The sequence below is a fragment of the Triturus cristatus genome, chromosome 7, assembly GCF_964204655.1.
Source record: "Triturus cristatus chromosome 7, aTriCri1.1, whole genome shotgun sequence".
NCBI lineage: Eukaryota > Metazoa > Chordata > Amphibia > Caudata > Salamandridae > Triturus > Triturus cristatus.
The window spans coordinates 929,925,646-930,806,369 of NC_140590.1; the positions used below are offsets into that span (position 1 = coordinate 929,925,646).

Here is an 880,724-nt window from a genome sequence, read left to right on the forward strand (position 1 = left end):
CCTCCTCAGGGAGCCGCATGCCAGCGTCTTTTGGCTCTGCACTATGCAGCATGCGCTCTGCTAGCGCTGGTTGTAGCTGGGGAACTGCTTGGCTTAAGGAGCATTGTGCTGTCTGTGGTTTTATATTGCATTACCTACTGTTGATGTGTTCGCGCAGTGCTCTCTACCAGTGATAAATCTGTGATGGGTCCATTGCGATGTCATTGCTAACCTTCAGGAGAATCCCTCAGTTGTGTTGGCCAAGGCTCGAGCTCGGGTCCTACCGCTACACACAGGCTGGTATTTGTTTTGGCTGCTGGGGTTTGGCTCGTGGACCCTTATTAACCTTAAAGGACTGAGTCACCGACATGCAGTGCTGCAGGCAGGGCCAGAGCTGCCGCATTCATGGAACATGCTGTCGTGTCGTGTCGGTTACCGATTTAGCGTAAGGGGCACTTTCAGGACCAGGACTCGTTCACCCTGGGTGGCCCCCCTTCTCGGGCTGGCTGGCTCGTTTCCTGGTGGAGCGGAGCATTGTGGCTATACAGATCGCTCGATTGTCCGGTGCTGGGGGGACAAAGAGCAACCCGCTCAGTGTATTCACATATTGATTTAGTCGATGCGATTTGATATGCACGAAATGTACCTGCAGGTGTCCGCGCTTTTCAAGAGGTCTGGTTACATTACAGTGAGACTTCTGAGTACATGAGTCACAGCAAAGATACAAGCGGAAACATCTAGACGTGCATAGCATAGCGGTGCAGTGTAGTATTCTTGTAGTAAGGTGGGGCATTGCAGGGTTTGAGAGGTATACACTGCTTGGGGGCCAAAATCTCAGCAAACAATGGAAAGTTATTTTGGACTGCGGTGACTGCTGGTTGGTCTCAAGTAGAGTCTGTGGCTGAGTGGTTCCCATGTCTAGCCACATGCGAAAGTCCCCAGTTCAGGACCAGGGGGAAGCAGTTCTGGGGGTCAGCTTAGCATACCTCCAAGGTGTTGTTTCCGGAGCTGATGTTCCTTCCTGGCCATGCGAGCCCCTAACGGCATCCTAAGTTTCTTGCTTATTGCCTGTCTTGGATTCTCCAACTCCTCACCTCAGAAACATTCACAGATATGTCCATGGTGCTTTACGTGGCCAGTTATTGTTTTCTTTACATAAAGACACCCATTGTTTAAGGCCTCATGCTCCTTATTGCATCAGTCCTTGGGCAGGGCGGACTATAGTGGGGACAGTCACCAATGTATAAACGGTCATTGGGTCTACGTTAAAAGACATTTAAGCACACTTGATACTAACTGGAGCCCCTATAGCGGAGGATTCAGAGGAGAACATGTCAGACCAATGCTTTTCATTGGGCCGGCTGTCCCCCGGCTCTGGTTCAAAGACGTATTATTAGGACGCCTGAGTTAAAACGTGGAACATAGATGTTTCAACTGTTTTAATACCTGTTCTGTCATGGTAATCTACCTCCCGGTGTGCCACACAAGTGGAAACCTGGTGTCACTTTGATCTGATGTGGCCGGGAGGGCCCGGCAAGAATGTATGAATCGTCACCAAGGCGGGTGATGACTTGTGATCAGATTAGGTGGAAGTAAGGGTCTCAAACTCTTATTTTAATAGGACAGGACAGCCGCAGACTTCCCCGGTCCTTCAATGTGTATTAAGACTCACAATAAGGGAAGTTTGGGGAGTTGTGCGACTTCAATTAACAGATGCCATGCATCGGTCATTAGGCGGCTCACAGGGTTAGCAATTAAGCAGCCTGGGACGAGTGGGGGGGGACATGGGAGCATAATCCACATACTAGTTACCCCTTTAAGAAAAGGGGGGGGGGGGACATAGGGGAATCACAGAGGAGCATCCATTTACTAAGGCCATCCCATCAGACAGTGTGCCGCCCCCTCAGCCTTTCACCGTCCTGAGGGCGATAACTGAGTACCACCGAGTTGGGTAGCAATAAACACCTGTTAACACACTCCTGTTATGTTTTGCATAGACTATGTCTATCACAGTTGGCTAGCTTTCCTGACTATGTGGCATGGACGGGAAACAAACACTTGGAGAGCCAATGGGTTTGGATCTTGCACAATAGTAATAATGGAAAAACATTTACTTTCAACAGGCCCGAGCGCAACCAATTGTAATTAATTTTAGCCGTGGCTGCAGCCAGCTGATATCAGTATGAGTTTCAGAGACTGAGGGGTTGTTACCTCTTTGGAGGTAGGTCCAGGACAAAAGGTTGTGCTTGGTGAGGCTCAAATCCGAAGCGGTTGTTGTATTTTTCCAAGGGGAAGAGATATGTCTGGAACTTATTGCTCGCTACGCAGCACATCGGTGTGGGCAGTAAAAAGTTTCAAGTTGCAACTGGGGATTCCCTCATTTTATGTCATCACCTGCTCATTTGTTGTTTCCACAGAGTTGGGGCAGGTTAGCGGGCCGCATCTTGTCTCTGCGGGTTTGATGTGTCTATCGGGTCATTTGACCGAGTAGAACCATTATCGCTTTGTATATCTGGGCATGAAGGAATGCCAGGCAAGATTCAAGGGAATTGTAGAGCAAATGATAATATGAATTCTGGGCATGTCCATTATTCAGGGAAATTTTAATTAGAAGGAGCAGGTAATCTTCCACTGCTGGGGCAGTATACGATTAGCAGTTTGAACCCCCAAAGCTATGGAATAAGCAAGTACGGGGGTTAATTAGGGCTTAGTCTGCTGGGCTGAGGTGCGTTGGGAGCACCATGGGCTAATATGTGAGTAGCACGACTTACTAACAATCTAATTGCAATCTAGCATAGCACCAGGTGCTAATACGTGTGCAGTGTGGATTCGGAACAAACTAAGGGCACCTCGCGTAGAACCTATGAATTTGTGTGTGGGGGTGGGCTACGGCTCGGGTGGGGACTCCAGCAGGGGACCCAGCATCTGTCACAAGTCTCACCCTGTCCCCGCCTGTTGACCCTCCCCAGGGGTTCCATATTTCTCTTGGTACCGCACATGGTCATCACTGAACATCCAAAGTTGTACTTGCCAAAGCAAAGGGGGTAGCCAAGGGTTTGGTCACACCACCCCCATAGGGAACTGCACACGTTGGTACACAAGGAACAAGGGAATATACCTTGCAGATGCCTGGTCAAGAGAGAAGCACCACCTTTAATTCCTGTGGTAATATCGCTGGCTGGCACGGTATTCCCATACAATGGAGGCTAGCGGGTAGAGAGAAGGGGGTTGTTCGGCCATGATTAATAACTGTTAACAATTATACGATGGCCTACAGGCCCATGATGGGTTTAGCAACCTAGCTTTTCTTCTTGTGCCAGGGTCAAAGGTCCGTATGATTGCCCATTCGGGCGTCTGAGAGTGGCACTATGGGCGGAAAGCAGGAAAGGGAGGCGCTGGTTTTGCACCACTGAAACAATTTGGTTGGGTTTCCCAGGCAGGCGCTGGAACAGCTTGCTGATGAGGCGGCAGCACAGACTAGGGGAAGGTCTGACGAATGCATTATGCAGGCGGGACGATGAGAATCCCAAGGTTTTAACCAGTACATCCGCCCGTAGGCCACCCGGGGGAGTGGCCGGAGGACAGGTTAAGTGATTTATGTAAAGGCGAATTTTGAGTATACCAAAGGCATACCTGTTATGGCACCAGTTGTTTGGGGGGTGCAGTGTCATTGTGGAAATGTTGTGCAATCTTGAGTAGGTGTTTAGGATGGTGTGCAGTGCTTCAATATTGTGGCCCCTTACCAATTTTGGGTTGAACGTGTATTGAAGGCGTGATTAATATGTCAGGGAGTGCTGGTCCTGGCAGGTCCTTTTGCAGTCACTCTTTTTTGCAGGCTAAGAAAATCCACCGTTCTGGGCGGGCTTGCCAGCAGAGCGCATCATGCTGGTGGGACAATGGGAATCCCAATGTTTTAAAAGGTACATCCGTTCGCAACCACCCAGGGGGGTGGCCGGAAGACAGGTTATGTACAGGCGAATTTTGAGGATACCATAGGCACCCTGGGAAGCACCAGAGATTGATGGGGTGCAGTGTTAATTGTGTAAATTAGGTGCAAGCTGGGTAGTTGGATAGAATGGTGTGCAGTGCTCAATAAGGTTTTAAAAGGTACAGCCGTCTGTAGCCACCCAGGGGAGTGGCCGGAAGACAAGTTAAGTGTATCATGTACAGGCGATCTTTGAGTATACTAAAGGCACCCTGTGAGGCACCAGAGTTTTGATGGGGTGCAGTGTTAGTGTGCAACTAGGTGCAAGCTTGAGTAGTTGTATAAGATGGAGTGCAGTGCTCAATAAAGGGGTTAGCAACCTAGCAATTCTTTACTTTGCCAGGATCAAGGGTCTGGGTAAAGGGCCGGCCGTGCGTCCTGTGAGTGGCGCGATGGGCGGAATTCAAGGAATGGAGGCAAGGGTTTTCCACCACTGAGTTAATTTGGATGGGGGCCCAGGCATGAGCTAGGACAGCTTGCTGTAGAAGCTGCGGCACAGACTGGGGGGGGTGTCTCCCCTCCCAACATTGTGGTCATACACCTGGGAGGCAATGATTTGACTTTTCTGGGTAGGAGGGAACTGCGGCCAGAAATGAAATCCTCCTGGGGTAAGTTAAGCAACCAATTGTGGGCATGGGTGTTATGATTGGCAGAGATAACCCCACTGTTAGTGTGGCAAGGGGCGCGGTCAGGGGTTGCCGGGGAAACCTCACGCGGGAGAGTTAACAGTGCCATGCGCAGATTCACTAAACAGAGGAGGTTTTGTTTATCAGTCATAGCCTGCTGCATGCTAAAGTCCACAGGGAATTTTGAAGAGGATGGGGTGCACCTGTCCAGAGTGGGCATGGACTTGTTTTGCTGGACCTGGGAGAGGCCCTAGAATCAGCAGGATGTAGGTAAAGATGCCTACCTTGGTGGGGGGCCCTGGTTGTGACGGCGGCCACACCCAGAGCTGTGGCGGAGTTACAGGGTGATCCAGAGGTGGAAAGGTACTCGTGGGTACCCTCTTCAGGAGCACAAAGGGTGCTAAGTCCAAATTCCCCTGCAAGTCCTCTTGCTGGACCCTGGAGGAGTGACGGCGCCCCGTTAGTCATACGGGGAGTTGTAAGCCTGGGCAACCGGGGGTTGGCTGAAACGCTCTGCCCCTTCGAGGGCGTGAGTAAGGGGGTGGACTGGTGGTCCACTGGTGGGAGGGGTTAGCCCCGCCCCCAAAATTGCTTAGCACTGATTGGCGACGGCCACGGTGTAATATGGCTCATCAGGTGGGCAGGCAGCGGAGGGGTTGCCTGCCCTTGGATCGCCCGTAAGATAGCCCACAATGTTGGCATATTTGGGATGCAAATAAACCTGCAGCAATTTTCTCCACAAACAAGGTGTTGTGTGGTTTATTTCCTAATAATATTGCTGTATGTGGGATGGGAAGTGTTGCTGATATTGGCACTATGTTGGCTGCACGTGGTCCACGAAGGGGACCCTCATAAGAGGGCAGCCGCCTTAGTGCCACATGAGGGCACACAAGACGGTCCAGCATTGTGGTACCCCCTAGGGGTCTGCGTGCAGCGTCACTTCCGTTAGGAGGTGGGCGGGGGATGAGGTATAAGTGCCTCTCTCCGCCCACCTGGCTCCCTTTTTGCCGCTGCCCTTGACGCCGTTTCCCTCCCTACCACTTACCCGGCGTAAGTGCAAGGGTGGGGTGGGAGAGGTGTTCTAACTTGTTATTTTATGTTGCAGGCGGAGTTACAGGGCAATCCAGAGGCGGAACGGTACTCAGGGGTACCCTCTTCAGGAGCACAAAGGGTGCTAAGGCCAAATTCCCCAGCAAGTTCTCGGGCTGGACCCTTAGTCTTACGGGCGGTTGTAAGCCTGAGCAACCGGGAGTTGCCTGGAACACTCCGCCCCTTCGAGGGCGTGAGTAAGGGGGTGGACTGGCGGTCAAGCGGTGGGAGGGGTTAACCCCTCCCCCAAAATTGGTAAGCACCGATTGGAGAGGGCCACGGTGTAATTTGGCTCATCAGGCGGGCAGGCGGCGGAGGGGTTGCCTGCCCTTGGATCGCCCGTAAGATAACCTACCATGTTGGCCTAATTGGTATGCAAATAAACCTGCAGCAATTTTCTCCACAAACAAGGTGTTGTGTGGTTTATTTCCTAATACGATTGCTGTATGTGGGATGGGGACTGTTGCTGATATTGGCACTATGCCAAGCGGTTGTGAGGGACATGAAAAGGGATGTATTAATTCTGGAAGTGTCTTTGGAAGAGAAGAGATACAGAGGAACAAACAAACAGCTACTAGAAATGGGGACTGACTACTCAGGCAACCACACACACACCCGCTCGCACATACACGCACACACGCACAACTGCGCGCCATTCGAACATGTACTAAACTAGGCTAATCGCATTCACTAGGGCAGGAAGTGAGGGATGCCATCATGGCAGTCATAACAGAATGCATGGATTTCATTGTCTCAGGGAAGACCAGTAAACCGTCTCTCTTAGAAGGGTGCAGGAACAAGGACGGTGCCCCTAAAGTGCTTTTAGGAGCTCTAGTAAGTATACGTTTCTGAAGCACCCTAACATTTAAAACTTATTGGGGTTAAACAGACGCTGATCAACAACCACTTTATATGGATGGAGGTCATATAATAAATGTACAAAAGAAAGCACGCTTTGCAGAGTCTCAACATATTATTTCAAAGTTTGAAACAAATGCAAATTCTGACGAGGGCAATTGTGAATGTTTTTGTCTGTCACGTCATTGTCAATTAACGAACCTGGGAATCCGCGAGCAGTGCCGTTAAAGACAGGCATGCGCAGGGGTAATTCTATACATGGGTTAACCATGTTTCAGGCTAGCTTTTACAGTGTCAAACCAAATAAAAATATGTTCATTCATTTTGCTGCAGACTAATTTACACAAGGTATTAATGCTGAACCTTGGAACGTCAACCATATGAAATGTTGTAACGTGTTTGCGTTTGAAAGGAATTTTCCTTATTTCAGTGAAAAAAAAAATCAGTCAGACCTAGGAGGAATATGTTGAGTCAAATTTCCTGACCCACTCATCCCTAATTATAATGATGGTCACATAGTTGAGTGTGCTACGGTTTTTTTTCTCTCAAATATGCTTAACAGACTGTTTTTCCACCTCTTTCTCGCAGCTGCAAAATGTCGAAATCCAATCTTACAACTCAACAGACCTGACTTTTTTGGACCAGGAGGCCAGATCCCGGCTCCCTTCTGAGGTGGAGCTCGGCATGTGTTGCCAACCTCGTCTAAACAACAGCCCCTGACCCAGAGAAAGGAGTATGTATGACTTCTTACAGCAATGAGCAAAACACAGTATCCACCTCTGTACAAGGGCAATCCCAGATCAAGAAATAATTGACATTTGATAACAATTACATTTAAAAGGGGGTTCCCAGCGGACCAGTTATGAGTGATTAATATTGCTTGTTGACTTATGCTGTCACATTTTGATGAGGTTGGAAAAATATCAGTGAACGCGTATTAAGCACTGTCACATTCAATGTGCGTACTAAATCATTCAGCGTTTTTTCAAGCATATTCTTTTGAAGTCTTTTCATTTTAGTTACCCTCAGACTTTCCATTAACTTTAATCCTCTTCCTGAAATCTTTCATGGTAGTGAATGGTGCGCCAAATGTGTAGCTTTGTGCTGGATAGGACTGTTGCTATCACTAGTGCAGCAGGTGTAGTGACACTGTGGCCAGAGGGTGTGACGGGCCTACTGCACTTGAACGAATGAATGAATGAGAGCATTTATAGAGCGCGCAGCATTCACTCCAAGGAGCATCTTGGCACTATCGAAAGCGGGGGTGGGGTCTGTGGTGAGGAAATTAGTGAGTACAGTCGGGTAGAAAGATCAGATGAGTGAATGCACTATGTGGTCTGAGGCAGCAAAATCCAGGTTTTTAAGAATTTCTTGAACAGGAGTTCAGACTGTGCCAGTCTCATATGGGTGGGCAAGCTGTTCCAGGCTTTAGTTCCAAGGACTCCCATTGACTTTCCCCCTTTAGATGACAGGTGGAAGGGGGGTGTTAAAGGTTTTCCGTGGATGATTGCAGGAGCCATTGGGTGATGTATGGTTTAATTCTGGACCTTAGGTATTTGGGTCCTGAGGGTTCTAAAGATGATTACCAAGATTTTGAAGAGAATCATTTATGTATGGGCAGCCAACATCAATGATGACTGTGTTGTACTACCCAACACTTGGTAGAGGGGCATTTCCCTTGGTTACATTAGGGCCTGTGGCACACTTGCCACCCCGCTGTTGCTGAAGCAAGCCTTGTGACCAAATGGGTCATTTCAACCCTGGCAGGCTTCCAAACCTACAGGTCGATGGAGGCCTTTACCTCCACTCCCCTGGGGGCGAACCACCTGCCAAAATGAGAGATGCCCAGCTTCCTGGTGGAGATCTCTGAGCCTACAGCAGTGCACGTGCCTTTGAGGCAAGTACATTGTAGGCACAGCATAATGCCAAGACAGCACTATGTTTCTTTGGCAGGCTTGGCATATTTTCATTTTTCTCAATCTCCCACAGCAGGAGTACGTTTGAGAAACAGAAAAATCAAAGGCCTGACTTGCAGAGAGGTTTCCCAGTGAGTTTTACTGCTGATGGGAATTTGTTATAATTAAATGATTTGCACAAACATTTTTATTAATGTGCAACACTCAAATGTATTTACTGTGTAATATTCACTTTAAGTTAACCATAGCTAATGTGGGTCTCAATTTAAAATGATAAATGCTGGGCTGCCATGTTTCTTGCTTGTTGTGTTTTTTTCCCTCTTTCTAGTTACAACATTAATTGAATGTCTTCTTTTAGTTTTCATGTGAATTTTTATCTTTGTATGTTCCTCAGAGGGTGAAAAAAATGAGCAAGTACCTGGGAAAAGTGCTTAATTTGAGCCCATGGTTTCCGGTGCTTGGTACTGGAACTTAATTGACAACACCAGCGCTTGTGACAGTCTGCCACATGGTGGTGCTGTCTGTCTAATTTAAAGATGAGCACAAAAACAGTTGTTTATTAATTCAATATAGATTGAAAATGGCTATTACCTGAAGCTTAAGACATTCTTATAGCTTTGGGGCCAGGAACAGTCTGTGTTATCACACTTGTAGGACTGTGATGGTTAGTAGTTGTGTTGGTACTGTTATCGGCAGCGTTGGCAGGGGCAATGTTGTGTGCAAGCTGCAGTGGTCTCCTGATGAGCACCCTGGCACTTATATTTTTTTTATAAATAAAGCACCGCCTGGGAATGATAACATCATGGCTGAATTGTATCATCCTGCTGTAGATATCGAGCTAAAGGTCATGCATGCAGCAAAGGCTCCACTGTGTGTTAGTCATGGAAAAGAACTGAACCTACGTTATCAAAGAGTGCCTTATTCTGATTGGTTCCCTTCATGGGAATGGTGCGGAAGAGTATCAGCTTAGTCAAGGAGACTATTTAAACTAATGAGCTGTAGAGTTAGTTCGGAGATGCTTTCCTTGCTCCCAGATGATGTCCCTTCCTCTTGCCTGAAAGAGTTACTCTTGGGAGATTGCGTTCCCCACTTGCCAGACTGAATCTTTATTTCATTCACTGGATTCTGCCTTTTGAGGCTTTCCATGCGAACACCTTCTGTCTGACTTCTCCCAAACTTTTCAGGGATTTCCCTAGCTTAGTTAAACAGAGAATTTCCCTTCATGGGAAACTGAGCCTGCTCTGATTTACTTATAAAGGAGTTTGTCTTTATATTTATGATTTTGAATTGCTACGAATCATATTCACAAATGCATCCATGCATTGAATACTGATTTACAACGAATTTGATGATTTGAGTTTGTAACATTGCTAGTCTGCTAATAAACCCTCATGGTTTACAAATCTAACACTCTGTCATTTTTGTGGGGTCAAATGTGCCTCACCTTGTTGAAATGCAGTGATTTGTTGTGTCAAACCTCAGTCCGGTACTAAAGGTCCATCCTGTTGGGTGCAGAAAGCTCTTTAGTTTGTACCAGATTTTTTTTTCTGTTGCCAAGTGCTGCAACACAACCGTTCTTTGCTTGCTCTGCCCTCAAGGTGGACTTGAGGAGGGAAAACCATTAGTGGTAATCCGCCCCTATAAACGGAGGGCTACCAACATCGAGACGTGGCTGTCCCGTGGCAGGTCAGCTACATTGCATGGGCTTCGAGGGGACGGCCGGCTGAGGCTCCACAGTCAGAAAACCACTAGTTACCCCTCCTCTCAGTGAGGCAGAGGCACCATGAGTTTGTGGAGACCAGAGTGCCACCAAATGATGGTGGACCGCTCGCTCCACCAAACACTAAGGGCCTCATGTAGGTAGCCAAATACCGGTCGGTAACGGCCGATTTTCGGTAATTATACCGTTACCGACCGGTATTTTGGCTATTGGTATGTAGGGGGACAATTTTTGGTTTCGGAATTTACCGAATCGGTAAAATTACCGAATCGGTAATAATACCGAATCGGTAATGTTACCGAATCGGTAACTTTTCCGAATCGGTAATTTTAACGATTCGGTAAATTCCGAAACCAAAATCGAGATGTAGGGGGAGTGTGTGTTTAAGAGTCGGTATTTACCACCAACTTATAGTTGGTGGTAAATAATTAATGTATGTGTTTATGCAATTTTACGCGCGTAGCAGTGTGCAATGTGGCATACATACATGCCCTTAGGGCATGTATGTGTGCCACATGTGCACACATGGCCGAATCAGGGGTGCAACAGGGTGTCAATGTGACACCCTGCCACCCTTTCATGTGTTCCCCCCATTACCGAATCGGTATTTACCGATTCGGTAATGAGGCATACCTTCCCATCAATGGGAAGGTATGCCTCATTACCGAATCGGTAAATACCGATTCGGTAATTACCGAATTGTAACGAATCGGTAAAAAATACCGACTCATTACCTACATACGAGTTACCACTTCTAAAATACCGATTCGGTATCGTTCGGTATTTTAGAAGTGGTAACTGGTATGCTACCTACATGAGGCCCTAAATGAGGTCCGGAGTCTTCTCATTTCAACCACCCATGAATCCAAAGTTGGAAAGATGCAGCACAAACCTAACAGTGTAGGTTGATTTACATTGCAGGCTAATGACAATGGTAAAGATAGCACAGTAACAGAGTTGAAAGAACGAAAAACAGCAAATCTGAAATCCGAGAAGAACTCAACTAAACTGTCTCCTATCGACTTTCTTTTGGAATGAAAGCTTTCAAAGGCAGCTTATGCTCAAATTCCTCTTTGAAGCTATATTAATGTCTGAGCAGTAATGGCCACGGACATGTACACTGATCCATTCTCAGTGCTCGTACTTTGAGCTTATGTGAACATAAAAGTGACATACAGTCTAAGGAAAATCAACTAGAATCGTGGATTTTCCTGTACGCTGCGGCTATGAGCAAAACATTATATTTTATTTTCTGAATATAGAATTAACAGAAAGATGGTATATAGTAGAAAACCTGGAAACCATTGTGAGTTCCCAAAAAATCATAAATCAATTCTAAACATGAAAGATATCCACAGACTTAGTGAATCAGGCCACTTATATTAGGAAACGGAGATTCAGAATGATTCAAGTGCAAAAGCAAATTTTCACAGGCACTACAACTCTCTGGAACACTTTTCCAGTGAATTTGAATCTCAACCCATTTTTCTTTCAATCGGGAACTAGTCAAAAACTATTTTTTTCACATTTTCCTGAAATAATTGTAGATGTCTTGATGAACCTAATCTATTCTTAATCTGATTGACTCATAATGGTCTTTTGTTAATGTATTATTGTATATGTTTCTTAGTTCTGTGGACAGCTGTGGACTGCTCATGTGGTGCACTAGTCCTTTATAAAGTGTTTAATACATACACTATAGGAATTCTATGTCAGGACCGGAGGCGAGGATTATGCTATTCTTTCTTCACTTTATTGAATAGCAGCCATTTAAAGATAACAAGTCACACAGATAGACTGTCCAATTCATCTCCACCAATCATGGGGCTTCAATCAGTTCATAGTCCTCTGTCATTATCCATACTCCCTCTTTCTTCGCTGCTCGCAGCCAGATATATGTGGTTTTCTTTACATTTTATTTAAGAGGTTTTATATAGCGCTGGCCAGACCCGAGGGTATCGGAGCGCTTTACAGCAGATATAGGAGAGACATCACATAAAGGAGACAAAGGTAAGCATAAAGGTTCATAAGTCCCAGTGTGCTGTGCGTCATTGAGGTGGAGAGGTCCTGAGGTAGTCTCGATGCGTGCACAAAGTCTTGGGCTAAATCAACCTCTGAGAGGAGGTAAACGAGGAGGGGGTTAGGGAGCGGGGATGAGGTAGGAAGTGGTGGAACATTGACCAGGGTCTGTCAAGTGCAGGAAGAGGTAAGGTGGTGGAACATTGCCTGGTGGCTGCAGAGTGCAGGCTTGTGCGTTTCGGTTCTCAGTTCGGGAAGGCACGGCTGAGGTAGAGGTCTTTTAGGAGTCTTTTGAATTTTATAAAGGAAGGGATAGTCATGATATCGGCAGGGATGGAGTTCCAGATTTTAGGTGCATTTCCAGCGAAGGATCGTGATGCGGTTTTTTGTTTGCGTGTTTTCAAAGGGATGAGTAAGAGGGTGTTGGAGCTCCTGAGGTTTCTTGTCTGGCCGACTTTCTTGAGTTTGGAGGCCAGATTTTCTGGTTTCCCTGTGTGCAGGGCTTTGTGCGTGAGGCAGGCAGTTCTAAAGCTGGCACGCATTTCGACTGGGAGCCATTTTAGTTCTCTGAGTGCAGAAGATTAGTGGCCATATTTTTTAATCCCGGTGACCATTCTGGAAGCAGCATTGAGAGTTATTTTGAGTGGCGCTAAGAGGGAAAGAGCTGTACCGGAGTGGACTGCGTTCCCATAGTCAAGTCTAGATAACACCAGTGATTGGATGGCTTGTTTGAGGTCCATGGGCGAAATGAAGGGTTTAATTTTGCTGAGAAGCTTCAGATTGAGGAAGGCACTCTTCGCGGAGATGTTAATGTGTTTGGTCATGCTTAGTTTTTGGTCGAGGGTGATTCCTGGCGATTTTACCGAGTTAGCCAGGGTGAGATTACCGTTGAGAGCATCGATTGCTTTCAGCCACTCTACGATTTGAGGATTTTCTTCTTTATTGGAGATGAGGAGGATTTCGGTTTTGTCTTGATTGAGTTTAAGGTGGTTTGTTGATAGCCATTGTTGAACTTCTCTAAGAGTGTTGTTGAGTCTCCAAGTAGATCTGGGTGTCGTCTGCATATAGGTGGAAGGGGATGTTGGCTTTTTCAGAATGGTGGTGAGGGGTTCCATGTATATGTTGAACAGTTGAGGAGAGAGCACTGAGCCTTGGGGGACACCTCTGTTGACGGGGTGTAGGTCGGACGTAAAGGTTTTAATTTTTATCCTCTGGGAGCGGTTGTGAAAGAAGGAGGAGAACCATTGTAGGACCACCTCATCCGCACCTACTTCATCTTTGAGAGCCTTGATGAGAAGATTGTGATCAACCGTCTCAAAGGCTGCCAATAGGTCTAGGAGGATGAGTAGGCAGCATTGGTCAGTATCAAGGGACATGAGGATGTCATCCACGATGTTGAGGATCGCGGTTTCGATGCTACAGCCTTTTCTGAAGCCCGACTGGTGGTTGTCTAGCAGGTTGATGTTGTCAATGTGCTGATTCAGTTGTAGGAGAACACACTTTGAGGATTTTGGCTAGGAGGGGGAGGTTGGAAAAAGGTCGGAAGTAGTTCAGGTCATTGGTGTCTAGGCCTGGCTTTTTCAGTAGTGGTGTGACTTAGCCGACTTTGAGGCAGTCTGGTATAATGCCGGTTTTCAAGAAGCTGTTTATAATTTCGCACCATAGTGGTGCAAGAGAGAGTTTCAGTATTTTTGTCAATTGGGTAGGTACAGGGTCGAGGATGTGGGATGAGGGCTTGGAGGAGGAGATTAGTTTGAGAATCTCAGCTTCAGGTACGGGGCGAAGGATATCCAGGCTTTCGTGGGGAGCAAGCTTGTGGTGGTTTTGACTGTTGGGGCTAAGTTTTTGCAGGAGGGATTGAGGTTGATGTCAAATGATAGCTCAATCTTGGTGATTTTGTCGTTGAAGAAGTTGGCAAAGTTGTCACACAGGTCTTTGGAGGCCTGGACTGGGGTTGCAGAGGTCTTCGAAGTTTGTTGGCTGATGATGTTAAAGAGCTCTTTTGGCCTGTTTTTCACGTTGTCAAGAGCGGTGCAGAAAAAGTAGTTTTTTTCATCGTTGATATGTTTTTTGTAATTCCTTCTTGCTGTTTTGATTTTCTCGCAGAGGCTAGAGGAGGGATTATTTCTTCATAGACGTTCTGTAGCTTTAAGTTGTCTCCTTTCGTCTTTAATGTCCTTGTTGAACCAGGATCTGGAGGGGATGTTCCTGGATTTTTTCAATTTTAGGGGGGCTAGTTGGCCTAAGATGGACAACATAGTTGTGTTGTAGTGGGATGTGAGTTCTGTTGTGGAGAGACTGTCTGGGGAGATGGGCAGGAGGGTGCTTATTTATTCTTCTAAGTCGACTATGTTGATCTGTGTTAGGTTTCTTGTCCATGTTGGGGGGGTCTTGGATGGGAGGTTGGCACATGATCGGTGGTGGTCTGACCAGTCGACCTGTAGGATGTAGTCTATTGCGTTGCGTTGGGCGATGATGGCATCCAGGGTTGCCCCTTTGTTATGAGTTTCTCTTAAGCAGTGCTGGGTAAGGTTGTTGGTATGTAATAGCTCATTCAGGTTTTGCATTTTGCAGTGGTGAGCTGTTTTTATCATTCCAGTGCAGGTTAAGGTCGCCCAGAATTAGGTTGTTGTTGTCTCGGACAGAGCAGTGAGAAACCAGGTCTGACAGGTGTTCAGGGAACGTGGTGGTGTTGCCTGGGGGATGGTAAAGGAGATGGCAGTGTAGTCATTTGTTGTTGCTGGAGTTAATGTTGGCGGTTAGGCATTCAAAGGAGTTATAGTTGAAGGTATCAATTTCGGTCTCGGAGAAGTTGTTGTGGTGAATGATTGATAAACCCCCACCTTTTTGGTCTTTTCTATCTTTGTTGATGATAGAGAAGCCCGGGGGTACGAGAGTATCCATAATTGGAGGAGAGCTGATATTTAGCCAGGTCTCGGTGATGAAGGCTATGTCTATATTATGGTTGAGGATGGATTCAGCTAGCTCTGTGGCGTGTTTAGTGGCCAATCTGCAGTTTATGAGCCTGCATTTGGTAGGGGGTGTCGCTTTTTTTGGTTCTTTTCTAAGAGGAGCAGTAGGGATGTTGATGAGGGAGGCTGGGGGTCTAGGGGGTTTCAGAGTGGAGTGATCTATTCTGAATCCAGTGATTACCTGAATCGAGGATTGAGGGATGTGAGTAGAGGGGGTGGTGTACGAGGAGGCCAGCTCGGTTGCTTCATTAGAGGACATAGCTTCCATAGTTCTATTATGCCTCTGTGTTTTTCGCTCGAGAGTGGGGATGAGGTCCAACTGGGTCGCGGAACCTTGGGGAGCCTTTGGTGTGTGTGGTTGGAGATGGTGGGGGTACAGTGGGGGTTTATGGAGGGCTTGTAGCGAGGTTGTTTAGGATTTTGTTAAAGCCTTGTATTATAATAGTCACTTCACATCTCTTATTAGGATTAGTTAATGTTACTGTGTGGTATTCAAATGTGGTTTTTTGTGGCCATTGTATTGATTGAACGATAGTTATTTTATTTAATTTCATGCGCTTGTTCCTAGTGCAGATTCTATTGTTCTTTGACCTTCCAGAGCGGACGCGCGCACCGAGTGGCCCTCACCGGTGTGCGTCTTGCCCTGTCACAGCTCGTCAGCGCTTGTCGTACTAACATTGTACTTCTTTTCAGAAATTGCTCATCGAGTCACCCGCTACTCAGGTCGACCCGATTCCAGCCGTGGGTGGGTCTGGGCTCCCTGATGGCCGTGTATTCAAGGTGTCGGCTCATCGGTGTGCTCCTCCGACCCCCAGAGGGCACCAGATGGCACCTTCGAACCGCGGCGAGCGAGCTCCGAATTCCACGCATACCGCACATTCCAGAGTCGGTGCCGCAGCGCCGCGGGGAGCCTTGTCCACCTGCCTGTTTCTACGCATGTTTTCACAGGTTTATATTGCTGCCGTTAGGCAGGTGTGAGCCCATCTGCCCTGGGGATCTGTAATCAGGTTTTATTTACGCTCCAAGCGGAGTCTGTATTGTAGGCTCTATTAGGACCTGTGGGGACCCTCCATCAGGCAGGCTGCCCACAGATCTGATTGCACCCGGGCTACAGGGTGCTGAGCTTCCAGCCCACCTAATTGCGAGCCTTGCCCGCTCAAAGTAAAGGCTGACACCCAGCCCCCCCCCCATATTTGACACCTACTGTCACAATTTATATTTGGCACCTTACCTGGTGTTGGGGTCACTGTTGCTTCTAAGGGCTATGGATCCCTACGTAGAAGACCAATGGGAGGAGGACCCAATGCGGCGCTACAATGGGATGACGACTTTCATGATGCAGTTGATGCATCCATCCATAGGGCAGTCTCTGAAGCTATGGCCCCCCTAGAGAGTCGTCTGTCTTGCCAAATCATGCAGGCATGCGATAAACTGGCTACTCCCGCGCCAGGCCTGCCTGCCGCTACCCCTCCTAACGAGCCCCCCACTGACCAACAGCCGCCACTGGCCAAGAGTGCCAGCGACGTGGGGGTGGACGCTGATGCTTTTGCCCGTCTCAAACAGGCCTTTCTGGCCACAACATCCATGCCAGAGCCCTCCACTGACCCGGGGGATGGTGATCAGAGGGATACTGATGATGATGCTGGCCCGTCCCGTCCCTGGCGCCCCTCTCACCCACCACCTACCCAGGATGACCGGGGTCTTTGCTCTTATATGCTAGACCCAGATGACATACTTCACCCGAGGTCTTCGGATTGGGCCCCCTCGGACAAAGTTGCCCAATATGTGGTGAGACGAATCCGCATGCCTCTGGAGAACGATGCCCGCAACTGCCTACGGGAAGAATGTCCACGTGCATCTTTTTAGGGCAAGGTGGCCTGAACACCGGACATTGATCCCTGTATGGCCACCTTCCTGCAGACAGATGTCAAGGACCCAAAAAAGGGGATCGATAGATCTTGGCAGGCTTGTCAAGACAAGCTTTTGGATACTCTAGGTTGGTTTACAAAGATCTTAGATATGGCGGAGGAGACAAAATCTTCAGGATCCCTTATCTCCCCCGAGATCCTATCCTACTGGACAAAACGTGCAGGGGTGTTCCTAGGCAACGCCAACTGCGCCCCATATATGGAGCGGCGCAGGTCCCTGCTCATTAAGGTCGACCCCAAGCTTGGGGACCTAGCGGATTCAGAAGCGGGCCCGGTCGCATAGGATAGCCTCTTTGGGGAACCCTTTATTAAGGAACTGGGGAGGTTTGTCAACACTTTTACGTCCCTGGACAAGGCCCAGTCCTCAATCAAGAAGGTGTTTCACCCCGGGTTTTCCGTGAGGACGGACGAGGAAGGAGCTGCTCGTCCGGCCACCCTAACCAGTACAGGGGACAAGGCTCCAGCCAATGTCATGGTCAGGCCAGATTCGGGAACTTTTACAGACCAGAGGAAGGTGCGGCAAACACAGAGGAGCCAGAGGTGGTGGTGCCTCCAACACTTCCGGTGAGTGTTCTCCTTTCTTCTCTTCTAAAGGTAGGGGACCATCTGGTGCATTATTTCCAGGCTTGAACGTCCATCACGGGGAACGCCTGGGTCCTGCAAACAGTGCAGCGATTCCAAATAGAATTCTACGGGGAACCCTCACAACCCGCTACTCCGCGTCGCATCTGCTTCTCATCTGCAGACACCGCCCTAGTCGATCAGGAGATTCAGTTCCTCCTGGACAAGGGAGCGATTGCTGAAACTCTGCCGCATCCCAGAGGTTTTATCAGCAACCTTTTCCTGGTGGACAAGATGGACGGGGGTCAGCGGCCAGTTATCAACCTCCGTGAATTCAATGAGTGGCTGGTCTATCGCCACTTCTAGATGGAGGGGATTCACTTTCTCCGAGACATCCTCAGACCTCACGACTCGATGGTGCACCTAGATCTCAAGGACGCCTACCTCTCGATTCCCATATTCCCTCCTCACAGGAAGTTCCTCCAGTTTTTCTGGCGAGACTGAACCTACGAATTCACCACTCTGCTGTTTGGCCTATCCTCAGCACCATGGTGCTTCACCAAGGACCTCCGGCCGGTAGTGGAATGCTTGAGGGTGTCAGGCATGAGGCTCATCGTGTACCCAGATGACATCTTGCTGATGGCCCAGAGCTCCCGGACACTCGCACGCCAGCTCCAGACTGCAGTCAACCTCCTACAGAGCTTGGGGTTTGTCATCAACGAGACCAATTCCACCCTAGTTCCAGCCCAGAAGGTATTTTTTCTGGGTTTCTTGATCGACTCTGTAGAGTCTTCTCTCAGCCTCCCATCCCAGAAGGTGACAAAGATCCACCACGAGATTTGGAGGGCACTCACAAAACCGCAGATCTCCCTCAGACAGCTCGCCCACATCGTCACACTCCTCTCATCCTCGTCCAGGCCACCTTTCCAGGGCCGTTGCATTAACGGGCCCTGCAGTGCCTCAAGGCCACACAGCTGCGCAGAGGTCTCTCCTACTCCCAGAAAGTGAATCTCTCGGGGGAGGCCAAGGAAGAACTCAATTGGTGGCTCGCCAACATGGAGTCTTGGAATGGGAGAGCAATTTTCAGTTCCGGGCCAGACATTGTTAGAATCAGATGCCAGCAGATAAGGCTGGGGCGCGAGATGTGGCGAGTTCACCACAGGAGGTGTGTGGTCGCCAATAGAACAACGATTCCATATAAACTGTGTGGAGCTACTCGCGAGTTGGTTCGCGATCCAATGCTGGACCAAGGACTCGATCTAGTCCTGCGTACTTCTCAAGATGGACAATATATCGGTGATCGGGTATATGACCCACCTCGGGGGCACAAGGTCGAAAGCCCTCTCAGACCTAGTGGCAAACTTCATACAATACTGCCTCGACCACTAGGTCTCTGTCATAGCAAAATACCTCCCCGGACAAGACAACCAAGGGGCGGCCTTCCAATTACGCCATTTTCACGACGTCAGCCTGTGCACGCGGGAGTGTTTGCGGACCTCCATTGCAGATGGGGTCCCTTTTCTGTGGATCTTTTTGCTTCCCGCCTGGATCCCTAACTTCCCAGGTTCTTCAGCTGGAAGCCAGATCCCCTGGGGGAGAAGACGGATGCATTCCTGCAGGACTGGCAGGAGGAATTAGGCTATGCCTTTTCCCCGTTTGACATGATAATGAGGGCCTCGGCCCAATTTCGACACCAGGGGCCGAGCGTGGTCATGATTACCCTGATTTGGAGATCGCAAGTTTGGTTTCCAGTTTTTCTGGAACTTTCTTGGGATTCTCCAATCCCTCACCCCCGCTTTCCAGCACTCCTCCTCAGTTCGTACAAGGATCCTCACCCGCTCATACTGCAAGGCTCTCTACCCCTGATGGCGTGGCAGATTTCAGGGGACGATGGGCAGTTCCATGCCTTTTGGGAACAGCTGAGAAGTTCATGTCCAAGGCTTGGGCAGACAGTACTGTCAAACACTATCGCTCCACCTGGAGAAGGTGGTATACTTGGTGTGTGCGACAGGGTCTCTATCCTGTGGCAGCAGATGTGACATCTATCCTAAATTTTTGGGCCTCTTTGGCTGAGGAAGGTTTGGCTGATCGATCCATTAACACAGTCCATTCAGCTATTTCAGTGGGACACGCTATGGTGGATGGATCCCCAGTGGGGGAATACCCCTTTGGCTGTCGCCTCCTCAGAGGAATATGCCTCTCCTTACCTCCAGAGCCCCGATATTCGGCCCTCTGGGATGTGAACCAAGGTTTGAATATGTTCCTGTCCTGGCAACCAAACAGGTTCCTCTACACCAGTTCGGGGGGGGAGGGAGGGGGGAGTTGGGATGAGGGGAGGGGTGGGGGGGTAGAATGCCTCATAGGCGGCCACTCTGGCGGCACAGAAGAGGCCTTGTTGCAGCCATGTTACTAGAAGAGCATTGCTAACAGGATGGGACTTATTTAAGATCCGACGTGCAAGTGCCTTACATATGTCTTTATTGAATATTGTTTGTATAATTTTGATGCAAATGCCAATAAAAACAAAGTTGAACCTAGAAAGGAGCTCTCTGCGAAACTGGCTATGCTCTTTTGCCTCATCTCCTGTAGACGGGTTTCAGACATCAGGGTCCTGGGCATTTCCGGGAGGAAATGCTCACCTACTGGAGTTACTTTCACGATCCGTAGACGCACTGAGTGTGGGACCAAAACCATTTTATACCCAGCCTTCCCAGATTCTCCAAATCTGTGCGTAGTCTCTTGCCTTAAAGCCTATGAGGAGATGTCGGAGGAGTTCCGCCCTCCAGGAGAGCGTCAGCCGCCATAGCTATAAAGAAACCTCATAGAGCCGTCTCTTCCCCCACTATTGCCCGAAGGGTGAGGTGGGTGATGCAGAAAGCAGGCATAGACCTACATGCCTTTGGGACACACTCTACCAGAGGAGCTATGGCCTCTAAAGCCTTTACCTTGGGAGCCCGTCTAGAAGACATTCTTAATGCAGCAGGCTGGTCTTTGGACTCTACCTTTAAGCGGTTTTACTTCAAACTGGTAATACAGATTGCTCACTTGGTGGTGAGTAAGCTTTAAACTAGCATAATCCTCGCCTTCGATCCTGACATAGAATGAAAAATTTCCTAACTATCGTATCGGAAAGTTTCAATTCTATTGAGGACTCGGAGGCGAGGATTATCCCACCCAGGGTACAACTTCATTTGTAGCTTTCCCACCCTCGTAGTGGGGTAAGTAAACTCTTTTGTTCACCTATGTTCACATTGACTGTGAAATAATTAATGTAACGATGAGGGTTACAACTATGTGTGCACCAGAGAGTAATATCTAGTAGATAGTTATTAACTTGCAATTAATAGTCTCCTGCTCACTTCCTAGTGGCCCACCGTTAAAGCCACCTGAATACAAAACTTTTGAATTATAATGGAAAGGAGCGGAGTAATATTACATAATATAAACAAATGAATGTTGTAGTACAACAAATGAATTTATATTATTTGTTTTTATTTCTCATTCTTTATATTTCTTAATATTGTTCCTTCCTGATTTTTTCAATTATTCAATCATTAAATAGTATTCCAATCAACTAATACATTGGTTTTCATCTAAACCTATACATGTACAACTGTTACATTAATTCCAACTAACAATATTCAAAATTTCAAACAATATAATAAATCCGTTGAGTGAATATTGCTCAGTGTACATAGCCATACAGCCGACGCGTTTCGTCCTGTCTAGGACATCATCAGGGCTGTAATGAAGGAGAAAAGAAAAAAGAATATCGTATCACTCTCCATTATTCCATGTATGATTCTTACTAAGTACCTATACAAGGAAGAAATGTATCCCTAGTATACAGAATATACCTATTGAACAATACAATCATTAAAATCAAAATCAAAAATATCCATTTATGATCGAACAGTGTTAACAATTATTTTCCATTCTAGTGATGAGCTAATCGCTACTTTGACCCCTGATTTTCCAGTTGTGCCCTTGGTCCCACCCATGGCCGTATTATTCCTTTCACGTGTTCCATTACAGAGAGGATAACCCACAACATCCTGCCTATAATATAACTGTTTACAAAATCAACATTCATTTAAGAACTCACCATTTATTATCAAACTTAAAGATATAAGCTCCATTTCAATTTTATATTTTCCAAAAATTTACCCTTTTGTCATAAAACCACTCTACCTCTCCCCTCCTGCTAATAATATCCAAAAGCTTGCATTTCTCTAATAATTATTTCTCACCTTCATATTACATGGAACAATCCTTGCACAACTATGCTTTCCTTTACTTTAATTCACCTCTTAGTTTTCCGTTGCTTTGTTTATTGTCACCCAATTTTTTTTTTATCCCAATCAATCCTTCTGTATACGATTGATTAATCTAAAATATATAACAAAAGATACATTAGTAATAACAATCCTTTCCATCCTTCCATTAGTAAGTTGACACGTCCAATTTCCTTATCGTACCTATAATCTTATGTCCTCACAACTCCCACATCTGATCCAATGATCCCGCTCAGTTGCTTATAATCGCCATTATCCGTTTGAAACCTCCAAGCTTCCATCAATATTATTGCAAATTCAACTTGTTTGTTATCCTCCTGTTCACTGACTATTTAACTGTAAATGTAACCAAAAGACACCACATTAATATCACTACTATCAATCCTCCAAAATTAAAATAAAACGCACTATTACAAACACCTACCTTGCAACAGAAAACCCTTGTGACTTGCAGCCGGTCCGATAGCCTAGCTCTGTAGCCTGGTACCGCTAACTCTCCTTTTGAAGGATTCAAGCACCAATCATTTTCTCCGATTTCCAAACCTCATTACCATATCTCTCCGGGTGTTTCCATTCTGGTCCACCCGTTTGAACCTCCAATCAAATCACGTTTAACTACATCAAATTCCAAGCAATGTCTGAATGTCTTTCAAACATTGCCGACCAATCATTTTCTCCGTTTTTCCAAACCACGTAACCAAGGTGTTTCCATTCTGGTCCACCAGTGTGAACTTCCAATCAAATCACGTCAACTACACCAAATTTCAAGCCATGTCTAAGTATCGTTCCAAACATTACCGACCAATCATTATCTCCAATTTCTAAGTCCCGTTACCATGTCCCATTTGAGTGTTGCCATTCTAGTCCACCAGTTTAAACCTCCAATCAAATCACGTTTAACCACATCAAATTTCTAGCAATATCTGCATATCTTTCTAAACGTTACCGATCAATTAATATTTCTGGTTTCAAAGCCTCATTTACACAAGGGCTCAAGTAACTCTCTCTCTGGTCCGATTACCCTCACCCAACGTCCGTGAAGAACAAAAATAAAAATAAATACAAATAAAAATATATAAGGACGCCTATTCCTGTTCGCTAATACCGTTATTGACAATGTCAAGCTAATTATTGTTCCTAGTTACTACGCCTCATTCCCATTTGGGCTCAGATAGTTTCCTATCCGACCGATTTAGCCTCACCCAACATCCATGAAGGACAAAGATATGGGAACACCTATTCAATACATCAACAGACCAGTATCTAGAAAGGATCCTTACAACAATTAGTATTGTGTATTCCTGGACAGATCCCTAATTTTACAAAATTGGTTAACACTGAAGAATCATACCTGGCAAACGCCCTCTGTCACCAATACCGGCCGCAATCTATTGCGATTCCTGCTAGAAATTCCACCTCATAATCCAATCACAACCCATCTACATTAGCAATACTGCAAAGGATACCACTGGAATTATTTTATTCCAAAAAATAGTGGAGCTCAGAATCGCTGTTTAAACCCAGCTCCACTGTTCTACACCTACTAATCCATCAAGCCTCCTCCTGTCTGATCTTTAGTTCCCAGTTACCTCCTCTACGTCCTTGTTCTATTTTCCGTATACCATGCAACCTACATCTTTACTCAGTGGATGTACCTCCTTAATATGCTGAAACAGTGGTGACCTGATATCCTCATTATTAATTGACCGTTTATGTTCCTGTATTCGCAATTTTAAATTGCGCTTTGTACTACCAATATACACTTTTCCGCATGCACAAATTATAACATAAATGACCCCCGTACTGTTACAGTTTGATTGGAGGTTTAAACTGGTGGACTAGAATGGCAACACCCAAATGGGACATGGTAACGGGACTTAGAAATAAGAGATAATGATTGGTCGGTAATGTTTGGAACGATACTTAGACATGGCTTGAAATTTGATGTAGTTGACGTGATTTGATTGGAAGTTCACACTGGTGGACCAGAATGGAAACACCTTGGTTACGTGGTTTGGAAAAACGGAGAAAATGATTGGTCGGCAATGTTTGAAAGACATTCAGACATTGCTTGGAATTTGATGTAGTTAAACGTGATTTGATTGGAGGTTCAAACGGGTGGACCAGAATGGAAACACCCGGAGAGATATGGTAATGAGGTTTGGAAATCGGAGAAAATGATTGGTGCTTGAATCCTTCAAAAGGAGAATTAGCGGTACCAGGCTACAGAGCTAGGCTATCGGACCGGCTGCAAGTCACAAGGGTTTTGTGTTGCAAGGTACGTGTTTGTAATAGTGCGTTTTATTTTAATTTTGGAGGATTGATAGTAGTGATATTAATGTGGTGTCTTTTGGTTACATTTACAGTTAAATAGTCAGCGAACAGGAGGATAACAAACAAGTTGAATTTGCAATAATATTGATGGAAGCTTAGAGGTTTCAAACGGATAATGGCGATTATAAGCAACTGAGCGGGATCATTGGATCAGATGTGGGAGTTGTGAGGACATAAGATTATAGGTACGATAAGGAAATTGGACGTGTCAACTTACTAATGGAAGGATGGAAAGGATTGTTATTACTAATGTATCTTTTGTTATATATTTTAGATTAATCAATCGTATACAGAAGGATTGATTGGGATAAAAAAAAAATTGGGGTGACAATAAAAAAAGCAACGGAAAACTAAGAGGTGAATTAAAGTAAAAGAAAGCATAGTTGTGCAAGGATTGTTCCATGTAATATGAAGGTGAGAAATAATTATTAGAGAAATGCAAGCTTTTGGATATTATTAGCAGGAGGGGAGAGGTAGAGTAGTTTTATGACAAAAGGGTCAATTTTTGGAAAATATAAAATTGAATTGGAGCTTATATCTTTAAGTTTGATAATAAATTGTGAGTTCTTAAATAAATGTTGATTTTGTAAACAGTTATATTATAGGCAGGATGTTGTGATTTATCCTCTCTGTAATGGAACACGTGAAAGGAATAATACGGCCATGGGTGGGACCAAGGGCACAACTGGAAAATCAGGGGTCAAAGTAGCGATTAGCTCATCACTAGAATGGAAAATAATTGTTAACACTGTTCGATCATAAATGGATATTTTTGATTTTAATTTTAATGATAGTATTGTTCAATAGGTATATTCTGTATACTAGGGATACATTTCTTCCTTGTATAGGTACTTAGTAAGAATCATACATGGAATAATGGAGAGTGATACGATATTCTTTTTTCTTTTCTCCTTCATTACAGCCCTGATGATGTCCTAGACAGGACGAAATGCGTCGACTGTATGGCTATGTACATTGAGCAATATTCACTCAACGGATTTATTATATTGTTTGAAATTTTGAATATTGTTAGTTGGAATTAATGTAACAGTGGTACATGTATAGGTTTAGATGAAAACCAATGTATTAGTTGATTGGAATACTATTTAATGATTGAATAATTGAAAAAATCAGGAAGGAACAATATTAAGAAATATAAAGAATGAGAAATAAAAACAAATAATATATATTCATTTGTTGTACTACAACATTTATTTTTTTATATTATGTAATATTACTCCGCTCCTTTCCATTATAATTCACATTGACTGTGCATGCGTTTTCTCATAAACGTGTTTCTATGCTGTTTCTCACTTGCACTAGCAATGGCTAATCCTTAGCCATTGCTGTCGCCTAAACTATGTTGTTTGCTTTCAGGAGAGGATTCCAATTAACAAGATTCAAGAAGCGTCCATGTTGGCTGATCTTGAGCGACGAAAGAGGGGGAATGGATAATGACAGAGGACTATGAACTGATTGAAGCCCCATGATTGGTGTAGATGAATTGGACAGTCGATCTGTGTGACTTTATTGTTTAACTTTCTTATGTCATTCCCAAGGCCTCATGGTAATGGTAGTTTTTTATTGTTATGGCAGCGGATATGCTGGGCTGCGGCAACTAAATACTCCAGCAAAGGTGGGTGAGCGTATCGGCGCTGGGAGGCGAAGAAGACTATACCCACATATAGCACCGGCACTATCACTTACAGCGCGCCACCCACATATAGCACCGGCACTATCACTTACAGCGCGCCACCCATACGCACAGGTCTGCCACTGCTCGGCTACAGAGCACAGGTCCTGCGGCCACGATCCCAGCCCAGAGCTGGAGACCCACTGTGAACTTGCCACGATCGCGGGGCCAGAACATTACCCGCCCGCCGCTATTTCGCATACTGGATGCTGTGGGGGCTGATTGAGACCTCTGGAGATGCGCCAGTCCACAGCCCCAATTGAGACATAAGGCCGCGCATCTACTTATCATAAGTGACTGCAATCGCCCATGGACTAGGAGCCCATCAGTTTTACATCAGGGGTCATTCATTAGAACAACGCCATCATACACCGGCAGACACGTGGTGCGACAGACAGACGCGAACACACGCCTGGTGGATGCCCTTCGGGGGAACCGAGGATCAACAGCTCTGTTCCTTGCTGCTGGACGCAAGACTGGATGATCTTAGTCCCATATACACTCCAGTTGTCAACTGCATGGACTTGAGACAGTGGGCAGCGCTAATCCCTGGGGCTTGTGTGGGGGTTCCGCTACACTGGCCTCTACATCCAGCCTCATCTTGCGTCTCAGCGAAGGCGTGCCATGGAGTAGACGGGCAACATATACGGTGGGGCGTTGCACTTTGTTGGCGTCAAAAGGCTGCATATACTGAACTGTTCGCTGCAACGTAGATCATGGAACTGTCTAGCGACAAGTCCTCCAGTTGTCTTTCTCCCGACGAGGCCTCTGCTGACCACTTGCTGCTCGTACGTATGTTGTTCGGAGGGACACGGCTGCACGCTGCAGATAGCTGCAGTGACTAGATGAAGAGACTGCACCTCAACCCCAAGAACGAGCCTCCATTGCAGTGCCCGCAGGTCTAGAAGCGCCGCTCTCAGCCATAAGGTGCAGGATTGAGAGACAACAACATAGCCTGCCTCTCAGAAGGGGGTTTTGCATAGGCCGAAGTGGAACTGCAGTGGTGGTCCCGGGAGTTGAAAACTGCAGCGCTAGATACTTACCATCATCCCACTTAATCAAGCACTGGGTTCCTGAAGACAGTACGCCACGGAGACGCTACATATTATATGTGGCAAGACGATGGGGAAGCCAGAGGGGCGGCAGTCTAAACTTGTGTTTGATGCGAAAAGGACAGTCACTCACTCAAGCACTGAAGAACCAGCGCAAAGTCTGGAAGGTCCATCTCAAGCACAATCTCCTACTCAAGATGACGAAGTCAAAACATTACTCCTGGTGATGCAACAGAATCTCTCCTCATTGACAGGCAAAATGGACACTATGAATAGTTGCCTGGACTTCCTGGTGCTGAAAGTGGACAAGCACGATGAACAAATCAAGGAAGCGGAACAGCGTATTTCTGACTCGGAAGATGCTGTGGCCCAAATGCAAAAACAGATGGCACAAATGGACAAAATTCTGAAGGTAATAGCCTCTAAGAATGAGGATCTTGAAGCTAGAAGCTGTAGAAACAACATTTGAATTCTTGGTATTTCAGAAACTACCAATACTGGTCGCATGGAGGATTAGATAGAGCGCCTCTTGCGAGATACCTTCGGAGACGCCGCCTTCTCCCCGCATCTGAGAGTAGAGAGAGCTCATCGGTCTCTTGGGCCTCGCCCGCCTCCATTTGGTGCCCCATGCCCTATCATTGCCAGGATTCTTAATTATCATGACTGGGACACTGCACTCTGCCTGGCACGTGAAAGGAAGACACTGTCCTATGACGGTGAAAATGAAATGAAATGAAATGGGGAATTTGGTAAAGCGCACTGCGGCCAAAGCGGCTTCCTGGCACTGGGGGCTCATACATACTCACAGAAAAAACCCAGAAGGACTAGCCAGGGAAAGCCTGAGAAAAAAGAAAAGTTTTGAGGGCCTTGCGGAAGTGAAGGTAGATGGGGATGGAGCGGATAGCAAGAGGAAGGCTATTCCAAAGCTGAGGGGCCAGAACCGAGAAGCGGGTGCCCCCGGTACGAGATTTACGAAAGCGGGGAATGTGAAGCAAAGACAGTGATGAAGAACAAAGAGTGCGAACAGGGGCATGCGAAGTGATAAGGGAATTAATGAACTGTGGGGCGGAACGATGGTGAGCCAGAAAGGCCAGGCAGGCGAGTTTAAAGAAAGATCTGGAATGTACAGGGAGCCAGTGAAGAGACCTGAGAGCAGGAGTGATGTGAGAACATTTGGGTAAACGAAGAATAAGTCGGGCCGCCTGATTTTGGATGGCCTGAAGACGACGGGTTTCATAGGCCGGGATGCCAACATACAGGCCATTCCCATAGTTAAGGCGGGAGATGATTAAAGCGATGACTATAGTTTTGAGCGCATCAACCGAGAAAACCGAGAGATCTAGCGAATGATACGAAGGGAAAGGAAACATGAAGAAACAACAGAACTAATTTGTGAGTGCATGGACAGATCTTGGCTGATCTTAATGCCCAAAGTCCGGACAGAAGAAACAGGTACCGGGGGAGGACCAAAAGAAAGAGGCCAATGAACAGGGGTCCAAGGGTTGGAAGGGCCACCAGTGAGGACAAGCTCCGTTTTATCCGGATTGAGCTTCAAATGATTGGAGCTCATCCACTGCGAAATGAAAACTAGAGTGGAGCAAAATTTAGGAAGGGAAAGAAGAGGGGATGAAAGATCGAAAACAAGCTGGAGGTCATCAGCGTAGTTATACACGGAAACCCCCAGCGCGAGAAGAGAAGAAACAAGAGGGCGGATATAAAGATTAAAAAGAAGAGGGGAAAGAGAAGAGCCCTGCGGCACCCCACAGGTGACCGAGCGAGGGGGAGCGGAAAATCCAGAGAGATGAACCGCTTGCGTCCTGCCTAGAAGGAAGGACGCGATCCAAGAGAGGGCAGTGCCCTGAATGCCCGCTGCGCTGACACGGTCGAGAAGAATGGCATGATCGACCGTGTCAAACGCAGCGGACAGATCAAGGAGAACCAGAGCCTGGGGGAGACTGATATCAGCTTTCCCCTTAAGTTCATCCATGACCGCCAGCACCACGCCCTCTGTAGAGTGGCCAGGGCGGAAGGCCGCCTGGTGGGAGGCTAAAAGACGATTCTCCTCGAGATAGGTGGATAAGCAAGAAGTGACATAGCTTTCAAGGATCTTCCCGAGATAGGGAAGCAGAGAAATGGGCCTGAAATTGGATAACAAAGAGGGGTCAAGACTAGGTTTTTTGAGAATAGGAAGAACGATAGCAGATTTGAATGAAGAAGGGACAGTAGCCAAAGTAAGAGAAGCATTGAGGAGAGCAAGAGGGGGAGCAGAGCAGCTGGAATAGAGTGTTCTGAGGATGCGAGCAGGAGCACAGTCCGCGGGAGAGCCGGACTTAACTTTAGCAAGCAGATCCAAGAAAAGCTGAGAGGAAATGGGTTGAAAATGATTAAAAGAAGAAGAGGGTGAAGAAGAAAAAGCAGAGAGTTCAGGTTGGGGGACGGGAGGAATGTTGGCCTTAATGGTAAGGATCTTATCAATAAAGTAATCATTAAGTGAGGAACATAAAGATTGGGAAGGAACCAAGGATGTGCAAGTGCGGTCAGAAGTGGCAAGATTATGAACTAAAGAAAAAATTTCATGCGATTTGTTGGCAGAGGAGGTAACTCTCTCAGTGAAGTATTTGGTCTTGGCCTCTAAAATAGCACTTTTGTACTCGTTCAAGAGGGTTTTGTATTTAAGCCGGAGAGTGGGACAGTAGTTCCGTCTCCACTGACGTTCAGAGCGCCTGAGACCCAGTTTAAGAGTTTTTAGTTCACAAGTAAACCATTTGTGGGCATCATAAGGTCGGACACGCTTAACCCTCTTGAGCGGAGCAGCCTGATCACAAGAGGAGGAGAGCCAGACACTAATGGCGTCAGCCTGATCTGACAAAGGCAAATCAGTGAGATCGGGAGCAGATAGGGCCAGAGAAAATGAGAGAGAATTAAGATCAATCTGGTTCCAGCTGCGTGCCAAGATGGTTTTAGAGGGAGGAGCTTTCTCGGCAGAGCCCAGATGGATGGAAAAAGAGATCATAGAGTGATCTGACCATACAGGGAAGAATAGAAGTGGATGAAATGTTGCAACGTGAAGACCAGATTTGATCCAGGGTGTGACCCTGTACATGAGTGGGGGCCGAAACATGAGAGGAAAAATTGAGGCACTTGAGAGTGGCAGTGAAATCTTTGGATGATGAGTCCTCCCTGGGATCACCTGGCCAATAATTAAAATCCCCGAGTAGCAACAACGAAGAATTGTTGACCACCAGGGTGGCCAGGAGATCCTGCAGGGTGGACAAAAAAAGCGGCATGACTTGAGGGGGACGGTACAGAAGAACAACAGTAAGGGGAGAGGGAAGATTAAGGGAGCGGGCCACCAAGAAGTCCACATTAAGTATAGGAGGGTGGGCAAGGAGTTGAAATTTCAAGGAGGATCGAATTATCATGGCCACACCCCCACCTACCTTACCGTCCGGGCGATCAGCTCGGAGGGCATAATAGGTATCAGGTAGGATAGCTAGGAGATCAGGAAGAGAGTCGGAGGAGAACCAAGTTTCTGTGAGGAATAGGAAATCAGGAGAGTCAGTATGGAGAAGAGTAGAAAGTGCCGTTTGATTTTTGGCCGCAGAGCGAGTATTGAGCAGAATAGCAGAGGCTGGAGGAGAGCTAAGAGAAGAAGGGGGAGCAGGAAGAGTACAGGGCAAGGAAACGGAAGGAATACTACCATCAGAGAGGGAACAAAAGGAAGAGTGGGCATAAATACCCAAAGCATCTAAATGAAGCCGTAGAGAAGGAGGAAGAGGAAAAGTAGTGGAATAAGCAAACAGTTGAGCCGAGGTGTACACCAGAGGAGAGGCAAGGCCTGTGGCCCCTGGTCCCAGCCCGTCGCGGACGGGCGCAGACGGGCTTAACTTAGGCGCAACTTCGGCGCGCCTTCGTCGCGCCCGCTGCGCCCGACCGCTGCGCCGCCGGGGCCAACTGGCCAAAATGTAGGGACACATAGGGGGAGTGGCAGGGGGGGAGGGGCCAGAAAGCTGCACCGCTAACCCAGAGCCGCCCAAGATGGATGCCTCGCCCGTCTCCGCTCCGAGCAGCAGCCCGGCAGAAGGAGGCGATCAGCGGCCGGCGCTCTGGGGGGCGTGCAGGAAGCAGCAGGAGTGGCGTTGCGCGATAGACCAGGGCGCAGCCAAGGACACCAAGGATCGTGGCACCAGGTGAGCTAAAAGTTAAAAACTGCAGCGTTGCTCCCGGCGAAGCCTCGGGAGATCTGTGGCAGAAGTGAGACAGGCGCGATGTCCACGGGCGCCTGGAAGTACTTGTCGGGGGGGAGGGGCCAGAAAGCTGCACCGCAAACCCAGAGCCGCCCAAGATGGATGCCTCGCCCGTCTCCGCTCCGAGCAGCAGCCCGGCAGAAGGAGGCGATCAGCGGCCGGCGCTCTGAGGGGCGTGCAGGAAGCAGCAGGAGTGGCGTTGCGCGATAGACCAGGGCGCAGCCAAGGACACCAAGGATCATGGCACCAGGTGAGCTAAAAGTTAAAAACTGCAGCGTTGCTCCCGGCGAAGCCTCGGGAGAACTGTGGCAGAAGTGAGACAGGCGCGATGTCCACGGGCGCCTGGAAGTACTTGTCGGGGGGGGGAGGGGCCAGAAAGCTGCACCGCTAACCCAGAGCCGCCCAAGATGGATGCCTCGCCCGTCTCCGCTCCGAGCAGCAGCCCGGCAGAAGGAGGCGATCAGCGGCCGGCGCTCTGGGGGGCGTGCAGGAAGCAGCAGGAGTGGCGTTGCGCGATAGACCAGGGCGCAGCCAAGGACACCAAGGATCGTGGCACTAGGTGAGCTAAAAGTTAAAAACTGCAGCGTTGCTCCCAGCGAAGCCTCGGGAGATCTGTGGCAGAAGTGAGACAGGCGCGATGTCCACGGGCGCCTGGAAGTACTTGTCAGGGGGGGAGGGGCCAGAAAGCTGCACCGCTAACCCAGAGCCGCCCAAGATGGATGCCTCGCCCGTCTCCGCTCCGAGCAGCAGCCCGCAGAAGGAGGCGATCAGCGGCCGGCGCTCTGGGGGGCGAGCAGGAAGCAGCAGGAGTGGCGTTGCGCGATAGACCAGGGCGCAGCCAAGGACACCAAGGATCGAGGCACCAGGTGAGCTAAAAGTTAAAAACTGCAGCGTTGCTCCCGGCGAAGCCTCGGGAGATCTGTGGCAGAAGTGAGACAGGCGCGATGTCCACGGGCGCCTGGATGTACTTGTCGGGGGGGGAGGGGCCAGAAAGCTGCACCGCTAACCCAGAGCCGCCCAAGATGGATGCCTCGCCCGTCTCCGCTCCGAGCAGCAGCCCGGCAGAAGGAGGCGATCAGCGGCCGGCGCTCTGGGGGGCGTGCAGGAAGCAGCAGGAGTGGCGTTGCGCGATAGACCAGGGCGCAGCCAAGGACACCAAGGATCGTGGCACCAGGTGAGCTAAAAGTTAAAAACTGCAGCGTTGCTCCCGGCGAAGCCTCGGGAGATCTGTGGCAGAAGTGAGACAGGCGCGATGTCCATGGGCGCCTGGAAGTACTTGTCGGGGGGGAGGGGCCAGAAAGCTGCACCGCTAACCCAGAGCCGCCCAAGATGGATGCCTCGCCCGTCTCCGCTCCGAGCAGCAGCCCGGCAGAAGGAGGCGATCAGCGGCCGGCGCTCTGGGGGGCGTGCAGGAAGCAGCAGGAGTGGCGTTGCGCGATAGACCAGGGCGCAGCCAAGGACACCAAGGATCATGGCACCAGGTGAGCTAAATGTTAAAAACTGCAGCGTTGCTCCCGGCGAAGCCTCGGGAGATCTGTGGCAGAAGTGAGACAGGCGCGATGTCCACGGGCGCCTGGAAGTACTTGTCGGGGGGGGAGGGGCCAGAAAGCTGCACCACTAACCTAGAGCCGCCCAAGATGGATGCCTCGCCCGTCTCCGCTCCGAGCAGCAGCCCGGCAGAAGGAGGCGATCAGCGGCCGGCGCTCTGGGGGGCGTGCAGGAAGCAGCAGGAGTGGCGTTGCGCGATAGACCAGGGCGCAGCCAAGGACACCAAGGATCGTGGCACCAGGTGAGCTAAAAGTTAAAAACTGCAGCGTTGCTCCCGGCGAAGCCTCGGGAGATCTGTGGCAGAAGTGAGACAGGCGCGATGTCCACGGGCGCCTGGAAGTACTTGTCAGGGGGGAGGGGCCAGAAAGCTGCACCGCTAACCCAACACGGTATGAACTTCACCATGTATCCTGACTTCACAGTTGTTGTACAGGAAGCGCACAACAAATTTATTCATGTGAAACAGCAGCTCCGCAAGGCACAAATAGACTTTGCACTCCTATACCCAGCGCGCCTCAGGATCACACACCAAGGTAAACAGAAGATATTTGTGAGTCCCCATCAAGTCGAAGTGTTCCTCAAAAATAGTAACAGACATTCACCTAGACGGAATTCTGATGATTGTTCCTCTCTGTCCCGCTCTCCGGAGTTGGGGGGCGACTCATAATGAGAAGGGGTGAAAAGGTTGTTGCTTTTTGGTGCTGATAGTCTAATGTGAGTGAGACTATCACTCTACAGACCCCCCTTCGATTACCCTACAATGCAGAAGCAAAACAAACACAAAAACGTAATTTAAACATAGAAATGGCTAATAAAATGTTAAACTCTCACTAATTCCCTTATGTGTAAGTAATTATCTAGCATAATAGCAACATTCAAAGCGTTTATACTCACTCAATGATGCGCAACTTACAATTACATCACCAAAGCAACATATATCATGCAATATTCTAATTTTCTACTATTGCTTAAGTTGACCATTTCGGCCTAATTCAAGATGGCTGAACGACACGTGTAACGTGACTACTGCTGACACACAAGGTTCTTGGTGAAGTGCGCATGCGTCACTGCCAGCAACAATGGCCTAGTCCTGACCCCAGGAGATGATGTTCTTACCAAGGACACTCTGGGAGCTTCGCCAAGGATAATACAATGGACTGTCTTTAAAACCGGAACCAGCAAGTGCGATGACTTAATCCTGTGGACTATGTGAGAACTTTACCGCTTGACCCCATGTACACCAATGAGAACAGTCTAAAACCACAATCTTGATACATTTTGACATTAATTTCGTTATAAAAGTAGGTAGGCAAGTGAACTAAAAAAAACTCTCTCTTCTTTGACGAACTCGATTTCCTGACGTTATGCTGACGGAGAGGACGGTGACACTGCTGGACAGCTGTTATCCTGAATCTTTGAGAGACTGAATTGCGGCCTGACTTTGATGAATTTAAAGGTTTTTCAACAACTTGACTGACTTAGAGGACGACTATTAGCCAGATTAGGTAAATATGATGATCTGTGGTTTGGATAATGCTTTCTAACAATTTGCAATTTTATTAGATAAACGAAATTTGATTAATTGACAAATGTGTTGTGTCGATTATTTGAAGAAGAAAACTAGGATAAGAGAAGAGTATAGATAAATGAATTGGATCACTAAACTACAAAACAACTAAATTGATTCATCACCCAATGAGGGGAATATCACAGGGTTGGAGTTAATAAAGTATTCAATGCATTTAGGGTTTAGGTAAAGATATTCCTTTCATGTCAGCGTTTGGAAACGTATTCCTCTAGGGAAGCAGATCAATGAAGTATGAGTGTTGGTGTTATGGGCCCCACCAATGAATGTATTTGAGTGAATGTGTTATTGCTGTATTTGGTCTGTGACGAAGGGGGGAATTTGATGTTCCACGCTGCAACAGTTTTTCTGGTAGCAGAGTTATGGTTTTTATTGTTGTGGTTTGGTGAATATTGCTTATTGATTATTGATTGATATTGGTCTATGTACTAACACTCTATGTTGAGTCGCGTCGAGTTTTATGTTGTTTGCACGGCTTCTGAGATGTAGGAAGTCGGAAGTTTGTAACGGTTCCATAGTAGAGCAGAGGTAAGCGCTACTCTCGGGAAAGATGGAATTGTTGTTGCCCTGTAGGTACACAGGGAGAACCGTGTAACGATTGAAGTTGCATGACGCATTGTCTGGGTTCGATTCGGTGACATCGTCGTGTGTTGCCATTAGAGACATTTTCTGTGTGAGAGAAGTGTATATGATAGCGAAGGTCACCTGTGAAATTTTGGTCTTAGGTACCAGGAGTCCAAATGGCATTCCGATAACGCTTATCACTGGAAAGGTAACAGGTGTTCTCTGAGCTTGCTAGAAGGACAAAGTAGAGGGAAGTGCTACTTTGTTAACGTATGTCATAATTCTGTAGTAGGACAGACTGTTCGCTGTTCTCGGGAAAGACAGGAATCTATGTGAATGTACTACATTTTTCTAGTGTGAAAGTGCGTGAATGTAAAGGCATTCGGGTTAATTGTGAAACTCTAGTTTTATTTCTCAGGAGCATTGGGTCTCCAACTATGTGTCTTAATTCTGGAGAAACGGTTAGCTAATGCTTGTTAGAAGGGTAAGGTAGAGGGATGTGCTACTTTATCAACAGAAGTATGACTGAGGGTTTGTTTCCCGTAAGAACTGCAGGAGAGAATGAAGGAAGAAAGTGTGTAGAAAAGAGGCATAATATGGAATCAAGAGGGTATGGAGTGAATGAATCAGAGGATGATGTTCTTGATGACATGTTCCATAAAAATCCACCCCCATATCGACCAGAACCAGAAATATTAACCCCAAGTGCCCCAATGAAAGAAACAGTACGAATCATAAAATCGGAACCAGAGTTCCAAGATTTGGGAAGAAACAATTCCATTAGAGAGGTAGAGAAGAAGTCCAGAGGTAAAATAAACGATAAAAAATCAGCAGAACTAGCAAAAACTACCCTAGAATTAACAGAGAAAATAAGAGAATTGACTAAAAATCTGGAAGCGGTAACAGTTCCAGTAACAATAGGTCCAGTAATGCCTATTTTTGATAAACAGAAAGATAGCGAACACTGTTTGACAGTCCCTTATAAAAGTAATAAACCGGATGAACAACCAAGAATGAGTCAGAATGAGAATCCATGGAGACAGACTATGAGTATGATTGAACTGAATTTTTCAAATAACCCGTTTGTAGGCCAAAACTGTACAGAAAGGCGTATGACAATAGTGGAGTCAATATCAGAAACACAAAAGGATTTTGGACAAGGAAATGTAGAGAAGCCAGTTGGACCATCTACAGAGGCATTGAGTGAATGGTTGAGAAGCTTGCAGAAGAAAGACAAAGAATCTCAGTCAATAGATGTGGCCAAACTACGAATGGTACTGGAAGAGTTAATAGTAGGAACTATCCCTACGGAAAAGTTAAAAACTTACCAAGATGAGGAGTTGTTATTTCTGTGTAAAAGCGTAACATAGAGAGCAAAAAGTCTACATGAAAGATTAGAAGAAGTGGCAAATGAAATGGGTATTGATATTGAAAAGGTAAAAGCACTACAGAAACCATATCGGGTAGATTTCACTGAAAAAGACATTGAAAACATGAATACCACAGGACGAATACGTCAGATTAAGGAGATAATTATTTTGTTGAGAAAATGGGGAGATGTGGACAAATGGAAAAGTAGATGGTATCGAAAACTAGATGAAGTTTCAGACAAAACCTTTCAGCTTTCCCTGTCAGAGAAAAAGAGAAGGTTGTGACAGAATGCCCTTTGAGAGAGATTCCAGGAGGAGGATATGTACATGTCCCATGGACTAGACAGGATATTTTGTCATTTTCGAATGACTTCCCTCGACTACGTGAAACACCCGTCGAGTGGTACAGACAGGTGGACAGATTTGTAAAATTATCCAAAGAATTGTGGATTGATCTAAATAGCTTATTTGACATAATAGTACCAGCAGATCTATGGAAAGAGTGCAAAATCATGATAGATTGGCCGACACAGGAATACCCAAGGGATCCAAAAACAGGGGCTCCAGACCCCGAGGTAATGAAGAAATATGAACAGGTTATGGCATTTTTGAAAAACAAAGTACCTCCTAAAGAGACAGACTGGGTAAAAATTGACAGAACACGTCAGTAAAGCAAAGAATCAGTACATGCCTATTATGAGAGGTTAATTTTGGCCTTTAAACAATTTAGTGGAGATGAAAATCTAAGTGAAAAGGATTTGAGTCATTTTGTATACAGGTTTGTATATGGTCTTCGTCCATAAATTAGTGAGATGATAAAACAGCATACCGTAGACTGGCAAAATAAGAAAATAGACGAAGTATTGAGACATGCTATATATATTTCAGTGATGAAATTGAAGCAAAACAGCGAAAATTGAAAGAAAAGGATATGTGGGCACAAGTAAAGGTAGCCGAGAGACAGGAAGCTCAATTAGCAGAACAAGCAGGGTCAAGACAAAAATTTAATCCTGGGAAAGGTAAAGGAAATATCGAGGAAGCTAAAAAGAAATTTCCGTGTCATAATTGCGGTAGGATAGGGCATTGGAAATCCGAGTGTAAATTTCCTCCGCGTACTAACGATGAAAATGCATCATTGAATCCACAGGTGCAGAATGAGGTGAGTGGTCAACAGCAGCGACAACAGCAGGTTGTAACACAACAGAATCAGGTGCCAAAACCACCTTTTCCACAGAACAAAAATTGCCAGAAGTATAGTAAGGAAAATGGATTCTACAACGAAGAACAGGTAAATAAGCCGCCACTCGCTAGCGCTGCTTCGCAGTATTGGCTGCAACGCGATGAAAGCGATTCAGAAGAGGGTTATTGACGGTGCCGAAGGGAGGAAGAAGAGTGCATGCTTGGCGCAACTCTAGAAGTAGACGAGACAGGCCCATTTGTAGATGGAAAAGTTAATAATGAAAATATTACTTTCCTAGTTGATACTGGTGCTACTCGATCAACTGTTAGATCAGCTGATGTCAAGAATCGTCCTCTCTCTGATGAAACGATCCAAGTAGTTGGTGTATCCAACAGACAGATTAAAACATACCTGACAGAACCAGTGAAAATGAGTATAGGGAAATTCTCTGAAATGCACCGGTTTGTCGGGTGCAACACCAGTCCTGTGAACTTGTTAGGTAGAGATTTATTGTGCAAGATGAACTACACTATATTTTGTACTCCAGATGGAATAGCCTTTGAAACACCAGATGATGATGTGTTGTATAAAATGACAATGGCAAACAGGGAGAAGGAGGTTACTGGAACCTATGCTGTATTTAACCCTGATGAATTACCAAAAGAATTAAAACAATCTGTAAAAGCAGAAGTGGGGATTTCACAGGAGAAGACGTAGGATTGATGAGAAATGTAGACCCAGTAAAAATAACAGTAAAAGAAGGAATAAGTTATCCAAATGTCCCACAATATAAATTGACACCTGAAATAATTGAAGGAGTTACTCCTGTGATTGAGAAAATGATAAAACAAGGAATTTTGAGAGAAATAATGAGTAGCCCATGTAATTCACCAATAATGGGACTGAAAAAGCCTAGTGGGAAGTACAGGATAGTGCAAGATCTGAGAAAGATAAACAAAATTGTTGTACCATGCTGTCTCATTGTACCAAATCCATCTGTGATTTTATATCAGATCCCCCATGACGCAGAATGGTATACAGTGATTGATCTATGCCATGCTTTCTTTTCCATCCCTTTGCATCATGACAGTCAGCAAATATTTTGCATTTTGTTTCGGTGAGAGTATTTTGGCGTGGTGCCGAATTCCACAGGGATATACAGAAAGCCCCTCAATATTTAATCAGCTATTGAAGAAGTCTTTGGAAAGTCTAGAGATGCCAGAAAATTCTGTACTAGTTCAATACATCGATGACCTGCTTGTGGCATTGAAAACCCGTGAAGCTTGTGAGGTAGACACGGTAGCCTTGCAGAATCATTTGGCAGATGGAGGACTAAAAGTGTCACCATCGAAATTACAATTTTGTAAGACGGAAGTACAATATTTAGGACATTACATTGAAAAAGGACAGAGAAGAATAACCATAGACTGAATCAGGATCATAAAGAGAATGAGTCCACCAATGACTCAAAGAGAAGTGAGAAAGTTTCTGGGATTGGTTGGATATTGTCGTCAGTGGATTAGCAATTTTTCATTGATAGCAAAACCTTTGGTACGACTGACAAGAAGTGATGTGAGAGATCCAATTGATTTGAACAAAGAGGAATTGGCAGCATTCAAAAGATTGAGAGATGGATTGTGTGAAGCACCTGCATTAGGTATGCCTGATTATGAAAAGGAGTTTGAGTTGTATTGTAGTGAGAGAAATGGATGTGCACTCTCTGTTCTAGTACAGAAGCATGGAAAACTGAGGAAACCAATTGCATATTTTTGCATCCATGTTGGACCCAGTAGCTGTAGCCCTACCTGGGTGTTTGAAAGCAGTAGCTGCTACATGTCGAAGTTTGGAACAAAGTGAGGGAATTGTGATGGGTTATACTGTGAAAGTGTTTGTACCTCATGATGTGGCGATCCTTTTAACAAGGAGTCGTACTCAGTATATGACACACAGTTGGCTGTCTAAGTATGAAAAGGTTATATTGGGTGCAACAAATGTGAGTCTTGTGAGATATGTGAATGTGAATCCTTCAACACTGTTGCCAGATGCAGAGAATGTGGAAGTAAGAGATGAAGCAGATCATGACTGTTTGGATGTACTTGATTTTTGTACAAAACCACGACCTGACATAAAAGATGAACCCTTACCAGAAAGTGATTATGTTATGTTTGTTGATGGATCCTGTTTGAGAACAGATGATGGAGTGTTGAGTGCAGCATATGCGGTATGTACAGTTGCAGCAGTAATGGAAGCATCTTATTTGAAAAGAGTCAAATCAGCCCAAGTAGCTGAACTTGTTGCCTTGACAAGAGCATGCAAGATTGGGAAAAGTGTGAGAGTGACTGTGATAACTGATAGCCAGTATGGCTATGGAGTGGCCCATGACTTCGGCCAGATATGGCTGCAGAGAGGTTTCCTAACCTCGAGTGGAACTCCCATTAAGAATGCTGAAGAGATTGGAAAGTTGCTTGAGGCGATACAGCTGCCTAGGCAATTGGCTGTTGTAAAATGTGCTGCCGATAGTCGCAGTGGTGATTATATTGCCACTTGAAACAAATTCGCAAATGACATGGCGCAATACTGTGCACGAAATCAGAATTCAATCAATCGAGCAAAGGAAAAGGAGGTGATTTCTTGTTTCCCAATGTTTACTAACACTGTGGGAACATGGGAAGAAGTAAGACAATTGCAGGAAGAAGCAGGAGAGGAAGAAATAAAACAGTGGGTAAAAGCAGGATGTGCACCAAGATTGAAAGATCATGTGTGGGTCTATCAAGATGGAAGACCAGTCATGCCTGATAGCATGATGTCTGCCATGGCACGGATGTATCATGGACAGGGACACATAGGGAGAGACGCTATGATTAGGTCCTTTAAGCAGACTTGGTATAATGCAAAATTCAGACTTGTAGCAGAAAGTCTTTGTCAGAGATGTCTAATTTGTCAGCAATACAATCCAGGAAGAAAATCAGTAGTGAGTCTAGGAACAATAGGTCGAGAAGGAGGGCCTTTTACCAGAATGCAAGTGAATTTCATTGAAATGCCTCCCTGTAACAGGTTGAGGTATGTTTTGGTCATGGTATGTCTATTTTCCAGGTGGGTAGAGGCGTTCCCAACAAGAAGAAATGATGGGATGACAGTGGCAAAATTACTTTTGAGGGAATTTATCCCTAGATTTGGGTTCCCAGTGACAATTGAATCAGACCAAGGAGGGCATTTCCATAATGAGATCATAAAACTGATTTGTGAAGCATTGAATGTACGTCAAAAACTACATTGTGCCTATCGACCAGAGGCTTCTGGTGTAGTAGAACAAATGAATGGTACTATCAAAAACAGAATAGGCAAAATGTGTTTAGCCACAGGTATGAAATGGCCTGATGTCTTGCCTCTAGTACTCATGACTATTAGATCAATTCCAGACAGAACTACAAGGTTGAGTCAACATGAAATCATCATGGGACGAGCCATGCGCCACGTTTTTATACCAGTCAACAAGCTGATGACTATAACTGATGACATGGTGTTGGAATACTGTAAAAGCCTGGCTGACGCAGTTCATTCTGTGTTTCATCAGGTTGGAGCGGATGCCACCACCCTTGAAAAGAAGCTAGCCCATGATCTAAGCCCAGGGGACTGGGTGAGGATAAAAGTCCACAGAAGAAGAAACTGTTTGGTTCCCAGGTGGGGGAAACCAAGACAAGTCATCTTAACCACAACAACAGCTGTGAAGTGTCCTGGATTGAAGAACTGGATCCATGCAAGCCATACTTTGAGAATTCCAAATCCAGTCGACAGCAAAGAAAAGGAGTATTTTAATGAATCAGAATCCAGTACTGAGTCGGATGACGGAGAGCCAAAAGACAAAGAAAACCCTGAAAGGGGGGAAACAGAGATGAGTCTAACTTTTGTCCCCAGAAGTAATTCCCTGAGGAGAAGGTTACAGATTTCTGATACCAGTTCAGACTCAGAGACAGAACAAAGAGCACACTCTTCCAGGAAAGAACAAGGGAAGAACAAAGAAAAAGACAGTGGAGAGACGATTAAAGAGATTCATGAGAAGGAAGTGCCAGATGAAAGATTGAGAGAAATTCCACCTGAACTAACACACTTAGATGAACAGGTGCCAGATACAGAGAGAGAGGGAAAGATTATTGCGGAAGACCCCCGAGGAGGTGTAGGGAACTCCAACATCCAGTTAGTGGCAGGGACAAGTAGTCAGCATGAAGATTGCGTGCCGGAGATTCGAGGAGGGACAGAAGTAGGGAAAACAAAAGAAGTGGTGGAAAAAGAAACTGTTGAGAGCAAAAGGCAAGTTGAAACAGAGTCAGAAGAAAGCGAAGATGAAGTACCCGAAGGCCGAGTTCTGAGAAAGAGAGCTTGGAGGACTGACAAGAACGACAAAGGGAGTAAATTAAAAAGAGCTGCCAAGGACGACGTTTGGCCGAATAAAATAAAAAGATTGAGATATCGACTAACACGAGTAAATTCACCAAGGGCGGAACAGGTGAATTAAGTGACGAGTCAGGAGAAATCGAAAGAAGAAGAAACAATTGTGGTTAAAGAAAGCAAAAGAACAAGGAAACCCAAACAGAAGTATAAATCACCGGAATGGACATATGTGGCCCTGCCTGAAGTAAAAGAAGAGGCGGATAGCCAAGGAAATCCAGAGGTGGTTGTACCGGAAGTGGTTGAGGAAGACGAAGAATCGGAAATCCTGAGAGTTATCTTGTCCGATATTGGAAAAGAAGCAGATGTTCAGGACATTCTGTATACCGAAAATGAAGGAAAAGTGAAAGATGATGAAATGCCAAACTGAATGAGACAAGAAAAACTACTGATGGAAAGACAATCAAATACTGAAAAAGCTGGTAGAACCACGTAGGTGCTTAGAGGCTTGGGTTAGAAAACTAGTTGTGAAGTAGAAGAGGCTAAGTCAAAAGACACGGTCCATTTTAGCGAAGATGGCAAACATAGATAGTAGCAAAGGTAGATGTACATTCTTTAGGAGATGGTGTAAAATGTGTTGTTGTTGTACAGGATTATTAATGCTTCTTTGGAGTATACTTGCTTTACTAATCTCATTTAAAGTTACTATATATACCTTAGAAGGCCTAGTGATAACATAACTAATATAGGGAAGATTCAAAAGGTAGTTCCGACTAGAATAGATAAAAATTATTTGCATAAAGATAGGTCTATAACAGATTTTTCAAATAATGTGTTTTCAAAATTGTTGTATGAATATGTCAAAACAATGGACGTAAGGGATTGCTATGTATGTATGCAGTTACCTGCATCTGTATCTGAAGGAGTGACTTATCATCACCTTCCAGTAACTTATGGAATAACATGTAGTGTAATAGCTAGTTTATTTTATCAAACAGGTAAATTAGAGTATTATTTTTCAGATATAGATACTATATTTTCACAAGTACCGTCAATTAACAAACTAAATAAGGTAAAACCTGCAAAGGTATTAGGTGAATTCTTCTTAGAGACTAAAGAACTAACTTTAGAATACATATTTAGAAATAACTTGACTTGCAGTTTAAAGAAAGAGGAGAAGACATTTTTAGATATGGTTGAAGAAAGGGGATTGAAAATGCAAAGAAAGGCTTCAGAAGGGAAAGTGGAGAAAACAGTTTGGGATGTAGAAATGGAGAAACACTTAAAAGGGGAAACGAGTCCAACTATGGCTTTAGATTGGCCTCAGAAAGGGAAATTGTGTAGTAGAACGAATCAAACAGCATATGATAATTATTTTGTAGGGAATAGTGAGTGCCATGATACATACCGAATCATGGGAGGATGGGGATTTAAAGGTGGAAAAGATCCAGTTTTTCCAGGACTGTATTTCATTTGTGGAAACAGGGCATATTATCGTTTGCCAGACCATTGGTATGGCACATGTTATGTTGGCCTGGTTTTTCCAAAGATTTTTCATATGGATAGAGGAGAAGATGGTGTACATAGTTTAGGTAGTTATTTAGCACGTAGTAAGAGAGAATCTTGGACTGAAATTGTGGGTGATATTTTTGGAGCACTGATACCCGCAGTGGGAATATCTCTGAATACAAACAAATTTAGAAGACTTTCAACAGTAGTGGATCGCTTGTCAACAAGCACCGCTGGAGGATTCTTATTGGTAAATACTGAAATGGTTGCCATGCGTGCTGTAGTAATGCAAAATCGACTTGCCCTTGATATTTTATTGGCAAAAGAGGGTGGAGTCTGTGGAATCCTGAAAGTTCAACATTGTTGTACTTACATTCCTGACAAAAGTAGAGATTTGGAAATTTATATTAAGAATATTACAGAATTGCATGACGAAATTGCACCACTGGAGGTTGAAGGTGTTTGGGAAAAGATTGGAAAGAAACTATCAGCTATTAAAGATTTTGTAGTAAAACTAGGTAGTACATTTTTAGGTAAGATATTATTTCCATTAACATTTGTGATTTTCTTAGTATTAATAATTAGACTAGGATGTATTTGTCGTAAAAAGAATAAAAATCAGAAAAGATTAAAAAGAGAAAATTTAAGAAGAAGAGATAAGAAACAAGAAAGAGAATTTGAAGAAATTGAATTGGAAGAAATCAAGGAGAGTATGTATAAAACAGCAAAAAGAGAAGAAACAGGGGAAACTGAAATATGAATAAAACAAGAAATCACTTTGAAATTCCATGAAAAGGGATACAAAATTTTTGTTGGTGTGGTGATATAATCTACAAAGGGGGGATTGCTGGAGTGGGTAGTACAAAATTTTGTATACCCCCCCAGTCTGCATGTTTATATTAATCTGAATAATCAACTAATAGTAATCTTATTAATTTGTTTGAAGTGGAGACTTACCAATTATATTAACAAAATAATTACACGTGGGAATTGCACTTTGCATGGCTAAACTAATTGTATACTAACATATGTATGCATACTAATAGTAGAAAATTAGAATATTGCATGACATATGTTGCTTTTGTGATGTAATTGTAAGTTGTGCATCATTGAGTGAGTATAAACGCTTTGAATGTTGCTATTATGCTAGATAATTACTTACACATAAGGGAATTAGTGAGGGTTTAACATTTTATTAGCCATTTCTATGTTTTAATTAAGTTTTTGTGTTTGTTTTGCTTAAGCTGACCATTTCGGCCTAATTCAAGATGGCTGAACGAGACGTGTAACGTGACTACTGCTGACACACGAGGTTCTTGGTGAAGTGCGCATGCGTCACTGCCAGCAACAATGGCCTAGTCCTGACCCCAGGAGATGATGTTCTTACCAAGGACACTCTGGGAGCTTCGCCAAGGATAATACAATGGACTGTCTTTAAAACCGGAACCAGCAAGTGCGATGACTTAATCCTGTGGACTATGTGAGAACTTTACCGCTTGACCCCATGTCCACCAATGAGAACAGTCTAAAACCCCAATCTTGATACATTTTGACATTAATTCCATTATAAAAGTAGGTAGGGAAGTGAACTAAAAGAAACTCTCTCTTCTTTGACGAACTCGATTTCCTGCCGTTATGCTGACGGAGAGGACGGTGACACTGCTGGACAGCTGTTATCCTGAATCTTTGAGAGACTGAATTGCGGCCTGACTTTGGTGAATTTAAAGGTTTTTCCACAACTTGACTGACTTAGAGGACGACTATTAGCCAGATTAGATAAATATGATGTTCTGTGGTTTGGATAATGATTTCTAACAATTTGCAGTTTTATTAGATAAACAAAATTTGATTAATTGACAAATGTGTTGTGTCAATTATTTGAAAAATAAAACTAGGACAAGAGAAGAGTATAGATAAATGAATTGGATCACTAAACTACAAAACAACTAAATTGATTCATCAACCATAGAGGGGAATATCACAGGGTGGGAGTTAATAAAGTATTCAATGCATTTGGGGTTTAGGTATAGATATTCCTTTCAGGTCAGCGTTTGGAAACTTATTCCTCTAGGGAAGCAGATCAATGAAATATGAGTGTTGGTGTTATGGGCCCCACCAATGAATGTATTTGAGTGAATTTGTTATTGCTGTATTTGGTCTGTGACGAAGGGGGGAATTTGATATTCCACGCTGCAACGCCGCCTCATGGGCACGATTAGATTACTATCTAGTATCTTGAGGATTGGGCCCCCTTATAAAAGATGTCATACATCTAGCCAGAACATACTCTGACCACTCTCCGGTCAAGCTTACAATTACCCTGCCAGGATATCACAAACCTCGTGGTGCCTGGAGACTGCAGCCCTTAATGCTCCTAGATACGGTATTTCACAGCGAATTCGGGGAATGAGATCCAAGATTTTTTTCGTAGGAATAAGGGCTCCATAGATGCCGTAGAAACAATTTGGGAAGCCTTTAAAGGGACAGTACGGGGGTTTTGTATCTCCAAGGGTTCAGGGGTGTTGAGGGATATACAGAATACGATCCGACGACTAGACACAGAGCTAAAAGATCTCGATGCACAATTGAGGCTGGGTGGGGATAAGGATGTTCGGCATGCCTTTCGGGAGAAACTCACTGAATACACGGAAGCCGCTGATCGGGAAATTAAGTTTGAAGGGAAATACTGGGTGGCCCGGAGATATGGGGAGGGTGAGCGGCCTGGGAAGACAACAGCTGAAACCATACGACGGCCACGCTTCTCCAATTGCGTGTTGGAGATATCGGGGTCGGGGGAGGTCCTGCAACGCGATACTCCTGACGCTTTACACTTCGCAACGTAGGGATCATTTTGAATTAGACAGCTTCCTTGGTGATGTTGCCCATGACTGGCTCGGTGATTCGCAAAGAGAATTCCTTTGTGCTCCTTTTGAACTATACGAAATACGAGAGGCCATAATGCAGTTGCAATCTGGAAAAGACCCCGGCCTCGATGGGCTGCCGGCCGAGTTTTATAAAACTTACATTGATCTAATGGCACTGATATTAAAGGAACTATATGAAGAATCGTTAGAAGTTGGCCAACTACCCCCATCTATGAGGGAGGCATTAATCACGTCATTACTTAAACCCGGTAAGTCGCCAATACGGTGTGATTCTTACAGGCCGTTATCTTTGATCAATTGCGACGCTAAGATATTGGCAAAGGTTATTGAGAATAGGTTGGCCTTGTTAATGGAAAAGTTAGTACTCCCAGATCAGGCAGGATTCGTTCCTGGCAGGGTGACCACGCATAACCTCCGTACCCTCTTCTCTATCTTACAGAATGTGGCACCGGAACTGCCACTGGTGGCAGTCTTCCTGGATGCCACTCTATGGGGTACTGCAGCGCTTGGGGTTTCCTGTCCTATTCCTGTCCTGGATATGACTGTTATATCTGTTGCCAACGGCGGGAGTGTTAATTAATGGTCATCTTTCCGACGTGTTTCCTATAACCCGTGGCACAAGGCAGGGGTGCCCCCTCTCGCCCCTCCTCTTCGCGCTAGCAATTGAACCATTGGCGTCAAAATGGAGGCAGCATCACCAGGACAGGGCTCTCAGATGTAATCTGCGACAAATACTCATATCCTTATATACGGATGATATAACGCTGTATGTGAGGCATCTGCAGGATAACTTAAATCCGCTACTGAGAGAATTCATAGTGTTTGGTAAGTTGTCTGGGATACACATCAATTGAGAGAAGTCTCAGGTGTTGCCCATGACCTTGGCGGTCTCGCGCTTTTCCTTGGACTATCCGCTAGAGTGGTGTGATTCGGACCTACGCTATCTTGGGCTAGTAATAACTAGAGTCAGAGACGAGTTGATGCGCCTCACTTACCGGACGGTGATAAATCGGATCACGGAAAATGCTACCCGATGGATCTCCCTCGCGTTGACCCTCGCAGGACGAGCGGCATTGATTAAAATGGTGGTTTTGCCACAAATACTATACCTTTTTTAAATATTCCATACCATCCTGGACGATTCTTCTTTCAAACACTCCAGTCCGAAATGACAAGGCTGATATGGGGGGGCAAGCAACCTCGGTTGAAATGGAAGGTGCTCATCCAGCCATATGCTCAGGGAGGATTCGATCTGTCAGATTTCGAGCTTTATTATGTATGTGCACAGGCTCACTATGCATTCTATTGGTTCCATCCCCCTAGGTACATGCCGCAAATCGCAGCTGAACACTGGTTGGCGGATCCTATCCCCATAAATGGCATGCTGAACGCGCCTCTCCGTACACGCGACATTGAGCCTACCACGATCACATGCACAGCAGACGGTTGCCGTCGCATTCTGTCTCCTTCAAGGTCAGATGTTGTACTCACCACTTCTCCCCCTCTCCTATCACCCGCATATGCCACTGCTACAGGAAACAGGGTTCCCCAAACTCTGTGAGCGCGCTCACATTCCCACATGGGAAGAGACCTCTACCAAAATGGGACATTTCGCACCACTGACAGCATATTTCAAGGGCTGCAGCCAACTTCACCGGATATCTTTCTCTACGTCAGACTACGCCAGGGTGTGCGATCTATCACCCCAGAATTTCTGCAGGAACCCCCAACATTTCTCCCCCTGCATATGCTGGCACGCGCCACGTCCCCGGGACACCTGGTATCCGTGCTTTATCACAATATACGCACGCAGCAGGTGGCGTCCCCCAGTTCTTCTCGCACTAAGTGGTGTCAGGAGTTGGGACATGAGATTACTGATGATCATTGATTATACTGCTGACTCCAAATTGAGCAGATCTCTGCCAGTTCTAGACTACGCGTCACACATTACAAATGTCTGCAACGCCTATACTACACCCCGGCTAAAATGTTTTGTTTCAATTTGAGAACCACAGATAGGTGTGACAGGTGTGGCAGCCCAGGGGCTGACTTCTTACACTTGGCCTGGGAGTGTCCCAGAGTTGGTGAATACTGGGCCCAAATATTTGAAGCCCTTGGTCAGATGGCTCCCATTACCCTAGAGTGCACGCCATTAATAGCGCTGTTAGGCTATACTAAATTTATCCCAAAGCCCTATCGCAAATTCCTTGCCATTGCATTGTTATTAGCGAAGCGTAGAGTAGCCTGCCGCTGGGGTAGAGGGCGGGCACAGAAGTTCAAGGAATGTCTGGACGATTTAGTATATTGTCCAAGATCAATTGATTCTGTATGCTGAAACGTTGCCCAGAGCCTCAAAACCACGAAACATATGGGGTCCCCTACAGAGCTACCTTCTTGCACGATCTTCCGAATCCTTGCCTGATGAGTTGGAGATATCAGAACAGTAACGACTTCTACACATCAGGCACATGTCACGCATGGGACACTCCGGCGGACCTAGCATTATAGTATGTGTCATGCTGTCCCGCAGACGCTTTGTGTACTGTGTATGGCGTTTCTCTGCCCCCTAGCGCTTATGTTAAGATTCTCATCCTGACGTCGTTTCCCCAGATGCTAACCTGCATATGGCATGAGGTCTAAGGTTTCTCATGCTCCATGGACATCTTGCTGCAATTATGGACAGTACTGAATATGCCTGCGTGGGTCATGGTCTCCTGTTCACGGATGCTGTACTGTATAGCATAACTACATTATTCGTGACAATGCCAGTGAATTTATTCTTACTTACCATGTCTGTTGAATGTCATTGAGAATATCCTTTTCTTGTTGTCATTGTTTTGTATTGATGGAAAAACAATAAAAATAAATGGTTTTAAAAAAAAAAAAGCAGCGGAAGATATTGGATAACTGGGGCAATTTTTCAGATGAGGTTTCCTGCCCTTCTAAAGGATATGGACAACTAAATGCAGACACTGACTGCACAGTACTGAGGAGAATGACCTCGTTTTAAATTAATATTAAGTAGAAGAAAATAGACTATCTGTTGAGGCCCCATCAAGAGGTGTCATACGTTTTTTTTAGATAGCAACTCCTATAATCCTCGTTTAATAAAATAGTTGCTATTGCTCTCCATGTTACATTTTTTCTTTGTTTTCAATTTAATTAGGGGGCGGGATGACTAAGTTACCCACACTGAGTATTCAGAATAGGGTTACCGGAGGAGATCTTGGGGATAGTTAGCTTAAACGTGAGATGTCGGTAAGGAAGGGCAAACAAAAGTAAATAAAAAAATACTTCACAGACACACTTCATAAGTTTATGTTTTTTTACTTGAATTGTTGGGACATAAAATATTGCTTGCATGGTTTTACACGTGTGCAGCCCTGCCTTGGGTAGACTCAACTGTAGTTTTCACTCGGATTCTGGTTTCTTTGTGTGCAGTGTGCAGGACAATCATACATGTGTAGTGAGGCCTACACTGTGTGAAAGGTTCTGAAGCTCAGAGAGTTGTCCTGTGGTCAGGAGGAGCACCCAAAACATGCCTTGCAAGGACAGAGCACTACCATCACCATCCACGGTGGTGGCCGCATACTGTTTTTCATATGTGTAGCACACTGCAAGCTTTTTTTCCTTTTCTTAAAGAGCGAGATGCCCATTAACCTCACTAATGTAAATTTCCATTATTAAGATGTGCGAGGGCAATTTGCTGACCTCCAAATCATGTGTTGTGTGCAGGGGGAGTACATATGGCGACTAGTGAGTGTTACAATTCATATTGAGTGCAAGTGTGTGCAGACGCAGTGCGCTACCACTGCCACAGTTAACATGATACAAGATGGCGGCTGAGGGCCAGCCTCCCAGACTGGTGGAAGTGTTTTGCTGGCATTTCTGAGCTTTGGGTTAGTATCAGACAGTAGTAGGGGCAGCCTTCCAAGACTAGCAAAGTGCACTGCTTACATGAATGCGCATTGGTTTCAGTACCAGACAATAAGTAGCGGGGATGGGGGCGTGGGGGGGAAAGCTGCTTTAGAAATGCAGCAGTGACCAGCTGATGCCTGCCCATGGTCTCTTCCAGAGGACCATGAGTCGGCAGGTGGAGGCTGACACCTTTGTTGTGCAAAGGAAATCCAAGGCCAGGACCCGTCCCTTTCTTTCTCCCACAGGTGCTGCTCATATGTTATAAGGTATTTACACTTAATTGTACTGGTGTTTAGGGTGCTCCAGTTAGAGACACCCCTCGTCACAACCTGCTATGAAACCCGTCAGCTAAAATAAAGAAAGAATATGCTGTGGAGAATAGACACTAAAAACAGGTTTGGACTAGCTCCAGGACCCTGACATTAAAAAAATCAACATCCTGTGTATGCAACATGGCCTTAAAAGACATCCATACTTCCCCACTTCTCACTGCCTAAAGAGGTGGTACGCCGCATAGTACCAGATGAGCTCCTGAGACCCAGGCCAGGTGTTCCTGACAGGCAGGCCGAGGCTCCTAGAGATGATGAAACATCCCCTGGTAAGGCTGCAGCGAGCTGCTTTGGACGCCTTGGTTCTGACGCCCACCTGGCCTGCTCAGGGAGGGGAATGGATTGTTTCCCTGCAGGATGAGGCCGCCTGCAGGAGTCCAGCTGCTGATCCAAAGTAGAAGGGACAGCACAAAAGTTCGAACTAGAGCTGCAGCAACACAGGAGCTGATCTGAGTGTTGGATTGGTACTCTCCGTGTTCGTGACTGTGGCTAAATCAATATCAGCACACGGCGCCCAAGAGGAATGAGGGGAAGTGACGCAGGAACAGACTGAGTGCTGGAGTGAGTCCCATAACCATAACCAATGCTCTCCACCAACCAAGGAAAAGAAGAAAGTGATTAAGCCGGATTCTTATCTACCTTACCATCACCAAGAATCCTCTCAGGTCGCCAGGATCTTTTTATCTGCTAAATAGTGTAGAGGGGAGGAAATCAAATTTTAACACATGATCAATAAGTTGAATTTAAACTCTAAAAGGACCCTTGACTCCGAATCTCAAATTTTAGGAATTTATTACAACCAAGAATAACTGCACATACAAGCACCTCAATACGAGGTGAAGAAAATAAATGGGCACTAATACAAAGGATATCCTACGCAGAAGCCTCATTCGAATGAGAAGAATAATTAACTCCAATAACATCAGAAAAGCGATAATCACTAGAGTCTCTACCTTAGAAGTCATTAACCTTTAAGGAAAAATCAGTTAGTCTATCCCTACTCTATCTCTAAGGTGACATCCCTACTTAGCATTTTGCCTCCCAGGCAAGAGAGTAAAGTGAAGACTTCCTTAGAAGTACACTCACTTAATCAGAGCTCGCTCTAAGATGCTCCTTCTAGCTCCCCATCTAAACCTCAACTGCTCAACCCACGGGGCGCTGTCCCTAATTCAAAATCCCAAAAACCTAGAACACTCCCTCTGGCACACCTCTTCAGCCAGGTCTTCTTCCAGTAGTTTTCCACTAAAACTTGTCTCTCATCCAACAGCGGTTTACTCGTCCTTGAGTTCCAGGCACCTTCTCCGCCGAAAGTATCATCCCTACATTCCAGTATACTCCCATATTGGCTTCTCAGGCTATCTCGACTCCTGACACAAAGAGTTAGTTCTCTAATGAGCTAAATGTCCTTGCACCTGCAACAGAAACATGGGAACGAGAAACTTTCCACTTCTCTAAGATTTTCTAAAATCCTGAAACCCAAAGCCTTACCAAGGGAAATCATTTTCAGCCTACAATATTGGCTAACATAAGAACTGAACAGGCCTTTCTCTTTAAACGTTTATGCGATCAGGCCTTTACACAATTTAAACACACACTTCTAGAATTCACACTGTAAGCCTTGATTTTCATTACACTTCATATATGAATAAGTAAACTACACGTGCAGACTTTAATATGGTGCACGTTTAAACCTAATGCATCACGTTACCCAAAAATCAAACATTATGCATTGGCTAATATACATTCGCAATTGACTACGACATTGCTCTTCATAAATGGCATGGTTACATTTCTAATCATACTATTATAAGCAGATTTTAGTACTACATTTCTAAGTCACACCTTAATACAATTTCGATTAATATGTGGGTGCGTACTAACAGTGAATATGATGCACCCCTACAATTTTCTGAACAACTTGGCGCTCTCTCAGTTCCCCCCTTTGATGACTAGTGTCATCACACCATTTCACAATACCCTTGGGGAAAGAACTGACCTAAACAGTACTTGTTGCCATCCTCCCCCGTTGGAGTCTCTCTCTATTCTTAAGGTTCTGAAATTGACTGTCCTGCAGTCTGGCCATTCGCATTTCACTCGCTCTGAGAGCTCTCTCAACTGTGTTTCCCCTATACCACTTATAAGCTCTGATGAATCCCCACAAACAAACCACAACAATGATGAGGGGTTTTAACACAAAGCCAAGGAACCCTTTCCCCAAGCTAGCAAACCAACTTCCCACGTGACCAAATCCTTTACCGATCTTTTCCCACACACCCTCGTCAGTCAGCTCCTCTATCTCATGATGGATTGTGGTAATGTTGTCTATATATTTCTCCAGATCCTTGCTGTTATCTGGAATATACGTACAACATTCCTGAACTTTCAATAATTTACAGACTCCGCCCTCTTTTGCTAATAATACGTCTAAAGCAATGCGGTTCTGCAAAACCATCGTCCTTATTGATAACATCTCTCCATCCACAAGTAACAGTGACTTTGCTGTATTCATCGACAACTCATCAACCACAGTCGCCAGTCTTCTGATCTTCACATCATTCAAGACCACACCCAAAGTCGGTATCATTGCTCCAAAGATGTCTCCAATCACAGCTCCTGCACTCGCAGCTCTCTTTACTCTCGAATGCTGTCCATTCTCCAAAAGCTCCAGATCCTCTGCATGATAAATGTTCGGGAAGATAACTCCCAAATAGCATGTACCATACCAATTCGCAGGCAACCTGACATAGACATTCTTTCCGCACACATAATAATCAGTTGGAATCACTTGTACAGGGCCGTGCAGAAAGTTGTTAGCAGAATCTTCCATGGTGAAGACATGATCACACGTACTCTGTCCCACAGGAACCTTTTCATAATAAGTCTGGTAACGTCTCACACACAACTTTCCTCTCTGCTCCTTGTCCAATGCTATGGGACCATAACTCCCTTTGGCTCGGTGTAACCTTTCTTCATCAGTCCAATCTACTGGACTGTCTTCTGTATCTTGTGTTTGTGTTAGTTTTCTATATCTATCTTCTACCTGATCTACGAATTTCTTCTCTACATCTGACAATGAACAGGTCAAGTTATGCCGATGAGCATAAGCCGTATCCAGTTCCAAAGACGGTATGAAATACTTCCGAAGTCTATCTTCTGACTTATAATAATCATACTTATTCAAATGCTTGTAAGCTGGAACTTCAGGAAGCACTGCATCGTAATTGGAAAGGAAGTACTCAAACTGACCTCTGTCATAAAAGATACTAAGCAACAGGCTACAAGAAATTCCATACGTCAGTGGAAGATGGTGGTATGTAATACCCTCGTCCACTGAGGCAGGTAACTGCATGCATACGTAACAGTCTTTTGCATCCATCGCATCCACGTACTCCTATAGCAGCCTCGCATACGCATTAAGCTTAAAATCACCTCTAGACAAATCTATGTGAAATCTGCGACTCTCTTCGGTTAGTAAAGCTCTTTAAGCTCCTATAGTGACCTCCTTTTAGCTAGAAGTGGTGGGTGTAGGCCAGAGTAAGAGTTAAGACCTTAACCAGTAGGCCAGAGTAAGAGTTAAGACCATAGCTATTAGGCCAGAGTAAGAGTTAATACCTTAACCAGTAGGCCAGAGTAAGAGTTAAGACCTTAACCAGTAGGCCAGAGTAAGAGTTAAGACCTTAACCATTAGGCCAGAGTAAGAGTTAAGACCTTAACCAGTAGGCCAGAGTACGAGTCTAAGACCTTAGCTATTAGGCCAGAGTAAGAGTTAAGACCTTAAATAGTAGGCCAGAGTAAGAGTTAAGACCTTAACCAGTAGGCCAGAGTACGAGTCTAAGACATTAGCTATTAGGCCAGAGTAAGAGTTAAGACCTTAACCATTAGGCCAGAGTAAGAGTTAATACCTTAACCATTAGGCCAGAGTAAGAGTTAAGACCTTAACCAGTAGGCCAGAGTACGAGTCTAAGACCTTAGCTATTAGGCCAGAGTAAGAGTTAAGACCTTAACCAGTAGGCCAGAGTAAGAGTTAAGACCTTAACCAGTAGGCCAGAGTACGAGTCTAAGACCTTAGCTATTAGGCCAGAGTAAGAGTTAAGACCTTAACCATTAGGCCAGAGTAAGAGTTAAGACCTTAACCATTAGGCCAGAGTAAGAGTTAAGACCTTAACCAGTAGGCCAGAGTACGAGTCTAAGACCTTAGCTATTAGGCCAGAGTAAGAGTTAAGACCTTAACCAGTAGGCCAGAGTAAGAGTTAAGACCTTATCCAGTAGGCCAGAGTACGAGTCTAAGACCTAAGCTATTAGGCCAGAGTAAGAGTTAAGACCTTAACCATTAGGCCAGAGTATGATTCTAAGACCTTAGCTATTAGGCCAGAGTAAGAGTTAAGACCATAAAGTCAATTGCCAAAATTCAGGGGGGGGGGGAGGAAAAGAAGGTGAAGGGAAAGATAGAAAAGAACCGAACATAATATGATACCACATATAAATAATATACGCACAGTTAAACACAATCCAGGTGAGACAACTCAATCATAATATTTCCAATATGAATTAATAGATGAATAACTGAAATCTCACCAGAATGTTGTCAAAACTATTTGTAATAATTGTGTTCTCTGATAGTATCCAAAGTAAGGATCATCAGGTATGATACAGTATATCTGAAAATGAGTGAATAACACCTATTATAGTCTCACCAAATAAACCACCAGATTGCCAGTAATCTTTATGATAATCTAATTGGCATTTACCTACAGTTCAAATAATAACACCCCCAATTTAAGTGCCTGGGAAAACAACTAATTGGAATGTATCACAACCAGTGTTGCAATACAAACATACAAATAACACCCCAAATCAGAAAAAAATATATATCCAAAGGAACACACCCATCCCGGAAAACATGTAGACACTGCCCATATATGCCCATAAAGAATGTCTCAGCGATGTAACTAGTCAGAATACATATTACAAAATTTAGATGTGTATAGCACCTGGGACAGGATTTACTCTTAGTATAGAATAGCACCCCAGAGCATAGTATTCCCATATTGACTCACGATTCCGAACACAAAACTTAGATACAAAAAAGTAAATTGCAAAAAAAGTGTGCCCGTACTTATTTTAAATACCTTCAACAGCATCATGATACACAACAATAGTTTTTATATAGAAGACAGAACAGCATTATGATAAACAACATAACAGGGCTAGATCTTTATGTCCTGTATCAAGCATGTTAATAAAATTATAGGCAATTGACTTTATGGTCATATGATTGTTAATAGTATTAATTTTGTAAAAATATATTGTTCTTAGACTTTTATTTACAACAAGGGTCACTTTCAGTCCAAAATAAGATCAGCTCCCAGAATCTCTAAAACATGCTGCAAAAGTTCGAGACAAAGCCACACTAATTCCTGATACGGTGGTACATAATCAAAGGTTGGAAAAAACAGCTTTTCCAGGATTAGATCACGGATTCTGCTTAGACATGGAGGATTCGGAATAGGGAGAGTCAGTATTCCTTCAATCTCCACTCCCGGAACCAACAGCAAAACATACATTTTCAAGTTCGGAAACTCGCTGACCAACTTCAAGGACTTCAGCCTCCCTGAGCTCACCACTCCTGGCATCAGTCTCAACGTATGTCCACTCCGGTGAGGCGTACCTTTGACACGGCACTCTTGACCTCCTGGATCTTCTCATACCACCTCGGCTTGCTCTTTGTCACTCTGTTCAGATTCAGACGTTTCAGAAACTGGGGCAAGATCTCTTTTGGGTGCCAGTTTCAGGTTCAGCCGCCTCTGGCTCACGGGCCAAACCTCTTCTTCTCTGGTGGCACTTCTGCTCTCCCTCTGGGTACCCTGTGCACTACTTCCTTCTTCGGCTGAATTTGACTCTACTCCACGAGTCAAATTCGGGGCTTTGATTGACACAACCCCTTTCAGCTCGATCCAGTGCACAACCAACTGCGTCAGCAACCCTCACAGCTTGACTTGCCCTCTCAAATGGCTCTGCCACCTCAGCTGGATTTTCATTCACGAGAGGGGCTGTTTCTTCCAAGGGTGCTGGGACTCTGCGGGTATGGGAGGCATGCACCCAGTTCGGCAACCCTCCACACTTCACTGCCGTGTTCTTGACCAGTATTACCTGGTATGGGCCACGCCAACGAACATCCAGGCAACTCTTCCTCACGTGTTTGCGAACAAGCACCCAATCTCCCAGACACAGGTCGTGGCACAGGTCACTTGAGGCTGGAACAGTGCTGCTTGCACCTGGTGAGACACAGAGCGGACTACATCAGCCAGTCCCTTGCAGTAATCGAGAATTAAATAATCAGTGATGCTAATTAGCGCGGTAGCAGGTATTGCGGGCAGTCACATTGCCCTCCCCATCAGGATCTCGTGAGGTGATAACCCCGTTCTCCTATCTGGAACACTACGAAGGTCCCAGAAGCCTCTGGTCGGTAGCTGCAATGTAACCTCTACCACGACTAATATGTACCTCAGCCCATTACACTTTGGCATCTCAATGAAATCCAACTGCATTCTATTGAAAGGCCCTCCTGACCTTCCAATGTGACTCAAAGTTACAGCAGTTTTCTTTCCTGCATTCATCTGTTGACATGTAACACACCTCTGGCATACAGCTGCGGCAACCGCACAAAACTTCGGATTGTACTATGTCTGTCTAAACACTTGCACCATTGCATTTGGAACATTCACCATCTGCATTTGGAATGGGCATCAATGTGGCAGGATTTAAAACAGAACACCTCTTCAAAGTCACATTTTCTGCAGCAAGTATAACTTGCTCATAGCGTATTAATCTGTTATTTGTGAGGTGCTGTGTTTTGGTCCTCGTCATCAACAGTTCAACAGAATGTGGCACATAAACTGTAAGTGGATGTCCCATGACAATACTCTCACACCTTTCAATACTGACACCTATTGCAGCAACGGATTTGAGACATCCGGGCAACTCAGAAGCTACTGGATCTAAAGTAGCTGAAAAGTAGGCAACTGGTCTATGGACACCTCCATGATTCTGAGTCAAAACATCCAACAGCGGTTTAGTCGTCCTTGAGTTCCAGGCACCTTCTCCGCCGAAAGTATCATCCCTACATTCCAGTATACCCCCATATTGGCTTCTCAGGCTATTCCGACTCCTGAAACAAAGAGTTAGTTCTCTAATGAGCTAAATGTCCTTGCACCTGCAACAGAAACATGGGAACAAGAAACTTTCCACTTCTCTAAGATTTTCGAAAATCCGGAAACCCAAAGCCTTACCAAGGGAAATCATTTTCAGCCTACAATATTTGGCTAACATAAGAACTGAACAGGCATTTCTCTTTAAACATTTATTCGATTAGGCCTTTACACAATTTAAACACACACTTCTAGAATTCACACTGTAAGCCTTGATTTTCATTACACTTCATATATGAATAAGTAAACTACACGTGCAGACTTTAATATGGTGCACGTTTAAACCTAATGCATCACGTTACCCAAAAATCAAACATTATGCATTGGCTAATATACATTCGCAATTGACTACGACATTGCTCTTCATAAATGGCAAGGTTACTTTTCTAATCATACTATTATAAGCAGATTAATATGTGGGTGCATACTAACAGTGAATATGATGCACCCCTACAACTTTCTGAATAACTTGGCGCTCTCTCAGTTCCCCCCTTTGATGACTAGTGTCATCACACAATTTCACACTTCCCTTGGAGAAAGAACTGACCTAAAGAGTACATGTTGCCATCCTCCCCGTTGGAGTCTCTCTCTATTCTTAAGGTTCTGAAATTGACTGTCCTGCAGTCTGGCCATTCGCATTTCACTTGCTCTGAGAGCTCTCTCAACTCTGTTTCCCCTATACCACTTATAAGATCTGATGAATCCCCACAAACAAACCACAACAATGATGAGGGGTTTTAACACAAAGCCAAGAAACCCTTTCCCCAAGCTAGCAAACCAACTTCCCACATGGCCAAATCCTTTACCGATCTTTTCCCACACACCCTCTTCGGTCAGATCCTCTATCTCATGATGGATTGTGGTAATGTTGTCTATATATTTCTCCAGATCCTTGCCGTTATCTGGAATATACGCACAACATTCCTGAACTTTCAATAATTTACAGACTCCGCCCTCTTTTGCTAATAATACGTCTAAAGCAAGGTGGTTCTGCAAAACCATCGTCCTTATTGATAACATCTCTCCATCCACAAGTAACAGTGCCTTTGCTGTATTCATCGACAGCTCATCAACCACAGTCGCCAGTCTTCTAATCTTCACATCATTCAAGACCACACCCAAACTCGGCATCATTGCTCCAAAGATGTCTCCAATCACAGCTCCTGCACTCGCAGCTCTCTTTACTCTCGAATGCTGTCCATTCTCAAAAAGCTCCAGATCCTCTGCATGATAAATCTTCGGGAAGATAACTCCCAAATAGCATGCACCATACCAATTCGCAGGCAACCTGACATAGGTATTCTTTCCGCACACATAATAATCAGTTGGAATCACTTGTACAGAGCCTTGCAGAAAGTTGTTAGCACAATCTTCCATGGTGAAGACATGATCACACATACTCTGTCCCACAGGAACCTTTTCATAATAAGTCTGGTAACGTCTCGCACACAACTTTCCTCTCTGCTCCTTGTCCAATGCTATGGGACCATAACTCCCTTTGGCTCGGTGTAACCTTTCTTCATCAGTCCAATCTACTGGACTGTCTTCTGTATCTTGTGTTTGTGTTAGTTTTCTATATCTATCTTCTACCTGATCTACGAATTTCTTCTCTACATCTGACAATGAACAGGTCAAGTTTTGCCGATGAGCATAAGCCATATCCAGTTCCAAAGACGGTATGAAATACTTCCGAAGTCTATCTTCTGACTTATAATAATCATACTTATTCAAATGCTTGTAAGCTGGAACTTCAGGAAGCACTGCATCGTAATTGGAAAGGAAGTACTCAAACTGACCTCTGTCATGAAAGATACTAAGCAACAGGCTACAAGAAATTCCATACGTCAGTGGAAGATGGTGGTATCTAATACCCTCGTCCACTGAGGCAGGTAACTGCATGCATACGTAACAGTCTTTCGCATTCATCGCATCCACGTACTCCTATAGCAGCCTCGCATAGGCATTAAGCTTAAAATCACCTCTAGACAAATCTATGTGAAATCTACGAATCTCTTTGGTTAGTAAAGCACTTTCAGCTCCTATAGTGACCTCCTTTTGGCTAGAAGTGGTGGGTGTAGGTGTTCCCTGTATCCCCGCTTCCTGCTCATGTGAAACAATATATGAAGCTACAACTATTATGATTATAGAAACTATCACTCCACCTACAAGTGTACCTACTACTAATTTTGATCTACGATGAGTATTTCCAGCATCCATGATCTCGCAAAGTTCTCAAAGGTCTTGGTTTCAGCAGCAAACAATTAAGAGTCTCTTTTCTCCTCCAAACGTCGCTTGCTAACCAGTTTGAGCAATACTTCAAAAGTTGGAAATCCCCTTGCAATTTCAGTTCCTTATTTACACAGTCCACAAAAAGACTTCCCATGCCCTTTTTCGTCTTCTTGACGGAAAGTCCCTAAATTTTTCTTCTTCTACCCGGGCCTAGGTTATCTTCTTTATAGACTTTTATTTACACGAACAAACAATTCCACAGCCGACTAATGTTGCGCACATCAGTATCACAGTCCCAAAAAAATGCAGCTCCTGTGCCAAACAACTCCAAGACCTGCTGTGCTTAGATCTCACTGGGAAGCCCGAGACGAAAATTGAAGAAAATTGGAGGTGGCACCAGGCATGAAGTTACAACTTCGTGAATATGAATTTATTCAAAATAATACTTTATTCTTCTTCGTATGAAACATAAAAGCAATAGCCAACGCGTTTCGTTCCTTTTAACGGAACTTCATCAGGGCTGCAAACAACATAAAACAACATATAGGGGGGGGCGTGGCTTGCAGCCAACGACGATGGCCGCAGCCTAGTGCGGCTCCTGTGTCCGAAGCCCACTCCCGCGACTATCCTGGCATTAATCCTGGCAGAAACCGGCAAAATATCCTCGGAGGCGGCACCTGGGTGACGGGGGCATCGCCCGACAACGAAATAAGCCTGGCGGCGGACGTGACAGCAAGGAGCCGCGAGACAACATATGTGCGGCCTGCAGGAGGATGCGGAGCCGGGGCCTCGGGTGGCGGCCTGCCGGCCCGAGAGAACCTACGCTGGTGTGGCCTCGTACCTGTGGCCTGGGACTTCAGACGCCTGAGGCGAGAGCATCGTGGCCGCTGATATTGCTCAGTGGGGGGAACTGACGGTGGGCACTCGGCGACGCTCCGGGGGACCCCGTGCGGTGCTTTGGGAGCGGTCCCGCGCTGTCCGGTGCCGCATCAAGCCCGGAGGCAGGGCTCTGGCCGGAAGCTGAGGACTCGGTGGTGGTGTCCCGGGTGAGAGGGGGCGGCTGCTACGGTCGCCTGACTGTTGTGCCTCGGCTTCTTGGGGAGTCCTTGCTCCCCCTCCCCCCCCTCAGAAATAGAGGCCTGCTTGGGGCAACTCTGGAGTGGCAGATTGAGGCGCGGGGACGGAGGGCCGGCACACTTGGTGTCGCGGCCCCTTAAACATCTCTAGACCCCCGGAGGGGCGCTGGGGCTTTTCCGGAGCGCTGGCGGGCCCCTGAAGCGGTGCCCTGAGAGTGGAGTACAGCGGGCTGGCGTGCAGGACACTCGAGGGAGCCGGCAGTGGCTTCAGAGGTGGTGACTGTGCAGTGAGGGTCCCGGCGGCGGATCGGGACGCAGTATTCAAGAAGCTGGCGACTTGAGGTGAGCTTTTGATACTTGGGGGCAGCGGCAGGACACCGGTGAAACCGACAGGCCGCACGTGGAAGACCCCGTGGCAGGCGGCGGCGATTGCTGGATCCTTGCTGCGCCCCCCCCCCTCCTGAAGACCCGGATCTGCAAGGGGCAATATCGTTCGCACTGGCCACTATGGGAGGCAAGGGGCAGCGTGGGGGCCTCACACTAAACTTGAGAAGTTTGCGTACCAGAAGGACCGAGTGGGCTCACCTCCCCGACAAGCCTAAGGAAATCACCCTCCAGGACGTAATGGCCACACTGACCCAGATGCAGGTCTCGATAGGGACAATCTCGACGGACATAACGTTGCTGAGGGCCGATGTATCTAAAATGAGTACGAGACTGTCGGAGGTGGAAACGGCTGCGGCAACCCTTACCAGCGACACGGCGGAGTGTAAAAAGAAGATACAGACACTGGAACTTGTCCAAAAACAGCTGCTGGAAAAGCTTGACGATCAGGAAGGAAGGTCTAGAAGGAATAATGTACGCGTAGTAGGTGTGCCGGAGAGCGAGAGTGGGCCAGCTCTGGATCTTTTCATAGAAAAACTTATCACGGACCAGCTGCAGCCGCGCGGGCTATCAAAAATTTTCTCGGTGGAGAGAGCGCATCGAGTGCCCGGAGGTAGGCCTAGACCGGGGGCCCCCCCGCGACCGATCCTGGCGCGTATATTTAACTTCCGAGATAGGGACGCCATTCTGCAGGCGGCACGTACCGCCCCCCGCTGAAAGTGGACAATTGTACGGTAACCCTCTATCCGGACTATACTACAGCAGTGATGAAGCAGCGTCACGATTTCATGGCCATTAAAAAGGAGTTGCGCACTCGTGAACTCAAGTACGCGATGCTCTATCCAGCAAAACTGCGGGTGGAGGCGGAGGGACGGGCATGGTTCTTCACCACACCGACGGAGGCCGCGGAGTGGTTGGAGGGATGGCGCCCGGTGAGAGACGTTAGCCGCACAGGGCGTGATCATAAACAGCATTCTAGATCCTCCAGAGCTCCGGAGAACGCTGGCTCAGAAGACATGGAGAGCACACCACCGGAATAAGTCAAAGGGGACAGACTGGACTGCTGAATGGTATTTGGAAGGGAGAGCTGGGAGGATCCCCGTGGTCACGAGTGGCGGGGCGGCCATAGGGACGTTGGAAGACTGAACTTTGCTGTCCTTAATAACTGGTTTCTCGTATTGACCTACAATTGGTGAAGGGAGAGGGCGACTGGCAGGGAGCAGCTCCTCCCCTATACGCAAGTTCCAAGTTATGGGAACTAAGCACTCTGCTATGTTGGGGTGGCGGGTAGTTCAAAATACGCTGGGCAGGGAGGCAGGGAGGGGGGTGAAAGGGCGGGGGCAACACGTGGAAGTTGTTTTATGTTTTGTTTTATGTTTTGAGACTATGCATTGGCGATTGATGCAAGCTATGTCTGTTATGGAACGGTGGATAAGTGTACATTTCATGCAATTTCATACTACCCTGCACGACGAAAAGAGCGCAAATGCCCACCTTAGAGGCTAACACTAGCTCAGATATAGGGAGTCCGCAGTCATCCAGCCCCTTGGTTAAAGTACTGTCCTGGAATGTGAATGGCTTGGGAGATAAAATCAAACGGGGGCTGGTCCTACAATATCTCAAGCGTAAGGGGCCAGCGGTGGCACTCCTGCAGGAAACGCATTTAGTGGGCACGACTACGAAGGCACTGGATAGATGGGGCTTTCAAATGGTGGTACATTCTGAATATACGTCGGGTTCATGTGAGGTGGGCATATTAGTCAATAAGCGATTCCCACTGATCATTGTCGACTCCCGTAGGGGGGAGCATGGCCGTTTTGCGGGGGTGACCTGCCAGTGGGAGGGAAAAATATATAACTTAGTGACAGTGTATGTCCCCCCGACACTCCATCAGGCTACTTTCCAGGCGTTGGGAGAGTTTCCGCTGACGCTACCGCATGGGGAACTAATAATAGGCGGAGACTTTAATGCGACGATGGATCCGGTACTGGACAGGTCGCCCGCCAGGGATCTCGGTAGCGCTACTCCCAAACTGCTTGAATTTACAGAGGCACTTGGCCTCATAGACACCTGGAGAGCCCACTGCCCGGAGGAACGGCAATATACATTTCACTCAGGGGTTCGTAACAGTCTCTCTCGCATAGACTACATTTTTGCACCGGCGACGGGGTTGAGGGGGATGACGGAGGTAACACATTTGCCTAGGGGCATTTCGGACCACTCTCCAGTCCTCATCACATATGCAACCTTCACCCCGCAGAGACGTAGGGTATTCCCAATTTACCCTGGCTATCTCAAAGTACCCAAAATTAATAAAGCTCTTCTTGTAACAACCAAACAGTATTTCGCAGAAAATAAAGACTCAGTGTCAAGCCCAACGACATTGTGGGAGGCGTATAAAACGGTCCTTCGAGGGCAGGCCATCTCGATGGTGGCTGACCTCAAGAAAAACCAACAGAACGAGGTACACGACCTTGAACAGGGGGTGGCCCGGGCCGAGGCTGACCATGCAACACACATAGATGAAGACACTACACATAGAGTACTTATGGCGCAACAAGAATATAAGTCGTATGTTTGGGAGGCGGCAAAAGCCAGACACGCTACAACGCAGCATACGATCTACGAACTAGGGGATAAAGCGGGTAGATTGTTAGCCTGGCTGGAGAAAAAGGAGCGTGCGGCTAGATGGGTGGCATGGATCCAGTTAGAAACTGGTGGTTTCACGTCGGAGCCTCAGCATATTGCAGAGGCCCTGTCACCACTACAAAAAGATCTATACTCCGGAAGCCACATCCACTGTTCTGGACGGTCTGGCGTTCCTTAGAGACATTGCCATGCCCACTTTGGCCCCGTCCGGGGTGGCGGCCTTAGAAAAGGACCTGACCGCGGAGGAAATTGCACTTGCAATAGCCTCCCTCCGTACTGGGAAGGCGCTGGGGCCGAATGGAATTCCAGTGGAATTCTATAAGAAAGCCGCAACTTACATCGTTCTGCATCTGTTGGGCATGTACACGGACAGTCTGAAGAACGGGATTCTACCCCGGGATCAGAGACTGGCCACCATAGTAGCCATACCCAAGCCTAAGAAACCACCGCATGAGTGTACCTCTTATCGCCCAATCTCACTGCTGAACGCCGAGGCAAAGATCCTTGCAAAAGTCTTGGCAACGAGATTGCAGCCGCACCTCGCCACTGTAATACACCCGGATCAATCTGGGTTTATGCCAAACCGAAATACTGCCCTGAACTTACGACGGTTGCATGGAGTCCTGGCGCATCGCTCATCGATAGAGGAGGACGCAGTCGTTCTCTCACTAGACGCACGGATGGCATTCGATTTGGTGGAATGGCCTTTTCTCTTTGCTGTTCTTCACCACCTGGGATTTGGCCCCAAAATATGCGCCTGGATCCAGCTTTTATATACCAAGCCTCTGGCGCAGGTGGTCGTAAATGGGCATGTCTCGAGTGCTTTCCCATTGGGGCGGGGGACGCGGCAGGGCTGCCCCCTCTCCCCACTTCTATTTGCACTGGTACGCCGCGGATAGCGCTCCACAAACTGACCAGAGGCTGGTACGACGGAGGTATCGCCCTCCCTAATATTAAGATATACTACTGGGTATCACAGCTTATGGTAATAAACCAGTGGCTTCACGTGCCGGGGGACGCCTCGGCATACCGCATGGATCGTTAACTGCTGGGGACTGGAGGGGTTATGGGGGCGCTCTATAGCCCCACTAAGAAACGCTGCCTCACGGGCCCAACGGCACATACTCTGCGGGTATGGTTCGAGGCGCAACGTGCTCTCGGCTGGGAGGGGAAGATAACTCAGGCCACACCGTTATGGGACGCGAAACAGTTGAGAGTGCTGCGTACTACCAAGGGATTTCAACAATGGGATCTGATTGGAATATCGAGGGTCGGTGATCTCTGGAAAAAAGGTGACATAGTCACGTTTGCCCACTTACAAGCAGAATATGACCTGGCAGACACTGAAAAATTTCGTTATCTACAAATCAGGCACGCACTCCGGGCGGCAGTCCCGCCTGGAACTCGGCTGGCGAAGTCCTCGCCCCTAGAGGATAGACTCCTCATGGAGCATTTGACTAAGAGAGCTACGTCCCTGACATATCGGAAGGTGATAAATAATCAGCCAGATCCATTTTTAGCCCTTAAGGCTAAATGGGAGATAGAACTGGGAGCATTTGAGGAGACGGACTGGCAGGCGGCACTTTCCTCCCCTAAGGAGGTGGGGATATCATCCAAACTAAAACTGGTCCAGTTAAAAATTCTGCACCGCACATACTATACTCGCACACTTTTATATAAACTTAAACGGACGGACTCACCGCTTTGTCTTAGGCAATGTGGTGCGGATGGCAGTCTCTTCCATACCCTCTGGGAGTGCCCCGTCATAGCCCAGTACTGGAGGGCGATCTTGCGCACACTCTCCCAGGTGACAAAAATTACGACTCTTCCGGAACCGAGGAGGTGTCTCCTCAATGTGTGGGAGCCTACGGACCTTAGCCGCGTGGCGCAACTCTGGGTGACACTGGGACTATTATTGGCAAAGCGCAACATAGCTCAAAGATGGGGATCTAGGCAGCCCCCTACCCTCTCCCAATGGTGTAGAGATATGGATACCACAATGGTAGTTGAAAAAACTGTATACATACATAGAGGCTGCCCCAAAAAGTGGACCCAGGTATGGGGAGGGTGGAATACATACAGAGGGAATATATGTGACCCCCCACATGAGACCTCAGAGTCGGACATGAGTGACTGAGAACTTACCGTTGATCAATAAGTAGATTAAGAACTGCTATGATAATACGTGGTACAACTGGAGACCAGTGCGGTGCCTCGCACCACTGTAATGCTAATTTATTGTGAAGGTGCTCTCTGAATGTCTGTACACATCCCAATGGTCGAAATGCTGACGTATTCAATGCCAATGTACGTTGTTTGTGTTGAAATTCTCAATAAAAATATTTCTCAAAAAAAACAACAACATATTAATATAAACATACATATAACATCAACATTTAATAAAAGAAGACATTGTAGTCCTATCACATTGATGACACTAAACCTCAGATCACAGACATATATAAAAATCAATTGATACACCATATCAAACAACACATATAGACACAACTGATCAACATCACAAACAAAAGTATTCCTTTATAATACATAAGTATATACAAATTTAAGAACAATAGATTTTTACAAAATTAATACTATTAACAATCATATGACCATAAGGTCAATTGCCTTAATTCAGGGAAGGGGGGGGGGGGGGGGGGGGGGAGGAAAAGAAGGTGAAGGGAAAGATAGAAAAGAACCGAACATAATATGATACCACATATAAATAATATAAGCACAGTTAAACACAATCCAGGTGAGACAACTCAATCATAATATTTCCAATATGAATTAATAGATGAATAAATGAAATCTCACCAGAATGTTGTCACAACTATTTGTGATAATTGTTTTCTCTGATAGTATCCAAAGTAAGGATCATCAGGTATGAAACAGTATATCTGAAAATGAGCGAATAACACCTATTATAGTCTCACCAAATAAACCACCAGATTGCCAGTAATCTTTATGATAATCTATTTGGCATTTACCTACAGTTCAAATAATAACACCCCCAATTTAAGTGCCTGGGAAAACAACTAATTGAAATGTATCACAACCAGTGTTGCAACACAAACATACAAATAACACCCCAAATCAGAAAAAAATATATATCCAAAGGAACACACCCATCCCGGAAAACATGTAGACACTGCCCATATATGCCCATAAAGAATGTCTCAGCAATGTAACTAGTCAGAATACATATTACAAAATTTAGATGTGTATAGCACCTGGGACAGGATTTACTCTTAGTATAGAATAGCCCCCCAGAGCATAGTATTCCCATATTGACTCACGATTCCAAACACAAAACTTAGATACAAAAAAGTAAATTGCAAAAAAAGTGTGCCCGTACTTATTTTAAATACCTTCAACAGCATCATGATACACAACAATAGTTTTTATATAGAAGACGGAACAGCATTATGATAAACAACATAACAGGACTAGATCTATATGTCCTGTATCAAGCATGTTAATAAAATTATAGGCAATTGACTTTATGGTCATATGATTGTTAATAGTATTAATTTTGTAAAAATATATTGTTCTTAGACTTTTGTTTACAACAAGGGTCACTTTCAGTCCAAAATAAGATCAGCTCCCAGAACCTCTAAAACATGCTGCAAAAGTTTGAGACGAAGCCACACTAATTCCTGATGCGGTGGTACATAACCAAAGGTTGGAAAAAACAGCTTTTCCAGGATTAGTTCACGGATTCTGCTTAGACATGGAGGATTTGGAATAGGGAGAGTCAGTATTCCTTCAATCTCCACTCCCGGAACCAACAGCAAAACATTCATTTTCAAGTTCGGAAACTCGCTGACCAACTTCAAGGACTTCAGCCTACCTGAGCTCACCACTCCTGGCATCAGTCACAACGTATGTCCACTCCGGTGAGGTGTACCTTTGACACGGCACTCTTGACCTCCTGGATCTTCTCATACCTCCTCAGCTTGCTCTTTGTCCCTCTGTTCAGATTCAGACGTTTCAGAAACTGGGGCAAGGTCTCTTTTGGGTGCCAGTCTCAGGTTCAGCTGCCTCTGGCTCACGGGCCAAACCTCTACACTTCTCTGGTGGCACTTCTGCTCTCCCTCTGGGTACCCTGTGCACTACTTCCTTCTTCGGCTGAATTTGACTCTACTCCACGAGTCAAATTTGTGACTTTGATTGACACAACCCCTTTCAGCTCGATCCAGTGCACAACCAACTGTGTCAGCAACCCTCACAGCTTGACTTGCCCACTCAGATGGCTCTGCCACCTCAGCTGGATTTTCATTCACGAGAGGGGCTGTTTCTTCCAAGGGTGCTGGGACTCTGCGGGTATGGGAGGCATGCACCCAGTTCGGCAACCCTCCACACTTCACAGCCGTGTTCTTGACCAGTATTAACTGGTACGGGCCACGCCAACGAACATCCAGGCAACTCTTCCTCATGTGTTTGCGAACAAGCACCCAATCTCCCGGACACAGGTCGTGGCACAGGTCACTTGAGGCTGGAACAGTTGCTGCTTGCACCTGGTGAGACACAGAGCGGACTACATCAGCCAGTCCCTTGCAGTAATCGAGAATTAAATCATCAGTGATGCTAATTAGCGCAGTAGCAGGTATTGCTGGCAGTCGCATTGCACTCCCCATCAGGATCTCGTGAGGTGATAACCCCGTTCTCCTATCTGGAACACTACGAAGGTCCCAGAAGCTTCTGGTCGGTAGCTGCAATGTAACCTCTGATCCACGTTCAATGCAGCACAGAGCAACTTCATGATCTCACTATGGAAATGTGTCCCTCTATCCGACTCCAAAGAGGTCGGAAAACCGAACCTCGGGATGAGCTCCCTCAACAATAGCTTAGCTACAGTGAGTGTGTCACATCGACATGTTGGGCAAGCCGCCACCCACCTTGAGAAGACACATACCACGACTAATATGTCCCTCAGCCCATTACACTTTGGCATCTCAATGAAATCCAACTGCATTCTATTGAAAGGCCCTCCTGACCTTCCAATGTGACTCAAAGTTACAGCAGTTTTCTTTCCTGCATTCATCTGTTGACATGTAACACACCTCTGGCATACAGCTGCGGCAACCGCACAAAACTTCGGATTGTACCATGTCTGTCTAAACACTTGCACCATTGCAGTTGGAACATTCACCATCTGCATTTGGAATGGGCATCAATGTGGCAGGATTTAAAACAGAACACCTCTTCAAAGTCACATTTTCTGCAGCAAGTATAACTTGCTCATAGCGTGTTAATCTGTTATTTGTGAGATGCTGTGTTTTCGTCCTCGTCATCAACAGTTCAACAGAATGTGGCACATAAACTGTAAGTGGATGTCCCATGACAATACTCTCACACCTTTCAATATTGACACCTGTTGCAGCAACGGATTTGAGACATCCGGGCAACTCAGACTCTACTGGATCTAAAGTAGCTGAAAAGTAGGCAACTGGTCTACGGACACCTCCATGATTCTGAGTCAAAACTGACAATGCGCAACCTTCTCTCTCACAACAGAACAACGAGAAAGCCTTGTTGTAATCAGGCATTCCCAAAGCTGGAGCGCGACACATGGCCTCTCTCAGCCTTAAAAACGACATCAAACAGTCATTGTCCCATGGTACCGGATCACTCACATCTTTGTGCGTCAGCCTCTGTAAAAGCTTCGCTTCAAAGGAGAAGTTGGGAATCCATTGGCGACAATAGCCAACCATCCCCAAGAACATTCTAACTTCTCTCTGTGTGGTAGGCACAGGCATGTTCATAATTGCCTCAATGCGATCTGGTGACACCTTCCTCTTACCCTTCTCAATTCTGTGACCCAAATACTGTACTTCACTCAGACAGTACTGCAATTTGTTTGGGGACACCTTGTGTCCATTCTCTGCCAAATGATTCAGTAAGGCAATAGTATCAATCCTGCAAGCGTCCTCTGTTTCTGAGGCAATGAGCAAGTCATCGATGTATTGCACCAGAACTGAGTTCTGTGGCAACACAAGACTCTCAAGATTCTTCTTCAAGATCTGATTAAAGATCAATGGTCTCTCTGTGTACCCCTGAGGAATAAGACACCACGTTAACACACAATTTTCCAGCTGGAAAGCAAAAAGAAATTGGCTTTCCTCATGGAGTGGAATTTAGAAGAATGCTTGACCCAGATCAGTCACTGTAAACCATTCAGCTTCACATGGAATCTGAAACAGAATCACAGATGGATTCGGTACCACTGGACAGCATGGAACAACTATCGTGTTGACCTTTCGCAGGTCCTGCATGATCCGGAATTTCCCACTCGGTTTCTGTAGTCCCATGATAGGTGAATTACATGGGCTACCCATGATCTCCTTCAAAATTCCCTGCTTGATCATAGACTCAATTGCAGGTTTGATCCCTGCAATGGTCTCGGGTGACAAATTGTACTGGGCGTCCTAGGAAATTCCACGTTCTGCTTGACCTGAATCTTCACTGGCTCTACACCTTTGATCAATCCAATCTCTTCTCCAGTGAAGTCCCACACCTCATGTGACACTGAATCTCTCGGGTCAAGTGGAAGCTCCTCCACTGTCAGCGCTGGGTACATTTCTATGCACAAGTGCTGATTTGCAACTTTAAAGGTCGCATCATCATCCTTTGTCTGTACTTCAACTCCCTTCGGTTTGCAATAAATGGTACAATTTAATTTGCACAACAGATCTCTTCCTAACAAGCAAACTGGACTCGAGTCACACACCACAAACTGGTGTCGATCTTGGAAAGTTCCTATTCTCACAGAAATTGGCTCTGTTAATGGACTGGTCATTTTCTTATTCGCTACTCCAATGACTTGGATCGATTGTCCCGAGAGGGGTAGGTTAGGGATTACTGCTGATCTTACAGTAGACCGGGTAGCATCAGTGTCAACCAAAAAGGTGGTAGGGTGACCATCAACATCTGCTTCCACAAATGGTCCCCTCTGGTCTACCTCCAAGACTGCTCCAAGTGTGCAGTCTTCCTCCCCTCTCAGGCACTGTCATGCCAATGGGTCTGGGCTGAACTCATCATACCCTTCGAACAAGGGCATCTGTTGATAAGTCCGAGTTCCCTGCTGAACATATTGAACCCTAGGGGACTGGGGAACTTGTACCTGCGGACTGAACGTCCCCCCTTTCATCGACCTTGGTCTAGTCCCTGTAGGGACTGCTTCAGGTACAGGTACCTTAACTATCTCTACCTCCTGCTGCACTTGGTTAATCAGGTTCAAAGGACACTCACGTTTCCAATATCCAATCTGATGACAAAGATGACACGCAGTGGTCTTCTTCAATGTTGCCACATCCACTCCTGTCTTGGGATCAACTGACTTTGGTCTCCCCTGACCTTGGACATTCTGGTTTCCTCCTTGGTTATTTCCCTGTCTCCTTCCTAACGTCCCTCCGCTAGGCTGAGCTTGAGCCGTTTGTATCTGAACAAGCATCAATTTGTCTTTCAACTTCCTGTGCTTCAAATCTACCTCATCACTGCAGTATCTGGCACACCGCAAGATTTCATCCACTGGCTTGTTCTGCCAACAGATCAAATGTTGCTGTATCATGAGACTAACCTCTGGCCTCAAATCCAACACAAACTTTGAAACAAACTGTCCCATGTCTTTTGAATCTAGGGCATCTAATCCACTGTACTCTTTGAAGGCCTGCAAAAGGCGTTCATAGTACTTGTGCACCGTTTCTATTGGTTCTTGGACAGTCTGATCTATCTTAACCCAATCAATATCCTGAGGCGAAATTTTCGATTTTAACCAGGTGATCACTTGCTCAAAATGTTTCATAACTAAAGGTGACGGGCCATTCGTGATAGGATTTCTTTCTGGCTCTGAAGTCGGCCATTCAACAGCAATTTTACATGCAGACCATAAGTCCCCTGGAACCACGATGTCAAACAACGTGTTCAAATCAATCCACAACACTTTTGAGATCTTGACAAAGCGATCAACCTGCTTGTACCATTCTACAGGCTTCTCCCTCAGCCGAGGGAAATCGTTCGTAAATGCAGCCAAATCACCCTTACTCCAAGGCACATGCACGTACCCATATTGTACCTCCCGTAAAGGGAATTTCCCTATGCCTAGCATCCCTCCACCTGGAGGTGGCGTCTCTCCTACTGTCCTTTTGGAACTCTTCTTCTTGGACCATCTTTCCTCCCATTTATCAAGCATGATCCATGCACGCATCGCTATGATCAGATCTCTGATGTGTGTTCTCAACCCTATAACCCTTTTCTCTTCCAGTTCTTGGTCACCATACTGCAACCTATGGTTTCCCTGCAATGTCTTCATTTTGGACAAATCCACATCATACTTCTTGGCCAACTCTGTCAGTTTCTCATGTGCGGTTCTTGCCTTGCGAGTCACATCCTTCGCTACAAAAAGCAACTCATCTTGTTCATAAATGTATATCCTTTCAAGAGGCAAATTTCCATTTATTATTTCGTCTACTTCTGCTTTCAACCTCACTACATCTAACATCCTCCCTTTTATGGCGCCTTTCAATATTTCTCGAAAAGCTGCACCATTTCGTTCATCGTACTCAGCTCTGATCTCGAAACCTACTCTCTTCTGTCATATTCCTAGAGACTGGTCGGTTTCCTGAATTTCCTTGCTCCTCATTCCCTGCAATTCTCTCACACTGATTTCTCGTAGGCGGTACCCACATTCTCAGATCTGATCTTGACTCGGCCAAAGACCTTGGTCTTATCGGTCTCACATCCACCTGTCCCCTCAAGGAGTCTGCGGTGGCTGGCAATGGCGTACTCCATTTTATAGGTCTCGGAGCCTGTTCCATCTCGCTCACTGTCCCGTTTCCCTAAACGACACTCCTTGATCCGGCAGCTGACTGTGCTAGACTACCAACTCTCTCTTGGTCTGGGTTGTAAACTGAGACAATGGGTCCAATGGTAACCGGTACTTTTAAAGCATCCGGCAACCTCACACCTCCTGCAGCTTCAGTACTCGCTATAGACTGAATTATCACGTCCTCTGTTCCTGTCAAGATTTTCCCTACTACTCTCACATCTGACTGAGTCTGTAGTCCACTAGTCCCTTCCACTGAAGCCGACTTTCCTTCATAGGAATCTGGATTAAACAGAGGCGGTCTTTCAGACAACAACCTCTCTTCCAAGCTGTCATCCGTATCACTATCATCCTCGTCTACACTCTTTGACTTCGCACTATCTGTTTTTTCTATTAGTGGGTACAATCTATCCCACTCAATCGTTTCCACTCTCCACCTCTTTTCTAGCGCATCCCACCTCGCATCCTAGAATGCCCTAATTGACTTCTTCACCCTTTCTTGACTCCTGTCTCTTTTCCTGTCATACGCTGCTCTGATCCATGCATGTAATGCCTCAAACTGGGTTGGTCTAGGCAGAGGTCGCAAGGAAGACATCACAGATTTCAACTGATAAAACACATCCAACCTAAAAGTACCATATCGTGGGAAAATCAGTTCTCCCTCTCCGTGAGTCATCCTATGCCAATTTTCAAGCCAAATTATAGTATGCAATCCCTCATTCTTTGCCATATAATGTGCTGGAATATCCTCGGGAGGGGCTCCTTCTCCCCCTCGAGTAACCACATGTTTGTCACCTCTACACAATTCTCGAAAAACCTTAAAACATATAGCAGCGCGACTCACACCAACCGACCTATCGCAGCGTGACACCTTCTGACATCACACTTCCTCCGCTCGCAGCAGTTTCCCTCCTCACAATTCGCTTCTCACTCTTGCATTCATCCCATTCACACTCTGAAGCAATTATCTGTCCACAAAACGACAGGACAATCACTTCTCTGACTGCCTCCGACAGCCTCTCGAAATTGTTGACCTCAAACCTGGCAACTGTCTGTCCGCGAAACGACCGGACAATCGCCTCAACTGATAGGCTTCAAACGCTCAATGTTCCACATCCAACGACCCACAACCAGTGTCGGTTACTCACTCACTCATGCATTCGCTCCCCCTATATCGGTCTGGGTAATCGATGACGTCTCACGATTCCCTTTCAATGGTCAACAAAATCTACCTTGGGTGTCTTCTACACCACAACTTCTCAGACTACTCATCAAGTCTAAGAATCCCCGGCTGCGCGCACTCACAGCCTGATCTCACAATCACTCAACTCTCATTCCAACTCCGCAAGACATCACACAATCAAATCAACACCGCAATCTACAACACATCACCCTATTCATAATCACTCATCCACGAACTGCTGCTTTCCTCCGCACCGCTACTGTCCGTCAATCTCCATCAGCTGCCATCGTCTGCCGCTCACCATCCAATGGGTTACCATCGCTCGAATTCTATGGGCCTCTAAAATCTCTTATCTTGATCTAGATCGCCCCTCACTATCAGAGATAACTATCCTACTCTGCTACCAACTGATTAAGCCGGATTCTTATCTACCTTACCATCACCAACAATCCTCTCAGGTCGCCAGGATCTTTTTATCTGCTAAATAGTGTAGAGGGGAGGAAATCAAATTTTAACACATGATCAATAAGTTGAATTTAAACTCTAAAAGGACCACTGACTCGGAATCTCAAATTTTAGGAATTTGTTACAACCAAGAATAACTGCACATACAAGCACCTCAATACGAGGTGAAGAAAATAAATGGGGACTAATGCAAAGGATATCCTACGCAGAAGCCTCATCCGACTCAGAATGAGAAGAATAATTAACTCCAATAACATCAGAAAAGCGATAATCACTCCAGTCTCTACATTAGAAGTCATTAGCCTAAATGGAAAAATCAGTTAGTCTATCCCTACTCTATCTCTAAGGTGACATCCCTACCTAGCATTTTCCCTCCCAGGCAAGAGAGTAAAAGGTGTCAGAAGAGAAGACTTCCTTAGAAGTACACTCACTTAGTCAGAGCTCGCTCTAAGATGCTCCTTCTGGCTCCCCATCTAAACCTCAACTGCTCAACCCACGGGGCACTGTCCCTAATTTAAAATCCCAAAAACCTAGACCCTGCCCTCTGGCACATCTCTTCAGCCAGGTCTTCTTCCAGTAGTTTTCCACTAAAACTTGTCTCTCATCCAACGGCGGTTTACTCGTCCTTGAGTTCCATGCACCTTCTCCGCCGAAAGTATCATCCCAACATTCCAGTATACTCCCATATTGGCTTCTCAGGCCATCCCGATTCCTGAAACAAAGAGTTAGTTCTCTAACGAGCTACATGTCCTTGCACTTGCAACAGAAACATGGGAACGAGAAACTTTCCACTTCTCTAAGATTTTCGAAAATCCTGAAACCCAAAGCCTTACCAAGGGAAATCATTTTCGGCCTACAATATTTGGCTAACATAAGAATTAAACAGGCCTTTCTCTTTAAACGTATATGCGATCAGGCCTTTACACAATTTAAACACACACTTCTAGAATTCACACTATAAGCCTTGATTTTCATTACACTTCATATATGAATAAGTAAACTATACGTGCAGACTTTAATATGGTGCACGTTTAAACCTAATGCATCACGTTACACAAAAATCATTCATTATGCATTGGCTAATATACATTCGCAATTGACTACGACATTGCTCTTCATAAATGGCATGGTTACATTTCTAATCCTACTATTATAAGCCGATTTTAGAACTACATTTCTAAGTCACACCTTAAAACAATTTCGATTAATATGTGGGTGCGGACTAACAGTGAATATGAATATGGGTACATGAGGGTGGGCAAGCCCGCCCGGTATCACACTCCGCGGGCATGCTACATAGCAATATTGCACATTGAGTGACGGGTGGCGCAGACACTACACCAGAGAGACATGCATCAGTTACCTCTTTGTCAAGGCCTAAACTCAACACCGCCTAGAGCCACGTGTCGAATGACCACACCCCAATGCCGTACTGCCGTACACCGGTCCACTCACTTACGCTCACAGGGAGGTCCGACTGTAATACATCTCCCAGGTCTACCCTACTGCCTGAGGTGACAAGGTTGTGCACGCTGTACACAGCACAATGTGATGTGGTATGGCCTGGGGCCCTCACACATACATAATGACCACACGGACACACTGAGATAATTGGTGGAGCTGGATACGGGCACGTGCGCCCGGCACCTGTTATTGCCAGGGTCACACGTCCAATGACGCCTGTGCTGGATGGGTGTGTGTAGTGTAAGCAACCCCTCAGGGGTTGGTTGGTGCTGGCAACAACTACAACAGTGATCAGACAATCAGAAGTTCAAAGTACAAACAGCAAGGGTCCATGACGTGAGGTGCACAGAGTTAGGGGCCCCGGATGCCCAGCGGCCGGCACGGGCACACCCGCAAGGGACGGTGACTAGTGGTGCACTGAGATAGGGCCACGAGAGCTGAGGGGGCCCTAGTTGATGTCCAAGGAGAATGTTGCGGAGTGTTACGGGGGACAGTGGAAGGTGTCCATCCAGGGCATTATGCAGAGGGCAGAAGCAAGCAGAAACAGGCATTATAGAGGAGTTGAATTCTACAGTCTCCTTTTTTCCACCATCTCAGTATCAGCTACATGATGTAGACAACCCCCAGGCCATAGACTCAGATGCCAACAAATTTCAACGGGAGATTGCCCATGACTCCCGTGGCACAGAGTCAGTGGCACCAGAGCTGTGAGGGGATGCAGTCTGCGATGAGGCCTGTACAATGATATTAACTCTGTAATGAACAAATCAAGACTCAGTCCCAATTGTGTGTCCTATTCGACCGCAGTGTCAGCAGTCAGCATGGGGCAACCGCTGTGCAGCCAGCTCCTCCTGGATCTCTAACACACGGCGTTGGAATGGCATGTGGAGATGATTCCCGGTTGACAGAGGTGGGGGCACCAGAGCTGAGCGGGTGTGCACCCTGCGATGATGGCGTGTCCTGTCTGGGACAAACTGGATTGGATTTGTCTGAGGCCAGCGGGACCGGTGTGTAGGCCTAAGGCAGAAGTCCTCAGGGGCTCACAGACACGTGTTGTAGGAATGCTATGCACAGAGTTGGTGGCACCACATCGAAGGTAGTACAGGGATTTAAACGATGCCACAAATATGTACTCTGCCATCGTGTAACCAAGACTCAGTTCCAAATGTGTAACCTACTTGTCTGCTGTGTATGCCGGTGGAGTGCGTCAACGGGAAAGGAATACTACGGGCCTTGCTCGTCGGAGGCTGCGATGGTCTGAGGAGGCTGCCAAGGTCAAGGGCCCCCGGCTTGTAGCTGGCACAGGAACGTGGTGGGCACTCTTGGAGACACGCTGGTGTGGGCAGGTGAGCAGTGAGGCCTGGAATGCGCAGGGGCGGACGAGACTGGTTCTGGGAGCAGCGGCCCGGGCTGCGACAGGCACCCAGGATCGTAGGCACGGCCGCACACGGCGTCGGCCTCGTGGCGGGGTGAGAGGCGCCACCCTGGCAGGCACGTTGGCCATTCCGGAAGAGAACCACGCCCAAGGCCTAGCTGCTTTTTATTTACACCCCTATGCTAGCCTGGTGTACGCCGGGCCAACCCACTCCACACACGCTTACTGGGGGGACATAACAAGCTACATTTCCGTGATCTTCCCCACTGGCTGGGGTGACATGGTTGCGTCCATTGTCCACAACACTACCAACACCAGCATTATATGTCAACGTGGATATGTCTGTGGTCTGCATACTGCAGTCTGTCCAGGACATCCAGGCCACACTTGACAATCTATGCATTCTCATTCATGGGTCACTTGCCTCCTTTGCACGTGCCTGGTTGCCACCTACCTCCACATTCCGCTGGTGTGTGGCTGATGTGCCATGCCGTTGGTGACTCATGTACATGGCTACTCCAGGTTGCCACAGTAAGTTGTGCTGTCGTGTCTGGTGGGTGGGCATGGTGTTTGGCATGTTGTATGTGGGTTTGTAACGTGTGGATTGCCAGAGTTGTGAGTTGCATGATTGTGGATTGGAGGTGTGTGGTGTGTTCATTTAGTACTTACGAACGAGCACTGCATTTCCGTAGGTGCCATCCTGAAAGCGCCGGTTGACTGTCGGAAGATGTAGGAGTCATGCACACTGCCTGGGTAGTTGGCGACGACATTGGTGATGAGTCCCTGGTGGTCCACTATTGCCTGCACATTGATGGAATGCATGTGCTTTCTGTTGCGGTAATTGTGTGCAGTGTCGGCAGGGGGCACATGTAGGACATGTGTGCAGTCAATTGCCCCAACACATGCGGGAATGCAGCATTGGCGTAGAAGCCTTGCTTGGTCTCCAGCTGTTCCTGCGCAGGGTGGGGGGAGTATAGGTACTGGGGTACCAAGCTGAGGATGGCATCCAGGACAGGTTTGAGGAACTTGGATAGGGCTGGCTGTGAGACTCCTCCAACTCTGGCGGTTGTTGGTCCGAATGTCCCAGAGGCCAACAGGTGCAGCACAGCCAGCATCTTTGTTTGCGGAGGAATGTTGGTTATCCGCTGTTTTGTGGGCAATGATGTTCAGGATGCGGAGGATGGTTGTCCTTTTGAGTCTGTAGTGGGCAATGACATACTCTGGTGTTAAGTCTGTAAGGCTGGTTTGTTTCCTGAAGGTCTGCTGTCTTTGTCTGAGCTGCCTCTATGCTCTATGGTGGTCCGGGGGGGAGGGGGTCCGGTGGGTGGTGGTCCTGGGGGTGGTGGCGGTGGGTGTTGTGGCCCTGTTGGGGCTCTGAGCTGCATGATGAGTAGCTCCATGGCATCTGTTGTTCTTCATGTGTGGCTCTGGGCTGGGCTCCCTTTATGCTGCAGGTTGTCGTCCGACTTTGCACCAGGTCAGAGCAGGTGTTAATTTCCTGCTGCTAACGCGCCTTATCGCATATTTTGTGATCTTATCGCCTATCTGGCTGGTCATTGAGAATGTTGCGGTGTGGTGTTGCCGCGGCTTTTTGCTCGGGAACGCCTACTCTGCATCTCATTAGCAATAGTTGCTGGGGTCATCCGTGGCGATGTTTTTTGAGGATGCTATCACCGGAAAACTGGTGATATCGGCTGTTAGCACCAGCTTGTGAATGGGGCGATAACTTTATTGCAACTTTGGCTGCGATAAAGTGCCGATAACTCCTTGAGAATATGACCCTATGAGTATCAGACTACCTCCATGGTTTACAGATCATGTTTATATTTTACAGGTGAAGAAGAATTCTCTACCACTGAGACAATTCCCAATGCAGTTCAAATGTCCATTTATAAAGAGTGTCCTCAGGCACAGTGAAAACATATTATTGTAGTTTCTCCTTCACTTGCACTTGAGTCAGCAACTGATGAAAATATCCCTAATGCATATGCACTACACCAGTGTTGGATGCAGAAGGCTGCAATGCAAAATGCGAATGACGTAAAGTTTGAGTACGATCCTCCACTTAAGGCTCAAGAAGTTCTACAGTATCAATAAATAATCCAGCAAACTCCACATATCATAGCTATACATGAGCACAAGAGTATATTTTATGCAGACAGCTCTGCACAACCTTCAATTAGTACTAAGCAAAAACATTCTATGGCTGGTGCTGCAGGGAATTTTGAAAACAGCTACTTCAAGGCTCTACTCACACACCCTAAAGTTGTAGTTGACTCCGCTGCACAGACAGCAGATATCAATGCCCTCATACTTCTTCAGAAAGCTGATCCATCAGATCATGGTGGATGCTCATATGGCGCAAATAGTAACTTTTAGTGAATAGCTGCCACAAGTGGAGATACTCCTCCAATTTCTCATCTTGTGTTGTGAATATCATGCAGATCTCCTCCACCACACACTACTCACCCACATCCTTTTTATAGCTAGTCAACTTGGGGGCTCAGCCAGTGTATACCCAGTAGCCTTTGAGCCAGCAGTAATATAAAATGTATAACTTCTACTTTTTGACCTGCTGGAACCTATACCCAGCAGACATGCCTGAGGTTCATTTAGCAGTTCCAGTTGGATCACTGTGCAATAGCAGTCTACTACTTGTGTCCAGTAAATATTGTATGCCCATACCAGGTGTGAGTACGTTGACGCCATCTGTTGCCACTTAGGGCAACTCTAGGGCTTAGTGTGGTCTATCTTGTGTTATATCGCTGACGTGGCATGTGTCTTATGAATGAAGCTGAACTGTATTAGTCGGAATCTGGCATTACTAGTTGCCGTTTGTAACAATGCAAGGGCCTCCTCCAATTGTTTGTCTCGAAAGTGCACCCCACAGCCAGTTTCCCATTTTATTCTAGCCTTCAGTGGGGTCTTCTGTATGTCTGCTCTCAACACATGGTACACTCTCATTTTAAACCCCAGCAACAGATCTAGCATGTACAATCTGCATTTGGTTTCAGGAACAGTCCCAAAAGGTTTCATCGCCATTTTATGTATAGCATAGTAATGTATGAACTGTCCAAGACCCAACTGAAATTTCTCAGTAGCTTAAAAGTACTCAGTGGACCAGATTCATGTAAGTCGCCTGCCTCCATAGATCCTCCCTCTCTCTATCTGGTCATATCAAGCGCTCTTTCTCTTTGCCAGAAATCTGGAAAGAAAAGCCTCTCTGGGGGAGGTTTTCTGAAACTGGGAGCAACCTTCCCCATCCATCGAAATAAATTTGCAGGCATGTAAAGTGACTCGGATTATACGTGGGTCATCAATTTCACTATACTCCCTCTCATAAAGGCGTCTTGTAAGCGCCTCTTTCATTCGTGCATCTTCCAGTAAGAGTCCATCTACACTACTGGGCAGAACGCACCACCCTGCCGCAAACTGTAACTGCGCTGCCTGATATTATGACGCCAGATATTCCACCTTAAGCACCACTTGTTCTTGGGGACACAGCAGCGTTTCCATACTGACCCTGCTTCTCATTTTACACCACACTATGTTATCTGTAATGATTTAAATCTTTTAAGTAATGTGCGTAGTATTGGGTACATACTGCATTGGAAGAGACAACGCAAGAATATCAAGAATTGCAGTATGGCTATACTACCTGCTATTGAGAGGGGAAGTGTTAGTCACTGATCCCCGCTTTTCCGTATAGCCGCTGTTAGACCTGGCATCCTTGGCGTGGTTTTCCCCTGTCTTTTTGCCTCTGTATTCTTGCTGTGTGCTGGATTTAGCTTTTTGCTGGTCTAGATGCTTTGGGCACTTTTCCACTGCTGTTCAGTGCCAAAGTGCAAGTGCTACCTCTATAAATTGTGAATATGGATAGGTGTTTACATGACTGACTTGTTTGACTTACTACTAAGTCCCTAGTACAATGCACTGTGTGCCCAGGGCCTGTAAGTCAAATGCTGCTAGTAGGCCTGCAGCAATGATTGTGCCACCCACAAAAGCAGCCCTTCAAAGGGGTCTTAGACCTGCCACTGCGGTGTCGGCCTCAGTCTCTGCTGCCATGTCGACCTGGTCAGTGCATTCACTTGCTAGGTCCTAACCTTCCCTTTTCTTACATGTGAGTCAGCCCTAAGGTATGCCCAAGGTACCCCTGTGGGCAGGGTGCAGTGTACGTGAAAGGTAGGACATGTCCTGGTAGTGAACTACAGTGTATTGAGTTTTTCACTATTTAAAGGTTATCTGTCCCATAGGATGGAATGGGAGTTTATTTATAACATTTTATAAGTATAACTTCCCATTGTGACAAGCTAGAAATATGGAGTTTAGTATACCTGAACTCAAAATATAAAAATGCACCTTTTAGTAAAGATGATTTTTATATTATGTGTTTGTAATACCACTTTTAGAAAGTGGGTATTTTCTTGCTTAGCCATCCTGTATGCCTCTGCTGGTTTATGGCTTGACTGTCTGGCTTTGGAGTGACAGGAGCTGGGGATGTGCATTCATACAGCCACTGGAGGGTTGAGGTGTGTCCTGCCTTTCCTGTATGAGTCAGGGCTAGGCTGAATAGACCCCTGGCTACATTTAGAGTAGAGGGAGGAGATTTCCTTGCACCTATATGGACCTGGTCTGCCTTACACAATGCTGTCTCCACCTCCTGCCGGGAAGCTGGACCAGAGAGGACAGAACTAGTTTTCACTGAGCACAGAGCCTCTCTGCCACCAGAGAACAAGGAGAAATGGAATATAAATATTAGGGCCCAGAACTTTAGAATACCTCTGGAATCAAGGGGAACCTCTGCCAAGAAGAAGAGCTGAGAAAGCTGAAGGAGAAGTACTGCCCCTTTGCTGTGTGCTATCTGGCAGGGGCCTGCAGTGGCTGTTTCTGTGTGCTGTGTATCCTACTTGAAGAAGATCTCCAAGGGCTTGAAGTAGAACTTGCCTTCTGTTCTGCAGTCTCAGGGACACAAAGACTTCACCACCAGCTCCCCTGAACTTCCTTACTTTGAGTTCTGACCTGCCAAGAGATGCCTGTTACTGTGTTGGACCTCTGGAGGTTGTTCCTGCAGCTGGGAGCTGGAAAATATAAGCAACTAAAGAAGCGCAACACATCTGCACCCGTTTCCGATGAATCGCCGCCGTGCCGCTGAAGAAACTGATGTAGTGCCTGCCCGCGGCTGGAGAAATCGCCGCACACCGAATCCCATGCACTGATCTCTGAAGTCTGAGATCACCGCACAGATTCCAACGCAGGCCCTGCTGTGCGACTGCAAGAACCAACACATTGCGGTACCGCGGCTGGAGATATCAACGCAGTGATGGTGCGGTCAAATCAAGAACCGATGCATCCCCGAATCCCCACGCAATGCACCGGGGCACCAAGTCTACAACAAAGCCGGGGCCCCAGTAAGAAACCGATGCATCACCTCCCATGTGTGGCAGTAAGGAACAAACACCTCAACTCCCCTGGAGTAAGGAACCAATGCATCACCTTCTCTAGGCGTAAGGAACCGACGCATCACCTTCCCTGTTGCTGTTTTTGTTTATGATTTTGACGCATCCAAGGTACTTTGTGTTGAAAATGTTGCATCTATAGTTTGCTATGGACAGAACAGTTTTTACCTTCTAAAATTCCCATTTTGATTATTGTATGTTGGATTTATGTCTAGTTTGGTTTAGATAAAGATTACTTATTTTTCTGAACTGGTGTGGAGTCCATTTGTAGTGTTTTCACTGTATTTCTGTATGTGAGCACAAATGCTTTACACACTGCCTCTGAGATAAGCCTGTCTGCTCGTGCCAAGTTACCCAGGGGGTGAGCAGGGGTTATTTTAAAAGTGTATCCCCCTTTCCCTAACTAGGATGAAGGGTCGCTACTTGGACAAAGGTGCAGACCATTGCCAACTAGAGACCCCCATTTCTAACAGCAGCTAGCAATTTTAATGGGCTCCATTCCAGCCACCTAGGTTCTGTACTTGCCAGTTTTTCCCCTGGTACCTAAACGGTATTTCCTAGGGGAATAGGGAGGGTTTCTGTTTATTCACCTTGAAACTAGTTTGGTTTCCAGAATGTTCAAACTCTAGTATTAGTTTGTTGTTGCACAGAGACAGATACCTGATCTTGACGTTGAGCCCCCCCAGCAGACAGTCTATGTGGTGCGGGGTTAGCATACTCGGGAGCTGCGTCATCTAAATACGAGGAAAGAAAAACATCTTCTGCGGTTCTGGGATGTCCTTTAGGATGCACCTTTATTGGAAACAATGGGGGTGGCAAGTCTTTTGGTATCTCCGTAGTGGCCTTAGGTAATCCTTCGGCCAGAAGGGGATACATACCTTTCATAAGGGCATTTCTTTGCCTATCGGCTTGTTCTGCTTTTACTCGTGTACCCTCTTCAATCAATAAACTTTCTCGGATTTTATTTGCACTTTCTTTACTTCTCTCTTCCTGTCTTAGCGCCTTTTCGGTACGTCTATGTGATTCTTTACGCCATAACTCAACAGCGTCTTTCTGTGACTGTCTAGCTTTCCTCTTCCACAACTCTTCTTCTACTTTCATAATACATTCTGCATCCCAGGTCCCAGCTACGGGCCATCTCTGACTTTCTGGTAATTCTTTGGTGTAGTCCACCCATAAATCAAGAAATAATATGGCATCTAAGCCATGTTTGTGATACATGAAGTGCCCTGGAGTGTCCCTAGGAGGAATAGGAACTGCTTCTTCAAGTACCCCTTTTCTCGTAGTGATCTGTCTTAACTTCGAAAAGAGCGGCATATTGACAACTGATCTGATACTTGAACTTGAACACACTTAGTACAAAAAGTACAACAATGAACAATCATTCATACCACAATATGCAAGACGTTTAACACTTTAAACATTAAACATTAAACATTTTTAACCTTTGAAATGACCAACAATGATGATCGTCTGCATAACTAATCACCAAGCAGAATTCTTGACAATAACTAGATACTTCGGAATACTTGATATACTGCTAAACAGTACAGATACACTGCTAAAACAGTGCAGACCGGATTTGTGTACCCAAATCCGTCTTGACCGGCACAACCTAAGTGCACGTCAGAACGCCTCCCCAGCAATGGTACTCACCGGGTAGCTCGGAACGGAAGGCCTCGAAATGGGACTGGACTGGACTCGACACTGCGGACATCGAACCCTCTGGACGTCGGGACTTCGAAATCTGGTGGGCCTCTGTATACCTCGGATCTTGCTCTCTCTGCTAGGCTCTGGTCGGGATACTTCGCACTTCTCACCGCCTCGTCTGGGTTGATCGCAGCCTCAGTCGCCCCCGCTTGACCGGAGGGAGCTACAGGAAATCCTGCTGGTACGCGTTATGGTCCGTCCAGCTGTGGCAGGAGACCGGGCCTGCAACGCACCACCGGCGCGTGAGATGAGAAAGTGTCCCTGTTCGGGCGCCAATCATGTGGTAAATATTTTATTACCGGGACTGAATTTAATACGGAATCTAAATAAAACAGCTCAGTGAAATAAGAGGCAGAATCCGTGGTATAAGAGGTTTTCTGAACGGGCTTTATTCAAAATGGCCGACTCGAGTCGCGGCCTTCATGTTCCGTCACCACGGGGGTTCAGGAAGTGAAGTACGATATTTTATTGACAGTCAATCGTTTTTATAGAATGTACTTTACAATGAAACAAATGCAGAAGGCGTAACAATTGATAAGAAAAGTGACAATTTGCGTGCGTAACCAAAAATGGGCGTAATGAGGAGTAAAAAGAAACATAATTGGTTATAAGGTCATATGATGTCATATATAGGTGGATCTATAAGATAATACTTGGCATAGATGCGCGCGCAGCAGCATGACGTGTGATTGACGTGCAACTAGGGGGTGAAGGGGACTTGACATTTAGCTCTACATGTGGAGACGAAAAGTCTGGGGGGTCACGTCAACCTAATCCCAAATCATATCTAACATCCTATGTTTAAAGAACTATGTTATCCACAAAGGAAGGACTCTCGGACAGAATCTATTCTATACTGACTGTGTGTGCGTGTACAAGCGTCTAAGTGTCTATATGAGATGCAAGAGACAGAAACTTTCCATGGTAACGGGGCTATGAATTACTTGCATGAGGACAGAGAGGCCGGGCCTTTTGCTCGGTAGCTGAAGGAAATGTTTACCTAAACTACTAGACAGGAATGCATCGGCTGAGGAGCGAAGTAGATAATTCGAAGGTGAAATACGGTTTCTTGGCAGGCAGGCGAAACCGGCCGAGGCAGGCACCGTTAGCCGCACAGGGAGTAGGACAAAGTTCATGGATACAGATGCGAGCTCAAGCTGAAGCTGTCAGAGGCAGAGAACAAGGAAAGGCTTGATGGCAGAATCAGGGCCTACTCGCCTGAACTGCAAAATGGAGTAACTGAGCCATATAAAGTCGGTGGCCTTTCATACTTAGGAATCGAATATCCAGCCCATTCATGGCGGATCTGACAGAGGACATGTTGACGGTGGACGCACATGTGTTTGCGTCTTAGAAACTAGAACTGGAGGGAACATACATGTACTTGTAACATGCACATAGAACCGTTGGGGTCCAAGATAGGGGACATAACTGATCATGAAAATCCACATTTCCACAATACTTCAAATGAGTTTGCCGGATCTGCCAGGTACACCACTATGGTGTCAGTATACAATGAGAACATATGTTTTGCCCCCATGTTGTTATCGCCCAGTTATTTAATTATTGTCTAAGCTTGCATACTGGTGGCTCCATTGCTATGGCAAACAGATGGGGCAACAAGTGGCACCTCTTTCTAGTCCTCTCTCCAATTCCCATTCTTTGGATATGTAGTCATTAGTCCTAACCTGTGCTAGTGGTTTCATGTATAATAGAGAAGCTATTTTAAGGAACTGTGGTCCAAAGTTAATAGTTCTCAGATTGGCAAACAAGTACCTCCACCCCACCATGATAAAATCCTTTTGTCTAATGACACCAGTGTTCGTTCCTCTTCACTGTCTTCAAGTTCAGCTATCGCATTCATTAGTCTTCTGATGGTCAACGCTGTTCACCCACCTGGTATGAAACCATCTTGGTCTGTGTGCACCATTACTACGATGACTTTATTCAATCGTTTGGCCAATATTTTGAATTGCACCTTATTGTCTGCGTTTGTATTGACAGTCTACAGCATTTTAGTCTGTAGAGTCGCTACCGGGTTTTGCCAGCACAATTACCACAGCTTCTCTCAGCTTATGTTTAGTTCCCTTCACTCAAGTACCTCCTGAAACACTACAAGCAATGTGCTTGACAGTATATCCGAGAATGTCGGTTACCTTTTGGCCGACAGGCCATCTGGTGCAGGAATTTTGGAGGAGTTCAGTTCCTATATTGCTGCTTTTATTTTGGCTATTGAGATAGGTTCTTATAGAGAGACTATGTTTCTTAGTTTATGCAGTGATTGTGTGTGCAGCACAGTCCTCAACATGACTTTTAGGAGACGTGCGACTGTTTGTTCTAGGTTTTGTAATACATTTAGAAGATTTTATTAATTTGAACCTGAATATTGACTATGACTCCCTGCTGATATTCAATTGCAATAAGAGTAGAGGTCGGTCTGTCTCATTTTAGAAGCCATGCAACGAACATTAAAACATTAAAACTGACATAAGCTCTCAGGCTATTCGGCAATAATCTTGTTGTACTGGTCCTAGCGATAGCCTAGCTATCGCACAGGTGACCCAGTATGCAAAGCGAATGATGTAATTAAAGTCTGTCTTCGTTCCCGAAGGGGTGCTGATGTCTTACATTGAGAGAGCTGCTGGCATATCTCTCCAATAACACCCGGGACCGGCTACTAAAGCCGATAATGGATGTCTGTGGGCAGGTGCGTAACCCTCTGCCAAAAGGACTGGTCTGAGCAAAAGTCTCCTTTGATGGTCTAAAACAGGGCAGCTACACAGCAGGTAAGCCCATAATTCTTGTTTTTTGTGGCATAGCCTGCAGGCACTATCGTCTCCCAAGACTGCCCAGACTGGATTAAAATATTTTATTGGTAGGACTAATTATCTCATATAAAGCATCTGGGCCTGGGTTTCTGCATTAATGGAATCCATGAAGTAGGATTGTGATTTCCCTGCATGGTAGGAGTCCTTCAAAAGCTTGGCCAGCACAAAGCTGTCAACTGTAGAGAGATCCTGTGCCGAGGAGGCCACTTTCAGATGCTTGTTAATTGCTGTCTTCCAAACTGAGTAAGGGATAGTGTCGTCCCCTATAGCAGATTCTTCAATCTTGAGGGACAGGATTGTTTCTGTTAATTGAATTGATTTGGTGACCGAGGCCGTTATATCCTCTTAAGTGTCATTGAATGTACTCCAGCCTAGCTCTTTCCTAGCTGCTCAGCCAGAGTGAGAGATGGTAACGGAATGTTGGTGTGACTGTGATGAATGGAATGCCTGGGTGCCTGTGTGGATGAGTGGTGGCAGTTGGAGATGGGCTGAGCAGCAGGGAGGCTGCTCCTGGTGGGGCTGGAATAAGGGCTGACAACAAGAACATGGACCGATGTACATATGTTCCCGGAACCAATAAAAAAAGTCTACTAAACACTACCTGTGTCAACTTGTGTGTAAGGACACAACAGAGGCTTTTATAGATAGTTTTTATAAGGCTTTTTATGGAGTTCGTAAGGGCTAAGCTGGACTTGATGTAATATTTTAGCAATGATGCTTTAAATACAAGAGATTGAATTGCTAGACCCGACTCTAATCTTAATCTGGAGCGTCAAGCATATCGTGGTTGCTGAAATAATTTCTTATATGCTCTATAATGGCAAAGCTCCAGGGTGGCTTCCAGTGCACCTGGGTAGGCATAATGGCTGTATTGTAGAGGTGGAGTTAAAGTTGCCTTCGTTACTCTTAAAATGGGGGCTACTGAGGCGCTGCTGAGTAGACTATTTAATTGGCCAATACCGTATATATTAGTAGCGGCCTTCTTTTTAATATTATTTATTTGTGCTATGGCCCACACATTTCGCTAAACCACACATCCAGATACTTGTAATGCCTAACTGTGGTGATTGTCTTGCACCCCAGATGCCATGTCGCTGTCTTCTTACACCTATAAATGCCAAATATCATGACTTGAGTTTTTTGTCTTGGTGAACCAGTAGGTGGTTGGCCATATTAAATATATTCAAGGTATCCAGAGCCTGTTGTAAACCCGATTTAGTATGATCCCTGACCCCAATGTCATCAGAATATTGGATCAATTGCAAAGTGATGGAGCCTAGCTTTGAAAGAACCAAACTGCTAGTGTCCAGTGCTTTCCCAAAATCACCGGTGTATAAGTTGAACAGCACAGGGGCCAAAATGCAGCCCTATTTTAACCCACGATTGGTGTCAACTTTTTGTGTGACCGTGGATGGGCCGGGTTTCACTCACACCTACATTGCTGTGAATAAGGAAATTATGGCTCTTAAAAGATTTGGCGGTATTCCCCATATGTCGAGCTTCCTCCAAAGGGTGGCCCTGTCCACCCTGTCATAGGCCCACTGTACCGGCTACCCAGGCTACCCAGGCTTCTAGCTGATAGAATTTGGGCATAAACTTTTGCCTCGAAATCTAGTAAGGCGATCAATTGGTAGTTTCCAGCTAATGTCCAATCTCCATTTTTTAAAATGGGGCATAGAATTGATCCTCTCTAGACCTGGGGGATGGCAGCGCTTGAAAGACGTAATTGTGAATTGGTGGCAACACCCTGGCCCAACTTGTATGGGCATATGCAAATAAAGTGGCGGGAAGGCCATGCAGGCATGGAGGCCTGTCTGGTTTCAGCTGGTTAAGGAATTTTGCACTCTTATTCATAAAAGAGAGTGAGAGAAGCAGATCAGTTGCAATCTTCCAAGTACAATCACATCACAAAACACAACTGCTGGTGTCTGTGTATCTGTTAAGGATATTCAGACAGACAAAAAAAGAGGACATACGAAGAAGACAGGAGAAGTGCAAAAGGGTCCCACTGAGGTCAATTGTTAAGCCTCTGACTATCTTTGGGTGATGGGATATCCAAAGATATTGGAGAAGACGCCTCACTCACTTATCGCAATATACTTCATCATAGGCGTCTTTCCACACCCAGATAAGATGGTACTACCTGGGCGGACTCAACCAAAAGATGTTATGGGAGTTCTTATATAAAATGTTAACTGGCCATGCAGGGAACCAGATGAGTGAAGTTAAAAATACCTACAGGTATACCCAAACAGTAAGTTTATTCATAGTGTACCTGGGGTACTGGATAAAAACGCTATACAGGGGAAGTTTTTTTTTTCTGAACGTTATTGATTCAGGTTTACCCACATCAGAATGCCAACATGTTTCAGCCCACAACTTGAGTCCTCACAGGTCTGGGCCTTCTTCAGAGCTAGAAACTCTACTCTTGGGGGTCCCTCCTCTAAAATCAGCATGTATTACATGCAAAATGAGGTCTAATGTGCTCACCTGTTTTTTTCGGTTTTCCAGTTGTTTTTCTACTGGGTATCGCTATTTAGCACCATGCAGGTCTGGAGTTTGGTGCTGTCTTTTTTTTTTTTTTTTTTTTTTTGGAAGACCTTTATTGTTCAGAGCTGTGTCATCATACATTATACATTCACCATCCATGGTGGCTAGTCGATTAGACATTAAGCAGAGGTTTCCAGATAATATGACACAGCCATTCAGCCGGTAACCCGGGGGTCCGGCGGCGTTGTACATGGTGGTATTGTTACAGTCATTAGGTAGTTATCTTAATAAATGACAGGTCTATGTTTTTCCTTTTTCTTAGTGTCGGTAACAGAGATAACGTAGTATTCCAGCTAGCATTGTGGCCATTGCGATCGTCACCCAAGCCCTTATTGAGAGTTGCGCAAAGCGCCGTGGTTAATCATTAGCGTGGGAGTCCCCGGGCGGAGGAGTTTGGTGCTGTCTTATAGTCAAACATTCCTCAAAGTACAGTCACCACCAGAGTACCTATATCTCTCGTCCTGCCCGCCGCCCGTGAGGGCTCAAGTTGTGGGCCGAAACCTGTTGGCATTCTGATGTGGGTATGTCCCCTAATAACTCTGCGCCTGTTTGATGAATGTTCTTAAAACTTTGCAGCTCTACTGCCCCCGTTTCATTCTTGGAGTCCTGAAATGTTTGTGGCGTTTTGTCACAGGGGGTTCAAAGAAAAAAAAGGGGTCTCAATAAAGGCGTAAAATCCACGACATTTTACAGGCGTTTGTATTTCGTGTGGTGGGAAAATCGTTGGTTGGATTTTTAGGAAATTTAGATTGATTCTTTATTATGGTGGGGAGATGATTCTTTGGGGTACTGCACTTAAGTAGGGCATTCTATATGTTTTAAGAGTTTATTTACCTACATCTGTTGCTGCTGTAGTACTGCCAAGTCATTAGCTAATGACTGCCTCTACTGCCTCTACAAAAGTTAAAGGCAGCCATGGTTTTTTCATTTCTAGTTTCTGCATTACACCATTCAAGGTAGTATTAGGTTTGCCATTTTTTCCATACCTATTACCACTTTAGTAAAGTGGTAATAGGTAGGGAATAACATTTAAGTTTATATATAGTATATGTTTAAAAAAAAAAACGCAGTACCAAACAATAGATTAAAAAAACTGCAAATAAACTAAGACTCCATATTTTTATAAATATAGTGTGCTGAAGAGTATTTTCAATTTTTGACATATTTAAATGTGTACGAAGTAGCTCACCACTTACTGAAAATTATAGTGCTACTTTACGAAAAAACACAGTTCGAGTACTCTGCTATAAAAAGTTATAGAAATCAAAAAAGAAAAATGTTAACCTTACATATTTTAGTTTACTAAAGTGGTAATAGTTAGGGCACAAATATAACACCTAATGCTTACGTACATTAGTAGGCATAACACAGAACACAGTAAAACTGCAGCTAAAAACAACATAGCTGCATTTAACGTATTAAAGCCAATGATTAGACATTCAGCTAATAACTTGTAATCACTATGTACTGTGGTACTATTGCGAATACCCTCATATTTTGCTAAAATAATGCAACAGAAGATATCACTAACTTTAAATACCTTAAAACGTATAAATTAGTTGCATTACTTACTACACAAAATAATCAGGTCACATTGTAACAAAATGCGACTGACTGTTGCGGAACAGAAAATACAAAAGTGTATGTGAAATACATTGCAATTAAGCACATTTAAGGACCACCTTTTTTTCTTTGGACCCTCTTGAATAAACCCCGCAAAACCTTTACTCCTTCCACAATGAAACAGGAAAAACAAATATGCTAAATTTCGTGGAGATTCGGCAAATGGGCCCCCAATCATTAAGAGTGTAAACATTTTTTTAAATCCATAAGTCGATAACATCTACACATTTATAAACAAAAAGGTCACCTAGTCTCACCGAAATAAAGTGGTAATAGGTTGTTAATAACAATAAAATAATCCTTAATTATATGTAACACCCTAAGCCATAAGTCAGCAAAATGTTGCCCGCACAATAATGGAGATTTGTGATAAAAACAATATGGTTGATTTTTACCTTTAGTAAGCACAGCCAAGAACCAATCACATACTCAGTTGTCAGCCCCATGTACCGTGGCATACTGTGAATTTAGCAGGGTAGACCATAACACAATGAACAAGGTACTTACCTTAGGTAACACCTTATCTTGTAGAGACATTATCTAGCCCCAGATTCCTTACATTTGAATTTCCCAGGCAAAAAAACAGATCCGGAAGAGTTTTCTTTGAGCAATACCCCTGCGCACCAGTAGGTGGAGTCTGTGGGCACCGTGTGACATCGTCAGCACCTGAAGTGACGTCTGAGTCACCTATATAGGCACCACCCCGGCTCGCTGACATCAGTAACTTTTCACAACTTTCCATGCCAGAAACGCAGAGCCATGAAGAGTACTGACATTGGTGTAAGGGAACACCCTTGTCCCTAGATACATGTCCATGGGGAGGATGGGTGGGTCAGTAAGGAATTTGCAGCTAAATCATGTCTGAACCAGATAAGGCATTAACAAACATAAGTAACTTGTCCATTTGATAGAGACATCTTGTCACAGATTCCTTACGTTTGAATAGATAATCAAGCAATGCCCTCCTTCATTATCCAGGAAGTAATGTTTGGCGAACAAATGCAGGGATGTTAACGTTGCTGCCTGTCAGATGTCCAGGACTGTGACTCCACATTGCAATACAGTGGTAGCAGTTTTAGCTCTGGTGGAATGGGCCATAAGCCTTCAGGAGGCTGCTTCTTGGCCAGAGCATTGCACCGGGAGATGCCCCTCTTCTGCACAGCACAACCTTTCTTCGCTCCAGAATACCCCACAAAGAGTTAGTCTTCCACCCGGAATTCTTTTGTCCAGTCAAGGCAGAACGCTAACGCTCTTTTTGGGTCCAGGCAGTGAGTCGCATCTCTTCTTTTTTAGAGGGATGCGGAGGAGCGGAGAAAGTGGGAAAGGTGACAGATTGCCCTACATGAAATGGAGTTACCACTTTCGGAAGGAACAAGGCCACAGTGTGAAGCACCAATTTGTCAGGGAATATTGTGAGAAAGGGGGGCTTGAACGAAATAGCTTGTAGCTCACCAACTCTTCTGGTAGATGTAACTGTCACTAAGAAGTCTGTTTTGATGGTGAGCAGCAGATGGGGCAATTACACAGGGGCTCAAAAGGAGCGCACCTTAGGAAAGTGAGAACCAATTTAAGGTCCCACTGAGGCATAATGAAAGGGGCAGGTGGGAACATACATACAAGGCCTTTCAAAAATCTATGTACAATGTGGGATTTAAATAAGGAGGGCTGGTCTGACAGCCTCAGGAAGGCAGACAATGCCAAAAGATACTCTTTCAAGGTAACCAGAGCGGAGCACTGCTGGGTGAGGGACAAAACAAAAAGCATAATATCAGAAAGGAAATGGAAAGTGTGTTAATAGACTTTTTTGTACAATATATTACAAATTTGTTCCACTGGCAGGTATATACAGTTTTAGTGGAGGGACGCCTGGGTGCCAGAATAACATTGAAGACTTTGGGAGGAAGGTCGAAATCTGTAAACAGTTGCCGCGCAATCTCCACGCAAGAAGCTTTAGAGTTGACAGGTTCAGGTGGAGGACGCTCTCCTGCTGCTGCAACAGAGGATCCTACCAAAGGGGCAGCCTGATCGGAGGATCAATGCTCATTTGCTGACACCTTTGGGATACCAGACTCTGTGCCCAGTCTGGAGCCACAAGGATGACTTTGGCTCGGTCTTTCCTGATCTTATTGAGAACTCTGCGCAGTAATGGAATGGGCGGAAAGGCATAGAGAAAGTCTAAGCTTAACTCAAGACGAGAAACCTCTCAGGGCAAGAGCCACCTTGGAAACTCCAGAGTGAAAAACTGCTGTCATTGCACGTTCTCTATAGAGGCAAACAGATCTGACCAAGGCTCTCTCTATTGCTGAAAGAGACCATGCTCCACCTTCGGATGGAGACGCCACTTGTGATTCGCTAGGCATCGTCGGCTGAGTTCGTCTGCCTTCGTGTTCAGGGAACCTGCCAGGTGTTGAACCACCAAGGAAATGCCCTGCTGTTCCAGCCATGCCCAGATACACAGGGCCTCTTAACAAAGAGTCTATGACCCCACTCTGCCCTGTTTGTTGCAGAATCACATGATGTTGGTGTTGGCTGTGAACACTTGAGGGTTGAAAGGCTTTCAATGCCAATCAGATCACTCGGAGCTCTAACATGTTGATGTGGAGTCCGGATTCCGCCAGAGACCAGAGTCCTCTGATCTCCACCCGTCCCAGATGGGTGCCCCATCACTTAAGTGACGCATCTGTCCGTGAGATCTGGGTGGGGAAGATAGAGGGGTCTGCCTCTGACCCAATCGCGGTTTGTCAGCCACCCCTTTTGGTCTCGTGCAGTTCCCTCCAAGATCTGGACCATGTCAGAGAGATTCCCAGATGCTGCGCCTACTGGAACTTCACGTCCCACTGCAGAGCCCGCATATGCCATCTGGCATATGTATTTAACAGGATGCAAGAGGCCATGAGGCTCAGCAGCCTCAGAGTCATTCCCACTGAAATCCAGGATAGAAGTTGAAATATCAGTATCACAGCCTGAATATCCGGGATTCGCCATTTGGGAGGATAAGCCAGAAACTTCACTCTATCCCAAATGGCTCTGATGAAAGGGAGCGTCTGAGAGGGAGTCAGGTGTTTTTCGGAACATTGATAATGAACACCAGCGAATGCCGGAGGTTCGCCTTAGTCTAGAGATGGGAGACAACAGCCTGGGGCGAGCCCGCCTTAAGCGGCCAGTCATTGAGATAGGGGAAGACTGGCACCCCTGATCTGTGCAGAGGAGCTGCTACCACCACCATCACCTTGGTGAACACCCGAGGGGTGGTGATTGGGCCAAAATGGACCACGGTGAACTAAAAATGATCTTGGCCCCCTGCAAGCCACAGGTAGCGGCGATGGGCAGGCAGGACAGTAATGTGGAAATAAGCATGCTGAAAGTGCAACACTACCATCCAGTTTCTCGGGTCCAGGGCAGATAGAACCTGAGTTAGTGTGAGCATCTTCAATTTTTCCATTTTTTGGGGAAGTAGATGAGACTCGAAAGTCTAGGATAGGACAAAGGCCTTTGTCCGTTTTTAGTACCAGAAAGTAGTGGAAATAACAACCACAGCCTACCTCAGGCTCTGGAACTTTCTCTATGGCTTCTTTGGCAGAGTCATGACTTCCTCCTGGAGTAAAGTTCAATGATATTGCTTAGGAAAGGATGGCCCGGGCCTCCTACGGGACCTGTGGCAGCACTTATGCATCAGTTTCCCACAGTGTGGGAATAATGGCCCAATAAGCATGCAGTGTTCACTGACCGCAATGTAAGGATGGTGCAAGAATTTTTTTTCTTGCCCCAACTATCTAGCCTCTTGGATTCCCTATACGAGGAAGCTAAAGGGAACGCACCTTGGGACGAAGACTATCAAGCTTACTGGAGGTTGGGTGGATGGTGAGTTATGCGGAGCCGACCAATACAACCTTCCGGCGCGCTGGGGCATTGCAAAGATAAATCTTCCGGATCCAGTCTGACGCCTGGGAATTACAAAGGCAAGGAATCTGCGGCTAGATGTCTTTATCAGACATATAAGTGTGCTTTATATAACGTATGAGTTTAACATTACTTACACTATTTACCTATGCAACCAGAAAAATTACATTTACATATTATAATATATATTTTGCAGATCTAAAACTAATATTCTTTCACACAATTCAACCCTATATTTCCTGTAATATACACACTGTACTTTACGCCACTCTACTCCATAACAATTCACTTATGGTACTCCACTGTATGCTAGGTAAAGTATGCTACTCCATTTTGCGCCACTATATTGTATGCTAATCTACTGTAGATTAGTCCACTATACTCCACCCATCTCCACTGTATGCCACTGCAGTCTACAACACTATACTCTACGCTATTACACTGTTCACCACTGTATTCTATTACACTTTTGTGTATGACAGTTTCTGGACACCCCTACACTACTGCTCGCAACTGTATGCAACTGTATTTTACCCTATTCCACTATATGCTATTCTACTATGCCCAAGTTCAAGTTATTCCAGTGTACTCTACTTAACTCTAGAGCACTCCATTGTACTAAAATGCAGTATACGTCGCTGTACTACAATACAGTGTATTCTATTGTACTTTACAAGACTACATTCTGCTCCACTGCACTAAACGAGATTTCACTGTATATTACTAGACTCTACATTTTGAGAATTAATCCTATACAATTGAACAACACTCTAATGTACGGTACTACAGCATATGCGACTTCAACATACTTTGAAGATTACATGCCACTACACTAAACGTTATTACACTGAAGATTACTCAATTCTATGCTACTCCACTGTATGGCACTACACTTTATGCTACTGCAGTATATGCTACAGCACTGAACCTTATTGCAATATACCCTACTGTAGTGTATCCTATTTCCCTCTGCACCACTGCACTGTACTCCAATATAAGCAATTGCACTTTGCGGAATTTTAATTTACAACACTATACTGGACCACACTCAACTTTACAGAAGCCCACTGTACACCACTCTAGTGTACGCTATTCCACTTTATGCCACTCCACTCTACCAGAGTTCATTATATGCTACTTGACTGTATGCTATTTCATTGTACAGTATTCCAATATATGATCATACACTGTACAATACTCCAGTCTATAGCCCTCCACTGTCCACCAGTACAGTGGACGTAAATACACTTCAATATTGCAAAAGTAACTCTACTTTACCACACTCGTCTCAATGCTATCCCACTCTGTACCACTATAGTGTATGCCACTACCCTCTATACCACTCCAATATACGCCACTGTACTGTATCCTAATTCTTTCTACGCCACTCCATTGTATGCCATTCCATGGCTCAGCCCTCCAGTACACCGGATTCCTCTTCACTTCACTATACTACAATATACTGTACCACAGTAGACTTTACAACACTCCCCGCCAGTATACTGTACCACAATCCAATTAACACTCCACTCCACAAAACTAAACTGGATGAATATTCCAAATTTCTTACCAACATTAAAAAAACACTGAAATTGCGCAATAAACCCCAAAGGTTAAAGATAAGTTCTAGTTAGGAAAACCTTGTTTGCTATACAAACCCAACTTGAACTACACAAACATTAGATACATTAAAGTTAGTTATATTTCAAATGTACCATAGTTCCCTCTAAACTGCGCGGCTGAGCGGGCGCTCACACTTTCATTTCTCTCCACGCAGAGACCTACAAACAACGCGCACCACAAAGCATTCCTCTGCACTTGTAAAGTGATTCATTCGAGCCTTTGACCCCCGTAATGATTAAGCGGCGCTGCTAGATGCATTTTTAAAGACGTGTTTTTGTCTTTAAAAGTGCTAATCGAGGAAGTTTAAACACCGTCAGTGAAGGGCAGTCCAGAAGCAGCAGGAGTGCAATCACAGTGCATTCACTACAGCCCAAGAGTGAAATCTGAAGGATACATTGGGAAGTGTGGGAGTTCCCAAAATTAACATACTCTAGAAATTGGCACACACATTCGCTGTTCAGGTGTTAACCAGCAGTAACATTCCAGAGGCTGACGCTATTAGTTTTAAAACTCACTAGCTGAAAGAACTGCGTAATTTCATTGCTTAAACCTCCCTTGTTTTAAAGGGCGACATAGATAGAAATTGTGCAGCAGGTGCAGTGGCGCCAGGTACCAAGTCTGCAATGTACCATCTGGTAGCTCCTAAGTTAATGTGTGATTTAAACCTCCACTGATTTTCACTGCTGCAGATTTTCATAGTTAAAAAATATAATCAGTATAATTAATCTTCACAGTCCTACTACTTAGGTAATTCTGTTTTCCGGGTCATCTATCCAAAGTACCACATTACTATTTCCTTATCGTCAGGGCCACTGGAACTGTGGCCAGGAAAGACCAAATTATGTGTTAGGGTTGACTAAATTATGCGGCAATAAAAGGCAAATTATGCTGCACAATGCAGCACATTTTGTGATAGTATTCCTTCCTTATTTTGGCATTTTTGCTCAGATTAACACTGTCTTGAAAAAGGGATCTCATTATCAGTACCAGTTCAACTCCCAAACACAGACACAGAAATAAACAACAGAAGAGGACCAGTCAGCCTTTGCAATGGGCCCTCTGCTGTGTGACAACGTGTGTCGCCGCATTTTTAGTAACTTATCTATTTGTGCTATAAACAATCTTTTGTTGCTAAACTCGGCAGATCATGCAGCAGATGAAGGAGTATGTGGCAAATGCGGAAAAATCTATTAATATGCAGAAAATGCTGCAACCGTTAAATCGCATAATTCCATTGGCCCTGCTTATACTCTGCAAATGCTTAGGAAAACTCCAAGTACCAGAATCCTTTGCAGTGTTCTTTCTGATTTCTAATGAAATTGATTACTGTGAGAGAGAATCAAATGTTTTAATCACATTTCTAATTCTATAACTTTATGCACACTGGTTAGGAGCTTTTAAGCACTGTACAGGTTATGGTGTGAAGCCAAGGGAATTGACTATTGACCCGATTCATTCACTGGGAAAAGTTATGTCTTTTTTTTTTTTTTTTAATTCCTCATATACCGAGATGGGCATTCCTGATGGGAGGCCACAACCTCTCCTTACCGATCGACCTGACCCAGCCCTGATATTCAAGACCGGTGCGGAGAGAGAGAGGCTCAAACCCTCAAGCAACCACTGCCTTCAATGTCCACTCCTTTTCGCGCTACCAGATAACCCGGCGCTATTTTGAAGGGACCGAACAAGCAGTGCCCAGGTGAAATCATTGGCATATACTTTATCTATTCCGCCATGCAACCAGGGCTGCCCAGACTTTTCCATAGCTGTTACTGTCACATACCATATCGGATTCACTAGTATAAATTATATATTTCAGGAACTCTATAAAAGTTGGAGCATTTATGTTTTTCCAGGCTCTACATATCTCTCGTCTTGCCAGAATAATCACATAAAAAATAAATTTGGAAGCCGGTTCATTAAGATGATAGTCTGTATGCAATCCGAACATAATCATTCTTGGAGTGACTTCGCTTTGTTTATGTAATACCTCAACTAAAAAGTCTTGCACCGTGACCCAATAACTTACTATCTCAGGACAATCTATAAACATATGATAATCATTGGCTGCAGGCAGTTTACATCTTGGGCAATGATGATCTAAGCCTGATATCTTTGTTAGATTTTTAGGAGATATATATGCTCTGTATGCGGTATATAGATGGTTTCTTTTGAGTGGAGCTGATTTAACCACAGCATGTAGCATGGTAAAAGAATCTCCCCATAATTCCATGAGGTTATTGGAATCTGAGCTAATAACATTGCCCCAAAGTTTGTGAAGTTCAGGTTCTGTTATAGCTTCTGCCTCTAGGATGGCCCAGTACCAAAAAGATAGCTCCTGCTTCCATCTACCCCTCCTTGATACATAGTCAAACTTAGGGTTCAATGAATCAAATTCCCAAGATTTAGTTGCCCACCATCCTGACAGCTGATAGTACTTGTATCTTGATAGGGTTCCACCTGTCAGGCAGGATAGAGACTCCCAATTCAAAAGCTGCGAGTCTTTCTGCAGATCCTGCCAGTAGAACAAGCCTGCCACTTTAAGAGGACAAGATAGTTAGTCAGTAAGGCAGTCTGGTATACCTGGAGAGTCCCAAATCGGAGCCTGAGGCGCATAATATGGTATTTTTAGACTCTTTCTAACGAACAGCCAGTTCTTAAGAGCAGTATCCAGAATCTTTAGTCTGACCCTCTTAAAAAACCTTGGGTCACCATACTTAAATAAAAAGTATTCTTGCCCCTGAGGTATACCATGTAATAAGGCTTGAAACAATAAACCCAGAGAAGAGGCATCTGTCTTTCCAGCTAACATTCTGAAATTTTTAAAATGAAATGAGTGACAGTAGACAAATAAGTCCGGTAGAGTCAACCATCCCATTTTAAGGCTTCTCCTTAATTTTTTCCAGGAGATCCTTGATGTCTTAGTGTTCCAGATAAAGGAGCCTATTTTCCCCTGTATTTTAGCAATGTCAGATGCTGGAAATGTCAATGGAATAGAGCCAAATAAAAAAGTAATCTTCGGCAGAATAATCATTTTAATTAAATTTACTCTGCCAAAAATACTCAAGGAGAGGCCAGACCATCGTTGCAATAGGCCACAAACGTCCTTATAAACTCTCATCAGGTTTATTTGAGCTATTTCCGAAATATTTTGGGCCAAAATTATACCCAAATACCTCATATGTGACTTAGCTCCAACTGCCCCTCCTGCTTGGTTCCAGTGCATAGTCTCAGTTTTTTCCTTATTTACCTTATACCCAGAGATTACTCCAAACAATTCTGCTTGCTCAAACAATCTTGGGGTAGCCTCAGCTGGATTGGAGGTAAACATAAGGAGATCGTCGGCATATAGAGCAAATTTTAGCTCTAGGTCTGCAATTCTAAAAGGATGAATCATAGGATCAGACCTAAGCTGACAGACAAAAGGTTCAATATAGAGATTAAACAACAGAGGTGATAAAGGACACCCCTGTCTGGTTCCACGAGAGATTATGAACCAGTCTGAGAGGACTCCGTTTACCAAGACTTTTGCTCGAGAGCTCTTATATAAGGACCGAACAGCTGAAACAAAGTTATGAGGAAGTCCAAACCTGGACAGAGCCGACCACAAATAGGACCAGTTTACTTGATCAAAACCCTTAGCGGCGTCGTTGGCCAGAAGGGTCAGCGGAAGCTTCTTAGCCACTGCAACATCTACTGCTGCAATAGCTTGAAAGGTTAGCTCATTTAACTGTCTATCAGGAATAAAACCTCTCTGATCCTGATGCACAATCGTTTTAATGACTTTGGCCAACCTTGTTGCTAGGACCCCTGCGAAGATTTTATAATCAGTGTTCAACAATGAAATTGGTCTGTAAGACTCAATTTTTAGGGGATCTTTATTAGGCTTCAGGATCAGAGTGACTGTGGCTTCAGACCAAGTATCTGGAGTAATATCACCCAATAGGTATTTTCTGTTGAACAAAATCGTCAAGGCGGAGAAAACTTCCCCTGACTCTATCTGATATAGTTCAATTGGGAGCCCGTCTGGGCCAGCTGCCTTGCCCCTGGCCATTTTTTTTATCTGGGCGAGGACTTCCTCTTCCCTTATATGTGAAGCCATAAAGATGCATTCTGTTTCCGTTAGCCGAGGGATCTCTATCTGGTTTAACCACTCTTCTATATTCCGGGTAGAAGGACATATATCTTCTTTGTATAGGTTTTGCATGAATGATCTGGCTTCCTCTCAAATTAGGACGTCATCATGAGTGATGACTCCTATATCTTGAAGCAGAATACATTTAATCTGATTTCGAACTCTGTCCGTTCTGGCTTTCCAGGCAAGAAGTGAGCTACATTTTTCCCCATAGGAAAAATTCTGAAGCTTACTTGAATCCCACCTATCTTTTAAAATTTTATCTAGACTTGCCTGGTATTCTGCCCGCAAATCATCTAATTCACTTTGGATAGATAGTATATTTTTTTGAGGATCTACAGAGGCCTGCTGAAGCTGCTCTTCTTTTTTCTTGATCTTAACAAGGCTCTCTTTTTCAATAAGCCTCCTAACCTTATTTCTCCTGATCGTCCATGCGCTTATGGTCCCTCTAATGTACGCCTTAAATGCTTCCCATATAGTCTGATTGTTTCCTGTTCCAGAGTTGAGCCTGAAATATTCCTCTATATCCGATTTTAAATTTCCTATAACCTCCTCCTGCGATAGTATAGACCTATCTAATGTCCACCTTCTCTGTTGATTTTCTTTCTTCAGGTTTATGGTCAATTCCACCATAGAGTGATCGGAGAGTATAGCTGGAATATATGCTATGGAGTCTACCTCAGGGTAGAAGACTTGGTCCAACAGGAAGTAATCAATCCTCAAGTGGTGCCTATACTTACGGCTATAGTAGGAAAAATCCCTCCTGTTGCCGCTTTTCACCCTCCAGATGTCTATTAGGTTGAAGTCTTTAATAATATTTTTCAGCTCTACTAACGACTTACGGGGGGGGATATATTTAACCCTAGATGTGCGATCTAGATTCTCATTCAAAACCAGATTAAAATCTCCTCCCATTACAACTGGTATTGTCAAAGCTGAGAGGCTGGTTTTTAGACATGCTAGAGCTCCGGGTGTATCCTGATTGGGCCCATAATATACTGCACATGCTAATGGAGAGCTTTCAATTAAAAGAGATGCAACTAGTCATCTCCCTGAATGGTCCGTCTCAAACTTTTCTACTCTAATCCCCTTATTAGATCAAATTATAATTGCCACTCCCCTTGTGTTTCCTATCTGTTTGGAACAGCAAAACTCTTGAATCCACCTATGCTTACCAAACGCTGCCTCACATTCATATGCCTCCAGGTGGGTCTCTTCCAATAAACAGATATGGGCCTCTGATTTATTTAAAAATTCACAGACTCTAGCCATTTTCCTATTATCTCTCAGTCCATTGACATTCCAGCTAATAATTTTAATTCTATTGGGAATATTATAGGGAGATCTCAAAGTACGGATAAACCTAATAGAAAAGTAAAGAGAAGAGAGGATGGAGAAAAGGAAGCAATCACATCTCTTGCTTCTCTCGTTTAATTTTTATATTAGTGCGGAGTCTTCCTAATGTCAGACAAAAATGTGTCTACTTCCTGCGGAGATGTAAAATTATACGTTTTGTTATTCCAAACGAGCCGTAGGGCTGCTGGAAACTTCATTTGTACCTGCGCCCCCAGACTTCTCAAATCTGGCATTCTAGAGCCTAGCTCCCACTGCCTCTGTGCCGTTGCCCGGCCCACGTCTGAGCGAATTAGGTATTTAGTGGTATCTATCTGAAGGGATTTATCAATTAACGCTCGACCCAATATCAACTCCATAACTGCATATGTTTGAAAGTTAACCAGGATTTTCCTTGGGGCCTTCCTATTGGGATGCTGCCTAAAAGGATCCCTATGCGCTCTCTGAATTTCTTTTTCCAGGTCAATCTCGGGTTTGTCTCTTAATATTCCCTCTCTAAGGAGCTTACAGATCAGAGTCTTGACGTCGCCATTTTCCGCCCCTTCAGGTACATTCAAAAATTTAAGATTGTTTCTTCTGGCATGCAACTCTAATCGCTCAATATCCATTTGCAGCAGTCTATTCTGAGCCTTTAAATCCACTATATCTTTAGAGTGGTCTTGAGTAACTTGAGATAAGGTAGCGACCTCAGCCTCCAGCACCTCTGTTCTATTGCTAATATCGTCCAGCTTCTGCTCCAGACTTGTACATTTCTCGTTTATCTCTTTCTGATTAAACTCCGAAATTTCAAATTTAGACAATATATCTCCACGGAGAGATTGGAAGAGTTGCACAAACTGGCTGCTTCCGCCATCTGAACCCCCTGGGCAGCACCTCACAGTATCCATTGTATCCGTCTCAATGATTTCATTTTGTGGACTTGGTAATAACGAACCGCCTGGTTCTAAGGGGGTTTGAGGCTCAGAGATAATTTCAGCGAGAGAGGTTGTTTGGACCGACCCATCAGGTTCAGACATTAAAGGGGAAAATCTGTTCTCAATCCGTATTTGGGGATGCACAATATCAAGATTTATCTGGTTATCGGCCTCTTTGGAGCAAGTACTTTTAGTGTTAGAAGTGCTAGAGGTACTGGATGCGTTAGATGCATCCAAGATGTTGGAGGATGCAACAGGCAGGGTCACTTTATTGTTGGAGGTAGCTACTTGCTCCATAATATTAAAGAAAGATTTCAGGGAGGGAGTTGACTTAAATAGGGGCGCACGACCTTCAACAGCCTGACGTTTTTTTTTTTCTCCCGTCTTACTACCCTTATCCCTCTTTTTTCTCTGCCGTGGTGTGGTCGGAATTACTATACTGGCCCCACCAGAAAAGGCAGGCTGCAGCTCGCTTTCTATCTGCGAGCGTAGCTGATATCTGTTTCTTTGAGCAATTGAGATAGATTTGGTCAATCTATCAGGTAGCTTAGCAGCCAGTGGGTCAGTCCAACTTTCTGGTATCCCCCTTCTCGCCCCCCCGGCCTCTACCACTCCTGCTTGACTCTCCCTCAGCCTCTGGTCCCTCTTACCACCAAACAAGCCTTCACCGCAAGGTACACTTAATCCCTCTTCCGGTAGAGCGTCCATGCCTACATGGATCGATAGCATAGACAAAGTGCATCCACAAGGGTCCCAGAGTCAGGAAACTCGCAGCTTTCCCAATCTTTAACTGCAGCGACACACCGCAGATATAGAGAATCTGGTGGGTTACAATTCATATATGCTCCGTCAACCTCCCCCGTCACTGACCGTGTTGCTCTTCTGCTTCGGAGTGGCCAGAAATCAATCCTGGCAACAGCTGTTCTGGTCCGCCGCTACAAACCTGCCCGGCGTCTACCGCCAGCTTCCCTCGCACAGCGTGGTCCGACGTTCGGCTCTGCAAACGCTTCCGCCCCCATCCGCAAGGAAAAGTTATGTCTGATGCCATACGTCTGATCTGTTTATTATAGAAAGATATGACAAAGGCAGTAGGCCTAACTTGGTTATTGTGATAGCATTTGTTAAAGCCAATAGGCCTATCATGGGGATTTTTATAGTATTTACATGGAATTTCACAGAATACTGTAGTAGACCAGAGTTTTGGTACTGGCAACTTACTCAAATAAACTGTGGGCATAGAAGATTTGCACTGAAATAATCCTTGTTAGGCCCTATTCAGGGGGGATTATTTATTTTCTAGACAACTTTAATTTTGTATATATTTTCAATTTTACTAGTAGCTGACTTGTAGTAAATTCATGCACAGTACAGTTACCCTGTCTATTACAGCGATGAGCCAATGACAAATGCTATGGACCTGATTGGTTCATTGGGAAAAGTTATTTCATATGCCGTAGCTCCGATCTATCTCTTTTGAAAAGTTCTGACATAAGCTGTAGGCCTGGTTTATTTATTATGAAACACACCTGTTAAAGCCATTAGGCCTTTATAAGTGGTTTGGTATTGCCTCCTGTTAATGCCTGTAGAAGTAATTTGTTACATGAAATCTCACGTATTCATTCTTAGGCAAGACTTTCTGCTTATTACCTTTTGGACAAACCTTAGAGGTACACAATTTGCACTGCAATAATTCTTTCTAGAATGTCTTCAGAAAGTTTAACAGACTCAGTTGTCTGCTAGAATCTTGTAATGAAAAACATATATGCCACTGCTATATATACCAGTGGTATATATACCACTTCAGTCATTGACTGTCTTGCCCTGTGAGTGACATTTGTCTGACCACATGTGCACAGCTACCTGAAAATGAGTGCATTTCAGTGCAATGGCACTGGTGGGCCAGTCCTTTACTTTGTTTCTATGTTCTAGTTACATGACTCTTTCATTTCTTTCCCTCTTTTCTTTATTTTCATGATTAAAGCTGCTTGCTTGCCGCTCACTGTAGTGTACTGCAACATGTACAGCCACTGCATCTAAACCACCTGACCACAGTGGAAGAATATTGTCCATAGGGGTTAGTTGCTTTTAACATTGCAAAATGGTCAATATGCAATTATAAAATAATACACTATATACAGTACCATTGAAAGACGACCACCTGCTGCCTTGTTTAAGTTTGTTACTGCATGTATATGTCTGTCATTTTTAGGCGATTTTACGTTTTCTTTTTTCTGTTTTTATGCTTTTAATGTTATGCTAATGTTGCTGAGTTTGTGCATGTACTTTATTGTGGTTGTAAATGAGTGAATATAAGATTTGCTCAGTGATGAATAGATGCATGAGTGCAAGGAAGAGAAACAAAATGCATGTATGATACCTTATTCTGTACCTAAACTCATCAATGACTAAGAAAGCACTTTATATATAAGCCAGACCTATTGACAATGTCAGTGCTTTTCAACCTTCCAGTGGTAGCTAGTCGATTTTCCTAGTTGCGCATCTCATCACTCGGTTGCGCACGCAAGCTAGAAACGTGTGCACACATTCTGTTGCCGCACATGAGGAAGAATAATTAGAGGGAACATTGCTTATAACTCACATTTATACTTGCGCACCATCTTAAAATTTATATAACTCTCTCACCTCCATACAAAATCTTCTCACTTTATTCAGCACTCTACACTATCTATAACTCTCCTCTTCTCCATGCACTACCTAAATACTCTTGCATATTCCAAAAATAGAGAATGTGACATGATAACACCTCTGAAATTATAAAGGTGCATGATACATGGGGGGGTCCACGGAGGATAGGCGGGTACCCACAGATTCTGGCGAAAAGCAAGGCATTTTGTTTCTTTGCTGGGCCCCTTGGGAAAAAACATAAATAAAAACACAAATAAGGGGTCTGGACAGCTGTATCCTGACCTCATATGACACATGGAGGGCTCTCTCAGGGACCCCTCAAGGGCAAAACATTTCTTAATTATTTCTTTTTGGGGGCCGATCCACAGATCCACTGATCCACTGCGGCGCACAGCCAAAGGCCATGCACAGTGTGGGGTTGGGTGTATGCAGGGGGAGGCGGGGGCCACCTGGCCGGCCATGTGAGGCATTGGTTGTATTAACGTACAGCAATTATATATTACTTTAAGCTAAAAAAAACATATACATTCACTGGAAAAAAAACAAAGGTTATAGGTTGTTTTACCCACACAAAACCATAGAAATTTAGCAGTTATAGTTATACTTACCTGAAGAAACTATAATTAAGTAACATTAGGCCACGAGTTATAGTTCCTTAACATAAGAATAACTACAACTGCTGAATTTCGATGGTTTTCTGTGGGTAAAATGTCAGCCTAACTATAACGTCGCTGTAACCTTTGTTTTTTTCCAGTGATTTTATATATATATATATATATTAACGCTCCGCTATTTCTCTCATCCAAAGAAAAATAAAAGCACTCACGGGTTTACGTGTTGACGGGTCTTTATTGCCAGAACAAACGCGTTTCGGCGGTCTGCCTTCTTCGGCGTTACCGGCACACCGTACGCAGCCGTCATTTAAACACCTCAATGTGTGATGGAAATAAGCAAAGGACAACTCCTATATTACAAAAGCGGTGGCGCCATCTTGTAATGTGTTAATATTATTGCAAACACGTTACCAAATGAAGATTCTACAAATATCAACTATGCAAATGCATATTGTTCCAATTCATAATTCATCAATTCACCTGTTATATAAACATACTTTCACAGTAGCATTTTTATATGATAGTCACCGATTTACTTTTGATTTATATCATGTATTCAGTACTGTTTGTACTTACTATCGTTATGGCAACATATGCACCATACAATCATGCCGTGTATGGGCAAGTGTCCATAATACATTGCTTAAATTCCAAAAAAGCGTGGGGGGGAAAAAAAACGGGATTTGAAAAAAAACCTTATGTTAATACAGCAATCGTTATATATACAAGACATGGTTATTTACAAATGAATTCATCACTGCCAGCATATGTTGCAAAATCTAAGTGCCCAAATGTACTGATAGTTCCTCATTGCTGTTCAAACCTTTAGGAAACTTAGTTTGTAAGTCAATTATGTAACGTGATTCCAGCCTTCGTAGTTTCTTAAGGCGGTCACCTCCTCTGATATTTTCTGGAACATGATCAAGACCAAAAAATTGTAGCACATTTTTATTACTAGAATGTTTTTCATCATAATGCCTTGCTACAGGATATGATGCATCGCTTTTCGCAATTGCCCTCCTATGTTCTAATATCCTAATTGTCAGAGGATGGATAGTGCTGCCTATATAAAAAAGGCCACACGGACATACAAGGCAATAAACCGCATAGGAAGTGCTGCAGGTCAAAAACTTTTTGATTGTTCTTTTTAAGTTGATATTAGGTACTGTGTATGTTAAGACTCTCTTGCTATTTGAACAAGCCTTGCACTTACCACATGGGAAAAAACCCTGCATGTCTTTCAAAGTTCCCAGCAATGGAGGTTCCTTAGTTAGATGGCTATTCCCTAGCCTATCTTTTAAGGATCTCGCCTTTTTAAAGGTTACCAATGGATAGGTGGGAATGTCCCCACCTATAACATTGTCCGTTTTTAAAATATGCCAATTTTTCTTGAGCATATGTTTTAGAAAATTGGCTTCTGCAGAATTTGTTGTGATCATTCTGAACTTTCCTGCTTTGGAGTCATCCGACTCCCGCCTAACTTTATTCTTGTCTTCCAACAGATGTTGTCTAGGGATCCCCCTGACTTTGTGCAATGTTTTCTCCAAATGGGCCGGTCCATATCCCCTTACTTGAAATCTAGATATGCAATCTTTGGCGGCTGCTTCACAATCACATTATCTAGAGCTGTTCCTTTTCAATCTTAAAAGCTCACCGTACGGGATACTTTGTATCAGTTTGGGAGGATGATTGCTAGTTGCAAAGAGAATAGAGTTTCCCGCTGTACTTTTACGAAAAAGGGCTGTTTCTAACTTGCCTTCTGATACAAACACTTTCAGGTCCAGATAGTCCACTGCCACTGGACTCACCGTCCCCGAAAAGTGCAGATTCAGATTGTTATTGTTAAGATTCTCGATATACTCTCCAGCGGACTCAGACGTTCCCTCCCATACAATGAAGAGGTCATCAATATATCGGTACCAAGCTGTCACTCTTCCTTTGATGTCGCCCCTTTCATAGGTTCTGGGCACCTGCTCCTCCCACCAGCCAACAAATACATTTGCATAGCTGGGAGCGAAGCAGGTGCCCATCGCCGTCCCTGAGATCTGTTTGAAGTACTTATCTTCAATAACAAAGATGTTGTTAGTGAGGCAAAAGCTTGTAAATTCCATCAGCATAGAGTTATGTTCAGCAAAACGCAGTTGCCTTTTGTTGAGATAGAATTGGACAGCTTTCATACCATCTTCATGGTTAATACAAGTGTACAGACTAGTGATATCTAATACCACTAGTTTGTACCTAGGATCCCAAGTTAGACTGTTAATCTTGCATAAGAAATCTTTAGTATCTTTTACATATGATTTAAGTTTAACCACAAATGGAAACAGATAATGATCAATAAACATAGACATGTGCTCTGTCAGGCTGCCCTGTGAAGATACTATAGGACTACCTGGCGGTCTCACACTGTCCTTGTGGAGTTTTGGAATATGGTAAAAGGTTGCCATTACTGGGGTGGTATTCCTTAAAAACAAATGTTCTTCAGTTCCCAACTAAAACTCCACAAGGACAGTGTGAGACCGCCAGGTAGACCTATAGTATCTTCACAGGGCAGCCTGACAGAGCACATGTCTCTGTTTATTGATCATTATCTGTTTCCATTTGTGGTTAAACTTGAATCATATGTAAAAGACACTAAGATTTCTTATGCAAGATTAACAGTCTAACATGGGATCCTAGGTACAAACTAGTGGTATTAGATATCACTAGTCTGTACACTTGTATTAACCATGAAGATGGTATGAAAGCTGTCCAATTCTATCTCAACAAAAGGCAACTGCGTTTTGCTGAACATAACTCTATGCTGATGGAATTTACAAGCTTTTGCCTCACTAACAACATCTTTTTTTTTGAAGATAAGTACTTCAAACAGATCTCATGGACGGCGATGGGCACCTGCTTCGCTCCCAGCTACGCAAACTTATTTGTTGGCTGGTGGGAGGAGCAGGTGCCCAGAACCTATGAAAGGGGCGACATCAAAGGAAGAGTGACAGCTTGGTACCGATATATTGATGACCTCTTCATTGTATGGGAGGGAACGTCTGAGTCCGCTGGAGAGTATATCAAGAATCTTAACAATAACAATCTGAATCTGCACTTTTCGGGGACAGTGAGTCCAGTGGACTATCTGGACCTGAAAGTGTTTGTATCAGAAGGCAAGTTAGAAACAGCCCTTTTTCGTAAAAGTACAGCGGGAAACTCTATTCTCTTTGCAACTAGCAATCATCCTCCCAAACTGATACAAAGTATCCCGTACGGTGAGCTTTTAAGATTGAAAAGGAACAGCTCTATATCATGTGATTTTGAAGCAGCCGCCAAAGACTGCATATCTAGATTTCAAGTAAGTGGATATGGACCGGCCCATTTGGAGAAAACATTGCACAAAGTCAGGGGGATCCCTCGACAACATCTGTTGGAAGACAAGAATAAAGTTAGGCGGGAGTCGGATGACTCCAAAGCAGGAAAGTTCAGAATGATCACAACAAATTTTGCAGAAGCCAATTTTCTAAAACATATGCTCAAGAAAAATTGGCATATTTTAAAAACGGACAATGTTATAGGTGGGGACACTCCCACCTATCCATTGGTAACCTTTAAAAAGGCGAGATCCTTAAAAGATAGGCTAGTGAATAGCCATCTAACTAAGGAACCTCCATTGCTGGGAACTTTGAAAGACATGCAGGGTTTTTTCCCATGTGGTAAGTGCAAGGCTTGTTAAAATAGCAAGAGATTCTTAACATACACAGTACCTAATATCAACTTAAAAAGAACAATCAAAAAGTTTTTGACCTGCAGCACTTCCTATGCGGTTTATTGCCTTGTATGTCAGTGTGGCCTTTTTTATATAGGCAGCACTATCCATCCTCTGAAAATTAGGATATTAGAACATAGGAGGGCAATTGCGAAAAGCGATGCATCATATCCTGTAGCAAGGCATTATGATGAAAAACCTTCTAGTAATAAAAATGAGCTACAATTTTTTGGTCTTGATCATGTTCCAGAAAATATCAGAGGAGGTGACCGCCTTAAGAAACTACGAAAGCTGGAATCACGTTACATAATTGACTTACAAACTAAGTTTCCTAAAGGTTTGAATAGCAATGAGGAGCTATCAGTACATTTGGGCACTTAGATTTTGCAACATATGCTGGCAATGATGAATTCATTTGTAAATAACCATGTCTTGTATATATAATGATTGCTGTATTAACATAAGGGTTTTTTTCAAATCCCGTTTTCTTTTTCCCCCCCACGCTTTTTTGGAATTTAAGCTATGTATTATGGACACTTGCCGATACACGGCATGATTGTATGGTGGATATGTTGCCATAACGATAGTAAGTACAAACAGTACTGAATACATGATATAAATCAAAAGTAAATCGGTAACTATCATATAAAAATGCTACTGTGAAAGTATGTTTATATAACAGGTGAACTGATGAATTATGAATTGGAACAATATGCATTTGCATAGTTGATATTTGTAGAATCTTCATTTGGTAACGTGTTTGCAATAATATTAACACATTACAAGATGGCGCCACCGCTTTTGTAATATAGGAGTTGTCCTTTGCTTATTTCCATCACACATTGAGGTGTTTAAATGACGGCTGCGTACGGTGTGCCGGTAACACCGAAGAAGGCAGACCGCCGAAACGCGTTTGTTCTGGCAATAAAGACCCGTCAACACGTAAACCCGTGAGTGCTTTTATTTTTCTTTGGATGAGAGAAATATCGGAGCATTAAGAAATTGCGGCAGGCACCACCGCATTAACAGCACCCGACCGTGAGTGACTCTGATATGGTGCAAGGGGTGTGGAGATATATATATATATATATATATATCTACACACACACACGCCAATACCAGTCTTTATTCACAAAAAGGACCAACACGGCAAGGTAAATTCAAAGAACGTTTATTCTTAGCTGTTACGTGTTTTGGCAGTTCCTACTGCGTTGATCACACACTAAACGCCATTTTTACCATGACATAAATAGTGGATCACATGATTCCAAATTTGATAGACATAGTAAACATACCATATAGCAATGCAGCAAATGTTACAAAACACATCTTGCTTATAATTGCTTTTGTTTACTTTTCTTTCTTTTTTTAGTACACTCTTTTTCTTTCTTTTGTTTTTTTATTTCTACTTTTTTGTCTGTGTCAAATTAATCACGCCATTTGGCTTAGATTTATTTAAAAGTGCTAGTGCTCTATAGCATCTCAGATACTTACACAGTTATATTGCACAAGTAGGTTAAAACATCAGTGCAAAGTGCTCATGCAAGAATCATGTACCTACATAAATAGTCCTGTTTACATGGCTCTTTAGATCTTAGTTTGTTATTGGGAATTAAAGTGCTATACTTATTAACAGTTGCCGAGATCTCCTAAAGTGCAAGTGCATTAATAACTTGTTAGAACCACCTCCAAGGTCATGATCACTGTTTGGAGAATGTTGCGAAGATTTTATATAAATAAATACATTTGAATAAATTATCTAGAACAATTTTTTATACATTTGTCAACTTCCTATCACATTAAAGAGTAATCTCACGGATAATCTTTTTCCATATCTTCACCGGCTAGTTCCAAACGAACGTCTGGGGATTATTGGCTAGTGCCTCTGGCTTAAACTGCATATCATCTGATGTGCAATCAATACCCCAATTCTCTCCAACAATCAAACTCTAGAGGAAGTAAAAAATGTGTGGGCAGAGAATTTCTACCACTTACCTTTCTTGTAATCTGTTTGGCACACAATCTATGCTAGTGTACAAATAACACACACTTATTTACCTCTTATTCTACTCATAAAGTACCTATGGAGTGCTTCACACTGATTCATTGCAACAGTACATTAACATACATTAACATAACCTAAACTTGTAATTATAAAGTGCTAGTGCTGTTTTGTACCTTCTCTTTTTCAATTACTGTTACTTTCTGAGATGCTTATTTTTCTTAACCAGATTTTCTCCATATAAACACACACATGGAATCACTTTTGACTGTTTGAGAGAAGAAGAATCCTCACTATTTACGTACAAGTAACTCTTCATCCGAATTAAAGCCATGCAGAATCCCAGTATTTAACATCACAATATATCTCAATTCTAACTGTCTTAATTTAAGTTATTGGTTTCCACCTCTTCTATTCTTTGGAACCGAATCAATGACATAATAAGACAACTCATTCCCATTGCCTCCATGAACCTGATTGATATGCCTGGCGACAAGATAACTTTTGTGACAATTGTTTACTGCCCTGAGGTGTTGCAAAATTCTCAAGTGCGCCATGTGAATAGTACTCCCTACCTATAGTTTTGGACATGAGCGTTGTAAAATGTAAACTACATAATAACTTCTGCAGTTGTAGGGATAGTTAATTTTCCATGGACTCTTCAATAATGGTGATTGGATTTCTTTCTTATTGAGACCATGTTTGCAAGCTTTACATTTATGGCATCCGACAGAACCCCGACTGGCCCTCAATCATCCTTCTGTGTCTACCACCTCAGGGCTACTCACCACTAGATCTTGAAGCATAGATTTCCCAGGTCTAAACTTTAGCAGTGGTTTGTGAGATATAGCACTACTTAGTATAGGATCACCCTTTACTAAATGCCAGTGCCTCTTCATTACTTCTCACACCTTAGCATGAAAGTCATTGTACCCTGTGATCATTCGTAGTTCATCCTTGACTTTTCTGTTTTTAGTTACTCCTGTCTTGTTAGAAAATAATAACAAATGTCTGGTGATTCTCTCCACCTTGAGTTGGGTTTGGTCTAAAACCAGGGTAATGCACCCACTCTGAAATCTTTAATTGCCCCTGCGCTTCCTTCAAAGAGGGTGGATCACTGCAATTTGTTTTCATTCGTAGATGTTCTGCATATGGAATGCTCTGCTTTAATTTCTGTGGATGGAAGCTACATGAGTGCAAGATAGAATTTCCTGCTGTGGGTTTCCTGTGTGTTTTTGTATGTAACCAGTTGTTTTTCATGAATATATATATATATATATATATATATATATATATATATATTCCATATGACTGCACCCAAAAATTGGAGATCCACGCACTTCGTGTTCAATGCTTTATTCTGACAAGAGGCACAGCACCCAACTCCATAGGCACAGCTAGTTCATCAAAATATCACAAAAAAGAGAGACTAGGGAAAAAGAGCCTTCTCTGACTCCCCTATCATAAATGAAAACTCACTGAACAGAGAAGTGCTACAATCAAGAAAACCACTAGTTCTTAAAATAGAGACTTAAAAAGTGTGGGACTACCCTCAACACTCTATAACAATTAGAAAAGGGTGATATACAACAAGAAAGACAACAGATGTCTTAGTACTGCCCTCACACACTTAGCAGTGTCATGCTTCATCATAGGGCCGCATCTGACGTCCAGGTGCAGACCAACACACTGGACGGAGCACAGTTTTTTTCTATATAAGAAAATTAGTGGTGAGGGTACAGAAAATGTGAAAGATTAAGCAGACATTCACAAAACATATAAAGAAAATATAACAATAGAGGGAGAAGAATGTCCTCCTCAAACGGGACCAAAAAAGTGCAGACAAATACAGATAAAACTACCTAAGAGGAATACCATTGTTCTCCTTTATTCCTGAGGCCCCTTTGTAGGAGAGTAGGGTCTGCAATCCTATGATCACCCAGATTTTTTGCTTTTGCTTCATTGGTTTACGACTTTCTCCGGCTGTGGGCCTGCCAATCAGACCCACAGCCTAGCTGTTCTCTCTCGAAATTAACACACATGTACGTTAGGTGCATCCACTAATTGGAACTGGGCCGCCTTGTCAGTCCCTGTCTCAGCATACCACAGGTATCCAGGGCATCGGTGTACCCAGGGCCTACCAGGGGCTGAAGCATGTATTATGCCACCCCTGGAATGGCCGCCCAAATCTGACACAACTGGCTGCACGACAGCTGGGGCCACGTGGTGTAATCACCCGTTGCTGTAGGTGTAGTATTCCTACACCTAAACCCTAAAATGGACACATGGATTCCTATCAGTCACTCCTATGGCAGGCCTTATCAATCCTGAAGGCAGAGTGCAGGGAGTCATGTGGGATGGTGCTCTGGCGCGAGCTGAGCCCGTCGACGGCTTGCGGAACCAAGTCCTAATAGCCGTTCCATGGTGACGCGGGCCAACTACTTTTAATGCATTATAATCCTGGCGGTTATTTGCTAACTTTGGCCTCACATCACCTACACATGTCGAGTAAGGTGTCATACGAATGGGAATACGAACCCCTCGCCAGTCCTGGTGACGGGGTTAGCATTCCCCCCTTTTAGAGGGACACGACATGGAAGTAACCTTGAACCCCGGTTAAAGTTGACTCAAGCCTCAGCATCACAAAATGGATGCTGCCACCAGACACAAGTCTGACCTCCTGCTGCTGGGGGACCTTCCAGCAAGGGGAGCTTGGACAAAGGGTTTCCTGTCGAGGGCGGTGTTAGCACCGTCCCAGACAGGGTTTGTGTATCCCAGGTAGGCAGGGCTGAAAGGAAGGTGATTGCAAGTGGCACCCCGGTGCTCACTGTGCATAGCCCGGCTCAAACCAGTTTCGGGGGCACACCAGCCCCTGAGCTGGCGCGAAGCCGGACAAAGGATAGGGGTGTAACCACCCCCCTCCTGGCTCCACCCATAGGTAGAACCTAGTCTCGGGCCAGCCCCTTTTCTTACAATAAAGGTAGGAGCGAGTCCCCTTCCCAAATTGGATAATCAGATAATCGGATAACTCCGAATCACGAACCACTTTCCACGAAAGGAACTCTTGACTATTTCTGAAGACTCTCCCTTGTGGCTAAGGAGTAGCCACCCTGCACCAGCAGGCACCACCTAAGCGCTTGCGGTTTGCTGTAAGTCTCTCCTACGGATCAAGACTGCCCAGCTCGACGAGACCCGAGTCCCTGCCATCTCTGACCTTTTACCTACCTCATCAGCCCAGCTGAGAGACGTAGGTGTGACGAGACCTGCGGGACCGGCCATCTTCAGAACCTGCACGACGCTTATCTAGCACGCCCACCGAGGGACCCTCGAGTGAGTGCACCTAGGGTTTGAGAAGCCCTAACCCTGAGCAGCTCCAGCATCGAAGTCTGCCTCCCCAGCATCCCCGAGATCTGCGTGGGGGCCCTTCCGCTCCTTGTTGTTCACCGCGTTGTTCGACCACTTGCCGACCGGCTTGTGGCCCTCTTCACGACGCACCACGATTGTTTCATCACTAGTCTGGTTGCTCCAGACTGGCTCTTGCTCCCCTTCAACAGAGGAGTACCACGGACCCACCTGGTCCACTCCCGACGCCATCTTGACTCCCCCGCTTGGGTTGCCTCTGCCAAGATCCGCTGCCCCTTCCTGGGCCCAGCACCATCGACCGCAGACACCTTCGTGGGACAGCTCGCCCTCCATCCTGGTCGCCGCCGCGCCTCCTGGTCCGAGGAACAGCCGAGTCCGACGTCACCCACTCACCTGGTCGAGGTGACTTCAGCCGGTACCCTCCTGGTACCCACACGATCGCTGGCTAGCGGTTGAGAACTGAGTCCCCTCTGCTTTCAGGTTTCCTTCATCACCGATCCAGGCTTGGATCTTGCTGAACATCGTCACTGGTCGCCTGCCAGCAACTTCTTCTTTCAGGCTCCTGAGACTACACGAGGACTCCCGACATCTTGCCGAACTTCACGCAGCCGCAGCCTCCGGGCTAGGTAACTCGAGCATCTCGGTGCTCCATCGCAGGTTCGCTCTACAAGTGTCCAGTTCCTTTTTTTCGTTTAGTCCCACTGATCGGATCACTCCGGAATCAGTACCTCCAGACTCTAACCATTCGCATTTCACTGTTAGTGTAGATGGTTTCTCGTGCCCCTCGGGCATTTGTGTAAATTGTGCAACTGAAGTATTTTCCTAAGAGTTTTGTAGTGTGCTTAGCTCCCTGACTCATAAAGAGCCAGGGTAGTCTTGTTATAAATAAATATCCTTTTATTTTCATAACAACTTGTGTGGTGTCCTTTCACTTGGTGTTCAAGGGGTATATGTGATGGTAAACAGCTGGCTTAACACGCCCTCTAGAGTTTAGCCTAAAGACTGCTCGTATCCACGCTACTAGGATAGCTGGTCTATAAGGTTGACTTACAACCAATCATCAATAAGGGTCGTTTGGAATGATACACAGTGATCACTAGAATAGTGAGCACTACATATCAGGCCAACTTCTCACATTGGTGAGCAGCGGTTGGGATTTGAGCTTGCTGTTGTTTTACCACACACGTATCCTAAGAATATCGCAGTGAAAGATCACATAAGTACCCAGGTACATATAACTTAACTTAGAATACTCCGAGTTCTACTGAACCGGCTGTTGTAGTGTAACAGGGCTTAGCACACCCTGACTACAACTCTTAGCAAGGGATCAGTAGGTAAACCCATAGTGTAGGTAGGTGCAACACTTACACCTCACTAGAAAAGCATGTCGATCCACGGAGAGTCTTCGCAGACTCCCTTAGTGGTCTGTGACCCTCCACAGGTCGTGTCACGATATGCAACTCTTAGCTTCAAGGAGATGCGACAACTGTGTGCCTCCAGGAAGCTAAACCAGGGTTCTAACCCTACCATCGCAATTCTGATAGGTCTCTTAGAGGCGTACGATGCTAGGAGGTCCTCTAACACAGGTCCCCCCAGTGCAGATGGGAACATGCCGCCCTTAGAGGGAACCCTCGGTGACCCAGACCTCGACCTCCACACAGAGGACGAGGACGAGTTGTCGGGAGACGAGGCAGACAAAGGTCCAGTGGTAGTCGGCAGGCTTACGAGGACCAACTTAAGCAGGCATGAGAATGGAGCTGGGGGAGCCCCGGGCCCACGCTCAAGCAGGCTTAACCTTGGGAACGGACGAGCTAGGTCTCTCTCCAGAGGCTCTGGCAGATCGGTTCATACACATGTCTCTCAGGCATCTTCTCAGAGAGGAATGACTTCCCCTCAGAGGAGGGAGCATGAAGCGAAGATGCGGGAGGTCAATCTGAGGATCGAGCGGGAAGAACTTGCCCTCGCCAAAGAAAGACTTGCCTTGGCCCGAGAGCAGAAATTAAGTGGGTTAGATCCCGCTGGTGGCAGCATTCTCAATAGAGAGAAAGACAGGGGTATAGACACTAGACACCTGAGTAAAATAGTGCCCCCCTTTAAACAAGGGGACGACATCCACAAGTGGATAACTGCCTTGGAGAGGGCCTGCACTGTCCAGTGCGTCCCCCCAAGTCAGTGGGCAGCTATACTGTGGCTTTCCTTTGAAGGTAAAGGAAGGGACAAGCTCCTCACTACAAGAGCTGAGGATGCTAACAACTACCAAGTCCTGAAGAACACACTGATTGATGGGTTCGGCTTAACCACGGAACAGTACCGGGTGCTGTTCCGGGACACCCAGAAAATTCAGTCTCAGGATTGGGCTGACTTTGTCGATTGTGCCACTAAGGCTTTGGAAGGCTGGTTGCTGGGTAGCAAGGTTACTGATTACACAGGATTGTACAATCTTATCATGCGAGAACAGATTTTAAATAACTGTCAGAACCAATTGTTGCATCAGCACCTTGTCGACTCGGATCTGACCTCTCCCCAAGAATTGGGAAAGAAGGCGGACAGATGGGTCAGAACAAGGGTCAAGCAGAACCAGAATCAGAACCAGGGTGGTCAGAAGAAAGCAGACCAAAAGGGTAACAAGAACGAACAAAATGACCAGAAGTCTTCGACAGGTCCCCAACAAACCAAAGAGGGTGGGGGTCAGGCTTCACAGAAGAAGAAGACTCAAGAAGGCCAGTCAAAAAGGTGGTGCCAATACTGTAAAAGTAAGACTCACTGGTTTAGTGAGTGCACCAAGAAAGGAGGGCAAACTCCTACCACTGCAGCCCCTAAGGCACCTGCGCCCCCTAGTACAGTCAGCAGTGGTAGTGCGCCTCCCAAGGCATTAGTTGGGTTAACCTTGGGAACCGAGGGGAGTGACGACTTAGTCGGCACGCTCACTCAGGCCGTCCTTGTCTGTACAGGGGATATGGATATGTCCCCTGATGCCAGTCCCAATACTTTGGGCAAATACAGGCAGACACCTTTGATAAATGGAAGAGTGGCTCAGGCCTACAGGGACACGTGTGCCAGTGTCACCATGGTGACGCCTAACTTCGTGGACCCTGGACAGATCATGCTAGGTACCAGTTACCTAGTGACCAATGCCAGCAACGTCACTACCAATCACAGTATGGCAGTTGTTGATTTCTCCTGGGGAGGGGTAAGTGGCCCGAAAAAGGTTGTGGTTAGTTCAGACCTCCCCGTAGAATGTCTGTTGGGCAATGATTTGGAAACGTCACAATGGTCAGAAGTGGAGCAGAGGACTCACATGGAAATGTTAGGGTTGCCAGCACATGTCCTTGCTGTGACCAGGTCACAGGCCAAAAGATGCCCCACTGAACAGGTGCTGGATCCTGGAAGAACGGACCAGACACCTTCCAAGAAAAGGAGCAGTAAGGGTAAGGCTTCGCCTTCCCCCTTGCCCCAGGTCGTGGATCAAGTCTCCGAGGAGGCTGACCTTAAAGAACTGAGGGAAACTGAGCCGCAAGAGCTTGAACCTGGTCAGGTTGAGTTTCTGGGCTCAGGGGGACCCTCCAGGGAAGACCTGGGGAAGGCACAGTTAGACTGCCCCTCACTTGAACCCCTCAGACAGCAGGCCGCTGCTGAGGCTGCAGGGAACGCCACAGGTACCCACAGAGTGTACTGGGACGATGGACTCCTGTACTCTGAGGCAAGAGACCCCAAACCTGGTGCGACCAGGAGGCTGGTCATCCCCTTGTCTCTGAGAGGTTTCCTTCTCACCTTGGCCCACGAGATTCCCCTTGCAGGTCACTTAGGCCAGAATAAGACTTGGGACAGAATTGTTCCACACTTTCACTGGCCCCACATGTCCGAAGATACGAAGGAGTTTTGCCGCTCCTGTGTCACTTGCCAAGCCAGTGGTAAGTCAGGTGGCACGACAAAGGCCCCCCTCATACCACTACCAGTGGTGGGGGTACCCTTTGAACGAGTGGGGATCGACATTGTCGGACCAATGGAACCCCAGACGGCATCAGGGCACAAGTTTATACTGGTGGTGGTGGACCACGCCACCAGGTATCCTGAAGCTATTCCCCTTAGGACCACTAAGGCACCTGTGGTGGCACGGGCCCTACTTGGAGTGTTCTCCAGAGTGGGCTTCCCTAAGGAGGTCGTCTCAGACAGAGGTGCAAACTTCATGTCGGGATATCTGACTGCTATGTGGAAGGAATGTGGTGTCAACTACAAGTTCACCACACCCTATCACCCACAATGCAATGGGCTTGTTGAGAGATTCAACAGGACCCTAAAAGGGATGATTCACGGACTACCTGAAAAGCTTCGGCGGAGATGGGATGTCCTGATACCCTGCCTCTTGTTCGCCTACAGAGAGGTCCCGCAGAAGGGGGTTGGCTACAGCCCTTTTGAGCTTCTGTTCGGACATCCTGTAAGGGGACCCCTTTGTTTGGTAAAGGAAGGATGGGAGAGACCTCTCAGAAAGCCGGCATCAAACATTGTGGACTATGTACTCGGTCTCCGCTCGCGGATGGCGGAGTACATGGAAAAGGCGTCTAAAAACCTGGAGGCGAGCCAAGAATTACAGAAAGCTTGGCACGACCAAAAGGCTGTTCTGACTGTGTACCAGCCTGGACAGAAGGTGTGGGTGCTGGAGCCAGTGGCCCCAGCAGCACTCAAAGACAAATGGTCTGGGCCCCACACGATCATTGAGCAAAAGGGAGAGGTCACCTACTTGGTAGACCTGGGAACTCCCCGGAGCCCCCACAGGGTGCTCCATGTAAACAGGCTCAAGGCATATGTCGACAGGGAGGGCATGGGCTTGCTCATGGCCACAGATGAGGGACAGGAGGAGGAGAGTGACCCTCTCCCAGACCTGCTCTCTCAGAACCCTGACGATGGATCAGTAGATGGTGTTGTCTTTTGTGGCAGCCTCTCTGGACATCAACAAGAGGATTGTAAACAGGTTCTTCAATCCTTTCGGCATATGTTCTCTCTGACACCCAGTCAGACCAAGTGGTGTACCCACGAGGTCGACACTGGGGACAGTCTGCCCGTAAAGAGTAAAATCTATCGGCAACCTGATCATGTCAGAGACTGCATCAAGACAGAGGTGCAGAAAATGTTGGAGCTGGGAGTCATTGAACCCTCGGACAGCCCCTGGGCTAGTCCCGTAGTGCTCGTGCCGAAACCTCACACCCAGGGCGGTAAGAAAGAGATGAGGTTTTGCGTGGACTACAGAGGTCTCAATGCGGTCACTAAGACCGACGCCCACCCGATACCAAGAGCAGACGAACTTATCGACCGGTTGGCCTCGGCCAACTACTTAAGTACGTTTGACCTGACAGCTGGGTATTGGCAAATCAGGTTAGCTGAGGAGGCCAAGCCCAAAACAGCATTTTCTACCCCGGGTGGGCATTATCAGTTCGTGGTAATGCCCTTTGGTTTGAAAAATGCACCTGCCACCTTCCAAAGGCTAGTGAATCGAGTTCTCACTGGGTTGGACGACTTCTGTGCGGCGTATCTGGACGATATCGCTGTCTTTAGCTCCACCTGGGAGGATCACCTGGTCCACCTGAGGAAAGTGTTAGAGGCCCTGCAGAAGGCAGGCCTCACTATCAAGGCCACCAAGTGCCAGATAGGGCAGACACAGGTTGTATACCTGGGCCACCTTGTAGGTGGAGGCCAGGTTCAACCATTGGAGAGCAAAATACAGGCCATCCAGGACTGGGCTCCTCCAACCACCCAGACTCAGGTTCGAGCTTTCTTGGGCCTGACTGGTTATTACCGGAAATTTGTCAGAAATTATGGATCCATTGTGACCCCGCTAAACGACCTGACAAGTAAAAAGATGCCAAAAAAAGTTCAGTGGACAGCAAGCTGTCAGAAGGCATTCGATGACCTAAAGCAGGCCATGTGCACAGCACCTATCCTAAAGAGTCCAGACTACTCCAAACCATTCATTGTCCAAACAGACGCTTCGGAGCTGGGTGTGGGAGCTGTTCTATCGCAACTGAATTTTGATGGTCATGACCAGCCCATAGCTTTTATTAGCAGGAGGCTGACCCCCAGAGAGAAGAATTGGTCAGCTATTGAGAGGGAGGCCTTTGCTGTGGTTTGGGCCCTGAAGAAGTTGAGGCCATACTTGTTTGGCACTCACTTCAAGATTCAGACCGACCATAAGCCCCTCTTGTGGCTAAATCAAATGAAGGGTGAAAACCCCAAACTACTTAGGTGGTCCATTTCCCTACAGGGGATGGACTTCACAGTGGAGCATAGACCTGGCACTGATCATGGCAATGCAGATGGGCTCTCCAGGTATTTCCACTTAGAGCAAGAAGACTCACCTGGTCAAGGTTAGCTTATTGTCCCAAAGTTTGGGGGGGGGTCATGTAGGAGAGTAGGGTCTGCAATCCTATGATCACCCAGATTTTTTGCTTTTGCTTCATTGGTTTACGACTTTCTCCGGCTGTGGGCCTGCCAATCAGACCCACAGCCTAGCTGTTCTCTCTCGAAATTAACACACATGTACGTTAGGTGCATCCACTAATTGGAACTGGGCCGCCTTGTCAGTCCCTGTCTCAGCATACCACAGGTATCCAGGGCATCGGTGTACCCAGGGCCTACCAGGGGCTGAAGCATGTATTATGCCACCCCTGGAATGGCCGCCCAAATCTGACACAACTGGCTGCACGACAGCTGGGGCCACGTGGTGTAATCACCCGTTGCTGTAGGTGTAGTATTCCTACACCTAAACCCTAAAATGGACACATGGATTCCTATCAGTCACTCCTATGGCAGGCCTTATCAATCCTGAAGGCAGAGTGCAGGGAGTCATGTGGGATGGTGCTCTGGCGCGAGCTGAGCCCGTCGACGGCTTGCGGAACCAAGTCCTAATAGCCGTTCCATGGTGACGCGGGCCAACTACTTTTAATGCATTATAATCCTGGCGGTTATTTGCTAACTTTGGCCTCACATCACCTACACATGTCGAGTAAGGTGTCATACGAATGGGAATACGAACCCCTCGCCAGTCCTGGTGACGGGGTTAGCATTCCCCCCTTTTAGAGGGACACGACATGGAAGTAACCTTGAACCCCGGTTAAAGTTGACTCAAGCCTCAGCATCACAAAATGGATGCTGCCACCAGACACAAGTCTGACCTCCTGCTGCTGGGGGACCTTCCAGCAAGGGGAGCTTGGACAAAGGGTTTCCTGTCGAGGGCGGTGTTAGCACCGTCCCAGACAGGGTTTGTGTATCCCAGGTAGGCAGGGCTGAAAGGAAGGTGATTGCAAGTGGCACCCCGGTGCTCACTGTGCATAGCCCGGCTCAAACCAGTTTCGGGGGCACACCAGCCCCTGAGCTGGCGCGAAGCCGGACAAAGGATAGGGGTGTAACCACCCCCCTCCTGGCTCCACCCATAGGTAGAACCTAGTCTCGGGCCAGCCCCTTTTCTTACAATAAAGGTAGGAGCGAGTCCCCTTCCCAAATTGGATAATCAGATAATCGGATAACTCCGAATCACGAACCACTTTCCACGAAAGGAACTCTTGACTATTTCTGAAGACTCTCCCTTGTGGCTAAGGAGTAGCCACCCTGCACCAGCAGGCACCACCTAAGCGCTTGCGGTTTGCTGTAAGTCTCTCCTACGGATCAAGACTGCCCAGCTCGACGAGACCCGAGTCCCTGCCATCTCTGACCTTTTACCTACCTCATCAGCCCAGCTGAGAGACGTAGGTGTGACGAGACCTGCGGGACCGGCCATCTTCAGAACCTGCACGACGCTTATCTAGCACGCCCACCGAGGGACCCTCGAGTGAGTGCACCTAGGGTTTGAGAAGCCCTAACACTGAGCAGCTCCAGCATCGAAGTCTGCCTCCCCAGCATCCCCGAGATCTGCGTGGGGGCCCTTCCGCTCCTTGTTGTTCACCGCGTTGTTCGACCACTTGCCGACCGGCTTGTGGCCCTCTTCACGACGCACCACGATTGTTTCATCACTAGTCTGGTTGCTCCAGACTGGCTCTTGCTCCCCTTCAACAGAGGAGTACCACGGACCCACCTGGTCCACTCCCGACGCCATCTTGACTCCCCCGCTTGGGTTGCCTCTGCCAAGATCCGCTGCCCCTTCCTGGGCCCAGCACCATCGACCGCAGACACCTTCGTGGGACAGCTCGCCCTCCATCCTGGTCGCCGCCGCGCCTCCTGGTCCGAGGAACAGCCGAGTCCGACGTCACCCACTCACCTGGTCGAGGTGACTTCAGCCGGTACCCTCCTGGTACCCACACGATCGCTGGCTAGCGGTTGAGAACTGAGTCCCCTCTGCTTTCAGGTTTCCTTCATCACCGATCCAGGCTTGGATCTTGCTGAACATCGTCACTGGTCGCCTGCCAGCAACTTCTTCTTTCAGGCTCCTGAGACTACACGAGGACTCCCGACATCTTGCCGAACTTCACGCAGCCGCAGCCTCCGGGCTAGGTAACTCGAGCATCTCGGTGCTCCATCGCAGGTTCGCTCTACAAGTGTCCAGTTCCTTTTTTTCGTTTAGTCCCACTGATCGGATCACTCCGGAATCAGTACCTCCAGACTCTAACCATTCGCATTTCACTGTTAGTGTAGATGGTTTCTCGTGCCCCTCGGGCATTTGTGTAAATTGTGCAACTGAAGTATTTTCCTAAGAGTTTTGTAGTGTGCTTAGCTCCCTGACTCATAAAGAGCCAGGGTAGTCTTGTTATAAATAAATATCCTTTTATTTTCATAACAACTTGTGTGGTGTCCTTTCACTTGGTGTTCAAGGGGTATATGTGATGGTAAACAGCTGGCTTAACACGCCCTCTAGAGTTTAGCCTAAAGACTGCTCGTATCCACGCTACTAGGATAGCTGGTCTATAAGGTTGACTTACAACCAATCATCAATAAGGGTCGTTTGGAATGATACACAGTGATCACTAGAATAGTGAGCACTACATATCAGGCCAACTTCTCACACCCTTGGTAGGATTAAAAACTCAAAGGTTGGGCTATTCAGGGCAGGTAAAGACCCCTATCTCCCTGCTGCAGATGCCAACATGTTTCTGCCAATTATTCACGCCAAAAAGTTCGTTCTTGCTTTCGTCAGGGTGTTGGTCCCTCGTTTTTTTCAGTAAATGAAAGTAGAACATTCAGTCATTGTTCTACACATTCGTTCCCAATATCTCTTTACAATTTCTTGTTCTTACCACCTCTAATTAACTATACCGATAAACATGCTATATTTTAAAGGTAAAAAATGACCAGAAATAGAGTTTATCATGGTGTTATCTACATCACGTGTATACACACTAAACGCACCACACCTCAGTGGAATAAAAGAAAGGACTCTCCAGGACCAATTGTTTGTAAAAAAGTGCAGCAAAAACATATATAAGTAATGCCATATCAGTGCTCCCATTCCTCCAAATCAAATATTGATAGAGCCTCTCACCCTAGAAACTAATAACCCCAAACTTACAAGGGTTTCCTAGTCCTTCTCTAAACCCGGGACCTTTGTGGGACCGTGGTCTTGTAGTCACACTCTGAAAATGACACATAGACAATGAAAAAACACCTTACATTTGTGTAAATTCAGTTATGACAAAAAAACAATTGTTAATGTCTCACAAAGCACACATATTATCTCATTCAATAGTCTTTCCTTCCTCCATGTCTCAGTATCAGCTATTTTAACGAGATACAACAGAGACTGGAAAGGATTGTATATAAACCTCAGATACAAAAGCTCAAGTGTTTCCAGCGCTTCTAACACCATCTAACAACCCATTTGTAGTCCACTTACTACTCCAAAGAACCACCGAGTCTCTGGTTCCACACGCTGGTCCTCCACCGATAGAATCAGGCGGCAATAAACTCTCTATTTAACAGAAACCGGATATCAATCGACCGTCCCTGCAGACCACTGCCACTCCTTCCTGGGCGTGTGCGTCATCGCGTCACGGTCAATTACGCGGGCAACATCAACAACGGCAAAATATCTGGCTCTGTTCAAAACACGGCGGCCATCTTACTAGAATATATCGCACAGTAGAGTCATATCACCCTAAAATATTAGTGTAGGTTCTAAAGATATAGTAATCAAACTACTACACTATTTCTCTATATAGACTTTATCCTCGCTCATCGTTTATTATATCCCTGGGCACAAACAATCTTGTAGGCAATTGCATAGCATAACGACAATACTATCAACATTACTAGAGAGACTGGCGTCCAAGTACAAAATGTAACTATATAATAGTCTTGCTAGAAGGTATATTAAAAAGTGTCATGCAAGCGTGACACACATGCTTTTTAAGTTTGGAACAACAGGTAACTTCTAAGTTCGATTATATTCCAAGCTCGATCCCTCTGAATGAGTAATAGACAGTCAAGGAAGCATTGCTATGTTCTGTTAGGGATAAAGCAGTCTTCTACCTGGGATGGCTGAATGTACCAAGATCAGTCTTACTTTATTACAGTCTTGTTGGAGGTATTCTAGGAAGCATCCTAAACAGCATAGCACACAGACACATTAAAAGTTTGAATCAATAGGACTTTCTCATTATTAATTGTATTCTGCGTTCAGCCTCTCTCAACAGCAAATGGAGTTTTTATTCTAATAAAAACCAAGGCAGAGTTCTACCTAGGCTGGCTACATATTTCCAATCATTCAAAACGTCATCCTCTTCGCAATCATTTGGTGTTTAATTTATAGAGTTGGAACCAGGGTATACCATCATTTAAACCCTGAGTACTGCTTTTCAGCCTATCCACCAAACGTTGTTCACGGACCAGAAGGAAGCTCGCGACATCCACAGTATTCGGTGGAATAAAAGGTTTATCTAATACTGTCCACCTGAGATCTCGCTTGCTATGTCTTTTTTCAAGGAAATGGGCCGTCAACTTGGAATTTGTTTTCCCGCACCTTATTGTGCTCATGTGTTCTAAAATTCAGGTTTTTACCCAACGGGTAGTCATCCCAACATAGAACATCATACACGGACATTTTATCAAATAGATAACATTATCCGTGTTGCATGTTGTGTGTTTTCTCTGTTCCCAGGGGCGATTGGTCCCAATATCCACATTCCTCCCATTTAATGAAAGGGGACATGCCCTACAGTAGCCACACGCATAATGTCCCATTACTGGGGTAAAAAAAAAATCATGAATCTGTTCATTAGGATCATTCATCATTATCCTAGGGCGTGTGTTAACAATCATGTCTTTAATACTCGCACTTTTCTTAAAGGAAAAGAGGGAAGTAGGTTGATCTAATCCATTTGAGTTAAGAATTCTCCAATTCTTTTGTATTATCTTCTTAAGGTGATTAGATGCCGTGTTAAAAGTAGTCACAAAGATGCTGCTCTCAACTGTCTCTTTTACATTGGTTTCCAATAAGATCTCTCTGTTGCAATTTCGTGCTCGTTTCTGGGCCTTGCTAATAACTAGTTCAGGGTAGTCTCTGTGTCTGAGTTTGTCTCTCAAGAGATTCGCCTCCTTTTTATGATCCAGTATTGCGGAACAGTTCCTACGCAATCGTAGGAACTGTCCATAGGGGAGATTTTCCCTAAGGGAGCGAGGATGGAAACTTTGGAAGGACAAGAGATTGTTCCTATCTGTTGGTTTGTGATAGGCACTTCTGATTAATACACCATTCTCCGCTTTAATATTCAGATCCAAAAAAGGGAGGGTCTCATTAGTCATAGTGCTCGTAAAGAACAAAAAGGGATTTCTCTGATTGAGCCAGCTTAAAAAGGTCTCAGCCGAGCTCCTACTCCCTCTCCAAATGATGAAAACATCATCAATATACCTGCGCCAAACCCTAATCTGGTCCAGATAAGGGTTGGCTGGTGAGAAAACATTTTCTTCCTCAAATTTGGAGAAATAAAGACAAGCCAGGCTGGGGGCACAGGAACTCCCCATGAACGTACCATGGGTCTGAAGATAGAACGGGTCTTCAAATTTGAAGAAGTTCTTAGTTAATGCTAATTCTAAAAGACTCAGAATGAAAGTACGTGGAGTCTGATGCTCCCATTCCTCAGCAAATAGTGTATTTTCAATGACCCTCAGGGTTTCTTGTTGCGGAATGTTCGTATAAAGTGACTATGTCGAGCCTAATCATAAGGTCACTATTAGGGTCAAAATCCAAGTCTTTAATGAGGTTCAAGACTTCCCGAGTATCTTTTAGATACTCTGGCATCTTCTGAACAAGGGGACGTAAAAAGACGTCACAAATTTGGACAGAGGCTCTAAGATCGAATTAGTCCCAGAAACTATAGGGCGGCCTGGAGGAGGGCGAGTAGGTTTATGCACTTTAGGCAAAATGTCAAAATAAGGAGCCATTGGATGTTGCTTACATAGGAAGGATGCCTCCTTCTGACTAATCCAGTTATTACCAATTGCTTCTTCCACATAAGTGCCAATGGCAATCCTTAACTCTTCGGTGGGATCACTACTCAGAATTTGATAGTTTCTTCTATCATCCAATAGACAAAGACATTCGGTGTTATAGGTATCTTTGTCCTGAATCACAATAGCTCCGCCCTTATCGGCGGGCTTTATGATTAACATGGGATCGTCCCTTAGTTCATTCAGGGCCTTCCTCTCAATATTAGATAAGTTACAAAACGTCTTGTCACTCCTTGTTGTTTCCATCAACTCCACATCCCTCAGTACAGCCTGCTCAAAACCCCCCACTTTTGGAGGGAGCTGTCCCACACAAGGGACAAACGTAGATTAATTCCTTAAACCAGTATCGTCCTCTCTCTCTCTCATTTCCTTACCATCAAAGAAAACCTTCAGACGTACACTCCGAAAAAACCCAGGAAGTTCACATTTCAATTTAAAAGAGTCTATTTGGGGCTTCCGGTCTGAGGCGTCAAGATGGCGGTCGCACTCTAAGAGTGCTCTGGACCCTTCCGTCATCCGCCTCGAATCCGGTACCCCTCGGCGCGCATCTGTGCCACTTACCTGCGTCTAGCGGTGTTTCCCTCCTGGGGGGCCTTTTCCTGCTGATCCGGCCACACTCCGCGGCGCCTGTGGCCTCCTAGGGCCTGCGGCCTGTCGCAGCCGACGCGGCGGGAGGTGCGGCCTTGAGAAGTGGAGCCGGGCCTCGCGTGAGCTGCGAGGCTGCTGAGGGTCGGGGGGCGGCTCTGCATCGGTGGCCCTGCCGCCCATCAGGAAGTTGCCAGTGGTGATTCGCGACCCCGATCGGCCGGTACATCGGCCGGCGCGGGGTCAATGGGGGCAAGGTGGACGGCCTTGGAGCTGTGGAAGCACTTTTGGCGGGTTGAGGCAGGTCGGGGGTCCGGCTGGCGGCAAGATGGTGGTGGCGGCGTGAATTGCGGCCCCGCCCCCGCATCCTCCTACCTCCTGCGTGTTCTGGCTGCATAGGGCCTCATAGCCCCCCATCTCTGTTGCCAGTGGTGCTTCGCGACCCCGATCAGCCAGTGCATCGGACGGCGCGGGGGCAACGGGGGCAAGGTGGACGGCCTTGGAGCTGTGGAAGCACTTTTGGCGGGGTAAGGCAGGCCGGGGGCACGGCTGGCGGCAAGATGGTGATGGTGGTGGCGTGAATTGCAGCCCCCGCCCCCCCCGCATCCTCCTACCTCCTGCGTGTTCTGGCTGCATAGGGCCTCATAGCCCCCCCATCTCTGTGACCCGGCGGCGGTGATTGAGGTGCTGGTGAGGAGTGGCGCTAGACGACCGGCGGCCAGGGGAAGTGGTGGTCTTTCGGCTGGAGAGGCCCCTGGTGGGACTTCGGCCGGCTCGTCGTCCGGCGCCTCTCCTGAGGAGGCCATTGGTGAGCGGAGATCTGCTGCATGCTGCGGAGAGTGGCGGAGGAGTCGGCTTTCGGACTTGTGTGGTGAGTGGGGGGGATCGGCTGCAGCGGCGCGGGGGAGGTGGTGTGTGCCCCCCCACCCCATAGCTGTCCCCTGTGTCTGGCCGGGACGGCTGTCTTCGTGCCCCCCCCTTTTTTTTTTTTGTTTGTCTGACGGCGGTGGGGAGAGATCGGCTGCCTTACCGGACAGTGACTGGCTGCGCCATAGACCCCCTTCGGGGCTGGCATTGTTGGTTCAGCGCCAGTGCATCGGCCGGTGCGGAGGCAGCAGCGGCAAGGTAAACGGCTTCGGAGCTGGGTGAAGCACTTCTGGCGGGGTGAGGCTGGCAGCGAGATGGTGGTGGCGGCGTGAATTGCGCCCCCCGCTCACCCCCGCACCACCCTGCCTTCTGCGGGTTCTGGCTGCCCGGGGCCTCGAAGCCCCGTCTCCGTGACCAGGCAGCGGTGATTGAGGTGCCGGTGAGGAGTGGCGCTAGATGACCGGCGGCCCGGGGGAGTGGCGGTCTTTTGGCTGGAGGGGCCCCTGGTGGGAACTCGGCCGGCTCGTCGGCCGGCGCCGCTCCTGAGGAGGCCATTTGCGAGCAACGGTCTGCTGCATGCTGCAGAGTGTGACTTAGGAGTCAGCAGGTGGCCTGGTGTGGGAGTGGGGGGATCGGCTGCCGGTTCCGGCAGCGGCGCAGGGGTTGGTGCGTGCCCCCCCACCCCATAGCTACTCCCTGTCACATTGTTGTTGCCGTGCCCCTACCTTGGTGGTATCCACGGACCACTCTCTTCAGGTGCGGTTCCCGCGGGGCTCGAGGACAATCCACACGCCTGCAGGTTTCTGGATCCCCTCCCCCTCATTGATCCCTCATCCTATCTGGGTCTCTTGCAGTGGCAGTGGGTCCGGTCCCCAGCCATGGGAAGGGACAAGGGCCCCAGGCCAGCGTCGGCGGCCACACAGACCAAAATGCATCGGTTTACTACTTCAGAGTTGGACCCTCCTGAGGGGGTGGCGGGGGGATCTCACCTCCCTCCAGACAAGGACCTGGCTACCATCCTTCAGGCCATCAGTGCCTCTCAGGCGTCCGTAGAGGGGAAGATAGGGGAAATTAAGATGGACGTGTCCCTCCTCAGACAGGACCTTCGCAACACCACCGCCCGACTGACATAGGCCGAATCCCGCCTCTCCACAACGGAGTACGACATCTCCCATCTGAAGGATCAGGTGGCCCAACTTTGAGCTCGTACCAGGGAGCTCCACAGGCGTGCCGAGGATGCTGAGAACCGTGCACGTCGCAACAACCTTCGCCTGGTGGGTTTTCCCAAGGGGGTGGAAGCGGGGCAAGCGGCCACCTTCATGGAACAATGGTTTCGGTCCTGGATGCCAGGGGAGGTTTTGTCAACTTGGTTTGTTGTAGAAAGGGCCCACAGGTTCTTGGTGCCTAGGCCTCCTCCCGGTGCCCCACCCCGCCCCATCATCCTTAAAATTCTCAACTTCAAATACCGTGATGCCATCTTACGGGCGGACAGGGCGAAGGGTCCCCTTAAGTTCCAAAATCACGTTATTATGGTATTCCCGGACTACACCAGGGAAGTTCAGGACCTCCGGCGCTCCTCCACGCTATAGATATGAGCGTTTTAGTTTGGTTTAGTTGATTAAGGGGTCGACAGATGCTTCCGTTCTTGAAGTGTAGGGCAGGGGTGGGGGTTCGGGGTTGGTTGGGGAATGGGTTCTGCCTTTGTTGTTGTTGTTTTACTTGTCTTACTGTTTCAGCTTCCACGGACGGGTACATGGCCGCTCAGTAGCTTTTGGTGCGCGCACCCACCCGCACATGCACCAGCCCCAGCTTGCGCTCATATTGCTCCAGGCTTTGGCGCGGCCTAGCCCCAGATTCCACCCGCCATGATAGACGACACCGTGACCGGGGCCTCCCTACACGTCCTATCCTGGAATGTTAACGGTCTCCAGGACAAGTGGAAGCGTACCGCAGTCTTGCGTTATGCACAACGCCTCCACATCGATATCCTTCTCCTCCAGGAGACACACTTACTGGGTAACCACTGCCCCTTTATGGCCCGTTACGGGTATAAAAGAGTGTGGCACTTCGGCTTCTCCAGGGGTTCCCGGGGAGTGGCTATCCTCATGAGACGCAACTTACCCTTCGTTCTCTCCTGGGTGATCCACGACCCTCAGGGTACATATGTGATGGTATGCGGCTCTCTGGCCGGCTCCCCGCTCAACCTTATGTCCCTATACTCGCCCCCCTCGCTGCTTACGTCTACCCTGACACAGACCTCCACCCTCCTAGCCTCGCTCCTCCTGGGCGTTATGGTGGTGGGGGGAGATTTTAATGCGGTCTCCAATCTGGCCATAGACTCATCGGGCCTTCCTTCTGCGGTCTGCACTGCACAAGCCAAACAATTGAGGTCTTGGTCCGAGTCCCTGGGCCTCTGTGATGCTTGGCGTGCGTAGCACCCACGTGCCGCCCATTTTACTCACACTTCCGCAGCCCACCACACGCAGGCACGCATAGATATGATCTTTCTCCCTGCGTCTGACTGCTTGACGGTTGTGGATGCTCGTATCCTACCCAGGGGTATTTCAGACCACTCGCCGGTACTCCTCATTACTGGATCCCCCTCCCTCGGCCCGTCAAACGTGGAGGATGAATGAGTGGTTCCTCCAGGATAAAGACTTCCGGAAGGCGGTAGGGAAGGATCTCGAGCAATACTCCCTCACCAACGAGGGCTCCGTACCCTCCCCCGGGACCCTATGGGAGGCTGGGAAAGCCACAATTCGGGGGCTCGCGAAAGGGCAACTTAAAAAGCAGAGGCAGGAGCAACACCGGGAAATCACCGCAAAGGAAGCGCAGGCGCTACGCTTGGAGCAGTCCCTTTCCCAGCTTGACAACGCGGTCCAAAGCCGACAACTAGCCCTTCTTCGGTCCGAGATCAGGCAACTATCTCTGGATGCGGCCAAGCTACTCTGGAGGTCATCGGTGGCGGGAGTTTATGGTTGGGGGGGATAAAAACTGTGCGATTTTGCACAAGCTGGCTACCTTCCACAGGGCGAGCCGGATAATTCCGGAAGTGGTGGATGATCGAGGGTCGGTTTTCAGCGCCCCCTCAGCGAAGGCAAGCACGTTCGCCAGCTACTATCGGCGGTTGTATGCCGCACAACCACCCGAATCGTCGCTCCGTGATCTCCTTGGACGGAGTCACGTCCGTCTTCCCCAGTTAGAGACGGCAGCTCGGGAGGATCTTGACCGCCCCCTCTCCACGAAAGAAATCGATGAAGCCATTTCTCTTACGTCCCCGGGCAAGACTCCGGGACCGGATGGTCTTCCCCAAAAATATTATGCAGCCTATCGCGACATACTGGAACCCCACTTGGCTGGCCTTTTTCATGAAGTCATTGAGCGGGGTTCCTTCCTGCCAGAGACGGACATAGCCACAATCGTCGTCCTTCTGAAGTCCCAGCCCCCCTCCCGTCATTGCGCGGACTATCGCCCCATATCCCTCCTCAACACCGAAATCAAACTCTACGCCACCATCTTGGCCCAACGGCTAAAGCCATACCTGCCTAAGTTGATACATCCGGATCAGTGTGGCTTCATGCCCGCCCGCGCGACCAGGCACTGCCTTCGGAGGGTGCAGCTGGCTTTGGCCCACCGACACCTCCTGACTCCCTACTTGGCTCTCCTCCTTATTGATTTCGAAAAAGCCTTTGACTCGGTGGACTGGGTGTATCTCTAAGATGTGTTGACTGAGATGGGATTTGGGTCCCAGTTCCGAGAACTGGTCCGTGTGCTGTATGCACAGCCGCAGGCACGGGTGCTGGTGAACGGCGTCCTGTCGGAGGCCTTTCCCATAGAGAGGGACATGCGGCAGGGCTGCCCCCTTTCGCCCCTGTTGTTTGCCCTGGCCATGGAACCTTTAGGGGTCCTGGTGCGAGCTGACACCTGTGTTAGGGGATGGGAGTGGCCCGGCACAGAAACGGACAAGATCGCACTCTACGCAGACGAAGTACAGCTTTTCCTGGCGGAGCCCGCCTCCTCTGGGCCGCATTGCCTCCAGTTGTTGCGAGCATTTGGGCAGGCGTCGGGTCTTTGGCTGAACCCTGGGAAGTTGGTATTGGTCCCGCTTCACCTGTCAAGGGACTGTTATGATTGGCAGTCTAATATTCCGATCAGACGCAACTCCTTCAAGTACCTGGGAATATGGGTTACCACGCTCCCGGAGCTGGGCTGATCCCTCAATGTAACCCCTCTGGTCCAAAAGGCTAAAGCAGACCTCCATAAATGGAGGGCACTGCCCCTGAACCCTTTGGGCCGGGTGGCCTTGTTTAAAATGTTGATTCTCCCCAGGTTCCTCTATGTCCTCCAGAACACCCCATTCGGTTTTCCCAGACCCTAGTTTAAGGAGTTGGATGGGCTCGTTACCAAATTCTTATGGGGCGGTGGGAGGTCGTGCCTGGCTCTCTCCACGTGTCGGATCACTTCCTTTGATGGGGGCATGGCCATGACGCATTTGTGCCTCTACTTTTTAGCCACACGTTTGCTGGTGGTCCACGATTGGTTCAATGGAGGATGGTCCGACCTGGCCTACCGGCTGGAGCTGTGCGAACTGGTGTTTTCTAAGGTACAGGCCATGTTGTACGGGGGACCTGTCCCGCTTCAGCTGCCTGAGGTGACACGTTCGATATTCCTGGCTTGGCGGGTTTCGCTGCGCCACATCGGCTGGACCGGCAAATTGATCCAATGCACCCCCCTCTGGCAAGGGGCTTGGCTGCGGGAGGGGAGCGGTCTGCGGGGGTTCAAAGCCTGGGACATCATAGGTATAACACAGCTTGGGGATGTATGGGTGAGGGGCCACATGCTTTCCTTTCAAGAGATGTGCAATCGATATTCCCTGCACCCCTCCCAGTTTTATAAGTACTTGCAATTAAGACACGCCCTTCAAGTACACATCGTGGACAATACTCGACTCCCGGAGTACAGCCCCACGGAGGCCCAGACGCTGCTTGGGGACTTGGGAAGGGGGGGTATCTCCCGGATATACTGCACTTTAATCAACAACACTCGCACCTCGTTGGACAGACTGAAAGAACACTGGGTGGGGCCGTTGGACGAGGTGGATTGCCTTACTCCGGTACGCCTTCATCGAGCGGTTCTTCACTCTGATGTGTCCTGCGCTAGGTGTGGCCAGGCCCCAGCCAATTTTTTTCACGTGGTTTGGTCCTGTCCCCAGCTGGCAGCTTTCTGAGGAGCCATTGAGGGGGATCTTACGGAGGTTTTGGGGTGGACAGTGCCCCACGATCCGCGACAGTCATTACTGGGGATAACAGATGGGCTGGACGGGTCCCGTAGTGACAAGACCTTTTTTAACGCAGCAATGATAGTTGCCAAGTGTGATATAGAAGGCTTTATACATGGCACGCGGGTGCCCCAAGAAATACCGAAGGGTGTGGGGCAAATGGCTGGGCGCAGTTGGGGGAAATTAATGAAGCTTCTAGTTTCCGATGGTTGCATTCCCTGTGGGGTTCCGTGGTGATGCTGCGGGGGGGGGGGGGAGGGGGGGGTCTTTCCCTGGTGGATGTGCATGTATATCCGCTATCCGTGATTATGCTGAACTGTTTGTAAATGTTGAAATCAATAAAAATTTGATTATCATAAAAAAGAGTCTAGTTGGTTCGTGGGGACAGATCCCAGACCCTTCGCCGAGACCCTTTCTTGGGTCTCTGTTAAAGTCCTACTACTTAGATTCATCACTAGGTTTGTTCCCTGCTGGTATTCGGTTCCACCTCTCTGGCCATGCTGCATGTAATTCTCTGGTTCATGTCCTCCCATAGTACTCTCTGTAATTTCTGTGTTCTCGGTCTCCCTCTCCCCCTCCCCCGGCCTCTCTCTAAAAAAGGCGGGTATTCTTTCGGGAAAAATTGAGGAGGACCCATGGGTGGATACATGGGAAGCCATCCAAAACCCATCTGTAGCCCTGGGTGGTATGGGCGTGAATATACCCTGGACCAGCCTCTACCTCTGTATCTAGGTCTGTAGTCTGCATCACTGCTGTCACTCACTGAACTTGATGTGTCTGTGTATGTTCTAGTGGGTTTCTTTTGGGTGTCCTGATTTTCCTTCATCTTTGCATAATCGTCGTTTACATAAGGATATACCTTTCCCCTAGCGAATTTTTTTAAATCTTTTTGTAATTCATTCACTTTGGAGTCCACTAGGTACTCCTTATACTCATTGACTATTTTGTTTGTCTCTTCAAGTTTCTTTTTAAACACAGAAATTTGTATCTGTGTTTTCAAATTATCCTCACTTAGCTGGATTTTAATCAATAAATCATCTGAGATGTTTTTGGCTGTGTCAATAATTAAAATTAGCCAGTCCCTGGAGCATCTCCAGGCAATCAACGACCAATTCTTTCGAAAGGAAGCATCCTCTAGGAAGATAAGAGGTACATTGACCACCAGGAGCCTCCCAGGGGCGGCATTAGCTCTTAAATATTCAGTGAGGATTGCTCCGTGTAGAATAGTTTTTACTTGTGTCCTTTTTAAATCTGTAAGACAGTCCCAACCTTCCACTTGTGTGAGTGTGGTGTCCCCTAATAAAGAGGGATATGATAAAATTCTGGCAGCTGCCTCGTCCCCGTAGGCAAGGCCTTGTTCCTCCATAAGGGATATCAAATTTGATTCATCCCGTTACATCAACTGGAGGATCCTGGGTAATACCCACAAACGTCTCTACGGCTCAGCGGCCGTGCTAATACAAAATATCACAAAAAAAGAGAGACTAGGGAAAAAGAGCCTTCTATGACTCCCCTATCATAAATAAAAACTCACTGAACAGAGAAGTGCTACAATCAAGAAAACCACTAGTTCTAAAGATAGAGACTTAAAAAGTGTGGGACTACCCTCAACACTCTATAACAATTAGAAAAGGGTGATATACAACAAGAAAGACAACAGATGTCTTAGTTCATCGCCATGGATTTCCCCTACGCGTTTCTGGCATCCTCCTGCCCATGTTCACGGGGATGGCTTGTAAGGAGAGGCAGCGTAACAGGTGATCTTTATTTGCAATGTTCTTGAAAGTTCCGCCCTGTGGGCGTGTTGCCCCAATGCACTCTGGTACTTGTGGTCTTCATAATGTTTGTATCCATTAGTAGGTGCCGCTGCCATCATCTCCTAATTTTGTTTGACTACCCGCAGTGGGTAGCTGTGTCCCCACGGTGTTGTTGCCATGCTGGTTTACCTTCACAGAACGCCACGTTGTACCTTTTGTGCCGTAATTGGTGACGGCGCTGGACCTGCGCTTCTGCGGAGGGGTTGCTCCGCAACCTGGGTAGGCCGCTCAATATTCCATATGAGTGCACCCGAAAATTGGCGACCCACACACTTTGTGTTCAATGCTTTATTCTGTCAAGAGGCACAGCACCCAACTCCATAGGCACAGCTAGTTCATCGCCATGGATTTCCCCTACGCGTTTCTGGCATCCTCCTGCCCTTGTTCACGGGGATGGCTTGTATTTACAAGACCATGATCTGTGCTTGTAAGAGGGACAGAAGTAGCGGTTGCATTGGAGCCAGCAAGAGGGAATATCTTAAATGGTTGAAATGATCCCTATTAAGGTGGTTTTTAAAAAAATCCTTCTTGAGAGGTAACGCTAACCTTGTGAGGCTGTAAACGCTGTAATTGCCTCAAGATATGTAGTGGCCCTTGAGAAACAGGATAAGCATGGCATCAGAGATTTTGCATACCAAAAACACAGAGGTAAGCAAATATATCACTGTGGGTAAAACCAGCATGATCAAACAGTCTGCTGCCCTTTCCAGGCCAGGCACTACTAATCACATCTCTTTGGTGCAGATGGCAGGAAACAGGAATTCCTAATCCTTAGAGTCCAAAAGATAGTTTCTGGATCACCTCATCTAGCAAGGCCTGTGAACAGGGAACGTCCAACCCACATTCCAGGGTAGATGGTTTGTAAGGGACAGGCTACCAACCTTTTCACCACAAGTTGCCTTGTTACAAATGTAAAATAAAGCATACAGTTGACTTGCAGACGTGAGGGATGGAGAAATAACTGCTGCATGTCATAATCAGGGGCTCGTTCTCCTGTGTCTAGAGAGGAGGAAGGATTTAGAACCCAGACCAATCTGGTGTTTCAAAGTGGGTGACAAATGGCCCCTCAAAATGCATTCTGTTGCTGTGATGCACTACTTTGCGGTAAATGGTCGTGTGGCTTTGACATTTATTCACCTTTTTAGTCCTATGTATGTTATCCAAGTTTTATGTTCTTGGTCCTCATCTGGAATTTGCTGGGGCAGATTCAGGGCTACTCAAATTATGCCGCAGGATTGACTAAATTATGAGGCAACAAAAGGTAAATTATGCAAAGTAATGAGGCTTTAATTTTTTTGTAGCATTAATTTATTTTTGTGTCATTATTGCACAGGCTAACACCGTCCAAACAAAGGTTTCATTGACTTCATTAGTACCAGTTTAACACTCAAATTCAGAAATAAGCAACAAAAGGTGGCAAGTCAACATTTGTAAAAGGCAGCAACACGTCACCGCGTTTTTAGTAACTTTCGATTTGGTTAAGCTAGAAACAGTTTTTTTGTTAAAATCTCCAGATTATGCAGCAGATTAAGTGGCAAATGCACCCAATCCGCAATTAAACAGAAAATGTCATAGCCGCAAAACTGCATAATTCTAGTGGCCCTGGGCATAATACTACATGCTTTCTTGACAGTAGCAATAACCATAACAATTACTCACTAGTTTATGTACATAACTCCAGGTGCGGGAACAGATCAAAGCTCTCAACTGCACCAGATTAGCCTGCCACAAAATTGTAACCAAAGGAAAAATATACTCTACAAGTACTTCAAGATGGTGCTTAGTTTCAGGGCGGGACCAAATTGGTGGTACATCAGACACTGGTTGAAGAGTTCCATGCTGGCCTGACATATATCCTGCCATATATGCAGAGCAGCCTCTTTCTCATCCTGGTAACTACCTGCTAAGTGCCTGTTGTGTGCAGTGGTGGGTATAGAGCATGGAGTGGGAGGCGCAAATGTCGGGCAGCCTGTGTGGCACGTGTGACATGGACCTATGACAATACTGGGGTTTGCACGGACACTGGCTTACCTGCAGTGACCCAATCTGCCACCTTGCATGAGGGACTGTCTACCGTCACCCACACCATGAAGTTGGTGTGAGACAGGGCCCTCTTTCTGCATGGTTGCCCCCACTTTTTACTGAACTGCTGATGTGCTTTGACTGAGTGTGCCCTGGGCTCCTGCCAATCAGGTACCCAGGGCCAATGTTCTTTCCCTAAAACTTCATTGAAAACAAAACCCAATTGTCATCTCTGGCCACAGGTCAGCCCCTGGTAAATGGTACAACAGGTACCCAGGGCACTGTGACCAGAGAAGGCCTCTAAGGCTGCAGCACTTATTGTGCCACCATTAGAGGTCCTGTACCTTTACACTCACACACTGACTTTGCGGGCTGCGTGTCTTGGTGCAGAACAAAGTGAAGAGTCGACATGGTACACATCCCTGTGTGCCATGCCTACAACCCACTGCCCTGGCATAAATCAGTCACCCCTCTAGCTGGGTGCCCTATACCAGTGGTGCGGGTACAGGTGCATGAGCCCTGTACCCCTACAGTGTCTCAGTCCATTCTTAGATATTGTAAGTGCAGTGCTGCAATTAAGAGTATATGGTGCTAGGAGTTTGTCATTACGAACCCCACAGCACCATAATGGCTACACTAAAAACTGAGAAGTTTGGTATCAAACTTCTCAGCACATTAAACACACACTGTGTGGGATTTAATGAAAAATGCACACAGAGGGCATCTTAGAGATGCCCCCTGAAAAACGACCTACCACTAGTGTCCAGGCTGAGTGGCTGCTTTCAGATGCCACCACCAGACATGTTTCTGGACCCCTGGGTCGAGAGTCTGCTGCTCTCGGGGGCCTGAAACAATGCACATCCTGTGACGAGGTGCCTAGCCTCCTCCCCCAGGATGGGCAGGGTCCACGAAGGGGAAGCTTCAAAGGCTTGCCGCCTTTGTGAGCTTCCCCAGGCCACTTGCTGCTTTCAGCAACTGGTCCCCACTGGTTCTGACCCCCACTTTGGGCGGGAGAACCGGCGGGAAAACACAAATGACGAAGAGAGGTGTGCCCCTCTCTGCCAACTCCACCCCTCTGGTGGGGGAGGCGAGGTGAAGCACAACTCTCAGTCCCCGCTATCTTGCAGATGGAGGGACCCAGCCAACCAGGGAAAGGCTTATGCCCCCCTCCCGCTGGAGGGTGGCATAATAGGGAGGTGTATCAACCCCAGGGAAGGGACCCATTGGGCCCAACCTTTTACCTACCTGTAACACCCCTAAATCTAGTATTTAGGGTCACCCCTGAACCTTGCTTCCTCAGACAAGAAACCAGAAGAAGAAAAGAAGAAGAAGGACCGAACAGCCGTGCTGAAGCTAACAAGAGGAGGACGCCTACTGACTTGGCCCCAGTCCTACCAGCCTGTCCCAAACTCAAACTGCAGAAGCGATACCCCGGTGTGCCCTACAGCCAGCAGCCTCAAGAACCCAGAGGACCTGCCCTGCCTTCAAAAGAAAAGACTCAGTCTCCCGTGAACACCGGATTTGTTCACCAACAGACTCCAGCTGCAGCAGAATCCGCGAGTCTGCACCACTCTGCACCCAACACCCACAGCCCGAGTTCGAGTGGCCAACACCAAGAGGTCTCGCCAGCGATCCTGACCCGAGATCCGGTGATCCCTGACCTGCCTCTCCGGCAGACTCCTGCAGCCTCAAACCGGAAGGTCCCCCCAACCGCGACCATGAGCTGGTAAAAAGATCCGGCCCTAAAATGCACCCCTGCACCCAACGCCCCATGGCCTTGGGTGGCCCAACCGACGGTGCCTAACCAACTCCCAGTAGCCCAGCTTACCTCTTCAAGTGGTGGTCGTACCCAGAAAACCTTTGTCCCCAATCCTGCAGTGTGTTTGCAAACAGGAGACTTCCCATTGAAAGCTACAGGGCACTCAACTCCAAAACAGCACCCAGCCGCCCCAGTGCCGCTGAGGGTGCACCTTTTCTGCTGGCCTAATCACCATTTGCCCTGAGTTGAAGTCCATGATCTTTGCTCCCACAACCCAGTGGCCTGCTCATCAGCAGCCATCAACCGGAGGCCCCCTTTCCCCCCATTGGTTAACATTGGGCCTCAGCACTCTGCACCCGGCCACCATAGTGCCGCTGAGGGTGTAACAAGAGTGCATCCTTGACCCTGGGGGACCCCTGAGTCTAACCCCAGAATACCAACTCCCACAACAAAGTACTTACCTGTTAAGCGATAACAAAATTTTCCTCCATAGGCTAACATTGACTGTTTTTCTATGAATAGTTTCTAAGTGTGGAGTTGGAGAACCTAAGAAATCCTTTCAAAATAATTGTACTAAATCACAAACGCTTTTACTCACCTGTTTACAGGATATGTTCCAGTGCAGTATCCAGGTATACTGCACTGTGTAAGAAAAATAATCAGCAAAGTAATCTACTGGTCATTTTACTAAAATGCCCCAGTCATGTCCACCCTCCAGGTGCCGGTGGTGGCCTAGAACAGGGGGCTGCGCTGCGGCTTTCTGGGCCTTACTGACATCACTGCTAGCGGCAGTGTCCCCGAAGGTCAGTGTATGTGAACTGGTGCAGGACATTTGCAGCCTCGGGCTGCGCACCATCACGCCACCACCCGCTGGGTCTCTGATACTGCTACAGGGAGGGCGAGGCACGGTGGTCGAGCCTACAGTGTTCCTCGCTGGCCTGCCTGCTCCCCTCTCTGCCCTGTGTACTATTGTTGCCTGAAGGAGATTATCACTGCCCTTGGAGAAAACCATGATTTTACTGAGCCTCAGAGCGGGCCCCTCTCCAACCCCTCCCCCACCTTGGCCGCTTTGGTATTCTGGTTACCTGTACCTCGGATACATTATGCCACAAGTTCTGGAATGTGGGGAAGTGGAACGGAGGGGTGGTCAGTTGGACAGAAGTTAGGTAGCATTACCCGCTTGCACTTCAAATAAAGGTCTCTTTACCTTTATCCATGAAGAGTCACCTTTATAATTGGTGACTTTCTGGGATCGATCTGATTCATAGACCAGTTCGTCGGCAGGGTGAAGAGCATGCAGGAAAGGGAGACATTTCAGGTACTATCTGGTGGCGCTCATGGTTGAGACTTTCAAGCGATTTGAAATTCCTGCTGTCTGGTGGGTGTGCTCCAGCTAAGTTGCAGGGCTCCAGGGTGGGGCGGGGGCGATTTAGGAGTGTGCTCCTCCTGTAATGAGAGGTTGGAGGAACAAGCAGGCCACGAGTCAGGGGTACACACAGGTGGAAGTGCAATTATGTAAACATCACTCACGAGACGGTCAGAGCCATTAGAAACAAAGAGAATGGATAACTTACAACCAATAAATTGAGTAAAATAACCCATCCTCTCCCAATAAATATAATGAGAATTTTTTTTTGCAAATTGCAAAGAGCATAAAAACTCCCTGCAAATCCGATCCCTACTGCAAGGTAACAAATGAATAAACAAGATTCCTCACGTAAGGAAACTTACAAACGTTGAGAAGATGGCGCTAAAAACCAATCTTTCACACCTCATATAAGGTACAAACACTTGGGATAGAGACCCATAAAGTCCACCCACCTGTAAGGGTCTAAGACTTTAAACATGTATATGGGACCATAAAACATGAAAACACACCCTGTGTAGGGGAACCGTAGCCATAAACCAAAACCAACCCAGTGTAAGGGTTACATGTAATGTTAATTGGTGGAGACCCAATAAACATACCCCGCATAAGGGCTACTAAACGAACAACTGTTAATGGGAATCGTACCAATGAACCAAAACCAACCCAGTGTAAGGGTTAAATGTGAATTGGTGAAGACCCAATAAACATACCCCATGTCAGGGTTACCAAACAGAACAAATAGTACAACTGTAAATGGGAACTATACCCATGAACCCACCCCTGAGTAGGGGCCGCATGTAACGCTTAATGAGATAGGGACTCAAATTAACCCACCCCTGTGTAGAGGCCGCGTGTAACGCTTAATGAGAAAGGGACTCGTTCCCAGACCCATGCCCATCCCTAAAATAGGGGCAAGAGTAGTGCCGCTACCCACTAGAAGACTAGGACCCCGCAGATATGGGATAACCTAGACTGTGGCATCACTAAAACACAATGATGAGGAAAGCATTATCACAATACGTACAACTAGTCAAGTAAAGGCCTTTCCCTAGAAACTTGTAAGAATTCTACTAAAAACTACCCCATGCCCAGTGTGGGATTTCTCACACAAGTTGAATAATGGTATCCCTCAAAACCCATGCAGGTGATGTACACTACTGCAACCGAGACACCAGCCCAAGAAAAGACATAATTTGAGAATAACTTTTGACTTCACTTCAACCAAACCAGTAAGACCTGTATTGAGAATGTTCTCCGACGAGTATGCTAACGAAGACAGTTTTGCCTTTTCTCACAAAAAGACAGGACCACTGTAAACTATAATCCACAGAACATCTACATACTTTGATGAAAAGAAACTGTAGGTCATATCGGCACATAACCACGCAGTGGAAAATGTTGAGAGCAGCATCACAGGTCTGTGCGAGTCACCGGTGTCTCCAGGGGAAAGTTGAAGCTGCACCTCAACTGTGCACAAGCGTTCTGACCTAGACATGCCCATAGCAAGAAAAGTACCTGCATATTCTTATGCTCCACAAAACAAACTGCAGCCAACCAGAAGAGATGGAGAGTAGACGTCCTTAACTCTGGGATGTTGACGATGATTTTGTTGAACTTTATTGAGTGAACAAAGTGGTTGGCAAAATATGTGGTTAGCATTCTGACGCTCATTGAACCAACAATTAGCATGGGAGATTGTAGCATGGGCAATCGCCAACTCCAAGATGGCGGCAGGTTATTAGCGTCGCACCGAGTGGCTCATGGCACACCGGTGCCTCTAAAAGTGAAGGGCATACTTGGTGCTTCTTCGAACGTCACAATCGAAGTGAGGAACAGCGCGAGACACCCACAAAGTAGGTAAGCCTCCTCGCGCAACTCATGACTCGTGCCTCATTTTAAAATTCAAAAGTGACAGTTGAAAATCCCAGCAGACATCAGGTGTCAAAACAGACCAACAATCAATGACAAAATGTGTCTCACCTGAGTCTGCCCCCTGTGATACTGCATCTGTAAGCGCCAAACATGTACCACAACCTGGCACCATGCCGCTAGCCACTGTCAGGGAGAACCTCACACTTGCCCAAACTTGACATTGAGGCTCCGTGTCAAGTCCACACCTTTCCTTCGTATGAATTCTCCACGCTGAGAATGTCCATCACAGCCAGTACTAGTTTACAAATCCAAATCGTTGTGAGTCTAGTAAACTGAAACGTGCCCTCGGTGGTAATAAAAGCTGTGAGTCCTTTAGACTCATCATGAAGGCGGATTTGGTGATAAGCACTCTTTAAGTCTAACTTCGTGAAAAATTTTGCCCCTTGTAAGGTTGAGACAAGTTCGCCTATATTTGGAAGAGGAAAAGTATCAGCCACAACATACCTATTCAATGACCTCAAGTCCACACAGAACCTAATTTTGCCATCAGCCTTCTGCGTGATAACGACCGGAGATACCCAAGAAGATGCCTCCACCGGTTCAATGACACCCCCCTGTAACATCTCCTCAATCACCTTTTTGACTTCATCTTTCACTGAAAGTGGGACTCTCCTCACCTTATGCTGCACAGGAACTGTGTCATGTTTCATAATTATCTTGTGGACATATCCCTTCAACTCTCCCAACTCATCCCTAAACACACTCCCTGCTTCATTGAGAATGTCACTAAGAGTGTGTTCATCCACTACCATGACTTGATTAGGTGCTCTAGGGTTCACTATTATGTGCAAGTCATATTGATGAATCCAACCCAAAATTGGTGGACCATCAACTGCAACATAAACTTTCCCTGTGATTGATCTTCCTTCAAAGTGAATATCCGCGTCAAAGTAGCCCAATAGATCTATCCTCTCTCCTTGGTAACCTGTTGGTGAGATGTCACTCTCCTTTAAAGGTTGACTACCCCACTCACCCCTGAATAAAGGCTCGGGAATAATTGTGTGTCTTGAACCCGTATCGACCATCAGAGTTATATTATGCTCATTAATCACAAACTGTGCTTTAGGTCTCACTTCTCTCTTCTCATTACAGTCACTCACACAAACATCCTCAACACACAAAATTTTGTCTTTATCACGCTTTAACCCTTTGGATTCGTCTTCAACGAAAGCTACACTAGAATTTCCTTTCGTCCTACACATCCTAGAGAAATGCCCCAATCTCCCACACTTGAGACACTCTTTATTGTTCGCAAAACAAAACTTTGCGTCTGACTTATGGTTATTGCTACCACATCTAGAACAACAACCTCTGTCGTTTGAATATTTCCCAAAATTACTTTTCTTTAAGGGATTCTTACCCTTGTAACCCAACGCAGCTACATTCTCTTCATGACCTGACTCACACTCACTGTTTGGTTTGTCGGCAACTACAGAAATCAAACTCTGTTGTGAATTACAACCTTCTAGCTCTTTTATACATTTTTCTGACTCTTCTACTACTTTGGCTAAATCTATAGCTACTTTCAATGACGGATTCTTAGCCGCCCACAATCTCTCCTTAATCTTCTTATTGTTGCACTGCACTATGAGTTGATCACGTATCAACTCGTCATTCATTACCCCAAAGTTGCACTTAACCGACAGTTCCCTGAGGCGTGCTACAAAGTCATCTATTGACTCCTCCATGCGCTGTTTGTGAGTGTAGAATTTGTATCTATTCATTACAAGGTTCTCCTCTTTACCAAACCTCACTTCCAGTCTCGTAACAGCTTCTTTATATTCGTTAGGAATAGGCTGACCACTAGCTTGTAAAGCTTGAGGAAGGTATTGAAATTCTCGTTGTCCCTCTTTGCCCAGGGCAGTCAGGAGTAATGCTTTCTTCCGTTTAGCAGGAAATTCTTGACCATCTAATGCGTCCAAATAGTTCTCGAACATACGTATCCAATCTTCCCAAGAGATTGATGGGGCACCTGGTTCGCTAAGAAATTGAGGTGGAAGAGTCACATTGACTTGTTGGTTAGTTTGCTGTGCCATGCTGGCCTCCGTTTGCACTGAAGTTGAAGTGTGACAATATTCTGAAGGTGACTCTTTAGCGAAAACAGGTTGTGTACGGGATTAAAAATACATACTATTTCCTGCGCTTGTGAGAAAAGACACTTGTTCCTTTAAAACACTTAATCCCCACTTGCGGTGGATTTTGCACCAGAGCTGTACTTAAATATGCACGAACCAGAACTGCGACGGCCGCTCAATAGCGCGAGATTATTAGCGTAAACTCACGGAAACGAGTTGTTGTTTACAGTCAGTCCTGCTGCTAGGCAACACTCGCGCTCTACTGCCTCATACGCGCATTGCATTTGTTGCCTAGTAACGCGCTGTGTGGTTACGCACTCACGCTGTTACGTTCACGCCTGGCTGCGCTTCTCTTCGTAGCCGCTCACAAGATTCGAAAGGCTCACAGTTCACGGCGTGACGTCACTTTCTCTCCCAAAAGTCGCTGAAGTGCCTTTTTTTTCCTCCCGTCGTGACAAAATTTGGATTCAGGAAAAGACAACCACAAGCAGCACGTCGTGGCTTCTCCTTGGTTGTTGCCGCTCGTTGTCTGTCTGCTCAGCTACTACCAATTCCTGTGCTCCTACGTCCGGTCGGGTTCTCCAATCGTCGCCAAAATGATGTAAGTAAACACATGAAGGAATGCAGGAACCTCTTCTGTATAAAGCAGGATCTTTATTTGCAGAGCACAGACAAAGCGTACACCACAACCGCTGACCGGACACCAACTGCCCCCAGCTGGAATCCCCACAACGCTAACATGCTAGTGCTAAGAACGCTACAAGCGTTCTAGGATCTGAACTGGGAAAGGACACAAAGGAAGGCTTGACTCACACACAAGAAACAGAGTAAGTACTAACAAGGCTAATATGTAAATAAGTATTTACAACAGAATCCAACTGCAGAGATTTCTACACCATAGTAGATACATGTAGCACAATCTTTTTCGTGGCTCCTCCAAAGTAGCGCTCACATTCAGTAGAAGACAAACTTTGCACAGGACAAATCATGACATGTGCTGCATCCAAGCACAGTTTGTACACGTTGAAAACAATTGCCAAAATCTTGACATGTGCTGCATACAAGCACACTTTGTACAAGTTGAAAGTCATTACTAAGGAACACTTTCCTTGATTGCGCAGGTCTTTTGGCAAACACACAGTACAGCATGCTTTCACTGGGGCTGTCCGATGTACAGGATATTGGTGGGGTTGCTGAAGGCGGGGATGTGTCTCTCTTAATTCAGACTCCTGCTGGACCCATAACAAAGACCAAATCTGAGGGGTCATTAGCCCTCCTTTTGTTGGAGTCTCTTCGCTGGGGGCAGTCAGGAGCCTCACACCTGATGCAAATGAAGCAGAGGGGAAACAAAGACTCACACATTGTTAGCACTTCACACATACTTAAGCGAGGCAGCTTTTCACTTTGTTTAGTGCCTGTATGCATTCACTTTAAGAATGTCAGATGTGTTAGTCTTTCCCTGTATTTACACAAAATAAATGTAATTTATATAGTGCTTACTACCCCTGAGGAGGCATTGAAATAATTTAAGTACCACTATTTTTTATTGTAAAGCACTATGGGTAGAGGAAGTTTACGCAGACAAAAGGCAACATTGGGGCATATTCTCAAGGATCTATCGCTGAGTTATCGGCACTTTATCGCAACCAAGTCGCGATAAATTTATCGCCCCATTCACATGCTGGTGTTAACAGCCCATACCACCAGTTTACCTGCGATAGCATCCGCAAAAAACATTGCCACAGATGACCCCGGCAACTATCACTAATGAGATGCAGAGTAGGCCTTCCCGAGTAAAAACCCACGTCAACACCACACCTCAGCATTCTCAACGACCAGCCAGATCGGCTATAAGATCACAAAACAGGCGATAAGGCGTGTTAGCAGCAGAAAATTAACACCTGATCTGACCTGGTGTAAAGTCGGACGACAAACTGCACCATCAAGGGGAGCACAGCCCAGAGCCACACATGAAGAACAACAGATGCCATGGAGCCACTGACCATGCATCCCGGAGCCCCGAGAGGGCAACAACACCCACCGCCACCACCCCCAGGACCGCCACCTCCCCCCCCGCTACCCCCCCTCAGACCACCACAGAGGCAGTGCAGACAAAGACAGCGGACCCTCAGGAAACGCACCAGCCTCACAGACCTAACAGCAGACAATGTCAATGCCCACTACAGGCTCAAAAGGACAACCTTCCCTAGCATCCTGACCATCATTGCCCACAGTCTGACGATACAAACACAGCGGACAACCAACATCCCACCTCAGACAAAGCTGCTGGCTGTGCCGCACCTGTTGACCTCTGGTACCTCCCAAACAACATCCGCCAGAGTCAGAGGAGTCTCAAAGCAAGCCCCATCCAAGTTCCTCACACCTGCCCTGGATGCTATCATCAGCTTGGTACCCCAGTATCTATACATCCCCCACAAAGTGCAGGAACAGCTTGAGACCAAGCATGGACTATACGCCATAGCTGGATTCACGCACGTGTTGTAGGCAATCGACTGCACACATGTCCTACTTGTGCCCCCTGCCGACACTGCACACAATTACCACAACAGAAAGCACACGCATTCCATCAATGTGCAGGCAATAGTGGACCACCGGTGAGCCATCACCAATGTCGTATCCAACTACCCAGGCAGTGTGCATGATTCCCTCATCTTCCTACAGTCCAACATCACCCAGCGCTTTCAGGATGGCACCTATGGGAATGCACTGCTCGTTGGCAAGTACCAAATGAACACACCACACACCTCAACTCCACAATCATGCAACTCACAACTCTGGCAATGCACACGTCACCAAATCACATACAACATGCCAAACAACATGCCCATCCACCAGACATGACAGCACAACTTACTGTGTTAACCTTGGCTAGCCATGTACATGAGCCATCAACGGCATGGCACCTCAGCCCCACAATAGCAGAATGTGTGGAGAGGTGGGAACCAGGCATGTGCAAAGGAAGCAAGTGACCCATGAATGAGAATGTACACAATGCCAATCGTGGTGGAGATGTGCTGGCCAGACTGCAGTATGCAGACCATAGACATATCCATGTCTACATGCACTGCTGGTGTTTGGGGTGTAGTGGACAGTGGACGCAACCATGTCACCCCAGCCAGTGGGGAAGATCGCAGAAATGTAGCTTGTGACGTCCCCCCCTGTAAGCATATGCGGAGTGGGCTGGCCCAGAGTACGCCAGGCCAGCGTAGGGGTGTGAATAAAAAGCACATAGCTCTAGGCGTGGTTCTCTTCCGGAATGCCCAACGTGTCTGCCAGGGTTGCGCCTCCCACCCCGCCACGAGGCCGATGCTATCAGCGGTGTGGCCTGCTATCCTGTGCGTCTGCTGAACCTCAGGCCGCTGGTCCCCGAACCAGTCATGGCCACCCCTGCGCAGCCAGGCCTCACTGCTCACCTGCAGACACCGGCGTGTGTCAAAGAGGGCCCACCACGTGTCAGCGCAAGTTCCAAGCCCGAGGGCCACGACCTTGGCAGCCTCCTCAGACCATCACAGCCTCCGCGACCCAGGCCCGCTTTACTCCTTTCTCGTTGACGTACTCTACCGCTGCCTCCGGCCTACACTACGGTCAAGTAGGTCACACATTTGGAACAGAGTCTTGATTATGCAATGGCAGAGTACACACTTTGACTGATTTTATGTCACTATACTCCCTTCGATGTGGTGACACCAGGTCTATGCAAAGCATCCGAACTACACCTGTCTGTGGTCCCTGGCTGACTACTGCCTTCGGCCTACACTGAGGCCAAGTAGGTCACACACTTGGAACAGAGTCTTGATTGCTATATGCCAGAGTTCATATCATTGTACGCAAGGAGGGGAGTAAAAGGAAGATGTGGTACAGTCCAGAGGAAAAAAGGATCCTCGTTAAGGAGGTGATCGAACACTACCAACACCTGCTCTAGTGCCACTAACTCTGTGCATCGCAAACCAACAACACTTGGCTGTGGGCCCCTGCTGACCGCTGCCTCGGGCCTACACTGCGGTCAAGTAGGTCACACATTGGGAACTCAGTTTTGATTTATTTATGGCAGATTTTATGTTATTGTACTGACCTCATCGCAGACTGCATCCCCTTTCAGCTCCGGTGCCACTAAGTCTGTTCCCCGACATCCATGGACACTTTCTGGTTGAAGTTTGGTGGCGGCTGAGTCTATGGACTGGGGGTTGTCTTCATCATCATGTCGGTGATACTGACTTTGTGGCAAAAATGAGGCTGTAGCATTCCACTCCTCCATTTGCTGCTTCCAGCCGGCTTCTGCCCTCTTTATCATGCACTGGAGGACACCTTCCACCGTCCCCCGCAAACCTCCGCTACATTCCCCTTGGACATCGACGAGGACCCGCTCAGCTTGCGTGGTCCTATCTCACTGCACCGCAAGTCATCGTCCCGTGGCGGTGTGCCTGTGCCGGCCGCAGTGCATCCGGGGCCACTAACTCTGTGCAGCTCAAGTCATGGACCCTTTCTAAATGAATATTGGATGGCCTCTGTGTCGATGGCCTGGGGCACATCAAGGCCATGTGTCTGTGGCCCTGCGCTGTCCGCTGCCTCCAGCCTCAACTGCCGTTTGCCTGGGTTCACACATCAAATCGAGTCTTGACCTGCCTGGACGTCGCATCACCGCAGGATGCACACGCCACCACCGCCAGGACCAACTCCAAACAACAGGGGCCAGTCGGAGGTGTCTTACTGCCAGACCATCACACCTTGCTCACACCTGTCGTGGGTGCCATCATCAGCTTTGCACCCTGCTCAGCTCTTCAGGTGCCACTGACTCAGTGCACTACACCTCATGGACCATTGTGGTTGCATATTGGGTGAACACTGTACTTTCTCCGGCTACCACCATGATGCTTCACAGTTGTTTCCGTTATGCTGGTATTTTCTGTTTCCGCTTTAATTGTGATCACTGTTCAAGTTGTTGCCAGCACCAACGACTCCATGAGGGCTGGCTTACACTCACCCCACACACATTCAGCACAGGCGTCACTGTACATGTGACCCTGGCAATAAAAGGTGTCGAGTCCATATGCCCGTAGCCAGTTCAATTAACTGAGTGTGTCCGTGAGCTCATGATGTATGCATTAGGGCCCCGGGCCCTACAACAGGACATTGTGCTGTGTACAGCGGACGCAGCCATGTCACCGCAGGCAGCGGGTGAGACCTTGCACATGTAGCTTTGTCATCCCCCACTCAATACGTAAGAGGAGTGAACTGGGCCGGCATACGCCAGTCCAGCGTGGGGGTGTGGATTATCCCGTGGAGCTGGGTGTGGTTCATTGCTGGAAATGTGCAAAGGCATGTGTCTCTGTCGCAGTGTGCGTCTCCATTGGGGAGTGTAGGTGGTCCTTGATGGGACTTAGACACCCACGTATGTGATCTTGTTCAGCTTCCATGAGGTAGAACCCCACCCGCACCTGTTCGGCCACCCCCTTCTGGCAGTTTGACACCTGGCCTTGGAATGCGATATGTGCTTCGGTGGGCTGCTGGGAGCCAGCCGTGGTGGTGGGTGCGTCCAGATGTGTGGTCTGTGCAGGGGCTGGGGTATCCTCGATGCAGCTGGCCTGCCCTGCTCCTGGAGGTCGATTGCCCAAGATGTCCATGAAATGTTGTAGGGCGTCGGAGTCGGAAGTGTGGAGGTCCTTTTCAGCATCACTGTAGAGTTGTCTGGTCTGCTCTGCTGGAGGTGTTGTTTGTCCCTCTGCAATGTGAAGGGGAGACGCTTGTGTAAGAAAGTGGCTCTGTATATACTGTACCCAAGAAGGTACAGGGTGTAAAGAGTCCACAGTCCCCAGAGGTTTGGCAGAGGCTAAAGTTAGATATAACCTTACTCTTTAAAGTGGTAGCTTGGTGGAGCAGTAAGGCAGTATCAGAGGACAGTGTAAAGCATTTGTTGTACACACAGTCAGCAAATGGTCTCACACATTCAAGAACTGAACTCTAGGCCAATTGTTTTGTATATAAAAATATATAGTTTTATTTTAGAACCACAAGTAGGTATCAAAATACTTTCTCAAAATGAAATGCTCTAGTTGAGTACTTTCAATAAGCAATAGGCTTTTAAATGCAATAGTTACAGTTGTTGCAATAGGCAACACAATTCAAACACAATTATAACATTGAGCTCAATGGGAATTTTTAAGTAAAGGCAACATCAATTACTTTGCATAGGTTTTTCTTACTCAGGGCTGGATCCTGGATTCAGCCCTGGTACATCTCCTGTAAACAGTTGAAAGAAATAGTTTTTGTTACACGGGCGATTTTTAAGGAATATGTATATGTTTCAAAAATCCACAGAAGAATTTCTGGCAAAAACCAGGCAATGTTTGAATTGATGAAAGTTTGGTTATCGGAAAATCGCAGTTATAATTACTTTTCAGGATCAATGCTGGGCACCAAGATCCAGCACTGGGATCTCTCCTGGTAACAGGTGAGTAATTTCGTTTTCGTTGGTCAGCTTATTTTTTGTGAATATTTTAAAGTTTCAAAACTCGACACTTAGAAGAATTTCCAAGTGAAACCAGTCAATGTTACCCTATGATGCAGCTGGCCTGCCCTGCTCCTGGAGGTCGATTGCCCAAGATGTCCATGAAATCTTGTAGGGCGTCGCAGTCGGAAGTGTGGAGGTCCTCTTCAGCATCACTGTAGAGTTTTCTGGTCTGCTCAGCTGGAGGCGTTGTTTGTCCCTCTGCAATGTGAAGGGGAGACGCTTGTTGATATTGTGTTGGCATGCATGTTGACGCATTGTTCTAGTTGACATACGGACCGCATGGCAATGTACATTGTGACTGGGAGGAGTAGGCTATTTGATGCGGGACAGTGGACATTTGGACTACATGACATAGTTGAGGTTGTACACGTACGTTTTCATCTCACAGTTTCCTGCTATGTCAGATGTGATTGGCCCTTTTCTACGCACAAGCGGACCCAGTTGTGTCCTCTGTTCTGCAGTGTAAGTGTTGCACTGTGTAACACATTGTCGTCCATGTGGTTGTGCTGTTATTGCTATGTGTGTGTGGTGCATTGTGGGAGATTCGCCCCTGCAGCTGTGATATTGCTGCCTCTTATCCCTTGGAGGCGGTGTGCCTTTGACTATTGTGCTTTTAAGGTGCTGTGATGTTGACGACTTGGGTCATTTGTGCTCTTGGGACGGTTTTTGCACTCTTGTGCATTGTTTGTCTGCATATGTGTTTTTGATGTCATGGGTTGTTTGTGCACGTGGATGTGTCACAGTGTGACCTGCTCCTTTCCGGATGTGGTCCACACTCAGCCACCTCAGTCTCGTGGCATGCACAATGTCATGGTGATTGTATTCATGCCATGCTGCTCGTTATGTAGTGTCACTTGCATTGTTGGTGTGGCTCACAAATACGCATCTTTGCTGTGGTTTGCACGGGTGCATGTGTGTGTGTGGAATTTGTGATGTGTGGGGGGACCCCTTTGGGCATATGGTGGACAGGGGCCTACTTGATGTTTGTATGTGTGCTGCAGTGTGCCACGGGTACAGGGACATGACTCTGGGTCATTGGGGGTGTGCGGTGTGCTACACGTCGTTGTGCATGTGTGCCATTGTGCCCGTAACCCCCCCCATTCCCCCAGTCCCTGTTCGTTACTCACCCTGTTGATGTTGTGTCAGGTCATGTCGAGCTGTGTCCGGACTCCCGACTCCTTGCACCGTCTGCACACTGATGACTGTGGCCTCCATTTCCTCTAGCTCCTTCTGTGGCGCAGGTCTTCCACCTCATGTCGCCGTTGCTGCCTTCCAGTTGGCAGGGGGTTTGTGCTTGGTTTGGCTTTTCACATCATGCCAGCACATCTTGGCCTCCTCGACACTCCGACTGCATTCACGATGGAATGCCATTTTTCCATCCGTGATGCTAATGACACGGCAGAGGTGACGGACAGTTGTCGTTAGTGTTCTGTCACCTCCGTGACGACGATCCGGTTGTCGTGCGGACTGTACCCAGTCTTCCTCTTCTCCTTGGCCTTCCCCTCGCCAGAGGTTCCTTGCTGGGGGTCTGTGGGGCTTGTAGAGTTCGCTTTGACCTGGGCACTCGGTCCGGGTGCATCCATGTTGCTACCCAGTTTATTTTGTTTTTGGTGTGTTTTTCTTGTTTGGCTTTTAAAGTGCATTTTCCCACGACGCGTGGGAATTCCAGGCCTGTCGCTCATTATCGGTGATTTTTGTATCGCGCTTGGCCTCATCGCAACTTTTTTTGCGTTTAGGTTTCGAATTTTTGCGGCGTTGCGTTGACTTTATCGCAGACATTTGACAGGTTATCGTGAGCCTATCGCATGGTACCGCCGGCTTGAGAATACCACATTAACACAGCGTTATTTTCCCGCGATGTGAAGAGTTGCGTTAAGCTACTTTTGCGCTGGTTATCACACGTTCTTGAGAATATCCCTCATTGTTTTATGTCTAGCTTACAAAAGTGTGAATCTTCTGCCTAAATAAGAAGTGTATACTCGAAATGTGCTCAAATTTACTCATGATAGATATGTGAGGGCTTAGGATCTGATGTCACTTATGATGCCACTTCCTGTGATGTCACACGCTGTGATGTCACGTGCCATGATGTCACATGCCGTGATGCCACTTGCATTCTGATTAACTAGGTCAGTCCCCCCACTTCTTTTTTAGGCCTTGCCTGGCATTGCAGCACGCATGCGCTGCTCGCTCTGCAAGGCATATTGTCTTAGTGGGGATTTCAGAAGTGGAGCTAAAGCCCCGCCCATCTTTTTTATTGTCTGGCGTCATCGTTTATGGTAAACGCTGCCTTGTGATTGAAAATGAGACTTCTTTGTTACCGCCCTGTCTCCTTTTTGGACCGCCCATTCGGACTCGATCGTTTAATTGCAGCGTTACACGGTCTCCTTTAATTAGTGGGTAAGCACTTTTGTTTTTTTCTTATTCGCGAATTGACAGCTTGTTAAACATTGCGGCAGCCTCAGCAGAAATTGTATTTTTTTCTGTAATTTGTGATAGAGTTTATTGCTGTCTGTTTTCCACACGTTTTCCTATTATTTTGTTGCTGTTGCCCGATAGCAGCGGAGCTAGGCACATGTGAATGTGCGTGTATGTAATTATATCATCTGCAGCCCTTTTTAAAGCAGTGTGGCTGCGCTTTAACTTATGTTTTTTTCTTCTACAATGGCGGCTGCGCTAATAAAGCTGCTCAGGCCAAAATATATTTTCTTTAAAGAAAGACCCGTGGTTTTAAGATGCGCTTTGTGTTATTTTTCCAAGCGCGAGGCACGCTTCATGTCCCAGAACAGCGGGCGCACATTTCTTTTGTTATGCGCGCCTCACCCAAATCAATCAACAATGGTGCCTGCGGCTTGCAGCCCCTTCATCCCAGTCGTGCCTCCCCCGGGTGCTGCTCATTATGTTGCAGCACGGCGCCTGCAACTTGTAAAACAAGGAGCGTACGAGTCAGAGGACAAGCACGGCTCGTCTTGGGGTCAGGTAAGAGATTCATTTGCATGTGCACTTTGATTTATGAATTCATTTTGAAATACATACATATCCGCAATAACAGACCGTTTAAAAAAAAATATTATGCGCGAGGGCTGCTTTCATAAGGTTTGTTTATATAAATTCTGTTCTGCTGTCGTGCATACATTTTATTTAAAAACTCCTGAAAAAGCCCCTCCCACTCTAATTTTACATCTAGAGCTGCACAGTTGCTTCTCGAGTGTTTGTCGCACAGTCTGAGAAAAATACTGCAACATTTCTCAAGAAACGTAACTCTCCACAGCGCAAACTGGATTAGTAGGGAACTGCTTCAGTTTTGTTTGGGGAATTCATCTGTTCTTAAGGCTCTGGCCAATAAAGGGTGTTGGTGTCTAAAATGACTAATCCCACCACCCTGCATGTTGCATCACTGATTACACCCAAAAACTGTATGCTTTGGTCCAGGGCCGGCTTTAACACTGGTGGCGCCCAGTGCGACAATGTTTGTTGCCTCCTCCACCCCCCAGGACCACCTAGCACGACCCTAGGAGACAGAGCGGTCGCGTAGCTGTAGTAGAAAGATTCACAGCGAGCAATCAGCAACATGAACGCGAGGCAGCGTGGTGCCGAAAACATTAACAAACAAGCGAAAGAGAAAGCACGTAACCTGACCCACGAGGAATGCAGCTGCCAGCCTGCGTGCTGCTGCTTGCTACTGAGACCCAAACGCCATGGGAGTGAATGTTTAGAGGAAAAGCAGAACATGCACCCGTCTTTGGCCATTTGCGTGCTTTCATTATTAAAACCCACATGCAAAAGGCCAATGGAATCTGTGGAAGGAGTCCAACCCACACAGAGAAGTCTCTGGGAAGTTTGGAGTGCTTACAAGAAGCCCCCCATAGAGCAGCGCAAGCGCACTGTGCTACGCTCGACCTAAAAAGGAAGGAAATCTGCACAGCGTACCACACGGCATGGAGGCTGCATTGTGTGCTGAGCCGTGCAGTGACTTGCACATCTTTTATTCTGCATGACGGGCAGGGCAGTCCAGAAGGAAGTTGGTGGCTGTTGCGAGCTGTGCAGTGTGTGCCATCACGGTGACACACAAACACCAATCTTTCGGCAAAGAGTGCGGCACCATCAGGAAGGAACCAGCACCATATATACATATTTGTAGCACCAGGAAGAAGGTGTGCTGATCTGTGTGTCCCCCTGTGGTTACATGCACACCTTTTACTCAAAAAGAAATAACACTTCACTGCGAGTACAAGTTATTTTATGAAATTACAAGGGGGTTATGCAAGAAAAGTAGTGCACGTCACAGTGACATGCACAGCACCTTCAGCTCTAGTTACAGCAAGGCACTGGGGGCTAAAAGTAACCAGTGCACATCATGGTGATATGCACACCGCTTACTGGCCAATGGGAATATTCCTGTTTTCTCTTTTTTTTTTTTTTTATTCGGTGCTTAGTCAAGTTGGATAATGAAGAACATTATTGCAGTATAGCTTCAGCACTGTGTACTGGTTGATGGTGCACATCAAATTTTGAGGTTTATCTTGCGTGGGCCAGTTCTTTTCTCATTGTATCTGCATTCAGTTTAACAGGATTAGATAGAACACACATTGATTAGAAAGGAGTTCTCGGAATTGTGGCCTAACACCTTCAGTACCATTTTTACCATGACCGGGTGAATCTTTATTAAAATAGCTAGACTTGAAAGCATATTTTTAAAATTATTTATCAGCCCTAGAAGAAGAAAATGAAGAAGAATTTTCCCCTTCTAGGAAGAAAAAGATTTTGTTGTACAGGTTAGGTCCTGAAGGGTTAAGGGGATACAGTAAAATGGAGAAAACGAAAAAGACAGGCGGAAGGGGCTGATACATTTGACAATGCTTTGGAAGACTTAGACATTTATTATCATCCTTTTGTTTGTTTAGCTTTTGATAGGTACCTATTTTTCCAACGGAAACAAGCAAAGAATTAGTCAACAGAGGACTATGTGTCAACACTCAAAAAACTATCTATTACTTGTGAATTTGGGATGTTAAACAATGATCTTATGAGAGATAAAGTGATAATGCATTCCAACAATGCAAGCATTCAAGAGAAATTATAGGTTTGTGGTTATTCCCCATTGAAAGAGATCATGGCCATTGTGAAAAAGGCTGAAATGTCTAAGAGGTGTGCAAAAGATGCAGTGAAAAGGAATGGTGAGGGGGAGTCCGTGTATAAAGTGTTGAATACCGAGGATGATGACAAGAAGGGGGAGAAATGGAACACTAAGAATTTTGAAGGGAGGAAGTCAGTTAAAAGTAAACCAGAGTTGGATGACAAACGTCCAGTGGGCTTTAGCTGTTGTAATAAAAGACATATGGCCAGGGACAACAACTGTCCTGCGGTTAGATCCAAATGTGCCTATTGTGGAATCATCAGCCATTTCGCTTAGGTTTGTATGAGAAAAAAAACAAAGCAGGCAGGAATGCTGTCAAGTGCGTATTAGAAAATGAATATGATGCAGAGGAAGAAATTGAGTCTTTGAGTGATGAAGGGGTCCTTAATATAGAAGATGCAGTTTTTAGATGTGAATACTAATTGCAGAAAGAAACCAATGTGCGAGATTAACATTGGGTTGGTACAAATGGGGAATGTATGTAGCAGACTCTGGTTCTCCTTAAACCGTCGTACACGTTTGTGTGTGGGAAAACCAGTTTGCTGCAGTGTTGGGGGATCAATTGAATCCTACAGATGTACATCCAGTTACCTTTACGGGAGAAAAGATTGCCATGGTTGGGTTTAGGGAACTGTTTTTTTTTTTTTTTATCTAAAAACAGGACAGCCCGTGAGAAATTGTACATAGCATAGAAGGGACCATCTGTACTTGGCTGGATCGATCAGGGTGCATTGGGTATTAACCTAGGCCTCAAAAGTGGAAACCAGGTTATGTTACTAAGTGAACCAAATGGGAATTTTAAGGAAAAGCTCACTAAACAATTTCCCAACGTTTTTTCTGGAAGTTGGAAAGCTAAGCGGATTTACCCATACAATGTTACTGAAGGAGGAAGCAACACCTGTTGCACATAAATTCAGGACTATACCTATGAGCATCAGGGATGGTGTTATGCCTTAATAAGATGCTTTGGAGGGCAAAGGTATTATTGAGCCTATTGAGAGTGCAGAGTAGTTGGCTCCCCTGGTTGCAGCACGCAAACCAGATGCTCGGTGTATATTCACTGACCATAGAGTTTCAATAAAAGCAGTCATAGATACATTTCCTTTCCCTAGCATCGATTAACTTTTGTCACAGGCTAAAGACACAAAATGGTTCTCGACTATTGATTTAACATTGGGCCTACCACCAGGTAGAGTTACAGCAGACAAGTAGGAATCTCACAATATTAGTCACTCCTTTTGGGTGCTATAGATTCATACGCATGCTGTTTGGCTTTATGACAGTGGCTGCAGTCTTTCAATATCTTATGCATAAACTTTTTAAAGGAGTGACATTTTTCCAAGAGGACATCCTAGTGATGGGACAGACAGGAACACGATTCCAGGTTTAAATTGGTATTAGGGAAATTAGCTGACAAGGGTCTCACAGCAGAACTCAAGAAGCGCAAGTTTGCAGTGAATTCCGTGACATACTTGGGTCATGATGTAGGTTGCAATGGCATATAACCCAATTAAACTTTGTTTTAAAATACACCATTGAGGCGATAATGAACGCTCCTGCCCTTATGTCCAAGGAAGATGTTAGATCTTCTCTTGGTCTTGCAGACTTCTATTTTAAGTTTGTTCCAAATTTTGCCAAGAAGACGCATGTATTAAGGCAGTTATTAAAGATGAAACAAGTGTTCATTTGGAGTCAAGATTTACAATATTATTTTGAAAGAATAAAAAAGGCTATAATAACGGCTATGCCTTTACAGGGGTCTGAAGTAGGACCATGCAGTACCATCACTGCGGATGCCATTGGGAAGGGCCTGGGGGCAGTTTTAACTTTGCGGTCAGGCATAGGAGAAGAATGCACCTTAGCATTTCCGTCCCGTTCCTTATCTCCTTCCGAAGAGAAACTTTGTTATTGAAAAGGAAAAATTGGCAGTGGATTGGGCAATGAAAAAATTCGAGCAATATGGGTGGGGTTCTCAATTTACACTGATCACAAACCCTTAGCGAAGGCTCTTACTTCCAAGGGTAAAATCAGAGCCACTCAAAGGAGAGCAAGAATGAATTTGAGGTTGCTGGATTTTGTATATGAAGTGTAAAGCTTACCAGGGAACAAAAATAGAGTGTGATTATTCAAGCCGTTCTCCTTTAACTCAACATGAAGATACCAGAGAGGAGTGGGAAGACTACAATCTAGCAATGATTGAGGATAGCTGGGCTGCTATACAGAAATAAGATTGGGAAACAAATTATGGAGAGGATAAAACTCTGAGTTATAAAACAGTTCATAGTCTATGATTGGTCTAACAAACACATTGCAAGAGGAATGTGAACAGTTGTAGGAAGTTAAGAATGAATGTTTCCTCAGTAAAGAGGGGTCCATTATTAAGTCGGGGGGTGGGGGGGTGAAGCTAATACCTCCCAAAGAGTTGCAGGCAAGTATTTTAAACATAAACCATGAGGGACACCTGGGTATTGTCAAACTCAAAAGAGAAGTGAACTCATCCTATTAGTGGCCTGGCATGGATGTTGGGAGGAACAGCCAAACCTGTGCTAATTCCGACAAAGCATTATCCAGGTTTCATCCATCCTTAGGTGAGAGTAAATGTCCTGAATACCCGTGGGAGGAATTGAGCATAGATATTTTGGTTCCTATTTTGGATGATTGGGGTGTTTCCAAGTATGTTATTGTTGTGAACGATCAGTACTCTAAATGGCCAGAAATTGAAGCTTCAGATGTGGTAGATGCTAATGCCATAATTTTATTCTTCGAGAAGCTGTTCTTTTGAGAAGGTATTCCTAAATCTATCTTGAGAAGTATGGTGATTTCTTAAATAGGAATGGGATTTTAGGGGGGGGGGGGGAGGTGGGGGGAACCAGTGTGCCATCCATCTGGGAACGATTTTGTGGAACATTTTAAAAGGGTGTTGATGGGTAGTATCTAGGCAGCTATCAATATGGGCAAATATTGGGTAAACAACTGAATAGCACCTTGTGGGCATATAGGATAATTCCCACTGGCACGGGATACAGCCCATTTTGAATCCTCAGGGGGAGAGAATCATTTACTAAGGGTACCAGAACGTGAAAAGATATGAAAATATTTTGTAAATGGTCTACTTCAGTAGTGAGAAACAAATGCATCAGTTGTATAAAATGTACTATGACAAAAGGCATGGTATAAAAAAGTTGCATTTATTACCAGGTGACGGTATGAGACTGAAGTTAGGCCATACAACTAGGAAAGGGCACAGCGAGTTTTCTGAGCCATTACAAGTGGTGGAAGTGTATGACAAATCGGCCCTATTAAATGATAAAAAGATTTGGCACTTTAGTAGAATGGCCAGATGCAATTGGATGTTAGATTGGCAGGTTGCAAAAAAGAGGGCAAAAGCATTCATCAAAAATGAAATGGTTTTTGATGAAGAATGCTTTTGCCCTCTTTTTTGCAACCTGCCAATCTAACATCCAATTGCAATGAAATGGTTGGCTGATCAAGAGACACATTCCTCGGAGAACATGGCGGCCGGTTAGCAGCGGATCGCGGAGGCTCCGTAGGTCAGGAGCGAAATATTTACAGAATTGTCCCTGAGAGCCTAAATGTTCAGCGGTATTTAATATTTCGCTTTCCACCGCATCCCCCCCCCCCCCCCTTTCTAGCTAGAAAGCGGTAACCAAACTTTCTACTACCTCTCGGCTGGGTCCACGCCTTCTTCCTTGCGGGAGGCTGAGTCTTCGCTGCAGTTTTTCGGGTTTGCTGGTTGCCGATTCCGCGATTTTGGTACTTTCAGGGCCGTTTCTACCATTAGGCCAGCCTAGGCGGCCGCCTAGGGCAGCAAAAGGGGGAGGGCGGCAAAAAACATCATATGCGTGGGAGGGGGCACTATTGGAAATGTGTATCATGCGTTGGACCAGTCGATAGACACTTCGAAAGTAAATTGAGAAAAAACTGGCAGACAAGCAGATGGAATTAGGAGGTACAAGTCTCCGCAGCTCACAAGTTTTAACAGCCTGTTAGCAAAGCAAAGGGCAGGGCTTCAGGGGAAGGCAGCACGTGACGCATGGGTAACCAGCGCATGCTTTGGGACTAGACTCTGAAACGCACGCCATTAAACAATCTCACCAGGTGTCCAAATCACGTATTTTGGATTCCGACGTGTGCAAAGCTCCCACGAGTCCCTTAAACTCAAACAATTTATAACTGAAGAAAACTCTGAGCAGTGAGGAAGGAGACTACCAGAACTCCAGTAAATATATCCAAGTCTTTTTTGCTGTTTCAGTTTTATAGAGCGCGAACTTGGGTCAAGGGCATTACAGTGCTTTACACGAGCACTAGAGATTACATTACACAAGGTCGGATTAATTTTTCAAAGGTAGTGGAGGGCTCTAGCCATTAGGAGACATCTCCTCATGACTGAGCACATCACGTGAAGGTGAGAGGGCGGCAGCTCCATCAGGGGCTGCAGAGATGTCTGCCCTAACAGCGCTGTGGGCTGGGCTGGAGATGGGAGAGGGCCGTGGGCTAACTGGTGTTTGACAAAAAGCACAATGCAATGTATGTATCAACGGATGGGATGGTACAGACAGTGTGCATCAAAGTAACAGTGTGACCGCGGTACCCTGCTGCGAAGGCCCATCTCCTCTGCTGTTGTCAACCCACTCTCTCCCCTTTGATGTACGACATTGTTTGTCAGTCACAGATCATCAGCCAGGCCTTCAGGACAGGTAGGAGGCAGCAGGGGTCTCTCCCCTTTGATGTACGACATTGTTTGTCAGTCACAGATCATCAGCCAGGCCTTCAGGACAGGTAGGAGGCAGCAGGGGTCTCTCCCCTTTGATGTACGACATTGTTTGTCAGTCACAGATCATCAGCCAGGCCTTCAGGACAGGTAGGAGGCAGCAGGGGTCTGACGACATCACTGAACTTCTTATTGTTTTCAGCTCTACCAAAGATGACCACGAGACAACCAGTACGGACACAGCTACGTCAGATAGAGGAACATAATTCCCTGGGAAGGTGTTTCATATATTGATCTCACAAGACTAATTTGGGAGTGTTTAAGAATGCGGTATAGAAAATGGTCTTTGTAAAGCGAGGGAAGTTTTGTAAGGGTGGTGGTATGCAGAGCGTGGGCTTAGAACGTCTCAGAAGGTAGACGTATGACCAGCTGAGCGCTGGACCGTGTTCGATCGTGGCACGAAGTGAACATGGAGAGGTGGGAGAATGAGTGAAAGGTGTAGTATGTGGGATGAAATCTCTAATACGGATTTGACAGTCCTGACTAGATAGAGAGGCACCAAAGCAGGCTTCTATTCCCCAACACCTGGATGACAGGGGGAGAGAGTGATGGTAGTGAAAGGGAGGGGGGCGGGATTTTTTCAATTTTCGCCTAGGGCGGCAAAACACCTAGAAACGGCCCTGGGTACTTTACACGTATGGGCGCAGTGTCCCACGTCCGCAGCTCTGGAGGTGGCAGCGGAGGACGTCCCGGTGGTTGCGGGACACAAGACAACCGAAGCTGGTGCAATCGTTGTTTGCCCGGGCTTGGATTGCTCGGGCTTGGGCTGGAGGCCGCTTTGGGCGCGCGCTGCTCGAGAGCTGGACCGGAGCAGGAAGGCTGTGCTTCCCTTCCAGCGTGTAAGAGGCAGCACAGTAGTGGTACAAGAGAAACAATCAGATCTGCAGAGTTGGCAGGGGGAGCCACAAGGGCAGAAAGTCATTGATGTGGATCCTGATGTTAAAAGAAAGGGTAAGGCTTTGCAGCAGGAGTGCAGAGAATCGGCTTGCATGTCAATAAATTCAGGTAAGAGGGAAACAAGATATTCCCACAGAAGTTTAAAGTCCAATATACATATGGTCGATTCGCAAAGGAGTGAAGACACAAAAAAAAAAAAAAATCAGACACCAAAAAAAAATAACCTTGCCGGTACAAAATAAGTTGGAAAAAAAATCCTGTTGTAATTAATTCAAAACCCCCTAATAAAAAGAAGAGTGGTGTTGCAAGTAAAGACACATCAAAAATAATACCCTCTCTGAAAAGTTACTTTAAACCTATTCCCGCTACATTGGTTTTAAAACCTGCCGAACAAACTTTTGTTTGCAACTCAAATAAAGTGTTAGACTCTCTTCCCAACTCCAATAAATTTTTACCACTATTGGACGACAGAGTTATTAGTTTAAGAGATGGATGATGAAGTAGACCAAAGTCCAGTGGTAGAGATTGTAGAAAAAGCGGCAGAAGAGTTGGAAGAACTGGCGGTGGGTCGAAGTCAAAGTCACTCAGAATCAGTACGAGGAAAAGCTGTTATAGAGGAGTCCCAGGCTGGGCAAACTGCGGACGATATGGACAAATTTGAAGCTGCATATGCACATGCCAAAACTGTAAGTTGCAATATAGGGAGTGAAGGGCAGACAAATTCATTGGCTGAGATGTTACAAGCTCTAGCCGAAGAAATGAGAGATAGGTTTTCTACATCGGAGATAAATCAAGCAGATATTAAAAATGCATGTGAAAAATTAGAGAGCAAAATGGACTCATTAGCTGCCCGAACAATGGCCCTGGAACTCACCGTAACTGATCTAACAAACCTAGTGAAAGAGAATACAAAGAGTATAACGAAATTAAGAGAAAAAGATTTAGAAACATTAGACAAACTAGAGTCACTTGAAAATTCTCAAAGGAGAAATAATATTCGCATGCTCAAAATACCCGAGGGAGACAATATAAAAGACTACGTAGTAAAACTAATAAAACAAGCTACACAAGTAGAATGTACAGAAGAGGCTTTGAAGGCCGATATCTAAAGAGTACACAGGGATCCCTTTAGGCTAAAGGCAGATAAAACAAGACCCAGGAAAATGTTAGTGCATTTCTTGACTTACAGCTTGAAGGAAGAGATTCTAAATAAAGCACTAAAATTAAATTCCCTGATTGTTGATGATATTGTGTTTCAGATAAGATCGGATGTTTCGGCCATTACAGCCTCTAGACAATGAGAATTGGGAAAATTGTTGGACCCCCTAAAAAAAAAACTCGGAGCAACAGCGCAATTCAAATTTCCAACGTCTCTGAAGGTGATATATAATAACCAGATGAGGGTATTTAGAAGAGTGGAAGATGCTGATATGTTTTTACAATCTATATCAGGAGGAGCGTCACAAGAGGGAAGGGGTAGAAGGCGGGGTAGGAGGAGGATAGAATGATACAATATATATATTCTCTTTTCTCAGGACAGAGCATGATCATGAACTGACGTATTAAGTTCTCCACCTTGAAATGGGGTACCATAGGCCTAGGTGAGGCCATAGAAAAAGAAAGAGGGGGGTTCTCCGGGAATGGGTTCACTTAAGGGGGTGGCTGAGGGAGCACAGAGTGGGGAGCAGAGGGAAAAAATAAAAAACATGTCCAAATTGCCAGGTTGTCAGTGTAGAAGGTTTTATTCAGAGAAAAAGTCAAGAGAATGGGTGTCCTAATAGATAAGAGTATGAAGTTAAAGGTGCTTTCTTGGAATCTGAATGGCTTGAGAACAAAATACAGAATGGAAAAAAAAATTCAATACCTGAGGGATACGCCAGAACAGATTCTCATTTTACAAGAGACACATTTGACGGAAGGGGAATTGAAAGCCGCATGTAAACCTAGAAAATGGATTCAGGACATCATATGTACTACGCAACAACATCCAACAAAAGGAGTTGCCATAACCATTAAAAATAATTCAGCTATTTCTCTGGAGACCAGTACGGTAGATAAAATGGGAAGGTGGGCCATAGCTAGAGATAAATGTCATCTATCCAAGTTTACGGTAGCAGGACACTATGGCCCGAATACTGATGACATAGGACCGTTTAAGAGTTTATTATCTGAATTATTGAATTATACAGACCCAATGATACTGGCTGGAAATTTTAATGTGGTTTTGGATCAAATACTTGATAGATCTCAGAGAAGTAGAGCAGTTTTAAATCATAAAATGGCCAACCTGATCAGAAATACCATGAAACAACTGGCTTGGTATGATGTATGGAGGGATAAAATGGGTAAAAGAAGGGGCTATACGTTTCATAATAAAAAATATAAGCACAAGTTTAGAATAGATTCCTTTTAAGTACTGTTCTGAAGAAACTCTTCCATGATGTTAACCATGTAGGGTAACATCTTTCTGATCACTCAGCAGTATCCCTAATTCTTAAAATACCAGTTAGATCGACCTTTAGAAGATGGACTATGGAACGTGCTATTCTTCTGGAGGAAAATATAGTGGAGAAGCTAGTATTGGAAACAGAGGTTTTTTTTTCAAAATAATCTAGTGTCGGCTTCGATACATATTGTCTGGGATGCGTACAAAGATTTTCTTAGGGGCTTAATAACTTCTATACAACTTGTGAGATATAAAAAATATAAAGGTGAAGTTGAGGGAATAGAGAAAGAAATCCAAGAAATAGAGAATCATATAATTTCTGGTCAAAGCAATCCCCCAGATATAAATTTTGTGTCTAAATTGGAATGTTTAAAATCAGGGTTGGCAGCTGTCCTCGATTTGAGGTTAAAAAAAAGAAATGGCAAGCTAGTAAAATAACTCAATTGAGTACGGGGAGAATTGCGGCAAGCTTTTGGCTTGGAGAACCAAGCAAGACTTGGCTAAGAGCACTATCAATGAATTGGATTCAGAGGTCCCCGGGATAACACTTAAAAACCCAGATGAGATTGAAAAAGCCTTCCAGTTACATTTTAATGAAATTTATCGTGATGACTCAAAGATTCTCAAACCATCTAAGTCACCAAAATCTTGTGATTCATATCGTCCGATCTCCCTGCTTAATATTGATTACAAGATTTTGGCAAAAATATTTGCAGAGAGATTGAATGGGATAGCAGATGGCCTCCTTCATAAAGATCAGAAAGGATTTGTTAGAGGCAGGGGCATAAAAGATCTTGCATATAAATTGATTGGGGCAATTGACATAGCAACTGTATATAAAACTCCATTAGCTATAATAAAATTAGATGCCACAAAGGCATTCGATAGAGTGAATTGGGCTGATTTAAAATTCATATTAAAAGAATGCAATTTAGGTAACAACTTTTGTAGATCCATCTCACTCATATCAGGCCCCTATAGCAAAAATCTTAGTGAATGGCAGTTTGTATGCACCTGTAGGAATTCTGAGAGGCACTAGGCAGGGGTGTCCTCTATCCCCGCTGCTTTTTAATTTAAATATAGAACCCTTGGCAGATAAGATCAGACAGAATCATGGGATACAACCTTTTAGATTTAAGGATTGGGAAAAGAAAGTCGTGCTATATGCGGATGATTTGATGATTTATACATCTGATTTGAATAGCTCAATCCCGCTGATATATGAAGAGACAGAAATTTGGGAAAGTGTCAGGATACGAAATAAATGCAACAAAAACGGAGTGCATGGCATGGAATTTAGATAGCTGCACTTGTCCAACAAAAAAGGTAATTAGGTATTTAGGGATTCTGATTACCCAAAACATAGATAAGACCACAGAGCTGAATATTCAAAAGATCACGAAGGAAATAAACAATTCTTTAATAAGTTGGGCTTATTTACCTTTAAGTTTAATTGGTAGAGTGAATTTAATAAAAATTATGTTGCTGCCAAAATTAATTTTCATATTACAAAATATTCCCTTGTTATTTAACAAAAAAAGTTTAAGAATGCTCCAGTTAAAATTGAATACCTTTGTCTGGGCCTCGAAAGCAAGTCGTATTTCATGGAAGAAATTACGTAGGAAAAAAACAAGGGGGGCTACGTTTACCAGATTTGGATTTATATGCAAGAAATTATACATTGAGAGCTGGAAAACCCCTTCTCGATATCCCAGATGGCTCGGATGTAGGCGTACTGTTTAAAGAGATGCTTTTAGGGGTTGAGAATGGGAGTCTAGGATTCCTATATAAATACGGAAACCCAAGATTCTTCAAAAAGGTTCGTTTAAAAATACTAAGTAACTATGCCAGTAATTGGGCCAAGATTAGAAAATCTTTAAAAATCAGCTATTTTAGTTCTCTTTCTCCTATCTGGAAGTCTCCAGGATCGCCAGAATGGACCAGAGATTCCTTATCAAAACCCTTGATCGATGCAGGCATTTTATGCTGGGGGCAGTTAACGACGGAAGGGCTGTTGTTATCTTGGTATGAGTTGAATTTACTAACAAGCAATAGACTTTCAAAATGTAATTACTGGCAAATACAAAGTTGGCATCAAAACATTGGGATTAAGGTGGGCCTTGAAAATGAACTGGAGAATATGGTATGGAAGAAAATTGGAAAGAAGACAAAGGAGGAATCGACTCTTTATTGGCTGATTCTGGATTTAGAAGAAGGAGAGTTTAAATTACCGACGGAGTTATGGGGAGAGTGCTTGCCTGGATCCCACTTCGAAGATATATGGCAAGTATCTCACGACATTTTATATTCTACAGTACAACCTGCAAATTTAAGGAGGAATCATATTTTGTGTTCACAGGGTGTATTGGTCTCCGCAAAAGCTCTCAAAATTCTCGAAAGGTTTACCACCTAAATGTCCTAAGTGCCTTCTCATTGAGGCGAATGATGTCCATATGTTTCTAACTTGCCCCAACCTTCATGAATTTTGGGCACAGATAAAAAAAGGTTTGGAAAATATTTTTGGTTTGGACATTCAGGTAAGCACAGTTTTAGTATTTTTTGGATTGTGTCTTGATTATAAATCTTTTTCCAGATGGGAAAATAAGTTATGTTTATATTTAATTTTGCTTGCAAGAAGAGAAATTTGTAAAAAGTGGACAAAAGATATTTCTCCTACGTTTTTAGAACGGGTGATCTCTATCCAATATATAATGAAGATGGATAGAGTTAAGTTGCAGAGACACAACAATAGGGATAACAGAATAGATTTCTGGGGACCATGTGAGGAATGGTTAAAAACGTTTGATTTATAGAAAATGTATATACACAACTTGTCCTATGATTTAGCCTTTACATCGGTTTTACTTTATCTCTCTAGTTCTGTAGGGCGCCCAGGATTACACAGAACAAGCATGGAGAGAGGTTCTGTGTAAAGTCTTTTCCATTTAGATACAGAGCTTCCCAGATAGGGCTAATCGAGAGGAGGCCACGAGATTTAATTTAATAGCTCTGAAATATCTAATGGCAAATGAGGACAAATAAAAATAAATTTAAAAAACAAAATAAAACCATTGGAATATCGACGATAGGCGATGTGTGGCAAAAGGGGGAGGTTGTTCGGTTTGCGAGCCTGCAGCAGCAATACGAGCTGGCCCCCTCGGAATGGTTCCGCTACCTCCAGATGAGGCATGCCTTAATGACACAGCTGGCTCCTGGAGCGAAGGTTCCGGAGGCGTCCCCGCTGGAGGACAGGTTGCTGACGGAATATATGCCAAAGAAGGCCACTTCCTTCACGTACCGCAAGCTGGTCAACAATCTACCGGACCCTATGGGGACCCTGCGGGAGCGGTGGGCTGACGAGCTGGGCGATCTTGATGACCCAGAGTGGCGTGAGGCACTGGCCTCGCCGCGCGAGACGGGTATACCCTCAAGGCTGCGACTGGTGCAACTTCGTATATTGCATCGCTCCTACTACACCAGATGCTTACTACACAAGCTGGGCAGGGCGCCACATCCCTTCTGCTTGCGGGGTTGTGGGGAGGAGGGAACCTTTTACCACACTATCTGGGACTGCCCAATCATTCAAGACTTTTGGAAAAGAGTGCTGCGTACAATGTCACAGGCGTGTGGGATATCGCTGTTGCCGGAACCCAGACGCTGCTTGATAAATGTGTGGGAGCCCAATGACCTTAATCGTCAGACGCAGGGTTGGGTGACGCTGGGCATCATAACGGCCAAAAGAAATATAGCCCAAAAATGGGGTGCAGAGGAGGTGCCGCTGCTTTCCACGTGGCGCAAGGAAATGGACGCAGCCATGTTTGCGGAGCGTTCTGTATTCATTAGACGGGGATGTCCCCGCAAGTGGGCCAAGGTCTGGGGGGCATGGAACAAGTACAGGGGAGAAATATGCGAGCCACCGCCTCTTTCCGATGAGGAATCCTCTGACTCGGATGGCTAAGGGAACCTGTGGGGCGGTGGGGGGGTGGGGAATCGGAGTCTTTCGAAATGCATTAGAACTTGGGTTGGTTGAGGGATTGTGCAATGGGGTGGTGCTCTTTCTGAGGATATGTATACGAGGTTCGTTTCTATGTCCTACTGTTTTCGCTGTTTTACAAAACAATAAAATTCTTTTAAAAAAAAAAAAAAAAAAAAAAATGAATGAATTGGTTATGGGATGAAATTGGAGACACACCCAAATAAACAAGAGTGGATAATTGTGAGAATGCCCAGGGTTCTATCACCAATGCCAGAAATGTAAGTAGCAACACAGCAGCAACGCATAGGAGTAGGTCTATTGTGTTGTCACAAAACTTCAAGGATTATATAATGCAAAATTACAGGGAAAAAGGGATTAAGGGCATCTATACATGTTGTCACTTAGGGTACAGTCATTTCTTCCATATTGTCCTGTTGAATTTTTATTAAGCATAGTTGTAATTTATGTATTACCTATGTGGGGTATTCTCACCTTGTGGTGAGTACCTCTCATGTTGTATTAGGAAATGTGTTAAAGTTTAATATATGTTTAGTATCACATGATTATGGTTAAGAAGTGGAGATGTGGTATCCTAGTTACCTGTACCTAGGTAACACAATGCCATTAGTTCTGGACTGTTGCTAGGAATTGCTCAGCAGAACGTAACTGGCGTGTAGGTACATAGGGGACTAGCAGATTAGACAATTTCGGGGGAGGACAGCTTTAGGGTTTTAAAGGTAAGGCATAAAGGTTTGAATTGGATCCTTTGAGGCATGGGTAGCTAATGTAGGCGCCGTAAGGCACCCGACGCAGAGCTGGTTCTGGGGAGCCTCAATAGGACTCGGGCAGCAGCGTTCTGTACTCGCAGAAGGCGAGAAACTTCAGCCTTGTTGGTGCCTAACATAAGGGAGTTAGCATAATCTAGTCTAGACAGGATAGTCACCTGGACTATCAACTGTCGGGTTGGTGGATCAAAGAAGCCCAGCAAGGGCCTCAAGCCCCGAAGGAGTACAAAGCAAGTACCAGCGTTCTTCTTGGTATGCTCCTGAAACCCAAGGGTAGAACCGAACCAGATCCCTAGATTTTTTTACTCCCGACTTAGGGGTAGGGGCAGTGCCCAGAGACGCCTACACCAATGCTTGCTCCACAGCCCCTTGTCCCTCCCCACCAACAACGCAGTCAATGTACTCCTGAGGCTTGAGCCGGGAGTAGGTGATTTTCAGGCATACAGAACCGCTATTGCGGCTTGGGGCGATTTATTCTTACAGCTTTTAATCTGTTCTTAATTATTGCATTTGCACTTTCCCGCCGATCGCACATTCAGCACTTTGGATTTAAACATTCATTTTTAGCCCAACACTAGTAGCGCCTGCCGTTGCTCTCACCTGACTTTCCCTGCCTTCCTAGCGCTCACCGAACCCGAGCAGGCCCCACCTGCGGATCGGGATCCTGGAAACGGCGGCCATCTTGGAGAGGAAGGGCGGTTAAGGCAGGTCTAGTTGTTTTTTAACGGCTATATCAGGGGCACTGGCGCGACCGCGCATTGTCAATGTACTCCTGAGGCTTGAGCCGGGAGTAGGTGATTTTCAGGCATACAGAACCGCTATTGCGGCTTGGGGCGATTTATTCTTAGAGCTTTTACTTTGCTCTTAATTATTGCATTTGAACTTTCCCGCCGATCGCACATTCAGCACTTAGATTTTAAACATTCATTTTTAGCCCAACACTAGTAGCGCCTGCCGTGGCTCTCACCTGACTTTCCCTGCCTTCCTAGCGCTCACCGAACCCGAGCAGGCCCCACCTGCGGATCGGGATCCTGGAAACGGCAGCCATCTTGGAGAGGAAGGGTGGTTAAGGCAGGTCTAGTTGTTTTTTAACGGCTATATCAGGGGCACTGGCGCGACCGCTCAGCGGGCGCACCGCTGGCGCGCCGAAGGCACGCCTAAGGCAAGCCCGTCTGCGCCCGTCCGCGACGGGCCGGGACCAGGGGCCACATCCCCTGCCCAAATGAGTAGCGATACCCCAGGAGAGACCAGCTGCCCTATTTCTTACTCCAGTAGTGAGCTCAGGAGTCTCAACTGTATAAGGGTAAGCAAGTCTGCACTATGTGCACGAATGGGACCACTAAACACCATGGGCCCTTTCTGCTGCCATAACTGCAGATGGGAGAGCGACACCTGGCATGATCCCACTCCAATATACACCCCAAATCTTGCCCTCAAATGCATTTACCTTAACGCTAGATCCCTACCCAAACATACGACGGAGGTATGGGACATACTGGCCAATCTTAAACCTGACTTGGCCTTTAGAACAGAGACCTGGCTTGACAACCATAGCACCCCCGATGTCGCAACAGCCCTTCCAGCTGATTACAAAATACTTCATTTAAATAGAGTGAAGAAAAGAGGTGGAGGGGTAGCTTTGCTATTTAAGGACTCCCTCACCTGTAGGCAAGAAGTGATCACACAGACCAATAGCCATGAAGCAATGGCATTTTCAGTGTCTATACATACCAACATTCTATTTGGCGGAGTGATAATTTATAATACCCCGGGTAGTACGCTGGACTTTAGTGCCCAGCTTCTTGCACAAATCATGCCAGTCTGTCTTAAAAACAAAAATATCCTGCTGATAAGGGATTTTAACATACACTACGACAATAGCAACAATAAACAGCTACTGGAGGATATGAAAATCCTACAGCTGACTCAGAGAATTGATCAGCCTACACACATGGCAGGACACATATTAGCTCTGATGTTCTCTAACATAGGAGCCATTGACATCAATGAGATAAAACCAATGATATGGACAGATCATTTCATGATTGTGTTTTCTATTCACCTATTTACTAAACATTCTAAACTACCGGCATCAGCAGTAGTAAAAACAAGGAGCTGGAAAAACTTTTCTGTAGATAAATTCCAGCAACACTTCACACATGTAAACACAGGAATTACTAACACTAACGACGTAATAGAACTACTCCAGAACAACATTAGGAGTGCACTGGAACACTGTTCTGCACCACACTCCAAGCACAAACGTAGATCTACAACATCAGACAAATGGTACGGATCAGAATTAAAGTCATTGAAAAGGAAATGTACATTACATGAACATAAATGGAGACTCAAAACCTAAGAAACTAGAGCCACATACAAAAGAGAACTCATACTTTATAACAAAGCTATTAGGAAAGCGAAGAAAGACTATTTCTCACGTAGAATAACAGAAAATAAAAATTCATCGAAAGAACTATTTAAAATAGTCAAAGAACTATGTAGCCCTGCGAGTTTTTCATTAGATTTCACTCCTTCGCAAGAAGGCTGCAACAAAATAAATGAATACTTCTGCAAGAAAATAGACACTATTTACGCCTCTTTCTCCAATATCGAACTGGAACATACAGAACCCCATGTGCCACCTATAATTCAGGCTAGCTGTCCCAGGTTTGGCCCCTTCTCAGAGGAGGAGGTGGGCAAAGTTATGTTAGAAGTAAAATCGGGCTCTCCATTGGACCCATGTCCATATCATATCTTCTCGCAACTAACTCCAATAATCTGCCCGGCCGTAACAAAAGCATTTAACCTCTCTCTAAACTCCGCTGAATTTCCAAAAATCTGGAAAAACGCCACAGTCACCCCTTTATTAAAAAAAGCAGGCTCTGATGTTAACAACCCGGCAAACTATCGGCCTATATCGCCATTACCCTATTTATCTAAGGTATTAGAAAAACTAGTCAATAGGCAGTTGTCCAATTTCCTGGAAGCCAACGATCTACTAGATATTTCCCAAACAGGGTTCCGGACCAATAACAGCACCGAGACAACACTCTTGGCAGTGATGGATAACATCAGAACCCAGGTAGATCGGGGGGAAACCGTCGCCCTGATATTATTGGACCTCTCGGCAGCATTTGATACCGTACCACATAATCGGTTACTGGAAATTCTTGCAGCAAAAGGCATCCTGGAAAATGCTTTAGGGTGGCTACAGTCTTTTATGCAAGATAGGACACAATCAGTACGGATGGGTGACTTTTCATCTCCTCCTCGGAACATCAAGTATGGGGTCCCACAAGGGGCCTCACTGAGTCTGACTTTGTTCAATGTATTTGTCTCCTCGTTGGCTGAAACAAGAAGAAAGTGGGGTGTCGACATCTGTTCTTATGCAGACGACACCCAACTGATGATCACATTGGATGAGGCGGATGACCCAAAGGATAGGTCACTAAATTGCCTTGCGGAACTAGCCAATTGGATGCATGGCCACTGTTTAAAGCTAAATGCAGATAAATCCGAAATACTGTTGTTCGGCAGACACACACAATTATGGGATAGCAGCTAGTGGCCCACAACCTTGGGCACCCCTCCCAGCCCGACAACGACGGCTAAGAATCTAGGTGTGATACTAGATAACACTCTGAGTATGAAAACCCATGTATCAATAATCTGTGGTAAAGGCTTTGCATTATTGAAAATGCTTAGAAGAGTCTTTCCATGGATTCCTACTGAGTGTAGAAAGATCCTGGTCGAGTCGTTACTAATGAGCAGACTGGACTATGGAAACTCCTTGTTCGTGGGAATGGCTGACTATCTCTTTTCCAAATTACAGGTTGTGCAGAACGTTGTGGGAAAGGCTATCTGCAATAAAAGAAAATACGACCCAGCCAAGAGCTGCATGAGAGAGCTGCACTGGCTGCCAATGAGACAAAGAGCTACTTTTAAGCTACTGCGCATAACGCATAGAGCACTGCACAATACAGGCCCACGTATTTTAAAAAACAAAATCGCATTCTATGCCCCATCCAGGAATTTACGCTCTCAAACAACAGCAAGAGCAAGAATTACCCGTGTGAAAACAGCAAGGATGGGTGGACGGGCCTTCTCCCACCTGGCGGCGACCAGTTGGAATGAGCTGCCTGTGAATCTTAGATTAACTGACAACCACCTGTCCTTCAGGAAGCAACTGAAAACATTTCTCTTCCCCAAGCTTGATTAAAATAATGACCCTGTTATCTGCCTACTACTCACTATTGACATTATAGCGACGTGATATCCTACTTAGGATGATTGTTCGTGCTTTATAAGTACTATTAACATTAACTTCTGATTCGTTGGCATTAAGTTGAAGGCAGTTTGCGGTCATCCAGTGCGTGACTGCCGCTAGGCCGCTCCGAAATTGCACGGCGCCCCAGGTATGGTCATCCGAGAGGGCCACCACTAGCTGCGTATCATCGGCGTACAAGACCATGGTCAAGCCATTATCCCTCGACACCGCCACCAGGGGTTGAATGTAGAGATTGAACAACACGGGGCTTAAAGCCAAGCCCTGGGGAACCCCCTGCTTGATGACATGAGCCTCCGAGGAAGAGGGGGGGGGTCGAAACCTGGAATGATCTGTCAAAAAGGAACAAACTAAACCACTCCAAGGCCAGGCCCACCACCCCCGCCTCCTCTAGCAGACGCAGGAGGATCTGATGGGAGACCATGTCAAATGCGGCACGAAGATCGAGCAATATGAGGGCCGCAGTTTGTCCCTCATCCAGGATGGTCCGTAGATGTTCACTCACTGCTAGAAGCGCAGTCTCGGTGCTATGACCCGGGCGGAAGCCATTCTGGGAGCGATCCAAGGCACCTATGTTCTTCAGATAGCCTGAAAGAATGGTATTGGTGTGGGCCTCCGCAATTTTAGCGACCCAGGGCAGGAGGGATATGGGTCGAACAGTTTCTGGTTTAGTTGGATCGAGTGACAGTTTTTTCAGCAAGGGGACCACCCTAGCTTGTTTCCATGCTGGTCGTACCACCGCCGTGGAGAAAGAGGCATTGATGATCTGCCGCAAATGCTTCATTAGAACAGGTAGTGTATCCCTGAATTGGGCCGGCCTCATGGGATCTATAGGGGAACCCGATTTGACCTTTTTGCTCAGAATGAGAAACTAATCCTGGGAGATAGGGGGGGCATCACTACCTGGTTATTAGTGAGCAGAGGATCTGATGGAACCCTGGGGTCCAAAGGGCAGATAGAGAAGGATTTATAAATGGCTTCAACTTTCTGGACAAAGTGGCCAAATCCTCACATTGCTGCCCAAACGTGATCCACGGGGTGGAGGGGTCCTTCCTAGTTTTAAAATCATTACGTTTTTTAAAGATGCTCTTTACCGGATTTTTGATGGACTTAATCTCATTAGTGAGATAAGCTAATCGAGCCCGATATATTGCCTTGTGGTAGCGTTTAATCGCATCCTGGTACAACTTTTTAGCCGCAAGGTCATAAACCCTTCTCCAGGCCCGTTCTAGCTTCTTACAAATGCTGCGCAGGGCTGCTAGAGAGTCATCATACCAGGGGTTGGAATTAGAGCAGCGACCTTTAGACCATTTGGCAGGGATCAGAGTGTCCAAGGCCTGTAGTATCCAGTCACAGAATGATTTATATGCTTGCTCAGGACCAGTGTCTAGGACGGGGGAAGAGGATGCCAGAGTAGAAAGCAAATCCTCTATTTTAAGTTCGTGCCAGCAACGTCTAAAAGTGGCCTTGGGGTTGGTTCTAGGTATAGGCTCGGAGAGCGGAAAGAAGATAGTAACTAAGAAGTGGTCGGACCAACACACTGGGCTAGGTGTCTTGACCAGGAGTGAAGGGATATTAGAAAAGACAGGGTCAAGTAAATGCCCTGCAGAGTGGGTTCGACCCCCTACCAACTGGCTTAACTGACAGGCAGCTAAGTCGGCAACCAAGCTGCTGACTTCGGGGTCATTAGGACAGTCAAAGTGAAGGGGGGGGTGGAGGGATAAACTAGTAGACCTGAAAAAGAGGAGTGGGCATTAAAAGAGATAACAAAACTAGCGCATTCGCACCCGGCCACATCCTCCTGAACAAGTGAGCAGCGGTAACAGGTTTTAAAAAAAACAGCTATCCCCCGCCTCTAGTCTCCCTATTAAGTGCCGGGATACTGAACCCTGGGGGAAGAGCGAGGCCAGAAGTTCATTAGAGTATGGAATTGGGCAGGACGGATAGTTACCATCTAGGGCTTTATCAGCCCTTGAGGAAGTTTATTGCTCACTGAACAAATAGGATATAGTTGGGTCTTTTAGCTTTGCACATAGGCAATTTTAATGAAGGGGTTAATTTGTGATAGTAGTCTCGTTAGGAAGCAGGACTAATGGAGTGACTGCTCGCAGCATTGTCTCGCACATTGAAGTTTATTAAAGATTTATGGGATCTGATATTCATGTCTTTCCAGCACTCAGAAATCTGATGATCGTGCTGAAATATGTGAGGGAAGAAAAGTCTCCCTAACACTACGTCTCTGTTAAAAGAACAAGAATTTACTAATTCATTGAACTATTAAAGGTAAATCCAATGCATGATTAATTCCGAGTTTTTTAAGACCGAATTTAAAGGAGCCAATCTAATAGTAGAACAACATGTATTATGAACTTTGTTCTTTTTTTAGATTATATTATCACCAATATCTGAACCTAGTGACCATAAGTACACAGGATGACCGGTAATTTCAGGTGTTTTAGAATGCTCAAATGCTTTAGATTTTAGTTTTCAGCTAAAACTCAAGTGTCTTAATTTCTTTAGACTGATGGGTCAATCTATCTGTGTGTGACTCCACTGAGTGACATTGATGAGGTGCCACGAGGAAGTTTAGATCCCTTGAGTATCCATCACTCGAATACGTCTCATACATAAGGTACAAAAATCTATGATATGAGGATGGATGTGACACTGTAAAAGCAGTAGGATTGTCAGATATTATTGGTTGTAGTGTGAATGAATGAGTCTATGGGAAATCACCAGGAGAACAACACCTTGTTATTAAAAGCATTTTTATGCATGTGTTTTGTTGTATGTGAGGAATCTACTCTGTGCCTTAAAGATTTAGGTGTATAGTTCTATGATGGAATAGGGTGTGGTTTGAATTGGACTTTACACCTGTGAATAGAAAAGATTTTTTTTTTTTAAATAGTGTTGTAAATGTTTTTAATATGTATATTCTGTTATTTGATTTAGATTGTACGTTGACTGCATGGGAGAATAGAATATTTGTCCTGAAGAAGGTGGTCGTTTATTCCCACCGAAACGCGTTGACGCAAACATAGGAGGGAGATTATAGATTGTATTGACATCTGTTTTCCGAACCACTGAATGTTAAGACAATCAACTAGGAAAATAGCTGATCTTGATCATATGTTTCCCTACTCTTGTAGATAAGAAAACAACAATTTTTCTTACTGTGTCTCCCACTGTATTGTACTGTTGTGTGTGTACTGTTTTATGTGTACATTTATTATATTGTATATTATTTGGACATTTTTAACTGTTAATTTTGTGTTATATGAATTCTTGACTGTGTGAAGCCATATGACTATGGGCCATTTGTAGGTAGCATACAATTTACCACTTCTTAAATACCGAACTTTACCGATTCGGTATTTAAGAAGTAGTAACTTGTATGTAGGTAATCATTCGGTAAATATTACCGAATCGGAGAAATTTGGTAATTACCGAATCGGTGAAATTCGGTAATTACCGAATCGGTATTTACCGATTCGGTAATGAGGCATACCTTCCCATGGATTCCTATGGGCCTGGAGGCCCATAGGAATCAATGGGAAGGTATGCCTCATTACCGAATCGGTAAATACCGATTCGGTAATGGGGGGAGCACATTCAAGGGTGGCAGGGTGTCACATTGACACCCTGTTGCACCCCTGATTCCTGCATGTGTGCACATGTGGCGGACATACATGCCCTAAGGGCATGTATGTCTGCCACATGGCACTCTTTTTTCAGCAAAATATTGCTTTTTGCAATGTATTCGGTATTTAACACCAACCAATATTTGGTGTTAAATACCGAATTTCAATTCCCTCACAACACTCATTAGAGTGTTACCTACATCTCATTTCAGGATTCGGTATTTACCGAATCGGTAAAATTACCGATTCGGTAATTTTACCGATTCGGTAAATTACCAAATCCTGAAATATGCCCCCTACATAGCAAATGCCAACATACCGGTCGGTAACGGGATAATTACCGAAAATCGGCCGTTACCGACCGGTATTTGGCTTCCTACATATGGCCCCACATATTTTTAATAAAATACATTGAATTTTTCATATGAAGATTGGTCTGGGGATTATCTTTGGTGTCTTATCCTGGTGAGAGATTGGGTAGAGTTGTGAATGTGTGGATAGAAGCTCTGGTTTACCAAAAGGGGAATTTTCTCTTTTCTCTTTGACTTCAGCCACCGTGGCATCAGCCAGCCAGGATTCAGTTATAAAAAAACACATCCGCCGATTCATCCTCAATGAGGTCATGGATCTCCATATAGTGTTTAACCACGGACCAGACACAGAGGAAGGCTTTTCATAATAGGTATGGAGGAAGTTGGGGCAATACGGGGCAGGATTTATAGCCACAATTGGAACAGCAGAAAGGTCCTTCCATCGCATCCCTCTGATACTGTCCACAAGGGCTGACCTGCTGGCCGACTGACATCAGCTGCTCCCTGGTGTATATTAGCACCCCTGATTTCAAACCGCCAGCATGTCTGGCATCTGGCAACGTCCAGGCACGCACGGGTGCCGAGGTGCTTTTTATTCGAAGAGGAAGCGGGTAATGCGTCAACGCTACGGGAGCGGAGCGGACGCGCTGGCGGCACGCCAAAGCGTCCGCTCCGCTCCCGTAGCGTTGACGCATTACCCGCTTCCTCTTCGAATAAAGAGTACTTATCTTAATCTGTGAAGCGTCATCCTTACAACTGCCTGTGACACTGATCTTCGGGTGGGGGCCTACTTCCATCACTGGCCCGTGAACTTTACTGTTTCCCAGTTGCCCCGCTATTTGCTGGCAAGGGGAAGTGCCGCTGATGGGGGCCTGCTGGAGAGTCTGCTATGAGGCCTGTGGTGACTGCTGGTCTTTTCTGGGCCCTAATCACTGCAGTCCCGCTGATGTCCCCGACATTGTGCCTTACTTTATAGACGTGCCTGAACACTCTGGTTGTTCTGCCCTCCCCCATCCCCCCCAGACGATCTACTCAATGGCTCTATGATCTAGCAACACTGTGCCCTATACTATAGGAGAGGGAACATGTTGCAGCAAGGCTGAACTTTGAGCTCGATCCTGCGACTACTACTTTTCTACTGAGGGTACCCATTTGTGACACATTGCAGTGTCTCATTGTCAACTGAGGATTGTTTCTGGTTGCATTGGGCATTGATCCTTTAGGCTATCTCTTGCCCTGCTGAAGTGTCAGCCACCCTCTGGTGTGTAGGGAAGGTTGTGCTGTTCATTTCCTTCAGCTGCCCGGCTGTGCTCACTGCTCTTGATGAGGTAAGCGCTGGGGGCTACTATGTTGTAGCGGACAATGATGGGGAAGAGCTGTACACCATTGCCTTCTGAGGCTGTAGGGGCTGGCCCCTTTGCAACTCCTGCACCATTTGATATAGACACATTGTTGCACCTTGAACCTACCCTGCATAAAAACTTTGCACAATTCAAAAAGATCCTAAATATCATATTAGACACAAAGACCTCGCTGGAGGCCAGGATCGACATGGTGTCCCTCGGTGGCCCTCTATGTTGGTCTCCAGAGAGCCAGTGCTGCTTACTCTTAATCCCAAAATCTGTGAACTTTAGACCAAGCTGGATGCGGTGCAGGCTGAGGTGGCAGTCCTGCACTGTAGAGCAGGAGATGCAGGTCACTCTTAGCAAAATAATATTCGCTTCATTGAATTCCCAGAGAGCTCTCAGTTGCCTAGAGCGGAGCTCTTTCTTGAGGAGTGGTTTATGGACAAGGTGCTAAAGGACAAGATCCCCTTGCTGATTTTGTGGAGAGGGCATATCGGGTCCCCGGACTCCCACCCACGGCTAGGGCGCCCCCGCATTGCATGGTTTCTTAACTTCCAGGATCAAGATCTCATCCTCCAACTCTTCCGCATGAAAGATCGATGGTGCTTTGAAAATGCGATCATTGCGGCCAACCCGGACTTCACTCTTGAAGTTTAACGTAAAAGGGGACCCTATATGAAGGCTTAAACAATACTTTAGAGACTGATTTCTTCTCTACACATTGTTTTCCCAGCTAAACTTAAGATCGGTGAAACCTCACAATCTTCTCCACGCCGGGAGATGTTTGGACCTGGTTACATGCCAAGGGCCTTGCCAGAAAGTTGAATGCGGAGCGAGTTGATGAAACAGGGGTGACTCCAAGACTGAAGCGTCGTCGGCGCAGGCCACCTCGTGCACGTCCAGACCGAGATCAGATGGCAGAGCAAGCACATGCGTGGTAGGTGGCCGTGCTCCATCACCATGACAATGCATTTGCTGCTCTCCAGGACCGGCCCCTCGAAGGCCCTGACTAGGACAGCGACACTTCGGATGTCTCCTCTGCCCCCAGCATGGTTGCCCACCATGACCACATCTGAGCTGCCCACTTGGACTGCTGTCTCAATTTCCTGTATCCATGATGGCTCGGGATGTTGTCAGGGACGCTGTCCTCTTAGCAGCTCCTGTCTTGTATTCGTAAGGGTCTAAGCACTGGGCTTTGCTCCTTCACTATGATGCCACGACCTTCTGTTACTTCCATATGGACTAGAGTTCTTAATTTGTTAATAATGTTCCGTTTAATTTTCAGAATTGGGGAGTTCTGGGCGGCCCCCTGCGAGGGTAGCTGCCCTGGTGGTTGTACAGTCGCAATGACTGATTGATTGTTATTGTTAAGTTTTGCACTGAGTCTATTCCTATAGTGACATGTGATTCTCGCACTCCCACTGCATTGGGTTTTGGTGGGTATTTAGGTGTGAGTGTGTGGATGGGGTCAGTCTTTGATGGCAGTTGGGAATTGCATATCACCCAGTATCACATTCTCACATGGAATGTGCGCGGCACGGCCACTCCTGCCAAACTGTGTTGGGTACATGCATACCTCAGGCGTCGTCGCACACATTCCGTTTTACTCCAGGAGGCCCTATCTAACCCTGCCTGTATGTCTCAAACTCCGGGCTAAGCGGAAGGGGCAGGTGTTTGGTACGTTGATGGCTTATACAAGAGGTGTGCTCATATGGAGGGCCCCAGGGGTCCCCTTTGTCTTGGGTGCTCAGAAGGTAGATCCTGGATGGTGCTGCCATGACATTAATAGTGCTTTATGCCACGCCAACAAAACAAGGTTTCTGGATGGGCTTACTCCTGCTCTTTTCCAAGACCCTTTCCATACTCTGGAGAGGAGACTTTAATTGTGTGTCTGACATACATCATGATCGCTCTACTCATTCCCCTCCACGCAGCAGTTAGTGTACATACAGTGGAAACTTTTAACCAATGGTGCATGCTCTTATACAATGTGTGGCGCTTGGGTCATCCGCACGATCGTGAATATTTTTGCTACTTCCCGATGGATAATGTTCATCCTAGAAACGATCTCCTGTGCGCTGCTTCTCTTATTCCAATGCTCACCTGTTCAGAATACCTCACACGTTTCGGATCATTGTCCTATTCTGCTTACTTTGAGTGGGGGTAGACCGCACCCCATCATACCCAATTGGTGGCTACAGGTTGAGGCTCTTTCTAATCCCTCCCTCGCGAGGGTCTAGCACAGTGCCTTTCTCGATATTTTGAGGAGAATGTTGCCTCTGCCTCCTCCCATGCCATGGAATGGGACACCCATAAAGTGGTTCTGAGAGATTACAGTCTGGTCGCCACCTGGTAGATGACCTCATTGCTCTCAAGAAGGACCTTCAGTCACTAGAAATTCTGGTAGCTAATTGTAAAGCAATGCAGGAGGATCTCCGTCGCCTGCACGCACAACATGCAGAGGCTAAGGAGTAGACATGACTATAGGAAGTGGATGGATCTTCAACACAAGCAGGGCAATCGCTCTAGTCACCTACTGGTGATTGGCATAGCACCCCTTTTGGAGCATTGCGCCTACAAGATAGCGAGCTCATAACATCCCAATTGGCCATTATTGCTGCATTCCATACTTATTATCAGGCATTGTACGCCGCTCCCGTCCCCCCGATGAAGATAAGGTGTCAAGAGTTCTTCAGTAGGATCTTGCTGCCTCACTTAAATGCCTTGCAGAGATCTGAACTTGAGAAACCCTTGCAGTTAGAGGAGGTGCGCGCAGCCATGGCTCAGATTGCTTGAAATAAAATTCCAGGCACAGATGGACTGCTGGTCAAGTACAACACCACTCTGAGGTGCGGTCTTCCCACCATTTGTTGACTATGTTCGGCGAGGCCAGAGACCGTGGGAGTATACCCGACTCCCTCCGGGAGGCATGGATTGTGGCTTTACCGAAACCCGGTCAGGACTTGCTGAATGTTCGTTCCTACAGTACCCCTCTCACTGGATTGTAAGGTGCTGGGTAAGGTCCTAGCTAATAGATTACTCGCAATCATTGACTCGTCCATACGGATCAATCCAGTTTTATCCCAGGACGGAGTATGTACCTTAATATCCGGCGACTGCTACATCTTATGCACAGTACTCCTGCAGAGGCCTGGACTCTTGTAGATGATACCCTGGCCGGGGAGTATATATTCAAGACCCTTAATAGGATGGGCTTTGGACCTGGATGCACACATTATACCCAGGCCCATTGGCACATGTAATGACTGGCCAACTGATCTGATATTTTCTGTATTCAGTGTGGCACACACCAGGGCTGCCTGTTGTCTCCATATTTTTGCTCTGGAGATGGAGCCTTTGGCTTGCAGCATGCGGGCGAAGGGGGTGAATGGGGTATACACTATATCTTATCGCCTTATGTGGATGACGCCCTGGTGTTTAAGTACTTTGGGACAACCTTCCCTGAGCTGATGGAATTTCTTGAGGAGTTTGGCATATTGGGTCTACGGGTCATTTGGCCCAAAGCTTGTTTGTTTCCTTTAGCACCATGCCCGGCATCACATAGGATTGACTCCCAGGGTGCACGTCTTCAATGGAAATCGGATTCTTTCAAATATCAGGGGTTCATATTTATCACACTGAGGGCAACCTCCATGAGGTTAATATTGAAAGGGTGTTTGGGTCCATCAGTTGCTCACTGCCGTTCTGGAAGTTGTTGCCTTTGTACCCACTGGGTCGGGTAGCCAGTAGCCATATACAAAATGTTGGTGTTGCCACAGTTACTTTGCGTGGTGTGATTAGTAGTGCTGTTAGGTCCCTTTGGATGCATGAGGTGTTGAGCGCTTGGGGGGGATTTATATCTGGATGGTAATGCCATGCCCTTTCCAGAGATCACAGATGATTATGGACTGAGCGCTGGGTGGTTTCTCACCTTTTATGCACTGCAATATGTGCTGCGGAATGCTTGGACTGGGGTGGATGGCGAGTCGCCTACATCTGCAATATTGAAAGAGCTGCTATCAGCGGGTGGTACCCAACATGCTAGCACCACTCTTTATGCAGCTCTTCTGGTGCTTCTGTCGGACCATGGGTGCAGTGCACATGCTAGGTGTGATGCAGTATTACCACAACCCCTTTCTTACAAGGGGTAGTGTCAGGGCCCTCAGCTAACCAAAGACGTGTCACGCAATCCTAGGTTCAGTTTTGCTCAATTTAATTTAATTCACGAGGCCTACCTTACAACCCCCCCCCCCCCCCCCCCACGAATCAAGCACATTGCTAACACTTCCCTCTGTTTGTCCCCGATGTGTGCTTCAAGACGCAGAGTTGTACCATATGGCTTGGGATTGCCTGTTGCAGTCCTAGCAAAGGGGGACAGAGGTGGTGACTGAATTGGCAACGCACACTCTTGTCCCAAGCCCTCTTTTTGTAAGCTTGGTCTGCGTCCCAATGCGAAGGGTGATCAGCACTTACATAGGTTTGTTGACCTGGCCTTCGCTCTCATTAAATGTCAGTTAGCAATGGCATGGAAGACGCCTGCTCCATCAGACATTCAAATGCTGGCTTTGTGACCTGTTAACATGGACTCGCACTGAAGCACACATTCTTCGCTGGCTCTGCATGAGGGGGTTGTCTTGTACTTGGGGTGAGTGCTGGGAGACCTTAATGTTTAGGCCAAAAGTGTCATGGGTCATTGCTCAGGCACTACAGCCTTCAGGGGATTGCCCGCTTGGTATTCTTTGTTTTTGTACCTCCTAATGCCAGCTGATCTCCCTCCCCTTCCTTACCATTCACACTTGCCTTATCCCCCAATTAGATCTAAATGACTCCTGAACAGGTTTGCTTTGTTCTCTTCCTTTGCCTTAATGTACTTGTGTTTATTTTTCCTTCTGTTTTGGGCGCGTGAGTGCCATCAAGCATGTCTGGCGAGTACATCGTGCATACGCTGCAAATCTCTGCACTGTTGAGGATGTAATGGTGATCACTGCGGCTGTACTCATTTTTCACTTGTTCTCCATAACTCAATAAACAAAACAAAAAAAAGATGGTGCTCAGGTTTATGCTAGACTAACATCATAAGCCAAGTTCAGGCTCTCTGTAAAGTCCCCAAGTGCTAGGCTGAGTAGGTACCTTTGATTCAACTCCAGTAGAGTAGTTGGCCTTGTTTCTCCTCAAGTTCTCCTCCAACCAGGTCAGTCTATCAAGGAAATTAGAATGCTATAAGGAGCAAATGTCTGACATTTAATGAGTTTCTTCTTTCAGCAAAATCCTGATAATCTCAGGCAACTTAAGCTCTGAAAATGAGCCATCATCCATTGTTATAGGAGGTACTTAGGGGTCATACTCAAGATTTACATCTAAAGCGAGTGTCAAACGGGTACAGTCAATGAAGCACAAAAATGTACAACCATAGCCAGCTTCAGACTTTGGGGGAAAAACATGAAACGCATGGTTTAAATCCAGTCAGTTGGAACATGCAGTGTTAATTTAAGCTAGTGGATGCCGGTGGGACCACCAGCACCCATTTTGTGGGAACGGCATTCATTTTCCCCAATCGAACATTTCCCAAGAGCAAGACATAGAAAATGCATAAAGGGGAAAGTAGAAGGAAGAGCAAGACTTAAAAAAACGCAGAAACCAGCAAAAGTGAGAAATGTGTTTCGGGCGTCTGGTAGCAGATTAAAGAGGCATGAGGTGACTTGACGACAACGCAGACTGGGTATTCAGGCCGCTGACAAATTTAAAAGCGCCGGGTGCTGGCCTCTGAGCAGAGCTCTGTGCACTGTCACACATTCTTTTACAAATTAAGCACTGAGAACATGAGTAGGAGTCCAAGAAAAGAGAGAAGTGAAACCATAGGACAAGGAATTCAGACTGCATTTTAGTAAAATAAGGAAATATATCAAAGAATAATAAAGATGTGTATGCCAAGAATCTGGCATAATTACAGCGTTAACCCCAGCAAATGAAGAATACCTAACAAAGCAAAGCCAGGTGGTGTTTCATATTGTGGCAAAGATGATGCAGTTATTGTCCACTGAAAAGATTTATGCACTTATTAATCCATTCGATCAGGATTAACGTTAGAAAGCACTGAAAGTCAATTTATTTGAAAAACACAAAGTTCAAATTTTTTTTATTAAGCACATTCCACAGTACAAAGCTTTAGATCATAAACAATATCTGTACAATTTAACAGTTTCAATAAGCTGTCCATACACAAACTTTTTTCCAAACAGATAATTGGCAAACATAATTACAAATTCGAATTAGACTACCCCCAGTGCTTTGAAACAATATCAGCAGTTGCCCAATTATAATAAGCAAAAGAAAGTCCACAGTACTGCCAGGGACCACTATTCATTCCAGGCGTCAGAGTTTCATGGGTGGCAATCACAAGGCCAACAAGTATACTACATTTAGCACAATCAGATCTTAGACCGCATGTTCAGGTCAAACATTCTCTAAAAGAAAAAAATATTTTCATCTCATACATGCACAGGGGATGACTCATTTGTTAGGACAAACACCAATGACAGTACAGTGTAATAGTGTCTGGATATAAAAGGAAGAAAGTAAGACACTTAAATGACCGTCAAGCTTACCACAAGGTAGATTATGTGGATATTTATTACAACATTTGTACATCTTTCCTAATAGATTTATGTTCTCAAAAAAAATGTACAAAGCAACAACCTGCAAAAGAATTTTTCAAAGATAAAATAAAACTGATCCCAGCACCTTTTTTTTTTTTTTTTTAAATGAAGTAAAGAAGTGTAATTAAACTAATATGGTGTGTGAGCTTAATTTAAAAGTACACTCACAGGAACAATGAGTCACTATCCAGAGACTGCGTGGGCTTATTAATAGTGATCTTAATACTTCAAAACATTCCAGACACATAGGAAATACGAGGACAAAGGCGTTGCTGAAAAATGAACATGAACAGATAAATGGTAATATTTTGTGCTCGGGTATTACCTCCAATTAAACTGCAGTCGTACAATATGCACGTTTTCGTCACACTTACTTTAGTGCTATAGAAACTCATTACAGAAAAATACTGCATACAGAATGAAAACATACCTACATCTCTAATGACCGATAGTATTTAAGAGTTGAAGAATGCACGGACATAAGGACTGTCTTTCTGTAAGTGTTTAAAAATGTTAATGTGGAAAAATTAAAGAACTGGGAGGATACAATTATGGCAATTGTTAGCTTTACGTAAAAGAACAAACACTGATCAGGCTCAAACCACAGAAAATTTGTTAACTGTGATACTGGTGTCATTAATGGTTATGAATGCCAATGATGCTGACTGCTCTCAAATCCCACCCCATAAAGATTTTTCCACCCCACCAACAAAAAAAAAAATGTTACTATATATATATATATATATAAATAAATTTTAAAAAGACCTATTGTAAGTACTGCAGCACAAAATATAAACAGAACATAAATTAAACATTATTTACGTTTTAAAAAGCTTTGAATTACAATTTAAAACATGTTGCTTCCATTACAAATCCTAATGAATACTGAAAACCTCCATATTAAGAGGTATATTTCTAGGTCAGTGATATTAACCTCTCGATGCCAGAAGCTGGAATTTCTCAATGCCAAGAACATATTTATAAATTAGCACTTGGAATACTTTGACTCCCAACACCTTGAGGGTTGAACGATTATGTACATTATATCTACATGCGTATATCTGAATTGCTGAGGCAAGCACACATTTTAGAACACCAAACAAAGAAAAGGAGGACGGATGAGGTACAGAGCAAAGACTTTTGAAAAAAGACAAGACAAAGCTATACAATTAGTTCTCGATTATTGTCTTTTGTAGGTACATTAATCTTTAAATAAAGAAATATTGATGCAGTAAATAAAAGTAAACTACATTTCACTAATTGGTTGAGATTTTTTTTCTAGATGTTCCACATACAAAGAAAGGCTTCGGATTTTCAATTGAGTGGAGCAAAAAAAAGACGTTGCAAGCAAAAGTTCTGTACAGTACTTTCTGGATATGTGTTTGGCACCCAAACTTCACCGGAGAATGTTTTTCTTTGAAGTCTCAGACAAAAGTGCAAAGCAATATAAATTAGGCCAAGTCTTTTCTTGACTAGATTTACTTCTGGAAAACAGGCAATTGGTTCAGTTTTCTGTAAGCAATATACAGTTGAAGCTTTGGATTTTTCAAGTGAATGGGAATGGCCCTCATGTTCAACTATCTGAAGTCAAAACTGTAGTAAATGCTTCCAAGGCCTCAATGGGAAGTGGTGCAGCAAATATAAAGAATCTGACTGGAGAATTGGGCTGCTTTATATTTGTACAGCATCCTTAACCAGTTCCAACTCTGATGTGTTTTGAATCAACATCGTCAGGCATGTAGTAGCCACATATCCAGTAGTTCACGATTGTGGGACCCTGAAAATGAGAGAAAAAGTTTAACATTGGAGTAACATTATATACACAAAATGCTTGAAATAACTCTCACATTTGACCTATATAACAAGTTACTTACCTTAAAGTAACACCTTATCTGGTAGATATTATCTAGACACAGATTCCTTACCTTAGATCAGGGTGCTTCAAAGTCAGTCCTGGAGGGCTGGGTCCATGCCAGATTTTAAGAAAACTACATTTATCTGAATAGGGATATGCTAAAATATCTGGTTCTCCAGGACCATCTTTGGCGAACCCTGCCTTAGATAATCTCAAGGCGTCAGACTGGATCTGGACATTTTTCGTGAGCAGTACCTCTGCACCCCCAGTTGGCGTCGTTCGGCTCGGAGGGTTGTCATCTGGCGCCAGAAGTGATGTGTGCAGTGCCTATATAGGTGCCACCTCAGTGAACGGACGTCAGTTTCTTTTTGCGACTTTCCATGCCAAAAGCACAGAGCCACGAAGAACACTGACCACTAGTGTGTCAAACTAGGGCCATTAATGGGGGAAATCCCTTTACTCTCAATCCGTTCGCAGAGCGAGGAGGATGGGTGAGTCGGTAAGGAATCTGCAGCTAGATAGTCTCTATTAGATAAGGCATTACTGGAAGGTAAGTAACGTGTTCATCTTAGAAATGTCTAGTTGCAGATTCCTTACCTCAGAATAGATACCCAAGAAACGCCTCCCCCAGAGGCTGGGCTGCAACATGGATTACACTAGAGAATCCTGTAGAACCGAACAAGCAAAATGCCTATCTCGACAGATCTGTCAAGGCAGTAATGCTTTGTAAATGTGTGCAGCGAAGCCCACATTTTTGCTCGACAGATATCCGGGACAGGTACTCCGCAAGCTACCGTACTGGTGACAGCCTTGGCTCTGGTAAAATAAGCTTGCAAACCCTTCAGGAGGTTGCTTTTTGATCAATGCATAGCAGATTTTGATGCAAAGCACTATCCACCATGACATGGTCTGTTTCTGCACTGCCTTTCCTCATTTGGTTACAACGTACCCCACAAAAAGTTTATCGTCCTCCCAGAGCACTTTTGTACGGTCTAGGTAGAACAACGTTTTTTTGGTGTCCAGCTGATGGACTCATCTCTTCTTTAATGGGATGAAGCAGAGCGTAAAAGGTAGGCAGGATGATGGACTGGCCTATATGAAAGGGTGTGACCACCTTCGGTAGGATGAGGCTCTAGCTTGAAGTACCAGCTTGTCTGGGTAGATGGTAATGTACGGAGGATGAGAAAGCCTGAAGCTCACTGAACCTCCGGGCAGATGTTATTGCCAATAGAAAGGCTGCTTTAATAGTAAGTAGCTCCATATGATAGCTGTGTAACGGCTCGAAAGGAGCAAACATCAGGGACATTAGGACTAAATTGAGGTTCCACTCACGCATGATAAATGGAGAAGTTGGGAATGGATGTTGGAGACCTTACAAAAACCTATGTACAATGGGGAACTTACACAGGGAAGGCTTGTATGGCAACCGCAGAAATGTAGAGATGGCAGAATGATAGCCTTTTAAGGTGCCCAAAAGAAAGTCCTGCTAGGGGAGATTGAGAATTAACAGAAGAACTTGGAAAAAAGGTGAAGAAAGTGGATCAACTTGTCTGTAACCCAGGTTAGAAACTTGCTAAAATGGCAGGCGTGTTTTGGTGGAGGGACACCTGGCTGCCAAGATAACATTGCAGACTTCAGGCATAAACTCAAAAACTGTCAACAGTCACCACTCAATCTCCATGCATGATGGCAAAGCGTTGCAAGGTTCTGATGCAGAACCCTGCATTAATGCTGCGACAGAAGAGCCTCCTGAAGAGGCACCCTGAGCGGAGGACTCGTGCTCGGGATACCAGACTCTCCATGCCCAAATCCGGAGCCACAAGAATGACATGGGCCCAGTTGTTTCTGATCTTTAGAACTCTGGGCAGGATTGGTATTAGCGGAAAGACTTATAGAAGACCTGAGCTCCACTCGAGACGAAAAGCATCTTGGAGCGAGAACTACCTTGGAAAATTCCACTCACGAAACTGCTGACCTTGCATGTCTCGACAGAGGCAAACAGATCCAAACAATGCTCTCCCGATTCTTGAGAGAGGCTTGCGCCACCTCCGGATGCAGATGCCTTTCATGATCCGCTAGGCTTCGACAACTGAATCTGTCCGCTTCGGCATTCAGAGAGCCTACCAGGTGTTGAACCACCAGGGAAATGCCCTGACGTTCCAGCCATTTCCAGAGGCGCAGGGCCTCTTGACAGAGGGTCCACAATCTCACCCCGCCATGTTTGTTACAGTACCACATGGATGTGGTGTTATCTGTGAACACCTGCACCAGCCTTCCTTTGATCAAAGGAAGAAAGGCTTTTAATGCCAACTGTGTTACCTGAAGCTGCAACAGGCTGATGCAGAGCTCAGGCTTGGCCGGAGACCAGTCTTCTCAACACCATCTCTCCCAGATAGTTTTTCCCAATGCAGGAGTGACTCATCAGCCACCACCATTAGATCTGGTTGGGAAAGGGAGAGGGCTCTTCCACTGACGTAATCTTGATTAGTCAGCCTCCACTGCAGGTCTTTTGCAGTTCCGTCTGAGATCTGGACCATGTTGGAGAGATTCCCCTGATACTGTGCCCACTGGGCCGTAGGGTCCCACTACAGGACCCGCATAAGCCAGCGGGCATGGGTCACCAGCAAGGTGCAAGGGGCCATGAGACCTAACAGCCTCAGGGTCAGTCTCATCAAAATACAGGAGAGAGGCTGAAACACCAGAATCCTAGCCTGAATATCCTGGACCCGCCGCTCAGGAGGATAGACATGAAACTGCATTGTGTCCAGAACAATTTCGATGAAAGGGAGCGTCTGAGAGGGAGTCAGATGTAACTTCAGCACTGATAGTGAACCCCAGCAAGTGCAGAAGGTTCGCCGAAGTCTGGAGGTGGGAGACAACTGCCTGTGCCTGCGCATATGGTGTTCACCAACTGCAAAGCAAGGCTGGCGGAAGAAAACATTCTTATAAAAAGGTATCTAGCTTCTTGGTTTCTCTATCCTGTGGATCAGAAGGGAACGTGTAAAGGTTGACTCTAGGGGTGGAGGCATGGAGCACCAAGCTTTCCAGAGTGGGGTGCTTACTAAGGAAACAAGGGTCCCCAAGAGCAGGGAGATGGCAGCAGTCAACTGTCCTATGTAAAGGAGCCCCTGTGCAGGGCTTGCACCAGGCCAGAGTGGGATGTTGGTAAGGGCTTTATTAAAGGGAGTAAAGATTTGGAAGAAGCAACTACAGGCTGAAGCACCTCTCTCAAGATGAGTCATGACCCCCACTGAGGGTAACAAACTCCAAGATGTCAGCTACCCTACACGCCACTGTGAAAGAGGCTGCCTCTTCTGTAGCCGCAGTAGGAGAGCCCAAGTCTGTGTACGCGGAGGTGCCTAAACCAATGTGCTCCGCCAGTTCCTCATACTAATTGTCCGCATTCTCATCTAGGGGATGCTTGTATCCTTAAGGGTCCTCAGACCCTTCCCATTCATATCACTCTCCAGGCCCATCAAAGGAAAAAGGAACTTGCTCCGATCGGGAGGGCATGGTCCCAGACGGCGCCGGAACCAGAACTAGAGGACGGCTGTTCAGATCAGTGTCGGGAATGCCCATAGGATGGGGGGTGGCGCTACCGTGGGGCATATGCAGCACTGGAGCGGGTGTTGAGGAAGACACTGGTCCTGCTAGAAGCTTCGCTCTCGTTTTAACAGGGGATCCATGGGGCTGACATAGCGAGGGTGCACCTGCTGGCGAGGATCCAGTCGGGGCCTCTTCCAAGCTCGTGGGATTCGAAGGTGCACTAGTGGAGCTGGGACACTTCAGATATGAGGTGCATGGCCTCATAAAATTCTTTCAGCTGGGCAGGGGCCGATCCTGTTTCGTAAAAGCCAGGGAAGTGCGGAGTGGCCTCTGATTCAGGCTCTGCCAAAGCGCGAGGCCGGGTGTACCAATGCTCCCACAACCAATCGCCAGAAGACTTCACCTGACATGGTGAAGACCAAGACCTCTGACTTCTTACATTTGTGGGACTTGCCTGACTACTTCGAGCGGGACGATGATCACTGTGTGCGGCTCCGCAGATGTGATCTTGAGCATCGCGGGATATTCAAACGGCAGGCGGTGAGGAGCTAGAGGGATTGCTCCCTCAGTGCCGTTGGGTGCATGGTGAGGCAGTCCTCGCAAGTCTTGGAGTCGTGGTCCCTCTCCAAGCACCATAAACAAATCAAGTGTGAGGATCTGTCACCGCTTGTGGCGGCACCATATGGTTAGAAACTAGCTGGTTTCTTTAGGGTCATCCTGTCACACCAAGAGAGAAAACCTCTAAAAAATGCGTCTGAAAAAAGTTGAGAAGCTAGTCGAAAAACAACTGAGGGTATCGCTTCACAGATCAGTGCTATCTTGTGCAGAAAGAAAAAAAAGGGTGTCAGTTTCCCCAAGATGGCACTAATGGGTACCTCACACTATTATTGGTGAGAGTGTAATAAGTACTAACTTGGGATCATTTTAGATGTTAATAGAAGGCCACTTCACAGGTGAAGTGAGATGGCAGTGAGGAATCTGCAGTTACAATATCTATCAGGAAGAGGTTTAACAAAGACAAGTAACTTGTTTTTTTTAATGGAAACTTCTAACTGCACAATTCTCACCTTAGAATAGCTACCAAAGAGTATCCCCTCAAATGTAGGGGCTTGTGTAGGGTACTCATACGAAAGCCTAGCAGGTCCAAGCTTGAGAAACATCCTCCCCGCTGTCAATGCAGCAGTGCTTTATCAACCTATGCACTGCTACCCAAGTTGAGGGCTGGCAATTGTTCAGGACAAGAACTCTGCAAGCCAATGAAGTGGTAGCAACCTTAGCCGTGGTGGAATGGCTTTCAAGACCTTACAGAGGCTGCTTCTTGGCCCATGCATTACAGATCTTAATGCAGAGGACTATTACCCTCAACGAGGTCTTCTGCACTGCCTTATCTTTCTTCACTGAAGAGACCGTCCATCCGATGGTCCTTGGTACAATTAACATAGAAGCTTAAAGCCTGTTGGGGTCCAACCGATTGCGCCTATACTCCTTTTTCAAAGAGTAGAAGGATTGATTGCCCATTGTGTAAGTCATGACTTTCGGTAAGAAGGCTGTCCGAGTCCTCAGCACCATCTCGTCCAGGAAAAAGATGGTTTAGGAATGTGCGCTGAAAGTGCCTTAAGTTCACTTGTAGTAAGGAATCCCTTAATACGTACATACATTGTTAAGTTAGCATAACCACGTTAGATGTTAGAAAGCCATCTTGCCGCTTTTGCACACGACACTGCATCTACATGTTATTGTTTAAACAAACTGCTGGCTCGCGCTTTGCCTCACACGAGAGCAATCTGTTGTTACCATCCCGAGCTCTGCGCAGCGACCTTGGTCTGTACACGGTGTAACAAGAACAGTCTGGGTCGTTGGACAATGCATGTTTTCCACTCTAGGTTGATCGACTCACTATTTAGCCATAACATACAGACAGCTGCGAATACCTGAAAGTTGGTGCTTTTAATATTACAGACAGCATGTTTAATATTCAGACCGAAGACGAGCCTTCCTGCAAGAAGACTTCTGATGCTCCTGTGATGTGATTTCACTAAGCTGATCTTTGAGGTCCCCCCTTCAAGCCTAAGAGACCTTTTATTAGCATAATAATAATATTAGCTTCTTAGTAAAGGGAAGGTGGTAGTATCCACTGTCATTTATAACATGATCACTCCCTTTATATTTTATGGTATTGTAACAATGCTGATGGTTTTAATTATAATCATTTGTCTGCTTGTATTAGCCAAAGTACTGCATCTTAGGACACGTGGTCTATAAAACAAACTCTTTATTTTCACCGTGTCTTTGTTTATTCTTGTTGTGGACTGATGTGAGAATAATATACGAACAGGTATTTCCGATTCCCACCATTCCTGAGAGAACACTGAGTCGCTTGTTCTGGGTTGTCTTTTCATTGGGACTGCCGAGCTAAATCTCGGATAACGAATGGGACACTTATGCTAGCCGGATACTGGGTTCTGAGGTGAGTTTCTGGTACACCACAATTCACTGAGGTCCTGGGGTTCTACGCATAGTTCTGTGTATAAGCAGAATCCCTGCAACACACTCACATGATAAGCTGATGTAAGAGAAATTAGAAAAACGGTCAACGCTCAGGAGGAAGAGCGAACAATTGCATCAGTTCGAAAAGCATACACATGACAAAAAAGTCAAGACCAAGTTAAGGACCAGTGTTACGCCTAGGGGCGTAGACAGCACCAACGCTGAACCGGCCGACGGAAATCTGACTAAATGCCACTGCGGATACTTGGTGCCCAAAGGCGAGCCAGAAGGAACAGGTATAGTGCCAAAAATACGAAGAATAGCCTCCTCTAAGGATTCTGCTTGGTGTGATGGTACCAGCGGACCAGAGTGCTCACAGTGAGTCAGAACCAATCAATTTCTCTTAATCAATTTCGATGGCGATTAGGAAAGAGAGAGAAACCAGGAGGCAAGTTGGCGCCCTTCACCCTTCTTTGGAGTTTAAGAGTGGCGGAAAATGGCTGTTGCCCACTGGGATGATTTGTATTTTATCTTCAACTTACATGAAGTCTTTGACTGCGGGAATGAATTTGGGAGCGCTAGCAAATTTGACTGATCACAGCGCAGAGTCTTGTGCCTGGCAACGTAAAGTTTGGCTTTGCCATCCCATATGACCATCAGATTATTCTAGGCACAGCTGCCAAAGGCTTTGGAGTCATGGTCTAACCCCAGGAACAAAAAAAAAAAACTTCATGAAAGTCCATCATGGACATTTGTTTGCAACAGTCCCTGCAATGTTAGAACCATTTGGTTTTAGGGCGTTACATTTTCATTGTATACTGGATGCATTTCTTTGAAAAGTCTGGTCAAGAAAGACAAATCGCCAGCAACACCAACCACGTTTCACACATTCACTACTTTTGGGCCGCAATGCTGACTTCCACTAAACTGCCAATATTTCTTGGCTATTTGAACAATCTATATCTAAATATACTGTTCTACCATTCATTGGGAACTGAAGGTTGGTCTTTTTTTCAACTGGGAAAGCACTATTAAGACCTCAGATATAATTGTCCACGAGGGAGACCTTAGCCCTCATTTTCTATATCAGATACCCCCCTTTTAACTACTCTTGATCACATTTTCCCCCTTTCTTTATTCTCCACCACACACACCACTCCTGGACATGTTATTACACTATAGGTTTTTTTTTTTTTAAACATTGTTTTTAGAAGCGATCTACATTGTATTGCCTATTCATGTATGCCCACTTACATTTATCATTCTAAATCTGCATAATGAATGCTCCCTGTATGTAACTATTTTACAGCCTTGAAAAAGCCTCAAGCTAAACAAGTCAGCTGTTTCTCGAATCAGAAGTGCAATTCTTTTAAATTAATAACAATCTACTAGTAATAAACCTTCTTTGACATGGAACAGCAGCCTCGACTCTTATTTGTACAGTACATCCTGCAATGTCTTGCAACCAAACATAATTTCGGCATTAACCACATATGAATATGTATTTTGGTCCTCAACTACTCTATCCAATACAAGCAAAACTATTTATCTGATAAAAAAACAACAGGGTGCTGGCCAATTAAGTCTTAGTGTGAAATGGATAGAGTTCAGCACCTTCTGCCTAGACTCCTGGAGCACCATCAACGAGTCCAATAGGTCTAAAAACAGGCTCCAGCTTTTTTTCAGTCAAAAGCACAGGGACCTCACCATTGTAGCCATAACCCGCTGGATCAAATATCACAAAGTGAAAGTCTAGCACTGGCCATAGCGAATGTACAACCCTAAACATGTGTTATTCAGCGCCAAAATATCCTTGGGTAAACTGTACTTTACAAATACACGTCATGTTATTACCAAAACCATCCAAGAAGCCAGAGTACCTAGAGAAATGAGCACCCAAATATACATCCATCCATCTCATCAGCTGTGATCCAAAATGAAAATGCAACTAGAAGCAAGAGGCTGCATGAAAGGACGATCTTGGAGAATGGGGTATGTGCCTCGATATACACCTTAAAGCTCCAGTTGGCCTCTGGCATGCCATAGTATCTATTAAACTTATTTCTTAATCCGTCAAGACTTTGATTCCCCTGACATTCACAACACCTTCTATTCTGCCTTCCCAGTCTTATTCCTACCACCATCTTCTACTCTTCTCTTTTTTGCATTCAGAAGCTTGCGGCCAGAAATAAACCAAACCGTGTTCTAAAAATCGGAGTACATTTTCTAAACTCTCGTCACTTGGCTCATCCCCAATTCCTCCTATCTTGACCAGTTCTAGCCTCGCCTTTCTTTGGATTACTCTACCACTTCTCACATCGCCCCACCCCTCTGAGGTAACCTTATGGTGGCAGAAAGAACTATAAAAATTATCATTTTAAAACCTCAGCTGTAGGAAGACATTACACTGGTTTCTCTGTCCTCCAGTAAACCTTGGTATATGATGGGCAGAGAAGAGCTGTTTCTGCATATACATTATAGGAAAAGCACACCTGTATAAACAATTGAATTAGAAGATGCGTTCATCATTCTCAGCCGAAACCCACTCCCACAATACAGATTGACTGCCTGTGACTAAAACTCATTCAACAAACTACTAGGAAAAAACAAAATAAATGTATGTACACATATAGGAATTCTGTACATGTACACATATTGGAATTCTGAGTGAAAGTTGGAAAATTCCAGTGTCTGGCAGATAGTGTGCGCAACTAGGGGCATATATTCATGAGCCCCACAACTCACAGATTAGGAGGAAACAGCAGGTTTGCGTTTTGAACCGGTTTCTGAGAAGTACACAAAGCACTACCACATACAAATGTACATTTACCCCCATATCGTGCACCCTTTCCCCTCAAAAAAATGAAAAGCTGGGATTTTATTTTTTACTAGGCAAGTATCTATATGCAAAGCTGGATCTGTGTATTTACAGGCTGGCTTCTCACATGCACACAAAGATGACATTTTACATTTTTTTAACCTACTGAAGAATACTGGCATGTGGAGGGCGCTGGGTGTACTGATGTTAGGGGCATTGCAAAGACTGGTCTACAATTACCCCCCAAATACATTTCACCTATTCTATTGCAGCAATCATTCCACTCTCTGACAAAACTACAGGACAAAAAGTCAAATATATCAATTTTAACAGACTACCTTTAGGCCACATGTTCATCACTTAATAAACAAAGACTCACATAAAACAGCTCATAAGATGGCAAGTACACTAGTTTACCGAAAAAGTGTACCACAAATGTATTCCTGAGTATCTGTTGTCCGTAACAGTAGAATCTAACTTCATTTTTTTTTAAAACCCTCACACAACAAAAAAATACGTTTCATGTATGGTTTCAACAGCATAGTTTATGGTTATTTTTTGTTATAGAAAAATTCACCTGATTAGGGTAGAAAAGTGCAGATTGCTATCTTGAGATGTAAGTATATGTTCTGGATGGGGAACGCGTCTCATTCTGGGCACTGGGAGGAACATTTAAAAAATCCCAAATTAAAATTGTGTCATCATGGGAACTACTAATAATCTGAAACTCGTCGAATTGAAGTCGAAAGACACGTCCTGAATGTTCCTATGGAAAAATGAAAAGTGTGTAGTTATTCTTCCAGGTAACTAATCAGGTTTTATTATCTTCTTTAAAATGTACTGTACAGTTATTGGTTTCCTAATTTAAAATCTATTAAACTTTCCAAAATACTACAGATTTACACAACATGGCTACTGCAGTCTGATAACATCAACTTGTGAAATTATTGCAAAAAACAACAACTGCCTACCACATTTACATTATAAAGTGGGAGGAAGAGCATGGTCATGCAAAGTAGTCATGCACAAAGCTTGTAATCACCAAAGGGCATTTCAGTACTATAGGAGCAATACACAGCCTCATATGGTAATAAAGTTAGACTAGATATAATTTTTCAATATAGACAAGTAAATAAACAGTACTTTATACCATGGATGCAGCTGCTAAAATTATGCAATCAATCGTTCTATACGAATTGAGAAGAAAAAAATCTTTGTAGTAATTTCCTAAATCTCCAGCAAGCAAGAGAACTAATGGAGTTTCCAGCACTACTTAATTATTCTAATGATGGATTGTAGCCAATGTTTTCCAAGAGGATTCTGTACTAGGCAAACTATTATGGGACAATATAGAAGCACAGAAAAGGGTCATGTTGTATTGATAGTGCCGTCTTAATGTTATATTTCACACTGTAATAGACCTTCTCCCACATACAACAGAAGGCAGATCCTCAAACGAGAAGCCTGTCAGATGGTCAGGAATTTTCTCCTCTATTTGGAGTACCTCCCTGGCCGGAGTCCTTGCTGCCCCCAAATGTGCAGACATCAGTGTGGGTCATCTTGGGTGGACAGACCAGAGTGCATACCCCTATCTACACCTGAAAGCTTATAGGCCTCACCAAAGTTATACAAATTTTTTCTTTTACAAAGATGAAAATGTACATTGAGCTTTGGGCCGACCTCTTGGCATGTGGTCACACCCCTCTCAATACCTTTGGGCAAGGTCTATTTATAGTAACGTGAAAAAGCAATGAAACATTTTTGCGGCCTGTACTCAAAATCATACAAAGTCAGGTGTTTTTGCTGTAACAGGACCAAAACTGCTCTGCATATGGGTGATGGTGGTCTAGGCCAGTGTTCTCCAAAGTCAGTTCTGGAGGACCGGATCCATGCCAGATTTTTAGCACATCCCTTTTGGATAAACATAGTTATCTTAAAATATGGCATGAATCCGGTCCTCCAGCACATACTTTGGAGAACCCTGGTCTAGAGTGATATAATGGGTCTAACAAATGAATGAAATGCAGCTCAAAAGTCTGATTGAGATTAAATAACTCAGTCCTTCCACCACTTTTGCTGTCACGCGAAGAATAAACAGCCTCCAGCAAAAATATTCTTGTATTTGGGAAGGACAGTAAATTCCCAAGAAACTGATAAGTCCAGGAGTCCATACTTCATAAGCATGCAAATGACCATGCAAAGTGTTTTAAATTCAACTCTAAGGAACCAGTTCACTGCTTTGTTGACAGAAATTACATGGTCCTGGCATCTAATATAGAGAGGAGCACACATGCTGAGATATTTGACGGATAAAGTCGGTGAAGCAGGTAGGAGGAATGACCAGATAAGTGATGTTGCCCTAATTCAACCTCAACATAACTACTGCCGGCACTTCAGTGAAAGTTAGGAATGGGTAGAACTTTCTCAAAAGATACAAATGGAAGAAACTAAACTACATTGGAAATTTCTGATACTCGTCAGATTTCAGAAACCATACATATGCATATGTTCTTCACAAATGTGAATGGATTAAGTTACAATGAGTGCCTAAGGTAAGATGTCTACCAGCCATAAAAGAAATGCTAGTTCCCACCACCATCATCATATTAGATTTGGTTGCATTCATTTTCACAAAAGTTCTGACTCAGCCGATTGGCATACAACGGTACAAAGCCTGAGAAGGAGGTGTGTGTCATCGGCATACTTTAGAAAACCATTGCCCAAAATATGAATCAACTTCAGGGGACCAGGTACAAATTAAAAGAATAAATAGAGCCCTTAGGCTCACCAGATAAAAGTGTGTTCACAACAGACCAAAACAGAGGGGAGTGATGGAGAGCAAGCCCACCAGTCTCCATGGTCTGATATCATGGGCAAACTGCTAATTAGAGCTGGGGGAAACATGGCACAGAATGCCATAATTCCCTCTATTTCATACATAAGAGGTAAAATCTAACTACCTTTACTGAGTCTACTGTACTGTGCCTTTTGCTGTGTCTGTTAACTGTAAACTTAAAAAGACAACAAAAACGTGATGCATGTAAATTATTTCAGTAACACAACCATTGAAAATGTCAAAGTGCAGATTTCCATTCAATGATTTTTACCTTGTCTGGACTTACATGGAGGAACACAACCAGATGTAAGGAAAATGCTACTTACCCAGTATGCATCTGTTCTTGGCATATAGAGCTGTAGACTCCTATGCTTTAGCATAGATCGCCATCTGGAGTTGGGTCCGGATGTTTGCACTTTTTTTTGTTTGAAGAAGTCTTGCGGTCACAAGATAGGTGCCTCCTCCTTTCGGTGATAGTGCGCATGGGCATCGACTCCATCCCCAGATTGTTTTGCAATAAAGGGTGATGATGGAGTCAGTAAAGTAATAAAAGAGATGTCCATGTAGATTGTATCTAAGTAAGATATCACCGCAACAGGTAATGGTACCCAGGGAGGCGGGTGGGCGCATATGACCCTACAGCTCCATATGCCAAGAACAGATGCATACTGGGTAAGTAGCATTTTCCGTTCGAGGCATATGCGCTGTAGATCATATGCTTTAGCATAGACAATAAAGCAGTTATTTTTAAGCGGTGGCTAACCTGTCGCTGTTGCAGTGGTTTGGAATAGTGTTCGTAAAACTGCCTGGCCCACACTTGTCTGTTTTGCTAACATATCCACACAATGTTTTGTGAATGTGTGTGGTGTAGACCATGTTGCAGCTTTGCAGATGACATCTACGGGTATGTTGCTTCACAAGGCCATAGAAGCCCCTAGTTTAAGTGTAGAATGCACCCTAGGGGGAACTGTTAGTGTGCGTTGAGCTTTGAGGTAGCTTATCTGAATGCACTTAATTATCCACCTTGCAATGCCTGATTTTGAAATAGGATTGCATTTACGTGGTGGAGAAAAAGCCACAAAGTTGTTTAGTCTTTATAAAGGGCTTTGTTCTTTCTATGTAATAAAGCTGTGCTCTTTTGACATCTAATGTGAGAAGGGCAAGTTCTGCCACTAAATCTGGTTGAGGGAAAAAGACAGGCAACTCAACAGATTGGTTGATATGGAAGACAGAAATGACTTTAGGTAAGAACTTGGAGTTAGTCCTAAGGACCACTTTGCTTTGATGTATTTGCAAACATGGTTCCTCTATGGTTAATGCCTGAAGCTCACCCACTCTCCTTAGAGAAGTGATGGCTATAAGGAAGGCTACTTTCCAGGTAAGAAATTGTATTTCACACTTGTGCAACGGTTCTAATGGTGGGCCCATGAGCCTTGTAAGGAAAATGTTAAGGTTCCACACCGGAGAAGGTGGAAGTCTGGGAGGAATAAGTCTGTTGAGTCCTTCCATAAAAGCATGAATAGCTGGCACTCTAAAAAGAGAGAGGTGCTGTCTATTTTGCAGATATGCAGCTATTGCAGCGAGATGCAAGCGTATGGATGAGTACGATAAATTAGAATGTTGTAGGTGCAATAAATAAATTATGTTTTGTATTTAAGCATCTAGTGGATTAATGTGGTTGTTGTTACAATAAACCACAAATCTCTTCCACTTTGCTGCGTAGCATTGGCTTGTGGTAGGACGTCTAGCTTCTTTGATAACATTCATACAGTCTGGCTGAAGGTTGAGGTAGCCAAACTAACATTTAAGGTCCCAATCGCAAGATTGAGCCGATTGGGATCCGGATGTCTCATCTCTCTATGGTTCTAAGTTAGGAACTTGGGGGAGAGGTGTCGTTTTTGGTGAGGAACTACTGATAGTTCCAACAGGGTGGTGAACCAGTGTTGTCGGGCCCAGGTTGGAGTAACTAGGATATGTGTCAGGGAGTGTTTGAGTTTCCAAACCACTAACGGAATGAGTAGGAGAGGCGGAAAAGCGTAAGCAAATAGCCCTGACCAATTTATCCATTGTGCATTGCCTCTGGACAATGGGTGTGGAGGTCTGGATGCGAAGTTTGGGCATTTAGCGTTTTGGTGGGTGACGAACAGGTCTATGCCTGGGAAGCCCCACATTTGGAAGAATGGTAATAGAACTTGGGGGTGAAGTTCCCATTTGAGTATCTGCTGTCGTTGACGACTGAGCAGATCCGCAACTTGGTTGTGTATTCCTGAAAGATGTTCTACAAGGAGATATATGTTTTGAGGTATGGCCCATCTCCAGATGCTCTGTGCTAACTGACAGCTGTAGAGAGTGCAGCCCCCCTGTTTTTGTATGTAGTACATAGCTGTCATGTTGTCCGTGCAGACCAAGACAGCTTTGCCTAGTACATGAAATTGAAAGGCTTTCAATGCTAAAAATGTTGCTAGCAGTTCTAAGTGGTTTATGTGGAGTTGTTTTTGCTGCAGATTCCACATGCCCTAAATGATAGGTTTTCCCCATATGTGATCCCCAACCAGTAAGGGATGCGCCTGCAGTGATCACTATCTGTGGAATCGGCTCGAGAAATGGCTGTCCCTTCGAAAGGTTTTTTATGTTCTACCACTGCAGAGAGCATGGAGTACGGCCATCTATCAACACCAGATCTGATAACGGACCTTGAGCCTGGTTCCACTGAAGTGCTAAGCATTCCTGTAGAGGACACATTTGGAATCTTGCGTATGGAACGATTAAAATGCAAGAAGTCATCATTCCGATTAGTTGCATAAACACTCTGGCTGGTAGTGAGTGTTGAGGCTGAAATAGTAAAGCTATAGCTTGGATGTTGTGAATCCAGACTGGGTTGTTGTAAGCTAAGGCTTTGCAAGTGTTTATTGTGGCTCCCAGATACACTTGCGTGTTGGATGGTTGGAGGTGAGACTTGGCGAGGTTTATTGTGAAACCCAAGTCGTGAAGCAGTTGGACTGTCTTTAGAGTGTGATGTATGCAGCTTTGTTGGGATCTGGCCTTTATTACCCAGTCATCTAGGTAGGGGAACACATGAATGGGTTGTCTTTTTAGATGAGCTGCGACAACTGCGAGGCACTTGGTGAAAACTCTGGGTGCTGTAGTTACTCCGAATGGTAGGACCTTGAATTGATAATGTTGTCCGTCCACTATAAACCTGAGATATTTTCTGTGAGCAGGGTGAATGGGAATATGGAAATAGGCGTCCTTTAGATCTAGAGTGGATAGGAAGTCGCCTTACTGAAGTAGTGGGAGCACTTGCTGGGGTGTGACCATGTGGAAGTGGTCCGACTGTATTTAGAGGTTCAACTGTCTGAGGTCTGATATAGGTCTGAGAGAGCCGCCCTTTTTAGGGATTAAGAAATACAGGGAGTATACTCCCATCCCTTTATGTATTAGCGGAACAGGTTCTATAGCGTGCTTTTGTAACAGGGATAGAACCTCTTGCTTTAAGAGAGTGAGATGTTCTGGTGACATTGTATGTGCTCTAGGAGGAATGTTTGGTGGAGTGTTTGTAAACTCCAGGCAGTAACCATGTTGGATAATTTGTAGTACCTATTTGTCTGAGGTGATTGAGTTCCAGACAGGGAGGAATTGGGAGAGACATTCCCAGACAGGAGTGGGATGATCGGGGGGTAGTGGAGGGAAGTCATTGTTTGCGGGGCAAGAGCGTGTGGAATTACCTCTTCCTCGTCCTCTATTATTGTTCCCTTTATAATTTCCTATAGAATATCCTCTATGGGAGGGGGATTGGTTGTTGCCCTTGTAAGAGGAGTAGGCCTGGTCAGTGTAGACAGCTTTTGAGCCCCCCCTGTAAAAGGAGCGGCAAAAGGAACCTCTACTGGCCGAAAATTGTAAAGCCTCTATTGCCTATGCGACCTCGGTCTCTTTTTTCATCTATCCAGCATGGCGTCAACAGTTGGGCCAATAAGATGCTCTTTATCAAATGGCTGCTTAAGGATAGAGGTTTGTACCTCTGGCTTAAAACCAGAGATGCTGAGCCAAGCGTGTCTGCGCAGCAACGCATTGTGTTAATAGCACAAGATGCCGTGTCTGCTGCATCCAGTGCACATTTTATGGAGGTGTTCGTAATGAGCTTACCCTCTTGTATAAGGTCATCAGCTTTAGATTTGTATTGGTCAGGCAGGTGTTGGATTAGTTTATCCAGCTCATCATAGTGAGCTCTGTCTTCTAACAGTGCTTGGGCGTTAGCAATGCGCCAGTTATGTGCGGCCTGTGAAGCTATCCTTTTGCCCAAGGCGTCGACTAGCTTAGATTCTTTGTCAGAAGGAGGGGGTGTCTCCTGTAGCTTGTGAGTTAGCTCGATTGCGTGCATTAGATACTACAAGAGAGTCTAAAGGTAGTTGTCCTTTAATATAAATAGGATCTATAGGAGCGGACTTGTATTTTTTATCTATCCTAGGAGTGATAATTCTAGCCATCACGAGATCCTTAAAGACCTCGCCCGTATGTTAGAGCATATCCTTTAACATTGGCAAGGTACGAGTTGTTCTTTGGGAGGAGGAAAGTGTTTCAAAAAGAAAATCTTCTTAGGGTTCTTTGTGAAGTTCTACCCCATGGTAATTAGCGGCCCTGTTAAGGAGTTCCAGGTAACCGATGTTGTCATCAGGTGGGGAAGACCTAGAGGGGTACAAATCAGGGTCACTGTCTGTATTTGGGTCTGTGTGGTATTCATTCCAAGCATCAGCGTCCTCTTCCTCGTCCCATTCATCCTGTGGATCAGGTGTAATGGGCCTAGTAGGTGAATGTATAGGTGTAATGAGCAGTTTAGGATTAGGAGGAGGAGAAGGAGTGGTATTTAAGGAGGAGAGGGGTTAATGCCCACATTCTTCTTTTTAGGCGGGCATGGTGGTCTTCTGGCAAGTCAGCTTTCCGATTTTTTGGAATAGTTGCTTGAACATGTCCAGTCTTAGGATTTATGACCAATTTCTTCTGTTTTGGGTTGAAAACGGTGTCATTAGATGGAAGTTCCTTGGGGGAAGTGTATCTTTCTTTGGAGACTTTGGCATCAAAGATTTTGGTTCTGAGCTCTTGGGTGCTAGTGTTTTCGGCTCTGTGTGTTTGGGTTTATCAGAGTCTTTGGTTTTGTACGATTTCGGTTCAGAGTCTTCGGTTTTGGAAGTTTTCGGTTCCAAATCTTTGGTTTTTAAGGAGTTAGGTGCAGAGTCCTTGTTTTTGGATGGTTTTGGCTCAGAGTCTTTGGACTTGGAATGTCTTGGCTCCAAGTCTTTAGGATTGGAGGGTTTCGGCTCCGAGCCTTTCAGCGTAGCAGGTAAAACCTTTGGTCCCGCAGGTAGGTTGCTTTTATGTTTCAAAGCTGTGTCAGTTCGATGTCGGAGAGGGGCTGGCTCGAGCCCAAGACCGAAGGCTTTTCTTTTTGCTTCGGCGCTGGGCCGGAAGGCGGGGCATCAAACATGTTATCGTGCCGACAAGAACCCGAAGGTGGAGGGACCGGAGCCCTGGTCTTTTATGGATTGGGTACAAGGGGATTTGTACTCACGGTACGCTGTCCCACAGTGATGTCCTCTTCCTCCATTTTTAAGTCGGCTTCGGAGACGGAGACATTCTCTTCTTCCTCTGGCTCCGAAGTTACAGGTTGGATGCCGGAATCTTTTCCACAGAGGTCTGGAATGGAGTAGCTGTGGTGCTGCATTTTGTGGCGCCGAGCCCGACGATCTCGAAGGGTCTTTTTTGATCGGAAGGATAGACGCGTGTCGCAGCTACTTTCATTATGTTCCGGGGATAAGCAGCGTTTGCAAACTTTATGCAAGTGGGTGCGTGGAAATTTAGCACGACATCCGGGACATAGTTTAAATGGAGTCTGTTCCATCGACAGCTAACGTGGACGGCACGGGCATGCCCAACGCTGTAGGATTCCAATGGAAAGTTTTCCGAATTCAGACGATGCGCGTCATATGAGGGATCGCGATCGATAACAATACCGTTGAGGGTAGTGGATTGCACAACAAAGTGTGATGTGGGAACATTGTATGTGATTATGGGTATTCTAGGGAGCAAGGTTACTGTGTTGAGGGAACAATGCAAGAAGTGTTTGTTGGAGTAGTAAATGGAATCCTGGGTGTACAGATGTGTGTGATGTGGCGATTCTCTGTCTAATGGTTCAACTCCTTTATGTGTAATGTAGAAGGATGATTGAGGTTAGTTATGCTGAGCTGTGTGGTTACTGTAGCAGGTATTTAATGTTTTGGTGTAAAAGTTCTCAATGTAATACAAGGATGAAGATCTAAATGCAGTAAGTAGGCCTGAAGTGGTGTTTCATCAGGTTAAAAGGAGTTAGGATAAACAAGTTGTAAAGCAGCTCTGTATGGTGACAGAATTCTTACCTTATCATTTCAAAGGGTGATATATGTGTGGGGACACAAACTGCATTGTGAGTGAGGTACGTTCAAGTTATAATTTTGAAAGGTTGATATGCAAGTCAGTGGGAGTAGAGTTTGTATATTGCTGAGGTGGGTATGTTTAGACCGATTATATTAGATGTGGGGCAAATTGTGTCCGTCAAATAGCCAGGTTCTGTTTGAATAGTGTTGGTGCGGGGGGAGGAGCCTAGCGCGCAACCAAGATGGCCGCGTAGGTGCGAGGCTCCCGAGGACCTCCGCGACCTCCTGAATTAATCCTGGCGATATCCTGTCCTTGTTGAGGGGACTGTCGGTGAACCCGAGCTGAGGCGCCGCCCGTTTTTTGGGCTCAAATCGGACCCCGAACACCGGTGGGAGCATCGATTGAAGGTTGCGGCCTTCTCCTCGCCGGCCCCCCGGATTGGAGTAGTGGGGCGATCCGGGGACGAAGTGAATAACAGCGGCGAGCGGGGCTGGGCGACTCGCGTACCCCGCACTTTCACTTTCGCTTTTGCGCCCTCCTTGCCTCAGGCGGGGTCGGGCTGCGGAGCGGGGTGCGGTGGTGTTGCCTTGTCCAGGTGCCCGGCTGACCCGCCGGCGGTGGGTTGACCCGCGGCCCGGTGGTCGCCCCCGTCCCCCCCCCCTGACACCCGTGATTTGGTGTGGCGGCCCGTTTGGAGATCTTGGCACGACGGTGTAAGGGCCAGCATGTCCACCAAACAAGATGGCGACCGGGCGAAGATGAAGACAACCCGCCGTGGCACGGCGCACCAGGCCAATAGTATGGATCGCTATACGCTCCAGAAGGGTTCTCCGGAGACATCGCGGTCATCCCTGGTGGGCCCGACGGAGGCGCCTGCCCAACCGGTGGATCTGACCCTCCGGGACGTCATGGGCGCCATCGCAGAGATGAAGGCCTCGGTGGACCAGCGCTTCGATACCTTGGCGCAAAAAATTGACTCGGTCCTGGTGGATGTGGGCCTTGTGAGGGCAGACTTGTCAAAAACGAACGACCGAGTTGACTCCCTGGCCCACACCACAACGAGCCTCACGACGGACGTGGTGGCCCTCCAGAGGGAGGTGCGCCGGCTTGGCCAGGCGAGCGCCCTGATGGACCGGCGACTGGAGGATTCCGAGGGTCGGGCCCGGAGGAACAATGTTCGCATTATTGGTGTGCCGGAGGGCCGAGAGGCGGAGGCGGCAGATCTCTTCGTGGAAGAATTGATCCTGACCCATCTCCAGCCCCGGGGGCTGAGTAAGCTTTTTGCGGTGGAGCGTGCCCACCGGGTCCCTGGGGGCCGCCCTAAGACCGGTGCCCCGCCGCGGCCTATTATTGCCCGGATTTTTAATTTCCGGGACAGAGACGCCATCCTCCAGACCTCCAGGCAACAGGGACCGGTCAGGCTGGACAACATGGATGTACACTTCTACCCAGACTTTACTCCGGCGGTCCAGAAGCAGCGACAGAGCTTTCTTGGTATTAAACGTCGCCTAAGGGACCTAAACCTCAAGTACTCAATGCTCTTTCCGGCTAAGCTGAGGGTGGAGGTGGATGGCCGTACGCACTTCTTCGACCGGCCCGAGGCGGCTGGGGACTGGTTAGATACTTTGCCTGGAGATCGGGGTGGGGGGGGCACGGCTGGCGGGGAGGGCCCGCCGGATCAGAATTGAGGGGTGACTGTATAGGCCTTGCTCTGGATATTATTCCTTTACCATATATTGCTTTCGTATGTTCCCCTCCCATGGAGGTCGGGTGGGGTCTGCTGGGGGCTTCCCTCCTCCTCTGGGGGACTAGTTAGTACTTAGCTATGGGGCGACAGGCACACTGCACTTTGGGGGGGCTGTCTGGGCTCATGCAGGGGTGCAGGGAGGGGGGAGTTCTGTTGGGACCGGGGGGTGGGGGGGGTGTGTTGTTTGTTAACACCGCAAGGCAAGCCCGCAACTGTTTTGTTGTTTTTAAGATGCTCGGTGGGGGGCGACCGATTGTTTTGACGTATGATGGGGGGTAGGGATTTGATGGTGTTGTCATGGAATGTTAACGGCCTGGGGGATAGGATTAAGCGTGGTGTGGTCCTGCAGTATTTAAAACGTATTTCACCAGATGTTGTCTTCCTGCAGGAGACACACCTTATAGGTAACACCTTTCATGCAATGAATCGGCGGGGATATCGTTTGGCGGCCCACTCCGGCTTCACTTCGGGCTCGCGGGGGGTGGGTATTATGGTCAAGAACTCGCTCCCGTTGGAGATTGACGAGGTGCGCCATGATGCGAGGGGACGTTACACTGTTCTGGTGGGACGAATGGAGGGTAGAGTGTTTATCTTTATATCAGTGTACGTCCCGCCTGGGTTACAAGCCACTACATTTGCGGACCTGGGGCGCCTCCTTCTGGACCTTCCGGGTGGCCTGTTGGTGGTTGGAGGGGACTTTAACGCGGTTGCCTCTGGGTCTATGGATCGCCATCCCCCTAGGGACCTCCCCCGGGCACAGGCGTGGCTGCCCGGCCTTTTAGACACGCTGGGCCTGGTGGATTGCTGGCGCTTAAAGCATCCCGTATTGCAACAGTACACCTTCCACTCGGGGGCCCATGGTAGCCTCTCGCGGCTTGATTACATCCTTGTCCCGGCGGCCCATGCAGGGAGGGTGGGGGAGGTGCGCCATTTGGCACGGGGTATCTCAGACCACTCCCCATTGTTGTTGCATTTCGATGTCTTCCCGAGGGGGGAGGGCAGAGTGGCCCCGATCAATGCATGGTATTTGCGCGACCCCACCATTCGTGCCGACTTGATCAAATCCTTACAGCGCTATTTCGATGAGAATGTGGGGTCGGTCCCGTCTGCCATCTCCCTGTGGGAGGCTTTCAAGGTGGTTCTTAGAGGGGAGGCCCTCTCCTTTATTTCCAATGCCCGGCGGCGCGAGCGGGAGGAGGTGACCCGGGTTGAGGCCGAGATTGCAGAACTGGAGGGTGACCTGGGGAGCGGGGTAACAGACGCCAAGTTGCATGTTTTGCACTTAAAGCAGGCGGCCTATCGGGCCCTCGTCACGGAGGCGGCCAGGGGCCTCAGTAGAGAGCAGCAGGGGCGATTGTATGATGTGGGTGACAAGGCGGGCAAATTGATTGCGTGGTTGGACAAGAGGGAAAGAGCGAGCCGCGTGGTGCCTTTGATTGAGAGCATGGATGGTGTGTGCGTCACTGAGCCGGAAGCCATTGTCTCCTGCTTCGCGGATTATTTCCGCGAAGTCTATTCCCCGGTTTCTCCCTGCTCGGAGGAAGATTCCCATGCCTTGCTTCGGGACATCGCACTGCCCTCCCTTACGGTGGAGGACAGGGATTCGCTGGATGCCCCGCCCACCTCGGACGAAATTGCCTCGGCTATTCGCTCGGTTGCATCCGGCAAGGCCATGGGCCCCAATGGTATTCCCATTGAGCTATACAAGCTACGCCCGGATGTGTTGGCGCCCCACCTGCGTGCGATGTTCCTTGCGGCCCACTCGCAGGGCTCCCTCCCGCCGGACCAGCGTCTGGCTACCATTGTGGTGATCCATAAGGAGGGGAAGCCCCGTGAACGGGTCACATCCTATAGGCCGATTTCGCTTTTGAACGCGGAGCCCAAAATCCTTGCCAAGGTGTTGGCCAACCGGTTGGTCGGCGTGGTGGGCGATTTGGTCCACCAAGACCAATCGGGCTTTATACCACACCGCAACACGGCGCTTAATCTGCGGCGCTTACACGGGGTGCTCGCGCGCGTCCCATTTGTGCGGGAGCCAGCCATCTTGGCGTCCTTGGACGCCACCATGGCGTTTGATACGCTCGAATGGCCATATATCTGGGCGATGCTGGCGAAGTTTGGGTTCGGCCCGGGTTTCGTCAGCTGGGTCAAATTGCTATATTCGGGCCCGTTGGCGCAGGTGGTGGTGAATGGGCGAGTATCGGCCCCGTTCGCGCTGGGGCGGGGCACGCGACAGGGTTGTCCCCTGTCACCTCTCCTGTTCGCCCTGGCCATGGAGCCCCTGGCGGAGTGGCTGCGGTGGCACCCTTCTATCCGTGGTCTCCGCTGGACCCCCGAGCATGAGGACCGTGTGTCCCTCTACGCTGACGATATCCTTTTGTATCTCGCCTCCCCGCGCAAGTCACTGATCGTCCTGGTTGATGTTTTGCGCTCCTTCGGTCGCAACTCAGGCCTGGTCATCAACTGGGCGAAATCCTGTGTCTATGTGCTCTCCGGGGAGGCCCCGGTCCTGCCACGGGACTGTCCGATCCAGATTGCCTCCCAGGGTTTCCGGTACCTGGGTATATATATCACTCTTGACCCGGAGGCCCGCTATGAGCGGAACTTGCTGCCCCCCCCTCCAGCGTCTGAGGGAGGACGTGGTGCGCTGGCGGCGTCTGCCGCTCTCGCCGCTCGGCCGAGCGGCCTTATTTAAAATGACGTCCCTGCCGCGCTTCCTCTACGCCCTCCAGAATACCATGGACTTGGTCCCGGCACGCTACTTTCGCGAGGTGGAGGGCCTCCAGCGGCGCCTGTTCTGGGACGGGAGGCCGCGTATTGCTCTGGCTAAATTGACGCTCCCGTGGTACGATGGAGGGGTCGCCCTCCCGGACATCAAACGGTATTACTGGGCCTCCCAACTAGCTGCAATTAATCATGGCCTTTACGGGCCCGCCTTAAACCCGGCATTTGAGATGGACAGGACGCTTCTGCCCGGTGGCGATTATAATCGAGCGCTCTACTCTGGCGCGCCCGACTCCCGTTTGACGGGACCGACGCGTGTCATGGTGCGTGTCTGGCACGCGGCTAATGCAGCTATGGGGTGGAAGGACCGTTTGACCCGAGCGTCTCCGCTGTATGCATCTGAGAGGTTGGGCTCCCTGTGGACGTCGAAGGGCTTCGAGAAGTGGGACACGATCGGAATCAGCACGGTGGGAGATCTCTGGACGAGGGGGGGGATTCAAAACTTTTGAGACGCTGCAGGCGGAGTTTCAGCTGCAGGGCAGTGAGTACTTTCGGTACCTACAGGTCCGCCATGCGCTGGGCTCCGTCTTCCCGGATGTTGCATCCATTCCGGAGTCTTCCCCCCTGGAGGACAGAGTGCTAGATGGCCATGTCCCGGACAGCACGATCTCCCTCATATACAAAAAATTGATTAACGATGGATCGTGTCTGCTGACTAGTCTCCGCGAGGCCTGGGTTGCCGACGGGCTGGAGCTGGACGACGAGGATTGGATTTCCGCGGTGGCCTCTCCGAAAGAGGTGGCCATCCCGGCTCGCCTTCGTTTCGTCCAGCTCAAGATCCTTCACCGGGTCTACGTGACGGGGCCAAGGCTTTTACGTATGGGTTTTGCCGGTGATGGAATGTGTAAGCGTGGCTGTGGTGCGTTGGCGACTTTCATGCATATACTGTGGGAGTGCCCGAGGGTGGAGCGATTCTGGCGTGGTGTGCATGAGGTTCTACGAATGGTTACGCGTGTCGCGCTGCTGCCTGAAGCGAGGAGATGCTTGCTGAATGTCTGGGAACCAAATGACTACTCGGTCCCGCAGGCGCGGTGGGTGACTCTGGGATACATGGTAGCCAAGCGTGATATTGCCCAATTGTGGGGATCCCAGAGGCCCCCTGCGGTGTCGGCCTGGAAAGAGCATATGGATTGGTGTATGTTTCGTGAAAAGGTGGTGTATGTGGCGAGGGGTAAGCCTGGGGCGTGGATGAAACTCTGGGGCCCCTGGAACGCCTACCGCGGGGGTATTTGTGAGCCGCCGCTACTACCGGCGGCCTCGCCGGCTCCGTCTCCCTAGATGGCGCCCCTCCCTTGGCTGCGGGCGCGCGGTCCCCCAGTCCCTGATCTACTCCCGTCCCCCTCTTCAGAATTTTGCTGCTGGTTCGGATCCCCCACTTACGGAGCACGTGTTGTCACTGTGGATCGAGGGTTGCCTTGCGGTTGTGGTTTGTTTACGTTGTTTTGCATTAAGAAAATGGAACCGTACTGTGGGCATGGAGCTTTGAGGCCTGCACCATTGGTCACTCCTGTTTTCCTATTGTGCACCGCTGAGAAAAATTTTTGCTGTATGTATGTAATATGCTTTTGATGCTCTAGCGGCCGGCCGTGTGGTTGTAGGCCCATACCTGTAACTTCTATAAACTGCAATAAACGGTTTCAAAAAAAAAAAAAAAAAAAAAAAAAGAATAGTGTTGGTGCAGCAGGGCGAACAATAACCAACCTCTGAACCCCAACGGCCCCTGCCCACCCTCCGGACGCAACTGCACCCGAACCCCTGAGGTGCATCCTCCTCTATGTACGCTCCCTGCACAGACACCCAGTAGAGATCTGGGACCTCCGACACCCTTTCGCCAGACAGCGCCTTCCTCATGGCAACCTGTACAAACTCAACCTCTGCCGCCAACATCGCTACCGCCATCCCTGACTGATACAAGATCCAGAGGAAGGACCACCCCAACCGCCCAGGTGAACTCGCCATTGTGCACAAGAACTCCCTTCCTATTCACTACTTCCAGCACGAACTACTCCTCGTCCCCCATGGAACACCTCCATTTCCAGATCCAGACAAGCCCCAGAACGACCCTACGTGGCACCCTCGCCTATAGACCTCATGGACCACGAACAACGCTCTCCACAACCATCACAGACCTCATTGCGCCCCACGCCATCGACTCCATACTGCTCAGAGACCTGAACTTCCCCCTAGACAACCTCAGCAACCCCAACTCCACAGCCCTCCTGAGCAACCTTGCCAACATCGGACTGAAACAGCTAGTCACCACCCCTACCCACAAGGCAGGACACACCCTCGACCCCATCTTCGCAGGAGGAAACAACATCCACTTCAGTCACACCACGCAACCCCCTGGACAGACCACCACTGCGTACATTTCTCCTTAAAAATAAAAAAAAACAATGCTCACTAACATACACCACGCCCTCCATGAAGGAATTGGCACAAGGTCATCGAGGAACACCTCAACTACGATCCCCGTCCCCCCACAACCAACGTCCACTCTGTAGCCAATAAAGTACACAGATAGATCACAACTGCACAGAAAAGCTTGCGCCCCCTCGTAACTCCGACAGACAACGCCCCATGAAAGCCACCTGGTTCACCAGTGACCTCTGAGAATCCAGACGCACCTGTAAACATCGATAAAGTATGGCGAAACACCAAAACCCCAGAATCTCGACCACCTACAAGAACGCCATGACAGAATACCACCAACGCATCAGATCCACCAAAAGGATTTTCATCCTGAACAAAATCCTCGCCAACTCCAGCAAATCAAAGGAACTCTTCAGCGTCATTCAGGAATTCACCAAAACTCCCAGCAAAGCCTCAGACGTCATTCCTTCCCAGGACCTCTGCAAAAACTAGGCTTGTACTTCCCTCTCAAGACCAAGTCCCTTTACAACAACTTCAACGAAAGGACACCAGACACCGAAACCACACCTACCACCAGTAATGCCAGCCACCCTACCATCTCTGACTGGATCCCAGTAACCACTGAAGACACTGCCACGACCATGAAGAGCATTCACTCAGGAGCCCCCATGGACCCATGCCCGCCGCACATCTTCCAGAGCCACTGACGCCATAGCACCTGAGCTACATTGCACCATCAACACCACCTTCGATTCCGGCACTTTGCCAGGCGACTGGAAAGAAGTCCTCCTCATGAAGGCCTCTGCAGATCATACGAACCTCAAAAACTACAGACTCCTCTCTCTCCTCCCCTTCACGGGCAAATTCACCAAGAAGATCGTCAACATTCAGCTCTCAAACTTTATCAAAGCCAACTCCATCCTCGACTCTTCCCAATCCGGATTCCACAGCAACCACAGCACTGAGACGGCTCTCCTCGCCGCCACAGAAGACATCTGCACCCTCCTCGACCAGGACTTCGCGGCGGCCCTCATCCTTCTAGACCTCTCTGCAGCCTTCAACACCGATTCTCACCGCATCTTCACCACCAGACTCCAAGACGCCGGCATAAAGGGAACTGCCCTCAACTCGATCCGCTCTTTCCTCACCGACCGAACCCAAAGAATCAGACTCCCACCTCTCCTCTCCGAACCCAGAGATCAACTGCGGAGTACCCCACGGCCCTCCTCACCACCATCGTCAGACAGCATATACTCAGCATAGTATCCTACGTCGACACCCAGTTCATCCTTTCCTTCACAAAACAACCAGACAACAGAAAAATTAAAGTGGTGTGTCCAGTGAAGGAAAGAAGTGAAAAAGAAAGGATCAAGACCCCGTGAAAACAACGAGACTCAAGAAGTCTGTTTAAAATTGAACTAGACTCACACAAACTTGTCACTTTTATTCCGAACTGCGAGTCTGCACCAGATTAAAAACACAGCATGTTGCAAACCACTTCAAGGACGGGGTCTTGATCCTATCTTTTTCACTTCTTTCCATCACTGGACACACCACTTTAATTTTTCTTTGAGAAAGTTATCGATGATGATACACACGTGGGCAAGCTGGTAAGAACCTACCAGTAGCTCCTTTGGTGGTGCGCACGTGAGATACTTTCTCTTTTCTCTACACATTTTTCAGCACATATGCAATTAAAATAGAGGGGTTATGTGATGATATGAGTGTACTGACTGTCCAATTTCCTGTCTTTTCTGTTTCTATAGCTGTTTTAAAACCAGTGGGCACGGAGGATTTGGCCATACTGTGCTATAGCATAGCTGGCTGGGGGTATAGATAAGAATATCTTTCCTCACTTTAATCCTATAAAATATATAAAAAAATTGAGAAAGTGCTTGCGAATGCCAGATCTTTGTTGTATGGAGGGTGATCTGGCACATTATTGCCCTCAACAGCTCCTTATTGAAAACAATTGTAGTTTGTCCAGGGGGTGAACAGACATTGGAGAGAATCACAGTTTTTGAACCAAGGTGGGAGCTATGAGAATTAGTTTCATTGATGTATGTTACATTTTCCCATTATGAGTGTGGGTAGGAGTGGCTGTTTCCACATCTGGGCTATGAACAAACGTGCAGCTGAGTACAAGTGGGAGAACAGTTTCCCCTTCGGTGTAGATGTGGGGTATATTCTCTCGTCCCCAGGGCTTCCCAGAAAGCTAAGTAGTGGGTCATGGGGCAGCATAATGCCTGTAATGGTCCATATAGTGAGAAGGACAAAATCCCAAAAAGTCTAAATGACGCCACAGGTGCAAAAATGTACCTCTGTTGTCCCATCCTTTCCAGTATAAGTCAGGGCTGCCAAACATCTTGTGCACTTAGACGGGGTGTGAGGTACCATTGTGTCAATAGTTTATAGGCGTTCGCTTTACAGCGTAGGCAGATGGAAAATTGGGAAGTCTTCAGCCATATAGCTTTTCCAGGTCTCTTCCGAGAGCTCTACCCCCAGCTCTCTTTCCCACTGCCACATAGGCATATAGCGGTAAAGCCAGGAGATGCCTCTGTGTCTATTATTAGTGTACAGAGGTTAGATTTTTGCTTCTGCCCTCTGAAACACTGAGCAAGGTGTCTCCCAGTCCAATGTAGGGCTTGTGTCACACCCAGTCAGAGAAAAGTTCTCGACCAGCTCCTCCCTCGGTTGCAGTTCCTCACCACTGTAAAAGTCTTTCAAGCAAGGTGGTCGGCCTTGGTTAAACCTGAGGAAGTCTGAATCCAACCTCCCAGGTGAGAAATAGAGATTATTAGTTAAAGGGGTGAAGAGGAATGGGTAGGGTGGGAACACCTGCCTACTACATATCATGGCAATAGGACAATAGCTTTGACATTATTAATAGGAGAGGAGGGGAGCAAGACCTGGCCCTCGCTGGCACCCATAGCAGATCCTTGAGTGGTGTGGGCGAGAATGTTTATTCTACCTGTGCCCATGGCTTGCAATCGGGATCATGATACCAATTGAGGGAGGGGCGTAGCTGGGCCACTAACAGGTAAGCAGATATAGTGGAAAAACCTAAACCTCCCTCATGTGTGGGTCTTAGTAGAGATGCCCATGCTACCCGTGGATGCTTCCTCTCCCATACAAAGTTGAGCATTTTTTTTTTTTTACATATCAATAGCTGTGTTGCCTTTGTAATGGTAAGGAGTAGAGTGAGGAATAAATACAAGATTTGAGGAGTAAGGAATATGCTACTTACCAGTATGCATCTGTTCTTGGCATGTAGAGCTGCAGAGCCACACACTTAGGATAGTAGATCGCCATCTGGTGTTGGCTCGGATGCTTGCAGGTTGTTGTTGTCTTCGGAAGAAGTCTTTGGTCACGAGATAGGTGACTCCTCCCTTGGACTACAGTGCGCATGGGCATCCACTCCATCCTCAGATTGGTTTTTCGCCATGTTGGGAAATGATGGAGTTTGTAAAAAGAGAGAGATGTCCATGAGTAATGTCTAATTAAGACTATGCTGGAACAGATACAGGTCCCGGGGAGGTGAGTGGGCTTGTGTGGCTCTGCAGCTCTACATGCCAAGGACAGATGCATACTGGTAAGTAGCATATTCCGTTCGAGGCATATGAGCTGCAGATCACACACTTAGGATAGACTATATAGCAGTGTCTCCCCTAGCGGTGGTCACCTGAATCGGTTGCAGCAGTTTGGAATAAGGTTTTAAGGACAGCCTGACCTACAGAAGCTTGTTGTTTTGCTTGCACGTCAACACAGTAGTGTTTAGTGAAGGTGTGTGTTGTAGACCATGTGGCTGCCTTACAAATATCTTCTAAGGGAATGTTTCCTAAGAATGCCATGGAAACCCTATTTTGCGTGTGGAATGCGCTCTAGAGGGAACTGATAGTGTGCATTTAGCCTTGTGGTAGCATATTTGGATACATTTAACTATCCACATGGCTATCCAGGATTTGGAAATGGCGTTGCCTTTATGTGGTGGAGAGAAAGCAACAAACAATTGTTTGGTTTTGCGGAATGATTTGGTTCTGTCAATGTAGTAAAGCAGGGCTCTTTTAACGTCTAATTTATGAAGAGCTCTTTCAGCTACCGAGTCCGGATTTGGGAAGAACACTGGTAGCTCAACATTGGTTAAGATGGAACGGAGATATGACTTTTGGCAGGAATTTCGGATTTGTTCTAAGAACCACTTTGTTGCGGTGTAATTGTAGGAATGGTTCTTGTATGGTTAAAGCCTGGATTTCACTTACCCTTCTAAGGGATGTGATAGCAATAAGGAAAGCCACTTTCCATGTGAGGAACTGCAGTTCGCATTTATGCATAGGTTCAAATGGGGGTCCCATGAGCCTTGTAAGAACAATGTTTAGATTCCACACTGGAGAGGGTGGTAATCTGGGCGGAATAATTCTCTTAAGGCCTTCCATGAAGGCTTTAATCGCAGGTACTCTAAATAGTGACAAGTGTTCTCGATTTTGTAAGTAGGCTGCTAATGCTGCTAGGTGGAGACGTATGGATGAGTACGCTAAATTACATCTTTGCAAGTGTAGTAAGTAGCAGATGATGTTCTGGATGGATGCATCCAGTGGGCGTATATCATAGATAGAGCAGTAAATAGCAAATCTTTTCTATTTTGCAGCGTAGCTGGCTCTAGTGGTAGGTCGTCTGGCCTCTTTTATAATATTCATGCAGTCTGGTGGTAGGTTGAGGTAACCGAACTCTAGGACTTCAGGCGCGAGATCGCTAGATTCAGTTGATCTGAGTGTCTGATTTCTCCATGGTTCTGGGTTAATAAGGACGGGGAGAGGCGCAGTTTTTGGTGTGGGACTAGAGAGAGTTCCAGCAGTGTTGTGAACCAGGGCTGGCATGCCCATGTGGGAGCCACTAGGATCAGTTTGAGAGACTGTTGCCGGAGCTTGCGTACCACGAATGGAATGAGTGGGAGAGGCGGAAAAGCGTACGCAAATCTGCCTGACCAATTCATCCATATCGCATTGCCCTTCGACTGTGGGTGGGGAAACCTGGCGGCGAAGGTTGGGCATTTTGCGTTTGTGTGTGGCGAACAGATCTATGTCTGGTTGGCCCCATTGTTGGAAAAAGGGGAGTAGGACATGTGGATGCAATTCCCATTCGTGGATCTGTTGAGTCTGACGACCTAACAGGTCGGCAATCTGATTGTGAACCTCTGGAAGGTGTTCTGCAAGTAGGTATATGTTCTGGGGAACTGCCCATCTCCAAATGTTCTGTGCGAGCTGGGACAGCTGGAGAGAATGTGTGCCTCCTTGTTTTTGTATACAATACATGGCTGTCATGTTGTCCGTACGGATGAGGACAGTTTTGTTCTGGAGATGTATTTGGAATGATTTTAGTGCTAGGAATATTGCCAGTAGTTCCAGGTAATTGATATGGAGCACTTTCTGTTGAGTGGTCCATTTGCCCCGAGTAGTGTGTCCTAGGAGATGGGCTCCCCATTCCGTGAGTGATGCGTCCGTTGTTAGCACTATTTGTGGAAGAGGCTCGAGGAACGGCCGCCCTTTGGAGAGGTTTATTGTGTTCCACCATTTTAGAGAGCGATGTGAGCAGCTGTCCACCAACACCAGATCTGCTAGTTGTCCGCCTGATTCCACTGACGTGCTAAACACTCTTGCAAGGGACGCATTTGTAGTCTTGCATAAGGCACAATGAAGATGCACAACGCCATCATGCCTATGAGTTGCAAGAACACTATTGCTGGAAGAGAGTGTTGGGTTTGAAATTTTGCGATCAGAGCTTGTATATTGGCTATCCTGGCTGAGCTGGGATATGCTAGGGCTTTGGAGGTATTTATGGTGGCTCCCAGATATTGATGTATGTGGGAGGGTTGGAGATGAGATTTGGGATAGTTTATTGTGAATCCCAAGCTGTGTAAGAGTTGAATAGTTTGGTGAGTGTGTAGAACGCATTTGTTGAATGAGTTGGCTTTTATTGGCCAGTCGTCTAGATACGGGAAGACAAGAATTTGTTGTCTTCTGAGATGCGCTGCTAGACACTTGGTGAATACTCTGGGCGCAGTTGTCACCCCGAATGGAAGGACTGTAAACTGATAGTGTTGTCCATCCACCACAAACCTTAGGTACTTCCTGTGAGCAGGATGTATGGGAATGTGAAAATAAGTGTCCTTGAGATCTAGTGTGGCAAGGAAATCGCCTTGTTGTAGTAGTGGGAGCACTTGTTGAAGAGTGATCATATGGAAATGATCTGAGTTTATATACAGATTTAGGGGTCTGAGGTCGAGTATTGGTCTTAGAGTCCTGTCCTTTTTGGGGATTAGGAAGTACAGTGAGTATACCCCTGTACCCTGATGTTGTAAGGGAACTGGTTCTATTGCGTGTTTTTAAATCAATGCGAGAACCTCTTGTTTGAGGAGCGTAAGATGGGCTGGTGACATGGAACGCTGCTTGGGTGGTATGTGTGGGGGGGTAGTGGTGAGTTCCAGACAGTAACCATACTGGATAATTTTTCTTACCCACTTGTCTGTTGTGATGGAGTTCCAGACAGGTAGGAACTGTTTGAGTCTTCCCCCGACTGGAGTGGAATGGTCTGGGGGGAGTGGAGGAAAGTCACTGTTTTGTGGCGGGGGAGGTACGAGTGATGGTATTGCCTCGACCTCGTCACTTGGTGTTGTTTCCTCTATATCCTCCTCTAAAATATCCTCTGCTGGGGGATGTTTGTGGAGAGGTTTTGAAGGTAGAGGAGGGGTCTGCTCCCATATTCTTGGAGGCTCCTCTGTAGAAGGAGCGCCGAAAGGAGCCGCGTGGTTGTGGAGACTGCAATGCTCCCATGGACTTAGTTTCGGTGTCTTTTTTAATTTTTTCGAGTGCAGTGTCTACTGCTGGCCCAAATAGCTGTTCTTGGTTAAATGGTTGGCTGAGTATGGTACTTAGTACTTCTGGCTTAAAGCCTGAAATGCGTAGCTAGGCATGGCGTCTGAGGAGTACACTTGTGTTTATTGCTCTAGAGGCGGTGTCTGCGGCATCAAGTGCGCATTTAATTGACGCATTTGAGATGAGTTTTCCCTCTTGTATAAGGTCATTTGCCTTGGTCTTGTATTGGTCTGGCAGGTGTTGTAGCAGGTTCTCCAACTGATCGTAGAGAGCCCTATCATAGCGTGCTAGTAGGGCTTGGGTGTTGGCAATAAGCCAATGATTAGCAGCTTGTGCTGCTACTCGTTTGCCCAAGGCTTCTAATAGTTTAGATTCTGTGTCAGGGGGTGGTGTATCTCCTGTGGTTTGGGAGTTGGCGCGTTTCCTTGCATTGGAAACGACCAAAGAATCTAGAGGGAGCTGTCTTTAGATGTAACAAGGATCTTCTGGGGCAGGTCTATATTTTTTCTCAATTCTTGGGTTAAGCACCCTGGCACGGACGGGGTCTTTAAATACTTATGTGGCGTGTTTTGTGACACCTTTAATCATAGGTAGAATTTGTACTGTTTTCTGATACTGTTCAAACGTGTCTAAGAGGAAATCTTCCTCGGGTGCATCGGAGTGCATGGTGACGCCATGGTAAAGTGCTGCCCTGTTTACTAGTTGTCCAAACCCCAGGTGGTCATCTGGAGGTGATGGTTTGGAGGGATATGGAGTAGGGTCAGGCATATCTGGTAGAGGGTATGCCCAATCATCCAATGGTGCAGTATCTGGATCTGTGAACGGATCATTAGGATCACCCCCTCCCCCTAGGTCATCATCATCCTGTGGAGGTGGTGTATGTGATGGAGATGGTAGAGGTAAGGGTGGTGTAGGCAGAGAGGGTGGGGTAGAAGGTTGTATGGGAGAGGAAGGAGGAATAGGTGATGTTGCAGAGTCCTTTTTATAGGAACTGGGGCAGGTGTTGTGTCCAGTTTCCGTTTCTCATATGGCACTGCAGTGACATGTCCAGTCTTTGGATTAATATAGATCCTTTTTTGTGTTGGATCTGGATGGAAAAGTTCTTGTTCTTCAGGAACAGATTTTGGCACCGATTTTTTCGGTTCTGATCGAGGTTTTGGTTGATCGGTGGAGTTTTTGGCTTTAGGAGGTGTATTATAGTCCTTAGCCGGTGGTTTCGGTGCCGATGAAGGTTTCGGTGCCGATGAAGGTTTCGCTGCCGATGAAGGTTTCGCTGCCGAAGTCAAGTCTTTCGGCTTGGAAAGTTTCAGTGCCGGTTTATCTATGGGCCTCGATGTTTTCGGTGCCGAGGGTGTCGGATCCGATTTCGGTGCAGAGGGGTCTTTTATCTTAGGTGCCGAAGGTGCCGGGGGTACCATTACATGCGGCTTGCTCGGGCCCGAGCCACCGGAAGGCTTATGTTTCTTCAGGGCCGAGCCCGGAGGCGGGGCTTCTGAAGGGTGTTTTTGGTCTCGACTGAGGCCAGCTGGCGAAGTCTTGACCAATGCCTTTGGTTTTGGAGGGGTTGGGGCAAGGGCAGTGGTACTCACGCGTTGCCCAGGAGTAATGGGGTCGTCTGAGTCGTCTGCTTCTGAGATGATTTGAAGTTCCTCGGAATCTTCTTCCGGGACATCGGGACTCTCAAAGATGTTTTCTGGTTCCGGGGCTGGTTTGTGTGCCATGATATGACGTCGCACGCTTCGATCCCGAATGGTCTTTTTGGATCGAAATGCTGCGCAGGCTGGACAGCTGGCTTCGTCGTGTTCCGGTGATAGGCACAGGTTGCAGACTTTGTGATGGTCACTGTGCGGAAATTCCGTCGACGTCCGGAATCGAGCCGATGAATTCGATGTCGAGTGAAGGTACTTCGATGTAGTTGTTAGAAGTTTTTTCGCTTCGAAAAGCTTGTATTTGAGATTTTCAACCGGAATGGAAAAGTTACATCCAAATCCAATGGCGGAAAAAAACAATCTGAGGATGGAGTGCATGCTCATGAGCACTGTAGTCCAAGGGAGGAGTCACCTATCTCGTGACCAAAGACTTCTTCCGAAGACAACAACCTGCAAGCATCCTAGCCCAACACCAGATGGCGATCTACTATCCTAAGTGTGTGATCTGCAGCTCATATGCCTCGAACAGCTCATTTTAAGGCTATTACACTGACCCAGCCAGGAGATTTCTAGTTTCCCCCGTCTATAGAGGTCCTTGAATAAGGCTATGATCACTGGTGAGATATTGAAATCAAAGTGCCCAGGAAGGACTAGGTGTTGACCCCTAAAAATATTAAAGTGGATTCTGCCCAGATGTATCCCCCACGTAGGATGGGACTTCCTAGTTGGTCTTGTGGATCCACTACTCCAATACCATGGGATTTGGAGTAATTGGTTTGGAAGCCCGATACTAATACAAAGTGGTCTAGTTCTACCTGGAGTGCTGGCATAGTGGTATCCGGGTCAGTAACAAAGCAGAGGATGTCATTCGTAAATAGGGCTAATGTGTGCTCCCTACCCCCGTATATATCGTGATTGTTCTGAATCCTGGAAATGAAGGGCTCAATGGCCAGGACGAAGATCAGTGGGGACAAGGGACATCCTTGCCGTGTTCCTCTCGACAGTGGTGTGTCTGAAGTGTATTTTCCGTTAATCTTGAGTTTGGATGTGGGTGTTTATAGTTTGCTGGGATGAACGTTTCATTTTGGGGCCTAGGTGAGTTTTATCAAGCACCTTTGACAGGTATGACCAGTAGACCCTGTTGAAGGCATTCTCTGCATCGAGGGAGAGAAGGGCCATTGGTTGTTTCCGATGCTCTGCCATTTCCATAAGCGCTACCGCCATCCTCGTGTTATCACTGTATTGCCTATTTCTACTAAAGCCTGATTGTTGGGTACTGATTAGACTAGGCCAAACATGGTGCAGCCTGCTACTAAAATCGAAATAAATATTTTGACATTACATTTTAAAAGAGCAATAGGTCTGTAAGAAGGGCAGAGCACTGGGCTTTTATTGTGGTTCAATAGGGGGAATCCCGCAAGGTGTGTCACCAACCAAGATTCTAGAAAATAGTTTAAGACCTTTATAAGGGGCTCCACAATTAAGGACGAGTCAGCCTTGTAAAAAGCGTCAGGGAAGCCATTGGGGCCTGGGGCGTTACTGGGTAGCAGGGCATTAATCACTAACCCAAAATCATCATGGGAGAAGTGCTAATCGAGAAGGTGCATTTCAGTTGCTAAATAAGGTGGTGTAAAGTCACTGAGATACTCATCTTGCAGACGCTCGTCCAGGGCCTGTGCCCAGAACAGGGCAGAGTAATATTGTTTAAATATAGAATGTCGCATCCTGGTGATAATGTCCCTTCCCGTCCTCCATCGGATGTGGTTTCACATTTCTACCTTCCTACGTTTATAGGTTAAGAGTGTCTGCCTGTTTGCCCTATTTGTAGTAGGTTTGGTTTACGTATAGCAATCTCTCAGGTATTTGGTTGTACCCCCACATTTGTGTCTGCCCTTGGCCAGCAATATTTGAACTTCGAGTTCTTGTTTACGCTGTTTAGCTATGTTTTTAAAACGTTGCTGTCTGGGATAGGAGTCCCCCGCGGAAGACCACCTTGGCTGCATCCCAGAGAGTGAAGGGAAAACCTCACCATTATCATTTTCCACAAAATAAGGTTCTATAATTTTTCTTATGAGGACCCTCAAGGCTGGGTCCCTCAGCGTGAACTTGTTCACTATCCATGGTTTTGGAAATGGTTTTGGAGGTGCCTCCGAGCTCCGTCAACCAAGTGTAGTGTGAAGGACTTAATATCTATGATGTTATCCATCAACCTGGGCAGGAGAGCATTGAAATAAAATATATAATCCTATTCATCTATGCGGTGGTGGCGCCAGGCATACACTAGTGCCAAACTGGATATCCTTTGTGTGAGGGAGGCAGTGGTCGTGGTTCACCATGCCAGGGATGGGAGCGGTCCAGCCACGGCTTCAGGGGGAAATTCAGGTTACCCCATCACTATATCGGCCACTGAGAAGTGGGAGATCCTGGGGAAGAAGCCCATGAAGTAGGCTTCCTTGCCTTCACTGGGGTCATAAATAGATATTACGGTTACAGGAGTACCACTAAGGGACCCCTGTATGCCCACCTGTCAACCCACGCTACCAGTGTAGGCAGTACCAATCCAGAAGGTAGGTCTCTTCAGAGGAGGATCTATATACCCCTAGATTTGTGTGTGCAGGAGAAGTGGAATTGAACTGGGTACCAGTAGGAGTGAAGACGCTTGGTGTCAGATCAGAGTAGGTGGGTTTCTTGTAGCAACACCACATCCACCTCTTTCCTCCGGAGCCATTGTAATAGGGCCCGCCGCTTAATCAGGAAGGGCAAACTGGACTTCTATTAAACTGGTAATGTTTAAATACGTCTAGACTTATTTAAACATTACAGTTAAGTTCTGTTTCCGTTTTAAAAATGCAATCTGATACATGATTGTCAAACATACTATTCTGGTCAGGCAGGCCTAGTAACGTGTAAAAAGTATCCCCAGTGTGTTTATTAGTAATGGGGAAGGGGGGTTAAAAGAATATTTGGAGTCACTTCCCTTTGAACTTTTGACACCTTCTCCCAGACAGGATATAAATGCCCAAAAAGTTTAGTGATGGCCCTTTACAGAGTGCCTTACTGCCACTCAATTTAACCACTGAAAGCACTGTTATCCGCACATTGCTGCTTTTGGCCAGAGCCTGGCGCGGCTCCTGGAATCACCTGAAGGGCCCCCCCTGTGGGGTTGGGTCTGTTTGAAGGCCCCTGCCTTAGTGCGATTTGCAGTCGCTAAGAGGGCACCCGGCGAGATTCCTCCAACACAAGCAGTTGCTGCTCAAGTAGAAAATCTACCTACCCTCTGGCGTACTGCATGGTGCTGTTCGCGCTGATTATTCAGCACGGAACAAGTTCCAGGCGCTAAATCACACAACGTGCCTATTTCAGCCTGTTCGCGCAATCTTCTGGAGTTTTTTTTGGAACTCCGAGTTAAAATAAAATGTGCTGTCCGGAGCCTGCAAAATGATAGTTCTGAAAAAGGGTAAGGACAGTAAATGTCAAATTAAAAGTAACTACTAGGGCCCGCTAAGTCACGGAATCACTATTGGTACACAAAGCTATAGACTGGAGTTTATGGTTAATGAACCTTTTAACCCCTTCGATGCTCATGACGGAACGGTTCCGTCATGAGCATCGGTTGAGCTGTGCTCATGACGGAACCGTTCCGTCATGACCACGCCCGCGCTAGAACCCTTCAGCACCGCGGGGGAATCCGCGCAGCGCTGAAGGGGTTAACCTTAATACACTTTTTAGATTGTTTAAATGCAAACTAAATAAAACATAAAAAAATTCTCTAAATATCTATTAACACAGCTTTTCATGGATTTTATTTCCACACTTACAAAATAAGTTCATATTCATACATAAATGAGTGAAATTAAACACTTTAAGATCCAATAAGGCAACAATAGCCTAGAATGCATTATTTGTAAATTAACTGAACGGTCATTTAACATTCTTAAATGACTTCATTTTTTTTCTACAACTACTTCCACTAGAAAATCAGTTTGAATAACACGCCAATTTAAACCAATCAACATCCGCATTACTTGAGTCATTTAAAGTTTCTTAAAAAAATTGAATTCAACATACCACTAATGTACGCAAACACAGTGTGCTTGCTGGGGCCCGTGGATCCAGAGCTGCCTGCAAATCCCATACTTTGATTTTTCTGTAAAAAGTAAAAACAATGGTTTAATTTCTTTTCATTTATTAATCGAGCAGTTGTAAGTACTTTTTACACTCCAAAGCACGGGTTCAGAACCAATAACTACTTTCTATGTTTACATTAGCAACCTATAAAGCTTATGTTGTCCCCTCATGAATACGCATGGCTATAAATTTACATAGGAAACCATCCATTCATAGCGTGTAGTGCTGTAGATACACCTTCTCGGAATACTTCTACATCTAATGTTCAGCCTGGATGTTTGAAACAAAATTATTTCTTATCAGTAGAAGTAGTTTTGCAGCTTGAAGAGATTCCTGGATTCACAATTCTGTGCATCTATTCCAACATGTAGTGGTTGGGTCCAGAATAGTGTCTGATCTTACTTAGTTTTATTTCTGGGATATAGGCTACGATAGGGGGGTAAGTCAATTCCCTCTGACATAAGCTACGAGCACTTGGGGTTCCTGTACGTGGTCGCCATCTTCAGATTCTTTTTTCTCCTTGGCAACCTTGGTAAGTGAATCTTCCTCCTCATTGAAGTGGTGTACACTCTGACCGTTTGTTCCCCACATTTCCGGGGAGAAAAGTGTGTCGTATGTATATCCAGAACACACTACAAGCCACAAAAATAACTCCTACTGGTAAGTAACAATTTCGTTTTGCAGTATGAATCCTTTTCTGGATTCACAGGCTGTGCAATGATTTTGTAGCGGTATTTCTGTCCTTGAGGAGGACAGGTTGAAATGTGCTTGGGTTTGCAAACAGGCGCTGCAGTATTATACAGAGTCCCACCTGCGCTTCCTTATTTATCTCCATGGCCACAAAGTAGTATTTTGTGAAGGTGCGCATGGATGACCATGTCTACAAACGTGTATAGGACGCTGATGGGTATATTTACTAGGACTGCTAGGGCTGTGGCCTTCTCCCTTGCTGAGTGCGCTCTGGGGCGCGAGAGCAAAGCTTTCCCTACCCTTGCGTAGCAGGTTTGTATTGTCACTACAATGGGTTATGTAATTGTCAACTTCGATACTGGGTTACCCTCGGTTGCCCTGGTATAGATAACTCAGAGTTGGTTCCCTTTCCTTATTGTCTGTTTCCAGTACAGGAGTGCTCTTTGCACGTACAGGGTATGTAGCGATCTCTCGGCCTGCGTTTTAGGTTCTTGGAAGGTGGCCAGTAGTTGGATGTGTTGGTTAACGTGTAACTGCGATACCAACTTCTGTAGGAACTGTGGGTTTCTTATTAGTACAACCTTGTCCTTGTGGATTTGAATGTATTGCTCCAGGATGATGAGTGCTTGTAGTTCGCTCACCATTCCTCATGTATCACAATGCAGGAATAGCATTTTGTAAAAATACGGTTAGGTGGCAAAGTTTCATGCTGATAAGCATAAGAAGGTTTATATTTATTTTTCCATTGACTTTCAGAGGTCGACTTTACAGCCCTTACAGACTAGGTATTTCACTGCAGATTATAAGCTACTGTCTTTTCTTCTTCATGAACCTTTGAGTAAGAAAGCAAGTAGAGTAGTTCTCAAAGTAGTTATTTACTTCTGAGACTAAGAGTGCCTTCACTCAACATTGAGATTGTGTGCTCTCTTTTGCTTGACATGTCCTACAGATCACATCTACATTTTGGTCTTGGCAAGAACCCTTTCAAACAAATTGAAACTAATTTACAAGCTTTTTACATTCTAAAACCTTTGAGTAACAGCTTCTGCTGGTAAGCATACAGATAACATTTAATGATTCATCATATCTTTTTCTTGATGTTGGGTATTCTTGAGGTAAAACACAAATCACTATACAGATAGACTATATTCATTGAGTTCACTGGGGATTTTCTATCATCCTATAGTTATTCCATGCATGGGATATGCTTCTATTTTTTAGTGCAGTTTTTTTCAGGTGTTTTTCCCCTTTTTAATCGTTTTTGATTAATTTCAAATTATTGGTATTGGTTTGTGCGGCTCAGCAGAGCTTTGTATTATGTTTTCACAGGATATTTGGATAAAAAAATGAGATCTGTGAAAATGTGGCGGTCCTGATGAAGGAGTTTCATGATGAAAATCACGTTGATACTACTATAATAAGCCACATTAAAACAACGTGAAGAACTAAGTTGTATCTGGTCTAAAAAGAAAAATATGAAGATGTAATCCTCAAATGATTAATGTTTATGGCTGTATTACATGATATACATACACACAGAGAACAGAGTCAATACAAAGACCCTTTTCTGCTACGAATATGAAAAACTATGTAGATGAAGAGGGATAATGTGTGTGTCGTAGAGGATGAGTCAGGTGATATATATACAAATATTTCTCAGGAAACCTAGGTTTAAAACATTTAGGATGTATTGCTCGATTTTAGGGATGTACAAATGCCCTACATACAAAAGATAGCGAGTATTTTGCATAATCGTGTTGAAAAAATAAAGGATAAAAAAGACAAATTCATTTTAAGCTGTACATATGTTTATTAGTGAGATGTATTAGCAGACGTAGAATTAAAGGGTAGTCCGGGTTGCTATTTCTACATGGATGCAAAGAAAGCCACTGTCCAAGTGACGAAGTGTAAAGGGCAAGAGTACAATGGCTTGAAAGGAGGTCCCATTAGTCTCGTAAGAACTACATTAAGATTCCAAACAGGAGCAGGTGGAAGGAACTTTGTGTGGAATAACTCTTAAGGCGTTCCATAAAATTGTAATGATAGGCATTTGAAACAGTGAGGAACATTCCTTATTCTGCAGGTAAACGGCAACAGCAGCTAGGTGTGAAGGCTAATCTCTGCTTTCCAAAGGTGAAGTAGGTAGCAGACAGCATACAGGACAGAGTTCGAAGGTGTTTAAATATTTTGGAATACAACAGTGACAAACCTTTTCTACTTTGTGGCATAGCAAGTGCGCAATGTAGGACTGCAAGCTTTTTTTGATGACATCCATGCATTCCTGTGGTAGAATGCGGAAATAAAACTTCAAGACCCCAGGGGCCGTATTGCTAAGTTGACCTGCCTGGCATAAGGGGATCCGATTCTGCCTTGATTCTGTGTCTGCCAGAACTTCCACACCACCTAGAGAGGAGTGAGAGAGGAGGAAAAATGTAGGCAAATATCCCCGTCTAGTTTATCCATAGAGCATTGCACAGATTGTGGGTGCGGAAATATTAAGACAAAGTTTTGGCATTTTGCCTTTTCGTTAGCGGCGAACAGGTCTATCACAATGGAAGTACAAGAGTGGGACTTGTGGGTGGAGTTCCCACTCGTGGCCTTGTTGATGCATCCAGCTGAGCAGAACAGCAAAACTGTTGACCACTCCTGGAAAGTACTCTGCTAGCAGGTGTATTAAATGTGTATCACTCATTGCTATATTCAATGTGCTTATTCTAAGAGCTGCACAGAGTGGGTGCTACTCTTTTTTAAGTGGTACATGGTGGTCATGTGGTCCGTTTTCACAAGGATGTCCTGGATGTCATGAAAAAAGGCTCTGAGAGGTAGATGAATGGCTAGAATTTCCATGTAACTGATGAGGGGGTGAGGTGACCACAAGCTCTGCATTGTCATGTGGAGGAGATCCATTTCCCACTAGAGAAGGATGAGTCTGTGGTATTGGCCACTTGCGGAATACAGTCTATGAAGGGCCTGCCTCCCAACAGGATGAATCTGTTCCACCACTTCAGAGTGTAATGGGCACTTGACCTTGCCAGCAATAGATCGTTCCAGTAACCCTCCGCCTGTGACCTCTATGTCAAGAGGCACTCTTGTAACTGGCACATATGGTGCTTGGTATGGGGAACTATGGTTTTAAAAGAGGCCATAATGCCCAGGTGGCACATTACTGTTCCGTTAGTTCATGTTTTGGCCGAAGAAGAGGCAGTAGCTGCTGGAATTAAAGCACACCGTGTTCATTTGCGTACGCTATACTGGGGACAGCATTTAGAATGGACCCTAGAAAAGGTTGCATTTGGAGGGGTTAAAGATGGAACTTGGTGGCGTTTAGGGTAAATCTCAAGGTTTGGAGGAGAGAAATAGCAGCTTGGGTGTGGGCTAGGCACTGCAGCCTGCCCTCTTGATCAGCCAATCATGTAGATAGAGAGAAGACGTGCCCGAGGTGGGCGGCTACCACAATTAGACTTTTCTTTTTGTGAAGACCATTGGGGCTGATCTGACCCTGAAGGGTAACACTTTGAATTGGTAGTGATGACTACTTAAAAGAAAGTGGTGGTAGCACTGATGAGCAGAGTGGATGCTTTCTAGGTACGTAGGTGTCCTTTAGGTCTAGCACCATCATAAAATGGGCTTGCTGGAGATGACATCCTGGAGAGTTGTCATGTGGCAATGTTTCGGGAGGATGCCACTGTTGAGGGGTCCAAGATAGTGGATTGGCCGGAGAGCTATCCTTTTTGGGGATGAGGGAATATAGGCAGTAAACCCCCAAGGCCTGGGCTGGGAGGTTTGGTGAGGCTGAATGAAGTTCTAGGCAATATCCATGCCAAATGATTGTGAGAATTCACTGGTCTGAAGTAATTTCCTCCTACGTGGAAGGAAATTTTTTAATTTCCCTCAACATGTGTTGGGTGATCAGGGGTATGCGGATCATTTTTTGTAGGTAGAGGCTTCTTTAATGAAGGCGCCTCTACCCCCATTCGAGTTGCTACCCCTGTATGCTCTGTGCCCGTAGCCCCTACCACGCTGGTAGTGGTGTGATTATTGCGGTTTCTGATATGAAGGTTTGATCAAAGGTTCGATTCCTGTTCTGTACTGCTGCTCACGAAAGGAACCCCTGCTGGTTGGGGTCTTCAGGGTACCCAACTGACTTCACATTATCAGTGTCCTTTTTTTTATATTTTCCAGCATCTCATCAACCTGGGGTCCAAAGCTGTGAACCCAAAAAAAAAAAAATCAAATGGAAGGTTGCTCATATGCAGCTGGAGTTCTGTCTTGATGCTGGATATGTAAAGCCTGGAGTGCCAGAGGAATAGGATGGAAGAATTTACTCCCATAGCAGCAGTGTCAGCAGCGTCAAGAGTACAGGGTACAGTGGCGTTGGAAATGTTTTTCCCCTCTGCCACCATTTCCTCACACTTTCTTGAATTTGTCTGGGAGATGTTGGATGAGCTTTTCCACCTACTCAGCTCTGTACTGGAATATGTTCCAAATCTGGATCCCCCACTGGATTGATATCAGCCTTCCCATTGGTATTCTCTAAGTTGAGGGTAGAATGGGGCTTCATAAGCATATGTAGGGGTGTAGTAAACCTTTATCTTAATAAGAACCTGGAGACTTCGGACGGTAATATGATGGGGGGGTGGGAAGGAGTGAGAGGGGATGTGAAAGGAGGAGTACTTATAGCCATATCTCTGAACCTTTTGAGAGTTAAGGGCTCCAAAAGGATGTTTGGAAAAGGTTTCTCATTTAAGGCAAGCTTCCTTTTCCTTGGTGAAGGCTTAGCAGTTTTTAAAGGTGGGGGAATCCCCTTGGAGACTTTTCCAGTGCGACATTGAATAAAGATGCACTTTTGTCTCTCATCCAGCTCCTCCTGCAGCTTCTTGAGGATTGGTCTCTGGGAGTCATCGAGCCCAGGTTTGGAAAGGGGTCTTGACATTGATGCTGGCTTTGGCACCTACGAAAGTGCATGTCGACAGTGCCTTCAACTTCGAAGGTTGTCAATGCTTTTCAGTGCAGAAAGTGCTCTTCGGACTAGACAGCCTTTGATGGATCCTGCCTCAACTCCTATGCCTTCCCTAGGTGTCTTCTGGAGCCCTAAGGCAGCAGAGGACCTAAAGGTGGCCAGTTTTATTCTCTTATGAGGCTTACGATAGGTTTCACACGCAACCATACTCTTGAAACTGGGTGTGATCTTTGCGCAGGGGACAGTATCGACTGAAGTAGATATAGCTCTTTCTTCCTCCTCTTCACTGGCCTCAGAGGCTCTGGAGTTAAAGACTATGGGCCTATGTTGGAGAAGAGGGAAGCGTGAAGCAATGTCTTCCTCCTCGGCGCCAAGAGGGTCTGGTTCCCTGAAGATGGCCAAAGCTCCTTCGACTGGCTGTCTCTACATCCTGATGTGGGCCCAGCGACTGTCTTGATAATTAAAGGTCTTTTTACATTAGGGGGTGAGACAGACAGCACACTAATCTTCCTTACGGTTTGCAGATAGACAAACATTTCATATGCTACAGTGGTCGGCCCAAGAATACTTAGCATGACATGAAGAGCATTTACTGAAAGGCGTCTGTTTAATAACCTTCAACACGTTGACATTCTCTGAAGTTGAAGTCTGACAACTAAAAGGGCATGGGAACCCTGAGGATTGGGGACCCGGTGTTGACCAACAGTCTCACACAGTGTATTGCGAGAAGGAACAGCTGTAGAAAGCGACGGATGGTATCTTAGTCTTTCTCGAAGGCAAGAGTGAAGAGTTGAATTGCGAATGTTTGAAAACCGAACAAGGAAAGGTAGTCCTGTCAGTATATGTGAACTGGACAGAGAAAAATGATTTAACTTGATAGAGAAAAATAAACTAACAGTGAAATTGGTGCCAATGAGAACTGCCTACTAAAGTAGGTGTAACTTGGCACTCCCTATGACACCAGACTACTTCAAACGAAAATTTGCAACACCTGAGCCCAATACTAGATGGCAGGAGTATGCAGCGTATGTGTATCTACAGCCACAAATGTTACAAAGACAGTGTTACAGAAGGTATGTAACTTGTTCTTCCGATAATACTTCTAGCTGCAGATTCCTCAGTTTTACAATAGTCACCAAAGAAATACCTCACAAGGTTGTGAAACTGTGGAAAGGCTCATACCAAAACGTCCTGCAGGATCAAATAGGCAAAATATCTATCCTGTCTGACTATCAAAGCAGTAATACTTTGTGAACATGAGTACTGACGCCTACGTCACATCCTGACGGATGACAAGGGCAAACACCTGACATGTTAACGCAGTGGTAGCAGCCTTGGTGGAATATGCAAGCCTCCAGAGGCTGCTTCTAGGCCAATGATTAGCAGATTGGTATACAGAGGACGACCTTGCCAAAGCCCTTCTCTGTACATCAATGTAACCATGTGGGGGAACTTTAATTTTTATATTGAATTAGTGGAAAACCCAGACACTACTGCCTTAATAGATACACTGAATGCTTTTAGTTTCACTGAACTTGTGGATTTTTTCCACATAAAGTGGTACATATCATGGATGTGTTTTTTTTAGCAATCACAATTGAATAAAGCTAGATGCCCCACTTCCAGTTTTGTGGTCTGACCATAGTGCTATTGCTTTTAAACTAGCTCTGAATAAATTGAAAATCTCTGCTAGAGTTACCAATGTAGAGGAGGGTTCATGAAAATGGTTAAGCATAAATCAAGAACATTTGAACTGAGTTTTAGAGAATGAGCATCTTATGATAAAGGAGTGTGTGGAAGTGGCCACTACAAGATTTAATATGTGATTAGATGGCATTGAGAGAGAGTCACCGGGTACAGCTGGTTTAACAAAGAAGAAAGTATCCTTATGTGCCCAGTACACTGTTTGAGAATCCTGAAGCAAACATACAGGAGTCTAGAAACCATTTGCAGAAAAGAGTATGCTGATTCAGACAACATTTCACAGAATAGCCATACTAGAATATTAAACAGTAATTTACAAGGCAAAATCAAACTACTTTACACAAAACAGAAACTTTTAAGAATTCAGCCAAGGACCTGTTTGCAGTGGTCAACAATCAAAAGACCCCCATTTTCAACCTAACTATTACGCAGACACAGGATATGTGCTATCATTTTCAAAACAAGATCAAATACATTTTTGAAGATTTTGCTTTGGCCACACCACCAGACCTCAAAAGAACACTTGCTGAAGGTGAATTGGTCTCCAAAGACACTTATGTATAAAATTCTCATCATTTGATGCACCCTCCTTCCCCCTCTCCGGTTTCGGAGGGTCTTTTTGCAGCAGAAGGCAAGAAGGGCTTCACATGATCTCTCTGCATTCTCTGGGGAGAGACAAACTTGCAGACCTCAGACCAAGTATATTTCTTGTTGCAGTTAGGACAGCAGTAGATCTGAGTGTGTTCCATAATGAAATCCTACATGCATCCGAGGTAAAATTCAACCAGCATCGAAAAGAGAAGACTGTACATGGCTACAATGCGTCGAAGTATGTCTGACTTGAACATTCAATTCCCGTTGGTACAAATGGAAAGCTTTGTGACGCATTATCGCTGTTTTCATCACAAGCTCGTAAGGAGGAGCTGCAGATAGGAAGCGGATTTTCTTCTGGGGTTCTTATTGTAGAAAAATCCATAGGCAGCTATGGGTCTATATAATATGTGAGACTTAGTTGAACAAACACATGATATTTATAGACTCCGTGCACTGTCAAATTCAATAAAAAGGAAAATGCAACTAACCAGTATACATCTGTTCTTGGCATGTAGAGCTGCAGATCCACACACGGAGCATAGATCGCCATCTGGTGTTGGGTCCGGATGTTTGCACTTGTTTGTGTCTTGGAAAAGTCTTTGGAAGTCACGAAGTAGGTGACTCCTCCTTTGGATGATAGTGCGCATGGGCATCGGCTCCATCTTCAGATTGTTTTTCGCCAGCAGGAAAATGATGGAGTTTTGTGAGAAAAAGATAAGATGCCCATGTATGCTGTATCTAAATAACATAATACTGGAACAAATAAAGGAGGCCGGTGGGCGTGTGTGGATCTGCAGCTCTAAATGCCAAGAACAGATGCATACTGGTAAGTAGCATTTTCCGTTCGAGGCATATGAGCTGCAGATCACACACTGAGCATAGATTGTATAGCAGTACCCACCGCTAGCGGCGACCACCAGTATGTGTTGCAGTAGTTTGAAATAGTGTTTTGAGTACAGCTTGTCCCACAGAAGCTTGTTTTGTTTGCACATCTACACAATAGTGTTTTGTGAATGTGTGCGGTGTAGACCATGTGGCTGCTTTGCAGATGTCATCTGGGGGAATGTTCCCTAAAAATGCCATTGAAACCCCTATCTTTCGAGTAGAGTGGGCTCTAGGAGGAACAGATAAGGTGCGTTTAGCTTTGTGATAGCAAATCTGTTTGCATTTGAAAATCCACCTCACTATGCCAGATTTGGATATGGGGTTGCCTTTATGTGGTGGCGAAAAGGACACGAAAAGTGGTTTGGTCTTGTGAAAAAGTTTTGTTCTTTTAATGTAACAAAGCAGTGCTCTTTTAACACCTAGAGTGTGAAGAGCTCTTTCTGCAACTGGCTGTGGTTGCGAGAAGAATACGGGCAACTCAACAGACTGGTTGAGGTGGAAGGGAGAAATAACTTTAGGCAGGAATTTTGGATTGGTTCTGAGAACAACTTTATTATGATGGAGTTGTAAGAACGGTTCTTGAATAGTTAGTGCTTGTAGCTCACTGACTCTTCTACGGGAAGTAATGGCTACTAGGAAAGCAACTTTACATGTTAGAAACTGTAGTTTGCACTTGTGCAGAGGTTCACAAGGCGGACCCATTAGTCTTGTGAGGACAATGTTTATGTTCCACACAGGGGAGGGGGGTACTCTGGGTGGAATAATTCTTTTGAGGCCTTCCACAAATGCTTTGATGGCAGGTATCCTGAAGAGTGATAAGTGTTGTCTATTTTGTAAATAGGCTGCTATGGCAGCGAGGTGTAATCTAATAGATGTATAGGCTAAGTTACACCTTTAAAGATGCAGTAGGTAACCTATGACGTGTTGAATTGACACATCTAAAGGATTGATGGTGTTGTTGTGGCAATATATCACAAATCTTTTCCACTTGGCTGCATAGCAGGCTCTAGTGGTGGGGCGTCTAGCTTTTCTGATAACGTTCATACAGTCAGGGGGAAGGTTAAGGAAAACTAACTCCAAGACCTCAGGAGCCAGATCGCTAGGTTGAGCTGTGCTGGGTCTGGGTGTCTGATCTCTCCATGGTTCTGGGTTAAGAGGCGTGGTGAGAGGTGTAGTTTTTGGTGCGGGACTAGAGACAGTCCCAGTAATGTGGTGTACCACGGCTGTCTGGCCCATGTTGGAGCAACTAGGATGAGGTTTAGTGAATGTTGCTGCAGTTTGCGCACTACTAGCGGGATGAGTGGGAGAGGCGGAAAAGCGTACGCAAATCTGCCTGACCAATTCATCCATATCGCATTGCCTTTGGACAATGGGTGTGGATATCTGGCGGCGAAGTTTGGGCATTTGGCATTTTCGTGTGTGACGATGAGGTCCATCTCTGGCTGCACCCACAACTGGAAAAAGGGTTGAAGAACTTGTGGATGAAGTTCCGACTCATGAATCTGTTGCGTTTGATGACTTAACAGATCGGCAATAATGTTCTGGACTCCTGGAACATGTTGGGCTAGGAGAATTTTTTTTTAAGGAATAGCCCATCTCCAAATGCTTTGCTCTAGTTGGGAGAGCTGTAGGGAATGTGTCCCGCCCTGTTTCTGTATGTGGTACATGGCTGTCATGTTGTCGGTGCGGACTAGGACAGCTTTGCCTGATATTTGCTTCTGGAATGCTTTTAGGGCTAGAATAATTGCTAGTAACTCCAGGTGATTGATGTGGAGTATCTTTTGTTGTGGAGTCCACATGCCCTGCATGGTGTGATGTAATAGATTAGCTCCCCAGCCGGAGAACGATGTGTCCGCTGTTAACACAATCTGTGGAACCGGCTCGAGGAACGGTCGTCCTATGGAAAGGTTTTTGATGTTCCACCACTGCAGAGAGCCATAAGTGCGGCCGTCTACCAACACCAGATCTGTTAGCTGACCTTGATTCCACTGACGTGCTAAGCACTCCTGCAGAGGACGCATTGGGAGTCTTGCGTGAGGTACTATGAATATGCAAGAGGCCATCATCCCTATGAGCTGCAGGAACAGTCGAGCTGGAAGAGTGTTGCGGCTGAAATTTTGTTAGGAGTTTCTGTATACTTGCTATTCTGGCAGGACTGGGGTAAGCAAGTGCTTTGGAGGTGTCTATTGTGGCACCGAGGTACTGTTGTATGTGGGACGGTTGTAAATGAGACTTTGCGTGGTTTACTGTGAACCCTAAGTCGTGGAGTAGCTGGATTGTTGCTCGAGTGTGACGTACACACTGTATGAGTTGGCTTTTATGAGCCAATCGTCCAAATATGGGAAGACGTGAATGTGTGGTCTTCTCAGGTGAGCTGCAACTACTGCCAGACACTTGGCGAATACTCTGGGTGCCTTGGTGAGTCCGAAAGGGAGTACTTTGAATTGGTAGTGCTGACCTTCCACTACAAACCTGAGATATTTTCTGAGAGGTTTGAATGGGAATATGAAAGTAGGCGTCCTTGAGATCTAGAGTGGCAAGGAAGTCGCCTTGGGACAGGAGAGGAAGGACTTGTTGAAGTGTGACCATGTGAAAGTGGTCTGAGTGTATGTAGAGTTTTAGGGGTGTGAGGTCTAGGATAGGTCTCAGAGATCCGTCCTTTTTTGGGATGATGAAATACTGGGAGTAGACTCCTGTGTTTTGCAGATGCAGGGAGACTGGTTCTATTGCATGTTTTTGTAGGAGGGAGATTACCTCCTGCTTTAGAAGTGATAAATGTTCTAATGACATTGGGTACTGTCTGGGTGGTATGGTTGGGGGAGTGGAGGTGAGTTCCAGACAGTAACCTGTTTGAACTATTTGCCTCACCCACCTGTCTGTGGTGATGGTGTTCCAGATAGGAAGGAACTGTAGTAATCTTCCCCTGACAGGTGTAGGATGGTCCGGGGGAGCAGAGGGAAGTCATTGGGTAAGGGTGGAGGCCGAGCGGGTGTTGGTTCTGCCTCTACCTTTGTTATTATTGCCTCTGTAGCTTCCTCTCTGATAACCCTTGGTGAATGTGGTATGGGTGGGAGTCTTGTAAGACGTGGAGGGGTTGTCTGAGGAATAACCTCTGGGAGTTGCCTCTGTGAGAGGAGTGCCGAAAGGAGCATCTGGGAGCTCGCAATTGCAAGGTTCCCATTGATTTAGCCGTGTCAGTGTCTTTTTTAATCTTCGAGAGATGAATCCACGGTAGGTCCGAATAAGTGTTCCTGGTCAAATGGCTGATTTAGAATGGAAGTTTGTACTTCGGGTTTAAAATGGAAATGCGTAGCCAAGCGGGTCTACGCAGGAGGACACTTGTGTTTATGGCTTGGGAGGCGGTGTCTGCCACATCTAGAGCGCAGCGAATGAAGGTGTTCGAGATGAGCTTACCCTCTTGTATGAGGTCGTTAGCCCTGTTTTTATATTTGTCAGGAAAGGTGCTGCAATAGGGTCTCTAACTGGTCGTAGTGCACCTTATCATACCTAGCTAACAAGGCTTGAGTGTTTGCTCTATGCCATATGTTAGCTGCTTGAGATGCTGTGCGTTTACCGGAAGCGTCCATGAGTTTGGACTCCTTGTCGGGAGGTGTAGCATCCCCTGACGTTTGAGAGTTAGCCCTCTTCCTGGCATTGGAGACTACTAACAAATCCAACAGAACATGGACTTTAATGTATGCTGGGTCTGTTGGGGCGGCTTTATATTTTTCTATCCTTGGGTTGATAACCCTAGCCCTAACGGGGTCTTTAAACACTTCAGGTGAATGTTTAATTACCCCTTTCAGCATAGGTAGAATGCAGGTGGTCTTTTGTGAGATGTCAAAGTATCCATTAAAAAATCCTCATCCACAGGGTCTGTATGTAAGTCAACCCCGTGGTACTGTGCAGCTCTGAACGAGCTGGTTGAAACTCATGGTATCCTCTGGAGGGGCAGGTCTAGAGGGATGTGTTTCCTGTGGCACGTTAGGGACATCTGGTGTATTGTAATTGTCCCATGGGTATGAGGTGGACTAGGGTCCCCTAGTGGCTCATCATCTGCACCCTCCCCTGTGTCATCAGAAGTGTCATCATTGTCCACTGGTGGCGATGGTGTAGGAGAGTGGTGTGGTGGTGGAGGAGGGATCCTGAGAGGAGATGTTGCAATGTCCCTCTTTTTAAGTGCTGGAGCCGGTGTAGCGAGCCCAGTGGCCTCTTTTTGGAACTAAGAATCAGTTGACCAGTCTTTGGATCTTTAAGAAGTGTCTTTTGGGTGGGATCTGGCTTAAAAAGCTCTTCTGAGGGAGGCATGTCCTTTGTGCCGGTTTTTCCGTTCCGAATGCTTGCGCGGCACAGACTGTAGAGCGGTTTTGTGCTCTTTGGTCTTGGAACCGTGAGGTCCTGAGGTGTCTGTAGGAGTTTGCTGAACCGGTTGTTTCTTCGGTTCCGAATGCTTTTTCGGCTCCTTAGTTTGAGAGTCTGCAGTCTTCAGTATCTGCTTTTTGGTCGGTTCCGAGTCAAGGGAGTGGTGCCGGTAGTTTTGGGTGCCGAGTGCGTTGATGCGGAGGCGGTAGTGGGCACCGCGGAGGTGTGTGGTGTCTTCTTTTTCGGTGCCGGAGTTTCGGTACAGACGGCAGGCTGACTCGATCCTGAGTGGCCTGAAGGCTTTGTTGTTGGATTCTTGGCCGGGCCTCGAGGCGGGGCGTGAGTCGTGATTTCTAGGTGTGCACCTGGGCCCGAAGGTGAAGGTGTGACCAAAGCCTTTTTCGGTTGGTGGAGGAGGGGTCGGGGTCGACGGCAGTACTTACAACCTGTTGCCCAAGAGTGATGTCTTCAATGTCGGAGTCTGCTTCGGAGGCGCTGACGAGGCCTTCTTTGGCCCGCTCCTGTTCGGGTACATAGACACCCGCTTGGAAGATGTCGTCTGGAAGTCGACGAGCGAGCCAATCTTCTTCGGGCTCGCCGATCTCGAATGGTCTTTTTGGAGCAGAAAGGCACAAGCTGGACAGTCTCTGGCCTCGTGCTCTGGTGAAAGGCAGAGGTTACACACCTCATGCAGATCTGTGTGTGCGAATTTCGACCAACATGGAGGACACTTCTTGAATGGAGTTCTTTCTATGAGCCACATGTAAAGGCCTAGGTAGACAACCGGAATCGAGGACTTCGATGTTGGTGAGATGCTTGAGGATCGGGATCTCGATTGAAAACAATACCGTAGACATAGGTGAAGGATTGCGAGTCGAAAGTGGGTTTGGTAACGGCACCTAGCTGGAGCGCGATAAACACATCCGAGCCCGATGGCGGAAAAAAACAATCTGAAGATGGAGCCGATTCCCATGCGCACTATCATCCAAAGGAGGAGTCACCTACCTTGTGACTAAAGACCTTTCCAAGACAAAAACAAGTGCAAACATCCGGGCCCAACACCAGATGGCAATCTATGCTCAGTGTGTGATCTGCAGTTCATATGCCTCGAACATAATTTTATTAATACAAATTTGTTTACAATGACCATTATATGGTTCTACGATATTTCTATGACGTTTAAGAATCACAATATGACCAACAGAATAACCAAAAGTGAAGACATACAGTCATGTGCATATCTCCTATACATAATATGAAACAATCAATCATAGAATAAACTGGTTATGATAATACAAAAAAGACAAACACAATAGATCAAAAATTATATAATGAAGTAGCTAAATGTTTGAAAATTAATCTTCATAATATCTAAGTGAGTTTGGGCGTACAGAGCGCCTTTATCAGGAAAGCCACAATAAATCTTGTGCCAAGATCAGATGATGTGGTGGTCAGAGCAAAGTAGATTTGGGATAAATGAATATGGCGTTTGATATACGATGAATAGCTTGTTATTTTGGTATATGAGGCACTTGAGGATAAGCAGCCTACGATCCGGGTTAAAACCAATGACAGCGGTTATACCCGGAGATCAGCAAAAACTTAAATGATGCATCTTTGAAAGAGGGTGGAGCTAAAAGACTTCTCCAAGTGATGGATGGTCTTTGAAATAGGATTATGTTTAACGAAAAACAACTCCAGACAATACCTAATAAGACGGAGCTGGATAGGAAATTCCACTGGGAGAGCTGGTAAAGATTCAAGCGGAAAATTCTGGGGTTCTGCAGGTGTGGGTGCACAGAGTAATAAGCCACCATTTTGACTTAGTAGGTATGCAGGTGCAGACTTATTTCTGTAGGTGGCAAAAGCTTGTGCACACCCACAAATACACACGTTTGTGACCCGCACTCTTCCCCTGATGGAACCACAAAAAAACAAGATTGTAGTTTTGGGACAATGACTGAATTTAGTGGGGGGCAAACCAAAACCAACTGTCTGGCTCATTGATACCGAGGATACAGGCGTAGACTCAGCAACTCTTCAACCTGCCCTTTCAACCTGCATTCTCTCCCTTTAGTATTTTTCCGAGTTTCTCCACGAAAACACAAACTTTTAGCCGTGGTGCATGGGAAGAAAGTGCACTCTAAAATTGGAGTATCAGTATAAATATTTTTTTAATACAAGCAGTGCTAAGCTACAACTGAAACATATTGGGTTTGTGTATGTAAAATGTAGACTGATGCTGCTAGCTCTTCAACTATAAGTGCACGGAGGCTTGCTAACCAAAACTCAGTGCCAATGCCCTGACCCTAAAATGCGTATGTTTAATTGGCTTATACCCAACTAGCATAAACTATCTATAAGTTCCTAGTATATGGTACCAGTGGTAGTCAGGGCATGTAAGTTAGAGGGTCAACGCAGGAATTGCAGCACTTGAGATACCCTGGGTGTGATGCAGTTGAAACAAGTCTCCCAGTTCCCCATTACAGACTGGAAGAACAGTTGGTCTGCTAGCCTCACTTTGCCATGTAAACCAATGGCAAAGCCAAGCCTCACCCTGCAATATGTACAAGTCATCCCAATGGCAGCCCTATCGAGCCCCGAGGCATATTTCATGGGCAGGACATGTATTTTGCACGTCCTGACAGTAAAAAAGACAAAGCTGTAATTTTTACTGGGAAAGGAATTGGCCGCCCCCCTTGGAGAGCACAGGCTTACACGCTGACCCCCCCTCAGCTGTGCTAACTCCTGAAGGGTGCAACCAAAGTAGATACTCAGAGGAATGAAACAGTTTACACTAAAGGCAAATACATCATGGCTAAGTCAGGGTCCTTATACCTGGGGTTTATGGACCCGACATTTGCCTTTGATTGGGTGCAGAGGGGGAAATTGTGGGAGAAAATTCTCCTTATGGGCATTGATCCGTCCATCATCCATTTTTTTAGCTGTAATGCATCAGGGTGTCACAGGTAGAGCATGCTATGGAGCAACTGGAGAGCTTACCCGACCCATAAAGATGGATTGTGGGGTCCGACAGGGATGCATACTTGCTCCTTTCCTTTTCTGTTTATATATAAATGACTTAGAAAGCCACATCAGAATTGGAAACGTAGATGCACCAACAATAGGCCGCAGGACTTTACCAGCCCTGTTATATGTGGACGACTGCGTCCTAATGTCGAGAACCGGGGTGGGTTTACAAAGGCTTTTAATTAGTTTTAATGAATTCATGAGCGATCTTGGGTTAAAAACAAATGTTGCCAAGTCTCACGTCTTGGTAGCAGGAAAAGTTCCTACTAAGATGAAAACTTTCTACATAAAGAATGAATGTCAGGTGCCAACTTTCTTTTTAACAAAAAAAACTCTTGGTCCCACCTAGTTAATGCCAGAATTGGGGGCTTCAATAAAAATATGGAGGCCATTTTTAGATTCACAAAAAAATTAGGTTCTCGCCCCATAAAAGTAATTATTGATATTTATAAAGCAAGAACATGCGCTGTTCCATTATACGGCGCTGGAGTCTGGGGTTGCTCAAACACATTGGGCCTCCAAAGAGCTGAAAACTTAATGTTAAAACGTGTGCTGACATTACCTAAAAGCACCCCTGCCATTATGTGTCATAATGAATTAGGTGTTACACCATTATCCTTTCGTATGCAATTAGCACCATTGATGCTTTGGCGTAGCATCTGGGTAAAAGAGGAACCAGTCCTGAATCGTGACATAATTTTAGATTGCTTAAAATTGGATTATGTAAAAAAAATTCCATGGCTCTCTTACTTGCATGAACAATTGCAGAAGTTGGGATTGCAGGATTGTTTAAACAGTCCCGGAAATATATCTGCAATTCCTAAGGCCAAGCTTAAAAGTGATTTTCTCTTACTTCTGAAGCATGAAAGATCGTCAAGAGATGGTAAAAAAAAAAAAAAGGGTCGTTGCGCATTCACTGCTAATTAGGTCCCCACAAATTGAATCCTATCTTTCTTTTTATTTTAATCAAGCAAAGATGTTTTATTTGATCAGGTTCAGGATGGGTATTGCTCATTTACTGGTATCGTATCCACGTAAATGCATATTGTGACGCCAAATTAGAATTGTGTCCATGTAATTCAATTTCTGCACAAAGCACTTTGTTTTTTTGTAAATTGTATCTTAACCCCAGACGCACTTTTTTAAAACCATTATTAAGATTTTTAAATATTATAAAGTGTCAACCTGCATTATGTCATCTACTACTTTTAAATAATGAATTCACCTGTCTTATGGTCTATAAGTATATCTCCGCTGCAGTTAGACTTCGTAATGTTGTCGGAAAATGAATTCTTGGGTATTATTCAAATTTATTAAAATCTTAATATGCGTATTATTGTTAAAATAATGTTTTATTTGTGATTTTATGGCTGTCATTAAGCTGAATAAAGATTTTTGACTGACTGGCTGACACTAAAGACCGACTTGATACTCAATACAAAATTAATGTAACTTGTTGCAGTAATCAACTTTTATAAAGTTGCCACTTTGCTGCCTTCAGTTCCCTGTGCCCTTAACTGCACATGGGGGTGGGTCACGGAGACAGCTTTCTGTCCTTCCAGGGAGATGTACTAATGACTCCCAGGAAGTGTTACTGCACAGGAGAGAGGTGTTGTCTCCCTCCTGCAGCAAGTTTCAGTGTGTTGGCCCAAAGGGTGAGCTTCAAAGGAGAAGCTGCTTTTGATGGGCAAATGGGATACACTTGGAAGAGGGGCGGCTCTATTATCTCTAGGCAGACAGTAGGCACTAGGGAAGGGAAAACCAGTTGCCAAACCAGATTGAGAGGATGTAGTCACCTTGGTAGTCATACCTCCTTGATTCTGATCAGCACCTCTGGACGCCAACACGTGTTCTGCCATTTTGGCAGTGGAAAAATGGTACATCTTGGGAACGCCAGAAGCCACACTTCACAGGAAGTGGCAATCAGGAAGGAGGGAACACTTAGCCCATTGGCTACCAACCTCACCCTACCATGAGGGCATTTTCTGAGCATTAAAGTGAACCCCGGGCACCCTGAACTCCGATCTCGACTGGAAGGAGGACCAAAGGAGGACTACCTTGCTGCACCAAGTAACTGGCAAAGAGGCTGCATCAGTATGCACTGCACCAACTGAACCTGATGGCTTGCAACTGGGAAGTGACTATGCCTGCTCAAGAAGTAGCTTCCGGAGCCCCGCTGAAGCAAGAGACTCCAAGGATCAGTTGGCTGACCTCATTTTTGCAGCACATGGCCACAACAGCTGAAAAATCCTGCTGGGGCAAGTTAGTAGCCTAAATCTCCAAGCTACAGTTTCTCGGTGCCGTGCAGCAAAAGAGACCAGGACCTGATGCTCAAAGTTGCACCAGAGTCCGCTGGACCCAGGAGAGACATCTGAGTGAAGCTTGGTTGCCCAGAAGGCAAATTCTTGCCTAGTAAAGGATGTGGCTTTTACCCCAATACCGGGCAACAGGTAGGCCAGTGGCGACTGGACTTCTGCCAGGAACGAGAGGACTTTGAGGGACGTCAACCCCTGTGGCCAGGACCACCTCCTCAAGTTTCTGGACCAAGGAGTAGTTCCAGGAAGACCCCAGTAGAGTGCATCACATCCACTGCATCCCTAAGAGCATTTTCAGGACGACTTTCACAGGAGTTTATGGTGCCTGGAACTGGCTAGACACTGCTGCTTCTCTGGAGGTAACTGTTTCGGAGGATCTTACTGGTCCCCCTGGCTGCTCCCTGTCAGAGCTGGTCACCTAAAGTAGCTCTAACCAACCGCAACCTAAATAGCCAAAGTTTTTGCTCAGAAGCTTTTACATGTCAAATTTGCCACTGCTATTTTGTAGTTAAGAGAAAAGGTGCATATTTACTATACTTTATAATTTCTATATCTCTGGAACACTGTTGGATCTTTTTTGTTGGTGTTGTCTTTAAAAATAAGTATTTTAAACTGATGTTGGATTTCCTAAGTGTCTTGTTGATTTCAATTGTTTTGGTTGTTGTTTAAATGCTTTACACTTGTTACTTTGTGTAAGACTTGTTGCCACAGCTACCCAGGGTTGATTTAGAGGGTTTAACAAACTAAACCTGCTGGACCTAAATTGGGTGGCAAGTTTATTACACCGTTGGGTCACCCAACCACCCCACATAATACACCCCATTTTCTCACAGAAAGGAGGGTTAGACTTCGTTGAAGAAAAGGATGGTTTTAATTATCCAATAAACATCTATTTGTAGTGTGTAGTGCTGCAGAGTCTCATGCTGTGTATACTCCTGTCATTTATCATTGAGCCCAGATTCCGCAAAGTTGTTTTTCCTCAAGGAAGTTTTAGGATTGGTGTTGTGCATCGTTCCTCCTCCCCCTCGAGGCTTTGCGCATGTTGAACGCTTTGTTAGAAAGGAATATGCTACTTACCAATATGCATCTGTTCTTGGCATTTAGAGCTACAGATCTACACACTTTTGCATAGATCGCCATCTGGTGTTGGGCCCGGATGTTTGCAGTTTGTTTTTCCTCTTGGAAAGTCTTTGGAAGTCACGAGGTTGGCGACTCCTCCCTTGGTTCGTATTGCGCATGGGCTTCGGCTCCATCCTCAGATTGTTTTTCGCCAACAGGGAAAGATGGATCGTAATAATAACAGTGAAGAAATCCATGTGTGTTGTATCTAAATAAGATAGACTGGAACAGATACAGGTAGCCGGGGAGGCGGGTGGGCATGTGTAGATCTGCAGCTCTACATGCCAACAACAGATGCATTCTGGTAAGTAGCATATTCCGTTCGAGGCATATGAGCTGCAGATTACACACTTTTGCATAGACTATATAGCAGTTCCCAACCTTAGCGGCGACCACCGGTATCTGTTGCAGTGGTTTGAAATAGTGTTTTCAGTACAGCCTGGCCCACACTAGCTTGTTGCTTGGTTTGCACATCTTCACAGTAATGTTTAGTGAAGGTGTGCGATGTTGACCATGTAGCTGCCTTGCAGACATCATCTAATGGGATGTTCCCTAGAAAAGCCATAGAAGCCCCCATCTTTCTTGTAAAGTGGGCTTTAGGGGGAACAGATAGCGTGCGTTTTGCTTTGTGGTAGCAAATCTGTATGCATTTTACAATCCACCTAGCTATCCCTGATTTAGAGATGGGGTTGCCTTTATGAGGTGGAGAGAAAGAGACAAACAGTTGCTTTGTCTTCCTGAAAGTTTGTGTTCTCTGGATATAGTAAAGCAAGGCCCTTTTAACATCCAGTGTGTGTAGAGCCCTTTCTGCAACAGATTGAGGTTGCGAGAAAAAAAACGGTAATTCTACTGATTGGTTTAGATAAAAAGGGTGAGATGACTTTGGGTAGGAATTTTGGGTTGCTACGGAGGACAACCTTGTTCGGGTGCATTTGGAGAAAAGGTTCTTGTATAGTAAGTGCTTGTATTTCACTGACCCTTCTAAGGGAGGTGATGGCTACCAGGAAAGCTGTTTTCCATGAGAGGAATTGCAGTTCGCATTTATGCAAGGGTTCAAAAGGCGGTCCCATTAGCCTTGTGAGCACTATATTTAAGTTCCACACAGGTGAGGGTGGCATCCTGGGGGGAATTATTAGTTTTAGGCCTTCCATGAAGGCTTTAATGGCAGGCACTCTGAAAAGTGATAGGTGCTGTCTGTTTTGTAAGTAAGCGGCAATTGCTGCGAGGTGTAGCCAAATGGATGTATATGCTAGGTTACATCTTTGTAGGGGTAGTAAGTAGCATATGATGTGCTGTATGGATGCGTCTAGAGGGTTGATTGTGTTATTGCAATAAACAACAAATCTTTTCCACTTGGCAGCGTAGCAGGCTCTAGTGGTAGGACGTCTAGCTTCTCTGATAACATTCATACAGTCGGGGGGAAGGTTAAGGTATCTGAACTCTAGGATTTCATGAGCCAGATCGCAAGGTTGAGCTGAGATGGGTCCGGGTGTCTGATCTCTCCATGGTTCTGGGTTAGGAGGCATGGTGAGAGGTGTCATTTTTGGTGTGGCACTACTGAGAGTTCCAGCAACGTGGTGTACCACGGTTGTCTGGCCCATGTTGGAGCTACTAGAATGAGTGTGAGAGAGTGCTGCTGTAGCTTTCGCACCACTAATGGAATTAGTGGGAGGTGGAAAGGCGTATGCAAATTTGCCTGACCAGTTCATCCATATTGCATTGCCTTTGGACAATGGGTGTGGGTATCTGGCGGCGAAGCTTGGGCATTTTTTGTTTTCGTGGGTGGCGAATGGGTCTATTTGTGGATGCTCCCACATTTGAAAGAACGGGTGAAGAACTGACTGGGTCTTTAAAAACCTCTGGCGCATGTTTTATTACCCCTTTGAGCATAGGTAGTATAGCAGTAGACCTATGTGCTGTATCAAAGGTATCTAGGAGGAAATCTTCCTCTAATGGGTCAGTTTGTAGCTCTACCACGTGATAATGTGCCGCCCTCTGAAGTAGGTGGTGAAAACCTAGTGAGTCTTCTGGTGGCGATGGCCTGGATGGATATAGGTCATCTTGTGGGACATCTGGAATGTCTGGATTATAATCATCCCAGGGGTCTGGGGATCCTGTAGGGGTTTAGTCTTGTGGCACATCTGCTGGGTCGTAGTATGGGTCCCCCTGATCATCATGGTCTGTTGTTGGGGTCGGAGAGCAATGAGGCAGGGGTGGAGAAGGTGGAGGTGGAGAGGGTGGAGGAGGTGGAAGAGGCGGGGAAGGCACTCTGAAAGGGGAGGTAGCACAGTCCTTCCTCTTTGGAGGTGGAGGTAGAGCTGGTTTGTCCAAATGTCTTTTTAGAAGACAGTGCCAAATGTCCAGTTTTGGGATCCTTGGCAAGTGTCTTTTGCAAAGGATCCGGAGTAAAAAGTTCTTGCGACATTGGTCGTTAGGTAGGCGCCGACGTTTTCGGGGCCGACGACTTCTTAGGCTTGTCTGTGCCGTGCTTTTTGGGAACCTCTGATTTTTTTGTTCGGTGCCGAGACAGGCTTCGGCGTGGGAGTGTCAGTGCCTAGGGCCTTATGATGTTTAGTCGGCACCGAGAGGCTGGGTTTCGACACCGAGGGCTTTGGTGTGGAGCTCGGTGTCGAGGTAGAGGCAGATCTTTTCTTCAGTGCAGAAGGGTGTTTTCGGCACCGCTGGCAGGCTGGCTCGAGCCCGAGCCGTCGGAAGGCTTACTTGGCTTCGTCACCGGGCCCAAAGGTGGGGTGTTCGAAGCAGTGTCTTTGGTCTTGCCTAGGCCCGAAGGCGTGACCAAAGCCTTTTTGGGTGTCGGCGCGGGTGTGGGAGGGGGTATTTTACTCACGACCTTCTGCGCCGGCGTGATGTCCTCCACATCCGAGTGGTCGGCTTCGGAAGCACTGACAAGGTCCTCTTTGGTGTGCTGGTGTCCCGGAGCTTCAACGTCGTCCCCGAAGAGGTCGTCTGGAACGGAAGTCGAGGAGTGCGCCATTTTCCGTCTGGCCCGTCGGTCGCGAATGGTCTTTTTAGATCTGAAAGACTTGCATGTGGGACAGTCTCGAGCCTCGTGTCCAGGGGAGAGGCAGAGGTTGCACACCTCATGAAGATCGGTGTGGGGGAATTTGGACCCACATCGAGGGCACTTCTTGAATGGAGTTCTTTCCATCAGCCGGGACCGGAGCCTGGATAGGCCCGAAGGCCGCCGTCGATGACTGGAATCAAAGGTGCGTCGAAGAAGGTGGTGATTGAGGAGATCAGTATCTAAACAATACTGCGGAGAGCGAGGATTCCGCTTCGATCGTCGAACTGGAATGATTCGGAACCGGAGCGCCAAGTATTACATCCGAGCCCGATGGCGGAAAAACAATCTGAGGATGGAGCCGAAGCCCATGCGCAATACGAACCAAGGGAGGAGTCACCAACCTCGTGACTTCCAAAGACTTTCCAAAAGGAAAAACAAACTGCAAACATCCGGGCCCAACACCAGATGGCGATCTATGCAAAAGTGTGTAATCTGCAGCTCATATGCCTCGAACATATTGTTTTCCTCTTGCTATGTACGGAGTGAGGACATAGTCTGATTAGTAAGTGTTCACTGTTGAACAAACTGCGTTGGTAGTTATTTTGTCACCATCGAATAACTGCGGGAAGGGTGCATGTGAATCTGCAGCCCTACATGCTATGAATAGATGCTTACAGGGTAAGTAAAACGATCCATTTGTAGCATGTGTTGACTGCAGATACACATGCTATGCATAGATTGTAAAGCAGTACCTCTCCATGCGGTGGCTTTAGGCATGAGATGGTGCGATTGTTTTAAATGTTTGAAGGACTGTTTCTCCAACTAAAGCTTGTTGTCTTGATTGAACATCCACACAATAATGCTTTGTAAAAGTGTGAGGGTTTTTCCATGTTGCAGTTTTGCAATTGTCATTAAGAGGGAGATTTCCAAAAAAGGCCATGGTTGCTCCTTTTTAGGTCTTGCCTAGCGAACGCAGCGCATGCGCTGCTTTGCGAGACTATTGTGGCTTTCCTTAGCGAAGGGAGACAAACCATGTGCGCGTACACGGACAGTCGATGTGTGCGCGCATGGCGTCTCCTCATCGCTTTCACAGCGTCTCTTTCAGCGCACACGGAGAGAGGAGATGTGCACACGTTGCAGAGCTTGGTCAATCTGACAAGAATCTCATCTGAAAACGAATGCCACAGCTTGTGAGCAAAACCACAAGTAGTATGATAGAGCGCCGCATCTCGGAGCGGAAAAATCCCACAAACATTTCTGGTTTCGTTATACGACTGTGATGCCTTTGCACGAATGAATCTTTTGAGCTGCACGAGAACCAGTGGCCCGGTCAAGCAGCGCATGTATTTTTATAGGTGTAAAAGTTATTGAAAGTAGGAGGTGCTTTTAGCTGGCAGGCGCGCGAGGGGTGAGCGTCTGAGGCCGGGACCTGCGCGTCCTCTATATTTTTGCCGGAGGTCGGACGGGTGAAGTGAAATGTCAGTTAAAGAAACAAGAGAAAAATATGCAGTGGAATCAGGTAAATGGAAAATGCAATTATGAAGTCACTCAAGGACAGCTAAGGTGGCCTTTGTGAAATACTTTTTGTTATAACGTAAAGGTATTTTTCTTGCAATGTGCTGACAACTGGCAGAAAAGTGTCTGTGGAATGCTTGAAACATTTTGCACCCTATAAAAGTCAAATAGGTTAAAAAGCAGCGATGCTAGGGTGGAGCGAGGGAACTCGATGGCACGCCGGACCTAAATGACTCTAAAATAGTACGTACGATAAGGCCGTGGGCCCAAGATAACACGGTAGCAACGCATAAAGCGGCCAGTCTTCAAGGAAAATAGATGGTTGGGCTACGGAGGTAAACGGACAAAATCAATTTGAACATGCTTCTTAAGGACCGTGAAGGGGTTATGGTTTACTGTGCCGCTGGGCTGGAAAGCATGTCTCTGTCTTCTTGTATTTCCTTAGCTTTAGGTAGAATCTACCCCCACGCCTCTCTTGGTTCCAGCCAGACTACATGCCGGATTATTGGCAGCTGGCGCAGCGTCAAACCCTTTCTCCCCTTTTAATAACGTACAACCTAAAACGGGGGATTTGCCGGGTTTCCTGAAGGTGACACGGCTAAGCTTGTGGGGGAGTACAAGTAGCATCGTATACCCTGCTCCACTGCCGTTGTTGTGTAATATCTGGTATCCCCTTGGGATCGTGTATCCCCTGGTCTTCGGCTCTCTTCGGGGAACACACTCAGTCCCGGGCAGGATCAGACAGAAGCAGCATGCAATAGGTGTCGCATTTAAGCGAGTTTAGGCTATTGGCATCGTAAATGACAATGCCTTTAATTTCGGTTTTAAAAAGCAAAACAAAAAGGCATTGTCGTTTACAAGGACAATAAGCTCAAACGTGCGTAATTGCGAGACCTATTGCATTGCAGATGCTTGTCCTTTGTTGAATGAGCTCTTGGCACAGTTGTTAGTGTCCTTTTTGCATAACAGATTTGGATGCATTTAACAATCTATCTAGCTATATCAACTTTGGATATAGCGTTTCTCTTAGTTGCATTTGAAAAAGAAACAATGGATTGGTTTTTCTGAAGGTTTAGTACATTCTCTGTAGTACGTACGTGCCCTTTTAACGTCTAGTGTATGTAAAGCATGTTCTGTAACAGTTTCTGGTTTTGGAAAGAAATACGGTAACTCCAAGGTTTGATTTAAATGAAAGGGAGATATGACCATGGGTAAAATTGTGGTTTAGTGCGTAAACCTACTTCGTCTGAGGTTCTTCCATTATGAGCGCATGTATTTCGCAGACTTCATAAGGATGGTATCGCTACGAGGAAAGCCACTTTCTATGTTAATTGTATTTGCCAATTATGTAGTGGCTCAAGTGGTGGCCCCATAAGTTGCGTTAAGACAATGTTTAGATTCCACACTGGTACTGGAGTTGTACGTGGTGTAATTACTCTTTTTAATCCTTCCATGAAGACTGATCACAGGAATGCGGAAAAGTGACTGGTGTTTCTTTTTTGTAAATATGTTGCAATAGCGGCTAAGTGTTGGTGTATTGAGGTGTATGCTAACTCTGACTTTTCTAAGTGTAACAGTTGTTGCTCTGTTGGGGAAGATGTGTTAACATTCAGTGTTGTACAGTAATGCACAACATGCTTCCATTTTGATGCATGGTAAAGACCCTTTGGTAGGTTTTCTTGCCTCAAAGAACAGTAATACATTTGTCAGGTAAACTGAGGAATCCAAATTCTATGACCTCAGGAGCCAGACTAAGCTGTTGAGGATTAGTATGTCTCACCCTGCCCTTGCTGTGTGTGAAGATTTGGATAATTGGTTAGCTTCTCGTGAGGTAGTAGGGAGAGCTCCAGTAGTGTTGTGTACCATGGCTGACGAGCCCAGGTGGGTGCGATCAGAATAAGGGTAATTGAAGTCGGAGTTTCCTGACCACGAAAGGTATGAGTGGGAGAGAAGAAAAGCATATGCAAATATCCCCGACCAGTTCATCGACAGAGCATGGCCCTTGGATTGTGGGCGTGGCTGTCTGGATGCAGAGCTTTGGCATTTTGCATTCTCCACAGTTGTGAACAGTTCTATTGCAGGGGTTCCCCACTTGTGGGAGTATTGTTGTAGTAATGTACGGTGTATTTTTCACTTGCGAACCTGTTATGTTCTGCTGAGGATGTCCGCAATTGAGTTGTCCCACCCGGTATGTATTGTGCTAGGAGGTGGGTGTTGCGACTGTTTGCCCATTTCCATATTTTTTTGTGCCAGTTGGGATAATTGTATGGAATGGGTTCCCCTGTTTCTGAATGCAATACGTTGCAGTTATATTGTCTGTGCGCAGAAGATTTGCCTTTCCTGCTATGCTTGTGAGGAATGCTTCGAGAGCCTAGTTCTAACATGTTGATGTGCAGAACCCGTAATGCTGTCCAGTGTCCCTGGACCACGATGTACTCCATATAGGCTCCTCATTTCAGAAGTGATGCATCGGTTGCGATTGTTATTTACAGAATTGGATCTTAGACGGCTCTCCCTGTTAATAGGTTTATAGTATTCCACAATAACAGAGCCGGATGGACTTTGGGTAAAACTTATATTTTTCCTGTTGGTGTAGTCGTGCAGCTTGAAGAATTTTCTGAATTCACAAGCTGTACATTATTCAACCATCTAGTGGTTGGGTATTTCTTATTTTTTGGGGGGGTGGGCGTCGACCTACCGCCATTTGGTGTCCCCTTGTGGTGATGTTGTGCTATCTCTGGAAACTTCCACCTTTGGTCGCCATCTTCAGATTCATTTATTTTTTTTCCTCTCCCCTCATCTTCTTTGGTAGAGGAGGGTGGGTTCGCTAGTGGATCCAGCAAATTCTTCAAGCTGCAAAACTACACCGACCGGTAAGAAACTATATGTTTTGTAGAGTGAATCTTTTCTGGATTCACATGCTGAGCATAGATTGTAGCAGTTTGTCACTACTGTGGCGGCTGGGTTGAAGATGAGCATTGGTTAGTAAATAGATGTTGCAAGACCATTTGTCCTACTTGTGCTTCCTTATTCATTTGAATGTCCACACTAGTTTTTTGTGAACGTGTGCACTGAAGACCATGATGCTGCAATGCAAATGTCATTAAGTTAAGTGTTGGCTAGAAAGGTGATAGTTTCCCCTTTCTTGCAAAATGAGTCCGATGGGCCCTTTGTAATGTTTCTCCTGCTTGTTTGTGGCACAATTGTATGGTTTGTGCTATCCATCTTGCGATTGTGTTCTTGGTTACTGGTTTCCCAAGGAAACGGTTTGTAAATGATACAAAGTTGTTTTGTTATTCTATATTCCTTTGTTCGTTCAATGTAATACATAACTGCTCTTCTTGTGTCTAGTGTGCGCAATGAATGCTCTTTCTGCCTGTCTCTTTGGATTCTGGAAGAAACTTATTTGTATGGTTTGATTTGTGTGTAATGGTTAGACCACCTTTGGCATGAAGTGTGGATCCATTCTCATAATGATACTGTTATCTATTTGGAAGTAGGGTTCCTGTAACGTTAGGGCCTGTAACTCGCTTACTCTAAGTAGTGATGTTATTGGCACCAAAAAGACTGTATTTTAGTGTGAGCATTTGAGGCGTGGCCATGTGTAGCTGCTCAAAGGGTGCATTCATTAGCTGGGCAGGTACCATATTTAGATTCCATGTGGGTGCAGGTACCCTTTTTGGGGGTGCGATTCTTTTGGCTCTTTCGAGGAACCTTTTGACCATGTGTGAAGTGAAGAAGCTCTTCCCCATGTGCCCCTTGTATATGCTACAATTTCTGCTAGGTGGACCTTTAGCAATGGGTAAGTTAGCTTACTGTGTAGTAAATGTGTTAAGTACTTTAGCACAGTCTTTTGTGTTCTTCTTCAGAAGTCCTTCCTTGAGACACCATAGAGACTATCTTTTAAATTTTGCATATAACACTTTCTAGTGGTAGGTTTTCTTACCTCCATTAGGATAGCCTTTGTGCTTTCTGGTGCCCAAACTCCAAGTCCTCAGGAGCAATGCTGCCAGGCTTAAGGTCTCTGGTTCTGGGTGGAGCACCTGTCCATCTTGCATTATTAACAAGTCTGGTCTCCTTGGTAGTTTGTGAACTGATCCGAGATATTTCCATGATTTCCGACAACCAGATAGGTCTTGCCCATTGAGGGGCAATGAGAATCATCATGTTGATTCTACATTTGTTGATTACCCTGTGGAGTAGTGGTATCGGGGGTGGGGGAGTTAGGTTGGCAAGGTTTCCTGGATGCAAACCTTTGGCATTTGGCGTTCTGGACTGTTGCAAAGAGGTCAACCTCTGGAGTTCCCCATTTGTGAAAAATCTTTTTGAGTTCTGTTTGATTCAGGTCCCACTGCTGGGACCAAGAAGCTTGCCTGCTTAGTCTGCCCTCTTCTACATGGTCCATCCCTGGTAAGTGTATTGCTACAATGTTTATCCAGTGGGATTGCCCATCTCTCCAGTTGTTGCGCTAGAGTTGAAAGTGCTACTGATTGTGTTCCCCCTAGTTTGTTTATGTAGAACATGGTGGTGGTGTTGTCTGTTTGTATTACAATGGTCTTCCCATAGGGAGGTTTCTGAAAGGCTTTTGAGGCTATGAACACTGTTTTTAATTCGAGGATGTTGATGTGCTGTATTGCATCCTGGTCCGTCCACAGTCCCCATACTTTGAGGTTGTTCATGTGAGCTCCCCTCCCCATCCCATCCCATCCGGGAGGCATCTGTAGTTCCGGTTACTGTTGGAGTTGGTTGTGTAAAAGGTCTCCCTTGTAATAGGTTTGTCTTGTTACACCATGCTATCTTTTCCTGTATCCTTTGCTTGACAACAACTAGATCTTCCAAACTCCCTGTTCCTTGTGACCATTGTGATTGAAGCCATTCCTGGAATGGTCAGTGTAGCCAAATGTGGGGGATTAAGTGAACGAAGAGGCCATCATCCCCAGCAGTTTCCCCAGCGATGTTTACTTCAGTAGGGCTGTTAGTTTGTCGCTCTGGAACACTTTCCCTCCCAGACTGAATTTATCTTCATCCCCAAGAACAACCTCTCCTGCTCTGGAGAAGATTTTTCTCATTGTATGGAGAAACTGAGCTGGTAAATAGCGTCTCTATTACTTGATGCATATGCTGTTTCCAGGCTTTGTACGGGTTTGCCCTTACTAGCAAGTCATCCAAGTAAGGGTATACATGGATTCCCTGCCTTCTTAGGTATGCACCCACAGCTGCCAGGCACTTTGTGACTACCCTTGGTACTGACTTTAAACCAAATGCTAGCACCTTGATTTGGTAGTGTGTCTTGTTGATCACACATCTTAAGGATGTATTGTGCTCGTTGTTCATGGGGACTTTGCAAATAGGTGTCCCTGGAGTCTATTGCAGCCATGTAATCTCCTTTTTGGAGCTGTAGCATCACCTCCTGCAGGGTTGCCATCTTGAACCTTTGCATCTTTATAAATGTGTTGAGGAACCCCAGATTCAAGATAGGATGCAGAGTTCTATCTATCTTTGGTATTAGGAAGTATGTGGAGTAATTTCCTTTATTTCTCCATGTGGCACTAGCACGATAGCTTCCTTCACCCACAGATCTGGTACTTCATTGAAGAAGTTGAGTAGTTTTTCCTTTGGAGTGTACCTACCTCTTTGGGCCTTGCAGGAAGCTGGCTCTGTATATACTTTACCAAAATGAGGTATAGTGTGCACAGAGTCCAGTGGAACCCCAAAGGTAGGCAGAGGTAAAAGTAGATAGCACCTTACTCTCTATTTGTGGTAGTGTGGGCGAGCAGTAAGGCTTTATCTGAGGGTAGTGTTAAGCATTTGTTGTACACAATCAGCAAATGATGTCACACACTCAAAGACTAAACTCGGACCAATTTGTATAAAAATTTAGTATTTTTATTTCTAGAACCAAGCAAAGCCTGGTGCAGGTACGTGAAATAAATGCTTTGCAAAATCTTATGTAGTGTTTTACCGTTGAATGCAGGTTCAAATGCAGTAGGTTGAAATAAAGTAATCAACAGTTCAGAATGACTTTTTAGTTACTTTTCAGATTACTATGTATGTTAATTTTCAGATAACTTTTGCTAATCAGTGTGCTATGCCTAGATATCACACAGACATCTCCTAGATAAAAGGTAAGTAATTCAATTTCTGTACATATGCAGTTTTTCAATGTTCCATACAAACCAACTCCACACTTAAAACAATTTAAGGAAAAACAGCCAATGTATTCCTATGGAGAAAAACGAAGCCAACGGTTTGCAGGTAAGTACTTATTTGTGGGAGTTGATATTCTAGGGTTAGACCCAGGGTTCCCCCAGGGTAGAGGATGCACTCTCAGAACACCCTCAGTGGCACTAGGGTGGCTGTGTGCAGAGTGCTGAGGCCCAATATTATCCAAAGAGGGATAGGGGGCCTTAAGTTGGTGGCTCTTCAACAGGCAATACGGTTGTGGGAGCACAGTTCCTGGACTTAAGCTCAGGGCAAAGGGGGATCCAGTTTAGCACACAAGGTGCACCCACAGCGGCACAGGGGCGGCTGGGTGCAGGGTGCTGTTTTGGCATCAGGTGCCAGGTTTTCAATAGGAGTTGCCTGTTTTGGATTTTGGCTGCAGGATCGGTCTAGGACGACTTCCGGGAGGAACCAACAGCTGGCCAGGTAAGTTGGAGGGCTCTGGGACGTAAGTGCACCTCAGGTTCTCTTCTCCTGGGTGCAGAGCGGCTGGATACAGGGGTGTCTTTTGAGGTCGGATTTCACCTTACCAGGCCACTCGCAGTTGGGGAGGTCTCCGTGCAGAGGCTGAAGACAGTTTCGGGGAGTCCTGGAGGGGTCAATGCACGGTGGAATTGGACTCTGGAGCGTTGGGGAACCCCGGTGGGCCACCCGGATTCGGTCTCTTTGCGTCAGGTGCAGTGGTGGTTCCAGGCATCGGGTGTCTTTGTCCTCAGCAAGCTCAGAGTCTGTCTCAGGAGTTTCTCTTGAACAGAGCTGCTGTTCACAGGAGATCCGGTCTTTGTTGAAGGTTGTCAGTCCTCCCAGGGGTTCTGGAGGTCGCTGGCTGCAGGACAAAGTGACTTTTGGCGCAGGATCTCTTGATAATGCAGACGGGCCGGTAGGGCAGGGGCCAAGTCAGTTCTATTCTGCAGTCTCCTCTGCTGTGCGTCTTCTTTCGTTCTTCTTCGTAGGTTGCGGGAATCTATCTTTTTGGTTCAGGGCTGCCCCCTAAATACTGTATTTAGGGGGTGTTTTAGGAGTCTCTAGGTCAGCAGCAAATAGGCTACTGACCTTAGGGTACTTATGCCCTTGGTGTGCTCACCTCACGTGGGGGAGTGGACACAAACCCTAATCCTGATTGGAGAGTGCCTGCCATTTGCAAGATGGCGGGCACTGAAGAGTGGGATTCACCTCGCCTCCCCCACCTGAGAGGTGGGGTTAGCAGAGGTGGGCACTCCTTCTGGGCCGCGCTAATTTTTCCCACCCGTCTTCCCGCCGAAAAGGAGGGGAGCCAGGAGGGGAGACTGCTCCCGATAGCAGGAGAGGCTGGGGGTCATGTTACAAAGGCGGCAAGGTATTTTAAGCTCCCTTGGCAAAGATGGCTGTTCCTGGCATGGGGGAGGTGTGACCACCTCCGCCCAGGAAAGGCTTGGTTTCTGGGCTCAGGGAGCAAAGGCTCCCACCCCAGAGGTCCAGAAACATGTCTCATGGTGGCAGGCTCGTATGTACCAGCCAGGGAACCCACCAGAGGCTGGTCGTTTTTCAGGGGGCATTTCTAAGATTCCCTTTGAGTGCTTTTTTTCATTAAATCCCACACTGGTATGAGTAAGTTTAATGTGCTGAGCAGTTCAATACCAAACTTCCCAATTTTAAATAAAGCCATTAGGGTGCTGTGGAGTTCGAAATTACAAACCCCCATCACCATATACTCTTAATACACTTACAATGTCTAAGAATTGGTCTAGTCACTGTAGGGATACAGAGCTCATGCATCTGTACCCTCACCACTGGTGCAGTGCACCCAGCTAGAGGGGTGGCTGATCTCTGCCAGGACAGTGGGTTTCAGGCATAGCACACAGGGATGTGTGCCATGTCGACTCTTCACTTAGTTCTGCACCAACACACGCAGCCTGCAATATGGGGAGGGGGAGGTGTGTGCGTACATATATACATATACACATACACATATACATATACATATACATATACATATACATATACATATACATATACATATATATATATATATATATATATATATATTATCTACTGGCGGTCGCCAGTAGATAGTTATAGTTAGGACCGTGTTTCCATAGGAAATCTGAAAATTCTATTTTGAATAACTTTGGCGCCGGTTGACGAATCCTCGCGAAATTTTCAAAATAGGTGGGGCGCTCCGCTCCACTCCTACCCTGAAAGTCTCGGGGTGATTAGTCAAGCGGGGGGTCCCAAAATGCGTTTTCCCCATGCATTTTTCCATAGGGACCTTTAGTCCAAGGTACAGCCCGAATGGCTGAACAGAATTACTTGAAATTTGGCAGAGGGGTAGTCCTCAGGTCAGGGATGTGCCTTTTGAATATCTGGAGTCAATCTGTTCAGTAGTTCCTGAGAAAATGTCAGTTAAAAGTACATATGCATCTATAAGCGCGCACCGTGCGCGCCACGGTGACGTGTGCAAGCGCAATTCTGATTGGGTGTTAGATGTCAGTTAACATTCGAATCGGTCGAAATCAGGAAGTGTCGTCCGCCATTTTGTCTCTCGCAGTCTGAGGCAGTGAAAAACAAAGGTGGAGAACGTGAAAAGGGGGCAGGGTGGACAGTTCCTGACCCCCTAGCCTTTGTCAGGGGGTCACTGAAGGACCCCCAAGGGTGAAAAAAACTTTTTTTTTCTTTTACGAAAAAGCGCGGGGTGCGTGCATCGTGTGCGCACAGCACGCACAACGCATCGTGGGCGCTTGGTGCGCGAATCGCACCGAGTGTCCACAGCGCGCGCACGGTGAAAAACCTGAAAGAAAAAAAAGAAAAAATACATAACTTAGCATTTAAAAAAACTTTATAGTTCGGAATTAGCATTTAAAAAACCTTGCAAATTCACTTAAAAAACCATAGGTTTCACACATGTTATAGTTAGCTGGACATTTCCCTCGTAAAAAACCAATGAAATTCCCCAGTTATAGTTAGTGCAGGCAACTATAACTCACGCGACCGCAATCCTCTGCTGATGACGTCAGATATTACATCACTGTATTTAGACACCTATTTACCCAGGTCTTCTTCCATTAATCTTTAGCTATACATATATTACAAATATTTATTTTTCAGAAAGACACATATGTAATCAGTGATGTGATATCTGACGTCATCAGCAGAGGATTGCGGTCGCGTGAGTTATAGTTGCCTGCACTAGCTATAACGGGGGAATTTCATTGTTTTTTTACGAGGGAAATGTCCAGCTAACTATAACATGTGTGAAACCTATGGTTTTTTAAGTGAATATATTATATATATATATATATATATACACACATTTAATCAGTTAAGAGGATTTTATAGGATGTTTTGTTTAAGTCGACATTACATGCTATGCATTTATTGTTATAACATTTCTTATAATGTGACTAAGACTGAGAAGATATTCCTTCTATGTATTGAAAAGTATGTTTTTTTGTTTCATTGCCATTCACACATCACATGATAACTTGTAGCACGTTAAATGGTCTGTTAGCACTATCAGCGCTGTCATGTGATCAAGGTCCGCTTCAGGCTGAAAGCGTAATGGCCGACACCGCAATACAATCTTAAAAGTACAATATTTCGGGTCCGTGTCTGCTTTGCTAACTAACAACTTTTTTATAGTGAAGAGCAGCTGTTGTGGATATTTTCGACTGGCGAGGCTTTGGCCAGACCAACACGGACCCCCAATCATTTTGTGGCAACCTGTCAACAGAGCTACCACTTTCGTGTCCACGACCGGAAGCAATTTACTTTAATCCGGAAGGAATCGCAGAAGGTCTGCCCCCCGCAACCAAAGACTGTGCCGCCTGGATCGCCTGCTGCACTCGTAGCGTCGGAGGACTCTCGGAATGCGGAGATGTTGAGAAAGGTAGGACAAAAAGGTATTGCGGGGTGTTTGGAGTGCTATCTAGCGTATGGAACTAGAGGGTAATTACACTTGTCTAACAACCCGGGAGACGCCAACTTTATTAACTTTTTAATACAACATGTCGGCCGACACGCTGAAAGACCGTGAGGCAGCAGCCTCCGAAATGTTAGATTATGTGCCCCCAGCCAATATCTTGCAGAAACAGCAAGCGGCCAATGCAACCAGCATCAATGACTACCTCAAAAGCAAAATGAAATCATTAGAGAAGCTGATGCGCGGTGAGCAGGGGAAGTGGTGGGAACACAAATCACTACAACGATACTTGGATGTGGGGAGAATTCCTAGAGGATTGTGAATTCTCATGGCACCTAGTTACGAACAACCCAATACCGAAATGATGAAAGAATGGGCGCAGTGCAATTTGGACTCCTCTAGACGCCTGGTAGAGATTCTAGTTAAATATGCGGAGATCGATAGAGCGGCGCTCCAACTCCGCATCGAGAAACAGACTGATGAAATAACCGCTATGAGTCTCACAGAAGAAACTGCCAAACTGAAATTAGAGATGACCAATAGACTACGCAAAGAGGAAGATAAAGTTAAAGAACGGAAAGCATTTAAATTCCACCGGGACCGTGTTGATTACGAAACCGGTCGAATCTTTACGTTCTCGCGCAAATATGAAGTAATGAAAACTACCAAATATGCTGCCTCCAAAGCCCAATCTAGCACTTCACTCACCAAACAAAAAACTGTCGACTCTTCCAATTCCGATCTTAGTTCGGCGATAGAAAGTGAGGTCGAGGGAGACTCTACCAGATTATGTATGAATGGAACACGAGCAGCACCTTCCCCCGCTGAAGAGCTGAATTTTTTAGTGGAGGAGCGGAGAGCCACTCTCCGACCACGACCCCAAAGAAATCCCGCAGGCAGAGAAGAAACTACCGGCGGGGGCAACGGAGGAAGGCCAGAAAACGCAACAACCCCACACAACAACAGCAAAAAATGCTGGAGGGGATGGTGGAATCGCCGATAAACATACTAGAGGAAAGTAAGAGAACTGTAATTTATCAGAAGCAGTCCTCAACAAAGCTGAAATACAAATTCTGGCCTTAGGTTTATTTTACTGCGCAGAGTCCAACTTTGACTACCCAAACATCAGAATGGACATCTATAAGTTTGTGCGAAAACTAAAGTTACAAAAATTTCACGCTATGAAAGAATCCAATATGGAGTCTAATTCCAAGATTCAAGATGACATAGAAAGTACAGAAACGTTGCACTCTCTGCCATCTGCTGACCATTCTTTGCTACAAGTATTGACTGAGTTGCACCAGGAAAATTATAATATGGACACTCAGGATTTTTCTCCCAACTTAATCAAAGACTAGTCCGCCTCATATAAAACTCAAAAGACCAATACGCCTTTCAAAAAGAAATCCACGTTTACTCCTATATTGGCAAGAGACGGCATAGACATATTTAGTGAAAATGTAATCAATGAAATCAAATAATTGAACTATAAGATTTTTAACTCCAAGAACAAAATAAACAGGAAAAGGCAATATTTTTCCTTGATAAACTACAAAAGGACAAAAACATCATAGTCAAACTCCGATAAAGGAGGAAACGTGGTTTTGTGGGCTAGAAAAGACTATGGAGGAGGCACTATCTCAGCTAAATGATAGATCGTGCTACAGGCTCAGCAACTCAGGGGCCTTAAAAGACACAGCCAATGAGTTTTATGCCAAATTGGTCGCTTGGAAGGGCATGGGTTTATTAACTATGGGTGAATGCCAATACATTAGGAACGATCACCCCACGGTCCCTAACATCTATTTCATCCCTAAAATTCATAAGGATGCTACCAAACCCCCTGGCAGGCCCATGATATCTGCCAGACTTAGTGTACTTGAAAATGCCTCCAAATATATAGACTTTTTTTCTCCAAGAGTACGTACAGGAATTACCCTCCTATATAAGAGACAAGGGGGATTTTATCTCCAAGTTAAGGGATTTTGAATGGGACAGCAAGTTTTATCTCTTAACTTTGGATGTGTCTTCTTTATATACTTGTATCAATCACAAGGTTGGTTTACGTGCAACGGAATTCTACTTGAACAAAAACAAGGCTACCTTACCCAAGCACAATGTTATTAGGCATGATAAACTTTTGTTTAAAGAACATTTTTAATTGACAACTTGTTTTACCAACAAATGCGAGGTGTCGCAATGGGAGCCAGCTTCTCCCCCAGCTATGCCTGTTTATTTATGGGCTGGTGGGAGGAGCTGGTACTCATGAGTAAACACAAAAAATACATGGACGATCATGTCAGACTATACTATCGATATATTGATGATTTATTCATTGTGTGGGAAGGAACTAAACAACGGGCCTTGGATTTGTATCTGAAATTAACAAAAATGACATCAATCTTACTTTCACCTGTACCATCAACAAAAACAGTATGAATTTCCTAGATGTGGAAATGTATACCAAAGGCAATGCACTTATAAACCAAATTGTACAGAAAGGAAACGGCAGGTAATGCCGTATTGCACTTTTCCAGTTTTCATCCCCGACACTTAGTACGCAGCATTCCGTATGGGGAAATGCTGCGACTTAAAAGAATTTGTAGTAATCCAGAGGATCTAGCCTTAGCTCAAGACACGAGCAAGATGAGATTTTTATCAAGGGGATACCCCATGATCATACAAGGGGCCATCAACAAAATTAAAAATTTGGAAAGAAATGATTTATGGATTCCAAATAAAGTAAAAAATATGCCACAGATCAAAAATCTGGTGAGTTGAGACTTATCATTACCTACAATGCTCAAGAGAAAGCAATAAAAAAAGATTACACACAAACTGGGTTTCGGTTAAAAATGACCCCATAATTGGTGACAAGCTCCCCACTAAACTAAGTATTACCTATAAAAGAGCACCTTCAATGTATAATTGTCTAGTTTCTAGTAAACCTGAATCTTCCAAAACAAGTAACCGGCTAACCACTCCAAATGGTTTCACTAAATGCAAGACATGCAAAGCATGTCAATATGGCAAAAATAAAACCAGCTATCAAACTGCATTTTGCAATAAAGAGATCAAAATCAACAAACCGCTCCATTGCAAAACAGAATTTGTTATATATATATATATATATATATATATATATATATATATATATATATATATATATATATTAGAATGTACATGTCAACTCAGGTATGTAGGTAGCACCAAGCTGCCTGTCAATAAAAGGATTCTGCAACATATCCAAGCCATAAATAATTGTGATCCTACTTACCCAGTCGCAAGGCATTTGAGAAATTCACAAAAATGATTTAAAAGATTTTTCATATTTTGTCATAGATGCCATACCTAGAACCAAAAGCGGGGTGACAGGGAATACCAACTTAGGAAACTTGAGACCCGTAACATTCTTAATTTGGTTTAGGTCAACAGGCCTCAAGACAGCCTTCCACTAATCCTAGTGATATCAGGCTTGATTGTACTTCCCTATCCCAGTCTACAGTTGACCCCCTAAGACCCTTCTTCTAGGGATTCAAACATAAGGGGGAAGGGTACTGCTAAGTCTCCAATTTCCACCAGCAGGTTACCCTCACATCCTGGGAACTCGGGTGATTTGGATAATATGCCGGGAGAATTTGCTCAAACACCTCTGTGCTCCTCTTTGGAGCGTAAAAAGATCGTAGGTAGTAAGACCAATGGTCTTCCATATGTCAATAGTAGTGATATACATAGTAATCACCCACATAGGGTAAGAACTCCCTCACATACTCATATGGAAGGCGATAAGGGCATGCAAAGATACAGGCTGAATAGCGGCTCCCTCCATCTCCCGCCGGAAGCTTCACCCCTAGTGGTCATCTTGCGCGATGTGCCCCAAAGCCAGAGTAGACTCCCTGAATCCACATGGCAACTTTTGTATAAAACAAGACACTGGCTCAACGTTAACCTTAAGGGAGTGGGCTATTGGAATGAGGATATCCTTAATCATATGATCATGGCTAGACGCAGTCCATGGATCGGCCCTCGAAAGAAGGAACTGAAGGGCGACTGTGTGATAGTCAATTTTGATAACACCCAGTCCCCCAGAGTGATACTTGATATTCTGGGTGGGCCCTTAAGGTCTAACGCTGATTCAATTGTGGTTCTACCATTGGGGTTCTTCTATGAGCAAGGTATATACCTACCCTGCCCCCGGATCCCTAATAAGGGACCTGGCCCATCGAGTGCTAGTTCAAGACCCGACCCTAGACCTTCTGAGGCTCCAGTTTATAACAGGTTTGCTCCATTATCCAACTTAGACGACTGCGATTGACCGTTATTAAGTACTCTGCCACGAAGGGATCCAACAGGAGCGTGGAAAAGGTCCAAGCCATCAGCCTTTCCCCTCACTAGGTCCACCACTAGCTCAAGGTCCCGAAACATCAACTGTGAAACTGACTCTTCCTGCTATAGAACATCAGGCCCCTAGCGAGAATTCTTCTCTAAGTGTAAACTCTTCTTCCTTGATGTCTTGGAACGTTGCTGGTCTATCCTCCAAACTCTCTTCAATTGAATGGTCGGATTTGGTGGATAGCCACGATTTTGTTGCGTTACAAGAGACCTGGTCGATGACTACAATTCATCGCCCGGGCTATCTGGCTTTTGGGAAAGCTGCTACTACCAAAGGGAAAGGACGACCCAGTGGAGGGCTATTAATATGGGTCAGGCAGCACTCATCCATTCAGATCAGAGAAATGCTCACGAATGATGGAGATATCCTGGCCTTAAAAATCTCGAGGGAAGGCAAGTTGGTGTTCACTCTAATTAACATCTACTCACGAGGGCAAGTGGGGGGTAGATTATCCCCTACAATACAGCACCTGGACTCCTTTATTGATGATCTAGAATTCCCCAAATCATTGACTTTAATTGCACCTTTGAGCCCCTAGGTTTCGAAGATGGTAATTTAAGTGCAGAAGAGGATTCTATCTGGGGTGTTCCATCTCTGTCCCTAGTCCCTATTAAAAAGTGGACCGAGGCGGCCCTCCAACTTAAAGGATTCTCTTTGGGCCGGGGTCTGAGAGCTGTAAATGGGAGAACCCCATCTGATCTTAATGGTAGTAATACCTTCTCCAATGGGAGGAGTGGTAGCAGGATTGATTAGATCTTTGTTAGTTTGGACCTATGGTCTATTGTTCTGGATATGGCTGTGATTAACAGACCCGAAAGTGATCACGATCCTCTATCTATGAGGTTGGCATTAAAGCCACCAGTGAGCAACAATCCCCAGTGGGAAATGTTGGCAGGAGATATCGCAGTATCAAATGATATTCGTCGGTTGAAGTGGGTTTCTATATCTGAAAATAAAAGTATCCAAAAACAACTCTAAGTCTATTGAGGAAAGACTTTCCACACATTTTTTAACTTTCTAGATGAACCTCCCCAGTGTCTAATGAGTGTACATGAGGCTCTTTTTGGTAAGGTGAAATCACTACTAACCACCAAAAGAAAGGAAAGTAGACCTACTATACCGAAGGCAGCCAAATGGTACGATAAAGAGTGCTCAGCAGTTTTTAAAATGCTCTCCCTGGCAATTAAGTCCAAAGACATCCAGGCAATTAAATCTGCTAGGGCTACGTACAAAAGGGTGCTTCACAAAGCAAAAAAGCGCTTTGACGAGGACAGATGGGAGGAGTTAACGAACGCCTCATATGATAATAATTGGACGCAATTCTGGCATTTAATAAAATGGGGTAGTGGGGTGGTTGTGTCCACCCCCCACAATAACGTTCCCCCTGACATATGAGTTTCCCATTTTCAAGCCCAGTTTACTTGCCCTCTAAGTTCTGTGTCTAGCTACACTGGCTCAGCATCCACGGAGGTTTTAACTTTTGGCTTGGCGGAAATTGAGGCAGCCATAGAAGCGGCACCTGCAGATAGGGCACCAGGCCCGGATTGCATTCCTTTGGACCTTTATAAATCCGATAAGAATAATTGGGCAAGGTACATTTTTATTTTGCTAAATGCCTTGGTTCGGGGCGTACCTTTGCCTGTCTCTTGGCTAGGCGCGGAAATTGTCCCGATTTTCAAAAAAGGAGATCGTTCCAGTCCCTGCAACTAAAGACCTATTAGCCTAATCGATTCACTCCAAAAAATAGTGACTAGGACTATACTAGCTAGGGTCCATGAATGGATAGATGAGTCTCAGGTGTTATCTATCTACAAAGCTGGCTTTCGGTCTCATGTAAGCACAATTGACCAGGTATTTAGGTTTACAATGATTTATTGGCGTACGGTTATTTTATCGGGGGGGGGGGGGGACTTTGTTTGCAGCCTTTGTTGATCTAAAATCTGCTTTTGACCTAGTCCCCCGCAATAAATCGAATAGTTTCTTACCTGTCGGTGTAGTTTTGCAGCTTGAAGATCTTTCTGGATTCACTATGCTGTGCATTATTCCGCGATCTTGTGGTTGGGTCCGGATTCGTAGTCTTTTCTTTGTGTTTTTTTTTTTTTTTTTTTTTTGTAGCCCAGGTGGGCGTCGACGTCCACCATTTGGTGCACCTCCCGTGGCGTCGTCGTGCTTCCTGCGGAAGTCCCACCTTTGGGGCGCCATCTTCGGGTTCTTTTTTCGTTTCCTCTTTTTTTTTTTTTGTAACCCTAGGCGATTGATTAATCCTTCTTGTCCCTTTATCTGTATGTTTTCATTTCTTTGACCTTTATCTTTTCCATTTTACCCCCTCTTCCTCCAGCCTCATCTTCCTGGCGGAGGTGGGTGGGTTCGCTAGTGAATCCAGAAAGATCTTCAAGCTGCAAAACTACACCGACAGGTAAGAAACTATTCGTTTTGCAGCGTGAATCTTTCTGGATTCACTATGCTGTGCATAGACTTTGTAGCGGTTTTCCTAATTCTGTGGCGGCTGGGTGGTAGATGAGCGTTGGTCGTTGAAAATGTGCTGAAGCACCTTCTGTCCAACCTGTGCCTCCTTGTTCATCTGAATGTCCACGCAGTAGTGTTTCGTGAACGTGTGCACAGATGCCCAAGTTGCCGCGAGGCATATGTCCTGGATGGGCGTGTTCGCCAGGAAGGCCACGGTGGCCCCTTTCTTCCTTGTGGAGTGAGCCTGCGGCCCCTCCGCTAGCTCCTGTCCAGCCTGTTTGTGGCAGAATTGAATAGTGAGGGCAATCCACCTTGCGATGGTGCCCTTAGTCACTGGCCTACCCATGAAGCTAGTAGCAAAGGACACAAACAGCTGTTTCGACTTCCTGAGTTCCTTGGTTCTCTCAATGTAGTGCATCACCGCTCTTCTGGCATCGAGGGTGTGCAGTGCCTTTTCAGCGTTTGTAGTCGGGTTTTGGAAGAAACTTGGTATCTGGATACTCTGATTCATGTGGAACGCCGACACTACCTTGGGCATGAAGTGTGGGTCCGTTCTCAGGACTATTCTATCTTTGTGAATCTGAATGTAGGGTTCCTGCAGCGTTAGTGCTTGAAGCTCGCTCACCCTGCGTAGTGAGGTTATGGCCACCAGAAAGGCTGTTTTCATAGTTATCATCTGCAGTGTGGCCTTGTGAATGGGTTCAAACGGTGCCTTCATGAGCTCCGTCAGGACCACATTCAGATTCCATGCCGGCGGCGGCAACCTTTTCGGGGGGGCCATCCTCTTGGCTCCTTCCATGAATCTCCTCACCACCTGCGAGCTGAAGAAACTTCCACCTTTTTCACCTCTGGTGTAGGCCACGATGGCCGCTAGGTGTACCCTTAGTGAGCTCGAGCAGAGGTTACTCTTTAGAAGGTGTGTGAGGTACCTCAGTACTGTTGAGTCTCTTGTCATTCTGTTTTGCAGGCCCTTTTTCCGGCACCACACAGTGAACCTCTTCCATTTTGCGCTGTAGCATTTTCGTGTCGTTGGTTTCCTCGCCTCCCGTAGCACTCGCATCGTGCTCGGCGGCAATCTTAGGTGCGCGAACTGTAGGTCTTCAGGAGCCATGCCGCCAGGTTGAGGGTCTCTGGCTCTGGGTGCAGGACCTCTCCGTTTTGCATTGAGAGCAGGTCCTTCCTCCTCTCGAACCTGTATGGGTCGCCTTGTGCCATTTCTTGAATTTGTGAGAACCATGTCTGCCTCGCCCACTGCGGAGCCACCCGGATCAGGGTCATGTTGCTGGTTCTGCACTTGTCGAGCACTCTGTGCAACAGGGGTATCGGTGGAAAGGCGTAGGCAAATGTCCTCGACCAGCTTATCCATAGGGCATTTCCCTTGGATTGCTGATCTGGTTGCCTGGACGCGAAGCTTTGGCATTTTGCATTGTGGCGTGTTGCAAAAAGGTCTATTGTGGGAGTCCCCCATCTCCGGAAGAGTTTCTCCGTTTCCTGGCCATTGAGCTCCCACTCGTGTGATGCTGAGGTCTGCCTGCTTAGCCAGTCTGCCTCCACATTGTCCTTCCCCGGTAGGTGAATTGCCAGTAGATCTATCCTGAGAGGTATGGCCCATCTCCAAATCTCCTGAGCTAGGGATGAGAGCGGGAACGACTGTGTCCCCCCTTGTTTGTTGTTGTAGAACATCGCCGTGGTGTTGTCTGTTTGGACCAACACCCTCGCCGTGGTGTTGTCTGTTTGGACCAACACCCTCTTGTTGAACAGGTGCCTCTGGAATGCCTTCAGGGCTAGCAGGATTGTTTTCAACTCGAGGTAGTTGATATGGCGGACCGCATCTGCTGGGGCCCATAGACCCCTCACTCTGAGGTTGTCCATGTGCGCTCCCCATCCCTTCTGCGATGCGTCCGTGGTAATGGTCACTGTTGGGATTGGTGGTGTCAGGCTTCTCCCTGCTGTTATGTTGTCTCTGTTCCACCAAGTTATCTCCTCCTGCACTGCGTGCGTAACAACCACTAGATCCTCCCAACTTCCGTTTGCTTGTGACCATTGTTGTTGTAGCCATTCCTGGAATGGTCTCATGTGCAGGCGTACATTCGGCACCAGCTGGATACAGGACGCCATCATCCCCATCATCTTGCTCACAGCCCTCACTGTCAGAGCTCGCCCCTTCTGGTAGAGCTTCGCCTCCTTCAGTAGAGCCTCTGTCCTCCTGTCGCTGGGCACTACTGTACTGTTGCGGGAGTTGATCTTTGCCCCCAGGAAAATCTTCACCTGCTCCGGTTCCATCGATGATTTTCCCCAGTGGATCGACAATCCCAGATTCGTGAGGGTGTCTGTTACGCGTTTTGCGTGCCTCTCGCACTTTCCGAGTGAGTTTGCCTTGACCAGCCAGTCGTCCAAGTAGGGGTAGACATGTATTCTCTGCCTTCGTAGGTGCGCCGCTACCGCCGACAGGCATTTTGTAAAGACCCTTGGTGCTGATTTTAATCCGAAGGCCAGGGTCGTGAACTGGTAGTGTTCTTGTTCGATGTTGAATCTTAGAAGGCTCTTGTGCCTTCTGTTTATTGGGATGTGAAGGTAGGCATCCTTGAGGTCCACGGTGACCATGAAGTCCCCTTCTCTTATCTGTGGCAGAACCTCCTGCAGTGAAGTCATTTTGAACCTTTGCGTTCTGATGAACTTGTTTAGGTAACGGAGGTCTAGTATGGCTCTGAGGTCTCCGTCTACCTTCGGAACCACGAAGTAGTTTGAGTAGACCCCTTTGTTGCGTTCTCTGAACGGCACTGTCTCTATGGCTCCCTTTTGCAGGAGTTTGCGCGTTTCTTCTCTGAGTATTGCCAGTTCTTGGGCCGATCTCAGTCTTCCCTTTGGTTTCCTGTTTGGAGGTCTTTTCTCCAAATCTACGCAGTATCCGTACTGCACAACGTTCCGTATCCACTTGTCTGTGGTTATACACCGCCACTCCTGAAGGTAGAACCTCAGTCTTCCGCCTACTGGTGTCGTATGCTCGTAGGCTCTTGAATCTTCTCTTCCCCCTGATGACACTTTTTTGCGCCTCACCCTTGGGGTCCTGACGAGGGTAGGCGTCCTCTTGCGTGCTGAGTCACTTCGTCGAGGGCTGTTCGCCCCCTCTCCTCCTTTGGCCACGTCCGTTCCCTCTCCCGCGAAAGGACTGGCCCCGAGGTTGATATTGCCAGTTTTGCTTCTGCTGACCTTGTCCGTGACCTTCACCCTGCTGACTTTGTTGGAACGCCTGGTGCGACGTCCCCTGCTGGCTTACTCCCCTACCGTAGGGTCTCCTCGAGGGATTTCCTCGCCTCATTCCTCTCAGCTGTAGGGCCCCCATGGACCTCGCCGTCTCGTTTTCTTTTTTCAGCTGGGTGAGCTTGTCGTCCACTGTTGCTCCGAACAGTGTCTCTCCGTTGAAGGGGGTGCCAAGGATGTTGTTCTGCACTTCCGGTTTGAATCCCGAGATTCTTAGCCATGCATGCCTCCTCTCTGTGACCCCTATGGCCATGAGTCTTGCTGAAGTCTCAGCCCCATCCAACGCCGTCTTTATACAGGAGTTGGCGATGTTCTTGCCTTCGTCTATCAGGTGAGAGGCTCTCTGGCGGTATTCTTCGGGGAGGTGCTTTACTAGCTCCCCCATCTCATCCCAGTGCTGGTATTGGTGTCTATTGAGGAGTGCATTTGAATTCGCCATGCGCCAGTGCATTGCGGCGTTCCTCTCGACCTTTCTTCCTGTGAGGTCAATCCTCCTGCTCTCCTTATCTGGAGGTGGGCCCGAAGTTGCTGGTACGTTGGCCCTTCTCCTGGCCGTGGAGGCTATGATGGAGTCCGCGGTCACGCTACCCTTGATGTAAGGGGGTCCAGGGAGGAGTGCTTATATTTCTTCTCTGTCCTGGGCGTGATCGACCGGCAGGTCGCAGGTTCCTTGAAGGCTTCTCTCCCCTGATTCATCACGCTTTGTAGCATGGGGAGGAACTGGCTCCTTGTCTGGATGGGGAGCAGTGTCTCGACGAGAAAATCGGCTTTCGGTTTCTCCTCGTCGAGTTTGACGCCGAAGGCCATTGCTGCGCTCCTGACCACCATATTGTAGACCCCGATGTCGTCGGGTGGCGAAGGCCTCGAAGGGTACGTGTCCACGGGCTCCTCCGGGTTTTCGGTGTCGAGATCATGCCATTCGACGTCGTTGCTGGTAGATGCCGCCGATTCGTAGAACGACCGTTGGTCTTCTTCCTCGGCTTCTCCCTCATAATAGGGCTCTTCTTCCTCTTCGAGATCCCTTGTCTGCCCTTCGGCGTCGAACTCGTCTTCGACCTCACCGACGTCCGCCGAGGGAACCGTCGGAATCTTGAACTCCTTCATCCTGGCGTCGAACTCCTTCTTCCTTTGAAGGATGTTCTCCATTTCGGCCTCGAGCCGCCTCTTCTTTTTCTCCATCTCGGAGATGCTTTCGGCGTCGACCGCGGGTCTTTTCGATGAAACTTGCGTCGACGTCGAACGTTCTTTCTGCGTCGATCGGCCCGTTTCATGGGATGCTTTCGACGACCCTTGCCTTTCGGCGTCTTTCGGCACCAGGGAGTCCTTTTCTAAGGATCCGCTCGGCCTCTTGTCCGTGGTTCCCCCTTTGGACGTCGAAGTTTTCGGCGCCGGGGCTCCCTTCGTGGACTTTGACTCAGATTTTCTCGAGTCACCCTCGTGTTGTCGAGGTACTTTCTGTTTTGTGCTCGACGATTCTCTTACCTCGTCTTCTTTTTTCTTGTCGGTCTCTACGACCGTGAAGTTTTCGGCTGTCTCGGCGACGTTGTCCTCGTCGTCCGTGGAGAGGCCCAGATCGTAGAGCGTCGGGGGCTTCCCCTTGCCATCCATGTTGGCGTTGGCTCTTCTCTGCCGCTCTCTCACCCTGAGTGTCTTCGGCGCGAAGGCTGAGCAGGCGTTGCAGTCGATACTCTGGTGATCGACCGGTAGGCAGAGGTTGCAGACCGGATGCTGGTCTTTCTGCGCGAACTTGTGGTGGCAGTTTGGGCAGAACTTGAATGGCGTCTTGTCCATTGCGCTCAGGGTCTCTGAGCGTGCATTCTCCAAGGCAGTCGAAGAAAAGGGGCGCTGGTCCTCCTTTCTTCGCGCTCCTGATGAAATCTCTTCCTTTCCTGATATCTTCTAGTGATTCTATCGACGAAACTCGCTTTTCCTCCTTCTTCCTTCGAGTGTAATTCTGGAGCTTCCCGATGACGATCCAGACCCAACGGCGGAAAAAAGAATCTGAAGATGGCGCCACAAAGGTGGGACTTCCGCAGGAAGCACGACGACGTCACGGGAGGTGCACCAAATGGTGGACGTCGACGCCCACCTGGGCTACAAAAAAAAAAAAAAAAAAAAAAAAACAAAGAAAAGACTACGAATCCGGACCCAACCACAAGATCGCGGAATAATGCACAGCATAGTGAATCCAGAAAGATTCACGCTGCAAAATGTGGGATTCTCTTAAGGAAGCTGGTATGCCGTTGGCTCTTTTATTGTTAAACTCCATACTTCAAACTTTGCACAAGTTCGATGGGGCCAACAGGGCGAGAAAACTGATAAATTCCCTGTAAATAGGGTCGTTAGGCAGGGATGCGTTTTAGCTCCAACCTTGTTCTCCCCCTATATAAACAGGATTATCTCCTACTATATTAATTATCCAACAGATGCCCCTTCATTAGATGGTTCCAAGGTCCCACTCCTTATGTTTTCAGACGACACGCTTATCCTGTCAAAAACACAATCTGGTCTGCAGCGGGCCTTGGATCGATTTATGGTCTTTTGTAACGACCACGATCTGGTAATCAATGTCGATAAGACCAAGTACATGGTGATGCACAAATATAACAGTCAAGAGTAAAGTGTCACTGAACGGTATTTCTTTAGAACAGACTGACACATTTACATATTTGGGCATCACCATGAATAGGAAGTTGACCTGGAAGTCACAAGTAGACTTACTCGTGCTTAAATACAATCAGCTAGCTGGGGCAATATTGAAAGAATTTGGAGCCTCTTACACAAAATCAGTGGGACCTGCAATTGCGTCGTATAATGGGAAAGTTAGAGCATCAACTATATATGGGGCGAAGATATGGGGCTATGACAATCTATCGCCCCTAGTCAAAGCCCAAAACAAGTTTCTTCGCTCTCTGACCGCCCTCCCCACGTCAACACCTATTCAGCCTTTAATGCTAGACTTGGGGGGTAGGGCGTTTGATGCCGACGCTGGTTATAGGCCCCTTTCCTACTGGATAAGATTGTGAACTACCCCTGAATTATCTTATGCCAATGCAATTTGGTATATGAAGGAACTTGACACACAATGGAGAATAGTCTGGCTCCAATATATCAAAAATGGCCTGTCTGATATGGGGCTGGGCCATTTGTGGTTGGATCCGAGGGGCAAACAATTCCCCAGTAAACTAGAATATAGAGCCCTTTATTGGGAATCCAGGTCACGGAAATTATGGTCTGAGACAAATAGCAGCTCACTAACTGGCCTCTTTTTGGATCATAAGTACCTAAGTAGCTTTGAACTTTACTGGAAATTCATCTCCAGAGTAGAGGACCGCAAACTATACCATCAGTTTAGAGTGGGGTCTCTCCCTCTTAATTCCTTTAGTTACAAGTGGAAGGGTGGAGCTGATAAATACTGCCCCACTTGCACAACACAGGAAGAGTCTACCGCCCATGTTTTGTTTGCGTGCCCAGCTTTAGCTATTCCCAGGCAAATATGGCTCAAGCCGATTTGCTCAAATTTAGGCACTAGATCACATATAACAGCTATGCGTATTTTGAGAACTAATACAAGAGAGGATATAGTTATTGTTCTGGCCAAATTTCTTAGTTGGTCCTGGGCTATACGCAGAGTTCATAAGAACAGGAATAACCCCTCAGTTCTCCAAGTTTTAGAAACTTAAATGTACTTATGTCCCGTCATCCTTAGTCTTATTAGAAGATTGTTATGTTATGTCATTTGGTTTTAGTATTGACCTCTAGGGCAGGACCCGTATTGAGGTTTTTCTTCCTTGTTGTTTTTATACATACTCTTATCATTCTTATTGTAGTGTATCTTTCATGATGTAACAATCGAATAAAGATTTGTTGACTTGACTTGTTAGTAAATCACCAGGAGGGTTGAACAATACAGAAGATCTATATACTTGTTTATAATGAGGGCGTGGCTTGGCAGCCGACGGGCATGGACGCGTGAGCGACGAGCTCCGCATCCAGCCCAGCTGAAATCCTGCACAGATTGTCGCCCCGGTGCTCCGTGAATCCCGGAGGGCACCCCCCGCCTGGTCCGGCCCCCGGGAGCGGAACGGCAGAGTGGAGCGCGGCGCCGAGAGCTGGCGCCGCGACTGACATCGCGGCGGAGGCGGGCTGCCGCCAGCCATTTTGGGCGGCCTGTGCGGGGACGTGCAGCCGCAGCCCACAGTGAGTTGGGTGCCGACCGGAAGTGAGGCGAGCCCGGCAGAGGATCCCGGAAGTGGCGGTCCCACCGTAGTGGACAGCGGAGCGGGGCGGAGTCCGGCTGATGAGAGGCTTGGTGTTGGGAGCCCCTCCGCAGCCTGAACTAGCGGCTGTGGATGCACGGTGGAGGAGCAGTGACCCGGAGGGCGGCGTGAGGTCTGTGGTGGGAGCGGCGGCCCCGGAGTCGAAGTGGAGGCAGGGGGCCCGGAGTCACTGGCTGGCAGACGGGGGGCCGAGAGGTGGACGGCCGGCTCCGCTGGAGCCCCAGAGGTGGTGACCGGGCTGACACTGGATGGCAGGCCTGAAGGTACTGCAGGAGGACGGTGCCTGCTCTGGTGACGCAGCCTCCGAGCGACCCGGCGGACAGCGGTGGGGTCGGCCACTGTTCCAATACACGGCGGGGAGGACGGCCTTTGGGGAGCGGTGAGGTCCTCCTCACCAGGGCGCCCTGTGGAGAGTGGCAGGAGCACGCCGGCGTCACCATCGTTCGGAGGCAGGGGTGCGTAGGACCCTGCGGCCGGTGAGGGGTGAGTCGGGGCCACGTGGTAGCCACTGCTTCGGGGAGCGGGCCTGGAGGCAGATTGCTGTGTGACTCCCTGGTGTGCTTCCTGACCTGGAGCATGGGCAAACCGAGACCCAAGCTGGGAGGGAACCCGGCGGACTCGGTGGGAGAATCCGCCGGTGGCCGAGATGGCGGAACGAGTGCTGACTCCGCTGCGGGCCTCCAGCAACGGCAGATGGACCAAATCCTGCAGGCCATAGCGGACACGAGAACTGCGTTGCAGACTGATATCGCACAGGTGTCTTCAGATCTGGGGCTGCTTCGGGCGGACCACAGGCAGCTGGTGGATAGGGTCAAGCAAACGGAGGACAGGTTGGAATTGGTAGCACCAGCGCAGAAGGCATCGGAGGGTCAGACGGCGGATCTCCTACGGAGGTTGTTGATTCTGGAGAAGAGGGCCGAGGATGCCGAAGGGAGCAACTGCCGCAATAACATTCGCGTCGTGGGGCTGCCCGAAAAGATTGAAGGGGGAGATATGCTGACCTTTCTGGAGACCTGGCTAAAAGAGGTGGTGGCGCCCGAGGGGTTCACGCGGTTTTATACCTTGGAGAGGGCGCATAGGGTTCCGGCTCGACCCCCGGATCCGGGGCGCCCTCCCCGGCCGGTGGTGGCCCGCCTGCTGCACTACAGGGATCGCGATATTATTCTTCAGAAGGCTAGAACTCTGGGTCCCTACCAAGTGGAGAATGTTCCGGTCTCTATTTACCCGGACTACCCCATGGAAGTCCAGCGCAGACGCTCCTCCTTCCAGGCAGTGAAGAAGGCTCTACAGGACGAGGGGCTGCAGTACTCATTGTGGTTTCCGGCCCGCCTCCGAGTTGTGCTGGACGGTACGACATCCTTCTTCAATGACCCCGCAGCAGCCTGGAGTTGGCTGGAATCGGTCCGGACTGGCGCGGCGGTGCATGCTGATGGAGAGGGGCCGCCGGGAACCCTGGCGAAGGCCCGTCGCAGCAGACGCACTAAGGTACGGACAGCAGGGGTCCGATCGCCGGGAGCATCCCAGACGATGCTGGAACGGCGGGCTGCGCTGCGGGCAGTCTCGGTGATCTCGGGGGCCGCGGCCTCCCAGCCCAGCGAGGATTCGGGCTCCAGGAAGGGCTCTGAGGCCTCCCTCTCTGATGGCGCTGGCGGGGAGGCGGAGTTGCTGCCTGATGTTACCCCCGGGACGGCGGACGAGTTGCTGGACGCTTGAAGGTTTGGGGATTTCTCTGGCCATGGACTGAGGGACGTGGGCAGGGCGGAAGGGGTGCGTATGGGGAGGGAGGCCTGGCCTGGCTCGGGGAGGGACCGGTACCTGATGGTGCATTGCGGATGGGGACTGTTGAGGGGACCTGGAGGAGAGAGCGGGGGGTCTGAAGGGCGCGGAGCACAGGGGGAGGATTTGCAGAGACTGGGCGTGGATGCTCTGAAGAGGACTGTCGACAAGCCCGTCTGGCGCAGAGCCATCACCTCAACCTCACGGACATAGTGAGACTCTGGTGGCTACCAGAGTGTTTGGTTTCTATTTGGGGTGGTATTTGGATGGGTAACTGTGGTTTAGCACCTGTTCTGGGGAAGGGAGGGCGTTCGGGGAGTTGGGGAGTTACGGGGTTTCAGGGGACTGTCAGTGTGCCTCGGAGGGCTAGGAAAGGGTGGTTGGCTCAGCGACGGGATGGGGACCCCACCTGAATTGAGATTTCTGACTTGGAATGTGAGGGAGCTCACCTCTATGGTGAAGAGATATAAAGTACATGCCTACTTGGTACGGAGAGGGGTCCAGGTAGCCTTCCTTCAAGAAACCCACTTAGATCGAGAGGAGGGGAAGGCATTGCATCGGCGCTGGCGGGGTCAATTGTTCTATACTACCTTTTCGAAGTTTGCCCGGGGTGCCCTGATCTGGGTGAGGGCGGGAGTCCCTTTCCAGCCTTTGATGACGTTAGTGGACCCGGAGGGCAGGTTTGTAGCAGTACAGGGGCGGTTGGACGGGAGGGATATGGCCTTGTGCAGTGTGTATGCCCCTAATGTAGACCAGGCCGCTTTCTTCTCTAGACTGTCGGGTCAGCTGGCAGCGTATTTGACGGGGACGGTGGTGTTGGGAGGGGACTTTAATTCTGTGACTGATGTTGAGCTGGACAGGTCCCACCCGCCCCTCGCGCAGTCTGTGGTCCGTCGGGTGGCCACTAGTAGACTGGCTTGGCAGGACACTTGGGGACTGGTGGACACTTGGCGGACACATCATCCGATGGATAGGGATTACTCCTTCTACTCAGCCCCCCACGAGTTGTATGTCCGATTAGATAGTATACGGTGTTCACGGGATGCTCAGACTTTGATGCGGCATAGTGAATATCTAGCTAAAACCATCTCGGACCATAACCCCTGTGTGGGGGTGCTGCAATGGCCCAGGCAGCGGCAAGCGATTCCTACTTGGCGCCTTAACCCTTTGCTGCTGGAGGACTCTGTTTTCCGGGCTGAGGTTAGCGGCTGCATAGAGCAGTATTTTGGGCATAACTCGGGTACGACGGCGAGCCGGACGACGGAATGGGATGCGTTTAAGGCGGTTGTTCGGGGGGTTTGTATATCGTCCACGGCCGGAGTGCAGAAGACTTTGCTGAGGGAGGTTGAGGAGGCGGAGGCCCAGCTGCGGACGGCTGAACGTGCGCATCAGGCGGGGGAGGGTGCGATGGCGGCAGTTGACGAGGCGCGTGAGGGCGTGGCGGTGCGAGTGGAGAAGCTTCGCTGTTTTGACCATAAAAACTATCTTACGCGAGCGCACGCGGAAAGAGATAAGGTGGGATCCCTCCTGGCATGGTTGGCGAACCAGACGGCCCGAGGTGACCCGATACTTTCCCTGGTTGAAGCAGGGGGAGTCCCGGTCTATTCCCAGATGGGGATAAATAAGCGGTTTGCCCGTTATTATGCTGGGTTGTATGATAGCACTATGGAGGGGGAGCCTGAAGGCCTTGATGACTTTTTATTGGAGGCCCGACTGCCCCGGCTGGACCCGGAGAATGGGAAAGACTTAGGGGGTGCCATATCACTGGGCGAGATCCGTGCGGCAATTAAGCACATGGCCCGGCGAAAGACCCCAGGGGCGGATGGTCTGCCCGTCGAGTTCTATTCGGCTTACCCGGATTTGCTGGCACCGCAGCTGCAGGTCCTTTACAGTGAGGCCTGGCGACTTGGGCGCTTGCCCGCCTCCGCTCGGGAGGCGATTGTGGTACCCTTACTGAAACCCGGAGGAGAGGCCGGCGCGCGCACGGCGTACCGTCCGCTCTCTATGCCGACGGTGGATTACAAAATATTGAGTAAAATACTGGCGTCGCGCCTATTGACCCATATGACCGCCTTAATTCACTCGGATCAGGCGGGCTTTATCCCTCGGCGTAGCACAGCCACTTCAGTTCGACGGTTGCGGCGGGTGATGGAGATGGACCGGGACGTATACCCGGAGGCCTGCACACTGTCGGTCGACATAGAAAAAACCTTTGATAGTGTAGAGTGGCCCTATTTATATCGAGTGCTGCGGGCATTTGGACTGGGGGATGGCTTCATACGCTGGACCGCCATGCTCTATAGCGATGCCACGGCCCGAGTGAAGACGGGGGCTACCATATCGGCCCCCTATCGCGTGCGGAGAAAGACGACGCAGGGCTGCTCCCTCTCCCCCTTGTTGTTCGCCCTGGCCGTTGAACCGCTGGCGGCTCATGCCCGACGGGGGTGCGCCTATGCTGGAGTTTACATGAGGGGGGACGCCCACTATATATCCCTATATGCAGATGATCTGCTGATGTTCTTGGCGGATGCGGAGGGCGCGCTGGGCGGAGCGACTGCCCTTCTGGTGGAGTTTGGTCGCCTGTCCGGGCTTAAGGTCAACTGGGGCAAGACATGCTTGTTCCAGCTGTCGCAGGGTGGTCGGGCCCCACAGGCGCTGGGACAGATCCGGTGGGAAGGTAGCTGCTTACGATACTTGGGGGTTAGCATTTACCATACCCAGACTGATTTGCTGGAGGGGAATGTTGGCAGGGCCCTTTGCGGCTTGCGTGGTAGCATGGGGTTTTGGAGCACGCTCCCACTCTCGTGTGCCGGGAGGGTGGCGCTGTTGAAAATGGTGGCGTTACCACGCCTCCTTTACTTTTTTCGCACTCTTCCCATATGGATCCCGGCGTCGTTTTTCACGCGGCTGCGAACACTGTCTACGGGCTTCATTTGGGGCTCGGGAAGGCGGCGGGTGGCGCTGACCACGTTGCGGCGACCGAGAGCGGAGGGGGGCCTGGCAGCCCCGGATTTTGAGTGGTACTACTTGGCAGCCCAGGTCCAATGGCTTACGCAGGCGGTGGCCAGGGAGTATAGAGGCCCGGAGGGCCCACAGGGAAGGCTGATTCCACGGCATGTGCTTGCCTTCATAGTCCTCCAGCAGCAGTTAGACCTGGCCCAGCTTACCCTGGAGGAACGTACCCTCCGGCTGTGCTGGAACAGGTGCCAGAGGAGGGCCGCCATAATCCACCCCTATGCCCCGGAGATCCCCCTGGGGATGTGTACGGCGCTCCCGCATGGGGGCGATTGGTCTGGGCTAGCTGATTGGGAGGAGCTGGGAGTGCAGATGGTGGGGGACTTATTCAGAGAGGGGATGCTGTTGCCCTTCCAGGAATTACAGGACTCTTATGGGCTTCCGCGGGGGGACTTTTTACTCCATGCGGCCCTTGTAGTGAGCCTCCAGAAACATTGGAATATGAGGCTCTCGGAGCCGCCGACCGCCGCGGGTTGCCAATATGTAGTGATGGCGGCGGGGACGACTAAGGCCATTACTTGCCTTTACCGCAGACTGTCGATGGAGGGCCTGCAACCTCTGGCCGCCCTGAAGGAGAAGTGGGAAACAGACCTTGAGAAAGCGATCCCCGAGACCACATGGTCCACGCTGGTGTGGAGGGCCTGGAAGGGAACGAGAAATGCCCGGTTTCAGTTAGTTCAGTTTTTTACGTTGCACAGGGCGTATCTGACGCCGGCCAAGATATTGCAATATTTTAGGGGGGGTTCACTCAGTGCCCGCGGTGTGGGGGAGATGGGGCGGATTTTCGTCATATGTTTTGGTCCTGCGCGCAGTTGGGTGACTATTGGGCAGATGTTGTGGATTGTTTGAATCAGGTGACGGACCGCTCTATTGCCCCGGAAATGGGGGCTTGCTTGTTGCTTTGGTTTACCCACACCCGCCGGACGAAGGTCACCAGCAAGTTTTACGATTTAGGATTGATAATGGCCAAGAGGGAACTGACTATGTATTGGAAATCCCGGGGGGGGGCCTAGCTTTTTGCGGTGGAGGGCGGCGTTTGTGAGATGGGCGGGGGCGGAGGGTACGCTCCGGGTGCAATTGGCCCTTCGGAGGGACGATGAGAAGGCACTAGCGGCGGCCCGGGCATGGGAGGCGTTGGTGGTGGAACTTCAGGGGTTGATGTCTGATGCAGGGGAAGTGGAGAGCACATCTGATAGGCAGGAGGTAGCGGGGAGTGAGGAGTAGGAGGGGAATAGTGGTAGGCCCTGGACGCATAAACTTTGGCTCGGCGCGAGGGACGGCTCTGTTTTGTTAAGGAGAGGTTGAGTACCCGTACATACTTCATTGTGGAGGAGGGGTACATCAGAAGAGGGGTAGGTGACGGGGGCACACTGACATGGGGTGGGGGAGGGGGGGGGGGAAGGGGACTGGGTGGGAAGGATGTTTCTTCTCCTGGATAATTGGTAGCGACGATAAATGTACAGTACTCCTTTGAAGGGTGGGGGTAGTGGAACGTGTGTTGAGTTGTTGCTTTGAAAACAATAAAAAATGTTTCAACAAAAAAAAAAAAAATACTTGTTTATAATAATGTCCTGCCCTACCTGCGACTTAGCACAACATTCTCACATGATACAAATCATAGCTTTCATTATTAGCATTTGTGAGATATATTTATATAATTGATGAGATTAGGTCTTCATATCTATCTGGTCTCCCCCCTTTTTTCCCAATAAAATGAACTGAATTTAACAACTCTAAAAGCAATATAAGGGAAAAAACCAATATAAACTTTATGGAGGCTGCCAAACCACCTTAACCGGTGAACTTTCTGTTTTTTTATTAGGTTCACTCAATGCACTTTAGTATTTTACACTAGTTTTTATTCATTTTATATGAATAAGACGATGGGGAAATTTTAACACATTTTAGGTAGCACTTGGCACTTTTTTTATGGAACTGATTTTTTATACTATTTTTATCCAGTCTATGAGATATTTATCTTCATTATTAATATGTTGTAATGGGGGATTGATCCCAGTATTGTTTACATGTTAATACAGTCACTCTACTTCTCTAAGTAATACATGCCTTGTGAAGAGCACTTTATATCTGTTGCTTTTTGTATTAGGATTACATACATATTTATTATAGGTTTAATAACTAAAGTCTTTTATATCCTGATTTTAACCTAAATTATCCATTTAATCATTTAAGAGGATTTTATAGGAGGTTTTGTTTAACTAAGAGTCGACATAACATGCTATGCATTTATTGTTTTAACATTTCTTTTAATGTGACTAAGACTGAGAAGATATTTCTTCTATGTATTGAAAAGTATGTTTTCTTGTTTCATCGCCATTCACCCATCACGTGATAACTTGTAGCACGTTAAATGGTCTGTTAGCACTATCATGTGATCAAGGTCAGCTTCGGACTGAAACGCGTAATGGCCGACACCGCAATACAATCTTAAAAGCACACTATATCGGGTCCGTGTCTGCTTTGCTAACGAACAACTTTTTTATAGTGAAGAGCAGCTGTTGTGGATATTATATATACACACACACATACATATATAGACACACACGCGCACGCTACGCCTTTAAGGGTGGCACAGTAAGTGCTGCAGCCATTCGAGGCCTTCCCTGGCCATAGTACCCATGGTACCTTTTACACGGGACTGACATTTGGCCACAGAAGTGCCAACTGAGGAGTACAATGTACAGTTTTGGGAAAGAATACAGGCCCTGGGAACCGGATTGGCAGGGACCCAGGGCACATCAAGTCAAAGTGCATCAGTAGTCTGACAAAAAGTGGAGGGGTTACTGCAACAGAAACCCAACTCCTACAGGCCTTTGTATGGAGGTGATTTTATTAATTCTATGCAGTAACCTTACTGTACTATGTTTAGGATCCACTTGGCTGAAGTGATCTCCCTCCAATTGTGGAGGAAGTTTTTTAGTCTGCCTCCTACTAGTGTAGAATGTTGGAAGAACGGTTTGTTTGTGTTTGTCTCTTGTTGTTTTGATTCCCCTTGGGGGCACACTCCCTGATCTACTTGGTGTGTGTATTGTGTCCGAAGTGCAGTCATTTGTTTGTAGCCACCCCCCCCCCCCCCTCCCCCCTTTTGCGGTAGGCCTCTTCCCCGTCGGGGTCCTTGAAAGTACAGTCTTTCTTGCTGGTATTGCCAAACTTGCTGTGTCCCTGCTGTTGTGCTTGGTTTCCTGCTTGGTAAGCTTGCTGGTATGTTTGAGTCAAGGTTGTGGGGTGATGATTCCCCCTACCTGCTGGCCTTCTTGAGGGGGTGGTTCCCCCTACGCATACCACCTTTGAATTGTAGAGCCCCCATGGATCTTGCGGTCTCATTTTCCTTCTTTAATTGGTTTAGGGTGTTGTCCACCATGCTTTCAAAGAGCGGTTCCCAGTTGAAAGGTGCATTAAGTAGGTTTTGCACCTCTGGCTTGAATCCTGAGATTCGTTGTCATGCAGGTCTCCTTTCTGTGATACCGATCATCTGCCTGCTTGATGTTTCTGCTACATCTAGGGCTAATATTAAACAGGTACTAGCTATGTTCCTCCCCTCCTCTACCAAGTGGCTTGCTCTATTTTGGTATTGTTCTGGTAGAAGCTTTAGTAGGTCACCTATCTCCTCCCAGTGCTGAAATGCGCTGCCGGTTGACCAAAGCATTAGAACTGGCGATGCACCAATGGGTCGCTGCGCTTCTCTTGACCTTCCTGCCCATGAGATCCACCCTCTTGCTTTCCTTATCTGGTGGTGGCCCAGTAGTTCTTGGTACATTTGCCCTTTTCCTGGCCATGGCTGTTATGATGGAATCTGCAGGCACCGACCCCCTTGATGTAATTCGGATCCTTGGAGGAGTGTTTGCATTTCTTCTCCCCTCTAGGGCGTGACTGCACTGCATGCGACAGGCGCCTTAAATGCCTCCTTTCCCTGGTCTAGCACACTTGGTAGCATAGGAGGGAATTCGTTCCTTGATTGTGTAGGCATCAGAGTTTCTAGCAAAAAAACATGACTGTTTTTTCTTCTTCAATTTCTACCCCATACTATCTGCTGCTCTTTCAATTACTTGGAAGTACATACCAGTATCGTCTGGTGGAGAGGACCTCAAAGAATAGGTGTCGACAGTCTCTTTTGGGGAATCTGGGTCAAGGTCTTGCCATTGCAGCTCTTGTACCTTGGAGGTTTCTGATCCTAAGTCTGTTCTTCCTCAAAAACTCCTTTTCCTTTTCCTCTAGAGGTTCGGGGTTAAGGGAGGGTCTAAATCCTCAATGGTTTTCTCGATTGCTGTCGAGATCTTTGGTGGGATTTTGAATTGTTTCAAGCTGTCTTTCGCTGTAAAATAGTTGCCATTTCGGCTTCAAGCCTTTTCCTCTTGTTCCCGATCCCTGACCCGTGTGTTTGGGCGTCGAGATTTTCAGTGTCTCTCTTCACGGTAGAAGGCGCCTTGATGGATGGCGTCGGGCCTTGCCTTTCAGATTTTGACCTCTCTTGTTTCAATGTCGATGCGTCCTTTCCTTGACCGTCTTTCGACGTCTTGGATCTTTCAAGGGTCTGTGCCATTACGGAGTCCTTGTCTAAGCATGTTTTTCTCTGGAGGCAGCTGCGGACGTCGAATGCTTTGACGCAGAGGCTCCATTCAAGGCCCTTGAGTCTGTTTATCGAGACTAGTCTAGTTATAATTTCATAATCTTTATTCGGTTTAAAAAATCCATAAAAGATACAGGCTTATACATTTCATGCATATCAAATAAAATCAGATGTGCACACACTCACACATATCAGGTATCAATTCAATTGCTTAGTACATGCCTTAAGATCGGTAGACGTAAAACTCAGTAATAAATATATATATTAAATAAATTACGTTTGAATAATGATATGCCTGTTCGATTATAAATAGGATGCCAATTCAATCATTGTTAATAAAGTGCAAAGGCCACAAAATACATAGTTCACTCTCTAATGTTGATTATACACATACATGTAAAATCTATAATTCTAAAATTCGTGATAAAATCAAACGGCAATAAATTAGAACTTCAAACCCTTTCTATTGCATAGTAAATGTACAGCAAATAAGTATCTACTTAGACTAAAAACAACTCTCTGGGATGTATCTGATTATAAAACTCTTAATGCCCCCAAGTATGACCGGATTCCTATATTGCGGCAAATGGGTTTAATCCATTTTTTCCTTGGTATGGCAAAAGCTGGGCAAAGAAATATGTGGGAGTCCTTTTCTACAGCCTTTTGTGAGCATAGGGTTCAGTAAACCTCTTTGCCATCAGTACTGTTGCACAACCATTTGGATGTATTATATTTAATCTGTAGGACATCAAAACGAAACTTTATGTATAGTGACTTGGCTAGTTGCGGTTGTACTTTGTCCAAATATAGTTCGGAAGTGGGAAATGGTTTTATAGATCTAAACTGCGAAGTCAGCCTTCCTATTTTAGAACAGTGGTAGATGCTATTTTGTATATACAACCAATAAGAAATTTTCACGTTTTTAATAGGTTAGGTGCATCCCAAAAGCAATAAAGACCTAATTTATAGGAACAACTTTGCACGTGTCGAACCCATGGAAGTGTAATGTGGTGATCAAGTCTCAGTATCTCAATTAACCCTTCTTTATAGCTTTTGAGTTCTTAAATGGTCTACAATCAAACAGAATAGCACAGGTCTTAGTTTGGCTTGATGCTCTATTTGTCTGATGTTAATATCCTGGATGATGGGAATCATAGGTGTGCGTACTGGTAGATGCAATAACATCCTTACAAATTTGTTTTCCTCCCTTGTAGGCATATTAAAACTTTTGCCCGCCCCCAGAGTTCTGCGCCATAAAGGGTTGCAGATTGCACACTACTTCTAAACTTCCAGGGCGGGTGACACTGCCTTTGACGTGCTTTATGAGCATGTATTAAGTTTTATTTTAGTTTATTTCGAGGCAGTTTATAGTACAGAATTCGCTAAAGCAGGCTAATAAGTTTTGTAGTCCCTTTGGTGTTAGTGATACAAGATCATATCATCAGCGAAGAGTAATGCCAGTACTGGCACTCCGCCTAGCTTTGGGGAATCATGCTTGCAACCCTGAAGATGTTGCACCACATCATTTACATATAGTAAGAAAACAGTGGGTGCCAGTAGGGATCCCGGACTTACTCTTTTTATTGGAATTGCCTCCGTGAGTTCATCCCTAGTTCCCCAACTAACTTGTTGCATAGTTATCTTTGTGTAGCCGTACTAGGAGTAAAGATTTTCAGGCACTCCCTGGCTTTCTAGGGATTTCCAGAGAGACTTTTCTAGGGATAAGATCGAAAGCGGCCTTCAGATCTATAAATGCTATACACAGATGTCCTCCTTTTATGTTTGTATACTTCCAAGCTATACATCGTCTAAAAACCTGGTCAATTGTACTTGTTGTTATTCTAAACCCAGCTTGGTACTGACACAGGATGTTATTTTCCTCCAACCAATTGTTAAGCTTGGCTAACATCTGTTTTGCGTAGATCTTTTGCAGAGTGTCTATTTGACTGATTAGCCTATGATTAAGTTAAAAAAAAAAAAAAAGAATTGCATAAATTGACAATACAAAGTTACCATAATTTTAAAACATAGAATTTTACTTTTTTGTACATAGCACTTATTGACCGGGTGAGTTCATTTTCATCAGAAAGCTCATTTTCCTTTTTGAACGTAGAATAGCTGCAGACTCCTGCTAGGCTGCCAATTTCAAAGATCGTTCGTGCAATTTAAGAAACTTAAGTAACTTACACATCATTTGAGAATCAGTTGGGCCTAGTCCTTTAATTGTGGCAGCTCTACAAGTCTTAACCCCTCTGTCAATAAAAGCATTTCTTAATAGAGTAACTCATGCAGACTAGTTTCGGGCATATACGTATCAAGTGGATGAAGCCTTTTTTGCTGCCAGAAAGGCGGCATGCTGTGGGGCCTTTGTATATCCAGTTTGGTTGATCCGCTACGGACGGAAACATATAGTTTACCTGTCGGTGTAGTTTTGCAGCTTGAAGACTTTCTGGATTCACTATGCTGTGCATTATTCCGCCATCTAGTGGTTGGGTCCGGAATTGTAGTATTTCTTCTCTTCTCTTTTTTTCATGGCCCAGGTGGGCGTCGGCATACCACCATTTGGTGTCCTTCGTGCCGTCGACGCGCTTCCTTCGTAAGCTCCCACCTTTGGTTGCCATCTTCGGATTCTTTTTTTTTTTTTTTTGCTAGTTCTTCTCATTTAATCCTTGTAAAGTCTTTCACCTTCTGCCCCCCTTTATCCTCCTGTCTCATCTTTCTGGCGGAGGAGGGTGGGTTCGCTAGTGAATCCAGAAAGTCTTCAAGCTGCAAAACTACACCGACAGGTAAGAAACCATAAGTTTTGCAGCGTTAATCTTTCTGGATTCACTATGCTGTGCATCGACTTTGTAGCGGTTTGTCCTTATAGTGGTGGTTGGGTGGAAGATTAGCATTGGTTACTGAAAATGTGTTGCAAGACCTTCTGTCCCACTTGTGCTTCTTTGTTCATTTGGATATCCACACAGCAGTGTTTAGTGAACGTGTGCACTGAAGACCATGTAGCCGCTTGGCAAATGTCTTGAATTGGTGTGTTGGCTAGAAACGCAATTGTTGCTCCTTTCTTCCCTGTTGAGTGAGCATGAACTGCTCCTGTTATGGCTGATCTGCCAGTTTGTGACAGAGCAGTATGGTTTGTGCAATCCATCGTGCAATGGTATTTTTGGTAACTGGTCGTCCCAAAAATCTGCTGGCAAAGGATACAAAAAATGACTGTTTTTCTGCCCTCTTTTGTCCTTTCCATATAGTGCATCACTGCCCTCCTGGTGTCCAGTGTGCGTAAGGCCCTTTCTGTGCTTGTGGAAGGTTTTTGGAAAAAAAATGGTATTTGAACTGTCTGGTTGATGTGGAACTTAGACACCACCTTTGGCATGAAATGCGGGTCCGTTCTCATGACAATCCTATCACTGTGTATTTGCAGGTAGGGTTCTTGGAGTGTTAACGCTTGCAATTCACTCACTCTTCGCAGTGATGTGATAGCTACTAGGAAGGCTGTCTTTAGTGTGAGCATATGCAGTGTAGCTTTGTGAATAGGCTCAAATGGTGCCTTCATTAGTTGTGTTAACACTACATTGAGGTTCCATGCTGGTGCTGGAATTCTGCCTGGAGGTGCGATCTTTTTACCACCTGTGATGTGAAGAAACTTTTCACTGTTTCTCCTCTTATGTAAGCCACAATTGCCGCTAAGTGGACCCTTAGGGATGTGTAGCCTAGTTTATTCTGCAGTAGGTGCGTCAAATATCTTAATACTGTTGATCCCTTAGTAATTTTTGTTTGCAGATTCTCCCTAATGCACCATTCGGTGAATCTTTTCCACTTTGCTATGTAGCACTTTCTTGTGGTCGGTCTTGCCTCTGAGTACCGCCATAGTGCTCGCCGGTAATTTGAGGTGTGCGAACTCTAGGTCCTCAGGAGCCATGCAGCTAGGCTGAAGCTTTCTGGTATGGGTGTAGTACTCTTCCGTTTTGCATCGTTAGCAGGTCCTTCCTGGCAGGGAACTTGTGTGCGTGCGTTTGTGACATCTCCATGATTTGTGAGAACCATGTTTGTCTGGCCCACTGGGGTGCTATCAGGATGAGAGTCATGCTGCTGAACCTGCACTTGTTCAGCACCCTGTGTAGTAGTGGTATTGGTGGAAAAGCGTAGGCAAATGTCCCTGACCAGCTTATCCCTAGCGCATTCCCCAGGACTGTTTGCACGGTACGCTGGATGCGAAGTTTTGGCATTTTGCATTTTGGTGAGTTGCAAAGAGGTCTATTTGTGGTGTCCCCCATTTGTGGAATACCTCCTGGATTTCCTGTTGGTTGATCTCCCATTGGTGGGATGCCGACGTCTGTCTGCTGAGCCAGTCTGCTTCTACATTGTCCTTCCCTGGTAGATGTATTGCTAACAGGTCTATTTTCCTGGGGATTTCCCATCTCCATATTTCCTGCGCTAGCCGGGAGTGTCACTGAATGTGTCCCTCCTTGCTTGTTGATGTAGAACATGGTAGTTGTATTGTCTGTATCAGTACTCTGTGCCCGTACAGCAGTTTCTGAAAGGCCTTTAATGATAGGAACACTGTCTTGAGTTCTAGGTAGTTGATGTGCTGTATTGCATCTTGAAGTCCCCACAAAAAACCCCTTAACTTTGAGGTTGTTTGTGTGCGCTCCCCACCCCTTCTGGGAGGAGTCTGTTGTAATGGTTAGAGTTGGTTGTGTGAATGGCCTCCCCTGTGCTAAGTTCTTCTGGTTCCACCATGCTATTTCTTGCTGTACTCTCTGTGTTACAACCACTAGATCCTCCCAACTCCCTGTTGCTTGTGACCATTGCTGCTGGATCCATTCTTGGAATGGTCTCAGGTGTAGGCGAATATTCGGAACCAAATGTATGCATGATACCATCATCCCCATCAGTTTGCTCACAGTCCTCACTGTCAGAGCTTGCCCCTTGCGGTAAAGACATGTCTCCTTGCATATAGCCAGAGTCCTCTTTGCACATGGAATCACCGTGCTCTGTATGGTGTTGATCTCTGCTCCTAAGAATCTCTTCAGTTCTGGTTCTATTGACGTCTTCTTCCAATGGATCGAAAACCCCAGTTGGGCAAGCGTCTGCATCACTATCTCTATGTGCCTCTTGCACCTGTGGTATGAGCTTGCTTTTACCAGCCAGTCGTCGAGGTATGGGTATACATCTATCCCCTTCCTCCTTAAGTGTGCTGCTACTGCCACCAGACATTTTGTTAAGACTCTTGGTGCTGATTTTAGTCCGAAAGCTAACACTGAACTGGTTGTGAGTTTTGCCGATTATAAATCTGACGAGGTGTCTGTGTTTGCTGTTGATGGGGATGTGGAAGTGCGCGTCCTTTAAGTCTATAGTTGCCATGTAGTCTCCTTTTTGTAGTTGTGGTATGACCTCTCGGAGCGAGGTCATCTTGAACCTTTGAGTCTTTATGAACCTGTTTAGGAATCGGAGGTCTAGAATTGGACGTAATGTTCCGTCTACCTTTGGTATGAGGAAGTAGGCTGAGTATACCCCTTTGTTCTGTTGTTTTTGTGGCACAATTTCTATGGCTCTTTTCTTTAGCAGTTCTCTTGCTTCCTGCCTCAAGTGTGTCAGCTCTTCTGTTGTGCGCACTCTGACCCTTTGTCTTCTGTTTTGCGGTGGCCTTTCCAGGTCTATACAGTACCCATATTGTATGAGGTTCAATATCCATTTGTCTGATGTTATTTTCCTCCACTCCTGGAGGAAGTGTCTTTATCTGCCTCCTACTGGTGTTGCGTGTTGGAGAAGTGGTTGAAGATTTTGATTTTTTGCTGGTTTTTGTCTTGGCTCTGCACTTCCTGAGGTCTCATCCAGGTGTGCGTTGTTTTTTACTGGCGAGTCACTTTCCTGTGGGAGGCTGACTTCCCCTCTGGCCGTTAACCCTTCCTCGGCAGCGCCCTCGAAAGGATTGTCCTCGGGGCTGGTACTGCCAGCCCTGCTGATGCTGTCCCTGCTGCTGTCCCTGCTGCTGTCCCTGGTTACCCCCTTGATAACTTTGCTGGGTGGTTTGGTGTGTTGCCCCAGGCTGATTATTTCCTCTGCCTGTTGGTCTCCTGGAAGGTGTTCCTCTACTCATACCTCGGAACTGCAGCGCCCCCATAGACCTAGCTGTTTCGTTATCTTTTTTCAGCTGGTTCAATTTTTCATCTACTGGCGCTCCGAACAGTTGTTCCAGTTGTTCCCCGTTAAAGTGTGTTGAGGATGTTGTTTTGGACCTCATTCATGAAACCTGAAATTCTTAACCAGGCATGCCTCCTTTCTGTGATCCCCAGCATCATCTGCCTGCTAGATGTCTCTGCTGCGTCTAGAGCGGACTTTATACATGTATTAGCCATGTTCTTCCTCCCTTCTACCAGGTGGCTTGCCCTTCTCTCGTATTGTTCTGGTACGTGCTTGAGGAGTTCTCCCACTTGTTCCCAGTGCGGGTATGCGTGTCTGTTGATGAGTGCATTGGAGTTGGCGATGCGCCATTGTATAGCTGCACTCCTTTCCATCTTCCTACCTATCATGTCCAGCCTCTTGCTTTCTTTGTCTGGTGGTGGGCCTGAGTTTGTGGGTATATTTGCTCTTTTCCGAGCCGTGGATGTAATGATTGAGTCGGCTGGTACTGACCCTCTGATGTACATGGGGTCCTTCGAAGAATGTTTATATTTTTTCTCTGCTCGTGGAGTCACTGCTCTACACATGGCAGGCTCTTTGAATGCCTCCTTCCCCTGGTCCAGGACACTTGGGTGCATGAGCAGGAACTGGCTTTTAGTCTGGGATGGCAACAAGGTCTCCAAGAGGAAGAAAGACTGGGGTTTCTCTTCCTCTAACTGCACTGCATACGTGTCAGCAGCCCTTTTGATGACTTGATTGTAGATCCTTATGTCGTCCGGCGGCGAAGGCCTCGACGGATATGATTCTATACCCTCTTCTGGTGATTCGGCGTCGAGATCTTCCCACGGCAAGTCGTAAGCCTCCGAAGAAGTCGACTCTTGGTAAATCTAATCTTCTTCCCCTTCGCCTGTCCCGTAGTACAGGTCTTCTTCCTGTTCCTCTCCATGTTCAGGTGTGTTCGACGCCCCCTTCTGTTTCAGGCGTAGTCTTCGACGGTATGCTGTAGAATTAATCTTTTCGTTAGTCTTTCTTGCGTTGCAAGATGTCAGCCATTTCGGCCTCGAGCCTCTTTCTTTTCCATCTCTGCCACGTGATCGGCTTCGAGGGCCTCGACCTTCCTCTTTGCGGTTGTCGATGTTGAAGTCAAAAACTGTCTCGGACCTACGCCTTTTGATGTCGAGGCCTCTTTTGTGGCTGCTCTTCGGCACCTTTCCCTTGTCTTGGGATTTCGCCGTCTGGGGGTCCTCCTCAGAAGATACAACGGTCTGCTTGTCCCTGGATGCAGTAGTCGACGTAGAGTGCTTCGACGGCCCTGCTCCTTTCGAGGACTTTGGCTTGCTTTTGCGAGTATCAGTGGAGTGTTTAGGGTTCGACGACTCTTGCCTCCTTCGACGTTTTCTTTTCGACCTAGACGTCTTCTGGTCCTTCTGCTACGTTGTCTTCCTCTCCGCTGGAGAATCCCAAATCTCGGAGCGATGGGGGCGTCCCCTGCATGTTGTAGTTTGCTCTTCTCTGTCTCTCCCTTACTCAGAGTCTGCGGGGAGAACCCTGCACAGGCGTTGCAGTCCTCGCTTCGATGGTCAAGCGGCAAGCAGAGATTGCAAACCGGGTGTTGGTCCTTTTACGCGTACTTTTAGTGGCAGTTTGCGCAGAATTTGAACGGAGTCTTGTCCATCACCGCGCCCAGGGAGCCCCCTGTATGCGCATTCTCCTTTGAAAAACATAGAATTCTTTGATGTTCTCTGAACAGTTGTCGAGCTTCTTCTTTACTTGATCCCCGGTGTCTTCTCCGGTGATATATTCCAATATTCTTCTCTTTCGTCGATTCTTCTCTTGGAGCTCCTTACTGTTGATCCAGATCCAACTGCGGAAAAAAGAATCTGAAGATGGCGACCAAAGGTGGGAGCTTCCAGAGGAAGCACGTCGACGTCACGAAGGACACCAAATGGTGGTATGTCGACGCACACCTGGGCCACGGGAGAGAGAGAGAGAGAGAAAAAAAAAAAGAAGAAATACTACAATTCCGGACCCAACCACTAGATGGCGGAATAATGCACAGCATAGTGAATCCAGAAAGATTCACAAAGCAAAACTTTCTAAAGCAGAGAGCCATCAATTGTTTTTTTTAAGTGTGACGCTAAAGTGATGTTTAAGTAGACTGCTGGTGTGAGGGTTTTGTAATTGTTAAACATCCAAGCACGTGATCTGTGAGAGAGTGTTCTTGTCTAATAGCAAAGAGTGAAGTTTAGCAGCTTTAGTTCTGGCTTGTTTAAACAATGTAAAGGGCAAGTTTTTAATCCTCCGTGTAGATATTGATTCAATGCTGATTTTTGATCTTTTTTTACATCAGGCCGCAATCCTTTATTGAGGGCAGAACACACTAGATTTTGTTTGAGTCTGTACCAAACGTTTATTGTGGAGTACATTCTCCCTAAGCTTTCATTCGTCGACCCAAATTCGAGCCAGACTTGAGCCGGGTTAAGCGGACTGTATGTATGCAGTCACTACCAGCTTGTTCAGTAGTTTCGCAGCTTTTGCCATGTAGCGCAATGCTGGCATAGGATATTGTTGGAATCATTTTTGCAGCTATTACTGAAAGCAATGGTTTGTACGATGGGCCCTCCAATTTTTTTTCCAGGGATATAAAAGCAAAAGTTATTGCTCTGGTTCGCTGTGACATACTATTTTGTTCCTTGTGACTCAGCCTGTTGTTAATGTAATACCCTAGGTATTTATTGCAGGTTACTTCCTCCAGGTGTTTCCCCATCTGCCCAGAGATTCAACTATGGACTAGGGCGATTACTGATGGTCATTGCTTTGGTTTTAGAGGTTTTCATTTCTAATTTGTTTAGTGATATAAAGTCCAAAATTCCAGTAAGTAGCCTTTGGAGGCAGACTTTCGTTAAACTTATAAGAGCCACAACATCTGCGTAAGCAAGATGCGATAAAGATAGCACTCCCAGGTTTGGTGGGTGGGAATTGATCTCATTAAGCCTTTGGGACAAGTCGGACATATTTTGCAGGGTCTTGATTGCATTCTTAAAAAGAGATATTTCAGCTCCTTTCCATGATTCAGGTATTTGTGCTCCTGCAGCCACGGCGTTGCAGAGTAGATTTACATAAGGTGTCCATACTGTTTTTTCATGTCTAAGAAGATCACCTGGTATCTTGTTCTGGGGCTTTCCCAGGCTTGACCGCTTCTGTTGCTGCCACTGTATCTTCTAGACAAAAGTAAATGGCAATATTTTATTCGGTCCAGTCAGTTCCCAAGGGTCTTATACCCCTAATAGAATGGTCAATTACTGATTATAATATTGAGAAATGTCTGCTCCAGCTACCTGGATCGAAATAAAGATCCAGGCCATAATTTCCGGTTTTATTGACCTGAGCTAGTATTTTCCAGAAGCCAGCGTGGTCCTGGTTTTAGCTGCTTCAATCTGATCATTCCAGATGCGCTCATCGCATCATTTCTATTGCAAAGTATAATTTCTTATACTTTGCCCTCTAGTGCACTCGTCTACTTTTTTTCCGAGGACAATGGTTCTCTTGCCCCTCTCGAAGCCTTCTTTTTGACCTCTACCACTTGGATGTCCATCTCAGGGTCGCCTTGGATGTCCATCTCAGGGTCGCCTTGGATGTCCATCTCAGGGTCGCCTTATGCCCCTTCTGCGACATTGTCCTCCTCCTCACTGGAGAGGCCCAGGTCCCGTAGCAACAGTGATGCACTCGGTCCATGCATATTGTAGTTGGCTCTTCTCTGCCTCTCCCTCACCCCAAGGGATTTCAGGGTGAATGTCGAAAACGTGTTGCAATCTTCACTTCGGCGAACTACCGGTAAACAGAGGTTGCAGACTGGATGTTGGTCCTTCTGGGCGAACTTATGATGGCAATTCTGGCAAAACTTGAACAGCGTTTTGTCCCTCACCAGGCACAGGGAGCCCCTTGTACGCGCAATCGTCGCCAGTCGTCGATGAGGTTGTTCCTTTCCCTCATGGCGCAGTCCGGCACCTTGATTCGAAGTACGGTACCTTGATTTACTTCTCTGTAGATTTTCCTAGACTTTTCCCTGATTTTCGTGGATTCTCCTCTCCAAGTTTGGAGCTCCTTCTGTATCGATCCAGACCCAATGGCGGAAAAAAAGAATCTGAAGATGGTGACCTAAGGTGAGAGCTTCCGGAGGAAGCACGACGACATCACAAGTGGACACCAAATGGTGGTACATCGACGCCCACCAACAGGAAAAAAATAAATAAATAAATACAACAATTACGGACCCAACCACATGAGAATCCAGAAAAGATTCACGCTGCAAAACCAAAATTAAATCTTCCATGTTCCCTCTCGCTTGTGACCATTGAGATGCTAAACACTCCTTGAGAGGGTCTCATGTGTGGGTGAGCATGGGGCACCATTGCTATGCAAGATGTCATCATTCCTAGTGTGCGCATCATTGTTTTGACTGGTAGGTGATGTGGCTAAAAAAGATCCAGTTGGTTCTGGAGATTGAGAATCTTTTGGGGATTGGGGTATGCTGTCCCCAAGATGGTATTGAGTACTGACCCCAGACAATGTTGGATTTGGGAAGGTTGGAGATGTGATTTTGTCGCATTGATCAAGAAATCAAATTGATGTAATAGATTAATTTTCTTTTGGGTGTCTAATAGACATTGGTTTTTATTTGGACTCCAGATCAACCCATCGAGGTGGAGACACGAATGTTTTATCTTCGTAGTTTTGCAGCTACAACCACTACGCACTTTGTGAAGATCCTTGGGGCTGTTGCTACCCCTAAGGGCAGTACTTTGAATTGATAATGATGTCCACTTACCACAAACCTCAGGAATTTTCCGTGTGCTGGACGGACTGGAATATGAAAGTAAGCGCCCTTCAGGTCTAGTGCTGTCATGAAGTCACCCGCGTATAGTAGTGGTATCACATCCTGCAATGTGACCATGTGCAAGTGTTCTAATATTATGTAGTGATTTAGCCGCCGCAGATTCAGAATGGGTCTTAGGGTTTCGTCTTTTCTTGATATGAGAAAATAAAGGGAAGAGACTGCTTTGTTTTGATGTTTAAGTGAGACTATTTCGATGGCCCCTTTTTGGAGTAATGCCTTCACTTATTCTTTGAGCAGGTGTAGATGCTGTGGATTTAAGTTCTGTTTTGGTGGAATATTTGGAAGTTTAAGTAGTTCTGAACAATCTTTGTCTGACAATTTCTAATACCCATTGGTCTGATGTAATCTTATGTCAAGATTGACAGAATTGTTGCAGCCTTCCCCCGACTGGTGTTTTGAAGTAAGGGAGGTTGGGCGGGGGGCCGGTGGAGTGGTCAAGTAATTTTGCTGGTAGGGTGTTGGTGCCCTTGATGGGGTTGCCTCTCCCTCAGCCTTCATCATTTGGCGCAGAGAGGTGGTATTTTCTGTGGAAGAAGTTTTGCTGCTCCTCTACCTTAGTTCCTTCATAAGGGCTGTTTTTGCACTATGGTCTGTAAGGCACCCATTGACTTGGCAGTGCCTGTGTTTTTTTTTATTTTTTCAAACCGAGTGTCTAAAGCTGGTCTGAAAAGTTGTTCCCCATTGAAAGGGACATTTAGAATAAGGTGATGTAGCTCAGGTTTAAACCTGGAAATCCGTAGTCACGCAAGTCTTCCGTGCAGAACACAGATGTTTATGCCCCTAGCAGCAGTGTATAATCCATCTAAGGCACATTTGATAAATGCATTTGAAATTAATTTGTACTCGTTGAATAGATCTTCTTCCAGCTTTTATATTCTGCTGGGAGATGTAGCATGAGCTCTTGCATTTCATCACAGGTTGCTCTATTGTAAGGTGAGAGCAGACCAACAGAATGGCAATTGTCAAATAATTAGCATGTCCAGTGGCAACCCTTTTGGCAGCAGCCTCAATCTATTTGCTTTCTTCATCTGGAGGAGATGCCTCTCCAGTGACTTGTGCTGCTGCTCTTGGCAGTGGTGACTACTAGGCCTGGGCGGAGTTCGCAAGTGACAAAAAGACTCTGCCGTGCTACGTGGAGTTCAGAGAGTGGTGGAGTGTTACGTTTTTTTTTTAGAGGTGATTTTGAGAGCTGGGTGTGTCTCGCGCTGTAAAATCATCGCGAACTGCACCATGCACAGCGTAAGAGGGCGCCTCTTCCTTTCTGCTGCTCAAGTAGATTTTCTACCCGTGCGGCAGCAACCTCAACACGAACTGAAGGTTTCTCAACACTAGTGGTTGCGACCTGCTGCAACCACTCAGACTGAGAAATCTGACCTCCCACGTAGGAAAAGCTTGCCAGGAGGTTGATTTTCCTTCCTTGTTCTCACCATCTCCTCTCCCGTAAAGATTTTTGGGAACTTCACGTGCTCCACGGACCGTGGAAAACTCTGCAAACTCCGCAAATAGAGCGGATTTCACCACCCAGAGTTAGTGACTACAAGGGAGGCTGCTAGGGAATGCCCGCGAATATAGATTGGGTTGAATGGTGAGGGTCTATTTTTACATTGATTCTTGGTGTCCAGACCCTTGATTTGACTGGGTCCTTGAACATTTTCTTGAAAACAGCAAGAATGGACCCAATCTTGGATAAGTGTTGTATACTGTGCGCTTTGGGCGTGAAATTCCACTAGAAAGTCACTTTCCTCCTCCGTAGAATGCATAGAGAGCTTATGATACTCTGCAGCTCTTTGGATGACACTGTAATAAGACTAAGTGTCATCAGGGGAGAACCTTTTTATACACACAGGCTTTTCAATGTCTGGATCTGGTAGAACCACGTCAGTCTTCCCTTGGGTCAGGTGTATGTTGAGAATCTTGTGTGCCCTGGGAATCAGAGTCTTATATTTCTCCTCCGACTTCTTCCTGTGCAGAAGGTGAGTAATTTTGAAGCAAGTTAGCTGGACTAAATATTATTGGGCTTGTGGTGCTGTGTTACAGTTTTTGGTGGAGGCTGGGAAAAAGTGGAACTCCTCTGCCTTTGTTTTTGCACTCTCCTTGCGTTTCTCCGGCATAAAATTCTGCAGTCCCTCAAACTCCTCCCTGGGTCTTGAGTGGGTTTGGTAGTTTGATTTTTTTCTTCCTTTGTTGCAGGCGGTGTCTTGTAGTAATCACACTTAATGCAGGAACTTGCAAGTTACTACATGTCTCTTTAGAAACAGAATGTGGCTTAGAAACCCTGTACCTGTGGATTTTTTTCTGCTTTGAAGAGAGTATGTTTTTCAATCCTTGGATCCCAAGTATGTTTTGGATCCGTTCAAGCCCAAGCATATGTTCAGTTTCGTATCTGTCTGAAGGACTTCTTGGCGCTCTTCGGTGCTGATGTGTTTGGCGGTTCAGAGTGAAGGTTTGGTGTCAAAGGCTCGGTCGGTACCAATTTGCTTTCAGTTGCAAGCAGCATGCCAGAACCGACCTTGTTGTGACATGGATGTCCGATCAGGATAAAGAATGTTCTCGTCCCTTCTCAGCTCCGGGGCATGCTCACAGTGTCAGCCTAAACTGCAGGTTGTGGCGCTCCCTGGCAGGGTAGTGGTGGTGACAAGTGTAGTCATTGCATAGGGGGTAACCGTTCTCAAAAATAGATAGCGAGGTCTTGGTCTTTAACCCAGAGGCGGTGGTTGGCGCTGGCGACGTAGGCCTCTACCGGAGCAGGTTCGTCCCAGGACGATGTGTCTGGTGTAGTGTGGGCTGGCTATTACCATCCCGCTTCCTACTGGAGAGCTTGCATCACTATCCGCGTAGCAGTCGTGGCTGAAATGTGCCTCGACTGGGTGCTTTATGTTGTGCGTGAGGCGTTGATCTAGTCATGCCCGAAGGGTTTTCTTGTTGTTGAACTATCAGCAGGCGGTGCACTGTTCTTTGTGCTCTGAGGACAGGCACAAATTGCATACGTTGTGTCGGAGTGGGCGTACCTGGCTCGGCACCACAGGCACTGTCGGGAATAGATCTTTCTTTGTCTCCATCACCTGGACACGGTAATTCTGGACGGGTGTTTGTTACTTGGATGCTGGGAAGTCTGTTTGTGTGCTGTCGATCTTCCGGTCTTTAGTTTTCTTTTCCTTAGGCTGCGTGGCGTCAAATGCTGCAGCGCTCTGGCTCAGTACGTCCTAACCCTAATGGAGGAAAAAAAACTTTTTAACAAAGAATTGGACAAGCGCAATGCCTTGAGGGGGAGGAAAAAACACACGGCGCTGATCATAAAAAATTGAGGAAAAAAACAGTACGGGCCCACCACTAGATGGCAGGAGTATGCCTAGCATTTGTATCTGCAGCCAAAACTAGCTATGAATAAAAGTATTTCTCATAGGCAAAACCATACAACAGAGGAGTAGAAATTTCTTCACACTAGAGGAGTGGCCAGGAGTCCAGTAAGAAATAAATGTCGAAACCTGAGACTAAGTCAGCCAAAATGGAAACTCGGACCAGAATTCTGAGAATGATCTCCTCCCGCTTGACATACAGTAGGAAACTTGACATGTGAGGGGAAGGGATTTTTGCTTTGCGTCTCTCCACCTCACTAGCTGGTGTTTAGGTCACAATGATATGGAGAGGCTACAGATTAATAAAGCAATGTTAATTTAGTGTAAGTGAATACTGCTGAATCAACATGTGTAATAGTACGATGAAAGGTATTCAAGCACGTTAATCTATGGAAGAGTTAATGTTGAGAAGGACTGGGTGACCGGGACAAAATGAATACTGCAAACAATATTTTATCAAAATAAACATACCAAAAACGCACTGAAAAACAAATTTCAATAAAACATCCTAAATTATACAAAATATACAATATTAACATAAAACATTGTATGTGCAGATGGGAAAAATGTGAATGCTGCATGAAAGATCCAAAATTTTACCAAGAGAACATACCCATCATAAGCGCCACTAACAATCCTCTTGTTATCAAATCGAATGCATCGAACCAATTCTTCGTGCCCTTCTAACACTCTTAGACAGGCACCACATTCAATGTCCCAGAGTCTTCAAAGAAAAGAAAAAGAAAAATTATTGACTGTAAAACCAGGATGTAGGGCTGAGCTTGGGTAGCGTGAAGAAAATGCAAATGCGAGACTTATATTTTACAAACCGGACACTTGAAGGGGGATTCTTTTGTTAAATGACTTTAAGATGTGCATAATTTTAAAACTTTTGCTGGCCAATTCAAAAGCTTTTCAAAAACACATGACTATGGCATCAAAAACACCTACAGTTTGTCAACTAACTTACTCTGACAGCTCCAATTGCATCCCACTAACTGCCCAAATATAGCCCCATCAAATGCCCCCATAGAACTTAACAAAATGAGTAATATAAAATGCTGACAAGGTGTACAGCAGAAAGGATAACAAGTTTCAGTCCAGTTCTTCTTGCAAAAGAAAAAAGCAAAAACATGGTGAAGCATACTTAAAAATGTTAAAATATGGCAAGTCAAAATAAACTGTCTTTAGCTACTCACATCCTGGGGCGAGGCGATAATCACACTGATATTAAAACCAACTCTGCTCAATGCGGACTACAAAATGTTTGCAAAAATCCTAGCTCACAGACTAAGTAAAGTAGCAGGTGAGATGATACATAAATTGATACTTGTATAGCGCACTACTCACCCGCAAGGGTCTCAAGGCGCTTGTACGAATACCGCTGTGGAACCTATCCTGGCTTTCCCTGTGAGGCATCCACTCCTGGGCACCCCCAAGGTGGAGGCCAGGCATCCTTAGCGTTGTGGGGGCCGTTGTGGAGATTAAGCAAGCTATTGCCCAGAGTTGCAGAGTGGGACTCCATGATTGGAATGGCACCGAGGCGAGAATTATCAGGTCTGTGGAATTTGAGCCCAAGACCCGCCGAGGCAGGGAATTGAACCCTGGTCCCGGGCTAGACCTCTGCATCAGGGTCTGCCGCTCTAATCATTGAGCCACACTTCTCCACGTACATAGTGATCAGAAGGGTTTTAGCAAGGGTAGATATTTACATAAACTAACATAGCCTGATAGCTGCGATTTATTTGGCCTCCACCCTTTAGATTCCTCTAGCAGTGGTGAACTTAGATGCCACCAAAGCCTTTGATAGTTAACTAGTCCTATTTGGCTGCTATTTTGGAAAAATACAATCTGGAGAATTTACATAAGGCTGTCCAGCTAATATATCAGGACCCATTAGCAAGAATTTAGTAAATGGAAACCGGACAGAGGCTTTTAAAATGTCCAGAGGCACTAGACAAGGCTGTCCTTTATTTCCTCTCCTTTGTAATCTCTATATAGAGCCCTTAGCACACACAAATAGAGCTGCTGTAAATATTCCATGCTTTGGATTTGAGGGCTGGGAGAAAAAGGTAGCACTTTACACCAATGACCTAACGGTTTACACATCAGACCTTTTGGCTGCACTGCCGGTCATATTCCAGATTGCATCGGAGTTTGGCAAAGCGTCAGGATATGAGGTTAATGCTGGGAAAACAGGGGTAATGGCATGGAATCTCGAAGAGTAGAACCCGTTGATTAGAAAGGGAATTAGATATCTGGGACTGATATTAATAAAATACCAGAAGTAAATCTGAAGAATGTTGTAAGTGACTTACTCGGATAATGAAGGGCTGGGCACATCTCCCTTTAATCTTTGGGAGGGTGAATCTGGTAAAAATGGTGATACTGCCAAAAATCACCTTCTTGTTTAATACAATGCCATTGCACTTTGACAAGTCTCTGATAGATACATTTCAGCAGGACATCAACAAATACATCTGGGCCTTTAAGGGCATAAGAATCTCTTGGGTAAAAACTACTGCAGAAAAGGGAGGGGGATGCAATCTTGTACCCTAGGTTGAGTTGAGTGTGAAGATGCAGGGGAAATTTTCGAAATTTAAATACATTCAACTGAGAAGTCGGAGGTCCTCCCTGGACAGCGGTAACTATTTGGAAGATCAACTGGTGGGGAAGCCTCCTGGAAGCAAGGAAGTATCAGTGTGGTACTGGGCAATTCAAGAGGCTACAGATTGAGATTTCACTCTGGTAGAAGACCTGTGGGGTGAATGCTTGCTGAGGGAGCAGTTGCAATACATCTGACATGTATCGATGCACACATTATACTCAATTGTTAAGCTTGCTTGGTTAAGGAGAAACCATCTATTTTCACTCCATAGGAAGATCTGTCAAATGTATGAAATGTGGTTTAGAAAAGGCATCAAACATGCATTTGTTTCAACAATATCCGGCTATTCTAGAATTTTGAGAAGCAGTGGGAAAGACCATCTCAAGCATATTGAGGCTACAGGTTAAGATAAGCCTTTCATCGTTATTTTTGAAGTGGCAGAGGGTATTACCGGCCCCGCCAGACATCTTTTGTTTTATGCGATACTAGCGAGAAAGGAAATCTGCTTTAAGTGGGTAGGTGCCATCTCTCCTCAACAATCAGACTGGTTGGAATCTCTATTTTAGATGTCTTAAATAGATTTAATGAGGAGAACGTTAAACAAAGGAGATATCCTGGAGTTTCTCATCAAGATAGTCAAGGGAAGGTAGGAGGGGCAATTACTGGGAAGCAAAAGTTTAACTGCCCAATGATTACACTTATGATAATCTATCCATGCTGCGATGCTCGCCCCCTCCCCTTCTTCGTCCAGCTACCAGTTGGCAGCTAATGTTGAGAGACTTAACCACCTGGGACAGTGCCCGTTTGTTCACATGTGTACCCTAAGGTGAGCCGCCCCATTTTAGACTTGAGAACCAGGTATTTTTTTTTTTTTTTTTTTAAAGACATCAAAGTCAACTTCTGGCCTTCCGAGAAGCGTCCCTGTCTAGCCTCAGTAATTCATGACTCAAACATTTCTGGCTTCTACAAATGGCTTCAGTTGTACTGTACCATCTCAAAAAACGTTCAGAAGAAACTACCCTTTCTACCTCCTACAGATTAAATGCCAATCAGCCAGGACATCGGACTCTGCACAATGACCTACTGCTGATAAACTAATCTGATTAACAAAATAAAGGCTACATCAGCTTTTTAAACAGAAGTAGGTCTGCTTATCACACTTTACTTAAGACAATGTCTTACCACTCCTGAATTAACAAAACTGGTGGATACTCCAATCACAGATTCCTCACCTTTGGAATATCCCCAGGAGCCAGACTGGATACAAAGAATTCTTCCAATAATGCTCCCCACATGCTGGTAGGTACCACCCTATGGCTCCATGTTAATACCAACCCAGAGACTACAGAGCAGAGCCACCCCTAGGCGTTCAGAAAAATGTTACCCTGTAAGCATCTTTTGTAGGCATGTAGAGCTGTAGATTCACAGGCTCTGCATACTCCTGTTATCTAGAATTGGGCTCTGACATGTACAACTTTAATTTCTTCAAAAAAGTATTTTGAGTCACGAGATATTGGGACTCACCCTAAGATTGGCAATGTGCAAGGGTATCGGCTCCATTTTTAGATTGTTTTCTTGCCTGGGTGAGGATGGAGATGGAAGACAGAAGTAACAGAAGATGACAATGAAAGTGAATGTTAAAAAGAAAAGTAAAGCAAATAATCAGCGAGAACCGAACGCTTCAGGGGAGGCGGGTTGGAGCATGTGAATCAACCGCATTCATGCCACGAACAGCTACTTACAGGGTAAGTAACATTTTCTGGTCGTGGCATGTGCAGCTTTAGATGCACATGCTCTGCAGTAAAGCAGTGCTCCCTAACCGGTGGTTAGCCACAGAATATTGCAGATGATTGAAAAAGTGTGCGCAGTACAGCCTGGCCCACTTGAGCTTGTTGACGTGGTAGTACATCCACAGAGCAGTGTTTGGTGAATGTGTGCTGTGGATCAGGTAGCGGTCTTACAGAAAAGAGCCATTGGGATGTTACCCAAAATGGCCATGGAGGCCGCTTGGAGGAGTGGGGGCGGTGTGATGGCATGGAGCCATCTGACGGCCTTGACGAGGCAGGACTAAATGCACTTGACAATCCAGCAAGCTATCCCTGCTTTTGAAATGGTGCTGCCTTTGAAGGATTTAGTGCAGGCAACAGCTGTTGTGCTTAATTAAATGATTTTGTCCTGTCAATGTATTAGGTGAGGGCTTCTTTACATCCAATGTGTGAAGTCCTCTCTCTACTACAGAGTCTGGGTGGGGATAAAACACTGGGAGTTCAACTGTCTAGTCGAGGTGGAACAGGGACACCACATTGAGCAGAAACTTTTGGATATTTCTAAGTACTACTTTGTCAGCATGCACCTTAAAAGAAAAAGCTCCATCAGCGGGAGAAGTTGAATCTCACTCACTCACTCGCCCGTGGGAAGCGATTGATGCTAGAAACATTACCTTTCATGACAGAAACTGAAGGGCACATATGAAGGGGCTCCGATGAGCCTCGTAAGGACTAAACTGAAGTTCCAGGACAGGGCGGGGGGTTACCCAGGGGGTGAGGTATGATATCCCTCTTCACAATGAATAATTAAGATTGTCCCCTGTTCTGCAGGTATGGTGCGACTGCAGCTCAAAGCAAACAAATGGAAGTGCAAGTCAGACCTGAATGTTGCAAGTGGAACAAGTAGGAGACTATGTCTTGCATTGCTGGCTTGAGTGGATTAATGTACTTGGGTAGGCAGTAGATGAACCTCTCATATTTCCGCATAGCAGGCTCGAGTAGTGGGACAGGGAGCCTCGGAGGATGGACATACTCTCAGTGGGTAGACTGAGGTAGCAAAACTCTAGAACCTCAGGAGCCAAATCCCCTGGTTGCGCTCCTCGGGGTGTCGGACTGTGCCCTGGATTTGAGTGAGAAGATCTGGCTGCCAGGGACCCTTCTAGTGAGGGACTATCAACAACTCTAGAAGGGTTGTGAGCCAGGGATGTCTGGCCCACGTGGGAGTCTCCAAGATGTGGGTAGAGGGACGTCTGATGTAGCCTCGGAGCCACATATGAAAGTGGTACAGGCAGAAAAGAATAGGCAAATACCTGTGACCAGTTCTTCCATAATGCATTGCTCATGGACCGTGGCTGTGGATACCTGGAGGCAAGGCTTAGGCATTTCGTGCTGTAAGTATGGGAGCAGGATTTGGGGGTTGAGACTTGTTACCACATCCTGCCGAGCAGGTCTGCAAAGTCATCCGCTCCCGGAAGGCAGTCTGCTAGCAAATGTACTTTGTGGTGGATCATCCCAAGCCAAAGGTCCTGCACTAGCGGCGAGAACTGGCAGGAATGTGTGCCCCCTGGTTTCTGAAGGCAGTACATGATAGTAATTTTGTCAGTTTTGCCCAAGACTGTTTTATAAAGGATGTGGCAGATAAAGCTTTGAGAGCCAGTTGGACTGTCAATAGTTCCAAATAATTGATGGGGAAAGTCTGTTGAAGGGGTGTCCACATGCCTTAAACGATCATAACCTTGAAAAGTCTTGCAGATTTGGAAATAGGTGAAAAGGTGACATTCTTAGTAAAACCTCTAGCACATTGCTGAAAATGTGAGGTGAACCTGTATGTACTATAGTAGGATCATGAACGGATATTGGCAGGGCCTCATTGATAGTCTCCAGTAGTCTGTGGATTGAAAGGATATAGAGGTGCAAATAGGTGTCTCCGGAGATCCAGGGATGCTAACCAATCCTCTACATTCAGGAGCCTGTAAGACTTTGTTCAGGGACAGCAGAACAGGTCCTTCTTGGTCTCAAACCTCAGACCTTCTTGGGGACCAAAAGTAAAGGGAGTAGAATCCTGTGCCCATTTCTTACAGAGGTGCCACCTTTATACCCACTTTGGTAAACAGGGCAAGAACTTGCACCTCTAAAATCGAGGTGCGCGACAGTCAGTCAATTTCCTGGGGCACGATCAGCGAACACAGCTAAACCGCCTCCCCAGCATTAATGGTGGGGAGCCACAGTTTGTCCAGGAAAGATTCCACTCTTATGCTCAGGAACTTCCCAGTCGGTCCATACAGAGTGTCACAGTAGTCTCGAAAGGCTGAGTTAATGTCTGGGCGGGAATGTAAAGTGCTGCCACGCGCAGTCAGCAGTTGCTTGATTGGAGTCCTCTGGCACTCCGCCTGAACAACCCACACCAATACAGTCCTGCCGTCCCTTCTGCCACGTGTGTCCTTTCAATGTATGCCTTGTAATTATGTCAACGCAGCTGCTCCAAGGGCACACTGCATCGAGCTTCACCTCCAACCCATGTATGGTCCCATCAAGGGTCATCAGTTCAGCATCTAGAGCCTTTCATAACCTCACTGTCTGCCCAATTCGGTACCCTAGGATGACCAATTTAAACGCCTGCCACTCCGCAAGGCAATCAGTCACTATGACAGCGCTGTGGTAAAAAAAGGTCCCGATCGAGGAACTGAGCCCACTCCAGAACGGGACATCCTCCAGTGAGTCAGGCCGGAGCCTTCATGTAGAAATTGCTGGACGATGCAGCCTCAGTCAGAGCTCCACAAGCGTAGTAGGGCTGTAGTCCAATACTGTATGCCCCAGATACTCTGTGTGTAATAGGGAGAAACTCACACACTTAGAGCATAAGAACTTGTCTAGCCTCACAGGTTAAAAAGGCTAGAGTAGAAGGAGTAATCCCTTTCAGACCCATGCTGCGTCTGCCAGACATCTTCCAGGTCCCAGCCAGACATCCATTCCCAGATCCCCAGTGCAGTCTTACGGGCTTGCGCACCTACCATGAGTGGTGTTTAACATTCCAACTTCGTGTCACCTACACAGTTGTAGTCAACTCCCAGGATTACCTCCCCTCTCCAAGTACGGCTAAGTTGAGAGGACACCAGTCCCAGAAAATGGATTTGGCCCTGGTTTGGGGCTTATACACCCCATAGTCAGCTACATCCCATTAAATGTCCCCTCTACCAGAAGATAGTACCCATCTTGGTGCATTCTGCTTAAATTGTCCTCGAAAGTTACCCCTGCCCTGACCCAGATTAGGGCTGCCCTCACAAAGGCCAAGTATTCTGTGGCATAAAGTTGCCCCCTGCAGTGGTGACTGAGCCTCTCTGCCTCAGTTTGAGGTGTGTCTCTTGGAGGAAAGCAATTTGTTCTCCCCATGGCTCTAGAAACATGGATCTTGTGACGCTTATTTGCAGACTTCATTCCCCAAAACTTTCCAAGTCATCAATTTAAAATGTTCCTGGGAAGCCTCCATCGTCCTTGTAAATAACCTTGCTATTTGGCCTGAGGTTCTGCCTCGCACCCCTCATAGACCAAGCTAGTTTATCCACCATCACCGGAACCTTAAACTGAAATTCTGGCCCCAACTCACTCCCCAGGGCAACCAAACAACGGCTGGCCCCGCCAAACAGGCATATTGAATAAAGAGTAAACCTCAATAAAAGGTTCTCGGGTAGAGAGAGTGGCAGTGTAGGGGTAGGCTAAAAAACGAGAACAAAAGCGCTTGCTCTTTCGCGTCTGCCACAGAGTATGTTCGCACATCCAGCTGAGCAACCAATTCTTCAGTGCAGACACTCAGCACACCCTTGAGCCCCATCCCGCAGTGCAGCTGCAGTCCTGCCCCAGCTCCTCTGACAGTGATGAAGGATCCCGTGCATAATGTATCAGCTTTATGTGTACAACTCTATTGTGGGTAAAGAGGAACATCAACCATTCCAGCCCCACTCCACACCAGTTCAGTATATTCAGCTTCACACAACCTCTCCCAGCTTCATATTAACACTTTCGCTGCCTGGGGAGTTACTTTAGGCATAGTCTTTACTAAGGGAGGTGTCAGTTTGTATGGATCTCCTTCTGGGATCCTCCATATGCAATTCATCCCATGATTCGGGAGGCTGTTCTAGTTAAGCTGTGCCACAGCTATCACCGCCGCCTTATCCCAGCCTGAACATGGGACAGCTGTGGTGTCTCCTCTTAGACTGGCATCAGGGTTGCAGAGTCCTTTGGCTGATCCCATGCTCTCTACCTTTTTTTTTATATAATGCCTCTCCAACCAGCCCAAAGCCTCAGCAGGGAATGTGTGAAAGGTGATGGTGCTATCCAGTACGATTTTCAGGTGGGCTGGACACAAGTGAATATTGCATGCTAGCGTTTCTCAGCTTTTTTGACAGTCCGGAAGGAGGCTCTCTTTGCTTGTACAGCTGCATCTAAGTCCAGGAGCAGCGTCACCATACTGCCTTCCAACATGAAAGGACATGTGTTCCTCGCTCTCAGCAATAGGCCTGTCTCTATAATGGAGGAGTTTGGCTACCACAGATCGAGCGTTTGCTCCGGGGGCAGAGGGCTCCCCGGCACTTTGTGTGTCCGCTCAAGCACAAAGAAAGGGGTGAGCAGACCACTCAAAACCTCTTATCCATTTCTCCAGATAAGTGATCAAGTCCCCACCTTCAGCCCCGTCTGAGAGTCTTACAATGTGGAAATTGTTGATGCGGTTTCGGCCTTCCACGTCTGTAAGGTCTTTTGCCAGGGCCATCAAGGTGCGTTGCAGCGCTTTAATGGCTAAATTTGCAGCATGGACTTCACCTGTCAATTTTAGATGGTCAGAGTAGTCATAGGTCAAAGGCAAGCAAATGATTGAAGTTACTGGTTTGACATTATCCATTGAGATAAAGTGACTGAAGTGGCTATCTGCAGTACTACTTAGATCATGTTCTCAAATGTATCCATATATTTATCTATGCCAAAAAACACCCTTCCAAACATGACTTAAGAATTGGTGCTTTGCAGTAATTCAAAAGAACTGACGATTTCTCTTAATTATGTATTTATCTATAGCGCAACACTACGCAGGCTTGTGCATGCTTTAAAATTATTTACATTAATATATGCACTAACATCATACTTGTATACTGAAGAAGAAAGCACTACTTTGCAGAATTATTCTCTTCTGGACACAATCATTGTCAAATTAGCTAGAGTAACAAATTCCGCTCAGAGACCACCAGCAAGTGCAACTTTGCCGTTCAAATGATAAGTTGAAAATGTTATATAAACCTGTGACAGGGTGGTCGCGACACACACTCCCTCTACGGGCACGAATGACTGGTGGACTGCCTCTTCCCCTTCAACCCCTCTGTTTCCTCCCCATCAGGAAGAGTGGAGAGAAAGCACGGACACCTGGGAGTCGGCGTTTCCAAACATGTTTAACCCGGGCCCCTTTAAGCAGAACACGAGTCCACACGAAGACCCGCCTTACAGCAACGTCATGGCCCGCTCACTGGACAAATATCCGGAAGTTCCAAAGGAGGTGTGTCTTTCGACCAGCGCGAGGATCACGGCAAAGAGCACAACGGAGGAGGTGGCGTGTCAGCGGTCTGCGGAACATTCGATATCGGAGAGGACGGAAACGGGGAGCAGCTCAGAGGAGGCAGCAGCGGAAGGCGAGCCAGGAGGCCAGCGACCCGGCGAATCCCCGAGCCACGTACCAAGGGCTGCGTGGCTGCTACAGGTACGGGAGCGGCTGTCAAGGGCATTTGGGAGGCGGAGAGGGCGCAGGTGTAGACGGTGATTTGTCCACCTTTGGTACAAGGAAGTAGTTTGAGTACACTCCCTTGTTCCTTTCTCTGCGTGGCACTGGTTCTATGGCCCTCTTTTTCAGTAGTTGAAGAGTCTCCTCCCTGAGTTGAGCGAGCTCTTGACCCGAGCGCTGTCTTCTCTTTGGTTTCTTGTTTGGAGGCCTTTTCTCTAACTATGCAGTATCCGTGCTGTATGACGTTGAGAACCCATTTGTCTGAGGTTATTTGTTGCCATTGTTGAAGGTAGAGGCCCAGTCTTCCGCCTACCGGTGTTGCATGCTCGTAGGCGCTTGTTTTGCGTAACCCCCTTGGTGTTCTTACATTGCGCTTCACCCTTCGGGGTATGCTGTGGGTGAGCGTCCTTTTGTGTGTGCAGTCACTTAGGGGAGGGTTGGTCTCCCCCTCTCCTCCTTTGGCCACGTCCGTTTCCTCTCCCTCGAAAGGACTGGTCTCGAGGCTGGTACTGCCAGTTCTGCTTCTGCTGTCCCTGCTGGCTGTGATTGTCACCCTGCTGCCCGTGCTGGAATATCTGGCGCGACGTACCCTGCTGGCTTCCTCCCCTTCCGTAGGGTCTCCGATTTGGGGTGCCTCTTCGCATTCCTCTGAATTGCAGGGCCCCCATGGATCTTGCTGTCTCATTTTCCTTTTTCAGCTGGGTGATCTTCTCGTCCACAGTTTCCCCGAACAGCGTTTCACAGTTGAAAGGGGTGTTCAGTAGGTTATTCTGGACTTCCTGCTTGAATCCAGAAATTCTGAGCCAAGCCTGCCTCCTTTCAGTGATCCCTATGGCCATCAGTCTGCTCGAAGTTTCCGCCCCGTCCAATGCAGTTTTGATGCATGAGTTGGCGATATTCTTCCCTTCCTCCACTAGATGGGAAGCCCTTTGACGGTACTCTTCTGGGAGATGCTTGACTAGTTCCCCCATCTCGTCCCAGTGCTGGTTCTGGTGTCTGTTCAGTAGCGCATTTGAGTTTGCCATGCGCCAGTGCATTGCGGCGTTTCTTTCTACCTTCCTTCCAGTGAGGTCCATCCTTCTGCTCTCCTTATCAGGAGGTGGCCCCGAGGTCGCCGGCACATTGACTTTTCCTGGCCGTGGAAGCAATTATGGAATCTGCAGTGACCGATCCCTTGATGTAAGGAGGATCCTGCGAGGAGTGCTTGTACTTCTTTTCCGTTCTGGGTGTGATGGATCGGCATGTTCCCGGGTCCTTAAACGCCTCCTTCCCTTGGTTCATCACGCTTTGGAGCATGGAGAGGAACTGGCTCCTCGTCTGGATGGGGAGCAGAGTTTCGAGTAGAAAGTCTGCTTTCGGCTTCTCCTCGTCCAATTTCACACCAAAGGCTGCTGCAGCACTCTTGACGACCATGTTGTACGCCCCGATGTAGTCAGGCGGCGAAGGCCTCGAAGGATACGAGTCCACGGGCTCTTCGGGGTTTTCAGTGTCGATGTCCTGCCATTCCAGCTCCTGACTCGTCGACGGCGCCGAGCCGTAGAACGACTGCTGATCCTCATCACCTTATCCCTCATAGTAGGTGCCTTCTTCCTCCTCTTCAGGACCTCTTGACTGCTCTTCGGCGTGGAAATCCCCTTCTTCCTCGATCTCCACGACATCCGTCGACGGGACCGTTGGGATTTTGAATTGTTTCATTCTTTCGTCGAACTCCTTCTTCCTCCGAAGGATGCTCTCCATCTCCGCCTCGAGCCTTCTCTTTTTCTTCTCCATGCTTGAGATGTGCTCGGCGTCGACCGCAGGTCTCTTCGACGGAGCTTGCGTTGACGCGGCCTTGTCTTTCGTCGCCAAACGTCCCACCTTGTGGGTCTGTTTCGACGAACTCTGCCTCTCGGCGGTCTTCGGCACCTGGGAGTCCTTATCGGAGGATCCGCTCGGCCTTTTGTCCTTTGAACCACTGACGGACGTCGAAACTTTCGGCGCCGGTGTTTCCTTCGAGGACTTTGACTAATTTTTTCGAGAGTCACCATCCGATTTTCGGGGCCCTTTCGGTGGTTTTGTACTAGACGTGTCTCTTACCTCGTAAGGCATTTTCTTATGTGTCTCTGCGACCGTGAAGACATCAGGTCCCTCTGCAATGTGGTCATCGTCGGTGGATAGGCCCAGATCGTACAGCGACGGGGCCTTACCCTTGCCTTCCATGCTGAAGTTGGCTCTCCTCTGACGTTCTCTCACCCAGAGAGTCTTCAGCGCGAAGGCGGAACAGGCGTTGCAGTCCTTGCTCTCATGGTCGAACGGCAGGCAAAGGTTGCAGACCGGATGTTGGTCCTTCCGCGCGAACTTGTGGTGGCAGTTAGGGCAGAACTTAAATGGTGTCTTGTCCATTGCGTTTTGAGTGCGCATTTTCCTCTGTGCGAAGAATTTCGAGGATCCCCTCCTTCGTCGTCCCGGCTGTAATACGTTTCTCTCTGTAGTCTTCTAAAGGTTCTCCTTCGATGAAACTCTTTTATTTTCCTTCTTCCTTCGTCTAAAACTCTGGAGCTTCTCGATGACGATCCAGACCAAACGGCGGAAAAAAGAATCTGAAGATGGCGCCCCAAAGGTTGGACTTCCGCAGGAAGCACGATGACGTCACGAGAGGTGCACCAAATGGTGGGACGTCGACGCCCACCTGGGCTACAAAAAAAACAAAAGAAAGACTACGAATCCGGACCCAACCACCAGATCGCGGAATAACAGCATAGTGAATCCAGAAAGATTCACGCTGCTAAACTGCAGTGCTAAAATAAACTCCTGCCATGGACAATCAGCATGACAAAGTGGATAGAGACTTGCAAACAACCTTTACTGAGCACCTACGCCATAGTCAAAATCCCCAGGTAACAAACTAAAAACCTCCTTCTAGTATCATCTACTAACCTTTAAGTATACAGAACAAGATCCAGACATGCTGTTGAAATGTCCTAGAGGACGCATATATTAACTATCTAACAGGCATTGGCAAAGCAAAATAGGTCTTGCTTTAATGTGCCAAAGCATGTAAGCAAATGCACACAAATGTGGTTTACATACATTGCATGCCCAAATTCTGCTTCTTACATTAAAGCCTGCCCTACTGGATCTGTCAATGCTGGGAAGAAAGTAGGTAAAAAGGACTGCTTTCCATATAGAATAAATATAGCAGATAAAGAACCGAATGGAACAAACAGGGTGATGATTGAGTGCACATTTGATGTAAAATAGCTTCTAAAGTATTCCAAATGAAGTATTTCCTGGAAAGCAGAATAATACACCAAATAGGCACAAGCATGAGGTGAGTGTCAATTCTCCCCTGGGTGGAGCGAAGTCACTCGGTGTATATTTAAAAGAACTGGCACCGATATGTCTGCAAACAGGTGTGCAGTTGAGCCAAACATAAAAAGGAATACATTTACAGGAACAATAAACAGGGATCAAACAATGGATTCATGCATTATCTAAATCGCCACTAAGAAATGGAATAGGTGGGAAAAAAACAATTGTTCCTCAGGTTAAATGGGCCAAACTAAAAATCCTTTTCATTGTTATAGTGGGATATTTTAAAGGGAACAGGATGAAGGAGCAACAAATATTGGAAGGATAAATGGAAACCATCTGAAAGAAACATCAAGTTACAAATAGAACATGCTAGTTGGATTTATACATTACTTGTAAATTACACTGTCAAAAATTTGATAATTTATGTTTGTGCATCAGCTCATTTTTCACCCACCTAATGGTGTTGTCCGAAGATCCACTTACAACTAATCGATCTCTGTACTGCAGGCATGCAATGCCACGTTTGTGCCCATTTAAAGTGCGGACAAATTCACACGTACTTGTGCTCCAGACCTGTGTGAATAAAAGAAAGCATTTATCAAAAAGGTCCAAGAATATTACACAAATATTAACTTCTACATTACGATCTGACCTGTGACGAAATTAAACAAAGCGTAGGTATTATCCTATAGGACAGATTTGACTTACGTTTCCCACAAACTGTTGACACATACTCTTATTCTTTTAATGTACAGAAAACATTGCTAAAACATTAAACCATGAAATTATTTCCCAAATGTATGACAGTTGGTAAGATTCAATGACCGAGGTGGGGCTGCGCCGAGAGGCCGAGGTGGGGCTGCGCCGAGAGGGGACTGAGCGATGCCGAGAGGCCGAGGTGGGGCTGCGCCGAGAGGGGACTGAGCGATGCCGAGAGGCCGAGGTGGGGCTGCGCCGAGAGGGGACTGAGCGATGCCGAGAGGCCGAGGTGGGGCTGCGCCGAGAGGGGACTGAGCGATGCCGAGAGGCCGAGGTGGGGCTGCGCCGAGAGGGGACTGAGCGATGCCGAGAGGCCGAGGTGGGGCTGCGCCGAGAGGGGACTGAGCGATGCCGAGGGCGAGGTGGGGCTGAGCGAGGCCGAGGCGAGGTGGGGCTGAGCGAGGCCGAGGCGAGGTGGGGCTGAGCGAGGCCGAGGCGAGGTGGGGCTGAGCGAGGCCGAGGCGAGGTGGGGCTGAGCGAGGCCGAGGCGAGGTGGGGCTGAGCGAGGCCGAGGCGAGGTGGGGCTGAGCGAGGCCGAGGCGAGGTGGGGCTGAGCGAGGCCGAGGCGAGGTGGGGCTGAGCGAGGCCGAGGCGAGGTGGGGCTGAGCGAGGCCGAGGCGAGGTGGGGCTGAGCGAGGCCGAGGCGAGGTGGGGCTGAGCGAGGCCGAGGCGAGGTGGGGCTGAGCGAGGCCGAGGCGAGGTGGGGCTGAGCGAGGCCGAGGCGAGGTGGGGCTGAGCGAGGCCGAGGCGAGGTGGGGCTGAGCGAGGCCGAGGCGGCGCGGGGCTGAGCGAGGCCGAGGCGAGGCGGGGCTGAGCGAGGCCGAGGCGGCGCGGGGCCGAGCGAGGCCGAGGCGGCGCGGTGCCGAGCGAGGCCGAGGCGGCGCGGTGCCGAGCGAGGCCGAGGCGGCGCGGTGCCGAGCGAGGCCGAGGCGGCGCGGTGCCGAGCGAGGCCGAGGCGGCGCGGTGCCGAGCGAGGCCGAGGTGGTGTGGCGCTGAGCGAGGCCGAGGTGGTGTGGTGCTGAGCGAGGCCGAGGTGGTGTGGTGCTGAGCGAGGCCGAGGTGGTGTGGTGCTGAGCGAGGCCGAGGTGGTGTGGTGCTGAGCGAGGCCGAGGTGCTGTGGTGCTGAGCGAGGCCGAGGTGCTGGTGCTGAGCGAGGCCGAGGTGGTGTGGTGCTGAGCGAGGCCGAGGAGGTGTGGTGCTGAGCGAGGCCGAAGTGGTGTGGCACTGAGCGAGGCCGAAGTGGTGTGGTGCTGATGCGCTGAGAGCCCAAGCATTATAAGGGCCTAGAAGTAGGCAGAGTAAAGGAGTTAAGCAGTACAGTAAAAAAAATGAGGGGTCAGCTTGCATTCGATAAGGTGTTTGCAACTTGCTCTGTTAGCAGAAATGGGGTACTTCAATGAGATTGTGTTCCATGACTGTGCTAAGGACTAAAGAGGTGAACGGGGGATAATGTGAGTTGAACACCAAGAGGCTGTCACCAGATATAGTTGAATTGAGTTGCTGTGATGTGTAATTATGAACCTGGCTGAGTTAGGCTGGACTAACATATAGCAATATTTCCTGTATGTGATGTGGGTGCTAGTGGAAGGACTGGTTACAATTATGTGCATCTGGGCATGATCAAAAGATGAAGGATTTAAAGTAAAAAGGTAGTGGTAGACCAATCGATAATTAAAATAAAGCTTACACAATGTCCACTCTGTCGTAAAAAGCTCATTTATCTTCAGATTCACAATGTCAACTAAAGCAATTATTGGTCTCTTTACCCAATCCCAACCACTGATCAACATTTCGCAGTATATCTGCCCTCTTCCTCCCCTCACCAATTTGACAAAGGCTATGAAATGTTCCTTTCCCCTGAATCTTCCGGTCTATAAAGCATTACCACTCTACCTGGAGAACTGTAAACCCCTGGCATATGCTCTTATGCACTTCATACCAAGAGATGATATAGTGTATGTGAGACATATACGCTAATCAAAAAAAGGTAAAGGTATACAGACTACTGTACTATATTGTCCCTGCTTTCGAATAGGGCAAGTGGCCTCCTTCCTTAAGATACTCACCAGGAGGCTCTAGGGCACCATGGGAGGGGATGCCGCTTTCCCCAGTTATATGTTGTCTGTCCATGTGACCAAGGGGCACGCTATGGGGCAGATTTAGGCAAGTAAACACACCAACTATGACTGGTAAAGCCTCAGAACATACAGCATTTACCAAGTCCACTCAACACAAAACAAAAACAGTTGAGTTTCTCTGCCCAGTGCTCCACAACCTTTCTGCTGCAGCCATAGGTGGTGTTTTCCTCTCAAGCCAGCACATTCCTGCCCCTTCTGGGTAACTCAGTTATCTGGTGTGTTGGGGCCACTAAACTGACTTTGGGCTTTGGATAGCAGGTTATGGGGTCTAATATAGGTTCCTGGGCTAGGACTATGCCATCTCCTTATGAAGAATGCAGAGCCTTATTACTCTAAACAAATACTGTCTTCCAATTCATCTACATTGCTTGCATAGATTGTAAAGCAGTCCCTCACCCTAAGCAGTGTTTAACTTGTGGGGGCTGCAGTTGTCTAAAAATGAAAAACACTACTTACCAGTATGCATCTGTTCTTGGCATGTAGGGCTGCAGAGTGTCACACTAGTGCATAGATCGCCATCTGGTGGTGGGCCCGGATGATTACACTTTGTTGTGGTCCTGAAACAGTCTTTGTATGGTAGATGATGACTCATCTGGAGCATAGTGGGCATGGGCATTGACGCCATCTTCAGATTGTTTTTCGCCATTACGGGAAATGATGGAGTTGTGTGAGAACAGAAAGAGATGCCCATGAATACTGTATCTAATTAAGATATTACTGGAACAGACAGAGGCAGCCAGGGAGGTGGGTATGTGTGACCCTGTAGCCCTACATGCCGAGAACAGATGCATACTGGTAAGTCTTCCCAAGGATCACCTGATGGGCCAGGAATATCGTCTGTGTCCTCTAAGGGTTGCTCATCTTCTATTCCCTCACAAATATCATCATCAGGGTTATGTGGGCTGAGTGGCGAGTGTTTGGGGGAAATATAAGGATCTGGCAGTTCTGGTGAAGGTACCCTTATGGGAGAAGTTTGAGCATGTTTGTTGAGTGGCGCAGTTGGGCCCAACGGACCTCGACGAGCACCGGAATCGAAAAGTGCAGGTTGTTCAAGACGCGTGTAGAAGGAAGTCTCGATCAAAAACAATACCGACGGTAGGGATCAGGGAATGCAAGTCGAAAAGAGATCGGAAACAAAACCGAGCGGGAGCGACATACACATCCGAGCCCAATGGCGGGAAAAAACAAATCTGAAGATGGAGTCGATGCCCATGCGCACTATGCTCCAGAGGAGGTGTCATCTACCATACAAAGACTCTTCCAGGACAACAACTAAGTGTAATCATCCGGGCCCACCACCAGATGGCGATCTATGCACTAGTGTGTGATCTGCAGCCCATATGCCTCGAACAAGAGTTTCAAGTACTGCTTGCCAAACATTGGCTTGTTGGTGTGCAAATACAGCCACACAATGTTTTGTTGAGGTGTGTGGAGTAGACCATGTTGCAGCTTTGCAAATGTCAGCAATAGGAATGTTCCCTAAAAAAGCCATAGAAGCTCCAATTCTTCTAGTGGTGTGTGCTTTTGGTGTAACAACTAAAAGTCGCTTACTTGCGGGCGGCTTAGATTTAATACGGCCTGCTGTACTTCAGGTTTAAATCCGGACACCCTTAGCCATGTGTGTTAATACCCCTAGCAGCGGTGTCAGCTGCATCTAGTGCATATTTTATACAATTGTCAGTAATAACTTTACCTTCATTCACTATTTCTTGATACCTCTTTTTGTGCTTCTTTGGGAGATGTTGGAGGAGCCCCTCCATTTCATCCAAAGGTGGTTCCTGTCATACCTTGCTAATGGACAAGGTACTTACCTTCGGTAACGCCTTATCTGGTAGAGACATGACCTAGCCGCAGATTCCTTATCTTTGAACATCCAGGCCGGATCCGGAAGATTTCTTAGAAGTACCTGTGCGTGTCGGTAGATGTTGTCGGTCGACTCCATGTGATGGCGTTGTGTTTGGCATCGTCAACTTCCCATGCCAGACGCGCAAAGCCAAGAAGCGACTGACCATGGTGTGTTAATAAATGAACAGCTAGGGCCATGAAGGCCGAACATCCTTGACACTTAAAACCAATCCCGCAATGCGGGGTGGATGGGTTGGTCAGTAAGGAATTTACGGCTAGACAATGTCTCTACCAGGTAAGACATTACCGAAGAAAGGTAACTTGTCCATTTGATAGAGACATCAAGCTGCAGATTCCTTCCCTTTGAACTGATACCCAAACACAATCTCCAGAGTAGGGACTGCGGAACGGCTTAGACTACAAAGTCCTGCAAAACAGCAACCGAACAGGCTGTCTTTGCAAACCTAAGAATCCAGACAGTGTCTGGCGAATGTGTGCAGAGATGCCCACGTGGCAGCTTGGCAGATATCGGAAACGGAACACCACACTGAAGAGCAGTGGGGATCACTTTTGCTCTGGTGGGTCCCCCAAGCCCTTCAGGGTGATCCTTCTTCGCTAAGGCGTAACAGATTTTTATGCAGTATAACCCATTGGGATATAGTACTCTTCTGGACATCACATCCTTTCTTTGTCCCCACGTATCCTATAAAGAGTTGGTCTTCCACCCGGAACTCTCTGGTTCGATCGAGGAAGCACAATAATGCTCTTTTTGGGCCAGATGATGGCGACGTTTTTTTTCCTTGGGAGGGTGCGGGGTGCATAGAAGGTAAGACAGGCAAATGACTGTCCCAGATGGAAGGGTTAACACCCTTCGGCAGAAAAGATGCCCTAGTCCAGAGTACCATTTTGTCCGGAAAGACAGTCAGGTAAGGAGGCTGTGAAGACAGTGCCTGCAGTTCACTAACCCTCCTGGCAGAGGTTATAGCCAACAAAAAAGCTGTTTTTATGGTGAGCAACCGTAGAGGGCAGTTATGCAGCGTCTCAAACGGTGCCTACATCAGAAAGGTGAGAACCAAATTAAGGTCCCACTGTGGCATGATGAAAGGTGAAGGAGGAAACAAATGGGATAACCCCTTCAAGAACCTCTGCACCAAAGGAGATTTGATAAGAGATGGCTGATCAGGTAGCCTTAGTAAAGAAGAAAGGGCCGAAAGGTAGCCCTTCAACGTGCCCAGAGCAGAGGCCTGCTGGGCCATATAAAGTATAAACAGAAGGACCTCAGATACGGGGGCAGACAAGGGGTCAATAGACCGGTCTGTACTATATTTACAAAATGTAGCGAAGACAGTATTTGTTTAGAGTAATAAGGCTCTGCCGATTTTGTGCAGGGATGCCCTGTTGCCAAGATAACCTTACAGACTTCGGGAGGGAGGTCAATCTCCACGCAGAGAGGAGAGTGGACAAGTTCGGGTGGAGAACCCTCCCCTGCTGCTGCGACATATGATCCTCCCAAAGGGGCAGCCTGACCCAAGGATCGATGCTCATGTCTAGAAGTTCCGGATACCAAATTCTCCGTGCCCTGTCCGGAGCCACAATAATAACTTGTGCCTGGTCGCTTCTGATCTTCTTGAGCACTCTGGCAGGAGTGGTATGGGCCAAAAAGGCGTATAGGAGGCTCAGCTACACTCGCAGCGAAAAGCATCGCTGAGCGAGCGCCGCCTTGGAAACTCCAACGCACAAAACTGCTGACATTGCATTTTCTCTTTGGAGGCGAACAGATCTAACCAAGGCTCTCCACACTGCTGAAAGAGACTTTGTGCCGCCTCCGGATGGAGACGCCATTCGTGATCCGCAAGGCACCTTCGGCTGCACTCGTCCACATTGACATTCATAGAACCGGCAAGGTGTTGAACCACCAGGGGAATGCCATGTTGTTCCAGCCAAGTCCAGAGATGCAGGGCCTCTTGACAAAGAGTCCAGAACCCCACTCCGACCTGTTTGTTGCAGTACCACACGGCAGTAGTGTTGTACAGGTGTTCACGGACGAGCCTTCCCTTTATTGACGGCAAAAAGGCTTTCAGTGCAAGCCGGATTGCCCGAAGCTCCAACAGATTGATATAGAGCTTGTCTTCCTCCAGAGACCAGAGACCCATGATCACCATCTCCCTAGATGGCCTTCCCCATCCCAGAAGGGACATATCAGTCACTACTGTGAGATCTGGGTGGGGAAGGGAGAAGGGTCCGCCCTTGAACCAATCGCAGTCTTTTAGCCATCACAGCAGGTCTTTCGCATTGCCCTCAAATTTGAACCAAGTCTGAGATTCACTCAATGCTGCACCCATTGGAACTTCAGGTCCCACTGCAGAGCCCGAATGTGCCACCGTGCATGGGTCACTAGCAGGATGCATGAGGCCCAACAGCCTCAGAGTCATTATCATTGAAATACAGCATAGAGGCTGACACATCGGTACCATAGCCTGAATATCCGGGACTTGCCGTTCAGGAGGATAGGCCCGAAACTGCACCATGTCCAGAACCTCCCGAATTAAAAGGAGCGTCAGAGGGAGTCAGGTGTGACTTCAGCACGTTGACAGTGAACCCAGCGAATGCAGGAGGTTCGCCGTAGCCTGGAGGAGGGAGACGACTGCTTAAGCTGAGCCCGCCTTCAACAACCAGTCGTCGAGATAGAGGAAGACTGATACCCCTGATCTCCGTAGATGGGCTGCGACCACCACCATCACCTTTGTGAACACCCTGGCATAGATCACACTCCCCCCTAGTTGGACGCACTATACCAGTGGTGAGGGTACAGGTGCATGAGCCCTCTCCCCCTACAGTGTCTAGACCAATTCTTATACATTGTAAGTGCAGTAATTCCATTAAGAGTATATGGTGCTGAGAGTTTCCCATTACGAAATTCAGAGCACCATAATGGCCTTTCTGAAAACTGAGAAGTTTGGTATCAAATTACTCAGCACATTAAACGCACACTGATGCCAGTGTGGGATAAGATGAACAATGCACTCAGAGGGCATCTTAGACATGCCACCTGAAAAACGACCAGCCTCTGGTGGGTTCCCTGCCTGGTACACACCAGCCTGCCACCATGAGACATGTTTCTGGATCCCTGGGGTAGGAGCCTTCGCTCCCGGAGCCCAGAAACAATGCCTTTCCTGGGCGGAGGTGGTCACATTTCCCCCAGGGCAGGAATTGCCATCTGTGGCAGGGGAGCTTCAAAAGCCTTGCAGCCTTTGTAGTGCGACCCCCAGCCTCTCCTGCTATCAGGAGCAGGCCCCCTTCCTGTCTTCCCTCCTTTTCGGGGGGAAGAAAGGTGGGAAAAATTAGTCCGCCCAGAATGTGTGCCCACCTCTGCCAACCCTACCACTCAGGCAGGAGGCAAGGTGAAGCCCACTCTTCAGTGCCTGCCATCTTGCACGTCAGGCACTCTTCAATCCGGATCAGAAATTGTGCCCGCTCCCCCACATGGGGTGAGTACACCAAGGGTGTTGTCGCCCTAAGGTCAGTAGCCCATTGGCTACTGACCTCGAAACCCCTAAAATTCCTCCTACATACAGTATTTAGGGGGCAGCCCAGAACCAAGATTCAGAAGGACTAAAGAAGGGCGCAGCAGAAGAGACTGCAGAGAAGAACTGACTTGCCCCCAGCAGTTTCTAGAGCTCCTGCGCCAAAAATCACCTTGTCCTGCAGCCAGCGACCTCCAGAACCCTGGGAGGACTGACTGCCTTCAACACGGACCGGATCTCCTGTGAACAGCAGCTCTGACCCTGCTGAGGACAAAGAAACCAGATGCCTGGAACCACCACTGCACCCGTCACCTACGGCCGGAGTTCGAGTGACCCACCGGTCCCAGCGAGGTCCCCCAGCACTCCAGAGTGAGTCCAAAGTGGGTTGACCCCTCCAGGACACCCCGACGTCAACTGTAGGCTCTGCACGGAGACCCCCACCACCCCAACCATGAGTGGCCCGGTAAGATGAAATCAGACCTCAAAAGACACCTGCATCCAGCCGCCCTTCGCCATGGAGAAGAGAACCAAAGGCGCATTTGATCCTCCAGACCTCCAATTTACCTGCCCAGCTGTTGGTTCCTCCTGGAAGTCTTCCTGGACCGAGCCTGCAGCTAAAATCCAAAACCGGCAACTCCCATTGAAAACAGGACACCCCACGCCAAAACGACACCCTGCACCCGGCCGCCCCTGTGCTGCTGTGGGTGCACCTTGTGTGCTAAACTGGATCCCCCTTTGCCCTGAGCTTAAGTCCAGGAGCTTTGCTCCCACAACCTTGTGGCCTGCTCGTGAGCAGCCACCAACCGGAGGCCCCCTATCGCCTCCATTGGATAACACTGGGCCTCAGCACACTGCACCCGGCCGCCCTAGTGCAGACGAGGCTGGTCTGAGAGTGAATCCTCGACCCTGGGGGAACCCTGGTTTTAACCCCAGAATATCAACTCCCACAAACTTGTACTTACCTGCAAACCGTTAACTTCATTTTCCTCCATAGGAATACATTGACTTTTTTTTTTTTTTTTAACTCTTCCAAGTGTGGAGGTAGTTTGTATGAAACAGTGAAAACTGAAAATGTACAAAAACTGATTTACTTAACTTTTTTTCTAGGTAATATCCCAATATGATATCTAATTAACAACAGGGGCAGCCCTGAAAACCTGGAACGAGGGGCAAATACTGGAATCCTAACAAGGTTTCAAGTTAATACAATAAGTGCATTAAATATTAATCAAAAATAGAAACTAGCAAGGACATACTAATCAAATAATAATGGAAAAGATTTTGAAAAGGGAATATTTGAAAAAGAAAGAAAGAACCCATGTCCAAATAAATTCAATTCGTAGAAAATGTATTGACAAAACGAATGTTAGATCCTAAGACATGTATAACAACGGCGCTCAACACAGTACACATAACGAAATAAACAATACAGTGTGTAGTCAAATAGGTGGCTGAGGGAAGGATTTATACAAAAACCGGGGAAGTTCAGGACAAAACTGAATCAACACAAAGCAAACAATGCGTCCTCTACAATTTGGGTCACGTGTGTCACCTTGTGTGCTAAACCTCATCCCCCTTTGCCCTGAGCTAAAGTCCAGGAGCTGTGCTCCCACAACCTTGTTGCCTGCTCGTGAGGAGCCACCAACCTGAGGCCCCCTATCCCTCTTTGGATGACATTGGGAATCAGCACTCTGCACCCAGCAACCCTAGTGCGGCTGAGGGTGTTCCGAGAGTGCATCCTCTCCCCTGGTTCTAACCCTAGAATATCAACTCCCACAAATAAGTAATTAACTGCAAACCGTTAACTTTGTTTTCCCCATAGGAATACACTGACTGTTTTTCCTTGAATATTGTTTTAACCTCTTTGGTGCTCGTGACAAGACCAGCTCGTCATGAGTCACGGTGAAGCTGTGCTCATGACGAGCTGGTCTCGTAATAACTGCTGCGCTCCGCCCACGCGCAATTAATTCCCCGCCTGTGCGGGCAAATTAATCAGTGGGCGGGGTTGTGACAAGACCAGCTCATCATGATCACAGCTCTACCTTGACTCATGACGACCTGGTCTCGTCACAAGCACCGTGGCGCCACGCCTACCCACCCCTCCCCCACCCCGTGGAGGAATTACTCCAGCAGGGAAGGAGTTAAGTGTGGAGTTGGTTTGTATGGAACATTGAAAAACTGCATATGTACAAAAAGTGAATTACTTACCTTTTGTCTAGGAGATGTCTCAGCGTGATATCTAGGCATATGACATTAGATTAGCAAAAGTAATCTGAAAAGTAACATACATAGTAACCTGTGAAGTAACTAAAAAGTCATTCTGAACTGTTGATTACTTGTATTTCAACCTACTGCATTTGAACATGCATTCAACGGTAAAACGCTGCATAAGATGTTGCAAAGCATTCATTTCACTTACCTGCACCAGGCTTGGATTGGTTCTAGAAATAAAATAACTAAATAATATTTTTGATACAAACAAATTGGTTTGAGTTAAGTCTGAGTATGTGACATTTGCTGCCTGAGTGTGTTCAACAAATGCTTAACACTACCCTCTGATACAGCCTTACTGCTTAACCACACTACCACAAATAGAGTAAGATATTATCTACTTTTACCTCTGCCTGCCTTTGGGATTCCACTGGACTCTGTGCACATTATACCTCATTTTGGTATAGTATATACAGAGCCATCTTCCTAAAGTGCTGGTGAGGTCAAAGGGGAGCACCGCAAATTGAAATTGCTCGCGACCCACCATGAATCGCAGGCAGCGACGATGGGCAGGCAAGATGAGAATATGAAAAAATCAATCCTGCAAGTCCAGCGCTACCATCCAGCCTCCTAGGTCCAAGGCAGACTGGACCTGAGCAAGGGTGAGCATCTTGAATTTCTCGTTTTTGAGGAAGTACTTGAGGTCTAGGATTGGACAAAGGCCTCTGTCCTTTGGGACCAGAAAGTAGCGGGAATAGCAACCACTGCCTACTTCGGGCTCGGGAACCCTCTATAGCTCCCTTGGCCAAGAGAGATTGGACTTCCTCGCGGAGCAAAGCAAGGTGATCCTCCATCAGCCGATCGTACACTGAGGGCATAGATGGAGGAGCAGTCTCGGACTATTTGCAACACCCACCTGTCCGATGTAATGTTTTGTCAATGGTGGAGATGGCGTATTCTACCACCGACTGGCCGAGAGTGATCCTGGGGGATCGGACTAGGAAGGTTTTGCAGTGGAGGGGGGGCTCAGGGTTTGGCTCAACTTTTGGTTTCCGGGCCCATGAGGCCGGGGTAAACCCAGTCCATGGCCCCACAGAAGTTGCTGAACTTGCTGGGCCCTCTGGCCGGAATAGGTATGGCGCGGCTGATTGGCCCTTCCGCAACCACGAAAGGAGCGAAAAGCGGATGAAGCCCTGGGGATGGTGGTGAGGCTCAAAGACTTGGCTGTGGCCGACGAGTCTTTAAAGAGTTCAAAAGCAGCATCCGCTTTGTCTCCATAGAAATGGGAGCCATCAAAGGGCATGTCCATGAGGTTAGCCTGGACAAACCCCAAAAAACCAGACGTTCTCAACCAGGCGTGGCGATGAACGGCCAGTCGTGGAAATCACTACCTAGCGAGTCTGTTGTGTCCAAGCCACATCTGATGTCAAACTTCGATGCGTCCCTCCAGTCTGAGATACCTTGGGAGAGTAGAGCCCAGTCCTCCTCCGAGAATCTGGACAGCACTTGCGCTATCGTATCCCATATCGAATGGGAGTAACGGCCCAAACGGCATGCAGTGTTCACCTACCGCAATGTCAGACTGGTGGATGAAACTTTCTTGCCGAAGTTCTCCAGTCCCTTGGATTACCGGTCCAGGAGTGCGGAAGGGAATGCGCCACAAGAAGCGGAAGCCCGGACCACCAAGCTTTAGGGGTGGGGTGGGTGTTGAGAAAAGGTGGGTCACCCGGTGCAGGGCGATGGCGGCGGCGATAGTCCTTTTCACAGGAGTTTTGAGAAAGTCAGGAAACCTGGATGAAGAGATTGGGAGCACTTTGTAGGTCATATAAAAAAAATACAAAAATAAATTTAAAAAAAGGAAGTGAGATCCGCTTGCAGGGGTAGCAGCTATGTACAACTGTGTTGAGTCAAAGCCCACTCTAGTTGTATTTTAAAAAACTGGTAACACGGTCTGCAGACAGCTGTGCTGTCAAGCAATTTCAAAAGGATGAAAAAGGAATACGAGGCATTGAAAGAATCAAAATGGACAAAAGCATGGCAGAAAGTCTGTGTACATTAGTATGTCCTTACAAAAGCCAAACGTATAGGCTTTTGCCAAGGCTTACTGTCAAGGTGTTGGAGGTCAATCAATATTACCATTTCCATGGGGAAAGTGTGTTCAAGTAAGTATTGTGAACTAAATGAACACGTGATCTGATTAAATTTGAGATGGTTAGAGATTTACATGTGTTATTTATGAAAATCAAGCACAGTTTAAAACCTTACTGTGGGTAGCAGTGGTACAATGTTGCAGTGGGTTGCTGTGCAATAGAAAGAATTTGGGGAGGGATGAGTGGGTGCCTTTGTCTTTTTCGCAGAGGAGATTGAAATCTCTGAAGAAAATCTGATCACAAGAGGAGCAGAGTTGATCATCGCTGTAGTCAAGGAGGCCATTAATAAAACAATTTTTGCTGCCAGGTAGGTGGTGTACGAAGTTCACCCGTAGTGGTTTAAGTGTGTTTGTAACCTCCATATCGAGGCACTGATACAAGGTAGTTTAATTCAATCACTTTGCATTGAAAACTCTTCTCTTAGCTAAAGGAAATGCTCAAAATGAACTACTGCTCTACTAATGCAGAGAATGACGTATCCTACTGGTAAAGTAATGGTATGGAGGAGGAGTAGAACCAGAACCAGGTTTTAGGGAGTACATTAACATCAAGGTCAGTCTTGGGATTATTGTAAATATGTATGTTGCATAAGGGACCACAGGCTAACAGTTACTAAGGGTAACTTGGGTTTAATTTGTAGGACATGGCTCCCTGGGTCAAGTGAAGGCAATTACTTTGAGGCTGGTTGAGCAGACTGATCTTTCATTGCGTTTAAGTCGTCTAGCTCTAGAAACCTCGGTAAATGAATGTGAAGGGTTGTCCAAGCACAAATTATTTGGTTGTGTAAAGTTCATCAGAAGTAATGTTCATGGAACAATGTGCAAAGTGCTGTGGTTTGTGTGGATGATGGTCTCTTCAAAAAGAAGGTGTGCTGAGTGATAACACGGGTTGTGGAGTGTGCCTGTGGGAGAGAAACGGAGTGTGTGTTTAGGACACCTTGTACCATCTCATGCAAGTTATCCAGTTGCAGTTTGGGGGTCAGTTTACTTTGGGGATTGTATTAGAGAGTAGTGCTTTGATCAGTAGTGTGCGTGTAGTGGTTGTAATGAAGTATGAAGCGAGTAATCAGAAACCTCATCCTCGTTTCCCACAGCAAAGTATGTCAAAGGCTTGCTCTGCATCTAAGTTGATGGCTAATACTGTGTCATGTCACTCCACTTAATCGATCACTAAGAGCGCAAAGCCTGTACGGGCAGTCTGATAAGTAGGCAAAATATACTCCAAGATCTTAATAGATGTACCCAGTAGGGATACTGCTCAATACAAAGCTGATAGCCTTGAAAGTCAGAATCTTTCTCAAGATAAGGTTTTTAGCCGTTTCTAAGATGGAGGAATTGTGTCCCATTTGAAAAGACTATTCTTAACATCTAACAAAACTGTGACTAAGATGTGAAGAAACACCTTGTAGAGAAGTCAGAAATGCAATCTGTACACAGTGCACTGCCATTGAGAAAGGCCCTGATTTGCTGGCTAAGCTACTGCACTGTCACTGGGCAACATACAGTCAGTAGAGCAGAGGGTGAGAGAAACACTGCAGTTGTTGGTCTAGGACAACTACGGATTGTTTATCTGCTGAGTTGAGATAGAAATTCAAAGTACCTGAAGTATCTTCTAGGGTTTAGAGAATACGGACTGCTCTAACAGAAGATATTAAAATGGGGGCTCTCCATATTTTATAACTGTGGCCAGCACTGGGATGCAGAGACTTGTATTTTGCATGCTTACTATGACCTGCTGCTGCTGGCGAATACGTAGCTGAAGTCTTGAAGCAGATGCATTCATTTGAACTCCTCCTATCCAGATGTCTCTGGCCTCATCCCTGGTTTGAGTTAAAGAGTTTGTTCCGCCTGCTTCAGTCTCAAGCAAAGCTATATTTCAGCAGCCCACTTGGCTCTCATTTACTCTAATGTATAATGAAATCAACAACCTTAAATAAAGGCTTTCAATGTATCCTTCACAATAGAAAGCATCCAGTACCAGTTAGTGTTCCTGTGACCCAAAGGGTCCAGCAAATACTTTTGAGACTCCCAATACTCTAAGTGGTTAATTATAAAGTGGGAAGTGGTGGTAGGGGTTTTTGATGGGGTCCAAGAACCCAATGGCTGTGTGTAGGGTGGCAAGCTATCTTCCCTCAAATAGGGCTTTTGATGACAAACCATAAACTGTGAAGATGAGGTAGGGTAGAGGACTTGGCCCATCTCCTGGGTGGTAATGCGGATGCGTAGTAGGCAATCCCATTGGTCCATAACGATATTGGCCTAAAATAGGGGGAAGAGTTTAAGAGGAAGGGTGAAAGAAGAAACCACTGCCAAAACACTTGCTACAGGATTGGTAGTAACAAAACATCTTGAGAGGCTAAAGCCATACATGCATTTCACTTTGCCCGATAGTTGAAACCATACGGGGTCCAATTTCTTGAAAATGCTCTCTTCAAGAATGTTGCTGTCTTCACAGGCACAAATGGGTTCCCCAAACCAAGGGGCCAGAGTTTAGAGAAAACATCTCATGTAGAATAAAACCATCCTTGTTGTGCACCATGGCACTCCCAGTCAGGGCTACTTTCACCCAAAGGTTGAGCCACATACAAGTGTGAAATTCTTTCATAACACCTCCAACTACCATTACAAGGATGTGGAGTTCTCCAATTCTCATGCCATCCCATAATAGTGATGCTATTGTTTCGATGGCTCAGATGGGGTTTAGAAAGCAGCTAAGGACATCACCTTCAGCCACGCCACCGGACTCCACTGGACAGACCACAGCTGCGTCCACTTCAGCTTCAGAAGGACCACGAGTCACCACCACCCGCAACTGGTCCCCCGCAGAAGCTGGAACAAGATCACTGCCGACCAGCTCACCACATCCCTGAGCCAGAACCCCCCCCACCAGATCAGCGAACCCCAACCAAGCCGCCAACAACCTCACGAAATGGATCAGCAACTGCGCAGACTACCTCGCTCCACTGAAGACCCCCCCCCTCCAGACCCGGCACCAAGAAAGCATCTTGGTTTACCGACGAACTCAAGAGCTCCAAGAAGAACTGCCGGGCCCTCGAGAAAGCCTGGCGCAGAGACCCAACTATAGACAACATGACCACCCTCAAGCTCGCCACTCGAAGACATCACCAGCTGATCCCCGCCACCAAGAAATCCGCATTCAAGGAACGACTGGTCAACAACGCCCGCAACAGCAAGGAACTCTTCAACATCGTCAAAGAGCTCTCGAACCCCAGCGCCGGAAACAACGACATCACGCCCTCGCAAGATCTCTGCAACTCGCTCGCCTCGTTCTTCCACAGCAAGATCGCAGACATTCACAACAGTTTCAGCACACAGCCATCACACCCTACTACCGAAACAACGCCCCCCACCACCACCCTCCGCGCCTGGACCCCAGTCAACACCGAAGACACCATCCGCACGATGAACTCCATCCACTCAGGATCTCCAACCGACCCCTGCCGTCACCACGTCTTCAACAAGGCCGACTCCGTCATCGCACCCCACCTGCGGGACATCATCAACGCCTCCTTCGACACCTTCCCAGAGAGCTGGAAGCACGCCGAACTCAGCGCCCTACTGAAAAAACCATCAGCGGACCCCACCGACCTCAAAAACTACCGCCCCATCTCGCTCCTTCCTTTTCCGGCCAAAGTCATCGAGAAAACCGTCAACAGACAACTGGCCGCCTTCCTCGAGACGAACGGATCCCTCGACCACTCGCAGTCCGGCTTCCGGGCCAATCACAGCACCGAGACTGCCCTCATCGCAGCCACCGACGACATCCGAGCTTTGCTCGACAACGGGGAAACAACGGCCCTCATCCTCCTGGACCTCTCCGCGGTGTTCGACACGGTCTGCCACCGCACCCTAGTGCAGCGCCTCAACAACATCGGTATCCAGGAGAAGGCACTGGAATGGATCATCTCCTTCCTCGCCGGAAGAACACAGAGTCCGCCTACCCCCGTTCAGATCCGAGGCCACCGAAGTCATCTGCGGCGTACCACAAGGATCATCACTCAGCCCCACCCTCTTCAACGTCTACATGAGCCCCCTCGCAGCCATCGCAAGCCAACACAACCTAAACATCATCTCCTACGCCGATGACACCCAGCTGATCCTCTCCCTCACCAACGACCCTGCCACCGCCAGAACCAACCTACACGAAGGGATGAAAGACGTAGCCGAGTCGATGACGAACAGCCACCTGAAACTGAACTCAGATAAGACGGAAGTCCTCATCCTGGGATCATCACCCTCCGCCTGGGACGACTCCTGGTGGCCCCCTGCCCTTGGCAGCGCACCCAAACCAACAGACCACGCACGCAACCTGGGCTTCGTCCTGGACTCCTCCCTCTCCATGACCAGACAAGTCAACGCCGTCTCCGCATCATGCTTCAACATCCTACGCTTGCTACGTAAGATCTTCCGGTGGATCCCCACCAAAACCAGGAAGACGGTCACCCAGGCCCTCGTCACCAGCCGACTGGACTACGGCAACTCCCTCTATGCCGGAACCACAGCCAAACTCCAGAAACGACTACAGCGCATCCAGAACGCCTCAGCACTCCTCATCCTGGACATTCCCCGACACAGCCACATCTCCGTACACCTGAGAAACCTGCACTGGCTCCCCGTCAGCAAGAGAATCACGTTCCGACTCCTCACCCACGCACACAAAGCTCTCCACAACCAAGGCCCAAGATACCTCAACGACCGCTTGACCTTCTACACTCCCACCCACCAGCTTCGATCAACCAGCCACGCCCTCGCCGCCGTCCCCCGCATCCGAAGAGCCACAACAGGAGGAAGATCCTTCTTCTACCTGGCTGCCAAGACGTGGAACTCCCTCCCCATCCACCTCCGCCTGACCCAAGACCACCTCTCCTTCAGGAAGCAACTCAAGACCTGGCTGTTCGAGCAGTAGCGGACCCCCCTCCCCCAAGCACCTTGAGACCCTCCGGGTGAGTAGCGCGCTATACAAATGCTTGATTGATTGATTTTGAAGCATTGAATACAATTTACACAAGAGAAGCAGTTCACCAAAAATCAGTATTCCAAGTATTGCAGGAGTGGATTCAAAGAATGCACCATAGCTCTTCATTCAGTTAGAGAACATATTGCCTCTGCCCTGTCAATATAATCCGAGAAAATATACCCAGTACAGAAAAGGACACTCTGCCTAAGACTCCATGTCACCTCATCCCTCGCTGTAAATCATGTCGTTGGACGGTCCAATTCTGCCAAGAAGTTCTACTGGGAGCCCAGTGCATCCGCAGGCTTTTACAAGATCAGATTCCCCCTATCGAGAGACACTGAAGCATTGGTTTATTGTTCAGTTTTCCAAAGCACTGTGATGAACTGGCTATTTCACAACTATCACCCCTAGAAGGGCAAGAGCAGCCTCACCAGTACGAACAAGGGCATAAGCCTTATTATCCAAGAGGGCATAATATGTGCCCATCAAGGGAGATGCGGGCAAGAAGTTTTTAGATTTTGCCCACTTGTCTTTAACTTCCAAACAATGAGCCCAATCGATGGCAGTACGTCAGTCCTTGGTATGCATGTCTTTGCAATAACCTTGGAGCCTTCAGCCCGTCATTGCTGGAGCTGCCAAGGAGAAAACATGCATATTGGTGACCAATGTTCCCTCTAATTTTTTTTCCTCTGTGTGCGGCAGTGTAGGGTCTATGTGCTCGGCAGCTAGGGCTATGGGCGCCAGGAAACACACTGCGCTTGTGAGCAGCACCAAATATCACCCCAAACTTTTGCAAAACTGAAAAGACGGCGCATTTCCACACATACAACCCACTGACATCATTAAATGCTGTACAGAGGCAAAACAACTTTGGCATGCATCTGGTGCTCTCATAGTCCATATCCAATGCAATTATCCACACTTTCATGTTATTTTATTCTCTATTCATGTGGTCAGGGAGAAGAAATAAAAATGCAACATCAGGCTGCAGTGAATATTGTCCTTTTAAATAACTTTGAAATACTATAACGTTTTGAAATAGCTCTGTCATTGAAAGTGATTGCCGTATCCAAAGAAGCGGTATCACAGGAAAAGGCACAACTGCATGTTCCATTCAGGCGTATGAGATCTGTGTTTGGAAGGACAGTCTTGTTGTGTGTATTGTTGCGGGTCCAAGTCCATTGGTGTCTTGACAACTTTAACTGCATGGCACAAGAGAAGTATGGGTGATGCCTCACAAATCTTGAATCCTTGCACTAGTGAAGCATTGGGGCAGTGTAGAGCACACGAGGAAATGAAATAATTGATCTTTAACTTGCACCAGGTCACAAGCAAAGTAGGCAACATGTTTAATGGACGGAGTACATTCTCTGGGCATACTCATTTCCGAGTTAAGATATTAGCTCTCCTAGCAACACACAAAGTTTCCTCTCTTACAAATGAGCGCAGCCACTTCCAAGCACAGTAAACACAAAGAAAAGACAATGACTGACATAAGAAACCAATCATAAAATCTGATCTGAAGCCATGTGCATTACATAGAGCAGGTTAGGAGTATGCTGTTGGCACTGCAGTTACACAATCTGGTTGTTTTTCATCCTTTATTCGTGGACTTCTCATATTACTATGAGTTTGTTCTTCCAGGTCCAATTCATTATAAAATGGTCTGCTCTGAACTTTATAAGAAGTCCACACCCTTGCTTTTTACCTTTATGTTTGAGTGAGATGGTTTCATGCCAGATGCGATTCCTTCTTTCAGAAAAAGCAACATTTAATACGTTTGCTTGTATGATGCCCAAAGGTCCTAAAAACATTTCAGGCGACTTTTTTTTTTTTTTACATTTAGTTCCGTTACCCATCTCCATTTTCACAACGCAAAACATTGTACGGTTATGCAGAATCTATCGAAGACAGCAGCATGCCGCTTTAAGTATAAGTAATACAATAGCATACCACTCTATGCAAACACCTGTTGTCTTCATTTAAGTCGCACATGCAGTTTACTGAATTCTATTAAAATAACATGCTCAGTTTAGCTATGCGGCACAAACTGCAACTCAATCAATAAACCCTTAACTGAGATCGAGTATGAACACAGTTACTTGCCTGTAATTGTTTGGCAGTTCGAAAATAAATTCACATGCTTTGCCTCTTCTGCCATCTTGTGGTTGGGGACAAAAGTTACAAGTAATTATCCTAATGCTAACATTTTGTCAGCCATGGGGGTGTGCTTGAAATCAGTTGTTACCAAAAACAATCAAACCGCCACCCCTGTTTTTACGGACGTAGGTAGTATAGAGAGTGCACTACCTGGACACATCATCGGAACTCCTTCATGCATCGGATTCTGACTGATGTAACGAGTGCGTCATATCTAACTGCTTGCACCAAAACATCCTTTGGCGCTACAGCGAGTAGCATATCATTGTGTAACTATTTCAAGCTGCTAGACTCTTACAAGTAATAGTTTCAAGTTTTACTAGATGGGAGGAAAACACATTTAGAATGTAAAAAATGTAGCCGAATAATAGAGGTTATGTGAATTAAAGACCGTATAATTCGAACAAGAGAGTGAAAGAAATAACGTACACACAAAAGGAAGCATGAAACTAAGTTATTGCCAAGTTCATTTGGATTACAGCTCCTTTATATGGAGCACCCAAAACCACCACCGACACACTGAAATTGCTCACTTTAAAAGTCGGTTTTTGTAGCAGATTTTTTTCAGCATAAGATTAGCAAGGTGCAACACAAACTAAGCTAGAAAGTGACAACACTTTTTACCATTATTATAGCAAAAACTTTAAGCATCCACACCGAGCTGAAAAATGACAAGTGCCTTTTACCACTCAAGGCACATTACAACTTTGGATTGGTAAAATACCATCCATTCAAGCCAACCTGGAATTATTAAAACCAATGACTGATCTGTTTCACTGTAATTTAGAGCTAATCGGAGAGGTAGACTTGTCGAGACAAGAGAGCACCCCGTATAAATCAAGACAATACCCATACAGGCTTAGAGTGCCACATAAATTAAGCAAAATAATTAGGACATAATTACCATAAGAAATAGATTTTTGGTTTGGTAGTAACAAACAAGTTACTTACCTTCGGTAACGCCTTATCTGGTAGAGACGATCTTAGAATTTCCCCCCCATGCGCCAGACTGGAACCGGAAATCTTTTGTGAGCAGTGACCCAGCATGCTGGTAGGTGGTGTCATTCGGGTCTGCGCATCGCCCGCCCCAGAAGTGACGTGTGCAGTCCCTATATAGGCACCAACACAGCGTGCTGACGTCAGTTTCTTTTTGCGACTTACCACGCCAGGAGCTAAGAGCCACTGACCACTGGTGTGGAAGACAAGGGCCCTGAAAGGTAAACCGACCTGTCCCTAGAAATCTATTTGCACAGAGGAGAGGATAGGTAGGTCAGTAAGAAATATGTAGCTAGATAGTCTCTACCAGATAAGGCGTTACCAAAGGTAAGTTAATTGTTCATCTGATAGAGACTTAGAAGATACCTTACCTTAGAATAGAAATTCAAGCAAAACCTCCACGGAGGTGGGTCTGCTAAACTGAATAACACTAGAAAGTCCTGCAGACCAAACGAGCAAAGTGTCCGTCCCAACTGTTCTCTCTCAATCTCCATGCAAGAAGGCGGAGCATTGACAGGTTCTGTTAGAGAACCTACCACTGCTGCTACAATAGAAGATTGTGCTGAAGGGACAGCCTGATAGGAGGACCGGTGGTCATGCTCAACAGCTCAGGATACCAAACCCTCCGAATCCAGTCCAGAGCCACAAGGATGGCTTGCACCCGGTCGTTCCTGATCTTCTTGAGAACTCTGGGCAGGAGTGGCATGGGCAGAAAGACATACAGGAGGCTTGATCTCCACTCAAGACGAAAAGCGGTGCCAAGCGAAAGCAGCCTTGGAAACTCCAGTGTGCACAACTGCTGACATTGTGCATTCTCGGCAGTGGGATATTCCCTGCTAATCCAGCCATATCAAGAGGCGCGCGCAGTCTCTTGACAAAGGGTCCACAAACCCAGTCGTATTTCTTGCAGTAGCACATGACGGTGGTGTTGCTTTTTAACACTTGTACTAGCTTTCCCTTGATGGAGGGTAGAAAGGCTTTTAATGCCAGTCTGATCACCCGGTGCTAAAGAAGTTTTATGGGGAGTCCGGATTCTGCGGAGACCAGAGGCCCCTGATCTCCACCAAGCCCAGCTGGCCGCCCCATCCCAGGAGGTGAGGCATCAGTCATCACTGTGAGATCTGATTGGGGAAGGGAGAAGAGTCTGCCACTGACCCAATCACCGTTCAATAATCACCATTGCAGATCTTTTGCAGCTACCTCCGCGATCTGGACCATGTCGGAGAGATTTCCTTGAAGCTGCACTCATGGGAGCTTACGGTCAAACTGCAGAGCCCACATATGCCAGCAGGCATGTTTCACAAGCAGGATACCATGAGTCACAGTAGCCTCAGTTACTCTCAACAAAATCCAGGATAGAGGCTGAAACATCAGTACCATAGCATGAATATCCAGGACTCACCTTTCGGAAGGATAGGCCTGAAACTACACAGTGTCCAGAACAGCTCAGATGAAAGGGAGCGTCTGAGAGCAAGTCAGTTGTGACTTCTGCACTTTGCTAGGGAATCTCAACAAATGCATGAGGTCCGCTGTAATCTGAAGGTGAGACAACAGCCTGGGGTGAGCTCGCCTTCAATAGCCAATCGTCGAGGTATGCGAAGACCGGTACCCCTGATTATGCAGAGGAGCAAGCATCGCCATTACTTTGGTGAACACCTTGACGGGCGCTGGTAAGGTCAAAAGTGAGCACTGCAAGCCAAGTGCTCAAGGCCCACCATGAGACGCAGGTAACGCCTCTGGGCAGGGAGGACGGGAATGTGGTAATTTGCGTCCTGCAAGTTCAACACTACCATCCAGTCTCCAGGGCAGACAGGACTGGAGCGAGTGAGTGCAATTTAAACTTTTCCTTCTTGAGGAAGAAATTGAGACGGTGCAGGTCTAGGCTAGGATTTAGGCCTCTGTCCTTCTTGGGCACCAGAAAGTAGCGGAAATAGTAACCACAACCTACTTCTGACATCGGCAATCTCTCTATCGCTCACTTGGCCAAGAGAGCAGTCACTTCCTGATGAAGCAAGGTAAGATGATCCTCCATCAGTCTGGTGCAAGTTAAGTGGCATGGGTGGAGGTGTAGTTACGAAGGGGAGGTAGATGCCATTCCGGTCAAGCTGAAGAACCCATCACTCCCATGTTATAGACCTCCAGTGGAGCAGGTGATGGCATTTCCTGCCTCTCACTTTGTACCCATGATGGTAAGAGGAGAACTTTAAGGGTTTGGAGGATGCAGCTGTGGTTGTGGTGCACTAGCAAAAACTCAAGATTGCCTGACCCACAGGCCTGTGGGTACCGCGTCCTCAGCCACGCAGAGGCTGGGAAGCTTGCACGTGGTGGTGGCTGGGATGGTATAGATGTGGCTGGACGGCTCTTCTGTGGCCACAAAAGAAGCTTAAAGCAATTGGGGATGGCGAGGGACATGGTAAAGCCCAAGGGCCTGGCTGCAGCACTGTTGTCCATAAAGCGCTCAACCTGCCAGTCTCCGAAGAGAAGGGAGCCATCAAAGGGCATGTCCATAAGAGATGCTTGGAAAACCCTGAAAAGCCAGTTCTCAGCCGGGTGTGGCGCTCCAAGGCCACCGTTGAGGAAACAGCTCTGTCCAACATGACGATGGTATCCAGTCCATATCGGATTGTGAACTTAGCTGCATCGCTCCCGTCTACAACAGCTTGGGAGAGTATGGGGTGGGCCTACTGAAGAACTACCAGCGCAACCAAATCCTATAGAGCAAGGGAGTAAAGGAATGCAGTGTTCACAGACCGCAATACCAGGCTGGTGGAAGAAAATATTTTCTTGCCCAGGGTGTCTAGCCTCTTGAAATCCCTATCCCTTGCAGCAGTAGGAAATGTGCCAGGAATCACAGGGGAGGTAGAGGCTTGGACCACCAACATCTCCGGGGTAGGGTATTGTGTGAATAAATTGTGGTCCCCCAGAGCGGTGGCGACAGCGGACAATCGTCCTGTTCACAGGAGCCCCTGTGCTGGACAATAGAGAAGACCTCATTAAATGGGAGGAGCGGTTCTGAGGGGGTCACTCCCAGCTGAAGCACCTCTGTCAAGACGCACGTCTTGACTGCAGAGGGTAAGCTAAGGTTCAGAACCTCGGCCGCTCTTCCCACCACTATTGCAAATAAGGCTCCCTCCTCCGTTGCCACAGTAGGGGGGAGAAATCATTTCAGTATCTGGAGAAATGTCCAGTCCACTGGCCTCTGTCAGGTCCTCATACCAGTCCACAATGGTATCTATGGGCTGGAATTTTTCAGGTGTTAGCGACCCCTTCCAATCCTCTCAGAGTCCTAGCCCATAGGAATAGGGCTTAAGCTTCGGCCTGTAAGGCTTGGCTCCAGTCGGCATCTGACTATGACCCTTGGTTCTGTGTTGGAGATGGAGAACAGATGGGAACGGTGTCACCGGTATAGGGACCTGCGCCGGTCAAGATGGTATGACTGGCGCTGGTCCTGATCCAGATCTATCTGTGGATTCAAGGGATCCAATTGGTGTCGGGGACGGAGCTGATGGTGCTAAACTAGTAGGGTGCCTTCCAAAACCTGTGGGGCCACAAAACTTCTGAAGTTGAGCAGGGCTCACTCCGGCTAACTCGGGGAGGCGCAGGGTCAGCCCAGGTTCAACCGCAGTGCATGGCCTCAAATTACTAAGTTGTCTTGTCTGAAAGCCGCGACAGACAGAGCGAAGTCGAAGGACTCTTCTTTTTGTGGGACTTACCAGAGTGACTCGATGCCTACAAATATGATGAGGATATGATTCTGCAACCGGTCCCAGGACCTTTCTCTTGTCCGGGATAGAGACAGTCACGGTGTCGCACACCGGCAGGCAAGGAGCTTAAGGGACCACTCCATCAACACCTTGGGATGCATGGCAATTGGTCTGTGTTGTGGTCGCGCTCCAGGCACCAGAGGCAAACAAGATGTAGGACATCAGTCTATGACGGGCACCACAGGGCTTGAAGCCGGCCTTCCTAGGTGACATACCTGTCACACCAGGAGAAGAACTTCCCAAAAACAGTTTGACAAAACTTTGACAAACAACAGTCAAAAAGTGATTTATAGGGTAGCGCTCTCCGGATCTGCGCGGACTGACGTGGAAAGAAAAACTGAAGTCAGCGTGTGGGGTGGCACCTATACAGGCACCATGCATGTCATTTACGGTGCAGAGGACTACGCAACACGGAGCCAAACAACACCACCTACCAGCGTGAAGGGGTACTGATTGCCATAAATTTCCGGATCCTGTCTGACACCTGGCGATAATTCTAAGGGTAGGAATCTGCAGCTAGAAGGTTTTATCAGATTTTGGCACGGTTTGACAAATCCTCGTGAAACTTTTAAAGAAAAACGTTAATCAACCTTAGATGCTTCCTGGAAAGAGATTAACAGGGGCAGAGTCCCAAAACGCAATTTCCATTGGGATTTTTTAACAGCAAAACAGCTAAAAGGAATTAAACCACATTTGGCCTAACAATAGAACTTTATTTAGGAAGCGTTCTAATTGTGATTTGGTGCAAATCCGTTCAGTAGTTTTTGAGAAATCAAGATTTAAAATGTATAAATATCTGGATAGTTGGGTACATGGGAGACCCGTGGGCACGCAACTTCAAATAATAGAGCGTGAAGCTCCTACTGCGGGTCCATCGGGGAGCGAGCAGCGGGTCCCGTGGGAGCGAGCAGCGGGTCCCGTGGGAGCGAGCAGCGGGAGCGAGCAGCGGGTCCCGCGGGAGCGAGCAGCGGGTCCCGCGGGAGCGAGAAGCAGCTCCCGTGGGTCCCGCGGGAGCGAGAAGCAGCTCCCGTGGGTCCCGCGGGAGCGAGAAGCAGCTCCCGTGGGTCCCGCGGGAGCGAGAAGCAGCTCCCGTGGGTCCCGCGGGAGCGAGAAGCAGCTCCCGTGGGTCCCGCGGGAGCGAGAAGCAGCTCCCGTGGGTCCCGCGGGAGCGAGAAGCAGCTCCTGGGAGCTTGTACTTTGATTGTATGGATGAAAAAATGAAGAGGAATGTTGACGCAGCCATTATAGGACATGGGAGGAGGACTCTGTTGCTCTTGCCTAACATTTAAAATAAAAAGTCAAGGTACCCTGACCCTACACCTTGTGGAGGGGTTCCAATTTAATGTGCATTAAATGTTGTGAACTTCCCATAAAGCCCCTTAATGGAAGTTTCTTTCCCACCGAAAGATACATTTTCTGCATTATACTATGGAACATATATGACAGCAATCACCATAATGGAGAAATGTGGCTCGATGTCAGGTCAAATCAGCAGTTTGCATTTGCAGGGTTACCTTGAAATCTATAGATCCAACATGATACCAAAAAGCAAGCAGGGCTAAAGGCCCAGATTTCCAAACAAAATGAAACTTTTTCACAGGGAGTGATAGTGGGAAGTAGAGAGCAAGTGAGAGGAAAAAAAACACTGCATTTGCGTGCGAGTGGATGTGTAAATATTCTTCTGCAACATAGATCTGCAGTTTCTTTCAATCAGTCAAACAAAATTGGGCAATTGCTAGTTCATTTGAAAACTTCGAACCCACTGGCATATACACACCTACTAATGGTAGAGAGATATAAAATTCAGAGAAGTGACAAACTGTATGCAGTGCACATTTAATTGTTTTTAAACATCTCATCTTGAAAAACCTGAACAAGCTTGCACCAAATCACAGAAAGTACAGGCCGACAATGTATTTGTCTTAAACAAATTTGTGCTAAATGTGTCCAATCATTCGAGCTGTAGTTGAAAAATGTGTTCTTTGCACTCCTATATCCAACTATGGCAAATCTAGAACAGATGACCAGAGTTCAAATCAACAAGCTTCGCTTCACAAAAAGTGTCCTTCCTATGGAATGCTCTACCCCTCCATGAATAGCAACCAACTCTTAAGGTCTAAAAATGTCAGTTTTTCCTGATAAACGTCCTATACTGCGCAAGTTACCAAATGTGCATTTTTTTCTATACATGGTTGTTTCTGTGAAAACGTTATTAAGAAACAGTGAATTGGTCAACTATACTGTTGCAAATGTAGGAATGTGTTATCAGCGGACTTGTGCACAATGGCCACTTGGGCCTCTGGAACACTTTGCACAGCCTGGCAGAGTATATGGGTTGCTGAAGGCCACACACTTCCTCCAGATGTTACTACTGAGGTAAAATGTGCCTAGCCTGAGAACAGTACATTCCTGCCCATCATTGCTGCCCATTTTCGCACTATTGGCTTCTTTTTTTTAATATAGGTCAGCAGATTTTGATTAAGCAAAAAACAATTATTGCTCTAGGACTTAAAATGGGAAATGCTGTTCCGGTCACCCTGAATATTCAGAATTGCCCCCTCCCTCACCCCCCCCCCCCACCCCCCCCCCTCCCCACCCCACCCCCCCCCTCCCCACCATCAGCACCCGGTTCATTAAAACTTTCGTCCAGATTTTTTTTTGTAAGTTAGAACTTCAATCACAATAGATTCTAATTTCAGTTTAGTGGAAAACCACTAAATTTTTAGAAGCATTACAAAAAGGTGACAGGTGGACTTTAAAGGGTCAGCTATGTATATTTGAACCATTATGTATGAATTAAACTGGCTGAGAGAGTACAATTTCTTACCACCACAATGTCAGGGAACTTTCATCAAGTCCTTGAACGCTTGCTTTTAAAATGGCTACTGCAAAAAGAAAACATAGCTGCACTTTCAATGCAAGGTTCCATTAATGTTTCAGAACATGATGGGAGAGGGACTACATGGAGGCATGGACCACACCATGAACTCAGGAACGATGAGGGGGTACATTACTAGGTTTCAGCATCGAGTCTGAAACAGTTGACAAAAATAGTACCCGTTCATTGCGTAGTTCAGGCACCCTCAACAGTTTGCGTAATGTGGGATGCAGCTTTGCAGGCATCATTAAATGACGGCAACCAATTCAAAGATGACAGTACATCAATGGCATCTTTAAATTGTCTCAATACTTAGGGGTGAGAAGCGTGAGGCATAAAGTGGCATGTTGCATAGATGGAACATAATATAGTTGATACAAAGTGTCCTTCACTGCATTAATAATGTGGTCTCAAGGGATGCCTTCCTTGAAGATTTATAGCTTCTGTGGGCAAATTCATAGTTTGGAACCAACAGCAATTGACTTCTTATCTCCGACTATTTTAGAGTCCAAGGGCACGTTTAGAAATTCTGTTTTAAATCACGCAACCCTGCAGATCTTCTCTGATTTCCTCAGAAGCACTGAAGAAAGCGTGATGCAACTATTCAGGAAGGCTCAGAGTCGGTAGCAAACTAGGTACAGATTGTGGTTTTGTCTGTAAACTATTTAAAATGGAGACTGCTACTTTAAACCACGCAGGCTTAAATGATGGCTGGGAACAGTACGGATACAGAACACTGAGTCGATCATGTAACAAGTAGGGTCTCACAGGCTATGAGGTGGACACCAGGAAGATGTACTATATAAGTGTTGGGAAGTTACACAACACCTACGGTTAATTTGCAGGGGTGAAATGTTAGTCCTGACTGATGGGAGATGCCCTTGAATAGTGTCAAATCCTGTAAAGAGCGACTGTATTAGTAGTAAAGTAGTGAATAGAGATAGTGGAGGGGCCCTAGTCTTCAGAAACGCTACAAAACAATTAGTTGAAAGAAGCATGGGGGCAGATGTTTTCTTTAACGTACTCTCTCATATGAACAAGTGGTCACGATATAGATGGCCCAGTGGTCCCCTTTCAGCATAGGTACAGTCACGCAGATGTGGAGAGTAGGTTTGTGACTCTGCGCTGGTTTTTGAATGGGGTAAAAATAGGTCTGTTAAATCCAAATATTGGTGACAAAACCTTTTATTGGACACTTCTGGAACTCATTATGCCATACACTCACCTCCATCTCATCAGGACAGGAAATTTCAACTACATTTCAGATGGGGATCACAATAGACACTCTCCTAGACACCCCGCAAAGCCAGGAATGACCTCCGCATTATCAGAAATAACTGTAAAACTGGGGTGCATTACTGTCTGGCAAACAATGCATCCGAAAAGCAAAATGTACTCAGAGCAGACTAGATCCAGGAGAGTGTAGACAACGCAGCGAGTATCTTCCTAGAAATTAGCACTGACAGAGGAGACATGGGACACCCTAGACAAACATACATTGACGGAATCCTGGCAGAAACTGCACAGGTAGGGGGATAAGTCTGGTTGTTTGTTGGACAGTTTCTTAAAACGGGAGACAGTGCCAGATAAGTTCGCTGAACAAAACAGGTGATGAAGTGACACAGGTGAACATACAAAATGCTAGCAGACTACTGGGGGAGGGAGGCATTACAGAATGACAAACTCCTGGACAGCCTACAGATACAGAGAGTACCCCAACTAAATAGGGCGGGACTGGAGATATCTCAGGAATAAGTGTTGGCTGCCATAGATGAGCTGGCGCACACAGGATGGCGGCAGCTGGGGACAGATTTCCATCAGAATTTTATCAGACTTATGCTGACCTGCTAGCACACAGATTATCAGAGGCTTATCAAGAAGGCTACCAAAAACCCTGCCTGAAACAACTTGGGAGGCAGTCTGATTGCCACCAAAACCAGACAAGGATACGATTGAACTTGCCTCATATAGGACCTTGTGCATGCCAAAACGTGGATAAAAAAAAAAGTGCTCGTGAAAATAGACACTAGACCAGAGGTCTTCCTACTGGTGTGCGGGTTCAAGTGATCCCAAGGGGGTGCCATGCTCTGGCAAGAGAAGCATCATGCTTTGTTTTAATTCCTAAAAAATGAGCGGCAGAAACTCACTTTGTAATGGGCCATCACGAATATAGTTTGTCATTTATATCTAACTAAGAGCATATGTAAAAGGGGTAACGGAACTTAACTGCAATGTTTAAATATGGTTAGACATATTTAATAATTGCCAATTTAACTGAATTGGGAGAAATTGAAGGGCCCAGAGTTTTTTTTTTTTTTACATGGGGGTGCGGCATTAAAAAGTATGAAGACCACTGCACTAGCCTCTTAGCCAAAATGAGGACACTTGTACATGAGTACTAATCTGGGTACATTCCAGGCCACAGTGCCCGCATGAATCTGAGGCATCGGTGTCACGTTATGGCCTATATGGAGGACGAAGCAAATACAGGGACAGCGCACCGTCCACTCCACTCCTCCACTCCACTCCTTGTGGTCATCTCAGACAGCGCCACCTTGTGGCAGACTGCCACAAGTTGCGGTGCAGACAACTAAGTGCCAGTGCAGAGCACCAAAAACCACCTGCTTAAATTAAGCACTAGGGAGGGGACTTGTTTCATGCATTTATAAGGTGCAAAAAGGGGATAGACCACCCATGCCTCTGAGGGCGCGGTTGGCCTAGGACAGGGAATTGTGGTCCCCCTGATGGATGCAGGATGGAATAGGGCCTGTACACAGGTTCAAATGGTGGCCAGCAACCCTAGATTCAAGATGACATTTTAATTATCTACAATGCACGCATCTCGCCCCTGAAATAATTCATTGGATGTACTCCATTAGACTGTGGCACTGCCCAAAATTTAAGAATTGGAAGCCTCCTTCCTGCAAATTGTCTGGATGTTTAATACACTGGTGGTATCCTGTAGAGAAGGTGGGGACTCTGCTCAAACAGGCAACAAAAGTAACCTTACTACTAAAGATACACTAATGCCAGAGTGTTGCCCCTCAACCAAAAAAAGGGAAATCTTACACAAATACGCAACCCTGGGCCACCTGCTGGTGAAACGCAATACTAATACAATGGCTGTCAGAGGGGACCCAGGTTGGGAAGTGGTGTGGGGCTATTTCAGAGTGGGACCTTACATGAGAACTCAGATTAAAATTGGAGTGGACAGAGATGTTAAACCGGCTGATCGATATCCCTGTAAACCATGATGGACCCATGACGGAAATGTATAGATGTCCATGTGTATAGACTATGCCAACTGAACCGGACAATGTGTATGAGCGGTTATTTCTATTGGATCTTTATAAAGACTGCAGTGTTGGGATAGTTTGATTTGAAAGCTTTAAAAATAAAGGTGATGTACAAACCTCTAGACAATGTAAGTGTGGACTGCTAAAATAAGGGTATCAATATTGATCCTCTGGACCATACTTCTTTTTACCATATCACAGCTACTGCAATAGTATCGAAGATGTATTTGATGGAATGATGTTATGTTAGGTTATGTTGATCTTTATTTGTATAGCGCACGTACACCAGGTTGGTTTCTTGGCGCTGCTCTGAAGGTGTTAGACTAGATGACACTAGTATGCCTGTTTAAATAGCCAAGTTTTTAGCAATTTGCGGAAGTTCATGAGGTTTGTGCAGGATCTGATCTCAAGTGGCAGAGAGTTCCAGAGTTTAGGGCCTAGGGTGGCAAACCTTGTCCACCCCAGCGCGTTTTAGCCTGAAAGATGGAGTGCTCAGGAGGTGCATGTGGGCAGATCGTAGGTTGCGGGTAGGAGTGTATCTGTTGATCAAACTGTTGATGAATTTTGGGCTTTTACTATTCAGCGATTTGAAGATGATGCATCCTACCTTAAAGGCGCATCTCTGGGGTATTGGAAGCCAATGTAGTCTTAAGAAGAGGAGTGATATGTTGACGCCTGTTTTCTTGAAAGTTCAGTCTGGCCACCTGGTTTTGAACCATTTGAAGGTGGTGGGTGAGTTAGGCCGCGATGCAAAGGTAAAGAGAGTTGGCATAATCGATGTGGGATATCACCATAGCTAGAACTGTGTTTTTGCTTCCTGAGTGAGGAACCTACTGATTTTTCTTATTTTCCACAGTTGGAAGCAACATGTTGAGATCACGGAGCCAATTTGGTTTTCCATGGTGAGGTCTTTATTAATTATGACACCCAAGGTTTTTGCAGATGTAGAGGGGACGGGGGGCTGTCCCAGTTCTTTAGGCCAGAAGTGGGGGCTCCAGGGGTTCAATGAGCCTTCTGTGAGGATCACTTCTGTTTTCTCTGGATTTAACTTGAGGTGGTTGCTGTTCATCCAGTCGCGGTATATCTGGAGACTGAAGAACAGAATTAGCTAGCTCTAATTTAGATTCCCGATAGGGCCCGTTAAGTCTCCTGGCTTATGTAAATGGTGTGAATTTCCTCAGACGCCCGAGGTGCTTAGTAAGTGAGAACCTGCCTTATCCTTGCTCATTTATGTATTACATTTCTTGTGGACCTGCATTTCTCATGCTGAAGTGGAAGAATAGACTGGTGCAGGTATCTGGGTTGCAGGTGTCGCAGTTGTGCTGCTCCTGAGTATCTGGTGCTGTGTCTAGCAAAAGTGGATTCTTCCAAAGCTTGAAGTAAGTGGGAGCGCCTCCGTTGAGAGCTCTGTGAGGGATACAGGAGTTGACAGGGCTTGGACCCACATGCATGACCTTGGGACTGACTTAACAAAACACTCTTGAAGTTGTGGCTAAAAATAGATTTAAGTGAATGACCTTAGTGTAGTTTTCTTGATAGAGCGAAGAGTACAGTAACTGAGCATTAAGGAATGCTAATTGTAAAAGGTCGAGGGACTTAAAATTGACTGAGCAACAGTGAGACTGTTTCAAAAGAGGCTTTGGAGTTGTGAATTGGTATTTTCAATGAGTATAAAAAAAAAAATGATAAAGGGATGCTTGAATTAATCTCAGTCACTGGTAATTACTCAGGGCCGCATCTCAGTCCATTGTTGTTTTGCACATTCTGCCTCCTCTGTTTGGAGCCAGTAATATGGAAATCAGTCTTGACTGTGCTCCAATGGGAACAATCCAACCCGAACTCTCAAGCTAGGTCCTCTCTGTACCGGATCACTAGCAACCCAGGACCAAGAAGCCTATGCAATTTCCAGTTGCTTAAATTAAATAAATCATGTCATCCATCAAATTGTCGCTGATCTTTCCTTGGGAAAAGGAGAGGGAATAACCCACCACACCCTATCCATTTATTATTAAAAGGACCATTTCTGAGCTCTACCAAGCTGGCACTAAAGCAAGCAGGCTTTCTGATACCGTTTTCTGCACCATCTTCTGACAGATGTTTCTGTCCTTAATGTTCTGATAATTTGGAAGGTACACCTAGTACAAGTTATCTTTGTCCTTCTTAGACATATCCTCAAAACAGAAAAGACCCCTATCAAAGAGCAGGCAAACGGACCAGGAGAGAAACGGTTTTAGTAACCAAAACACTGCGCCTACATTGCTGAAAATAGGCTACACAAGGTTGAATGTTGGGACTGCAAAAATGTTTTGCTCAGAAACAAAGCCTTTTGATGAGAAAAAGTAAAGCAACAAACTACCTGCTGAGCATGAGGGGGATCATGCAGTTTCCAAGTTTTTTTTTTTTTTAACGTTCTGATTTTCTCTGGCTTGTAAAATCTAGGTACCCGAGCACCCCTGACTACTTTGTTACTCCATATAGGCACTGCTGCTAGAGTAGCGATCTCTGTCAAACATAGACTGATTTGGCAAATTGCTGAGACCGATTTAAAAACCGTTCTTCTCTAGACACACCTTAAAGTGGTTTATATCCGAGAATCTCATTATGGAAAACTAGACGCCAAAAAAGAAAACACAACCGCTCTCCTTGCTAGCATAACTAAACTATACTCTGGGTTAAGTTTTTTTTAAAGGTAAAGTGACTCAAACATTTTAATGGGCTGCAAGAAACCACAGGGCAAGAGGAGATCGTTTCCTTATAAAGACTCAATTCACTTTCAAAAACACATTATAGTCTGCTTCCCTGACCTACAAGTAAGAATAAGTTAACATGCAATTAAAGATATATTATGCCCAATTAGTACAGCAAAATAAAAAAAATATAAGGAAAAAAACGACCATACAACATAGTAAGAAAAAGGCAACAGCACCAGTGGTAAAACAATATCCAAATCTGAACAGCGAAATTGTAGCATATTACAACATGAACTTACTTTAATAGTTCTGTCACCAGATGCAGATACAATATACTTGTCATCAAAATCCACAACATTAACTGCTGCACGATGACCAACTAGGACACGCCGAAGAGTAATGTCAGTGGGAGAAGCCATATCCCAAACAGCAATAGATCGGTCTTTTGAACAGGTTACCATTAAACCGTTACAGAATCGCAAATGAAGTACAGCTTCGTTATGGTGAATCAGTGTATTGAGAACCTCTCCTGTATTTACATCCCATACTCTGCGGAAAACAAATATTTAGAAATTAATAGATTTACAGAATCTGAAATAGCCTACTGACAATAAGGATAATCTTTCAACAGGCACTTAAAAAATGTTTACATCACAAGCCCAGCTCAGTTTCTCTCCTTACAGGTGGTTCTCTTGAGTGTCGCAAATTAATACAATTAATGAAATTTGCTATTAAAAAAAGATTCCCTTAGCACAGTGGAGGAGAAACCAGTAAAAATGATACCAGGCAGGTAATGTTTGTAATAAGTGTTGCAAAGCTGCTGAATAGTGGTAAATTTTAAATTATAGCACTCGCAATTTTATATAGAAAAAGAAAAAAGGATTTTTTATCTTTTGGTTAAGTAGCATAATCTCAATGTAATGTAGTCAGTCAAAGATCTAAAAGATGCAAATGAACAATTTACTTACAGTAATGCGCTTTCATAGATTTCTCATCTTTAGAACCCTAGGCGCACGATAGGATAGGAGAATTTCAACAGCAGTGCTTCTGCACGCCGGCAGGTGGCATTGTGCGACTCTGTGAGAAAGTGTTTGACCCCACTTTTTGCTGAATTGCTGATGTGCTTTGACCGATTATGCCCTGGGGTCCTGATAATCAGGTTCCCAGGGCCTATTTTCTTTCCCTAAAACTGCATTGAAGCCTAAACCCGATTGGCATCTCTGGCCGCAGGTCATACCCTGGTAAATGGTACCACAGGTACCCAGGGCACTGTGACCAGAGAAGGCCTCTAAAGGCTGCATCACTTATTGTGCCACCCTTACATTGTCCTGTACCTTGACACTCACACTGCCTTTGCAGGCAGCGTGTTTTGGTGCAGAACAAAGTGAAGGGTCGATATGGCACACATCCTTGTGTCTAGTCACAAAACGGTTAGATACCGGAGGGTCAGAGGGAACATATTTAAAGACCGCACAGGATTGAATCCCCAAACAAAGTACTAAAGACACTGAAAATCCTGAGGTCTAAAATGGCAAAGAAGGAAGGTGGTGTGTGAAAAGAGGAACAGAAGCCTAATGTACGTGGTGAAAGGGCAAGCCCTTAGGAACGTAGTCATTCACTCACCCCGGGTAACAAACCCCATCACATGGGATTTTCATCCCAAAGAAAAATCTCAAACTCTCATGGGGCCGCAGGCCCCTCTACGAGAGGTAAGAGCTTAACAAGGTTTGTGTTTTGCACTGAAAAGTGGACTAAATCCACAAATGAACTGGGTGTGAGTGGGGGGTGCAGTGCTGATGAAATAATAGTGCAATAGGAGTGTGTTAAAACTAGTTACGGGACGGCAAGGAAGAATCTCTTGGACACCGCCGTACCGATGCTAGATTAAAAGGAGTGAAGGCCCCACTAATTCAATGTAATCAATGGAGCAATGTATAAGATAGTGGTCAACATGTTTCAGCCGTGGCGCCTAACTAGGCTCGGCTTTCATCAGGACCTGGTTAGCTACTGCAAAAATGGAAAAATAACGTATCAAAGGATACAGAGGGCACCCTCAAGTTGCTTGTAGGGTGTACGTCTCCTCAATGATTCAAACATCACCTAAACAAAAAAAGACTCAGTGTAAGAATGTTGGTCACAATTGCTCAGTAGTAACAGGTGTGAATGTATAGACTAAAAGCAAGCACCACTCACCCGTGTAAACTGGGTGGGAAATTGACCTCCACCTGGCAACCGCTCAGGAAGGAACACCGCTCTGAAAAAAAGATGTAAGACTACTGAAGAATGGGGTGCTTACATGTCATGAGCGAGTGTGAAAAATGTGAGTAGGTCATCTAACAACGAGGGAGACTGACAAAATCGGCGTGTGCACAGAATGCTAATAGATGCAAAGATCAACGTTTGCCAACAGGATAGACCGGTGTTGGAAACGTGACATATCCTGTTGAATCGGTCTGAGCAGTAAGAAGGTAAAAATACTGTATATTTGTAAATCAATGTCAGGAAGTATGCCCAAACATATCGCTAGAAGGTGGGGGAATGGTCGCCTTCATAAAAATATAAAAAGGAATGAAAAGAGGGACGGTGTGTGCCCAGCGTCAGAAATCCTACCTCTCCGTCGGGGAACCGGGCTGGAATGAGCCTGCAGCCGGAGGTCCCGCGGGGTTGGACGGAGACGGATTAAGAAAAGATGTGTCAGCAGTTATAGGCCAATCGGGGGACAGGTTACTCATACTGTGAGGAGGGAGAACCAATCGGAAGTACTGAGCCACCCGTGTGGCAGTAACCAAGGAAACCAGTATGCAGCTGACGGGTTACGGGTTACGCTGTCAAAAAATCAAAGGTATGCGCGCCACGGTTAATTGGGGAAAAGGTGGTTGCGCTCCTTAACAAGGTATGTGGATTGAAAGCAGGAATCTAGGAATCAGGGGCGTAACAATGCCTGGAAGACGCAGGGAGAAACATGATGGGCAAAATCAAAATAAACACATGCTGAGTAATCCATGCGTAGATGCACTAGTTGAAACGGCGCTAGCTCTCAAAGCGCGAATCGCTCCGTGGGTATGGACTCACACAGATAGGTGTGAACTGATGTAAAGACATAGGTTCAAACAGCGCGGTCGAAGCTAGTTGGGAGTGCACTAGGTTCGCCGGGAAGTAAATGACAAGTAAAATTAAACGCTGTCGATAAATTGGGCAAGACAGACGAAGACTGTCTGTATAGAAGGCAAGTGTAGTTGGTGTTTGACATAAGCCTGTCGAAGTGCGTGCCAGTATACGGTAGCCCAGCAGAGCAACCGCAGGGGATGTGTATAGTAACAATAAGCTAATAAATATGTTTGATGGGAGATACCCACGAACACAGTGTGAAGCATGGGTCAGATGGTGAGCTCAAGCCATGTATATTACAAGGATAGCCAAGGAATATCGTCGTTCAGTCCCTGAACGTGTGTCTTCAGTTTATACACCCACCTTTGCTCACGTTTGAATAGAAAAGAAGAGCTATCTGTAAGATGTGGTGGTATGTAGGGTTTGTCAAGGACTGTCCAGTGTAGGTCATTAGGAGCATGATTGACCTCTAAAAAGTGGTTGGTGAGTTTGGTAGAGGAACGACCACACCGTATCGTGCTTTTGTGTTCCAAAATACGAGTTTTAATGCGACGGGTGGTCATTTCAATGTATCTCAGCCCGCATGGGCAGGTTATCAGGTAGATCAAATTTGAGCTATTGCAATTACTGTGGCTTCTAAGAGTCCACGGTCTGCCAGTGCCAATGTCAATCTCTTTGGTCACAGAGGTGTGGCTGCATGCCGCACAAGAACCACATGGATAGTGGCCCACAACTGGAGGGAGACCCCACAGAGTTTGTTGGGTGCATGTTTGGTTAGTGCGTGGGCGAGTGTGTACCAACTGGTCTCTGATGTTACTGCTGCGTTTGAACGCAAAGAGGGGTCTAGGCAGCCCTACATCGCCTATGTTCAGAATCTTCCAGTTAGATAAAATGATTTTTTTGAGTTGGTTGGAAAATTGACAATAGGTGTGCACGCAAGTGAGTCTGTTCTCAGATGTCTTGGGTACCTTAGGTGCTAGAAGAGTCTCGCGATTGTTATTCGCGGCGCGTTTGGACGCTCTGCGGATCAAATGTTTGGGATAGTCTCTGGCCAATAATTGTTTAGATAGATTACTAGCATGTTCCTTATACTTGTCAGTGGAGGAACAGTTCCTTTTGAGGCGCAGAAACTGGCCAAAGGGCAGATTGTCTCGCAAAGCCCGTGGGTGAAAGCTATCATACTTCAAAAGAGCGTTCACCGCCATGGGTTTCTTGTATAGCTCAGTACTCAAGCGACCATCAGACGGGGATATCAAAATGTCAAGGAATGGTAGCTGAGTCTTAGAGTACTCACAGGTGAAATTCAGAAAGGGGGTCACAGTTATTGAGCCAGTTCTTAAAAGCCAAAAGTGAGGAAAGAGGTCCCTGCCAAAGTACGAACACGTCGTCTATGTACCTCTTCCATATCTTGATTTGGTTTCTGTATGGATTGTTGGTACTCAGCACATGTTGCTCCTGTGAGTACTCTAAGACTCAGCTACCATTCCTTGACATTTTGATATCCCCGTCTGATGGTCGCTTGAGTACTGAGCTATACAAGAAACCCATGGCGGTGAACGCTCTTTTGAAGTATGATAGCTTTCACCCACGGGCTTTGCGAGACAATCTGCCCTTTGGCCAGTTTCTGCGCCTCAAAAGGAACTGTTCCTCCACTGACAAGTATAAGGAACATGCTAGTAATCTATCTAAACAATTATTGGCCAGAGACTATCCCAAACATTTGATCCGCAAAGCGTCCAAACGCGCCGCGAATAACAATCGCGAGACTCTTCTAGCACCTAAGGTCCCCAAGACATCTGAGAACAGACTCACTTGCGTGCACACCTATTGTCAATTTTCCAACCAACTCAAAAAAATCATTTTATCTAACTGGAAGATTCTGAACATAGGCGATGTAGGGCTGCCTAGACCCCTCTTTGCGTTCAAACGCAGCAGTAACATCAGAGACCAGTTGGTACACACTCGCCCACGCACTAACCAAACATGCACCCAAAAAACTCTGTGGGGTCTCCCTCCAGTTGTGGGCCACTATCCATGTGGTTCTTGTGCGACATGCAGCCACACCTCTGTGACCAAAGAGATTGACATTGGCACTGGCAGACCGTGGACTCTTAGAAGCCACAGTAATTGCAATAGCTCAAATTTGATCTACCTGATAACCTGCCCATGCGGGCTGAGATACATTGGAATGACCACCCGTCGCATTAAAACTCGTATTTTGGAACACAAAAGCACGATACGGTGTGGTCGTTCCTCTACCAAACTCACCAACCACTTTTTAGAGGTCAATCATGCTCCTAATGACCTACACTGGACAGTCCTTGACAAACCCTACATACCACCACATCTTACAGATAGCTCTTCTTTTCTATTCAAACGTGAGTGTATAAACTGAAGACACACGTTCAGGGACTGAACGACGATATTCCTTGGCTATCCTTGTAATATACATGGCTTGAGCTCACCATCTGACCCATGCTTCACACTGTGTTTGTGGGTATCTCCCATCAAACATATTTATTAACTTATTGTTACTATACACATCCCCTGCGGTTGCTCTGCTGGGCTACCGTATACTGGCACGCACTTCGACAGGCTTATGTCAAACACCAACTACACTTGCCTTCTATACAGACAGTCTTCGTCTGTCTTGCCCAATTTATCGACAGCGTTTAATTTTACTTGTCATTTACTTCCCGGCGAACCTAGTGCACTCCCAACTAGCTTCGACCGCGCTGTTTGAACCTATGTCTTTACATCAGTTCACACCTATCTGTGTGAGTCCATACCCACGGAGCGATTCGCGCTTTGAGAGCTAGCGCCGTTTCAACTAGTGCATCTACGCATGGATTACTCAGCATGTGTTTATTTTGATTTTGCCCATCATGTTTCTCCCTGCGTCTTCCAGGCATTGTTACGCCTCTGATTCCTAGATTCCTGCTTTCAATCCACATACCTTGTTAAGGAGCGCAACCACTTTTTCCCCAATTAACCGTGGCGCGCATACCTTTGATTTTTTGACAGCGTAACCCGTCAGCTGCATACTGGTTTCCTTGGTTACTGCCACACGGGTGGCTCAGTACTTCAGATTGGTTCTCCCTCCTCACAGTATGAGTAACCTGTCCCCCGATTGGCCTATAACTGCTGACACATCTTTTCTTAATCCGTCTCCGTCCAACCCCGTGGGACCTCCGGCTGCAGGCTCATTCCAGCCCGGTTCCCCGACGGAGAGGTAGGATTTCTGACGCTGGGCACACACGTCCCTCTTTTCATTCCTTTTTATATTTTTATGAAGGCGACCATTCCCCCACCTTCTAGCGAAATGTTTGGGCATACTTCCTGACATTGATTTACAAATATACAGTATTTTTAACTTCTTACTGCTCAGACCGATTCAACAGGATATGTCACGTTTCCAACACCGGTCTATCCTGTTGGCAAACGTTGATCTTTGCATCTATTAGCATTCTGTGCACACGCCGATTTTGTCAGTCTCCCTCGTTGTTAGATGACCTACTCACATTTTTCACACTCGCTCAGGACATGTAAGCACCCCATTCTTCAGTAGTCTTACATCTTTTTTTCAGAGCGGTGTTCCTTCCTGAGCGGTTGCCAGGTGGAGGTCAATTTCCCACCCAGTTTACACGGGTGAGTGGTGCTTGCTTTTAGTCTATACATTCACACCTGTTACTACTGAGCAATTGTGACCAACATTCTTACACTGAGTCTTTTTTTGTTTAGGTGATGTTTGAATCATTGAGGAGACGTACACCCTACAAGCAACTTGAGGGTGCCCTCTGTATCCTTTGATACGTTATTTTTTCATTTTTGCAGTAGCTAACCAGGTCCTGATGAAAGCCGAGCCTAGTTAGGCGCCACGGCTGAAACATGTTGACCACTATCTTATACATTGCTCCATTGATTACATTGAATTAGTGGGGCCTTCACTCCTTTTAATCTAGCATCGGTACGGCGGTGTCCAAGAGATTCTTCCTTGCCGTCCCATAACTAGTTTTAACACACTCCTATTGCACTATTATTTCATCAGCACTGCACCCCCCACTCACACCCAGTTCATTTGTGGATTTAGTCCACTTTTCAGTGCAAAACACAAACATTGTTAAGCTCTTACCTCTCGTAGAGGGGCCTGCGGCCCCCTGAGAGTTTGAGATTTTTCTTTGGGATGAAAATCCCATGTGATGGGGTTTGTTACCCGGGGTGAGTGAATGACTACGTTCCTAAGGGCTTGCCCTTTCACCACGTACATTAGGCTTCTGTTCCTCTTTTCACACACCACCTTCCTTCTTTGCCATTTTAGACCTCAGGATTTTCAGTGTCTTTAACACATCCTTGTGTGCCATGCCTAAAACCCACTGCCCTGGCATAGGTCAGCCACCCCTGTAGCTGGGTGCACTATACCAGTGGTGAGTGTACAGGTGCATGAGCCCTGTACGCCCACAGTGTCGAAGTCCATTCTTAGATATTGTAAGTGCAGTGCTGCCATTAAGAGTATATGGTGCTGGGAGTTTGTACGAACTCCACAGCACCATAATGGCTACACTGAAAACTGAGGAGTTTGGTATCAAACTTCTAAGCACATAAAGCCCACACGGATGCAATTGTGGGATTTAATGAAACATGTACACAGAGGGCATCTTAGAGATGCCCCCTGAAAACTAACCTACCACTAGTGTCCAGGCTGGGTGGCTGCTTTCAGCTGCCACCACCTGACATGTTTCTGGACCCCTGGGTGGAGAGCCTGCTGCTCTTGAGGCCAGAAACAATGCACATCCTGGGACAAGGTGCCAAGCCTCCTCCCCCAGGATGGGTAGGGTTCATGAAGGGGAAGCTTCAAAGGCTTGCCGCTATTGTAAGCTTCCCCAGGCCACTTGCTGCTTTCAGCAAATAGTCCCGCTTGTTCTCACCCCACTTTGGGCAGGAGAACCAGCGGGAAAAACATGTGAGGAAGAGAGGTGTGCCCCACCTCTGCCAACTCCACCCCACAGGTGGGGGAGGCGAAGTGAAGCAAAACTCTCAGTCCCCGACATCTTGCATCAACCAGGGAAAGGCTTATGCCTCCCTCCCCCTGGAGGGTGGCATAACTGGGTGTGTACACACCCCAGGGAAGGGACCCTGTGGTCCCAACCTTTTTACCCACCTGTAACGCCCCTAAATCTAGTATTTAGGGCCACCCTGAACCTTGCTTCCTCATACCAGAAGAAACTACAAGAAAAGAAGAAGGACCGAACAGCCGTGCCAAAGCCAACAAGAGGAAGACGCCCACTGACTTGGCCCCAGCCCTACCGGCCTGTCCCCCCTCGAACCTGCTCCTGCGAAATCCCGGTGTGTCCTGCAGCCAGCAACATCGAAAACCCGGAGGACCTGCCTGCCTTCAACCACAAAGACTGTCTCCCGTGAATACCGGATTTGTTCCGGCTGGACACCGAGAATTCGCGGCACTCTGCACCTGCCGTCCACAGCCCGAGCGGGAAAAAACCACGAGGAGGTACCCCAGCGATCCTGACTCGAGATCCGGCGACCCCTGACCTGCCTCAAACCTCCAGCAGACGCCTGCAGCCTAAATCCGGAAGGTCCCCCCAACCGCGACCAGGAGCTGGTAAGAAGATCTGACGCTAAAAGGCACCGCTGCACCAGACGCCCACGGCCTTCAGTGGCCAACCGACGGTGCCTAACCAACCCCCAACATCCCAACTTATCTCTCGGACTGGTGGTCGCACGCAGAAGACCTTCGTCCCTACGGCTACATTACCTATGCAAACCAGAGGCTCTCCATTTCAAACAAGGCGCCAGACGTAGAAACAGCACCCTGCACCCGGCCGCCCTAGTGCCGCTGAGAGTGTAACGAGAGTGCATCCCTGACCCTTGGGGACCCGAGTCTACCCCCAAAACCTTAACTCACACTACCAAATACTTACCCTAAAACCGATAACTCCTCCATAGGAGGACATGGGTTGTTTTTCTTGGAAAAGTTTAAGTGTGGAGATTGAAAACCTACAGAAATTCTTTCAAATTGTACTATTTTAGAAAAACGCTTTTACTTACCCGTTTACAAGAAATGTCCCAATGTAGTATCCAGGTATACTACACTGAGTAAGAAGTATTCTAAAAAGTAACTTACCTGGTATTTTACTGAAAAGCTTATTCAAGTCTATGTACTGTATTCACAAAGCTTTGCATTTCTCTGCAACAATACTGTAAGTCAAAACAAAGTGCATATACCATTACAATGCAGAATGTATTTCAACTGTATATTTACTGCAAAGTACTTATCACTTACCTGTGCCTGGCTTGCTTGGTTCTAGGAAATAAAACTAAAAGAATATTTTTATACAAAAACAAATCTGTCTGAAGTTCCGTCTGAGTGTGTGAATTCATTTGCTGACTGAGTGTGTAAAACAAATGCTTAACTCTGATACTGCTCGAGCACACTACCCCAAATAGAGAGTAAGGTTCTATATACTTTTACCTCAGCCTACCTTTTGGGTTCCAGTGGACACTGTGCTCACTATAACTCACTTTGGTATAGTATATACAGAGCCTGCTTCCTACAGACTCCACATCCATTACACCCAGCCAGAACATGATGGAACAGAACTGGATACGAGTGCCACCCCTGGGACTGAGGTCAGTTTCTTACCCTTTCTTCACCCTTAAAGGCAACGATTTGGGGCATTTTAGATGTACCTCCACACCAGGGAGAAAGGAGAGCACTGAGGACTCCGCAGTTCGAGTATCCACCAGAAAGAGAATGATCGAAAACAAATACCTCTTTCTAACTACAGATTCCTCAACATTAGAATAGATGCAAAACAGTATTTCTCAAGGTTGATGGTCTGGGGAGTGGACTTATGCCAAAATGTCTTGCAGGAAGGAGTGGGAAAAGTGACCCTTTTGTCAGACCTGGCTGTCAAAGCAGTAGTGCTGTGTGAATGTACGTAGATGTCCACACCGCAGCCTGGTAGATATCAAGAACATGCACACCCCCCCCCCTCCCCCCCATCAACAATGTTGTGGTAGCAAACTTGGTTCTGGTTGAAAGGGCTTCCAGGTCTTCGGAGGGCTCCTTTTTTGGCCAGTGCATAACAGATCTTGATTCGGAGGATTATCAACCTCAGCAAAGTCCTCTTCTGCATCACCTTAACCTTCTTTGCTCCTCAGAAGCCAACAAACAGTTGATATTCTGAACAATGATCTTATGAGCTTTCATCCCATCAATGTATTAGCTCTATGCCAGTTTTAGATCAAGGTAATAAAGCCTCTTCTACTTCCAGAGATGAGCTGCAGCGAAAAGTATGAACAAGCTGATTGATGAACCAATTTGGAAGGATGTCACCTCAGGGAAGGAATCCACCCAGATCAACAACAACTTGTCCAGGAAGGAGTGTAGGGTGTTGTACTGGCAATGCCCACAACTCACAGCATCAAGAGCCTTAAACAGCAGCTGTGCATAGGTTCAAAAGGTTAACATAAGGAATGTAAAGATCAGATCATATTTCTACTGGCCATTGCAAATACTTTGGGAGGAACAGTGTGTCGAATCCTTTAGGAAAGGCACCACTACCACGGACTTAAAGAAGGTAGGTCTGATAAGCATAGAAAGGCCTGACAAAGAACCTCTCACTGTGCCCACTGCAAGGCATTGTTGAGCTAAGAAATTAAACTAAAGGACATCTGAAAGTTTGGCTCGTAGGGAGAGATTGTCACAGGCACCACTCCAGGCAACAGATATTGAAGCAGAGACTGCTGGTGAAAAAGAAGGTCATCCCAAAGCTGAAGGTTGATCAGAGGGCAAATAATTACACTCAGAAGTGCATGACACTACACTGCTGGCCCAATCTGGAGCAATTAAGAGGACTTGGGCTCAGTTTTTCGTGATCTCATTAAAACGTGAGGCAGGAGAGTTATAGGTGGGAAGGCGTTACGAGTAGTTTGCTCCATTCCAACTGGAATAAGTCAATGAGCGCTTTGAAGGAAACTCTAGTGTGCAAAATTGTCAATACTGCATGTTCCCAACAGTTGCAAACAGATGTAGCCAGAACTCCCAACAGTCCATGAAGACGCCCTGCACAGCGCATTCAGATGGAGACCTCCTTTATCATCAGTTTGTCTGCTATGGCATTTTGGGGCCCTACCAGGAGGTTGGCAACTATGACAATGTTCCTGCATACCAGTCAACCCCAATTCCAGCCTCTAGGACCACACAGCACCCTGCTTGTTGCTGTACCACAACCAGCAGTGTTTTCTATAAGGACCTGCACCAGCCTCGATTTAAATGATGGCAGAGGCCTTTAGAGCCAGCTGGATCACTTTGAAGTTAAACAAGGTTGATCTGAAATAGGCTGAAGCTGAAAATTAGAGGTTTCAGATCTCCACATCCTCCAGGGACACCCCCTCTAAAACCAACAGCGATTAGGCCATCATAGCCATGAGCTCAGATTATCAACAGAGAACTGCAGATCTTGAGCTGTGGCCTAAAGATCCAAATGGTGTCAGAGAGGCAGCTTCATTGCAATGCCCACTGGATTTTGCGGTCCCATTGGAGGACTTGCATGTACCCCCTGGCATTGTGGGCAAGGAGAATGCATGAGGCCAAGAGTTCTCAAACCAATCCTCAAAAAGACCCAAGTCTAACCCTGAAACTTTACGATCATACACTGAATGTCCTGGTGTAGGAAGCAGGCTCTATATATTGCCACAAGGTGGTAGCACTGTTAACAGAGTCCAGGGGTTCCCCAAAAGTGTACAAGGCTTAATGTAAAATCCAAAGTGCTCTTTTAGTGGTAGTGTGGGGCGAGCAGCCTTAGGCTTAACACAGAGGAGTGCAAGATATGTATTGCACAACATCAATCAATAATGGACATGACTCAAGGCGGCGAGCCAGACCAATTTTACAAAAATATACTTTGTATTATATTTTAAGACAAAGGTCTTCGTAATAAGGCTAGTACGTTTTAAATTTAAAATGCTTTTCACTTTGAAAAGATTACCCTCGCAAAAAAGGCTGCAGGCGTGGCACCAGAGGTTGCAGGAGGAAGAACGACGACAGCAGAGGTAAGTAGAGATGTAGGGGGGTTGTAGGGGCACCGTCAGTTCAGCTCACCAAGGCCCAGGGGCTTCAGGTGCCAGGGTGCCTTTGGACATTGGAGTCTTATCGGAGCCAGTCACTGCAGGGGGCAGTCTGCGGATTCACACTGCGGGCGCCATCGTGGAGAGCAGAAGAGGCCAATTAATGATGGACAAGAGGTTTGGATCGAAAGGGCGACTTCACTGCACAGTTGAGCCACTCACCCGGGCCGTGGGCGTCAGGTGGAGAGTGGGCAGCAGACGCAGATCAGTCGAGATAGAGTTCTTGGAGTAGGTTTCTTCCAGACAGGTCCGCTGTCCACAGGAGATTGGAGTCTTTTTCTAAGGCAGCAGTCCTTCCATGGTTTCAGAGGTCGCTAGTTGCAAGACAGCTTGCAGGTTCACAGAAGCTTGAGACAGGCAGGTTGGGCTGGGAACAAGGCAGTAGTCATCTTCAGTCTTCTCTGCATGGTCATCTTCTTTCTTCTTAGGTCCTCGCAGATCTAGTTTCTAGGTCAGTTGGAGCAACCCAAATACTAAATTTAGGAGGTATTTTAGGGGAGTAGCAGGGAAGGGCCAATGGGCACCTTACCTGGGGTGACTAAACCCTCTATTATGCCATCCTCCTGTGGAGGGGGCATATAATTGGCCCGGATTGGAGGGGGTCTCCATCTTCAAGATACTGGGGACTGAACGTGCGCTTCACCTCGCCTCCCCCACCGGAGGAGTGGAGTTGGCAAAGGTGGGCACACCTCCTATTCTTTAGAATTTTCCCCACCGGTTTTCACGTCCAAAGTGGGGGTGTAAACCAGGGGCTTCAATCTGTTGCTAGCAGCAGAGGCTGGGGGTCACATTACAAAGGCGGAAGCTTCCCTCTTCGAGCACTGGCCCATCCTGGGGGAGGTGATGTGACACCTCTGCCCAGAACGTGCATTGCTTCCGGTCCCAGAGAGCAGTGTTTCTCCACTCAGGGGTCCAGAAACAAGCCTGGTGGTGGTTGGTTTCCTACAGCCGGACAGACCAAGCCCTCTAGGTACATGTTACAATGAATCCCACACTGGCATCAGTGGGGATTAATTATAAGGGGTAGTTTGGTACCAAACACTCCAGTGTTCAGTTAAGCGCTCATGGCGCTGTGAAAGGAATATGCTACTTACCAGTATGCATCGGTTCTTGGCATGTAGAGCTGCAGATCTACACTTTTGCATAGATCGCCATCTGGTGTTGGGCCCGGATGTTTGCAGTTTGTTTTTCCTCTTGGAAAGTCTTTGGAAGTCACGAGGTCGGTGACTCCTCCCCTGGATCGTATTGCGCATGGGCTTCGGCTCCATCCTCAGATTGTTTTTCGCCAACAGGGAAAGATGGAGCGTAGTAATAACAGTGAAGAAACCCATGTGTGTTGTATCTAAATAAGACAGACTGGAACAGATACAGGTAGCCGGGGAGGCGGGTGGGCATGTGTAGATCTGCAGCTCTACATGCCAAGAACAGATGCATACTGGTAAGTAGCATATTCCGTCTGAGGCATATGAGCTGCAGATTACATACTTTTGCATAGACTATATAGCAGTTCCCAACCTTAGCGGCGACCACCAGTATATGTTGCAGTGGTTTGAAATAGTGTTTTTAGTACAGCCTGGCCCACACTAGCTTGTTGCTTGGTTTGCACATCTACACAGTAATGTTTAGTGAAAGTGTGAGGTGTTGACCATGTAGCTGCTTTGCAGGTATCATCTAATGGGATGTTCCCTAGAAAAGTCATAGAAGCCCCCATCTTTCGTGTAGAGTGGGCTTTAGGGGGAACTGATAGCGTTAGTTTTGCTTTGTGGTAGCAAATCTGTATACATTTTACAATCCACCTAGCTATCCCTGATTTTGAGATGGGGTTGCCTATGTGTGGTGGAGAGAAAGAGACAAATAGTTGTTGGTATTTCTGAAAGGTTGTGTTCTCTGGATATAGTAAAGTAAAGCCCGGTTAACATCTAGCGTGTGTAGAGCCCTTTCTGCAACAGTTTGAGGTTGCGAGAAAAATACCGGTAATTCTACCGATTGGTTTATATGAAAGGGGGAAATGACTTTGGGTAGGAATTTAGGGTTGGTACGTAGAAGAACCTTGTTCTGGTGCATTTGGAGAAAAGGTTCTTGTATAGCAAGTGCTTGTATCTCACTGACCCTTCTAAGGGAAGTGATGGCTACAAGAAAAGCTGTTTTCCATGTGAGAAATTGCAGTTCGCATTTATGCAAAGGTTCGAAGGGCGGTCCCATTAGCCTTGTGAGAACTATATTCAAGTTCCACACAGGTGAGGGTGGTACTCTGGGGGGAATTATTAGTTTCAGGCCTTCCATGAAGGCTTTAATGGCAGGCACTCAGAAAAGTGATAGGTGCTGTCTGTTTTGTAGGTAAGCGGCAATTGCTGCAAGGTGTAGCCGTACGGATGTATATGCTAGGTTACACCTTTGCAAATGGAGCAAGTAGCATATGATGTGCTGTATAGATACGTCTAGAGGATTGATTGTGTTATGGCAATAAACAACAAATCTTTTCCACTTGGCAGCGTAGCAGGCTCTAGTGGTAGGGGCGTCTAGCTTCTCTGATGACGTTCATACAGTCAGGGGGAAGGTTAAGGTATCCGAATTCTAGGATCTCAGGAGCCAGATCGCAAGTTTGAGCTGAGCTGGGTCCGGGTGCCTGATCTCTCCATGGTTCTGGGTTAGGAGGCATGGTGAGAGGTGTAGCTTTTGGTGTGGTACTACCAAGAGTTCCAGCAGCGTGGTGTACCACGGTTGTCTGGCCCCCATTGGAGCTACTAGGATCAGTGTGAGGGGGTGCTGTTGTAGCTTTCGCACCACTAATGCAATTAGTGGGAGAGGTGGAAAGGCGTACGCAAATTTGCCTGACCAGTTCATCCATATCGCATTGCCTTTGGACAATGGGTGTGGGTATCTGGCAGCGAAGCTTGGGCATTTCTTGTTTTCGTGGGTGGCGAAGAGGTCTATCTGTGGATGCCCCCACATCTGAAAGAACGGGTGAAGAACCTGTGGGTGAAGTTCCTACTCGTGGATCTGCTGCGTTTGTCTGCTGAGCAGATCTGCCATGGTGTTTTGTACTCCTGGGACATGTTGGGCTAGGAGAAAGATTTTGTGTGGAATTGCCCATCTCCATATGCTCTGTGCTAGTTGAGAGAGCTGTGGAGTGTGTGTGCCACCTTGTTTTTGAATGTAGTACATGGCCGTCATGTTGTCTGTGCGAATAAGGACTGCCTTGCCTAAAATCTGTGTCTGAAAGGATTTTAGGGCTAGAAAGATTGCCAGTAACTCCAGATGGTTGATATGGAGTAACTTTTGTTGCGGCGTCCATGTGCCCTGCACTGTGAGGTGTAATAGATTAGCTCCCCAGCCGAAGAACGATGCGTCTTAGGATTATTTGTGGAACCGGATCCAGGAACGGTCGACCTCTGGAAAGATTTGTGGTGTTCCACCACTGCAGAGAGCGATGGGTGCGACCGTCTACCAACACCAGATCTGTCAGTTGCCCCTGGGCCTGGTTCCATTGGCGCGCTAAGCAATCTTGGAGTGGACGCATCTGGAGTTTTGCATGAGGCACTATGAAAATGCAAGAGGCCATCATCCCTATTAGTTGCATAAACACTCTTGCTGGGGGAGAGTGTTGTGGTATGAATCTTTGACGCAAAGCCTGAATGCTTGCAATCCTGGTAGGATTGGGGTAGGCTATGGCTTTTGAGGTGTCTATGGTGGCACCGAGGTATTACTTTGTGTGGGATGGTATTAGCTGGGACTTTTGGTGGTTCACCGTGAAGCCTAGCTGGTGAAGTAGTTGGATTGTAGTGGCGGTGTGATATACACATTGGTTGTAGGACGTGGCTTTTATTAGCCAGTCGTCCAAATATTGGAAGACGTGAATGTGCTGTCTTCTGAGGTGTGCCGCCACTACCGCTAGGCACTTGGTGAATACCCTTGGCTCTGTTGTGACCCAGAATGGGAGCACCTTGAACTGGTAGTGTTGCCCGTCCACTACAAATCTGAGGTACTTTCTGTGAGCATGGTGTACCGGAATGTGAAAGTATGCGTCTTTCAAGTCCAGTGTGGTGAGAAAGTCGTTCTGGGAGAGGAGCGGAAGTACCTGCTGAAGTGTTACCATGTGAAAATGGTCTGAATGTATGTATGTGTTTAGAGGCCGGAGATCTAGAATAGGTTGTAGAGTCTAGTCTCTTTATGGTATCAGAAAATATAGGGAGTAGACCCCTAGATTTTGCTGATTGGCGGGGACTTGTTCTATTGCATGTTTTTGTAGGAGGGAGATTACCTCCTGTTTTAGTAATGTGGCAGCTCTAATGCCAGAAAACACAAGTCTAAATATTGCTTTTACAACTTGTTTACGAAATGCTTACCGCACTCTTAGGCAGTAATGTGTCTGGTATTTATATGAAATATTGGTTTGTATTTATGGTTGTCTGTCAAACACCTGATATCAAATGTATTTTAAATGTTATGCTTGTCATTTCATTTTGCACATCAAGTTTTTTTTACCATTTATATATCAGTGAAGCTTTTATTGTAATTCGAAGTTTTTAACAACCACTGCTCTTATGCTAAGGTTTTTGTTGTTCCTTTTTATATGTATTGCTGTCGTAACTTTGTGGTGCTCTTTTAAGGATATTTTTTATATCTAAATAAAGATATATATATATATATAGATATATATAGATATATATATATATATATATATATATATATATATATATATATATATATATATATATATATATATATATATAATTATTATTTTTTTAATGTGGAATGTTCTTGTGACATTGGGCGTTGCCTGGGTGGAATGTTTGGTGTCAATTCTAGGCAGTACCCTGAGCAAATAATTTTGGTCACCCATCTGTCTGAGGTGATGGTCTCCCAGACCTGAAGGAAATTTTGTAGCCTGCCCCCGACCGGAGTGGGATGGTCTGGAGGGAGCAGGGGGAAGTCATTGGGTAGGCGCTGTGGCAGAGCAGGCGGTATTTGTTTTGCCTCTGCCTTTATTGTTATTGCCCCTATAGCCGCCTCTTTGATAACCCCTTGTGAAGGTGGATTGAGCAGGGGATTTGTAGGCAGTGGACACGCTATCTGAGGAGTAGCCTCTAGCCGTACCCCGAAAGGAAGAGCGGCGAAAGGAGCGCCTAGGAGGGTGTGACTGCAGTGCTCCCATAGATTTCGAAGTATCCATGTCCTTCATTTTCTCGAGGGCCTCATCTACCTTTGGGCCGAATAGATGTTCTTGGTCAAAGGGATGATTTAAGATGGAGGCCTGTACCTCAGGTTTAAAGCCTGAAACTCTGAGCCAAGCATGGCGACGGAGGAGGACGCTAGTGTTAATGGCCCTGGAGGCTGTGTCTGCTGCGTCTAAGGCACAGCGTATAGAGGTGTTAGTTATAGTCTTACCCTCTTGAATTAATTCATTGGCCCTATTTATGTATTTTTCTGGGAGGTGGTGCATGATGGTTTCTAATTCATCATAATACGCTCTATCGTATCTGGCCAATAGCGCTTGGGTGTTGGCGATACGCCATATATTGGCTGCCTGTGACGCAGTGCGCTTTCCTGACGCGTCCAGTAGCTTTGACTCTTTGTCAGGTGGTGGTGCTGCTTCGCCTGGGAGTTTGACCTCTTCCGTGCAGTGGAAACCACTAGGGAATCTAGTGGTGCTGGCCCTTTGATATAGGCAGGATCTGTGGGGGCAGCTTTGTACTTTCTCTATGCGTGGGTTAATGACCCTACCCCTGACGGTCTTTAAAAACCTCTGGCGCATGTTTTATTACCCCTTTGAGCATAGGTAGTATGGAGGTAGACCTATGTGCGGTATCAAAGGTGTCGAGGAGGAAATCCTCCTCTACTGCGTCAGTGTGTAGCTCTACCCCGTGATAGTGTGCCGCCCTCTGAAGTAGGTGGTGAAAACGTAATGAGTCTTCCGGTGGAGATGGCCTGGACGGGTAAAGGTCATCATGTGGGACGTCTGGAATGTCCAGATTAATATAGTTGTCCCATGGGTCTGGGGATCCTGTAGGTGTGGGGTCTTGTGGCACATCCCCTGGATCGTAATATGGGTCCCCCTGATCATCATCGTCTGGAAAGGGGGTCGGGGAGCGATGAGGCGGGGGTGGAGAAGGTGGAGGGGGCGGAGGTGGAGAGGGTGGAGGAGGTGGGGAAGGCACTCTGAAAGGGGAGGTAGCAGAGTCTTTCCTCTATGGAGGTGGAGGCGGAGCCGGTTTGTCCAAATGTCTTTTTAGAAGAGAGTGCCAAATGTCCAGTTATTGGATCCTTGGTAAGTGTCTCTTGCAAGGGATCCGGTGTAAACAGTTCCTGTGACAATGTTTGTTCCGTTGGCGCCGAAGGTTTCGGGGCCGATTACTTTTTAGGCTTGTCCGTGCCGTGCTTTTTGGGAACCTCCGATTGCTTGGTCGGCGCCGAGGTGGGCTTCGGCACGGAAGTGCCGGTGCCGAGGGCCTTATGGAGTTTGGTCAGTACCGAAAGGCTGGGTTTCGACACCGAGGACTTTGGTGCGGAGTTCGGTGTCGAGGTAGAGGCCGGTCTCGTTTTCGGTGCCGAAGTGTGTTTCCCAGCACCGCTAGCAGGCTGGCTCGAGCCCGAGCCGCCGGAAGGCTTATTTGGCTTCTTCACCGGGCCCGAAGGTGGGGTATTCGAAGCAGTGTCTCTGGTCTTGCCTAGGCCCGGAGGCAAAGGCGTGACCGAAGCCTTTTTGGGTGTGGGCGCAGGTGTGGGAGGGGGTATAGTACTCACGACCCTCTGCGCCGGGGTGATGTCCTCCAAATCTGAGTAGTCTGCTTCGGAAGCACTGACGAGGTCCTCTTTGGTGTGCTGCTGTCCCGGAGCTTCGACGTCGTCCCCGAAGAGGTCGACTGGAACGGAGGTCGAGGAGTGCGCCATGTTTCGACTGGCCCTTCGATCTCGAATAGTCTTTTTCAATCTGAAAGACTTGCATGTGGGACAGTCTCGAGCCTCGTGTTCAGGGGAGAGGCAGAGGTTGCACACCTCATGAAGATCGGTGTGGGGGAATTTGGACCCACATCGAGGGCATTTCTTGAATGGAGTTCTTTCCATCAGCCGGGACCGGAGCTTGGATAGGCCCGAAGGCCGCCGTCGACGACTGGAATCGAAGAGGTGTCGAAGAGAAGGTGATTGAGGAGATCTGGATCTGAACAATACCGCGATGAGCGAGGATTCCGCTTCGATTGTCGAACTGGAAATGTTCGGAACCGGAGCGCAAAGTATTACATCCGAGCCCAATGGCGGAAAAAAACAATCTGAGGATGGAGCCGAAGCCCATGCGCAATACGATCCAAGGGAGGAGTCACCGACCTCGTGACTTCCAAAGACTTTCCAAGAGAAAAAGCAAACTGCAAATATCCGGGCCCAACACCAGACAGCGATCTATGCAAAAGTGTGTAATCTGCAGCTCATATGCCTCGAACCTAGAGTTCTCCAAGGGACTCTATTTCTGGACCATCTGAGGAATCTGTTACCAAACTGGTGACTTTGAAAAGTGGGATGTTTATTTTGACGTCCAAGCAAGATTTCAGTCCGCTACTCGGTTAAGAAAATATTGTTTAGTGTAGCTTCAATGATCCCTCTCAAACTTTATATTCTGAGAAACACATAATTCATTTTATAACAAAATTTAGAGGAATGGTCAAAGTAAGACTGACTTTGGTGCCAAATCAGACAAGCACACCGATTTTTAACATTAATGAGTGGTGTTTATGTGCATAGCAAAATAATTCAGAAGATGTGAAGACTGCAAACAGAAAACATTCCATAAACATGTGGTACCCACCACAATACAAATCCCCATCAAGTAAGATGTCTCACAGGGTATGTGTCATGAAAGGTAGACATCTTAGGAAAACAGAACTAAGAACATTCATGTTCTCTAGGAATAGTGTACCAACGATTATCAAGTCCACCTCTTTTGAAAGATGAACACTTACTATGGTTTTATTTAAGAGGAACATTTTATCTGTTCAGCGATAATCGCTCATAAAACGTGGTTGTTATTCTCAGTTGGTAACTAGTTATATTGTGATCTTCAGTAAAGAAGCATTGGCAAAGCCAATAGATCTTGCTTTTCTTAAAGATGAAATAGACAGTAAAGCTATTAAGTCTGGCCTTTCATTTTGGGAAATCTTTGGTATTTGTTGGGCGACTGTTTCTTCCAGATTCCCTAGAAAAAAAACTCAATGAAGCAACCTTTTGGGCCAAAACATTTAAGCTGAGAGCAAGGTCCCATTCTTGAACAAATGGTGTTAGCAAACTTGAGCTAGAACCTCAAAAAAGTGTTACAATAGTGTTACAAAGAAGAATCCGGAGATGACATTTGAATTGCAAGTGGTTTAATTGGACAGTAGATACTTTTGACAAGCAGACAGTATTTTCGGTACAGCTATAAGAAAGCTCATGTGTGAACGTTGTGTGTGTGTGGTGTGTGTGTGGTGTGTGTGTGGTGTGTGTGTGGTGTGTGTGTGGTGTGTGTGTGGTGTGTGTGTGGTGTGTGTGGTGTGTGTGTGGTGTGTGTGTGGTGTGTGTGTGGTGTGTGTGTGGTGTGTGTGTGGTGTGTGTGGTGTGCGTGCGCGTGGTGTGCGTGCGCGTGGTGTGCGTGCGCGTGGTGTGTGTGGTGCGTGGTGTGTGTGGTGCGTGGTGTGTGTGGTGCGTGGTGTGTGTGGTGCGTGGTGTGTGTGTGGTGTGTGTGGTAGGGGGTGTGGTAGGAGGGTGTGGTGGTGTGGTGGGGGGGTGTGGTGGGGGTTTCCACAAACGTATCAAAACAACAAAGTAAAACAAATTAACGTGCAAAGGTGATTAATGAATAGCCTTAGCTATGTTGCAGTTAGGATAAACACAATGACCTTGCTAATGATGATGTATTTTTATTTATCTTGTAGACTTCCGATTGTGGCATTGTAGGTAGCGGGCTCTGTATATACTATACCAAAGTAAGGTATAGTGTGCACAGAGTCCACGGGCTCCCTAAAGACAGGCTGAGGTAACAGTAGAAAATACCTTACTCTCCATTTGTGGTAATGTGGACCAGCAGTAAGGCTTTATCAGAGGGTAGGGTTAAGCATCTATTGTACACACTCAAGCAAGAAATGATTTCTCTGACAAATTGTTTTGTATAAAAATATTTCTTTGTTGTATTTTATTTTTAGAACCAAGCCATACTTGGTGTAGGCGAGTAAAAATAATACTTTTCTAATAATACAGTTGAAAGTAGATACAGGGAAGTCAAATGTTCAGAAAGAGTTGAAATTACTTTTCAGTTAAATTGCAATAACTTTAGGATTACTTTAAGTTTCTTTTCAGATTACTTTTTCTTTATTTTGTGATAAGCCTGGATATCACACTGGGACATTTCCTAGATAAAATGTGCGCAAGTAAGCTTAATAAATACAATTTCTTAGGCTGTCATACAATCTCCAACTCCACACAACATTTTTACAGAAAAGCAATCAATGCAATCCTATGGGAGGAAATGAAGTTATCGGTTAAGAGGTAAGTACTTGGTTGTGGGAGTTGGGTTTCTGGAGTTAGAACCAGGGTTCCCCCGGGGTCAAGGATGCACTCAAATAACACCCTCAGCGGCACTAGGGCGGCCGGGTGCAGAGTGCTGAGGCCCAATGTTATCCAATGGGGGATAGGGGGCCTATGGTTGGTGGATGCTTACGGGCACGCCACTTGAATATGGGAGCAAAGCTCCTAGGGTTTAGGTCAGGGCAAAGGGGGATCCAAGATAGCACACAAGGTGCATCCACAGTGGCACTGAGGCAGCCGGGTGCTGGAACGTAGGGAGCCCTGTTGTTTTCAATGGGGAAGCTCTGGTCAGAACAAACTCTGCAGGCTTGGGCACAAAAATCACTGGTTGGAGACGTAAGTTGGGATGTCGTGGGATGCCGGGCTACCCGAGGCTGTGGGGCGATGAGTGCAGGGGTGTCTTGGCGTCTGGTTTTCCTTATCGGCTCATGTCGCCGGGGGGGGGGGGGGTGGGGGGGGAATGGGAGGGAGGGGTCGGTCGTTCCTCCAGAAAGGAGCTGCAGGTGTCGTTGGGAGACTTGACCTGGGATCACCAGATCAGGATGGCCAAGGAGACCTCCTTGTGGTGTTGGGCCACTCAAACTTGGGCTGTGGGCATCGGGTGCGGAGTGGCGAAGACTTGCAGATTTGGCTGTTAGTGAGTAAATCTGGTGCTCACGGGAGACAAGGAATACGCTACTTACCAGTATGCATCTGTTCTTGGCATGTAGAGCTGCAGATCTACACACTTGTGCATAGATCGCCATCTGGTGTTGGGCCCGGATGTTTGCAGTTTTTCCTTTTGGAAAGTCTTTGGAAGTCACGAGGTCGGTGACTCCTCCTTTGGATCGTATTGCGCATGGGCCTCGGCTCCATCCTCAGATTGTTTTTCGCCAGCAGGGAAAGATGGAGCGTAGTAATAACAGTGAAGAGGCCCATGTGTGTAGTATCTAAATAAGATAAACTGGAACAGATAAAGGTAGCCGGGGAGGCGGGTGCGCGTGTGTAGATCTGCAGCTCTACATGCCAAGAACAGATGCATACTGGTAAGTAGCATATTGCGTTCGAGGCATACGAGCTGCAGATTACACACTTGTGCATAGATTATATAGCAGTACAAAACCTTAGCGGCGGCCACTCGTATCTGTTGCAGTGGTTTGAAATAATGTTTTGAGTACAGCCTGGCCCACACTAGCCTGTTGCTTCGTTTGCACATCTACACAATACTGTTTAGTGAAAGTGTGCGGTGTTGACCATGTAGCTGCTTTGCAGATATCATCTAATGGAATGTTTCCTAGAAAAGCCATTGAAGCCCCTATTTTACGTGTAGAATGGGCTTTAGGGGGAACGGATAGCGTTCGTTTTGCTTTATGGTAGCAAATCTGAATGCTTTGGACAATCCACCTAGCTATCCCCGACTTGGAGATGGGGTTGCCCCACCGTGGAGAGAAAGAGACAAACAGTTGTTTGGTCTTACGGAAAGGTTGTGTTCTCTCGATGTAGTAGAGTAAGGCTCATTTGACATCTAGTGTGTGGAGAGCTCTTTCTACAACAGTCTGTGGTTGCGAGAAGAATACTGGTAGTTCTACAGATTGGTTTAGGTGGAAGGGAGAAATGACTTTAGGGAGGAATTTTGGGTTGGTACGGAGAACAACTTTGTTATGGTGCATTTGTAGAAAAGGTTCTTGAATGGTAAGTGCTTGTATCTCTCTGACACTTCTGAGGGAAGTGATGGCTACAAGAAAAGCGGTTTTCCACGTTAAAAATTGGAGTTCACATTTGTTTAATGGTACGAAGGGAGGCCCCATTAGTCTGGTGAGAACGATATTTAGGTTCCACACAGGTGAGGGTGGCACTCTGGGGGGAATTGTTCTTTTAAGGCCTTCCATGAAGGCTTTAATGGCAGGTACTCTAAAGAGTGATAGATGTTGCCTGCTTTGTAGGTAAGCTGCTATAGCTGCGAGGTGTAGGCGAATGGACATATACGCTAGATTGCACCTTTGTAGGTGGAGTAAGTAGCCTATGATGTGTTGAATGGAGACATCTAGGGGATTGATGGTGTTGTTGTGACAATAGACAACAAAATGTTTCCACTTGGTGGCGTAGCACGCCCTAGTGGTGGGTCGCCTAGCTTCTTTGATGGCGTTCATACAGTCAGGGGGAAGATTTAAATAGCCGAATTCTAGGATTTCAGGAGCCAGATCGCAAGGTTGAGCTGCGCTGGGTCCGGGTGTCTGATCTTTCCATGGTTCTGGGTTAAGAGGTGTGGAGAGAGGCGTAATTTTTGGTGCGGTACTACAGATAGTTCCAGCAGTGTGGTGTACCACGGTTGTCTAGCCCAAGTTGGAGCTACTAGGATTAGTGTGAGGGAGTGTTGCTGTAGTTTACGCACCACTAGTGGAATGAGTGGGAGAGGCGGAAAAGCGTACGCAAATCTGCCTGAACAGTTCATCCATATCGCATTTCCTTTGGACAATGGGTGTGGATATCTGGCGGCGAAGCTTGGGCATTTGGGGTTTTTGTGGGTGGCGAAGAGGTCTATCTGTGGATGCCCCCACATTTGAAAGTACGGGTGTAGAACTTGTGGGTGGAGTTCCCACTCGTGGATTTGTTGTGTTTGCCTGCTGAGCAGATCTGCCATAATGTTTTGGACTCCTGGGACATGCTGAGCTAGGAGAAAGATTTTCTGGGATATGGCCTATCTCCATATGCTCTGTGCTAGCTGAGAGAGCTGTGGAGTGTGTGTGGCTATCATGTCTGTGCGGATTAGGACTGCCTTGCCTGAAATCTGTATTTGAAAAGATTTTAAGGCTAAGAAGATTGCTAATAACTCCAGATGGTTGATATGGAGTAACTTCTGTTGAGGTGTCCATGTGCCCTGCATGGTGAGATGTAATAGATGAGCTCCCCAGCCGGAGAGCGATGCATCTGTTGTTAGTACTATCTGGGGAACCGGGTCCAGGAACGGTCGACCTTTGGAAAGGTTTGTGGTAGTCCACCACTGCAGAGAGCGATGGGTACGACCGTCTACCAACACCAGATCTGTTAATTGACCTTGGGCCTGGTTCCATTGGCGCGCAAAGCACTCTTGGAGAGGACGCATCTGGAGTCTTGCGTGAGGTACTATGAAGATTTAAGAGGCGATCATCCCTATTAGTTGCATAAACACTCGAGCTGGAAGGGAGTGTTGTGCCATGAATTTAGCGCGTAGTGCCTGAATGCTTGTAATCCTGGCAGCATTGGGGTAGGCTAGCGCTTTTGAGGTGTCTATGGTGGCATCGAGAGTGAGAAAGTGGCTTTGTATATACTGTTCCCAAATAGGTACAGGGTGTACAGAGTCCACAGTCCCCAAGGGTTTGACAGAGGCTAAAGTTAGATATAACCTTACTCTCTTAAGTGGTGGCTCGGTCGAGCAGTAAGGCAGTATCAGAGGACAGTGTAAAGCATTTGTTGTACACACTCAGTCAGCAAATGGTCTCACACAGTCAATAACTGAACTCTAGGCCAATGGTTTATATATAAAAAATATATGCTTGTTTTATTTTAGAACCAACAATTGGAATTAAAATATACTTTCTCAGAATGAGATGCTTTATATAAATACTTTTGCAATATGTAATTGACTTTTGTAAACAGTTACAAGTGGTTGCAATAGGCAACACTATTTTAAACACAATAATGCATTGAGTTCAATGGAAGTTTCATGTTATTTGCCACAGATTACTTTTAGGATTACTTTTGGAATTCCAGAACTGGATCCTAGATTCAGTCCTGGGTCAGTACTCAGAATCAAGTGATGAGTCGACTTAATTACTGTAATGATTTTTAAATAATATTTAGCTATTTTAAAAGTTGACACTTAGAAAATATTTCAAAGAAAACAGTCAATGATTCCCTATGGAAGAAAATTCAAGTTGCAGGTACAGTATGTTCTTGTTACTTTTGTAATCCAGTACTGGGTGCCTAGACTCAGTACTGGGACCTTTATCCAAAACAGGTAAGTAATTACGTTTTCAGATATTATACGATTTTTGAAGAATATTTAAAGATTGCAGAAATTGACACTTAGAAGAAATTTCACAGAAAAACAGTCAATGGTTTCCTATGGAAGAAAATTGGGTTACGGATAAGTACAGTTGTAAGTATTGTTCAGAGTCAATGCTGGGCACCAAGATCCAGCACTGGGACCTCACCTAAGAGCAGGTGAGTAATTTCGTTTGCTACTCAGCTGATTTTTGGTGAATATTTTAAGATTTGAAAAGTCCACACTTAGAAGAAATTTCAGGAAAAAGCCAGTCACTGTTACCCTATGAGGAAAATAGAGTTAGCGGTTTAAGGGTAAGTACTCTACTGGCAGAGTTGAGGTTCTGGGCATAGACTCAGGGGTCCCCCAGGGTCAGGTAGGTACAGTTGGTTCAACCTCAGCGGCTCTAGGGCGGCCAGGTGCAGAGAGAGTTAGGCCCAATATTATCCTATGAGGGATAGGGGGGCCTTGGTTGGTGGCTTCTGACTGGCAAGCCACGTGGCTGTGGGAGCTGGGCTCCTGGTCACTTACTCAGGGCAAGTGGGGAAGTAGGTAGGTGTAGAGTTTTCACTGCCAGGGCCACTCTGGCGGCTGGGTGCAGAGTGCTTTTGAGCCTTCGGGCGCTCAATTGATTTCAATGGGAAGTCTCCGGTTTAAATAAAGGCTGCAAGCTCGGGGACGAGGACTCTTCAGGTGCCACCACCACTTTGAGAGGTAAGTTGGGTAGTTGGAGGTTAGGTAGGTATCCCCGGATTGGGCACAGGGGGCCGCAGAACGCCGCGTGCAGGGGTGCCTTTTGGTGTCGGGAAATCTTACCCTCTGTTGATCGCGGTAGGGGGGGTACCTTGTTCTGAGGCTGCAGGCTTCTTCAGGAGTGTCGAGGGAGGTCCGTGGGTGCCGGACTCGGGGTCACAGTCGCCGTGGGGTCGTCCTCGGGGTCTTTGTTCACTCCGGCACTGGCCAGGCCTGGCTGGTGCAGAGTGTGCTGGGTTCGCGGTTCCAGGCTGCTGCCAGGGATTAGAGGTTGGTTTGGAGTAGAGCCTCTACTCATGGGAGTCCCAGGGGCTTAGAGCCAAAAGGTAGCCAGGTTCTCCGGGGTTGGTGAGGTTGCTGGCCACAAGAGATGCCGGGTTGGAGCAGGAGCAGGTTCGAGGGTGAACAGGCCGGTAGGGCTGGTGCCAAAGCAGTTGGTGTCTTCCTCTTTTTAGCAGCTGCAGGGCAGGTCTTTTTTCTTCTTGCTCTTCTTTGTAGTTTGGAATCTGGGGAAGGAAGGTTCAGGGTGCCCCTAAATACTAGATTTAGGGGCGTTACAGGTAGGGGCAGGGGCCAATGGGTCCCTGTCCTGGGGTGGGTACACCCCCTATCCTGGCTCTCTCCTGTGGGAGGGGGGCAGGAGCCTAGTCCTGATTGGGCAGGGCTTCCCATCTTCAAGATGGCGAGAGCCCGGAGATGTGCTTCACCTCGCCTCTCCCACCTGAGGGGTGGGGTTGGCAGGCTGGCACATCCCCTGTCCTTATTTGGGGTTTCCGGCCAAGCTTCCCGCCAGAGTGGGGGGTTGCAGTGGCCTGGGGAAGCTCACAGAGGCGGCATGCCTTTGAAGCTTCCCCCTGCCCATCCTGGGGGAGATTTAGCACCTCGCCCAGGATGTGCATTGTTGCTGGACCCCTGGGTAGGAGAGCCCCTGCAACATGTCTGCTGTGTGGCAGCCTAGGCAGCCTCAGAACAGACGTGGATGGTAGGTTTAGGTTTCAGGGGGCCTCTCTATTATGCCCTCTGTGGTGCTTTGTACATTAAATCACACACTGGCATCAGTGTGGATTTAATGTGCAGAGAAGTTCGATACCAAACTTCTCAGTCTTCAGTGCTGCCATTATGGTGCTGAGGAGTTCGTGTTTGACAAGCTCCCAGCACCATATACTCTTAGCCGGCAGCACTGCACTTACAGGACCCAGGAATGGACCTGGGTACTGTAGGGGCACAGGGCTCCTGCCTCTGTGCCCACACCAGTGGCAAAGGGCACCCAGCTAGAGGGGTGGCTGATGTATGCCAGGGCAGTGTAGGTTGTGGGCATGGCACACAGGGATGTGTACCATGTCGACTCGGTTTTGTCTTGTATCCAGACACTCAGCCTGCAAGAGCAGTGTCTGTGTGTTAGGGTACAGGGCCTCTAAGGGTGGCACAATGAGTGCTGCAGCCCTTCGAGGCCTTCCCTGGTCACAAGGCCCTGGGTACCTAGGGTACCATTTACCAGGGGCTGACATGTGGCCAGGGTTTGCCAATTTGGGTTTTGGCTGTTAGGCAGTTTTTAGGGAAGGAACACAGGCCCTGGGCACCTGATTGGCAGGAGCCCAGGGCACAACAAGGAAACATGCATCAGCTATTAGGCAAAAAAAGGGGGGGTTACTGCAACAGAAACCCACTTTCTTACACCGAGGTATTGTTTTATGTGGGATGGTTGTAGATGGGACTTTGCGTGGTTTACTGGAAAGCCCAGTTGTTGAAGTAGCTGGATAGTGGCATGCGTGTGTTGTACACACTGGCTGTATGAACTGGCTTTTATTAGCCAGTCGTCTAGATAGGGGAAGACATGGATGTGTTGTCTCCTGAGGTGTGCCGCCACTACTGCTAGGCACTTGGTGAATACTCGTGGTGCCGTTGTGACTCCGAACGGGAGTACTTTGAATTGGTAGTGTTGGCCGTCCACTACAAATCTGAGGAACTTCCTGTGAGCGTTGTGCACTAGAATGTGGAAATAAGCGTCTTTTGGGTCTAAAGTGGTCAGGAAGTCGTTTTGGGAAAGCAGTGGAAGTACCTGCTGAAGCGTTACCATGTGAAAATGGTCCGAGTATGTATCTGTTGAGGGGCTGGAGGTCTAGGATGGGCCGCGGAGTCTCGTCCCTTTTTGGTATGAGAAAATATAGGGAATAGACCCCCATATTTCGTTGGTTGGTAGGAACGTGTTCTATCGCCCTTTTCTGCTTTAGTAGTGTTAGATGTTCTTGTGACATTGGGCGTTGTCTGGGTGGAATGTTTGGGGGGGGGGGGGGGGTAGATATTAGTTCTAGACAGTAACCCCGGGCGTAGCACTACGCTTCGCCCACGTAGTGTACGTAGCGCTGCCTGCTTCGCACTTTCCGAAGTAGGCGAAGCAGGGCAGCGCTACGCACACGCCGAGGGCGAAGCGTAGCTGCCTGCCACCCGCCACCCACCTCCCGCCTTTTAATAATATCAGCAATGAAAAATAAATTAAAGTAAAGCGACTTACCTTAAGCGCGGCGTCTCCGGGGCTCCCTCTTTCTCGTTTCTAATTTCTTCTGGCAAATGCGCATGCGCTGACACCCGCGCATGCGCATTTCTTGCGAGAAATGCGCATGCGCGGGCGACCGCGCATGCGCATTTGTCAGAAGAAATTAGAAACTAAGAAGAGGGAGCCCCGGAGACGCCGCGCTTAAGGTAAGTCTCTTTACTTTAATTTATTTTACATTGCTGATATTATTTAAAAGGAGGGCGGGCGGGAGGTGGGTGGCACGTAGTGGGGTACTCGAAGCGCGTAGTGTGCGTAGATTTGGGCACACTACGTGCTGCTTCACGTAGCCCCACTACGCCCACCCTTACTAGACAGTAGCCTGATCGAATTATTTGTGTTACCCATTTGTCTGAGGTGATGGTAGCCCAGACAGGGAGGCCATTTTGGAATCTGCCCCCGACCGGAGTGGGTTGGTCTAGGGGGAGTGGAGGGAAGTCATTGGGTAGGTGCGGTGGCAGAGCGGGCGGTGTTTGTCTTGCCTCTGCCTTTGTTATTGTTGCCCCTGTAGCCGCCTATTTGGTAAGCCCCTTGTAAAGGTGGACTGGGTAGGGGCCTTATATAGGGTGGAAGCGGTGTCAGAGGCGTAGCCTCTGGATGTGCTCCGAAAGGAAGAGCGGCGAAAGGAGCGCCTGGGAGGGTGTGATCATAAGGCTTCCATGGATTTTGCCATTTCTGTGCCCTTTTTCATCTTTTCTAGGGCCTCATCCACTTTTGGGCCAAACAGATGTTCCTGGTCAAAGGGATGGTTGAGGATGGAGGCTTGTACCTCCGGTTTAAAACCTGAGATCCTTAGCCAGGCATGGCGACTGAGGAGGACACTAGTATTGATAGCCCTGTAGGCTGTGTCTGCTGCATCTAGGGCACAACGTATGGAGGTATTAGTAATGGTTTTGCCCTCCTGAATTAGCTCGTTGGCCCTAGGTTTGCATTTATCAGGGAGATGTTGCATTATGGCTTCTAATTCGTCATAATGAGCCCTGTCATACCAGGCTAGTAGCGCTTGTGTATTAGCGATACGCCATATGTTGGCAGCATGGGATGCAGTACGCTTGCCTGATGCGTCCAAGAATTTAGACTCTTTGTCAGGTGGTGGTGCTTCGCCTGACGGTTGGGAGTTGGCCCTTTTACGTGCTGTGGATACTACCAGAGAATCTAGTGGTGCTGGCCCTCTGATGTAGGAGGGATCTGTAGGGGCGGATTTATATTTCTTTTCAATGCGTGGGTTAATGACCCTGACTCTGACTGGGTCTTTAAAGACCTCTGGCGCATGTTTTATAACTCCCTTGAGCATAGGCAATATGGAGGTAGTCCTATGTGTGGTGTCAAACGTATCGAGGAGGAAATCCTCCTCTACGGGGACTGTATGGAGATCTACCCCATGATAGTGTGCCACCCTTTGTAGTAGATGGTTGAACCCCAGTGAGTCTTCTGGTGGGGAAGGTCCGGAAGGGTAGAGATCATCCTGTGGGACGTTAGGGATGTCAGGGATATTATAATCGTCCCATGGGTCTGGGGAGCCTGTGGGTGTGGGGTCCCCTGTAGGTAAATCTTGGGGCACGTCTCCTATGTCATCATATGGATCCCCCTGATCATCATCATCCGGAAATGGTGTTGGGGAATGATGAGGTGGGGGTGGAGGAGGGGAAGGTGGAGGGGGCGGTGGAGGAGGGGAAGGTGGAGGGGGCGGTGGAGGTGGGGAAGGTATTCTGAAAGGGGAGGTAGCAGAGTCCTTCCTCTTGGGGGGTGGAGGCGGAGCAGGTTTTTCCAGCTGTCTTTTTGATGGAGAGCATCAAATGTCTGGTCTTAGGATCCTTGGTTAGTGTTTTTGTAATGGATCCGGTGTAAAGAGGTCTGGTGAGGTTGGTTGGTCCGTCGGCGTCAGGGCTGTTGGTTTTTTGGGTTTATCCGTGCTGGTTCGTTGTTTGGAACTGTGCTTGGAAAGGTCTGATTGTTTGGTAGGCGCCGAGATGGATTTCGGCTTCGAAGTGTCGGTGGCCTTGTGTGCTTTTGTCAGTGCCGAAGATGGTGTCAGTACCGAGGAGCTGGAGCTGGGTTTCGACACAGAGTGTTTCGGTGCGGGGCTCGGTGTTGAAGCGGAGGCCATTTTATTTTTCTGTGCCGAAGAGTGTTTATCGGAACCGACGTGGGCTGGCTCGAGCCCGAGCCGCCGGAAGGCTTAATCGGCTTCTTTACCGGGCCCGAAGGTGCGGTGTGGGAAGCAGTGTCTTTGGTCTTGCTTAGGCACGGAGGCGAAGGCGTGACCGAAGCTTTTTTCGGTGCCGGCGAGGGTGTGGCTAGGGTAGATTAGTACTCACAACCCTCTGTGCCGGAGTGATGTCCTCCACATCTGAATCGTCGGCTTCGGAGGCGCTGACGAGTCCCTAGTCGGTGTGGTGTTCTTCTGGAGCATCGACGCCTTCCCCGAAGATGTAGTCCGGAACCGTCGTCGAGTGTGCCATGGTTCTTCTGGCCCTTCGGTCTCAAATGGTTTTCTTGGACCTGAAGGACTTACACGCCAGACAGTCTCGAGCCTCATGTTCAGGGAAGAGGCAGAGATTACAAACTTCATGGAGATCGGTGTGGGGGATTTTGGACCCACATCGAGGGCACTTCTTGAAGGGAGTCCTTTCCATTAGCCAGGACGGGAGCTTGGGTAGGCCCGAAGGCCGTCGTCCATGACTGGAATCGAAGGTAGTTGCAGATGAGAGCTGCGTCGAGTGGGGAGATCGCGATCGAAAACAATACCGCGAATTGGGGTGAGGATTGCGCGTCAATCGTCGAACTGGAAGCTGTTCGGAACCGGAGCGCGAAGATCAATTCCGAGCTCAATGGCGGAAAAAAACCAATCTGAGGATGGAGCCTAAGCCCATGCGCAATACGATCCAAAGGAGGAGTCTCCGACCTCGTGACTTCCAAAGACTTTCCAAAAGTAAAAACAACTGCAAACATCCGGGCCCAACACCGGATGGCAATCTATGCACAAGTGTGTAATCGGCAGCTCATATGCCTCGAACACTCTTTTTAGGGAAGGGAGGGCAAGTACTCCGGGCTCTGGGGGGCTGCTGGCTGCAGGCCACACCGAGATTCTGCTAGAGCAGGTCAAGGTCGGGACAGGCCAGAAGGGCTGGGGCCAAGTCAGTTGGTTTCCTCCTCTTCTTCCTTCAGCAAGGCTCATCAGTCCTTGTTTCTTCTGGTCTGAGGAGGCAAGTTTCACCGTTGCCCCTAAATACTAAATTTAGGGGCATTTCAGGTAGGTCAGGGATCACCAGATCAGCAAGTCTCCATGGATCCGAGTGAGAAGATCTGGGTGGAGAGGAAGCTTCTCGTGGGGAACTACTGATTGTTCCAGTAGCGTGGTGAACCATGGCTGGCGAGCCCAACTGGGTGCTACTAGCACGTGAGAGAGAGTTTGCCTGAGCTGCTGAATCACAAATGAAAGAAAAGGGAGCGGTGGAAAACCGAAGGCAAATATCCCTGACCAGTTCAGCCGTAGAGCATTGCCCTTGGACTGAGGGTTTGGTAACCTGGAGGCAAAATCTGTACATCTTACATTTTCTGCAGCTGCAAAGATGTCTGTGTGTGGAAACCTCCACCTGTGAAAGTATAGGAGAAGGACTAGAGGGTGGAGTTACCATTCGTGGACTAGTTGCTGCATCCTGCTGAGGTCGGCAATCTGGTTGTCCTTCTCAGGAAGATGTTCCACTAATTGCTGAATGTTGACGTATTGCCCAGCGTCAATTCATCTGAGCTTGGCATAACTGTAGAGAGTGTTTTGACTTATGCTTTCATTGTATTGGAATTTATGGAGCACAGTTTGAATATTTAAAATTCTGGTGAGATTTGGGTAGGCTAAACCCAACTGTGTGTGGAGTATGGCCCCCAAGTATGGTTGAACTTGTAACGGTTGAAGATTTGATGTAGGTTTATTGTGAATCCCAGTAGATGCAGAAGATTGAGTGGTTTGAATGTGTACTTGACACGAGAAGCGTAATGGCTTTTATGAACCAGTCATCGAGATCTAGAAAGACATGAATATTTTCTGTGCAGGTGTGCGGCTATCCCTGCTAGTTATTTAGTGAACATACGAGGAGCACTTGTGACTCCGAAGAGGAGCACTCAATTGGTATATTGTCTTACTATAACAAATCTGAAATATTTGCAACAAGCTGGGTGAATGGGAATACGGAAGTAAGCGTCCTTTAAGTCTAGTACTGACAGTCACCTTGTTGAAGCAATGGAATCACATCCTGAACAGTCACCATATGGAAGTGTTCTGATAGTATGTAATGATTAAAAAGCCCGAGGTCTAATATGGGCCTCAATAATCCGTCCATTTTTGGAATGAGAAAGTATAGGGAGTATACTCCTGTGCCTTGATACTGAAGAGGGACTGGTTCTTTTAAGAAGAGAGCTTTCACTTCTTGTGTTAGAAGATGTTGATGCTCTACAGAAAGATTGTGTCAGCAAAGTGGAATGTTTGAAGGTGTAGTGATGAGCTCCAGGCCTGAACCATGTTGGATAATGTCCAATACCCACTCATATGACGTTATGGTTTTCCAAGTATTGAGAAATTGTTGTAGTCTGCCCCAGACAGGTGTTAAATGGTCGGAGGGGATAAGGGAGTCACTGCCTCGAGGTGGAGGGTGCGGCGGGTGTGGAGGCACCTCTACCATGTCCTTTAAAATGGTTTCCTCTGTATGTACTCCTTTAGCACTCTCTAGAGGGGGGGGGGGGGGGGGGGGGGGGGAGACCTGATTTTGTTGCCAGTAGGAGCATGTAGAGGCATTGTAGGATGTAGTTTTGGCACGTTGCTTATATGTGGAGTGCCGAAAGGATCCACTAGTAACTGGAGATTTGCAAAGCCCCCATTGATTTTCATTTTTTTTTCTAATGCTTGGTCCACCCGGGGACCAAACACATGTTCCTTGCAAATGGTTCATTTAGTAAAGACTGTTGTACCTCTGGTTTAAATCCAGACACACGCAGCCATGCATGCCTAGGTAGTAATATGCTGGTGTTTATGCCTCTGGCACCTTTGGCCGCTGAATCTAGGGCACATCTGATGGAATTATCAGAAATTAGTTTCCCCTCAGTAACAATTTTCTGTCCCCTCTTTCTATATAGTTCAGGGAGATTTAGGAGGAGATCCTCCATCTCATCCAGATGTGCTCTTTCGTACCTCACTAACAGTTTCTGGCTGTTAGCAATGCGTCTCAATGATTGGAAGCTTGTGCAGCCACCCTTTTGCCTAAAACATTAATACGTTTTGGCCCTTTGTCCTGTGGAGTGGCATCAGCTGAGGTCTGAGAATTAGCTTCTTATGCGTGTATTGGAGACAACTTAAGAGTGTGGAGGAAGCTGGCCTTTAATATATAGTCAGATGGTGCTCCTTTACATTTTTTTAATTAACCCTAGGTGTAATGATGCGTGCTCTAAAAGGGCCTTTAAATATATTCTCGGCATGTCGGAGCATGCCCTTCAACATGGGGAGGTACTGAGTCACCCTATGGATATTGGAGAGGGTTTCAAATAGGAAATCATCCTCAACAGTGTCTTTATGTAATAGGACCTGGTGATAAGCAGCTGCCCAAGCAATAAGGTCCTGGCAAGAAGAACAGTCATCAGGAAGTGATGGTCTTGGCTGGATAAAGGTCAAGGTCCCTATCCTCAGGAGGATCGACATCATAGATGTCACAGGTATCTATAGGTTAGAGGATATCAATCATCTCATCTCCAAGCAGAGACACCTGTGGTGTGAAATCCCCTGTACCGGTGTATGACTGAGGTGGTGGTGGTGGAGAAAGAGGTGGAGGTGGCAGTCGAGAAGCAGGTAAAGGAGAAGGCATAGGACTGGTAGCCATGTCCTTTTTCTTCTTTATAGAAGGTTACATATCGAAGGCCTCCTCAAAAGATGGCTGGCACTGTGATGTTTGAGGCTGAGGCTGAACAGCTTTTGCTATTATTCGACCAGTTTAAAACTCAATATGCAGTGTCTATTGCCTCCGATTGAGCCGCTACTATATAACCTGGAGGATTGGTTCTTGGTTCTGTAGGCAAGTCTGTTGTGGGGATTACAAGTTTGGAAACCCTTTGGTGCGGAATTAGAGCTTTCTTTCAGTGCCAAAGTGGATTTTTCTTTTCGGTGCCAAATAAGTCTGGTCTTATGGTGCCTAAGAGCCCTTGCTTTTGTGTTCTAAACCGGTTTGTCGGGCCATGGGGTGCTGGGAGCGGAGGAATGAGTTGAATGTCTCAGAACTGAAGCTGGTCAGACACAGTGTGGAACTTTTGCCTTAATTTTCGGAGCAGAGAGTGGGCATCCATATCGGATGTTTGGTGCCTTCCTTGCCTTTTGGGAAAAACCCTTGAAAGCCAATAGCTGAATTGGGGTGACCTATGCCCACTTCACTCATTACACTAATTTTTAGCTACTCCTTTAAGTATAAGTAACATGGGATCTCAAAGATAGTTGCAGCGGTCTATAGCGAAAAGCTGTTGGTTGCTGCACCAATTACAGACCAGTTTGAAGAGTACATTTTCTAAATAAAAGCACAGAGAATACTGTAACAAGTCAACTCCACAACTATCGGAAATGTAATTAACATATTTTCTAATTACCAGTGGGCTTTAGACCATTACGAGGAACGGAATCAGCCGCTCTAGATGCTGGAGAGAAAATAGTGCAGCTATGGGACAGAGGTCCGTTGATGGTCTCAAGATCTGTCTGCAACGTTTGATGCCACAACCTGTGTATGGGCTGCTTTGCAGTTGTTCAGCAATGTAAACAGGAAACAAGTGCTTTTTTTTTAATGGGGATCCACGGACATCTAGATCCTAGTCAGTCTTTCGAAGGACTCCACTCATTTGCCAATCAACATACGCTTGTGTAAAATGAAAGCCTAGATAACAAATAATCCCATATGCGTAAATGCAAACAGAAATCTTAGTCTGGCCTGACGCAATCCCTTCAGTTCTAAGGTCTAAGGAACCAAGTATAGTTTTGCCTGCTAGAAATGTAGGGCCACTTTCATTCCTTTATGATACTTGAGGCTTAAGTTGCTGCTGTGACAAAAACTTCACATTACCACCTGTATAATCTTTCTGATGCAGCAGCCTTATTAAATGTTGCAACCTATGTTATGTTAATGAAAGTTACATTTTAAGCAACACTGGCATACCGTTGAGTAGTGAATTTGAATAAGATTTAATGTGCAGGAAAGATACAAGCAGTACAAAACTGCCAGACCCTAATTAATATATTCTGGTTAAAAAAATAGACTGGCCATTTGACAAAACACTGAATTCCTGGGGTGGAGTCCAATTTACGATTCCTTCACTGAGTATTACGTATGAATTGTAAGACACTGCAAAGCTCTGCTTTTAAGTATTTAAAGATGTCTATGCTTTGAATTTCAGAGGTCAGTAACAGCAGTATATGAAAACAAGTTACTTACCTGTAACTACAGTTATCCAGTATTGGTATCTTTCATAGATTCACATGCCTGAATCATTCCCCGTCGCCGAGGCGGGAGTCCCCGGTAAATAAAAAAGTAGTGCCAAATGTTAGTAGTAGTAGTAGGCCCAAAGAAAAAAGCCTATATCTTAGCAGCCTATCTACCTCATTATGTAAAAGAACCAAGAATTTTGGTAGCAACCAATCAGACACCAGCACCCTTCTAGAACCCTCTCAGCAGAGCCAGTTCTCCTCAGATTTTTGTAGCACAAGTGGGAAGTAACCATCCCAAAATATAGAAAACTGACTCCACGGGGAGGAGGGTGGGTGCATGTGAATCTATGAAAGATACCAATAATGGATAACTGTAGTTACAGGTAAGTAACTTGTTTTCTTATCCAGAGTTGGGGTATCTTTCATAGATTCACATGCCTGAATCAGAATAGCAAGCAGTATACCAAGTATACAGTAGTTTGCGGATGGTGGGAGACTAGTGCTGATACTCCCTAGTTGCATCCACAGCTTGTTGACAAGAGAAAAGAATCTTAAAGTGGAAACATGCAATTCATAAACAGAAAATAGCATGTAATGCAATAACATTGCGAATGAAACCAAACTATTATTGTAAAACATTGCATTGTCATACTAAAAGATATCAACATATTACATGTTAAAAATATATATAAAAGGGTACCTGAAGATATCTCAAAGAGACAGATGTCACAGGACAGCCTGTCCAACTGCTGCATCGTCCTGATGCGTAGACTGGAGGCAGTAATGTCTTGTAAAAGTGTGGACATTTTTCCATGTCGCAGCACGGCAGATATTTTCTAGAGTCACTCCAGCAAACAATGCTGTAGGCGCTGCTCTGTTCTCGTGGAGTGGGCCTTGGGTTTCCGTAACAATGGCCTGTGAGCTTTGTCATGACAGAAAATGATTGTCGATGCTATCCATCTGGCAATGGTGGATTTTGTTACCACCCTCCCCAGGGTAGCTTGGCCATAAGCCACGAACAATTGGTCGGACTTTCTAAGGTTCTTTGTTTTTTGAAGATCGAACTTAATACATCTCTTGATATCTAGAGAATGCAAGGCTCGTTCCACTGGAGTAGATGGGTTAGGAAAAAAAGTCTTTAATTTCACCGGTTCATTAAGATGAAACTGTGACGGCACCTTAGGGATAAATGTTGGATTTGTTCGGAGGAGCAGGTAGTCTTGAGTGAAGTGTAGGAAAGGTTCCTTTACAGTGAATGCCTGAATTTCACTCACTCGTCGAGCTGATGTTAAAGCTAAAAGTAAAGCAACCTTCCAGGTAAGAAATTTGAGGTCAGCCTTATGGATAGGCTCAAACGGATGCTTCATTAATTGCATTAAGACCGTGTTGAGTTCCCACTCCGGTGGCGGAAGTCTGAGCGGAGGAAACTCCCGAAAAAGCCCCTTCATAAACTGCTTAATTAAAGAGGATGAACACAGAGAAGGGCCATGGGCACCCTTTCTGAATCTTGAAAGTGCAGCTAGATGAACCTTGACCGAAGGAAAAGAAAGGCCAGATCTTGCCAGATGTAACAAATAAGGGAGGATCTGTTCCGCAGGGGCGTCCACCGGGTGCGCCTGGTTTGCTTCACACCAACAGCAAAACCGTTTCCATTTCAGACGGTAAGTCTTTATCGTGCTTTGGGCTCGTGATTTCGTCAATATATCCCTACAGTCTTGAGGGATATCCAGGTCTTTAAATTCTAAAAAGTCAGGAGCCATGCGTGTAAATGTAGGGACTGAGGGTCTGGGTGGAGAACCTGACCCCTGTTCCTTGACAGCATTGTGGGTGTCGGAAAAAGACTGATCGGTTGGTCCTGGGAGAGTACTAGAAGCTCTTGAAACCAATACTGGCGTGGCCATTTGGGTGCAATTAAGATAACTGCATCCCTCCAACTTCATTTTGCGTATGACCCTCGGTATTAGAGGTATCGGGGGAAAAGCGTAAGCACAAATCCCTGACTATCGCATGGACAGGGCATTCCCTCTTGACCCCTGTTGAGGGTATCTGCTGGCATAAAAGAGGCATTTCTTGTTCCCTTTCGTGGCGAACAAGTCCAGTAGCGGTGTGCCCCAAGCTCTGAATATCCTGAGCACTTGAGTTTGCTCTAGTTCCCATTCGTGGCAATCTGATTGGGATCTGCTGAGTGTCCGCTAATGTATTGCAGAGACCTCTGACATGTTCTGCTCCGAGTGTGATGTTGTGGAGTGTGACCCATTCCCACAACTCCTGAGCCTCCGCAGACAGCGTTGCTGATCTCGTCCCTCCTTGTTTGTTCACGTAAAACATGCTGGTGGTATTGTCGGTCCGAACCAGAAATGAAGAACCTGCAATCCTTGGAAGGAACGCTTGCAGAGACAGGAAAATTGCTCGCAATTCCAGACTGTTGATGTGTCTGTTTTTGTACTCTGGAGACCATTTCCCCTGTATCTGTAAGTCTTGTAGATGACCTCCCCATCCTTCCATGGAGGCCTCCGTAGTGAGGAAAAAGTCTGGAATCTTCTGTATGAAAGTAAGCCCTTCTGCTAAGTTGGGTATGTGTGACCACCAACTTAGAGCGGTCTTTATTTCTGAAGTGACTCTGATGATGTCGAAGGAACCCCTCGCATGCTGCCATTGAAGGTGTAACTCCTCCTGCAAGGGTCGCATCCAGAGCCGCGTTAGAGGGACGAGGTGTATTGCCGAGGAACACATTCCCAGAAGCGACGCGAACATCCGGACAGAAACTGACCTTCTTTTGGAAATCAGGATTGCTAACTTTTGAAGACGAACTTGCCGTTCGTGAGATAAGAATGCCTTGCAGCGGACGGTATTTAGCAGAGCTCCCAGAAAAAAAAGGATCTGCCTCGGGTGTAATTGAGATTTTGTCCTGTTGACTGTAAGTCCCAGAGAGTGGAATAGATGAAGAGATGTTGTCATGTCCGTCTCTACTGAATTTTCTGAAGGACCTTTTATCAACCAGTCGTCTAAATACAGGAAGACTTGGATTCTTTGGGATCGTAACGTAGCGGCCACTGGAGCTAGGCACTTTGTAAATATCCTTGGGGCAGATTTTAACCCAAACGGGAGAACTTTGAACGGATAATGGGCGCCAGCCACTGTGAAACGAAGATACTTGCGATGCTTCGGATGTATTGGGATGTGAAAGAAAGCGTATTCCATATCCAAAGAAGCTAGATAATCGCCTTCGTTGAGGCAACCTAGAATTTCTGCGAGTGACCATGCAAAATCCTTGCTTCTTGAGGAATGTGTTCAGATTGCGAAGGTCCAAGATTGGACGCCATTCCCCTGACTTTTTCTTGATGAGAAAAAAGCGGGAATAGAAACCCGTCCCTTTTTGAAGTGTAGGAACCTTCTCGATTGCATTCTTCAGGAGCATCGTTAAAGCTTCTTTGAAAAGTAAGTGAAGACGAGGGGGAGGGGGTCCCTTGGGTGGTGTGTTGGGTGGCTTGGTGACAAACTCTAAGGTGTGACCGTTGTGAACCAGGTCCAGGACCCACTGATCCGACGTAATTTCTTGCCACTTGCTCACAAATGCTGAAATCTTTGCACCCACAGGGAGGGGGAAAAGGAGTGGAAGGTGCCCTGCAGAAATCTTTGTTTCCTTGTGGTGCCTCTTCCCTGATTCTGCAATCTTTTTCGTCCGCCTTGACGAGAGAAACCAGACGTGTTTGTTTGTCTGTATGAGGATTGATAGGACTGCCGATATTGAGGCGGGTACCTATTTTGTTGGGTTTGATAACCTCCTCTGGATGAAAACCCACGGCCATGTGCTCCTCTGAAGGTACCTTGTTTGAACTGCAAGGAGCCCAGTGATCTTGCGGTATCAGTGTCGGTCTTTATTGCTTGGAGTGCGTCATCAATATGCTTTCCAAACAATGATTCGCCCTCATAGGCCATATCTTATATTTTAGTTTGGACTTCTGGTCTGAACGTGGTGGCCTTAAGCCAACCTTGGCGTCTGAGAACCGCTGCCCCAGCCAACTGGCGAAAGTTAGTGTTTACAACGTCTAGAGCGCAGTCGATCGTTTCTGATGCTGCACGCTCCCCCTCCAACAAAATCTTCCGAGCATCTTGTCTGCTGTCCTCTGGGATGAGGTCGATAAAGCTTGCCATTTTTGACCACATCTGGCGATCATAACGTCCTATTATCGCCAATGAGTTGGCTGCCCTGATGGATGCAGCTGCCATAGTTGAAATTTTTTTGCCAATTAAATCCAGGCGGCGTCCTTCCCTATCCGGTGGTGCAGTGATGGGTGTTGCCGGATTCTTAGACTTTTGTTGGGCTGCCTATGAAATATCAGAATCTGGCCGAGGATGGCCAATGAGACAGGACGGACTGTCAGCAGGGGCACGGTATTTCTTGTCAATGCGAGGAAGCACCGCAGGAACGGATGCCGGGTTTTTCATGATTTTTAATCCTTCCTTCCAAACAATCAATAATAGGGATAGCTCTTGAAACCTTTCTGAACTCCTCTTTAAAATCGTGAAGAAAACAGTCAGACTGTTCAATGGTCACTGGCAAATGGAACCTGGTCGCAGCGCGCTGCATAAGGTTATGGAACCCCCCTATATCTTCCGGAGGTGAATCAGATGGAAGAGGGGTAGGTGGTGAAGGCATAGGGATTATATACGAATCCCAAGGGTCTGCTGGGTCTGGAAGCTCATCCTCTTCAAATTCCTCCTCAGAGGTTGAATCCTGACCCTGATGCGGGTCTTGTGGAGGATCAGGCAGTTGAGGTGTTGGAGCTGGATCTTCAGGCAAAGGCAATGGGTCCGGTTGCGGCACAATGTTTGGAACCTGCGGACTGACTGGTTGCGGTGGAAAACGTTGTTTATAATCTGCAAGCATGGCTTGCAGGTCCTGAATGAGAGTCAGTGGCAAATGCGACATCTCTGACGAGGTTGTCTGTGATAATGACTGTGATGAGGAACGACAATGTTTTCCTCATAGTAACGTTCCTCCTCGTCATCTTGACACTTTATGTGCAGTTCAAAAGGATGGCGAGCAATCGCGAAGGGCCCCTCATCCTAGTCATCCTCGTAGTCATCATCCTCACCCTGCACATATGTTTCTAGGAGATGTGAGGGAGTAAGTGGTGATATATCGCTATATTCCTGTCTCTGAAAAGTCTTTAGTTTGAAACTCCTGGTGGAAATAGGAGTGGATGTCAATACATTTGTGTCCATCGTCGACGGGGTCATCGTCGAAGGACTTGTAGACGGTATAGTCATCGACGAGGTGTTCGTCGACGGGCTCGCCGTCGACGAGGTCTTCGCCGACGGAGCCTTCGCCGACGGAGCCTTCGCCGACGGAGCCTTCGCCGACGGAGCCTTCGCCGACGGAGCCTTCGCCGACGGAGCCTTCGCCGACGGAGCCTTCGCCGACGGAGCCTTCGCCGACGGAGCCTTCGCCGACGGAGCCTTCGCCGACGGAGCCTTCGCCGACGGAGCCTTCGCTGACTGACTCGACGTCGACGGGGTCTTTATTGATGGAATCTTCGTCGACGAGCTCTTCGTCGACGGGCTCGTCGTCGACAGGCTTTTCGCTGGTGGGATCGTTGTCGACGGGACTTTCGACGACGAGACCTTCGTCGACGATGAAAGCTTCTTCGACGGCATCGTCAATGCTGGCTTCGTCGACGAGGACTTCGTCGACGACGCTTCAACGACGGGCTTTTTTGAGAGGATAGTAATCCTCGTTGAAAGAATAGGTGAAGTAATGGCTGTCGTCGAGATGGTCTCAGTCAATGAAGGAGCAGATGAGGTGACAGAAATCATAGATGGAGAGAAAGCCAGAGGTTTTGAAAGGCTTTTACTCACGGTTTGTGTCCCAGCCTTGACCGCAGAATCCTGAGGAGTGCGCGCTGCTTCAGAGGATAAAATGTGAGTCCTCTGAACAGAATCCGAAGCAGAATGTTTCTGGCGCTTCTTCCCCTCACTGGAAGAGCTGTCCTGCGATCTAGCTCTTTTGCTAGAAGTAGAGGCTCTGTCATCCTCCTCAGCCGAAGAGGACTTGAGCCACAAAAGCACTCTCGCCTCCCTCTCCCTAAGAGTTTTGGCAGGGAAGGTGCGGCAAATTTTGCAATGTTTTGCCTCATGTTTAGGGTAGAGGCACTAGATGCAGTCCAAATGTTGATCATCAACATGGACTCTCTTCTTGGTGCAGGTCCTGCAGGATTTGAACAAGGCCTTCTTATCAGACATGCTGAAGCAAGTTGAAAACTGAGAGGCACTCAGGGAGACTCCCTTCCACACGACGTGCGGTGAAAATCTGAGGAGAACTGGCTCTGCTGAGAGGGTTCTAGAAGGGTGCTGGTGTCCGATTGGTTGCTACCAAAAATCTTGGTTCTTTTACATAATGAGGTAGATAGGCTGCTAAGATATAGGCTTTAGGCCTTTTCTTTGGGCCTACTACTACTACTAACATTTGGCACTACTTTTTTATTTACCGGGGACTCCCGCCTCGGCGACGGGGAATGATTCAGGCATGTGAATCTATGAAAGATACCCCAATACTGGATAAATATATATATATATATATATATATATATATATATATATATATATATTTTTTTTTTTTTTTTTTTTTAAATCGGTGCCATGTGTATATAGCCAAATTTAGCAGCAAGTTACTTAATGTAGTAGCTACTAAGGTATGGAACACATCGCCTTCTTGTCTAAGGCTCAATGCATCTTTTCATTGTTTAAAAATTAACAGATTTTTTTCTTACTCTATAAGGTGATCTGAACAGAATATACTTTATCTGTTGTGTGGGTACCTTAAAGCTCGAACAGTTCAGGAAGTCTACACATTTGCAAATAATTAAAAATATAAATATAATTGGTACTCTCACCATTGTCCTAGTCTGCAGCAGAATTCAACATCACTTGCAAGCATTTCAGAAAACACCTGAGGAGCACAAGAAGCAAAGAGCTGAAGCAGTCCTGCCTCAGACACTAGTCTTGAGACAGTCTGGTTGCAACACAAAGGATCAGAGGCACAACCCGTTTTATCAGTATATAACAGCAGCAGAGGATCCTACTGAAATTTATTTTTAAATTGAGCTATATTTACAATGTTTAATTTCCAGGTTTCTTACAACTATGACAGGCTGTGGCATCTCTTTTAGCTCCTGGGACTAAACAGCCAGAGTCCAAAAGACCTCTAACCCAGGACCACGGTTCATCTGTATCAGCTACTTCGCTGTATTGTCCATTTGTGATGTGCATTTATATTATAGCTGCTCCACAGAGGGATTGGTGCTCCTTCGATCACACACCAATCCCAGCCCACTCAAAAGCCCTCTTGACCAGTCTGCCCTACTCCTTTCTCTCCCTCTTAACCATAGTTCTCTCCTTCCAGGATCACTCTGCTTTGCACTTCTCTCCTGCTCCTTACTTTTGTCTTTCAAGACCGTTAATGAGCAAATTCCTGCAGCAATTCCCTGTTGAACTTGTCACTCACACTAGTAATTGCATTTCTGGTCAATAATTAACAGATTCCTCACCTTTTGAATACTCTACAGCCCCAGACAATCTTTTCAGCAACAGCTCCTATACATCAGTAGGTATTGCCATCGGACTCTGGGGTGACTGAGTGCCACCTCCTAAGTGGCTACATGAAGGTGCCAACTCGGTGTGCTGTCGTCCCTTAGACGTGAAGCTACCAAAAAATTAAGATGACAGTGTGTAAACTCTAGCTTGAGACCTTATAGCTTGCAAGAAGTCTACTCCACAGAACAGGGAGGAGGGCGAGCACTGAGGAATCTTTGGTTAGATAAGAGTATCCACCAGAAAATGTTCTTGCAATGGATACTTCTAATCGAAGACTCCTCACATTTTGAAGTGATATCAAAACAAAAAGCCCATAGAGGCAGTGGGTTTTAAAAGGGGACTTTACATCAGGAAGATCTATGTGACAGCAAAGGCAAAATTAGCCTCCCTGCAGACCTCAGAGTCGTTATAGATGTGCCTGGTGAAGGTATGGTCAGATTCCAAAATACCACCATGGCAGAAGTCCAACATCAGAATGCCTGTAGCCAGCACCATAGATTAAACCTTCGCCTAGTTGGAATGAGCTCACAAAACAACCACCTACTCATCTCCCCCAGGTTGTTTTTGGCCAGAGCGTAGCACAACTTAATGCAAAGAACTCACTTCGAAAGAGGCTATTCCACAACTACTGTTCCTTTTTGTGTTCTAGCAAATCAGACAGAGTTGATCAACCACCCAGTGCTCTTTAGTCCTATCAATGTAGAAACTAAGTGCCCATTTAAGATAGAGTGTAGCCTCGCCTCTTCCTTAGAGGGATGTGGCAGAGAGCAAAATGCAATTAGCGCGATGGATTGCTTCACACAAAATGGTCACACCATTTTCGTAAGAAAGGAAAAAAGAGTTGAAAGCTGCCAATTGCAATGATACGCTCTATACTATATACCAATTGTCATTCATTTAAATGATATTGGTCTGTACGGATTTTTCTTTTAAAAAACTCAATAAAGTGCTAAAGAAAAAATAATAAAATAAGAGGATACCCGAAGAATCAACTTGTTGCAGAAAAAGGGGTACACAGCATTTTAACCACGAGAGTAATTCCAGGCATGGATTCACCCACAGGCACAAGGGATATGGGGGAGCAGCCCCTTAGGTGAGGGAGTGTGCTCCCCAAACCCCGCCAAAAATGTTCAGTCTGTCGTCTTATCCCCAGTCTGCCCCCCCCCCCCCCCCCCGGTGGCGGCAGAAAGCCCACTAGACAACGGGGCGACCAATAAAGTAGGGCCAAAAAGTGCAAAGACGGTCTTTCTGACCCCCCACTTCAGATCTGCCCCACCCTTGGAGAAGATATAAAAAAGAATGGGGTAGGGACTGCCTACCATGGGCATGGCCATGCCCCACTCCAGACAAGGGCTCAACAGGACCCAAGAGACATGACTTTCTGGCCCATCGCAGGGGGTATTTACCCTAATCTGTCCAACCATCAGAAAGCACACTCGACAACAGGGTTTTCAAAAGGGTGCCAAACACACACAAGGGGGGGTGGCCTACCCTGGGATCGAGCCGTACCCCAACCCCAGAAGAAGCAATGGTCCCAGCGCCACTGTCCCACTGCTTGCACACTAGGTCAATGTGTTTGTCCTTTCTCAGACTGCTAATAGCATTCACCCAGCTCATCAATGTCATCCACATGAAAATGCTTGAAGGAAAATTGGACCGCTCATGGAGCGAGGAGGTGCAAAAAAGACGATTTTGTGGTTAACAGTAGTGTGACGTGTAACGTAAGAATCAAATTTTTTAACCACAGCTCAGATTTCAATAAGAAACACTTCCAACTATGAAGTACAGGTTTTTAGTATTAAACTTTGTTTTTTTAATACGGATGTAAGATCATATTACTGTCCACACAGTACTGCTCCATTAATTACCTTAATTGTATTACCAAATATGTAATTAAAAATCACTCTTGCATTTACACATTTTCTGAAACTGCATTCAAATAAATGACATTCCTGACCGATCCTCCAACAGTCTGTAAAACCAATTGTCACATCACCAACATCTCAAATAATCTACCACTTATTTCTCTCCATTAACACCCATTCGTGCATGGCCATTAAGTCCTTTACTTCCTTGCACAAAACCGTTCGTCCTACCCACCCACCCCTTACTCACCTTTCAGACTAATACTGAATTGCAATGTCCAAATAATTACTATACAGGACTTGCACCCCTCATGAACCTAAACCAACAAATGTTTTCATCATGACTGTTAGTCACTAATTAGATATAGGTTGAGAACTCAACGTGTCATACCAAGTACCTATTCTATACTTTTGCTTGTGCATACTACCACAACTAGGGAGAATAATTTCAGCATACATACAGAGCTATGTTCTTCGGCAGGATTATGTCCTGCCAGTACGAAAACAAAGTTCAATTGACATAATTGACCTCAAATAAATGTAAATCCTAAAAGTAATTCAAATATCACCATGAAGTTCCAACACAAGCCCCAATTTTAACCAAAATATACAAGTTCTTACCTCACTGTGGAATCGGATGACCCAGTTACAATGACTCTCTCATCATACTGTAGACAGAGTACAGACCCAGTGTGCCCCGTTAGTATTTTTAAGCACTCCAAGCTTGTTTTATCCCAAATCTGTGCAAACAAATAAATTGGTCTTTATCAATTATCATATCATATCCAGTATATATTACAACAAAAAACAACCTTTTGAACTGCAATGCCTAGATAACATGCACTGAAACCGATAAATACTCCTAGAATAACCCACTGCATCAGTTCCACTGCATCGTTTTCTTCTTATGATGTTTAGAGTAGCTCACAGGAACACGCTTAAAAGGTTAGAGCACCTGACAGCATCAGGATTACATGCGAGTATCAACTTTAGAGACTGACGATATTTTTGAAAGGTCAATTTCAAATTGAGGAACCAACAACATTAACAAACATTGGCAATATCAATAGGTCTGTCTTATGGAAACCAAAGTTCCTTTTGTGTCACTGATGGGTGCAAACACTCAAATTATCATACACCCATTCCGTCACAAATTTTTTCACTCGTACATCTATTCACTCATCCATGGACTCATCTTTCCATTCACCCTCTGAAACAACTGCAATAAAACAGACAAACTCAACAACCTATGCAAGATAAAAAACTACAAGAAAAGAAAAAGGCATGCTGCCTTCTAAACAAGGAGGGAATATGTTTACACTCAAGCTCACTCATTTTCATGTGGATGTACAAACGTGATCAGAAAATGCCACAATTCACTGAGCAAAAGAGCCACTGACTGACAGACTGAACCATTAACCAATGTAATTTGCTTCAAGGATGGAAGCAAAGCGTGAACGGCACTCAAACCACTGGCAGAACAGAGTGGACCTAAATGTCCTCTAGGTTATCTATATGAATGCATGTATTTAAGTTTTTTTTTAACTACAAGATCCTGGCAGAAACCTAAGAAGAGATTCTAGCAAGAACTAGCCCAGTGCAAATCTTTTCCAACTAGAGCTTTTTTCTTTTTTTGTTAGAGGAAGTAACCAACAGCAATATTTCCTACACAGGTAATCTGACATTTTGAGTAACAAAATATTAATCTATATGCTTTAGTACAGTGATATAACATTCCACCCATAAATGTCTGTCGATTTTAACATGTGCTGTTCACAATCGATATAATAAGCCTAATGTGCTCAACCTATTTTTCAAAATAAACATTAGACCTATGACAACAGTAATATTTTTTCATAGTGAACCAAACAGGCCAGTAGGGGTTATCAATGGTTTATCACTGTAACCAACGGGGGCCTCCTGTACTGAGCATATCAGTCATAAAATCTCATAGTATACAACATGACAGTTGGCAACGCAAAATAATCTCTCCTAAACTGTTTAACAAGGATTCTGACAGTACAACACTTCTATACCCACGGTTTGTTAGATTGGTAATCAGCACTCAAATGCTTGCCTATTGTGGTAATATGTGAGATTTCATGTAATAAAATACCCATATGCAGGCTTTAATACAGCCTAATAATCTTCTCTTAAATGCCTGGTGACCAACATGCTCCTTTCATTAACATTCAATATGTAAGGTCTACTACCTTAAACATAACTTGCTATTGAATGCAAGTTCAAATGCAGATAATTGAAATATAGGCAAGTCAAAATTACTTTAGTTACTTTAAAGATTACTTTGTACGTTACACTTCAGATTACTTTTTCTACTCCGTGTGATATGCCTAGATGTCACATAGGGACACTTCCCCTACAGAAAGGGTAAGTAAATTTTTTTTTTGTACAGTTGCAGTTTCAGGTGTTCATACAAATCAACTCCACACTTAGAACATTTTTCAAGACAAAACAGTCAATGTATTCTTAAGGAGAGAAATGAAGTTATCGGTTAACAGGCAAGTACTTTGTTGTGAGAGTTGGTATTCTAGGGTTAGAACCAGGGTTCCCCCAGGGTCAAGGATGCACTCAGAACACCCTCAGCGGCACTAGGGCAGCCGGGTGCTGAGGGCCAATGTTATCTAATGGGGGGTAGAGGGCCTCCAGTTGGTGGCTACTCACAAGCAGGCCACAGGGTTGTGGGAGCAAAGCTCCAGGTGTTAGGTTCAGGGCAAAGGGGGATCAGAGTTAGCACCCAAAGTACACCCGCAGCAGCGGCTGGGTGCTCTTTTGGCATCGGGTGCTGGTTTTTTTCCAATGGTAGTTGCCGATTTTGGCTGCAGGCTCGGTCCAGAAAGACTTCCGGGAGGAACCAACAGCTGGGCAGGTAAGTTGGAGGGCTCGGGGACGAAGGTGCACTTCGGGTTCTCTTCTCTGTGGCGCAGGGTGGCTGGATGCAGGGGTGTCTTTTGATGTTGGATTTCACCTCACCGGGTCACTCGCAGTTGAGGGCGGCGAGGGGGGGGGTGAGATAGGGGCAGATGCAAGCGACGTCTGGGAGTCCTGGAGGGTCAACCCACAGTGGACTCCAACTCTGGAGCGCTGGCAGACCTCGCTGGGACCGGTGGGTCACTCGGACTCGGGCCGTAGGCGTCGGGTGCAGTGGTGTTTCCAGGCGTCTGGTTTCTTTGTCCTCAGCAGGCTCGGAGACTTTCTTGGCTGTTTCTTTTGAACAGAGCTGCTGTTCACAGGAGATCCAGTCTTTGTTGAAGGCAGTCAGTCCTCCCTGAAGTTCTGGAGGTCACTGGCTGCAGGACTAGGCTGCTTTTGACATAGGATCTCGGGAAACTGCAGAGGGGCCAGTAAGGCTGGGGCCAAGTCAGTTCTCTGCAGTCTCCTCTGCTGGGCATCTCTTCGTCCTATGTAGGTTGCGGGAATCTGACTTCTTGGTTCAAGGCTTCCCCCTAAATACTGTATTTAAGGGGGGTCTTGAGGTCAGTAGACAATGGGCTACTGAACCTAGGGTGACCACACCCTTGGAGTGCTCACCCCACGTGGGGGAGTGGGCTTAATCCCTAATACTGATTGGGGAGTGTCTGCCATCTGCAAGATGGCAGGCACTGAAGAGTCGGATTCACCTCGCCTCCCCCATCTGAGGGTTGGGGTTGGCCAAGGTGGGCACACCCTCTGGGCTGGATAATTGTTCTGCCTGTTTTCCCGCCGAAAAGGAGGGGAGACAGGAAGGGGGCCTGCTCCTGATAGCAGGAGAGGCTGGGGTCGCATTACAAAGGCGGCAAGGGCTTTGAAGCTCCACTGCCACAGACCGCTCTTCATGGCCTGGGGGAGGTGTGAACACCTCCGCCCAGGAAAGGCTTTGTATCTGGGCTCAGGGAGCGAAGGCCAAACTTCACAGTTTTCAGTAAAACCGTTATGGTGCTGTGGAGTTTGTAATGGCAAACTCCCAGCACCATATACTCTCAATGGTATTACTGCACTTACAATGTCTAAGAATTGGTCTAGACACTGTAGGGGTCCAGGGCTCATGCACTTGTACCCTCACCACTGGTATAGTGCACCCAGCTATAGGGTGGCTGACCTATGCCAGGGCCGTGGGTTGTAAGCATGGCACCAAAACACCCAAGCCTGCAATGGCAGTGTGTGTGTGTGTGTGTGTGTAAAGGTACAGGTCCTCTAATGGTGGCACAATAAGTGCTGCAGCCCTTAGATGCCTTCCCTGGCCACAGTGCTCTTGCTACCTGTGGCACCATTTACAAGGCCAAAGCCAAAGAGTGCCAATTGGATTTTGTTTTTAATGCAGGTTAGGGAAATCACATAGGCCCTGGGTACCTGTTTGGCAGGGATCCAGGGCACATCAGTCAAAGTACATCAGCAGTTTAGCAAAAGGTAGGGACAACCATGCGAAAAGGTGGCACTTTCTTACACAACCCCGCCTCCCCAAACGAAAGAGGACAAGACTAAACCCAGAAACCCAGCTTCCTACATTATTCACATACGATATACTAACAATGTCATTGTCATGCCAGACCTAAAAATTCATATAGGTCAAGGACTGCCCTGCTCCCATCTGTATGACTGCCAGAGCAAAACAGTAAATTATCTAGTTATCTAAGACACTAATAGTATTATACCGTGACCTGCGTGCCCTTGAAAATTCAAGCTTAGGCAACTGGATAAATAAACAAAATGAGCACAGCTGTGTGGAGGACAAACTTTTTTGGATGCATATGAATTCTGCAAAATCAAAACATGTACTTTTGGCTCCCAACATGTGGGAGGAGCCAAAGCCCCTCTCCTGGTGATTCTCACAAAAGTGTATACGATAGATGCGATTGCAAGCCAGGTCAGAAAAAGCACCAGATTCCTTTGTGTCTGATCCGGTGGAAATGTCCCTTCATCCACTCAGTTCCTGAGGGCATTCTTTTCTTGAGTCCACTTTGCAGACCCTTCACCATTGGGAGGTCCTGCTGTAGGGTATCCGGAATAGTCTTTGTTTTTCTTCTTTTCTTCTTCTTTGGGGCGTCAATCGCCCTTTTGGTGCTAGGTCCATCCCTTGTGTGACGTCTGACGGTGCCCCGGAAGTTCTTGTGCGTGGTAGCCATCCGTGGATTCTTTGTTTCCCTGGGGTATATCAAATCCTGTTGTCTTTAGAGGTTAGTTCTTGGGTTTCAGTGATCTTTTGACCCACCCGTTCGCATTCCTCCTCTTAGAGGAGGTGGGTGGGTCGCATGTGAATCCAGAAAACTCTTCAAGCTACAAAACTACTTCTACTGGTAAAGAACCATTTCGGTTTGCAGCATGAATCCTTTTCTGGATTAACATGCTGTGCATTTGATTATTTAGCAGTTTGCCCCTCCATGGAGTGGTTGTAGTAAGAGGAGGAAGACCTTGCGAACCGGTGTTGAAGTACCTTTTGTGCCACTTGAGCTTCCTTAGTCAGCTGTATATCCATTCAGTAATGTTTGGCGAGTGTGTGTGGGGATGCCCATGTTGCCGCAGAACATATGGGGTCTATTGACACATTGGACATGAAGGCCAGAGTTGCCCCTTTTTTCCTTGTTGTTTTTTTTTAATGTGCTCCCCAACCTTGTGGGACACATCTGTTTAAATTGTCACTGAGGGAGTTGGCGTTTTGAAAGGTCTGCCTAGTGTTATATTCTTGGATGCCCACCATTATATCTCAGTCTGAAACTTTTCTGTTACAACCACTAGATCTTCCCAACGCCCTGTGGTTTGTGACCAACTGCTGCATAACCACTCCTGTAGAGGGCACATTTGGAGGCGTGCATGAGTTATGAGCGGGGTGAATAATGCTATCATGCCCATGAGTTTCATGACAGTGCTTGCCGTCAGAGACAGACCCTTCTGGTAGAGGCAAATCTGTCCGATAGCTTGTATTCTTCTTTGGGTCAGGTATGCCAATGCAACCCTGGATTTTAATCTTGCCCCAAGGAAGCTTTTTTTCTTGTTCTGGCTTTGTTGTTGATTTTTTGTGGTTTATAGAGAACACCAATTTTTGGTACCGTCGTGATCACTTGATGAACGTATGTGTGTAACACCTTTGCTTTGAATTTGCCTTTACCAGCCAGTCATCTAGGTAGGGATGGATGTGGATTTCTCTCCTCCCTTAGAGATGCAGCAAACACGGCAAGGCACTTTGTGAAGACTCTTGGTGCTGATTTTATCCCAAAGGACAGGACCTTGAATGGGTAGCGAGTGTTCTCATGTAAGAACCTTAGGTATTTCTTGTGAGCTTGGTTCACGGGGATGTGCAGATAGGCGTCCTTTAGATCTATTGTTGCCATGAAATCTCCGGTTTGTAGCTGTAGTGTTGACATTTTGAAATGCTGCATGCAAATGAATTTGTTTATGAATCGGAGGTCTAAGATGGGTATTAGTGCGAGCTCTTGCTGTGGTACCAAGAAGTAAGGTGAATAGTTTTCTTTGTAATGTTCCCTCCTTGGTACAGTTTCTATTGCTTGTTTATGTAGGAGTTCCCTAATTTCCTGTTTTAATGTAAGAGTTCTGTTCCTTGGAACCTCTTTTGTGGGTTTGGTGGGGGCGGTTATTTGTTAGCGCTACACAATAGCCGTGGCGGACCACATTTAAAATCCAACTGTCTGTGGTGATGTCTTTCCATTGAAGTAGGGGGTGCGCTATTCTGCCTCCCACTGGTGTTGTGTGGTGGTCTTTTGTTGTGGGCAAGTCACTTGGTGTCAGCTCCTCCCCCTCTCAAAGGCTGTCTCCTGGCTCTTACTCTGTCCCAAAAAAGAAGCCATGGTTGCTGTTACCAAGCTTGGTATACAGACTGCTGGTTTGATTGCTGTCCGCCGCCCTGTATTTACTGTTGCGGTTAACCTGTTGAGAAGACTCCTCTTCCTGTGGGTCTTCGGAGGTTAAAACCTCCTCTTTTGAAAGTGCTCCTCTGTTGTAGGGCTCACATAGCCCCGGCGGTCTCACTGTCCTTATTTATTTGTTGAAGGGATAAGTCTACCTCACTTTCAAACAGGGCATCTCCTGTGAGGGATCTGTTAAGTATTGAGGTTTGGCCCTTCTGCGTGGAGCCTGATATTTGGAGCCAGGCATGCCTTCTTAATGTTGTGCCTGTGCACATTTGACTGCTGGCTGTATTGGCTGCGTCTTGGGCTGGTTTTAGGCAGTTGTTTGCTAGATTTTCCCCTCCTATAGGATGGATTTTGCCCTTCCTTTTCCGGGAGCTTGTTCATCAGTTCTTCTATGACATACCACTGTTGGTGGCCATACCTGTTCAGGAGGGCATTGAAGATTTGCAAAGCGCCATTGTGTTGCTACTTCTTTCACCATCTTTCCCCCCACCATATCTATTCTTTTGCTTTCTCTCGCTCTCTCTGGAGGTAGGCCAGTGGCAGAGTGAGCGTTGCTCCTTCTTGCTGTGGTGACAATGGAGTCTGCCACTGTTTCCCTGAATGTATTTAGGGAACTTTATGGAAGGTTTATATTTTTTCTCCACCCTTTGGGTGACCCCTTTTGCTGAGGCAGGTCCCTTGAAAGCATTCTTTCACTGGTCCAGGACGCTTGGTAGCATTGGGAGATATTGCGTCCCCTTGGTGAATGGGGCCAAAGTCTCTAGGAAGAAGCAGGAGTCTCCTATTCCCTCTTCTAAGGGGACCCCGAAAGGATCAGCTGCTCTCTTGATGAGGCTGTTGTATAAGGCTATGTCGTCTGGTGGCGAAGCCTTCGAGGGATATCTACATACCTCTTCTGGGCTTTCTGTGTCGAGATCGTTCCATTCTTCCTCAAAAGTCCCAGAGGCTTCCTCCTCTTCTGGAGCATCAAACTCCTCTTCGTGAGGTTTGGGGTTACCGGAGTTTCAAGGATATCTTCCTCCTCTTCTGTGTTAATGGTGTTTTTTTTTTTGCAGGAATTCGGAATTCCTTACGTGATTGGTCGAACTCCTTTTACCGTTGAAGTGCTGCCGCCATTTATGCTTCCAGGCGTCTCTTCTTTTCTACCTCGAGGGCCCTTCCAACATTTGAGGCCGGGGAGATCCTCTTCTTGGGTGTGGTGGATTCTGCCTCCAAGGGTGCGGTCTTTCACCTTGCAGCCTCTAGTTCAGCGCATGCCTTCTTCGATTTGGACAATCTTCCCTCGTCGGTATCCCTGGGGTGGGATCTGTGGGTTTCTTTTGGTCGCGGCGGAATCAGTCGGCATTTTGACGCCTGGGCTGCCTTTTGCGCCTTCTTTTTGGGGCCCTTGGTTTCTGAGGGGTGAGGGTTTCTTACCTAGTCCGTCTTCTCTGTGTCCTTCATCGCCTTCTTCGCAGTACACCTTTTCTCTGCGTTCCTCGATGTATGACACCCCCCCGCCCCCATGTGTTGATTCTGTGGGCACTTCCTGGTCGTCCTCGTCGCTTGAGAGGTCCAAGTCACTCAGCAATGGTTGTTTCTGGCTTTGGAGCATGGCTGCATAATGGCCCTGCCTCTGCTTTCGGCGTACCTTGAGTGTCTTCTAAACAATGTGCAGACCTAGCAGTCCTTATCCTTGTAATCCCTCGATAGGCTGAGGTTACAAAAGTCCTGGGGATCGCGTTGTGCAAACTTGTGGTTGCACTTTGAGCAAAATTTGAAAGGGGCAATTTCCATAATCCCTACCTCGCCCTCCTTTGTTCCATCTGTGTAGTTGCTCTGTCAGAGTCCCCGACGGGGAAAGGTATCCGGAGATCTCACCTTCACTGGTGTCTTCTCAGCCGATGACCGATGGTTCTTTTACTTTAACTACTTGATTTTTTGGGGGATTTCATCCAAAACTTCAGAATGTCTCCCTTTGCTTCCAATGGTGGAAAACAGAATCTGAAGATGGCCATCACGCACAGGCACTTCCGGGGTACCGTCTTATGTAACACAAGGGATGGATGGCCCTAGCAACAAATGGTAGTCAACTACACCCTAAAGAGAGAAAAAAAGAAAAAGGCAATTCCAGACCCAACCACTAGATGGCAGAATAATGTACAGCATGTGAATCCAGAAAAGGATTCATGCTGCAAAGCTTAAGGCCACAAGTTTTAGTTTCTTAAGATAAGAACTATATGTATAACTATAATGGCTGAATGTCTATGGATTTGTGTGGGTAAAACGTGCACCTAACTAGAATATCTCTGTAACCTTTGGTTTTTTTCAGTAACATATTTGGGATATGCAGGTGGACTATATTAAAGTCCTCCAAATGGGAAGGCTGTTTGTTTTGGCTGCAGTGCTGGTGACGGACAACCCTGATATCAGATACTTTTTTGTGAATTTAATAAGTATAACAAAATGGTTACTTACCAGTAGGAGTAGTTTTGCAGCTGGAAGAATTTACTGGATTCACATGCTATGCATTATTCCGCCATCTAGTGGTTGGGTCCGGACTTGACTTTTTTTCTTGTTTTGGTCGCTGTCGACCACCATTTGGTGCCAGGTACGTCCCCTGTGTGACGTCAGACGGTATCCTAGAGGTCAAAGGGTGTGGTGGCCACCTTCGGACTCTTTTTTCTGTTTGTATTCTTTTTTGTAACCCTTGGGATGGTTATAGAATAACTGATGTAGTCCTTTGTTTCCCCACCAGTTTGTTTTCCTTATAGGGTCGCATGTGAATCCAGAAAATTCTTCAAGCTGCAAAACTACTCCTACTGGTAAGTAACCATTTTGTTTTGCAGCGTGAATCCATTTCTAGATTCACATGCTGTGCATTAGATTATGTAGCGGTTTCTCCAGTGTCTGGGAGGATGTGGTGAAATTATTCATTTGTATATGCCACACAATAATGTTTTGTAAAAGTGTGTGGTGATGCCCATGTAGCTGCTGCTCAAATGGAGTCAATGGGTACACTGGCCATAAAGTCTATGTTGCTCCTTTCTTTCTATTGAAGTGAGCTGCTGGCTGAATTGTTAGTTCTTTCTTGGTATTGGTGTAACATAATTGGATGGCTTGTACTATCCATCTTGCAATAGTTGCCTTTGTGACAGGTGAACCCGTGTTGGTAAGTACGTAGGCGACAAACAATTCTTATGTTTTCCTGATTTGTTCTGTTTTTTTGCAAATACAATAACACTCTCCTTACATCCAGGGTATGGAGGCTTCTCTCTCTCCTTTAGTCTGTTTACTTTCTTCAATAAACTCATTTTACTGTGTCAAAGGTGAAGCACAATGTAGAGCTCCTTAACACAGGAAACATCTGCAAGCAGAGCATTGTCATTTAGTTTATACATTATCATAATAATGGTTATGTAAAACAAGACAAACGTATAGAACCCCCCCCCCCCCCCCCCCACCCCCAAGTGGAACTTGGATACAACTTTTGGTAAGAACAGTGGGCTAGTCTTTAAGATTACGTTATCTTTGTGGATGTGTAAGTAGGGTTCTTGTATTGTGAACGCTTGCAACTCACTTACTCTTGGTAGTGATGTTATTGCAATGAGAAAGGCTGTCTTTAGAGTTGTGTGTTTGAGGTCGCTGTATGCATGGGCTCGAAGGGCTTTGCCATTAGTTGAGAAAGTACTTTATTTAAGCTTAATGTGGGTACTGAAGCTGCTCTTGGTGGGGAAATTATTTTTGCTCCTTCTAAAAACCTTTTAATTACTGGTCTTGTAAAAAAGCTTTTGAGTGATTTTCCTCGTGTATGCTACTATGGCAGCAAGGTGCACCTTTATGCTTGAGTAGTTGATGTTGCTGTCTAAGAGGTACGCAAGGTATGTAATAATAGTTTCCTGCGTGTTGATTGAACTGATTTTCTTGTTAGTGGTGCACCAAGTGGTATATCGTTTCCATTTTGCTGTATAGCATTTTCTTGTTGACTGTTTCTTTCCCCTTTTAGAATTACCATGGTTCGCAGAGGCAGATTGAGAAGCCCAAATTCTATGTATTCAGGCGCCAAGCTGCTAGATGTAGCGGTGTTGGCTCTGGGTGAAAGATCTGGCAGTGTTGCATTGGTAGCAGGTCCTTTTCTACTTTGATCATTTCTCCCCTGGATAGTTCTAGGAGGGTTGAATACCATGTTTGCCTTGGCCATTGAGGGGCAATGAGAATCATTTGTTCCTGGAATTTTTGCATTTTGTAACACTCTTTGCATCAGGGGTATTGGTGGAAAGGCGTAAGCAAATGTCTGACCAGTTGAGTGAAATCTCATTTCCCTTTGTTAGGTGGTGTGGAAACCTCGAGGCAAAGGACTGGCATTTTTTATTCTGCACTGTTGCAAACAGATCTAACACTGGTGTTCCCAGGATGTTGAACAGCTAATGTACTGATTTCTGCTTCAAATCCCATTCGTGGGAGCAGTTCTGTTTGCTCAGCTGGTCCGCTGTAATGTGGTCTACTCCTGATAGGTGTACAGTTTGGAGGTTGATTTTGTGCATTATTGCCCATTGCCAGATTTTCTGTGCAAGTTTGCTCAGGGGAAAGGACCTTGTCCCCCCTCTTGTTTGTTCAGATAGAACATTGTTGGTGTATTGTCTGTTTGGATTAAGATGGTTTTCCCCTGAATGTGTTTCTGGAATGCCTTGAGTGGCAGAAAGACAGTTTATTTCAAAAAAGTTGAATTGCTTTGTGGAATCCTGTTCGTTCCACTGACCATGAACTTTCAGCTGGTTGACATGTGCTCCCCAACCGTTGAGGAATGCATCCTTGGTGACTGTCACAGATGGAGTTGGGCTTCTGAAAGGTCTCACCTGTGCTATGTTGTTAGATGCCCACCATTGTATCTCTTCTTGCACCCTTTGTGTAACAACCACTAGATCCTCCCAGCTTCCTGTGGCTTGCAACCAGCTGTTGGTAAGCCATTCCTGGAATGAGCGCATTAGTAGGCGTGCGAGGGGGATAAGTGGGATGCATGATACCATTATGCCCATTAGTTTCATGACCTTCCTCACTGTCATAGTCTGACCACTCTGGTAGAGGGCTGTTTCTTGATGGATTGCGTGTATCCTGGTCTTTGTGGGTATGCCCTTGCTGTCACTCTATTTAACCTTGCTCCCAGGAACGTTTTTTCTCTTTCTAGTGTAGTTGAAGATTTTTGGGGGTTTATGGAGAAACCCAGTGTTTGTAGCGTTTGGATCGTTTTTTATTAACTTGATTGTGACATTTGTTTTGAATGTCCCCTTACGAGCCAGTCATCTAGATGGGAGTAGACGTGGATTCGCTCTCTTAGGTATGCCGCCACTGCGGCTAGACACTTTGTGAACACTTGTGGAGCTGATTTTATTCCTAAAGGTACCTTGAATTGGTAATGTTCCGTTGTGCAGGAATTTAGGTACTCTGTCTTCTGTTCATGGGGATATGGATATTGTAATCCCCCTTTTGAATTTGGGAGATTATTTCTTGGAGGGTACACATTTTGAAGAGTATGAATTTGTTTATGCATCTCAAGTCCATAATTGATCTTAGCGTTTGATCCGGTCTGGGTATTAGGAAATATGGGGAGTACTTTCCTGTGAACCATTCTTGTCTTGGTAGCTTTTCAATTGCCTGTTTTGGGCTTAGTTTCTTGATCTCTGTGTTTAGCAGTGTTTGTTCCGATATCAATTTCTTTGTTTTTGGTGGTATCTTTCTTAGCTCTATGCAATACCCGTATTTTATCAAATTTAACAGACAATTGTCTGCTGTGATCCTTTCCCATTGTCCGCTGAAAAAGGATACTCTCTCCCCCCATTGGCGTCTTGTGTGGGTTCTTTATGATCGAGTCAGTTTGACCCATTTCCTCTTCATCTAGAGGGTTGGCCTCTTCCTCTGCCATTGCCTCTTCCTCGAAAGGGCTGCTTCTCTTGTTGTTGCCAACCATGATAGCTTGACTGCTGAACCATTTGTTGACTTGGGTTCTGCCCTTGAGTATGTTGTGACATCTGTTGACCTTTACCAAAGGTGCCTCTACCTGTGGGCTTTCTATTTTTGAATCCCCCTCTTCTATGGGAATCTCTTTGCTGCAGGGCCCCCACTGCCCTTGCTGTTTCATTGTCCTCCTTTATCTGTTGAAGGGATTCATCTACCTCATTGCCAAACAGTGCTTCTCCATTGAATGGCCTATTAATGATGGCGGTTTGAATTTCCTGCTTAAAACCAGAGATTCTGAGCCAGGCATGTCTTCTCAGGATGTTTCCTGAACACATCTGCCTACTAGCAGTATCTGCTGCATCCAAAGCTGTCTTGAGACAGATGTTTGCCACGTTTTCCACCTCCTGGACAATAGATCTCGCCCTCTTCTTGTCCTCCTCAGGGAGTTTGTTCAAAATCTCCTCCATCTCATCCCACTGTTGGTGGCCATATCTATTTAGTAGGGCATTTGAGTTGGCAATACACCACTGTGTTGCTGCCTCTTTCCATCCTTCTCCTCACCATATCCATCCTGTTGGACAGGCCACATGAAGGGCTTGCTCCCTCCCCGCATGACAGGGCCCGAGCCCCGGCCCTCCAGGTGTTACCCACAGCAGCAACCCGCACCCCGGCTCAAGACGGGACTCCTGCCCCCGGACATCTCTGTATCATGGGGCCGAACCACTACCGGCCCCCTCGCCCGGCCCGGCCTCCATCTTGGACACTGCACCACGAGGCCGCGTGGCCTCAGCTCGACCCTAACCCCGGGCCTGGCCAGGCCCCGACATCCCGGCACCACCATCCACCCAGGAGGTGAACGGACCACTTGGCAGGTCAATGGGAGAAAGAAGTGTCGATGGCTCTCCCCCGCCAGGTGCCGATCGCCCCCAGCTCCCCCGGGCGCTGGCTCCACCCCCCTGCTGGGTGTCTGGACTCCCTCATCCCGGACCTCCCGCCCTCCAAGAGGGTCCGGACATCAAAGGGCGCCAGACCTATAACTGGGGCAGCTCCAGAGCAGGAAGGCAGTTGTATCCTGGAGTCGAGAGACACCGAGAAGAACTCATCCTTGACGGGCTGCCGTAGCCCTGCCTTGTGAACTATCGTCCTGCCTGCTGGCGCTGCCGCGGCCTTCTGCAACCTCCATCCTCGTTGGGACCTGCTGGCGCTGCCGCGGCCCGTTGGAACTACCACCTTCGTTGGGACCTGCTGGCGCTGCCGCGGCCCGTTGGAACTACCACCTTCGTTGGGACCTGCTGGCGCTGCCGCGGCCCGTCCAAGCCCGAACACCGAGCTCGAGGATTGTGAGCTATCCATCATCGCATCTACCAGATTGGTAACCAGACTGTCCCGCTACCCTCTTTCCCAAACCAAGAGACTAGAATCGAGGGGACCCCTGAGTCCAGACCTCCTTGTACCATTCCATCGTACCTTAAGAAATCGCTTATAAAGAACGTTGAATCCTATCCTTGTGTGGTGTACATCTGTGGGGGGGAAGTTACTCGTCTGTACGATCGCTGGAGACGGCTCTCCCCGGAGACCTCTCCCCTTGTCCTCGGCCGACCCTCCCGGTCCGTCTAACATTGGTGGCCAGCGGCGCGATCCGAATCAACGCGTAATCGTACAGAGAGTAGCTCACCCCACAACAAAACCACAATGTCAACCAAAGAGAGCGGATCCACCGAGAAATTCCAGATGGAGAAATTGGAAGAGTACAGCCATCGTGAGTTGAAACAATTCTGCATGGAACTAGGCATTGCTACCACCGGCCTGAGTACCAAAGACGATTTCAAGCACGCCATTGAGTCGTGGGCAGAAACCGGGGTCGCCAGATCCCCAGACCGAAACAGTGCAGCAGCAGAGATGAACGCCACGGCTCTCGAGGAGCGAGGAACGGGCCTCTCACAGGAAGAGATCCAAGAAAGAGAAAAAAACAGACTGCATGAGTTAGAAATGGCACGGCTCAAAATGGACGGTGAACTAAAATTAGCCGAGCAAAAACTGAACCTAGAACATCTGCGGCTCCGAGAAGAATGGGAAGAAAAACAGAGGCAGAGAGAACTCGAAGAAAAGAGATTAGCATACGAACACGAGCGCAAACTGGCAGAAATAGACCTACGAAAGCAGAACAAAGAACCGGAGGTGCCCGAGCGACCGCGCACCCCGGGAGCGACAGAAAAGAAAGTCCACATCCCCAAGGATGTCGTTCGAGAGTATGTCCGAGAGGACGACATACAACAGTGGTTCAAGGCCTACGAGATCGCCATGACCTCCCACCGGATCGATCAAAGTGACTGGGGAGCCGGCCTATGGGGGAGGTTCGTCAACGAAGGCCGCGATGCCCTGCTACAGCTCCCAGACCATCAGATGTCATCCTATGACCACATGAAGGCTGCCCTCCTCACCCGATATGGGCTCACACCCGAAATGTACCGCCAGAGGTTTCGGGACTGCACCCGGATCCCGGGTACAACTTGGGTGGAATATGTCAACTATTTCAGCCGAGCCTTCGAGGGTTGGATCAAGGGGAGCCACGTGACAACCTACGAACAACTTTTTAATCTCATGGTATGGGAGCACCTCTCTAACAACTGCTTCGTCGAGCTCAGGCAGCACCTCCTCGACAGTAAACTGACTGACCCACGGCAACTCGCCGCCGAAGCTGACCGGTGGGAAAGCACCCGAGTGGGCCGGAGAGGGCCGCACGAACAGAACCGGAACACCCAAGGTCAGCACCGTCCCCGAGGAGGAGGAGGCGGCCAGGGACGAGGAAGAGACACCGTCCCGGTCACTCCCGCTGCCAGCACCCCGCCCCCGGCCAGCCGGGGCAACCCCCCGATGCGCCCGGGGTTCCGAGCCAATGTCACGTGTCACCGATGCCAGCGAGTCGGCCACTACGCCAATGACCCGAACTGTCCACAGAACCAAACCCCAAAACCCCGCCAGGTAGCTGCCGCCGCCCTGGGGGGGGGAACAAATCTCCGAAGAACAAGAAGAATACGAGCAGGCACAACAAGAGTGGGAACCGGCCGCCATGGTTCTAGCGTGCCTAGGGGGGAAAGACATGGTCCCGCGGGCCCCCCTACCCGCCAACACCAGAAAGTATAGCCAGTGGGTGAACATTAATGGGCGCCGGGCCGAAGCACTACGTGACACAGGGGCCAGTGTGACGGCCGTCCGCTGTCACCTGGTAAAACCAGAGCAGATCCTGCCGAACATTCTCTGCCCCGTACGTTCAGCCGACAATTCAGAAAGCCTATGTCGAATGGCCTGCGTCCCCTTCGAATGGGGAGGGGTCTCCGGCATGTTGAAGGTGACGGTCCGAGATGATGCCCCCGTGGACTGTCTCCTGGGGAATGATCTCGAGAGTTCCCCGTGGGCCGCCGTCGAAAGAAGAGAGCACCTGGGGATGTTGGGCCTCCCGGACTGGGCGTGCGTAACCACCCGGTCCATGGCCGCACGTGCCATCCCCCGACCAGAAGAACCAGAATGGCCTGCACCTCCTCCCCCGATCGCTCCAGTAGAGGACACCGACTATGCCGACCCCCCAGAGCAAACCCCCGAAGGGGTCGCCCAGCCCCAGGACCTTCCCGACCTGGCTCAGTGGCGTCAAGAAGGGGGGCCCACCCAGGAACAGTTCCGTCAAGAGCAGAAGACCTGTCCCTCCCTCGAGGGACTCCGCCAGCAAGCCATCGCCCAGAGCGCCGGGGACACCACCGGAGCCCATTGGATCTATTGGGATAACGACCTGTTATACAGTGAACAGAGAATCGCGGAGTTAGGGGCCAGTCGAGTGCTGGTGGTGCCCCTCCGTTTCAGAGACTTCCTGTTAAATTTGGCCCACGATGTCCCTCTGGCTGGATACCTGGGCCAGGACAAAACCTACAGTCGCCTGGTGACCCACTTTTTCTGGCCGAAGATGAGAAACGACGTCCTCAAACACTGCCGGTCCTGCCCCACGTGCCAGGCCAGCGGGAAGAGCGGCCGCAAACTCAAAGCCCTGCTGCAACCCTTCCCAGTTGTCACCACCCCGTTCGAGAGGGTGGGAATAGACATTGTGGGGCCCCTGGACCCCCGCACAGCACAAGGACATCGGTTCATCCTGGTACTGGTGGACCACGCCACCCGCTACCCCGAGGCTGTGCCCCTGCGAACTGTGACAGCCCCGGTGGTCGGCCGGGCCTTAATGGGGTTCTTCTCCCGGGTGGGCTTCCCCCGAGAAGTCGTCAGCGACAGAGGCACAAACTTTATTTCAAAATATATGAAGTCCCTCTGGCAACAGTGCGGGGTCACCTACCAATTCACGACCCCCTATCACCCTCAAGGAAACGGACTGGTTGAGCCATTCAACCGCACGCTCAAGGGAATGATTGGGGGATTGGAAGAGCCCCTCCGTCGCCAGTGGGATGTACTACTTCCGTGCCTCCTCTTCGCCTATCGAGAGGTTCCCCAGAAGTCCCTCGGTTTCAGCCCTTTTGAACTCTTGTACGGGCACCCTGTGCGAGGGCCCCTCAGCCTAGTCAAAGAAGGTTGGGAGATGGCCCCCCTAAAGACCCCTCCAGACGTCTTCAAGTACCTCCTGACACTACGCAATCAGACCCGGCGATTCAGGGAAATGGCAAAAGCGAATCTTGAGGCCAGTCAGGAGGACATGAAAAAATGGTACGATCGGAATGCCTCCTCCGTTGAGTTCGAACCTGGTCAACAAGTGTGGGTGATGTCCCCCACCGAACCATGTGCCTTGCAGGACAAGTGGACGGGGCCCTTCAAAGTGGTCGAACGCAAGAGCCCCGTCACCTATCTCATCGATATGGAATCTTCCCGGAACCCCCTCCGGGTCCTCCACACCAACAGACTCAAACCCCACTTTGTGCGCTCGGAACTCAGCCTCCTGATGGCTACAGACAGTGGAGCAGAAGAAGACTCCGAGCCTCTCCCTGATCTCCTGAAGACTCAGGAGAAAGATGGTTCCATAGACGGGGTCCGGCTCTCCGATGCCCTCACCCCAGAGCAGCGCCAAGGCTGCCGGGACCTCCTGCTGCAGTTTGCTACCTTGTTTTCCCTCACCCCCGGGGTCACCCCCTGGTGCTTGCACGACGTGGACACTGGGGACAGTCCCCCTATCAGACACCGGGCATACCGCGTACCAGATCGGGTGCGGGCCTGCATCCAAGAGGAAGTATCCAAGATGCTCACGCTCGGGGTCATCGAGCCCTCGGACAGCCCCTGGGCCAGCCCGGTCGTGCTGGTCCCCAAAGCTGCTGCCCCCGGCACCACTCCTGAACTCCGATTCTGCGTCGACTATCGGGGCTTGAATGCTGTCACCAGGACCGACGCTCATCCCATTCCCCGAGCGGATGAATTGATCGACCGCATGGGGGCTGCCCGCTACCTCAGCATCTTCGACCTGACAGCGGGCTACTGGCAGATCGGTCTCACACCCCGGGCCCAAGAACGGTCCGCCTTTTCTACCCCCGATGGCCACTACCACTTCAACGTCATGCCCTTCGGCATGAAGAATGCCCCCGCTACTTTTCAGCGACTAGTGAACCAGGTCTTGGCGGGGCTCGAGGAGTTCAGCGCCGCCTACCTGGACGATATCGCTGTGTACAGCCGCCACTGGTCCGACCACCTCCACCACCTCCGAGAGGTCCTGCAGGCCCTCCAGCGGGCCGGCCTCACAATCAAGGCCGGCAAGTGCCAAATTGGTCAGGGATCCGTGACCTACCTCGGACACCAGGTGGGAAGCGGTCTGGTGGCCCCTCTGCAACTCAAAATCGCTGCCATCCAGTCCTGGCAGCCCCCAGTCACGCAGACCGAGGTCCGAGCCTTCTTGGGGCTCACCGGCTACTACCGGCGGTTCGTGAGGGACTATGGCAGCATTGTGGGGCCCCTCACGGGACTCACATCCAAGAACCACCCGAAGAAGATTAACTGGACCCCAGACTGTCAAGCGGCCTTCGAAAAGCTGAAAGCCGCCCTGTGCACTGCCCCTGTGCTCCAGGCCCCCGATTACAGCCGGGAATTCATTGTGCAAACGGATGCCTCCGACCATGGCATCGGGGCGGTCCTCTCCCAGCTGAACTCCGAGGGACTTGACCAGCCGGTGGCCTTCATCAGCAGACGCCTCCTGGCCCGAGAACAGCGCTGGAGCACAATCGAGAGGGAGGCCTTCGCAGTGGTGTGGGCCCTCAAAAAGCTCCGGCCCTATCTCTTCGGTACCCACTTCCGGGTGCAAACAGATCATCGACCCCTGCAGTGGCTAATGCAGATGCGGGGGGAAACCCCCAAACTATTGCGTTGGTCCATCTCCCTGCAGGGGATGGACTTCACTGTGGAACATCGACCGGGCCAAGACCACGCCAACGCGGATGGCCTGTCACGCTTTTTCCGCCTCGACGAAGAGAGTCCCCAAGAGGATGGGTGACTCTCCCCGCCTTCAGCTGGGGGGGACGCATGTTGGACAGGCCACATGAAGGGCTTGCTCCCTCCCCGCATGACAGGGCCCGAGCCCCGGCCCTCCAGGTGTTACCCACAGCAGCAACCCGCACCCCGGCTCAAGACGGGACTCCTGCCCCCGGACATCTCTGTATCATGGGGCCGAACCACTACCGGCCCCCTCGCCCTGCCCGGCCTCCATCTTGGACACTGCACCACGAGGCCGCGTGGCCTCAGCTCGACCCTAACCCCGGGCCTGGCCAGGCCCCGACATCCCGGCACCACCATCCACCCAGGAGGTTAACGGACCACTTGGCAGGTCAATGGGAGAAAGAAGTGTCGATGGCTCTCCCCCGCCAGGTGCCGATCGCCCCCAGCTCCCCCGGGCGCTGGCTCCACCCCCCTGCTGGGTGTCTGGACTCCCTCATCCCGGACCTCCCGCCCTCCAAGAGGGTCCGGACATCAAAGGGCACCAGACCTATAACTGGGGCAGCTCCAGAGCAGGAAGGCAGTTGTATCCTGGAGTCGAGAGACACCGAGAAGAACTCATCCTTGACGGACTACCGGCGCTGCCGTAGCCCTGCCTTGTGAACTATCGTCCTGCCTGCTGGCGCTGCCGCGGCCTTCTGCAACCTCTATCCTCGTTGGGACCTGCTGGCGCTGCCGCAGCCCGTTGGAACTACCACCTTCGTTGGGACCTGCTGGCGCTGCCGCGGCCCGTTGGAACTACCACCTTTGTTGGGACCTGCTGGCGCTGCCGCGGCCCGTTGGAACTACCACCTTCGTTGGGACCTGCTGGCGCTGCCGCGGCCCGTTGGAACTACCACCTTCGTTGGGACCTGCTGGCGCTGCCACGGCCCGTTGGAACTACCACCTTCACCGGGACCTGCTGGCGCTGCCGCGGCCCGTCCAAGCCCGAACACCGAGCTCGAGGATTGTGAGCTATCCATCATCGCATCTACCAGATTGGTAACCAGACTGTCCCGCTACCCTCTTTCCCAAACCAAGAGACTAGAATCGAGGGGACCCCTGAGTCCAGACCTCCTTGTACCATTCCATCGTACCTTAAGAAATCGCTTATAAAGAACGTTAAATCCTATCCTTGTGTGGTGTACATCTGTGGGGGGGAAGTTACTCGTCTGTACGATCGCTGGAAACGGCTCTCCACGGAGACCTCTCCCCTTGTCCTCGGCCGACCCTCCCGGTCCGTCTAACACATCCTCTTACTTTCTTTCTCTGGTGGTGGCCCAGTGTTGGAGACTGCATATTGTCGGAGAGTAGGATCTGCTTCTTTTAGTTACCCCCACTTTTTTGCTGATGTGTCACTTTTTTTCGACTTTAGTCTGGCTGGGGCCCTGCTAACCAGGACCCCAGCCTAGCTGCATCCTCTCTAAATTGATTACCAGTACTTTAGGTACACTCCAGATTGGATTCTGGGGTACCCTTCTAAGTCCCTAGTATATGGTATACTATGTACCCAGGGCATAGGTACCACAGAGGCCTACCAGGGGCTGCAGCATGTATTGTGCCACCCCTGGGAAGCCTTCTAAAATTACACCACAGGTCTGCTACTCCAGCCTGAGTAAGGTGGTGTATGCACCCCTTACTGAGATATAGGTTACCTCTCCATATCACTGCACATTTAAACCTATAAGTCACCCCTGTAGCAGGCCTTAACAATCCTGAAGGCAGGGTGCTGGTTTCATGTGAGAGGGTGCCCATGCATGAGCAGAGCCCCTCTGCAGCTTTCAGAACCTTTATTCTGGGGTTGTTTGTGATGCAGCCAAACCATATACTCTTAAGTGCATTATAACCTCGCTGTAAATGCTAACTTTGGGATGGCTGCATGGAAACATGTTGTGTTTGGTGTCTAACACCTTGGAATCATACCCCCACACCAGTAACTGGTGTGGAAGTATGATCCCACCCTTCTAGAGGGATAAACATGACAGCACCAGTATACCCGGTACCAGCTTAACAGACGCTGGCATCACAAAATGGATGCTGCCAGCCACAGACACGAGTCAATCCACCTGCTCCTGGACGAAACTCCAGCAGGGGAGGCCTGGACAATAGGTTTCCTGTCACAGGGAGGTGTGGTCACCTCCCAGACAGGCTTTAGTGTATTAGGGCTGGGTGGGTGCACTCCAAGAGTACTTTGAAGTCTGCACTAGAGGCACATTTGGTGTCCCTTGCATAGTCCAGCTCAAACTGGTTGCAGGGGCTACAAACCCTGCTCTGGCGCAAAACTGAAACTGGACAAAGGAAATGGGTGTAGCCACCCCTCTTTCCATAGGTCGGTCCCTAGAGTTTGTCCCACCCCTTCCTTGGGTATAAGATAGGAATGCCTGGCTACAGGACTTTAGATTTACCTGGACGAAACCCTCGATACATAATCCTGGAACTTCAACGATGTACAAGGCGCTAGATGACTGAAGAATCTCCCTTGGAGTAAAGGAGTTACTCCCCTGCAAAAGCAGGCACCTAAATGCATCTGACCGGTTTGCTTCTCCCGAGCTCCTGAGGACTCCAAAGAATTTGCAACACATGAGGTGGGTTCCCAGACTTCCAAGAGGCCCACACGAGCTCCCAGCAAAGCTGAGACCCGTAGCCCTCGTGGGGACCGTGGAACTGGAACCCCTGGATACCGTGCACATTTGCAAGTGCATATGCTTCTCGTCTATCCTCGAGGCTGTGCTTTCGGCTTCTTGTAGACCACACCCCAAGAAGTGTCTCCATCGAAGATTTTTGGCCTACACTCACCGAGTCTCGTGGGCTGGTATTGTGCGATTCCTCTCAAGGACCCTTCGCGATCTCTGGTCCGTCGACTGGCGGGTCCCTGTGAAGGCAACTAACTTTAATTGGGCTTCCCTGGTTGCTCCAGACGTGCCCTGGCTCAATTGCTTGGGGAGTCCCCAGGACCTTGCTGGTCCACACCGAAGCATCTTTTCTCTTCCTGCGTGGGTCGCTGTTGCCAAGGCTTGTTGAGTTCAATCCGAGCACAGACACCGCAGCACTCGGCATCCTTCGTGAGACAGCTCGAATCCAGCTCCTGGTCGTAGTCAAGGCCTCCTGGTCCTCATGGCTGCAAAGTCAAGCTTCACCTCTTCGTACCTGAAACACCTGACTTCGGTGGGCATTCGTCTATCGTGCCCCTGGTCACTGGCAAGTGACCCAGACTCTGTACCCTCTGCTTTCAGGTTCTTCTGATCTTCGATCCAGGCTTGGATCACACCGGACACTTTTCTTCTTCCCGGCAGCAGCACTTTGCAGCAGATCGCCATTGAAATCAACGATGATTCCCGACACCATTTGACACCTATACATCCGGCTTACCTGGGTGAGGTAACTAGAGTACTCGGGTGCTCCCGTGGGTGTTGGCCCTAGAACCCCCAAGTCTGAAGAGGTTTGCTCAAAGTCCTCTCCTAAGTGTCCTTAACTTCTAAAACTCCAACCGCGACTTGCCTGTGTTCTCACACTGCACGCGCCCCCCGTGGGTCTCCTGTGTCACTACCTTGGGGTCCCAGCCATTCTACTTGCTCTAGGCACTGTCTAGTCAAGTCGTGGTTCTTATACCACTTTGAAATATGGTTCGGTCTCCCCCTGGATCCCGCTGTGTATTGTGCTATTTACTGTTGTTCTAGTGATTTAATAGTGTGCTTTGTTCTCTAATCTCAAAGAGGTTAGTAGAGTGTGTTTAGTAATAAATACATATGTTTTATACATCTCGTGTGGTTCTCCTTTCATTTGGTCATTCAGAAGGTTCTGATCTGGTAAAACAAGCTGCTTAACACTCCTTTAAGACTTAGCCTGAAGGCTGCTCTCCATAGCTACCACTAGGATAGCTTTCAATAAAGGTTGTCTTTAACCTAATCATCAATAAGGGTTGCTTGGACTAGTACAAGGTGCCCACTATAATTAGTAGACAGCATATACCAGGCCAACTTCTCACACATGCTTTCCTCCTGGCTGTGGTGAGAATGATCCAGAATACTAGGTAGCATAAGAAGGTATTGTGTTCCCCTTGTAGCTGGTGCCAGGGTTTTTAGCAAGAAACATGTTTCCCCTTTTTCTTCCTCTAAGGGTACAAATTGATTTGCTGCCCTTTTAATAATGTCATTATAGAAAGCTATGTTATCTGGAGGTGAAACTTTCGAAGGGTAACTGCAAATATCCTCTTCTGGGCTCTCGTTGTCGAGGTCATTCCACCTATCCACAAACGTTTTGGAGTTTTCCTCTTCAGGTATGTCTCCGTATTCCTCGGGTTCTTTGCCTTGAGGTTTAGGGGTTGGAGGGGAGTCGAAGATACCTTCTCCCTCGGCATCTCCTGCCTCTTTGGCGTAGACGTTTTCTAGGTCAGCAGCCGTTGTCTTGGGGATTTGAAAATCCTTCAGTGAGGCGTCGAATTCCTTTTTCTTTTGTAGGAGCGTTGCCATTTCTTCCTAGAGTCTTTTCCTTTTGACGTCGAGGGCCCTCTCAACTTCGGAGGCCGGAGATTTTCGTTTCTTCCCGACTTCAACGTTAGTCTTAGACGGTGTTGTGCCCTTCTTTGCGGGTTCGGTGTTGACTCTTGATTTCGGCGTATTCACCGATTTTCCCTCCTCGGTAACCTTCGGTTGGGTTCCGTGGGGTTCTTGCAATCGCGGCTGACCCTCAAACGCCTTCTTGCTCAGAGTCGGGGCTGCCTTGTGCGCCTTAGGTTTGCGGCCCTTTGGTTCCGACAGGTCTTTATGGTGTCTTACCTTCTCCCTCTTCTTTTTCGGATCCATCGTCGCCTTCTCGGTGTGGATTTTTTCAGAGTCTCCTTGTAGGATCTCGCCATCCGATCCCTTGTGTGTCAACTCCGCTGGTACTCCATGTTCTTCCTCGTCGCTAGAGAAACCCAGGTCTCTCAGGGAAGTTTTGTTTGTTATCTGCGGCATTGTGGCGTAGTGGGCCTGTCTTTGATTTTGGTGAGTCCTCTGTGTCTTTGGCAGGAATGCTGTGCAGGCCTCACAGTCCTTGACTTGATGATCTTCTGGCAGACAAAGGTTGCAGACGTCGTGTGGGTCTCGTTGAGCGTACTTGTGGTGACACTTGGGGCAGATTTTGAAGGGGGTATTCTCCATGACCCCTACCTCGCCATTTGCGGACCGGAGTGGTCCTCTGGTGTTAAACCGAAGCTCTGCTCCTGCCTCCAGTTACGACGATGATATTTCTCGGCAATCATCATCTTTTTCAAAGTTTTTTGGGGGGGGGGGGGGGGGAGAAAAAAAAAATCGAAACTTTCTATGAAGCTTCCAGTCTTGCTTCCAGACCCAACAGCGGAAAAAGTAATCTGAAGATGGCCACAACGCACGTTGACCTCCAGGATACAGTCTGATGTCACACAGGGGACGTACCTGGCACCAAATGGTGGTCAACAGCTACCAAAACGAGAGAGAGAAAAAAAAAAAAAAAAAAGAATCTCGCCACCAACCACTAGATGGCGGAATAATGCACAGCATGTGAATCCAGAAAAGGATACACGCTGCAAAAGTTACAATTTGTTGCTGGCCACTGTGTATTATGATTTTAGTAGTATTGTGGGCCATACCTTATTTATGTTAGAAAATAACTATATAATGCCACAGCAAACCATAGGTCAGCTTACCTACATATGGAAAGCAGTTTGCTGGTTTAAGTTGTTTACAATTTGTGGGTTTTAAGCGGAGGATTGCTCTGGATAGTGCAACTATTTTCTGGGCTGTGTTGCTGGTAAGTGGTTCTTAACCTTTTGACTTCTGAGGAGCTCCACTTAATCATTACTGGATTCCATGGCCAATGGTGTAAGCACTATGTTCGATTTGAACAGCAAAATAATACACAAAAATACAGAAACACTTTATCAAATACACTTGATATATTTTATTTGATACACAAATGTTGAAATTCTGGGCTAATTAGGAGGTTGTAGCTTTTCTACATTCAATAGCCCATACTATATTCAGTTTGATGCACCTGCACTGCTCCCTCAAATCACTAAGGAAAACAGCTTAATTTTTAGCCTTCAATTTCAAATTCCTTCACATTTACAGTACGTTTTAAAATGTTACATTTTGTTTCTTTATGTAAATGTTATTAATATGTTATTATTTATCTTTATAAGCAGTCCACCGACCAGAGTGTGTGTTGCGGACCTCAAGGTGTTTTCCAGCCACAGGTTAAGAACCATTGACCTAGGAAATAGCCACGTTTTCAACTATTTTCGGAAGTGTATATGCTCCTGGCTTCTTCAAATGCTGACTGGTAGTGAGTTCCAGAGATTAGCAGCTTATACCGAGAAAGCTGTCCCTCCTGCGGATTTCCTAAAGTAAGGTGGTATGATAAGTGGTGCAAGCCTGGAACGTAGTGTTCTGTTTGGTTTGTATTGCTTAAATTTAACTTGCAGGTATAGAGGTACTTTTACTTGGGAGACACTGTGGGCAATGCAAAGTGCCTTTAACATTGCCCTACTAGCTACAGATAGCCAATCGAGTGATTTAAGGACTGGAGATATGCTTTCGCCTGGTTAAAGGCGGATAAGACTTGCGGCAGTATGAGTTATACTTTGCAATTAGGTTTAGGCTGTTTACATTGTCAAAACTGGACATTACAAGTGCAACAATGGCTTTCAGTTTATGTTGGTGTGCAAGGTATGGGAAGATGCAAGTGTTTTCATTGTTTGGAAGGCCCTCTGTGATGTTGTTAGCATGCGGTGTCAAGGATAGGTCTGAGTCCATGGTTACTAAAAAGTTTCCAACTTTTTTTGATGTTGGCAAGGCTTCAAGACTCCTCAGCCATATTAGGTTAGGTTGGAAGTTCTGCCATTGTCTGCAGGTCATAATCTCGGTCTTTACGATACTAAGCTTTGGATGGTGTTTGATCATCCATTTGTTTATGGCGCAAAGGCAGTCACCAAGTTGTGAATTGTAGAAATCTTTGGGGCTAACCATTTTTAAAAGGATTTAGGTATCTGCATAGTTGTAACAGGTGAGGTTGTGTGATTTGATCAGGAATAAGGTAGATATTGAATAGGGGGTATGATGGAACACTGCAGTGTTGTAGGTGAGGGGGTAATGTGAAAGGGGGTAGGTACACTACTGTCTGTGAGATAAGAAATCCATAGTGAAGCATTTTCACGGATTCCGATAGAGTGTGGTGGTGGACTATATCTAATGCAGCTGATAAATTCAGAAGTAATAAGGCAGCTACTCCGTTTTGTGCACTGAGAGTTTTAGATCTACATGGATATGATGGTGGACTCTGCACCTCTACCTGTTCTGAAACCGGACTGCTGGTCTGACAGTAAGCCATAGTATTAGGTAAAGTTTGAGTTTAGTAAACACTGCTCTCAAAACGTTTTCCAAAGAACCGTCCATTTGATGGGTGAATGCTGAGTCATATGGGTCAAGGTTTTTTCAGGAGAAGTCTGATGTCTGAGGTTTTGAGATGGGAATTAATCTAGTTCCAGGAACTTGAGTAGGCATCTGGCTATCATTCCCTGCACAGGTTGAAGAAAGGATATCTTTTATCGGCAATGTAGCCGGTACTGGGCCTGAAGAAGATTCGGATGGTTGGGCTACAATAATATAGAAGAAATCTTCTTGTGACTTCCTTGCTTCTCACTGGTTGGGCCTCTTGGTTTCACTTTCTCTTCCAGTCTGGCTATCGTTCAGAAGAGCATGGGTAAAGTACAGCATCCTGTCTGCAGCCACTGTCCTTCCATTGGACGCTCACTTTTGGAGGTACTTATTTTTTAGTTCTTCGGTGTACTCCATAGGAGTACATGTTTTTCCCACCTCCCACTGTCCGTAGAATGGCTTGCTCTCTCCCGCCCTCCATTGTTGCCAACTCCATTCCCCTCCCACCTTCCCCATGCTGTCCTAGCTGTTAATTGCTCCCTCCCTCTCTACGCCGTCAGTTACCACGGTGCACCCCTCAGCTGCTTGTTTCGATCAGCGACCGCATTTCTGCTTTCCTCTTCTTTGCTTGCCTGCTCCCTCCCTCACGGTTTTATTTTAAAGTGTATTTTCATGTTTAGCATTCCATTTTATTTTATTTTTATGTATGCTTCTCCTACCACCCCCTCATTCCTTGGTTGCTCGCCATGTCCCTCATACCACGTCCTGTCACCACTTGCCCCCGCCCCACACAGTTGCTTTCCTCTTTCTGCTCCTGCCCTATTCCCACTGTTCAGTCACTTGCTTGCACCTGAAGTGTTTTTCATGCTAAGGAATTCATCTGTTGCTTCAGGGAAAGAGCAGGAACGAAGGTTTCAGAATGAGAAGGACTTTTCGTAATTCTTTTTTTGTAATGACGTAGTGCGTTTATTACCATCCCGAATTATAACAACGTAGTACAGATCTCCATACTCTGTCTACGAGCCCACAGTTGCATTTACTTAACACTTACTACCCCAGATTAGGCACTGAAGCACTTTACGGCGAGAAACATGCTACTTCAGAACCAATGTGCCTAAAAATCAAATTTTCATCCACCGCCACGCTCGAAGCACTATGCATGTTCACCAAGCTTTCCACACTTTCGGAGATCCACCTTCTTCCTACTAGCTGTCGATGTCTCTGGATCTCCTCACACTAATCTGTGACAACCACGTTCCTGGCACTCTACAATGGGCACCTAGCCCACTACATGGTCTGTCTATGCGCCTCAGGTTCAGTCTTTGTGCCTCAACACCTTACACTGGTTGTCGGTATGGAGTATCACTGTGCGCTTGCCTCAAGCCCCTAGCACTGTTGATATGCTCATTATCTTTCTGTGCCTCAAGCTCCTCAGTGTTTGTCCATGAGCCCTTGCTCCACACATGTTCCATGAGTCCAACCTACTCACATTGTTAATGCCCCACACCACTCCCACTGTACGTATGTGCTAACCAACTTGCACTGTTAAGCCATGTGCCACATGCTCCCCAAAATTTCTACTATGTGTTTCAATGTGTGCTCACTAACCATCAATGTACCCAAAGATCATCAAACTGCCTATTTACCCTTAACTCCTCTAATCCTCCCATCTGTCACAAAAAACACGGTCTAAAAAAACACGGTCTAAAACACATTGACAAAGTCAGCAGTCTTCACATATGTGAAACCTATTGGCTTTGCCAATGCTGGACTGTTTCTATGTTATGGGGGCAAAGGGGCCTGGCACGGTCTATACAACCACCTTCTGGATTAGCCTCAGAATAGTCGAAACTGATGACGAAACCGACTGGCAAAGGTAGAAAGAATCAAAGAACATGGAGTCTTTACTTACCATAAAGCTTTTGAGATTGAAATAAGCAGACCACAATGACGGACCTTAAAGCTAGGATAGGTGAAGACATTTGTTGCCCAAATGCCTCAGTTGCTTTCGATTTCCTGTCTGGAGGGATTGTGAGAAATGCATTAAGATTCACTTTGCTAGAGGAAGCTTGGACCACCAAACTCTCAGGACTAGAGTGCTGTGTGAGTGAACCAGAGTCAGGCACAAGTCTGTGGCGTCTAGCTGCCTGCCTCTTCATTATTGGGCAAGAGCAAGGCTTAGATCAAGGGTCCATGAGAGTGTCAGTTACGGCTTTACTGAATTAAGGCACTTGCTCGGATGAGGCTGGCCCAGGATGCAAAACCTCAATAAAGGCATTAGTCTGGACTTCAAGAATAGATATTTGTAGGGCCTCAGTTGCTCATATAATTACAACACAATACCAAAGGGGATGATGGACGGAGTGTTGAACATTGCAAGCACTCACCCCCAGTCAACTAATCCGGGTTTAATCCACCATCATTCTTTAGCTCACTCCACCACCCCAGTTCAGACATGGCCATATGCAAATCAGTCTGACCCTGTGCCTCATGGGAACAGTCCAGCCCGAACTGCCAAGCAATGTCTTCCCTGGACCGGAAACAAGCTTCCTGGGACCGGTTTCGGGTTCATAACCCTCATCAGCCAGGCTATCTTGAATCCAGTGGCAAAGTGATCAAGGGACCCACGTCTGGGCATACCCTGCCAACTTGGGGCGAACAAAGCGATACCAAAGAGGATGATGGACGGAGCGTTTGATGAGGCTCAGGGTCAGACATCAGGACCAGTGTCCATGACAGAGTCTGGCGTTCTTCATGGAGACAGAATGATGTCCGCATCACAGTTAAAGCGGAAGCAGAAGCTGGTCCTTAGAGCTCAGATGATGCAGAGGACAGACTTGTGGGTGGTAACGTAACTGGAGGCCCCAGTGGACCCTGTTGAAAGCTTGCCAGAGGGAGTCGGAAGAGTGCCAAAAATATGCAGCATGGCCTCCTTAAGAGCCTCAACGTGTACTGTTGCCAAAGGCCTAGGGAATTTAAGGCACTTTGGGTCCAGTTGTGGAATAAGTACCTCAATCGAGAGAAGTAGCTAGATCGACACTTTTTCGTCCACCTGACTTCTTTTGACAGACAGTGATGGGATAAAGTTCTGGTCCTCTGACTACTTATACCTCTTCTTTGACATAGACTTTGACTTACCAGATGATTTTGAGCACTGTTGTTGCAGCAGTAGCCTCGAGAATAAGAACAGGTTTGCGCCCTGCCTTGAAGCATGATGTCCAAGACTACTTTTGATGTTCGGTGATGAATAGATTTGTTTCTCTGACCCGGGTTGCCTTCAGGTGTATGAGGGCACATTCTTCGCATGACGAAGTCCTACCCCAACCACATAGTCAAATACACACCTCACACGAGTCTGTTAACAATAACTGCTTCTGGCAGTTAGGATATGGCCAGAACTTTGTAGTCTTCGATGAGGACATTGGTCCTTTGCACACTGGAGTTCAATTGGCGAAAATCATCAACTGACAATTAAGGGAGCAGAGTTCAGGTACCATGTTTGAAGCCGTGAAAAGAAAGGAACGGACATCGAAGCAGAGGTGGCATTAATATGCAGCTCTGTTCCATCACTTCAGGGGTGGAACAAGGACACTGCAGAGCCGTACATCGCCACTTGGAGGCGCACCTGAGCACTGCAGTGAAAACTTCTGGATGCAGTCTGGTGCCGGGGGAGTATTCTAAAGTTGAGGAATATGCGGTTAGAAGTATAAATTTGGAGAAAAAAACAACTTTGCTCAAGGGTTTAGATGTCCCTAATTCAGGGGAAGTCGACCTTTAAGGTACCACATCCAGTAACACCAACACTTGATTATTATGAGTGAAGACATGGAACATGTACCCCACACCACTTTGTTTGGTGGGGTGCTATAAGAACGCCTCCAACTTTAGTACCTGAAAGCTTGCAACACTGAAAACCTTGACCACTATGCGGAGGCAGGTTGATGCAATCACTAACAAGCATTTGCAATGCAATAGGTCTCGCATTAGGAAAGTTTGAGCTTTTTGTATTGTAAGTTGACTATTTATTTATGTGTTGGTATTGAAAATATTGAAATTACTAGCTTTCTCATGTACAATGTCAATAGTTTTAACTGTTGCAAATGTGACACCTATAGCATTTGTAATGCAATATGTGTTGTATTTACGTGACTTAGATGTATTGATATTACAAATAACAATGGCTTTTAATTTTTGCAAATAGTTAATACTTAAATAAAAGTTAATGTAGGCTATTGTCTTTAAAATGGTGCCGACAGCAAGATACACAGCGGGCATAAGATTCAATTTGCTTGTTTTTTGTTGCAGTTCGTTTACAACTTATGTTAAAAATCTAATTCTATGCAAAATGTTGTCTTGTATTGCACCTGTTAAAACAAGGTATGGTAAGTTTGTTTCTAGTTATTTAAAACATAGCAAAGTTAAATGAAGTCTCAGTTAATCCGATCATGCATACATCTATCAATTTCAGTGCATCGTAAAACTACTTATGCTTTACATATTTTAAATCAATTCTAAAATTAGAATGCATGAGAAAGACTGCCAATAAAAAGGGACTCGTTAGGTGCAAGGGGGAATTGTAGGAGAGTAGGGTCTGCTTTCTATGTTCACCCCCACTTTTTGCTTTTGCTTCACTGGTTTTCGACTTAGATGTGGCTGTGGGCCTGCCAATCAGACCCACAGCCCAGCTGTTCTCTCTCTAAATTTATACTATGTACTTTAGGTGCATAACCCATTTGGATAGGATCCCCTTATTGGCCCCTGTACAGTGTACCTTAGGTACCCAGGGCATAGGTGTACCCTAGGCCTGCCAGGGGCTGCAGCATATATTGTGCCACCCCTGGCCTGGCCTTCCATTATGACACAACTGGCTGATCACACAGCTGGGGCAAGGTCGTGTAATCACCCCTTGCTTAGGTGTAGTATTCCTATACCTACCTTATATATAGACACATGTGTACCTATCAGCCACTCCTATGGCAGGCCTTAACAATCCTGGAGGCAGAGTGCTTGGTAACATGTGAGATGGTGCTCTAGCATGAGCTGAGCCTGTCTGCAGCTTTCGGAACCATGTCCTTATAGCTGTTCTATGATATAGCCTACCATATACTCCTAAAGTGCCTTATAATCTTTTTTTTTTTTTTTGGAAAACCTTTATTACAGTTTCAGAGACATACAAATATGGGCCTACAACCAACAGGCCGGCCGCTAACGCACAGTGTAAACCTAGGCACAGCTTTACATTCACATCGATGAAGCAACAAAAGAGCTACTGGGGTGCTAATCAACTCCGCCGGCCGCAGCCGTAGTCCATAAATAAGCAAAGAAAGGTTTCATATTTTAAAAAAAACCCCAAAAAATATAACACACAAGGCAGAGGGGGTTAATGGCAATAACATGTGCTCCCCGCATCGAAGGAGTAAACAAACCCAAGGAGATAGAGGGGGGGGGGCAGGCAGAAGAAACCAAAGTCGCATATCGCAGGAGCATATAGGAATGCGCGTGCTAGGGAGACAGAGCAGCATCCATCTCACGCGTCAGGGGCGGGGCGCAAATACCTCCACGATAGGAGTTCCAGGGACCCCACACCTTAATCCACTTCCCAGGCTTGCCTCTCGCCACATACACCGTTTTCTCTCTGAACATACACCAGTCCATGTGTTCCTTCCACGCTGAGACCGTTGGCGGCCCCTGGGCGCCCCACAGTTGTGCAATGTCCCGCTTCGCTACCATATAGCCCAGAGTCACCCACTGCGTCTGCATCACATTGTAATCAGTCGGCTCCCAGACATTCAGCAAACATCTCCGTGCCTCCGGCAACAAGGCAACATGCGTGACTTCTTCTAACACCGCATGCACTCTACACCAAAACCGAGTCACTTCCGGACATTCCCACAGGATATGGAGGAAAGTCCCCAGTAATCCACAGCCTCGCTTACACAGACCATCCACCGAGTACCCCATACGCATCAAACCAGGCCCCGTGACGTACACTCTGTGAAGTATCTTAAGCTGGACGAAACGCAAACGGGCCGGGATAGCCACCTCTTTCGGGGAGGCCACCGCTGACACCCAATCTTCATCGTCAAGTTCCAAGCTGTCGGCAGTCCATGTCTCTCGCAATGAGGCCAGCAAACCCATTCGATCATTGATAAGCTTCTTATAAATCAGCGAAATGGTGCTATCCGGCACATAGCCGTCCAATACTCTGTCTTCCAACGGGGAATACTCTGGAATAGCCGCGACGTCCGGGAACACGGAACACAAGGCATGGTGAACCTGAGCATACCGAAAGTATTCCCTATCGTTCAGCTGATATTCAGTTTTCAGCATGTCGAACGTCTTAAATTTCCCTTTCGTCCAGAGATCACCTACCTTGCTGATACCAATCATATCCCATTTCTCAAAGCCTTTCGTAGTACACAGATAACCCAGACGCTGGGAAGCGTACAATGGCGTTGCCAGAGTCAAGCGATCCCTCCACCCCATCGCCGCATTTGCTGCATGCCACACCTGCACCGCGACCCGCGTCGGGCCAGTCAACCCCGCATCAAGGGACCCCGAGTATAGTGCTCTGTTATAATCCCCGCTGGGCAATAACAATTTGTCCAGCTCAAAAGCCGGGTTCAAAGCAGGCCCATACATCCCGTGATTGATAGCAGCAAACTGGGAGGCCCAATAATATCGTTTAATGTCAGGGAGAGCGATCCCCCCATCATACCACGGTAGGGTTAGTTTAGCTAGAGCAATCCGCGGCCGCCCATCCCAGAACAATCTACGCTGAAGACACTCCACCTCCCGAAAATAGCGGGCCGGCACGGCGTCCATAGTGTTTTGCAGGGCGTACAAAAAACGCGGCAGCGACATCATTTTGAACAACGTCGCCCGGCCGAGCGGCGAGAGCGGCAGCCGCCGCCAACCCGCTACATCCGCCCTGAGGCGCTGAAGGGGGGGGGGGGGGGGGGGGGAGAGAAGATTCCGTTCATACCGGGCCACCAGGTCCAGGGTTACAAAGATTCCCAGATACGTGAACCCCGACTGCGCAACCTGGATAGGGCACCCCCGCGGAAGGGGGGGGGCCTCCCCAGAGAGAACGTACACACAAGACTTGGCCCAGTTAATGACCAATCCGGAGTTGCGACCAAAGGAGCTCAACACATCCACCAATACAATAAGCGATTTGCGCGGAGATGCAAGATACAAGAGGATATCGTCCGCATATAGGGAGACACGATCCTCGTACTCCGGCGTCCATCGAAGGCCACGCATCGAGGGGTGCCACCGCAGCCACTCAGCAAGGGGCTCCAAACAAAGCGCAAAGAGAAGAGGCGACAGCGGACATCCCTGTCGGGTGCCCCTACCCAAAACAAAGGGAGCCGACACCCGTCCGTTGACCACCACCTGTGCCAGTGGGTTATCATAAAGCAATTTCACCCAACCGATAAACCCCGGGCCAAACCCAAACTTCGCCAATGCTGCCCAAATATACAGCCATTCCAAGGTGTCAAACGCCATGGTAGCGTCAAGGGACGCCAAAATGGCCGGCTCACGGATGAATGGCGCTCTAGCGAGAACGCCATGCAGTCGCCGCAGGTTCAAAGCGGTATTGCGATGGGGTATAAAACCGGATTGATCTTGATGAATCAGGTCGCCCACAACCCGGATCAGGCGATTGGCCAGTACCTTGGCAAGGATTTTGGGCTCCGCGTTTAACAAAGATAGGCCTGTAAGAAGTACACCGATCCCGCGGCTTCCCGTCCTTATGGATAACAACAATAGTAGCAAGACGTTGGTCAGGGGGGAGGGAACCCGCCGCCAGAGCCTCAAGGAACATGTCCCGGAGATACGGCGCAATCTTATCTGGGCACAACTTATATAATTCGATGGGAAGGCCATTAGGACCCATGGCCTTACCAGAGGCAATAGAGCGAATGGCCAAAGCAATCTCATCTGGCAACGGGGCCGCATCCAGCAATAATTTATCCTCATCAGATAGAGATGGCAGAGCAATGTCTCGAAGCAGTAGTCGAGAGTCTTCCTCTGATCGCTCTGAGACCGGAGAGTACACCCCGTGAAAATACTCCGCAAAGCAATCAACAATATCACTGGGGTCCGTCACCCGCACACCATCCACTCTCTCAACATCCGGCACCACTCGACTCGCTCTCTCCCTCCCTCTTATCCAACCAAGCAATCAACTTCCCGGCCTTATCACCCATATCGTACAAACGCCCCTGTTGCTCCCTGCTCATACTCCTAGCAGATTCGGTAACCAGCGCCTTGTAGTCGGCCTGTTTAAGTGCCAACACATGCAGTCTGTCATCCGTAACACCTTGCTCCAAATCAATCTCCAACTCGGTGATCTCATTTTCTAGCCGAACAACCTCCTGCGCCGCGCATTTTTTGGTATGGGAAATGAGAGACAGAGCCTGGCCCCGGAGCACCGTCTTAAAGGCCTCCCAAAGGGAGATGGCGGAAGACACCGACCCCATGTTGTCATTAAAATAGTGTTCCAGGGACTTAACCAGGTCTGCACGGATCGTGGGGTTTCGTAGGTACCAGGGGTTGATCGGCGCCACCCTCCCCCTCCGCCCCGCCCCCAAGGCGATATCTAGGTGTAGCAAAAGAGGGGAGTGATCAGATATACCGCGTGCCAAGTGTCGCACTTCCACCGATCATCCCAGCTTGGGCCGCAGGCACTAGCATATAATCAAGCCTCGAAAGACTACCGTGGGCCCCAGAGTGGAAGGTATATTGCGCCTGTCCAGGGTGTTTCAACCGCCAGCAGTCTATCAGTCCCAGGGTATCCAGAAAGCCCCCCAGCCAGTTCTGGGCCCGAGGGAGGTCCCTAGGGGGGTGTCGATCCTCAACTCCGGAAACCACCGCGTTAAAATCCCCCCCCCCCCCCCCCCCCCCCCCCCAGACCAAAACCCCCCCCGGAAGCCCAAGTAGCAGGCGCCCCAAATCAGCAAAGGTGGCAGTCTGCAGGCCCGGCGGCACGTAAACCTTGACCAGCTATATCAGCTTACCCTCCCACCTCCCCACCAGCGCAGTGTACCGCCCTCTGTCGTCATGGAGCACCTCATCCACCACCAACGGGAGAGAGGTCCTGACTAAAATGCCCACTCCTCTCGAGCCAGAGGTGAAACCAGAATGGGCCAGAAGGCGATACCCACGTCTGTTCATGGCGTGGAAAGAGTTCCCTATGAGGTGTGTTTCCTGCAGAAATACGATGTCAGGCGAAATACGTTTCAAGAACTGCAGGACTACCCCCCCGCTTTATCCTGTCCCCCAGTCCGTTCACATTCCATGAAAGAAGTCTCAGCCCCTTACCCCCCATCCCTCCCAGCACAAACTATCCCCCTCCCGGAGAGCACAATCATAATAGCACAACAAAAAACATTACCCCGCCTTGTGAAACAAACAAACAAACCCCAACCTCACCCCATCAACCCCAACAGAACTCCCCCCACCCTGCACCCCTGCGTGAGCCCGAACAGCCCCCCCAACATGCACTGTGCCTGTCGCCCCAATATGAAACTCACTACAGAAAGGACAAAAAAAGGGGGGAAAAGAAAAAAAAAACCCTGAAGGAAAGGGCCCCAGCTAGCCCCCCGCAACCTCCAGATACCACGGGGCAAAGAGTTACAAACTGGAGTCCAGTTCAGCCACAGGTGCAAAACGTTACCAGTCCAGTCCATCGACAGGATCACAGTTCCATTCCTACGCCGTCAAACCCTCTCCGCTCTCCGCCATCCGACCTTCCCGACCTCGACTCCTGGGTAGGGCGTCCAGCCACTCTCCCACCGCCTCCGGCCGGTCGAAGAAGTGTGAGCAACCATCTAACTCGACCCGCAGCTTAGCCGGGAATAGCATCTCATACTTCAACTCCATGTCTCTCAAGCGCCGTTTGATGGCCGAGAATCCCATCCGTTGCTTTTGAACCGCTTGCGTGAAGTCTGGGTAAAAGCTAACATTAGAATTCTCAAATTTTACTGGCCCAGTCACCCTCGATGCCTGAAGGATAGCGTCTCTATCCCGAAAATTAAAAAGTCGGGCAATGATAGGCCGCGGGGGGGCACCCACCTTCGGTGCACCCCCTGGAATCCTGTGGGCCCGTTCCACGGCGAAGAACTTGCTCAGCCCTTTGGGTGCTAGATGAATCACCACTAGATCCTCCACAAAAAGATCCACAACAGACTCCTCCGATCGTTCGGGCACCCCAATAATACGGACGTTATTCCGCCTGGCCCTGCTTTCGGTGTCCTCAAGGCGACGATCAGTCAGGTCACTGGCGAGCTGCAACCTCCGCACTGTCGTCTGCAAAGCGGCCACATCTACCGTTAGGCTCGACGCCGCTTGAGTCAATGAGTCGACCCGGTCATTAGTTTTGGACAGGTCTGCTCTGACCAAAGTGACATCAATCAACACCGAGTCCAATTTATTAGCCAAGGTATCAAATTGCTGGTTCACAGTCGCCTTCATCTCTTCAATGGCCCCCATGACATCCAGCAGAGTCAATTCGGATGATGCGCCCGAGGCCTCCTAGGGCAGCTCAGGCGATTTACGTGATCCACTAGGGGATCCCTTTGGCTGCGCATAGCGGTCCATATTGTTGGCCTGGGAATAGGCTCCCCTCCAGGTAGACTTGGGTTTCAGCTTATCGCCGTCCACTCTAGTCGTCATCGTCGGCGACCACCAAGGTCAGCACCCTTCAGCACCCGGAGGAAGGCCAGGAGACCAGGGCCACCAACTGAAATAGGCCCGTTTACAGTTCAAGAATCAGGCTATGCACCCCGTCCTCGGCGCTGCTCACCCAATGTCCCGACGTCAGTTTCCGCAGATCAACACGAAACCGAAAGTGAAAGCACGGGGTCCGGGGCTGGGCCAACCTGGCATGCCGCTGTTGTTCACTTCGCACCCGGACACTTCACCAACTCGAGTTCGGGATCAAGGCCGAAGAAGGCCGCAAACTTCAGATCGCCACAAAACCGGTTCCCGGAGTCCAATTCCGATTTAAAAAACGAGTGGCACCATAGCGCAAGATCATAAACAGAAGCCCATCGAGAAAACCAGGATTATGACAGGATAGACGTGGGAGGTTGCGGAGGACCTCGGGAGCCACAAGCCTACGCGGCCATCTTGGTTGCGCGCTAGGCTCCTCCCCGTGCCTTATAATCTTAAACGGTTATGGTAACTATGCTTTGGCTTTATCAAAACATGTTGTGTAAGGTGTCTAACACTTCTGAATAATACCCCAATACCATTTCTGGCAATGAGGATATTATTCCTCTCTTCTAGAGGGAGAAGACATGTTGAAACCTACTTACCCGGTTAAAGTTAACCAGAGCCCCAGCATCACAAAATGGATGCTGCTGCCACAGACAAGTCTGACCTCCTGCTGCTGGGAGTCCTTCCAGCGAGGGAGGCTTGGACAATAGGTTTCCTGCCTTGGGAGGTGCGAGCACCACCCCAGACACGACTTAGTGTATTGGGGCAGGGAGGGATGAAAGAAACGAGATACTGCCTGGGGCACACAAGGTGTCCCATGCATAGTCCAGTTCAAACCATTGCTGGGGCACTCCAGCCCCAGCTCTGGCGCGAAACTGGACAAACGAAAGGGGGTGTAACCACTCCCCTTCCTGGTCCCACCCATAGGAGGGACCTTGCAGGTAGCCCAGCCCACTAGCCCAGTAGATCAGTAGGTAGCTGAGCCCTGCTAAATTAGATTAACCTGAATCTGCAACTTGAACAGAAACTCTGGACCTTCGACATTCGACCTCAGGAAGAAGACTGAAGAAATCTCCCTTGTGGCCAAGGAGTGACCACCCTGGGCAACCAGGCACCATCCAGCGACCGCTGCTTGCTTTGCGACTGATCCTACGAGGGACGACTGCAGAGACTGACCAGCGCCGAGACTTCCAGACACCTCTGAACCAGATCCACATCTACAGCAAAGCTGAGACCCGTGGAGGCGACGAGGGACGTGGGACCGGCGACTTGGGAAAAGTGGCTAGTAACTGACTAGCGCGACTTCTGAGGCTTCCTCGAGGCTGTACTTGGGGAATTGAGAAACCCCCATCCAGAGTACCATCTGCAAAGAAGATCAGCTCCCCACACTTCACGTGTTCTGCGTGGGGCCCTTCTGCACCCGAGTTGCTCGACGTGTTGTCCGGTTGCTGGCCCGTTGGCTAGTGACATCTGCGACGACGAACCTTTGATTTCATCTTGCTGGTCAAGCTCCTCCAGACTGGCACCCGCTCCTCTGTGAAAGAGAAGCACCCCAGACCTTCCTGGTCTGCACCAGAAGCAAGTCCTCCATTCTGTGGGGGTTCCGCTTGCCAAGGCTTGTTGGGTCCTAACTAGACAGACGCCGCCGACAGCAAGAGCCTTCGTGGGACAGCTCGCCTCCTGGTCCTGGTCGTCCGACGTCTCCTGGTACCCGTGGCTGCTGCGACAAGCTTCACCTCTTCACCTGCATCTGCACATCGCCTGGTTCCTTCCTGGTTCCTTCCCGGCTCCTGGCTGGTGACTTAGACTCTGTCCCTTCTGCTTGCAGGTATCCTTCCTTCTTGATTCCACCGGACACTCTTCACTGACTGCCTGTCAGCAACTTTCCTTCAGGCATCCATAGGAGTCAACGATGAAACAAGACGCAAGTTCACACCTATGCACCCGCAGCCCGTGCGCTAGGTAACCTGAGTACTCCGGTGCTCACAAGGGTAGTGACTATCCTAGGGTCTAGTTTCCAAGTATCGAACTCCTAGCTATTCCAGAAGTGTCCTAAAACTGTTAATTTCTAATAACTACTATTTCTATCGACTTTTACGCATTACGCGTGAGTGTTTCCACTCTGCACCTGATTCCCGTGGGCCTCCCACTTCCTAACCTTTGGTAGTATAGTGTAGCCCCAGCGATTCCCTAGGCCTAGGCCTATCCTGTGTTCGTGACAGTGGTCCTTATACCACTTACTTAGTATATGGTTTGCGTGGCCCCTAGGGCCTAACTGTATTACTTACCTGTGTGACTTAATGTATGCTTAAATAAGACTGTGTTGTACTTACCTCGAATCTCATAAAGAGTGCTGAAGGTTTTACTAGAATAAATACATTCTATTTTTATATATATCTGTTGTGGTGTCCTTTCATTTGGTATTCAAGGGATTACAAAAGGTATAACAGCTGGCTTCACATGCCATACAGAGTTTAGCCTAAGACTGCTCTTGTCCATGCTACCACTAGGATAGCTGGTCTATAAGGTTGACTTTACAACCAATCACCATAAGGGTCGTTTGGACCGATACAAGGTGTACACTAGAGTTAGTGACATCATATATCAGGCCAACTTCTCACAGGGATCCCATCAAATCGTTGGGGGTCACAGGCCAATGAGCAAAGTGCAGACTGCAATCAGATTTAATTTAATAAAGTGCATATTGCAATGTCATGTGGCCTATTGGTTTTGGATTACTCTGGACCTACCTCTCCTTGAGCAGCCAGTTGTTAACGTGTACTAAGCAATTTCATTTGGCTTCATGAGCCGGGGTGATTCCCATTCGATTCACAAAATTCTTTTATGATGGGAACGAACCAGAAATACCTAAACCATGCTGGTCTTGTCGGCTATGTCCAGGTGTCTGCATGTCACGAGTGGGAGTACATAATGAGATCGCCTTAAGCGACAACGTTTGGGATTAATATAAAGCAGGTAGACTATGACTTTTAGCTGCCCGCGGGGCACAAGCTCAATAACTTAAACACTACGCTACCCTAAGAAATTTCACAGACATGGATGAAGGCTGTGCTTCATCTCAACTTAGACATGCAGTAATGGCATTATTACATTGTGTTGTGCCCAAGTGCCAAAATATCGGCTTTAACCAGTAGCACCTTAAACTTTTTATACAGGGGCAAATGCAGAACACATGCATCAATGATTCCTTTCTTAAAATTACACAATCTGCAGTTATGTTCGGGAGAGCCTTTTAAACGCCCGAATGTGTATGCTTTTAGGTGAATTAACCCGCACCTGAGCCTCATACATTCTTTTTTTTATTCAAAGACCAGTTTCACAGGGCTGGATAGATATAAGGATTGTCTCTGTTATTAGTAAAAAAGTCACACAAAGTTCAGCATGGGCCTTTCATGAGAGATCTTGCCTGTCTTTCTCTCCCGATTTTATTTTTGCAATTTTGGAGGTTAACTTTGGAGGCTGGTTTTTGTCAAAGCTCTGGTCTCCCAGGATTTCTACTGAATTCCTTACAGAGGGTTGCCAAAGGAGAGTCATGCTGTGGCGGGGGAGCGCATTCCAGGCGGGGAAGCGGACCCTTTGAAGTATGATGCCGAGGCTGTGGCTACACGTGCACGCGCCAGTGGGCTGAAGCGCTTCCCCAAACGGATTGAATGGCGGCACGATGCACGTGATTATGCGCGTGCTCGCCATGCAATCCACTTTTGGGAGCACTTTGAAATGCCCCTCTTACTAGAGTCTCGCATAGCGATTGCGTAAACGCAATAGCTAGGCGAGACCTAAAAAGCAAAACAATCATACCTTCCAATGGTAACTCTTAACATTGGCCACTCTCAACACTGCCTCTCTTTCAGTGCACTTCCCAAGGCTGCAATTAGATCCTGTGAGCCCTGAATTGGTTTTAACAGCAGCATAAAAAATTATTAGACTCAGAGATCTGTGAACTACTGAGGTGAATGCAGGGGTTAGATTGAGATTGAGAAATCTCCGAGTGGTGTCAGGCAAGAAGTCATCCTCAGCCAATCTTGCTACAGCCATTATACGAAAATGACTGACAGAGTGGCTCATCTTCTAACCTTTCCAACTGAGTTTCTTGCGTATCAGGGTGCACATTGCCATGCCTCGGAATTAGTGCTATAATTTCCCCTCACGTGACCGAAACTAGACGTTTGCATACACACTATGCAATGCTACTTCTGCAGATGCAAGGCTTTTTTTCATAGGCTGCAAATGACTATGCATTTCTCCACCGTATTACCTGTGTACAGTTGCAAGTCTCTAAGAGTTGCACTATTTCATGATTAACTGTGTTGCGTTTGGCGCATCCTTGTAAGGCAGCGACTGCCAGTTCCAGGGGTGGATTCTCTGGGATGATGAATAAAACAGTTTTCCTTCTTTACCTTCAAGTTCCTTGGGAGGCATGGTGTCTGAGTAGTAGTTCCTACTAGTATATTCCACTGGGAGCGCCCAACAGCTAAGGGTCCCACCACAAAATAAATCCTCTCTTTTGACAATAAAACACGTCAGCCAGCTAAAAACAGGTAGTTCCTCAGTCAGCCCTCTCCAGAGGGCACAGTTCCTCCGTGGGGTGTTATCTACTGTCCCTCAGAAGTATCAGACAACAAGATTACATGGCCTGCTCCTCTTGCTGTTCATCCTCTGAAATGGTCAGCATCAACCTACATGCAGGTAGGCTTCCCATTACAACGATAGCAGCAAGAAAGGCAAGCAGCACAAAACCCCAATAGAATTACATGTAGGGAAGCAACAAGAAGAAATTGTATCACAATCTCAATTTTTCAAGACTGACTGGTGCTCTATAAACCAAACACCCTGCTGCCCCTGGTTTTGCCTATGGGTGTGGTAGATACTGGGAATCCAAACACAAATATAAACAAGAGGATAGTGCACACAGCTTGTGTACTCCATTCACTTGTTTATATTACATGCGGATAGGGTCGCCAACTTTTTCAGAAACAAACCGACAACGAGCTGGCAAGTGAAAAAGAATGTATAAGCCGCTCAGTATTTTTTTACCATGGCAATGATCCCTCGTTTGCTTCAAAAGTCTTTCATAAATAATTTAGATGGCTGTCAAATAGTTTGCATGTTATTTCTTCATTTGTTTGCAGTTTTTGATTTACATTTCAGAAGGGAAAAACATAGGTTTTTTCCCCCAACCCTCTTTACTGGCATATTAAAAAATACTAGCCAGGTGGCAACACAAACTGCAGGTGGATGCTGCACCTCACTTGCAGAAGCAGCCATAATCTCCAAAAACAGCTGAGACAACCGCTTACACAAAAATGCCTACTGCCTTTCCTGTTTGTACAAGTTTTAGTCAAATAGAAACTATATAGTCTTTCACTAACATGAATAATAGCAGCAGAATATGGAGCAGTAACAAAGTCCTGAGAAGGAATATCCTAAAGAGACTGGCAAGACCCAACCCCTAGTTTATTCCCTTAATAAATTCTAGGAAAAACATTTACACCTGGAGTGCACAGAAACATGCGAACTGCTTTACATGTTTAAAGTCACAGAAGCAGTAACGAATAGTTTCTTACCTGTCGGTGTAGTTTTGCAGCTTGAAGATCTTTCTGGATTCACTATGCTGTGCATTATTCCGCGATCTTGTGGTTGGGTCCGGATTCGTAGTCTTTTCTTTTTTTTTTTTTTTTTGTAGCCCAGGTGGGCGGCGACGACCCACCATTTGGTGCACCTCCCGTGACGTTGTCGTGCTTCCTGCGGAAGTCCCACCTTTGGGGCGCCATCTTCGGGTTCTTTTTTCCTTTCCTTTTTTTTTTTAACCCTAGGCGATAGATTAATCCTTCTTGTCCATTTTTCTGTACGTTTTCATTTCTTTGATCTTTCCCATTTTACCCCCTCTTCCTCCAGCCTCATCTTCCTGGCGGAGGTGGGTGGGTTCGCTAGTGAATCCAGAAATATCTTCAAGCTGCAAAACTACACCGACAGGTAAGAAACTATTCGTTTTGCAGCGTGAATCTTTCTGGATTCACTATGCTGTGCATAGACTTTGTAGCGGTTTTCCTAATTTTGTGGCGGCTGGGTGGTAGATGAGCGTTGGTCGTTGAAAATGTGTTGAAGCACCTTCTGTCCAACCTGTGCTTCCTTGTTCATCTGAATGTCCACGCAGTAGTGTTTCGTGAACGTGTGCACAGATGCCCAAGTTGCCGCGAGACACATGTCCTGGATGGGCGTGTTCGCCAGGAAGGCAACGGTGGCCCCCTTCTTCCTTGGGGAGTGAGCCTGAGGCCCCTCCGCTAGCTCCTGTCCAGCCTGTTTGTGGCAGAATTGAATAGTGAGGGCAATCCACCTAGCGATGGTGCCCTTAGTCACTGGCCTACCCATGAAGCTAGTAGCAAAGGACACAAACAGCTGCTTCGACTTCCTGAGTTCCTTGGTTCTCTCAATGTAGTGCATCACCGCTCTTCTTGCGTCGAGGGTGTGCAGGGCCTTTTCTGCGTTTGAAGTCGGGTTTTGGAAGAAACTTGGTATCTGAATACTCTGATTCATGAGGAACGCCGACACCACCTTGGGCATGAATTGTGGGTCCGTCCTCAGGACTACCCTGTCCTTGTGAATCTGAATGTAGGGTTCCTGTAGCGTTAGTGCTTGAAGCTCGCTCACCCTGCGTAGTGAGGTTATGGCCACTAGAAAGGCCTTTTTCATCGTCAACATTTGCAGTGTGGCCTTGTGAATGGGTTCAAACGGTGCCTTCATGAGCTCCGTCAGAACCACGTTTAGATTCCATGCCGGCGGCGGCAACCTTTTCGGAGGGGCCATTCTTTTGGCTCCTTCGATGAATCTCTTCACCACCTGTGAGGTGAAGAAACTTCCACCCTTTTCACCTCTGGTGTAGGCAACGATCGCCGCTAGGTGTACCCTTAGGGAGCTCGAGCAGAGGTTACTCTTTAGAAGGTGTGTGAGGTACCTCAGTACTGTTGAGTCTCTTGTCATTCTGTTTTACAGGCCCTTTTTCCTGCACCACACAGTGAATCTCTTCCATTTTGCGCTGTAGCATCTTCGTGTAGTTGGTTTCCTTGCCTCCCGTAGCACTCGCATAGTGCTCGGAGGCAATCTTAGGTGTGCGAACTCTAGGTCTTCAGGAGCCATGCCGCCAGGTTGAGGGTCTCTGGCTCTGGATGCAGGACCTCTCCGTTTTGCATTGAGAGCAGGTCCTTTCTCCTCTCGAACCTGTATGGATTGCCTTGTGCCATTTCTTGAATTTGTGAGAACCATGTCTGCCTTGCCCACTGTGGAGCCACTAGGATCAGAGTCATGTTGCTGGTTCTGCACTTGTCGAGCACTCTGTGCAACAGGGGTATCGGTGGAAAGGCGTAGGCAAATGTCCTCGACCAGCTTATCCATAGGGCATTTCCCTGGGATTGCTGATCTGGTTGCCTGGACGCGAAGCTTTGGCATTTTGCATTTTGGCGTGTTGCAAATAGGTCTATTGTGGGGGTTCCCCATCTCCGGAAAAGCTTCTCCGTTTCCTGGCCATTGAGCTCCCACTCGTGTGATGCCGAGGTCTGCCTGCTTAGCCAGTCTGCCTCCACACTGTCCTTCCCCGGTAGGTGAATTGCCAGTAGATCTATCCTGAGAGGTATGGCCCATCTCCAAATCTCCTGAGCCAGAGAGGAGAGGGGGAACGACTGTCCCCCCCTGTTTGTTGATGTAGAACATTGCCGTGGTGTTGTCTGTTTGAACCAACACCCTCTGGTTGTACAGGTGCCTCTGGAACGCCTTCAGGGCTAGCAGGATTGTTTTCAACTCGAGGTAATTGATATGGCGAAACGCATCTGCTGGAGCCCACAGACCCCTCACTCTGAGGTTGTCCATGTGCGCTCCCCATCCCTTTTGCGATGCGTCCGTGGTAATGGTCATTGTTGGGTTTGGTGGTGTCAGGCTTCTCCCTGCTGTCATGTTGTCTCTGTTCCACCAAGTTATCTCCTCTTGCACTGCGTGCGTAACAACCACTAGATCCTCCCAACTTCCGTTTGCTTGTGACCATTGCTGTTGTAGCCATTCCTGGAATGGTCTCATGTGCAGGCGTACATTCGGCACCAGCTGGATACACGACGCCATCATCCCCATCATCTTGCCCACTGACCTCACTGTCAGAGCTCGCCCCTTCTGGTAGAGCCGCGTCTCCTTCAGTAGGGCATCTGTCCTCCTGTCGCTGGGCACCACTGTACTGTTCAGGGAGTTGATTTTTGCCCCCAGGAAAATCTTCACCTGCTCCGGTTCCAGCGATGACTTCCCCCAGTGAATCGAGAACCCCAGATTCGTGAGAGTGTCTGTTACGCGTTTTGCGTGTCTCTCGCACTTCTCGCGTGAGTTTGCCTTGACCAGCCAGTCGTCTAAGTAGGGGCAGACGTGTATCCCCTGCCTTCGTAGGTGGGCCGCGACCGCCGACAGGCATTTTGTAAAAACCCTTGGCGCCGATTTTAATCCAAAGGCCAGGGTTGTGAACTGGTAGTGTTCCTGGTCGATGTTGAACCTTAGAAGGCCCTTGTGTCTTCTGTTTATTGGGATGTGCAGGTAGGCATCCTTGAGGTCCACGGTGACCATGAAGTCCCCGTCTCTTATTTGGGGCAGTACCTCCTGCAGCGAAGTCATTTTGAACCTTTGCGTTCTGATGAACCTGTTTAGGTACCACAGGTCCAGGATGGGTCTGAGGTTTCCGTCTACTTTCGGGACCACGAAGTAGTTTGAGTAGACCCCCTTGTTGCGTTCTCTGAACGGCACTGCCTCTATGGCTCTCTTTTCTAGTTTCCGTGTTTCTTCTCTGAGTAGGGCCAGTTCTTGAGCCGATCTCTGCCTTCCCCTTGGTTTCCGGTTTGGTTTTTTTTTCTCCAAATCTACGCAGTATCCGTACTGCATGATGTTCCGTATCCACTGGTCTGTGGTTATACGCCGCCACTCCTGAAGGTAGAACCTCAGTCTTCCGCCTACTGGTGTTGTATGCTCGTAGGCTTTTGATTCTTCTCTCCCCCCTGATGTTACTGTTTTGCGCCTCACCCTTGGGGGCATGTCGAGGGTAGGCGTCCTCTTGCGTTGCGTCACTTTGATGAGGGCTGGTCACCCCCTCTCCTCCTCTGGCCACGTCCGTTCCCTCTCCCGCGAAAGGACTGGCCCCGAGGTTGGTATTGCCAGTTTTGCTTTTTTTAACCTTGTTGTCCGTGACTTTCACCCTGCTGACCCAGCTGGAACGTCTGGTGCGACGCCCCCTGATGGCTTCCTCCCCTACCGTAGGGTCTCCTCGAGGGATTGCCTCGCCTCATTCCCCTCAGCTGTAGGGCCCCCATGGACCTCGCCGTTTCGTTTTCTTTTTTCAGCTGGGTGAGTTTCTCGTCTACTGTTGCTCCGAACAGTGTCTCTCCGTTGAAGGGGGTGCTAAGGATGTTGTTCTGCACCTCCGGTTTGAATCCAGAGATTCTTAGCCATGCATGCCTTCTCTCGGTGACCCCTATGGCCATTAGTCTTGCTGAAGTCTCAGCCCCGTCCAACGCCGTCTTTATACAGGAGTTGGCGATGTTCTTGCCTTCATCTACTAGGTGTGAGGCTCTCTGGCGGTATTCTTCGGGCAGGTGCTTTAATAGCTCCCCCATCTCGTCCCAGTGCTGGTACTGGTGCCTATTGAGGAGTGCATCGGAATTCGCCATGCGCCAGTGCATTGCGGCGTTCCTCTCGACCTTTCTTCCTGTGAGGTCTATCCTCCTGCTTTCTTTATCAGGTGGTGGGCCCGAAGTTGCTGGTACGTTGGCCCTTCTCCTGGCCGTGGAAGCTATGATGGAGTCGGCGGTGACGCTACCTTTGATGTAAGGGGGGTCCAGGGAAGAGTGCTTATACTTCTTCTCAGTCCTTGGCGTGATCGAACGGCAGGTCGCTGGTTCCTTGAAGGCTTCTCTCCCCTGATTCGTCACACTTTGTAGCATGGGGAGGAATTGGCTCCTCGTCTGGATGGGGAGCAGGGTCTCGAGGAGAAAATCGGCTTTCGGCTTCTCTTCGTCGAGTTTGACGCCGAAGGCTGTCGCTGCGCTCCTGACCACCATATTGTACACCCCGATGTCGTCGGGTGGCGAAGGCCTCGAAGGGTACGTGTCCACGGGCTCCTTCGGGTTTTCGGTGTCGAGATCCTGCCATTCGATGTCGTGGCTGGTAGATGGCGCCGAGCCGTAGAACGACTGCTGGTCTTCTTCCTCGGCTTCGCCGTCATAATAGGTCTCGTCTTCCTCTTCGAGATCCCTCGTCAGCCCCTCGGTGTCGAATTCGTCCTCGACCACGTCAGTCGGTGGAGCCGTTGGAATCTTGAATTCCTTCATCTTGGCGTCGAACTCCTTCTTCCTTTGAAGGATGTTCTCCATTTCGGCCTCGAGCCGCCTCTTTTTCTCCATCTCGGAGATGCTTTCGGCATCTACCGCGGGTCTTTGACGAAACTTGCGTCGACGTCGACCGTTCTTTCTGCGTCGATCGTCCCGTTTCCTGGGTTGTCTTCGACGACCCTTGCTTTTCGGCGTCTTTCGGCACCAGGGAGTCCTTTTCGAAGGATCCGCTCGGCCTCTTGTCCATGCTTCACCCTTTGGTCGTCGAAGTTTTCGGCGCCGGGGCTGCCTTCGTGGACTTTGACTGATTTTCTCGAGTCACCCTCGGGTTTGAGGTATTTTCTGTTTTGCGCTCGACGATTCTCTTACCTCGTCTTCTTTTTTCTTGTCGGTCTCTACGACCGTGAAGTTTTCGGCTGCCTCGGCGACGTTGTCCTCATCGTCCGTGGAGAGGCCCAGATCGTAGAGCGACGGGGCCTTACCCTTGCCATCCATGCTGGCGTTGGCTCTTCTCTGCCGATCTCTCACCCGGAGCGTCTTCGGCGCGAAGGCTGAGCAGGCGTTGCAGTCCTTACTCTGGTGTTCGACCGGTAGGCAGAGGTTGCAGACCGGATGCTGGTCCTTCTGCGCGAACTTGTGGTGGCAGTTTGGGCAGAACTTGAATGGCGTCTTGTCCATTGCGCTCAGGGCCTCTGAGTGCGCATTCTCCAAGGTTGTCGAAGAAAAAGGCGCAGAACCTCCTTTCTTCGCGCTCCTGATGAAATCTCTTCCTTTCCTGTGATATCTTCGTAGTATTTATCGACGAAACTCGCTTTTCTTTCTTCTTTCTTAGATTGTAATTCTGGAGCTTCCCGATGACGATCCAGACCCAACGGCGGAAAAAAGAATCTGAAGATGGCGCCCCAAAGGTGGGACTTCCGCAGGAAGCACGACAACGTCACGGGAGGTGCACCAAATGGTGGGTCGTCGCCGCCCACCTGGGCTACAAAAAAAAAAAAAAAAAGACTACGAATCCGGACCCAACCACAAGATCGCGAAATAATGCACAGCATAGTGAATCCAGAAAGATTCACGCTGCAAAACTAGGACTTTTCTATAACATAATGCAAAGAAAACCCCATCAATTGAATTCCAATGAGGAGAAAACTGATGGGTCAGTGAGGAATCTCAGAAGAAAAATCTAATACATAAATTAGCTTTTTCCAGACAGGGATTCTCCTCAAATATATAAACTTAGCCTCCCCAGGGTGCCAGACCGCAACCAGTTACTGCCCTACTACTAAACCTTAATGATAGAGACCCCATTCTCCAACTGGCCAGAGCACAAAAAGTCCCTTACATTTGACTCCCACCGCATAATGATTTCCCGGATTATTCCAGGCTACTTCAGCAACGCCATTCCTTTACAGCTTCGAAGGCCCACCTCCGCAATTTACAGTTTTCCTACATGCTTCTGTTCCCGGCCAGTCTGAGAATCCCCTACAAGTTCCCATGGACTGACGAGATACGACATCTGAAGCCTCAAACACCCCCGCCTCGGGAATCAGACTCCTCGTCTGGAGGTCCACGACAAAGTCAGACCCATAAGAAGGACAAGCAGCCACATCGTTCACGATCATCATGGCACTCTAGATCATGCGTAGACGTTCGAACTGGGACCCTTGGCAACTGAATATTCGTCTTCGCAAATCGTGACACAATTTAGAAGCAACAGAATAATATGATGTTATGTTAATGGGCTACTTTAATTGAGAAGAACATTTCGAACTACTCAGAACACTAGCAGTTGATGGGGCTTTCGGGGATCCATTGGAAGGATCCTGTGCCTGCTCCCCACTGGGGCAAGTGTGAAATCCCTTCCTTCACAGATATTTCAATGTTTCTTGAGGTATTGGTGTGGGAGGGGTGTGGTAACGGGAGAGGTGGGTTTGGTTGATGGTTCTGTTTTATTCAGTTGATGTTATGATGCATCCCGAGTCCCTATAATGTCGTCACCCTACAGGTACATCCCCGACCATAAAGGTCCTATACCTCGATGACAGAACAAGTTTGGTGGCTCCAGCTGGAAAGCTGCACATCGTGACCTTGAGTGTCCGGGGAGTGTTAGATAAGGTAAAGTGGGGTGCCGTTCTTAGACAAGCAAAGTGCATGGGGCTGACATCCTGTTATTACAAGAGACCCATCTAATGGGGACCAAAACACCATGCCATGCTCTGGCTTCACACACATATTCCACGCCAGATTTACAAGAGGCTTCAGAGGGCTGGCCATATTGATACAGCAAAAGGTCCCATTCCTACTCATCCGCACGTAGGTTGACACGCAGTGCTGATTTGTATTCGTGCAGGGCATGGTGGTCGTGAACCCCTGGTGCTGGACAGTGTTAATTTCCCCTCACCCATGAGGCAAACATATATAGAACGCATTGTACGCGTTGGGGGGTCAATACCAGAAGGGTTAGCGGTCATTGGCAGAGATTGGAATGATGTGATACACCCCTAGCGAGATAGGTGGAGACACACAGATGTGTGGGACACCGCGGGAAACCTGGTTGGGACCATTGTTGGGGCTGTTGGGATGGACAGATTCATGGAGGGCCCTACACATGATGGCAGGATATACGCATTATTCTGCTGTCTATGGTTCATTTTCCAGGCTTGACTATATCTTCGTTACACAAGAACATGCCCACAGAGTGCCGGAAGTAGAGATCATGCCCAGGGGACTTTGACCACTCTCCGGTGGGGTTGCGACTCCTGGTGGGCCACAGGAGGCCTTCGCTTCGCTGGTGGTTATTGCCATGGCAAATGCACAATTCTCCCTATAAAAAACATTAATAAAGCACTACTCTATTTTTCACTTAGCGAAGCGACGGCTCTCTCTGCTAAAGTATTATGGGAAGCTATGAAACCTATTATACGTGGGGTCGACATCAGTTACTGTACCACAGAGGGTCAACGAAAAAAGCAAACCTTATTGCAAATAGAGGCCCGTATACTAGAACGACTTGGTAGAGAGGGCGACTGAGCCTGTAGACAACTGAGTTTATTGCAACAACAATATCAAGGTGAACTGCTGGAGGAGGCCAGGAGCGCCTGGCTGGCTTCGCAGAGTATGATTCATCAGTGGGGAGACATGTCAGGAAGGCTACTGCATAGACTACGTCAATATGCCCTGAAACTCGTCTATATACCTGCGATTCAAAATTGTGACGGCACAACACTCACAAATTCGGCGAAGGTAGCCCATACTCTCGGCGATATCTATCAAATTCTGTATGCCCAACACGAAGTCCTGACGGAGTCGGTAATTGAAGATTTCTTTCGGGATATACCGCCAAAAGAGTTCGGCAGATGCACAAGATTCCATTGAGGCCCCCATTACATTAGAAGAATTAACAGTTGCCATATCGGATATAAAGCCACGGAAAATTCCAGGCCCTAATAGATTCCCCTGTGATTGTTTTAAAGCGTTTATACTCCTTCTCGGACCCCATTATCTAGCAAAAGTTCAAATGGCCATGAAAGAGGCGTGCTTGCCCCCCGACTGGAGACATGCAGAGACTGTGGTATTTCTGAAACAGGGTCGCCCACCGCAACACTGCACATCCTACCGGCCAATATCACTCCTGAACATAGAAGTAAAGTTAGTGGTAAAAGTGCGGCAAAATAGCTTACTACCCCACCTGCTCGATCTGATACTTCCAGATCAGGCCGGCTTTATGCCCAAACATGCGACACGACAATGTCCGCAGAGCTCGCAACGCGATAGCAGCGGTGGATCGCTTAGGCCGTTCTGCAGCAATGCTTTTGCCCGATATCGACAAGGCTGGATATATATATGTTTATATGGGCCTCCACTTCTTAGCTTACGTACAATTATACTCTGCCCTTACGGCATCAGTCTGGGTTGCAGGGTCTGTATCGGCCCAGTTTCCTTTAGGGCGGGGCACCAGACAGGGCTTCCCCCTATCTTATTCATTCTTGCCATACAGCCTATGGCCACAAGGGGGTGAGAGGATGCATTGGTGCGTGGCTTCAAGTGGACGTCCGAAATCTCAGACCGCATAAAAAACTCTGTGCAGACGATGTAGTATTCACCGACCCGGATAGATCTGGCCCCAGGATCCTACAAATCACGCAAATCTTTGGGAAAACGTCGGGTTTATATATGAAGGTGCTGAAGTCTACTGTTTGGTGATTGAGGGAGACCAGCACCCACCGGTGCTGGACAGAAGAACTCTCAGTAGCAGTAGATGGCTTAAAAAACATCCTTTTTTTTTTTTTTTTAGCAGACACCAAATCCATCTCATGGGAGCGTAACCCAACGCTACTTGACGATCAGGTGAAAGCAGAGAAAGTCATGATCAAGCCTCCCCTGTCTCTGCATGGAAGAACGTCCATCTTCAAGATGGTGTCCCTACCCCACTTATTATACCAGCTGCAATGTAATGACATTTCTAGTTGGCATGGTTCCAAAAGATAAATGCAGCATTGGGTAAATTTTTATTTGGGTTGAGGTGGGGGGGCTGGGGGGGTGGGTCCTCAAGAGAAGCTTTTTGCACATGTTTTCAATCTACATAGTGTGATGGCATAGCAGCCGCAGATGTTCGGTCGTACCATGCAGCGGCGCACCCACAGGTTTTGAAACAATGGTGGTAAAGGTTCCTGGAGTGACCCAGCATATAGAGTAGAGTGATGGATAATGGGAAACCCATCTATATTCATGTCTATACAATAGATCAGATCCACAAATCTTCCCCTGACAACAAGAGTGCTAATTTTGACATGGCGCCAACCCTGACGTCTAATAGGATGGCGGGCTGCATTACCCGAGAAACCCTGCTGTGGTGAAACAGACTCTTTCCTCCTGCAGTGGCCCTCCAGGTTTATGGTTGGGATCACATTGGGATATCATCCAAAGGTGTGCGAGGTCAGGTCCTCAAAGAGTTTCAGGATCTTCAATCATAATTTTCCATGCCCCGCAGTCAATTCTACTAATATTTCCAACTACGACACTTAACACCTCCACATATGAGACCTCACAACCCTTCCAGAATTTAGGCAATTGGAGGGTAACCTCATGGGCGATTTGGGGAACCACAAAATCTCAAAGATCTATCGACAGCTCGACCACCTTAGACGCCTTAAGCGCGACCTGGGAAGTCGATTCAGGTCCAGTCAATGACCATGATTGGACAGAGGCGCTAGAATCTCCAATTGGGGGGGGGGGGGGGGGCTGAGAAGGGGACTCAGCAAGTTGTTGCACAATGTTTCACATTGTTTTGTTGTGCTTTTACTTTCACTAACCAATACAGTCATCGATGGTCTGATCTGGATATACTGCTTTATCCTTGTATGGAAATATATACTGTATCCTGTCTGAGTTCACCTGGATCATATGATGTTAAACTAATAAAATGTTATGAAAAAAATATATATATAACCTCAGAAAAGATTCATACATATAGCAGTTTCACAAGAAGGAAAAATATCACAAATGGTGGAAAATTGGAGTTTATTTCGAAGCCAGATGTTAAATTTTTTTACAGCTTATATATAAAACAACCTGAAACAAGTGGTTAAAGACATTCATATGTTTCCATGAGGATAACAGCCAAGGAAACATTAATCAAAGTCGATAAGATACCTCAGAGAAAAGGCTTGTCCCCAAAAACCATTAAAAACAGTTTTTGCCTTTTGATGCAAGAATAGCACCTAGCCGCCTACCTAGTCTATATCTGAACTAGAATCAGAACAGAAAAAAAGAATAGAAAACAGAGCAAACACCAGATATTTTAGGCACCACACAGTGACTGCTGGCAATAATGTATTGAAAGGACTGTACTACAAAACCCAGCAGATATCAGAGATGCGGAAAAACATTATTGATTATTCTTTTTGTTGGGACAATCTACCCATAACACCAATGTAAATATAACAAAAAAAGGTACATTGTGTCAAGTTTAAGTTAACCCTTTTATGTGTGAAAAGGAAGACACTAACATATTGAGTAATGCTGAAATCGCTTCTAAAAATGGTTATGAAATTCCATGACAATGTGTGGGATGGTTTAATGGAACTACTCAAATCTCAAGCATCCTTACCAAATTTGGTATGATGCCCATAATTTAATGTTGCTATATGGGTAAGTAGTGCACACACCCTACTACAATCCTTGGCATAATTAGGGGCTGGCATTAGGTTATAAACACCTCTAGTAGATAAAATGTATAAATTGAGTCCTCACACCCCACCCACATCTACTGACTGTTTCTTGAAATAAGGCTAACAGCCTGAGGTATGATGCCGTTCATTGGATATTAAGACTACAACTTTAAGTCACTTGCTCAACTTACATGTCCTGTCCAGCACAGCAGCAACAGCAAAAAGAAGCAATGATCTCAACACTTCCAACACTTGATCTCTTCTGAAGGAGTAACAGGAAACAAATTGTCACTAAGAAAGGTTTGGTACTAAGTATCAAAGTAACTACCTTTAAAGAATTAGAATTTCAAGCCACTGTGGCAAAAGGTAGATACACCAGACTAATTCTTGGAATTTGAGGCAGGAAAAAAAGTAAAGGAAAAAAAACACTAAACGGAAAACCATGCCGACTGGCAAACTGAGACTAGCCACACAATTAGTCTCAGTTGAAAATCAGATTAATGATGTTGAGACCAACATTGCCTAAAACACCAAAGTTTCAGTGCCAAATGAGCAATTGAATGCAGAAGGTAAGGAATATGCTACTTACCAGTATGCATCAGTTCTTGGCATGTAGAGCTGCAGATCTACACATCTACACACTTGTGCATAGATCGCCATCTGGTGTTGGGCCTGGATGTCTGCAGTTGTTTTTCCTCTTGGAAAGTCTTTGGAAGTCACGAGGTCAGGGACTCCTCCTTTGGATCGTATTGCGCATGGGCTTCGGCTCCATCCTCAGATTGTTTTTCGCCAGCAGGGAAAGATGGAGCGTAGTAGTAACAGTGAAGAGGCCCATGTGTGTAGTATCTAAATAAGATAAACTGGAACAGATAAAGGTAGCCGAGGAGGCGGGTGGGCGTGTGTAGATCTGCAGCTCTACATCCCAAGAACAGATGCATACAGGTAAGTAGCATATTCCGTTCGAGGCATATGAGCTGCAGATTACACACTTGTGCGTAGATTATATAGCAGTACCCATCCTTAGCAGCGGCCGCCCGTATCTGTTGCAGTGGTTTGAAATAATGTTTTGAGTACAGCCTGGCCCACACTAGCCTGTTGCTTAGTTTGCACATCTACACAATAGTGTTTAGTCAAAGTGTGCGGTGTTGACCATGTAGCTGCTTTGCAGATATCATCTAATGGGATGTTTCCTAGAAAAGCCATTGAAGCCCCTATTTTACGTGTAGAATGGGCTTTAGGGGGAACGGATAGCGTTCGTTTTGCTTTGTGGTAGCAAATCTGAATGCATTTGACAATCCACCTAGCTATCCCTGACTTGGAGATGGGGTTGCCCTTGTGTGGTGGAGAGAAAGAGAAACAGTTGTTTGGTCTTACGGAAAGGTTGTGTTCTCTCGATGTAGTAGAGTAAGGCTCGTTTGACATCTAGTGTGTGGAGAGCTCTTTCTGCAACGGTCTGTGGTTGCGAGAAGAATACTGGTAGTTCTACAGATTGGTTTAGGTGGAAGGGAGAAATGACTTTAGGGAGGAATTTTGGGTCGATACGGAGAACAACTTTGTTATGGTCCATTTGTAGAAAAGGTTCTTGAATGGTAAGTGCTTGTATCTCTCTGACACTTCTGAGGGAAGTGATGGCTACGTGAAAAGCGGATTTCCATGTTAAAAACTGAAGTTCACATTTGTGCAGTGGTTCGAAGGGAGGCCCCATTAGTCTGGTGAGAACGATATTTAGGTTCCACACAGGTGAGGGAGGCACTCTGGGGGGAATTATTCTTTTAAGGCCTTCCATGAAGGCTTTAATGGCAGGTACTCTAAATAGTGACAGATGTTGCCTGTTTTGTAGGTAAGCTGCCATAGCTGCGAGGTGTAGGCGAATGGACATACGCTAGATTGCACCTTTGTAGGTGGAGTAAGTAGCCTATGATGTGTTGAATGGAGACATCCAGGGGATTGATGGTTGTGTTGTGACAATAGACAACAAAACGTTTCCACTTGGCGGCGTAGCACGCTCTAGTGGTGGGTCTCCTAGCTTCCTTGATGACGTTCATACAGTCAGGGGGAAGATTTAGATAACCGAATTTTAGGATTTCAGGAGCCAGATCGCAAGGTTGAGCTGAGCTGGGTCCGGGTGTCTGATCTCTCCATGGTTCTGGGTTAAGATGTGTGGAGAGAGGCATAATTTTTGGTGCGGTACTACATATAGTTCCAGCTGTGTGGTGTACCACGGTTGTCTGGCCCAAGTTGGAGCTACTAGGATTAGTGTGAGGGAGTGTTGCTGTAGTTTGCGCACCACTAGTGGAATGAGTGGGAGGCGGAAAAGCGTACGCAAATCTGCCTGACCAGTTCATCCATATCGCATTTCCTTTGGACAATGGGTGTGGATATCTGGCGGCAAAGCTTGGGCATTTGGTGTTTTCGTGGGTGGCGAAGAGGTCTATCTGTGGATGGCCCCACATCTGAAAGTACAGGTGTAGAACTTGTGGGTGGAGTTGCCACTAGTGGATTTGTTGTGTTTGCCTGCTGAGCAGATCTGCCATAGTGTTTTGGACTCCTGGGACATGCTGAGCTAAGAGAAAGATTTTCTGGGATATGGCCTATCTCCATATGCTCTGTGCTAGCTGAGAGAGCTGTGGAGAGTGTGTGCCACCTTGTTTTTGAATATAGTACATGGCTGTCATGTTGTCTGTTCGGATTAGGACTGCCTTGCCTGAAATCTGTGTTTGAAAAGATTTTAGGGCTAAGAAGATCGCTAGTAACTCCAGATGGTTGATATGGAGTAACTTTTGTTGAGGTGTCTATGTGCCCTGCACGGTGAGATGTAATAGATGAGCTCCCCAGCCGGAGAGCGATGCATCTGTTGTTGGTACTATCTGGGGAACCGGGTCCAGGAACGGTCGACCTTTGGAAAGGTTTGTGGTGGTCCACCACTGCAGAGAGCGATGGGTGCGACCGTCTACCAACACCAGATCTGTTAATTGACCTTGGGCCTTGTTCCATTGGCGCGCTAAGCACTCTTGGAGAGGACGCATCTGGAGTCTTGCGTGAGGTACTATGAAGATGCAAGAGGCCATCATCCCGATTAGTTGCATAAACACTCGAGCTGGAAGGGAGTGTTGTGCCATGAATTTTGCGCGTAGAGCCTGAATGCTTGTAATCCTGGCAGGATTGGGGTAGGCTAGCGCTTTTGAGGTGTCTATGGTGGCACCGAGATATTGTTTTATGTGGGATGGTTGTAGATGGGACTTTGCGTGGTTTACTGTGAAGCCCAGTTGGTGAAGTAGCTGTATAGTGACATGCGTGTGTTGTACACACTGGCTGTAAGATTACCTCCTGCTTTAGTAGTGTTAGATGTTCTTGTGACATTGGAAGTTGTCTGGGTGGAATGTTTGGGGGGGGGGGGGGGGGGGGGGGAGGTAGATATTAGTTCTAGGCAGTAGCCTGACCGAATTATTTGTGTTACCCATTTGTCTGAGGTAACGGTGGCCCAGACAGGGAGGAAATTTTGGAGTCAGCCCCCGACCGGAGTGGGATGGTCTGGGGGGAGTGGAGGGAAGTCATTGGGTAGGTGCGGTGGCAGAGCGGGCGGTGTTTGTTTTGCCTCTGCCTTGGTTATTGTTGCCCCTGTAGCCGCTTCTTTGGTAGCCCCTTGTAAAGGTGGACTGGGTAGGGGCCTTATATGAAGTGGAAGCGGTGTCGGAGGCGTAGCCTCTGGATGTGCTCCGAAAGGAAGAGCGGCGAAAGGAGCGCCTGGGAGGGTGTGATTGTAAAGCTCCCATGGATTTTGCCGTGTCGGTGTCCTTTTTCATCTTTTCTAGGGCCTCATCCACTTTTGGGCCAAACAGATGTTCCTGGTCAAAGGGATGGTTGAGGATGGAGGCTTGTACCTCCGGTTTAAAACCTGAGATCCTTAGCCAGGCATGGCGACTGAGGAGGACACTAGTATTGAAAGCCCTGGAGGCTGTGTCTGCTGCATCTAGGGCACAACATATGGAGGTATTAGTAATGGTTTTGCCCTCCTGAATTAGCTCATTGGCCCTAGGTTTGTATTTATCAGGGAGGTGTTGCATTATGGCTTCTAATTCGTCATAATGGGCCCTGTCTTACCTGGCTAGTAACGCTTGTGTATTAGCGATACGCTATATGTTGGCAGCTTGGGATGCCGTACACTTGCCTGATGCGTCCAAGAGTTTAGACTCGGTCAGGTGGTGGTGCTTCGCCTGACGCTTGGGAGTTGGCCCTTTTACGTGCTGTGGATACTACCAGAGAATCTAGTGGTGCTGGCCCTCTGATGTAGGAGGGATCTGTAGGGGCGGATTTATATTTCTTTTCAATGCACGGGTTAATGACCCTGGCTCTGACTGGATCTTTAAAGACCTCTGGCGCATGTTTTACAACTCCCTTGAACATAGGCAATATTGAGGTAGTCCTATGTGTGGTGTCAAACTTATCTAGGAGGAAATCCTCCTCCACGGGGTCTGTATGGAGATCTACCCCGTGATAGTGGGCCACCCTTTGTAGTAGATGGTTGAACCCCAGTGAGTCTTCTGGTGGGGAAGGTCTGGAAGGGTAGAGATCATCCTGTGGGACGTTAGGGATGTCAGGGATATTATAATCGTCCCATGGGTCTGGGGAGCCTGTGGGAGTGGGGTCCCCTGTAGGTAAATCTTGGGGCACGTCTCCTATGTCATCATATGGATCCCCCTGATCATCATCATCCGGAGAGGGTTTTGGATAATGATGAGGTGGGGGCGGAGAAGGTGGAGGGGGCGGTGGAGGTGGGGAAGGTATTCTGAAACGCGATGTAGCAGAGTCCTTCCTCTTTGGAGGTGGAGGCGGAGCAGGTTTTTCCAGCTGTCTCTTTTTGATGGAGACCATCAAATGTCCGGTTTTAGGATCCTTGGTTAGTGTTTTTTGTAATGGATCCGGTGTAAAGAGTTCTGGTGATGATGATTGGTCCGTCGGTGCCGAAGCCGTAGGGACCGTTGGTTTTTTGGCTTTATCCGCGCTGGTTCGTTGTTTGGAACTATGCTTGGAAAAGTCTGATTGTTTGGTCGGGGGTTTCGGCTTCGAAGTGCCGGTGGCCTTGTGTGCTTTTGTCGGTGCCGAAGATGGTGTCGGCACCAAGGAGCTGGAGCTGGTTCTCGACACAGAGTGTTTCGGTGCAAGGTTCGGTGTTGAAGCGGACGCCATTTTCTTCTTCGGTGTCGAAGAGTGTTTATCGGCACCGACGGTGGGCTGGCTCGAGCCCGAGCCGCCGGAAGGCTTAATCGGCTTCTTCACCGGGCCCGATGGTGCGGTGTGAGAAGCAGTGTCTTTGGCCTTGCTTAGGCCCGGAGACAAAGCCGCGACCGCAGCCTTTTTCGGTGCCGGCGAGGGTGGGTAGATTAGTACTCACGACCCTCTATGCCGGAGTGATGTCCTCCACATCTGAATCGTCGGCTTCGGAGGCACTGACAAGTCCCTCGTCGGTGTGGTGTTCTTCTGGAGCGCCTTCCCCGAAGAGGTCATCCGGAATCGTCGTCGAAGAGTGTGCCATGGTTCTTCTAGCCCTTCGGTTTCGAATGTTTTTCTTGGACTGGAAGGATTTACACGCCAGACAATCTCGAGCTTCGTGTTCAGGGGAGAGGCAGAGATTGCATACTTCGTGGAGATCGGTGTGGGGGAACTTGGACTCACATCGAGGGCACTTCTTGAAGGGAGTCCTTTCCATTAGCTTGGGTAGGCCCGAAGGCCGTCATCGACAACCGGAATCGAAGGTTTTTGCCGATGAGAGGCGCGTTGAGTGGGGAGATCGCAATCGAAAACAATACCGCGAGTTGGGGTGAGGATTGCGCGTCGATCGTCGAACTGGAAGCTGTTCGGAACCAGAGTGCGAAGATTACATCCGAGCCCGATGGCGGGAAAAAAAAACTGAGGATGGAGCCGAAGCCCATGCGCAATACGATCTAAAGGAGGAGTCACCGACCTCGTGACTTCCAAAGACTTTCCAAGAGGAAAAATAACTGCAAACATCCGGGCCCAACACCAGATGGCAATCTATGCACAAGTGTGTAATCTGCAGCTCATATGCCTCGAATATATCTTTTCCGGCAATCCAAGTTCTCTTCCAAGGTATTCCTCATTAAAATCATAAGCACTTTAATTCGAAGACAGTAAAAGCAATCTATCTCATGTTTACCCCCAGAAACTTTCAGACGGGTCTTCCAAAATGTATTGGCAAAATTACAGGCGTCATTTAACTTTATATACAAGAGTTACCACAGGTTTCAGATTTTACCACCCTAATGTTCAAGACCAGTATCCCAAGGACCAACTCAGGAGAGTACCCACCCACAGTATAACCGATATGTTCAAGACCTGTTCTCTGCACTATTACAAGATTATTACTGGAAAAAGGAAGAAAAAGAAAATTATTACTGTGGATTTGCCTGCAAGTTGATGTCTAATTATAAAGGCTAGATAAGCAATCTCACAACATGAGATAAAGTACTAAGATGTACGAAATAACAGGATAAAATGATAGAGATGACAATGAGCCAAAGCTTAATTTATTGCACTAAGATGAGGAAAATGTTAGGGACCATACACAAAACACTGGTAAATTGGGGACGGGAGATCTTGAAGAAAAGAGACCAGTTGAGACCCAGGCTTCTGAATACATTTATATTTATCGCTTTGTTCAAAATTTAGTATTTCCAATGAACTACCCTATTTCTCAGCCTATACTTCTCTCAATTTATCTTCTAGCCCAACTTTGACTCATCTCAAACTTCTTTCTAGTATTCTTTCCAATGCACTACCTTATCTCACCCTATACATATATCAATATATACTCTACATCCACTCTCTCATTTATCCCAAAGCCCATACCACTACATGGATCCGCAAAATCACCCTTTCTACACTCTCCCCTACTATACCCCTCCTTGCATCATCTGACACATCTTTTTACTATACCGATCCTGCAAAACAAACCTTTCTAAACTCATTCCTCCGATTCATCCCTTCCAAAACCCCTTTTTACTCACCCAAAAGCCTCCTCCTACTACCATGACCTCCCCAAAAAAAAAAATCGAAATCCTTCACTTTATCCCTCCACTATCCTTTTCAATCAAAATAACAGACTAGCATGTTCACTTCAAATTTCATATTCCACTAACTAATTCAACATTAATCCTTTATGGGTTCCAGAGTAGCGTGCTACTCGCCAATAAAGTGTTTCAACACCCCATCAGGGTTACAAGTGCTATAGAAATGCAAACCTTTTTCCCTTTTTTACCCCTTCCCAACTCAATCAAAATAACTGACTAACATACCCACCACTCAAGTTACTTTCATTTTTCACCATATTAATTCAACACTAATCCTTATGGGTTCCAGAGTAGCATGCTACTCGCCAAAAAAGTGCTTCAAAACATCAGGGGTAGCAAGCGCAATATAAATACAAACCGCTTTCCCTCTTCTATCCCGCAACCTACCCTGTTCTATCCAAATAATTTAATAACACATCCACCACTCAAATTACTTCTCATTTCACTATACTAATTTTCAACAGTAATCCTTTATAGGTTTCGGAGTAGCGTGCTACTCGCCAGAAAAGCGCTTTAACACCCATCAGGGGTAAGAGGTGCTATATGAATGCAAATATTTCTTCCCCTTCTATCCCTCTGCTATCCTACTCACTCCAAATAACTGACTAATATCCACCACTCAAATTACTTTTCTATTTCACCATACTAATTCACCACTAATCCTTCATGGGTTTCCGGGGTAGCGAGCTACTCGCCGAAAAATAAAGCGCTTCAACGCCCCATATGGGGTAACAAGCGCTATATAAATACAAACCTTTTTTCCTCTGCAATCCTTCCGAATCCAAATAACTGACTAACCTACCCACAATTTACTTTTATGTTTCACTAGACTAATTACTACACTATACTAATTCAACACTAATCCTCTATGGGTCCCGGAGTAGCGTGCTACTCGCCGAAAAAGCGCTTCAAAGCCTCGTCAGGGGTAGTAAGCGCTATAAAAATGCAATTACAATACAATGATTATCACGGTTTAATTTGTCCTTTCAACAGAAAGGTGCTAATATCTGTCCCTCTGTTGAAAGCAGATCTGGGCTTCCTCCGAGTCTTTTTGTAAATGTAATAAATGCCTTTGTCTAAATGAACCCTAACTGCACAAAGGGGGATGCCTCCAATTACAGGGAACTTGAAATGTAGCACTTGCCAAGTAACACTTGAAACAAAATTATTTTAATAGGACAGTATCAAAATACATTTTAAACAGTACAAAAATTGCACCTCTCTAAATGTGTAATATGTTCTTTAGTGCTTCTCATTACAAATCCCTGCATCATAGCAGCAGAATCAGGTGTGACACACCTGAAGTGCCACTTGTGTAACACTAAGTGATCAATTGAATGTTTTTCTTTTCAGTGGCAGCTTACTAAACAGGTCACTGATTGATGCTAACATGAAAAAGGCACATTAGTGCTTTTTTCTTTTTTACTATGTCCATTTTTTCAATGCATATATACTCCGCAGCCACTTCACCTTTCTGTAGTACAATTAAGATTACTTGAATGCATACTTGTGAATATATAAGAAAAAGTGATTCAGTTGCAAGACTTTTGGTAGTTCTACTTTTTATACAATTTTTGTTATTTCTTGAACACTGCTCTCTAGTGCGCCTCTTTAAATGATACCCCAAACGTATTACTTTGACTCAATGGCTCCACAGGAACACCTTAAAATTCATACAGCCATTTTATAGGGAACCACAAGAAGAAGATACTGGAGAATGTGCTGTCCTCCCATAACATATCGGGTCATTTGGCCTCAATTATTCAGGCACTAAATTCACAAATGTACCCCAAATTTGTCTAAAACCAAAAAGCAGTAGCTGGTGAATAGAAATGGAGCACCAAGCTAGGGGGTTCCTACAGCCATCCATGAGCCACTAGATACATCCAAAGAGAAGAGATTCAACTTTTCAATAAGATTACCTGGGGGTCAGAACCGTTTTTGATAGCACAGGAGGAGGTTAATACTAGCTGGAAAGACTACTTCCTTAAACAGATTCCTTAAAGCCAATAATTAATGTATTTTTTCCAAGCAGAGAGAGACAAATAGGAGAGCTGGGGAAATAATTACAAAACGACAGAAGTAGATAGAGCGAGCCAAAAATACTCAATGCAAAACAAACTCTGGCTATCGAACAAACTAATTAGAGATGGCGGAATACACCACTTGTGTTGAAACTGCTAATCAGAGTACACGTTTAGGTGCACTCTTGAATGAGGCCCTAAAAAACACAAACACCCAGCATAAGTTAGCATATGAGTTTAAATCAGAAATTGACCTACACAATGAACTTCCTGGGGAGGTATAGCTTAATACCTATACCTAAAAAATGACAAAAATTAAGAAAACTATGTTTCTGATGGCACTACAACGCAGATCCAATGACCACTGTAATTCAATCTAGGCACACCAATTATGACAAGACTGGAAAACTAAGCAACAATTATCAGTTTAACAAATGTAAGCTCCCACATCAAGTGTTATTTTTAGGTCGAGCCTAGAGCCAGGGCGCGTGCACTGCTCTGCGAGGCTTATTGTAGAGGAGTAGGTAAATAGAAGCTCCACCCACTCTCCGCCCATATTTGCGATTGGCTTGTGTCAGTCTGTCCTAAATGCTGGCTTCTGATTAGTCTATATGCTTGTTAGTCCCTCCTTAGTACCGCCTCTTCATTTGTCACCTCCCACGGCGACTTGCCCCTTTACTTCGTTTGTTAAACGGTACTGTTATTTAGACTGTGAGCACTATTTTCGTTAATGAGGTTCTCGGACATGCTTTGGAGCCTACTTCGCCCCCTGCCCACCCTCACTCCCAGTGTCTGTGCCTTCTCCGCCACCCCACACCCAGTTGTATGTGCCTTCACAATCCACCCCTGCCCGCCTTCCTTCCCAGTTGTCCGTGCCTTCAAAATGCCCCCCACCTGCCCGTCCTCCCTCCCGAATGTCTGTGCCTTCTCCGCCCCCCCCCCCCCACCCTCGTCCTCCCATTGTCGTGATGTCAATCATTTGCAGTGCAATAGGTCTCGCGTAAATGCGAAACCCACTGCATTGCAAATGCTTGTTTGATGTGTGCTCATAACATTGTTGCACATGCGCTTCATTGGAAAGGTGAAAGCGATATTATAACCCTTTGGTTGCATGAACTGACCGTTGGAAAGGGAAAGACTGTATATTTGAGGCATAGGCTGTGGTCAATGGTACGGAGACGTGTACATGATTAAAAGGAATTGTGAGAGGGGGGCATTACTGTTGGTGCTCTCCTCTTCTAGTGTTAGACCGATTATGACTCACTAAATGTTTGATAGTCAACTTAGCTCTAGTTAGAACATATTAGGAATGTTGGGGTGAGATGCGTTGGGGCGACATGCATTGGAGTGGTGCTTTCTAGAAGGACCACTGTGCAAAGTGGTGGTGGGCGGCCCGGGTTTTCATTATTGCAGTCCCAAGTCAACTTAATCTCTGGATCCATTGGCTGGCCTTCTTGGTCAGATGCTGTGATGCACACAAGAAGATTTAGTACAGTACATTCAATGAGGGTTAATAAAGCTAAATCTGCCAGGAAACATAAGTAATCTGGAAATTAAGTTTGAATGAGTAGAAGTTGGTGTTTGAAGCAGAAACGTGATGTTCTTTTGCAATCTAATGGGGAAAGCATGCTCGGTTACACAACAGAATAAATGTAAAATGCTCACATATGCAGCATTCCAACAAGATCTAGAGGAGTACGACCTATGAAGGATTCGGAGTTGGATCAGTCTGAACCGTGCTCGTATAGCACTTTCTCTAGCCCTCTGTATGGCCTCAGCCCAGTCGTTGTCCTCTAGCAGTCCTACATCTGCCTCACACACCTCCCTCAGAGGGGCCCAAAGGATCCAGCAAGTTACTCATTATCTTCCGATATGTGAGAGAGATTTCCTTTACTTCCAGATGCCACAAGAAAGACCTTGGTGCAAGCGCTAGTTTTGAGCAGACTAGACTATTGTAACGGTCTGTTACGATCAGCAAACGAAGGAGTCATCTCAAGATTGCAGGTGGTTCAGAACACTGCTGCTCGCCTTGTACTAAACGCACCCCCTCGAACACCTTCCAAACCCCTGTTGGTTAAACTTCATTGGTTACCAGTGAAACAGAGGGTGAAGTTTAAAATATGCTGTATCATACAGAAATGCCTGACTGGGAGAGGCCCGGCCTACCTGGCCAACAAATTTACTCCGTATGTCCCCACACGCTCTCTCAGATCTAGTGAACAGGCCTTGCTATGGGTCCCCACAGCTAGGAAATCAAGACAGGGGTCCAGAGCTTTGTCTGTGGCAGGTCCTATGTTGTGGCACAGCCTCCCCATAGCTATCAGACTGTACAGAGAACATTTTCCTTTCAGGAAACAATTAAAAACCTTCCTTTTTCAGAATTAGGATACCACTTCAATGTTATAATGGTACACGGCTAGTGTCTGTTTATTGATGGTGCTAAAGGGCGCGGAGATACTCCTCAGGGAGTCGATTCCAGCACGGTACAAACATATAAATAAATAAATAAATAAATAAATAAATAAATGGCCTTGTCTACAAGCAGGTCAAGTAGCAATCTGTCTTCTAGGGATCAGTCTGGCAACAGTTCACCCCTTGGTATATGGCACCGTAGGGCATGTCTGAACTGCAGAGAACGGAACCGTTCCCAGTCAGCCATCTGATACTCTATCTGCAGGTCTTCAAATTTTATAATTGCCCTCTTCCGCCAAACCACTCCGAGGCAGTCTATCCCAATAAGGCCCCACCTGCAAAAGCCCTGCGGGTGCCCCCACTTTGCCAAGCAGATCACAGTCCCAAAGTGGGGCTGTTCCGTCAGTTTGGTCTCCCACCATAGTAATTTTGTGGTCGTTCGCCATGCCTGTATCACCGTCCATGTGTGCACAGGAAGAGGTTTCTCGTGGCCCGTGCAATAAAGTGCAGCGGGGCAACCTCCATTTTCCATGGTGTGGCGGTCCACCTGGCACACTGGTTCAGTGTAGGGTGCAAAGACCCAATCATTGCTATTAATGAGCTGGGATGCCAGATAACTTGACGTCTGGAACCGCCAGTCCGCCTTCATAGATCCCTCCGCAGCAATTTACGCAACGCAATACGCTGGTTGCCCCCCTCCCGTAAAAGGCTGCGTAGATCCCCCCTCAATTGCACGAAAGAACGCATTCGAGATCGAATATGGAGTATTCTGGAACGCATATGAAGGGCAAGGGAGGGCAATCATCTTGAACAAGACGGACCGACCCATGAGGGTGACCAGAAGCCTAGTCCAGTGGCTCACATCCCTTCGTAGCCTCTCCAGTTGTGAGTGTAAATTCAAAGCCAGGAAGTTCTCCTCCAACTTGGTTATCCAAATCCCCAAGTATTTGAATGGATCTTTCTGTGTCCAGGCCGCACAGGCCGATGTAAGGGGCGGCATCGCTCCGGCCAGGGAAAAAACGAACAACTTATCCCAAATAATCTGGTAGCCCGATTAGCTGCCAATCCAAAGATGTGGATGAGTCTATGAAACATATGGTGAGGCTTATGTGCATAGAGCAGAATATCATCAGTGTACAGGGGAATAGGTTCCTCCCAGCTGCCCCCAATATCAATACCATGGACGAGAGGGTCTCTGCGCACCCATGCTGCAAAAATCATTGGGGAGAGTGGGGACCCCTGTCATGTGACCTTGTGTAGTGCAAATGGCCTGGATATCGTCGCGTTCGCACAGACTCTTGCCAACGGATCAGAGTACAGGAGTCAAGACACCGGTACAAAACCTGTTTCCAAAGCCCAGTCTGGATAAGACCGCAAACAGGTATGGCACTCGATACTATCGAATGCCATGCGGGCATCTAACGAAACTGCTGCAGCCTCAGCCAGGCGGGTCGCAGTTACATGCATGACTCCGTACAGGCATCGGCGGTTCAGCCTAGTGCTCCTGTGTGGCATGAACCCGGATTGGTGTGGGTGGATTACTGTGGAGAGAAAAGGACATAGCTGATTAGCCAGCACCATGGCCTCGAAATTAAGTAGGGAGATGGGTCTATAGGAACTGCATAGCTCTGGGGGTCTACCTCTCTTTGGAATAACCACTATGGTGGTCATTCTTGAGTCCTCGGGCAGCCGCACCTCTTCCTGCGTCATTTGCAACATATTTAGCATTGGTTGGGCCACTGTGTCCACGACACATTTATATAATTTGGCGGGCAATCCATTTGGGCCCAGGACCTTTCCGGATTGCAAATCCCTAATGGTCCCTGCAATTTCCTCCTTTGTCATCCGCTGAAAACTCCAGCAGAGAAATGTCCTTAAGCAGGTCGACATTCATCTCCCATCCTGCTGGAGGCCAACTGATACAGTGCCTCATAAGTTGCAAAGTCTTCGATATGGCTGCCTCAGACTGGCATGGGGTGCCATCTGGTACCCTACTCTCCCGCGCCCAACTCCGGTCCCGGTCCCTCCTATCCAACCATGCTATTAGTTAGTTGGCCTTGTCGCCCAGGTCCTATAGGAGTCTCTGCGTGGCAATTGCATGCAAGTGTCCCGTATCTTTCTCAAGGTCTCCAAGTTCCCTCGGTTTGAGGCGTAACTTGTGTCCCACGGCAGGGTCAATTGCCCCCTTGCACCCCAGCTGATTCGCCATGGTGGTAATTTCCTGTTCCACTTCGGTGCACCGGGAGCACCGTTTCTTACTCTTACTCCCCAACCGCCACCTGGACGTAGACCCTTGCTACCACTTTATATTCCTCCCACAATGTGCATTGCGATTTTACCGAGCCAGAACTTTCCTCAAAGTACTGTTTCGTTCGCTCCCTAAACTTGTCCTGGAACTCTCGGTCCTTAAAATGCCAGGGATCGATGTGTGGTGGGAAAGTATAGTCTCGGGTAGGACCTCAGCTGGGGAATGATCTGATATTACACTCGGTTTGTCCTGCGGCACAAAAGTGCCCCACGTGTATGCGATGTGTGTAAATGTAGTACATTAGAGACCCACTGCCAAGTTTTACAATGTTTTTCTATGTAAGGATGAACAAGTTCTGCAAACCGGTTCATTACATTGACTTACAGGACCAATCTCCAGACGTTAAGGTGAATGGTGGGCAAGGTCCATGGCAGTACCAACAGTACACCACCAGCGGCACGAGAGCAGCCTGTTGCAGAGTCAAAATCAGCATTGGGCACCCAGCGAATTTCAATGGGGATCTGTCACTGTAAAGGGGGGCGGCAGGCTCTGGATAGGAGGCCAATCCGGCTGAACCAGAGGGTGGGCTCATGCCTTTGCAATGCTAAGGGGAAGGGGGGGCACCTTTGGTCCTCTTCTCGAAGGCCCAGGGACGACGGATGTAGGGGTGTCCTTAGGGGTTTTGTTTTTCCTTATCGGCGCAGTCGCGGTTGAGGAGGCCTGCGTGCAGAGGCTGCAAGTGACATCAGGGAGTCCAAGAGGGGTGAAACCATGGTGAACTCTAGCTCTGGAGGGCAGCAGAATCCCTAGTGAGGTTTCGTGGACGAAGGTAGAGTACAGATACACGGAGTGGACGGGCCTGAGTCAATTAAAACAATGAAGCCTAATATATTTTATATATACTGCGTAATGAAGACCAGGCCTAAGTTGGTTCAGGCATCCATGGTGAGCGAGTTGCTATAAATTGGGGCACATTTGTCGTGCATCATGTGTGGTAAAATGCCAGTCATATCCCAGTCTAAACGAAAGGCACATGTAAAACATACTGTACATATGTACTCTTTTTGGAAAATCAACCGCCTGATTTGTCGAGCCTGTCACGAATGGTAACATTAATTGCTTAATTATTCATTACCATTCTTGCAATTCCCATCACCAGATCAATAAGATCGCATTAATTAATCCTATGTGTCTCGGTTTCTCTCCTGATGAAGACCTAATTTTAAGGATTTACCAACCTATACACGACAAGGGGGTCGAAACGTCAACTGTCTATTTTACTGTCAAGTACAGACAACAAATTTATTGTCTGGGTCACAAGGATACTATTTTCATACGTAATGTTCACCTTCATGAGGCTGGATAGGTTTCTATCAGTCCTTTGATGTTTTTATTGCACACTGCCTATCCCTTTTCCCACAACCCTCACAAGTGCACTCCATGTTCAGAGCACCTTCTCCTCTCATGCTTCTGGAGCACCTTTTTAGAAATGTACAGACAATCAATGATGTTCACTGAGTATACCAGCATACATCTGAACATGAAGAAATTGTACTAATTGATTTATTATGGTGATGTTTTGATTATGGCACTAAAGTATTTTCCGCTGTGACCATTATTTCTTGTACTGTATTCTACCCAGGTCCAGTGGTCTTTCGGGTTACCCCATTGCTATTTAACTCGTGAAGTCTACAGTGACAGGTTGGGAGTCACGATTTACCTGTTCACACTCAAGGTGGCACAACAAGCACTGCAGTCCTTGAGGGGACACTAACTTACAGGTTCTGGCTACCTCTGGTACCATATACTAGCAGATTAGAAATAAATTGGCTTATGCCAGTTGGGTATAGGCCTATTGAAAATACACGTTTACAGGTCAGGGAACTGGCACTTGGGTCCAGTCAGCAGACCTCAGTGCATTTGGAATTGAAACACTACCAGCATCAGTCCAAAATCTTGGGGTGACCATACAATAAGAGGCATTTCCTTACACAAAATAGAACCTTATCCTAAAACTAAGTATTAGAAATTAGGCAGCCTAGGATTCGACCTGACTGGACCAAACATTTTGACTGACCCGCCCCCCCCCCCCCAGAAAAAAATATTTTAACAAGACCTACAATAGGCATAAAAACCTGAAATGTTCAGTACAGTAAAACAGAATCACAAGATAGCAAAAGGATACCAATGAATGAAAATGTCAAACTTAATGTGTGACCTGTCGGGAACAAAAAATGAACCTCAAAAAAAGGGAAGAGAAAATGCTGCTGTAAATAAAAGTGTAAAAATAACTGCTGGAGGCCTGTTCTGAACAGATGGATACAAGAACTAATGTAGGCTGCAGTGAACTCCACTGATCCTACAAGCGAAACTAAAAACATTCACCTTTTTCAGTGGAACAGGAATTTCGAAGTAAGATTCCTAAACCGGAAACAGATCAAAAAGTTGCTTACCTTTGGTAAGGATCTTTCTGGTGGATACTCTAACTGCAGATTCCTCACCTTGTTAATACCTCCAGGCACCAGACTGGATCTAGAAAACTCTCAGCAATTCCCTCGCACATTAATAGGTGGCGTCATGTGGATCAGTGTTGGGCCTGTCCAATAACTGAAATAAGGTTAAGACCACTACATAGCCACCACCTCCACACACTGATGGCAGTTTCTTTCTGTTGCCCCACGCCACCGAATGAATGGCTCTTACCAATCAGACTGCGCTAATCTCTAGACAGGGTTATAGGAGTCCTTTCCAAACAATAGGTGGCTGGGTCGTTGAAGAATCTGCAGTTAGATACAGTTTCCATCTCAAAGGTAACTTTTTCTTCTGAGGGATACTTCTAAGAGCAAATTCCTCACCTTGTGAATAGATACAAAAGCAGCACCTCTTCAGATGGTTGGATGAAGGAAATACTCACACCAGGACATACTGCAGGACAGACCAGTAAAAGTGCCCTTACCACCAAACATGGCTCTCCAGGCAGTAGAGCTTTGTGAACACAGTGAACTGAAGCCCATGTAGCAGCCTGGCAAAAGTCCAAGACTGGCAGTGGTGGCAGCTTTAACCCTGGTGGAATGAGGACGCCTTTCAGAGACTGCTTCTTTATCAGCCTATAACCAATCTTGATAAACAGGGCTATTCATCTAATGATGGTCCTCTTCGGTACCGTGTTACCCCTTTCCACCCAAAAGAAGCTCACGAAGAGCTGATTGCCCACCGATATTCTTTGGTGTAGTCCATATTAAAGCTCAGGGCTGGCCATTTGGGGGTAGATAGGATGGAGTTGTTCTTCATCCTTGAAAGGGATGAGGTGGTATGAAACAACCTAGCAGGGTGATTGACTATATGCAAGGGCTTGACAACCTGTGAGAAAAGCATTTTTTGTTAAAATAGCCAGTCTGTCTGGACAAATGCTGGTATATGGCTGGTGGACCAACAGCCTGCAATTCACTCATGCAACGACCTGAAGTAACGGCAATGAGGAATGCAGTTTTAAATGTCAGGAGGCATACGCAACAAGGTGCATTGGTTCAATTTCAGTACATGAGAAATGTGACTGGTATTGAAAGGAACATATGAATCAGCCCTTTCAAGAAACGTATCGTAACAGGTGAGTTAAAAAGAGTTGGCATAGCAGCTCCACGTAAAAAGGCCGAAAGGATCGACAAGTAATCTTTAATTGTTGTCACAACAAGGCATTGTTGGGCTACGGAAATATAAAATAACTATGTTAGCCAACTGTGCCTGTAGAAATGAATTCTGCAGGAGGAACACCAGTTAAACATCTACCAGCGTCCCGCATAAACAGTTTTGGATGGACTCCTGGTTGCCAGTATGACACCAACTACTTCGAGAAGATCGAAAGCCTTGAACAGCTCTAATCATGGAGGTGTAGGCTGTGCTGGCTCGGGTGTAGGGCCCTGCCTTGCTGCTGCGACAGGAGGTCCCCTCAAAGGGGCAGAGGATTGAAGGTCATATACTCAAGACTACAACTTCCAGGTACCACACTCTCCTTGCAGAGACTGGAGCCACTAGGATGACTTGGGCCCAGTCTTTCCTACTCTTCTTCAGAACTCTGGGAAGGAGAGGCAAAAAGGTCTACAAGAGTTTTGAGCTCCACTCCAAGTGAAAGTTGTCTATGAGGGAGAGCTGCCATCAGGCAACGTCAGTTGAGTTTGTCTGCCCTGGTGTTAAAAAATCCTGACAGATGTGGTACGATCATGGAGATGCCCTGATTCAGCCACTTTCAAAGGCGCAAAGCCTCCTGCCACAGGGTCCACAATTCCATTCTGCCATGTTTGTTATAGAACCATATGGTGTAGTGTTGTCTGTGCGACCTACACCCATTCCCCCTAGATGGGCAAGAGGAACGCTTTCAGTGCCAAGTGGATCGCCCGCATCTCCAACAAGTTGAGGTGGAGATGGTGAGTGAGTTGCCCCGGAGGGCCTGGATGCAGACTTAAAAAGTCCCCAGTCTCAAAAGGCTTGGAAGGTGTGATGCGATCTGCTGCTGTTGGAATCCCCTTAAACCACTTAAGTGTCAAATCTGCTGGGAAAACAGCATTGCGGGCACTGCCAGCCCACAGGAGTGTCCGGTCAGTTTACTTTCTTTGAGGCTATCCAGAGCGGAGAACATCTTGCCTCCAAAGAGACGTGGTCCCATCGAATGGCATATGCATAAGACTGTTGATTGTCACTTCAAAGCATGGCACCAAAGCACCCAGTTGAAATGTCCGCTAGTATTGTAAATCTATTGTTAGGGTAAACATCTCTCAAGGTCTCACATCCCCCCCACTCGCCATTTATGCAGAGACCTCTCGATGATACAGACAGGCATAATGCCAAATTGTTCATATCCGCCGCAAATGGAGCCCTTTTTAATCACCTTCTGTTCTGTTCTATGCTCCGCACACCATTCAAACCATATACGGCAACCAGTCTGGCACCCCACCCTCATCACCAGGACATCCGGTAAAGAATATCTTCCGCACATACCCTGTAGCAGTCTACTCTCCCAGTTGTCTCCATCCAACCATTGCACCGCGTGCTGAAGCTGCACCACTAAGTAGTAATATTCTATACATGGTACCCCTAATCCACCCATCAGCGCTTCAATGTCACTAAGCTAACTCGTTTTCTCCCCAAGTAGTTCCACTGTCAATTTTTTAAAAATCTATGAACACCTGCCGATGTATACCGTACAGGGTACCACAGAAGAGTTGCAAACACCTTGGGGGATTACCATTTTAACCAGAGGTATTTTGCCCATCAGAGATCGTCTGAGAGTATTCCAGAAGTTTATGTTATGCTTTAAACCATCTATGACCCTTCCCATATTGGCCACCTCAAACTCTCGTGGTCTGTGTGTGACCGGATGCCTAGGTAACTGACAATGTTTGTCTCCCAAGGTAGGGCCAATGACGGCAAGTCTGCCTCAGACTACCCCACCAATGTCCTCAGGAGAAACAGCTTTCAGACTTGGAGCGGTTGACGCGCAGACCTGTATGATCGCCAAACACTGCCAGGCCTTCCAACATTACCGGTACCGAGTGTCTGGGGCACCAAGGATAAACCAATGCATCATCTGCATGGAGTGGCAACACCAGTTTGGTGCCCCCAATTTGTATTCCCACTCGTACAGTACATCCCAAAGGTGGGTAGCAAGAGGCTCCATGGCCACCGCAAAAAGCAGAGGCGACAGTGGGCATTCCTGAGGGTTCCCTCTGTACAACACAAAGCTCAGCAACAAAGCTCAGCGACATCGACCTGCCTATTCGCACTCTGGCTAGGCTCTTGTGATGTTTGTGCAAGATAAAGTACATTAGTTTTGACTTCAGTAGTGAGTAATTTAGGGAGTGCAGCAGCGGTCTTGAACCTTACAACAATAGCAAAGATGGAAAGACTCCTCTGTAGTTAAGGGGTAGGTGAATGTAGGCCTGTGTCTAGCCCACTGGCATCCTATAGGTAAAAAAAGTATGTGCCCAGAGTCAAGACACCGGGTTGAGAGGCACAGTGTGTCAGGGATTAATCCACCAGAAGTAAACCAACCGGAGGCCACTTCACATCCTTAAAGCCTGAAGCCGCTCTAGAGGAATATTGTGCTCATGGTCTCATTGAATTCGCAGAGTTTTGTGGCAGTGCCAATGGTCTGGGGAAGCTGGGGCGCATCAGAATAAGTGCCAGAGTCTGCACCAAGAAAGGATAGAGGGTTCGCTATCTGGAGGTACCGGGGGAGTCCAGAGACTCCTCACAGTAGGAGCAGCAGGATGAAGGTGACCTATGCTTCGACTTTGTTTCTCTTAGACTATGTGGACTTTCGCAATGAGAAGGCTTTAGAAGATGAACAGTCCTGAGAACTGCCTCTAAGCGAGAGAGCTTTCGTGCCCTCAACTTGGACCAGGACATCTACATCTTCTGACCGTGTTCTGAGACAGAGTTTTGATTCACTGTCCCAAACGGCTTTTGGGTTTATCCTTGCACACTAGTATCATGACTTAAAATAGGGTCTGAAGTGCCAGTGCCAGCACCAGAGAGACACCTTGTGGGGGGTTGATCGCTAGCATTTTCATGGATAACCTTAGGTGGCTTGAAACTGGAGGATTACGGAGGGGACATCCTTCCACACTAGAAAAAGCTTTCTGAACGAATCAACCAACCTGACGGAATTTGAGGGAATGAGGTCCAGATCCATGTCAGATGGCATGAAAAATAAGGAACTGCCATCAGCATGCAGAGTTGGTAGCTATGTAGGAGCCTCAACATCAATTCTAGTGGGGGCTGATGGGGGGGGGAGGGGGGGACCAGACACGGAGCTGCATGACCCCACCTACTGACATGCGAGGGAACTGCTGAGAAAATTACCCAGATCCCGGCTGGCACCTGGTGATAGTCATAAGGTAAAGATCCGCGGTTAAAGCTATCCATCAGAACAAAAAAAAAATTGAAACATAAAATTGAACTCAAGATTGAATTAGTACGTTTTTGGCCCAGCAACTGATTTCTCAAGACCACGAATCTGTGGGCGACTCTTTGCGGGGCACAAATCTATTCACAGGCAAACAGCAGTAATTTACAATGGTCCAAATTAGTAATTTTAAAATAAAAATACTTAATGTAATGAAAAATTATAAACACATACAACACTGAAAATGAACGTTTTCTTCTGTAAGTTTATTAATGGGAATGACAACAAGAGTTTAGTAACATAACAAAACAGTGCATTTCCGATATTAAGGCCAACAGATTTTTGCACTTTCTATTAATTGAGCTAGGCTTATACAGGAGTTACAGGGAAGGCAAATTATTTTTGTAGTACACTAGCATAAATCATACATTTTACTTAAATAGATAATAGGTGTGTCCTTACCTTTATGGAGTTATCCCTTAATCCACTGATAATTTTTTCATCGTCATACTGTAAACAGTAGACACCTTTACTGTTCTCTGAACGGCACTGGATTCGCTGCAGGTTATGCCTCCCACATCTCCAGTTTGATTCTATAGTCTAACAAGAAAACCAGGACACTGCTTTGGAAGGCACAAACCAATTTTATAGACCATAATATTTAAGTAATCACAAGGCGAAATTATTCTGTTAAACAACTGTTCAGCAGCAGGATTAGTTATCTTCTAAATACAACACTCATTGGGCCCATCAACTCTAGCAAATGTTAGACCTATGGTGAACATTACATTTGTGTGCGATCTATTATACAATCAAGTCATTCAAAGTCTTCAGGGAACCAAATGTAGGCCAAAGAAAAACATACAGCCTGTGTTATGCTTTAAGGCCAAACTCTTCAGACCTAAAGAAAGACACCTCCCAAAATCTTTGGGCATTTTGATATTTCAGCAGATTTCTTACACCATCTCATGGGAGCTGATTAGACATTATTCAGACATTTTTGGCTTTCTAACCTTGGCATGGGAAAACACACCTAAGCACCTAACCAGGCATCAACATGTATTCCACAGCCTAAAACCTCTCTCGAAACGACAGAAATCATTAGCATTATGCAGATAAAAAAACAATATATATATTTTTTAAATGGTAAAAGTCAGGAGGTGGTAAGGCCAACGCAAAGCCAAAGTCTATCATAAAATCATACAAATGTGCCGATTAGGATGAAGCAATATGGCAGAGCTTGGCAAAGGAAGAGAAGGATGTGAATTGTGATCACTCCAAGTTTCACAAGAACTCCTCCCAACTCATGGGTAAATCCTTAAGTAGAGAGGCAAGCCAGTAATGTGTGCAGCAAGACCGGCCAGGGGAAAGAAGGGCACAAGTAGCAGTACAGCCAATGGAAGAAAGGCTTCAGATAAGTGCAAGACCATAGGAGACCATTGGGAGAGCAGATACAATCCCAGGGTTGGACGGTGGTACCTGTGTTAGACATATGGTGGGAGAGCTGCTTTGTCAGACACAAACATGAGGCTGCATAAGCTGTTACAGGGAGAGAAGACTCAACAAGAAAGAGAAGGGTGAAACAGATTAACTGATGGGATGTTTGGCCAGAGATAAAACTAGGAGAGAGGAAAGCCAGCCCATCAACGCACACATTCAAAGGAAGTCAGGACTGAGGAGACGGTAAAGTCATTTGTACAAAAGGGACAGGCATCATGTACAGCACAATAACCCAATAACTTATAAATGTACTTCCCCTGGCTCCAGCAAATTAAACAGCAGAAGCCAGCAGATTGAACAAAGATCTGAATATTTGATCAGCTTGCAGTAGCACAGAGTACGTAGCACATCATAAAATGTCCAAAAAGTAATCTTGGAGGCACTTGCAGTCCAGGAAATCAGACTACAGTTCCAAGAATGATAAAAGCAGAGCACTCGGAGATCCACCAGAAGTGTCAAGCACATCCGGCAACATTCAATAAGAGGTTGCCTTGGATTAGCTCATCAACAAGACTCAAGCATTTTACTGAAAACTAAAATGCTCACCCTTACCTTAGAATAAACCTAAATGGAACCGATTTCTGCAAAGTTTGAAAGAGCGTCAAAGTGGAGGGGTTGAAAATGGATGTAATAGATTAAGAAGAGAAAGGACTCTGCTTGTACATAAAGTGTGTGAAAGAGTAAAGGACATTATCAGAATTATGAAGTGTGCTCATAGAAAAGCAATCTGATTATCATGGCCTTACCTAGAATTTCTTTTTTTTTTTTTTAAATGACCAGACTTTTTCTCTGAATCCACAGATGGATAAGCCATGGGTTACTGTGCAAGTGGCTCAATTGATGTCCCAATGTAAAAGATCAAAAGTGAGGATTTTTCAGGACTTTTATGTAGCAGGTGCAGAAACTAAGGCGGTACCTGGAAGGTGTAATGAGAGCCTATATAATACACAATCAATTATAGCCTCAGGAATGCAATTGCAGCTTGAAGACTGTAAGAGAGTAATAGATAAACAGGTATCTTGGGAGCCAGAAAATGCATAGGCAGAATTTTGTCACCAAGAGCAAACTTTAGGTTGCAGTTGGGGCACAACTTGAAAAATGTGCCAAGCTACAAAATGGTGTTCAGGTGTTTAAGAGGCACCACATCCACAATAAAACATTTTCCAACTATGTTGGAAACCCCCTAGAGAACAGAGGGGGAAGGTTTGGCGGGAGGGGAAGGAATATCCTCTATTCCAGCTACTCCTCTGACATTTGTTTGGCATTTTGATAGTTTGTTCACCTTTTCTTCAGCTTTTGCTCTATGACTTCTCGGGAGAGCCCTCAAAGCAGCTCAAACAAGAAGACGAAAATAATCTAAAATGAAGGTCAGAAGGCTAGTGGGCATTGTGGGCTTACTGTTGACAGCACAAAAGTTATACCAACTCCACCCAACAGGAAAATGTTTCTAAATGAAAATCTTGTGACCAAGAGTAATGCACGTCATGTGAATCTAACAAGCATTTACACTGCAAAGGTAAATGTTGTTCCACTATAGCAGTCAACAGTTTGTTGACCTAGCGGGGTCCATCAGTGTCTCATTTACCACCTGAATTTGCAGACTGAAATAGATGGAAGATTAATTCATTCCTATTAACAAGGGAGGGTACCAGAGTAGAAGCAGCCCTGGGTAGACCTCATCTAGTGTGATTAACCATGAAAATGCGCAAGAGGTTGGAAAATACACTAAAAGCCACAGAAGCAGACTGGTTTAGCTATGGTCAACTACTGGTTTCAGGAAATCTAGTTATATCTCAATTGAAGGATAAGGACTTTGCATCCTTTGCCGACAGTCTCTGGTATAAAGCTGCTTAAGGATCCACAGCAGATCTGCAAGTTTTATTTTGTCCATCAACTAACAAGGCCTGATTCATGTCCCAGAAGCCTGCCTAACACCAAAGAAACCAATAGTGTTCCTGCACTAAGGGGTAGAGAGAGACACTTTAGTGGTACTGAACACTTGAAGAAACAGCAAATATCTAGCCATCCGGCTCCAATTTCTAACTATGACATCACTAGTTTAGTTCATGCATCAAGCATATTTCCGACTAGGGTTAAAGTATGCATTCAGACAGCTGGAAAATCTGAAAGTGTTCTGCAGGCTGGCTCACGCCCCCAACAAACCCAATGGAAAATGGTATTCTCAGTACAAGTGCCAGACCTTAATGCAGCACCATTTTCATTCCACAGAGTTCAGCAGCAGAATTACAGCATTATAAAGCAGGGACTGTAAGAGCGAAGGACAATCTGTCAACACTGAAATAGTGGGTTCCAAAAGGGGAACTATAATATTGCACGCAACTGACAGAAAAGGGAATGAGGATGTTCACAGAGGACGTTCATATTTCATGTGCTTTAGATAGCAACAACCGGTGTGCCACCCTTGGGTAAATCCACAAATTAAATTAGTTTGTGTTATGCAAAACACCATTTTGGCAGTCAGGTTATTGAAACAGAATTGTTCACAGGGTACTCAAAACATTTTAAACATAGTGAGCTTACTCCATTACTGAGTGTCCCTAACACTAGTTCCTTCATTCAGAGGGCATTGTTGCTTCCAAATTTGACCTTTAACCTGACACATTCCCCGCTTAGCCCACTACTGTAACATGGACCACTAAGTAGCTTGTGGACAAAATTGTGGTAACCTTGTTTGCTTCGGGAGGCATGGGGGAATAATAAATACCATCAAGTGTGCTGTAATCGCATCATTATTAAGATTGGATGTAGGAGGTTCTTTCACTCTAATTTGATTAGTACCTTTCGGTCAGTGCTTTAAATTTCAGTAGTGCCTCTGCCTCCTATTCTATAAAAAACAACTGACAACGGAGAGAAAATGTGTTACGTTCCAGTTTCAGGCTTTTATGGTTGGTTGTCACAAAGATCAAGATTGGCTAAGACTCACAGCATCTCCATTCGACCAGGGTAACAATAACACCTACTTTTTATAATAACTTGGCATCAGATTAAAACACAGCTGGATGTAGCTTATTGGTTAAAGAACAAGTTACTTACCTTCGGTAACGATGTATCTGTAAGAAACATTAGTTAGTTAGATTCCTCACCTTAGAATATCCCCAGGCGTCAGGCTGGATCCGGAAAGATTTTTGTAGCAATACCCCTTGCGCGTCGCTAGGCATAGTCTGCGGCTCCGCGTCCGTCGTCGGCGTCGTGCGGCGGAATGACATCATTGGAGTACTTAGACGCTGTCCTCGCGCGCTGACGTCAGTTCTTATACATAGCTTTCCGCGCCAGGGACGCTGAGCCATGCAAGAGACCGACACTGGTGCCAAAAAATCTAGGGCCCTGAAATGGAGAACCTTAACCCTACAGGTCGGTTCGCAGAACGGGGAGGCTGGGTGGGTCGGTGAGGAATCTAATGTTTCTTACAGATACATCGTTACCGAAAGTAAGTAACTGGTTCATCTGAAAGAAACACGTTAGTTCGATTCCTCACCTTAGAATAGATACCCCAGCAATACCAACCCCGGAGGTGGGCCTGCGAACCAAGATCACACCAGAAAGTCCTGGAGAACAGAGCGGCCAAAGTGGCCATCTCTCCGGACTTGGCTGTCCAGGCAATAGTGCTTGGCGAACGTGTGCAGTGAAGCCCACGTCGCCGCCTGACAGATGTCCTGCAAGGGGACTCCCCGTCCCAGGGCAGTTGTCGCCGCTGTGGCCCGGGTGGAATGGGCTCGCAGCCCAACAGGAGGGACCTTTTTCGCCAAAGAATAGCAGAGTTTAATACACAACAAGCCCATCGCGAGATGGTCCGCTTGGCCACAGCTTTACCCTTCTTCGCACCTACATATCCACAAAAAGTTGGTCGTCCACCCGGAACTGGTTTGTGCGGGCCAAATAAAATGACAGCACACGTTTTGGGTCCAGACGGTGGAGCCTCTCTTCATCTTTTGAAGGATGCGGAGGCGGAAAGAAGGTGGACAGCGTGACAGATTGCCCGATGTGAAATGGAGTCACGACTTTAGGAAGAAAAGAAGGACGTGTCCGGAGGACAACCTTATCCGGATGAACCGAAAGGAAGGGAGGCTTAGCTGACAGAGCCTGGAGCTCACTCACCCGCCTAGCGGAGGTGATAACCACCAGGAAGGCAGTTTTCAGAGTCAGTAGACGAAGTGGACAGTTGTGAAGGGGCTCAAAGGGAGCGCACATCAGAAAAGTAAGAACAAGATTCAAGTCCCACTGAGGCATTACGAATGGAACAGGAGGGAACATATGAGTAATGCCCTTGAGAAAACGGGAAACAACAGGGGACTTGAAAAGAGAAGGCTGATCAGGAAGCCTTAAGAAAGCAGAGATGGCAGCAAGATAACCCTTCAAGGTGCCCAGGACAGAGCCCTGCTGGGCCAAAGAAAGAAGAAAGAGGAGAACCTCAGAAAGGGGGGCAGAAAGGGGATCCACAGGCTTTGCTGTGCACCATGCCACAAATTTGTTTCACCGGCAGGCGTATACAGTCTTTGTGGAGGGACGCCTGGCTGCCAGAATGACATCACAGACTTCAGGAGGCAAGTCAAATGTCATCAACTGTCGCCGCTCAATCTCCACGCATGGAGGTGGAGGCTGGACAGGTTCGGGTGGAGGACCGTCCCCTGTTGCTGCGACAGAAGGTCCTCCTGAAGAGGCAGTCGTATCGGGGGATCGATGGACATACTGAGTAGCTCGGGATACCAGTACCTTTATGCCCAATCCGGAGCCACCAAGATGACTTGGGCCCGGTCGCGCCTGATCTTCTTCAGCACTCTGGGCAGAAGTGGTATAGGCGGAAAGGCGTACAACAGACCACAACTCCACTCGCGACGAAAAGCGTCTCCGAGCGAGTGCCGCCTTGGAAATTCCAACGCGCAGAACTGCTGACATTGCGCATTCTCTTCGGTGGCGAATAGATCTAACCAAAGCTCTCCCCACTGCAGAAAGAGACCTTGCACCACGTCTGAGTTCGAACGCCATTCGTGATCCATCATGCAGCGGCGGCTGAGTTAGTCTGCTCTGGCATTCAGAGAGCCTGCCAGATGTTGAACCACCAGGGTGATGCCCTGATGTTCCAGCCATGTCCAGAGGCGCAGAACCTCCTGACGAAGGGTCCACGACCTCACCCCGCCCTGTTTGTTGCAATACCACATGACGGTGGTGTTGTCCGTGAACACCTGCACGACACTTCCCCGGACAGAGGGAAGGAAGGCTTTCAGTGCAAGTCGGATCGCCCTCAGCTCCAATAGGTTGATATGGAGCAGAGTCTCCGCCAGAGACCAGAGTCCTCTGATCTCCGCCTCTCCCATATGGCCCCCCCCCCCATCCCAGGAGGGACGCATCCGTAACTACGACATGCTCCGGTTGGGGTAGGGAGTGGGATCTGCCGCTGACCCAATCGCGATTCGTGAGCCACCACTGCAGCTGGTTCGCAGTGCCCTCCGAGATCAGGACATGGTGGGACAGGTTGCCTCGATGCTGGGCCCACTGAAACTTCAGGTCCCACTGCAGAGCCCGCATTCGCCACCTGGCGTAATGCACCAACAGGATGCAGGAGGCCATTAGCCCCAGAAGCCGCAGCACCAACCTGACCGAAACCCAGGCCTGAAGATGGAAATCGGGGCCTGAATGTCCCGGACCCGCTATTCCGGCGGATAGACCCGGAACTGCGCCGAATCGAGAACCGCTCCAATGTAAGGAATATGCTACTTACCAGTATACATCTGTTCTTGGCATGTAGAGCTGCAGAGTCACACACTGAGGATAAGATCGCCATCTGGTGTTGGGCTCGGATGATTGCAGGTTGTTGTTGTCTTCGGAAGAAGCCTTTGGTCACGAGGTTGGTGACTCCTCCCCTGGACAACAGTGCGCATGGGCATCCACTCCATCGTCAGATTGTTTTTTCGCCATGATGGGAAAAGATGGAGTATATAGGAATGAAAGAAAGGATGTCCATGTGTGATGTCTAAGTAAGACGGATGCTGGAACAGATACAGGTCCCGGGGAGGCGGGCGGGCGGGCGGGCGTGTGACTCTGCAGCTCTACATGCCCAGAACAGATGCATACTGGTAAGTAGCATATTCCGTTCGAGGCATATGAGCTGCAGATCACACACACAGGATAGATTATACAGCAGTGCTTCCCCTTAGCGGTGGTCGCCTGTATCCGTTGCAGCAGCTTGAAATAAAGTTTTTGGGACAGCCTGGCCCACTGAGGCCTGTTTGGCCTGCACGTCAACACAGTAGTGTTTAGTGAAGGTATGCGTGGTAGACCACGTGGCTGCCTTGCAAATGTCTAAGGGAATGTTACCTAAGAAGGCCATAGAAGCCCCTATTTTACGCGTGGAGTGCGCCCTAGGGGGAACTGTAAGTGTACGTTTAGCCTTTAGGTAGCATATTTGGATGCATTTAACTATCCACCGGGCTATACCTGATTTGGAGATCGGATTGCCTTTATGTGGTGGTGCGAAAGCAACAAAGAGTTGTTTTGTCTTTCGAAAAGGTTTTGTTCTGTCGATGTAATAAAGCAAGGCTCTTTTGACATCTAAGGTATGTAGGGCCCTTTCAGCTACGGAGTCTGGGTTTGGGAAAAAGACTGGTAGCTCTACTGATTGGTTAAGGTGGAAAGGGGAAATCACTTTTGGAAGAAATTTAGGGTTTGTCCTCAGAACCACTTTGTTACGGTGTAGTTGTAAGAAAGGTTCCTCTAGTGTAAGGGCTTGTATTTCACTTACTCTGCGTAGGGAAGTGATTGCGATAAGGAAAGCTACCTTCCATGTTAGGAATTGTAATTCACATTTGTGCATAGGTTCAAATGGGGGACCCATGAGTCTTGTTAGAACCACATTGAGATTCCACACTGGGGCAGGTGGCAATCTTGGGGGAAGAATTCTTTTGAGACCTTCCATAAACGCTTTGATGGCTGGTACTTTAAAAAGGGACAGGTGTTGCCTATTTTGCAAGTAGGCTGCCAAGGCTGCTAGGTGTAAACGTATAGAGGAATACGCTAGATTGCATCTTTGCAAGTGTAGTAGATAGCAAATGATGTTTTGGATGGAAGCATCCAATGGATGTATGTCATTATTAGCGCAGTAGATGGCAAATCGTTTCCATTTAGCGGCATAACATGCTCTAGTAGTAGGTCGTCTGGCTTCCTTTATGATATTCATACAGTCTGGAGGGAGATTGAGGTATCCGAACTCTAAGACCTCAGGAGCCAGATCGCTAGGTTCAGTGTTTGAGGATCTGGGTGTCTGATTTCTCCATGGTTCTGGGTTAATAGATCCGGGGAGAGGCGTAGCCTTTGATGTGGAACTAAAGATAGTTCCAGAAGTGTGGTGAACCACGGTTGACGTGCCCAAGTGGGAGCCACTAGTATTAGTGTTAGTGACTGTTGTTTCAGTTTGCGTACCACAAATGGAACTAGTGGGAGAGGCGGAAAAGCGTACGCAAATCTGCCTGACCAGTTCATCCATAGGGCATTGCCCTTCGACTGTGGGTGTGAAAACCTGGCGGCGAAGGTTGGGCATTTTGTGTTTTCGGGAGTGGCGAACAGGTCTATGTCTGGTTGTCCCTATTTTTGGAAGAAGGGGAGTAGAACCTTGGGGTGTAGTTCCCATTCGTGGATCTGCTGTGTGTGGCGACTTAGGAGGTCGGCCACTTGATTGTGGATCCCTGGGAGATGTTCTGCTAACAGGTAGATGTTTTGGGGAATTGCCCATCTCCAGATTTGCTGTGCCAGTTGGGACAGTTGGAGAGAATGTGTCCCTCCCTGTTTCTGTATATAATACATTGTCGTCATGTTGTCTGTGCGTATGAGGACAGTTTTGTTCTTTAGGTGAACCTGAAAGGATTTTAGTGCTAGGAACACTGCTAAGAGTTCCAGGTGGTTGATGTGGAGCAGTCTCTGTTGACTGGTCCATCTGCCCTGAGTGGTATGGTGAAGGAGGTGGGCTCCCCACCCTGTGAGAGATGCGTCGGTAGTTAGCACAACTTGTAGAAGAGGCTCTAAGAACGGTCGCCCTTTGGACAGGTTGATGGTGTTCCACCATTTCAGTGAGCGAAGCGAGCGACTGTCCACCAACACCAGATCGGTAAGTTGTCCGTGAGCTTGGTTCCACTGTTGTGCTAGACATTCCTGTAAGGGACGCATCTGAAGTCGTGCGTGTGGGACTATGGAGATGCAGGACGCCATCATGCCTAGGAGCTGCATGAACACTCTTGCTGGAAGAGATGGATGAGTTTGAAATTGAGAGATGAGATTTTGTATACTGGCTATCCTGGCAGTGCTGGGATAAGCAATGGCTTTGGATTTATCTATGGTTGCTCCTAGATACTGATGTAAGTGGGAAGGTTGTAGATGGGATTTGGGGTAGTTGATAGTGAACCCCAAATTGTGGAGAGTTTGAATCGTGCGATGAGTGTGGAGAACGCATTTTTGGTAAGTATTGGCTTTTATGAGCCAATCGTCCAGGTAGGGGAAGACATGGATCTGTTGTCTTCTGAGGTGCGCTGCCACGACTGCTAAGCACTTGGTGAACACTCTGGGTGCTGTTGTTACTCCGAATGGGAGAACTGTGAATTGATAGTGTTGCCCATCTACCACAAATCGTAGATATTTTCTGTGAGCGGGATGCATAGGGATGTGAAAGTACGCGTCCTTGAGGTCCAATGTGGCAAGGAAGTCTCCCTGTTGTAACAGTGGGAGGACTTGTTGGAGGGTGGTCATATGAAAATGATCTGAATGTATATACTGGTTTAGCAGTCTGAGATCCAGTATGGGCCGTAATGTTTTGTCCTTTTTGGGAATGAGGAAGTATAGAGAATACACCCCTGTTCCCTGATGTTGAAGAGGGACTGGTTCTATCGCATGTTTTTGTAACAGGGATTGAACTTCTTGTTTGAGGAGAGAGATGATGCGAGGACATTGGACGTTGTTTGGGTGGTATGTTTGGGGGGGGGATTGTATGAGTTCTAGGCAGTAGCCAGACTGGATAATTTGTCTTACCCATCTGTCTGTGGTGATGGAAGTCCAGACAGGTAGGAATTGTTGGAGTCGCCCCCCGACCGGAGTGGAATGGTCTGGGGGGAGTGGTGGCAAGTCACTGTTTGGTGGCTGGGGAGGTGTGGGTGTTGTTGTTGTTGCCCCGCCCTCGACCTTTGTTATTGTTTCCCCTATAACCTCCCCGGAAATATCCTCTGTTAGGGGATGTTTGTCCAGAATTTTTAAAGGTGGACGTGGTCTCAGTTGCTGTGTTTTTGGAGCCTCCTCTATAAAAGGAGCGACGAAAGGAACCCCGGTTTTGAGGAGACTGCAGTGCTCCCATGGACTTGGCAGTCTCATTATCCTTTTTCATTTTTTCTAATGCAGTGTCCACTGCAGGGCCAAATAACTGCTCTTGGTTGAAAGGTTGAGCTAGAATTGCGGTTTGAACCTCTGGTTTAAAACCAGAAATACGGAGCCAGGCATGTCGTCTGAGTAAGACGCTAGTATTGACCGCCCGAGAAGCAGTGTCTGCCGCATCTAAGGCGCATTTAATGGCGGCATTAGATATTAACTTGCCTTCTTGAATGAGGTCAGCGGCCTGGGATTTAAAGGGATCAGGCAGGTGTTGCATAAGGTCCTCAAGTTGGTCATAATGCGCCCTGTCATACCGGGCTAACAGGGCCTGGGTATTGGCAATACGCCAGTGGTTCGCCGCCTGTGCGGCGACTCGTTTGCCTGAGGCCTCTAAAAGCTTAGACTCCTTGTCTGGGGGGGTGCGTTTCTCCAGTTGTCTGTTAGTTAACGCGCTTCCTGGCATTTGATACGACCAAGGAGTCTAAAGGGAGCTGGGCTTTAATGTATGCAGGGTCCTGCGGGGCTGGTCGGTACTTTTTTTTCGATGCGGGGGTTGAGAACCCTCGCTCGAACAGGGTCTTTAAAGACCTCAGTGGCATGCTTTATAACCCCTTTAATCATGGGCAGTATGTGAACAGTTTTTTGTGACTGCTCAAAAGTATCGAGGAGAAAGTCCTCTTCAAGGGGGTCCGTGTGCATAGTGACACCATAGAATGTTGCTTCCCTATTTATTAGTTGGCCAAACCCCTCAATGGTCATCAGGAGGGGAAGGCTTGGAGGGGTAGGTAGTGGGGTCAGGCATGTCAGGCATTGGATAAGACCAGTCATCTACTGGTGCTGTGTCTGGAAATGTAAAAGGGTCGTTTGGATCAATAGGATCATTAAATAAATCAGGGTCCGCCCCTCCCCCTAAGTCATCATTATCATCCTGTGGAGGAGGTGAATGATAGGGAGATGGTAAAGGTAAAGGAGAAGGAGGAGGAGGAGGAAGGGGGGGGGTTAGGAGGTAATACAGGAGAGGAAGGACGAAGTGGTGAAGTGGCACAGTCCTTTTTCCGTATGGGAGCTGGAGGAGGTGTGATGTCCAGCTTCCGCTTTTTATATGGGACGGCAGTCACATGTCCAGTGTCGGGATTGATGTAGATCCGCTTTTGAGTAGGATCTGGGCGAAAAAGTTCATCTGGCTCCGAAGGTGGTGGCGGCGACGGCCGTTTCGGGTCTTTATGAGCTTTTTTCGGTGTGGACGTAGGTTTCGGTGCCGATGATGTTTTCGGTGCCGATGATGTTTTCGGTGCCGATGATGTTTTCGGAGCCGATGGATGTTTCGGAGCCGATGGATGTTTCGGAGCCGATGGATGTTTCGGAGCCGATGGCTTCGGTGCCGAGGGACTTTTAGGCATCGATGTCGAAGAACGTTTCGGCGCCGGTGGAGACTTCGGTGCCGAGGAACGTTTCGGTGCCGAAGGAGATTTCGGTCTTGAAGCCTGTTTCGGTGCTGACAGTGGTTGTTTCGGTGCCGAAGGTGTTAAAGGCACAATCACATGAGGTTTGCTCGAGCCCGAGCTACCTACAGGCTTAGATGTCTTCGGAGCCGGGCCCGAGGGCGGGGCTTCTGAAGAGGATTTCCGGTCGCAACTGGGCCCAGCTGGCGGAGTCTTGACCACTGTCTTTTTGGATGGGGCAGGGGCAGGGGGGGTGGTACTCACACGCTGCCCTGGAGTGATGAGGTCATCGGAATCGTCGGCCTCGGACACGATCGAGATCTTCGGTGTCATCTTCAGGAACATCTTGAGCAAAGATGTCCTCCGGTTCTGGAGCTGCTTTGGCCATAATATGGCGTCGAGCTCTTCGGTCCCGGAGGGTCTTCTTCGAACGGAAAGCAGCACAAGCTGGACAGGTCGATTCGTTGTGTTCCGGCGACAGGCAGAGGTTACAAACCTCGTGGTGGTCACTGTGGGGGAACTTCGCTCCACACTGGGGGCATTTTTTGAAGGGTGTCCTGTCCATCAGCCGCTTCCGGAACTGGTCCGAGTTGATTTCGACGTCGATGGAATGAAGATTAAAGAGTTAAATCGATTGCTAGAAGTTTTCTGCTGGAGCGGAAAAAAGTTCATCCGAACCCAATGGCGGAAAAAAACAATCTGAGGATGGAGTGGATGCCCATGCGCACTGTTGCCCAGGGGAGGAGTCACCAACCTCGTGACCAAAGGCTTCTTCCGAAGACAACAACAACCTGCAATCATCCGAGCCCAACACCAGATGGCGATCTTATCCTCAGTGTGTGATCTGCAGCTCATATGCCTCGAACAGGAGCTTCTGGGAGGGACTCGGATGCGACTTTGGCACATTGATGGAGAACCCCAGCGAGTGCAGGAGGTCGGCCGTAGTCTGGAGGTGGGAGACGACTTGCTGGGGCGAGCCCGCCTTAAACAGCCAGTCGTCGAGATAGGGGAAGACTGGAACCCCTGATCTGCGCAGTTGAGCTGCGACCACCCCCATCACTTTTGTGAACACCTGAGGGGCACTGGTGAGGCCGAAGGGGAGCACGGTGAACTGAAAGTGCTCCTGACCCAGCGTGAACCGCAGGTAACGCCGGTGGGCCGGCAGGACGGGGATGTGGAATTACGTGTCCTGCAAGTCCAACGCTACCATCCAGTCTCCAGGGTCTAGGGCAGCCAGAACCTGAGCTAAAGTGAGCATCTTGAACCGGTCCTTCCGGAGGAAGGCGTTGATGCTCCTGAGGTTGAATGGGCCTGAAAGCTCGGACTAGGAGGGCTTTGAGGCGGATGCTGCCGGGGTGGATGTGGACTGACCAGCACGTTGACCTCAAGTACCGCCTCGGCGGAATCCACGTCCGCGACTGCGTGCAGGTGTGTTCTGCGGCCGGTGGCTGGGCGGACGTGAGGAGGCGCCCCTTCCATGGCCACGAAGGGACGAAAGGCGGAAGTTTGCGGCCGTGGGGCCGAAGGACCCGAGGACTTGGCCGTGGCCCGGGAGTCCTTGAACCGAGCCAGAGTACTGTCCGCCTTCTCACCAAAAAGGCGAGTGCCATCAAAGGGCATGTCCATGAGGGAACTCTTGACATCCCACGAAAATGACGTAGACCTCAGCCAGGCGTGACACCGAAGCGCCACCATGGTGGAAATCGCCCGACTCACCGAGTCCGTGGTGTCAAGTCCACACAGTATGGCATGCCGTGCTGCATCTCGACAGTCAGCAAGAGCTTGAGTCAGTCGTGTCCGGGCCTCCACCGGGCACAAGGGCAGCACGTCCTCCACCGTATCCCACAGAGAGTGGGAATAACGGTCCAAAAGGCAAGCGGTATTTAAAGACCGCAGTCCCAAACTCAGGGACGACAAAAGTTTCTTGCCAAACTGCTCCAACCTCTTGGATTCCCGATCCGGAGGAGCGGACGGGAAGGAGGATTGGGAGGTTGAGGCCTGGATAACCAGACTCTCGGGGGTGGGGTGTTGGGAGAGGAAAGTGGGGTCGCCCGGAGCAGGGCGGTAGCGCCGGGCAATGTCCCAGTCCACAGGAAGGACTGTGGAGGGCTTGGACCAAGTGCCCTGCAGAACGTCAATGAGGGCCTCATTAAACTGCAGCAGAGGCTCAGTGGAGCTTGCTGTCGGTTGAAGGACCTTAGTCCTCACGGCCACAGCAGGCAACTCGAGCCCTAGGGCTTCGGCCGCCTTGCGCAGCACCACTGAGAAGGCTGCACCCTCCTCCGAGGCCACAGTCGGAGGAGAGATTAAACCAGCGTCCGGGGAGGTATCCAGACCGCTGGCATCCCCCAATTCCTCTGCCCAGTCCTGACAAAGTTGGGCCTGAGCAGCCATAGGGTCAGCATACCCCTCCCAGTCGCCCTCGTCATCAGATTCCCGATAAACAGGAGGAACGATCGGAGCCGGGCAGTAGATGAAGCGTTCACCAATCGGTGCCGGCGTCGGGCCCGGACCGGGGCTAAACTGGGGAACGACGTCGTCCGGGGACGGCGTCGGAGTTGGAACCGGTGTCGGCGCCGGAGGAGGAGGCGTCGTGAGGTCGACCGGCGTCGACCGAGATCGGGCCTGGATCCCTCAGGGACCTGCGGCGTCGGGCCGTCAACGGCGCCGGAGCCGCCGGCACGCGAGGTCACCCAGTCGAACCTGCGGGGCCCGAAGGCACGCCTACAGCCATCGACGGCGGTGCCAGGCCCCTCATGGCCGAGAGGAAGGCACTGACCTCCGCCGAAGTCTCGTCAGTCCCAGGGACCGGCGGGTATGGGGATGGACGCGGCTCCTGCGGCTCCGACGGAGCCGCGGGGGTGGGACCACCCTGACCCTCGGCAGAGTCGCGCGACCGGCGAGGGGAGTCTGAAGAGCGAGGTTGTCTCTTGGACTTCTTGGAGTGCTTCGACTTATCCGAAGACCCCGACGAGCGATGACTATGGCTGTGGCTCCGCGATCGGTCCTTGGACCTCCTCCTCGACCGGGACCGAGAGCGGCGCGGAGCCGAGTGCCGAAGCTCGAGAAGCCTACGGGACCGCTCCCGCCTAGCTTTCGATGTCAAGGCCTGACAGTCGAGGCACGACTCCGCGTCGTGGTCGGCCCCCAGGCAGTAAAGGCACCGGCGATGGTGATCCGTCACCGACATCAGGCAATAACAGGCGTCACAGGCTTTAAAACCAGGCATCCTACCGGCACCAGAGTCGGGTCGAGAGACCAAAAAGAGTCAAAAAGTTAGTCAAAAAATTACTCTGGGTAAGCTCTTCCCGGATCGGCGCTTACTGGCGCGGAAAAAAGAAGAACTGACATCAGCGTGCGAGGGAGGCGTCTAAGTACTCAGACGACGTCATTCCGGCGCACGACGCAGACGACGGACGCGGAGCCGCAGACGACGCCTAGCGACATGCAAGGGGTATTGCTACAAAAATCTTTCCGGATACAGCCTGACGCCTGGGGATATTCTAAGGTGAGGAATCCAACTAACGTGTTTCTTTCAGATACATCTTTCAAGGTATTGCAACTACTTCTTGGGTGTGAACTACAACATATGTGGAAGGACAATCAAATCCTAAAATGTTGCGTTAAGCAACTGGATGAATCCCTGTGAATATTGAATAGCTTAACAAATGTGTACGGATTCAGATATAGCTGTGATTAATTGTTATGTTATATTTTTATGGCCGGTAAGCAGGTTTTATCGGATGCAATTATGGATCGTAGACTCATTATCTCCATCTGTCAAGCAATCCAGTCGGACGGTGCTCTTTATGGTCAAACGCTCCTATCATCATCTACTGTGTTCAGAGTATACATCCCAATTGCAGCAAGGCTGATTTCTATTAAACCAGCACTTTTTTTTAATAATGTTAACACGGAATAACATCAGTGTGATCATTTTAAATATTATGATGCCATTTTATGTGTCGTTGCCGACTATGGTATTTTTTGCACTAGCACTTTGTCTTACTATGCTAATTATTCAAGACAGTTTGTACAATGTATGTGTTAATAACTGTAATGGTTTTAACTAACTTCACAATAAATATATTATTGCAATTGTGTGATTTTACGTGGTGTTTACATTATCTTATTAAACCAAACAAAGATGTTCATCTTCAGCTGCGTAAGTAAACCTCATCCCTGGTCCAAGCATGAGCCACAATGTTTAGTGCATAGCAAAGGAGTTTAGGCCCTGGGCAACTATGCTGCTACATTTTTTTGATGGATGGGAAGCATTGCCTGTGGTCCAGTTAAAATGGTTCTCCTTACAATTTTCATCTCTGATAAAGGTGCAAGACTGATAAATGTCAATATTACCACTAAATTCACCAACACTAATTCTGCCCTCTACACCAAAATGTCGGTTTTTCTAGATGCACCTTTAAGCATATTATGCTTCACTGCCAATCTAGGCAGAATTGCAATGGTGATTTTCTTACAAGTTGTCTGAATATACTATGAACATAAAAAGCAGTTTTGCGCTCCTTCCATTTCTGTTAAATCTGCAGCCATCTCACACACAGGGGGAGATTTACCATACTGGCCCTCTTAAACCAATTTAACCTTCACAACTGGAACCCAACCTTTTGCCTGAAGGGTGCTTGCCACAACCTCACAGTCAGGACAACGGGAGCACGGAAGATACCGGATCGGTTTAGGAGCGAAAGATCACAAGTGACTGTCATATGCCCCCCCCCCCTTTTCCAGGCTTGAGGAGATGCTCCTGTGACCAGGTGAGAGATAAAGAATATGCTCACAAGAAGCTGGAATGTGCTATGCAGAAGCAGCCCACCTAACCCATGGAAAATGAAAAGATCTACACCAGGCCTAGAAGAATATGGACCCTTGGGAGCAGCGCTCAACAGAAAAAAAACCTATACAGGAGCCTCAAGGCCAATCCAGCTCAGAATAAAACAAATCATTACAAATAAAACTTGGGTCAAAGAGGTTACCACCATGTTTAGACATGAGGAATCAGCATGTACCATCCCTGACAGGCCACTACTGCCCTCGTAGGGTGCCTATTCCCCACCTACAGAAAAACCAAGATGCAGTCAGGTTTCATACCCCTGGCATGGGGTCCAAGTAGGATGACTGTAGGAGAGCTTTTTGGGAGGGGGTCGATGTGACTCTGGGAACATTGAAGTTATCTTACCAGCCTTTGCAGAGAAAAGGATCTTTGAAGTTGCAGTGAAATCATAGCCCTAAAGGAACAAGTCCTAAATAGTTCTTTGACTCCTGTGAGAGCACCCACCTCAGAATTACTTAACTGATACCAGTAGATTTTAAAGAACATTTACCTCAAGAGAAAAAAGGCACACTAGCACTACTCTACAGAAGAAAGCAGTCCATCTGATCCTTTCAGAACTAGTACAACAAATTACTACAAGATTAATACAAATTATAACAATTGTTTAGGGCCACTCTTAACTGTGTGGACAGGGTCCACTGAAAGACAATGGTGACCAAACATGTGTGGACAGGGTCCAATAAAATTCCATGGTTACCCAACACCTAGCATCCTGGCCAGAATAAAGATGGTGCACAAATGCATTCGCTGGCTAGGTTACTAGCCATTTGAAAGGTGTAGCTTTGGACAATTTATTTAAGGTGGGGGGAAGGTGGGGGATGACAATATTTACTTCTGAATTGGTAGTTGAGATACCCAAAAGCAGGATCAGATCACACATGTGCATATCCAGCACACAGAACTCTTGGGTGAGAAAAGCTATAACAAAGATCCAAATACATGAGTATTCCTTAAGAGGTCCCAAATAAACTCTAACACCCAAAAGATAGCATTGGTAATGGGGCTAAAACGAATAACAATCCAACACATAGCACCTACAACTGTCAAGGCATATACAGTCCCATCAGAGACCAAAATGTGTTAGCACCTTTAGTTTTTTGTGTGTACTTCATTTTTACCAGACTGGACACTGATGTGACTAGGTTATGTACGGCGTGCAACTCGCTTTGCTTTAAGAAATTGGGGGGGGGGGGGGGGGGGGGGGGGGGTTGACTACCTTTGTTACCAAGCCTAAACACCTAGATCATGCAGATTGTTTATATAAACAAAATAAAAATTTAATGCAGTGCTTAGGAAAAAGTGAGAACTACAAAGTCAATAAAATGTACGCTCCGGGTACGAGAGAGGTAATCGTAACTGAATATATATGTAAGATTTTCATGAATGTTTATTATAATTTATGCTCCTCAGAGGCTGCATTGGATGTAGAGGCCACTGTTGAGTTGGTGAAAATTAAGTTGAAGAAAATAGCCAGAACTGTCACAGTGTACTATTGCATTGATAGGTTAAAAGAAAATCAAAAGGGTAATGAGAGATACAACTAAAAAATAAAAAAAAGGGGGGTGCTGGTGGAGACAGGCTCTTCACTCTGGTAATCTGAGCGATACTGTGCCAATGCTCTCGAACGTATTCAATAATGATGGTTATTGCAAAAACGGACAAAGATACTGTGTGAGAAAGTGCCCTCTTTCTGCATGGTAGCCCCAACATTTTGCTAAACTGCTGATGCGCTTTGACTGAGTGTGCCCTGGGTTCCTGCCAAACAGGTACCCAGGGCCTATGGTCTTTCCCTAAAACTGCATTGAAAAGAAAACCCAATTGGCGCACTCAGGAAGGAAGGAAGGAAGGAAGGAAGGAAGGAAGGAAGGAAGGAAGGAAGGAAGGAAGGAAGGAAGGAAGGAAGGAAGGAAGGAAGGAAGGAAGGAAGGAAGGAAGGAAGGAAAGATAGATAGATAGATGGAAAGATAGATAGATGGAAAGATAGATAGATGGAAAGATAGATAGATGGAAAGATAGATAGATGGAAAGATAGATAGATGGAAAGATAGATAGATAGATAGATAGATAGATAGATAGATAGATAGATAGATAGATAGATAGATAGATAGATAGATATACACACCCACACACCCACGCCCACCCTTTGCAGGCTGTGTGTTTTGGTGCAGAGAACAGTGAAGAGTCAACATGGCACACATCCCTGTGTGCCATACCTATAACCCACTGACTATAGCGTAGGTCAGCCACCCCTCTATCTGGGTGCACTATGCCACAGGTGAGGGTACAGGTGCATGAGCCCTATAGCCCTATAGCCCTACAGTTCCCAGACCAATTCTTAGACGTAAGTGCAGTAATGCCATTAAGAGTATATGGTGCTGGGAGTTGGTCATTACGAACTCCACAACACCATAATGGCTTAACTGAATTCTGAGACGTTTGGTATCAAACTTCTCAACATAATAAACCCACTCTGATGCCAGTGTGGGATTTGTTATATAATGCACTCAGAGGGAATCTTAGAGATGCCCCCTAAAAAAAGACCAGCCACTGGTGGTTTCCTTGACTGGTAAACACCAGCCTTCCGCCACGAGACATGTTTCTGGACACCTGGAGTGGGAGCCTCGGCTCCCTGAGCCCAGAAACAAAGTCTTTCCTGGGCAGAGGTGGTCACACCTCCCCCAGGCCAATAAGAGCCATCTGTGGCAGGGGAGCTTCAAAGGCCTTGCCGCCTTTATAACGCGACCCCCAACCTATCCTGCTTTCAGGAGCAGGCCCCCTTCCAGTCTCCCCTCCTTTTCGGCAGGAAAAGTTAGCCAGGTCAGAAGGTGTGCCCACCTCTGCCAACCCCATCACTCAGGTGTGGGAGGCGAGTTGAATCCCACTCTTCACTGCCCACCACCTTGCAGGCACTCTACAATCGGGAGTAGGGATTGTGCCCACTCCCCCACGTGGGGTGAGCACATCAAGGGTCACTCTAAGGTCAGTAGCCCACTGGTTACTGATCTCGAGACCCCTAAAACGCCCCTTTATATACAGTATTTAGTGAGCAGCCATGAATCTAGAAGGCAGATTCCTGCAGCCTACGAAGAAGATGGTTGAAAGAAGACTGTCAGCAGAGGAGACAGCAGAGAACTGACTTGGCCCCAGCCCTACCAGCCTGTCTGCAGTTTCCAGAGATCCTGCGCCAAAAGTCACCTTGTCCTGCAGCCAGCAACCTCCAGAACCCCTGGGGGGACTGACTGCCTTCAACAAAGACCAGATCTCCTGTAAACAGCAGCTATATTCAAAACAATTTCCAAAGCAAGACTGGGAGCCTGCTGAGGATAAAACAAAACAGAAGCCTGGGACCACCACTTCACCAGTCGCCTACAGCCAGAGTTAGAGTGGCCCATGGTCCCAGCAAGGTGCCCCAGCGCTCCAGAGTCAGAGCCCACCATGGGTTGACCCCTCCAGGATTCCCAGAAGTCGACTGCAGCCTCTGCACAGACACCCCCCAACCGCAAGTGGTCCGGTAGGTAAAATCAGACCTCAAACGGCACCCCTGCATCCAGCCGCCCTGTGCCCTGGAAAGAGAACCCGAGGTGAGCCTCATCTCCAAGCCCTCCAACTTACCTGCCGAGCTGTTGGTTCCTCCCGGATGACTTCCTGGACCAAGCCTGCATCCAAAAACCTCAACTGGCAATCCCCATTGAAAACAGGGCACCAGACGCCAAAACAGCACCCTGCACATGGCCGACCCTGTGCGGCTGTGGATCCACCTAGTGTGCTAACTCGGATCACCCTTTGCCCTGAGCTTAAGTCGGGGAGCTTTGCTCCCACAGCCTTGTGGCCCGCTCGTGAGCAGCCCCTGATCAGACGCCCCTATCCTAATTGGATAACATTGGGCCTAAGCACTCTGCAATCAACCGCCCTAGTGTTGCTGAGGGTGCCACCTCAACCCGGGGGGAATCCTGGTTCTAACCCCAAAATACAAACTCCCACAAATAAGTACTTGCCTGCAAAACGTTAGTGTCATTTCCTTCCATAGGATTGCATTGATTGTTTTTCCTTCAAAATTCTTGTAAGTGTTGAGTTGGTTTCTATAAAACACTGAAAAACAGCAAATGTACAAAAACTGATTTACTTACCTTTTCTCTAGGAAATGTCCCAGTGTGATATCTAGGCATGTCACACTAGTGTAGAAAAAGTAACTTATAAAGTAATATAAAAAGTAACGTACAAATTAATCAGTAAAGTAACTGAAAAGTAATTTCAAAATATTGACTTACCTGTAATTCAACCAACTGCATTTGAACCTGTATTCAACTGTAAAACATTGCATAAGATTTTGCAAAGTATTCTTTCACTTACCTGCAGCAGGCTTGGCTTGGTTCTAGAAATAAAATAACTTAATATTTTTGATACAAACAAATTGGTCTGAGTTCAGTCTTTGAGTGAGTGACATCATTTGTTGATTGAGTGTGTACAACAAATGCTTAACACTACCCTCTGACAAAAAGCCATACTGCTCGCACACAGTACAACAAATCGAAAGTAAGGTGCTATCTACTTCTACCTCTGCCTACCTTTGGAGTTCCACTGGACTGTGCACACCACACCTCATTTTGGAATAGTATATACAGAGCCAGCTTCCTACACCAACCTTTAACTAGCTTTTTTGCACAGAGTCATAAAAATTCCCAAATTGGAAGGTGATAATGAATGAGGTGTGAACTGATGGAGGGGTGGGGATAGTTGAATAGCCTATATAATGATTGGATTGTATAAATGAAAAGTGCCTGTGAATTACATTTTTTGAGAGGGTTTTTTGACAAATGTACTGAGATAATGTGGGCACAGAGAAAATAGGCAAACCAAAAAAAACAGCACCAAAAAATTGAAAAAGAAAAATCTAACGGTATCCAATCTTATTGGAAGTAAACCTTTCCAAAATGTATTTTGTCCCTTCCACATGACAGTGGAACACAAAGTCTTTCTACAGGTATCAGCTGAGATATCGGATCTGCTCCAGGCATTAACAAATTGTCAGAAGGACAGCCAAATGAACAAGTTACTTGCCTTCAGGTATGCTCTTTCTGGTAAATACTCTACCTGCAGATTCCTCACCAATAGAAAATCCCAAGGTGACAGACCAGATACGTAAAATTTTAACCATAATCCTCCCGTGCATCATCATGTGTCACCAAGAGGCTCGCGTTGACATTGTTCCGCCTTAGAAGCTTTAATGGAGCTGCAAAATAAGCACCACCCCTGCACATTGACATCAGTTTCTTTCTTGAAATCCTACTTGCACTTTTGGAAGCAGAGCTAAAAAATGAGAGGTACCAGTAAAGAGCGGTCTTATTCTGGACTTTTTTTCCCCAATGCCAAGAGAGGCCACTCCACAGAAGAGGGATGCAGGAGGGCGGGGAGGAATCTGTAGTTTGAACAAGAACGATTGGTAAAAAGGCCTAGGATGCTGAGAGATAAGGTTTAATGGTGCTCAACTCAAATCCTTACAGTGCCAGATATCTAAACTAACTGAACATCTGACCGTTTAGCCTGCAAAAGATCAGTACTGCGGGTGCCACACTAGGTTACAAACCTGTCACAGCACCCGGCACAGACAGACTTTTAGAAGGATGCCTAGTAGCCAGGGTGGCATCTACAGCTTCAGGAAGATCAAATGCAGTTGACTGCTGCTGCTCAATTTCTATGCATGAAGGTGCAGGTTTGGATGCAGGATCCTGATCTGCTGCAACAGTAAGCCCTCCTGAAGTTGCAAACTGCTCAGAGGACAGACTCATGCCCAGAAGACGTTCCGGATATATCACTCTCCTTGCCTAATCCGGAGCCACTAGAACAGATTGGGCATGACCTTTAGTACTTGGGTAGGAGAGGCAGCAGAGGAAAAGCGTACAGGAGTCCCATGCTCCCCTCTATACAGAACAAGTCTATGAGAAAAAGCCTTCTTGGAAAATCCCAGCACGCAGAAGTTGACACTGCCTCTTCTCAACTATGGCAAAACATTCTATCCAGGATCCTCCACTGCTCGCAGATGTCCTGTGCCACCTTGAGGTTTATCTATCCTTCTCAACCAAGCAAGTGCGGCTGACTACATTAATTTGCCCTGGCATTCAAAGATCCCGCCAGGCGGTTCATAACCAGAGAGATGCCTGGTACTCCAGTCAACTTTAGAGATGAAGTGCCTCCTAGCATAGGACCCCATCCTGCTTGATGCACTACAACGTGGCAGTGGGGTTGTCCATGAGAACCTGGTCCAGAACCTGAACAGTAGGAAGGCTTTCAGCACCAGGTGGATGGCCCACAATTCTAGGAGATTGATGCAGCGACAAGTCTCTGCCGGACTCCAGGATCCCAGTTCTCTACCTCTCCTAGGTGACATGCCCATCACAGCAGAGATGTATCTGTCACCAGATCAGCTCTTGGTGGAGAAGGGAGAAGTGCTCTGTTCCCAGTGCAATTGCGGTAGAGCCACCACACCAAGTCTTTTGGAATCTCCTCTGAAACCTGGATGGAAACAGACCGGTTGCCCTGGTTCTTCCGCAACTAAGGCTTCAGGTTCCAATGCAGAGGCTGCATGTGCCATCTGGTATGGTCGAAAAGCAGGATGCCCAGAAGACTAAAGTCCAATCACAGAAACCCAGAACCAAGGATGAAACATCAGGATCATAGTTCAGCTGCTCTGGACTCATTGTAGCAGAGGAAAGTCCTGAAACTGCACGAACTCCAGGATGGTTCCAATGAAAGGGAGCTTGAGTGAAGTGGTCAGGTGTCATTTCGGCATGTTGATTGTAAACCCTAGCAATGATAGCAGGTTTGTCGTCACCTGGACTGGTCTACACTGGACTGTAGCGAGCCTACTTTCAACAGCCAGTTGTCAAGGTAGAAGAAAGCTCCAAAGAGCAGCTGTGGCCACCAATGTAAGAAAAAGCCCTCTTTTTGCATGGCTGCCCCCATTTTTAGCTAAACTGATGTGCTTTGACTGAGTGTGCCCTGGGTTCCTGCTAAACAGGTACCCAGGGCCTATGTTCTTTCCCTAAACTGCATTAAAAACAAAACCCCATTGGTACTCTTTGGCCACAGGTCAGTCCATTGTAAATGGTACCACAGGTACCAAGGCAACTGTAACCAGGGAAGGCCTCTAAGGGCTGCAGCATTTCTTGTGCCACTTCTTGTGACTACAGGCATCGTTTGGGGAGTCAAGGCAGGTCAGAGATCACCAGATCTCAGGTCAGGGTGGCTGGGAAGACCTCCTCGTGGTGTTGGGCCAATCGAACCCGGGCTGTGGGCGTCAGGTGCAGAGTCGTCAGATTTGGCCAGAGCCAGAGGGTCGCCCCCCCGCTGCAGCTCCACCTGCACCCCCGCTCAGGACTGACAGCCGCCGAAATTGAGGTCCTCCAACACCCGCAGGCTTCCACCTGCGCTTCATCCCTGGTGGCCAGTGGTGGCCTTAGGTTCGTATCCGCTCTGCTGTGCCATATCTCTGTCTGCCCGCTCCTCTTCTGTGCCCCCTTTTTGATTCTGTGCCCCGTTTTTCTGACTGCTGTTTCCCCCTTTTTTGATCCTGTGCCCCGTTTTTCTGACTGCTGTTGCCCCTTTTGATTCTGTGCCCCGTTTTTCTGACTGCTGTTTCCCCCTTTTTTGATCCTGTGCCCCGTTTTTCTGACTGCTGTTGCCCCCTTTTTTTTGATTCTGTGCCCCGTTTTTCTGACAGCTGTTGCCCCCTTTTTTGATTTTGTGCCCCGTTTTTCTGACTGCTGTGCCCTCTTGATCCTTGCCCCTTGCCTGCCTCCTTCCTGCGGTCGCTCTGCTTCCCTGCCCCCGTCCCCGCTGCTGCTTCCCCTGCGGCCCCGCCCCCTCCGCGCCCAATCGGTGCCCCTACAACAGAACTCCCGCATACCAGCTGCTGCTCCCTCCCCATATATGGCAGCCGCGCCCCTGTCGCGCCTAAGGCAAGCCCGTCTGTGCCCGTCCCCGCCCAGCGCCAGAACCCCTGCCCCCCGCACCAGCCACGAAGACGGCCTCCGCTAAGATGCCAACACCCTCGTCGCTCTCAACCCAGGAATGACCCACACCTGCTGCAAGGCCACCCCGAAGCGCACCCACGGTCCCTTCACCTGCCTAACTGCATCTTCTCCTGCCTTGAAGGTGCCGAGACACCCGCCACGACGGAACCCAACCAGCTTGGATGCATCATGATCAACACCCGCTCTGCACGCAAAGACGCCGTCGAGCTCTGGCAGCTACTAGACACCGCATCCCCGGACGTCGCCTTCCTGACCGAGACCTGGATGAACGAAGCCTCCTCGCCAGAAATCACCATAACCATCCCCGATGGGTACAAGATCGCCCGCAGAGACCGCACCAACGGGGCCGGAGGAGGAATTGCCATTGTCCACAAAAACACCATCAGGGTCTCAACAAACACCAACGACACCCTCAGCACCGCCGAACACATGCACTTCCAGATCTACACAGACCCCAAGACCACTTTAAGAGGCACCCTCGTCTACAGAGAGCCAGGACCCCAGCCTCAACAGCACGCACGCGCTGACCTCCACCGACTACATCCTCCTCGGAGACCTGAACCATCATCTGGAGAACAACAACAACTCCTTCCCCCTGATCGACAACCTTGCCAACCTCGGACTAAAACAGCTCGTCACGACGCCGACCCACATCACCGGTCACACACTTGATGCAATCTTCTCCTCAAGCCCCCACGTCACCTTCAGACCACCACTGCATCCACTTCTCCTTCCGAAAACCCCTCACCACCGCACCCTACAGATCCCCCGCCGTTCCTGGGGAAAAGTCACTGAAGAACAACTACAGACAAGCCTCGTACTCAACCGTCCGATCAACCCCACCAACCCAGATGATGGTGCACTCACCCTCGAACGCTGGATTAACGACTGCGCCAACACCATAGCCCCACTGAAAAAACCCACCAACAGAGACACCAGCAAAAGAGCCAGCTGGTTCACCCCGGAACTCCTCGCCTCAAAGCGCACCTGCCGGAAACTGGAGAACATATGGCACAGCGACAAGACGCCAGACAACCGCGCTGCCCACAAAGACGCCATCCGCAACCACCACCACCTCATCAGGACCGCCAAAAGAACCTCCTTCAGACCGCCTTGACAACAACGCACACAACAGCAAAGAGCTCTTCAACATCGTGAAGGAACTCTCCAACCCCAGCTCCAGCGCCAACAACATCCCGCCATCGCAAGCTCTGTGCGACTCCCTCGCCACCTTCTTTCACCGAAAAATCACCGACATCCATGACAGTTTCGAACCCCGGACAACCCCTGCGGACCTCGTAGCACCGGAACCACCGCACCCCACCGTCCACACCCCCTGACAACCTGGGCCAACGTGAGCATCGAGGACACAATCAAGACCATGGGCACAATCCACTCTGGATCCCCGTCCGACCCTCTCCCACACCACATCTTCAACAAAGCCGGCAATTCCATTGCACCCCACCTGCACAACATCAGCAACCTCTCCTTCGAGACCGCTACCTTCCCTGAGAACTGGAAGCACGCAGAGATCAACGCCCTACTGAAGACCATCTCCCTGCTTCTGTTCCCAGCAAAGGCAATCGAGAAGATAGTTAACACCCAGCTCACCCGTCACCTCGAAGACAACAACATCCTGGACCCCTCCCAATCAGGATTCCGCAGTAACCACAGCACCGAGACCGCCCTCATCGCCGCCACAGACAACATCAGGATCCTTCTAGACAACGGCGAGACGGCGGCCCTCATCCTCCTGGATCTCTCCACCGCCTCCAACACCGTCTGCCACCACACACTACGCACGTGCCTCCAAGACGCAGGGATCCGGGAGAAAGCATTGGACTGGACCACCTCCTTCCTCTCCGGCAGAACTCAGAGAGTCCGCCTCCCCCTTTCCGGTCCGAGGCCTCCAAGATCATCTGCAGCATCCCACAGGGATCCTCCCTCAGCCCGACGCTGTTCAACGCTTACATGGCACCACTAGCACGCATCGCCCGACAGCACGACCTCAACATAATCTCCTACGCCGATGACACGCAGCTGATCCTCTCCCTCACCAAGGACCCTCTCACCGCCAAATCCAACCTCCACCAGGGAATGAAGGCTGTCACCAACTGGATGAAGGAAAGCCGACTTAAGCTGAACTCAGACAAGACGGAGATCCTCATCCTCTGGTCCAACCCCTCAGCATGGGACTCATGGTAGCCCGCATCACTAGGGAACCCCCCCGGCCCCTACCAACCACGCTCACAACCTGGGAGTCATCCTCGACTCAAAACTCACCATGACCACACAAGTCAACGCAGTCTCCTCCACCTGCTTCAACACCCTCGGCAAGATCTACAGATGGATCCAGACAAACACGAGGAAAACAGTCACCCAGGACCTAGTCAGCATCAGACTCTACTACGGAAAGGCCCTCTACGCCGGAGCCTCGTCCAAGCTCATCAACAGACTACAAAGAATCCAGCACGCCTCTGCACGCCTGATCCTCGACGTCCCACGCCGCGACCACATCACCCCCCCACATGAGGAACCTGCACTGGCTCCCCGTCGACAGAAGAATCTCCTTCAAACTCCTGATCCACGCACACAAGGCACTCCACAAAACCAGAGCAGCCTATCTCAACAGTCGACTCTCCTACATATCCAACAGGAAACTCCACTCCGCTGACCACGCCCTGGCCCCGCGCATCCGTAGAACCACTTCCGGAGGCAGGTTCTTCTCCCACCGCGCCGCCAAAACCTGGAACACCCTCCCCTTCTACCTACGACAAACCGAAGACCTGCTGACCTTCAGGAGACAACTCAAGACCTGGCTTTTCGGCCAGAAGCAGCAGCAGCAGCACCCCCCCCCCCCCCCCTTGAAACCCTTACGGGTAAGTAGTGCGCTCTACAAATTAATTGATTGGGTGAGCAAATCCGGTGCGCACAGTAAATAAAAGTCTGACTTGGAAGTCAGGGCAGGTCCTCCGGGTTCTCGAGGCTGCTGGCTGTAGGACACACCAGGATTTCGCTGGAGCAGGTTCGAGGTGGGGACAGGCCAGTCAGTAGGGCTGGGTCAAATCCGTGGGCTTCCTCCTCTTCTAAGTTTCAGCACAGGTTCTTCGGTCCTTCTCTTCTTGTCGATTCCTGTCTGAGGAGGCAAGGTTCAGGGTTGCCCCTCAATACTAGATCTAGGGATGTTACAGGTAGGTAAAGGTTGGGACCATTGGGTCCCTTTCTTAGGGTGGGTACACCCACTATTATCCCACTTTCCAGTGGGAAGGGGCATGGGCCTCACTCTGGTTGGCTGCCCCCACCTGCAAGATGCCAGGGACAGAGCTTTGCTTCATCTTGCCTCCCTTACCCGAGAGGTGGGGTTGGCACAGGTGGGCACACATCCCTTTCTCACTTGATGTTCCCACAGATGCTCCTGCCCAAAGTAGGGTCAGAACCGGTGAAAGCCAGTTGCTGGAAGCAGCAAAGGCCTGGGGCAACTCACAAAGGCAGCTTCGTGGACCCTGCCCATCCTGGGGGGGGGGGGGGGGGGAGGGGCTTGGCACCTCGTCCCAGAATGTGCATTGTTTCAGCCCCCACCCCCCAAGATCAGCAGGCTCTCGACCCGGGGTCCAGAAACATGACTGGTCATGGCAGCTACTCAGCCTGGACACTAGTGTTAGGTCGTTTTTCAGGGGGCATCTCTAAGATGCCCTCTGAGTGCATTTTTCATTAAATCCCACCCTGGCATCAGTGTGGGATTTATGTGCTGATAAGTTTGATACAAAACTGTGAGAAAGTGGCTCTGTATAAACTGTTCCCAAATAGGTACAGGGTGTATAGAGTCCACAGTCCCTAGAGGTTTGGCAGAAGCTAAAGTTAGATATAACCTTACTCTCTAAAGTGGTTGCTTGGTCGAGCAGTAAGGCAGTATCAGAGGAGAGTGTAAAGCATTTGTTGCACACTCATTCAGCAAATGGTCTCACACACTCAATAACTGAACTCTAGGCCAATGGTTTATATATAAAAAAATATATGCTTGTTTTATTTTAGAACCAACAATAGGTATTAAAATATACTTTCTCAGAATGAGATGCTTTATATAAGGAATATGCTACTTACCAGTATGCATCTGTTCTTGGCATGTAGAGCTGCAGATCTACACACTTGTGCATAGATCGCCATCTGGTGTTGGGCCCGGATGTTTGCAGTTGTTTTTCCTCTTGGAAAGTCTTTGGAAGTCACGAAGTCGGTGACTCCTCCTTTGGATGGTATTGCGCATGGGCTTCGGCTCCATCCTCAGATTGTTTTTCGCCAGCAGGGAAAGATGGTGCGTAGTAATAACAGTGAAGAAACCCATGTGTGTATCTAAATAAGATAAAACTGGAACAGATACAGGTAGCCGGGGAGGCGTGTGTAGATCTGCAGCTCTACATGCCAAGAACAGATGCATACTGGTAAGTAGCATAATCCGTTCGAGGCATACGAGCTGCAGATTACACACTTTTGCATAGACTATATAGCAGTTTCCCACCTTAGCGGCGACCACCGGTATCTGTTGCAGTGGTTTGAAATAATGTTTTGAGTACAGCCTGGCCCACACTAGCTTGTTGCTTAGTTTGCACATCTACACAATAGTGTTTAGTGAAAGTGTGCGGTGTTGACCATGTAGCTGCTTTGCAGATATCATCTAATGGAATGTTTCCTAGAAAAGCCATTGAAGCCCCTATTTTACGTGTAGAATGGGCTTTAGGGGGGAACGGATAGCGTTCGTTTTGCTTTGTGGTAGCAAATCTGAATGCATTTGACAATCCACCTAGCTATCCCTGATTTTGAGATGGGGTTGCCCTTGTGTGGTGGAGAGAAAGAGACAAACAGTTGTTTGGTCTTGCGGAAAGGTTGTGTTCTCTCGATGTAGTAGAGTAAGGCTCGTTTGACATCTAGCGTGTACAGAGTAATTTCTGCAACAGTCTGTGGTTGCAAGAAAAATACTGGTAGTTCTACAGATTGGTTTAGGTGAAAAGGGGAAATGACTTTAGGTAGGAATTTTGGGTTGGTACGGAGAACAACCTTGTTATGGTGCATTTGAAGAAAAGGTTCTTGTATGGTACGTGCTTGTATCTCACTGACCCTTCTAAGGGAAGTGATGGCTACAAGGAAAGCTGTTTTCCATGTTAGGAATTGTAGTTCGCATTTGTGTAAAGGTTCGAAGGGAGGCCCCATTAGCCTTGTGAGAACGATTTTTAAGTTCCACACAGGTGAGGGTGGTACTCGGGGGGGGGGGGGGGGGGGGGGGGTTATTCCTTTTTAGGCCTTCCATGAAGGCTTTAATGGCAGGAACTCTAAAGAGTGATAGATGTTGCCTGTTTTGTAAGTAAGCTGAAATTGCTGCGAGGTGTTGTCGAATGGACGTATAGGCTAGATTACACCTTTGTAGGTGGAGTAAGTTAGCCTATGATGTGTTGAATGGACACATCCAGGGGATTGATGGTGTTATGGCAATAAACAACAAATCTTTTCCACTTGGCAGCGTAGCAGGCTCTAGTGGTAGGGCGTCTAGCTTCTCTGATGACGTTCATACAGTCAGGGGGGAAGGTTAAGGTATCCAAATTCTAGGATCTCAGGAACCAGATCGCAAGGTTGAGCTGAGCTGGGTCCGGGTGCCTGATCTCTCCATGGTCCTGGGTTAGGAGGCATGGTGAGAGGTGTAGTTTTTGGTGTGGTACTACAGAGAGTTCCAGCAGCGTGGTGTACCATGGTTGTCTGGCCCACGTTGGAGCTACTAGGATTAGTGTGAGGGAGTGTTGTTGTAGTTTGCGCACCACTAATGGAATGAGAGAGGTGGAAAAGCGTACGCAAATGTGCCTGACTAGTTCATCCATATCGCATTTCCTTTGGACAATGGGTGTGGGTATCTGGCGGCGAAGCTTGGGCATTTTGTGTTTTCGTGGGTGGCAAAGAGGTCTATCTGTGGATGCCCCCACATTTGAAAGAACGGATGAAGAACCTGTGGGTGAGGTTCCCACTCGTGGATTTGTTGTGTCTGTCTGCTGAGCAGATCTGCCACGGTGTTTTGGACTCCTGGGACATGTTGAGCTAGGAGAAAGATTTTGTGGGGAATTGCCCATCTCCATATGCTCTGTGCTAATTTAGAGAGCTGTGGAGAGTGTGTGCCACCTTGTTTTTGTATATAATACATGGCCGTCATGTTGTCTGTGCGAATGAGGACTGCCTTGCCTGAAATCTGTGTTTGAAAAGATTTTAGGGCTAAAAAGATTGCTAGTAACTCCAGATGGTTTATATGGAGTAACTTTTGTTGAGGTGTCCATGTGCCTTGCACGGTGAGATGTAATAGGTGAGCTCCCCAGCCAGAGAGTGACGAGTCCGTTGTTCGCATTATCTGGGAAACCGGGTCCAGGAAGGGTCGACGTTTGGAAAGGTTTGTGGTGTTCCACCACTGCAGAGAGCGATGGGTGCGACCGTCTACCAACACCAGATCTGTCAGTTGACCTTGGGCCTGGTTCCACTGGTGCGCTAAGCACTCTTGGAGGGGACGCATCTGGAGTCTTGCGTGGGGCACTATGATAATGCAAGAGGCCATCATCCCTATTAATTGCATGAACACTCGTGCTGGGAGTGTTGAAGTATGAATTTTTGTCGTAAAGCCTGAATGCTTGCAATCCTGGCCGGATTGGGGTAGGCTATCGCTTTTGAGGTGTCTATGATGGCACCGAGGTATTGTTTTATTTGGGATGGTTGAAGCTGGGACTTTTGGTGGTTCACCGTGAAGCCTAGTAGGTGAAGTAGTTCGATTGTGGTGGAGGTGTGTTGTACACACTTATTGTATGAAGTGGCTTTTATCAGCCCATCGTCTAGGTATGGGAAGACGTGAATGTGCTGTCCTCAAGTGTGCCGCCACCACTGCCAGGCACTTGGTGAATACCCGTGGTGCTGTAGTGACTCCGAACGAGAGCACTTTGAATTGGTAGTGTTGTCCGTCTACTACAAATCGGATTTACTTTGTGAGCATGGTGCACTGGAATGTGGACGTATGCGTCTATCAAGTCCAGAGTGGTGAGGAAGTCGTTTTGGGAGAGGAGCGGAAGTACCTGCTGAAGCGTTACCATATGAAAATGGTCTGAGAGTTTGTATGTGTTTAGGGGCCGGAGATCTAGAATAGGTCAGAGTCTCGTCCCTTTTTGGTATGAGAAAATATAGGGAGTAGACCCCCATATTTTGTTTATTGACAGGATTGTGTTCTATTGCATGTTTTTGTAGGAGGGAGATTACCTCCTGCTTTAGTAATTTTGAATGTTCTTGTGACATTGGGCGTTGACTGGGTGGAATGTTTGGGGGGGTAGATGTTAGTTCTAGGCAGTAGCCTGACCGAATTATTTGGGTCACCCATTTGTCGGAGGTGATGGTCGCCCAGACATGAAGGAAATTTTGGAGTCTGCCCCGACCGGAGTGGAATGGTCTGGGGGGAGCGGGGAGAAGTCATTGGGTAGGAGGTGTGGCAGAACGGGCATTGTTTTGCCTCTGCCCTTGTTGTTGTTACCCCTGTAGCCGCCTCTTTGGTAACCTTTTGTAAAGGTGGTCTGAGTAGGGGATTTGTATGATGTGGATGCTGTGTCTGAGGAGTAGCCTTTGGATGTACTCCGAAAGGAGGAGCGGCGAAAGGAGCATCTGGGCGGGTGTGACTGTAAGGCCCCCATGGATTTTGCGGTATCCGTGTCTTTTTTCATTTTTTTTAAGGCCTCATCCACCTTTGGCCCAAATAGATGTTCCTGGTCAAAGGGATGGTTAAGGATGGAGGCTTGTACTTCTGGTTTAAAACCAGATACCCTTAGCCAAGCATGGCGACGGAGAAGGACGCTGGTGTTGATGGCCCTGGAGGCTGTGTCTGCTGCATCTAGTGCACAACGTATGGAGGTATTTGTGATTGTTTTACCCTCTTGAATTAACTCGTTGGCCCTAGCTTTATATTTTTCAGGGAGATGGTGCATTATGCTTTCTAACTCGTCATAATGAGCCCGGCCACATCTGGCCAGAAGTGCCTGAGTGTTTGCTATACGCCACATGTTGGCCGCCTGGGAAGCTGTGCGTTTGCCTGATGCATCTAGTAGATTTGATTGTTTGTCAGGTGGTGGTGCATCACCTGACGCTTGTGAATTTGCCCTTTTACGTGCAGTAGATACTACTAAAGAATCTAGGGACGCTGGTCCTCTGATGTAGGAGGGATCTGAGGGAGCACGTTTGTATTTCTTTTTCAATACTTGGGTTAATGACCCTGGCTCTAACTGGGTCCTTAAAAAGTTTTGGCGCATGCTTTACCACTCTTTTGAGCATGGGCAGTATGGAGATGGACCTATGTGCGGTATCAAATGTGTCTAGGAGGAAATCTTCCTCCACGGGGTCGGTATGCAAGTCCACCCCGTGATAATGTGCCGCCCTTTGCAGAAGATGGTTGAACCCTAATAAATCTTCTGGTGGAGATGGCCTAGAAGGGTAAAGATAGCCTTGTGGGACGTTGGGGATATCTGGAATATTGTAATCGTCCCATGGGTCTGGGGATCCTGTAGGGGTGGGGTCCTGTGGCACATCCCCTATATCATGATATGGATCTCCCTGATCATCGTCGTCTGGAGACGGGGTCGGAGAACGATGAGGTGGAGAGGGCGGAAGGGGTGGAGGAGGGAAAGGAGGAGGAGGTGGAGGGGGAGAGGAAGGTATTCTGAACGGAGAGGTAGCAGAGTCCTTCTTCTTTGGAGGTGGAGCAGGCTTCTCCAAATGTCTCTTTGTGGTAGAGTGTCAAATGTCCAGTTTTTGGATCCTTGGTGAGAGTTTTTTGCAAGGGATCCGGTGTAAATAGTTCTGGTGAGGTTATATGGTCCGTCGGCGTCGGGGCCGATGACTTTTTAGGTTTTTCTGTGATGGTTTGTTGCTTAGAACCCGGCTTCGGGAACCTCCGGTCTCTTGGTCGGCGCCGAGAAGGGCTTCGGCTTGGAAGTGCCGGCGGCCTTGTGTGGTTTGGTCGGTACCGAAGATGGCGTCGATACCGAAGATCTGGGTTTTGACCCCGAGGGCTTCGGTGCGGCGCTCGGTGTCTAGGTGGAGGCCGGTTTCTTTTTCGGTGCCGAAGTCTGTTTCTAAGCACCGCTGGTAGGCTGGCTCGAGCCCGAGACGCCGGAAGGCTTACTTGGCTTCTTCACTGGGCCCGAAGGTGGGGTGTGTGAAGCAGTGTCTCTGGTCTTGCTTAGGCCCAGAGGTGAAGGCATGACCGAAGCCTTTTTGGGTGTCGGTGCGGGTATGGGGGGGGGGGGGGGCTAGATTGGTACTCACACCCTCTGCGCCGGAGTGATGTCTTCCACATCGGACTCGTCGGCCTCGGAAGCGCTGACGATGTCCTCTTCGGTGCGATGCTGTTCCGGATCGTCGATGTCGTCTCCGAAGATGTCGACTGGAATGGACGTAGAGGAGTGTGCCATGTTCCTTCTGGCTCTTCGGTCCCGAATAGTCTTTTTGGATCGGAAAGACTTACAGGCCGGACAGTCTCGAGCCTCGTGTTCAGGGGAGAGGCAGAGGTTGCATACCTCATGAAGATTGGTGTGGGGAAATTTGGACCCACATCGAGGGCACTTTTTAAATGGAGTGCTTTCCATGAGCCGGGAACGGAGCTTGAGTAGGCCCGAAGGCCGCCGTCGACAACTGGAACCGAAGGTTTGTGCCGATGAGAAGGCGCGTTGATTGAAGAGATCGCGATCGAAACAATACCGCGATTTGGGGTGAGGATTGCGCATCGATCGTCGAACTGGAAGCTGTTCGGAACCAGAGCAAGAAGATTACATCCAAGCCCGATGGCGGAAAAAAAACAATCTGAGGATGGAGCCAAAGCCCATGCGCAATACCATCCAAAGGAGGAGTCACCGACCTCGTGACTTCCAAAAACTTTCCAAGAGGAAAAACAAACTGCAAACATCCAGGCCCAACACCAGATGGCGATCTATGCAAAAGTGTGTAATCTGCAGCTCATATGCCTCAAACATAAACATTACTAAATAATACGTCAATACAAATTGGTCTGAGTTCAGTATTTGATTGTGTGACATCATTTGCTGCCTGAGTGTGTACAACACATGCTTAACACTACCCTCTGATAAACTGCTCGCCCACACTACCACAAATAGAGAGTAAGGTGCTATCAATCTTTACCTCTGCCTACCTTTGGGGTTCCACTGGACTCTGCACACTATACCTCATTTTGGTATAGTATTATATAGAGTCAGCTACATAGCGGTGAGATATGTAACTTTGCATTTGTTGGACTGACTTGGTAAACACCTGATCACACGACAGAATTCTTAAATTGTCTTTAGAATTCTGATTTTTTCAAATTGCCATTTTTGCAAAATTACTAAAAGTCTTGTTAGGGCCTTGGTTAAGTCCCTTTACAATTTTAGCAAAATAAAAGCTCACTTTAGTTAGGGGTAAGAGGGTTTAGAACGTTTTGTTAGAATGTCTCGTAACAAGAACCCAGCTGTTAGTGAAGATAACCATGGCATAGAGAACCAGGTTGAGGAGCTAGACCTTACCCCTTATCTCCACTTACAATTTAGGGAGTTAAGGTCTCTATGCAAACAAAGATATCACCATGGGGTCCCATCCATCCAAACAAAAGCTCCAGGAGCTATTGGCAGGGTATGCTAAGGACCATCCTTCTGAGAATGGTGAAGACCTATCAGATAAAGATAAAGAGGGAGGGGATGAGGATAACTACCACCGCGCCTCCCCTTCATAGGGAGAGAAGGCAAACAGTGCCCCTCAATCCAAGAATACAACTCACAGTACCTAGATCCCACACAGGTGGGTCATGCACTTCTGAGGACATTCAGGGCAGCCTCAACCTTTTAGTAAGGTTGACAAAAAGATTGGATCTGGAGACCAGACTCCTAGCTCTAGGGAAAGAGAGCAGAGATGGGCTTAGCTCCCATCAATGATGGCAGCAATTTATTAAATAAGGATAAAAAACAATCTTATGATCCTAAAATCCCCAAAGGGATTGTCCCTAAATATAAAGAGGGTGACATCACATCACAAAATGGTTCACAGCCTTTGAGAGGGCCTGTGCAATGAGAATAGTGAATAAGTCACACTGAGGAGGGGGGTGGGGTGGGGGCAGTCCTTTGGGAACTGTTCACTCATAACTGCAAGGACAGACTCCTGACCCTTACAGGGGCAGATGCTGGGTGATACTCATGAAGTATACTCTGGGTGATACTCATGAAGTATACTCGGATTGAGGGCTTTGGACTGAGGAATATAGAATTAGATTCACGGTGGCTCACAAAACCCAAATTCAGTCCTGGATTGACCTGGTTGACTAATCAGTTAAGGCACTAGATGTTTGGTTAACTGGAAATAATGTGCATGATTTCAAAGGACTTTACAATTTGTTTATGAAAGAACATATTTCAAGTAATTGCAATAATAAAAAATTTACATCAGCATTTGGTAGACCTAGGTCTAATTTCTCCAAGAATGTGGAAAGAAGGCAGACCACTAGGTCAAGACAAGGGTAACAAAAACAGCCACTGGGTGTGACCAAAAAAAGGGATTACAAAACCTCCCCAGGAGAAAGGGTGTAAGAACCGTAAAGATAAAAAGCCAGAGTCTTCAAAAGGGCCCCAAATACCTGCACAGAGGGGTGGTCCCAAAAGTCTTTCCAGTCCAATGTTAGAATCAACGGGAAGAACTTTGATCCCCCTAAAGGCCTGGTGTCACAACTGAAAGAAGTTGGGACGCTACTTGTCCTAACAAGAAGCCCTCTAGTCCTCCTACAGCTACTACTGGGGTAGTCAGTCTCCAGATAAGATCAACAGTGTGCCCAGAGTAAATCAGGGTTTACACTGAAGAAGTTCTAGTCACTGAGGGGGAAGTGGAGTTTGCCACTTAAGCGGTGTAGCAACCCAACTTAAAGAAGTATTTGCAATACCCCTGGATCAACGGGACTAGAAGAGAAGTACTGATGGATACAGGAGCCAGTGTCACTATGGTGAGAGACACAATGGTTTCCCCAGAGCAATACCAGATTTGGAAAACTTACCCAGTCACCAACACGGACAGTGTTATACTAACCATGCCATGGCGACGTTAGACTAGGGGATTACTGACCGGAAACAGGTAGTGGTCTCTCCAAAGCTTCCAGCAACCTGTCTGCTTGGTAATGAACTGGAAATCTCAGCATGGGCTGAGGTAGAATTGAAAACCTATGCAGCAATGCTGGACATTCCTGAGATTGTGTGTCTCAAGACTAGAGCACAGACTCGAAAGCAGGGTGGAAAAAGTTTTGGAGCCTGAAAGAATGGCCCAAACGTCCAATTAGAAAGGTAAGCAGACTGGGAAACCAGATTCTGAACAGCAAACGAAGCAGGACCCCTCTCCTCAGGGAGAGGACTTGGAAGCCCCAGAGGGAACTGAGCCTATAGAACTGGACCCTTACCAGCTTGAGCTCTTAGGCCCAGGTAGACCAACTAGGGAAGAGCTGCGCATTGGACATTAGACCTGACCAACTCTTGAGAGCCTGAGGCAGCAAGCTGCTGCACCAGAAAAGGGAGAGGTCAGTGGTACCCTCAGAGTCTATTGAGAGGAGGGACTACTGTACACTGAGGCCAGAGACCCCAACCCTGGAGCCACTAGTAGAGTGTCAGTGCCTCAGAAGTACAGGGAGTTCTTACTAACTTTAGCTCATGACATCCCCCTAGCTGGACCTCTGGGCCAAACCAGAACTTGGGGGAGGCTAGTAAGCCACTTTTACTGGCCCCAGATGTCTCAGAAGGTAAAGGAGTTGGACAGCTTCGGTGTCACCTGTCAAGCCAGTGGTAAAACAGGTGGACACCCAAAGCCCCCCTTAATTCCACTACCAGTGGTTGGGGTTACTTTTGCTAGGGAAGGTGTTGACATAGTGGGTCTACTTGAACCTCCCACAATATCAGGAAACACATTCATACTGGTGGTAGTGGATCACGCCAGCAGCTATTCTGAAGCAATTCCTCTCAGGACGACTACAGCTCCTGCACTAGCCAAGGCCCCCAAAAGTATCTTCACCAGGGTAGGGTTTCCTAAGGAGGTGGTTTCAGACAGAGGGTCAAACTTCAAGTCTGCTTACCTTAAACATGTGTGGAAAGTTTACTACACCCTATGACCCACAAACCAATGGTCTTATTGAAAGACATTGAAAGGCATAATTATGTGGTTACCTGAAAAGTTCAAAAGGAGATGGGATGTCCTCTTACCATGCTTCCTTTTCGCCTACAGAGAGGTGCCTCAGAAGGGAGTAGAGTTTTCCCCCTTCGACATTCTGTTTGGCAATCCTGTTAGGAGACCACTTTGTCTTGTAAAAGAGGGTTGAGAGAAGCCTCTCCAAGAACCCAAACAAGATATTGTGCACTACGTACTAAGATTAAGGTCCAGAAAGGCTCAGTACATGGAAAAAGCTTCCAAGAGTCTTGAGGCCACCCAGGAGCTCCAGAAGCACTGGCATGACCAAAAAGCTGAAATGGTAGAGTTCCAACCAGGGCAAAAGGTGTGAGTTTTGGAGCAAGTGGCACAAAGGGCTCTGCAGGAAAAATGGAGTTGCCCTTACTCGATCTTAAAAATGAAAAGTGAGGTCACCTACTTGGCTGACCTGGGCACAAGCAGGACCCCTAAAACAGTGATCCATGTAAACCGCCTTAAGCTTTTCTGTGACAGGGCTATCACCATGCTGATGGTGATGGTTGAGGATGAGGAGACAGAGTGAACCTGTTGGACACTATACCAGCCCGCCTTTTTGTCCCATAGTTAGAGTGGGGAAGCTCCTGGAAGAAGCTGGAACCTTCTAGAAGGGAGGTGGGGTTTTACTTTTGCCGCCTTGGCTAGAGGTCACCTGACCTAGGGCTACTTAAGAGTGGGAGGGCTACTTAAGAGTGGGAGGGACACTTTTGTGGTGAGTTGGCCATTGGGGTGAAGCAGAGCTGGAAGAATCCACCAGGAGTGTAGGTGGTAGGGCCTAGCCAGGGACTTATGCCTCTGAGAGTGACAGGATTTAGATACTGCCTCTTAAGTGAGTGAGGTGCCCTGTGAATCCCACTGATCTTGCCCAGTAGTAGGAGGACCCAGAGACTCTCTGCCAGCCTGACTAGGAAGGACCTAGTCGCCCTCTCCATCCCTACCCCTGTAACAGAACCCCTTAAGGGCGCCAGATACATCTGCGCCAAAAGACTTCATCTGTCAACTGAGAACTGAAACCTAACTTTAAGAACTGAGACTGCATGACAAGAGCGAGCTGTAAGCCTTGAATGCCAGAGCTGAGACTGCGTGTCCAAGCTAACCTATTGAACTAATTGCTAAACCGATTGCCAAGCCACTGGGGATCGACCAGGTACTAGCGCTGTGACCCCCGCGCTCCCTGCCCTAGTCTGGGACCCCCGGCAGCGTGCTCTGCTGAGCACTTTACCCCATCCTTAATTTGAGCCCCCCCCCCCCCCCCCCCCCCACGACGACGAAGCCAGCGCGCTCACCGCCGCGGCCTGGAGGCCTGGAGGAGTGCCCTGCTGTGTCGCGAGGCCCAGGCGAAGCCCGGGGCCCCGTCGCAGCCGTGTGAGGAGGTGCGCAAGGTCGGGGCCGAGTTCCCCCAACGTCGTGAGGACGGACGCCTGCTGACGCCGAGACGGAGGTAAGCCCGGAGGCCGAGATCCCCCCTGGTGCGCCCCCTGCTGGTCTGGAAACCACACCGCACTTGGCCCGGGTTGTCCCCTCCGTGGGAGTCCCCTCCCCTGCCTGCGCGACGGAGAGACCCAGCCGAGGGATCCTGTCCGTGTCCCCCCTTTGGTAATACTGAGCGCGGTGCTCTGTGAACTGCACCGGAGCATAGGGACCCGCTCCTCAAGTCCGGTCACCCTCCCCGCTGGAAGCCGCCCAAAGAACTGACTGACATTACCCTCGTGTGGCGCTTCACGCCACCGACCCTGCTTCCCCAGCCGGAGAGACCGGGACTGCGAGTAACCCACTGTGTTATATGCTCTGCTCGAAAGTAGATTACGTGCCAAGGAATGAGAGTAGCGCACTGTGTTATATGCTCTGCTCGAAAGTAAATTACGTGCCAAGGAATGCGAGTAGCGCACTGTGTTACATGCTCTGCTCGACAGTAGTTACATGCCAAGGAATGCGAGTAGCGCACTGTGTTATATGCTCTGCTCGACAGTAGTTACATGCCAAGGAATGCGAGTAGCGCACTGTGTTATATGCTCTGCTCGACAGTAGTTACATGCCAAGGAATGCGAGTAGCGCACTGTGTTATATGCTCTGCTCGACAGTAGTTACATGCCAAGGAATGCGAGTAGCGCATTGTGTTATATGCTCTGCCCGAAGGTAATGATATGCAACTGATTACGAGTAACGCGTTGTGTTAAATGTTCTACGCAAACGTATCCACATGCAACGGATTGCCCGTAGCGCTGTGTTTTATATGCCTTGCTTCACAGTACTAGGGGCCAGTGGTCACGAGGAGCGCTCAGTTCGACGGGCGCCATGTTGATGAACCCAATGTTCCCCCTTACAAGTAGGGCGCTGTGTTAGACGGCCTGTTCAGGGAAAGACTTTACATAAGCGCGCGCACAGCGCTAGAATCTCCCGCATTTAACCTGCTGGCGTGGGTACATGAACGAGGTTAGGCACTGCATAGATATCACCAAGAGTGTCGCATGTACTGAACGATGGTATTATGATTCATGTATTACCTTGTTATTTCCTGAACTGCAACTGACCAGCTATACTTGGATAAACTTGAAGTATTTGCATAATTTAAACGGTGTGGCGTCCCTTATTGTGTGTGACTCTAGTCCATGAGAAGCGTGTGGTGTATGGTTGCTTAACACATAGCCCTCTGATTGCCTGACCGGCTCGCGCCACGTTACCGCCCTTAGGGCCTGGTGAACCCAGGTTCCTACAGAACCTCTGTGAGAAAGTGGCTCTGTATATACTGTTCCTTAATAGGTACAGGGTGTACGGAGTCCCCCAGGGTTTGACAGAGGCTAAAGTTAGATATAACCTTACTCTCCAAAGTGGTAGCTTGGTCGAGCAGTAAGGCAATATCAGAGGACAGTGTAAAGCATTTGTTGTACCCACTCAGTCAGCAAATGGTCTCACACACAATAACTGAACTCTAGGCCAATGGTTTATATATAAACAATATATGCTTGTTTTATTTTAGAACCAACACTTGGACTTAAAATATACTTTCTCAGAATGAGATGTTTCATATAAATACTTTTGCAATATGCAATTGACTTTTGTAAACAGTTACAAGTGGTTGCAATAGGCAACTCTATTTTAAACACAACAATGCATTGAGCTCAATGTAAAATCCAAGTTATTTGCAACAGATTACTTTTTAGATAACTTTTGGAATTCCAGGACTGGATCCTAGATTCAGTCCTGGGTCAGTACTCAGAATCAAGTGATGAATGTCGACTTAATTACTGTAATGATTTTTAAACAATATTTAGCTATTTTAAAAGTTGACACAAAATATTTCAAAGAAAACAGTCAATGATTCCCTATGGAAGAAAATTCAAGTTGCAGGTACAGTATGTTCTCGTTACTTTTGTAATCCAGTACTGGGTGCCTAGACTCAGTACTGGGACCTTTATCCAAAGCAGGTAAGTAATTACGTTTTCAGATATTATACGATTTTTCAAGAATATTTAAAGATTGCAGATATTGACACTTAGAAGAAATTTCACAGAAAAACAGTAAATGATTTCCCATGGAAGAAAATTGGGTTACGGGTAAGTACAGTTGTAAGTATTTTTCAGAGTCAGTGCTGGGCACCAAGATCCAGCACTGGGAGCTCACCTAAGAGCAGGTGAGTAATTTCGTTTGTTACTCGACTGATTTTTGGTGAATATTTTAAGATTTGAAAAGTCCACACTTAGAAGAAATTTCAGGAAAAAGCCAGTCAATGTTACCCCATGAAGAAAATAGAGTTATCGGTTTAAAGGTAAGTACTCGGCTGGCAGAGTTGAGGTTCTGGGCATAGACTCAGGGGCCCCCCAGGGTCAGGTAGGTACAGTTGGTTCACCCTCAGAGACTCTAGGGTGGCCGGGTGCAGAGTGAGTTAGGCCCAATGTTATCCTATGAGGGATAGGGGGGCCTTGGTTGGTGGCTGCTGACTGGCAAGCCACGCGGCTGTGGGAGCTGGGCTCCTGGTCACTTACTCAGGGCAAGTGAGGAAGTAGGTAGGTGTAGAGGTTTCACTGCCAGGGCCACTCGGGCGGCTGGGTGCAGGGTGCTTTTGAGCCTTCTGGCGCTCAATTGATTTCAATGGGAAATCTCCGGTTTGGAAAAAGGCTGCAAGCTCGGGGACGAGGATTCTTTAGGTGTCACCACCACTTCGAGAGATAAGTTGGGTAGTTGGAGGATAGGTAGGTACCCCGGGATTGGGCACAGGGGGCCGCGGGGCGCCGCGTGCAGGGGTGCCTTTTGGTGTCGGGAAATCTTACCCTCTGTTGATCGCGGTTGGGGGGGCACCTCGTTTTGAGGCTGCAGGCTCCTTCAGGAGTGTGGAAGAAGGTCCATGGGTGCCGGACTCGGGGTCACAGTCGCCGTGGGGTCGTCCTCGTGGTCTTTGTCCACTCCGGCACTGGCCAGGCTTGGCTGGTGCAGAGTGTGCTGGGTTCGCGGTTCCGGGCTGCTGCCAGGGATTAGAGGTAGGTTTTGAGTAGAGCCTCTACTCATGGGAGTCCCAGGGGCTTAGAGTCAAAAGGTAGCCAGGTCCTCCGGGATTTGTGAGGTTGCTGGCCACAAGAGATGCCGGGTTGGAGCAGGAGTAGGAGCAGGTTCGAGGGTCGACAGGCCGGTAGGGCTGGGGCCAAAGCAGTTGCAGGTCAGGTTTTCTTTCTTCTTGCTCTTCTTTGTAGTTTTGAATCTGGAATCTGGGGAAGGAAGGTTCAGGGTGCCCCTAAATACTAGATTTAGGGGCATTACAGGTAGGTGAAGGGCAGGGACCAATGGGTCCCTGTCCTGGGGTGGGTACACCCCATATCCTGCCTCTCTCCTGTGGGAGGGGGGCAGTAGCCTAGTCCTGATAGGGTAGGGCTCCCCATCTTCAAGATGGCGAGAGCCCGGAGATGTGCTTCACCTCGCCTCCCCCACCTGAGGGGTGGGGTTGGCAGGCTGGCACATCCCCTGTCCTTATTTGGGGTTTCCGGCCAAAGCTTCCATCCAGAGTGGGGGGTTGCAGTGGCCTGGCGAAGCTCACAGAGGTGGCATGCCTTTGAAGCTTCCCCCTGCCCATCCTGGGGGAGGAGATTTAGCACCTCGCCCAGGATGTGCATTGTTGCAGGCCCAGGAGAGCAGGGGCTCTCCTACCCAGGGGTCCAGCAACATGTCTGCTGGGTGGCAGCCTAGGCAGCCTCAGAGTAGTGTGTCATGTCGACTTTGTTTTTGTATTGCACCCAAACACTCAGCCTGCAAAGGCAGTGTGTGTGTAAGGGTACAGGGCCTCCAAGGGTGGCACAAGGAATGCTGCAGCCCTTAGGGGCCTTCCCTGGTCACAAGACCCTGGGTACCATTTACCAGGGGCTGACATGTGGCCAGGGTTTGCCAATTTGTGTTTTGTGTTTTTAGGGAAGGAACATAGGCCCTGGGCAACTGATTGGCAGGAGTCCAGGGCACACTCCGTCAAAGTACTTTCAGCAATTCAGCAAAAAGTGGGGGCATGCCATGCAAGAAAGATGGCACTTTCTCACAGGCATCCTGTAAATCGGGTTGTCATGTTGTTTAGGAGATGCAGGATGTCGGAGAGTGCGACCAATTGAAAGGACTTTGTCCGTATATACTGGTTGGATTTCCGGAGGTCTAGGATGGGTCGCTATTCCCCTGTTTTCTTGTCTAGGAACACCAAACAAAAATAGAAGCCCCTTCCTTGCTGAGAATGTGGGACGTTTTCTATGGCACCTCTGCTTAGCACAGTAAAACATCCTTCCAAAGAAGATGGAGATGGGTGCCCTCATTTTAGTGGAGTGGGCTGAATCTGGGTGAACCTCTACGTATTACTGTGATGAGATCTATGACCCATTGGTCCAATGTTATTTTACGGCATCGATGAAAACACTTTAAACATTTTGTTCCTCCAAGAGGATGGTGCGCTGTAGGGGCCGTAACCAGCACTACAATTTTGCGACTGTTTTCTGCCAGTGTCTCTTGTCTGCGCTGCCTGCCTTCTCCTTGGTGGTTGCTTAGGGTAGGCTGCCGCCTGGTATGCTGGCATAAAGGGCTGCTGAGAGAGATGATAACTGATACTGCTATCCTCCTCAATACAAAAAAGCGTCTTTGAGGGCCCCTCTAACTGGTGTTTTTCAAAACTAATGTGCCCAAAGATCTTGCTGTGTCAGTGTCCATCTTGAGTCAATACAAGGCGTTGTCGACGTGTTTACCAAATGGAGTTTCACCTTTGTATGGCATATATAATATTTTGCATCTCAGGTCTAAATGTTGTGGCCTTCAACCAACCTTGGCGTCTATGGACCGCTGACCCTGCTAGCTGTCGGGATCCTATTGAAACTATATGCATAGCGAAATATAGGATTTCCAATGAGGAGTTTACTCCCTCCCGAAGAATCTGCCCTTTTATCTTCTGGAAAAATTCCATGCATGTGGCAACGTCTGACAGCTGGCGGTCAGAACTGCCCTGAATTGCCAGTGAATGAGCAGCCCGTAGAGTATTACCAGGAATGGTTAAAAACCTTTCTCCAATGTTATCAACGCTTTCCACTTTGCATGTCAGGTGGGGTTGTGATTGGCGTAGAAGGGTTCTTAGAACAACGGTGAGCCACTTGTGTGATGATAATGTTTGGATTTGGGTGTTCACCAGAGATGGTGGTTAGCCTTCAAGAGCTTTGTACTTCTTATTGATTCTTATTAGGACTGTTGTTACCGTGACAAGGTTTTCCATGATTGTAATTCCTCCCAGAAATAATCAACAATTGGAATAGCTCTCACAGCCTCGTAAAAATCATTAAAAAACGAAACAGATTTCTTGTTATTGGAAGTTGGAAGAGTTTGGCCACCTGTTTAAGGGTATGGAAACCACCACCATCGTCTGGTGGGAAATTCACCAGTAGTGGCGCTGGAGGTGAAAATGTCAGTATTAAATAATTGCCCCATTCATTAGGTACAGATCGAGTATTGTAAACTTCACCATCTCTCCAGCATTACCCGAGGTGGACAGGTCATTCTGAGGAAGTACAGCAATATTCGACACTGAGGTCATTCTTAGAGTGGCAGGAGTATCAGAGGATGCCGACTTATCAGTGATGAAGTGACCCTGCAGACTAAGGAAACAGTTTGTAGTAACCCTGTAACATGCCCTGTAGGTTTAGTACTTGAGCTACAGGGACCTGACCTATGGCCTCTGCAGTTGGAGGCAGAGCGAAGTGGTGAAACTGCTCCACTTGTTGCTGGCTGTTGTAGACCTGCTCATTTAAGTTCCCTTCAATTTCTTATATTAAGTTATGATGGACTATGTGGTGTCTTTGGTTTTTGTGAGCTACAATGCTTTCTTCGTCGTTTGTGTTGTCGACGAGATCGTCAATAAGACTGACTTAGACTAAGTTGTCGCAGTCAGCGAGGTGGTCGTCATTAACGAGGTGGTCGTCATTAACGAGGACGTCGTCTTAGACTAGACTGTCATAGACGAGGCAGTAATAGTAGGCGTGGTTGTGGTAGTCGACATTATAATTGTTGAAGATTATGATTTTGGCAGCAGTTTTGCCGTAGATGCCTCATTGTCAGGTTGTTTCACCATGACTGGCTTCTGAAGAGGATTTCCCAGACATAGTATCAGGGCTGACGAGGGACTTGTAGAGTCCGATTATGCCTCCGAGAGGTTTTTTTCCTTCGTCTCTCTAGGAGAAGTGCCTTTTGAAAACTCATGACAAGTCTTTATGGCTTTTCTGCGCACGTCCATAGACCACTGGCGTGACCTCTCCTTTTTACCTCTCCTAGGAGGTGATGGAATCCTCATTGACAAATGTATGTTTCTGTAGCCACAATAGCAGCCTCATTTCTGTATACATGAGAGATCTAGCGGAAAAGGATTAACATTTTTAAGTCCTATACCTTCTGGGCAGGTTGAACGTAGCAGATACATTCCTAATGTCTTCGGGGTGTAACCGCTCTTATTCTGCTGCTCTGACGTGTAAGGGTCAGAGAAATAAAACAGGAAATTTAATATTGGATGATCCAAAACAAGCAATAGCTTAAGAAAATGAGCAATGCTCAGGGTGACTTCCTTCACACTTGTGGTAGAAAATGTGTTTGACTCAGCCGCTTGAGAGGTTTCTAGAGGGTGCCATCTCCTGATTGGCTGAAGTTTGGTTCTTTTTTTAAAAAGACGTAGATAGGTATTAAAGTGATTGTTCATTGCCATTATAGCCTATGACAATGATACATACTGCCTTATTATTGGACTGTGGGAGTCCTACTTCGACAACGGGGAATAATTCAAACATATGAATCTATGAAAGATCCAATACTGGGGAACCCGTTCTTGCAGAAGACGACGTTTAGAGAACAAAGCTCTAAAATAGGGGAAGGCCTCAGTCCTTTAGCACCAAGAAGTAAAGGGAGTAACAGCCAGTCCTTATTTCCATGGACAGGACCCTCTTCTATAGCTCATTTGGACAAAAAAGCTGACACTTCTTGGAGCAAGATGGACAGGTGCTCCTCTGAGACATTCGCTAACTTGGACCCGAGGTGCAATGCTTCAAAATGAAAAACGGAGCATAGTCCTATTGAGCATTCTGCAGGAGCCACCTGTCACGTCATCCATGACCATCATGGAAGTCATTTCTGACCATGGCTCCCATAGTGTGATTGTGTGTCTTTCAAGGCAAACTTAAGCGGCTTTAAGGCTGATGTCGCAGGAGTGAGTGACTGGGAAGTGTGCCACCCTGATGGCCTCGGAGTTATCTGTTTGATTCCTGATCCTAAAAGTACTGTTGGTGCCTGTTGTGGGCTTTGGCGTTACCAGGACACCAACCGTCTGGAGTAACCTTAAAAGAATGGAAACTGTTGAGGGTACTGTCTTGCAAGGGTGGAAAGGATTAAGGAATGCAACACCGCTGCTTTCTCTAAATCATTCCAAGGCTAAATCAGAATTCTTGCCAAGCAGGCGAATCGCATCTAATGGCATGTCCATTGAAGAGCCTTGTACTTCACCCAAGAAACACACAGATCTCATCAATGCTTGCCACCAAAGCACCACACTAGTACCAACAGCTCTGCCCTAGCAGTCCATAATGTCCAGCCCAAACCGTAAGTTGTAAATTGCAGCATCTTAACAACCCTGGATGGGATGAGCCAGGTTGGCACCAAAATGCCTAATGGGCTGTCGGCAAGACCTCACCAACCGTGTAACATAAATCATGGGTGTATATATCCCAAGAAAAGAGCTGGCATGGACTATCTCCCTGCTCCTGTTCTTGTTCAAAGTATTAGAAAAAGCTATCGACCAACAACTCTCGTCAGATTAGGAATGGAACCGCCAACTCGACTCCTCCTCATTCGGATTCCGCAGCAACCACAGCACTGAGACAGCTCTCATCACGGTTACAGCCGACATTACAGACCTACTCGACTGAGGAGAGACTGCGGCTCTGATACTTCTAGACCACTCGCCAACTTTCCATTCAGTCTCCCACCACACACTCATCTCAAGGCTGCACAATGCAATGGATCACCGCTATACTCACTGGAAGAATGCAAAAGGTCTGCCTTTTCCCTTTCACTTCCGAACCCAAGAAAATAATCTGTGGGGTACCCCAAGGATCCTCGCTTAAAACCACCCTCTTCAACATTTCTGGCCAGCATCACCAAAACCCACGGACTCATCATATCCTACTCTGGCAACACACAACTCATCTTCCTCTCCGAAGACACCAACAACAAAACCAACTTCCCCAACTGCATGAAAGAAGTCCCCAACTGCATGAAAGAAGTCCCCAACTGCATGAAAGTAGTCCCCAACTGCATGAAAGTAGTCCCCAACTGCATGAAAGAAGTCCCCAACTGCATGAAAGAAGTCCCCAACTGCATGAAAGAAGTCCCCAACTGGATGAAGGACAACTGTCTGAAGCTCAACACGGACAAGACAGAGGTACTGATTTTTTTGTGAACAAAAGCTCCCCACTGGATGCAGGCTGGTGACCCTCAGAACTCAGACCCACTGACCATGCTAGGAACCAAGGCATCATTCTGGACAACAAGCCAACCATGACAACTCAAATCAACTCAGACTCCTCCTCCTGCTTCTTCATCCTCCATATGCTTCATAAGATATTCAAATGGCTACCCCCAGAGCTCAAGACGCACTATCACCCAAGCCCTCATCTCCAGCGGACTGAAGTATGGCAACACGCTACGAAGGGATCACAGCTCACCAATTCGGACTACAGATCATACAGAATGCCACAGCTAGACTCGTCCTGATCTCCCTAGAAGACCCATATCACCCCCTACCTCAGTGAACTCCACTGAATCCCTGTACAGAAAAGATGTCAGTTCAAGCTCATAACCCATGTATACAAGGCCCTACACAACTGCTGACCCCACCTACTTGAACCACAACCTGAATTCCCATCAGCCTACCAGACACCTGCGCATCCCTTTTCTAACCCTCACCACTGAAGCAGCAGATGCGGAGGTCACTACTTCTACCTATTAACCAAGACATGAAATGAGCTACCCTTTTATCTACGGACCTACACATATCTTTCAAAGTCTTTGAGGACCTGGCTATTCAGCTAATCAACTGGATATCCTCACCCGTGACAAGCTCTCTACAAATCTACTGAATGATTGACTAACCAGAAGGCAAGACATAGGAATGACACAAATATCGGTTTCCTTAATGTCAGGATGAACTGCGAGGAAAGAATTGGGGTTCACTCTACTGGTGGAAGCCTGAACCACCAAACTTCGGTTGCAAGATGCTGCAACAATAAATTGGGGTCAAGTCTGACATCTAGCAACCTGCCTGCTCACTGGTGGACACGAACAGGGCTTAGACCAGGTGCCCATAAGATTGTCAGTCAAGGATTCATTAAGTTAGTTATGAGTTTAGTAGTGGGCCGTTGTAAATCCAATACCTCCAAGTCTAATTACAATAACAAAAGAGGCACTTTCGTTTGTTCGTGTTCTAGGGGAAGAACACAACCCAATGTCTGAGGGGCCAAGGCACTGCAAGTCTGTGCATAATCAAAGTGATGAAATAATCCCCCTTATCTCCATTGTCATCTCCAAAGACTAGTTAGCGCTGATCAGAGTCCAAACTGAAATGTTGTTAGTGCACAAGGATGTGGTTCCACCTTCTCTCCGATTCTGATTGAATTGGTGCTAGATACATCAGTACATACAGGAACAGGGACTTCCTCCGGCAGTTAGTGCCAGTGTGGAGGTCAATGGGACTGGTGTGGATTTTGGTGCCAGACTGGAAGTCCGCTCTGGCGTCTGACTAGAACTCAAGGTGGATCAGGAGACAGACCGTGCAGAGGGCGGACCCACTGGCGGTCACCCAACTGGAGGCTTCTGGGAATCCTTGGGGCCCAAAGGCGCACCAGAAAGTGTGTCAAACATTTGTCATATGGTTCTCCAAAAGGCCTCAATCTATTGCAATGTCGCCGATGGCCCAGGAAAACGAATAGTTTACCGGTCGGTGTAGTTTTGCAGCTTTCTGGATTCACTATGCTGTGCATTATTCCGCAGTCTGGTGCTTGGGTCCGGTTCGTAGTCTTTCTTTAGTCCTTTTTTTTTTGTGTAACCCAGGTGGGCGTCGACGTCCCACCATTTGGTGCACCTCTCGTGACGTCGTCCTGCTAAAGTCCCACCTCGGGGCTCCATCTTCGGATTTTTTTTTTTTTGTTTTTAACCCTAGGCCATTTACCGTATTTCTTCTCAATTTTATCCTTTCTCATTTCTTTTCAAAACTTATTTGTTCTCCATTCTCTGTCTTTCCCCCCTCTTCTCCATCCTCATCTTTCTGGCGGAGGTGGAAGGGTTCGCTAGTGAATCCAGAAAGATCTTCAAGCTGCAAAACTACACCGACAGGTAAGAAACTATTCGTTTTGCAGCGTGAATCTTTCTGGATTCACTATGCTGTGCATTGATTTTGTAGCGGTTTGTCACTTTTGTGGCGGCTGGGTGGAAGATGAGCGTTGGTCGTTGAATATATGTTGAAGCACCTTTTGTCCTACTTGTGCTTCCTTGTTCATTTGTATATCCACGCAGTAGTGCTTCGTGAACGTGTGCACTGAAGCCCATGTTGCCGCCAGGCATAGGTCTTGAATGGGTATGTTTGCCAGAAAAGCAATTGTTGCTCCTTTCTTTCTTGTGGAGTGGGCCCGTGCCCTTTCTGGTAGTTCTTGCCCTGCCTGTTTGTGGCAGAACTGTATCGTGAGTGCGATCCATTGCGCGATGGTGCCTTTCGTTACTGGCCTACCCAGGAAGCTGGTTGCGAAGGACACAAAAAACTGCTTAGTTTTCCTGTGCTCCTTGGTTCTCTCAATGTAGTGCATCACCGCCCTTCTAGCGTCCAGAGTGTGCAGTGCCCTTTCTGCGCCTGTGGTAGGGTTCTGAAAGAAGCTTGGTATTTGTATTTTCTGGTTCATATGAAATGCCGACACCACCTTCGGCATGAAGTGTGGGTCCGTTCTCATTACGACTCTGTCCTTGTGTATCTGGATGTAGGGCTCTTGCAGCGTTAGAGCTTGCAGCTCGCTTACTCTGCGCAGCGAGGTTATTGCCACCAGAAAGGCTGACTTCATTGTTAGCATTTGAAGGGAGGCCTTGTGAATGGGTTCAAAGGGTGCCTTCATAAGTTCCGTTAGGACTAAGTTGAGGTTCCACGCCGGCGGCGGCATCCTTTTTGGTGAGACTATCCTTTTGGCCCCTCCAGGAACCACTTTACAACTCTTGATGTAAAGAAACGTTCACCCGTCTCACCTCGTGTGTAGGCAACAATCGCTGCGAGGTGTACCCTTAGTGAGGATGAAAATAGTTTAGCCTTTAGTAGGTGCGTGAGGTATCTTCGCAACGTTGATTCCCTTGTCATCTTATTTTGCAGTTTGTCTCCTGCACCAATGTGTGTACCTCTTCCATTTTTCCCCATAGCATTTCCGTGTCGTCGGTCTACTTGCTTCCCGGAGCACTCGCATAGTGCTTTGAGGTAGCCTAAGGTGTACAAACTCTATGTCTTCAGGAGCCATGCCGCTAGGCCGAGGCTCTCTGGCTCTGGGTGTAGAACCTCTCCGTTCTGCATGGAGAGTAAGTCCTTTCTTTTGTTGAACTTGTGTGGTGGTCCCTGTTCCATCTCCACTATTTGCGAGTACCAGGTCTGTCTTGCCCACTGTGGTGCCACTAGGATCAGCGTCATGTTGCTGGTCCTGCACTTGTTGAGTACCCTGTGTATAAGTGGTATTGGTGGAATAGCGTAGGCAAATGTTTTTGACCAGCTTATTCATAGGCATTCCCCTTGGATATTGTTGTCTGGATGCGAAGCTTTGGCATTTTGCATTCTGTTGGGTTGCAAACAGGTCTATTGTCGGTGTACCCCACCTTCTGAATAGCCTTTGCGTTTCCTGTCCATTGTGCTCCAACTCGTGGGACGCCGAAGTCTGCCTGCTGAGCCTGTCTGCTTCCACATTGTCCTTCCCCGGTAGGTGAATGGCCAGCAGGTCTATTTTGAGTGGGATGGCCCATCTCCAAATCCCCTGCGCCAGGTTGGATAGGGGAAATTACTGTGTTCCTCCCTGCTTGTTGATGTAGAACATCGTTGTTGTATTGTCTGTTTGTATCAACACCTTCTGGCTGTACAGTTTTTTCTGGAAGGCTTTCAGGGCTAGGAATACGGTCTTCAACTCCAGGTAGTTGACCGCATCCGCTGGAGTCCACAGACCCCTCACTCTGAGCTTGTCCATATGTGCTCCTCATCCTATCTGAGATGCGTCTGTGGTGATGGTCACCGTTGGGTTTGGTGGTGTCAAGGGCTTCCCTAGTTATGTTCTCCCTGTTCCACCATGCTATCTCTTCTTGCACCGCGTGCGTTACAACTACCAGATCCTCCCAACTTCCGCTTGCCTGTGACCATTGCTGTTGCAGCCATTCCTGCAAAGGCCTCATGTGTAGGCGTACATTGGGAACTAGGTGAATGCAGGACGCCATCATCCCCATGATCTTGCTCGCTGTTCTCACTGTCAGAGCTTGCCCCTTCTGGTAGAGGCACGTCTCCTTCAGCAGGGTCAGTGTTCTCTTGTCGCTGGGCATCACTGTTCTCTGTAAGGTGTTGATCTTTGCCCCCAGGAAGATCTTCACCTGTTCTGGTTCCATAGAGGATTTCCCCCAGTGTATTGAGAATCCCAGCTTCGTTAGTGTGTTCATGACCAGCTGTGCGTGTTCCTCGCACTTTTCGCGTGAACTTTCCTTTATTAGCCAGTCGTCGAGGTAAGGGTATACATGAATCCCTTCCCTCCGCAGGTACGCTGCCACAGCCGCCAGGCATTTTGTGAAAACCCTTGGTGCGGACTTTAGCCCGAATGCCAAGGTTGTGAATTGGTAGTGTTCCTTGCCAATGGCAAACCTTAACAGACCTTTGTGCTGCCTGTTCATTGGGATGTGCAGGTAGGCATCTTTGAGATCCATGGTTGACAAAGCCTCCGTCTCTCATTTGCGGGAGTACCTTTTGTAGGGACGTCATTTTGAATTTTTGCATCCTTACGTACTTGTTTAGGAACCGTAGATCCAGGATGGGCCTTAGTGTTCCGTCCACCTTTGGTACGAGGAAGTAGTTAGAGTACACTCCCTTGTTCCTTTCTTTGAAAGGTAATGGCTCTATGGCATCCTTTAAGATTAGTTCTTGTGCTTCTTCTACGAGTTGCACTTGCTCCTGTCCTGAGTGCTCCCTCCTCTTTGCTTTTCTGTTTGGTGGTTTCCTTTCCAACTCTATACAGTATCCGAACTGTATGATGTTCAGTATCCATTTGTCTGTTATCTTTTCCCATTCTTGAAGGAAACGTCTCAGTCTGCCGCCTACTGGTGTTGCATGTTTGTTGGCGTTTGGTCTGTGTAACCCTCTCGTCTTTGATCTTTTGTGCTCCACCCATTAGGGTTTTTGGGGGTGAGCACTCTTTCCCGTGTGAAGTCACTTTGAAGTGGGTTGGTCTCCCCCTCTGCGTCTCTGGCATCGTCCGTTCCCCCTGCTCCGAAAGGACTGGCCCCAAGGCTGGTATTGCCAGTGTTGTTTCTGCTGGGCCTGCTGCCCGCGATTGTTGCCCTGATAGGCCTGCTGGAATGTTTGGTGTGACGTTCCCGGCTGGTTTCCTCCTCTTCCGTAAGGTCTCCGTGTCGGGGTACCTCTTCTCATTCCTCTGAATTGCAGGGCCCCCATGGACCTTGCTGTTTCGTTCTCCTTTTTGAGCTGGGTGAGTTTTTCATCCACCGGTGCCCCGAACAGCGTCTCTGTTGAAAGGGGTGTTCAGGATGTTGCTCTGAACTTGCTTGAAGCCTGAAATCCTGAGCCAGGCTTGCCTTCTTTCTGTTATTCCAATTGCCATCAGCCTGCTTGATGTTTCTGCTCCATCCAACGCTGTTTTAAGGCAAGAGTTTGCTATATTCTTTCCTTCCTCCACTAGGTGCGCAGCTCTTTGTTGGTATTTCTCGGGGAGGTGCTTCATCAGTTCCCCCATTTCTTCCCAGTGTTGGTACTGGTGCCTGTTCAGTAGGGCATTGGAGTTCGCCATGCGCCAGTGCATTGCCGCGTTTCTCTCTATTTTTCTCCCCTTCAGGTCCATCCTCCCGCTTACCTTGTCTGGAGGTGGTCCAGAGGTTGCTGGGACATTTGCCCTCTTCCTGGCAGTAGATGCAATGATTGAATCTGCTGTGACGGATCCTTTTATGTATGGAGGGTCCTGGGAGTAGTGTTTATATTTTTTCTCCGTCCTAGGTGTGATGGAACTGCATGTTGCTGGGTACTTGAACGCCTCGTTCCCCTGGTTCATGACACTCTGGAGCATGGGGAGGAACTGGCTCCTAGTTTGGATAGGGAGCAGCGTCTCCAGTAAAAAGTCTGCTTTAGGCTTTTCTTCCTCCAGTTTAACACCAAAAGCTGCAGCCGCGCTTTTGACTACCATGTTGTAAGCCCCTATGTCATCTGGTGGCGAAGGCCTCGAAGGGTAAGTCTCCACAGGCTCTTCTGGGTTTTCGGCGTCGAGGTCCTGCCACTCCAAGTCCTGCGTCGTCGACGGCGCCGAGCCGTAGTTCGATTGTTGTTCCTCATATTCTTCACCCTCATAGTAAAGGTCTTCTTCCTCTCCGGGAGCCTTCGACAGTTCCTCTGCGTCGAACTCCTCCTGTTCCTCGACGATGATTTCGTTGGGATAGTGAATTTTTTTCATCTTCTCGTCTAACTCCCTTTTCCTTTGAAGGATGCTCTCCATCTCTGCTTCGAGCCTCCTCTTTTTCTTCTCCATTTCGGAGGCGTGTTCGATGTCGAGCGCCGGTCTTTTCGACGGAGCTTGTGTCGACGCAACTTTATCTTTCGAAGTCGAACGCCCACTTTCTTGGACTTGCTTAGACGACCTTTGCCTTTCGGCGGTCTTCGGCACCTGGGAGTCCTTCTCGAAGGATCCGCCAGTCCTTTCGTCCTTGGATCCACTCACGGTCGTCGAAATTTTCAGTGCCGGAGTTCCTTTCGAGGACTTTGATTCTGTTTTTCGAGAGTCTGACTCTGTTTTTCGGGGCCCTGTCGAGGGTTTAGTGCTAGACGACTCTCCTACCTTATCAGACGTTTTCTTATCGGTCTCTGCGACCGTGAAGTCATCAGGTCCTTCGGCGACGTGGTCTTCGTCGTCGGTGGAGAAGCCCAGTTCGTACAGTGTTGGGGCCTTCCCCTTGCCCTCCATGTTGTAGTTGGCTCTCCTCTGTTTTTCTCTCACCCGGAGCGTCTTCGGTGTGAAGGCCGAACAGGCGTTGCAGTGCTTGCTCTCGTGGTCAACTGGCAGGCAAAGGTTGCAGACCGGATGTTGGTCCTTCTGCGCGTATTTGTGATGGCAGTTACGGCAAAATTTAAAAGGTGTTTTGTTAATTCCTGCGCTCAGTGTCCCTGAGTGCGCATTCTCTGTTGGACGTTGAAGATCGAGGTTCTCCTCCTTCTTAGTCGTCTCGGCTTGTTGCTCTTTCTTTCTGTAGTCTTCCTCAACTACTTCTTCGATGAAACTCGTGCTTTTTCTTCTTTCTTCGCCAAAAAACTCGGGAGCTTCATGGTGACAATCCAGACCCAATGGCGGAAAAAAGAATCTGAAGATGGCGTCCCGAGGTGGGACTTCCGCAGGAAGCAGGACGACGTCACGAGAAGTGCACCAAATGGTCGGACGTCGACGCCCACCTGGGCTACACACAAAAAAAAGACAAAAGAAAGACTACGAACCGGACCCAACCACCAGACCGCGGAATAATGCACAGCATAGTGAATCCAGAAAGATTCACGCTGCAAAACTGGGATGCGCCGAGATTACTTGTGGGATCAGCAGCTCGGCAAGGGAAAACTAGCATGACCGTGACGCACCCAGACAGCCTCTTCACTTCTCAGGTTGACCATGGTGGGACTGGGACAAATCTAACTTGGCAGTCTTATGCTTCCACGTTGACTCATCGGAAGACTTGTACTGTGATGAGGATCCATCAAAGGAATGAGTACACACACTCATCTTTGAGCAAAGAGCTTTCCATAACTTCTTTCAGTGTTTAAGGACGTACAGATTTGCTTTCCCACAGTTTTCAGGTTCAAAAGGGCACACACTTACCAGGACGTGGAGCTGTATGCCACAACTAAACACCCGAGACACACCTTTTATATTATTTCAGCATTAACAGAGTTGTTCATTTACATTGGACCTTTATATGAAATAGGTTTACTTATTCTTGGTCTCCGTGTTAAATTACTTTTGAATAATAAACTTTGCAGGAAGTACATGTCTGTGTTTCCAATTTCCTAACCAACTCCTACCTAACTTACTTTCAAAACAGCCTAGAATTTGAATTATCTTCCTTAATTCTCTTCCATAACCCTATGTAAAATAATCACTGCTTTTCCAACTCATTTTCCATAACCGTTGCCTCAAAAGGGTAGAATGCGGCTAGTATGTGGAGTTCAGTACTACAAGAAAGAGCATTTAAATGGATAAATAATCTTGAACCAATTACATTTACAATAACGACAATTCATAGTAGTACATTAGACTGTCTGAAACAAGGCTAACCCATGTCTTGTGTGTAAGTTAAGCTATTCAGCAAATACGTCCCATGCATATTATGGGGAATACATGTTGCAAATAGCCACTATACTGTGGCAATCTGCAAGTTGAAATAAATACTCACTAAAATACCTAAAATTATGCAGCAATCTACATTTTAAATGTTCAATTCTACTGCCATTATGTTTCAAAACTAATATTTATTGTTTAATGAATAAAACAATATATGTATTCACTTTTGAAAATTACTCAAAGTACATTAAGGGTAGCAGCCCTTCAAATGCTAAGTAGTAACCAGTCTTGGAAAACTAGTAGCTGCTGTCTATTAAGTAGAAAACAAAGATGCCAACCATTGTTACAGGCAGCCTGAAAACTGAAAGGCATAATTATAGCCAACATAATCCACACGTAGCTAGGCCACTGTTTCTTTAGCAGCCTTAAAAACAGAAGTTCAGTATAACATAATTGTGGTCATGTACAGAGTAACTATGTCGACACTGTTGAAACAGTGATTTTATTCACTATTGACTATAGTGTTTTCACACGATCCAATTCTGAGGTGAAATATGCAAGTCTATCTAACTTAAGGATGATTACTAAACAATGTACTCATTACCCTAGAAGTAGTTCCTCGTCTTTCTTTTTATTTTTGACGTGGTTAACAGAGAACACGTGTAGAAAGGCAATTGTAAAGAATCTTTCACAACTGTTTAAACCAATGCTTTAGAATAATCACAACTACTAAATATTTTTAACATTACTGTGCTAAGTAAAAGTAAGGAGCAGAAAGACAACAGAAAATTAAGGTAACTTAAAAAATAAGAAAAATACCTCTATATCCTGAATAATCTTTGGGTATAATGACCGGTAGAAAGAATTCGGAGGGCCATCTGTTGGCCGGTTTTTAAACAGGTACTGATCCCTTTAAGCAAACAAAAATAGGAGAAAATGATCACATTTCTTATGCCATTAATTATGAAATAATTTTAAAATAGGGCATCTTCAACCAGAAGTTACTTACCACCCTCTTCTCTCAGAAAGCCCCTTCCACAGGGGATCTGTGCGTACCATTCTTTCTATCAACTTCTTCCACAACATTCCCTCCGAAATTACCCGCTGCCATTCTTTACAAACCAGTTCAGCTGCACACAGCGATCTAGCATCAAGATACGAAAGGATGTTTTCTGCTATGTGATCCAAGCCTTGTTCTGTGAAAAAATATATAAACATACATATTATATATCCATTGATTCACTATGCAGCAACATCTTTAGAACTACCTAGAGTAACAAAAACCTCACATTATAAAAATCCTTAAATGGATCACGATTCCAGGAGTTAAACTACATCTCAAACAAATCTATAGCAAAATACACATTGAAACATGTTAGAGAACAAAAATGGAAATGGGACAGAGCACAAAGTCAGGATGAGATGATGCCTTTGGCCTCCTAGTGGAAGCTTTAGAGTGTTTCAATCATTTTCTTGTGATGCTTACAGCTATACTCCCAAGAACCCCAATTCAGCAACAGAGATGTTTACAAAAATATTTAAGATGTGTTTACATTACTTTTAAAGTAGGATGGTTGTACATCATGGTTATTGCGTCAGCTATGTACTTCAATTTCGCCTTTAAACGTTAGACCCTGAAGAGTATGTTCAGAAGAAAAACTATTTTATTCCTTGACCTAGTTTCAGTAATCGCTTTCTCCAAGAATGTTGATGAACGGTAACAGATGCACAATTTAAGAGACTGGGACTAAATCTCCAAAACATATTTATTTCATTTATTTACACAGTTAAAATCACTGCAGAGTCAAGAGAATGAGACGGGTATGCCCAGACGTGGGTCTCATCCTCACTGTGCCACTAAAATCAAGCGAGATCTGGCTGATGAGCCATAATAAGGACAAAACCAGTCTTGGGTTGTTTGTGCTGCGTTTTGAAAGAGGACATGGCCTGGCAGTTCGTGCTGGACTCTCCATTTGAGAAGGGTCAAGACTGATTGGCATATGACAGGGTCCAAACTAAGGTGGAATGGTGGGCGAAAAAAGATGGACCCAAACTATTGCCAGTGGCCTAGATGAATTCAAGCAGTCCATCCAACACCTTTGTTTTTTGTTGTCATAACCATTCCAGCATGCCTAAATGACACTCCGAGGTTAAAAGTGAACGTTATACATGCCCATCAACCACAATGTGGCAGACTTTTCTCACGTGCGGCTCGCCAACGTAAAGTTGGTAAGCAAGAATTTGCATCCCGTAGCGCCATTTTTGGGCGCTAGAACGCCTCCAGCTGAGATTTTTCAACATGGGCAGTCATGGCAGATCACATTGACAACCTGCTGTTTGAATAGAAAAGCTACTTGAGCGGCAGAAAAACAGCGGCATCTGGCGTGGTGTCGTTAGTGCTGATTTTACAATGCGAAACAAGCTTCCAGCGCTAAAATTCAGCACGTCGGGCCACATTCTCCCGCTCATAACTTAGATGAAGACAGACTAAAGTGTGTGTGTGTGTGTGTATATATATTTATATATAAATATGTATACGTATATAAAAATATATATATATATATATATATATATATATATATATATATATATATATATATATATATATATATATATATATATATATATATATATATATATATTCAGTGAAAAAACCATAGGTTTCACACATGCTATAGTTAGCTGGAGATTTTACTCATAAAAAAAACAATGAAATTCCCCCGTTATAGTTAGTGCAGGCAACTATAACTCACGTGACCGCAATCCTCTGCTGATGCTAATACTGTATTTAGACACTTATTTGCCCATGTCTTCTTCCATTAAATTTTAGCTATACATATATTACAAATATTTTTTTTTCATAAAGACACATATCAGCAGCGGATTGCGGTCGCGTGAGTTATAGTTGCCTGCACTAACTATAACGGGGGAATTTCATTGGTTTTTTATGAGTAAAATCTCCAGCTAACTATAGCATGTGTGAAACCTATAGTTTTTTCACTGAATTTGCAAGGTTTTTTAAATGCTAATTCCTAACTATAACGTGTGTGAAACCTATGGTTTTTTCAGTGAATTTGTACGGTTTTTTAAATGCTAAGTTACTTTACGCCGTTCATGGCGTGCGCGCCCACTTAACGCAGTTCGTTCCGTGCGCACACTGTGCGCTTTGCGCACCGTGCGCGCACAGTGAGCACGCGGTGCGCTTTGCGCACCGCGCGCCCACTTTACGCAGTTAGTGCCGTGCGCGCACGGTGGGCACGCGGTGCGCTACGCGTGCCCACGTTACGCTGGATGGGCCATGTACGCACGATGCGCTTCGCGTACCGTCCGCACATGGAGGACATATTATGCGCTTCGTTGTGAAAGGTAATATTTTAAATGTTCCTTTATATCATATGCCATGCACAAAAGGTGCCCTTCGGGCGCCTTTTGCGCACGTGGTGGGGAAAGTGTGGATACTTTTTTTTTATAAAATAATTTTTACCGTACGCGTACGGTAAGCATAATCGGCTTTTTTTCGAAAAAAAATAAAATTGAATTTTTGGCATTGGGGGTTCTTTTGAGACACCTTAATCAAGGCTAGGTGGTTAGGAGCTGTATAAACAGCCCCTTTACATGTTTTTTGCCTTTGTTTTTCCTCCCCCCCTCAGAGTGCGAGAGAGAAAATGGCGGCCGCCGCTTCCTGGTTTCGACCGATTCGAATGTTTAATAAGATCTAACAGCCAATCAGAATCGCGCTTGCGCACGGCACCGTACGCGTACGGTAAGCGCACCGTAAGCGCACGGTAAGCGCACCGTAAGCTGCCACAGATATATATATTGATTTAAATGCTATTTTCTCAGGATCTACTGGACAGATTTACACCAGACCTACAAAAGGCACTTCCTTGACCTGTAGACTACCTCTCTGCCAAATTTCAAGTAACTCTGTTCAGCCGTTCGGGCTGTAGCTGTGTCTAAAGGTCCTATGGAAAAATGCATGGGAAAAACGCGTTTTGGGACCCCCCTTTTTTCTCAGCCCCCGCTTGACGAATCCCCCCGAGACTTTCAGGGTAGGAGCGGAGTGTAGCGCCCCATTAGTTTTGAAAATTTCGCGAGGATTCGTCGACCGGCGCCAAAGTTATTCCAAATAGAATGTTGCGGATTTCCTATGGTAAGAGGGTCCTAACTATAACTACCTACTGGCGACCGCCAGTAGGTTATTTATATATATATATATATATATATATATATATATATATATATATATATATATATATATATATATATATATATATATATATATATATATATATATATATATATATATATATATATATATATATGTGTGTGTGTGTGTGTGTGTGTGTGTGTACTTGTATATAAATGTATACGACGTATATAAATATATATGTATACAAAAGTACCGAAGCCCAGTTCCAGACAACAGTGCGTTTATTTCAAGTGCAGAAGGCTGCCTCACCTGTGACCAAGGCTCATTTTGGAGCTGAAACGCGCCTAAGGAATAAGAGCATGCTGCCTTCTGCACTTGAAATAAACGCACTGTTGTCTGGAACTGGGCTTCGGTACTTTTGTGTGTGAATTCGACAGGCTGCTCCGTGCCTGCCTATTTTCCGAAGCTGCCCTGCAGGGTTGGAGGCTCCCCTTCTCGGAGGTGTGTGGAGATATAATAAAAAAACATAGGTCTCAGGGGCGTTAGTTAGTTGGACATTTCACTCGTACAAAACCAGAGAAATTCGCCCATTAGCGTTAGTTGAGCTAAATATAACTGGTGCCACCGCAATGCACTGCTGATGTCACATTACATCACTCATGACCTGGTCAGTAACATCAGTGATGACATCTCAAATTACATCTCTGATGACGTCACTGATGACATCATCCAGTAACTGAATTTTAAAAAAAAGTTTAATTTCTATAGAAGCCAAGATGTATTGAAGAATGAGTGGTTGTACAAGTGTCTGAATGGATGATTTACTAGGTGCGTAACTGACTGTATAAGTGAGCGATTAAACGTGTCTTAGTGAATGCTCTCGCTTCCATGAAGTGAAGCAGAGTTTGCAATGACAGCCATTGCTAACTGCTCGCCGGGATATTGATGGAGAAGGCCTGGGGGAGGGGGGGGGGGGGAATGAGTGGCGGTCCCCAGGGCCCAGGAGGGGGGCCCCACAGCCCCCCCCCCCCACATGTAAATAGCCGGGGGGGGGGGGGCGAAGAGAATCGGCCCCCCAGCGCATAAATAATAAAGCACCAGGGAAGTGACATCCCCAGGACTTATATTTGGCATATTGCCACCAGGACCTGGCCCACCCTGGGGCTTATTAAAACAAAGCACGGAAGCCAGTGATTCATATTTTTTTAAAATTTCGGCGGGATTCACACACCCAGCGCGAAACCTGAAATTTAACCAAAAAAAATAGCTTTTTGAGGCCCAGGGGTTCCCTGTGGGTCTCCTGACCAGGCATAGGGAGTCAGGGTGTTTCTACCCTGCCCCCTTTTCTTTTTTTATCATTTTATTTCCTTTTTTCTTGTGACTCGGTTTTACAGAGTCACAAGACGGCTGCCAACACTTCCTGGTTTGAAATGTTGCCAGCCAACCAGAATTAAGCTTGAGAGGGTTTGTGAATCCTCCTCGGTCAACAGAAAGATATTTATTTTTAAATTTCTCATTAACTACTGAACGTATTTAAACCATTTGAAGCAAAGAGTGCACCAAGAGCTACCTCTGCCAAATTTGGTGTAATTCCGTTCAGCAGTTCGGGCTGTAGCTGCAACAAAAGTTCCTATGGAAATTAACATGGAGAAATCAAGTTTTGGGAACCCCCCTTTTTCCTTGGCCCTGCTTGACAAATCACCCTGAAACTTAAGACAGGAGCACCCCATTAGTTTCGAAAATTTCGCGTAGATTAGTTAAGCAGCGCCAAAAATATTGGCAAATCAAAAAACGCTTTTCCTACGGTAGGTAGGTAGGTAGATGTATATATATATACACATCACCAAAACTCCTCCAAGGAAAGAGTAGAGGCCACAGCAGGGGTGAGTAGGGAGGCTTCTTTATTCAGCTTTTAACAAAATTGGCGAATGCATTTCGGCATGAATAATGCCTTCCTCAGCGCCAAGAGTCTTTCAGGAGATGCAGGCGTCATTTTAAACTTACTGCCCCAAAACAATTGGTTCTGGTCCGCTCCGCCCCCACAGATCAACCTCTTAGCATACCATCTGCAGGACACCTGGTACGTGTGCACTGCAGATCCCAGAATACAATAGTTTGTCCTGGTAGGTGCTGTGGGGGTTTGTATGGCACCCCGATGTCGTCTAACAATCACCTGTGTCCTGCTTGAACTCCGGTGCCCCCCTAGGTCCCCAAACCGCATCAACCTCTGAGCATCAGGATTCCATCCGGCGGGGGCAAGTCTGGTAATCCATCTCGCCCATCGCAGAGTCAATGACTCCGACACCGCCACATCTCCTACCGAATTCAGTGGTGGGCCTTGGTAATTCCAGTACCCTGGAAACACGAAGATGTCTGCCACAGCAGATGCCAGCGAAACCAAGGCCGGCTTCACGATGTGGGGGCCTCTAAAGCGCGCTGCTGGCATGCGCGCCGAAACATCACCAAAACTCCTCTGTATTTAAACCATTTGAAGCAAAGAGTGCACTCTGCACCAAGAGCTACCTCTGCCAAGTTTGGTGTAATTCCGTTCGGCAGTTCGGGCTGTAGCCACAACAAAAGTTCCTATTGAAATTAACATGGAGAAATCAAGTTTTGGGAACCCCCCATTTTTCCTTGGCCTTGCTTGACGAATCACCTTGAAACTTAAGACAGGAGCGCCCCATTAGCATCGAAAATTTTGCGAAGATTCGTTAAGCGGCGCCAAAAATATTGGCAAATCAAAAAACGCTTTTCCTTAGGTATATCTAGATATATATATATATATGATTGCTCCAATTGCCCACAGATGAGTCTCACTCGAGCATATGCATAAGGTGGCAAACCTTTATTAAGGGTACAAGCGGCCTTCCCTCCACAGCTTCAATCAGGCAGTCCCAATGCGAATAGCCTAACGCGTTTCAAGAGTTTTTCCTCTCTTCATCAGAGGCAATCGCTATCACAAATTCGTGCTCCTGTCTCCCTTTCATAATGCACAGTTCACGCCCCTGGATGCACCCTTAATAAAGGTTTGCCACCTTATGCATATGCTCGAGTGAGACTCATCTGTGGGCAATTGGAGCAATCATTTTAGAAAGTGGTCCAGCCGTCGAGTCTGCACCACCCCGCGAAGTGAGGGGGCCACGCGGTTCTATGATGTTGGGCCGTTTTGTGGAGCGTATGTTTGGGATTAGAAGCGGACACTCTCTGTGGCGACCCATTGGCGGGTTGTAAATGGTGGCAGAAATTAGTGCACCATCTGTGGACTGATGTACCGGGACTTCAATATCCATAATGCTGTGGGGCCATTTGACCCGCCCATCCAGGGGCGTGAACTGTGCATTATGAAAGGGAGACCGGAGCACGCATTCGTGATAGCGATTGCCTCTGATGAAGAGAGGAAAAACTCAAACGCGTTAGGCTATTCGCATTAGGACTGCCTGATTGAAGCTGTGGAGGGAAGGCCGCTTGCACCCTTAATAAAGGTTTGCCACCTTATGCATATGCTCGAGTGAGACTCATCTGTGGGCAATTGGAGCAAATATATATATATAACAAGCATTGGCACCCTCAACAGCAAATTCCCAATCAGCAGGACCTGGTGGAGGAGGAACAGGTGTTTCTTCCCCCTTAATGAAGCGCTAGTTGAGGTCATTGATGTGGCTTTCCAATGCGTAATTCCATCAGCCCTCAAGCCAATTAACGAACTTCTGTTCACTGCTAAAATCAGTGGTCTTCCAACTGCGAAGCCAAAGGGAGCTCTCAGGATTTCCAGGGTTCTGGCTCTATTAGGGTGGCCCCCCTAAGGGACACGGTTAACCCTGCGACGCCTTTGAGAGGCTACGATTTGCCTTTAAGAGAATGGGGAATGCCCTAGATGACAATGAACATAATTCTGAGACTGCCCTCAACGACTACCAATTCCTCTCTGTGGGAGATGCCAGGGAAGGCAATGATAAACCAGGCCCCAACAGACCATAGAGACAGGAAGGTGGCTCCAAACGTCCCAGAATAGATCCAGGTGACTATCACTACCTTTCCGTCCTCGGAGATATGTTTGACCTGATGATATTTTTCACCCCTGTTCCTCCAACTGGATCCCAGATGAGAAGGTGGCACAATGTGTGGGTAGCCGCATTACAGAGTCCTTGGATTAGGAGGTTAGGGGAAGACTTACGGCAGAATGCCCTAGGCCACCCCTGACAGAAATGTAGCATGTACCCCGGAGATCGACCCCAAGGTGGCCACCTTCATTACTAAGTTCATCAAGTAATGAACGAAAAAGGATCTAGACCACTCCTTGACGTCCTGCCAGGATAAGGTACTGGACGTCTTAGGCAGGGCTGGAATGGAAACGGAAACCGGCCCAGGCAAACTGCTCGGCCTGCCCCCCTGGAGTGAGGGGGTGCGGCCGAGCTGTTTTAAACAGCCTATTTCGGCCGATTTTGTTACGGGGGCAGATATTGCCAGCTCCCCAGGGCCTAGAACCAGCCCACACTGTGGCGGCCTACCGGGGAAACGCCCGGTGCCCGCTACGGCCAGCCCGGCCCTCGTCTTAGGCCTTCTTACAAAATCCTGGATATGACTGAGAAGACCAGGGAGTCTGGTAGTCCCACTTGATCTCAAAATCCTTTGTTTCCTGGGCAACGACAATTGAGCCCTCTACAGAGCAGAGATGATCACTCATTAATATAAACCCAAATTAGGGGAGTTTGACACCTCAGAGGTTGACTAGGTGGCAAATGGGGAGGGGGGTCATTTGGAGACACTTTCATCAAGGAGTTGTCAGTTTGTGACCACTTTTTCTTCTCTTGATAAGGCGCAGCAATCTTTGAACAAGGTTTTTGGCCCAAAAGGTTTCGCTGGAGGGGGGAGAGTTAGGGGGGCTAACTTGGCCATTCCGTCAACCAAGCACTCCAAACTAAAAGATCCATGCAATGACCAGAAAAGATTATGGGGCAATCCATAGCTCAAGGTCATATAGTTGACAGGTGTGCTGTAGAAATACTGACAACAGAACTTTAGCACACCAACCTCAAAGCCCCAAAATATTTTTAAACCTGTATACCAGAAACCTGCATGCCTGAAAAGCCTCCTATGGTGAAGTGACTAAATCTATGTTGTATACTGAACACTTCCACAAAGTTGACAGAGATCGCATTTGCCAATATATTATGCAACTACCTGTTAAAAGGTAGATAAAAAGAAATGACCAGAAATGGGTATGCAAAAAAAAAAAAAAAAAAAAAAGCCACCAGGCTTGTTTTCAGGAACTTTGTTTGCAAGAACGACCAGGCTCCTGGTGACAGCTAGAAATTACTATACTGTTTAGACACAATATGTTGGCAAATTTACAGTGCATAGGTTGAAAGCCTGTGGTAGTTACATACATGGAAAAGCCAGACAGTAATATGTCTTTGTAAACTGGCAAAAAAGGTTAACAGAATGGATTTGCCTTTAAAAAATATGAAGCCTGAGGTATCTACACCTTGTAACTTAAAATACCTACAAAAAAAATACCAGGTCCAATGCTAAACAATGGCTTAAGATGTGAACTTCTACAAACGACTCTTAGCAGTTTGGAAACTGAAAATAATTGTATATTTTGAATCAATTGGATTTTTGATTAAAATAACTTTTCCATGGTGCAGGCTAAGTGCATGCATGCATCTGGGAGAATGAGGAAGAGGAGTGAGAGGCTCAGTGAGAAAAGTTTGAGTTATGTTTGTCCTTTTGTTTGAATTAAGCTGCAATGGCTCCACCGTGCCTTCTGTATTAAGCTGTATCATTTGAGCTACATTTAGTAGATATGTCTGCCTATATTTTAGCTCCATTGTCCTTGGTGGGGGTGGATCCAGGCTCGTTTCTTGATTGTTCCTTTTATACACCAATCAAATTTCACTTTACATGCTCCAATATATTGGCATCTTGGACCTGCAAATTCTTAATGAAAATTCGGAAGAATACAGCACTTCAGGAAGCGATTTCCACAAGGAGATTGACAATCTACCGACAGCAAAGGTCAAACGGACAAAGTCAAAGGCAGTATCTATGGAAACATTAAAACAGGTCGTCTATCTCTGAAACATCACATAAATGGTGTATCACAAACCTATTTGGGCTTGCACCAATTAGCATTATATGTTTGATGCAAATATATTTGGGCTGAAACCCAAATGTAGTGTATTTCAAAGATCCCATGCTGCTAACTTAGCTACTGGTCGTTAAGCAGTAAGGAACAAAAGGGTTGCTATAGATTCCTAGTCTAGTACATGAAGCAATTCCACAGAAAGGAACCACCACCATTTTCTAATGAAGAAGCACTGTGATCAGAATTGTGGCCAAAGCTTCACACACTTCATTCGCCAACTTCATGACTTATAGCAGGGCACTAAGCAATCTGCCTTGCAGGTGCTCTAAACAGCACCTTCTGACAAGGAGACCAACGCTGAGGAAGTAGCCACGGACAACAATCTTGGCCAGTAGCATTGAGAGATTAACGTTGAGTAATTGACAAAAACTGGAGAGTAAACAAACCAATTTAGTACCCTGTGAGACTTGCACGTAAAATGATTGGAAACATACAAAATTTCAAACATATCCCTAATGGCCTTCAACTTCTCTACATCCAATAAGGAGACTCGTAGAGAAAGAAAAAATTTGCATATGTAGCCAAGCTCCACATGAAGGTAGAAGAGGAATACAATGAAACGTTCAACCAAACATCTAAGGAGAGCCATTGAGAAAATTGTGGTATCAAAACAACATTCATCCCAGATTTGAGAGAACAGACACAAGCTTGCAAAATCAATCAACAACTAAAGAATAGTGCTGCCAAAATTTGTAAATGTAAGTTAATATGGCCCTGCTGAAAATTCCACACTTTCTAAGTGATCGCCTAAGTGACGCTCATTTTCATAAACAGCTACTATTCTCTGGCACTCTCTCCCCCTCTGGAGTGGAGATTACTATCTGCTCATGTTACCTTTCTCTTTCTCAAATACCTGAAATTCCATCTATTTGCTCAACAGCTAACCTCAGTTTATTACAGTCCTGTGTCGGAGTAACCATATCCTCAGTTTAACAACCTACAGAAAAATTATGACCTTCTCTGTTGAGATGTTGCGTTGGTGGTCAATGATCTCGCACTCAAGTTATTCTTTTTTTTTTTCTTTTTGGGACTTTGAGTGCTGCTCTAGTACACATGTATCATCGTTGAATTTTTTTGCTGCCCTGTTCATTTTAATGCTGGGTAAGTCACAAGACTTGAATGTTTCAAACGTGCCGGTATACACGGAGTATCTGTCCTAAACAGTCAGCTTGTCTGGTATTTTTAGAAGTAAAAGATATTCAGAACAAGAGAGAGGATGGTTCTGAAAGGTTGCTCAACTCAGATACTCTTCCTCTATCTCAATGGGTGAACTTCTAAAGAACACTATACATAATACTTTTTGAAATCACCAGTGATGTAACTTGAAGAGTCTGGTCAGACGTAACCATGGAATGTGCCCTGGATCTTTGTCTTAAGAGTAAAATGCTCTTTGTATACGACACAGATCTACATGCCCTACACATCTTGGGTATGGTCTGCTAGTAAACACAAATACCAGGTCTAGTGAAAGTCCTTCAAGGAGAGACAAAATTAGAGTGAGTAATTTTAACACCTCGAACCCCATTTCACAAAAAAAGACATCCAGAGTTATTCTGATGCTTACATGGTCTTAATTTGCTTATCCGTCCTTCAGCAATTTCCCCATAGATCTCACATCAACAACAAGCCCAACTGCAGAAAAATGTAATCCAATGTGGAATTTGTGTCCTTCGGCATTGTGGGCTTCAAGACACCAGATCATCAAGTCATTTGATGCATGATTAAAACCAAAACACCGAAGAGGCAGCCTGATTGAAGGACCGATGGCCGTGCTCAACAACTCAGAATACCAAACTCACCAATCCTATTAAGAGCCACAAGTATGACTTCAGTCTGGTCATTCCTGATCTTCTTGAGAACTCTGGGTTGGAGTGGCATGGGTGAGAAAGCATACTGAAGGCATGAGCTCCACTCGAGACAAAAAGCATCTCAGAGAGCCACCTTGGAAACTACCGCACGCAGAACTGCTGACATTGCCCGTTCTCAGTGGTGGCAAACAGCCCTAACCAAGGCTCTCTCCAATGCTGAAAGAGACCTTGCACCTCCTATGGATGGAGACGCCATTTGTGATCCACTAGGCATCTTCAGTGTAGTCCGCCCTGGAGTTCAGAGAACACGCCAGGTGTTTAACACCAGGGATATGCCCTGCTGTTCCAGCCATGTCCAGAGACGTAGGGCCTCTTGACAAAAGGTCCACGTCCCACCCCACCCTACTTGTTGCAGTGCCACATGGCAGTGATGTTGTCCGTGAACACCTGTACTAGCCTATCCTTGATGGAGGGTAGAAAAACTCTCAATGCAAGCCGGATTGCCCGGAGGACCAGAAGGATTATGCGGAGTCTGGGTTTCTCTGGAGATCAGAGTCCTCTGATCTCCACCTCTTCCAGATGGCCATATCCATCCCAGAAGTGACGCATGTTACCACCGTCATATGTGGCTGGGGAAGGGAGAGGGGTCTGCCGCTATCCCAATCACAGTTCATTAGCCACCACTACAGACCTTTAGCAGTTCCCTCCACGATCCGGACCAAGTTGGAGAGATTCCCCAGATGCAATGCCCACTGGAACTTCAGGTCCCACTGCAGAGCCTGCATATGCCAGCGGGCATGTGTCACAAGCAAGATGCAGTAGGCCATGAGTCCCAGTAGCCTGTCACTCTCACTGAAATCTAGGATAGAGGCTAAAACATTGGTATCTTAGCCTGAATATTATGGCCTTGCTATTTGGGACGATAGGCCCGAAACTGCACACTGTCTAGAACAGCTCTAATGAAAGGGAGCATCTGAGAGTCAGGTGCGATTTCGGCACATTGATAGTGAACCCCAGCAACTGCAGGAGGTCCGCCCTAGTCTTTAGGTTGTAGACAACCTAGGGTGAGCCCGCTTTCAACAGCCAGTCTTTGTGATAAGGGAAGACTGCAGCTCCTCTTCGGAGATCAGGGTTGCCAATCACTGCCATCACCTTGGTTAACACGTGAAGGGCACTCTTAAGACCAAAAGGGAGCACTGGGAACTGAAAGTGCTTGTGGTTTAAAGTGAAGGGTAGGTAATTCCTGTGGGCAGGTAGGACAGGAATGTGGAAGTATTCATCCTGTAAGTTAAGCGCTACCATCCAGTCTTCCAGGTCCAGGGCAGACAGGACTTTAGAGAGCATGAGCATTTTGAACTTTTCCTTTTTGAGTAAGCAAGTCAGAGCGTGCAGTTCTAGGAAAGGATGAAGGCCTCCGTCCTTCTTGGGCACCACAATCAAGCGGGAATAACGCCAACCTACTTCTGGCATCAGCGTCCTCTCTATGGCTCCGTTGGCCAAGAGAGCCGTCACTTGATGGCAGAGCAGGGGAAGATGGTCCTCTGTCAGCCTGTTGTTGCAAGTGGGTGCCCCCACGGACAATCTGAAGAACGCAGGTGTCTGATTATTGACCTCCAGTGGGGTAGGTGATGGTGCATCTTGCCTCCCACTGGGTGCCCATGTTGGTAAGAGGACAAACTAAAGGGGTTTGGAGGCTGTGGCTGCTGGAGCGGGACAGGGAAGAAAAGTCGGGGGTAGCGGGATTTGGACTGGCCTGATGTAGGAAGCTGGCTCTGCATATACTATACCAAAATTAGGTATAGTATGCAGAGTCCAGTTGAACCCCAGAGGTAGGCAGAGGTAAAAGTAGACAGCACCTTACTCTCCATTTGTGGTAGTGTGGGAGAGCAGTAAAGCTTTAACAGAGGGTAGTGTTAGGCATTTGTTCTACACACTCAGGCAAGAAATGATGTCACACACTCAAAGACGAACTCAGACCTTATTTGTTTGTATCAAAAATATTATTTAGTTGTTTTATTTCTAGAACCAAGACAGACCTGGTGCGGGTAAGTGAAATAATACTTTGCTAAATCTTATGCAATGATTTACAGTTGAATGCAGGTTCAAATGCAGGTGGTTGAATTACAGTTAAGTCAACAGTTCGAAATTACTTTTTAGTTACTTTAGAGATTACTATGCAAGTTCATTTTAGATTACTTTTTAAGTTACTTTTGTTAATCAGTGTGATATGCCTAGATATCACACAGACATATCCTAGACAAAAGGTAAGTAATTCACTTTTAGTACATTTACAGTATTTCAAGTTCACATACAAAACCAACTGCACACTTGGAACAATTTTCACAAGAATGCAGTCCTATGGGAAGAAAGGCTGTTATCGGTTTAAAGTTAAGTACTTTGGTTTGGGAGTTGGTTCCCCCAGGGTCGAGGATGCACTCTCACAACACCCTCAGTGGCACTATGGCAGCCAGGTGCAGAGTGCTGAGGCCCAATGTTATCCAATGGGGGATAGGGGGCCTGCGGTTGGTGGCTGCACACGAGCAGGCCACAAGGCTGTGGGAGAAAAGCTCCTGGTGTTAGGCTCAGGGAAAAGGGGGATACGAGTTAGCACCCAAAGTGCACCCGCAGCGGCGCAGGAGCAGCTGGGTGCAGGGCGCTGTTTTGGCATTGGGTGCCCTGTTTTCAAAGGGAGTTGCCAGTTTTAGATTTTGGCTGCAGGCTCGGTCCAGGAAGAATTCCAGAAGGAACCGGTAGCTGGGCAGGTAAGTTTGAGGGCTCAGGAAAGTGGGTGCACCTTGGGTTCTCTTCTCCAGGGTGCAGGGCGACTGGATGCAGGGGTGTCTTGAGGTCGGATTTCACCTTAACGGCCCACTTGCGGTTAGGGGGGCTCCGTGCAGAGGCTGTAGGCGACGTCAGGGAGTCCTGGAGGGGTTAACCCACAGTGGACTTGGACTCTGGAGTGCTGGGGGACTTCACTGGGACAGGTGGGCCACCCGGATTCGGGCCGTAGGCGTTGGGTGCAGTGGTGGTTCCAGGGGTCGGGTTTCTTTGTCCTCAGGCTCAGAGTCGGTCTTGAGAGTTGCTTTTGAAGAGAGCTGCTGTTCACAGGAGATCCGGTCTTTGTTGAAGGCAGTTAATCCTCCCAGGGGTTCTGGAGGTCGCTGGCTGCAGAACAAGGAGACTTTTGGCGCAGGATCTCTGGCTACTGCAGACGGGCTGGTAGGGCTGGGGCCAAGTCAGTTCTTCTCTACAGTCTTCTCTGCTGGGCGTCTTTTTCGTCCTCCTTCGTAGGTTGCGGGAATCGAACTTCTTGGTTCAGGGCTGCCCCCTTAATACTGTATTTAGGGGGCGTTTTAGGGGTCTCAAGTTAAGTAACCAACGGGCTACTGACCCTAGGGTGACTACACCCTTAGTGTGCTCAGCCTGTGGTGGGAGAGTGGGCACAATCTCTAATCCTGATTGGAGAGTGCCTGCCAACTGCAAGATGGCGGGCACTGAAGAGTGGGCTTCACCTAGTCTCCACCACCTGAGGGGTTGGGTTGGCAGAGGTGGGCACACCTTCTGGGCTGTGTTAATTTTTCCCACCTGTCTTCCTGCCAGAGAGGAGAAAGGCAGGGGGCCTGCTCCTTATAGCAGGAGAGGCTGGGGGTTGCGTTACAAAGGAGGCAAGGCCTTTGAAGCTCCCCTGCCACAGATGGCTCTTCCCGGGGGAGGTGTGACCACCTTCGTCCAGGAAAGGCTTTGTTTCTGGGCTCAGGGAGCGAAGGCTCTGACACCAGGGGTCCAGAAACCAGTCTTGTGATGGGTAGCTGGTGTGTACCAGTCAGCGAACCCAACAGAGACTGGTTGTTTTTCAGGGGGCATCTCTAAGATGCCCTTTGAGTGCATTTTTCATTAAATCCCACACCGGCAGTGTGGATTTAATGTGCTTAGAAGTTTGATAGCAAACTTTTCAGTTTTCAGTAAAGCCATTATAGTGCTGGGGAATTCAGAACGACAACCTCCCAGCACCATATACTCTTAGTGGCATTACTGCACTTACAATGTCTAAGAATTGGTATAGTTACTGTAGGGGTACAGGGCTCCTGCACTTGTACCCTCACCCCTGGTATAGTGCACCCAGTTTGAGGGGTGGCCGACCTATGCCAGGGCAGTAAGCATTGCACCCCGGGATGTGTTCCATGTCGACTTCACTTTATTCTGTACCAAAACACGCAGCCTGTAAAAAAAAAAAAAAAAAAGCGTGCCTGTGGGTGAATAAATAAATAAATAAAGGTACAGGGCCTCTAAGGGTGGCACAATAAGTGCTGCAGCCCTTAGAGGCCTTCCCTAGCCACAGTGTGCAGGGACTGACATGTGGCCAGAGAGGAGCGAACTAGGGGTGCACGATACAGTTTTTGGGGAAAAACACAGGCCCCAAGTCAAAGTGCATCGGCAGTCGGGGGGGCTTACTGCAACAGTAACCCAGCTTCCTACACCGGACATCTGACTGCCTGACCCATGGGGACTGTGTGTACCGTATCCTCAGCCATGGAGAGGCTAGGAAGCTTGTGCGCAATGGTTGCCAGGCTGGTAAAGATGTGGCTGGAAGCCACTTCCATGGCCACATAAGGAGCGAAAGGCGGACTGGGGTTGGCAAGAGGCCATGAAAGTGCCCAAGGATCTGGTTGTAGCTGTGCTATCCTTGAGGCGCTCCAGTGCTGAGCCTGCCTGGTCTCCAAAGGGACAGAAGCCATCAAAGGACATGTCCTTAAGAGATGCTTGAACATCCCCCGGGAAGGCAAGTTCTCAGCCAGGTACGGCACCATAATTCCACCGACGAAGAAACAGCTCTGCCCAGCGAGTCGGTCCAGACCACCTTGGATCATGAACTTGGCTTCATCTCTCCAGTCTCCAATAGCTTGAGAGAGAAGGGCCTGGGCCTCCTCGGGGACCATGGGCAGCACCTGCGCAACCAAATCCCACAGTGCAAGGGAGCAACGGCCCAAAAGGCATACAGTATTCACGGACCACAGTGCCAAGTGGTGGAAGAAAAATGTTCTTTCCTAAGGGGTCCAGCCTCTTGGATTCCCTATCCAGGGGAGTGGTAGGGAATGCGCCAGCATTTAAACAAGAGGTGGAGGCTTGAACCACCAAGCTCCCTGAGGTATTGTGTTGCATAAGAAAGTTGGGATCCCCTTGGGCGAAGTAGTGGCAATCGTCCTGCTCACAAGAGCCCCTGTGCAGGGTTTGGCCAAGTTCCAAGCAGGATATTCATGAGGGCTTCATTAAATCGGATAAGCCATTCTGAAGGGGTAAAGCCCGGCTGAAACACTTCTGTCAAGACGTTAGTCTCGACAGCCACTGAAGATAGACTAATGCTTAGGACCTCAGCCACCCTTCTCACCACCATAGCAAAAGAGGCTCCCTCCTATGTCGCCACGGTAGGAGGAGAGACCATGCCAGTATCTGGAGAGGTGTCCGGTTAGGTGGCATCTGTTAAATCCTCACAGTAGTCCATGTTAGGGTCTAGGGGCTGGTAGTCTTCAGTGTCCAGCGACCCCTTCCTCTCCTCCCAGAGTCCCAGCCATAGGTATAGGGCTTGGGCTGCAGTTTGGAAGGCATGGCTCCAATCGCTGCTGGAGTCTGACAATAAGAGCAAAGCACATTTAAAAAAATAACTATAGGTAAAATGCAGCTCAGAATTCATGACCTGCTCCCTCTCTCAGTAGAAGGTATTACACATTTGGTAAGAAGAGAGTGAGCAGAATGTATTAGTAAAACAGACACTTGTTTATGGGGAACAATGCCAGCGATCAGATTTTTTTTTATCAACTGCTCCTGCACACTGGTAAGTGGTCCCATTAGACTCTGCAGAGACTTCATTTAGTTTTCCAGAAGTGACTGCACAGAGCCCGTATAAAGTAGTCAACTAAGTGCAGAAAATATATTAATGGCCCATCAGCTTTTCCGACACATCATATGCTCCCCAATAGACACGCAGCTCTGTACAGTGGAAGACGCTCCTTACAAGTACAAAGACCCCAGTTACTTCAAGCACCCAATCAAACGAAACCCATCAAACTGTTCATGGAATATAAACGGCTCGCACATTAAGAGTCAAAACAAGAACTTGATAACACTCGAGAGAATATCAGATCATATTCTTTCAAGAAACATGGCCAACAGGCCAACTGACAGATTTGTTGGCTACTTTAGCTGCCCAAAGAAGGGCTTGACAACCTTTGTAGCAACAGCGCATAAGATAGAAAGCGAACTGGTGGAATAGTCACACTGCAGAAGAGGTACAAAGAAACAGAGACCTCTAATTAACTGATACATTCACCCAGGCCCAGGATCCAGGAAATTGGTATCATTCAAATTGTCAAATATTTTACTAGACAGCCTACAAGACCCAACGTAATCGGAAATCTTTATAGGCAACTTTAACAGGAACCTACTATGACCCTTTGCCTGAGAAACAAATTATACAACAAGACCATCTCTGGGTTGTTCCCAACCGGTCTGTTGGAACAAAAAGCAGAAGACCCAGGGACACAAAGGCTGTGAAACTCATAAAAGAACTTGAATCCCTTGGGTTAAGATTAATGAATGGTAGATACCAACAGGACACGCCACCAACGTGGTTCCACTCCTCAGTTGGCTCTCACTAAACAATTGATTTTATAGTAGTAACTCTTCCCCTGCTTCGTTTAATCTCATTACACGATAAAAAAAAAACAGTCAGTGACCACAAGCAACTATAGAGATCAAAGCCCAACCATCCGAGGTAAACTTTCTGCCGGGGGCGCTCAAAACAAATTATAGGAAGCTGCGCTGGTGCGAAGACACTATATGGTCTATTGGGGTAACTGCCTCAGCCCTTTTCAGGCACTGCTTTAGTAACAAACTCTTGACCCCAATCTCAAAGTGGTCACTCTTTACAGACTACCTACTGAGCGAGCACTCATCAAAAAAACTGCTCTAGTACACGCCAAGCAACAGAGCACACACAAGACCTAAAAAGGATTGAAACATCTTCGTCATTCTGTTGCAAATAAGAATCACAACCGAATCCTGAGACTGGCCAAGAGGTAGCAAGGGAATCCTGAGATCCAAGCTAACCTGAGGCGCCTAATTAAAATTTACCGGAAGATGGTTTGGGAAATAAAAACACCAACAAAACAAAAAATGGGTAACAGCATTGTACTCGGCAAAAAGACAAACAGATTTTGAGGCTGATCATTCGCTTGAACAGGGCCCCTACTGCTGCATCGAGTTCAAATTAACACAAACAAGATGGGTTAATTATTTTTTTTTTTTTTTACTATTTTCTTTATTTTTTTAAATCCCTAGGTCACTATCTCTTAACCTAGAGTTGGGAAACGTAACCCCAATGACCCTCACAACCTCAGGTGACTCCGTGCTCAGCTTTACTGAAGATCAAATACAAAAATAAAAATAAAAAGTGCAGGCATGACTGTATACGACAAACCCAGCCTTTTGGGCAGCTAGTTTGATTGTAGTTTTTAACAGTGCTCTGCAACAAGAAATTATTCCAGACTGATCGAAAGGCTCCATAATAACCCTAATTTTTAAAAGCGGTGATCACTACTAGCCGGAAAACTACAGCCTCATCACCCTATTAGACAATAGGGCAAAGCACTTCACAGGTCCTCCTTTGATAAAATGACTGCTCTGTGCAGACAAAAAAAACATATTAACACTCAAACCAATCTGGGTTTACACAAGGGGCAGGCACGGCAAACAACAGTCTGCCACTTTCAGTAATAACAGATCAAGTAAAGTCGAAAAAACAACCAGTCTACCTTTACTTTGTGGATATTAAGGTTGCATTTGACTGCGTGCAGCGTAACCTCCTCTGGCAAAAACTGGCACACTGGGGCATCCCAGCTCTTCTACTAAAAGCACTACAGCTGTCATACAGGCACCTGGGCAAGAGTGAGAATCTGCGACAGCTCTGTGCTGTCCAGGAAAACAGAAAACTCCCAGGGTCTAAAGCAAGGATGCATTCCTATGTCATACCTGTTGAGTCTTTTTGGCCGACTTGACCCCTGCCCTGGATTAATTAAACGTTCATACACCTAAACTAGGAGACCTGCACATCTCAAACCTTCTGTATGCAGACGTGAATCTCCATAGTCAAAAAAACATGTCATTGACAAACTTTCTCACTACTCAATAACTAACGGCATGTTAACAAATCAGAAGAAAACCAAGGTCATGTAAGTCAGTTATAGGATTCAGAAAAGGCAAAATGGCACATACAAGGGCAACAATTGGAGCCGGTGAAAACTTAGATGCCTTGTAGCATTATTCAACAAGGGCTCCTTCGGAGGAGGAGCCTAGCGCGCATCCAAGATGGTCGCGTGAGCACAGGGCTCCCCGGACCCTTTCTGCTCCTCGGAATATATCCTGAGACTATCCTGATTTGGTTTATGGAATCTGGGAGATGAAGACCAGCTGATCATATATCTCTTTTCAAAACTCTAATCGGACCTGGGAATCCTGAGTTGTCGTCGTCGGAACTTTTGGGACCCACCCGACGGAGGTGGCCGGGGTGAAGGTGACCCGTGGGGCCGGGCTGCAATTGAACAACAGCGGCCTCAGCGCGGTGCCAGTTGCCGATTCAGCACTTTCGGTTTCGGTTTTGGCCTTCAGTAGATCAGCTGGCGTGCGTGCTCAGGGTGGCGAGGTGCCTCCTGGGCCTCTGCCCGAGGCTTGCTTCCATCTGCTACTGGTGGGCCTAACGCCTCCGACCCCTACACCGACAGTTTGTGGTCCTTTCGCTGGCGCCCGGCACACCTCTTGATCGGAGGTCCCATTGAGAGACTGCGCTCACATGGCGGGCAAAGGGGGTCCGGAGGGGCGCAAGACCAAGGCTTCACTGCGCGGGGGAGCGGTCCAGAGCAACAACATGGACCGCTATACCCAGGGCAGGGGGTCCACTGGCGCTGCTGGCCTCTCCCTGGATGCTGCAGGGGGAGGCACGACCGTCTCTGCGGAACCTTCCCTACAGGACATTATGGGCGCCATCGAGGGCATCAGGGAAACCATCGCGACGCAATATGAGGCCCTGGCCCGTAAGATCGACACTGTCGCGATCGACGTCACCCTGATTCGGGCCGACCTCTCTAAAACCAACGAGAGGGTCCAGGCCCTTGATACACGGACCTCCACCCTGGGTGCGGAGGTGTCGGATCTGAGGGCCGCGCTTGGGGACATCGGAGTGGTCAACGACCATATGGCCCGGCGGCTTGAGGACTTCGAGGGACGGGCCCGACGCAACAATATCCGCATCATTGGGGTACCGGAGTCCTCCGACAGCCGCCCGGTGGACCTCGTGGTCGAGGAACTTATCCTGCAACAGCTGTCCCCGGTTGGCCTAAGCAAATTCTTCGCTGTGGAGCGGGCCCATCGAGTTCCGGGCGGCCGGCCGCGGCCGGGGGCCCCCCCGAGGCCTATCGTGGCTAAACTGTTCCACTACAGGGACCGCGATGCTATTCTGCAGGCTTCACGGACCCGTGGCCCGGTCCGCTACGAGAACTCGACCATCAACTTTTATCCGGACTTCACACAACTGGTCCAGAAACAGCGGATGGGATTCCAAGGGGTGAAGCGCCGTCTCCGCGAGCTCGGCCTGAAGTATTCGATGATCTACCCGGCGAAACTTCGAGTGGAGCATGGAGAGCGGACAGCCTTTTTTGACTCTCCTGTGGCCGCAAGTGACTGGCTGGACTCGCTGCCGGACGGGGGCGGCCGGCCCGGGCCCTCTGGGGGCACCGCAGGTGAAGGGTCCCCTTAGACTGACCTTTGGTCCTTGCTTCTGCGGTTTTGCACTGTACAGTTGGGTCTTACTTCTTTTGCATACTGTGTCTTACCAGGACCCGTGAGGGGTGCGGGCGGGTTCGGGTCCCTTTCCTCCTCCGGGGTCTTTTTGTAGAATGGGGTTAGTGGGGCGACAGGCACACTGCAAGTTGGGGGGGTCCTTGGCCCGCAGGGGTGCAGGGTGGGGGGCGTTGGACTTGGGGGGGGGTCGGGGGGGAAGAGGGGTTGTTTTGTTGTGTGTTTTTTGTTTACAGGGCGAGGTATTGATTTTTATCCATATTTGGGAACAGTGCTGCGGGCTGGGGGCCTCTTGATCTATTGGAGGGGATGGGGGGGAGACGGGTTGAGGCTTATGTCGTGGAACGTCAATGGGTTGGGGGACCGTATTAAGCGGGGTGTTGTACTGCAATATTTGCGTCGTTTGACTCCTGATGTGGTGTTTCTCCAGGAGACGCATTTGGTCGGCAATGTCTGCCATGCGATGAACAGGGGGGGATACCGCCTCGTAGCCCATTCTGGTTTCACAACTGGCTCCAGGGGGGTGGGCATCCTCCTGCGAACCTCCCTTCCGGTGGAGATCACGAGGATAGTCTCGGATGACAGAGGGCGCTATGTGTGTTTGATTGGGAGGTGGGAGGGGCAGCCCCTTACCCTGGTTTCAGTCTACGTCCCCCCGGGCCTCCAGAACTCCACCTTTACTGACTTGGGTCGAATGCTGCTTGACCTTCCGGACGGCCTCCTGCTCATGGGCGGGGACTTTAATTCTGTTGTTTCGGGTGAACTGGATCGTCACCCACCGAGGACCCTCCCCGCTGCCCAGTCATGGCTGGGTGGGATGTTGGAGACCTTCGGCTTGGTGGATAGTTGGAGACTAATGCATCCGACCCAGTGTCAGTTCACCTTTCATTCGGGGGCGCATGGGAGTCTCTCCAGGTTAGACTACTTCCTTATGCCCGCGGCGCAGACTGGTCGGATTCGAGAGGTCAGACACCTGGCGCGTGGTATCTCCGACCATTCTCCGCTGTGGCTTCTCTTTGACACCGGGTCGCGGTCCGCAGGGCGGATAGCTCCCATTAACCCCTGGTACCTGCGGGACCCTGTGACTCGTGACAGCCTGGTTAAGGCCATGGACCAATACTTCAGTGAAAACGAGGGGTCGGTGTCGTCTGCGTTGTCCCTTTGGGAAGCCTTTAAAACTGTGATACGCGGACACGCCCTCGCCCAGATAGTGGTGGCCAAGAAGGTTAGGAGCGAGGCGGTGGTGAAGCTGGAGACTGACATCTCGGGGCTGGAGTCGGCCTTGGAGGCGAATGTTACTCCGGACGGGCTACATGCCCTTAGCCTGAAACAGTTCGAATATAGGTCCCTGGTCACTGACGCGGCCAAAACTATGTATAGGGAGCAGCAGGGCCGATTGTATGACGCGGGGGACAAGGCGGGAAAGTTGATTGCGTGGCTGGACAAAACGGAGAGAGTGAATCGTGTGGTCCCCGAGTTGCGTGCTGCGGATGGTGTGGGTGTGACTGAGCCGGATGAGATTGTGGAATGCTTCGCTGACCACCTCCGGGCGGTGTACTCCCCGGTGACCGACAGGGATGAGGATGACTCTCGCCTCCTACTGAGAGATATTGCTCTGCCCGGCCTGTCCGTTGAGGACCGGGAGCGGCTGGACGCCCCCTTATCGTCGGATGAAATAGCGACCGCGATTCGTTCCCTTCGTTCGGGCAAGGCTATGGGTCCTAACGGTCTGCCCATTGAGCTATACAAATTGCGTCCTGATAAGCTTGCGCCCTTCCACAGCCGCATGTTCCGCGACTCTCTTGCGGCGGGTTCCCTTCCGGCCGACCAGCGCTTGGCCACTATAGTCGTTATCCCCAAGGAGGGCAAGCCGCGTGACCGCTGTACTTCTTACCGGCCTATTTCACTGCTCAATGCGGAGCCCAAAATCCTGGCGAAAGTCCTGGCCAATCGATTGTTGAGTGTCGTGTGCGACCTTATTCATCCGGACCAATGCGGCTTTATCCCCCACCGCAACACCGCTCTTAACTTGCGGCGTCTGCACGGTGCCCTTGCCAGGGCGGGGTTCCTCTCCGAACCGGCCGTGCTGGTTTCTTTGGATGCCACGATGGCATTTGACACTATTGAGTGGCCATTCCTCTGGGCCGTCTTGGATAAATTCGGCTTTGGAGAGGGATTTATTGGCTGGGTGAGGCTCCTTTACACGGGACCCATGGCTCAAGTGGTGGTGAATGGGCGGGTCTCTCGGCCCTTTGCCCTTGGCAGGGGCACGAGGCAGGGGTGCCCGTTGTCCCCGTTGCTTTTTGCTCTCGCCCTGGAGCCACTCGCTGCCTGGCTCCGTTGGGAGCCCTCGCTTAGAGGGATCCGGTGGGGCCCGGGCTTCGAAGATCGGGTCTCGCTTTATGCGGACGACATTCTCCTGTATCTCACCTCACCGCGGCAGTCACTCAACGTCCTCTTTGACGTTCTGACCTCCTTTGGGAACAATTCGGGTCTCACGATCAATTGGTCTAAATCCTGCGTTTATCCCATCTCTGGTGGTCTTCCTCTCCTGCCGCCTCGGCTCCCGATTCAAATATCTCTGAGCGGCTTTAAGTACCTGGGGATATACGTTTCGCTGGACCCGGTGGCTCGCTATGAGCAGAATCTCCTGCGTCCACTTCGGCGACTGCGGGAGGACACGGCCCGGTGGTGCAGGCTGCCCCTGTCCCCGCTGGGTCGGGCCGCGCTGTTTAAAATGATGTCCCTTCCCAGGTTCCTCTATGCACTCCAGAACTCCTTCGACGTTATCCCAGTGGCCTACTTTCGAGAGGTGGAGAGCCTGCAGAGGAGACTGGTGTGGAACGGGCGGGCGCGTATTGCTCTTGCCAAGCTCACTCTCCCCTGGTATGACGGGGGCATCGCGCTTCCTGACATTCGCAGGTACTATTGGGCCTCGCAGCTATCTGCCATTAACCACGCCACTTATGCGCCCGGCTTGAATCCGGCGTATGAGATGGACAAGTTCCTGCTTCCCGGCGGGAACTACAACAGGGCACTTTATTCTCGCCTGGCTGGCCGGACCCTTACGGGTCCTACTAAGATTGCTGTGCGGACCTGGAGGGCTGCCACTGCGGCCATGGGCTGGAGTGAGCGATTAACATGTGCTACTCCCTTGTTTGCCTCCGACCGCCTGGGCAGCTTGTGGACCACCAAGGGGTTTGACCAGTGGGACACGATTGGTATCAGCAAAGTGGGAGACCTGTGGCACAAGGGCGCGGTCAAGACTTTCGCGGTGCTCCGGGCCGAATACGAGCTGACCGACAGGGAGTTCTTCCGCTACGCCCAGGTTCGACACGCCCTGCTCTCGGTCTTCGGGGAGGGGACCAAGATCCCTGTTTCTTCGCCCCTCGAGGACCGCATACTTGACGGACATGTCCCTGATAGTACTATTTCTTTAATTTATAAAAAATTGATTAATCACCGGGCGGACCTCCTGGTGCGCCTTCGGGAGGCTTGGACTGGGGATGGGGTCAAATTGGACGACGAAGATTGGCAGTCTGCACTGTCGTCCCCCAAGGAGGTTGCCATTCCGGCTCGTCTCCGGTTGGTACAGCTCAAGATTCTCCACCGGGTGTATGTGACGGGTCCGCGCCTGGTCTCGATGGGATTTTCCGACGACGGGCTCTGTAAGCGAGGCTGTGGGCTCAGCGCCACCTTTCTTCATATCCTTTGGGAGTGCCGCGAGGTGGCGGACTACTGGCGCCGGGTCCACACGGTTATGGGACAGGTCACTGGGGTTGTGCTGCTGCCGGAGGTGCGTCGCTGTGTCCTGAATGTGTGGGAGCCCAATGACTACAGCGCGGCTCAGACTCGGTGGGCGGCCCTAGGGAACATGATTGCCAAGAGGGATATAGCGCAACTTTGGGGCGCTCAACGGCCGCCCACCGTGTCAGTATGGAAGGAGAATATGGACTGGTGTATGTTTAGGGAGAAGACAGTGTATGTGGCCCGTGGCAAGCCGGGGGCATGGGGTAGAATTTGGGGGCAATGGAACGCATATCGCGGAGGCATCTGTACGCCCCCCCTGGTAGACACTGATATCGCCATGTCCCCCTGACCCTTGATGGCTCCTGGCGCTTTTTGTAACAACTACATTTGGACGTTCATCTCCCTTGACCCCCTTCCCCCCCCCCCTCCGTCCCCGGCCTCCCGGTACTCCTCTCTTTAGCGGATTGCTCAATTGTCCTGACTGGAGTCTCCCGGGGGGAGCCTGACCCGCACTGGTTTCCCTCATAACTCGCCTTTTGTTTTTATTGTCTTTCCCTTTGTTTTTGTTATTGTTGGACTGACGCTTGCTGTTCTTCGAGAACTATCTTGAGCCACTGCGGGGCAGTGCCCTGGGAACTGATTGTAGCCTTGATATGTGTGTATTTCCTTATGTACCTAGCGGCCGGCCCGGGTGGTTGTAGGCCCATACTTGTAACCGAATTATTGTTCAATAAAAACTTTTTCAAAAAAAAAAAAAAAAAAAAAAAAAACAAGGGCTCCTTCACCACCAGGCTGGTATTGCAGATTAAGGGTAATGCCTTGCTTCTTGCCTCCTGCATTTTACAGAGAAGGTTAGACGGCCCAAATTACTTGCCATTGCTAAAGGTAATGGCAGTAAAACTAACACCAAACATCTTACTTGAAGCGTTGCAAGGTAGAGATGCAACTTTTAAATTTGTTCTCCACGAAAATATTCAGATTGATTCCTCGCGTCTGTATCTACATCTGGCAATTAACAATCACAGCCTCTAGAGGCATTTAAAAACAAGCATTAAAAATGCAATAGGTCTCGGCTTTCATTAAGTTAAAGCCATTTGCTTTGCTATACAATACCATTAGCAAAGCAAATGGCTTTAACTTAATCAAAGGCAAGACTTATTGCATTTCAATGCTTGTTGTTGGTATGTGGACGATCGTTATGAATTATGAGGTGCTTGGAATACAAAAGTGTAGGAAATCGCTAGTCACTATCCTTAAGTACCTGTATGTGCACCCCTGCACAGAGACGTACAGGGACTTGTCCCTTAAAATTAAAAAAAATACATGTACTCAGTATCTGTGAGTAGACACTGGTTTAAAACGCTGTGTAGCGCACATCCACAATTTCCTATGGCCTTGTAGCGCTGTCTGGAATGTCGTTTTCGGTACGATTCTAGCACTCTACCTCCCAGTATATGGGTGTGCCTACTGTGATGTGAATGATCTGAGTGTTGTTGGACGCAATGACATTTAGCCTTCAGCAGCACGTATTCAGTATGTTGTTAATTGGAAACAAACCTGCGAGGGTCGACCTAGGTGCAAGGCAGCCAGACCCCTGCACGATGCTCAGGATGTCCACATTAGACATTTACGTAATGTACATAGAAATAATGTAAATGAAATCTATTTACGTAGGCAGAGGTTATCCAGAAAACACAATGCAGGACCTAGCCTTCCTGGACCTGTTTTGGGCACCCTTCGAAATCACGGACCCAGTGAATTGCATGTATTTTGACTGCCCAAGTTCAAGTCATTACAGGTGACATTACATGCCCTTTGACCCCCAAATGACATTGCAGGGGTGAATCGTAATGTTACCTTTATCCCCTCAATAACATCCTTTGTTTTTGTTCCGAAAGGGTGATGGGGTGGAGGGGGGTCAGCAAGGTATGGAAACTACAGGGAGTTCTGAACCCCTCTACTCTGTCCATGATTTCCGGGACCTGACGTCGCGAGGGCAGTGCCAGAGATACCGAAGGACTAGTGAGAGCAAGGGGTGTTTGTGTTTTTCGTGTGTGCCTGTTTGTGGGCGTAAAGTGGAAAAAGAAACCGCGATGTGGCGCTCTGAACGGCAGCAGTTGGTCCAGAGTAAGGATTCACAGAGGGGACTGGATTGCAACATTCATTCTCCTCTCAAGACGCGCGGCCGCCTTCATTTAACAACGCGTTTGAGAGCTGCGCACAATAAGACGCGCGGCTGCCGGCCGCCATGATTCAATGTGTAAAAACAAAGACGAGTTGGCGAATTGCGCATAATAAGATGCACGGGTGCCATGATCCAATGTATTAAAAAAACATTTACAATGACAATCGGTAAACCTCACGTAAATGCGAGACCTATTGCATTGTAAATGCTTGTTCTACAATGTACATACATGGTGCCATCCCTGGCCTGCTGGTGGCGTCCTCCGTGCCCCCTGCAAGCAGCTCAGCTGGCTAAGAGCTCCTGCCCCGCCCGGGAATCCCCGCCTCTCCTCACCTCCATTCCCCTAGCAGGGAATTTCCAATCATAACATAGGTTTTATCATTTTTAGGGCGTTTGGCAGATTAAATTAGCACAAGCAAATGGAGCGAAGCAGAGATTGGAGACACGGTTTCGCTACCTGCTACCACACACTTACATTGGTTGTACCAGCATCAAACCACGCCCTCTTACCGCAGCTGCCTGCATCTTGTATTCCACCTCTGGGTAATTTTTTCCAAGACAATAGGTGAAGGGGAGCACTCAAGCTGAAAGGCCTGCTTGTTTGTACCGATGCTCATTTAGGTGTCCTCAGAGCAGGTCTTGGCCTGATGCACTTTTCCCAAATGCAAACCTGCACTTACGGCATAAAGGGCCGAGACAGGCGGGCGTCTGGAGTAGTTTATAATGGTTTTAACTCCTTGCAAGAACAGAACATTTAGAGACATTACATGTGGCATAGAGATATCCACCCGGAAGTAGTTACCTAGAGTACATTTTGCTCCACTTTTGCGTCATTCGTTCAAACCAAAAATGTCGATCCTGGTATAAATATTTAATGTTTTAGCGCAGCGCCAACATGAATTATTTTGATTTCACATCCCTAATTCTACCACAGAAATAACACAATATAATGTCATGGAACCCTTGGCGCTGCGGTGATGGGCGGTAGCAGCGCGGAGGCGCCAATACCATGGCAGGGGCGGCAGGGTGGCCCCGAGGTTAGCAGCGGCAGTCGGGTGCTGGGGCTGAAGTTCAGTACTTCAGTAGAACTTATGATGTATGTGGAGAAGTGTGGCTCAATGATTAGAGCGGCAGACCCTGATACAGAGGTCTAGTCCGGGACCAGGGTTCAATTCCCCGCCTCGGCAGGCCTTGGGCTCAAAAATTACACGGACCTGAAAATTCTCGCCTCGGTGCCATTCTGATCATGGAGTCCCACTCTGCAACTCTGGGCAATAGCTTGCTTAATCTCCACAACAGCCCCCACAACGCTAAGGATGCCTGGCCTCCACCTTGGGGGTGCCCAGGAGTGGACGCCTCACAGGGAAAGCCAGGATGGGTTCCACAGCGGTATTCGTACAAGCGCCTTGAGACCCTTGCGGGTGAGTAGTGCGCTATACAAGTATCAATTTTTTTTACATAGGTGGTAATTCAGGAAGGTGAGCATCAGTCGAGAAGATGTGTAGGTGAGCGTATTGTGCGGGGAGAGGGTAGCCTGTCTTTGGAGCTAATGATGTGGTGCTGGAGAATAACTCTCGGAAGTGGTATTTTGTTAGGCAGTAGTAGTGTGTGTGAAGGCGTCTCCTCACACCACTGAACCGGAGCCACGAAGTCGCTTCAATGTACATCACTTGTGTTGCATTGCCTTGTCCTCCCCGTGACCCCGTGCGAGCTCCGTGCCTGCTTCACAGCTGTTGTAAAGACATTTTTTATCTGCTTGTTAAATAAACAAGCAGATAGGACAAGTCGTCAAGGCACACGTAAAGCAAGCGACCGTGTCCGGAGGGGGACGGACAAAAAAAGCCAAAAGGAGGAACCCTGGACACCTTATTTCCAATGGCGGCGCACCGTTTAACATAAACGGTGACGCAAGCCAATGGGAATAAGGGGCGGGTCTTGAAGCCCTTTTCTAAAACGGACTTGATCACTAAAAGTCTGAAGGCGAGGAGCGCATGCACGCTCCAACGCCAGCCGAGACCTAAAAAACAATTAAAGGTGTGACGAAAAAAATCTCTTCGCTTAAAGACAAGAGACTATCAACCAGATTGCGTGCCTGGATGATTTTAAATGACTAACATTCTTAAACCCCAGCCTTATCTGGAGGCCTGGTGGTCCAGGCATCAAAAAGTGCATTTTATGAATATTGCTTTGCCTCCTTCCAGGCCAGGCCCAATGTGTTCCCTGGAACCAGGACTTCAACAAGCATTTGCAATTCAATAGGTCTCGCATTTGCGAAAATTTTAACTATTGGCAGTGTAAATGACAATGCCTTTTATTTTTGTGTTTTGCAAACCTGAAAGAGGTGCGTAAACACACTTTGTACATATAGTCGTTGCTTAGAAGAAGTTAGGATGGCAGTAACTACACCTCTTTTAATGCCAGCCTTGCTTCTCATAAGCAAGGACTACAAGTTTAAACACTATATAAAACCGGCTGCTTCTAGGAAACGTGGCACTAAAAGCAACCTCAAAGTCTAACAGATGAAAGGCTGAGGTCAGCCCTGTGCATATTCAAACCACTCTCAGCCATACTCAGCATCTGGCATCTGTGTTGGCTTGCGCAGTTTCAAACCACTCTCATACAGACTCCGCATCTGACAGATGAAATGCTTGCTCGGCTTGTGCTATTTCAAACCACTCCGCATCAGACAGATGAAATGCTGGCTCTGCCTGTGCCGTTTCAGACCACTCTCCGACATGCTCCGCATCTTACAGATGAAATGCTGGCTCGGCTTGTGCTGTTTCAAATTAGTCAACAGCAGATATGGCAGAAATGAACAAGTTACTTACCTTCGGTAATGATATATCTGTAAGAAACATTAGTAGTGAGATGCCTTACCTTAGAATATCCCCAGGCGTCAGACTGGATCCGGAAAGTTTGTCAGCAGTACGACTGCGCGTCGATAGGTGGCGTTGTGCAGCTCTGCGTCTGTCGATGGTGTCGCGGTCGCCGAGTGGACATCGCTGGCGCTACTTAGGCGCCGCCCACGCTTGCGGGCGTCAGTTCTGTTCATGACTTTCAGCGCCAGGAACGCAGAGCCATGCAAGATACTGACCACTGGTGCATTGAAACTAGGGCCCAGAAAGTGATGACTTTAACCCTAGAAATCAGTTCGCAGAAAGGGGAGGATGGGTGGGGCGGTAAGAATTCTATCACTACTAATGTTTTACAGCTACATCGTTACAGAAGGTAATTAACTTATTCACCTGAAAGAAACAGTGACCACACCAGGAAGTCCTGGAGAACAGAACGGCCAAAGAAGCGGTCTCTCCATTCTTAGCTGTCCAAGCAATAATGCTTAGTAAACGTGTGCAGCGAGGCCCACGTGGCTGCCTGACAGATGTTTTGCAGGAGGACACCACATCCCAGTGCAGTAGTGGCTGCAGCTGCTCTAGTGGAATGAGCACGCAGCCCCGCCGGAGGCTCTTTTAACCAAAGAGTAACAGGCTTTGATACATAAGACGACCCAGCGGGAGATAGTCCTCTTGTACCACCCAACCTTTCTTGGAGCCAACATAGCCAAAGAGTTGGTCATCCACCCGGAACTGTTGTGTGCAGTTGAGATGAAATGGGAGCACACGTTTTGGGTCCAGACGGTGGAGCCTCTCTTCCTCTCTGGAAGGAGGCGGAAAGAAGGTGGGAAAGGTAATGGTCTGCCCAATGTGGAAGGCCGTAACAACTTGACAAAAAGGACGGGGCCTGAGCCCAACCTTGTCCGGATGGACCGACATAAAAGGAGGCTTACAAGAAAGAGCCTGGATCTCACTCACTCGCCTAGCGGAGGTGATGGCAACCAGGAAGGCAGTCTTCCAGGTCAAGAGATGAAGGACAGTTGTGAAGGGGCTCGAACAGAGAACACATAAGGTAAGTAAGAAGCAGATTCAAGTCCCACTGTGGCATCACAAACTGAATAGGAGGGAAAAGGTGTGTAATACCTTTGAGAAATATGTTTACAACTGGGGAGTTGAAAAGAGAGGGCTGATCAGGCAGCCTGAGAAAGGCAGAAATGGCAGAAAGATAACCTTTGATAGTGCCCAGAGCAGAGCCCTGCCGGGCCAAAGAAAGAAGGAACAAAAGGACTTCAGAAAGAGGATCCACAGCCTTTGCTGTGCACCATGCCACAAACTTGTTCCACCTGCAGGCGTATACCACTTTAGTGGACAGACGCCTGGCTGCCAGAATGACATCACAAACTTCAGGATGCAAGTCGAAAGGAATCAACCGACGCCGCTCAATCTCCACGCAAAGAGGTGGAGGCTGGACAGGTTTGGGTGGAGAACCGTCCCCTGCTGCTGTGACAGAAGATCCTCCTGAAGAGGCAGTCGGATCGGGGGATCGATGCTCATACTGAGTAGCTCGGGATACCAAACTCTTCGAGCACAGTCCGGTGCCACAAGAATGACTTAGGCCTGATCGCGCCGGGTCTTCTTCAGCACGTACAACAGACCGCAACTCCACTCACAACGAAAAGCGTCGCCGAGCGAGTGCCGCCTTGGAAATTCCAACACGCAGAACTGATGGCATTGCGCGTTCTCTTCGGTTGCGAATAGATCTAACCAAGGCTCTCCCCACTGCTGAAAGAGACCTTGCGCCATCTCAGAGTCAAGACGCCATTCGTGATCCATCATGTACCTGCTGCTGAGTTCGTCCGCCCTGGCGTTCAGAGAACCTGCCAGGTGTTGAACCACCAGGAAAACGCCCTGATGTTCCAGCCATTTCCAGAGGCATAGAGCCTCCTGACATAGGGTCCACAACCCCACCCTGCTTGTTGCAGTACCACATGGCGGTGGTATTGTCTGTGAACACTTGCACTACTCTCCCCTTGACAGAAGCAAGGAATGCCTTCAGTGCAAGCCCATCACCCGAAGCTCCAGAAGGTTGATATGGAGCTTGGACTCCGCCAGAGGCCTCTGATCTCCACCTCTCCCATGTGGCCGCCCCATCCCAGGAGGGACAAATCAGTCATCACTGTAAACTCCGGTTGGGGAAGGGAGAGGGTTCTGCCGTCGACCCAATGCCGGTTCGTGAACCACCACTGCAACTGTTGTGCAGTGCCCTCCAAGATCTGGACGTGATCGGACAGGTTCCCCTGCTACTGCGCCCACTGGAACTTCAGGTCCCACTGCAGAGCCCGCATATGCAATCTGGCATGATCGATCAGCAGGATGCAGGAGGCCATGAGGCCCAGCAGCCTCAGGGTCACCCTGACTGAAACCCAGGACAAGGGCTGAAAGAACAGAATCAGAGCCCGAATATCCCGGACTCACTGTTCGGGAGGATAGACCCGAAACTGCGACGTGTCCAGAACCGCTCCAAAGAAGAGGAGCTTCTGAGGGGGAATCAAGTGCGGCTTTGGCACTTTGATTGAGAACCCCAGCAAATGCAGGTCGGCCGTAGTCTGGAGGTGGGAGACAACTGACTGGGACAAGCCCGCCTTCAACAACCAGTCGTCGAGATAGGGAAAGACAAACCCCTGATCTGTACAGATGAGCTGCGACCACCGCCATCACTTTTGTGAACACCTGAGGGGCACTGGTAAAGCCAAAAGGGAGCACGTGAACTGAAAATGCTTGTGGCCTACCGTAAACCGCAGGTAGTGCCGGTGGGCCCGCATCGACTGGGATGTTAAAATAAGCATACTGCAAGTCCAGCGCTACCATCCAGTCTTGTGGGTCGAGAGCAGACAAGACCTGAGCCAAAGGGAGCATCTTTAACTCCTCTTTGTGGGGGAAGCGATTGACGTTCCGGAGGTCTAAGACAGGACACAGGCCCTTGTACTTCTGTGGCACCAGAAATTAGTGGGACTAAAAACCACAACCTACTTCTTGCGTCGCAACGCGCTCGATGGCCCCCACTTTCTGCTGAAGAAGCACCAAGTGATCCCCCGACATGCGGTGGTGCCGAGGTGGCATGGCTGGAGGAGCAGTCTCGAAGGGGAGGGAGTAGCCCCTTTGGACTCTCTCCATGTCACCCACTGGCGTTTGATGGACCTGAAAGTTCGGACTAGGAAGGTTTGGAGGCAGTAGTGGCTGGGGTGGAGGTGGACTGACCTGCCCGCTGGCCCATTGGTCCGCCACGGCGGAACCCGCGTCCGCGCTGGGATTGTTGCAGCGCAGGCTTGTGGCTCTGTTGTGAACGCTGTGGGTCACCCCTTCCGGTGCCACGGAGTGAAAAGCAGAAGACTGAGGAGGGCAGACTGCGGAGAGTCCCAAGGACTTGGCCATAGCCCGTGAGTCTTTAAACCACTCCAACGCACTGTCTGCTTTGTCGCCGAAGAGGCGACGGCCATCAAAGGGCATGTCCGCAAGTGTGCTTTGGATATGCCCCGAAAATCCAGTTGTCCTCAACCAGGCGTGGCGTCTGACCGCCACAGTCATTGCAATCGATCTGCCCAGTGAGTCGGCGGTGTCTAGGCCACAACGAATCATGAACTTAGCTGCATCTCTCCCCTCTGCAACAGCCAGAGAGAGCTGTCAGGGCCTCCTCCAGACACTGGGGCAGCATCTGTGCCACCGTATCCCACAGAGTGAGAGTAACTGCCCAAGAGGCATGCGGTGTTCACGGACCACAACGCAGAACTGGCAGAAGAAATAATCTTCTTTCCGAACTGATCCAGTTTCTTGGATTCCCTATCCGGTGGTGCGGAAGAGAAGGCAGTCGGAGAAGCAAAGGCTTGGACAACCAAGCTCTCGGAGGTGGGATGTTGGGAGAGAAAAATGGGGTCACCCAGAGCTAGGCGATAGGCAGTGTTCCTAGCCACAGGAGCCCCTGTGGTGGGCCTGGACCAGGTGCCCAAAAGAACGCTAGAAAGTGCTTTGTTGAAGGGGAACAGCGGCTCCGCAGAAGTAGGTGCTGGCTGAAGCACTTCAGTCAGGAAGTTAGTCCTGACGGCCACAGTAGGGAGCACAAGGTGTAGGGCCTCAGTCGCCCTACGCAACACCACAGCATAACTAGCGCCCTCCTCCGTAGCCACGGTAGGAGGAGACGGCATGCCAAGGTCTGGTGAGGTATCCAGACCACTTGCTTCCCCCAACTCCTCTGCCCAGCCCTGTTCATACTCACAATCCGCTGCGAGAGGGTCCTCAGACAGTATTCTACCATTGCTTTGCAGCCACTACTACGACTTATCATCACTACGCATTTTTTACTAAGCAGAATCTTTTACTTCGCATGCTTCTATTTTGCATATACCGTTACTTAGCAAAGTCAATTACTTTGCTGACTATTCACATCGTTGTTTGGAAAAGGAGTCGCTTCAGTTTCCCCCAACAAAGACTTGCTGCTCTGACGACACCTGAAGCAGGAGAAGAGGAAGCACGGTGAAGCATGGGACCACGAGGAGAGAGAGGTAAGTGGGGCAGTGTAGTTTGAGGTCGTGCAGGGAGTTGTCTTTTAGGTTTATGGTTGTGTTTATGTAGTGTATTTGGGTTTAGGGTAGTGTAGTGGTGTTTGGGTAGTGTAGGGTAATTTAGTGTATGAGGGTATGGGTAAAAGTAAAAAATGCGTAGAAGTTGTATACTTAGTAATATACTGCGAAGTAAATGCATATTTAGTAGTTTTAAATTTATTTGCGAACTAAAAGCATGCGCAGTTAAATCTTGCGTAGTAATGGTTTTCGCGATGTAAAAACATCGTAGTAAAAACTTGCGCAGTAATGGTCTGCTAAGTAACATCATATATTCCATCAGACCTCTCCCAGTCCCCCCTTTCCTCCTCAGGCTGTTCTACAGGCCTAAAATAGGGAGCAGGGACATGTGGATAGAAATCCCCGAGTAACGTTGAAAACTGCATCGATCGACGCCGCCACGCCGCGCCCCCCTCGAGGCTGAAACCGGGCAGACGTTGTCCCGAGGAACAGGCGACATCGGAAGTGGTGCCAGTGGGGTCGACGTCGGTGGAGGTGTTAGGAGGCCAACCGGCGTCGCCCGGGATCCAGGCCTGGATCCATGGAGGTCCTGCGGCGCTTGGGCCGGAGCCGGCAGCAAAGCGGGGGCCGGAGCCACTGGCAATGAAATGCAGGGACCCCCAGTCGGGACCACAGGGCCCGAAGCCGCACCAGCGGGGCCCAACGGTCCAAAGAGGCGGCAGACAGGAACCATGGCAGACAGGAACTCCTGTATCTGGGCCGGAGTGGCCGACTGACCCGGAAAGGGCGGGTAGGCCGGCGGTGACACCACAGGCTCTGCAAGAGCTGCAAGGGGAGGCATCACCCGCACCCTCAGCCACGTGGCGCAACCGGCAAGGGGAAGTCTGAGAATTACGACGTTTCTTTGACTTCTTGTGCTTCGCCTTACCTGACCCAGATTGCGAAGACTTGTCCCGAAGATCGATGAGGACTCCGCGCACGGTCCCTCGACTTCCCACGGGACGGGGACCTCGAACGGTGTGGAGCCGACTGCTGGGCCTCCAGCAGCTTTCGGGACCGCTCCTGCTAAGACTTCGGCGCCATGGCCCGGCAGTCTGGGCACAACTTGGGGTCGTGGTCGCGCCCCAGGCAGAAAAGACACTCGTGCGGATCAGTCACCGACATCATGCGGTGACAGTCCTCGCAGGACTTAAAACCGGGCATCAGGAGTCAAAGACTCGATGAAAAAACAGAGACAAAAAGCCTCAAAAAGTCAGTCAAAAAATGACTGGGGGTAGCTGCTCTTCCCGGATCTGCGCTTGCTGGCACGGAAAAAGAAAACTGACGTCAGCGCCCGTTTGCGGCGTCTAAGTAGTGCCCGCGACGTCATCACGGCTACCAAGACACCAATGACGGACGCGGAGCCGCACAACGCCACCTACAGAGGCACTGCAGATCCAGTTTGACACCTGGGGATATTCTAAGGTAAAGAATCTATCACTATGTGTTTCTTTCAGATCTATACAATGCCGCAGGTGCATAAGCCCGCAGAACTATAGTAACAGGAAACTTGGTTTATCAGTAACCACGTGTACATCATTGAAATACTATTTACAATGCTGCTAGGGAAAGGCACAGGCGATCATCCTCGTGACACGCCGGGTCACGTGCAGGAGGGGTTCAAAACAAATTTCCACAACAGGCACGTCGCGATTCTCAGAAGCATGTGCACAGGACTGTAATAAGACCGTTAAACACAATAAAAGCGGGCACAAGGGTGACATCCTCTGGGCTGTGTATGTATACCAGAGATCAGTCATGCATGCGTGGGACATACAGATATGTTCGGTGGGGCCAGCACAGGGCAGTGTCTTCTGAGAATGTATGTATTTTGTTACACGGCTGCCCTTGCACCAGAGTGCAGACTTCAGTGGGCGAAGCGGGAACAGAAAAACACTCAAATCTGGAGATAATGTGTGTTTTCTGCCACCTTGCAAATTCTACGGGGAGGGAAACTTCACTGGGAACCATCGATATCATAACTTTAAAAATGCTGACACGAGGGGCTTCAGAGCACGTCTGGTTTATACGAGAAATGGACCAGGGAAAAAGAGGTATAGCAAGAGAACTAAGACAGAAATCAAGAAAGAAAAATATATGAACAAAGTAACAAATACAATTAAAATAAAGGCTGTAGGGATGTCAAAATTGAAGAAAACAATGAGTGGGGAAGTGAGAGAAAGAAATTTAAATCGCAGGAAATAATGAAAAAATTAAATCTTAGAACTGTCCAGTACCTTAAGGCACCATGTCTGCCCTTGAAAAGTGGAAACCAAAGTACGGAGTCTACGCTGCACCATATTCCAGAGAAGCAGGTTCCCTCTACACTGCTGCCAAACACGGGCAATGTCATCATTTCATCCCCCCTCCCCCTCAGCTTCCTCGAATGCCTAAACACAGAAGCCTGTGTGTTCATGAACACGACACGCACTGCGCCGCTGCCGCACTGGCGTCCCCAGCACACCCAGGGAAAACCCATGCCCCACTGCAGAAACAACAGGCGCGGACTAAAAAAATTATTATTCACTAAGAAAATGCACCATTTACACAGTGCGCACACCACACCCTAACTGTGCCTCAGCTGTTCAGCGACCAGTGTGCTGCCCCACTCAACATAACTTTTTTTTTTTTTTATTCCTCATATACCAAGATGGGCATTCCTGATGGGAGGCCACAACCTCTCCACTGATCGACCTATTCCAGCCCTGATATTCGAGACTGGCGCAGAGAGGGAGAAGCTCAAACCCTCAAGCAACCACTGCATTCAACGTCCACTCCATTTCACGCTACCAGATCACCCAGCGTTATTTTGAAGGGACCAAACTAGCAGTGCCCAGGTGAAATCATTGGAATATTCTTTACCTGTTCCGGCAACCAGGGCTGCCCAGACTTTTCCATAACTCTTACTGTCACATGCCATATCGGATTCACTAGTATAGATTATATATTTCAAGCACTCTGTAAAAGTGGGAGCGTTTGTTTTTCCAGGCTCTACATATCTCTCGTCTTGCCAGGAAAATCACGTAGAAAATAAATTTGGATGCTGGATCATTAAGATGATAGTCTGTATGCAATCCAAACAGAATCATTCCTGGGGTAACTTCTATTTGTTTATGTAGGACATCAGCTAAAAACTCTTGCACCGTGACCCAATAACTTACTATCTCAGGACAATCTATGAACATATGATATTCATCAGCTGCAGGCACTTTGCATCTTGGGCAATAGTAATCTAAGCCGGTTATCTTTATTAGCTTTTTTGGAGATATATATGCTCTATATGCGGTATATAGATGGTTTCTTTTAAGTGGAGCTGATTTAACCACAGCATGCAGCATAACAAGAGTCCCCCCCCATAATTCCATGATGTTATTGGAATCCAAGCTAATAACATTGCCCCAAAGTTTGTGGAGTTCGGTTTCTGTTATATCTTCTACCTCTAGGATGGCCCAGTACCAGAAAGATACCTCCTGCTTCCATCTACCCCTTCTTGATACAGAGTTAAACTTAGGGTTCAATGAATCAAATTTCCAAGATTTAGTTGCCCACCATCCTGACAACTGATAGTACTTGTATCTTGATAGGGTCCCGCCTGTCAGGCTGGATAGGGACTCCCAATTTAAAAGCTGCGAATCTTTCTGCAGATCCTGCCACTTTAAGAGGACGGGATAGTTGGTCATTAAGGCAGTCTGGTGTACCTGGAGAATCCCAAATCGGAGCCGGAGGCGCACAATATGGAATTTGTAGGCTCTTTCTAACATATAACCAATTCTTAAGAGCCGTACCCAGAATCTTTAGCCTGACCCTCTTAAAAAACCTTGGGTCACCGTACTGGAATAGAAAATGTTCTTGCCCCTGAGGTGCACCATGTAGTAAGGCTTGAAACAATGAGCCCAGAGAGGAAGCATCTGTCTTTCCAGCTAGCATTCTAAAATTTTTAAAATGAAACGAGTGACAGTAGACAAGTAAGTCCGGTAAAGCTAACCCTCCCATTTTAGCACTTCTCCTTAGTTTTTTCAAGGAGATCCTTGATGTCTTAGCATTCCAAATAAAGGAGCCTATTTTCCCCTGTATTTTAGCAATTCCAAATGCTGGAAATGTTAATGGAATAGAATTAAATAAAAAAGTAATTTTCGGCCAAAAATACTCAGAGAGGCCGGACCATCGTTGCAACAGACCACAAACATCCTTATAAATTCTCATCAAATTTATTTTAGCTATTTCCGAGATATTTTGAGCCAAAGTTATACCCAAATATCTCATATGCGTCTTCGCTCCTACTGCCCCTCCTGCTTGGTTCCAATGCATGATCTCGGTTTTTTCCTTATTTACTTTATATCCCGAGATTGCTCAGAACAATTCTGCTTGATCCAATAATCTTGGGGTAGCCTCAACTGGGTTGGAAGTAAACATAAGGAGATAGTCAGCATATAGGGCGAATTTTAATTCTAGGTCTGCAATTCTAAAGGGTTGAATCATTGGATCAGACCTAAGCTGGCAAACAAACGGTTCAATATAAAGATTGAACAATAGAGGCGATAAAGGGCACCCTTGCCTAGTTCCGCAAGAGATTATGAACCAATCTGAGAGAATTACGTTCACCAAGACTTTTGCTCGAGGACTCTTATATAGGGACCGGATAGCTGAAACAAAATTGAGAGGAAATCCAAACCCAGACAAAACCGACCACAAATAAGACCAATTTACTTGATCAAAAGCCTTAGCGGCATCAATGGCCAGAAGGGTCAATGGAAGCTTCTCAACCACTGCAACATCTATTGCTGCAATAGCTTGAAAGGTTAGCTCATTTAACTGCCTGTCAGGAGGAATAATGCATCTCTGATCTCGATGTACAATCGTTTTAATGACTTTGGCCAACCTTGTTGCTAGAACCCCTGCGAAGATTTTAGAGTCAGAGTTCAGCAATGAAATTGGTCTGTAAGACTCAATTTTTAGGGGATCCTTATTAGGCTTCAGGATCAGAGTGACTGTGGCTTCGGACCAGGTTTTTGGGATAGTGTCACCCAATAGGTATATTCTATTGAACAAAATCGTCAAGGCGGAAATAGCTTCCCCTGACTATCTGATACAGTTCTATTGGAGCCCATCTGGGCCGGCTGCCTTACCCCTGGCCATTTTTTTTTTATCTGGGCGAGGACTTCCTCTTCCTTTATATTGGAAGCCAAAAAAGTGCAATCTGCTTCCGATAGCTGGGGGATCTCCATCTGGTTTAACCACTCTTCTATATTCCGGGTAGAAGGACATATCTTCTTTGTATAGATTTTGCATAAATGATCTGGCTTCCTCTCGAATTAGGACGTCATCATGTGTGGTCACTCCTGTATTTTGAAGCAAAATACATTTAATCTGATTTCTAGCTTTAAAATACATTTAATCTGATTTCTAGCTCTATCTGTTCTGGTTTTCCAGGCAAGGAGTCGACCGCACTTTTCCCCATAGGAGAAATTCTGTAGCTTGCTTAAATCCCACCTATCTTTTAAGATTTTGTCTAAACTTGCCTGGTATTCTGCCCGCAAGCCATCTAATTCACTTTGGATAGATAGTATATCATTTTGAAGATCTACAGAGGCCTTCTGAAGCTGCTCTTCTTTTTGCTTGATCTTAACAAGGCTCTCTTTTTATCCAAGGCTACTGTAATGGTTATAATCATAACTTTGCGTATTTTATCACTTAGTTCTGTCTAGGCAGATTTTATGGAACACCACTGTAGCAGTTTTTTAAATGAGCTAATGTATGCAATGGTTTTTATTAACTATGCACTAAGGCACGACTGAGGCGATTAATCTGATGTTAAATTCAGTATCCACCAGAAGAAAAATGTTACTTACCGTGTAAGCATCTTTTCGTGGCATGCAGTGTTGTAGCTTCAGATGCTGTGCATACTCCTGCCATCTCATTGTTGGGCCCGGATGTGTACAAGTTGTGTTTCCTTCGAGAAGTCTTTCAAGTGACTCCTCCTTTTGGTGATCATGCGCATGGTCATCAACTCCATTGTTTTCCCACATGGCGGTGAGGATGGAATGCAAAGCGGTATGTAGATAGAAGTTCATGCATATGAGGAAAAAGAGAAGAGTAAGAGACACTGCAACAGGCAGCGCCACTCAGGGAAGAGGGTGGGCACATGTGAATCTACAGCACTACATCCCACAAAAAGATGCTTACAGGGTAAGAAGCATTTTCCGTTTGAGGCATGTGTGGCCGTAGATACATACACATGTTGTGCCTAGACTGTAAAGCAGTCTTCCCAAAAAGCGGTGGCCAGCATATGGGTGTTGCAGAAGATTGGAAGTGTGTACTACTACCTGACCAACATTAGCTTGTTGGCAGGCTAGGACATTCACATAGTAGTGTTTTTAGAAAGTGAATGGTGTGAACAAGGTAGCTACTTTACATCGTTCAGCTATAGGGATGTTCCCCAGGAAGGCCATAGAAGCTCATTTCTTCCCCGTAGAGTGTGTTCTAGGAGTGGGCAGAGTCTGCTTGGCTTTAGCATAGCATGTCTGGATGCATTTAGCTATCCATCTGGCAATACCTGATGCGGATAGAGCCTTCCCTTTGTGGGATTTGGAGTAAACAGCAACAAGTTGTATCTTTTTGAATGGTCAATTTATATCCAAAATATGGAAAGCCCGTTCCACAACTGAATCAGGTTTGGGTGGGGGACCGGAAGGTCAATGGAAAGATTGAGGTGGAAGTGAGACAGCACCTCAGGGAAAAATTTGGGGTTGGTACAGAGGACAGCCCTATCCTTAGGTACTTGGAAGAAAGGTTCTTCCAGAGTTAATGCTTGAAGATCACAGACACGCCGGAGAGAGATAATAGCAGCTAGAAATGCCACCTTCAAAGAGAGGAACTGGTGAAGCAGGTGTGGAGGGGCTCACATTGGGGGACCTATTAAACACATTTGAGTAAAATGTTGAGATTCCATGAGGGTGCCGGTGGTATCCGGAGAGGAATGACCCTTTTAAGACCCTGACTGAAAGCTTTAATGAATGGTATCCTGGGGAGAGAGATGTGTTGTCTATTCTGAAGGTAGGCAGCCACAGAGTCTAGGTGGAAATATATGGAGGCAAAGATTTACCCTGAAACGTGCAAGTGAAGTAAGTAACAGATATTGTCCTGTACTGTGGCTTTTCGTTGCTCAATGTCTTTTGAGTGACAGACGCAGACAAATCACTACCACTTAGCTATGTAGCAGACACGGATGGTAGGTATGTGCGCTTCCTTAAGAATGCTCATGCATTCAGGTGGAAGATTAAAGTATTCCAATTCTATGACCTCAGGAGCCAGATCGCACGGTTGAGGGATCTGGGCGCCTGATTTCACAATGTTTGTGTGAGAAGGTCCAGCTTGTGGCGAGCCTCACTTGAGGAACCAGTGAGAGTCCGAGCAGAGTCATTAACCAGGGCTGGTGGGCCCATGTGGGTGCCACCAGGATGAGCATGACGGATATATGCTGAAGTCTCTAAACCCCAAATGAAAGGAAGAATAGCATAGGCAAATATCACTGAGCAGTTCATCCACAGTGCATCGCCACTGGACTATGGGTGCGTGAACATGGAGATGACGTTTTGGAATTTCCTGCTGTTGCGAACAGGTCTATCTGTGGGAACCCCTACCTGTGAAAGTAGCGGAGGAGAACTTGTGGGTGGAGTTCCCACTTGTGGACTTGTTGCCGTACCCTGCTGAGGTCGGCAAAATCGTTGTCTATTCCCGGAAGGCACCCCACCAATACATATATTTTGTGGCAGACAGCCCAACGGCAAATATTCTGGGATAAGAGACAGCTGTGGAGAGCGTGTCCCCACCATGTTTCTGAAGCTAATACATGGCTGTCATTGTCTGTCTAGACAAGACCAACCCTGTCTATCAGGTGAGGTAGGAAAGCCTTCAACACTGGGTGAAAGGCTAGAGATTCCAGGTACTTGATGTGGAGGTCCTGATAATTGGCTTCCCACTAACCTGTAAAGTCAGATCTAGTAAGTGTGTGCTCCACCCTGTAAGGGAGGCGTCCGATGTAACAATACTCTGCAGAACTGGGCAAGGAAAGGCTGCCCCTGCAACAGGCTGTTGGTGTTCCACCACTGCAGAGAGCGATGAGAGCGGCGGCTGAACAACACTTCCCAACTGTTTTGCCAAGTACTCTTGCAACGGACGCACATGAAATCTGGCATGAGGTACTATGGCAATTCAGGCCATCATGCCAACGAGGAGCATGGCTGTTCTGAGTGGTTCCAAGAGTTCTTGAGTTGTTGATTTGGTTGAAAAGAAGGGAGCAGCACTTGAAAGAAATGGACAGTGAGTACACTCCCATGCCTTGCTGATGTTGGGACATTGAGGCCCAAGGGAAGGTGGTCTTTGAGCCTCAATAACAAAGTGTATGGCAAAAGGAGCCACGAGGAGTGGATGTTTGGGTCACTGAAACCAGTTTGACTGTCTCCATATCTTTTTTGATCTTTTGTAAAGCTTGGTTCACTTTTGGACTAAAGAAACTCTTGTTCAACAGGTTCTGCTGAACTTTCGGCTCAAAGCCGAGATACAGAGCAATGTGGGTCTGTCTGCGTAGCAGAAAACTAGCATTTAGCCCCCTTGGCAGCGGTTTCGGCTGCATCTAGGGCACAAAAACTATCTCTTGCCCTCTTTATCTAAGCTCTTCTGGGAGGTATTGGAGGAGCTCCTCCATTTCACCCCAGTGGGCAGGATCATATCGTGTTAGAAGGCCTACAAAATTAGCTATGCCACAGTGGTTGGCTAATTGCGCAGCCACTTGTTACACTGCTGCATCTATCAGCTTGCTTTCCTTTTCAGATAGCGAGCATCCCTGGCAGCTTGGAAGTTGGCTTGCTTACGGGCAGTAGTGAGTACCAGAGTCGGGCAGGTGCTGACTGAGATTACAGGTGGGAGTCAGAAGGGGAAGGCTTTATATTTTTTATCCACTCTAGGCGTTATAACCCTAGCTCTGACAGGGTCCATAAAAATGTCAGGAATGTGACGCAACATGCCCGTGAGCATGGGGAGGTACTAAGTGGAGAGGTGAGGACAGAGTTTCGAAGAGGTAGTCCTCCTATAAGGGCTAAGTGTGGTGTTCCACGTTATGAAAAGATGCAGCACTACCAAGGAGTTTCTGAAAGGATGTGGATTCATCCGGAGGGAGGGGCGGCAGAGTAAAGGTTAGGCTCTGCATCCCCTGATGGGTCTACCTTATACGAGTCCCATGGGTCACCCTGCGGAGGAGCATCAAATGTGTCATCACTCCCCCATGCCAACCATTGTCAGTGTGGAGACCCCTAAGGTATGATATCAAGGGGATCCCCTCGAGAAGCAGGTGGGAAGGGCGACTATGAGGAATTGGGGGGGGGGGGGGGAGAAGATGGTGGTGCATGGGGGTAAGGGACTGGTAGCCTTATCCCCTTTCTTGCATTGTTTTGCCAGAATTTGAAAGTCCAAGGCCTCCTTGAAGGATAGTTGCCAGCGAAGGGCAGACAAGGATGTGTCCAGTATGGGGGTGAATAATCAGATGTTTCTGCTTTAAGTCAAGTTCTTCCTGGAGCTTATGGAGGATCAGTGCTGGTGAATGCCAAAGTATTTGACTCGGAGGGTGCTTTTCGCATGGAGGTTCTGGACAGCACCAAGGCACATGTGGTTGGTGCCAAAGGTAGGGGTAGCAGGGAACCAAAGCGGTCTGCCTTGAAGGCTTCTTCGGTGCGGAGCCAGAGCTGAACAGGACATCCAAAGTGGTTTGTCGGTGCCGACCGTGGACCAAAAGCAGTGGTGGTCAGAAGGCCTGTCTCTGTTGCTCCAGAGAGGCTGAATGCCCTTTGTCTGAAGGCTATTCAGGATCAGTGCAGTGTCTCCTGACTCATGAGCTGGCAGAAGGTGCTTCATCTCCAGGTCAGAGTTGGAACTTTCTCCAGGAAAGAAAGGTGCTTTATCCGCAACTGATGGTTGTAGATGTTGCTCCCCTCAACATTCTCAGGACCGAAGGGGTCTTGGGTGTAGTCTTCATCCCTATACGACATCTCAAGAGGACAAGTGAGACTATCACAAAGCCTTCTGGGAACGGAAGGAGCAGCAAGCATCGCAGGCGGCTTCGCTGCGTTCCGGCATCAAGCACAGATTGCAAACCTGATTGAGATTGGTCAGAGGATATTTCATGTCAGCAAGGATATCGAAATGACATCTGTGTTCCATCACCGTCGTGGCATGGTGAAGAAATGCAACGGAGAAATGAGTAGGCACCAAGAGTAGGCACGGACAGGCGCGGCCCACGAGGGGTCCGTGGTCAACCTAGACCAAAGTAACCAAACATCGACCCAAGATTGAATGTAAGGAAGACACTAGAGAGAATACAGACTGAGGGAAGGAACTGTGTAGGAGAGTAGGTTCTGCTTCTTATAGATACCCCCACTTTTTGCTGATGCAACACTGTTTTGGATTTAGTCTGACTGGGATCCCGCTATCCAGGATCCCAGTCTAGCTGCTTTCTGCTCTAAATTGATTACATGTACTTTAGGTACACTCCAGATTGGATTCTGGGGTACTCTTATAAGTCCCTAGTATATGGTATACTATGTACCCAGGGCCTAGGTAACCCCAAGGCCTCCCAGGGGTTAAAGAATGTATTGTGCCACCCCTGAGAGGCCATTCAAAATGACACCACAGGTCTGCTACAGCAGCCTGTATAAGGCGGTGCATGCAACCCTTACTTAGATATAGGTTCATTATATTTATTCTAAATCACTGCACATATAAACCTATCAGTCAACCCTATGGCAGGCTTTATCAATCCTGAAGGCAGGGTGCTGGGTTTTATGCGAGAGGGTGCACCTGCATGAGCAGAGCCCATCTGCAGCCTTCGGAAGGAATATGCTACTTACCAGTATGCATCTGTTCTTGGCATGTAGAGCTGCAGATCTACACACTTTTGCATAGATCGCCATCTGGTGTTGGGCCCGGATGTTTGCAGTTTGTTTTTCCTCTTGGAAAGTCTTTGGAAGTCACGAGGTCGGTGACTTCTCCCTTGGTTCGTATTGCGCTTGGGCTCCATCCTCAGATTGTTTTTCGCCAACAGAGAAAGATGGAGCATAGTAATAACAGTGAAGAAACCCATGTGTGTTATATCTAAATAAGATAGACTGGAACAGATACAGGTAGCCGGGGAGGTGGGTGGGCGTGTGTAGATCTGCAGCTCTACATGCCAAGAACAGATGCATACTGGTAAGTAGCATATTCCGTTCAAGGCATATGAGCTGCAGATTACACACTTTTGCATAGACTATACAGCAGTTCCCAACCTTAGCGGCGACCACCGGTATCTGTTGCAGTGGTTTGAGATAATGTTTTGAGTACAGCCTGGCCCACACTAGCTTGTTACTTGGTTTGCACATCTACACAGTAATGTTGAGTGAAAGTGTGCGGTGTTGACCATGTAGCTGCCTTGCAGATATCATCTAATGGGATGTTCCCTAGAAAAGCCATAGAAACCCCTATCTTTCTTGTAGAGTGGGCTTTAGGGGGAACAGATAGCATGTGTTTTGCTTTGTGGTAGCAAATCTGTATGCATTTTACAATCCACCTAGCTATCCCTGATTTAGAGATGGGGTTGCCCTTGTGTGGTGGAGAGAAAGAGACAAACAGTTGCTTTGTCTTCCTGAAAGTTTGTGTTCTCTGGATATAGTAAAGCAAGGTCCTTTTAACAAGGCTCTACACACAGGCAGTGTGTGTAGAGCCCTTTCTGCAACCGTTTGAGGTTGCGAGAAAAATACTGGTAATTCTACAGATTGGTTTAGGTGAAAAAGGGAAATGACTTTAGGTAGGAATTTTGAGTTGGTACGGAGAACAACCTTGTTCGGGTGCATTTGGAGAAAAGGTTCTTGTATAGTAAGTGCTTGTATTTCACTGACCCGTCTAAGGGAGGTGATGTCTACAAGGAAAGCCGTTTTCCATGTGAGGAATTGCAGTTCGCATTTATGCAAGGGTTCAAAAGGCGGACCCATTAGCCTTGTGAGCACTATGTTTAAGTTCCACACAGGTGAGTGTGGTACTCTGGGGGGAATTTTTCGTTTCAGGCCTTCCATGAAGGCTTTAATGGCAGGCACTCAGAAAAGTGATAGGTGCTGTCTGTTTTGTAGGTAAGCGGCAATTGCTGCGAGGTGTAGCCGAATGGATGTATATGCTAGGTTACATCTTTGTAGATGTAATAAGTAGCATATGATGTGCTGTATGGATGCGTCTAGAGGGTTGATTGTGTTATGGCAATAAACAACAAATCTTTTCCACTTGGCAGCGTAGCAGGCTCTAGTGGTAGGACGTCTAGCTTCTCGGATGACATTCATACAGTCGGGGGGGAAGGTTAAGGTATCCGAATTCTAGGATTTCAGGAGCCAGATCGCAAGGTTGAGCTGAGCTGGGTCCGGGTGTCTGATCTCTCCATGGTTCTGGGTTAGGAGGTATGGTGAGCGGTGTAATTTTTGGTGTGGCACTACCGAGAGTTCCAGCAGCGTGGTGTACCACGGTTGTCTGGCCCATGTTGGAGCTACTAGAATGAGTGTGAGGGATTGCTGTTGTAGCTTTTGCAGCACTAATGGAATTAGTGGGTGAGGTGGAAAGGCGTATGCAAATTTGCCTGACCAGTTCATCCATATCGCATTGCATTTGGACAATGGGTGTGGGTATCTGGCGGCGCAGCTTGGGCATTTTTTGTTTTCGTGGGTGGCGAATAGGTCTATCTGTGGATGCCCCCACATCTGAAAGAACGGGTGAAGAACCTGCGGGTGAAGTTCCCACTCGTGGATCTGCTGCGTTTGTCTGCTGAGCAGATCGGCCATGGTGTTTTGGACTCCTGGGACGTGCTGGGCCAGGAGAAAGATTTTGTGTGGGATTGCCCATTGCCATATGCTCTGTGCTAGTTGAGAGAGCTGTGGAGAGTGTGTGCTGCCTTGTTTCTGGATGTAGTACATGGCAGTCAGGACTGCTTTGCCTAAAATCTGTGTGTGAAAGGATTTTAGGGCTAGAAAGATTGCCAGTAACTCCAGATGATTGATGTGGAGTAACTTTTGTTGCGGCGTCCATGTGCCCTGCACTGTGAGGTGTAGTAGATTAGCTCCCCAGCCGGAGAGCGATGAGTCTTGTCAGGATTATTTGTGGAACCAGGTCCAGGAACGGTCGACCTCTGGCAAGATTTGTGGTGTTCCACCACTGCAGAGAGCGATGGGCGCGACCGTCTACCAACACCAAATCTGTCAGTTGCCCCTGGGCCTGGTTCCATTGGCGTGCTAAGCACTGTTGGAGTGGACGCATCTGGAGTCTTGCATGAGGCACTATGAAAATGCAAGAGGCCATCATCCCTATCAGTTGCATAAACACTCTTGCTGGGAGGGAGTGTTGAAGTATGAATTTTTGACGTAAAGCCTGAATGCTTGCGATCCTTGCCGGATTGGGGTAGGCAATGGCTTTTGAGGTGTCTATGGTGGCACCGAGGTATTGCTTTATGTGGAATGGTGTTAGCTGGGACTTTTGGTGGTTCACCGTGAAGCCTAGTTGGTGAAGTAGCTGGATTGTAGTGGCGGTGTGGTGTACACATTGGTTGTAGGACGCGGCTTTTATCAGCCAGTCGTCCAGATACGGGAAGACGTGAATGTGCTGTCTTCTGAGGTGTGCCGCCACTACAGCTAGGCACTTGGTAAATACCCGTGGTATGTTGTGACCCCGAATGGGAGCACCTTGAACTGGTAGTGTTGCCCGTCCACTACGAATCTGAGGTACCGGAATGTGAAAGTACGCGTCTTTCAAGTCCAGTGTGGTGAGAAAGTCGTTCTGGGAGAGGAGCGGAAGTACCTGCTGAAGTGTTACCATGTGAAAATGGTCCGAATGTATTTATGTGTTTAGAGGCCGGAAGATCTAAGAAAGGTCGTAGAGTCTCGTCTCTTTTTGGTATCAGAAAATATAGGGAGTAGACCCCTACATTTTGCTGATCGTGGGGGACCGAATAGTTTACCTGTCGGTGTAGTTTTGCAGCTTGAAGATCTTTCTGGATTCACTATGCTGTGCATTATTCCGCGATCTTGTGGTTGGGTCCGGATTCGTAGTCTTTTCTTTTTTTTTTTTTTTTTTTGTAGCCCAGGTGGGCGGCGACGACCCACCATTTGGTGCACCTCCCGTGACGTCGTCGTGCTTCCTGCGGAAGTCCCACCTTTGGGGCGCCATCTTCGGGTTCTTTTTTCCTTTCTCTTTTTTTTTTTTTTTTTTTTAACCCTAGGCGATTGATTAATCCTTATTGTTCATTTTTCTGTACGTTTTCATTCCTTCTGATTTTCTCCATTTTACCCCCTCTTCCTCCAGCCTCATCTTCCTGGCTGAGGTGGGTGGGTTCGCTAGTGAATCCAGAAAGATCTTCAAGCTGCAAAACTACACCGACAGGTAAGAAACTATTCGTTTTGCAGCGTGAATCTTTCTGGATTCACTATGCTGTGCATAGGACTTTGTAGCGGTTTTCCTAATTTTGTGGTGGCTGGGTGGTAGATGAGCGTTGGTCGTTGAAAATGTGTTGAAGCACCTTCTGTCCGACCTGTGCTTCCTTGTTCATCTGAATGTCCACGCAGTAGTGTTTTGTGAACGTGTGCACAGATGCCCAAGTTGCCGCTAGACATATGTCCTGAATGGGCGTGTTCGCCAGGAAGGCAACGGTGGCCCCCTTCTTCCTTGTGGAGTGAGCCTGAGCTCCCTCTGCTAGCTCCTGTCCAGCCTGTTTGAGGCAGAATTGAATAGTGAGTGCAATCCATCTAGCGATGGTGCCCTTAGTCACTGGTCTACCCAGGAAGCTAGTAGCAAAGGACACAAACAACTGCTTTGATTTCCTGAGTTCCTTCGTTCTCTCAATGTAGTGCATCACTGCTCTTCTAGCGTCGAGGGTGTGCAGGGCCCTTTCTGCGTTTGAAGTTGGGTTTTGGAAGAAACTCGGTATCTGGATACTCTGGTTCAGGTGGAACGCCGACACCACCTTGGGCATGAAGTGTGGGTCTGTTCTCAGGACTATCCTGTCCTTGTGAATCTGAATGTAGGGTTCCTGTAGCGTTAGCGCTTGAAGCTCGCTCACCCTGCGTAGTGAGGTTATGGCCACCAGAAAGGCCGTTTTCATCGTCAACATTTGCAGCGTGGCCTTGTGAATAGGTTCAAACGGTGCCTTCATGAGCTCCGTCAGTACCACATTGAGGTTCCAATGCCGGCGGCGGCAAGCGTTTAGGAGGGGCAATTCTTTTGGCTCCTTCCATGAATCTCCTCACAACCTGCAAAGTGAAGAAACTTCCACCCTTCTCACCTCTGGTGTAGGCTACGATCGCCGCTAGGTGTACCCTTAGTGAGCTCGAGCAGAGGTTACTCTTTAGAAGGTGTGTGAAGTACCTCAGTACGGTTGAGTCTCTAGTCATTCTGTTTTGCAGGCCCTTCTTCCTGCACCACACAGTAAATCTCTTCCATTTTGCGCTGTAGCATTTTCGTGTAGTTGGTTTCCTTGCCTCCCGCAGCACCCACATAGTGCTATGAGGCAATTTAAGGTGAGCGAACTCTAGGTCCTCAGGAGCCATGCCGCCAGGTTGAGGCTCTCTGGTTCCGGATGTAGGACCTCTCCGTTTTGCATGGAGAGCAGGTCCCTTCTTCTCTCGAACCTGTGGGGATTGCCCTGCGCCATTTCTTGAATTTGTGAGAACCATGTCTGCCTTGCCCACTGCGGAGCCACTAGGATCAGAGTCATGTTGCTGGTTCTGCACTTCGAGCACTCTGTGCAACAGGGGTATTGGTGGAAAGGCGTAGGCAAATGTCCTCGACCAGCTTATCCATAGGGCATTTCCTTGGGATTGCTGATCTGGTTGCCTGGACGCGAAGCTTTGGCATTTTGCATTTTGGCGTGTTGCAAACAGGTCTATTGTGGGAGTTCCCCATCTCTGGAAAATCTTCTCCGTTTCCTGGCCATTGAGCTCCCACTCGTGTGATGCCGAGGTCTGCCTGCTTAGCCAGTCTGCCTCCATATTGTCCTTCCCTGGAAGGTGAATTGCCAGTAGATCTATCCTGAGAGGTATGGCCCATCTCCAAATCTCCTGAGCCAGAGAGGAGAGTGAGAAGGACTGTGTCCCCCCCCTGCTTGTTGATGTAGAACATTGCCGTGGTGTCTGTTTGAACCAACACCCTCTGGTTGTACAGGTGCCTCTGGAATGCCTTCAGGGCTAGCAGGATGGTTTTCAATTCGAGGTAATTGATATGGCGTACCGCATCTGCTGGAGCCCACAGACCCCTCACTCTGAGGTTGTCCATGTGCGCTCCCCATCCCTTCTGCGATGCGTCCGTGGTAATGGTCATTGTTGGGTTTGGTGGTGTCAGGCTTCTCCCTGCTGTCATGTTGTCTCTGTTCCACCAAGTTATCTCCTCCTGCACTGCGTGCGTAACAACCACTAGATCCTCCCAACTTCCGTTTGCTTGTGACCATTGCTGTTGTAGCCATTCCTGGAATGGTCTCATGTGCAGGCGTACATTCGGCACCAGCTGGATACACGACGCCATCATCCCCATCATCTTGCTCACTGAGCTCACTGTCAGAGCTCACCCCTTCCGGTAGAGCCGCGTCTCCTTCAGTAGGGCATCTGTCCTCCTGTCGCTGGGCACCACTGTGCTGTTCAGGGAGTTGATCTTTGCCCCCAGGAAAATCTTCACCTGCTCCGGTTCCAGTGATGACTTCCCCCAGTGAATCGAGAACCCCAGGTTCGTCAGAGTGTCTGTTACGAGTTTTGCGTGTCTCTCGCACTTCTCGCGTGAGTTTGCCTTGACCAGCCAGTCGTCTAAGTAGGGGTAGACATGGATTCCCTGCCTTCGTAGGTGGGCCGCGACCGACGACAGGCATTTTGTAAAGACCCTTGGCGCCGATTTTAATCCGAAGGCCAGGGTTGTGAACTGGTAGTGTTCCTGGTCGATGTTGAACCTTAGAAGGCCCTTGTGTCTTCTGTTTATTGGGATGTGCAGGTAGGCATCCTTGAGGTCCACGGTGACCATGAAGTCCCTGTCTCTTATTTGGGGCAGTACCTCCTGCAGCGAAGTCATTTTGAACTTCTGCATTCTGATGAACTTGTTTAGGTAACGCAGGTCCAGGATGGGTCTGAGGTGTCAGTCTACTTTCGGGACCACGAAGTAGTTGGAGTAGACCCCCTTGTTGCGTTCTCTGAACGGCACAGCCTCTATGGCTCTCTTTTCTAGAAGTTTCCGTGTTTCTTCTTTGAGTAGGGCCAGTTCTTGAGCCGATCTCTGCTTTCCCTTTGGTCTTCTGTTTGGAGGTCTTTTCTCCAAATCCACGCAGTATCCGTACTGCATGACGTTCAGTATCCACTTGTCTGTGGTTATACGCCGCCACTCCTGAAGGTAGAACCTCAGTCTTCCGCCTACTGGTGTTGGATGCTCGTATGCTTTCGAATCTTCCCTCTCCCCTGATGTTACTGTACTGCGCCTCACCCTTGAGGGCATGTCGAGGGTAGGTGTCCTCTTGCGTGCTGAGTCACTTTGATGAGGGCTGGTCACCCCCTCTCCTCCTCTGGCCACGTCCGTTCCCTCTCCCGCGAAAGGACTGGCCCCGAGGTTGGTACTGCCAGTTTTGCTTCTGTTGACCTTGTTGTCCGTGACCATCACCCTGCTGACCCTGCTGGAACGTCTGGTGCGACGCCCCCTGCTGGCTTCCTCCCCTACCGTAGGGTCTCCTTGAGGGATTGCCTCGCCTCATTCCCCTCAGCTGTAGGGCCCCCATGGACCTCGCCGTTTCGTTTTCTTTTTTCAGCTGGGTGAGTTTCTCGTCTACTGTTGCTCCGAACAGTGTCTCTCCGTTGAAGGGGGTGCTAAGGATGTTGTTCTGCACCTCCGGTTTGAATCCCGAGATTCTTAGCCATGCATGCCTTCTCTCGGTGACCCCTATGGCCATTAGTCTTGCTGAAGTCTCTGCCCCGTCCAACGCTGTCTTTATACAAGAGTTGGCGATGTTTTTTCCTTCGTCTACCAGGTGCGAGGCTCTCTGGCGGTATTCCTCGGGGAGGTGCTTTACTAGCTCCCCCATCTCGTCCCAGTGCTGGTACTGGTGCCTATTGAGAAGTGCATTGGAATTCGCCATGCGCCAGTGCATTGCGGCGTTCCTCTCGACCTTCCTTCCTGTGAGGTCTAGCCTCCTGCTTTCTTTATCAGGTGGTGGCCCCGAAGTTGCTGGTACGTTGGCCCTTCTCCTGGCCGTGGAAGCTATGATGGAGTCGGCGGTGATGCTACCCGTGATGTAAGGGGGGTCCAGAGAAGAGTGCTTATACTTCTTCTCCGTCCTGGGCGTGATCGAACGGCAAGTCGCTGGTTCCTTGAAGGCTTACCTCCCCTGATTCATCACACTTTGCAGCATGGGGAGGAATTGGCTCCTCGTCTGGATGGGGAGCAGTGTCTCGAGGAGGAAGTCTGCTTTCGGCCTCTCTTCGTCGGGTTTGACGCCGAAGGCTGTCGCTGCGCTCCTGACCACCATGTTGTACACCCCGATGTCGTCGGGTGGCGAAGGCCTCGAAGGGTACGTATCTACGGGCTCCTCCGGGTTTTCGGTGTCGAGATCCTGCCATTCGATGTCGTGGCTGGTAGATGGCGCCGAGCTGTAGAACGACTGCTGGTCTTCTTCCTCGGGTTCGCCTTCATAATATGTCTTGTCTTCCTCTTCGAGATCTCTTGTCAGCCCCTCTGTGTCGAATTCGTCCTCGATTTCGACGACGTTCGTCAGTGGAGCCGTTGGAATCTTGAATTCCTTCATCTTGGCGTCGAACTCCTTCTTCCTTTGAAGGATGTTCTCCATTTCGGCCTCGAGCCGCCTCTTCTTTTTCTCCATCTCGGAGATGCTTTCGGCTTCGACCGCGGGTCTTTGACGGAACTTGCGTCGACGTCGACCGCTCTTTCTGCGTCGAGCATCCCGTCTCATGGGTCGACTTCGACGATCCTTGCCTTTCGGCACCAGGGAGTCCTTTTCGAAGGATCCGCTCGGCCTTTTGTCCATGGTTCCCCCCTTGGACGTCAAACTTTTCGGCGCCGGGGCTCCCTTCGTGGACTTTGACTCTGATATTCTCGAGTCACCCTCGGGTTTGAGGTATTTTCTGTTTTGAGCTCGAAGAGTCTCTTACCTAGTCTTCATTTTTCTTGTCGGTCTCTACGACCGTGAAGCTTTCGGGTCCCTCGGCGACGTTGTCCTCATCGTCCGTGGATAGGCCCAGATCGTAGAGCGACGGGGCCTTACCCTTGCCATCCATGCTGGCGTTGGCTCTTCTCTGCCGATCTCTCACTCGGAGCGTCTTCGGTGCGAAGGCTGAGCAGGCGTTGCAGTCCTTACTCTGATGGTCGACCGGTAGGCAGAGGTTGCAGACCGGATGCTGGTCCTTCTGCGCGAATTTGTGGTGGCAGTTAGGGCAGAACTTGAATGGCGTCTTGTCCATTGCGCTCAGGGCCTCTGAGTGCGCATTCTCCAAGGTTGTCGAAGAAAAGGGCGTTAAACTTCCTTTTTTCGCGCTCCTGATGTAATCTATTCCTTTTCCTGTGATATCTTCGTAGTATTTATCGACGAAACTCGCTTTTCTTTCTTCTTCCTTCGATTGTAATTCTGGAGCTTCCCGATGACGATCCAGACCCACCGGCGGAAAAAAGAATCTGAAGATGGCGCCCCAAAGGTGGGACTTCCGCAGGAAGCACGACGATGTCACGGGAGGTGCACCAAATGGTGGGTCGTCGCCGCCCACCTGGGCTACAAAAAAAAACAAAGTAAAGACTACGAATCCGGACCCAACCACAAGATCGCGGAATAATGCACAGCATAGTGAATCCAGAAAGATTCACTCTGCAAAACTGTTCTATTGCGTGTTTTTGTAGGAGGGAGATTACCTCCTGTTTTAGTAATGTGGAATGTTCTTGTGACATTGGGCGTTGCCTGGGTGGAAGTTGTGTGGGGGGGGGGGGGGGGGGGGGGGGGGTAGATGTGAGTTCTAGGCAGTACCTTGAACGAATAATTTGGGTCACCCACTTGTCTGATGTGATGGACTCCCAGACGGGAAGGAAATTTTGTAGTCTGCCCCCGACTGGAGTGGGATGGTCTGGGGGGAGCAGGGGAAAGTCATTGGGTAGGCGGTGTGGCAGAGCGGGCGGTATTTGTTTTGCCTCTGCCTTTGTTATTTCCTCTATAGCCGCCTCTTTGATAACCTTTTGTGAAGGTGGACTGAGGAGGGGATTTGTAGTACGTGGACGCGCTGAGGAGTAGCCTCTGCCCGTGCCCCGAAAGGAAAAGCGGCGAAAGGAGCATCTAGGAGGGTGTGACTGTAGGGCTCACATAGATTTCGCCGTATCCGTGTCTTTTTTCATCCTCGAGGGCCTCATCTATCTTTGGACCGAATAAATGTTCCTGATCGAACGGATGGTTTAATATGGAGGCTTGTACCTCTGGTTTAAAGCCTGAAACTCTCAGCCAAGCGTGTCGACGAAGTAGGACACTGGTGTTAATGGCCCTGGAGGCTGTGTCTGCTGCGTCTAAGGCACAGCGTATAGAGGTATTAGTTATTGTCTTACCCTCTTGGATTAATTAATTGGCCCTATTTTTATATTTTTCTGGGAGATGGTGCATGATTGTTTCTAGTTCATCATAATGCGCTCTGTCGTATCTGGCCAATAGCGCTGGAGTGTTGGCGATACGCCATGTATTAGCTGCCTGTGACGCGTCCAGGAGCTTTGATTCTTTGTCAGGTGGTGGTGCTTCGCCTGACGCCTGGGAATTTGATCTTTCTTGCGGTGGATACCACTAGGGAATCCAGTGGCGCTGGCCCTTTGATGTAGGCAGGATCTGTAGGGGCAGCTTTATACCTTTTTTCTATGCGTGGGTTTAGGACCCTAGCCCCGACTGGGTCTTTAAAAACCTCTGGCGCATGTTTTATTACCCCTTTGAGCAAAGGTAGTATAGCAGTAGACCTATGTGCTGTATCAAAGGTATCTAGGAGGAAATCTTCCTCTACTGGGTCAGTGTGTAGCTCTACCCCGTGATAATGTGCCGCCCTCTTAAGTAGGTGGTGAAAACCTAGTGAGTCTTCTGGTGGAGATGGCCTGGATGGATAGAGGTCATCTTGTGGGACATCTGGAATGTCTAGATTATTATAATCATCCCAGGGGTCTGGGGATCCTGTAGGGGTGGGGTCTTGTGGCACATCTGCTGGGTCGTAGTATGGGTCCCCCTGATCATCATGGTCTGGAGACGGGGTCGGAGAGCGATGAGGCAGGGGTGGAGAAGGGGGAGGTAGCACAGTCCTTCCTCTTTGGAGGTGGAGCTGGTTTGTCCAAATGTCTCTTTTTAGAAGACAGTGCCAAATGTCCAGTTTTTGGATCCTTGGTAAGTGTCTTTTGCAAAGGATCCGGTGTAAAAAGTTCTTGCAACACTGGTTGTTCGGTCGGTGCCGACGTTTTCGGGGCAGAAGGCTTTTTAGGCTTGTCTGTGCTGTGCTTTTTGGGAACCTCCGATTTTTAGTTCGGTGCCGAGACAGGCTTCGGCGCGGGAGTGGGAGTGTCAGTGTCAGTGCAGAGGGCCTTATGATGTTTGGTCGGCACTGAGAGGCTGGGTTTGGACACCGAGGGTTTTGGTGCGGAGCTCGGTGTCGAGGTAGAGGCCGATCTCTTCTTCGGTGCCGAAGGGTGTTTTTCGGCACTGCTGGCAGGCTGGCTCGAGCCCAAGCTGCCGGAAGGCTTACTTGGCTTCTTCACCGGGCCCTAAGTTGGGGTGTTCGAAGCAGTGTCTTTGGTGTTGCCTAGGCCCGGAGGCGAAGGCGTGACCAAAGCCTTTTTGGGTGTCGGCGCGGGTGTGGGAGGGGGTATTTTACTCACGACCCTCTGCGCCGGGGTGATGCCCTCCACATCCGAGTCGCCTGCTTCGGAAGCACTGACTAGGTCCTCTTCGGTGTGCTGTTGTCCCGGAGCTTCGACGTAGTCATCGAAGATGTCGACTGGAACGGAAGTCGAGGAGTGCGCCATTTTTCGTCTGGCCCTTCGATCTCGAATAGTCTTTTTGGATCTAAAAGACTTGCAGGCGGGACAGTCTTGAGCCTCGTGTTCAGGGGAGAGGCAGAGGTTGCACACCTCATGAAGATCGGTGTGGGGGAATTTGGACCCACATCGAGGGCACTTCTTGAATGGAGTTCTTTCCATCAGCCGGGACCGGAGCCTGGATAGGCCCGAAGGTCGCCGTCGATGACTGGAATCTAAGGTGTGGAAGAAGAAGGTGATTGAGGAGATCAGTATCTAAACAATACCGCGGAGAGCGAGGATTCCGCTTCGATCGTCGAACTGGAGTGTTCGGAACCGGAGCGCGAAGTATTACATCCGAGCCCGATGGCGGAAAAAAACAATCTGAGGATGGAGCCCAAGCCCATGCGCAATACGAACCAAAGGAGGAGTCACCGACCTCGTGACTTCCAAAGACTTTCCAAGAGGTAAAACAAACTGCAAACATCCGAGCCCAACACCAGATGGCGATCTATGCAAAAGTGTGTAATCTGCAGCTCATATGCCTCAAACCCTATTTTCCGGGGTTGTTTGTGATGCAGCCAACCAGATATATTTAAGTGCATTATAACCTTGAGGTAAATGCTAACTGGAAAACGGCTGCATTGACATGTCGTGTTTGGTGTCAAACACCTTGGAATCATACCTCCCGCCAGTTACAGGATTCCACCCTCCTAAAGGGACATATGTGATACACCGGACTACCCGGTACCAGCTTTCTCCACCTGGGCATCACAAAATGGATGCTGCCAGCCACAGACACGAGTCTGCCCTCCTGCAGCTGAGCCAAGCTCAAGCAGGGGAAGGCTTGACAATAGGTTTCCTGCCACAGGGAGGTGTGACCACCTCCCAGATAGGCTTTAGTGTATTGGGGCTGGGTGGGTGCACTGAGAATGCTTTGAAGTCTGCACTGGGGGCACATTTGGCATCCCTGTGCATAGTCCAGCTCAAACCGGTTGCAGGAGCCATTTGCTCCTGCTCTGGTGCCAAACTGGACAAAGGACATGGGTGTAGCCACCCCTCTGTCCTGACCCTCCCATAGAAGGTACCCCAGAGTTTCTCCCACCCCTACCTTGGGTATGAAGTAGGAACCCCAGACTACAGGACTTTAGATTTTACCTGGACTAAACTCTGCTACAGAAACCAAGTACTTCGATGATCTGCACGACGCTGGATGACTGAAGAATCTCCCTTGAAGTAAAGGAGTTACTCCCCTGCAAGGCAGGCACCTAAATGAGTCTCACCGGTTTGCATCTCCTGAGCTCCTGATGACTCCGAAGATTTCTGCACCACAGGCAGCGGGTTCCAGAGGTCTCAGAGGTAGATTTGCGCTCTCAGCAATTCTGAGGCCCGTATCCCTCGTGGGGACCATGCAACCCGAACCCCTGTGCACCGTGTACTTTTGCAGCAGCATATGCTTTTTAGTGATCCCCGAGCTGTGCTTTGGGCTACTTGTAGTCCAGACCCCGTGCAGTAATTCTACTGAAGATTTCTGGCCTACACTCCACGAGTATTCAGTTGGCTAGTATTTTGTGATTCAGCTCGAGGTCCCTTCGCGATCCGTGGTCCGCTGGCCTGTGGGTGCCTGTGAAGGTAACTTTGACTTTCTGTGGGCTTTCCTTGTTGCTCCCGACATGCCCAGACTCTCCATAGCTTGGAGAGTCCCCAGGACCTTGCTGGTCCTCACAGAAGCATCTTTCCTCTGCCCGCATGGACAGCAGTTGAAAAGGCTTGTTGGTGTTCAAACAGTGCCCCCCCCCCCCCTAGAAAGGCCAAAAGGGCTGACAAATGCAGAGCCTTATCGGTCCAAAAATAGAAAATCAGAAAGCTTCACCTGAAACAGATCAACCCAACAGTCCTCACACCAGTTCCCGCAGCTAGAATAGACTGACTTTTCGGACAGACTGAGTAGCCACAATCCTGTCCACCACTTCTGCAGGCAGATACAAAACAAACACTCTGCTGATTTAACTCAACCTCTATTCATGAAGGTTTAAGCTGGGAAGGTTCAGCTGTACACCCTGGTTCCTTCCAAAGAGGCAGAGAAGGAAACACTAGAGCACAAATATTATAGTTCTTGGCGGTAGCGAAAAGATCTAGCGGAGGCGTGCCTGACTGAGCAAATATGCCTTGAACTACCTCCAGGTGCAGATGTCTCTCGATTGACCAGATGGCATCTGCTGAGCTAGTCCGTGCCTTGGTATTTAGGGATCCTGCCAGATGGTTGACAGTGAGGGAAATCCCTTAAAGGTCCACCTGGTGACAGACTCAGCATCACCTGGCACAGAGCAGGTGACATCCACACTGGTCGTTTTGTAAGAGTACCACATTTCTGTTAAGTTGTCCATCAGAAACTGCACTGGGCAGCCCTTGATAAAAGACAAAGTCCTTTAGCCAGCTGGATACCATGTGGCGTCAGCAGAGTGTTGTGGCGCTTCTGCTACAGCAGAGACCAGAGGCCTCTCATCTCCACTTGTTCAGGTGACTTCACCATCCCACAGCCAATACATCAGACACAACCGTTAGCTTTAGATCAGGCAGAAAGAATGGCCTACTGCAAGTTGGAATCCTTAACCCACCACTGAAGGTCCTGGGCTGGTTGAGAAGCATCGCCAGTGCTTAGACCATCAAAGATGGGATTCAACGACAACTCCTCAAACAGATACTGTTTATCCAACTGATGTACAAATTTGCTTCCACACTTGCCCGGGGATGACACTTCCCAAAAATATTCCAAATGTATAGACTGCAATCCTTCATTAATAGTTTGAATGTAATGCAATTAATGTGAACATAAATTACCTTCCAAGATAAATCCAAAAATGAAGGATAGGAGTTCATTATATTGAAGGAACTTGAGACTTTGCTCTTATGTTAATCAGCCAACACAATAATTCTACACTCCATTTCAATAAATTCCAAGCATCAATGTGCCTCTGTTCAAGGAAAAGAAGCTGAAAATAAATAACGCAACATTGGTAAAGGAAGCTCATTCAAAACAGCTTATTTCATGGGACTCTGTGCATCCAACAATATATCAGAAACCTATTCCTTAGAACGAAAATGTCTTAGAGACACAATTACCGTTCTTAATAACCAAAACTGAAGAACAGTAATCAAGTGTGAAAAAGATGTCCGCATGCCACTAAATGAGTCTCCCACCAGCCAAAACCTGCCTAATGGGTGATTAAGCCATTGGAATGGAGCCAATGGAATTCTTATCATAATTGTTAAAACTTGAAACATGCAACAAAAGCTAATAATGTCTAGATTGTGCGTTTGAGTGAATTGCACATATAGCCAGAAATATATGACTACAACTACTCGCATAGCTGCTTACCGCCAGTTAACAGAACAGTGTGTCGGGTGCTACCCAAAATTTAAAAAAATAATAAAAAGTAAAGTGCACACGCTCCATCAAATCGCCTATGTGAAACGATAAAAAGCAAGGCACCCTCAAAACCACAACAAACGGTCTCCTGAATAGTAATATCACACACCATCTAACAATTGACCAGCTTCATCTCACTAAACGCCAGTGCGGCTGCCATTCTCAAAGTTAAATCATTACGGTGTGGCTTCTATTTGCGACAAGTCAGTAAGACGCAAGTGTGTAACCCAACCCTCAATGACCACAAGAAACGCCATATTTAAACAGATACCAAACAGATTAATGCTTAGGAAAGGTGAAAGAAACAGTGTGATAATATAGCAGAGAATGACAAAACGAGCTCAAGATTTAATAATAGTTCAAAGAAAATGTGTAGTCCAACCCCCAACGACCTCGGGTACCGACTTGTAAACACTGGTGTTGGAAAGATGAATGTACAGAAATTTTAATGGAAACTGTGAAAGTACCCAAAGAAAAACTGGCAAATAAATCAGCAGTGGTTAAATAAAAATGCACATGCTTTCATAACAAAGAGGACATCCACATATATCCTGTCGACACAAAAACGTTCATCAACCTATGTGTTATTATCAGTTAACTTGTGCGCATCCACCACTTTAACCATCTGAAACCATAAATGGCTGATGTTGTGTTTAGATTCTTCAAAATATCAAAGAGGCATGGATCACTTGTACCTGAGTAACCAGGGTTCAATGTCCTTGCCGTCCTTCAATTAAAACCCTCATTCACTTACAAAGGCTGTGAGGGGGTATATCTTGGTTCTCTGCCTCGTTAAAAACGTGACAGCATCATCATTGGGTTTCTTTTTCTCGTATGCTATCCTCTACCAGGAGGAGAAACCACTGGTTATTGCAGTAGTGTTCGGTGATGAAAAGTGGAAGTGCTCAAGTGAGGCGAGTTAAAAAAAAGACCTTCCATTACCTAAACTGTACCTTTATGCGGTTTGGAATGGAGGAAGGTAAAAACAATGTTGTGCGCGGGAAGACAAATTATTAGTCTAACGCACTGGATTGTCCACGTGAACGGTTGACATTTTTCAGCCCCATAAAATTGCCCGCGTCGGGGGGCCTTCTTCAGGACCTAAAAATGTGGAGGCTGCGAGTTGTCACAGCCCAGGTGAGTGCAGCATAAGCTCCCCAAATTAAACATAGGTCATAAAGTACCCAAGCTGTGAGTCCCTAATTACGGACTCCTTCAGGGTGCCGGCGGGTGTATTGACCTGCTGGCATGGTTACTCAGCACGACTTGTGCTCGCTCTCCTTACGGTGCCCGGTGTGCTTAGATTCTTGCCAATACATGGCCATGCTTGAATATTATTGTCAGGTGAAATGATGCTTTTAAGCTAAGTTATTCTCAGTTTGTCAGAGAGGTTTTATCCCTATACAATAGGCCAGAAGGACATTTTTAGAGAATAAATGAAATTACTTGATGGTGTAGTCGAAAGTGTGTTTCAGAATGATTCCTTGCCCGCTATGAGGATATGTTAAAGTGATCCAAGTAATTACATGGGTACAATGGGTACAACGTCCACATTTTAATGCGCCTTTTCCAACTTTGTTGCATGGCCTCATGAGTGTGGTTTAAAAAACAAACAAATTATAATTTCGACTGCTGGTAAGCAAACAGCTTTTCAGAATGAAGATCTAAAAAATCTGTTTCACTGCATAGAATTTCCCACCTCTTGGAAAGTATGTTCCCAATCTGCTTGGAACTGGTAGAGACTTCCAAACAAATCTGAACCTTGTTTGTGACCATTTTGGATGTCGTGCTAACAGAGATGCTATTTTTTTTTTGTAAACTGGTTATGGAATCTTGTATCACTGTTTTGGGGTATCCTCGTTTAATGAAACGCTCAGCATATTCTCATCGAGACTGGGCAAGAGAACGTTGTTCAGATGCCATTTGTTTAATCCTCATGAATTGAGAATATGGAAGATATTTTTTCAGTGCTGTGGAATGAAAACTAGAATACAATAAACTGTTCCAGCAAGTACTTTTTCGAAACACTCATTTACAATGATCCACTGTCTTATATTTCAACATCTAGAATAGTAATCTTGTGTTTTTCTGCAGTATGAGTGAATTGAATTTTAGAATTTCCACCCACGACTGCTTTAACTCCAACTTGTGTAAGGTGGCAGCTTGCCTGCTTCAATGGTCTTGTGCACGTGGTCTACCCCTGAGACATGATTTGCCACAAGTGTGATGTTAACTGCATTTGTCAACCATCAAATGTATTTTGCCAACCTTGAGAGGGCGTGTGATATTGATAACCAGTTTGTGCGCATAAAACCTATTTTTTGTGTTGTCATTTGTTGTCTTTTATATTTGTGAAGTAAATCTGAGCTTGGAAAGTGTTCAGCATAAGAAAAGTTGGCTGGAGTTCAAGTGCACCAGTGTTATCTGTGAGAGCCACGGACCCCTTATTTTAACTTCTCTCATGTGCACAGCCCATTCTACATGTAATACATATGTTATGATGGCTTGCGGGACTGTTGTCCTGAAAAATATGCCTACTGTGATATTGTCTTTGCTCCATCATTTCAGTGTTGTGTTTATTTTATTGTAACCGCTAGATTCTCCCAATCCCCCAGTATTGTAACAATTGGTGTAAACCATACCCGGACTAGTCTTGTGTAGCCTTGCATTTGGAATCATGACTACATCATGCCAGACAGTGTTATTGCAGTCCCTACTGTCAGACAGACATCTAGTAAAAGACATTGTTCCAGCAATACTTGCACCTTCTTCGTATTCGGAATGAAGGTGCTCTTTTCCTGCGGATCTCCACTCCCGAAAAACAAATCTTTCTGCTAATGCACAGGATTTCTTCCAGTTCACTATGAACTCTACCCGATGCAGCAAATCCACAGCTCATTGCATGTTTAAGTAGCTTGGATGGATTGAGTTTGCCTTTACTAGCTAGTTACCCAAGTATGAGTAAACACGTACAGTATAAAAGCTCAAGTGAGCCACTACAACTGCTAGCATCTTGGTCAAGACCCTTTATGCTGAGAAGCAAACCACTACACTGATAATATACCCTAATCATCACAAACAATTTGGTCCTTGAGAACAAAAGTGGTCAAAACATTTTTCTCCTTCATTAAGGGCATCATCTCTCATCCGGAGCCTTTGCATTTTAAAGAATATATTCAAAGGTTACGTCCAAGATTAATCAGAGTCATATCTTGTTTTGATGTTAGGTAGACCAGATACATTCCCTTAGTTTCTTCCTGTAATGTAACTGATTCAATTGCAATATTTTTGGACAGTTCTTGGACAGTCTGTTGATAAGCTTGATGATTCTTTGTAGTTTTAGGTCTTTCATTTTACTGCTTGTGGCTTACACACAATATTGTCTGTTCAGACAGTGCTGCTATTGACTCCCAGGAACTGAGTTAGTTCATGATTCTGGAAAAAGTGTGCAAATAGAGTGGTACTTTTTTCCCACAATTGGTGATACAATTATTTAACAAGGCTCCTGGCTTGCTCTCTCTAGCTGTATATTTAACCATTTTTGGAGATGAACCAAACTAACTACAGATAACCCAAGTGCTACAACGGAAAGCACTCACTGGTACTTTCAGGGTAGGGTCAATTGCGTAGAAATAGGCAGCCACACTGAAAAGGTGGATCATTGCTAGAATCAAGGAAGGCTAAGACAGCAATTTTGAGTAAAGATAGTTTGTTGGTCCACTTAAATAGTCTGGGCTTCAACAGAAATCCATTTAAGATTAATAAGAAACAGGGTAAAGTTCACAGATGGTCTGGCCTAGCAGCAGAGTGTAAACCTCCCACAGATTCTAGGTGAATTATGAGGATGCCAATTAGGAAATTGCATCAATTGGACTAGCAAATGAACGACTGATTTTAAAGTCCACAGATGGGATTCTGCTATGGTGTGGACTTTACGATTCAGATTTTTGCATAGGATGAAGCTTAAAAGATCTAGAGGATTCCATATTGTAAAGCCTGCATTCAAGCAGATCTACAGCTCAGCAAATATGCAGTCGCATGGAGCCATAAGGAGGGAAGGGGCAATAATCAGTAGTAGCTCCAGCAAGGGTCTGTACAAGAGACTTCTGTTTACCAGATTTATCAGTGTAAAGATGGTAAAACTTACTTAACTGTCTGAGATGAGATGTGAGTGGGGACTTGTAGAGATTAGAAAGAATTGTGGAAAGGACAGTAGTGGGGCACTCCATGTTGCAGAGAAGATGGGATGAAAATGCATCTAATTAACAGATGCCCCGACCACTGCAGATTTCTTGTAAGAAGCAATTAGGCCATTATGGGTAGAGTGAAAGATGCTGTAGTCAAACAATTGTAAGAATTTCTCTCCATCTTCTTTGGAGCAAGGCCATAGCTGATGATCTGTTTAGTAAGATCATAAAGGTTCTATGGATACGTTTATGAGTTCATCTCAGTTTTCAAGAATGGAGCTTTGGCCGCAAAGGTGAGTTCATTAACTTTTTTGCAATCATCTCACAGAATTTTCAGGTTTAATGTAGAGGATTTTAGCACCATGCTCGATATGCGGCTATCTGAGATTTTCTATTCATGTTAAGAATAAATGGGCAGACATATTTTTAAGCCTTTTTAGGTTTAGCAGGGCACATTCACCAGTGATCCTAGTCATGACCTCATTTTCACCACGCATCTAATGAATCTCAATTTCAGCAGGGATGGCTAGGTAAACTATATTTTTGTAGTAGAGGTGGACATGCTAATGTCCTTGGAGTTGTAGATCCACAGAATAGAGCTTTTGGTTGTCTGATGGCTGTGGTTTTGGACAACAGAGACACTGACAAGGAAGTAATGTAACCAATCAACCAGGAGCAGGGACGAAATCTTCAGAATGTCTTATTTAGCATTTCCTATGTCAACAAGCATTTGCAATGCAATAGGTCTCACATTTGTGAAAGTTTGAGCTATTGGCATCGTAAATGTTTTTAACTTACTTTTTTTTCACTGCAGTAACTAAACAGGTAAAGCTATTTACATGCACATGTTTAGTAAAAGTGAGCCGTTATAAATAAAGGCGCGCTGCCATGCTGTGTTGGGAGGTGGGGGTGGTCTACTTCGGAGGAAATTCCACAAATAACACTGCAAGCAGACGAATAAAAAGTGAAAGCAGTGCTTTGCACGAACATGCTGAGTCAGGGGTGGGAGGGGTGTGCTTTTGAGGCAAGGCAAAAACTGAAAAGACATATCTGCGCAGTCAATGAGTAAATAAAGGTGCACTGTAAGCGCTGCTCGATACTGTATGGTAGGTGGGAGGGATCTAATTTTGAGGCAAGGCAAGATAAAAAGAATACGGATGTTAATAAATAAATAAAGGTGGACTGCGAGCGCTGCACAATGCTATTTCAGAAGTGGGAGGGGTGTGCTTTACAGGCAAGTCCGGAAAACAAAAAAATCATACAGGCGCAGTTATTAAATAAAGGCGCACAGCAAATGCTGCTTGATGCTGTGTTGAAAAGCTGGGCCGTGCTGCTTATGAGGCAAAGCAAGAAGAATAAGCATACAGATGCCGTCAATAAGTAAATAAAGGCGCACAGTGAGCGCTCCTCAGTGCTTTGACGGAGGTGGAAAGGGTGTGTTTGATCATTAAATCTCAACCTTGTTTGGCAGCATACCTTTGTTTATATGCGTTCGTTACGCAATAGTTCGACTAAAGTTTGATTAACCGTGGAGGGATGTTGTAGTGTATAGTACGTTAAGGTATCGGGCATGCATTCTAGGGATTGAGACGTGTTGGAGTACAATGTTTATGGGTATTTTGAAGGGCGGGGGGCGGTTCAGGTGCCCGAGTAGCTTTCAATAATCCGCTACTTACCTGATTTTGGTGTCCAACATCCCTTCACTACACATAACCCAACAGAAACATTCTGAAGGGAATTCTTCCTTTAATTTACTTTTTTGTTTAGGTTTACTACGTTTTTGCAGTCTTTTTTAACTGGCCAGGACATGAAAATCCATGTCAGGCTGGTAAATTACTAGGTGGAAACCGTAAACATTCCAAGGAAGGATGAAAACAACCTGACAGCTCCCCTAATGTATGCATCTTCTTTTATAAATTTGTGTCCAGCATATTTTTCCAAAAATTAAACAGATTTTTTAAACAACCGAGAAAATGCAGTTCTGATAATAGTTATCACAAATGTAAACACTGAAAATGCATATGAAAGGACGCAGCTTGGTCGATAAGCCTAACTTGTAGATGGGCTGCTTCTGTCTTTTGACGCCAGGGAACTTTACTTAATTTACATTGCACTGAATCATGCCAAACGCTGCAAGGGACCAGGAGTGGCGACTGCGAAACCCCCAACAGACGCTATCATGGAGAAGATTTACATAGACGAGGAATACAGCCTCGGAACGAGCAGAGAAGCAAAAAGGGAAGCGGAGGGAGAAAGGGTGAAGTGCAGCAGAAAATTACATACTTACGATGAAAGTAAAAGATAAAATGGTTGTCGGGCAGCTGGTGCGGCCTGAATGAATCAAAGTACACTTAGTCTGACCCTACCGTTGTATCATATACATACCAGAATACAAATCCTTCATGTGTGTCACTGTCTTCCGACCCCCCAAAGGCTCGCACGCTGCCTTTATGTGACGTAAAGGCGTGACTTAGTTCTAACTGCAGGTTTCCTCGCTAAACTGTCAGCCAGTATGTACCGCTAATCTCCCATTACCAGCACGTTTTGTTGATGGTCGCCTCCAGTACGAGGTTTCACTTCCCTGGCAGACTGTGTTCTCAATGTGTTTGAGCGGAACATGAAGAGGAAACAGAACAAGTCAGTTCCCATTCCCCCTTCACTCTACGGATGGCTAATGAAAAGCACGGAATCGAAACCAGTGGTGCACACACACCACAGAGGGGCGAGGGAGCGCGGCAGCGAGGTGAACGCGCGCTGCTGTGCATAACACACGAATGTGAATGAGCGGAGCAAAGGCAGGACATGCGCCTGCCTTTGCCTAATTGCGTGCTGGCTTTAAAAAAAAAAAAAAAAAAAAAAAAAAAAAATGCAAAAGCCAATGGCAGCTGGCGAAAGCAAAAGCACACGCACAAGCGCGTGCTCCGCTTTCTGAACCCCCTACACGAGGTCTCGCGCTGCGCGAGCAGTGCTGAGCACTGCAACGCTAGGCGCGAGACCTAAAAATTGAGTCCTTAATTCGGGTGGCAGTGGGTCAAAGGTGCGCTTGCTTCAAAGAGTTTCAATTGATACACTGCACAGCGAAGGTTGAAATACCCTATGACGATATTCGAGGTATAAAACGATTTTTCTGCTACAAGTTCCATACATTGCCCATCAAAAAACAAAAATCAAGAATGAAATCATACAATACTATTTATGTGGAAAATGGCAAGAACCAAGTCTCTGGTTTTCACTTCAACAGACACCCCATTGTCAGGAAAGGAATGTAATTTTGGGGGAAGGGTTGGGGTAGTGAGAGGAAAAAGGTTGTAGTATGAAAGTGAAAAGATGGTGTACATGAATGAGGGCTGTAATTCAGAAGAGACCATGAGACACATTTGTGAGCCAGAGTAAACTGTGTCCCTATTTAACCCTAACTGATAAAGAATGGATGTGCAGTGCAATTCCCAACTTTCACAAACGCTTTTCTGCCACTCCTTCAGTGTACCAGCCTCTTTTTACACTCCTATTTAAGACAAGTGGGACAAGGAGCTACATAACAGCAGCTAATATAGATGGAAGGAATTTTTGTGCACCGGGCCCAGCAAGTCTGTTTTCCTTGTCTCCATATTTTGTTTTACTATATTGAAAAGAGTTAAATCGCAGCAGTTTTAGCTGTCTATGCATAACTAGTGTTTCTGGAGTGGTTACTGCATTGCCTTTCCTCTACTATTTCCCAGAGGATAGCCCAGTTTGCAGCAGAGCTTGGTATGTCATTCGTCAAAAATACAATATTCACACTGCTTGCTTTATTTCTTTGCCAGGTAGTGTGACTTCTAAAACTACAATGCTGCACTCTGTCAGCTGCCACACACACTTTGCTGCTCTCCTACAAAACAAACTCAGCATTCAATCCATGACAACCGAACCACAACCAGCACTTTGTGACACACCGATCCCTTATCATTAGGGCTCCCAGTTTTATGGTTTTTATTTTTTTGCCATTTCCGTCTGTATTTATCCATATTTATTTTTTGCTAGTTTTATCTATATTTATCCATATTTATTTTGGGGTTTGTGGAAAAATTCAGTTGAAATTAGTATATTTCCACATTTATTTAACCGATTAATATGCCCTCATGCTTGAATGTCTGCCAGGTTTCAGTGCTGTGAACACGCGCAAAAGATAATTCAGTCCACTTATATAAAAATATGCAAATTTTAGTATCAACCTTGTGCGTATCTACTGCTGTTAAACCCTCCTTACAAAAATTACTTTCTTTTTTAACCCCCTTATCAATCAATTCACACATCTATTGGCCTGGCAGTCATGGCAGACAGTATTTAGAATTACTTAGAAAGCAACCCAATTTCCATTTTTATCCACATCTAAAAATAAATACAGACAATAAAACGAGTGTTTTCGGTCTGTATTTATCTGTAAAAATCAGTACAAACGGAAAACAGGGAGCCTTACTTATAATACAAACCACTGAATAAATCCATACACCAGTGAATGAAGCAAAAACTCTATGGTTTCCATCAGAGAAGAACGAGAGTGAGCATAGCATCAAGACGAATATTTAAATATGCAAGAGTGTGAATGTTCAAAAAGAAAACCAATCAAAACCAAAAACTGCAGCAGAGACATAAGATTGAGAACTAAGCTGTAGAAGTAAGAGGAATAAAGGAAGAGGGAATCACTAGGACAGGGGGACATTGAGCCAAGTAGTATTCAGTTTAAAGCTCAAAAATGACTTTAGCACTCTAACCAAGCTAGGTAACCCCTTATCCATAACAAAAGTGGGTACAAGGCCAATCTATAAATAATTCAGCTTCATACTCTGCCAAAGAAGAACTCAGTAACACCAGCCCTGTGTCAGTAAGCAAGCCAAAATGTGTGAAAGGCAGCAAATTTGCGCAATGTGATATCTGCTGTGTCCCCAAGCAGCGGACTACACCTTCCCACCTGACACGGGTTAGGGGGAAGACAGCACACAGCTTAATCCACTAAGCAAAGACAACCCAAGCATGTATCAAATCTAAGAAAGTTGGGGTCTGCAAGGCTCATGACCCCCTACAGACTCCATCCACAAGGAAAGCTCAGTAATTATTACACACCAGACGTATTAAGGCCATGTGTACAAAAAAAAAAAAAAAAAAAAAACACAAACAGGTTCTGCTACAGGGGTAAATCAACAGTTAACTGATAAAGGTGTGCTGTAAAGAAACTGTTCAATTACTTTATAGAAGACAATAGGTCTGCTTTAGGTTAGTAGTGGTTTAAAAATACTTTTGCATGCATACTTCTAATCGCCATCAGAAAAGGTAATTCAATCACTGAAAACTAACTCAATGCTATTTTTAATCCTATATACAAGAGTAGTGAGCTCAGAATCTGTTTGCCATACAAAAACATTTAGAGGTAAACTCCGGCATTACGACTAAAGGTACATTGCAACTCACATCAGATTACTATTTTATTTGACCTCCAGACAACAGAAGCAAGAAAAAGGATGAAAGCATAAAAAGGCAAATAACAGTATTCAGGAGAACAGATCTTAAAAACAAGGTACATCTTTCACAGAATCAAGTTCTAACATATGCATTATTACCTGGTAAAGCAGTAATGAAATCTCGCTGTAACATAGGCTTCAAATATGAATTTATTAGTCCATGCTGATAGTGGCACATTCGCGAAATTAGATGTTCTACAAATTCAACTTGATCCGACTCAGACCACTGGTCAAAATATTTTATGCACAAGTCTTTTTCTTTTTCATAATTTCCTTCTGAAGGCCTTTTTCTGGAGACAATAACAGATGAAGGTCCATTCTGTATCTATGAATGCAGAGAGAATAGTAAAAAAAAAAACTTTAAAATTTGAAAGATTCGTGTGCTTTGGCAGATATTTCTAAAATGAAATATGGAAACATGAACAAATAAACAAAATGTTTGTAATCAGTTGGATAACAAAATGATTGCCAACCATTAAAAAAACAAAAATGGAGAAAAAAAAACGAAATCACAAAAATATCACTACATCTTTTTCCTGCATAAGTTTAAGAACACCACAAATGTAGTACTTGAGGTAAGAAAAAGTAGACAGACCACTTTTTAAGCACATGAAAACTTCACTAGGCGTTACATTAAAATGTTACTTGCTCTCCCAGTCCTTTATAGTGAATTTTCACCAAATGCATTAACATTTACTATCTACGGCCAAGCAAGTGACCTGGGAGAAATTTTACAATGGGAAAATCTATCTTCTAATCTAGAGCTTGGGTTGAGTTGCCAACCTAAATTTAACCCCACCCTACATCGAATGCTAACCTTAAGCTCCAATACCAGGCCTGAAGAAAACTCTAAAACTAAGTGCAGCCAGGTGCCATGACCTTGGCCAAGAGAAGCTAACCTAGTGTTATGAAATCACGTTTAAAGCTCACCCTATTATAAAAGTTCGGTAATTTTCAAAATAATTCTAAGATCTTTGCATGATCATTGCACAATATATATGTTTTAGGTTGAATTGTTGTGACTGCCACATGTTCAAATCTTTAACAGTCACTGTTGGGACAGTAGCTCTCAAGTTGGCCCCAAAGAGAAACTGTATGTACAAGTTTGAAAGGAGGTATCAAATTTAGTAGTATAAGAAATTGGGCATTAGTGGCAAAGGATTTAACCCCTTCACAAGTAATTATACAGTAATTGTCATTTTAATGAGAACCAAGTACCCCATTGTAGCACTTGACTCTCCCAGGGTAACAAAATGAAGTCAAAAACCTACTGAGGAGAGATGGTATGGGCTAGTAACCCCAGATAACTGGTACACAAGAAATTACTGGCACCTTAGTGCTTTTATCCAGATCAATACAGAGTGAGAAAAAAACAGACCAGCCGACACGTGTTTCGTCACAACGTGTTACAATTGTGACTCTTCAGGGCTGGGAAGGACACAAAAATATATAAGAGGGAATGTATAGATATCAATAGAAAGTGAGGAGGTAACCATGTATACAGAGAGTTGAGAAACTCTGTATTGATCTGGATAAATATATATAAAAAGATCCTTATTTAGGATATATCTGATGTGGATCCTCATAATTTCGAAAAACAAGAAAACCATTTTTTTGTACCATTACCCATCGGGCACACCTTTAACACTATTCCAATCCGTGTGCACAGGACCTCATTTCTATTTGATGGTGCGGGTTTAGACCCACACACCTGCAGGGGCTGTTTTCTTTTGGGTTTGTTTCCCCTGACCTGTCAGCACAGTTCTTACCCATCTTTAAGCGACACCTTAGACGCACACGCTTGAGCGCCATTTCTTCCTCTACTCTAACAAAACCCTTCAATATTGTTAACAATCCCCCTCTTCTTAGCTTCAGCACAGCTGTTCGGTCCTTATTCTTCTGGTTTCTTGTCTGAGGAAGCAAGGTTCCGGGTTACCTCTAAATACTAGATTTAGGGGCGTTACAGGTAAATAAAGGTTGGGAACAGTGGGTCCCTTCCTTGGGGTGAGTACAACCCCTATCATGCAACCCTCCAGTGGGAGGGGGAAAAAAGCCTCACCCTGGTTAGTTGTGTCCCCCCCCCCCCCCATCTGCAAGATGGCAGGGACACAGTTGTGCTTCACCTCACCTCCCCCACCTGAGGGGTGGAGTTGGCGGAGGTGGGTACAACTCTCTTACTTGTTTTTCCACTGGTTCTCCCGCTCAAAGTGGGGGTCAGAACCAGTGGGGACAAGTTGCTGAAAGCAGCAAGTGGACTTGGGAAGCTCACAAAGGCTACAAGCCTTTGAAGCTTCCCCTTTATGGACCCTGTCCATCCCGGGGGAAGAGGCTTGGCACCTCGTCCCAGAATGTGCATTGTTTCAGGTCCCCGAGAGCAGCAGGCTCTCGACCCACGGGTCCAGAAACATGTCTGGTGGTGGCAGATGAAAGCAGCCACTTAGCCTGGACACTAGTGGTAGGTCGTTTTTCAGGAGGCATCTCCAAGACTGGCATCAGTGTGGGTTAAATGTGCTGAAAAGTTTGATCGCAAACTTCTCAGTTTTCAGTGTAGCCATTATGGTGCTGTGGAGTTCGTAATGACAAACTCCCAGCACCATATACTCTTAATGGCAGCAATGCACTTACATTGTCCAAGAATTGACTTAGGACACTGTAGGGGTACAGAGCTCATGAACCTGTATCCTCACCACTGGTATTGTGCACCCAGCTAGAGGGGTGGCCGATGAATGCCAGGACAATGGGTTGTAGGCATGGCACACAGGGATGTCTGCCATGTCAACACTTCACTTTGTTCTGCACCAAAACACCCAGCCTGCAAAGAGGGGGGGATAGATATAGATACACACACACACAACACACAACACACAACACACAACCACACAACCACACACACACACACACACACACACACACACACACACACACACACACACACACACACACACACGCACACGCACACGCACACGCACACGCACACGCACACGCACACGCACACGCACATGCACACACAGGGCCTCGAAGGGTGACACAATAAGTACTGCAGCCCTTAGAGGTCTTCCCTGGTCACAGTGCCCTGGATACCTGTGGTACCATTTACCAGGGGCTGACCTGTGGCCAGAGATGCCAACTGGGTTTGGGCTTCAATGCAGTTTTAGGGAAAGAACATAGGCCCTGGGTACCTGATTAGCAGGAGCCCAAGGCACTCAGTCAAAGCACATCAGCAGTTCAGCAAAAAGTGGGGGCAATCAAGCAGAAAGAGGGCACTTTCTCACAGTTAAGGAATGTTGCTTATAGAAGCTGCATTCTCCCCAGGCTTTTCACAGGAGCGCGCACCATGGCTCAGATCACCAGATATCTCCATCTTTGGCCAAATGAGCATGAACAAATTGATTCATGTGAAGAGGAAAAGCCAGTATTTTATTAACAGTGGTCACTGTGATGGGCACCAAGCTACAGTCCCACGCTCCAAACCCCCCCCCCCCCACCCCCAAAAAAACCCAAAGCAGACCTCAATTTAGGGCAAGAAATAGAAAGAAATTGCTAACTTCAATGTCTACACAAAGTTTAAGTAAAAATATTATGCAGTAACAAAAATAAAAAAATATATATGTGTCCGGTTCAAAACAGTGTAGGACAAAGTACCACAAAAATGCACAAGTGGCAATGCCCAAAGATTCACCCATTTTGGGTGTGGGCTTCTTTTATTTAAGTGTTGGGATATCCAATTCCAGCCTCCTCAGATGTGACGTACTCCGGCTGGAAACTCGCGAGACAATGACTAAGCAAGAGTGGCACAAGGTTGTCCAGTGCCTAAGGACTGCAAAACTAACCACACATTTAAATGGAAGATAAAGGATATGCAACCAATCTCCCAAAGGTATGACAATCTGGATCATCCTTGCAATGGAGCAGTTAACTAGTAATATGAACGGCTCACATATTTACTTGCAGGCAAAATGCAAGTCAGAAGATGAAGTAATGTGTAGGTCTCCCAATTACACTAATCCCGCAGTGATGAAGAGCCTCCGGTGTCCCCGAATTAGCAGGACAGCTCCTTTGGGTCAAGCCGAAAGAGCGCAGAAGTAACTGGTTTGTTTGGGGGGGGGGGGGGGTCTAACTTTTGCACACCTCTCGAAGTGATGAGTTGATTCTTCTTTTGGAGTTCAGGGGGGGGGGGGGGGGACTAGAGTTTGGAATGTGCTGTTGTCTCCAATATTATATTTTCTATTACTAGTATTAAGATCTTAACTTTGACTAGACTAAACAATGTATGTGGTATGCTTACAAATGTATCCATGACAGCTGGCCCAGATTGGGGGGTGGGGCTGTTATGAATACTTATGTAATGTGTGTTGTAAATCAAACTATCACCAGCAAGGGCATTCTGGTGCTGAGCAGGTGAGTGCCTATCTCTGCCTATGGTAGGTTGGTTAACTAAAAAGCCAGGTCTTCAGCTTATTGCAGATTTTTTTTTAAAAAGAGAAGGTTTGATATGTGAAGAGGGAGGGTGTTCCATGCTTTAGGAGCAATACAACAGCATGCCCGTCGTCCTGATCAGGTCCAGAGTATGCATGGGATGCATGTGTGAGTAGGAGACCTGCAGAGTTGGTGTGTCTGGGTGGTTTTTGAATGGAGATGCAACTGTACAGATAGGATGGGCTGAGTTGTGTAGTGGTTTGAATGTGTGCAAAAAGTTTGAATTGTGCGCATTTATCGGGAGCCAGTGGAGCTCCCGGAAGTGTATTGAGAGTTCTGTGTGGGAGGCTGAGGATGAGTTTGGCGGCTGAGTTCGGGATGGTTTACAGTCTAGTGAGTTGCTTGGTGATCCTGGCATAGAGTGTGTTTCCACAGTCCAACATGCTAGGGCGCAAGTAACGTTTTCTTGTGTTGCTTGGGAACCATTAGATGATCTTAAACATCTTCAGGGTGCGAAAGCAGGATGCAGTGACTGCATTGACTGGAGCAGTCAAATCTAATTTTCTGTCTGATTATTCCACGATTCTTGGCATGGGTTCAAAGTGTGACTCAGTATATGCAGCCACCAGTTGGAGTCGCTAGCGGAGGAGTTCTTACCGAACACCACCACTTCAATCTTGATGGTGTTGACTTTGGTCTTGCAGGCGGTGCACTCGTTTCTTGAATTGGGGGTCTGGTCCAAGAGGGACAGTAGGAGTGTTGTGTCATCGGCACGACATAGTAGAGGATGCTGATGTGTGCACAGAGGTTGTTACCCAGAGAGATCATGTATGTGTTGAAGGTAGGGATGAGCGATGAACCTTAAGGCTTAAGAGAGGTCTAAGAAAATTAGGACGAGTGTGTCTTCAGTCAAAGATCATGCAGAAGTCATTTGTTGCGGCGATTACTTCGAACTGAGGGGCATCGAGGAACTGGTGGTTGCGGAGATCGTGGTTGAGGCATTGGTTCATTAGTTTCTATAAGACCATTGCCATGTATGGTAGGAGGGAAGAGGAGTCTGTGGTTAAAAAGCGCGCTCGGTCACAGGATGGCCTCATATTGTGGAATGTTTCTAGGTGTATGGGAATGTGCCGGAGTCGATGAAGGGGTTGAGGAAGGGAGTTAGTGCTTCGCAGATCTTTAGAACTTTTTGGGTGAATGTGTGGTGGGGGCAAGGGTCAAAAGGGAGCCCCAGAGTGGATGGTCTTCACGGTAGAAGAGATTTTGTCAGTCCACGAGATCAGGGTTTGTTCATCGGCTGTGATGGCAAATTGAGTATCATGGGGACATGGTCGAAGTTGATGTATATGGACGCGATTTCATTACAAACGAATTGCTGAAGCTTGTTGCAAAGAACTTGCTGGAGGTGGCAGTAGGAAGTGGTGGTCGCACCGAGAAGACCTTCGTACCCGAACCTGCAATGTGTTTGCAAACTGGAGCCTCCCTATTGAAAGCTACAGGGCACCAAATGCCAAAACAGCACTCTGCACCCGGCCTCCCCAGTGATGCTGAGGGTGCATATTTTATGCTGGCCTAAACCCCCATTTGCCCCGAGCTTAAGTCCAGGAGCTTGCATCCCACAACCCAGTGGCCTGCTCGTAAGCAGCCACCAACCGAAGAACCCTATCCCCCAGTGGATAACATTGGGCCTCGGCACTCTGCACCCATCTGCGCTTGTGCCGCTGAAGGTGTAACAAGAGTGCATCCTTGACCCCGGGGGACACCCGAGTCTAACCCCAGAATACCAACTACCACAACAAAGTCCTTACCATTGAACCAATTACACTATTTTCCTCCATAGGATAACATTGACTGTTTTTCTATGAAAAGTTTCTAAGTGTGGAGTTGGAGAATCTTACTAAATAACAAAAACACATTTACTTACCTGTCTACAGGAAATGTCCCAGTTTAGTATCCAGGTATACTACACTGTGTAAGAAAAATAATCTAAAAGTAATGTAGTGGTCATTTTACTAAACAGCCCATTCAAAGTATATATACTTTATTTCCAAAGCATTGCATTTCTCAGTTACAGTACTATAAATCAAAACAAAGTGGATATACAATTACAATCCAAACGATGTTACAACTGTATATTTACTGCAAAGTAGTTAGCTTACCTGTGCCAGGCTGGCTTGGTTCTAGAAAATAAAATGGCTAATAGAATCTTTTTACATAAAAACAATTGGTCTGAAGTTCTGTCTGAGTGTGTGAATTAATATGCTGCCTGAGCGTGTACTACAAATGCTTAACACGGTCCTCTGATAATGCCTTACTGCTCGACCACACTACCACAAATAGAGAGTGAGGTGCTGTCTACTTTACCTCTACCTACCTTTTGGGTTCCACCTTACTTTGGTATAGTATATACAGAGCCAGCTTCCTACAGTGGCAATCTTCAGATTCTTTTTTTCCGCTGTTGGGTTCAGAAGCAACAGAGGAGCTCCAGGAAAAAACATAGGAAAATGCCGCAGTAAAATCAAGTCACCTAACGGAGACAAGGAGAAGATGGTGAGAGAGAAGGTGATCCTTCATTCTCCCCTCCCACAGAGGCCCCCGGAGTGGACACAGACTAAGAAGAAATCCAGGTACGGATCATGAAAGAAAAGAAAACTAAGCTCTGCACTCATTGCCATCACAAATTTGTGCAGCGAGACAACCACAAATGTGCACTCTGTCTACCTAAAGACCTTTGGGGCGAGGATTGTGAGGCCTGTGCAGCATTTGGACCAAAGACCCTGAAGGTATGTCGAAGACAAAGGTTAGAGCACTACAACATGTCCAGGGAACAGAAAACACAGGTGTTGCAAAATGATCTGGGACTGTCCAGTGACTACGACGAGAAAGTCGAAGAGGTACAAACAGCCGACAGGGGTTAGGACGTCGGAGTTCGAGACAGACATCGAGAAGAGGCTAGCAGAGAAGAATGTGGAGAATGATGCAGAGAGAAAGTCTCAAAAGGAAAACAAAATTCGGAAATGTACGTAGGCGAAGACCTTAGGGAAAAAGAACACAAGGCAACCTCGATAGATATATATATATATATATATATATATATATATATATTTCTTCCAAACCAAGGCAGCATCAGAGACGAATATTATATATATATATATATATATATATATATATTACCTACTGGCGGTCGCCAGTAGGTAGTTATAGTTAGGACCACGTTTCCATAGGAAATCCGCAACATTCTATTTTGAATAACTTTGGCGCCGGTCGACGAATCCTCGCGAATTTTTCAAAATAGGTGGGGCGCTACGCTCCGCTCCTACCCTGAAAGTCTCGGGGGGATTCGTCAAGCAGGGGCTGAGATAAAAGGGGGGTCCCAAAACGCGTTTTTCCCATGCATTTTTCCATAGGACCTTTAGACAGGGCTACAGCCCGAACGGCTGAACAGAATTACTTGAAATTTGGCAGAGAGGTAGTCCTCAGGTCAAGGAAGTTCCTTTTGTAGGTCTGGTGTAAATCTGTTCAGTAGATTCTGAGAAAATAGCCTTTAAATCAATATATATATCTGAGCCAGCTTACGGTGCGCTTACGGTACGCTTACCGTACGCGTACGGTGGCGTGCACGAGCGCGATTCTGATTGGCTCTTAGATCTTAGTAAACATTCGAATCGGCCGAAACCAGGAAGCGGCGGCCGCCATTTTCTCTCTCGCACTGAGAGTGATGATGAAAATACAAAGCACAAAATAATGTAAACGGGCTGTTTAGACAGCTCCCACACACATAGCCATGTTGAAGGAGTCCTCAAAGATCCCCCAAGGCCAAAAACGGATTTTTTTTTTCCGCTAATTTCGCCGATTACGCTTACCGTACGCGTACGGTAAAAAATGATATAAAAAAAAACATTATCCACACTCTCCCCACCCCTTGTGCAATTGGTGGACGAAGGCCACCAATTGTGCATGGCTTATAATCTTTGAGATAAACTATAATATTTAAAAAAAAAAAAAAAAAAAAATTATCCACTCTGTCCACCCCGTGTGCAAATGGTGCCCGAAGGGCACCATTTGTGCATGGCTTATAAAAATTACGAAAAATTAAAATATTACCTTTCAAAACGAAGTGCATCATATGTCCTCCATGTGCGCACGGTGCGCGAAGCGCATCGTGCGTACATGGCCCATCTAGCATAACGTGGTATATATATATATATATATTCACTGCAAAAACCATAGGTTTCACACATGTTATAGTTAGCGGAAATTTTACTGATAAAAAAACCAATGAAATTCCCCCATTATAGTTAGTGCAGGCAACTATAACTCACGCGACCGCAATCTTCTGCTGATGACATATGTGTCTTTATGAAAAAAAAATATTTGTAATATATGTATAGCTAAAAATGTATGGAAGAAGACATGGGCAAATAAGTGTCTAAATACAGTATTAGCATCAGCAGAGGATTGCGGTCGCGTGAGTTATAGTTGCCTGCACTAACTATAACGGGGGAATTTCATTGGTTTTTTATCAGTAAAATTTCCGCTAACTATAACATGTGTGAAACCTATGGTTTTTGCAGTGAATATATATATATATATATACACACACACACATATATACATACACACACACACGATGTCAGGCAAACCCAGCCATCAAACCAGGTTCTTTATTTATACAAACGGCAGCCGCTTCCGGACATTTATTGCAACCCTACGCATTTCGGAATTTCAGTAGAGCCTCCAGTCGCGTAAGCCATTCAGGGTTGCAAGAAATGTCCGGAAGCAGCTGCCGTTTGTATAAATAAAGAACCTGGTTTGATGGCTGGGTTTGCCTGACATCGTGTGCGTCTTCGTTTATGGGCAACCTTTTGGATGAAAAAAATATATATATATATATATATATATATATATATATATATATATATATATATATATATATATATATATATATATATATATATATATATATATATATATATATATATATATATATATATATATATATATATATATATATATATATGTTTTTGGTTCAAGCTAATGCTTATTTGGAGGGCCCTCCGGCTGTGACATCGACCTTGATTGAAGTTTTTATGGAAGGGCCGCGTTGAAAGGCCCGCCGTAACTGAAAGATGATCTTTTGAACAGCCAGGGTTTGCGTCCAGAACTTTTTCTGAGCACTTCGCGCTTAAATGGGATTTGCTTGAAAGGCGGATTACGAGCATATAAAGAACTCGGTGGTAGCGAGACTCACCTGATGCACCGTGACCGAGGTATGGAACTTTTCCTATGAAGCAAATAATTGCACCAGGTACACAGTGAAGCAAGTGGAGGTGTTGCCAAGATCGACATTGGACACTATATATTAAATGAGGAGGCAGTCATGCAGAATTATGGGAAATGCAGTCCCGAAATGTTTATAAAGAGTTTTTTGATATTCTGAACGAAGGAAAACGTTTATTGGAAACCACTTGGGGGTTAATGCTGAACCTTATGTGAAAGATGAGTACTACCTTCGTTTCAGCAAAAAGAACAAAGATTTGTGATTACCTGTATGATTGTTGGAAACTGGACTGCCTCTTTAAAAGTTCTAATTGGACACTTGTCCGTCTTCAATGTCTATAAAGTTACGTTTTTTGAAGAGCTGAACGAACCCGCCGATGAGAGACAATGAGATTATATATATATATATATATAAAATTTAAAAACGACAATCATGGGTCAGCAATGAGGGATAGAAACACACAGATCCTAGACACTGGATACCGATGACTGCAAAATTGCTGGAAAGCCCCTCCGTTCTTGCAACCTCAAAGGAGAAGCCAAAATCTTCAGAAACAAAATCGCCTACGTAAGAAGAGACCGTCGCTGAAAAACTCATTTGCAACATAACCAAAGGGCCACCAAAAAGCGGACAGTTTAAATTAGCTTGGTAAGAGTATTTGGTACTTATCTCCAAATCCCAGCTCTATAAAACCATCCAAGGGAGTTTTGTCCATGTCACAGAGATGAATAATAGAATATTTAGCCTTTAATAAATAAGGCTAATTGGATGACCACAAAGCAAATTCTCTTTGGGTATTGAATTATTTGCCTACAAGAGCGCCGCTTCATTTCCAGAACAAATACAGCTTCTTTCGCGAAAGATTTACTAAACGTCAGCCAACCAAAAGTATTAAAAGAAATCATACAACCACCCAGCTTAATTCAAAAGTTGAAAAGAAGCTGCTGAAAGTGACTTCTGTTGCACTGGCCATCAGTCCCTTAATTTGGAGTGTAAAAATAAAATCTTAACTGGACAGAGCAGAATCATCACAAAAAAAGACTTTCTGCTGCTACACTGCAGAACCAGATTTTATCAGTATAAACCACTAGGGCAGCCTTCGTGGCAGAGGTTTATTGCAAAAACCTACAAACTTCATATTGATCATTGATTGATGTGTGGCATAATGGATACGGAGGTAGATTGCTGCAGTGGTTGTGTCTCTTCTGGAGGTCTAAGTAAAAGCAGCTCAAGGAAAGTGAACGTGGGCTGTCCAAACAACTTCAGGATTGATTTTAAAAAACTTAATACATAGAAAGGGGGTGGTGCTTTCAGTCTGATGCAAGTCTGAAAGCACATTAGGAAAAAAGAGTGGAACAAAATAATGCTCTGTGTGCATGGAATAGCAATTATGGAACCTAATGCAAAGGCTCACTATCGTGTGCACGGTAAACAGTCGACAAGAAGATGGTCTTCTATTTCACAGGCTGTATCTTGTTTCCCAGGATCTGCAGCAACAGACTCTCCATCTCATTGAAAGAGGGCAAATGTTTGGGCCCTATGGTGAGATTGTTGCTTTGGTTGAACAAACTATACCAGTTTAAATGATCCAAAGACCAAAGGTTTTTACCCACACTGGAATGATCACTTACAGCTGCACAGGCACATTCACCTCAAAAAGGGAGGAAGAAATATGAACAGAAACCATACTGTCAGCGCAGAATTCAAGTGTCGCCACAAAGAAAGTTATCCATGATGCAAACAGTTTCCAAGGAGAACAGGACTTGCAATATTGGTGGACCACAGTGGGTGTTCTACTATTTAAACAAAGCTGCTATAAAATTCAAAGGTACGATCTCCTAAAACAAAACAAAAAGTGTCTTAGTGAGAGGTAAGCAAAGCCTGTGAAGCATGCTCACCTGAATGTTCCTAATCAATGACCGCTAACGGGCAGTGACATTTCTTGGTCTGTCATATAGAACCAAGTTTCAGTAGTAAGCCTGCAGTGGAACTATGGTGCGCAACACCGAGGTTGTTATTGTAACGTGTACCTGGTGTACAGTTGAAATGAAATTTTGTCTCAAAGGTTAGGAGAGAATATAGTTTAAAATCAAGAAATCAAAGTGACCTCAAAAACATCTTGGGGTAATCAAAAATTTTAACCAGCACCCACACAAGTACCAAATCCATACTGCAAGGACAGCAATCCACCCGGTTTGGGTCATTTAAAAATAATAGAAGGGATTTCTTTCTACAATTATCAAGATTGAAATTAGGGATAGTGAGTATAACGTTGCTTTGCTAACAGGAAGTCTAAAATGCAGCAAGGCAATTAAAACTATGGAAGCATTGTTCTGTGGTAACAGTCTGAAAAGGCACATGTGAAAATGTTCCTTTTAATAGCTTCTCAAATGAAGTGATTTCACCTGGTTTACCATCCAGGCCAACCCAAAGAGCATGGTTGTCACTAACTCTAGGTGAAGCCAGTACAGCTGGCCACTTATAAGGACAGGGTGAGAATTTCCCACAACAGAAAGGCAAAGCACATGTTCATTTATCAAGTGGAAGAAACTTCAGACAGTGGAATGTGTTTCATTGTCAACTGCTTGACCAGCAGAAGGCCAAGGACTCGCAATTAAGAAAAATAACCCAGCAGGAGGTGAAAGACTAAACCAAGCCTTCCCATGCTTCCAATCCTCAACCTTATCGGTCATGCTGGTCGATGGGCCACATATCTGGCAAGGTGCTAGTATGCATAGTTGTATTATCTTTGACATCATAGGTCCATTTCTCCTCATCAGCTGCACAGATTCTCTAGCCCTCAAATCAGTATGCATATTAGAATCAATTATATTCCCCAATGCTGTGTTCCTTTTTGTTAGGAATGAGTAGAGTGCTGCCATTTTGCTTACATTTGAACCTTTTTGAAATGCTACAACCCCAGCAGCCATTTTTGACATGTTCTCCTCCCATAGCTGCTTAAACCTCCCTGTCTTTCAAAGCATGTTTGATTTCACAACTTTGCCGAGTTAAGGTGGCACGTTTATCAGTTACCAAGCATGAATTGATATCAATGTAGCTGTCACCCCAATGTATTAGTTAAAGTATTGTAGCTTCCAACACTGATGCTGAGACTATGCATTATCAAGATCTCTAAAATCAAGATATTAGGTTTGATAAAAATGGATATCTGTGGTTTATTCTGGCTGAATCCGACTGGTCTATATGAGGTATTTGAACATCATTATCTTAGCATTCTACTGTATGCTAAGTCAGCTTTGTCTCCTTACCAGAAAGAGAAGGCTGTCTCAGTCGCAGCAACAATGCATGTGTGATCTTGTTCCAACAACAAATATGGTGGTTGGACAATTCAATTCGGATAAAGCAAAATCATAATCTCACAACTGACCCGTGCTGGTGTTCTCTGGCTCCAGAAGGGTGAAAATATGGATGCTATGGAAGAGTCCGTGATATAACAGCTCAATCTGAAAATATTCATTCTTAGGTTAAGGACTAGGAGTTAAACTGAGTTTAGACTGTGCACACAGGAGTGTGTGCCAGTCTATAGATTAACTGTTGCACGAGGAGCTCAGTGTTGATAAATGTATGCTTTCCCTCATTAACAGAGAAGAGAACGTTAGACACCAATTAAAGCTCAGAGGTTGGTTGAATCCTTGGGCCTAGGAGGTGACCAAGAGAATTTTAAAGGCAAAAGGATAATGGATGATTTGAATGGTTAAAGATAGATGTCTTTCTGTGCCTCATACAAAGTTAAATCAATGAATTTTAACTAGGCTACTCTTTTTTGTTGTTGTAAACAAGTGCTTACAGATGAACTATCTTGCACGGTGGCATGCTTCTAGTTAGGAAAATAGAAACTGTTCCAAGAGGTTCAACCGGATAATAAAAAAGTCTGCTCCTAAAATTGGTTAATCTTTCATGTTTTTCATTACCTGAGGCTTCGAAAGTACTCTCAAAGACAAATATTACTGCCAGATAGCAATGGCAAGCAGGAGGATGTGTGTTAGGGCGCACCCAGCTTAAGGTGACCATGGAAAAGTATATGGATGTGTGTGCATTTTAACATTGATATGGGCCCAGTAAAGTAATTTTGACTTATGACAGTATAACGTTGAAATGCCTTTTTGTACAGGACTCATGTTAATACTGATTTTGAGACAACTTTCCCTGGCACGGCAGTGACTAGATGTTGATGTCAATATTTCCTCTTAGGGATGGTGTTAGCAAAGACATTCTGATTCTGCAAAATTTCTATGTATAATATACTTAAATAAGGAGGCTTTCTGGCTACCCTCTTCTTCAGTTAGTTTGTTTTTGTCTACCAATGTTTACTCTGCCCACTACAGCATACAAAATGGAGCGATTGCTCAGCCTTCAGCCACTGACTAACTTCAGTCGGTGACGGTTTTAGAAGGACCACATAAACACACAATAGTTCTATGAATAGGCAGCAACTACTAGGGAAATGTGTGTGTTGAGACGATGAATATATCTGCCAGTAGCTTATGTTTAATTATTTTTTAGATTGATGAGGGCCAGGCAGTTTTTCTAACAATGTTTTACAAACACCATGACAAAACATGCATTGACGGAGCCAAAAGGCTGGCAGCCAATTCGAGAACGAATCGTTTCTTACCCGTCGGTGTAGTTTTGCAGCTTGAAGATCTTTCTGGATTCACTATGCTGTGCATTATTCCGCGATCTGGTGGTTGGATCCAGATTCGTAGTCCTTTTTTTTTTGTAGCCCAGGTGGGCGTCGACGTCCCACCATTTGGTGTACCTCTCGTGATGTCGGCGTGCTTCCTGCGGAAGTCCCACCTTTGGGGCGCCAACTTCGGGTTCTTTTTTCCCTTCCTCTCTTTTTTTTTTTTTTTTAACCCTAGGCATTAAGTATCTTCCTTATATATCCTCTCCGTTTTATCCTGTTATTTCAGTCTTTGTCCTTCCACCCTTTTTTCTCCATCCTCATCTTCCTGGCGGAGGTGGGTGGGTTCGCTAGTGAATCCAGAAAGATCTTCAAGCTGCAAAACCACACCGACAGGTAAGAAACTATTCGTTTTGCAGCGTGAATCTTTCTGGATTCACTATGCTGTGCATAGATTTTGTAGCGGTTTGTTATCTCTGTGGCGGCTGGGTGGAAGATGAGCCTTGTTCGTTGAATATATGTTGAAGCACCTTCTGTCCTACTTGTGCTTCCTTGTTCATCTGTATATCCACGCAGTAGTGCTTGGTGAACGTGTGCACCGAAACCCATGTTGCCGCCAGGCATATGTCTTGAATGGGTGTATTTGCCTGAAAGGCAATTGTTGCTCCCTTCTTCCTTGTGGAGTGGGCCTGTGGCCACTCGAATAGTTCTTGCCCCACCTGTTTGTGGCAGAATTGTATTGATAGCGCAATCCATCGTGCGATGGTGCTTTTAGTCACTGGTCTACCCAGGAAGCTCGTTGCAAAGGACAAAAAACTGTTTGGTTTTCCTGTATTCTTTTGTCCTCTCGATGTAGTGCATCAACGCCCTTCTAGCGTCTAGAGTGTGCAGTGCCCTTTCTGCGCTTGTTGCTGGGTCCTGAAAGAAAACTGGTATTTGAATTGTTTGATTTAAATGGAATGCTGACACCACCTTTGGCATGAAGTGTGGGTCCGTTCTCATTACGACCCTGTCCTTGTGTATCTGGATGTAGGGCTCTTGCAGCGTTAGCGCTTGCAACTCGCTTACTCTGCGCAGTGAGGTTATTGCCACCAGAAAGGCTATCTTCATTGTTAGCATTTGGAGGGAGGCCTTGTGCATGGGCTCAAAGGGCACTTTCATAAGTTCCGTCAGGACTATGTTGAGGTTCCATGCCAGAGGCGGCATCCTCTTTGGTGGCGCTATTCTTTTTGCCCCTTCCAGGAATCTCTTTACTACCCGTGATGTAAAGAAGCTTCCTCCTGTCTCACCTCGTGTGTAAGCTACGATCACCGCTAGGTGTACCCTCAGTGACGATGAGCAAAGTTTTGCCTTTAGAAGGTGTGTGAGGTATCTAAGCACCGTTGATTCCTTTGTCATTTTTCCTTGCAGTTTATTTTTGCTGCACCACATTGTGAACCTTTTCCACTTTTCCCCATAACATTTCCGTGTTGTTGGTCTCCTTGCCTCCCGCAGCACTCGCATAGTGCTTGGAGGCAGTTTAAGGTGTGAAAACTATGTCTTCAGGAGCCAAGCTGCCAGTCCGAGGCTCTCTGGCTCTGGGTGTAGAACCTCTCCATTCTGCATGGAGAGCAAGTCCTTTCTTTTTGCATATTTGTGTGGAGGTCCCTGTGCCATTTCCACTATTTGTGAGTACCATGTCTGTCTCGCCCACTGTGGTGCCACCAGGATCATTGTCATGTTGCTGGTCTTGCACTTGTTGAGTACCCTGTGTATCAGTGGTATTGGTGGAAAAGCGTATGCAAATGTCCTTGACCAACTTATCCATAGGGCATTCCCCTGGGATTGTTTTTCTGGTTGTCTGGTTGCGAAGTTTCAGCATTTTGCATTCAGGCGTGTTGCAAACAGGTCTATTGTCGGTGTACCCCACCTTTTGAATAGCCTTTGCGTTTCCTGTCCATTGAGCTCCCACTCGTGGGATGCCGATGTCTGCCTGCTGAGCCAATCGGCTTCCACATTGTCTTTCCCTGGTAGGTGTATCGCCAGCAGGTCTATTTTGAGCGGGATGGCAAATCTCTTGTGCCAGAGTTGAAAGGGGAAACTATTGTGTTCCTCCCTGCTTGTTGATATAGAACATTCTGGTAGTATTGTCCATCTGTATCAACGCCTTTTGGTTGTATAGCTGCCTCTGGAAGGCCTTCAGGGCTAGCAGTACAGTCTTCAATTCCAGGTAGTTGATGTGTCTGACCGCATCTGCTGGAGTCCACAGAACCCTCACTCTGAGCTTGTTCATGTGCGCCCCCCATCCTATCTGGGATGCGTCTGTGGTAATGGTCACAGTTGGCAGTTGGACTTGGTGGTGTCAAGGGCTTTCCTACAGTTATGTTCTCCCTGTTCCACCATGCTATCTCCTCTTGCACTGCGTGCGTAACAACCACTAGATCCTCCCAACTTCCGTTCGCTTGTGACCATTGTTGTTGCATCCATTCCTGGAACGGTCTCATGTGAAGCCGTACATTGGGGACTAGGTGAATGCATGATGCCATCATGCCCATGATCTTGCTCGCTGTTCTCACTGTCAGAGCTCGCCCCTTCTGGTAGAGACGAGTCTCCTTCAGCAGGGCTACCGTTCTCCTGTCGCTGGGCATGACTGTTTTGTCTAAGGTGTTGATCTGCGCTCCCAGGAAGATCTTCACCTGTTCTGGTTCCATTGATGACTTTCCCCAGTGTATCGAGAACCCCAGGCTGGTTAGTGTTCTTGTCACCCGCTCTGCGTGCTCCTCGCACTTGTCGCGAGTACTTGCTTTGATCAGCCATTCGTCTAGGTAAGGATACACATGAATCCCTTCTCTCTTTCGGTACGCTGCTACTGCTGCAAGGCATTTTGTGAAAACCCTTGGTGCGGACTTTAGACCGAATGCCAGGGTTGTGAATTGGTAATGGTCCTGGTTGATGTTGAACCTTAGCAGGTAGGCATCTTTGAGATCCACAGTGGACATGTCGTCTCCGCCTTGTATTTGAGGTAGCACTCCTTGTAGCGATGTCATTTTGAATTTTTGCGTCTTTATAAATTTGTTTAGGAATCGTAGATCCAGGATGGGTCTTAGTGTTTCGTCCACCTTTGGGACCAGGAAGTAGTTTGAGTACACTCCCTTGTTCCTTTCTCTGCATGGCACTGGTTCTATGGCCTCCTTTTGGAGTAGTTGTTGTGCCTCTTCCCTGAGTTTAGCAAACTCTTGACCAGAGCGTTGTCTTCACTTTGGTTTCCTGTTTGGAGGCCTTTTCTCCAACTCTATGCAGTATCCGTGCTGTATGACGTTGAGTATCCATTTGTATGTGGTTATTTTTTGCCATTGTTGAAGGTAAAGTCCCAGTCTTCCGCCTACCGGTGTTGTATGCTCCTAGGCGCTGGTTTCGTGTACCCCCCTCACTGTGTTCATTTTGCGCTTCACCACTCGGGGTATACTGGGAGTGAGCGTCTCCTTGCGTGCAAAGTCACTTAGAAGAGGGTTGGTCTTCCCCTCTTCTTCTTTGGCCACGTCCGTTTCCCCTCCTGCGAAAGGACTGGCCTAGAGGTTGGTACTGCCAGTTCTGCTTCTGCTGTCCTTGCTGGCTGTGACTGTCACCCTGCTGTCCTTGCTGGAATGCTTGGTGTGACGTTCCCTGCTGGTTACCTCCCTTTCCGTAGGGTCTCCGAGCTGGGGTGCCTCTTCATCACTCTGAATTGCAGGGCCCCCATGGACCTTGCCGTCTCATTTTCCTTCTGCAGTTGGGAGAGCTTCTCGTCCACCGGTGCCCCGAACAGCGTTTCACCATTGAAAGGGGTGTTCAGTATGTTGTTCTGGACCTCTTGTTTGAATCCAGAAATTCTCAGCCAGGCCTGCCTCCTTTCAGTGATCCCAATGGCCATTAGTCTGCTCGAAGTCTCAGCCCCGTCCAATGCAGTCTTAATGCAGGAGTTGGCGATATTCTTCCCCCTCCTCCACTAGATGGGAAGCCCTTTGTCGGTACTCTTCTGGGAGATGCTTGACTGGTTCCCCCATCTCATCCCAATGCTGGTACTGGTGCCTGTTCAGTAGCGCATTAGAGTTTGCCATGCGCCAGTGCATTGCGGCATTTTTCAACCTTCCTTCCAGTGAGGTCCATCCTTCTGCTCTCCTTATCAGGAGGTGGTCCCGAGGTCGCCGGCACATTGGCTCTTCTCCTGGCCGTGGAAGCAATAATGGAGTCGGCAGTGACCGATCCCTTGATGCAAGGAGGATCCTGCGAGGAGTGCTTGTACTTCTTTTCCGTTCTGGGCGTGATGGACCGGCATGTTGCTGGGTCCTTAAACGCCTCCTTCCCTTGGTTCATCACGCTTTGGAGCATGGGGAGGAACTGGCTCCTCGTCTGGATGGGGAGCAGAGTCTCGAGTAGGAAATCTGCTTTCGGCTTCTCCTAGTCTAATTTCACTCCAAAAGCCGCTGCAGCGCTCTTGACGACCATGTTGTATGCCCCGATGTCGTCTGGCGGCGAAGGCCTCGAAGGATACGAGTCCACGGGCTCCTCGGGGTTTTCGGTGTCGATGTCCTGCCATTCCAGCTCCCGAGTCATCGACGGCGCTGAGCCGTAGAACGACTGCTGATCCTCTTCTTCATCTTCTCCCTCATAGTAGGGGCCTTCCTCCTCCTCTTCTGGATCCTTCGACAGCTCTTCGGCGTCGAATTCTTCCTGTTCCTCGATCTCGACGACCTCCGTCGGTGGGATCGTTGGGATCTTGAATTTCTTCATTTTTTAGGCGAACTCCTTCCTCTGAAGGATGCTCTACATCTCCGCCTCGAGCCTTCTCTTTTTCTTCTCCATTTCGGAGACTTGTTCGGCGTCGACCGCAGGTCTTTGACGGAGCTTGCGTCGACGTGGCCTTGTCTTTCGTCACCGAGCACCCCACCTCGTGGGCCTGCTTCGTCGAACTCGGTCTTTCGGCGGCCTTCGGCACCTGGGAGTCCTTCTCGAAGGATCCGCTGGGCCTTCAGTCCTTGGATCCACTCGCGGTCGTCCAGCTTTTCGGCGCCGGTGTTCCTTTTGAGGACTTTGACTCTGTTTTTCGAGAGTCACTTTCAGATTTTCGGGGGTTTCGCACTCGACGTGTCTCTTACCTCGTCAGGCGTTTTCTTATCGGTCTCTGCGACCGTGAAGACATCAGGTCCTTCGGCGATGTTGTCCTCATCGTCGGTAGAGAGGCCCAGATCGTACAGCGATGGGGCCTTACCCTTGCCTTCCATGTTGAAGTTGGCTCTCCTCTGTCTATCTCTCACCCGGAGTGTCTTCGGCGTGAATGCGGAACAGGCGTTGCAGTCCTTGCTCTCGTGGTCGATCGGCAGGCAATGGTTGCACACCGGATGTTGGTCCTTCAGCGCGTACTTGTGGTGGCAGTTAGGGCAGAATTTAAATAGTGTCTTGTCCATTGCGCTCAGAGTCCCTGAATGCGCATTTTCCTATGGGTGTCGAAGAATTGAGGATCTCCTCCTTCGCCGTCCCGGCTGTAATTTCTTCCTCTCTGTAGTCTTCTGTAAATTCTCCTTCGATGAAACTCGCGTATTTTCCTTCTTCCTTCGTTTAAAACTCTGGAGCTTCTCGATGACGATCCAGACCCAACGGCGGAAAAAAGAATCTGAAGATGGCGCCCCAAAGGTGGGACTTCCGCAGGAAGCACGCCGACGTCACGAGAGGTACACCAAATGGTGGGACGTCGACGCCCACCAGGGCTACAAAAAATTTAAATAAATAAATAAGAAAGACTACGAATCCGGACCCAACCGCCAGATCGCGGAATAATGCACAGCATAGTGGATCCAGAAAGATTCACGCTGCAATGCTGGTTATTGTTTAAAGCAAGACCTGTTATACTAATGGAAAGCCCTTTTGGTATGTTGTGCCTACAGTTCAAAAAACGAAAACAAAGGTTGTAAAACATTTCAACCAATGCCTTACTGTATTGAGCTTTATCAAATAAGACCGCAATACTATTAATATATGTAACCGATAAGTTGTTAGTAGTGTCACTTTATAATCTACTGATAAACGTGACTGATTGTTTTGTAACTTTTGAGAAAACCCTAATAAAACGGATATTAAAAGCAAAGCTCTCATCCAACAAAAATGCTCTCAGTTTAGCTAGAAGATCTATATAGTATACACTTGTGGCTACAGTCTGGGAGGGAGGAACCACACCGTTTACTGTAGAGTACAAGTAGGAGGAGGAGATTAGTGGCACATTCAATTGACCCACTGCACAGGCAGAGACTGTTTGTCAGATAAAGACCGGACTAGGCCCTCCCTCTTTGTTTTTAAGTTGTAGGCATTGATTTTCAGATATTCACACGCAAAAGAAAAGAAAATAACACTTCCTCTTCAATATGTCGTGCCCCCCTCCTCCCAATACCATTTTGAGTTTTCTGACCAGTGCCATCAACGATGACAACCTCTGTTCCAACAACAATCAATGGCATCTAAAAGACTTTCAACAGAAAATATTTTGAACACTGCAAACACCAATAGTAATCACAAACATCCCTGCTTGTTGGCGAGGCTGCTGTGCACAAACCCCAAGCCTGTGGCTTTTTATTCCAGCTCACCACCTGCAAAATAATAAAAATACAAAACACTGCAGATCCATCAAAACTGCTGGCCAGATGACACATTCAGGCCCCCTAAAAACAGTGGTAAAAAAAATAGTGGGCAAGTCCATCAACTGTTCATGGCTTATTGTTAGTAAGTGCCTTTTACCAAATCTCAAATCTATAATTAGAGGATTTTTGAGAACTTGTCTTCCTGCTATTGAGAATTGGACTGGAGCGCTGATAAACCCAAACCATCTTTAGTGACAAAATCATATGGCACCTAAACTATGGATGTTGGTGGGCAACTTCTTTCTGTTGGAAGTAATACATCTTTGACCTTCCCTGCAGCATCACAATGCCAATGCAAACATAATGTTTATCATATGGCCCTTAATGCCTTTGCTCCAAGAACCAGCCCTAGTTAAAATCATACATATTCGAATAAAGAGTCATATGGCAAGCCTCCCACATCTCTTAATCGTCTCCCATGCCATAGTCATACTGGCTACTAAAGAACGTTTTCATTGGTTAGATACACATTTGAGGGTTGTTCTCAATATTTATCATGAAATAAACATAGTGAACAGGGTGACTAGGGTAGTTAACGGGGTAAAACTACTGGCTGGTGATTGAGTTGTGGTTAATTTCAGAAAGTCCCTATTAGTGGAGTAAGTTTTCTCCTCATTGTCTTGCATGTCTCATTACAGCAGCAGAATCAAGGTTCTGACCTTGGGCTTCTTTTATAAATCTCTCATTGTTACTAATTCCACCTATATCTTTAGAGTCCAAGAAAATCCTGATTGTTGCATACCGTAGATGTTAACACAAATTGGACCTCTAACAGAGTTACTTACCTCAAAATCTTTAGATAGCAAGGACTGACAGACCCGAAGCTACCTCGATTGCCAACTCTCTGGCTGACTCCATAATTAACGAGTATGGTTCTGGGAGGAACTCTTCCTCAGGTGTCTCCAGTTTGTTCAAATTTATCTCCTGGAATGTTGCAAGCCTACAGAATAAAACCCAAATCCATATTGGCTAGTTTTTGTCAAACAAGTTTGTTGTTTTACAAGAAACCTGGGCTACAAATAATTTCTATATAGATGTTTATTCAATGTAGGTCATACCAGCTATTCACTCCAAGTTAGGAAGAGTGAAGGGTGGAATTCATATTTTTCTGCTTCTCTCGCTTAATTGTAAATTTAATTTTTTTCAGTATTAACCTCTCCAATACACAAGCCTCAAATTAACATCTGGGCTGTGGTCCGACGTTTTTGATATTCAACTATTATAATGATAATTTCAACTATAACAATGGTACTAATAATGACAACCTTTTAAAGCTCTGGAACATTTTAAAGTTCCTCTATGCATCAATTTTAGTTTTTGACAACTGATTCCCCACCAAATGAGTTTAGTGCTATTTCACATTTTGGTCACCATCAGAAGGGTGAGGTCTACAGCCGCTTATGTTTTTTTAATTTGAATCAAGTTCATGACGTCATGGGTCAGAACATTTCCACCTTCAAAGGACGAGGACTGCACAATATATTGGATTGGATTTTCATCTCAGAATTTATAGAATTGCATTAGAAAAATCAGACTCCTGAACATTTTCAGGGACCATAACCCATTAATTTCCCATCCGCCTCTCCTCGTAAGTTCTATGAGCATGCCCATAATGTAGCCTGGACTTGAGGGCTAATAAGATAATAGCATGAGAATATAATGGCAGAGCATTAACCAGAATCATTTCTAGCTAGTTTACTCTCTCATGGGTTGCATGATTTCGGTCTTGGTCTGGAAGTTCTGCCTAGCCCTAGTTTAATTCTAGATTTATTTGATAATGTGAATTTCCTAGTGAAGTCAACTTTTAAAGGAATTAAAATATTCCCTGTGCAAGATTTACAAAACGTTGTCAAAGCATTTATGCATGCCCATAATTTACTTCCCAAAGCACTTAAGAAAAAAAACTCTTATCATTCTGAGTTAATGCTTGGTAGGAAAGGTTATAAGTATACCCTTAGGAAAAGAAAAGCTTCCTTTAGAGAAGACACATGGGTTGTAAGAGCAAGTACGATCCTTCAGTGGACTGGTCCATCCACAGGGCAGCACAGTCTGCTGTGCCCATCTGTTGCTGCTACTGACCGGGTCGTCAGGAGTTCAAGGCCCTCCTCCACTCGCAGGCTCCTGTCTGCACTTCATCCCTGGTGGTCCAGTGGCAGAGCGTCACTGCTCTGCTGCTTGACCGCTCTCCTGTCTCTCTTACTGCCGTTTGTCCCTCTTTCTGCTTTTCTCTTTTGATTTCTGCCTCGGCCTTTGCTTTTTTATTCTTTTATATTCCTTTCTTCCTGCGCTCTCCCTTGTCGCCCCTGCTGCTGCGATCACTCACAGCCCGCCCCCCCCCCTTCCAGTGTCCCTTCCCACTCCTGTATTTCCCAGCTGTCCAGCCCCCCCGCTACCCCCCCGCTACCCCCCCCACCACTACTTAATGGCGGTCGCACGCAGTGGGCACGCCACTGGCACACCAAAGGCAAGTCTGACTGCACCATCTGGCTCAACTGCATCCTCAATGTGCAGTCCCTCCACAAACATGGCAGAAATCCCCAACACCACACTCAGCGGTACCCTAGTCTACAGGCCTCTCAGCCAGCTGGTTCACTCCTGCCCTCCACCAGTCCAGATACAACTGTAGACATTTTGAGAAGAGATAAGAGTAACAACAAAACCCCGGAAACTCATGCAACCTTCAAATTCGCCGTCGACGCAAATCACCTCCTCCTGAAAACCACTAAGAAAACGGTGCTCCAAGACAGAATCCAGGCCAACGCACACAACAGCAAAGAACTATTCGCAATGGTCAAGGAGTTTGCCAGGCCCAACAGTGAGACCACAGACGTTCCACCCCTCCCAAGACTTCTGCAACTAACTCGGCACCTTAATCCACCCAAGATCAGGAAGATCTACGACAGCTTCTACACCGTGGACCCTGCCACCATCGCACACAACCAAAGCGCACCCCCAAAAGACCCTGCTCTGCTGAACCCCGTTCACAACAGAGGACACGCTCAAGTCCACAAAGAGCATCCAGTCCGGAACCCTGACAGATTCCTGCCCTTAACACATCTTCCACAGATCAGCTATTGCCTCCCCAGCTTTGCCGCATGATCAAATGCTGCATCGAAACCGCCACCTTCCCCGGCTGGAAACACACCGAAATGAACCCCCTGGTGAAGAAGCTATCCTCAGACAAGACAGACCTCAAGAACCTCAGACCGATCTCCCTCCTCCCCTTCCCAACCAAGGTCATAGAGAAGGACATAAACACCCAACTCTCCGAGTTCATCGAAGTGAACCACGTCCTGGACACCTCCCAATCCGGCTACCGAAACAACCACAGCACAGAGACTTCACTCCTCGCTGCCTTTGAAGACATCTGCTCCCTCCTCGACCAGGGCGAGACCGCAGTTCTCACCCTATTAGACCTCTCGGCCACCTTCGACACCGTCTCCCAGAGCACCCTAATCACAAGGCTCCACGACGCTGGCATCCGTGTAAAGGCTTAGGACTGGATCCACTTCCTCACCAGCCAGACCCAGTGAGTCAGACTACCACCGTTTCTCTCAGACCCTGCGGAGATCCACTGTGGAGTACCCATGGGTTCCTCCCTAAGCCCCCACCCTCTTCAACCCCTATGTGGACCTCTTCGTAGCCATCAGAAGCCACAGACTGAACATAGTTTCCTACGACGACACCCGGCTGATTTTCTCTCTCACCAATTAACCCACAACAGACAGATCCAAATTCCACAGTGGAATGAAGGTCATTGCTACCTTGATAAAAGACAGCTGCCTCTGGCTCAACTCGGACTAGACCAAAGTACTCAACAAGGACCCACCCCTTCAGCCTGGTACGACTCCTGGTGGGAAGCCGCTCTGGGATCTCCACTAACCCAGAAGGACCACGCATGCAATCTCTGCATCATACTGAACTCATTGTGCTCTATGAACCGCCAATTAAACGCAGCTTCCACATGCTCCGCCTGCTTCAAAAGACATTCAGATGGAACCCCACAGAATCCAGAAATACCCATGCAGTCATCACCAGCAGACTAGACTACGGCAACGCACTCTACACCGGCGTCACCCAGAAACAGCTCAAGAAACTATAGAACATCCAAAACGCTGTAGCTAGACTGGTCCTCGACATCCCCCATCGCAGCCACATCAAGCAACACATCCGACAACTCCACTGGATCCCAGTCAACAAGAGAATCACTTTCAAGCATCTCACTTGGGCCTCTGAATCTTTACATGACAGAGGACCGGCATACCTGTACAATCACCTCACATGCCACGTACCCGCCAGACAACTCGCCCTTGCCTAAGTAGCCAGGATCCAAAAGACAAAAACCATAGGAAGGTCGTTCTCCTACCTCGCCGCCAGGTCCTGGAACACCCTAACCTGCCCCTTCACCTCAGGAATTCTGCGTCGCTGACCAAATTCATGAAGGACCAGCTGCCACCCTCCCCAGCGCCTTGAGATCATCACGGTTAAGTCCCTGATTGACTGATTGTACTCTTAAGGATGACACTGCCTATTGAAGTGTGGTTGATGACCGTTTTCATTTTAGCAATAGCTGGATGTTTAGACCTGATAGTCCTAATGTGTATCCCCCCCACCCCTAACGTTTTGCTTACCTCCATTTATCTGACCTCATTTGTGTGGCTTTAAGAGACTCTGCACTTTACCACTGCTAGCCAGTGCTAAAGTGCTTGTACTCTCTTCCATGAACATGGCATTATCTCATCCCCAATTAGAATATTTAACTTATTTAGAAGTACCTAGTGAAGTGCACTACATGTGCCTTGGGCCAGCAAATTAATGCTACTAGTGAGCCCGTAGCACTCATTGTGCCATTCACTTAAGTAGCCCTCTAACCATGGCTCAGGCAGGCCTTGAACAGCCGGTTTGTCCAGTTTACACTGCCATTCGACCTGGCAAGATAGAAAAAGAAAAGAAAAAGAAAAAAAAAAAAACTTGCCAGGCCTGAACTATCCCTTTATTACATACAAGTCACCACTAAGGTAGGCCCTGTGTAAGCCAGAAAACAGGGTACAATGTATTTAAAAAGGCAGAACATGTATTAAGTTTTACATGCCCTTGTAGGGAAAAACTCCCAAATTAATTTTTCGCCACTGCAAGGCCCATCCCTCCCATAGGATTGGGATTACCTTATTACATCTTTTAAGTGTAAATCACGATTGTGAAGAAATAGATTTTGTTTAAGCTTGGCATCTCTGGACTCCGTTTAAAATCACAACTAATGGTGGATTTTAAATTGCAACTCTAAAAATGCCACTTTTAGAAAGGAATATGCTACTTACCAGTATGCATCTGTTCTTGGCATGTAGAGCTGCAGATCTACACACTTGTGCATAGATCGCCATCTGGTGTTGGGCCCGGATGTTTGCAGTTGTTTTTCCTCTTGGAAAGTCTTTGGAAGTCACGAGGTCGGTGACTCCTCCTTTGGATCGTATTGCGCATGGGCTTCGGCTCCATCCTCAGATTGTTTTTCGCCAGCAGGGAAAGATGGAGCGTAATAACAGTGAAGAGGCCCATGTGTGTAGTATCTAAATAAGATGAACTGGAACAGATAAAGGTAGCCGGGGAGGCGGGTGGGCGTGTGTTGATCTGCAGCTCTACATGCCAAGAACAGATGCATACTGAGGAATATGAGCTGCAGATTACACACTTGTGCATAGATTATATAGCAGTACCCATCCTTAGCGGTGGCCACCTGTATCTGTTGCAGTGGTTTGAAATAATGTTTTGAGTACAGCCTGGCCCACACTAGCCTGTTGCTTCGTTTGCACATCTACACAATAGTGTTTAGTGAAAGTGTGCGGTGTTGACCATGTAGCTGCTTTGCAGATATCATCTAATGGAATGTTTCCTAGAAAAGCCATTGAAGCCCCTATTTTACGTGTAGGATGGGCTTTAGGGGGAACGGATAGCGTTTGTTTTGCTTTGTGGTAGCAAATCTGAATGCCTTTGACAATCCACCTAGCTATCCCTGATTTTGAGATGGGGTTGCCCTTGTGTGGTGGAGAGAAAGAGACACAGTTGTTTGGTCTTACGGAAAGGTTGTGTTCTCTCGATGTAGTAGAGTAAGGCTCATTTAACATCTAGTGTGTGGAGAGCTCTTTCTGCAACGGTCTGTGGTTGTGAGAAGAATACTGGTAGTTCTACAGATTGGTTTAGGTGGAAAGGTGAAATGACTTTAGGGAGGAATTTTGGGTTGGTACGGAGAACAACTTTGTTATGGTGCATTTGTAGAAAAGGTTCTTGAATGGTAAGTGCTTGTATCTCACTGACCCTTCTGAGGGAAGTGATGGCTACAAGAAAAACGGTTTTCCACGTTAAAAATTGGAGTTCACATTTGTGTAGTGGTTCGAAGGGAGGCCCTATTAGTCTGGTGAGAACGATATTTAAGTTCCACACAGGTGAGGGTGGCACTCTGGGGGGAATTATTCTTTTAAGGCCTTCCATGAAGGCTTTAATGGCAGGTACTCTAAAGAGTGATAGATGTTGCCTGTTTTGTAGGTAAGCTGCTATGGCTGCGAGGTGCAGGCGAATGGACGTATAGGCTAGATTGCACCTTTGTAGGTGGAGTAAGTAGCCTATGATGTGTTGATTGGAGACATCTAGGGGATTGATGGTGTTGTTGTGACAATAGACAACAAAACGTTTCCACTTGGCGGCGTAGCACGCCCTAGTGGTGGGTCGCCTAGCTTCTTTGATGACGTTCATACAGTCAGGGGGAAGATTTAAATAACCAAATTCTAGGATTTCAGGAGCCAGATCGCAAGGTTGAGCTGCGCTGGGTCCGGGTGTCTGATCTCTCCATGGTTCTGGGTTAAGAGGTGTGGAGAGAGGCGTCATTTTTGGTGTGGTACTACAGATAGTTCCAGCAGTGTGGTGTACCACGGTTGTCTAGCCCAAGTTGGAGCTACTAGGATTAGTGTGAGGGAGTGTTGCTGTAGTTTGCGCACCACTAGAGGAATGAGTGGGAGAGGCGGAAAAGCGTACGCAAATCTGCCTGACCAGTTCATCCATATCGCATTTCCTTTGGACAATGGGTGTGGATATGTGGCAGCGAAGCTTGGGCATTTGGTGTTTTCGTGGGTGGTGAAGGTCTATCTGTGGATGCCCCCACATTTGAAAGTACGGGTGTAGAACTTGTGGGTGGAGTTCCCACTTGTGGATTTTTTGTGTTTGCCTGCTGAGCAGATCTGCCATAGTGTTTTTGACTCCTGGGACATGCTGAGCTAGGAGAAAGATTTTGTGGGGTATGGCCCATCTCCATATGCTCTGTGCTAGCTGAAAGAGCTGTGGAGAGTGTGTGCCGAATTGTTTTTGAATATAGTACATGGCTGTCCTGTCTGTGCGGATTAGGACTGCCTTGCCTGAAATCTGTATTTGAAAAGATTTTAGGGCTAAGATTGCTAGTAACTCCAGATGGTTGATATGGAGTAACTTCTGTTGAGGTGTCCATGTGCCCTGCATGGTGAGATGTAATAGATGAGCTACCCAATCGGAGAGCGATGCGTCTGTTAGTACTATCTGGGGAACCGGGTCCAGGAACGGTCGACCTTTGGAAAGGTTTGTGGTGGTCCACCACTACAGAGAGCGATGGGTACGACCGTCTACCAACACCAGATCTGTTAATTGACTTTGGGCCTGGTTCCATTGGCGCGCTAAGCACTCTTGGAGAGGACGCATCTGGAGTCTTGCGTGAGGTACTATGAAGATGCAAGAGGCCATCATCCCTATTAGTTGCATAAACACTCGAGCTGGAAGGGAGTGTTGTGCCATGAATTTTGCGCGTAGAGCCTCAATGCTTGTAATCCTGGCAGGATTGGGGTAGGCTAGCGCTTTTGAGGTGTCTATGGTGGCACCAAGGTATTGTTTTGTGTGGGATGGTTGTAGATGGGACTTTGCGTGGTTTACTGTGAAGCCCAGTTGGTGAAGTGGCTGGATAGTGGCATGCGTTATACACACTGGCTGTATGAACTGGCTTTTATTATCCAGTCGTCTAGATAGGGGAAGACATGGATGTGTTGTCTCCCGAGGTGTGCTGCCACTACTGCAAGGCACTTGGTGAATACTCGTGGTGCCGTTGTGACTCCGAACGGGAGTACTTTGAATTGGTAGTGTTGACCGTCCACTACAAATCTGAGGACCCTCCTGTGAGCGTTGTGCACTGGAATGTGGAAATGAGCGTCTTTTAGGTCTAAAGTGGTCAGGAAGTCGTTTTGGGAAAGCAGTGGAAGTACCTGCTGAAGCGTTACCATGTGAAAATGGTCTGAGTATGTATCTGTTGAGGGGCCGGAGGTCTAGGATGGGCCGCAGAGTCTCGTCCCTTTTTGGTATGAGAAAATATAGGGAATAGACCCCCATATTTCGTTGGTTGGAAGGAACGTGTTCTATCGCCCTTTTCTGCTTTAGTAGTGTTAGATGTTCTTGTGACATTGGGCGTTGTCTGGGTGGAATGTTTGGGGGGTAGATATTAGTTCTAGACAGTAGCCTGATCGAATTATTTGTGTTACCCATTTGTCTGAGGTGATGGTAGCCCAGACAGGGAGGACATTTTGGAGTCTGCCCCCGACCGGAGTGGGTTGGTCTAGGGGGAGTGGAGGGAAGTCATTGGGTAGGTGCGGTGGCAGAGCGGGCGGTGTTTGTCTTGCCTCTGCCTTTGTTATTGTTGCCCCTGTAGCTGCCTCTTTGGTAGCCCCTTGTAAAGTTGGACTGTTTAGGGGCCTTATATGGGGTGGAAGCGGTGTCGGAGGAGTAGCCTCTGGATGTGCTCCGAAAGGAAGAGCAGCGAAAGGAGCGCCTGGGAGGGTGCGATTGTAAGGCTCCCATGGATTTTGCCGTGTCGGTGTCCTTTTTCATCTTTTCTAGGGCCTCATCCACTTTTGGGCCAAACCGATGTTCCTGGTCAAAGGGATGGTTGAGGATGGAGGCTTGTACCTCCGGTTTAAAACCTGAGATCCTTAGCCAGGCATGGCGACAGGAGGACACTAGTATTGATGGCCCTGGAGGCTGTGTCTGTTGCATCTAGGGCACAACGTATGGAGGTATTAGTAATGGTTTTGCCCTCCTGAATTAGCTCGTTGGCTCTATGTTTGTATTTATCAGGGAGATGTTGCATTATGGCTTCTAGTTAGTCATAATGGGCCCTGTCATACCTGGCTAGTAGCGCTTGTGTATTAGTGATACGCCATATGTTGGCAGCTTGGGGTGCAGTACGCTTGCCTGATGCGTCCAAGAGTTTAGACTCGGTCAGGTGGTGGTGCTTCGCCTGACGCTTGGGAGTTGGCCCTTTTACGTGATGTGGACACTACCAGAGAATCTAGTGGTGCTGGCCCTCTGATGTAGTAGGGATCTGTAGGGGCGGATTTATATTTCTTTTCAATGCGCGGGTTAATGACCCTGACTGACTGGGTCTTTAAAGACCTCTGGCGCAGGTTTTATAACTCCCTTGAGCATAGGCAATATGGAGGTAGTCCTATGTGTGGTGTCAAACGTATCGAGGAGGAAATCCTCCTCCACGGGGTCTGTATGGAGATCTACCTTGTGATAGTGTGCCACCCTTTGTAGTAGATGGTTGAACCCCAGTGAGTCTTCTGGTGGGGGAAGGTCTGGAAGGGTAGAGATCATCCTGTGGGACGTTAGGGATGTCAGGGATATTATAATCGTCCCATGGGTCTGGTGAGCCTGTGGGAGTGGGGTCCCCTGTAGGTAAATCTTGGGGCACGTCTCCTATGTCATCATATGGATCCCCCCGATCATCATCATCCGGAGAGGGTGTTGGGGAATGATTAGGTGGGGGCGGGAAAGGTGGAGGTGGGGAAGGTATTCTGAAAGGGGAGGTAGCAGAGTCCTTCCTCTTGGGGGGTGGAGGCGGAGCAGGTTTTTCCAGCTGTCTTTTTGATGGTGAGCATCAAATGTCCGGTCTTAGGATCCTTGATTAGTGTGGTTTGTAATGGATCCTGTGTAAAGAGTTCTGGTGAGGTAGGTTGGTACTTTGGCGTCGGGGCCGTTGGTTTTTTGGGTTTATCCGTGCTGGTTCGTTGTTTGGAACTATGCTTGGAAAGGTCTGATTGTTTGGTAGGCGCCGAGATGGATTTCGGCTTCGAAGTGTCAGTGGCCTTGTGTGCTTTTGTCTGTGCCGAAGATGGTGTCGGTACCGAGGAGCTGGGGTTCGACACCGAGTGTTTCGGTGCGGGGCTCGGTGTCGAAGCGGAGGCCATTTTCTTTTTCGGTGCCGAAGAGTGTTTATCGGCACCGACGGTGGGCTGGCTCGAGCCCGAGCCGCCGGAAGGCTTAATCGGCTTCTTTACCGGTCCTGAAGGTGCGGTGTGGGAAGCAGTGTCTTTGGTCTTGCTTAAGCCCGGAGGTGAAGGCGTGACCGAAGCCTTTTTCGGTGCCGGTGAGGGCGTGGGGTAGATTAGTACTCACGACCCTCTGTGCCGGAGTGATGTCCTCCACATCTAAATCATCGGCTTCGGAGGCGCTGACGAGTCCCTCGTCGGTGTGGTGTTCTTCTGGAGCGTCGACTCCTTCCCCGAAGATGTCTCCGGAATAGTCGTCGACGAAGAGTGTGCCATGGTTCTTCTGGCCCTTCGGTCTCAAATGGTTTTCTTGGACCTGAAGGACTTACACGCCGGACAGTCTAGAGCCTCGTGTTCAGGGGAGAGGCAGAGATTACATACTTCGTGGAGATCGGTGTGGAGGAATTTGGACCCACATCGAGGGCACTTCTTGAAGGGAGTCCTTTCCATTAGCCAGGACCGGAACTTGGGTAGGCCCGAAGGCAGTCGTCGACAACTGGAATCGAAGGTTCTTGCCGATGAGAGCCGAGTGGGGAGATCGCAATCGAAAAAAAATACCGCGAATTGGGGTGCGGATTGCGCGACGATCGTCGACCTGGAAGCTGTTCGGAACCGGAGCGCGAAGATCACATCCGAGCCCGAATGCGGAAAAAAACCATCGGAGGATGGAGCCAAAGCCCATGCACAATACGATCCAAAGGAGGAGTCACCGACCTCATGACTTCCAAAGACTTTCCAAAAGGAAAAACAAACTGCAAACATCCGGGCCCAACACCAGATGGCGATCTATGCACAAGTGTGTAATCTGCAGCTCATATGCCTCGAACAAAATGTTTTTATTACTTAAGCCATTCTGTGCCTGCTGTGTCTCTGAATACACGTCTGGGCAGGGTGACAGCTGGGCTTTGTGCATTCCCTCTAGACAGTCACACACAATGGGAGCTTCGGTGTGCTGATGGGCCATCCAGACCCTTAGGATTAATGGGCTGGAGGGTCATGGCTTGCATGCACCAAAGGTGGACGCTAGAGTAGAGCTCCGACCGCTGCCGCAACAATAATCTCCCTCACCCATCTCTATAATCCGTTCTAACTGCCCAGGTGTTAGCGACTGGGTTTCCCTTTGTGTCCTGCAGTGCCGTCCGCTGGACCTGAGAAAATCTGAGACCGAGGCCCTGAGAACTTGCTCCCGCTGTCCGGATCTGCTGCGGAGGCAGAGCATCAGCCGTGACGTCGCACGGCGCTCTGCGACGGGACGAGGACTGCGGCCTGGTGAGAGACCCGGGGTTGAATTGGCGGGGTTGAATTGGCGGTGTTTCACGGCGCCTGAAGGACACATTGGTTAAAAGATCCCCGTGGCCCCGGTGTAGCGGACAGACTCGCGGCTCTGGTGCCGGAGACCACTGGTGAGAGTTGCGACGGATATTGCATGTAACGGGCTGGACACGGACAGATTGTGTGCGCAGGGAAGTGCGAGTGCCAGGGGATAGTTTCTGGTTCCCGCCGCCCCCGCGGTGCTTTACATCTGGCTTCTGGAACCCGGATCCTTCTCTGGTCACCATTTTGCAACTTTCCACTACCCCGGGGAGTGGAGGGTGCTTGGGGATCTCCGGCCACTTCTGTTTGGAAGCCTTGTTGGCCTGTGATCTACTTAAGCCCTCTTGGTGTGCAACAGTGGCCAGCGCGGAGCTCATCTTTGCAACTCAGGAAAGATTGGAGGCCTGCTTCCTGGGCTCCCACCCCACTTCCCATGGTTGGTGACACGGCTGTGGATAAGGAACTGAACATCTGACACTGGCTCCCCTGGTTATTTTGTTGTATTGAGTGACCCGAGGGGTAGAGAAGGTGGAGGCGGCCACACACATATTTAACTCTCATTGTACACCCTAGGGTAGCCAAAATGGCCGCTGCGAAGGGTAATGAACAGCCCCAGGCTGCGCGGCTTGCCAAGTTTGCGCACATGAAATTTGAGGGGGGCGGAGGGGCTCAGGAATTTACCAGATGCAAAGCACCAGTCGGAAGAGACCGCCTTGACCTTGGCTGGCTGATGTAATGGAGGCAATACAGGGGGTTCGCACGGCGCTCGAAGGGAGAATTGACACAGTTACCACCGAGATCACCCTGATTCGTGCGTACCTCAGATATATGGGAGAAAGTGTCAAGACGAACGAGGGTTCAATCTCCACCCTTCAACAATCCACAAAAGGGATGGAAACTACGATTAAGCACCTTCAAGCACACAGCTCTGATCTAGCAGCCAAGTTGGTGGGTTATGAAGAAAGGGCACGCCTCAATAACGTGCAGAGTTTGGGGGTCCCGGAACGGGCGGAGGGGCAGGCAGCAGGCCTTTCAGAACAATCTGCAACCCAGATCCCCATCACAATTCTTCTCTGTGGAACACTCTCATAGGGTCCCTGGGGGCCCCCCGAAACCTGGTGTCCCGCCACGCCCTCTTCTGGCCCGGATCTTCGATTTCCGTGATAGGGATGCCATTCTCCAAATGGCAAGAGCTGCTCCGTCGTTCAAGTTGGACAATTTTATCATAACCTTTTTCCCTGACTTGACTTACAAAGTACAATTACAACGCCGACCCTTCCTGGAAGTCAAACGTGCTCTTTGTGGTCACAACTTAAAATACGCTATGCTGTTCCCTGCCAAACTCCGGGTGCAGGATGCGGGGAGAACATGGTTCTTCCAAACCCCGGAGGACACTTGGGACTGGCTGGATTGCTGGAGAGCTGCTGGGGCACAGACGCAAACCTCCCATCTGTAGACTCTCGCTCTGAAGAAAGATGAAGCCCTTGTGACAGGATTGTTGCAGTAGTCAGCTGCATAATGGTAGAGTGATGCGCTATGTGGTGAGATGCTACGGGAATTCAGGTGGACTATCGTCCGCCTTGGTGCTGGGACACATGGCAAATGGTTGGTCAGACTGCGGATCTATTTGAATGACTTATAAGTACTGCTCCTCTTAAGATTTTTGACCAAACTCTCGGGGTTGGGGGAGTGGGGGATGTACTGGATTTACGGTTGCTACAAGTCGTTGAGTAGCATTGCTGAGAAACTGGTTAGAACATCAGCTATTGGGCACATCTAGGACGTTGTTTTGGGGGACTGTAAATTGTTGTTCATGAGCAGCATTATTGGGTTGTCTGGGCTGAGTAACGTTCCCCTCTATATAGTTCTTTGAGGTTTGGGGGTACAGGCACTCTGCAAATTTGGGGGGTGGGCAGTTTTAAGTCCACGATGCAGGGAGGCAGAGTGGGGCGTTTCTTTGAGTAGTTTTTGGGTTTCTTTTTGTGTGTGGTTATTTTATTTTTTGTGTGTTGCATCCTCAGTGGATACTATCAGAGGCCTAGGATGCACCGAAGTCCACCTTTTATTCTGTGTTGATGACTGTCCCATTGGATTGACATTTAATGTAGGAGTATGTGATCAATTTGTCTCTAAATGCACATTGTATAGAGTAAGGTTTCTATTGGAGCTAATATTTGCTGGTTCGATGATGCTGGTCGTCTGTGTCGGGGGCCGGAGGGCCCTGCCTATAACAGTACAAGAATGAGTGTTGAAGAATGTGTGGATCCTCCATTGGGTCGTCACAAACTTTTTTCCTGGAACGTTAATGGTCTAGGGGATAGAATAAATAGGGGGTAGTGTTACAATACCTTAAACGCCATAGGCCAGACCTGGTGCTCCTTCAAGAAACTGTGCGCTCAATAGATGGGGCTATAGGCTGATAGCGCATGCAGGTCACACCCGGGGGAACCAGGGGGTTGGGATCCTAGCGCGCAGCTGGCTGACTTTTTCAGGTTCAGAACATCACTCGCTACCCTTTGGGTCGATTTGTCTCGGTTTCCGGAAAGTGGGAGGGCAGACCTCTTAATGTCACATCACCATATATTCCTCCACGATTACACGCCACCACCTTGCATGATTTGGGTGCACATCTGTTACGTTTGCCTGAAGCAGACGTGCTTCGTGGGGGGTGGGGATTGCAATGCTGCCTTGGATGGAAGGTTGGATCGTCTACCCCCTAGGTCGGGTGAATCACCGGGTAGTCTGCTCTCTGATTTTTTGAGAGCTCTTGGCCTCATAGATGTTTGGAAAGTTTGTAGTCCCAGGGCAAAACAATATATCTTTCATTCTGGTGCACACTGTAGTCTCTCGCGAATTGATTATCTCTTTTGTAAGGCTGCTCAGCTACCCATGTTTGACAGGATGTCCATACTCCTTTGGGGCATCTCTGATCACTCACCCATTGTGACTTATTATGGTGGCACGCCCCCTGCGGGCCGACGAGAGATGGTTCTTCAACCTTGGTATCTCAAAATTTTTGAGATACGCACCAAGTTGACTGAGGCCGCTCAACTTTATTTTGAAGAAAATGTGGGTTCGGTTCAGTCAGATGTAGTATTGTGAGAAGCATTTAAGACTGATACGCGGATGTGGGGTGGCGACGGTGGCCGGGCATAAGAAAGAAAAACAGAAACAACTTGAGGCTCTTGAAAGTGAGATTTTGCCCCTTGAACGAAATCTGGTTTCCGAGGGATCGCCAGAGATTTCGCATCAACTGGCCATCAAGCAAAAAGAATACCAGGATATTGCGGGGGATGCCGCTAGGACCCACCACAGAGCCATTCAGTATAAGATCTATGATATTGGTGACAAGGCAAGTAAGTTGCTGGCGTGGCTCGATAAAAGATCTGGCAAGCAGATGGGTGGTAGAAATTGTAGATGGCACGGCTGTCCGGCACCACAATAAAACTGGAATTGCAGGCGCTTTTGCCACTTATTTTAGTGATGTTTATTCTCCTGTGTCCTCCTCCACGCAGAAAGAGGCAGCAGAGTTGCTCGACACGCTACCACTACCACGTCTGGACCCGCAACAGGTTGCGGAGCTAGACGGGGTGTTAACACCGGAGGAAATGTACAAAGCGATTTCTTCATTGCAGTCTGAAAAAGCCATGGGCCCGGGTGGCCTCCCGATTGAACTACACAAATCTGTGGCTTCGCTTATCGACCCTCATCTGCAACGCATGTATGATGCTAGTACGCGGGAGGGCGTTCTCCCACCCACGCAGCGTTTAGCCAATATAGTTGTTATTCACAAGCAAGGGAAGCCCCCAGATCAGTGTTCTTCCTATCGACCCATTTCCCTCCTTGACCCAGAGGTCAAAATCCTGGCCAAAACACTGGATCTACACCTCTCGCCCTTTCTTTCCAGACTGATCCACCCAGGCCAGTCCGGCTTTATGCCAGTCAAAAATACAGCCCTTAATCTCCGTCGCCTATTCGGGTTGGGCCTCTACCGTTCAGGAGGATTTGGTGATTATGTCCCTAGACGCCAAAATGGCGTTTGATATGATTGAATGGCCGTTCCTCTTTGCAGCATTGAAAAGGTATGGTTTCAGTGATCGGTTCATGGCTTGGATACGTCTCCTCTATTCGAAACCCCTGGCGAGAGTTGCAGTTAACAGGTGCAGATCGGCAGTTTTTGATTTCGGACGAGGAATACGGCAGGGCTGCCCATTGTCCCCTTTGTTGTTTGCCCAGACGCTTGAACCTCTTGCAATATGGCTTAGGGGAGACCCCTGGATTCGGGGACTCCACTCGTCGCCGTATTGGAGCGACAAAGTGTCCCTCTACGCGGATGATATTTGACTTTATCTAGCTAATCCTCGATCTTCTATTCATGAAATGCTCCACGTCTTTACTCTTTTAAAAAAATATTCGGGCTACACTATTAACTGGGATAAGTCCCTAATACATGTTTTGAGTGGCCGCCCTCTGATTCTACCTCCGAGTTGTGGTGCTAAAATAGTCACTGACTGTTTCCGATATTTGGGAATCTACGCCAGAACAGATAAGGGGTTTTTTTATCAACGAAATCTGCTCCCTCCCCTTCAGCGTCTCGGGGCGTATGTGCAACATTGGAGGACTCTTCCTCTTTGGAGTAGAGCAGCTCTTTATGAGATGATGGTGCTCCCTCATTTTCTTTATGCGTTGCAGAACTTACCATATTTGGTCCCAGCTCAGTATTTTAACTGTATCGAGTCTGAAGTCCGCAACCTTTTGTGGAATAATGGTACGCCTCGAATTGCCTACGCCAAGCTTATTCGGAGCGGATATGATGGTGGCATTGCTCTACCGTCCATCAGAACCTATTATTGGGCTTCGCAGATTATAGTACTTAATCACTGGATGCATCGTCCAGTAGACGACCCAGAAAATCAGATGGATATGCATAATATGCTGCCTGGGACGTATCTAAGGGCGCTCTACGGGGGGGTCGAAATTAGAGCCCAAGTTCACTCTGACCTCCACGACAGTCTCTGTCTGGCATAGGGCAAACACAGGGCAGGGATGGGAAGGTAAAATCACGCAGGCAACCCCGCTGCTCGACTCCTGTCGCTTGCACGAACTCGGGCGGCAACCTGGTTTTGATAAATGGGATTTGATAGGCTTGTCTAGGGTGATTGACTTGTGGGTGTAGGGCGGCGCGGTGCCTTTCAGTGATTTGCAACGGCAATACCAATTGCATGATGGAGAGACTTTTCGCAATCTACAGGTGCGGAGTGTATTGAATAAGGTTCTTCCTAGAGGTGAGGGCCTACCAGTGTCTTCCCCTTTGGAAGACAGACTACTGGATGACTATCTCCGTAAGAAAGCCATATCTCTCACATACCGTAAAATTCTTTTAACAACTCACCTGACACCCTTGATAAAGTTTGTGCAAAGTGGTGCTCTGATGTGGGTGAGCTCTCAGACGAGAAGTGGAGGGAGGCTCTGGAGTCGCCCCACAAGGTTGCAATTAATTTTAAACTGGTTCAACTCTAACTGTTACATAGGACATATTGCACTAGTTCTGTGCTGGTTAAAATCGGTCTACTAGTATCTCCGTTATGCCCCCTTGGTTGTAGCAGAGTAGGCACATATCTGCACCAATGGTGGGACTGCCCGGCTCTTTAGGACTATTGGGCAGAAGTAAATTGCTGTAATGTCTCAAACTTGCCGTAAAGTGGTGGAGGCCACCCCAAAGTTGTGCCTCTTGAACATCTGGGACGCCACTGATCTGCCTAGGCTGGAGCGGTTATGGGTTACTCTGGGATGCATGGTGGTGAAACGTAATATAGCCAGGGCTTGGAAGGGAGGGGTTGCTTTGACATGTGCTGATTGGGAGTCCGATATGGATTGGTGCATGCAGGCTGAGAGAGAGGTGTACGAAAGTATAGGATGCCCGGGTAAATAGACGAAAATCTGGGCCCCCTGGAACAAGAACAGAGGCTGGCTATGCGCGCCTTCTCCGGATACTTCCCCTTTTACTGTTGATAATGAAACATTGTAATTGTGCATCACAAGATGGTCTATACATAGGTATCCTTAAATCAAGCTCCACTCGACTGTTTTTGGGAATGCCCAGGATAATTTGGGGTGATCACGTTTCAGTTATTGTACATTTTAGAGGAGGATTTATTTTGTATTTGGTTGCTTTATGCATTTGCCCTACATGGGTGAGAAGGACTGGACCTGCATTACTTGAGCTCAGAGTGATTCCAAGGGCTTGCTGGCTCACATCCTGAATGACGTCTAAAGGACATAAAAAACTTCAAACTCACCTTCATTTGGACCTGGACTCTGCCATCTGCGAGTCTGCCCTGCTAAGAGGTGCCACCCCAGTCTTGGACCCTTGGAAGTGAGGCCAAAGGTGCTTAAAGCCACATCGGAACCAGCACATCTTCACCTTTGTGTGGGTCGAACTAGCGCATCGTCATTGCATGGAGCGGACCCGACGTATCACCTTCAAAACCAGCGCCTCAATGCATCCTCTGCTGCAGGTCTAGTAGCAGTGCATCACATTTGGAACCAGTGCATTGCACTCTGAACCAATGTATCGCCACCATTGCATGGACAAAATTCAATGCATCTTTTCCACTGCTTGGTTCGACGGAGAAGCAGCCCAGATCAATGTACTTTTGTTCTGCAGGCCTAACTAGGTCCCTGTATCCAGCCCGCGCTAAATCGTGGTTGGCTTGAACATTTGACTTTGCCCAGGTCCAACGCAACCAGATATCCCAAAGAGGCACTTATTGCTTCTAAGCACTATTTAGCAGTCTATTCTTTAACAAGCATTGGCATAGCCAATAGGTCTCGCTTTTGGGACCTTATAAGTGTTTAGCCATGCAACAGTTGGTGTTGTTGCACCAAGGATATTTTGCTGCCTAACTAAATACTTATAAGGTCCCAAAGGAAGCACAGGCGAAGGAGGCTTCATTGGAGGATGATTGAGAAAAAGAAGTGAGAAAGAGTCTGGGAATCGAAGGAGGTTATTGGGAGAAAGGTGAAAAGAGTGAGTGAAGCAAGATGGCGTGAGAATGCTGGGGTGGAGAAAGGGATCATGTTTAAGAAGTTTTGATGTTATGATAAACATTGAAGCGGTTTAATGCTTGCTTTCCTGTCCTATTAAATGTTCTTTTACACATCACTGGAGTGTGGCACGTGATTGCCTCATGGTGAGGAGCGAGCAGCCGAGGCTGAGGGAGATGGGACTGGGGTGTGGTGAGGGGGCAGGGTTCCATGCACTGGTACTGTGCTTAGGCGAAATGAGGGTGAGCTGCAGGAGAAGAGGCAGGGGGAGCAGGTCAAGGCTCCAAACATCCGGGTGGAGGAGGCCCTGGCACAGTGGGGGGGGAGAGGCGTCTGCTTTGAGGGAGAGGCACGCATCTGCTGAGTGGGCGGGTTTGGCACGCCAGCTAGGTGTCTGGTGCAGCCACCATAAAGATCTGGAGGATGAGGGAGGACATATGGTGGCCGGGACTGGTCAGCTTGAGGTTTGGGGGCAGGAGAATCAGGCAGGTACGGGAGGCGGAAATTGGATGTAGGAGAATGTGTGGGGAAAAAGAGTGAAAGAGGAAACAAGAGGAAACAGGATGGATAACTAAAAGGTAAAAGTGAGAAAAATGAGAGAATATGCGGAAGCAGAAACAGCAACAAAACAAAAGCAGGAGAGCACAAAAAGGGTTACAGCAAATTGGAGCAAGAATGAGAGGCAAAGAGGGAGAAGGAACGGCCAAAACAGAAAACATACAGAGGAAAGGGTGCAAGAGTGCAAACAAGCAGTGGCCGCGCAAGGAAGGGACAAAACAGAAAACAAACTGAGGAAATAGAGACAGAGAAAAGGGTGCAAGAGTGCAAACAAGCATTGGCCGCGCAGCAGTAAAAGTAACGCTGCGCGGCCGTAAAAGCAAAAGTCATGGCGATCACTCTGAAAGCAAAAGCGATCGCGATGACGCGTTAAAGCACGCTAGGGATGGGCATGCAGCAGCGGGGGGGGGGGCGGAGATGGTGCTGAAGGCTGGCGTGGGAAAGGCAGATGGCTGGGCAAGAAGGGAGGGGGGAATGCGGGGAGCAGCTGTGCACGTGCACGCCATCGTGCACTCAAGCTTGTAGCCAGCACAAAAATGTGGGTAGCACTTTTAAAACCCACCTACTAAATGTCTCGAAGAGCAGCGCATGCGCTGGCTCAGGCGAGACCTAAAAATGTATCTCTCTACTTCTTCTTCTTCTTTTTGGGTTTAGTTTTAGTCTTGTTTTATTTATTAAAATAAACAATATTTCGAACTTGGAGTGTGTAGATAGTTGGCTTTTTTGCATAGTGGACCAAAAAGAGTTGCACCCCAAATGCTCTTTTGTGGCAGCGTAGGTGAGCAGTTAGGTATTTCACAGAGGGTAGTGCTAAGCATTTATTGCACACACAAAGGACATAAGTGGGACATACTCAAAGAAATCCGACATACTTTTATATGAATTTAGATACCAAGATTATCAGAATCATGCAAGTACTTTGAGTTATAAATTTTTTCAGTTTTAAAAAGCGCACTTCGACCCCCCATATGACCACTTCCTGTGGGAAGTGGGCAAAAACCCGTCCCAAACTTCCATATTCTGACATCACCAAGATGGCAGACTATTAAATTTCGTATCAACATCAGGTAGCGCACCTAAGTGGTGGAATTTGCCTTTCTGACTACTAATTTTCCCACCTGCCCTGGCACCAAATGTGTGCTGGTCAGGGGGTTGGCATCCCCTCACTAAGGGAAGCCAAATTCACATACGAAAGGCGGTGGGCTCTTTGAAGCTCCTGCCTTGGAACGCTAATTTCACAGCCTTCCTGGAGGTGTAAAAACACCTCCTTCTAGAGCAGGCATTGATCCAGACTTCTTGAGAGTGTGGACTCTCATGCCTTGGGGTCAGAAACTAATCTGTGGTGGCAGTCTTGAATTGACCAGTCAGCCAGCACACTAGAGGGCCGTTATGTTTCAGGGGGTAACTGTTTGGTACCCTCTGTGTGCATATATTAGAAAGTTATGTAGCTGGTGAACCCTTTTTGCCCAGTACCCACCTTAAGAAAGTTTCGCTACTCACTTGCAATATTTAGTAATAGAACTAGACATCACTGGGGCACATCTGTTCATCCAGATATGTCCTCACATAAAATATATTAACCCTGCCTTAGGGCTCAAAGGCCTGCTGTAGGGGTGACTTACACATATTAGATGCAGTGACTTTGGCATGACAGTCTGCTAGTTTATGTTTTCACTCATGGTTTGCAACACGTCACGCAGCCTGCAATGGCAGTCTGTATGGAATTTGTGAGTGGGGCCCTTAGGGTGGCATAAGATATGCTGCAGCCCTATGGGCCCCGCTTTAGCAGTTATGCCCTAGGTACCTGGGGTACCATTTACTAGGGACTTAGAGGGGTGCTAAAGTCCTTAGCCAATTGAAACACAATTAGACAACATCTTGTTTTGGGAAATGAGCCCTGGAACTGTCTGGTTAGCAGGCCTCAGTGCACTGTTAAGAGTTGAAAATCAACATCTAGTAACTAAAAAGGGGGCAAAAAAGTGTTGGGGGGGGGGGCAATAACTGTAACAAAGGCCTAGTTTCGTTCATTGTGGAATCTTTTTGTGCGGTGTTTTCACTGTTTGTAGTGTTGCACAAATACTTTACACATTGCCTCTTAAATTATGCCGGGCTGCTCTGTGCCAAGCTACCAGAGGATGAGCACAGGATAATTTAGGGTGTGTTGCGACTTACCCAGACTAGGATACTGGTACCTGATTGGGTTTCTGTTGGGTAGAAATATGCACCCTGTCCAATCTAGAATTAGACACATTGTAATCCAGGATGTCTGGATAGCCCACTCTCAACAATTATCCTGTCTGTGCAACATGTGCAGACTCCTTTTTAAAACTCAACTGTACACTGTAAGCACCAGCTGTTTCTCCGTACCAAGTCAGAAAGGCCATCAGCGGCAGCCCTTCTGAAGAGGCCACTCTACCAGACGGTGCCCAGGGAACTTAAACAACAAGCATTTACAATGCAATGGTCTCGGCATTGTTAAAGTTAGAGCTATTGGCATTGCTCATGACATTATTTATGTTTTTAAAACATTTAAAGAAACGGCATTGTTTTTACAATGTCAATAGCTTAATCACTCTCAAATGCGAGACCTATTGCATTTGGACCCACACAGAGCCCCCCCCCCCCTCCACTACCTCAGCATTTATTTACATTGCATAAGGCCCCTGTATGCAAAACAAACTGATGCCTCTGAATGCACAGAGGTTCTTGAGCAAAGGGCTGGGAGCGGAAACCCTCGGACATGTGTTGAACATACCAGTTGTTAACCCGTTCCAGACTGGGGCGTCTCAGGTTCTGCCATCCGGTATTAAAATGCCTTTGAGGGATGGGTACGCACTCACCACAAATTACCTTTCATTTAGGAATGACCCCGTGTACGCGCCCCACAACGTTGGCCTACAGTAGTTCCGGATTTTCCAGAATCCTTAGAACGAATAGTTTACCTGTCGGTGTAGTTTTGCAGCTTGAAGATCTTTCTGGATTCACTATGCTGTGCATTATTCCGCGATCTTGTGGTTGGGTCCGGATTCGTAGTCTTTTCTTTGTTTTTTGTAGCCCAGGTGGGCGGCGACGACCACCATTTGGTGCACCTTCCGTTACGTCGTCGTCCTTCCTGCGGAAGTCCCACCTTAGGGGCGCCATCTTCGGGTTCTTTTTTCCCTTTCTTTTTTTTTTTTTTTTAAACCCTAGGCGATTGCTTAATCCTTCTTGTCCATTTTTCTGTACGTTTTCATTTCTTTGATCTTTTCCATTTCACCCCCTCTTCCTCCAGCCTCATCTTCCTGGCGGAGGTGGGTGGGTTCGCTAGTGAATCCAGAAAGATCTTCAAGCTGCAAAACTGCACCGACAGGTAAGAAACTATTCGTTTTGCAGCGTGAATCTTTCTGGATTCACTATGCTGTGCATAGACTTTGTAGCGGTTTTCCTAATTTTGTGGTGGCTGGGTGGAAGATGAGCGTTGTCGTTGAAAATGTGTTGAAGCACCTTCTCTCCGACCTGTGCTTCCTTATTCATCTGAATGTCCACGCAGTAGTGTTTCGTGAACGTGTGCACAGATGCCCAAGTTGCCGCGAGACAAATGTCCTGGATGGGCGTGTTCGCCAGGAAGGCAACGGTGGCCCCCTTCTTCCTTGTGGAGTGAGCCTGGGGCCCCTCCGCTAGCTCCTGTCCAGCCTGTTTGTGGCAGAATTGAATAGTGAGGGCAATCCACCTAGCGATGGTGCCCTTAGTCACTGGCCTACCCATGAAGCTAGTAGCAAAGGACACAAACAGCTGCTTCGACTTCCTGAGTTCCTTGGTTCTCTCAATGTAGTGCATCACCGCTCTTCTGGCATCGAGGGTGTGCAGGGCCTTTTCTGCGTTTGTAGTCGGGTTTTGGAAGAAACTTGGTATCTGAATACTCTGATTCATGTGGAACGCCGACACCACCTTGGGCATGAAGTGTGGGTCCGTCCTCAGGACTACCCTGTCCTTGTGAATCTGAATGTAGGGTTCCTGTAGCGTTAGCGCTTGAAGCTCGCTCACCCTGCGTAGTGAGGTTATGGCCACTAGAAAGGCCGTTTTCATCGTCAACATTTGCAGAGTGGCCTTGTGAATGGGTTCAAACGGCGCCTTCATGAGCTCCGTCAGAACCACGTTTAGATTCCATGCCGGCGGCGGCAACCTTTTCGGAGGGGCCATTCTTTTGGCTCCCTCCATGAATCTCTTCACCACCTGCGAGGTGAAGAAACTTCCACCCTTTTCACCTCTGGTGTAGACAACGATCGCCGCTAGGTGCACCCTTAGGGAGCTCGAGCAGAGGTTACTCTTTAGAAGGTGTGTGAGGTACCTCAGCACTGTTGAGTCTCTTGTCATTCTGTTTTGCAGGCCCTTTTTCCTGCACCACACCGTGAACCTCTTCCATTTTGCGCTGTAGCATTTTCGTGTAGTTGGTTTCCTTGCCTCCCGTAGCACTCGCATAGTGCTCTGAGGCAATCTTAGGTGTGCGAACTCTAGGTCTTCAGGAGCCATGCCGCCAGGTTGAGGGTCTCTGGCTCTGGGTGCAGGACCTCTCCGTTTTGCATTGAGAGCAGGTCTTTTCTCCTCTCGAACCTGTACGGATTGCCTTGTGCCATTTCTTGAATTTGTGAGAACCATGTCTGCCTCGCCCACTGCGGAGCCACTAGGATCAGAGTCATGTTGCTGGTTCTGCACTTGTCGAGCACTCTGTGCAACAGGGGTATCGGTGGAAAGGCGTAGGCAAATGTCCTCGACCAGCTTATCCATAGGGCATTTCCCTGGGATTGCTGATCTGGTTGCCTGGACGCGAAGCTTTGGCATTTTGCATTTTGGCGTGTTGCAAATAGGTCTATTGTGGGAGTTCCCCATCTCCGGAAAAGCTTCTCCGTTTCCTGGCCTTTGAGCTCCCACTCGTGCGATGCCGAGGTCTGCCTGCTTAGCCAGTCTGCCTCCACATTGTCCCTCCCCGGTAGGTGAATTGCTAGTAGATCTATCCTGAGAGGTATGGCCCATCTCCAAATCTCCTGAGCCAGAGAGGAGAGTGGGAATGACTGTGTCCCCCCCTGCTTGTTGATGTAGAACATCGCCGTGGTGTTGTCTGTTTGAACCAACACCGTCTGGTTGTACAGGTGCCTCTGGAATGCCTTCAGGGCTAGCAGGATTGTCTTCAACTCGAGGTAATTGATATGGCGAGCCGCATCCGCTGGAGCCCACAGACCCCTCACTCTGAGGTTGTCCATGTGCGCTCCCCATCCCTTTTGCGATGTGTCCGTGGTAATGGTCATTGTTGGGTTTGGTGGTGTCAGGCTCCTCCCTGCTGTCATGTTGTCTCTGTTCCACCAAGTTATCTCCTCCTGCACTGCGTGCGTAACAACCACTAGATCCTCCCAACTTCCGTTTGCTTGTGACCATTGCTGTTGTAGCCATTCCTGGAATGGTCTCATGTGCAGGCGTACATTCGGCACCAGCTGGATACACGATGCCATCATCCCCATCATCTTGCTCACTGACCTCACTGTCAGAGCTCGCCCCTTCTGGTAGAGCCGCGTCTCCTTCAGTAGGGCATCTGTCCTCCTGTCGCTGGGCATCACTGTACTGTTCAGGGAGTTGATTTTTGCCCCCAGGAAAATCTTCACCTGCTCCGGTTCCATCGACGACTTCCCCCAGTGAATCGAGAACCCCAGGTTCGTGAGAGTGTCTGTTACGCGTTTTGCGTGCCTCTCGCACTTTTCGCGTGAGTTTGCCTTGACCAGCCAGTCGTCTAAGTAGGGGTAGACGTGTATCCCCTGCCTTCGCAGGTGGGCCGCGACCGCCGACAGGCATTTTGTAAAAACCCTTGCCGCCGATTTTAATCCGAATGCCAGGGTTGTGAACTGGTAGTGTTCCTGGTCGATGTTGAACCTTAGAAGTCCCTTGTGTCTTCTGTTTATTGGGATGTGCAGGTAGGCATCCTTGAGGTCCACGGTGACCATGAAGTCTCCGTGTCTTATTTGGGGCAGTACCTCCTGCAGCGAAGTCATCTTGAACCTTTGCGTTCTGATGAACTTGTTTAGGTATCGCAGGTCCAGGATGGGTCTGAGGCTCCCGTCTACCTCCGGGACCACGAAGTAGTTTGAGTAGACCCCCTTGTTGCGTTCTCTGAACGGCACTGGCTCTATGGCTCTCTTTTCTAGAAGCTTCCGTGTTTCTTCTCTGAGTAGGGTCAGTTCTTGAGCCGATCTTTGCCTTCCCCCTGGCTTCCTGTTTGGCGGTTTCTTTTCCAAATCTACGCAGTATCCGTACTGCATGATGTTCAGTATCCACTTGTCTGTGGTTATACGCCGCCACTCGTGAAGGTAGAACCTCAGCCTTCCGCCTACTGGTGTTGTATGCTCGTAGGCTTTTGATCCTTCTCTCCCCCTCGATGTTACTGTTTCGCGCCTCACCCCTGGGGGCGTGTCGAGGGTAGGCGTCCTCCTGCGTGCTGAGTCACTTTGATGAGGGCTGGTCCCCCCCCTCTCCTTCTCTGGCCACGTCCGTTCCCTCTCCCGCGAAAGGACTGGCCCCGAGGCTGGTACTGCCAGTTTTGCTTCTGTTGACCCTGTCCGTGACTTTCACCCTGCTGACCCTGCTGGAACGTCTGGTCCGACGGCCCCTGCTGGTTTCCTCACCTACCGTAGGGTCTCCTTGAGGGATTGCTTCGCCTCATTCCCCTCAGCTGTAGGGCCCCCATGGACCTCGCCGTTTCGTTTTCTTTTTTCAGCTGGGTGAGCTTCTCGTCAACTGTTGCTCCGAACAGTGTCTCTCCGTTGAAGGGGGTGCTAAGGATGTTGTTCTGCACCTCCGGTTTGAATCCCGAGATTCGTAACCATGCATGCCTTCTCTCGGTGACCCCTATGGCCATGAGTCTTGCTGAAGTCTCTGCCCCGTCCAACGCTGTCTTTATGCAGGAGTTGGCGATGTTTTTGCCTTCATCTACTAGGTGTGAGGCTCTCTGGCGGTATTCTTCGGGGAGGTGCTTTACTAGCTCCCCCATCTCGTCCCAGTGCTGGTACTGGTGTCTATTGAGGAGAGCATTGGAATTTGCCATGCGCCAGTGCATAGCGGCGTTCCTCTCGACCTTTCTTCCTGTGAGGTCTATCCTCCTGCTCTCTTTATCAGGTGGTGGGCTCGAGGTTGCTGGTACGTTGGCCCTTCTCCTGGCCGTGGAAGCTATGATGGAGTCGGCGGTCACGCTACCTTTGATGTAAGGGGGGTCCAGGGAAGAGTGCTTATACTTCTTCTCAGTCCTGGGTGTGATCGACCGGCAGGTCGCTGGTTCCTTGAAGGCTTCTCTCCCCTGATTCATCACGCTTTGTAGCATGGGGAGGAACTGGCTCCTCCGTCTGGATGGGGAGCAGGGTCTCTAGGAGAAAATCGGCTTTCGGCTTCTCTTCGTCGAGTTTGACGCCGAAGGCTGTCGCTGCGCTCCTGACCACCATATTGTACACCCCGATGTCGTCGGGTGGCGAAGGCCTCGAAGGGTACGTGTCGACAGTCTCCTCCGGGTTTTCGGTGTCGAGATCCTGCCATTCGATCTCGTGGCTGGTAGATGGTGCCGAGCCGTAGACCGACTGTTGGTCTTCTTCCTCGGCTTCCTCGTCATAATAGGTCTCGTCTTCCTCTTTGAGATCCCTCATCAGTCCCTCGGTGTCGAATTCGTCCTCGACCACGTCCGCCGATGAAACCGTTGGAATCTTGAATTCCTTCATCTTGGCGTCAAACTCCTTCTTCCTTTGAAGGATGTTCTCCATTTCGGCCTTGAGCCGCCTCTTCTTTTTCTCCATTTCGGAGATGCTTTCGGCGTCGACCGCGGGTCTTTTCGTCGAAACTTGCGTCGACATCGACCGTTCTTTCAGCGTCGATCGGCCCGTTTCCTGGGTTGTCTTTGACGACCCTTGCTTTTCGGCGTCTTTCGGCACCAGGGAGTCCTTCTCCAAGGATCCGCTCGGCCTCTTGTCCATGGTTCCCCCTTTGGTCGTCGAAGTTTTCGGCGCCGGGGCTCCCTTCGTGGACAGACTCAGATTTTCTCGAGTCACCCTCGTGTTTGAGGTACTTTCTGTTTTGCACTCGACGATTCTCTTACCTAGTCTTCTTTTTTCTTGTCGGTCTCTACGACCGTGAAGTTTTCGTCTGTCTCGGCGACGTTGTCCTCGTCGTCCGTCGAGAGGCCCAGATCGTAGAGCGACGGGGCCTTACCCTTGCCATCCATGTTGGCGTTGGCTCTTCTCTGCCGATCTCTCGCCCTGAGCGTCTTCGGCGCGAAGGCTGAGCAGGCGTTGCAGTCCTTACTCTGGTGTTCGACCGGTAGGCAGAGGTTGCAGACCGGATGCTGGTCCTTCTGCGCGAACTTGTGGTGGCAGTTTGGGCAGAACTTGAATGGCGTCTTGTCCATTGCGCTCAGGGCCTCGGAGTGCGCATTCTCCAAGGTCGTCGAAGAAAAGGGCGCTGAACCTCCTTTCTTCGCGTTCCTGATGAAATATCTTCCTTTCCTGTGATATCTCTGATGTATTTGTCGACGAAACTCGCTTTTCTTTCTTCTTCCTTCGGCTGTAACTCTGGAGCTTCTCGATGACGATCCAGACCCAACGGCGGAAAAAAGAATCTGAAGATGGCGCCCCTAAGGTGGGACTTCCGCAGGAAGCACGACGACGTCACGGAAGGTGCACCAAATGGTGGTAGTCGCCGCCCACCTGGGCTACAAAAAAAACAAAAAAAACAAAAAAGCAAAGACTACGAATCCGGACCCAACCACAAGATCGCGGAATAATGCACAGCATAGTGAATCCAGAAAGATTCACGCTGCAAAACTTTTCTTTTTACCGGTTCTTTAGTGATATTTTTTCAATTTTTATTTTGCGTTTTGTATTGTGCTGTTAATGTCCCAAATACACAACCGATGGTCCGTCAGACTGCTTTTTTTTCGTTTTCTTCTTTTACTTTAAGACTTTACATATCTGTCAGTTAACTCAAACCACAAGTTGCAAGTAACATGCTTAAGGCATTTTGTCTTTTTCTTTCCATTTTGGTCCACTATTAAACGTGTTAGCTCCTAAAGTTTCTATTTACAAAACCGGTACCTGATATTTTATGTAGTTTCATGATCCTGAATACCAAGCTGAGAGTCAGGCAGATTCTAAAACGTTGCTTACCAGAGACGACGTAAATCAGAACAAATAAGCATCGGCAAAGCCAATTTCTAACTTAGAAGTTTATTGGCTTTGCCAATGGTTTTTATCAATGTTGTGCAGGATGGCTAAAGGAAAGGAGCAAAAAAGGTGCTATAACATAGCGGGCACGTCCGTTTCTAGTTGTGTGCACCATATACACGCGTCTGTAAAATAATGTGAGCATTTTTTCCCATGTGTCCAGTTGGGTCGGTAAATAAAAAAGTGCAGGGGGAGGGAGCAACACAAGTAGGGGTGGGCGTAACTTGTGTAATTCCTTGTAGCGGAATCAAGTGGAATTACCCAGCATTACGTGAGAAGAGTAACTCTGTGTTTAGCGCTAGTTTAATCGCACAAAATGGACGCAAAGATTCATTCTGCTCTAAATAGCACTAAATTCAACAATACGAATAGTGAGCAGCAGCGGGCACCCACTCTCGCTAAATGCGCTCTTGCAGTATGATCCCCCTAAAATTATTCTTAATTACGTGAGCAGACGTAATCGCATTATCACCAGTAATTCTGCATCAAAAAGTAACTCAGAATTACTGCAATTACTCCGAGGTTATTGAAATTCCGCTCAGGCCTAAACACAAGTAGGGGGTCCGGCGGCACGGAGGGTGGGGGAACAAAAGCAACATGAGGTGCAGAGGAGAGAAGGAACATCAACATGGAATATGTAGGAGAGGAGCTTATGGGCGAGGGTGACAAGCAGTTGAAGGAGCGCACAACATGGACAGGGAGGGGAGAAGCAAACGAGCGACAGAGAGCAACACTGAGTACGGCCGGGGACAGAGTCCGGTTACTTATCTGCCGCACATCCTCGAGCGCCAGCAAACGCAGAGATCAGCCTTGCAGCAAGGAAGAGGGGACCCCCACGTCCCGCTCCGTTCCGACCGCGCACAAAATGGCCGAACCTTCCGATGGGAAAAAAAATTAAAATAAATAAAAGTCACTAAGCCAGGACTAGCAACCGTAACAGCAGCAGTACGTGCAGCAGCAAGGAGTGTCAGTGACACTTCTTTTCTGACCACATCACACCTGACCTGCCTTCACTCTGCAGGTGATTAGCAGTGCTCTACAAGTACCCATAACATAACATACTATAACATAACAAAAGGGGAGATGTCGCCTACAGCAGTCAACCCCAAAGCTGGGCAACTGGGTTCGAGTCTCGGCAGGGACGCTCCACATCCTGTGATTCTGGGCAAATCACTTCATCTCCCCTTGCCTAACAACATGAATGTGTCCATCAGTACACAGTTAGTGCTCATGTAAAGCACTCTGATATCTTTGGGTGGAGTTCACAGTATATGAATAGAAAATAAAAAAATAACATAACATGCCCCTATCAACTTGGAACCAACATCCGTTCCATCTGCGCTGTTGTTTGGACTTTACCAAGTTTAAAAATAATCTTTGAAGGACTTGCGTTTTCCAGGTGTTGTGGTGTTTCTGTGCTGCTCAGCACAGACATATACCTTTGGGTATGATTTGTTGCGAGATACCAAGTAGGAATAACATAACTCCCTGCTTATTCCCCCTTTTCAAGACAGACATTAAAGTATTTCTATTCAGAAGGTACCTCTCATAACATTATGCCACCTCGTTCTGTATCTCCCCTCGACACTTGGGGGGGATATTTACAATAAAATGCTGGAGCTTAGAGCACGGCAGAGAACCACAGTACACAGGCAGGCATGCCAATAAAGAGTCACAAAGAAGCGTCAAGAGAAGAAAAAACATACCGAACACAAACATAGAAACATACAGAACACATAACCAGACAAGCAAACAAACAAAATAACTAGCAAGTCAAACAGAGGAGATCATGGACATGACCAAGCAGTCAAACAGAAAGCGGAACAGAGGAACACAATCTGGCAGGGAATAGAGAAAAGAACAGAGAGAAAATAAAGGAGACAAAGGCTGACACACAAAAAACAAGACAGGTAAAGCAAAAACCATGTAAAAAAACATGCAAAGAGGCAAATAGGGAACACCATAGAAATATAACCAGAGAAGAAAAGTGAGAACAGCATCGAAAGAGAAGAAGTGAGTCATCACCAGAGAGAAAAACAAAGTGAGAAAGAAAACAAAACAGGCATTTTTTAAGAACAGCATAAATCTTAAATCAGAGGCGAGAAATGGGAGAAAAACTCAGAAATGTAATCTGAAAGTGTTCGGAAACACAACCAACCACACAAATACAGACAACCCCACATATAAATAAACGATATCAGAGAAACAGAAAACACAATTGACAGCAACATAGAAGCACTTCTGAAGCCAATACTGTTGACGCAGGATAGGTTATTGAACACATCTAAGGGAAATTCTAGAGAGCAGCCAAATGGAATTGTAATACAGAATAATCTAGCAATAAAAGGGAGAATCACACAGAATCCCAAGAACAGGATGAACCAAGAAGTAAAGAAATACACAGACCTGAAAGGTGAGAAAAAGATAGGGTGACAGCCCACAAGTCAAAACGCTAAAAGAGACATGCAGAGTCAGAAGGAAATATAACTCCAGGGACAAGCACAACAAGTATCAATACCAGACAGGGTGGCAGTGGCAGTTGCTGGGAGAAGGCATTATTCCTCTCAGAGCTGGGGCAGTTACACCACATCCAGAGATGGGACTGTGGACAGGGATGCAGAGTTTAGGCATTGGTGAGAACAATGCAGGGAGGAAGCAGTGTTTCACATCCAGCCCACAGCTAAGCTCCTTGCACAGTAGTGACAACTCTCGTTAGCCTGGGTGACATCCCTTGGAGGTTCCTGTCGATGTCGCGGAGCATGAAGCCAAAAGAGCTTATGGGCGAGGGTGACAAGCAGTTGAAGGAAAGCACAACATGGACAGGGAGGGGAGAAGCAAACGAGCAACAGAGAGCAACACTGAGTGCGGCCGGGGACAGAGTCCAGTTACTTATCTGCCGCACGTCCTCGAGCGCCAGGAAACGCCGTGATCAGCCTTGCAGCAAGGAAGCGGCGACCCCACGTCCCGCTCCGTTCCGACCTCGCACAAAATGGCCGAACCTTCTGATGGTAAAAAAAACAAAAAACAAACACGCCCACCACACGTAAAAGGGGCAGGGAGTCAAAAAAGAAAAAGACGCGAAAAAACACGCACCCGAAACCGACAGGGCTTGTTTGGAGAGACAAAGCTCTTCTCCAATGGCTGACCAGCATTTAAGAGGCCAGCCAATGGAGAAGAGGGACGGGTTCAAGCCCCACTTCTGAAAAACATTCAATCTCGCGAGCGAGACTGCGCAAGCGCAGCCTTCACTAGCCGAGACCTAAAAATAGATCTTTGGGAACCATTATTTACAAACATACTAAATAATGCCTGTACATCAAGTTTTCTAGAGTTTTGGTCTAAATCCAATATTGTCCCTGGCTTCAAAAAAGGTTCCAAAGATAACCCAATATGCTATCGTCCGATTTCACTAATCACTTCAATTATGAAAATTACTGGAAGAATCCTGATGCTTAAGTTACCTGATTGGGCTACATAAAATAACATCCTTTAGGATATTCAATATGGCTTTAGGGTGGCATTGGGAACTACAGAGCAATGCCACACCTTACAGGTTTTGCTGAACAAATACAAGTCGAACAGGGTGCTGTACATAACCTTTCTTGACCTTAGCTCAGCGTTTTACTGTAAATAGGGCTAAACTCTGGTCCTTAATGCTCAGCCTTGGTGCCGATCCAGGCATTGTTAATGGTCTAAATCAACTGCACATAAATCTCACACTCAGCCAAAGTTAGATGTGGATGATTGTACCAAATCATTTAACCTCAGCCGTGCAGTTTGCCAAGGGTATATTCTTGCAGCATCTTTTTTTACCATACATCAATAATTAGGAGGAACGGTAACTGCAAAATGGCCAGGACATGCTTAAAATACAGTCGTGCTCAATTCCTGTACTTTTATATGCGAATAATGACATTTATAGCTCATATGACAAATGAGTTCAATTAAAAACTCTGGTTGAGTTATTTGTACTGTTTATGGAGGTGCTAGATTTAAGCACCAATTTGTCATACCCATCTGTAATTGTTTTTAGTCTAACAAGCATTGGCATAGCCAATAGGTCTCGCTTTTGGGACCTTAAAAGTATTTAGTTATGCAGCAAAATATCCTTGGTGCAACAACAACTGTTGCATAGCAAAACACTTATAAAGTCCCAAAGGCGAGACCTATTGGCTATGCCAATGCTTGTTGCTGTTTTTGTGGTACTGCAATATATAGGTATGTTATTTGTCACAGTTTACAGTTTGGATTAGATCATGGATGACACTATTGTTCGTAGGATCACAATGTCTCCAGTGACAACTTCTTGCTGCCCAGGTCATGCCGAGGAGTTCCGTTTCCGGTGGTTCTGCTGTCATGATCGAGCCGAAGGTCCTGCTGCAGTGTGTGTGTGTGTGTGTGTGTATGTGGGGGGGATTGTGTGGTGTGTGTGTGTGGGGGATTGTGTGGTGTGTGTGTGTGTGGGATTGTGTGGTGTGTGTGGTGCGTGGGGGGGATTGTGTGTGTGGGGGGTGTGTGGGGTTGTGTGTGTGGGGTTGTGTGTGTGGGGTTGTGTGTGTGGGGTTGTGTGTGTGGGGTTGTGTGTGTGGGGTTGTGTGTGTGGGGTTGTGTGTGTGGGGTTGTGTGTGTGGGGTTGCGTGTGTGGGGTTGCGTGTGTGGGGTTGCGTGTGTGGGGTTGCGTGTGTGGGGTTGCGTGTGTGGGGTTGCGTGTGTGGGGTTGCGTGTGTGGGGTTGCGTGTGTGTGGGGTTGCGTGTGTGTGGGGTTGCGTGTGTGTGGGGTTGCGTGTGTGTGGGGTTGCGTGTGTGTGGGGTTGCGTGTGTGTGGGGTTGCGTGTGTGTGGGGTTGCGTGTGTGTGGGGGGGGGTGTGGGGGGGGGGGGTGTGGGGGGGGGGTGTGGGGGGGGTTGTGTGTGTGTGTGGGGGGGGTTGTGTGTGTGTGTGGGGGGTTGTGTGTGTGTGTGGGGTTGTGTGTGTGTGTGGGGTTGTGTGTGTGTGTGGAGTTGTGTGTGTGTGGGGTTGTGTGTGTGTGGGGTTGTGTGTGTGTGGGGTTGTGTGTGTGTGGGGTTGTGTGTGTGTGTGGGGTAGTGTGTGTGTGTGGGGTAGTGTGTGGGGTTGCGTGTGTGTGGGGTAGTGTGTGGGGTTGCGTGTGTGTGGGGTTGCGTGTGTGTGGGGTTGCGTGTGTGTGGGGTTGCGTGTGTGTGGGGTTGCGTGTGTGTGGGGTTGCGTGTGTGTGGGGTTGCGTGTGTGTGGGGTTGCGTGTGTGTGGGGTTGCGTGTGTGTGGGGTTGCGTGTGTGTGGGGTTGCGTGTGTGTGGGGTTGCGTGTGTGTGGGGTTGCGTGTGTGTGGGGTTGCGTGTGTGTGGGGTTGCGTGTGTGTGGGGTTGCGTGTGTGTGGGGTTGCGTGTGTGTGGGGTTGCGTGTGTGTGGGGTTGCGTGTGTGTGGGGTTGCGTGTGTGTGGGGTTGCGTGTGTGGGGGGGTTGTGTGTGTGGGGGGGTTGTGTGTGTGGGGGGGTTGTGTGTGTGGGGGGGGGTGTGGGGGGGGGGTGTGGGGGGGGTTGTGTGTGTGTGTGTGGGGTTGTGTGTGTGTGTGGGGTTGTGTGTGTGGGGTTGTGTGTGTGTGGGTTGTGTGTGTGGGGTTGTGTGTGTGTGGGGTTGTGTGTGTGTGGGGTTGTGTGTGTGTGGGGTTGTGTGTGTGTGGGGTTGTGTGTGTGTGGGGTTGTGTGTGTGTGGGGTTGTGTGTGTGTGGGGTTGTGTGTGTGTGGGGTTGTGTGTGTGGGGTTGTGTGTGTGTGGGGTTGTGTGTGTGTGGGGTTGTGTGTGTGTGGGGTTGTGTGTGTGTGGGGTTGTGTGTGTGTGTGTGGGGTTGTGTGTGTGTGTGTGGGGTTGTGTGTGTGTGTGGGGTTGTGTGTGTGTGTGTGGGGTTGTGTGTGTGTGTGGGGTTGTGTGTGTGGGGTTGTGTGTGTGGGGTTGTGTGTGTGTGTGGGGTTGTGTGTGTGTGTGGGGTTGTGTGTGTGTGTGGGGGTGTGTGTGTGTGGGGTTGTGTGTGTGTGGGGTTGTGTGTGTGTGTGGGGTTGTGTGTGGGGGGGGGGTTGTGTGTGTGGGGGGGGGTTGTGTGTGTGGGGGGTTGTGTGTGTGGGGGGGGTTGTGTGTGTGGGGGGGTTGTGTGTGTGTGGGGGGGTTGTTGTGTGTGTGGGGGGGTTGTGTGTGTGTGGGGGGGGGGTTGTGTGTGTGGGGGGTTGTGTGTGTGGGGGGGTTGTGTGTGTGGGGGGGTTGTGTGTGTGGGGGGGTTGTGTGTGTGGGGGGGTTGTGTGTGTGGGGGGGTTGTGTGTGGGGGGGGGTTGTGTGTGGGGGGGGGTTGTGTGTGGGGGGGTTGTGTGTGGGGGGGTTGTGTGTGGGGGGGTTGTGTGTGTGGGGGGGTTGTGTGTGTGGGGGGGTTGTGTGTGTGGGGGGGTTGTGTGTGTGGGGGGGTTGTGTGTGTGGGGGGGTTGTGTGTGGGGGGGTTGTGTGTGGGGGGTTGTGGGGGGGGGTTGTGTGTGGGGGGGTTGTGTGTGGGGGTGGGGTTGTGTGTGTGGGGTGGGGTTGTGTGTGTGGGGTGGGGTTGTGTGTGGGGGGGTTGTGTGTGTGGGGGGGTTGTGTGTGTGGGGGGGTTGTGTGTGTGGGGGGGTTGTGTGTGTGGGGGGGTTGTGTGTGGGGGGGTTGTGTGTGGGGGGTTGTGGGGGGGGGTTGTGTGTGGGGGGGTTGTGTGTGGGGGGGTTGTGTGTGGGGGGGTTGTGTGTGGGGGGGTTGTGTGTGGGGGGGTTGTGTGTGGGGGGGTTGTGTGTGGGGTTGGGGTTGTGTGTGGGGGGGTTGTGTGTGTGTATGTGGGTGGTGTGTGGGTGGTGTGTATGTGGGTGGTGTGTGGGTGGTGTGTATGTGGGTGGTGTGTGGGTGGTGTGTATGTGGGTGGTGTGTATGTGGGTGGTGTGTATGTGGGTGGTGTGTATGTGGGTGGTGTGTGTGTGTGGTGTGTGTGTGGGTGGTGTGTGTGTGTGTGTGGGTGGTGTGTGTGTGTGTGTGGGTGGTGTGTGTGTGTGTGTGGGTGGTGTGTGTGTGTGTGTGGGTGGTGTGTGTGTGTGTGTGTGGTGTGTGTGTGTGTGTGGGGGTGGTGTGTGTGTGGGGGTGGTGTGTGTGTGGGGGGGGTGGTGTGTGTGGGGGTTGTGGGGAGGAGCGCTGATGGGAGGAGCGCTGATGGGAGGAGCGCTGATGGGAGGTGCGCTGATGGGAGGTGCGCTGATGGGAGGTGCGCTGATGGGAGGTGCGCTGATGGGAGGTGCGCTGATGGGAGGTGCGCTGATGGGAGGTGCGCTGATGGGAGGTGCGCTGATGGGAGGTGCGCTGATGGGAGGTGCGCTGATGGGAGGTGCGCTGATGGGAGGTGCGCTGATGGGAGGTGCGCTGATGGGAGGTGCGCTGACGGGAGGTGCGCTGACGGGAGGTGCGCTGACGGGAGGTGCGCTGACGGGAGGTGCGCTGACGGGAGGTGCGCTGACGGGAGGTGCGCTGACGGGAGGTGCGCTGACGGGAGGTGCGCTGACGGGAGGTGCGCTGACGGGAGGTGCGCTGACGGGAGGTGCGCTGACGGGAGGTGCGCTGACGGGAGGTGCGCTGACGGGAGGTGCGCTGACGGGAGGTGCGCTGACGGGAGGTGCGCTGATGGGAGGTGCGCGGTTGTGTGTGTGACAGTAATACTGAAAGCATCTCAAAGTAAAGGAACACAAACCTAGAGTTTGGAGAAAGAGAAAGAGAAAGCACGCCAGTCAAACGGGCGCAGCAAAGCATTGACAACAACAAAAACAAAGCAAGATCCCTTAGCGAAGTGCGAGTGCTAATAATGGATACATACAGCTCATCATCTTAAGAGTTCGATTGCAACCAATGTGCACTCAAACCTGCCCCCTCCTTGTGAGTTGCAACCCATATTTCATGAGTTATAACTGCTGCACCCACCATAGCGCTTTGAGATCTAAAGCTCAACATGGGTCTAATCGACTAAGCAGTCGCCAACATGCTGTGCTTTTAAAGAGAATGTGCCAAACGTTTCAAGCTTCCTCATCATGTCCTCATGAAAGCGCCAACGAAAGGACTCCCTGAATGGTGCAACTGACATGAAGCAGCCGCTGCGATCAGAAATAAACACTGTGAACGTTGTCCAGTTTCACAGTAACATTTCCTTAATGTTCCATAAGTCACAGAACAGTAATACTAAAAGCATCTCAAAATAAAGAAACACAAACCGAGTTTGTGGAAAGAGAAAGCACGTTGAGGCAGCGATGGAAGATACATTTAAGGTGGGCGTGATATTGCCCGACGGAGATACACCCACTGGGAGAATCCCGAAAACTTGTAAGCGTGAAGGCGGAGGGGCGGAGGCAGGGAGCAAGCAAGAGGAAAGACAGATGGCGCTGAAGGCTGGCGGTTCGCACGTGCACGCTCGCGTGAACGCAAGCTTGTCGCCAGCCAGCAGCACTTTGAAAACTCACCTACTAAAGTCGATTCGAGCAGCGCATGCGCGCTAACTCAGCGAGACTTAAAAACTACCAGATAAAGGTGTACAAATATTAAGGGTATGTCGATTAGGAGGGTTGACTCAATGGTACCACCTTGTCTCTTGCAAGAGACATTGTCAAATCTTGGTGCGGTTTTAGAATTTTCATCCAAATTCGGCTTGAAACCTATTAAGAGTTATGCTCAACATTTAATTAAAAATGTTTATCTATTGCATGTTATGGTGTTGATATTTTGGGGTAGGATAACATCCCCCAGTCTGTAAAGTGAGGATAATAGATTGTATAATCATCTACCTTTGCTACCACTTAGTACAGCCAGCCTTAATCTGGCATGAAGAACTTGGGCAAATGTTTGTGGAGGCTTTGATTAAACTTATTATCTTTTTATTGTGGGCTTCTATTGGATATCAAAAGGAAACCACTTTCAATAGAGGTGTCAAAGACTATTTGGCTCACGATGGTGGTCTAAGTGTTCCATGGATGGCATAGATTCAATCTATGTGCCATGAGCATTGCAGATCAGAACTTTTTTCCAGTTCTTCTTGCATCACCATACATGATCTTGGATGGGTTGGACTGCATTTTTCTCCCGCAGATGTATCAATGAATTGGCTTAACAAATGTCAGATTGTACATTATTGTGAAAACTGTACCATAGAATAGATCTGTACCCAGACTTTGTTCATAATGCCTATCACAGATAACTGGTAGTACAGTTTAATCTAAGACTAGTCCTTTATTCCCTCCATACCATGTTCTTGGGACCATATCCCCAAAACACACACACTATCTACTCTACACTTTTTTTTTTATTCTTCACCTCAACAATGTTTTCCGTTAGTTTCTAAAATCACTGAATATTAACCAATACTTCACAGGTGAACTATCGTGCACGGTTTTGGCCCGTTTTCTTAACCCTTTACTAATTCAGAAAAGCCATGTTACTCGGATTAGTTTATGGTTCTTTATCATACCTGTGTTTTATACAATGTAATTTATTGTTTTGTAATTGCATTTATATAACACTTACTATCCCCGATGGGGTGTTAAAGCGCCATAAAGGATTAGTGTTGAATTAGTATAGTGGAATATGAAAGTAGTTTGAGTGGTAGATTTAGTTATTTGAATAGAGATGGGTAGCGGAGGGATAACTCTCATGAGGTGTTGAAGCGCTTTTTCGGCGAGTAGTATGCTACTCTGGAACCCATAAAGGATTAGTGGGGAATTAGTATAGTGAAATATGAAATTTGAGAAGTGGACATATTATTCTGTTATTTTGATTGAAAAGGATAGTGGAGGGATAGCAGAGTGAAGGATTTAGACTTTGTTTTTTGTTTTGGCGGTCATAGCAGTAGGAGGAGGCTTGGGTTAAGTAAAAAAGGATATGGAGGGGAAGAGTCAGAGGGAAGAGTTAAGAAAGGCTTGTTTTGGGGATTGGTATAGTAAACGGTGTCAGATGATGCAAGGAGGTAGAGTAGGGGAAAGTCTAGAAAGGGTTATTTTGGGGATCATAGTGGTATGGTGTTTGGGATGAATGAGAGAGTGGATGTAGAGGATTTATTGATAGAGATACAGGATGAGAAATATGATAGTGCATTGAATATGCTGAGCTAGAAGGAAGTAATAAATACATATCCATAAGTACATGAAAAGTATATAGATGCATTAAGGAAGTAAGTATATGTAGATCAAAGATATTGAGAGTTATAGGGAGAGAAATAGGGTAGGGCATTGAATATGCTTTTTTAGGAGAAAAGTGATACATATATAGATCCAAGTACATGGAATGTATATAGATGTAAAAAGGAAGTACGAATATGTAGATTAAAGGTGCATTAGATAAACTCTGGTTTTCAAGTGTTGTACTTATTTATTTTTTTAATTATTCTAAATGTTTATACAAAGAAACACACATATAGGTACATATCTATAGCACAAACAAAACCTCATATACAGAGGGATATGCTGTATATTTCTGTTTGCGTATGGTGCTTATGTGGGAAGGAGCCAATTCTTGAGTAGTTTACTGAAGATAAGGTGGTTGTCCGTGGATCTTATGTTGGGGGGGGTAAAGAGTTCCATAGGTTGGCTGCTTGAACAGAGAAGGATGTGCCACCCATGTTTTTCTTCTATCTTGGGATTTTGAGATGAGGTGCCACTCTAGAGTGGAGGTTCCTTTGTTGAATGCGTTTGGTGATTTTATTCCTGATGAAGAGTGGTCCCATTCCATGTATCGCTTTGTGGGTGATACAAATCAGCTTGAACGTGGACCTTTTGGCAACCGGTAACCAATGCAGGGCTTTCAAGGCAGGAAAGATGTGGTCTCGCAGTTTGATATGCAAGTGTAGTCTGGCAGCAGAGTTCGGAATCCATTGCAGTCTTTTCATGGTCGTTAAAGGTGATCCGAGGTAGAGGCTATTGGCGTAATAGAGTTTGGACAGAACGAGGAAGATGGTAGCTTGGACCTTGTGTGGAAATCCCAAATGGGGGGGGGGAAGAATCCCAAATGGGGGGGAAGATTTGTTGCAGGTTTGTTATAGTAACAAAGCTTGATCTTGCTAGTTTGTCCCCTTGGGCATTCATTGATAGCTTGGAGTTCATGGTCATTCCTAGGTTTCTTACTTCCTTCGATACTTTAGGCGGTGAGCCCAGTTCATCAGGCCAGGCGGCAAGCGGGTCATAATGTTTCCAATCGCCACACATGAGTATTTCTCATTTGGAAGCATTCAATTTGAGAAGGATCCAAGTCATCCATTGATCCACGGCTCAGAGACATCTGAAAATTGGCGAGTTTCCAAGGTCTTTGGGGCATTCCAGTCAAAGGAGTATTTGTGTGTTATCTGCATAGTTACAGCACATAAGGTGAAACTGATTGATCAGTACTGGTAATGACTTCATGTAGATGTTGAAAAGCATGGGCAAGATGATAGAGCCTTGAGGGGCCTCTGCTTTTGTTTTATCTGTGTTTCTGGTACATATCTGGATTTTTCTTTATATTTATGGTTTTATCTATTAGGCCTTTTGGCCAATTAAAGATTTTGTTTGATGGCAGCACAGGTTTTTGTAAGGTGATATGGCCTATTCTTTTAGATGTAGAAAACTCCCAAAAAATGTCGCTGAGGTCTTAACTGTATTTGACAGACTCACTTCTCCTTTGCCTCACAAGTCTTATGGGACAAACATCACTTTTTCAGAGCAGTTCAGAAACCTACAAGCAGGCTTGCTAACACAGCTAGCCAACTGTTATGTTTTGATCTATGGATATTATTCACCAATGTTGCCAGGGATGATTACCATTTAGTCCTAGATTTGGTCAATGGTAAACATTAATATAGACTGAGGCCCTTAACAATTAAGACTATAGCGACACGTTCTGGATGCACTTGTACACAATGTATGATTATGATACTGACATACTGGTGAACGACTACATATGTAGAATCTTTGTATTGGAAAAATGGAAAATAAAGCTTAAAAAAAAAAAGTATGATTTTGATGCACATTTGGGCTTCACTTACACTGTAGGATTGAGTGGTCTTTTAGCCATTTATCAAAATATCCAAGGATAACAAAATCCTTCTCAAACATATTGAAGAGATTATATAATCTGATTATGGTGATTAGCTACTTTCAAACTGGAGCACCTGATCATGTGAGATAAGCTAGAGAAATACACCAAAAAAAACACTGACTACACGTAGGGTTGAGAAGACAGAGGCCTGTCAAGCATACAGGTGACTGAGCGGAGATTCTATGTACCACACTATTTGCTATTGAGAAATTTCCTGAATGACTGCAAGGACCTGTAGGTGCTTTAAAATATGCCTCTTCCTTCCCCCAGAGGTCCTAGTGTAGTCTGGGAGGGCTTGTAACAATTAAGAGGTTGAAGTGGCAGTCGCAGGCAAGAATGAAAGTGAGACACCAGAACTGGACAGACTGGGTACAGAACAATTAAAAAGATTTATGGTACACCGCTGACACCTGATATATTTGTGCCCCTTGTACCCCGTTGCAACGTGGGACTTAATAGGGTTTCCCTAATGGCATCAAGATTATTTGCACTGCAGCTAGTCCTACAGGCAACCTCCATCGGACATAAATATTGAATTTAACATTCTAATGGTAACAACACAGTTTTACAGAACTTGAGTGAATCGTAAACAGCTTAATTTGGCTTCTGGATTGTAGGCCAGCTGGCCAATTACATGACAACATAGAAGATCACAGCAAGATGGCAAAGCTGCTACAAGCATCGGGGGGAACGTATGGCTAACACAATTAATACGTTTCAGGGACATATTCTAGAAACATTTCTGGGGTCACTCTCTCGAATAGAAGACTATTAAAATACCATAACCTAAGATGGTATAGCTAAACAGGGTATTATTACTGAAGTTGCTAAATAAATTTGGCAATGCACAGTGTCAAAAGAGAACACTCTACTTAGAACTAGACACACTTTAGAGAGTCCCACTGGGCTACAAAGTCACTGCACACGACCAGAGATATGTGGATATGTGGATATGTAAAAGGAGAACTGGGAGCAGACAACATGAGAAGTTATTAATTGGTCACACATCTTCAACATCTGCACATTACCTGCAGGACAACCTATAGGTCCCAGTTGGGAAGATGAACGCAAACTTAAAAAGACTACTGAGTTAAAGACTTGACATGTGTGACAAGGGGCCACCCACAAGAAAGATGGTGCTTTTGGTGTGGTACAAGGTCAAGAATTAAAGTATACTGGATGGGATGATACAACTTAATGATGACATCTGTAAATCCAAACTGATATCAATATTTCTAACAGACTGTACTGTGCACCTGAAATGCTTCCAGGTTTGATGTGTGCAGCTCCTGTCTATGCAATGTTACAATACAATGCGATGCAATACAGCTCATCTATGCAGTAACATATAGGGGCTTGTTGTAGGCGCACCAATGGTATAGTACTTGTTGCATAAGTGGAAGGACACATTAATTAAGATACTAAATGGCAACTGGAATCATTAAGGGACTTGAGGTTCGGGCAGTGACAATTGCAAGCTAACATTTCCTACACTTCTAGTCTCTCATGATCAACAGTTTATACAATAGCTGTGTAATAAGAAATCATGTGCCATTATGGAGAGTGAGCTAAACAAAATGAGTATCAGCTCAAAAACAAATCATAGCAATGTAAGGCCTGAGAAATTGAAATGTAATGAAGAAACACGCAAAAACTTATTTTGGCTAGAGTGTCTGGCTGAAGTCACTCTTGAAAACAAGTCCCAGGACTTATATCTTTGAAAATGAGAGAAATCTTACAATTCAACATCCTATGCAGACACTTTCCCCGTACCATTTACTGTGCATACCTGTGCTGTTTAGTTTGCTTTAGTACTGGTGGAGCAACCCGGCTTTGAGTTGATCAACAGACCAGAAGATAAATGTGTTTAAGCTAATGCCATAGTAACCCTCTGTTTTGTTTTAAAAGAAATCTTTTAAGTTCAAGCATTGGTACATGTATGCAACTTACATGAAGAACATTCAAATAACCAACTGTAATTAGTAGGGAGATAAGGGCTTGAGGCATCATTCAGAGAAAATAAATCATGAAATATCAGAAAGCAGCATTAAGTGGTATGAACAGGAGATGTTTAGCCCAGACATTGATATTGAGAATAGGCCAGAGACTTTGCTAAGGTTTGTCGATGGAGTGAAGACTCACAACAGTTTGTGTAGCACCATAAGGAATGGGGTCAGATAGTCTCCCAAATTTCCTAAAACTGTCTGAAAACTAAAAATGAAACTGTCTGGCAGTGGTCATCAACTTTCCTAGTAATCCTTCTGCATTTCAGCATTATAAATGGATTGCCCAAGCAGCCTTTCATAGCCATATATGATGGGTTAGTTTTTCTTATCTCCTTCCTGTGAAGTGTTGGTTGCATTTGTAGGTTGCTTATAACACAAAGAAACTCTCGCTCTTCTGCCTGTGTGCCTGACAACTTATTTTTCTAACTGATAACCCATTCCTGGTTCTGACTGATGCCAAACACTTTATTTTCTAAAATCCTCAGATCCAGTACACCTCAATTAGTAAGCAATCACTACTCAGCAGCTGCACTAACACACGCCCATTAATTGGTAGTTTAGACTGCACAGGGTAAGAAATAAAAGAAGCACAAGGATATGGTGTGAGTGCACACATGAGTGTTTTCTACAAACGCATGCAGTAATCTGGAGACCAGAGTCCAAACTATTATAGGGCCGAGTTTATGATCTCATTAACAAGGTGGTATCCAGCTGATAACATACTGCAAGATATAATAGTTTATTTAAAAACAGGTTCTACCTGCCATACTGTGTTTTTCTTTGGAGATTCATCTTCATTCTGCTCATCCATTACTGATGTGTTCTGAAAAGGGAAAAAAACAGTCCAAGTAATTTACTTCACATCAAAGCACATGTTAAGTATCTACAAAACTGTTGATTAAACGAGGTTTTACACCAACTGCTATCGATCATCAGTAAATACTTGCTTATACTATAAGAAGTATCAACCGCAGATATCTGCAAGGAGCACTATCAAAAATAAGCTCACCAGTTGTAGCAACACTATTCAAGGTACAATCACTTCATGGTGTCGGAGAATATTAAACTGTGGATATGGGCCAATACCCGAAACTGTCGAAGATATGCTTGAATGTTAAGTGTTGGAAGTGCTGTCCTATGTGCCCCAGAACCAAACTCCTATACATTCACTATGCACTATACAACTCCCTTCATAAAATAACGCTGCCTGAAAGAATATAACATATGAGCCAAAGTAATGAAGAAAAAGTTCACTGGGAATAGAGGGATTAAATAAAATGTGCAGATTTTAGTTAGTACAACAGGTGGGTAACTTGCTTCTCCATTTGCAACACGTGAAACACTTTCATAATGGGATGGTAGCATTAACGGATCAGGCTATCAAATGTTAGCACTGAGCCTGTACAAACAGTTCAGTGGCCAATAGCAAAAACCACTAGATCCTGTACAATGACCTTTTAGACAGTTGCCTTTTTGCAAATGCACAAGAATTTGGTGACTTTTACAGTGAATTTGGATATCGATCTCCTCCTGTTCCTTCACGGGCTTCTCTCAGCAATCGTATAAATAAGACAACCTATAAAGATTATCTCCATTTCCATACACCACGTTCAGTTTAACTTTCATTATCACCATGCAGCCACCAAGACCCCACCATCCCTCACTCAACCTTTCTACGTCCCAGGTAAAGAATCAGTCCTCCCATCCACAATCAAACTGCTCACTGCAGCAGACATTGCCCTCACCGTAACTTCACCCAGCAAACTGAGCGCAAGGCTGATATACATCAAGATTACAAGTTAGACATCTTTCACTTTACTTACCTGTAGAGTATTGCCACAATGTTGCGATGTGGTCCCAAGGCACTTCAACAGCAACAAATCTTGACAAAGTAAGCTACGTTTGTTTTCTTCCAGAATCACAATAAAGAAGGTGGAGAAGAGACTTAACAGTTCATTCTGTAGCGATCTAAAGATTGCCATCCCTTTTCAGATTTCAAACACCTCCCCAAACAATTAAAGGCCAGAACACACTCTGTACTACTTCGTTCTCCTTGCCAATAACTAGACTACCACCCATGCACGTGCAAGAGTTCTGGCATGGTGCTATTCTTGCCACTCAATATCACCATTCCTTACTCATAACCAGCTTTCAAGAGTCCCCATATCTCACCTTGCACATTCGTCTGACCACACTGGGATTCTCCACCCAGTATTGTCCAGAAGGTAATTTATACCAAAATAAACCTCTTCAGTCAAGGGATGTGCCTCTACAACATCTAAAAATTCACTAACCTCCCATGGCCATCTTGTCACTTATTGGATACAGAGTACAATGTATGCTACCCCATTATCTCTAGCCCCTAACCAACAACCTTGGAACAACTCTGCAAGTCAGTAAATGAGGATCAACATGCAGGCATAACCCTAAAACGATGAGACACCACCAGTTTGTCACTAAATCCATTAAGTTCTCTGGACCTTCCCTTGATCTCTCTAGCCGTAGTGTACGAAATCCCAAAAAAATCCCAAAAAAATCTCCTCACTAGACCAGTTATTAGCTCTGATTTTACCTTCTCTTATTTCAAGCTACCATGCCTGTGCTATAAAGGTAATCAGCAGAACCCTTAAGCGACAACTCTGTCTCCCTACAGCTCTACTCATTTAAGGACCATAGTGTCCTGCATAGTGGCCTCTGTGTTGCTTTATAATGAAGCACAGAGACAATTCGAAACAACTTACCTTTTTCATATCATAATTTCATCTTCCTCATACCAAGACTTTTGAATTTTCACAACTCCATCACAACAGAGTGTTTCCAGTTATCTCAAAGTTTGACACTAATGGCACTACGCTCTTCAGCCTCTGTTTTTCATAGTTATCTTTTTTGAAACATGATCCATAGCACACAATATACAATGAGAACCCGAAAGGCAAGCTACATAAGGAACATATGATAGGCAATATCATCTCTTCAGAATTAGTACAAGAGAACCAAAAAATGCAAAAATATACTGGAACGTCCTGAGGGGCTGAGAATGCCACCTAGCACTGCACTTGCGCTGTACAGTATCCTGTCATGACTATACGCATTCTGTTTATGACACACCGTTATAAGTCTGAAAATGTAAATAAAAGAAAAATTCAGTAAAGCAGCCTAATAAAATAACCTGTCCTTGTATAATGATCTCTACCAACTATAAAGTTTTGTGGGCTGCCTAAGGTGGAAGGCCCACACTGGCCGCTCCCCACTTAAGAGAAATGCATAGTGCACAGGCTAGGAGCAATTCACATGCCCCAGACTTCATTAGTAAGGAGGGCACAACAAAAAGGTTGTCTGGACAAAGGGAGCAGTCACTAATCAGAAACAGATGAATCACATTGGGGAAGGAGGGTGGGAGAGTCCCATGACTGCTCTCAGGTTGATAACTGGGGAGGGGATTGAGGATGATCAGAGGAAAAGATAAGATATGGGGTGTAAAAAGAAAGGGGATCACAGGTAGCATGTGCAGGATGGGGAGCAATCCACTAGACTCAGTTAAGAGGGACACATCCCCCCACATTTTTCTCAGAGCTCCACACTTGGACATTCTCCAAGCTTATGTCAGGTGTCTCAAGGAGAACGGAGCCCTGGTCTACCAACCCGATAAGGTTACGGAGGCAAAAAGGCAGACTTCTCTAGAAGAGCTTCCAGCGAGGTAGTTATCTTGGCATCCGGGAGGACAATTCCATTGGGCTCTACCCTTAACCACCTCACCTACTAATCCTACCCTGCCTCAAGGTGTTCAAGCTTTCCATCCACCTAGTAGTGAGTGCCCCTGACATAATTCCCGAAAGCTGTGGACTTTTTTTCCCCCTGCAATACCTTTAATGGAGACTTTCACATCACTCTGTATGTTCAGTTTCCTCTTGAATTCATTTGAACGCTGGTGTTACTGACTGCCTTTCAACCACTGGTTAACAATAAGGGCTGCTGAATGCTCAACTAAGTCAAGAAGAAAAATGCACAGACCAACTACTCTAGACTCAGGAACACAATCCACAAAGACCTATATCACTGGCGGCGCCTTCCTCTTCTGCCTAGGTAGAGTAGCCGCAGTGAAAATGAACGTCCTGCCCCGGGCTCTTTTCATCTTTCTCTCTCCCCCACCCGGAGAGCTTCATCAGTTACAAAGGGGGATCGAGCGCTTTATCTGCGGTAAGACTAAGCCCAGACTCCAAAAACAAACAACTGTTACAACGCACTAAGCAGGAAGGGGGGTCTGGCGGTTGCTAATGTCTTGCGGTACTATCAAGTTGCGCAGCGGAGATATCGAAATGAGTGGAATTGCCCAATGACAGAAAAGCACTGGTTCTTTATGGATCAAACTGTAGCGGGCTCACACATCTGGAGAAAGGTCTGACTCCCCCCATGCCCATAGATCCTGGGGTCTCTATTAATCCCTGGTCACCAGCTCTACATTAAAAATATGGGACAAAATAGCGGAAACTGCAGGGCTCTCGTCTTTCCCCTCGCCTACGAGTCCCTTATTTGGGAACCAGGAGTTTCCACCCTGTCTGTCACTGGGTATTACTAAGTGAGGGCTTCCCTCAATATGACCACGGGCCAGCTCCGCTGGGAGGCAGAACTTGGGCGTGGTCTCTGACAAAGAATGGAGAGATATATTCTACATGATGCACCACACAGCATATAACGTAGAACATACCGAAACAGCATATAAAATCAGCTCATACTGGTATTATACCCCTGTACGCATTTAGAAATGGAATGCGCTATGCGATGGCCAGTGCTGGCGAGGTTCAGCAAACCCCGGGACTTTGATATACCTCCTGTGGAATTGCCCCTAACTCACGAGATTTTGGGAACCGATTTGGACTGATACAGATAGCACTTTCAATACGGAGCTCTCCAGATTCCCTGCATACATACTCTTGGGGCTCCCCAATGCTCTTACATATCAACCATCAGACCGATCTGTGTACAGAAGGTCATTAGGCAGGGAGCTCAAAAAAACCTCAAGCTTTTGACAAGGAAGCTCCAAAAATGTAACAGTTTTCCACATAAGCAAATGGAAGAGATTTATAATTTAGGGTTATTTCCCCTACATGCACCAAGTTGATTAACAGAGTACAAAAAAAAGTTACTCTTTCTAGTTTTAAAATACATCTGTGTCATCACTTTACCTAGCAGCAAGAAGCTCCATTTCCATTCTTGGACAACATCTTCAATAACACCAACTGCCTTAAAAACACCTTTCATCACAACAGAGAGCACCTCCAGTAAATTCTCACATTCTTACTTTCATTCTCTATCTTCTCGATTTTCCCTTCCATCAACAATCTTACTTAATCAGGCAGGTTTTGGTTCGAATTTTGTCCCAAATCAGGCTTTGATAAATGAGTCTGAAGAGGTTGTCAACTCCAACAATTTCTTGAACAAACTTAAGAGTGGCAGTGCCCTACTGACTCTCCCCCTCCCCGCCCCCCCCCAGAGTTATGATAAGCAGCAGTATGGTCCCCAAGTGCACATTAATATCACACCCAGGAATTCAGTCAGTTAGCCAATATTTTGTACTATTGCTCACACAGTTGATCTCAACATAGCAGGGCTGTCATTCTTGTGAAATGCCAGTACTATTTGCAACTAGTAGAGAAGCATGAACGCTTCTATTTCTACATTACCTCCCACCGCCACATCTGATGTTCAAACATCACAGCAAAGGTGAATGTGGATATTAATACGAAATCTACGTTCGGGCCAGTAAGAATGAGTTGTGCTCCAAGAGAATCATTAAGAGATTGTATAGAATTCCTAACCCCAAAATCAGCTGAGTAATGTTGATTGATTCATGTAATTTTAGGGTCTGTAGAAAGAACCACTAAAACAGCGTAAACGGTTATAGCCTGGCAGACCACAGAGTTCACAATGCCTTGCACTTCAGCAGCACTAGTCATCTGCCATTTTGACTCCTGATCCACCGAGTATAGCTGAACCAGCAAATCTGAGGTCTTGCCATTAGAACAACCTGCATTAGGTAGCAAGGTCCTGAATTCAGAAGCACATTTTCTTGGCATCTCCAAAAATGTAACAACTTCCTAAGTAGACCAATTGAGTGTATGAGGTCCCTTATCCGGCGTCAAGTAAAACCCTCATGGACTTGTCTTTGCAATACTGGAAGGTACAATAAGGGCCATTTCTCTCAAATGAAGAAGGTCTCCCGGGCTAAGAAGAGGCTGTACAAGAACTGAACCTAACATAAGGCCCCATCAGAAAAACATTTAGGTAAAGATATGCCTGCCTCACCTGGAAACAGTGCGTTTGCCAGGGAATCTAGGATATTTGTGAAGTATTTGCTAACAAGCACCACAAACAAAAAAAATTGCACTTAATAAATGTAATAATTAATAAGAACTGCTGAGGGCCCACTACTCACTGCAAGTCTGCTAAGTCTTTGCAGACTATGCTTTGGGCCACAGTGAAGAGTATTAAATAGGAGAGCGAGGAATGGATTTTACTGTAGAATACATGTAAAACTGTCATTTTATTGTACAGTGAACAAGCTCGAGGATGGCATTTGAATTCTAATTGACAGTCAATGACATGGGAGGCCCGTAGGCACATTGAACTGCAACAAGATGCTCTTCAGACTACCTTTTTTTTTTTTAAGAGACAGTTTACATTAGGTCGTCTGGCTGTACCTTTAATGAGTGTGCAATCACCGAAATAATGATGCATTGTCAGTCACTGAACACTTCTCGAGTTAGTATTATCAGAGTCAGAGAGGATAAAGAGATGAGCTCAAGGGAACAAGCCAGCTGGTCTTTGAGGGGCAAGCCTCAAAGAACTCTAGGACCTTGAGACACAGCCTTTTATTATCAACATAAATAAGGAGCTACGGTGCAGACTCAGTTTGCACAGCTGGAGAGAGGCAGAGATCCCTTAAAAGGTTAGTTTCACCTGGAATAGTCATGCAAATGTTAAGTGGCCACCGATACTAGCGTAATATATTGACTAGTTTCACCTAACAAGCAGAGCTTTAGAGTTTTAGGTGGAATAGGCTAAGATAATAGTTGATTTACTGTTTATCTGCATCTTCCTTACACATTGTGCTTTTATGTGCAATTTCCCCATTTCTCAACATTGAGTTACTCACTAAAGGAGGTGCTTGTTTCTGGTGAAGAACTTTAAGAATCAAACAAAAGTCAGATGCAACACTCAAAGAAACATTCCAATAACTCAGCTACACTCTCTTGGCGATTTCTCACTGCTTTGTGTACTACAGTTTCATAATTTTCAATCCATCAGTTTCATTTTGCCGAAGACAAGTAGAACATTAATGAACTTGAAAGACCATAGTTCAGAATGGATATTAAATCCATACCCAGAGAGAGAGAAACAAAGGACACAATTGTTGGAGCGTGGAAACACAATTTCTTCACATTTCTAAAAATTCGGGACAACTTTATTATGATGTGGAAAAAAGGTTTAGTTGAACATAAGAAAAGTACATTTTGACCTCAAGTTTTGCAAATATTTTATAACTTTTCATCTTGGTTCTATTTTGAGGTCACAGTAAAGTCAAATGTGTCAGAAAACAAATACTAAAATAAGAACTTTATGAGTAAAGAAGTTCATCACTACAAACACCGCAATAATAAGGAATATTTAAAAACAAAGGGGTATTGATCAAAGGGTTTGATAAAAATGTAACGTAACAAATACATGAACTACAACAACAAAAGTGAAATCAGAAACAAAAGGGCTAAAAGCTCCACTACCAGCGAGAGCCATATGCCCAATAGTACATGGACAAATAACTTCTCAAATGATTTTGTTCAACTTTCAACAAGGAGCTCGAAGGTTGCTTCCAGGTGCTAGATTACACAGATGGCAAGGGTGATGGTGAGGAACAAATAGAATTAAACACTTAACATCCTCTAGAGCCAGGTTCAGCTATATGTAAACCAATCATTGCAAATTCTAGAGTGCACATATTTGAGGAAATAATGCACAGATATGACCTGGGAGGCTAAAGGAAGACTGGGCAAGACAGTATTTGTCTAAACATTGAGTAAAAATAACACTCAAACTATTATTACAGCAGAACATATGCTTGTCCTTGGCAGTGAAAGTATTGAGTGTTGCAAGACTGCAGTAAAATTAAGTGTCACCGTAAGGAAACCGGGTCTTCTACAAAAACATTCTCTTAACGTACTGATTGCAGTTAGTAAGCCTGGAGAATAGGAAGTCGAAGATGGAAGACATACTTTGGGGAAGACATACTTTGGAAAAACTCCTATTAAATGTACTTCTCAGGACGATTACCTGGGCATGTCATTTACATGCACAAAGTTAAAATCACAGATGTATGGTCCTACGCATCGAGAATGGTACATATCCGTATCCAAGGTAGTGGCTCCGAACTATGTGTCAAGAGTTGCGGTGAGAGGGGGTCCTTTTTAGGTCGAGGACTACCGGTCTGCCGAAAGGCAGAACCGGAAGTCGGAGATTTAATGACTTGGAGAAGAGGGGCTTGAACCAGCCCCTCTTCTCCCCTGTTCTCCAATGGCTGGCCTCGTAAATGCTGGCCAGCCACTGGAGAAGAGGTCAGTCACTCCGATTAGGCCCCGTCCTTTTCGGATCGGGGGGCGTGTTTTTTGCGAGAAGTCTCAAGGAGGAGACAACAGCAAAACACGCCCCCGAATCCGAAAAGGACGCTGCGTTTCTCCGAGGCATTTCTGCTTTGCCTCGGAGAAAGGCGGTGGTGTGCCTTTTGCTCTGCCTTGTTGCTCCTGTAAGGCCAAGGAAGCCCTCTCTCGTGCAGTTAAGCATGTTCTGATATTAGGCTGCGCTCCAATTTATTTACCAAAATGATCTAGAGTTGTGTACTGTCAATACATGTGGCTGTAAATGCTGCGCCAGCACGTGACACAAAGGACGCATCTACCAATTAAACAGTGGTATGGGCAGAGCGGAGCCTCGGGGCACAGTACAGTGACAGACAATATTGTCATTGTGTAAACTGGGGTCCGCTGGTCCATGGTTAAAACCCGATGCTTGGGACACCCAGAGCTTTCACTGGTTGCCCACGACGCACGCGGTGACCTCGCCTTACCCCGGGACATTGCCACTTTAAGTCGAACCCGTCCTGTTGACCTGTGGGCCCTTCTTCTGCCCGAGGAGCGCCCCAGAGATAAATCTCGGGTCCAAGCAACATCTGCCAGGCTAACATCTGCCACCGACAGCAGCGTCCCTGCCCTGCCCTGCCGGACCTCCCATGAAGGGCTCCAGCGACTCTTTATCCAGCTGCCGCCCCTCTGGTGGGGTCTGCAGCTCCCACCCCGCGGACCCTCGAGGCCATCCCCTGCTTTACAGCCAGGGTGAAACCAAGGTGGGGCGGGAGGGGGGACAATACGAATGACCCGTTCAACACAACAGGAATGCTCTCGAGTGTGCCATGAAATTACAAAGAACAACATTGACTCTGCGCTGACCACACTGGACTGCTTGATATCGGCGCTAGGGACGCTACCACTTCACGCAGCATTGTCCCGCGCAGATAACGCAACGGTTTATCTCTCGAACAGAAAGGCCGTCTTGAGAGGCCTGTCAGCCAGCAAAGGGCACCATTGTCTCAAAGGCGAAATGTCTGGTCACCGCCTATTGTCCCGGAGGGGCTGCATAAGGCACTGTGACAAGAAGCAGCAAGGATAAAGCGCCGAGTGTGGGGGCGCGTGTGTGTGTGTGGGGGGGGGGGGGGGGGGGGGGAGGGTGTATGTGTGCCCCGTCTCGCTCCCACTTTTGTTGTGTGAAGAGTTTCTATCAAAACTGAAGGTACACCGCGAACTGCACACCGTGACTTAATGCACGTACATACGCTATAAAATATGCTGGCATTAATTTCTGGAGGGAAGAAACTCATTACCTGTACATTAAAAAAGAGGCACGTTTTTATCTCCTTGCTGTTCCCACCCATGCGGTGCCCCGGGACACTCGCTTCCCGCCGGTGTAGGCTGACACATTCAGCACGTACTTGCTACTGCAAGCTGATAGCATTGTAAATCAGTGCAACACAGTTGCTGCTGCAGCCCCAGCAGTGTGGGAACATTAGCCCCAAGACTGGTGTGGGAACCATTTCCATGTGCGCCTGGCTATGCTAAAATCCCTTGTTAATGCTCGGAGAAAAGTAAGAAAGAAAATAATCTAGCGCTTCGTACTGTATTTGTACGCCGCAACTAAAACACATGTTAAAAGGCTTAGTTTGAACTGCCATTTACCAACAGCAAGCCTTTAACTCACTGAGCCATGTCCGTGATGTCACTTTAAAACAGGAACCTCCAAAAGGTCGATCGCGAGCGACCCGTAGCTCCCAGACTGCCTCGGACTCGCTCCCCTGCTTTGTCAGGTTAGTTTACAATGTATAACTGCGGGGCCCAGAAAGAGTCCTGCGCTTGAAAGAAGCCTTAAAAAAACATTTGCCTCACATCAGATCAAACCGCCTGAAAAAATATATGTATCCAATTGAGATGTATTTCCTTAAAGTCAATGGCAGTAATATATTTGGAAGAGAGATGCATTACATTTAATACTTAGTTTCTTTCACTTTCACAACGCTAACAACAAAAACTATTGTTTCCTGCTCCAGTTTGCACAGACTTGAACAACGTGGGTATTATTACCATAAGGCATGCTTCCTAAATCACTTTACCCGGCGGCCTGCAGTATGTAGCCAAGGCCGAGTGACTCGCAAACCCCTCAGCAGGCCAGTCTGTGGCTGCCACGAAAAGCGCCCATACGGCCCTAAAAATGAACGTCTGCAGGACATGCCTGGGCATGTTATCGACTCGGCAACCTCGATTCAGGGGGTGTAGTGCTGAGAGAACTCCCGCGATCCGGAAAGGAGGCAGTGCCCAGCTGCCTAAGGACACCACCATGAAAAGGCGGGCGGCGACAAAGGCGAGGTTGAGGTGAGCATTGGCCTGGGTCATGCGCAGAAGGTAACAGGGGAGCATAGGGTGCTAGTGTGATGTCGCTCCATAATGAGTTTTTTCCAACTCGCCTTCCTTCCCTTTTAACTATCTCCCGCCCTCCCTTTCTTGCATTTTATCCCCTGGCTGCCGTCCCTTTCTTACCGTTTATCCCTTCACCGCCCTCCCTTCCTTCCGTAATTGAGTGTACCCAGACCTACCAGCCTTTTATGGATAGCAATACATATTTTATTGAAGTGTGTGTATTTTTGGTCCAAATGCGGTCGCTTTCACTTTCGCGTGCTGTGCTTGTTTACATTTCTGTTGCGTTGCTCCCACCCCCACCCACTGTCTGTGTTCACAAAGCTCCCACCCCCCCTTCCGTTGGATGGAAGCTGCAGGCTACTTGGGGGCTAAATGAGTGATTGTTGCACACGCAGGGGATCGTCTGTCGAGCTTGGAGCAGAAAGGCTGAGGCATTTGTAAAAGGCATTTCAATGTGATACATGTGCTTCGGTAAGGTAGATGGTTTAAGAGTGTGGTTATGGCGTCGGGGGTGGGGCGAGTTGCACTCGAGTTCATTAAAGTATATTATATTGTAATCGATGAGCCACACACTCTCTCTCTATCTCACTACCTCACTCTTTCTATCTCACTTTCACTCTCTCTTTCACCACCTCTCTCTCTATCTCACTACATCACAACATCACTACCTCACTCTTTCACCACCTCTCTCTCTATCTCACTACATCACAACATCACTACCTCACTCTTTCACCACCTCTCTCTCTATCTCACTACCTCACTCTTTCACTACCTCACTCTTTCACTACCTCACTCTTTCACTACCTCACTCTTTCACTACCTCACTCTTTCACTACCTCACTCTTTCACTACCTCACTCTTTCACTACCTCACTCTTTCACTACCTCACTCTTTCACTACCTCACTCTTTCACTACCTCACTCTTTCACTACCTCACTCTTTCACTACCTCACTCTTTCACTACCTCACTCTTTCACTACCTCACTCTTTCACTACCTCACTCTTTCACTACCTCACTCTTTCACTACCTCACTCTTTCACTACCTCACTCTTTCACTACCTCACTCTTTCACTACCTCACTCTTTCACTACCTCACTCTTTCACTACCTCACTCTTTCACTACCTCACTCTTTCACTACCTCACTCTTTCACTACCTCACTCTTTCACTACCTCACTCTTTCACTACCTCACTCTTTCACTACCTCACTCTTTCACTACCTCACTCTTTCACTACCTCACTCTTTCACTACCTCACTCTTTCACTACCTCACTCTTTCACTACCTCACTCTTTCACTACCTCACTCTTTCACTACCTCACTCTTTCACTACCTCACTCTTTCACTACCTCACTCTTTCACTACCTCACTCTTTCACTACCTCACTCTTTCACTACCTCACTCTTTCACTACCTCACTCTTTCACTACCTCACTCTTTCACTACCTCACTCTTTCACTACCTCACTCTTTCACTACCTCACTCTTTCACTACCTCACTCTTTCACTACCTCACTCTTTCACTACCTCACTCTTTCACTACCTCACTCTTTCACTACCTCACTCTTTCACTACCTCACTCTTTCACTACCTCACTCTTTCACTACCTCACTCTTTCACTACCTCACTCTTTCACTACCTCACTCTTTCACTACCTCACTCTTTCACTACCTCACTCTTTCACTACCTCACTCTTTCACTACCTCACTCTTTCACTACCTCACTCTTTCACTACCTCACTCTTTCACTACCTCACTCTTTCACTACCTCACTCTTTCACTACCTCACTCTTTCACTACCTCACTCTTTCACTACCTCACTCTTTCACTACCTCACTCTTTCACTACCTCACTCTTTCACTACCTCACTCTTTCACTACCTCACTCTTTCACTACCTCACTCTTTCACTACCTCACTCTTTCACTACCTCACTCTTTCACTACCTCACTCTTTCACTACCTCACTCTTTCACTACCTCACTCTTTCACTACCTCACTCTTTCACTACCTCACTCTTTCACTACCTCACTCTTTCACTACCTCACTCTTTCACTACCTCACTCTTTCACTACCTCACTCTTTCACTACCTCACTCTTTCACTACCTCACTCTTTCACTACCTCACTCTTTCACTACCTCACTCTTTCACTACCTCACTCTTTCACTACCTCACTCTTTCACTACCTCACTCTTTCACTACCTCACTCTTTCACTACCTCACTCTTTCACTACCTCACTCTTTCACTACCTCACTCTTTCACTACCTCACTCTTTCACTACCTCACTCTTTCACTACCTCACTCTTTCACTACCTCACTCTTTCACTACCTCACTCTTTCACTACCTCACTCTTTCACTACCTCACTCTTTCACTACCTCACTCTTTCACTACCTCACTCTTTCACTACCTCACTCTTTCACTACCTCACTCTTTCACTACCTCACTCTTTCACTACCTCACTCTTTCACTACCTCACTCTTTCACTACCTCACTCTTTCACTACCTCACTCTTTCACTACCTCACTCTTTCACTACCTCACTCTTTCACTACCTCACTCTTTCACTACCTCACTCTTTCACTACCTCACTCTTTCACTACCTCACTCTTTCACTACCTCACTCTTTCACTACCTCACTCTTTCACTACCTCACTCTTTCACTACCTCACTCTTTCACTACCTCACTCTTTCACTACCTCACTCTTTCACTACCTCACTCTTTCACTACCTCACTCTTTCACTACCTCACTCTTTCACTACCTCACTCTCTATCTACCTCACTCTCTATCTACCTCACTCTCTATCTACCTCACTCTCTATCTACCTCACTCTCTATCTCACTACCTCACTCTATCTGCCTCACTCTCTCTCACTACCTCACTCTCTCTCTGCTAATGCAATAGGTATCACATATGCAACAAAAAAGCTAATGCCAATAGAAATGACAATGCCATTTATTTAGGGATACAAAAATGATAAAAAAAATAATGTGCAATACCAATAGCTCTACCTATAATATTGCCGAGACCATTGCATTGTAAATGGGAAAAGGGCCAGATGCGCTTCTAGGAGGGGGTGGTGGTGGGGTGATTTCAAACCTGGGACAGACTCCTTTGGTCATGCTTCGTGTTTCATGCAGACTTTGTCTAGACAAGTGCAGAAAACAGGTTTGTCTCTCACACCACAGCCACATGTGCACACCGACCAGGCAAAACATTTTGTGTGGCTTCCTTCACAACTCAGGCAGCCAGTGAAACAGAAATCCGCAAAATAGGGTGCATCTTAAGTGGCAGCAACTACACTCCATTTTTGGTATCTCAGGCAACCTTCTTTACTTGTGCTTATAGGACGTGGCTTAGATGTCAAGGTGTTAACTTAACCCAATGGTCGAAGTGGGGGGAAAAAAGTAGGGGAACTGTAGGCGGAGAATCAGAGGGCGGGAATAACCCAAGGATCGGATCAGTGGGCGGAGCAAGAGGTGTGGCCGGAACGCGCAAACATCCCAATTGTTTGTATTGGTTTGACATTTCACTGCCCAGTTTAATCAACCAATGGATACACATGATTATTTAAGGTTATAATGAGTTATTGACATTAAAATATACTCACAAAGTGGGATATGTTTCTAATCACAGAATGTTCAAAATACGATACAATGTGGAAGCACAAGCCAATTGTCTCTGAGTCATGGAGTTTCTGTCATCAGCACTTCTCCCTTTTTCCACAACAGCAGTTCAAACATGAATGGCAAAATATCCTACATTGCAAATGTTTTGTATGAGAGAGATTAAGCTATTGACATTGTAAATAACAATGCCGTTTCTCTAAATGTTTTAAAAACAAAAACATAAACAAAAATAATGTCATGAGCAATGCCAATAGCTCTAACTTTACCAATGCCGAGACCATTGCATTGTAAATGCTTGTTCCACATTTTGTGGGCCTGCCCCAGGATTCAGAAGTACTGGAGAGGCCTGAACCGTATAATGGAGGACGTAGTGGGTGAGCAGGTCCCACTGGAGCCTAGATGGCACATCCTTGATGTAACAGGAGAGATTACATGGCTACAGTGGGCCAAGCTCAGGCTAGCACTAGCCTGGGGGGGGTAGCTAAGAGGAACATTGCACGTGCATGGGGTGCAACAGAACCACTGACAGTAGCAGCGTGGCTATGTGACATGGACTGGTGTCATAATGCAGAGCAGGTGGTCTATCAAAGTCGAGGGTGTCCTCGCAAGTGGGAGAAAATATGGGGGTCCTGGACATTGAATAGAGGCCTGAAATTGGATCCAGGGGGCGGGCCGCATATACTAATCTGGGAGTGTGCAATGTCGCAGTTACTCTGGGTGCAGATCTGTATACATTGGACTTACACGCTGCGGGCTATAGTGTGTTAATCGACATGTCTTTTACATATGTTGTATCTACACATTGGGGACTGCTTGTATCTGAAGTTTGTTCTTTGATTTAATAAAAAGTTTTTTTTTAAAAAGTCAGATATAATCCAAACGGAGAGCCAATTTTTATTTAGGCATAGTGCTAGAATTAATTTCTGTCATTTTGTCAGAAATACTGCAGAAGGTAGAATGTATCCAAGAGTCTTGCAAAACAGCAGTAACACAGTAGTTCAAAGAGTAGGGGCCAATAAAAGTCAGTAGGTACCTGAAATTTGCACGACGGTTCGGTCCAAAAACTATTTGTATGGCGGTACTACAGCAGAAAATGCCACAATGCATGATATTTCCGATTCAACTAGCATTAAGTGCTCATGACCCTACCAATTAAAGGGTGCTACCAAGCCAACAACTACTGGAAAGAGTAAAGAAAAAGCATACTACAAAGTGGTTAGCGACAATCCGCAACACCCACTGTCTGAAGGAGATGTCCACCTCACCTTTTCTACGGGACTCCATTGCAAAGGTCCTTAGAGCCACAACCAAGCAAGAACCGGTCAATACAGAAAGGACTTGTTTTAACACTACCAAAGCTGCACTGACCTGGATACTGGACAGCAGGCATGTCATTAATGGATAATGCAGTCAACAATATTAGTGGCACTTGCTGGTTTAATCTTATGGGTTTATCCGATTTAAAGCAACACTTTTTCATCTTCAGTAAATGTATCCAACCTAGGTGAAGAAGTCAGTCTAAGGATCTGAGCAGACACCTTCAGATTTTAAGAGCTTTAAGCTGTACTTTTTCGGATCCCAAGAATCTCGAAAGTAGGATAAAAAAAAAGAGTTATAATAGCTAATAATGGCCCTCCTTGTTATTTCTTCATGGGGTTTCAAAGAAACAAACAATGGTAAATAATTTACTACTAACTCCTTTAGTGCAGAGGACTGATCTTGAGGTCCTGCGCACTACCTTTCCAGTGCAGTGACATCACATCCACACACTAAAGGGAGGATACCACTTTGGTGCTTGCTTTATAGGAATTTCCTTTTACATGCCCCTCCCCCACCATGAGCCGAGGGGAAAAGCTACCCGTATGTCAAAACCATGCCCAAAGAAACTTCAATTTTCTATGACTTAACAGTATTCAGGATCAGGGTCAGCCAGCCAGCAACCACAGAGCCATACCAAAACGGGACATGTCTGAAACCTAGAGACTAAGAGTTTGATGAATGCAAGGCATCTGGGTAAGCAGAAATAGTAGGACCCACGCAAGCCACACCACCTCGAACTCTTGCAGGTATTTTCCTTTTAGAAAGGCCTTGGTTTGGGTAGGTTTTCCAGGATGAAGCAGACTTTGGGGCCCACATACCACAGCTACCAACATCCCCAGAAAAGGCTGGAATACCGAGGAAAATTATTGATGTCTCTATGTCGGTTACGGGGCTTTTCCTGACTTGGGTGATAGGTTAACTCACAGAACTGTGGTACCGTTTTTATTGGGAGCAGCGAGGGAACATAGAATAGTAGAACATTAGCTGAACTTCTTTTCATTTTAGGCTTTCAAATGTAAGTTGCTGTACAAGAAAGGACATATGAAAAACCGTCCTCTGAATACAATATTATGGGTTACCTCAAATTCAAACAAAGAACCACTAATGTGGGCACATTTAACAAAAAACATGAACAGCTTTCCTTTATACCCATTCTCATTCATAAATTTTACCTTAAGGATTGATGCATGGTTGTACACAATGAAAATGTACACAATGAAAAATGTTAAGCTGAGGCTCAGTTAATGACTGGGTATTGCTAGTTTATGGATAAAAACTACATAATCCTGCAACTGGAAGAGTTTATCGGATGTACAGTATATTACTTTTGTAAATAGTCCATAGGGGTAAACAAATTACAAATAAATACTCCTCCTTTTCTATGTTTCCTACTTACTTTCACTAGTATTTTATTTCAACCATTCGTTTATTTGGGAAAATCATGACATCTACAATTATCCCTGGCAGAATTCCTAATTTTTTCTACTTTACGGTAATCTACAGCTTTCCTGGTTCACACCTCTTTCCCACACAAACTGCAAGCAGCCAGAAACTGCAAAAGTAGGAAATATTGATGCCCATTTAAAAATTTAAAAAATTGCAACACAGTCGGTGAAAAAAAATATATCTTTCTTCAACACTGCATCTTACTGAAAGCTGACAAAATGGCAATATTATCTCAGCAAGCTTTTGGGTATTGCCCATTTTTTGGGGAGGGAGGCACTGTTACGCAGCGTCTTACCCTCAACCACCTCCCCCCTATCCTTTTTAAAAAGAAACCAAATTGCTATATTTTCAAGGGACTCAATGCTGAGTACCTTTAGAGTCCCCAACATGTTAGAAGAAAAAAAAAGGTCTGTCATCTCGATGGGCAAAAAATAAACAAAAACAAAAAATCTGGGACGGCTTACGGCAACATGTCATTAAATATCAAAGAAGCATTGGCAAAAATGGGGTGGAGTGACTATTGATGTGGTTAAAAACCACTATAGAACCGCCAGCGGATTCATAGCACTTATTTCCCTTCTGTTGCAGGGGTAAAACAGGGACGGGAGGAAGTTAAGGAGAAACCGGGAGGGGAGAGGGGAGAAGAAACAGGGAGGGGGTGGGGAGGAGTTTAAAAAAATAAAAGAAAAAAAGGGGGGGCTAGGACATGGACAGCATTGACTGCCCCATGGCAAAAATAGTACTTAATATTACCTAATTAATCTGTACTTGGTCTGTGTGTCACAGAAAAAGTGATGCGTAGCAAGAGTTGCCCAACGAGAAGGCAGCAACGAAGACTGAAAATAATGCAAACGAATGGTACGCAATTGGTGGTTTCCAGGACCATTATTGAATGCTAGAGACTCGCACGCGAACGCGCAGCATTCTCATGCAGGCGAGATCTAAAAGACGTTCAACATAGGAAAGGCGGTAGCTTCAGTACAAATGAGGTTAATTATGCAATTCACAGGCAAAGAGAATAGAACATTAATGTGATAGCTATAAAATGCTATTACTCAAAAATCGGCAATACTATACCGCCCAGGAAGAAATGGAAGGGGGGTGGTGGGGTTGTCAACCGATATGGATTTTAATTTGGTGCTTATAATAAACTTTATTCAAGCGTACTGCTGCAGATAGTTCAAGTTCAAGAAAACGCTTTAGTAGAAACAGCAGCAGTTGGGATGAGTTTTTGAGCAAACCTAGCCAGCATGCAGCAAACATTACTTTTTCTGGGAAATATTGCATTTCCACACCTTTCAATTTTTTGCACAGAATGAGAAGTTACTGGAGCCAGCGTGTGGGACTAATGTGGTCCACAAAGGTTTTAATCATCATTCCTGGTTTTATTTGCTCTAACTATTTTCTTCGTTGTTTCCATGTTCTTCAGCTACCCCAAGATACTAGGACACAATGACTGCTTCAGAATTCCTCAAGGAAAACAACAGAAACCAGACCTTTACCTGGTTTTACGAAGATTGCTGTAAACATAAAAGTTTTAAATAAGCTCCAGTCGAAGTGATGTGCCAGTTGGTACCCCTCTTAATTACTTGATCAGTATCTAAGTACTGGTATAAAGTATGCAATAGAACGAGTCTTGCATTGAATACTCTGAATTTGCTAATAGGGCTGGAGTGTTCACAAACTTCCAAGCACTTCTTCACAATTAACTGAAGGTATCCATTAAATACATGCTATCCAAACATCTTAATAGCCAACTACTGTTACCAAAAAGAGCTCACCTCATTCACACTTAAATTTTCTTTATCAATGTCTGCAGGAGAGTGTAATTCTACATACTCATCTTTTCACACATTTGTGACTGCTACTTCAGTGTGATAGGAATGGTCCAGTGGATCAGACTCTCTTAAAAGCAATTCCTTCTGAATATTGACCGCATATCTGCAGTCTCCCCCACGTAAACAGAAGACACTTTTTTTTTAAACCTATCTGAACTCATCTTAAACTGGTTATGTCACAACAGCTTACTGGTGAAGGGGAAAAGGGTACCTAAGCTTTAAAATATTTTAGAAAATACCACATCAAATTCAGAAAGGAAAAACTAAATTAAAAATTAGTTAAAGGCAGTTGCCACTGCGGTTGACATATGCAAGTTATTAAGGCATCACATTTTAGCACATTGGAAGACGGTCACCTTCGTGCATATAAAATTTAGAGTTTAACACTGGTGCAGAAGTAAAGATCGGACAGCTGTTTAACAAATTTGTAACCTAGTACCATCAAAATTAAGGCTCACAAAGAGGAAAGGATATCAATGTTTCCTCTACAGTTGTATGTAGGCAGTGATATATTGCATCCCAATTATGACTGCCTTTCAAAACTCAAAGTTGAGGCATATTGTCTTTGATTGCATTAGTGCTCATGACACCATTGCTGTGTCACTGATTAGTTAATAAAAAACACTTCTGACAACAAATAGAATTTAATAGAGACAGCCAGAAGAATAGTTCCAAAAAATAAAAATCACTTTCAGGAAGTTTTAAAGAAAAACGTGGTCAGTCTCTTATGCCAGGTTTAGAACCTTTGCACTCTTAGGCCTTCTACAGAGGATCTTCAAAACATTATGTTTAACTCTTAGATCACTCAAGAACTAAAAGAAATCTTGCCCACTGTGCATGCTCATACCTACCATGTACACAGGAATTTCACTACATATTAAGCTTGAGTCAGTGGTGGAAGTCAAAAACTGTTACGCTAAACCTATCAAAGCCATTAACTAGTACAGTGAGTACTGCAGCCTGTTTTAGTAACAGAGTTAAAAAATAAAACACTTAGTAAATAAAAAGTGAATTAAGATCAAAGTTACTAAAGCACATTATTCCTTTGGAAATTACATTCGGGAATAATCGTATGCAAAGATTAAAAGGGCTTTATTAAGCTTAGTCGCTACGCTCTACAGCAACACGCAGTCAAGAGCAAACATCACTGATTGCCAATATTATGTAATATTCAACACTTCCTTCACTGAATATAATTCAGCTTCGCTAAAACAAAAGTTAACTGAAAGGATAGAATACAATTATTTCCAAGAGGTACAGACCGCATCAAGTTTCAGATATTTTCCAACGTTCTGCATAACATGGAGGTTGCAGATTCACTATTACCTACAGAATCAAGATGATGATATCTTGGTACAACTACTGATAGGCATCTAAAAGATGATCTGTGGACTACTGCAAGGTTATTGTAGATCAGCAACTGGCTTTTTCACATCCCAAAAAAGACCACGTGTGCAAAAGGAGACAAGGAAAATACTGGAGAGAGGTTTGTAATGTTGATGACATTTTCTAATTAAAATGCAGGCTACAGTCCCCAAGATGTAATAACCAAAATAAAATGATCAACCTATTGGTTCAGTTTTTAGTCACCGGCATCTCCAGGACCAATCTTAAAATATATTTTGATCTTTCAGCAAATCAGCTTGCAAATTACCTTGCCCTTCCGCAAAAATCACTAAATCACTATGAAGTATAGCCAGTGTTTGCATTAATGTAAACAATGCCAAGATAGACAAAGAGAAAAACATCCCTTGTAAACAGTGTTCTAATAGTTAAGTGAGGCTATTAATCAACTGCATATTATTGAACCTTTTTTTTTTATAAATAAAGATATATAAATAAATCAAGCATTCAGGCAACATGCAAAACTACTACATTAACTACAGGTCTTTCGAGGAACAAAAAAAATGGAACACAGAGGATTGCTTTGCACAGCCCCTTACAAAAGAAATTCTACTTTTACAGTGTTACTACAAAAATAGATAATGCGGCAAAATACAGGCATGTTGCAGAACAGAAGACATTCAAACTTTTCGAACAAAAAGACTGACAGAGTTGCACAAATGTTTACAACATATGCATGTAACAGGTTCAAGAAAGAAAAGATGCACCTTGAGACATCTGACACTGGGCATGCTCTGGAGGCATCTCAGTGCGCACATGCTCTCTGCCAGGTTGGAGCAGCCTAGCCACAAAGACCTTGGCACAGAACACTGCAGGATGACAAAAAGGAAGGAAGAGATGCAGTTAGATGCCATAAAAACCATTTCACGCAGGCAACTAAAATATTAGTATAGTAACGTGGAAAGATTTTCTGAATGCTAGCTTTGTCAATGAGTAATGAATGCCAGTACAAGGCAAAATAGATGAGTATGTGCTTTATGATCTGCCACTTCCTGCCTTTTTGCTCTCAAATGCCTAAGCCTTGGTGAAAACAAGAAATGGGATGATCCTAAAATGAAGAGCAATTTGGTAACAATTTAGGACCTTTTCATGAAGGTGGGGGGGAAAAAGAAAATCAGAAGTAAATATATAGGTTTTCCCTTCAAATGCTCACAACGAAGCAATGAGTGGGGTGGAGGTGAAGGTTCACTGGCTCAAAAGAAAAGCATTCACTTGTGGTATAAACACTGTTTAGGTAATTCCCCCCAACTCAGACAGGCGGAATAGCTTCATTATCCATAATACGCGTTACAGGACAGCTATCTACCTTTCTGGTTTTATATTGGCGTTTTGTTAACTTTTCATTATTTTCAACAATGCCAAGTGCACTAGATAACCACTAAGAACACCTTTTATGTATGCTCAGAGGGATAATAAACAGTTATGGCAACCCTTTATTATGCAGCTTCCTAGGAGCCACCTTTTGTTCAAATTCAACTCTGCAGGAACAAATTAAATTTAATACAAATATGCATTATTATTAAACTTACCATTAATTGGCAACCAATGTGGTTTACATTAAAGGCTCAACCCCGAATTAGACTTTAGAACAAGGTATGAAGAAGGAAACCAAGAGGCAAAGTCAATGATAAATCTAATGATAGGAGCCTCTCCGTTGTCATCAAAGCAGTTATTATCGATTTGTTGAGAATTCCACTAACTTGCGGTGGACTAATTATATAAATACAATGCAACAACTGCAAACAGAAGCAGAGTCGCAGTAATTTTTAAGCGAACGGTTTTGACTGCTGCTGGAATAAACACTGTTGAATCTGAAACTTAATACATTTGCCAAAGCTGCACGCTTAATAAAGTGTTATAGAACTAGATGATCAGACTGAAGTCTGACACAAGAAGATCTTGCAGGGCCAGTCTAGAAGAAAAATGAGAAATAGTTTCCCTGGTGTTCCACTTCAAGTAAACTAGTAATAAGCCCAACAGAAGCTGGCAGTTGCCTACTACTTCCAAGTGAAAGAACACCAACAATCCTCACGTACAAACGTAATCTAAACTTTAGGTCACGTTACCCTTGGAAGCAATCTCTTATTCACTAAAGCACACATATTGCAAGCATCGAATGGTTTAAAATGAACGATGTGGCAGTAATTGGAAATCCGGCAGAATTCTGCTTGCACCAGAACAAAATTTTCAGCATTGCATTAATATGAATGTAAAACACTTTGCACTCCATGCAAAAGATGATTCATATATACTTACTAATATAATATGGTATTGGATTTAAAAGTTCATATGTAAGCAAAAAGGTACAAAGTATGGTTTTCTTTGAGGAAATTCTAATGTGAACATAAGAAACTACCTGAATAATATCAAGTCTTGCTTTAACAGAAAACTTCCCAAACAAAAAGACAGCAGTTACATTTTTTTTTGCAATGGTGGATACTGCGGGATGGTCTAGGTCAGCAAATTGCGTTCTTATCATTCACTATACAATATATACAGATAACAATGCCGCAGCACCCCTTCGCCTTGAACACACACCCACTATGGTGCTTGAGGAGGGAAAGCGCCTTCGGGTGGTTTCAAAACATAGATTGAGCTTCCAATCCACTTTAAAAGTTCCTACTTAGTGAAATGCCGTTGTGATTTTGGAAAATTGCAAAGAAATAAAGAAAAATATAAACAAATTGTACTTAAAAGACTATTCGGTTATTCCTGTGAAGGCAGGTAAAATGGTGAAGCTCACCAACAGGTGCTACACAGTCAATGGTACTAAAAAGATAAATAACCTACACGCCACACTGAGAAAGTATGTTTTAAAGATCCACTAATTACACAGATACTGGTTTAGTCAAAAGATTTAATACCTATCTCCAGCATTCTGTCAAATAGAGTTTAGCGGCCCTAGAAATTGTGTACCCTTCAGTAAAAATATAACAAATAAAAATACACTCAAGACATCAAATCGTACCAGGTGAAGATTGAGTAGTTGCACAGCAAAGCACAAGTTAGGTAAAAGGGGTGCTGATTATTTACCACATGCAACAGAGGGCAGATGCAAGAACCATTGGGATTGGGAATTAAGGGCACAACAAGAAAGAACATGCGATTAGAAAATAGCATTGGCACAGCCAATAGATCTAATCTTTTAAGCCATTTACTTCCCCAATAACTTTCAGCCATGCCGCCCAGCACTATGTATGCAGCACAGTGGGGGCGTGGCCAGCCGGGCAACATGGCGGACGCGACTTGCAAGTGCTCCGTCCTTCGATCCCCTATAATCCGTGATATTTCTCCTGGAGGTGCCATCTGCAACATCGCTGCCCGAGGATAATTGCCGGAGGGCGGGCTGCGTCTGCGGAAAGCGGCGCTGAACTATTTAGCTGGCTGGACGTGAAATACCGTGAAAGACAAGCGCGCGGCCCTGCTGACGATCGGGCTGCGTGCAGACATTTTGCGGAAGGTAATGCCGGCCAGCTACGAAACAGCCTTGCACTGGAAACGGAGTCCCCGTCGGTGTGCCTAGGCAGTGGAAATGCCTCCCTGCAACTGAACTGTTGGTGCCCTGCTGTACAGTTCCCCTGCGACTACTGAGGCAAGTGAAGGGGTGCAGTTGCGGCTGGGGGCGCCCATGAGGGGAAATGGAGGCAGGGCAGCGCGAACAGGTCCCTTTGTAGGCGCTGCCCGCCATGAAAGCGGATAGGAGCTGCGGGCGCGCCACCTGGGACTTCAGGAGCTGCAGACTGTGCAGGGCCAGCCGCTGTGTAGAGTGGACATTTCAAAGTGCAGCAGCGCCAATGTGGGAAGCGAGCTGACATCTCCCGAGACCCTACGCGACGGGCTGAAGTAAAGCTTGAGGCAATGCAGAGACCTTCATGGTTCAGTCCGCCACTGGGGACATAGGCATAGTGGGCGCTCCCTGACATGTTGAGATTTGCTACGGTGTCCCTCACACCTGTCGCTGGTGGGCTGAGACGAGTGAAGCAGTAAAGGCGAGCGCCTGACAGTGCCGGGGGCTGAAGGCGGAGGAAAGGCTCGGGTGTCTGTTGTGGACACTGTTGCGCCCATATCCTGCACGAGACTGTAAGCGCTGCAATACCTTACCTGTGCACCCCTGGTACCGTAGCTGATGTGGAGCGAGGGGAAGTGTGGTGTGAGAAAACCGGACAGTGCCGCCGCCGCTATAAAGAGAGCAGAGTTTTGGAACCCCTAGAGGCCCCGCAGTCCTATATGGGAGTTCTGACCCTGTGAACTACAGGATATGTGGATTGCCCCGAAGATAGTTAGTCATCTGAGGGGAGCAGGGTGACCTTGCCTGGGGAGCGTCACAGAGTGCAGTCGCGTGGCGGAAGGTGCGGTCGCCCCTGGTGAGAACATCGGAGGAGCTGCTGACCTTCAGGCAGCGCAACAGAGCGGCAAGAGAACTGGTTGAGCCTCCTGTGGCCTGGTCAGTGAGACTGGGAGTCCCCGGAGACGGACGGCTAGGTCGGACTGGTGAGAAAGCTGGTGGGGAAGTGCGGGCGGTGCTCCCGATAATAAACCTGTTGGATTCTTGGCTGGAGCTGGTGGGAGCCTGTGGAATCTGTGGGCCCCGGACTAGGGATTGGGAATCACACAAGCGGCGCATAATCCAAGGGGCATAAACAAGTGATATTGCTTGATTGAGACTGCTGCAGTGCCTCTCTCCTTCATGTCTAAAGCGCTACCGTTGTTGTCCCACTGCCTGCTAAAGACCCGATGCTGGCTCAGCTAACCTGATCTGCAGCGCCCACGACATTGGGACGGAGTAAGTCACCACTTCTGGTGGGCGAAATACATCCTTCTCCTGGTGAACTGAGCTGACACAGGTGATACCGAGGCCCCAAGGATTGGTGGTTCAGAAACAGCGCACAAGAGGCGCGGAGCGTAATAGGCGAATGCCCAAAGTGCAGCAACTGGTGATGGGCCGTATCCGGGCCTAGGCGCAACACGGTCGCTTGAGGGCCGCCAGCCATGACCCAGTACAGGTAATCGTGGGAGAGATGCCAGAGGCAGCGACCACAGCCCTGGAGGCCAAAATAAACTCAGTGTTCGCAGCAGTGGAGCAGATAGGTGCAGCACTGGATCACACTAGGACGTCCCTGGAAACCAGAATCAACAAAGTTACCTCGGACTTCACCTTGCTCCACGCAGATCACCGGAAACTGGCTGATAGAGTCACTACACACGACCAAACCCTGAAGGAGCTTCAGCCTGTGACGACAAGTCATGCAGCCACATTGCAGGATTTCATAGACCGTGTCCACACACTGGAAGACCGGGCAGACGATGCGGAAGGACGCTCACGCCGTAATAATATCCGCGTGGTGGGCCGGCAGGAAGGCGAGGAAGGTAGCAGCCCGGAACAATTCACAGAACAATGGCTGTGAGAACTGCTACCTCCGGGTACCTTGTCCGCACAATTTGTGGTGGAGCGGGCTTACCGTATCCCATCACAGAAGCCGCAGCCGGGTGTCAGACCGCATGCGTTCATATTTAAGCTACTAAATTAGTGATTGGGACGCGGTGCTCCGTGAGACGCGGAAAATGGACTCTCTTCAGGTGAGCAGCACTCCAGTTATGTTTTTCCCGACTACTCTGCCCGCGTACAGAGGCGTCGGAGCAACTACATGGCTGTAAAACGACAACTCCAGGCTCCCTTACTCGCTGCTGTTCCCTGCCCATCTACGAGTGGTCACAAAAGCCGTGGTCCGCTTTTTTGATTCTCCTGAGGAGGCATAGGACTGGCTAGAGGGGTCGGGATTGTGGACGGGCGTGAGGCCCTCGGATCCGGATGGCGACAATATGTCAAGTGGGAGAAAGAGGAGGCGGCGGAGGAGGGGACAGCTGAAGGCAGTCAGCCCGGGGGTGTTGGAGGCATTTGCGACCCTTGGATCCTCGCAGCTTCATGAGCGGTCCGATAGTAACAGACAAGCTACGTTGGTGGCCAGTGGCTCTTCGTCACCGTCCACAGAAAGTTCGGAAGAGCTTAGTGTGCCGGTGGTCACCCCACAAACTGCTGACGACATTATAGGATGAAGCGACGGAATGATGTACTTTAATGTGAGCTACTCACGCAAGTAAAATGCTATTCCCCGTACTGCATAATAGGGCTGGCTGTCAGGTTGGAGGGTGATGACGCACTGGGATTACACGTCGCATGTCTCACACATTGGGTCGATCTCTGGGTGGGAAGCAGGCTGCCGGGGAAAAGCATGGCTTCACCAGTGGTTACATACATAGCTGCCTAGATTGACAGACCCGCAAGCTGCTGGCCCCGTGGGACAGTTCGGGAGCTTCGCTAGTTGGCACACTAAATACACAGGCAGTTAAAGGGGAAGGCTATAACGTACCATCATTCTCAGACATCCCCATAGGTAACACTTTACCTAAGTTTAGGATTTGTCCGAGTTGCAGAAGTTTGGACGGCCATCGCGAAATGACCGCTCCAGATGTTCGGTTGTTCATGGTTTGTTTTATGTTGTTGTCTCTGATGCAGCAGTCCAACACACTCGCGCAGCCCCCTCGCCCCACGAGACGCCCCACCCGACGCCATGCCCCTGGTGTCCCTGTTGATCACTAGCAGAAATGGCGCAAGCGGATATAATCACATGGAATATCCGTGGCATATACACACCTGGGCGTCGTTACTCCATATTTGCACATCTACAGCGTCATTCAGCTTCAATTGCTCTGCTGCAAGAAACACACATGAACCAGCCAGAGCTTGATAGGCTGCGTGGGCGCAGGAGGGGGCAGGCCTATGGCACAACTTATTCGGCACATGCGCGGGGCACGCTAATTTGAGTGCGGGCAGGTACCCCATTCGTTTGTGAGGATGCTGTGACAGATCCCGATGGTCGCTACACTCTAGTGAAAGGGTGCTTTTAGGCTCCATATATGCCCCAAATACCGATCAATCTTTGTTCCTGCCACGACTATCTGTAGCACTGTCTCCGTATGTTGGGTTGCCCTGGCTACTGGGAGGGGACTTCAACGCGGTCCTAGATGTGCTTTCCACCGCTTCGGGCAACGACTGCAACCTCTAATGCGCAGGCGATAGCAGACTGGTTGTCCCGATGGGGGGTATTGGACATATGGCGTGTACTGCACCCCACGGACTGCATTTACTCCCATTATTCTGCAACTCTCAGTTTGCATGTGAGATTAGACCGGGTGGTGGGCTCGCAGTGTCTGGCCCCCTTGGTTGAGGAAACGGAATACCTAGGTAGGACGCACTCCGATCATAATCTTTACGGCTCCGACTGGACTGGGACCCTGGACACCCCCCCATACCCACCTGGCGCCACCAACCTGCTGCACTGGAGGACCCAGAATTCCGTGCATCACTGGGATCAGCTGCCCTGGAATACATTGAGCACAACGAGGGGACGGCGAGCTCCGCACTTGTGGAGTGGGATGCCCACAAAATAGCTATTAGGGGGCACTGTCTTGGGGCAACATGGAATCTGCGTAAACAACTGTCCATGGCGCTCACAAGGTTAGAGGCGCAGCTGCTCCAATACGAAAGAGAGGGAGAAGGCGGGGTGGACCGTCAAGACAATTAGAGGACCTCAGGGCTGAACATGCGGAGCTTATGGAAAGGTTGCGTTGCCACAATTATGCTGCCCACACAGCTCGCACACACGCTAAATCAGACAGAGTGGGCAGACTTCTGGCCTGGCTGCTAAAACAGGAGAGTACGCATGCACCAAATCGGGGCAATACGCACGCCGGAGGGTTCTCTGGTATACACCCAAAAGGGAGATACACAGGGTGATGACGGATCATTACGCACGACTGTACCAATCCAGGGGGCGTTGCTGTGAACCTGACCTGGAGAGATGTTACGCGTCGATTCAGCTGCCGACGGCCTCCAGGACCCACCAGGAGGCCCTTAATGGTCCCCTCACCCTGGAGGAAATTGGAGAGGCGATAGGGTGCATGGCGTCCGGGAAGACGCCGGGTCCGGATGGCCTACCTGCAGAGTACTAAAAAGCTTACCGAGATGTTCTGACGAAGCGTTTGCACACCCTCTACTCCACAGCCATGATGGACAATGAGTTGCCGCCGTCCATGCGAGAGACTTACCCGGTGTCCCTCCTCAAGCCAGACAGGGACCCTGAAAACCTATGGTCATACAGGCCCTTGGCGCTCCTGAACGCAGATTACAAGATATTTGCTAAGCTCTTAGCGGAGCGCCTGGCGCCGGTGGTCCCCGAGTTGGTCCATACTGACCAAAATGGGTTTGTGCCCAAGCGTAGTACGCCGTTGAACCTGCGGAGGTTCTTCAGAGTGGCGGCCGACAGCGGGAAGGAGTGGCCCAGGGCGGGGTGCCTGGACCTAGACCTCGAAAAGGCTTTTGACTGCTTGGAGTGGAGCTACCTTGCAGCAGTGTTGCTGCGATATGCTTTAGGTTGGGAGTTCCTACAAATGCTGGGCCTGTTATATAAGAATCCCACAGTCCGGGTGAGGCTAGGGCCATACATCTCCGACAACATCCCGATAGCGGGCAGCCCTGCCTGGTTCCCCTGCCTATCGCCCCTCCTGTTCGCGCTGGCAGTCGAGCCCCTGGCAGCGGCGCTGCGGACCACATTGGGAGTTGGAATACCCCTAGGGGATGCAACGCACCAAGTCTCGCTGTATGCGGACGACCTTTTAGTCTTCGTGAGAGATGTAGGAGCTATTCCGGCTCAGCTAGAACATATCTTACGTGACTTTGCTGCTCTCTCTGGGCTCCGTGTGAACGTTAATAAATCCTGTTTATATGCATTTGGGGGTGGACATTCAGGATCCGGGCTATGTTCTGGCTGGCATGCGGGTGCAATGGAAGTCTGATACGTTCCACTATCTGGGAATACAGATATACCGACAATCAGCTGACCTCTTTGATGGTAATCTGGGTCGGGTAGTCACAGCCATTAAGTCGCAAATGGCTTTCTGGAAGACGCTCCCACTCACAGGCAGGGTAGCGTTATCCAAGATGGTAATCCTTCCGTGCCTCCTATATTACTTCACTAACCTGCCATTGTATGTCCCGGAGGCCTTTTTTAACAAAATCGCTGCACACCTTCGAGACTTCCTCTGGGGTAATGCACGCCATAGGATATCATTAGCGAAGCTATACTTGCCTGCGGACCAGGGGGGCCTGGCTGAACCCTGCTTCAAACACTACTATTTAGCTGCAGTGGCTAGCTAGAGGGCTCGCGGACAGAGGACGGGAGGACATGGCGACTACAGCACCCCCCCCTCTCTCTGGACTGCATCACTGGGCTTTTTCACCCAGCGGTTAAGATGCCCACACAGACTGCCCTCCTTTTCGCGGTACCCTATAAGTGATTCTGCCGCGGCTTGTACGTAACTAAAGACCTAGTCCCTTACGCACCTGCTATCCCGCTGTTGGGCTCCCCCAGCGGGCCTGGGGTGCTCACGTCCCTGGAGCTTTGGGAGTGGCACGAAGCTAATATACAGATCCAGGGAGATCTGTACCGGGATGGCACGCTATTGCCATTTGAGTCCCTTACTGAAGAGCTGGGGCTCCCACAGGGGCATTTCTTAAGGCACCGCTCCCTGATCGCTACACTGACCTCTAGATTGGGGGGGAGGGGGGGGGGGACATGAAGGAAGAACCGGGTCAACACCTCACCATGCAGTATCTCCACGTAATGGGTCGAGGCAGGTACTTAGTCCGGTGGTTTGCGGCATCCCTCCGCACGCATGCAGCGATCAAATTGGACTCACTTCGACACCGGTGGGAGGACGACCTGGAGTATGATAGCCAGACAACCAGTTGAACAGAATCAGAACAATATTACTGCCGTCCTTTGTTTAACATCATAATGCAGTCCTTGTTCCGCATGCTATAATAATAATTCGTTATTGCTTTCACGGATATCGGCCGGAAGAGATAGATCCCCGTTGTTGTCCTTTATGCAGGACACTATGGGATGTTGAAAATTTACTAACATGAAGAACAAGGACTGCATTATTATGTTGAACAAAGGACGGCAGTAATATTGTTCCGATTCTGTTCAACCGGTTGTCTGGCTATCATACTGGATGAGCTGCTTATCTCTCTGGGACTGGAATGAATCCACCCTGTTACACATATCCCCTTTTTGAGTACTGGCGATAACTTTGGATATAGCAATTTGGTGGAACCGTAAAGAGATACTATGCTATTGGAAGACGATTGGTCATGCTGTATATGATTTTCGTTATTTTTGAGAGTCGTCACAAAAGAACATAGTTGCCCTGAAGAAGTCCAAGCGAAGTAGGACGAAACGCGTTGGCTCAAGGATTATTTGAATAATAAAAATCATCAATTGGATTGAGTTGCCTCTCTTACACCTATTGGATTTAATGAGAATTTATGGACACTTAAGAATTGTATATGGAAGAGTGGTGCGATTCTGATTTAGTAAAAAACTTCATAGAATGAGTTTAACGGATAATGGTGTAATTTAAAGGTGAAAATACCTAATTTCAATTTTTGCCCACGCTGCGATAGAGAAGATTGACTCATCTTTTTTAGGTCTCTTCCACAGCCAGCTTCCAACTTCTGGACCATACTAAAACAGCGGGCTTTGGGCCCGCCCATTGTTTACCATTGTTTGTATTTCTTGTCAGTCTCATTTGCTTGCTTATTCAGTGGTTTGCCATCATTTTCTTGAGTGTCCACCCCCTCGACCATAGCTTCATTATCATCCTTTTGACTGAGTGACTTTTTTTTCCCTCTCTTTCGGCAGTCCAAGAAACTGCATGAGTTTTCTTGCTTCCCTGCTTGTGTGTGGCTCCCCCCTGCAAATTCCCTCCCCAAACTCCCTGTTTCCCTCGCTCCCAGCTCCTCCATTTCCTTCCATTTGACCCCTCCCCCACCTCCATGTACACATTTTCATCACCAACTCCTCAGTTGCTCCCCAGCACCTGTCTAGGCCGTTTTGGATAAAGGAGGGGTTTTTCGGATCTTGTTGCGTTTGCTGGCTGCTGCATGATCTTTCCGTTTTTACAAAGCACTTTGTGCATCTTTATTATTATTTTTGTATTGTCGTTTATTGGTCCAGGTGCCATCCGCCTCTGCGAAACAGGTAAAGGAAAAAGTACACAGAGGTACCCAGACATATGCATGAAAAACGTCACCTTAAAGTTTAAAAGCTTGCTGGGCTGCCATCACATAACGTGTGCACATGTAGATTCGTCTTAGTCCTTTTTCATTATCTTTTCTTCAATACTGTGAAACCGTTTTTTACGCCGCTGCTGCACAGCATCAGCAAAAAGCATTGGTACAGTGAATAGGTTGAAACAGCGAGACCTACTGGTTTCGCCAATTTTTTTTCTGAAAGTGGGTGTCAGTTAGCAACATGTTTCTGTTTGGGAGATTGATCGATAGCTTGGCTGCCCAGCGCCGAGGACAGGAGGTCGTGGTGAGCAAGACTAAAGAGTCATCATGGGAACAGCCATGTCTTAAGTTTTTTTCTGATGCTGCGTTCATCTTTCAGCTGTCTCAGTTCCCTAGTCATAGAATTCCAGAGCTTCAGAACCAGGTATAAGAAGGATCTTCCTCCCCATCTTGACATTTTTATCCTCAACGTCTACATGAGGTGGTCTGAAGATAACCTAAGGGACCTCTTGGGCACATACGGGGAAATAAGTGTCCTAAGCAAGGCTGAGCCCCTACCATTCATGGCTTTGTGAGCCAGGCAGAGGGATTTAAATTTGATCCTGGATTGGATGGGCAGCCAGTGAAGCCGTTTCAGGGAAGCTTTCACTGACTCCCGTCTGGGTATTTTTAGAAGTAGCTTAACCGTCGCATTTTGTGCAACCCGCAATCTGTTTACAACATATTTTGAGGAACCCAGATACAGGGAGTTGCTGTAGTCAAGGTGGGCAACTACCAAGGCCTGGACCACGGTTCTCTATGTCTGTTCTGGGATAAGTGTTATGATCTTACGGATCATTCGTAGTACACCGAAGCAGAACATTGAGGTAAAGCAGGCGGGGGGAGGGCTCAGAAGAAACACCGGGGCCAGCCGTGGCTGAAGCAACAGGGAGGCCATTAGCAAAATGGAGGATGCAGTTAAGGGGGAAAGCAACATGGTGGACATGGGGAGCAAACAGTTACAAGGGAAGGCAATGTGGAGCATGGATGGAAGGTGGAAAACCAAACAGATGACAGAGCAATGTGGAGCTGCAAGGGGAAATAGTACACAAAAGATGAAAGCAACACTGGCAGGGGAGCACACGAGGGAATGGGCATCATGGAGGAAGACGAGGAAGAATCACATGGGTGCGAGACAGCATAAAGTAGAAAGTAGGAGAAGCACTCTAGAGAGACAGCTGGAACACGTGCACTCTTGTTAACAGGTTAAAAAATGAAACGTGTAGTGTCTTAGGAACCAAACAGGGTAAGGTCCATGCTCTAGGGAAGTGGCAAATTCAAGAAGAGGAAGTAGAAATGTGGTGAAGAAATCAATACAGCGACGTGGCGATGTGTGACATTGCTTACCTCTTTAGCAAACCTTCATTCCAAACGTAATTTGGCCTACTTGTACACATCAGGTGTGGGCTGACCATTTAGATCATGATCTTATGGGAGATACTTAAAAATATGCTGTCCTATTCCCAAAGTACCAAATAATAAATCTTTCTTCCTTTCTGGTCAAAAGCTTGACCATCAAATGCCAGGATATGATTGTCAAAAGAAAATATACCCACTCTTCTCATCGTACGGGTGGGGTGCCCTGATCAGATAAAAAAAAAAGCCAGAGGAACCACAATAAATGCTGACTCCATTGCGAAACACAAGACCAGTTCAATTTTTATGTTTATAAAGTGCGTGAACAAAGATACTTTTCTCAGACATCACATTGTGTGATAAACACGATGAAGAGAACAGTTTCCCCTCTGGTAGACGTGTGAGAAGAGAAACAACCAAGATCTGGTTCCAGTCACTAGACGAACTATGTTGTTAGTAGAAATTGCACTGCAAAGCCCGAAAATAACAGGCAACCGGCTTGCACCACTCAGCATGTGTGCACCGCTCACAGCGACCCCAAAGTGGCCAAGCACACACGCACGATATCCAGAGTGGATGCGCTGTAGGTAACGATGCAAAACAGTAAATAATACTTCACTAATTACAGCTCGCCCCCAAAGAGCCTATAAAGCAGTAATGAGACAGGAAAAGCTGTGCAAGTGTACACATGGCTTAAATTCGCATGGCCAATAGGTCTAGCCTTTGGATTTGCCAATGCTTCAAGAAGGTAATGTTGATCTGCAAAAAGAAACAAACATCGGCAAATCCAATAAGTCTACTATGAATTCTAACACCCCCCAAAAAAAGAAAACCAAAACACACAAATTACAAACCACTTACTATAGGGTAAAACAAAAAACAAAAAATTGCTGCACCAATGAAACAGAATTCCTGTGCGATGATGAAGACTACTTTTGTTAACTAAAATAATCCGGCATGCATTAAAATGCAATCATTGTATACGAGGCGGAATGATGCACCAAGCTTTGGACTGAATACTGAGAAAAATACACCCCTTTGTAGAGCCAAAGCACCCTATAAATATTTAAAAGAATTGGTAACAATAGGCACTACAGACTGCTGCACTATCAAGCAAGCCTTAAAAAAACAAGCATTGGCAAAGCCAATAGGTTGAGCCTATGCAAGAGCTATTTATAGGCTTTGCCAATGTTTAAGAAAAGTTGTACATCAGAGTGGCTACTGTTCAGCATGGCTAAAAGTTAGCAGGGTAAAGGAGAGTGAAGTAAAGTGGAGCATTATGGAGTGCCGTACAGTTGAGTGGTGTGGAGTGAAGTGTTATGGAGTAGAGTGGGGTGTTATCGAAGGAGTAGAGTGTAAGCGTGTAAAGTTAAGAGGTGTAGAGTGGAGTACAGTGTCAGAGTTGAATAGTGTGGTAGAGTGGACTGGCAGTGTCGTGGAGTGGTGCAGAGTAGAGTGTTGTAGAGTAGAGTGACATACAGCGGAGTAGATTGCCAGAGTGGAATGGAGTAGTGTGTCAAAGAAAGGAGTGGAGTAAAGTGGCAGAGAGAGAGTTGCATAGAGATTCGTAGATTACAAGAGTAGCGCAGAGAAAAGAGGCAGAGTGTAGAGTAGCGCAGAGACAGACAGAGCAACTTTATTTCGATTAATTAAAATCATAAAAGTACAATGCATAAGTACACAAGAACAAAAAGAGATATATTATCATAAAAACGGATAGAAGTTAGAAAATTAAAATAGCTTAGAAGATCCAATCTACAAGAAGATATCGCAATCCTAGTTAAAATACCAAGCCAATTAAAATTCATTCAAAATTGTTCATGGGCAATGTTTTTTCTGCAGCGAACAGCAGCAACAAGAAAACTAGCCACACAGAAAATAGTCCTAACATCATCCAGTAATTGAAGGTGTAAAAGGGCTGGTTTAACCTGGAAGAAGCCCTTTTCCCTCAAAAGAGGGACTAGAAACCTCCTCCGTAGGTCGTTGTAAGAGTCACAAAACATGATTAAGTGCATAGTGTCCTGTGTAGAAAAATTGCCACACTGGCACGGGCCCATCTCCTCTAATTTACACCAACCAGAATAATTACCCAACAAAGGGGGGGGATTAGATTAAAACGAAATCTGGTCAGGAGCCAACGGTGGTAAGGTTTAGTCACAACACTTAAATATGGCTCAATCAATAAAGTGGAAATGGTTAAGTAATGGGCTTTAACCATAGGTTTTTGTAACTCTAGTTGCTCCCTTTCTAACATTACTGAGGTTAAAAAAATGTGTTTTCACCCAATTTACATCTTCTTTTTTAATCCTTGCTGGAGTGTTATAAATTTCCGGCCCCCTAGTTTGTAAAACATAGACTTAACATAGGACAGCCATGGGATATTACTAGCGTTATCCAGAGCAACACAATCCCGCAAAATCTCATGGTTCAGGGTCAACTCCGGATTTAGCCACGTTTTAATCCAACAAACTAATGTGGCCAATCTCAATTGGTCAGTCACATACCCCAACCCTAGTTCCTGATGAATAGAAAATGTGGGGGATGATTGGGGCACAGACAAGAGTGTGCGTAAAAAGTTATTTTCCGCCAACTGCACCCCTGTCGCAGGTTTATAACCCCAGATAGCAGCACCATATGTGGCAATAGCCAGACATTTAGAGCGGTAAATGGCGAGAATGGCATCAAAAGGTCTGGCTCCCAGCCGCTTTGAGAACGCCAGAAGTGCTGAAGTGGACCCAACTACTGCATTTTTCTTGGCTTTAAATTGAGGGACCCAAGAACCACTTTCATCGAACAAGACCCCCAGATAAGTAAAAGAGGACAGTTTGGAAATCTCTACTCCATTAAAGAAAAAAGTTCTGTCTTTTCTGGGTCGTTGGCCGGTTATCATAACATGTGATTTGGACATATTCACCACCAGGTCCAGAGATTTCATATGGGCCCCAAATGCATCCAGAAGTCTCTGGAGCCCTACAGCGGTCCGTGATAATAACACGGCATCGTCCGCTTAGAGGAGAACCGGGACTGACTTATTTCCTATACGGGGAACGTCCAGACTGGCCTTATCTAGGGATCTATCTAGGGCGTTAATATAAAGAGTAAAAAGTAACGGCGCCATGATGCACCCCAGTCGGACTCCTCTAACCGATTTAAAAGGTCTAGAACATTTACCATCCCGGGTAACTCTAACTAAAGCTGAGAGGTTCTGATGTAAATCTGCTAAGAAATGGACCAGACACGGGTCAATGCCCATGTCGAGTAAGATAGACCACAGCTTCGATCTGTTGACCAGATCGAAAGCACTGCTGAGGTCCATAAAAGCCATTAGCAGGGAACCTTTTTTAGCTATTGTATACTTGCCAGCCAATAAATGTAGGTTGAGGCACTGCTCCGTAGTGCCTCTACCTGACCTAAAACCATATTGAAGGTTAGACCACACCACGTTGTCATTGACCCAGTCTGAGAGTTTTGCCAAGATCACCTTACCCAGAATCTTAACGACAGAATCGATCAGAGATATGGGCCTATAGCATCGTAGATCCCCTCTCTGACCTTTTTTGAAAACTGGAATAATGGTAGACCGTGACCAGGATTCTGGAAACCCCTGAGCAACTGAAGCATTAAAAACGTTTGTAAGAATTTTAGCCCAGAATTTAGGCTCAACTTTATACATGTCTGCGGGAACACAATCAGGGCCCGGTGCCTTGTTAATGAGGGTCTCCGATATAGCCTTTTCAACATCTCCCACATTGAAGACCAAAGTAGACAATTCTCCATGTTTATCTGAAAAAGGGAACAAGTCCTGGGTCTCACTTGATCCATAAATAGACTCAAAGTGCTCTAACCACTGTTGTTCTGGGATGTTAGTGTCTAAGCGGTTGTTCCCTAGGCCCGTAAAGAAGGGGGTATTGACAATGGCCCAGAATTTCGAACTGTCCTTAAGGACTTCTGCCGACATAATGCGTTCCAGGCCTCAGATTTAATTTTACTTTTACGAGTGTGTAATGTAGACTTATAATGCTTTCTAAGGATAGCTATCTGCTTGCTGTCTCTTGGTGTTGTTTTCAATGCTAGCATTAAAGTTTGGTGAGCCCTGGAACAATTTACGTCAAACCACCTTTTACCAATTGTAGGTTGAAAGTTAGAGGGGACGGTCAGGTCCTTGGCGACCCGACCACAGATCCCTTCAAATGCTGAAATAATCTCAGCTTTCGGAGAAGAGTTATCCGTACAAATAGCAATATCGGGTTCAACCTTCAGGCAGAGATTAGAAAAAAAGGAATCTGGGGTAACCTTTGACCATTTAAGCCTTCTCCCCTGATCTGATGTTACCATTCGATTAACTAATGAGGTCTTACCCAGAGGCGTCAAAAAACCCATATTTATATATAGCTCCAAGATTACTGGGTTATGGTCACTGAAAGCAGACTGGATAGCATTGTAAAACACTACACTGGATAACATGGTGGGAGACAAAAATATATAGTCAATAATCGTGTCCCGTCCCTTAGCCTTGAATGTCGGGACCCGGTCAGATGGATCATTAAAGCCGGGTTCAAAAAGGTCAGATCCCTAGAGGACATCCTCCAAAGCCTCCCCCATTAACGAATGCTCAAGTGCGGTGGCGACGAATATTCAGGGCCCAAATCATAGTCAACGCGACAATTCTCAATGCAGGGATGAATGTTAAAATCACCCATAAGGGTAATTTGAAAAGAAGTAAGTTGCTTCGCCCTATAAGTTTCTATAAAACATTTTAAATAATGTAGGTGTTCATTCCTAGATGAACATTCCCCCGAGTTATAAAAGTTAATTAATAGTAATTTGGGCAGGTTGGGTGTAGTTAGCTCCACTATCTAACAATAATGGGAGCTTGCTTCAATCAGCTTTGTTAAACCTTTGAACTTCAAGGAAAATAAAAATATCAAACACCCCTTAGCTCTGCCCGCCGTAGAAGGGCGAGCGGGTAAATGGAATGTTTTAAATCCATCCAACCAAAAATTACCCTCACATTCCCATGTTTCCTGGAAGGCAATAAGATCGTGATTTTTAATACGATCTAGCCATCTAGAGAGTAGAGTAGCGCAGGGAAAAGAGGCGCAGAGAGTAGAGTAGCGCAGGGAAAAGAGGCGCAGAGAGTAGAGTAGCGCAGGGAAAAGAGGCGCAGAGAGTAGAGTAGCGCAGGGAAAAGAGGCGCAGAGAGTAGAGTAGCGCAGGGAAAAGAGGCGCAGGGAAAAGAGGCGCAGGGAAAAGAGGCGCAGGGAAAAGAGGCGCAGGGAAAAGAGGCGCAGGGAAAAGAGGCGCAGGGAAAAGAGGCGCAGGGAAAAGAGGCGCAGGGAAAAGAGGCGCAGGGAAAAGAGGCGCAGAGAGTAGAGTAGCGCAGGGAAAAGAGGCGCAGGGAAAAGAGGCGCAGGGAAGAGTAGCGCAGGGAAAAGAGGCGCAGGGAAGAGTAGCGCAGGGAAAAGAGGCGCAGGGAAAAGAGGCGCAGGGAAAAGAGGCGCAGGGAAAAGAGGCGCAGGGAAAAGAGGCGCAGGGAAAAGAGGCGCAGGGAAAAGAGGCGCAGGGAAAAGAGGCGCAGGGAAAAGAGGCGCAGAGAGTAGAGTAGCGCAGGGAAAAGCGGCGCAGAGAGGCGCAGGTTAAAGAGGCGCAGGTTAAAGAGGCGCAGGGAAAAGAGGCGCAGGGAAAAGAGGCGCAGGGAAAAGAGGCGCAGGGAAAAGAGGCGCAGGGAAAAGAGGCGCAGGGAAAAGAGGCGCAGGGAAAAGAGGCGCAGGGAAAAGAGGCGCAGGGAAAAGAGGCGCAGGGAAAAGAGGCGCAGGGAAAAGAGGCGCAGGGAAAAGAGGCGCAGGGAAAAGAGGCGCAGGGAAAAGAGGCGCAGGGAAAAGAGGCGCAGGGAAAAGAGGCGCAGGGAAAAGAGGCGCAGGGAAAAGAGGCGCAGGGAAAAGAGGCGCAGGGAAAAGAGGCGCAGGGAAAAGAGGCGCAGGGAAAAGAGGCGCAGGGAAAAGAGGCGCAGGGAAAAGAGGCGCAGGGAAAAGAGGCGCAGGGAAAAGAGGCGCAGGGAAAAGAGGCGCAGGGAAAAGAGGCGCAGGGAAAAGAGGCGCAGGGAAAAGAGGCGCAGGGAAAAGAGGCGCAGGGAAAAGAGGCGCAGGGAAAAGAGGCGCAGGGAAAAGAGGCGCAGGGAAAAGAGGCGCAGGGAAAAGAGGCGCAGGGAAAAGAGGCGCAGGGAAAAGAGGCGCAGGGAAAAGAGGCGCAGGGAAAAGAGGCGCAGGGAAAAGAGGCGCAGGGAAAAGAGGCGCAGGGAAAAGCGGCGCAGGGAAAAGAGGCGCAGGGAAAAGAGGCGCAGGGAAAAGAGGCGCAGGGAAAAGAGGCGCAGGGAAAAGAGGCGCAGGGAAAAGAGGCGCAGGTTAAAGAGGCGCAGGGAAAAGAGGCGCAGGTTAAAGAGGCGCAGGGAAAAGAGGCGCAGGGAAAAGAGGCGCAGGGAAAAGAGGCGCAGGGAAAAGAGGCGCAGGGAAAAGAGGCGCAGGGAAAAGAGGCGCAGGGAAAAGAGGCGCAGGGAAAAGAGGCGCAGGGAAAAGAGGCGCAGGGAAAAGAGGCGCAGGGAAAAGAGGCGCAGGGAAAAGAGGCGCAGGGAAAAGAGGCGCAGGGAAAAGAGGCGCAGGGAAAAGAGGCGCAGGGAAAAGAGGCGCAGGGAAAAGAGGCGCAGGGAAAAGAGGCGCAGGGAAAAGAGGCGCAGGGAAAAGAGGCGCAGGGAAAAGCGGCGCAGGGAAAAGCGGCGCAGGGAAAAGCGGCGCAGGGAAAAGCGGCGCAGGGAAAAGCGGCGCAGGGAAAAGCGGCGCAGGGAAAAGCGGCGCAGGGAAAAGCGGCGCAGGGAAAAGCGGCGCAGGGAAAAGCGGCGCAGGGAAAAGCGGCGCAGGGAAAAGAGGCGCAGGGAAAAGAGGCGCAGGGAAAAGAGGCGCAGGGAAAAGAGGCGCAGGGAAAAGAGGCGCAGGGAAAAGAGGCGCAGGGAAAAGAGGCGCAGGGAAAAGAGGCGCAGGGAAAAGAGGCGCAGGGAAAAGAGGCGCAGGGAAAAGAGGCGCAGGGAAAAGAGGCGCAGGGAAAAGAGGCGCAGGGAAAAGAGGCGCAGGGAAAAGAGGCGCAGGGAAAAGAGGCGCAGGGAAGAGTAGCGCAGGGAAGAGTAGCGCAGGGAAAAGAGGCGCAGAGAGTAGAGTAGCGCAGGGAAAAGAGGCGCAGGGAAAAGAGGCGCAGGGAAAAGAGGCGCAGGGAAAAGAGGCGCAGGGAAAAGAGGCGCAGGGAAAAGAGGCGCAGGGAAAAGAGGCGCAGGGAAAAGAGGCGCAGGGAAAAGAGGCGCAGGGAAAAGAGGCGCAGGGAAAAGAGGCGCAGAGAGTAGAGTAGCGCAGGGAAAAGAGGCGCAGGGAAGAGTAGCGCAGGGAAGAGTAGCGCAGGGAAAAGAGGCGCAGGGAAAAGAGGCGCAGGGAAAAGAGGCGCAGGGAAAAGAGGCGCAGGGAAAAGAGGCGCAGGGAAAAGAGGCGCAGAGAGTAGAGTAGCGCAGGGAAAAGCGGCGCAGAGAGGCGCAGGGAAAAGAGGCGCAGGGAAAAGCGGCGCAGGGAAAAGAGGCGCAGGGAAAAGCGGCGCAGGGAAAAGAGGCGCAGGGAAAAGAGGCGCAGGGAAAAGAGGCGCAGGGAAAAGAGGCGCAGGGAAAAGAGGCGCAGGGAAAAGAGGCGCAGGGAAAAGAGGCGCAGGGAAAAGAGGCGCAGGGAAAAGAGGCGCAGGGAAAAGAGGCGCAGGGAAAAGAGGCGCAGGGAAAAGAGGCGCAGGGAAAAGAGGCGCAGGGAAAAGAGGCGCAGAGAGTAGAGTAGCGCAGGGAAAAGAGGCGCAGGGAAAAGCGGCGCAGGGAAAAGAGGCGCAGGGAAAAGAGGCGCAGGGAAAAGAGGCGCAGGGAAAAGAGGCGCAGGGAAAAGAGGCGCAGGGAAAAGAGGCGCAGGGAAAAGAGGCGCAGGGAAAAGAGGCGCAGGGAAAAGAGGCGCAGGGAAAAGAGGCGCAGGGAAAAGAGGCGCAGGGAAAAGAGGCGCAGGGAAAAGAGGCGCAGGGAAAAGAGGCGCAGGGAAAAGAGGCGCAGGGAAAAGAGGCGCAGGGAAAAGAGGCGCAGGGAAAAGAGGCGCAGGGAAAAGAGGCGCAGGGAAGAGTAGCGCAGGGAAAAGAGGCGCAGAGAGTAGAGTAGCGCAGGGAAAAGAGGCGCAGGGAAAAGAGGCGCAGGGAAAAGAGGCGCAGGGAAAAGAGGCGCAGAGAGTAGAGTAGCGCAGGGAAAAGAGGCGCAGGGAAGAGTAGCGCAGGGAAGAGTAGCGCAGGGAAGAGTAGCGCAGGGAAGAGTAGCGCAGGGAAAAGAGGCGCAGGGAAAAGAGGCGCAGAGAGTAGAGTAGCGCAGGGAAAAGCGGCGCAGAGAGGCGCAGGGAAAAGCGGCGCAGGGAAAAGCGGCGCAGGGAAAAGCGGCGCAGGGAAAAGCGGCGCAGGGAAAAGAGGCGCAGGGAAAAGAGGCGCAGGGAAAAGAGGCGCAGGGAAAAGAGGCGCAGGGAAAAGAGGCGCAGGGAAAAGCGGCGCAGGGAAAAGCGGCGCAGGGAAAAGCGGCGCAGGGAAAAGCGGCGCAGGGAAAAGCGGCGCAGGGAAAAGCGGCGCAGGGAAAAGCGGCGCAGGGAAAAGCGGCGCAGGGAAAAGCGGCGCAGGGAAAAGCGGCGCAGGGAAAAGCGGCGCAGGGAAAAGCGGCGCAGGGAAAAGCGGCGCAGGGAAAAGCGGCGCAGGGAAAAGCGGCGCAGGGAAAAGCGGCGCAGGGAAAAGCGGCGCAGGGAAAAGAGGCGCAGGGAAAAGAGGCGCAGGGAAAAGAGGCGCAGGGAAAAGAGGCGCAGGGAAAAGAGGCGCAGGGAAAAGAGGCGCAGGGAAAAGAGGCGCAGGGAAAAGAGGCGCAGGGAAAAGAGGCGCAGGGAAAAGAGGCGCAGGGAAAAGAGGCGCAGGGAAAAGAGGCGCAGGGAAAAGAGGCGCAGGGAAAAGAGGCGCAGGGAAAAGAGGCGCAGGGAAAAGAGGCGCAGGGAAAAGAGGCGCAGGGAAAAGAGGCGCAGGGAAAAGAGGCGCAGGGAAAAGAGGCGCAGGGAAAAGAGGCGCAGGGAAAAGAGGCGCAGGGAAAAGAGGCGCAGGGAAAAGAGGCGCAGGGAAAAGAGGCGCAGGGAAAAGAGGCGCAGGGAAAAGAGGCGCAGGGAAAAGAGGCGCAGGGAAAAGAGGCGCAGGGAAAAGAGGCGCAGGGAAAAGAGGCGCAGGGAAAAGAGGCGCAGAGAGTAGAGTAGCGCAGGGAAAAGAGGCGCAGGGAAAAGCGGCGCAGAGAGTAGAGAAGCGCAGGGAAAAGAGGCGCAGGGAAAAGCGGCGCAGGGAAAAGAGGCGCAGGGAAAAGCGGCGCAGGGAAAAGAGGCGCAGGGAAAAGAGGCGCAGGGAAAAGAGGCGCAGGGAAAAGAGGCGCAGAGAGTAGAGTAGCGCAGGGAAAAGAGGCGCAGGGAAAAGCGGGGCAGAGAGTAGAGTAGCGCAGGGAAAAGAGGCGCAGGGAAAAGAGGCGCAGGGAAAAGAGGCGCAGGGAAAAGAGGCGCAGGGAAAAGAGGCGCAGAGAGTAGAGTAGCGCAGGGAAAAGAGGCGCAGGGAAAAGAGGCGCAGGGAAAAGAGGCGCAGGGAAGAGTAGCGCAGGGAAAAGAGGCGCAGGGAAGAGTAGCGCAGGGAAAAGAGGCGCAGGGAAGAGTAGCGCAGGGAAAAGAGGCGCAGGGAAAAGAGGCGCAGGGAAAAGAGGCGCAGGGAAAAGAGGCGCAGGGAAAAGAGGCGCAGGGAAAAGAGGCGCAGGGAAAAGAGGCGCAGGGAAAAGAGGCGCAGGGAAAAGAGGCGCAGGGAAAAGAGGCGCAGGGAAAAGAGGCGCAGGGAAAAGAGGCGCAGGGAAAAGAGGCGCAGAGAGTAGAGTAGCGCAGGGAAAAGCGGCGCAGGGAAAAGCGGCGCAGGGAAAAGAGGCGCAGGGAAAAGAGGCGCAGGGAAAAGAGGCGCAGGGAAAAGAGGCGCAGGGAAAAGAGGCGCAGGGAAAAGAGGCGCAGGGAAAAGAGGCGCAGGGAAGAGTAGCGCAGGGAAAAGAGGCGCAGGGAAGAGTAGCGCAGGGAAAAGAGGCGCAGGGAAGAGTAGCGCAGGGAAAAGAGGCGCAGGGAAAAGAGGCGCAGGGAAAAGAGGCGCAGGGAAAAGAGGCGCAGGGAAAAGAGGCGCAGGGAAGAGTAGCGCAGGGAAAAGAGGCGCAGGGAAGAGTAGCGCAGGGAAAAGAGGCGCAGGGAAGAGTAGCGCAGGGAAAAGAGGCGCAGGGAAAAGAGGCGCAGGGAAAAGAGGCGCAGGGAAAAGAGGCGCAGGGAAAAGAGGCGCAGGGAAAAGAGGCGCAGGGAAAAGAGGCGCAGGGAAAAGAGGCGCAGGGAAAAGAGGCGCAGGGAAAAGAGGCGCAGGGAAAAGAGGCGCAGGGAAAAGAGGCGCAGGGAAAAGAGGCGCAGGGAAAAGAGGCGCAGGGAAAAGAGGCGCAGGGAAAAGAGGCGCAGAGAGTAGAGTAGCGCAGGGAAAAGCGGCGCAGGGAAAAGCGGCGCAGGGAAAAGCGGCGCAGGGAAAAGAGGCGCAGGGAAAAGAGGCGCAGGGAAAAGAGGCGCAGGGAAAAGAGGCGCAGGGAAAAGAGGCGCAGGGAAAAGAGGCGCAGGGAAAAGAGGCGCAGGGAAAAGAGGCGCAGGGAAAAGAGGCGCAGGGAAAAGAGGCGCAGGGAAAAGAGGCGCAGGGAAAAGAGGCGCAGGGAAAAGAGGCGCAGGGAAAAGAGGCGCAGGGAAAAGAGGCGCAGGGAAAAGAGGCGCAGGGAAAAGAGGCGCAGGGAAAAGAGGCGCAGGGTAGAACGGCGTCGAGAGCAGTAAGGTAGTGTACAGTTGGCCGGCATAGGCTGAAGATGTGTACGGCGGCACAGGCTGAAGCGGTGTAGATCCCGCAAAACGTGCAGAGTGGCGCAGAGTGCAGTAGCATAAAGCGGTATAGAGAGGAATAGCATAGAATGCATTGGCATAGAGTAGACTGGCCCAGAGTGGCAGTGTGCGCAGCATTGCAGAGTATACGGCCATAGAGTGCAACGGTGTATTGTAGAGTGGCGTGGAGTGCATTTGTGTACAGTGCAGGGTAGCAGAGTGCCTTGGTGCAAAGTAGAGTGGCATAGAGTGCAGTGATGCAGAGTATAGTAGTGTGGAATGATTTGGTGCAGAGTGCATGGCTTTGAATAAAGTGCTGCAGAGTAGGGTGGCAGAGTGGAGCAGCGCGGAGTGGTGAAGGGTGCAGTTGTGCATAGTAGAGCAGTGTGGAGTAGGCTGCATTGGCACAGAGCGGAGTATAGTAGAGAGGCAGAGTGGTGCAGAGTAGAATGCAGTCTTGTGGTGTGATGCAGAGTACGGTGAAGCAAGTTAACGTGGCGCATGCATGGTAATGTAGCGTACTGCCACTACAGACAAAACATCCTCAAGTAAAATTACCATTACATTTGCACTCACATAGTTTTACTGATAAAAGTACACAATGCACAAACAATGTGTGGAAATGTAATCACCCAATGGATTGATTTCATTTTCAGCACAGTTCATTTACAGACATTTAAATTTTGTGTTGTGCTAGGAAAAAAAACATCTGTACAGCCTTCCTCAAGCAGACCTCTTACTAGCCAGAATGAGTAACATGAATCATCTCACTCTGAAGTTAGAGAGAAAAAAAAGTAAACACCAATCTCCCTGGTAGACACAGCCTGACATGCGACGCAGCAAATGTGACAAGAACAAGATGTAAAGGCCTGTTTACAGAATGCAAATCTGTGGTAGAATACAGTAAACAAGATTTGGGCAACGGAAGGGACTAACTAGAGCTGGACAGCCTAAAGCAAATAAAGCCAGCGTATAGAAAGCCAGAAAATGTAAGTTACAAACCACAAAGCTGGTAAGAAACAGGAGGAACGCATTCCTAGGTCATCTTTCTGAATGTCCCCAAGATGCCTTTAGCAAACCAGACAGGTGCACTGTGTGGTAGGCTGGGAGCCTAAAAATGTTCTAATCTATACACAAGGATGCATCAACTAACTGCCAACTTGAGATCGAAACATTTTTTTATAAAAAAACATTTGACTTCATTAGAATTCAATCTAAATTCATGTATTCAGTGAGGTGGCCTCCACATGTGCATACTTAACAATTCTGCAATGTAACAGTTTATGCACATGTCTCACTTACACTGAGCCACTTATTGCACAGTCCGCACTCCCTGCTCACCGCTGGCTACCACACTCGTTATCAACTATGTCATTTTGGACTGGTTTAAAATTTGCTTTGTATTTTACACAGAAATGCTCTTCACACATATATTCCAATTACTTAATACATTTAGATGAAAAGCACTCACATGCCTTCTAGTCCATCTTAACATTTATGGTTTGCTGGCGAGATGAGACCACCAACAAGAATTTATAAATATTTTTCAACAAACATTGCATTTTTTGCTACACTTACACTACAGTTTCCTGTGGGTTGTGCTGTCCTCAATGTTATCTGTAACCGACAGAACTAAGAAACCAAACTTCTACTGGTCAGCACTGCTTACTGCAAATAACTAGAACCTTTCGGTCTTAATTTCCCGAAGTGTCCAGGCTAACCCTCATTCTATTCTTCAAGTAGCGCTTGGACGCCTTCTGGCAGCAATTGCGCTTTATAAATCCACTTTTCATTTCATTTCTTCAGGAGTATTCATAGTCATCTCATTCCCACCTCAGTAGAACGACTTTATGCAATGATCAAAATGATAACTGAACTGCAAGATTAATTATTTTTAGGTCTCGCCTATTCTATCCCGCAGGGATAGATAGGCGAGATTATAGTAAGCAGTCCGAAATGTCTACCTAGCTGCGGAACGCTTACATTTCATGTGAACACAATCACGCGCATTGTCAACAACTGCCACAACCATTCTTTACAGCTTCCATTTGCTACCAGACACTTCGTGCGCCACGCTCCCCCTCCCAGACACTTTGTGTGCGTGCACCGCGCTCTCCCTCTGTTGCCACACGCATTCAGCTCACCAGGCTGCACACCCCCAACACTCTCCATATGGTCGCACGCCTTTTCTTTGATCTCCGCCGCGCGTTCTGAGGCTCCTCTCCGCCATCGCGTCTCTCCCCTTCCGTGTAGTTCCGCCCTGCCTCGCCTTCTCTTTCTTTAATGTTTTTTTTGGGCTTTGTGCGACTGACTACTTGACCTCGTGCCTATTAGTTTTGCATGCGTCTATTATATTTATTTACTTTGAAGGTTTTTTTTATTTAACTCTACGCACCCAAAGTTTTTTTTTTATTTAACTTTACGCACCCAAACATGTTCATCGTTTCCTTTCCTTCTTACATTCTTATGCGGAAAAAAAAAACTCTCCACAAACAGCACTTTTATCCTGTTTCGCCTCTGTGTTTTGCTGTCTGCCCTAGTCTTCAATAGTTTCCAGCCTCCGTGTTCTGCTTTACGCATCCAAACACGTAGGCTTTTGTCGGATTTTCCTGCTTACAATCTCATGCAAAACAAACAAAAAAAAATCACTCTACAAACAGCACTCCTCTCCGCCCACACGTCTCTCCTCTTCCATGTAGTTCCGCCCCGCCTTTTCTTTCTCAAGTTTTTTTTTTGGGCAATGTGTGGCTGACTACTTGACCTCGTGCCTATAAGTTTTGCATGCGTCTATTATATTTATTTACTTTGAAGGTTTTTTTAAATTTAACTTAAGGCACCTAAACACGTTCATGGTTTCCTTTCCTTCCTACATTCTTATGCGGGGAAAAAAGAAAATCACTCTCTCCACAAACAGCACTTTAATCCTGTCTCGCCTCACTGTGTTTTGCTGTCTGCCCTCATCTTCATTAGTTTCCAGCCTCTGTGTTCTGCTTTACGCATCCAAACACGCATGCTTTTGTCGGAGTTTCCTGCTTACATTCTCATGCAAAACAAACAAAAAAGCACCCTCTACAAACAGCACTTTTATCCTTTTATTTTGCCTCACACAATGCCCTACACACATTAGACCACACAAAATGCCACCTCACACACTACCCTACACACATTTGACCTCACAAAATGCCAACTCACACACTGCCCTACACACATTAGCCCCCTCACACTCTGCAGCCCCTCACCCTCAAATAAATAAGAATACAGTTTACTTCCAAGGCACTGCAGTCATTTACGTGAGCCAGTATCAGATTGTGTATTTTTTTTCAATACTAATACAGCCTTTAAAGAAAATAGAAACAGTTTACTGCCTAGTCACTAACCAACACTGCCCCCCTCTCACACAGACCACACACACTGTCCCCCTCACATAGACCACACACACTGCCCCCCCTCACACAGACCACACACACTGCCCCCCTCACACAGACCACACACACTGCCCCCCTCACACAGACCACACACACTGCCCCCCTCACACAGACCACACACACTGCCCCCCTCACACAGACCACACACACTGCCCCCCTCACACAGACCACACACACTGCCCCCCTCACACAGACCACACACACTGCCCCCCTCACACAGACCACACACACTGCCCCCCTCACACAGACCACACACACTGCCCCCCTCACACAGACCACACACACAGCCCCCCTCACACAGACCACACACACTGCCCCCCTCACACAGACCACACACACTGCCGCCCTCACACAGACCACACACTGCCCCCCTCACACAGACCCCTCCTCACACACTGACCCCTTGACACACTGCCCCCACATACACTGCTCTCACACATTACCCACTCACAGTACTTTAAGTCACACACACTGCACCCTTACACCTCGCACACACACAGCCCGCACCCTTACACACACTCTGCCCTCCTACAATTCCCCCTCACACACTGCCCCCTAGTTCGTACGATGTCAGTAAGTGCCTTTTCTAAATTTTAACAAAAACACAAACGTTACAGGATCAAAGCGTTTCTGAAACGCATCAGTAGATTTTTGGGTTTTTTCGTTGGTTAATGTCTATTGGTGCTAGGTGTTTTGTGCTTAAATTAGCATTATTGTTTAACTTTATTTAACAAATGAACAAAGTTCACACTGCCCCCCCCCTCACACAGACCACACACACTGCCCCCCCCCTCACACAGACCACACACACTGCCCCCCCCTCACACAGACCACACACACTGCCCCCCCCCCCACACAGACCACACACACTGCCCCCCTCACACAGACCACACACACTGCCCCCCCCTCGCAGACCTCACACTCTGCCGCAACACTCTGCACCCCCCCCTCACACTCTGCACCCCCCCCTCACACTCTGCACCCCCCCTCACACTGCACCCCCCCTCACACTCTGCACACATTACCCACTTACACTACTTTAGGCCACACACAGCCCGCACCCTTACACACTCACACTTTGCCCTTATACAATGCCCCCTCATACACTGCCCCCTATTTTGTACGACGTCAGTAGGTGCATTTTCACTTTTTTTTAAAAAGTCACAAACGTTACAGGAACAAAACTTTTCCAAAACGCATTTTAAGCATTTTTTTTTGTTTTCGGTCAATGTTTGTCGGTGCTATGTATTTGGTGCGAAAGTTAAAACTATTGGAATTGTAAATGACAATGCTATTAATTTAGTTATTTTCAAAACCAACACAAAAACAAAATTTGGCATTTACAAAACCAATAGCTCAAACTTTCCTAATGCAAGATCTATTGCATTGCAAATGCTTGTTATGAATAGAGGTTGTGAATAGGTTAATTTTAAGCACCAACTCAAACTGTAGCCTTGCTTCAATATGCACCTAATTTTTAAGCACAAGTCGAAGATAAAAAAAGTGGCAGCAGAATCGGAATACTATTAATTAAATTGAACCCAAACAAGCAATTACGCATCTTTTCAAATCAAAATGTAAGTCTTCGCTTTAAAAAAAAATATTCTACTGCCTGAACATTATCGTTCTAGTCATTCTACTCCACACCATCTTCAAAGTGTAAGCTTACACAATTTTACTAGCTAGCCCTGAAATCAAGGCATAAGAAAAGAAGTCCTAGGCAACTCAATCATTTTACAGTAGCATTTGAGTTCTGTGGTTCCGGAAACAGCAATACTGGCCAAAAATTGTGTAGTTGCCATTGTAGACCAAAGGCCACGGACAGCAGTAGGACAAAAAGCTATACCAGTAGCAGCAACAATAAATGTAAGCTAATGAAGTCAAAGCATTCTCAAAATGCTAAGCAATCTTTTCTTATTGTGCAGAACGGGAGCCTGGTAGGAGGGATAGAGAGAAAGGGAAGAGTGTGATGTTAGGGTATGCTTGATTTTAAAAGTTTCATCCACCCCACTCTGTTGACTAGCAAATGAGTATTCTAGCAGCATAACAGAGGGCTCATCTGTAAACACAAATCAATGGCCAAAAATTATACGCTGGAAGTCGTACAAGCAGGAATCCATGTGGGAAAGTTAACATCTTTTACTTAATCTATTAACAAGTTTTTTTTAAAATATATATTCTGACTGCATTGGATATCCCATCTATGTCCTTCACGCTTGGCAGTGTTGTTCCAAGCTTTGGGATTCTATCACGGGAGCCCACATTCTCATCTTAGATATGCCTTTGCAGGATTGCTCTAGTCTGCCTCATAACCAGTCACTTCTCGTATACACTGCTCTTTACTCAAAGCAATCACTTTGAGCAAGACCATTCTATACTCCTTTCCTTCTCGTCCCCAACCAGAGCATACTCCTTCAACGCTTTTGTGGTCTTAACGTGGTGTACTATACAAGTTTAAATCCCATTAAGGTTTAACTTGGGTTGCGCCAGACTTAAACTTGTATTATAAAGCGGCACAGGCTTCCCAAGCCTATCATTGGATGCATGGATCGCCTGAGATTCTGTTTTTACGTATGGAATCTCTTTTTGCGGAGCCTCTTCCCCCTACCAGCCACAATATTTGAGCCTGCCGATCGTAGAACGGGGTTTTTGGACTCGCTTAATTCTACTAGGCACGCATGGCACAATATACTGCAAATGCAGGCTGGGGAGCTGCTTTATTCGCCAGCCATGCCGCTTGAGTGGGCTTGCTGGTTGGCTCCGTGCAAAAATAAGGGGGTCATACGGGCATTAGAATCAATGACTATCTCAGCAGCAGGGGATTGGTTTCAGGAGCGAATTGTTAAATCCTGGGAAAAAGTGGAGAACCCGGAGTCCCATGGCAGCCTGCCACAAAGGTTCCAATTTTACAGAGTGCGGAGAGCACTGCGCGATACCTCAGGAGACCACCTTCTAGAGCCCCATGCAGTGCCGGAACTCCCATCATAAAAGCCAAGTCACCCCGTAAAATGGTCACAAACATTTATAAATTGGGTAGGTGAACCAACCAGTACACTAAGACTAGCCTGGCAACGTGATCTGCACCGGAACATAGATGATGTCATGTGGACCTACTGTTGCACTAACACCCGACGTGTCTCCTTACACAGTAGACACAGGCTGATCCACTAAGTATATCAATAGAGTGTATTACACACCAGAGCGATTACATGGGTATGGGTTGTCAGAGACATCGGCCTGTGACAGATGCAGAGCACAACCTCCAGACTTTATTCATTTGGCGTGGCAGTGTCCGGGGGTCTATACATATTGGGAATCTATTTTTCGGGAGCTGGGGAAAACTATAGACATGGAATTGGCCCCAGACCAGACTGTCACTTCTGGGATATACCAAACCGTTGGGCAAGTCGGTGCGCAGGTTAGTGGATATGGGTCTTTTAATAGCGAAGCGGCGGGTTGCAATGTGCTGGTTGAAGGGTCCCTTGCCCACAATAACGCAGTGGTGGCAGGACATGCTATACTGTAGCACGCAAATGGAAAATTTCAGCGAATTGCTCCCTCCCAGGAGTAGACCTAAGAATTTCTGGGGACTTTACACAACATATTTGCTTTCCAAAACCTCGGACACGGGAACCGCGACATACGCTCACCCAGAAGACGCAGCGCAAGCCGACACTAGTTAATCACCCCTAGGCAATGTTCATCAGAGGGTGACCTATAGAGGGGTAGTGCTGGGGCAGATATAGGTAGTTTCTTCTACTTTATCTAACATCATGGGAAGACAGGGAATGTGGACCTAGCGGACATTAGGTTTAATAAACGCTGTTCTTATAATATTTTCTGATACATAAAAAAAAAAAACATTAAAATGTTGCTTAAGTACAATAGGACAATGCGGGAAGACGTAGGCTACATGTTTTTTTTATTATTGTTTATGTAGTTGTTGTTTGAATTTTTTTATGCATATCTGAAGGTTATTTTATTATTTGGTCGCCGATCGCTGCCTGCCCCTTGGGTTGTTGGCTTAATAGCTGTGTAACGTGTACAAGGTTAAAACGGTGCCGGCCCCAGGGTTGTAGGCACAAAGGGTGTGTAGGAGTACAGTATGCAACAAAATTCTTAATAAAAAATAATGTAAAAAGAAATTTAAAAAAGATTTAACTTGGGTTCAATATTGTTTCCTTACACTAATTGTAATATCCAGCCTATTCCCTTTTCTTAGAATGCACCATTTCACACTAGTACATCTATTGACAGTCTGTCACGCTCAATGAACTTCAATGTAGCACTTCGGCACAAGACCAGCGCCTCACCTGCCCCTTTCCAGCTCCCCATCCACGTCAGCCTCCTTTTCTCTTTTGACGCTTTACCCTCTCTCTCTCACATTTACACATCCTCTGCGTCGTCCAATCCGAACATACTGGCTAACCTTTTCACAAGAGCACCACCTCTACTGATGCTTTTTTTCGGTCAAAGCCTACCAGACCGCACAGCTAACGACAGCTTGGGGACATTCAGAAAGCTTCCCTGGGAATGCATTCAGCCGTTTGCTTACCATTGGCTTTGTGGTTTGGAACTCACATTTGCTTTCTTTCGATTTGCTGTCTATTTGTTTTAAACTGTCCAGCTGGAGTTCGTCTCTTCCCTTGCACAAACCTTATTTATTTATTGTATTCGGCCAGCTGTGCACAATGTATATATAGGGAGTGCAGGAGGAAGGCTGTACGATATTTTTTTTCTAGCATACAACAAAATGTAAAAGGTCTGTAAATTAACTGTAGTTATTTCAGAATTAGAAAAGACCAAATGAAGCACATTTCTTGGTAATTCTGAAGTGTGGTGGAAACAAATATTGTAAAAAGAACACAAATCAATACACCAGGTGAAAACATTTCCACACATTGTTTGATGCGCTGTGTATTTTTATCAGTGAAACTGTATTGTCTGCAAATGTAATGGCAGGTTCAACTGAAAATGTGTTGTCTGTAATAGAAGTGTGCCACAACATAATTTATATTACACTCCACGCCACTCTACTCTGTAGGACTCCACTTTACACCATGCGCCAATGCACCTGCACTCTGCCCCCACTGCAACACTAATTTAAGTCACTGCATTCTCTGATGCGGCACTGTGCACTGCTAAATTGTATGCCACTTCACTCTAACACTGTACACCACACCACAACACACCACACCACGTTACACAACTCCACTCTATGTCACTCTAAATACGACGCTCTACCCCACTCCACAACACTACTCCACTCTTCACCACTCCAGGAGACTCATCTACGTGACTAACTTTTATCCACGCTAGTGTAGAACATGACCAAAACGCTTGGCAAAGCCAATAAATCTTGCACGGGCATGGCCTATTGGCTTTGGCAATGAGGGTTTATTCTCAGAGTTACCACATTTATTAACCTCCAGAGAATGGAAAGAATAGATCTGCCGGTCACCCAAGCGGTCAGTGCAAGCCTTAAATTACACAGTCAACTTGCCCATTTGCCTCTTTTCTAGCTTGCCTCAGTGTAACACAAGGAAAGGCTGCAGTCTTCCTTTTTGTGCTCCAGTTTAGTCTGCCATGTTTCCTCTGTCCAGAGATTCTAACCTCACACCCTCTTTGTGGTCTGCCGGTCTTTTAAAATTATTTTGCTTCCTTTGTTTCTAACTCGTCCTGCTTTATTTCTGCCCTTGACACTTTGCTTCCCCATGTCAAACACTTCCACACATTCTCTTCCTCCCCTGTTTCGCTATACCTCTGTACTCTTGAGCTCTTGCAGTACAGTTGTGTTTTTCCCCCTCAGTATTACTTCTGTCATTCTGTAATTCTTCAATATTCACACTGACCTAGTGTTCTTTTCTATGGTGATTCAGACTAGACTCACGCAGTTTACAACCAATGTAAATAATATAAGTTACTATCGCTTGATGAAATCTGCATTAAGTTCACTCTCGAAAGAGGAGTCCGCCTTGCAGGATACCAAGCCATGACTGCAGATCACATCACATGACATACATGTAAGCTGCAAGCCTTTACTCGCGGACCCAACTTGCCAGTGTGCTGAGCGGTCTCCTTTTCTACCCTGCCTCTATGTAACAAGCAGAGGATGCGGTGTTCCCATTTGCCCCTCAATTAAGTCAACCACTATGCCTCCCTCCTTAGATAGTCTATTCTTGCACTACTTTGCAGGGAACTCCATTATCTCTGGCCTTTATTTCTCTCCCTAGTTTTGTTTCCCCTCACTTCTATCAGTATTTCTTTACCATACCATTAACACTTCACATCCTCAGTGCCAATGTATGTCATATATCCTCTATTCCCTTAAAGGTCATCCCTACCTCTGAACTCCTGCCCTATGCCAGGCCATTCTGCCTCACAGTACCATTCTTTCCCCAGTACAGCTACCTGTTAAACTTCCTCAACATCTTCATAATTAATATCAATGTCATGTTTTTTTACGTAGTGTTCATTTATCACAATTGTTAATAATGTCAATTTAATAGCACTCTATTTATGGTGCTGTAAACGATGAAGGTAGAATATACTCTGTTAGGATTTAAGTTTGTGACCTGCAGGTCACTCAGAAATCAGCGGCAAGCCTCAACTCACTTAGACTTCTTGTCCATCTGACTCTTCCCTTTTATACCCGGACTCCCAAGCAAACATTTTGGTCTACCCCTGGTCTGCCTAATCAAGTCTCCATCTGTTCCAAGATTCTGACCTCCTGACCCTCTGCATTGCCCTACACTTCCGCATCTACACGCTGTTTTTTAAACAAATATTTCTTACCACCTTTATTTCCCCCAGGTCGGCAGTAATTTTGCCCTTCATCGAGACATCCTCTGCTTCAGCCTATTTCCTGCCGCTTTCACTAAGGTCTTCCTGTGTCATCCTAATTTTTCTGCCTGTGCCTTTTGCCAGGCCCTTACTCCTATAATGCACCCTTCACTATACTCTTGAAAGCTCCCCATAAGCCTCTTCAGTTGTCACTAAGGACATGTCTGGCTGCATGGCTTGACTCTGCCCATTCTGTCAGCCCTCATTCTCTAAGAGTCTGCTGGTTCTCCTTTTGACTAGTGCAAAAGAGGATCATTTGTTGCTCTTCTCTTTCTAGCTCGACTCTCACAGGTTAACCTTCGTGCCAGCTCTATATACATGGCTATAAACTTACTGATTCCGCCATTACAGTGCTCAAGTGGCCACTTTCATCCCTGCCCTGCCCCAAGTAACTTGGTGTTGGTTCTGTCCAACATGATCAACCCAAGCATTGCACTAAACAAAATACCCGTTTCAAATGCTGCCTGACTTCACTTAACATTCGCTCTCCATTTGCTTCACCTGCTAAAAGCTAAGCTCATTCCTCAGATTTATGCTACTTACATTTGGTTTCTACCCATTAACACTGTAGCATCTTTATTTACAAGTGTGTGTTCCTTACTGAATCATATTTTCCATTATCATTTTACATATACTGCACCTTTAGAATCATTAAGCCTCTCCAAGTTTGACATGGGGAGCTCATGACAACATGCCTGGGTTTACCCAGGCGGCGGTTTGCAGGTCTGATGGAGTACAGGAATGGAACACAGAGCTGCGAAGTAGTAGAGGCATCTGATGGAAGTGAATTGGAGTGGAGGTAGAGGCTGACATGGAAGTGCAATAGAGCCTGAAGTGAAAGAGTAAAGGAGGTCTATTTAAGTTGTAGTAAAAGCGATGGGGAAGGGGGAGGGGGATGATGCATATACTGTGAAAGAACATAAGAAAAGAACAATGGACATTATGGCAATACCAGTAGAAGGGGTATGAAGCTATGGTATGGGAAACAAAACCAACCTACCACATATGGAGTAAGAGCAGTGTGTTTTAATAGAATACTGTAAGAGTTTGCATGGCTAATCACTGGGTGGGTGGGAGCAAAGGACGACACATTTTCATGGGAAGCTGCAGTAGGCTAGTAATGACTATTCCAAGCCATCGCATTGATTTAGACAGAGGGTGGGACAAGTGGATTTCTTCACAGGGCAAGACGATTTCTGTAGCACTTTGGACAAGTACGCACATTCAAGAATTCCACCCCTGCAGAATAGTCACTGGTCAAAGCTAAAAAGCATGCATATATATGCGCACCATTGGTAAATTACTGAAAAAGCTTTAGATCTCAGCAGTACATAACCAGTGAAAGAGAGAATAGGTGGTATTGATTTTGGCAAAGTCAATAACACAGCTTTTCACGGCGAGGTTTGCTGTCTAACCAAGTAATACTTTATGCCCAGTAAGCCAACGATGATTTTACATTGACCCAATACACCCCCTTTTAAAAAAGGTAGAGGGGAACCATATTAAAGGTTCTCTCGCTGTCGTTACACTATTTTCAAATTACACCTAACATAATTTATCAACCTGCTATCTTTTTCGAAATTTAGTGACCCAATCGCTTTCATCAAAGTCTCTTAAGATGGATGTTTTTACATAATATTTATTTTAATGTTAATCTGGTACACACCATATCTTGGGGGCAGATAAATTAAACCTCATGTGCCAAACACACCAATCATACTTAATAATTAACAAAATAGGAGCCAAGATGGCGACCGGGACGGCAGCGTAGACTCCCGGCTCCGTGAACCTCCGCATCCCGCACGGATATCCTGCACGAGATCCTCAGCCTGTGCTATGTGATTGTGTTTCTGAAGGAGAGTGGCACCCGATCGTGTGACTCCGAGGTTTCTGGCTGCGGTATCGCCGGAGAAATGTGCATTTGAACTTTGCGGCCCGTGCAGCCCTGGAGCCAGGACCTCGAGTGGACGCCTTGGCCGGGTGGCAGTTCAACAACAGCGGCCTGTGGTGACTGGGTGGAGTCGGTCCACCGGAGTGGTGCCAAACTCGGCCTACATTCCGTCGGGGTCGTTCCTACTGTCAAGCGTAGCGGACCGAGTGCAAGCCCGGGGGTGCAATTCTCAGATCCTCCGGTGATTGCCCCTGCCTTTGATGGTGAGCTGCCCGGACGCCGCCCGTATCTCGCCCTGATCCTTGCGGGCCGCTCCCGGATTTTTGCGGGAGCTGGTCCGTGGTGGGGACGACTGTTGCCCGTGACAACGCAACGGATAATTTTTTGCCTGCCCCCGGAACCCTGTCTCCAGCGACGTGGACCTCGAGGCGCTTGTCCCTGGGTCCCGGCCCCAATACGGGTCGGGCATACTTGGCGGCCATCTTGTTGCGATGCGGCCTACCATCCTGTCCACTGGGTCGCATCAGGATTGGGAATGTGTGACTTTTGGGAGTGTGGCGGAGCGATCGCAGAGAGCTGTGCTGGGGTACGGCGACCTCCTCGAGGCCCTTGGTGCTCTTCATTCCTCCTTGGTTCATGGCGTCGGGGTCTTGGGGAGTAAGCTCGACGGTGTGGCATCAGCGTTGGGACAGCGGCGGCCCGCCTGTCCTCAGGTACACAGGGACTTCCCACACTGCGCACAGGAGGACACTGTTGCGGCCACCCCTGAGATTAGCGCATTGTTGGATACTCCGGACAATATGCTACTGTGTGATCGGCTAGCTGAGGGTCTGGTCTGTCCCGGAGGTCTTGGACCTGAGTGGGAGGTGGTGGCCTCTTCCCGTACACAGCCTCCGGCGACCCGGGGACAATTCCAGCAACAATTGTCTACTTTGGCTGCCTCTGCCTTCCTGGACCTCGAGTGCAGTGCAGATCCTGGGGCGGCACTGGGAAGCCCGTCCCTCCATGATGCGGACTGTGTTGGTGCTCAGAGACTTCCACCCCACCTGTGTGCGTCGCTTCTCGGTCGGTTTTGGACACTCCTCTACCTTGGAACATCGGACATGGCGCTGGGTCGAGGGGTAGGCATGGGCAGAATTGCAAAGAGTGGTCAGGGATAATACGGATCCTTCAGGGGTGGTCATCTAGTGGACGGGCGGGCTCAGGGGTTGCGTGCTCTCATGGCATAGCCATTAGCATAATAGGTGCATAATGTTCCCCATCTTTCTTTGTTACGATCGATTTTGTGCTGTTTATTGTCTACTTTGGGGAAAACTTACCGTGCGGGAGGGAGAAGCCGGGGGTATGTTTTGAAGGCCCTCCTCCAGTTTATTAACGCTTTCTATACCCCCCGTCTGGTGGGGTTCTTTTCCTACTTCTTTCTCCCTATTCTTCTATATTTCGGGTCTGGTTCTAGGGCGACAGGCACACTGCTGGGGGGGGGGGGGGGGCCGTACTCATCTGCAGAGGTGCAGGGTGGGGGGTTGGGGGAGGGGATTCTTTAGTCTTTCACTTCTTTTTCCATGGCCTCCTTTTTCTTCTCTGATGCCTCTTGTTTTTCTTTCTCTGGGATCAGTGTGATACACCTCCTTTGTTATGACTCGTTGCCGTTTCATGTGTGCCACAATTTCCGGGGTGTTTTCTGGGAGTTCGGGCGGGGGACTGCAGGCGCAACTGTTTATGATATTCTTCCCCATCCTGAATTTCCTGTGTCTGCGCCATTGATTCAATAGATTGCTGTTTATTGCTTACGTCTATTACTCTGCATACCATTTATCGCTGTTGGGAAATTGTTCGGCACCTGATCCTTCTGTCTTGTTCCATTGTAAAATGAAAACCTTTTTTCTCCTGGTGTCCTACCTGCGCTGTTCACAGTATTAGCATGAAGATTCTGCTCCCCGAGGTGCTGCTTGTGTTTACATTTGATCTTTGCTGCTCTGATTGCTTAGCGGCCGGCCCCGGGGGGTTGTAGGCCCATACTTGTTCTTGATTGACATGTCAATAAAGGTTTTTAAAAATAAAAAAAAAATAATAATAATTAACAAAATACATTTACATACCTTGTGTAAAAAATATTGTGTCCCTTATTGCCCGCGTAAGAGCTAGGAAGGTAACTAAAATCAGGTATTTCTAAACAAAGGCACATGGAACTCCCATCTTAGAAGTGCTACCGCAAGCATATAAACCAATTTGGCTTGATGCATTACTCTAGTGACATATGATGGTTGGAACAAAAGATATTTGTGACTCTCTCAGAGAAAGAATTGTTGCTGCTAATCAGTCTAAAATGGTTATAAAGTGACTTCCAACAATATGCAATCCATCATCGTTCCACAGGGAGAAAAAATATGTTCTAATGGGTAAAATGAGACGCATTAGCCAATCTATCAAAATTGGGAGTACTAGCAAAAGCAAACCATTTGATATGCCTAGAGTTTGTAAAGACCCAAAAACTACATTGAGGGACTTCTCAACATAGAGTTTAAGTACATGTTTATATTAATTAGAAAAAGACTCGACAAGCATGGCTTTCGAGAAGGACAGCAATGAAAAAAGAAACGTTCCTACCAAACAAAAGACATTTATTGCTGCATGTTTTGTTTGCAAAACAGCACCTGAAGGAACCACTGGTTTCCTGGGACAATGTCCTCTGGATAGAGGAGACGTAAGTATTGATCATTGGTTATAATACACAACATATTTGTAGAAAACTAAGTACGGCTTGCCATCACAAGGAACCTACAGTAACCATCAAGCACAGTGGCGATGGGGTAATTTGTGGATGCTTTGCAGCCATAGGACCCGGTTGCCTGACAATCAGTGAGTCCAAACCGAATTCATCTGCATCTCAGCACAATCTACAGAAAACGTTTAATCTTAGCAGACAGTGGATCGTGTATCAATGATCCTAAACACACCAGTAATCTACAACTGATAAGGTCGAAAAGAATCTATATTTAGTAATGGCCAAGTCAAAGTTCAGACTTCAACCCCCTTGAGATGCTGTGGCGGGTCACAGAGTGCTGTGAACAGAACAATCCGTTCAAGATCACAGTAATTAAACAGTTCTGTTAAGAGAGCGACTAGGAATCCTTAACAAGCGATGTGAGAAAAACTCAAACATTTACTTCAAGATAAAAAGGGTACTAGACGTTACTTTACCTTGGGGTGCATGTTTTCAAACAAGGGTAATGAAGGCTTGTCTGTTCATTTTTTAACGAATGATGACAGTGAATTATGTTTGTCACAAGAGGTTAGACAGATCTAATGTTAGACTTGGTGAAGACTAAATGAACGTACGATAGAGAAAAATAGTTTAACCATACAATCTTCAGAGGGTAACTTACTTTTACACAATAGTGTATATCACAGTATGACATGCTGATTCTTCTGGGGGCGAGGGCCTTCAGTAAGTGCTGTAATCCTGTTGCAAAGTATGGTATGGTTAATAAGGATGAGTTCCTGACTCAACTTAGGAGAGGAAAAAGTGCAACTTTTTTTTTTTTTTTTTTTTTTACAGCAACTCTTCTACCCGTTTTAGCACTCATTGAGTGGTGCCCATGGCGCACACACGTTAATGCAAGCAGGAATAGTGGGAACCCTAAAAGATGTAACTCTTGCCAAATCCAACCGAGACGACCCATGGCCATACAGATCTTCACCAAAAATGAGCTGAGGTGCCCCCTTCCATGCACACTGATATAACAGAGCTAGAGCACCGTGTAGGGGCCATCTCTTATGCCAAGCCTGTTTGAACTGCTATGATTTATTAGACTTTACCTACTTAGGGTGACTATCAACTAGTTGCTTGCAATTGATTATCCTCCTCTCTTCATCATTTCTTCATTATGCATTTATTTGACTTAAATACTTGTCTACATGCTGCAACAGCAACCACTCCATTTAACATTTAATATTTTATTACTATGATTAATTTATTGCACTATTAGCCAATTGTTAACATTCCCTAACCTTAAAAATGGTGCTATCCCCGACCTAGCACTATTTATTTTTGTATTAATTCAATTAACTTAATTATCATTAAATAATCTGATACGTTAAATGTAAGTTCAATTGAACTGATTTTTTGTTATCCTGGGAGACTGCCCTCTCCACCCTTCAGTTTTTTTGCACTAACTTTAATAAGTTAACTATTTCTGTCATGCGTATAAAAAATAAAAAAAGCCTGACAGTGTGCAATAGAAGCATAAACCTGTCTCTTATTTCCCCAAAACAGTCCAGTGAGGACATGACTAGTCACTAGGGGTAGGCAGAACTCTGAGTCTCACTTTGCTGAGTTCGCTAAAAACTACGCGAGATTCAACTGAGTTCAGCGAGGGGCGGAGTTTGGTATGTCGTGCTGCTCCCACAGATTTTTAGCACTGCAGCTTGTTCTGCGCTATTAAATCAGTGCAAACGCCACCTGGTAGGACCTCAGGAGTCCTGCTTCTTTCTGGCACTCCAGTAGATTTTCTACTCGAGCTGCAGCTTTCTCAACAAAAGTGGCAACAACCTCCCAAGACAGTCTGTGTTGAGAAATCTTGCTGGGAAGCAGTCTAGCACTAACATTTCTTGCTTGCGATATTAATGTTAGCGAGCTGTGCATGAAAAAAAACTTAGCCACGCAGCGGAGGTTTTTTCGAAACTCCGCGCTCCAAGCTGAGCAGGGAAAACACTGAACTCTGCCGGAGGAGCAGAGTTTATTACCCACCCCTACTAGTCATTCAGCTATTAAGTGACTGACAAAGTTACACTACTGAAGCAAGTTACAACAGGTTAGTTGTGATGCCTCAATATATGCAGTCCAAGTCAACTGAAAATTATGTGAAAGGCAGTTCTACGAGCAAAATACCTGCAGTTTAGTCCACTGAATATACTAACTAGCTTTTGACCTCGTATAAACTATACTTTCATGAAAAATTATCGGAGAAGGGACATTTAGAGCAGCAAATTTGTGTTTTGCACTGCTCAAGTTCCTTACACTACAGCAGAAATCTCTCTGCAGGTTAATGCCCATTCTGAACAGAAGTAAATTGCTTTGTTTATTTTTGCACTGCAGATCCTATATTTTTACAATATGAAAAATAAAAAAGTGATCAAGGATTTAACCTTTTTGCAAGGACAAAGTATCAAGCAGAATAAAATAACAGCTTTTATAGTCATCTCGGAAATTCCTGAGTTTATAAATGAAATATGCCTTTGGTCTACTTGTTTTATCTGATCACTCAACTCCTTGATGACCTGCAATGTGCACATAATGTATAGTAGAATATCTTTACCCCATATATTTTAATTAAAGCTCCCCGTTTTCCATTTTTACTGCTTTTTACAGATAAATACAGACAGGAAACTTTTGTTTTCTTGTCTGTATTTATTTTTAAATGTGGATAAAAACGTAAATTAGATTACTTTGAGTAATTCTAAATACTGACTGCCAGACCAATACCTGTGTGGATTGATGGGTAAGGGGGTTTAAAAAAAAGAAAGGACTTTTAGTAAAGAGGCTTTAACAGCAGTAGATCTGCACATGGTTGATACTGAAATTTGTGTATTTTCTTATAAGTACATTGATTTATCTTCTGCGGAGGTTTGCAGCATTCAAGCATGAGTGCATATTTACCAGTTAAATAAATGTGGAAATACACTAACTTCAGCTTCTTTTCCACAAAAACCAATATAAATATGGATAGATATAGATAAAATTAGCAAATAAATTTATATGGATAAATACAGACAGAAATGTCAAAAAAATAAATACCATAAAAACGGGAGCCCTAATTTTAATCCATATATAATAACATTTAGTAGCTTTATTAGCATTCCAGAGTAGGTCGGCCTGCACCCCTTGTTTCAGTTAAATTGGTTCCCAGCTAAAGCATTCTTAAAAATACATTCAGCTTTCAATACTGATTTTTATTAATATTATTGATGTTTTTATTAATGCAATGCTGTCCCAAATTCAGTTAGCAAACAAGCAAAGTGTATTCAGCCACAGAAAAGAGAAAAGGAAATGGTAGGGAGAAAAAATGGTCTACGATTAAATACGTCTCCCTCTGCCTGGTGAGTAAGTATTGTTTCTACCTACTTTAGTCAGTTCACACCGTCCTAAGTGGTTTAAGTTATGAAATTATTTTCATTCAAACCTTTCCAGATCCCAATTAGTTTGCCTTATTGGATTATCCCATGGCTCCAGAAGGTTACCCTGTCCTACCACTTATGCCTTGCCCATTTTTTCCCCCCAAATAACAAGTTTGTCCACATCTGATCCCTTAACGCTTGACAGGCCTCCAAAATAAAGGCATATCTGTTTTTAGGTATCGCCTGAGCCAGCGCTTTAGCGCTGCTCTCGCGAGAGCTTTAGTAAACGGCGGGGGGGGATTTGGAAGTGCAAACTAGTGCTTTCAGGCCTCCAAATAGAGTGGATGTGCGCCTGGCGTGCGCACCATTTGGCAGCCTGCGTGATCATTTCGCGGCAGCTTTGATGTTCTCAGTGAGCCACGCGGCCACTGAGAACATCAAAGCGGCCGCGAAAGTGCTCACCATTTGCCACCCCCTCCCGTGGCTGCTCGGATTTTTTACTGACGGTTTTCATGTGTGGCTGGAGTGATTTCTTTACATGGGGTTCGTATTCTTTCACGGGCACGTTTTACTTACAAGCATTCATGCAACTCTCAGCGTTTCTACACCAAGCCTCGTTCATTAATTTCCTCTGACTTGGTGGTTTTGTTTATGTATTGTGTACTGTTGAGACTGTTGTCTTACGTGACTATGTTGCTGGATAGCTGTGTACATGTTTGGCGAGGAATGAATACATGTCATAGCTCTTTTGTGGAATTGTTTTGAATTGCCGTTTGTCTGCGCATTAATATTTTCTATGCGGTTTTAATGGGAGGGGTGTTATGTGTCTAGTTTAGGAGACATGATTCACTTGCATCCCTTGTGCGGTTCTTTAACGGTGCTGTGTGCGGCTTGTGGCGATTACATTCCGGTTCATCGGTGTATCTCTTGTCGGCGCGTGTATTATAAAGAGTTAACTTTCGGTGACAATGTGCATGTGGGGCAGTATTTTGAGGACTAAACTGGGGGGCACATTCCTTTGTGTGGATATCTTTTGACTTTTGAGATGGTCAGTTTTACACAAGTGACTCCGCGTCTCTTAGGGCGGAGGGTGGTGTTCAGGTCCTTCATTTCTTCCCGCTATCAGAGCACTGGCCAAGCCCTCAGTAGTGCCTACAGCTCTGTGCGATCGTCAGCGCGAGAGTGACTCGTGGGCGCCGCCATGTTGCGCTTCTGCCGAAAACTGTTCACAGAGCTCTCAGATGGCGATGTACCACCCAACAATTCGTTCCTCTCTTGTACAGAAGTCCATATATGATCTTTATACCGCTGGACGGCGGTGGTTATGCAGGATATTTGACGGCGCGATCAATTTGTGCATTTATGTTCCAATGTGCACTGCTTACTAAAGGAAGCACATTTAATATATGTTCTGGGCAGGGAGTCACGTTTGATATATGTTCTGGGCAGATCCGCTTATTGTTGACTTATGTATTTATACATATATACATATATACATTTCCTTAATTGTGTGTTTGTTTCTATAGCTATGTACCTCTGCGATGCAGTTTCATTGCTTATCCTGTTGCCAAAGAAACCTTGGAATTTAATGACAGCTTATTAACCATTTTAATACTTAACTTCTTTTTAACATAGCTTACAAACATTGGCAAAGCCAATAGATCTACCTAAACACTTATAAGGTCCCAAATGCGAGACCTATTGGCTATGCCAATGCTTGTTTCTTGTTACTGCCATCACTGGCCATTCTCAGGTACCTCGGATTTTTAAACAACCAACTCAATGCCTTCGAAATAAATCTTAACCAAGTAATTTCCACAAACGCTTCACGCTGCTTAAAGCAACTAGCTTTGTTTTCTCGATAATTTCAGTCCTTTTCCTCGAACTCCGCTTGATTCCAATTCTCACTCTCATGAGAAGCTCAATAAATTTAACAAAGCCATCTATGTCAAGGAAATGTTGCACCATAATTTGGGTCCTCTGCTGATACTCCTGAATCTGCTCAGTTTACCATGTGTCTCAATTGACAATTTATGTATTCTCAACTGAAGATAATTACCTCAAATCTCACCATGACGTTCAGGTAACTTTTTTTTCATTTTGCCTCTTGTTATCAAAACAATATGGATAGATGTCACTTTACTGGTTATTCACAAACTAAAAAAACCTTATTAAATATCCCATGTAACAAAAGTGCAAGCAGACAAGGAAGAAAATCACCCGCAAATCTAAAAGAATAAATAGAATACGTATCTTTCAACACTGTTAAGATTCAAATGCTCAAACTTCTACATGTTCTTACTAGTGAATACAGTTAATTAAACGCAACAGGGTCACGGATCCTCTAAGTTGAGAGGTCAATAGTTTCCAGCACATTACAACCACCTCCAGAAGTTTACGTTCAACACTACATGGCTTTTTACAGATTCTCAATTAATGACACAGTATCAGGGCCTGGAAGTAAGATGCAATTCAAAACAAATGTAATGCAAATAAATCACTGGAGCACGTGTCTTCCAAAAACAATGTATCCCTGAGTGTAAGAAAAGAACAAAATTAGACATTGTGCCACTGCTAACATTACAGAAAGATAAGTGGTGATAGTCACTTGTGGATGTGAAAAGATAAGGAAAACCGTAAACCTTCTTAAAAGGAACAAGGAAGTAAGAGCAACAGGCACTAGAAAAGCCAATAGGTATGGCATGAATTTTGAATGCCAATTAAAACATTAAAAAGCGTGCAGCACTAAAAAACAAAGCAAAAATGATAACTTTATGTACTGAAACAATCAGACTCTGATGTGGGGGAATTCAGCGTAGTTTTACAATTTAAAATAGATCATACATGATCTATTTACATAGTAAAGCAAGCACACCATAGAAAGTAGAATGATACACAAAACAGTCAATAACATCGAGTGAGAGACAAATACTCGAGGGTGGAACCAAAATTAATTATAAATACTTTCAATCAATCAATCAAAATAATCTTTATTTCGGTCGTAGACCATAAAAGATAAGCAATCCATAACAACATACAATTATACAGAAAAAAGAAATGAGAATTGCAATTCATAAATAGTAAGTACAATAAAGATTAGATTAATTGACAGTAATTCATTAAAACAGTAAAAAAGAGATTAAAAGATTAAAATGTCATAAAAACAGTAAGAAAATAGCATCAATGAGTGTTAATTTGTTCCAGGGGATTAGACAATAAAAGGGAACTTCTCCTGCGCCACACAGCATACCAGAAACGTGATACCGAAAAAACTATGGGTAATGCAGTGTCTGTCTTCAGGATTCTGTAGGCAACTTTACAATGTGTAGTCCCCAAATTCCTACAGAGTTGAAGAAGCCAACGTTTTCTGGTAAGTTTATATGTGGGGCAAAAAAAGAGGACATGTAGGTCACTTTCACTAGAAGCTCCACAGGTTGGGCAGTCAGAAGGATTATTTATCAACCATTTTCCTGTGAATGCTCTCAGGGGCAATGTTCCATACCTGAATTGCATATATAATTTCCTAGAGGCGTTAGGCTCCATCAGATCTAAAACTGACTCTATTTTGAAGTCTTCTTTAATATTAAAGAAGTCCATGGTCAGTGAGCCTAGCTTGTTATTGGTTAGCATCATGTTTTTGTTATTTAACCAAAAGGCGTTTGCCAATTCAGCTCTAGAGAGTATAGGGGCGTTTATTTCAGGATGGTGCCATAGAGCAGGAAAGCCTAATCTAAAAAGCTCTCTCTTTATATAAAGTAACCACGGTATATTGTCTATACCACGGGGGGTCAATAGCGATTTTAAGTCATTTTGATAGTCCTCTAACTCTGGAGTTGCCCACAGCCTGCGCCAATACAATAGTGGCCTTAAAGCAATTTCGTCTTCAATATACCTCACTCCCAAGTCCATTCTGAGTGGTATGAGGGGAGTGCTGGATGGTAAGGACAATAGCGACCTTAAGAACTGGTTCTCAGATCTGCCAATGTCTCTGGTTAGACAGTGCCCCCATAGTTCAACCCCATACAGAGATGCAGCCCGTGCTTGAACTTTATATATCTCAATGATGGGGGCTATCGGTTTTGAGATGGAAGCTCTGTATAGTTTAAGGATCCCACCGCAAGTCTGCGTGAGTCGTAATTTAGCTTTTGATAGCTGGGGACCCCATTCCATCCTATCCGAAAGGGTGACACCGAGATATTCAAAGACTGAAACCCTATCCAGAGTAACACCATTTAGAGTAGGGTTAGGACCATTTTTTTTGGGCGGGTTGCATATCATGAATTTTGTTTTTGAGGAGTTAACCTCAAGGCCTCTCTGGGAACAAAATTCAGAGAAACTATCGAGGGCAAGAAAAAGATTGATGGCAGGTCTGGTACCTAAGACCTAAAAGGCCCAACCTATAAACGACTTAGCTTACAGAATCATTCTGACAATTCTCCATCTTTTCCTACCAATGAGGTATACTAACAAGCAGACTCAAAACGTCTCTGCTCTTACTGCTGTTGTGGATAAATGTCTCTCACTTTTTACAAGTCCCTTCCTGAAACTTGCCTTAATTAAATGTGATCTTTGGTGTTCAAGTGATCTCTTCTCCCTTAAGAACGTTACCCACCAATAGTGTTAAGTTTTCACTTGACCTTTACGGAGGCAAATCTTAAAAAGTTAAACACGGATCTTAATCATCCACATTTTACTGAATAAAAAAATATGTGATAGGGTGTTAATTTTCAGTCAAAGCGGACTTTGTAACTTAGGATCAGAATCTGTTTAGTATTCATTAAGATGTTTTGTCCACCCAGTCTGGCGCCATTAAGTCATTGGCACTCCCAATTCACATCATAATATGCAGTACATCTGACACTTTGAAGCATTTCTGTCGTGGAATTTATCAATGGCGCCACATTCATTCATCTCAGATTTCTTAACATTTACAAATTTTCTATTTTCTTTTTAACATAAAGGGAACATTGGTTTAATCAGTGTAGATGTTGTGCAACTTCTTTTACACAATTTGAAAATCAGAGGCTAAGTCAAAAACGTAAACATGTATTTAAAGACCTTGGGTAAAATAGTAAGATTTTCATCACCAGTGAGAATGACCTAATTGGACTGAGCCATAGGTGGTGTGAAATCACTGGTCCTTGTTTAGTCCAAATCAAAGAGTTGCAGTAATAAACTAGTTCAAGATAATAAACAACTTATGAAAACGAATTAAGCAAACAGTGAAACAAAAGGCTCAAGGTCTTTTTGAGTCACCTCCAAAATCATTGCTTAAACCGTCCCCTAAATAAAAGCATATAATTATGAAACCTTTAGATGGTCATCTGTGCCATATCCCTACGCCCAAATTAACGAGTTCTTTCAGTTGTACAAAGAAGCCAAATGTAACCGAGTGAATAAAAGCTAATCATGCCCCACAACAAATGTTACAATTTATGTTCTAGCAGTAATTGACTTAAATTAGAAACAATATTCTATACACTTCCAACTACCCGGCCTGCTGACAACTGTGGTGGGAAACTAAACTGGCCAGGGAGAAAGGAAAAATATCCAATCCCCCTTTTTGGATACAACCAGCAGAATTGCTTTAATGTTTTCTGTTACAGTGTGGGGATTTTAGACGTTGCTGACAGAAATGGTGGTTCCCGGTTAGACTCAAAGGGGTTTTTCATTCTAATGTCTTATAAAAATGGGATAGTCTTCAAAATAATTTCCATGTTTTATTAAAAGTGATCTCATCAACGGCTGGATCCTTTATATGGCTCAGTGCTCTTGATTTTACTGTGGCTAGTGTACTCCCCAGCCGCTATTCCTAGTTAAATAAAATTTCTTAAGCACTGTCTTATGCAGTGGACAGCCAATCAGCAGGTTCCTCTGGAAAAAAACCTAAAGGGAAATGTGGCCTTCTTTTGTAAACCACGGTGCAGTAAAAAACAAAATTAATAAACTAAAACTGCTCCATTTTCTATAAAGACCCCATGGCTAACTAACCAGGAAATATGATTTATAAAACCACCTAGACTGAAAAAAGGACAGGTTTGCAAGTTTGGCTTCAGTTTTCTTTTCGGCAAGGCGCCCTCATTAGACAATCAGGAAAAGAAAAGAAATGGATCGCTTTGCTTCACTGACACAGGTTTAGATCTGTTTAAAGAACAAAATTGTCATAATGCTTTTTTGTGAAAACATTTGACACACAGATACGTAAGCATTTGTGGAGACAGTAACCAACATAAAAAAGCATGCAAGTATGGCACTGCCAAACCAGGAAAAATTTGATACAACACAACCTTGTGTTACTTACACATAAACAATGTTTAATCACTCAAAAAGATAAGCACTTTCAAAAACAGACATGGAAAAATCTAATTATCTCCCCAAAAAGGCAGACAGTTGGGTGGAATGTACACCTCATCAAGCTAAAGGAAGAGGTGGTCTGGGTGACATAAGGTGTGAAAGCTCAGAGAATGGGAGACTGCAAACGAAAGAATAAGGATAGTCTCAGGAGAAAGGAAAGGGAGGGTAAATACCCAGACAAAATGGTTAACAAGAGACATAACATAAATACTACTGGAAAACTGATCATTTCATAAAACCTACTGTTTTAAACTAGAAAATAGAGGTAATCCTGAAAAGTCACATGTAAGACCAAAACACTTGCTGGGTTGCTGTCAATCCACTGGTCTGTATATATTCTGGGTTGGTCAACTTTTGGGGTCTAGCGACCCAACAAAAGAGCACCTAAAAGTGATAATATTCTGCCTTGTGAGAAAATAAAGATGCAATATTCCGTAAACAGACAATCCGTAACAAAGGACAATGGCAAGGTTAGGGAGTGGTTTGATAAAAACAGCAGGACATCTGACCAACTGTGCATTTCTATAAATTAACCGTAAATTCACCCAAAAATTTTTTGAGGTACAGGAATTTTTGCACAACACAAGTAACTACAAATGTGCACTCTCGAAAATTGGAAAATCATTTAGTTTTGATTTCTGTACCTCTTTGAAAGAAATATGGACACGGGCCCCAAAATCATACTTGATTTTCAAAATACTGAAACATACACTACAGGGCTGCGACCCCAAGGGCGCAAAGCAACTTTACTTTCTATAACATGCTGTTGATAAGCCACATCTAGTGCTTAGAAAGCCCGTGCATGGTAAGAGGTACATGCTTTTTAGAGTTGCATTAATTTTAACATTTATCCTTGCAATTGCGTTTTGGACATATCACATTGGTAATAGCTAGCACACGAAAAAGAAGATGACTTCTAGCATCTCAAAGGAACCTATCAGGGACGTCCATACACAAGAACGAAACTAACTTCATAAAGAAATCCAAACCATAAAGTTGAAGGATTGTAGAAAAATATGCGGCTACAAAACATGCGCGAAATTACCGAATTGATGCACAAAAATCCATGCACTGATGTGATGTGTAATCTTCGGAATAAACGGGAGTCAAAATGGCCATCTATTTACAAGACGGTTTGTTTAAAAATAAATTCGGCATACTCTCCACATTAACAAATTGGTGTGTGACCACAGCATCTAGAGCTACCCAACTGTTGGTGGTAAAACTTTCACGCAAAAACATTTGAAGGTGTACCAATGGAACATATTATGTTTCCAAGCGATCTGGTAACTAGCCTTTCAAACAAATGACAACATTTAGCATGGCAGGTGGCTTTCTACGTAATGGGCGGGGTAAAAAATTAAACTTACAATCAACAAACATGTAGTTTGTCATCGGATTCTAGATATACCAGTTGACAGCGCACAAAAACACAAAGGCACATGAACATGAGACCATACATATAAGAGCAGTTTACAATAATATTAGTGATGGGTAAAGCGTTAATCCTATTTAGTTGTAAATGTTGTCAATGCAGTTTGCTCCTATGAACTTAGTCGCATGATATAATAAGTAGAAAGTGCATCGACAAATAGGAAGAATGATTACAATAAGTCAACACAAATAGAGATATAAGGAACCGTCTATTAAATGTGTGCTTGCTTTTCAGAGCCCTTTTAAGCTCTAAAACAAAAACCATAATCCAAACATTTTTGATTAAGGGTTTGAACACCTGTTATTTAATAGAACTTAAATTAGGCCGCCACTAGGAAAACGATTAAGATTATTTGTCTCACCCTCTAGAACCGCTGGACATGCGTCAAACTGTGCTTCTTTGCCTGCCATAGAAGAGGACCCAGATTCTCAAAGACGTTCCCCACCAGTCAGATTTCCCATGCAGGGTTCAAGGGATATACCTTCAAACACCATGCACTCTCTCACGTTTGTTTTCCGAGTAAAGGATGGGCAAGGTAGTACAATATAATGTCGCTGCCAATACATAAAGGTGAAAAGAGCAAGGTACAAAACCGGACCCCAAACATCACCTCTGAAGGAAAGAGACAACCACCTTTGTGTGACCAGCGACTGGCTTTTGAAGGAAACTACCGATTTATGGTGGTAGAGGCCTTTCCCGGTGGGCAAAAGAAAGGTTCCACATAGAGGAAGATGGAATAAGAGGACACCCCCCCCCCCCCCCCCCCCCACTAAATAAGGAAGGGAATCGATCCCCCAACGGGAAATGGAAAGACTCTCATATACCGGAGAGGCAGGGGGGGCTGCCTCGATCAAGTTAGGAAATATGCCTCCACTGCACTCCTCTTTCTATTGGAAGAGGAGGAAAATGAAAACCCAACATCTAAGGGAAGAAAAATAACTCCTCAGCAGAAGAAGGGAAGGCCCAGACTGGACAAGAACACCCCACTGGATGAGTAGAGAGGACAATCCACACTGTAGTGTAAGATCCCTGACTTGGAGACGGATTCAGTAGCTGTAAGACAGAAGGCCGGCAACCTCCAACCGGGCAAAAGCATGCGTCACTAATGTCCAGCTCCTAACAGACGCAACCGACTGCGATCATAGGACCTCAGTGGTAGCTGTTGTCTGAGCCACTGACTCACCATCAGCTCGATAGTCTTGTCCTCGATCACAGACTCCGACTCCATCTTGTCCAGGCTGTGCTTCCTCCTTCCCAGCTTCAGACGGAAGCGCAGAGACCTCGGCGGCGGCTGGGCCCGCGGAGCTCCGCCCTGCGTGACGAGCCACTCACGTGACCAAGTAGCCGCCACCGCCCGGAAAGCTGGAGGCAGTCAGAACAGCCCTCGGTTTGCCGCATTGGTAAACAGTCGAATGCATGAGCGTGCTGAATACGGCAGACGGGTTTACGGCAGACGGGTTTACGGCGGCCATCTTTGAATGGGAGTATGTTGGATTTTGTGAGATAGTAATTCTGTTTAGAGATGACTTAATTGAGCCAGGTGCCTGCTTACGCAGGGGGGAAACTTCCCAACTTTCGAATGCACGATGCTATTTTTTATTCATTACGAAGCATATTGAATTCAATCAATTAAAGGAAAATGTAAGAGCGGGAGATAATGTGGCGTAATGGCCAGAGTTGCCGACTTTGTAACGGAGGAATCGTGTTCGAGTTTCAGCGTGGGCTCAAAATCCTATGATTCTGGGCAAAGCACTTAATTTTCCTACCTACAAAAATGTGTTGTGTAACAGAGCTCTTGTAACGAGCTCAAATTCTTTCGGGTTGAGTTCGCGCTATATAACGGTAAAAACGAAAAGGAGCCAAAAATACATTTATTTTTTTTTGCAAATCCCGAAGTCTTATAAGGCCGCTATTGTCCTGTTGTACTGCGAGCTTGGGTGTTTGCTTTGTGCTATGGTGTAACTTTGACGGGTTTGCCTTTCTCTTCAACTATCGGAACACTGGAGCGCTATGTCTGGACACACGTAACTTTATTCCGCTTGCTTACGAAGCCCTGCTCTGCGGTCTTTGAGGGATAGCGACACGGTTCCCACCGTCAGAGTACACCGTAAGGAATTCTCACTCCTCAAAGCTGACGCAAGCTACAGCCTTCATGCTAGTTTCCGTGTACCTTAATTTGGGACTTAAATACATTGCCATGTGGCATTTAGTGGATGAGGATGCGTCTTTTCCAACTACGTCATAGGGTGAATTATCCGACTTTTCACTTAATATGAAGGGTTTCGATAGGGTTGCCACCTTTCCCTGAGTTAATACCTGCCATCTATTTACATTTCAAAATAAATTCTGCTAAGTCCTGGGCATGATTCTTAACTTTTAGACTGTTCGGGCTTTCCCCCTGTTTTTTGGATGTAAGGGGTACCTCGTCGACGTGGTTAAACCTTCATAACTTTTTTCCACAAAAGGTTTTGTTGCCAAATTTGTGTCCCTTTTCCCCAACATCCTGGATAATCTAACGGTGTTCAGGGTTGTAGATTTTCCTGGCGGGAATCGATAAAATAGCCACTATATAGCTACATTTTAGAGTTTGTGGGAAGTAAAGGAAACATTGCTGGGTTTCTGTGCTAATTGTAAAAACAACACTTGATGGACAGAATGCAAAACAGGCTGATCATCTTCCCGGCTTTTGGGAACAAGCAGAGTTATATAAAAGAACAAGCATTTGCAATGCAATAGGTCTCGCATTTATAAGAGTTTGAGCTATTGGCATTGCAAAATTACAATGCCTTTTATTTATGTTTTGGTTTTAAAACAAATAAAAGGCATTGTCATTTACAATGTCAGTAGCATAAACTCGCCTAAAAGCAGTGTGTGGAGTGCAGCAGTGTGTGGAGTACAGCAGTGTGCGGCGTGCAGCAGTGTGTGGCGTGCAGCAGTGTTTCGTGTAGCAGTGTGAGGCATGCAGCACTGTATGGCGTGCAGCAGTGTGCGGTGTGCAGCAGTGTCGTGCAGCATGCAGCAGTGTCGTGCAGCATGCAGCAGTGTCGTGCAGCGTGCAGCAGTGTCGTGCAGCAGTGTCGTGCAGCGTGCAGCAGTGTCGTGCAGCAGTGTGCAGCAGTGTCGTGCAGCAGTGTGTGGCGTGCAGCAGTGTTTCGTGCAGTAGTGTGCGGCGTGCGGCAGTGTGCAGCGTGCAGGAGTGTGAGGCGTGCAGCAGTGTGCGGCGTGCAGCAGTGTGCGGCGTGCAGCAGTGTGAGGCGTGCAGCAGTGTGAGGCGTGCAGCAGTGTCGTGCAACATGCAGCAGTGAGTAATGCAGCAGTGTGCAGCAGTGTGTGCCATGCAGCAGTGTGTGGCGTGCAGCAGTGTTTTTCGTGTAGCATTGTGCGGCGTGCAGCAGTGTGCGGTGTGCAGCAGTGTGTGGCGTGCAGCAGTGTGAGGTGTGCAGCAGTGTTTTGTGTAGCAGTGTGAGGCATGCAGCAGTGTGCGGCGTGCAGCAGTGTGTGGCGTGCAGCAGTGTGAGGTGTGCAGCAGTGTTTTGTGTAGCAGTGTGAGGCATGCAGCAGTGTGAGGCGTGCAGCAGTGTGAGGCGTGCAACAGTATGGCGTGCAGCAGTGTGAGGCGTGCAGCAGTGTGAGGCGTGCAGCAGTGTAAGGCATGCAGCAGTGTGAGGCGTGCAGCAGTGTGATGCATGCAGCAGTGAGGCGTGCAGCAGTGAGGCGTGCAGCAGTGAGGCGTGCAGCAGTGTGAGGCATGCAGCACTGTGTGGCGTGCAGCGGCGTGCAGCAGTGTGCAGCTGTGTGCGGCGTGCAGCAGTGTGCGGCGTGCAACAGTGTGTGCCGTGCAACAGTGTGTGCCGTGCAACAGTGTTTCGTGTAGCATTGTGCGGCGTGCAGCATTGTGCGGCGTGCAGCAGTGTGAGGCGGGCAGCAGTGTGAGGCGGGCAGCAGTGTGAGGCGTGCAGCAGTGTGAGGCATGCAGCTGTGTAATGCAGCAGTGTGCGAAGCAGTGTGTGGCGTGCGGTAGCGTGCGGCGTGCAGCAGTAGCAGTGTGTGGCGTGCAGCAATGTTTTGTGTAGCAGTGTGAGGCATGCAGCACTGTGTGGCGTGCAGCGGTGTGCAGCAGTGTGCGGCGTGCAGCAGTGTCGTGCAGCATGCAGCAGTGTCGGGCAGCATGCAGCAGTGTCGGGCAGCATGCAGCAGTGTCGTGCAGCATGCAGCAGTGTCGTGCAGCAGTGTGCAGCAGTGTCGTGCAGCAGTGTGCAGCAGTGTGTGGCGTGCAGCAGTGTTTCGTGCAGCAGTGTGTGGCGTGCAGCATTGTTTCGGGCAGTAGTGTGCGGCGTGCAGCAGTGTGCGGCGTGCAGCAGTGTGAGGCGTGCAGCAGTGTGAGGCGTGCAGCAGTGTCGTGCAACATGCAGCAGTGAGTAATGCAGCAGTGTGCAGCAGTGTGTGCCATGCAGCAGTGTGTGGCGTGCAGCAGTGTTTTTCGTGTAGCATTGTGCGGCGTGCAGCAGTGTGCGGCATGCAGCAGTGTGCGGCATGCAGCAGTGTGAGGCGTGCAGCAGTGTGAGGCGTGCAGCAGTGTTTTGTGTAGCAGTGTGAGGCATGCAGCAGTGTGAGGCGTGCAACAGTATGGCGTGCAGCAGTGTGAGGCATGCAGCAGTGTGAGGCGTGTAGCAGTGTGAGGCGTGCAGCAGTGTGAGGCATGCAGCAGTGTGAGGCATGCAGCAGTGTGAGGCATGCAGCACTGTGTGGCGTGCAGCAGCGTGCAGCAGTGTGCGGCGTGCAGCAGTGTGCTGCGTGCAGCAGTGTGCAGCAGTGTGCGGCGTGCAACAGTGTGTGCCGTGCAACAGTGTGTGCCGTGCAGCAGTGTTTCGTGTAGCATTGTGCGGCGTGCAGCAGTGGGAGGCGTGCAGCAGTGGGAGGCGTGCAGCAGTGGGAGGCGTGCAGCAGTGTGCGGCATGCAGCAGTGTGCGGCGTGCAGCAGTGTGCGGCGTGCAGCAGTGTGAGGCGTGCAGCAGTGTGAGGCGTGCAGCAGTGTGCGGCATGCAGCTGTGTAATGCAGCAGTGTGCGAAGCAGTGTGTGGCGTGCGGTAGTGTGCGGCGTGCAGCAGTAGTAGTGTGTGGCGTGCAGCAATGTTTCGTGTAGCAGTGTGCAGCATACAGCAGTGTGCGGCGTGCAGTAGTGTGTGGCTTGCAGAAGTGTGCGGCGTGCAGCAGTGTGTGGCGTGCAGCAGTGTGTGGCGTGCAGCAGTGTGAGGTGTGCAGCAGTGTGAGGCGTGCAGCAGTGTGTGGCGTGCAGCAGTGTCGTGCAGCATGCAGCAGTGAGTAATGCAGCAGTGTGTGGCGTGCAGCAGTGTGTGCTGTGCAGCAGTGTGTGCCGTGCAGCAGTGTTTCGTGTAGCATTGTGCAGCGTGCAGCAGTGTGTGGCGTGCAGCAGTGTGTGGCGTGCAGCAGTGTTTTGTGTAGCAGTGTTTTGTGTAGCAGTGTGCGGCGTGCAGCAGTGTGAGGCTTGCAGCAGTGTGAGGCATGCAGCAGTGTGAGGCATGCAGCAGTGTGAGCCATGCAGCAGTGTGAGGCATGCAGCAGTGTGAGGCATGCAGCAGTACATGAAATACAAGCATCTCACTGCTAATGGGTTAAACACTGAATATAATACCATTTACCAGCACAACATGGGTCTAGAGACACACAGAAAGGCAGAATAGAGTCCGCTATTTCAGATCACATTCTCAGCCTACAGCTTGGTGCCATTAGCTGGTGCGCTTACACCACCACTGTTAAGCGCCCGGCTTTTAACTAGTGCACCACGTGCTGCCCCACGAGGCCGCCAGTAACTGCAACACTGGGGCTCGTGCCCCAGCCCTTTCACTTTATAAATCACTGTTAGCAGATCTGTTAATCCCACTGGTGCAACTCCAGTGAGGCAGGACTACGGCTCCCACAATGCATCACATTATTAAACGAAAGCTCAGGACTGGAAAAGACTCGAGACCTGACTGTTCAACTGAAACCCCCACCGCAGCAGCCTCAGCGCCTGGTTACCCTTGGGGGCGATTAGACGCACTTTACAAAACTTGTTGATGTTAAATTGATAATGAATACGTGGTTGCTGGCGAATGAGTGCATCAGATAATCTGTGCTAGAAGTAAAATGTGGACTTTATGCCACACCCGAGCGAATAAACGGAAATACTTCTTTGCTCGGATACCAACCCCACCTTGTTCTCTCTCTTACACGCACATCACGCACATGGTCACTGCTTATCATGAACTAGCATTACGGGCGCACTATTACATAAATAAAAAGCCATGGTGAATGCTGCTGGATGCTGTTTGGCAGGTGGGAGGGGTAAATAAAAGGCCACAGTGATTAAACAAAGAAAGTGAAACCAGCCATGGCATCTTGCTGGATGATGTTTGGGAGACAGAGAACAAGGGCGCACTGAAGCTGACGAGGAGGGAGTGGGAGGGGGGAGTGGGGGCGGGCATAGTGGTGCGGGCCGCAGTTGTAAAAGGCAGGGAGAGGGTGAGATTGAGGAAGGGAAAGATAGGGATCAAAGGAAAAAACAAGGGGGTGGCAAATGGTGTGCACTTTGATGTCCTCAGTGGCCGCGTGGCTCACTGAGGACATCAAAGCAAGTGATCAGGCAGTGCTTTTCAGGCTGCCAAATGGTGCGCGCGCCCAGGGCACATGCACTGTATTTGGAGGCCTGAAAAGCCACTGTTTGCACTTCCAAATCTCGCTTACTATAAGTCTCGCCAGAGCAGCGCTAAAGCGCTGTCTCAGACGAGACCTAAAAACAAGTGCTCTCAAAACACCGGGGGGGGAGGGGGGGATTTACAAGCACCTTGTGCCACTTTTGCGTCAATTTTAACATGGGAAAAGTGACGCAAAAGTGGCGCAAGTGTCTTGTGAATCTGCCCCCGGGTCTGGGTGAAATTCCCTTGCTCGAGTCCACATGTCCTAAGTATTCAACCTCCTCCTCTCTAAACAAACATTTGTCCTTCCTCTGCCTTAAACTGATGTTGCTGTTAAAACCAAACCCGCTCTATTGTTTTCTTCAGCTTTATACTTCCCAGCAACCAAAATATCTTCCTGGAAGATTGATCCACCCAGAATAGCAAGCAAAATTGACTCAATCACTGTTTGGAACGTCTCAAACAGCATTCTACAAAACTGGAAAACACAGCCTGTGGTAACAAAAGCAGTACGATGCCTAGATTACTGGGTTAGAGTCACCTGGTAATAAGAGGAACACATGTCCAGTTTAGAAAAATGGATGCCCCGCTCAAAGATGTTATTAGTTAATCTATCCTAGGAAGAGAGTGACCATCTACCCATGTGATTTTGATAACGTCTTCTCAGGTATATAGACATTCTGATTTCAGTGTTCATTTTTCGTGCTACTGCAACTGGAGATAACCATTAGGTGGAATCTGTTGGTTCAATCATTCCATCTTTAGATACGTTCTTTAGAAGTTCACTCAGTCCTGATATAAGGCTTAATGGAACACCACATCATTTATTCTTTACTGGCAAGCTCTCTTGCTTTACTTTAATAATAAAATAAAAATTGCTCACCATATCAAGTTCTTCTTTGAAAACAACAATCTTATTCTATTATTGATTCTAAATTTATAGACCGATTTTCAGCATCACTCACAGAAATAATTTGAGGATAACCCATCTCAGAACCATGCTGAGAAACCTCTGATGGTACCAAGCTATATTACCAGGTCTTTTAACAGAAACATACACCTTACCCACAACAGTACGTTCTTTTAATTAAATAGAAGTTTCAAAATATCCTTATGAATGTATCTTGACCCCATTGTAACCCCCAGGATCAATGTCAGGAGTTAAGAGTTCACACAAAAGTCTTCTTTCACAAATGATGTGCTTTGGAAAAACAGTGATATTTGAACCAGAATCTGCTAAAAGTGGGATAGTAGCCCCACCCACTTCAAAATTTCAAATACACTCTTTGCAGACAGGTACAACTTTCTCATGCACTTCAACACAAAATAATGTTGTGTATTCCTTTAGAGAGACAATTCTGATCATCAGCTAAGACAGAATTAACTTTAGTTTTCTTCATGGCCCTACAGACTCTAGCAAAATGACCTATACATGGCATTTATTAAATTCCTTTTCTAATGCATGACATTGCTTGGAAGAGGCAACATGTGTTTTAGATCAACATCTAAAGCATGAATAATCAGATGACGCTTTGTTCTTCTGTTGTGAGAAAGTTCCAGTTGAAAAATTAGCAACTCCAGGTTTCTTTTTCTTAATGAGAGAAATTGTGTCATCTGATGTTTTGCTCAGTTCTTTCAAATATTCTTTAGAATTCTGAATGCTATTGGCTATGTCAATAGTTTCATCAAGTGAATGGTTCTTGCAGGTGAGAAGACGTTCATGAAGTCTCACATTAAAGCATCTGGTGACTTACTGATCGCTTATCAGTTGATCTATGAAGTTACCACATTCTCTTTTCGCTGCCAAATATGTAAAGGGCTACATATGTTAATAGACTCAGATCCAGACTGTTCTCTAGCAAAAAAATGGTGTTGTCTAACAAGATTAAGTGGTTTAATATTATATTAAACGTTAGACTGCTTCCTCATATTCCTGATAGGTGGTTCTCCAGGCAGTTGTAAAAAAGGAAACAGTGGCATGATAGCGTGCATGATATATTATACAACAGTTCAAAAGTATACTATTGTATAACTCTTACACACTAGTGAATACATGATGTGCCACCAAGAAAATAAGAGAACATTCCAAAAGAGCTGCAACCATAACACAAGGTGGTTGGCAAGTAAATCCCAGTTCAACTTTTTCACAATGGCTGCACATAAGTATACTGTGCAAAAAAATCACTTGGTTGAAGATGAGTAGATCACGGATAGTCCTTCCTAAAACAGAACAGAATTTCATGCAAGTATATCAAAGCAGTCATTAATTTCAAACAAAATAAGCCAAATCAAGATAGCCGCACAATAGTATGATGAGGCATAGTAGGCTGTGCAAAACGTAGTGCGGCGCATTTCAAACAGTAAACATGGCGGAGGCAAAATGTTAGCATGTTCGGATGCTGTCGATTAACAGAAGCAGAAAAAAACACAGCTGCCGCAGAAGCTGTCCCGCTACATGGGTGAAGAAAGACTGGTCTTTCCATTGAAAAGCTCTCTGCAGCTCCATGGCAGAAACAAAATCAAGGTTCGAACAGCATATGGCTGCCAAAGGCGTGAGTAGGAGCCAGCAACTCCTCTCCAGTAAAATGAAGCAACTGCACTCGACATGTTCGAAGACAAGTTATGTTTAATGTAGGCAAAACACAGGTGAATAAAAGAGGGGCAGTAACGCCAAGTAAAGACCCAAAGCAACTCCAACTGCCTCTGACTGTCTCACTCCTACCCGTGACCTCATCGAGTTCACAAGCATTCCACTTGGGAATTCCAATGTAGATTCTCTAGCAAGCTGAACAAGAACACAACACGTTTTTTCCACAAAGGTTATCCATGCCAAATTTGCACCAGGGTTTATTAATTCCCCTGCAGGAAACTGAAAAATAGAACAAATAAAGCTACTTTTTGTTTTTTTGTAAGAAAAATGAGGATAAGTTCTTGTTTGCTGTGCTAGGATCACCATCCTCCCACAGTTCGGGACTTTTTTTAAACCACTTTTTTTTGTTGCATTTTTCTAGAAGGTAGTCAATTTTTCCTACTTTTTGTGGTTTTAGCCTGCTTTGAGTTTGTGGTGAAAACAGATGTGAAACTCATGGGTGATCGCAGAAAACTTTACATTTATGAAAAGTAGGCACTTCTGAATTCAGCTGGGGGTGATTTGCGTAGATCCCTCTAGGTTTTCCTAAAGAAACTGCTAAAATAAAATAAATAATGAAAATGTGCAGGGAAAAAAACATCCATTTGTGACAACGTTTTCATATGTAACTTCTTGTTACAATGGTCGATATCTACTGTTACATTCGGTAGACCCTTCTGGTCACAGTGATATGTAAGGTTTGTAGGTTCTTCTAACACTCACAATGCACAGAGCCTACAACTGAGCTGCACCGTACAATGATTTTTCATTGTGCACCAACTTAACAACAATTCATATGCTAAAATTTAAAGAATGGATTGTTAGAACTGACAGCCTTAGGGTGGTCCTCCCCCAACTTTTTGCCTGCCCCCCTCCTGCCCTCTATTTTTCCGTACTATTTTTTTTCTGGTTTTAGGACTCTGAGCACTTTACCACTGCTAACCAATGCTAAGTGTATGTGCTCTCTCCCATAAACATGTTATGATAGACTTACACCTGTTTGATATATTTAATTTACCTGTAAGTCCCTTGTAAAGTGGTATACCATATACCCAGAGACTGTAAATTAAATGCGACTAGTGGGCCTGCTGCACTGCTGGGCTACACACACAAGTAGCTAACAACAGGAACAGTCTCCCTAGAACATACTTTCAAAAAAGGTAACGTATCTATAAATACTCATGTCCCATACACAAGTAATTTTCAAATTTTATTATAATTTTCAACTAGTATGAATCATTTGTATAAATAACATTCAAGTATCACACAATTACATAGAAGCCAGCAACAGTGGACAGCAATTGTTATGGAGCCCCATAAGCATGACGAGAGACAATAAACATTGTGCATATCAACAATGGAAGCAAAACACAAACCTAAATAAATAAATCAATAAGGCAACAACAGAAAAATATACAATGACATACATAGAATTGCAATACATAACAATAACAAATACACAAGAAATGCGCCGACACGCGTTTCGGAGTTGAGAAGTTTACAGCCAATTCCTTATTTATTTTATTTATTTATAGAGCACTAACAGCGCTAGGTAGCAAGAATTCGTTGTACAGTTACCGGCGAGAGTGGTGGATCTGACAGATATTAGGGCCTAGGAAACAAATGGGTTTTGAGCTTTTTCCTAAAAACAGATAATCTGCTGTAAGACGTAGGTCTTGAGGTAGTTCGCTCCACTTTTTTGCTGCCATATATGGGAACGAGCTCCCACCTGCCCTCACTTTCCTTATGCGCTTTATCCTGGCTTGCGCTTGGTAAAGTGACCGTAAGCACCTTGTAGGAGCATAGAATTCGATTTTATTCTGTAAACTTCTAGGTCCACTGCGGTGTAGGGCCTTATGTGCGTGGCTGAGTAGCTTGAACACTGCCCTCTGTCGCATGGGTAGCCAGTGGAGTTGTTTCATGCACATGGACGCTGAGCTCAGTCTGCTTTTATTGCATACCTTCATCAGGGCGCTGAGAAATGAATTGGAACAGTGGCCAACAGCCATGCGAGGTTCGTGCACAATACCGGAATGTGCAATATAAGGGTCTCTATATGCATACATACTACATAAGTCTGTAGGGTCAAGAAGATATTTTATAATTAAAATGAAATGCAGCATCAATAATTATTTTACAACAGAGCATAGAAGGGAAAGGAAATGTAAGAATATATACAGAGATGGATATATAATCAAAATGTGTAACAAAGAATGTCATCTCCATAAGTGTAAAACCAGTAGAGCAATATGCCCAGTGCCAGAGAGAAAGAGATCAAGTGCAATAAAAATCCAAGATGTGTATAGAGATCCAAAATCTCAAGCAAAAATAGTGGGTCCAGATACTTCTGATATGGATAGAGGGCTGGTATCAGACTGAAAGGGCTACTTCACACAAGTAGAGGTCGATAGGCTCCCATGCCAGCAAAGTTGACAATAACAGAATACTGTTCAATACACAAACAGATAGGAACAGCTATAAATAACACTACATGAATCCAAGTCTATGTAGTACAATACACACACGCTTGAATATAAGCGGCGACCTAAGTGTCTAATCACGTATTTGCTATCTAGATAGAACAGAGTAATATCGCTGCAAGAATAATCACGCGTTACATTTATGCGAAGACCTGGACCAGGTAGTCTGATAGCAGGTATTCCCAGGATAGACTAGCACCTGAGAGGGGAAGGCTTACCCTCTGATGTACCGCAAACCAAATAAAGGGAGTCCAGGTATATGAATAAAGATCCAGTGGTCGGAATGCTGAGGGATCTAAGGAACTGAGAAATGAATATAATGTGAGTAAGGGTGGAGGTTACACATTCTGATTATATATCCATCCCTTTATATATTCTTACATTTCCTTTCCCTTCTATGCTCCGTTGTAAAATAATTATTGATTCTGTATTTCCTTATAATTATAAAATATCTTGTTGTCCCTACAGACTTATGTAGTACGTATGCATATAGAGCCCCTTATATTGCAAATTCAGGAATTGTGCACGAACCTCGGACGGCTGTTGGCCACTGTTCCGATTTATTTCTCAGCTCCCTGATGAAGGAATTGGCTGTAAATTTCTCACCTCTGAAACGCGCGTCGGTACATTTCTTGTGTATTTGTTATTGTTATGTATTGTAATTCTATGTATGTCATTGTATATTTTTCTGTTGTTTCATTATTGATGTATTTATTTATGTTTGCGTTTTGCTTCTATTTTTGATATGCACAATGTTTCTTGTCTCTCGTCATGCTTATAGGGCTATATAACAATTGATGTCCACTGTTGCTGGCTTCTATGTAATTGTGTGATACTTAAATGTTATCTATACAAATGATTTATACTCGTTGAAAATTAAAATAACAATTCAAAATTACTTGTCTTTGGGACATGAGTATTTATGGATACGTTACCTTTTTTGAACGTATGTTCTAGGGAGAATGTTCCTGTTGTTAGCTATTGTGTTTCCCCTGCTCTCCCTACAAGTTTGATCCAGGGGCCCTCCTATGTTTTTAGGTCTCGCCTGAGCTAGCGCATGTGCTGCTTGGAGAGACATTTAGTATGGGCTTTAAAAAGTGCTACCACAAGCTGCTTTGGCTGGCCTAGCGCTTGCGTTCACGCGCGCAACCGCCAGATTTATCTGTCTTTCCTCTCACTTGATTGCTTCCTCAACGCTCCTCCACCCCTCCCCTCCCCCGCCGCGCTGCTTTCACCTTCGCGCGCGGCCAATGCTTGTTATGTTCGAATACTCCTCCATTGTTAGGTCGAGCCTAGAGCAGTGTGTCGGCGTCCATTTAAAAACAGTCAACAAGGGAAGGCTTGCATCCTTAGAATGCCAACACTGCACAGGGACAGTGTGTTCTAGATTAATCTACCCTCTCCTGCAGTCCGAATCGGGCCCCTGCTCAAAATGCAATGTGCATCGGATACAGGACACTATACTGGATAAAAGAAAAAGTTGTGCTTTCTCATTCTTTCCTGGTAGCTTCGTGGCGCTAGCCTAAAGCAGACATTCAACAACAGAAGCAAGCAAATACCGCTGGGCAAACAGCAAAACACTCAGGTTTGCGAGTCTGTAGTATAACCCCTTGCCTATTACACCCTCCCAGCTGTACTTCAATACAGACATTTTCAGGTGAAATCCATATGCGACACTAAACCGACAAGCAGCAGGACGGAGACTCTAAGTTTATGTGGTTTTTAATGGACCGTCTCATCACTACTAACCCTGCACCGCTCTCGGGAGGCAGACGTGCGCATTACTGCTTCGGCAGCACCAGGTCTGCTGGGACACACTCCTCCCTACTACATAAACACTATAGCATCTATAGAGCACACATTACCTTTTTAGGGAGCGCTGAGCAGCCATAAGCCCTCCCACAGACAGCAATGTACTCTGGGCAGGGCGTGTCCCTGGAATGCGTGCTTTAGTTTTGAACCTATATGAGCAGGCCTGTTATGTCGTGTGTGATGCCCAGCGAGGTGAGGGGGGCGTGTGGCGGGACCATCAAATCATTACACACACCTCGCGACACACACCCAACGTCCGATCTGCAATCAGTGGCTCTCATCGGACCCAAAGATCACCTTCGACCCAACACTTCCTATAGAACGCCTTTCTATTACACGTAGAAGTTGCCTTACTAACCGCCTACGCTATAATGCCCTCCTGCCCCCCCCCCCCACAGCCTCGTGCACACACCTCTGCATCAAAGCCACGTGGCTGTCAGAGTGCTGCCAACACAGTTCCCCGACGTAGGCCTGGCTTCAGTTAGGGGTGTGTTGGATAATAGACGGTAACTATCGGTGCGTTCCTATAACCAGACAACATCTCGGTCTACAATACGGAAGCAAAGAGAAAGGCCGAGAGCTGAGCAGACTCCGGCGGAAGTGTTGAGCTGTCCCCTCACACCAGACGTTTGTTGTACACTGGAGCCGTGAGATGAAGGTTGTGTTGCAAGTGGTGAGATAAGAAGGCATACACACAAAACACAGCACAGTGTACACAACTGACATGACATCCGCCTTTAAGAAATGTTATGAGCCGCAAAAGTTAACGTGGTGAAGACAAAATTACACAATATTTCACTGGACAATTAACACAAATGAGATTCCAAGAGTGACGACAAGCCAGCCAGTCAAACAATGCTAAACCATAATAAGCATTGGCATAGCCAATAGGTCTCGCATTTGGGACCTAATAAGTGTTTAGCCATGCAACAGTTGATGTTGTTGCACCAAGGATATTGTGCTGCATAACGAACTACTTATAAGGTCCCAAAAGCGATACCTATTGGCTATGCCAATGCTTGTTCTATGATGTTCCCAGCACGTTGCTGTGAGGGTTGTTAGTTTTTGTTTCTGTTTTACCGGAGCTTCTTTGCTTGTTGATCTGTGTTTTCCTTTCTTTCTTCTCTATTTTGTTTTAGGTAACCTTGTATATTTATTTATTTATTTCCTTGTCACATTTGAATTAATTTTGTTTTATTTTTCCCAGTTTCTCCATTACACTCTGCCCAGTATATCTCCACTGGCCCTTTGTATATCATCTTACTGCTACCTTGGATCGATTCTCTCATTCCATGGATAGCATTAAAACATTCAGATTCACTGACGAAGATTTCTCCAGACTTCTCGGGCAAAGCTCATCGTCTAACCGCCCCTTTTCTACCAACAAAACTAACAACGATGAATGGGTGAAACTTCTTAATCTAAAGAAGAAAGACAAGAGAACAGAGTCCCATGCGGAATACCTCAAAGCTGGTGTTATTCCTAATGGACTCATAGAATAAGAAACATACCTGGTTTGTGTCATGCCCCGGGATCCGAATCGATAGACGGTCCAGTATATAAGGACCAAAGACGCATACGAACGCGCTTAGCGTTCTAGCTGGATGCCTGGTTTCCGTCCTCGCTTAGCTTGCCTGACTTCCGGATTGTACTTCCTGTTTCCGTTGTCGCGCTAATCGGCGCCGAGCCTTCTCAGGTTCTGCCCGTGTGTTTTGAGTCTTTCTGAAGAGACGTTATTGCCGTAAATTGCGAGCCTCTCTGTCATCTAGAGGCCCGCGTTTGCTCACGAAGCATACTGCGGCGATTCGCGAGCCTCTCGTCCATCTGGAGGCTCGCTCCTGCTTAAATAGCATTTTTTGATTCCCGCCAATTGCGGCGGATTTCGGAGTGAGTGCCAGTAATCTACCTTCCCCAGAGCTGCTGTGTCGTGGGGGTGCTCACTCCTGGGTGGTGGTTGGGTGTAGACACAAGCATATCCCCCGCACTGTGCCCTCGGTTCCCTCACTAAGGAGAAGCGTTTCCAAACTCCTCTACAGTTCATTACGCCCAAGTTGGTTCATATCTTCAGTTGAGTCCACACACTTCCTTTCCCTCCTTGCACCTGTTCAGCCATTTACCCACCTCCCTTCAGTGGTGCTGGTCTCCCCTGGAAACAGAAGACCGACTTATCCATAGGGGACGCTAGCGTGGACCACGCCATAGTGACCAGAGTTCTTCTGAAGCACGGTAACAGCGCTGTGCGCTACTCTTTTGTTCTTGCACTTAGGAATTTAACACGGGGTGGGTGAATATAATTATTACTGTTTTGTCTTTCTCCCTAGGAGTTATCCTATTCACACTACACCTTTTGCTATTACATTCCATGTGGAAATAGAGGGACGCAGTTGTATATCTTCCTAGTGAGTAAGAGGGGGAAAAGAATTGTGTATCATCATTAATGTTCTAGGTAGACCATTCACTGTATTGTTTGTCTTATAGGGTATATGAAGTAGAAGTTGGTTTGCTCCACGCCTGCCCCCCTCGTCCTTAGTCCCTTACTAATCCAGTGGAGGTGACATCTCTTATGCTAAACAAGACCCCCGTGGTATGTGGATTAGGGACTTGTCTCTGCCTGGGAAATGCATAAGGTGATATGTAGTATAAAGTAGAATTTTCTATTACAGCACGCACAGAGAAGAACCACGTCCTTGGTACCAACCAGCCACACCTCTGAAGTCACACCCTCCTTCCCTTGTTTTGTTACCCTGTTTTCCCCTGGCGTGCCATCCGGTTCTCTAGGGTTTGATAGAGACGGAGGGCCGTAGGGGAGGACGGAGACTTACTCTTCTGATTCCTGACGCTCCTGCAGAAGATCCTGCGAACCCTTACAGAACGCTAAGCCTAACAGTGTGTTCTGCCCGAGCGTCATGGACCTGGGAACAGTAACGTTGGCAGATGTAGCCAACATGATAGGCAATTTGCAGGCCGAAACTCAGGCCTTGGCGGCCAGAGTAGATACTTTACAGGGTCAACAGAGAGTGGCCTCTGCAGGAGAGAGAAGCACCAACCAACAACCCGTGATTCAAGTCACTACTCCCCAGTCCATTCCTCTAGCTCCACCTGAGCGCTTTGCAGGAGACGCAGCGAGATGTGCCGCTTTCCTCAGCCAATGCCAGTTGCACTTTTCGTGCAAGGCTAACTGCTTTCCTACGGAGCAGTCCAGGGTAGCCTTTGCCATATCTTATTTGAGCGGGTCCGCAGCAGATTGGGCGATACCCCTAGTAGATAGAGACGACCCATTGTTGTATAATTACGGAGCCTTTAGGAGAGAATTCCGTAAATTATTCGATCGCCACATGTATACTCATGCGGCGGATACCGAGCTGTTGGCCTTGAAGCAAGGCAGTCATGAGTTGGTACAATATATAACTACATTCCAGAGATTAGTGGTGGAGGCCAATTGGCCAGAGGAAAAGCGTGGTACGCTCTTCTACCGAGGGTTGCGGGATGACATAAAGGACGCGTTATCCCAAATAGTAGATTTACCCGCCTCTTGTTCTGACCTTATAGATTTGGTAGTCCAAATTGATCACAGGCTAAGAGAGCGAAAACACGAAAGAGGAAAGGGTGAACCTCGGTATGTCCTTTCCAAGGAGAAGAAGAGCGATTTACCCAAGTCTGTGGATGAGAGTGAGCCTATGCAAATAGGTATGGTGCGAGGCCCTTTGACACTCGAAGAGAGACAAAGAAGACGAGCAGAGAAACTCTGCATGTATTGTGGTAAAGCCGGTCATTTTGTAAGGGCCTGCCCGGTCAAGCCAAGCACTATCAACCGACAGGGAAACTAGAGGGTCCGGGGTCGTTTGAGGCCAGGCTCCCGGGCATTACAGGTTATGCGGTCTCCCCTGTTGATCAGGACATAGCTTCCACCTCACACTTTTACGTCCCAGCATATATCGTACATGAGCATCAGGGTCTTCATGTACGAATCATGATCGATTCTGGGGCTTCAGGGAATTATATGGATGTTGATTGGGCTAAGACCAATCTCATACCATGTATAAAGAAAGACGTCAGCAATAGGGTTACTGCTATTGATGGCAGACCTCTTAGCTCAGGGCCAGTAACACATCAAACAGAACAGCTACATATGAGTATCGAACCCCATCATCAGGAAGACCTATCCTTCGATCTGATCCATTCCCCGCATATTCCTGTTTTATTAGGGATCCCATGGTTAAAGCTCCACAATCCCATCATTGATTGGGAGAATTCCACCCTGTCGTTCCGACCTATCCAAGGGCAGGAGGCAGTGATAGCAGGTACTCTGGGACATAGTGCCTCGGAGACATTGGAACAGGTGCCCGAGTTACCCACATGCTACAATGATCTGAAGGCTGTATTTGATCCACGAGAGGCAGAAATCCTACCCCCTCACAGAGCATATGACTGCCGTATAGACTTGGAGGCAGGAGCTAGAATTCCGTGCAGTCGGGTATACTCGCTAACGGAAAAGGAAAACGTCTATCTAAGACAGTACCTGGACGACATGCTAGAAAAAGGGTTCATCAGATCCTCGCGTTCTCCGGCCTCTTCTTCCTTGTTTTTCATTCCCAAGCGGGAGGGGGGTTTGAGATGCTGCATTGATTATAGACGGCTTAATCAGGTTACTATAAAGAATCGCTACCCGTTGCCCCTCATTTCCTCCCTCCTTGACAAGGTACGAGGCGCACAATACTTCACGAAACTAGACCTACGTGGAGCCTATCATCTTGTGCGAGTCAAGGAGGGAGACGAATGGAAAACAGCCTTTTGCACCAAATACGGGTTGTACGAGTATCTGGTTATGCCCTTTGGGCTGTGCAATGCTCCCGCAGCATTTCAATTTTTTATAAATGAAGTGCTGAGAGACATGCTGGAGGAGTTTGTCATAGCTTATATAGATGATCTCTTGATTTACTCGGTTTCCTTGTCTGATCATGTGTTGCATGTACGGAAGGTTTTAGAATGCCTCCAAGACAACAGGTTGTATTGTAAACTAGAGAAGTGCACCTTTCACACGCAAGAAGTGCCCTTTCTCGGGTTTGTTGTGTCTCCATGGGGTCTGGCTATGGATCCCGGTAAGGTGAAGGCAGTTCTTTCTTGGCCGGCGCCCAATACTGTCAAGGAGTTACAGAGTTTTTTGGGTTTTGCCAATTTTTATAGAAGGTTCATCAAAGATTTTTCGGAATTGGCATCACCACTTACGGCTCTCTTGAAGAAGGGTGTCAGTTATACCTGGTCTAGGGAATCTGAAGATGCCTTTCGTCGGTTGCGTTTAGCCTTCACCAGAGCCCCCGTTCTTCACCATCCGGATCCTGCCTTACCCTTTGTTGTGGAGGTCGATGCTTCGCAAGTGGCTGTAGGGGGGATTCTCAGTCAAACAGACCCCGTTAGCGGCCTAACTCACCCTGTGGCCTATTTTTCACATAAGTTCACCCCAGCAGAATACAACTACGCTGTGGGTGAAAAAGAGCTTCTTGCGATCAAAAAGGCCTTCGAGGAATGGCGTCAGTATTTATTGGGGGCTAGGCATCAAACAACGGTCCTAACGGATCACCGTAACCTCCAATATTTGAAGTCCGCCAAGGCCTTGTCTATGCGACAATTACGTTGGTCGCAATTCTTTTGCGAATACGATTTTTGTATTCACTACCGTCCGGGACGGAAAAATGGGAAGGCGGATACCTTGTCTCGCCTAGGTTTTCATCAACCAGATCTGCCCATAGACACCCCGACCATTGTTCCCAGTGCGGCTATTGTAGGGGGGATACTTACTGAAGAAAAGTTTCTCGCCAAGGTTCGGCAACACCAGATGTCGTCAGGGTTGAAGGACATCGTAGGAACTCAAGAAACTACCATTCAAGATGGATGTGTATGTGTACAAGGGGGTGTGGTCTTGCCCACCGAGGAACTGCAACATCAGGTATTGGATTGGTACCATTCACATTCCTTGGCAGGCCATCCTGGGATCAAAAAGACCACACAAGTAATACGTGAGCGATTCTGGTGGCCAAGCATGCTGAAAGACATAGTGGGGTACATCAAGACGTGCCATATATGTGCCCAAGCTAAAATCTCCCGCCAAAACCCCGTGGGTTTGCTCTTGCCTCTCCCTGTTCCTCCTGGACCCTGGCATACCGTGTCCCTTGATTTCATTGTGGAGCTGCCCATGACTCAAACTCAGCATAATACCTTGCTAGTGGTGGTGGATATGTTTTCTAAAACCGCTCATTTTGTCCCCTTGCGTGGGTTACCTACTGCCAGTGAACTTGCATCAGTGTTTTTACGTGAGATCGTCAGGCTACATGGGTGTCCTTCTGTCTTAATATCTGATAGGGGGGCCCAGTTTGTAGCACGATTCTGGAGGGGCTTATGCTCATTACTTGGGATAGACGTCAGGTTGTCCTCGAGTCATCACCCGCAGTCAGATGGGCAGACCGAAAGGGTCAATCAATGTTTTGAGCAATACATAAGAACTCAGGCTCTACAGGATCCAGGGGAATGGGATGAATGGGTGTGGGTGGCAGAAATTGCTTACAACAACAACCCCCATTCTTCGACTGGCTACTCACCATTCTATTGTGCTAACGGGTTTCATCCCAAGTTGTTACCCACAGGGGTTTCCCCGGACGGCCCTACCCCATCGGCTAATGAGCTTCTATCTCGACTACAGGACATACAGAGGAACACTCTAGTGAACCTAGACGCAGCAAAAACAAGATATAAGGAAGGGGCCGATCAACATCGAAGGTTAGAACCCATTTATGAACCAGGGGATAAGGTGTGGCTTTCCACTAAACATCTGGCACTTCGTGGTCCACGCAAGTTCAACCCTACTTACATAGGCCCGTACACGGTACACAGTGTGATAAACCCAGTGGCCTTGAAATTGGAACTGCCTGCTTCTATGAAGATACACCCCGTGTTCCATGTTTCCTTGGTAAAACCCGTTGAACCTGGTACCCGACTCCCACGACGTCCGGCTCCGGTCTCTCTTTCAGATGATTCTGAGTATGAGGTGGAATCCATTGTAGATTCCCGTGTGGTGCGGAATACACTCCAATATCTCATACATTGGAAGGGATACGGAGTAGAGGAACGTACGTGGGAACCGGTTTCTAATGTGCACGCCCCTCGTCTGGTTCGCCAGTTTCATTTGAAGTATCCCAACAAGCCCAAAGCGGGGGGGGACCGCTGTGGGGGGAGTGTGCTGTCATGCCCCGGGATCCGAATCGATAGACGGTCCAGTATATAAGGACCAAAGACGCATACGAACGCGCTTAGCGTTCTAGCTGGATGCCTGGTTTCCGTCCTCGCTTAGCTTGCCTGACTTCCGGATTGTACTTCCTGTTTCCGTTGTCGCGCTAATCGGCGCCGAGCCTTCTCAGGTTCTGCCCGTGTGTTTTGAGTCTTTCTGAAGAGACGTTATTGCCGTAAATTGCGAGCCTCTCTGTCATCTAGAGGCCCGCGTTTGCTCACGAAGCATACTGCGGCGATTCGCGAGCCTCTCGTCCATCTGGAGGCTCGCTCCTGCTTAAATAGCATTTTTTGATTCCCGCCAATTGCGGCGGATTTCGGAGTGAGTGCCAGTAATCTACCTTCCCCAGAGCTGCTGTGTCGTGGGGGTGCTCACTCCTGGGTGGTGGTTGGGTGTAGACACAAGCATATCCCCCGCACTGTGCCCTCGGTTCCCTCACTAAGGAGAAGCGTTTCCAAACTCCTCTACAGTTCATTACGCCCAAGTTGGTTCATATCTTCAGTTGAGTCCACACACTTCCTTTCCCTCCTTGCACCTGTTCAGCCATTTACCCACCTCCCTTCAGTGGTGCTGGTCTCCCCTGGAAACAGAAGACCGACTTATCCATAGGGGACGCTAGCGTGGACCACGCCATAGTGACCAGAGTTCTTCTGAAGCACGGTAACAGCGCTGTGCGCTACTCTTTTGTTCTTGCACTTAGGAATTTAACACGGGGTGGGTGAATATAATTATTACTGTTTTGTCTTTCTCCCTAGGAGTTATCCTATTCACACTACACCTTTTGCTATTACATTCCATGTGGAAATAGAGGGACGCAGTTGTATATCTTCCTAGTGAGTAAGAGGGGGAAAAGAATTGTGTATCATCATTAATGTTCTAGGTAGACCATTCACTGTATTGTTTGTCTTATAGGGTATATGAAGTAGAAGTTGGTTTGCTCCACGCCTGCCCCCCTCGTCCTTAGTCCCTTACTAATCCAGTGGAGGTGACATCTCTTATGCTAAACAAGACCCCCGTGGTATGTGGATTAGGGACTTGTCTCTGCCTGGGAAATGCATAAGGTGATATGTAGTATAAAGTAGAATTTTCTATTACAGCACGCACAGAGAAGAACCACGTCCTTGGTACCAACCAGCCACACCTCTGAAGTCACACCCTCCTTCCCTTGTTTTGTTACCCTGTTTTCCCCTGGCGTGCCATCCGGTTCTCTAGGGTTTGATAGAGACGGAGGGCCGTAGGGGAGGACGGAGACTTACTCTTCTGATTCCTGACGCTCCTGCAGAAGATCCTGCGAACCCTTACAGTTTGTTCGTAGAAATTAGGAAATTTCTGGAAAGATGGTCACTCATTGCGAACAGGTGCTCCAGGGATCTAATGATGCTTATCATTGAGACAGCCAGGGAAGTAGTAGAGACCCTCCTCAAAGAAATTGCTGAGATAGAGGAAACTCTTAAGAAAACAACCCTGTTGAGGATGCAAAAAAGAAACTTGATGAGGTTAACTTAGAGCTCAATTATTTTAGTGACTACCTCATAAAGAAAAAAACTGATAAGGTCAGAAAGGATATTCTCTATTTCACTGAAGAAAAAGTCTATCCCTACTTAGGAGCCCAATACTATAACTCCACCAGGGACCAATCCTACCAAAGAGACTACCAGCATTGGTCTAGTAAGAAAATGTTGACCTTCTCTGACACCTCTGAATCAGACGGGGAGGTTGGCCCCAATTCCCTGGACGGGTATGGTAACAGGAGAGTACCATTTGAAGGCCCCACCAGAAATAATTTTTTTTTAGGAAATCGACGAGGGACCCAACGGGCCAGGTTCACAACTCAGAACAGGGGACAGTATCAACATTCAGAGAACCCCCCCCTTCCCCCCCCCTCCCCCCCCCCCCACAATATCTACAGACCAGACGGAACCAATATTGGAGAGAATGACAACACTTTCACATATTGATCCTATTCCTATCTTTAACCTGTCAAGCACTGCATTAGATGAACACTCCCTCAAACTACTCTCACGGGGGCTTTCTTTTGTACTCGTACTTAAGTCAACAAATTCGAACTGACCCGAGATATACAGTCTTTCTTTAGGAAGATTAGATTTTTTTGTACACACAAACGTGACTGGTAATGACAATAAGACAGGCCTACGTCCCAGTTCCACGTTTACTCCCACCCTAGAGGAGGTAGGACCAGAGGTGGGCATTTTTGAGAATATTGTCTACTACAAGATTCAAACTATGATTCAACATATTGCTAAACCTCCGTATAATTTGAACTTCGAGGAACACAATGCCCTTAAAAAATTGTCATCTAACAAGGAGGTCACCATTAATCCGATTGACAAAGGTGGTGGCATCGTAGTCTTGGACAGCACTGAATATAAAGAACAGATTCAGAAGATGTTGGATATTCCTGAGCACTATGTCAAAGTCAACACAAATCCTGAGCAGAGAATTAAAACAGAAATACTTAACATTACCTAGAGAGCATTGGACAATGGCTCTATCTGTACTCAAGAATTTGAATACCTTAATAAACCATTGAATAGGATTCTGGTTCTTTACAGTGTCCCTAAAACTCATAAAGACACTATTAAACCACCCTATAGACCCATTGTATCTACTATTGGGTCCTTAACCGAACCATTGTCCAAATATGTGGATGTGTTCTTAAAACCCCTGGTATCAGACCTTCCTGCTTACATCAGAGACACTGGCCAGCTTATCTGTAAAATAGAAGGCATCACTTTTAATCCCAACACTGATGTTTTAGTCTCTATGGATATTGAGGCGCCATACACTAATGTTCCCCAAAGAGGAGCATTGGAAGCAGTTAAAAGCACCCTTGGGAAAAGTGACAGTCAAGCAGACAACTTGTTTATCTTAGAATGTCTGGCCATAATATTGCAGGAGAACTTCTTTGAACTCGATAATACCATTTATAAACAGATTCAGGGCATCAGTATGGGCGCTGCCTGCACCCCAAACATAGCTAATCTATTCATGGGGCGTTTGAAGACCGACTCATTTTTAATGAAATTGCACCATTCTATAAAAACATCTAACATTGGCACTGTTTTATTGACAATATTTTTTTCATATGGAGTGGCCCAGAAGAACAACTTACTGAGTTTATCCTATGGATTAACCTTTGTGACCCCCATTTGAAATTTAGCCCTAACATTAGTAAAGAGAAGATTGAATTCCTTGATATTTGGATTCAGGCCATTGACAATACCACATAGGTTTCTCTGTAGACTAAGCCCACGGCGAGAAACTCTCTTTCAATATGATAGCTCTCACCCTCGTAGTCAGAAAGATAGCATACCCTCCAGTCAGTTTCTGCGATTACGCAGAAACTGTACCAACATTAGGAATTTTGATCTACATGCTGAACAACTGAAGAGTAAACTCGTTAATAGAGGATACCCCCGCAGACTGATTAGGGACGCCTATAAGAGGGCTAAATACTATAACAGGGAGGCCCTTTTTCAAAACGAACCTAAAACTAAAGATACCAAGTTAGTGTGCATCACCCGACAGTCCAATTGCGATAATAGGCTGCGCCAGATTATTAATTCCCAGTGGCATATTTTGAATTCTAACAACCAGGAGAACTCTCTGCCCAAACCTATTTTTGCATTCCGTAGGAATAAGAATCTTAGGAACTCTTTAGTCAAATCTACTTACCCCAAGAAAAGACAGTTGACACAAAGATCTATCACAGGCAAGGACCCCATCTGCGGCACACATAAATGTGGCAATGGCCATGCGTGCAACTCTGCTATTGTAACTGCAGAACTGCAATGGAGCAAACAGAAATTCCAACTTAAAGAAATGACTAACTGCAGGACCTCCAATGTTGTATATCTCATTATTTGCCGCTGTAATCAGAGGTACGTTGGTGAAACCAGCCGTGAATTTTGAGTTAGATTCAGTGAGCATAAATCGGCTATTAAAAACAAGCGCATAGGTGCTCCGTTGGTGACGCATTAGTACGAACATCAACACTCTGAAAAGGACCTTAAGTGGATCATTTTAGAGAAGATACATCATCCTTAGGATGGAAACACTGAGGGCCTTAGACGAAAAAGAGAAGTGTTTTGGATCTACATCCTTCAGACGGCCGTCAGGGGTCTGAATGAATACATACCATGGGAGAATGCCCTTCTGTAAGCATCTTTCCCTAATATTCATATGTCTGCTTATACTGATCATTCCTTTTCCTGACAGTGAGGCCAGCTTGACCTACTTTGAGGTCTGTGGTCTCTTTATTACCTTTTTTCTATTGTCACTTTGTTATTGGATCATTATACTCGCTAATCCTTCTTAACTTTTGGATACTTTTTCCCCCATCTTTCTTTGGTTTATATCTGTGAAGGGCACATTTTTTCCATCTCCAGTTTCGTGTAAGGGTCCGTTTATTGCTATTTTTATTACCTTGTCGACTATCCTGACCTTAATGTGGTGCTTCGGTTTGACTTATCCCTCAATTCAACATGGCTCTTGTTTGGATCATCTTGATCCAATATTTTGTTTATGCCATTTTGGCACTGCCCCATCTTGCCTGACCTCATTGTGGAGCTCCAGGTAGACTAATCTTATTATCCAACATTGCGCCTGTTCTGATCTATGTGATTGGGTAGTTACCTGTCCAGGCCCTTGGTGCTCAGGTGTTTTGTATTTTCTTTTTACTATAGTTTTGGCACTAGTATCTCCATATATATATGACCCCGCTCGTGGCCCCTTTTCTATTGCTTCCCCTTGGACAGCTCAAGACCAGCCGGTTACTATTTTTGCAAGGTGGAACTTCCATTGACGGTAAGTCACCCCGTTGTGTTGTGTAAACCCTGTTACTGGTCCTGCTCCTCTTTAGACGCTTTATGGCACTATTTTCCACATCTGTATTTCTTTTAGAGCCTCTTATATCCGTCGAGGAATATTATTACTAATCCCAGCGTCATCACCTGTCTCTATTGCTATTCACCACCTACCTTAGTCCAAGTCTTGTTGTTACTCCTCAGAAAGTCATACTTTTCATTTTCACTTGCATTTTTTATAATTGCTCTGTGGTATGTTTTTCCCCCACCTCTGCCCTTACTCATATTATATTCCTTTCTCAGTTCCTTAGATCCGTCCGCATTCCGACCACTGGAACTTTATTCATATACCTGGACTCCCTTTATTTGTTTTGCGGTACATCAGAGGGTAAGCTTTCCCCTCTCAGGTGCTAGTGTATCCTGGGAATACCTGCTATCGGACTACCTGGTGCAGGGCTTCGTATAAATGTGATGCGTGATTATTCTTGCAGCGATATTACTCTGTTCTATCTAGATAGGAAATACGTAATTAGACACTTAGGTTGTCGCTTAAATTCAAGAGTGTGTGTTTTCTACTACATAGACTTGGATTCATGTAGTGTTATGTATGGCTGTCCCTATCTGTTTTTGTACTGAACTGTATTCTTTTATTGGCAGCTTCGCTGGCATGGGAGCCTATTGACATCTACTTGTGTGAAGTAGCCCTTTCAGTCTGATACCAGCCCTCTATCCATACCAAAAGTATGTGGACCCACTATTTTTGCTTGGGATTTTGGATCTCTTTACACATCTTGCATTTTAATTGCACTTGGTCTCTTTCTGTCTGGCACTGGGCATATCGCTCTACTGGTTTTGCACTTATGGAGATGACATTCTCTGTTCTTTGTTACACATTCTGAATATATATCCATCTCTGTATACATTCTTACATTTCATTTCCCTTCTATGTTCTGTTGTAAAATAATTATTGATGCTGCATTTCATTTTAATTACAAAATATCATGTTGTCCCTACAGACTTATGTAGTACGTATGCATATAGAGACCCTTATATTGCACATTCAGGAATTGTGCACGAACCTCGGATGGCTGTTGGCTACTGTTCCAATTTATTTCTCAGCGCCCTGATGAAGGAATTGGCTGTAAACTTCTCACCTCCGAAACGCGCGTCGGCGCATTTCTTGTGTATTTGTTATTGTTATGTATTGTAATTCTATGTATGTCATTGTATATTTTTCTGTTGTTTCATTATTGATGTATTTATTTATGTTTGCGTTTTGCTTCTATTTTTGATATGCACAATGTTTCTTGTCTCTCGTCATGCTTATGGGGCTATATAACAATTGATGTCCACTGTTGCTGGCTTCTATGTAATTGTGTGATACTTAAATGTTATTTATACAAATGATTTATACTCGTTGAAAATTATGATAACATTTGAAAATTACTTGTCTATGAGACATGAGTATTTATGGATACGTTACCTTTTTTGAAAGTATGTTCTAGGGAGCCTGTTCCTGTTATTAGCTATTGTGTTTCCACTGCTCTCCTTACTATTTTGATCCAGGGGCTCTCCTATGTTTTTCTATGCTACACATACAAGTAGCCTTTCAAACAGATCTCAGGCTTGCCATTTCAGGGCCTGTGTGTCACTTCGACTTTGTATCTATAACTTCTTGACAAGCCTTAAACTCCCCTTTTATTACAAATAAGTCACCCCTAAGGAAGGCCCTGGGTAGCCCAAAGGGGAGGGTACTATGTAAATAAAAGGTAGGACATCTAGTTTTATGTTTTACCTGTCCTGAAACTGACATACAACCTATTTCTTTTTTCACTACTGTGAGGCCTATTCCTCTTATAAGCTAGCATTGAGAATTCCTTAATACACTTTTAAGCTGTAATTCCTGATCAGAGAGGAGTAGCTTGTTCATGTTTTTATGTTTGGAATGGCCTTGATAAATCATCTTTACTAGTGAAGCTGGATTTAACATTACTATTTTAGAAATGCCACTTTGATTATGCAAGTGTTGTTTCACTCTGTCGTCATACACATCTTGTGTGCTTGTACAATGGTTATTTGTAAACGCCCATTGGGCTCAAAGGGCTTCAGCCCCCCCCCCCTCCCGTCGTGTAGCAGCCCGGGCTGAATCAGCTTCCCGGGTACACACACAGCCGCACCGAGTACTTCACAGGTCTTTAAGACCATTTGCCTGTTAATGAGGCTTTGTTGTGTTTTTCACACCTTCCTAGAGCCCCTCCATCCCCATTCGGCCTATTGCTGGGAGAATTAGCCCCCCGACATTTTATCTTAGCTGCATTCTTCCCTTGTTACTAATGACAGCGCAGTCGCTTGGCTTTCACTTTTGCGGTTGCGTTTTTTGTTTGTTTTTGTTTCTAAGTTTTAAGTTGCATTCCTAGTGGGCTATTTCAAGTTGCATATAACAGCGCCACCTACTGGCCGCATGTCTCTAGTCGCTTCTAGCTGATTCACTCACTCAAGGGCAACTTTCAGGAAACAACAGTAAATATAGTTGGAAAAAAGTGTGTTATATCCTAAGTTTTGCATTTACATTTAATCAGCCTAGGTCCTCCTAGCTGCCCAGCCAGAGTGAGAGATGGTAACGGAATGTTGGTGTGACTGTGATGAATGGAATGCCTGGATGCCTGTGTGGATGAGTGGTGACAGTTGGAGATGGGCTGAGCAGCTAGGTAGGCTGCTCCTGGTGGGGCTGGTGTAGGAGATGTAGGAGCTAGTACCACACCAGTGCTGGCTGGACTCAAGACTGATGTAACTTGGATTTAAGACTAAATAAAGAAGACTTGAAAATACATCCTGGCGTCTACCTTTACAGGATACCACATATTGTTAGTTTTCAAGACTGTAATACACCTTTCGAGTCAACGTTCCTTTAGAATATACCTGCCAAGGACTCCTTTCACAAGCTGGAAAGAGAAACTGACGGACAAAATCTACAATGAGGTGGAAGCTCAAATTCCTTCTCCAGCTCGTAACAAGCACTTTAAGTTCTCTATTTTTATTTATTTGCGATGCAGCCTCTTGGTTTTTGTCGGCATTTTCAGATGGATTTACACAGCGCAATTAAAATACTAGGAAATCTCGTTGTTTCGTATCTGTAACCACCTCTTTGTGCGCGCGCTTTGCATGCACTCGTATATGGCAATTGTTAACACGTAGTTGAAAATACCACCATTAGGACACACTCATTGTTTGCTGGCTAAGCCTTCTTTCCTCATCTAACTCCTTACAAAACAAGCATTTGCAATGCAATAGGTCTCACATTTACGCAAGTTTGACCTATTGACATTGCAAATAGCAATGCCTTTTATTTTTGTTTTTAAAACATAAATAAACAAGCATTGGCATAGCCAATAGGTCTTGCCTTTGGGACCTTGTACGTGTTTAGTTAATCAGTACAATATCCTTGGTGCAACAACATCAACTGTTGCATAGCTAAACACTTATAAGGTCCCAAAGGCGAGACCTATTGGCTATGCCAATGCTTGTTTACAATGTCGGTGGCTGCAGTATTTGGGCTGGTCAGTGTGAGAAAGTGCCCTCTTTCTGCATGGTCGCCCCCTGTGAGCGGGTTGGAAGGATAACTCAAGAAGCGACGTCTAGTTAGTGAAGGCTTTATTTTTAAACTGTCTCTTTTACTCGAAGCGGCCAGATTGTAATAAACCGGTAGGAGTTTAAATCCTCAACGATGATAAGTCTCCGTCACGTAGGGGGGTTTCGGGTTCCAGCGTCGGACCTCTATGGCGTTCGTCTCCTGGCCAGGTGGGGGAAGGCAGAGGACTCCGGATTACTGTCAACCCAAAAGAGAGACAGAAACATAGGCGTGGGTCAATACACAGTCCGTTCCAATTTATTCGCACAGGGCTTGGGGTGAGGTAAACACTCTGGTGCTCAGGTGACAAGAGATAACCTACGTCCGGCGTGCATGGGGATCAGTGCGAGTGAGGGAGGGGGGAATTCAGCTTTTCTATGTACAAGCGAGACGGCGAGCGGCGTTACTTTTAGTTCTCTGCCTTCTCCCGCCTCCCGACCCAACCCGTGAAGCGGTCACGTACCTGGGTCAGCCACGCTCCTCCGTGGGCGCGGCTCGGCGAAACGTGGTTGCGGAGTCCTCCGGTCTCCGGCTTCTCCTCCTTCGGCGTACTCCCTCGATTCTCCTTGCGTCCGCGTTGTCCGTGTTCTCTCTCTCGATCTCCGATCTCCTCCTCTCCCGCACCGGTGTTCACCCACCCACTGAGGTGCTCCTCTTGCGGTCTTATTGGTTGCTGGACTGTAGCGTCAGTGTATGGGGCGGGGTTGTCTGGGAGTGAATCCCAGTTAAAGGGGAAGGCGTCCGTTGTTGAGTCCTCTATTCGAGAAGTGGTCCACTCGTCTCCCTGCGGAGTAGAAAGCATATGGTCCGTGAAATCCCGAGCCTCCCACCACTCAACCCCTTGCATACTGTCTTCCCTGCTCTCATTGTGACACCCCCACTTTTTGCTGAACTGCTGATGTGCTTTGACTGAGTGTGCTCTGGGCTCCTGCCAATCAGGTACCCAGGGCCTACGTTCTTTCCCTAAAGCTGCATTGAAAACAAAACCCAATTGGCATCTCTGGCCTAGGTCAACCCCTGGTAAATGGTACCACAGGTACCCAGGGCACTGTGACCAGGGAAGACCTCTAAGGGCGGTGGCACTTATTGTCCCACCCTTGGAGGCCCTGTACATTCACACTCACACACTGCCTTTGCAGGCTGCTTGTTTTGGTGCAGAACAAAGTGAAGAGTCGACATGGCACACATCCCTGTGTGCCATGCCTACAACCCCCTGCCCTGGCATAGAGCAGTCAACCCTCTAGCTGTGTGCACTATCCCAGTGGTGAGGGTACAGGTGCATGAGCCCTGTAACTCTAAAGTGTCTAGGTCCATTCTTAGACATTGTAACTGCAGTGCTGCCATTAAGAGTATATGGTGCTGGGAGTCTGTCATTACGAACTCCACAGTACCATAATGGCTACACTGAAAACTGAGAAGTTTGGTATCAAACGTCTCAGCACATTAAACCCACACTGATGCCAGTGTGGGATTTAATGAAAAATACACACATAGGGCATCTTAGAGATGCCCCCTGAAAAACTACCTACCACTAGTGTCCAGGCTGAGTGGGTGCTTTCAGCTGCCACTACCAGACATGTTTCTGGACCCCTGGATCGAGAGCCTGCTGCTCTCGGGGGCCTGAAACAATGCACATCCTGGGACGAGGTGCCAAGCCTCCTCCCCCAGGATGGGCAGGGTGCACAAAGGGGAAGCTCCAAATGCTTTCCACCTTTGTGAGCTTCCCCAGGCCACTTGCTTCTTTCAGGAACTGGTCCCCACTGGTTCTGACCCCCACTTTGGGTGAGAGAACCAGCAGGAAAACCAAGTAAGGAAGAGAGTTGTGCCCAACTCTGCCAACTTCATCCCTCAGGTGGGGGAGGCGAGGTGAAGCACAACTCTCAGTCCCACCATCTTACAGATGGGGGGACCAAGCCAACCAGGGAAAGGCTTATGCCCCCCCTCTCACTGGAGGGTGGCATAATAGAGGGTGTACCCACCCCAGGGAAGCGTGGGTACGCCCCCTATTATGCCACCCTCCAGTGAGAGGGGGGGCATAAGCCTTTTCCTGGTTGGCTTGGTCCTCTCGGTTCAAACCTTTTTACCTACCGGTAACGCCCCTAAATTAGTATTTAGGGGCACCCCTAAACCTTGCTTCCTCAGACAAGAAACAAGAAGAAGAAGGACCGAACAGCCGTGCCGATTTGTTCACCAACACACTCCAGGTCCACTAAAGTCCACGAGTCTGCACCCAACACCCACGGCCCGAGTTTGAGTGGCCCAACAACAAGAGAAGATCCCCCCAACAATCATGACCCCCAACTGCGACCAGGAACTGTTAAGAAGATCCGACCCTAAAAGGCACTCCTGCATACGATGCCCCACGGCCTTGGGTGGCCCAACCAATGGTGCCTAACCAACCCCCAGCATCCCAACTTACCTCTCCAAGTGGTGGTCGCACCCAGAACACCTTCGGCCCGAGCCTGCAGTGTGTTTGCAAACCAGAGACTCCAATTGAAAGCCACAGGGCTCCCGATGCCAAAACCGCACTCTGCAACCGGCCGCTCCAGTGCAGCTGAGGGTGCACCTTTATTGCTGGCACAAACCCCCATTTGCCCTGAGCTTAAGTCCAGGAACATTTCCTCCACAACCCAGTGGCCTGCTCAACAGCAGCCACCAACCGGAGGCCACCTAACCACTATTGGATAACATTGGGCTTCAGCACTCTGCACCCGGCCGCCCTAATGCCGCTGAGGGTGTAACAAGAGTGCATCCTTGACCCTGGGGGACCCCTGCGTCTAACCCCAGAATACCAACTCCCACAACAAAGTACTTACCTGTTAACCGATAACACTATTTGCCTTCATAGGATAACATTGACTGTTTTTCTGTGAAAAGTTTTTAAGTGTGGAGTTGGAAAATCTATGAAAACCTTTAAAACTGTACCTAAATAACAAAAACGCTTTTACTTACCTGTTTACAGGAAGTTCCCCAGTGCAGTATCCAGGCATACTGCACTGTGTAAGAAAAGTAATCTACTTGACATTCTACTAAAAAGCCTATAATAAGTATATGCACTCTATTCTCAAAAGCGTTGCATTATCAGTATCTCTACTGTAATCCAAACAAAGTGCACATACAATTGCAAATCAAACTGTTTACAAAAATGCATTATTACTGTAAAGTATTTATTGCTTACCTGTGCCAGGCTTGCTTGGTTCTAGAAAATAAAATAACTAAAAGAATATTTTTATACAAAACCAGTTGGTCTGAAGTTCAGTCTTTGAGTGTGTGATATCATTTACTGATTGAGTGTGTACAACAAATGCTTAACACTGCCCTCTGATACAGCCTTACTGCTCAACCACACTACCACAAATAGAGAGTAAGGTGCTATCTACTTTTACCTCTGCCTACCTTTGGGGTTCACTTTGGTATAGTATGTACAGAGCCAGCTACCTACAGTCAGAACACCTTTCAGAGAGCCTCGGGGCAAGCAGGAGCTACTAGGCCCAACTGTGGAGGTTGTGGGCTTTTAGTTCTGACTTTCCGGGTCCCGGCCTACTATGGGCTCTGGGCAACTGGGCAAGTACCCTTTCTGTGCTTGACTGTCAGTGGTAGCATCAGGTAAGCAGTTGAAGCCTTCTCATGGTAGAGATAGGTGTAGGGCGAACACATGCTCACAACTCAATGTACATTCAGCAAGTGCAATAATTGAATATCTAGCCAAATACTTGCATTTATAAAATGTAGCATTAATACACACAAAGCAAAATACAGTACACACTGAATGATAACACACTCTTTGTAAGGTCTGCATATTAGCACGGTCCCACCGGGTACCATCATCCTGTTCTTTCATCTACAGGCTTGGTTATTCCCCATTCACATGGTGCAACATTAAGGCTAAGCCCCACTAAAGAATATGAGTCTTAGAAGGCCCACAATGGCTACATATGGCACTACAGTGAGAGCAGATGCCCCACTTATGGGCTCAATTTCTCAAGGTTCTGTCTCAACTGCTCTCGGTGGAGACAAGACTGAGAATGAGCATTCAGCAGTCCAGGGTAGACGTCCATGGTGGTAGGTGCTCATGAACAGCAGTCTGTTTGCGGCCAGCACTTGTTCTGGACCTGTAAGTACCCATGGGACCTAATGGCAGGCTTGGGGTGCTCTTGACATTCCGATGACGAGATAACAGCTCTGAGTTCACAGTTTGCACTTGGTTCGTGGGTCACGGCCCACTCCTTCTGCGGCCCCCAATTAGTATATGGCGGTTGCTTTCCCTGCTCTCAAGGCAACCTTCATCTGCTGTTTGCAACACTGTCCACGGTGACTGCCCTCTCGTCACTACAGCGATGCACCAGGGTGATGGCCCCCACCTGTCATACAGGGGTCACAAACATGCACTTAAAGCGGCACCCGCTTCTGGACACCATGCTGCAAAGGGCAGCGGCCCTCTTTACCACAATGCTCGGCTGAGTTCTCTGACCTGCAATTGCTGCAATTTTCCGTGCTCAGCTTTTAACAACTATGATGACGGCCAAGCTCTACAGCACTTGCCTGCTAACCAATCAGTGACTAAAGAAAATGGTGGCCTTCACAGTGATGGGCCCTCAGGCGGGCTCCATTGTACTCAAATATTTCATTTTTATAGTCTGAACTGCTGTTCTCTCCCTAAACATCAACATATATCTGATTTTCTATGTGTTTATAACCCGGATTCGCTATTCCTTACTGAGACCTGGCTACAACCGGGGTTCCTTGCTGGATATAATTGCAGCACTTACTGCTAATTTTTAATTAGTCAGGATAGATAGAAAGGACAGGACAGGCAAAGGTATTGCCATGGTGTTTAAAAAAGACTATAAATGTAAAATTGAAGAACTTTTTGTCATTGACTGTGAAGCCTTGATTTTTACACTCTCCCTTACTTTTAAATTTACATTTTCTAGGGCTTTGATTTATCGTCCCCCTTAGTATGCTGGAAAGTGGTGTACCTCCCTACCTGACTTATTGGCTTCTTATATTGTGCAAATGCTGACTTTACTCTCCTTGAGGATATTAATCTCCATGTTGATGACGTGATGAGCAACCAAAATGCCTCTTTCATTGAGGATTTAGGTGAACTAAATTTGGCACTTCTTTATTCCTTGCCCACCCACATTGCTGGCCATCTCTTGGACCCCAACTTCTCTAATATAAATGATCTGTTGATAGACCTTCCGCTTTGTTAGTATGACTATTTGCTGTGCCTTTTAAAGATAAGATTTCTTCTCATCTTCCTATAGCACAATCTGACTCGAATTCATTTAGGATTTGGTCCAAACGTAATATCCCAGCAGTAAATGAGCAGCTGTTTAGTATCAAATCTGTTTCACAACATCAGGCTTATTTGAATCAAGTTGCAATTCATCACTAACTCACTGAGGCTGTTGATATTATCCTACCAACTACCACCAAATGTGCAGGCGGGATATACCCACCAGCACCCTGGTTTACTGACGCACTTAAACTAGAAAGATAACGCTGCAGAGCGCTAGAAGGACGCTGAAGAAAGTTTTTTGCTAAGAGTTCAATATCAAATATAGGGAGACATTAAAAGTTTACCATGCCCTCTGTTAGTCCACTCTTGATACATACAACACAGATAAAATTACTAATCGTCAGCATTGCCAGAAAATGCTCGTTAAGGTGGTAAAAGAATTATTGAACGCTAGTGTTGTCTCTCCTGCTCCCGTTCTTTCCCAAAGCCAATACAATGAGTTAGCTTTTTTCTTTATTCAAAAAGTGGAAACATTCACTCACAGTTGAATAAAGACTCTTTGAATGCAGATTCTAACTTAAATAAGAATACTTTGAATTGGCTTTTACTGGAGGTTAGTTATCCAGCAACCAAGGCAGGGTGCAGCACCAAATTGAGTGAGTGGTCCCTTTTGGATTTTGCATCTTTTCTAGCTGTTTTAAAATCCATCAAATCAGGATCTCTGCTGTATATCTCCTACCACCAGATAAGCTCAGGTTACTGGACAAAACCTTTTTAACTATGATATTGGAGCTCTTTAATTCCGTGTTGAGAGAGGGGTTCTTACCTCAGAGGTGGAAGCACGCTATGGTCCTTCCTTTTTTGAAAAAAGCGAATCTGTATCCTATTAGCCTGTCGAACTTCCAGCCTATCTCTTTGCTACTGGTCTTCTCAAAAGCCTTGCATTTGTTGGGACGCAAAATTACTTCTCAGTCGGGCTTTAGGGCCGTACATAGCACTAAGTCCGCCCTTTTGGGTGTTACTGAAGACAACACTTGGATGAGGGTGGAACTGCCGTGCTCATTATATTGAATTTGAGTGCAGCTTTCGATATGGTGTCCCACTCCTGGTGGAAAGAGTAGCGGCATTAGGCCTTGAAGGCTCAGCGTTAGGATGGTTTGTTTCTTTCCTGTTTCAAGATTTAGCCAATGAAAGATTTAAGCCACAAGCCCTGACTTCTAGAGTTACACAGGGTCTGTCCTCCTGAGCCCCCTACTATTCAACATCCACGTCCGTCCACTGGCAGACTTAGTAGAGAGTTGCAGACTTACCCTTTTTTCATATGCCGGTGACACGCAGGTCATCTTTTACCTATGATCGGCACAGAACCATGATCTGTCGATTTTAAACCTAGGCTTGAGTAGAATCTCTTTATGGATGACTAAAAACTCCCTCAAGCTTAATGGTGACAAGACTGAGGTCATGATCGTGGGTAAGAACACCTGTCTTTGGGGCCCCAGACACTGGCCTGAATTCCTAGGGATCGATCCTGTCCACCCTATCGACTAAGGTGAAAAACTGGGCTTTCTCATTGATTTGATGAAAAGCTTTCCATGAAACCACAGGTGACTAAAGTAACTGCCACCTGTTTTGCAGTCCTCAGATGGCTGAAAAAGATCATCTGGCTAATTCCTCAAGTGGTTCAAAGGACTGTAACTCAGTCTTTAAGATTGGATTATAGTAATGTGCGGTACCTGGGTGCTGATAAGTCCTCGGTCCATCGTCTGCAGATTGTTCAAAATGCTGCAGCTAGGATGCTCTTTCGCTTACTGAAATCAGCTTCAGTTTCTCACTTGTTCCAGGGACTATATATTTTTAGGATTATTAAGCATATTAAGTAGAAAGCACTGTGCTATATGTTTAAGGCCAAACAGGGCTTAGAGCCAAGCTACATACAGGAACTGGTAGTCCCCTATCAGCATACTCATTCCTTGAAATCTTCAACCCCACTTTGTTCATTGTACCGAGGTTTCAGCTAACTTGCATGAAAGGACGCTTTTTTGCCTATCGAGGCCCGAACTGGGCTTTCTCATTGATTTGATGAAAAGCTTTCCATGAAACCACAGGTGACTAAAGTAACTGCCACCTGTTTTGCAGTCCTCAGATGGCTGAAAAAGATCATCTGGCTAATTCCTCAAGTGGTTCAAAGGACTGTAACTCAGTCTTTAAGATTGGATTATAGTAATGTGCGGTACCTGGGTGCTGATAAATCCTCGGTCCATCGTCTGCAGATTGTTCAAAATGCTGCAGCTAGGATGCTCTTTCGCTTACCGAAATCAGCTTCAGTTTCTCACTTGTTACAGGAACTATATTTTTTAGGATTATTAAGCATATTAAGTATAAAGGACTGTACTATATGTTTAAGGCCAAACAGGGCTTAGAGCCAAGCTACATACAGGAACTGGTAGTCCCCTATCAGCATACTCATTCCTTGAAATCTTCAACCCCACTTTGTTCATTGTACCGAGGTTTCAGCTAACTTGCATGAAAGGACGCTTTTTTGCCTATCGAGGCCCGAACTGGGCTTTCTCATTGATTTGATGAAAAGCTTTCCATGAAACCACAGGTGACTAAAGTAACTGCCACCTGTTTTGCAGTCCTCAGATGGCTGAAAAAGATCATCTGGCTAATTCCTCAAGTGGTTCAAAGGACTGTAACTCAGTCTTTAAGCTTGGATTATAGTAATGTGCGGTACCTGGGTGCTGATAAATCCTCAGTCCATCGTCTGCAGAGTGTTCAAAATGCTGCAGCTAGGATGCTCTTTCACTTACTGAAATCAGCTTCAGTTTCTCACTTGTTCCAGGGACTATATATTTTTAGGATTATTAAGCATATTAAGTAGAAAGCACTGTGCTATATGTTTAAGGCCAAACAGGGCTTAGAGCCAAGCTACATACAGGAACTGGTAGTCCCCTATCAGCATACTCATTCCTTGAAATCTTCAACCCCACTTTGTTCATTGTACCGAGGTTTCAGCTAACTTGCATGAAAGGACGCTTTTTTGCCTATCGAGGCCCGAACTGGGCTTTCTCATTGATTTGATGAAAAGCTTTCCATGAAACCACAGGTGACTAAAGTAACTGCCACCTGTTTTGCAGTCCTCAGATGGCTGAAAAAGATCATCTGGCTAATTCCTCAAGTGGTTCAAAGGACTGTAACTCAGTCTTTAAGATTGGATTATAGTAATGTGCGGTACCTGGGTGCTGATAAATCATCTGTCCATCGTCTGCAGATTGTTCAAAATGCTGCAGCTAGGATGCTCTTTCACTTACTGAAATCAGCTTCAGTTTCTCACTTGTTACAGGAACTATATATTTTTAGGATTATTAAGCATATTAAGTAGAAAGCACTGTGCTATATGTTTAAGGCCAAACAGGGCTTAGAGCCAAGCTACATACAGGAACTGGTAGTCCCCTATCAGCATACTCATTCCTTGAGATCTTCAACCCCAGCTTTGTTCATTGTACCGAGGTTTCAGCTAACTTGCATGAAAGGACGCTTTTTTGCCTATCGAGGCCCGAAACTGTGGAACCCTCTTCCTGAAGTTCTAAGAAACTGTAATTCATTACTAACATTTCACAAAAGCCTGAAGACCTGGCTTTCTGATTTAATACACTTGCACCTTAACTGCTTTTGCTTTGCGCCTGGAAACCCTTCTGGGTAGCTGTACGCATTACAAGACTCATAAATAAATAATATAATGAATGACTACTGCTGTAAACTGATAACATGAAAATAGGAGTTCAAAATTCCAATGGACGACTCCTTGTGAAAAATAAACAAATGCAAAACAAGAATTCACAATCCTTAATGGAAAAGCCTTGAAATAATATTAAAATGTAAGTTCGTACCCTTATACAAGTGTTTGCGCTAGAATACTTCTCTGACTCCAGGAATGCCTTTTGTTGACTTCTAAGAATCTCAGGCTACAAGAATTTCAGTCTTCAAACAGCAAGTCCTGGCTGTAGCATCCAGATTGACTACCAAGGACCACGAGCAACATATACTTTAAGCCTTCAAGATGGCCGACACCATTTGCAAGTCTTGTGAGAGTCATATGGTTCCATTGGACATATAGGGCCTGAATACAAGTTTGGCAGTCCTCCTGTGTGCCCGCAACCGCTGCGCCCACATGAAGACCGGCAAGCCCATGGTGTGCCCACCCTACAGATTATGGCTTTAATCAAGGGCAAGTAGGCAGTCTCATGGTGGCAGATGTTTAAGGCTCATAGGAATGCCTTATCAACAGACCGCCGCTGTGACAGCACCTGCAGCACGTTCCTACACAGTGTGGCACGCACTATGCCGTGCATGCCATATTGTGCAGGAACGGGACTGCAATTCCAAGGGGACAGAACTTGTGCTCCCCTTCATGCCCCTTAGTTGCCTGTCTGCCACCCTTTTCATTCAAGCTCACCACCATGAAATGGGCAGTGACAGGCAACTCGTAATATGCCCAGTGGTGCCACAGTGGCACAGCCAGCATATTGCTGACCCTTTCCACTGTGCCACCACTATGAGATCCTGGATGCCAGCGGAGGCAGCGGCACTGTGGCAGTCCATCCGGCACACTCTGGTCAGGCTACCACAGCGAGTACGGCGGCCCTGAGATGCTTGTCTCTGTGTAGGATTGGACGAAAAAGACTTAAATGTGTTCTGTGCTTCCTAACTTTGGACTTGCACTGAATATAGTGATACCTGCACCCTGGAAACAAGATAAGTCAACACGGACTGCTCCCACTTACTCTAAGAAGTAATCTCACTAGTTGTTTACCATAGTACTGTTCTCTAATAGTTATGTAGAGTATTGTATTTAGTGCTTAGAGTAAAGTATTTTTTATATAAGCACCGGATGGACAATCAATTATTGTTAGGATCATGCCTGCCTATACGGAGAACCTACCTGGGGTCCGTTAGAGGGTAACAGCAGAGTGCGGGCAGTGGGTAAGGCGCATCCGTAATGTAGGAGATAGCGTAAAACACTGAGGGACTGAGGAGCCAAAGTCTCACTTAATCTCGAGAGATGTTGGCCATTTTGCTCAAGGATACTATTTAGCCATGGAGGAAGTCGGGAACGACTCTTGTCCTTCTAGTCGTCTACCACTCCTGTCTTCTGAATTGTGCATAAGGCTGATTATATTGTTGATAACATTTTTCTGATAGAGAAAGAATAAAAATCATGGATTGAGAAGAACAATAACTGATCTTGAAATGGAGGATGAACAATGTAAATATTATAATGAAATAAAAACTTTAGAAGAGAGTAGCAGAAAAAGGTTAAAGACAACAAACCCATAATAGAGAAGAGATCTGATGTAGTATATAAAGTGATGGCTTGATTCGCCATCAGAGGGGTCCTGATGAAGTATGATTTTAAAAATGATAATACATAACACATTTACTGATTTTAGACACGAAAAGCTGAAAGTGCACGTTTGCACATGTTAAACACAGTGACACTTGAAACGGAGACAAGTGTAGTAGAAGCACCGTAAAAGCATGCATTAACATGCAAGATGAAGAAAACATACATACAAAGCAATACTAATACATTTAAACGAGTTGCACTCATAAGAGTTTCTTTTGACTATGTTCTTTATTTAACGTTTATGGATAAAATTGTGCTGGTAATAAAGTGGCCTAGTGTTTCTAACACTTTTTGTTAGAATGCAGCATTTGTTAAAGTTGGTGCAAAAATGTGTCGAAATTAGGTCCATTCTTGAAATTTCACATAATAATACTAGAGATACTATAGTTTATGAAAAGTAAAAAACACATTTTGTAGCATGATTTGAGAAAATTATACGCTTATATGAATGTTGTGAAAAAATTGTGGAAGTAGGGTATTTCTAACATTAGCTTTTTCTTTGTTATAATCTCTCGTGAAAGTTCTATATTATTTGAAATGAGTTATTGCATTATATTTGATATTGATTTAGAATTAATTTCAAATAAAATGTGTCATGCTAACTTAAAGGCTTTTTCGAAAATGTTTTTCTCTAATGCTGACCTTTCCGCTGACCTAATACAATGATCCATTTACAAACAGTGAAATGTTGCTTTATTTGTTCCGTACATGTATACAGCTCAACATTTCTGAATGTTTATTCAATGTTCACAGTGAAATATTCGTGTGGGAACAGGATTCCAGCTATTGGTATAGAAGGATACTTTGCATTTCTTTTTCACCTATGTTAGGCCTATGTGGACTTTCAAATCTTTAGTTTCTCATGACTAGCATAGCAAAGCATCTCACTGTTGCGAGTGTCCTAGGTAACATTATGTGAATCTGAGTATATGAAGGTGTTTTAATGGTGGTGTGATGCTATATCACTGGAATTTGCTAGAGACTTTTTTGAATGATTACTAAGACCTAACTTCTCTCTTACTTTTGGACCTTTTTGCTCGATATCTGATGGACTGAAACCTTCTTCGCCGAACCTTTTCATTTCTTTTGTTTTATGCTAATGGACTCACCTTTAATGGACTTTAAATTGAAACCCTTTCCCGTTTCCAAGTAAAATTTTAGCTGTTGGACAAACGATCTATCCTTCTGCCTTAATGGTAGTGGAACTCTGTAAACTGATTCTGATAATAGCCTTGCCTAAATGTTTTGTGCTTTAATGCAAGCTTTGATATGCTTAACTAAAGTCCTCAAAAGACTGCTTATGACTATGAATTTTGGATCTTTAATATAATAATCATTTAAATCTAATACCGGTCTGAGTCTTGTTGGTTCTTCCATTTAAACTGTGCTACTTTACTGATATCTTAAATGCATTTTAGGGAAAATCAGCTAGTTCTGTCGGAACATCAAGTATTACTTCTTTCGGTCTGTGTTGCTGTTGCGTAGCTTTTTGTCTGCCTAATTCTATCCCAACTTAACTTCTTCAGGAGGTTGGGTATTCCAGTTTCTATTCTTTATTTACACAGCATGGATTTTAGAGTGGTGTACCTAAATCAGATCTCAAATTTGTGAGTTAGCTGTCAATTAACGGACCTCATTTGAAAGGTAACTTGGTGTTTTGGCCGGGAAACGTCCTTTGGGATCAAGTTGGAATCATGCTATGCCTTCAGAGTGCCGGCAACAGAACAAATGCATCTTTAGCATGCAGTCGCTTTGCACGCAAGTCGTTACAACGAGCGCAGTGGTGGAGTGGTGTTGGAATTAAAGTCCAACACCTTCCCTACTGTTGCACATACTGGAGTTAGAATAGTAAATTAAACTATTCCAATATCCAGCGTCCCCTTAAGGCAAGTCGTTAAAACCACTTGCGTTCAGAACAAATGCATGCTAAAAAAACATTTGTTAAAATGATGGAGTTCTTAAGGCATGCGTAAAAAACGCATTTGGAATTCCGTAATACTTGGCCACCCTAATTTCCACCGCTCCCATCGGTGGAGAAAGAGTCATCAGAGGAAATGCTGCAGATTGTCTAAGCATAAAGGGCACGGTACGGTTAGAGTAGTAAGTGTGTAGTAAAACATTTACCATGCATGCGGTGCACACAGTGGATTTACAAGGATTGCATTGGCATCATGTTTCCCTTCTTTTCAAGTGCACCCCCATTGTGATATGTAAAAACCCAGCAGACCAGTCAAGCAGGCTTTGACACTCAAGCAGGATTTGACACTACACTGTAATGTGAAAAAGGAGGCTCACAGCCCCAGACTGCTGCTTCTGGGAAGTTCAGAGGTGTCATCTCTGCCCTTTCTTTTCAGACTATTGTTTGCTCGTGAGAGGCATTAAACTCCTTTTTAACACCTCTTCAAATGCTCATTTGTGACTGGCAGAAGTGGGAGAGCAAATGCAAATGTAGTCTCTGGAACTCAAACAGTGAGAAAGTATCTTTCTAAAAGTTACATCACCATTGAATTGGATTTTTAATATCTTTTAAAAATAGTTGATTAATGATATTTCTACCTTGTCCCAGTCTTAGGACATTGTATTAGGGTTTAAATCTGTACTCTGTATTTTTACACCGTATAGCTAGGCCTGCCACTGTGAAAATTCGATTTGGGGTGTTAGTCACTGTGAGGACGTTAGCATTAAATTGCTACATGTCTTACCTTTAAATACCATGCATTCTGTCTTGTGGGCTACAAGGCCTACATAGAGGTGACTTATTAATATTTAAATGGTGGGTTTTGACCTGTCAGAGGGTTTATTTTGAAAGGATGGATTGCAGTGTTTACACTGCTACAGTCAGGCTCACTGGTAGGCCTGAAGCCATGTCACTGTAGTGGCAATGCACTGGTGACATTTAACCTACAGGCCTTGGGTACATTTTGTACCCAATAATATGAACCTATAGATAACTTGAATACACCAATTAGGGATATGCCAATTCAACCAAGTTTAAAGGGGGAGCATGACCATTTTACCACTGTTAAACAGGGTTAAATTATACAGAGTTCTTAAGCCAACAAAAATATTAGGTCTAGCAAGTGACAAAAAATATTGGGTGATCACTCAAGAGGCGGATTTCCTACAGTTAATACAGAACCGAAAACCCCAACTAGGTGAGATGCCATGTGTATAGGAATTGCTAATGAGGTTTACATGATGCACCTGCAGTGCCTAACATATCATTCAATTTCTTCAAGTTTCACCATCCCTCAAAAAACGAAAGGCAACATCCATAGAAAATTAACTGTCCAATGTACAACCCATGATCCTTCCCCATCCTTTAATGCTCCTCACAACACCGCTCGTGCACCATATTGATTTAAGAGAAAAAGGCCCAACACCCTCCAGCGAGAGGGTATCATGATTATAGGCAATAGGCAATCCCTCCAGAAGATGTCCGACTAATGGCCTTCAATATGTCTCTTAGAAGATGAAAGCATCCTCAAGATTACTAATGATATTTTCCATGTCTAAGATATTCCCAGCTGTCAGTTTATTATGCAATTGTGTGTAGACGCTCTTCATTTGAATAAAATGATATGGTGAGTTTCGTACTTCCAAGCATTAGAGTGCCATGATCCGCTCTGATTTGGACTTGTGTGTACAATTATATGACCTGATTCTTAATATAAAGTTATTAGGATCGAACAGGAATGCAAACCCTAGGATGTGTCGTAGAACCTCTCCTATTTCATTCCAGAAAGGAAGATGCTTGAGACATATCACCATGTGTGAAGGGTGTCTCCCACTATCTCACAGCCTTTCTATTACTCACATAAGGCATTCTTTATGATACATTTTATGAATCTTAACTGATGCCAATCATATGCCATATTGTAGTGTACCTCATTATTTGTCATTATAATATCCTTTATTTGAAGTTCCCTTTCCCTTCATGTAATCTGAGTGCTCAGATATGCATTCTATTTATTCATGTAAGCCCAACTTTCGGTCATAGTTGCCTCTTTCAATAACTTTTCCATATTTTTAGGCATAGGAAGATTAAGGGCCTGATTACGAGTTTGGCAGTCCATGGGACCTTGTAAACAAGGAGAGGGGCTCTAATGTTCCAAAGGAACAGAGCACCTAATAACTTGATAGTTAGAAAACAAATTTACCCTCTGGAATTGTCACTGCCTACGATAAATCTCAGATTCACAGACCAAAAACAAAAAATACTGTCTCATGTAATTTTCCTGTCCAGGGGATTGTGTTTAGATGAACTGTGGATTTTTGTGAAGATCTGTATGTTTTTAAATGTATCTTTTTAATATTGTTGATGAAGATATGTGTTTTTATTGAATTTCTTATATGACTTATTAAATATACGCATAAGTGCACATGCATTCTGAGTAGAGCTTCTATATTCACGTTTTAATGAGTAAGTGATGCATGGGTGTTGAATTAACTGCATAGATGCTGTGGAATGATGTGACAATTCCAGAGGGTAAGTTTGTTTTCCAACTATCGAGTCCATGGGACTGCCAAACTCACTGTGGAGGTACGGTGACGATCGGGGACTGCCACACCAGCGGTCTGAGTCGCCGTATTACAAGTACGGCAGTTGGACTTCCAGAGAACTGCTGCAACTGCCAGGGCTCCATGATCCCTGGCGGTGGTGCAGCGGTCTGAGGCTGCAATATGCTTGGTGGGGCTGCTGCGGCACTGCCAAGCATATCATGACTCACAGTCCTCCTTTTCATAGCGGTCAGCCCGCCATGAAAAGGGTGGTGGCAAGGAAACTTAGGGGGCCCTACAGGACCCCCTGGTGCCTCAGTGCAGGGAGGCACATGCAGGGGGGCACACCATCGGCACTCTAAGTTCCAACACGACATGGACTTTACTGTCCATGCCTTGCTGGAACCCGCTGTGGCTGTCCCACGGCACTGCATTTCTAATGCTCTCCTATGAGCCTTTGAAAGACAGCGCTGTGGGCCAGCTTCTGCAGGACCGCCCAGCCGGATTACACCTTGTAATTTAGTGTAAGGATTCGTAAGTTATGTTCCACAGGAGCGTCAGGAACCTGGAGATAAGTCCTCAGTCGTCCCCTACGGTCTTCCGACTCTATCAGACTCTAGAGTACCGGAAGACACGTCAGGGGAAAACAGAGAAACAAAACAAGGATAGGTGGGGAGAGAAGGCTGGTTGCGTTGGTAGACCACGTCAGGGTTAAAGGCAGGAAATCTCAGCTGTAAACAAAATCTATATTAATGGTTTTCAATAGCAAGTGATATCAATGTATGAATACTCTATGTACGAAAACCTACCAATGTTATTTGTCACCACTCGATATATGAGGAACTCACAGCACGGTTGTATTTGTCTCACAACGCTAGGAATCCCTATGACGAGATACTGTGTTACTAACTAGTAATGTGCTTTAAAATGGTGCTTAAACAACAAATGTGTTAGGCTCACCCCTTAACTATCCAAGAGAACTGTGAGTGAGGTCAAATAACGTCTTCCTCAATTACTCTCCTAGGTGAGGGGTTTACTAAAGGGGCCGAAGGGTAATGACATTCGTTGGTTAGTGGCTCATGGAGGACATTCATTAGTAACCCTACCTATATTGATAACAAGCGTTATTACCGGGTCTTCTTAAATGCTGCCTCCTAATTGTTGCGCGATGGTCCACGCTAGACAACCCCACCTCCAAACGTAATGAGGAATATAATGCAGGAAACAGAATGAGAACACCTTTCTCCTTTCATGGGAGGAAATAATGTCTAAGGGACGAGGAATTTGCAAGGAGAATAGTAACAGAGATTTGTTACACACCGGCTTCTAAAGGACAGAGAAGCGCTATAAACACAAGCTCAACTGCTATGAACTAAAGATACTAAATGCCGGTTTCTTAAACAGAAGTCCAAACCAGAGAACAGCTCGTAGAGCGGAACACCAAGAAACTCAATCGGACTCGAACAGGAATCCAGGACCTTACTTGGTAACAGGAACTCAAACGGGTAAAGTAACACCAACCAAATAGAGTGCGCGTCCAAAGTTACCGCTTGCTTAAACACGGCAACGCCATGCCAAACAAGACATCAGGAATCCGACAGCACTCATTCACTTCGAGTCGCCTTCAAAACCGGAAACAGGAAATACGGTGAAACAGAAGTCAGGCAAACACTATGGGGACGGAAATGGGGCTAGGTGCAAGAACGCTAAGCAGCGTTTACACGCGCCTACGCTCCTTATATACTACACATGTCTCGGGGGCAGGACCGCGGGGCATGACATTTAGTGGGCAGTCATCGGTGGAATTGGCAGTGTGGGAGTGGGTCTGTGGCGTGCCGCCCCGCTCTCACACCACCAAACTCATAATCAGGCCCTTAGTGATTTGACACAATGGTGAGTCAAGCTGCAGAGGCTTGAATTTGAAAATGGATTTGTAGGTTCCAAAGTCAGCCGCTCTAGCAGCTAGGCCACATCTCCTATACCCTTTTTGGGTACCCCTTTCTAAGCATATATTCAGTGCTCTTTTTCTTAACCTTTTTGACCAAGTGGACAGTCCCTCCTATATTATCATGAGTCTGTCTGAAGGCTATGAATCTAGATTGGCCTGCATGTATTAAGTAAAGGAGAATCTCTTTCATTCTGCCACAAGGATATTGGAGTATAATCTTACATCAGTATTTATTAGGGCAATCCATCTGCAGGAGGAGTATAAGTGTGGCTTTTTTATGAAGGACTGAAATTGTCGCTATTATTGTGTCCCTCAAAAACCTAGCCTTGTTGCACAATGTAACTAAATATTTTCTGTAGACTGGGTACTAATAGATTCAAATGTTTTATAAAAAAAAGAATCCCATCGATCCATGTTTATTTTCCACTTTTTATAGCCAATCTCAACTTCTCTTGCGTGATCAGAGAATCAATTGCTTATTGTTGAGGAGTGTCTGCTGGGGCAGGTGCACCCCCACCAGGTACAATTTCCGGAGGCCCGATGGGGCATCCTTGCTGGAGTATGATTTCTTGTAGAACTTATAGAATATCTCCAATTTATTGACTTCTGTCTGAGAAATGTCCTCTCAAACCGCATTAATTAAAAAAATATATTCTTGTTCCCTTTTCCCTCGTAACTGCCTAGACAAGTGAGACTATTTTTTACTCTCCACTACATAAGAGGTTTTTCTGTGGTGCAGCATTGAGATTTCAGCTTTGCTGTTGTCTAGCACTCTGAATTGCCTTTGTGTGCTAGTTCACTTCCTCAAATTAGCCATGGATTGGGCTGCTATGTATTCCCACTCCGTCTTCTCCATTTTTTCAATCTCCTGTCTCCAGACATTGTTTATGTGAGCCAACACTCAGAGTAATACCTTTTTCACTTAAGACAGCCTTCATGGCATTCAAGAACCCCAGTGGACATATTTCTTTGTTGTCATTGATTTAAATTTTTCTTTGATCTGCCCACTAAAGCCATTTTCGATACCACGCTTCTGTGTAAACTAAGGTGTAAGCACCAGGCATAAATACTCCTAAGCATCAGAATAAAGTCAATATCTGCTGTGATGTATGCATGGTCTGAGACACCTATTCAGCCTATTGTCTCTTCTTGACTGAGTGGGCTATGGTGATTATTAACTAAGACAGATATATTTGGGAATGTTTATGATGCACATGGGGCAAAAAGGAATAATCAGTTTATCCGGAGTGAAGTTCCCACCAAGTGTCCCTCATCCCCAACCTCTCAATATAAATTTTTCAAGAAAGCACCTGATACTTTCCTGATCTATCCATTTGTGGGTTCCACACTGAATTAAAGTCTCTGGCAAGGATTATATCCCACTTGTGAACCCACCAAGAGTAGAGAGAAATCCCACCAGTAAATAATCCTGTCTCTTGCTGGGAATGCATACCAAGGCCAAAGTTAAGAGTCTGACCTCTAGGTTAGCTTAAAGTAAAATATGTCTACCTTCCATATCGGTTTTGATGTAATTTACCAATTTGGGGAGCCCACAATAGATATTCTTATGAATTGCAGACAAGTGAAAAGAAATAAGATAGTCCCTGTTTTTCATCTTATTTTAATCTTTTCTATTCAGATTGATACCAATCATGGAAACATCCCTAATACAATTTACAACAGGAGCACTTGCACTTTAACATTGAACAGTAGTGAGAAAGTGTCCAGAGACACTAAACCAGTCAAAGCCAGGAGGTCAGAAAGCAAAAAGACAGGGGAAACATGCTAAAAGATGCCAGGTCCAATGCATGTCGCCTCCAGCTGAAAGTAAGGAGAACTACCCAACGTCCTTCGAGTTCTCTTCACTAAGGCAGAAGAACCTGGACAGACTATCAGATTTGGCGTGTTCTGTGCCAGGGCGGTGTTCCACCGTAAAGTCCATTCCCTGTAGGGAAATGACCACCTCAACAGCTCATTTGCATTAACCATCTGAGGGGCCTGTGGTCTGTCTAATCTTGGAAGTGAGTCCCAACCAGGTAGAGTCTTAGCTTCTTCAGTGCCCAGACCACAGCAAAAGCTTCTCGCTCTATGGCACTCCACCTCTGTTCTCCTGCTAGGGAAGACTACTGGCTGGTCTAGGCCCTCATCGTTCAGTTGTGAGAGCAGCACTCCTCCATCATGCTCTGAAGCGTCAGTCTGCACTAGGGATTTCTTGGAGAAGTCGGGTGCCTTGAGTATGGGCTATCTTCAGGACATCAAAAGCTATCTGGCAGGCGTCAGTCCAGATCACCTTCCTGGCCTGCTTCCTGGAAGTCAGCTCTGTCAAGGGGGCAACAATGGTGCCATAGCCCTTGACAAACCTCGTATAGTAGCAGGTGAGATCTAAAAAGGCCCTCACCTCTCTCTGGGCCTTGGGGGCTCTCAACCTGAATGGTGTCAATCTTAGCCACCTGGCCACCTCCTACTTGGTGCCCTAAGTACACCAAAGAGCCCTGCCCGATCTGGCACTTACTGGCCTTGACCATGAGGCCTGCCCTCTGCCGAGCCTTCAACACTTCCCAGAGGTGCTGCGAGTGTTCTTTCCAGCTGGAACTGAACACTGCAATGTAGTCTAGGTAGTAGGCACTGAAATCCTCCAGCCAGCCAACACCTGGTTGACCAACCTCTGAAAGTTGGAAGGGACATTCTTCAACCCAAAGGGCATCCCCCGAAACTGGTAGCGCCCCTCTGGTATTGAAAATGCTGACCTCTCCTTGGCCCACTCAGTTAAGGCAATCTGCCGGTACCCAGACCTCAAACCAAATGTGCTGAGGAACTTGGCAGCTCCCATCCGATCAATTAGCTCATCAGCTCGGGGGATGGGGTGCGCGTCAGTCCTGGTGACGGCATTGAGCCCACGGTAGTCCACGCAGAACTGCAGTTCACTTGTGGCACCGGGTGCAACAGCCTTTGGGACCAAGACCACTGGACTGGCCCAAGGACTGTTGGAAAGCTCTTACACCCCTAACACAAACATCTTAGAGACCTCCTCTTTGATGCTGGCTCTGACCCGGTCAGTCAATCTGGTAATCTTTTGTTTCACAGGGGAACTGTCACCAGTGTCCATGTCATGGGTACACCAGTGAGTAACACCTGGGGTCAGGGAGAACAGCGCGGCAAACTGCCCCAACAACTGGTGACAGTCACTCTGGGGTCAGTATAGGGGAGAGGATCACACTTTCCACTGACCCATCATGATCCTTGGTAGACAGGAGGTCAGGGAGAGGTTCACTCTCCTCTTCCACCCCATTATCTGTCGGCAAGAGCATGCTCACTTCAGACCTCTCAAAGTGAGGCGGTTTACATGGAGGACCCTCAAAGGGTTCCTGGGAGTCTGCAACTTATTGCACAATACTTTTGCGCTCCACCACCTCAAAAGGCCCCGTCCACTTGTCCTGCAAGGCACAAGGTTAGACTGGGGCCATGACCCACACTTCCTGGCCCGGCTGAAACTCTACCAGAGTGGCATTTTGGTCATACCAGCGTTTCATCTCCTCCTGGCTTGCTTCCAGGTTTGCCTGGGCGACTTTCCTGAATCGTGCAGTTTGGTTCCTGAAGGCCAGCATGTAGATAAACACATCCTGGGGAGTTTTCCTGGGAGCTGCCTCCCAGCCTCCCTTGACCAAACTGAGAGGTCTTCTCACAGGGTGCCGATATAGAAGCTCAAAGGGACTGAGACCTAATGACTTCTGTGGTACTTCCCTGAATGCAAAGAAAAGGCGTGGTAGGAACATGTCCCACTTACGCCTCATGGGTTCTGTTAGACCCTTGATCATGCTCTTTAAGGTTTGGTTGAATCTCTCCACCAAACCATTACCTTGTGGGTGGTAGGAGCGGTGAACTTGTAGGTCACGCACCGCACTCCTCCCACAGGGATGTCATATACTTGGATATGAAATTGGTTCCACAATCAGATACTACCTCTCTGGGAAAGCCCACTTGGGAAAAGATCCCCATTAACGCCCGGCCCACCAATGGCGCTGTCCTTGTCCAGAGTAGGGTAACCTCCGAGTACCGGGTGGCATGGTCTACCAAGACCAAGATGTAACTGTTGCCCATAGCTGTCTTGGGATCCAGTGGCCCCAAAATGTCCATCCCAACCCTTTCAAAAGGGGTTCCTACAACTGGAAAAGGTTGGAGAGGAGCCTTACACTTCCTCCCACTCTTCCCACTTGCCTGGCAAGTTTGGCAACACCTGCAATGTGCATCTGACTGCCTTCGTATTTGGGGCCAAAAGAAGTGGATGACAATCCTGTCAAAGGTCTTGTCCTGCCCCAGATGTCCTGTCAAAGGCACGTCGTGAGCCAGACCCAGTAGGAAGGTCCTGAAGCACTGGGGTACCACCAGCACACGGGCGGACCCAGGTTCACCTACCTTAGGCTTGCAGTATAAGAGACCATTCTCGCAGTAGATTCAGACAAGGGTATTCCTTCTGCTCCTGGCAGAATTCTTCCCTGGTGGGACCACCTTCTTACTGCCAATGGGTCCGCTCAGATAAGTCCCCCAGTTAGCTACCTGCTCCCCTGTAGGTACTGGTGTGTTCCCCTCAAGGTCAGCCTCCTCCAAGACTGTGGGAACTACAGGGACGTGTTACCAGCACCCCCTGCCCTTTCTCTTGGCAGGAACCTGGGCCACTGTTTCAGGCTCCAGGTCCTTCTGATCACCTTTACTGGCTGTCATAGACCGAGTGGTCACGCATGCCCAATCTGGCAACCCAAGCATCTCCAAGTGAGACCTGAGCTCAACAGACTGCTCCAGGTCGTTGCCTAGCAGACAATCTACAGGCATGATAGGGCTCACAATCACCCTCAAGGGGCCTGAGACCCCCTCATTAAAAGGGAACCTGTGCCACCATATACTGGCGCTCCGAATTGTACACAGTAACTACATGGTGGAATGCCTCGGGACTACTGGTTCCTCAGAGACCAGGTGGCACCAGACTGAGGTCACATTGCCTCCAGTATCTCTGAGAGCCTCTACCCTTCTCCCATTGATGATCACCCAGGTGCTGTATTTCTTAGTGTTAGCAGGCACCTGGTTTCCTGGGACCATCTCACTGTCCCCTAGTGAGATGAGGATCATCTCTGCGGGATGCCCACCCTCCTGTGGGTACCCCTCCTCCCCAAGCGTTACACTAGCCAACACCTTGGACTGCCCACGGTGGGTGGCTGTGCCCTCTTGTGACACTTGGGGTCCCCATTCAAGCAACCCACCTGCTCACAGGCATAGCACTTGTGGGGGCCGGTCTCTGCAGGATTCCCTGAAGAGACCCCTTGTTTCTTATCTCCTAGGGAATGGGAACCTTTACCCTGGGTATTAGTTTGGGGCCCTTTAGAGAACTCCTGTGCTTTACTCTTGTCTTCCCACTCTTCTGCTGGGGACCATGTCCACCTTTGGGGTAGGGTCCCCCATACACCTTCTTGTGGACCCGGATACTCACCCAGCAGTCCGCCTCCATAACAAGCTTCCTGGGGTCAGTAAGCTTACTATCAGTCAAGTGCTGGCGCAGCTCTGCCAAACATAGACTAGACAAGTGCTCCTATGCAATCAAATTGTAGAGCCCCTGAAAATCTGTCACACTACTGCCCTTCACCCAACCATCCAGTCACCTGCAAAAAGAATCCACACATTCCATCCAAGTGTTGCATCAGTTTTCCTGCTGGACCTAAACTGATCTCTGTACTTGTCAGGAGTGAGACCACTCCCGATGAGAAGGGCCTCCTTCATGTCAGTGTGGGTGAGGCTCTGCCCCTTACCCAAAGCCACTAAAGTGTCTCTCCCCTCTTCTGGGAAAAGAGGCCACAATCCTGCTTCCTAATTCATTTTAGGGACCCCATGCATGTGTATCGATGCCTCATAACCCTAAAACCACCTTTGTATGTCGTCCCCTTCTTGAATTCCTTGCCTACATTCTTGGGGATGTGCACAATTCTATCTGCCCGCACTGAGGAATTGCTGCCACCATCTGTGCTGGACCTACTTCTTAGCTCCAGCTCCGTAATACTACGCAGATAATTCAACATCATCTTCTTTTCTTCCATGGCTATTCTTTGTTTTCCCTCTCATTCTCCAGCCGGAATATTTCCAGTTCAAACTTTCTTGCCTCTGACGACAAGCCACTGCTGCCTGGCCTGGAGGGTTCCCCTCCTCCCAAAAGCACATCCATCCTAGGAATAGGCTCCTGCACCTCCATACTGAGATCTCCAGACTGCCCACTGGCATGTCCGTCTGCTACCCAGGCCCTCAGCTCCTTTTGTAGCTCCTCTTTCCTGGTGAGACCCCTGATTTGGACTTTGAGGTTCTTGAAGATAGCCTTCAACTCCCTTCATGTAGGTTTCTAACCTCTCCTCCTCAAAGCCCTCTTCCAAGGGTGCAACCGATAATGCTGATTCAGGCATGATGCAATGGAAAGTTCAAGTTCAAAAAACGATGGCATCACAAAAATAGACGAAACAAATACAGTATGTGGTACGTAATGGTCTGCGGTATGGAAGTAGTGTAGACCGATCACTGTAAGTCAAGTACAAACGTGAGTCCTATCCTCACCGCTGACAACCAATGTTAGAAGTGAGCTTCTTTAGTTGACAATTGTTTGCACCTTTGTCCAAATCGGGGCCCTTTCTTCTAGTCAGGGTAAGGGGGATACACTACTGAAATAACCCCTGCTCGTCCCCTTGGTAGCTTGGCACGAGCTGTCAGGCTTATTTCAGAGGCCATGTGTAAAGCATTTGCAGGTAACACACAGAAATATGACAGCAATCAAAGCCATCTACAAAAACCCCTCAGCAAAAATTTTGGTGAATGGGAAATTAACTAGATCCATACAGATTGGAAGAGGGACTAGACAAGGCTGCCCTCTTTCCCCGTTACTTTTTAATATGTATATGGAACCACTGGCATATAAGCTGAGAACTAGCCAGAATATTATTCCATTCAGATGTAATGGATGGGAGAAAAAAATCGGTTTATATGCGGATGACCTTATCATCTTTTCAGGTGACCTAGAGACATCATACACAGGAATTTGGTCTGAATTAGAAAGTTTTGGTACGGTTTCACGATATTTACTTAATCAACAAAAGACAGAATTAATGAAATGGAACACAAATTTCAAAAGTATCTACACAAAAAAAGAAATAAGGTATTTGGGGATACAGATAGCTCAAAATATTGATAAAATTGCACAGATAAACTTCGAAAAAGTGACAAAAAAAGTAAGCTCCCAATTACAAACTTGGGGAACGTTGCCTATCTCCTTTCTGGGCAAATCTAATTTATTAAAAATGTCAATCCTTCCTCAATATACATTCCTATTTAATACCATTCCCTTAGAGTTCCCAAGAGCCTGGTTTAGGAAAGTACAATGGCTTTTTTCAAGCTTCATATGGGGGAAATAAAAGCCTGAGAATAGCCCTGAAAAAACTGAGAAAAAAAAAAGAATATGGAGGTATTGCAACCCCTGATTTATACCTATATTTGTGTGCGTTCCAGTTAAAACATTTCCGACAATTGATGATTGAAAGTTCTATGTTCTCGCCTCTCTATAAGGCGCTTACGTTTGACCTTTCCCAACAAGCTGGATGTTTCCTTCTAAAATTTGGTCATCCAAAATTTTTCAAAAAAGTTACATTGAAGATTCTGCTATCTGCAGTAAAGCTTTGGTCCCAGGTGAGCCGCCTTTTAAAAATTCCTTATTATAATGATATTACACCAGTTTGGGACTCTCCGGGGACGCCCTTGTGTCTGGAGGATGTTTTTGCAACACCTTTGAGGAGATGTGGAATTAATACCTGGGGTCAACTTTTATTTGAGGCGGAACTTATATCCTGGTCCCATATATCTGTAATCTGTGAAGATCAGGTATCAAAGTTTAAATACTATCAACTGTTAAGCTGGACAAAATCTTCTAGAAAAGATTTGGAAGGAAATTCGAACTTGGCTTTAAAGATATCCTCTTGACAAACACAAGTAAAAGAAGTGGCAGAATGGTACTGGCTTCTTGCCCAAAATGGGGAAGAGGAGCAGGTCTCATTCATGGAGACATGGAGGAAAGACCTACCGGATGAAGATCTCGAAAATATAGGGCAAGTATCTATGTCTTCTTTATGGTCTTGTATAAATGCTGCCCCCTTAAAAAAGAATCATCTCTTCACAGTCCATAAGGCTTATTGGACTCCTCAGAGATTATCGAAAATGGGAAGCCGTGAAATCAAGAAATGCCCTAAGTGTGGAGAAGATAGGGCAAACGAGGTCCACATGTTCTGGAGCTGCCCGGTAATACACGTCTTTTGGAATAATGTGGGTAAGACCATATCAGATATTATGGGTTCAGATAAAAAATTAACAACTATGTCGGTAATTTTTGGGATATTCCCAAGGGAAGCAGTTGGAGGGGTATTAACAAAAAGTCACCAAGCTTTGTTTTTTACTTTGATTCTACTAGCTCGATGGGAGCTTTGTATTAAATGGATTCTGTCCTGCCCTCCCACGAAGGAGGAATGGATTCATTCCATTCAGAGGGTATCCTCCTTAGATCAAGCTGGTAAAAGTACAAAAAAAACAAAATATTGGGAAAACTGGGATAAATGGGTGGAGACAGGAGTTAGCTATATATAAAGTTCCTTTTTTTTTTACTTTATTGTAATTTTATTGTATTTTCATGATATCTGTTCTTGGTTTTGATCTTTGGGTCCAATGATTAAAAATATGCCCCACAAAAAACCCTAGGGAGGGAAAAACTTTTTTCTCCCTGACGAGGGAATTGTGGCTCTGCCAAACTCTCAAGACAAAGGTTGAGGCTCATATGAGTATTTGAAGGTTCGGATCTGGAGTTATAAGGCATCCTTTCCTCCCCTCGGGGCATGACCAGACCGGTAAAAACTTGCCTTTAAATGTTCAAAAAATGGGTCAGAGAAACCTCTCTATGAGTTGGAGCATATTTTGGTTAAATGAGGACAAAAAAAAAAAACACACAGAAATAAGTGAAAACACTACAAAAGGACACCACACCATTTTTAGAAAAATAACCAATATTAATCTGTGCAAACAAGTCCCAAAAAGATAAAAGACCAACAGTCTACAGATACAGTAATCAAAAATATGCACTTTGCAAGAATGACTTTAAAATGAAGTTCCTTAAAGCTGGTCGCTCCGTCCAGAGCTACCGTGGTGCTGAAAACAACAGAACAAAAGATATATCCTGAGCAATAATTGTCTATAGTATTAAGTACAGTTAATAATAAATGTATCCACAAATGTTCTTTTTCTTCTTATTTCTCATAATACTTCCAATAGGATCCTAGCCAACACGTGTTTCGTCTTAATGCGATATAAGCCACAGACTTCTTCAGGGCAAAGATCACACGGTGTCTAGACGCCGCTTACGGGAGCACTCTCCGATTCTGTTACCAATGCCACATCGGTTTTTTTAATGTGCCCCGGTCCATCAATACGAGGTGGTCTTCCTTAATACGTTTTGCACAGGAGACTGTGGATTATCTCTGCTACTGTTCATGCATTTTTCTATTAATAGTTCTATTGACCTTTACATGACGTTCTGGATGATATACTTGTCAGATGAGACTCCAGCCACTCACCTGAATCCCAGGAATGTTTGCAGGGGCGATGCTAAGTCTCCTGGCCTCTCAGAACAACTCTCAGGGCTACTGAGGGTAACAGGAGCCCTGGCAGATGTCCCAAGAGGGAAGGGGATTGGGGTGACAAAAAGAGAGAAGAGAAGACACTGCAAGCATCCATCACCTAGGCCATTCAGGATACGTGTTCTTAAGAGCAGGAGTTGCGTGCTTATCTTCAGCCTGTAAAGGAAGGATGAATTCAACAACGAGGAACTTAAGAGATAAATATATATATACCTAACTATAACTACCTACTGGCGACCGCCAGTAGGTAATGTGTAAATACACGTATATTTAGCTATTATCCCAAGCAGGGATTACCTCTGTAGTTTTGCTGTTGCTGCATAGATAACACACTCTATTCTGGTGGCACAATCTGGGGTTGATTATCTGTTCATCACCTAAATAAGAAACAATAATTCTAAAAGGAAAACATAAATGGATACATTTACATTAGCATTATAGAAGTAATGACTAAGTTACTGTACATGCAATGTGAAAATGATACCTTGCTATCACACCAGTTGTATTTAAATGCCTTCTTAATGTTCCAGAATAAAGTATTCATAAATGGCTTCTCAAAGTTCCAGTTCAAAGTATTCAGGAGAGTCTTTTATATCAGGGGATCAAGGGTTACATTTTCAGAGTTCGAAATCCTTTAGAGAGTTCCAAATGCTAACCAAAATCCAAACTACACAATACTTGTGTTTCCAAAAACACATGTGAAGGGGAAAAAAAACACTAGTAAAAGTAAGAGCAGTAGATTTCTGGCCTACACGTTTTTTGCTCAGTTTCTAAAATGAAAGTCACCTTGTAATGCAGACACGATATTCAAAACCATACGCGCTGCATTCTGTAAAGTTCACATTCAAGGGGCATGAAAGTCACCCTTTTAAATGCAAGCTCGGTATTTCCTAACACACGTGCTTCTTTTAAATAAACAAATGAAGCACTTAGCTTGTGCATCCGAGGAGACTGGACTGCATGGCTGATGAACGGAAGCTCCGATTTCAAGACAGGCCTTCTTGAAGTTGACGAAGATCAGAAGACGATGTTTTCTCAGACAACGAAGACGCCTGCTCTCTCCGGTGAAAAATCAAAAAGCCAAGCAACGTTATGCTTTGGGTGTGGCTATTTATACCCAAAGTGAGGGCTCAGATTAGTGCGTCAATTACGTGCTGTCCCAACACGTTACACGTGATGCCCCGATCACTTACCGGTAATCTTCATTACTCCGAGTCCTAGTCTTCCTCGCCACAGTATTCACAAATGAGCCTCAGGCTCCACACAGAACTCCAAGTAAAATTAAAAAGAGCAGCGCTCTAATCTCCCCTCCCTCCTCCAATATGGCCCCCAGTGTCTTCAGCCAATCCCATAAAGGGATACAGAATCAACATCACGACCTGATACACAAAGCCGCAGACATGAAGCCACCACCAGGGCCGGGAGGGAAGGGAAACTATACTGTGGCGAGGAAGACTAGGACTCGGAGTAATGAAGATTACCGGTAAGTAATCGGGGCATTACCTCCTCGTCCAGTCTTCCTCGCCACAGTATTCACAAATGAGCCGATACCAAAGCAATCAGCTTCATGTAAGGAAAAGACCACAACAAAGTGCAGTGAAACTATATTTAATATACAGAGGTACAGCAATCAAAGACAACCTCTCAAGGCATCCCCGCAGTCAACACAGAAGATGCAAATGAAACAGAACCCCCACCCCCAACCTGGAGGCGGTAATGGGACATGAATGTATGAGGTGAAGACCAAGTAGCAGCCCGGCAAACATCCTCCATGGACACCCCTTTGAAGGAGGCCCAAGACACAGCAACAGAGCGGGTGGAACGCCCCTGAACAGGAAGGGAGGGAACATCAGAAACCGAAGCATACGCCAACAAAATGGCCTCCTTAATCCAGCGACTGATCGTCGAGAGGGAGGGTTTCAGTCCCTGACGTGACAAACCATAATTGACAAACAAGTTGTCCACTTTGCAAAATGAAGACGTGCGCGACAAATATATCAATAAAGCGCGCCGAACATCCAAGAGGTGCAACAGGGATTCCTCATCCGAGGAAGGATCAGGACAAAGACATGGAAGCACCACCTCAGAAGACCTATGAAAATAAGAACCCACTTTCGGAACGAACGTAGGATGAGGGCGCAACACCACCCTGTCCGGCAAAACCAACAAAAAGGGAGCAGAACGAAGGAATGCACCCAGCTCCCCCATACGTCTGGCAGAAGCAATCGCCACAAGAAACACCACCTTGAGTGTCAAAAACTTCAACTCCACCGACTCCAAAGGCTCGAATGGAGCCAACTGCAAGGAGCGCAAAACCAAAGGCAGGTCCCAAGGTGGAGGACACATAATAGGACGGGGGCGTTGGAAAGAGAGAGACTTAAAAAGTCTAGCAACCAATGGTGAAACAGAAACCAAAGGGAGGACATGGAACGCCTGAATCGCAGCCCACTGAGCCCGAAGAGTCGAAATGGCCAAGCCCAGCACAAAACCATCATTCAAAAAATCCAAAATGCGAGCCGGATCCAAAGAAGCCACCGACAGATCGCGACACAGACACCAAGAAACAAAATTATCCCAGTGTTTAGCATAGGATTTAAGAGTAGAAGGTCTCCTGGATTGCTGAATGACCCCAGCTACAGCCAATGAACAGCCAGTTCGCATCAACGAATCCCTCTCAAGAGCCAGGCCCGCAGACCCAAGGACCGGAACACAGGCAGAGGAAGAGGAGGCCCCAACAGAGGATAAGGACTGAATGGCAAGGCCCACCCCGGAGACACAGCTAATTCCAACATCAGGGGATACCAAGGGCGACGCATCCAACCCGGAGCAATGAGAAGCACAAAGGATCCCTCCCTCTTGATCTTCTGCAAGACCGCCGGAATCAGGGGAACAGGAGGAAAGGCATACAATAGACCCTTCGGCCAAGGGAACGACAGGGCATCCACCCTCCAAGCATCCCGGCAAGGCATAATTGTGCAATAGCAACGGATCTTGAAATTGTCCTGGGAAGCAAAGAGGTCGACAATCGGACAACCAAACATCCGTCGCAACCTCCTGAAAATCACAGGCGTCAGGGACAAAGAGCCCATGGAGGGAAACACCCGGCTCAGACAATCCGCCACAGTGTTTTCCGCGCCAGGAAGATAAATGGCAGATAGGGACTCCAGATTCAACTCCGCCCAACAACAAATCCGACGGCTGAGGCAACTGAGGGATTGAACTCTGCACCCTCCCTGATGGTTTATATATGACATCACAACCCGATTGTCCGTTCGAACTTGCACATGGTGACCCTGAACCAGATTCGAGAAATCCAACAAACCCAGAAGGACGGCTTTCAGCTCCTTGTAGTTGGAGGAACATGACAACACCGACTGAGGCCAAACCCCCTGAGTCGTTGAATCCCCCAGAGTAGCACCCCACCCCAGCAGGCTGGCATCGGTAGTGACCACGCGGGTGGGATCAATCAGAAATGGGCGGCCCCTGGACAGATGACCTTCGTCCAACCACCAACTCAGGACCACCCAAACCTCTTCCGACATAGGAATCAAAACATTCATATCTAGGGAACAGGGGTCCCAATGCGACAAAATGTGCGATACCACCGGGTACATGTGTAGTCGAGCCCACGGCACCGTCAACAATGACGCCGACATCAGACCCTGAACCCTCAGCCATAGGCTCACAGGATGAGACAGTCCCACCAACAGGGCAGGAACAGCAGACATCAGGGACAGAATCCTGGGAGGAGGAAGGAACACCATACCCAACCGAGTCCTGAACAGAGCCCCGATGAAAGTCAATTCCTGTGCAGGAACCAGGGAGGACTTCGGTACATTCACCAGGAACCCATGACGTTCCAGGACATGGCACACCCTCTTGACATGCAACTCCGCCTTGGGAAGAGAAGAAGCAGAAATTAAAATGTCGTCCAGATAAGGAAACACACTAATGCCCTCCCCATGCAAAAGGCCAATAAGAGGAGCCAGAACCTTAGTAAAGACCCTGGGAGCAGAGCAGAGTCCAAATGGCAGTACCTGGAATTGGTAATGCTGACCCCTCACGCAAAACCGGAGAAACTTCTGAGAATCCGGATGAACCGGGACATGTAGATAAGCATCCCTCAAGTCTATCGACGCAAGGAAGTCGCCCTGAGATATCAGAGGAAGGATCAACTGAAGGGAAACCATCGTGAACTTTTTGTGAGGGATGTAAGTATTCACCCACTTCAGGTCCATCACAGGGCGAAGATCTCCAGTGCGCTTCGACACCAGGAATAGGATGGAATACACACCCAACCCCAACTGATCGATGGGAACAGGAACCACCGCACCCTTTACCACCAGGGAGTCGATGCCGTCCAAAAGCGCCAATCTTCTTACAGGATCTCTGGGACAAGGAGTAGCCCTGAAATAGTCTGGGGGAGTTAGGATAAATCCAATCCGCAAACCCTCTGAAACCACCTGCAGCACCCATTTGTCCGAAACAGACAGTCTCCAAGACTCCAGGAAGAAACTGAGGCGACCCCCAACCGGACCCATACCAGGAGCGATCCAGTCACGACTTTGGTGCAGGAGTGGAGGAGGAAGAGGAACCGGAGAACCGGGTTTTTCCAAAGGAAGGAGCACCCCGGCCACGCCCCCTCCCACGAAAGGGCTGACCAGCTCGACCCCTCCGAGAAGGGCCAAAAGCTCTCTGAGAACCAAATGAACGGAAATGACCCGCTCTCTCAGGAGCCAGTAGCTTACGGTCCTCCGCCGTCTTCTTAACCATGTCATCCATCAGTGACCCAAAAAGTTTAACCCCAGAAAAAGGAATCTTCATCAGGAGATTTTTCTGCGCAGCATCAGCCTTCCAAGAACGAAGCCACAACTGTCGCCTCGCAGCCACCGAAGACCCAGCTGCGGAAGCCGCAGCACCTAAAGAGTCAAAGGAGACATCCGAAAGCAACCGAACTTGTTGCTCCATCATCGCCAGGGTAGAAGAAACATCCTCCCCCTGGTCCAACAATTCAGACAGAGACTGAAAATCCTTAAGCAAGGATTGTATAGCGTAAGACGCATAGGCAGCCGCCCTGATAGAGAAATTTGTAGCCGCAAAAGTGCGTTTCACCGCACCATCCACTTTACGGTCAACCGGGTCAGCAGGAGAAGAATCCTCAGATACTACAGTTCCATGAGACACCATGCTGGCCAACAAAGAATCAACCTTCACCGAAGAAGGGAATTTCACATCAAAGTCCTGTAGCGGGTACCTTTTACACAAAAAGCGTGGAAAGGAACCTTTGTCCACATCTTTCCATTCATTCTCCAGGACCTTCAAGACCGAAGAGTGTAAAGGCAAAGAATCAGGTTCAGGACGCTGGTATTGGGCAAAGAGATCGTCTTCCAGAAGAACAACAGAAGCAGGAAACACCAAGTTCGCTCTAATGTGACCCAGCACCTCCTTCAGGTCGGCACCCTGCACAAAACGACCTCTGACATCAACATCCTCCTCAATGTCAGAATCAGCAGCCGCAGCTTCATCCACCTTAGCCCGCTTCGCAGGAGGAACAGGCGTCTGATTTAGCATAGCAGCAGCTACAGCAGAATTGATCATCTGCTGTAACACTTCCATAGATGGGATCTGGATACCAGAACCAGAAGCCCCAGGAGCAGAACCAGGAACAGAACCACTCTCCATAATAACAACACACCAGTGAACGCATGAAGAGAACACAGGCATAGGAGAGGACAACACGCCTGGCCTAAAAGGCCCCGGGGTTGCCAGGCAACCAAACCAGCCAGAACCTGTAAGTTAGACAATCCAGCATAAATGCCGGAAGAAAAACAGCCGCGCGCCTGCTCAAATACATTCAATTGAGGACCTATACAGAGTGGAACCTCACGGAACGCGCAATGACCCAGCAAGCAACGAAACGCGGACGGGATACACCCGCCCCCCACAGCACGCACACGCGGCAACATCAGGAGGTAAAATGAGAGCGGGAGCCTCGGGCCCCCATATCTAACGCATCCGACCGCGCTATGCCCGCTTAGCAGGACGCGCGGCCGGGAAACTAAACAAACCACGAGTTAGAGCGTTATAGTACCTCGCCAGTCCAACATGCGTAGAAATACATCCTACGACACATGATTTAAAAACAAAACGAACGCCACTGAAAGTCCGCTAAAGCAGGACCAGAGGCGCAAAGGCAGAAGCAGGAGGTAAAAACAATACATACAATTCATTGAAAAAAACAACTCACTACTACCCCCATACTAGATACCCCGGGGCATAACGGGTCTGCTCAAGCAGGAACCCAGCCCCACTCACCTGACCAACAGGTAACACAGCACTCGGAGAAGTGCAGAAAAAAAGAACAGGTCGTGATGTTGATTCTGTATCCCTTTATGGGATTGGCTGAAGACACTGGGGGCCATATTGGAGGAGGGAGGGGAGACTAGAGCGCTGCTCTTTTTAATTTTACTTGGAGTTCTGTGTGGAGCCTGAGGCTCATTTGTGAATACTGTGGCGAGGAAGACTGGACGAGGAGGTAATGTGTACTGTCAGGATGCTTCTGGAAAGTTCCTTGGCAACGGATGAATGTTCTTGTACATAATTATAAGTGAATAAACAAAACATTGGCAATGCGGTGACCATAAGGAACAAAATTGAACACAGGTATATTGGGCCACATAAACAGTGAAACATAATTACGTAAGAACTGCGACATGATTAATAATAAGGAATTTATGCACATACTGAAACATGATTAGTATACTGGCCAGAAGGGTGTTGGCAGATAAGACAAGCATGATGGGAATTCCTAACAATACTCAGCTGTGAATCTTGGTCTAAATGTTATTATATATGGGAAACATCGTGTGATATTTGCCCTGCAGAAGTCTGTGGCTTATATCGCATTAAGACGAAATACGTGTTGGCTAGGATCCTATTGGAATTATTACGAGAAATAAAGAAGAAGAAAAAGAACATTTGTGGATGCATTTATTATGAACTGTACTTAATACTATGGACAATTATTGCCCAGGATATAATATCTTTTGTTCTTAATCGTGTGGACTTTGTCTGCATTTCTGATAATGGTTGGATGGCCATTGCCTATATCCTTGTGAGCAACCTGATATTGTGAAGCATACTGCCCACAACACAGCGCATCGAGTACCCAACCATCCTCTTCTGTTGTATTTTTCTGAAAACAACAGACTCCAACAGTTCCGGCCGGGCTGTGTCAATGAGAACCGGCGTCAGTGTCAGCAGACTCATAAACAGTACCGCTGATTCTAGCCAACCGCGTTGGTGCAGGTCGGCTGTGGCAACCGCTGCAGTGAAGTGTAGCGGTGCTGCATGCGGTGCCCTCAATTTGCGGTGCAGGCAACGGCTCGTTGATGGTCGTCCAGCGGCGTCGGTAAGACTAGGGCTGCGGTGTGGAGTGAGGTGGTGCTCGTTGCAGTGCTGACAGGTCACGGTTCAAGCACCAGTGCCAGTTGATGGGAGCTGGCGTCGGTCGTCCCAGACTTCGGTGTGAGACGGGACGGTGTGCCGTGTGACTTACAAGCGATACCCCCAAACCACGATGGAGAGGTCAGCATGCAGCAACGTCGTTGCTGAGACCAGGGAGGCGGAGTGAAGCGAGGCGGTGCAGAGTGCAAGTGTGGCAGTGCCTTCTATGGTGCCCTCAGGACACTAAGCCGGCAGCGGGGTCGGTGATGGTGTTGACTGCTTTCTCCCTCTGTGGCAACGGAAACCCATGGTTCTAAAGGTGGTATCCAGAGGTAAGTGAAGTCTTTGCGGTCCCTGAGACTTCGTGAACAGTAGGCAAGCTCTATTTCAAGCCCATGGAAATACTCAGCAACAAGTGAAGAAAGTTCAGTCCAGTCCTTTCACTGCCCAAGGCAGAAGCAGCAACTGCAGGCCAACACAGCAAAGCAACAAGACAGAAAAGGGGCAGTACTCCTCCTGCCAGTTCCTCCAGCTCTTCTTCTTGGTAGGTTCCTTCATCCAAGCAAGTTCTAAAGTTCTGGGGTCTGGGCCCCAAAATGTATAATCAGTTTCTCTTATGCAGAGTGTGTCTGTGCTCAGTCCAAACCGGTTTGGTTCTCTCTGGCCTAGCTTCCTAGCAGGAGGTGGAGGCAGCATTGTCCAAGGTAGACCAAGCCCATTCAAGTGCAAGGAAATCTACTCCCACTACTCTAAGTGTAGCCCAGGTCTATTCAGCCCAGCCCTGACTCATCCAGGAGAGGCAGGACACACCGCGACCACCCCAGAAGCTGACTAAAGAGAATGCACATCCCCAGCCCCTGTCTCTCCAAAGCCAGACAGTCAATCCACAACCCGGCACACAGGATGGCTAAGCAAGAAAATACCTACTTTCTAAAAGTGATATTTTCAAACAGAGAACATAAAAATCATCTTTACTAAAAGATGCATTTCTACATTCTCAGTTCAGGCATACTAAACTCTATTTCTTTATCTTTTCCCATTGGGGAGATATACTCGTAAAATGTTTACAAAGTATTCCCCATTCTATCCTATGGGACAGATAGCCTTTCAGCAGCGAAAAATGAAATATACTGTATTTCACTATCAGGACATGTCACACACACCAGTGCATGTCCTACCCTTCAAATACACTGCACACTGCCAATAGGGGTACCTTGGACCTACCTTAGGGTTGACTCACATGTAATGAAAGGAAAGTTTAGGGCTTGGCTAGTGGGTGCATTTGCCAAGTCGACATGGCAGTAAATAAGCCGTCCGTGGGCCGGTCACAGACTGTGTGCAAACACTTCAGTGGCAGGTCTGAGAAACCTTTGAAAGGCTGCTCGTGTCGGTGGCACAATCAGTGCTGCAGGCCCACTAATAGCATTTGATTTACAGACCCTGGCACTCTCAGTGCACTTTACTATGGGCTTACCAGTAAATCAAATATGCCAATCATTGAAACATCAATCTGTAATACAATTAAGGCTCCCTGTTTTCCGTTTATACGGATTTTTACACATAAATACAGACAGAAAACAATGTGTTTTCTGTCTGCATTTATTTTTAAAAGTGGATAAATACAGAAAATTGTGCTTCTTTTTAAGTGACTCTCCGTGCTGTCTTTCTTGAATTATAGTATAGACCAGCAGCTGAGCAGATGGACAGCGTGCTAAATTAAAAAAACAGGATGAAACTTCTCTAAATAAGGGCATAAGGCAACATACATTTAGTGGATGTATTGCTGTGTAATATTTGGCACCTTAAATGGCTAAAACATGACATGCATCAAAATATGAGTGCGCGTCGGGGGGCGCTAGGTGGCGCGCTGGCAGGATGGACGCCAGAGCGTGAAGCTCTTGCCATCTGGTGCCATCATCCTACGATTTATCCTGCCTGCAGTGCAAGCGGACATCGCTAACGCCGCCAGCCGCGGGCCGTAGACCTCCCGCAGCCTCACGGAAAAATTCAGAGCCGGCGATAGCCCGCAGCCCCAGCTGAGCCGTGCTGAGTCTGGAGCCAGCGGGAGGAGCGGAGCGGGCTGTAGACCTCGGCCGGCCGCAGGGGCTACTCTAGCCCGCGGCTCGCCACGAGGCAACTGGGCCGCACGGGCCGTGCTTCACGCAGAAGCAGTGGGACGTCGGCCGGCCGCTCGGGCACGGAAGCAGATGTAAGCAGAGGTGAGCAGCAGCAGACCCGGTGACTGGCTGATGCAGCGGGGATTCAGCCTGCCGTGCTGGTGAAGCGACAAAGACGGCGCACGCATGGGGGTGACTGCAGCCTGCTGGTGACCTGGTGGAACCCGCGCTGACAGGGCGCCACCACAGAGTGAGTCAGTGGTGCCGTTCCCGGAGCCCTGTGCAAGATCCCGGCTTTGAGGACTTCGCTATTTGACCTGATTGACCGTCCACTGGAGCTGCCCGGGGAGTCGTGCGGACCCAACCTCAGCACGCTAACGAGGTCGAGGGGCGCGGCGGGGAGGCCTGGGAGCGAGGTGGGCCTCTCCGAAGGCTGTAGCAGAGTGGTGGACCCGGTGGTGGCTGATGTGGATGATCGAGGAGTGATGGGTCACCCTGCTCCTGGTGGACACGACACTGAGGCCCGGGATTTGCAGGACCTGTAGCCGGTGACCCGGCCGTTAAACATAGTCCATGAGGTGCACGGCTGAGAAGGCGGAGGGGGGCTGCTCTGACTCTGCAACGAGGAAAGGGACTGGACCCGGTGTGAGCCCCCGCGACGCTGGTATATTGTAGAGGGACTTATGCCCTAGTGTACCCTATGCACGCAGGGGGCGTCCAGGCTGGCGACAACAGTGTGGAGGGCTCGGCCCTAACCGAAAAATTGGGGTCCTGTCCGGGTTGCACCACTGTACATACCCAACCGGTGGCAGCGGAAGGGTGGCCCGTTTGCCAGTGGCCCAGGAGCAGCGGATGACAGCAGCGGTGGTGGCATAGCATCAGGCCTGGTCGGCGAAGCGAAGGGCACAGACATATTGTAATGATTGCGAATGTTCTGCAGGAACGCCTGGAACCTTGGAGAAAGTCCACAGTCGTCCCCCACGCTCCTCCGACTCTATCAAACACTAGAGTACGAAGGACACGCTGGGGAAAACAGGGAAACAAAACAAGGATAGGTGGGGAAACACAGGCAGATCTTGAAGGATGATTCTGACAGCCGAGACAGCAGGCAGGTGTTGTTCTTACAGGAAAGGAATTAACGAGCCTCTCCGCTGTAACACAAAGGCAGGTAAAATGAATACGACTACAACACCACCCTGGAGCTTTCTTTACCGCATTCCCCTCCACACACCTACCGGATTTGAAGTCAGCCTCCTGGACTATGGCCTACAAGAATAAGTAGGTACACTTCTGCAGAACCCCCTTATGATCGGTTCTCAGAGGAGAAGTCAGATGTACACTGTGTAAGTCCCTTTATAGGCTGAGAACAATAAAGATAGACAATATAAAAGAGGCAAGGGTGTAATTCCTCATCTGCGTATATAAAGTGTAGGAAGGATGCGTACCGTGACTTTAAAGTAGGTAGGTGGAAAACCTAAATCCCTGCTCAATGGTCCTTGCAACAAATCACCCTAGAATGCCTGATGCGGGTTAAAGAAAACATAAGGTAGGGACCAGTAAGGTATGCGCCAGGGAGGCTCTTGATGCTAGAAATGGGGGTGAGAGCACCGTGTAAGACTCCAACTACTGCACAGGACGGGGAGTCGCTCCAACAGAGGGCATAACCACAATACAAGCCTGAGTCTGGAATAACAGGCTGACACACAACACGACACAACACAAGTCGGATAAGCAAGGGTAGGGCTTAGCAGACTTACATATAACAACACACAACTTTAGCCGAAGGGAATCAACAAAGGGGTAATGCCGGCTAAAGGAAATAACAAACAGCCCACCTCGAACTCCGAGGTGAAGAGAGACGGGATAAAACCCCGCACTACTAATACACAGTTAGACCTTACTTGGGAAGGCTAAACAAGCATGGACGCCTTGGTGGAAGTTGCGCCCACGAGTTTGGCAGCTCAGAATGGAAGGAGCGCCACTGCAATACGCCAGCGGGAATGGCTGTAGTGATCCCGGAGCCGGTACGCGTCTGAAGCGACGCGTCCACGACTACTCTCTAGCAAGCAGGAAGTACAGGAAACCGGAAGTCAGGCAACAAAGAGAAAGACGGAACTGGGGCTCAGAGCTAGAACGCGAAGCGGCGTCTATACGCCCTTCGTCGTTTAAATACCCACTGCACACAGGGGCTGGAGCGCGGGGCATGACACATATTGTGAGGACAGTGTGAAGCGGACTCGGCGGCCCCCGGAGCCTAGGGATAGCGGGCAGCGGGCATCGGATAGGCAGTGACTACGCCGTTCCTGGGAGGATCTTTGCCCCCCCTCCCTCCTTTCCTTCCCCCGCGCCAACGAGGAGGACGTGGTGTTCCCTCTCTCACACTCCGGAGAGGCAGGAGTGGGAGTCTGGACTCTCCGTCAGGGGCCGGGGTTGCCGGCGAATGCCTTCAGCACAGCAATTGGCCATGGGCCGGCTGCGGAATAAGCCGTCCGTGGGCCGGTCACAGGCGGAGAGGCTGGGCCCCACATCAGGGCGTCATGATGGAGATATGGAGCTTCCAACGACAGCACTTGAGGCGAAAATGGACACAGTATTGGCGGCGGTGGAACGGTTGGGAACTACATTAGAGCAGACTAGGACCTCCCTGGAGTCACGGATTGACAAAGTCACGGTGGACTTCACCCTCCTCCACGCAGACCATCGTAAGTTGGCGGACTCTGTAACCCAGCAGCGCCAAGCGCTCCAGGATGTCCAACCTGTGGTGTGTAATCACACCGTGGCCCTGCAGGATCTGATCGACCGTGTCCATGCCTTGGAGGACCGTGCCGAGGACACGGAAGAGCGCTCTTGGTGCAATAATGTTCGAGTGGTGGGCCTGCCGGAGGGTGAGGAGGGACGGAACCCGGAACAGTTTGTTGAGGGGTGGCTCCGCGACATCCTCCCCCCGGGGGTGCTCTCTCAGCAGTTCGTGGTGGAGCGGGCACACAGGGTCCCGGCGCGGAGGCCTCAGCCCGGGGCACGGCCACGCCCTTTTCTCTTCAGACTCCTCAACTATCGAGATAGGGACGTGGTACTTCGTGAGGCCAGGAAGCTGGACACCATCACAATGGGAGGTGGACAGGTGATGTTTTTCCCGGATTACACGGCTACAATCCAAAAGCGGAGGAGCAACTACCTGGCAGTGAAACGCCAGTTGCGCGACCTGGAGATCCCATATTCCCTGCTGTTCCCGTCGCGCCTCAGGGTGATCACGAAGGAGGGGACCCGATTCTTCGACGCCCCATCTGATGTCTGGGACGAGTTGGAGGAAGCAGGGCTGAGCGGAGGTCGGCGACCCCCGGATTCGGGAGTTGGTGGATGCCAGGAGAGGAGACCGAGGCAACGGCGATGGAGGGAGGCCTGCAGGGCAACGGGGTCGAGCCCCGCTGTGGCACCCAGTCCTGAAAGGATGCGCCTGGAGCGTCAGGGAGCCTGGAAGCAGTGGCAACCCTGGGGTCCACGGGCAGCCAAGGTGCAGCGGTTGCCCACGAGCATAGTGAACCTGAGACTAGTAGATCGTCTTCCCCGTCCACCATGCTTTCAGAAGATCAAGTTCTACCACTGGTGACACCCCAGACTGCCGACCACATTGTGTGAGCCCAGTGCATTGAGATGGCGGCATCCACCGAAGTGCGGGCCGACATGACTGGGACAGGATGTCGTGATGACTGTTGGGGGGGTCTTTTCCTATTCCCCTGTATGAAGTGGTGCAGTGCCGAATACTGGCATGCGCAAGTTTGCTGGCTCATGTTAGGTGGATGGGGTGACGGAGAGTCCCTGCTCAGGGGGGGGGAGTTCAAGCGCTGTGGGGGTTCGGCGGCGGGCGGTGTAGGTGGGCGCGGTAGGACTACTCGCACATGCTTAGCACCATTTGCATTATAGGAGGCACACATGGCGCACGTAGGAGTATCGTAGGGAAAGTGCAGTTTGCGTTAGCTGCAGCCACACCGCGCACCCATTAGCCATTACCTGGCTTAGTTTAACTCAGTAAGCGCTTAGCTTACAGTTTAGACGAATGCCCATTTGGGGGTTTGCCCTGGAAGTTACATTGTTATCGCTTTTCATTACATGTACTCAGCAGTACGCAAGTGTTCCTTTGTTGGGGTTTTGGTTGCAGCACACTGGCATGACACTCAGAGTCTATGTTCCCCCCTCCGACTGACCCGATCCTGGCCCCGTGGCCACTGTAGACCTCAACCGCTCTAGATGGCTACCACTGACGTAATCACATGGAATATACGTGGCATGCACACGCCTGCGCGTCGATACTCCATTTTTGCTTATCTGCAGCGGCATAGGGCGGCCATAGCCCTTCTTCAAGAGACTCACATGACGCAGCCTGAGCTCGATCGGCTGCATGCTCGCTGGAGGGGCCAGCTCTTCGGGACCACATACTCCGCGCATGCCCGTGGCACACTGATCTGGGTGAGGGCGGGCTCTCCGTTTACATGCACAGAGGTAGTAGTTGACACGGCAGGGCGATACACATTGGCTCTTGGGAGACTCAACGGTCAACACATATTACTAGGTTCCATATACGCCCCGAATGTCGAGCAGCCGTAGTTTTTGGCCCACTTATCCACGGTGCTGGCACCATATGCGGGTCTTCCCTGGCTACTGGGTGGGGACTTTAACTCTGTCCTTGATACGCGCCTAGATAGGTCCTTTCCGCCCCTCTCGAATGCGTGGACCCTCACTGACTGGTTGTGCCTTATACGATCTGTGGCGCACCCTGCATCCCAACGATCGCATCTACTCGTATTATTCGGTGGTACATGACCTTCACGTTCGTATTGACAGGGTGGTGGGCTCCCACTCTTTGACTCCCCTGTTGGACCAGGCAGAATATCTGGGTCGGACTCATTCCGACCACAACCCTCTTAGGCTGCGTCTCGCGTGGGACCCCGGTCGGCCCGTCCCCACGTGGCGACTCCAGCCGGCGGCTTTGGAGGATGCTGAATTTCACGCCTCCTTAGGCACAGCGATCGAGCAATTCTTTGACCTAAATGAGGGGACGGCGAGCAGTGAGCTAGCGGAGTGGGGTGCTCATAAATCCACTATCAGGGGACACTGTCTGGGCGCGACGTGGAATATTCGGAAGCGGCTCGCACTGTCGCTTGCCAGCCTGGAATCGCGCCTTCTCTCGTGCGAGCGTCATGGCGAAGGTGGGGGTCGTGACTCGGTCTGACTGGCGCGTCTTCGGGCACGCCATGCTGAGGTGCTAGAGCGCTTGCGCTGTCATAATTATGCAGCTCATTCAGCTCGAGTCCACGCCACGTCCGACAGGGCGGGGCGGTTACTGGCCTGGCTGCTCAGACGGGAAGCGGCTCACACGCCGATAGACCCTATTCGTAGGTCTGACGGGTCGCTCGTGCACACACAGTGGGAGATCCATCAGGTAACAACGGAACATTACGCGGCCCTCTATCATTTGACGGGGCGCCGGTAGGCGCAGGACCTGGATAAGTTTCTGGAGGCTGCCTGTCTACCCACGGTCCCAGAGGAACATCAGGAATTGCTCGAGTTCCCCCTCACCAAGGAGGAGATTGGAGATGCGGCGGCCTCTCTGGCTTCTGGGAGGGCGCCGGGGCCGGATGGGCTCCCAGCAGAGTACTACAAGGCCTATCGGGAGTCACTTGTGCCCAGGTTGCACGCTCTCTATATCGCGGCCCTTGAGGAGTGCGCCTTGCCCGCCTCCATGCGAGAAGCCTACTTGGTGTCTCTACTCAAGCCTGGACGGGATCCCACCAATCTGGGGTCATATCGCCCCCTTGCTCTACTTAATGCTGATTACAAAATCTTGGCCAAGGTGCTGGCGGAGCGGCTGACACCAACGGTGTCGGTGCTGGTGCATGGGGACCAAAATGGTTTTGTGCCCAAGCGTAGCACCTCTCTCAATCTGCGGCGGTTTTTCTGGGTGGCCAATGACAGTGTGCATCAATGGCCTAGGGCGGGCTGCCTGGTCCTAGATCTTGAAAAGGACTTTGATTGCCTAGAGCGGGGGTATTTAGTAGCGGCGCTGTCGAACTACAGGCTGGGCCTCGGGTTTCTCCAGATGGCGGCCCTTCTGTACAAGGACCCCACGGTGAGGGTGAGAACTGGGCCATATATTTCCAACGCCATTCCGATCTGTCGTGGCACAAGGCAGGGGTGCCCGCTCTCACCCCTCCTGTTCGTGCTGGCGATAGAGCGCCTTGCCGCCACACTCCGCAAGGTGCTGGCTGATGGAATCCCCCTGGGGGATGCGACGCACCAGGTATCGCTTTATGCAGACGACCTACCGGTCTTCGTCAGGGACGTGGCACACATCCCGGTCGAATTGGAGCGCATTCTGCTCGACTTTGCCGCTCTTTCAGGCCTCCGGGTGAATGCTGCTAAGTACTGCCTCTACGCGTTCCGAGCCAACACACAGGATCCGACCTACTATCTCGGGCGTGCTGGTCAAATGGCAGCCAGACACCTTCCGTTATCTGGGTATCCAGATATATCGGCAACCGGCAGACCTTGTGGAGGGCAATTTGGGCAGAGCCGTGACAGCGGTCAGGACTCAGATGCGGTTTTGGGGCACCCTCCCCCTGGCGGTCACGGGGCGAATTGCCTTAGCCAAAATGGTGATTTTACCCCGGCTCCTGTACTACTTCGCTAACTTGCCCATCTATAGCCCAGCCTCTTTCTTTGCAGCCCTTGCACGGTCCCTTCGAGACTTCATATGGGGTAATGCCTTCACAGAGTCGCGCTGCCCAAGCTGTACCTCCCCACTGACCAGGGAGGCCTTGCGATGCCATGTTTTGAGTATTATTACCTAGCTGTGCAGCTACAGTGGATAGCCCGGTGGTTAGCGGATAGAGGGCGGGACGATACGGCGACTGCGGCACCTCCCCTCTCCCTAGCCGATCTCCTCAAACTATTCCATCCGGCCGCGAAAGTGTTGAGACCTGTGCCCCTCCTTGCGGTGGTGGCCTACAAATGCTACCGTCGAGCTCTCTACCTCACTCGGGCCCGGACTCCTTATGCCCCGGCCATGCCGATTGAGGGCTCCCCTAGCGGTCAGGGGGTGCTTAGTGCCTCTGAACTGGCAGACTGGACTGTGGCAGATATACAAACGTTGGGGGACCTTTACCTGGAAGGTGTTCTCCTCCCGTTTGCCTCTCTCGCAGAGGAGACAGGGCTATCACCTGGCCACTTCCTTCGCCACCGATCTCTGGTGGTGACACTAGTGAGCCGATGGGGAGATCTCCGGGAGGAACCAGAACAGCATCTTATGATGCAATACCTTCATGTGATGGGACGAGGGAGGCATTTGGTTCGATGGTTTGCGGCCTCCCTGCGTACGCATGCAGCGATTAGCCTGGCCCGGCTGCGCCGTAAATGGGAGGCGGATCTGGCCCGACCCATGACCGATAAAGAATGGGACAGAGTGCTGCAGGGCCCGACGAAGATTCCCCGGAACATGCGCTTCCGCCAAATACAATTTTTTATCCTGCATAGAGCGTACCTCACGCCCGAATCCATCAACAGATACTTTCATCGTGAGGACGCGGGTTGCCCCCGCTGTGCGGAGCTGGGTGTCGGACTGGTTCATATGTTATGGAGCTGTCCTGCGCTGTGCTCGTACTGGCGGGGGTGCAAGAGGCACTCCATACATGCACAGGCCACAACATCCCGTTCGAATGGCCTGTCTACCTGCTGCATCTCTTCCACAGAACTCCCTCCACGAAGGTCACCTCTTGGTTTATTGACCTGGGGTTGGTGGTGGCGAAGCGGCTGCTCACTAAACGTTGGAAAGCAGCTGACCCACCTCATGCGCGAGCGTGGCGGGGCTCATTCCTAGTGTGGGCCAGGGCGGAGGGCACGGCTCTTTCAAGGGAAGACACACTAGGCCTCAGGAAGGCACTATTGCAGGCCATGGTGCGACTAGACGGGGAGCACGAGGGGATCTGTCACGAGCGCGGTGTGGGCGCCCCCCTAGAGTGGCAAGACACTAGCCAAACCAGGAGTGAGGTATGCAGTACTGCAGCGCGGGCCTAGATGTCCAGGTGGCGCGCAAAGTAAATATGACAATGCCAATAAAGCAGTTTGTATAAGGGGAATCGAGATGGGTGGGACGGATCAGGGGACAGAATTAGGTGATGCTAGACCGCAAGCCGGGTGTTGCTGGGGTTGTTGTTTCGATTGGGTATCTGACGTTCTACCCCATTATGTCTTGGTTTGCTAACTGTTTATGGAAAGGCGCATGGGAAAAGTGGGCGGATTGTTAACAGGTTTCCATGGGGAGGGGGGCTCTCAGCGGCAAGATATTGACAGGGACTTCATGGGCCCCCCGCAGTTGAGGCGCCTCTAATGCTGATATGAGACCCGGAAATATGCCCACCTTCTACCACTTTAATGTACACCTGCCTGGGTAAATACCGATGATATCACTATTGATGTAAGTTGCTCTGGCTTCAATGTGTGCTGTAAACCTTGTAAAATGCCAATAAACAGATTTAATAATAATAAAGTATGAGTGCGCGTCTATCAGTTAAATAAATATGGAAATGTACAGGTTTTCAACTTCATTTATACGCAAAACACAAAATAAATATGGGTAAATACAGATAAAATAGCCAAGAAATAAATAAGGATATATACACGGAAATGTTAAAAAAATAAATACCATAAAACCGGAAGCCCTAAATACAATTTACATTAGGAGCACTTGCACTTTAACACTGAACAGCAGTGAGAAAGTGCACAGAGACACTAAACCAGCAAAAACAGAGTCTAAACCAGGAGGTCAGAAAGCTAAAAAGACAGGGGAATCACACCATAAGATGCCAGGTCTAACACTCCCCCTCTCTTCCTGAACTTGTTTTTGTTGGCCTTAGGACTCCGAACACTTTACTACTGCTGACCAGTGCTAAAGTAAATGTGCTTCTCTCCTAATCATGGTAGCATTGGAGTATACACAATTGCCATATTTAGTTTACCTGTAAGTCCCTTGTACTATGATATACCATACACACAGGGCCTGTAACCTAAATGCTACTAGTGGGCCTGCAGGACTGATTGTGCCACCCACACAAGTAGCCTTTCAAACCGGTCTCAGGCCTGGCATTGCAGGACCTGTGGGTGCAGTTTACTGCCACTTCGACTTCACATTTAAAACTGTTTTCCAAGCCTTCATTTCCCCTTTTATTACACATTTCACCCCTATGGCAGGCCCTAGGTATCCCATAGTCCAGGGTGCTATGTACATAAAAGGTAGGACATGTACTTTTAAGTTTTACATGTCATGGTAGTGACAACAAGGAATCCAATTTCTAACACTGCCCAACAAATTAGAAGGATATCCTTGAACAATCTGTGTAGTGGAAGTAGCAAGAAACATATTAAACAAATTCTTGGAAACAGGATCATCCTCACCAGCACTAAAACACCCATACATTAGACCGCTCCTCAATAACAGCCTTTACCCATCTATCCAGAAAACTACAGGCCAAAGGCTTATGGTCCATTTCTGGATAAATACATTTAAATTAGCAGTTTTTACTCAACTCTCCCAATTTGCAGGAAAAAAATTGACTCTGATTCAGGGTGGGTAGAAACAGAGTTAGCCCCGTATTCATATGGGATCACCTATAACTCACAGAGGACAAGAATGGTGTGGATACGTTACTGCTTCCGGACCTATAAGCACCAGACACTACTAGATAGTCACCCACCTCGGAATATGCAAAAATAACCCAAAAATGGTTGCTTCATACCTCAAAGGCAAAAATACCTTGGACTTCTTACTACCTTTCTTATCCGCTTCTCACACCCAACATCATGGCATCCCTCATGGGTCAATCATCTCTCTTCTTCTTTTCTAATCAATATCTACCTAACCTTATGAGTGAACCTGATCAGATTGTTGAACCTTGCATGTTACAACTCGGTAGATGATATGCAAAACATTCTAAAAATGGATGGCCCAGTAGACCTCCACAAGACAAGACTTGATGACTTCATCTGTGCCTTAGATGCATGGATGCTGATTAATCACCTTTTAGAAAATACCCCCTTTTGCTTGGTCAACCCCATTTTTGCTGTGTTTTATTGGAGGTTCTTTGATTCTGCACACTGGCGCACTTCTGTCCAGTGTATGTGTTCTGACTCCTAAAATATGTAAAAATTGTCTCCTCTTTGACTGGCATATTTAACTTTCCTATAGGGCTATATATATGGTGTAGAAATACACCCATGGGATGAAAAGTTAAATATCACCTGTGGACAGCAGCACTTACTGTGCCATCCACTAGTGTAACAGGGAAACATGGCTTCAGGCCTAGTAGTGAAGCTTGACTATTGCTGGTTAGACCTGCTGTTCAACCTGTCAAAATGACCAGGAACAACCTTCCTTTTAAATATTAATAAGTCACTCCGATGTAGGCCTCGTAGCATTGTATTTAAAAGTGGGATATGTAGAAATTTAATGTAACCATGTCCCTCCAGTGACAAAGCCCTAAAAAGCTATTTTCACTGTGGAAGCTCTGGCTGCCCTGTGAGAAAACTGAAGTACAAATCAAAATATTAATTCTGCTATCTTGGGTTAAGAACCAGTTAAAAATAGTTAATATTTATTAAATGTTCAGGCCTTGAAAAATCATGCAAGTTTTACCAGACCTGCAGACTTGAATAACCTACTTGATCTAACTGTAACATACTTTACCAATGAACTGGTCTCAAATTGTGTGATCCTAGGCCAATATTTTATCTTACAGTCGTCATTTTCACATATGACAGCACCTTCAAATAGATGAATTCAGCATTTCTGCTGTCTAAAAAACGATTTTCATTTATTTGATAGATGAAACATTTGCTTCCTGTATACATCTAGCCCACAAATAGGGTACACATGACCCCCCCCCTGATTTGCCTTTCTGTTCACTAATAGCATTGTCATCAGTTCACATGGCCCAACAAATCATATAAGCAAAACTGCCAATTGCTCCTGGCGATGTGTAATAGGTAACCAAACTGTTGAAAGCTATGAACCAAAAGAATAGCGTTTTCCCCGCAAGAACCGATGGTGGTTCGCCAACAGGGGAAAACGTATCTGGGCTTGCTTGCCCCACTGTACCAAAGTTATTGTTATACACCATAGAAAAAGACCCCTAAGGAAACAGCACGGGTCTCTCCCTCTGTGAGTGACGGAATAGGGCTCCGCTGGACGTTGCTCTGCAAGGAACCAGCAAAGTGGTTCCGCCAACGGAGCAACAATAGGAGCAGTGCGGATCCCCCAAAATTGCCACCGCGTGGAAATGAGCGTGGCACTGCGACCCAGAGGATTTGAACAAAAGTGTCGGTGCACGAGCACCCTTACCAGCCTCCTCGATGTGCAGTGTGGCTCCTCAAGGAAAGAGTAAGCGACATCGTTCCGATGCCCCGGAAGAGATTTCAGCGAGACGCCTCGGGCGCATACTGACTTCGCCAACGTCAACAAACGCCGAGGCTCATGGGGCGTGTAGTTTTTACGGGCGTCTATCCTTTTGTAGCGCACCAAGTCAGTGTTCTCCTGAAGCCCCTCCGGTGCGCTGCAACAGTACATCCCTCTCCCGAAGAACACTGACAGAGACATGGTTTTCTCGGGAAGCGTTTGTGAAACTGTTTGACATACCGTGGTGCGTGAACTCCTACTGCGGGTTCCCAGGTATTCTCCTCATCTCCGTTCCTTTCCAAGCTATCAAGTACCCTAATCTGGTTCGGTATATCTTGGAATCCAGGATACCCCTCACCTTATGTTCTAGGTCCTCATCCAACAGCACCGGAGGCACGCCTCTTCTGGCAGCGGGTTTAAGCAATGAGGTGTGAAAAGACGGGTGAACCCTCAGCGAGGAGGGCAAGGCTACCCTAACCGCTACCGGGTTGATGAGCTTTACCACCTTGTACTGCCCGATATATTTAGGGTTAAAAATGCTATGCCTCTTAAACCTTTTGTTCCTGGTGGATAACCATACGTAATCCCCCACCTTATAAACGGGCCCTGGACGCCGATGTCTGTCTGTGTATGCCTTGCAGTGCACTTTAGCCTCTCTCAGCCTGCTCTGTGTTTCCTTCAGCGTTCTTTGAATGTGGAGAACCCTTTGTCCCACCTCTAGTAAGGCATCAGTTCTAACAGGATGCAGAAATGGAATGAACCTAGGGTGGAAACCATAAGTGCAGAAAAAGGGTGAGTTTTTCGTGGAGCTATGTGTAGCGCTGTTGTTGGTGATTTCTGCCAACCATAAACAGTCTACCGAAGCTTCGGTGGTGTTGTCCACATAGCACCTCAGGTATTTTTTTAAGGTCTGGTTCACCCTCTCGGTTTGACCGTCTGTTTGAGGGTGAAAGCTCGTAGACAGATTAGGTGTTATCCTGAGGGCTGTACACCATGCCTTCCAGAATCTGGCGGTGAACTGAGGCTCACAATCCGAAACCAACACTTGCGGTAATCCGTGCAACCTCACCACATGCACTAATAGCAATTGGGCCAACTGACCTGCCGTGGGCAACTTTTTACAGGTGATAAAATGGGCCATTTTAGTAAGTCTACAACCAGGATTGCCGTGTACCCCTTGTCTTGATGCATACCCACGATGAAGTCCAAGGATATGTTCTCCCACGGGTGGTCCGGGGTTGGTAAAGGTTGCAGACGTCCGGCCTGTTGGGCATGTGAAGTCTTCATTTGATTACACGTTAAGCACTCCATGACCCATGAACGGATGTCGGTTCTTACGGTGGGCCACCAAAACTGGCGAATAACTCTCTCTGTGGTTTTCTCTATCCCATTGTGACCTGCACTGGGGAGAGTATGGCACCAGGTGAAAACACACCTCCGTAGCGATCTGATGGGTAGCAACAACTGTGTCCCACGTACCGGTAGACCTTCTTTTATTGTCTTCACTCTGGGTGTCTTGCCAGCCACGATCTCCAACCTTTGGTGAGAATACTCTGCGCCACACTTTTGAGGAAGGGCTCTGTTGTGGAGGTGCATATGACGTGCTGAGGATCAATGATGACTTTCTCTTCCTGTTCTTCCGGTGTTTAAGCATGTGTTTGACGGGTTAATGCGTCGGCCTTCTTGTTGTCTTTTCCGGGTCGATATTTGACCAGAAAGTTATACTCGGCAAAGAACAGGGTCCATCGCAGTTGCCGTGGGGAGAGGTGACGGGCGGCCGTCATGAACTGAAGGTTACGGTGGTCCGTATATACGGTGATCACATGTCTGGCTCCTTTAAGGAAGTGTCGCAACTCCTGGAAGACATCTTTGATAGCTAGAAGCTCCTTTTCGGCTATCGTGTAGTTACGTTCCGCTGGGTGGAGTTTCCTTGATCAATAAGCCACCGGGTGTAACTGGCCGGTGTCGGGATGGCGTTGTGACAGCACTGCTTCCACCGCGTAGTCTGACGCTTCCGCCTCCACGATTAAGGGTTGATCAGAATCAGCGTGCACTAGAACAGGAGCGGATACAAATGCCTCCTTCAAAGCATCGAATTCTTTTTGTGTCTCGTCGGTCCATTGGAAGGGAATTTTCTTCTGCAACAAACGTGTGAGGGGAGCCGCCAACGATGAAAAATGGCTGATGAATCTACGATAAAAATTGGTGAAGCCTAAAAAGCATTGGATGTCTCTGACATTTGCTGGGGTGGGCCAATCTTTTACCGCTGCTATTTTCCTTTCCGCCATTTCTTGCCCCCTAGGGGTCAGCATCACGCCCAGAAATTCCACAGTTCTGACACCAAACTCAGACTTGCTGATTTTGCAATAGAGATGGTGTTCTTGCAGGATGGTACGCACATGACTGGTGTGGCTCTCGAAGGTGGATGAGTAGATTAGTATATCATCAATATACACAACGACGAAGTGATCCAAATACTCGCGCAGAACATCGTTCAGGAAGAACTGAAACGCGGCGGGCGCATTGCATAGCCCAAAGGGCATGACGAGATACTCATATAGGCCATAACGCGTTTTGAAGGCCGTCTTCCACTCGTCTCCCTTGCGCATCGGTACCAGCCAGATGATGGGCCCCTTTTAAATCCAACCGTGTATATATGACAGCCCTTTTCACTTGCTCCAGTAAGACCGGGATCAGTGGTAAAGGATATCGATTCTTTACCGTGATGGCTTTTAATGCCCTGAAGTCTATGCAAGCCCGCAGCTCGCCGTTGGCTTTAGGGATAAAAAACAGCGGGGAAGCCGCGGGAGACATGGAATCGCGGATAAACCCTAGCGCCAGATACTTGTCCAGGTATGCCTTTAAATGTGTGGTCTCCGGTTCCGTTAAGGCGTATACCTGTCCTGTGGGAATGACGGCTCCTGGTATCAAATCTATCTGGCAATCGTACTGCCGGTGGGGCGGAAGTATCTCGGCTTTCGCATCGTTGAACACGTCGGCTTAATCCTGATATTCGCTTGGTAACGTGACTGAGTGTTCCGCGGCGGTAGCGATATGGTGAAGAGTTGCCATCACTTGTGACTGACTCACGGTTTGGGGAACACAATGTGTAGTACAATACACAGAGGTAAACCTTACAGTTTTCTATCTCCAGTCTACCCGGGGATTGTGCAGTCTTAACCATGGTAACCCCAATATAATTCCATATTTGGGAGCTTGAATCACGTTGAAGGCGAGCCTTTCCAGGTGATCGTGGCCCTGGCGTACTTCCATGATATCAGTATGGAAACGTATAGGACCTGCTTCCAGGCATCTCCCATCCACTGCGAACACTACTTCCGGGGTGTCTATTTCATGTAGTACCAATCCCAGTACAGATGCTTGCTCTTGGTCTATAAAACATCCGGTAGCACCACAGTCCAACGTGGCAGTTACTTGACACCACTCCCCTTTCACAAATAGGGGAATGAAGGGATGTATGTCGGGCTTGAAGAATTCCCTTCTTCTTTCCTCAAGCTTGGTCGTTTCCCGCAGTACCCTCGGATGTAGCAGCCAGTTGTTTGCGAGGTTCCGGGCGTGGATACTTCGTTCTCAGGGTACACTCCTTGATAAAGTGGCCTTTCCTCCCGCAGTAGATACAAAGTCCTTTCTTTCGCCGGTATTCCCGTTCCTCATGGGTAAGAGTGGAACGGACCGCTCCTATCTCCATAGGCTCGGATTTGGTAGAGGATGGGCTGTCAGAGGTCTTTGGTTGATCCAATCGCCAGGAGGCTCGATCCCTCCATTTGTATTCTCCTCGTCTTTCACTTAGGCGATGATCCAAACGGAGCACCAGGTTTATCAGATCTTAACAATTCACTGATTGTGGTTCAATCTGGGCCAATACGTCTTTCATCTCTTCTCTGAAACCTCTATGAAAGATGGCGGCCTGTTTAGCCTCAGCCCATTCAGTCTCAATATTCAGCCGACGAAAGTCATTCAAATAAGCTATGAGGTCCCTATTCCCCTGTCGCAGCTCCAATAGGTCTTTGTCCGCTGAAAGCGTGTCTGACCGACGATTGAAAGTTCTTTCAAAGTCCTTAATGAAGGAGTCCCAATCATACAGCAAGGGGTCGTCCCTCTTTACTAAGGGAACCGCCCATTGAGCAGCGTCCCCTGCTAGACAAGAAATCAGGAAGGCTACCCTTGCATGATTGGTAGTAAATGCCTTGGGCTTACAGGAGAAATGCAGTAGTACTTGAGTGAGGAAGACCTGTACCCTGCTGCTATCCCCGTGGAATCGCTCGGGGTGGCCAATGGAACGGGTGTAGGTATCTCCACCACCAGAGGGGGGGAATGAGATGCTAAAGGCATGCCTGCATTGAAAGGGTTTCTTTGCATCCTGTCTACTATGGCTTGTAATGTAGCTGTTTCTGCCCTGGAAGCTGCCAATTCTGTCTGTACTACCTGTAACGCGGCAACCAAGTCCTCTAAGTGGCCATGTCTTAACGTACGACCGGGAGGATTATGATCCGTGGGCCGCTTACTCTGTTGTGGTCTGGAATCTTCAGGATCGTACGTTACTTAGAATGGTCCACCTCTCGACACCACCACAGTCTGAAAGTATATATACAGACTCCATGGGGTGGTCAAGCGGGGGAAGGGAAGGAAGGGGACAGCATGGAGGAAGACCTGGAAAGAGAACAAGACAGAGATAAACAAATAGAGAAACCATACAATACTTTCCTATCCTACCCTGACCCTTCTGGACTTATAAACAGAATTCTAAGAGTTATACCTGTAAAGAAAGAAAACCTTCTCTTCTAATTCTGTGAGTCTTACTGGTGTGTCGTAGTGTTCAGCTAAATCTGGTGAAAGAATACCATAATCAGCAGTTTTATCAACACCATGTAACATCAAAGTTTGAGGGTTTACATAGGATTCCTCTACATACCATATGAACAATCCGGTATGCTGAGACAGGGGTGCGGAAGAACCGTCCTTCTACTCACTTTTAACATCCCTGCTACTGGACACACAAAGAAACAAACATGACTCCAATAATCCGGGAACGAATATCAGAAAACAACAGGAAACAATTTCGGCCCTCCGGCACAATGTATCTTGTTTAGAGGCCGTGATCAATTGGGTACAATCTCTATGCACAAGGAGACTTCACGACAGTTTCTATCCTTTGTTATGCAAGGATTGTTCCCCTTCTTATGAGGCGATAGATACCCCACACATGTGGTTCACATGGCCCAACAAATCATATAAGCAAAACCCCCAATTGCTCCTGGCGGTGTATAATAGGTATCCAAACTGTTGAAAGCTATGAACCAAAAGAATAGCGTTTTCCCCGCAAGAACCGATGGTGGTTCGCCAACAGGGAAAACGTGTCTGGGCTTGCTTGCCCCACTGTAGCAAAGTTATTGTTATACAGCGTTTGCACACCATAGAAAAAGACCCCTAAGGAAACAGCACGGGTCTCTCCCTCTGTGAGTGCCAGAATAGGGCTCCGCTGGACGTTGCTCCGCAAGGAACCAGCAAAGTAGTTCTGCCACTGGAGCAACAATAGGAGCTGCGCGGATCCCCCAAGATTGCCACCGCATGGAAATGAGCATGGCACTGCGACCCAGAGGATTTGAACAAAAGTGTTGGTGCACGAGCACCCTTACCAGCCTCCTCGATGTGCAGTGTGGCTCCTCAAGGAAAGAGTAAGCGGAATCATTCCGATGCCCCGGAAGAGTTTTCAGCGAGACGCCTCGGGCGTGTACTGACGTCGCCAACGTCAACAAACACCGAGGCTCATGGGATGTGTAGTTTTTACGGGCGGCTATCCTATTGTAGTGCGCCGAGTCAGTGTTCTCCTGGAGCCCCTCCGGTGGGCTGCAATACCATGGCTATCAACCTGAAATCATGTCTATGTCCAGGTCAACTGTGACCATAGGCTGTCGTTGGAGCTTTACTTTTTCTTGGAACTTTTTTACTTAAATCTTTAAAATTTCATATCTCCCATTATCCTTATTGAACTTTGGACGTATTGTTTTCATTTTCCTTATTATATTTTTCTCTTTTTATATACATTCAAGTGGGATTTTTATTGTGTTGTGTTTTTGACTTTTTAACTTTTTGGTTCTTCTAAAAATGCTTTTCACATTTTCAACAGCATTGGCAAAACCAGGTGATCTTACCTTTCAATATCATTATGTTACCTGGCGTTTTATCTTTGCAGTGCTTTTTACTGATGCTGTTCTGCATCGGCTCAAAGAAGATGGATTTTGTACCTATGAATGTAGAACAGCACTGGCAAAAAGAAAACAAGCATTGGCATAGCCAATAGGTCTCGCTTTTGGGACCTTATAAGTATTTAGTTATGCAGCACAATATCCTTGGTGCAACAACATCAACTGTTGCATGGCTAAACACTTATAAGGTCCCACAAGCGAGACCTATTGGCTATGCCACTGAATCCACCCAGCTCCTGGGCAGGCAGGGAACTGAAAATAATGCTGTCAAAAAGCACCTCCCCTGGCAGGAAGCCAGGGCGCTCTACCAGTACCAGCAAAGGAATGACTGTGAGGAGGAGAACCTAAGATACATATATTTATTAACTAATGCAATAACTTGCTTTTGTTGATGTGATGACACTACCTCCCCACCCCCGAGCCACATTCCTACCCCCAGTAGGGCTCTTTAAAGATAATTAAACTGCGCCTGAGCCTCTGGAGGAGATCGGTGAATATTCTAATTACTCGTCTCCCCAGCTTCTGTAGTTCCTAACTGCACATAGAAGCCTGCATCTATTTTCTGAAGAGGCTCAGAAAGAAGCGGCTCCTCGCATTACCTCGAAGAAGTTTAACCTAATATTTCCTGGCGCAGGAGCTGCTCGGCCCCGTGATTCTGGTGACTTACCACAAAGGTGAACAAGGGCACGTGGTGCTCTGGGGTAGACCCGCGCCTCCAGATGTCTATGCCATAGCATTGATGAGCAAATAGAAAATTAGTATGAAAACTACCACAATCTGGCACAGCCTCTTCCTTCTGTAAAGTATAGTGCCGGCTGGTGAGCTTAACATAACATACCAATATTATACTACGCTTATGTACACCTGCGTCTATTTGGTGAGGTTTTTGGCCCATGTTCGGTAAGTACACGTGCCCTAACCTTCCATACTATGTTTGCAACTAAACAGTGTGCAGAGACTATATTTATATCACATTGTTTTTTATGCAAGACATAGCATAATGTGTCAAGGGGATTGGAGGACAGCTCCTTGTTTGCACATAATACGGATGCAAACATTTGTTGATCCATGGTGCTGTGTTAAACGACATCTGTTCCCTCAATACTAAAGGTGAGGAGTGCGTTCAAACCTTAAACACACAGTAACGCCAGAAGATTGTTAACAGCAATATTAATATCTGCACCCCGTAGATCACGAACAATGTGTTTGTGCGATACACAGGGACACAGTATACACGGAGCATCCCATTGCAATTCACATGTGCATAAATCGCTGTTCAGAAGCTCTGACGACCAACGGGGGAGAGAGGGTGCGGAGGGGGGCTATGCTTGTATTGTTCCACTGAAAAACTTTCATTTTAGAAGAAGCTTGTGGTTTAATCCTAACGGTGTTAGTAAATAAAGAAACAGAAGATTGCATGGATCAGTTCATTTTACCACGTAGAGGATGCGTATACTTTTCGGTCTGGGTCTTTCAAAATGGACTCGCTTCAGAAGTGGCCGACTGCTCTAAAAAAACACTTTTGAATCAACCACTATCAGCTGGAAAGATGTATCTTCCCATTTGAAATGGGGTGCTTGACCCAGGGTGAATGCGCGTCTACCGAAGCGAATCGGTGTTAACGGTGGAGTCCCTCAGTCAAATGGTGAGGGCACAGACACCCGCTGCCTGTGTCCTGGGCGGTGTCAGGAGAGAACTGTGAAGGGTGACACAATTGGGAGAGATGTGCCCAGGCTCTCTCTTGCAAGTGTCCGGAATGATGGATGTGTATACTCTGCATAGAAGCAGTGGTTTGGTTTAGCGCCTGCAATGAATGGAGGCTTTCTCAGGCGCTAAGGTGATGTCATCCTGCGATCAATGAAGGCTTTCTCAGGCGCTAAGGTGACGTCATCCTGCAATGAATGAAGGCTTTCTCAGGCGCTAGCGTGACATCATCCTGCAATGAATGAAGGCTTTCTCAGGGGCTAGCATGACGTCATTGTTCTCGGGATGCCTCCTCTCCTCCAGCAAGAGCACAGGAGGTCCCTCGCCAGCGCCTAGACTGGCAGCACAGACTGGCACTGAGTGATACTCGCCCTGCCCTGTGGTGCTTGAGCGCTGCTCACAAGCTGGCAGCACAGACTGGCACTGAGTGAAACTCGCCTTGCCCTGTGATGCATGAGCGCCTAGAGTGGCAGCACAGACTGGCACTGAGTGAAAGTCGCCCTGCCCTGTGGTGCATGAGCGCTGCTCACAAGCTGGCAGCGCGCAGATCCTCAGCAATGGAAAGAATTCTAGGAGAGGGCAGGGGGGAACGAGGGAGGGGTTAAAAGAGAGGACATTGTCTTCGCTGTAAAGGGATGGTGTCAGGAAACGGACAGCAGTAAAACGAAGCTAAATCCAAAGTAAAGAAAAGAGCACATAACAGAAGGGTGGGGAGGAGGGGTGGCCGCTGCACGCGTGGGGTTCACTATTCACCAATGCACAAGACGAGAGTGAGTGTGTGTGTATTTGATGTTTATCACTAAGTACTGCACGTATAAAAAATGGTGGTGTGCCTGTAGGGGAACAGGATTGCCATATGTAAACAAGCATTGGCCGCTCACAAGCAAGACGTGCGGCCGCAACCGGGAGTTGTGTGCGCGCGCACGAGCAAAAAGAAAACGTGCGGCCTCGACCGGGGGGAGCAGGAGCTGAGCCTGCGAGTGGTGCGCGCGGCAAAGGAAAGCCATAAAGGAAAGCCAGATGGTGCCTGATCGGGCACTGAAAGCTGGCGGCTGCGCGCGAGCTCGCGCGTGCAACCGCCAGCGCTGGCAAGCAAAAGCGTGTGGCAGCACTTTGAAAAGCCACTTACTAAATGTCTCGCAGTGCAGCGCATGCGCTGGCTCAGGCGAGACCTAAAAAAGCATAATGATGTAAATCGAAGCACGTTATCACCCATGTGAACAAACGCATGTCTCTGGCAGCCCCAGGGTGATGATGCATGTGCGTACACACTTCATGATGTAGTAGCCTACTTTGTTTTTTGTTTTCATTTATCATTCCAAAATGGCGGATGCCCATCTTGAAGCAGTAAATTAAAAATACATGAAGTGGACAAGGGTTTTTTTAATGAATTGAGTGGTTTGATAGCAAATTGCAGCTACCAAGCAATCCAAAAAGGAAAAAAAGAAAAAAGAACAAGACTGGCAAGGGAGGACTGCAGTGGAGAGGGGAATGATGGGGGAGGAGAATAAGTGGCAGATGCAGCAGTGGGTCAATGAAGGAGATGGATGTGTAGGGTGTATCAATTAAAAACAAGTACGCGCGCCTCGTGCTGACGAGAACAGGAGGAGGCAGCAGGGGGAGGGGAGAGAGGAGGGGCCTGCGCCTGTTTCCCTTTGTGGAGCAAGCTTTGAAACCATCTGTTAATTACAAACAGATGGTTTCAAAGCTCGCTCCCCAGGGGAATCGCCAAACGTGCACGCGTTGCCATTGAAAGCAATGCAACGCGTGCACGTTATTGGGGCCAAAACTGAATCGATTACTAAAGGTCTCCTATGCAACTCATGCAAGCTGCGTAGGCGAGACCTAAAAATGGACAAAGTGAAGTGCAAGGGAAAATAAAGCAATGGGTGCACTGAGAGGGGATGGGAGAGAATGTCCACTCTGACATGCTGTATGAGGTTCCTCCCCCCACTTCTTGTTCATCCACTAAAATTGTCCAACATAGTTGCTATTCCCATGGTCTTGGTGGACAGCACTAATTGTACTGTAGTGCGGAATTAGTATAGAGCTTACTACCTATATCTAGGGCACTCAAGCGCTTACACACATAATCGTAAACAAGTAGCTAAGAAAAAGCACCCTACACAGTTACAGTAAAGTAATATGCAACCCTGACACATAGACAATTGTGACAACACGGTTATTGAGCCTATGCGACCTGTGAGATGTTTTGAAGATCTTAGTAAATGACGTTAGCACAAACATCTCTTTCAATTTAAATACTGTCTGCAGAAAACAGGTCTTTCAAAATGTTTTAGGTTCAGACTTCCAAGAAATGCAGTGGTGTTTTTTCGGAAATTATTTCTAAACCATTCCCTCACTGAGAAGCCCAGCAACAATCGTTGTAACACTGTCTGCGAGCATTTCACCAGGCACTATTAGCGGCACCATGTGGTTTGACTGTAGAAGTGTGACAGACTGAATTAACGAGATGCTTAGCTGCGTAAACCTGCATCCTGAGCAGATTTGAATCAGCATTACACACGCATATGGAAAAATTCCATTAATTTTTAGTGTAAACATTAAAGTGGCGCTCAACTGAGTGAGATTGGAGGTATGTGAATTACATCACAGCTCACCCTAATCAGAGATCTTCGTGTCCTTTTGCTGCTGCCAGGCTGATGACCATTTGGTGGTCCCTGGGCAACCCTAACACTGCAGTTTGGCACAAAGTGAAGTTTAGTTAGGTTGTCTCACAGCCGCTGAACGCAGAAGAGAGTGTTAGGAATTGTTTGTATCTGAAATAATGTTTTTTCTGCATTACCTGCAACTATTTTGAAGATGTTTACGAAATGACCAGCACTTATTTATAACAGTTCACTCGTTGGTGGTACTGGCTGCTTTTTTGAAGATCAGCAAAGAGTTTTACAGTTGCATATACTTAAAAAAATATATTAACTAGTTGCGTTTAGTCTATCTTTACATCTCGAGGTGGCCTGGAATAGTCTAAAATGTCACATCTGTATCAGTTTAATAGTTAAGAGGTAGCATTGTAACTGGCAGTTGGCAAACCTAGCAGGGCAGTGGGTTGTCTTGAGCTCAGGTGGCCTCCTGAGAAATATTATCGACCATGGCGTCTACTGTTTTACTCATTGATTTTTGCAGAACTGAATTTTTTTATATTTTGGGAAATATATAAGCACTAAAATATCAGTTGAACATGAGTTTTTGTCCTATGTTAAAGGAAATATGGAGGCAGGGGAGCACAAGGGGAAGACAGCAACACACAGTGGGGAGTGATGGGACAGAGAATGGGTAGCCATGATGGAGAGATCAAACTAAGTATGGTGGGGGTCTAGGGAGGAGGGGTCGAGGATAAGAAAAACTATTAATTCTGGTCTCTTGAGAGACTTCGTTTGGATATCCCACACGGGAGTGCTCAAAATCTGAATCCAGTAGGTTGATTCTTAGTGTGAGGTCAGCTGCCATCAAAGGTCTCACTGACTATAAGTCAGCACATTGCGATAATGTGAAGCATAGTAGACACAGCTTCTTGAATGAAAACAAACACTCTCAGAATTCTCAACGTATCCATCTTAGGTTTAATGAGAGCATTACTGCTACAAATGAAATGTTAGTGCTCGCCCCCACTGTGCACAAACAACAGCGTTATATACATGTAAAGGGCACCCTTTTGCACTCCCTAACCTCCTTATGAGTATATCTCTATTTCCAGGCTAAATGTCTGAGTTACTGAAATCCTTATTAGGAAATGTAGCAAATCTGCAAATGTTGCAGATGTTTATTCTAAGAGTCTGTTCTGTTCTTTGTGTTCCCTTTTCATGCCTGAGAGATGTTGCTGGCCTTAAGAAATGGTAGTCCAGTTGATTCTTTGTTCTTGTCAGATTTATGGCCACAATTTAATGAGGATGAGTGTATTTACAAGCTAACTGGGTTTTTACCAGGCATAGCTGACAATTGACCTGATGACCTTTGCAGTATTTGAAAAATCAAGAATACGTTTTGTTGTGTGTCACGGGGCTGAGTATGGACTGGGACAGATGATGCCCTACTCCAGGATAAGTGATGAGACTGAAAGACTGTTACTCCATATACAGGCCTCTAAATGTCCCTTTAATTCCTCGCTGAACATCTTCGGGGAGGAGCCCCCTGCAATGTACCAGAAGATGTCTTTCCCGGCAGCCCTATCAAAAGAAGGCAGCATAAGCAAGGGGGAAGAGAACGGGCGTTGGAGAGAGGAAGCGAACGCAAACACCGGAGGACGCGAAGAAATGGAGCCCCAGACTCCTGTGGAAGAGGGAGCCCAAACCAACGTCCCAGAGAACAAGGAGATGCCAGGGGGCCAACGAGACAACGCATCGCCCTGCAACTCTCCAGGAGGAGCGTGGCTGGACAAGGTAAGGTTCCGGCTATGGGGGTTTCCGGGCACTGGGCAGGGAAGGGAACTTAGTAAAGGGAGGACACCGTCTCTGTACCTAAAACCCAAGCTGGGCTGCTCAAAGTGGTGGCAATTAGTGATACTCCCTCACAACCCTTACCCAAATCCAAGGATTCCTCAGACCCCCATACTGACCCGAGTTTTTTTGTTTTGTTTTTGTCATGGCCCGTAGCCCTGCCTAGCGAAAGCATGAGTATAAAAGGAGCGTAAACGCTCACGAACGCGCTTAGCGTTCTAGCTCTTGGCCCCATTTCCGTCCGTATTGCTTGTGCCTGACTTCCGGTTACGCTTCTTCCGGGTTCCACTGAGCGTTCTAATCACCGGAGGACGAGTTCGTTTCGCTTAGCGTTTCTTAACGCTGGTGTACACCACCGCAGGACTTTTAGTCCACTTCTTCTCTGGAATCCATTCCTGCAACCTCCCCACTCCAACGGGAGATTCTTATCGACATCGAGTTCAGAGCTACTTCGAGGCTCCGTCCACCGGGTGTTCCACCCGGGATCTCGGCGCTTACATCCAGTCGAGCAGAGCTCAGACCCTACGCTCTGGATCTAAGAGAAAGGAGGCATTTGAATCTTAGCCTCGCTCCCCTTCCCCTTTTTGTTTTATTTCTTTTTTAGTTTTATTTGTCCGTTTCCTCCCCCACATTATAGTTTTGGTCTTGTCCCTTCCTCGCTGTGTGCGGGGTTCCACAAGAGTGCTCCTTGCCTGGCATTGTGGGGGTTCTCCACTGTGTTACTAGTGTTTGGAGATTACTCTGGGATACTTGCGTGAACCACTTGGCAATATAGGATCTCCACGACAGAACTACGGTAACAGCGCTTTGCGCTGCCTTTGTTTCTATATTTATAACCATATCTATGTTTACCAGTTGTTGGGCGATTAAGGGGGCTACTTACTGTTCATATTCCTTTTGCGGATTACTCCACGATTAGGTGCAGAACCTACACCCGCGGCAGATTTAAACCATATACGCTCTCAGTTCTACCGTAGCATAGTGGGGGTAAGTGGTGAACATTACATATGTGTGGTTTATAGTTGGGATGTTAACTCCGTTCTAATTACTTATTCTTCTGTTGTGCAGGATCCTCTACTTTGGCACTATCCTATGTTTTCACTATCCGCATAGAACTAGCATCATGATGGTATGTGTGACAAGGGGTTTCAATTGAGTATGAGGGAAGCATCATCATTGCAAAGGCTGAATTAACCCTTCTTTTCCTACAGCTGCCTTCAGCCTCACCTGTCCCAGACGTGGAACCCTTATCCTTACTGAAGTATCCCCGCCTTCCCTTGTTTTGTTTCCCTGTTTTCCCCTGGTGTGCCATCCGTTACTCTAGAGTCTGATAGAGTCGGAAGGCCACGGGGGAATGCTGTGGTATTCTCTCCAGATTCCTGACGCTCCTGCGGAACCTCCTGGTATTCATAACAGAACGCTAAGCCCACGTGCTGTGTTCTGCCCGAACGTCATGGATCTAGGAGCGGTCTCCCTGGCTGATGTTGCCGGGATGATTGGCAACCTGCAAGCTGAGACACAGGCTTTAGCGAATAGAGTAGACGCGCTCCAAAGACAACAAGGGGTAGCGGCCGCGGGAGGTAGTTCAGATGTTCCAACTCCTGTGATACACGTTACTACCCCTCCATCTATTCCTCTAGCCCCTCCAGAGAGGTTCTCTGGGGATGCCGCTAGGTGTGCGGCGTTTCTTAGCCAATGTCAGTTGCATTTTTCGTGTAAGGCTACTTGTTTTCCATCTGACCAGTCCAGGGTTGCCTTTATGATTTCGTATCTTAGCGGGTCGGCGGCTGACTGGGCTATACCTTTAGTAGATCGTGATGACCCTCTGTTACATAGTTATGTAGCCTTCAAACGTGAATTTCGAAAGTTATTCGATAGACACACATACACACATTCAGCAGATACCAAGTTGTTAGCGCTGAAGCAGGGTAACCACGACTTAGTGGAGTACATTACCTCATTCCGCAGACTAGTGGTAGAGGCTAATTGGCCTGAAGAGAAGCGTAGCACCCTTTTCTATAGGGGACTGCGGGATGATTTGAAGGAAGCACTTTCCCAAATAGTGGACCTACCCGAGTCCTGGACTGACCTTATTGACCTAGTGGTTAAGATAGAACATAGGTTACAGGAGAGGAGACAGGAGAAGGGAAGATTTGAACCCCGTTATGTGTCCACCCGAGATAAAAAAAACGATTCCCCTAAGGGCATTGAGGAAAGTGAGCCTATGCAGATAGGAGTAGTGAAGCGTCCATTGACGCCTGAGGAACGGCAAAGAAGACGAGCCAATAGACTATGTCTTTATTGTGGTAAGGCTGGCCATTTTCTGCGCCTCTGTCTGATCAAGCCAACTCAGACCATGAAGTCGGGAAACTAGAAAGCCCGGGGTCCTGTGAGACAAGAATCCCGGGTAGCTCTGGATGCACGGTCTCCTCCTCTGAGTTCGACACCACACCCACCACACATTTGTATGTATCCACGTATCTATCCTTTCAACAACATGGTATTCACGTAGCAGTCATGATAGATTCAGGGGCTTCCGGGAACTACATGGATTCAGATTGGGCTAGAGAGAACATCATACCTAGCATAAGAAAACCAACCGTGAGCAAAGTTACCACTATAGACGGTAGTTCCCTTATTTCAGGGCCCATAACACATCGTACGGTAATGCTTCACATGAGTATAGACCCCGACCATCACGAAGACATCGCTTTTGACTTAATCCGGTCTCCTCAAATCCCAGTGCTCTTGGGCATCCCATGGTTAAAGGTTCATAACCCGGTAATAGATTGGGAGAAATCAACTCTGGAGTTACGTGCTGCTACTGGTCAGGATTCTTTGATCGCAAGCGCACAGGTAAACCATGACTTAGAGCAAGAGGAACCCGCTCCGGAGCTACCCTCTTGCTATCAGGATTTAAAGACAGTTTTTGATCCCGAAGAAGCCGAGGTTCTTCCCCCGCATAGGGTGTACGATTGCCGTATAGACCTAGAGACAGGAGCCAGAATCCCCTGTAGCCGGGTCTATGCTTTGACAGAAAAGGAGAATTTGTACTTGAGAGACTACCTGGACACGATGTTGGACAAAGGATTCATCCGTCCTTCCCGCTCTCCTGCCTCTTCTGCGTTATTTTTCATACCAAAGCGAGAGGGGGGTCTTCGCTGTTGTATAGACTACAGAAGACTTAACCTCGTTACCATTAAGAATCGGTATCCGGGGGAGGAGCCAAGATGGCGACCGGGACGGCAGCGTAGACTCCCGGCTCCGTGAACCTCCGTATCCCGCACGGATATCCTGCATTAGATCCTCAGCCTGCGCTATGCGCCCGTGTTTGTGAATGAGAGCGGCAACCGATTGAGTGACTCCGAAGTTTCTGGCGGCTGTACCGCCGGAGAAACGGGTATTTGCAATTTGCGGCCTGTGCGGCCCTGGAGCCGGGACCTTGAGTGGACATCTTGGCCGGGTGGCAGTTTCACAACAGCGGCCTTTGGTGACTGGGTGGAGTCGGACTGCCGGATCGGTGCGACTATCGGCCTACATTTCGCCGTGGTCGCTTCCTACCATTAAGCGGAGCGGAACAAGTGCATGCCCGGGGTGGCAGTTCCACGACTCTCCGGTGATTGCCTCCGCCTTCGACGGTGAGCTGCCCGAACGCCGCCCGTAACTCGCCCTGATTCCTGCGGGCTGCTCCCGGATTTTCGCGGGCGCTGGTCCGTGGTGGGGACGACTGTTGCCCGTGACTACATAACGGATACATTTTTGGTCTGCCTCCGGAACCCTGTTTGCCAGCGACATGGACCTTGATGCGCTTGCCCCTGGGTCCCGGTCCCAATACGGGTTGGACCTACCCGGCGGCCATCTTGTCACGATGAAGTCTACCATCCTGTCCACCAGGTCACAGCAGGATCGGGAGTGTGCGACTCTGGGGAGCGTAGCGGAGCGATCGCAGAGAGCTGTGCTGGGGTACCGGGACCTTCTCGAGGCTCTCGGTGCCCTTCATTCCACCTTGCTTCATGGCGTTTGGGTATTGGGGAGTAGGCTTGATGGTGTGGCATCAGCGTAGGGACAGTTGCGGCCTGCCTGTCCTCCGATACACAGGGACTTCCTGCACTGCACTCAGGACGACAACGTCGGGGCCACCCCTGTGCCTAGTGACCAGCTGGAAACTCCGGACAGTCTACTATTGTGTGATCGGCTGGCTGTGGATCTGATCTGTCCCGGAGGTATTGGACCTGAGTGGGGAGGGTGGCCTTGTCCGGTGTGCGGCCTCCGGCGACCCTGGGAAAACTCAAGCAACGGTTGTCTACTCTGGCTGATTCCGCCTTCCTGGACCTTGTGTGCAGTGCAGATCCTGGGGCAGCACTGGGAAAGACGTTCCTCCATAATGCTGACTGGGTTGGTACTCAGAGACTTCCACCCCACCGGGGTGCGTCGCTTCCTGGTCGTTTTTGGACGCTCCTTTACCGTGTAGCATTGGACATGGCGCCGGGTCGAGGGGTATGCATGGGCGGATTTGCCAAGAGTGGCCAAGGGTAAGAATGCTCTTTCAGTGGTGGTCGGCTAATAGGCGGGCGGGCTCGGGGTTGCGTGCTCTCATGGTATAACTGTCGGTATAGTAGGTGTAAAATGCTCCCCATCTTTCCTTGACATGGTCGATTTTGTGTTGTTTACTGTTTGCTTTGGGGGAAACATAATGTGCGGGAGGGAGACGCCGGGGGCATGTTTTGAAGGCCCTCCTCCAGTTTATTAATACTCTCTCTACCCCCCCTTCTGGTGGGGTTCTTTTCTTACTCCTTTTTCCCTGTTTCTTCTATATTTCGGGTCTGGTTCCAGGGCGACAGGCACACTGCTGGGGGGGGGGGCCGTACTCATCTGCAGAGGTGCAGGGTGGGGGGTTGGGGGAGGGGATTCTTTTAGTCTTTAATCTCTTTTTTCCATGGCCTCCTTTTTCTTCTCTGATTCTTCTTGTTTTCTCTTTTCTGGGATCAGCGTGGTACATCTCCTTTGTTGTGAATCGTTGCCTTTTCATGTGTGCCACAATTTCCGGGGTGTTCTCTGGGCTTTAGGGCAGGGGACTGCAGGCGCAGCTGGGCATGATATTCTTCCCTATCCTGAATTTCCTGTGTCTGCGCCATTGATTCAATAGATTGCTGTTTATTGCTTACGTTTATCATTCTGCCTGCCTCTTATCGCTGTTGGGAAATTGTTCGGCACCTGATCCTTCTGTTTTTTTCCATTATAAAATGAAAACCCTTTTTATCCTGGTGTCCTACCTGCGCTCTTCACTGGCCAGACTATATTAGCATGAAGATTCTGCTCCCCGAGGTGCTGCCTGTGTTAACATTTGATCTCTGTTGTTCTGACTGCTTAGCGGCCGGCCCCGGGGGGTTGTAGGCCCATACTTGTTATTGATTGAAATGTCAATAAAGGTTTTTCAAAAAAAAAAAAAAAAAAAAAAAAAAAGAATCGGTATCCTTTACCCCTCATCGCCTCCCTCCTTGACAGAGTACGGGGAGCCCAGTTCTTTACTAAGCTGGACTTGCGGGGCGCTTACCACCTAGTGCGTGTCAAGGGGGGAGACGAATGGAAAACAGCCTTTTGTACCAAGTATTGGTTTTTCGATTACCTTGTAATGCCCTTTGGGCTTTGTAACGCTCCAGCGGCGTTCCAATTTTTCATCAACGAGTTGCTCAGGGATATGCTGGACGAGTTCGTGATCGCCTACATTGACGATCTCCTGATCTTCTCCCCTTCCATGGCTGACCACACCCGCCATGTCCGTATGGTGTTGGAATGCCTCCGTGACAACCACCTATATTGTAAGTTGGAGAAGTGTACCTTTCATTCCCAAGAAGTACCCTTTTTAGGGTTTATAGTGTCTCCTTGGGGTCTTGCTATGGATCCCATCAAAATCACGGCAGTTCTTTCCTGGCCAGCTCCCGGTGCTGTTAAAGACTTGCAGAGCTTTTTGGGATTTGCCAATTTCTATAGGCGGTTTATACAATGCTTTTCGGAATTGGCCAATCCTCTCACCGCACTATTGAAGAAGGGAGTTCCATACGTATGGTCTAAGGAGGCTGATGACTTCTTTAATCGGATGAAACGGGCATTCACGCAGGCTCCTGTCTTGCGCCATCCGGATCCCGCCTTGCCCTTTGTGGTGGAGGTGGACGCCTCTCAAGTAGCGGTGGGAGGTGTCTTGAGTCAAGCGGATCCTATCATAGGTCACTGCCACCCGGTGGCCTATTTCTCACATAAGTTCACACCTGCTGAATACAACTATGCGGTAGGGGACAAAGAGCTACTTGCAGTCAAGAAGGCCTTTGAGGAATGGAGGCAATATCTGTTGGGCGCTCGTTATCCTGCTGTGGTTTACACCGACCATCGTAATCTCCAGTATCTGAAGTCAGCCAAAGCTTTGTCTATGCGTCAACTACGCTGGTCTCAATTCTTCAGTGAGTATGATTTCACTATACAATACAGGCCTGGGCGACGGAATGGCAAGGCTAATGCCTTATCCCGACTGGGTTTCTTACAACCGGACGAGCCTTCTGAGTCGCCCAATATAATCGCTAGAGAAGCCATCATAGGAGGGGTGCTCTCTGAGAAGGGGTTCCAGAATCTAATCAGACAGGGCCAGTCCTCGGTAGACATGAAAGAACTAGTGGGCTCTCAGGAAACAACGATCAAAGAAGGATATGTTTGCGTTCAAGGCGGAGTGGTGTTACCAACCCGAGAATTGCAAGACCAGGTTCTGAAGTGGTATCATGCACATCCCATGGCAGGCCATCCGGGGATCAAGAAGACCGCCAAGGCGATCCGGGAACGCTTTTGGTGGCCTAAAATGCTGGAAGATATAGAAACGTATGTAAAAACCTGTCATGTATGCGCTCAAACTAAAGTATCCCGTCAAAACCCAGTGGGTCTGCTCTTGCCACTGACCACCCCACCTGGTCCCTGGCATACGGTGTCGCTTGATTTTATTGTGGAATTGCCGACCACGGTGAAAAGGAACAATACATTGCTGGTGGTTGGGGATCTTTTTACTAAGTCCGCTCACTTTGTCCCATTGGGTGGGTTACCTACTGCTGCTGAGTTGGCTTCGGTGTTTTTACGGCAAGTAGTTCGCCTCCATGGATTCCCATCTGTCTTGATTTCGGACAGGGGGACCCAATTTGTGTCTCGATTCTGGAGGAATTTATGTTCCTTGCTACGGATAGACGTTCGGTTGTCTTCTAGTCATCATCCTCAGTCAGATGGTCAGACTGAGAGGGTCAACCAATGTTTTGAGCAGTACATCAGAACTCAGGTCCTCCATTCCCCTTCCGATTGGGATGAGTGGGTGTGGGTAGCAGAAATAGCGTACAACAACAGTCCACATTCCTCTATCTCTCACACACCCTTCTTTTGCGCTTCTGGCTTTCACCCCAAGCTATTACCATCCGGAGTTCCCCTTAACAGCCCTACTCCGGCAGCTACAGATCTGGTTCTGAAATTAAAGGAAATACACAGGGAGGCTGGGGAGAACTTAGACCAGGCTAAAGTAAAGTATAAAGAGGGGGCGGACCTGCACAGGAGTTTAGAACCTATCTATGCTCCGGGGCATAAGGTGTGGCTTTCCACCAAATACATGACGCTGAGTGGTCCTCGCAAGTTTAACCCTAAGTTCATCGGTCCCTACAAGGTACTGAAGGTGATCAATCCGGTGGCTCTCAAATTAGAACTCCTACCACCTTCAAGATCCACCCCGTTTTTCATGTTTCCTTGATCAAACCTGTTGTACCGGGTACCAGGTTGCCCCACAAACCCGCTCCTATTGCTGTTCAGGATACAGAGGAATACGAGGTTGAGGCCATTATGGATTCACGTACAGTAGGGAGATCTCTTCAGTACCTCATTCATTGGAAACGGTATGGGGTGGAAGAACGCACGTGGGAACCAGCTTGTAATGTACACGCTCCCCGTCTGGTTCGCCTTTTTCACCTGAGACACCCAGAGAAACCCAAACGGTTGGGGGACCATTGTGGGGAGAGTGTGCTGTCATGCCCCGTAGCCCTGCCTAGCGACAGCATGAGTATAAAAGAAGCATAAACGCTCACGAACGCACTTAGCGTTCTAGCTCTTGGCCCCATTTCCGTCCGTATTGCTTGTGCCTGACTTCCGGTTACGCTTCTTCCGGGTTCCACTGAGCGTTCTCATCACCGGAGGACGAGTTCGTTTCGCTAGCGTTTCTTAACGCTGGTGTACACCCACGCAGGACTTTTAGTCCACTTCTTCTCTGGAATCCATTCCTGCAACCTCCCCACTCCAACGGGAGATTCTTATCGACATCGAGTTCAGAGCTACTTCGAGGCTCCGTCCACCGGGTGTTCCACCCGGGATCTCGGCGCTTACATCAAGCCGAGCAGAGCTCAGACCCTACGCTCTGGATCTAAGAGAAAGGAGGCATTTGAATCTTAGCCTCGCTCCCCTTCCCCTTTTTGTTTTATTTCTTTTTTGGTTTTCTTTGTCCGTTTCCTCCTCCACATTATAGTTTTGGTCTTGTCCCTTTCTCGCTGTGTGCGGGGTTCCACAAGAGTGCTCCTTGCCTGGCATTGTGGGGGTTCTCCACTGTGTTACTAGTGTTTGGAGATTACTCTGAGATACTTGCGTGAACCACTTGGCAATATAGGATCTCCACGACAGAACTACGGTAACAGCGCTTTGCGCTGCCTTTGTTTCCATATTTATAACCATATCTATGTTTACCAGTTGTTGAGCGATTAAGGGGGCTACTTACTGTTCATATTCCTTTTGCGGATTACTCTACGATTAGGTGCAGAACCTACACCCGTGGCAGATTTAAACCATATACGCTCTCAGTTCTACCGTAGCATAGTGGGGGTAAGTGGTGAACATTACATATGTGTGGTTTATAGTTGGGATGTTAACTCCGTTCTAATTACGTATTCTTCTGTTGTGCAGGATCCTCTACTTTGGCACTATCCTATGTTTTCACTATCCGCATAGAACTAGCATCATAATGGTATGTGTGACAAGGGGTTTCAATTGAGTATGAGGGAAGCATCATCATTGCAAAGGCTGAATTAACCCTTCTTTTCCTACAGCTGCCTTCAGCCTCACCTGTCCCAGACGTGGAACCCTTATCCTTACTGAAGTATCCCCGCCTTCCCTTGTTTTGTTTCCCTGTTTTCCCCTGGTGTGCCATCCGTTACTCTAGAGTCTGATAGAGTCGGAAGGCCACGGGGGAAGGCTGTGGTATTCTCTCCAGATTCCTGACGCTCCTGCGGAACCTCCTGGTATTCATAACAGTTTTGTTCTTTACTTTCCGGGAAAACGACGGAGGTCCATGGCCCTAGGTCCATGGCCCCTTGGTACAGACAGGAATACCTCCTGAATCAGGACTCAACCTCCAATAACAGAAGTGTTACCAATTCTGTGTACCACGAATAAAAGAGGAGAAAAATAAAACAGATTATAGAGTCTCCTTTGAGTGTCATATCCTGGGTAATCTATATAAACAGAGGAGGGGGGGGACCAGGAGCTTGTTATGGTCCAGTGTCTGTGCTCCGTGTGTCGTCTGTATCAATCAAAAAAGGAGACACTGTTCCAAAAAAGTAGAGAAAAAAGGAAACTAAAAAAGCGTGAGAAAAGAGGGTCTTAGGCTATATAAGACCCAAGGGTTGGAAGGGGAAGCAGAGCTTATTTTCTTTTGTTGCCCTCACACACCCCGGAAGGTGTCATGCTTCATCATCGGGCGTTTTGCTCCTCGTCGGGCTGGCGCTGCAATGCCCTACGGGTCCCCGAAGGGTCACTTTAGCGGAGATCTTTTTAGAGAAAACGCCGTTTGGTGCATGCTGGTGTGTGGTTTGGGTCCTAAAATTAGTAGTGGTGCAGTCGTGTGTGTGACGTCATAGATTAAAATTGTCTAAGGGTTGCTCAAAAGGTATTGTTTAATAAATACAAGGGACTGGCACCCTTGACAAGCTAAAAAAAACCCGTAGGTTAGATGTTACCCTAGTGGGGTTAATGTCCCATCAGGTAACTCCAATGTGGTCAATGTGGTCGACATGTTTCGCGCCCCTGCGGTCCAAACGGATCCGTGGCGCTTCCTCAGGACCAGCTAAGAAGTGCAGTGTGCATAAAAGTGATCTGGGGGATAGTACCCGCAGTGTATATCCGGGCGTACAAGGACACAATGGCCCTGCTATCTGTTATGTCAGATTGAAAGTCGCTCCTGGATATAAGCCTAGGTAAACATGGAAAACAAAAGAAAAGAAAGAAAAAGCAATATGTCAAGGTTTAGGGTAATTTTGCCCCAAATCTGTCCTTAAAATGGACCCAAATAGATAAAGACTGAGTACAGGGTTGCGGTGTACATGAAACACAATTTCCACTCACGAGTGACTGGGAAAGTGGGATCTCAACGATAAGCAAACCGGATGATCATCCACAGGATAGGCATCCTGGTGTGGGTGGCCTCCCGCCGCTGATCGGAGTCACCCACTCATCCCATAAATCTCCCGTGGAAGGTCTGATAAAATCCAGAGCACTCAACATTGTTGTACAGGTGAGTATTCAGCGGCGATAGAGTAGGGGTGGTGACAGCTCATCTCCCATTGGTATCTGAGCCACACTGCAGAAACCCCACAAGTACATATCACACCACTCACCTAAGTATAAAGAGTAAGTTGCTCCATAGACTAGGGGACGAGCGCTCACACCTTCTTGTGCTGAGAGAGGAATAAATGGAAGCCCCAGTGAGTAATGGCATATTAATAGATTTAGACCCTGTGGTCTAAATATAGGTAAAGTCAGCGACTGGTACCCTAGATAAGCCTTGAGTATAGTGTTACTTACAGTTTTGCTCTGATGTGGCCTCTGACGAACCTACCCCAACCGTCCTCCTATCTGGAATATAACCGTGTCTGGATGTAGGCTCCATTTGTATCGGGAAGGCGGTACCTGTATCCGGTCAAAATCTATAACAGGTGTGTATTCGGGTGTATTTTAGATGATGCGCATGCGCGAAGACCAGACATGCGGTCTTCGCGCATGAGTGGCCAGTGTGAGACTACGTCTTCAAAATCTATAACAGGTGTGTGTTCGGGTGTATTTTAGATGATGCGCATGCGTGAAGACCAGACATGCAGTCTTCGCGCATGCATGGCCAATGTGAGACTACGTCTTCTCTCATCTGCCTCTTTAAGAACGTATGGATTACACAGTAAATTTAAAGTACAATACAGTGATTGGATTTCCATGGGGGGAGTGGTTCTTTAACAGATGTAGGGTTTCATGTCAATCTAATTGGGGACATATTGTCTGCATGTATAGAAACCTCCCGATTCTGCGCGTGTGTAGTGCCATGGTAGCTGATTATTAGCACATGCGCGGTAGACGCACGTGTGTGTGTGCCCTCGTATGCTAAAATAAAAGTAGCATATTCCAATCCACATGCCCCGTTGGGAATGGGTATGCGGAGAACGATGCGAGGAGGGGGAGAGGAGGATGTAAGAGAGGGGCAAATGTGTGTTGTGGTTCGAAAGACAATACCTGATTGTGTACAATGCTACCGGTCATCTAATGATAGTAGATATAGATGGCCATGCTCCACGAGCGGGGTCAGATAGTATTGAAAGTCTATGTAGGTACATGATAATCAGATTAATTGTCACGATGAGGTGGTCACCCCGTCTCATGGTGTGCTCCGTATAGTGATGAGCTTATGTGTGAACTCCTCGGGGAAATAGCGTGGTATGACATTATCTTCCCCCGATCACCACTGTGAACAAGACAAAGATCATAAACGGTTAGCCACCGAACAAAAATGTATGCACCCAGACTCTCATTATTGAGAATATCATTATAAACACTCACATCCAGGAGTGTATCAAAGAAGGGGTAAAAGGAGACCTAGTGTGTTACTCAAGAGGGGGGGAATGTGACTTGTATGTGTGTGGCCAGAGATGTATATAGCTGGCATATCGGCTGAGTGATGTCTAAAGATTGTAATAGATTTACAGTTTAGTCCATGGTATCTCATCATTGAGACCTTGTTCATTTGTTCGTAGGCGATGTACCCATCGCTGTTCTCAGCGTAGTAAAGAAATACTACTTCACAGCTGGTTACTCTCCAGTATTGTCCATCTGATGTCATCACATGAGTGGCCTTTCTCGATGTAATGATTAGTTAGTCTCGTGGCCGTTCTGCCCCGCCTGATTGTGCTTCTGTGTTCACTGATCCTCATTTTAACCTGTCGTGTAGTCATCCCAACATAGCGGAGTGCGCACGGGCAGGTAATGAGGTAAACACAATTCTTGGTGTTACAGTTCGTGTGTTTCCGTTGATCCCATAGGAATTCGTCAAGATCGAGGGATGTGGTGTGTTTGGTGAAAGGGCACACACTACACATCCCGCAGGGGTAGTGGCCTTTCACAGCAGGGAGATCCCATAAAGTAGGTTCCTGTCGGTTAGTCTTGGGTCGTGGCCTGGTGTTGATCAATTGGTCACGTAAGTTTGTGGTTCTCCTGAACACAAATCTCGGGTGTTCTATCGTGAGAGCACCCGTGTTGAGAATCCTCCAGTTGCGATTCACAATGTTTTTGATTTTATTCGATAGTGGTGTGAAAGTTGTCACGCATGTGATGATGTTATCAGCTTCCTTGGTCCTGTCCTCCAACAATGCTTGGCGATTATTATTCCTGGCTCGTTTACGTGCTTGCTTCACAATCGTTTCCGGGTAGTTCCTCTGTTCGAGGTTCTTCATCAGGGTATTGGCCTGGGTGTCATATTCGTGGATGTTACTACAGTTCCGGCGGATTCTAAAAAATTGTCCATAGGATAAGTTTTCCCTCAGTGCTTTTGGATGATGGCTATGGAAACTCAACAGGCTATTGCAGTCAGTTGCCTTTTTGTAGATGGTGGTGTGGAGTTTTCCTTCCTCCAAAGAGATGAGGAGATCCAGGAAAGGAATTTCTTTCTCACTCTCTGTTTTGCTGAAGCGTAAGTGGGGGTTCAGATTGTTTATCCACTCATAAAATTCTTGGCAGGTGTCAGCATCCCCTTTCCACAGGATGAGCACATCATCGATGTACCGTTTCCAGGTAACCATTTTTTCTTTGTAGGGGTTGTTGTCCGTGAAGATGTTACTGGCCTCAAAGTGTGCCATGTACAATCCCGCCAGGCTCGGCACAAATGTGCTCCCCATGCTAGTCCCTTGTATCTGATGGTAGATGGTAGTTTTATACATGAAGAAATTATTCTTGAGGGCTAGCGTGATGAGTTCCGTGATGAATTCCGCTGGAGTGTTGGTGGGAAGGTTCGTATCATGAAGCAGTTGTTCTTCCACTTCAATCGTTGCGTCCTGGGGGATGTTTGTGTATAATGCCTCCACATCCAAGGTCAGGAGGAGATTGATGGTCTCTGTGTTGTTATCATTGATCTCCTGTAAGAGATTGAGGACGTCCCTAGTGTCTTTCAGGTAGGCCGGAGTGGCTTGAACCAAGGGACGTAGGAAGAAATCACTAAACTTGCTCAGAGGTTCCAGTAAAGAGCCTATGCCAGAGACGATAGGACGACCTGGAGGTGGGATGATACCCTTGTGAATTTTGGGTAAAAGGTAGAAATACGGCATCCTGGGGTCCTTGTTGATTAAGAATGCCGCTTCATGAGGTGTAATCCAACCTTCATTTGTTGCTTCATTGACTAAGATTTGTATGTGTGAAAGTAGTCTATCAGTGGGATCTGTCTCCAGTTTTTTGTAGTATTCGGTATTGCCGAGTTGTTTGGAGCATTCCTTATCATAATCCTCAACTGATAGGATGACAGTAGCCCCGCCCTTGTCTGCCGGTTTTATAATGATGGTTTCATAATTGGTGAGTGAGAGTACTGCATGGCGCAGTCTTTTGGGCAAGTTATCATAGACGGGGTGTTTTTCAGGTTATTAGCCTCCTTGAGAACTGCTTTTTCAAAGATCAACACCTCGCTGGGAACCATGCCAGCTGATGGGGTGAATCTAGAGGGTGGCCTGAGTCCAGTGTCCTGACGTTCTGGGATAGGACTGTTACTGAAGAAGGATTTTATACGTATTTTCCGGAAAAGTTGTTGAAGCTCTTCGTTCATACGGAAGTTATCTTCTTTGGGAGTGGGTACAAAACCCAAACCCATCTCCAGGATGGTGATTTCGTCTGTGTTAAGATGTCTGTCTGTTAAGTTCACTATCAAGGTCTCGGCTCTGTCGTGCTCCGTGTTGTCCTCTGTTGTGTCTCTGGATGCTGCCACTGATCCTGCTTTTGACCTCTTCTTCTTCCTCTGCCTCGTCCCCTGCCTCTGTTCTGAAAAGGAGGAGGCGCATTAGGGAAGAATGGTTGTTGAAACCCTGGATGTGGGCCTGGGTATGCTGGATACCACATAGGGCCCTGTTGAGGGTAAGGTTTCTGGGCATATCCGTACATGGGTGGCATCGATGGTGGAGGAAGGAGTCCTGTTTTGTTGATATTCCTTCCCCAGCTACTGTTGCTGGAGTTGCTGTACATTGAGCGTCCTGAGTTGGTTGATGATGTGGAACCTTCGTCTGAAGCCACATCACTATCTGATGGTCTATAGTCTTCCTTGGTGTACAGATATATTTTCTCTCTGTCGAATCTTTTGATATCTTTCTGTAATTTCGTCACTTTCTGCTGTAATAAATAATCCAGATGGTCCGTAATTTCTGCATTTATTTCGGCTAAACGGGTCTTGTAGGCCGTAATGCTGACCCCGGTTTTCAGCCCATTCTCTGCAATGTTGATTTTGATAATCAACGCCTCAGAGAGGCGTTTTGCGGTGCCAATTATCAGGATCAGCCAGTCACGGTTGCACTTACATGCGATCTGGCTCCATTCTCTACGGAAAATGAGATCTTCCAGAAAAATTCTTAGTGCCGTGCGGACAATCAGGCCATTGGGTGCTGCATTGGCTCTTAGATATTCCGTCATAATTGTACCATGCATAGCAATTTTGACTTGTAACTTCTTCAAGGATGCCAGGGAATTCCAGTTGCCTTGTGTTGATGTGCTGGCTATATTGCCCCCACTGTCCAGTAGTGAGGGGGTTCTTAGGATTTCGGCCACAATATCGTCATTGAAGCCAAGTCCCAGGTTTTCCCCCATGTTGGAGGTGGACATGTTTGGTACTCAAGTGAAAAAAGGGGTAAGAAAAGGAAGAGAAAGATGGGGTCCCTCGGCTGTGCCGCCGTGCTAAATATCTATATGAACAGAGGAGAGGGGGGGACCAGGAGCTTGTTATGGTCCAGTGTCTGTGCTCCGTGTATCATCTGTATCAATCAAAAAAGGAGACACTGTTCCAAAAAAGTAGAGAAAAAAGGAAACTAAAAGAGCGTGAGAAAAGAGGGTCCTAGGCTATGTAAGACCCAAGGGTTGGAAGGGGAAGCAGAGCTTATTTTCTCTTGTTGCCCTCACACACCCCAGAAGGATTCATGCTTCATCATCGGGCATTTTGCTCCTCGTCGGGTCGGCGCTGCAATGCCCTACGGGTCCCCCGAAGGGTCACTTTTAAGAGAAAACGCCGTTTGGTGCATCCGGGTGTGTGGTTTGGGTCCTAAAATTAGTAGTGGTGCAGTCGTGTGTCTGACGTGATAGATTAAAATTGTCTAAGGGTTGCATAAAAGGTATTGTTTAATAAAGACAAGGGACTGGCAACCTTGACAAGCTAAACGCCCGATGATGAAGCATGACACCTTCCGGGGTGTGTGAGGGCAACAAGAGAAAATAAGCTCTGCATCCCCTTCCAACCCTTGGGTCTTATATAGCCTAGGACCCTCTTTTCTCACGCTTTTTTAGTTTCCTTTTTTCTCTACTTTTTTGGAACAGTGTCTCCTTTTTTGATTGATATATCCTGGGTAATCCCTCCCTGGTGACACCCGTGACAAGTGGTGGAGAATGTGGGCATAAACCGTCCGGTACAGGATGGAAAATCTCATATATCAACTAAAGGAGGGACAGAATAAGTTGGAATGGGCCATGGAGAAAAACGCGAACCAGGCAGAGATGGACCGCGCTGTACTTTCCTCCGCCATCCAGACCCAAGCTGAAAACATGACCAAACTAGCAGAAGGACCAACGCAATTACTATTGGGCCTAGGTCAAGGGAGGGGACCTGCATTTCCTGGGGCAGTGATTCCCCTACAGAAATATGTGCAGGGAGAAGACCCCGTTTCCTTCTTCCTCAACTTTGAGAGGGCCGCGAGGGCCAGCGTTTGGCCAGCGGATCGTTGGCCTTTTTACCTGGTCCCCATGCACACAGGCGAGGCTCAGGCCGCCTACCAAATTGCTAACAGGGATTGTAGGGCTGCCTACGGGCATGTGAAGCAGTACGTAATGGACCGACTGGGGGTAGACGTCGAGTTGCACCATCTCAAGTTCAGGCAAGAATGAGGCGTGCCAAGAGACACTCCAAAGACCCTATTCTACAAGCTAAAGGATGCTGCAGACCGCTGGCTAAACCGCTAGAGTCCACCCAAGAGGAAATAATGGATAAAATCTACTTGGAGCAGTATCTTGAGGCACTGCCTTATGGGACTCAAAGGTGGCTCCGACAACATGCTGGCTGAACCTTAGTGCATGCCGTAGAGATGGCTACCGCGTACACTCGAGCCCAGAACCGCAGCATGATATAGGAGCCAGAAAGATCACAAAAAGCGCCCCAATATGTGATATTGGACAAGAAACCAGTCAAACCGTCTGTTGAGCCTTTTAGGGCACAATCAGGAAGACCCGAAGCCCTTCTTACCTTCGGTCCCCAGTGCTTCGAGTGTGGAGAGTGGGGCCATATCACCAAGTTTTGCAGATAAAAGAAGGAAAAACAACAAGAAGAGTCTATGGATGTCAGCTATCTGCTACGGCCTATCCTTTAATCCCAAGAGACGGGACCTGTTTACTACGTAAGTCTGAGAATGAACAAACAGGTAGTGACAGCCCTTCTTGACTCAGGTTGCAAACACTTGGTTGTTAGAGGGGAGCTAGTCTCTATGCCCCAGATTATCCCCAAGAGGACTGTCAGAATCTACTGTGTACTTGGCGATATCAAGGACTATCCTGTAGCATGGGCAACCCTTCAGACTAAAACAGGTCAAGAAACCTTAGTTGACGTAGGGGTCCTACCTTCCTTCCAGAACAGCTCATAGTAGGTATAGATAATCCCTGCTTCTACTAGTTGGAAACCTTAAATCTTATTCCCTAAAAAACAGAAACCCACAATAACCTTCTCACCTCCGAGCTGTGGGCAATGGATAACCATTTTAGGGTAGCACAGCTACTTCATAAAATATATGATTACTATTAACAGTGACAATTTAATGGCTGATATTAAGAAAGGCATACTGTTGCACTCACTGGGTCCGGAAGGAATTAAGCAATATAAATAAATGGAAAAGAAAGTACGAGGGGAAGATGAAACTGATGTTTATGTTAATGCTTTGGATGACTTAGAAAGATATTATGGACCTACAGTATGTATTACAATGGATAGGTAAAATAAATTCTGTAGAAAACAAGAACAGAATGAAACCGTTGATGATTATTTGGCCATTCTAAAAAAATTGTTGATATCTTGTAGATTTGGTCCATTGCAGGAGGAATTAATAAGGGATCAAATAATTATGCTGATAAATAATAAAAGGGTGCAGGAAAGATTATGGACTATGGGGGATGGTGCTTTGAACAAAGTTTTAGCTGTTGTGAGAAAAGTGGAAGTTTCCCTGAGATGTGCAAAAGCAGCTTTAGAGGATGGTAAGGAGCGGGAAGAAGTATGTGCAATGAATGAAAAGAAAAAAAGTAAAACATTTCACAAAAAAAATTATGAGTAACAAGACACAAGATTTAAAGGAGCAAAGAAGATTTACTGTTCCTTCAAAAGTAGACGTCAGGAAGCATGGACAGAGTGTTTTCAATTGTTACAGATGTGAGAGTTATGAACATTTGGCAAATAGTAGAGTTTGTAGAGCAAGGGATCAGAAGTGTGCAATATGTGGTTTGATTGGACACTTTGCATATGCTTGCAGGAGAAGGAATACGAGAGAGAAAATTAAGTGTGTGTAAGAGCGTCACAAAGAGACCATCACGGATGAGGAGTGTTCTGAAGAGGATGATGTGTTTATTATGCTTAAGGATGTAGTTTTGGATATTAGGAGTCAAGGGAGGAGAAAACCGTCATGTGAGGTAGTTATTGCTGGCTTCCTGTTCTTGTTGCAGACTCAGGGTCACCCTTCACAATAATCAATTTGGAAATGTGGATGGAAAAATTTAAGGATGCGATTGGTGAAGAACTTAAAAATTGTGACATTAAACTGGAAAGTTTCACAGGGGAAGCCAAACCTATGGTGGGGTGCAGGGCAGTTTCATTTGTTTTTAAGGGTCGAAGAGCTGAAGGAAGGATGTATGTAGCTGAGTATGTACCTTGCGTTTTGGGTTGGAGGGATCAAAGAAGTTTGAATATTATTCTCAACCTGAATAGCAAGGAACAAGTGTTGGTGCTGAATGAGGGAGACAATTTTGGAGAAAAGATGTGTGAAGACTATAAGGAAGCGTTTTCAGGAAACATTTGATTGTTGAAAGGGTTCAAACATAAGATTCTACTGAAGGAGGGTGCAGCTCCTGTAAATTTTAAAGTAATAAATGTTCCATTGGTTGTGCGGAATGAATTGGAAAAAGAGTTGAACAGGTTGAAGATGGCCGGAGTGATTGAGCAAATTGAGTCATCGGAATGTATGTCTCCGCTTGTAGTGGCACGTAAGTCCGACAGAAAAATTAGACTATATGTGGACTTGAGGGGTGTAAATCGAGAAATACAAGTGGACAGATTTCCCTTACCAAAAATTTACGAACTTTTGGCAAAAACCAAGGGAATTAAGTGGTTCTCAATGGTGGATTTGTCATCGGCTTACCATCAAGTTCCCTTACATGAACAGAGCAGGAAAATAACAGTATTTATAACTCCTTTTGGATGCTTTCAATATGTCGGAATGCTGTTTGGACTGGCTTCAGCAGCCTCAGTTTTCAAAGACTGATGAGTGAAGTTTTGAAGGATATTAGAGGGGTTCTGTACTTCCGGGACGATATACTGATAATGGGAGAGAACAGACAGGTGAATGAACAGAGATTAAAGGAAGTCATGGAAGTGTTGAATGCTAAAGGATTAGCAGCAGAGTTTGCAAAATGTTGTTTTGCACAGAACAGAGTAAAATATTTGGGTCATGTGATCGGAAAGGATGGAATTTCTCCAAAAAAAGAACTAATAGAAGCTGTAAGGGAGGCTCCAGAACTGACGAATAAGAAGAGCTTTGCTCGCTTTTAGGCCTTGCGGAGTTCGACTCCAAGTTTGTGAAATGTTTTGCAGAAAAGTCTTATGATTTAAGGCAGTTGCTAAAACAGCGTTGCAAATTCGAATGGGGAGAAAAATGTGTGGAAGCTTTTGAGAGGTTGAAAAATGAAATATGTAATGCAGCACCTATCAAGGGGTTTGATCCGGATTTGCGTAGTGTGCTTACAGTGGATGGGAGTGGAAAAGGGCTGGGTGCAGTGCTTACACACATTGAGGACGGTGCAAAGGAAGTGGTGATTGGTTTTGCCTCAAAAAGTCTTACACCTGCAGAAGAAGTGTATTCTGTGATTGAGAGGGAAACCCTTGGGTGCGTGTGGGGTATGGAACATTTTAGAGCATTTCTGTGGGGTACTGAATTTGATATTAGAACTGATCACAAGCCCTTGGTGACCTTGCTTACTACTGGCGGAATGGTGAAAGCTTCAGAAAGGATTGCCAGATGAGGTTACTGGATTACAATTACAGGATTGAGCATGTGCCAGGGGTACAGAACAAGGTTGCTGATTATTTGAGCCGAATTCCCTTGCCTGTTAAGGAAATACCAGAAAGTATTTGGGATGATTACCAAATTGCATTTGTGGAAGAAGAAGGGATTAATTCAATTGAGAGGAAAGAGTGGATGGTGAAGTATGAAAAAGATGATCTGCTAAAAAAAGTGAAGGGGTGGATTTTGGAAGGTTAGGGTGAGAAGAAGCAGAACAAGGCAGATGTGAGGAGTTTTTGGGAGGTAAGAAATGACTTGGGTGTGGAGTCAGGATTTGTGATGAGAGGTGGAAAAATTGTACCCCCTCTTGGTCTTAGGGGAAAACGTTTGGATTTATGTCATGAAGGACATTTTGGAATAGTAAGGACTAAAAAAAGAGTTAAAGCTTCGTATTGGGGGCCGGGTATTGATCTTGAGGTGGAGAGAAGAGTGAAGGATTGTGGGCAGTGTGCAAATTCAGATAAAAGTTTACATACTTTGAGACCTCAATTAATGCCTATGGAGTGTCCAGAGATGGTTTGGGATATGTTGGCGGTGGATTTCGTAGGTCCAGTGCAGTCCAGGTCTGGTGAGAATAAATATATTATTGTGTTAGTGGATGATTTCAGTAAATGGGCTGAGTTGGAAATTGTAGAAAAGGCTGATGCAGAGACACTGTTGTGAAGTTTTTGGGCGAGGTGTTTTTGAAGGAAGGTTTACTTAAGAGGCTTCTGAGTGACAATGGAGCTCATTTTACAGCATCTAAAGTGGAGCAGTTTTTGCAAAGAAATGGTGTACAGCATGTAAAAACTTCTGTGTATCATCCTGCTGGAAACGGTGCTGTTGAACGTTTTAATCGGGTGATTAAAGGAACTATTCAAATTGCTTGTGAGAATAAGTGGGAAGTGGAAGTTAAAAAGATGTTGTGGGGTTACAGATTGACACAATTTCTCACGGGATTCAGTCCTTTTGTTTTGATGCGAGACAGAGAGATTTTTACTAAGGATAACATAGTTGCGGAGATTCTGCACCTACACAGAACTATACGCAGGAAAACCAGACCTCACTGTATAGGGGTGTACCAACCTACCACCTTAGTACCAAAAATCCCAAAACCGACTCGCTATAGTGTCTCATTTATTCTTCTCCAAAATCACGAAGTTACAAATGATTAGACAACCCAGAACACAACACTCTTGACTCTCTCAGGAATCGTGGTAGCAGGACATACCCTTTCCCTCGCTCACTCGTACTTGTCCACATTATGAATTAGCAGAGTGGAATAAGTTTATTATATAAAAGAAGATCTCTGGGCTTTGTCAGCAGACCCCATACCTTAAAGCCTGGATAGAAGGTTTACATCATAGGAACAGCATTGCTCTTCTCCATTGAAAAAGTTCTCTCCAAGTGTGTGTTAAAACAACATGCATCCCCGTAATATCAAAGCACGAGTCTCCAGCAGTGCAGCTGTGTTTAGCATGTTTTGTATAGGTGCTAGGGACTGACCAGAATAACACGGGATATTGTTTATTGAACTTGCACATTTGTGTTCGGACTAAACTCCGGGAACGTAGCAGAGAACCCGAAAAGCAAACAGTTCTCATGTGAAAGACATAAACAGAGTCTTGTAAATTAAAGTCATGTAGTAATGTGTGCAAAAGCAGCATCATGGTAGCAAAGCTCATGCTAACTTAGCAATGTCTACAATGACCCTAATAGCCATATAACACCCTCCCCATGGTAAGGTCATAGTACATAGACAAAACTTCCAAACAGAATTCAACAGCCAAGCAGAGTTCAAAGGCTTTTGAAAAAAACAAATCCGAAAATCTTTTGCTTGCCAAGCAAAAGAGTGTGGTCTCCAGGAAAAGGTTATTATGAAGGAGGTGGTAAATACATCAAAGTACGTGACCTTAAGAATGCAATCCCCTCCAAAAGATCATCCCTATTGTTAGCAGAAAAAAGGGACGCATCCAATCACGTAGGACCAAGGAACTAACATGCTCCTCGTAATCTGATGCTTTCAAAAGCATAACCAGACAACTTGTGTGATATTCGATGAAACTCTGTTGCAAGAGGTTCTGTGCAGCCGCACATATATCCCATTCAGCCAATACTCCAAATGCTGCTGCACGCGCCAAACAGCCATCCCTAGAACAAGCCTGGTCATGGGCCTCTAAGGGACCCTTTTTTTTAATGCAGATTTATATAGCGCGAACTCGACCCAAAGGTATTGGAGTGCTTTACATGACCACCGGTTACGTTACACAAGGACACATTCAGGCACGGAGAGATTAAGTGATTTGCCCAGAATCACAGGATGTGGACGCGACCCAGAGGCTCGAACCTTGGTTTCCAGCACCAAAGTTGGCAGTCTAGCCGACGGACCACATCCTCTCCCCAATTAACCCATTAACTGGTTAAAATCCGGAATAGGACATGACGTATTGGAGAGGCATAAATCCATAGCCCAATAGTAGGGGAACCGTCAATAGTAAAACACTGGTTGCACGCAAGTAAAGTAGGCAAAGTGAAATGTTAATCCAAAAATCACGCCAAGCGTTGCTAATGACAAGCATCCAAAAACCTGTTGCAGTCGATCATGGTACAGTTGCAATTGGCCTGGTCTGTGCATTACCACAAGATGAGTGGCCATTGCGCAGCAGGAACAGAAGAAGCAGGATTCCACCAGCTAACGCTAGTAATAAAGGGAATCCTCCGAAGACGCTGGAAAAACTAGAATGAATAAAAGCCGGTATTACTCCAAATATCGTCTGAAAAGAAGTCACAAGGCCGGATCACACATGTTTAAAAAAATGTGCAAGGCCTTTAGTGTCAGACGCATTAAATATTTGATGTATAAGCTCCCCAAAGTGAAGTGGGAGGTTAGTGTTCAGAAGTGACTGAATCTCGCTAGATGTCCTAGCCACCTGTAACTCTAAGGTCTCTCGAGCTGAAGTGAGAGACACTTCTTGCTGGAACAATAGCGCTTTGAGCCTGCTTAATTTGTTGAAATCTTCTTTCTTTTTTTTCTTTTTCATTTTAATTGGATTTTTATATATATACATCCCCACAATTGATATATCCCACCCCCACCCCGAACTCAGACCAGCCCAGCACCAACAAATTATAGAATTTTCATTTTGTTAAATATTCCATCATTAGTATTGTAACAAATACCTTAGAGAGAGAAAAAAAATTGTTTCGTGCAAAAGATAGTACATCACAAACCGAATCTATGATTGACATTTAGCATGAATTAAACATTCTCTGCCTGTCTTTGTGACCATTGCATTAACGGATAACATATTGCAAGTCCTTCTTTACATTTATTACGCCCCTTTCTTTTATATATGGCTACCTCTAAACTGCAGGTAGCCAGCAATCGAGATGTCCATTGTTGGAACACCGGTGGCTTTGGATTCAGCCATGCTGACACTATACATAATCTGAAAACCGCCATTGCCATGAATATCAGCCCTTGCATATATTTTGGTCGATCTAAGTTAGCAAAACCTAGCATTATTTCATCGGCAGAAATTTCTATACTTGTGTTAAATACCTCTGATAGAAAAACTGAAATATCATTCACTAGTTCCGTTAATACATCACAAGAAGCGAATATATGTACGCTGTCAGCTTCAAATCACGCACATCTAGGGCATGTTGTTCCTTTCCCTGTCCCCCATTTAGCAATTTTACATGGAGTATAATATAAAAAAAAGGTTTTATAATATTGAGTTTGCAGTTTTGTGGACATTAGACAGGACTGAAATAGTTCGAAGGAGTGGTGGATAGTTTCGGCCGAAACCCCAAGTTTAACCTGCCGTTTTGTGATATATTTATCCATATCATCCGAGTGACATACGTTCAACAATTCATACATTTCTCCTATTTTTATATTGATCTTTTTAGACAAGTTCTCCATTATCTGAACTACTTGAAATTTTAGTCCCCCACCACCTTTCTTCCAAAGAAAATCCCGGATTTGTAAATATTTAAAAAAGTCCTGATGATCTAAATTATACTCCATCTGCAATTCCTCAAAAGACTTCAATCCTAGGATGGAATAAAAACAGCCAAGTTGTGTGATCCCTCTCTGTATCCATCTCTCCATACATGTGTCGTTAAAAATCCCTGGGAGATTATTTTTTTAATGAATTGGCGTATAGTGAGATAATCGTCCAATGCCCAATAATTTGCGCGTATTATTCCAAACCTTATAAATGCCAAATATAGACTTAAATCTAACCTTCTTAAAGTAACTATCGTTCACATGTCGCCATAGACATCTTCTGCATTCATCACCTAATAAGAGTTCTTGTGGTGTTGGAATATTACCTTCACTTCTAACGTCTGTCTTGAATAATAGACTAACACAGTATTTCAGTGTGGTGGCCCAATAATATAATTTGATGTTGGGCAATGCCATTCCCCCTCTATCTTTAGGTAGGGTGATGAATCATAATGCTCTTCGAGACCTCTTGTATCCCCACAAGAACCTGGAAAACATACTATCTATGTGTTTAAACATTTGTGAAGGGAATTCCAGACAAATTGCCCCCAAAAAATATAAAAATCTGGGTAAAAAAAGCATTTTAATCAAGTTACATCTGCCCCCGATGGATAGATTATTAAATCGAATCATATCCTTTTTTGTGCGTTGTATCAGTGGAACCATATTATAGACTAAATGCTCTACTTTGGCGGTTATGCTAACACCCAGATATGTAGCTTTCTCTGTTACCCGTTCATCCCTCATCTCAATTTTACTATTGGGGATAATCTGAGTTTTGCCTTGATTTAGTTTATATTCTATATTGCCAAAGGTTTTAGCTTCTTCTTCAATTACACCAATTGAGTTCATAGGATCACTAGTAACCAGCACGATATCATCCGCATATGTCAGCGTTTTTGTGGCTTGGTCTCTTATCCAATGAAATTTTCTTTCAAAGTCAGAATGGAAGGCTAAATGGAACTATCTACAAGCCCATGCAAGGGCATAAAAAGCACTTGCTACAACAAGTAACGGGTTGTGAAACTGTATATAAATATGAGATTCCTGCCCCTAAACCACAGCAGTCTTGGTTGTTCAAAATGAGATAACTGCCGTTAGTAAGCAAGGTAAAAGTGGGATTTATTTATGGGACTAGAGTTCCTTTAAAAAATACAAGCAAGATTAGGCACAGACACATTACAAGCGCGGTGCAACTTAACGTGTTTACAAACAAGGGAATGTCCTACTGTGGAATCGCAGTCCTCCGTTGTTAGGAAAACTTCCTTATCCTACCGCTGACATTTGTAAGTAAAAGGTAGTGACCATAATTCATGGAGAAATGCACTACTCAGTGGTTCAAAACAACCAATCGGAAATTGTTGCATGCATGATTTAATATGAAACAGCGAAAAAGGGAGAGAGATAACCCCATGAATTAACCAAACAGCAGAATCCGTTTCCGCCATAGAGAACGGCAAGAACTCAATTGTTCAGTATACAACAGTGTGCATGTAGCATCTTTCATGGACATAAATCTTTGTTTATCAGTCAGATTAAATGGTAGAAACAAAGCAGAAGCATTCAAATAATCCCAGGGAACTTTTCCCAATTTGAGGGTCTGTAACCTCCATGCAAACTGCATAACTGATCTTAACTGATTTTGACCATGATATAACACAGAAACATCATTCTGAACAATATCAATAACAGACTAAACAATATTATCTAATGTATAAATACGTGAAGAAAGTGTATTGATGCTATTGTTAACCACGGCAAGGACTTTTTCTAAATTTGCTTGATCAATTTGGTGAAGACGAAGCGCTGCCTTAATCTGCGAAAGTTTCCAAGCTTCATTGTAAGCTGCATAGATAAATCTCTTAGATCTAGGAATCCTAGGTTCTAAGATAAAATCAGCCAAATTGATGTCACTCGACAAGAAAGTGAGGTGTTGTTTTACTGATGATAAGGTGGAATGTTCCAACCATTGTTGGCATAATTTACTCACTGAGTATGTGGTGACCGAATGTGAATGTGGATGACGAGGATCAGGTCTAGTCTGTGTGAAACCAGGTGTTACATTATAAAAACGCAATTGACATGCATTTGAATTTGTTTGCCACACCAACAATCCGGATGAATCAATTTCAGAGACATTGAAGGTGTCGTTTCGAAACAAAACCTATAAGATATCGATCGTATAATTCGAGTGAGCACGGCAATTGTCATATTCCGCTAAGGACGCAATGGATGAGACATTTGAATTTTTTACAGTTGCCAGGCTATGGCAAGTCGTCTGGTGCACTGTATTATTTAAAAACAACATTTGAGTCGGGATCAGGCAGACACGGTGAAATGCTTCAGTTCCCTGAACCTGCCACTGTTCAGTGACCCAGATAGATTTTAAATCAATGGTTTCTTTCCAGTGATCATAACCCTGTGTGGCCAATTTAGTCCTACAAGAGTTGGAGTAAATCAATTTAGTGTGGGTCAAGATAAATGTGGATTGAGATGACAATTATAGTTTAAAGAAATAGGATTCCGGATTAGACGTGTCATAATCTGTAGAATAAGTGAATTTATCCCTGAGTTTTAGAACTCCCCTGTACGGGACAAGGACAATGTTCCCATTGAGTGTAATTAAAAACAGGTCTTAACGTGTTAGTTTTATGCAAGAAATGATGCCCATAGTGTTGATAACAGAATAAATCAACATAATTTGAAGAATTTAAATACAAATCTTCAGCATCAAAAGCAGCATAATACTTTAATTCAGAAAAGAATGAATGTACTGCTTGCACATTCAAGTCATCAGAATGTATGCCCCAAGTTACTACATCTCCTAATGAGACGCGGAACACGTATGGCACCCTGAGCACTTCCGTCGGGCCGTGATTTTCGAAAGCTACTTTATTACAAACAATGCCATCTGCAACCGGCAATGCTGAAATGTTCACAGGGGTCTGGTCACGTTTCATGATATGGGACGATGTGCGTGGGGCCAGAATTCCATCTACCAAGTTCACAGCAGAGCGTTCTGGCAATTAATGACCATTGATGAGTAAGAAGAATACTGTCACAAATCCAGTCGACATAAAGAGGAAAATTAGAATAAGCACCAACCAGATGTAGGTCCATGGGGGGACCAGGTAAGGTTTTTTGAACCAAGAGATGAAAACACTTAATTTAGTTGGTGGAACTGCCATACTGGAAGACGAGAAGGATGAGTCATAAGAGATGCTGGTATGGTCCCCATAATAACCCATTGTACCCATCGGTATCAGAGGTGGGTGGGATGTATCAGCGTGATGTTGTCGAGGACCGCTCAGCACTTCCCACTGGGACTCGTCTGTGGGATATGTATACTCGACATCTGTGGTGGAAGAGGATGGAGGCAGAATAGGCGAAAGGTCAATAGTAGTTTCTATCTCACCCACATCGATACGGGCATTAGTCGTAGAGGTTGAGGTTACCGGATTCAAATAGATAGCGTTGCACAAAACTGCAGGTGTTGCACTATTCAGAATCGGCCAGATGGTGTAACTTGATATTGTCCACTGAGATCTATCTGTTGTCTTTGCGACCAGGTAAAGGTGGTAAAATGACAGTACGAATACCCTTCAATCCAAGTACTGGAACTGGTGCACGATAAGAGGGACCAAATTCTTTTTTGTTCTCTAGTTTTTTTTTAATCAGATCCCCAATCTTGGGAAGCCAGCCGCCAACCGGAATCAGCAGTGCTGCATCATTGACAGAAGGTAAATGTTCAGTTGCGTAGCTGTCACAGGTCTTTTGTAGATCCTCTAACACAAACATTTTAATGCCAAAGAGCATTTCGCATGGGATCCGCCCACCCAGAGATTTTCTCGGGAGGTTATTGAGTGCACGTTGAACACCACACAAATGGGCCAGCCAGTTCCTGCCAGTACCTAAGACCCTAGCTGTCAAGGATTGCTTTAAGTTATAAATTTTAGTTAACAACAGGGGAGTTCTATAGAGTTGCCATTTACTAAAAAACAACATCCTTCGCCAATTGGCTCCCCTTAATGTACTAAAATTAAGATTGTTAACTGCTGAGCACATACTTGCTGAAATATCCAACTCCTCATGTCTAGCCCATTTCATAATAGCCTTCTGCTCAAGATCAATATACCCTTGGTTGAGGCTAAACACTTTTTCCATTCCCCAGGTTTCTTAAATGCAGTGTCACCTAATAATTCATCTACTACGTATTTCCGTTCACATATCTGAGCCAGATCAAGTTTACTGAGCAATTTACTAAAGATATTATATGACCCAAGAAGAAGGAAATCATTAACAAATAAATGAGACATTTCTGCTATGCTCAGCCATCTATCATTCCTCAAAAAGTCTGAGATTTTCCGGAATCCAGCATTGGCCCATTTTTGTGTTACTACTAAAGATTCTCTGATCCCAGATAATGAGATAGGGCCGGATAGCGGGGTTGAGGAATTGATTACGGGGATGGAATATCTTCTATAGAGTGCCTGTCGCTTTTGGAAAAACCACTGTAAACACTTATATCGTACCAATTTGGGTGATTTAAAAATTATTAATGGGGAGTGGATCTAATTTTCCTTGCAAATTAAATTCATAAAATAGTGATTTGATTGTTGTTGCGGCTTACATCTGGATATATATTGTGCAAAATGTGCAAAGTAATAATCCCTAAGATTCGGGAGAGCTAATCCTCCATGTTCCTGTTCTTCATATAAAGTGCCTTTTTTGCCCAAAGGAAGGTCGTAAACTTAGACTCTATTTTAGTAAAAATGTTTCCGCTGCTCTAACCATCCTTCAGCCAATTGGGCACACATATTACAATGCCCTTTGATTCAGAGGTTTTGGAACGTGAATGCAATATTTCAATAGGATTGAGCACTTCGCTAATAATACTTGGCTTTGACCCAGACCTCCTTCTTCCAGACAAGCTTGTTAAATTATTATATATTGCAATGGCCATAGCTGGATCACTTCTGCTTCAGAGATGGAGATCAGATCTTATACCATCTGTCCATGAATGTGCCCGGAAAATGAAACTAGTTAAAAAAAGCGAATGAGCCTATGCTTCACGAATTGGGGGACTTAAGAAGTTTGAAAGAATCTGGGCAGCCTATTTTGATTAAGATCTTTAAATTCAATGTAAAATCTTTTTAGGATGTACCTCCATTATCCCTGATATTTAGGTCTGGTAACCTTAGGATTTTGATCTATTATGTAAACATCTGACTCAGTTACATCATTGAATTTTGGAGGATTTATTATGCTCTACATACTCGCTGAGTTTTATTTATATGTTAAGATATCAAAGGTTTAATCCTTTATTCACTTTTCAGTTTTTATTTACGATTGGAAGTGGATACTGTGTTCTTTGTCCTTCATATAATAATGTTAATGTTTATGCTGCTTATCTTTCTGGATTTTAAGATTTATTCCCTCTTGGTAAATTTGTGCTATTTATTAACTCTGTGTTATTATTATTGTATTTAATGAATTACTATGGATGTATTTATGGATACTAAAATGTTTGTTATATGGATCTCAATTTAAAAAAAAAAGGATTGCTTTAAGTTACGGTTTATTCGCTCTACAATTGAATTGCCCTCAGCCCTGTATGGAGACAAAAACAGCACCAGCACCCCCATTGACTTCATTACGTCCTTGTATGCCTTAGAGGCGAACGCTGGATCTTGGTCTGAATGGAAGGTGCCACAGGCAAACATCCGGACAAAGACACGCAAATCCCTGATGACATTTCAAGCGTCAGCACTGTGTTGTGGGCAAACCCAAAGGAATCTAGTGCATGAATCCACTGCAACAAATATATATTTACACGCAGTATCAGAAGAGAATGGACCGCAGAGATCAAGATATACACAGCGAAATGATTGATTAGAAATACATAGCTGTGTTTGAGGTGGGCGTGAGACCGTAGACGGTTTGATTTGTTGACAAATGTCACAAGAAAGTACATAATTACGGGTTTGTTTATATAAACCATGCCGCGAATAACGTTGCGGTCCATGTTGGGAATCAGCCGATCACCAACAGATGGAATCTTAGTATAAGGAACTTGTTCGGGAGATATATGAAAAGAGTATTTCGAATGGAAACCCTTAGGATAAGGAGTTCCCTCCCTTGTAGCAGCTAGCGCTGCTAGAATATCATTATCTATTTAGTCATGGACCTTGTAACTGCTGCTACGGAACACATGGCTACTGCAGATTTGACTGCTTCGTCAGCCAAAGAATTACCAAGAGCATGTGCTCCCACATGCTGATGGCCAAGAGTATGTATAACTTGTGTGAGGGGCAGACGTAGTTTAAGGTCTGCCACTTGAACCCAAAGCATTTTATGCTTAATTGCGCTGCCTTTAGAGTCTCGATAGTCATTATGAGACCAAAAGAATAAGTTGTCATTAAAAGATTGAACACAGTAATAAGAGTTGCATACAATAGGGGTATTCACATTAGGATCAGCAAACTCAAGAGCAAGCACAAGAGCACGTAGCTCCGCCAATTGTACTGTACAGTTCCCAAGAGCCTGTGTATGCACTATGGAAGACTTACATTCTCCATTGACAATTGAACCAGCCACAATAGCGCAAGCCGCTGAATAATCGTGTTTATAGCCGGTGGTCGGTTGAGCCGAGCCATCGATATAAATAATACATGTGTACTCATCTAAAGGAAGCAACGACAGCGGCGGAGGATGAACATGTTCATACTGTAAAAACTACTGTGTCTGAAGGGCAGGGTCAAAGATAAACGTGACATGAGATGATGTCAGAGATTTAGCCCATTGTATCCAAAGGGGATGTAGTGCCTTAGAGTTGGGTACACTTGCCTTAGTCATGGCCTCCACAGCAGGGAAAGGTGTGACCATAGAATGCGTTTACCTTGCGCCAGTGAGCGTTCTTTCAGAATCGCCATTTGGACCACTGTCAAAAACAATTCAACATTTGAAAAACGCATTTTAGGCCCTCCTCTGAAACTAACTTCCTGCACACATCCGGGGCCTTAACAACTTCCTAGAACTCAAGAAGGCCATTAAAATTCACCTTTTCCTATTATCTGTTCCACCCGCTCGTGTCAGTTGCTCTGCTGTCAGCGCCGGGACGCCCATTTGCAGGGGCAGCTGTTGCGCTTTACAAGTTGTGGTAACATAACATAACAGTGTACAAATGTGATTTGTATGCAATAGGTTCTGTGTCCCCTCCATTGAACGTCAAGTAAGTAAAACCCACCTTCCCTGGCACTATACCTATCACCAGGTTCGTGGTCAACAAGTAGTTAGTTGCAAGCATATCAGATTGCAAAGATTGTAGGATAGTTGTATGTTCCGGAAGCCAGCTGGCCGAACAATAAGTTGGTTGTATCAACGCATAAAGCGGTTTGATACGCTGGGCATAATCGGGAACGTATGTTCTCCCGAAATCCTAAAATCCCAGAAAAGACTGAAGTTTCTTCAGCGTAGAGGGTGGTTGCAATTGTGCACATTTCTCCAGGAAGGGGGGGCGCTAACCCCTTACCTTCATTATTGAGCTCATAGCCCAAAAAGACTACTGCCAAATGAGCGATGTGCGATTTCGCTAAATTGAATTTATATTCATAGTCGGCAAACGATAAAAAAAGATTCGGTCAACTCGGACAAGATGCAGTATAAGTTCATCGTCTGTCAGATAAATGTCATCAACGTACGAGAACACATATGAAGCTATGTCGTGCAACAAAAACACAACACGTGCAGAAAATGCCCCGGGGCTGTTTTTATAACCCATAGGCAAATGTGTGAATTTTTTCTGATTTCCGACGGCGGTAAATGCTATCAAGTCACAGCTCTCAGGAGCCAGATTATGACTGTAGAAACCATTGGAAATGTCCAGCGTAGTTTTGTATTTTTTACGAACAAGGTTGTTCACCAGCGCAGAGCTGTGTGTGTTTTGTGCTGCAAAAGTGCGACAATGACTATTCAAATTTCGGTAATCCAATACAATGCGATATGAACCATCAGGTTGTGATACCGGAAAAAGAGGATTATTCATCATTGATATACAGGATTCAATTACTTCTTGATACTCCAATTGTGTTAGAATGTCACAAACATGAGCCTTAGCTTCACGTTTGATTGGATATTGCGGTTGCGGCTATGGCATAGATCATAAAGGTATCTCATGTGCCAGTGAATCAATATCCCAGCCTACCTGATTACGGTACACCGCAGGGGAAAGGGCCAAAGCCCACTCAGCTGCGAAAGCCTTTGCATGCTCCTCAGGGATGTAATGCGAAAAACTCAGAAGTATAACATCCTCCCCCTAGAAGCGGCTAGCACAAAGGGTGGAGGCCAATCTGCCTCCGCCAACAAAATGTCGTATGAGGAGGTAGCATTTACCCAGAAAACCGCTCTGATTGGACGCTGTATATCACCTGCAATTTGGAAGACAATCTCATAGAGTCTATCCAGTGGGGCAACCCGGGTATCTGCTGTTTCTACTGTTATGAATGTATCGGTTGCTGTCGCCTCCAGACAGGGACGCAATGCCTCCCGCACTATGGTAGCCTCCGCTGCGCTGTCGAGCAGAGTCACTGCCCATGTCCAGTCCAGGAGTCACGTTCTTACCATCCGAGGCATACCTCGCTGTTAAAGCGGCAACTTTTTTCTTCTGATACGGAAACTGTCGAGGTTGATCTTGGCCCTGTTATTTAGTTGGACCCGTGCCCCGATCCTGGCGCTCCTCTCCACCGACTTGAGAGTCCGATGTGTCCTGTAAAGAACGAGGAGAGCGCTCATCAGGGACTTGAAGTCTATCAGGAGTCTTAATTGTTGCGCGGTCACGCAAATTATAAGTATGCTCAGAAGACTAAGGTGTCGGTGAACCAGCATGCAAACCTTGCTTCTGCTGTTGGGGCCCCTGTTTTTTGTTTTTCTAGTTCTTTTTAGGAAAAAACGCGTCTTTATCAGTTTGGGCCTTTTGCATTTGACATTGCGTCTGCGTTTGAGTAAAAGGCTTAACTCCCAGACTATTGCGGCCTATGGTTTTATAAGCCTTTGCAATAATCTTCGACAATTTGTGCGGCTTGTCTGCATCTGCGACAGCCTCCAAACGGTTAGCCACTTGTAAGTTTACAGCAGCACCCTTTTTTTTTTTTTTTAGATAAGTTTTTCATTAAATGAAACAAATCATGTTTGTATACATTATCAAGACTATCGTGCATTATACATCATATAGACAACAATTATATATAGCACAGCACTCAATGATAGTTAGCATAGCAGTATCACATAATATTAATATATACAGCAATTACACATCAGTTTTAAGGAGGTCTGGATGTTCGCGCAAATAGTTGGTAAGAGGTTCCCAAAAATCTGAAGTTTTGGCTGCTGTGGGCAGCTCTTCTGCATACATCAGAAAATTGTCCTTGCAATAGATGGAGTCCAGTATCCAACAAGACACGGTAGGTGCCCTCCTGCTATCCCAGTGCATGGCAACTCTTCGTTTTGCTAAGAGTAACAGTATTGCGGCTAATTTTTTCTTGGTAGATTTCAAATGCGTTAAGTGACCCAACAAACATAGCTGGGGCTGCAATCTAGTCTACAATTCAAGATCGCACTTAGCATCTGAATTACCCGTTCCCAGTACTGTTTCACTTTATCACAATACCACGCTAGGTGTACAAAATCGGCCTGGTCTGTCCTGCAGCATTTACATTTTGCATCCACACGCAAACCATGCTTGTGTAAGTTGAATGGAGTGTGGTATGTTTGGTGTAAGTATTTAAAATGCATTATACGTAAATTCCCATTGGGTGTAAGAAGCTCAGTAAGTGCACAGCAGGTTTGCCATTCCTCCACAGCTAGAGGTGTATCTAGTAACCGATTCCATTTTTCTTGTGCCTTTTGCATGCCAGCACCAATTTCTCTTTGTAGGGTCTTGTAGAGTCTTCCCACTATGTGAGTATTGTTTGGAGCGGTTATCAATAATTGTAGTGTCTCTAATGTGGGGGGCTTATTTGGAAATTCGGGGTAGAATTCACGAATTGTTGCGTGCAGTCTGTGGTAAGCAAATTTGAACAATAGCGTTTGATTGCTTACAAATTTCAGGTCTGTTTGTGTTATAAATGTTCCAGCTGGGTATAGGTCACCCATCACTGTAATGCCAATCTGTTCCAGTAAACCCATGCTACCCTTCTCTTGTGTCACCGATAATGCGGGGGGTTATGCCAGGGGTAGATTTGGTGCGTACAGCAGGGCTTTGTTTGAAAGCTGGCTAATACGTTTCCACGCCAAGGATTTAGTGCGTAGTGTTAATTTTGTGTTTGTTCAAATGGGGCCGTTGGTGTGGCAATATGTGTGCTAATATAATGGGGTGGGCATCTCCATTTTCTACCGCAAGGTGTGGCATATATTGTACCGGATGAAACCAGTAGTATGCATATTATGCCTGGGCGCATAAATAATATAGGTAGATATCAGGGACCGTGAAGCCGCCTTAGGCGTAGGGAAGCGTCATCGTGTGCAGACTTATCCTTACTTGCTTGCCAGCCCATATTAGTTTATTCAGATTGGAGGGTAATCTGTTGAAAATGGGGGTCGGTGGAGATATGGCAATGTTGGTGAAAAGATATAGTAGTTTAGGCAGGACTACCATTTTAACAAGAGATATCCTATCCGCTAGGGATAAAGGCAATGTGATCCACCGGTCTATTTGTGTTTCTAGCTTATCGATCACTGTGCCTTAGTTACTTCGAAGCACAAGTTCGGAGTCGCGGTGGATCCAAATACCCAGGTATTTTATAGGTTCCTCCTGCCAGATTAGTGGGAAGTCCATTTGTGGTGATTTGGTGTTTGCTGTTAGTGGGATTACTGCCGATTTGGACCAATTTATTTGCAGACCAGATTGTCGCCCAAATGTTATGTATTCTCTAAGTATTGATGATAAGTTGACATTGGGATCTCTAATATACAATACCATATCATCAGCATATAATGATGCCAATAGGGCGTAAATTAAATTGTAAAGCTGTATGTGTATATTCCTGTCGTATTTTACAAGCCAGGGGTTCCAAGGCGATTGCAAATAGTAGAGGAGACAGCGGGCAGCCCTGCCGTGTTCCTCTGTATCTGAATCATGCTTGATATATGTCTATTAACTTTTATGCGAGCAGTGGGTTTCGTGTAAAGGAATTTGATCCAATTTATTAACATGGGTGGTAGGCCTATTCGCTGAAGAATGGTAAATAGGTAGATCCATTCAACTGAGTCAAATGCCTTGGCAGCATCTAAAAGCACAGCCACCGCTTCCAACTCCGGGTTCAGTTGATGTAATAGGGCGAAGATCGTACGCAAATTATGTGTTGTGTAATGGGATGGTATAAATCCAGATTGATCCGGTAAAACAATATATGTCATAAACCGCTGTAATCTAGTTGCTATTATCTTGGCCAGTATTTTAACATCTGTATTAATTAAGGAGAGCGGTCTGTAGGATTCTGCTAATTCAGGGTTTTTATCTGGTTTTAGTAGTGCCACTATTAGTGCTTCACGTAATGTTGGGGGCAGAATATTGGTATTATATGCTTCGTCATACATTTCCAATAGGTATGGGCTAAGTAATTCGGAGTACGTTTTGTAGAATTCCTCTGTGTAGCCATCAGGCCCTGGAGTTTTGCCGTTTGGTAGCGTCTTTATAGCCTTCTGCACTTCTTCTATAGTGATTGGTTGTGTTAGAAATTCACGTTGGTTGTCCGAAAGCCATGCTAGCGCAATATCTTCCACATAATCTAGGATCTTGTGTGTGGGTGCCGTGTCTCGTGCTGTATATAATGCGCCATAACTGTCCATAAATGTTTGTAGGATACCAGCCTTGTTGTAATGTTCTGTATTATTCTCATCAACCATTCGTAGAACGGTATGTTGTTTTTGTTCTATGCGTATTTTGTGTGCAAGTACTCGGCCCAGCCTACCACCCTCACGCATCCTGCGCGCTGTGTGACGTCTCGTTATATATTTCACTTCATCGTCTGCTAGAGCATTGTAGGTGTTTATTTCATCTCTGATAGCACTTAAAATGGCTGCTCTGTGAGTATCGTCATATTTCGTTTCTAATCGTTTGATGCGTTTTTCACATTGTGCTAATTGGGTGCGGATATCTTTAAGGATTCTCACCGTTGTGCTAATGCATATCCCTCGTAATGTTGCTTTAAAGGCTTCCCACAGGGTGCCTGCGCTACCTACTGATTACTTATTGATGGCAAAGTAGGCTTCTATTGCTGTATGAATCGTCTCAGCAGATAGTGGTACTAGCAGTGCTGTTGCATTAATTTGCCATATGAATGGTGGTGGGGTGTACGTCGGGATTTGCAGAGTCAATTTAACAGGCTTATGGTCTGACAGTGTTGTAGGGAGGTGTCTAACATTCAGGGTCCATGTGCATGCTTGTTCCGTTATGAGCCAATAGTCAATCCTGGACCAACTGTTATGCACAGTGGAGGAGTGTGTGCTTTCATGTGTGTGTGGGTTACGCACGCACCATATATCCTGTAAGCGGAATCTGTCATTCCGTGTATGAGAGAAGCAGCAGCCTGCTGGTGATGTTCGGTCGTGACTTGTGATCTGTCACATGTACTGTCCAGTGCTACATTCATGTTCCCACCCCATATGAGCTCCATGTCTGGGAGTTCACGTATCGCAGTATATACCTTCAGAAAGAAGTCAGGATCGTCCACGTTTGGACCATACGTGTTAATGAGGCATACTCGTGTACCCCATAGTATACCTGTAATTATGACATATCGGCCTTGCGAGTCAGTTAGTATTTGTTCTGATACAAATTGTGTACCTTTCCGTATCAGGGTTATAACACCGCGTGCATATGTGGAATAGGAGGATGAGACCCCTAATTCTTCCCTTCTTTTCCCGTGTCCGTCCGCTTTGCAGTTGAGAAAGTGTGTTTCTTGAAGCATGGCTATGTCAATGCCATGCCTGTCTAAGTAAGCAAAACCCTGTCTAATTTTTCTAGGGTTATTTAGACCTCTTACATTCCAGGTAGCTAGTTTTAGGGGTGAAGGGGTAGTGCTAGTGCGCATCAACATATCCCCAGTTATGATGTATGATGAACATATGGGAACTTCTTACATTGCTATCAGATACTGCTATCTGAATTCTGAAGAGATAACTAGTGCTTGCTCTTGATATGATAATGGGCAACATCATTTACTTAGTGACTTGATAAGGGAACTGAAAAGTAGCTAGAGTCCCCCCTCCCAGTCACTCCTCCCGGCCCTCCCACTTCGTCATCCCAATTATGACGAAGACAGTTCCAACTAGAAAATATGCCCCACTCCCACCCACCCAGTCCATTTAAGAAAAAAGAGAAAATAAACTTTTGTTGCGGTACACACAGTGGGACGAAAGCTGCCAGCCGGATACCCCGATGACGAATGTCACCCAGGGGGTCACTACACCATTATATGGCGACAATCCTGACACCAGAAACCGCTACCTAGAAAATGTTAAGGTTATTATCAACATAGGTTTGGTAGCTTATTCCCACCCAAAAGGATGGTTATGCGGTCTAGCGGGTCAGACCACTTTTTGCATTAAAAATTGTAGGCAATCATGATGCCTCAACCAACATTCATCTGTGACATTTTGCAATTATAAATTTAGAGATCACCGTTCACAATTCTGTCATGATGGTCGCCCAGCACAGGCAATTGAATTATTCAACATCTGAGGTCCCAGGTTGCTCTTCCGGTCCACCTCTGGGCGCTTTCCGGCGTACAGTTTGAGTTCCTTTCTGTTGTAATTACTTAAGCACTGCCTTCGGCTCATTGTAAAGCACAGTTTTCCCACCGTCAGCTATTTTCAATCTAGCCGGGCAGATCATTGTGTATGATATGTTTAGCTCTCTAAGTTTCTTTTTGACGGCTACACATTTTTTCCTTGCTTCCTGGACCTGTGGAGTAAAATCAGGGTAGATAGATATGTCCATACCTTGGTGGTTCAAGCTGCCCAATTCCCGTGCTTTGCGGAGTGCTGCATCCCAGTCTCTGTAATTTAAAATGTTTGCAATGGTCGGACGTGGTCTGGTCCCAAGTGGTGGTGCCGGAGCCAGTGATCTATGAGCTTTCTCAATAATGAACACATCTGAAAAGGTGTCCCTGCCCAAGAGTGAGATAAGTAATTGTTCGACATAGCGCTCCATGGGTCCTGTGTTGGTCGTTTCCGCTATTCGAATAAGTCGAATATTGCTGCTTTAAGAGCACGCTTCGAGGTCTTTGGCCTTTGCCATTAGCACTTCCATGGTTTTATCTATCTTGCTTTGTTTGGTTTCCATTTGTCGTTGGGCATCTTCCATATCTGATATACGTCACTCTGCCATGTGAAGTCTTTCAGTGTGTCGGTCCAGCCGTTCGGACATGCGGTCTACGTGTACGCGGTAAGTTAGATTGTCTATCTTGCCGTCTATGTTAGAGAGAGTGTTTTGTATCGATGAGAACATGGCCTGTACATCTCCAATAGCACTCTCATCTGCAGTGGATGTGGCCTGCTGCGCAGCATTATGCCGCTCTTGGTCATTCTCAGTTGGTTTCTTGTGCTGGTCAAACGTTAGTTTGGGCTGATTTCTGTCTGGCTTACCCATATTGCAATGACGCAGAACAGCCCAGCCGTTGTAATGTCTATCCCGTAAAAGGACACAGAGGTACAGTGTTTCAGGTAGTTAAACAGAAGATTGAGTTGCCGCCAATGGTATAAGGCCGTCATTTCAGTAGCGAGGGTGTTTTCATACGTACGGGCAGGCGCCCCACCGCCGCAGCACTCCGGCACGTCGTTCCCACAGGATAGTAGTGCGTGGTTAGTAATGGCTCCACCTTAGGTGAGGGTATCGAGTCTAAAATGTTGTGAGTGCTTGAGTGTGGGTTTCGCAAAAGATTCAAGGCGGATGAGTATCGTACGCTGACGATATGTGTGCAGGGTTGGAATCTTTCACCCCGGGCTATGACGCAGTGCCTTTAGCTTCGACCTGGTCTCGCACTCTATGCCGGGCCAGGTGGATACACACCACCACAGTTTGCGGGCCGACTTACTTTTTCTGGGCCTGTGCGTCTAGCACCTGGGGAGCAGAGAGAACCGCAGTGTCGCGTGGTAGGCCCAACCGCAGCACAGTTCCAAGCAGCGCCGCTCCAGATCACACAGTAGTCGGAGCCGGAGCCCATCGTCGCCTCGCCTGGCAGTGCGCTAATTGAGTGCGGGCTCACCAATGTGTGACGGGTAGAGATGTTGTCTTACATTGCAGCGTCGACTGGGGCATCCGACCTCAGGAGTGCTATCCCCGCATATGTCGTACAGTTTCTGTCTCCAGCTGTTGGTATGGAATCGCAACCTGCGCAATGAGTGGCGCTCACCTCCAAATGTTAAGGCGGGTGCTCCAGCGGAAAAGGGCAAATTTACATATTCTCCCTATGTCACAGACTCGTCACCATACTAACTCATTCATACACTCATTCATTGGTGGGGCACATAACACCAACACGCACTCGTCTTACACAAATCTGTACACGGGAGAAAAAGCACTGGAAATATGGGTACCTTATTACCTATCAGAATTTAAATTTCTTACATTATATACATTATATACCTCTGCACCTATAGAATCCTGACCTTAACATCAAGGCACTCCACCACTTGGTCGACAGACCAATTAGTTGGACTGGTTGATGGTGATTTAGAACCAGCTAAAACACAATTAAAGCCTAGGAAACATTTGATTAATTTTCAGTACTCAATTAAAAGAACCACAAACTCATTTCTTATTAATCCAAATTTGTTTATCTAATATTAATTAGCTCTGCATTAGCATTTAGGCGCTACAGATTATAACATGATTTAGTTTATTTCAAGAAGAAAATCAAATCTTTAAAACATAAGCATAGATTTCAAATTGCATTATATTTACCAAATATCAAACGTTGGTGACCCTCAGATTACACAGATGTAATGTTCAAAGTCTCTGCTACAATCTCCCGAAACTGTTCAACCCACAGCAATGATCAAATCATCAGATGAAAAACCTTCTCGAAAAATCAAAGAAACCCAAGGTAAGCCATGGAAACCCTTTTCCTGCTTACTTCAGATCAATATGCAACAATTTTAGGTGTAGAAACTGTTCGGATTGGTCAGTCCAATTCAATTTCCAATTTCTTACATTTTCACATGACCCACGGTTTTTCATGAGACTTGGCATAGCAAAGTGTACAAATGTGTCCAGTATCCTTCGGTTCACAGGTGAAAGTTCCGAAGTAATAATAAGCCATTGTCCCCTTGGTAGTTCACACTGTTCATCACTTTGCAACCCTCCATGCTTCTATCCTTGACAAGGGACATGCCGGTACAGGAGCTGAGGTCATTTGGAGATCTCAAGAGCCATCCGATTCTGCGCAATAGTCATCGCGCTCACATGACGGCGGCATCACAGGAGGTCCATCTTAAGTACTGCGGTCTAGTAGGCCCGAATGCCAACCTAAGCAAAAACAGACATAACAGTAATTAAAATATAGAAATGAAGATTCTAATGTTTAATCTCACACTAATCCCAATGTATATTAGTATTTTCCTAGTTTATAGCAACATTTAAAGCAATAATACTCACCATTCTGCATTGCTGAAAGCACAAAGCATCACAAAAGCAACATGAATCATGCAATTCTCTGTTTCACCACAATCTAAAGTTAGTCTGCGTACCACAGTTAATTAATTTAGTTGTTCTGCCATGCAATTAGCATTTTAGTCCCACGTGTATCTTGTGTTTATCAAGGTGTAAGGGTTGGTTAGTTGTCTCACTTCAAACTAATTAGTACAAGTTAATGTTTAGAATGATTACGTAATTAATTTCATGCAAATAGAGGAGGTATACAAAATGTTGTTTTACCTGCTCCATCAATACCCCCTTTGGTGATTTTTAACATCACCACTAATCACAAAAATAAATTCAAATTCTTCTATGGAAATGGTTACTCAGTTCCCTTGCATTTGTTAGGTTACATCATAGTGTTTCCCATATCATTCTGTCTTGTTTTCTTGTACATGTTTTCTTTCAATTCTTCTAATTCTATATCTTCTACCTCTCTTTCTCTTATTTCCTTCTCTTTTCTTAATTTCTATTTTATCTTATTTTGTAACGTTCTACTTTTTATACACACACATCCTAGTCTCAATAATAACACTAATATAATCACAAAGGTCACAGGTATCAGTATTTTACCCACAAAAGAACTACCTAATTTTGTTAATAAACTCTTAATAGTAGATAAACATTTACTAAGTTTCTCCCAAACACTTTCAACTTCCAGTGGAACACTTTCTTCATGCAAATCAGTTATATTCCTAATGTATTTCTTTAAGTTTTGACTTTCGTCAGGAATGTAAGTACAACAATGCTGCACTTTCAGCATTCCACAGACTCCTCCCTCTTTGGCCAATATAATGTCAAGGGCAAGTCGATTTTGCATAATCATAGCTCTCATAGCAACCATTTATACCATTAGGAACCCTCCAGCTATGCTGGTTGATAAACGATCCACAACTGTAGACAATTTTCAAATTTTATGGGCATTCAGAGATATTCCAACTGCTGGTATCAGCGCTCCAAAAATATCCCCTATAATTTCTGACCAATTCTCCCTCTTTCTACGTGTTAGTTGCTTACCTATTTCGTGCAAACCATCCTCTCCCCTTTCCACATGAAATATTTTTGGGAAGACCAGGCATAGGTTCCACACCAGTGGTCCGGTAACCTATAATAAGCTCTGTTCCCACAGATGTAATATATTCCAGGGAATACCGGATAATTTCCTCCTTTAAGTCCCCATCCTCCCATGGTTTTATATAAGTCATGGCATTCACTTGCACCTACAAAGTAATTATCATAGACGGTATTATCTCTACTGATGCACAACTTCCCTTTCTGGGGCCAATCTAAAGCCATTGCTGGATTTGTTTCTCCCTTTAAATGATTTTCCTTTCCAACATCCCAAAATGTGGTTTCCATCTTTTCCCCAGACACTTTCCTTTGCATCTTAACTGTCCTCTCCTCAACCATGTTCAAGAAGGTTTTCTCTTCTTTTCTCAAACTACAAGTAAGATTTTCTTAAACACTTCTTCTGAAGTTAATTCCCTTGTTTCCAAGAAAAATTCACCTAAGCTTCTACCAGGAATCACCTTGTTTAGTTCTGGAACTACAGGTATTTGTGAGAAAACATTATCAACATCAGTGTAATAGTATTCTAATTTCCCATTTCTATAAAACAAACTAGCTAAAACACTACAAGTTATCCCATATGTCAAAGGAAGATGATGATAAGTGACACCTTCTGATACAGATGCAGGTAACTGAATGCAAACGTAGCAGTCTCTAACCTCAATGGTTTTTACATATTCGTACAGTATCTTTGAAAAAACATTATTAGAAAAATCATTTATGGACTTATCTTTATGAAGTTCTGATCCATCTACCAGTTTCGTAACATGACTGTCATCAATCTTTCCCTTGTTAGTCCTATTCTCTGTGTGTTTTTCTATATCTTCAAATGTAATTCTAAATGAAATTATTATTGCCAATATGATCCAGACAAGCATTAGTAATCCTGTACCACAAAAACCCATTTTACACCATTTTCGGAGAAACCCAAATGTAGGTTTTCTACCTTCTCTGTTTGCCGTTTCGGTAATGATCAGTGTCTTTTGACTTAGACTCTTTTCATCAACAATTTACCTTCGTCTAAACCTAAGGCTCTGATTGCCTACTTGGTTCTTTTCTGGTCATGTGTCTCGTCCGGAGTTTTAATTCCTTGCGATTTTCTGTGTCATTTCAATCCATGCATGAATCGTCTTTGTCTTTAGGTTCACAATCTTTGTCAGAACTTCCTGATCATCCCTTTCTTCTCTAATGTCAGACAAGATAACTCTCAGGATTTCAGAATCTTCGTCTTCTTCAACCACTCCCTGCACAGTCACTCCTAGACTTTCTTGGCTATCCGCTTCCTCTTGTATAACAGGAAGTGCCATATATGTCCATTCAGGTGACTTGTACTTCTGGTTCGGTTTCTTTATTCTTTTTGCTCCTTGCAAGTGTTTCTGATCAGGGTCTTCTGATTTTTCCTGACTAGACACTTCATTCACTTGTTCAGCATTAGAAGATTTTTTTCTCGTTGATCGGTATCTCAACCTTTTGAGTTTGTTGGGCCAAATGTTTTCTTTGGACGGCCTCTTTAATTTTGTTCCTTTCCCTTCTCGCTCTGTTTTCCAAGCTCTTTTCCTTAAAGTTCTTCCTCCTTTATTTTATTCTTCACTCTCTTCAGATTCTGTATTGGTGTCTGGCTTTTACTGTCTTTGGATTTTATTCTCAGGACCTCAGGTTCACTATCTACATCTATTTCTCCTCGTGTTTCTTCCACGCAATCTTCCTGCTGACTAACTGTCCCTTCTTCTACCTGGGTGTGTTTCGTCCCTATACCTCCTCGGGGGTCTTCTGCAATGATCTTACCCTCACTCTCTGTATCTAATTCCTCACCTTCTATTTCTATGATTTCGGGCGGAATTTCTCTTGTGCTTTTACTCTGGACTTCTTTACCAAGGATTTCTTGTTCAGTTTCTCCAGTATTCTCATTTATTCTTTCTTGTATTCCCGCTTGTTCTGCCTCTGATTCAGAGCTGGTATCAGAAAATTAAAAGTCGTCTCCTTAGCAGTATATTCTCCTCCCCCACAACTTGGCTCAAATCGCCTTCTCCTGCCCTTGTGGTTTGTCTTGTTCTTGTTTCTTCTGATTCTGATTCAGAGCTGGAATCTGACACTTCCAGATGCTCTTCTTCAGATCAATTTTCAGGACCAGGGGCTCGAAGCGTGTGACTGGCATGAATCCAATTCTTCACCTTTGCATACTTCACAGCAGTCGTTGTGGTCAGAATCACTTGACGTGGTTTCCCCCAGCGTGGAACCAGACAATTTCTCCTTCTGTGTACTTTGATGCGTACCTAATCTCCAGGACTCAAGTCTTGAGCTGGCTTCTTTTCGAGAGTGGTCGCATCTGGTCCAACCTGATGAAACACAGAATGAACTGTATCAGCCAACCTCTTGCAATAATCCAAGACGAAGTCATCAGATATAGTCAGTAGTTTGTTGACAGGAATGAAAACATGTCTCATTGCTCTACCCATGATAATTTCATGGGGGCTCAGACCAGTGCTCCTATCAGGAATTGACCTAATAGTCATAAGCACAAGAGGCAAGACATCTGGCCATTTTAGACCTGTGGCCAAACACATTTTTCCCTATCTGTTCTTTATGGTGCCATTTACCTGCTCAACCACTCCAGAAGCTTCTGGTCGGTAAGCAAGTGACATGACTCCATTTCCCTCTCCCGGTTACGTTTAAAGAGTTCTGATTTCGCACACAATATTGTTCTATGTCATTGGCAAAGTAATTTCCTGCTGACACATAGTCAGCACCTTTGGTATGTGCTGCGCATTTTATAACTGCAATTTGTTTAGGCAGCTGTATCGCCTCAAGTAATTTTCCAACCATCTCTGCATTTCTGATTGGAGTTCCATTCAACGTCAAGAAACCTCTTTGGGACCAAATCTGCCCAAAATCATGCACCACTCCAAACCTATACTGACTGTCAGTAACCACAGTGACTCGCAGATTCTTTCCCAACTTGCATGCTCTAATCAGTGCAAACAACTCAGCAACTTGAGCAGATCGTACTCCTCTCAAACAGGATGCTTCCAACATAGCCACTACAGTACATACAGCATATGCAGCACTCAAAATCCCTTCTCCAGTTCGCAGACATGACCCATCCACAAACATCACATAGTCACTCTCTTTCAGGGGCACATCTTTTATGTCTGGACGCGATTTGGTGCAAAAAATCAAGCACTTCCAAACAGTCGTGATCAACATCATCCTTCACCTCCGCATTCACGGCATCAGGTAGTAAGGTCGATGGGTTCACATTAGTGCATCTTACAAGACTCACATTTGTAGCACCTAAAATGACCTTTTCATATTCGGTCAGACAACTATGTGTTATAAATTGCGTTTTGCTCCTTGTCAAAAGGATTGCCACATCATGAGGCACAAACACTCTCACAGGATATCCCATCACAATTCCTTCACTATGTTCCAAACTTTGACCCGTGGCTGCCATAGCTTTCAAACAACCAGGCAAAGCTAAAGCTACGGGATCTAACACAGCCGAGAAATAGGCAATCGGTTGTCTCAATCTTCCATGCCTTTGTACCAACACAGAAAGTGCACATCCATCTCTCTTACTGTAATAGAGCTTAAATTCTTTTTCGTAATCAGGCATTCCAAGAGCTGGTGCTTCACACAAGCTGTCTCTCAATTGTCTAAAAGCCTTCATCTCTTCTTTATTCAGTTCAAGGGGATCTTTCACATCACTTTTTGTTAAGCGTACCAATGGTTTTGCAATCAGCGAAAAGTTGCTGATCCACTGGCGACAATATCCTACCATCCCAAGACCATTCTGACTTCTCTTTGTGTCATTGGTGCTCTCATTCCTTTTATTATTCTAATTCTGTCCACAGTCACCTTTTTCAGACCCTTTTCAATCTTATGACCTAAGTATTGTAGTTCTTTTTGACAAAACTGTAACTTCGATGGGGATACTTTGAGTCCTCAATCAGCCAAATGATTTACCAGTGCAACTGTGTCCACCACACATGCCTCTTGTGTCTTCTATGCCACCAATAGGTCATCGATATACTGCACGAGCACTGAACTTTCGGGCATTTTTAAATCTTCTAGGGATTTCTTTAGAATCTGATTAAATATTGAAGGACTTTCTGTAACCCTTGAGGGATACTGCACCATGCCAAAATACACTCGCCGAACCGGAACGTAAAAATTTGTTGGCTGTCAAGGTGCAATGGGATAGAAAAGAAAGCATGACACAAGTCAATGACTGTGTACCGTTCTGTATCGTGGGGAATCTGATATAGGATTACCGAAGGGTTCGGTACAATAGGACAGCATGGAACAATGATTTTATTCACTTTTCTCATATCCTGTAGTATCCTAAAAGTCCCATTCGATTTTTTCAAACCCATGATCAGAGAATTACATGGACTACTCATTATTTCTCTCAGAATTCCTTGTTCAATCATTTTGTCAATGACAGAGGTTACTCCGGCAATTATCTCTGGTGTCAGTTTATACTGAGGAATTGTAAGGCTCCTCAGGTTTTGTCTGCAGGAGCGTCAGGTACTTGAAGAGTAGGTCTCTATCTTCCCCTACGGCCTTCCGTCTCTATCAAACACTAGAGTACCTGATGACACGCCAGGGGAAAACAGGGTAACAAAACAAGGGTAGGAGGGTGTGACGTCAAGGTTGTGGTTGTGGCTGAACCAGGGATGAGGCTCTCTTCGGCTGTAAGGAAAGCGTTATTATTGTAGATTCTCACAATGTTCACTATTCTTATTGATCTTGCTAACTCTCAATTCCTACCTCTCGGTTATGCTCTGTTCTACTGTGAGTGTAGACTCTCTGTCGCTCTCAGTGAGGCTCTGTTCTACGGTGAGTGTAGACTCCACTCATGAGTGTTATAACCTTGGGAATTGCAGGTCAGCCTCCTAAGTAATAAAAAGCAAGTAGTTCAAGAATTGTCCTATATACTACAACTGTCGTCTCTCCTCATATACTAGGCTCACCCTTTTATCAAAACTCAGCATCCCATACTCTTCTCTGATGGTCCATGAAACAGGTAGATTTAAGCAGGTGTAGGCAGAGGGCTAGAAGGCTATAACAAAACAACACAGTTATCTCCCCCGCCTGACCAATCGTATAATGTAAGAAAAAGAGTAGCGCACAGCGCTGTTACCGTACTTCAGCTGTTCACCGGCCACTAATACCGTGATCCACGCTAGTGCTTCCCCTCGGGTGTCAAGAAGTTCAATAGCCTCGGTAGATGCTCTTGTAGCGAAAAGACAGCGAGGTTATGTGAGGGGTGAGGCCCAGTCTGAGAGCCAAGCGCCGGTGAGGAACAACCTAGACGCGTAACAAAGGCTGGGTGACACAAGGGAATTGGAAGTACAGAACTAACCGGTAAACTAAGCTATGTACATCCCGCTGAATGGAGGAAGCGGAATGTTGGGACCAAATTCTGGGGCCTAGGCGGACTACGGAAGTGGGGGGGGCAGAAGGAACCGGGCCAAAACTTAACGGGGATAATAACCACTCACGCCAAAAGCCGCCACCAGGATGTGCAATGCAACTATGTGAGGAGCTGCAAAAAAGAAAAGGGAACAAATGACACACTCACACTTCACCCTGCAACTCGACCGTACTTGAGGAATCTCTGACGGCGAGATCAAGGCGGTCTGAAAACTATTCTGAAGTAGCAAGATATAATCTCGAATTAAGCAGCGTCTCAACGAGAACGCCAAGGACGCGGGCATGAACCGCGTAACACTCTGTAACCACGAAAACAACTCCGGAAACCGGAAACCCACAACCGGAAGTCAGGCAACGCGAACCAAGGACGGAAACAGGATTCCTGGCTAGAACGCTAAGCGCGTTCAAGAGTGCGTCGGGCCCTTATATACTGGACCGTCTGCCAATCCGAACAGCGGGGCATGACAGGAATATTCGGGTAATTTACTCCTTCTTTTACAATTATTTTCACAGGATCTACTCTTTTCATCAATCCAATATCCTCTCCTGTGAAATCCCATACTTCAGATTTTACGGTTTTCTTCAACTCTTGAGGCAATCCTTCCAGATCAAATACAACAAATGCCTCAGTGATTTAGGTTCTAAGTTTGCTATGGTCATTCTATACAGTACGTCTTTGTCAGGATTTTCAAAAGCAATGACATCAGGGGTACAGAAAATAGTGCAATTCATCTTGCACAACAAATCTCTCCCCAACAGATTTACGGGGCTAGTGTCACACACAACAAATCGATATATGTCGGTGAATTTCCCTATTTTAACCTTAACGGGATCCGTAAGATACGTTTTTATCTGTTTGTTTGAGACTCCAACTGCTTGGATTGTTTCACCAGAGAGAGGAAGATTGTTTACGTCAGCTGATCTAACAGTTGAACAAATAGCACCTGTATCTACTAGGAAAGTGATGTTCTCTTCATTTACCTTTCCATCCACAAAAGGTCCTGTCTTGTCTACCTCTAGAGTTGTGCCAAGTACGCACTCCTCTTACTCTCCTAGGCACCGTCAATAACTCTCTTCTGACCCACTCTCATCGCGTTGCAGCCAATACTGCGAAACAGCATTAGTGCGCAGTAGCTTTGTTACCTGTTCCTCGGTGTAGAATCCTGTCTCATTACTGTATCTCTGAGGATTTACGTGCTGTGGAAAAGGTGGCTTTGGCACCTGACACTGTTGGGTAACAACCTGCTGCTGTCGCGGCGGTTGGCAACTCACCTCATTCTGCACCTGTGAATTCAATGATGCATTATCACCATTAGCCCTCGGTGGCAATTTACACTCGGATTTCCAATCACCCATAATTTTCCGCAGTTATGACATGGCCACTTCTTTTTAGCTTCCGCTATGCTGACCTGTACTTTTCCCTTTCCAATATTAGGCTTTTGTTTAACTTGGCCCATGCCATTAGCTTTTTCGATCAACTGGGCTTCTTGTCGTTCAGCTACCTTAACCTGTGCCCACATTGCTTTTTCTCTCAGTTTACGCTGTTTAGCTTCAATTTCATCACTAAAATATTTTGCATGTCGTAACACCTCATCTATCTTTTTATTCTGCCAATCCACTGTATGTTGTTTGATCATTTCACTAACCTCAGTTTTTAAACCATAAACAAATCTATGCACAAAATGACTCAGATCCTTTTCACTTAATTTTTCATCGCCACTATATTGCTTAAAGGCTAATAATAACCTCTCATAATATGCATGTACAGATTCTTTAGCCTCTTGATGAGTTTGGTCAATCTTTACCCAGTCAGTTTCCTTTGGAGGTACTTTGTTTTTCAAAAAGGTAATTACCTGATCATATTTTTTCATTACCTTTGGATCAGGGGCTCCCGTCTTAGGAACCTTAGGATACTTTTGCGTTGGCCAATCTATTGTAATTTTACATTCTGCGCATAAATCTGCAGGTACAATTATATCAAAAAGACCGTTCAGATCTATCCACAACACCTTTAAAAGTTTGACAAACCTTTCTACCTGTCGGTACCATTCAACTGGTTTTTCTCTTAACCTTGAGAAATCATTGGTAAACGACAAAATATCCTGTCCAGTCCAAGGGACATGCACATACCCTCCTCCTGAGATTTCCCTCATGGGTCATTTCGTTACCACTGGCTACTTTTCTCTCACTGGGAATGCTGAGAAAGCCTTATCTGTAGTTTCCTCTCTCTTTCGGAACCATCTACTTTTCCACCGATCCACATCTCCCCATTTCCTCTGCAAGGCAATCAGTTCTTTAATTTGGGCCAACCTTCCTGCCGTATTCAAGTTTTCAATATCCTTTTCAGAAAAATCTACTCTATATGGTTTTTGTAATGACCTTATTTTCTCAAAATCAATTCCCATTTCACTCACTGTCTCTTCTAATTTTTCATGCAAAGTTCTCGCTCTCCAAGTTATACTCTTGCAGCGGAACATTAGCTCCTCATCCTGATATGCTTTTAACTTTTCAGTTGGAATGGTTCCTCCGATTAATTCTTCTAACGTTATCTTTAATTTTGCTACATCTAAAGGTTGTTGTTCGGTATCTTTCCTCTGTAAACTTCTTAACCAATCACTTAATTCCTCAGATGTGGGTCCTACAGGGGTTGTCTCAATTCTTATTTTATCCGTTATTCTCTCTGAGGTTTCAGTCGCAGATTCCGTTGTCATAAGTGTCTTACTTGCTGTACTTTGATTTACAGTTACATTTTTAGGAGTACTTAAACCGGATGTTCCTGCCATATTTTTGCATTCATTCCCTCCGGAACCGCTTCTTTCTGTCTCCTTTTGCCTACTACAATTATAAGGAACTGTTAAACAATGCTCACTATCTTTCTGTTTATCAAAGACAGGCATCACCGGCCCTATAGTTACAGGTACGGTCACTGCTTCCATATTCTTGGTTAACTCTCTAATTTTCTCAGTTAATTCCAGGGTAGTTCTAGCTAATTCAGCCGAATTTTCATTACCTTTCTAAAGGGTTGTGGCATTTCAGAATCTTTAAATGGATTCATTTTTCCCAAATTAGGTAGCGTTTGCTCAAATTCTTTATTCATCATAGCTTCTTTTACTGGCGCACTCGGCGTCAGTAACGTAGAATTCAGTTGATATGGGGGCGGATTTTTATAAAACATGTCCTTTAGCACTTCATCTTCTGATTCACTCACTCCATATCTATAACCTTCTGACGCTGTGTTATTTCTCTTTTCTGTACATTTACTACCACTCGTCTCTTCAGCATTTCTCAGAGGAAACATACCCTCAGTCATATTCGCATTACGCCATCTTCTCATTCTGTCATCATGACTTTCTTGACCACAATGTCTACCAAACATGTAATATACCTTCTTCCACTCCGATGCCTTTCCCTTTCATACATCTCTTCTTCCCATTCAGTCAAAGCCTAGAACTGAGTAGGTCTGGGTTTCAGTTCTAACCTCATCATTTTTTCTCTCAAATTTCGTAATACAGCCAAACTAAACGAACCACTTTCTGAAAACGCTAGTACTCCATCCTCTTTGGTATACCTTGCCCAATTTTCCAGCCAAATACATGTATGATAACCATATTTCGCTACCATAAAAGATGCAGGTGATTTCGGTGGAGGAAGTATCTGTCCTTCCCTAGTCACAATCGGCTTATCCTTCTTAAATAGATTTTAAATTTTCCCAAACCATGATTTTTTCTCTTTCTCAGGTGGATCGTAGTACATCATTTTTATTTTTCAAAGTTCTTAATCAACTAGGCTTTGTATATCACTCCCTTCACAGCTTCTCTGTATTCTGTCCAATCCCAGCGCGACTCACACTATGTCAGGATCAGCGGGTCAGCACACCGCCTGCCACGTACAGTAACGCGGAAGACAGGCCGCGTTCGGACAAAAGACTACAAGTCCCGGCGGGCGCTGCGAGAGACGTATCACGTGACTCGCGCAACGCCCGTCGCGGACGTAAAAGGGGAAAGGTCGACTCCCTCGGAGCCGATAATTCTTCCGGAGTACGCCGGCGAGGAGCATCGCTGTAGGAGAAAGGAGATTTCTGGAGTAATACAGCGCGAGGGTGGCGAACATACTCAGGGACTACCAAGCACCGAGGTGAGGCGTATCTTAGCGGGAAGTTCCCTCGGCTCTTCTACGGGCCGAGAGCCAAGACCCGAAGGATTCCCGAACAGAAAGGGTTAGGGTAATTCCCGGGGCCACAAGACTCTCGAGTTCGTCGCGCCTCTATTGGAGAGACCGGCGGGTCTCATGCAGAGGAGCGGTGCTGACACTAAGGCCTTAGCTTTTCCCCCCTGAGGGCGTGTGCGTGTGTTTCAATCCTGTCACTACCATTGTGGCTTGAGCTTCTATGACCATGCGATACAGGATGTGAAGTTCCATACCCTTCAGTCGCTGCCTGGTGAAACAATAGAGACTAGCCATCATGTGCTGTGCATTCTTATGAATGGAATAACGGATGCTTAAATCCTGCAAATACTGGCATATGCAAGACGTGTAGAAAGAACGCGTTTGCAGCCGGTCCTCCTTATTGTTTCTTTGTCTGTGTTTCTTGCATTAGGCATAGGAGAGAGCCTCAATAAGAAGGGGGGTGCCATATGCTGAGCAAGAGAATAACGTAATTACAAGTGGGTATAGACACATGAAAAGGCTGTGGCATATCGTGTTTCCTGTGTTCTTCTTATTGAAGTATTGTTCCAATCTGTGTGGTTTTGTCCCCTTTGTTTTGCATTAGTTACCTGAAGCCTCTTAACACTGCCTCTGGCTCTTCCCTATAAATTAAGCCGTACCTTTTTTTGCTTTTCAGGTGAGGGGGTGCGTCAGTGTTGGTAACTGAAGGTTATCAAGTTAACAGTTCTAACTGGCTTATTGCGATAGAGGTCTCACCTGGAATTTGTTTTTTACCTGTTTTTCAGATCTCCCTCCCTGCTGTCCCCACCCTTTCCTTCCCCCGCTCGATTACCTCAACAGTCCGTGTTCATTTATCAGCTGGACTTGGGGTTGTCCAGAGGTGGGCCCCTTTAGAGCATCAACACAACCCTGGGGACATCGGAACGGAGGAACCTGACACACTAACGCACCAATCCTGGACGTCTACGTCACTCCCGAAGTTCTCAAATCCAAGCACCACTCACACTAACGCACCAATCCTGGGCGTCTACGTCACACCGGTAATTCTCCACTCCCAGTGCGGCTCACACTAACACACCAATCAGTGAAAGCTTCGCCTCGCTACATCTGACCAATCCCAGCGCGGTCTTTCTGACGTCAGCCTTTCTCGCTACTCCTGCTCCTGCTGACCCCTCCTTTACAAAATTTGATCTGCAAAATTTTCTTGCGGTTTCTTTAATTAAAATCTGTTAGTAACAACATAAAACATCTCCATTGCCTGTTTCACTAACCCAAAGAGATAGTTTTGTTCATTTACACAAGAATTCTTTATTTTCAGTAGGCAGTGCATACCTTGACCCTACCACATAATTATTCTGTTTCGCCGATAAAGTAGCACTTCCCTCTACCTTACCCTTCTAACAAGCAATAAGCAAACTGTTGCTCTGGGGATAAAACACATGTGGAGACTACGATGCTCCTGAGAATTAAGGCCAGAGTTTCACAAGAGAACCTATTGCTTTTTAACTCATACACATTCACACGGAAATGTCCCTACCGATAACACACGACGATGTTACCACCTTGAAACCCAACAATGCGCTGTGCGACTTCACTTACCACACATTTCCCCTGCCTGCATACAGGAAAACCAACTTCCTACTTCCCGGAAGACTTTAAACCATTTGACAACATAAAACGCAACACAAACTCAACATAAAGTGCTAAACATAAATCAATAATCACCAAACCAATGCAATAAAACCATAACTCTGCTACCAAGAAAACTGCTCAAGCGGAAAAGGGCAAATTTACATATTCTCCCTATGTCACAGATTTGTCACCATACTAACTCATCCATACACTCATTCATTGGTGGGGCCCATAACACCAACACACACTCGTCTTATACGAATCTGTACATGGGAGAAAAAGCGCTGGACATGTGGGTACCTTATTACCTATCAGGATTTACATTTCTTACATTATATACATTATATACCTCTGCACCTATAGAATCCTGATGGTGTGGTAGAAGTTGCCTTCGGCATGTCCGCACCGCAAACAGCTAGGGTCCGTGGGCCTCCCCATCCGGTGTAGGCGGAGTCGATCATAGTAGACTCTGTGGAGGATCTTAAATTGGATGAGTCGGAGTCGAGATTTTATTGCCACTTCCCTAGGGTGCATCAGGGCAGTGTCTCAGTCAAGCGTGTCCATTTCCCCTAAATTCGATTCCCACACACTCTTCAGTTTGACCAGTCCGTCCGGCATGCTGTTAAGTAGGTTTTTATAAGTCAAGGAAACTAACTTGGCCTGAACCTGTTCCTGTAGGAGACGGCCCTCCAGCGGCGAATATTCCAGCAAGGGGTCCGACAGCGCCTCTTCTGCCTGCCATGCGTGGCGTAGTTGTGCATACTTTAGGAACTGGGAGAAGTGCAGGCCGTACTCCGCCCATAATTCCTGGAAGGACTTCAAGGCGCCCCGGCGCTGGAGGTCACCCAGCACGGAAACGCCAATATCATCCCACCGTCGGAATCCTTTCAGCTTATGTAACTCCCATAACCAAGTACACCTCCAAATGGGAGTTTGTCTAAAGCCTAGGAAACATTTGATTAATTTTCAGTACTCAATTAAAAGAATCACAAACTCATTTCTTATTAATCCAAATTTGTTTATCTAATATTAATTAGCTCTGCATTAGCATTTAGGCGCTATAGATTATAACATAATTTAGTTTATTTCAAGAAGAAAATCATATCTTTAGAACATAAGCATAGATTTCGAATTGCATTATATTTACCAAATATCAAACGTTGGTGACCCTCCGATCACACAGATGTAATGTTTAAAGTCTCTGCTACAATCTCCCGAAACTGTTCAACCCACAGCAATGATCAAATCATCAGATGGAATAACTTCTCGAAAAATCAAAGAAACCCAAGGTAAACCATGGAAATCTTCATCAGCTCAACGTAGACCCAACACCACGGAAGATCAGCCCAGTGAACCACCCCCCTAGGGTGGACGAGGGTCTTTATACCCTTTTCCTGCTTACTTCAGATCAATATGCAACAATTTTAGGGGTAGAAACTGTTCGGATTGGTCAGTCCAATTCAATTTGCAATTTCTTAAATTTTCACATGACCCACGGTTTTTCATGAGACTTGGCATAGTAAAGCGTACAAATGTGCCCTGTATCCTTCGGTTCACAGGCGAAAGTTCCGAAGTAATAACAAGCCATTGTCCCCTTGGTAGTTTACACCGTTCATCACTTGGCAACCATTTCCTTTGGTTTTTGCTTTGTTCGCCATAAGTTGGCAGGGTATGCTCAGACGTGAGTCCCTTGCTCACTTTGCCACTGGATTCAAGCAAGCCTGGCTGAAGACGGCTGAAATGCCAGAAACCGGTCCTAGGAAGCTTGTTCCCGGTCCAGGGAAGACATGGCTTGGCAGTTCGGGCTGGACTGTTCCCATGAGGCACAGGGTCAGACTGATTTGCATATGGCAATGTCTGAACTGGGGTGGCAGAGTGGGCTAAAGAATGGTGATGGATTAAACCCAGATCAGTTGACTGGGGGTGAGTGCTTGCAATGTTCAACACTCCGTCCATCATTTCCTTTGGTTTTTGCTTTGTTCGCCATAAGTTGGCAGGGTATGCTCAGACGTGAGTCCCTTGCTCACTTTGCCACTGGATTCAAGCAAGCCTGGCTGAAGACGGCTGAAATGCCAGAAACCGGTCCTAGGAAGCTTGTTCCCGGTCCAGGGAAGACATGGCTTGGCAGTTCGGGCTGGACTGTTCCCATGAGGCACAGGGTCAGACTGATTTGCATATGGCAATGTCTGAACTGGGGTGGCAGAGTGGGCTAAAGAATGGTGATGGATTAAACCCAGATCAGTTGACTGGGGGTGAGTGCTTGCAATGTTCAACACTCCGTCCATCATTTCCTTTGGTTTTTGCTTTGTTCGCCATAAGTTGGCAGGGTATGCTCAGACGTGAGTCCCTTGCTCACTTTGCCACTGGATTCAAGCAAGCCTGGCTGAAGACGGCTGAAATGCCAGAAACCGGTCCTAGGAAGCTTGTTCCCGGTCCAGGGAAGACATGGCTTGGCAGTTCGGGCTGGACTGTTCCCATGAGGCACAGGGTCAGACTGATTTGCATATGGCAATGTCTGAACTGGGGTGGCAGAGTGGGCTAAAGAATGGTGATGGATTAAACCCAGATCAGTTGACTGGGGGTGAGTGCTTGCAATGTTCAACACTCCGTCCATCATTTCCTTTGGTTTTTGCTTTGTTCGCCATAAGTTGGCAGGGTATGCTCAGACGTGAGTCCCTTGCTCACTTTGCCACTGGATTCAAGCAAGCCTGGCTGAAGACGGCTGAAATGCCAGAAACCGGTCCTAGGAAGCTTGTTCCCGGTCCAGGGAAGACATGGCTTGGCAGTTCGGGCTGGACTGTTCCCATGAGGCACAGGGTCAGACTGATTTGCATATGGCAATGTCTGAACTGGGGTGGCAGAGTGGGCTAAAGAATGGTGATGGATTAAACCCAGATCAGTTGACTGGGGGTGAGTGCTTGCAATGTTCAACACTCCGTCCATCATTTCCTTTGGTTTTTGCTTTGTTCGCCATAAGTTGGCAGGGTATGCTCACACGTGAGTCCCTTGCTCACTTTGCCACTGGATTCAAGCAAGCCTGGCTGAAGACGGCTGAAATGCCAGAAACCGGTCCTAGGAAGCTTGTTCCCGGTCCAGGGAAGACATGGCTTGGCAGTTCGGGCTGGACTGTTCCCATGAGGCACAGGGTCAGACTGATTTGCATATGGCAATGTCTGAACTGGGGTGGCAGAGTGGGCTAAAGAATGGTGATGGATTAAACCCAGATCAGTTGACTGGGGGTGAGTGCTTGCAATGTTCAACACTCCGTCCATCATTTCCTTTGGTTTTTGCTTTGTTCGCCATAAGTTGGCAGGGTATGCTCAGACGTGAGTCCCTTGCTCACTTTGCCACTGGATTCAAGCAAGCCTGGCTGAAGACGGCTGAAATGCCAGAAACCGGTCCTAGGAAGCTTGTTCCCGGTCCAGGGAAGACATGGCTTGGCAGTTCGGGCTGGACTGTTCCCATGAGGCACAGGGTCAGACTGATTTGCATATGGCAATGTCTGAACTGGGGTGGCAGAGTGGGCTAAAGAATGGTGATGGATTAAACCCAGATCAGTTGACTGGGGGTGAGTGCTTGCAATGTTCAACACTCCGTCCATCATTTCCTTTGGTTTTTGCTTTGTTCGCCATAAGTTGGCAGGGTATGCTCAGACGTGAGTCCCTTGCTCACTTTGCCACTGGATTCAAGCAAGCCTGGCTGAAGACGGCTGAAATGCCAGAAACCGGTCCTATGAAGCTTGTTCCCGGTCCAGGGAAGACATGGCTTGGCAGTTCGGGCTGGACTGTTCCCATGAGGCACAGGGTCAGACTGATTTGCATATGGCAATGTCTGAACTGGGGTGGCAGAGTGGGCTAAAGAATGGTGATGGATTAAACCCAGATCAGTTGACTGGGGGTGAGTGCTTGCAATGTTCAACACTCCGTCCATCATTTCCTTTGGTTTTTGTTTTCATGAGACTTGGCATAGTAAAGCGTACAAATGTGCCCTGTATCCTTCGGTTCACAGGCGAAAGTTCCGAAGTAATAACAAGCCATTGTCCCCTTGGTAGTTTACACCGTTCATCACTTGGCAACCCTCCATGCTTCTATCCTTGACAAGGGACATGCCGGTACAGGAGCTGAGGTCACTTGGAGATCTCCAGAGCCATCCGATTCTGCGCAGTAGTCATCGCGCTCACATGACGGCGGCACCACAGGTGCTCCATCTTAGGTTCTGCGGCCTAGCAGGCCCGAATGTCAACTTAAGCAAAAACAGACATAACAGTAATTAGAATATAGAAATGAGGATTCTAACGTTTAATCCCACACCAATCCCAATGTATATTAGTATTTTTCTAGCTTATAGCTACATTTAAAGCAATAATACTAACCATTCTGCATTGCTGAAAGCACAAACCATCACAAAAGCAACATGAATCATGCAATTCTCTATTTCACCACAATCTAAAGTTAGTTTGCGTACCACAGTTAATTAATTTAGTTGTTCTGCCATGCAATTAGCATTTTCGTCCCACGTGTATCTTGTGTTTATCAAGGTGTAAGGGTTGGTTAGTTGTCTCACTTCAAACTAATTAGTACAAGTTAATGCTTAGAATGATTATGTAATTAGTTTCATGCAAATAGAGGAGGTATACAAAATTTTGTTTTACCTGCTCCATCACGGGAATGGAGAGTGCGGTCTGCACTGGTCGCCACACCCTTCAGGGTCGATTGCCGTCCTCTGCTCACTCCTAGCGGTGCATCTGCTGCAAACCTCGTCACCTCACCATGCGCGCTCTCGTCTTTACACACCCAGCCTAGTTCGTCTCTCCACGGGGCAGGATCACGTCCGCATACGCTGTTCAGGCCGCTCCTCGGTCGAGGGTTTGCAAAGTCGCTTTTCTTCGGTTGTGGTTCACTTCAGGATATGGGAGTTGGCTTAACAGGACGGCTGAGAGTTCCGATTCTTTATTTTCGCATATTTACCACTTTAGCATAATCATGGTACAGGATACATTTAGGATAGTTTGAGCAACCGAAGGAGCTTGCTTAGAAAGCAGCCATCTTCAGGCGTGGCTAGCTCCGCCCCCCCCTTACAGCAGCACCCTTGACATTAGCAAGGATCATATCAGCAACCACGTTGAACACCCCCACCAGTCTCATCTCCAATGCCAGAGCCGCCTCGGCTCCGTGTTCATCCTGAACACGTTTTATCAGGGAAGGGAGTACGGTCATGGAGGGGGTGCTGAAATACTTTGCATATACCGCTGTAAACACCTTACCCCAAGTGTTATAATCAGCTAATTCGGGAACTAAGCCTTTAGGCAAACTTATGGTTAAGATCCTGTGTTTCTCCACAGGAGTGGTATTTGGAAAAACAGCCTCGATTTGTCCAAATTTTTCAGCAAGCCAATAAGGGAACTCATCCTTATTCTGTGGACGCTTGCCCATTACTGAATTAACCATTAGTGGACTGATGGTTATACCACCAGGGCCAGCTGGTTGTGCAGGAACGCCAGGTGGTCCCACCTGAAAGTTGCGTGACATGAACATAACAGCCCTATGCACACGTGTCAAGGAAGTATGTAATACGCAGAGTTCTGCAATTGTTGCAGTTAGTTGTTAAATAACGTGGGTGTGGGGTATACCCATCCAAAACGGACCATGTGGCCCTCTGTATCCATAAAGCGCCTAAACGGACCGACGTTATTGGGTGAGGAAGGGCGCCATTAAACCATGTTTGGTGTTGCCAAGCTGTGAGCTGTACCTCAAGAGTACTATACGGTCTGTATTCGCGTGGAGGCAGTATAGTAGTGAAACAAATTGTCCGTTCTATCGACTGCCGGAAAGGTGACCCAAGAAAAAAATACCTCAAAACGGAAAGCTGGATCCGTCTCTACAACAAAGATTAGCGCAACCCCTGCATCAGGTACTCCGTATTGTAAATAAGCCCTGAGCAGTGAGCGGTTAGGAGGCGACATAACAATCGCCATTTTCAACAAAGAATAGGGAAGAACAACCTATGTTTGGCAGCGCAATTATGGGGTAATATGAAAGAGAACAGACCTTTTAAAATTGAAGCTTGAAAAACCTATAAAACATCAATATAGGAGGTTACACCGTCACAAACGTCTCCGGAAACAGATGTGAGGGGATTGTGGACAAGCACGAGCACTACTCAAGAGTGTTGCAGATAAGAACCAGACCAAGTTTGGCGGCCTCATGTTGCGGGGATTTTGCACCTACACAGAACTATGCGCAGGAAAACAGGACCTAGTTGTATAGGAGTTTACCAACCTACCACCTTAGTACCAAAAATCCCAAAACCGACTAGCTATAGTGTCTCATTCGTTCTTCTCCCAAATCACCAAGCCACAAATGATTAGACAACCCAGAACACAACAATCTCAACTCTCTCAGGAATCACGGTAGCAAGACATCCCCTTTCGCTCGCTCACTCGTACTTGTCCACAATAAGAATTAGCAGAGTTACTGTAATAGTTTAAAATATTTATTTCAAATATCGTGCTCTATAATGCAGTATACGAGCCACTACCAGCAGCAAAATGCATAAACTCTGAACAATTAACATTGTTACAATTCCATAGAGTATGAATGGGGATGTCATTATATACAGGCACGGGAAAAAGGACTAAAAGGCCTAACCACCCTCCCCTTGACTGGAAGAACTTATTACATAAAAGAAGGTCTCTCTGCTTCGTCAGCAGGCCCCATACCTTAAAGCCTGGATGGAAGGTTTACATCATAGGAACAGCATTGCTCTTCTCTATTGAAAAGGTTCTATTGTTAAAACAACATGCATCTTCGTAATAGCAAAGCACGAGTCTCCAGCAGTGCAGCTGTGTTTAGCATGTTTTGTCTAGGTGCTACGGACTGACCAGAACAGAATAACAAGGGGCATTGTTTATCGACTTTGCACATCGTGTTCAGACAAAACTCCAGGAACTTAGCAGAAAACGCGAAAAGCAAACAGTTCTCATGTGAAAGGCATAGAGTCTTGCAAAATAAAGTCATATAGTAACGTGCGCAAAAGCAGCATCATGGCAGCAAAGCTCATGCTAACTTAACAATGTCCACAATGACCCTAATGGCCATATAACAGTACAAGGCATGTGGAGTGGTCACCTGAAGTAGTCACGGGTAACATCATTAAAGCACAGCAGGTGTACAAAACGAATTATGATTTGAGGAATGCTACCAAGGTGGAGATGTTAAAAGTGGGTGATTGGGTGAAAACTAAAAAGTGTGGTAAAGTGCCAAAGGGGCAGAGTGTATTTTCAGAACCCTTGAAGGTTGTGGAATGTTTGAGGAACTCTGTGAGATTGAGTGATAATCGTGTGTGGCACATGAGTCGATTTGCAAAGTGCAAGGGTGTTGAAAGAGGAAAAGGAGGAGATTTTGGGTGAGCCTTTGATTTGAGTGATTGGCTGTGGGAAGATAAAGTGGATGAGGAGATGGAGCAGGTGCCGTGTGAAGCGCCATGTGCGCAAGAAGTGTTGGATGGATCTGAGATTGAACAGGAGTGTGTGGATATCAGTACAAGGAGGTTAGGTACAGTAGTTTGCACTCCTAACAAGCTTAAAGATTTTGGGTCAGATGTAGGAAAAGCCAAATTTGCTATTCCAAAATAGTGATTTTTACCAAATCTCAATGTGATTAAAAAATCGCTATCTGTTTGCGATTCCTTAAAATTCGCAAATCCAAATACCGAATTGCAATTACAGAATCGGTATTTGCGAGATTGCAAATTTTAAAAATCGCAATTTCGTGAATCTGCGATTCAGGTGCAGTCTGATGACATCACAAGCAAGAAGTGACCCCGCCCATGCTGTTTCAGAGTGCCTGAGGCTGTGGGAGAGGCTGAGAGCAGGAGCACACATTCAGGAGTAGAACAGGAGTGCTTAGACAGGCAGAATAGACACACAAGAGAAGGAAAAGGAGCCTGCAGCAAGGAAAAGAAAACACAAATGTAGCGAAAAGGAGTTGGGGGTCCTCGTAGAGGAAATGGTTAACAGCCATGAGCAACTCTTCGGGAAAAAGTCTCTGCACGTCCCAGAATCTGAGAAGAGGAAGATCTGGCTGGAAATACAAGCCAACGTGGATGCAATTGGGGTCACACAGCGCTCCATTGATGACCTAAGGAAGCGCTGGTACGACTTGCGCTCCAGGGCGAAAGAGAAGGCTGCAAAAAGGCTCCAAGATGGCAAAAAAACAGGTGGAGGACCATCCACAAAGCCAGCGACAACCACCTGGAGGACATGGTGGAGTCCACTCTCCAGCCTGAGAGCATAGTTGGCATAGGAGATGTGGATAGCTCAGCCACATACAACACCAAACAAGGTAAGATGCACACAAATGTTGTCCTGAGCAATCACCCTCCTAACTCCACAATCAAAAATTACCCAATGAGCCAGTTAGATAGCCACTCCAGTCCACATTTTGTTAACACCCAGCAATGCATCATGCAGTCCCAAACATTAGATAGCAAAGCAGTGACACAGGGAAACATATCCACAGTATACTCACACCAGTCAATAAGCAAGCTAAGCACACTTAGTGGGAATACCAAATACTGTACATTTAATGAAAAGAAAATGAAATAAGGACACACAGTAAATGGTTCTCTTGTGTTCACAGGCGAACCTGCGCCACAGGCAGAAGACAGCCAGATAGATGAGGCACCTGAGCAACAACAACATGCAGGGGAGGAAGAGTCTCACACAGGCACAGAAACAACACCTGCATCAAGACCAAGCAGGTACACTGTGGCACAACTACAGGAGATGGCGGAAGGAGTAAAGGAGACAGTCCATGCCCAAAGAGCCAGCACACCGTCCAATTCGTCAGTCTCCTGTGCAGCGCAGTAGCGCCAGTAGCCTCAGATGCAGAGCAAGGCCACAACGTGTTTCTGAGCAGGGGGAGGAATGCACTGTCTTCTCTGGCCTTGAGGAGACCATGGTCAAGGTGCAGCGGCTGCAATTTAGAAGCATGAAATCAATGCAATGGCAGCTGGTGTCCCTGAATCACAACATGAGGGATATCAAGGAGAGCATATGTGACCTTAACACCACAGTTGCAGAGTGTTAGAGGGCAAATACAGAAAGCATGAAGTACATGACTGTTGCAATACAACAGCTATGCACCACCATGCAGAGGGAACATGGCTCAAGGCGCCATGAAAAGCAACGCCTATTCAGCCGCATGGATGGGTACACAAAGGCGGTCAAATGCCTCTGCAATGCCACAGCTGTCCTAAGCAGATGCACCGTTTTTATGCAAGTGGAAATGGCCCACTGCAGCCAGGATGTTGCAAGGGGGTGGGTGCAGGTCACCAATGCTGTTGACCAGCTCCAGACAGTAAACATAGCTGCCACAGGTGCACTAGGTGCTGGGGACAGTGAGGAGGTCTCAAGCCTCAGCAGCATCACTCCACCTGTCACCGAGCCCAGACGGCAAAGTGCAAAGCAAGGGACAGCAGCAGAACCCTCATCAAGGGAGGGCAGTGTGAGCACCGACCGTAGCAGAGCTGCGCGTGGGCGCAATAAATAGTTAATGCTGTGGCAGAGACTTGCAAATGGGTGAGGTAACCCATGAGAGACCAGTAAAAGGGTTGTAAATGTGCATGGAGTGTGAATATGCCATGATGTACAACTTAAGGCGCATAGTGGTCAGGATTGTGAGGCTGTGTGCACACATATTTCTGATATCAAGGTCAATAAAACACAGTTCTGCTAAAAGTCATTATTAGCTTTGTCTTATTACTCACTTAGAAATAGTTGTGTGTGATCTCATCACGTCTGTGTCTCCAATCTGCGGCACCTACACCACCTGCTGCTCTGCGAGGTGGCCGTGGGTCTTCATCATCCTCTGAGTCAGAATCTGTGATGTCCAATGGGATTCAGATTTTGGTAGCCAGGTTGTGTAGCATGGCACAGGTAGCAATTATTTTACAGCATGTCTCTGGGCGGTACTGCCGTGCACCTCCACTTTTGTGGAGGCAGCGGAACCTACTCTTCAGCAGTCCAAATGTCCGATCCAACATATTGCGTGTCGACTTATTGGCAGCATTGTGTCTCCGCTCATTTGGGGTAGTTGGGTTGAGATATGAGGTGAGTATAAATGAACGCACTGCATATGCGCTGTCACCTACATGAGAAAGGAAAAATACATTAATCACAGGCAAATTTTAAGACATCCAAGGTGTCTATCAGAGTGGATGACATGCATTTACCTAGCAGGTATCCTTCTCCAAATTCTCCCTCAGTGACACATGTATAGATTCCACTATGCCTGAAGATGTATGAGTCATGCGTACTTCCCGGAAATTTGGCAACAATATCAGTAATGATGTGTGAGGCATTACAAATGACCTGGACATTAATGGAATTAAATAATTTCCTGTTTCGATACACATACTCAGTAGCTGAGGGGGGACAGATTGCGACATGTGTCCCATCAATGCACCCAATGACATGTGGGAATTGTGCCATCTGATAGAAATTCATTGTAGTCTTCTGCAGTTCCTGTTGCGTAGTGGGGAGCCTGATGTAATGGTGCATTCTTTGAAGCATGGCATCCAGGAATGAATTCAAAAAGCGTGACACACAACTTTGGGAGACCCCTCCAGCTACAGCATAACCCCCTGGTAACTCCCTGATGCAAGTAGGTGCCGTGAACACAGGACCTGCACATGTGTTGGGATGGTTTAGGTCCTGCGGGTCTGATGCTCGAGGATTGGATGCAGGTCATCTATCAAGTCTAGGATAGTAGCTGAGTCTAGCCTGTACTTATTATGTATTTCTTCTTCTGTCTGCTGGAACAGGGTAATGCGCACTCTGTATATGCGTTCCTGTCGCCTCCTCCTTCTCTGTGTTGCTGCTTGTACCTGCATCCTCCTCGCTATGACATACAGGCCTGCGATTGTGAAAGATAGTGAGGCATTCTGGGACTGTTTAAATGCTGTGCACCTGGTAACCTGCTTTGAGTTGGTGGTAATTTGCGAGTTGCAAATAGCGATTTTCTAGGTATTCGCTAATTGAGATTTTTCATACATTTCTTTGCGAATCCTTATTTGCGAAATCGCAAATTGCGACTCGCAATTTGGCACTCGGTAAGTTCATATTCGCAAGATAAGAAATCGCAAAATGAATGGACTCTATTTCTGCAATTTCTTATTTTGCGAATGGGTTTTTTCTTTCCTACATTGCACACTACGATTTTGAGATTGCAAACGCTAAAATTCTGTGAATCTCAGCGTTTGCTATTTAGCTTGATACATCTGGCCCTTTGTGCTGTCTTAGCCATTATCATTTAAGTAAT

The 880,724-nt window shown here is 46.7% G+C and overlaps 1 protein-coding gene and 2 long non-coding RNA genes across 4 annotated transcripts; 1 reads left to right on the forward strand and 2 right to left on the reverse strand.

Moving 5' to 3' along the window:
* Nucleotides 1–21,827: 21,827 nt before the first annotated feature.
* LOC146810855 (uncharacterized) lies at nt 21,828–22,406 on the reverse strand. The gene is made up of 3 exons (XR_014965749.1): nt 22,373–22,406; nt 22,132–22,284; nt 21,828–22,042 (listed from the first exon to the last, which is right to left on the reverse strand). It is a non-coding gene; the product is annotated as an uncharacterized LOC146810855 (long non-coding RNA).
* A 165,569-nt stretch (nt 22,407–187,975) lies between these two features.
* FBXW11 (F-box and WD repeat domain containing 11) lies at nt 187,976–728,473 on the reverse strand. Of its 2 annotated transcripts, none has more exons than XM_085617878.1 (13): nt 728,194–728,473; nt 657,545–657,607; nt 593,301–593,526; nt 523,712–523,898; nt 523,522–523,612; nt 466,644–466,781; nt 392,236–392,354; nt 345,895–346,144; nt 312,662–312,780; nt 299,392–299,502; nt 226,248–226,326; nt 198,094–198,282; nt 187,976–188,587 (listed from the first exon to the last, which is right to left on the reverse strand). In XM_085617878.1, exons 1-12 carry the CDS (start codon nt 728,236–728,238, stop codon nt 198,121–198,123), a joined length of 1,590 nt encoding a protein of 529 aa, XP_085474004.1. In that variant the 5' UTR covers nt 728,239–728,473; the 3' UTR covers nt 187,976–188,587; nt 198,094–198,120. The 2 variants fall into 2 exon arrangements, with proteins under 2 accessions (XP_085474004.1, XP_085474003.1); XM_085617877.1 differs by lacking the exon at nt 728,194–728,473 and adding an exon at nt 678,136–678,201 and having other exon boundaries at nt 188,089–188,587.
* LOC146810857 (uncharacterized) lies at nt 728,365–753,885 on the forward strand. The gene is made up of 4 exons (XR_014966637.1): nt 728,365–728,494; nt 753,035–753,119; nt 753,389–753,472; nt 753,748–753,885. It is a non-coding gene; the product is annotated as an uncharacterized LOC146810857 (long non-coding RNA).
* Nucleotides 753,886–880,724: the final 126,839 nt, after the last annotated feature.

Excerpts from the sequence above, each read along its gene's own strand:
- FBXW11 (XM_085617877.1), bottom strand. The coding sequence starts at position 678,186 with ATGTGCGCACTGAGATGCCTCCAGAGCATGCCCAGTGTCAGATGTCTC. Across the intron at positions 593,527-657,544 it reads AGAAAAACACAGTATGGCAG|ATACAGAATGGACCTTCATC; the intron begins GTAGAACCTGTT and ends CTGCATTCATAG. Across the intron at positions 226,327-299,391 it reads GTTAGTGGCGCTTATGATGG|AAAAATCAAAGTATGGGATT; the intron begins GTATGTTCTCTT and ends TACTTTTTACAG.